This window comes from Camelus ferus, chromosome 6 (assembly GCF_009834535.1).
Source record: "Camelus ferus isolate YT-003-E chromosome 6, BCGSAC_Cfer_1.0, whole genome shotgun sequence".
Classification (NCBI taxonomy): Eukaryota; Metazoa; Chordata; class Mammalia; order Artiodactyla; family Camelidae; genus Camelus; species Camelus ferus.
Window position 1 is genome coordinate 41,819,180 of NC_045701.1, and position 1,153,433 is coordinate 42,972,612.

The following is a 1,153,433-nucleotide window of genomic DNA, read 5'->3' on the forward strand; positions in this document are numbered from 1 at the left end:
ACACTTACACATTTCAAACCAAACTAGCCACATTCCAAGATCAATAGGCACATGCAGCTGGTGATTACTATATTGAAAAGCACAGTTCTAGACTACAGAGGATGCTTATTCAGGTCTATGTGGGAAGATTTGCACACGAAGAAAGCTACAGTTTAGTTCAGTGTTCCTCCTTGGTGACTGCGTGGCACTGGAATGGTTTTCACCAAGACCCTGTTCCCCTTGGTCTTTTTGTGCACAGAGCTATGAGGCCAGGTCTGACTGCGAGGGTCCTGTGTGCAAACTGTGCATGGCCAGCAAGAAGGCTTAAGGACTGTCAGCAGCTGACAAACCTTCTTCTCTACCAGGCGTTTGGAGCTGAAATGCACAGATACACTGCTCCCTCTCTAGGGAGCCTTACAGGCAGTAAGTGAGAATGCTGCATTCTTTGGCTGCAAAACCACACCTTCAATGCCAGCAACATGGAATCTCCCGTCACCAAAGGAAAAAGCCACAGAAGAGTAAATATAGCTCATTTATAGATGCCTTGGTAGAGGTAAGCTCTGTTATCCACGCCCTCTAGAGACATCATTCCATCTGCGGGAGGAGATTTAAAAAAACGTCTTAATCAGGAAACCTAGAACACTTCCAAGGCATGAGCTGTTTGTCTTGCTCAGGCCTGTCTGCTGGCTCTCTCTAACTCAGACCGCGGTGAGTGTTTGCTGGGCCCAACCTCTGCTCTCTTGGGGTCAGAAATAAGAAAAGAAAATGAGTCTCTGTCTCCCGGCCCCGTACTTTGGTGACCTCAGTTGAGAAGCCTGGTGCCAACTGGCACCAAGTGCAGGGCAGAGCTGAGAGTCGACTTGGCACTCCCAGCCTGGCCCCGTCTTCTCTCGATGGGCAGTGACCCAAAGCAGTCTTTCCCTCCGCTCCCTCTCCCTGAGGCCCCATGTTCAATTAAAACGGTCAGGTACACAAATTAGCATCAGAACCAAAATGGTTTCCTGGGAAACTAATGACAAAAATCCCAGTTTTAAAACATTTTCTTTGCGACCTAGAGAGCAAAGCCATGCCTTTCATAAGGACAAAAGCCCTGAGCCAAAGAACTCCATCTCATATAAAGTGTCATTGACCAAAGACTCTGGGATAGATGAAAAGTGCTACTGGAGGCTTTCAGAACATGCTTTATGTATTTTCCTATACCTTGCTCCCATATAATCCTTGCCCACCATTCACTCATGCCTGTTGTCACCAAAGTGAAACATTTCCTTGTTAATTTCTTTTCCCAGCGGTCCTCCTTCCTGCAAGAAGTTGAACTCTTCAGTACGCAAGCAGAGGATGCATCAGAAACTTTTGTCATTGTCAGGTAGAGGAGGCTCAGTATCATACCTCCACCCATCAAAATATACCCCTTGGAAATCATCTGAGAAAAAAATTTGCCAATAATGATAATGTGTATTTACATAGTGATTAATAGTTTACAAAATGCCTTCACATATGTTTCCTCAATTCAACTTCACAATAGTTGCAGTAGAAACAATAGATTTGGTCTTTATGTGATGTCTTTCCTAGGAGCATTCATTCAGTTGGTGAACGTTCTGAGAGCCTCTTGTGTGCCTGGCCTTGTGGAATGTACCAGGGGACAGAGCTATCAAGACATGGTTCCTTCTGGGAGGAGCTGAGTCTTGAGGGGAAAATAGAAAACAGACAATTAAAATCCATATAAACCTTCTGACCGAGCTATGTGGCACGCTATGGGAACACATAAGGGCCTTCAGTGCAGAATTTCAATATCAGATAATCCCTTACTCTGAAGAAATTAAACTCCTTAATAATGGACTTTCTGGTAAGCTAACAAGCTAGTACGTGAGGTATCAGCAGAGAGGGCTTCCTAAGGACCCCTGAATCGCACAGCACTGGCTGTATTTTTCCTAGAAGGTGTAACTACAGTAGGCATGTCATTTGTATGTATTGTACACAGAAAGACACTATGAAACCACAGTAGTATGGTGGTCATAGCACTAGGCATGGCTCTGAATGGACAGGCTTGATTCTTTCACAGTATTCCAGGATCCCCGTACTCTTCACCTGCGCGTTAGACTCCAAATACAGAGTAGCGCCTTCTGTATGCAGCCATGGCTTAAAATCTTTTATAATTCCCTTTGATTGGCATTTTCTTCAGAATCTGGGGGTAATATTTCCCCCTCTCTTTTTCTCTTGTTTTTTGATTACAAAAGTAATACATGTACACTATTTAAAGAAACAAAGTTTTCCAGTCACCCAGCCCCAAATGCTGTTAACATTTTGGGGCCTGTCCTTCCAGGGTTTTTTAATGCATGTGTTTACGTATATATTTTCACAGGAATGGGGCCACATTATACATAGTATTCAACAACTTGCTTGAGAAATAGCTCTCAGATATCTCTGCACGTTGGTAGACTTCACATTCATTTATGACTGCAGAGCCATTCACTATATAGATGCACCCTGATTTATTTAAGCCATCTTCTGCTAACAAACACTGGGCTGTTTTTATAATTTTTCAGTCTTATCAACAATGCTGTAATTAATAATAGTCTTTTAAAATATTCATTTGCACATTGGTTTGAGTATTTCTAGAAGTTGAATGGATGGCCTATTCTTTACAGATCCTTAATAAGGGAAAAGCTTCAACATTTGAGGATAATAAATAAGTTGCTTGAAAATATTTTTGATGAAAATAAAACTTGACAGTAAGTGAGGGAAGATTCATTGAGCAGCTACTAACTATGTGCCAATCACAGGGCTAAAAATTTGCATTATCTTATTACTCCCAGAAATTCTGAATATTTTGACATTATTATTCTCATTTTAGAGATGAGGAAAGTACACCAGAGAGGCTAAACTTTTCCAAGGTAACACAGTTCGCAAATGACAGAGCCAAGATTGGAACTTGGGTCTTTCTCATTCTTTCCACTACATCAGTGCCTCCAAGTAGTGTAAAATCACATTGCTGGTTTCTTGGTTTACACTTCAATTGATTCTAAAGAAAACCTCAAAAACATTTTGAGCAGCTTCAGAAATGCTGACATAATTATAAGTCTTCTCAAACCTGTATTTCAAAGACACTACTCATCCGAAACATACAAATTTTGCTACGTTAATTATAATACATCTCAATTTAGCTACCTCTTCTCCCTTTTGTTACTGAGTAACAGTGCTCTATATAAAAATAATGCATCTAAAATACACACGTTTCTTTATTCTTAGATCCCTCTACTCTGGGTTTATGCAAATTCTTTTAAAATAATAGTAAGAAAGCAAGCCCATTATGAAGTCACTTTGGCTACATGCTTCATTGTACTTGAATAGAACTAACTTGCCATCCAAACGGTCTATTCTTTGCTTATTAATTAACCACCTCTTTCCTTTTAACCTGCTTTTGAAAACCCACTAGTTCTATTTTTTTTTCCCCCTTGGGTAGTTTCCTCAGGAAACAAAATACAGAAACCATGAGACGGGATGGGTGGGAGGAAAAAAACGTCAAACCAAGGGGCCAAAAGAACAATAGTCAGATACTTCCACCTCTTTGAATGGTGTGTCTCCATTGCTTCACTTCAGATCATCAGCTCACAAGGCAATACTTATGTTTTCCAATGTAATGTTTTACTCATAAGTGATTTGCTCATCAGCACTGGGTTTTCCCTTTGTTCTAGAATCTTTCCTGGCATCATTCTTCTGTACTTCCACAGCACCGTCTGCGTACTCCCATCACATCACTTGTCACACAATAAGATACCTAACTTCATCTACATCCAGCCCAATCCCAAAAAATTTCCCAATTTTTCCTTATTATGCCATTTTGAAAGTTCCCAGCAAGGTCTCCCCAGTACATTTTGTTATTCTTAAAAAATTATCATTTTTATTGAACATTAAGTTATGAAGAAAAGATCTCTAAATCATATTATTAAATGAAAAAGGCAAAGTTAAGGAAGTATATATGATATACGACCATGTACCAAGGATAGAAAAACTACCTGGTTTTGGTCATTTGGGGTGAAATGAAGATTTTTACTGGGCAGATGAGAAATGAGGACAGGAGGAGATTTCACTCCAAGAGTTGATAACCATAATAAGAAATAATAAATGAATAAAATAGTTTTGAAAAACACAAAAGACAAAGAACCCGTTCCAGAAGAATGTTCAGGTCAGTAAGTGTTTTACGCAAATCTGGTAATCCAAGGCATCCGGCATTATGGACAATTTGGCCAATGGTCTGAAAGCAATCAGTTGGTAATGGAAAGTACTGATACAACTATATGTGTTCCATTTCCTGCACTGCACATGCCTACAGGCCGGGCTGCGGCTGTCTCTCTCATACAGGTAGGACTCCATCATATTCAGCAGTAACAGGTAAAGATTGCACACAGAATCCCTTTAACTCTAAGGGGAGCAAGATGCCATTTCAGTGTGATTTGCTGAGTCCTAAAAACACAACACAGTGGAGTTGATATCAACTCAATTTCTACTTAATAACATAAGACAGAAGGCAGTCAAGTAAACAACTGCCCTCATTCACATTCTCACCCTCGTCTGGGGGAATGGATAACCTGCCCAGCCCAGCCCCACGTGGTCCCCAACACAAGTGACTTGAGGAAGCCAAGACCAGTTCTCAGAGAATCTGAGAACTTTGCTAGCTTTGTTACCTTCCCACAGTATAATCAAGTACCAAGCAAAGACTTCAAACATGCTCCTCAGAGCCCAACTTTCCCACCCACTGAGGCAGCTGCCCCTAACCTCAGTAGGATGGGAGCAGTGCCACTGATGATTCCAGCACAGAGCAAGGACAGCTCCATGGCACAGAGCCTCCGTGCTCTTCATCTATGCTCTCCATGTTTCTTTCCTCCTTTTGAAATATGAACCCCTATTCTGCTTTAAAATTTGCTACCAGCCTCAAAACATATCAAAAAGAAGTTAACCAGAAACTGTAAGAACTACACTTCAAAAAGTTTGTTTGGTTATATTGAAATAATAAAGGCATTAAAGTTCTATATCAGAGAAATGCAAATCAAAACTACAATGAAGTATCACCTCACACCAGTCAGACTGGCCATCATTCAAAAGTCCACAAATGATAAATGCTGGAGAGGCTGTGGAGGAAAGGGAACCCTCTACACTGCTGCTGGGAATGCAGTTTGGTGCAGCCACTGTGGAAAACAGTATGGAGATTCCTCAAAAGACTAAAAATAGACCTACCATATGATCCAGCAATCCCACTCCTGGGTATATATCTGGAGGGAACTCTAATTTGAAAAGACACATGCACCCCAATGTTCACAGCAGCACCATTTACAATAGCCAAGACATAGAAGCAACCTAAGTGTCCATCAACAGATGAGTGGATAAAGAAGTTGTGGTATATTTATACAATGGAATACTGCTCGGCCATAAAAAAGAATAAAATAATGCCATTTGTAGCAACATAGATGGACCTAGAGATCATCATTCTAAGCGAAGTAAGCCAGAAATAAAAAGAAAAATACCATATGATACCACTCATATGTGAAATCTAAGATAAAAAAGGACACTATGTACTCACCTACAAAACAACAGAAACAGACTAGCAGACATAGTTAACAATCCTAGAAAGGGGGTGGGAAGGGATAAATTTGGGAGTTTGAGATTTACAATTGTTAGCCACTATATATGAAAGTAGATTTTTAAAAGTTTCATCTGTATAGCACAGGGAAATATGTTCAATATCTTGTAATAACCTTTAACGAAAACAAATATAACTGTGTATGTGCATGACTGGGACATTGCACTGTACACCAGAAAATGACATTGTAATTTACTGTATTTCAATTTAAAAAAAAGTTCTAAAGACAAATTCACCATCTAAAAAAAACAAAACAAAAATCCTAGGGTAGAATAAATCCCAAGGCCATCCCTAAAAGTGGCTGGCCTTCTCAGTGTTCTTTGCTTGGAGATGACCAAGGGTAGACACCGCCTACTGCCCACCCTGAGATCGGAATGGACTGGACATGACTGCAGGTCTTCTCCACGTGCACATGCATTTCCCTAGCCTCCTGAGAGCAGGATAAACGGCAGCTCAATCTCTGCCACATCGCTCCTGTAGCAGATGAGATTTCATCTAGATAGTTATTTTAAGCCTAATTTTAGAAAACTTAAAGAGACTGAAAACAAGGAGAGCAGTGTGGAACTAACTTACAGTTTCTGCCAGACAAAGTCCGCTGGATTCAGTGGGTCCTCAGTTCTTCCAGACTAGGACCCCATGGGAGATGGCAATGCATAGCTGGATAACGCCTTTCATTCTAGGAACCTAAATCTGAGATAGTCATTAAAATGTCTGACCCGTAATCTGAACTTTTATGTTTTTCTTTTAAAAAAGACTATGAACACTAACCAAAAAAAAACCTTCTCAGTCTATCTTAGGTTGCCCGCAGGTAGTTTATTTGGAGAATGCTATCAGTAACAAAACCTGTAATGGAGTGAGGGAGGTGGGACAGGCCAAAAGGAGAGGTTGAACTTAATTCAGTCACAACAGACTTCAGGTGATCCCCTGGGAGCCTTGAACTTGGGGTGGCTCTTCAGAGTTTTCCAGAATTAAAATAAGAGGGTGGGTCTTCTATCCCTGCAAAGACCAATCACTGGATATGGGCCACCCTCGGGAAGGGGTGGGTCTGGTTGAGGCACTTTTCTTGGGCGGAAGGCAGTTCCTGGGGAGGGACTCAGCCGTGGATGTTCAGCAGGCAAATGCCTGGTAGCTGAGAGAATTACTACTCTGGACCACAGAGGGGACCTGGGCAGTACACAACAGAGTTTACTACATAATCAAACACCAAGATGAATACCAAACAAACGCATCACGGCTCTGAAAGCAGCATGCAGTCAGCCCAGAGAATACAGCAGTGTGAAACTTGATAGAGCCGTGTCCTGGCTGAATACGTTAGGAGAGGTCTTGAAGCCATAACTGTCTGTGTACAATTACTCTGAAATTGCCAGTTCAGTCAGCAAAAGGAGGCTGATTAAAAGTCATATGTATTCTAAACCCCTCAGAGGCAGGGCCTCTCAGGGCCAATTCAAAAGGAGAATTCTTACTACAGATTCTTCCACATTTTTTCCATTTCTGTGTATGCCATGAGCAGGTGGCCACTACCTGCAGCCGATAATTACAGGCTTTATGCTGCACTATGAAAGGAGCTTGTCTGTGGTGCTGGGGCTGACGGGGAAGTATGCGGCATATGTTTGACCCTGGGGAAGGGGGAAAATATCCTTTTGTTATGGGCCATAGGGTTTTCAAGGCTGCTATCCATGGCAAATGTTCACCATGCGTAAAGGCTAAGGGCCAAGCATACAACCTTTTAAGAGCTTGTTGGCAGAAAGTCCATTCACTGAAAGCCTTGGCTGTCCCACGCAATCGGCGGGTAATCTGAGCCATATTGTGTTCCTCCCTTTGTAAAAAGGTAAAAGTTGTGTGGCTTCTACCACTGAAAATATTGAATATTGCTCCTTTAATTTTCAATGATAATAATGGTAATAATAATAGAGAAAATATTGCCGTGGACTTTGAAGCTGAGGATGGATACTTTGATCTTTGGAGAAACATTTTCTTTTCTGGGATGGAGCAAGGTAGCCATTTTGACAACACCTAAGAAAACGATACAGAGGTTCTGGGCAGAAATGATGCAAAAGCTCCACTGAAATCACAAGAACAATTGAAACACAAAATTGGTCCCAGTAATTGGTAATTATGCCCTCCCCTCTCACTCCACTTCCTATTCACATTCACTGAGAGCTGCCAAACAGGTGTTTATGTGGTTATTATGGGTATTGAACCATATTGCATCATTATACTACTATTATTAGAATTTTTATTTAATATTAATAGATAATTTATCACAAGATGCTCATACTCTAGGTCACAAAGGGGTAACAGAAAAGAGTAGAGTGAATGTTTTCTATTATGATAGCAATAATTTTGTTCTTTCTGATTTCTAAAACGATTACTTGAGAATATGCTAAAAAAATCATGATTTGTTCAATCATACGAATATTTTGGTATTAGAGACAAAATTGTGAAATTTTAGAATTAGAGGTTACCTCTGAGGTTTTTGGGTACAAGTCCAACGTTTACAAATGAGGAAAGAGGCCCAGAGACACGGAATTGACCAGGATCTTAACTTTGGAACAAAGATTCAAACCTCCTGATTCCCTGGCAGTCTTCTTTCCACTAGGAGAAATGGATGCTCTGGTATTACCATATGCATATGTTAGCTGCAAATTTTTGTTACTAAAAGAAAAGGAAGGCCTAGATGCTCCTTGACTAGACCAGGTTCAGGATTGTTTCCTATGTCCCAGAGAAAACTGGATTTGAAGCTGGGAACCCCAACTTAATTTGAGGTGATTACTTAACCTTGACTCTGATGAAGCTTATCAGCATATAAACACATGGGCTGCGAGTTTCAGCATTTTGGGCTTTAACATCGCTGTGCCCAGAACCCTCGCAGACCTTACAGGGTGGTTGTGACAACAGCACTCAGTGAGATTTCGAAAACCACTAATAGAATGCGATACCCTTGTTGATTCCAACGTCCCATTTTGTTCAGGTTCCCACACAGTCACAAACTGATGGCTGGGACACATTCTCCTACTAAGAAGAGTTGAATCATTGTGTTCCACTAAGGCTAAGCCTACAGATCTGGCCCCACACACTCCAAGGACTGGGAAGAGTGGATAAAACAACTAGAGAGGTCAGAAGGCAAGTCACCTGTCCCATCTTTATAAATGTAGCCTTGCCAGTGGTATAGAGATCTTCAAAAGAAAGCGCTGGCCATTCTTACTTTTATTTCACAGGGCTTTTCCATGACAGCTAATTCTTGGGGATGGAAACCTATCTCCCCATTCTCTATATGGCTTGAAGATTTCAGTTTGGGTGATGGAGGTGTGCATGATGAGCAGGCATCTCCTCTAGAATGATGCGCAGCCCACCCTAACTAGTCCAATGCAGGATACTGGTATGTGCTGATCTGCAAGCAATGTGCTTATTTCTTCCAATGAGAGTGTTGCGGGTGCCAGGCCCCATCAGCTTCTGGCATGATGCCAGCTGAGTTTATATTAAGCCTGAAAACACTCCTTTAATGTGCATCTACCTTCTAAAAGACTAGCTCCTCACAAGCATCCCTTATTTTCCCTTCCCTTCTTGCTTATTCCAGGGTCTCCATCATGGAAAAGAGGGTCCCTGAGAGAGTTCTATGACTTGTAAGTGTGAACCACAGCCCCAGACCTCTAAAGGCCACACCTGAGTTGGGTATAGAGTTGGGATCTTGGCATGAGGTGTTGTGTTAGTTAACTAAGGCTGTCATAACGAAGGACCCTGTGCTGGGGGGCTTCAACAACAGCAACTGACTGACTCACAGTTGTTGAGGCTAGAAGTCTAATAGTAAAATGTCAGCAGAGTAGGTTCCTTCTGAGGGCTGTGAGGGAGAAGCTTCCATGGCTCTCTCCTCACCTCTGCTGGGTTGCTGGCTATCTTTGGCTTCCCTTAGTTTGTAGGTACATCACTCCAATCTCTGCTTTCATTTTCACATGGAGTTCTCCTTGTGTGTGTGTCTGTCTCTGGGTCTAAACTTCCCCCCTTTTAAAGCACAAAGCCATGTGGGATGAGGGCCTATTCTAATAACCTCATCTGAACTTGATCATATGCAGAGACTCTGTATTTCCAAATCAGGACACATTCTCAGGTACTGGGGGCCAGGACATTAACATCGTCTGGGAGGGATACAATTCAACTCATAACAGGTATTTTAATGTAGATCCAAGGAAGACGATGGGAAGCACTGAACTGGGCAGATACAGTGCTAATCTCCCCCCATCCCACTGGGTGCTTCTTCGCTTTCCAGCCCTGCCTAACTAGCCCCTGGATGGACTTTCCAAAAGGAATCCCCCTATTGGCCTGTGTACTGAGGCCTTGGGGGCTGCTGCTCAGATTCTGGGCCTGGATATCAGTGCTTCTGATATCCGGCATCTGCCTGGGCTTCTGACCCCTAGTAATACAGACAAATTGTGTTCCTGGTCCTTTCCACCTAAACTTATAGATAAGGCAATACAATATGAGGGTTAAGAGCATAGGTTCTGAAGCCAGACTCTCAGCTCGGAGACTTAAGAAGTGTCAGATGTGTCAGATGTGTCTCCTGGACAAGTTGCTTAAACTGTCCGTGCCTGTTTCTCCACCTATAAGCCCACCACTCAAAGAGCTGTTAAGAAGACAAAATGGAATAATTCATGCAAAGCAGTTAGAACAGTGCCTGGCACATAGTGAACGCTCACTAAAGTCAGCCGACGTCACTGTTAGCATACCCCTGGCACAATGAGCCAGCGCTGGCTCTTGGAGAGGCAGGCAAAGCAAGGGTGATGGGTGCAGTGGCAGGCTGGGGAGTGGGCTCCAAGGACAAGCAATGAAGGAAATAAGCCCCTGGAGGGCAAACATCTGCACTGGGGATAGGAGGAAGCCAGGACTCATCAATGAAGGCATAGATGAGTGGCCACCAATGGGTCAGGAATCATCTGGGCAGAAGACCCTTAGAGGCAGCCAAACAAAGGATCTGGAGAAACATTTCAGGGTTTCTTGTCTGCATCCTCCCTGGAAGCAGAATGATCTCAGAATGTGAGCAAGTTTGAACCTCAGCAGGGACACAGGGAGGTAGACCAGTAGTATGGATGTGTATTTGGCGTGTGTGTGTGTGTGTGCGTGTGTGTGTAGACATCATCAGGAAGTTCTTGGCTCCACTGCACTATTACCTAAACTACTGTACTATATTCCATACTTACAGTCTAAGACTTTGGGGGCCATCCTCACCCTCACCTGCCAAGCCTTCTCTCCAGTTTCTCAATGTCAAGCCCACACCTTTCATCCAGAACTGCTGTCACCCTGGGCTGCTGCCACCACCAGGGGTGCTCTGCTTGCAAAATTCTCTGTTTGGTTGTCACTGTTTAGCTATTACCCTACTGCAAAGGAAAAACTCAACAAATGAGTTTAAACTATTCACTTTTCAAATATTAGGTTAAGGCTATCTGAAGTTTGATCAAGATATGATGGATAAGAAATCACTGCCCCTCCTAAAAACTTAGGTTATGATTCAAGTGCTCTCTTAAGAAGCATTTCGGAATGTTGACTGTATGCATTATCCCAGTGCCCAGCAACCGTGGCATAACTACATTTTGTCAGTCTTTAGTGATGAAAGACATATATGGGTGAAGCATTTGGTCATTCAAAAAAGCACCAACCTTCTCCTGACCCTGCTCTTCCCTTAGGGTACCACCCTATCTCTCACTTTCCCTCTACTCCCTAAATTGTCAAGAAGCTAGTCTATACTTGTTTCTACTGCCTCACCACCCATAATCACACTGCATTGTATAAACTTTAACTCTTTGCATCCTCACCACTCAGCTAAAATTGCTCTTGGGATGTTGTTATTACCTGTCGCATCGCCAAATCCAATGGCTGCAAAACAACTCTAACCTTTCTGAATGCTCTGTAGCACTGAATACATTAAAGAATTTCCTCCTCCCAAGGTTTCCATGACCCTGCGCCACTCTGGGCTTCCTGTCTCTGACAGCTCCTCTTCTGGATCCTTTTTCACCTGTTCTCCCTTCTTCCCCCTAAGTGCAGATGTGGCCAAAGTTTGTGTCTTCTTGCCGTTCTCCTCCCTCCTTGTATCCTCTCTCTGGCTATGTCTAGTTCACTGGATATGGAAGGGCCTCCAGACAGTGAGTTGTTGGAAACAGAATATCCCAGGCCAGGTATGTTTAGCCATGGGACTTTGCAGAATCTCCTACCCGGAACTGAGAGCAGGCCCAAGCACCAAAACAGGAGGAAGCAGCATAGCAAAGAAGCACTGGGGTGCCGTGCTCAGATGTAGCTTAGCATACAGGATGGGCACCGAGGTGTTTGACCACAGGATAAAGGAAGGATTCAAAGCAGTTTGTAGCTCAGCATGCTTTAAGAAGTTTATTTCTGGTGGTTATATGTAGTAGCTTTAACGGTGTTTCTGACCTCCCCGCGGGGGTAAGATATCCCTCTTATACTTCCCCGTCAAGTCTTTATCACATTGGATACAGTATATTGTACATTTACTAGACTATATCCACCTGGAGACTGTAAGATCTGGGGAGCAAAGACCGTATACATCATTTTTACCATTGCGTTTCTAACATCCAGACAAGTGCTTGACCCATAGAAGGGGCTAAATAAATATTTGCTTTGAAAGAGCGAATGAGGCAAAACATTCTCTGACATAAATCTCAGCAATGTTTTCCTAGGGCAGTCTACCTAGGCAATAGAAATAAAAGCAAAAATAAACAAATGAGACCTAATTAAACTTATAAGCTTTTGCAAAGCAAAGGAAGCCATAAGCAAAACAAAAAGACAACCTATGGAATGGGAGAAAATATTTGCAAAAGATGAGACTGACAAGGGCTTAATTTCCAGAATATACAAACAGCTCTTACAACTTGATAAGAAGAAAAACAAACAACCCAATACAAAATTGGGCAGAAGACCTAAACAAGCAATTATCCAATGAAGACATACAAATGGCCAAAAGGCACATGAAAAAATGCTCAATATCGCTAATTGTCAGAGAAATGCAAATCAAAACTACGATGAAGTATCACCTCACACCAGTCAGAAAGGCCATCATTCAAAAGTCCACAAATGATAAATGCTGGAGAGGCTGTGGAGAAAAGGGAATCCTCCTACACTGTTGGACGGAATGTAGTTTGGTGCAGCCATTATGGAAAACAGTATGGAGAGTCCTCAAAAGACTAAAAATAGACTTACCATGTGATCCAGCAATCCCACTCCTGGGCATGTATACAGAGGGAACTCTAATTTGAAAAGATACATGCACCCCAATGTTCATAACAGCACTATTTACAACAGCCAAGACATAGAAACTACCTGAATGTCCATCAACAGAGGAGTGGGTAAAGAAGCTGTGGTATATTTATACAATGGAATACTACTCAGCCATAAAAAAGAATAAAATAATGCCATTTGCAGCAACATGCAGGAGATTGTCATTCTAAGTGAAGAAAGCCAGAAAGAGAAAGAAAAATACCAAATGATACCACTTGTATGTGGAATCTAAAAAAAAAGACAAACAAACTTATTTACAAAATAGAAACAGATTCACAGACATTGAAAACAAACTTATGGTTACCAGGGGGGAAGGGGGTGGGAAGGGATAAATTGGGAGTTGGAGATATGCAGATATTAACTAATATATATAAACTAGATAAATAACATGTTCATACTGTATAGCACAGGGAACTATATCCGACATCTTATAGTAACCTATGGTGAAAGAGAATATGAAAACGAATATATGTATGTTCATGTATGACCGAAGCATTATACTGTACACCAGAAATTGATACAACATTGTAAACTGACTGTACTTCAATAAATAAATAAATATATAAAATAAATAAAAATAAGAGCGAATGAACTAGATTTTTAAATTTGGAAATCAAATAAGTGGAAGTTATGGGGAAGAAATCATATGTAAACCAAGAGAAAATTTGTCCCAAGGGCATACCATACAGGCATGTAGCATTGTTAGAGATGGGCTGCAAATTTCACTCTGAACTTCTTAGTAGTCAAAGCAAAGAAGAACAATCAGTTACAAAATGTATAGTGCGTATAGGATTTAAAAAGAAAATTTGCTCAGATGAAGCACAACTGTCCCAGAGTTTTACCCAAATAATACTTTGATTCTTTCGTCATATAGTACCTGTTTTATATTTAAGGGAAATTAAAGGATGACATCTTGGGAAACAAACATCTAGGGAAATTATGGACTGCAAATCCCCAGGCAGCTCTATGTGAACATTGTTTTTCAGAACTAAGTTCTTAATAAGAATCTGTGCACAGAGTGGTCCAAGTGATTTCCTCTGGCAAGAATTCAGAGTACAGATATTCCACGCTGTCAGTTACAAATGGACCTTTTGCTTTGACAGTCAAAAGAAAGGCTGGTCATCTAAGAGAAGAAAAAGCTCGTAATCAATCTTTGTGCCAAACACCCTCTGCAGGGAGGACCCAAAAGCAGGCCAAATATTGTCTTAGGAAACAGTCATGACTCCAGTCTGTTTAAACCCAGTCATACAATCTGAATCAACTCAGTGGAAAACAATTTGAAAATCAAAGTCAGTGTGAACTGCAGTAATGGGATTCTTCCCAAGAACTTCTAGGTGCTTCTAGAAGTGGTGAGGAGCACACTGCTATCATTACTGACAATAACAGCTATAGATTATCTTCATCAATGACTCCATTTTCTGTACGTTAATGTGCCAATAATTCCAGCTGCTTGATTTTCTCCACTGAAACTTAAGATTGATTTAAATCATTAGACCATAAAAAAAAACTCATACAGTGCACTGCCCCTTCTCTCTGGCAAGGCATGTTTCAGACTAAATATAAATGTAATTTCTGTGGCAAGAGGGAGAAGAAATGAGGTTTGTGTCCTGGCATAGTCCTTCTAACCAAGTGAAGACTTCCCTTTGCAATATGTCAGAAAAACATTAACTAAATGAGGGACCAGAGATCCTCAGATTCCACGTCACCAGGCTAAGTGGGAGAGAGTCCAAAGAAGGATGAGGAAGACATACTTTTGTTTCTTTTTCTGTTACTAATCTCCTTGAAATCTCTCAAGTGTTTCCTACCCTAAATTACCAGGTTTTGTAGAATTGAGAAAGATAAAGCATCATATAACATAACAGGTAAGCGAGCTAAAATCAATTTAACATTTCAGTCTGGGTTTCATTATATTTTTGGCAGCAGGTTTATCTTCCTAATTATAGTTTACTTAGGTTGAAATTAATTTTAATTGATATTTCCTGTGAACACACTGAATAGGAAGCAGGAAAATCTTCCTGAGATTACAAATCAACCTTGAATAATCCAAAATTCACACTCATTAGGGATGAGCTCATTCATGCCCATGACATCATCTGTCTCTGATGCTCTGAGGACTTCTAGCCCCCATCTCTGCTCCAACCCCTCTCCTGATCTACGCAGTGCATCCAACTGACTCTTGGGCAACTTCATCTATATGTGATATGTGCAACATGAGTTCATCATCTTTCCTACAGTCTGTCACCTCTGCTCCATTCTCCCCATAATCCCAACCTCAGTGATTTGAACTACCTCCCACCCAACTGCCCAACCCAAAATCTGGAAGCTACTCCAGACTCCTGATTCTCATCACCATCCTTCTTGGGACTAAACTCCAAATTCCTTGGCATGATTTTGGAGGGCCTTCACAGTATAGCCTAGTGTTTCTCAATGAAAGCCCTCTGGCAATTGGTACACAGCAGTTTTGTTCTTTGCACACAATGACTTATTCCTAGTCCCACCTACTAAATGCCAATAACAATCCCTAGTCACCAAGACAGCCAAAAAAAAAAAAAAAATCCTTCATATTTCCTAAGGCTCCTTGTCGGGTAACACTGACTCGAGCTGAGAATCACAGTCCAGCCCTCCCTAGTTTTCCAGCTCATCTCCCACCACGCTCCTCCACAGACTTGGCATTTCTGCCGTACTGAACAACGGCTCTTCCAGAGCATGCTGTGCCCTCTCAAGCCAAACTTCTGGCCCTTTGCATGTGCTGTTCCCTCTGTCTATAACATCCTCTTTTCAGCCCTCTCTTAACAGGCCAGCCAAAAGTCTATACCTCAGAGCCAATCCGAACTCTTTTGTCCCTGTGAAGTCTCCCAGCCTCACCTCAACCACAATGACCCCTCATCTCTGCAAACTCAGGTGATAATTACTATAAGTCTCTCCCCTTTGGACAGTTCCAGACAGACCAAATGTCAAAATACCTGCCATGGGGGGAGGGTGTAACTCAGTGGTAGAGTGCGTGCTTAGCCTGCATGAGGTCCTGGGCTCAACCCCCAGCACCTCCATTACAAACAATAAACAAACCAACCAACCCAATTACCTCCCCCCCAAAAAACAGAAATTTTTTTAGAAATTAAAAAAAAAAAAAATACAAGCCTGCCATGCCCACATCCCACTTTGAGAGGAACTGCCCTCCGTATAGCCCTGCCCTATGGAGATTAGCCCTTTGTCTGTCCTATGACTGTTCCATAACTGGTGGGCCAGGAGCCATCCCACTCCTGCTGGTAAGCCATGATGCGTCCTGTTAAAAAAATGACCTAGGTGCATTAGATCCCCCCCCAACCCCATCTCTCAAATTTATAGTAAGAAATACAAATAGAATAATCCGTTTTGTATGGTCAGGAGCTGCTGTTGCTGAAAGGTCACAGGGGAGAGATGACCCGAGGAAAAGGGCAGAGTCAGAGTCCGTGTGGACCATGAGAGGTGGGGGCACATGGCCTGGACTCCTCTCCACCGTCATCCACCTGGACAGTCCCTGACAGCACCGGCGAGCCCTGGAGAAGACGCACAGAGAGGCAGCAGGGGACCAGGAGAGCTGAGCAACAGAGTGACCCCATAGCGGAGGCAATGCTTGTCTCTGATCTGCCTCCAAAGAGCCTCCCAAACCCAAATGTGATGACTGACCGAAAGGAAAGCACTGGCCAAAGGGAGAGACTGCCTCCTCGTTCTGCCTCCACTGATCACAATCCCCGTGGTCTTGGGGAAGTGTTTCTGGGGCACTTTTCCTTTTCGTATCCACCCTGCCTGAGATCCTGATCAATGACTGATTAACTGTGTGACCTTCGGCAAGTCATTCCACTTCTGCTGAGCCCAGTTTCCCCAGCTTAAAAAATTAGGTCAATAAAACCTATTTCACAAACAGGACACAATAATCAAAATAGATACAATATGTAGAAAGTGCTTTGTAAACTGATAACTGCCATATATATTCATACGTATATAGTTTTAATATTATCATTTCCCTTTTCCAAGGCTTGCAAATATCACAGAAGATATTTTTGTTGTTATTTATAGTTATACATATAGGTATAACATATTCATTAGCATTATTCTAAAATCTTACTCAATTCCAAGCATTTGGTGTTAAATCTTAAACCTCCTTTTACACTAACTAAAGCTTATCATTTAATTTCAGCAACCTCAGACAAATAAGGGATTACTATACTTCTAAAAACCATTTATCACTTGCTTTTTTCCACAGCACTTTGGATTTAGATTCCTTAAGACCAAACCTTAAAATAACAAATATTTCTGGCTCTGAGTAGAAATGCCATGACGTAATGTGAATGCAAATGAATGATTTATTGCCAACAAGCACCTCACCCCTGACGTTTTCCTATATAGCATATAAAGACAAAAGCAAGAGTGTGATATGGTGGCTGTCAGGTCAGCCACACGATCTGAGAAGCCTGCTTCCTTCACTCTGGTAGGAAACCACTTCAACTTAAATTCCAGAAGTGGCTGGTGAGAGAGATTCCTACTGAAATGGCAAGCTTCTCACATTAGTTCTAAAGTCATCAGCAGCATAAGCCCTGTTTTACATACACCTTACTTGTTGTAAGAAAGACTTCGAGGTGATATACGTACATACATACACACACACACACACACACACACACACACACACACACACACACGCAACAAGATCAAAAGTAAAATAAGCAAGGAGAAGCAAACGGATTAGAGGATAGGAAAGTAAGACGAAGCTGGGAGTGAGTGATGATGTTTCCTATGTCTTCAATTTCACTGCTGTTTGGCAGAGTGCAATTTTTACATGTGTGTTAGGGAGATCTGTGATCATTTCCACACTATGCATGTTCTTATTAAAAAAAAAACTTTCTAGAATTTATTCATATTTGTTTCCCTGATTTTGTCTGTAAGTTCCTGAAAGTAGACTCTAGCTGTTCCTACTATCAGCATTTGGGTCATTAGGAGTAAATATCCTTTTAAATTCTTCTATAGTGATTAAATACGGTGGGGAGGGCATAGTTCAGTGGTAGAATGTGTGCTTAGCATGCACAAGGTCCTGGGTTCAATCCCCGGTCCCCCCATTAAGTGAAAAAAAGAAATTAAAAAAAAAATCAAATGGCCAATGAATTTAACATTGATAATATTCTGTCACTGGAGTGACGTTCCCTGGCGAGGGTAAAAGCAACGTGACCCTGTTAGTCACATAGTTTGAGCCTCCCTACAAAACCCCACATCTCACGAATCCTGACCAGTGGGCATGGCCCTCTGCAGAGCAAACACACCCCTGTGCTGACTACCATGTAGCTTCCAAGGTTCCATTCCCAACCCACCAAGGCTCAAAATTGGAGCCAGGATTAAAGGGACCACAATGGCACGCCCTAGGACGCCACTAGGTGGAAGGGATTTTTTTTTAATTTCACGAGACCTTTGTTTTCTCAACCAAAGCATCCCCCCAATATGCAAGCGTTTTAAATTAAGTGTTTGTTTTCATTTTTTGTCACTGCATCTTCCAGATATGTTTGCTGTTGTCACTGTTTCCTTTGGGGAAGAGACACACAAGTCCACGGCAGAAGCGTGAGCGCCGTCCAGCACAAAGCCTGAGGAAGAGTTCTGCAGCTCCTCCTGGCCTGACGGGGCGCGGAGAGGTCTATGAAGAGGAGCAGTCAAAAATGGCGGTCACTGTGGGGGGAGAAGGCTGCCTGGCTAGGTGTAAAATGATTGACACCAGGAAGCCCCGTGGAAGTTCCTGAGAGAGAAGTGACATGTTGCAAAGGGGTTTAAAGAGGCCAATTCTGAAGACTGTGTCCAATGATTCAAAGAGGAGAGACTGTGTGGTGTCAGGGTGAGGTGAGAGGGCAGTAGTTCATGGGCTGTATCTGTGATCCAGAGCACTGTTGCTCTAAAACTAAAGCAAGTGTGCTGATCTGGGACTAACCACAGGATTGAGCTTCCTGGCTTATTATAGTAGGCATCAACTTTTCAGTTTAAAAAAAAATTGATGCAATCTATTAAGCTAGTATCAAGAAATAGTTCATGATAAAACAAACAACAACAACAACAACAACAAAAAGAAACAACACTGAAATTATGGTCTCTCAGTGTTTCCCATTATGTCAAATGAAATGCTTTTATAGGGCCTGAGTTATCCAGAGGAGAATCAATGACCTCACGAAGAGATTAAACCCATTAATTAAGACAGACTTCTGTCATTGCTGGAGTTAGCAGTGTTTTGGTTAAAAGTAGCATTGTTTTAGGATGAAACCCTGAGCAGTGAATTTTCACACTCAAGAAAGTGATGACTGTATGTCTATGTATGCAATCAAACTGTCCAACACCTTGTCACTAGCGTGTGGCACATGGCTGATCGACACTCAGCAGGGTATAAAACCCACAAAAGCCAAAGATATTACAGAGAGGGCCTCTGGTGCCTGTTTTTGCTTGGACTAGTGATTCTCAGCCTGGCTGGGCAACCTAATTCCCTGAGGAGCTTTTCTAAGAGAGGGGATGCAGGGCTCTCACCAGAATCTGAATCTCAAAGGATGGATGGTGCCTACGTTTATCCACGACATTTTTTTTGATTCCCCAGATACTCTGGCACACAACTGCAGTTGTGAGCCACTGGTTTAGATGGTGAAGCTGAAATGGTCTCAGGAAAAATATGTGCACACACACAAACACACACACACACACACACTTCTGTGACAGCCAGTCAAACTTGCTCATTTTTTCTTACAGACACAGGTGTTCACAGATATTCTGGGATTAGTGAGCTCTCAGAATCTCTAAACTCTTCAGTCAATGAGAAGATCAGTCTGCAGGATTTTCTTGTTTGTTTGTTTGTTTATTTGTTTTTGTGGGGGAAGGTAATTAGGTTTCTTTCCTTCTTTCTTTCTTAATGGAGGTTGTGGGGATTGAACCCAGGACCATGTGCATGCTAAGCATGAGCTCTACCACTGAGCTATACCCCTACCCTCCAGGGTTTTCTTAAAGCTGAGTACTATTGCTTTGTAGTACTTTCCCAACTAGCATGGCATTCTTTTTTGTTGTTGTTGTTGTTATGAGTATTGAAGTATAGTCAGTTTACAGCATTGTGTCAATTTCTGGTGTACAGCATAATATTTCCATCATACATATATTCCTTTCCATTTTCTTTTTCACTATGATACTAACTACAATGTATAGAATAGATAAGCAAGTTTCTGCAGTGTAGCACAGGGAACTATATTCAATTATCTTATAGTAACCTATAATGAAAAAGCATGACATTCTTAAAAAGCAGTTTTCCTAAGTGACGATAAGCCCTCACTCACCGCCCTGTGAGAGATCTGGAAACTCTTTCTTGCAGCCCTCATTTTAAAGTCAACCCTTCATTTGCATTCTGTCCTCCACCAGTAGTGTTCGCTGAGATCCACGTTCCTTCTTGATCCCTCTTCCAAAAAATAAGAAGAGGGGCAGGGAATCATTTCTGGAGCCCATGGGGAAGAATTAGCCTCCCAGGAACAAAGTCACAGAGGAGCCACTGAATTCCCTGAGGTAATCTCCATTGAATCAAAACACAAAGAGGGAGGCTAATTCAATTAGCAAGCAACGCCTTGTCCTAGAATAAACTTCTTGGACTAGTAAGGGCGGGGGACCTGCAAGGACTGGTACCCAGACTACAAACAGGGAAAATATTGGCAACGCTTGGAGCCGGCCACCCAAGGGGCAGCGGCTGTTCACTCGAGTATTATTTATTGAAAAGCTAGCAAAGTGTTAGGCTCTGTAGGACTCGGAGCTGTGTTCACAAGATAAAGTACATTGATAAAGCACGGAGAAAGGGAAGGGATAAAAATATTCTTCGGGAAAATAGGGGTCTAAAATACAAAGGTTAAGAGCTTTAGGGGAACATTTCACGTTCTGACTTTTAAGTAAATTGAAAACACAGTTCTTGAAAGAAATGCATCTTGAGAGTGTACTCAGCGTAGAGCAGGGAGTTCTTATAAGACAATTTGCGGGGAAGGGGAGGTGTTTATTCAACATCCAACATGGTGTCTCGCATGTCATAGAACCAGAGAAATGTTTACCGAATAGAACATTATTTCAGTATAGACGGCTGTCATATTTTCACTCTCTATAATTTGAAAAAGATACTCAGAAATATTAGAGCTGATGCTTTGATCTAGAGATTGTCAAGCATCCTATCCAGACTCCTAGTGCTTACTTCATTTAGATAGGATAAAGCATCTCACGGAGGGTCTGGGCTCTGGCGCTAGACCTTCCCTCTGCAGTGGCCCCTGAGCGATCTTGAAGAAACCCTCGGGCTTGGAGGAGCATGGCTTGGGAGCCTCCAGTCTAGCACCTCTGTTCTTACAGGTGAAGAAACTAAAACTAAAGAGAGTAGGATTCAGAGCCAAGTGATCTTTCCACGATACCCAGGCAAAGTCCTCCTCCCAGGCATTCCTGTCCAATTCTTTTCCATGCCGATGAATGTTTTGATTTGGGCCTGTGATGTGCAGTGAAAAGAGCATGGGATTGGGGATAAGACAAATGTGGGTCTGGATGCTGGCTCTACACTTATCTGCCTTATATTCTTGGCAGATTACTTAATTTAACTGAGTTTCACTTCACTAATCAGATGGGGAGAAAATGCACATTTTAGATGTTAGCAATGTACGGAAAGCGCCTAGTGTGTGGCTTGGGCTCAGTTAGTGCCCTCCTCCAGGCATGCAATTGAACATTTGAAAATAAAGACAAGAGAGGTAGAGGGCACTGTCATAACAATAGTAATATTAGTAATAGCACAGAGCACTTGCTATTTGGCATTCTGTACTTGGTGCATCATGTATGTTAACCCATTTAATCCTCAGAACAACCCCATGCATCTGGTACTATTTTTTATCCCCATTTTACAGGGAAGGGATCTGGGGCATAGGTGGGTAAAATAAGTTGCTTAAGGTCACAAAGCTAACAAGTTGGGAAGTTGGGATGTACATCCCGATGAGAAGATTCAGAATCATGCTCTTAACACACCATTTCTGCACAGGCTGGGAGGCAAGGGAGCACCAGAGCAGAGGGACATGGGAGGGGCTTGGTCTGGGTGAGAGGAACATGTAGACCTGGCATTAAAGGATGTGTTTGCGTGGACAGAGAGATCCAGGAGTGGTTATCTCAAGGTTCAGCAAGAAACTGAGATCTCTCTCTCTCTAAATATATATATATATATATACACACACACACACATACATATATATACATATATATATATCATGCAAGTTTGGGCTATTGCATACACACACACACACACTTTCATGCATTATCTTATCTAATCTCCACAACAGTATCCTAGGAGACAGGGCTGTTATCCAGAACCTGAGACGGTAAAAGACCTGGCATAAAGCCATACGCTTTCTAAATCACAGTGCTAGTATGTGAAAGAGCTGGTGGCCCCTTACTCTCTCATGGGTCCTCAAGTGTTTTTTCCTGTACTAGTTATAAAACTACTTTTCATAACCCTTCCATCCCTGCAAGAGATTTTTACCTACCAACACTAAAGTCATCTACAGATGTCAAGGGTGATGTGTGTGATTCTTCACTTGTGGCCTTTGAGGCCACTTTTCTAAGTTCACAGATGACACAGTACTTTCCTCTGCTGGGGAGAGCCTCTCCCAGCGAGCCACAGCGAAACCCTCTTGAAACACACGACCTCTGCCCTGTCGTCGCTCTTTCGTACGGCGCCACAGCACTTCAAATCATCTCCCCTGTCCATGAACAACCGCACTTGTGAGGCAGAAGTGACTCCTAAAAAGAATGGTAGGGACTCCCTGCTGAGAGCTCCTAATAGGCCTGGGCAGGGACCAGGGACCATCACTTTCACACCCATATGTGTCCTCTTAGGGGGTCAGCCTCAGGGAAACAGGCACAATAAGAGCTTCAGACAAAAGCCGGGATGGTGTTGAACTCACTTTCCCGGGAGGAGCCTTGCCCTGAAGGCCACCACATTCCTGATTAGGGATGGCAAGATTTGTGTTTTCCTTTTTAAAACTAGTCAAATTAATTTGTAGACGCTTCCCTGGGGCACTTTTTTTTTTTTTTTTAAACTGGGCCTTTAGTTTGGAGACTCAAAGTGAGGGGACCATCACTACCTACAAAGCCTCTTGCTTTCACCGCAAGGAGCAGAGCAGAAAGTTCTTGCCGTGTAATGTCTGAGCAGGGCAGGCAACCTTCACTGTCAGCATATTTTTACAATCGCATGTTTTTGACTTGAGTGATCAGATGTCAGGTTTCCAAAAAGTTTTTGGAAAGAGAAAGCAAATTTTTTGCACCCTGGTTAAAAAGACCATTTGTTTTAAGCTTAGGATGTTAATAGGCGGTGACAAATAGAAATCCTAGTGACATCTCTGTTTCTCCGGAACACATGAAGCAGTCCTGCCAGGGCGTTTTCTGTGTGGACCCAGTCTTCTTTTCTGTGTCAATGAGCGTAATTTTAGTTGTCGTGTGTCAAAGTTTATACCCCTGCTTTAAAGCATCTCTTCAACTTGAACAGCGTAAGTGAAATCACCCAAGTGTACGGCCTCACTGGTAATATGGCTTTTAAAACATAAGCCCTTCTTCTTTATCCTCCTTGTCATTAACTGGCAAATTACTAATTTATTTCCTATTAGAATTTATATAGTTTTCAGCAATTAAGAAGAAAGGCATAATTGCTGACAAACCCAGGGCACTATTTAAATCACTTCCTTGTTGACAACATATTTCTCTTTCCTCAAACTGAATGTCACTGAAATCTGATTTGTGCCGAACCCTTATGGACGAGCGCGCTGCACCTGTCACCTGGGCGCTAGCATTCTGCTGAGGATCAATTTACATAACCTCATTTAATGGTTCATAAATCATACCCATTAAGCCCAGCTAACAGGAACCAAGGGTTCTAATTTATGCTGCCTTTCATAGCAGAAAATTGGGAGGCTGGAGCCTGTGGATAAAGAACCCAGGTCTTGCCTTTGATTGTTGATTGTGATGGTAAATGTATGGATGATGAGAACAGATTTTCACTTTATTGATTTCCTGCCAAAGCACAGCATGCTTTATTGTGAAAGGGCGCCTTTTGGCAGTGATGCTAAAAGTGGCAGTTGTTTCAGAGCCCTTTGCCAAGATGAGGTCTAAGACAATACGGAGTGGTAAATACTAAAGTAATATCAAGCTGAAATGTTCCTCTTTGAAAGAAAAAAAAAGAATCTCTAACCTTTTGGAAATCAGTGACCTTTTCTCCTCAGTAGCACCTCCTTCCATCACCCCTCACCCCCGCAAAAGCATATGAAACCAAGAATTGGAAAAAGATGTTTTTAAGAAATGAAAAAACAATGCTTTTCATCCCTGCTTTAAGTCCCTTGCTGATGGAGGCTCATGCAAAATAATGCAGATGTCTAGAATCCTTCAGATAATGACATTTCAGCCAGCGCACTCTATGAGCCAAGTTTGCAGCCTCTCTCTCTCTCTCTCTCTCTCTTCCTCCATCTCTCCCTCCCTCCCTCCCTCCCTCTCCTGCCATGTACTGCTTTTTGGTTGAAAACCCGGAAACACCATTTTTCGCTCTATTTCATTTTTTCCCCTTTAGGTCAAGATATCGTGTCCAACTACATATAGTTCTCTGCAAAACGCAATATATAAAAGGTCATCTTCTCACAAGTGCTTGGGCTGGATTTCAAAATAGCAAAAGTGGTCCTAAGATCATTTTCCAGATGAAAAACATCTCTTAAGTATTGCAGAGGCATATTGATTCCCTTCTCTCATCTGAGTTCTGCCCTATAATGGACATTGTGCATTCTCATTTTAGCTTGTTCTCAAAATCTTTGTTAAACATGGTGATTTTTTCCAGTAAAATGTAGTCTTCCCACCCCTACCCCCACCCCCTCACTCTCCTCAAGGCAGGGTTTTCGGAAGCACTTCACTTTTGTTCCAGGTTGTGGATATTGTTGTGGAGGCTTATTTCATGTGAATTACTACAAACACTGTAGAGTCCTCCCACCCCGGGCTTTAAATTCTAATCCTGCCATGTAGAAAGCCATTTGGAGCCAAGGCAAGGGAGTTGAGAAGCTTGGCAATCACTCTGTCTGTTTTTCCACCCAACGTGAAATGTCTCCTCCTCTGTTACTAGTCCTTCTTCATAAGGGAAACTCAATGTATCAGTGTCTTTTCTACTATCTGGGAGGGTTTATCTACAGTTAGATACATTATCTGCAGTTATCTACCAACAGAATGCAAGCAGACAGACATGTAGAACTTAAGTATATCTGGAACACATTACCTCTCCCCTGGTAACAGAGCCCTCCTTTCCCAGGGGAACTCATCCCATATGATGAAGATGAGGTTAGCCCTGCTCCCAACTCTATCCAAAAGGACAAGCCCACAACTCAGGCCTGGACAGCAAGAGGATAACCATGCACCTGGTCCATGACCAGTTCAGGAATGGTCACTGGACACAACCCCAGGAGTTGTCTGGAATTACTGTCAGGAAGGATTATCTCTGTTCTCTGGAGATATTAATCTGGTAGCTGACAGAGTGTCCAAGGAATGGAGAGAGAATGACAGCTTCAGAGATGTCATTGGAGACCCTGGATCCAGCCATGGCTAAAGTTAGATGTACAAATAGTACATCTGTTGGGATGTACCACAATATTGGCCATATTTTTCAATCTACCATAGGTAGGATGGCCAGAGAAGGCCTCATTGGAAAGATGAGATTTTTGTAAAGACCCGAGGGGCTGAGGGAACAAGCTATGCGTGTATCTGGGGGAAGAACATTCCAAACAGAGGGACTACGAGGAAAGTCCCTGAAGTGGAAGGAGGAGGAAATTTGCGGAGCAGGAGGAAGGAGGCCAACGTGGCTGACATGGGACGAGTGAGCTGGAGAGTGGGAGCGGACGAGCTTGCAGAGGGTCTTAAGCCTCTGGCTCTTACTCTGAGTCAAAGCAGGGGGTCCCTGGGGCTGGGAAGGGTGAGCAGAGGAGTGATATAACTTACATACCAGATAAGGAACGCTCTAACTGCTGAGTTGCGAATAGACTAAAGGGATGAAGAGTAGAAGGGAGGAGAGTAAAAAACAGCCTCAGAAGAGAGTTTGGAGGGAGTTTGGGTTGGTGTAGCTGTGGGTTCCTCCATATCCAGACCCAGGACTTCTTACCATCCACCAAGGAAGTAAAGGAGGGCAGGGAAGGGCAACTAGCTTCATCTGTGAACTTTATTCACTATTTCAGAAAGTTTAACTAAAACATTAAGCTTCGTTGCCTTTGCTTAGAATTATGTGTCACCTTTTCCTTAGGGAAACCCTGCTTAGATCATATAGATAAGAAACTTGGCTTGACTGTCGCTGGCATCATAGGTGTTTCTGGGATGTGGCTGGGAGGCTTGGCTCTGTCATCAGACCTGTAGGCCAGGCAACCACTGCAGAGAGACCTCCTCACCAGGACAAGTGAGTGTGTGATAATTACAATTATTGGATACCTAGGAGCAATCAGTACTTAACCATACTTTCTAAACTAAGTTGCTTTTTTACACTGTAGACTATTGATCTTATAATATAATTGCACAACCCTTATGACCACTGATTACTGATGAAAATTTGACTCAATATTGAAGTAGGAATTATGCCAACACTTAACAAAATGCTATTTGTTTGGTACCTAGATGCTTTCAAAACATGTTAGCCACAGGCAGGGTGTATGTTGATTGCTTTTAGTTTAAAAGTAATAATGAAAAATATAGGTCTTTTATTGTAATTCTTTTTGAATCTGGATGGGGCATAAATTGTAGATAATAATACGCTATACTTCTGATGTTTTAGTTGGTATACACTTTTGGTATCATAGGGCAAAAAAAGGGAGAAAAAGTTTTTCTGCTTTTAATTTTGAACTTTTCTATAACCTATTTCATAGAGTCATTAGCCTGATGGAATAATTTATTTTTCAAGCTGCTGAAATGTTCAAAGCTCATAAATATTCAACAGAGATTAGTTGATTATTCATCTGTAAATGGAACATTACATAGCCATTAAAAAGGATACTGTGAAATATTTATTGAATGAACAAATTTAAATTGTAAAACCACAGACATGACATGATTACATTTTTAAAAATGTGTGTGTGTGTGTACACATATGTGCTTAGGAAAAACCAGGAAGAACATAGACAAAACTGCTTAAGATTATTTCAATGTGGCAAAATATAGGGGCTTTATTCTAAAAGTGTGTCTGTATTTTATATTTCTGTATAATTAGGATGTGTTGTTTGTGTGACTTTTACTGCTTGACAAAAAAATTAAAGTATATATAAATACTGGTAAAGTTACTTTTTATACCATACATCCTAACTTTGACTCATCAGACAAAATGGGTTTTATCAAAAGGCAGCCTGAGACCCTTCCAAGAGGTTCCTTGAACTACTGTTTCGGTCAAGAGTTTGAGGGATGTCTTTTGGTCATCCTGGGTCTCACATTCAACTCTTTTTTGTAAAACACCAATTTAACATCATCAAGAGCTTTGGTTCCAAGAAATCCAATTTGTGAAACCTGATCTAGATATTTTCAAAATTACAAATCACAGCCATCATTAACAGCCTTCTAGAAAGTGTCTTTTTCACAATGACTGGTTAAAAACATTGGAGTCTGCAGGGAAGTACTGACTTGAGGTGAAGGAGGTGGAGAATTGTTAATGCAAATTATAAATGAGCAATTTGGGAAATAGAAACCTTTTTCTTTTTTATTCAGATCTTACATCTTGTAAACCAATATGACAACACGTCAACAAAAAAAGCTTTGGTTGCATCTGTTAGATTAACTCTTAAAAACTTTTATTTGGGAGGATTTTTAATAATAAGAATTCACTTATATCTCATGCTCTTGAATTGAAGAGTTAATATTGTTAAAATGGCCAAACCAATCTACAGATTTAACGTGATCCCTATCAAATTATCAATGAGATTTTTCACAGAATTAGAACACATAATCCTAAAGTTTATATGGAACCACAAAAGACCCAGAATTGCCAAAGCCATCCTGAGGGAAAAGAATAAAGCTGGAGGAATAACCCTCCCAGACTCCAGACAATACTACAGAGCTACAGTCATCAAAACAGCATGGTATTGGCACAAAAACAGACATATGGATCAATGGAACAGAGTAGAGAGCCCAGAAATAAACCCACGCACAGCTATGATCAATTAATCTATGACAAGGAGGCAAGAATATACAATGGAGAAATGACAGTCTCTTCAGCAAGTGGTGTTAGGAAAACTGGATAGCAGCATGTAAATCAATGAAGTTAAAATGCTCCCTCACACCATACATAAAAATAAACTCAAAATGACTTACAGACTTAAATATAAGACAAAGACACAATAAATCTCCTAGAAGAAAACACAGGCAAAACATTCTCTGACATAAATCTTAGCAATGTTCTTCTAGGGCAGTCTACACAGGCAATAGAAATAAAAGCAAAAATACACAAATGGGACCCAATTAAACTTATAATTACATGAAAAAGTGCTCAACATCACTAATTATCAGAGAAATGCAAATCAAAACCACAATGAGGTATCACCTCACACCAGTCAAAATGGCCATCATTCAAAAGTCCATGAACGATAAATGCTGGAGAGGGTATGGAGAAAAGGGAACCCTCCCACACTGCTGGTAGGAATGTAGTTTGGTGCAGCTGTTTTGGAAAACAGTATGGAGATTCCTCAAAAAACTAAAAATAGACTCACCATATGATCCGGCAATCCCACTTCTGGGTATATTTCTGGAGGGAACTCTAATTCAAAAGGATACATGCACCCCAATGTTCATAGCAGCAGTATATACAATAACCAAGACATGAAAGCAACCTAAATGTCTATCAACAGATGACTGGATAAAGAAGCTGTGGTATAATTATCCAATGGAATACTGCTCAGCCATGAAAAGAATAAGATAATGCCATTTGCAGCAACATGGATGGACCCAGCAATTGTCATTCTAACTAAGCCAGAAAGAGAAAGAAAAATACCATATGATACCACTTATATGTGGTAAAAAAAAAGAGAGTAAGAAAGAAAGGGGAAAAAAGGACACTATGAACTCACCTACAAAACAGAAACAGACTTGCAGAAACAGTAAACAATCTTATGGTTACCAGAGGTGGGAAGGGAAAACTTGGGAGTTTGAGATTTACAAATGTTAGCTACTATATATAAAAGTAGATTTTTAAAAAGTTTCTTCTGTATAGCACAGGGAACTATGTTCAATATCTTGTAATAATCTTTAATGAAAAAATATGAAAACAAATATATGTATGTATATGCATGACTGGGACATTGTGCTGTATGTGAGAAATTGACACATTATAACTGACTGTACTTCAAGTAAAAACAAAATAGACATGACACCATAAAACTCCTAGAGGAGAACATAGGCAAAACATTCTGTGACTTAAATCGTAGCAATATTTTCCTAGATCCATCTCCCAAGGCAATAGAAATAAAAGCAGAAATAAACAAATGGGACCTAATCAAATTTGTAAGCTTTTATACAGCAAAGGAAACCATAAAGAAAACGAAAAGACAACCTACAGACTGGGAGAAAATATTTGCAAATGATGAACTGACAAGGGCTTAATTTCCAAAATACACAAAAAGCTCATATAACTCAGTATCCAGAAACAGCAAACAACCCAATCAAAAAATGGGCAGAAGATCAAAATAGGTCTTTCTTCAAAGAAGACATACAGATGGCCAACAGGCACATGAAAAGATGCTCAGCATCATTAATTATTAGAAAAATGCAAACCAAAACTACAATGAGGTATCACCTCACACCAATGAGAATGGCCAAAATCAAAGTCATCATCCACAAACAATAAATGCTGGAGAGGGTGTGGAGAAAAGGAAACCCTCCCACACTGTTCGTGGGAATGCAGTTTGGTGCAGCCATTATGGAAAACAGTATGGAGATTCCTTTAAAAACTAAGAACAGACTTAACATATGATCCAGCAATCCCACTCCTGGGTGTATATCTGGAGAAAACCCCAATTTGAAAAGATACATGTACCCCAGAGTTCCTAGCAGCACTATTTACAATAGCCAAGACATGAAACAACCTAAATGTCCATCTATAGATGAAAAAAGAAGTTGTGGTATATTTATACAATGGAATACTACTCAGCCTTCAAAAGGAATAAAATAATGCCATTTGCAGCAACATGGATGGACCTGGAGATTGTCATTCTGAGTGCCATAAGCCAGAAAGAGAAAGAAAAATACCATATGATATCACTTATACGTGGAATCTTAAAAAAAAAAAAAGACACAAATGAACTTGTTTATAACACAGAAACAGACCCAAACTTATGATTACCAAAGGGGAAGTGGGGGAGGGATAAATCAGGAGTATGAGATTAACAGATACACACTACCATATACAAAACAGACAAACAACAAGGATTTACTGTATAGCATAAGGCACTATATTCAATACCTATAATGGGAAAAAAGATGTAAATATATATGTGTATAACCAAATCACTTTTGTTGTATACCTGAAGAAAACACAACATTGTAAACCATACTTCAATAAAAATAAAATAAGAATTCACTTCCCTCTCTCTTTGGCATAGAAACACATTCTTAGATTTAGACTTCCTGACAGCCCTCTTTATTCATGACCCTGCTCTGCTATCTGCCAAATCTGAAGAGCATAGATAGGTTCCTCTGGGTCAAGAGGCTGAAGAAGCACCTGTAGGCTCAGGAGTTGAGTGACATTCAGGAACAAGGCAGAAATAAGTGTCATATGCTTCATCCTTACTCTCGTGGCTTTCACTTACAGCATTAGCACTATGTTTGATATTGTCAAACATATAACATTCTATATCAGTACAGATGTTATTTCATTAATGTTGATTTTCCTTGATCATGGAAAATGCATTCTTTCTCTTTAGGGAAGGATTTTTGGTCAGCTGATCTTGGGAGAATGTAGAGGTTTGAGAATAGTGAGTTGTCTGTGTTTCTTCTTTTAAATCAAAGTAGCCCTGATATCATTTAGCAGTTGCATTATATGAAAAATCCCAACACAGCACAGCTCTTCTATTGAAATTGGATTGATTTCTTTAGAGACCATCTGATCTCAATAGCAGTCTGTAAGAAAAATCCTCTGGACCTTGAAAGAAACTAAAATTAATGGATTTTTTAAAAATCTAAGCTCTCAGTTTTTTGAGCATGAAAAGATTCCTTCTCCCAGTAATTTGAATCTAAAAACAAAAATGAAAGTGTGCGTGTCTGTACATAAAAAAAACCTAATACTTCATTCTTGTGCTGAACTTTTTGATTTCTCTACTTACTAATGACAATTACCATATTTTCAAACATGCTAAAATTTTCTTTGAAATATCTCATAAGCCCATAAACCCAAAGTTTTCCAAACTGCATATACTTTTTAAAAATGGACATAGCTTTTAAAAAAGGAATTCTAATGTGCTTCCCACACTTATGATATGCAGAAACTCATCAGCTATTTCTCCAATCTTGAGTTAGGGTTCTAAACTGAAACACCTATGTCCTTCTCTTGAAGCAACTTGAAGCCAAAACATGAAATTTTGAGACCTTTACAGTAAAGGGTGATTATATTACGGTGATGATTCAAGTCGTGAAAAGATTCATTTTAGAGTTTTTTAAATTAGCGACCTCTAAAAGCTTTGAAGAAATTTAATTTGAAAACATTCTGTACTTTTTAGAAATACATATATTGTACAGAGCAATACTTACCAAATTTTGGTCTTTGATATATTACATTTTTTGCCGTATCTGCACATCATTGTTTACTTTATGGTTCTCTTTAAAAGACTTTAAAAGCAAAGCACTTTAGTTATTGTTTTTTTGTCTTGAGACTCATCCTAAGAAATAATATTCATGATATTATAGGTTTAATATGTTGATCATTAATTCTTCTGATAAAAAATAAAGTTATAACCATTGAAATAAATATCTTTATGCATATATCCTCAAAAACACTGGTAAACATATTCCAGTTTGGGAATACTGGCATCAAGAAGTTATTACTGTAACTCTCTGATGGTTAATTGTTTTGTGTCAGCTTTACTGAGCTAAGGAATCCCCAGATTATTGGTAAACCATTATTTCTGAGTGTATCTGTGAGTGTGTTTCTGGAAAAGATTAACATTTGAATTAGTAGGCAAAGTAAAGTTGATCTCCCTTACCAGTGCAGATGGGTGTCATCCAGTCCGTTGGGGAACCAAATGGAACAAAAAGGCCAAGGAAAGGCAAATTCTCTCCCCTTTTGTGAGTGGGGACAACCGTCTTCTCCTGCTCGCAGGCACTGGACATTGGAGCTCCTGGTTCTTGGGCATTTCTGGACTTACACCAGGCGCCGCCTGCTCCTCAGGTCTTTGGCCTCGGACTGAATTATACCACTAGCTTTCCTGACTCTGTGCAGCTGTGAGACGCACAGACCCCGGGGCGTAGCTAAAGCAGAGCACCTGTAGCTTGGCCCCGGGCCAGTTCTACATTAAGTGGCCATGACCTGTAGCCTCCCCTGCTAATTCAAAAGCCCCTGGGGGGACCTACTACTACTAATGTGCCTTAAGGACTAATGTGTTTATAGGCATAAAGGGATTGGAAAGTGTGACACATATATGTGTAGGTACATGTTTTATGTCTCTATGGATACATTTACTTCTTGATTATCCACAAGAAGAACAGCCACAAGTAGATTATCTTCAGCTGGCAAGGATGAGGGTCAATCAGAAGGTTAGGGCTGGGTACAGATAAGCTGGATACGTGCATATAAAGGATAAAAAAATGAGCATAGAGAGAGAGGGATGGACTGCATGCCGAAAAAAATAGGAAGAGTTCTGCCTCTCTTTTCACCAACCTGGATATGGAGAAGTCAGATCAGAGGCCATGAAATTAGAGGGCTCAGAGTGACACTAGAGATAAATTAGTGGAACGGCTTCAATTTACAAACACAAAGACTGAGTATGAAGACTCTGGGTGGTAGGTGGGGGGAGGTGCATCTATGCACACAGACATAACGTGTCTGTGTTGTCTACTCACAAAAGGTACACCTTGGAATGCTGTTCTATTTCTCGGGCTGAATTTATATTCAGTTTCCTTTAAAATATTATGATTAGCTCATTCTCATTGCTAAAGTAAGTCATAAACATCAGGTGTTCTTGTCCATTTATTATTTTGAAGCAACCACTGTGAAAATAGTTTCATTACCTCCAGAATTTGCCCAAAAAAAAAAAAATCCAGTGATGACTGAAACCAGTAATGACTATTTTCTGTTTTCTTTTCCCTAAGTAATTGACCATTAATTATAATATCAATAGGCAGTGGGTAAGGAAAGCAGACCCACACTAGGGCTATATTTCATTTGTAACTGTTTTGTATATATCATAAATCTCTAATATTGGGCTATTGTCACCCATGATGAATTATTGTAAGCATGTCAGCACATGGTGGAAGTCAAGTACGTTCAAATACTACTCAGTCAGAATTGAATTTGGCATGATAGTCTCATAAAAGGGGGCTCAATTGAGAGTTTCCACTTGCCTGCTCTAAACTTGTCACTTGTAGGTGCTAAAGAGCTTGTTGTGTTGGTTTAATTAGTCAACAAATCGGTCCTTACTTGATTGCGTGGTCGTATCACATATGTTAACACTTCAGTGTTTGATGGAGATATTAACAAGTGACAAGAGTCTCTTGGTCTGTGGACTTTAAAGAAGAGAAGCTCTTCTATATTATTTCATTTGGCCCTGCCAATATTTATTAGATCATGCAGCCCGCAGGCTGCCAGTTAAAGAAAGACAACACAAACATTTTTCAGGGTTATGCTCATCTGTATCCCAAAGAAGGGTCACTGAACAATCGATGGGAGAAGAGCATAAGTAAGATAAGTGTTTTCTTCCACCGCTGACAAATTCATTATTTGATACAGTTTGCTGCAGGCCTCCTTTGAGCTTTTTTCACTTAAAGATAATTTATGACAAGAACAGAGAGGTTCTTGAAAATGCTATAGCAACTGAAGCTGAATGATACCACGCCGGTGCAAGACGCCGAGTCACCAGAGGCTGGTAAAGAGGGAGTTTGCATTTGTATGAAAAACTGTATTAGTTAATATTCATCCATGGTGGATGAAATTCTCATAGCGATGGTCAACAAGAGATTCAAGGAAAAAGATTCAATAACTGAAATGATTATTCCAAGGAGTAGGGGTAGAGGATAAAAAGTTGGTACCCTGAAAGTTTGCAAAAGACCCGCCTATTCACTTTTTCTAAAGCAGAACAAACAAAGGGCTGTACTTGCTTTGAAGGACAGGCTTCATTTGTTCTGTCACCATTCCGGTATAGCTTTTATCTGTGCCTTAGGAAGAATCAGGTCTCCTGGCCATGTGCGGGAATGAAGTAAAGCATGTGAACCAGAGCCATCAGATAGTTCCTTTTGGTCGGACATTGCTTTGCAAAAAAGAAAACATTTAAATAGCTGAAATAATTCAAAAATTGCCAGCAGTGACTTAACCTGTGAAGATGGCAGGATATAAAATGATGAGTGAAGGGTTTTCTGTCAAGACTCTCTAGTGGGAACTTACATAATCTAATTCATTTTTATCTTTCTTGGGAAACTGTCTGAAAGCCCAGAAGATCCTTGTCCCTTGGCCTCCCCAAGGATAAAATTTGCCATTCCTCTCCCTAGAAAAGCTCACATTGACTTATTCATTATGCAATGATATGGTGGTCAACATCTTGTTGGTCAGAGACCAACCCTTAGCTCTTCCTTAACTACCACCAGGTGAAGCCTCCATGGGCCCGGCCTGAGTGTTTACCCACTGTCAGCTGACAGTTGTCTTGAAGCTATAGCAAAGCACGGGGAGGGGGTGCACATGAGAAGTCGAGACAACAATGTCTTTACATAAACAATCTCTGCACACCCAAATTTGGAGAGCATAAAGAGCCATGGGTTAAGAAAGATTTTATCTAAGTAATTAAAAATACTCTTCAGATGGTTACAACATCGTCCGTCCCAAAGCCACTTCATTTTACACCAAGCCCTAAAAGGGATCGCAGCAGCTGCAGTGTCCACGGTAAAGCCTTTTCCACGCTAAGGTCAGTACAGAGGGCTGAAAAGGAAGAATGCACTGTTCCTTGCTTACTTTCACTTCAGCTTTTGCTTAGCCTGAGTGCCAAGCCAAATCATCTTCAGGTGGTGATTAAACTTCATAACTTCCTTATCCCATCCCCCACCATTGCAAAGGCTTTTCATCAGAGTTACAAACCAACTCCCAGAACCAGCCAATCAGGTTTTCCTGGGAAGCAGGACTTCATTGAATGCCCGTTGATTAATTGATTGATTGACTAGGGTAAATTATGAGTGTTAGTCTAACCAATAGACACAAAAAATAATTTGACCGAGTGACAGTGTTAATAGTGAAAGGTTAAAGGGGGCAAGATGGGGTGCCCGGTGGGGGTAGCACACATTTCTGTTAAGAATGGGAAAGCTTTGACAGACTATTTTCTTTTGAGGCGAAGGAGAGGGGAAATGGGTTGGTTGGCTTGCAAAAGCTATGGGTACTCTCAGGGCAAGGATTTTCCTGCCTGAACTCTGAAGAAAGAAAGAAGAAAGGCAAAGGATGCAGAGAATGAAAAGCCATTTGATGTGAGGTGAAGAGGGAGGATTAGGAGGAGGGGAGGGGGAGGAAAAGCTGTTATAAGGGAAGCAAAGGGAGGAGGAATGGACGCGGGACCATGTGTGACTTAATTGAAGGCTCAAACTCCAGGTTTTGCTATCACCACAATGCTGTAAAGAACATCCGTATACACAGAGCTTTATGTGAAAATTATTGGGAGGAATGGAAATATAAGGACCTCTCTTCCTGCTTTTTGTAATTCTGTAATGTTGGAATTTCACATAATCAAGATGGATTGATTTTATAGTCAGAAAATAAATAATTCAGGAACATGAAATTAAAAAACAATTCTCGGAACTGTGACTATTTTCAAAGAGAAGAAAACATCAGCCTATGAGGTTTAGCGATTTAATAACTAGTTGAGTATTAAATTTTTTCTGGTTCATTTAGGAATATTTACCTCAGCTTCCAGAAGTGGTTTGATCTCCCCTGGCATAGCTACTTTCCAAAAAGTCTGTAATCTTCTTCTTCAGTTCTGAGAGATTGTCACTTGCCACCCCAATCGTACAACATCATTTTCCCTGTACTGGTAGAAAAACCTTATTTCAGTTATTTTTCCAGTCCCATACCTCCACAGGCTGGGACTTAAAAGTGAGCTGGGCTGCCTGGGCCAGGGAGGTAGGGCGGGGTGCTTGGGAACTTACTGGGGAGACAGAAATGTCCTATATCTCGATTGAGGTGGTGGTTACATAACTATACATTTGCCAAAGTTCAACAAATGTACATTTAAAATGGATGAATTTTATTGTATGTAAATCATACCTCAATAAAGCTATTTTTTTAAAACAGTTTTACAAATAAAGTGAACTGTGCTTTTCTGAGTGATCACGTACAGGACTATTCCATGTTCTTGGGAGGTTTCAGGAGGCTTCTCTTTTCAAAAGTTCTACAACTAGTACCAAGAGATGTGTTAGCTGGACAAGCTAAAAAGGCTTTCCATACTCAAATGTCATTTTTATCTATTGCAGGCAAACATAGAAAGAAAAGAAATACAATTTTTTAATCACAGATTTTTATTCAGTAATTCTTGTAGTTCTTTTCTTTTTACACTTCCCTTGGGGGAGTTATCCTGATTTTGGTACTGATATTTTGATGAAGACAGATATCTACCCATTCATCAAAAGTTTCTCTTATATAAAGGAATTCAATTTTTTTTTTTTTTTGATCAGTGCTAGACTCACAGACAGACAGAAATAAGCTACCATTCTTTCATTTGATAGCCAGACGCTGCCAGTTGTAGCTGGGGCAGTCATGCTGTTAAATTAGGTCTAATGAAGGAGTAATTGCTTTAGATATAGTGAACCATTTCAAAGAAAACAAGGATTCTAATTGATTTGCAATTTGTTTGGCACATTGCATTGTCTGTGGCGATTGATTGGTCTTCTGGATTTCACACTGCATGTGTTTCCCTTTATTAAGGGAATAACAGGTTACTGATTACTTTCTTTCTGGGTTTAATGTAGCGGTTAATGTCTACTTTGTTCTTGTGTCATGTCACAGGCGAGGAAGAAATAATAGGCAAGTGGGTGGCCCTTTGCTAAGCAACTTCCCTGCTGCTCTGAGCTGTGTGCTCCGAGACAGGCTGAAAAGCAGATCAAGAGAAAGGGTTAGAATAGCAGGACTCACAAGTTACGGCCTGAGTCAGGCCAGACCAGCTCAAAACTTGGCTTTCCCCTCCCAGTCAAAGCCAGCACGGGACCAAGCAGCTGGTGGTGGATTTGTCCTTGCACGGTTCGGTTATTCGTAGACAGGATATGAATCTCTGCCCATTGCTTTGTTTAATAGGGACGCATGCTAAATGGGCGCAGAAAAAGAATATTTGCAGCCGGGACTTTGGGGTCATCCAGCCCTTTGGAGAGCGACATGCTGTTGGCACCTGGGAAGCACTTGTTGCTGACGTGCTGATATGATCATCAAAATGGCTCCTGTGTTTATACCAACTGCAGGGGAGGGAGGAAAATTCTCAGGGCTGCAGTCATTTCATTGCCCTCAAAGCACAGCGGGAATTATTAGCTTACCCTGCCGCGCCCCTTTGTTTTCCTAGGGCTTTGCTCCTACAGCAGATACTCATTTAAGGCAAATCCACTGCTTTCTGAAATGTGTTTAGCAATGGTGCAGGGAACAGGCACTCACTTAGCGGATCTAATCCTTTCACGGCTCAGCTTGTTAATGTAGCAAACTGCTGAAAATGGGAAATGGATTCTTTAATGAGACGGGTTCCTTCATGGCTTTATTCTCCCCGTTCAACCCTCAGGCATTCATTCAAGTCCCCCCCACCCTCGCCCCGCACCTCCAAGCTGGGATCGGGCACCCCCTCTTCCCACCCAGCAAGCAACCCATTTTCCAGCATGCAGTCCCCCATCTCTAGGCCCCTTGCCTCCTCACGACCTTCCCAGAGCCCTTGGTGGCTCACAGATAACAAAGGGGTGGGGTGGGCAGTAAAAATTTCCCTTTTCTCCCCATCAGTTACCTCCTTCCTAAGCGGGAGCCCTTCTTTTCCTGAGCGTCCAAGCTCACCAACAGGGTGGTTGAGAGTAGTTGCATTCAAAGTAGCAAATGTCCAGGGACTGCATCTAAATGCATCAAATAAATACAATGTCACTCTCTTACCTGACATATTTATATATTCAATATTTTTATGTAATGTAGTTTTCATGCCATATTGGATTTTCTAGTGACCCTAATTACACAGAGTTTGAAAATGGAGCCAAGAAGGCAAACTCGGGCTCTGGTCTTAATTCTTTTTCTTTTACCTTTTATTTTCCCTTGAGTCTTCCTAAAGCCTTTGTGCGACTCCTCCGGAAATCACACTCACTTGAAAAAATTCTAAGCAGGTAAAATTCAGGTTAAAACGACTATTAAAGGCCACTTGGAAGTCATGACAGGGCAGTCTTCAGTTTAAAGTATGTACTTAGAAGAGAAAATAAGGATAGTTGTGCCCATTTTGCTTTGGAGACAGTTGATTTGGGAAAGTAAATTATATTTATAGGAGTTCAGACCTTTTCATCCAAAATCTGAACTTTTTCTTTTCTTGTTTGCCATGGAATCCTTTGGCAATCTGATAAAGCCTGTGGACTGAACATCTTCTCAGAATAATGTTTTTAAATGCATAAAATAAAATACCCAAGATTATAGAGAAAACCAATTATACTGATATAAAGTTGACAAAACATTTAGAAAGCTAATTTATATATAGAAATTTTACTATTATTTATTGTTAATGAATTTGTTGCTTTAAATAATAAGATCTATGGATAAATCTAGCAACTCCTGCAATGTTGAAGTCATAAAGAGTAATTAAATTTTGAATATCTGTAATAACTTCAATGTGTTATTAAAAACATCTGTGATTTCCCTTGGTGACACAACTACAGGTCCTGATAGTTATTGTTTTTGTTGCCTGCATCTCTCATTGAAAAGGGTTATAAAAATAAAGATGCATTTTTCCCCCCATCCAAGGACCCCCGCCTCCTGCAGTAATGGCCTCTTCCAATGCTCCATCAGGTACCCTGCAACCTGTCACTGCAGCTCTAGGGAGGGGAGAGAGAAGAGAAGTGAGCCCAACCAGTCCTGTCTGTTTCTGAGCCCACCACACATATGACTATACTGAACTTCATGGAGCATAGATGGCCTCTGTGCCTTCCTAGGTTTTGGCTCCTCTCCGTGACCCCCATCTACAAAACTCAAGTCTACACAGGTCAAGGCCATACACCATGGACACCTGGTGTCCATGGAGAGCCTGGCAAAAGCAAAATAGTGCCAGCACATAAATGGTGCTTCTCTGCATTATACGAGCCTGATTATAGACTTACAGATTTACAAGACATACAATTCAAGAAGTAAAATCTTTCTGGGGATTGGTAAGATGTGCAAGTAACAAATTAAAGATATTATCAAGGAGAACTTAGATCACATGTAGTTAACTAGGGTTACCAGATTTAGAAAATAAAAATACAAACATTGCATAGTATATATTTATACTAAAAAATTTATTTCTTGCTTATCTGAAATCCAGATTTAGCTGGTTCTTCTGTATTTTTGCTGGAAATCCTGAATTAAGGTATTGTATAAAGCAAGTAAATCCAAGTGTTGGTTATAACTGAGTGATGTCAGAGAACTTCTGTTTTCACTGGTCCAATAATTTGAACTAAACTCAGAAGTGGCTGGTTTTGGTGAGCTGTTTTCAAATCAAAGAGGATTTTCAGGGTTGAAAGGGGAGTAAAGAGATGAGGCGTTAAGAGGGGAGGAGGAGTGAGATGAGTCAGAAGGCAGGAGGGAGGCTAGCTGGAGACAGAAATTATCCTGGCAGAGAGTCCAGGCCAGCGGCTTCCAGCAGGACTTTACCCAGTGACATCCCCCTCTGTCCTCTTTTGAAATGGATAAAGCCAATGCTGCTTGTACTTCAGACTTACAAGACATAAAGGAACCAAAGACTCCAGGAGGTTATGCAATTTGCCAATAGCTGTAGAGCTGGGATTCAAATCCAGGGCCGACACACCAAACACCTCATACTTGCCACCATACCTCACTGCCTCTCCAGCAATTAATGCCCCAGGATTTTATTCTCTCTGCTCCTTCCATTGCCCCCTGTCCTGCTTCCTCTAGAGGACTGAAACTGTCAGGGCCGGTACGCTTGTGTTGTACACCAAAAACTCTCCGGGGGCCCTTCCATTGTCCAAGGGAGAGCATTGAAATTAACCAGCCAGAAAGCTCACTTTCTGAGAAGGAAAAGACAAGCTCAGCCGAGTTCCTTATTAACAACAGCAGCAGCAGCAGCAAAGGCAGCAACCACAAACAAAGCCCATCATGACAGCGTATCCAGCCTTTCCTTTACTCCTTGGTCATGGGAATTTAGACTTGGAGTTTTCAAATTGAGGAGGGCACATTAAGATCCCAGTAGTTGCTGTGCACCTGTCTGCTCTGATAAGGCTCATCTCTCCCAGGCTGGTGCTACATCCCAGAAACGCCCGGGGTGCCACGTTCTAGAAGCCCTGAGATAAAGAGCCTTTACAGCAAGAGAACATGTTATTTCAATGATTCTTTTTATGCTGCAGAACACAAGGGCAAAGGCAGCCACAGACAAACACAGACTTGGGAAATCCAGACTTGCAATACATCACCTGACATGGGGATGCTGTGTCAGCCGAGCCAGCTGTTTAAAGGTGCTCCACGAAAGTTTCCCTAGTGAAGTCTCAACCCTCAGACTCTCTAAACCCAGGACCCCATTGTCCGTGTTGACATTCAGATATTTCGCCGCTTTGCAGACATATTTTTCTCTTGCTTTGTCACAAGTGGTATCAATAGGTTATTTATATTTTGAACTCTATTGAAAAGGGGATTATACCAGGACATTTAATTTTAGTTAATAAAATATAGAAATTACTCCCATGTATGAAAAGCAGTGCTTTAAAATGAAAGAAAATAGTTCACGTCTCGCTGTCACAGCAGTAGCACTGGTAAGTACTTCTAAATTGCTCCACTTTTGCTATTGTCTGAGGTCCTTGATAAGCATCCTGCATTTTAAGCTTTATCTATTTCTCGTCATTAAAAAGCTCATTAGTTAGTCAGCATACTGGTACCTTCTTTATGGTTCCTAAATTCAGATTATAACCTTGTATCCTATAAATGGTGCCACTCATCAGACCATCCAAAACACTAGTGTGGAGACATTTAACGGGAAGATTTAAACTTAGATTTCTACATTTAGACATCTCAATAAAATACCCAGCTTGCCTAAAGGTTTTAAAGGGAGACATAAAATCAGGATTTTATCATGTGACGGGACTCTGCTTCTCACTGAGCTACTGTGAAGCTGAGGCTAGGCCGCCCGTGTGGTACCTGAGTTAGGACACATGGAGATAGTGCACCCAAGCCTAACTTTTTGATGCCAAATTCTTCTTTTCCTTATCTAATGTAAGGAGTATTTTCTATTCCCACAGTGGTCAAATTCTGCAGTGATGTTCTTTCTAATATGGTTGTCTTGTGAAGTGAATGTATCTTCATTTGAACTGAGGATTCCTGAACACTATTTGGACAATCTATGTACTAGAAAGAGCCCACCAATCACAGATGGACGAGCCGTGGGTCAGATAAGAACCCAATGACATTGACCTTGATTCCACACCTAGGTAACCTCAAGATAAGGAGAATCTTCCCAAGGATAGTACAGATACAGTGCTGGGTATCTTGATCTGAGAGTAGTCATTGGGAGGAAGAGAAGAAAGTGGCAAAGACTGCACTAGCAAAGTGGAATCCACAGACAAGACCTTGTTTTGTCATCCTGGCTTAAACCAAGGAGCAAATGCAACCTTACAAACTATGTTCTAAATGGAGGCAGATGAGACTTAGCCAAATAAAAACTGGGATGGACACCAAATGAAAATCAAGAGTGGGCATTTCTGAGGGTCCCTGGAAAACACACACACACACACCCCTACCTCCTCCTCCATGTTCTTATTCATTCTATTTGATATTTTCCCTGGACTGGATTCCACTGATGTGAATGGACCCATAACACATTCAGACTGCCATCTTTCCCTACAGTGACCCAACTTCTGATGCTACTCTGTGTGCTGTAACAGTGAACCATCTCCTGGTGCAGAGGATGAGATAACGAGGCTGAGGGATGATAGCAGAGCAGCTCGGAGGCAGGGGCAAAGGTGGGAGTGGTTCTGGCTGCATATCTATGAAGCATGGTGTTCCCCATGCCAGGCTGGGTATAAAGTTTCTTATGCTGGAGAACATTTGGAATTCTGCTTCCTGTTCTGTGCTGTACCTGACAGTAAGCATGTTAAGTAATTTTAGCATCAGTACACTTGGCTCTTTGCCCCACTTATGAAAACTTTCTAGACTGAGGAGAGTGGTCCGTTTCCTGGCTACTTAACCCCCTGTTCTTCCATTTCCTTTACAGTGACTTTTGACAGTTTCCCTTTCCTCAGTCATCCCTGATCGCAAGGTAGCATTTGATTCAACGTTTTTATTCACTGAAGCCTGTCTCTGAGAATCTTCTGTGATGCCCAAGACTTGGGTTTGCATGGACCCTTGCCCCTTAAGAAGCATAGATGGCTCACCGTTTTCTAAATACACAGATTTCTCCCTCATTCCTGCCACTCCCCCACTGCCCACCCCAGCCCCTCCAGGTCCGCACCCCACTCCCTTCCTCACTCCTCTCTCTCCCCGATTGGGCACACGCAGCCCAAAGAGACCAACATCCGAGGACAGCTCAGGAATTCTAGGTTCTATTCCCAACTCTACCAGGCCTGCCTCTGGGAACTCAAACTATTTCTAACACAATGTGTTTTGGAATCTGTAAATCAAAAAAATAATGACCAGAATACTAAACACTGTAAGAAGCCAGCAGTGAAGAAATAGTGCCGGGTCGTGGGAAATAAAGGTGGTGTGTGTGCTCTGAGCCAGTGCAGCTCCTCTATGCAAGCTGCAGTTGTTCTTATGTGAGATGAGGAAAATCCTCTAGTGAGATGCTTCCTCATTAGAACTCATTTTCCTTTAAACATGTTGCCCAGCTTCATCGCTATTGAGACAGGAGGGCAGTGGGCAGGGCACAACCATTAAAAGAATGATACAGCAGTTAGCACCAAGATGGTGGAAGATTCAACTCCCAGGAGACCTTGAACTTCAATATATGCTCATTGAAATGCAGCAGGATGCTAAAGTACTCCCACAGGTGCCAGGACAGTTCTAAGGCTGACCACAGAACGTCAAAGGGTGAGTGATGACCCAGTTCCTGGGAATCCCATCCCCTTCCCCAGAGTAGTTGGAATAATCCTCCCACTTGTTAGCATATGAGGTTACTGAGCCCATAAAACTAGCAACACCGCACCTCGTGGCTGCTCTCCCTCCTGAGTGAGACGGACTGCACTTTGTCTATGGACGATGTATCTCTGAACAAATCTACTTTACTCAGCTGTGGCTTGCTCTTGAATTCTTTCCTGCGCAAAGCCAAGGACTTACAATTGGCGGGGCACGTCCAGGGGACTCAACCAAGACCTGGGACATTGCCATCCCCTCACCCCATATTTTTTCTCTCTATCACTATCATTCTGATGATCTCGCCTCACCATGGAAAACTTCGTCCCTACGTTGTGGCCAGCCTCTTAAGTTGAGGTAAACACTTTGAAATTTTTAGCAAAGCATTTTAATGCTTTGGCTCCACGCTTCCCCAAATTCCCCTCTGCCCGCTGTTTCTCAAGAGTCTTAGCTTGTGTGCATGGCTTGCTTTATACAACAGATATACTGCTGAGGTGGACAGTGCATTTTTTTGTGGATACAATTCTGCTTTAAATACCTAAGAAGAATTCACTGTATCAACAACCTATTTGATGAATTATTTTGTAAAGCAAAGAATCCAACATGTTTCTATTTTGAAGAGTAGATTTTCCGAAGACGAGGCCCACCTCAGTAGCCCCATCTCTCTTGCTCCCAGACTGGGGACATCTGTGACTGTGTGAGATCTCACCTTAGTTCAACTCAGTAGCAATTTGTTCTCTGGATGGTTGACTCCTGCCTGCCTAACTCTTCTGGGCTGACTGCTCATTCCAGGTTCCTCCCACTTAAGCAAACACGTTGCTATGTTTTACCACCGCAAGTCTGGCCCCAGCCTCAGCCACAGCTCACCTCCCTGACCTCTCCTGCTAAGCCAGGCCCTCCTCAGCCTCTGCAGCCCGCAGCCAGCCCCAATCCCAGTCCCCAGGCTTATCCTAAAGTCTACAGAAGCCCTTCTGAGCCCCAGCAATCAGCTCATACCGCACACAGGCAAGGGCTCAGCACTTGTTAGGAATCCAGCACTTCGCCTCTCCCATCACTGCATTTCAGACATCAGGGCTGCAGTGGGTGGTGTTTCTTCACGTAAGTCACAGTTTCTGTGGCCAGCCGTCCGTGTCACTCATCTGCACAGTACACCAGCATGCTACAGCTCAACCCTGGCATAAAGCACAGTACACATGATGATAGCTCTCAGCCAGGCCAAGCCCACGCTCTGCGCTCTAAAAGACAGCCCGCTTACCGAGAGGGTGAACAGGCCTTCCAAACTCAGGAGTCTGGGAGGGACAGGACAAAGCCTGGCCGACACTTGCTCCATGCGTTAGTTAAGACACCTGGCATGGAAGGGCCATGTAGCCATTGTCTACGGAAGCCACAGAATCCACTACCCTCTGCCCCCAACCCCCACCATTCCTAAATAATCCAATTCCCTGACATTAAAAGTGCAATGGCTCACAACTGTAGAGAAGCACATATTTACTGTTTGTGTGTTTTTCTTTGGTTTGTGTGATAGGCAGAGTAACGATGTCCTCCAGTGAAGCCCACGTCCTGATCCCTGGAACCTGCGGATATGTTACCTTACACGGTGAAAGAGACCATTGCAGATGGGATTGAGCTAAGGATTTGAGATGAGGATCGGAGCCTGATTATCCAGGTGGGCCCAGTGGAATCACACAGGTCCTTAGAACTGGAGGATCTTTCCCAGCTGTGGTCAGAGGAAGACGTGACTATGGAAGAATAGTGAGAGGATGCCACATTGCTGGCTTTGAAGGGCCACAAGCCAAGGAGTGTGGGCAACCTCTAGAAGCTGGAAGAGGTAAGGCAAGGAATGCAGCCCTGGTGACACCCTGATTCTCGCCCTGTGAGATCCTTCCCGGACTTCTGACCTGCAGAACGGCACGATACTGAAACTGTCTTGTTTACACCACTGTTTGTGGTGATTTGTTGGCCACCGTAGGAAAGGAATTACAGTCTGGAATAGCCATTTGCTAAATTTGTTGCCACAGTTCATCTCACTTAAATGCTTCAAGAGCTTTCATCACATCTTTCTTTCCCAGAAGTTTTCTGGAAACAAACAACTCCCTTGCCTTTTAAATTTTCTTTTCTTTCACACATAGGCTGAGGCTTCATCAGGCTTATCCTACTGACAGGCTCTAGCAATATCATCTCGGCACAGAGCCCCCAACAAGAACAATCCACACAGGATGCTAAGTCTTCCCCCTTGATAAAGAGGGTGGAGGGTGCTGTGCTGGGGCAGTGAATGCGTTAACCAAAGACACACTCCAGGGAGGAAGAATGAAAAGAAGATATTCTGACCAGCTTGACTGGCATTTCATCCCTGGAGTTGTTCCCTCGGGTCTAAATTGCCGCTGACTGGGCAGTTTTCCTTCTAAAAGCTTCGGGATGACCAAGTGCGCTGCCCTGGGGAAGGCGCTAGGGGAGAAGACAATGGCTGTGAAAGAATCAGCGATCTCATCTCCTAACCACTCCCCTCCCCAACAATGAAAAGTTAAGAAAACCACCAAATGGGCACCTCAGAAAAATGCCTAGTCAAGCAGTTGTCTCACCCCTGCCTGTTGAACATTTGGGTCACCCGATGCAAATGTTAAAGCTGTGTTCAAACCAGAAAAAATAAAAATAATAAGCTGTCAGAATAATTACTAAGAACATACAAGGATTATACAAAGTAAACTGCAGCCCGCAAAAAAGAGAATTGCATGTTAGCTAATTGTTAATTTTAGCAATCGCAGTGGCTAATTACCACGGCTCACATAGACTATTAGCTTGATGCCCCAGCACCTGCTTTCTCCAATGAACAGATTTCTTCATCGCGAGCACAGGAGCAAAATGTGTAATTATTGGCCATCATTGGGGCGATTTTTCAGTGATTCTTTTGTGCGATGTGAATAAAGCATAATGACATATTTTATTAGAGGGCAAATAGCTGTTTGTTAATGGAAATGATTTGAAATCCAAAAAACTAGAAGCTAGGAGCATGTTTTCGGTATCAGCGTGAATTCAAATGTATTTTCTTTTAACTCTTTATAAAAGGAGCATAGAAATCAAATCTAAACTGAGTATAATATATTTAATGATATGTACAAACACAGCATTGATTAATTACCTCAAATGCTTTCACTGGTACACCATCTATTTTGTTTCAGTCATATGTTAAATTTTAGTATTTCATATTTAAATTCTTATTTCTTGGTCCGAGAGTCTCGGTGAAGCTGGCCTGCGTCACACCTCGTTTCCTGGAGAACTCGCTTTTTATTGGTATACGTGGCACTTTTGAAGGGCACTCTGAAAATCCAGGCTCATTGCTTTGAGAGCTGGGTGCACCAGCATCTCCCTGGAGAGATAAGCATGAATTAGGTTATCAACACCCAACTGTCAGCCGCTGGGTGGATTGCACATTGTAAATAAGATGCCCTGAGGATAAGACTGGAACTCTTTCGGGCTTGAAAATGACGCTCTTTTCTGTTTCATGACAAAATTAATAGATCTACTATAGGAAGCTATCAAAGAATAAAAGCAATGCACATCTTCAATCTAAGGCATATAAATGATCACATATGAGTGTGTGTGTGTATTTATGGCATAAGTGGAAAACAGTACTTCCATTGGCGATGATGCAACACAGGATATAGGGACTTTTCTTTCAACTTTGTCCCTGTCAATGTTCCCAAACCTCTACCTCCATTTTCTTCTGCCACCCTACCCCCGCCCAATCTTTGTGTTCTTAGAATGGGATAATAGTTCTAAACATGGTGCTATGGAATCTGAGCATAAAAGTCAGTCCTCTGGAACCCTCAGATGAAAAAAAAAAGCCATTTGAGAATGGCTCAATGAAGAATTAATGCTAACATGATCAACATATCTCTGTTGTTTTGATCAAGCTCAGGGGTAAAAAGCTGGTTTGAAGAGAGTGTTTAATTCCATTGCATATTTGGACATTATTTGTGTTTCTAACTCTGAACACTCTGTGCTGAATTCTTCCTAAACCATGACACAAGAAAATGTGCCTCTTGTTCTCCACAGGAAAGATTAAAGGGCTGTGCTTGAGATGTGTGTTTGCTGAGCTTTCGTCACTCCATTCCACTCAGATTCGGTTATGAAAGTTGTGTATTTTCCAAGGTCATTGGAAGGCAACCCACCTCTGCTTTCTGAGTGTAGAGAACTTGCTCCTAATCGCCAGGCATATTGTTTTACTACCATTGTTTACAAATAGGGAGAAACCCCCTTGAATGGGCACGTCCCTGTCTTAGCACAAGCCTCCCCACTAGTTTAAGATGTAGATGAGTTCAGTATTCAGGTTCACTGTTTGACCCATTAAACTGGTATTGAGGTATAATTTGTGTGTTTTCCCAGTACCGGTTGCACATAGAATGGGGTTCATTTCCACACGTTTGAATAAATTTATCCAGTTCAGTGAACCTGTTGTGAAGCTCAGCAAAACTCAGTAGGTGGCTTTAAAGTCCTGTAATTAGCCCATTACAGAAAATCTGTACTTCGGATTTTTGCACATTGGTTAATAAGCATAACATGCTTCATATATAAATAACATTACATTAAATGATGCAATATAGAGGAATTAAAGGCCAATGGAGTTAAACAAAATGCTTTAAAGAGACCTCAAATTAGCATGTTTAATTCCAACTCACTGCACAGGAAAAGCCTCTGGCTCCTACTGTACCCGGTCCCCACACGCTGGGCAACGCGGGCTGGGTGCAGGGGCCCGGCGCTCCCTACGCGTCCTACCTGCCTTCTGCCAACTCTGCGTTTACCTTGACCTCAGTTCCTTTCCTCACTGATCGGGCACCAGGAGACAAGTTGAAGGGGTAGGAAAAGAAAGAGAAAAGAGGGGAAAAAAAAAAAAAAAGACTTCAGGCCAGCTGGGACTTTCTGGGATGGGATTTGTGTGAGTACTTCCTCCCGAGTCAGCGGGTGGAGTGGACCACCCGGCTCTTCCTTCCTCTCTGCGGGCTTCGCTCTCTCACTGTCTGTTTGACAGTCACTTCAGAATGAAGTGCTGTGTGACTGTCATATAGACAGAACTTACCTGCAGAATTTGAATTATTTTATCAGAAATTTTGCTGCCAAACAACCCTGTGTAATATTGCCTCACTCCGGCCTATTTGAAAAAGCTTTTCACCTCTCTGTGGAATGAAGTTACATTTCTACCTAAATGCCAAATCTAGCGTAGCAACAGTAGAGTGAACCTGCTCCTAGGAACCCAAGAACACAAAGATGAAGTTGCCCTATAGTTATGTAAACAGTAACAGAAAATAGTTGAACTACCACCAACTGGAGACTGTAAGCCTCATGAAGCCAGGAGCCCTGAGGTCTCTTTTCCCTTTATAGTCCCCTCCTCACCCAGCACAGTTCATTCCTTCATTGATTCATCCACTGTTTACTGAGTACCTTCTGCAGACCAGGCACTGCAACAGGTTTTGGAGATACAATGGTAGAAAGAAAGGCAGAAAGGCAGAAAGGAAGAAAAGAAAGAAGAAAGGAAGGAAGAAAGAATTTCTGAAGAAAAGAAACTGGCTAATTGGCCAAAAATCAACTCTGCAAAATTGATTTGTCAGTTGATAGATTACTAAATCACTAACCTGTCAGATTTAACAAATGCCATTATATATCAACAACAAGGTTAACTATACAATTTGCAACAATTTGTCTAGGATGGTCTTAGTTGATCAGTTTTCATTTGCTTTTTATAACAGCATTTTGAGGGACTGTAATTTGTCAAAAGCTAAGGGTAGTTTATTCTACTTATGGATAAAATTTATATCCATAAAATATTTCATTTTTTACCCCAAATTGGAGTTATTTTTCTTACAAATATTCAGTCTTATACAGAATTCTTTTTTTTTTTTTTTTTGTCATTTACAGTTTTGTCAACACTTTAGCACTTACAGAATTATTTTTGCCAGTTTGCTGAAAGGAATGTTGGTCTCAGTATATGATATTGCTCCATTATTTCCTGATAATTTTTTATTTTACCTATCTTTTTAGCACTTGAAAAAATTTTAACCAATCTTTTAAATCCTTTTTTGTAAATTTTAGTTGTATGGTAATATATACACCAAGTTTGAATTTCTGACATTCTTTCAATCATGCCAACCCCTTATGAGCCTCCTCACTTCCTTTATGCATCTTTGAACACATTTGCCCTTTTATTTCAAATTTGCTGATGCACTACAACCATGTAATTATCTCAATTTCTCCTTGCTAGAAATAAAAAATTGACTCTTCGGCTACTTCTAACTTCTGTAATTTTCTAATTTTTTCAAATTATAATTATGATTAATTAATACTCTTTACAATTGCTTGGTGGACTTAATTTTTGTTTCTAGTAATTAAATTTTTAAATTATACATGGGGTGAGATGGTTTCAATTAACTTAGTTTTTCCCCAACTTTCTGAATGTCAGTTAAAATTTCTCTTTAAGCATTTTTACATCCTTTTACCAATGCCTCAAATGGCCTATCAACCTTGATTTTGTGACTAGCAATTAGTGTCCAAACATCTCTGCATTTCATGTTAATTTAGTTGTTCTTACTCACTCTTTAACAATTTCATACTTTAGGGAATGAATGTCAGAATTAGGAAACTAATCTTAAGTAAAGTTTTGGTTACTGGTTATTAAATACCCTTTCCTGCATATTTAACATATACTATAAAAGTTTAAAGCACTTTTAACAGCTATGACCCTTAGCTGTTAATAATCAAATATTCCTTACAATGCTATTCTGAAGACAAAATTAAAACCAATCAACTAAACCTTCACAGAAATCATCAAAAGCTGTTAAAACATTCTCTCCAATACAACTTGCTGTAAAATTTATATCAGCAAAATAATCCACTCTCTTAAACCAGTACATTGCTAAATGTAGCAGTCACTCCAAAAACTGGATTTCAGCAAATTATTTTTATAAGTGCCTCAGAGCTAAAAATAATAGAAATAAAACAACACGGCCCCTGCCCTCATGGAGCTTACAAGTGAGAGAGACAGGCATGAATCAATACCATGAGGGCGTATCCTGGGGAAGCTGGCCTCACTGGAGGCCGGACCTGGAAGGACAGAGTTATCTGGGCGAAGCTGGGGGAAAGCAGCTTCCCCGGAAGAGAGAAAAGCACGTGTAAGGAAGGCCCAGGCCTGCAGTGCAATGGAGGCCTAAGAGGCCTCTCCATCTGTCAGTGAACGAACGGTCTGTTGTGGGGACTTCAGACACCCCGAGTTCTCCCTCGGAAGATGATCCTCCTTGGAGCTCAAGGCTCATTCTGACTTCCTCCTGCAGAATGTGCCCTGGAGGCCTGCCTAAGCCCAGTGGGGACACCCTCTCACCCCCGAGAGGACAGCTTCTCTGCCCCTCACCTCACCCCACCCTCAGTCCCGTCTCAAAGTTTTCCTAGAACAAGTTTTCCTTGTTGAAGAAGAACAGGAAACTTTCTAGCAGTAGCTGAGGCATTGTCAGCCATCACCAGCTCTCCCAAGAGAAGCATTCCTGGAGAATGTTATTAACAAGCTTCGTCCTAAATAACCACACAGAACGTCAGCTCTCAGAGCACTTGCCTAATTTCCACGCCAGTTTTCTCCTAATTTACTTCTCTAATGAGGGACATGAGAGTCTCTTTGGCGGTGGTCTAAAATGCAGAGCCCAGGAACTCACCTCCAAACCCACAGAATCTGAATTTTAGGGGAAAGGACCTGGGTATATTCACTTTCCTGACTCCCCAGGTAGTTTTACATCCTAAAATTTGAGAACCACTAGTATAAATGCTGAATAAATAAAACTTGAATAAAATATGGTGGCAGGATTTATCAGGTGGGTTTTTACCTGGTTTGGGAGTAAATGTCTGGTTTTTCTCTGGCCTTCAGGTTGGAAAATTTGTATTGGGTGCTCTTCCTCTCCTGACACCAAGCAGAAGCTTCTCCAGGAGCTCTGTTCTGGGCTCCACGGAGCAGCAGGGATCCGCCTTGCACACAGCAGGGCTTGGGGGACCTGGGCCGTAGCCCAGGTTGAGCACCACGGCTCCCGGGTGGGCTTGGGGATCACCTCTTTCTCACGTGGGCCCGCCTCCCTGGTGCGAAACGTTTCCCTGCTCAGCTATGTGAGAGCACCTTCCCCAGAAGTGATGAGAAGTGTCTGTGCCTTCACTTAGCCTCCTTTCACTTCCTAACTGCCCCCTAGACCACCCACACTATATAGAATGAGGTAGAAATGGACTTCCAGTCAATTATTTTTGGTTGAAAGTGAGTGTTTCTGCTAGACACCCACCCATCGCTGCCCGTAGCCCCCCAGAGTTTGGTTTGCTCTGGGGTTAGCAGTTCCCATAAGGGTGTACAAACACCCCGAGTCCAGCTGTTCCGTGGGAAGTTCACTGAGGAGAGGGAGTGAGGAAACCTGTGAAGCTGGATGAAAAGGAAGACTAGGAGTAAGAGCTCAGAGCTCGGTGCTGATTCTGCTCTTTTCCAGAATCATAGTGTAACTTGGGAAAGGCATTCAACCGCTCAGCTCAGTTCCCTCCCAGTGACAGGGGGCAGGAATAGCCTCTCCCTCATGTGACGTCGTGAGGATCAAATGAGACAACGTTTATAAACTCCTCAGTACAGCTCCTGGTGCACAACTCTCAAAAAAAAAGTCAGCTTTTATAAATTTTTTAACAAACTATTTCTGCCTGATAACTAGAATAGCAAATAAACATCCATGAAAGGGACTAGGGTTGATCAGAGTTTATCTGTCTTTAACCAGACGAGGGGACAATGCGAGGAGTCCCACGATGTCACCCATGTTGCGCACCAGCTGTTTTGCCGCAGGAGGAGGGGTGCTGCTGGAACCTGACCCTTTCTCAGGGAACGAGGCACCACGGTGGACTTTCTGTGCGCGTACCTTGACGTTTTTGGACTCTGAAGAACATGAAAAGTCAGGCTCAGTAGAGCATAAGCATTGGGAAAGAATTGGGAAAAAGTGTTCAAATATATATTGTGTTTGTTCAATAGAAAGGAATTGGGTTTTAAATGTTTCAAATGTTGAAGGAAGGAGAAATCAAGTATAGGAAATTGTTCAAAGCCTAGGACACTGATCCAAGTAGGGAGACCATCTGATAAGTCTTCTCTGCCTACATCCACAGACTTCACTCTTAATATGTACCAGGACTCCTGGCCAGGGAAGTGGCCAGGAAGCCACAGGGAGAGAATCATCATTGTCCCCCTCGGACAAGAAGGCAGTGAGCTCCAGCCATTCAGGGCACTACACACACTTTCTCTTTGCATCTCAAAGATTCACAGCCCTCAGTAGCAACCAGTGGATATTTGAGAAACATTTTTTAAATACTTTGGTCATACTACTATATGCCCAGTTCAAAAAAAGATTGATTTCTGTCAATCATACCGTCTCTCAATAATCCGAGGTTAAATGAGAGTAAGTTGTGTTTCCTAAGTGTAGGAGGATGTGTGCTCTCACTTTGGGGTATACGCGTGTGGATGTGATGTTTTTTCTGATACCACATCTCAGCCTGCCACCTTTGGGGTACGTTGAGAAGAAACAAGTGGCTGAAGTGTGGTGGAGACACATGTCTTTATTTATGTAACCAGCTTTTACTGAGCACTTCTTATGTGCCAGGTTCCGGTTAGCCACTGGGGATACAGAGGTAAATGGGATCTTGGCCCCTTCCCTCATGTTGTACACAGTCTAGATAGAAATGGAGGCAGAAGTGTTTTCAGGTAGCTATAATGCAATGAGATATGTGTTAGCAAAAGACTCCTGGTTCCTCAGAACTTTCTCAGTTTACAGGAATACTGCCAGAATGTTTTCAGACAGTTAAAAATAAGAAGGATCCACTACCATAATCATAATTATCATCATCAAGATACTGGGCCATCGTGCACAGTTGTGGAGTACAAAAGGGTACCACATTTTAAGGGGGCACCCATCACTTTATAGGTATCACTGATTTTATGTATTAGTATAATTTTCTGAGAATGGGAAAGGGATACCTTCTTCCAATAACCACAAACGGCATCATGTGATACAGCAGCCCTACCACAATGGTACTATTTTTCTATCCATTCGGCAGGCACTTAAATCATTTAATCCTCAGAAGAACCATGGGAGGCAGGTGTTAATGACCCCAACTTACAGATGGGGACACTAAGGCTCAGGAACTTCACACAGATTCTTCAAGGTCACAACAGTCCATACTTACGATGTTCATGATTGACGGTTGGTGGAAAAGAATGACTAATTCCTATTCTGAATCATTTGGCACAGCAGCCCTGGGGGTATCCAAAGATGCCAGCTAAGTTGCACAATAGTTTGTCTTTGATCTAGACAAATCCAAAGCGCCAGAAATTGCCTACTATCTGGAAGCTTGTGATTGAATGAGAAAAGCTCAATGCTGTGTTCTAGAGAATATATTAGGTCATTCCTGAAATGTTGAAATTTCTTTGGTTGTTTGGAACTCTTTACCATATAGAATGATGGAGCAATGGCCAGAATCTTGCTGGTAAAATGTGTTCACTCAAGAGGTACTTACCGCAGGCTCACATTGCGTAAGGCACCAGAATTGGTTCAGACGTGGCTCCTACCCCCAAGAAGCCTACAGTCAGGCAGAGGTCATGAAAAGTACATAAACTGAGCGGTAGAGACAAATTGCTTTCATGGATCAGAAGACAGAGGGGTTCCTTCTTAGTAGGACAGCAGAGAAAGCGTTGTGGTGGAGAGAACATTTGACCTAGGCCTTGAACAAGGAAAGGAATTGGACAGCCAGGTGTGGGAGTGAGGAGTTCCCCGAAGAGAAGGCAGGATGCGGGTGAGCAAGGACAGATATGCAAAAGGGCGAGTCTTCGAGTCTGAGTGAACTACAGAGAGACCCTCTTCATTGAAGGTTCCCAAGGAATCTCTAGGAGTTTGCTTGGGAGTTTCCTGGGGACATGGGAAAAGGAAGTTTCTTTCTTAATGCAGGCACTTAAAACAGGAAGCACCCCCTACATAGGTATTCTACTCATTTTGAAAGAGAAAGGCTATTCCTTGATCAGTGTCCCAGGTGAAAATATTGTCATTAGATTTTACAGCAATGAAATAAAATGTCCAATAATGCCTCGACTAACAGTTCAACATACAACAGATTGTTGCTATTTGCACCATCCTTTTTCTTTTCTTTCTTTTTTTTAAAAAGAACTATAAAGCCCCCTGTTTACCTCCCAGGATGAGGTGAGGGTTTGTTAGATGATCATAATGACATGGAGTATCTTATGAGAAGAATTATCCAGCCAGTCACCACGCCCAGGGCACTATTCTTTAATAACAGTAATATGAAAACACAGTTGACATTTCCCTGTGTTTTTTTTTTTAACCTACCAAAATCTTTACTCGGTTACTTACATGACACTTGCATATACCTGACAAAGATATGAATGAAATTGTACCCTTAGTCCACTACATTCTTCTCTTATGGAAAGTCTCAAGAGGAAAATTTCAGAAAGGAATAATTAGAAAGGAAAATGTTGTAACTCACATTCTCTCATTTTATATATACAAATTTAAAAATAAATTTATTCTTGCGGTCAACTTTCTGGGTTTACTAAAATCATTTCAAATGTTAAGACTGTGATTGTGACTTATTATCTGCCCCCTGGGTAAAAAGTCATGAGGAGATCAAATAGGATAGAAATCATGCACAATTCTTTCTGACCAGTGGCTCTGCAATTGGTTACAGTGCTTGAGCAAGACCGTTGGGCACCAACAGTAATATAATGACCCAGCACCCTCCCTGGGGCTTGTTGTGGGGGAGTGTAGCCAACAAGCCTTGCTTGTAGGGTGATGCAGGACTGGTATCTGCTTGCTGTGTGAGGACATCATTTACCCACGTTAGATTCACAATACTAGTTGGGGCTATTTCCAATGTTTCAGTATCACAGGTTGGATTTAACAGATGAGCTATGTCATTTGATAGTGAGTTGCCTTCACTGTTGCATTTGGCAGAGAAATTTTTGCTGTCCCTCAATGGCAGAAAGAAAATTAGTATGAGTAAAAAGTTGTATGTGCTCAGATCTCAGGTAAAATAAAAATTAAGGTTGACTGTCCTTTCATTTAGCTAAAAAATAATCCAAAACATAATTTTAAAGACCAGAAAAAGTTCTTGAACTAGAAAATTTGCCTAGAGAATAATAAAACAAAATGCTTGAAACTTAAGCTATTATGTAGCATACGTGTAATTAGAATATGCAAATAAAATGTGTGAAGGACTGTGATAAGACGAAAGGACTTCAAAATGTGGAAAGAGAGCATGTATAAGACCTGCTAAAGCAGTTACATCTGGTACGAGAACACGGGATGGTGGTCAGTCGGTGAAAGGGACTTTTTTCTTTTACTGTTTGAACAGTTAACCTTTAAATGACTATATATTATCTTAAACACTTTTAAATTAAAAATAGCTTTTGACACATTAGTCAAGTGTTCTTAGTATTTATAGTGTTTGCTTTTTGTTACTATTATTATTCACTATGTGCTTACCTCAAATCAATTTTTGTAAGTTATTGGTTTAGAAATGATAAGTGGAAAAGCGAATACATAACACCCTGTGAGAAAGCAGTTGGGGTGGGGTAGGCTGAGGGGGGATTAAAACAAAGTATTTCATTGCTCTTTTATTCATTCCTTTTTTGTATTCTACATTCTAAACCTCATAGAAATCTCTCTGCAGATTTCATAATTTCAGTTTTACCCAACTCATCCACCTCATAATTATGAATATATGGACATAATTAACTGAATCACTTTGAGAGAAGAAAAAAAAATACCCTATTTAAGGCTAATTAGATGAATCATGAATGCCTGGAAGAATACATTTCAATAAGGTGAAAAACTTTGGATAAAAATTTAATGAAGTTTCCAATTGCATTTGACCACAGAGAATATTGATAAACATTCATTCCAAGCAGATTATTAAATTGTATTGACGTAGGAACTCAAAGTCTCGACACCATCATTGCCTCCAGAGGAGACCTGATTGCACTCACATGTCACATTCATAAAAAACATGGTGCGCTAATTGGGAGTCTCCCGCCATCTGCACACTTGCTTCCAGGCGCACATGAAATGATCAATGGGAAAGCAGGGTCAGTCCAGGCAGACTGTGAGTGAAATTAAAATAATAAAATGTCTAAACATTTAACTGCAAATAGGAAATCTTTATACCCACCCACACCCTATTCTGTAGCATAAAGCTAAGGCACAATTATTCATATACCTCAAGTAATTTGCAGGCTCCATACAAAATCTCATTTAAAATAAGAAATTGCTATTTCTGCACATTTATTCTACCAAATGCCAGCTAATTGCTGCAATGGCCATTATAAAGAATAATTTTCGCTTAGTGAAAAAAAAAAGGAATGAAGAGAACATTTTCTGGTTTTGTTCCACTGCGAAGGCTCTATTCAGTGAATACTGAATGCACAGCGTTTCACTGCTACATTTATTATGCTGAGAGGTCAAGTATTACACAGCATCTTGTATTACGCTTTGCATGCTAAGTATTTCACTTCACAAATTGACCCTCCGGTGTACTTACTACATAATGCTTTAAAAACCCAGCTAAAACGCAGGACAATTAGCAATACTTTCACTCCCAGTTAACAATGGGAACACCAATGTAGGTGATTGCATTTACAGTGTAGCTTTCTTCACAAAACATTTTTGACACATTAAGGTACTTTGGAATTGTGCAGTACCAGTCCTCTCTTGTGAATGGCTTTCCAGCATTTGCAGAGAGAAACAGTTACTGTATGTTAGGGCTTAATTGAAAAGAATTCAGCCACGGCCTATGAAGCACCAATTAGGGTGATATTATATCATAAAAAGCTGTAATATCCATTTTCAGACTTGTGCATCAGCCAATACAAAGTAGGACACAATTAAAAAGGTATACAGTTTAAACTCTTGAAACTGTTAAATTTAATTAGGAGTTCGGTATAGAGGGAAAAAAGTAGGGGCGGGGTATGAAGAAAAGGAAGTTCTCTGCAAAGCTGGAGGACCCATAGGCACTAGCCGCCCAGGAGGACCACAGAAGATGGTCCTTCCTCTATAAACCACCTTGACTTAATATAAATAGCTTTGCCCCATCAACTCGTTTCTGAGGTCAGATGCATATTCATGCCAGTCAGGAAGTGCTGCTTTCCAGTACTTCTGGTGTCTGCTGATGTCTGCGACAGAGAGAAGGCAGTATCTGCTCTGGGCCAGCGAAGTGGGAACACGGAATTGGTGTTCTCTTGCCCACACAGATCAAACACAATTAAAAGGGAGTTAACTGCATTGCTTTTCATGAAGAAAGTCACAGATAATTGTGAAATAAAATGGACATGGCCAGAGTGGTATAAGTGTCTTTGCAGGTTTGGCTCCGAATGTAATGTTTAAATACTGGAACCTGCATGAAATCCCACTTTGAGGTGACAGCCGGCAGGTAATTATCAGTAAAACAACATTATCAAAGTTCTCGTGCATAGCATGTTTGACTGACTGGAGTGCTTCTCCTTACAAATCCCGCTAATATCCATTTCAATCTGCTTTAATATGTTCACAAGTTGGGGCTTATTTTGAATTCCACTGGGTAAATGAGGACAGCACACTTTGAATTTGCATACTATACACATTTCTTTCATTTATAGAGGGTTTCCAGAGTATTTTTTTTTTAAGGAAACTAACATCCGGATTCCAAAAAATTCCTTCCCTATACCTAGATTGAAAATAGAAAGCAGCTCATTTATCTATTGTATTTATACCACTTGAAGCTATATGACAGGTCTCTGAAAATGATCTTTATTATGTTTGAAGAAAAAGTTATTCTAATAATTTATCAGTGGTAATACAATTTCCTAAGGTATTTCAGGTGTTGAAATTACAATTTTATTTTTTTAAGTCTGTGTTTGAAAAATGAAGGTGAAGAAGTCCTCATCTTTTATTTGAGAAGGTCTGTCTTCAATCCACAAGTTTACTCCAGGTCTTTTTAAAGTTCTACCTCTTTCCTGTCCAACAAGTAAGCAGACCCAAAGTGACATTTTACTGATGAGATAAATTTAAGTTTAGGATAATCTAAAACCAGATATTCTATGTTTCCTTCTTTCTCAACCAACTCTTCCTGACCTTTAAAAATCAGCAAACAGAAAAGAGGTATCTCATTAAAGAACCAAGGTTGCCCCGCTCTCAAACCCACTGTCAGTGCCAGATAATGTAGAAGACAGGGTCATTACTTTGGAGCAATATCTGATACTCACCTTGGTTTCTAATGCTTTGAATTAATCAATCACTGTTAATAAAATAGTGACAGATCCCATGGAAGTCTGCAGTAAGGCTACATTAAATTTTTCAAGCTGTTTTGTTTTATTGGTTGTAGATGTAACAAGAGATGTATTTTTACCAGGAGGTTATGCCTTTGAAAATTGGGTCAGTTAGCAGATTCTAAGATGGTACTGGTCTGAAGATGTTTTCTCTTTTAATGAAAATGGAACCAAAATGAGGAATGTGATTAACAAAGAGGAACTTTTAAGGGATGTAAATGTGAAGGGGTTTAGATAATGCTCAAGCAATTGCATAGGAATTATACACTGAACAATCTAGACCCTAGACCTTTCTATCCAGTCCCTTTCTGTGTTACAGCCTCCTTCCTAGATGAACAAGATGGGGAGGTTCAGTTTCCAGGTTTTAACAACAATTCAGTAGCTTGTTGGGACAATTCAGTAGCTTGTTGTGTTAACAGTCTTCTGAGGTAACAAAAGATTTTGCAAATGTTTTCCTAAGTTCATTTTCTGACTAATGGTATTTCTGAAATTCTCACCCTATAAGGGGGCTGAGAGAATTAATTATCCCATGTGGTCTGGAACTGATTTGATAAAGAAAATTGCTGCTGAGGTATCAAAGATCTATTTTTATTCTCTTTGTCAGGGAGAAAGAGGACTCTTCCCTCACTAATCAGTTCTATCAAAAACATACTAAATGGCTTTGGCATCTGTACCTCACTTTTCCTTTCATGAGTGTTTTATCTTCTTTGTACCCAGATCTCCCTCTCTCCTGCTGCTGAAGAAATAATCAAATTTTCTCTCACTATAAATACCCACTAGTCACATGTCCATACACAACCCTGGACCAGTAGAAAATGTAAATGGGAGAAGTGGCCTGGGTTTAAGAAAACAAGGATGGGGGTGGGGGCACTGGTGGACTAGACAACGCAGTTACTCAGCACCAGAGATTTGGGTCACGTAGAAATGTGATCTCACAGTTGCGAATAATTCCAATTTTTCTCGAGAGAAGCCAGAAGTGTGTGTGTATGTGTGATTCCTGATTTTAAAACACTAATTAAAGGAAGACATATCTATGACTAAAGTTTGATGCAATGGACCACCAGTCTGTAATCTCTGACATAAATCATCATCTTCAAATGTGTTCCAAGTGTCTTTGTTTATATTAGGGACTATCATCTTATCAATGTGAAATGGTTTGCATTTCTATAGGCATTAAACTTTTAACTACAATGTTCAGTAGGTAGAGTGTATATATTTCTCCCGGTACATGCATCTCATAATAAGCATTTCATAATCACTTGAAATTAAACCATATGGCCAGAAAGTCCTGTCTCCATACACAATTGTAGCTGCATGATAGTTGCTATTTTCTAGTAATTTTACTTATGTTGGCTAACATTTATTGATCTGTAACTTGGTTCCAGGTGACTTTGGAATACATTTTGTCTATGTATTACCTGACTTAAGCCTCACAAATGAGCCCACCAGTCAGAATGAGTCAGGTGACACCGCAGTAACAAGCAACCCCACAACTTCAGTGAACATAGCCAAAGGTTATTTCTCACTCATTCCACATGTCCACTGTGGATCATAAGGGTGGCTTCGCTAATCACTATCACTTGGAAACCCAGGATGAAAGAAGTTTCATCTCAAAATGTCTCTGCCATCACCAAGATAGGAAAAGAGGAGGAGGCAAATGATATACTGGCTCCCAAAGCTTCTGTCCCAGAGAGAAACATATAACTTCTGCTTATACTCACTGACTTTAAAGTTTACTTAGAGTGACAAATGCCTGAAAATATAATCCAGTAGTATTTTTAATAAAAAGAAAAGAATAGTTAGGAGTGACTTGCTTTATTAAATACCAGAAGATCTCAAAAAGGCACGAAAAACAAACCAGTCCTTTGCACAGAAATGGACAAATCAGTAGAATAAGACATAGAATCAAGAAATAGTTCCCAATATATATGAAAATTTAACACATGATGAAAATGATAGTCCAATTTAGTGGGAAAGTGTGGATTATTTTTAAGTGATATAGAAAAATTAAGTTGAACTTAAATACAAAAATAATTTCAGGTGGGTTAAAAACTAAAAATAAAAGAATAAAAATTCTTCAAGAATGTACATGGGTGGGGAAATTTCTGCAACTAAGGCAGTAAACCTAGACACTATAAAAGATGTACATTTAGCTGTATTAAAATTATTTCAAATGACAACAAAAATAGACAAATGAGAAATTTAGGAAAAAAATTTAATATAGATGAAAAATATAAGATTATTATACAATAAGCTCTTCCAACATACAACCCAAAATAAAAAGTCAACTCACAGAAGACAAAACCAGATGGACTTCCTATATGAAAAGACATTTAGGTTCACTAGTAGTTAGGAAAATGGAAAATAAAGTAACAGTGAGGGTTAAACCCATCAGTCTGGCAAAAGTAAAAAAGAACAGATGGCTAGATAAAGAAGATGTGATACATACACACACACACACACACACACACACACACACACACACACACACACACTGGAATACTACTCAACCATAAAAAAGAACAAAATGTTGCCATCTGTAGCAACATGGATGGACTTGGAGGGCATTTTACTAACTGAAATAAATCAGATAAGACAAATCCTATATGATATCACATATATGTGGAATCTAAAAAATACAGCCAACTATTGAATATAACAAAAAAGAAGCAGGCTCACAGATGTAGAGAACAAACTAGTGGTTACCACCCTGGGGGGGGGGGATGGCACAAGGGTGGGAGAGTGGGAGGTACAAACTATTGGGTATAAGAGAGGCTACAAGGATGGATTGTACAACATGGCGAATACAGCCAATATTTTAATAACTGTAAGTGGAATGTAACCTTTTAAAATTATATAAAAATTAAAAAAATTTAAAGAACAATCACATCCATTTTGGTGTGGATGCAGAGAGAAATGGTGTTCTCATTATTGCTGGTGGAAATGAGAATTGTTATAATTTTTTTTTGAAAAACAATCTGGCAATGTTTATTAAAATTAAATTAACCATATCTTTTGACTCAGAATCTTTCTCACTTCTGAAAAGCTACCCTATAAACATAAAAACCCTAGTACAAAAGTACACATATACACGGGAGTTAATCACAGCACTGTTCGATACAGCAGAAAACTGAACACTAAGTAAGGCAAGTTACATCTGTACCATAGAAGTATGAGGTACCACAGAAAGTGAGGTAGACCTGTACCAGTCAATGGGAGACATTTTCTTGAGGCATTTCCCAGTGAAAAAGACAAATATCAGAAAAGGGGATATAATATGATCCTATTTTTTTAAATGGCCCTCCCAAAACCCATTCATGGGAATGCATATATATTTTATACACATATTTATGCTTACATAGGATTATATGAGCATGGATTAAAAATATGCAAAGATACAAGCTAATTTGATAACAAGTATTGTGGTAGAGGTGAGGGTAGCAGGAAAAGAGATGAGGAGGGAGGAGTTTTGCAAAAAGAAAAAGAAAACAAATAATCTACACAAAGAACCCAACATTTGTGCTAGAATCCCATTTATTCATTAATGCAAAGATTTATATATAGTGTATATGTACACATAATTTCCAATCATCATAAAAATGAAAGTATGTTCATTTAAAAACAAATGAAACATTCCAAGCTAATGGCACTTGACTATAATTTGGGCTTTTAGATTGAGGTAAGCCAATCAGTTATCCCATATCCCATCAAACACTAGAAAGGACTTAAACTGTTACCAACTGACGACAGGTGTGTCCCAGTGGTAGATGATATCAATGTTTGCAGGCAAAGTTTCTTGATGTTCATGAAAGGATGCCCATTGGTTGTGGGTGTGTTGGATCTCCCAAGTATATGGATCTGCCATTAACCATACCCATCACACCTCTACTCCAGGCTTTTTCAGAGAAGATAACCTCAAACTTCCCGTTACCCATATAGGCTGAAGGCTATCGCAACTGGCCCAGTCTCCAAATAGGAGAATGAGTTCACTGTAGTTGCTGTTAGCTAATAGTTTTAGTATTAATGGTTTAACTTGAGTTTTCTTCTAATTGATAGGTCTGGCACATCTATCTGGGCAAAGATTTGTAATGGAAATTGATGTGCATTTGGACTGGATCTTACATAGAAACAAAACCACTTGTTTCATAGCAAAGTAGACTCAAGGAAGTTGCTAAACCTGGATGCAGCCTAGAATTGTGAGCTTTGTTGCCTCTGCAAGACATTTTCAGCTGCTAGTCAACCACACTGCAACCTTAAAACAATTGTTTAAAAATTGTTAAAAATAATTTCAAAAACTTGAAGCTTCCGTTCCTCATGCAGATATCTGGGTGTCTCTCAAGGTTGCCCAACATTTCAAAGTAATGAAGACGCCAGGAAAGGAGCTCATAGATTTCTGATTTCCATCACTTAACCCTTACTATTGGCCTAAACTTCCACAACCAAGCTGGTGAGACAGAGAGCACACATGACTGGGTCTAGTGCTCCACAGAGCACAGCTCAAGGACTTGAAGCCAGTCACTTTCTCTCTCTCCAGTCTAGTGTTCTCGTATGTGTTCTCTAACATATGACCTCAAAGAACCCTGCTCTTCCACTTAATAGCACTTATAAAAATTTGTAGTTATATTCTTATGTGTTTGATTATTTGTTTAGTCGACTGTCTCCTCCACTAAAACAATCTCTATACAGATATGGACAATATACTATTGCCCCAATACCCAGCAATAGTGGCTGACACATACTCAAATTCAATAAAAATTTACTGATTTAATTGATGAGTGAACATATAAAATGAGGAAAATGATCTCAGAGTATAACCCCACCCCTGACTTTTACAGCACATGGTCCTCTAAATGCAAGAGACTTTCCAGGCCCTTAGTCTGTCATCTAATAGATTAAGCACCTACGCGAGTTTGGCTCTATTCTCCATAGTTGCTCTGAAAGAAAACTAGACCTATTCATCACAGTCCCACGTCTTGGTAGGGGTCTGCAAGATGCCATTTCATCTGTAGCTTTGCCTCTTAGCAGAACTACAATTCACGCAAGATAAATAATTGTTGTATATCCTAAAAATTTTTCAGCCTCCCCTGCCATTTTGTTCCTGATCTTAAAATCCTAACAGTAATCAAAGAATTACCAGGAAGAAGGAATTCATAGAAGGAAGAAGACTTAGAATTGTTTAGTCCAGTGCTTTTCAAACTATATTTTAGCAGTGGAACCCTATTTCTCCCTATTGTTTTTCATTTCAAAAAGAAATCGTTTATAGAAACTCAGTTTTTCTATGTGTTCATTCATATCTATATAAATAGATATAAATTTGTTTGTTAGATTACTCTGTATGGTTTTCTCCAAAATAATTTTATGATTCCAGATAGTCACTGCTCATCATATACTTCTTCTAGTTAAGCCACCATAATTTAATTTTACTCATAATTTTATTTTCATGAAATAACTTTTGAAAATATAAAAATCTCATAAGCTCTGCTTTCCTGTTACAAAAATACAAAATGTATTTTAAAATAAAAAACATAAAATACAAAAATAACAAGCTTATACTGTACAGACCAGGGAACTATATTCAATATTTTATAGTAACTTCTGGTGAAAAAGAATATGAAAATGAATATATGTATGTTCACACATGACTGAAACATTGTGCTGTACACCAGCAATTGATACAACATTGTAAACTGACTAAACTGCAATAAAAATACACACATATATAAATAAAAACCAATATTGACTACTAAAATCACACGTCTAAAAATCACAAGTCTAAGTTATGCTCATTAACTAAATTTGCTCATTCATGTTTATTATGAAGACACAAGATGAATTAAAAGAAGATATTTAACATTGTCAGATGAAACAAAGATCTCCTTATCCAAATGGAGAGGATGTAGATGTGGTTACTTGACATAGAGCAAAAAGCTATGTCTACCAAAGCACAGACGTGCAGGTATTGATCTGGAATTGGCACGATGACAAACTACTCTCAAATCTTCCTCTCCCCAATTAAGGTGTCTCTCTTGAACTGATTGAAAGCTGTTTGATAAGTATACTTTTTTGAAGATGGTGTGCTCAGTTGGGGGTCTTTTTATTAAACTGAAATTCCATCATTAGCTTTGACTAGCACCAGCTGCTGTATAAATTGTGTTGCTATAGACCTCCACTGGTATTCCAAATATTGCAGGGGAATCTCTGAATCCAAAATCCTTAATCATGAAGTATGAATAATTAACATCTGATAAATGCAGAATAGAAAGAACTCTCATTAGAAGACATAGTAGTGGGGTCATAATCTCACCTCAGCTCCTCAGAACGTTGAACCAAATAGGACTTAAGTTGTGGGGGAAAAAGGCATTCCTAAATCTCTCCACTTCCTAATTTTTTCTGTACCTGGTCAGAAATGGGAAAGTTGGGACACAAGATGAAATATTTTAGATTGCAGCAAAGTTAAAGACAGAATCCAAGATTTAGCACAGTCTGATGTTTACCTTAGCGTTCCAATTCCTGACCAGTTCCCAAGAATTTGGGGCCCATGCCAGCCACAATTGTTTGTCCTTCTAAATAGTTCACAGTTTCTCACTACTTTCACACAAAAGAGAAACTTCCCTATTTATGAATCTAATATTATTTCTATGAGACATATGGTAACAATGCAGCACAGAGTTCCAGGAAAGTTCCTCGTAGTGTTGAATTTATAAAAATATATACTTTATGTACTAGGTGTACGTAGCAAGAACTTTCCCTAAATGTAGTTGGTATGTCCAGGAGATAAGTTTTAAACCGTGATCAACTTGAATCCATGAAATAATAAAATATATTAAAATGAAACATGCCGTGATAGTACAGTGGTTGAGAGCAGAACATTCTGGAGTTCAATTTCTGAGCTTCTCCTTCCTCATCAATAAAATGGCAATAATAATAGTGTCAGGCTCATGGAGTTACTTCAAGCACTAAGTGAGAGAACCTACACGAGGTATTTCGCACAGCACACTGTATTCTTGATGATGTGATTTCATGAACAGCAAATCCAATTAGTAAAATTACGTTGATAAAAATCTAATATGATGGACGGAAGCCTTACAAACAAACAAACAAAAAATTTAAGTACCAATCCATCATTTGTGTTTTACTAGCTGATTATTCTAAGATGGTATTATTCACCAAACACCTGCCATAACTTGTAACTCACCCTCGGCGGGTGAATATTTAATGATAATTACCTCTTAGTTAGTCAGTGTCAGAAGAGAGCTAGAATGGATGACTGCATGCCCCAATGATCAAAAAACTTCTTTTTAGACCATAGGTTCATATTAGCATGAAGCCAATATAGGAAGGGAAAAAAGCTTTTTAAAGTTCTTTCTAATTTACTTCTACTACACTCGTAGCTGAAACACAGTAAAAACAGATAAAGATTAGACTCAGGAAGTACAAGAGAACTAGGTAAAGGGATTAGGTGTTCCGCAGGAAGAGAATCTGCCCTAGGATGGAGTCAGTGCATTTATTTTAGTAAATATTCTTATTAACAACACCTTGGCTTCTGACGACCTCCCTCTTTGGGACTGGTCGCTCGAAGCAGCAGGCAAGCATCATCTCTGGCCTTGGCACAGAAGCAGCGAGACAGGAGCAGTGTTCTGGGTAGACGGGGGCTATTAGCTCTGATGCCGGTGATAAGAGCTAGTATGTTTGTCCACGTGTGTCATCAGATCTCTTCAGGAATTAGTCATAGCATGTTTCTTGTCATGGCCAGGAATGGAAGGGCCAAAACAATTAAATGAATAATAGTGAGCACTCACTGAACGTTTTTTGTTGCTATCAGTGTTATTTTTACCTTTGGTGGGAATGAGGCGGACAAGAATCTAGAACGGGCTCTCTGGGGTCAGGCAGGCAGGCGCACGCAGGACAGCTGCAGCAGAGGGGGCAGGAGGAGGCCCAGCCACATGAGCACAGAGCCTGAAGATGATGGTGACAGACAGGCAGCAGATGGCTGACAGCCACGGTCAGAGCCAGAGGGTTTCCAAACACAACTCCAGGCTGACAGGAGACCTGGGAAGCTCTTCAAACCAGTGCCACCCATCGCCCCTGCTGATAAAGGGCAGGATTAGTCTGGGACCAGAGGCTGGGAGACAGGAAAGTGATATGGGAAAGGTGGGTCAAGAGGGAAAAAGGGGGAAGTTAAAGAACCAAGCAGGTGGTGGTCACAGTACAGTTCTGAGAGCAGATGCTTGGTATCACACACTGGAAGAGAAGAGGAAGCAGGATAGAACAGAGACTTTTAGAAGAAATGAGCAGACTCCACATTTGGCCCAGGTGAACACTGGTCTCTTCCCTGCTCAGTCTACGTACTAATGTCCTTTGGTCCTGATCCTTTCAAAGTGCTTGCCCTAGACTCATTTGGAGCTGCATCCATGATGTAGTTTTAACAGTTGCTGTCTGCTTCTGGTGAACCTTAAGTGTTCATGCCTGCATCAGTATTTCTCTCTTGGATTGTAAACTTTTAGAATGTAGGGATCAAATCTATGTAGTTCTCTCTGAACAGTGTGCAACACTAAACAGTTAGATGATTGTTATTTTTAAGATGAAGATGCTGCTGCTTACAAAATATAAAAGATGAGTGAGATTCATAATGCCACTTTTTTTTTTTTTTTTTGGTAATAATATCAATGGGGCTTGAAAAGTTAGTCCTGGTGCTGGTGAGAAAACAGCACCCAATCCTTCATATGAAACCAGCTTTCTTATTTCTGTTACAGTGTTTACTGTTGTAATCCCACTTCTAGAAGCCTAGTCATCAGCAATATGAACAAAGATTTGTTTGTAAACACACGAGCACCTGGATGCCTAACTATGGAAAAATGGCCAAGGGCAGCTTGACACCTCTGGGTATATCTAGCAGTCATCAAAAATCATAGTTAACAATAGTAACAGAAAAACGCTCACGTTAAAATAGCAAGTGAAAAGAATACACACAGTATGTTTTCAGCTATGTTTTTCTAAAGCATAAAAATAAAGAAATACACCAAAATGTTAAAAAAAAAAAAATAGAGAGAGAGATGGAGAGGAGACAGCAGAGAAATGGCTTGAAGGTGAACAATGAGAAAACAGATACTGAATAGAGGGAAACTAAGTTTCTGAACACCTCCTGTGTACTGGTTTAGAGTCACATGTCTAGCTACTCAATGGACATCCCACAACTCCTTTTTTTTTTTAACATTTTTTATTGATTCATAATCATTTTACAATGTTGTGTCAAATTCCAGTGTTCAGCACAATTTTTCAGTTATTCATGGACATATACACACTCATTGTCACATTTTTTTCTCTGTGAGTTATCATAACCTTTTGTGTATATTTCCCTGTGCTATACAGTGTAGTCTATTCTACAATTTTGAAATCCCAGTCTATCCCTTCCCACCCTCCACCCCCCTGGTAACCACAAATCTGTATTCTCTGTCTGTGAGTCTATTTCTGTCCTTTATTTATGCTTTGTTTTTGTTTGTTTGTTTGTTTTTGTTTTTGTTTTTTAGATACCACATATGAGCGATCTCATATGGTATTTTTCTTTATCTTTCTGGCTTACTTCACTTAGAATGACATTCTCCAGGGGCATCCATGTTGCTGCAAATGGCATTATGTTGTCGGGTTTTATGGCTGAGTAGTATTCCATTGTATAAATATACCACCTCTTCTTTATCCAGTCACCTGTTGATGGACATTTAGGCTGTTTCCATGTTTTGGCTATTGTAAATAGTGCTGCTATGAACATTGGGGTGCAGGTGTCATCCTGAAGTAGATTTCCTTCTGGATACAAGCCCAGGAGTGGGATTCCTGGGTCATATGGTAAGTCTATTCCTAGTCTTTTGAGGAATCTCCACACTGTTTTCCATAGTGGCTGCACCAAACTGCATTCCCACCAGCAGTGTAGGAGGGTTCCCCTTTCTCCACAGCCTCTCCAGCATTTGTCATTTGTGGATTTTTGAATGACGGCCATTCTGACTGGTGTGAGGTGATACCTCATTGTAGTTTTGATTTGCATTTCTCTGATAATTAGTGATATTGAGCATTTTTTCATGTGCTTTTTGATCATTTGTATGTCTTCCTTGGAGAATTGCTTGTTTAGGCCTTCTGCCCATTTTTGGATTGGGTTGTTTATTTTTTTCTTATTGAGTCGTATGAGCTGCTTATATATTCTGGAGATCAAGCCTTTGTCGGTTTCATTTGTAAAAATTTTGTCCCATTCTGTAGGTTTTCTTCTTGTTTTATTTCTGGTTTCCTTTGCTGTGCAGAAGCTTGTAAGTTTCATTAGGTCCCATTTGTTTATTCTTGCTTTTATTTCTTCTAGGAGAAAATTTTTGAAATGTATGTCAGATAATGTTTTGCCTATGTTTTCCTCTAGGAGGTTTATTGTATCTTGTCTTATGTTTAAGTCTTTAATCCATTTTGAGTTGATTTTTGTATATGGTGTAAGGGAGTGTTCTAGCTTCATTGTTTTACGTGCTGCTGTCCAGTTTTCCCAACACCATTTGCTGAAGAGACTGTCTTTATTCCAATGTATATTCTTGCCTCCTTTGTCAAAGATGAGTTGACCAAAAGTTTGTGGGTTCATTTCTGGGCTCTCTATTCTGTTCCATTGGTCTATATGTCTGTTTTGGTACCAATACCATGCTGTCTTGATGACTGTAGCTCTATAGTATTGTCTGAGTCTGGGAGAGTTATTCCTCCAGCCTCTTTCTTTCTCTTCAGTAATGCTTTGGCAATTCTAGGTCTTTGATGGTTCCATATGAATTTTATTATGATTTTTTCTAGTTCTGTGAAATATGTCCTGGGTAATTGGATAGGGATTGCATTAAATCTGTAGATTGCCTTGGGCAGTGTGACCATTTTAACAATATTGATTCTTCCAATCCAAGAGCATGGAATATCTTTCCATTTTTTAAAGTCTTCTTTAATTTCCTTCATCAATGGTTTATAGTTTTCTGTGTATAATTCTTTCACCTCCTTGGTTAGATTTATTCCCAGATATTTTATTACTTTGGGTGCTATTTTAAAGGGGATTGTTTCTTTACTTTCTTCTTCTGTTGATTTATTGTTAGTGTAAAGAAATGCAACTGATTTTTGAACGTTAATTTTGTAACCTGCTACCTTGCTGAATTCTTCAATCAGCTCTAGTAGCTTTTGTGTGGACCTTTTAGGGTTTTCTATATATAGTAACATGTCATCAGCATATAATGACACTTTTACGTCTTCTTTTCCAATTTGGATCCCTTTTATTTCTTTCTCTTGCCTGACTGCTGTGGCTAGGACTTCCAGGACTATGCTGAATAGGAGTGGTGATAGTGGGCATCCTTGTCTTGTCCCAGATTTTAGTGGGAAGCTTTTGAGTTTTTCCCCGTTGAGTACTATGCTGGCTGTAGGTTTGTCATATATAGCTTTTATTATGTTGAGATATGTTCCCTCTATACCCACTTTGGTGAGAGTTTTTATCATAAATGGGTGTTGAATTTTATCAAATGCTTTTTCTGCATCGATTGAGATGATCATGTGGTTTTTGTCCTTTCTCTTGTTGATGTGATGTATTACACTGATTGATTTGTGTATGTTGAACCAGCCTTGTGTCCCTGGGATGAACCCCACTTGGTCATGATGTATAATCTTTTTTATGTGTTGTTGGATTCTATTTGCTAAAATTTTGGTGAGGATTTTGGCATCTATGTTCATCAGTGATATTGGCATATAATTCTCTTTTTTTGTAGTGTCTTTGCCTGGTTTTGGTATCAGGGTGATGGTGGCTTCATAGAATGAGTTTGGGAGTAATCCCTCCTTTTCAATCGTCTGGAAGAGTTTGAGAAGGACTGGTATGAGTTCTTCTTTGTATGTTTGGTAGAATTCCCCAGTGAAGCTGTCCGGTCCTGGACTTTTATTTGTAGGGAGGTTTTTAATTGCTATTTCTATTTCCTTTCTAGTGATCGGATTGTTCAAGTGTTCAGATTCTTCTTGATTCAGTTTTGGTGGACAGTATGTTTCCAGAAACTTGTCCATCTCCTCTAGGTTATCCAGTTTGGTTCCATATAGTTTTTCATAATATTCTCGTATGATATTCTGTATTTCTATTTTGTTTGTTGTAATTTCTCCATTTTCCTTTCTTATTTTGCTAATTTGTGCTCTCTCTTTTTTCTTCTTTGTGAGTTTGGCCAGAGGTTTGTCGATTTTATTTACTTTTTCAAAAAACCAGCTTTTGGTTTGGTTGATTTTTTCTATGGTCTTGTTAATCTCTATTGTATTTAATTCCTCTCTGATCTTTATTATTTCCTTCCTTCTGCTGCTTTTTGGGGCTTTTTGTTCTTCTTTTTCTAATTCATTCAGGTGGTGGGTTAAATTGTTTATTTGAGATTGTTCTTCTTTTTTGAGGAAGGCCTGTATCGCTATAAACTTCCCTCTTAGCACTGCCTTTGCTGTGTCCCATAGGTTTTGAGTGGTTGTGCTTTCATTATCATTTGTCTCAAGGTATTTTTTAATTTCAGCTTTGATTTCCTCATTGATCCATTGTTTTTTCAATAACATTGTTTAATCTCCATGCTTTCCTTTTTTTCTCCTTTGTTTCTCTGTTGTTGATTTCCAGTTTCATGACATTGTGGTCAGTAAAGATGCTTGAGATAATTTCTATCTTCTTAAAATTGTTGAGGTTTCTTTTGTGCCCAAGTACATGATCGATCCTGGAAAATGTTCCATGTGCACTTGAAAAGAATGCATATCCTATTTTTGGGGGGTGTAATGCTCTGAAAATATCCACCAAATCTAGTTTTTCTATTGTAGTATTTAATTTCTCTGTTGCCTTGTTTATTTTCTGTCTGGAAGATCTGTCTAGTGATGTTAATGCAGTGTTAAAATCTCCAACTATGATTGTATTCCCATCAATATCCCCCTTTATCTCTGTTAGTAATTCTTGTATGTACTTAGGTGCTCCTATATTGGGTGCATATATATTAACGAGTGTAATATCCTCATCATGTATCACTCCTTTAATCATTATAAAATGTCCTTCTTTATCTTTCTTTATGGCCTTTGTTTTAAAGTCTATTTTGTCTGAAATCAGTACTGCAACACCTGCTTTTTTGGCTTTTCCATTTGCATGGAATATCCTTTTCCATCCTTTCACTCTCAATCTATATGTGTCCTTCTCCCTAAAGTGGGTCTCTTGTATGCAGCATATTGAAGGCTCTTGCTTTACTATCCAGTCTGCCACTCTGTGTCTTTTGACTGGAGCATTTAGTCCATTAACATTTACAGTAATTAATGATAGATGTGTGTTTATTGCCATTTTGAACTTATCTTTGCAGTTGAATTGGTATATCCTCTTTGTTCCTTTCTTCTTCCTTTTGTGGTTTGGTAATTTTCCTTTATATTATCATGGATTTTATTTAATTTTTGTGACTCCTTTGTAAATTTTTGGCTTGTGGTTACCCTTTTTTGTAAATCTGTCAACCCATTACTATAACTGTTTTTATTAAACTGATAGTAACATGATCTCAAACCCATCCTACTGTTAAAAAAATTTTAAAAAGAAAGAAAAAAATATTCTATATTTCCCTGACTCCCTCTCCCACTCTCAGTGATTTGTATGTCTTCTTTTATAATTTCATGTTTACTTTATTTGTAATTCATGAGTTATCACCTTTCCAGTTGTGTGTTTCTCATTTCTGTAGCATCCTGCTGTTTTTCTATTTAGAATAGCCCTTTCAATATTTCTTTTAGCATGGGTTTAGTGTTGCTAAACTCCTGCAGCTTTTTTTTATCTGTGAAACTCTTTATTTCTCTTTCTATCCTCAAGGATAGCCTTGCTGGATAAAGGATCCTAGGCTGCATCTTTTTTTCATTCAGGGCTTTGAATATATCTTGCCACTCCCTTCTGACCTGTAGTGTTTGTGTAGAGAAATCAGCTGAGAGCCTTATGGGGGTTCCCTTGTAACTTACTCTTTGCTTTTCTCTTGCTGCCTTTAGAATCATTTCTTTATCCTTGACTCTGGCCATCTTGATTATGATATGTCTTGGTGTGGGTCTATTTGGGTTCTTCCTGTTTGGGACCCTCTGAGCTTCCTGTACTTGGATATCTGATTCCTTCTTTAAGTTTGGGAAGTTTTCAGTCATGATTTCTTCAAAAACCTTTTCAGTCCCCTTTGATCTTTCTTCTCCTTCTGGGACCCCTATTATGCGAAGATTGGGACGCTTTATATTATCCCATAGGTCCCTTATGCTATTTTCATTATTTTTTATTTGCTTCTCTTGTAGTTCTTCTGAATGGGTGCTTTCTATTGCCCTGTCTTATAGATCACTAATTCGTTCCTCTGCATTATCTAGTCAGCTTTGCACAGCTATTAGATCATTCCTCATCTCTGTCAATGAGTTTACCCATTCTACCTGGCTCTTCTTTATAGCTTCAATTTCATTTTTGACATATTTTATATCTCTAAACACTATCTCTTTTCATTCCTTCAGCAATTCGATCACTCCTTTTTTGAAATCTTGATCTAGTAGGCTATCGATGTCTATTTCATTGATCTTTCTTTCAGGGGATTTCTCTTGTTCTTTTAATTGGGAAAGGTTTCTCTGCTTCTTCATCTTGCTCATACCTCTTTGGCACTGTGGTTTATGGAGTATCAGTTGTTTATTTTGGTCCTTAAGGATTTTATCTATCTGATGCCTCTTTAGGAATAGAACTTAGGAAAAAAAGAAAAAAAAATTAGAGAGAGAGAAAAAGAATTTTAAAAGAAGGGAGAAAGAGGGTTTGAAAACAGTGTATAATGAATAATAGAAGAGTGAGTTGAAGCAGAGTATTAGTCGGGTTGAGACGTCCTTTTGAAACCTTTACAAAAAAAGGGGGGGGGGGGAGATGAATAGATGTATTTGAAACCTGTGTCTAATCAATAGCAGGACATCAAAACCCAAGAGAAATAGAAATGAATTAAGAAGTAAAGATTAAGAGAGTAATAGAAAATAGAACAGGTAAAAACAGATTTAAAAAAAAAAAAGAGGGGGGGGTTTGTCGGTGTTCTCCTGGAGTCTGTGTGCTTTTAATGTGAAGTCTTTCTGTCTTCGTCCTGTTTTGGAAGCTCAGCTTGCTGTTTTCAGAGGCCCTCCGTTGGCGCCCTCTTCTGTGCTGCTCCCAGCACCTGTCGGCAAGCAGATCGCGCCTCCTCCTAACACTGGGTCAGGTGCAGCTCTCTGCTGTGGGCGGGCGGGTCGCTGCCCCTCCGGATGCTGCAGTCAGATGTTGCAGACTGGCCGGGTAGGAGGGCGGGTCGTGCCCCCTCCCAGCACCTCGGTCAGGGGCTGTGTTCCTGCCCGAAAGGCGGGGGGGCCGCTCTCGCTCTACCTGCGCCGCCGCCAGTAGCTCCGCTGCTCTGTGCGGCTGCGCGCTCCGCCGTCGGCGCTCCGCCCTGGTCGGCGCTCCGCGGGTGGGCTCGGGGAATACCGAGGGACAGCCCTGTCCCTGCTCCGAGCCAAAACCCAGCTCCTTGTTTGTCTTTGTGGAGCAAGTTCTCTGAGGGACCAGGATGGAAAGATCCTATCTGCCCCGGGCTGCAGGCCAGTCTCAGTCTGGCCTTTGAGGCTGCTAAGCACTTCGGTGAGGATGCGGGTTTCGCCCCCGCCCCCGCCTGGGTGCTCAGCGCGGAGGATATGGCGGCTGTGCCTGAGCCCCGCCTCTCTTCCCCCGAAAACTTTCCGCGGGTTTTCAGAGATGGGGGTGTGCACCCTTTCCCCGAGAGCACCTCAACCTTGCTGTTTTATGGAGGGCCCAGGTTGTTCTGCCCTGTGCACCCACAGCCACGGCGCGCAGCCCCTTGCGTTCCCCCGGGGCTGCCTCCGTGCAGCCACTTACGTCCTCCGCCCGGCTTGTGCAGCCTGGCCCTGCCCGCCGCTGCCGGCCCGCGTCTCAGGCTGCGTGTTGGGGGGATGCTCTGTGCCCGTTTAACTTAGTTCTGTTAGTCAAGGGCTGCTCTGTACAGATCCGAGCCTCGGAGGCTCCCCCTCCGTCCCGCTGGCCTCTCAGTTGGAGAGGTGAGACCCAGCGAGCGAGCGCCAGTCCTCCTTTGCCGCTCCCTCCGTCCCGCGCTGCTTTGCCTTTTGTTCTTTCTTTTTTCCTTTTCTCCTACCAGATTTTTGGCGTCTTTATCTTTTGAAGAGGGCGATGTTCTGTCGGAGTTCCACAGGTGCTCTGGTTGGCTGAGTGCGTCTGTAGATGTGGGTCTTGGTGTATTTGTGGGAGAGGGTGACCTGCAAGCGTCCTTCTACTCCGTCATCTTCTCCCAAAACCTTCCACAACTCCTTTAAACATCAAACTCAGTATGTTCCAAACTGCACTCATCTTCCCCTAAAAACTACTCCAGTTCTGTCTTCTCTATGGTGGTAAATGACACCACCACCAAAGCCAGAAACATTTGAGTTTTAACCAGGTTTTCCCTCTCCTTCACCCTCAAAGCACTCTCCCTCATCCCCTAGAGCACCACATTCAGTCCAGATCCTACCATCCCTCACCCGCATCCCCATCCCTCCACAGCCGAGCCACCGTTTTTCAGCTGTCCTTTGGAAGGGATCTTGCAAAAATTCCAGTCTAATTACATCAGTCCCTCCTCAAGATTTTTCCATGGATTTCTATTGCCCCTAAAATGAAGTCTAAACTTCTTAATATGGCTTGCAAGATCCTCTTCAGGCTTCGTTTTCAACATGTCCCCTTCTGCACACCATGGTCCAGCCCTCCTTCCTGCTCTTCCTCCATTGTAGGTGCTCTCTTCTCTCCCCGGCTGTTTGCAGTGCCTGAAACACCATCTCCTGGCTTTCTAGTTAGATCCACCCAAAACTCTAGGTCTCAGCTTGTAATCATTTCTCCATGTCCAGGTTAATATTCTTGGTAGGGACATCCATTGTATTGTTAAAGTTCTCAAAACTGATCTTTACCTCACCAACTCACTTGACACACATCATTTCCTTTGTGAAACATAGTGACTATAGCCCTGGCCTCACCAATGATCAGACGTGGTAAACCACTTTCTAGTACACCCAGCTAACTTCCGCTCCCACTAGCTGAATTGAATGCTATGCCTAACAAGCGTGAGATGTGTTTGTTTCAAATCTATACCAGTTTTACTTGTTTATAATTATATGAGTCAACAAAATATTATGTAAGTTCGTAAAATGAGTACAGAAGGAAAGTTGTTGTTTCTATGAAAAATGATGTAGAATGACACAAATGTGAGCTGCTAAAAAACTGCCATCACATTATATGTAGACCTAAAAGCTGGAAATGGGAAAAAATCATAAGCCTAAACAGACTCTAAGATTTTCAGGTATTTAAGTTTTTGTTCCAATTTTTAAAACTAAAACTGGAAGTCTGTATATATATGTATTATGGGTATGGTTTTTCCAGAAAGATGACCTGGGACTTCGGTTATTGGACACATATGTAAAGAAAAATCAAAGTAATGTACATTGATATGATTTTTTTTAAATTGAGGTGAAATTCATGTAACATACAATTAACCATTTTAAAGCATACAATTCAGTGGCAGTCAGTGCGTTTACAGTGCAATCAACACCTCCCTCTAGTTTCAAAACTTTATCACCCCAGAAGAACCCTGTATTCTTTAAGTAATCATCCCCTACTCCCCTTCCCCTGTCCCCTGAGAACCCCTTATCTGCTTAAGTTGAAATAGAATCTTAAGGCATGCAAGTAACTTTTTTTATCATTCTCTACTTTACTGACCTGTTCGATTGATCTGTTAGCTATTGATGCAACTCAAGTTGGACAAATGTCCTACAGCTCTGTATTATTTTTGATTATTTAGCTGCCTGTGCCCACTCCCCAGGCACCAAGTGCCTGGCAGGCAGGGGCCACATTCAGGCTGTTCTACACGGGTCTGCAACACCCAGCACAAATGTCTAGCACACAATGTGCCCCATATTTGTGGGACTAATTCACATTACCAAGAAGCTGATTAATTTGTACAAGGACATATAGCTAGTAAATAGGCAATCGTAATTTCAGCCTAAGTTTCTCTCACGCCACACTAAGCAGAAAACGGGGCCTGTGCGGGAGGTGAACTTGGACAGCAGTCATGCTAGAGTTGACACTGACCGAGGAAGGCTTACCAGGGGCCCACTGCTCTTCTAAGCCCTTTCCAAGTTATGTCGTTTAATCCTCCAACAATCCTACAAGATAAATAGTACTCTTAGCCCAGAAATTCTGGAGTGGGAGGTGGAGATGCCTAAATCCATCCAAGTATTACAGAAAACCAGAGGAAGGCTTTGAGTCCAGAAGTAGTTTAGTTAAACTCCAGGAAAGAACCATCATTTTATCACTTTAGTAACAAGTTTCAGGACTGGTTTTAGGGAAGGGGAAGTAAGATAAGATGGCTGAAATGGAGCCTTCTCTAGAATTTGCCTGCACACACACACACACACACACACACACACGCATGCGTCTTGTGTTGTGTCTCACATGTGTTTGATTATAATTCTTGTGGAAGATGTCACTTCTATGCTTTTCGCTCTGTTGAGTACCATAGCAGGTATGCAGGTATGACCATATCTACTGTACACTGGAGGGTAGAGTTAGGGTGATTGTTGTGGCCTCCTTTTTGCTTATCCACATTCTCTAGTTATCTATAACACACACACACATATATATAGGTTGTATAGTAAAAAATGAAATAAAATTAAATAAATTTCTTTATTGTATAGTAAAAAATGAAATAAAATTAAATAAATATCTTTCAATGAGATTTGGCACCAAGTGCCCTGATGGCTCAGTCCTCCCTAAGTCTTCACCCTTCTCCCTGAGCATAGGATGGAAGTACTAGAAGGGAAGGAGTGGACCTCTGGCCCAATCTCTTCTTTTGCTCCCTCTGCTTTATCACTGAGCAAATGGATATACTCAACATCTCATGAAAGCTTTCTCTGTGCATCAAAAACTCCAACTTGTTATGTTAATAACATCAATAATAGTAGTAATATATTTTAGTAATAACAATTATAATGGTAATAATATAATTACTTATTAATAGTATTAATTATAGTAATAACAACAATACTGATAGTAATAATAATAATGTGTCTGAGGCTTGTTCAAAATAAATAGGCTGGTTGTTGACTGAGTATTGACCCAAAATAAAAGGCTTTAAACAAAATGTTTCTCAGAATGCAAATTAAAATTACAATGAGGTATCACCTCACACCAGTCAGAATGGCCATCATTCAAAAGTCCACAAACAATAAATGCTGGAGAGGGTGTGGAGAAAAGGGAACCATCCTATGCTGTTGGTGGGAATGTAGTTTGGTGCAATCATCATTGAAAACAGTATGGAGAGTCCTCAAAAGACTAAAAATAGACTTAACATATGATCCAGCAATCCCACTCTTGTGCATATATACAGAGGGAACTCTAATTAGAAAAGATACACGTACCCCAATGTTCATAGCAGCACTATTTACAATAGCCAAGACATGGAAACAACCTCAATGTCCATCAACGGATGACTGGATAAAGAAGCTGTGGTATATTTATCCAATGGAATACTAATCAGCCATTAAAAAGAATAAAATAATGCCATTTGCTGCGGCATGGATGATCTGAAGAATGTCATTCTAAGTGAAGAAAGCCAGAAAGAGAAAGAAAAATACCATATGATATCACTTATATGTGGAATCAAAGAAAATGACAAATGAACTTATTTACAAAACAGAAACAAACTCACAGACATAGAAAATAAACTTATGGTTACTGGGGGTGGGGGGAAGGGGGTGGGAAGGGATAAATTGGAAGTTCAAGATTTGCATATACTAATTAATATACATATATAATAGATAAACAACAAGTTTATGCTATATAACACAGGTAACTATATTCAATATCTTGTAGTAACTTATGGTGAAAAATAATACGAAAACGAATATATGTATGCCCCTATATGACTGAAGCATTTTGCTGTACACCAGAAATTGACACAATATTGTAAAGTGACTATACTTCAATAAAAATATATATTAAAAAATGTTTCTCAGTATGTCACTCTATTATCCATTTTTCAATGTGATCTTAAATAAATAAAATATATTCTAAAAATCGCATTTTTCACCATATACAAAAATAAACAAAAAATGGACCAAAGATCTAAATGTATGCCCTGAAACCCTGAAATTCCTAGAAGGGAACACAGATGGAACACTCTTTGGCATAAATCACAGCAATACTTTTTTGGATATGTCTCCTCAGTCAAGAGAAACAAAAGCAAAAATAAACAAATGGGACCTACTTAAACTTGAAAGCTTTTGCACAGCAAAGAATACTATCGACAAAATATTTGCAAATGATATGACTGACAAGCGGTTAATATCCAAAATATACAAACTGCTCATAAAACTCAATATCAAACAAACAACCCAATCAAAAAATGGAAAGAAGACCTGAATAGACATTTTTCTGAAGACATACAGATGGCTAACAGGCACATGACAAGATGCTCAACATCGCTAATTATTAGAGAAATGCAAATCAAAACAACAACAAGATATCACCTCACACCTGTGAGAATGGCTATCATCAAGAAGTCCACAAATAACAAATGTTAGAAAGGATGTGGAGAAAAGGGAACCCTTGTACACTGTTGGTGGGAATGTAAATTAGTGCAGCTACTATGGGAAACAGTATGGAGGTTCCTCAAAGAGCTAAAAATAGAGCCACGAGATGATCCAGCAATTCTACTCCTAGGTATAGGTTTGGAAAAAACAAAAACCCTAATTCAAGAAGATACATGCACCCCAGTGTTCACAGAATTTAGTCTATTCCACATCTGTCCACCCTTTTAAATCTAGCACTAAACCTTAAGGACATGCTGTTGAAAAATCAAAATTGGCAGAGAGAGAGTGTAGGTTTGAGAACTTCCCATGCATTACAATTGGTGGCAAGGCAACGAACATCTCTCTCCCATCCCTAAGGTTTAAAAAATTATTTGCAAACATGCAGTATGAACAAAATGCTCTCTTAGGAGGAAGCAAGTAGGCAGTAGAGGTTGAAGCAGTACCCAGGAAAAGAACCAGACTGTAACACTCGGTTGAAATTCCAGATTTAGGGGTTTCAAACCTGTGAGGCATCTTGCCTCAGAGAGTAAGAACAGCATATGCCTGCCTAAGTGTGTTGCATGCAATATTTAGGACATGTTTATACTAAAAACTACATTGCTTATCTGAAATTAAATTGGACTGCATCCTGCATCTCTCTAGCCACCCTTCCCAGGGGCTGATTCGTAGGGCAGCCCTGGGCCAGGTGCAAAGAATTCTCGTTTGGAGACACTCCTGATAAGCCAAGAGCTAGGACTGAGCTCATAGGAGCGTGTCTGAATTACGTCCTTGGTCGTATACATACATCTATTTCGTGTGTTTCATCATCCACTTGGGCCTTTTGTCTTTGATTGAAAGTCGCTATAAACTGTGCCTGAATACCATGGCGTTAATCACAAGCATTCTGAAGTATTTTCATATTGTGTGCAACAAATGCCCATATACTTAGGATTTAAAGTAAGAAATACTCACCACAATATTTAGCTACAATTACAAAGGGAGCACAAATTAAGCCATCGTTTTGTTAAAGTGTATATTGTAAGCCTTATTTAATTTCCCCATGTTCTTATATGTATGTTTGTAGAACTGTTGTGGCAAGACTTTCACTGATAAAGGATTTCAATTAGCTGCTGAAAGAAATACATTTAAGGAGTCACAGCTGATGTACATTTGGGCGAAATACCTATAATCAGAGTAGTTCTCACCTGTGTCCCCCTCACTGGTGTTATGTAACAAGCGGCCCTGATCGCTGGCAACAGCTTACTTAACATGTTCACATTTGCATGGTAATCGCATAAAAATAATGACTCACTAGTACTTTGAAAGAGAACCTGATACTAGGTTTAGGCTGGATAAGTTATATGACCACTTTATCATATCTGGAAGCCTTGTTCCCAGGTCACCAGGATTTTTCAGGTCCTTTTCCACAGGACTGATTTGAGACCAACTGAGAGACTAAATGATATGGGCGGGGGGGGGGGGGTGGAATTAAAGAAACTGCTGAATGGAAGGTGGGGAGTCACCAGCCTCCGTGCTCACTCACCCCCATGTTCCAGCCACTCGCCACTAGCCCTCTGGGTGACCGGGGCTCATCACTTGGATATAAAGGTCTTAGGGACAAAATGGCTGAAATAGCCTGAAAAGGCAGGAGCAGTTGGAGTGAGGTGATTCGGTGCAGAAGTGTACAAGGAAGCAGAACGCCCCTCGTCCACCAGCCGTCTTTCTGTCCCTTTGTGGTTTGTGTGGCGAATATATCACCCTTCACCAATCTCCTAACACTGTCTTTTACAATCATCAAATCATCCACATTTTTTTCTCTACTTATTTATTCTCTGCTTCCTTTTTTCATAACTTCATAATCTCAGTTCATGGAAGAGACCAGAGAATTCTCAGGATCTGATTCTATCCCAGTACTTTCCCCCAAATCACCTTAATGTGGCATTCTGGAAAATTTATGGAGCACAACTTTGTCAAAGAAAAGTAGCATTTTTCTGTTGGCAAAGCAGCTAATCTCTCTTCTTTGTAACAGCATAAGACCTTTATTTAAAAGTTAAAAATGAAAATTCTCACATTGCTCAATCTCATGACTTAAGCAGAAGTTGGGCTGCACCCGCAGGCCTACAAGGCCTGTACTTACCCAGCTTCAAGACCAAAGAAAGAGCCGGGAGTCAGGATCCGAGACATCAGTGGTTTAACGGATGGGAGAGCTTACACTCCCGAGGCAAGGTCCTGGAGTGACTCCCCACAGTGTGCGGCTGATGGTGGGCAGGACATGGCGGCAGGCTTCACTCCCACTCCCGGGAAGGAGGGGAGATTACCAGTTATAGAGGGAATTGATGTCAGGTTGGCTCACTGGTTACCATGGAAACTAGCAGAGGGGCACGCCCCTCGCCGCCCCCTTTGATAAGAACAATCACCACTGGCACCTGGAGCAAGTATGTAGAAGGTCAGTCATCCTTCCTGCTTACTAGGGTATAGGTGAAGCAGGCACCGGACCAGCAGGGGATGTACACAGAGCCAGAGAACAGCCATCCTGAGTGGCCTGACCACACAGCAGGTCAACTCAAGGTATGGGCTAACCGTGCCTTTCCTACAAAGCCATCCTGGGAAACCTGAGGTGGCCACTCTGAACAGCCTCACCCGTAGGACATTTAAAGAATGAAATTTACTACTCACAATGTTCCCATGTCTTACATGTGCCCTGTTTATAAGAAATTCCTTCTCTGAGAACTTTGTAGAGACCAGTGTTCTTCCTCCTAGCTCTGTTGAACATAACTTCCATGAGAAAGTGGGTTTAAGAAATTGGTAAGAAAAAATAAGTGGTCTCTAAAAAGACTTATTTCTCCTGCTCAGAACCTCCTTGTTCTTTATCCCAAATCAGTGTAGATAAGCCCTCCCAAGCACCTCAGAGAATGCAGAGCTTTGAGAGGAGCAATTTATTCTATAATGTAAATTTATTTAATATAAGTTTTGAATAGATAATATATTCACATGGTTCAAAAATTAAAATGACATAAGAAGGTATGCATTGAGAAGCAGTGCTTCACCCCCTTTTCCCATCCACCCCACTAATCGCTGATGTCCCCTAGAGGGAGGCACTTGCATTCGTTTCTTATGGAGTCTCCCAATGTTTCTATGCGTATATAAGCAAACGTTAATATATATTCTTATTTTCCTATATTTCTTATACAAAAGGCAACATATGCTACACATGTTCTGCAGCTTGCTTCTTTCACATAGAAATGCATCCTGGGAGATCACTTCCTATCGGTGCATAGAGAGATTTATCAAACCACGTTAAGTGTCCTTGTCAACAGATACTCAGGATGTTCCTTACCTCTCACCATCACAAACAATGCTGCAGTAAACCACTGGTCTATGTTTTGCACAACTGGTCTATGTATATATACCGTTTGTACACATAAATGTATATCTGTAGGATACATTTCCAGAAGTGGGGCTTCATAGAATTTTTATTAAATATCTCTGTCTTAACACTTATCAAAGAGTAGCCTGTAGTTTAGTTTCTGCTGTCTGTCCACTATTTTATGAGCTTCTGGAAGGTATGAACTGTTTCATTCATCTTTGCACCCACAGCCCCCACCATAGCACGTAGGGTGCTAATACTGAACACAAGCTAAACTTCCTAGTGTAACTATAACTCTGAGAACATTAAAGTAACCCTCAACTTAAAAGGCTGAGATCTAGGCTGTAAATTAAGAGGCACTTCCAAGTTTCTATTTAAGGAATAAAAGATGGGCCTCATAAGATGCCAGGCCAGATGAAAATATCGAATGAGGAGTAGAAGTTTCAAGGATGAGGATGGCTTTTCAAATCCAGTGACTGGGACATGTTATGTAAAATTTCTGGGTGATTTGAACACAGAGAAGCTGAATGGTAAAACGGGGAGGAAGCCTGGAGGACTCCCGCTCACATAAGATCAGCCACAATGGACTGAGGACAGCACCTCTTTAGAAGCCCAGCCCAAGACAGGAAAAATGGTAAGTGCATACTTGGATTAGAATCCCAGCAGAAAGGGAGGTTGTGCGAGTTGGTGTGTGTTGTATGTGTGTATCACATGGTTCTAACTCACTTCCATCTCCATTCTCATAACAGCCCATGTGAATGGCTCCTGATTCTGCGCTGTGCCCCCCCCCCCACATTTGTCAGGAAGGCTGCAAGCAAGCCGTGGTGAAAACTCAGACCCAGTCCTAAACTGACTGCAGCTGCACTTCTCAGCTCATTCCCTCACCATCCCAGGGCTGCCCCCTCCCCAGCCATCACTGCTACCCTGGCGCATAAGCCACAGGAGCATGCGCTCCCTCTACTAGGCCATCACTGACATCCCAGCTGCCACTGACCTGTGTCAAGCCAAGTTTGAAGAGGTGGAACAGTAAGCAGATGTGTCACAAGCAGATCTCATCTCAGCCCTTGTCAAAATTCCTGCCTCTCAAAAACTATCAATGAAAGGTAAATTGGAACAACCTCTTTGGCTGTATCAACAATGTGACAATATCATTCAAAAATTGTAAATGTGTTTTTATCTAGCAATTTCACCTCAAGCAATTAATTCTTAATCATTTAATTAATTCTTTATGCTTAAAATGCATTTATAAAAGTAGACAAAATATGCAATGTTTGCTGAAGCAGTATTTGAAATAGCAAAAAATCTTTTAAAAAACTCTAAATATTCGTCAATATGAGAATGGTTATATCCACAATGGCATATTATCTGATACCCTGTGCAGCTGCTAGAAGACCGAGGTAGACTCATGTCTAGTGCCATACATAGCCAAAACATATTGCTAAGTGGATAAAAGTAAGTTCAGAATAGTACATTTATTTTATGATTTTATTTGAGATTTAAAAGAAAATATGCTTGTAAATGAATGAAAAATGTTAAAATATATGAGAAAATATTAATGATTACCACTGGGGAATGGGATTGACGCAGCTATGGGTAAAGAAGGGAAATTTTTTAAACTTTGTATCCTGTTTGTATTACTTTTGTAATCAAAAAGTTCACTCACAGGCTGTCTATTATTTCTTAAGTTCCTATGGTGTATAGGTTCTATGGGGTTTGACAATCATTTTTGACTCAGAATAATTATCACTGTAAAAATCCTCCAAAAGAGTTCTTTATGGCTGAGTGAAGAGCTACAGTTGATCTTAGCTGAAGTTCACAGACCCTACTGAAGGTTTATGGACATACACTCAAAATCCAACTCCTTCAGAAAGGTTAGTAAAATTTCCTGTGATCACAAAAATCAATGTGTTGAGCCTTCAGACCGTTGATGAGGTTGTCAATAATTTTAATATCACTCTTGACCACCCACAAACTTCCACTTGACACTTACCTGCACACATCTTTTAAAGGGCGCACTTTAGTTTTTATATTGTGTTTGTGGCAAGATTTCTCATGAAGCAGACTTCTCAGAAAAATATGAAAAAAAAAATGTTATCACATTTTATAAGGCCAGGGAGAAGTGAAGAAGAAAAGATGCTCCCATATCGTGCAAGTGTCCTGTTACTAAAGAAGAGATTGCTCAGGGCAGACATTTACCAAGTGGTAGATTCTGAGATTAAGTGTTCAAATCCTGATCAGTAGAATCATTCAGTCAGCTTCTGTGTCTGATCCTGAAGAAAGAAAACCAGAGATAAGAAGGGAGGAAAAGAGAAAGCATCAAGACAAGAAAAAAAAAATTAGTAATACAATTGGCAATAGACTAAAACATAGGATCCCTTGAGACAAGGCTTTAATCAAGAAGCTTGAATGCAGCAAAATTTCCTTTGGAACATCAATTTCCAGGTCACCTACCTTTTCTAAGACTTTTGTTGCTAAGATAATGATGTCTTTGGTTACTAATCTAAAAAGTTTCCCAGTGTCAAAAAGTTTTAGCAATTTGCCTTTCTCTTTGCAATGCAAGGAAAAAAATTGTGAGGTGTATGACGTTAGTTTAAATGCCCCATATGATTCCTCTTCTCTCTGGAATAGGAGTTCATATTTGAAAATGTAGAGAAACCTGCATTCTCTTGGTACGAAGATGGTAGGTCTATACTAGAAGCTAATAGACAGACATACCAAGCAAATAGCCAATTCATCCTGCTGTGATTATACCAGGTCTAGTTTACGAAAGCAATCCAAGCCTGAAGTTCATAAACAATCTGAAGAGATCTCCAGAACCAAAGCACAATTTTGAGGTTAGCCCCAAAACTTTTGAGAACTTCCATTTTACAACTGAATGCTAAAGCACAAGAACCACTGCGATAAGGAAAGAGGTGTTAAAAGATCAGCAACTGAGGAAGAAATAACAGAAATTTAGAGAAAAATAAAGAAAACAGTAAATATATCAGTAATTATACCTTTGTTTGCTTAATTCACTTATTACCAAGCAATTAATCTTCAATTATAAAAATGAGTGTAACTAAGAAAAGTTTGCTTCCACAAAGTAAATAGGTTCTATGCATGTTTGGTAATCTAATTTGAAATATATTGGTCCATTTGGGGGTTTTAAGGCACTAGCCTCTAATATTTAGATCCTGGAATCTAGAATAGATTATCTTGACAACTAATATGAAGTCCAAATGCAACATTGACCAAATTATTGGAATGGTGTGGGTGAAAGTATATTTTTGAACCCAGTTATCCAGAGAACTTGCACGTAAATCTCCAACCAAAGTCCACAGAGTTGGGATTCCTCTTCAAATCCGTTTTGGTATACAATGTTTTCTCCTTTGAACCACTAATCAAGTTTATTATGTGCAGTTTCTACAATACAAGTCTATTTGCCCCAATGTCTTAGCATCATAGAACTCTCTCGTCAGAATACTGGTTAGATTCCCTAGTGTGAATCACTTATCCAGTTGCTTGCCTGATTATTCACATGTTTTTGAGATTTGTGAAATGTGGCAGATAAACAGGTTTATGCTGTGTGCAGCTTGGAGGGCAGCCAATGTCTGTCTGCCTATACAGTATATTGACTCTCCTTCCTCAAATCTCTCTCCCATACAGAGAAGCTGTATTTTAAGACTAAAATCAGCGTAGAATACAATCCAGTAATGTCACTGCAGAAAACAGCAGGTGCTCATCCACTCATTTGTGGTGATTCTTGCAGTGAAGAAAGTGAATCAATGATTCACCCAATGGACAAAGAAACGTCACAGCGACTATTTGGAAAAGTCAAATGTGGGAAAGGAACATTCTCATCTAAAAATGTGCTCTTATTTTAGAAAGGAAAAACTCCCACAGGAAAATCAGGAATTTTGTGGAAGTGCTCTGGTTGTACCTGCAGTAAACAATAGCAGTTCCCTTCTCCCTGCTTTTCCTATTTCATTGCTTTTGTGTTGTATTTCTAAAATAAATATCAATAAATCATTGCAGTTAGATACTCTAATATAGACAGAAACGTACTTGACTCCCTACAGTCATTACAATTGGAGGGGACTCTGATTAGGATGCTTTACTTAATTAAGTGATATCGTCTAAAGAGAGTTCTTCCCTCCATTTTCTGTTTAACAGTCTTATAAAACACCAACAGAGGAAATTCATTCTGTTGTTTGCTTTCCTTATTGTAAATGGTTTCTTCTCATTCATAGTTTACAGAAGATGTTGTGTTAATGAAATGACTAATAAGCCAAAGCTGGGGCCAGCTACACACAGAGCCTTGTTCAAATTAGCCTGAGCTATACAAGACTTGAGAACATTTCCTCTCTCAGTCCTAGAAATGTATTCTTAAATTTTTTTACAACATCCATAACCTAAAATTAAGACGATTTAAAAGAAAAAAATTTTTCTGAGAAATTGTGCTTCATCTGATTTATACGTGGTTCAGCAGAGACCTCAGAAATCTGTTTCTTTGGAAAAATCGAAAAAAAAAGTGGGGAAAGAATAAGCAGTCCTTAAGCATAAGATGCTGTTTGTGAGGCACTTTAATTTTACTGAAAGAAGTCATTAAATTTGGATTGCCAATACAAATATGATTATATATGTTTTCTAAATAAAATGTTATTATGTTGCAACTGAACTCATCCATTTATTGTTTGTTTACCTAATGCTCAAACACATGTTTTATTCATAGATGTCTGGGAGAAAAAAAATTTTGCTTGATAATCACACCAAGCATATTTAACAAAAGCGATTCTCCTTTTATTACTGAACAAGTTTAAGCAGAATGATTTCATTTTTTTCCCATTTGGCTAATTCAGACTTGCAGAATCCTCAGGATACAGCTTTTGTTTCTCCCCCTGCTGCCTTTTATGCCTATAATGTATGCATGCCTATCCACTGATGGGAAAATATCATTTCCTGCAAGTCTTCCTTTTTCCTTCTTGACTATCTTCTCAGTTGATTCTGGGTTTCAGTTCATTTTCACTGGTTAGTTCTGTCAAATCAAGTATAAGACAGACAAACTGAAGCCAAGTAAATAGTTACTATCCTGCTGAAGCTTTTAAACTCTCTTTCATTAGAGTGTATTTGAATTACAAATGTATCTCCTCATTCCTTTAAAAATAAATATTTTTATCCTTGAAGAAATTAAAAATTGATAGAAAGTATCAAGAAAGTTAGGTTTTATTAATATATATTAAATTATTTCCATTACCAAATAAAACATTTAACAAATAAGACATTTTTTAAATTTAGCAACTTACTATTGAAAAACAACATAAATGTAAACATTCTCTTCAAAAAACTCAGTTTACAAAAATTTTTTTTGCCTTAACATAACATGCAGCTAAAATCACTTAATGATCTGAAAATTTTAAATTCAGGTAAGTCTCAAAATATAAATATGAATATTAATGGGGTACATGCAAGGGGCTTTTAATTAATTGCTAAACAATTAAAAGAAATTTATAACATTGCTAAGAACTTGAATTGCTTTAATTCCTGACTTGTATAGCTTGATTATTTTTCAAGCAAAATAATAACAGTAGTAACAATCCATAATTGCTAAATGAGTTAATTAATTGCATATGACTCTAAGATTTTGTGTTTTGTTTTAAACTACATAACACTAGTCCTGCATAAAACCACTACCTAAAAACATTCTAAAGTTACATAGGTTTCCTTAACTCCTACGTTAAATCAGCTCTACCATAGAATATCATAGAAAAACAGTAAAACAATGTGCCCCTTGGACATGCTACCCAAAATGAGTTCCAGAAATTGCTTGTAATTGCTTTTATTTTTTTAAAAGATGCTCTTTATTAAAGTCTAGCCTATATTAGTTCTAAAGTTCATTAGATATTAGTTATTTTCTAATTTTGTAATGTAGATAATTTTTACAACCAAAAGCTTAGCCTAATTTTTGTTAAACAAACTTCTTTATAGATTTTCTTTAAGCTCTTTATTTTAAAAGGTGTCTTTGTCCTGAAACTAAACATGTGACATTCCTATCCTCTAAGAAAAATTTTAAAGAATTGAATAACAGCAAGTAAATTCTGTTAGAGATTTTATCCCATTCTTCTGCATGTGTTTAATTCTTTAAAAATAATTTTTAAAAATAAAGAAGTTGGCTTTTTTCCTAAGACCTTAAGATGAATGAGAATTGTGTCTAATGAAGTACCACTGAAGTTCGAGTAGCTGCTGAATCATTATCTGGCAGAAGAATGTGAGTCCTATTTGGCGTGAACCAATTATTTTTATCAAATGACTTTTCTATCAAAATTGTTTGCTTTAAGAAATAATGATCCTAGAGATAAGCAGAGGTATTTTAATATGAATTTTAGAGCATTATCATTCTAATTCTTATAAATCTAACAGCAACAGAGCCCATTTCAGGCTGTTATTTATTGAAACTGCTTTTCATGGAGCAGTGAACATTTGGAGTGAATGCTCCAATCCTGATAGGCAAATAGATATGATTTTTTAAATGTAAACACAAATATTGCTATGCATTTAATAGGCTCTTTGCTCAGAAAAAATATTTACATCCTAACATAGTCTTTGTCTGTACTTGTAAGATGAGCATTCTAAAGTATTTGTCTTTCTGGGACATTATGCTGCACACCAGAAATTGACATATTGTAACTGGCTATATTTCAATTTAAATAAATAAATAAATAAATAGTCGTCAAAGCTATTTGTCTCTTTGAAACAGTAGAAAGGGTAAATTTCCTAAAAAGAACCCTGCTAAGGGACACCCTCCTGCAATGAAGTAGATCAAATCTGCACCAAGAAGTGTACAAAGAAAAAAGTTTAGTTCTAAAGAGAATATAGTTCTTTGAAACTATTTTTTTTTTGTCTTTCTACAGAAATATGTAATGAGTGTTCAAGGAAGAAAATATTTAGCAAAAAGTTTTTTGGGGAGTGGAGAGAAAAAAACATCTTGTGTGATGTGATAGGAGAAAACATACAGACCAAAACAAAACAAACAAAACCCAAAAACAGTAAAAAGCAGACTGTATTTGTTTTCCTCTAAAGCACATCTCATTTCGGCAAGAGGTGACTGCAAACTGAAGGGTAAATAACTCCTGTCAGGGAGTTGTACTTTATAAATATAGGAAAATGGATCACCCACATATTTGGAAGACAATTCTCTTATTAATAGCACCAGTTTCAGAGCTATTTTTTGCCTCTTAAAAAGGGCACCTACTAGAAGTCCACAAATTAACCTATAAAAGGGAGAAAAACTTATAAACTATTGTCAAGATGTATATGTTTCTGATTCAAGTTAAACATTATAACAAGCCATCTTGTAACTCTGTTTTGAAGCACCTCAGTGGCCAAGAGGGAGCTCTACCTTTAACATGAGAAGACAACAAAGAAGCTGTCTCACTCGCATGCACACACACACACATATACACACCCCCCAAAAATAAAATAATAAGATAAAATCAAAAATAGGATGTGGGGGGAAGAAAAGGAAAACAAATGTTGTTTAATTAACAGACTATGAACTTCACGAACATATGGCAAAAGCAGTATTTTTGCCCTAGTTGAACAGTTCCTGATGTAGAATAAATAAAACTAAAGTGAAACTTCTGACTTGAACCCAAGTGTTGAATAAACAGTAGAAATATAGTAGTGTTAACTATTGCATATTCTTTTAAAACACGTATGATATAATGTTAACATAGTTAACTTAGTTCAGTGTACTGTTATGATGAAAATAGTCATAATGTAGTACTTTGTAATTTGTAATTAATCTTTCACAATATAATGACTCAACAGTCCAGGAGAAGCCCAGTTGCCTTTCACAAGTACAATAACCATACATAAATCATATAAAAACTCAAATTCATGTTTTAAATTTTATTTTCAAAATTTGATACTTTTTCTCATGTTCAAACACATATAAAATTAAAACCAAAAATATGGAACTAAGGTTATCCCCCTAATTCACAAATAGAGCAGCATTTGGGGATTTTCAAAGTCATTTTTATAACAATGACCTAAAAACAACTATTGAAAAGAGCAATTGAAATACATCTTATATTTTAACAACAAATATTTATTTCTAGTCCTTTCTGCACCAAGGCTGTGGGAAATTTGTATTATGAAGATCAGATGGCACACTGACGTGAGAAATGTTGCAAAGCATCCTGTTGATTGGTTCTAATTAACTGCAATGCTCTTGTGTTCTCAGTTTTAGCCGGCACACACTACACAATGCCTTTTATTGTGCTTTGAATGGATTTTTACTTAAAAACAGCTGATCTCAATATCCAAAGCATTTTGGCTTTTTTCATCTCCTAAATTTTCTTGCAATATTTTCCTTTCAATTTTAAAAGATAAATTTGAAAAAGCATAAAGTATAATCAGTTAAATTAACAGCACTCGTGTGATCTTTCACATGTATTTTGCATGTTCTATAGTACGTGATTACATTCTCAAACCACATTTCAATTCCTCTTTAAAAGTTATACATCTGAGTGATGGCTTAAGCAGGAAATTCTGAAAAGCAAATTTAGAGCATGCTGCTAATTTTTTTTTTTTTTTTTTTGTAATCAGACTACTAAATAGAACAGAACTAAAACATGGGAGCGCGAGCAAGGGATGGGAAGGATTCCAGAATCAAAAGTATTAAATAAAATTCTTTGCACTCACCTTACTCTGATGATTTAAGCTCGAGCAGCCCTGACAGAGAGAAGTCATGAATTTTCATCAACTTCACACATGTCATACATTTAAAAACATTTTGATTTGCCCTGGGACCCCTGCATGTCTCTGAAGCACAGTAGCTGTGCTGTGCTGTTTTGTAGGTACAAACCCTATGAACTCCCAGAGCCCTAGAAGATACATTACTAATGTAAACAAGCCCTTAAGCGGAAAAAAAAAAAAAAAAAAGAGCATTAAATAACACTAAGTTTCCAAGGAAATGAGGAATTTAAAGTAAGGAAAGCACTATTAGAAGCAGTACATTTTCTGTAATTTTAAGGGCCACAATTTTATCCATACGTTAGCTTTCTTAGAACATACAATTATCTGACTGAGAAACAATCATTTTGGAAAGGAAAATCCAGAACCTAAAAATTAGAGCTAAATTATTAACTTATACTAATAGATATTTAAAATGATTAAATAGTCGTCTTTTTGTTTATGCGAGGATAAAATGTGATTCGTGTGAGCAGAGGCCACAATTTCAAAACGGCTATCAATATCCTGCAATTTTCAGGAAGAATGGTAAGTATGTTAAATGTAGTGCAATTTGCCCCAAATAACATATCCAGGGTTATCTTCCACATATTTCTGTGAAGTTTCTTAAAATTGTGAAAAATCATTCAGATGAAGAAATAAACATTAGGAGAGATTAATAAGTGCAAAGTCACAAGTCATAGAACGATATAAATAAAGCGGCATTACAAATAATTTACGCTGTGCCCCTCACTTTATGACTGAGGAAACTGAGGTCCAAAGAGATAAAGTGACTTCCCCAAGGTCTTACAAAGACTAAGATATAAAGCTATAAACTAGAGGCACGTCTGTTGACTCCTGGCAGCACAATTTCTACAACACTACATAGTCTTTCAATACAGTAACAGAAATGGTAGCTCAGGTGGATGTCAATCACACAACTAAGTAAAACAACGAGCAATGCACCCTTGACCCTAAAAGGTATGCACAGAACACACAAAATTAACCAACCATCTTTATCCAGTAGGAACAGTCATTTTCCTTTGAAAGATGCCTCTTTGGAAGCTATCTTCATGCTTTTATTCTTGCCAGGGTTTGAGGACTTGTAAGTATTTAAGGAGAGGTAGTTCTCTTTAGCACTCTTATACCAAGCAGGCAGGTTAGAAACCGCCACCATATAGTCACTAATTTGTCCCCACTTCTAATCCACTGTCCATTTGCTGACAACATGGTCTTTCTAAAAATACACATCTGATTATGTTTGAATTTTTTCACTGGTTTTGTATCTGCTACAAGATAAATCTACATTTCTCGGTCTGACATGTCTTCAAAATGTTTAGCCAGTACTACCCCTTCAATTTTCCTCCTAACACTCCCCTTACATTTTCTGCTTCAACATTACAAACTAGGTATGATTCCCTGAACATACTCTGCTGTTCATTGCCTCCAGGCCTTTGCACATGCTGTTTCCTCCACCTGGAATGCCTGATAAAACTCTGCTCCTCCTCCAAGAGTGAGCACAAATATTAATTTTTCTTCTCTCGCCAAACATAGATGCTTCTTCCCATGGGATCCCACTGCATTTGGCGCAGACCTCACATTGCTCCACTCATTGCATTGAACTCTACATGCCTGTTTCCCCAAACATTGTTTTTGAGATCAGAGATGTATCTTTTTCTCCATGCTTAGTACATTGTCTGGCATAAGCACTCAGTTCCTTAGCACAGAATCTTTAAGTGTTAGGGTGATATCCCCTAGTTGTTCTATATAATGTCTAAACAATGATATACATTGACAATAGGATATTTGTGTCAACCTCTTGCTTTGGTTTCTATCAACTATTTTCTTTGAGTACAATTTTATAACCATGCTCTCACTATAGCAAGCTGAATTTGGCATGAAGTTGGTGACAAAATTTCAACTCCTATCTAACTGTGAACCAAGAGAAGAATTCTTAGGTAAACAGTAGGTCACCATTGTTCCAGACTTTGGTAAAGAACTGTTCCTTTTATGGCTCCATTTCTTATTAGGAACACAAGTTGAAGGATTACCAGTAACCCCCTAAGACTATAAATGCTGATTTGTATACAAACTGGAAGTGACAGCAGTATTTTCATGCCTATGCCTAGTGGGTGCTTTAAAAAAGGATTTTTAGTCTTAAACAAAAGGAATCTAGCTTTAAGAGTTAGCTTATTTGAGGTTCTATTGCTGTTTGACTCCTTCCAGTCTTCCTCTTCTTGTTGAACAAACACAGCCCAGATGCAAATGTCTCCTAGGGAGCCTGTTTGGCTGAAGCCAGGGACATCCTTCATACATAAGCACACACTTTCCACTTGAAATAATACCCTCATACTCATTGATAAAATGTTTCATATTCAAAATACAGAAGAATCTGCCTTCTCATGTATATCATCTCCAAATCAATGAAGAGAGGCTCCAGTAGCAGTTTGGGCCAATAAAAGGCACAGGGTGTCCCAACTCGGAAACTACTTCCAGTCATTTGATTATCACCACCCATCCCCAAAACTCACTTCACTCCAGGATTCCATTTTGCCCCAAAGCTATGGTTCCTACTCAAACGTGAAGAGACTCACAAAGGGATAGGAGTTAGGAACACGGTAACAGTAGCCATTGCACCTTCATGATGGAGTCCTCTTGACCATCGACCACCTTCCATGGAGTAGCCCCATGGGGCATTATTATTAACAATAACAATAGTTTTTAAACACTAGACTTTTCTAGTAGATGAGACCACACTGGTCAGTTTCCACCCCTACCCTTTATAGAATGATAAGATTTGTGACCTTCTGGCCCCCACATCACTTCAGAAGATGGCTGCCTTTAGAATTTTAAAGGTCTAAAATGGCAGGTATGCCATAGAAAGTTCAAGCCTGGAATGTAAAAAGAGATTGACTCTACGGATTTTCCAAGTCATTAATTTTCAGGATTCATTTTGTGTTACATATAAGCTTTGGTGGGGAGGTAATTGTTTTAAACATTACAGCATTATCTCAACAGTTTTCATTTGAATAGGCAGAAAAATGAGTCAGAGATTCCTCTCTTGCTAATTAGCATAGAAGCAGGATTCTTTTCTATCATTTTGAAAAAGTTACAACCAGGGAAATAGTGAAATGGGTTCATAAATGTATTCATTCAGCAAACTTCTTGAACAACTATTATGTGCCAGGCACTATACAAGGTACTGACTAACAGCAGATACACAAATGGGGAAAAAAGAAGATGGTTGCTTAAAGCTGTAAATTTAAGAATGTGAAATGTGATTCTTATCAAATGACATAGGCTTGAAATTTCCTTCTGTCCACTTGCTATCTGTTCTCTTGAAAGAAAAACTCTGGCAGGAAGTGTTCATCAAGATGGAAGAATGTTCATCAGCATAAATTCCAACTTTTAACCTAATAAGCAAGAAAAAATATATCTATGTCTCCAAGTTGGGTGGAACCATTTGAAAAGTTCTTCATAAACATATTTAAAAAACATAGGCTTTGGTTTTCTTGAGGGTCTGAAATGAATTCATTACATTAAAATGGCTCTTAGAACAAGAGGAAGTAATGATTTGCATTATAAGGTAATAAAATTGGGGGTTAGGCATATTTGTACCGTAAGATCTTTTTTTATTCACTTTTATAGAGATTCTCTCCCATTCCTGCTTAAATGAACTTGGAAGATTGTTCACCATTCAGTATTGTTTAGATTATAAGGCACCAATCTGTCATCTGGTTTTCAAATATTTTTCCCCTTTGGTAATGTAGATGAGTAATGTCTATCTCCATTCTGTAAGAACACACTAATGTAATGATAGTCTAATTTTGAAAAAAAGTTAGTTTTTTTTACATCTCACATCTAGAGACCTCATGACGTATTAGAAATATAATATTCTGCCAAAAAAATACACTTTGCTAGCCATCCTGAAAATTCACACTTCAATGAATTATACTTTTCTTTCCTGTTCCAGTAGTGCTACAAATCCTCTCACATAAGCAAACCCCCTGGAGAAGACTTTATTGATTAAGTCAGTCTACTTCTCATGGTACCTGCTAGTAGAAGTGATGGCTTTATCATTGATGAGAGTTCATTCTAGATCCCAGAGCCACTTCCAATGTAAGAATATGAGAAAAGCTCCCATCCTGCCAACAGAGAGAACCTAGAAAGTCTTTTGTCACCTTTATGATTCTTTCATGTTATAATCTTAGATTTTACATCTTCAAGGAAAGAATGCTAATACTGAGAGATGTATTTTGCTTTTACAACGTCCCTATATGCCAAATACCTATTTGTTTCAATTTGAGGTAGGAAAAATTATTTTTATATAATTTCAATTTCACATTTCTCTGAAAGTTAAGCACCTAAATCTTATCAAATTAGCAATAATTTTTCTATTATAGCAAATGTGAAAAAAATAGTTTTCTATGAAAGGAAATGCTAATCCCCCAAATTTTATTAAATCTCTTTATTTTTTCCCCTACTGCTATCTGATAAGGGACACTTTTCCTGATTGTTGCTCCCTGTTAGTAATGAAAATTCTTTTTCTGTTTGTGACAGGCTTCAAAACAGGGGCTATTAAGTAACTCACTTACAACTTACTTTCCAAGAAAACTGCTGGAGAGTTCTTGTACCTGTCATTTCTTATCATTCCCTTCCCTGCCCTTCCTAGGAGTGAATCCCCCCACCCTGAGTAATTAATAACATATATGAAGTGAAGTTTAGAAACAGCTGATTGGTGGACCTGCCCACTGCCACTAAAGTTTTCCTGGTACCTTCTAGCTACTGCAGGATTACAGGGCTGATTCACTCCTCTCCTTGTCTCCTGGCAGCTAAATGGGAATATTGGAGAGCTGCCAGAAGGGTAGGTAGCCAACCTGCTTGCCCTTGATTGCGCCTGCCAGCTTTTTAATAACAGAAGTAGGGTCAAGTAAGTGAAATCACAAACTGAGGCGAGTATTCTGAGAATGCAAAGGCAGTTAATGTCCTTCCAAACCTCAGATGGCTGGCAACCCTTGGCAGAGTAATCTATGATTTGTGGCACCTGACCCTTCCACTGTGACTGTTATCTGTGTATTCACTAGAAACATATTTACAGAATCTCTCCATTAGCAAAGATGCCTTGTGTGTGATTACCCAATTGTCATGGTCACACTAGGATTTTGATACAGTCCCTATTCACAAATGAAAAACTGCACTAAACTGCACGCAGGACTCATTTAAAGCAGGGATCCTCAATCAATAGATCAAGACTTCTCCTGGTAGATCTCAAGGAGATTATCACAGTCTTGCCCCCCCTCCCCACCCCCAACAGGCATTCCCACCTCCCCCAATTCAACAGGAAAGACAGAATTTCCTTTATTCCTTTGAACTCTTAAGAATTCTTAATAAAATTAAGAATAATTGGCTGTAAGAATTTTCCAAAGAGAAAATAGACTTTAAAATAGACTCCACCTCAGGAAATACTGGAAAACAGCACCACTTGCTTAAACCAGTTAGCATCGTTTACATTTATATACTATCTAGTGTCAGCAAAGTTACTTTCTCCTCATTTTTAAATCGTTTTAGTTACAAAGGCAGAGTTAGGTAGGCTGGCTTTCCTTCATTCCTATGGAATCAAAACAAAGAACATTAAAAAAAAAATTTCTGCCTGAGACACGTGACAGTGAGAACACTTGTTATTAAAAAGTTTATTGGGAAGTTTAAAAAGTAGTATCTCCCTCTTTGCTCCTGAAATACATGGCACTGAGGTCCTCCGTGCCAGAAAATTCCTTGTGTTTACATCCTGTGTTGGCTCGCTCGCTAGTACTGAGAAAGGTGAAGTATTAAATTAGAATCAAATTCACTACGAGAAAATAAGTGGTCGTGAATCAAAATAGGAAAAAAAAAAAAAAAAAAAACAACCGATAACCCGGAGTCATTGTCATGTGTCTCCCAAATAAGATATTCTGAGAAATATGAATGACAGAGTCGCACCGGATCAATAACTGAAGGCGATAAACTCCCCACCCAACCAAGAAATACTACTAAGATGACCTGACCTGACGGTAAGTAACCGCAGGCGACCCTTGGGAACCGCATCGGGGTTAAATGCCCTGAGAACTGATGAGATCCTGGCGGCCCGGCAGGACCGGGGCCTGGCGAGGAGAGGCTGCAGGCCGCACCGGGCGCGCCGGGCCTGGACGCTGGCCGGAGCCAGGCCCCGAGGCCCCACGGCCGCCGGGCGGCACCGGCGCAGAGGAAGCCACGGCGGGGAGGAGACCACCGTCCCCCCACGTCCTGGCGCCAAGGCGCGCGCGGCAGGCCGGCCCACGACCCGGCCGCGGTGGGTCCCGGGGGCCGCTCGGGACCCACGCGGCGCTCGCAGTCCGCGCGCCGCCTCGCAGTCGCCGTGCGGCAGGGCGGGTGCCGGGCGCCTTAGAAGCGTCTGCTCCGCGGCGGGAAGCAGGACGCCCGAGCGGCTCCCACCGAGCTCACGCAGGGACCCGCCGGCCCCCCGGCGAGGAGGGGAAAGCTCCGCGCCGGAGCAGGACGAAGGAGCCCAGTCGGGGACTTGGGGTCGCCCGGAGTTTGGGCGCCCCTTGAAGCAGGGAGTCACCTCCACGCGGTTCTTCCCAGGCGACCCGAATTCAGCCCCTGAGAAGACGCTCCGGGCATTAGCGTGCCTCAGGGGAAGAAAGAAGTGTTATTTAAATGGGGGAGGGGCGGGCGGGAGGACTAGGACGAAACCGGCCGGAAAAGAAATCGACATCACCACCAAAACCGTCTCTAAGAAGTCCTGAGGTTTTCCGCCTGGAGATTTCACTTTAAATGCTGAAGAAAAAAAAATTATTCCACTGCTTTTAATTGAAGTAAACAAAGTGCAACAAATCCTAACTCAAATATGATTGCAGTGAGATTAGGGTCTAATTGCTTAGGGTTCAGATGGAATCTGCAGGCTAAATCCTACAGGGCCAATCTGAATTTCACAATCATTCTGTCAAAAGGGGAGCGATGAGAGCCCACACGCTTCCTAACAAGTCATTTTTAACAGTTACAAGCTTCGCACAAAGACCACACAGGGCGTCTAAGAGATGCAAATCTAATCCCTGGTCATTCTACAGGCCTTCAACAAAGATGTGCTAAACCCTAATAGAAAAGAAATCAGTTCTCTGTCACCAGCCCCTGGTAAAATCTATTAGAGAATGGACAGAGCCGCATCTACAGCAGTTGCTGCAAAGGTTAAGGACAAGTACAAATAAGAGGGACCCAGTTTTGTTTTCCGTGTGAAATATCGGGAGAACCTAACCCCATATGAGTGACGGGATGCGATCCGTGGCTTCGCATTCATTTGAATGCTAGAAAAAAATAAACACACATTAAGACTTTTGAAGACTCCGTTTCTGAATTTAGGAGAGATGAAACAAATTTCCCCCAGAGTTGAAAAACTTTGCCTTCGAAATTGTCGAAGAATATTAACAGGGGAGGGAGGGCGAGCGCGCGGGTCCAGGAGGAAGGACCTGGGAGTTCGGAACCCTCCGGGCTAACTTCGCTCTGCGGTGCCTCGTCTTTCTCGGAAAAAGCCCCGACGGCCGAGCCTCCGCCGGACCAGGGCCAGTTATGCGGGCCGCCTCTGGACGCTGGGGCCGAGCGGTGGGCGCCGAAGGCGGGTAGTCTGGGCAGCGGCCTTCCGCCCCGACGAGCCGTTATTTGGCCTGGGTCTCTCTCCCCGACCTCACCGGTGGGGAGGAGGCCTGTGCCTCATAGGCCAGGAAGCGTTTCAAAAGCGCCCTTCTGTGATCACCTACCACAAGGAGGTCCTCACTAATAGTGTCATGCTAATGATTTGCGGCTAAAATATATCACAGTGTGTGAGAGACCTTTAAAAAAGGAAGGGCCCCGGGGATCCAGGCCCCTCGGAGAAGTCGCCAAGCGGGCTGGACCGGGGTGATGAGCAGTCGTTTAAAGTTAGGTGGGGGACTCCCTTCTCCTCCCAGCAGGGCAGAGCCCCCGGCAACCGGGCAAGCTCTGGCCTCCTCCTGGGCCGGCTAAGAGGCTACGAACACCCGGCAGAGCCTGGCTGGTCCGGGGAGGGAATGGGGAACGCGCCGGTCTCCGGGATGGGATCTCCAGTTGAGACGCTATTTGGCTCGCTATGCGCTATGCGCTATACGCCCGCGAGGGTCTCGGGAACCGGTCGCCCCCTGGGAACCCTCCTTCTACCAAGGGAAATGGCTCAGGACCCGAAGGTGAGACCTGCAGGGCGGGTTTGACTCCGAGTCCCGGCGGAATCGCCCTGCGGTTTTCCCAGGTAACTGGAACTCGCTCCACGTGGCGCGTCCTTCGAAGTCGCGCCTACAGGGACGAAAGGGGACGCTGTCCAATAGCCAGGGTCGGGAAAGACCAATTTTTCTCAAGTCCCTTCTCCAGTTGCAGCGAGGAGGGTGGGGGCACTTGTGCCGGGTGGTGGGGGGAAGGATTTTTATCTGTTTCCACCAAAGTTTCCAGAATTTCAGAAGCCACTGTTTCTTCACCCGGTGGCTCCGCCCTCTGCCACACCCCTCCCAGGTTCCCCGGAATTTATTCCTGGTTGGGGAGGGGGAGGGGACTAGGTGCAGAGCCCAGAGCTGGCCAAGCTGGAAGAGCAGGCTGGAGTTTGGGAGGCAAACTCCAGTTCCTGGTCCCTCAGCTCCGTAGCCCTTTAATTGGCTCTGGCAGAAAGTCTCTATTCTTCAGGTCTGGCAGGAGGGAAGGAAGGGGTTGCTAGATTTGCCTCTCAGCTCAGAGACAGACCACCACACACAGACCTGCTCCCTTCTCCTGTTCCATGCCTGCCCAGGCCAGGGGTATGCCTTAGGTCGGGGCTGTATTTCTTCCTTTCCATCTGCTAACATTAATTGAATTTCTCTGCGCTGCTGCTTCTCTTTTCTTCTGTCATTTTTTTCTTGCTAGTCCTCTCACAGGCTGACCTTGGGGGTTCTCTGGTCTTCTTACCCCTCAACCGGCCTCCCGTATGGACCTTCCTGGCTTTCATTTTTTATGGCTTAGTGCAGCCACTTTATCTGCTTTTCCTTTTACTAGTGGCATTAGGGAAATGATACCGAATTGCCAGCGAAGTAAGACTGAAGCTATGAGGCTGGAATTGGACAAGAAAGCAAGTAAAATGTAGGAATTGATATAAAGAAATAGAAAATGAGAAGAATGCGGAAACAAATGAAAAGCAGATAATAAAACTGTATCAGGCTATAAATAAAAGAACGTGATGCTTCTACAGGTGATTTTTGGTCCCTAACAAGGGTCCCCCACATCAGCCTTGGGAGTCAGGAAGAGAGCTGCCTAAGGTAGGCAGGTTGAGGTTTCTTCTCCCTGATTGGAATTGCTCCTGAAGATTTGGGCCAGCAATCCTCAACCTGTGTATCCTTGGTCCCCAGGGAGGTGCTAGAGGGTGGGAAGAAATCAGCACAAATCAACCACCACTCCTCAGAAAAAGACATATAGCCACCATATCTCTGTGGGGCTGTCAGGTGGCTGAAAGTCCCTGCCGGGAAGCCTGCTCTGGCTTCTGCTTCTTTGGGGGCACATTCCTGTGCACCCCCTCTGACTACCCAGCCAAGCCTAGGCTGGAGCTCTTCCTTCAGCTGGATGAGCTAGCTCCCCTACATCCTAGCAGATTGGGTTCTACTGGTCCAGCCGCACCCTCACCTCCTGTCAGTTGTAGGAGTTCTGTCTTCCCGGTTTGCAGAAATAGGGAGCCTGGAGGCTCCCTGTTGTAGGAGGCTGATCAGCCCCCACCCCTTGGCTTGGGGTGGATTGGTCCCTCAGAACCACTCTCACTGACATACAGAGTGGGTTCTAGAGATGAAGAAGAAGAAAAAAAAACTAGAGAGTTTACAGCTGGTGTGTGTATGTGTGAAGGATGTCTTTAGATCTTTGTGGTTCCTATAATTTGACATCTGTTAAAGAGAACACCGGAGCTTTTAGGATGCATTTTGCAGAAAATTGAGTAAGACAGCGGGAGCTGTGCAGAATCTCTCCCCCTCCCCCTCCCCCTCCATCTATTGGTTCTCCTGAGATCTCCCCAGAGGGGAAAATGCTTTGCAAGGACGTCTAAAAACACAACGCCTGCCTAAGAGGCACCAACTTGAGGAGGTTAATAAATTATCTCCTTTCGAAATAAAAATGGAATGGACATTAAGCACATGCTATTATTAGACTGAGTTTCAGCTTAGTAGAAACTTCGTTAGATGTTGGTATCTGGGCAGAAGATGGGATCTCTTTTTTCCTTAAAAACATTCATCAGGGAAACAGCAGCAGTTCGCCGGCTTTGTTTGATTTTATTTGTTCAAAGAAAGGTTGTGTTTTAAGATCGTTAAAAAAAATCCCTTCAGGTTAGGATTTGGATCATCGTTCTGACCCAGTGAACTAATATATTCATTATAGATTAGGGAATCAAAATTCACGGGAAGTTTCTACTCTTCCGCACACCAGACTTCCTGGGGAGGTCTCCGGAGGGGGGTGGGGGCCGGCTGGGCAGGCAGCGCGCAGAGGAGGGTGCTCCTGGCGCGGGCGGAGAATCGGACGGAGAGTCACGGCTGGCTTAGGGGTGGGGGCCCGGGAGGCGAGGCTGGGTGAAAGGAGAGGGTGAGGCCTGGGGCTGGGTTTGGGGGAGAGGGAGGCCGCGGCTGGGCGGGGGGAGGCCTTGGGCTGGAGGCGGAGGCGGAGGCGCGGGTGGGGGGGAACAGTGCTGAGGCCGCCCGCGGGAAGGGGAGCTCTTGGACAGCCGCTTCTCTAGGTCCTGGAAACCAAAATTATCTAAGACTAGAGATCATAAAATAGTTCGAGATTTTAACTGCCCACACTTCTAGCTGAGATCCCTGACAGTCCATTTGAAACGGCGGGGCCGGGAGAGGGCCTCAGGTCTTTGGAGGCGAGGCTGGGAGGCGACGGAGCTGTCCCTAGGCTCTGGCGGCAGCTCAGTGCCCCCCACCCCTGCCCCGCAGACGCCCTGCTGGCCCCCGCCACACCCGACCAGGGCTTCGCGGCTCCAACCCGCGAGTTTTAGCCCCAGACAACCTCTTTTGGCAGCCCTTCCTTTAAAAACAAATTTGATTTTTCATCAAATCTTTTATTATCCGTGCACTCTTCACTAATGACTGTTAACCAGCATCTAGGAAAAGTACTAACATGGTTTCTCTCACCTTTCTTGCCGGCTTTTCCCCCCCTCCAATCATAGAGTCTCGATTTTCTACGCAATTAAGTTATATATATTCAGCAGGAATATTCGATTTAAAATACGTGGGGATTAAAGACTGATGCATAAGGTCTGAGGCTAGAAGAAAATATTTAGTCCCTGCCTGCAGATTCTGTCACCCATCATCTGCTTGGAAAGCGCTCTGAATCTTTCAGTGTGTCCAGCTCTTATGATTGCAAATGGCCCTGTTTTCAAATGGAAATAAGACTTGCAAACTGATTATGTGTATTGAATTGGAATCACTCTCTAGATCCTCTTGTTTAAAATGTATTGAAAAAAGGATGATGGCTGCAGACCTCTGTAACCAGCTCCCTCTCTTCTCAGGAAGGTCGATCTATTTTGCAACTTTTTGCCATTTGGGCATGTTTAAGCTGGATAATTACGCTGCCATTGTGTTACCGGCCCAACGCAAAGATGTGGTACACACATTGCCTCCCATTCTGATCCCCAGCCCTTCTTACTAGCATCACCCCCTAAACACCAGACACACCACACCCTTATCCACCCTGCCCCAACACTTCCACCCAAAGACCAGAACGACTCAGCTGTCATAAACACCAGCAGAACCTCACACACTTTCACCAGGCACAGTTGTTCCTCTCCCCTTTCCTCCCCTTTTTTCTGGGCTTTTCTCCTTGCCCCTCTTATCTTACCAATGAACAGAACTGGGTACACATAAACCCCAGCTTCCACAGACACCCAACCAACAGATTGTAAGTACTTAGCCATGTGGAGAATTTTCAACAACTAATTTTGGGTTTGCATAGCATTGTAGTTGTTAGACAACAGTTCACACAGGAAGGTTAATGTCAACAGTTAGGGATGCATGATGGTCCTTGCATGCTACCATCTATGTCAAAGGTTTTCTCTGTACCCTCATCCTGTGTTGGATTATGTCTGTGGGTGGGTTGGCTTTTTGTTAGGTATTTCCAAAGTTTCTCCCATTTGATTTCAGCGTGCAGCCAAAGTGACATGCAGATAGATACCTGAGTTTTACTTGCTGTGTGAGTTGTAGGTATGATACATGGCAGCACTTCCAAATGTACTGGCCTCTGCCTCGGAAGTCCTGCCAGGGAGCAGCTATCAACATTTCTGTGAATATTGCAGGTTGGTGAGTAGTAATGAACTAGCTACAACGCTGTCTGCCCTGGTTAGAGGCAAGGATGTATGCTCTGTGCACACCTGTGGTGCAAGAATTGCAATTCTTTCTGAGGCACACTCACAAGGGGAGGAAGAAGCCATCACAGCCCAGCACTCCCTCCCCTTAGTCTCCACCCAGAAAACAGTGCCTTGCAGATCTCAAGGCACCGTTGAGTGGCCAGAAGGAGAAAGAGGTTTAATCCTCTAGGCTTCAGAGTCTCCTCTGAAAAAGCCTGTAACTGCTGGTCTGTTTAGAAACCTAGAGTTCTAGGGGTGCCTGCGGGGGCTCTAACTTGCAGGTTTCACTCTATACACAAATATAGCCAGATTCCTTAAACCACTGACCTGGTCTAGGTTAGAACAGAGCCAGCAGCAAGCTCAAAGGAACCAGCCCTTAGTCCTCTTCGTGTCATTACGGTAATTCCCAGGTTTACATCTGCGCGCGCGCGCACACACACTCAGCTGCGTGTGTGCGCGCGCGCGCGCGCCGGAGATCAGGTAAATCGTTAGCACGTAGACCAAATAAACCCTTGTTTTCCCAGAGCTTTGGACACATTAACGCAGCAGCAGCATTGGGAGAGAGAATGCTAGGTAAGGTGTAGGCTGGGCCGTTTCGGGTGATTTTCCACAGAAGGTGCCAGGACATAGCGACTGGGAAAGGGTTTCCAAAGACACTTGTCGGGGCCTGATATCTTTGATTTTGTAGAAATGACATCAACAATCACCAAAACCTCTAAAAATGCAATATTAAACACTCCACCAAAAGCCTGGTGTTACCGACAATTTCATCTAGCAATCAAAGACAGGATTCCTGGAGATGTACACAATGTACAAAACAGGGGGAGGGAGGAGGGAAAGTTTGTCTTTTTCTTGTTAGACTACACTCAGACCTGCCCTCTTATTTTCACCACCCTGTGAATGCCAGAGTAGAGGGAATGTTTGATATAAGTGAGAAGCAGAAACATTTCCATTTGTTTCTGTTAGCTGGCAAGGGTGTTCATACTAAGGATTTCTATTAGTGGATAATGTAGGTGCCACACATGACAACAATTTTTGTTATACATTGTTTCAAGAAGTCTCATCTACAGCAGTGTGTCTCAGGCAACAAGTTCGTTTTCTTTAAGAACAAATTTTAATGTTTTCCTGAAACATAATTAGTTCTCCAGAGTTTCACATGAAAATAAATTAACATCCCAATTTAAAGTGGGAAAAAACTAAAGAAGGGTTTTGTTACTTGATTTTTTTTAAGGGAAACTCAGTTTCATATGACATCTTACTTGAGGTAATGAATGCATTCAACTTTCTTGCCCCTAACAGGTTCTATAAGATCCCCTACTAGAGAATCATATATTAATTTTAAAATTTTTGAACATCTTAAAATAGGTACGATGGGTACATGTGTATATACTTCTATAACACACACACAGGTGTCTGTATGCAACCACTTACACCTACAGGGTGGGCAGAATCAAATGTGAATATTGTGTTGGAGAAGAGACCTCTTTAACAAAGCCTATTACTGCCTGCGATTTTTTATTTTTGTTTCCATTTCAAGCAGAACACTAATAACAATCAATTTATATTGCAGTGTCCTGCAAATAACTAAAAAAAAAAAGAAATAAAACAGGAAAATCAATTTAAATCTCACCATTTCCAAAATTTTGTTACAACTCAACTAATAACAAAGACAAAACATGTTTAGGAGACCAAATGGAAAACATTATCAACTGAGAAGCCTGGGGCTGTGCCTAGATGCCCTCCAAGAAGGGCATTAGGTCACTAGCAGAGAGAAATGCAGCCAGCCACTTCAGCTGTGGCTTCAGATAAAGCTGTGCTGTCAAGTTGCTAAGCCTGCTCCTCTTCCGTCTCTTTGAAAGTCATCAAGGAAAGTTAGAAGTACAACTACATGGAGGGAAGGTGGCATTCAGACTCTGGACCTCCCTTCAACAAAAATGTTCTTTTCTCTACTCCCATCCACACCCTATTCCTTCAGCCACTTGGATGGACAAGCTCGCCACAGAGGGTGATTGGGGATAGGACACTTTTCACTGAAGCTACTGGCTGAAGAGGCACCAGAAAACTTCCTGTGCTCCAAGTTGAGGTAGGAGCCCAAGTTGGGCCCCACAGAGGGTGGCCTGAGGCTGGAAGAACACAACTGCCCAACCAAAAGCATACCAGTCAGGGAGCAGGGAGGGCCAGAGGAAGGTGGTGTCCAGCATCTCCTAACAGAGAACTGGCTGATCAAGGAAAATATTCAGCCTCATCCCTCCCAATACTCAAGCCTGTCACTTTCCATCCATTTTAAAAGACAGCAGCATTTGAAACAAACAAGCCAGCAAACCATGCCTAAGAGCCATATCATCTCAGATTCACTTTTTCCCAACAGGCTTTCTAGTTCTCCACAAATAATATCCTCGATGGTTCTACTCTGCTCCCCCAACCCTTAATAATTGGGGGGAGGGGAGAGAGATGTCTAGAGAGACTAGAGACAGTAGATCAGAATTCTAGGCAGCTTCTCACAACTCTCTTGTTTACAGAAAATGAATGTCTGCCTGGCTTGCTTTTAGTTCAGGAAAGGGGTCAGTCTTTATCAGCACGGTTCATACAGATCCTGGATTTCTCCCGCCACCCTCCCCCGACTTAAACTGACCCGCTTTTAAGATAAAGACATAATAGAGAAAGCATTGACCTTACCTGGTCCCTAATGAGTTGGAAGTCAGAAAACCCCCGATCTCCTTTCCTCTTAACTCGGGTCTCCTGAGAGGAGACTCACGCTACCTTTTGTACACTCGCGCCTGGAGAAAGACCCTCACCGATGCCCAAAGGCCGGCAAGCGCTCTCGAAGAGTGCGCGGCCTCTAAAGTATCAGAATTCTTCCCTGAGGTCTCAAAAGCGGAGACCTCGATGCCAGATCTAGGACTAGACCTGCCCCCAGGAGGATTTAAAATCCCTTGGAAAGCTCCCGAGCCAGTCTTGCCTTTGAAAGGCCAAGCCCTAAGCAGTGGGAAGAGCGGCCTCCTGCGAGGCCCTTGGACTGGAGGGCGCCGGGCTCCCCCGCCTCTAGGAGTAAGTGCCCTGAGCGTTCCTAGCAGAGTCAGCTCCTTCCTGGCTCTGCTTTCACTCTCCGGACCTGAGATTCTTCCTACCGGGCCAGCCCCTGTCCCAGAGCCGCTGCTCGGGCGGCTGAGGCATTCCCAACCCCCACCCACCTCCTGGGCTTCAGGGCTCCAGCTGTAACCGCTGGTGTTCCTGTTGCGGGGCGGCGGCAGCCCGGGCTTCCTTCTCCCCTGCTCAGAGCATCTCTGCCCCGCTCTTCTCGCCTCCCCTGAGCCCGGTTCTGTCCCTGGCCGGGCCAGCTGAGAGGGATGCTTTCCAGCCTCCCCGACCCACAACTCTGGGTTCCCAGGCTGGGGCGGGGGTGGGGAGCCGCTTTGGGATGCTAAACATCAAACAAGCCAAGCCTGGGGTTTCAGGCCCCGAAGCCACTAGAGCCGCTCTCCAAGGCTCTCGAGAAAGTCCTCGTGTTTACATGGCAGAGTGGGGGTGGGGGAGCGGAGGAAGAGGGGATGTTGTCTGCAAAATCTCCCCGCAGCCTTTGGGGCCTAGGGATGGATGGGGTGCTTAGGCGGGGGCGCTCAGCTTCTCCGGAATCTGGGGCGAACTGCGCTACCCACACACGTGGGGAAGCTTCCGGCTCTTCCAGGCACTTCAGTGCCAGGGACATCCCCAGAAGGCTGATTTCTCCACAGAGGAGACCAGAACCTCCCAGGGCCAGAGATGCTGGAGACTTAGGGAAGGTTCATTACTGGAGAGGAGAACTATCCACTTCAGAGAGGATGACCAGGATGTGGGGGTGGAAGTTGTCTCCAGTCTTCGGTCTTTCGCTGCACCCAGAGAGCACCCACTTCCCTACAAGGAAGCTTCAGATTACCTTCCAGCACCTCCACCTGCAGCTACAGCAATCTCTTCTCCAGGGGCGGGAGCTGGTGAACCCCGTGTGATGGATGGAGAAACGTGGCCAAAGCCCTGTTTTTCTCTGTCCCATGTGAATTCCCCTTTCACCAGGACCAGTAAACAGACATCAAAATTAAGTCTGCTCCAGACAGCGGGGAGAAGAATGTATTTGATGGAAACTCCATCTAGTTCCAGGATGGTAAGGCCAGAGTACAACAGCCCACAAAATTGTGACTTTCAGGGGCGCCCCTGCTAGATGGCTTGGGGGGGACAGCCCCCGTGGCCATTGTCAGGCGCCACCCACCCCTCCCCTCCCAGGCTTGTGCTGGGCACGGGGGCAGGTGGAGGCGAAACTCCCACCCTACCGATTTCGGACCTTAGAGCCAACAACTCGCCCCTGCCAAGCCCGGCCTGAGGTGGGTGACTTGACCGCCTACACGCAGTGTCCCAGGACCACTGCTGCCCATTCCTACGCAAGCGTTCAAACTTCCTGGGTTTTCCCTTGTTTTCCAAAATGTGAGGCCTGCTGAGAATTCCCCCTACTAGTACGCTCTCTAGATCCAACAACCACCCTGTCAAAGTCTCCGAGTCTCTTCTGGATATCGAAAATAATATCTCAGCAGCCAGACCCCAAGGAGGAAGCCCACCCTGGCTCCCAGTCAGAGCGCTATGGGAGAAGAGCCCCAGGAAGTCAACAGAGAGGACTCCTGGTGCCACCAAGCTCCCGCGGCCATTTTCCTTGGGGGAGGAGGGTGAGGTCCAGGAAGAGAGAGACGGAGACGGAATGGGCTGAAAAGAAGAGGAATAAAAGCTGGAGAGACAAGAAAGGAAAAAAGAAAGTTGAAATTCTAGATGGTATCTGAGTACATGCCAAATATGAATCAATCCCCCACAATCAAACATTTTCAGACCTAGAGAAAACTGAAAACTGCTGGGAGGGGTATCTGGCCACAGCATATTCGGCCACTTTTCCTCTAGGTTTATCAGAGATGACATGGAAGGGGCAATAGCCCATCCAGGGACTATGATTTCTCAACCAGTCCTTCCTTGTCCTCTCCCTAGAGCAACTAACAGCTACATTTGGGCACCAAAGAGACCAAAAAATTAGAGATAGGAAGAGAGGTCAAAGATTTTTTTTTTCTGAGGCTGGAGCGGAGGGGCGCGGGGAGAGTCGACGACCGGAGAAAGATTCCTTTCTACAAAGATTTAGGAGCCCAGAGATGGAATCCATGGAACAAAGAGCAGAAAGTCCGGCTCCCAAAGTCCTGCCAGGGGTGTCACCAGGCCAGCAGTCGAGTCCGACCCCTCCCGAGGCCAGAGAAGCGGTGAGAAGCCGGGTATCCGCGGCCAGCCCCGCACGGGGATAACTGTTCTAAAGCAGAAACGAAACCCAGTAACGACTTCCCCACTTTCGAAAACAGCCTCCCACTGGAATTCTAGTTATTCTAGTTCCGAGGAGACTCCGCGGAGGATTAGAAATAAAGAATTAATGTTGAAATCAACAGGGGTGATCGGTCTAGTAAAAATAATCTTTCATTCAGTATTACTTAAAACGGATATCCTGGCCGACTGTTTTAAAGCATTTGGCTGACTCAGCTGTATAAGACCACAGTAGATACTTCTGAGGTTTTTAAAAATAGAAGCTTTGAAAGCTAGTCCTTTGGTCTCCTTCTCGTCCTTTCTCCCTTTTCCTCCCAGTGGAAGTAGTTTAGCTTTTCTACTCTCTATTGCCGAGTCCCAGGACTGCTTATGGTTTGGTTCTACTTAATTCAAATGCTCCCTCTTCCCGTGGGGCAAGGACTCTGGGTCCAGCCTCCTTAGCTGGTTCAGAATCCTTTGAGTCCTCAGACAATTCGAATCCTATCAGGCCAATGTTGAGCCACTCCCCCACCACCAAAAAAATGCCATTTAAAGCCAAATCAAAACCAAACAAAAGGTGGGTTTTTAATCAGAAAAAGAATCTTTTTAATTTGTATAATTTATTAGAAGCTTCTTAGGAACTATATTTAAGCCAGATATCTACATAAGTTACAACAGAAAAAGACTGACGCTGCAAATACCAAACTGCCAAATAATATACACAGATATGTCAATGCCCATAAAAAATATGATGGGCTGGGAACGGGGACTGGTTTTTTGTTTTTGTTTTTGATTTTTTACAACAAAATGTACAGATTACTAAAAACTAGGCATTTAGTCCAACTTTTGACAGCGTTTTACAGCTACAAGTTCACATCAAACATAAAACAACTTTAACAAGAGCCGGTCCCAGCTGAGCCTGGGTGGCCAGAGGGAGCTGGGAGGGGGCATTTCCTTTGTGTCTGTGGCCAGTGGGTTCTGTTGAAGAGTCTTTTCCTCTCCCCAGCCCCGTCTCCCCTTCAAAGAAATCCTGGTATTTACAAGCGAGTCCACTTTGCTGGCACGGTGTACCCAGAGTGAAGTTTTCAATCTTTAGAGTCCAGAGCCATGTCATCGTAGAGCCCTCTCCGAACTGTCCCTGCCCGAGCATAGGAACCCCTCTGAATCACCCAAAAGACATCCCAAAAGCGATTCTTGCTATGTCCTTCTCTGTTTAAAGATTCCTTAAAGAATTAGATTAGCTGGTTCTTTTTATTTTCTTTTAAAAAAAATCCTGCAAATTTTAGGGGGGAAAAAGGAAAGGAAAGAAAGACGTCCAGCAGTTTGGTCTTTGTGTTTTTTCCCTTGGTCTAAATGGGACATGTTCTTAAGAAAAGTCGAAGCGCATGGAGTAGCGGGGCGGTGGGTGTTGTGTGGCGGGCAGGAGGGGAAGCGATGAGGCAGAGCGCTGGGCTAGGCCCGGCCCGGCGTCCTCTCACCAGGTCCGACCATATAGCAAGGTGGAGCAGGACATGGTGCCGTAGTCCGAGCCTGAGGAGTTCAGGTGGGACAGGCTGGAGACCTGGCCCTGCAGCGCCGCGGGGCTGGCGGCGTGGTGCGCCAGGTCCGGAGACTGGCCTGCGCTGCCTGGCTGGTGGCTCGGGTGCGCACCCAAGCCGGGGCCACCGCTGCCCACTGAGATAGCTGCCGCCGCCGCTTGAGCGGCCTGCGCTTGCTGCTGCGCCTGCTGTTGCGCGTGGCCTTGCAGGCTGGCGGCGCCCGGCGCAGGAGCGCCCGCCTGGCAGGGTTTGCCGTCTTTCACTAGGACAGGCACAGCCACGCGGCGCGGCGACTGCTGCTGCGCTTGCTGCTGCTGCTGGCACCCCGCGCCCCCGCCGCCGCCGCCGCTGTCCTGCTGCAGCTGCTGCTGTGCCGCCTTGTCCTTGGCTTGGCGCTTCATCTTGTAGCGGTGGTTCTGGAACCAGATCTTGACCTGCGTGGGTGTCAGGTGGATCATGCTGGCCAGGTGCTCGCGCTCGGGCGCGGACAGGTACTTCTGTTGCTTGAAGCGTCGCTCCAGCTCGTACACCTGTGCCTGGGAGAAGAGCACCCGGCGCTTCCGGCGCGGTGCGCTTGGCAGCGGGGCCATGTTCTTGCTCACGTCCCCCAACGAGCCCAGGCCGCCCATGCCGCTCATATTCATGCCGCTCGCCGGGCCCATGAAGCGGGAGACTGTAAGCGACAAACGCACAGGGTCGGCAGGGGCCGGGCCGGGCCAGACCACCTCTGCCTCCCGCGCCCTTGGCCGGCCCGGCCCGCCCCGACGACGCCCTGCTCAGCTAGGCCGCCTTCACTCAGAGAGGCACAGTTGCCACGGGGGATCGCTAGTGCCTGCCCCAGGCCGAGCCGTCGAGGGGTTTACTGAAGAACTCCCGGCCTCAACCCCGGCTACTTCCCTCAGTCTTAGCGCTCCACCCAAAAAGCAGAGTGGAGAAAGGCCATTTCTGTTCTTTTCGTTCCCTGTTCCCAGGCGGCGAACTGGGCCCAGGCTAGGAGCTGGGGTCCGACGGTAGACTCCAACTTTAGGAGCTTAGGAGAGGGAGGTGTTCACTTTCCAAACCTAGAGCCCCCAGACTCTGCCTCTTGGCTGCTTTCTCCTGCCAGGCCCAGTGAGGGCACTTTGCTCGGCCCATTTAGAACCCCCTCTGGAGCCGCACGCCCTCCCACCTGCCCATATTGGAGAGTGGGCCAGGCCAGGGGCCTGAGAGCATCCCAGCAGGGCAAACTCCTGCCCGGCCGCGTCTCTCTGCGCCCTGCTTGTCCTGGCTCCCTTAGTGGGGGGATGCCTCCCTCGGCACTCCGCGGTCTCTCACGCGTAGCTGAGCGGCCATTCGGCCGCAACTGGCAGACACTGAATACCAGCTCCTGCCCTCAGGACCCCAGAGCTATCAGGTGCCTCTTTTTGACTTCTCAGTCTAGCAAGGGAAGACTCCTCAGCTCCCGCGCCCGACTCCCTGGCGCCGCTGCCCGGCCGCCCACCCTGATGCCCAGCGTGTAGCCGGCAGGCGCCGCGCCTTCCCCGCAGCTCTCCTCGCGCCTCCCGCGCTCAGCCCGTGGCCCCACAGTGGGGCGGCCTCACTTACTGGCGGGGAAGCGCGGGTCTGGGTTGGCGCCGTACCATCCGGGACCCGAGGTGCTGTTCCGCATGGTGTCCTGGTACGGTGGCAGCTCGCTCATGTTGCCCAGGTTGCCGTTGCAGTAGCCCCCCACGGCGGAGTGCGAGAGCTGGGGCACCCCCGCCGCCGTCATGTGGTAGGCGGCGGTGACTGCGCCGTGGTGCCCCACGGCGTGCTGCTGCATGGCCGCGGCTGGCGGTGCCGCCTGGCCCTGCCTGTAAGCCGCCAGCGGAGCCCCGAGGCCGCCGCCCTCCATGCCCACTTTCTTGTAGCTTTCCTCCAGGGGACTCAAGATGTCAGACACTGAGAACGGAGTCGTGTGCTTTGGACTCATCGACATGATTCGGCGGCGGCTGGAGGAGGAAGGAAGAGGAGGAAAAAAAAGGGAGAGGGGGAAGGCGAAGCCTCGCTGCTTTTTTTTTTCTCTCTTTGCCAAATATTCTGGTGTTACCTTAACGCCGATCTTGTTGGATGTACACGTAACCGAGTGGACCGAGTCCGCCTTAATTGGCTTGAGTGGAGGCTCGGGGGCTGCCTCGCGTTTGTTTTAGCCCGGCGCCAGGTTTTAGGCAGCCACCAGAGGCGGGGCGTAAGCGCTAAAGCAACAAGACAATAGAAGCCTACATCTTACCCGAGATAATTAGCTTACATGCTGATGACAAGGTAAACACCTTTAAGTTTCACTTGTCAGGATTTTTAGGTCTTAAAGAGAGAGAGAGAAAGAGAGAGAGAGAGAGAGGCAGAAACGCGACCGAAAGCATTTCTTTCCCCCTCCCCCGGACCCCCCACCCCCATTTTTGTGGGGTGCGGGCGGCGAGCAGGGGGAGGCGAGGGAGGGAAAGGAGGAGGGAACCGAGAGAGGGGAGGGCAAGAGGTGGGATGGGGGAGTAGCCGAGGAGTAGGAATGGTAGGGAGGAAGGAAGGTGAATGCTGCTTTGCAACCAACTTGCAGAGTTAAAAAGTGAACCACTTTCCAGTTCGGTTGGGGTTCCCGGGCGGGTACCGGGAGTGGGCCGATGGACAGGGTGGGGGTTTCACCTGAGCCTGCTGGGGCTGCTCCTCCCTCCCGCTGCGGCCTCCCAGCCCCGCGCCTTCCCACTGCCTCCGGACCACATCTGGCTTCGTGGCGCCGATCCCCAGTCGCCACCAAAGAAGCTCGCGAGTCTGGGGACGAACCCTGGGGCCGCACTGTTGGTCTGCGTGTCTGTCAGTCTGTCTGCCTCTTCTGCCGCCGTCAAAAGGACACCTCTGCTCCCCGCCCCCTTTCCCCCTACCCGAGAGAGAATCCCGGCGGGCGGAGGGGGCGCTGAGCAAGGGATCGGCGCCGAGAGGCTGTCCCAGATCCCCGCACCCCCCTCCCCCAGCTCAGGGTTTTCTCAGAGGACCAGGGCCCCCTGCTTCACGCCCCCCACCCCCAATCCACATGAGGCTACCCTTCCCCACCCCCACCTCCAGCTAAGACAAGGACACCAGTGGTCGCCCGAGCTGGAAGGCTGGGGGGATTAACGCAAAGGGCCATCGCTTAAATTGCTCCACCTCGAACAAACCTGGAGTCCCCGACCCTTGCCCATCGCCCGGATACGCGGGGTTCTGGGGTCGGTGCTGACTTTCCGAGGACATCACAGCCCTGGCACCCGATCCCAGGGTTACGCTGTTTTCCCCTCTGATGCTTCAGGGAGGGCGCGGGCAGGGAGCGTCGTGGGTGCCCACCCGCCTGTTGCCGGGTGGAACTGAGCCTGAACCCCGGCGGGACGAGCTGGCCGGGAGGGGGCGAATCCCTAGGCGTGAGCAGCCCAGCCGGCGGGAGGCTGGGCTGAGGCTCACCTCCACCCGGAGCCCAGCCATGCGAAAGTGCACTTGCTTCCCCGGGAATAACCAAATATCTTTGTTTAAAGTGGCGGCGTAAATGGCCAGTCGCTTTGTGGCCACGCTGGATATTAGTAGATGAGGATCATTCTGCTTCAATTGGGCGCCTCTCATCCGGCGAGCAAGAATCTGCTTAGGAGGAAGTGGGTTTCCTGTCTGCGCGTTCCCAGGCTTCAAGTGTGAGCCCCGCGCCTTGAGGGTCCTTGGGCGCCTGGAGAGGAGGAGCTGTGGGCTGCGCTCGCTCCCCAGCCCGGCCGGAGGCACTCGCCGCGCAGCTCAAGCCAGGTCAGAATCTCCAGCAGAGCGGAGTCCGGAGCCGAGCCCTGCGCGATGCAGATTCTGAGACCCATTCCGACTTTTCCCCTTGGCTCTTTAATGTTTTGTTGTTGTTTTGTTTTCTCTTTGGCTGTTTTAGCCTTCTCTCCCCGCAAGGGGCTGGAAAGGCGGAGCGCTCCCTGGTCGGGCAGGGGCCTCCAAGACACTGCGGGGGCCAGTGAAGGAGGCTTCTCGAATTTGGTTTTTGTTTTCACATTTTTCTTTCCCCTCCTTGTAGAGAAGGAGCTCCTGACGATGAACAGGCACTTTTGAACGATTTAATTCAGCAGGTTAGATGCCTTTTTCGTTAATAGCAATTGTAGTTGGGAAACTTTTGTTTATTGGCTTTTTATTTCAAGATTTCAATCCTCTCCTTGAGGAGTGCCCTGCACTCCCTCAATACAAAGCCAATTTACACACTTACATTCACTTTCCTCACCACCTACGTCCCTTAGGAGGGGAGAGAAAGCTCAGAGAACCACCCCCCTGCCTCCTGCCCCGGCCCACGTTTCTGGGCCCCCTTGGCGGCTTTGGGGCAGGCAAACCTGCGTCTGAGCGCGGAGACTCGCTAGTCGGTTGTGCTTCGAAAGATGGGCGCCAAGTCGGCTCAATTGCCCTTCCTTCCAAGGGACTTCTGTTGGGGGCGCTATGAGGAAGGACTCAGAACCCCATCAACCGTGCCTTGATCAATGCAATGTCTAAGTCCAGGGAGTGAAGAAGGCAGAGGACGAACGCTGAGCTCAAGTGAACAAAGGATAAAACTAAGGAGAGGGGACAAAACTGAATACAGAATCTTGTTTGCAGGAGGGCCCCAAGCCCCAGGCTTGCGGCTCAACTGGGGTCTTAATGCCAAGGCGGGATGGGTCTCCCAGTTACCCCTCTTCTTTCTCTCTCTCTTCCTCTCCATTATTTTGTGTACGCAAGAAACACTAAGTGTAAAATGTACGCCTCTCCCGGTCTCAATGCCATTTTTAAATGGAGGTAATTCTTCACAAGGTTTTTGTGAAATTGAAATAAGATCTGGCACATATAAGTGCTTTGAAAGCTTTGGAAATGTTTAAAGTTCGATGCCAGCGCTCCAGATTTCTGTACTGCTATTAGCATCCTCCCCACCCCCACCCCAGTTAAAGCTCTAAATCTGAGTGAAGAGAAGAGCTCGGTGAATCTTTCAGTCCTTGAGCTGTGACTCCTCGGCCTTCGTCCCTCGTTGGCCTTCAGCTCCGCAGCAGGCCCGGGCGCACGTGGCTGGCAGCTCCCCGCCCCCTCCCCAGGAATGCGGATACGACTTGACGGGACCCAGAGCCATGTAGCAGGCGTTTGGTAGGGACACTGATCAGGAATGGGAGCTCGAGGGTGGGGGGTGGCGGGTTAGGGCTCCTTCTCCAACCTTCTCCCCATCCCTGCAACCGAGATAGTGTGGAAACCTCCCCCCAGCAAGGGCGCACACCAGGACCAGCTCTCATCTGGACCTTGTCTGGGCCATTGCAGCACCTTGAGGCACCTGCCCCCGCGGCTCTCCCGCTCCTGCCCCTTCACACACGCACTGCTCCACACCTTTCCCCAGATGCGCTGCATTGCCAAGAATGAGCCTGAAGATCAAGGCGTCCTGTGGGAAAAGTCAGATACCCATATCTCTGAGCTGGTCGAAGCAAGGCCTTGAGAATCCCTGTCCTGGCCCCAACACCTCTTCCTGACCAAGGAGTGTCCTTTCTTCCCACCTCTGCCCCCGCCCCAGTCCCCCATTCATCTTAAATAGCACGTATTCTGGTTAAACCCATAGTTTCTCCATGACTGCAGGGGATACTGGAGAACTCTGAATCTACCCTGTAGGGTCTGCATATCTCTCCTTATCCTTCAGCTAACTCGCTCCCGGGCGTGGTGGTACGGTGGGCCAGGCGCAGAGAAGCGCCCATCTTTGGCCTCTCCAGGAGCTTTCCCGGGCGCCGCCGCCCACGCCCGCCTCAATCTCCGCTGTACACTGCTTTGCTGGCTGCGGCTCAGAATCTAGGAGTCAGGGAGGGGCAGGCCCCGACCCTGCTGGGGACACGCAGAATTGCTATCAGCCTTTGCTTACCATCCGCATGTCCAAAGGGAAACGTCCTTCTCTTCCTCCCGGGATACTTCTTTGATATACAGAAGGTTGATTCAGGGTCTGTAGTTCCGACCAGGTGGAGGATGAGAGAGGAATGCCTGTCCTCTCCTCTCCCCCATCTTTCTAATTCCCTTCAGGGTCCTTCACACTTCTAGGGCAGGAAACGACCACGTTTCCTGGTGGTGTTATTTTGCTCTGAGGTTTATTGCAATTCTAATTCATTCAATAGCTATTCACTGAATGTGGCATCTGTGCCAGGCTCTGTGCTAGGCTTGAAAATTCAGCCTTAAACAAGCTAGATGAGGCCCCTTCATGGCCAAAGTAAAAGAGGGGGTTGTTTTCTGGCCCCTTCTCCTCAAGGGCGAGTCCTTGCTTTATTTATCCTTGAATCCTCCAGTGCCTCAAGAAATATTGACATTAAGGAAACAAAGCCTCTTAGCACCTGTTACCTGAGCTGCAAAAATGGCCATTACCTGTCTGGCATACCCTCCAGGTTGTGCTAGGGATGTACGTGAGTTTGTAAATCATAAAAATTGCTAGCAAACGGAAGAGGTTATTACTTCTGGTTCTGTATCCTGGGTTTATAGAAACTGTGGATCCAGGCATCTACCGCTCTGCATGAAGCTCTTGGGCCCCTCTGCTGCCCCCACTCCCAAGGCGGCGGCGGGCGTGTCTTCCTCAGCCAGGCACAGACTTCAGAGCCTGGCTGAGCTGGGCTCCCGGGGGCGTCAAAGCAACTCCGCCCAGGGAGCGGGAAGCAGGAATGCAGCCGGGCGCTGGGGGTCGCTGTTTTCCAACCCCGAGATGCAAGGAACCGAGAGAGGATCCGGGGCCCTCTCTGTAGGGCGTATACCTCTCCCTGAAGGATCTCACAGGACCCGCCTGCGCCCTTTTCCGAGGCACCAGAATCGAGAACCTCTCGAGAATCTACGCAAAGCCCGGGGACGTGCAGTCGGACGGCTTTCCGGAGGAGGATTTCGCAGACGAGGTGAAAAGATTCGGAGATCCCTCTAACTGCTCATCTCGCCTTGACCGTCTAGGGTCTTACAGGGTAGCCTTCCTTTTGGGGACGGTCTTCTCAAGCCGTGGCCTCTGGGTAGGTCCTGAGAGCAGGAAGGAGGAGGGAGGCAACACTAGGACATGCCAGCGCGGCTCCTGTACAGCCCTCTCCCTGCGCTCCACTCCACACTCTGAGGTTAGAATAGGAGGTGAGGTCGTGCATGTGAAGACCAGCGTCCATCTGAAGAAGAGGAAAGTCCCACCCTCAGGCCTTTAGTGTCGAGGAAACCTCTCCTCTGTCAGGTCATGCCCTCTAGAGGCTGACACCAGTGGTCTCGAATCCTCCAATTTTCATGTCATACAGTTCAGCCTAAATTCAACTTGTCCCAAGTTATAGTCAGGGTTCCTTTCCTCTCCACTAACTCCAGGGGCGCCCCCTGGCGGGAAAGAGTTTGGGGTAGGCGTGAATTTGGGGACTGGGTTACAAAGCTGAGAGGAGGGGTAACAGCGCTAGCAGCACCCTTTGAAATGGGGAAAACAGAGATGCGGTGGGTGGGAAGTCAGGGACGCAGGCCTGCAGCTGCTCGGAGACTCCGCAAGGCCGATGCGCGAATCGGCTTTCTCTTCCCAGTTCTTCGTTACTGTTTAATTAAGAGCCTCTAAGAGGGCGACAGAGTGAATAGTGGTGATTCCACCATACTCTGGATAGACTGGAAGCCCCCCTGCTAAGGAGTGGGGACACTCGCGAAGGCGCTCTGAGGCGCGTGCTGCTCGAAGGAAAGTTTTGCAGCCGCTGGTGAGACCGAAATGATAGATTCGGGAAGGATGCTCATGGCGGCGCCTCGGTTCGCCCCAGGACCCGTATGCAGCCACATTCAGCTTTGGATGGCCGGAACCCGAAGCTGTTTTCTACCTTCTATCGCCTATCAAATTGCAGCTCAAGCTGTGTGCGCCCATGGGCTTTCAGTGTTCGCGTTTCCTGCGGAATCACCAGCAGCGCTGGGGTTTTTAACTCCGCTCCTTTCTCCTCTCCAACCTCCCACCATTCCCCTGCCGCCAACGCCGGGCCCAGGAAGTTTCAGGTAGCCGCAGGACCAACTGCAGGCGCCCTCCGGGAGATGTTCGCGGCTCTGGGTTTTCCGGGACCTGACCAAAATTGGCTTCCCCATTGCGGTCCGGGACTCGGTCTGTCTCTGACGGTAGCCGACCGAGGCAATCCGCAGCGCCCTCTTCCGGCCACCTGGAGAACTGCGTCCTCAGGGCGGTCGTGGTGAAGCTTTATTGCTAGTTTAGCTCCGCAAGATTGGTGGTGGTCACGGACTGGAAGTGGTTCACCCGCCAGGAATTTGTCCACCTAACTGTTCACCATATCATAGGTCTGGTTGCCAAAGCTACTGAAAAATAGGTTATAATCGACTCGGGATCATCCAGCCTCTTGCACCTGCTATTTGAAAGGGCCCCGGAAGCTGCTGTAAAGCACTCCTCTAATAATGCTTTGCCTTGGAATCTCGTTATGAAAATTTCCTCTCCATGTCTGATAGCAACTGGACACGGTACTTGGTGGCCAGTGAAGTAACTTGTACTTTCTGCATGTCCAAAGCCTGCAGAAAGCAGTGGCCCTGCTTGTCGATACAAGGGGGCTCTACTTGCAGCAGTAGGTGCTTAGGCCCTAGAAAATATTGACGCAAGAGTACTTTTGAGACTAGCTACAGTAGGGCGTGCGCCCTCCAGTCCTCCCTTCTCTAGCATCAACTCACCTAGCCAAGCTTTCTCCCCAACTATTCTCCCCTCCTTGGACTCTCGTCAAGACTGGATCCTCTCCATCCCTCCCCATATACCTAAATTACTCTGCTCTTGTTCTTTTCCACTTAGCCAGAATATCATTACTCGCACTCCTATAACTCAGTCCTACCCTTTAAAAGAAGGCTCGATTGTCTGATCCAACAACTGAATGCTGACACACAGTAGGAGCTCAATACGTTTGTAGAATAAATGGACGAATATTTATTGCTCTTCTTTTACACTAACAAGACAATTTACCCTCACTGAATGATTTCCTGTTTCATGTGTTTGTATTCTCTTTTCAGCTAGACTATAGGGTCCTTGATTTTAAAGGTCATGCCAAACACTTAACATGTCCCCAGAAATGTGTCCAGTGTGCTGTGACATTTGATACCATAAATCCACTCATTTCAAAATTCTCTCATTGGCTTCAGAGTCACCATCCAGTCATGATTCTCCTCCTCTGTCTCTGACCATTTCTTCTCCATTGTTGGACCTTCCTCCCTCCGCTGTATACCCATCCCCCTAGTTTCAACTACCACCTATTGCTGATGGTTCCCAAATAGATACCTCCAGTCAGTCTCTATCCAGAACTTTAGACCTATTTCCAATTGTTTACATTCTCATGTGAATGTCCACCAAACATAACATGTCCCATTCTGAACTTATAACACTGTCCCAACTTGCTTCACATTCTGTGTTCCTGATCTAGATGAACGGCACGAACATATTCCCCTCCCTCCTCACCCCACTACTCCCAAATGTTTGTGTTAGTCTTCTTGGGCTGCCATAACAAATACCATAGACTGAGTGGCTTACACAACAGAAATTAATTTCCTCACAGTTCTATAAGCTGGAAAGTCTAAGATCAAGGTCCTGCAGGGTTCAGCTTTAGGTGAAGACTCTGGCTTGCACATAGTGCCTTCTGACTGTGTCCTCACTGATGGAGAAAGGTCTCTATCTCTTCCTCATTTTGTAAGGCCACAGTCTATTGGAATAGGGACCCTGTATGACCTCATTTAACATATTTAATGTTAATTACCTCCTAAATATCCTATCTCCAGATATAGTCACACTAAAGGTTAGGGCTTCAATATATGAATTTAGGAAAACAAAATTCAGTCTAAAGCAGCTTCCAAGCCTGATATCTGAATATCAGTCTATTCTTCCTTATCCAACTGGTCATAAAGTCAAGCCAATTCCACATCTCAGATGTCTCCCAGATCCAGCCCCACTTCTTCATAACCAATTCTTCTCTCCTTTCACTGCCTTCATCAAGGCTGTTCATCATCTATTGCTTAATCAGTTAGCTCTTGTTTCTACCACTATGCTGTCTCCAGTCTAATCCACGATCCTGTCCACAGGACAGAGACAAGCCTATGTCTTCAAACTAATTTCCCCCTGCCTTCTTACCTACATTTTCACACTCTACTCTCCAGCTACCCAAAACTTCTCACAATTTTATTCATTTTATATAGCTTTATGGAGGTATAACTGACACAATAAACTGTACATGTGTAAAATTAGATATTTTGATGCATATATACACCCATGAAACCATGATGACAATCAAGATAATAAACATGTATAACACCCCAAAAGTTTCTCATGACCCTTAGAGAAAACCCTCTCTCCTATCCCTCCCTATAATCATCCTGATCACTAGGCAATCACTGTAGTGGCTTTCAGTTACTATAGATTAGTTATCATTTTCTAAGATTATGCATAAATGGAATCAAACAGTATGCACTCTATTTTATCTGGCTTTTTGCACCTACCGTGATTATTCTGAGATTCAGCAATGTTGTTACAAACATCCATAGGTTGGTTTATTATTACATTATTGTTGCTGAGTACTATTCAACCGTATAGATGTATCAAAGGTGCTTTATCCATTCACCTGTGGATGGACATTTGCGTTATTTCCAATTGGAGGCTATTACAAGTAAAAATGCTATAAACATTTATATCAAGTCTTCATGTAAATATATGCTTCCATTTGTCTTGGGTAAATACCTAAGAGTGGAATAGCTGGGTGATACGTTACATGTGTGACTAAAAGCTTTCAGTCTTTTGTCATTAAGCATGATGGTAGCCATAGGCTTTCTGTAGACACCACTTAGCAGTTTGAGGGAGTTCCTTTCTATTCCAGTTTGCTGAGACTTTATGCCAGGAGTGGATGTTGGATTTTGTCCAGTGCTTTTACTGCATCTCTTGAGATAGGACCATTTGATTTTTCATTTTGGGTCTGTTAACTTGTTGAATTACATTAATTGATTTTTGAATGTTAAGCCAATCTTGCCTTTCTGAGATAAATTCTACTCTGTCATCATTTGTTATCCATTTTATATACCGTTGTATTTAACTTGCTAAAGGCTACTTAAGCACTTTTGTATCTATGTTCATGATCATGTTAATCTGTAATTTTCTTTTTTGTAATGACTTTATCTGTTTTTGGTATCAGAGCCTAGCTACATGGAATGAGTCAAGAATACTGATACCTCTTCAATTTTCTAGAAGAGTTTGTGAAGAATTTGTATGTCTTCCCCAAGTGCTTGAATGTCCGGTAGACTTCACCAGTGAGTTTCCTTTGTGGAAAGATTATATATGTATATTTATATTCAGATTATCTATTGCTTCCTAAGTGAGCTTTGGTAGTTTGTGTCTTTCAATAAATTTTATCCAAGTTGTTGACATAAAATATTCATATAAACTATTCGTTATTACCCTTTTAATACCTGTAGGGTCTATAGTTATGTCATAACCATTTATTGTTGATATCAGTAACATTTTCTCTGTCTCTCTTTTTTGATAAGTCTAGCTAGAGGTTTATCAATTTAACTGAACTTTGCAAATGAAACTTTTGGTTTCATTGATTTTCTGTTTTCCATTTCAACAGTTTTTATTCTCATCTTTATTATTTCTTTTATTCTGCTAACTGCTTGATTTGGTCTTCTTTTTCTAGTTTCTTAATATAGAGGCAGAGGTCATTGATTTGACCTGTGCTTAGTTTCCTGTGGTTGCTGTAAAAAATTACCACAAACCTGGAGGCTTATAAGGACATAAATTTATTCTCTCAGATCTGGAGGCCAGAAGTCTGAAATTAAGGTGTCAGCAGGGTTGCCCTCTTTCCAGGGGCTCTAGGGGAAATTCTGTTCCTTGCCTCTTCCAGTTTCTGGTGGCTGTTGGCATTCCTTGGCTTGCAACTACATTACTCCAACCTCTGTTTCCATTTCACATGGTCTTCCCCTCTGTGTGTGTTTCTCTTTGCTTCTGTCTTGTAAAAATGCTTGTGATGGCATCTAGCCTGCCTGGATAATCCAGGATGATCTTCTCATCTCAAGATCCTTAATTATATGTGCAAAGACTCTTTTTCCAAATAAGGTTAACATTCACAAGTTCTCGGCACTAGGATGTGGACATACCGTTCCGAAACCCGCAATGCAGCCCACTAAAGAGAGCTTCTTTCCCAAATAGGCATTTGGTGCTACAAATTTCTCTTATAAATACTGCTTTAGCTGTATCCTATACATTTTGTTTTTTCACTTTCATTTTAAAATCAGTTGAAATAGTTTCTAATTTCTGTTTTGAATTCTTCTTTGACTCATGTTATATAGATTTATGCTAATTTCAAATATTTGGGGGTTTCCCAGAGATCTTGCTGTTACTAATTTCTCTTGTGGTCTGTTATGATTCTGTTGTACTCTTGACTCCACTGTGATCATAGTACTGTACTTAGACTTTGATGACTCAAATCCTTTTTTACTGAGACTTGTTTAATGGCCCAGAATATGGTCTATCTTGGTAAATCTATGAGTACATTAGAAAAGAATGTTCACTCTGCTAATGCTGAGTGGAATGTTCTATAAATGTCAACTAGGTCAACTTTTTTCATAGCGTTATTCAAGTCTTCTGTGCTCTTATTGTTATTTGGTCTACTTGTCCTATCAACTATTAAGAGAGAGGTATTGAAATCTCCAACTATAATTGTGGGTTTCTCTATCTCTCCTTACAGATCTATCAGCTTTTGCTTCATGTACTTTAAAGCTCTGTTATTAGGTTCATAAACATTTTGGATTGTTATGTCCTTTTGAATTCAACACTTTACCCTTATGAAGTGATCCTTTTTATCTCTGGTAATAGTCCATGTTCTGATCTCTTCTTTTTCTGATATAATTATGGCTTTATTTTGATTAGTATTAGCATCATATATCTATTTTTCTTCTTTAAATGTGATTTCTTGTAAGTACCATAGAGTTGAGTCTTGCTTTTAGTCTATCTCAGCAATTTTGGCCTTTAATAGGGATATTTAGAGCATTTAAAATAATTATTGGTATTGCTAGGGCTAAGCTGACCATCTTACTGTTTGTATTCTATCTGAGACTGCTCCTTTGTTTCCCTTTCCCTCTTTTTTGTTTTTGGTCTTCTTTTGGATTAACTGAGTTTTCTCTATGATTCCATTATATTTCCTTCTTTTGGCTTATAAGCTGTAATTTTTATTGTGTTATTTCAGTAGTTGCTTTAAGATTTAATTTAACTTGTCACAGTTTACCTTCAAATGATATACTATTTCATGTATATATAAGAAACTTACAAATGCATACTTTCAACTCTTCACTTTCTAGCCTTTGTGCTATTGTTTCAAACATTTCATTTCTAAATGTATTATAACCTCCAAAGTAAATATTTATTACCTTTGTCTTACACAGTCAGTTAGCTTTTAATGAGATTTTAAATACTAAGGAAAAAAATTCTTCGATTTCACACATAATTACTATTTCTGTGCTCTGCAGTAGATCCATATTTCCACCTGGCATTATTTTCCTTCTGCCTGAAGAATTTATTTTAAACGTTTTTTGTTTGTTTTTTTTTTTTTTTTTTTTTGTCTGATGGTGATAAATTCTCTCAGCTTTTGCATATCTGAAAATGTCCTTATTTTAATCTCCGTTTCCCAAAGATATTTTCATTGGGTATAGGATTTTAGGTGCAGAGCATTTTTTTTCTTGCAATATTTTAAAGATGCTGCTCCACTATCTTCTGACTTACATTGTTTCCAGAGACAGAACAAAAGTGAAATGCATTGAGAGGGCTTCACCTCTTCCCCAATAATCTCTAAAAACTCCCTCCAGCCTCTGAAATAGAAAGTTTATTTTTATTACCTTGTATAAGTAGTTTCTTAGCCCAATCTCCTGTCTGCCCAAAGGGCATACAAGAGTGTCACCTCTCACTGTATCCTATGTGGGAATTATGGAACTGCCACTAACTGCTTCCAGAACAGCAGGCGGTATATTTCTATGTGAAGATATCAGAGTTAGACATTCTATAATCATTATTTAAGCCCTTTCCAGGATGTAATTGTCATCATCATGGTTATTCTTCTCTTGCCTAAGTCTCTTATAAATTATCCATTAAGTTGCATTCTTTTGAGGAAGTGAGCAGGAAACTACAATATAACTTTTCAAAAGTCACCTTGTGTTTAAGTTGAAGTTGTTCATTGAAACCTTGCCCCCTTTAAAAATAAAGTATTAGGAGAATTCTAAACCAATCACTAGAAATGAATTTGCCTGGGTCTTTTGAGAACAAAGCTTAGGGAAATACTCTTAGATAAAGGGAAAGTCCTGGACCCTCCCTTCTGACATGTCCCAGGAAATGTTCCAGGTATTTTAGCATTCATTATTACCAGAGAGGGGTTCCCAGTTTTTATAAAAGAGCAAACCAAGGTCCAGGAAGGTTAAGTGATTTGCTAATGATTACATAGCTAATAAGTAGTAGAGCTAAGTTTTCATTGTCAGCATGTCATATTCCAAAACACAAAAGAAGTCACACCCCAGACAAATAGGGAATTTTAAGAATTTAACCTATCCCCCATTCACATCTTCTAATTTTGTAGTTATTTTGACAGCAGGATAGTTTGTCTACTGCTTAGAGAATTTCTTTGTATTTACCCCCTTTATATAGCTCAGTAGTTCTCAAACATCAATGTGCATAAAAATTACTGTACAAATTATGTACACAAATTTTTGTCACCATCTTATAGGATTTTCTAGGGTAATTTTGATATTACTGGATCTTTACATGAGACATTATTACATCAAAACTTAACAACCATACTATGGGACCACATTGTATTCTTTCCACTCTATTACAGTGTTCGCTGACTTTTAACACACAGGTTCCAGTCCCTTTGGGAAAATGTAGTAACAAGGAACACACTGTGGGGTAGGATATAGTTATCATGTTTGCAGGACTTTACTCTCACTGTTAAAAGGAGTGCGACTAATGTACATAGTTCAAAAAATTTTTTTGCAGTGAAGAAGATAACTTTTTAAAAGAGAAAGTTAAGCACAGAAGTTCATCTAAGGCAGCAGCTCTCAAACTTTAGAGTGCATAAGAATCACCTAAAAGCTTGTTTAAGTGTATATTCTTGAATGCAAGTTCTGATTCTGCTAATGGAAAGTAGCTTGTATCAGACTAAGTCTTTCTCAGATAACAATAAACTGGACAATGCACACATATATACAGTAATTTGAATGTATTGGAAAGTGATCAAAAGCAGAGAGAAACTGAAGGAGGTTCTAGTCTTTAATGGAACCATTCACTGAGTGAGAATCAAGTTTACCAGGCTCTTCCACTGAGGGCATTACTCAGATCACACACAGAGCAGGTAGAAAAGATGAAGAAAAGCCCAGTTGTTTCAGCTTGGGGAATCAGAGGATAAAGTTAGAGACTGCAAAAATATGTGGAAGATTATGGTAGGAAAATCCCAGAACAGAAGAAGTCTGTGGAGGATGCGCAGAGAGGGGAGACCCAAAATTTGCATTTATATGCCACTCAAATCACAGGCTAACTCTTGAAATGCATATACACAGGACAGACTCCAAGGAGCTTAGGAGAAAACAGTACCTGGAAGAATGTGAAAGCTGAGTAAGAGAGTTTAGAGTTTGATTCTCACCAAGTTAAATGGATTCAGTGAACACCTCTGGCTTTCTATCAAAAGATAGCTTGCCTTGGGAGAAACGGTAATGTCACAGTACTAAAAGATTGGCCTCCAATATAAGGGGAAATAAATATGCCTAGCAATGTGAAAAGCCAATGATCTAGAAGTTCAAGGGGAATTAGCTAGCAACTTAACTTCTTGGTAGAACAAAAATCAATACTCTTCAAAGACAAATAGTAGAAGATAAAGGAATCCAGAATCCAAAGACTTTAAAATGTATTATTCATAATGGCCAGATTATGATAAAAAATTGCTAGGCATGTGAAGACATAGGAGATAATTCCCGAGGTCAAAAGAGAAATCAGTTAATAGAAACAGACTCTAAATGACCAAGATATTGGAATTAACAAAAAGGTACATTAAAAGAGGTAAATATATAATAATATGTATATTCAAAGACAAATTAAATTATTATAATAACCAAACAAATAGGGGAATCTTATCAGGGAAATGAAAGCTATTTTACAAATCAAATAGAAATTCTGAAACTAAAGAGCTACAATATATGAATGGGAAAAACAATCACTGGATAAGTTGAAAAGAAGATTGGAGACAGAAGAAGAAAGGAACAAAGAATTGAACACAGAGCAATAGAAATTATCCAATCTAAAAAGTGGAGAGAAAAAAGATTTTTTCAAAAAGCAGAGCCTCGGTTACCTGTGAGACAGTATCAAGTGATCAAAAAACATAAAACAGAGATTCATTTTACGTTCTACCAGATCATTAAACAAGCAGGGGTGACTTTTCCATTTTAAAATTATTTCAGTCATTCCATGAAGATTTTTATTGAAACTGGTATGACCATCAAAATTTTTACCCTTGAATAAAGATATCTCTTACTATTGTATCGGTTATAGCATTCAAGAGGTCTGAACACTCTACCAACAGTGTGGCCAACACCTGACCAGCATAATCAGTCCATTCATTTATGGATGCCTTCCTTAGGCTTCAACAACAAAACTTAACATGCTCCAGGCCAAAGTGTCTCAACAGTTTCTTCTACCTGTCTCACTAGCTAAGCAAACATGGGTCACGATTGCTTTGGCATGGCTTCTCTTACAGCAGATTATTTATCAGAAACTTTGTTAAATAGCTATACATTCCTCTTTTTTCCAGAGGGTTGGGGACAGTGTCGTAAAAGGAAGTCATATCATCTTTTTTTTTTTCCAGTTTCCTTTAGTTGAATCTCATGTTTTTGAAACTAATGAAATGTTTCTTTAACCAGTTTGTCTAGATCTACTTTTTGTCTGGAAAGTCCGGCTGAAGAATTCTTTCCAGTACAATGAGTAAAGACATTAATAACTCCACCATGATCTCTCTGTTTTTCAGTTGGTTGCAATTTTCAAACATGTCTTCAAGAAGGAGAAAGAAATTCCTTCCCTACATGATCATACCTGACAGATTGGTTGCCATGGTAAATACTTCTTAGGTGCAGTGATGCCACTGAGCATTTTCTGCAGGATCAGCAATGCTTGGTCAGGGAACCCAGTAGAAGTTCCATTTAAAGACTCACCAATTTGATGCCTGTTTAGTCAACATCTTCCATGCTGTTGAGGCTGCACTATATCCAACAGAAGTTGCTTAACTTCATTAGGCATTGGGTTGGAGCCTGCTTAAACTGCTGAACTTTATCATCCTGATGCATGAAGCAGCAGCAAATACCTCTCATATATTTTATAGACAAGCTCGTGGATCCTTCCCTTGTCACTACATATGACTACATGCAAGGGTTAAAGGCCCAAGCCTTAGAAGCATAGTGTAGGCTATACTGGATTTTGGTATTCTGGTCATCATCACATGTTTTAGTGGGAACCAGATCCATGGTTGGACCTTGAAACAGCAGCAATGTTAACTTGACAATTCTGTAGTAATGATTCAATTTATCCCACAGGGTTTAATTATCAGATCTTAAAAGATTAATGGTTTTAAGAGGTTCATAACCTGAAAGGGACCTTATGAAACTGGATGAAGAGGACAGGACTACATCAGGTAAACTTGCAACTGCAAATTATTGATTCTAATTATAAGCATCACAAGCTGAACTTGACACTTGGCCTGGACTCCCTCTGCTTCAGGGCCTTCCAGCTCACTGTGTCCATGAGCCCTACAACCTTACCATGTGCTTAAGCTGCTGCCTTGCCACTTGGCTTTGATTTATAGTTTCTATTTGTTCATTCATTACAAGCATATTCATTTCTTAGAAGCATATGTCCTTGAGCATAGTTATAACAGTTCCTTTAAAATCCTTGTCTGCTAATGTCAACATTTGGGTTATTCTACAGTTGGTATCCATTGATTATCTTTTGTATATGAGTCTCATTTTCTTTTTCTTCATAGTAATGTTGGATTTCATCCATTGTGAACAATTCATTGTAGAGGCTCTGTGGGTTTCTAACTGAGTTTCATTTTCCACTATGGCCTCTCTTTAAGAAAAAAGCGATAAAAGTCTGAAACTCCTCCAGTGATGTTCCCTTCACCCAAATGTTGACTCCCTTTTAGATTCTCCCTGCTTTTGTTACTCTCTGGGGCTTTCAGGTAGCTTTTTCTATATTTTCTCTAGAATTCATAGTTATCTGTGAAAGACTTGGTTAAACAGGAGCTACTTTGCCGTTATAAGAAGCAGAAACTCATCTTTTTACTTTGGTCTACTTATGACTTTACATAAATCTTTCTTGTAGACAGTATATAATTGGATCTTGCTTTTTTATCCAGCTGATGATTTCTGCCTTTGAACTGGGATGTTTAGATCATATATATTCAAAGTAATTTATAATATGGTTGGTTTAATTTTACTATACTGCTATTAGTCTAATATTTTTTCTCTCTATTCTTACTTCTTTTTTCCCCTCTTTTCATCCTTCTTTTGGTAGTATTTTTTATTAGTCCTTTTTAAAATCACCATTGGTTTATCCACTCTTAATTCTTTTAAAAATGATTTCCCTAGAGTTTATATTTTATAAACAATATAAGTTATAATGCATCTTTAAATTACCAGTTTACTTTCAAATATTATAACACTTAGTATGTAATGTAAAGATCTTACAACAGTATAATTCAACTTTTTCTTTACAGTATTTCTGCTATTGTCATACATTTTATTTCTATATATTATAAAGAGCTTATTATTTAAAAATATATTTAAAAAACCAGGGAAGTTGTCTTTTATATATACTCAATTACCATTTCTGGCACTCTCTATTCTTTCATGTAGATCCTATTTTCCATTTGGTATTATTTTCCTTCAGTGTAAAGAACTTCCTTTAACATTTTTTTGTAGTGCAAGTCTGCTGGTGATGGAGTCTGTCACTTTTTATTGCTCTGAAAATGTTTTATTTTGCCTTCTTTTTTGAAGAATTTTTTTGGATATGGAATTATTTAAACCACTTTATTGAGTTATAATTGACATTACAAAAAGCTGTACATATTTAACATATACAATCTAATAAGATGATTTCTTTTCTTTCAGCATTCCATTGTTTTCTGCCTTGCATTATTTTTAATGAGAAGTCTCCTACTTAAGCATATTTGATAGTCTTTTTTCCCCTTTGTTTAAAAAAAAATGACCACAATTCCATCACAGCTAATAAGACTAATAGTTCCTTGATACATCTAATACCCAGACCATATTCAGATTTCCTAAATTGTCTCAATAATTATTTCTTGAAGTACTTGGCTTGTCTAATTAGAATCCAAACCAGATCCACACAGTATCTTTAAGTGATATGAATTGGACTGAGAGGAAAGGAAATCAAATTAGTAGAAAATAGTTGAGAAGCTTGCTAAAATTACAAAGAAAAGGATATAGAAATGAAAATAACAAGCAAGAAGCTAGTGATAATGGAAGACACAGCAGAGTGAGCCTAGATATGGATGGTGTACTTAGAACAGAAGCAGTAATCAAAGATAAACAAATGAGATATCTCATGCTCGTAGATTGGAAGAAAATTGTTAAAATGGCCATATTACCCAAAGCTATCTACAGATTTAATGCAATCTCTATCAAATTACCCATGACATTTTTCACAGAACTAGAACAAATAATTCTAAAATTTACATGGAACCACAAAAGACCCAAAATCGTAAGCAATCCTGAGGAAAAAGAACAAAGCTGGAGGCAAAACCCTTCAAGACTTCAGGCAATACTACAGAGCTACAGTAATCAAAAGAGCATATCAGTACAAAAACGAATATATAGATCAATGGAGCAGAATAGAGTGCCCAGAACTAAACACACACGTATGAGCAATTAATCTTCAACAAAGGAGGCAAGAATATACAATGGAGAAAAGAGAGACTCTTCAGCAAGTGGTGTTGGGAAAGCTGGATAGCTGCATGTACATCAATGAATTTAGAACACTCTCTCACATCATACACAAAAATAAAACTCAAAATGGCTTAAAGACTTAAATATAAGAAATGACCCATAAAACTCCTAGAAGAGAACTTAGGCAAAATATTCTCTTAATTAAATCATAGCAATGTTTTCTTAGGTCAGCCTCTCAAAGCTACAGAAATAAAAGCAAAAGTAAACAAATAGGACTTAATTAAACTTACAAGCTTTTGCACTGCAATGGAAACCATAAACAAAACAAAAAGACAACCTATAGACTGAGAGAAAATATTTTCAAATGATACAACCAACAATGGCTACATTTCAAAAATAAACAAACAGCTCATGCAACTCAATATCAAAAAAGCAAACAACCCAATCAAAAAATGGGCAGAAGATCTAAATAGATATTTCTCCAAAGAAGATTTACAGATGGCCAATAGGCCCATGAAAAAATGCTCAATATCACTAATTATTAGAGAAATGCAAATCAAAACTACATTGAGGTACCATCTCACATCAGTTAGAATGGCCATTATCAAAAAGTCTACAAATAATAAATTCTGGAGAGGGTGTGCAGAAAAGGGAACCCTTCCACACTGTTTGTGGGAATGTAAATTGGTGCAGTCACTATGGAAAACAGTATGGAGGTAACTTAAAAAACTAAAAATAGACTTACCATATGATCTAGCAATCCTACTTCTGGGCATATATCTGGAGAAAACACTAACTTGACACATGCACCCCAGTGTACATAGCAGTGTACATAGCAGCACTGTTTACAATAGCCAAGACATGGAAGAAACCTAAATGTCCATCGACAGATGACTGGATAAAGAAGTTATGGTATACATATACAATAGAATACTACTCAGCCATCAAAAAGAATGCAGCAACATGGATGGACCTAGAGATTAACATACTGAGTCAGAAAAAGAAAAATATCATATGATATCATTTTTATGTGGAATCTAAAATACGATACAAATGAGCTTATTTACAAAACAGAAGCAGACTCACAGACATAGAAAACAAAGTTATGATTACCAAATGGGAAAGGATGGTAGGGGCAGGATAAATTAGGAGTTTGGGATTAGCAGATACAAACTACTATGTATAAAGTAGATAAATAACAAGGGCCTACTGTATGGCACAGGGAACTATGTTCAATATCATATAATAAACTAAAATGGAAAAGAATATGAAAAAGTATATATACATATATATATTTATGTATATATACACACACATGCACATATGTAACTGAATCACTTTTCTGTACACCAGAAAATAACACAACATTGTAAATCAACTATATTTCAATTAAAAAAATTTTTAAAGAGAAGAATGTCAGGATTTCCTTTGAAAAATATATATATTCAAGTAAAAAAAGATAGAATAATGAAAAATAATTTTAATAAGCTAAATAAAGAACTGTGTTTGCCAAAGGAAAGGGTGAGCTGAAAACTAATGAAAATATACCAATACTCGAGCCAAGGATTCTTAACTTGACATTCTCCATGAATGTGTTTTAGGTTGTTAATGAAAAATTTAAATTAGAGCAAAAATACGTGTGATCGCATTTGATCTACCACATCTTGACATTAAAATTTTTATTGAGATATATCAAGGTCAGGGGTTCTTAATCTTACATCCTTATAAGGATTTAATTAAAGTTATTGATCTTCTCCCCAAGAAACTGTTCATATATTTACTATTTATCAAATGCTACATGATTACAACAGCACCCCACTTCCAGGTACCAATTTTTCTTTTAGTTAAATATCACTGTGTAATGAAATGCTCAAAACTTAGCGGATTAAAAAAGCAAGAACTAATTATTTCCTATGATTTTGTGGGTTGGCTGGGAGGTTCCTTGCTGGTTTCACACGAGCTAAGTCAGTAAGAGTTGACTGGACTGAAAGGGCACAAACCATCTCACTCTTATGTCAGTTAGTTTGTACTGTTGGCTGAGGTATGTCAGTTTTCCTCTGTGGGGCCTCTAATTCAGGGGCGAGCAAACTCTGAAACATGGGCTAAAACCATTCCACAGCTTGTAAATATCACATTTATTGGAACACAGCCACGCTCATTTGTATACATGTTATCTACAGCTGCTCTCACACTACAATGACAGAACTGAATACTTAAAACAGAGACTAAATGGCCCACAAAGCCAAAAATATTTACTATAAGAATCTTTACAGAAATCATTTTTGGACTCCAGTTTTAGGTCACTGATCTTTAGATCATGGGTTGTCACATGGGAGGAGCCTTATCCATAACTGAACTAGATGCAGATAATAAAATATTGCATATGATGCTATAGTTGTATCAAATTCTTGGAGGTCTTAGGAGGGGATAAGTGTCTTATGCATATGGGAGGAATGTAAATAATTATGTGATTAGAGGGTAAATAGAGCTACAAATTTTTGGAAGCATCTCCCATCAAGAAATGTAGTCTATTTCCCTTCAATCTGGATATGTTTTGTAATGACCAATAGAACATGATGAAAGCGGTGTTCTGTGAGTTCTGGAGCCCACTTCTACTTCATCAGGGGTAAGTGAATATTAGAGATTGGTGGAACCCAAGAGAGTTGTCTGGAAGATTGTAGCGAAAAGCATCTTAGATCTGTACCCAGCAGACAAAATACTCAGTCACAAAGCTTATCATCAATTTGGCTCCTACTTTTCTCCTAGAATAAAAACGGGGATAAAATTTAAGTCTACAGGGAATGAGCTTTAAAGACTCTGGCCTGGGTGTTAATTCACCAGACTGATTATCCAGAGACCTACCTTCTCTATGGTAAGCAAACTCCGAAAGCTTAGCACAATGAATGCCTCAGACAAAACAATGAGAGATTCCTGGTGGTACATTGCCCTCACCCATCTCATTCTACTTCCTTAAGATTTTTATCCTTTGCGTCTGCCCTCCTGGCCCACTCATCTGGCGTCCCCAGACTCCAGAGAATTTTTCCCTCCCCCAGACATACCAGCTAAAACTCTCACCCATGAAGCCAGAAGGAAAGTGGGCTACAGGGGAAGAGGGTGATCAGTAGAGACAGGTCCACTTACCTGGAAGGGCAGTCAGGGCCAATGACAGACTCCAGATCCACTATTTGCCCATATAGCACTTCATGCAAATTAGAAAAAGACACTTCCTCCTTCCTCCGGAATAGATATAGCTTCATATTCTAGGTATAGAAAATTCCTGTGACTCTGCAATGGGAAAGAAAGAGGAAATAAGAAGTCTGAGTCAACTGTCTTGTTCAAATAAGGTGAGAACCAGTTAAGCATAGAGGTGTATGAGTTCACTCTCAGCAGATTACTTAATTACGTTGAGCCTCAGTTTCCTAATGTGTAAAATGGGAATAATAGCATTGTGGTTTGGAAAGCTGTTGTGATGATAAAATGAGACAGTATGTGTAAAACTTCTTATTCTCAGATCTGTCAGTCACCATGGTAAGAATTCAATAATGTTGGTTTTCCTTTTCTTCTTTTCCCAAAGGAAAAGCCCTAATGCTGCAGTAGCTGGGGCCCACTGTCTTTAGGAATGCAGAAGATCCTTAAAGAGGGAAGAGATACCACTGAGATGACTTCCAAACCAACTCCTCCAGGCACTCTAAACACACTACATGGCTATTTTTCAGGGACATTCCTGTGGGAACCATGACTCAACAAAATGTACCCAACTGGTTTGCTGGTGCCTGAAATATCTGTAACAAGAGATAGTTCTGGTTTATGAACAGCAGGGTGAAGGTAGAAAGACGTAGAGATAGAAATACTCTGTATTGGAAACAATGTCAGACTAGTCTAATGACCTTGGGCAAGTCACTTAATATTTCCTTTTTACATAGAGTAAAACCCACCCTTTTTGGCACACAGTTCTGTAAGTTTTGACAAAGTAAGTACAGTCTTGTAACCACCACCAGAACCAAGATGCAGTACAGTTTCATCACCTCAAAAATTCCCTTGTGCTGCTCTTTGGCAGTCAACCCTTATCACCCCTAGCTCCGGGCAACCAAGGATGGGTTTCCTGTCCCTATAACTTTACCTTTTCCAGAATTGCATACAAATGGAATCATGTAATATATAGCCTTTTGAGTGTGGCTTCATTTACTCAGCATAGTGTGTTTGAGATTCATCAATTTTGTTGCATGTATCAGTAGTTCCTTTCTATTATGGAGGAATATTCCATTGTATGGATGTACTATAGTTTATTCATTCACCAGTTGAAGAACACAGAGGGTGTTTCCAATTTGGGGGAATCTTGTTTTTGTTTTTCTGATTAGGAATACAGCTACTAGAAGCATGCAAATATAGGGTTTTTTGTGTATGAATATAAGTGTTTGCTTCTCTTAGGTAAATCCCTAGGGATGGGACTGCATGCTGGGTCATATGATAGGTTTATGTGTAACTTTGTAGGAAATTGCCAAGGTATTTTCCAAAGTGCCTGTACCATCTTGGATTCCCACCATCTGTAACCTTGCCAGCAACTCCTCAACCTCAGTTTTTAATTTCTACAATGGGAAGAATAAGTAAAAGAATATAGTGACAATAAAAGTTAAGAGTAGTGGTAAAATGCTTTGAAAATTATAAAAGCACTATATAAATATGTATAGATGTATGGTGATATTTTTAAGGTAAGTAATTGGATGAAACAGATTTAAGAAATACTTAAATTCACATAAAATATAATTCAGCCAAACAAGTCCACAATTTTTCTCAGGGGTTTGGTTTCCTATATTTATAGCTATATATATGTATGTTGATGAATCAATTCCTACATAATTATTTTTAATTTTAATAATTATAATTTTAAAAAGTTAAAAGTAGTCAACAGAACATAAAAATCATCCATAATTCCATCACTCAAATTCAATTATTGATAGCATTTGGGAGTAAATTTTTTAGTCTTTTATTCTTATAAATATTCTTACTTGATAGTAACTATAATTTATAAAAAATTTTGTATCTTTATCTTTTCCATTTACATTAAATCATAAGCATTTCACAATGTTATTCCATGATCTTAAAAACAATGACTGTATAATATCCTATAAGGTAAATGAACCTCTGTTTATTTAACCATTCCTTTCTGGATATTATTTTACCATTCCCCTCAATTTTTTACTATTATAAAAAATGTTGTAATAATTACATCCATGCTTACAGATTTGGGGGGTTTTTTGTTTTTTATGACTTTTTCCTCAGGATAGGTTCCTAGAAGTGGGATTACTGGGCTTAAAGGATTTTAATATTTTTGTGGCTTCTAATGCATATTTATAGATTGCTTTCCAAAACACTGTATCAATTTATGTTTGCTTCTAAATAAAGCAAATTATATCATATCTTGACTTTTATAATATAACAATTTAAATAGTACTTTGTTATTTTAATTTGTGTTTAATTATCAGTGAGGCTGGATATTGTGGTAGGCAGCATATAAGATGGTCCCCAGTAATCTCTGCCTTCTAATACTCATTCCTTTGTGTAATTGCCTCCTCGTGAGTATTGGCTGGACTTACTGACCTACTTCTAACAAAGAGAATGTGGCAGATATGATGTGGTAGATACCTACCACAGGACAGGCTTCCTTCAGTTGGGGACAATTAGAATCAGCCCTTTCATAAGAAAAATATACAAATTAAATATCTACTAAATTTTCTTAGATAAATCTGTGCATTTTTTAAAAAGTCTGACTGCAGAAGCTGCCTACCTTTAGTGGATTGTTCCCTTGACAAGTTGGAGAATTATTTGCTTGTGTTTTAAGTTAAAATTTAGAATAGACTGAATATTTCATAATTCAGATTATTGGGGGCCTGGTTTTGGCCAGGGAAGCCTGACTACACTGTATTCAGCAGACCACAAAGTTTGGTTCAGGTTCAAGGATGGGCAAGAATAGTAACTAAGACTTGGTTCAAGGTTGCTTCTACTTTGATTTACTCCTAAAGAAATTGGTAAGTGGTACAAAGTTTATACACGTGATAGAGATGCAAGAAGACAGATATGGCTTCCCATTGTCTCCCTCACACCTCAGGGAGGCACACAAAAGCTCCATGCCTCTTGCCTGCCTACCCAGAGTCAGGTATTCCATCCAGCTGGAGAAGGGAAGACCTTCATACCTCTAGCCCCAGCAGCACACTATGTTCTACCACACAGACTGATAACTCCACCACATCACCCATGCCTAATGTCACATCTAGGTTTAGGCTTTGAAGTTCTATGACGATGCTGCGAAAAATCCCCTTATCAACCCTTGTTCTACTGTCCATTACGTCCACCGGGCAAATCTAGCCCGACGCTATCCCATTCACCTGTCCCAGCCTGTCTCCCTCAACTGACAGTGAGCAGCTTAAAGTGACCACAAATCAAAAGTCTCTTCCTGGGCTCTCTCTCAGGACACTTGTACCTATTTAATGTATATGAGAGTTCTTTTTAATCAAAAAGTATTCAGCAAGCATGAAGTGCTATTGTTATTGCTATACCTCATTATTTTAATTTAGCCTAGTTCTGATACTGATTTGGAGCAATCTCTCCTTTGTACCTCAACTTCTTCTGAAGGACTGGGAAAATCCCACTAGGTTTTAATAAATATTGAGTGTGATTTGTAATCACTTGGATAATAAATTGAAACCAGTCTATGAACATTACTTGTTTTGAATTTCCTGTACATGAGAGTTTATTGCAGTTGTTTCCCATATAATCCAGTCCAATGGCACAGATTTTAATGGCCTCATCACATCCTAGATTCGGCAGAGTTAAGCGTTACTGAGTTTATTTTCATAGCCACAAACACTGCTAGTTTGAGTGAATGACAGTCTTTCCTCAAATCATATCCCTAAGTTCAGAAGCTCATTTCATTCACTGATCTTTTTCTTTTTTGTAACAGTATTTAAATTTAACAAATTGCTGCATGTGATTTATTTTGAATTTAATTACAGAGCCAAACTGCCACATATAATTATGGATGTGAGTAGCAGTCAATTCTTTACCCTGATGGCTTGAGAAAGGCTGAAAAGTGTAGCATAGTCTTTCTACATAATCTCCTATGAGCCTTCACTCCCTGCCATTGAATCAGTGCTGACAAATAAAGTATCAGAATAGCAACTAATAAGAGGTCATGCTTTTGTGCCAAGCCCACCCCTCGCTCCTCATTCATGATGATGCTAATGGGACACTATTTAACACAGCTCAGGAAAATTCATAAAATCAGACAGCTTGGGAAGAACCTTTGATCACACATGAACAAATCGCAGCACTCCAGGGGATAGTTCAAACTAAGTAGTAAGATGACAAATTTCCTTTTGTTATGGGTTAAAGCTCTAAAACGCATTTTTATACTCTGGTGGAATAGACTCAGCAATCTGGAACAGAACCGACAAATATGAAGAAAACAACTACCTCACTGATGATAATACCAGTCTCAATTCTATGCCACACAACCAGTGGGCTCCAAAATGAACAAGTCATTCTCCAGGGTTTTTACTCAATGTTATCTGTTATCTTCTTAACATGACCTATATGGAGATTAGTTTATAGATGCGAGACCTTGGGCAGGTTATTTAACTTCTCTGAGTCTCAGTATTTTAGAGATAGGATTGTTGTGTGCATTCACCAAACGTGTGTAAAGCACTTAGCACAGTGCCTGGTGCATAGCGATGGTCATTAATGGCAGTTGCTGTTATAAATTTACATTTAGCTTTCCTCTACTGCTTTTTTTCACTTTGGTTCCTGCAGCCAGACAAATAACATATGCTTAGGGACTGCTTACATAGCCACAATTTTGACATTGGCAGCAACTTTGTCCCAGTGGCTGTGAACTCCGGGGGACTCTGGCTTTGCTGGTCCTAGTACTCCCGCTCAGCAGCTGTCTTAGTTCAGGCTGCTGTAACAGATACACCATAGACTGGATGGCTTAAACAGCAAACATCTGTTTCTTACAGTTCTGGAGGCTGCAGTGTCCAAGATCAAAGTGTTGACAGATCCGGGGTCTAGCAAGGTCTGCTTCCTGGTCTGCAGATGGCCGTCTCCTCATCATATCCTCACATGGCAGAGAGAGAGAGGAAGCAAGCTTTCTTGTGACTCATCTCATAAGGGCACTAATCCCATTCACAAGGGCTCCACCCTCACGACCTAATTACCTCCCCTAAAGGCCCCATCTCTTAACACCACCACGTTAGGGATTAGGCTTCAACAAAGGAACTTTAGGAGGACACAAACATTCAGTCCATAGCAGCAGCCCTACTTTGGGACAGCTCCTTCTCTAATGCTGCCTGGATATTTTTCATGAAACAAATGAACTTTCATAACAGCTTAAATAAACCTTTCATACATATAGGCATATTTAAAATTTATTAGGTAAATTTGCCAATTTAGAGGAACTATGGAATATTTCATAAAATAAATCAAAATTTTATACTTTAGTAATTGTCTCTGCTCAGATTTTTTACATATTTGACACATTTCTTTTAAAGGAAAGTTTGGGACATTCTTGGTTCTAAAGCGACTGGATGAGTTTTGGGTGGTGACTGTAGAAAGAATAAAAATAGAAAGTGACAAAAAGAAAGAGGAAATGTGAAAAGAGAGGAAACTGGAATTAGATATGTATGTTCAACAGAGGCGCACATCCATTTTATACTTTAAGCCACTTAATTGAGATATAATTTACACACCATAAAAATTTCCCATTGTAAATTACAATTCAATAATTTTAGAATATTTACAGAGTTATGAAGCCATCACAACAATGCAATTTCGAACATTTTCATCAGCTTGAAAAGAAACCTCCTGTCTATTAGTACTAACTCCTGATTCTTCATCCTTATCCCTCATCAGTCATTAATCTACTTTTGGTCTCTATAGATTTGTCTATTCTGGACATTTCCCAAGAATTGAATCATATAATATGTAATCTTTTGTGTCTGGCTTCTTTCCCTTAGTATGTTTTTGAGATTTGTCCATGTTAGATCATGTATCAGTTCTTCATTCTTTCACTGATTTTTTTAAAGAACAGTTTATAATTTTATTTTCATTTTCAGGTGAAATGTCTGATTTTAGGTCTCTGCTGAGAAATGTAAAACATGAGACATAGTTATGTATAAAAGAATAACATAAAATCTGCACACTCATACATTTCAATCAAGCCCTAGTGATTATATAAAAAGAAGAAATAGTTTCAAACAGACAGTAGAATTGACCATTAAAGGGTAAATAGGGTTTTTTTAGTACTAACATTAGTTGAGAAAAAATACTCTGGATAAAGGAATTAGAAAAAGTAGAGGACAGAGAATCTTTTATTGAACGATTAAAACAGAGCTTAGGAATTTGCAAATGATATAACTAATAAGAAATTAATTTCCAAAATATACAAACAGCTCATACAGCTCAATAACGACAATATAACCCAATCAAAATGGGTAGAAGTTCTAAATGGGCATTTCTCCAAAGTAGACATCCAGATGGCCAACAGGCACATGAAATGATGCTCAACATCACTAATTATTAGAGAAATGCAAATCAAAACTACCACGAGGTATCATCTCACACCAGTCAGAATGGCTACCATTAAAAAGTCTACGAATAATAAATGCTGGAGAGGGTGAGGAGAAAGGGGAACCATCCTACACTGTTGATGGGAATGTAAATCAGTATAGCCACTATGGAAAACAGAAAGGAGATTCCTTAAAAAACTAAAAATAGACTTACCCTATGATCCAGCAATCCCACTCCTGGGCATATATCTGGAGAAAACTCTAGTTCAAAAAGATACATGCACCCCAGTGTTCATAGCGGCACTATTTACAGTAGCCAAGACATGGAAGAAACCTAAATGTCCATTGACAAATGAAGAGATAAGATTTATAAACACACACACACACACACACACAATGGACTACTACTCAGCCATCAAAAAGAACAAACTAATGCCATTTGCAGCAACATGGATGGATCTAGAGATTATCATACTAAGTGAAGTAAAACAGAGAAATACAAATACCATATGATATCACTTATATGTAGAACCTTAAAAAATGAAACAAATGAACTTATTTACAAAATAAAAACAGACTCACAGATATAGAAAGCAAACTTACAGCTACCAAAGGGGAAAATAGAGGAGATAAATTAGGATTTGGGGATTAGCAGATATAAATATACAGGATAGATAAACAAGGTCCTACTGTGTAGCACAGGGAACTATATTCAATAGCATGTAATAACCTATACTGAAAAATAATATAATATATATGTATAACTGAATCACTATGCTGTATACCAGAAACTAACACAACACTGTAAATCACCTGTACTTCATTAAAAAGAAAAAAGATGTAGTCACAATCTACCCAAAGAAGAATGATGGGTAAATCTGTCAAGGGAACAACTCCATGTCCTTTAAAAAAAAATAGACTTTACCTTTTACAGCAGTTCTAGATTTACAGCAAAACTGAGGGGAATGTCCAGAAATTTCCCATACATACCCTGCCCCTCCATGTGTATAGCCTTCCCCATTATCAACATCCCTCACACGAGAGGTACACTTGTTACAACTGATAAATCTACATTGACACATCATCATCACCCAGAGTCCACAGTTTATATTAGGATTCACACTCGATGCCTGCACATTCTATAAGTTTGAACAAATTTATACTGATATGTGTCTACCATTATACTATCATACACAGCAGTTTCACTGCCCTAAAAATCATCTGTGCTCTGCCTACTCATCCTTACCTCCTCCCTAACCTCTGCAACCACTGATCTTTTTACTATCTCCATAGTTTTGCCTTTTCCAGAATGTCACAGAGTTGGAATCATACAGTATATAGTCTTTTCAGGATGGCTTCTTTCACTTAGTAATATGCATTTAAGTTTTCTCCATGTCTTTTCATGGCTTGATAGCTCATTTGTTTTTAGCACTAGTAATATTTCATTGTCTGGATGTACTACAGTTTATTTATCTATGGACCTACTGAAGGACATCTTGATTGCTTCCAAGTTTTGCCAATTGTGAATAAAGCTGCTGTAAACATCTACATGCAGGTTTTTGTGTGAACATAAATTTTCAACTCCTTTGGGTAAACACCAGGGAACTTGATTGCTGGGTCAAATCGTAAAATTATGTAGTTTTGTAATGTTTTATATTTAGTAACTTGAGCAGCACTATTTTCCTGCTTTTTGAACAAAGTGTTCAGCATTTTTGCACCAGGCCCTGCAAATCACATAGCTACCCTGCCAGGAACCCACTTAAAGGGCAAGGAACTGGGCTGGCAGCGAGAAGACACATCTTAGTTGGGAGGGCACAAAATAGCCAAATAAAGGCCAAGCTTGGAGGTCATGAATGCCTAAATGGTGGGTGTGGGAAGCAAAACTTGTGGAAAATGAGCTAATGTGAGGACATGAACATACAGGAGAGTTAATATCACCCAGGAACCCAGCATCACAAGGGTGGAGAGTCCTTTCTCCACTCTGAGGGTGTATTTTATTTCATTTTACTTTTTACAATTAAAAGAAAGAAAAAAGTTAACAAAAGTACACAGGGATAAATCATTTCCATTTTACATATGAGGAAACTGAAAGAGTTGTTAAGTATATATTTCACGGTCAAGGTTAGCAAGTGACAAGTTTGGTCTTAATCCAAATATTGATGCCTGCCTCTTAGCACCTTGCATTTTGTTTGCCACTGTTAATCATGGCATGTACCATTATTAGTTCCTGATAATCTTCCACTTGGCAGGTGATTTGTGTGCAATGTCATCTGACTCACACTATTCTTTCAGATGGTTGGTATTATACACATTTTATAAAGGAAGAAACTAGAATCAGAAGGGCTAAGCAATTTACCCAAGATCACACAACATGTAAATCTGTCTGACTCCAAAGTGCAAACTCTTCCTACTCCACCACAGCTGGGCTTCAGCACAGAGCTAGCTTAAAATTTGATGATTCAAAGGGAAAAGGAATCTGTTTTAATGTCTATGATGATGCATATAAATTTTTCAGGTTTTTAAGAATCAAACCTTATCATTTTTTTTACTTACACAAATACCAACTAAACATAAGTTACCAAAAATTTAGATAAAAACAACACAGAAAGAAAATGGAATTTTTAAATTCAAGGTTAAATATTTGGCATAGATTGATCTATCATTCTAGCTAGTTAGCTTCGAGCAATTTGGCAGCTAATGTGCACAAAGTCAGGAAAAATAACAAACAAATTCACCGAACTTGGTTATTTATAAAATAATCACTTGTTTTATATCTTCACTTGTCATCTATCCCTGTCAGTTAAGATGGCAATTTCATGCATATACTTTACTGATTTTTCTCTACAGGGACCCAGACTCAAAATTTCACACAGTGCTGCTTATAATTACAAGTATTAGAAATTCCTCAAGCTGATAGTGATTCTTCACATTAAAAGTCTCATCAGTTACAACAATAACTTCATCTTTTTTCCCTATTACTGCTATAATTTGTCTTAGCTTACAAAAGAGAAGATCTTTTGTAGGATGACCAACTGTCCAGTTGCCCAGGACTGAAGGTTTTCCTGGCATACAGGACTTTCAGTGCTAAAACCAGAACAGGAGGAACATTTAAAACGGTACAAAGTACTGCATAATTGAATACTGGAATTTTTAAAATCTGGGCCTCTAATCTCATTTTCGTCTCCAATTATCCATGTTATTTAGAATAAGGTAATTTAACACTTCTTCTAAAAAGTGAGAATATTAGTGTCTATCTTTTATATATTTTATAAGATAAAAACATATTTTTATAAGATAAAAAATATATTTTTTTAAGGGACAGAGAAGTTTCAGCTAGCAACCTTATACAGAGGATTCTTCTAGCTCTGGCCTCTCTTAATTGATACAATCTATGCATTAAAAAGTAAAACACTGAAATTGGGGATTCCCAGTGATTTACTGAGAATAAAATAACCCTAGACAAATTTTTTAAAACTTTGTGTGTGATAGAGATCTAACTTCGCTTTCTTCTACGTGGGAGATGATTTTTGCTGGGACTAAGTATTAAACTACTCTTTTCTCACTGAATTGAAGTGACACATTTACAATATGAACTTGGAACTATGGTTCAACTATCTAATGAGTTCTTTGCCTAGTCTAGCTATGTGTCATTATCATACTGTTTTCATTCAAGAAAGCAGGAGTCTTAGGATTGAAGCCAAGCAAAGATGGAATGTGGGGAGAGATAATAATGACCAGAGTAAGTGGAAGGAGCCCTCAGTTCTCTAAAGAGTGAACAGACAAGGACTATGGTTCGGTTAATTACAGGTTTTGACGGCTAAAGAAGAAAACAAGTAGTAGGGAAGGCAGTGGGAACAGAAAGGAACCAAAAACATCAGAAAATTCCATTTTAGGGAGCACGATTTAAGGCCAATATCTCTCCTTTTTAGTCTAATATAAGGACACCAGTTTGCCTAAACTTTATGAAGGCAACTATGTGTGCTTGTGTGTCAGCAAGAGGGTGGAAGCAGTGTCTGCATTTTTTTTTTCTAGATAAGTGATCAAACAGCCATTGTCTTGACTTTAGTGCAGACTTCAGTCAAACACTATCATCCCTTAATTGACAATACACCTCGAGACCATCATCCTTCCTGAATAATGCTTCTTGGCCTGCCTAGGACCTAGGATATCCCATTACTCACACCAAGCAACCAAAGTGCAGTGTTTTAAACAGGTTTCACTGTCCTGCCCACGTCCTGTTAATAACCTAATAACAGAGACTTGATATCAACACAGTGAAAATCAATCAGTATAATAATGAACCCCTGACTTCTTCATTATTCCATCCTTTAACACCTAGAGAAGTTTTCAAGTTACTCTAAGTGGTGGTGTTAGCATCAAAATATGTGAACAATCATGAAATATCTGCACTTTAGGAAAAAAAAAAAAACAACACCCACCTTACTAAGTTGTGCTCTGCAGGTAACAGTCCCCTCCACCAGGGGTCTCTAGCTCACTGACATTATCTGAATCTAACTCTTCATGGAATATACTAAATCGGTGCATCCAATACTACAGGCATGAAGCTATCTAAATTTAAATTAAGATTAAATAAAATTTAAAATCCAGTTCCTCATTGCACTAACCACATTTTAAGTGCTCAATATCCACATGTGGCTACTGATTTCCATATTGGACAGTTCAGACATCTAACACTGCAGAAAGTTCTAGTGTACAGTGCTGTAAGAAATCCTGTATGTATAATATATCAATGTAGAAACACAAGTTCAGGATCACACTGTTAAAAGGACAAGGAGACAGCACCTCTCCTGACTGCCCCAGCTAAGCCTTCAGCATGGTATCTGAATCCTCCCTTTATCCAAGTGGTGTCCTGGGTGGATGATGAAAACGTTCTTCATGATCACATTCAACATACTTTCTCTGCACAGCCAGAATATTATATCTCTTTAATAATTCATAGATATTACTTCATTTTTTCTCTTATTAAGAAAATCAGGGCCGATAAGAAAGAGAAGCATACTGTACAGCACAGAGAACTATATTCGATATCTTGTAATAGCCTATAATGGAAAAGAATCTGAAAAGGAATAGATGTATGTGCAACTGAATCACTTTGCTATACACTTGAAACCAACACAGCACTGTAAATCAACTATACTTCAATTAAAAAATTAAATTAAAAAAAGAAAAACGTGTTTTTAAAAAAAAAAAAAGAGTCAGAAGATCTTAATTTCATCCCCACCTCTGCTCCTAGCACCTGAGAGACAGAGAGCTGCTGAATCTCTCTGGGCCTGCATATGCTCCTGGATAAAATGAGTGGGGTGACCAGATGTTCTCTAAGACCTAGGACACTAAAGTGTAGCAAGACTACAATGTGTATTCCTTATAAGAAAAACTAACCTCTGGCCCATACATGAGGTTCCAATATGCTTAGAACATGTGAGCAGCTTCTGCCTCATGTCACAGATGAGCTTTAAAGTCACAGAATGGTGTGGCTTCAGAACAGTTTTGGTAAATAGCATCAGCTAAACGTTTAGACCATTTTAGAAAATAATTGCTATTTTTTAGTATGAATACCATTTTCCCTTATTCCTTTTATTTAAAATGAGATTGTGAGCTTAACATAATTGTGACCTCAAGAGATAATGCTAATTCCATTCTTTATTGTGAATGTATCACAACCAGTACATCATGTCAGTGAGAATACAGTATTTCAAAATAATGATGTGGCTTTATTCCAAGGATCTCAATTACAGACAATCTAATGCTGTGGTCATTAAAGAAAAAATCCTTCCTAGGTGGCTCCCTGAGTTATTCCTCTCTATAAGATGTCATTCCTTGAATAGAGACAGTGGATACCACTCTTTTAATATAAATGCATGGGCTTTACTCTTTGTTCTATACACTAACACTTTGAACAAGTGGTTTAAAAAATTTTTTTTTATTTTAAAGAAAAACATGAGCTGCTTTTCAGGTTTAATGTTCCCACCTCTCTCAAATTTGAGATGAAAATATTTTTGTACATGCGGCTTCTCTTGCAGGTAGCATTCATCCTTCAGTGCGTGGGCCAAACCCTCCCCCACTGCATATAGCTCATTGCTTATCATGTCTATAAAGCATAGTGGGTTGACTATGGGGAAAATCAATGACAAAATGGAGTGTAAGGAGAGAAAATTGTGGACAGAAGGAAGCAGTGATTAAAATGGAAATGATGGTCAGGAGCCACCATTGTTTTACCCAGGTGCTTTGTTGGCAGGCAGAAAAAAACTTTTCTATCAAACTCCACCTGAATTCTTTCAACGACAATGATGCAAAGAAAATACACCGTAATTATGAGCAGGAACATTATCCATTAATATGTTAATGAAGCAGGTTTGCTAATGGTGAGAGATCTGAATTTTAATAAAATTTTAAGAGCTTCTTGATTACGTGTTTGTTAGTCGATATGATCATTTAAAATTATCTCTAGGTGGCTTTACATGGAATAAAACCTACATTAGAACTGTTATTCTAAACAGGCCTTAATGAAGCAGGTGAGGATACCATCTGTGACATAAACACTGTCAGCCAGAAATTCACTTCAAAAGAAATGTAAACTAGTTAACAAGAAACATGTTATCATATCTGCCAGTAACAGCTTTCAATGTAGGTAATTTATTTATGCATTTACTTGCTAATTTTTTCAAACATTTGCTTGTGAAAATAATGTTCGATTGAATTAATGGATACTGCTTTTTAATATTGGAAGGGTTATTTTTCATTAAAAAGAAAAACAACTCTAGTGTCCTGTTTTGACAACATCCCGTACATAGGATGAAAACTGTTTTATCCACCAAAACCCAGCCGTCATTTGAGAAAAAAGCGGAGCCACCAAAAATCCGAAGTCAAACCAGAATCAGTATAGAAACCTCACTGATGTATCTTTATGAGTGGGAGAAATTGTATTACCTGTTATACAAGATGATTTTGGCATCAAAGGGACTGGTAATTCCCATCTGCCTCTCCAGAACGTGGACGAAGGTGCTTGGCGTCATTCTTCATTCTGCGCATTAGAAGCATGAGGCTCTGATCAGAGGCTGAGCCTGGATTACAACCCAGAGCTTCCGGAGAGAGAGCAGACGCTGAGGCGGCCGAGTGCTTCCCAGGTGTAGTGCATCAGCGCCACGAGCCGCCGGCCCCGAGTCTCTGAAGCGTGAAGGGTGTGTGCCGCCCTGGGCCTGCTTGTATCGCTGGGGGCCGTGGTCTGGGGGTGAGCAGGGCCCGAGTCTTCCCACTAGGTTGGAAGCAGTGATGAAGGTGTTAGTGAGGGAAAGCGAAAATCAATCCTAGAAACCTAGGAAGGGCGGCTAGGAGCCCAGTCTCAAGAGCTGGAAGCACCCACGTGCTTACCGGGCCAAGAATGAAGGAAAGCAAGGGTGGGGGGATGAGGAAGAGCAGAGACCTCCTAATTCTCCTCCTTGTCACTCTGAGACACTATGGAGAGAGGGTGCAGAGGAGCGGCTGCGACAGGGAATCACTTTCGAAGAAGCAACCCCATCTGAGAAACCAGAGATCTTCCTCCTGAGCAGAGTTCCTTCAGTAAAGGCGGGGATTCCCCAGGTTTCTTCATGTCTCAGTTTGTAATGCTTTTTGTTTGATGGTATCTATGAAACATATTTCTGTGGTAGTCGTTATGAATTGGTAATACTCTCTCAAGTTCTTGATAGGGTTTCTAATGCGATTTTTCGAGGGTCTTTTTTTTTTCCAGGTCGATAAGAAACAATTCAAGAAGGTAACTGGCCATTTAAATGGCTTCTAATTGGGCCCTGGGTGAGTTTCTTTGAGGGCATACTGCCCTCTAGGGGTTGAAGCACTTGGCGTGGAGGAGGATTTCAGAGGTGGAGGAGCCGTGTTTGAGCGAATGAAGTGCTTTCCTAGGTTTTTTTCATAAAAAACGATTCAATCTTTTCATCCAATTGTATTTCGGCTCTAGAAATATTTTATTTCATAGAAATTATCATGTATTCTAAAGGCTAAATAAAGCAGTATCAGGTTCAGTATAATACTCTTTCTCTCCCTCTTTTTATGTTTTTAAGACTCAGTATTTGCCATGATGTAGGGTGGGTGGGACAGAGAGAAAATGTACAGGCATTTTAAAACCATAATCCCCCAATACCTGATTATTCAGTGCAAATGTCTCTTACCCTTTATTGATGGCTACTCTCAGTAGGACCTTCCACATGCAGCCACATTAAACCCAACCTTCAGTTTTACTGAGTTGTTAAAGGACTGAAGTCAAGAAACATCAGAACCTCTGTTTGAACTCGTTTCCTTATTCCAAAATCAGTGCAGTCCCCATCGCCCCCAGAAAAATACAGCTGGCTATTGGTTAACTTTTAAACAACTTGTAATTTGACACTTTTCCTTTTAGGCTTCTCTGATTTTGTACAATAATCATAGCCTTAGTTTTATATGAAAGGATTTACAGATTGATCAATAAATATATGACATACCTTTTATCATTTGGCAACACATTTATCCAAAACCTCAATTTTGCTAACATAGCCTAGAAAGGAAACCAAATATGAAAATTAGTATTGTGGCATAGGCCAAGGACCAGAGAGAAAGCCAGGTCCAAGGACTGAGGGAGTGGGCCAGAATAACTTATAATAACAATAGAAAACAAAACTAGAGACACAGGGTAAATAATAAGAAAAACGGCATAAAATAGTTAAACAGTAGAATTGCGACCTCCGACCGCTGGGGTGCTTCATACCTCACAGGAGGACCACTTAGAGAATTGTGGGCCTTTCCAGGTGGGATATGTGCTCCCTTCCCAGAGGCTGCTCCCAGCTGGCTACTTCTCTCCCTATCCCCTGCCCCCTCACCCCTCCCACACTAAACAACATCAACAACAAAGAGGTCAGGGCAGGCTATAAAACTGTTCTTGCTGCTACAGACGCTGTGCTAGTGGAGAGGGAGTTTGTGGTGTGGAAAGCTACAGCACAGAAAAGGGTAATTCTCAGTTATAAACAGCTGCAGATGGCACTTTACACACAGTGTGCCCTGTACACACACACACACACACACACACACGAGTAAATAACAGCAACACAGCACCTTAGATTTGAAAAGGACTTTACCAGTTGGTTTTCTAACTCAACTACCTAAAAGGCACAAATCCTTGTATGAGCTTCCCGGCCAGTCCTCTTAACTTTCAGCATGTCCTTCTCTAAATTACATTCTTTTAACTCTGCCTTTATCTTGAAATCCGCTAGTCCTAGCTCTGGCTGGTGCTGGTGGATTTGACAGCAAATATTTACAGCCAGACATATATTCCCTAAGTTCTGGCTCATTATACATAATAATAATAAGGAAGAACCCCACCCCTGCCCCCACACTTGGTGACCACGCCCCACCTCGTCCCCACCGCCTATTCCTAGTACGTTGTACGGAGTGCACACCTACCAGCGCAGTTGCTTTTCTGATGATGGTGTTGATGTTACCAGTGATTTTCACTCGTTTTTCACAACTCCTGAAAATGTCTCCTTGAAGTGGAAAAAACCAATGCTGACAAAGGTCTAAACAAAAGAAATCAAACCGTGTAGGGTCCTCTTCTTTGGCAAGAAGAACTGCTAGAGAAAGGGGGGGGAAATCTGTTATTTAATGATTGAAGTTGCCTTAGAAAACTGTCTGGCATCCTCTCTTCTCTTTTAAAAGATGCAGCTTTTAAACAAACTAGGTATAAATTGATCTTCGTTTGTGTGTGTGTGTGTGTGTGTGTGTGTGTGAAGAGACAGAGAGAGTGAGTCTCTCTCAATTGCTCACTTTGCCTGCTGTCTAACCTAATGCATCCTGCTACAACTTCAGGCCAGTACCTCTAGTCCAGACCTGAATCAAATGGACTATAGCTACTCAACACCTCCCCACCCTCGTCCTCATCTCTTTTTCCTTTGTAGGCATGAGTAACTTCTTTTCCTATCAAAAGGTTTATTTAGCCTTTGGGGATTTCTTTCTCAAATCTTTTATGAATTTAATCATCTTTGTCTGGAAAACATGGCTTAAGGTACAGGTTCAGAAAAATGGAGATGTAATATTCATCACCTCTCTCTAATGCTGAAATTAAAGAGGAATATCACAAAATTTATAAGGCGTTAAAAATGTTTATTGTTTCTTAACAACACTGGCTTTCTTATGACTCACCTTCTTCTGCCTAGTCATCCCTGTCCTCATTGTAAACCAGCTTAAGACCACAGCACTCACTATTACCGATGGATGGATTAACCTGTTTGGGCATAAAGAACAAAATGACCCAGAGTGAACTTACTGAGAAGAAATTTCCAAAGAAAATGCTGTACTTTCTCTTCCTTCTTTCCCTGGAGACCAGCCTGGTTCTAATTCAGGGTTAGGAATGAAGGTTTATGATGTCCCCAACCCAAGCCCAACCAGTCATCCCAGCAGAAAAAGGGCTAGAAGCCTGAGGCCCTTCTCAAACCACTGGCTCAGCTCAGACCCCTCTGGGAATACTTCGAGCTCCTCCCTGCCCCACCCAGGCCTGGTCCTAGAGCCCTGCTGCTTCATTCATCCATATACATTTTACATGGATTTCCTGAACGATTACCCTGTGCCAAGCACCATACTAGGTGCTGGTTCTACATGGTCCCTGTCCTCATGCCAAGTGAAAGGAGTAACTAGGCAGTTATAGAAGCATGTTAAGAGCTGATGCGGAGGCAGTGAGTGCCACATGACAACTGAGTGGGTCCCAGCTATACTGGGGGATAGGCAGGAAAAACCTCCCTGAGGGGGGGTATGTTTGAATCAAGGTCAGAAGGGTCCTTGGACAATAGAACAACAGGTAGTCAGTATGAAGAATTAGAAAGAAAAGGTTGATGTCTTCAACAAGCTGGAGGAAATTAAGTGTAATTGCCTGTACTGTGTGTGGGGTGGGGTGAGGTGAGGGATCTGGTGAGTGGAGGGCATTAGGGGGCCGGAGTGGCTCACAGCAAGAAACGAGACTTAAAAACAGCTACATCCCATGTTAGGAAGTTCGGGCTTGGTACTACAAGTAATGGGTACCCACTCCAGGGTGTTAAGCAGATGAGCAAATATGATCAAACACACATCACATAAATGTCATTCTGAATACAGTGTGGAAGGAAAAACGTGAAACTAGATGCAAGGAGGAGACAGCAGGAACCCAGCTGAGAGAAGACGGTGGCCCATACGCTACAGTGGCTCTGGTGCCCAGCCTCTGGACCATGACTGAACTAGAGTCTCCATGAATTGCCATATCTCCCCTCTCTCATTCCTGGATAAAAAAAAAAAAATCTCTGTGAGTTGGGTTAGTTTGCTATTGTTGTGTATTAATCATGTCTTTTATGATCTATATTTTATGGATGCTTTGATATCTTGGGACCTTGTGGGTGAGGGAGGGACAGCCCCTCCCAGGGGTAGCTAATTCCTAGAGACAGTAAACAGCTTGCCTGTAAGCATGCCTTCCATGTGCAAACCAACCAATCCAATGCCCATACTTCAAACTACCTCCCCCTATCTGACTTTTACACTCTAAGAAGCAACAATCTTCTGCCCTAATCACCCCAGGTCCAGGTACAGGACAACTAGGGACCAAGCCTATAGCCTTGACCCCACTGAAATTATTCAAACTATGCAGCCCTATGATCAGCTGCCTACCCGGCCTTGCTCATTCCTTTCCACAAAAACCACAATAAAGGCTTTTGCCCATACTTTTCCTCTCACTCCTTCTGCCCCTTGACTGACCCTGGTGCTTCCCCACGTGGCCCTGTGTAGTGTGGTATGCCCCCTCTTCCTGGAAGCAGTAATTAACAAATTATCTTTTCAACAGCAGTTGTCCCCTGATCTGTTGTCCTCATCATACCTGAATAAAAACAAAATCCTAGGTACATTTTAAAACAAATTGCATTTCACCTGGGTGAGCCCATGCTAAGAAAGTCTTGAGACTCTATGATTAATTTTCTTTAGACCTAAACTGCTATACAGTTTTACTTAGTGCTCTTAAATGTCACCCTACTTATGTCATCTATAGCAGTTTTATAAGTTCTGGAGGAGAGTTAACAGTCTTTTGTGACTCTTATATACAAGTAGTAGTAGTAGAGTTAGTAACCTGGAAATCATTGGTGGCCTTGATGCAGAATTTCAGCAGGAGGTGGAGCCAAAGCATATTAGATTAAGTTTATAGGAGACTGAGGAATTTCTCCTTTGACCATGAAGAATTAGCAGCAATAGGAATTATCTTTCAACTATAAACAACTATAAACTTAATAAAATGAAATGAAATAATAGTTTTCAGACATTGGACAATAGGCAGCATAGTGATCACTGACAGAAGGGAAACAAATGAGATGAGCTTTAGGATTTCCTAGCTTATTGTTTAAAGCCAGTTTCAGGCCATACTGCAAAGAACCTAACACTCGTATTGAGTTGAAGAACATGAAATCAAAGTTTGAGGATACTAAAATGGCTGGAATTCTAAGTCAAAGAACTGAAAAGGAGAGTGGCTTCACAGAGAAAAAGCTCTGAAGATCAGCAGAGGAGTCCTCTTGAGTCTTTGGCTGAGTACTGATTTGCATATAAATGAGAGAAACTGCCCCAACTCTGGGAAAAGAGTAGCCAGAACAATTCCCAGAGATCACTCAGTGCTGGAAGGAGGTCACGTCCCCACCAACCAAAATGGAGAGCTTCTATAACACATCCGTTAGAGTTCTCAGAAGGATCATTCCTCCCATCCAAGTACTAACCAGGCCCAATCCTGTTTAGCTTCTGAGATCAGACGAGATCAGGCACGTTCAGGGTGGTATGGGGGTAGACAGAAAGATCATTCCTTAGTGATGCAACTAAAATAGTTCCTAAAATAGAGGCTGTTAGGGACTCAACAAATCTTAAAATCAAGCCTCAAAAGGATGAAAATGATCCACAAGTAGCTTAACTGGGTGTCAGAAAAAAATCAACAAACTTTAAAGGAATACAACAAAATCCAGCAGCAAATAAAGCAAAATTCATAATTCTATATCCAATTAAAAATTACCAGAACTTCAAAGAAGCATATAAATGTGACCATAACCAGAGTAAAAAGCAATTAACAGAGATGGAACTGAAAATGACAGAGCTCATGGAATTAATAAACAAGGACTTTGAAGAATTATAAATCTTATAAATAGGCTCAAAGATGTCAAGAGAAATTAAACTTGATGAGGAGAGTAATAGAAGATACATATTTTTGAAAGACCTAAATAAAACTTCTAGAGATTAAAAAAACTACAATACCAGAAAGTGAATGTGAAGATCCACAAAAGAAACAAACCATGAGGCACAGAGAGAAAAAAACACTGAAAAAAAAAAATTGGGGGGAGGGTACAGCTCAAGTGGTAGAGCGCATGCTTAGTATGCACGAGGTCCTGGGTTCAATCCCCAGTACCTCCATCAAAAAACCAAATAAATAAACCTAATTACCTCCCCTTGCAAAAAAAAAAAATTTTTTTTTAAATAAACACAACCTTAATGAACTGTGCAACTAATCAATGTCTAATATACTTGTAACTGGAGTCTCAGAAGGAGAGGAGACTTGGGGAAGAGAAGGGGACATAAAATATAATTAAAGAAATAAGAAATAAAACAATCCAATTTGTTGAAAATTATAAACCCATAGATCAAAAAAATCAAGAAACTCCCGAAGAATAAACATAATTTAAACCAAATTAGGCACATCATAATGAACTTGTTGAAACCCAGCGATAATGAGAGAAGTCTTTATAGCAGCCAAGGGAAAGAGATTCATTACCTGAAGAGAAATAAATAAAGAATGAAAGCAGACTTCCTATCAGAAACCACATAGACCAGAAGACAACTCAACAACTTTAGAGTGGTGAGGAGAAAAAAAAAAACCCTCCACCCAGAACCCTGTACCTCCTGTACCCAGTGAAAATATCTTCCAAACATAAAGTTGATCTATAAATTCAAAGTAATCCCAAACAAAATCCTAGCAGGAATTTTTTTAAAAATACAAATTGATAAGCTGATTCTAAATGTATCTGAAGATGCAAATTGCCTAGAATAGCTAAAACAATTTTGAGAAAACAAAAACAAAAGCAAAATTTTAGGATTCACACTACCTGATTTCATGACTTACTATAAAAGTAAGTAATCAAAAAAGTGTAGTGTTGATACAAGAAGAGACATAAATCAATTTTGTTTAACACAGATACCAAGGTAATTTAAAAGGAAAAGATAGTCTTTAATACTGGTCTGGGGCTGTTCATGTCTGTGGTAACAGCTGGGAATACTAAGTATAAGGAAACATATACTGATAAAGCAACTCGCCATCTAGATGGAAAAAAATAAACCTTGACACTTACCTCTTGACAAAAATTAACTTTAAATGGATCACAGACTTAAACTTGAGAGCTAAAAATACAAAGCTTTCAGAAGAAAAGCTTCTAGGAAAAACATCTTCACGACCTTGGGTTAATAAAGATTTCTTAGAGCAAATAAGCTTGAATTTAGAAAAGAGGAAGAAATTGGACTTCATCAAATTTAAATTTTTTCACTCTTCAAAAACATCATTAAAAAATAAAAGTGCAAGTCACTGACCAAGAGAAAATATTTGCAAAACTTTCTGGTATTGTAGTTTTTTAATCTCTAAAAACAGATAGAGACTTCTGTCCAGAATACATAAAGAACACTTATAACATGATAAAAAGAAGACAAACAATCTGGTTTATTTTTAAAAGTGGGCAAAGGATTTGAAGAGGCACTTCACCTAAGAAGATATATGATGGCAAATATGTACATGAAAAGATGTTCAACACCATGAATCATTAAGTGAATGCAAATAAAAGCATCATGAGACACCTCTACAACTCACTAGAATAACTAAAATTTTAAAAATCGACAAACCCAGTGTTGTTGGACATGTGGAACAATTAGAACCCTCATTCTAGTTATTACTGAGAATGCAAAGTGCTACAGCCAATTTGGAAAACAGCTTGGCAGTTTCTTTTTACAGTTCAGTGTATATTTTTATATGATTCAACAACTGCATTTGTAAGTATTTACCCAAGGGAAATGAAGACATATGTATACTCAAAGAGTTGTTCATGAATATTCATAGCAGTTTTATTCATAATAGTAAAAAGCTGGTAGCAAATCTTATGCCTATCAACTGGTAAATTGGTAAAAAAAAATAGTATGGTATATCAATATAGTGGAATAATACTCAGCAATTAAAAGAAACAAAAAAAAACTGCATGGGTGAATCACAAAGTATTACACTAAGTGAATGATGTCTTACAAGGTTACATACTTTATGATTGCATTTATATAAAAGTGTAGAAAATCAAAACAATCATTACAGAAAGCAGATCAGTGGTTCCCAGAGGCTAGGAGTGAAGAAAGGAATTGACTACAAAGAGTCAGTGGGAACATTTTTGGGGTGATAGAAATGTTCTCTGTCTTAATTGTGGTAGCTGTTACATGACTGTTTACATCTGTCAAAACTTACCAAACTGGTGAATGTTATTGTATGCAAATTCTCTCTCAATGATGATTATAACAAGAGAGAAGAGGAGGAGAGAAATTGAAGACTAACTATAGGAAGGTATTCAAAGACTTGCTAAAAGGGATGATAGCTGGCAAGGGAAGGAGAATAAAGAGAAAATACTTTTATTTTTAAGATGGAGGATATAGCACATGTTTGTATGAGGATGGGAATGATGCAGTAGAGAGAAAAAATTGATAATGTAGAAGCAAGAGAGCAAAAATTGCTGGAGTGATATCCTTGGATGAGATAGGAGCATGGACTGCTCATCTATGGTAACAGTTGGGAAGACAGAGCATAAGGGAGCACTTGCTTTTAAGGTAATGATGTCATGGTAGAAGACTATGGGTGATCTCTCTTCTGGTTACTTCAGTTTTCACAGTAAAGTAGGAACCTGAGTGTAAGGACAAGGGAGGACGTGGGAAACTGAGGAGAAACAAGACGGTATGAAAGAGTCAAGGAGGATAATGGGAGAATGAATGGTCTAGAGATACCTAGCATGACAGCCTATCAACTTTAAGAGCTCATTTGAAGTTAGTAGTCATAAATTTAAAGTGAGACCAGTCAAGGTGGTTGTGTGATTTTCTCCAGCCATACTGAATTGCTTGGGTACAGGTGCAGAATAAAAGGAGGGCTGGACTTAACAAGAGAGATAGTTTTGCCTTGTGTAGTGAAATGAGAGGGGGTCTGGGGGATTAAGGGTATGTTCAAGGGAATGTTTATAATGACTGGTCATGGAATCTGGCTTGGGTAAGGAGAGAAGTGAGTGCATCAAAGGACTGGGGGATAGTGAAGCGTAGGAGGACCACTGGATTGAAATTAAAAGCATTAAAGATTTGCATTAAAGATGTACACATTGGGGGAGGGTATAGCTCACGTGGTAGAGTGTGTGCTTAGCATGCATGACGTTCTGGGTTCAATCCCCAGTACCTCCTCCAAAAATAAATAAACCTAATTATCTACCCCCACCACCAAAATAAAATAATTAAATAATATAATAAACAAATAAAATATTTTAAAAGATGTACCACTTCAGTCAATGATCCATATTTGGGAATTTATCTTTGAGAAATATTGAGGCAAATGTACAATGCGTATAAGAATGTTCATTCCAACATTTTATGTAACAGTAAAAATTATATTATATAATATAATTATATAAATATTGGGAATTGGTTAAATAAATTATGGTCCTAATTTGAAAACAGGTTTTGTGTGATTGTGTTTATCTGTCCAGTAATATGTGGGGTTATGCTGTGGATTTTTCTGGATGTTGGGCTGAAAAACTTATTTTCTGGCATTTCAAATAGCTGTTGGTGCTCCTTCCATTATTCTGATATCCATATTATTATACAAGTGGATTTCCTGGAATAACAAGTAATATAGTAAGTGAGAATGCAATTAGTCCTTGCAGTGGCAGAAGAGTCTCCATAGGAATAACCTCATATTAAGCGGTTAAGCAGTGTGTCCTGATGACCATTGGTCATGATATGTTCAGATGCCCTCCTACCTGCCTGTAAAGCTGGGTGTTGATCATTCTCCCAAATGTCAGCAAAAGTCTGTGGTATGGGTTATGTTCAAACTAATGGGAACATAGTTTCTATTCTTCTGGAGTCCATAGTATAAAATACAATTTATAGTATGAAATACAATTTATAGTATGAAATACCACATTTTGATATTTCTTATTCTGAAAGTTTAAAGGAATAACTAACATTGTAAGCATGCATAATATACAGTCATAAACATTTAAGAAGAACACAAATGTAGCAGACTGTATTATTATTCAAAATATCCACCTTCCCTCCTGAGTGGTATTAAGCTTGATCATGAGACTTTAGCCAATTATATACAAGAAGTGATATAGACCCTTTGCAATCAGAAGCTTTAACAGCCATGGTATGTCCTCTTTCTCTTCTAAAATGTCCTATATGGGGGATTGTTCTTTCTGCCTAGGTCTCAGAATGAAAATGAAATGGTGCAAGCTGCAGGAACACGTAACATAAACAAGAAACAAATCTTTGTAGTTAAGACACTGGGATGTTGGGGTGATGAGTTCTGTAAAACTTAGTCCAAGCTGACTGCTATAATAAATGAAATAATTTGAACATTACATTGGATGTATGTAAAAGACTTAAGTGCACTCTGTAGAATGGAATAGGGACTACATCCGTGCAGTGACAACAATGAGATGCTATTCATGCATTTAATACTCGTATTAATCATATGTGGTAGGTGGTATTATCTCTAGATGATGGTCTAAGGGACTGAGATGAAAAGTAATTTTACACAATTAAAGAGACAATCAATATTCAGTTCTTTCTTTCCAAATCAGGGATCCATCAACTCTCACGCCCACTTGACGTTCTTTCCACTCTATCGTACTAACTTCTGAATGAAGGAGTTCTGAGTTTGTTGCAACTTTAGATAGGATGCACCTGGGTGACATACTCCAAACAGTCAGGGAAAGCTTTACAGACAAGGTAGGAGCCCTGCAACTGTAACCATCTGCAGATAGAAAAAGAGCCAGTGAATCCTAGACTAGGGCATTTCTGAGCAAAGCATTTAGTCAAAAAAAAAAAAAAAAAAAAAAAAAGAAAGTTCTAAGGCAGAAGGACGATGTTTGGATGATGAAACACAGTAGACGTCCCTGAGATGACCTGGGAGCTTAAAGCTGTAGTGTGTAAGGAGATGTGGGAAGCAAGGAGGTCTTGGTGAAGACCTCCTAGAAACGGGGTGAAGAAAAGTCTTGAACGAGAGTCATGAGGTTATGGGAAAGAAGGGCCTTGTTAAAACGGCCATAGAAAGCCATATTCAGAGGGATAAGGGTTGATTGAAAGAGAATTAATTTGGATTTTTTGGTAGATATTTTGGCTTTTGTCTTTCTTATATTCAATGATGTGCTATTATCGCATCTGTGGAGAAGTAGGCCCCTGTGTCCCCAACAGAGTCATTAGTTGGTAAGAAGTTAGAGTTCTCACCATCCTGGGAATCCCCACACCTAGATGCCTATGATTAGACAAGTTTCTCAGCCTCCCTCTGTTGTCTACAAAGCAGCTGGCTGAGGCATCATACAGTGGCAATGACAGGAGAAAGTTAATGTTAAACAAACTGCAAAAGTGCCTTTTCAGAGATTGGAGGCAGCTAAAAATTCTAAAATCAATTGAGAATTCCTCATTCCTCTGCCTTCTGAGGCTTCACAGGCATGGGTTTTGGGTGGTGGCGCTCTCAGAAGTCCATGACTTACCAGAAGCTGGGGGATTAGAGCTTCCCTAGAAACTGCATTGCCCTGTTTGAACTCATACCAGGTAAACCAACAGTCAGCTCCTTCTGTCTCTATCCTTTTGAACTGCCTCACAGCGTGGTTTTTACCTGTTAGAGGCAGAAACAGTTGTGGATCCCAATGCATGACCTTTGGTGCGGGAACAATCCAAGGCTGCAAAGAAGAGGAGACTGAAGGATAGAGAATTGTTCTTTCCAAATCAATATGATCCCAACTGTCTCTCTTTGTGGCTATAATTTATGGCAAACAAATGAGATGTCCCCCTGCACTTTTAACAGCCCACCTGAGTCTCCTATTCATCACACCACTCACTGTTACATCAATGAAAAACCAAATGTCCTATGAAAATAACTATATTTAAGAGCATAGCTTACTTATACATTTCTATGTTTTCTATCTTGTCTTACAAAGAAAATATTTTTAGAATGAGAAATAACAAAATATCCATCCTATGTAAATCTGACAGGTGAGATTATAATTTAGAGGTTTTCTTTCTCATTAAAAGAACTGGACATTTTCCGAATCTGCTTCATATCCACTTATATGTATTTTATATGCATGTATAAAATATTTACATATTTAAATTTAAAAGTTAAAAGGACTTTTGTGGAAAAGTTGTTAGGCACACCTGAAGAATTTGAGTACATGTTCACTTTCCTCTTAATCAGTGACAAGTTAGGTGAAAAAAGAGAAGATTATTGTAATGTTTCTTGGACAACAAAATTCTGGGAGCTCTATTTTATTCTGGTTGTCCCTTCTGCTCCCACACACCCTCAAAATGATAAAAGGATTAGTCTTAAGATAACATTTCACCCACAAATATGGAAAATTAGAAAATACCACTCTATCTTTATGTTTTGACTTGAGTTAAATGTGAAACGTTCCCCACAGTGAATTAGAAGCACCACTGAACACGTGGTCAGGCAGATGACTGAATTCATCACTGTGACTAGGCAGTAAAAACCGTTTCCCAGAAAAGCAGTTACTTCTTTACTCACCATATCATGTTTCTTTTGTCTTTTCATGATGTTTTGTGTCTCTTGCTCTGAATTCCAATTTTGTTGTAAATAAAAGTTCTCCTGTCATTGCACTGATGCCTGTTTGACTGTGTCAGACCCTGATATGTTATGAGGACTCAGGGTTGCCTCTAGCTGAGAATTTACCTCCCGAGAGGTAATTTAAACCTAAGTTGATAATTTCTTTAGAAGGAAAAGCTGCTTAAAACACTATCTTTCAGCAAAGCTGGAGAAGGAAGGTATAACAGACATCTCAAGTGAGAGATTCAAGAGCGCTTTTAATGGATCATTTGGTACTTTTGTCTCTGATTTAATTTGCAAACAGCCTCCACTCCACTTCCTAGTGAATGCTGCCAAGCATCCTACCCAGCCCCCAGGAAAGGAGAAGGGGTAGGGGCAGACAGTATTGGTAGGAAAGAAAAGGAACAGTCCAATTCAGAGCTTTTAGCTGGGGAAATGCATTTGAAAACCTGTTGACTCATAAAGGACCACCCAGTCAGAATGCAGGGGGAAATTAAGCATGACCAAGGTCCCCTTAGATGTTCTTTCCATAACACCCTACTCACAGAAACTATCCTGAAACTACAGCCACTTTTGAAATTACATGACCTCAGTAAAGACCTAGAGATTTTTACTGGGCCTTAGAGCAAGGTGTTGAAGAGAAAATTACCTTCTGCCTCTAAAATCTGATGTTACTTTTCTGGATAAACAACATCTCTTTGCTGGACATGGTTGGGAAAAATGAGAACCCCTATGCTTGAAAATTTGAAGAGGCTGTATGACTGTTTAATAACCTGAGTCTCCCTGGTTAAAATCTGGCTCTATGGCTCAGCATTGAAGGGAATACTGCTCACTTTCTTGGTGAGCTTATAGACTGAGTAACATGAATGGTGGGAATATAGGAGAAAGGGGACTATCACTAACTTTAGTTACTAGTCTGGGCAAGGGGCACTGGAGGGGAGTTAACAAGTGCAGAATTGGACTTCTGGAAATAAAGATACCATTTAGTAAAACCACGCCCACATTATGGCTTGCAGAAATGATGAGTGACCTGGAGGGATTCAATTTCTCACACAAATTTTGAATACTAAGTGATGCAATCACATCCACAGACTTGATTATGCCTTGGAGTAGGGACAGTCCTTTCTCAGCATTCCCAAAGCTCTTTTGACTGTCTGTTATTCATTTGACAGATAACCTACCTAGGCTGGTTAACTGAAACACGCAGCACAGATAAACATGTAACAAACAATTGAACCACCCTGAACCCGTAGTTATCACGCCTGGGCATTTTATTCCTAAGTCTAAAACATTTTAAAGGTAGTGAAGTGTGTGTGTATTGAAGAAGCAACAATTAATTATGTTAACAATGCAAGAGAATAATAAACAACTAAACACCTCTGTCAGAAGAGAAGGTATAGGTTAACCTGGGCCCAAATAACTTCCTCCTAACGCATCAGTAGCACATTATCTAAGATTCTAAAGTGCTAAATTGGCCAGATAAGAGACGTGTTAAGATGTAAGATCCTCTGAACAATGAGGAAAGAAAACTGAAGTGAAAATTGCAGTCTCCACCCACAAGAGTGAGATGAAGTGAAAATGTTTACAATGGAAGGAGAGAGAGAAAATGTGAGGAGGATGATATTTAATAATAAGGATAACACTAGAGATCCAGGAAGGGAAAAGACTGGGGAAAGGACTAGGGAAGCCAAAGTCATTAAGCTCCCCAGGGATCTGGGCCTGGGGGTTGGGGAAGCTTAGAGGAGCTTATCAGAGTCAGCAGCAACCAAAGGCTGAGTGGACAATTGGTGTCAAGGCAGCAGCAGCAGATGTTTTCCTGGAAGAAGAATGGTGGAATGATAGTCACAGGAAAATATTGTGACCTGCAGACAAGAGCTGTGTTTCATTGACAGCTGGACAAGAATGCACACAGACACAGGGGAAACACAGAGGCTGTGTCCAAAAGCTGGAGGTTTGGTAGATGGGGAGGGAGGGAGAGGGGGAGGGAGGAGGGAGGAATTGAGAGAGAGAGAGAGAGAGGAGAGAAAGAGAGACCAAGAGACACAAAGATGCTAAAAACATGTCTCTTATGGAAGTGTCTATAAGGTAAACAAGACTGACACCTGGGAGAAATAAAGCATAAACAAAAAATGGGAAATAATTCCTACTATGTGGTTAGGAGTGTGAGATCGAGTTAGACTGCTTGGGTTCACTTACTAGCTGTATGACCCTGGACAAGTTGCTTTTAACCTCTTTGGCCTTCAGTTTCCTCATCTGCAAATAGTAGTACCATCTTAGGGCGTTGTTGTGAAGGTTGAAAAAGTTAATATGATTTAAAACCTAGACTATTGCCTCATGCACAGGAAACATCAATTAGTGTTAGCCACTGCTGTGATATTCTGTGATCAGCTTCTGCGAGCGGCCTGGAGCCGTGTGGAGTACTTTCGGCATGCCTTATCATCCTTCCAGACTGTCCATAACAGATTATGATGGTTGAGTAGTACTTATATTGCCACCACATCAAGGTTACAGTTGTTCTCTTCAAGGGCAGCTTTCAGGGTAGTTTAAATGTGGGCTAAGCTGAGGACAATGGTAACATTCTGTGAGGTTTACAACTGCTTTGGACAAGTCAATTATTCTTACACATTGAGCCTCAGATTCTTATCTGTAAAATGGGTATGTTAAATATACAGTGCATGAGGTTTCCATGAGATCAGCTGTAAAAATGCCTAGAATGATGCCTGGAGCACAGTAAGTTTCAATAAAAGTTCACTGAGTGGAAATTTGCCTTGTTATGTTGGTGATGCATGACAGGTATGAAATACTCTCATCAGGGGAAGGAGATCCTAACTGTTCTCATGGCTGCTGGGAGAGGCCTTGGGTTTAGCTTCTCTTATCAGAACCTAGAATAACTGATCTTTCAGGTCAGAAAGGAAATTGACATTTATCATTTCCAGCTTATCACAGGTGTGAACAGAAGAAACATGACAGCCTGAGTTTCTAAAACGGGTGAGTGATGATTGGAGTGCATTAACTCTCCCCTATGTCTTGTCTTTTCTAAAGAAAGGGGCCTAAACGAAAAGAAGCAAAAAGAAGTGGGTAACAGTGTAGACATGAGGGCTTCTGATGCCAATGCCACAGGAAATGTCTGCCCTTCTCCTGCCCAGGACATAGGGTGGCTTGCTTGGTGAGCATCCTGCTAAGGCTCTGACCACCTCATTAAGAAGCAGGTAAGTCGTTTCTTATTGGTTAGACCTCTGGATGAATTTGGTCGAGGACATGCTCTCCCAAAGAGCTTCCTGGGAAGAGTCTCTCCACAGCCCAATCCCTTAGTCTTAAGGGCCTCACATTTCATTGACTCTCTCCACTTTGCACACCCCAAGACCTACTTTCTCTGCAGTTCCAGGGAAGGAAAGGCAATAAACTAACAGATGGTGAGTTTGCACTTTCTCCCCAATAATATTCAGCTCTTTGTCACCACCAATAGCAGAAAATGAGCTACAAATCTTTACCCAATTATTGGAGCAACACCCCTTCAGGAAGAAGAGCATGGAAGAGCCAAGCACCCAGCCAGCTGACGACAGGGACAAGTTCTGACCCGGGAACTTCCCTCCTTTTCTTTCCTATCTACTCTGCCAGGGTTAACTGGGAAGCCCCCGGGGCAGTTTCCAATATACGTCTTACAATGTCCAAGCTCCCACCCCAGCAATCATTTATTAGAAAGAGGTTTTATGATACAAATTTGATAATCTCCCATGCACACTGGCACGGTTCTAATTGAAGTTGTAAGCCCATGAAATTCAAGCCCTTTGTCTTCCTGAAGGCCACAAGGTTTAAAAAGATACTATTGTCCTCCCTAACACCCACTACATTGTCACCAGGGACTGATTAAACAGAGTCCTGAATCGAAACAGTGCGGATTTTGTCTAGGTCCTTTTCAGGCCTGACAATGCTCTTTTCAGTTCCCAAGACAAAAGGAGGTTTAAGGATCGAGATTCTTCTAAGATAACCACATCCATATGGAAGGCAAGGTGGCCAGCAGCTGAGACCCAAACACCCCTCTTCCTTCCCCCCTGCCCTCCACTCTCTCCGCAGTCCCCCAAATCCCAGGTGATAACACTGCCTCAGCCACCCTCCCCTTCCCCTCCTCCTCTTCCTTCTGGGACCCGAGAGCAAGGACCCCCAAAAGGCCCAATGCCTACTCCTCACAGACCTCATTGAGCCCTTGCTCCCTGCCCTGGATCTGATGCCCAAAACTGCTCTGCTCACTCGCATCTCACTTCCGTGGGCGCCCACGAGAAAGTCTTCACTTCTTCTCCAAGAGAGTGACCACTGCGCTTCATGGGAGGCCCCTAGGCTCTGGATATCCCATATCGAGAGGTACAGAAGCAAAGAACAGTTACAAACCCAAAGGGTGGAACACCAGATCCCCCAGTGTACATTGTACATTGAGTGCACACTGAGACTGTAGGTGAACTGAGATGACCAGACCAGCCAGTGGATCCCACACCTATGTCGGGCCACAAGGGCTCTCCAAAGATGTTCTTCCTCAACTGGCAGCCCTGAGGTGGGTCATTCCTTACCACCCTTTGATTTCTTCACCACACCACCCACTCCCCATCCCACCCAGGCCAGGTGTGGCACCAAGAAGAGGCAGAAAATCACAGCTGCCAAGCGAGGCACTAGCAGGTTTAACTGGGAGTTACAAGTCCCCCCCCCCGCATGCTCTCCGGTCCTGACTGGCCCTGGCTCCTGCACTCCGGAAACGGACGGCCTGCAGTCAGGCCTGGGCTGCTCCTGGCGCCGCACGCTCAGCCCCAGGCCCCGGTGGACCTTCTCCGGAGAATCCTTACGGAGAAGCTCATTATGCCCTCCCACTATGCCCTGTAGTGGCCGACTTGGTTGGCTTGGTGTTAGAAATGCCGGCAGCTTCAAGAGCCCAGAGGGGCCAGCCGGTACTTTAGGGACAGAGCCACATCCCACTAACGGGAAACCCAGAGTTGCCTCAGCTTCTCCCCCTACACCCTCCCCCTCAGTATCTCCCCACAGCCCTGTAGGGACTGCGATCTTCCCTTCGACTCAACTCGGGGTGGGCCTTAACTTGGCACGTCAAGGCGCCCGAACTCCGAACTCCGGTCAGGAAAGCACAGCTCCCACCTATGTTGCCGACAAACACGCAAGGGGCCCAACCCTACACATTTTATTCTCGCACCACAAAAAAGAAAAATATTCTATTTCTTTCAAAATAAATTGCTTCCCATACAAATAGCTACTTTAATATATACAAATCAGGTTCAAGCAATAAAATCTAGCTCTGGGGCTGGTGGTGGAGGGAAGAGGAGAGGGAGGATCTTGGCGAAAGTTCCCGGTGAGGCGGCTGGTGAGAGCAGGGTAGGGACCTCGCAGAGCGCACCCCAAAGTCCGGCGTAGCCCCAGGTGCCCGCGCCCAGTGGCTGCCTCACCAGTTCCAGGAGACCAGGGCTGGGGGCGCTAAGTGCTGGTAGGCGGGGAAGAGGCCGAACGCCGAGCCGGGCCCGAAGGCGGCGTAGCCAGGCAGAGGGCAGGTGGCGAGCGGGGACGCGCAGCTCTTGTCCTGCGCGGCGACCGTGCCCACTTCGCCGCTGCCGCCGCATGGCTGCCCGTCGCCCACCAGCACGGGCACCACAACGCGGCGCAGCAGGCCCGGCGCAGGGCGCACCTCGCCCGGCGCTGCCAGGTCGAGCGACTCCGCGGCCCCCGGCGCGCGCGCGCGCTTCAGCTTATAGCGATGGTTCTGGAACCAGATTTTGACCTGCGTGGGCGTGAGGCGCAGCAGGCGCGCTAGCTGCTCGCGCTCCGGCGCTGACAGGTAGCGCTGCTGCCGGAAGCGCCGCTCCAGCTCCAGCGTCTGCGCCTTGGAGAACAGCACCCGCCGCTTCTTCCTCTTCTCGGTGTCGGAGCCCGGAGACGCAGGCCGGGCGGACGGCCGCTGAGACGAGTCACGCGGGCTGGCCTCTGGGCTGCTCTCGTCCGAGGCTAGGGACGCAAAGGAGACACGGCCTGGTGAGACACCGGCCCCTCCGCGCGCCGCTGCTTTTGTCGCGCGGGCGCCGAGCTACCGGCCGGAGGCCCCCCCGCCCCCGCGTCCCCGCCCGCGGCTTTTGGGATGAGGCCGTTTCCTTATCTGAACACCTACCTCTGCGAATTCTGTGACCTTTTATACCACAACCTGGGACCGCAAAGAAACCCACCCTGAAGCCCTCTTAAAACGAGTCCGCCCTTATCGCTTCGCTGGCAGACGAATATACTGCAAGCTGCTTCACCAGCATGGGCCATCTCCAGGTGGAATGCACTACAGTTTGCCTAGGTTCGCAAAAGCCCTGAACCCAGGGGAACTAGGCTCCCCAATGCTGTCCATCTCAGACCGAGGCCTGGAGAACGTGGCCACTTTTTCAGGCATTTAAGGCCGGTGTCCTAAGTATTTGAATAGTCGGACCCTTAGAAACTGAAACCTATATCCCGGTCGTTGGTGCCAGGCGCAAGGATCTGCTCTCCAGATGTGCCGACAGGCGTAGGGGTTTGAAGAGCACAGAGCCTCCGCGTTCAACACGTAGGAAATCCAGACCCTAGGCTGCAGTTTCAGCTTCCCAGCCCCGCACCGAGTCGGTGCTTGGTTCTGCGCCCCCCGCTCCTTACCCCTACCCGCGCCACCGTCCTCCGCTCACTCACAGGGGTAGTGGCAGCGCTCAGATTCCAACCAGGTGGCGCAGGGACCGGGCCTTGGGGCACGTAGATCCGGCTCCCGCTTCCGCAGGTGCTGCGCGTCCTGCTCGGGTAAATCCAGGAGCCTGCGCACGGTGAAGCTGAGGCGTCCAGGGGTGGCCATGGCCGAGGAGGGGAAGGAGGCGGGGGCAGGGCAGGCCGGGAACCGAGAGGCGACCCAGGACCCCGCTCCTATGGGTGGGCGTGAGAGGCGCACGCCATGCGCTGGCCGCCGAGATATTAGCGCGTTTACCGCCAAATCCCTATTTATATAAACAGACAGCTCTTCCCACCGGGATGCTTTGAAAGCCGAGGTCTGGGTCTCCCAGACGTTAAGTACCTGAATGAGTGCTGCACCAAAGCCCCAGCGAGCCCGGAAGGTGCCACCTCCGCCCCCCGCCCCGCCCCGTCCCCCGCCCCTCGAGAGCCCCGTTACCTCCCAGAGGCGGCTGGAAGCAGCCCTCGGCATTAGCGATTCTGTCTGATTAGCCCGAAGTGGGGACAGATAATGGGGATTGTTACTAAAGAATAACATCTTGGGTGGCGAGCGGTGGCCACCACCGGCCCGTCCCAGCCCCAGCTTCCTCCTCCTCCGGGGCTGACACCCGGTCTGGCCCCGCTGGAGTACCGGGAAGGGTGGGGGCGGTATGGGAGGGTTTATGAGCACCCAGGAATTTATTCCCTGTTTGCTTTATTCCTCGAGCTTGTTTACTGGAGTGTTCGTTTTCCGCAATTATCTGGAAAGTGATTTACAAGGCGACGTTAAACTGTGTTAAACTCTTCTTTCCCTTTTGGTTGGGCCCCTGTAAGTGTTGAGAGGCGAAAAGTTTCAGGCATAGAAGAGTGGCCTGGCCCCGACTTCATCTGTGCGGAGGGTTTCGAAGGCCGCTCGGAGTCTCCCCCTTCTCTAACGTCCTCCAAACTTCACGGGTGCTTGGGAAGGGCTGGCAGCATCCTGGGAGCCCTAGCGTTGCGCCGGTTGCCCCAGACCCGCACAGTGGAAGCGAAATCAGGCCAAATCATTCACCTCTGAATTGCTAGCCTCGTTGGCCCACCCTCGCCCGGCTGCTGGGCATCACGGGCCCAAGCCCACGCTAGGCCCCACGGGCAGCCTTGTTTGGAAGGGCGGCCAGCGAGGGCTTTGCCGCCTTCTTGGCATTGCCAGACCTCTGGCACCTTGTGCACCTCGGCTTCCGTACCGTAGCCTCAACGTCAGGCCCAGTGCGGGAGGTGCGGCCTCTGCCTAAAAGCAGGCCTCCAACCTGGGCTCTCCGCTCCGCGCAGCTGCCCGGCCTGCTCGATAAGCGACGGATTGTGGGACACTGCCGGGTAGAAAAAACGGCCTGCCCAGGGTTTCCTCGGCATCTTCTAATTCCCCTCAGCCCCCCTTTCCCACCACTGGACGAAATGATCGGTGTAGAAGGTGCAAGGAGCCGGCCCGCGGCCTGGATACATTTTGTTGACCCATGGCTTCGTGGTAGCCGCACATCAGTCTAGGACTCAGCGAGCGCGCTTTCAGAGGCCTCTTCTCCCGCAGCCAGTGGTTTGGGTATTAGGTTGTTAAATTTTAGTGAGGGGCGCGACACCTGAAATCCTGGCTCCACCTGAGCCGAACTCGGACCTGGCTCCCGTGCGGGTGCTGCCGCCCCGCCCGGCCCGGCGCGCCTTCCCCAGCAGCCTCCCTGTCAAGCGTGCCCTAGGCGCCCGGGCTGTGCGGCGCGCTGGGTGGTCGGGCGGAGGCAACCCCAATACAGGCCAACTGCTAGGCCTCGGACAAAGGGGAAATGGAGCTCAACGTCCCGGACCTGTTGGAAGCATTTGTTCCAGTCAAGATTTTGCATTTGTTCAGTCCGAAATAATGAGTGATTGACGCTTGCTCACAATGCGCTTTAGCGCGCCGGGATAAATCGGAGCTTGTCCTGTGTTGTCATGGTTTTCAATGGAGTTCAATGGGATTGGGAGCACGATCGACTCTGCTGGCCGTCTTTCCGCGGTCCCGGCAATAGATTTATTAGTTATGTCTTTTTAAAGAAGATTAAATTGAAATGACTTGGCTGTCCTCCCTGAGGTGGGGCGGAGGAGGGAGCCGGGGTAGATGTGGGGGGTAGGGGGTGGTGGCAGAGGCCAGAACCCCAGCGCCCACCCTGCTCAGCACCTAAGCTCCAGCGTCCTAGAGCTTGGGCGGGTCAGACTGGCACTGGGCCTCCACGGATTTATCTCTGGGCTAGAGCCCCAGAGCCTGGCAACCTCTGCCAGCCTGTCTCCTGGAGGGGTGGAAGGAGGGCACTGACAAGGACTGTCCTAGGCAAGGATGAGGATAGACTCCCAAACTCGAGTCTGAACTTCCAGGCTGTGTCAGGTAGAAGGAGCCCTGGGAGTCGGCTGGCATCCCAGCTTAGTCCCTTACTAGCTCTAATCCCTTCATCACTCTGAGGCTTTTTTTTCTCTCTCTCACCAGAAACAGAAAAGAATCGATTTGGTAACTTCTAAGGACCCTACCAGTTGTATGATTACTTATCTCTGGAATTTTTCCAAAACCATCTTCATTGTATTAACTAGCAGGCTTTGGTCTCCCTCCTCCCTCCCCTTCTAGACCTTTCATCCTCAGGATTCTGACTCCACATTCTCCAGAATGTTCTAGAAGAGGATGTAACTTTTTTTGAGTTTCTGAAAGACTGTCCACAAAAGTGGGGAGGGATAGGTAACAACTTTGGAAAGAGAACCAAGTCGGAAGAAGCAAAAGAAGAGTCATTCCTGGAGTGACTGACCTCTCTTAGCCTTTTAATCTATTTAACATCCTAAGCCACACTGACGTGTAGAAATAAGTAAATGGCACTCTTCAGTTCTTAAGAGCTCTTCAGCATCAAATATTTGCTTTTACTCTTAGTATTTGGCTCCCAAAGAGGAGATACATCCTCCATCTAGCAGCTGTGCTCCAGGGAGGACCTAGCTGTGGGATTACCTCCAAATATTACTTCTAGCCTCACCCTCCCTGACCTGGGAACAGTGTTCCTGGGCCCCAGTCTGTGCTTTGAATATCCCAGGGAAGCTCTGCACCTCCTGGTTCTAGAAAGTGCTGCAACTTCCCTGCTTCACTGTGGATTCCCCACTTGTCCAGTCTTCTTCTCAACTCTGCTCTAGGACTTTACCTAAATTATCTCCAAGAGCCAGAGCCTGGGGACTCCAGGAGGTAGTTCCATTTAAACTATGCCTTCTGCAGTTCTGAAGAAATGCAGGAAAGGAGGAGGAGAGTCAGAATTATTAGAGAAAGTTGCTTGCTTTTTTGTCTCTTCACATCGAATAAACTCAAAGACATGGGAGGAGGAAACTGTTTTGGCATTGGTTCAATAGGAAAAATGTAGTCTATTAATTTTTATACATATTACAAATATCTATATGAATCACCTCCAATTCACAGGAGATTCCTAGAATCACAGGTAAGCTTCTAACTGGATATTCTTTCCATATTTAAAAAATAGTGTTTGGTGCTCTGGACACTTGAACTTATTTTGAAACTCAACATAGCTTGTGAATATTATTATTTAATTAGATAAGTATTTATTTCCCTGTAATTGGATGTAGTACATCTCAATCCCAGTAAGAGTTTTTAATCTTAAGGCATCTGTGCTACAGTGAATATATTTAGGCAGTCTGCACTAATCACCCTTTCAAAAGTATTATCCAAGATGATCATCACTGCTGTGTGCTTGAGAATTTAAGACTAGAAAATTCTGAAGTAAAACTAAAGTATCTTGATTTTTAAAAAATGATTGCATCTATATCTTGCATTCCGCTTTTAAATCCTTCCATTTTGGTTAAGTGTTTCACAAAATCCTGCAAATCTATACAGTCTTGAAGAGAGGCAACATTGCAAATTCCCCTTGATAGATGGAGGGCCCTCAACTGCCAGGACATTTTTCTTTGCCTCATAGCAACTGCTCTCCCCTTTTTATCAGTATTCTGGTTTAAATAGCAAAAGGGAAATAAAAATGGGCTTTTGACATTTCCAAGCAGAAGTGAATGATCTCCATCAGCCTTAGGATGGAAAGAAAAGGCAGCATTTAAAAATCAGACCTCTTTGTCTTTTCTTCTAAAAACTACTTGCCATGAATAAGCAAACATTTCCCTTTTAATGGCTAATAATCAATTGCTTGGCGGTGGTCCAGGACTGGCTGCAGTTCTTTCTTAGTTGAACTGATGATATATACACATGGGACAAGAAACAGCAATTACTTTCAGACTGGGAATTTAGGACAGCTTTGAAATGGGCTTTAGATTTTATTGTTCAATGTCAAATGACAAGATTTGAAAGATCCCACCTTAAATTCCTTAAAATATTGACTTTACATGGACTTTTTTGTTGTTGTGCTTGATCTGTAGGAGAAAACCTTTTCTCTCTAGATATGTTTATCTAGTTGTTTAGGTATATATATGAAAAAAAAAAATGTAGGGAGTAAAATGGTTCAATGAGTTAAAAAGTTACATATCTATAGTCTTCATTTCCTAAAGAGCCAGCAAGTAACTTCTTAATTTTTTAACTAGTTTATTAAATATTTCTGGTCTTTCCCATGCCTTACCATGGGAAAATAAGGGTAGAAGATAGCGTGGAATGTAAAGGATCAGAATAGAAATAATAACACACCTTGGGAAGGCTGCTAAATCTTATTTATCCAGAACTGAGCTGCTCATTTTAGTCTGATCTTTTCTTTTTAAGGTACCAGCTTATACCTCTTTGCTTGACTGATATAGATGTAATTTATATAATACAGAATCCTTGTTGATGTTTATACACTAAAGGTCTGGGCCCTAAGTCACACGTAGTGTCACATCCAGACACTGACAGAGTAGACCGACCCCAGAAACATATTTTATGGCACTTGCCCCAGTACCTCACAGAGGCCTGCCTTCAGTGCGTATTTATAACCACCAGCACTTCAATTCAAGCCAGCTGTTACTATTTTCCCTTAAATTACCCAAGCATTATAATGAGGCTTCTTTTTAAATGTACTTTTACTTTGTCTGAGATTAACTTTGGGGTTTTAAAAGGGCTGCATTATTAAGATGAGATATTATTTCTGTCTTATTCGACAGCAATTTGAACACTACACCAGTTATTATTCTCTAGGAGTATTTGTTAATATTTGTTGAAAACAAGGACCATGGTCTCTCAGAGGACCAGAGTCTCTCAGTCTCTCAGAGCTAAAGAATCAACGATTCCATTTTCTTACTAGTGATGATGACAGCATCAGTAATAAAATGTCACTCTATGTTTTATACATTTGGGAATGTTTGCAATGTGCACTCACACTTACCACATCCTGAGTCAGAATAGATTACCTAGACGAAGCAAGCTTAAGGAGAGACTTGAAGGCAGATAGACTGTGATATCCGTAGAATTGAAGAAATTAGCAGGGAGAATGAAGAGGACCTAAAGAGGAGAAAGAGTCTATTGTAATAGAAGGTATTAGAAAAGAATGATTTAAAAGGTGAAAGAGAAAGAGAGCCTGTGCTCAGAGCTACGCATTCGATTTGATCTCATCGGCACAAAAGAGGGGAAAAAATGCATGAATGAGGAAGTTCCAGTGAATATGGCTTCTATATTCTTTCCTAAAGTCTTCATATTTCTGAAAATTAACGATAATAGCTTCCATTTGTAAGACAAATGAATCTTGAGGATGTAATGTACAACATGGAGACTAGTTAACAGTGCTGTTTTGTATATTTGAAAGTTTCTGAGAGAATAGCTCTTAAAAGTTCTTATCACAAGAAAAAAAATCTGGAACTATATGTGGTGATTGTTAACTAAACCTACTCTGGTAGTCATTTTGCAACATGTACATAATTATGCCATGCACCTAAAACTAATACAATGTTATATATCAATTATATCTTTTTCAAAATGACAGTAGATGTATGTCAGCTTTTAAAGCCCTTCAAGCTTTTCTAGATTTGATTTAGTTTACTCTTAAGTGTTCTTTCAGAAAAAATCTTTTTCCCTTTTCCAAGAGGAGGCCAAAGTGCACAACAGAAGCATGAAATGACAACCTCACAATTCCTCACAGGAATTTCCTCACAAAAAAGTAAAAGAGCTATATATGTTTACTGCAGTCTCTGGAAATCCCTTAGCCAGCAAAGGTGGCTGTCTTTGTTTTCTTGATTAAATGGGTATTTGCACTGAAGTCACATACCACACAAAGGAAACAAAACAAAATAAAAATGTCCTTCGTGTTCCGTTTTTCAATCATTTGTGTGAAGGAGGTTCTTGGCCTTTATCACTGTCAGTGAAAAGTTCTGCATTGGACAGAGACATTCCACTCACCCTGCTTCTTGTGCACAGGGCGCTTACCATGGAAACTACCTCTGGAGCCATCAGACAAACATATAAATGACCGAGCTCAACACTGGGCACTTTAGGTTTTGCTTTATCTCAACAACAGTGCATGAGGAAAGATGCTTAGAATTTCTTGAGAAATTTAGTGTTCTACTTGTCTTGCTCTGAAACTGAAAACCCACAAGTTGGACTTACTCAAGTTAGGAAACAACTAAGAAATGACTTTATCTAAGGGATGCTGATACTAAAATAAGTATGCTATGTATTTAACTTAAGTCTGTATGGTAAAGCTATACTTTTTAAGATAAGTTTTTAGTGGTAGCTTGAGTATCCCCTAGATAAGAAATTCATATTTAATATATGTTTGTATTTTTTAATTGCTTATGACCTTTCAGTAACTGAAAGAAAAAAAGTTCTCTCACTGAACAAGTTTTTTGTTTGTTTGTTTAACAAGATTTATCCTAAACTGTTGTTGACTTGTCCTTAAAATATAACATTTTGCTTTGTAACATGAACCCAAGGGAATATAAAAGAGTGCTTCACAAAACTTACATTGTATTTTTTAAAATTCCATCTTCTTGTCAAGTTCTCATTTAATTTATAACCAATCCCAGATCATTTCCCTACGATTTCCATCGAGTCTGTTTCTAGCTTTCCTAGTCCCTGGTCCACGTGAACCAACTGTAAAAACTGTCTGTGGCTGACAGTGCATGTCCATTGCTTGTTTTCCTTACCAACTTCTCACATCAAGGCGGTTTACAAAAACTAGCCTGATATATTCCTGGATGGCTATGGCATCAGGATGTGCACGCTTTTTTAAATATGTAATTGGAACTCAGTTCTTTCCTTATGCATGGAGCACATGTATGTTTGGGTGGTTTGTGGTGTGAGAGAAAAATGGATGGCTACCCTTTTGGATTTTAGCTGCTTCTTTGGCTTTGGCTACTTAAAAAAGAAAGAAAGTTACATACACACACACACACACACACACACACACACACACACACACACACACAGGCCTTTTATCCTTAAGCAAAAGAATTAGGCTGTACCATAAAAAGGAACAAAATAATGCCATTTGCAGCAACAGGGATGGACCTAGAGATTATCATACTAAGTGAAGTAGGTCAAACAGAGAAAGACAAAAATCATATGATACTGTTTATATGTGGAATCTAAAAGATGGTACAAATGAACTTACAAAACAGGAACAGACTCACAGACATAGAAAACAATCTTATGGTTACCAGAGTGGAAAGGGGAGGGGAAGGATAAATTAGGCGTTTGGGATTAGCAGATACAAACTACTATATATAAAATATATATAAAACAGATAAACAACAAGGTCCTACTGCATAGCACAGGGAACTACATTCAATATCTTGTAAGAACCAATAATGGAAAAGAATATGAAGTTATGTATAGCTGAGTCACTGTGCTTTATACTGGAAACACAACATTGTAAATCGACTATACTTCAATAAAAAATAAAAGAATTAGGCTGTAAAACAAATTTAAAGGGAGGAGTCAAAGAACTCATAGTGTGCCTAAAGTTACACATTCTATTCCTTACCTATTATTAAAATGATTAAAGTGATGACCTTTGTGAAAGCTCAGATGCCAGCATGCAGGGGGTTATACAATACAATTGTCAGGTCATCTCTGATGGATATAGTCTTCTGGCTTCTTCTATAATAAAAATAAAGTAAAACCACCCAGGTTTCAGGAATTATCGTCTTAATCATGTCTTCTATAGAACCATTGGTAAAAGTACATGAATATCTTTTTATCGTGCACACTGGTTTTCCATTATTGAGATTTTCTATTATGCAAATCCGAGAGAAGCCAAATCCTACAGATTTTCTATTATTCAAGTCCTAGTAGGTTCCTGATTCCCCCATCAGCTGACTGGTCACAAGAACATTCCCAAAGGGCAGGCAGCATAGAGGGGGAAACTGCTAGGGTCTCCAAGTAAATCAAGATGTTTGCCCGAATGCAGGTGGCAGCACTGGGTGAGCAAGGAGAAAGAGAGAGTGAGTGTCTGTGTCGGCTTGGTAATCACCCACCTCCATCCAGCCTGGCTTTTACCAGCTTTGGGTTGATAAAGGGTAAGCCAGTGGCAGGGAGCGGGTTTTATCACCTCTGGAGCAGCACACCGGGATCTGTAAAGGAAAAAGGGTGGTTTTATTCAGATGCCAATTAAGGGACCCGAAGACCTGCAGCATTCCAAAAATCCTTGTAAGGTACAGACTCATTTCTAGGAATCCTGTTGTGATTTGCTTTTTAGCAGCATCTCAGTGACTAGCAGACTGTGATTTCATCTTGTCCAAGTTGTGTTTGTTTCCCAACTGCTTAACAATGCTAATTGGGGGCACAGACACTCTTTGCAAGTTGCATTTTTTGAAAAAGATAACTCACCCTAGCAATGAACATAGATTGAAAACCAGTTAAAAGCCAGTGAGAACAAATGGGTCTTAAATCGAGGATGGAACAAAGGGAAGGTGGGGGCACATCCCCTAATGTCAACAGGCAGAAAGCCACACGTGCATAATGGCCATGGGAGCGACCACCCAAGGGGATCCGAGTCACTTCTGGAGACAGACAGAAACCTGGAGCCAGGGGCCAGGCCAGCCACCCTGAGTCCTGCTCAGGAGAGAGCCAAGGTGGCTGGGGATGGTCTTACTCCTGTTCCCTGCCACACGTGTATCCACAGCTAGTTTTCTTCCTCCAAATATAATCCAAAGGCAGGAGGCTGGCGCTCTGGCAGCTGTGGTCAGCAGCTGCATTCCTAGTAAACCCAGAGGCTGTTAATGAGATGACTGAGCACTAACCAGAGTCAGTTGAATTACACAAATATATAACCCCTTCCACTCCCCACTGAAAGGCCTCCCACCCAGTCAGCCTTATTATCATACAAAGCCCGCAGGAGACAGAATTTTGAGAAAGTTGTGAGCCACAAATACACGGTGGTATATACCATGAGAACCAGGCACTGAGCTGCTACTGAGGCTGATCTAGTGAAGGATAAGGCATAGTGCAGAAGGAACCTGATTTTTCTTTCCAACATGCACCAGACCAGGGGATCAGACAGGCAAAACCAGATCTGGGTTTGAGATCTGGCTTTCCTGAGTGACCCAGGTCAAGTTTTGTAATTTCTTGGAGCTACAGTTTCCTCATCTGTAAAATGGAAATAATGATGTATATGGGTGTTGTGAGGCTGGAGATATTTTATGTGAAGTGCCTGGCACGGGGCTTGCCTGCAGCTAGTAGGTACTCAATTAATAGTGGCAATTGTTGCTGTGGTAATAACATATCTTGGGGTGGTGGGATACATGTGGGGGGCTGAGTTTTACCCTCCTGTATTGCTGGGAGCAATCCTATGATGCATTTAGGATCATCAGTCATACGCTGAAGTGAACTTTATCTAGTTCACAGAGGAAGAAGCTAAGGTAGAGAGAGGTTGGGTGACTTGCCCAGTGTCTCACAGAGTCAGGCTTGGAGCCCAGATTTTCCTAATCTGGGGTTCTTTCTACTTCAGCACATCCTGCATTACTGGTCCCTGAAGTGGCTTTTCTTCTCCTAACAGAGTTAGGGAAAAGCTGCCTGTAGAAGAGATTTCCTTAAACCTGGCAGCATTACCCAGACCCTCCAGTTTCAGATTTTTGGCCTCAGGCCTCCTTGCTGCCATGGATGTCAAATCTCTGCTTGTGATGCAAAGGCTCTCACTGCACTTAATGGAGGGATAGAGGCTCGGCATCCCCAAGTCCTAATGTTTTCATTTCTGGGTGCTTCTATAGCTGCTTCAGGTGTTTTTCCCCCAGTCTCTGTGCTTCAGGATTCATTCTTGCCAGTGTGTGAATCCCTGAAGTAGCATTTGAGTCCTCTCAATTCAGCCAGAGCATCTTGTAGTAAAAGTTCTCTCTCTTCAGCACATATGAAACACCATGTAAGAACAGAAATCAGATGAATCGGAAACAAATGCGTTTCCTGGAGAGGACCAGAAACAGGGCAAATGTTGACGGCACTAAGAAAGCAAAGGGAAATGCATTAAGATAAAAAAAAAAAAAAAAAAGAGGTGGGGGGGGTGTAGAATTCTCCCCCCGCTGGGAGAAATGGAAGAGAGAATGGTGCTTCAAGACAAGGCTGCCATCTCTCACATCAGACCCTTGGATGTCCCTGCAGGGCTGCTAGTGAATGGGGTGAAAGGAAGTTGGATGTTGGACTCTGTGGTCCTGCCTTCCTCATCTCTGGCTGCCTTACCGAGGCTGAGTCCTCCCTCACTCTGCAGAGAGGAGCGATAGCTCCCAGAGTCCTCAAAACCCAGGCCACCTGGCCCAAGCCTGGGGCCCTGGGGCCTTCTTCTCTTTCCTAATCTCCTTTAGCTCTTACAGTCAACACCACCTGCTTTTCCTCTTAATTGCTTTCTGAATATTTCAAATGTGCTAATTTCATCTTCCTAATTTGATTGTCAGCCTCTCCAGGACAGGCACCATGCTCTGTATCTCTTCTGTATTTTTCAAAAGAAATACTTGTTGATTTTTTTTTTTTTTTTTTGATGTAGGAACATGTTGCTCACTATAAGGCAACTGGACTTCTTAGGTTTAAAAACCTCTCATTAGAAAGGAACGTGTTTCTTCTTTGTCACAGGTGTACCTAATCAGATCAGAATATGAGTCAAGATTCACTTCCCTCCCAACCAAAGTGATATAAAATCATTTCCTGCGGGAGGTACTGTCGAATGCCACTGGCAAGGGTACGTTGAGAGAGGTGACCCTTATTTGAGAGAACTGGTAATGCTTCTGATCTCAGAACAAATGAGAAGGGATTTGCTGTTTGTATGAAAAGTTCTCTTCCCTGGTCTGTATAAGACACAATAGATGATAACAGCTGATTCAGAACAGTTAGACTCTAGTGTATAAATATGTAAACATGGGTAAGTATGTATTTAGACAATTTAAAAGTGTGTCTCATTTACCCAATTATAAACAGCTGTCTGAGAGCAATTATGATTTATCATGTAAATGCTTATTTGCATAATTCAAAATATGAATATTATTTGCTTGATAAAGACTGTAAATAAAAGGCAACCTGAACTTTCTCATGCTTAGAGGTTTATGCTAAGTTTTTACCTCACGGGGGAAAAAAAGCATCTTGTTCAAAATGGAACTTAATTTTGTTCATTCTAGCAGGTCCAGATAATAGCTAATTTAATAAGAAAAGAGCAAAAGTAAAGGTGAGTGGCTGACAAATAAAGAGGTCGCTCTACTCTGCTACTTTTACTCCAGAAAATTTACTACATGGGGATGATGAATTGCCTTACAACTGTTTCCACTGAACGTGAATGTTTCATGGTGACTTCTTTCAGGGTATTTAGGATATTATTTTATGTGCTACAACTTGATATACATATAATTTTTCAATAATGTATCATTATTCTTTAAAGTGCAGGATTATTAATTGAGTATGCTTCCAAGGGTGCTAAAATTCATTTCTCCTTACAATATAACTTCTGCTCGTATGAGAAGTAATAAAATGTGGACATCAAAACTTCCACCCACGTATTGCCGATATAGTAGGTTTCTGGGGCTGTCATAACCAATTACCACAAACTTAGTGACTTGAAGAAACAGAGACTTATTTCTCAAAGACCTAGAGGCTAGATGTCTGAACTCAAGGTGTCGGCAGGGTCTTGCTCCCTCTGAGGCTCTAGGGAAGAGTCTTTCCTTGCCTCTTCTTAGCTTCTGCTCGTTGCCAGCTGTCCTTGGTGTTCCTTGGCTTTGGCTGAGTCATTCCAGTCCTGCCTCTGCTGGTGCCTAGTCTTCCTCCCGTGTGTCTGTGTGTCCTCTCTTCTTAGAGGGACCCATCCTGCTCCAGTATGACCTCATCTTAATTAGTCATATCTGCAAAGACCCTTTTTCCAAGTAAGGTCACATACACAAGCACCCAAGGTTAGAACATATCTTTTGGGAGAATACAATTCAACCCACTACACTCAAGGAAAACTAATTTGCAAAATAATGTCTCTGAGCACTGAAGGCTCCTGAAATATTATCTGAAGTATCCTTCCTTTAAGAAATATTTGTATGTTGCATGGTTTTGACAGAATATTATATTATTTGAAGAAATGAGAATTCATATGTGATATATAGTGTGTTATTTAGTATATTCAAGGAACATTTGCTGAGTTTCCATTATGTGGAGAAAAATGTGATGAGAACTCTCTCTTAACCAGATTATCCAGTTAAACAGAACATCTCATTCTTCCACTATTTTTGACAAGCAAAAGCTCATGATCTTTTCTTGATACTAAGCTTCTCTTCAAGGACCTTATTGCTATTTTTGTGTCACTAATTGTGGACAAGTCTCTCCACGTGGATTAAATCTCTTTCTGCAGCTCTCTACCGAGTTGAGGGGTCAATCACTGCCTCCTTTATGCAATTCTTTCCATGCTTCTAGGAAAGTGGGCCAAGCATAGTGCTCAACCTGCTATAAAAGGCAGCACACTCAGACCTCATAACGCTGGTCGTTCCATATTACAGGTATAAATACTAAGACTCTGATGGGGTCCAAACTCAAACAGCCGTTAAGTGACAGAACCAGGATGTGAATCTGAGTGTTCCTGTCTCTAGTGCTTGTACCTCTGCCATATAACATATAAGACATCCCAGTGTGCCTGGCTGCATGCTGCCACGTCCGTGGCTGTCTCACACTCCCAGGCCTGTCCAGGAATGTTTTCTGTGCTGCTCCAGCTCTGGTTTTGCCATGCTGCCAGAAGTCTCCTAAGTAGCTTCTGGTGCCTTGGAGGATGCATTGCCCAGATGACTGGGTAAAGAACTTGGAAACCTGCATTGATCAGGGCACCACAGCAGTTCAGATGTGAGAAGACAAGTCCTAGAGTCCAAGCACAGGCACGGGAACTGGTTATAGACTTCCATGAACAAGACCAAAAATGTGAATGAGATCGTCAGGACTGGGATGCAGCAGCAGGCTAGGGCCTGCCCTACACCAGGGGGTGTCCAAGGATGCACGTCCAGCAGAAGAGAACTGCTGAAAATACTTCCTGCCTAAATTTGTAACCGTCATGGCCCCAAAGTGTTGCATCTTCTCTTGCTTGTTTGGGTAAGGTGTTGCTTCTCTATCTTTGTGATGTCACTTCTCTGCTCCTCCTTAGATGCCCAGAGCAATGGAATGGTTGTCATTCCCACCTTACATCACTACCTGTCTTCTTCTGTATGTGTCCCGTCAGCCCAACTAGACAGCAAGCTTTCTGAGGAAAGAGTCTCCCTCTCCTTCTGTCCTCATGTTACCAACAGTAATCTCATCCAGTCTCTAGTTCTTGACATTCAGAGAGGACCATGTCTGATAAGTGTACGTAAATGGGAAACTCAGTCATTGACAAGATGGGTGCGTTTTAATTTTTCCAAGTAAAAAATTTTGCTTCTAAAAGTAAAGGCAATCTTTTTGCTCTCACCCAACCCCAAAATTTTGCTTCTAAAAGAAAAAGCATGCTTTTGCTCACACCCTACCACTCAAGAAAAGATCTGACAGCCTTTATAATTTGTGTGGGGGCTTAAATGCCACAAAATGCTGGATGACTGCTTCAGAGCCAATGCCAGCATTAGGAGAAATATGCAGACTCACTATTTAGTGCTGTTTATTTGACAATCCTGCCTTTTTGTCAGGATCTACTTTTTTTTTTTTTTTTTGGCTACTGAAAATCAAATTTGATGTGGAAGTCAGACTTCTGTGATTCCAAAATCATACATCCTAAGACCCAGGCTGAAAACAAATTCACTTCAGTGCTTTGTTTTTTACTAATGCTTTCTATTTCCAATCAGAAAAAGAGATCATACTGTATAGCACAGGCAAATATATACAAGATTTTATGGTAGCTCACAGAGAAAAAAATGTGACAATGAATTTTATACATGTTCATGTATAACTGAAAAATTGTGCTCTACACTGAAATTTGACACAACATTGTAAAATGATTATAAATCAATAAAAAATGTTAAAAAAGAAAAAGAAAAAGAAAAAAAGGTCAATTCACATATTATGGTGCCTATTAGTGACGAACCAGGCAGGTCATAAAAATGCACCCAGGCAGAGGAGTTTCCACACCGGCATAAGCAATGAACTTCCCTTGGGTCCTAAACTGCTCCTAAATTAAACAAGAATCAAGAAATCCAGTTTAAATCACCATCCAAGTTCAGTACTGTGTAAAGGTTATGACCTTCACCAGAAAACCAGGTATAATGGCTCCTGCCCATCTCTTGTCATCTGTCAGTCCTGAAGTTACAGAAAGGGCCAGCTTATAGGGACCTGCCTCCTTGTGTCACCTTCAGCCCTGCTTCAGTCTCATGTACCACTTGCTGTAATGTTTTTCAATTATTTATTTCCTTTCTAGGCTTCATAGCAAGCTTATGAGAGAGGTTCATTTCACTGTCATCTATCAGTTAGCTTCAGGGTATGACTATAAACCAGCTTTGAGTGCTAAGTATATTGTTCCAGTTTTAAGAGAATCATTTCCCCATGAGGGTTGTTAATCTGTTACCGCAAGTTTATTCATTCTGTTCATTCAACTAACAAGCACTTACAGAATGTCTACAATGTGACAAAGCCTGGGTTAACTTCTAGAAAATGACATTTGCATAATATTTTACAACTCCCAGAATGTAAAAATCACTATTTCCTTTTATTTGTTTGCAGTTCTAGAAGGTAAGGAGTATTATCTCCACTTTACAGATGTGAAAACTGAGGTTCAGGTCCCAGGGCTTTTATGAGGGCAGGATAGTCATCCAAGCTTAAACTCTAGAGAGTACAGAAGACTATCGGATGCCTCTTCTTGGCACCGTGTTGGAGATTTAATAGTAAAGAAAGGAACAGTCCCTGGCCTTGAGGGGCTATGTTTAATATACACGGGACTTTGCATATAATTTGCATATAATTTATTACCCAAACAAGACATTTTTGAAAGGAAAAGAGGCGCTGTGATAATCATGCCAGGACAACGGGAGTAAGCTGGGAGGGATGCTTACTCCCTTTCTCGCAGCCTGTCCGTCCAGGGAGGAAACAGGGCATCTCTGGAGACATACTTGCCCTCACAGAAGCTGGCATAGCCGAGTGCGAAGAGGGGACAGGCAGGAATGAGGCAGGCAGGGAACAGTACCTGGGCGGACGTCATGTACCAACCAGATAGTCAGAGATGAACCCAACTTGGGAGGCAGGGCTGTCGATGGGGCAAGCAGCTGGACACAGCTGTCTCCCTGCTGCTTTATTTTAAGCTGCAAGAGCAAAGAGGGACAATAAGCAAAGAGTCTCTGTTCTCTGGACAAAATCAACCCATCTTGTTTCACATTCCCTTCCAGGAAAACCAAGCCACATAGTGGGTGAAAATTCCTAAGATCTTTTTCAGAAAAAAAAAAATTGCTGAGTTTTCTTTTACACACTCTCCACTAACAGGAATTTATTTTCTAACTAACTAGTCTGATATTATTAAAAGAACTGTTCCCACTGAGTGGATGTTAATCATTAAGATGCTCCAGAGGGCAGGAAAGTTACCTTCCTTTGGTTATTGACTGGAAGCAAAGTGAAAGGAGTTGGGTTATCTGAGACTGTGAGCCCAAGACTAAGACTGAGTTTGTTTGTTGTCAGGTAGGGATCGTGTGCCAGAGCTGGAAGGAATCTGAGATGATCAGTTTGGCCTCCTGCTTTTAGGCAGTTTACTCCGAAACTCCAAACACCTGCAGGGAGATTTGGACGTCAGGGTAAATTATGTCCTTTGCAGAATGTCACAGAGGGCCTTCGTGCACTGACCCTCTGCTGCCGACCCCACTTCTCCCACCACTCCCTCGTCTGGGCTCAGTGCTCCGGCTGTGATGAGGCTGGTGGGGATGGTGTCTGACATCTCTGGAGCGCTAAGATGCACCAAGCAGTTCTCTAAGCACTCCACCTGTGTTACCTCAGCTGTTCTTCACAGCCCTGTGAAGTTTATATTAGCAGTATTTTTGCAGATGAGGAATCTCAGGTATAGAGAAGTTAAGTAACTGGACTTTATCCATGGATTGATCCCCTGTTTATCTCATATGCACAAAAATCCACACTTCTGGGTGATCTGAATACACTAGAGGAGGTTCTGAGTGCAAATCCATGGAAACCTCCCCATGTCTGTGGAAAATTAGGGACTAACTCCTGAGATTAGAGTCAGTGTGGCTGTGAAGACCAGGGAGTAAGAAGCAGGGAAACATGACAGAGAAGGAGTTTTGGGAAAGGCATGGAGGTGCTGGGAGAGGCCAGATGGGTTGGAGGAAGATTCCTGTTCTGACGGAATCAGTGAGGACGGCATGGTAGGCAGTCTGCCGTCGAGGTTGATTGATCAATGGTTGAGAGGCTGCCTGACAACTCACCAAAGGAAGGACAGGGGCTGGAGAAGGGGATGACCTTTCACCCTCAGGCTCCCAGCACAAATTCCCCGGGAGACCCAGTGTCTTATCACCCTGTGGAGTTAGAAGTGAATGACTGAAAACAAAGTTCCACCCAGGAGATGGCCAAAGGGTAGGTTTTGACTTGTGGTTAAAAACTGGTGAAAGAAATTCTTTTAAGCAGAAAGAAAGCAAGCATTTGGCCCAAAATGTAAACGAGGGGTAAAGAGAAAGGAAGAGAACTGTGGAATTCAAAAGGCCTGTGTCCTAATCCTGGCTTTGCTGTGGTCTTGCTGGGTGGCCAGTGAGCCATTCACCCTTCCCTGCCTCACTTTCTCTCAGTCAAATGAAGGCGGCAAGCCCTGTTCCCAGCATCACAGAGGCTGTTAGGAGAATCACAGATGCCAAGAGTGATGGTGCTGTGTAAATCCAGAGCATCTCATGTCCTGTTTTTCTTTCTCCTTGGACCAGGTAAATCTGTCAAGGGGTAGAGGGAAGAGACACAGACGAAGAAACAGAAAAGAGAACAGTCTCCTCTCAGCCTGAGGGACCATCCTTCTAATTACACTCCCAAAGATAGCAGATGTTAAATAATGGAAATCCTACAACCTAAATGGTGCCCCAAATGATCTAAGTCCTTCTGAGTCATAGAGCACTGAAATTCTAGGAAACACGTTGGATACTTAGGATATCCACATGACTTGTACCTGGGGCAAAGAGTAACGTTATTATTTCCTTCTGATGTTATTTTAACGTGTAACTGTCATTAGTCACTGTTGCATTTTACTTTGCCTGTAAAGCCTTCTAGAATAGTGTTTTAAATGTTATCGTGGTACAGCAACATTTGCTTAACAGGTCCTCAAGGGTAGAAGTTGTGTCTTCTGCTCCCTTTGTATTTTTGGAAGAGCAAAACAGATACTCAAGTTCACGTTTCACTTAAACCCAATTCATCCCTTCCCAACATCGCTGTGACTCCCAGCGTTTGCATTTGGCTCTGCCCCTTCAAGGGCAGCAGGCCTGCTGTAATTCCTGCATGACACAGGAGTGGGCCAGGTGAAGGTGCTAGGGTATCATTTTAGGGATAATAATAGCAGCTGATTTCTGTTTATGGATTTAATTGATTCTAATCCAGAAGCTCTGAAATCATGACAATTCTGTGCCAAGTACCTCCCATGAAGGATGATGGTTTGGAGACCTCTGTCAACTACCCAGCAGAGGAGATGAGTGCCTAAGTATTTCTGATGTTAAGGAGCCCCTTTAATCCAATCAATTTCAGAGAGTCTTACTTCCTCTGAGCCATGCATGGATTAATTCTATAAGAGCACCTTTTCCATGAAAGAAACTGATTGCAAACTTCGCTTCTAATTGTGAAAATGCTCACCTGCTCCAAGTAAACAGTTCTGGAAAGATGCTTTCATTTTGCTTCAGTTATTTGGCTGAGGAGAGTGGAGTTTCAACAGAAGTTTAAGATAAATTCAACACCCATCCTCACTCGTAGAGCAATTTGTGCCTAAGGTGAGTGCAGAAACTACAAAGTGACCTTGACCCCATCAGCCACTTTTCAAGGACCTCAATTATTTGATTATGATCAAAAAAAAAAATTCCCTAAGTAAGGGAAGAGTGGAAATGGAAAGTGTAAGGAGACATTGAGTTGATCATAAAACAATTATCAAAAACTGAAAACAACCTCAGTATCCCAACAATTAGACATGCATTAAATCAATCATTAAAAACTGATTTTAGTATATATGCTGTAATACTACAAAATTATTTCTGAAGAATATATGATGAGACCAGAAGATATTCACCACATATGTGAGATGGAAAAAGCAGTAGGCAAAATTGCACATGTAATTTTTTGAGAATCTATCTTTAGTCCTAGAAAAGACTGTGCTGTGCAGCAGTTCAAAAGAACAAAATGAGTCTACATATACTAATATGGAAAAAAATCCTAAAATCTGACATCACATCATGAAAGCACATTTTGGAAATGTACAGCACAATCCTACTTGGCAGGGATTTTGGATCGGGAAAGTTAAAGGGGACTTTGATTTCATCTGTATCATTTGAACTTCTGTAATGAGAATATATTTGTTTATTGTGAAATGTAAAATCATATTTAAAAAATTTAAAGTGGGGGATGAAAGTAAGAAAAAATATTGGAAGAAAATATTCCTTAAACATTAATAGTTGTCTGTCTCCAATGGTGTAATTGTGGTTAACTGATGAAACTGAAGCCCTTGCAGGGTAAATCCCTCAATCGATCCAAAATTCAGTCCTGGTTCTCTGACTCTTTGGAGTCTTTCATGTTCTTTCCACTCCATATCACCTTTCCAGTTACGGGTCCTTAAATGCCTTGGAGTCAGCTTACTGTTAACAGGAAGGAAGGAAAGAGCAGGCGCTGGAGATGGGTGGCTATCTTTATTCATGAACTTCAAGGCTCCAAGTTCAGCAGTGAAAATTAGGTACGAGGCCAGTGAACCAGAGGCAGCGAGGAGATAGAAGTGGCGCCACCAGCTGCTCAAAAAGAAAAAACAAAAAACAAAAAAGCAAAAAAAAAAACACTACAGCTTTTGCAGCTGTGGTTCACAGCACAGTTTACTTAGGAGCTAACAGATTCCAGGATCCACCAGCCCAAAGATTAAGACCCAGCAAGTCCCAAGTGTGGTCCAGGAATTCTGCATTTTTCCAGGTATCCCATGCAGTTCTTAGACCACTTCTTGAAAACCCTGCTCTAGAGATGTTATAGATCCAGAAAATGCATAAAGTACCGCCCTCTCTCTTCCAGACCATCTGCTGAACCCTTTTTTTCTTTCAGAATGGTCCTTTCTGCCCATTTAAAGCTGATTCCACTGAGTTAAAATATTGACTGGGGCATCAGGCTGAGTGGAGGGGGTAGGTAGAATTGCAGAGTGTGACTGGGCTGAGGAGAGTGGGGTGAGGGCAGGGGTTGCTCAGTGAAGAGAAGGGGCAGCAGCCACATGAATGCTATGAAGTTTAAAAATCGATTTAAATGCTCTTATCTGTAGATATGACCCTGCCAAACAGATGACATAACAGAGTATGACCATTTAAATAAGTTATTATCAGAGGATTATAGCGAAAATAATTACAGCATTTAAGAAGTGAGCATCCAAGTCTGGATCATCAGCTTAGCCAGGAGGAAATGCCGTTAGACTCCCAGGGTCAAGAAGAACTACAGTAATCAGGTTTTTTCCTGAAAAACTGCTGACGCCTCTGGAAAGCAAAACATAGGTCCTATGTTGCCACCTAGAGGCCAAAGTCTGGAAGTATGGGCTGAGGAAAATTAAATTGATGTGCTTCCTTCCAAGTTTAATTACTGCACTCCAAAACCATCAGCTTCAGACTTAAAAATGTCCGTCAGTCCTTTTTTCATAGGAGAAGAATATGTGTTTGAACTCAAGCCTCCATAAAACCCAAATGATTTCAGGATGGAAAAAACCTTTCTAGAACCTTGATTAACTGTGAAAGAGCCTGTCCTGTGTAAGCCTGAGGGCGAGGGATGGTCTTAACTGCTGCCATCTAACCAGATGACCTGAGGAAAATCACTCAGCCCCTCAGGGCTAAATTCCTCTCATGTAAAATAAGAGGACTGAACTAACTTGACAGCACCGCAACCCTTCTAAGGCCTAAGATTCTGTATTCTGTAATAACCTAGACTCTGTTTTAACCCACACATCAGTCCAAAAGGTTGGCACCATATGCAAAAAAAAAAAAAAAAAAAATGTTGGTACCCTGCATTTTTTAATTTGACCTTCTTCAAGAAAATCGTATCTCTGCTGCCCTCTAGAGCTCTGCCTGAAATCTGCATGAATTTAAAACAAAAATCCCCCAAATAAGGGGTGAGCCTGCTTGAGATTTAGAGCCTGGCAGATCCCTGCAGTCCCAAGAGCTTTCTTTTCTTTTCTTCTTCTTCTTTTTTTTTTTTTTTTTCAAAATGTTATTTATCTTTTCTATTCTTGTTTCATACATCTTCTGATACACTTCAGTTCAATTCAACCATTCATCCCAGAATTCTCTCCCAACTTTTCCTGTTTATGGCTTTTGGCTGTTGGAAGTTAAACCCATGTCATTTACTTGGAAAAAGGGGCCAGTTTTTCTAAAGGATTCTCCGCTCCATAAATGTGTCTCCTCTGAGTAAGTTGTACAGTGGTACCAGGGAGGGTTATCTGTTCTAATTTCTGGAGCCAGTGCTTATAAAAGTAATCCCGGGCTCTTTTCTTGTGTCACTTCCAAGAAACCCGTGCATCGAGACCTCCACTGCGCTGACAGCATGAGAATCCTGCTACGAAACTGCCAAAGAAACCCAGGGCCACGGAGTGACGTTCTCCAGCCGAGTCAGCAGAGAAGCCACATTTTCAGTCCTGTTTTGGAATTATAATTCAGTTCTGAATCTTCTCAGAACCACAGCCAATCTTTGATCTGTGCAATCTGCCATTTGGTGGCTGTAGTTAGAGAAAAATGGAAACAAATGCCTTTAAGCAGTTGTATCTTTCCTAAAGCAGGCAAAATCTCCATTTAAGGCAAAAGCATTTCAGTTCAGGTGGGATTTTTACCCTGAGTGGGACTCCTGCTGTAGACAGAGTAGTGATATCTTTCAGCAGCAGTGATAGATTTCAGAATTCATGCCAGCAGTCAGAGTGTTGCTAGTGACCTATTATAAACTCAAACACGCCATGAAGCCAGTTCTAGGAGACCTAGAGGTTACACAGTGGCCCTTTCAGGATTGCTGCTGAAGAGCAGACCAAAGACCCCTTCTTACTTGATCTACAGCCTTGTTCAAAGTCTAACCCACTCCAGGGTCCAGACCCCTGCAGGGTGTGAAGTCAGGCACAGTGGGGGTTACACAGAGCTTTTTAGGCACCACTGTGTCAGGCAGTGGATGAAGCATTGGAGAGAGATTTGCGGAGCTGCAAGTGTTCTTTCTGCAAATGTTCTTCACTGTTCATAATCATAAAAGGATATCCCAGTGGTTAATCTTAAGGGATTATTAGTATTTGTTATAACTCTAAAGGGACCACCCATAAATCCGACTTTTCTAGTTACCCATAAAGTAGCCACCAGAACAACCTAGCAACCTAGCGGTTTTCACTGTTTAGCCAAGGCGCAGCATTCTGGAATCCCCAGGGAACAGAGAATGATAGATTATCTAGTCTGTTCGAAAGAACCTATTCTCTGTTCTGGTCGTGTGTTCTGCTCTTAAGCTCCCAGAATCCCTCCCCTCCCCGACCCAAGACCAGCCCCCTTTGCCCTGGCACGGCCCATGGGGCAGCCTTCATCCCTCCCACCTAGACCACTATGACTGCCGAGGGCTGAGTGGAGGAGAGGCTGCGGGAGAAGTTCCACCCACTTAGAAATAAAGGGTCAAATTAGAGCTCTGGGCACTATATCTTGTCATTGTACATGTCCTAAAAACTTGTTCCAGGTTTCAGGAAATGACGATTTGTCACAGAATTGAGAAAGGAAGGAAGCAGAGATCCCTCACAGTGGGCTTTACTGCTGCTCACCGATATTTCTGAGCCCCTCTTTTTCTGGGCACTTAGGAGGGCTGCCCCTTTCCACTCCCTCAAAGCAAAGGACCCTGTGATTTATTTTGGCCAGTGAAATGTGAGAGGACGTGAAGACTATCACTCCATGTAGAAAGCTCTGAGGGTCGTGTAGGAATCTCCACACCCCTCATCCCTGCATGGAAGCACATGTCAGTGTCACAGCACCACAAGACCAAAGTCACCTGGCATGTTGAGCCAACACCCGGATGACAGCTGCCCAGAGAACCGAATGAGCCTGTAAAGGACTTTGTGTGAATGAGAATTAAACCTTTGCAGTTTAAGCCACTGATTTTTTTTTTTTTTTTTTTTTTGGCATCGTTTGTTACTGCAGCAAATCCAAGCTCTCCTGCTGGTACGTGACTTTGTGCTACTGTAAATTGAGTCTTTTCAGTCTGAACATCATTCTCCTTGACGAGGGAGACAGAAACAATCAGAAGTTCACATTTCTCTGATCTCCGTAAACATGACAACAACCACCTATACATTTGGCCTATGCCGCCTTACTCTTTCTTCCTCTGAAACTAATTTCATTACTCTAAAAATTGATCTCCCTTTTAGCTCTCTTTAGTACTTTTGGCCAGATGGGCCTCACTTGGGACATCAACTTTTCCAGCCCCACCATTGCATATCTGTGCCACTTTCTTAAGTTTGTACTTAATATTATGTCTCCCACCATCCCACCATCCCAAACACAAACTTTCTATCATTGGTGCATGTTGATTTTAAGTCTTGACTTATTAGGGTTTCTTTGCGACTTGCCTTTATCCTTCCACACCAGGATCATGTAAAATTGCATTTTTACAAGTTCTCAGCTTTCTTAAGTGGCCTTCTCTTTTAAAGCTTCTTGTGATGAACTCTGTGTCTTTTACATTATGCTTTAAAAATCAGTTTTCCCCAAGTCTAAGATCATGTTTCCCCAACTGTGTGGGTTTCCCTGGACACTACTGCTGACTCACAGGCTTGCTGAAGAATATTTTTTTTTTTTGAGGAAAACACAAGGATACCCAACATCTATCAGACACCACATGAACTACTAGTGCATTCCTTTTGTGGACATCGTATTTTTGCAAAGTTGGATTTTAAGTGATACTATAATAAAAAGGAAGTTCAGTGTAAAAATCAATATAAAACAGGAAAGAAGGGTAGCAGTTGTCCTATCTGAATCCAGAGTTTGGAAAGTTGTGCAGTGCCCAACAGGTACACACATTTAGTATTTGTGGGTTATTTAAGAATGAAATAAAAACATTGTCTTATCTTTCAATTAATGTGTAATATGTTTTCAAACAGCTACCAAGTTGTTAGAACATAAACACTTCCTGAGTTTTTTTGCTCTAACCACTTAGAATAAATGAAACTGTTAGGTATTTCTTTTGGGCCAGGAGCACCATGAAAAAAATTACTGGAACATTGAGGGCATTATGAACTGAGTAATGTGGGAAAATCTGCTCTAGGAACATATCCAGCCATATTCGAAATCTTGTCCTATTACACTCAAAAAGACATGGTCCCTTCTCTTCAACAAATGGTGCGGGAAGAACTGGATATCCACATGAAGAAGAACCATGTTGGACCATTACTCACACCATATGCAAATGTTGACACACAATGGATCAGAGACCTAAAAATAAGAGCTAAAACTATAAAACCCTTAGAAGAAAATGTAATGGTAAATCTTCGTGACCTTGGATTTAGCAATGGTTTGTAAGATATGACCCCAAAAGCACAAGAAAAAAAAAGATAAGTTGGACTTTGTCAAAATTTTATGCACCAAAGGACACTACCAAGAGAATGAAAAGACAGTGCACAGAATGAGAGAAAATATTTGAAAATATACACCTGATAAGGGTCTGGTATCCAGAATATATAGAGTTCCTACTAGTCAGTAACAAAGAGACAAACAATCTAACTTAAAAACGGGCAGGACTGATTACCCCCAATGACATTTTCCCCAAAATCTACAGGCAGCCAACAAGCACATGAAAAGATGCTCAATATCATTAGTCATTAGGAAAATTCAGATCAAAACTCAGTGAAATACCACTTCACACCTGCAGGTTGGTCATAATGAAAAACAAAAAATATCAAGTTTTGGCAAAGATATGGAGAAATTGGAATTCTCGTTCATTGCTGGTAGGAATGTAAAATGATGCAGTCACAATGGAAAACAGTTTAGCAGTTTCTCCATAGGTTAAACATAGAGTTACCAAGTGATCCAATAATTCCACTCCTAGATATACACGCAAGAGAACTTAAAACAAGCATTCAAACAAATACTTGTACACAAATATTCATAGCAGTACTATTCACAAAAGATGTAAACAACACAAATGTCCATCAGCTGGTGAATGAGTAAACAAATGTGGTATATCCATAAATGGAGTATTACTCAGACATAGAAAGAAAGTACTGATACATGATACAATGTATATTAACCTTGAAAACATCGTGTTATGTGAAATAAGCCAGATACGAAGGATCACATGTTGTATGATTTCATTTATATGAAATATCCAGAATAGGTATATCTATAAAGGCAGAAAGTAACCTAGTGGTTGCCAGGGGCTAAGGAAGAGGGAATAGGGAGAGGCTGCTTAATGGATACAGAGTTTACTTTTGGGGTAATAAAAATTTCTTAACACTAGATAGAGGTGATGTTTGCACAATATCATGAATGTATTATCTGCCACTGAATTGTACACTTTGAAATGGCTTATGGTTAATCTTGTTATGTAACTTCTTGGCCAATTATACATATATGAAAGCATGGTCATCTTCTCTCAAGGTTTCTGTAACTCCTACTTGCTAGTAGAATTAGTTAGGGTCATCATATCAGGGATCTTAGTCCTGTAAGACAGAGGTTCTTAACCTTTAGCTCACCTTCAAAATTCTATGTGAAATTTTGTGTCTATGCATTAACTGCAGTGCAGTTGCCACAGAGCTCTCAGCCATTCCCACAGGGAGTTCTGAAGCTAGAATTGTCTTCAGATATACCACAGGGTCCACCACTGCCTATAAAGGAAGTTGGGCTCAAGCTGCTTCCAGGGAGAAGACGAAATCTTCTGCCAAGAGAAATTCCCTGGGACCAACTCAACCATGAGCTGGGGAATGAGTGCCTTGGTCCTGAAAGAAGGATCTGGGTGCACACAACAGCATCCACTACAATTGTCACAGTTGCAATGGGACATTAGTACCCTCTGGGTATGGGATATTCAAAATGTTAATTGCTTCTCTTGCCTAGGGCTTCTTGATTCTTGATCATTACTGGAAATCTGGACTTGGGTGATATCTCCTCCAGCTGAAGTTGCCTGACAACTTTCCTTTCAGCTCCCAGTCTCAGGTGCGCATCTCTGTCGGGGTCTCCTCACCCCTCCAGGTCACTCTCTTGGGCTGAGCCCTTCTCAAGTTGACCCAGTCCGGCTCCCTTCCAGAGAATTTTCTAGCATATACTAGAAGTGGTCTCAGAAAGATTTTTTTGACCCTGCTATCTAAATGTTACCAGAAAGAAAGATCAGCTTCTCCAAACCAAATTCATTATCCTTGGCAGATGTGCTCTGTGCTTCGTGTGGCTTATATCCAACAATTCCCTACCACTGGTCAAATCACTTCACTATCTGAGAATGTGATTTGAAAATAATTCATCCTGAAGTGTTTGACCAGAACCTACACCGCTTAAAATTAGAAATGCTATGTGTGTTTTATTGAGTTTTTTTTTTTCTCAGTGCCCATGGTGGGTGATTGCTAACATCTGCTTTGAAAATTTTCCAAACTAAAACCATTATGGCCTTACACTGTAGCTTAGAACTTTGGATCTCGATTGCCTGTTCCTCAGTGTGTCAGAGCAGGCCCTGGGGCTGTATCTTACGACTAGATTTTACTCTGCCCAGAGCTTGTCTCTCACCTCGCTGCCATGCAGAGGTGGATTTGGTTAGACTCTTTTTAATTTTCAAAAGGTCTTTACTCTTAGCCAGTGGCTGTCTTTTCCTTTAATTAACAATTCAAAATATTCACCCTTCAAATTCTTGCCAGAAATTACATTTTTGAATTCTCTGCGCTCTAACACTTATCACAGTTTCAAGCAGGATTTATAGGGGCTGGCTTGAAAAGACACACAGATACTCCTCTAGTCCTCTAGATATTTTAAAATTGTACCTTAGGACTATATCAAACCATGTGAGTCACACGCTTTTTGCTGAAGTGTAGGTCCATGCTATGGCCTACATTGAGGGAGTCTGTAAGAACTCACTTTTGAATTTATGAGGCTGTGGTGGAGAGACCATCCACTTCATGTCTGTGCTCCCTCTGTATGAGGTCTCCTGGGTGTCAGGAAAATACGTACTTCTCCTCACGACCTGGCTTGTTAGTAGCTAGTGGAAAGTCTGAATCTTGAAGCTCAGTATTATCTTCCTCTTTACATCAAATTACCAAAAAATTTCAAAGCCAAATTTTGTGACTCACCCATAGCTACTATGAAGATCTTTGGATATGCATTTCTTGGTATTAATGTTACTATTTTTCTGCCCATTTCCTTGTCATAGGCTCTGATTATTTATTTTCATCCTTTTATTTGTATATATTTTATAATTTGCCATAAATCCTTCATAGAATGAGGCTTGGTTATAAATGAAATGGAATACCCATCTCAACTCTAGTTCCCTCTCTTCTTTACCGAGCCACATATTTGACTTGGTTTTTTTTTGGAGCATTCTTGATCAAGCCTAATAAAATAATTATAATGATGATAATGTTAACAACAACAACTGTTGGTTGAGAAATTCTATATGCTAGATTCTTAGAATATGAACATAGGTCCCATTTAATGTTTACAACCACCTCTCAAGGCAGGTATTATGTCCCTGGCTTACAGAAAAGGAAACCAAGGTTCAGGAGGTTTAAATTATTTGCTTAAAGCTAAGATTAGTATGTGACAGGCCCAGGGCTGGAATACTCTGGAGCCCCTGTTCTTTCCTCTGTGCCTCTGCCCACTCTGTGGGATGATGCTTTCCTCTTTATAAGAGTTAACCGTTCTCTGGGCTTGAGCTGATACAGTGACAGGTACCAGTAAAAAAATAAAACAAGGGTTCATTTTTCCAGTAGAGATGGGAACATCAGGGTGGGTGGGCTCTCTTAGCCATTTAACAGTATTGCCCCGCCTAGCTGTCAGTGAGCAGAGCTCCACCAGCATTTTCTCTCCCCTTTGAAGGAGGTGGAGGCTAGAGCTTAGCCCAGAGGAGGAGATGGTGATGGAAGAAGGAAGCAGATGAGATCTGAAAAGAAATATTTTACTGGGTTTCCAACACAGGGCTAAAGAAGGAGAAAGGAACTGAGGGTTGTGTTTTCATTAGCTTGTAAGACTAGCCAATTTGGCTAGATTTTAGTTGAGTAACAAGCAGAAACCTGTATTTTATTATTTTTATAAAGTTAGGTCTATTGAGGAATAGTTTATATAAAATAAAATGCACTTTTTGGGTGTATAGTTGTGTGTGTTTTGATGTGTGCAGTCACACAGCCCCCAACATGATTGAGATGCTGAGCATTTCCATCACCCCAAAACCTTTTCCTCCTGCTTCTTTGCAGTCAGTCTCTTCCTCCCTACCTGCTAACTCTGGCAACTACATAGTAATGCCTTTTCTAGAGTATCATATAAATGGAATTGTATAGTATGTGGTCTTTTGCGTCTGTCTTCTTTTATTTAGAATCATGCTTTTGGACTTCATCTATGTTGTTCCATATATCAATAGTTCACTCCTTCTCATTGTTGAGTAGTATTCCATTGTGAATGGAATTCACGGACGTGGTTGGTGCACCAAAGCTCATTTACCCACTCACCAGTTGGTGAACATTTGGTTGTTCAGTAGTTTTCTTGTAATGCCCTTGTCCAGTTTAGGAACCAGGGTGATACTGACTTAATAAAAATGGGTTGGAAAGTCTTTGTTTGTCCTCTATTTCCTCGGAGAGTTTGTGAAACCTGAATTTTTAAATTCATCCATTTCTATTCATTTTACCTTTGACCTTCCATCCTCACCTCAGGTCCTCTGTACATGATTCTTTGAAGGACTTTAAAGTTGTCTTGGTTGAACTAAGAAGACAAGGACTTTCTACACACAGGAGAGGTTTAAAAACCCTGAAAAGGCCATGTGTGTGTGAATGTGTTCCTGTGATTCTTTCCAAGGATTACTGTATGACATGAGAGAAAAATAAGAAAGTGTTTTAAACCTCAGAGGAAACTAACATGAGGCACCATGTTTCACAGCCTCACGTGGACAATGATTACTTATCAGAGGGGAAGGACATCATTTCAAAATCCAGTCCTTTAAGCAAGATGGAGCAAAAACTCTCTGCTCTCGAAGTGTGGGTCTGTCTACTCATGTTACCCTCAAGAGCTTTCTGCCTTGAAATCCAAAACCTTGCAGGAAGCCCAGACCCTTCAGGCCTGGAACAAACCTACATTTGAACATGGGTTCAACACACAGGCCAGTCCTTTGAGAATCCATATTTTCTTGCTATTGTCTCATAATTTTACAGCAGCTAGACAGGTGACAGAAAGCCATCGAAGAGGTTGGAAGAAGAAAGGGCCTTGTGCAGGCCTGTGATTTTACCCCCTTCCCCTTCCTGCCTGTCTGTCATGGTGGAGAGGGAACTCCTGGAGGATTCAGGCCACTCCACCTCTCATCGATGACAGCGGGGCCCACCCCTACCCTCTGGCATGAGGGCATTTGGCTCTTCTCTGCACACAGCAGCCTAGCCCACTCCTGGCTGATTCCCTCCCTGTTCCCAAGGAAAGGCAGCCCTGTCCTTGAAGATCTTGTCAGGCAGGGACAGTTGTACCAGTCAAGGTTCTTGAAGGAAACTGCACATTCAAATTAGGATAATTGAGAGGTTAATCAGCAAACTTTGCAAAGGTGTGGGCAGGCTATATGAATGTCACTCTAGGGCTAGTGATAGTGGGGCTCGGTTATTGCCCCAAGTCTGAAGGGAAGAGGGGAGGACATGGTCTCCAGAATCTGAATGAAACAAGCTGTGTGAAGAGGGTTTCCTGAGAAGAGCTGCAACCCCAGGGGATGGGGGCCAAGGAATGACCCCCCTCTCCCCCTCTCAGTCTCCCACTGCTGTTCCACACTGGCTGAACCCAAAGGGAGACCAGGGGACCAGGGAGCAGGTTGCTGTGGTCCACATAGGTGAGGCTCCTCAGGTCTGGAGTGACCCCAGAGGGACAATGGGAAGACCTCCAGGGAGTAGCCGTGTGCCTCACAGCCTCTCCTGTACTCACAGCCCCTCTTCACAGGGCAAACACATTGCTCTGTGCCCTTCCTGGCATCTGTTTCCTGGGAGGAAAAGCTCTGAGGTTCACTTGTCTCTGAAGTGGAGCCGGGGGTCTCTCACTGGGATATGGCTCTTGCCACAGCAGGCGGGGCACCTAAAAGGAGCCAGAGCCGTGCTCTTTCCCCCTCCCGAGAGAAAAAGCAGGCCCCTGGAAAAGGCTCGCTGGCTGTGGGCAGAGTTCAACCCTGCTCATTCCTGTTGACATCCCCTGGCAGCCAGGGGCACTGAAAGGAGGCAGAAGTCAGGGAAATTCCAAGAAGCTTTTACTAAAAATAAAGTAAATAGCCATTTCTTACAAGATGCCCAGCCACTAATTAGCCACAGTACTTCTGTATGAAGAGAGGCCCTCTGGCTACAGAATATGAATTTTAAAACTAAGCTGCATCCAAAGTGGCAATTAAGGGCTTTACCCAATCATAATAAACCTTGGTCTTCCTTTGCTAAGCAAGCTCCGCGTCTTGCTGCCAGAGCAAACCCATCAGCTCATTCCTGGTTTCCTTCTTAAAACACAGCAGCGCCCGGACACTCGGCAGAGCGGGTGCTCAGCCTGCTCTCCAGGCTCCGCGTATCACCAGGGCAGCTTTCGGGCCCCTTAACAGCATTGACGCGGGCACAGCCGATCCCCGATGTCCTTCAGCCTCTGGCCTCGGCCCTTCCACGGAGGCCGTGCAGCCAGATGGTTAAGGACACAGGCTTTGCCATCACCGTCACGCTGTTGGCAGCAACTGAGCAAAAATCTAGACTTATCCTTCATGGCATTTATCAAAGCTGGTAATTTTACATGTAACAGTGACAAACGTTTCTATCCTGTGTGTTTTCTCTGCCTCCTTCCCTCCCTCCACGCTGCCCCCTAAAGAAAATCCTGCGTTGTCCACTTAGCTCGCTCCTTTCTCTTCCATCTTGGGATCAGGGCAGGGACCTGGGCGAGAAGGGAGAACCAGAGACGCAGAGGGAAACGCAGGCAGGCCGGGCAGGGATGCAGCGGGTGAGGGGGTCGGTGTACAAGCAGCCGAGAGTCAGGGCGCGAAGCACTGAGCTCAGCGGGGCTCAGCCAGCTGCTGCCAGGCTGGAGTGGAGCCCCCTGGTGGCCAGATAGAACCCTTTGTCAGGTCAGGCCCCAAATTCGGATTCCGGTACACAATTTCTTGACAGTTGTAGAAGTTAAACGAAACAACCTGCAGGCAGCGTGGCCCGGGCTTGCCTGCATGTGACCTATGGACAAGAAGATGCCCATTAGAAAGGAACAGGAGTGAGGGCGGCAAGGTAAAGAGCTGGTTAAGAAGACACCTGCACCCCAATGTTCGTAGCAGCACTATATACAACAGCCAAGACATGGAAACAACCTAAGTGTCCATCTACAGAGGACTGGATAAAGAAGCTCTGGTATATTTATACAATGGGATACTACTCAGCCATAAAAATCAATAAAATGATGTCATTTGCAGCAACAAGGATGGACCTGGAGATCATCATTCTAAGTGAAGTCAGCCAGAAAGAGAAAGAAAAATACCATATGATATAACTCATATGTTGAATCCGAAACACAAAAAACAAAAAACACCAAACCCCCCCCCCCGAACTTATTTACAAAACAGAAACAGACTCATAGACATAGAAAACAAACTTATGGTTACGGGGTGGGGTGGGAAGAGATAAATTGGGAGTTCTAGATTTGCAGATACTAACTAATATACATAAAACAGATAAACAACAAGTTTATACTGTATAGCACAGGGAACTATATTCAATATCTTGTAGTAACTTATGGTGAAAAAGAATATGAAAACGAATATATGAATATTCCTATATGATTGAAGCATTGTGTTATACACCAGAAATTGACACAACATTGTAAACTGACTATACTTCAATAAATGTGTGTGTGTGTGTGTGTGTGTGTGTGTGTACATATACACACACATATGAAGAGTCCTAAATTGGGAGTTGAGAGAGAATTCAGAGGAGAAGCTGCCAAAGTGAGGAGGAGTTCATGAGTGGCTGAAATTGAAAGAGGTGATTTTAAAGATGTTTTACTGGATGTTAAGAATGGACTCCTCACTTGGATGTTACCTCAAAAGATTGAATAAAGACTAATTCTTTGGGTTATCCTTTGGTTGGCAGACTGCTGTTCTGAGCTGACTCTGGTCAGGGAGAGCCACGCCCTGCAGGTCTTCTCTCAGGGTGACTCACACCTGTGTGTCACCTATTACAGGCTGTGTCTCCATCACACTGTGAGCCGCCTGAGGGCAGCATGAGGGCCCCTTCACCTCTCACTATTTGCTGAGTGAATGCCGCTGCCTTCATCCTGGTTGTTTTTTCAAGAAGTACAAATTTAGTTCAGATTCACATTCACTTTCCCCTGGGCCCATCAGCATCACCAACCCTGACAGAATAAGGAGACTGGGGGAGAGCTAAGAAGCCCGCCCACTAGCAAAGATAGGCTGGACCGTTCCCCAAGCTGCAACCTGGCCCCAGCCGGGCTGGTTGTTTCAGTGATGGAACTAGCTTGCAGAAAACATTCTGTGCCCCACTCCGTGGACCAGCATTCTTGGTCAGCTCTCCCAGAGGTTCCTCACAGAGAGTGGGCTTTCCTCTTCTCCCTTCACCCTTAGGAAGTGTATTAGTCATCCACGCTGTGTAAGAAACTACTCCAAATCTTAGTGATGACAAGCAGCAAACAGTTATTATCTTAGTTTCTGACTGTCAGGAATCCGGGAGCAGCTTAGCTGGGTGTCTCTGACTTCAGGTCTCTCATGAGGCTGTAGCCGTCTCAATGCTCAACTGGGGAGGATCCACTTCCAAGCTGACTTTCCTGGATGTTGGCCAGAAACATCACTTCCTGGGCATGTGGGTCTCTCCATAGGGCAGCTCACAACATAGAAGCAGGCTTCCCTCAGGGCGAACCAGTGAGAGAGCAAGACTTTTCTGTGATCTAATCACGGTAGAGACACCCCCATCAATTTTGCTCTATTCTATTTATCAGAAGTAGTCACTAGGTTCATCTCAAACTCAAGAAGAAGGGAACCCACAGGGCTTGAATGTCACGAGATAGGGACCCTTGGAAGTTTTAATCCCGTCTTGTTATTGGGCCCACAAGGAGCACAAGCAGTGATGTAATGGTCATATCCCTCTGGATGTGACTCTGGCCCATCTCTTTGAATAAGCTGGGAAATACACGAAATTGTCCGTATCAGCTCTCTTTCTACAAATGTCAAGGACTGATGTAGCTCCACACATGCACCACGGACATAAACCATGTACAGACCCTGGGGAAAATCAAGTTATACTGTAGTTCACTGAGGAAAATAAACCTAAAACATAAATCCAGCATATTTTCTCCACATTCTCTCGTGACTCCTGGGTTTGAGTTTTGGTTTGCCTTTTACTAACTGTGTGATTCTGGGCAAGAAACTTCACTGAAGCTCCATTTGTCTATATCCATAAACTGGGGGATAATAACAGAATTCATGCCACTGGGTTTTGGGGTGGGATTAAATAAAAATGATTATATATACAAAGACCTAGCATTACCCCTGGCACATTATGGGTACTAAAGAAATCTTGGTGCTTATCATTATCATTATTATTCCATTACTATTATTTACTCTAATGTATTTTGTTTCAAACTTTCTGCTCTTAAAGCCTGGCTTGCTTCCCCTTAAGATTAATAAAAACTGGTCAATGTTAAAGACTCACAGACAGTTTTTTTAATGGCACCAGTAGAATTATAAGTTAATATAATTGTAAGTCATAATCACGGTCTTTGGATATCTGATCCTGGTAGTTGGCTTCCATCAAAACAAAGCATCTCAAAACTAGGACCAGTTACTGCAGAAGTTTGCAGAGAACAAAACATTATAGATTGGGAGAAGTGGAGTTGATCGCTCCCATTGGGGTGGTTTCTGAGTGAATCCCCAGAGAGAAGGGAAATATGGTCTCATATCTTGTGACTGGGGTTGGAGGCCCCAAATGTTTCAGAAGGAAGATGGCCCCCAGACACTTTGCTCACTGAAGATGCATTCTGAAGTTGAGCAGAGTAGAATATCTTTTACTGCTTGCCTGAGGCAGTGTTAGTAACATTCCAAAAGTTTAGAAATACATGGGGAGACGCATAATCTACGAAATAGTTGTTGACTTTTCCATGTGCTTTGAGAAGGGGCTAAGGAGGACAAAGGCACTTTCTTCCCTTTCTGTCTCAACTTTTTTTCCCCCTGAGAAGCCGCAGAATTTTGACCCACTCCACATCTGCCTCCTGCCTCTGGTTTTGAAATCTGCAGCCTGATGGCTTGTTTGCTTGTTAGCATGAAAGACTTGCTCTGGGTCTGTGCTTGCTTGTTAGTAAAGAACCAACAAGCACTGCAGTCCAAAGGTAATCACAGACTGAAATCACTTCCAGATGCCAAACCCCACGCCTGATGGTGAAAGCAGACTTCACAATTGCAGCGGACCAGGTACTCAATGGCTCTCACCCAATCCTATTAGGGTTTTGAACATGCACATGTGTTCTCCTCCGCCTTTTCTTTCTCTCCCCTCACTCCCTCTTTTTTCTTTCTCTCTCATTCCTTGCTTGCCTCAACGTGGATCAATTTTAATCTGAAGAGCAAAGTGAGAGCTGGATAGAACCCAGTCTCAGTTCTGCCGTAAGCCTCTGAGCTGCTGTTATCCTGGGATCTGTTACGTGGTGAGAGCTCCCTGTTAGAGCTGCCGCTACCAGGGAGCAGAGGAGCTCTTTCTTCCAGCTCCAACCTCGCGGGCTCCTAGAAAGCCTGTCCCAGGCCAAGTGCAAACATGACGAATACTGTTCTTTGGGCACCTGGGGTAAAGTTGTGAACCAGAGGGACTCTCCTACCTACAGAAAAAGGATCGCTGACCACACTCCACTCAGAACTGGCACAGAAACGAGGCTGGCTGGCAGAGCTGGAGCTCACACTGCTATAACACGTGGGACTCAGCAGTGACACAGGAGACTGTGATTTCCATCCCTACCTGCTGAGATCTGTAGGAGCTTCCCACAGAGAATCTGAGAAAAGAAAGAAGATAGGGAAGGAGAGAGGGAGAAAGCAAGGCTAAAGAAGAAAAGGGCTTAGCACGGAAAGAACATTTTTAGAGTTATTTAATTAAAGTACTGAAGTCTGAGACAGAAGAGAATCAAGAGGACTTTCAAAAGAGGAATCCATCATAGGCATATTGATTTTTCTCCTCAAAAAGTGAATGCCATGAAATCCAACTTCAAGTTCCATCTCAGTCTAACCATGGAAAGGATTTAAGTGGCAGAATCTTTCCTTCATTCACTTATTAGTTTCCTTCTCAAATGCTCCATGGGTAGACATGGCCATTGGTGAAGACAAGAAGCTGTATAACTTGATCACATGCGTGCAGATGAAACACAAATGAAACATCTTTATACAGCCAGGTGAAGGGCTTTTAAAAAAAATCTCTTATTTTGGCTTATGTGTAGTTAGTATACTTAAGTTATTACTTCCCTTGTGAATAATTCATTAAATTTTAAATGTAACACAAATGTATTTCTTCCCAGGCAGAATAGCATATAGCTCTCACTCAACCATTTATTCCCAGATGTTTATACCAACAGGGTCCAAGAATTCCATAAAACTAGGATAATAGCACATTGAAAATATCTGGCCACAACCCATAAAAGAATGTGCATAATAAAACTGCTCCCACCCCCATTCCTCCCTCTACAGCAGATCTTCCAAAAGTTTCAAAGTAATTTTCCAAAGGTGTAGTGGGGGTGAACACCTCAAATCCTATATTCTCATATTACTAGGACCTGAGTTCAAGATCAAATTGAAGAAGTATATGTAGCCAACCCTTTTAAAAAGAATCTCTTAAAAATGAACCCTGAAAAAATAATCTTAAATGGCTGGTAAACAGCTTGTCTTATTGTAAGGAAAAATAAAAGGGGTTTATGTGTAAGTATATGCCCAAAGTGTTGCATATTTTCCCCAAAAGGTGGGGTTTCCACCATCGTGTTAACATCTACGTGATGGCTGTTTCTCCAAACATTTGCTGATGGTGTTTTTTTCCCCTGTTTTTTTTTGGGGGGGGAATATAAATTACTTTATTATCAGCCTCTCACACAGCTACTACCTTAGATGCATAATAATTTATGCCAGACGAATCGCAAAACACCCTAGCTTATTCATTTCTGGATTCCTGTTAGAAATGAGGGGCATCCAAAATACTGACCAGTTAGATGTCCAGTCAGTCAACATCACCTGTTGGGCCTCATCTACTTAAGAGGATAGAGTTAAGTATATAGAGGAGAAAATGCTGTTTCTGCATCCAGGGAGGTAAGAGGGTGATAAAAAGAAACTGGCTAGAGTGATATAAATGGGAGGAGACTATGATATAAGAGCACGGCCATAACACTCCATGGCTATCCAGAGAGGTATACACAGCAATGTACTCAGGGAGGTAGGAAAGATGACATGGAAGAAGGCAGGAGACAAATGGGGGAGGAGTACAATCCGTTGTGTAACAGAAACCAAACTGAATTTGAAGTCAGAAGATCTGGGGTCAAGTTAGGCTTTTCCTCTTAATAATCATGTGGCTTGGGGGTTAGTTTCCTCATCTATAATCTTGAGATAATCAGTCCTACTTTGGATGGTTACTGAAGCAACCAAGGGAGCTAAGAGGCTTTGCAAGTTGTAAAGCATACTGCATGCCTCCCTTATCAGAGTGGGTCGCGTTGTATAAAGAGTTAGACAGCTGATGAAATGAAAACACCCTGGAACCCAGTCTCACTTTTGTTTATACCTAAAATGTACCTAAGGATATGCTCTCCATCTCATTTCTTTATGGGATAAATGAGGATTGGAATATTTGTCTTATGTAGTTGTTGAATGATTAAATGAGAGACTATACACTGGAGATTTGCAGAGGGTGAGGCACTAGTTAAAGATCAAGGCTTTGTTGCACTTTGGTGAAACCCAACACATGCTCATTTATTCAACAAACATTCTTTGAGTTAAACTATGCCAGGTTCTGCCACTCTCTAGGACTACTACGGTGAATAAGACAGACCTAACCTTGTCCTCATGAGACTTATAGTCAAGTCTGTTAAACAAATGACTTGCAAAGCATAATAGGCAAGCCCACTTTTTGAAACCACGATTATTTACCATACTCCACCATACTTACTCTTTAACACAAAAACACAGAGTCAATAATGTTTAGTAGAAAAAGAACTAGATAAATTAGGAGATGAGGATTTGGTTTCAGATCTTCAAAGGTGCATCACTCAAAGTCTTTGTACCCCTGTTTTCCCATCAATAGGATTGGGCTAGGGTAGGTTCTTTGTGCTTCAAAGGCATTCTCTTAAGATAAGTGGGTAGGTCCCATTACTCCAAATCTAATAGATTAAGAAACTACTACAAGATTGACTGCTGGACAACTGATCTGATTTCTTCAACAAGTCAATAGCATGGAGAAAAAAGAAAAAGAAGGAGCATTGAAAGATACTTGAGATATATAACAACCAAATAATGTGTAGGATTTAGATTTTTTTTATTAAGTATAGTTAGTTTACAGTGTGTCAATTTCTAGTGTACAAATTTGTACTCTTTTTAAAAAAATAGTTACTATTTTTGTTTATTTTGTTTTGGGGGGAGGTAATTAGGTTTATTTATTTATTTATTTAATGGAGGTACTGGGGATTGAACCTAGGATCTTGTGCATGCTAGGCATGCACTCTACCACTGAGCTACACCCTCCCCTCTTTATAGTAATTTTTTAAGGGCTTTATTTTTCTGTTTCAGGGGAGTGATTAGGTTTGTTTACTTATGTACTTAATTTTTAAATGGAGGTACCGGGGATTGAACCCAGGACCTCATGCATGCTAAGCATGTGCTCTGCCACTGAGCTATCCCCATCCCCCAGTGTAGGCTTTAGATTAAACAAGCACCTGTAACAGACATTTTTTAAATAATGGGGGAAATTTGAGTTTTGGATGATACTACGGAAATATCGTTGATTTTTGTTAGGCATGATAATAGCAGCATGAGTTTATAAGAAATGTCCCATAATTTTTAGCACATGTAAGAATGAAATGGCTTAACATCTGGACTGCTATAATAGCAAATACTAAATGATCAAAGGGTTAATTATACAACAAAAGAAAAGAAACAAAGTCTTCAACAAATGTGTGCCGACATAGACACATCTTACAGCCATATCTTAAAGCTAGCATTACTTATTTTTTTCTCTCATCTGCTGCACAAAGTATATTATAAAACTCGTTGAAGTCAGACATTTTTCCTAATTACTTGAGTTCATTTGGGGGTAGGGAAAGAACATGGGGAAAAAAGTTTCCAAACTTATTTCTCTGTCATAAGATTTCATTAAATTCATGGGCGCTAGACTGAAACTGGGTGATTGAGGAAACTTGGGTGCTTCCAGCACTGCACCTGGCCATGATACAGCTGCAAAGTTGGGGGATGGAGGATCAGCAGGTGGAGAGGGATAAAGGTAGTGAAATTCTTCCACAAATGCCTTCTGACTCAGCAGATCTCACTCAGTAAGGCCTTTTTTGGAGTATGTTTAAACTAGGCATATGTATGGCTATGCTTACCTAGCGCCAACTGGCTGCTGAAATGGAGTAATGTGTAATTTACAGCATCTTAAACCCTCACTACTCAAAATGTAGTCCACACATCAACAGTATTGGCATCACCTGGGAGCTTGTTAGACCTGCAGGAGGTCTGACTCCACCCCAGACTTACTGAATCAGGGTCTACATTTTTAGAATCCACATTAAAAAATTTAAAAATGGGCAGAAGACCCAAACAGACATTTTTCCAAAGAAAAACATACAGATGGCCAGCAGGCATGTGAAAAGATGCTTTACATGGCTAATCATCAGAGAAATGCAAATCAAAACCACAAGGAGCTATCACCCCACACCTGTCAGAATGGCTATCGTCGAAAAGAACACAAACAACAAATGTTGGTGAGGATACGGAGAAAAGACAACCATCGCACACTGTTAGTGGGAATGTAAATTGGCACAGCCACCATGGAAAACAGTATGGAGATTCTGCAAAACCTAAAAATAGAACTACCATATGATCCAACAACTCCACAGCTGGGTATATACCCAAAGAAAATGAAAACACTAATGAAATACATGCACTCCAGTGTTCATAGCAGCATTATTTACAGTAGCCAAGATATGGAAGCAACCTAAGTGTCCATCAACAGATGAATGTATAAATAAGATGTGGTATGAATATATACATATACACACACACAGTAGAATATTATTTAGCCATAAAAAAAGAATGAAATGTTGCCATTTGCAGCAACATGGATGGATCTAGAGGGTATTATGCTTAGTAGAATAAGTCAGATAAAGACAAATAGTGCATGTTATCACTTCTATGTGGAATCTGAAAAATAAAACAAATGAATGAATATAACAAAACAGAAACAGACTCACAGATAAAGGAAACAAACTAGTGGTTACCAGTGGGAGAGGAAAGAGGGGAGGGGCAAGACAGGGTAAGGGATTAAAAGGTACATATTACTATATATAAAATAAATAAATTACAAGGATATATTGTACAGCACAGGGAATATAGCTAATATTTTATAATAACTTTAAATGAACTATAATCTTCAACATTTTTGAATACTATGTTGCACACCTGAAACCAATATAATATTGTAAAGCAACTATACCTCGATTAACCAAAAAATGATTTGACATTTTTACAAGATCTCCAGTTGACTCAATATGGTCATTCAAGTTTGAGAAACTTTGTCTTAGAATCTAAGACTTAATTATCAAAAAGAATACAAAGAACCGTAACATTATTGTTATTTGTGTGAAAATAAGGAGAAATGAAGCAGCTTGCAACAGAATGATTTCAAAATGGCATTTGGTTTTGAAATGGTCACATAGTGAAAGAGTTTATTTTATATGCATAGTTTCTCCATATCATCCACCTATGTTTGTAGACGTAGCTGCTCTCCGTGGTCTACCAGCCTGATGAACATCAAACCTCTTCAGTGTGCAACTTCCACCCCAGGTGTCTGCCCTTCTTTTTAATGACTGAAATCACTGACTTCTGAGAATTTAAAGGCACAATAGTCTCTCAAAGCCTTATCTCTTTGTAAACTCAGAATTTCGCCAGAAGCGTTCTTAAAATATTCCATCTCTATTCCAACCTTTTCTCATGACTTTTACACTCTCTGGTGATCAAAATTGTGTTCCTTATGGATTTTCTTCTGCACTATCGCAGTCTGAGAACCTGTCAGTGAGAAGGGGCCACTGTTGTCATGTGCTCAGCAACGATCCCCCCACCTAGACACGGTTCTGCCACTGTCACTTTCTCCTTCACCCACCACCTCTGGGCATTTTAGTTTTAGATTAGTTCTCTCAGCAGTACAGCCCCTCCCTGACCTTTTGCCAAAGAGTGTGGCTGTGACAGTCCCCCAGACACGGTACTGAAGGGATAGCCCTCTCTGCACCCCGCCAGGTTATCAGGCTTCACTTATACCGCTAAGCTCCTTTGTACAAGCTCTACATGTTATTCTCTGACTGGTGACATTTAGTAAATGAACCATAGAGCTACCAGCTCTCTACTGCACTCAAGGCTGCTTGAAGGACCTTTCCAGTTCTGTCTCTCCATGGTAAAATGGGTAAAGCATGCTATAAGTGGAATAAATGCTAAGAGTTCAAAACTGAATGACAACAATGCAACTCGGATCATTTGTGTTATAGGAAAAAGTACACCCTCCCCCCTTTAAAACGCCTCAAGTCTTTTGTTTTCTAGGGTCCTGGAAATCTGGAGGTTCGAATGGCGAGTATAATAGGAGCATCCTCAGTGCCATAACAGCCCCATAAATAATACCTCCTCAGCAGAGCTGTGCATCTCCCTCTGGCCTCCAAGAGCTTTCTTTGAAGTCACAGGGCAGAAGTTGTGCACGTGGAAGAGGTATGCAATTTATTAGCATTATTCTCCATTGCTTTAGAAGCTTTTAAGTAATACTAGATTTATCACATTTTTCTTATAGCCAATTTTAGCATCATCTAGTGTTTCTTCTGAAGCCTGAACCAATAAACTGGTTTGTCTTTGTAGTTGATCTGCCACAGTAGTTCCCGTATTTTTCTGCCAAGAAGCCATTTTAGAATCCGATTAAATAGGTAACATGACATTTATACTCTCAGAAATTAGAACACCTGGAAGGAGGCCCAGAACTTACCCAGTCTCCTGGGGGACCCTCTAGTACAAAGCAGACCGGCCCATGTTGGACAGATCTAACTCAGAGCTGGCCTTTTGCTACTGTCTCCTGAGGTCTGCCCTCACTTGGAACAACCCCTTTCAGTTGCACTGCCTAGCATTGTGCATAGTATGTGCTCAACAAATAATTCATTTTCTTGATTTGGTTTTGCTGAGGAGCTCATGTAAAGTTAGTGTGCCTGTAAATGGTTTGCACTGAATTGCACTGTAGGGCAAGAGGACAACTGAAGATCAGCTGAAAACCTCCCTTTCTGTGTAGGTTTATAGCTACATGTGACAAAGCCATCATCTTCTTCTTTAACACACACACATGCCTTGTTTTCTTTAACATTACAAAAGTAAATCATGCTCATTGTAAAAAAGATTTAGTAAAAATAAAAAAGCATTTTCCTACTATTCAGGATAACCAATGTTAAATTTTATCCACATTATCTTTCCAATATTTCTCTGTGTTTACGTACATACTCTTCTGTACTTTTTAATTAACAATATGTCTTGCATTTCTGCACCCACCTACCACTCTCCAAAGGTCTCACTGAAATGATAAAAAGGTTAGTTTTTAAATTCAAACTATTACAGCACTGAAAAACAAGCAAATAAGACCAAGAGTCTTCAATTGGTCAGAAAGTTTGAAGGATTCTAGTCAATAGGGAAAAAAAGGCACATGGTACATACAGAAGTTACAGTAGAAGCAACAAAAGCCCAGACTCCAGAGACAAAGGCTGACTTCTTCAGGGGAGTCCCTCGGATGGTTCCAACTCAGAATTTACAGGTTCGTCTGGGATGTTGAAGAACTGCATTTGGGGCACTTGGGCCTTGCTCTCTCTCCCTCTGCAAATAGAATGACTAATGAGGTGCCTTTTGTCTTCCAAGAGACTAGGAAATAAGTCTGGAAGGACAATTGGTGAACAAGTTAGGGACTAAGAAAAGCAACACAGAGTTGGAGACAGATCTGTGGTCCCGCAACAGCTCAGGAAAAGAGGCAGAGCCACCCAGGAGAGGACAGCGCTGAAGACCTTCACCCTCGAGAAAAGCCAGCCTGCCTTTGGCAGTCATCAGGGAACCCCAGCCGGACAGCACACTCGCGCTGGCATCATGCAGCTCCAGACAGCGATGGGGCAGAGCCTCCAAAGTTCTGAGGGGAGGTTACTTTGAATCTAGTTTACTACCCCGGTCAAATGTCGAATGTGAGGGCTAAGGAAAGGGACTTGCAGGCACATAAAAATTCAGTACATTTAGTAACTACACAGCCAAGAAGAAAAAATTGCTTCTAAAGTAACAAAATCTAAAAATAAGCCAAGAAGGAAGACAACATGAGCTACAAGAAGCTGCAGCTACCTGATACTACCCAAGAAGATTTATAGACGTGAGAAAGAAAATTAAAAAGGTAATCCTTTAGACAAGGGTGTGTGAAAGATTGTGTGACAAAGATGTTCAAAATTGAGCATTGCAATTTCTTTTCTAGAGAGATTTGTATTCATGCACTAATTTTACAAATGTTTCACATTGTTTTTTAATTATTATATTCAAGCTTTAGAAAAAGGACTGAAGACTAAGTTATGATTTAAGAAAATTGTAATCACTATAAATACAAATGCAATAAAAAATAGGAGTTAAACAGGATAGATGAGAAGACATTCAGGTTCCAAATTCCTCACATTTTGTACCTTGAGGCCAGTGTATAATGCCTGAACTTGATAAAAACAAGAAATAGAAGCATAATAACATTATGTATTTTAAATTTACAATGATAACTATTTTCATAGAAGCAGAAACAGAAATTGTTAGCAGAGTGGGGGGGGGACACTGGGGGTCAAAAAAAGTGAATTTACTTTTTTATCTTACATATCCCTATATGGTACGATTTTTTAAAACATGTGCATGTATTACCTTTATAGTCACATATCATGAACATCTTTCCAGGTGCAACCCAAATGTTACCAGCCTGTGGCTATGATTGAGATCACATTTATATTTATGCTCAAATTGTAATGGTTCTGAGTCTTCATTTGCCCGTCTGGGAACTTAGCTCTTACTTAGTAGCTCCCTATTATTTCTGGGACCATGGTAAAAGCTTTCAGCTCCAGTCACCACGATCGCTACATTCTGTCCTTTCTCCCATTTTTGGCACTTGATATTCTCTTTCATATCATTTTTAATGGCAGTCACTTCTTGAGATTCATGAAATCTCAGGCATTTGTTGTCTCCCACTCCAGACTTACAAATCAAAAGTCAAACGTCCAACTTAGAGGAGACATTAAGAGGTGGAGGAACAGGCTAAACAACTTCACGAGAAAACAGCCAAATACAACTGGAAAGCAAGACAGTTTGCAGGAGCCCTGGCTTAGTCTCTGTAATCAGTTTGTATTGGAGCTGTGCTACATTCAAACTGAGACTTGAGGGACACAAGCAGATGCCACAGGGATCCTGAGGTAGCTCCTGTGATGGACTTTTTGGAGTCAGTGCAAAATTCAAATTAGATCTAGTTATCTTACAGGGTGAAAATTGAAAACATCCTAACATGGAAAGGTAGAGATTGTTGACTATAAAAGCAAGTAGAGCATGATCTCATTTAGCAAATACACATACACACACACACGGAAGAAGATCTGGAAGAATATACACTAAAAATTGACAGTGGTTGTATCTGGTTGGTAGGAATATGTTTTAAATTTTTTATTCAAGTATAGTTGATCTACAATATTGTACTAGTTTCAAGTGTGCAGCAAGGTGATTCAGTTATATATGTATTTTTCAGATTTTCACTGTAGGTTGTTGTATTGAATATAGTTCCCTGTGCTAGACAGTAAATCCTTGCTGCTTATCTATCTTGTGTATAGTGTTTTAATTTTTAATGTATGTTTGTTTTTATTTTCTAATTTGCCACCATAGATAGCACTGTTGTAATAATAACAGGCTATAAAATTCCCCCTGAGACTTGATTGTAGAACTCTGCTCTCTATTTCCTTTGCCTGTAACTCCTCTATCAAAATCTAACCCATGAACAACAGAATGGGTCCTCCTCTCCATCAGTATTTTACTCTTGGAAATACAGAGGCTGTAAGACAAGTAACCTGAGTAATTAAGGCTGGTGAGTCACACCACTGGGAGTCTCCTGAAATTCACCCTGGTCTAGGTAGACTCAGGCTTCATCTGCACACCTTGTGTTTTTAATTTCTCAACCTCACCATGGGAGATGCACGAATATCTGAAGGTCAAGACAGCACATTCATTCCTCAGATTATAACAATGCGTCCAAGTTAAGATGGACTTTAACATCTCTGTGCTATTGCTGACAAATAGCTGATTGAAACCTTAAGGCTTCCTCTGTCAGAGAAAGTAACACTAGTTCTGAATGGCATGTGAGACTTAGCAAGAGGCCCCTCTCACCTCACAATGTGAGCTGCACATGTGCACCCACACTTGCCTCTGACCCCTAAGCATTTCCAACACCAGGGATGTTAAAGGTATGCTTTTTTTTTGAAACAGCTCTTTCCCAGGTACTTACAAAAAGACACAAAGAACAAGGGTGTATTTATAACTCTTTGAAACCAATGAGAGTTCCACATGGGGAGAAAGGGGGAAAATCACAGAATTAATCAGTAACCCTTTTATATTATCCATACAAATGTTTGGTCATCTGGGAATTTGTGTGAGTAAAGTCCCATAGCTGAAAGCAGCAACACACAGTAAGCCCTGGGAGATGTGTGCTGGGTGGTGGGGAGGCTGGAAGGGATAAGCAGGGTAAGAATGAATAAAGAATTTTAAGAAAATTCAAGTCTAAGTGAAAATAGGCATTCTATATGAGAAAGAGTGATAGTAAGAGAAAAGCACTTAATAGACAGGTTTTCCAAATCCTCACATTGGAGAAGAACTCCTACACCATAGTCCTCTGCAAATGTAATGTACAATTCTGAAGAATTAAGACCTAGCTGAAATACAGTTAACCATGGGATTCTTTCACGGCATCCCTTATCTTACCATGATGCAGATGCATCCTGATCCAGGCGATTACAACTAGATCCAAAAAAGAGCATTGATAGAACAGCTAACTAACAGCATAGATAGTAATCCTGATCTCCAACATTTCTATATTTTCCCCCATTCTCAACCTGAGTAGTCACATCTTGGGATCTTAAGGATAAAAATGTCTCTCAATGCAAATCTTCCCTTTTCCCAACCTTTCTCCCAAGATAATCTCAAGACATTGGAGCTTGGAGGGTCCTTACTGATCATTTATTTAAGCCTCAAATTTTATAGATGACCTGGAGAGGGAAGATGGCTTCCCAAAGTAACTGGTGACAAACCCCAGACCTGTATCCCAGCTCTCTTAAATCCCAAGTCCAGAGCTATTTACAATGAGCCCCACATACTTCATGATCACTTACAGATAGGACATCTTACACCATGCTTAATTTAGTACTCTTCTCAGTAAAGCAATGCAAAACAAAACAAAAGTGAACAAAAATCCCAAGAACTTCCAACCCTCCACTGACAACCTTCCCTTAAGAACAGCCATAAGACTTGGCCACAATTATTTGTAACCAACAAACACTTAAACCTGAGAATATCCTCACATTAATATACAGAGACCTTTAATTTCAGCCCTTCAGAATTAATCATGTCTTCCTATACCCTTCATGTAACTGATTGGCATGTTGTTTGTCACTTCAAGATAATCATGCATCCTTTATTATCCTAAAGGTTTGCACTCATCATTACATTATTGGTAATTGGTTGTTTACATGGCTATTCTTTCCATGGGTTGTAAAACCTTGAATAACAGGTATGTGTCCAATTCATCTCCTCACCCTCTTACACCCAGCAGGTCAGAGAAAGAATAAACAAATTAGATTAGTAAGCTGGCACTGTCACATCTTTGGTATGGCTCTTCTTTCTCTTTCAAGAAGATAATCTTGTAATCATCAAAAAATTATGCTGTATGGGGGAAGGGTATTGCTCAGGGGTAGAGTGCGTGCTTAGTATGCACAAGGTCCTGGATTCAATCCTCAGTACCTCCATTAAAAATTAATTAATTAATTAATTAAACCTAATTAGCTCCCCACCGTCAAAAAAAAAAAACAAAAAACAGTATCTACAATCATCAAGCCAGTGTGGTATTGTTGAAAGAATAGACAAATAGATCAATGAAAAGTATTGAGAGCCCAGAATAGACCCATACAAATATAGTCAAATATAGTCAACTGAGCAAAGGCAATACAACAGAGAAAAAAAAATTATGCTATACACAACTCTAGTTTAGAACCATAGTCCTTACCACTAAATATTCCTAAAATAGGTAAGCTGTAGTAGAGATTTTGCAACTACTCACATTAAAAAAATAGATGGTGTAGTTGTCAACTGAAAGTCTTTTCTATCTTGTGGATTGTAAAATGTTTTTTTAACTATCTGAAATTAACTTTTAGTCTGCCTGATTTTTAGCAAAGAGTAGGACTTCAAAAAGCTAAGGCAATGCATTAGCTTTATAGTCATTAAGTGATCAAGCCATGGTTCAGATCCAGTAGTCTGTCTCAGAAATCACACTTCTAAAATATTTTTTCACTTATTCTTTCCTTAGGTTCTTTGGGTTCCATGCTTATAGCATTGGGCCTAGAGGTCTACACAGTGCTGTATGGTCAATATTTAACAACTAGCTCTCTGGGGGAGAAAAAGCCCTATTTGGAGCAATTGCTGATTTCTGTGCTGTAAATACTCCACCATAGCAAGTTTAAAGCTACCAATGTGATGTCACTGAATTCAGAGTTGAAAAAAGATAAATAGTAGCACACCATTATATTAATATAAGTTATTATATTATATTATATTATATTATATTATAATACCATATTATATGGTATTTCTAGCATATGTGCATAGGAGACACAACCTCCTGAACAGTAATAATAGTAAAATACAGAAATATAACTAGGAAGCAATAAATTTTAAATATTTATTACCTTGTTTTAAAACTATTTATTTATCTTTAGATTTACATAGTTTGGTTGTAAATAATGGCTGACTTTAACAATTGCCTCATTAAATTCCTACAAATACAGTAACTGTCTCTCCCAAGCCTACAATTGGGCCTACTGCAAAGTGCCAGTATGTCTTATGTGAACTTGGACAAGTCATTTGATCTTTCTTGTCTCTGTTTCCTCACCTATAAAATGGTACTGATATTAATACTTGTATTTGTAGGAGTTTTGTGAGGATTAAATACATAAAGTGCTTAGAATTGTGCCTGGCATAGAGTAAGCACTGCTTAAGTGTTATCTATTATTGCTTTTATTATTATTATTAATAAGCCAAAGGTATAGTTTTTAGGATTCAGAAGACTAAGGGCAGTTTGACTATCTTGAAACCATTCAAATTCTGTAATGATGGCCTAGACAGAAAATAGATACAAAATGTAATGAACCTGGATGTTACTTCATCATATGCAAGACTTTCTGGACCAAATTATGTATTACAGAATGTGGCTTCTCAAGGGAGCTGGATCACCAAGAAATCTGAGTAACTGAAACCAATTAAAATAAAATATGAACTTGACTATGCAAAAATATCTTTTAACGACAGTAAATTTTTAAATAAAAATAAAATGATGACTAAAAAACAATTTGAACTCCTTTGGTTTCTATCTCTCTGTGATGCTAACATCAGCCAAGAAGAATAATTAAGTTATCTTCAGCTGGTAATGGAGACACTTTGAATTATTAGTCCACCGTGTAATACCTATGTGACCTCAAACAGGTTGCTTACTTTTCCTGCTTCTGAGTTTTGTTGTCTATAGAATAAGGATCATAATAGCTTGTTCCTCATGGCTTTGTTGTGAGGCTTAAATAAGAAATGTTACTTGTTTAGCACAATGCCTGGCACGGAGGCCACATGGATTCTATTAGCTTTTATTTTTTATTATTATGATCACTTGTGTGTCTTCTCATTGAGCCAGTTGCACAGCATTTAGGCAGTTTTTCTGATAACTAATTCTGTGCACTGGGGGAGATGGGAGGGAGAGGACAACAACATATTTCCTTGTCAGCAAAGTGGGGCTAATGATGTCTTTTCTTTCCCTCCCTCAATTCTAATGTTAATCTGTAAGCACTTTAAGGTGCTCCATTAAAAGAAAATGTTACTGCTTTAGGGGATAGACAATGGAGGGGTTGATGTCTGACACATTTCTTGACCTCGGTAGGATGGAGAAATGAAGTGAGCATTCTCAAGTCCGGGATTTGGCATCCCTTGGCATCTGAGGAACATTCCTCATTGTCTCTCCTCTGACCTCATGAGCTATAAGAACCAGCAAGCCTCCAAGTTCTGCTGACCAACAGTAACATATCTAGTTTAAGGGAGATGCTATTTGCTAACGCTCTGAATAAAGACCAGTATAGTGAAAACAGCAATGTATAGCTGATGAGTTGAAAATCAACAGGGTTTGACAAGAGCTAGAAGTTCATTCTACCCAAATTGAATTCCATACTGTGATTTGGTCAGGGCACATGTCATTACATCTGGAGTAAAACTGGCCCATGGTTTAGAGACTGAATTCTCCAGGACCCTAGGGCTACTCAGTTCTTCTGCAGTTCCAGAACCAGCATTTTATTGCTATCTTTTTTTACACAATATGCAAGCAGTCCCTTTTTAAAAAGTTTGAAACCCACTGAACTAACAGAGAACAAAGGCAAACTAAACAACCTTTTCCCTAAATGACCTAGATACTCTTGGGACCACTGCTTACAGGTTAGAATCACAGCTGAAAACAAACAAAAGCTTATCCAGGCCTTCCTTATGTTCTTATTCTCAAGAAGAGTCTACGTAATGGTGTGTCCTCTGGTTATCAAGGAGCTAGAAAGCCAACCAAGGGCCATTGAGGCCCATTTATCTCACTTTAATTAACATCCCTAATGGAGAAAAAATTTAAGGGTAATAAAATTTCCTTGCTAAACAAGTGAGTGCTGCTGGTTGAAATAAAAAATCGGAATCATGCCTCTTTACTTACATTGATGGTCCTAATTAATAGCCAAATTAGTTGACTTCATTTGTCACCCAACTTTACACTTTTGCCCTTGTGTCTCAGGTATGTCCTTTGGAGCCACATGGAAGAATTCATTTTTAATTTGTTCCTATAACAAAATTTCATTGACTGCCCTCTAGAGTAAGGCACTGGGGTTACCAAGTGAACAAGATAGACATGGTCCCTACATTCACGGAGCATCTACCAGGAAAGGACAGTCAAATTCATAGAGGATGGCTTGCTTCATCAACCTCTGGATTACCAACTGGGAAAGCCTTGACTCTGCTCCTTTGACAGATGCAAGTTCAACATCTTTTCTATATGGCAGGCTTTCAAGTATCTGAGGACAGCTATGCCTTCCTTCCTGAATCTTCTGGTCTCTATCAACAATCCCAGTTCCATCAGCCATTCTTAGACTTGTCTAAGGTCCTTCATCATCCCAGTGGCATCCCTTGCACATACAGTCCTGTTGTCAACCTCCATCTTAAATGTGTGGAGACCAGAACTGAGACATGTTCCAACTCCCATGGAGCAGAACAATCACGTTTATGCTAGATTCTCTAATTCTTTAGCATAAGCCACAAATATCAACATTCTAGGCTAATGTCAAGCTTGTAATTAACCATAGGCCTTGAGTTTAATTATGCTGCCATCCCTGACAGTCCCTTCACACATTCGTGCGATTATTTTGTATCTGAACATAGAATGTTATACTTATCACATATTTATTAATCTTAGTTCTGGTCAATTATTCCTGTCTATTTAAGGTATTTTTGTATAGTTATAATAATTTTTGTATAATTTGGTTGTATATTTGGTTATACTGTTATTATTATAACTATTATATAAATATAATTGTATTTGTATACTTCTTTCAGATTTCTTTTCCTTTCTAAGTATCATGTTTTCCACAAACCTGAGAGCATGTCAACAGGCCTGCAAGACCACCCTTTGGTGCCCTCTTGCATTCCCGTGTGTCTAACTCCATTTCAACATTACATTATTGCCTATTATATTTTGACATGTCTCTTTCCTCACTTAACTGTGAGCTCCCTAGGACAATGGCTTCTCTATCTTTGTATTTCCAGTCTAGAGTCGAGCTCCTGACACATAGAATATGCCTAAAAGAAAAACTGTTTATTTTGAAGAATGAATGAGTGAATGATACATTCCACCAATTGTATCACCAAGGTCACATTTCTGTTTCTCAGCCCCAGGGTTGCCATAAAGAACTTGGTCAAATGCCCTATCGAAATATAAATCTACAGCTGCACATACTTTGCTACCTTCTATTTTCAATAAAAGTCACTGTGTTTCTCTGTGCCTCAGATTCCCTATATGTATATTACCAAAACTTATCAAGATTAATAAATGAAATAACATGTGTAAAAAGTGCTTTACAAAACTACAAAATGTGTAAATGTCAGATATTAGCATTCCCTCATTCTAGCAGCCTTATCAAAAAAGGAAATTATATTTATTGACCTTGCAAGAGCTTGTGGCTTTTGGCTTCCATTTAGGGGCAGGAAGTGAGGCTTCTTAATGAGAATGGTGGGGAAAGGTTCAAAGAATGAAGCCTGGAGTCAAACCCCCCACAACCCTGTGGCTCCCTATGGAGAAGGGCTCTGTGGGGAAGCTGATGCCTCTTGTCCAGAGCCTCCCATCTTGGCTGGTCCTTAGAGGTTTTCCAAATTCCATGTTCAAGGGTCCAGAGGTCTCCTGCAGATCTTTGTTTGGGTGGGCCTATGGAACATCTTCAGTAAGCTATCAAAGTCTGCACACGTAAGTGTGGGAATTGTCCTTTGCCCTAGCGAAAAAGGAAGGGATAGAAGCTGGGAGAGAAGTAGGGAGGTGCTCCTGTCCTGCTGGGTGGGTACCAGCATGTGCAGGGTTTGCTCTGTGATAACAGGAACCAGCTGCCTGTCACCGTTTTGGGGTCTCTCTTTTTCTGGCTGGGCATCTCACTGCTTTTGGTACTATTGTCTTATTGAAGCTATAAAGAAAGACCACACCATTTTGGGTGAATCATCTAAGCAAGAGGTAGGTCCTCAGCCACCTGGGTTCAGGAATTTGGAAGCTAGGTTTCAGCTTGGCTGGAGAATTCACTTGTCTTGTGGCCTCCCTCTCCTTGACTTACAAAAAGGATATGTATTTGAGGACACCTGGGGAGGGAAAAGAAAATTTGCCTTTGCCAGGAGGAAGCAGTCAACCCGGTACAGAATCCCAAGCTGAGAGCAGTATTTTATCAGCCAAATGGTCCAGCTATGAGGCCATGTTTTTTGTTGTTGTTGTTTTTGTTTTTGTCATTTACCCCTGGTACCTAGCCCAGTGCCTGACATAGCAGGTGCTCAATAAATTTGTGTTGTATAGATGAGTGTGCCATCCTACATTAATGAGAATGGGTACCTATGGCCCCTTGGCCAGAGCTTTAAAAAGGCAGCAACACCTCCCCAGGCCAACATTAAAATGGCAAGATCATTACAGTAAGAACATGATGCCGAGCACTTCACTAAACATAACTTGGATGGGAGGATCCGGCTCCTGTATTCCACCTTGAGCTTCTCCCTTCACAGCTATCCTTGGTTAATTTTAAAAAGATGCGCTTACAGTAGCTACTAATGTGTAAAGAGAAATGACCACTACTCTGCTATGGTTCCACTCAAGAGACCAGTGCTCACTAACAGAGACGTTTTTAAAATGAGGCAAGGATGAAGCCAGAGAAAGGAACCCAGGAATAGTGTGCCGCTGAAAGTGTGTGTGTGTGTGTGTGTGTGTGTGTGTGTGTGTGTGTGTGTGTGTGTGTGTGTGTGTGTGTGTGTGTGACTGTAATTGACATTGGAAACCTAACTGAAAGCTGTTCTTTCTGTATGAGTGTTTGTTCCCACCTTGTGACTTAATCTCTTTTTAAAAACGTTACTTTCAAAAATTTCTAACCTTGTCGGCAGAAGTGGAAACGAAAAGCTTTCTCTCTTCCCCTGGTGGTGCAGAGAGAGACTGGCCAGTCTCCGGGGAGGGTATGGAAATGAGCGCAGACAGGTTGGCTCTGCTCAAGTCCGGTAAGCAGCGCTGGATCCCCTCCAGACTGCAGGACCCCACAGCAACCTGGAGCCTGCCTTAAGGGGTTCCCAAGACACCCCCATCTCGAGTCACCTCTTCCAATTTCTTGCTGGAGTCTAGAAGACTTGGCTCTCGTGGACGTGAGGAGGATCCTATATCCCTAGGTAGCTGACACAGGCCGTCATGTCCCAGGGAGGCTCAGCCTTCTGTGCCTTCCCCAGGCAGCGGCACTGGAGCCCAGGAGCCGGGGTGCCTGCATGGGTGCGTGTAGATCATCCCGGGATCGGGGGTGCGGGGTGGCTAGGACTTTCCTTTCACCACTTGGAGAGGACACCGACCAAAGGCTTAGCAGTTGTTACCACAGGCAGTTCTGGGGGCATTTCCGGGAGTTATCAGGGGAAATCGCGAGGACTAGGGGAGGAGAGGCACGTGTGCTACCCTGAAGTAGCCGCGGCGCGGGCCACCTGGGGAGCCTCACTTGCTGCGAGGTTTCCTCGGGAGATGGCGCCACAGCCCGTCACTGCGCCACGGCAGCCTGCCTCTCGCCAGCGGAACTCTGGCAGCACAGACACCAGACGGAGAGAGCCGGCGGCTGGACCCCAGCAGCGCGGCTTCTCCGGCGCTCTGAGCTTTGGTGCACAGCGATCGGAACCCCACCCTGCGGCTCTCCCGGCGCATAGAGGGCGCACCGGGGTCTGGCTCCTTCGAGCCCTTGATCTGGGCACGCTCCCGTTTTGATGACCTCAAAGCCACTTGTTAGGCCATGACTGCTCTTGGTGCCTTCGTGGGAGCGCCCAAGGGAGGACCGAGGCTAATGCCTGGGAATCAACTTCCTCATGATATTCTCTGTTGTGGGGAACCCCAAACCCCCTCGCAGTGGCCACCAAACACCGTAAAGAGACCCTCATCTTTAGAGTTTCAGAGCAGGAATTTCCTAAGTTCTAGAAGGTATGCAAAGTTTCCCGCTTGCGGCGCACTCAGTGCTTGGGCCACGCAGCGGCGACCGCGCTCAGAAAGCGGAGAGGAATAGGGTCTGGCGCGCACTGCCCAGGAAGGACCGACGCGCGTGGAAGCGCTAGCTCCGCGGCCAAGCTATGGGTTCCAGCTGGGGCTTGGGCCCTCTCACCTCCGCAGATCGAACTCAGGGCCCAGGTGCGGGATCCGAGACTGGAGTCCTCGGCCTGGGGGAAGGGGACTCGCAGCGGCCCCGGACGCCTTGGGCTAGAGGTCCCGCGCCGCTGCGCATGCAGGACGCCGAACTTGGAAAGGAGCGGATTCAGCTGGCTGGGGAGAGTTTCCAGGGATCCGGGAGAGGGCGATATTCACCAATCCCTTCCTCAGAGCAACCGCGCAAATTGGGGATGGCTGGGGTGGAGGATCTGCACGAGTCGGTATGAAAATGTCAGGAGTCGCGGGCCTTCCCACCCAGGGGTCTGCTCGACTCCGGGACAGACTCTTAAACTTAGGTCCCGGGATGGGACAAGTGCGTGCAGCCAGTTTGCCAGGTTTCGTCTTGCCTCTTCTGACACCACTCCGACAGCACTCCTGCCACTCTCTCCCAGCGTCACAACTATCGCCTTAAGGAGAATTGCTTCTAAAGAGATCATACAGCAGAGGCTTCGTTTTGTACAATTTTTGTTACAGCTCTCTTCATCCAAATCGCCGGGTATTATTCTCGGCTTCATTTCCACGTAGTAGTTGACAGCAGACGAGGAAGCGCTAGTGTAGGCGGACTTGAACCTGAACCTGAGAACTGACGGTGTGGATTAGACATTGAGAGTTCTTGGTTCAACCCTCGGGAGCGCTTCTGGGAGTGTGTTTGGGAGTAACCCTGCAAGCAAGAGTCCCAGTTCAATCCTCTTTCCCTCCTTTGAAACAATTCAGGTTAGGATGAAATTCGAGGTCTCCTAAATCGTTAAGATCCTCTGTCTGCTAGAGGAGTCTTAAGTGACTTGTTGCTTTGTCTTTGAGAACCATTGTCCATCCCTGAGCACCTAATTACTTAATGGCTGCCCTCTGAGGTATGCAGATATCTGTAGCCTAGCATTCAAAGACCTGTTTCTGGAGTAAACTATTGTCAGACCCCCTCCCCCCACCCCGGTCATTTATTTCACTGAGTTCTTTTAAAATCTAATTTTAGAAGTCTCATTACATATTCTTGCAAGTTTAGCCCTATATATTATTTAATCACGAATAAATAATTTCCACGTAATCCTTGAATTGGCAATCTGATGGGGTAATACAGACGAGGATTTTTCAACCTTCAATAAAAAGAGGAAGACTTTATGACTAGGGTGAGAGGAGCTGGTGAGCTTAGCCAATGGGGCAGCCAGCCTTTACTGTGTGCAAAAGCATTCAGACACATGGCGACCCTTTCGCAATAAAACTTTATTGATGATCGTTTGGAAGTTATGGCAACTCCAAGGTTATAAAACTTGTCATAAAATACCAGTCATTAGTTTACCTGACCTCATTTCAATATAAACTTCCACAAAACATTTTATTTTGTTCCTTCCTATAAGTGGGGAAAAGAAGTTGAGGTGAGACACAGTGGCCCATTATTGCAGACCCAAGATCTGCAGTTTGACACACTGACCTTCATCCCTGCAAATAAAGCAATGAAATTAACATCCTGTTCTTTTCTGTAAATATTACTGTAGAAAAGATGATAACAATGCAATGTTTTGGGTTCGACCATCCATTTTTAGCACATATCCTGGGTTCAAGTAAGGATGGAGAGTCATTCCTCTTTGGAAGATTTTGTGAGATACCATTAACAGTTGTTAAAGAGTATTTGCTCCCTAACCTGTGCATGAGAAGCCTAACAAGTGCAGCCACTATGGAAAACAGTATGGATTTTCCTCAAAAAATTAAAAATAGAACTACCATTCCATCCAGCTATTCTATGTCTGGGTACTCACCCCTCCACCCCCCAAACCCCAATACACTAATTTGAAAAGATGTATGTGCCACTATGTTGATTGCAGAATTATTCACAAAAGCCAAGATATGGAAGCAACCTAAGTGCCCATTGATAGACCAACAGATAAAGATGTGATATTATATAATTTTATTACTCATATATATATGAATACTCAGCCATAAAAAGAAGGAATATAATATAATATAATACTCAGCCATATATATATATATTACTCAGCCATAAAAAAAGAAGGAAATCTTGCCATCTGCAACAACATGGACGGATCTAGAGGGTATCATGCTAAGTGAAATAAGCCAGACAGAGAAAGACAAATACTGTATGATTTGAATTACAGGTGGAATCTAAAAAACAAGTGAACAAAACAAAACAAAAACAGACTCATTGATACAGAGAACAAATTGGTATAGAGGTGGGGGGATAGGCAAAGTCGGTGAAGGAGATTAAGAAGCACATAATTCCTGTCATAAAATAAGTCATAGGGATGTGATGTACAGCACAGGGAACATAGTCAATAATATTGTAATAACTTTGGTGACACAAGGTAACTATACTTATGATGGTGATGAATTGGTAATGTACAAAATATCAAATCACTATGTTGTACATCTGAAACTAATATTATATTGTAAGTTAATTATAATTCAATTAAAAATAAATAAATTTGTCTACACTCCCCCCCCCCCCAATAGTTCCAAATCCACATTGAGAGCACACATTAGCCTGCTGCTGTTTTACAAATAGCATTCTAGAGACACAAGGAGAAGCAGCTGAAAAGGAGGTAGAGGATGGGTGGGGGAAAGAAGAGGGAGGGGCAAATAGCCACGCAGTATTTGGCTTGTGACCTGAGGACTGAATTGTTTTCAATGATCAACTTGTACTGAGAGCTACTGAGAGGATGGATGAATAATACCCCCGCAAATCATAAGTTTAAAGGAACGCAACTGCCCTAACTGAGGTCAGCAGTTAGAATTGTTCTGCAGATAAGAACCCGAACTGGTGTTCCAAGAAAGCTCCAAGAGACAGCCAGCCCTAGCTCTGTCATCATTGTTTCTGATACAACTGTATGTGTGGACTTACACCACTGATCAAAGAAAGAATCAGCCACAAAACAGTGACAATTTTGAGCAGCTTCTCATCTCCCCAAACTCCACTTTGGATTGACTGAAGCCCATGCCCCCCTAATGCTGTTCATACTAAGGTCAATCTACCTGCTTTTAGGGCAGAGAGATTTGTGAGCAAGTACATATGGCAAAGATTGACCCTGTGTTAGCCACATGTTAATTTTTCCTAAACATGTAAAGGTCTAGATATACTTTTCATGGATTGTTTAAAATATAAGCTTCAATAGATCCAGGCATATATGCATTTATGGTGGTTTAGGAATCTAATATGAAGAATGCTAACTGCTTTATGACCTCACTGGAACTCATCTTGGTAATGTTATGCTTAGTTTCCTGGTGTGCCTTAAAATATTTCAGGGATTTCATGGAATTTTAACTAGAAAAGAACATTTTAAAAATCAAAATCTTATGAAAAATGCTGCTTTCTTCCAGGGAGTGTGTAAGCAAGTGTGTGTGTGTGTGTGTGTGTGTGTGTGTGTGTGTGTGTGTGTGTTTGAGAAAGAGAAAATGAGTTTATCGGAGAAAGGGACAGAGATGGTGTTAGAGAGAGAGAGAGAAGTATAGGATTCAGTACTAACTAAAGGGCAAACTCTCCTGGTGTCCATAGCCTTTCCTAGTTGGTGGGTACAAGTTCCAGTAATTTGAGTTACTATTTCATACTCCCAGGCACAGTGATGCCAGGCATCAAAAGAAAGATTCTCTTTCCCCCAGTTTAGCATTGACTTCCAAAAAGGGTAGGAGAAAAAAGACGTGTGGACCTACAAAGCAGCCCAGAGGCTGAACAGAGTATCTTTACTGGACTTAAGAAGCAAATAAGGGATCTAAATTCAGCACTTCCAGCTTAGGACAATTTCAAAAAGCCCATGCAGTTATAAGAGGTAAGTTATTCAGAGATAAATTGGCAAATTTTTCTTATAATTGAGTTCATTAAATTTATCTGTTGAGATACACACATACACAAATACATTATCAATATGCGTTGTAGCAACAACAACAGCAGTGAAAATATTTTATAATGTTCGTATCTCTCTGCTGTTCATCTCATCATTCATTTTGCTTTTCCTAGATGCCTTAAATGGGTGATATAAAGGAGAAAGTATCTCACTTAGTCAATGACAAAAGTATTTCACCTTCCTTCTCAAAATAACTATTCTTCAACCAACAACCGTCATTTAGACTCTCCATACTATCTTCACACTCACACAAATCATCTCCTTTAGGCTCTATTAAAATATTTGCCAGGGAGGTTTGATTACTAAAGAGGCAACCATTTGAATTCACCCTTCGGAGCTCTCCCTTATACCATATTTGGGGAAAGGCATGAAAATTACCCAAGTGGACTTTTTAAAAGTTTTCATGTCAAAAATATTGTAAAAGGAGAGCACATTATGTATACTTTTTTGTTCTTATATTCTCCTCTATTTAAAGACATGCAGGTCATTAGAAAATGTTCCCAATATGCTATGTGCTCCTACAAATTTCACCCACACTTGTTTACCTGGGTGATCTGGTTCATTAAGGCTTAACTACATAATGAGAAGTATGCTTTTGGTGGGGGCAGGGGGCTTACAAATATATTTGAAGATTTTCTTGGACAGCTAGGGGATAGAATTGTGAAATCCCAAATTCTGCCTTGAGTTCAGTATAGATGACATGTACAGACTGCTTAGCTTTGCCCTCATCATTTCTACTGACACAAGAAATGTTCCCTTGTGAGAAAAAAAAAAAAAGCAGTTTTTTTTTGTAGCATCATCCAAGTGTATGTTATTCATTCGTCCTATATAATTCAATATATGCCCTACCCCAGGGGTACATTTTCCCCAGTGGGACTAATTTGCTCTAATAGAAATAATTATGCCACCACTGTACCTAATACCTTCATCTCAAAAGACTCTCATGTGACTTAGTAGTTCCATGATGAAACACACATCGTGTGGTCAGAAGCTGTAGTTCATCTTACAAAAAACTCTACAAAGTTAACCCACTAGTTTCTTTTTGCCCTTTTTGGGTTCTCTTTGACACAGAGAGCCCATGAGAAAGTCTTTTTTTGTTTTGTTTTGTTTTGTTTTGTTTTGTTTTGTTTTGTTTCACAGCTAAAATGTATAACAAGTCTGATTCCAAAGGAAAATTCATGCATCATTTTTGTCTACTCTTCCCCTGAAAGAAGAAAATTTGGAGGAGACTCTGGGAGACATAACTCATACATAACTCAGCAAAATCTGAAATTAGAGCACAGAATTTAAATAGCATATCTTTCTACTGTATATTCTCTTGGGGAAAAGAGTGGCTAGATACACATATTTAGTTCTAAAATAAAAATTGAGAAAATGATGAGGAACACACCTACATACTCACATCAACTACCATTTGAGGACTTCATTTTATATCAGAGTTGAAGAAATGCATAGAGCTGGTTTAGAATGATAAAACTCTCTGGATTTAGTATCTGGAAGATCTCAGAGGAATGGAAACATTTATAGCATGTCTCTAACTTGTTTTGAGTTGTCTTTCTGTTACCTACAAGTTAATTTGCCTTCTTTAATCTTTAAACCCATTTACTAATAAATGCAGTGCAGCACTTTCACCTATAGAAAGTAACCACTGAAATCTACTGGCATGAAACATTTGAACTGCAAATGGAAAATCTACCCAGTCAAGTGGTGCTACAGCCTCTCCCTTTAAACCCAGCAGTGGCAGCGCTTCGTTGGCCTTGCTGGGGAGGCTTGTAAATGTACCCGTGTTATACAGCCTGCACAGCTAGGGTGATTTAACCCAACGAAATTTAACTTTTCTATTTCCTGACTTTCAGGGGTTTAAAATTTTAGCTTTAAACTGGCATCACTGAAGGTTTTTCACATTGAGTAATGGGATCACTATTTCTCCCCCAACTGAAAGGGGTGTCTCCAAGAACAGAACCATGCAGCTAGGCAGAATGCAATCCCACAGGGAATTGTACAGGAATCACTCAGGCAATAAAAACTGCTATGAGAATTTGGGTTGTCAGCTCGCCAGAACATCAGATTCACACGTCTGGTCCCATAGGAAGGTTCTAGGGAGCTTTTTAAAGGTCCCCTAGTGCCATGACCTTGGCTTTCTATCCTAAGAAGTGGCTTCCAGGCCAGCCACTATCATGGGCTCCCATCTTGATTCTGCAGAAAATGGAACCAGCCTGTTTTCCAAATCCTCTATACCCTGGAAGTCAAGAATGGCAGCTGCGCTGCTGTAGCCTCCACATTATACCTAAGACCCTGGCCCAGCAATTCTGGTGTTAATCTCTGCTGGTTGCAACCCTCTCCCCCACTCTCCCTGCAGCCACTAAACCTAGAAGCTGGACGTGATTCAGCAGCACAACCAAAAGTGTAATGCCTTTATATGTAAGAACAGAAATAACACAAAACTGTAGGAATTGGGATTAAATACAAATGGTTGATATTGCCTAAAAACCCTTCTTTATTTTCCTAAATTCTCCTTTCAAGAATTTTTTCTCCTTTCCTACACCCATCTTCATTAATTATAATGATTTTTATTAAGATTTACAAAAAGAGATTTTTATTAAGTGCCCTACAAAGTAGATTTACATAATTAAGATATGTGCTTAAACACTTTTGTATACATTTTTAAAAAAAAGTGTGAGTAGCTTTTAGACATGCAAATTCCTTACAGCATAAAAGATCTTAAAAAATTTTTTTCACGTCTGCACAAAGGACATACATGTACAACAGCACTTACTTGGGTTTTCTTGAAAAATAATTTGGAATAATTTATATTAATTTAAAAACATTTCATTTGAATGAAAAAGAAAATGAACCATATAAAGCTAGTAATTTTCTCCCCCTCTCATTCTCTTCTCAGGGTAAAAAAAAAAAAAGAAAGAAAGAAAGATAGAAAGAAAGAAATTCATTTACTCCACACAGATGTACCTTGTTTTATCTCTTTTGGCCTAGAAAAGAGATGCTTTGGGGAGGTTAGGTTTATTTCCGTTTTATATTTCTCTTCCTTAGCCTCTATGTACCCCCTAAAAACCACATTGTTGGGTCCTTCCACAATTTCTTCAGAACTACGCTCCAGTCCTGTCTGTGGAGAGGTGACTACCCTCTGTGCTCCCACTGGCTCGGCATACAACTTGTCTCAAATGCCACTGCCGCTGCAAAGGAGATGGGAGGCCATCCCTCTCGCTGGTCGAAGGAAGGAAAGGACAGTGTTCCCTGGATGCAGCATGTGTGTCTCTTGGGGAGACAGGTTTCGAGTGGAGGGGCCTATCTGATCCTATCCAGCGCCAGGGAGGACCCAGCACAGCCAGGAAGATTTGTGCTGTAGGACACACTCTGTAGATTTCTAGAATACCGGCCCTTGTTGCAAGAACAGGGTCAGGCTCCTCCTGCCCTGCAGCGCTCTGGTGACCCCAGCCAAGACTCAGGAGGCCAGATCCTGGTGTGGATTGCAGTTTCCCTTCAAACACTAAAGCATTCGCTTGGGATTTCGCAGTACAGGTGCCCTACTGGGAGGCGTCCCCTCCTCCCTCCCCCCTTGCCCAATCCCCACTAAAGGGACAACGACGGAGCGAATTCCGCGCGGGCCACAGCTAGAGAGCATTTCTCCAAATCAGTAAAAGTGATCCCTGCCCCTAACAATCTGGAGGTTTTCTCTTCTCTGAGTTACCGCCTCTCCCAGGGTGCGCTGAAATCCTTCTATCATTATAGAGTTTTAAATATGAAATCATTTATTTCTCCGCTGAATCTAGGATAACCAAAAGAGTTGAGCCGGACTCCAAGACATACGCCAGAGCAAGGAAAACCTTACTGCAGCCCGACTCTGGCAAGGGAGCGAGGCACTTGGGCCCAGCTAGTTGTGTTAATTACGGGTTCTAATTTTATTGCATCTTGGCTTCTCCTGGCTTGTCCCCACTTACAATGGACTTAAAGAGAAACACTCACAGGCATACACCAGAATGAATTCCCAAGAAAGACAAACGTGGATTTCTTTGCCTATCGGTTGACATGAGAGCGCACAGGGAGCCAGATAGGCACCTCCGGACAACTGGGAACAAATACCAGCAAAGAGCAGCTCATTCCGGATTCTTCCTGGTACTTGGCAGTGCCCCTTTCTCCGCCGCTCCACCGCGGCTCGCTCCTGGGGGAAGCTGCAGGTCCCCACGGTCGCTGCAGCCCACGCCTCCATACCCTGGGGTATCCTGGGCCAGGAGGGGACAGTGAACGTATCCGAGCCTGATCGAGTTTCCCGCCCTCGCCCCGTCAGTTTCGACATGGAGTCTACAGACCCTAGAGTCTGTGCCCATAGTGAGGTGCCGTCGGATGCAAGTCCTGTTTGCCTCGGGCCCTCAGTGTGGCCTTAGGCGGGTTTCTCTCTCCTAGGTGGTGGAGGTGGGTAAGGGGAATGCCCACTATCCGTGCAGACACCTACGGTAAAGGGGCTTCTCTTGGGGCTTCAGCGTGAGCTGTTCCTGCATAATAGGGCAATGCGGAGGGCATAGTGGGGTCACACTCTGGTCCATTTAACCATGTGATCTCTTTTAACCGTTGATCGCCACGGCACCCAAATCTGGGTGACAATTGGGTTTCCTCAGGGGCACCCGGTCCACGGTGGGCGATCAACATGTTAATCTAAGTGTTTTGTGTGCTCTTATTTAATCCAAGTCTCTGTTTTATCTGCTTTTGAAACAGAAGAGATAATAATACCTGATTTGTAAGGTTACTGTGAGTGCTTGGACATTATGAGCCCTCAGCAAATGGTAGGATGAACTGGAAAATTGTGAGCCCATTACTTTCTTTCCAATCGTGGAGTCTTTTTCGCAGTTTCCAGCTTTCCCGCCCCAGCACAGAAATAGCTCACAGCCGATGTCCCTGAGTAGCTCCTGATAACCGCGAGAGGATTCAGCCTGGCATCTCGTGGAGACAAGCTTTTGGTGACTCAAGAAAAGACAGATGCTCTGGCTTGCTTTGGAGTATGGTGGGAAAAACCCAGAGATTTGGAACCCAGCGGAGATTTGAGTGGAGGAATTGGGAGGGTGAACTAAAAGTTTCGGGCTATCGAAGTACTGTGGATTATCAAAGGCCTTCCCTAACCTTGGCAAAAATTGCTATGGGAGCGCGATCAAATCTGACACCTGCAGGTGGCGCTATGACGAGGTGACCGCCGGGAGAGAGGTAGCGGGGATTCAAAGAATGCAAGAAATTTTCCGTGAATCCCACCCTAACTCTCTGCTCCCAACACCTGACTCCTGTTTTCGGAGTGATAAGCGAGGACGATGCAGCATAAGTCTTCGTTCTCGGGTCAGCGCGAGGCTGGTTCGTGGTGGAATTAATCTGAAGAAGGTGACAGGTTGGAAATCCCGCGCCTCGACAGCACAGCGCCAGGTAGCCATACTACAGTGTCCACTGCCCAGGTGCGAGGACTCGTGGAGTTGGGCAGGGCCCGGGGCGATTCTCGGGGGCACTGTGCCACCTGCAATCCGAGGAGACCGCGAAGTGATCTAGCCCCGGTTCTCTGCATCACTGAAAACCAGAGGCACGCCAGTACCAAGACTCCGACCTGCAGGTTGATTCCGGCTCCTTGAAGCCTGCACGCAACCCCAACCACGCTGCGTTCAACAGAACCTGGACCACTGTGGGGGACCCGAAGGGTTTGCATTTCCCAGAGACCCGAAACCTGGGCTTACAGGCACAGCCATGTTTGAATTTATCTCTTCCATAAGCCAAATTGGATCGTCGGAAGGAGGCAGCCCCACTGCCCTTGCACGGACTCTGAGGGTCTTTAAGAACCCCAAAGCCTGTTTTTCCCACACGCAGCTGCAATCTCTTGAGCCACCTCAGCTCAAGTCTGTAGAGTGACCGTGGACAGCGTCCTCCTCCTGTCACCGTATCACCGAGCTCTTTGGCTTCTACAGACACTTAACCCAGGCTGGGCGAAGTACACCCCTCCCTTTGGCTGGAGGCTCTGCCGGCATCCCTTCAGGGATTCTCCCTGCCCCTTCCCCCAGCCAGGATCTGATCCTTGATCCAACTTGCCGTTCTGCAGCCTCGGGTTTTGCCCCTTGCCCCCAAAATGTGTTCTCTTCCATTTGTGGATTTAATAAACAAATATAACCATATCACATGGGGCTCCGCGTCGTCCTTCTGAGAGCAATTCCGCTGTTGAAAACTGAAAAATGGGTGTAATTTGAGTTCAGAAAGTGATGTTAGGGTCACAGCAATTTCTCGGGCCGTTATTTATTTTTACTTTAAAGTCTTTAGGAAAGATTTGCTTATATACTCGGAAACCTTCCAATGCGAGGGTACGAGCAATCCCGTTCGCCTTCAACGCGGGGGAGGGAGGGGGTGGAGAACAATTACTGACTGAGTGACGCTAATATGGGGAAACTGAAAAGAAATGTCGATTGTTTTTATTGTAACAGAAGGAGTGTGCAAACAGAAAAACCAACCCGGGGTGATCGGAAACAGGCAGGCGGAGAATTAAAAGCGGGTTTCAGGCGGCAACAAGCCCCTCCCCTGCCCTCGGAAGGAGAAAGCCGGTGAGGAACGCTCGCAACCCCGGGGCAGATCCCAAGGCCAGTGGCGGGATTTCCGTGCTCTAGCGGGACCCCCGCGGGCTGGGCCCTCTTGGGAAAGGGTCTTGGACGGTGAACATCATCAGCGGGAAGGCAGAAAGGATGCGGGGAGGCCTTAGCGACTTTCAGAGAATTTTCCAGGCTCCTCTTGGGGGCCCAAGCGGCCTCTACTTGGGCTGGTGCATCCCGCTACGTCCGCAACGCGAAGTCCAGGCCCGCAGGTCAGTGTCTGGGAGTCCCCTCCCTAACCCCCCTCTACCACCACCACCCCAGGGTGAGGACCCCTGCGGGCTGTCTCTCTCACACCCCCTGGCCCTTCCTTCTAGCCGCCGCCCCCCGACCCCGCCCGCGGCTCCACGCGCAGATAGGGTCCTGCCCGCAACTCAAGGTGGACCCTCCCTCTCCTTGGTCACCGAGTGCGCTTCCGGCTGCCACGTGCGGCAGTAAACGCTGGGAGGTCGAGTGGGCGGAGGAGCAGCCACTGACCCTACCAGGCTGCGGCGTAGCGTTGGGCCGATCCGGGATGGAACCCGCAGCCCGGGCATTGGCAGCGCAGTCTGGCGAGGACTGGAGAAGTCCAGCCTCTTTCTCTCTCTACGCCGCTCGAAATCCTCCACTTACCGTGAAAGAGGTGCTCCCGGGGAAAGGGGGGGGGGGCGGATTCGAGGTCTATCGCATTCCTTCTCAGATGACTAGAAGAGGTCACTGTGCTCTGAAAACCCATCTCTGAGCTCAGACTCTGGCTGTTCTCGATCCCTAGCACTCCCCAAACAAGGCGAGAGGCGAGCGCCGTCGCCTGGGCCTCACCCGCGATCCTGTCTGTTCCCGGCAGGAGGAAGTTGGAGGAATCTGCTACTCAATATTCTAGCCAACCCTATTCTTCATAAATGCAACTGGGAACAGGAGGACCCCTCTCCCGCGCACACACATACCCCTCTCTCGCTATACACTGTACCCCTTTCCCCGCCATCTGCAGTCGTTGCTGACCTGCAGAGTTGGGGAAGCAGGCGCCCGGTAGAGCAGACCAGGGCGTTGGGCATGGCTGGAGAACAGAGGGCTTCCCGCTCCCTGCACAGCCTGTTGCGCCCGGATCCGAACTCCGCAGTCCCCTGTCGCCGCCGTCTGCCAGGCCGCGCGAGGGCGGCCTCAGAAGGAGCTAGATTCCTGTTCCTTCTTCGCATCTCTCCTCAGACCCCGCTGGTGCCGGGAGGGGGGCGCCGCAGGTGACCGCCTGCGGCACTGGGACCGCTGACAGATTTATGAAGACTTTACAGCATCTGGCCTGGACCCGCAGCGACAGAGCAAGAGTCCAGCCAAAGGCGCACTGCAGGCTAAAGTTCCCTAGCCGCGTGCCCGGGCCCGGCCGCCTCTGGAGTCCGGGCCCCGGCTCCCCTCAGGCCGGTTTATCCGTCTGTCTCCGTCAGTGCCGAGGGTACGGATTCTCTCCTCCCGGAGTAGTCCCCTCCTTCACACCTTCCTGCCCCACCAGCTTCCAGTCTCCCACTGAGTAAATATTTACCCGGAGAACATGTCGCTCCTCAAAGGAGGCCTAGACAGCGTCCTGGGAAGGGCTTTTGGCTTCTCCCCGGTCTGTGTCAGCTGCAGGCCTTACTGGTTGTGTTTTGGTCTTAACTTTCTTGAATCGAAATTCTTCCGATCTCTGTGTGATCTCCCGGGTCCAGAGCGGGCAGTAACCAGGGGGCGCTGACCTCAACTGACCCCTGTTTTTGCTCTGCATCCCTAAATCCACCGTGGTCGAGGCTTACTGGCCCTTAGTGTTTTTCTCTCTTTCTCCCCTCACCCTATCCCTCTTTCCCGCCTCCAGGTCACTTGTCTCTCATCAGTTTTCGGGCTACCTGGCCGTAGCACTCAGTGTCCGTTCCCAGGATGGTTCTACATTTGCCCCTTCTTGTAGAGTTGGACGCCTCTGTCTGTCCCCTGAAGTTTCGACTCCTCTTGTCCCTGGAACCTGGGCCTCCTATTGCCCCACATAGGTGGTGTCCCAAAACAAGGTTCTTCGTGTACCCTCGGGAATGCACTGAGCTGAGTGCTGAAGATCTACACCCGCCTTTGTAATGAGGACCTGCTGGGCTCCGATGGGCGCAGAGCAGGGAGGTCCACGCAGCCAAGAACACGTTCGACCACAGGTGGAAATGGAGAGGCAGCAGCGGACCTGTTCCAGAGTATGGCAAATGTGAGGCAGCTGAAGGAGTTGGGGGCGAAGGAGAGGGAGTTGTGTGTTAGGTCCACCTAGCCAGATCTCCAAACAATAGGAATCTCTGGGTCTCTCTGGGCTGGTGCTGTAGAACTGCTAAAGCCCTCATAGAAAGCATAGACCCACATGGTGGTACTGAGTCTTGCCAGTCAGAAGAGGAACAGCCTTTTATCAACACATCACAGCCCCGCACAGTTCACGAAGTGCTCACTAGGCACCCAAAAGCTGGACACAGAGTCCTCCCAGGAGTCGCTACTCACAGTGTGTGTCAATGAGGGATCGGGAGTATTCTTGATCAGGTTGTCCAGCATGTTCATTCCCTCGCACAAACCTAAGGTGAAATTGTATGCTCCCTTCAGATATTGCATCTCAGCCCCAAGGAGCTGCTGCTTTTAAAATCTGGGATTCCCAAAGGACCTCGGAGTTGTAAAGCGCCATACAGTGTTACACAATAGGTATTGGGGATCAGACCGGGATGAAATCACTGTTAAGTCAAACTTCGGGATTTTAAACAATCTAAACAGCAACAATAACAACAAAGGAGACAAGTTCAAGTATTTCTAGTTGTGGGACTTTCCACAAGAACCCAATCATAAAGAATTAAGGATGTTTGAATTCATTGTTCCTTTATGTTTCAAATCCTTCATACCCGTAAATTTGAACCTACAGTGTGCTTCCTCCCCCCAAGCTCCTCCCCCAAGCGTGAGGATCTAGAAGTTACCGTTCTTTTCAAAAAGCACAGGTGATCATTAGTTTTTCCTAGGCTCTTGTCACTTAGTGGTCTGGGATCCGGGCCCAGTCAGCTTCCCTGTGTGTAGACCAGAGCCACACACATCCTTCAGGATTGTGGGACAATCAGCCCTAAACATATGCACAGAAGGATCTAACGTTACGACTGTCAAATAGCAGTATCAGTATCCTCGACCCGAAGTAGTACAAACTCCTAAGTTCACTAAAAGTGTTCCTCAATCTTGCTTTTCATTTAGATTAGCATTCTCCATAACCCGTACTCAAAATGTGAATAACTTTGACCACCAAAAAAGAATACTGTACATTTTAGATTAGACTTAGAGTGAATGAAAGTGAAAACTCAGAAGTAGGCAGAACCACAGGGCCTATGGTATCTAATTAGAAGACTCGGGGAATCACATGTGCAGGGTTGGTGTTTACCTTCTTGGGACCAAGTCTCTTTCATATTTAAACAAAAACCCTTTGGAGTGGTTCATTGGTGGGGGGAAATCAATGATCATTAGCACCAAGGGCCAACGGACCAGCAACATGGCTGAACGCAGCGGCGTGCTGACCTCGGCGAAAGAGTGCCCCATGCACAGGCAATCGATCCACGTTGGCTCTGCCCTTGCTTTAGCCGCTTGTGATTAAGTTCTCTGCACAGGGCGCAGCCCCTGCTTGGAGCCTAGGCTAAGGTTTGGCCCCGCGCTCCTGGATGAACTCTGTAGAGACTGCTGTGGGGAGTTAGTCTGGAAGATGGGTCCTCCCCAGAGTGGCCTCCATCCCTGGTTCGGTCTCCCCCAGTTCTCCTTGTCTCTCCGACCGGCCTACCTTTTCATATTTGCGCTCTTACCACCTGGCACAGGCTGTAGTGCAGTGGTATCCGCAGGTAACAGCTGTCCCCTCCTGACAGCCCCTCGAGGACTTGCATGCCAGGCTATTCTAAGAACACTCACGACCACCACCAGTGACGGTGACGCTCACCTCCTACCTAGAGTTTTAACTGAAATTGAGATGTCGGTCTTTCTCCCAAAGAAGGGTTCTCAACCCTTTCCCTCCTTCGAGTCTCTCATATTCAGACCACTTTCATTTGCTTATTTAGCATTTTTAACAGCCTGATTTTGCTGTCTGTTTGCGCTGCGCCTGGGAAGGTGTCAAACATCTCTTTTCTTTGTATTTAGTCACCCAGGTGCAGAGCAAGATTGAAGGAGACAGCGGAAGGACTTTCCCGGACTGTGTTGTCGCTCAACGGACCACGCCAATCACCACACAGCTTGCCCTCCGGCCCTCCTCTTTGGGGGCGTGTCCCTAGTGAGTGATAGACGGAGCCGCCCGGCCCCACTCAGCCCAGCCCACGTTGCTGCTTAGATTGAAATGCAGAACTCAAGCCTCTTTCATCGGGGCACAGACTTCCTTTTACTCCTTCCTTTTGCACTCTCGCCGCCTCCTCCTGGGGAGAAGCGGAGGCACAGGCGGCCCGGGGCAGCGACAGGCCGGGCCACTGAGGCCACGCGAAAAGTTTCTTTCTGGGAGTGCGGAATTGGGGCCCGGTTGGTGTACTGCTCGGAGCAATGGGTGAGTGGCGGCGGGGGACGCTGTCAGAGCCGGGAAGGGAGGGAGGGAGCGAGCGGGCGAGGGAGGGAGGGAGGGCGCGCGAGGGCGCACACCACTGAGCGCTTGCACTCTTCTTATTGACTTTGCTCGTGTTCCTACAAGTTGTAGGAACACGCCAAGGGTCAGCGGCGCACAGCAGTTCAGTCTGAAGGCTGGCTACTGGTTTGCTGCTGATGCCATTTTCTGATTTTAAGAGAAGGGAGCGGTGGCATCAGCAAGCCCCGCGGCTCCCGTGCCGGACCAAATTTTGTTTCACATACTCACAGACCCGCAAACAAACCAGGAAAAAAAAAAAAAAAAAACCTGGACTCTGTCTAATTGCGCAGGTCTCAAGGCGGGGCGCTGGGGTTCAGGGGGGAGCGGTCCAAGAACTTGAGCGCCGAGTAGGCGAGAAGGAGCTGCTTGCAGGCGTCAAGACCGATTTCCTCGCCTGCTTTGGAGAATTTAAAACGCTCAGAGAGGCCCTGCGTCTCACCACTTTATTTGTTTGTAGCTGCCGCAGACCGGGGATGAGGGAAGGGGTCTGACTAGACCGCAGTGATTTGGGTCCGTTCCTCACGGCTCGGCTCGGGGACCGTATGGTTTGGGGAAAGCCCCGGTCCTTAGTCTCAGGCGGGTTCACTTGCCTTGCCCCCTGACACGCGCGGAGGCCGAGTGGCAAGCGGCTGTCCCAAACTGTGGGTGCGCGCTGTGTTCGTTTTGCAGAGCCAGCCTTTGGGGAGGTGAACCAGCTGGGAGGAGTATTTGTGAACGGGAGGCCTCTGCCCAACGCCATCCGGCTTCGCATAGTGGAACTGGCCCAACTGGGCATCCGACCGTGTGACATCAGCCGCCAGCTACGGGTCTCTCACGGCTGCGTCAGCAAGATCCTGGCGCGCTACAACGAGACAGGCTCGATCTTGCCAGGAGCCATTGGGGGCAGCAAGCCTCGGGTCACCACCCCCACCGTGGTGAAGCACATCCGGACCTACAAGCAGAGGGACCCCGGTATCTTCGCCTGGGAGATACGGGACCGCCTGCTGGCGGATGGCGTTTGTGACAAGTACAACGTGCCCTCGGTGAGCTCCATCAGCCGCATCCTGCGCAACAAGATCGGCAACTTGGCCCAACAGGGTCATTACGACTCATATAAGCAGCACCAGCCCGCGCCGCAGCCGGCGCTGCCCTATAACCACATCTACTCGTACCCCAGCCCCATCACGGCGGCAGCCGCCAAGGTGCCCACGCCGCCCGGAGTGCCCGCTATCACCGGCTCGGTGGCCATGCCACGCACCTGGCCCTCCTCCCACTCCGTCACTGACATCCTGGGCATTCGCTCCATCACCGATCAAGGTAAGGGCCCGGGCGCCGAAAGTGTGGATGTGCAGAGCCTGCCTCCACACTCTCTCTGGGGTCTCAGGATCTGTGGCCTCCTCTATCCCACCACCTGAGGCTTTTTCCTTTGGAAACGTAAGGAGTCCTCCCAAGGGGTGTCCTGATCTCATTAACGTGAAATTCATGCCCTTCGTTTCCTTGCCACACACAGTCTACTGCCTCATCTCAAACTACCAGACCCATCACATCCCCCCATCCCCAACACATGGTTCGCATTTTCCACCCTCCCCCGCCTCTCGCGCGGCGGCAGCCTCAGACCCGCGCGCTCACTTGGAGAGTGCGGCCGGGGCTGGACTTGGGGCGCAGCCCGGGAGGCCTAAGCGGGCGTGGGGCTGCCGGCTGCAGACACTGCTGCGGGAAGGTTGTTTGGGGATCAGATGCGGCCGCGAGGAGTCGGGCACCCTGTGGAAATTGCAGTATTCTTCTTGGATTCTGGCAATCAGACCAAATTTGCTTAGGCAGGAAGTTCAAATGTCACCTAATTGGTTTCATTCTTATGCTTCACTTCATTTTCCTAGGAAACCGAGGTCCCGAAGTTACTACTAGTAACTTGCATGTTACAGCATTGCTCATTCTGGGACTAATTTTCTGCTTTATTTCTCTCTCTGTCCCTTTATCCCCCAACCCCTGACACTTTTTACCTTAACAGACTTCACTATACCTATATCTACATATCTATATATCTAAGGAAGTGGCACCAACCGCCGCGGTGAATAAGAGAAAAAGGATGGCGATTCCATGCCGTCCTCTCTCCGGTTCTTTCCCGTTTTCCCCGTGCCTACCGCTTCCCCTTTAGGGTCCACCAGTCCCCGGGAATGCGAATGGAGGTCTAGTCCCTGCACGTTTTCAGAGGTGCCACCCCACTGTTCCTTTCCTTTCTCACCCTTGACCTTGCAATGTCTTGAGTGTCTTCTCTGCTTGCTAAGAACGATTCCCGGAGCCCTCCTGCTCAGTCGGGCTTCCGCAGGAGACCCGAGTTTGTTTTCTTTTACTGCATTGTTAAAATTGAACAGAACAAAACAAAAAAACAGCGTTAACTTCTTTCTCAGTAGGGAGACAAGAAAGTCAAAATGCCCTAGACGCAGAATTTAAATACTGCAGAGATAAAGAGCCTACCTCCTTAATTTCTCAGCAAAAAAAGTTTTAAAAGAGAAGAGGAAAAATTAAATAGGAAAGGGGGAAATAGTTCCTTTAATGATTTCCTGCCTTTCTCGGTTGCCACCACATTGGCACAATTATCTTTTTAAGTAATTAAAGCATAGCCCTGATTTCTCATCTTTTTGTTTTCTGACTGGGAATTTACAAGATCTTTCTAAGATCTCAGTTTTGTCTTATGCGGAGCTGGTTGGAGCTTTAGTTGGAGAGAGTTTGCCCTTGATTTATAGGATAAACTGACCTCAGTGACATTTAAAGGAAGCCCCTGTTCATGGGAAAGTGTGAGATCAGCAGAAATGGGAGCGCGCAGGGGGATCTCAATTTCTTAAGATAACTTCAGGCTTGTGCCCACCGATTACCTTTTGTCTGGGAAGGCAAGGAGAGACTGGCAGTTCTGGGCCAAAATACGGTTTCCTGGTGCAAACTGTAACACAACCTAATTCTCTGGAGAAGGAGAGGCATAGTGAAAAGAGACTGACAGGGTTAAAAAGAAAACTTTTCTTCCCTAGGGATCCTACAATCAGACTAAATGTCAGTTGGAAAAGTATTAGATTATGGAGAGGAGCAACTCTTCATTCTACATGCTGTTGATTTTGGATGCCAGCTTTAAGCAACCTGTTTTCTGACAAATCTGTGAATATAAAATGATTATTTCCTCAAATGATCATTTCTTCAAAATGATTGCCCCTTTGAAGCACTGTGTCAGATGGAATTATTTAAAATCAAGTTGTTATAGCTTGGTTAAAACTCAGTCCTCCACCCATAGGTCCCAAAGACAAACTGCTCAGGGTCTTCAACTATCTTCTCTTAAAATTGTACTTGCTCACTTAAAGATGCCAATGATTCAATAGGCACACCTCTAGGCATTGAGCTAATCATTTTACAACACATGATTTTCTCTGCATCTCTATTGAGAACATAAAGGATAACTGATGGCTTTCCTTCTTTTCCAAAACACTTAATTCTGCTTTCATTTTCTTAACCTTTTATTTCATTGAAAACAGAAAAGTTACAAGTTTACCGCTGACACTAGTGGCATTTACAGTGGTAACTGTAGTATGTATTTTGTGAGTCATGTGCACATAACTTCACATATTTCATGTATAGAGATAGAGCACCCAAGGCAAGGTAGGCGCACACACTAAGCACCTATGTTTTGCATACTTATTGTGGGCATCTTTTAGTTATTTGTTTGCAAAGCACTTTGCAGGTCTTTTGTTCCATCTGTTGACATAAGTACTAGATCCCCACAGCAAAGTGAGCACTTTTCTGGATGTCTCTGAGCATCAACACAGGCGCGGTTAAGGCCAGGACGTCCCTCTCCCTTTTCAGTTCATACCTGTCCCAGATTTTTGTCAACCCCAGTTGACCCGGGGTTAGGACTGGGACCCTGGGTTAGGTTGGGGGAGAACGACGCGTGCAATTTTACGGGTTCTTTCCCGACTTGGGAAAATTTTGGGAAACCTCTCAGGTTCCTTCCACTCGTTTCCTCGGGAGAGCGAAGAGAGGAGGAGGAAATAAAAGGCCGACTGAAAAAGAAAAATAGTATCTTCCCGCGGGCGTGGAGGACAGAGCTGGGAGTCTTACTCCGAGGCGAGTCACCTTCACCCGGCCCCGGGCTGCCAGCCGGAGAGGCACGCCGGGCCCCGCGCCCCCCGGGAGGCCGAGGGCAGGGGGCCGGCCGAGGTCGCCGCCCTCGTGCTCCCGGGTCGCGGGTTCGGGGCCGGTCTCAGGAGGGGGCGCGCGCTCGACCCTCAGCCTGACGCCTTCTCCTCCTCCCCAGGAGTGAGCGACAGCTCCCCCTACCACAGCCCCAAGGTGGAGGAGTGGAGCAGCCTGGGCCGCAGCAACTTCCCCGCCGCCGCCCCGCACGCGGTGAACGGGCTGGAGAAGGGGGCCTTGGAGCAAGAAGCCAAGTACGGTCAGGTGAGGAGGCGACGGTCCCGCCGGGTGGGAGAGTGGCGGCGGGGGTTTGGGCGCCAGAGGCCCCTGGTATCTCTTGGAGCCTCGACCGAGGAGAAGGCCAGGCCGACTAGTCGTGGCTTCCACGAGCCCGAGGCCGGGACCATGGGGGCGGGTCGGCACCCGGGCGGCGGCTGCTCGAGGCGCGGCCCTGGAAGCGCCTCCAGGCCTGTTTGGCCTCTGAAGGCTCGACAGGGCCGCGCCCGCAGGCCTTTCCGCGGCTCGCGTGGGGGCTACACTTACCCCAGGAAGGCGCCTCGGAGAGGCCCGGCGAGCGGCGGTGGGCTCCCAGCTCCGCGCGGGCGCGAGCGGCCTGCCGGCCGAGGGCGCGGCCCTGCGACTCCTGCGGCGCGGACGTCCCGGGGCCGCGGGTCCCCGAGAACCCGCGAGCGTGGCTGGTTCCGCGACGGTGAGGCGAGGGCAGCCAGATACACTTAATAAAGTTACGGTTTCTCGATTAAAGGTCACGTCGCAGTCTCCCAAGGGAGGGTAGTGGGAAAACCTCAAATTATACGGCTGTGGGACGTTTAATTTTTCTTTCTCTCTGTCCCCCCACCCCCCGGGTTTCCAAAAGAAAAATTAAAACGTGTGTGTGTGTGTGTGTGTGTGTGTGTGTGTGTGTGTGTGTGTGTGTGTGTGTGTGTGTGTGTGTGTGTGTGTGTGTGTGTGTGTGTGTGTGTGTGTGTGTGTGTGTGTGTGTGTGTGTTTTCACAAAAGCCCAAGAGTTCTGAGTCTAAATTCATCACCACGTTGGAGTCAGGAGTTCAAAACTCTTAAAAAACCAAACAACAACAGCAACAACAAAAAACCTGGACCTTAAACCAGCTTAAGGTTTCTTTGAGCAGACCTGTGTAGGTTTGCAAATTTATTAATACCAAACTCCAATTCCAAAGCTTCAAAATACCCAGTTTTCATTTTATAATCTTGAAATCTTAAAACTTTTAATGTTTTCTTATTTGTAAAAATCAGCTTGTTAAGTTAAATGGAACTTTCATTCACTTGGGGAAAAATCCTAGTTGTTATTTTCTCTAACAAACCCCATTTCCCTCTTTTTTTTTTTTTTTTTTTTTAAAAACAGAATCAGGTACATATTATATGACATATAAAACAGATACATATATTAGTAGCTCTCCCACAAGAAATATCATAGAAAACAGCATTAAGGAAAAAGAGTCCCTTTCGTGACTCTCCTTCTACTGTAAAGAATGCTAACAAGAAAGTATAAGAAAGTTTGTCACTATTTTCTGCAAACGAGGAGGTAGTCTGTAAAGAAGACACATTATGTACAATGGCACCATTGCCACTTAAGCAAGTTATTTAACCTTTTAGAGCCTCTGTTTCTTCATCTATAAAACAGGGAAATAATAGCTCCAGTCTCAAGAGATGTGAAGATTCAATGAGATAATGCAACCATATGGCACATAGTAAGCAATCATTAAATATTACCTGTGGATAGAAATGGCTGTTAGAGATTGACTTTTAAAAACAAGCATTTTTTTGGTCTGAAAATACTTTGTTTAGAGAGCTTATAGTCAAAAAGCGTCAAGGTATTTTGTTACAAACAATAGTGTCTATGAAGCACCTGGTATACAGAGCAGCAAGCATTTAATAGGTGCTCAGTAATGTTTATTAGGTCATCATTTCCTGAAATAACATTGTGATGTATAGAGTTGAAGAAGTCTCTAATTCCCACATATAGCTGATGAACCTAGTTTATATATAAAGCAGTGTCATAATCCAAAGATCTTTATGATTACTTTTAACTCCCTTGAATTATAGACAGTGTTTAATCTTGTTTAGAAATGGTTAATTTATACATACACTTTAAAATGAAACTAATCAATTGAAAATAAAAATAGAACAGTGTGTCAAGTAATCTATTCTATATATTCCAAACATTACAAATCCATTACATTTTATACAGTGAATATCAAATCAGTAAATTAACAGATTTAGAAAAGTAACTTAAATAAGTGCCCAAATAAGTATTGTTCTAAATGCTTAAAAAAACAACTTAAAAATTTTTCCAGAAGAAAAAGACATTTGTATCAAACTTCCATTTGTAAAGTTCTTAATTGCAATATGCTAATCTTCTGCATTGCCATGTAGTAAGATAATACAAATGATGCAAAATATTAAAACTTTAGAAGTTTCTAAGCATAATTAAAATCAGTAGCTACTCTATTGTAATTACCAAAATAGTGCCTAATGCTGAAGGTATGCTAAGTAGACACGTACACTTATTTTATGAAGCAGTTTGGGAGTTTAGACACTGATTTCCTTGAAGGTAAAATTACACATTAAAACTTGCTCAAAAACAAACATGCAGTTCTAAGGTGTGTTGTGTACATTCCATATACATATATGCATTTCTCTTACAAATATTCAAAAAATTAAAATATTTATTTTTTAAAAGCTATTTTTAAAATGTTAGCAGCATATTTACATTTCTACAACCCAAGTGTAGATTTGGGTAACATTTTCCTCTATTTGCATATGCATAAAAATTGAAAGTCTTTGGCCAAAAAAAAATTCTCAAAATTTTTGCACATAATACTTTTAGGACATTAACATGGTTGTTACTAAATAGTGCAATATTACATGATCTCAGTTTCATTTTAGTATATAAAGGAGAAAATTAAAGGTTCAGGATTATAGGACTTGAAGCATAATCTTTTCTCAGAAGACACCTATAAAATTACGAAAGGGGTTGAATTTGACAACTGATCACAGGTTCCATTAATTACTATAATCTAGACTTTCTATTTTCAGCTATAACTACAAGGATGCTGTTGTTAGTAATCAGAATCTTATGCACACATCCATTTTGTTTTTAAAACATTAGTTTAGAATATTCATACTTGTCTTACATATTAATATTACACTGCAATTGATATTTTATAGTGCCATTTAGAAGTCCTGATTGTCTACCTCTGAGGATAGAAGAAAAAGGATATTTATTTATTTTGGCTTTTTTCACCTACATTTAATATTGGGCCAGAACTCTTTAATCTCATCTAACTCTGGCAACAATGTTCTCTGGTTCCTAATGGCTGGTTCTTTTCTGTTGAAAGTATAAAAACTCTCTTGAATACAATAGTATGGCAAAAAAAACATATAGAGAAACATGAAGTTGGAATATATCTACCCTTTTACATGGTATTTAGTCAATTAATGCCTCATTCTATTTAAACAGTTTACAAACAGTTGTATAGTTCCTGAAATTTTTTTCTATAATTGGGCATGCTTTCTCAGAAAAAAAATGCGTATCTAGTACTCCAATTAAAGTAATCTGAACAGTAGATTTAAAAGCTTTGAGTATCTTCATTTTTGGGTAGTGTACATGAACTCAGACAGCAAGTTTAATATAAATTTAGCGACAAATTGAGATATCAGGAATGGAGAATAATCTATAAATACTTTAACTTAAGAAAAAGTTCAGAGTTAAACAAGATGTGAAAACAGTTGAATTTGGAGATATAAATTAATCTCAAATTCTTATGAAATATTCATTTGAAATATAGTATTTGAAACATATATTTGAAATATAGAATTTCAGCATCTGGAATATAATTTTCTAGGGCACCATTTAACAAACTGGCTTTCCTTGCAGACCCTGTTCTCATGAAAATATAAACAAAGTTGTCCTGGATTTTTCTTCATAACAAATAGTTAATTTTGTGTCAAATAATTTCTAATTTTGTAGAGAATTCAATCTTAGGCAAATGCCAATAGAGTCTTTGAAATTCATGTTGTCTATTACGAAAATATTCTTTGACCTGGTTAGCTTTTAACTATTAGTGTTTCAAAACAAAATTAATTATTATGTATCAGTAAAATGTGTCATATAAAATACAAAAAAGTGATTTAAATTTTTTCAAGTCGACATCAATTTTAATAATTTTAGAAATATAAAATTTAGAAAAACATTTAAAATAATAGTTTTCCATTACCTAGAGACATTTAGATCTGCAATCTGATAACTAAGCATAATTAAGATCCTTTTGAATGTTGAAACCACATTTACAACCGTCATTTCATTTTATCAGATTTGTTTTCCTAGGTCATTGCATAATGGATTAAGAAAGGTAGGTAGAACAGCAGTCAGAAAAATGATTTCAGCAAAAAAAAGAATCTTGTTTATTTTCAGATCCGAAGCATTTTCTTACTTAAAATATCGAGGTTGAAATTATAAGTGAAGTATATCTTTATTTGTGGCTGAATCTACTTTATTATAAAGCCAAGGTAAACTCATTTTATCATAAGGGGAGGACCTGGTAGAACTGATGAATAGATGAAAGATTGTGGATGGAAGACTTGGCACTGCTATTTCCACTTTCTTCAAGAGAGAAAATGTTGAGTAGACAATTCCCAGAATTTGAAGAATAGTCTAAAACCTGTAACTGCCAGACAGTTGTCATACCAGATTTTTTCTTGGTCTCAAGTGTTTGGATACTAATGCATTTCCATTTTCTTGGGGAGTGGGAGTGGGTGGCAGGGGGTTGGGTGGAAATAAATGGAATGACCATAAATCAAATAATGTAATAGCTAAGTTACAACTTTTATTTACTTTTTTCAACAGCTTTATTCATTTTGCTTACTTAAAGTGTAATGCTTGTTCTGTGATGAAGGGTGCCCAGGTTTTTTTTTTTTGGTTTGTTTTTGTTTTTGTTTTTAAAGCAAGACTATCACATCTTTTGCTTTCAAAAGTCTGCACAAGCTTAAGTATACAAATGATTCTGAAATGCCTATGATGTGCCCCATTTTGTGGGGATATGAGACGATTAAAGGCAAGTCCCTGTCCTCAGACTGTTTACAATCTAGCTCTCTGCCAATACAGCTTCTCAACGTATTTATTTAAAAACATATTTTAAAAAACTTGCAAATCTGTAGTTCTAACATTTTAGACCCAACAAAATGAAAACTCATACTTTCACTCATTCTTGTGATAACCTTAACTAGACTACATTGCATCTTATGTATTTTTTCTGGACTCTTCCATTTAATGTCAGTGGGATAGTATCTGTCTTTTTCTAAAAACATTCAACAAAGTAAGTAACTTACTTTTTCCAGAGTATGCAAATCGGTTTGTTTTACTTTGTATTAGTAAATCTCGTTCTCAAAATTAGGTAGAGGATAGTCTGCTTTAGGGGACCCTGTACAGTTCTTTTAAGGAAAGGATACTTATGGCTTTCACAGAAGATCCACATGAAAAAGGGGTTGATGGATTGAGGTTTTATTTATGGAATCTTTAGGTAAAGTCATTTTCAAAAATGAGATTTCCATTACATGCCCATTGCTGGGGTTTCATTTGGAAAATTTGTTTACTCTTCCCTGGGGATTCCATATGTTGGTTGATTTATAAATCATACTTACAATCCAATTAAACAGAGTAATTTAGCATGTTTGCTCCCACTATATTTATGGTGTACATTTGGTAGTCTCTACTCAGCCTAACTAGCTTTTCAGATTAATTACATGCCCTTCACCGAAAACATTAAACAGATTTTGGAAGTTTAAGTCATGTACTCTTTTACTGGAAAGAATAAACAAACATCAGTGCTACCTGTAGTTGTTTTCCTTTGTGGTGGAAAATTTTACTCTTTCAGTGATTGCTTCATAAATAACAATTACTTTACCTGGTAGAGATTTATATCTTTTACTAATATTATGTTGCAAAATTAATAGTGAGAAAATTGAAGTGTTTATTGAATCACTAGGATGAATGAGTAGAAGGTGGCAGGGATATTTTATTTAAAACCTGTTTGTTCTCTCATTTTGCTTATGCCATTTTTCCTAAATTTCTAAATCTTAACTTTAAAAGTAAAAAGGGAAATTAAGACAAAACTTTTCCACCCAATCTAGGTCATAATTTAACCTGAGGGAAAGCTAAGAACTATTTTTATACTGTTTAAATTTAAAGATTTCTGTCCTTTTTTTTTTTTTTTTTTTAAGCAAACACTTTAGCCTCCCCTTGCCTTTTTCTACAAGATGAGGAGGTCAAAGCTCTTTGAGCTTCCCTTCCCAACCTTCCTTTCTGCAGCCCAGACGGGCCAGCATCACTAAAATGACTCTAAATATATTGCAGATTTTAGAAAGCTTTGAAATATTTAATACTAATAGGACAAATAACACAAAACAAGTTTGGTAGCTTAAGTATGAAAAAAACAGACAAATATAGAAAGAATTATTAGTGTTTTTTACACTTGACACGCAAATATAGTTATGGAATAAGTAAGGCACCTGAAGGTAACACGGGCCTAAATCCAATGTTTTGCCTCCCCCAAATCCTAGGAGCATTATCTAAAATGAGAGTTCAGTCCAGCCTAGCTTCTCAGGGGAAACATTTCTGGGCAAAAAGTAGGGGAATCCATGTAAGGGATTGTAGACATTATGACAGAACAGCTGAAGAGCCCGAAATAAAGATGCCACATCAAGGAGTAATGGTTCCAAGGGCAAGGGTGTAAGGGGAGGAAAGGGAAGATGACAAAGCAAGTATTTCAGAGAGAACTGTAACTGTGACTAATAGAAAAAAATATAAAGAAAAAAGAATGCGTAGGAAAAATTTATCTGTGATGAAAAATAGAACTCAGCAATACATTTTTTCTGCTAACTAGAACATTGTTTCTGTCATGTGTAATATTAAATAATCTAACCTATGTACTTGTAAAATGTTGAGGAAAGGTCTTCATTATTTTTTAAAAATAATTTTAACCTTAATGTTTTAACCTTAACATTCTTATTTTATGATTCTTGGTGCACACTGGCATCGGTAGTATAAAATATTAATGCTAGAATGGAAGAGATCTAATATAGAGATGAACACCTTTCCGTAACTGAATTGAAATGATTCCTTTCCAAATTAATTTCTCATAAGTCTTTGGGAAAACCCTAGATAAAAGTGATCCGAAATATAATCTCTATGCAATGCTAGATTTCTTCTGCAATTTGATAGCTCTCTATCTTCCTACTCATCTGCTGAGAGCCGTAAAGTGTGTCTCCTTTGAGGCATTCTCTAATGAAACATTCTCAGAAAGGGGGAAAAAGATTTTTTTTACAAATTAAGAAACAGAATGAGGATCTAAGAATGAAAATCTGATTCTAGAAGAGGAAAGAATCCTTTACTAGAAAAGATGCTCTAGTTTGAGATTAAATTACATCTATCTTTTAATTGTCCAGGAAAATTAGCACGACAGAAGATCCTGTGTCAGTTAGGAGTGATAACTCCTTTTAACACATGGCCATTGGCTTGCCGATTGGCCTAAGGTAAATGGCTAAACTCCTTAATCTATGTTCTTGTGTAGTAACACATTTTAATTTCAATTGAACATTGTGTTATAATCACTATATATTCTTATAATTATTGTAAACCCAACAGGTTATAATTAGTTACAATCATTGATCTTAATTATTCAGTAAAATATGTTGGATATTTCTTGGTGCTTGGGACATAGGACATATTCAGGAAACCTTGGTTTCCTTTCCTCTTCCCCGTTTTTCAAAGAACAAGCACTCTGGCAAAAAGAACACGAGGTATGTGTTCTTACACATCAGGTACACAAAGTTTCCCCCTCTACTTATATTTTTATTTTGTCGGAAATCCGCAAGCAGTGTTAAATCACATCCATGTATATATTCTACTCCATGCATTACTCTAAATTGAGAAAATCATTTTTGAGACCCCAGCAATGTATTCTCATAGATACAGAAGTGAAAATAATAACCAAATGAATTACATTAGAAAATAATTTCTATGTTGCAATTGAATTGGAAAAAAGTAACTACTTAACATATGTCTGCTTTTCTTGCCGTAAGGATTTAAATTGGTTTTACTAGCAATACTTCTGTTATTTACATTATGCTTTTATTAGGAAATAAGTTGATGTCTATTCATTCACATCACTGCTGGGAAACAGGATTTACTCTTTATTTCTAAACAATCTAGAAATTGAGGGGGGAAAATTAAGTTACTTGAAGAAGGATGCTGAGTTATTCATGCCAGAATCAGGATTAGACATCAGGGTGTTTTTGGTGTTGTTATTAGTAACAATACCAACAATAAGTTTTTAAATGCCAAGAGAGTACTGGTTTCTAGGCAGACTTGCCTGCCAGAGCTGCTGCTTTTGTTTGCAAACTAAATGTTTACATTTAAATTCATTTCAAGAGATTTATCCATGTGGCTTTTAAAATTTTACATCATAGGGCCCTGAAACTTTGCAAGAAGATTTTCCAATTCCAAAGCCATACACATGCGATTCTTTCATATTCTGATAGAGTGTTTCCTTTTTGATAAAATAGCTCTGGGAAAAAATACCCCCAGTGTTCATTAAAAACTGTTACTAGACAAACTGCCTGATGTTGCGTGTCCTTTGTCCAACAGGCATTTTCAACATGATGTTTTAAAATATGACTTGTGCTTTATTTAACAAAGGTCGTGCTCATTTTGAATTTCTAAAGTGACAGCCCACACTCGGTGCCCTTCTTTACTGGAAGTGAAACCCGCACCAACCAGGCCCTTCACAAATGCCTCAACAAAGAGCTACACAAAGCCAAAGTATAGGGAAGGTTGACAAAGGCAGATGGATCAATAGCTGAATGGATTCTAAGAGTATTTAATCACCATTAATTGTTTCCTCACCCTGCAGTTCCTTCCTATAATTCCAAACAGCAAAAGCAAATACTGTGAATCTTCTGGTTGTAGTCTCCTCAAAACCTGTGGGGAAAGAGTATGTTTAAGTAGCAAGACTGTGAATGTATTTAGAATATAAATAAAGTCAAATCTAAAAAAACCCCAGAGTCAGAATGTTATTAGCTACTACTCATAACGTGCATTCTGTTTCTAAGAACTTGTGAAATGTCAAACACTATAAGACGGCTATCCTCACCTCTTCTCTTTTCTTCCTCCTCTTAGGCACCAAATGGTCTCCCAGCTGTAAGCAGTTTTGTGTCAGCATCCAGCATGGCTCCTTATCCTACCCCGGCCCAAGTGTCGCCTTACATGACCTACAGCGCTGCTCCTTCTGGTTATGTTGCTGGACATGGGTGGCAGCATGCCAGTGGCACCCCACTTTCCCCCCACAACTGTGACATTCCCGCGTCGCTGGCGTTCAAGGGAATGCAGGCAGCCCGAGAAGGTAGCCACTCTGTCACGGCTTCTGCACTCTGATGGGAAATTCCATCTGCTGCAGCTTCACCCAAGCCCCCTCTCTCAGCACACCCTCCCCCTCTTCCCTGGTCTCGGATCCCACCCCTCTGCCCTCCAACCCTCCTGCCTCCAAAGCTGGCTTTACGGACTCACATCCTTTGTGCTGATGACACTTAAATATTTCTTGCCATAACTTCTCTCTCACAGAAAGCCTGACACGACTTTAGGATTTAAAAACAAAAGCAATGTTAAGGACTGAATGAGACATTTGTATTGCCCACACACTGTTTGAACGTAGTGAAGAAATCTGCACCCCTCAAAGGGCTTAAGGAACTTTTAAAACTAGTCTTTGGTAAAACCACATGTGTATATTTATTCTAAATCAACCTGAACTTTTGAAACGTGCAATTGTTGAGATTTTTGCAAAATCAATAAAAGAAAATGCATATAGAAAAAAGTTACGCTACACCCTCTAATCAAATAAGGTAACAAAATAAGCCTTAATTCATCATTAGGAAACCAATCAGTAATTGACTTGTTTGAGTGATCCTTTATTTTTAACAGATCTATTTTGTTGAAAAATATATGTATAACTCAAGCAATATCTGAATTTAGCTCCTCCTGGTGTTTTGACCTGGTTCCAAATACAGTAATGTTTATATTTTGTATTAGTTTGTAAATATGGACTCTGGATGGTGCATTTGTGTTTTCATTCCATGGGATTACCCCCCCCCCCCCATTTTTTCCTTTCTTTTTGCAAAGGTGACTTTCTGGCAACATCTCTTTCTCTGTTTGGTGGTTGGGCTGCTTGGGCTCCGGGACCTGGACTTGCCCCACATTTTGTGTGCGCAGTGAAGGCTTCAACATCTCATGAAGGACTTTTTCTTTCTACGACAGAGGACTCAAAACACAGATAAAACAAGCTAGTCTCCCATTTTGTATCCCAATCAAACAACACACATGCCAAGCATATAAGGACAAGAGGGTGGAAAATATCTGAACAAGAAGACTCTAAAGGAAGTCACTTAGAAATCTAAGTTTAATGTGAAATGCTTTGCAAAGACACTTAAAATGAACTTTATGTTAAGAAAACCACTGTGAAACTAAATTGTACTGTTATTGTTGGCTTACCTGTGTGTTCAGCAATCTCAGCCCAAAATTACGTTGTAATTTTTTAAAAAATGGAAAATTCTGCTTTAATGAATGTAAAAATGGCTTGCTGTGAAGTTTACATTGTTGTACAGAAGCATGTTTCACGTGTAGGTAAACTGGTGGTGGTGTTAGAAATACAAATGCTATTTAATTTTTAAAAATTCCCTTTATTCATTTTTGGAGTTACAGGACAGTTTAATGGATGGATCTTTTTAAACCAATTTGTTTTTCACTTTAATGTTAATAATAGAGCTGAGGAGAGAGAGTGTGTGTGTGTGTGTGTGTGTGTGTGTGTGTGCGTGCGGATGATTATGTGTTGTATTTTAAAACAATTGATTTTCTTGGGCAAAATTCTACAGTTATAATCTCTTCTGTTTGGAAAGTTCTTCCTGCTTGGCAACATAGGCTTGAAAATATGTTTTTAAAACATTGGTACAATTCATCTATTGGAAAATTAATATATTGTGGGTTTTTTGGTATTAATTCTGTGCAATAACAGGGCACATCACTAGATATGGATGTTCAAAGATATGTTCGTTAGGTGACTTTGATTTTTCCTTCCTGTGCTGTGCACAGCCCACATGGCAATCCTGTTCTGTCACGTAAGTTTCACGGCCTCGTTTAAAACTCGGATGGCTAGATTAGCTAGGTTTTCAAATCACTAGGATGTAAACAGTAAGGAGATTTCTGACACACAAGTTATGTTTGAGGAACTCCTTTTTTCTAGCAGCAGATATCTTATAGAGAGCTTTGAACTGCATTTATTTCTAAAGCAAGCGAAATTCAGCGCTACAAACAGAGGATTATAACTTCAGGAGAAGAATAAGCAGAAGGAGCAGATGAACTCTCAGGGCCATATCTTCCTTTGATCTTGTAAAACTCCTATTGACATCTGGAGTTCCCAGTCTGCTGAAAAAATAGACTATAAACTGAATGGAACAAAATACCAGTCCAATATTTGGGTGGAGACTTTAAAACCATACTGTACAGGGACTCTCCTGCCATGCAGAGAAACTGGCATAAGGTACAGAATTATTTCTTATCAGATGTTTTTAGGTGGCTATTAGGAGTCTTTAAAAAAATACCAATTGTTTGTATGAAAACACAATGAAATGTTATTTTCTTTATCTAAATTAAGAAATCTCTTGTTATCCTATTTATATATATTTTTTCTGGTTCTTGTATTTTTAAAAATCTAATGTTAATCGTATCAAAGTTTGGGTTTTTTGTTTTTTGTTTTTTGTTTTTTTTTTTTGCTTTCTTTTTTTTCCCCTAGGTCTTTTCTCAGCAACAATGAATTCACATGGAGTAAACTGAAAAAGATAAGAGAAAGCCCAAATACAATGTGCTACTCAAAGCACATTGTGATTTAAAGCTATTTTTAAAAATAAGAGAAGGAAAGTGGGATGGGATATGGGGTTAGGATTGTTTGATTTTTAAACATTATTATTACTGGTTGATGTTGACATATTTCCTGTTTCTTACGGGGGCAAAAGTGTTGTTTTTAAACCAGCAAATGCACTCTTCAGAGATCCTTTTCCATCCCATCCACATGGAGAGGTTAAAGGTTCAATTTCATGGCCCCTATGCAGGCCATGCTCTCTCTCACAGGATGCCAGAGTATTACCTGCAAGGACAGAATGCAGCTGTACAACAGACACATTCTAATTTCTCTCATTTTTTCCTACTTTTAATAATCCTCTTATTAAATATTGGGCTGAAATATAAATTAAAAAACACGTTGGAAAGGATGTACAACTGAAGGCTGTGTATGTATATACAGTATGTCAAAAAGCCTTTATTTTTATACTTCAAATGCTCTAAATTAATAAAAAGTAATAATTACCATGCTATCTTTCATTTTTTATTTTCAAAATGTTTTAGTGGCACAGCTTCTTGGTAGAAATACCTCACAGTAGTAGTTGCCATCCAGAACATGCAGATACTTTTGTTAACTTTAGCTACTAAAGTAGCATCATTTCAGAATGCAGATATAAAATTAAGTTTGGTTATAGCAACGCTAAGGAGATTTTTTTTGGAGTGCGTGTTAGTACAGGAATCTTTGGAATTGCTAAGAATGTATGTCTATTTGAAACATTTGCCCCTTCGTAATACATATTTTAACACTGCAGTTGGCAGATGTCACACTTGAAACTGTCACTTAAAACTAATAACCTAGAAATGTAGTTTTGCTCCAAACACTCTTTTTAAGAATGGCATAGGTAAGAGTTCTGAACAAAGGTATTTGGATGCAAATACAGACAGCACAAATGGGCCCACAGAGTGGTTTCAATTTGTGATTTAATATGAAAATACTTCAGCATTAAAACTTGTCTTCAAAGGGACCTATGTGAAGGAAAGTAGTTTAATATAATTTCATGTTTTATATTTGTCATAAAAGACTTCAAATATCATGATTTAAAAATATGACCTGCTTTAACCAACAGTGCAAAATATAAAGTAGATTTAGGAAAATATAGCTGAGATATGTATTATGACTGAAGGAAACCAATAACTTCACATTTTAACACAAAATTTTTAAAAGGCTGTTTTAGTACACTTTAGAAATATTTTCCTTGTATATAATTAAATCATATTTATGGAAGAATTTAATTTCTTATAAAAATGGTTTAAATTTTGGCTTTTTATTTTTAACTTTTAAGCATTTCTTGACCTTTTGGGAAAAAGTAATCATCAATACAATGAATTTTCATTGTGAAGCAGTATAAGCAGTGTAGGTCATAAAATTTATGTTGCTTTTATGAAATATATCTGATTTCTATGCTATTTTTTATATTCAGTTTCATACCTCATTACTTCATCTTATTATTTTTCTTCTCACAGTCTTATGGATACAACCAAAACTACAGTCTCAAATTGTCTAGAGATAATTTTTAAAGTATCAATATAAGTTTTGTTCTTGAACAAACTGTTTTACCCTTTATAGTTGTATATAACTATATAATTATAATTTATAATTGTATTGGCTTAGCTGATCGATAGTCTCTCCTTTTCATGGCGCTGTATAACAAATATCCCGTATCTGAAGGGGCGAAAATCCTCTGTAGGCAATCACCAGTTCTCCTGAAGCCATGAATAGGTGTATTCATAAACCAGCAGCATCACCGCACCACCTAGAAAAGAAAGGAGCTGGTTTTTATTTCAAGTCCTGTGAATTTGCATTATCTTTCCCGCTGGGTTTCTGAATCCATGAAGTCCTGTGCAGCCTATCGGGCAGGGGCTGTTCAGAATCATCAGCTCTCAAGCTCCAATACACAGATATAAAACTACTGTGGAAAATTCTCAGAGCAAAATCAAGACCATCCTGAGTCTCCAAATACATTTTTTCCCCCATGAGTTTCTGTAACTTTCGTCATTTCTCATCAGATTCTTTTTCAGGCACTTTTAATTTTTTAAAGTAAATAAATATAGACACATTAAGTCATGTAAGGGCATGTGGCTTTCCTGCAAACAGAAAGTTTCAGATTCTTCATATGAAGGCAAAGGATTTATCTTTTTCAGTTCATAATTATCATTGTCATAGTGGCATTCAAGAAGGAAATCTCTAAGACGGTGCTTGATGGGTGAGCCTGGTTTTCTCTCACGGCTTTCAAACTGACTGCAATGTAAAAAATAGCTTCTGAGTACTCTTAAAGTCTGTGCTTCAAAATTTAGCTAGCTTTCAACCTCCTTTTGTTGCCTCATATTTTTGTTGCCTTCATTCCTTCTACCTGCCTCAGCTATATACGATTGCACTTGAAAATTTGGTAGTGGGGGGGTGGGTGTCATAAGACCACCATTTGTCTTGGAAGAAGAGAGTTATATAACTGGCTGAGAAGAGGCTTGCAATGTAATACGTCAACAGGAATACGAGACAGGAAGACAAGCACCGAGGCTGCTGAATACATAGGCATTAGGAGAAGCATTTGTATGTGGATGATTTTATGTTCTATCTGATGCAGTAAATAGCTCGTGCCCTGTGCCCTTTAAGATATTCTCTATTTATCCTTTCTTGTCTATGTGCACAATATTACAAAATCAAAATGTGGACAACTGTCCAGAGCAGAGCTTAGAGAAGACTTGGCTGTATGAACAGAAGAGTGACTTCTGACAGAAAGAAACAACTTGATTTTGATCTTAGTTATTTTGTACACACTGCCATATGCTTTTTTTTAATCCACAAGCTGCATATGTTTGTGTAACCTTATACCAAAGATAATTATCTGCCTGTAATTTTCATTTTTAACCCATGAAGATACTCTGCTAGCCCCTTCTCAGCTGCTGTAGCCCTCTTGGCTCTCTGGCAAACAAAAAGGGACACACTACAGAGGGTTGTTGACATGTATGTAATTGCTGTATTTACTCTCATTAACTGTTCACAATGTAAGATCAGAACATGCAGAATTGGGTTAGTTTTCAGCCTAGTCCTATTTGGAGTTTAAACCAGAGACTTCGAGATTCTCCTTTCATCGGAGGTCCTGGTCATTAGGCACACAGAGCTGCTAAGGCTGTTATAAAAATAAGATAGGATGCTTCTCCAGAACAAAGGATGACAATTCCAGGTTCACTTTCCTTTTTCATTCTCTCTCTCTCTTAAACCACCCCCCATCAAAGCAAACAAACAAAAAATAAAACTAATCCCTAATTCAAAAGTTTCACCTTTCTCTCTACACCTTTCTTTCCTTTGGGGTTGCTAGGACCTGCATGTTTGGAATGAGAGTGGAGGCCAGGTCCTTGAATGAGATTTCCAGTTATTCACAGTTTTGTTTAGCCTGGACAGTACATTCACAACAACCCGTTTCATTGGATTTAACACCACAGCAACTCAGGACACCTCATGCAAAAACATTTAAAAAGCCAACCAAACATTTGCAACCCTCTAACAAAACTTGGGGTCAGATTATTTAAGAGTTTTGGATTAAGGTTCCAGTCAATTACCATTTTAGCTAAACTCTCCCTGGTCACCACCGTTTTCAGGCCCATCCCCTCCGGAGAAAGCTGGGTTAGGGCCAGTCCTGTGATCTTCTCTAATACTAGGTCTACTAGCAGGTTTTTACTGTGTGGTGAAGGAAAAACACCACATACTTGCAGAGAGAGTTGCAAAAATCACCAATATTCTTTATCATTGAGTTTTTTTTTACACATGGGCCAATGACTAATAGAAGGCAGGTCTGAATCTCAGATGTGAAGCAAAACCCAAGCTTAAAGGCTAGGCATTTCTAGAAAGTCTGGGATAGATGGACTGGGAATCGTGGGAGTGTTTTCTAAGCATATGAAAGTATGAACTGTTCACCAGCTTCAATTTACAGGCTGCTGTTCTAAATCTCAGGTTGGCAGAAATGCTGGTCCATCAGGCTGAAATTTAAAGGTAAATGCGCATGTGTGTGAGTGTGTTAGGGGAGGGAGGGAGACATTGGTGTTAAAAGGGAGGGATGGGAAAGGGAGAGATGGGAGGAGTACAGGAGGCTCTGGGGAAGATTACCAGGATGTCTAAGTAGGTGAGTGTGGCCTGGTTTGAAAAAAAAAAAAAGAAAAAAAGTGTGGTCTAGTGCATACTTCTGTACTTATTCACAAGGTTGCTTATAATCCAAGACTGTTTGCCCAGGTGGTTGAGTCTGCAGCCGTTACTTTCTTATCTATTTACACAGAGGCAGCTGACTCTCCCTATGGGAATGGCAGCCGGTTTTTTGTGGCTGGCATCCTGAGGTAAGGCCCTGAGCCAGAAGCCTCGGCCATTGTGCTGACAGGAGCGAGGAGGGTGAGTGCCCGGCTGCAGCCTCCTCACTCCTGCTCCCCAGAGGTAACTGTGAGGATGGTGGCTCTTGCCATTCAGAGAGGCAAGTTGTCTTCCTTTTCTCTTTTTGCTGTGAAGTTGAGGCAGGAGCAAGAATGGACCAGGAAGCGTTTTACTGGGCTGATGCCTCACTCAGTGACAGTCCTCCCCAGAAGCGACTCCAACTCCAACTGGCTGTGGATCCTTTCCTATTGACTTAAGCTGGGCTTTGGTTTCTATCAGCCTCCAGCAAGGCCAGAAACAGTAGCTTATAAACAAAGATAGAACATTTCTAATGGAAGCCTTTAGCGTCTTGAATACTCATAGACAACTCTGTATCCTCAAGGTTTCCATGTTTCACAGTGTGATGAACTTTCATTGTGTGACTGATAGACACAAATAAGGAAAAAAAGAGCTACTAGAACAATAAAGAAGGAAGGATATAAGTAATGACAACATCATTACCTGGTCCAAGCCTCATAATCTTGGGAAGCAGGCCTTTATACAAGGCTAAAATCCTATAACCGGAAGGGAAAGAGCAACATTCTTATTCTGAAAATAAAATGGAGTTGTAACTCAGCTTTACTGAGATGCTGACCCAGTATTTACCAAAACAAAACAAAACCCCAAAAAACTTCATAATTTTTTTTCAAATCCCCAAACAGTATCTGGCTAAGTATTCTCTGCAGCAAATTGGATGATAAAAAAATTATTTATTACTTAAGCTCTGCTGATTTCATCTAATTGGAAATATGACTTTCATCAGTGAGATGGTTTTTGTTTTCAAGACAGGCCTTACTTTCAAGACAGCTGTGTATAGGGACAAAATGACTCTTGTAACTGAGTTTAAAAGACCACAAACTCAGTCTTCACATAAGGAAATATCATGCCATTTAGATCCAAAAAATAAAATATTACTTGCTTACTAGAGGACAAGACCTGGTGAGGAGGGATGAAGGGACAAAAGTAAGACTTAAAAAAAAAAAAAAAACCCCTGCAGAAACAAGCATATACTTGAAAATTTTAAGAGAAAACTTTCATAGAACTCTCATGTTTAATTCTCCCAGGAGAATATAATTAGGTGACATCTTGATTAGATTTACAGTCAGAAGACAATCATTCTGCCCACATGTGAACAGGCCATTTTATATGCAATAGCACATTATGCAAACTGACAAGCAAAAAGTTCATCTCCGCACCCTGAAACTGACCCCCAGCATGTTGTGTGATGGTGGCTCACGTTTCTTGCTGGTGTAAGAACGTTTTGCCAACATCTCAGTCTTATGTTATCTCACCAAGTGTGTCACCTACCCCTTCAGTCTTCTCAGACACCGCCCTCCCCCTGCCCCCATGCTGGACGGCTTAAGGGCGCTCATCAGAATGGAAGTACAATACAGTTTTAACAAGGTTTTAGTCTTGCACACGTATTGAAGTCAGTGTTACCCTTCTTCCTGATAGACTGTTGCCATTGTTTTAAAACAGGTTCTGTACTTGATCTCTCCAGGAACTGGCTGAGGCCCTTGAATCCTACTTTTGGCAACATCAAAAGGGATGTTAATGACTGAGGCTATTGTGCCCGAGAGAAGACCAATCCCAAATTTCCTCAAAAACTCCAAGGTTGGATCCTAAAAAGAAAAGAAGAGTAAAGTAACAGAAAGGGAAGCGGAAGCCCCTAAGTCGGTTAAACACTATAAAGCAATATGTATTTAAGCAGAGCATTGCACTCCCCGGCACCCTCCTGTTATTCCAGCGGAACACATTAGGATTTCCTAGGCTGGAACTTGTTTTCTTGACAATCCCATTGGCTATGTTTTTACACATGGTCTAAATTGCTGAAGTACACATTTCCTCACACAGGATTTATAAACACAGTTCATAAAGAAAGACTGGTATGGCATATGGGGATGATTTGTATAATTGGGCTTCACAATGTACTTAGTATTACTGTATCAAAACAGGAGAAATCCAAGCACACTATTAGCTAATTGGCCAGAATATTTTACAAATGACAGCAACTTCCACCATGAAGCCTACTAAAATGCTCATTTGTGTGTGGACCCCCAAATGTTAAATTAAATCAAGGCTACTCTCGGTCTGCTGCTATTCCCCTCCAGGTTTTTTGCATTTATTTTCACATGTAGCTGATCCACTGTACTGAGAAGTGCTAGCTTCCTGTTATTAACAAACCAACTTGGGGAGGCTGCAAAACAGCCTGTGACATTCTGTGCATTATAAACAGTAGTAAGTCACTGGACTAATTGGCTAAAGAATTTACAACCCATTGTTCCTGAATCTTATCCTTCCTTTCATGGCAAAGGAAGAAAAGGAGAGAGAGAGAGACAGAGAGACAGAAAGAGAGAGACACACACACACAGACACAGACACAGAGAGACAGTGGGAGGGAGAAAAAGAGAGCGAGAGAGAGGGGGAGAGAGAGAAATATTTCTTCTTTCCTTTTGAATTTAAGTCCTTTACTTTGGTCTGATTTGATTTTCCAGCCCTCCCTGCTCTGCTTTCTGACATCAAAGTATTTAATTAGGGCTTATGTGGGAGTCACTTTCCTTCAGCTGATTTTTGTGCCCAGTAAGTTCACACTGTGCTTTGTTATAATGAACTTGCTGGAAAGTTCTCATTTTGTTTTCAGCCTCAGTTTCTTGCCTTGAAGAGAGGTCATCTGAGAAGCCGCAAGTTGCTGACGGAGACCCCTCATCCTTCCCCTGCCCTCTCTTTTGGTCAGTACTTCAGAAGGATCTCCACAGAGCAACAACACAGAGTAGTGCCGTGATGCTATTTTATCCAGCAAGAGAACTGAGAGGGGAACCGTTCCCTGCTTGATTTAAAAACAGTCAGGTCTGAGCATTGCATGCTTCTCGCTTTGATGGAAGAAGAAAAATTCTGGAAGCTCTGAAATTTTCAACTGAACCAAGAGCCTTTCTCGGGCACAGATACCATCACAGAAACTCCTATGTGGCTAAATATAAAAAGTGAGGGGTTCGGTAATAATTCTTGGATCTGGGCCATACAGGTGCTGGGGAGGTTTAAAGGGATTTAAAAACCAACAGGGTGTTTCAACAGGAAAAACAATGCAGTGATTGCAGTATGAGTGAGGTGTGTTTAAATAATTTCCCCTCCCCCTATTTTTTCCTCTTTTACAAGGAGAGAAAAATGCCTTTATGTTAGCCTTCTCCACTCCGGCACAGAAGCAGAACTGGAGACCGACAGGATGGTGGATTCAGGACCAGCTCTGGTTGTCGGACCCGGCACGAGTCACTATATCACTCAGAGCCCAGGGGGTAGAAGTTTCTAACACCCACCTTATCTTTGTACTGTACGATTTTCCTGAGAAATAAAAACAATAATAGCAGTAAAAGTGCTATGAGTGTTGTACAAGCCTGGGCAGAAAATGGATAATATTCTTATGTAGCCTGTTTTCTAAAGCCTCAAAGCACCCTGTAATGAGACCCTCTCATGGTGTTCCTGTGACCCAGCCAAGAACAAGGGTGAAAATGATGACGTGTCTGCACATGGTCCTTTTGAGAAGTTCAGGAGATCGTGTCAAGCACGCAGCTTCTCCTGATGAACTGGGGAGGGAGAGGTGGCTGACACTTGATGAAGGTCATTATGTCTGGGACACGGCTGGAGACCAATCCTAAGGTCTTCAAGCCATCACAGTGTTCACCAGCACAAGCATTCACTGCACCCGTGTTTTCTACACATTGCCTGGCTCAACAGTAAGGTCCCACAGTAGTTCCCCAAACCAGCTGTGCATCAGAGTCACCTGGGAGCTTTACAAAATACGGATGCCTGGCCCCACCTCAGACCCACCTTAGGTTCCCAGCTCAGAATTCCCTGGGAAAGCGCCTGAGCATTGTTTTAAAAGATTGCCAGGACTTCTGATGTTGCCAGGCTGAGGGCCCAGGTCTGAAATCACTTATGTTGATATTCTATGCAGATGGTCAGTTGCCAGCCCTCTGGGCATTCTAGGGAGGAGAAAAGCCTTTTGAGGATGGCCAGGAGGTATCAGTCACCACCCAGAACTCTGAGCTCCTCTCCAGTCTCTTCCTCGGAGCCCAGGGTCTGCTCTCTGCAGCAACCCAGCCTGTGACTGCGTGGGCCAAGGAGAGAGCCCCGTCGGCTCTTCTCTGCCTTCTTTGCTGCATGTCATCAACCACCCTCAGATGAAAGCAGCCCCTCAAATGCCCCAGGCCTTCATCCCCTCCCACTTCTCTGGCTTTAATTCAGGTTCCCATTACTTTCACCAGGTGTTGCTTTCTTCTTGCCTTCATCTGTTCTTCACAGCAGCACCAGTGTTCTCTTTTTTTATAAAAACAGATCTGCTTCTGGTGTCTCCCTACTCAAAGGCCCTCAACCCTTCCTCACTGCATGGACAGTAAAGCCAAAGCTCCCCATGGGCCCTCAGGTTCTTTCCCACGATATGCTTCCAAATTACCTTTCTAGCCTCAACTTCTACACCTCTACCTCCAACCCACACTATAATCACACTGCTTAAATTACAATCATGCAAATTTGTACCAAACACTCTTCTAACTTTACACTTTTCTTCAAACTGCTCTCCAGCCCAGATGCCATTCTCCATCATTTATACTCACTTAAAGCAGTCCTGCTCTCTAGGGTCCAGCTTAAATCCCAACTTGCCCAAGAGACGTCTATGCATCTCCATTAAACATGATTTCTTCCTCTTCTGCCCTCCTGCAGCACCATCTGAACCGTAGTCACTGCCCATATTATGGTTCGTTTTGTGTTCAGTTCATGTCTGTGTGTCTCTATCTTCCCTGCTGGTGTGTGAGCCGGCCCCACAGAGGACATCTGTCACTCCTCTTTGTGTCACCTACTGTGCAGTGTGCACAGCAAGTGCTAAACAGATGCCTGCTGATTAGCCTATCAATGTGCTTGTCTATTTATTTTTATAGAAACGATGAGAATCAGGCTTTACCCTCAATCACTGTTTTTTTAAGACTCAGTGTCTCCTACCTTGGAAATGAACCCCTATTAGAATGTTATATTTCTGTCTTCCTGCCAGGAGGCATTAACATGGGGACATGACAAGGCACTGGACATTTGCAAAGTGGAGTGTTTCCAGGCAAATGGCCTGAGACTCTCAGGTCACAGAGCCAGGCCTGGGCTTGCTAGACCCCACTGTTCAGTGACTCACAGAGGGAACCGTGATTGCAGCCTGTGACCAGGTTTTAGCAAGAGAAGGCAATGGGCATAGAGGAAGATCTTGAACTATTACTCTTTGGGCTCTTATTTTTACACTTCCTGATCTTTTCCCTAGTAGGGAGAGCTATCCACTTGCCTCAAGAATGAGGATTATTGTAGGGGGACTACAAAGAGAGAGCAAAAGGTAATATTTAGCGTTTCTGGTTTTCAAATTAGGCTCTTCAGTGTATTTTATCAGTTAATCTTTACAATCTTTGATGTAATAGCTGTTACTTTTATTCCTATTTTACAAATGAGTTAACTGAAAGTTTAAGTATAAGAAGGTAATTTTTGTTACACAAGTGAATCCAATACTTTGCCTTAGGGGACAGTTTTTCTACTGATCCTTCTAAGAGTTGGTCAGTGAGCTGCTGGGGGAGGTGTCTGAGAACTTCCTGAAATTATAAGCAATGCTTCTGCTTATGTGTACATGGGGTTTTCTGGAGAAAGTGTCTATAGATTTTATCAGGCTCATAAGAGCTTAGAAACAACTTCATCAAATCATTTCTCCTACCAATAAATTTATAAAGTAAGAAAAGGACAATTCAGTGTTAAAAACATTGGGGCTGAAAACCGGAAGCCCTCATTTTCATGGGCGTTATCAGGCAATCACCTCAGTGAAAAGATTTCTGCAAACATTCCCACTCTGGATTCAGGTTACTCATACCTCAATCATATCTATGAACTCAGTGGTTCTCAAAGTGTGGTCTCTGAACCACTATCATCAGTATCAGGTGGAAACTTACTAGCAATGAAAATTGGGGTTCTACCCCAGGTCTACTGAACTCAAACTCTGGGGATGGAGCACAATAGTCTGTTTAAACAAGACCTCCAAATTATTCTGATGGATGCTAAAGTCTGAGAACCACTGCTTAACTGAAATTTATGGTTCATCTTTTTGGATCCTTGGGCTGGATAAGTGATGTTCTAAGAGGCTCTGGATGTGCTGGGAAGCACTTTAAAGCCTTCTTTGGTAGAAGCAGGGCTTCATTTCTTTTAGGCTGCAGAATCAAAGGCAACACTGTTAACTCTGTTCATCTTTTCCTACCCTTGCTCAGTCCAAAGCAAGAATGCACATCTGTGAGGCTGTTAAGTCTGAGTGAAACCTGTCACAGTCTGAATAGGTCATTCTGTACTAGCTATCAGTGAATCATTCCAGCATTTCTGTCAATAACCGTAACAACAAATAACAATAAAATTAATAGTAAAAATAAGTAGAAGTAATAAAATAATATACATGTTATTGTATTTGTGTTATTTTTCATAACTTTCATGAAGAGAAATAACGGGACTATTAATAATAGTTACTTATTGCTAGACACAATGTTATATGTATGTCAAATCATATACAAAACATATATATTATATCAGAACCTTATGAATTAGGTACATAACACCATTTTGCAGATAAGGACATAAAACTTAAAGAGTTAAATCAGTTAACCAAGATCACACTGCTTATAAGAGGAGAAGCTTGGATTTGGACTCAGGTTCCTTGGACTCTCAATCATATGCTATTAACCACTATGTTATATTGCTTCTCATTCATTGCATATTCATCTAACAAACATTTCTTGGATGTCTATATATGCCTGGTTCTGCACTGGGTGCTAGAATTGTGTGTGAGGGTAAATGGTCCAGAGAAAGGGTAGGGGTGACTTTATAATCAAGTACCACAGTACAATGTGATGAGTACTGAAATGGGGGTGTAAACAAAGTGCAGGGGTAATAAACATGCAATAAAAAGAGGGAGTTATTTCTGGACTTTCACTATCAAACTCTAATGAGACAGTACCTAACTTCTGCCTCTTAAAAACTTTAGGAAGTCAACAGAAGACATCTCATTGTTACAAGTCACCATGCATTAGCTGAATGGCTAGCCCTCTGGCTTGAGAATCGTATTACCTGGAATGTCATTTTGTTCCTTCCATCAGTTATTTTAAAAACTGGAAAAAGATGATGATAATGATAAGACACTCACTATGTGCCAGCCACTGTGTTGAGCTAAGCACTTTCTACATATTTAAGTCTCTTCACAACATCCCTGAGCAGATGAGGCAACTGAGGCTTACAGACATTGTCTACCTGATAAAGGAATATAATTTTGAATTAGCCAAAAGATGGCCAAGATTCTATTATTTGAAAGTGAAGAAGCCAAAATATTGAGAAGCCCTGAGACTGTCAGGTATCAAATAGCAGAATTAGAGACATAAGCTTGCCTCTCAGTATTGTACTCTAATTCAATATCTGAGGAGATTTCCTCTCAGCCCAGGGAAAGACTTAAGTGATAGAAAATAAAATCCTAGAATCACAAGACTAGAAGTGAACTCATAATGTCATCTAACCTAAGTAGAGACATCAGCAAGGTGGCAGAGTAGGAAGCCTTGGATCCTCCTTGCTCCCAGAAACACAATGATTCAGCAATAATTCAGGGATGAATTCTCTGTGTGAGAAATCTAGAAATTAATTGAAAGTCTCCTACACTCTGGGCGAAATGAAACTAGATTCACAGAAGCTAGTAAGGAGATGCAGCTTACCCTCCCATCTAAGTCCCTACCCTAGTGTATCACCATGCGGTCACGAAGACTCCCTAGCTCAGGGGCTCACAGGGGAGGGAAGAGATTGGTTCACATTTTCATCACCTCAGTTTCTCTGGAGCTGCCCAAAGAACTGGCATGTTTATTGTCAGTTGGAGTTGGAGTTTATTGGAGTTCTGATGGGTCCAGCACAATCTAGCCATCTGGAGGAGAACTGAGATGAAGGTTTGGACTGGTAGACACCACAGCTTTCCCCTTGCTCAGCACAGAGCAAGCGCACAAAAATGATAGCTGCCTACTTCTCCCTAAGGATGGAAAGAGCTGGTACAGGTCCCCAAAATCTCTAGTCAGACTGAATCATGGGGGACTTCTCCTCTGTGAGGCCAGTGCATGTAGATTGCCTTATGTAATGTACAGACACCAACACAGAGAGTCAAAGAAAATGAGGAATCAGACAAAGATGTTCCAAATAAAGGAACAAGCTAAATATTCAGAAAATAAACATAATGAAGCATAAATATATGATTTACCTGATACAGAATTCAAAATAACTGTCATAAAGATGCTCACTAAGGTTAAGGGAACAATGCATGAACAAAATGAATTTTAATGGAGAGAATTTTACTGAAGATAAAGAAAATACAAAAATTAACCAAACAGAAATCATGGAGATGAAGAACACAATAATTGAAATGAAAAGTTCACTAGAAGGATTCAGCAGGAAACTAGATCAAAAAGAAGAAGGGATCAGCAAACTCAAAGACTGAAATCACTCAAATCACTGAAGATAATTCAGACAGAGGAGCAAAAAAGAAAAAAAGATGGAAAAAGAGTGAAGACAGTCTAAGGGATTATGGGACCATAAAGTAGACCAAAATAAGCATTATGGTAGTCCCAGAAAGAGAACAGAGAGAGAAAGGGCCAGAAAGCTTACACAAAGGAATAATGGCTAATAAACTCCTAGATCTGCAGAAGAAAATGAACATCCAGATCCAAGAAACTCAAAAGACACCATATAAGATGGACTAAAGAAGTCCACAGTGAGCACGTTATATTCAAATTGTCCAAAGATAAAAAGAGGATTTTGAAAGCCTCAAGAGAAAATAGAATTGTTACATACAAGGGAAACCCCAAAAACTATCAGCAAAATTTTCAGCAGAAATCTTATAGGCTGGAAGGGAATGGGATGATATATTTGAAGTGCTGAAAAAAAAAAGTGCTAACCAATAATACTATCCTCAGTAAAACATTCCTTCAGAAATGAAGGGGAGATGAAGACTTCTGAGACAAAAAGCTGAGGGAGTTCATCACCATTGGACCTACCTCACAAGAAACGCTGAAGGGAGTCCCTTGACTTGAAATAAAACATATTGATGTATATTGAAACAGCAGTATGTAGCATGAGAAAATTTTGAATTTATTCGTAAAGGTAAATATTTGCAGACAAATCAGAATACTGTATTACTGCAATGGTGGTGGGTAAAGCACTTTTAAATCTAGGCTAAAAGTTAAAAGACAAAAGTGTTAAAACTAATTGTAAGTAAAAAAAGAGGTTAAAAGATATATAATATGAATAGATATAAACTGTGACATCAAGTGTGGGGGAGGGGTTAAAGTGTACAGTTTTTGTATACAGTAGAATTTAAGTTGTTATCAGCTTAAAATAGATTGTTATAAGACATTTTATATAAGCCCTTCACCCCTAAAATACCTATAAAAGTTATTAAAAAAAAATAAAGGAATCAAAGCATATCCATACAAAAAAAATCAACACAATACAAAGGAAGATAGCAAGAGAGGAAAAGACAGAAGAAAGAACTTCAAGCCTAACAAAGGACAATTAACAAAATAGCAATAGCAAAGTATTCCCTAATTAGTTACTTTAAATATAAATTGATAAAATTCCCCGATCAAAAGACATACAGTGGATGAATGGATTAAAAAAAAGATAACAAAAACAAGACCTACTTAAATACTGTCTACAAGAAACTCACTTTAGATTTAATGACATATATAGGCTAAAAGTAAAGTGATGGAAAAAGATTTCATGCAAATGCTAACCCAAAGAGAGTGGAGATGGCTATTATTTATTTCAGACAAAATAGATTTTAAGTCAAAAATTGTCACAAGAGAAAAAGAAGAGTATTATGCAATGATAAAAGGGTTACTCAACCAGGAAAACATAATAATTATAAATATATACGCACTAAAAATCAGAGCACCTACATATATAATGCAAAGATTGATAGAAATGAAGGGAGAAATAGATAGCAAATACAATAATAGTGGGAGACTTTAATATTCTACTTTCAATAATGAATAGAACATCCAGACAGAAAGTCAATAGGAATAAAGAAAATCTGAACAAGACTATAGACCAATGGACCTAAAAGACATATAAAGAACATTCCACCCAAAAGCATCAGATTACATATTCTCAAGCACACATGGGTTTTTCTCCAGGATAGATCACATGGTAGGTCACAAGTCTTAAATTTAAGAAGACTGAAATCATACCAAGTATCTTTTCTAACACAATGAAATTAAACTAGAAATTAATAGCAGAAGGAAATGGAAAAATTTACAAATCTGTGGATATTAAACAATGACATGCATGAACAACCATTGGGTCAAAGAATAAATAAAGAAGAAAATTAGAAAATACCTCAACCTAAATGAAAATGAAAACACAACATATCCAAACTTATGAGATGCAGCAAAAGGAGTAGAAAGAAGTACATTCATGGTGATAAACACCTATACAAAAAAAGAAGAAAGACCTCAAATAACTGAATTTTACAGTTCAAGGAGCTAGAAAAAGCAGAACACACCAAGCCCAAAGCTAGCAGAAGGAAGGAAATATTAAGATTAGAGCAGAAATAAACAAAATAGAGACTGGAAAAACAACAGAAAAAAATCAATGCATCTGAGTTGTTTTTTTTGAAAAGATAAAATTGACAACCCTTTAGTAAGACTAATTAAGAAAAGAAATAGAAGACTTAAATAAATAAAATAAAAAATGAAAGAAGAGACATTATAACTGATGACACAGAACTAAAAATGATCATAACAGACTACTATGAACATTTACATGTCAACACACTGGATAGGTTAGAGGAAACTTATAAATTCCTAGAAACATACAATCTACCAAGACTAAATCATGAAGAAACAGAAAGTCTGAAGCGACCTATAACTAGTATGGAGGTTAAATCAGCAATCAAAAATCTCCTAACAAAGTAAAAACCCAGGACCAGATAGTTTCACTGGTGAATGCAATTAAACATTTAAAGAAGAATTAGCATCAATGCTTCTTAAATTCTTACAAAAAATCAAAGAGGAGGGAACACTTCCAATTCATTTTTATGAGGCCAACATCACCCTGATACCAAAGCCAGACAAAGACATCACAAGAAAAGAAAATTACAGGCCAAGATTTCTGATGAATACAGATGTAAAATTCCTCCATGAAAAAACCAGCAAATCAAATCCAACAGCATATTAAAAGGATTACACATTATGACAAAGTGAGATTTATCTCTGAGATGCAAAGATGGTTCAACATAACATATGACAATCAATTAATGTGATACAGCACATTAAGAGAAAAAAGGATAAAAATCATGTGATTCTCTCAATAGATGTAGTAAATGCATTTGACAAAATTCAACATTCTTTCATGATAAACACTCTCAACAAACTAGGAACAGAAAGAAAACATCTCAACATAATAAACTCCATATAAGAAAGCCCACAGCTAACAACATAGTCACTGGTGAAAACCTGAAAGCTTTTCCTTTAAGATCAGTAACAAGGCAAGGACACATGCTTTCACCAGTCTTCTATTCAACATAATAATGGGAGTCCTAGTCATAGAAATTATGCAAGAGAAAGAAATAAAAGGCATCAAAATCAGAAGAAATAAAATTGTCCCTGTTACATATGACATAGTCTTATATGTAGAAAAATCTTAAGACTCCACAACAAAACATTTAGAACTAATAATTAAATTTAATAAAGTTGCAAGATACAAAAATCACTATATGAACATTGCTCATGTTTCTATACACTAACAGTGAATTATCTGAAAAGAAATTTAGGAAAATAATCCCATTTACAATAGCACCAACAAAAATAAAATACTTAAGTAATAAACTTAACTAAGGAGGTAAAAGACTTGTATACTGAAAACTATAAAACATTGGTGATCAAATTTAAAAAGACACAAACAAATGCAAAGATATTCCATGTTCATGTATTGGAAGACTTACTGTTAAAATTTCCATACTACCCAAAGTGATCTACAGAGTCAATGCAATCCCTCTAAAAATCTCAATGGTATTTGTTGTAGAAATAGAAAAAAAAAATTTTACGATTCATATGGAATCACAAAAGACCGTAAGTAGCCAAATCAACCCTGAGAAAGACAAATAAAGCTGGAGGCATCACACTTCCTTATTTCAAAATGTATTACAAAGCTACAGTAATTAAAATAGTATGGTACTGGCATAAAGATAGACTTATAGACCAATGGAACAGACTAGTGAGCCCCAAAATAAATCCAAGCATATTTGGTCAACTAATCTTCAATAAAGGTGCCATAAATACACAATGGTGAAAGGACAATCTTCAACAAATGGTGCTGGGAAAACCAGATATCCATGTGCAAAGGAGGGAAAATGAACCCTCATATTACACCATACATAAAAATCAACTCAATATGGATTAAAGACTTAAAATAAAACCTAAAACCATAAAACTTCTAGAAGAAAACATACGGGAAAAGCTTTATGACTTTGGTCTTTGCAATGATTTCATGGATATGACACCAAAAGCACAGGCAGCAAAAACAACAACAAAAATATGTCAACCTAAAAAATTCTGAACAGCAAATGAAACAAAAGAATAAAAAGGCAACTTATAGAATGGGAGAAAATATTTGTAAACCATGTATCTGATAAGGGGTTCATATATAAAATACATAAGGAACTCTTACAATTCAATACCAAGGAAAGTAATAACCTGATTTTAAAATGAGCAAAATACTTAAACAGACATTTCTCTAAAGAAGGCTTACAAATGGTCAACAAGTATATGAAAAAATGCTCAATGTCACTAATCATCTGGGAAATGTAAATCAAAATCACAGTGAGATATTACTTTTTATCTGTGAGGATGGCTATTATCAAAAAACAAAAGACAACCAGTGTTGGCAAGGATGTGGAGAAGTTGGAACTCTTGCACACTGTTGGTGGGAATACAAAATGGTGTACGCTCTATGGAAAACAGTATGGAGGTTTCTCAAAAATTAAAAATAAAACTATTATATGATCTAGAAGTCCCATTTCTTAGAGTATTTCTCCAATCAACAGTCATAAAGTTTCAGCTAAGCAAGATAAATGAGCTCTCGAGATCTGCTGGACAACACTGTATCTATGGACAAAAATAATGTATTGTACACTTAAAAATTTGTTGAGTGCAGATCTTGTGTTAGGCGTTTTTACCATAACAAGATAAAAACTTTTTAAACATTGATGGAAAAAAAAGAATGTCACCTAGCCTAAGTAAAATATTTAAACGGATTACACCTTAACAATGTAAATGGGTATTAATGCTGATGAAAAATCTATTCTGTTATTAAACATTTCCAACTTATTTCCATAATTTGCTCCAACTGTCATCAACCAGGAAACTTCCTTTTTTCCTAACCCACATTCCTCATGCATATGCCTATTTTACTTCAACTTTTTGCTCTGTTGCCAGGGCCATTGGCTGTCACTATTCTTGATGCAATTCATCATGCTTTAAAAACCATTACTGCAATAACCTCATGCTTAAATACAACAGTTCCTTTTAAAATATTTATTTCTAAGTAGTATGTATTATTTCCCTATCTACAGGTGAGTTTTATTCTTTTCCTCTTAATATTTTCAATTTTTCTCATAAAATATGGGACCTATCACTAAACTAGACTTGACTAGACTAGTCTTAAGTGTTAGTGGCTATTATATACATTGACTTTATTTTGCAATAGCAATACAAAGTCCAATATTCATAGTTTTCAAAAATTATTTAATTTCTCTGCAAACATTTTAAGGATGATGTTAACATTCGATTTCACAAATGAGAAAACTGAGACACAAAGAAAGTATAACTCGCCAAAGAGACATGGCTAACTAGTAAGTATCAGACTGGGAATTAACACCAGGTCTCTTACTAGAACTCTGTTTCCATCACATTGCGATCTTTGCGTGAGTGCAGAGCTAAAGAAGTGTGTTTACCAGCTCTTCTTCAGGAATATCAATAAATTCCCCTGACAGGACATATTGCTTATAGACTCTCCACAGCTTAACAAGAGACACTAATAAGTGATCCCAAAACACTGGCAGCAGTGATGTTCTACAATCTCTAGAAATTCAGCAAGAGGCACAAGTCATCAGAAATGGGATCATATGATTCAAAAAAGTTAATCAACACACTACATATTTGTAACTAATTTAACCATCTAATCCAAATTGTTATACAGCACTGTAATAATGGGATAAGGCAATGGCACTTAAGGAGTTAATATGTAGAGAGGCAAAATATCTTGATCAAAAGGAGCAGATGCTGCCTCCCTTTTTACCTTCCCTGGCATGAGCTTTGATGCTTTGGTTAGTGACTGGCCAGCTGGCCGCTTGCTTGATAAACAGAGAACCTTCGCCCATCTCACAGGCCTTTGTGATTAGGGCCTGGCGTCTTTAAGAAGACATTCCACATAGAAGCATGCCAGAAGGAGGGGGTTTAAGGAAGACAGAGGAAGCAGGATTTGTTAGCTAGTGAAGACGAGGGGTGGTGAGGGAGACTGGCCATGAAGCCTGCTGTTCCCCACAAGGCAAGCTTGAGCAGACAGCAGTGACGGGCTTTTCATTTAAGGGAACTCAGCATAAATATATCCATTAAAGTCTACTCGTAGAACCTTCCTACCTCATGTCAACCCAAATCACATTTCCTTTGTTGCAATTCACTCACTGTCTAATTCCTCTTGGTACCACACCAAATCTGAGATTCTCTCTGATTTTAGCTTTGGGTCATTTTAACAGAGTTCCTAATGACCTCACTTGAAGTCAATATACCTGGTTCCTCAGACAACTTTAAAATGAGTACACTGAGAGGAATGTTCTCTGTTCAGAATTGGCCTTGGATGATCCTAGAGTGGGTTTAATGTTGCTTGTCAAAAATTGCTAAAGTACATTTGCCATCTGAAGGACTGAAATTATTGTTTAGAAATGATAAAAAAAGATTGCCATAAAATGCTTTGGATAAGAAAGTTAAAGACAATATGGCAGTCCTATGAGTCGTCACATAATTTTCAGGGTCTCACAAAATATTTCTTTGCAGAACTCTTTTATTCAGTTCCTTCCTCCCCCAGTGGGTGAGTAAATTGTTTGACAATGAGAATGTTATGATTATAACAGGGTGATTCAAAAAGAACTGCACATTTTAATAAATCTACTAACTGGTCACTAGACTACATAAACATATAGTCAAAACCAATTTTAATAGGATCTAACACAGCTATTTCTATAATTTTACAAATGGTCAGTTTGTGCTAAAACACTCATCAATTCTACACTTAATTCATTCCATCTCTTTTGTAGTACTTCCCCATCAATAGTTGAAGGGGTGGTCATGACGTGGTCCTTTATTTATCAAGGCTGCAAGGAAGAGGTGATACAAACATAAAAAGTTCATGATGTAGCCCCACATGAAGAAACTACAGAAAACCCAGTCTAGTAAAACATTTTTGAAACTTTCATTTCCTTTTGAATCACCCTGCATACCTTGATTTCAGAAAACCACTTGAACAAGTCTCCCATGCTATCCTGACACCAAACAGAGGATGGGTGAGCATATAGCTAACCTCATCCAGTTCTTCTGTGAAGGATGTGTCCATTTGGCAGACTGAAGAGGGGCCAGATGAGTCTGGGTCAAGATGTGGAAGGCCTGCTCACTGGGTCTGCTGATGACACAGTCTTGGAGGGGAGCTAGGATGACAGATGAGGGACTCAATTTAAAAAATTATCCCATGCTCTAGCACTGGACTGGATCCACAGTATTAAATCTAAGCACAGTGAATACAAACTGTACAAAGTTCAAGATAAAGAAGACTTGACTACACATCATGTAATCTGGGGATTTTAATTGGCCCCAAAGATTTATACAGACTAACGTACTGATGTCAAAGCAACACCCATTCCTATCATGCCCACCCCCCGACAAATCTCTGTACAATCTTTCACTGCGTTAAGAAAGCTGTGTGTTCAGACCATGGGAATGGATGATGCTAGTGTACTCTGAATTGATCAACTCAAAACTGCAGTGTTGTGTTTAGTTCTGACACTGACATTGACAAAACTGATGCATCTGTAGCGGGAGAGACAGATGGCACAGAGGACCAGAAACCATGTCATTTGAAGAGGGGCTGAGGAACTGTGGATATATTTCGAAGAAGAAAAGACTCACAAGCTCACACAGCCCTACATTTGAAGGAGTAGTACAACGAGCAAGAGCAAGGGCTCTGGTGTCAGACTGCCTGGCTTCAATCTTTGACAGGGTCTAGTGGAGAAGGGCACCAAACTCGGACGTTCTCCATGAAGGCTCCTTCAAAGCCTCTTAAAGGAAGGAGCTGTGCTGTGTCACATTCATCTTTGTGTGTATTCCAGGTCTGAGACATCGTAGGTGTTTAATAAATGCTTTATCTCTCCTTTATAAAGACACAATAAACAAAGAACCAAGGTCTCGGAAGCAAATTGCAAAGAAAGTACACACACTGGTTAAGCACCTGGTGGCAGCCAGAAGGCAAATAATAGCAGCTCCTCACCTTCCCCCCCACAGCTGGCCATGGTCCTCATGAAAATGATGTGGTGTGCTGAAATCATAGTTGCCTCCTAGTAGCTGAACAAGGGGGCAGATTGAGTGAGAGTAAAGTTTTTTTAAAAGAAGAAATTTGCATTTTACATATTGTTAGTTTTAATGGAGCCAAGTCAACTAGGAGTACAGTCAGCCCTCAGTACACACCTTTCATTTTCTCTCATCTTGCCTGTCTTTTGTTTTGTTCAACAACTGACAAAAGAACTTCCCCCCCAATATTAGGGTACCATGCTGTCTTGTCCCCCAGTGAAAATACCTGCTATTAGAGCTTAATTAAAAGGTACAGTTGTTTCCACTTCACAGCTATCAGAAGAATCTATTAGAGTGTTTGCTTTTCCTTCATGTGAGATAATTTGGGGAAATGCTAGCTCCTCACTCCACAGAAGGTCACTAACTAAAATGAGATGGTTTAACTGATAAGCATTCTTTAAGGAATGTGGAGTATTCCCAAGATCCTATCCTTGTAGGGCTCTGGGCTTTGGAATGAAATCAAAGTCTTGTTAAAAGCTCAACATCTAAATGTAGCCATTCAGAAAACAGCCATGAAAATTCCTTTCTCTTCCTAAGATATCTGTTCTCTAAAGGGTTGTGAAATGTAGAATAATTTTAAAGGTCTTACCTACTTAGCTCAAATTATAAAATACATAAAATGTCAAAATGGGTTAGGTTTAAGCCTAACAGTTGTCACTTGATTGTTTTATATACATACATACCTCTCTATATATCTGTTATCTATGTATATCTCTCTATAAATACAAACACATGTGTATATGTAGGTAATACCTTCTGAGAGTCAGGTACATCACCGAGTATTATCCTGCGCAGGAGAGTATTAATATATTTCCTTGGGAACCCTGTAGGATTTTTCTGTTTTGCTGTGCTCTTTTCCTTGCCTCAATAAAAACCCTGACCCCAAGGAAAACTAACAAACCAGGTTCCCAAAACAAAATTCTAGATGTTGAGAAGTCAGGGCAAGGACACACTGAGATGCTTTGATATGGAGGTAGGCAGACGATCAAGAAGAAATCTTTGAGCCAAGTTGATTTCATGAGATTTTACTTCTAGGCTTCTATATATGAAACTTTCTCATGCCCATTTAGTTCCACGTAAGTGATATGTTTGCTCGACATGCCCCCACAGTTAAATCATTTAAGGGGAAACAAATGGCTTACTGTTGCATTCCTAAAACATTCTGGCTCAGAACATTCTGGCTTTGCAGCACCAGTGCCTCCTTTCCCACCTGGTCCACCACACACCAGCCACCCTCATTCTTCATCTTCTCCTAGGCTCCCCGATGCTTCTCTCTGCTTCTGCGCACACATCCTGTTCTGTCTGGTGTCTGCTCATCTTCTTCATCTTGGCCTGGCTAATCCTCATCCTTGAGCCCCAGCCTAAACATCATTTTTGAAGGAAGGTTCTTTCCTATATCCTCACCTTGCCTTGCTGTGAGTCTAATCTAGGATCCTTGGTTAAAAATTCCCACAGCTTGATAGTTGTCTTTCACAGCTCTTATCACGATTGTTGTGATTCAGTTCCCTGTGTAATGACTTGTTTATTGTCTGTCTCCTGGACTAGACTGTAAACCCCATTAAGGCAGGAGCAGTGCTGACACTTAGTGAGATGGTGCTGGCATATGATAGATGTGCCGCGAATACTTCTGGAATGAATGAATAGAAGGCACCCACTGAGAATCTAAAGCCACTTGCACCTCATTTCCATCCACTTGGGTGGTACGAGACTGGAAACTTTTGGCCTGAAGTTTATTTAAGAAAGTGTCTGAACCCCAGCTCCGCTTCTTTCTGCCCCCCTCCCTCCCGTCCCTTCCTCCTGCCCAGCGCACCCCCACCCCCCGTAAGGAGTCTGTGAAAACTGCCAGTGAAAGATACTACTTTTACAGCAGAATCTTGTCACATGTCCTGGAATTTTATAGATAATATATACTTGTAGTTTTACCTCAGTGAGGTACCAGCAGAGGAGAGGTGCTCTTAATGAAACTTTAATGCTCTTGCCCTTCCCATTACCGGATGACTGGTAAGACTAATGATGGAGTAAGAGAGAATCAGAAACATAAATGGTCATAAATTAAATCCTACTATGATCTAATTCTACTGAGATTCTTCTTTTCAAAATACAAACAGCTCTCTCTAAGTTCTCCACTTGAACCCAAAGGTGCATTTTTCATTCAGCTCAGTGCACACCTTAGGGAAGGATAGAGCTTTAAATCACGAACTGAGCACATTTCCTCATTTCTCCTGGTAAACTGAAGTGCATCTGGCACCACCCTCAGACTGCACAGAATTTACAAAACAAAGAAAATATTAAAAATCAAAAGAAGAAAAACATTTGCATTTCTAAAAGGCAATCTTTTATGAATATTACCTTAGGAGAAAATAAAATGTTTCTTAATGCTGTCTGTAGTAAAATGACCACAGGGACCGGTCTAAATGGTTTATTAAGTAAGAAAGATTGAACATATGAAAAATTGTTCTCTCCTAGAATACTTCTAACCCACACGTGTAATTTATATCATGGCAGAATTCCACACAAAAGATATATTGTCTTTGGCAAAATAACCTGCAAACATGCTTAATTAGGATGCAAACTGAAAACATAGTTTAATACTGTTGACAGCCATGAGCTTTAGACAGCAATTTTTACTATTATTATTACTTTACTTATGGAAACATATGAAAAGAAGTAAATATGGAACTAGAAGACAAAGTTATTAAAGAGATGTAACATTTAAGTCTTATGATTCTCATCTGTGTGTCAACATCACAAATAATATGCCCTGAACACCCTACCTTGGAATGGAAATGAAAGAAATAGCTTTTGCAAGGAAAGCTTACCTTCATGGATATTTGAAAAAGATGCCAGCATTTAAGTTAATGTCTATTTCTAGAGGGCTTTACGTTGAGAAGTGATGGCCCTTTGCTGGGGAGAAGGGGTAATTATACTGACATTCCATTCCATTTACTGCAAGATGTAAATGAATGCCTCCATTAAATGAATTCCATGGTCAGTTAACATTCAAAGCAACTTCTTCTATTGTATCCACTTAGTTACCTTTCAATAGGAACAACTAGATTCTAAAAATAAATATGCAAGAATATAACACGGCACCATTTTCAAACCGGTAAGGCCCAGGTTTTCCAGGGTCATGACTTAACAATTCTTTGTTTCTGTGGATGGCAGACTAAGGATGTGAAAAGGGAGCACCAGTTTCCAGGTCTGAATGAGGCAGAAGAGGAATCTGGTTGCACTGTCTGGATACTCTAGCCTTTTCACTTAAACTTTAGTACCCATTTTTAAGTGTAACAAAAGACACGGTAAGATGTAGAGTTAGGGCATTCCCGGGTATAGTGTGAAGAGTTCTGGCCTCTGGCTCTTTCTTCTCCCTGCTGTGTGCCTTTAGATAAATTATGGCATTAACTTTCAGCTCTGGGCCTTTACTTTCCATTTTATTTCCTTATCTGAAAATGACGAGTTATTGTGACGAGGATCAGGCAAAACCATGGAGTCTACGAAAATGGTTTAATAGTATAAAATGGCACAGAAAGTCAGGATATTTCTGTGAAACTTGAAAGATGTATCTACCAGAATTAACCAATCTGGAGAGTTAACGTTAAAAACTTCAAGGGTGGATATCTGACCTGAGTTACCTGAATTTAGTTTCTAGTTCTTATTTTACCTCTGTAGACATAGTTAGTCTTAGAGTTGAATAATGTGAAAAAGTTAACTAGGTACTCTATTTTATGAGATTCTATTAAGGTTTTCACTGATTTATTTCCTATTATAAAATTAACACAAGCTTCTTGTAGAAGCTTCCAACAGCTCAGAATGCTATAAAGAAAAGCGCTTTTCCCTCCACTGCTAGTTGCTTTTTCCTGCTCTCCCCCACCCACTCTTCACTTACACACACACACACACACACTCACAGGCCTCCCCATTTCCACTCCCCAGGTATGATCATTATGGACAACTTCTAGTAAAATCAAATACTTCGAAAATGGAAAACATTGATAGACAATTTATAAATTAAAAAAATATTTTAAAAAATCTAGAATTATCCCATGCCAGTCAGACTTGGTGAAATCTCAAATCCCCTTGGAACAACAGAATGACCAGTTGCTGGGTGAGGGAACTGAAACAATAACCCTGTAAATAAACTGTCCAGCGTGCGTGGCTAGAGGCAGCCTAGAGCAAAGTTGGAAAAAAGCCTTCAAGGAACACCACCTCCTCCGTGTGGTTAACAACCCGGTGATGTTCTTCAACATGTTTTAATGATTATCATACCTTCCCCTTCACAAAGGATTGATTTATTATGGTTTAAATTTAAAGAATACTGGTTTCCCAGTTTTGAATCAGGCTTAGATTACAGAACACATAAAATCAACTACTTTGTTGTAGGCAACTCCCCCGCCACTCCACAAAAAAAACCAAACAAACCAAAAAACCCCCACACAACCCACCCCACACTGTTCATGTAAGTGCAAAAGGAACAGTTCTGGGGGGAAACTTTCATGCAGTTCTTTATGCTAACTGTTTCTACCACCCTCCTTGCCACCCCTACTTCTACCCCATTACTGTCATCAGCACCACCACACTTAACGCTTCCACGGCACCTTAAAATCCACAAACAACTTCACATACTATTTATTCTAATCCTCAAAACCATTTTGTCAGGTGGAAAGAATAATCTTAGCTTTTCAACTTACAGAATAAAGAAACAGAAGCTCAGAGCAGTAAAGTGATTGGCCCAAGATCATTCACCCAGTAAAAGCATCCTTGCCCAGGGATAATGATGATGCCTAGATGTCTTTTTCAAGTCAGACCTCTCCTCTCAAGCTCCAGGACCAACATGCGATCAGTGACTCAACGTCTCCACTTCACAGTCCAAATGCAGTTAAACCTCATTTTCCAGCCTGAGTCCATAATATTCTCCCCAAAACGTGTTTCTTTCAGTGGTTTTCTTTCTCAATGAACAACACCATCATCCTTTCAGTTGTTCAAGCCCAAAACCTATTCATCATCCCTACCCATCACCCCTTTTATCAACATGTATCTAGACTTCACCACACCTTCTAAATATTTCTCAAATCTGTCCACTTCTCCTTGTCTTTACCATGAACACTGTAGTCCAAGACCGCAGTATCTCACATTGAGATCATTTCCATGTTACACTCTGTCTTCTCCTCGATATCCCCACTCCACCCATCCTCCATGCTGTAGTCAGAGTGATCAGGTAATTCCTCTACTTAAAATCTTTTGTTGGCTTCCCAGTGCTCTTCAGATAAACAGAAGAATCCTTAATGAGGTCTAGAAGGGCCAGTATAATCTCACCTCTGTACACTGCCAAGGTAAATAAGCTCTTTCCATAGTTTTGGAATACTATGATGTCTTTTTTTTTAAAAAAATAAATATTTAAGCTTCTGATTTTTAAAAATAATGCATAACATAATAATGTAAGTGTATTGATTAATTGTAGAATGAATATGCATTTGTGGATTTTTTTAAAGCATTAGTAACATATAATCATATATAAATCTTACTGATCTTTCTGAAATTCTTTCTTAAATATAACCATATCATATTATTGTAATAACATGCATTAAAATACATGTACAAATAAACGTAATAAAATATATATTATTTATATGATATTTATAAATTATATACTTAATTTCATTGTGTGTAATTTCTATCTGCTGCAAGCCTTTGGGAGCTGGAGAAATAGAGGCATGGACATTTCTCCCATGTTGTATGAATTACTCATCTCAGCCTTCTTTAAAAAAGCATCAGCTTCAGGGGTGTGTGATGTGTGCAGCTGCTCAGGGCCGGCACTTAAAAAAGAGCCCATGAGTGGTTTATTGCTCCACTGTGGCTGTCTTAAAATTCTTAATTTTTTAACATTTTCACTTTGCACTGGGCTCCACAGATTATTTAGCCTGTTCCTGCTAAAAAAATTTTTTTTAATGTATTAAGAGTTGAATTCTCTCATGTCATCTAGGACCAAAGTGTTTATTGTGCTCTGTTTCTGTATTTCATGAACTCAACGGGAGAAGAGCTCTGAGGACCACCAGAGTCGGAACTGTCAGTCAGTGGGGGGATCTACAGGTACCGTGGCCATTCATAGATTTCAGACCATTCAGAGATTTCAACAAAACATGAGCTTATACTCAATAAGTGAGATTTCTAAACACAGTGAAAACTGGTTAACAGTCTTGGCTAATGAGTGAGGCAATGTCAACAGATGGTTAATGTGGAACATGCCTTGGATTTAGCTGTTACTTGAAATAAGTACTGGCCTAGATTATGAGGGATAGCTGGACAAAGGCAGCTATAACCAATAGTACTTTACAGAATCGGGTGACAGCCACGTTAGACATATTTTTATGCTTTGTAAGAAGTCCTCCAATACTTCTGTACTAAGGAAGATGAAGAACCCTGTGGGAAGCTGCCTGCATGTGAAAAATGTGTCTGCAGCTGATGCTTCCGGAATTGCAACTTTGATTGCAAGCAAGCAATATGATGGTGGGAGAAAATTCTGTGATACTCTAGTAAAAGATGCTCATTTAAAATCAAGTGCTCAATTTAACAAGTGCTACTTTCATCTTGTCAAAGTTGAAAGGCTGCTGCCATTTGGAAGTTACCAGTAAAAATTATTATCTTACATCAGAGGTGAATGATCCTAGAAGAGCTGATTTACTACTTACCTTAATTAACTTAGGTGAATTTAAAAATTAAAACCTAGGTAAGATTTAAATTTTAGGTTTGTTAATTTTTCCCCATGAATTCAGAATTTATTTAGACTATGAAAACTTCAACTTTCTTAAGATAGTTATGATTCTGAGATAAAAACTTAATAATAACATAGTTTCCAGGAACTCCTATTAGTGACAAATGTCATGGAATGTTCTTCAAGAAGATGAGTTTTAGTGTCAGACTTGAGTTCAAGGCTCTGCTTTGCTATTTACTATGTGACTCTGGACAATTTACTTGATCTTTCTAAGCCTTTGGTTCTGATAACAACATTCAATGAACAAGGCTGACGTGAGGATCACATTTGGTAACAGATGTGAGAGTTCAGCGCAGTGACAGGGACATAATAAACTCTACAAGTATAGCTGTCATCATTGATAGGATTTTTCCTCCAGGATTTCAAATCTATGAAATAGTTACCTTATTGGCAGGAATAATGTTTTTGACATTGTAGTAGAAGCCAAAATAAACCATATTGAAAACTCCATGACGTCCCAAAGTTGCTGTAAATCCTTTGTTGAGGCCCTGGAGTCCCAAGCCTTCCTTCTTAATGATGTGTCTGGCGTAACTCATAGTGGATGGTTGCTGTAGGAGAGAGAAGCAAAGCCAGAAAGGTCATCTTCAGGACCGTGAAACAGAGTAAATGACCATTTAAGCTTCCCTTCAAGCCAGAATTATTAGGGACTTTTCTTCCCCCGCAAACAAGAATAATCATGCCTAGATTTGTGCTTTTTAAATAGGGAAACCCCAAAATAAACAAAATTGCATGCATAACAACAGGCCTTAAAGGGAAGATTGTTGGCAAAGAAAACATCTCTTTGGTGGAATTAGTGAAACTAATGTCATATTATCACTTTCTTCACTTTCAACATGTCAATAGTTGCTCCTAATTCTGGATCACCCACATTAATGGAGGGGATTAGCCATACAGATAAACTGGTAATCCCTAACTGTGCATAATCCAGAAGGAATTTATATTTGGCTCCTGAATCTAGCAAATTTACTTTTCTAATTATGTTTTCCAAAGTGAATGTTACAATTAGTCTTGATTTCATTGCCACAACAGTTTAAACTGGTGCTAGGTTAGAAATCGGCCATGGAGAAATAGCAGTTGATTGTAGACTTCTTGAAGAAAGTGGGCAATCAGTATGTCTATCACTTGCTGTGATAAATGAAAATTCAATGGTGTTGAGAGTACTGGGGTACCTTTAATTTACTCCTTTCCAATCCTTTGATTGATTACCCCAGGTTGAAATACCTTGACTGCTGGAATCCAGTCTCTGCTACTTTTAGAACTTGCTGAAGAACTCACTGTAGTTTGCCCTGAGGTTTATAATTCATTACAATATAATTACAACAATTCATGGAGGTTTTTAAGTAATGAGTGACTGTTTCCTTTCGGGAGGTATAGCACAAAGGATATCTCTCCCTCTTAAATTTTGAATACTGAATAGTCAATAAAGGGAAATGTTCAGCATTTAATTATTTTTATTTCCCCAGAAGGCAAGCACTGACATGACATTTGTTTGATATTTCACTGGAGCAGGTTGCTTAAGTGGTCATGGTAATCGGATGCACTTACCGCCTAAAAGTGTTTTCTTATCATGTGCAATTAAGGCCGTGCCAGCAGAACAGAATAGAACAAATCCAATCAAGTCTTTTCATCCAACTTGTGTTTGCAGCTATGTAATTAACGTGATACATTTAAATGAGCTTGCTTATATAGTAAATCCTATAGTTTTTGCTGATAAATGTTTTTAAAACTCTAGCTACAGTTCTACACTCAACTTTATCTTTTCATTTAAGAGGATTAATTACACTCAACATGAAAAAATCATATGAGAACAAATCTTAAAACATAAAAGACATTGCATACAGGAAAACCAGAAATTCTCAGAAGGTTAAAGTTCACTCTCTATGCTACAAAATGGGACGTTTTTGTTCGTGTTCTGGCACATTGACTATCAACCCAAATTATTTATTTTGGTTTTCAAAACAGACTTGAGGACAAGTTGAGCAGAAGTTCATTTCCACTGGAAAGACTCTGAAAGTGCTGAACAAACTCCTAGGCACTGCTCTGTAGCTCTGAGGAAGGTAGCCTAGAAGGCATAGGAAAGGAAAGGAGGCAGCTCTCCTGGGGATGGAAGAAACAGGGCAGAAGTGAGGCTGCCTGGGTCCAGACTGACCAGTAAAGGTCCTCTCTGCTTCCAGCCCAAGCTTTCTCGGCATCCTCACCCACTCTGAGGCCCTCAGGGCGTAAGAGATGGTAGAACTCAGAGACCATCTTGATTCCTGAGCAACAGAGCAACCAACAGATTGGATTAAAGTGCAGCTTACCATGGCTTTCCCTAAATAGAGCAGGTATAAAGATGTTCCTATTGTTTAAACATCCAGTGTGCTAAATCATCAAAATTAAAAGAGAAGACTTCTGTTAGATCTTGGTGAGGATCAGCAAATATTCAAATGACACTGATGGTCTGTTTACTGATTTTCACTGGCTTGGATGTTCGGTGGGTAGAAAGTAATGAAACACATGGATTTCGACTCAAGTGCCTTGGTGGGTTTGAATTCAGTTGTGAATAATTAAGCAAACAAGAGGACAGCATAGTAGTTAGAAATAGGGAGTTGGAGCCATATAGCCCAGGGTTTGAGTTTCAACGATCCTGCTTGCCAGCTGAAGCAGGTTATTTTATCCTCTGATTTATCCTCACTTTACTCATCTGTAAAATAAGGATAGTAACAGAATATTCCTCATAGGATTATGGTGATGATAAGCAAGAATGAATTTTGCCCAATGTAAGCATTTACTATATATTAGCTGTTAATAATAATGGCAATTATGCTGATAATAAAAATAGTTATATCAGTAAAATAACACACGGTTTCCTTGTTAGTTGAAGGCAATGACAATCAAAAGGTGGAGGCTGCTTCAAGGGAGAGGAATGGCATGCATAACTAGCTTCTTCCTGCTCAGTCCTTCTGGGTGTCCTTTCTTTCCAGAGTCCTGGACCCTTGAGACAATGTCCTACAGAAACGCATCCAGAATGCAAGATCATAGGTCTGCTTCCTCTGCAACTCAACCAAATCTAACTCCTGGGCTGGAGCTCTCCTTCCAGGGATAGTTCCTCACTCCAGGGCTTTCCTCTCAGGAGCAGCAGATCCTGTAAACTGGCCCCTTCCCGATCCCTTGGTTAGCATCCTTGGTAAGAAGTCTCTACTCGATAGGACCACAGAAGCAAGGCTGCAGGGCAACAAAGGTTGGGAAAGGAAAAGCACACTCACTGGGCCTCTACCTCACACAGTTTACTGACGTCCTAGAGAGCACATTCATGCGTGTTACCAGGTACCTGGAACACAGTAAGTACTCATCAGTGTTGCCCATTATCACAGATGCTTAGTACTTCACATATTATTTAATCCTCTCAACAAGTGTGTGGGATGGATATTATCATTACCCCCATTTGATAGATGAGGAAACTAAGGTTAAGTTACTTGCTCAAGATCACAGAGCAAGTGGTAGTACCAGAGTACAAACTGAGGCCACCCCCTCAGACTCCAAGTTCGTAATTCTACACTGTACATTCTTCTGCCATCCAACGTACCTGATTGTCTGTCTCAACAATCTGCAAGGTGGGAGACAGGTATATTCTCATTTTACCAAGGATTAAGTAATATTCCTATGGTAAAAATTCTGCTAAATGGCTTAAGCAGAATTCTGCATCTAACTCAGTGCTGTTCTCATTCTTGTTGACTCATTTTTGTTATACATATGCAGTAAGATTTTCAGAGTTTGATAATCCAACTGATATAGGTAACAGATAATAAATACAGATATATTTTTTCTGGCAACCTGGGGCCTTGAGATAAAGAAAAACCTAAACTCTAACTCTCATAAGAATTAGAAGTGTGCTTTCTGCTTCATTCAGTGACTGTATCACACACATAAGCAAATATTTAATTAGAAAGGCAAAACATGACTTCCACGAGGATGCTTAAATAGGAAAATATAGGATCATTTTGACTAGATCTCTGTAAACACAAGGAATTTTACTAAACTTATTTGGTTACTGGGCTTCCACTTCAAAACAAAATGGTGACTGACTGGCATCATCAGCCAAATGATTCCAGTACTATCCAGCCCAGCAAGTCACCCACCAATTCAGTTTCCTTCCAATATTTAGATTCACTTCAATTTTCATATTTAGTTACCAGTTGTGGGCCAAACTGCATTCTAACTTTCCTAGATATACCTTTCATTGACTGCACCAGAGCTGCAAGCATGGAATAAGTGAGTCAGAATGTAGCTAAAGCTGTGATACCACAGTTCTCCACAATGGTTTATCCACAGTTTTCCACCATGGTTTATAAACATCTTCAGTTTACTAGTACCTGCCAGATGTATTTCCATTTGAAGGAACTCAAAGTCTACTTTAACTGTGACTTCACAATTTACTTACTGCCAGTTGCTAATTCTGATAGCTCCCCTGTTCTTTCATGCATGCACCCACTTATTCAAATACCCATTGAGTGCCTATTACATGCCATGCACTGTGCTATCTAGTACAGTACCTTGTCCATATTCTAGAATTGTAACAAATATTTTTGCTTTGCTTTTTATTTGGAGAGATATACTGATAAATTTTATGACTACCCATGAGAATATTCTACAATGGTTATGAAATGTGAAAGCAAATTTCTGTAATTGGTACAGCCACTGTGGAAAACAGTATGGAGTCTTCTCAAAAAAGTAAAAACAGAACTACCATATGACCTAGAAATTCCACTTCTGGGTGTATCTTCAAAAAAACAAAAATACTAATTCAAAAAGACATGCATCTCAATGGTCATAGCCAAGATATGGAAGCAACCTAAGTGTCCAACAACAGATGAATGGATAAAGAAGATGTGGTGTATATATGCAGTGGGATATTACTTGCCATAAAAAAGAATGAAATTTTTGCCATTTGCAACAATAAGGATGGACCTGGAGGGTATTATGTTAAGTGAAATAAGTCAGACAAATACTGTATGATATCACTTATATGTGGAAACTAAAAAATAAAACAAAATAGAGCATTGAACAAAAAAGAAGCAGACTCTCAAATATAGAGAACAATCTAGTGGTTACCAGTGGGGAGAGGAAAGGGAAGAGGGACAAGATAGGGGTAGGGGGTTAAAAAGTACAAACTATTATGTATAAAATAAATAAGCTACAAGGATATTATACAACATGGAGAATATAGGCAATATTTTATAATAACTATAAATGGAATATAACCTTTAAAAAATTGTGAATCATTATGTTGTATTCTTGTAACTTATTTTGTACATCAACTATACCACAATAAAAAATTGAAAGATGTGGTATATATACACAACGGAATACTACTCAGCCATAAAAAGAATGACATTCTGCCATTTGCAGCAACATGAATGGACCTAGAGAATATTATGCTTGGTGAAATGGCAGACAGAGAAAGACAGATAGCATGATATCACCTGTATGTGGAATCTGAAAAATAATACAAATGAATGTATACAGCAAAACAGAAACAGACTCACAGACATAGAGAACAAACTATTGGGTACCAGTGGGGAGAGGGAAGGGGAAGGGGCATGTTAGGGGTATGTATAAAACAGATAAGCAACAAGGATATATTATAGAGCACAGTGAACTATAGCCATTACCTTGTAACAACTTTTAACGGAATATAAACTAAAAATACTGAATCACTATGCTTATACCTAAAACTTATATAATATTATAAATTAACTATACTTCAATAATTTTTTAAAAATTAAAAGTCCTTAAGAGGCTGACATAAAAGAGAAGATCCTTTGCCTACACAATGCTCCCAGGCACCACTCTGGGGCACTGATTCCTTACTCTCTGAGAGCCCAGGATTACCAACAAATCACTGAGATCACTTATGGCAGCCTGATCTATTTTTTCTGGAGTTCTTCCATCCAACTACTGACCAGAGCTGGCTCTGATAACCTTGTGAGATCACGGACAGAGGTTTTAGGCAGCAGGCATTGTTCCCTGGGTAAATAGCTATCAAAGCATGGCCAGTAGGTAGAGGCATGGGGTGTGTGTCAGTCAATTTCCTCTTTCTCTAAAGCCAGAGAAGAGTTCTAGGCATACCATGTCCAAAGACAGCACGCTCCATGTGTATTCTTTACTTGCTTCCTATGGTGAGGGGATTTGGTTGCACCTTAGAGCCGATGGACTAAGGGTGTTGCACTGGAGTTCATCACATGACTGGAAAGCAAACCGGATGAGACCTTTATACAGTGGAGTGAGTGTTCGTATCTGGGCTGTAAGAAAAATACTGCTTTGTTAAAAAAGAGGAGATCCAGTCTTAGGTAGGAAAATATCCTTGCTCATTAGGATAAAAGATCATTTAAGCTTTTCATTCCTCAAATAAAGTCTTGAAGCATTTTCATAGATTTGGGAACAAAATGTAAGTGAAAAAAGAAGAATTGGGCTCAAAATCCCAGTTACACATCTCTTTTAGCTTAGATAGGCATTTTGCTAACTCATCATTGCAGTTTATTTTAATAGGGCATGATTATGGACCAAAAAGCATCCAAAATATAATTATATTCTTTCTAAAATTTACATTTGATGAACAGGTCTATTTTTAAATGATCTGTGAGTGGAAAATAATTTGCTCTAAACAAACTCTTCCAGATGCTGAGCCACAAGCTACGTCAACACCGAGTTGCTGCCCAGTAACCATCTGGAGGAACACGGAGTCTTCCGGTGACAGGACGCTGACCCAGCACCTTGCTCTGGCACTGCTGTGGACACAGGGGTGATGGCTCAGAGGAGACTGGCAATGTGCAAGAAGCCTCTGCTTTTTCATGGTTCCCTTTTGATTTTCCCTTAAGCATCTTAATTACCCACATTTCTTTATCCCAATGAAAACTGTGGTTGATGAGAAAGAGACCTCTATGTTAATGCTCAGTCCCTTAGAGCTAATAACTGCATTAGGCTTTATTTTCCCCTCTCTATAACATAGAGATAAAGCCACCAACATTATAGGGATAGTGGGAGGATCTGATTTGATCAAATGTGTGTCAGCACTGGAAGAGGTGGAGGGACACACAGCAGTTACCAGAGCAATGGGATTGGAGGGTGGTGGTGGCAGAAATCATCAATTACTTTTTTCTTATATAGCTCTGTATTACTTGATTTGTGGGGGGAAAAAAAAGTATCACTTTTGTAATTTACAAAATTATATAAATTTAAAAATTTAAATAAAGAAAAAAATATAAGGCATCTCGCATAGTATCTGGCATATAGTAGATGTTCTGTAAATGGTAGCTATTATCATTACTTCAAAGTCTCAACTCTGAAAGCAAAAATCTAGGGTTCCTGGCACAGCCGAGTGGAAGACTGAAGATCGGGTTTCTCTCCATGATAATGGAGAGTCATCTTGGCTGCTGCCTTAGGTATTATTGAAAGATAACCATAGGAATGGATTCATATACATAATTCACTTTTCTGCCCACAAGAATCATAGACTGGAAAGAAATAATTTACGTATGGAGCAGCTTTCAGGCAGTATTTCACACAGTAATGCAGGGAAAACTTGAACTTAACTCAATACATTATCATGAATGTTGACATGCCCTCGAAGCTGGGTTCTTACTCTATCTGAAAACAGAACCACACACTCTCTCTATATAACTTAACTTTTCTCTTTTTTGAAAGAGATGATCACAAAATCCAGTCCTATTCACTCTGCGTTGTCTCTTAAGAGTGTAACTAAGTTTCAACGTTTGTTAACTGCCTATGCAGAAAACCATCACTCAGCTTTGTGATACCGTGTATGACCTAACTGGTCTCTATTAGATTATTAAGCTCCCAGGATAAAGTGTGTAGAGCTATATTTAGTGGTGTTATCCAAAAGCAGACTCAAACCCTGAACTAATTTTTTAAAAGCACCTATTTTTAAAGACTCTACCATCAATGACACATTGGCTGTCTGTTCATTGATCCTTAAAACTGTAGTCACAGAGCATAGGTGGAAGACTAATTATTCCTTTCTTGGGCTGAATATCTTTAAGGACCAAACAAAGGTAAAACAGGTTTTTGAAATTTCTTAAGGGCTTAGTTTCATATTTGGGGGTGAGAATGATTATGTTCATATGTAACGCAGATAAAAATGACAGAGTAGAAGGGAAACCTGTGCCCCATCCACACATCAGAGGCAAATCCTATAGACCTCAAGGGAAGGAAAACATAACCCGTTAGCCAAATAATAACTTTGAAGTAGATTTCAAAGTGGAGAGAAAAACCGGGAAACAATTCATACAAGATTTTGCTCCTGGGGAGAAATTCACATTTTCCAGGCTAGCAGAGAGCATGCCAGCCAAACACCACTTGATTTAGCATAATTGATAAAGGACTTCTAGTTCTTGTAAGCGTACAGGAAAAAAACGATGCACCCAGTTAGAAGGCAGCAGGGTCTTACAAGGACAGCAAGCTACAAAGTCACACTTTTGGCAAGACTGAATGTACAAACCATCCCCAATGGAGAAATCCTCTGGCAGGCCTAGTCCTCAGCCAAAAAGACTACAAACCAGAACAACGCTTTGCTTGGGTTTAGTTTGAAGGACGGGGGGAAATTTGGGTCTATCTCGATTTTATCTGAACATGTTTTTACACCCACTGAACCAAACCAGAGCATGACAAAGCTGTGATTACTTTGCTCCCCACAGAAGGTCAAACATATTTAAATTAGAGACCGGTTTTCTTTATTCACTGTGAATTTTAAGATGCTGGCCAAGATTCTGGTATTGGAATTGGAGGAAGTGTGGCAGGGATTATAGTCTTTGACTGATATGGTGGTAATTTAAACAGTGCAGGCAAGACAAGCACACCTATTGAAAACCTTTATACAGAAGCTGGAAGGATATGAGGGAAGTATCAGGAACCAAATTAATCACAATTTCCTTCAAATTTCTAGAAGAGTTTAGGTCTAACTGGGTAGGAAGTCATATTTTATGGGTAACATACTTCTGACTGGCTAGAGAATCAGTCCTAGACCACAGAGGGGAGAACACAGGCAGCTGGATCCAGCAGGGTACCTGCCGTTCCTGGGAAATCCTGTCAGGAATTTCACTGAGGGCTCCAAGAACACAGCAGACGCAGCCTCTGCTCTCAGCCCTGGGACCCCAGCCAGAGGGGCCGCTTTCCTGGTTCCCACCACTACAGAGGGCCCCATTCTGGCCCTTTGCCTGCCATGCCTCTACACAGGGCCAAGTGACATCTACGAACATCCCACAACCTCCTTCTAGACTATGCTCTCTGCACCCAGGACCACGGCAGCCCTTCTGCTCCATCTTTATCACTCTGCCATTGCCCACAAGACATAAGGTGTAATATTAAGAGTAATATCTGACTACTGTTACCCTAGGCTCTCTTGCACTGCAGACAACTTCTCGGGAAATTTTCATGTTTAAAGGACCATGATGACTCACCTCCTCAGGCTGATGAGATAGGAAAATCCACCGTTACTGTGTGGGAATCCACAGTGGTTCATAACTAAAGCACGAAGGCAGAAAGGCTGAGCGGCAGACTTGTGGCCTGAGAAACACACTACTGGCAGACCAGCAAGTCAGCTCCCTGCAAAATAAGCCTCTGGGGAAATGGCTCTGTTTTCCCTACAGCTGTTGTCAGGCCATTTGGCCATGCTGTGTGCAGCCCATGCATCTCGTGTTCCACCGCACCTGGTAGCTGTAACTGAAAAGGAGCTTCGTTCACAACCTCCAGGTGAAGTGACCTAGAAGGCTTAATCAAGAATCCACGTTAACCCCACATGGTTGTATTCCAGAGGAAGAATATCCTGATTGTGGTAGAACACTTTCGAAAGTGGCTTCCAGTGTTTTTAGTTTCATCTCTAACTTCTGCTGTTATTTGTAAGTTATTTACAGCAAACAGATATCCAATTACTACTGTTTATGATAGTAGGCCTGCATCTGAGTTTAAAGACCTTGTCAGTAGTCACCGTAACTAGGTTTCCAGCCCTTAAGCCTTGATACAGAATTTGGGCTGAATGGATTGTGTTGGTAGCTGGGAATGACCCAAATGGGACACCATCGCTCAGTGAGCTGCTTTCACGCCCACAACTGGAGTCAGCTGTGACTGCTTGATATTAATTGGGGCAATATCTCCAGCTATACCTGTCTCTAGTTAACCTCAAGAATTTATAAGCTCAATTTGCATCTAGAAATCGTTGTCATTGGTTGAGTGCTTATCATGTACCAAGTAAGACCTTTGTGTATATTATTACATTTAAATTCTCATAAAAAGCAGGCTGCAATAATAACTACTAACACTTATTAAACCATCACTACATGACAGATTGTGCTGACAGCTTTACATGCATGTCTCAACTCACCCTCATGACACCATGTGATGTGGCCATGGCTACTATTCTTCCCTAACAAAGGAGGACACTGGGATCTGGTTAGAGTAGGAAGCAGGAGGCTGTCACATCGTCAGTAGCTCAGACAGCCCGGCAGTGCTTGTGTTTCTATCCACTTCACAGAGATGCCTGGCTGGAATGTAGTTGGACTGATCACCATCATTTTACAATGGAGGGAACTGCAAGTCACTTGTTTAAGGCCATACTGTCAGGAAATGGTAAAGAGCTTGATCGGGTTTCTCCCTAAAGCCTCATGGGTTTTCTCTCCCCAAACCAATAGCCTTCCTGTTCTAGACGGCTCTGTTCATATGTGTCCTTTGATAATTTGCGCATAAAGTTTAAACTTCTTAAGAAATTATACAGCAGGAAAAAATGGGGGTTCCTGCTACTGTAAGTGAAGTACTGGAAGCTGAATTAGGCAAGGCTGAGTCCTGAGATGGGCCAGCAAGTCATCCCCACCTGAATCAGCTGGGGTTTCTGCCTGAAGTGGGTTTGACCCTGACAGAGCCATTAGAACATTTCTTTTGGATTACTTACTTTTCTTTACATGGTTCTGTATTTTCTAAATTTTCTACAATAAGCAAGTGTTAAAGTAAATGTTAATACTGATATTAACTTTTCAGATAATACTGAATACATTCTCATGTTAAACATTCAAATACATCAAGCCCTCCCTTGATCTCTTCCAGTCTCCTCTCCAGAGGCAACCACAGTGAGGAGTGTGCATGAATTCCTCCAGACCTGCACTGTCCTATGAGGAAGTCAGTGAGATCATCCATGTGTGGCTACTGAATGATTGAAATGTCCTACTTCAAACTGAAATGTGCTTGTGAGCATAAAATACATACTAGATTTTAAGACTTAGTATGGAAAAAGAGTGTAAAATATCTCATATAATTTGTATACTGATCACATGTTGAAATGATACTGTTTTGGATATACTGGGTTAAAAAAATATAGGATTAAATTAATTTCCTCTGTTCTATAGATACTAGAAAATGTGGCACACATTGTATTTCTGTTGGATAGCACTGCTCAAGAGTCTGGATCATTTTTAATACATTTATACACTTCTATGTATATGTGGAAACATACAGTTTTTTGGTGTTTCATAACATAAATATGCATTACTTTAATACGTGGATTACAACTTTTTTTCTTTAAAAAAGAGATGTAATCTTCAAATGCATTGTGCATTTAATTTTATTTTTAAACTTTTGGGGGGAGAGATAATCAGGTTTACTTATTTACTTTTAGAGGAAGTACTGGGAGTCAAACCCAGGACCTGGGAGTCAAACCCAGGACCTTGTGTATTCTAAGCATGCACTCTACCACTTGAGCTATACCTTCCCCTGGGTAAGTTAACTCCGTTCTTCTTCCCTTTCTCTTCCTCTTCCTCTTCTCCCCCTACTCCACCCCCGTACTTCTTAACAATCTACAAAGCCTCAGAGTGAAGAAAGGATAATTATCCTTGGCCATACAAATGCTGACATGAGCATACTTAACATATGGATTAATTCAACACAGGTACAGATGAACAAAAGGGTATCCCTTGCTGGATAAAAGGAAGTGCTAGTCAATGGAGGAAGGCTTTGGCCTTCCAGTGGGTCCTAGTCAAAAGACACAGGAAACAGTTTCATTTGCCAAAAATAACTGGTAGTTACTTTTAAATAACTAGATCTGAAATTTGCTATTCATATCATGTCATTTCTTTCTCTCAGATGTTTTGCGTTAATAGGCACAGTCCTATTGCTTTATGTCGAGTGACTGTGTGCTGACTACTTTTCAATTTGATCAATATTGCCTATAAAGTGCCGCCTCAGGTTAGCCACTGAGTCCTGACAGCTGCTGGAAATAAACGCTGATATGTGTGACCCTCTTTTCCTAAGTTCTGACTAGTTGAGGTAATATGACCAATATAATGCAATTAATAGATTTTATTTTCTCTAAGTAAGTATCTGACAATGAATCCAGTTCAGTGGATTCTGCAAAAGAAATGACCCTAAACGAGCTCCCGTCTCTCCCCTACTTAAAGAAAATGGCTGCATCTACATAAACAATTTACACAGAACACACTTGTGTAAATGAACCAGGAACACATGCACATGCAGCATTCTTGTGTTGCACTGGAGAGTATTTGCCAGGTTCGAGCAAGGCCTTAGCACAAGCAAAACATCAACAGTTCTTACATGGCCTCAGTGTAGAACCTTCTTGAGAGCAGAGGAGAGAGAAAGAACGTTAGGCATGAGCAGAGGCGCTGTGATAACGTTATTTTCATTCCTCTGAGTGCTTCTCGGTGCTCTGTCCCATTTGTGTTCCTCTGCTTACATGCTGTCTTGATAAAGGACTGCAGTTTGAAGGCCTGTGTATTCTTTCCCTTACCCCTTGCTGCCCCAAGGCAAGCTTCCCAATGGGTAAGACGGGCATCGAATGGGGAGCTCCAAGTTATCTTCTAGCTGCTAATTCTCCCAGCCTAACAAATCAAATTTTCCTTGATCACATTCCATGGGGGGCTGTCTTAAATGCTTCACACTGATAGGACATTTGAAAAGTGTTTCTTTTCTTTTTTCCTTAGTCCTTGCCATCTTTTTCCATCATTCAAGGAAGAATAGAGAAAAAGCAAAACAGAAACAAAGACTAGAGCAATCCACGAATTTTCAACCTTTATTGAAGCACTATATATCACTGCAATTAAGACAACCTTTTGAAGCATAAAAAACAAAAAACCAAAAAACCCCCAAACTCCCTTAATTAGGATTACCTTCATCTGAGTAGACACCATCTGCTGTAGCCGCCCAACCCTGTCCTCCACGGGGCTTGGCAGCTGCAGGTGAGTCAGGCCCCTCTCCCCTTTCCCACACTCCTGCTCAAGAAGTTGCCAGGGAGCTCTCAGGCAGTATCAGCAGGCAGGAAGTGCGGCGGGAGTGAGAGGGGTCTCCACCCATTAGCAGCTGCTTAAGTAGTAGGCAGGGGAACTTTTCTACGGAGAAATTCAGGTCAGCAGATACTCCAAACCAATTTATACCACATGCTACCCAGTTGTGGAAGTAAATTAAAATGCTAAGAAAGGACCTGGGAATGCCAATCCCCTTGTTTTTTCCCCTGTCTTGTGCTTGGCACCCAAAAGAATAAAACAAGAACAGCTGGACTTGGTGGTTTAAAGGGAATTATTAGGCAACCGGAAGGAAGTGAAGGCAGCACACACCAAGGGAAGCTGTCTTCATGGAACATCATGTACCAGTGATTAAATGTCAAGACCCATCATTGTCCAGGTGGTGATCTCCACAGTTTTGGTAGCCTGCTCATTCAGATTTAACCAAAAGACAAGCTTGACAGATGATCAGAATCTTTGGGGGATGGCTGTGGGTGGAGTGGGGAAAGGAGTGAGGTAATTTCATAAAATGACTTCATAATTTTTTTTTAAAGAAAGCACACTAATATTATCACCTCAGTGGTTTTTGCTATAGTCTATTCTAGTAAAACGTGAAATAGAAGTTTTGCCAGAAGTAGAGAAAACATTTCCAAACAAGTCATTATAGATTACACTACAAGTCTAAAATAAAAATGTATAAACAAGTGTTTGTCCATCAGACTTTGGGACATTTTTGTTTATGCTTTCCTTGTTGAAGAAATTTCACTTTCTCTTATGCTTTAATAAGTTACTATAGCTTTAACAAGTGGATAAGACCTGGATTCATAATTTTATATGTATATACACCAAAAAATAATTTTTTACACTCCCTCAACAATAGGAAATCATTAAATGATTACCTCTGTAAATGTGTTCCGATTGGCTTGCAAGCCAACTTTTACTACCTCAAAAGGGTTGACCACGATGGCTTCTGTTAGTCCAGATCCCAATCCAGCAATGGCAAATGTCTAGAAAAATTAAGTCAATGAATACTTTAAAACAAGCTATCATATGTACCGGATTAAGCATCCCACTCATTACACTATGCAGCTGAATGTTATAAAGAGAATGGAGAAACTCACATAAATGCACCATATACCATTACTAAACAGCTTTGGATCTTGATTAGATGCTGACAATTCATGAAGAAGAAATTACAGAAGCCACAAACCACATCCTAACAATTCAAAATAAAACGTCAAAGTCCCATCAACAATGAATTTTTCCTTTAATGAAAAGAAAGGTTGTTTTATTTATATAAGGTGGATACTAAAACATCTGCACATGTAACAATTAAAAGAGAGTTCGCCTTGTAAAAAAAAGAGCTTCATTTTTAAACACACACTTAAATACATTTATTGAGCACATAAAAAATTCAAGAAGCAGAACCACAAATAAAATGTACATAAAAAGCTAGATTTCAGGTAACCAAGGAGTATAGACCAAAGAGTATAGCTGAAAACATATAAATGTATTCTGAGAGTCACTATTCTAGACTATTAACAGACAAAAAAAAAGATTTTAAAATTCACTCTTTCCTTATCTTTTTAAACTGTTAATTGTCCTTCTAGACCTAGAAGCTGAGGAATAAAAGGTGAGATCAGAAATGGCTAGGCTGTTTTGAAGGGCTCAACTAAAATCTAAACCATTTATCAAAAGATGGCTGTGTGTCAGGTTCTTATTTGCTGTTAAGAATTTCTACAATAGGAAAGAACAACTTTCTAGAATTTTCCTCTAAGTAAAATGCTTAAGGCTTTTTCAGAAAATCTGTATCAAAAATAACCACAACTACTAAAACATACACACACACATATACACACACAGAGCAGGAAAACAAAATGAAACAAAGCCTCAAACCCCCAAAACAGATGCCGGGAAAAAAAAGAAGAAATTCTTCAGTGCTGAACCTCTAATTCTGGAAGAGGTAGTACTATATACAACTAAGAGAAGAAAAAAGCCAGTAAAGAATAAAGAACAGAAACTCTTGTCAGAAGTCTCTAATTTCTTCAAAGTAGGAGACTAAAAGTGAAAAGGGAGGAAGGAATGTTCTGTAACCTTGGAGGGGGAGGCAAGGTGGAGCCAGGGCAGAGTCCAGAGCCAGGAGATGTGGGGTTAGGTCCCGGTTCTGCCTCTTTGTTGGCTATGTGACCAGAGCTGCCACATACAGCAGTTTGGGCAAAAAGGTGATGTGGAGGCTGAAATCCTGCAACTTCTTTGCCATGCTGGAGTCCTGGAGAGGCATCAGTCAGGAGAAAGGGACACATTTTCCTAATCCACATGAAAACACGATGTGTGTTAGCTGGAGCTCTGTGTTTAAATCACTGAATCTTTTATAAGCCACAGTTTTCCCATCTGTAAAATGGAGCCAATCATAGCTAATCTTTCTATTTAATACGGTTATCATGAGGGTCAAAATAACATGCAAAAGCCCTTTGTAATGTGCTGTACAAAACCCACTGTTACTGTTGCACGTAAAAATGGAGAGGAAGAATGGGATTGTATACAGATTCCAGGAGAGAGGGAATTCTTAACGATGTTTTCCTTCCAAGCCTCTTCATTACGATTTTAAACATATTTGTATAGGGTAACAGACCAAATATTTTATTCATTTATCTCAGACTTCCATCATGGAAGCCAAATGCAGGGGGAAAAAAAAAAACAAAACTAGTCCCAGACTCTTCTGACTGAAAGAGCGAAAATCCAGATGTTCAGGTTTTTATTACTATATGCAATCTTCCAAGTAATTCACTTTTTTGTTCTTGTATAAAACTCAGCTACATTTGCTGTCAGAACTAGTGTTCAGCAGTCTCTTGTCAAAAGAATTGATCAGCTATCAGCAGATCATGTTACCCAGATTGTTCCAGAGACCAGCGGTAACTGTCGGGTTCCCAGCCTCCTAGGCTTTTCATGTGCGAGCACCAGGGGACATTTAAGGGCTGTTGAAGTGTTTAGCTGTATCAAAAAGAAACTGGAATAAATGAGTTCAAGAAAAGAGAAAAACTGTATAGAGTCCGCATGAATTCAGTTAGACTATCTGGAGTGGCCAAGTGCTTTTCTGTTTGTACTCTCAAGAGGGTCCAAAGAACTGCAGTCTCTCACGTGGTACCAATCCTTGGCACAGAACAGCGGCTGCCCTCTGGAGACCATATTTTATTGTCCTTTGCTAGGAAGTTTTTAATCTTCTTTTTAACAAGATGTTTTCAAAGTAAAGGGAGACATTCAGGGAAGACAGTGAGGAACTAAAAAAAAAAAATCTTAGGTAATTTTAGGACTCATGCTGCCACTTTTCCTTCTGTGCAAGGTCACCTCAAAGTCCCCATTTTTTAAGCAAGAGGATGAATGAGAGGTTTCTCTGTTATAACCCAAAGTGACACTATAAGGTTTCTTAATTGGATCCTTCCTAGAAAGAGAGCACAGATGATTTTTTTAAAAAGCAGACAATTATTTTTAATGAAACTTTACAAGCAAAGTAATTAAAGAGCTGAAGCTCAGAACGCTGCCCCTCTGGTTGAGTTCTGAAGTACATTCCAGCAGGTAAACTGGGCGATTTTCCTAGTGGGTGGGAGGCTCACTGTTGGTCAACTGCAGGGGCAATGCCGACTTAGTTTAGTTGAGTTTTGTTTTGCAGATTTGGAGGGAGAAGTTAGTGCATGTGCTCTCTCTGGGCCCTCGCTGCACACATAGAGCTAGCTTAGTCAGTATAGTTTAACTTGTTCTGTGAAAAGCAGCAGAATGACCAAGAAGGAGAGGCATGGGCAAAGGTTCAAATCACCAAATGATTTTCATGTAATAGCTGAGACATGTCATTGTGAGATCACTATTCTCACAAAAGGTTCCTCAGTCTGCATCTGACCACAGAGTGACCTGAAGTCCTATATTTACTACACCTTGAGCAAAAGCTGGAAAAGTGACCTATTAGGAAATAATTTTAGGCACATTGACTTTCACATAAATAGATATGTGCAGTGTGTCTGTAAACATACGCATGTTTTGGCTTTACAAGAGTCTTTGACAAATGAACCCTTTATTTTATATTTTCAACCATATCTCATATGGGCCTTTCCACACATATCATTATTATCATAAATTCATCACTGGGAGCTATAAAATAGCCAAATTGTGAGTTATTAGGAAGATGGCTTTCAACAAGTAGCTGAACATTGAATAACTCGAATTCATATTTTAGTAGCTGGGCTTGGGGAGTCAAAAGGGGTTTTGTTTCCAGATTTTGCTTTATGAAATAACCCACACACTTAAGTATAATAAATACTCTCACTTACCAATGCTGGTGACAGTGACACATATCCTAGCAATTTCTTGTACTGCTCAAAGGTGAAAAACTGTGAAAGAAAACCAAACCCAGAGATTTATAACAATTTCCTGCAACAAACCCTTGAAATGACTCAAATTTCTTTAGTAAATCATTACATTAACCAGTATTTTAGAAAATGATAAACCATTGAACACAGTTTTTAATCCGGTCTCGGTTAGTTGCTATTGAATCTTACTTTAACATTCACATTTTCAAATACAGCTATAATAACCTACAGAAGAGCTGATGGAATCCTTTATAGCAGTAAATGAACCGTACAGCTTCCATTTACCATGACCATTTTCAGTTTCCCCAGACATCAATAGACTTCTTTTTTATGGCAGTGATTCAGAATTATAGGCATACAGACCTGAAATCTTTGGTCTCCTATGCTTTTTCTATGCTTTCCCAGTGAATGCCCAATTTTCTAACCCGCTTGTAAAAGACATCCACTTCTCAGCTTTGACTTGCATTTATATTGCTGCGTTATCTCTACTGTTCCATGGAATTTCAAAACACTCAGTGATGATGAAGATGCTATGATAAACTAGGGAAGGACCCAACAAGGACATCTAGTCTATCCCCTGCCTGAAAGTAAGACTGTCCTTAACCTGAATGAGGAAAGAGAGCTGCTTATTCCTCTCTTTAAAATCTGATCATGATGAAGATGTTGTTGGTTCCTTCAGTAGATGATGTTTAATATAATTTTCTCTGCAAATAGATTTCTATGGAGGCAAATTTAATCGATCACTTTGATAATATGCCCCAAATAAATTTTTCTCCCGTCTTTCTATATTATAGCTTTTGGACAACAGTCTGCTTGAACATGATGCTTTGCTCCAGAATAGCTCCTACTCTGTAAGGTAGCTGCCAACATCACTGATGAAACACACTCTTAGGTCCTGCTAGGGTCTGATTCTCAACACCTCAGAAATGGCATGGGTAGTTCATGGTCTTAAATGTCTTCTTCTATCTATTACTTTATAACCCAGTACAATGGGGCAAGAAAAAAAAATGTAGATTTGAGGGCCACGTAATATTCTGTTGTTAGAAAGAGGTAGTTTCATGTAGATAGGGCTATAATGAGTCTTTGGGCAGCTCAAGAGTCATTACATCACTGGATAGATTTTAATTCTTTTAAAGACTCAGGAACTATATTTGTGTTATGGTCCTTTCGATCAACAATGGATGTAGTCTTTTCTAGAAGAGGGATCCATTCATTCACTCATTCAGCAAATAGTTATTGAATGCCTTCTATGTTCTAGGCACTGGAGATGCATCAGAAAACAAAGAGAAACCCCTGCCTTCTAGGTCTAACATTCTGGTGGGTGGTGATAAACTTGAAACTATCCTGCTGTTAAAATAATACCACCAGGATCCAACACAGTTTTGAGGAGAGATGCACTAGAAACCATTAAAGGGAAAAGAGAGTCTTGGGTTTAAAAGATCATTTATTGTTTCTTCTTTTTCATAGCCATCATCATCACTATTCTTTTGATAATCACCTTGTGAGGATTTTGATGTGAGCAGTCCTAGGTCTGAATCCTGGCTATGCTACTTAGCTGTGACAGTGTAGGTTGAACTTTCTAGGCCTCAAGAACTTAAAACTTAGCTTCTAGAGTAGCCCTTAAATAAGAGAACTTGACTATGATTTCCTGACATGCCTGGTGCATAGCAGACTTTCAGAAAATTTTAGCTTCCATTTCCTTTTTCACTTTGGTTACTAAAGGAACCATAGATAGCTAAGTTACATGTAGCACTTGTGAGAGCCTGCTGTGGTCCAGGAAGCACACCGAGGCCTTTGCACGTGCTACTGCATTTAATCCATATCATCTCATCAGGTAACAGGTCATAGTACTACCATGATTCCCATCTGTAGACACATGTTCTGCAGCTAGTTGAGTGGGAGGCCTGTGATTCCCCCTACGTCTAATTTCAAAGCCCGGGTATGCTCTTAACCACAAGACTGTACTACTCACTGCTGAGCCATGATTGTTAGTGGTTTGGGAAGAGGTTCTCTGCACTGGAATTCTCTTGCTGCTGAGATCTCCTTGCCGTCCCTGGCTCTGGAAACTGAGTCTCTTAAGGCAGAAGATCTCAAACTTTTCTGATCACAATCTATGTAAAAAATATTTACCCAACACAGGTGCCATACGAGCACACAGTACAGGCTCGTATTTATAACTGAAACAAAACATAGCTATAAAACAATGTTTACCCCTTCACTATGTGTGATGCATTCTGTTTCTACTCTATTTCATCAAAACATTTTCTGGTCATGATCCACGACATCTAGTGACCCATTAAATTGATTTCAGGACTCAGAGGTCATGACTCATATTTTGGGAACACTGTTCTATGGGGTTTACATTGAGTTCTGGGAGATATTGGGCCTCAGGGAGGCCTCACTACCTTGTTACCTTCCAGTGTGAGGATGCATTTTTTTCTCTTTTCGACTTTCTGTCATGACAAGGAATTAAGGACCAAACTGGGATCTCAAAGGAATAGTCTGGGGACATGGGCTTGACCAGTTCCTCTGAGCAATTCTCACAGGGAATTCCAAGTCTACACTTTGAGGCAATTCTAGGCTTTTCATTTCCCCATCTCTAAAACTGTTAAAAAAAAAAAACCCAAACTACTCCTAGCTGACTGGTACTCATCAGGAGTCTTGCTGGAAGATTTTGGTGAATGGCTAGGATAGAATAATTCAGGTTCCTGGAACGGAAGAAGCCCTACAGGTCAGTGAGAAATTGCTAGTGTACTAAATTCAGAAGTAATGAACAATAAATAATCACACGTTCTAATAAGCAAGTAGTGCTTCAAACTAAAAAAAAAATCTTGTTTTAATTTCTACCTTTGCAGCCAAAGTTTAATTTACTAAATATAAAATAAATCAATATCTCAAGAAAGGTAAAGTTAAAATCTTTTAAAATGGATTTTCAACAATAGTAAAATAATGTGATGTCATTATAGTTTGAAACCAATATTAACTAAACATATTCATTTATTTATTCATTCATTCAACAAATATTTATTGGACGTCTCCCATGTTCAAAGCTTGGAAGACGTTATACTAGAACTATATTCTTAAAAACTAGTAGACTAGTTGTTATTTTAATTCCTTTCCATACAGCACTACACCCTTCCTGCTTTCATGATATTTCTTAGTAATTTCTCATCCACAACATTAGTTATTGCAGAGATGTGATAAAAGTACCCTATCATATAAGATATGAGGTTACATGGTAAGGATGGAATTAGGAGGTCAACATGTAATAATGTTACCTACCCGAAGTCAAGCAAATATGCCACTAAAGAGTTTTGAAAACATACATACTCAATTAGGGTTTTGGGAACCTTGAACATAAAACCTGGAATCCAAATTAATATGTTATATGTAACCTATATAGTGGAATCTAGAAGTTTATCCCAGGGAGAAGGGCTGGGCCATGTGGTCCCTGGAGAAGTGTCATGTTGTGGTTGGGCACGGGAGGCGGGTGTAGTGCCTGGGTGGCCCAGCCCTCCAGACGGCACTTTTCCCTTTGCTTTCATCCACGCTCACTGAGCAGTCTGATGACTAAGCTGACCTCCCTGATCCTCTCTTCTGGGCTGCAGCTAAATTACATGGAAACAGTTTGATCCATTTGGGTCTTGCTTTTAACAAATGGGACCTGAGCAGTGCTCAGATTAGGACTAACTATTCCCCACTACAGAGGCAAACCTCTTCTGGGTACCCCCTCAATGCCCTGAGCTGGTGGGAACAGGCACTATTCCCAGCCCCGTGGGACTGCTCACGAATCCTGCCATTCCCTGAAATCCTTTGGATGCTCTTTCCAGGCCTTGCTAGTTTGCTCTTGTGTGAGCTGGTCAGCTAGATACCTGAGGCGCCCCTCTGCAGATCTTAGGAATCTCTCTCCATGCAGCACTCTCTTTCTCTGATACTCTGCCCTGTGAACTCTAGCTGCCTCCCCAGCGTCTCAGCTCCTTCTCATCCCAGGGAGTGAGCTGGATTTCCCCTGCGTGTCCGTGGGCCTGGAAACTCTCTCAATGCAGTAAGCTGGGGCAGCCACAGGGCTCATCTCATTTGTTCTCCATCTCTCAGGTATGACTATCCTTCCTTGTCTCATGTCCAGTGTCATAAAAATTGTGGTTTCATATATTTTGTTCATTTTCTGTTTCTGCTGTTTCAGGCAGGAGAGTAAATCTGGTCCCTCTGACTTCATCTTGGCTGGAAATGGAAGTCTTGGCCTTTCAGAAACTCTGAATAGTAGATTTGGGAATTTGGGGGAGAAGGACCAGAATATATCCTGCTATAGAGTAATAAATTTTCTTTCTGTTTCCATTTATATATGTTTCATTTACTCATCTACTATCCATCGAACATCTACTATGTGTAGACACCGTGATAAGCATTAGGATAGAGTGGTGAACAAATAACCTTCAAAATTTATAACCTTTCACAAGTTTGGTTAGCATTAAGCAGTCCTTGAGAGTATGACCTTTGAAAAATGGTATTTCTGGAACTGTTAAGCTCAAGACTAGATCCTGGAACCTGGAATGTGGTGCCTGCCATCTCTGAGCAACCAGTTGGTCTCTTTCAGAGGTCTTCATTTCCTTTTGCTAACTTCAATACTAATTCAGTCTTCATTTGTGAAAGTGGAAGTTTTATTTACTTGCCATTCATTTATTTAGTCATTTTATTTTAATGAATCTCATTTCAAAGAATAAAGTACAAATAGCCAGAACATGGAAACAACCTAAATGTCCACTGACAAATGACTAGATAGAGAAGATGTGGTATATATACACACAATGGAATACTACTCAGCCATAAAAAAGGGTAGTAATGCCATTTGCAGCAACATAGATGGACCTGGAGATTGTCATACTAAGTGAAGCAAGCCAGAAAGGGAAAGAAAAAATACCATAAGATATCACTTATATGTGGAATCTAAAAAAAATGACACAAATGAACTTATTTACAAAACAGAAACAGACTCACAGACATAGAAAACTAACTCATGGTTACCAGGGGGAAAGAGTGGGTAGAGGGATAAAGTGGGAGTTTGGGATTTGCAGATACTAACTACTATATATAAAATAGATAAACAACAAGGTTCTACTGTATAGCATAGGGAACTATATTCAATACCTTGTAATAGCCTATAATAAAAAAGATTGTGAAAAGGAATATATATATATATATATATATATATATATATATATATATATATATAGAACTGAATCACTATGATGCACACCAGAAAATAACACAACAGTGTAAACTGACTATACTTCAATAAAAAAAAAAGAAGAAAGTACAGAAAAAACTTAGCATTGTCTGTTTCTATTTATATTTAATATTCAGAGACCATATTTATGTATGTATGCAGGTGTGTATCTATGGTCTCTGAATATTTTTTTGAAGTAAACTTTGATGACATACAATGAAGCAGTTTATGATATAAGAAATCATTGCAATCAGATGATCATTTTCCTCACAAATCCTAAGACAAATATCTATAAAATGAATGTTTTCATAAATTGTTGAAAAACTAGTGCTATCCATCTGGTAAAGATACATTTAACTCAAAGTTATACTTAAAAAGCCAATGTACTTACCATATGTCTCAATAATTTTAAGGTAAAATCTACTTGAAACAAGATGTCTGGGACACATACACCATATCCAGTTGCCCAAAAGTTCATCTGTTAACCATTGTTCTGGCAGGGAGCGTTGCTTTTTTTAAGTCGAGACTAACTCAGTTTTGTAAAGCTCAACTTTTTTTTTTTTTTTGCCCATGAAAGATGGTTCAACACTGATAAACCTTAATCCTCTTGAAGTTTAAACTGTCTCCATTGTATAGTACTAAGGGAAAATATTTCAGGAAAAACTTTACTTATAGTTTACTTTATTTATACATGTAAAACTCTGAACAAATGAATATATTATTCCATGGAGACAAAGTGACTTTCCGTTTGAACAGGAACTCTGCTCTGTTTGTTTACTTGGGCAATCTTTTATCAAGTGAAGCCATTTCATAATTCAATTCAGCCCTTTTGTGTACTTTGGTGAACTTTTTCCAGATTCTCTGCTGCAATTCAGATCCTTATAATGAAATTTATATTGAAGCAATAATATAAAATCACAAAACTACAGCAACAAAGAGAATGAATTTATAAAGTATGTTTTAAAGCTTTCTTTCCTAAATTCTAGACCTGAATTAAATCCTACTAAATTGCCATTTTGACATAATGTAAAAGTTTGGTGTCTGTGTATATATGTTGGTTTTCTTAATCATAATTTTAAACCCAGTAACCCTCTTAATTTACTGAGTAAAAGTACATAAGCTGCTTTTCCTTACCTTTCAGGAATACTGGGAATACAAATTGAGCAATGTACATGAAGAAAGCTTTATGTAGTTAGCTGGAAAGGAAGTCTTTCAGTCTAAGTTTGTGTTATCCTTATTACCGAAAGACAAAGCCATATTTGGTGACGTGGGTGGTGGTGGGGAGGGGGCGATGCCAGTCAGAGTCACAGTGATCAAGACTTTTGTCTGAGAGAACATATAAAGGAGTGATCAGACTTAGTTCTTTCTCCCCTGGAAGGCCTGCTAGATCTCTGTGTTCCTATCCAGATACTGAACCAGCAAGTAGTACGTAAACTTCCATAGTTATGTGGTTAAAGAATGGAAATCAGCGTGGTGCGGAAGTAATAATTTTGTGAAAACCAGAATAGAGAATTTTTACAGAGGAGACCAAGGGGAAAAAAGGAAGTTAGCATACCAAATACATGTGTTATACAAGAATCACAGAGAAAGAAATAGAATGTATTAGTTTGCTGTGTTCATAAAATGGGAACGATTTAGGGAGAAACGTTTCTCTACTGCTCTCCTCTTTTCTCTCTCTCTCTCGTTCTTTAGTAATCATTGCTCCAAAGGAAAATTTATGAATTGCCTTGAGAAAAAGTCCAAGCTCTTTTGTGGCTGCTGTGGTTTGCTTACATGAACTTCATTCCCCACTGTGCTTTTTGTGTAATTTCCCCATTAGAAGAGAATGTCTTTAGCTGGGGAAAAATCCAGAAACCAATATACCAATATTTGAGAGACTAAGTCTAATTATACTAAAGCTTATGTTATAATTTCTGCATTAAAATGTTTAGTGTCTTATGTTTAATTCCCATTAATGTCCCAGAGTTTGTTGTGGGATGTGTTGATGCTGAAGCTCTGACCACAGTCCATCTTCACTCAGCGGGAAGACATACGATGTTTACCTTCACTGCTCTTTTTGGTGTTTCAGCCAAGATGGGTGGCAGAATTCCCTTGTAAAAACCGAACAGCCTATTGGAGAAATAAAAAGATTCTTCATAAGTCAGGGAATTAGGAAACAGGTAGTTCTGCCTTTGTTTATGGACAAAGCAACTAATCTTAAAGTATTCCCAATTATTCAATGCAGCACACCCGCTATGAAGTCTTTTTCTGTTTTAATTCTGAAGTGGAGAGATGATGATTCTACGTTTATTAGCAGTATGCTATTCAGAAGAAAATAAATGATACTGAGACTGAAATCCCTTTGGTAAGTGCTAAACATAGCCATGAGTTATACCTTAAGGATAAAGTCAACCCTCCTTAATCTAAGGAATCTTGAATTTATTTTCTTGGTTGTGTGGTTGGTAGCCTCAAACTGTCTACAGCCTTGCACCTCCTCCCTGTGGTCACCAAATGAGGTTAGGGCTACCCTGAGCCCTTTAGACTGAAACTTCTGAGGCTAACCAGGTGATGAAATCTTCAATTTTAGCTTACTAACACAAGGGAACTAACACACTCTATGGCTATGGAACTAGGGCTCCCAGCCCTGTCCTGAATTTTTAGTTATAATTTTTTTCACTTCCTTGAGGGAGATGGAAGAAGGTCTGGGAGGGTTAATTATCAGGACATATGGTGCTGACAGTAGAAATGTCAATTTCTCTTACTGCTATGCAATCTCACAGGGCATGGGACAGCTATAGTTGCTAATATTGAGGGATTCATGGTCACATATTCAGACATTTTTTAGGAAAAAAAAGAATGAATGTCATATGCTTATGATAAGTTTTATAAGTCACCACTTATTTCTCATTAGATTTTAAGATTCAAAATTTTAAATTCATCTGTCCTGGAATCTTTATAATGTACATGCCATAATCTCTTTTATCCCTGAAACTATTTCAATAGAAGAAAATATTCTGCATTATTTTCTGGGGTAATCAATTTTCCTGATGAACCCATTAGTGGCTACGGATAAAGGCAGGACTCAAGGTGCCCCGATTTTAGGATAGCTATTCAACATCCTAGAGAAGGCTGGAGCTTCTCTGATTGACCTCTCAAACTTCACTCCAGCTCCCTTAAGTTGGGTTCTGCATTTAGCTGTGCTTTTGGAACAAGAAAGTTGAGTTTATTCAGACTAACCCACTGTGCCACCCAGTCCAACATGGTGACCTCTTGTTCTTCCTCGATTCACTGGCTTACACAGCATCAGTGAGGGGAGCAAAAGGCTAGTCAGTTGTTAGCTCCTTGAGGGCCGGGTGTGCATTAGAGTGCTTACCCCAGAGTCGTGCGTGTGTATGTAACTAGGACACAAATATTTGTTAAGCTTATAGATTTCATGAAGAGGAAGAGAGGAATTGGATGTGAGGGTGATCTGGCTGCAACATCTGTCACCCCATTGATCACCAAGGGTTGATTCAGCTGATCTGGCTGGCTAGGCGGGTGTCCCCTTCCTCCCTCACTGCTCCATGTGCGTCCCTCCTGAAGCTACTATGCGCTCGGTTGAAGAGGATGATTATCCCTGATAGAGGAGGACTGTTCTTCTCGGTCAAGGGTATACAAGTAGCCGCGCTCCCCTGCTAGAACCTCCAAACAAGCTCTCAAGAGAGGAATCAAATGATCCCCTTATATGGGCTTACTCTGACACGGTTTTCAGCTTAATGGATAGTGCTAGCATTTGTGAATAGGAAGTAAAGTAGACATGATTTGAAGAACTGTGGGAATTCATGAACTCCTCCCACCTCCTTTCCATTGCAATTCCAACTACTAATGCCTTAAATTCACTTATAAAATTTAAATACTCTTTATCATTGAAATTTTATTGTAAATTAATTATTATACGATTTTCAGCATGAGAGTGACTAAGCATAAGTTTGGACTTCCTAAAAAAAGACAAATGGGACTTTCCTGAATAGAAGTTCCATATTTATAACAAAAGACACTATTTGTTTTGTTCTTTTTGTGCTGATTTTCCCATATCTGTAAGATTATGCCTGGTTATAGAGGGGAAAATGAAGAAGAACATTTAAGTAAGTAAAGCTTTTAGAACAGAGTGTCCCGGTTAATAGAAGCACTTGAAATCCTATGCAAAAGAGAACAGATATAGGACGAACAGTTGCTCAGTCTGGAGAAGAAAGATCTTAGGGTGAAACATGATGAACATGGTGTATTTTTTGAAAAGTGAGCATGTAGGAAAGAGATTGGACTTTTCTGTTTGCTTCCAGATGTGGAAGCAACAAGGGGAAAAAAACATTTTTGGCTCAGCAGGAGCTCAATACAAGGAAGTACATCTAACAGTCAGAACTATCTAAAGATAGAAGTTTCAGGGCTCTCCTAAAAAGTGGTGAGTTCTCCTTGGTATGTGGTCAAGGGGTCCAGATGGCCACTTGTCATGGATGCCAGAGATGGATGAACACAGAAATGGAAGAACCTGATGGCCCTCAAAGTTGGCTTACTCCAACCCTCAGATATTGTTATTCTAAGAAAAGGAACAAGAAGACATGGGAAAGCGCTTTTCTGAAGACATAAACTCTGCATTACTTCCACCTTTTGCCTAAAGTAGAGTACTGTTTCTCTGGAGGAGGACAGAAGTCTTAAAAGCCACACAGAAGGTCTTCATTTGAAAACTGATGAGAGAAAATATTAAAAAGAGGTGTAAGGCAGGAGGGAAGAGAGGCAGCTGGGAGAACCATAAGGATTTAATTCAAAAAGAACTGGGAGGTCCCAAGCCCTCTGCTTCCAGTTGGCGATTCTTCCTTGATGCGCCCTCTTTCTATTCTCTCTCTGTTCTCCTCCTTTCATGTGCGCCCCTCTCCCACCAGCTCCAGCCCTCCAGCCATCCTGAACTCTCTAATGGTGAATGAACAACTTTAATGGGAAATTCTCAAGGACCATAGGCGGTGTTTGCTGACAAATGGGAAGCTCGAACTACCTCCTTGCATTATTTTTACAGTATAGCCATGCAATAGTGGACATCTATGGAACAGTCAGGCTGGCACCTCTTCTGCTGAGAATCGCTCCACCTAATTTTCTTTAAACCACTGGAACCAACATATTAGTACAATATGGTACTGCTCGTAGGCAGCAGCTGATTGGGCATCTTGCCAAATGGATCCAAATGGTATCCTGTCTCTTTACAACAGTTAGTCTAATCCAAGCTAGACTTTGCAGAGTTTTCCTCCAGGATTTTGGAATTGGAACTGGAAAAGGTCAGTCTTGCTCTGTGCGATTGAAAATCTAAGATATAAAGCTAGAATACGAACAGCAGTCATGTTTTCTGTCACTTGGGGAAAGTCAGTCCTCAGTGATAAGAAATAAAGAAGCCATCGCTCGGGGAAAAACAGGAACAGGAAGAAGAGAAGTCCTGGGACTGTGAATGTGACCTGCTGACAGGATTTTTTAAGCCTAGTTACATCTTGACCCTTCTTGAACATTGACATTTCCCTTTGCTTTTGATTCTTTGAGATACCTAGTAACATTTATAATAAATTTCTTTATTTACTTATATAGGTTTGAGTTGGGTTTGTTAATTACAGTTCAAAGTCCTGGATCCAGAAACTGGCCCCTATAGCCAAAGTGACTGCCGCACTACCTCCGTACCACACTGTTTCCCATGAAGGGCCTTTGGTCAGTTATGAGTGGCACTGGGGCCAATCAGAAGAGTCACACCCAAACTGTGAGCAAGAGAATGTGGGCAAGGCCTCAAGCTGATGACCTGTTTTTCTGACTCGATTAGATAATTACAGGAAGTTGTCCTAATGTCAAGTATGATATACAAATTCTAAAAAACAAAAAAGAATTGTAATGTTTTATGAAGAAGATACTTTTTTTCCTGCGAAAGAACTGATGTTTATACCCACATGCACTGTTCATTCTGCCATTTTGTTAATGCCTTCATGTAGTTTTAGCTTGAAATACAGAGCATATAGCTTACCAGGACAATAAGCAGAAAAATTAAGAGATTTGTGACACCCATATCAATAAGCTTTATTCTGTTCACTTCTCAAGAAGCAGATCGACACATTCAGTCTACTCCCTGGCTGAATGGAAAGCGAGATTCTAATGTCTACTGAAAAGAAAGTAAAGCCACCACTGTGGTTTTAAGTTTTGACCCACATCAAGCCAACTGGAGAACTCTTTGGAAGAGACACAAGAACCACTGCAAGACCTCTCATAAAATTGTAGTATGAACTGGATGGAAGCTCCTCATATTTTGTTTCTCAGACTTGTTACTTCTAAAAGTTGTGAGTGTAGGAAAATGTTAACTTGGATGTGTACAGACTTTCATTGATAGTGTTATAAGTAAAAATAGTAAAATTTGTTGAATGCTTAATATGCACTAGCAACTCTGTTAAGAATAAATATGTGAAAGCATCTGGACATATTTTAATCTCATTCAACTCTCACAACAACCCTTTGAAGTAGGAATGATTACTTTCTTCATTTTGCAGGTGAAGCCTACTGTCACATCACTGCCAACTGGGGACAGAGACTCAAATCAAGCTCCATTGTCCTCACAGTCCCTGTCCTTGACCACTGAGCTATAAAAGTATTGCTGTTTTTCATAAAAACTATTTTTACAAACACTTTTGAAAAGTCAAGTTATTTCTGTTGCAAAAAATGTCCTGTCATTTCTTATTTTAGGAGGAAGCAGAAGCAGCAATTAAAAATCAGGTTTCTATTCCACTGCCATTCAATTCTGTTTTAAAGTAATGTGAAACACTATCTGCATGACAGATAGACCTGGGCTGAGATGAACAAGATCGTTTTCTGTAAAAACTTTTGGATTGTTTATTAAATATTTTCTAGTTGGATCAGAATGAGAAAAAAAAGTAGGCCCTAGGATAAACTTTTTCCCCCCAATAGGGTACTTTTGTCCTTAAGAGACACACTAGGATAATTCTGTCAGTGTGGGAAAAAGACCATGCATAGTTCGGTCATATAGTAAGACACAAAAATATTAATACTAAATACTAAAATAAAACTGTTATTATCCAAAAGGTCAATGGGGAATACTGTTGGCTGTTGAGCCAACACATACCCTCCTTCACCCCTCTCTGTCCAGGTGCAGGTGTTCACCACCCCCTGTACTCAGGGAAGAGTGCCCTTCTCCGGTCCAGAGGGTGAAGCAGAGTTCTTCAGATCAGTCACGGTGGTCACATTCCCTTGGCAATGAGTGGGTTACACAGGGACATATGACCCAAACCTTGCCCACGGGACCAGCAAGGAGGGAGGAATGTATGCTACAAGTCTTGGGTGTCTAGCCTAAGGAAAAGAGGCATGTAGGAAGAGAAGTTCCTCTTTCTCGTTAGATGTTGTCCTTGCTGCATGAGATCCCCATGAGATATTACTGCCCACAGCTGGGGATGGCCAGCAAAACATGGAAAGGACCTGGACCTCGATGACATGATTGGAATGGTGTCAGGTACCAGATGTTGCATTAAGGACCTCACATCCTAACTCCAGATTTCTGGTTACATAAAATTAAAAACAAATCTTAAATTAGGGGTTGGGGATTAACAGACACACATTACTAAATATAAAATAGATAAACAACAAGGATCTACTGTATAGCATAGAGAGCTGTATTCAATTGCTCCTAATAACATATAATGGAAAAGAATCTGAAAAGAAAAAATATATATGTATGTATATGTATAACTGAATCACTTTGTTGTACACTTGAAACTAACATTGTAAATCAACTACATTTCAATAAAAAATTTTAAAAAATAAGTCTTTACTACTTGAGATACTTTCAATGATTTCTTCTGTTCACCTACAGCTTAAAAAGCATTCTGATATAAATATCCTTTAACACCCCCATTTCTGAAAAAGTCTTAAATTATAGTTCTTAAATCATAATCATAGTGATGATAGTTATTAAATGTCAAGCAAAGAATTTACAAGGAGACAGTGAAAACCATTTAAAAAAATGTTTTCAGATGATTTCTTTCAGGAGCCTATCACACATTAAAACCCCACCCATTAGGATGACTGCTTATGAGAGAGCCCCCACACTGCAGATGGAACGTGGAAAGTTCATTGGCAAAAATGAGGACGGGGCTCCAGTCTCTGAAGCCATTAGATCACGATGGCTTGTATACTGATAAGAGTTATTATTCAGGAATATAAGTAGACAGAGAGTACTACAGTATTGGATCACATTTGTTTTTAATTGTATAATCAAAACAGGCTTTGTATTACTAATGTACACTTATAAAACGAAGACCAAACCTGCATTGCACGTGTTCTTCTCAAAGACATAGCTCACACGTAGCTTATTTGAAATACAGATTGATGCGAAACCCCACAAAATAATTTCACCCCTCATTTCCCCCTAACTCCATTCTTAAAGTGTGAAGCTATTTAACATATTGGGTGGCTCCAAGGTCATAGACCAACCAGTAAAAAGACGCTGATTGTACGAAGCAAGGAAATGTGGAATTTCCTTTGAGTTCCAGTTGGTAGTTCATTTACAAACCCTCGAAGAAGCCTTCCTGCTGTCTCTCATTAGTAGGGACCAATTTTAGGTTGCCCTGTTTAAGGCTCAAACTTTAGACCCGCAAAGAGACCAGACAGATCCTTAATGAAACATCTTGTACCTGACATCTTTAGTCCATTTGGATGGCTGTAAAAAAAGTTACCTGCTTTAAGCCAGCTACTAAAATCTAAAGACTTTGTGGTAAATATTAGGTAGACAGGAGAGGGCTTACCATTATCAAAATTTGACTTAGGTAAGAAACCAAAAAGAAGTGGGAAAAAAACCATGTCCTGTCTGCCCTTCTTTTCCCTCTGAGTCACCCCTCCTTGTTGATTTTGCTGTTATTTTTCTAATTTAATATGTAGAAAATGTTTGTTTGGAAATCCTTCGTACCATAGAGTTGGACTGCTCCTACAGCCAGGCTAGGAAATTTCCAAACTTGCTAGGCTGGTCAGCAGGGTTTGGTCCTGAGGAGCAACAACATGGAATCTCTTCTTTGCAGCTCCCATGGAGGGAGGGAAACAGTGTAGCTGCTTCACTATTAACCTTTAGAGGGAGTCACATCCTGTTGTCCACCAGAAAGGTTATCATACAACTCAACTAATAGATTACTGGGAAATAAGTATAAGGAAACTGTGACTAAATTATCTTCCCACCTAAGAGAGGAAAAGATCAATGTACAAATCTAATCTGCTGCCCATAGATGCCAAGGCTCCCCTGGTTGTTGGAGATGAAGGGCTTTGGGGCCCAAACTGCTGAGATTTAGAATCTAGGTCCAGCAACCATCACAAGTGAGTGGCAGAATGGAGGTGCACATCATCCGGGCCTGAAAGGGGCAATTACCAGAAATGATTTCCAAGCTGAAGAGCCATTTTCAAAGCCACCTGCAGCACACTCACATGCAGCATGAGACGGATGTTTTCACCTGGATCACCTCTTTGCCAAAAACCTGGCATTCAGTAAGAGTCCAGAGCAGCAATAATACTCACCGGTGAAGCATGAAATAGGAGCGACAGGGAAAGTGACACCAGATCTCCAGTTGGGGAAATTGGAAAGCATTAACATGTCTGTGTACCTAACAGAGCACAATTACCACATTTTATTTTGCTTCAACAGTCAGGACCTAAATGAACATCACCATTCAGTTCTGTTCTGGGCAATGATCCAAGCTCATCTTTGGTACAGTTGATTTTGAAGCCTTACAGTCAATCATATCGTCACAATTTGTTCTTTCAGGCTTCAGGCATTCTCTTGATTTCTATTTCTTGTTTGGAAGTCTTGAGTCATCTGTTCTGGCATCACGACCAACCCAAATCAGTCATTTTCTCCAAATTATATTGAAATCGGGATCTTGCTAGTTTGTTTTCTTCCTCCTTCTTTCTTTCACATAATTTTCCCTTTAAGGATCCCCTAATACAAAGTTGATTGAAGGCATACAATATCCTCTTTCTTCTGCTCTTGTCAAATCCAGGTTTCTTACCCACAGGCTGTAGCTCTGTAATTAAAACAATGAGGGTGGTACTCAGCCCTGGGTTATGGGCGCACAGCTTCCACTGTTGATGGGTCCGGTAGCCCAGGGCAGAATTCTGGCCTTGGCACTACACCTCGAGGACATAACTCCAACATCATTTACACTGCACAAGCCTCAGGGCTCACAGAATCCAAATGAAAGAGTGGTGTTCCATGGCTCTGTTATTTGAATTATATAGACTCTGCAATCTGAAGTTCTTAAAATTGCATGTATCTTGGGGCCATTTTCATTTAGGCAAAGGAGAGAGGGAGAAGTAGATATCCTTCAGAGGAGAGGGAAAACAGCTTAAAAGAGTACATGACACAGATTCACCTTTTAAAGGCAGCAACTGAACTTCAAGGAAGTGTAATATAAAGAAAGTTTCAGCTAACGTTCTAGTGTAAAACTAACAAAAGTTTTCCCTGCTTCCACTCATATCAGGTCTTCAGGCACCAACAATATAGTTATTATTTTTCATTACAGAGAATTAACTAAGTTGAGTTTCTGCATATGGTCCTTGGATCTATTTGTTACCCAAACCATACCACTTTCATTACGTGCTGTACGGAGGAATTCTTTAAAGTTTTCCTGAACATACGTTTCTAGCTGAACTTTCAGTGTGATTTTATCACAACAATTAAACTTTGTTGATGTGTCTAAAATAGATTACAACTTTGATTTTCTATGATACCAAAAAATTAGTTTTGCTGTCAGTATCATTTAGGAGGTAGGTCCATGGCTCCATTCCCTGGAAAGTTGGCAGGGCACTCAGCGCACTAAACATGTTGCATAGCTCAGCCCAAGGAAGGCATTAGCGTGATATAAGAACCAGAACCCTGATGGAAAACGCCATGGAAAGAAAAAGCAAAAAACATTATTTGAGAAGCAACCAACGTAAATACTATGGGGAGAATGTGGTGTTAATTGCTCCATTAATATATAAGTGAAGAGACTTATTTAGAACTGACTATGCAAAAAGTGTAGTAATTTTCAGTGACAGCATGATTACCTTACTTGTAAAGATGAACACATTTCCATTAGGAAATAAGAATCAAGTAAGGGCAGTCTTTCACTCACATGGATGGTAACTATGAGGAAAGGACCAGAAGGAGAAGGAGAAGAAGAAGAAACCAACTCTATTTCTTGGACTGGGACTGAAAACCAGGGAAAAAAGCACCTGATCGTGGAGTCAAAAAGTCCTCTCCCAGCCAGCTGTCTGCCAGACAAGTCCTAATAAAGAGTTCCTTGCTCCATGCTAGTCATCTCCATCCTCTCACCAGTCCCCTTTTTCTTGCCTCCTCTCTTTCTCTTTTCTGTCCTTCACAGACATGAAGTCATCATTTATTCACTCATTCATTCAGTATATTTTGTTCTGAGCACTAAGCTAAGTACCTTTTTCCAGGGTCGAATGTTGATGGAACAGTCCCATTGTTCCCAAGACAACTGAGAACTTAATTTTCTCCAAGAAGTCTTTTTTGAGCTTTCAGACCGAAATCTTGATATTGCACCTGCTTGCAACATTTGACCAAGATGTTGTCTTCCATGTTACATTATGTGCTTGGCACACAGGAACACTCAGATAATATTATATTGAATATACTGATATTCAAATAAGAAATGCATATACTTATGCATATATATACATCTATACATATACACACATATGTATATAGTCCGTATACACAGACATGACTTAGTATTCATATTACCAGTCTGAATGACTTGCATATTTTTCACTGAATGGAATATGTATTATTCACATGATTATCATATTTAATCCAGGTTATAAATTGCTTGACAATGGCCACTCCTGTGCTGTATCACCACCGTTTGGCATTCAGCATTAATTTGATTCCACCTGTCAGTAAAGGTATCATAATGTAGTGGGCAAGAGTTGTAGGCTCTGGAGCCACACTCTTTGGGTTGGAATTCTAGCTCAACCATGTGTTAGTTGTTTACTGAGCATGAAAAACTGTTGGCACAAAAGGTGAGCAAATTAATTCCAAAAGATTACTGCCAGAATTTGCCTGATTTTATGGCCTGACCCCAGCGGGGGGCAGAAAGCCTCACAATTCAGAGATGTCCTTCACAAATGGAACCTTACCTAAGTGTGTGACCCAGTGCTTTAGGAATTCACACCCTCTTTTGAAATTCTGCTAGAACCAACTCATACATGCCTAAGACCAAAAATGTTGTGCACTAAGTAGGGTACTCCCAAAGTATAAGTCACATTTGAAAATGTGTTAATTCTTTATGGCCACCAGTTATTCCAGAAGGCGCCACATTAATTTCTTGAGGTGCCCCCTAGTGGTACCAGAGTTAAATGCAACTCAACGATAGTCCCAACCCTATCAAAGAACAAAGCCTTGGACCAGGGCATTTTGTAGGTTACAGATTACTGCCTGATTTAGTAGATGTCCAATTCAACAAATTAGACTCTAAAGGAATAGTATTATAACAATTTGAACTTCTAATGGAATTGAGACAACTGAGAGAAACTTTAGAGACAAAAACAGCAATCACTGTGCTTAATACTTTACAACTATTATCCCATTCAACTTTTACATGAAATGGACCCTATTTTTTCCATTTCATAGACAAGAACAAAGAGACTCAATGAAGTTAAGCAACTTTCCTACCAGTCATACAGCTTGTAAGTGGTATCATTGTGATAAGAATGAAAGTTTTCTTGACTCTAAAACGTCCATCCTTGAATGCTGTCCTTGACTCCTGTGTCCCGAGGGAGAGAGTTAGAGTCAGATCACTGAGAAATGTCATTCCACTTTCTGGCTCTAGTGTTCCTTCTGTGCCTGTGTCTCCAGTGCTGGGACTCCAGGCTCTGTTTGGTTTCTGAGAGAGGCTAAAATGCTGGGCTTTGAAAGGAGGAACAGCCGAGCCAGGGTTTGTAGCCCCTTTTGTCATCCACAGTCCTTTGCACCAGTTTTTTTTTTTTTAAGTGCCTGAGTTCTTATTTAACTGATTTAAACACAAAATAAATAAGTAATCACCAAGCTTTTTGGATTTAATAAGTCAAAGGCTATTTGTACTTTATGGATTTCTGGATGTGCACAGTCTTCAAGATCACTTTGAAAAATTGTTTCCTTCATACCACATTATCAATGAGTAATTAAGGGCTAATTATTTTCTTACCTAACTCTTTCAGTCAACGTTCTAGAAAGCTACAAGTGAGATAAACTACACAGAATTCAAGACATTTGAGAAACAATTTAGAGGTCAACCATAGGGCTTAGTTTCTGGACCTTGTCTATCTCTTCCTGGTGATTTCATCAGTCATGTGACTTTAAGATTATCCTTATGCTATTAACTGTCATACATCTCCAGTTCATTCAGTTACCTACTCAACACCTCCACTTGTGTATCTAATAGGCATCTCATAATTAGCACGTTCAAAAGGAACTCCTGATTCCTCCTCCACAGACTTGCTCCACCCACAATATTCTCCACATCAGCTAACGGTAACGCCATCTTTCCAGTCATGCAGGTCAGAAACTTTGAAAGCAAACTTGAGTTCTCTCTTTCTCGTATTTATCTCTATTACCCTGGTCAAAGCTCCAATCATATCTCACTTGAAACACTGTGTTAGCCTCCCAACTGGTTTCCCACATTCTACTCTCAAAGCAGTGACAGACTAGTCTTACTAAGACCATGTCACTCCTTTGCTCTCAACCTGCCAATGTCTTCTCATCTCCCTCAGAGCAAACCCAAAATCTTTTCCAAGGTCGCAGGCAATGTGCTGCCACCGCACTGTATCATACCTTCCAGCTCATCTCCTACTATGCCTTCACTGGTTCATGCCCCTCCAGCCCCACTGATCTTCTTATTGCACACTCCCACCCCAGGGTCTCCACATTTGCAGCATCTCATCTGGAATCCTCTCCCCCACATATCCCCATGTCTCACTACTCACCTCCTTAAGCTGCACAGATGTTATCTTCTCAGTAAGGCTTGACCTCACCTCTCTTTTATTTAAAAATGCAACACCCTCACCTGGTACTACCTATCCTTTCTGCCTCCTCTGTTCTTCCTTATGGAACTTTTCCCCCTCAAACATGTTTTATAGTTCACCTGCTTGCTTTATTTATTGCCTGTTCCCCCCATTAGGATGCCAGCTTCATAAGGACAGGGTAGAGTTTTTGTCTATTTTATTTACTGATGCATCCCCTGGGCTAAATACAGGAACTGACACAGAACAGGTGCTGGGTAAATACTTGTTGAACGGAAGAATACATGCACTATATTCCCACTGACCCAGTGTGATGGTGATGTGAGCAGAAAATTATACCTGGTATCTTGAACTGTTTCACTTTCCTAACAAATGTCAATTCTTCCTGTTTTCTTTGGCATAACCTAGACTTTGCCCAAATGGCTATCGGTGAGGAAAGTCTGGGGCATTTGATCTGGTGAACATGAGTTGAATTCAAGAAATTGTAACTGAGGAAGCCTAAACGTCATGTGGAGTTATTATCCCCCAGTAAGCTATGGTAGTAAACGACGTTTTTACCCACCCATCCCACCCCAACCCTCCTTCATGCTGGAAACCTCTTGGTTTTCTCTTTGCTTTATTTAAGAAGGAACACTGAGATATGCAAAAAACAGATTATTATCTTACCCGCATCTTTTCAGGAGAGATTAGTATTTCATTCCACCTCTATCAAGACTAGCAGAAATCTTGGTTGGCATAAAGCACGTTTCCACTGTTTAAATATGAAAACAAAATTTAAGTGAGGGTACTTTTCTTTCATTCCCTACCAGTTGTGCACTTTGCAGAAACAGGCACAGCAGGAAGTGGCCCTTGGTGTAAAGCAAGCAGGACCACACCTATGGCTGTTTGAGTTGAAGAATGTAGGAAAATGCTTTCCTTATGCTTTATGGAATGAACCAACGAAGAAGCCAGACTTCTCCGGGGTTCTGCAGGGGGCTGGTTTTTAGAGACACAACACCGCATGGGGAGTGTGGCTACAGATTTAGCTTCTAAATGGATTACTTATTTGAAGAAAAAAGACCTGTGTGTTGCCCACTAATAGTGATCCTTACACTTCCCACCAAAACCACTAAGCCTCTGGCGCTTTTCTGTCCCAAGGAGTTCCATATCTTTTGAATACAGTCTGTATTTTTTGTTTCCATTTGGTTACCATTTTCAAGACCATTCACTTATTTATCAGCAAGTATTTCTCGAGAACCTACTATATACCTAGTACTAATTACCAACAGTACATCTAATTTGGTCACTAAAAGAGCAAACATGCTATAGTTTTGTCAGTTATCAAGTCCATAAGCCAGAGAGATCCATCCAGATTAACATTCTATTAATCTGTGTAGTTTGTCCATGAAGCAGGAAATGCACAAGCATATTTTTCTCCCATGTTTCAAGGAACACTGAGTAATGGAAAAATTGTATTTACTTATTATCTCAGGCAAAAAATTAAGTAGTTGAAGATGAACCTGGATTCCATATATAGAGTTCGACTTTTTCTCTCAAGTAAATTCATCTCTTCATTCATTCAACAAATAACTAATATTCCAGTCGTGGCTCTCCAGGCTAGAGATAAGGCAGGGAACAGGCAGTGACACAATCTCAGACTCACAGAGCCTGCGTCCTATTGGGGGAGCCAGACAATGAACAGGCAACAAACAAATGAATCAAATGATGCCAGATCAACATCACTAATCATTAGAGACATGCAAATCAAGGCCACAGTGAGATATCACTTCACACCCATTAGGATGGCTATTATCAAAAAAGCCTGAAAATAACAAGTGTTAAAGAAGATGTGGAGCAACTGGGACCTTTGTGCATTGATGATGGGAATGTAAAACGGTGTAGCTGCTGCGGAAAACAATATGACGGTTCTTCAAAAAACTAAATGTAGATTTACCATATAATTCAGCAATTCTACTCCTGAATATATAACCAAAGGAACTGTGAGCAGAGACTCAAACAGATATTTGTATACCAACGTTCACAGCAGTATTATTTACAATGGCCCGTCAACAGATGAATGGATGAACAAAACGTAGTATATACATACAATGGAATATAATTCAACCTTAAAAAGGAAGGAAATTATGACACATAAGACAACATAGATGAATCCTTTGTTGCTGTTGTTGGGGGGAGATAATTAGATTTTTTTAAACGGAGGTATTGGGGATTGAACCCAGGACCTTATGCATGCTAAGCATGAACTCTACCCCTGAGCTACACCATCCCCCACCATGAATCTTCAAGACATTATTATGCTAAATGAAGTAAGCCAGACACAAAAGAACAAATATTGCTATGATTCCATTTATATGCGATACTTAGAGTAGTCAAATTCATAGAGAGAGAAAGTAGACAGAAAGTAGCTGCCAGGGGCTGGGGGAAGCAGGGAATGGGGAGTTAGTGTTTAATGGGTACAGCATTTCAGTTCTGCAAGATGAAAAGAGTTCTGGAGATGGATGGTGGTGATGATTGCATAACAACGTGAATGTACTTAATGTTGCTGAACTGTACCCTTAAACATAGTTAAAATGGTAAACTTTATATTATGGATATTTGGGTGTGTGGGTGGGCATCATTCAATCCGTTGAAGGCCTCTATAAGTATTTTACTATATTAAGAAAATATTATAATTCTTTATAATAAACAAATAAATAAGTAAATAAGTAAATAAGTAATAAATAAATCTATCTATCCACCCACCCACCCATCCACCCATCCTATGGATTCTATTTCTCTGGAGAACCCTGACTAACACACTAGGCAATAAAAAATACATTTAATTCCAGTCCTCTCTCAAGGAACTGAAAAATACTTGAATGTGGTTACTGAGCACCCTGATGCCTCTCTTTCATAAGTAAAACACCTCAGCTATTCATATAACAGGACCCCAGACTTCTCATCGGTCCACTTCAGATTCCCTGGACCAAAATCCACATTTAGTGTAGGATGATCTGGGCACAGGAGAGCAAGACCACTACCTCCTTGTTCTAAATGTTATATTTATACTCATGTGGCCAAAGACCAGTTGAGCTTTGTTTCATCCATGCCATTCTGCCGTGTATATGTGAAACACACACACATATATACAACCTGCTGCCGTGAACTTACCAGTCTTCTTCCTTAAGGCCGTGACAGAAGGAAAGGGGGTGAGTAAGGATAAATACATTCCGAGTACATTAAAGGAGAGGTAAATAAGATTTAACAAGGGTTGCTTGACATACATAATCTTATTTTACATTTATAGATGAAGAAAAAAAAAAAAACTCTTGGAGCCTAAGTAACATATGCACATCCTCACAGTTAGAAAGTCATTAAGATGAGATTGAGGCCCAGGCCCCTCTGATCCTGAAGCCCCTGGTCTCTCCATTGCCCTGCAATGGACAGCATGCATACTGTGGGCGCTTAAAATAACTTCTAGAGTAGTAAAAGGTGATGGTATGAAAATATGAGAGAAACACAGTGCCCAAAAGGTGAAAAAAGGAAGACAATTATAATGCAAGGGAAAATTAAATGTAATAGCAAAGGTTATTACTAATTCATCTCCTAGGTTCTTTGTATACCTTCCTACAGAATTCAAGAATTTTTACAGAATAATTCTTACCACCAACAGCAGAATGTATGGCAAAGGAGACATAATTATATGTTTTTCAGGTGAGCTAAGGGGTGAGGAAATGGAATTTAAGAAATATACTCTCAATAATCCTGACTGTTATCTTTAAAATCGGTATTTATGATGAGAACTGTAAGTACTGGGGAAACAACGGTGTAGGAAAATAAACACTTTAAATTAAAATAATAGAAACTCCTATCGACAATTCTAAAATAAAGAAGAAAAAGGAAATAAAATAGAGAATGCCATTTAGTCTTGATCCTGGAACACCACAGTCCAAAACACACACCATTTATATTAAATATTGACTAATGGGGACAAATCTGCTATTTGACTGCATCTTGGAAATATCTGACATTGAACAGTTTTCATCTAGCCACAGGCATGGAAGTTCCCTATTTGCTGAAGGAAGCAACAGTGTGATACCTGAGAAGAATTCACAGCACCCATCAGGAAAAATCAACACTGTATTCAGAAAGTAGGCATCTTGCACATAGAACAATACATGAATCACATGTGTGCACACACACACAGGCCACACTCACATATGTGGTGGTCTTTTCTCTCTGCCTCTGTCAGTGCCCTGTGGTGATCCCTAGGCATCCACTCCCACGTAGCTTGGTAACACACCTATGCTACAGAGCAACCAGCCGGTGTTCCTGGTGATGGCCTCAGAGCTGTCCCTCTCCCCCTGGAGACCAAGAGGATTCTGTGGAAAGGCCTGGCATCTCTACTGGGACAGCAAATGAGAGCCTGGGACTCAGGGCTGAAAGTGGATTTCCTGCACCGCTGAGCTGACAGCTTCCAACCGTCCAGCCAGATGTTTCTCTATATGGTCCTGGCAGCCGTGGCCTGGGATGGAGCCAGAATTTGGCCTGATTTCTATACTGAAAAGCTTGATGGAATGCTGGGGTGGTGCCATCCCATAATGAAAGAGGTGGTCCTTCAGACTGGCACACCATTCCCATTTGCTTTGGGAGTCCCTCCAAAAGGAAGAGGTGCTTGAGTAAAAGTGGGTGTGTGCACTGAACCCATGCCAGGGCCTGGGCGGAGAAGGGGAGGGTGGGGGCTGAGGGAAGGTGGATGGAGAAGAAAAGTTCTGAGTGATTGGAAGCCGGTGCCAGATGGAGCTGGAAGACGGCGCTTTGCCGCCTCCCTCTGCACATGTGTGGCCACAGGGGATTGCCTGGCTATGCACGCTGCCTCACATCTGTCAGCTAAATCAAAGATGCATAATTGAAGATGCAAAGCGAGAAGCATTACGTGGTTCACAAGACTCCCCAGAGGATTTTGGATCTGTAATCCAGTGAGGAGATTTTAATGAGACGTGAGCCTAGTGCTCTCATCTGCGAGAGACGATCTCACTCCAGCTGTGTTCAAGGATGTGGAAAACTTCTCTTGCAAAATACAGGCAGACTTTCTTGATTGGTCACTGCCTGCCCATTTCTCCTGGAACCTTTCAGCCTTCCTGCCAAAAAAAATGCTTCTTTTGAAGGTTGGGCGATTTCTGAGCATGAAGAAGAGATGCTATGACTGAGGCTTTAGGACAAATGTGTCAGGAAAAGATGTGCTAGATAAAACCATGGACCTGGTATAATTTTTTAGAACCAAATTTAAACATTTCCAAATGTTCAATCCTAAAAGTAATTCAAGGTTTGAATTTTTATTCCAACAATACATAAACATGGAAAGTGTGAAGTGAAAGTGTAAATAGGATCCCTTGTTCACCCACAGTCCTAGATTGGTGCTTCCCAGATGTTCTGAGGTAAAGGAATAAATTTTCCTTATCTCCAATCCTCATGGACCAATACTTTTATAGAATACAATAAAAATGAAATAGTAGAACAATTATCAAAAAAGCACCCAAAGGCATACAAAATACAAGCCCATCAAAAAAAAAAAAGTTTAGGTTACACAGATTACACACTTGGATGTAGTGAAAATATCCAATTGTTGTCACACTTCTAAACACTCTCAATTTCTAAACATATTGTGGACCACACGTTGACTACTCATTTTTCACTGGAGATTTATAAAAAATGTTTATACATATCAAACACAGGTACATACAGATACATCTTTTTAAACATAAGAGGAATCACAATATATGTATTGGTCTACACCTTGCCTTTTGTACTTAATATATTTTTACATCTTTCGTATTAGTTCTTAAAAATCTACCTTATTCTTTTTTTGTGGCTGCCAGGCATTCGATACTATGAATATACTATAATTACTTTTAGCTAGCCTCAATATTTATGGACATGCAGATGGTGTCTAGATTTTGCTTGTAGTCAAAATTTGATGGAATAAACTTCAGAAATGCACTAATATTAATTCTATATGCCTTTTGATGCCAAAGGCACCACTACCACTTCTGAGAACTTAGACTCTGTGAGCAAAAGCAAAATTTTTTGCAGTGCAGAAGTTCTCTTCCTCCAAGCCAGTTTGTTGATCCCTTTAAGAGTCACACTGGTGGTGAAATGATTGGAATAAGCATTTGTCACCACACATGGCATAAGGCAGTCCTCCTGAAGGCAGCTGAATAATGGACAGGCCTTGCCTTTTCCATTTAGTAGCAGAAAAGTGAATGTGCAACAGTAAATGCAGGCTGCCTCAGGGGTCCCCATACACCACCACCACTCTGCCTACGCTGAGCTCTTATTTCGGTGGCTCAGACTTCACCAGAGAGCCTGTATGAAAGGGAGGTCTGCCTGGTGACTAACCTCAGCCCAGTTCTTCTCTTGCAGTATTTTCACTGAATTTGGGGCTCTACATGATTACCTGAGTGATTTTTCACATTACTGCTAGGGCTTCAAGTGGCCCATTGTGGGAGCAGTCAGCTTTGTGTGTGTAAACCATACTCCCGGGCAGGCAGGTCTAGTCAAGATGAACCTGAGCATTTGGCTCTGGCAGTCTTGCTCCAGGCCCAGGGCATGACCCAGGGAGGGGCACCGTGTTTCTGATGTTTATATTTCGGATGTCTCCAACACAGCCAATTATGTCAGGTCCCTGGGCACGTATGGAGAGACTGGAAAGGATTTTGTGTTGAAGGCAAAACTGCTCAAGCAGAAAGACGAGTTTTCCTTTCTACTGGGTAGCCAGGTCAAAAGGAAATGGAGGGTCTAGGTTTGTGTCACTAAGTTCATCATCTTGGGTTTGGTTAACCCAGATGAGGAAATCCAGTAATACTTCCCTCTGCATTTCCAGTTGAGAAGAGAAAAAATCTTTGATACCCCCAAAAGCTCACAAGGACCTGAAGTTCTCTTGCATGAGAACTAGACACATACTGAGAGGCAGTGAGGGGACCTAATTCTTTGGTCTTGCTAAAACTTCAAGTGATCCTGAAGAGAACAGCCCTGCGTGGAGCATCCAGGCTTATAGCCAAGTTTAAGTTACATGGAGAAAGGAGTTTCACCAAAGGCTGATTCAGCTTCACTTCTGCAGCACGTGTTATCCATGTCAAAGGAGGCTGGGGGTGTTAGCCCAGAGATGAGGGGCCATTTTCATGGTTAATCTGCTCAGTCTGGGCTCTGAGATGGCACCCTGAATTCCCAGGCATCACCTGCACAGGGAGAGGACGCTGGGGTTGGCATCTCATCCGTGACCTGCCAGCCCCTAATGTGCAGCTTCTGTAGGATTTTTTTAAAACCCTGCAAAGAGCCCTTTGAGCAGAAACCTGCCCCAGCAGGCCTGCCTTATACCTTACACATCCCTTCAGAAATGTTTTCTTTTTCTTCTGAATATGCTCTTTTGAGTGAGCACCCTTCCGACTCTTAGCCTGTTTTGTATGAGAGTGAGGCTGCCATCCAAATCCAGGGAAAGTACTTTAAAATGTGTATCTAGTTTCCTTCTCAGAAAGCCAGGAGACCCTTTCTCTGTAAACATCATCTCCATTTCAAAATCTTAGACGGACATTCTTTTGTGCTAACATGGAAATGCTTATTCTTGTCTTCGAACTCCCTGATTCTCCAAACTCTTCGCGGATAGGCGCTAAATGTTTTGCGCTGCTGACATAATCCCTTGGCTACGAGTGAGCCCTCATAGCCCTCATGTTCTCTCATTGCTGTCTGGCCTAAGATGACCTCGTTTATGTCTTACAGAGGAGAAAACCATGTCCCAAAGGGAGAAAGGCCAGGATCAGAGAATAACTCAGCTAATAAGAGCAGAAAAAGATCACCCACCTTCCCCTCCCAGCATATAGCTCTCATCTCCAGATGATAATGACTAAAGCAGTTACAAAAGTAAACTGCTAAGTCCCTGGGCAATTTTTTCCTTACGTCATCTCAGTAAAGGATTCAGTGGACATCTTCCTGTGCATCTGTTCAGCCTGGACGAGTCAGGAGAGAACCTGGTTGTTGTTCACTGGCAGCTTGTTGAGGACTCGTGCTCCTGGGATGTACCCAGGAGATGTGGACGCTAATTCTAGGAGCTGCAAGCGCTGATGATGGACCCTTCGCAATGCTCTATGTTCTGCATCATCACAAGCCATGGAAAAAGTTGGCCCAAGTCACATTTTACAAGACTAAATAATTACTGTGACATTATTACCATGTTGGTTTATCAAGCTAGGGGAAAAAGAAAGAAACCTTGTAGATGATAATAACTGGAGAAGAGACTTCACGATTTTTTTCTTGCTTTGTCTTAGGAAGGCAAGGAGAAACTTGGAACATACCAACCAAAGCCTCTCAAATTTGGTGGGAGTGAAAAATTAAAATTAAACACAAAATTAAGCACATTCCCTGCCTGTCCCAGGGAAGGAACTGTCAGCTCCACACTGGCACACCTGCAGTTTGTCTAAGTACCCAAGACTTTTATGTGCTAAAGGGAATGGTTTAGCAGGAGATGTGCGAGAGCAAAAAGCTACCTCATTTATTTCTGAAAATGTTTTCACCTCCCGTCTAACTCCCTCAACTCATTTCCATACCTACTAACAACACAGAATGCCAGGGTGCATGTTTAGGAGAAGATCCTTCAGGAGAACACTTGGCTCCTTCCCAAAGAGAGAGGGAAAGAGGAAAGATGATCACAGGAGAAGAGAAAGGAAGGGGGTGGGGGTAGGGAGGGAAGGCAGGGAAAGAAGAGAAAGGAAAGAAAGGAAAAGAAAAAAAAAGGGTATCAAATGGTTTCTGCCTCATTATTTTTCATTCTTGCCAAAGTTGCTGGCAGATTCTTAGAGACTGCAGAGCCTGTTCCCTGAAAACCAACTGGACGTCTAGACCAGGCTTAAACACATCTCTTTAATTACAGCCACAGAGATGTTCCTCTTCCCTTTCATCTTGGGCCTCTCTGGGGCTCAGTTCTGGCCCTTGCCATTATCTCCTGAAAGGTTATACGTGCCGTGTCACCATTCAGTTTGTGCATCCAAACAGAAGCCTCGAAGCATTTTCCTCTTGCTTAGGTTGGCACGGCCAGCCCGCGGGGTGTGACTTTTCTACTCTCCCGCGTTCTTTTTTTGTTCTCCTCTTGAGCACATATCACATTAGTGTCCTGCCCTGTGCCAGACATGTCTCCACGACATGGAGCATTCGCTCCAGACAGCTGCCCTGAAGGAGCAGCAATTATGTGCCTCCCTCTCAAAAGATGCAAACCAAAAAAAATTTGCTATTCTCTTTATAGAGTTGGCTCATTTGAAAGCTGACCCAATCAAGTTGTAGAGTCTGCTAACGAGCATTGTAAAATGATTTGCAACAGTTACTGAAAGTCAGTTAATCTGCACTAATTTTCATGGAGGATCACAAACTGTATTTTGTGAATAAAGTAACAAACCAATAATCTTAACTGACTTCTCAGAGGTCACACAGCAAGCTGGAAAAGAACCAGCTTAAGAGCTCAGTTTGTGAATCACTGTTCTGGGCTACTGACATTAGGATATATTTGCATAGAAGCAACTTAAGAATTAAAATGAGATCGATCTATAGGAATGAAAAATGATACATGAAAATGCAGACTATTATGGCATTTAGTAGTTTGATCAGATTATCAAATCAACCTCAAAGATATGCAAATTGATGCATAATAGATCCGGATACAAGGATATGTCAGGTTATTAGGTGCTAATTATTCATCTTGTATAGATAATACCTGGGGCCAATTTTTAGTTTCTTTTTATTGTTCCTGCTGCCAGATTTCTGTTTATCGCTTAAAAATGGGGTATAGATAAGAGAGGAGAAAAGGTATAGCTCAAGTCTGCTCATTTTTATTGTCAAAATCTTTCAAAATAGAGGCACCATAAGAGATTATAGGTAGATTTCAATAACATGAGCTATATCTGCATGTGTTAAGAATGTACCGTGAGTGATGATAAACCTAGCAAAGGCACCACTACCAGTGCTAGTTAGACCTCTTACAGAACAGCGGTGCTCTCTGCCAGCGATCATTCAGAACAGATCTGCCAAGTATTCAGAAAACTTTTATCTTAACAGTAAAAAATGATCCTATCAATACCAATTCATATTGGGGTGCTTATTACATATCGGGCCCTGTGTTAGTTATCTTACACATCTTATGTCATCTAATCCTTGTGATAATTCTGAGGTAGATTTTCTTAATTCCATCTTTTTCCAAAGAGGAGACTGAACTCAGTTAACAGTGCCAGCAGAGAGGAGAGGCAGCTCTGGGTCGCAGGGCAGCCTTTCACTGAGATTGCTCGCCTGGCCCAGTCCTCAGTGGAGTCTGTGTCTCCGTCTTGGAAAAGGCAGCTATGAGACTTGTCCAAAGACACATAAATAGCAAGAATTTGAAACTATGTGTATAACACCAGAATCATGGGGTATTTAGAAAGCTCAGACTTCCTTGAATATTGCAAACTCATCTGAGCTTGAAAATATACACTGTAATCAATTCTAGTATAAAGTGTGGTTATCAAGCATTTAAATCTGGAATTGGAACCTAGTTCAAATCCTAGCTCTGACATTTCACAGCTGTGTAACCTTGGACATGGATCTCTCTAAGCTTTAGTTTCTTTATCTGTAAAATGAGTTGGAACGGGGATTGAGATAATGTTTGTAAAGAGCTTATACCTTTGCCTGGTGCATAGTAAGCCCTTAATAAATGTTAATATTATTGTATCTCCGTAGCATAAAGTAGAGTTTAAGAATATGTCACTGAATTAATCCAACATACTTAGACAATTTAGCAAAAATAAACCCATTCTCTAAATTACACAGACCCTAGTAGTTAAGTAGATGCACGAGCTTATAACTTACTATAAGAAGGTGAATATCATGTGATACTTATCTTCCTCTAGTTTAAAGAACCTGCATTAAACAATGCAAAGCAGAGATTAGATCTTGGAATTTCAAAAAGTAACACTATAATTTTATAAAATGAGTGAAACATGTTAATTAAATTATAGTCAATGTAGGCTTCCAAATACCAAATAAAAACTGGACACTGATTCTAGGGTGGATTGAATCAGTACCACAGAGGCTCAAACCTGGATTTTTCTCTGGAAGAAATTAGGGCAGAGAGAACATTCATTTCTTTATTTGCTCATTCATTCAATCATTCTTTTGTTCATGGAACAAATATTTATTGGGTGTTGCTAAGCTGTGCTCGGGTGGTGCTGGAAATACTGGGGTGAATCACAGGAGATTCCTCCCTGTCCTTGTAGGGTTTATAGTCCTTTGGGGAAGGAGGGTATATTCTGCTATTAACAAATAACTGATTTATTACAAAGGTGATGAATGCTTTCAATAAGAACTACATGTCTCTTAGTCACTCCTCTACTGCAGGTGAGACCAGAAAGAACATTGAGCTGCTTGTGCTGGGTAAGAAATGCTTGCTAGACTGCCTCAGGTATTTGGGTGGGAGTGGTGAGCTTGAAACAGTAGATGTTCACTGCTGGGGTGTGGTCCCTGCTGAATTCAAAGCGGTGCTCACGTAGGAGCCAGACACTGTGAAGCATGTTGAGAAGACCAGAAAAAGCAGCTCCATCAAGTCCACTACCATAGACACTGTGTAACCTCCCGGGACAAAATGCATCTCGAGAGGCACCATCTAGGAGTCTTCACTTCGTTTAATAATAATGCCTCAGCCCTGGGTCAGTGCTGTCTTCTGCTGAGATTGCTCCCTAGGTGCAGCCCCCTGGAAAACTAGGTCTGAGTCCTGGGGACCCCCATTAAAAACAGAAACAATGGAGAAAAAAGTTAGTCCAAGAAGAGTGGTTCTCATATACCTTGTCTGTGAGACATTAAAGCACAAGCTGCATTGCTTGGAGATCAAGGTAATATTAACATAAGTGATTCCAGACTCGTACCCCAACACACACACACACACACACACACACACACACACACATAAACACACACACTGTCCTCTGGCACAGGACCCAGCATGGCATTGATGTATTTGGAGCTCCAACAATTCAGGAAGTGGCCCAACATGAAGCACTCCTCCAGCAGGGGAGGCAGTGGCCAGGGCTTTCTCCGTAATGGGAGACAATGCCACTGAAGTGTTGTTTTGAAGGCAGGCCCCCTAGCAGGGTCTGTGACAAGCCATCTCACGTGGCTGTACATGTCGCAGGAGCCCTTCTACACAGGGGACCTGAACCTGGACGAAGAACATGGTGGACCACAGGATAACTGGCTGTCTTGCTCCTGAGCACATTTGAGACTCTTTGTACAGACTTGGGGAACTAGTTGTGTAGGAAGGTCTATGTCCCTTCTCTAAATCTGGGTTCGCTCTGGGACTCCGTGAACTGATAGAATATGGTAGGAATGATGCAGGACTAGTTTTGGAGCGCAGGCCTTCTACAACTAGGAGCTCCCACTTTTGTATTTTGAAGTGGTTGCCCTTGGTGCCCCGAGCTGCCACGTCAGAAGTCTGACTACCTTGAGATCGCCAAGCTCTGAGCAGCCCGGGCCTTGTGAGGAGGCCCTGGAGGCGAGACCCCATGTAGAAAGAGCTTGATGCCAAGGAGCCCTGAGGCACCAGAGCTGTCAGTGAAGAAAACACCTTGGAAAGGACCATCCAGCTCCCACTGCCCCACTGACCACGTGGAGCAAAGAGGAAGCTCCCTGCAGGCCCTCCCCAAATTTCCAATGTACAAAGGGTGGGAAAATGTCCTGGTTGTTTTAAGCTCCAATGTTCTGGGGGTAGTTTGCTACATAGCAGAAGATGACTAGAACCTGAAGGCTGAAGGAAAAGTACAAGTACTAGGGGTTTGTCTGACAGGTGCAAGAGAGTGGAAGCCAACATTGTTCATTGTGGTTTACTGCTTGGGTCCCCTTCTGCTGTGGCCTGTCAAAACTCAGGCTGGACTAGAAAAGACGAAAAATTAAAACAGGAAGAAGTTACACAGTGTAGTGTTTGGGTTTTCTTCCTGCATTTTGGTTATTCTGGCTTCTCCTGTGTCTCCTTTTCCTCTGCTCCCACCCAAACATATGTGTTCAAAGGGATTTGACCTCGGACTTTTCCCTTCCCTCTCTTGGATATTATGTACTTTCTTCAACTTCAACTACTCTCTATACAGACAGCAGTACACAATACACAATATACACACTCAAAACAGAATCTCTAGTGCCAAAGTCTATCCTGGCCCACAGGTTCTTACTCATGACTGCCTGCTTGATATCTCTCGCAATCTGAAACTGTCTCCTTGGGACCTGCAACTCAGCACATCCAAAATCAAGCTCTCTTCCTACACACAGCCAGTTTCCCCACCCATCTTTCCAATTTCTATTAATGGTTCTCAGCCCTGAAGCCTCTTGAATTGCCAAGTCATTCCCTTCTGAATATCTCTTTTACATGCCCTCCCATTTTCCTGCATCTAGCCTCCACTCCTGCCAGAGTCTACAACTGGTTTCCCCACCTCGTCCCATCTCTCCTAACTATGATCTAAACCATTATTTTTCTTACTGCTGGTTGTAACCCATCACTGAATGATGAAAATCAGTTACAACTAGTACTATTTTAGAAAGGGAAACAGAAATAGAATATAAAACAACAGAATAGGAAGTATCCATATTTTGCATACAATAAAGGTACTCTTCCACAATTTTTGTTTCAATTAAAAACATGATTTAAATACATATGCACTAGGTTGCAATGCAGTATTTATTTCTTCTCATGGGTTGTGATCAAAGGAAGGTGAGAAAACACTGGTCTGAACCGTACAGTCCGGTCAGACTAATGTTCCTCAAGTACCGTTCTGGTCCTATTGCTCTCCTGCTCAAATGCCTTTGATGGCTAACTGCTGCTGACCACAGGAAGTGCCCAGCCTCACCCTGGGTTCCGCAACCTTCCTGACATGGCCTAATCCCCTTTCTAGCTTATCTCCCACTACTCGTCTTCACAGGCTCCAGTCCCGAGTGGGCTGTTGTCTGTTCCCAGAACACACTTCGGGTATGTCGCCTGGGTCTCTGCTTCCACTGCTCCTTTGCCTGCCTTGGTTTCTCCGACATTTCTACATGTTGATTCCATTTCCGTGACTCCACATTTCAGCATGGGAGGGTGGAAAGGGTCCGGCCATGGAGTCACACCAAAAAGTCACCAGAAAGTGACTCCAGGCTCTGGCACTCACTCTATGAACAAGTTGTATAATGAGGCTGAAGAATTTCCTCATCTCTAAGAAGGGACTTTGTAGGATTGGCACGTGGATTACAGGAGATAAAGCAGCTATTGCATTCAGCACTGTGTGGCTGCCAGTAGGAATCTACAGGTGGGAGCCAGTGTTTCCAACATGCCAATGCTGTGTGATGATATTTATGTTTAGAACGATACCACTTATATTGCTAAAAGTGTAAACAAAGATGACATAACATCAGGCAGGCATGGTGGTGACACTCAAATATCAGTTCTTTTGTTTCACTCCAAGCTTTCTTTCTAATTTTGTTTTAAATTCGATGATTCTTGTGCTTGTCAATCTTTCAGTGGACTTAATACACCTAGATTAGGAATTTTTAAAAAACCTACCTGCTGTATCTCATAGAGCTTACTAAAATGGCTTTCGTACAGGTAGTGCTAAAAAAAAAAAAATGGAGTTGAATGGAATGGAATGGAAAGAAACTGGAAGCAGAAATGCTACCACACTGTATTCTAGCCAGAGAAAAGTTCGACATCTGTGGGCCCTGGGTAAACCAACAGGAGTGAATGCTGACTCTTCAGTCTAAGTTTGTTCTGGACTCACGGAGTGGTTGCATATATATAACTTAAAGTCCATACCCATGAGTACCTCTTCTTAGGGTGAAAAATAGATTGCAGTGGGAAAAAAAGAATTAAAAATAAATAGATTGTGGTATTACAATTTGCCTTAGAGACAGACTAAGAAGATCAAGTCTATAAATTCTGTGTAGTACTTTGGGAAAGTCAGTACAAAAGTAAGAAGCGCGAGAATCTGAAATGAGTTATTTTAAGAGAAAAAGAAGACATCAAATCTTGAAAAGTTGGAGTGAGTCAAATATACTAAAGATCAAATGTGTAAATCCCAGAACTGCACTTACTCACTTCTTGTAGTGAATGCTGTTCTCCTCCTAATCCATTATGCTAATACATATGCCACATTTTATGAGGCCAAGGTGAAAACTAATCAGGCTCTATTGTAACTAAGCCTGTTTAGCTGACACATGACACCCAAAAGGATTTCTAGCCCAGCAAATCAAGCCTGCTGGTATCTGCTGGGAGGTGATGAATAATGAGGTAATCACAAAGGATTGTCTCACCAGGGCACTTTGTGAGGCAGTGGCAAAACAGGCTTCAGATCTGAAGTTTTAACCCTTTTATACTGGACATCTGGTGCTGCAAACACTGCTGTGACGGGGCTGCGGTAATCCTGACACGCATCTGGGCCCACTCTGGCGGCCCTGTTTCACTGAATTTTGCAGTGCGGAAAAACATGTAGCTGCCTGCAGAGCTGCACTCTAAGAATTTTCAGGATTCCAACCGGCTCTTCACGTGTCTATGGCCCTGGAATCACCCATCAGCAATAGCCTTTGTTTAACGGCTTCGGTGCATTTGGGATGGGCTTCGTAGTCTAAGTACCAGAGAAAGAGGGGACCCAGTAAGCTGTTGACCTAGAGAAGGTGGTGGAAGGGAGCCAGCTACAGTTTGAGAACCAGCAAGGGAGGTGCACCTAACATCAGCGTCAGAGTCAAAACCAACAAGGAGGGAGGCAGCTGTGGCACTTCCTGTTAGTGCTGACCTGACAGCCTTAAAATAGAGAGAAAACCCAAATCAGTAAACTGACGATGACTTGGGCTTAGCTACCAATTAGTTTATTTTTAATAAATGAATTATTAAAATTATTTTCACGTCCATCCCTTTTATTGAGAGTAGCACTGCACGTCTCTCTCATTCTGACTCCACTGTCACCTCTTCTGACTTGCCCAAGTTTTCTAATTGGGGCTAGAGCATCCCTACTCGTTCCTAATCCCTCTGGCTGAGGCAATAAGACACATATTGCTTTCAGTTGACCGGAAGTTGTTTTCAGCCAGACCTGGGTTCAAATCTCTCCAGATTCCAGGACAAGGCGAAGGGTACTTGACTGCTCTAAACCTTAGCTTCCCTGTCTGTAAAATGAGATAATAATAGAAGCCATATTTGAGGGTTGTTGAGAAGATAAAATGGCTAATGCATGTACAAGGCCAGCACAATATAAGGGGAAGCAGCCAATAAATGGTAGCTACCCTTATAATTGCTCAAGGTGATAAAAATCCATGTGTTAGATTTTCTTTACTCTACACTCCTTCACAAATTGATAGGATAGCACTTGATGCGATGTCACTCAGTATTGCTGCTGCCAAAGACAAGGGGAATGTAATGATAGGGTATTACTAAATGTCTGTGGAGAGCACAGATTTATTTGCAAGTATAATAGTGGGGCTCTTCTCTAGACAATGCAATTCACGTCTCCTGCAATGCAATGCAGTTTCTTTTGTCTTTTCTATTTTGGCTTTCTATCTTGGTTCTATTTAACATTTCTATCATATTTCCAACAATTACGAGTTTTTCCTCTGTCTGGGAATTGTCCAGCAGGCATACATTCTCCCTCTCTTCAATGTTCTCATGAATGAAAGAGCTTGTTTTTGAAGTTTTCTTTTTTCTTTTTTTAAACCTTCTTTTTATTGAGGTATGCTGACATACAGGAAGCTGTACATATTTGATGTACAACTTGATGAGTTTGGAGATAAGTACACATCTGTGAAACCATTTCCACAATCTAAGCCATTAACATACTCATCACCTCCGAAAGTTTCCTCCTGCACTCTACACTAATATATTATTATTCAAAGGAGTTTTCCATAGCCCTTCTAGTATTACTGTTTTTTTTAAAAACTGTATTAGTGTTGAAAGTGATTCATAATTTGGAAATTTTCATCTATCAACATTGGAAAAGTATTTTAAAATAAACTACTAGTGATTACAAAACAGAGCTAAATTTCTAAAAATCCCAAGAACTGCTGTCGTCACATTATTTCCATATTATCAAAATGCTTAACAAGGATGGCAATTTATCTTTCCATGGCCCATGTTTATATATTTCTTCTCCCAATGGTATATTAGGATCTTTAAACTTTCCTTAGTTGCTTAAAATTCTTTTAAAAATATGTAGACCCATGTTTTTTTCCTACAAAAATGGAATTCATGACAAAGAAACTGAACACGTCTCAGTATGAAGCCTCAACCGGCTCTGAAATACCTGCTGGGTCATTTCTGTGTGTACGTTTCTTTAATGAAGACTTCTTACCCCTAGATTTCTTCCGGGGCCGCTGTTGTTTTCTACCTTCTTCAGTGTCACATCCTCACAGGCCCTGGCAAGGTGCCTAGTTTGAAGAATGAACAATCTACACCTCCTTTCAGGCCAGAGTCTCTGGCGCCTTTGAACGCAGTGGCTCCACGTGTTCAGAGAGCTGCCTAGAATCCAGCCTCATCTAAGTCAAGGGGCTTCAGTCTAGACAGAGCTTGTCTCTAACACTGGGACCTGAAGGACTGCCCTGCTTGGTTTATATCTCTTTCAGAAAGCATTACACTATGTATACACACCATTTGTTGTTGATTATTTATGATTTCTGGTGATTTCTAGAAAACGTCAGGCATCATGCTCTTGGTGAGGCATATAATCTCCCATTATAACTATTTCTATGAGGAAATCAGATTTGACTTATGTCTTTCTTACTTACATTACGTTTCATGGGAATGTAGGTAGATTCAGAGGCTGCCTGCATTTCATTTTGTCATGTGTAATTATGTCTTATGTATCATTGGTCTTAAACATGTTTTGGCTTATATCCTATTTCTCTTGACTTTTGCATATCTGTTCTATTTAGGTGTTGTTTATCTTATACTCTGATGTCCATCCTATGCTCAAGTCTAAGTTTAAAGGCCCTTCCTGGGGATCAGGTCTAAGGTGCCGCATTCTGACTTCACAGTGCAGTAACTGATATGTCAGCATTCCACTGTGATAAACAATAGGTGAAGATGTAGGTCTTCAGGAATAATCTCTTGTTAGCTCAAGTTTTGTTATCTGACAGCCCATCTGGTCTTCAGTCTGCTGCTATATTTAGATCTTTTAATATGCTTTTAAAAATTATTGCCTAAAATTTTGCCTGATTTGTAAATTTCACCATTCCTTAAGTGCTGTATGAGTCCTACAAAAACAGAAATACAACAACAACAACAACAGGAAAGAAAAGCTACAAAATAAATCATTGATTCAATCTTATTTTTTGCAATTGTCATTTTTGGACGATAGCCAAGAATGGATTTTTTTGATGCGGCTTATGAATTCACAGTACAACTTCTCCCATTGTTATCAGAACAAAGATCACTGACTTTGAATGGCTCAAGATATGTAAACACAGCTGGTCTAATAGCCTGAGTGGCAATGAAACACACTGTCACAGAAGCGCTTGTTTCAGGTGTGACATGAGGACTCAGATGCTTTTGTGCAAAAGAAGGCCAGAGGCCGTACATACTATGTCTATTCCTGATTGAGAGGAAAAACTTGTGCTCTCTAGAGAAATTTCCTCCTTGCTAGATCTTAGAACCTTAGAACTAGATATAGCCTTTAGGATTTCCCAAATAAGCAAAATTTCAAAAACTGTTGGGTGGGAAGACTTACATAAAATTGCCACCTTTTAATCATGCCAAGTAAGAAACATTCAAAAAACCTACCATCTACCGTCTCTATCATTTTGTTAAAAGAGGACATTTTAACATAAAATATTAATAAAGAATAGCCCTTTTAATTTGAATACATTTAAACTTTACCAAGAAACTCTGTCTTCTTATTTTGCAGGGCACCAGAGAACTGTTTGTTATACACAGTGTGGTGTTTGGGCCCAGTGGCTTCGCCCCTGTCTGATAAGTGCTGATTACTGATGCACGGATGTCTGAATCCACAAGCAGCATCAGGTGGGGTAGCGCTTTCCTCAGGGACAAGCGATGGGAGAGCTTGTCAAACCCTAAGCCTTCACGTTCCACCACCTCAAGGCCACACTCTGGACACAAAGCACGGCTCACGTGTGCTTGGGCTCCTTCATGAGCAAATTGCGCCACTGAGGGCCTTCATGGGCAGTGAAAAGAGACAACTCTTGTAGCCTGGCACTCAGCAATCATCTTTCATCCGTATCAGAAGCAAGGTAAGAGGAAGTTTTTAGTATTTTAAAATCTCATCCAGACCCTCCAAACTACACATTTGGAAGTCCTTGATAATTGCAAGGGATAAATCCCAACATCTCCAAATATGTGAATATGGAGATACCTGCACAGGCTCCTCACTTTTTAAGTAAATAGTTTTGGAGTTTTGTTTTTGTTTTTGTTTTTGTTTCGAGACATATGTATTCCCAAAGCATATCATCTTCCAAAACCAGGCAAATGTTTTTGAAAGATTTACTTTATCTTTCTGATGATGACTCTTTTTCTTTTCCATGGAAACCAAGTTTTTAATCACCCTAAAAGTTACCGCCTCGGTGAGGAGTTAGAGAACAAAAAAGTCGGACTGGAGAGGATTGCTGAGGGGTTGTCTAGGCTAACTTACTAGCTCCTCAATCACTCCCTAACACTAGCTTCAAAGTACATGTGATTCGAATTTGAACCTCAGCAAAACTGCCAATTAACACATCACAAACCTTCATGGTCGATTGCAAATATTCAAAACCTAGAGTGTTAAATCTGTGAATTCCAAGGGTCTCCTGCTTAGTTCTCTGGCAGTTCAGTGTTGCATAATTTGGGGTGAGAAACCCAGGCTGCTGTTAAAATGGTAACAATCACTACATCTTCTTTTGTTTCAATGCAAAGCACAATAAAATAGAAGCAAAATATATTTTTAAAAACTAACATACCCGTTGCCTACATGAACTTCTCTTGCTTTCACTATGCACTGGGGTGGTGGTAAATATAGTATGAATTAAGAAACTGGGGGATCGCCGAACATTGTTCAGGAGAAAAACTGGTTAGAGGTCTCTACTGCTGAGGTACTATGTTAAAGAAAAAGCATCTCACATTTACCAGCATTCTTGAGGATTTCTTGTTCTTTCAAAATAAACTTAAAACACTTTGCCTGGTTGCATGCACGATGACAGATTTTGAGAAGAAAAAAGAGTTGCCCACCAGCCACTGGGTGGCTAAACAACAATGTGGAATGTTTATGTCTTTTCAGCTGTGAGTGATGAGTTAGTCCTCCCAGACACTGCTGTGATACAAGGCTCACCGTCTCAGGCGCCCATGTCACCGAAAGCCATATCAATTCACATTCATCCGGAAAGACCCCTAATGGGCACATAAGTGACAAATCTTAGAAATAGAATATGTGATGGAAAAAGACTCTCTGCTTGGCTCACCCTCAGATTTCATCAGTGTCAGAGGGAATATATTCAAAAGTTTAAAAGTCAAAGCAGCATACATTTATTAGGCATTTATTCGGCATTTATTCGAAATCCAGAGCTGTTTTGAATAAATTACAAAAGAAGAAAAATAAACAGTCCCTGTCCTCAAGGAACTCAAAATCTCATTGTATTGATAAGAAGCAGCACAATAAGAGCAAATGTAATAGCAACATTTACTGAATGCTTACTAGGTGGCTGCTGCTGTGTGATTTCATCTAATCCTCATGATAATCCTACATGGAGAGTTCTGAGATTGTTACAGGTTATAGATGAGAAAACTGAGGCTTAGAGAAGTGAAATAATGTACCTAGACAGGTCTCTCTGACTCCAAAATACATGCTCTCAACCATTACGTGATAGATACATACATACCTACATACATACATACACACACGGTAGTGGGGGAAGATGGGACGGTAACAAGGTGAAGGGTCAGTGGTATTCACTGATGCTTTACATAATGAGTAAACATGAACTATGTTAAATGTCCATCTGATGGACATTTGCACATGTCTTGGATTAACGTCTATCTCCACTGAGCAGGTGAGGGGAATGCCCGGAGACTGGCTCATGGTCCTCCTGTCCTCTGTGGAAGAACCAGGAGTGCTTCCTCTGTCCTCTCTAACAGCGCATGTCACACCTTTTGCCATTTACTGTAGTGATTTATGTATTTATTATAATTCGGTACTAGACTGTAAGCTCTTAAACAAAAAGTATTTGGTTGCTTTCTTAATACTTAGCAAGTGTTTTCTATGCAGTAGGAATCTGACATTTGTAAACTCTCATGGTTTCATTAATTACTCAGCAGATACAGGAAGTAGTCACCTAATATATGCTCTTGATTTCTTTCATTATATTATTAGTTTCTACATATTGCTATGGCTTGCATGTTAGCAGATACTATTCCATGTGACACTGGAAAAAATATTTTAAAAGCAGACAAAAACAAAATGTTTTTTCAGTATTTTTCTTTTCTTGAGATTACTTCAAGTAAAGCCAGTAAGAGGAAAAGAACTGATAGCTTACTATACAGATTTTGATAACAGTGTATTTTGGACTCCAAATGCTAAGATGAACAGAAGCCTCTATATTCATCTTACTAACAAAATTTGAGTTTTTAAAAGACTCGTTTTAAATGAAAAATAAAAAGTTACAATAAGAACTCACATTATCTGTTTGTCTTTAAGGACATTGAATAACTCTAGAAATTTTTATTTCCTTAATAATATAAGTTTTGTCAACTATCCTGTCATTTGATTTAAACAAATTGTTGCAAATTAAAGGAAAGAGCTGATGCTTCTAGTTTAGAAACGACCACTGCTTAAAATATTTTCATGAAAATTTAAAATAATTTAGAATTGATCCCAATGGTACTGATAGGCAAAATTATCTTAATCACCTTTGTTATATTGATAAATATAACAACAGTAACCATGTACTTTATTCTTATCCATAAGATTTTACTCCCCTCACTCAAGAGCTGCATATGGAACATTTTGTAATTGCTCATTTCCAAATAACTGTTTGAGTAGAAATTAATTCCCATAGGACTTGTAAGAAGTATGTCAGCTTTAGTGAAAGCTAAACGATCGCCACTCAGGAAATCAACAGCAGAGTTTCTACTCAGTTCTAAGTTTAAGTTTGGTTCCCAGAATACTTAGATTTACCCCTAGAAGCTACACATAAGAATGACTGAAAGGAACCAGGGATGTGAAGTCTGTACAGACCTCTGGAAAAGATCTAGTCCCAGCTAATTTGTATAATTTTACAAATTGTCAAATATTTAAGGGCTTTGCAATTCAAAAACAGCCAACTCTGGTTGTGGAAAGAGAAATACTAGTTTCATCATTGGGTTGCTGGAGGACAGAATATTTAGCTAAGCAAAGGGTTCTGCACTGCTGAAGTCGCCGGCAGAGACTCTGAAAGAAAGGTTTGGAAGACTGGATGTGTATAAAACCCACAGTAAGAGAAAGAACTGACTATACTCCATAATCAAGCAACCAATAAATAATTGTTTCTTGACTGTCCCCAAGCAGAGGAGGTACTCATTCTGCTTTCTCCCATTGTTTACTGCTGGGAGTGACCTCCATGCCAGTGGCCCACATTTAGTGAGGACTGAAGTTCTCTCACTTTGCACTCATCAGTACTAGCCATCACACTGAACAGTTCCCTCCCCGCTCCCAAACACCCTAGCCTAATATTTTCTTGAAGTCTTCATTTCAAAATTCTTTACCACTACCTCATTTTAGCAGCCTAGTCCCAAAGCCTAGGCATTGCATCGTCTGGAAATGAGACATTCTGAGACACTAGGTTCCACGGGTCCATTTTCCTATTCTTGCCCTGCCCCTTTCCCTGCCTTGGCTCAGTGATACCTGCCTATCAACCTCATCCAGACTTGTTCCTTTCCTCCCTCCCACTCATCCCAGTCTAAAGGAACGTCTCTTGGACTCTCCTCTTGCCTTATTCTTGTTATGTTCTTTTTATTTTTTGCAATCACACTCAATCCATCAATCCTTAAAAATTTCCATCAACTGCTTTCTTTGCCCCTATCCTCAGATTCCAGCCTCACTGGAGGATAGCACATGACCCGAAAACTGGTGGCACCCCAAGTGTATGCTGCCCCAAGTCAACTGGGAACTTAATGACTCTTCACAATTCTGCTATGAGTTCCTGATCTTTTCTCTTGTCTATACTCACAGGTGCTATTTCTAACCTTCACACTGCTTTTCTCAAGTTCCCTCTTCACTATCAGCAGATAATCTTGCCTTCCATTTCACAGAGTAAATAGTGGTTATCGGGGAGGATATCTGTCAACATCCAGTTCCCACCTTTAACTCTATTTACCTTCACACATCCTGTTTCAGAGAACTAGAGACAGTTCATCCTTTTAGGGTGTATTTCTCTACCAGCATTGTCAACTCATGCCTCCTTAGAGGTTTAGATCTGTCAATTACCCCTTTCTTACATAAAACCTAGCATAAAAACCTCTCATCTTTAAAAAACTGACCTCTCTAGTGAGTTGAATAGTGGTCCCAAGAGGTTATGCCCAAGTCTTAACTCTCACTACATCTGTGAACGTGACCTTATTTGGAAGTAGGGTCTTTGCAGATACAGTTAACAAGGATCCCGAGGTGACACCATCCTGGATTAGAGTGGGTCCTAAACCCAGTGATGACTGATCTTATAAAAGACAGAAAAGGAGAAGATACACAGAGGAGAAGGACGCGTGAAGAGGGAGACAGAGTGGAGTTATGCCGCCGCATGCCAATGCCCGCCAAGGACTGCCGGCAGCCACCGGGAGCTAGGAGAGACAACGGGCTGGATTCTCCCTCAGAGCCTCCAGAAGGAGCCAGCTCTGCAGATGCCCTGACTTTGGCCTTCTGGCTACCAGACTGTATGAGAGCACGCTTCTGTTGTTTTCAGCCATTTAGTTTTTGGTCACTGTCACAGTAGCCCTAGGAAACGAATACAGCCTGCATTCCACAGCCCTTCTACGCATCAACAATGTCATCATCTTTCTTCCCCTCTAAGAGAAGAGTCTGTACTCATCACAGTCCATCTCTCACCCCGTCTGGGATGCTAAAAGTATGCTCCCCAAAGCCATGACCTTCCAGCACCCACATCTCACGGGAACTCCCAGTCCTTCCCTCACTGAGCTCTCTGCTGCACTCCACGCTGCTTGTTGTCCTCGCCTTCATGCTTTACAGCTCTTCTCCCTCGCCTTCCATGAGATCTCACCCAGCTGGCGCACTTTCTACTTTTTGGTTGCTCCTTCGAGGTCCCTTCAGTGGACTCACTTCTCCCCTTTCTGCCTTAAATTTCAGGTAGCCAGGCTTCTTCCTTGGTCCTCTTCTCACTCTCCAAGGCATTTTGGCTCCATCTCCTACATATACCTCACATCTAATGTGTCTAATACAATCAGAAGCGGATAGGGTGGAGAAAGACTAGTATAAATCTCTCTGAGCTTCAGTTCCCTCCTTTACAGTATGAGGAGGCCACTAACTTCTGGGGTTGCACCCAAGACATGAAGTACGAGTGACTACTCAGCATGTGTTAGCTCCCTCCTCTTTCCACCTCTTTAACTCAAGTGCTCATTCATTCATTCATTCATTCACTCTGGAATTACTTACTGAGCACCTCCATGAACAGGCCTGTTCTGCTACTCTAGACAGACAAGGTAGCTTACATTCTAGTGGAAGAAAAAGGACATGAACAAATAAAATACAAAGGAACATTTCAGACAGTGATGACTTCTATAAAGGATAAAAACAATAACCTGGTATATTAGAGAATGATAAAGAAGGGGGAGTATTTAAGCTAAGGTGGTTAGGGGTATCTCTCTGAAAAGTCTACATTTGAGCCGAATGCTGAATGATGAGAAGCCAGCCCTGCAAAAAGCTGGGAGAGGGAACATTCTGGGTAGAGGGACCTGCGAGTGCAAAGGGGTAAGGTTGGGGTGAGCCTGGTGGGGCTGAGAACAGAAAGGAGGGCACAGGTCTGGAGCTCAGTGAGCAGGGAAGGGCCACCATTTCTCATCTGGAGGATCATAATTGCTTCTGAAAGGAGCTGTCCCTGTGGGTCTCTTCCCACTTTGAATCCTTCCTATTACTGCCTGAGCAGTATTATTAAAATAGTAATAATAGACAACATAATGGAGCATATCAAATGTATCAGACACTGAGTGTGTTCCACATATCAAACAATTTAATCACATCGCAGCAACCCTCTGAGGTGGGTATATCTATTTTCTCCATTTAACAGATGAGAAAATGAGACACACATAGATTAAGGAATTTCCATGACTCCCAAAGATGGTAAGTGATGGAGCTGGGATCTGAACCCAAGAAGGGGAGCTTGAATATAAATCTGAATGTGTCACTCTCCTGCCTTAAATCCCTCAGTGGCTTCCGAGGACTTTCAGGATTAGAGTATGAGCTATTTCATCATCTGCCCAGCCTCCTTCCCCAGCTTTGGTTTCCCCTGCATACACCCTGTGCTCTGGACACACCAGATCACCGACTGTCCTGGAACAGGCCATGCTCCTCATCTGTCATGCCTTCGCCTGTGGTGTCCCCTCCACCTAGAACACCCCTCCTCTTCTCATCTGGTTGTTTTGACCATTTGGTGTCATCTACTCCTTAACACTTCAGCCATATTTCCACCCTGTGGGCACATCTATCAAAACACACATCATCAAGTAATATATCTTCCCCCTGACTAAACTGGGAATGGCTTAGAGGTGAACACAAGCAGATTTACATTTTTATCCCAGCACTAACATAGTACCAGATGCCTAGAAGACTCTCATTAAAACACTGCTGAATGGATGAATGGAGGCAGTGAGGGATGTGCCCTATTTTGGGCACTTACTTTGTGCCAGGAACTGAGCTAAGCTTTTAACCTACCATTATGGACTGGATGTTTATATCTCCTCCACCCCCAGATTCATATGTTGAAGCCCTAGCCTTCAGTGTGGTGATATCTGAAGACAGGCCCTTTAGAGAAGTAATTAAGGTTAAATGAAGTCATAGGGTGGAACCCTAATCTGATGGGATTAGTGTACTTGTAGGAGGAGGAAACACCAGGGAGCTCTCTCTCTGCATATGCATGGAGGAAAGGCCCTGTGAGACACAGCAAGAAGGTGGCCATCTGCAAACCAGGAAGAAAGCCTTTACCAGAAACCAACCATAAATGCACCTCCATCTTAGACTTCCAGACTCCAGAACTGCAGGAAAATCAATTTTGGTTGTTTAAGCCATCCAATCTATGTATTTTGTCATGGCAGCCCAAGCAGACAGATAACATACATTCTGTTCAATTTGATGTTTACAGTCATCTGGTAAGATAGGTACACCGATCCTCCCCCCAGATAGAGGTAAGTGGAGGCTCAGAGAGAGAATAACATACTTTTGGGCACACATAGTGGTACAGCCATGATAGCCATGATTTGAGTTACCTGAGCCCAATGTTTAGCAACAAGAAAAGTAAAAGAGTCTGTCCTTCAAGACCTTAAAAATTAGTTTTTGGGCATACCTAAAACACCTGAGCAAGACTGTGTGGGCAGGGCCCAAATCTCTCCCTTAATTTCCTGTTCTTTGTTCCTGATGACCCAGAGGGCATGTCCACTTTGACGTCTCCTCCTCCTCACCCCAGATCAACACAACATCTCCTCTCTCCCCAAAGCTTTCTTTGCTCTCAGATGACACTATTTCTCTTCATCACCCCAGAAGCCCTTGGGATCACAAAGCTGATTCATTTCTTTTATCACCTCATCCCTGCTAATCACTCCACCACCACAACTGCCCAAGTCCCATCGTTTCTTCCTTCCTGATGTTCCTTCATCAGGCCCCTCCCCTCCCTTCTGCCAGCACCTGCATCCACTGCAGCCCACATGATCTCTCTCCTGAGTTACTGCAAAAGCCTCCAAACTGTAGATCTGCCTTTAGCTCCGCCCAATCAAGAATTAAACTAGAATTCTATTCAACTTTTCCCTGTGGGGTGAAGCTTAGCTCTCATTAAGACTCCAATAGACGGAGGGCAGGGGCTTCACCCTAACATTTCCTTTATACCTTCTAACAGCAACTGTGGTTCTAACATTATTATTTTCCCCTCCTATCGAGGACTATTTTGAGACATGATGTGGAGAACATCAAGGCGACCCTCTTGAAGGGATGTAAGAGCATGCATGAGAGGAGGAAAAGGATGCCAGGGTGTAAGGTAGGACCAAATCTAACTTGGCACAGAGAAGGCAGTGAGGAGTCTGTGTAAGTTTCTGGGCAGAAGAAACATGATGCTAGTGATGTTCAGACAAGTGGACACAGAAGAGAAGAGTGAGGGGGACAGGAAGCAGAAAGTCTGGCTAAAGCAGCTACGATGGTAGCAGTGGGAATGGAGAGGCAGAGACGACCTGTTCCAGAAGTAGAACCAGGATTTGGCAAGGGACAGATAAAGGGACCTAGGGTTGGAAAGAGCCTGGAAGATGGGAGGACCAGTAGAGCGGGTGGCAAAGCTGGTGGTGGTATCTACCTCTCAGGATAGTGTGGGTGCACCAAACTAAAACCAGCACAGTTGTTCCCTTTGCCAACTTACAGTCTAAACCAGACACCAATGTATGGATCCAACAGGTTTCCCAGAAAACTTGCAGCCAGTTCTACCAAACTGCATTAAGTGAAATAAATACACGAGTAATGTTCCCAGGGTGTACATCAAAATGCCCACATTGACAACATCTCAGAGAACTGTCTGCTTTAGCACATGGTGCCCTGCACAGAACATGCTTTAATGTAACAGCAGCTAATCATAGTCATGTTTTCATTCTGCTGCCTGAAGCATTCTCAACAATTAATGATGCCCGTTGGCATTTCTTTTGGCTTCGGGGAGCTCCACTTCATTTTCTAGCGAAGGCATGCTCAGGGTTTCTGATCTTGGCATCTTCTAAAGGTGCACACTTGCATCTAAAGATGTTCTCTCAGGGGACAGTCACCCATCACAAGCCTTTGCACAGGCACAAAAGTGGGTTTAAGCAGTATCAGCAGCAGCACTGTTCATCCAGCTTTCCCACACACATCAAAATTGCCCTCCAGGGCCAAGCTGTGTGTGCCTGATAAGAGCTAAAGGTAGAACTTAAGTGATTAGGTAACTTTATTGACTCTGGGATGATGAGAACTGTTTTGGTGTCTAAAACATTCTTCATCGTACTCAATCATTTTAAGTTAAATTGAGCAAGAACTGAAATTTGGGGCAGGGGGTGGGTGGGGAGAACAATTCACCATCACTATGTTGCTTAAAATAATGAGGTCTAATTGTTCAGAGAAGACCAGATTCAATAAAGACACATTCAAATCATGGTTGGAGGGGCCTTACCATTGGAAGGGAGGCCAATGAAAGCCCAGCATGAGTGCCAGGCTGAAAAAAGAGTCAATGTGAATTCATGCAAAACAGGAACTACATCCTGGGTTCTGTTCTCCACCTCCCACCCCCTGAGACTCCATCCATCAGTCAGGCACACTGCCCAAACCTGTATTGTGCTTCTGGGATGAATAAATTAAAAAATAAATTTTAATTCAAAAAATGAAAGAACATTTAAGGTCTTGGACATTCTTTTCACCATTTTTTTGTTCGAAGTCTCCCCGCACCACCAAAAATGATTACTCAGGTTGTCAGATCCTTTATTAATGAAAGTTATTAGTCTTAAGCAGAGGAGGCCAGATACCACAGATGTGAAAGTTCAAACCAAGCTATGGGGCATTTTCCAGCACAGAATTCAGGAGACACATTTGATCTTCATGAATATTAGCACAAGAGATAGTGTTTTAAATGAGGCTTGTTGTGCAAGAAGTTCAATAGTTCCGGATAGAAACGGATTACATCCATGCGGTCTAGATGACCCACGTGCCGGCAGAACATTGGCTCTGGTTGTTCCTCTTCTCTGGGCTGGAGAGATCTTGAGAGTTAGCTCATCGGTGGCAAGAGTTCTATGTGAGAGAGGCCTGAGACCTCCGTAAGCAGCACACTGTTTTTTCTAGAACTAACCTCACCCTCCTCAGCTTTAAGACCAACCATAATCTCTTTTGGGGTTTGAGCGAGCTAGACTGGGTTAGTAACCGCCGGTGTCCCCAGGTGGGAGGATATCCTTTCCTTGTAGAAAGAGACCTGTAAGCTAAGGCCAGACGGACAACGTCTGGAGACAAGAGCAAGAGCAGCAGAACAAGGAGCCAAACCGAAAGGGTCCACCTCTGTGTCTCTCTCCCCTGCACCAGAGCGGAGGGGAGGTGGGAGTGGAAACATAAGTCCAGGGCTTAACAGCTGCCACCTGCTATCTTTTCCCGTGAGCCATTATCATGATTCCCATTTTACAGGTAAGGAAACAGAGTCCAGTATATAGAACACACTCACTATACTTTATACATTTGGTAGTTTGCTTTTTAAAAATGTTTTCTAGTGGAAGCAAAGGGGTGGGACATTGGAACGGAAAGCTAAAAGGAACCCTTGGATGCTCTGGGATGGCATCTATCCTTACTATTCCTTGGCCTGAATGGCTTTCAGAAACTGGTAGCCAAGGAAAGATGGTCCAACACAGTGTCTCAATGAGTTTCTGTACCCTCATGGGGTGCAAAATTAACTCAAGAACATGTGGTCAGTTCTCCTACAGGAATGGATCAGGGAAGCCCATTTAAGACCTGACCATTCCTCTCTGGCACAAAGGTAGGTGCTGGCGAATGGAGCAGAGCCAACTCCATGCTCTCGGGCTGCTTTGTTCTTTCCCCTGGAATTGATTCCATTTGGGTCTTAGATTTGACAACCAAGCCAAGCCAAATCAAACCAAACCAAACCAACTCGCAGACAAACAAAAATATGTTTGTCGGATTCATCAACATGCATTTAATAGTCTGACACGTCCCTCTGCCTGTCATCTAGAAAGTAACCTTGCTGTGCCTTTCTCCATGTGAAAAGTGCAGATGTATACATTTTCTCTCATCTTCCCCAGAGGGATGGTAAGAGGATTATTGAGACAATAACCATAAAGCTATTTGAGCGTCTTACCAAAAGGTGCCATTGGAATACAAATTATTATTAGCATTACCATTGTTATGCAGTTTAAAACTACAATATGAAAAGCAGGGTCTACAGATCAGTGTGTCAGCATCCTGCATAATTTACGTTCAATTTAAAGTTAGTTGTCTTTGCATGCTTGGGTCCCATACTAAAGCATTCTTTTGATGAAAGTACATTCAAGGGGCCAGATGTAGTCACCCTGCGAGAAGAATAATGAAGGTGCAAGAACAGACATGCACAGGTAACACCTGTGCAGAATGCAGGCTCGAGCTCTCATTTCTTTAATGCATGTTTATATTACAAAGTCCCACCGCCACAGTGAAGTTCGGGGACTCTTACAAGGCTTTATTAAGTGCTTCATGTACAGATTATGTGACCTGAGGACAGCTGGAAACAGATACTGAAATTTTGCTTTGATAAGTGAAGACTTTTGATAGAAACTAAAGATGTGGTATCACAGAACATTCATTCTTGGGGACAAATGTGAGATTTCTAGTCATTTCAGACCCTGCCTATGGGTTTGATCCTTGGGAAGCACCCTGGTGTACAGGCAAGAGCAGGGGCTCTGGAATCAGACGTGCCTGGATTTATTTATTAGCTGTGGGACCTCGGGCACCTTGGTTTCCTCCTATAAAATGGGGACAATAAAATCTACCTCAAAGGTTGTTATGAAGATCACATACTGTAATGTATATAAAGAACCCAGCACCAGAGTAGGCACTCGTTAAAGATTATTCCCGTTCCCTGCTGTTTGGCACGTTTCAAGCAGCTATATCGTTCTTCAAATATAATCGATATACTGGCATGTAAAAAATACCCACTTTTGAATGCTTAAATCTAAATGCTGAGCAACCCAGAGGTGACTTTCTTTTCTACAGATAACTCATTAAAAGAGATATTCTGCAGTATTTCTGTGATTAGGACAGGCCCATTCACAACAGGCTGATTGGGACAGCTCCACCTGAAAAGTAATCAGGAGGATCACCACTTAATGAATTCTAGGCGATTCCTAATTTGTTCTCTAAATTCCCAGAAACATCATTCTGCAGGCAGAGCTTACATTCTTAGACAGTTTAATGCCTCCAACAATGTCTCTGCGAAGTTCTTCCTTTGAGTCCTGAGATCACTCTAACTCTTTTCTCTTGGAGCACACAAGTCCTATACAATTTCTGCTCCATTCATCCTATTGGATGGCCCTGCACTTTAAAATGCACTTAGAAAAGGAGGGGGAAAAATGGCACAAAAGTGAGGGTAGGGTGGGGAAACTCTGAGATAGTTTGGCATATTGCCCTGCACCCCAGGCCCCAGCCTCTGTACAGGAAATGTTCTGGGCCGAGCTGTGGGCGTCGGTAGAGGCCCACAGGCTTTCACAGCAATTAGAGCTGATGGAGGCGAGGCCCCTCACCTCTCTGACAATTAGGAGTCTGTGGTAATAAAATAAACACACGCAGCCACTGTCCTCTATAAGTTTTCTTGCTTGAGGGTTGCAGAATCAACACTGAGAGCCTTGATTATGAAAAGTTGGAGTGTCAGGGCAGGGACTAGGGCGGGGTTCTTTAACATTTACTCAGTGGCCCCAATGAGATGGATTCACACATAACTCGAGGCACCTGCTCTCAGTGACATGAGAGTTTTGCATTCGTTGGCAAGAGCTGTGAGGAGGAGGAGAGTGGCCATCAAAACAGAGTCCGTGAAATGGCCCTCCAAATACTCTGTCCTCAGAACAGCCTGAGCGCCATGAAAACCATGGTGGGGTGGGAGAGTGGTCATTTATTCTAATCCTGGCTGGGCTCCTCATTTACCATAGTACTGCCTCAGGGCTCCCACCATTAATTTTCCTTTTCTTTGCAAAGGTCCAATGGCATTTTCAAAAAAAACTTACAAAAACAATAGATAAAATTCAAAGGGTTTTAAAACATAGGTAGCATGCCAGTTCTAGAATTTAATTTCTGGATGTTTTCAAAAAGGGACAAACTTTCTTGAAGAATCTCAAAAGTTAATGCTGACATTCACACTAATTTAGAAAAGATGAAAAGAGTGAAAACTCAGCACGTTTCATACTAAACAGAATTAACACTATTAATTACAATCCAAAATACAATCCAAACAATTGTATACATATATTAATAAGACAGATGCAAATGTTGTGTACGAAGTAATGTTAAATACAGTATCATTTCCTAGAAACTTTTTCTTCCTGAAACATATTAAGAAGTTTTCAGAAATTACTACTTCTCTCTGTGATACAGAAACATGTCTAGTTAACATAGGAAGAACTAAGATGGAGAACTGCTTTGGTCTCATGCTATTTTTAACACCTAAATTCCCTGTTTGGGTTTTTTCCTGCAGGAACAAATGGTTTCTTTGAATAGTTCTCTGCAAGCATGCCTGTTTTAATCAGAGTGCTTGTACAACGCGTAAACTTAGCTGTATCAAATCAAGGCGAAACATGGTGTAGACACTGTGAGAGTAATTTGTTTGATGTGGACCTTAAGCAACTACAAACATTAACTTAAAGTACATGGCTCTCCGTACTTCGAAAGGAAAAGACCAGCATTTCTGGGGCACTCGGCATTTATTTCTCAAGGAAGGAAAGAAATAGAGCAGGCATTTTTATAAGTTTGGACATATTTACAACATTGCTTTATTTTCTTAAAGCATAACAGCATCCATTCATCACTCTGGAGTAACAAAGCAGTAACCCGATATATGACAAATATTACGAGCTTAATGGCTGATGTCCATTACTGATGGGTCCCGCTCGCTCTTTGCAGGAGATTGGCACTGAAGGATTACTGAGCAAACAGAGCACTTGAAAAAACTTGCACTCCACAGTCTGTCATCAGGGTCCCGATCGAGGGCATTACCTGAGAAGGCGGCTCTTATCTGAAGCTGTAAACTGCTGCCATTGCCAACAATTCTCAACAAAGAGCGGCGGTCATGGAAGGCTGAGCCACCGCAGCAGGCGCCCAGGGACACTGTCTCCCCGTAGTCCACCCTCTTTCTGGATCACTTGAGCCCAAGCGCGACATCACGCTTTAATCGTGGATGACCACGGCAACTGAGGACAGGCATCCCACATCTGTACGTGTTGAAAAACCAACAGGCTCCAAACATTCTCTTGTAATACTATAAAATAGTTGGCATTTAAACTGCATCTTTCATTTCACAACCAACTAAGGAATGTGTCTGTGCATATGTTTAAGATTCTGATGGAAATCTTTGGATTCTATCAATATTGAAAGTGTGTGCTTTGCTGTCATCTATCTTTCTTCTTTCCTAAGAGGACCTCATACTCCTGAGAACTAAACTTGTCTTACTGGTTTGGCCCTCAAGAAAAGTAAGTCCCTGCTTTCTCTCTAGTTATTTTACTTACCTAGAAAAGATCAATTTTCCACCCATAAGGGTTTAAGTGGCTTAATGGACTTGTCAAATTTATAAAGTCCAGGTGAAAACAGGATTTTTGTAGATTTGGTTTTACTCATTTTACTGCATCTTCAACCAAACAAAATATCTACAGATTTTCCAGAAAAAGATATTTACCTCATGTTTCCTTGCTGCTTTTGTACCTTATTTTATTTTGATTACGTAGTAACATTTGATTTATTTGTTAATTTTCACTAAATTCCATTTATGAGCTGATAAGTATAATACACACAAATATTAACTTTATGACAAATAAAAAATACTAACTTTATAACAGAAATAAAAGCTTTACAGGAAGTCGAATTATTTGGAGTTAATACTGACATTGCATTACTATGATACTCTCCCGTAAGTAATTAAATTCAGTAAAATGAATAGAAGTCATCTGAATTTCTGCTATTTCTGCAATCTGTTTTCCTTAAAATATTTCATAGATTTTGGGGGCGGGGGGAAGTGCAGGAAGGAGAAGCAAGTATATTCAGGGAAGAAAGGTCAAGTATTGGAGCAAAGGAAGAAAATGAAATTTTGTTTTGAGAAAATCACTGGGAGTTTAAATACATATACATATGTATTTAAAGTGGTCATTATATTTTTGTTTTACTAACACCTTTCTTTCCTGAAAAAATTTAATTCTTTTAGTCCTCACCAAAGAAACCAGGCCGTATTCACTATACCCTGTGCCTGTCATTTGGCACAAACACATATGAGGCAAGGTCAGATAAAAATAAAATGTTTAAGAAAATATATGGAAAACTAAAAGATAAGCAGAAAAAAAAATGTTCATTTTGTGCATATAAGAATGCACCTTCTTATTACAGTTAAGTTTATATGTACATTTTTTTCTAGTAGAGAAAAGTATTCCACCTAAATCAGTAGTTGATAAAAAGGGAAAGGTATGTACAAAATACTGTTTAGGAGCTTTCAGGATGAAATCTGCAGCTGCATGGGTGACATTTAACATCCATTGCCCCCAGGATCTAGAAGTGTTTTTGTGAAGGTTAAATATTCTTTCTAAAGGGTGGTGTTCCTTCTAAAGCTATACTTGGGATATAAGTATATTTACAGTGATAATTCAAAGGTAATATGTAGAATAGTAATGATTAACTGTCTCAAATGAAATGTCCAAACCAAAATAAACCATCATCACCATCAAAGTTTCAGATCTGCGCAAAAATTTCAATTATTTCTAAACCTAATTTTCGAGGGTTGGTGCCATAATCTCTTTAAATCTGTAAATTGTCTATATAGCTCCTTCTGCCTTTTACCACGTCTAATCTTGCTAGGTAAAATGCTGAATTTATGCTGTTTTAGCTCATTAAAAAAAAAAAAGAACTACAGATTTAATGCTGTGAACTCACAAAATTCTCTTGCTTATGAACCCATGTTGTATATTCAAGATGGTCTCTGTTCTGCTCATATTTAAATAGATAGTTCACTAAATTATGGATGATTGAGAAATGTTATTCTCTAAAAAGCCTGCAACATATTTGAGGGTGTAAAAATAAGTCCTCTGTTAGAAAAGCCACAAAATAATGGGATTTGGGAAATCTGGTTTCAGATGAAAGGTTAGCAAGCACACACAGTTGCATGGTGATGACTGCCCTACATTTTGAAAAATAAACTTTTCAAAGCAGGAATTTGGCAGGTTGGTCTATTATAAAACGACATATATAATGGCATTACAGTACTGGAAACAGGCGATGTGTATAATCAAAATCTATATTACATCTCGCAAAGATAGCATGTCAGCAATAAAAGGAACATGCTATATATATCAATTTTCATTTAATAATAAGTTCAAAATTTAATGCAGCAAGAAATAACCACCAAAAGATTTGTCCTTCCTTTTTTAAAATTTCAAAATAAATAGCAAGAATTTAGTGAACAAAAGCAAATGACTTCAGACTTTTAAACTACTATTTATACTTATATTAGAATGGTTAATCTAATTGAACTGTAGTATATATCTAAAAGGATCCTCTCAGAATTATTCATATCTAAAAATTTTTAGAGAGGAAATTATGCTAGAAGGTGCTAATTACTAAGTAAGCATCTTTTTTTCACACTAAAGTATTCCTTGGGGCAACATTTTATAAATGCATATATTATTTTGAATTTAACTTAAAACTACACCACTAAATCAGGGAAACATTCTGCCCTTTAAAATAATATTCTTGTCCATTACTTATTACTTCCTCCATCTAAACAAAAACATTTTACCTGCCTTTTAAAGTCCAGAAATTTCTTTGACAAATCTCAGTGAAAACCTCTAGGTTTTAGTAACTAATGTCTATAGAGAGAACCTGGCTTAATTATAGTTAGCTCCAGCAGCAGCCATTTTAAACAGAAACTGGTTTAGTTGTGTTGACAATCACATTTTAAACTGATTCTTTCCAGATGAAAAGATACTTTTTCAAACAATGTAATAAAAATGTAAACTCAGCTGTTTCACAGACATAAAAGTGATTTATATCACATGTACTGTGCTCATGGAGTTTTTCTCCTTACACAATGGAAGTTTTATTTTAAGGAAAAGTTAATAATTAACAGCTAGGAAAATCCCACAATGCAAAGAAGTCAGCTATAGGGGATTAACCACCCCCCTATGCGCTTCCACAAAAATCAGCCAATAAACCTGGTGAGAAAACGATGTGATATTTGAAAATTAAAGAGTCAACACCGGGATAGTCTTTACCTTTGGTGGGGGAGGTGTACAACAGGGAGCAGAGGGAGGCCCCAGGAGGCTTCTCGGAGCAGAAAAGATTCTGGATTCTGATCTGAGTGCTGGGTACCTGAGTATCCAGCTTGTGAGGCTTCACTGGAACTAGACACTTGGGTGTACTTTCTGTATTATACTATGTACGTCAATGAGAAGTTTTAAAAGGAGATTGCATACTTTGTTTTTTACTGATAGTATGAAAAAAGTTTTAGTGTAACCACTCTCTTTTTTGTAAATACCCTGAGGTAAAGTTGGACCATCAACTATTCTCCCACGAAACTGTATTACTAGAACTAAAAATTCTGCCAGGGGCTCATGTGATGAGTTTCAGGCTAGTCCTAAAGAAGCAGACGATAGGGTCATATTTTACATTTTAGGAGAGAGAAATTGTGTGAGAGAGAAAGAGTGTGTATTGGAAGTCTCATATATGAAATCCCCACAAAAACAGGATCTTTTTGAAGACACGTTGACAGAGGCTTATAAAACTCATATTTCTAGTAGAACTTTTCAATGGCTGTGAATTGGTATTCCGTACATCCAGTTCCCAATTACTGCTGTTAATGGACGGCAGGCCACATGGGTAATTGAAAACCTACAGTCAAGAGCTGGAATAGACCCCTCCCCCATCAAAACAGAGGCCAAAGTATTAAATAAATAGAAAAATTGGACTGTGTTTGAGATGTTAATAAACTGAAATGTCCAAATGTTTGGGCAAATGCAGGACAAGTAAAGAGTGCCATTCAGCTAATGATTCCCTGAAAAACTCTAGAACGGCAGACATTAAGTAGATACCTTTATGTAGCAAAAGCTTAATTTGTACACTTGCTCTGTGAAGTTTGGTATTTAAAACTCTAAAGTTTAATCCATCAGCACAAAAACATCTACTCCTTCCCTCTTCTCAACATAATATTTCTTACCTCATTAAAAAATTAGAAACAGTGTTTAGGATTAATTTGGTATCATGCATTCTGAAATAGTGCCCAGCTGCCCAACATCACTAGGACTTACTTCTGTGAAGGCAAAATATTTGCCACTATCACAGATCCTTCCCCATCTTACACCCCACATCTTAAAGGCAGTCCTCTCCGGTTCTCTCTTCCTAAAACTCTTCTTTCATGTACTTATTTGCTAACCCTGGTCTTCCTGTAGTACCCTTACCCTCTGAAATGGGGTCTTACACTGGCTTAATTTTTTTTCCAAATTTGATTAAAATAAAAATATCGCTAAGCATACACATATATATACAAGACCTGGAGGCAAACAGGTGACATATGGGTAAAGATATTGTGATCTGATCACCTCTCTATATACTGTGTGGGGAATGCAAAAAGGAAATTTCCTCATCATTTGAAATCTCCTAACAGCTATTCAGTGAGAGAAAACAGAGGTAGGGTGTTGGGGGAATGAGGATTAAGACGTAGGTAGACAAATTGCTTTGGTTCTGGCAAAGTGACTAACAGGAAGATCTGAATAAACAGAATAGGTGGAAGAAGCTCAGGTTCACACATCTAAGCAGCAAGAAAGCTAATGCATTACTGTGTCCATCACAGTCATCTCAAAAGAGGAGAAGCCTCTTCCCATATTGTTTTACCCTCTGCCACCTCCCCTGCCCTGAAATACGCACAAAAAATCCCCCAGCATGTATACCTTGATGGCCTCATTCACGTCACTCAGGAGTTAAGGAGAAGGACAAGCATATGTATACGAAGAACCCAAAGTTAAGGGACCAATTGTTTTCAGAGTTACTTGTGTACCCCAGGGTCAAATTCAATCCTCAGAAATCCACGTGCAGTTTCCATAGAAATAACTATAAACATCAAGCAGGGAAAAATAGCTGCAGTCAGTCTCTTTCTCTCTATTGACATATGGCCTTTATTCTCTCCCGGCTTTATCTTTTGAGTGGCAAGTTTTGGCTTGGTTTTATTTATACAGTGGAACTTCATCGACTCACACACACCTTTAACAGAACCAGAGTAAAATACTCATTGTGAAGGTCAGTAAAGAAGTGGAAAAAACTTGGCAAGAAGAAGCAAATCAAAGAAGTCCATGAAACCCATTTGTTTTATTGTGCTATGAAAAAAATACAGACTTGGAAAGTGAATATGATGTAACCTCAAAGGAAAATAAATAGTTAATAGAGGTGTGGGGGTCAGTTAGCAAGCACCAAGGCAAATGTGTAAAAATAAAGGTCTGTGTCCAAGTCTAGTGTAGATAAAATATCATGCGGTAATGACCACATACAATCAGGAGCAGGTACAGAGAGTGTTAACAGGGAGTACGATGGAGTAAGATGTGTTTCCTAGTTAGTGACGTTCACGTGTTCATTTTTCTCCAAGAATGGTTTTATTTCCTCAAAGGAAGAAGGGAGAAAAAAATCAACCCTCACTTTTAATAAAGTTTTAATGAAATAAATTGCAATGAGTCTTTTAACAGACATACAACACCAAAATGTAATAGGCTTGTTTCAGACTGAAGCAGGGTTAGAAAATATGATTATGTAATGAATCAAAAATTTAATTGTAGACCTGTTTATCAATGATGTAGACAAACATACTAGTACTAGCAAAATAAGACTCTTGTTCAAGTAATAAAAACTAACGGGATGTTTATGTCAGTGGCTCAGTGCATAAAATTGACTCAAAAATCAACAATATAAATATCTCATAAATTTCAAATAATCTAAGTTTTACCTGCAGCATGAATTTATGCATTTACTGCATTTGTTTTTACCATACACCATGTGTATATTATTGGAGGCCACTAGACCATTCTGGTGAAAACTTTATTTATTACAACTTTGTGAATCAAGGGGAAAAGAGGGAATTTCCCAGGCCACCCTATACGACTGCGGCTTATTATAATAACCTTAAAGACACCATAACAAAAATTAATCTATTTAAATTGCTCTTTTTGTTATGGGGGCTCTTAGGGAAATTGCTTTTTAAAAAAACAAAATTAGAACATGATTTAAAAATGCTGCTGAGTGGTATACAGCTTAGAAAATGATTTTAACTTTGCTATTAAGTCCTAAGGATCATAAATAAAGTGGTCAGTTTGGCCAATTTAAGTTATAGGCAAACCAATTCATTCTGAGCAAAAGTTTGCTCAGGGCAGAGTTTTGTTGCATTACATGACTCCTTAGGCCAATTTCTGAAGTCCAGCTCTTTGTGGTGAGAGTATAACATACCTGGTACCACAATTCTATTTGCCTAACAGATTCTAACAAAGGTCCAGATGTCTTAAAGTGTAAAATAAAATGCAAAATCACTTAGACTTAGCATGTTGCTAGAGGTTTTTGGTTTGGGTTTTAAAGGAAGAATGGATTTGCAAGTGGTTACTTGCAACCTCTAGACTTCTAATCATAGAAGCCCAAGAGTGAGGAAGAATTTATTTCTAAAGCTGGGGCTAGTGCGGATCCAAGACTGAGAGTGTGGATGTATGAAGCATCTGTGCCGTGTGACACACATGCCCTAATGACGTTCATCGGTCCTTTTTGGGATGACACATAACAGCCAGCTGTTTGCCAAGCTAAGATTCCTGTCACAAACCCAGAGGAGGAACCAAACTCACAGAATGAGTTAGAGAACCATGGCGGTGCCATAAGCTGTGCCTGAAAAGTAACAGGAAATTCATGCAGACTGGTCCGGAGGGCGTGGAGAGCAGAATTCAGCATGTGCAACACAGCGTGTACACAACCTCCACAGAACAAGAACAAGCTAGATGCCAAGGAGTTGTTCTAGTGCGTCAGAGTCATGGGAAATGCGATAAAGGACAACAGTGGTGTCTGATCAAGGGACAAGATGCCTTCCCTCATTTACTAAGAAAGCGAAATATTGCACAACATAAATCTGAAGAAGGCATCTCGTCAGTTAGCTCTCTAAGTCAGTTAGCTCTCAGGAAAAGCTAACATGTTGATGCTCTAGGAATGAAACAAAAATTCCATAGATACTATTAACACCATATCTAGCAACTTACATAGCACTCTCTGCATGACAAGACATTATAATGCTTTAAAATGTAGGTAATTATCACCACCATGGACATGATGTAGAAAGGGATTAAGAATATATTAAATCTGTTGAGGAATAAATTACGGGTCCCACGTAGTAAATTTTTTTAAAGTATGTTATTTTCTTTTTTTTTTTTTAAGGGCCAAATCTATCTTTAAACAGACTTAAAATTTTTAATATAGGTGAGTTGAGTTCAAAAACTTGGTTGAACCCCATCTACGATTCAGGCACCATGTTGGGTCCCAGGGAAATCGATTGGATTCTGACCCTTGAATAGCTCACTACTGCCTGGTGGTGAGGTGCTAGTTAGCTTTAGATGCATACTTGGTATAAGATTGCTTGAAAAAGTTACCTCACAGCTGCTGTAAGGTTCTGACATTTCCAGAATCTCTTCGTTCTATTAGCATGTATGATACTTGGCACACTTGCCCAAAAACCTACCCATATTTATGGGGACATTTAGTTCCAGTGATAAAATTTGAAAACTGAGCTATGTTCACAAATCAGCCTTGTCAGAAGATAAGCAGATTTTTCAAAAGGAGAGAGTTGGCGCACTTTAACTGCCTGGGGGCTGGGGTGCTGGACTCAGCCAGTAAACCTGGTTTCCATTTCTAGCTCTGCAGTCACTCCTTAGCGAACGATCTTTAACAAGCTGCCTAATTTTTCTCTCCTATTTATTTTCCTCAGTGCAAAATAGGATCAGGAGAGGGTGGGGGTGGGGAAGCACAGTGAAGAGACAAGTAATAGGTGACCCAAACATTGCTAGGATGAGTTAGATGAGTATGAAATTCTTCCTTATTTTTTGGAGGAAAGATGTTAGGAAAAGAGATGTTAGTGGTAATTATAACTAACATAAAGATTTTTAAAAAAGCTAAAGCAAGTATTGTTAACCTAACAATAGTCTGATGAACTACTTTCAGTCAAACGGATTATTTCCAAATGGGTAATATTTCCACTTATAGAAAGAATAGCTGATTGTTAAAAATATTTCAAAAGTCTCATTTAAAATAAAGATAACAATCTAATGAGGTTGATATTTGGCTAAAGGCAAAACTGAAAACAACTCCTTAACAGTTTAAAACCAATTTTCAAACAGTTTAAAGCTATTTCTGCTCCCCTTCCACACCAACGATGACGAAAAATAACAAAAAACAAAAACATAAAGTATAAAAGCTCTTCTTATATGTGAATTACAGGAAACAGTAGAAAAAGACAGTTTATATTACGAGCAATGTGGTTTAGATTTTGCTTCACAGTTATGTACCAAGTTTGCATGGCCCATGTAAATTCTATAGCAAAGAATCTCTGAATGGTACATCTTCCCCTCTAAGGTTTTACTTACTTCAAAACCCCTATCGTAAAACATTTGAGGCAGCGAAGTGGGGAGGAGGAGAGTAGTGGGTCAGATTAAGGGAAGAGCGTTAAAGAAATCAACACAAAAAGTTTTTATGCAGTTGATCCCAAGCCTTATTTGAAAAGTCTGAATAGGATGAAAAGGTTTTCTCTGTTCGGTAGTTTCACTTAATCCTCCGTCCAAACATTTGCCCCAATAAACATTAGATTATTTTTATGTTAGCTATAAAGCTGTCAGTCCTCAATAAACAGATACACTCCTGGTGGTTTTACCTTTGCTGTCAAAGAATTGTCAATATGCATACTGGCTCTTAAGTTAAAACAAACACACAGGAAAAGAAATGTAAAATAGAATCACGAAGCAGAGTTTAACGGGAGGCTGTTGAAATCCTAAATAGTTGGTGGTGATTAGAGGTTCAATATACTGTGAGATAAAGTAGTCAGTGCGTTGTTAGCGCCTTGCTGTCTCCTTAATGGAATGCTGTGACCTCTCCTATTCAGGTAAGCCAGGTCTTACTTTAGTGTGTCTCAATTAAATTTTATGTCCGATGTGTCCATTTGTTGTAGGAAAAGAAACAAGTTCAACGAAAGGGACACTTTGAAGATTTTTATTTCCTATGGGGACAGTTTACTTCTGTCTGGAAAGTCCCTTCTTGTTTTTGTGGGTTTTGTCCTGTGAGTGAGAATAGTTATGTAAGAGCATTAAGAAATATGGAAGTATTAAAAATGCAAATCCATTTCCAACTGGTCGAATCTCTCCCATTTTTGCAGTTGCTTTTGGAGGGATTTTTCCACAAAGGCTAATAGTCATGTGACTGAAATAAGAAGTTTTGCTCATTACAGTAACTGTGTTGTAGAATTAAAAGAAGGACAAAGCTGTGTCTCTTTTGTGTACTCTGTATGCTGCCTAACAGAGCACTGTGTATACACCGGTAACCACTACATACTGTTTGCTTGGTAGGTTACAAGTGTTCTTCTAAGGCTAGAAAAGAAACAGCGTAAGTATAGGAAAGATGTAGATATCTGTCCTTAGCTGGCATAATGTCTGTCGCCTATATAAAAAAGCCTTGTAAACTTTAAGAAATTGGGCCTCACATCAGAGAGAAATGAAAGAATACTTAATAATACGATTGCCTAATATCACAAGAAGAGTTGTTCTTTTAATTTTGTTCATTTTAATTCTGTCTGAAAATAAAACAAGTAGTTCTTTTTTCTGGAAAGAAAGAAAGGCAGAAAGAAAAGAAAAAGAAAGAAAGAAAGGAAGAAAGAAAGGAAGGAAGGAAGGAAGGAAGGAAGGAAGGAAGGAAGGAAGGAAGGAAGGAAGGAAGAAAGAAAGAAAGAAAGAAAGAAAGAAAGAAAGAAAGAAAGGAAGAAAGAAAGGAAGGAAGGAAGGAAGGAAGGGAGAAAGGAAGGAAGGAAGGGAGAAAGGGAGAAAGGGAGAAAGGAAGGGAGAAAGAAAGTAAAGGAAGAAAGAAAGTAAAGGAAGAAAGAAAGAAAAGAGTTTTTCATATTGGAGGGTCCAAAATAAGAGATTAATATAGGATGTGGGCCACGTAGAAATGTAACCTGGATGAACAAAGAGTTGGAGGAAAAGACAGCTGAAGGCAAATATATCGGGAATCTTAAGGTCCCGATGAATACTCCCTTTGTTCTACGTACTAAATGCATGATCTTCTCTGCCAAGGCTGAAAGAAAATGGATTTCCCCAAGGAATGTCCCATCACAGGAGAAGAGATCTGCCATCAAAAGCCATCATGCTCTGAGGTGGTGTAGCAAAAAGATTAAACATTTAAGACAGATGATGGAGTAGAGGAAGGAGTGAAGACAGGGATGTAGGAAAGGTAAAATGTCAGCATCCTGAAAATGAGATCCACAAACATGAAAGGAGGAAATTGAGAGTGTCAACCTTAAACCCTTTGTATCTTGTGGCCCTGAGCAATCTGGGGTTTAAGGAGAAAGAAGGGACATTCTGTTCATCATGGTGGTGTTTCTTATATGTCGAACATGTATAACACAGCCCATGCCAAGATATATTAAGTAGTGCCCTGCTGTCCAGAAGGAACATCTGAAAAAATGTAAAGGTCATGTTACAAGAGCAGTTTCGTGCCCTAGCAGATGTCACTATGCAATTTGGTTTCTCAATTTTCCACTTATTTTCTAAAATTTTCAACTAGCCAGTCAGCCAAAGCAGAACGATCAACGTTTCTTAATAAAATTTTCTTTTTAAATAATGTAGAGGTAAAGATCTGGATTCAGATTACCTGGTTTCAAATTTCTACAGTCTACGAAACAGTAGACCAACTTAGATAAACTTTTTGACCTTGGTTGACTCATCAGTAAAATGGGAAGAATGCTGGTTCCACTCCCATAGATTGTTGTGAGAACTAACTGAGTTAGAGCATGTGAAGCACTTAGTAAAGTGCCTGGCCTCTGGTGAATTTTAATTTTTTTTTTTTTTGGTTGCTTAAAATGAGTTTTTAAAAAATTTGGTGATGTCTCTCACCAAAAATACATGTATTATTATTATTCCTGTACTTATTCAATCAACTAATTGTAATAATGAGTACCTACTACTGCACACTGATAGGATAAAACATGGTCCCTAATATTTAAGAACCTATAAAATGGTTAAGTTACATGCTGACAATATGATATGTGAGCTGAAAACCCACCTGTTGAATTCTTATTTATCATTAAGTATTTTTCAAGATTCCCATTTGAGTCTTTTTTTTAAGACAGATTTCAAAACTCTGGTGAAATCCCCCATCTTTTCTTTTACTTTCTTGAACATATTTATTATACCGTTTTTCAAAAAGTCTCTGTCTGTTAAGCAATTCTGCTTCTGTGTATATATCCAAAAGAACTGAAAGCAAAGATTTGAAGAAATATTTGTACACCCAAGTTTGTAGCACTATTGTTCACGATAGCCAAGAGGTGAAAACAGCTCAACTATCCATTGACATATGAATAAACAAAATGTGGTCTATACATATAATGGGGTATTATTCAGCCTTAAAAATGAGAGAAATTCTGACACTTGCTGCAGCATGATTGAACTTTGAAGATTCAATGCTAAGTGAAATAAGCCAGTCACAAAAAAAGACAAATACTGTATGATGCCACTTACATGAAGTACCTAAAGTAGTCAAATTCATAGACACAGAAAGTAGAATGGTGTTTGTCAGGGGCTGAGGGTGGGAGAAATGAGGAGTTATTGTTTAATGGTTACAGAGTTCAATTTGGGAAGATGAAAAAATCTAGAGCTGGATAGTGGTGATGGTCTCAAGCCAATGTGAATGTTCTTAACACCCCTGAACTGTACGCTTAAACATGGTTAAAATGGCAATTTTTTTGTATATTTTATCACAGTAAAAATTAAATTAAATTTAAAAGTCCTTGTCTGATAATTCCAAAATTTGAATCACTTACTGTCTCTGTTTTTCCTGATATTTGGTTATTTGTTTTTTTTTCCCCCTAAGATCTTGTAATTTTTTTTTACTGAATGCAGAACATTGTGCATAAAAAAATTCAAAGAGCCTCTGGGTAGTATCTTCCTCCAAAGAGAATCAATTTTCTCCTAGCAAACGGAGTCTAGCAGATGACCTTCATCTTGCTGAGGGCTTGGTTTAGACTTTGTTAGGGACAACGTGCTTTATTTTGCCCTCATTCTTAGGGCACTGCCCTTATCTTGGGAGCAGACCCTCTGGGTCTCAACTGAAAACGTAGATTGTTTACCAGAACTCTTCCACCAGCTGGGCTTAAACTCCAGTCCTTGTCTTACCAGCATCATGGGGCTACTGAAATCTCTGTAGCTTCTTGACTTCCAGGGTTTTTCCTGGGTTTCTTGGAGTTTCTTCCTGTTCAAGGGCAGCTTAGGAGTTGGCAAATGCCTCAAGGGGAAATTGCTTATAGATTTTTGGGTTCACTTCTCTGCAGTTTCCCTTGTCTCTGGGATTTTTGCTTCTCAGGTCCCGGCCATTTGCCAGCCCTGAACACCGACCTCCAACTCCTCTCCTCAATTAAGACTTGGTCTCAACTCCCTTCCCCAGTCCTTCCCACAAGACTTAGTCGCTTTCTTGGGCACATTTTTTTCTTGGGTGGAAAAAGCCAGAATGAATGTAAAGCTCACTGAAGTGGGCTTCCTTCCCTCAGGTCTTTAGCCCCTCACAACTTCTGCTCTGTTTGGTGGTTCTCTTGCCTTAAAAAAGTAGTTTCTGTATTGTGTCCATTTTAAAGGTCACTTTGTGAGCAGAACAAAAAGACTTCTGATTTAGAAAAGGAAACAGAACTCTGGGACATTGAAGCCCCAGGATGCTGCTTTCTGTACACTCTGAAAATTCATCATCTGTTTCCTGATTGTAAAGACCACTTTACAATCCAGTACAGCTTAAACCAACAACTATTTGCTTTAGCAGCACTGTATATGAATCTGGTAAAATATAAAAGCCGAATAATGTCTCAATGGTTCAATTACTTGTTTTCGATTTATAACATTATACGTTTCACGTGTACATTATATTTCTACTTCTGTATACACATCAGCGTGCTCAGCACCAAAAATTTAGGTCCCATCCGTCATCCTACAGTTGATCCCCTTTTCCTATTTTGCCTCTGATTCTGTTTTAAAAAGTCTTTTGCTTTTATTTTAATTCATTTTGTTATTGACCAGAATATTTGATTTTTATTTGTATTATTTTCAGTCTCTGTGCTTATTAAACCCCAGTCAAGCACTGTCATGATGTCAGTGATGAAGACAGAACACATTCTAAGCAATGGGAGTAGAATGTTTGCCCTTCACTTGGGTCTTCATCAACCCTTCAATTTCCCTAGCTAAACCCCCCAATACCACCCAGCAACACTTGTTAATGGTGAGTCCTCTGAATCCAAAACCTATGTGCCAAAATCCAACCCCTGACCTTCAGCCACCACACGGCTGTTAAAAATATTCTACTGTCTTCCTGAGAGTGTTAAAAGATGCTACTCTTCTGGAGACAGAGACAAATGATCATCTCTAAAGTCTTGGTCTTAATGATACTACTAGAGCCATAAATTTTTCTTGGTATTTGCTTTGATTTGACCATATTTATCTTCTATGTTAATGTGGCCAGAAATTTAAATATTTAAATTACTTTGAATAGTTACAGATACTTAGCTATAATACAAGGAACTAATAATGAAACTAGCTAACAATTATTGTGTGCGTATTTATAAGCCTACACTTAGTGTTAGCAACCTGGTAAAGCAGATACTATTATCTCCATGTTACAAATAAAGAAAGTGAAATATAGTGAGATTAAGTAATTTGCCCAAGGCCCCAAAATTTATATGTAGGACTCCAATCTAGGTCTCTCTGACTCCAAAGAAAAATGTTATGTTGACACAACATTGTAAAATGATTATAAATCAATAAAAAATGTTAAAAAAAAAAAAACAAAAAAAAAAAGAAAGAAAAAAAAAAGAAAAATGTTATGGAGGAAAAAATTGCCATAAGATGGAGAAAATTTCCATTTTGGACAATGAGAAAAAAAATCGAAGAGAAGGTAGTCTAAGAGCTGGGCATTTATGGATGACCAGAATAGCCACAGCTGGACAAAAGGGGAAATGCCATTCTTGGCTGATGAGTGTGCATGAGAAGAAGCACGGAAAATTTGTTTTAGCAGTTAAAATTGGTCCATAAGGGCTGGAACAGAATATGCATGTGATGACACTAGGTAAGATAAAGTTTGAAAGATTCCAACCAGATATGGAAGGCCCCAAGTAAATACCATGTCAAAGGTTTCAGATTTGTTTTGCGTATTGTAATAGTTAATTACTTCTGTGGAACAAATTTCCTCAGAACTTAGTGGCAAAATTCATTATCACACAATTTCTGTGGGTCAGGAATCTGGGCATGGTTTAGCATGTGCCCCTGACCTAAGGTCTCTCAAGGGGTTGCAGTCACACTGTCAGCTGTCCTTGAGGCCTTATCTGAAGGCTTCATTGGTGAAAGATTCACTTCCAAGCTCACTCACACGGTTCTTGGCAGAATTCAGTTCTTTCCAGGTTGTTATTGTACTGAGGGCCTCAGTTCCTCATTGATTATTGGCCAGAGATAACTTTAGTTCCTTGCCACTTGGGCTCCTCCCTAGGGCAGTGACCTCAAAGCAACAGAAAAGCAAGACACCAGAAGAGCAGGACGAATAAGAAAGGGCTACCAAGATGGAAGCTAGGTTTTTATATACTACTCTCAGAAGTGACATCTCACCACTTGTGCTATATTCTCCTCATTGGAAGAGAGTCAATAAGCCTAGTCCATGCTCAGAAGGAGGGTATTACACAAGGACATAAATTCAAGGGAGCAGGGGTCACTGGGGCCATCTTAGTGGTGGCCTATCTCAAGGATCAATGGGAAATCGTCAAAGATTTCTGAATGTGCAAATGACATGACTTGGCTATCACCAGTCATCCATGCCCAAAACTAGAAGTCATTCAAAATTTCTTCTTCTCACTCCAAGGCATTTAATGGTCAACCTTTTTTCTTCCTAATGGTACATAAAATAGTTGCACATCTTGTAATCATTAGTGAGTGTCTCAGATTCTATGGAAGAGGATAGGAGTACTGTGGTGGTTTCTGAGAGAGCAGTTTGTAAATAAGACAGAAGCCAGATCATGAGGATTAAGGAGTGAACACGTGGTTAAGAAACATTCTGTAATCTAACACATAGTCTATCTTACACATGAAGCCAGGTCAATAGTAATTGATATGTCCTATTGCTTAGTGGATTACACTGCAATATTCTTTTAATTTGAGTTCCTGTATAATTAGTGCCAACTTCTGGAAACTTCATTTGAATTTTGAAATGCATGTTGACCTGTTCACTGAAAACGTAAAGGATACAAAATGGTAATGACACCAAAGCATGTCCTTTTCTCTTATTTTGGTTCCTGATTCTTCTAATTAGGAAAGGCTTTATGTAAATAAATTAAAAAAAAAAAACCCTCACTCATTTAACACAAACTTACAAACTCTCTTTAACAGTTTCCAAGACTTCCAAAGCTCATATGCTGCCTTCTTTTTGATGTTTTTTTTTTTTTCATTATCCAAAATGGAAATAATTTTCTCCATTTCTCTTATGGCACTTTTTCCCTCCATAACATTTCTCTTTGGAGTCAGAGAGACCTGGATTAGAATCCCACACATAAGAGATAAAGTGTAAAATCACACTTTATCTCATTTTTTGTTACCACTGAAGCTGTGTCTACATTAGAATTCCTGGTACCCAGGGCTTTGTTTTCCTATGAGTTCTCTGTGGCCAGACAAGGAGAGTTTTGAACACAGTGTTTATCAGCAGGAGAACAAGGCCACTGCATATATCTGTCATCTGCTCTAGGTTTTGGTGACCACATATTTCAACATATATTGCAATCATGTATGATTTCCATCCCATCTGACAATTCAACCAAGGAACTTTGGTTAAATGCCTTATCTCATGTTTCAAGAAGTTCTCCTGGTTATTACCCAATATTCAAGTTGAGTTAGGCAAAGACACCTACAGGTCAAATAACTGAGTTAGTTCATGCAGTGAGCCTTAACCTTAAACTGCATCCTATATCTTCCTTTTGGAGAGGGCTCTGTCCTAAGGATTGAGAGCCTTTATCTTGGTCTCATGGGACAGTGGTGCCACATTTCAGAATACATTTTCATTCCAATTTCATTTGCCCAAGATGCCATTAAAAAAATAATCAAACCTTTGTATTATTTGAGTGCTGATCTTAGGATCCAATCTATTATCCTGGGAATCGCAGTAAATTCCTTTCCGCTGCAAATTTCTGGTTTGTAGAGTATAACCAACCATACCATCTTTTCTGTACCTCTCCCAGATGCTACTCAGTCAAGTGAGATAAGATATGTGGCGATGCTTTGAACCCATAATGGGAACAGTGTAAAGCTGAGATGTTGTTTCTATTATTACTAATACTACTATAATAGGGAGCATGCTACAGGATGCAGAAGACCTTGGATGAAAGCCTGCTCCAACAAACACCAGCTGTGGAATGCTAGGCAAGGCCCTTCACATTACTCATCAGGCTTCTGACCAGAAAACTAAAAAAAAAATGAAATCATACTCCCCACCTCTCTACCTGCCAGGGTTCTTGTAAGCATCAAGTGAAGTAAGATATGTGGACACATTTCACATTCAGCAAAGGGCCAAAATGGTAACAATGGCTTTGAATATAATCACTGTTATAACAACAGTGTCTGAACCTTCTCCTTTCTTCCTGTGTCAAACCATCTGAAAAAGCTGGAGGAGAGGTAAAGTGAGAGTCATGAGACTAGACAAAAACTTCATGGGCTGGTGACGAGAGCATTGTAATTGAGTGACTAAACAGACTCCTATGCTGAGTAGAAGCGAATTGTAATTAACACTCATGGATTCTCTGATGACATTTGACTCATGGGATTTACAGACAAAACACAGCAACCTAAACTATAAATAATTAAATTTAGTTCAAATATATGTATGTATGCATAGGTATGTATGTATCCAACACTTTCAACCTCTTAACCGTGTTCTAGAATATTAAAAATCCATGTGACCTTTTTCTTTCTGAGGAAAATAAAATGAGACCATATTTGCATATGGCTAGGAATAGAGGACTTCCTACCAAAAAGATAGTATATTGAAAGACGTAATTCTACAAAATCACAGACACTACCTGAAATCAATGATAAGAATAAAATATTAACTCCTTTAACCTTGTCTGTGTCAAATCATGCCTAAGTGACTTTCTACAATAAAAGAATCAGACAAAGGTAGAAGAGTTTTGGGAGATTTTCTCTCATTCTCATCTGAAAACATTCAGTTTAACAACCACTGAAAAAAGGATTCTGATTTTTGTAAAGACAGTTTTCCTCCCAAGGTGACTATGCATCTAGCCCGTCAGAAATCCAGAATAAGTTAAAACAAAGACCTGAAAATATTTTCAGACAGACATCTCCCATTGACTATTGGGTCCCCTCACCCCCATTAACACTCTATAAAACATGAAGAATATCTGCTCAGTCTCTGACCTGAGACACCAGTCCTCCCAAAAGACAACTCCTTCCACCCAAACAACTGGTCCTCCTTTCCTTCTTGTCAGCACTGTGCTCTGAGAGAGGCCGTGTTTGGTCTCTTAATCAGGCCTTGCTGACGGGCTGACATCACTGCAAACGTTTTCACTTACTCTTTGGCAACACTTAAATCCTTGCCAAAGGCCAGTCAGTAAGTTAGAAAGCATTGTTAGTGAGAGGCTGGGGGAGAAGGAGTGTGACTGTCAGCTAGCAATCTGTGGTGATGACAGGAGGGAAATCTAGGAGCTGAAACCATTTTAAAGGTCACTTTGTGAGCAGAACAAAAAGACTTCTGATTTAGAAAAGGAAACAGAACTCTGGGACATCGAAGCCCCAGGATGCTGCTTTCTGTACACTCTGAAAATTCATCATCTGTTTCCTGATTGTAAAGACCACTTTACAATCCAGTACAGCTTAAACCAACAACTATTTGCTTTAGCAGCACTGTATATGAATCTGGTAAAATATAAAAGCCGAATAATGTCTCAATGGTTCAATTACTTGTTTTCGATTTATAACATTATACGTTTCATGTGTACATTATATTTCTACTTCTGTATACACATCAGCGTGCTCAGCACCAAAAATTTAGGTCCCATCTGTCACCCTACAGTTGATCCCTCTTACCTATTTTGCCATCCCCCGCCCCTTCCCCTCTGTCTGAACCAAGATCATCTCTTCTGTCTCTTTCCAAAACAGGACAAGGCTTGGGAGAGTACAATGGTTTCAGACTACTAAATGCCATATTCCAGTAAAAACTACTCTATTCTCTGTGTCTATGTTTTTTAGTTTTTGTTTGGTTTGGTTTGTTCATTTATTTTGTTTTTTATATTCCACATATGAATGAAATCATACAGTATTTGTCGTTGCCTGACTTGTTTTATTTAACATAATACCCTCAAGGTCCATCTGTGCTGTTGCAAATGTCAATAATTCATCCTTTTTTTAATGGCTGGGCAGTATATCATATCTTCCATATTTTTAAAAAATATTCTTCTTAGTATTCTTTCTCCTTACCCTTCATTTATTTGATTTTCAACCTTGAATTGCTAAATAATCAAAGTTTAGAGTTCTTCGCATAAGCTTTCTGCAAAAAGCTATTGTATATATTTTATGACTAAAATGTTGTGAGTGTAATATACTAAAGCACTGATTCAATGATTTTTTAAAGGAACATAGACCATTAGAGAATAGTAACAGTAGGTCCATGCCTGAATTGAGATAATCTCTTCTGTCTCTTTCCAAAACAGGAGAAGGCTTGGAAGAAGACAATGGCTTCAGACTACCGAATGCCACGTTCTGGACCTGGGCCCATTACTTATAAGACCTGCCAGATAGTTTTGGTATAGTTTATCCTCTAAACTCTCACCTGCTGTGCTGGTTTTCCCCTTGTTCCCTTTTTTATCCCTATAGCTAAAGGACACTTGCTATGCCATCATTAAGAAGCCCAGGCAGGCCAGGGCTGAACTCCACAGTGTGGGAGCAAGAGCAGATTTAGAACAAGGGAGCAGGGATCTAATGTACGGCATGGTGACTATGTGTTGACAGTACTGTATTGATTACTTGAAAGTTGCTAGGAGAGTAGATCTCTAATGTTCTCACCACACACAAAAATGGTAATTTATGTGAGGTGAAGGATGTGTTAACTAACCCTGTTGTGGTGATCATTTTGCAATAGACGTGTATCAAATCATCATGTTTTACACTTTAAACTTATATAATGTTACATTTCAATTATATCTCAATAAAGCTGGAAACAAAAGAAAGTAAAACAAGGGAGCACTCAGGGGAGGTCCAATGGGTACCAGGAAGGTAAAATATTCTTTGGTGAAAATAGAAAGGAGAGGAGAGATGGTACTCAAGGTGCTAGGAAACTCACCCCAGAAGACACAGTGCATGTCTGGCGCCCACCAGAGGATGAATTCACTTGGGTAAACCAAGCTTGCAAACCCAGTCAACACCCAGTGATCTACACACAGTTAATTTACACTGTGGATTATCTGCTTAGGTCCCTGGATACAGCCTGCAATTCTAGCTATCTGAGTGAAAGCTCTGAGTTTGTTAAATGGCAGTGAGTCCACAGTGACCCACGACTCAGTGACATGTGACCTCCACCAGATCTATAGTCAGATAAGAGGGACCAGCCCGAGGCTCCAGGGAGCTGTGATGTCAAGAACCACCTGCTTCACTCCTGCTTGGCAGTGCTGGATAGATGGGTGGGTTTGTGTTGGATGAAAGTGGGGTCGAGAGAGACAAAAGTAGCAGCAACTACTGGGCCTTGTGAGGTCAGAACTTGGTTTAGGTGGTAAGGATGCTGATTGCTCAAACCACTACAATTCCTGGCAAAGGGAGGAGTTATCTTCTCCATTGTCTCTTCAAATCCAATACTTCCTCTCATTTCCATGTGAGAGTGAGAGACAGTTTCCAGAGATGACTTTACTTAGAGGGTTTTCTATAGGAGCAGGTCTTTCTATTTACAGAGGTTGCTTTAAAATCACCTGGCCCTGTTAGATTAGGTAAACCACTTTTTAAAAGGCGGGCCCATCGAGACACCAACTTAAGGTAACAATCTTGGAGTGAGTTGGCCTGTAAAAAGAAAATGTCCAAATCTTACTAGGTTGTTGCGTTGTTGTTGATTTCTGAGTTGTAGACGTCCCGCTTCCTTTGTCTGTGTCACAAGCCACTCATTCCCCTTCTTAATGAAAACAAGAGGGAGTGATTATACCTCCTGGGGCTGTGCCATTTGTGCCGTCTGAAAGGCACTTAAACGAGTGGCACATTATCTCACACATCTGGAGTTTACCAAATTAGCCAATTACGCTGGAGCTCATAAAACGAGGCCTTAAATGTCATTTAACTAGAAAATATTATAATCACCAAGTGGTCTGATTGTAAGATGATACTTGGGGCAGCATCAGTGGTTACAGAAAACAAATCGTGAAACAAAACACAGTTCAAATGCCCCCCAAATGCAACCACATATTTTCTACAGTAATACTTTCTGAAGAATACCATATTTCTGAAGGCACCAGCAATCAACATGTTTCTCATTTGAAACTAAGTTTAATCTGACCTAGTTGTTTCCCAGTTATTTGCCCTGAGCAAAACCAATGCTCAAGAATTTTTCTCATAAGAAAACTAACAAAGAAGCAGGATGAGAGCAGACTGATGGGAAATCATGAATTTATCAAAGCTGTGGAGCTATCTGCAAGAGATGGGATAACGACTGGATTAAGTCTTGCGTTTTCAGAGGCTTGCGGTGCTGCCTTGGAATCGACACATTTTGGTTTATTGAACCCGTACTGGTCTCTCATACTTCATCTGAAGGAAGCGATAAAAGCTGTTTTAAATTGCTATGTGATTTGAGGGTAGGAAGACCAAAGGTTTTAGAACAGCTATTTAAAAATTAGAGGCTTACAGCCACTACTTCCACATTGTCTTCTTTTCCTTTAATAAACAACGAATGGTGTTTGGTGTTTGGTGTTTAGTGAAAGGTGATATAGTGTAACGGAAAAGCCGTGGCATGTCACTGATAGCTGTTCGACTTTGGGCAAGTTATTTAACCTCTCTGATCACCAGTTACCTCACACAAAATATAGCCATAATGATGCTGTGTTGTGCTGAGAATACTGCTGTGTTGAAAATAATGTATGAAAAAGTCTCTAGCATGGTCCCTGTTACACTAAGAAAAAAATACTAGTTTCTCATCTTTCTTTACCTATGTCACCAGCTTATCTTAAATTCTGTTTAACTCTCTTTTTTTTTTTTTTTTCCTCTTTATTTCAGGAAGAATGGCTACTAGGTGCTTTCAGAGAAGGAAGAGTGAGGAGGTGGGCAGTGCTGGTTTTATTTTAGCATAATTTAAAATCCCCTCACCCATCTGTGAAAGGCTCAATCACTCTCTTTAAAGGAATGATAAGTACAGACAAGACTGAAAAAACTCTCAACAGATTTTCTGAAGCAAAAGGAAGTCAGTTGTGATGCATGAACGCATGGTAAATAGAGATACCAGCTGCTATTTGCCAGGGGAGTTTATAAAATGAACCTTGTTGGTTTTGAAGGCACCTAATCAACTAGGCTAAATCTTTGTCTTCTGGGCTCACGATTACACGTAGATGGACCTGTTAGTTTGTTTTGTCAAGCCAGAGAAAGATGAAGAATCATGGTGATGATGGGGGTACTCTCAACAGTGACAAATTCTTTCCCCATGATTTTTTTTTCCACAATGACAGCCTTTTTTTACCCTACCCAAAAGGGTAAAAGTTAAGTAAATCTGACAATTCCACATAACAGAAATCCTTACTCAGAATTTGGAAGTCTTTTTTTTTTCTTAACTTAATTTCGCCTTTGTAAAGCTGGGTTTAAAAACTGTCTTTAATAACAGTACAATGTATCTATGCTTTTAAAAAGAAAAATAATCTTAGCAGCAGTAAGGGGATTCAGACCCAGCTGACTGAGCTGTTGTCTCTGGGAAACGTGAATTCTGGGCTGAGAGGTGGAGAATTGCATCTCTAAGAATGGTGACAAGTACCACTTCACTCTGTTACCGTGGGGAAATGGGAGATCTGCGCAGATTCTAAGTGTAGTAAGAGACTTTAACGTTTCTAAACAACAGGAAGGGACTAGCTTTCAAACCTTTAACTTGGATTAGGGGGGTTAGGTACAAAGAACCAGGAGAGATGAATTCTCTTAATATGCTAATAGTCACACTGACTGGCACTATCCTTCCTGCAGACCACAGACCAAATGGGCCTGTATGTACCTAAGTGAAAAAAAAAAATCTTTGAAAGCAGAGTGTACTCTAAAAGCTAAATAAAAAAATCAAAAAGAACTACTTTTACTGGGACAAAAAATTCTACACAGCATCTGTTAAAAAGGTTTTCTTTTCTCTTTCCTTTAACTTAAGGCTACAGAATGCTCTTGCTCTGTATCAAAAATAACAGGCAGCTTTTTTCTTTTGTATTTTTACAAATATTTCCATCTTTAAGACTAGAGCTTTCTGACTTTTACTAACAACGTGTCCAGATTTAAAGGCATTACAGAAAGAATGTCAGTTTGCTCTAGAAGCAATTATACATACAGCAGAGGAAAAGGCCAATTTTACTGTGCAAGGACCACACATACTGCATGTTTGTTATATTACTTGATATCAAAGCAGAAACATCAAATTCTTCCTAAAACACACATGAAATGAAGAGCCTGGCTAAGGAACTCCCACAACCAATTCAGAGATATCTGTTACAGTTTATAGAACTTGGCAACACTGACACTATTGTTTTCCTGGGAAGAGACACTTATTATTGACTATATAATACACCATGATTTCTTTAAATTTATATAAATGTATTGGGTAAAATAAACTTGATCCCAATTGCCATAAATGCAGGTATGTGATCAATGTATGACATTTAGGTATCATATGCCAGAGGATCAGCAAGAATTTGCTGATTCTATGTCACTAGGTGACCTTAATATTTAATCAGGCTTCAGGATCGGTATCATAACTTCAGAGGCAGCAGCTGATAGCAAGAATTATCTTTTTTTCATTTTGCATCATCATGATGTTGCTGTGATGACTTTCATTCATTTGTTCAGCTTGCATTTACTGAGTATCTCCACCCAGTGCCAAACACGGACATAGGGAATACAGAGGTAAATGAGACTTGGCCCTTAGGGAAATACATTCTCAAGGGAGGAGAGGGAAGACAGACAGAAAACAAGTTCAATAAATTAGGGTGGCATGCTACATTTTATATAGCATGTGTATACAAAGAAAGAAAGACTGGTAAAGAAAATATGTGATAGAGATAAGATAGTGAGGGAGGGTGAAACTCTAGGGTGCCCTTGAATGAGGAAGAGTTTCTACGTGGACTAGGGAGCTGGTCCTCCAAAAATAGGGACTAGGATGCAGATCTATGAGAGTGTGGGAGACTAGGGGACAGCAAAACATTTGCTATTCCTAGAACAGATCTGTGCATGGGGAATGAGCCTGGAGAAGAAGGGAGGGCCATCCTAGGGAGGGTTCCATACACCTGGCAAGGAGTTTAGACTCTCTACTACAGGCCATAGTTTTACATATTCCCCAAATACTCTAAAGACAAAGTAATGAAAACACTATGATACTGGTGTAGAGGAACACAAATTAATGGAACAGAATAGGAAATAGAGAAACAGAATAGAAAATTTAGTTGAGATACATATATAAAATATATAAATTTAATATACAAAAAAGCTGGTATTTCCAATTAGTGAGTAAGGAATGGATTTTCAACCAGTGGTGTTTGAACAAGTTGAATATAAAATTTAATTCCTATATGCCCCACTGCACATTAAAAAAATTCTCAAAAAATGGATTAAAGATTCAAATGTAAAAGTTTATATTCTTGGGGTTAGAGGATGTCATTTGTTTCATTTTGTTTAAAATTTTTTTCATATGGAAGGTAATTAGGTTTATTTGTTTATTTATTGTTATTATTTATTTAATGGAGGTACTGGGGATTAAACCTAGGACCTCATGCATACTGAGCATGAGCTCTACCACTGAGCTACACTCTCCCCACTTGTCCTTCTTTTTTAATATGCTATCGAGGTCAGATATCACAGAGGAAAAGATAGACATAATCACAAAATCACAATCTGCAAAAATCACAAACTTCTGAAAGGTATAAGACACTATAGTTATAAGCCAAGTGACAAGTTGGGAAAATTGTTTGTAATTGATGTAATAGTTATAGGATTAGTACCTGTGATATATACAGAGCTCCTACAAAGTAATAAATATTCTAACTTAAGAGAAATGGGCAAAGGACACAAATAAGCAATTCATGAAAGAAATTATATCCAATGATATAAACGTATGCTCAATCCCAGTTACAATCAAAGGAATATTATTAAGACAGTTTTATTTTTTATCTACTAGATTATGAATAGGAGATGAATGTGAGTGAGATATATCAAATGACTGATCATGTCCAGTGTTTGAGAAGGTGTGGAGAAGTGAGACCTCTCAAATACTAACGGTATAAAATTGATACATACTTTTTGGAAGATAATTTGGCAACATCTATGATACAAAATGTATATATCATTTGATCCTGTAAGTCTATAGCTAGCAACTTTTTAAAATAGAAAATTTATATATACACATATATAAATGTGCAAAAATAGTATAAGAATATATATTGCACTGTTGTTTATAATAGAGAAAATTTCGGAACAACCTAATGGTCCATTAGAGGGACTAATTTAATGCATTGCAGCATGTAGATAAATAAATTACTACGCTGTTGTTAAAAAGAATATACTGACATGGAAAGAAGGACATCAATGACATACATTTATCTGAAATAAATAATTAGCAAAATGGTATCCCCAGTAATCTGTCAAGAGAGATAGTGAACTACAGAGATTAGGAGCATGGGCTTCGGGGTCAAGTCAGCCTGGATTTGAGTTCCAGCTTCATGATCTCCCAGATATGTGAAAAATTACTAACTTCTCTGACTCTTGGTTTCTTCACTTGCCCAGCTGGAATGGATCCTAACAGAATCTACCTCAAAGAGTTATATGGAGAATTCCTAGTACATGGTAGAGGTTAAATATATACTAGTTATTATTATTTCTGTTGTCATTTTGGTATAATTATTATTTGCAACCAACTCTCTTATGAAAGCAACTTCAAAAAGCAAATCGAGTTGCCTTTGTAAAATTATGCTGAAGAGTCTTTAACTGAATCTGTACATCACAGACAATTTTAGCTTATGTAACAAAAATATTCTATTTAATCACTGGGATAACGAACATGACACATTAATTTCTGATGAAGATAGGTTTTGAATGAATATTCATCAACTACAATGCATACAGGGAACACATTTGAGCATTATATCTAAGAATCGAAAGAAAGGACTAGTACGTTTAGATATCCCCAGTTATGAGAACTTTAAAAAGCCTTAATATCACATTAAAAATTGTCCTCTGGTCTGGATATTATTAATATCCTTTTTGTGGTAGTTTCTATTGTATACATATTTAATTTTCAACTGTATTGTCAGGAAAACACACATACAAAAATAGGAAAGCACCCTTTTAAATACTTTCCCCTATTAAGACTAGAAAAATAAATCATTCAAAATGAGAAAATGTGTTATGAAGGAATATATTAAAATGTCCTCATCGACACAGAGACTATATACAAAGAACGATACATACCCTTCTGTGCGGAAAATCATTCGAAAGCTGTCTCCTAAGCTTTTGTAACTATTTGGATCAGTTGCACATCTCTGAATCTGGAACCTAGAAACAAAATCAAACAAACAAAAAATCCAAGTTAAGTATTTTGCCAAATGGCTTTTCTCCTTTTTGAAAGTATTAGGGAACTCAGCCTTTTCAGATTAATCTAAAGTATTCTGGTTTTGCCATAGATTTTACTGATTTTTTTGCCTTATATAATCTTTGCCTTATTTGTGAAGCCTTTAAAACTATGATATTTCTGTACTTCAATAGAAACTGCAGAATTTTTTTCATCTGTTTCCTAGCCAGGCGGATGCACCCTGAGGCATTTATGCTTTTTTCTTTTGTGAAAAGCACAGACAGATGTCATAGATTGTTTTAATGTATAATTCAGAAATCTGAAGATGCATATGAAACAAATAAGTAGCTCTATTTCTTATCTTAATTAGTGCTCCTTGATGGTAATTTAACACAAAGGTTAAAAATACAGAGCAGCTAATATGGCCTAACTTTGATCCTCATTATGAATTTGGAATTCATTCTGGAAGATAGGAGCCTGTGTTTACAGCAACAGCTAGGGCTGTGCTGTGATACAGTTTACTATCACTACTTCACGATGGAGCAGAGCTGGTCGTGAAGGGTAATTCAGGCGACCTGGACCTTCACAGAAGCACAGTGCTTTGCATATAGTTTGTGTGCCATAAAAATGCATCCCATTTTAGAAAGCTAAATTTCTTTTTCTTCTTCTTTCTGGGTTTGATCATGCATCTCAGAACTCTAAACTTCAAAATGTGGAGGTTTCCAGTATGAGGGTCTTAACTTATGTATTTTATACCTTCCCCTGGGCTTTGTTTCTGATGGGATTTATGACAAGTACTCTTATTTCCCTACACTCCAGTTCTCCATTTTTGGTTTTCTTTAGTCTGCCTACTACTTGTGTTTAGCTTCCTTGTCAAAGTTCTAAGTTAAGGCCCTTCTCCCTTCTGTACTTCCCTCCACAGTTTTACCAACCATTTTTTAAAAGAAATTCTCAAAAACACCCCTGATATTGTCTACTTTAAGATGCTTTTCTCAGGTTGTTGGAGTTATGATATGAACATAACTTCTACCTCAAAGAAGGATTTATTTTATAGTTCTAGGTCCCGGAGAATTACGCTGAAAAGTGACACATATATCATAGAAAAGAGTGAATATTTTTCTTTGATTGAAGCAGTTGAGCATATGAACAGAACAATTATATGATGAGACTGGAAAGCGAGGCGAAATTACATTTGACTTTGTAACATGGAGAGTTGCTGAATGTGATTGTACAGGAGAGTAGATGTCCTGAGATGAGTAAGCTGAGTCTTCTAGTAGAGTATCTGGCATTAAAAAATTCTTAAAAAAATTTTATTGCCTGATTAGGTGGATTAGAACAGGAGTAAAGAGGGCAGAACAATCACGAAGGCAATTATGATAGCCTGGGTGAAGATAATGATGCCAGAATATGAATGGATGCAACAGAAATGTAATAAAAGGGGTGAGTTTGTTGGGTGACCCTTTTTCTCTTTAAATAAATAAATGATTTTTTAAATGGTGCATTCAACATGGTCCCCTCTTGATCCTCTTCAACTCAGCAAATAATATTCCACTGCCCCAGATCTACTCTTGCCAGTTTAAAATGTCATAAATATTCAACTTCATAATGTTTTTGCTTGTCAAACTTACACCTCTATTGGCCTGATCATTTTTAGAAGGTGTCTAGAAGAACTATATCTCTAAAATTTAAGTTGCATGGAGCTTATCAGAAGATCATGGACCAGTACAGCTAGCTCATTGAAACTATTCTTTATCCAGAGGTGCGTTCACTGTGTGCATAACCACTGGCCTAGAAGACTCAGTAAACACTTCGGTCTAGAATCAAGAAGGTGATTTGATGGTCAGGTAGATGGACCATGTTTGGTATTTCCGCACTACTGCATGTAAATGAGTTAATAATGAGATGGGACTTGGGATACAAATGAATTAACTAATGCTAAACACAAAAGAGTACAATGGGAGAACCGTATGTAGGTTTATACAACAAATAATTTTGGAACATAAAGAGCAATTTCCAAAATATGACTTTCGTTCTAATTCAAAAAAGAATCTCTATCTCTGTATTTGAATATGTGTAACCTATATTCACTACTGAGTATGAAAAGTTTCTTATGTCTAGTTGGGAAGTCCAAGATTCTTCTCTAATGTTCTTTTAAGAAAATTACTTAAAATAGTTTTATATATTATAAAAGAATTACATGTGCATAGATTTTTCTCATAATCTCTGTAATAATTTTCATTAAGTTCATTTACCTCTGTCAAATTCCTTTCTAGATGCTTTTCTCCCAAATTACCAAGTACTTAAGAAAAATCTGTCACATGAAATAAGACACTACAGGTTTTACAAAAACCCAGGGCATTAGCTCCACTCTCAAAAGCACAATAAATATATGAGAAAAAAATGACAATATAAGGGAAAATATCCAAAACATCAAGTAGTATCAGCACAAGTCGCCCAGGTGTTCATCAGAGGGAGCAATTACGCTTTCTGCAGAGCGTCAGGAAGGATCTCAGGAAGGAGAAGGGATTTGAGCTGTTCCTGCAGGATTCAGAGAAGCAAACAGAGGAAGACAGGAGGAAGCATTCAGGTAGGGAAATGAGACGGAAAGATGTCCTTTCAAGAGAAGTGAAGGAAAAGATCTACCACTACAGCAACCTCCTGTTTCCTTCAGGATGGACATTATAGCCTCCTGCTGGTGACATTTAGTTGCTCAGGTGGGTGGAGACCTGAGCGGGCAAGAACGCATTTAGGGGATAAAGTCAACAACCAGTATACAGCATTCGACCTTTTCCTGCTCTTCAGCCGATTTACTTCTAACTCTATGGCTGTCTCACAGTCATGTGACATTGTCCTACAAGGAACTGTGAAATAGTCAGCAGAGGGACCCAGTCAAGTGCATCCCAAAGGCAAGAAAATCAACCTTAGCTCCTCTTTCACTGCTGGGGTTAGAGACATCAGCTTTGTCTCTGAGGTCTGCAGGCTTAAGTAATACCAAGGTAGGTCTTTGGTCAGCTTATGCAAAAATGAATACAGAGTACAATTATTTCATAAATAACTAGTTATTTAACTTGCTATTGGAAGTCTAGGCATGTCACTCATTAGTTGTAATTTGTTTCTTTTTTCCAGAATCCAACAGATAATATTTCCAATCCACTATTCTCAGTTCATGAGTTCCCGACTACTTACTGTGTATTAGGTATCCACTGTTTGGGGCATTACAAAGAAATAGACATAATCCTGCCCTTTAGAAGCTTATAGTTAGGTAAAGGATATGTTCAAGTAGATGATTACCATATGTAAGAAATAATGTTTAGGAATAGTATTTCAGAGTATCACACGTCAACCAATGAGTTTTATTGGGACTGAATAAACACTTTTATTACTTTTACTACAATAAAAGTAATAAAATCTTCTTATATGGGTGGACTATGGCTGACAGAAAACAGTACTATGTAGACACATTAGAGAGAAGAGGGAAAATGGGAAGGATATCTTTGGGCTAAATATCTGTGATTAAACTTTACACTCCCATTTTAGAACAGGCAACAAAGACAGTGGAATCTCTGAGGAGTGTTCCATTTAGAAGCTGATTGTATGATGAGTGATGCTGTGTTAATTACAAACAGGAGCGGCAACATCAAAACAGCATTACATGAGGAGAGTCCATAAACTGTGTCGTAGAGCAATGCAAGACGATGGACAGGCATGGTAAATATTAATTCCTCTGTAAAGCCTCCCACCATTCCTTACTATCCTAAAGCAGCTGGAGGTCCCATTAAAGAGGCTAAGGCAAGTACAGCTGTCTCTTCGATTGCACATCTCATATAGGGAGTGTCTACACTCTGCAGAGAAAGTATATGCTGTATTTAGTTCCACTACACATGACTTATTCTGATCACAGAGTTATCAGTTCTTCTAAGGAATCTGTTTCAAGTTGATATAATTATAGTGCATTTTGGTCAATCATGTAAAACAGCAATTTCCTTCTTCCTTTCCATTACATTTCAGTAACTTAAAAGGTTTCTTTCTTGGATTGAGGATTTACATCAGCATTTTCCAAGTTGCATTCTGTGCTAACAAATTCTCTCTATACTCGGGGAGACAATTTTCCAGTTACGTAATACAACTCTTTATAAAATTGCAAAGGCAAAGCCACACTACTCTTGATTGTATTTAGAAGAAAAGGTTGGACTTTCCCATTGTCCTAATAAAAGTAGCTTAGGCACATCTGGAATCTCCATCTGAGTAACTTCTTTTATTAGAATGAAAAGTCGCTGCCAAACTGGCAAATTGGACAATGGAGCAATACTTAAGAAATATTCAGTGCCTAATAGCAGGTCAGAATGAAACACAAGGGAAAGGAGTGTGGCTCAAACCCTACGCTTGCTCCGGGGTCCAGGAGTCAGCAATCCCAGCTGCCGCAGGCCAGGGAGCCCAGTACCACACACTCCCACAACTGGAAGGGAACAGCCCTACCATCCGCCACACCATAAATACGAAGTGAGTTACTGCGATTCCTACCAGCATAAGGAAGAGCTGCTCAACTTTCAAAAGCAAGTGTACAAGCATATTTTTTAAAAGTCAAAGAATGTTCTCAGTCACTAAAATATTTTTCCTTAAACTAGTCAAGAACCATTACGGCAGCATTTTCCACTGACTTAATTCTGTGCTTAGTCAGTGATGTCAAAGTCTGTTGTTGACTCTTAGCACAGTTAGAAATGCCACTTTAGGCATTCAGCTTGTCTGAGCACTTTCTAAGATACCACAAGAAAGATACGTCTTAAGAAATACAATGACTTGGTTGCCTTAAAAGCTGTAGAATGAGGTTGTTTGAAAATTCCTAAATCTCAAATTTATGCAATGCATTTATTTCCAAAGTAATTTTACATCTATCATCTTCTTTAAAAATACCATTGGCTAACGAAATCTATACTGGAAAGTGGAGGCTTCAGGACACACCCAAGTATACATGTATATGTATATGTATATGTATATGTATATGCAATTTATATATAATATGAAGGGCAGCAATTGAGTTGCAGAGAGTCAGATTAGGGTAGGTGTTGAGATTTGTGCTGAAGCTATATTTGTATAGCACACACCCTGCTTTTTAGTTAGATTATATGATTACTTGCGGTGCTTTAGGGTTGGGAACTGAGGGAGATCTGGGAGTGGGGGCAAAAGCCAACCCAAGCCATCCCTTTAGCACTGCCAGCAATCCTAACCAAACCAGTGAGATAGGTGGAGTTTATTTCTAGTATTATCTCCAGATCACTTTCCAGTTCAGGAGTATTCGTGTGTTCTCTCCTGCCTTCCCTTATTCAACCCTGCTCTCAGAAACGTACTCACACCAATCATTTACCCTTTCTGTGACTTACAATTTGATATGCTGTTTTCCAGAACTTGTCCCCTGTTAACAGATTTCAGCTACCAGGGAGGAGGCAGGAAGGCTTGGCTTTGTTTTGGGTGGAAATGCAGGGGTACCTTTACCACCAGAGACAGCCCTAAGTGGTTCTTTATTTGCTGAGCGGAATTTTATGCCACCATAATGCATTGGGCCACATAAAAATTACACCTTTGTATCAAAGGAGGTGAGGCACTTGGGAGGCTGTGATACCAACTAGGAGCCACCAGTTCCAGTTCCAGTGTTGCCACCAACAAATAATGTAAATTGGTGAGAACGTAATTTAACCCCTCTTTGCCTTTCTCCTCAGCAGTAAAATGGGATCGCAGACATTAGAAGACACTTGATTTTGAAGGGACAGTGACACACTGACTTAATATTTGAGTTTGTTAGCCATAAGAGATAAGAGAGATTTCATTTTGTTAAGTCCTGAATTCCATATTTTATAAGGGCAGGAGACTGCTAATAAAAACTGTACACTGATAATAAGTGGTGGTGAGCTTAATGAAACTCCCTGCAGAGATCTTTTGTAAATGTGCTATGAACAAAGATTATTAGTAATTACCAGAATGTTACATGTGCTCCTTAATAAACACTTAAGAAACTCACTAATGAATCAGAGATTAACAGACTAAAGGTTTGCAATTACAGAACACATTAAAAGGATAACTGTTGGAAGATTAAATAAAGATTTTAATTCACTGTAATTAGCCCATCTTATTGAAATAAGATGTTGCTCCTACAGAGATTGTTTGCTTGCTTACTGGTTGGTTGAGCATGGCCAAAGTCACTGAACATGCAAAGACATGTCTGAGGTTTTGAAATTTAGGTGTACGCACCTACTTTAAACACTTTGGGAAAAGGCCCTGGAAAGCACATCTTTAGAAAAATTCCCACTATGTATATTTGTTTCTGTACTCTGAAAAATCACTTTACACGGAGGTTGTACCAAGAGAAATGCCCGCTTCCCGTGAAAGGCTAACCACTGAACAGAAGGGGAAAGGGACCTTTGCTTTTATCATCCCTGCAGAAATACCACGTCGAACGGTGGGGAGATGAGGCTGCTCATTTGGGAGACGAGTTTGTCCACTTTTTTAGCAAGTGCTGGGGAGAAAGGTTTTCTCTTAACATTTCTCTATGGCCAATAGCTTTCTTGTTCTGATTTTAAGTACCTGGTAATTGTGAGTGGTAATTTTTTAAAAACGTTGGTTATGGGTATTTTGTTTTATTCCAGATTAAATATAACAATAATCCACATAACATTGTGTTAGCAATGATGAGCACCAGAGCCCTTTAATCATGTTGGAAGGGTGTGGTTTATAGTTCTAGACACAGATTTCTGTCTCAACATTTCCTGAGATCCCCATCTGCACAAGGCACAAGGTTAAGAGACCCAATGATGGAGAAACCACAGATCTTGCTTTCACAAATGAAACAAACAGGTGGGGGGGCAGGGAGATGTTAGTAATTAATCATAAAATAAGGCAGAACACACTTAATAAATAGAGACTCTAGGAACTTAGTTCATCTGCAATTTAAGAATTGCCTTTGCTTGCTGGGTTCACAGTCTAGGCCTGGCATCAATTAACACCCTCGAATAATGCTAACAAACCCACAGGGTCATGAGTTTGGCTCTGCCTCAGCACTGATCACTGACTGAAGTTCAAAGGCTGTACTCATACACATTTGGCTGCTTATCAAATTATTCTTAAAATTCAGGGAAAAGAAAGAAACGTCTCCTGATTATTGCTAAGTCATTTCCCTAGGAGAGAGTTTCTTTATAAAAAGAAATAGAAATCTATACCTGGTAAAAATTAAGATGCCCTTTGCCTGTTTAAAGTCTGAATGCCTTTACTAGGTGTAGGTTGGCTGAGCTATGCTTTGGCGGAGGCTTTATGATATTGTAAAGAAGACCAGTAAATTTCTCTATGTTATTATAAAACAGTTTATACTGTGAAGAAATATGTAACCTGCAGCACTCAGTTAACCCAGATAATAACTACAGATAAGGTAACAACATCTTGGCAAGGCCACAAAAGCAAGGGAAATCTTCTGTGCCATGTAATTTTGAGCATGGTTTTGAACAGAGCCTCAAAAGTATTATCTCTGTGAAATATTAGATCAACCCAGATAGCCTGATTATACTTTCGGCAATTTCCTGTGATCCTAGACACATCTAACTGAGGTCTCCCTTCACCAGCCAAGGAGATTTAAAACCTGACAGTCTGTGACTGTACATTTTACACTTCACACTTTCATAGTACAATTAAATATCCTATAAATGGTTCATCATTGTGCCAACCACAAGTTTTGTTACAATAAACATTTACCTACATGTCTCTGATTAGGGTGATAAAAATAGGTCTAGTTTTGTACATCTTACACAATCAGAAGACATATGGTATTTCTAGTATTTAGAATCGGGGTAAAATTTGACGTTGTAAAACGAATCATGATAAGAGAGTTTATTCTACCACCTGGCACAAGTTCTTCCAGTTGTTTACATTACTTAAGGGATAATAACCAAGTACACTGACAATATAATTCTACAATTTACTTTAATGGCAATATGCTAGTTAACAAGTCAGAGACAAATGATCATTAGAGATTACAACCTTAAATCTAATAATGTTAAATCACAAGCAATAAAATAGGCTAATTGACAGAGCTGTATGATTAAAATGCTCCAAGCGTTAACTGGTCTCAATTAAACAAAAGCTTTGCTAGCATGTCTTTCAGTCATTTTGCTTTGTAAAATACTGGTCACATTATAAAACTATGCTTAATATCAGATTATAGTGCTGCCACTCTTTGAAAAGATGTATGTGTATATGTATACATATACTTAATTAAAATTCATATTTAATGCCAACAAATGACCTCACACTCAGATGTACCTACTCACATTTTCCCAAGTGCACTAACCTAGGCTGGCCATTTTCAGTAGGTAATTAGCATGAAACCAACTCGTACTTGGGAAATGAGGGAAGGATGGCTCACAGATTGGAAATAAAACCCATTACCAAGATGATGAAAATAGAGAGGGCTACATCAGCTTCAACACTCAAAGATTAAAATAACCATGGTCATGACAAGTATCATAGTTTTCCCATATTCCCAAAATAATTACAATTTAAAAAAATTTGACCCCTCTTAAAAAATAGTCAGCTATGTTCTTTCTCTCTCTGATTCTCGCCACCCACCTCCTTGGGTTCACAACTTTCCCTAATGTTCACCAATAGCACCTACTATCTCATGACAGAATCACACGACATCATTCTTACCTGTTGAGCCTCAGCTCTTTGCTCTGGATGAGACTGAAGTTCTTGGTTTCTAGCCTCCATAAAAAGATTTCCAGGACTTGAAATTCAAAAGCAGTCAAATCTACCAGAATCTTCTTGCTGGCCCTGGGAACTGATCCACTTGACAGAAACTAATTATGCTCTAGAGACCCTAAGCCGAGGTCCCAGTGAGGGGGATGTCAGAGAAGCTGGAGTCTCTGGAGACCTAATATATATAATCCATCTTATTTTAACTGACCAAATGTGCCTATTTTATGGTTTATTTAGTACTGATAAGGAAGGATGCTTTTCCATAATGTCAAAGAAAGAAAGATTAAGAGAGTGGGTGGTTTCTTTGTATTCATAAGCATAAATGCTTATGCTAGAAAGAAATTTGAAGAATGGAGATAATAAACTTGGCTATTAAGGAAGAAAACATGCTTATGCTTATCAGAGTTGAGGAAAATTTCAAGGGAAGTTTATATTTTTATACCAAGATTGGCCTCATTTGTTACCAAGATTTGGAGGGGTTTTCAGTTCTAAATGAGGACACAGTTTTCAAAAGCATTTCAGATCCTGGTAGACAGGATCTGAAAATGACCCCCCAAAATGGTAATAATACTGTTTACTTTAAATCACTTTTAACTTTGAGAGCATTTTTATATATGTGATCTCATCTCAGGGTGCCCCTTAGTTTCACAGTTCCCTATATTTGCAGGGTTAAAATCACTTGAAAAAGCAAAAAAGAAAAAAATATCAGCTTGGAACTAAAAAGGAATCAGACTAGAGGGGGTAGGTTTCCTGAAGTCTCTCAGTTGTACTGTAAATATGTTCAGTGAATGACCAGTAAAATCTTTTCTGATTCTAAGCTTTTTCACTTGTTAAAAAGGAAATAATTTTACTCACACATCACCGAAATGAACACCAACAGCGCTCATTTAATTTGATCCCTCCCTGTCAGGAGTATAATACTATGGCTGGAGAGACATTTCTTCAAGAGGAAGGTGGCATGGACATCTTTGCGGAAGAACTTAGATGCAGTCCTATCTGAAGAGCAAAAGACATCATGTGACTCCCTTCAGCCCTCTCCTTGTAGACAATTGGAGTGATACATTCCAGACCAAAAAAAAAAAAAAAAAAAAACTCTCTATATTTATCTAGCATTTATTCTGTGGGGTTTATTTCCAAGTGTTTAAGTGCCTATTGTGCACCTTGGGAATACTGTCAAGGCCACTATCTACTAACTCTGTAAATTCTCCTATTGTACTTTCTCTCTTTCTCTCTCTCAGCTAAGTGCTTTTAATAATGACAGTTCCATTATGTCATGAACCCACACTCAAAAGAGTCCCAGTGGAAGGGTGTGGTTTCATTACTATCATCAAATAGCATGCTAAAAATAATTAAAAATCACTTTAGAACATTGGCAACAGAAGACTTGCATGAATTATTCCCACCCAGGAGCAAGCCTAACTTATCCACAGAACTTGTACAGGAATCTGCACTTTACTAATTAATCAAATGTTTAATAAAAGACAACTCATTTTTGGCTGGATTACAGATGGGTACTTTGGAAGGTAACAGAGCACTTCGAGGCAGTTCAAGTCATGGATCTAATACCAACCACCAGCTTTTACATAAATGTAATTTTGCATTTTAAAACAAATCATTTTCTAAAAAATAGCTCTGTTCTGCAAATTAAGATCCAGGTAATTGGATATCTTGGTTAATCTAGGATCCCTAAAATCTTAAAGACTAAACATAAGACATATGTATGTAATGATGCCCAAGCGAGGAAACTGCAGTGAATACGTAAGAGTTAAACCCCTCCCTTCAAACTTCTGCTAGGGTGAGTTCTGATTGTCTCCACTCACTCTGATTTATTAATCATCATGAAATTTAAGTGTGAAGATTAGACTTAAAACATTTGGGGTTTTAGCCCCTCCCTTCACAAGTAATACCTTATCATTGAGTACAAAAGAGCAAGTGTGTTCCGAAACAGTGAAATTTACAGAAAATTCAAGCCAACTAGTATTTATTGAGTGCCTACTCTTCACGGAGCACTTGGGTGTTAGACTCTGCTTAACTTAAGACATTGACCCTCTTACAGAAGTTGGCATTCTAACAGGAGACAAACATGTAGCATTAAAACATTAGTAACAGGCAAGCTCAGATTTGTTGCATTCTTGCTTGCTTCCTCGGGTAGTACACAGGGAACTCCACATAGCATTTTTGTAGTGCCTGGAGTTGGTGGCCACCCTCTGGGTAGGAACTACCCTCCTGTACTATTACACGGCGATCTCATCAGGTCTCGCAAGGCTTGGGCAGGCCAGTCCCTACACTACCAACCTCATGGTGCTTTTCTGATTCTTGGCTTTCCCTACATGGTTTTGTTTGATCCTTATGGCTAGGCAATGAACTATTTCTTGCACATCAGTATGTCTGCCCCTAAGCACTCTCCCAGCCTCTCTCTCCTCCTCCCATCTTTCTCTCCTGCATTCCTCCCATGACTTTTAATTCATCACTTAAACCCAGCAGTAAACTAAGGACCAGATAACCTAGCTTGGTCATAACTCTTAGTGAGGGCCAGAGGGACCATACTGAGTCAGGTCCAGGAACATCAGAGCCTTCCCTGCACAACATACAGTTTGGCTGTCCAGAGACCATTTTTACATGTGTTTTGTTTCTCAGTGCTGTACCAGAGCTGAGGTTCTGGGAAAAGTGGTCTCTGGCTGAGTTTGAAAACTTTCCCTGAGGATGGGCCGTGCTGAGAGGAGGAAGGGGCAGACCACCTCCAGTCTCCGCTGGTATTCTCTTCCCGGAACCATGGTCACGGTGAGGTGGAGCAGCTCAGGCAGGTACAGCCCCTCCTCCTGCTGAGAGGATGGCCCTGCTGCCGTGTGCCTACCTCTTTGGGCTTCCTCTGCTTTGAGGGCTTAATAAAGAAACCTGTCGCTCCTAGAAGCCAAAGAAGAACTAATTTATAACTTATGATGAAGATGACGATGACACAAAGCACAGCTGACCCCATGAAGAAGCCATAACGATTCCTTCTTCCTTCTATTCCCCAATTTGTTTTGTGGATTTAGTTTGTTTATTTTCTTGAAATAAAATACCTTTCCATGTTCTTCTGTGTTTGTTTTCCACTTCTGCATTATGGACTATGTGGTAAGTGTCTGTTATTTAGATTCTCATAGATGCATGTTGAGTTTGAAAATTTGAGAAAATATGAAAATTTCTTTTGAAAAATGTATGTATAGTTCAGAATTCTGATCAAATCACTGTGGTTTTAGGTTGGCTCTGGTGGTGCTGCATTAGCCCTTTTAGGGGAGAAGAAAAAGGAATGAAGGAAAGAAGGAAGGAAGGAAGGAAGGAAGGAAGGAAGGAAGGGAGGAAGGAAGGAAGGAAGGGAGGAAGGAAGGGAGGAAGGGAGGAAGGAAGGGAGGAAGGAAGGGAGGAAGGGAGGAAAGAAACAGAACCACTGTAAAAAAAATTTGACTTCCCAGTACAAAACTTTTGGAACTGCTAAGCCCACTCTTCTCATGTGTGTTAGGTCAAATTCTGGCAGAAATCACAGGACAGCTGCAATTCCATACTTTGAAATGCCTATTAAAAGGAATCTTGATATAATTTATAAAGTAGTTGGAAGGTATTCCCTATTTTTTTCATTCCTTTGAATGTAGACAACTTTTAGAATAAAGGAAGAGGAGAAATGAGTATTTTCAATGGTGAAGTCAGTATATTCATAACCTTAAATATATGATGCCAAGAGAACTTTCTGCAATGAAGATTGGTTTGAAAATATATATATCTATATTACTGGTGTCAGGTTGAGTTTCAGCTATCATGAGAATTAAAAAGCTATACGATTTCTGAAAGTTTTCATGACTTAAGAAAAATTTATCACAGGTAAACAAATGCACAGTGAAGATATTGCACTTACAGACACAAATAAGATAAGTAAAATTTTCTTTAAAATCCCAAATTTAAACATTTGAAGGCATAAACAGATGTCTTTTTTGTTGTTGTTATACTGCAGTACCTATCTTAAATGAGTATGATTTCACCAAGGGCTTTGATTGCTAGAAAAGACATGTCTCCAGGTAACTCATATCAGGGGGAAGTGGCTGTTACAGAGACCACGTGTGACAAGGTGTAAAGAGCTCTACTGGGAACTGAGACATGGGACACGCGAATCCATCAGGGGCTGTTGTGGAAGTGATTTGTTGCATAAAGTTGATGCTGGGAGATACCTACACAGTCAGATAGTAAGAACATCCCTAGCCCCTGTACATCCAGGTGTAGGTCATGTGACTAGTTCTTCTCAGTGGAATCTAAGTAATGTCTGTTACTTCCAGACTGAGGTTTTAAAGAAGTGAGAGGAGGTCCTCCATTCTCTCTCATTTCTCCTGCAAGATGTACTTTGCAAGATATGTTTACATCAAGACTAGCTGCATCTTACATCACAGCTGTACCACCTGTAAGAAGGAAGCAGAGGTCTCCAAAATTCTAGTGGGTGCAAAGCCACTAGATGGAAGGTGTCTGGATCACCAAATTACATACCGAGGAAAACCTCCTACCACCTGGTAACACTCACATTGGACTATTGCATGAGTATGCGTTATTGGGGTAAACCACTGAAATTTAGGGGTTTGTTACTGCAGCTAGATTTGCCTTAACTGATCCAAGAATCAACACTGTACTGTGTCTCTGTCTCTCTCCATGTGCTTTCTGTAGATGGGTTCCTGCTGGTTACTCATACTTCCTGCTCCTCCACAGCACTGACTTAGAGCAACCCCAGCCTGGGTGTAATCCGACACAAACCGAGTGCCCGCCCTTTACTCCTTTCTGCCACTACTTCAGCCAAATACCTCTCACCTGCTTCTCCAGATCCACCCTCTACTCTTCTCCACACTGTTTGCTGCCCTGAGAGGTGATCTGAATTGACTACTATGTTCTCTGCCTTGCAGTTGGATTTGGTCAGTGAGAAGCCCCGGCAGGTGACAAGAAGAAGGGAGGAAAATGAGCTGAGGATATTTATTTGTCGAGTTCCTTCCTGTGAGGCTTTCTCAGGCTTGTCTCTGTCAACAGAAGTTCACTGCCCCTCTCAAGGAGCCCTTTCTTCATGACTTTTCATCTTTCAAGTTTTGGTAACCTTTCCCTTCACACACACTTTTGAGCCTAGACATAGTGGCAGCTTTACTTCCTGCTTATGGTAGCCCCAGGATCCCAAGTTATCTTTGTAATTTCCTTACACCCTGTCCACACTCTTCAAATGAATCCATTTATAAACCCTCTTCAATTTATCCTAACTTGAGAGTGTTTTCTTTTTCCTGGTGGTTCTCTCACTGCAAAATCATATCAGAATTAAAATTCTCTAGGGAGTCAGCTATCTTCCTTCATCTCACTTAGCCATGTCCAGGGGATGGAGTTATTGTGCAAACATGGCAGTGAAGCCCACCCCTTTGGCAGAGCCTTTGAGTGACGGAAATTTGCAGTGATGAAACGCGCAAACACCCCAAAACACATCTTCCAAATAGTATACTTCATTTCTTCTGCTTCATTCCACTCCTCTTCAGCTATATGACTGTCATCATCTGTTGTTGCATTTCTTTATTCGCTAGTAGATTGCTTCACCATGGAGAGAACGCTTTATTGCTTTTCATAGGACTGTGCACCTGTACTAGGAATAATGCAGATTCCTAGTACACCATTTAGAATCCAAGTCTTTACATTTAAAAAATGGAAATGTTCATAAAAACAAAAAGGGAGGGAAAAAGTAGAACTCACCATTGCCATGTTATTTCTTAGAGCAAAAAAACATCTTTGTCCCAACCTGGATATGCTATGGATTTGTCATACAGCATTTGCATGGAAAGAACTAATCACAGTTTTCTCTTTCACATTTTTTTGGGTAGCATTCACAGTCTTTTACTGCTGTTACTTCCCAGCAAAAGATGCCACATAAGCACCAAATTGGATGATAAATCATTATTATTAAATCAAACATATCACTTCCATTCAGTGTGAACAGTGCCTCACACATGGCAGGGGAGAGGCAAGTAGTTTCGGTAAAATGTGTAACCTGAAACATTATGAAGACTGTGTGATTATCCAGGTACAGAATCCAAACATTCCATTTTAAGGGCTCTTTTTTCTCTAAGTATTTTACCCTAGGATAATAGCAAGACTTTGGTAATAACAGTTGTATCCTTTTTCTTATTTCAGGAAAAGGGGAACTAGAAGGCACTCACATTCATCCCCTGGGAGAAGACAAAATGAAAGAAAATATATATTTTCACTCTACTTAAAGGTACATGTCTTATATAAGGTGAAAAAAGTGAATATTGCAAGATAGTTCTTTTCCCAAATTAATATATTCTTAAGGAATTTTACCACTGCCGTTCACCACACATACAAAAACCCACGCCACTCCCTCCTCCATATTCTACATCATTAATTTCACGACTTGGAATGTAAGCAAAAGCTTAGATTTACTAGGATTTCATGATGGGGTTCAAAGTGGGAGATGGTTATCTGGTTTTAAAAGTCATAGGTTGATAAAATGGCCACAATTTCCAACCCTCCATCCCCACAAGCCTCCTAGAACATAGATGCAGTGCCTAGTTAAAATGATAGGAAATAAGTGCGCTTGGAAATCAGTCCAGCACAAAAGCATTTTATTTACACCGATTTCTAGTGGATCGATAGAAAGCAGTTTGTTTTATCGTGTTTCTTCTAAACTACATACAAAAAGACCAGTAAAATAGCACTAGAACTTTGGGTAAAATCCACAAAGGCTTGAAACTGCACTGTCCAATATGGTAGTCACTAGTCACATGCGGCTGTTGTGCAGTATTGTGCAATTGAGATGTGACAAGTGGAGCTGAGGGAAAGAGTTGATTTTATTTTAATTAATTTAGATTTAAATTTAAGAGCTCAAGGAGTATAAAATATTTTTCCATTAAACATAACTTCATCGTCTTTTTAGGACTACACTTTAACCATTGGATCCCATAAGATATACAGCAGTAAGAATGTACTTTTTACTTTTTAAAATGTAATAGTAAATTTTAAATTGTATGCATAGGGAGCTATATTCAATATCTTGTATATAATGAAAAAGAATACAAAAAGGAATATTTGTATGTGCATGTGTGTGTGTGTATACACACACACATATATACATACAACTGAATCAGTATTTTGTACACCAGAAACACAACATTATAAATTGACTATACCTCAATAAAAAAAATTAAATTATATGTGTGGCTCACATTATATTTCTATTAGAAAGATCTAGCTGAAAAGCTAAGATTTAAGGCTAAAATGCTAGTTTATATTTTGCATACACCTGCACCCTAATATATGTAGCATTTTCAGAGTTTGTGGGGGAGACTTCTCTAGTACATACAGTAGATACAAAATTAGGGAAAAATCCTGAATTTCAAATTCAACTCTCCTCTTATAAGCTTAGTGTTCCTTGTTGTATATCATCCCCCATTACTTCAGTTGTTTATCTAGGTTTAAAATAGAGTTTCCACCACAAGATAATTTTATTATGCCAGTTCTGAACTGATTAAAGACGAAGACGCCTCCTTGGTGTTCCCTGAACAATCTTTCATGAGATGTATCAACCCTGAGAATGAAGCTGCAGTGCCCAAAAGCCTGGCAAAAATGTTTTCTGAGAGATCCAAATTGGAGCCTACTGAATTTAATTCCAAACCAAATTAGGAACATTGAAAAGACTCTTAAATACACAATGTTCTTTTCCTTCAAGCTATTTGAGTCCCAGCTGAAGACTCCAGTGTAGTCTTTTCCAAGTATAAAATTTGAGAAAGATCAATACATAGATATGCTCAAGTCATTTCCATGTTGTGTTGTTGCTAGTTTGATAAAAATTAAATAGAATCTTCCAAACCTAAGGGATTGTCAGTATAGTTTTAAAGAAAGCCAAATCCCTCACTGGAAAACAGAAAAAGCCATTTTCTCAGGACACTGCTGGAGAGAAGTTGGAGCTATTTATGGAGAGATAGTGACTTGAAAATCACCAGAATATAATGAAAATTTAAAAGTGCTTTTTTCTTCCAAATCAATCTGACTCCATAAAATAATACACATATCTTCATTATAAGTCATAACAACGATTTGAGATCTTCCAATTTAAATTTTACGCCTATTTGTTTTTCCTTAGACAGGACAAGAGACAAAAACTGGAAAGTTTGGGTCATATGGATCATGGCAGCACTGCTATGTCTGGAATTTTCTTATAAATATCCTATTGCTTTGAGGCTCACAGCCCTGGCTAAAACAGCAGGGACAATCTCATTTGCACTTTTATAGTTGTAGAGGGATTTTCAAGAGTTAAAACAATTTTCTATAATATTTGGTATTAACTTAACAGATCTGAAGTGTGATTATTACACCTTTTCACACTTTTTTGCAGGCTGACAATTTCGAAGTAATTTTAGAAAAACAAACAAACTTATAAACAAATGCCAAGAGGAAGGCATTCTTGGATACTCAAAAGAATCTATCTGCAAAAAACCCCACAAAATTTCCTGCCTGATTTCAGCTTTATGCCTTTTGAAGATTTTTAAAAATACTATAAATGACTGTTTCTACCCTTACGAAAATCATCACTTCAAAGGAACATCTTGTGGCACTTTACAGTGATGAAACAAAGTGAATGACATCCCTTTTTGTGGGATTAAACAACAAAAAATGTTTTTATCAGAATCTATAAACTTTAGTAAAATAAATACTCATTTACCAGAGTTTGAATAATTCTACTTTGCATAAAATTAGAATAAAATATTAATTTCACTAAAATGTAAAACCATGTAAGTCCATCAAAGTTAATTTTTCAGTCCATCTATAAAGTGTATAGCAAACTGTACCAGCCGTAAGAACACTAAAAAAGATGAGATACATGGAGGTTTGAAAATCAGAGTCAATGAGAAGGGGATTCAGTGTAAATATACAGTCCTATTAAAATAAACTTTATACACACATACAGAAAATAAATAAATGCTTAAAGGACAGATTGGAGAAAATATGGGGTTAAATGGAGAAAACTCATTCAAAGCAGCTAACTTGGGAGGCCAGGAAGGACCATTCTGGGGCAGTGAGCAGAGAGTTTTCATGGGTGGATGGGAAGTTAAACCAGAACAGAAAAGAACCTTGTCAGAGAGTTTTTAAAGGAGGTATGTATACATCGGTAAGGGCTGATAACCTTTTCCTAGGAACTAAGCTTATGATTTTTGAAAGCTTAGGAGGAATGTTCTAGAAGTTTATAAAAAGGTACATTTAGAGTCAAAAAGAAGTAAGTACCTAAACAGTAAGCAGAAATGAGAGTAAATGATCAAATAGTTGATTTGTATATACTTAGGAAAGGGCATTGGCTTCCACTGAACTTGGCTCCGCGAAGGGAAAATTGTGCCAGACCAATTTAATTTCCGCCCACAGGAGAGTGACAGGCAATGTCAACCATCAGGAAGAAATAGTAAAAAGAAAAAGGATGTTAAAACAGGCCAGGCATGAGAGAATCCAAATCTGGAACACAAATTCGATAAGGGGTTTGGCAAAGTAAGGATACACACAGGTACAGCTGTCATTGTTTAAAAATCCACTGCCCCTATGTAAAAATCATTTAAAATTATGAAGTAGATAATGAAGCAATAGTAAACTTCTAATAAGAAATGTGCATTTGCTGGATTAAAATAGTGAATCTGATATAGTTCCTAATTTCAGGAGACCCTCCATTTCCTTGAAATATCTAGGGATAAAGAATTCTGTAAATTCTAGTGTACACTTACTCCCCAACCTGTACATTTATCTCACAACCACTTTTGAAAGTGCTATGAGTGAAGGTATGGTCTAATTTTGTAACAATGCAGTATATGGAACTATGAGCAACCAAAGAACATGAGTAAAATAAGTCATCATGTTGCATTAAAAGAAAACACAAATTAGCACAGAGGAACATTAATATTCTAAACTGCAACTAGGTAAACTGCAAAGATCTCTTGCATTTTGGGGTGAAAAAGATTGAATTTCAACCAAGCAAGGTTTTGGATATTTCAAATCTTTTATCTTTCTTAGGATCAGGTTCTTTGATACAGTGGAAATAGAAAAGGCTATTGAGTCAGACAGACCTGTATTCAAATCCTCACTTATGTCACTTAACCACTGTACAAACTTGAACAGGGAAATTTAAAGCTTTCCATTCATTTATCTGGAAAAATGATCCTACCTTGCCATTTGCAGTGAGGATTAAATAAGACAATATGTGTAAAATGCTTGGTATGTATATTTCTCAATAGATATTGGCTCCCTTCCACCCCTTCTCAATCCTAATCTTCTCCTCCCTTCTCCCTCCCTAACTGTCCACACACCTTGGAAAGAAAGATACAAGAAAAGGCTAAGAATAAACTTCTGTCTTGTGAAACAGGAAAAGGGACATAGCCTCACTTCCTATTACTCTTAAATCCTTGTTACAGGTTTCTGGACTCTACAAGGAACGATTCACTCTCATTTGGCATTTTCCTAGTGTTTTCCAGTTTCTCCATGTCAAATGCCAATAAGCTGAACGAAAGAGCCACCTTGTCAAGTGATCTATATATTTTTAAATTCTTTACTCCTGTATATATTAGGTAAAATGCAGAGCAAACATAAGTTATGATCATCAACAAATGGTATCTCTATAAGTGTTTAAAGTGTAGCCATCCCACCATGTCAGGTTTACAACAGCAACCCTGAACTGGGAAATCTTTGTTCTTACAGAATTGTCCACTTTTCTCAAGTAAACAAAAATCAACTTCCTAGCACGCTCTATAACATCTCGATAACAATTTAGCACCTATGTATAAAGACTCAGATTATAAAATCACTTAGAATGTATTATTTTTAGACCAAGCAGACAAAAGTCTTTGAGGATTAATTTCATGCTGAGGGTTAAATTTCACTTTCACGATAGGCTAACCATTGCCCGGGGCTGCACAGATAATGAACCTGCCAAGGGATTAGCAAGGAAACACTTGTGTTATTATAAAACGGGTACACTTCCCTTTCTAACCAAGTTCATCCTACATGACATTAACAAATTACTCCCTCTTTCTGCCCACATTTCAATATAATGTGAGCCAGCAAGTGACCCTGAACCAATAGGACATGAGATAAGATCTTCTCGGTGCAGGAATGGCTGTTAAACTCGGCTGAGAGAGCTAGACCTCCTGCAGGGAAACACAAGGCATTTTATCTCTATAGGGCCCCTGCTTCCCTGCGGAAACCTTTCTTTGGTCATAAAGCCTCTAAATGGACACAATGCCAAGAGGTAGGAACATCTTAACACAAACATTTAGCCCACAAAAAAGACACAAAGAAAACACAAAAGACACAATTCAATCTTGACAAACTCACAAGGACCTAATATCTTCTAAACAAGAATTTAATGGCTTAGCATCTGTTAAGATACGTGTTCAGAGAGATTTCTGATTTTTAAGATAAAAGTAGTCTTTTCCCAACAGAGCCTTTCTTAAATAACAGGCATGTTTGTTCATAGACATCAAATCTATTGGCTTTTTCTCAGTCTTCATTCTCAAAGGGTCATCTTCTCCTGCTGGGGGTTCGAGTGGAGTCTCCCTCCTTTGGAGTGCTCCCTTCCTCCTCTAAATGGCACTCACCATTTGCCTGCCTTCAATTGTGGTCTCCAGGTACTTGTTTCTAGTACTTGACTGTCAGTTCCCTGAGGGTAGGGAGTTCATCTTGATTTACCTTTGCATCCCCTCCCTCCAGAATCTGACCAAGTATCTTCACAGAGTGGACACTTGGCTACTATTGGCAAAATCAAAATAGTCTCTCTATTTGACCATATCCTGATTCCAGTGTACAATGTTTGAGAAAAGAAAATATAATGGATCTGCAGAACATGTGGTTCCTGTTATCTATGAAGTTATAATTTAGGAATGTTTATAAGAGTGCTTTTGTTAAGAAGCTGTTTTGTTAGTGAATGGACCAACTGCTGCCAAAGTGAGACCTGCTACTTCTGTCACTTGATAATAAGCAGCAGGGAGAGAAAATGTGGAATGCTCAGGACAGTCATAGGTATTTGCTACAACCCAACTTGGTTCAAACCATGAATCCTATGGGGAAGCACAACATGGTTTTCCTATGATGTATCAGTGCAACTCTGTTCCAAATATAGATAACGTTTCTATAAATTCACATTCTTATTTGCAGGTTGAAGGTTTTAGACTTGGGCCCATAATGATCTTGTTGCATTTCATGTACATTCTAAGACTAACAGAGTATGTAGCTCTGAAACACAGATGAGGTGCATGCCAACCTGGAAGTATTATGTAATGAAGATGAAGGGATCCAAGCTTTCACCCCTGAGCTCTGCTGGAGCGAAACACTACAAGAGCCACATTTGAGAAGGCAGTTTCAGTAGAATGGTGCAGGTGGGCATTGGAGTACCTGGCTAAGGAAATAAGCAGGTGGCAGAGAAAACGGATGTAGACAATATTCTTTGTCAAAAAGTTTGGTAATTAAAAGAAGAGAGAGAGGACAATAACAAGAGGAATTAATAGGAAGTTTTTTTTCTTAAAGGTGGGGGAGATGAACATATTTGTAGCTAGAGGGGAAAACTGAAGAAGCAAAAGAAAGAAGGGATAGAGTAAATCCTAGAAGAGTAGAATCAGGAGGAACTAACTTTACAAAAGAGACCAGATACTTTCTTCTTTAGAAACAAGAATAAAGACAAGAGAAACAATCCAGGTGTAGGCCCAAGTAGAGGAATTTTGAAGGAGATAGTGTTGGATGTCCCCAGTTTTGTCAGTGGAAAGGAAGGCAAGTTCATCTGCAGAGAGTGAGGAGGAGTGACTGGAGGCTTGTGCAGTGGGAGGGCGCCTAGAGAGGCTGCTGTGGGGGTGAGATGGGGACTCAAAGAAAGAAATCAGAAGTACTGCCTAGTTGCAGCAGGACTGGGGAACACAGAGTGGGGGTTACATGTGGCTGAAAAGGCCAACTCTGGGCATCCAGATTGTGAGCCAAGTGAAGTCAGGAAGGAGTGGAGGGCTAGGGGAAGAGGTAGAAGGACAAGAGTCCTGAACAGGAAGAGGAGGAGGTGCAGCACACACAAGAGGGGACCAGTGGAGGAGCAAGAAGAGGGGGATTTCACATTTGATGTTAGGGAGGTGAGTTTCCAGGCACCAGCTTGCAGGAAGAGGAAGACCAGGCTTGGAGCAGGAACTGTGAGGACAAGGGTTAGATACTTGGTAAAGCTGAGATTGACTGCTGTCAGGGATCAGGCTCTGGGGTCCTGAAGGATGGTGGAGTCATGCCCAGGCGATCCGTAAACGACCAGGGGCTGAAAGAGAAAGATGTTGAATGAGGATCAAGAACAATGGCAAAGGCAGGTGAGGAACGTACCAGCCCCTTGTGTGAACTGAGAAGAGAAGGAGCAGCAGCCATCTCTGAAGTACTTTGATTGGTATTAGAGAGAGTCAGGCAAGAAGGCAGAAAGAGGAGTGAGGGGACGTCTGATGAGAAGGTGGGTGGGGCTGGTGGGCAGTGGCTGGAGGTGGAGCAAGTTCAGGGAGACCTAGGGCTGGCCTAGCCTGGGCTCAAAGAGCATGAGGACACTCTGGCTTTGGAGTCCGTTGGTTTTCTCAACTCCAGTGCCCTCTGTCTCCACACTACACTCCCATGACTCACCCACATAGCTAGCGCTTGATCTTGTCACACTGGAAGACTTTCCACTACCATGATCTCAAACTCGGACTTGTTGCTGTCTTGTCCTTCCAATTTTTCTGGTGAACGAGCTCTTCAGTCCTATGATCCCACACCCATTACTATGTCCATCACCCAGTCTCTGGGCAGCAGGGCCTGCACATGAGCTGCAGGTTTGCAGTAGCAATGAGCACCAGGAACCAAGTCATCGCCCTAGAGTCAATGAAGGGATTAGAGATACAGGTGTACCAGCTTTCCCCATGGAAGGTTGACACAGGCAAATAGTTCTATGATCCTGGTCCTCAAACTCAACTGGTACCAGAAACGCCAAGGTTAATCATGGAGGGAATTAAGTCAGAGTCCCGAGGTGGGACTGTGAAGAAACTGAGATGGCCAGAGGTGGGCCAAGTGCTCTCAGTTGCCAGAGCTTTCGCACAGCATTCTCCTGTGGGTGAGGATTTGGGCTTGCTGATGTGGCGTTCAGATGGAAAACAGAGGAGCCCAGATGTCTGTAAAGATTTCCTACCTTCTTCAGGAAGACTGAAATAAGTGCCAATTACACAAGAGCTATAAAAGAGCTGCAGCCCAGCACACTGGTACCTTCTCAAACATCAGCACTGGCAGCTGCACACCCCTGTTGGGGTCTTCGGGCAGCTACACGGGGCCCCGCTGCACCTGCACCTGCTCTGGATGGCCACCTACCTTCTAACAGATTGTGGACCTTTGGCTAAATAAATCAAGACTGTAATATAGCTCACAGAGCATGACTGCATGGTCTCTTCCTGCCAAGCTATAGCTTACTTGAGGTAATGTGGATGGAGTGTGAAGAACAGGATGTGATATCATAAGGCTGACATCCCAGAAAGATGGTCTAGTCTTTAGAAAATCGATTTTAGAGATAGGAAAAAGCATAAATTTCAGAGGGGCTGGAAGACAGGGAAAGACCATTGTCAGAAGCAATTTATGTTACTTGGACTGATATTCCAGGCTACAGAATTAGGGAGATATCATTCGGCACATTAGCCAGCATTTCTGTTTGTGGTAGCATGAAACAGTGATGCTTATCTCTAGAGTTGAGTGGGAAGCCTTAGTCATTTGTTGGTAGTCAGTAGTTGCCGAAGAAACACACCTTTCCCTTTTAGTACACATTTTAGTTGGCTAAGTACATTATACCAGTAAAGCTACTAGTCTCTTAATGGAAACTTCAAGTTGTTACAAGGCTAGTACCTTTTCAACATCTCATTTTGCTATGGAGTGTGCATTCTATAATCTGCCAAAAAGCATTCAGCTGAATGAAGTTCTTTAATCTATATAATTGCTATATAAAATATATTTACTATATTTTTATTTGATGTTTCCTTTAAAGGAGTCACTGGAGTTTATCCAAGATCACTTACAATAATTTTCTCTTTTCCATTTGAAGGTTATTAAACCTTAATTAAAGCGCATTTACAGTCAACCGTGAGAGGCTCTCACTCAAATTATATTGACAGATTTTATTATAAATCCCCACGGTCTTAACACATTAACTCATTTCTCTGATCAAATTTTAGAAACAGATACCATTTGCGTTTGCAGGTACTAAGGTGAATACAATAAACATTCATTGAGTATTTACTACGAGGTGAGTATTTTTCCCAGGGAACACAGAACTGGGAATGAAAAGAACCAGTTTAGTTTAAATAATAACTGGTGGGTAAATCATCTCCATAGCTTAAAGGGAACTGACCAAAGGGAACTCACTTAAGCTTCCTAGAGCTCAATTTAGTAAAAGGTCACATTAAATGACACTCTTTTGCTCTTAAACATTGGTATGACATATATGAAACAATTTCCCTGTCCACCTGAATCCGGTCAAATGTTGACAATCATAACTGGGACACAAAGCTCCTTGGCAAAAGAAGTGTACCCTAGAGATTCAGACGGTCTATTCACTTCTGGGAGCTGGCCAAAAGCTGGTGAGAAATGGACTGTGACTTGAGGGGAAAGAGGTAACTCATGCCCCCGCCATCCCACAGCAGTGCCACAGAGGGGACCTTCCAGAGGGAACTGGGGTTCACAGAGCTAACTCTACAAGAACATTCTTGGCTTCACTGTCTCACATCAGAGGAAAACTGAACTCACAGTCAAGAGTGAAAACCAGAGTTTTTAAAGAAAAATTATTATCCAAGTGTCACTGGGGAAAACCCAGCAGAGTCGATCCTCTGTGATTAAAGACAAGAAACTTTGCTAACGGATAATGAAAGGAAGAGTTTATTCCAACCATAAATATATTTGTTTGTCTTTATCTTTTGAATTTCTGAAGCAAAAGAACTGTTATGCTATCTCTACTTGGAGTTATCTTTCATCTACCAAATATTTTAGTGTTTGCAACAACATTAAAAAATAAGTTCTCCAAATGGGTAACTTGAGCAAATTCCTCACTAGCCTCACTAACAAGGACAGAAGAATCCATTTGTTTTGGACAGATCTTACTGAGATAAATTTTCCTGAAATGTATTGTCTTTCAAATGGATTGATAGCATCAATTCCCTTAGCTTAGGCTCTGAACAACAAAATGCTGCTATCCAAAAGTTCTCCCGCTTAATAGTATAACATAGAATTATGTAACACACGAGGTTCTCAAAATATTTCTAAATTTTAATAAGCTGTGACTTCAGAAATTACAGCGGAATACTTTTTCAATAGACCTAATATCTGATGAGCCAGAACGAAGGAAAGAGGAATTAAGAAGACAAGCAGGAGAGCATGGAAAAAAGTGAGTGGCAGCTTCGACATTAATATTTTGGTGTTTGAATGCTCGTTCCACCACTTAGCTGTGCAACCGAGGACAGCATCACCTGCTCTGAGTCTAAAAATAAGAGTGCTGGAGGATGAACTGGGATTTTGTTTGGCAGTGGATTAAATGTTAATTAATTTATATTTTAGTTTATTATTATGGCACAAAATTAAATGTCAATTATTTTCCTTTTCAGAACTTTGAGTAAATGAGATTTCTTTTTCTCTTTCTGTGAAGAAAGAACATAGTAAGCCTTGCACTTTTTGAAGCATATTCAAAGTATCAATATGACCTTAGTTTGTCTACTATATGTAGTACACAAGGATTTCAAAAACAGTAGTTGTCTTTGACATGAAGACTTTACTTTTTAAAGTCTCATTGAAGACTTAAAAAATAAAAACTACTGGGTATGTTCTAACTGGAAATATATACAGGTAAACACAAGGGCATAGTTCAGGGCTCAATTAACTCAATAGAAATAACTTTGGGGCTTTCAATTCTGTAAGAATCACTTAATAACTTTTGTTATGTCTCTTCTATCTACAACTGTAAACTGTATTCTTTGCAGTGCTTCCTCAAATGTACAAAGCCCCCCAGAATCCACAACTCTCCCCCTTGGCTGAAGCCTCTACTTGCCTCGCAGGCTAGAAACCTTCAGAATCATCTTGAACTTTTTTCCTTTCCTCCATTCTCTGATCATCATTCCACCCCAATTTTTCTTTCAAACATCTTTCAGATTTGGCTTTTCCTCTCCGTTTCCATTGATTTCTTAACACAAGGTCTATATTAACACAACTGTACTCATTTATTAACTCCAACATCTTCATTTACTTTTATTTGCAACGAACAGTCTCCCTAAAAATACCACTTTCACTTAATTAATATCCTGCTCAAGAACTCACAATGGCTCCTTCGTGTCTAGTCCACCAGGACCAAACACATGTGTCTTGGGTTCAATATCCTTCATAATCCATCCCCCTTTCAACTGTCATTTTAGTTTCTGTTTTTATCCAAACCATCCCCTCTGTCCAGTAATGAGACTGAGGCGCTGACCGCCAACTAGTCTGCTCATTTCTTACTCTGTGCTTTATCTGTGTTCTTTCTTTCCCTTGGAAAGTTCTCTTACAATATCTCTTACCTAAATCTTATGAAAAGCCAGAAACCTTGCCTGAAGACTTTGGCTGTCTTTTCTCTGAGTTCCATTTAGATTAGCAGCAAATTTTCTTCTAATTTTTCTAAGCATTTTGCTTCCTTTAATAACTGTAAGCTCCCAAGGGCTTAAGTGGTTTGGGAAAAACATCCTATTTTTCATGCATTCCCACTCAGCCCAGAGTCTATGCTCAAATGTCTCACTCCATCCAAGATATCCAAACAGATGCTGTAACACCAGTTGCTAGCTCCCTAGCCAGTGTTCCTGCTCCTCTCTTCCTAATACATTTTCTGATTTTATTTGGAAGAACCATCTGCCCAGGGGAAAGACTATATTTCTCAACCTTTCGTGCTACCTGGTGAAGTGCTGGCAGAAATTATTAGGTGAGGCTTCCAGGAGACTGCTTTGAAGGGAGCTGACTCAGCTAGGAAGCATGTTCTTTTTGCCTGGAAGCTGGACGTGTAGGTGGAGTTCTGGCAACTCTTTTGCACTCTGAAGTGACTTTGCAAATATGATGGAAGGCACAGACAAAGGAGAGAGAAGCCTAAGACAGAAGGAGCTTGCCTCCCAGCTGATATTGTGGGACTATACTCCTGATTCATTTGGGAAAGAGGGCTCCCTATTACTTAGAGCTAAGTACAATTCCTAACTTATTTGGTGCCAATAAAGAAGAAAGAGGCTTGAATGTGAGGTAAAGTGAGGAGAAAATCACAACCCCCTGGAAAAGAATAAAGTAGAAAAGGTTTAACACTGGGTAGAAAGACATGGCATATCGAGGGATACACCCTCATGGCCCCCCATCCTGGTGCTACAGAAGCAGAAACCTGGGCTGGGGGAGGCAGGAAGATTGGGGCAGGGAGACTGATGCACCAGGATCCATTATTCTAAGAGGGCTGATCCCTGAATATCAAAAGGAAAGAAACTGCTACGGGACATGTTTGGCATATTAAGGGTTAAAGTCTAGCTAATATTACAAAAAAAAAAAACTTGGTTAAAAAATTCATATGTCAGATAAGACACTCACAATAGCTGTCAATTCAGTCTGAAAGTCCTAATCAGGTAGGATATTGCATGATGGAAACTCCATGGCTGATGTAAGGAAGGGGAGGCTGTCAAGACATTATTGTTAATATCACTAGAAATAGCAGCAGAGACCACTCGTTTTGCTGATCAGTGTGCTAATCACTTTGCTTATATAATTTTCATTTAATTATTAAAACAGTCCTATGAAGTAAATATTTACATACTTCGTTTGTAAAACTTATCTAGAGTCATCAGGTTTTAACATTTTGAGACTTTTTTTCTCTCCCTCTCTCTCACTCCATATGTGTGTGTGTATCAACAGATACAGATTTATAAAATGGATATTTTGTGGAATCACTTGATATTAAATTGAAGACATCATGACACTTCACCCCGAAATACTTCATAACATTATCTCCTAAGAACAAAGACATTTTCCAGATAGCCAAATGCCACCATTTCATTCAGAAAATTTAGCATTATTATATAATATATTATTTAACATTCAATCAACAATAATATTATTTAATATTCAATCAACATTCAAACTTCCCAATTGTCCCAATAACATCCCTTATAGTTTGTTGGCTTGTATCCAATATCACATATTATATTCAATTGTCATTTCCCTTTAGGAACTCTTAATCTAAGAGAGTTCCCTGACCTTTTATTTGGTCTTTCAAGACATTGACCTTTTAGGATACAGATCAGCTATTTGTAGTATGTCCAATAATTTGAATTTGACTGATTGGTTCCTTATAGTGTTTAAGGTTAAACATAATCATTTTTGATAAAAATGCAACATAGGCAGTATTCTGTCCTTTTTATTTGTCACTTCAGGAGGCCTAGAATGCCAGTTTGTCCCATTATAGGTGGGCAACGCTACAGGTTTTAATGCTTTATGGTATTAAAGAAGTCAGCTATTTTAAATGCATCAACCTTATTAGCATGCTAATCCAGCATTAATCGGGTTACTACAATTTAATCAGCATTGGTTTGTTTGTTTGTTTGTTTTTGTCACACCTTAAGAACACATCCTTCCTAATTTACAACTTCCCTTCCATTAGAGACATGAATGTTACCCTATTTCTGACAAGTGTTCTGTCAAGAAGAATTGCTCCTGCTCCAGGTAACACAAGGATACAGCATCACTCACTATTTCGCTTCCATGTGCCCTTGCAGGAAGCTGGCTACAGGAACCAGCAATGTCAGCAGCACACACGGGGAGAACTCAGCAAATCAGATCACATCAAACTGTGTTGCCCAAAGAAGGTGTGAGGAAGAGACGAAGCCAAACCTGAAATATGATCCCTGGTTACTCAATCATTTCCATTTCATTTTACCTAATGAGGCAGGAGTTCAAAATGTTGGCCTGATCAGAGTCAGATGGAAGTTTTAGACGAGTGGGACCCCCACTGCCCTCCTGTCCCGACACCCTTTGTTACCTCCAAGTGAGCTGAGACCAGGCTGTGAACCCTGTAAATAGAAGGCTTCCAGGTTAATGAAAAGCTTCAGCACCATTCAAAAATCTGGACAGAGGGTCATGCCGTCTCCTAATCCAAAGAAACTTCATGCAGCTCAGTAATAAAGTTTAATGAATGCTGGTCATTTTGAATCATGAGCCTGAGAGACTGGCCAAGGGCTAATAGTTTCCTTATAGAATCTCTTCTTTAGCTGGGATGCAGCAAGTAGTTGAAAATTGCATGGGAAGCCAGCATCGTACATGAAAGGAAATATTCTATATGCCCAAATCCAAGGGGAAGTTTCTGAAAAGGGCAGTAAACATTTCTTACAAGCTGATGTTTTTATTAGGTGATGGCATGCTTTGTGCTGCATTTCATTAATTATCTGCAAAAAGAACTTTCTTTCAACACCATGTCAGATTTGACCTACTGCAATCATGTAACATTGTACAAAGCCAGCCTGCAAAGTAGCTTCTCCATTTTTCTAGAAGCATAAGTGCATAAGGCAAACTAACAATTTCACAAAAACTGACCATCGAAAAATTCACAACTCCTAGAGAATCAGGCATGGATTTGTTTTACATTATTTTTAAAATCTGTCTTATTTGCTTAGGATAGCAACACAGAAATGGATGGCTTTCTGAAAAAAAGTATGTATCATTTTCAGAGTGCAGGAAAAAGCCATACAGAAAAATGTAAAGATCAAATGCTACTTTCATGCTGATGGATGCAAACTTTATACCCTAGAGATTCATCTTAAAATACAGTAGAAATTATATTCCAGTTACCTAGTACATGGCCTTAGATATGCCATAAGTCAAATCATATACTAAAAATGTTCTTGCTTACACACAGCGGAAGTCTAAAATGTGCCAAGCCATGTATGAGGAACTGGGATTTTCAGGAATGCAGAGAACATTTCCACATTTAAAAGAACCTTAAAGTGAACTATTTCAAATAAAACTTCTGTACAAGTATATGATCCAATCGATGGCCAAATTAGCATATTTGCCTCAAATTCCTCTGTCAGGAAGTAGGACTTGCTATTGATTTTACCTAATCTTGCAAAAGAATTAGCCAGAATTTTAGGCATTTTCTTGACAGGCAAGCCTGGGAATTCAATGAAAATATGGACTTGAAGATTTATGGGGTAGAATATTGTGATCACACACCGGCGCTTCTCCAGTTTTCCAGAGATCATAATTCCTGCCTCTGTTTATTATTCAGTTTATGGTTGGAGCATAACAGATGATTCATTTTTAATGTGATAAATGTTTGGGGGTTTGTTTGAGGGAAATAAAAGTTTATAGTTCAGCACTGGACATGGATAGTAAACTGGAGTGTAAGGCAATATATTTCTAAAACATGGTGATTAGGATATTTATTTGCTTCTTTATACCCAGGGCTCCAGTGAAGAGTGACTGATAGTGTTTACTTTTAAAGCCCTAGACCACATTACTCTGCTTTGCAGCTTAGTGAACTTTCTAGGAGGAGTTTTAATTTTCTCAAAAAATTCAAACTACTAATTTCTAGTTGTGAAAAGAATTTATAATTCCTTATATATAGGCAGAACTAACTCTATACAAAGCATCAGAGAATAAGATGTGATCAAAATGAAGGACCCTGACCCATAAGAACTTACAGTCCATGAAAAAAAATAATGCTTAGAAACACATTATAGTCTCCATAATTTGGGTTATCTTTATATTAAGCCAGGCTTTTGTCTACTTCACATGTCCACCTACCTATCTACTCATTCAGCAAAAGTTTATTGAGCACATACTAAACATCAGAAACAGTCCTAGAACTAGAGATACAGGAGTGAACAAGACAAAGTCTGTGACCCCAATGAGTTCACATTCTAGGGAAGGAGATGAACAATGAACTAACAGGCAAGTTCATAAACAGATCCTTATCCCTTCGACAATTCCCAAATCCAAATGCTCAACGCATCCCCAAACCATGATTTTCCCAAGTTTGTGGCAAACTCATTTGGTTAGTGACAAAAACTTACCTCAAAAAAAGTGAGGCTACCCATAGTTTTTATTCCATTCAGTGTGAATGGTTATACATTAAGCTGCAGAATTACTGTATTTGATTATGGAGTTCTGCCCCAGACCCTACTGGGGTGTCTGTAATACACATGATAAGTAAGAGTACCATATTACTTTTATAAAGCAGAAACATTTCTGAGTTCCAAGACATATCTGTCCCCAAGAGTTTTTAAAAACACTTTTACTGAGGTGTAATTGATATACAAAGAACTGTACATATTTAACACATACAGCCTGATGAATTTGGACATATGTAAACCTGTGATACCAGCAGCACAATCAAGGTCACAGACATATCCAACATCTCTGAGAGCTCGTGTCCCTTTGTTTTTGTGATAAGAACACTTAACATGAGATCTACCCAATTAACAAATTTTGAAACAAACAACATTGTATTGTTAACTGTAGGCACCATATTGTACAGCAGATTTCTAGAAGTTATTCATCTAACAAACTGAAACTTTACACCTGTTGGACAACTCCCCATGTCCCTGGCAAACACTATTGTATTCTTTGATTCTGAGCTTGACTATTTTAGATGCCTTATATAGATGGAGTTATGCAGTATTTGTTCTTCTGTTACTGGCTTACTTTATTTAGCATAATGCCCTTCAGGTCCATCCATGTTGTTGCAAATGGCAGGATTTCCTTCTTTTTTAATGCTGATAATAGTTCTCTGTGTGTATATATCACATTTTCTTTATCTATTCATCTGTGGTGGACATTTGGGTTCTTTCCATATCTTAGCTATTGTGAATATTGCTGCAAAGAACATGGGCGTCCCCATCTCTCTTTAAGATCCTTATTTTAATTCTTTTGGATATTTACACAGAAATGTAATTGGTGGATCACATGGTAGTTCTATTTTCAATTTTTCGATGGGCCGCCATACTGTTTTCCATAGTGGCCCCACCATTTTATATTTCTACCAATAGTGTACGAGAGTTTTCATAAGGGATTTAGATCTGTATGTCATAATGTCAGGAAGTGAATGAATCCATGCATGGGTGAATGAATAGATGTTTAGAATTATTTTTTTCAGGTGATCTGATAATACCATTAAAGTATTCAGGCATCAGTTGATTTACACATTTTGTAATGTCTACAACCTAAACCCAGGTTAGTTGGCCCTAACTATTGGTTCATTTATGATATCTATGCAGTCTGCTGAGACCAAAGTGAGTAAGGTACAGTCCCTATCTTTGTGAACTATAATCTCATAAGGGAAATAGATATGAAAACAGAAGAATGTCACACACTGTGATAAATGCCATGCTCACCTGATTCTGCCTGGGAAGACTCGGCAGAGGAGGTGACATCTGAGGGGCACTGGAAGATGAGTAGCTGTTTGCCAGGCAGAGAAGGTGAGAAAGGACCCTCTAGGTAGTGGATTTCTATGTTCAAAGGCTCATAGAATTTGAGAAGGGCAGGGCATATTTGAGGAGAGGGTGAGAAGGTCACTGTGGTGGTAGCAGAGGGTACATGGGGATAGACAGCTACAAGGTGGAAAAGACCAGAGCCATAGGAATGCCTGTCTGTGGCTTTACAAAAGAGCTTAGATGTTTTTTACAGAACATTTCCAGGCCTGGCAGTGAATAGAACCCTCAGCTTTTTGCTTTGTGTCATTTATTGTCCCAGGAAGGTAACTCTGGGAGCAGTATGAAAGGTAGGTTTGAATAGGGCCCAAGAGTGGAAGGCAGGCCCTAGGAAAGAGGTGATAAAGGCTGAACTGGGGCAAGGGTGGTAGGGGCAGGAGGGTAGATTTAAAAGACATTTCCAAGGCAGACCCAAAACAGTGTGGTGGCTGATGGATGTGTGTGTGAAGGAGAGAGAAGAGTCAGCGTGTCTATCCTGGAACACTAGGTGAAGAAAACCAGGTAGAGAAAAACGCTATGAATGAAGACAATCATAAGGGTTTGCTAAATATTGTCCATCAACACCCAGATGTTCTCCTTTTTATCCCCCTACCTCAAAAGGTCAATTATTTTCTGTTTTACACCACTGTAGACCCTACTCATAAGGCACAATAAGATTAAACATTTTTTTTTCTTGTATTTAGGGACTTTCTAGTGGGACAAGCAAAAGAATGAGACATTAAGTATACTCTCCATACTATCAAGGCCCAGATTCGTTTCCAGTGTCATAAATCATCATAATTAACAACCTTTCAACCGAATGGATCCCAAAGCACTTTCCAAATTATGCAACTCTGGAGGTGAATTGCCTCAGCTGTCCAACAGCTGTCAGCAGCACTCTGCCACGGGGACAGAACAAGAGGGAGGAGGCAGAGTCTCCCCGGGATTCCCTGCAGCATTTAGGTTTGTGGAATGCAATTCCCCAAAATGGAACTTGGCCCCAAACAGGGTCTCATCCACTCTTGGTAGAAATGCATTCTTATCCCCAAATGGTCAACAGATTTCTCTTTCTTACAAAAGATACCTGTGAATGGAATCAATAACTTGCCTAAGAAAATCAGTTATATATTTCAAATTACATTTCTTATTTTGGTACTGGCTTCATTAATAGCTGATCAGGGCAAGGTGGGCTCAAGCGGAACCTCATTTCTTTTTCACATATTATGAGAGCAATAAACAATGGTGGAATTGAATTGCTGGGCTGTCTGGAATCTCATGTGCTGAAATTAAACCCCAATTTTTCATCTCTCTCCCTGTTAGTTCAGGCCTAGCTGATCACAGTAACCTCCCTAAAATACTCTCTTAATTCTGTGGTTTTCCAACTAAGGAAGGCAGGGGATTTGCAAAGTTGTAATACTAATACGGTGAATACTCTGGGATCTTCTAATTTATTCTAAGATTTGGGATAAACACCAACATCGATATATTATGAAGTATTACATAACATTAAAATAAACTTTAAAGATAAAAGATGGGAATTTGAGTTTGCTGTATATGACTGGGTAGGTACACCCCTAGATAGTTTTCCTCTAATTCCTCCTGTCCCTATCTGCCCATCTGTGTTTATTCCCCTTTCATTTGATATAGAAAGGACTTCGGAGAATAATTGCATGAGATGCTGCCATAGTAAGTATTTTTATGTTGAAGCATGGCTCTTCTGGACAGCACAGGGAAGAATTACACATTTTTGAAATGATACCCCAATTCAGCAAATCTGGTGTTAAGGAAATTACAGGGATGAAAAGAGCTTATATGTTTCATAATAAGCAAAAACTATCACTACTAGTCTGAGAATAACTCAAAACAATTGAACTCCAGTTGACATAAATTATTTTACCAATACCATTCTAAAGGGAGAAGTAAGAATGTGGTTCTTTTCATATCAATTCAATGAAATAAAACATTCTGGATTGCCTATCTTTTACAAATGACTCTAAGTGATACAGAGCAAAACAAGATAGAAATGGCATTTTTAAAACTTTGGGCTATGCCAATATTTGGGGAAGTCTATCTATATCTCCGATGGATCTTGACAATCAGGTACCCAAAACTTATTTCCTGCTAAAACTCATGCCAGAACTGTAATGGACTCAGAATCTGTTATCACACTCTGCTCATTTTTCAGAATTAAAGGCTTAGACTTTTTTAAAAGTTGCGCTTCTTTTATTTCTAATTACTTATTAATTCACTGGTTAATTAATTAATTCATCTACACAATAGTTCAAACCTTTATTGTTCTCTAGCTATGTGCCCATCTCTGAGGATCAGTGAATGATGAACAGCTCCTTCAGCCACAAAACTTTCAGTCTCATAAGGTTACAGGTAAGTGAACAGGCAATACTTTGTGTAGGAAGTGTGTTGGTAAGGAGAAGTTGACTGGGAATGGGGCACAATAGGAGGTGGGTACCTGACCCTAACACCTGAGGGGGAGAAGGCCTTCCAGTGGAAATGATGTGTAAACAAAGACCTAAAGGATGAACCCAGGGGAAGAGGAAGGAATAAGGTGGAGGGAGAAGAGTGTTCCAGACAGAGGAACCAGCATGGGCAAAGGCAAAGTGAAACAAGAGAGTGGTGTTTGGAGCACAGAGTTCAGGATGGGAGAATGGCAGGAGAGGAGGAGGAAAAAGACATAGGGGCCAGATTTGACAGCCCTGTAAGCAGGGCTGAGGTGTGTGGGCTTTATTCTAGGATAAGGGGGATCTGAGCCCCAAAGATGAAAGAGGAGCCTGAACTTTGTCTAAACAGATGTTATCCTGACTCAAACAAGATATTCATGCATGCTTCCAATCCACCAATCCGTGTTTGCAGAGAAGTAATGACTGCTACCAGTGACTGACTCTTTGCCAGAAATTGCAGGGCATTTGATATATTTCATAGCATCTAAGACAACTATTCCATTAGGTGAGTATCACGACCTCTATTTTACAAGTTAACTGAGGATCAGTTAAGTAATTGGTCAAATCAAACTGTTCGTAAGTTGTAGAGTCAGGATTCAAACCCAGGTCTGTCTTGCTCTAAAACTCAAATTCTTTTCATACCAAGCTTGCCAACTACAGAAAGCAATAGAAGAAGATGAAAGAAAGGTCCCACCTGCAGTTTCTGTTAAGAAAAAGGCTTAAGGTCTCAGAAAGCTACTTAATCAGAACTCAGTTTTGACTATTTTTTTTTAATCTCTCAAAAATAATGTTCACTAGGGTAACTTGTAACCATCTTGAAAAATCGACTGGTAGTCCATTGCTTTGTTATAACATATTACTTTCTCCATATCACCTGTACTTTCTAAGCACCTAAAAGAGTCACAGGGCACAAAAGCCTACAAAAGAATGTATTTTAGCATTACTCGGTGAAAAAGGAGAGCAGGGATTTAGCATCTATTTAGGAAGTAATATTTTCATCTTGATTATGCTCCATGGGCTCCTTCATTCACTAACAGAAATTCCGGTTTAATGCATAATCCAGGGAGCACACAGAGGGACCACAGCAGGTGACAGAGATTCCTGTTTTCTACCTATTCTTTCCCTCTACTAAAAATGTTAGTGGTAAAAATGGTAATTAAAGATTATGACATCCTACAGTCCTCTTTAAATAATAGACACAATTTTTTATTTTAAAGGGTAGCATATGGTCTGCACAGGGAATTGCTTGGTATCTCTATCTAAAGGAAAATATTCTTATTACAAATGTGCTAACAGATGCTGGAGTCCCTAATAGTTTATTAAACTTAGCCTTTACTATGCACAAAGTAAAGTATGTCAGATAACCTGGGAACCATATGTGTCACATGATTTGTTAGGACCCAATCACACCTAATTTCAGTGGCTGGAGAAAAAGAGGCAGGCAATTAAGGGAGAGTTTGGTCAGCTTCTGTTCAACCAAGGACGGAAACCTGCGCAGCTGGAGACAATTCTGAGCAAATTGATCAGAATTCCTTTACCTTAACTAGAGCCTGGCTAACAAGTTGATACCCAGGAGTTTCTACAATCAAGCAGAAAGAATTTATGAACCCAGAAAGGCAAGTCACCTTGGTGTATTCAATAGCTCTAACCCATGTCATTTTAAGCAGTGGGGACACCTGTTAACTTTGGCTAAGGCAGACTATTTTTATGAATAATACAATTTTCAGAGTAACAACATTCTTGCTCTGGGTGTCAGGAGAATTAATCAGTTGAACGTGGCTGATTATAAAATAAACTGATAAACTAGACAAAAGTGGAGACTAGAAAAACTATGGAAATTATTACTCTCAATGGCATAGTATCTGGGCATTCAAAATGTTGTGTCTCCTATTTCAAAAAAGAGAGAGAGAGAGACTTACACTTTAATGTATGTTCTCCAAATGAGCAGCTAAGAGTCTTCTCTGGGGTTGCTAATCCCCAGAACCCCATGAAGCGTTATTTTATGTATACTGATGTTTGCTTGCTCACTTGCTCACCAATGTGATGACCACATTTAAAAACAAAGTCTTTTCCTGGGACAGATCAGCTAGCTACTTTAAGGAGTTTTCCCTAATTCCTAAATAATGAACATGGTACTCTGGAAGAATACCAAGGATATTAAACATTTGGAAGAGTTAGTGAAAACACTGTTACATATTTTTTTAATAATAAAATAGATTTACCTCCCCCCAGATCTTATGATTATTTTTGCAGTTGCAGACTTTAACTCAAAGCCAAAAAGTACGGGAAGCACACTCATTGCTATCCAAATGAGCACGCCATGAATCCTTTCCTCTACTGCATGGAGCAGGGAGAACCTACCAAGCAAAACCATCTACACACAGAACAGCAACAAAAATGATGGTAAGGTCCAACCCATTTCCACTAGCCAGCACAAGTGAACCTGGTTAGTTTGCTTTAGCCCTGAAACACTCTTCTTGGATTCTAATCTTTTCTTAAATATACAATTGCTATTTAGGAAAAAAAAAAAAAAACGAACAATTAGACACACCTGCTTAAAGTGCCCTGCGCTCTGTTCACACTTCACGGTGTATCTTAAAGTGACAGCATGTTAAAATGTCAATGCAATTCCTGTGCATTATGTGGCTATTACAGCTGAAAGTGCAGTTACGGTTCCTAGCATTATGTAACTGCACTTGACTCATGTAGACGGCCAAAAATTCATATTTTACGTGAACAACATAATTTTCACAAGATTATAAAAACTTAGAAAAATTGAACTGTACCTTCACATAATTTATAAATCCCTATTGGCTTTTTTGTTTGTGCATTTAGAGCATGGTCATAGCATTCTTTGGGAGTCCACTGTCATGTGTTAGGAACAATACAGGAAATTTTGGATAAGAAATTGTCACTCGAATATTTCCAAGAGAAACACACAGCTAGCCATACTCAGCTTTAAATAAATATATTAAAAAACCACCTCGGAAACACTCCTAAACCTTTTAGATGAAAACCAAATATACTGAATTTGAATATAATGAATATCATAAACATGAAACGGGATCAAATTGCTTCCATGCACTGAAAAAGGAAAATTGTAAATGTGTTAGAACATATATCCCTGGTAATAAATTGTGACATTCTTATTGTGAAAACCAGGAGTGCAGCAAAGCACTTACATGGTAAGATTGTTTCAGTAGCCAAAATAAAACAGAAAATTACAAAGGAATTTGGCACTAAAACCAAAACAACAATTGTTCAGGGGAAAACAGTATAATTAAATTGTTCTTTTGAAAACTGTAATGATAAGATATGAATCACATATTCCAGATAAACGTTTTGGCAGGCTCTGCTTCCATTAAAATCTCCCAAGGACAGCCCTAAAATTGCAGAATCTGAGAATCTAACCAAGTGAATGTTGTACTCAAGTAAAGCATTTCACAGCAGATTGCCTGAACAATTCTCAGCATAACACTACTCTACTTCAATTCATTGACCTCTTATAAACACTTAGCCCTCTCTGAAGTACAGCACGGCTAGGACACACTGTTTTTTTTAATATCTGCATATTCATTTCTAACGTCTAGACATTATTTCCTAATTTGTTAAGCAGTGCCAGGTCGATTCCCTCACCTCCCAGGCCTCCTGCTTGCTGCCCAGGCCATCAGCACCCATTCCTGTACAGGGCCCGCCTGCTAGCTCACTCCTCAGAAGTGCTTCCTCTGCCCATTTGGACATGCAAACGAGCACTTACTCCAATGAATAATTGGCTATACAGGGAAACGTGCTTTGACGACTGCAGTTGTTCCAGCTTGGCTACTCCTGGTTCTGCTGGACCAGTGACAAATGCCACAGGTTTTAATGGTCTGATCTCTGAGACTTTCATCAGCCAACACCCTATTTTTCAGAGGTCTTAGGTGTCCTCTGAGACCCTCCAACAAACACTGCTGCATTATGCATCCAGTGCTTTTGTTCCACTTGGATTAGAGAGTACAGTTCATATATTGTCTTATTTTTTTCTTCCTTTATACAAGAGTAGGTAGGGTGAAAATCTTTTAAACTATAGAAAGCAGAAGTATATGTTTCAGTGTTCACTTTAACTCAGGTTCGACAATGGGTAGATTGACGTGGACTGTGTACATTGAAAGCAATATTTAAAGTCAGGATATGTCACTCCTTTGCTTACTCACTCATTCCTTCAGTTAGCATGTATATAATATCTATATAGTACCAGGTAAAATGCTAGCTGCTAGGAGTATAAATATGTGTGACATTATCTCATATTTGAACAGAAGGGACTACAAAAATCTAATAACATTATGATGTGAAATATGCATACTATATATATGTAGACACACGCACATAGCACACGTACACTCACACACATGTTTTTATTCAATGTCAGAGAAAGGAATAGTTCACCCCAATTGGAGATGTAGAAGAGGACTCACAGAAGTAGTTATTTTTTAGTTGAGTTTTGAAAGATGAGAGAATTTCCCCAATGAGAAGCTGGGTGAGAGTAATCATTGCAAATATAAATAGTGTGTACAGTGCTTAACACAGAAAATTAAAGATGGGAGGAAGAAGGCTTAAAACAATATACCTTCCTCATCTATAGCTACCTCACCATGGCTAGGTAAAGTACCAATTCAGAAATACCAATGTATAGAGTCAGACAGATTGGGTTCAGATCCTGACTCTCTCCTTTACTTATTTCTTGACCCAAGTTCCAAATTCCTATCTATAAAATGGGTATAATAATTCATGGGCTTGTTGGAAGGAGTAAAATAAACAACATGGTAAAGAATAGTACACAGCACATAGTAAATGCTCAATAAGGTAGTTGCTAATGATTTTTTCTTTTTTCTTTTGTTTTTTTCTTTTAAATTCAGATGTACTTTATTTTTTAATTTGCATTCTTTTTTATTGAAGTATTGTCAGGTTACAATGTTGTGTCAATTTCTAGTGTACAGCATAGTGTTTCAGTTATACATATACATATATATTCATTTTCATATTCTTTTTCCATTATAGGTTACTATAAGATATTGAATATAGTTCCCTGTGCTATATAGTATAAGCTTGTTGTTTGTTTTATATATAGTAGTTAGTATCTGCAAATCTCAAACTCCCAATTTATGTCTTCCCACCCCTTTTACCTGCAATTTTTATTACTATTATCACTATCATGTGTAGTTACAGGTTATGTTTGGGGAATAATAAATGAAGTCTGGTAGTGCAGATAGATTGTATATACATCAGAGTCAGTGGATACAGTGGATTCTGAAAAAGGTAAGTTAGGGTGCTCCACAAAAGGCCTCATATGTCATGCTAAGGAGTCTGGATTTGATCTCATCAACAAAGGGGAACCATGAATGGTCACAGAGTTCAGTAAAGCACCTGCTAAGAAACTTACAGTGTACAGAAGCCCACATCATAGGAGGGTAATTGGTGTCTTTCATACTTTTCTAGGGCATGAGGCAGGGGAGGTATTCTGCCATCCTTGGAAACTGCTAAGGGGGAGTGATGATAGCAGTTTGCCTGAGGTGCAGACAATAAGGGGGTGCACTGTACAGAATTCATAAAAAAATAATAAACTTTGGCTTGCTTGTTATTATCACCATGCCCTGGCAATTATGAACAATGTCAGTGATAAAATACATTCTTCCCTACTTCCCTCTCCATATGCCACAACTTGGTAGTTTGTTTTGTGAAGTCTGAGGATGGTTAACAAGCACTCAGAAGCTGGGTGCCCCCTAGTACTTCCTGACACACAGGTATGGGTTAATTCAAGAGTGGGAAGTAGACCTGAGGAACAAACAGCCAAACTAAAAGTTCTAGTGGGGTCCAGTCGTTGGGAAAAAATGACAGCCTTTCCCCAGGGAAAAAGGACAAAGGGAGAGGCACCTTCAAAGAGACTCTGGGGAAAAAAAGTCAAATGACGCTAGATGGTGGGCGATGAAGAGGAAGATACAGGGAGAAGGCTTAAGACAATGTAGCTTCCTCATCTGTAGCTCCCCACCATTGATAAGTCAAGTGCCAGTCCAGAATGGTCCAGCCCGGTGGTTTTCAAGAACACCAACATCAGCATCCCTATCAGAAATGCAAATTACTGGCCCCTACCCAGACCAGCTGAATCAGTAGTAACTCTGGGGTGGGGCCAAGACATCTGTGTTTTAACCAGCCCTCCATGTGATTCTGACACACACCGAAGTTTGAGAACCATAGCTCTACCCATCTACGGAGCAACTCCCTCAATACGGTACTAAGTCTTCTGAGTTATAATATCGTATTCTGATATTTCACTGGTATTTGTGACATTTGTCCACATATTAATATTTGTACCTATTATACATGAGACCAATGGATTCATTGCTTGGTTTAACCCAATGGTTCTCAAAGCAGGTGGAGAGTGGCTTTTGTTCCCCAAGGGGTATTTGGCAATGTCTGAAGACATTTTTGGTTGTCACACTGGAAGGAAGGTGCTACCGTCTTCTAGTGAGTCGAGGCATGGATGCTGCTAAAATAGTCTACAATGCCCAGGGCAGGACCCCCCACCCCCCACAACAAAGAGTTAACCAGCCCACAGTGTCAGCAGAGCTGAGGTGAAGAAACCTTGCTTAACCTTACAAAGTCAGAGGTTTCTTTAGGATCCCTATTAAGTTGGGGGAAGGGAAAAGTAAGATGGGGAAGTCAGCGTCCAATCTGGCGTCTCTGAAAACACAAATCCCGACTCGTGTGTGAGGAATGTTTACTGATTGGTGATTGACTGTTTATTGTTGGTCCGTAAAGGAAGTAGGAGCTTTATGACCCTAACCAGGAACTGCCGGCTTTGTTTGCTCTCCCTCTCTTGAGCTCATCCTTCTGTATATTGTTTCTATCCTGACCTCATTCTTTGATTCCAAAGCAGTCAGGCCAGTCCTGATCTGGATCTCAGGCTAACGCTTGAGTCCTGGCAGCTCAGACTGGGCTTGTTAGAAGAGAGGGGGTATTTTGGAGACCACCAGTTCTGGTAGTGGGCGCTGGAGGGACAACCTCACTGAAATGCTGATGCCAAGATTCCCTTCCTTCCTAAGTTAGGAGAAGCCACCGGAAAGGGGGCCACTAGCACCACTTTGGAGAGATCTGTAGGTAGTAAGGGCTCTTCCATCACAGGGTGATTGATATGTGGAAGCCCTGGGACCCTCACACCTTGGCACACGGCTGGTAGAGTAGAGGCTGGCACACAGGGCCATTTATTGAATGAATTTGGCTAGAATCTGAACGAGGCAGGAATTGCCTTCATTGTGGGACAGAGGGGCGGGAAGGAGACAGATCTATGGAGGCTGACAGCTGGACACTGGAAGCACATCTCACACAAAAAAAGTGGAATCAAAACAAGTGACAGTCACCAATATTTGGCTTATTTTCTTTTCATGTAATCTGGGGGAGGCTTATTGTTATGCTGTCCAAGGGAGCTTGCTGCTGGTGCAAAAGGCTGTTAAATTCCTGTGAACAACTCTTGGCATCTTTTTTCACAATGAGTTTTACAGCCTTCACATTTCCATGGGGTCTTTTCACAGTTACCACTATTTGATGACTCTATAATACACTCCAGTAGCCAAACGGAATACAGTTCTATTTTAATTTTAAAGGAAATTCTTTGTATTTAAAGTCTAAAGCGTGCTTTGTCTGGATCTGCCTGGATTTGGGTGCCCAGGTTTCTTATCATCAGCTGCAATGGAGATGGGTAATATGAAGACTCCTCAGGAGGGCAGGACCAACACTGGAAGGCTCACTTCCTAAAAGACACTGAGCAAGGAAGTGAGAGGCCCTAGGATGGAAACACCTTTCAGGCAGCACCCTGGGAGTCTCTATTTAAACAGGTGACCTTGCGGAAAGAGGCTCCAGATCCCATTACCGAAGGCCGGGCTGCGAGGCAGATTTGTTTTTATGAGCTCTCCAGGCACACATTGGGGGCGAGGCGTAAATATGGAGAAAGCTTGCTGAGACCTTGCTCCTTTTACACACCATGTACAGAAAAGAAAATTGTGCCAAGGCATTTTGAGAATGCTGGGCTACCAGTAAATGGCCAGCGAGCAAAATGGTCATCATTCGATTACAAAGTTTTAAACTTACTTTATCTAGGGGGATTCAAAGGAAAAAAGAATATCAGATATTTCAGCCCTCCTGCTTCCTTCAGGGAACGGAGAAAAGTGGAAAACAGCTGCTTGTATATGAAGCAGTTTAAGGGTCAAATATTGCTCTGCCCAGCGGTGCTGACATCACTTGACTCTCCCCAGGAGAAGGGCACTGGCGTCATCCGCTGGGCTGGCCGGCTGCAGACCCGAAGATGGGCCGCAGCGGCTCCCATTTTATTTCTCCTGGAGTACCTTCAGGGCCAACAACTGCAAGTGAATATTGCAATTAAGACTCTAAAACTTTGTTTTTATTGGCTTTGGGGGGGGGAAGGGTTTTTTTTTTTCTTCACAATTTATGAAAACACAAAATGTGAATGTGAGTTTCAAACTTTGCATAGTCATTAGGCTAAGCATTAGTCATTTGTGGTTGACAAGGAGGGTTATAATTTGACACCTGGCAAAAATCAAGCAGATTTCAGAGAATTTAGAGCTGGGAAATGAGATGGAAAAAACACCCTCTTTTTCCCTAGGAGGTCCCATGAAAGAACGTTTGCAGACCTCTTTTGGTCTCTCCATAGAAGTGAATTGCCCGTGATTCAGGGCTGTGATGTCTCTCCATCTCTGACTGTTGGACCCCCACCCCGCCAAAAAGTCCTGTACACACTAGCCAAAGAATCCAGCTCAGAAGGTTCCCAGAAGTGAACCTCTGGGAGTTACAAGAAAGAGATAAATAACTTCTCAACCTGATGCTTAAGCAACAAGAGACCACCAGAAAGTTTCAGTGTCAATTCTGAGAATATTTTTTGAAACATCATAGAGTCATGGGAGAAAGGAGTTTTAGAATGGCAGAATCCTTAGATCCTAACTTCTCCATAAAATTCCAGATTTTCTTCTGTCCACTATCTATGACCATTTTCTTTTGTGTAATGTGATCAAAATAGCGAACCCTGAGTTTGTCTTTTCTGACCCCCGACCTCTCACAGGTGTTCTGGCTCATTTCCTGAGAGTTATGTTTGATTTGGGAATGCTTCCCTCTTTTCTCCTGTTCCCTTGTTACAGTTTGAAACCTGGAACACCCGCATACAAGACCCTGGCTATCTCCCTGTGCTACTCGAAAACACCCTTAAATGTTCTCTCAGAACTTGGCAAGCATCTGGACAGGGACAGTTTTCTCACACTCTGGGAAATCAAAATGTAAAACAATAGTTTTTTCCCAATTTTTCAAGCTGAGGATAAATTCTGAGGTTGTTTCTTTTTCTGTTTATTTTTTCCTATTTAACCTAAGTTTTCTCTGTTTTAGTGCTAAAAGAAAATCAAATAATCTTAAGTTTTCCTTATGTAACAAAGAAATAGAAATGCTAATTTGAGATTCTTTAGGACCAGACGTAGCAAAAAGCCAAAAACTGTTCCAAGATTGTTACTGCAGAAGCAATGATCAACATTTTCTTAATAAATCTTTCCTTCTCCCTCTTTCTCTTCCTTTCCCTCCCCACTACTCCCTCCACAGCCCCCAGTCTCCCCTCACCCCACCCCACTGCCTCTCTCAGATTCCAGAAGAGACTAGAAAATATTACTTTTGGAAGTCATGCATTATTTTTGTCTTGAAATGGAGTTCGAGCCCTGTTTGACACTATTACTCTACTAATCATGGTAGTCTTTGAAAAAGAAAAAGCTTAAGATACCTAACAAATCCTGATTAAAAAAAAGACTTCCACACCTTTTAATTCAATAAGAGGTTAGGCCAATCCACTGAGCAATGCAGCAGCCTTTCCCTACTCCATCTGGCATTATTCATTGGAAACAAGCAAACAAAGAAACAAACAAAAAAATTAGCTTCATGAGTTCTGCAAGTAAAAATAAGATACTGTGTGCACTAAAAACATTTCCTTAAGGAATGTCCAGGTTGGCCTCCCGAAGCCCACCTGTCACCAGCATCCTGTCCACCAAGCCATGCATCACCCACAAGAGTGAGTCCTTCTCTTTCTACTCTACTGGGTGGGGGTCGTCCCTGCATTAGACTGGAAAAAAGAGCCCTGACCCTTGGCAGAGGAGAATGGACAGGTCTGAGAGAGGCTCAACTATCTGGGTCTAGATGACAATTTCTCAGTGTCGGGGGTAAAGGAGAAGCTGGTGCAGAAGTGCTGGAAAATCCACTGACAGAGTAAATATAGGAATATCATTGCTAATTCTCTGTGGTATAAAGCTATAAACCACACGTTGAGCACTGAAGAAAATACAGCTTATGCTGTATAAAATGCCCAGGTTACGTGGCCAAAGAAATATGTGAATTCCATAAAGTATGTGAATTGCCCTTGTGTGAAGCCTGGCTCATGATTGGAGCTAAAGACAGGCTTAATGTTTTTGTTTGTTTTATTTTTCCAAATACATAATTAAAAAATATACATGTGTCAATTTTGAAACTACCTTCATTCAATAAGCATTTATTGACCACCTACTTTGTGCCAACACTCTTCTAGTTACTGTATATAAATAGATCAGTGAACATGAGAAAGACGGTCCCAACCTACATTCCAGTGGAGGTGGGCAGTTAATGAATACACACAGAAATCAAGTTGACGAGACTAGAGCAAAGATAAATAGGGTAATGAGAAAGAGAGAAACAGAAGAGGCCAGTTTAGATGAGGTGGCAGGGAGGACTCTCAGAGGAGATGTCAAGTTAGCCACGGTATAAAGGTTGAGAAGGAATCAGCCATTCCAGGAAGAAGGGATACCAAGCACCCAGGTTCTGAGATAGGAGAAAGCCTGGCATGTTCACCGAATTGAGAAATCTCACTGCTGGACACGTACTAAGATCACGTTATGTTTAAGCAATGAAAACATGACTTTGGAAACACAGAATATCAAGCTGGAAGAAGGCTCTGAGATCACTTAGGGGAACACTCTTCATTTCCAGGTGAGGAACCAAGTCCTAGAGCAGTTCCATTGACCCCCACCACTGGGGCCGCAGCGTTGAACTAGAACGCTGGGCTCCTGTGTTTACCTTCCTGCAGAATTTGAGGTCTCTCTGAGTAAATGTGTTAATCACATTCTTGCTTGACACTTACAGCCTGTCAACAAAGGGATCATTTCTCCTAACCTGTCCTTCTGGAATAAAAACGAGTCAGAATTCTAACAAGCTCCTCCTTTAAAAACATCTGAAAAGAAAAAAATCAATCCTTTTTTTAATGTATACTGGTTACTTTTCAGAATTTAAAAGGACACAAATATAGAAATAATTTAAATTCTAAAGTCTACTTTTTCTTTGAGAATTTAGCAGTACTGAATTAGACCTGATAGTGAGACGTGTAGCATGATGCTGTGTTTTTTCATAAAAAAAGAGAAATGCATATCCCAGATAGAGTATGATTATCAAAAACTGAAGATATTCAGTTTAATTTTCCAATGTTTTTACTATAAAAGAAAAGCATGTAACCTAGGTACAAAAGTTTCACTAGAGAAAATATTATTCAATTACCCCCAAATGGGAAAATTTTATTCTGTAGGAACTTGGCCCAGAGTACGCAGAGTTGCATCCAGAGAATATACAGCTCTATTTATCATCCTGCAAACTTCTTCTTTGTGTCAAAACTGAATCTCAGCTGTGCCCTGACTGCAAAGCAAAAGCAATACAGTCTATTTTAGCCATCTCAACAAGAATATTTTGAGAATTAATCAATTTCCAGGGATGTTTTAACAATTTTATTATTTTGGGGTCAGGGTTCACAGTTATGATATTATATTATCCTTGAATTTATGTTTATCTAAAGAAATTTATGATTTTTATTCTTGCCTCACAAAAAGAAAAAATAATCTAGAATGTCCATGATAACCACCATTTTCAGTTTTCAGCTGTGCTACCATCCCAATAATTCAGATTTCATTCAGCTTCATTTGCACTGTATGCTCAGGCAGAAGCAGCTTTCCCTGGGGCAGGGCCTGAGGCTCGGAGCGTCAGACCACAGTTACGCTTTCTCTTCTCAAGCAGCTCCTTTCTCCACACTTTTAGGTTCTCTCATGATACAGGAAAAGCCCAGAAAAGAAACCTAACGTGTTTCCTCCAGAACCCAAGACTGTTAAGGAACATTCTAGCCCTTTCAGACAGGCACCTGCTCTTTATAGATGCAGATGAGGAGCAAACACCCCTGAGAAGACCATTTTATTTTCCCTGGTGACAGACTGCCTAGAGCTAAATAAAATCAGTGCTATAGTCAAATAAACAGCAAACAGTTTGAACTTTCACTTTACTTCCTGAATTTAGAGCAAGAGCTTATCTCAAATGGCCTTTGGATGGCTGCTGAAAATAGACAAGGTTTTAGTTTCCAAGTCTCCCTTTCCCCCAAAACCTGTACTTAAAATAGATGATTATCTGAAAAAAGTTTATAATTGTATAAAAACATTTTAAAATCCCATTTGTTTTTAAATTCAAAATAATCCCAAATGAGCTTATTTTACCCCTATATTTTATATTCATATTAAATTCTAATAATCCAAAATTAGAATCTATGCTGTGGCTAAGGCAGAATATCTCATTACAGGGAAACTGTGATGGGCATTGGCTAAAGTAGATGAATGAAGTTGCTGAAAATTTAAAAGCAGTTGGGATAAAACCCTGGATGCAGACCAGTGCAGGAGCGGGGAGAGGACGTAGCCTTTGTGCTGATGCTCACTTTAGAAGTAATTCACTTTCCCGAGACAAAGATAAGAAAGCCATTAAGAATTATTTACCTTTCAGCTGAAAAAAAAAAAAGGATGTCTGGAGAAGCCCTTTGACAGGCTTGAAGAATGCAGAGATGCTTCTTCTCATCCTCCAGGCTTGGATCGTCATAGAAGGAGGAGCCTTTGCAGTGAAGCAGGATGAGAGAAGCATCGACACAGAGCACCTCTTACGTTATTAGCTAAGGGAGAATTTTCTAAGCCCATTTCATTAGTTGAGGAATAGTACTACCATACTTTAAACAAACACCAAATCTTTATTTTAAAAATTTAGATAACACAAATTAAGCAGAGATTAAACACTTCACAAAGGGTCCAACATAAAAATAGCATGCTCCTCTAAGGACTGATTTAAAAAAAAACTCCATTTACCAAAAAAAAAAAAAAAAAAAAAAAAAAAAGAGAGAGAGAGAGAGAGAGAGAAAAGAAAGAAAGAAAACTTGGAGACATTTCAAGATTATAAAGTGAGTTACAGTTGACTTAATAGAACTTTGTTATTTTATGTAGGGGAAACTGGCTGGATTTTTTTAAAAAGAAAGGATTGTCTCCTTATTGATAAATCTGAAAAATAATTTTAGCCTATGGCAGCAAGATTATTCTGCATAAGATCTTTGGGACCAATGTTTTCCTCAAGGCCTCAGAGCAAGAGGTCCTTAGATGTCCTCTCACCCTATCTCCTCCTCTTATTATTGGGCCACTGGAGACATGATTAAAACTGTTCAGTAGCAGCAAAGGCCGATATGCATGGAGTGTTCCCTGTGGATAAGGAAACTCTTGCAACCAACCCAGCCCAGGGCTTGGGTTTATGTTCAGTGGGAAGGAACACCAAATGTGAGGGAGCAACAAGACTGTCTCCTGTGGACCTTTCTGACTTCTTCAGAGAGTAGATACAACCCTTATTTCCCTAAGAGAGGCAGAACATTGTCAAAGTAAAAATCCCAGCAGTAATAATATTAATGAAACCTCTTCATGGGATTGTGGCCTATCACACCCCAATCTTCTGCCTTTCTCCAGAAAGTCACACTTGTCTCAGCGTCATGCAGAATTCTTTACAGTGCACAAAATAGGATTATTTTCTCTTGTTTTAGGGTCAAGCTCAGGTTATATTAGTCTTTTTAATTAAATCACTGCACAAATGTGGGACCTTTTAAAGTCAGCATGAACTCATTGCCAATGATGAATTTAATTTGTAATAAAGCACTTAGGTGGGAGCAAATGGCATTTTAAAGCACACATTTATTCACTTAACACATATTCACTGCAGCCCTATGATATGCCAAGCAGAGCACAGTTAATTGTCACCTCGATCCCTTCCAAATATATTATCCATCCTGTGCACCGTTTTTATTTGATTATGTTAATAAATGAAATCTTTAATGATGACTGCATGGAAAGAATGAGATATTCAATCAATGCAGAGCTACAGTGTGCCCACCACCCAGGACTTCCTTGCTTTGGCTCAGTAACTCTGTACAGAAAGACATTTCAACTAAATAAAACAAATCCCAAAGAAACTCTTGATATGGTCACCCAACTTCAAAAGCAAAGTTGAAGTTACACTCACAATGTATTTTGGGAGTCTGTAACCATTTCATACTATTATATGTTGCCATTGATTGGTTTAGCTACATGACAAAGACCCAAGAAAAATACAGTTTATAAAAATGTGGTCTACTCCTTGCTTGCTTTACTTCAGACACATTCTCTCCATGGTTAGAATCAAGCCATGACAGTGATCTAGCCTGGGATTTCTGTGCATGGTGAGAAATCAGGCATAACCAGAGTCTAACCCTGAATGTGATCTTCATGTTTTACACCACGGACAAATCATTAACATATGGAAATAACCCTCTCAGCTGCTCTGTAATTTTTTTTTAATCCTATAGACTCTACTGACTCCATCCTGACCTTTTCCCACTGTTCTCTCCCCATTATAAAAGGATTCCTTTCTTTTCTTTCTTTCTTTTTTTTCCTAAGGATCTATTGGGGAGAGAAAAAAAAAAGAAAACCTTCGTTCCTTGTTTCCACCCTGCTGTTCCGCAGGCCCTCATGGATGCTCAACATCCCCTCTCCAACCTCTAGATTAAGTGTTCATTTTCAAGTTCACTGCTGAGCTCCCTTCCCCCCTATAAAGGGAGGCTGTGGATGTTCCCCAGCCCTGGCTCCTCGCTCTCTGCTGGGCTTCCCATAAAGCAGCCTCTCACCATTGCCTGTCCTCAGATTTCTCTTTTTAATAAAGTCTGTGGTGGGTTCATGCATCTAAATCATTTTTACCCATCAGAGCCATTTACCTTTCCTCTGTAACAACCAACACTCACTCCTCTCCCATCTCCTGGCACTGATTTTTGCCCCTGTAACCTCCCTCAGTAGGACAAGATGTGTTTTCTCTGGCTAAAGATAATATATTCCCGTATCACTCTCACAAACCACAGAATGAGCTCTGCAAGGAAACCTCTGCCCTTCCACTTCCCGTCACTGCTAACAAAGTCGTTTACACAAAAAACCAACGAGAACCACAGGTTAATGAGGGGTTTAACACACACACACGCAAGGAATTCTTGACACGAAGACTTTTACAGAACTGCCTACAGGGTGCTCAGCCATAGTTCCCAAAGGCTGACCCAGCAAGTGGTCAGGCTTAAGATTCATCCAGGAGGGTGTTAAACATGAATATCTACAGGCCCCGCCTTCAGAGTTTCGGATTCAGCAGGTCTGGGGTTTGGGAGCCACCGAGAGAGAGTGTAAATCAATCTCAACAGCCTGAGTAAAAGCCCCATAAGCACATACGTAGCAACATGTGGATGCCAAATTTTCAACCCATGTGAGTCTTTAGAATTCACACAGTGATTAATATGTTTGGAGGGAAGTATGATAAGACATTTCAGTGCAAGGTAAGTCCTGATGTGAGGAAGGATGAAAGCCAAGGTATGTATTGGCCTGTCCACTCAGCAGCAGCCCAGAACTGTGCGTCTGGAAGGAGCTGTGCGTCCTCACACCGCAACCTCCCACCCTCCTCCCTGCCTTCCCCAGCACCCACCAAACACGTGCCTTGCAACTCTTTGACTGGACATACTTCTAAGAGATCAGTCTTTACAGGATGCATAATTTATTTCATTTGCACCTGATTTATGCTCCATTCGAAAATGAAACAAAACAAAAATGATGAAAAATGACTCTGGGCCAAACCGAATGTACACCTCAGTAATTCTGTCTTCCTGAAGCACAATGAGCCATTTCCCTTTCTGGGAATAAAAGTGTAATGGGGATGTAAGCTAAAACCCCCTTGGACTGTGACTTCAACAAATCTGCGGGGTTTTTAATACCACTCTCTCTGCACCAAGTACAAACCTTCAAATGCATATGCAGCAAAATTCCCTCCCACTTGGGACCTTGCTTATTTGCAACTGTCAACCCATTTGAAGCAAGAGTATTCTTACTAAAGAACCACCAGACCACCTCTCTTTCCCCTTAAAGAATTTCTTTTCCCATTGCCCTCTAGGCCTGTGCTGTCTAATCCTGTAACCACTAACCACATGTGGCTATTGAGTATTTGAAATATGACTGATTATCAATATGTAGATGTGCCCTAAGTATGAAATATGCACCAGATTTCAAGGACTGAGTATGAAAAAAAAAAGAATGCAAAATATCTCAATGATGTTTACATTGATTAACATGTTGCTATGACAATGTTTTGGATATACATAGTCAAATAAGACACAGTCAAATAAGATATACGTTAAAATTAACTTCACAAAATGTTTCTTTTTACTTTTGAAATATGGTTTTTAGGAATCTTAAAATTATGTATGTGTTACATAATGTTAAGTCAGTACCGTCCTAGTTGTGAAGTCTAGCGTTTTGCTTTCCATCAAAAAGCCTGTCACACGTGCTCCCTCGGCACCCTTCACCTCTCATCTTGACACACCTTCTGGAATCCCTCTCACCTCCCTCTTCCCCGATTTAGTCTCCAAAACTCCAACACAAGCTTGAAATGTTTTTGCCCACCATCTTATCAAGTAATTTCTCCCTTTTTATTTCCACAGCTTCTTACTTTCCACTTCTTTTATAAAATCTAAGGTTTTTCAATGAAGACAACACAGCTGCACGTTATTCACTTGCCAGACATTACAATTTGGCCATAAAACTCATGCAGCTATTATTTCTGATTGTTTCCAAATACTCATTTATTCATTGGTTCAACAGCAATCACTGGGCACCTCCTGGAGGCCAGGCACTGTGCTTCCCATGGGGGTTCTCTAAAAATGTCAGCGTACAGCCCTAAAATGATGTGTGGAATGATGTCACCAGGGACACAGAGACGAAACTGATGCTCTCCTGCCCTCAGACCCAGGAGGACTCTCTACTTGCAAACACCCTTCTGAGGAAGGATTTCAATGCGGTGCTCACATAACACAAGCCTTCCAGCTTGGAAACTTGAAACCTCCTGAATCCATATTAAACATTTCCCCTCTCTCACACTTTGTATTCTCCCTTGTGTTTCCCTGACTACCTTTTAAACTCCATTTGTCTCTGTAGTTCCCACTTTCTTTGCTGATACAGTATTAAACACACACACACACACACACACTCACACACACACACACACACACACATATATGTATGTGTGTGTGTATATATATATATATATATATAGAGAGAGAGAGAGAGAGAGAGAGAGAGAGAGTCATTTATTTCCTACAGAAATGCAGGTACCATTATTGTTCCCATTTAAAGATGAGAAAGCTGAGGCACAAGGAAGTGAAATAACTTAACTGATGTTATACAGATAATAAGTGAAGAAGCAGAACTTGAATCCAGGCAGCCTAACTTTAGAGCCAGAGTTCTCACATACTAGGTAATCCTGTCTCAGAGAGAGAGTACAAACAAACACCAAAGATCATGTAAGCTTGTCATCTGGTGCTAAATGGAAGAAGCCACACTAAATAGAAGCCTATGTAGAGAAAGGATAGCTGAAGGGAGAGAGGGAGGAAGGGAGAGACAGAGAGAGAGAGAGAGATGAATAGACAATATGAGAGAGGTATGAGATATTACTGATTATTTTATTTGAATCTCTGGAGGATATGAAGCTAGAAACTAAACTACCTTTGGTCTTCCACATTATATAAGCAAATATAAAGTCTTTTGTCATTTGCAGTTATGAGTTCTTAACTGGGGATCCAACCACAATTGTACACAAAGTTCTTTGTGTATATAAACAGAACTATAAAACAGTGTATGTGCATGTCTCTGTGGAGAATGCTAAAGGAGCTCTTGATCTAACTGCCATGTTTACAGCATCTTAGCCAAATCTCTTTTGCTAAAATCTGGTGGGGTCACTTAGAACAAGGCAGTTGCGGTGTGGTTAGCCTATGTTCACATTAGGTCTATCCCTGGAGCTGCACTTACATGGAGGAGAATAAGCTATTTCATATATATATATATATATATATATATATATATATATATATATATATATATATATATATATATATATATATATATATATATATATATATATATATATATAAAATCTCTCCATAAAATATTTATCAATTATAATCATCTTTTAAATACAAAGTGAATTCCTGTCAAGCATGCTGAATTGAGAGTACGTGCCTGTAACCTACGTGTCCATCAATGGATGGATGGATAGAGAAAATGTGATACATTATACGCATACAATGGAGTATTATTCAGTGATTAAAAAAGAAGGAAATCCTGCCATTTGCAACAACATGGATGGACCTTGAGGGCATTAAGCTAAGTGAAATAAATTAGATGGAGAAAGACCAATACCATATGATCTCACTTATATGTGGAATCTAAAAACAAATTCAAAAAAATCAAACTTATACAGAGTATGAATTGGTGGTTGCCAGGTCCTGGAAGTGGGGAATGAGGAAAATGAATAAAGATGGTCAAAATGTACAAATTTGAGTTATAAAATAAGTAAGTCCTAGGGATGTAATGTACAGTTAATAATGCTGCATTATATATTTGAAAGATGCTGAGACAGTAGATCTTAAAGGTTTCATTGCAAGAAAAAAAACTGTTAACTATGTGCAGCACTGGATGTTAACTAGATTGATTGTGGTGATTGTTTTGCAATATATACAAACATCAAATCATTATGTTGTATACTTGAAACTAATATAAAGTTATAGGTCAATTATATCTCAGTTTAAAAAAAATGCATGTTTATGTCAGCTCTTACTCCAAATCCCACTAAAATGGCAGTGCATCAGTCCTGTTTCTCTTTGTCTTCAGAACCATGTCTCACTCTTCCCTTGTACTGTTCTGCTCTGTCATGTGGAGGGACCGCCCTCTGCCAGACTGGACTTCCCAGGCTCCCATGGGTTCAGCATATAGGAGCGCTGATGGGAGACTAGGCAGTAGGGAGAAGAGAGCACACAGGATCTCCCCCTTCTCTGTCTGCCTCAGGCAGGGAATTTGGCAGTGGCTGGGCTCCTCTGAGACCAGCTACCACTAGACAGATCTGCTATGGTCCTAGCTTTCTCCAGGTAGCCCTGGCCCCTGGGCTTTGGTAACATCACCACCTTCTTGTCCTTTCAGCTGGGGGTAACAGAATTGATCATTTACAGAGTGAAAAAAATAATGAAAAAAAAATCCCATGAAGAAAGAATTTGGAAATATATTTTTTAGAATCTGTTATCTTTCATTCAACAAAGAAAAAGATTAGGCACAAACAGAACCCAAGAAGAAAAGACTAGACTTCAAGAAGTAAACACACACATTGGTTTTGCCACACTCCAGCGCATGAGATATTGTGGAAAATGAGTCATTTCCATACTCAGATTAATTCACTGTACCACCCTTCAAGGATTAATATCCAAGGAAAGGCAAAAACAGGCCATGCACACACACACACACACACACACACACACACACACACACACACACACACACACATACATACACACACACACACACACACATGCACACGCACACACACACTGTGAAGCAAATGAGATTTGGCCTGGTGTATCCCACGCCTGACTTTGACAGTGCCTGCAACAACTTAGAATCCAGTGCCCTTGGATGTCATTGAAAGAACACCAATGCTACAAGGTTTCATGTATCAACCTTCACAGTTTACAGTTTATCTTATTTAGAAACCTAGTCATTTCCTGTACAATATAATAGCGAAGATTTTGGCAATAATTTATTCTGTCCTGCCCACTCCCTATCACCTGTGTGTTAGTGCCTGGTGATAAATGCTACCAATATTGTATATTCCACTTCTGACAAAAAGGCAGTTGTACATTTTTTGGGCTTTCAGTTCACTCTATGATTGTGGGTCTTTATTCAGTATATTTTTTATTGTTATGATGATCCAGCATCTAGTTCCCTTCTCCTTCAAGGTCCCTGAAGTTAGGTAAAGCACGTGACTAATGCCAATCAATGAAAGCTATTTTCATTAAAATATCTATTTAACAAAGAAGACATACAGCCCCAATATCTTGGCACATCCATTTCAAGAAGTATTCTATTCAAATCCAGTACCATGAAATGATACAGTGTTTGAAATTCATTGTGATGAGATTCCAATTAACTTACAAGGTTTTGAGCTCTTTGAGGGCAGTGCTAGTCTGGAACCCACACACACTAGATACTCAATACACGCTGCTAAATGGATGAATGAAGGATTGAATGAATGAACAAGTAACCATAATGTCAATTTTTGTCTTATTTAAATCATTCTTATTTCTCCTTCATGCTCATTTGAACACTGTGCTAATTTAGGAAATAATCATTAAATGAAAAAGACAATTTATTCCTTGGTGAGATTAACAACAATAATCTGACTTTTCAAAGAAGGTTAACATGGGACTGAAGAAGGAAATGCCAGTGAGATTTGCTTTCTGTTTCTGAACCCTATGTAAAAGATGGTCCATGGAGTACACACACCTTACATTTGAAGATAATTTTTGATTTCCTTCTTTCTTTGTTTAGGTTTGGTGACTTGAGGTTGCTATGGGCTGAATATTTGTGTCCCCTAAAATTCATATATTGAAGCCCTAACCCCTAAGGTGATGGTATTTGGAGGTTAGGCTTTTGTTGGGGGTGGGTATCTGGGTTTAGATGAGGTCATGAGGGTGGAACCCCCATTATGGGACTGGTTCTCCATAAGAAGAGGGAGAGACAGCAGGGCTCCCTCCCTCCATTACCACATGAGGATACAGCAAGAAGGTGACTGTCTCTAGGTCAGGAAGTGGGTCCTCACCAAGAACCGAACTGACTGGCGCCCTGACCTTCGACTACCCAGCCTCCAGAACAGTAATAAATGTCTGTTGCTTAAGCCACCCAGTCTATGGAATTTTGTTATAGCTGCCCAAGCTGAACTAAGAAAAAGGTCAAATTCTTTTCTCTACCTCTATCAGAAATGAAATGTTATTTACATGTCACAGTCACCTTCCTTTGTTTTCAGCAACCAGCCTAAGATTCCGTTGCCTCTTTAGGTAAATTAAGAAACATGTCCATTCAATGGTCAGCCTGACTCATCAAGTATTTCCTAATTGTGGCAGTAAGGGTTTGTTTGACCATCACTCTTTCATGGCACTGTTTGCTATTAAGCTCCAACCTAGGTATGGTACTGTTAGGTTTTACACAATGCAAAGAAACGGAAACTTTCAGAGCTTCTAATTTGAAAAATAGAGAGTTCAGTAATTCAGCCACATATTTAAATTTTAAAAATGCTCTAGATCACATCAAAACCCACAATTTTTTTTCTCTTGGTAAACAAATTTAATATATTGCCTTGATTTGTATCTCCCTTTAAAGGCAAATGCATTTTCCAGGAAATACGGCATTTTGCATTGACACAGTTGTAGGAATAAATTCTTTAAGCACCATTTAAGAAGTTCACTTGAAATTTTGGAGTCCCACACCAAAATGCTGACTATTAAATAGCCATCTGTTATATGCAATGCCAAATGAAATCTGCTGTCATAATTCACTAAAGTTTAGTTTTTTACCTCATTTTGATAAATTCCCCTCACTTACCAGTTTAGTCACAAATCATACCTTGTGGTTGTCATGTGAAGGCAGTAAAATATACCTTCGAATGACCTCTATCTAGAAATGCTTTTCACTGTTCACATTTTATCTGTCAGATAGTATTTTCTTTAAGAAGTAAATATAAATGCCATTATTGGGAGAAGTTACCGGCCTAGGACAAGTTCTAGCATTTAGTGTTCTGACAGATCTTAATTTGGATATCAGCCAAAGTCAATAAAACTTGTTCATGCAGAACCTTACCTGGTTTTCACAACATCGAGAGGATGCATCAGGCAAATTTCCACAAGACCTAAAAGATGATAAAGAAAAGCCCAATAAACACTTACATAAATACTGGTTCTTATTTACTTGACTCTATTGATTTCTCAGCTATAAAGATTCAAATAAAAAAGTTGGGACTTTGGATATGACAGATAATAGAGGCTAACAGCAAAAGACGAAAGTCTTTTCAATGGGAGCAAGATATGTGAGTGGCTACTTCTTTATAAGAGCTCTGGCACAAGCAGGAATTTCAAGCAGAGGAGTGATGTTAATGTCTATTAATGTGTTCTCCCAGCAGTCTACTCATTGTCCATTAATCCTCCCACTGCTCCCAATCACATTGACTAACATGCAAACACATGAGCACTGATGCCTCAGCCCTCTCCCCTTTGGTAAATGCACCACCTCTCTCGTCACAGCATGGAGGTACCAGAGTCCCAAGCACGTCTAAGAATGAGTCAATGCCCATCTAGAAGAGAACAAACACTATCGTGCAAGGACACATTGTGATGGGTGAAAGAACAGTTTCTTCTCAGTGTTCAATTCTCTGGGCTTTTCCTTCTTTCTGGAATGTTGTCCTCCTGCGAGGACGCACACACATGCACTTCTTCTGAGAAACCTACTTACCTTCAGGTCTCAATTTGGGCAACTATTTTCCCAGAAATCCTGGGGCAGAGACTGTTAATTGTCCCCTTGTATCTATCCCCTTTTTTTCCTATTTGTCCAGAATAAATATTGCACTTCCCAGCCTCCCTTGATGCTAGGTCACCATGTGGCCAAGTTCTGGCCAAAAGGATGTAAGTGAAAGTGTTTTGAGCAATTTCTAGGAAGTCCTTAAAGTTCCAGAGCCTGCTCCTCTCCTCCCTTTTCCTACTTCCTCCCGGTGGGATGTGGACCTAGTGCAGGAGAAGCCACCTTGCACAGTGGGGTGATTTGGGGCATGGAGATCACACACAGCATAGCAACAAGATAGAAGTGTCCCTGACATCATGGAGTTCTGGGCTGTCTACCTCCAGACATTCATGTTGAAGAAAATTTTCTGTTTCCTTTAAACAGCTGCTATTTGGATTTTCCGCCACTTGTACCGGAACCTAATTCTAACAGATACAAGTACCCTTCGATGCTCCCACAGCACCCTGCACTTGTGTTATTACTGGTTCTGCAACTGTTTTGATTTCCTAAAAGCTCCATGAAGACAGACTCTACCTGCCTTATTCACCTTCACTTATGAATCATTTTGTACAATAGCTGGCATTCAGTAAGCTCAACAAAAATTTGTTGAATAAATAAATTAATGCTGATTAGGGTTACTGCACATGCCGCTATGCCAGTTAATTTTCTAGATAAACTGAACTGGCAGATATTTCTTCTGCATTTATTTCATTAGTTTGAACAAATAAGTAAGGACAGAGAAATATTGGTTAAAATGATACACAGTAAAGCATAGGAAGGACTTGAATGTAGGACTGCAATATTGTTGATCACATATCCAGATGTTCAGTTGCTATGTAAACGTGAGATGGTTCAGCACCTAACAGACTGACAAATGATTCTTGAGAGCTGTGTGCACACAGGGTATTATGCTAGATGCCGGGACACAGCCTGATGCAACGTCAAGGGTGCCTGATAGGATGAAGGATTTCAAAGGTGGACACAGGAGTGACACATTGAGAACAACCTCACAGGTAAAGGGAAAACAATGAGCAGAGAACAGCAACATGCATGAAACTAAGTTTCAGGCCCAGTGATTCAGTGTTGCTATTTATAGTGTGAAAGTTGCTATTTATGTTCTACATCTATTCTAGTCTTTCGTAACTGTTTCTTTTTAATCCCAAATTGTCAGCAGTCATCAAGGAACTATGTCACGGTTCTCATAAAATGAACAACAGAAAACACAGACAAATATTTTTAAGTTTTAGGTAAAATTTTAATTCATCTGTGGCCTGGGTATGCTTTATATTTGAGATTATTCATGCTAGGTCACAAGGCTGACTTCTGTGATTTCTGTAAAGATCATTCAAAAATTTTAAAATCTATCTATTTCACTGGGAAGCATTGTCTACAACTTTCACCTACTTTGTCAAAAACCACTGGTGGATGACTAAATAGCATCCTTTTTCCTTAGAGCTGAGAGTAGAAAATCACATTAAAGGCATGACTTCCCAGAAAGGATGGGATGATACTTTTTTTTTTCCATTTTGCGGATTTAGAACGCTTACAACATAAAGCAGAAAACCCACCTTTTTACCCATCCCTTTACAACCTGAGCCACAGAAAAGAGACAATGGAGGGTGCCCGACTGACTAGGGGACACACCACCTCTGCTAACTCCCAACAGAATCCTAAAGTACAGAAACCTGGAAAGCTATTGTCATTCCTGTGCCTCCTTCCTGTCCACCTCTGCCTTCACCCACGAGCAGTTGCTGCAATGGCTTCAGTAAGCTTTTTAGCAATAGGATGGGGAAATGCAGAAGGCAAACTAGGTGCCCAAAAGTAGACTTGAACATTATTAAAGGACAATGTTGAGTGATCCTTCAGTTAAGGTCTTAATTTTGATTTTAACTATACACAATGTTACTATACATTCATCTGTTCTAAGATATATCATTTGAGATCAGAGTCATCTAAATTTACCCCACCTCTTTATCACTGAGTCAATCCACATTTCCTTTCTCTAAAATTCCATGACATATACCAGTTATATTACATTTTACATTACCAATATTATATGACAATTCCATTACATATATCAAGAATAGCAGTTATGACACCGTACTATGGCTAGTAACATACAGAAATATATACCTGTCTCTCCACACTGCTCCTCTGACCCCCATGCTAACCATTGCAATATTCATCTCCGGACATTTTATACTATGTGAATGGCATCTCCTGCACTTGTGAAAGTGTGTAGTCAAATACACACCATGAGCTCTTTAAGAAGAGGGAGTATTTCAGTTTATAGGCCCATTGAGTAAATAACATTAAATACATGAAATACATTCAGGAAGTTCTCTATCTACACTCACTCCCTTGGTGATCTCATGCCAACCCATGGTTTTAATTACAATCTATATGCTGCCAACTTGCCAACTTACATTTCCAGTCCAGACTTCTCTTGCAAAGTCTAGACTTAAATATCTGATTGCCCTGTTTGACATCTCCACTTCGATATCTAATACCTATCTCCAAATTCACATGTTTAAAACTGGACTCCTGGCCATCTTCCCCTACACCTCTGCTCAAAAAAACAAAATACAAAACAAAAGCCAATCTGTTCGACCTTAGAATCACCCTGGACTCTTCTTTCTCTAAAAACCCTCTTCCAATCCACTGGCTCTACTTCAAAATATAAGCAGACTTCTACCATCTCTCACCTCCTCTACTGCCTGTGCCCTTGCCCCCTTTCTGGTTGTCATGATCATCATTTCTCAGCTGATTAACTGCAGCACCTCATTAACAGGTCTCCCTTCATCCATCTTTGACCCTTTGCATCTGTTCTCACCCAACAGCCTGAGTGATCCTTTTTAAAATGTAAGTCATTCCATGACATTCCTCTGGTCAGCAATGACTCCCCATCTCACTCAGGGAAAAGACATACATAATTGGGGCCTGCATATCTTCTCTCACCAATTCTTTTATTGTTGTCCCCCTCACTGATTCTACTCTGGCCACAATGGCCTGGGGTGTTTCCCAAACATGCCAGGACTGTCTCAGCTTTTGGCCTTTGTGCTAGCCTTTCCCTCTGCCTGGAATGCTTCTCCCCCAGATTCTAATTGGCCAACTTCCCTCACATGGTCAGCAAATAATCTGACTGCTCTAACACAGAGGCCTGCTCCTCTTTACCCCAGCACTAATAAAACTTCATGTTGCTCTGTTTTTTCCTTTTTCCATAGTACTTATCAAATTCTAACATACTACATTATTTACTTATTTTTTATGTTTAATGTTTCCCATCTCTCTCAGTAGAATACAAGCTTCACCAGGGCAGAGATCTTTGTCCGTACTGTCCACCAGCACACACTGAATACCTAGAATATGCCTGACATCTAGTAGTTGCTCAATAAATATCTGTTGAAAAAAAGACACCGAATTACATAGTAAAATAAGCCTGCCACAAGGAGGGGATTCCTTTTCAGTGGTGTGTAGAAGACGACGTTTGAAGAATTTAGTGTATACAAGGAGAACTAGCCCACTCATTCAAGGAATTTATGATAATGTCAAAATAGGAAGTAAGTCTACTGAAATATTCTCAGCTTGTACCTATCCTCTAAGTAGAATGGATTATTCCATAGACAGTTTTTTAAACTAACATTTTATGAGTCAGAAAGCATCTCAACATCTGCGTAAAGATGCAAAGGAACAGCAGTACAGACAGAGAACTGAGGCATTCAAGCATCCCCAAGATGTCAGTTACAAGGAAGACCTATGTTTTCATTTTATCAAACCAAATAAATTTGCATTGTGTTACAGATCCTTCCTTGGCATTTTCAAATTAAATCTAAGACTTCCCTTTTGTTCTCTGAAAGACACTGTTCTAACCATTACCTTAACTGATTTTGTGTGACATGTTTAACTCTTTAAAAATAAAAGAATAGTTTTTTGTTTTTAAAGGGAACCACAGAGGAATAAATGGTTTCAAACTGTGCAAATCTGAAATTCAAAAATAGAACAGCTACAGACAGAACTGATATTTTTTCATCTACTCTACTAGTCAAGCAAATCATTACAACATCCTACTTGATAGCCTGCCCAGAAAACGTGGTAGCCCTACTGAATTATAAGCAATATGAGACTCATAAAGAGACATCAGATACATTATACTTTCCCCTAATAACAGTTAAGGCACGTCACCTTTGTGGCACAGTAAATTAATATTATGTGCACTGAATTGGCTAAATCGGCAATGTTATTTGGCAGGTTTGAAAGATGTTGTTAAAAGTTATGCTTCTGGGCAAGTCATAGCCTTCCTTAAAAATTCTGAAGCAACTATTTTCATGGAAGTTTACTATTAGCATGTGTTTTTCTAAAGAAACTAACCCTAAGCAATGGCTGTTAGCACAAATGTAAAGGGAGAACAGTAATTTTCTTGGTACATACTTCTTATTCTCATAGAGTTTATTATTCCATTGACTTAAGAATTTAGAAATATATATTTCAGAGTTATAAACATATACATACATTATGGTCTAGAAATCATGGTAGATAATGTACAGGTAGCAAGAAAATTTGAGGTAGAATTTAAAAATTAGTGAATTTTTAAAATCATACTTTGAGTGCAAAGACAGAGGGGTTGAAAATTATTAAACTAATGAAAATCTCACTTGTAAACAAAGTTTTTGTATTTTTAACTCAATTTCAGCTCAGTGTAATATACTTAAAAATTATTTCCTACTTTAATTCAATGGAAGTTATCCTTTTGTTTTCCTTTTTTTGTAATTAAGCTTTATATTAGATCCCAAGCAAGCTCCAAGTGCACTTAGATACGTGGTCCAGTTTTAAGCTATCTTTGTCTTTTATGGAAAGCTAACTGCTATATATGGGCCTTAAGACAATCAGTAATGCAAAGAGAAACACCAGGGGGAGAATAAACTGTGGATTCGGTTGGCAGATGCTAATATACCTTTAGAAGTGTATAAAATGTCTCTAAAGAGAAGGAACTGTGAAGAGAGAGAAAGAGAGGCATTTGTTTAACAGATTATGTGTATAGAATACATACACATTTAGAAAAAGTTTGCATTTTATCTTGTTTATCTGAAGCAAAAAAAAAAAAAAATGTTCAAGCTGACCAGCATTTCAAGAGTAGAAGTTTATCAAAATGCAGAAGGGCAGCTGAAGGAGGGATCAGGACTCTATGATATGTCTGCCGAGTGCCAGGACCTATCTTTCTACTCAACAGAAGCCTTGCCCAATTCTGGGGACTTCTCCATCAACCAGAAAGAAAAAAACATTTTGTTCTGCCTCAGGACTTCATTTTTTCAAACTGAAATATATTTGACATGAAACATTATGTGGATTTCAGGTGTATAACATGTTAACTTTATATGTTTATGTACTGTAGTATGATTGCCACTGTAGCAATAATAAGCACCTCTATCACATCACATAGTTAGCCCTTCTTTTTCAGTGGTTGGAATAATTAAATTCTAGTTTCTTCAAAAGTTTGGTAACATCTACAGCACTGGTCATTCTTTCTTCTTTTATTGAATTGCCTAGAAAGAAGGATTTGTCGTAAGAGTCAGAAACAGAACTCAGTCCCCCCTGCCCACGCCTCCAGTGCTGCACTGAAGAGGCTCATACAGGACAGACAGGATGCTTCTCTTCCCAACCATGTATTTAAATGGCATCAAGTTGGTAGCTTGAAACTGGCCATCATGGGATTATTCACACTAGGGAAAATGGCAAAGACTACAAATCAGAGTTTCTGTTTATTTGTTTGTTTTCCAGAGAGCCAATTGTTAACCATTTACCAGCAGAACACTGATCAAATCTAACCACAAATTCTGTTGCCCAGTCTATTAGGTTCAAATAATTTTAAAAGTATAGTCTATAGAGGGCATTTAATTTCCAGAAGCTCTTTAACTCTGCTTGTCACAACTTTCCAAAGGTGCCATAAGTTAATCTTTAGCTTACATTCTCTGTTCACAACAATTTAACAATAAGAATTATGATCCTACACCAGAATTTTTAAGAAATCCTTAGGAACTGATACCCAAGGAAAGCAGCCAGCCTGTCACACTGCCAACCACACCTGTGCTTCACCATGCTGTTGTGCAGATACTTTTGTTATCCAGACCACGTAGAAATTTGGTGATGAGAGCAACAGTCTTCCACTTCTCAGGAAAACAGCTTCTTTCTCCTGGCCTCTTCTAAGAGTATAAGCACCTTAAAAGGGAGGAGAGGAAATGTGGCTACAAGGCCGGCTTTGCCCTTAGTCATTGGATGGAAGTCCAAAAACAGATGGCCTTGGGCAAATACATAGCATCTTGCTTAGTGAGGAATTCAGGTTTTTAGGTCACAAGTAGCCATTTCTTTCTTAGAAAAGAAAGTCACTAACATCAATTACCATCAAAGAAAATGCAGGATGAAATTATAATGCTTTTCTTCCTATTTGAATTAGTACTACTTCTTGTAATCATATTATTCATCTTCATAGAGTAAAACACTTAGAACTTTAAAAATATTTGTCACCATTGCCTTAATTCATATATAGCCAAGTTTTCTTCATTTAATCACACTGTTTTAATACTTTTAAGTGATAGCTCTTAGTATTTAATTTGCCAAGTGACCAAGAACCATAGCTACACAAGTTCTTATTTTTGTTGTTGTTTTTTGGCTTATTTTTTTGTTTGTTTGTGCCATTGGGTTTTCATTTGGCTGGTTCACAAATTCTTGTTTTGAACTGTTATTCCACACCAGCCTCTGTGCCACGCTTCCATGAAGTCCAGCTTACTGAGTCAAGTGTTTTCGGTAAATCGCTCTATACCACAGTCTTTATCAAGGTCTAGGTTATGGGGGGGGAAAAAGAACAAAGCTGATTCATTTTCAGGAACTCTTCTTTCAATTATGCAGGCAGCCACACAGTTTAATCACACAGAATTTCTACTAAGTCTGGATAAGCTAATCTTTACTTACACATGAAAAACTTGCAAAAATAAAACTGACTGCACTTCAAGTAAAATAAGTACGAGCTGAAAAACAATATTTGGATACTAAAGTGTGAGACATTACATAAACACGACAGCAGACAGATTTCGTAACACAAATATTTAGTTGTAATAGCATTGAATATATTACTACTCACAGAAACGTTATCTAAATAATAATCAATGTTTGATTTCAGTTAATATTCTTAAATTACTAACTCACTAGAAACAATATTTGCTTCTATGGCTTCCATCCCAACGAGCACCCCAGTATGTTTCCTTGCTACTGTACAACATTGAATGTGCTTAATCTTAGTCTTCTAAGTGCTGGGCAAGTATATATCCAGGAGGGTTTTCATTCACCAAATTTTTTTTGAGTGTCTACTGTGTATATAGTTATAGATGTTGGTTCTCTTCCGCTTACTTCCATTTTCTCAGGAGAATAGGAAGCAAGATCATAAACTGAGACTGAGGATGAGAAAGGGGACGTTGGAAAGAGCAGAGGGAGGTCTTGAAATAGCTGTCTGTAGGGGTGAGGGGAGGGATGGATTGGGAGAAAGTAGTATGATTACTGGGTGGCACTGAGGGTCCACTTAAGGCCAATGCTGATGAATTTAGTGTCATTTTCTGTAGTCACATTCAGCTATATGCGGGCAGGCAGAGTAGGCAGAGTAATATTTAACCAGGATGAGGTTTTTGTGAAATGAATATGAGGAAGTGAGGGAAGGCAAAGAAATGAATGTGTGTCAGGCACATGAAAAGATGCTCAACATAGCTAATTATCAGACAAATGCAAATCAAAACCACAATGAGGTATCACCTCACACCAGTCAGAATGGCCACCATTAAAAAGCCCACAAGTGATAAATGCTGGAGAGGGTGTGGAGAAAAGGGAACCTTCCTACACTGTTGGTGGGAATGTAATTTGGCACAGCCACTATGGAGAATAGTATGGAGATTCCTTAAAAAACTAAAAATTGAGTTACCCTATAATCCAGTAATCCCACTCCTGGGCATATATCCAGAGAAAACTCTAATTCAAAAAGATACATGCACCCCAATGCTCATAGCAACACTATTTACAATAGCCAAGACATGGAAGCAACATAATGTCCATTAAGGATGATTGGATAAAGAAGCTGTGGTATAGAGATACAATGGAATACTACTCAGCCATAAAAAAGAATGAAATAATGCCATTTGCAGCAACATGGATAGACCTAGAGATTTTCATACTAAGTGAAGTAAGTCAGAAAGAGACAGAAAAATATTACATGATATCACTTATATGTGAAATCTAAAAAAAAAAAATGACACAAACTTATTTACAAAACAGAAACAGACTCATAGACATAGAAAACAAACATGGTTATCAAAGGGGAAAGAGGGAGAGGGGTAAATTAGGAGTATGGGATTTGCAGATACTAAAAACTATATATAAAATAGATAAACAATGAGGTCCTACTGTACAGCACAGGGAACTATATTCACTATCTTATAATAACCTATAATGAAAAAGAATACATATATGTATAACTGAATCAATATGCTGTACACTAGAAACTAACACAACATTGTTAATCAACTATACTTCAATAAAGAATGTGTGCCAGGAAGTGATTATAATGGTTGAATATGGAATGTAAGCTAGGAAGGAGGGCAGTGAGGACAAATGAGGATGAGGACATGGTGGTCAGAGCAGTGGCTTTTTGGTCCTATTGGAGTCAGGATACTAGAGGAGAGAGCTAGAAAGATAAGAGGTGGAGTTAATATTGAGTTAACTTCTAAGTTCCATTCTTATTAATACACAGTAACTAAAGTCTGGAATTTTTTCTCTGTATCTCCAGCATCTAGCACAAGGTATGGTATATCACCTATATACTGAATAAAAATGCTGGAGGAACAAAATGTTGATCCTATTAGTAAGTAACACCAAGTATGTGAAGAACAAATACACTAATGGACATTCACCACTCCCTGAACTCGATTCAGCAGATACTGTCTTTGTTTTGTTTTTGATCTTCAAGTTTCCTTTGAGTTTATAGTTTGACAAATATTTAATTAAGATCCTATAAGGACCAGAATTTGTACACCTTAAGCAGTTAATATACTTAATAGCCAATGTACATCATATAGAAATGTATAAAATTTGAAACACTGACTAAAATAATTATACAAATAAACACAGGCCTCCACAGATGGATTATTTAAGAACCCAAACAAAACTACTTTAAGAGATTTTGAATCTGCAGTATTAAGACCTCAAAAGTAAAAGGATATATTCTTATTTATAATCTGAAGCAAGGTCGGATAGTAATTAATGAAATTTTTTTTTAATTAATCATCTTTTCTAGAGAAGGCAGCCCTAACATTTGTCAAGCAACTTAAAGTGCATCCTCCCTAGAAGAATCTCTTGATGAGGATTAAAACTGTGACAATCTACTCTGAAATTCTACAGAATGCCTACCAAGTCTGAAAACATAGACAAATAAACATAACATCATGAAAGGAACTGTCAATCTGTAAAAAGGTAAATTAATAATGTCTATTTTCCAGAATTTATAAAAGAGGTGTTATTTCTATATTCACTCAAGGACTAAATTTAGCTACCAGATAATTTTTGAATAAATAAAAAGTGAAGAGCAATATTTCTGCTATAACTCTAATTTCTTCATGTGCTATTTTGAGGCTACAAGGATCAATTTCTTCATTTATTTCTTATAAAGTAATGTAGGGGACATGTGAAACAACGGTAGAAACTAAAAGGCCACTGTAATTCTGGGAACAATACCAGAGTTCCGCCAAAATCCATTTTCTCTTTCTTCCATGATCCACGATGGAAAGATAGCATTTCCCATCATCTCTTGTGCGTGACCATGTAACTAAGTTCTCACTCACGGAATGTGAGAGTCAGAGAGATTAAGACCATGAATATGCCTCTTTAATAACTAACTTCCCCTTCCCTCTAATTGGAACTTCAGTATGTTAGTAACTCAAGTTACACCTTACAGATAACAGGACAGGGCGCTAGGGCATGGTGGAGCGACCACTAGAAGGGACCTGTGTTCCAGAGTGACTATGAGGAGCAGAGATTTCATGATGAACTGAACTACTACCATCAGGACTGTTACATGAAAGAGAAATAAACTTTTTGTTCTTTAAGCCACTCTGTCGTTGGGTCTCTTTGATACAACAATTAAGCTTTATCCTGACACTTACCAATGCCAAATTAAATAGTGCCATCACATAGTTGCTAACTACATTATGAATTCATAAATGGCAACTTTTCTGAACTAAATTCATCTTACTACCAAGGAGGAGAGAGGATGTCCCTCACTCCCGGAAAGAAGAAGGGTGACATCATAAAGTATGTCGAGAGACCAGGGCTGTGAGGGTACAGTGGGTTTGCTCAAGCTGCACTTAAGGCTTTCCTTTGCCTTGGAATGGGTTTTAGAGCATGAATAATGAAAACCGAATTTATGAATGTGAGATTTAAAGTTGATATGGAAGAAATGGCTTGAGCTGGACCATAATACAATTTTGAAAATGAGCAATCAAAAATGTCATTGTCTAAAAAGTGAAATAATCCTGTTTTTTTTTTCCATTGCAGAGTTTAATTTTTCAATATTTGTTTCACACAACTTGAAAGATACTTGAAAGATACTCCTACAAGGAGCCGTCTGTGTTTGGCTTTTTCCAGGGTGAACACATATTCCACATTTTCTATTTCACCTTACCAGCGAAAAGCTAGAGGAGGTTTGTGTTAAGAGAAACAATGCTTTCTTATTCATGAAGGTAGTCAGTTCCAACAAAAATCATTTGTCAGGGCTCTTTTGGTTGTTTAAGACAAAATTCAACACAAATCAGCTTAAACATCAAAAGGTAATCTCTTGGCTCATGATTGAAATGACGGGAAATGGCAGGGATGACTGGCTCCAAGACGTTCTCTCCCCTTCCCCCATCTGCTTGTCTCGGCTTGTCTTTATTCACTCCCACTACAGAGATTTCCTAACATAGAGAGCTCTACTACCTCCCAGAGCCCCCGATTCCTGTCCTGTCATCTTTTAGATGTAGGAGGCAAGCAGGACTCCTCTCTGCTGGTTCCAACAGGAAAATATTGGCAGGGCTTTGATTGACTTCATTTTGGTCACATGTGAATCTCTGACCCAATAACTGTGGGAAGGAGGTTGTGGACATCTGAGTGGTGGGGATTTGGTCACATGTGTATCCCTGGATAGAGGGCTATAGAAGAGAGAATTTCAGAGTTTTAAATCTCTTTATAAAATCTTTTTCTTTGTAAGTTGGAAAATAAAACTGGTTTGCAATATTTAAACAATACACTAGTTGCTTCCTTATCTAAATAATTAAGTTTTAATCCTAAGTAGCTGACTCCTCTTCCACACTGCTAACCATGCAATGACAATGCTACTGGGACTAATTAACTGCACTTCATCTCCAAAAACACTTTTCTACTAGGAGCTCTAGTTTATAGTTTGGTTATTTTATATTCCTGTGAGATTAGCAGACTTGGAACGAAAATGAAATGGCTTAAGTTTTAAATATACATATCTTGCATAAGATGTTATGTTAACTTGTGGATAAGGCACCGGCTCACCTAAACTTGTCATGTATTAAGTATTTATTGTATCAGGAAAAGTGTTCAGAAATAGGGAAGACATAATCCCTGTTTTAAAGGTTTATATAATAACTTTGGAAGGCATTGCAATAGGGCATCATGATTATTAAAACTGCACACTGTTTCCCAGGGGGGCAGAGGTAACTTTGGCTGCATGGTACAATCCACAATTCAGTTTGGCATAGCATCTTGCACAAAAGTGTATCCCAAACCACTTTACAGAAGTGAAATTTCCATTCTCAAGCCAATATATGCTATACATTACAGAGCAGCTGTGTGCAAACATTGCCTCATGGAAAAAGAAGAAAAAAAAACCTAAGGCATTAGGTCATGAGATGAAAATCCAAAGAAAAACTTAGGAGGCATGGACTTGTAAGCTAGAAAGGAAGGAGAAGAGGAAGGAATGATAAGAAAGGAAATATGTTAATTTGCAAGTTTTAAAAATAGATCTGTGATAAGCTAAAGACACATCACACACTTTTTCCCCTAGAAAAAGTTGAGACTGTCTTTTATATAATCCAAAGGAGTAGTAGCAGAAGTTAGATAAACATAGAAAGTAAGAAGTTTGTGGCATAATTACACAAGATTAGTAATCTCCACTAATATGGGATAAAGGCAATATTATGATGTATTTTGAGCTACCCTGAATTATAGTAAACCATTAGCTAAAATGGGTAGGGAATGAGATGTACTGTGAGAACTAATTTCATAAGCATAAACATTATACATAATTGTGCATTAAAAATATAATTTTATAAAATGTTACTCATGTAATAACACTGGGATACACTTTTGTGCAAGATGCTATGCCAAACTTAGTAATGATACTAAGACAAACCACTTAGACCACATACTTTTAGAACCTCACCTGATTTCAATAAACCAAAAAATATCAATTTTTATTTCATTTTAGTTTTGAGTCCTAGAGTACTAGTTAATAGGGATTTATATTTAACAACTGACAACAGAGAGTTTGCTGTACTTAAACTGGATTTCCAATATAAAATCTTGCTTTTAAACCTAAATAATTTTTAAGTAGAAATTACTTCCAAGAATATAGAGGGTAAAAAAATTGACTTTTTATGTTTCCCATCATTTAAATAACAGTAAAATATTTTTAAAAATTCAAATTCTCCATTTTGGATGTTCACTTGAAGCTTAAGTTTCTATTTCAAGTATCATACACAAAGCAAATTAATCTTCTATACACTGTGTGCATAACAAACATTCTATTCCATAAACTCCAAGATTATCCATTTAACAAGGGGGTTATATAACTCATTAAAAGTTATGCACTTCTTTTAAGGGATATACTCTTGAATACTGGAATTTTTCACATAAAATATGATTAACTCTGTATCTTGTGTAAGTTATTCATGTTTGGCATCTGCTCATTTCAATTTGGCAACTATCTCATTTTATATGACTCATATAACACTATGCATGAAAAGTGAAGAACTTAAATCCATAATGTATGAACTCCCCAAAGGTTTGGAAATATTGGATACTCAGTTGAGTTGTAAATGAATTTGGTATCACTGGCCTTTAAGGGACACTGAAGATTACACAGATTATCACTGATTTTGGCAGCTTAACAAGAGTTTAGCAATGGCTGATATTATACATATGAAAATCCACACTAGATTGGGTACAATTAAGGTTTTTCCTTTACCTTCTTAAATACACAGTATTTTTTTTTTCAAATCCATGCTAGCTGGAAAAAAAAATCATTGTGTTTTAAAAGGAAAAACAATTAACTTTTCAGAAATTTCTGCAGTATCATACATCTTAAGAATGATGACGACTAAAGGATCTTCCCCTGCACCTTCCTCTCCCCAGTATGCTCACTCTAAAATGAAAAGCAGTAACTATTTACAATAGCCAAAACATGGAAGCAACCTAAGTGTCCACGGACAGATGAATGGATAAAGAAGATGTGGTATATTTACACAATGTAATACTACTCAGCCATGAAAAAGAATGAAATAATGCCATTTGCAGCAACATGGATGGACCTAGAGATGATCATACCAAGTAAGTCAGACAGAGAAAGACAATTATCATATGATATCACTTATTTGTGGACTCTAAAAAATGATACAAATGAACTTAGACACAAGGACATAAAAAACAAACTTATGATTACCAAAGGGGAAAGAGGGTTGGAGAGGGATATTAGCAGATACACACTACTGTATATAAAACAGATAAATGAAGTCCTACTATATAGCACACGAAACTATATTTAATAACCTGTAATAACCTATAATAAAAAAAAATCTGAAAAAGAATGTATGTATAACTGAATCACTATGCTGTACACCTGAAACTAACATAACATTGTAAATCAACTACACTTCAATAAAAGTATTTTTTAAAAAGGAAAGCAGTATTACAGAGTGGTTAATAGTGTCAGACCCAGAGTCAGGATAATAATATCTTGGTTTAGCAGTTTCTTTATCTGTGTGATACAGGTAAACTGTACTGACTTTAGCACTCTGAACAGTGCCTGGCATATTACAAGCATGGGATAAAGAGTGGCTACTCTTGTTGTTGCTATTACTATTTGTAACTCTAAGACTCTGATTTGTAGGCAACCCTGAGAAGCTTTCCAGAGACTACGGTGACGCGGGCTCCGGCTGCACTGCTGAGGTCACCCTCCCCGGTCCCAGCCTCATCTCAGAGTCCAGACATCCCAGTGGTGGTGGCACAGGTGGGATGCTTCTTCAGCCTGGGCAGGCTCTACTCTGGTGGCCGCTGTCTCAGCCATGCCCTTCTCTAAGGAGGGAGGCATCATGTAGTAGAAACACACACACACACAGCACGCGGCTCTGGAAATCTCAGTTTGAATTCTGTACCAAGTTTCACAGATCACTTATTCCAGAGGTTCTTATTCTGTGGTTGGACTTTGGAAAGAAAAGGTTTCCATGAACTCCCAGAAATTATATGCTGAATTTTTATTTTAATGTTCATTTTTATGGCAAGAGATGTCTATGACTTTCAACAATTTCTCCAAAGATTCTGTATCCTTAAAATGATCAAGAAGGACTCATTGAGCTCATCTGTAAAATGAGAATAAAAACAATAGTCCTACTGTTTTAATCCACAGGGTTGTCCTGAGGATCCCTTGAAATAGAGTGTGAAAGCACACTGTAAGTCATCACCACACAAGCGTTTGTGATTCCTAACTTTGCTGTCATTATTATTATTTTTTGAATCAGTTTGTGTGAACTTTTCTGATTATACAGTGTCATCTACAAGGAGCTCAGAACTCTTCCGTCAACTTTTTGAAAACCATGTCATATCGCTTGCCCAAGCAGTAAGCATTGAAAAGAAGATTGAGGCACTGCCTTCAGAAAATAGTCTACAGATGTGTTTTGTTCAGTTAGCATAGTGTTCTTTTTAAAATGAAATGGCTGTCAACATTTAGAAATCAGATGTTTTCTTTTTAAAAAATCAGACTTCCAGGTTATTTGAAAAACTGAAATATCTGGCAGCCTTTGTCACCTTCCTACAAGGCTGCAACCGGCTGGAGCTGATAACAAGGACTTGTGCCACTCCCCACCCAATAGTGAATCTAGTTTTTCTGTTCCCCTCCTTTGACTAACTGGCCACATAAGTGTCCCTACTCTATAGAAGTTAATTCTAAATCTTAAGAGCGTATAATCATTCTGCTTTGAAAATATATAAGGTGCCACCTCCCCCTTTTCTTGTTCTTAGAAAGTTCTTTCAAACTTCAAATACAGAATAATTAGGATAAACATTCAGGCAATTGAGGGCAGTGTCTACATTTTCCATATACATTGCTTTTTCTATTAGTGAATTTTTGTCCTTGAAAAGAATGTCCTCTAACAGGAATATTGAAGGGCAACAAGACCCATGACGTGATTAAAAGAGCCAAAAAAGAGGCAAGTGATGTGATGGAGGAAAAGCCATTCTAGCCAAGGGAAAGTTTTTGCCCTCACTCATAATTTGACCAAGCACAAGTCAATAGGTATGAAGAGATAGACGGACAGATAACATATCATTTTGGAGAACTTGAAAGGAATCAGCAACACAAAGGGCCTCCTAGTTTTATCCTGAGGAAAAATGTTACTTTTAAGGATAAGAAAATCGTGAAATACAGGAGGATGTTTGTTTCTCTTAAATTTCATAGGTTACAAGGAATTGCATGAGGCTGACTTTTCTCTGGGACTTATGAGGAGGAAGAGCCACCATAAAATTTGAACATGCATGGTGAAAATTAAGGACTGGGAAGTCCTTGATCTTCCTTTTCAAATCAAATGTTCTCTCATATTATTAAGGGCCCCCAAATAATGATGGTTATAGTAAAGAAGAAAAAAATGGCAACAGGAAATCCACCTCGATATGGTTAGAATGGACTCCTTTCCAAAACAGTTCTTAAGCTCTTGCTTTAAGGAGCACTCTATTTTTTAAAAATTGGTGCTATACTGGCATTGGAATTTTGATTCAAAAGATTATATCAATTACCTAGACCTGTGAAAGATTTCAAGATTTATATAGTCATTACCAAACTAAAATTTATGCTGGATCATGTACTACACAGTAGATGCTTCAGCAAAAGCTGTGTGGTGTAACAGAGGCCATCCATTCCAGCGGCAGACCACAGGAAGTTTTTCTAAACTTAGTTGCAGGGGCCTTTTGGGTTAGAGCGAGGTTGCACTGTAAATCTGCCATTCTTAGAGGGCCAGCTTTCTCAATGCATATTGAACCAATATCCCTGCCATGAAACTGTGTAAGCTAGATTCTATGCCACTGTAGTAAAATGCTCCTCAATAAACTTGTTTTCACAAGAAGTTTGCCCACTCATGCGTCCCAAAGCTGTTGTAATCTTCATTGTAGATGCTGATCTAACAGCAGGAACATTATTCTATTTCTTGACATGTTTAAAGTTCTCTAATGAATAAAGCTAACGGCTTATGGCTGCTTCAACTGTCACTTGATTACCCCGGAGGGATTTTCTTTTCTTTTTCTTTTTTTTTTTTTTTTTTTTTTTGTCTTTAAAATTGGCCTCTTAGTTTGTTTTTAACTACCTTGTGCACAGAGGTCTGAAGGGGAAAACAGATCAAAGATCAGCGCTCAACATAAAAAGCAGCTGTAGTTAATTAAAGGCAAATGAAGGACATCTGACCAGATTCTTTATGAGCCGCCTTGTCACACAGTCAACAGTCTATAATCTCTGTGACCTTGTCCCTTAGTCCTGAACTGTCGCCTCAAATTACGTCTCAAATTACATACAAACGGAAAGAAGGAAGGAAAGTTCAGGTGTGGCTTAAGAAAGAGGAAGTGATGTGGAAGAATACAAATGAAAGGGAAGTTACCTGGAATATGTGGAAGTCACCTGGAGTTTCCATTAGAACGCAGTGAGCCTTTTCCCACATTGAAAATAAATAGTTTGTTATAAAGAGGTAGAGGAAGATAATCAGATTATAAAAGGTAACATTTGAGAGGTGATATGCAATAGTTATGCTACAATTTGAAAGAAAATGAACTAAGAATACTCTTATACAGCATTTAAATTTTGTAAAACTTTACAATTGTTTAAATTTTTTCAAATGTTACTAAGTCTAAATCACTCAAATAAAACAATAACTTTTTATAATTTTTAAAGCAATGCATGTTCATTCTATAAATACTTGAAAAATCCCAGAGATTTGGAAGAAAGAAAAGAAAATTCCTCCCAAACATCAGCCTCTGGGAGAATCTCGTTAAGATCTACATTTAAGTCAAGAGAAAAAAATCTGAATAGGTACTACCAAAAAAAAAAAAAAAAAAAAAAAAAACAGTGAAGCTGCATAGTGCCTATGCTTGTAGAAGGCCCAGATGGCTAAAAGCATGGATGATGGGATGAATAGTCTGGATTCTGGCATGTAATTAACCTCTATCAACTCCAGAAAAATGGCAGTCAGGGTGTGCACTGGCTCCTTAAAAGTGCATCTCCAGCATAGATTTAAAAAAAAAAGCCACTACATCCCCTATAATCCCCAAAGTGATTAGATAGCTCTTGGGTCTGCCTGTTAGCTCACTTACTATATGTCCAGAATGGCAAGCTCTATACCCTGACTTCCACTTTCTCTTGACTGTAGATTAAAGATCATAGGGAACATGCCTACTTCACAGGACTGTATAAAGAAATAGGAGATCACATCTCTAGGAATGCTTTGGAATTGTAAAGTATTAATTATTAATTAACTATTATTAGCAGTAATTGAGGTGCTGTGGAAGACACTAAAAATGAATAAGGACCTGCCTTTAAGGAGTTTTTATCATGTACTTGGAGGTATAATATATAAACAAATGAAATGTTAATGAAACTCTGAAAAATGGGTTCACCTTTACAATGTAAGCAGTGTGCGAGATAATCATCAAACGATCCATAAAAACCTGCGAAGGGATGATAAAGCAGAGCAGAGGTTTTGGGTTTGCTTATTTGTTTCTAAACAAACATCAGAATTAACCAACACAAGTGAGTGTTACCTTTTTTGAAGTTGTCACCTCTGCCATCTGTAAACATACTGTAACAGTATTGCCACTGTTTAAAACATTTTTGGACTTCATGGGATTCCCTTGAGCCTATGATAATTTTTAAAAACCTAAAGTGGTAATTTTGAAGATAGATTTGTTTCTGGAAAGAACCAAGCATCAGATGAAACCAAGAGTGGTAAATATAGGAGCTGATCAGACTCGATCATACCACCTTAGACAGCAAAAGAAATGTGACTACAGAATAATGAAATTAATCATTGTATATAAGATATTATTTCTGAAGAGTATTCCAAGATTGGGTGTTCCCAAAATATTTTGATTAAGCTAGTACCTTGAAATAAGCTGCTAGTTAAAAGGGCAAGATTTAATTGAATGAGTAAATTCTGATTTCTTCTTCATTTAAAAAAAGGACTGGTTACTTTATATCCACATCTGTAATTGCATAGGACTTCAGAGGAGGAAGATAAGGGAAAGCTTTACAGTCTAATTTGGATTTGGGTTGTTATTGAAGGCTAGGCAAGATATGGTTGGGAGAGCAGACGAAGAGTGAATTTCTGGAAGGTGGAATGATGTACAAAAAATGATGGTGGGGGTACAGAGGATTTTTATGGCAGTGAAACTATTCCTTATAATACTACAATGATGGATACTATCATTATACATTTGTCAAAACTCACTGAATGTACATCACTAAGAGTGAACCCCAATATAAATACGAACTTTGGGTGATAATAATGTGTCAACGTAGGCTCACTGCTCATAACAAATGCACCATTTTGGTGGGGGATGTTGAGACTGGGAGGTGTCTTGTGTGTGTTTGTGTAGGGGCAGAGGGTATATGGGAACCTTCTGTACTTTCTCTTCATTTATACTCTAAAAAATAAAGTCTACTAAAAAAAATGGTGGGAAAGCACAAGGCATTGATGGGGAATGGGAGGAAAGAAGAATTAGAAAGCATTCCAGGCAAAGGATAAGACTATTAGTGAGAGAAGACAAAGTTCCAGAAAACAAAATGATTTAAGTATGCACAGCACTGTCCAACAGAACTTTCTGCAGTGGTGGAAATATTTTGAAATCTGTGCTGTCCTATATATAAGGTAGCCCCAGACTCATATAGCTACTGAGAACATGAAATGTGACCACTAGTATGACTGAAGAAATGACATTTTGTTTTTATTTATTTTTAATTAACTTAAATCTAAGTAGCCATATGTGAATAACAGATACCATATTGAACAGTGCAGGAGAGAGCATGGACTGCCAGTCTTGAGAACACGGAGGAGAGTTATGTAGTAGATACACAGGAATTATATAGGAGATTGCTAGATACCAGAGGATCTTCAGCTATGTTAAGGAGCATTCAACTTATCCCAAGGGACATGAGAAACCAATGAAAAGATTTAAGGAGGTAGCAATGAACAGGATCAATTTATTTGCTTTTTGGCCTCAGGCTACAGAGAAGGATTAGGGTTGGAATGATTGTTTACCTAGGAGGCAGGGGTGCCAGGGAAAAGGCTACTGAATAATCCAAGCAGGAGATATCATGACGAAAAGGTTAGAAATAGAGGGACTTGAGGGACATTTGCAGCAAAGGATGGACTGGATGTAAGGGATGAGGGAGGTAGAGGGATGGATATATGAGACTTGAGAATGGTATATGGTGGTGCCATGGTTTGAGACGAGTCCACTTAGGGACATTTTGAGGGTGAGGGGCCTGCTAGGCATCCAGATGGGATGATACACATTTAGGGGACATGCACATGTGAATGGCCACTGACGCCATGGGAAGGAATGAAACCATCCAGGGTTAAGTCTTAAAGTGAGAAGAAGAGGGCCTAGGAAACAACCCTGAAGAACAGCATTACCCTGACATGATTCTTTTGCTTTTAAGTCGGTTACATATTCATTCCTGCATATTGCAGCAAGCCATACTAATCTGCACTTGTGAGTCTTTTTTAAAAAATATTTAATAGAAATTTATTCTTTTTTCTCTATTTGTGTATTATTGTTTATAGTTTCTTAAATGTTTCTTTTTTTCATTTTTTAATTGAAATATAGTCAGTTTACAATGTGTCAATTTCTGGTGTACAGTGTACGGTTTCAGTCATACATATACATACATATATTCATTTTCATATGCTTTTTCATTATAAGTTACTACAAGATGTTGCATCTTTTAAATAAAAACCTCAAGCTCACAGTCTCAGCACCCCAAAGCTTTCTCTCAACAGGCAAGTATTTGGGATTCTCTCCTGCCACAACCCCTTTGTTGACACATTAACATATGAAAGGTACTATTCTAAATTTAAGGGTTTTTTTTTTCATTTAGGACACAATTTCAGATAAAACAGAACGAACACTAATGCAAAAAAAAATTACTGGTGACAGAGACTATATTAGTTAAGCACGTTTTAAAAGAAGTTAATAACACAGTCATCAAAAATAAAATCCACAAGAAACTAGTGAACTATGAATAAAACCTGGAATTCAGTTAATAGTAATGCACTAATGTTGGCTTCTTAGTGGCATTCTCCTATTATAAGATGCTAACTTCAGGGGCAGTAGATGAGAGGTGTATCAGGGAGCTCTCTGTACCATCTTTGAAACTTTTCCGTAAACCTAATATTATCCCAAAATTAAAATTTTCTTTAAAAAGTGTTTTTAATTAAAAAAATAAAATCCTGAAGTGTTTATTTATTATCAAACAAATGTCAGGTGCCCTTCCTATCTCTGTCGAGCCGTCAAATAAAGTATCAATAACTAATCATGAGAAAAGGAAATATACTGATTTTTAAAAGTGAAAGCATAATACAAACTGTCCTAACTAAATAAAAACAATGATACCATTCCAGAGAACTGTAGTTTACTTTGCTTTATCAAGTTTTTACAGTGCAAATCAGAATCTTAATGGAGGATGCCACTTCTACATAAAACCTATGATCATGCAGGGTAAAGGTATGTAAGTACTACTCTCAATTATTCATGTGTATTGGACTATCAAATGCTCTTATTTGGGGAAGCAGAGCTAACAGATTAACTGAGATATTACTTATTGCACTTTAAATATTCATAAAAATTAGCAGGCAATGAAAGTATAAGTCTAGGAACTATTATGGGTCAATTTTTTTTCTCTTTTTTTAACTGAAGTATAGTCAGTTTACAATGTTGTACTAATTTCTGGTGGATAGCATAATGTTTCAGTTAGACATACATGTATTCCTTTTCATCCCTTTCCTTATAGGTTATTACAAGATAATTGAATATAGTTCCCTGTGCTATACAGTTGAAACTTGTTGTCTCTATCTATTTATATATAGTAGTTAGTATCTGCAAATCCTAAACTATCAGTTTATCCCTCCACCCACCCCTTTCCCCAATGGTAACTATAAGTTCATTTTCTATGTCTGTGAGTCTGTTTCTGTTTTATAAATAAGTTCATTTGTGTAAATTTTTTAGATTCCATATAAGTGATATATGATATTTTTATTTCTCTTTCTGGCACACTTCAGTTAGAATGATGATCTCCAGGTCCATCCATGTTGCCATAAATGGCATTATTTTATTCTTTTCTATGGCTGAGTAGTATTCCATTGTATAAATATCCCACATCTTTATCCATTCATCTGTTGATGGTTGCTTCCATTTCTTGGCTGTTGTAAATAGTGCTGCTATGAACATGGGGGTGCATGTTTCTTTTCACTATAGAGTTCCTTCTGGATATATGCCCAGGAGTGGGATTGCTAGATCATATGGTAAGTCTATTTTTTAGTTTTTTAAGGAATCTCCATACTGTTTTCCATAATGACTGCACCAAACTACATTCCCACCAACAGTGTAGGAGGGTTCCCTTTTCTCCACACCCTCTCCAGCATTTATTATTTGTGGACTTTTTAATGGTGGCCATTCTGTCCAATGTGAGGTGATACCTCATTATAGTTTTGATTTGCATTTCTCTGATAATCAGTGATACTGAGCATTTTTTTCATGTGCCTATTGGCCATTTGTATGTCTTCATTGGAGAATTGCTTGTTTAGGCTCTTCTGCCATTTTTAGATTGGATTGTTTGCTTTTTTGTTACTGAATTGTATGAGCAGTTCATACAACTCAGTAATTCTTATTTTAAGAACCCAATTGACACTGATCTATTCGATCATGATAGACCCCATGTTGGGCTACTCTTTCATTTAACAACCTCTTATTAAGCATTTACTAAGTATCAAAGTATAGACGTTTTGAGCATTATGTTGAGCAGCTTGGACTTCACAAGTATGAGAAAAGAAGGCATCAAAGTGTTGGGAGATGAGACACGGTGTGGTAGTGATAGGATCTCACCTGTGTTTTCAGACAGAGAACACTGGGAGCAGAATTACTGCGGAGAGACTGGGCTCATGAACCTCCTAACTGGAGGCTTTTATTTTAACTTGGATGAGAAAAGATTAGTGCCTGAAACTGGGAAGTGGTGATGGGGATGGAGAGAAGGGGATTAATCAGATATTTAGAAGTTGATTTGGAAATTGAGAAGTAATTCCAAGGTTATTATCTGGGGGGACTGGGTAGATGTTTTTGATCCCAGGAGGTATCTCTAAAGATATTAATTATTTCTCAACCTCTATTTGTGGTACTCCCCTAGAAGCACCATGGAAGTGCTAAGCACTCATTAGTGGCTTATTTTGGAATTATAGTTATTTCTTCATTGAATAGCCCTGTCAAGAAGTTAATGATCTGTAAAATTCTTAACTGAACCAGGAAGAGCTCTCTAATTCTTTAAATCAAAGATCCTTTTATTGTATTTTGTATACCCTGATTTGCTTCTCTAAATGAATTCTACCTATCTTTCAATGTGTGCTTTCTATTTCCTGAACTGTGAGGAAAATTTTATTAGCTTTTAATATGATCAAAGGGAAACTGAACTCAACTTGCTGGTTTTCTAAGTATCAACATACTTAGATTTTTAAAGCTCTGGTGAAACTAAATCAGCAGTTGTCGTGAAGCTCTACTCTATTCCTAAGATGCTATTTCTTCTATACACTTATTACTGCTACTACTACTAATGATGCTACTATTACCCTTACTATAACTACTACCATTATTACCATCACCACTAAAACTGGTTTGCACACTTTATTAAGTGCTTCTATATACCAGAAACTACTGTATGTATTTTATGTGTATTAATTCATCAACTTATTGCTGACTTACTAATAGTCACAATAGTACTCTGAAGAGAATACCACTATTTCCCCTACTTTATTCATGAGAAGACTGAGGCACAGGGAGGAGAAATAACTTGCCCACAGTCACAATTAAGGAGCAGAGCTGGGATCCAATCCTGTTATAGGCTGTTACTTTGGTGGTCACCAATGGCCCACACCTCCAGGTATTCCTGCCCTGGTGAAATGGCCTCTAGCATTGATTCCAAGCTTGGTCACATGACTTGCTTTGAACAATGAGGCATTAGCATGTGTTACACAAGCAAGGCCTGATAAGCTGCTTGCACAATGGTATTTGCTCAGCTGGTACACTTCTTCTGGGGGCCCAGATGCCATGGGTGGAAAAGCCCAGGTCACATGGAGGAGAAAAGAGGCCCTCCAGTCCCAGCCAACAGCCTGCACCAACTGCCAGCCGGGGGAAGGAGTCATCTCGGCCACAGCAGCCCCAGCCACCACCTGACTGTAACAGCATGAAAGACTACGATCAAGACCAGCAGAACTGCCCATATGAGGCCAAGCAATTCACAGAATCGTGAGAGATGATAAAAATGGTGGTTGTTTTAAGCTACTAAATCTTAGGGTGACAACAGTAGAAAAACAAAACAAAACCCAATCGAGTTTGGCTCTAAGTTTGTGCTCTTAATCACTTTGCTATACTGAGCTGAAGTTACCTTCCTAAATAATCATTTTATATATATATAAAATATATATATATAAAACTTAATGAGTATTAGTTATTGTGTGCTTATAACTCATTATTTTAAATCTATATTTATAAAATTTGTCTTCTCTGTGTGGTATACTATATTACTTATTATAAGTTTCTACCTTAAATCCAAAATGTATCATGGGAATTAAAAACTAACAAACTACCTATCCATTGCCTAGAAAGTTCAGTTTTACCATAAGAACCAATTTGCAGAAAGGATAAAATCTATCTCACTAACTCTGCTAAGAGTTTAAAATAATAATATTCACTTATTCAATCATTCAACAAATAGTTAACACTTACTGCATGAATACTACGTGCTGGTAACCATGCTAAGCAATCTACATACATTTGCTCCTCACAACCACAACATTGTACAAGAAGTGGAGCTGTACCAGGAACCATGCCTGAGGTCACAGCTGTAAGTGGCAGAGCTTGAGTCAAGGTTCAAGCCCAGAGACCAAGCTCTTCCCCTATATTCTGCCACACATGATGCTGCCATAAAGCACTGTAAATTATGACAATTAAGAACCTGACTGAAAGCGTAACTGCATATCTGGTCTCCTAAAAGACATTCAAAAGTGCCTATTCCTAGTTTTAATTTAAATTGACATAATCTACAATTTAAGATAAAGCTATAGATTACTTTAAAATTAATACACAAACATAAATTAATGTTTGATACATAAGATTCTTTTCTGTGGGTAGGTAACAATGTAACAAATTGCCCATGTGTTATTTTGCAAAGATTTTAAGCCTCTGTCTAGCTAAAGTCAGTGTTTCAATTGTTAGCTCAGGCCTCTCCTCCTCAGGCAACTGATCAACTTGGACTATCCTAGGCAAGTTAGATGCAATCTTATCTTTCATATAATGTATCACAGTGAATTCTAATGTTCTAGTCACTAATCTACCTCCTAATTCTCTCCCACTCACACTAGACTGTGAAGACTTTGAGAACAAGAAATACATATTTTAAAAATTTATGTTGTCCCAGCATCCTTGGTGAAAGAATATATCCCAGGGTAGAAGGATACCTCCCTCCAACATTTCTCCTCTCCCCAGGAGCCACCTGCTTGGGCTGCCCTTCCACCTGCCAGTGGCTGAAAAACCCCATTCTACTGAGAAATAGCAGTAATAACATAACTTCAAGTAATAATGAAACAAAGTTATCATTTTAGGTCATTTTTCCCTTTCTGTTTCAAAAGACGTTCAACTTATACAGTACGGGTTTAAGATTCAGAAAATGATATATATATAAAAAAAGGAAAATTCCTAACACAAAAGCTACTGCATGAGCCTCTATATTATTTAGATGGTTAAAATCCAAAAGATATCCTGGGAAGGAAAAACATCTTAAAGAAGAGGTAGAAGTAGTGATGTCTGAACTGAATTTTAAAGAACAAATATGAGTTAGTTGCATGAGTATATGTTTACAATCCCTCTACCATTATGTTAAGCATTAATTATTTTAAATACCAAGTTAAATATTTAAACATGAATGGAAAGCACCACATGCATATGTCTGCAATAGACATGGGAATTCAGAATCAGATAAATTAGAATATTCTCAATCATCACAATAAAGAAGGATCAAAAGACTCCAAGAAATGTTAGAATTTTACAACATGTGTTTATGCAGAATACTGCTAAGTCGTGTAATAGCAAGTCATAATATAATGTGGTACAATCGCAATTATATAACGATTTCCCTTAACAAGCAACTTTTCCAAATCAGAGCCTCTACCTATAAGCTAAATACATTGACACTGGTGGAAGGTGAACAAGAACAAATGAACATCAACTTTCTAAAAATCAAGAAGACTTTAAGGAAATTTTCCAGCTTAGAATAAGTATGTGTTTAATTTGCTTCCAGATTCCCTATACCCAACTGGTTTTAATCACCACAGCGAAAATTAATAAATGATTTGTCAGTGTTCTAGGAGACAGCATAGTCTCCATCTGGTATACTCAAGGCTTGTGAAAACATTTTCCAGTACCACCCAGTGACAGAAAACACTGGTAAGGTAAGCTCCTGCAGCTGAAGTGCAGCAGTTGACTGCCAATGGACGCTACAAGAAAGGATGATTCATATAAACAGGCTTTTGCCTGTGATCCACAGCAACATTACACAAAGCAGTGCTATTTCAGGAGACTTTTATATTTTAATTTCCAAGAGTCCATAGGGTAATGGGTTTTTTTTCTTCATCTTGTTTGATCTTTGATATTTAAGACCAACTTCTGTGTTTTGTTTATTTTTTCTTTGCATTGGAAAAAGAACATAAAGTGAGTGACAACACATAATCAGGGCTAATTGGTATTTTTCAGAGAAAAAAAGAGAAAACACCTTTTATGATGAGCCAAATGCAAACATTTTACAAATAGGGTATCTTGCACCAAACAATCATGTCAGTACAAAAAAAAAAAGTGGTTATGTGGCATGCATGGAAGTATTTGTTAGTTTCAGATTTAATCACAACAAGTGGTTTTAATTTATATTTCCCTAAAATTTGGCTATTACACAAAGCAAGAACTTTAAAGGACTAAATGATTGTCTTTTCCCTGAAGGAAAGAAACTGAAAGTTGATTTCAAGCTGCAAGGAATAATAGAGACAAAGCATTTTCAATAAAAATAAATAAAGGGGGTAGGTAAACCATCCGGTGGCCGGCTTGTTTACTATAAAATGATTTAGTTTCCTTTTTCAAAAAGAGTACTATTTTTTTACTTTAAAAAATGATCAGAATGACGCAAGCTAATGATTCCTCCTTAAAATACTATCAAATATGTAGGGATCTTCTTGTTGCACTGTTGGTAAGGTCTGTGTTGTCGAAACAGGTGATGACAGCAGTACTATTTTGTGTTATTTTAGCCGTCACTAGCCTTCCTAGTATTTTTCACCACTCCCACTTGCTGGCAGTATATCATGGCACAGTTTCAACAGAATTCTACTACGAGCTGTGAGCTAACTGGGAAATGTCAACATGTAAAGCCATGTCTAGAATTAACCTGTCTTTAACAGGGGCAAACTCCCACACTTTCTCTCAAAACTTAATTACAGCAGAAGTTCAGCAAAAGTGAGTGGAGAGGGTTGGATGAAGAGATGCTGGAGACAATTCTGTAACCGAAAGGTAAGATAATCACACAAAATCCACCATGAATATTTAAGTGTGGAACTAGAAAAGTAATACTGTTCGTCTTGTCAGGGAACAAACTCTTCTAATTAAGAACCACATGGCCATCTGAGTAAGACTCTCTATTCCTCCAAAGTGAAAGGATCGTGCCCTTCAGCTTATTGTGATGCATGTCATGTCCCTTCCTCTGTGGAACATCTGACTCTAATTGAACAGCTCTTGAGGTTCCTGCTGTGACATCCTAGAGGCATCATCACACTTTCAGGCATCAGCTTTGGCTGTGATCTGCCCCCATGTCCCCTTTAATGACAAGAGGTCAACATTCTATATCCAGCCAAGCTACACACTGGAGGATAGCTTCTCTTAGCACTGCCCCAGTCCTGCTGACCTTGAAAAGTGACCAGTAACCACAGGACAAATCGGCCAAGCCTCTGAAGGTCATGACCCCATGTAACCTAATCGGCATCTCTAAATAATCTGTCAGAGTCAAGTTGAGAGTCGTACACTGGAGGGACATTGCGGCCCACATACTTGAAACCTTTCTCAGATAAGTGGACCCATAAGGATTTCTGTGGAAAGACCATGGAAACAAAAAGGAAATGTTCAAAACTTCTGGTAAGATTTGAGAAAACAAAGATGTAAAAAGTGGTTTTCAGATTAAAAAACAATCGATTAAAGCATTTCCTGGATTCTCAGCAATATGAGAAAATTTCACTGAGAAAAGAACAGAGATCTAAAGATCTGGACTGTCTTCAATACAAGTGGCCTCTGATGATGCTAATAGCATCTTGGGGATCATAAAAAAACATGAAAAAGAGCTCAGATGTTGTCTTTTGAGGAGCTTGCTTCTCATTTGGGCTATTTATCCTTTGTCCTCTCAAAAATTAATTTATTTCATACCCCACTGTCAGGGAGAATAAACACCAATATTACTCATTCTCTCTAGTGTATATGTAGTCCAGACTTACTTATACTTACTAGCACAAAACAAGCAAAACACAATGTATTTCCATGTATTTCCACTCACACATTGATTGAGGTTTCATTTAAACACACATTTTAACAACTGTGGATAATGGGACTGCGCTGGGGGAGTCTACTGAAACTTAGAAAAAGATGCTATCAAATTGTAGGTCACAATGGTGCAAATTGTTGATTTTGTTTAAGTTCAGTTAACTTTGAAAAAAGAGGGCACAGACCCTGAGAGAATTATAGGAATTATTAAAGTAATTAGCTTCTAACTACAACCTTCGAACTGTTGACATCCAGGTCTATAGAACTAGATTGAATCTCTCCGAAGCCCAGCCCCACCAGCTTTTAGCTTGCCTCCTGGACAGCTCCACCTGGATGTCTCAGGAGCATCTGAATCTGGATCTGACCAGAACAGATCTCTCGGCTCTCTTCGGAGCCCACCACCAACCTGCTCCTCCTTTGGCTCTTCCCATACATTCTACATGCAGTAACTCAAATCAGAAACTGGACTTCATCCTGGATGCCCTCAGCCCTCACTTCCAAGCAGTCTGTAGATCCTGGCATTTCTAACTCCTTAACTTCTCTCAAATCTCTTCCTTTCTCTCCATTTCTACTCTCCTTATCAAAAATGTCAGGCCTTCATTATTTCTTGACTGGACTTTAACCAAATTCTCTATTGTGGCTTTTTCTGCTTCAAGTTTCTCTTCACTCTCCATGCATATCTGATATCACTAGTCCAATACTTCAGTGGTGTCCCACCACCCATAGCACAAAGACTCATCCAAACCCCATCCCTTTGTCCAGGCCTTCACCTTCAATCTTCAGCTCTCTCTCCTTGGTGGGCCTCCTGTTTTCTGGCCCTAGAAAAGTAGCTGCAGGTCCTGTTTGACTCTGGCCCTCTGAACATCAGGGGTCGGAATGCCCTGTGTTCCTTGTTTGCTTTCTGCATGCCACCTGGTCACCTCTACACAGAACAAAGTCCCTTTTCCACAGTTTCTTGTTTATACCTTATTTATTATAGTAATTTGTACATATCTATTCCCTTTCCCACCAAACAGTGAACCCCTAAAAAAACAGAATCAACATGCTGTTCATATTTCTGTCTTAGCATCTATCACAAGGCATGGTACATATGAGGCAACTTAATAATGTTGAGCAGATAAATAAACAAATGAACCAATCAAACACTGAAAGATGCTTCAATTCTTGGATTCAATGCTACATAAAGAAAGCAGAAAAGACAGAGGCAAACTGATGGCATCTGTGGTTGAATAGTTCCTAATCAAACATTAGTGAAATATTATTTATAAAGAAGAAAGTTAAGTCCCTGAGAAACATAATGCTAATTATGTAAAAAGCCACGAGGTATCTTACATTTGTATGGTAACATTAGTAGAAAAGAGTAAAAATATTTACAGAAAGGGTGAAGGAAATTAAAATTTTAAATTCAATCCGTTATAACCTAAAGGCAAATTAAATGTTCTCATCTGAAAAACTAAAACTAGCATCATAATCCAATTACTTTTTACCATTTCATGATTATACATGTTATCAAACTCTGAGGTGTGTAGCTTAGCATCACTTTTTGTGTATGAATATGTACATTGATCAAAGCACTAGACCTCAGGGAAGAGACGGAGACTCCTTATGTGACTGCGATTCAGGAGTACACTCTCTGAAAAGGAAAATAAAATGGAAAGCCCCGTAAGTTCCTTAGCTTAGGCCAGCTTTCTTATTGCATAAGATTTACTATAAAGATTGAGTTGAAAAAGTTGCAAAAAAATCATAACATCAGTATAGCAGATGTTAGACATACTTTGAGCTCCAGATGTCCACAAATGGCCTTGTTACATTGAGTCAGACCCATGGGTCACCCACCCCAGAATCACGTGTCTTTATGGATCAAGGGACGATTGTGGGATGCCATGATTATCTTCCAAATTGCCAAACTCAACATGATAAGCAAGTATTTCTCAAACATCCCCAGTTTCCTAACTAACTTATTGAAAAGCTATCATCCTCAAGTTGATTTAAATCTGTCCTGAAAAACAAAATTTACTACAGACTCCCGATCTGGACCTAGGGAATTGGCTGGACTTGAATCAGAATTGTTTTCAGAATTGTAGGACAAGAAAGTCCAACACACAGGGCTTTAAAGGGATTTCGCCAAGGGCAGGGAAATATTGCACACAATAACTGTGTAAATCTAGAGCCATTTTTAGAAATCACCTTCAATTTAATATAAATAAATTTCATACTTTCTTATTGTAAATGATCAGAAACCAACACAACTGTAGAAGTAGAAAAAAATGCAGAAGCTATAACTTTGTCACACATCTTTATTACCTTTAAAAATTACTAATGAAAAACATTCACCAAAAAAAAAAAAAAATCAAATGGGGGAGAAAAGAGAGAAGCTGTAAAAGGAAAAGTCCAAAAGATCCTTTTAAGTGTAAGACACATAAATTTTTCTTTCTCTTTTTTTAACAGCCCTCCTCTGGGGGGGGGGGGGGTGGAGGGGAAACGTTTTATGTGTTCAGTCAGAACTTCTAGATAGTAACTAAAACAGAGAGAAACAGACAATAAAAAGAGTTAGCATCCAACCATAGAGACCAAAAGAGTTCATGTTCGTCCCATTGTTCCTAGAAATATTTACCTCAAAAATATATAAGATAAATTCATTCTTATAACCTCAGATGCTAAAAGCCTCTCAATCTTTAAAACCAAAATTCTTTACCAAATCCACTTTGGCGTTAGCTAATACTTCATTCTAAACTGCTTCACAGTGAGATTTAAACAGCTATTTCCATGTTAGGAATTAGGGAATTGCTCATTAGGCTGTATCTTCATTACGTTTCTTTATCCTGTTTGAACATGATTTGTTTATGGAGTCAACTTTTTGGGTAAAAACTCCTAATCCATCTTTAGAAACAATGAATTATTTCTAAGTGCATTTTAATCTTTGTATGAACACCTGCTAAGAGGTACAGCAAACTGACATTGGAATAATATATTATTCCAGGGTTATGATTTCATAATGGTATTTCCCTTGTCCAAAGAAATTACTCTATCTCTGGATATTAAAAATTTTCTCCTTGATATTCCTTTCATGAAATGGGAGAAATATAATGTGTGTGTGTGTATACATATATATACACATATAGATGTATAAATGCATATATACACGTACATATATACATGTATAAACACACACATATATTCACATGTGATATGTATACATATATCAGCCCAAAGACTTGAAGTATTCAAGAGCCAAATTTTTGGTAATTATTCAGGAGGCCGAAGAACAGATAGTAGGAATTTTGATTGAATCAGAGATATACACTCACTTGATTTGCAATCAAAATGTTTCCTTAATAAAGACCACAGACCACATTATTATATCATATACTTAAACACAAAAAGACAAATAATGGTGATGAATGAAAGTAAAGATCTTGCCAATGAATTTCATTCTCTGTAAGTGAAATTATACCACCATAAAAAGCTCTTATTCTGAATAGATGTCCTGAAGATATTTTGTTTTGTCAGTTCTCCAAATTTTTCTTTTCTGATTACTAATTTCAACTCTGGAAATCAGTCAAATAAATAAACACAAACACAAAATGCAGCTGAAGAAGCAAGTTTTGAAGTTTTGCTGTATTGGGCAAGTTAACCAGTTAACATTTTTCTAGATACTGTGTTAATTTTAAGAACTTTTTTTTCTAGTTACATTTATGGCAGGGCAGAATATTCTTTAAACAATATAGCTATTCTCTTACAGAGACACGTGTGAAAAAAACTATTGATTCAGGTAAAATAATTCTTGGTATCAATTACAGTTTTAGAAAACTTAGAATTATAAAACAGTCTCCTTTTAAAATTTTATGTTCACACACAGGTGGTAGGAATGTGATATATTTTTTTAAAATATGGATTTAAGTCAGTTTAAATATGTTTATATTTACATCATTTTAAAATCATGGCAAGTTAAATATTCTTTACAATCAGGACAGCCACCCTAATAGAATCTCTCAACAAATTCATATAAATATTATTTGAGAAGCTCCAAATGTTGGGAAGGTATCACATGTCCTAAAAAAAAAAACAAAACCAGCCATTCCCAAATAGAGACTTTCCATCACACCTCCTTTAAGTGTCCCTAGTAGAAGTGGCACAAGAGAGACAGAAAAATGTGCATTATGTAGTAATGCTACACTGAATGAAAAATTTAATATTTTTACCTCCACTTTTGCAGTTTGGGTTTCACGGATAATTATAGTAGATAAAAGTTACACAAATAGAAAAGAAAAAGTACTAGCAATTCCATAGATCTTATGGGAAATGTTATGGCACTGAACCCAAAAAGAATTCTAAAATTAACCAAAGTTAATTTGCTCATTTTTGTTCAATAAATATTGGTCATATACTACCCATGTACTAGGAAAACAAATTAGATTGATAATTATTGATTCATGATTTATAATCAATCATATGGGAAAATGTGTCTGTTTGCTCTCAACTGTTCCATAAAACAAATTATAGATTTTTAAGTCTAATGAATTCCTTAAATTGAGTCTTCCTTTACAGTTATTTAGATATTAATATACAAGCTAGAAATTCGAGCCCAATAAACTTTGCCCTAGACTGATAATGAATCGACCTTGTTTCTATATGAAATTCACCTAGTCATATTCTGGACCATACTTAAAGGAGATAATAGTAGTACTGATGATTTTTCCATTAAAGAGTATAATATTTCATTTGTTCAACCAATAAAAATACATTGAGCACTTTCTACATTCAAGGCACATACTGGGTCCTAAAGATGCAAAAATAAATAAAGTCTTTACCCTCAATGAAATGATAATATAATAGAAAAAATTATAATATGTTTATATTCTTGTCATGGAAATGCAAAATACATGGAAATGCAAAAATCAAGAATAGCTAAGTCTATTGTGATAAGGCACAAAATTGGAGGACTTACACTACCACATATCACGATGTATAATAAATCTATAGTAAGATAATGTGATACTGGCATAAGAACAAACAAACAGACCAATGGAATAGAATTTTAAAATCCACAAAATAAATCTATGCATATAGGATCACAGGATTTATAACTAACGCGCCACTGAAAAACTGTAAGGAAAGGAAGGTCTTTTCAACAGGTGGTAATGGGACAATCAGATATCCATACAGAAAAAAAAAAATCTTTACTCGTATACCACATTATATACAAAAATCAAGTCCAGATGGATTGTATGTCTAAACATCAAAAGTAAAACAATAAAACTTTAAAGGAAAACCATAAAAGACAATTTTCAGAAATTTGAAGTGGAAAAAGATTTATTAAACAGGTCCCAGAAAGTGCTACATAAAAGAAAAAATGATACATTAAGTTGCATTAATTTTTAAAAATTTTTCACCAAAAGAACAATTACAAGAGTGAAAAGGAAAGCCACAGGGTGGGAGAAGATATTTGCAATACATTTATCAACAAATGACATCTATCCTAAACATGTAAATGACTCTTACAAATCAATAAGGAAAAGTCAGAAGGAAAAAAGGGCAGAATACCTAACAGCCATTTCATATAAGCAAATATATGAAAGTTCTCCAACTCATTAGCCATCATGAAAATGCAAATTAGACTCACAATGCAATATCACAATATACTCATCAGAATGGCTAAAATGAACACACATACACACACAAACACACACACACACAAACACTGAGGATGTGGAACAACTGAAACTCTCATATATTGCTGGACTATAAACTGGTAAAACTACTTTGGAAAACTGTTTGACAGGATTTGCTGTAGACAAATATGCAAATACCCTACGACACATAGTTCCCTTCTAGGAATATACCCAACAGAAAGATATGTATTCACCAAAAGACACGTAAAAGAATGTTCATAAATGTAGTATCTTCAAATTAGACCATTAGTAGTAGAATGAATAAATTATTTTACATTGTAACACTATACTGCAATTAAAATGAACAAACTACGGTTTCTTAAAACAAAATGGATAAATCTTCTAAGTATATTGAATTAAACAATATAGATCCCAAAGAGTACATACTGTCTGATTCCAATCCAATAAAGTTCAAAAGAAGGCAAAACTAATCTAGGGTAGTAGTTATTGGGGTAGTGGTTATCCTTCTTGGGGAAGAAGTAGAATCTTGAAGAGGAAATGTGCAATGCTGGTCTAGATGGGTGTGTTCACTTTGTGAAAATTTTGTCAGTCTGAACACTTGAGATCTGTGCATTTTTGTATGAATGCTATACTTTAATTAAACATCACTTTAAAAGTTACAATATGAAAACTTTCAATTCTGGCCAAGATTTGGTCTAGAACTGTAAACAAATGATCTTGCCCTCTTATCAAAAACAACTAGAAAACTGGACAAAATACAGAACAGATGTTTTCAAAAAATAGAAAACCAGCAGTGCAGTGCTGTTTTCCTTAAAAGAAGGGAAACAAATAAAATTATCTCTATGATTGCCTCTGCATTTCTCCTGGAAATAATTTATAGACTGCAATGCAGGAAGGGGCAGGCCAACCAAAGTACAGTAGTCTCTTGAACTGAGGAGACAGAGATTAGAGCTCAGGAAGGCCAAGACAGCTCCAATTTGGAAGACTGAATACCACAGAGGAATCAGCTATGCAGAGAAGGAGCTGCAGAAATCTTCATGAGGTTCCTCTTGCTTTTTTGCTAAATTGTAGGATGCACACACACACGTGCGCACGCACACACACACATACACACACATATATATATAATTCTACAAGACCAAGCAAACAACTGTGTAGGAACTGGAGCTAAAATATTGAGTTCACACAGGTCTGGAAGATATCCATACGTTTTAAATAGCTTAAGTAGAGAGATCTCCTTGAAAACATGGAGCATTCAGTAGAGACTCCAGAAGGGTCACACCTCTGTAGCAGGGCTGAACTAGTGGTAGAATAAGAGATACTCTAGATCCATCCTAAATAACCTAAAATCGAGCTTTGAAAGAATCAAGATAATCCACAAGTAACTTAACTGCCTGAAAAACAAACTAAAACCTTTTAAAGGAGAATAGTGAAATTCAGACACTCAACAACGTAACATTTACAATGTCCAGTGTTCCATCAAAAATAACAGAGATGCTGGAAAACAATACCCATACCCAGGAGAAAAATTAGTTCACAGAAACAGACCTAGAAATGACAGGGATGATGAAATTAGCAAATATTTTAAAGCAGCTACAGTAAATATATTGAGAGTTTAAAGGAAAACTATAAATTGCATACTTAAGAGGCACAAAAAATATCCCAAGTAGAATAAAGAAAAAGACCATTTAAAGCCATTTAAAGTCATACTCAAATTGCTGTAAAGCAACAATAAAGAGAAAATCTTAATTTCAGCCAAAAGAGACATTATGTACAGAAGAATAAAGATAAAAATGACAGTAGAAATGACTAGAAATTTATAAGCCAAAAGCAATAGACAAACAACTTTAAAGTTCTGATAGGAAAAAAAATGACAACCTAGATTTCTATATCCAGAGAAAAATATCTCTAAAAAGCAAAAGTAAAATAAAAAAATTTTCCACACAAAATTTTAGAGTATTCATTGCCTGTAACTCCTTGTACTATAAGAAATATTAAAGAAAGTCGTACAGGCAGAAGAAAAATGATACCAGATGGGAATTTGGATCTACACAAGGAAATGAAGTACATCAGAAATGACAAAGCTATGAGTAAATGTAAAATAATTTTTTCTTATTTTTAAATTTATTTAAACAACAATAGACTGCTTAAAGCAAAAAAATAGTAACAATGTATTGTAGGGTTTATAACATATGCAGAATTAAGGTGTATGACAGCAATAGCACAAAGAACAGAATGCAAAAAGTGGAAACATTCTATGGTGAGGTTTGTATATAATATGGAATGTGGTACAATATTAGTTAAAGGTAGACTAAACTAAGGTAAAAATACATATTGTAAACGCTTAAGCAAGCACTAAAAAATAAAGCAAATTCATGAATGCAGGATGTCTTTTCATTTATCTGTGTCTTGTTAATTTCTTTCAGCAATTGTAGTTCTTAATATGCAAGTCTTTCACCTTTTTTGTTGTTTATTCCTAAGTATTTTATTCTTTTTGATGCTACTGTAAATGAGATTTGTTTTCAATTTCCTTTTCAAATAGTTCATTGTTAGTGTATAGAAATGCTGATTTTTATAAGTTGATTTTGTATCCTGAAATTTTGCTGAATTTCTTTATTAGTTCTAACAGTTTTGGTGGAATCTTTAGAGTTTGCTTGTAAAAGATCATGCCAACTGCAAACAGGGACACTTTACTTCTCTCTTTCAGTTCTGGATGCCTTTTCTTTCTTTTTCTTACTAATTGCTCTGGTTAGTACTTCCTGTACCGTATGGAATAGAAGTGGCAAGAGTGAATGAGCATCCTTTTCTTGTTCCTGATTTAGAGAAAAATCCTTCAGTTTTTCACCAGTTAACATGATGTTAGCTGTGGGTTTGTCATATATGACCTTTATTATGTTGAGGTAAGGTGGGAAGCCCCATAAAAAGACCGGTAGGACCCCCAGGCAGGGCCACTACTCTCCTGCCAGCACCATCCGGTTCCCTGGCCCTGAGGCTCTATCTCATTTTTTGCCTCTGAAATGGCTTACTTACCCCTAAAATTCTGTTGGTTCCCTGAGCTCACTTCTGATTGGTTATTTATCTCACTCCTGATTGGTCCATTTCCCTCATTCCTGATTGGTTATTTCTCTCCCTCCTGATTGGTCCATTTCTACAAAGCTTGTTCCTAATTAGTCAACTTTTGTTATACCATTTGCATATGATGTTGCAAAGTGTAAACTGATAGCCTATAAAAGCCTGTGTAAACCTACAGATGGGGTCCAGAGCTTGGAGTGCTAACTCCTCTGGGCCCGCTGGCGTAATAAAAGTGAGTTCTCCAACTCTCTGAGTGCTGCTTGGTCTCTCGCCTGGATCCAGGCTGCTGTCACAACTGAGCTGTAACACTGAGCTATAACACTGAGCTGTAACACATTTTTTCTGGAACAGAGGGACATTCATCTTATAGCTAATTAGTTCATTATTTCATTAAGAAAGGGTATTAAACTTTGTCAAATGTAGATAATTATATTACTTTTTATTTTTTGCACTTCATTCTGTTAGTGTGATGTATCCTATTTATTGATTTGTGTATGTTGAACCATTCTTGCATCCCAGGGATAAATCTTTTTTGATCATGGTGTATGATGATTTTAATGTGCTGTTGAATTTGATTTGCTAGTATTTTGTTTAGGGTTTTTGCATCTATGTACACTAGGAATATTGGATTGTAATTTTCTTTTTTTGTACTGTCTTTATCTCACTTTGGATTGATGAAAGAAATTAAAGAAGACACAAATAAGTGAAAAGACATCCCATGTTCATAAATTGGAAGATTTAATATTGTTAAAATGTTCATACTGCTTGAAGCAGTCTACAAATTCAATGCTATTTCCATCAAAATCCCAATGACATTTTTTACAGAAATAGAAAAAACAATCTTAAAATTCTTATGGAACAACAAAAGATCCAGTAGTCTTTAGAAAGAAAACCAAAACTGGAAGTGCTATACATCCAGATTTCAAAATATATTACAAAGTTATAGTAATTAAAACAGTATGATATTGGCATAAAAAACAGACATATTGACCAATTGAAGAGAATAGAGAGCAGAGAAATAAACCCATTTATATTTGGTTAACTAAACTTCAACAAGGGTGCCAAGAATACATGAGGAAAAGACAGTTTCTTCAACAAATGGTGTTGGGAAAACTGGATAACCAAATGCAAAAGGATGAGATGGAATACTTATCTTACACCACAACTAAAAATCAACTCAAAATGGATTAAAGATTTAAATGAAAGATGTAAAATTGTAAAACTAGAAGAAAACAGTGGAAAAGCTTTGTGATCTTGGTTCTGGCAATGATTTCATATATATGACATCAAAAGCACAGCAACAAATGGCAAAAGTAGACAAGTGGGTCTACACCAAACTAAAAAGTTTCTGCACACCCAAGGAAACCATCAGCAGAGTTGAGACAACCTAAAAAATGGGAGAAAATATTTGTAAACCATGTATCGGATAAGGGGTTAATTTCTGCAATATATAAGGAACTCCTACAATTCAACAGCAAAAAACCAAAAAACCCAAATTCACAAATGCAGTTGTTAGTTAAAGATGGAAAATCAGTAAGTATATAGGAGAGGTGAGTATCGTCAACCAACTTGACCATACTGACATTTATAAACCCCTCCACTCAACAACTGCAGGATATACAGTCTTTCTAGTGTGCATGAAACATTACCAAAATAAACTGTATGCTGGACCATAAGACTAGGTTCAATAAATTTGATGAAATTGAAATCAGAAAGCATTATTCTCTGACCATACTGAATTAAATTAAAAATCAATCATTGATAAATATCTGAAAAATCCCTAGTTATTTGGAATTAAAGAACACAATCCAAAATAACTCATGTCACAAAGAAGAAATCATAACAGAAATTAGAGGTTATTTTTAGGTAAATGATAATGAAAACACAGCATATCAAACTTTGGCCTTGGGGTAGGCAAAAATTTCTTAGCTAGGACACAAAAAGCATTAACTATAAAAGAAAAAAAGTGATAAATTTAAACAAAGACTTTCGAGGAAATAGAGGAAGAAGACCCGTGGAAGAGGAAGAAGAAAGATAAATCAGTAGAGGTATGTGGAACACTAGGAGGGAACTTCTCAGAACTATCTAAGGATACAGGTGGAGTGACATTTATCTCGAGATGCCAAATAACAAAACCGAGAAATCAGGAAAAAGAGAAAGCAGAGAGGGCAACATAGGTAATGAAACTTACTGAGATTAGTACATGAAAGAGCATCTGGGTGAGGACCAACTCAGTGGATTTGGAAAAGATAATGGCTTAGGACACTGGATCCTACAGTGGTTTGAATATTTAACTACAATGGCACTTGTATATTAAATATTTTAGAATATATCTGTAATCTTTGTATAGTGCCCCCTGCCCACAAGAGAGTGAATTGTATCTGCTGTTTCCAACTGAATCTAAAGATGTGGTAATTCCATATCACTGAAAAGTTATAATAACCAAGCCCTTGTAGGATATGTCTCACTTCTTCATTTTGGCACATTAGAGAAATTTCTAGGTTGTGCTGATGCCACTAATGATTAAAAAAAGTCAAATTATTGAATTCATAAAATGATATTTTAGACATTTGAATAAATCAGAACATTTTCAGTACATCTTTAGCTGTTTCTGTCCAGAAATAGCCTGAACCTATTCTTTATAACTTTCTCTTCTAAGGTTCATCTCTGTGTTTGGAATTCTAAAGATTACAAAGTGAACGGACAGAGGAGCTTCTGTCCTATTTTGTTTTCCTGATCAACAGTAAGGATATGGACGGCTCTGCAGCAGGGCTAGGCATTTCCCATGGGAGTCTGTAGCAACAGCACGCATTTGAAGTGTTTGACTGTGTCCCTATTTTACTCAATATAGACTCTGATGCTAGATCAACACAGAGGTAATCTAGATGATCAGGAAACTGGCAACTCTTACTAGTATGAAGAGCCAGCCCAGTATAAAGTTTGTGTGGGGAAAAACGTTATCTTTTAAAGCAAACTCACTATATCCACAGTGCCCTTGCCTAATGCAAGCATACTATTTAGTTGCCAAATAGCAACCAAAACTGACTTGAATCCAGCTTTGTACATGTCCCCCCAAATATGAAAAATGAACTCTGTGGCATCCGAAATCACCTATTCAACAGCTAATAGCCTCAGCAGTACTGTATGAGCAACTACTCGGGGGTGGGAATCTTCCTACTCCCTTTACTGTGTAGAAACTAGCCTTCATTATGAATTCTTGATTCCTAACACACAACCTAAGGCAATGGAAGCTAGGACCCTAAAACAGTGACTTCTTAATGATACCTTAGAGACCCAGAAGCATTAACGCTGACTTCCTAAAGCATCTAATCTTTTCCAGGGAGAGGGTTTTCCTCCTGAAATAGTTTGCCTCATTATGACAACATCAAGTTGATACCCTTATCTTTAAAATAACTCAGAATAATTCGTAAGTCCTGGCAATAGTCACAGCACAAGAATTTATAATAGTCACATGTGAAAAATAAACAGGTACTCCAAAGAGGACTAATTTACGTAAGGAATAACGCCGGAAACATTAAATGTGATAGTTTTTCTTTTAAATAAAAATGTGGTTAATTTGATTACTATTTATTTTTTGCCAGATTTCAATCAATTTTTATGGTAGGATTAAGCTTCTAAGTAGAGTGTTGTTTTTTTTTTTTTTTTAAATAATGGAAGCACTTTTCCAAACTTTACCACGGTTAACTAACGGGAGGTTAATGTTGTACATTATGGACCTGTGTTTATCCTCCGACGTATTTATCCGCAATGCATGCACATTTAGGTCTGGGTTAGAATGAGTAGGTATGTGTATTGCAGGCTCTCATTAATTCATAACAGCTTAAATTGTGATTTTTATTTGGCATCCTACTGTGGAACCCAGTCGAGAATGCCGAACTACTCAGCTAAACATTTTCAAATCCGTGACTCTCCATCTGGTTATTCAATCAGAACAAAATCCCTGCAAACAAAATCCTCTTCCTAAAATGTACCCCATTTTCCTGGCTAAGAATCATTCTGGAGAAACGTGAACAGTTCGCCTAGTTATTTAAGGAGTTTATTTGCGGGGAAAACTAACACTATAAATATCAACAGCACTTAAATGGAGGTGAAGAAAGAATTCTCTCATCCTGTGTAATGGCAGGCTTGTTAGAAATAACTACAAGGAGAAGATGGAGATGTTGCATTTATTATTTTGGAGCATTTTTGAAAAGTTGAAGTTATCATAAAACAATCTCGTATGACTCTATCAACACACAAGGAACGGTTAACATTAATATCATCATATTTTATAAAAAACTCAAAGTCATGGTAATTTAGTACCTAACACCATGTAAGGTCTCCATAAAAAATAAAATCTGCTCTAAACAACAAAGCATATTCTTGTAAAAGTAAACAACTCTACCTAGCAAGATGCTTGGACACGGCTGTCTTATAATAAATATGTGTCAAATGAATACTGAAATATCCCACTCACAGTTCGTGGGACTTTTGTTCCTAAAAAAAATGTAGAGAACTAAATTCCCACCTTAAGTAGTTTTTAATAGGGCTTTTTATAGAGATTCCCTATCGTGTTTTAAATGTGTTTTTCATTGCCTTAGTTCATTGACTATCCCTGTCTTGGAGAAGAATGGGAAAAGTAAACATTGCAATTATTTTTGTCTTCTTAAAAGATAAATCTGTTTCCAACTAGAGAATATTAGATAAAAGAAAATTTTGGGGTGTGACCATGGAAAAGTGATAGGAATTGTATAGGTTAAAAATAGCAGGCTTGGCTATAATGTTAAATAGAATAAACATCATGCAAACATTGGATGCTGGAAAACATCTTGTGTTTTTAAATAAAAAGTGGTGCTGTAATTCTTTTACCATTTAGATAGAGAAAAAAAAAATTTAAGGGGAAAAGGTGAAAGTCATCTTGATTCACTTAAAAAGAACTATGACAAGAGGTTATAATATAGTTTTTCTCTAAGATAGCTACCATCAATTCTTTCCTTCCTTGTATGTGCAACCATTTCTCCTTTGAAAGCTGAAATCCTTTTATGCTCTTGAATCTGGGCTGGCCTGTAACTATTGTGATCAGTGGAATATGACCCCGTATGACTGCTCAGATTCAGTTATAAGAGAATGTGTAGCTTCTACCTAGTCTCTCGAAACACTCACTTCTGGGGGAACCATGTAAGAAGTCTAGCTACTCTAAGAGTGCCATGCCATGAGGAAACCCAAGGGAGCCACAGGAAGAAGCCTCTTAAGAGAGAAATGTCGAACCAGTCATTATAACCTGGCACCAGACATGTGAGTTAAGAAGGCTTCAGATGACTCTAGCCTTACCTGCATCCAGCTGCACCCCAAGTGAGGACTGCCTTGCTGAGTCTATCAACCCCCAGACAGAGGAGACATATTTATATATTGTTTGAAGCCATTAAGTTTTGGCAACTAAAGAACTAAAGTTTTGGCCATTAAGTTTTGGCCACAATATCACCACTAGTCAGGTTTTCAGAATAATATTTAACGTTATTCTATTGCTAAACATTTAAAAAAAACCAGGGAGATTTTCCACTAACATAAAGTAGGAACCAAACTAATGTTCACTGTTCTACAAGTTGCCAAAATCAGAAAACTGAGAGCCATGTTAAACCCTCCCCTTTTATTCGGCCCCTGCATCCAATCACCACTGTCTGCAGTTAACCTTCCTAATATTGCTTGGTTCTATGTACTCCTCCTCATTCACACTGCCACTGCCTTATGTAACATTAAACTTCTTGTTTAAATTACACAACTAATATTCCTTCCTTCAGACCATCCATTCCCTGCTTCAAACCCCTAAGCTATCATTGATAACACAACCCCATGTCTAGCCATCCTTCATATTACCACCTTAACAATCTTGTCACAGCAAATTCAAACCTCTCATCTTTCTACCTAAAATCCTTCAATGGCTCTCAATAACGGTTAAAATGAATTTTAAATTCCTCAGACTAACACATGAGGGCCTTCATGATCAGGCATCCTCCTACCTCTCAAGTCTCATCCTTCACCATGCTCCTCCCCATATGTCCATCAGACCATATAAAACTTCTTGTAGCTATCTGAGGGAGTTAGGGACTGCAGCATTGGCTTATCCAAATACTCTGCATTCTGCTTACAACGCCCATCACTCTGCTTTTTAAATCAAATTTCTATTCATTCTTCAAAACTCTGCTCAAAAACCATCTCTTTTAGGAAGGCTTCCCTGAACTGGTTTTATAATTTTCACATCCATCATTAGCTATTCCACTTGTGTATTGGGTGCACCTTGAGTTTAACTTCCTGAGCCCTTTATTTAAAGCATGGGAGACTGCAATCAAACCTGACACAAATCGTGCCTCAATAAATATTCCTTGAGAGAATAAATGGATAATTGAAAGCCATGATACTCTCATCTATGCAGTGAAAAATTATAAATACTACTTCCAACGGTGAGTATAAAATTGTTTCTCTGAGGATGGGCATGCAATTCAGAGTAGAGGCAAATGAGAAGTTGTTCAGAGGAGGTCACCATAACGAGGGTAAGGAGAGCTTGTCAGAGTGGAGAGCGGGAGTGTCCTAGCAGAAGCAGTAATCTTGGCAAAGATGTAGAACTGAGGGAAACAGAGTTCAGAAAGCATGAATATTTATCAGTGTGTGGAATGCTTCACATTCTGAAAAGCAGCACATAAGATAGGTACAATTAGCAGAAGCCAGAAGGTGGGAGGCTCAGAGAAAAACATTATACTTTATTGTGTAGGCAATGGGGAGCCATTATAAAACTTAAACCAGAAGAGAAACACTGGGGTTACATGTTAGAAAGCTTAATTCTGGAAAACTGATTAAAGGAGGGATATAGAAAGCATGGTTAATAGTCTAATGCAGTAATTCAGGTAAGTTCAAAAGACACAGAATTAGAATTGACAAGATTTGTTAACCGACTGGATACAAGGGAGGGGCAACTAGAATGCTTCTCAGAATCTTGCTCTGTGTCATTTTGTGGATGGTGATATCAAATTAAAGTTAAATTGATTTTCAAGGGTTTTTTGAGAATTTAATCATGTATTTTGAGCGAATTAGAGATGTCTGTAGTTTAAGAGGCATGATGTTTTGAAAGAGATGTTTCTGACACTAATGTCCATTTGCTATGAAATAGCCATGAAATATAATCCTTTCGGATTGTGCCCTGGATTCTCTGTGTGATCCCAAAGAGTCATTAAACTCTCTGCACCTTAATCTTATAAATTTTTCCATACAGGTAAGAAAAAATATATGCCTCCCAGATAATTCAGTGAAACAATTCAAAAGTAAATTTGACTGTGTGGTAATTTCTGTTTCCTACAGGCAAAATGAAATACAATCTCAATTTCCTTCTCTATTAAAAAAATTTAAAAAGGAGAAGGCTTAAATGATTTCAAATGGCCCTTTCAGCTCTAATATCAATAACTCCATAAGTCAGAATACTTGGTTGGAGCTACATTCTACCCAGATCAGTGGCTGAACCTCAACAAGAACCAAGGGATTTATGGTGGAGGTAGGCTGTCCTATGTAAGCACCTCCTGCTGAGTGAAGTAGTACTTCCTTTTATTTGTCTTCACAGTCTGGTTCTTTATCATGCTACTTTTTAATGAAGTGTTTTCATTTGTTTAACAAATATTTATTGAGTGCCTACTATGTGCCAGGCACTACATTAGGTGCTAGAGAAACAAAATTAAATGAGACATGCTCCTTTTTGTTACATTTTAAAACTGTAAACCATATTCAAGCCAAAATACATCATCTTATAAAGTAATATTTATCACATACATGATCCTGCTCTAGGAACCATGCCAGGCTACCCCATTAAACTTGATGGGCCTGAGAACAGTAAAACTATACACTGTATAATGTATTTATAGTATAAAGCAAGGCAACAAGGTCCCCTGAGAAGGGAAGGCAGGAAAACTTAAAAATCATCATGAGTGCACTTGGAACTCATAGAACATTCACAAACTCCCTGACTACTTTGTGACTCTATTTCTTTACCTATAAAATGGAGATAATAAGGCCTACTTCTAATATTCCTCACAGGATATTATCAGGATTAAATAAGTAAAAGCACATTAAACACTTTGGGCTTTAAGAAAAAGCACTAAGTAAATATTAGGTATTGTTGTTTGGTAGCATTACATAAAATCACATTAAAGTTCAAAGCCTACTGTAATTATTCTAATGGAAGTTTAAATCCCAAGATGAAAGCTGAGTGAGTTGAATAACTAAAAATCAGGCCACACCCCTAATCAGATCAGTTAAAAAGTAAAATTAAAACTGGAATTAGCTGCATGACTAAAAGATGGTTCCTCACACAGGACAGAACTTACAAGATGTCTAGTTTGTGCCTATAGAGTTGGGAGGGTGAGCGTGAGCTCCAGCTGGGTCGACCACTCTTGGATTTTCAAAATGAATCTTCATCTGGTTGCAGCTTTGAGACAGAAACTCTTAATTGGTGGGGGTCATGCCTCCATTGAAGATGATGCTACCAGCTCTCAAGGGCCAAAATGGGAACACATCTAACCAGGGTATTTGATACATATCAGCTTCAACAGCAGAATCATTTGTTAATCTTGAGAGGTTGACCAGAATGGAATTCATTTGTCATTGCTCGAAAACTTTACTTAGATTTTGTATAAAAGTTCTGTTACATAATATCCAGACCCTAGAAGAAGAAATTTCTCATGAAATTTTTCTTGCTAATATGCCCAAAGCTAAGGTAGACACTAACACCAAACAGAGAAGCTACCCTGATAAAACCTCCACATTAGAACTATCTCTAAGCTCAGTAAGAAGAATCAGAAAGCTGTTCAGTGCTAACCTCAAATCCCAGGATGGGAAGCTTACTGATTAGGGAAATGACAGACACAATATCACAGTATTTCTTTCTCTTTCTGCTTCTGTGCTGTAGATAAGAGGATAAAAGAGAGCCGAGTGGGGTTTCTTCTTTCTTTTCACCTTACTCACAACAATTCTTTCAGTTACGGAAAGAGGAAATGAGTAGTAGAGATGGGCCAGGAGAGTTTTAGAGCCTAAAAGTTTAGCACCATAAGGTTCTGTGATGCTAAGCATGGTTGAGAATTTAAAGTAAATCTTCAGGAATAGCTTTTGACTATAACCTAGCATTTAGGGAGAGTAGAAAAAGGGAAAAGAATAGTTAGAAAAACACTAAACTTTAAGCAGATTTTTAAAGTTCCAAAATAGTAGTTTTAAAAGTCATATTTGGTTAAACCCAAATTGTTCTAAAAAGAGGCTTCTTTGAATAACAAGTGGAAATTACATTATTATTAATCTTTGGGGGCTTGAGTTGAGAACCACTGTCTAAATCTCAGGCAAAGCTGTGTATGCCTTTTCTATTGATTATAATCCAGAGGACCTCACATACTTTTTTGAAAGTTGAATAAATCTCTTTAGAAAGGTGAATCTCTAATAATTAAAGTATCTAAGCAAAAGCAAGGCATAAATTCTAGTAAGTTATACAATTTTCTTAGAAACACATTTCAGAGTCTTAAAATTCTTAGTCTCAAATGCTCCCTTATACCAAATCTGTATCTGTTTTATCTTGAGAGATTAAAAAAAATTAAAAGTATGAAAGCCCTTGGGAATTAACTCTTCATTTATATTAAAGCTATAAATCACCAGCCACCAGCCACTGACTGAAATTAATGATACTAGTTCCTATGCCACTTCCACTTAAATTCTAATTCTCCAGGACTTGCAGGGTGAAAAGAAGGTAGGACACTTTGTTTTTAGTTTATCAAATGCAATTGTTAAAATTCTCACTCTTGCTCTCTAATTAGATTTCACACACACACAAACACACACATAGCAGAGGCGCTGAGATTTTGAAACTTTTTATATGTTTAGTGTCTTTTATTCCCAAAACTTTAAGATACATTTATTAACATTTATTAAGCCCCTGCTATGTTTTCTAGGTACTGTTTCCATCTTAGTAGCCTTGCTTTTTCACTTTCATGAGTTTCATCCCACAAAATACTTCAAACAACCTACCCAGCACTACCCCTGATGGATGAATGAATAAAAAAAAAAATCTAGCAGCTAAAACTTTGTGGTTCCTCCCCTTTCTCCTGAGGACTATCACCAGGACTCTCAGTTATTTATCAGCACATTTTAAATAGCAAAAAGAGATCCCAGAAGGCTTCCAATCCAGTCTAAATTCCATATTTTGCCACTGACACCTCCAAACAACTCTTTAGGATTGTAAAGCCTTGAGCTAGTGTAGAATTTCTAACTGCCTATACATTATCCACAATACTGTTCTGGCTAAACCCCTTAATGTTCTGCAAGAATCTCCAAGCAGGATAATTTTGAGTTATGATTAAATTTCTTCATTCCTTATATCTTTCCATTTTGACTTATTCTGGCATGGAGCAAGCTGTTGCCAGAAGACTGACCCAGAGCTTGACTTGAGAGGTCCTCCTGTTCCCTAATCCTGACTTTAAATGGTAACTGTTTTCAAGGGATTCTCTCACCCGGACTATAGGAAAGATGACATCACTGTGCACACAATGAATCTCTTTCTAGGCCAATCCTGAGAACTAAACTGTTTTGTAGAAGCAAATGGCTCAAATGGAAGCCACCTAAGATCTATATATGTCACAATGCTTTAGTAGAATAAATCCCCATTATTTCATTACTGTCATTCTTTAACATGTGGTTGATTAGATGGTTTAACTCCAAGTTTTCCTCACTGCCACCTTCTTGACTATATCAGACCATAGCATATTTGAAACAAAATAAAACAGTTTGCAAATCTAGCAAAGAAACCTGGAAGTGGGGTGGGCACCCTTCAAGTACTATCAGGATAAATGTTGTTTATATCTAATTCTGAGATTCTGCAGCACCCCCCCAAAAAAGGTAAACTCATAGATTTTTCATTTCCATTTTAAATTTCAGAGTGTCTGTAAAATAACATTTTTAAGCTTTTCTTTTAAAACACAAATATATCTGGAACCTCTGTTTTAAAAAGGGCAACCTTAAAGAGAGTCCTAAGAGTTTGAAGAGTAGAATTCTGCATGGTTCGGATGTCAAGAAAGAAAAAACTTGTCTCTAAATAATGGAATAGTTACTCTAGGGTAAATGATTCCACATTTCCCTCAGCTACTGGTCCTGGGTTTTTATCTATCAGTACCATCAGTTTTGCAAACCTCAGGCCAACAATCACAGAAGTCGAGAGAACCCCATCAGGGGAAATCAATCCTAGTCAGGCTAAAGAAATCTTTAGCATCTACATTTCCTTCAAGCTGAATCACAAACAGTCCACACCCATCATGATCCCTCTTCAAATAATTTCTTCATTTACCTGTGTGGCACTTCCTGAAAGTAAGGAATGGGCTTGACTGGATGAGCTATTATCTCATTAGGATCTGTGAGGGACCCAAACAAGAGTGGAATGCTTTTCATGAGTTCCCCTCCAAAGTCCCCTCTCCACTTCCCATACCCTGGCCGCTGTCTGTACTGTTTGCCTTTTCTCAGTTTCTGTGTTGCTCAAGGCAGATAGATAAGCCTTTTAAATGATTACTGCCACACTGCATTAGCTTTCAAAGCCACTGACAATTTTTCCATGTTTGGTGACTGATACGCGATAGAAATGTTGACAATGTAAATCACAGGCCAGAACTTCTCAGAATAAATGGAAATCACCCAAAGGCTCTCTGGGAATCTTTTCCTAAGGATTCACCCACAGAACTGTTCAAAGCACATGTGAAGGCAAGATCTATTTTCATTATTCTTTAATCAGCAGGAATACCAAGAATAGTAATAAATATATACACACTTTGTTTATGTTTTTTGTTTGTTTATTTGTTTTTTCCAAGGAGAGGGGTTCAATATGATAGTTTAAAAATAAATTTTATTTTTTCACTTTCTTCTTTTAGATTATCCAGAAGAAAATCATGTAATTTCTCAATCTGATATCCTAGAAGAATTACAACTTTGATTTTCATTTAGAAACACAGTAAATACTTATATAGGGGGAGATCAAAGCATAATGCTTCCCCCAACCCTGATGCATGTATTTTCATGCTGCCTGAGTTCATTTATAATAGTGTAACTGGAGGTACAAGGACACAGCTATAACTCTTCCTATGGCACAACGAGGACACACAGATACTACATTTCAGCTAGAGAGACAAAAAGAAAAAAAAAAATAAAGGCAAGAGAATTTGCTAAATATTTGCTTCCTTTTCAGAGCACTGCTAAGTTTTCTTTTGTTGATTGACCAAATGCCTGTCACTGAACAAAATCCTGCAGTTGCATGGCAGGAAGTGCTGTGTCTGACTAAATTGGAGCGATGCTGAAGGCATGTTGTCTCACATCGGCCCACAGTGTCTTGGGCTCCTAGGAAGAATACAGCCAAAGAAGAACCCCCCAGGAGTGGTGGTGTTCTTACCTGAGTTAATAAGTGGATAAGTGTGGAGAGTAGGAAAAAATAAAGGAAACTACGTCAATATAATTTTTGGATCATGAAGGAAACAAAAAAATGACAGGATAGAGTACTGGGGCCAAGAGAGGACAGATTATTATAGATAAAATACTCAGGTAGATAAAATCAAGTGGAAAAAGAGCTGGCCATGCAAGGAGCCAGACGAGCAATCCTGCCAGAGAGTATAGCAAATGCAAAGGCCATGAAGGGAGAAAGAATAGAAAATGCTCAAAAACTCATGGCAGAGGAAAAGGGTTTTTATTGTTGTTTTGATGACTGAGTTTCTAATAGACAGTTAAGAAATAAACAAAAGTATATAATAAACAAGCATAGGCTAACCAGATATGTTTACTTTTTAAATTAATCTATTATTTCAGACACTTTCTGGAGAGAAAAGCTGTATTATTATTATTATTATTATTATTATTATTATTATTATTATTATTATTATTACCACTACTACTACTACTACTACTACTACTACTACTACTACTACTACTACTACTACTACTACTACTACTACTATTACTACTACTACTATTATTATACTTTTTCCCCCAGGGGCTAAATATGTTTGGCTTATTTTTTTGTTTGAGAGCCAAAGAAAATACTGTGATGAGATCTGAGAGGTCTACATTTCTACTCTGATTTAGATTATTTTCTCAAACCCCCATGAAAGTACGTTGTTAACTTACATACAGGTCCCCTGATTTTTTTTTTTTTTTTTTTTTTACTTTATCTTTCTTAGAGAAACTTTCCCCTGGCAACATCTAGAAGTTGATTTAAACTGACCTGTGGGTGGCAACAAATCAGGTCTCCATGGCACAGGGTGGACTGTCCCCTGGGCTTTGACCAAGACTCCACAGGAGTCTACTGATCTGGGGCCCTAATTACCAGGTATACCTGATGCCGGATGACAGCTCTTCACAAGGGCAAGACCACCGTGTCTGTGCCTTAGGGCAAATACTGATGGAGAATATCAGGCTCTGGACAGTGTGAGAGAACAGTGGGTCTGGGATACTTGGCATCTCTGTGTCATCCCCTTCTATTCCACGTCCCACTCAGCTTTTGTCTAAATGCAGGATCAAACAGGCTTTCTTCTGCTTGACCGATTTTTATTTTTCAATACATAATAATAAACAATTGCCAAACAATCAATTGGATCATTGCACAGCCAATCCAATTTAATCACCAAGATCACATCTGGTTATTTTACTCATTTTAATGACCAAACAGGATCAACCATGAAGAAATTTTGGCTCTTTAAGCAATCAGTTAATCTCATAAACTTCTAAACAAGGACCTGATGAAAAACAGTCAAGTTGGGATGTATATGTGTGTGTGTGTGTGTACATACATATATGACTTATATGATAAGTAAAACACAAATTTATTTAAAAAAAACAACAGTTTATTCCTCTCATTGCATCACTGAAATAGATCAACCTGTAATATAGTCAGATTTAATTGTTTTATGCTTAGATAATAAATTCATTCACTACTTTCAGCTTACGTTTCTGAAAAGTTCTATGTAAACCAAATTTTTGCAAATCTCATGATATTTTAAGTACATTAACAGAATTTGCTACTTAAATTATGAATCTGTGTATAATCAACGAAGTCCCCTCAAACATGTCTCTGGTGTAGAGCTAGAATTTCATATAACAGAATTTTGCTTAATAGTGAGTTCTGTTGCAAAATTCTGTGTTTCCCAGATAACTTGTAACAATTTTTAGTAAACCTAAATTCGTGGTCAGATTCATTTTTGGAAAAACACAAGAAAGCCATATTTCTCTGTTTAAAAGAAGTTAGGAGGGATAGCTTGTTTTTTCCAAATACAGTAAGTTGGAACCAGAGGGGGAAAATGTAAATATGAGTTCTCTATCATGCATATTTCCTGCTGTGAGGGCTTTGACTGCAACATGACAGAAAGGAATATATTCACAGGCATTGCTTGTTAAGACAGCATTTTTGTTAAACGGTTCTGTCAAGTAAACATGACTTATGCCCCTCTTTCTCATACCCATAATCTTCTTGTTGTCCACCTAAATCTTCCTGACATACCATCTCCAGATTACCTGGAGCTGTGTCAAATCTCCCGAATCTAGTCTCTCTCCTTTCTCACACTTTCACGATAATCTGCCTCTTGTCCTATGTGAAGATGAAGCCTTCTTAAGAAAATGTATTTTATATCAAATAGATCAACAGGTTCTTTGAGGGAAAACTATTCAGTATTCACACACACGTGTAAATAAGTTGTATACGTACAGTTCTATGTTTTATTAATCTCCCAAAAGGGAAAAAAAATGGATTCAGAAGACACAGGGAACTTAAAAAAAATCAGTACCATGAGCAACACTTAGCTAGAATCGTAAATGAATGAATAGGAAACATGGTCACTAAGAATGTGCACTGTAAGAAATAAGGAAATCTAGTTTCTGATTATGGTGCTTTTCTGTTTTATGCTCAGCATCATGCTTTTTCACTACAGATTTTCCTAAAGAGTTTTGGGTCACCATTAGCTCTCCGCAGTGTACTGAAGTAGACTTTAAAAAATCACCTTAGCTATGTACACACCTACTTTTCCACATGGTTTTATTGAAAGGGAATCTAACAAGAAAATTTTAAATGTATGCCCTAAAACACTTATAGCAAAAGTTTCATAATTATATTTAAATTCCATCAACTTTAAAAACTACTATCAGCAGTCTTTTTGAATTAAAACGTTAAAATGTATTTTCCCACACAACCAAGCTAGTTTGGAGTTGAAAAAGAACAAAAACGCATTCAAAACCACTGACATTTTTCTTTCATTTGGTTTCTTCTGAATTTAAAATAATGAAACTACACTGATTTCAAGTTTTTAATAAAATTTTCACTCAGATTAAAAAAAGAAATGTATTAATCTGAGTGTACGTTGGGTATTTTTTTAACGGTTAAATTATAAACCAAAACTCCTAAAAAATAGGAGTTTATGGTGGAAATGACAGCATTTTAACTATAAAGGCATGAGTGGTGTCCTTTTACAGATGCCTAAATCAAACACAGAAAAAAGTGATGTCTTGCCAGGGAATTCAGTACACTTTCCTTTAATTGCCATATATAGTTAATAGCCTGACTTTTTTTTTAAAGAAAATAAATTGCAAAGATGGAAGAACTCAATTACATAATATCTTCCCATGCAACATATCAAAAACAATGAATTTAATCATTCTGTGGTCTGGGTTGAATTCAACACTGAAATCTTTTATTGAATTTCACAGCAACAAAGAATTTCAAACTTACAGATGACCATCTTTGAAGTTGGATAGGACGGCCGACCATTCTATGATTGTCTGATACGGAATAAGGACAAAGTACAGAATACAGTATTCCAACCAGGATTTGGGCTGATCTGAGAAACTCAAGAAAAGTACTGCGAAGGAATTACAGATATAGAATGACTGAATAAGTCATTTGATCTTGCTTCTGAGACTGAACTTAAAAACCTCTGTTTCAGATTAAACAGCACTTCATTGCTTTCCTTTTTCTTAACACAAAAATACTTCTACAGATTAAAAGAAACAATCAGAACAGAGTAACAAAATTATGCAGTATGTATTATACCTACATAGGTCCAAAAGTTTCCTGAAATTTAATAATCCGGCTTTACTCAAAATACTGACACTAAGTAGTATCAAACCAAACTCTGGGAGCACACAGCAGTCTTTTCTACAATGTGTGTGATCAGTAACAGCAGCAATCCTATCCCATAATATGACACAAAGCAGGGGAAAGAAATCGTCTCACACTTTTAGAAATCAAGCTGTCCCATTAGCCTAAATATACAGTGTAGGCAGTCAACATTTATCAATTTTAAATGTTATGCTGAACAAAATTGTACAGAGAATGTTTTGACTATATATTTGACATTAAAAAAAAATAGGAATGATGGCAACAATAGTGCTAACTGTAGCTTTAACTTACATTATCCAGAGAACTGTATCAAACAAATTTGAAACTCACATAATTTTTGTATAAATCTTGAATCACATAGTTTCCACCATTTAAATAAATAATTTTTACCACATTAATTTGCATTTTGATGGTATTTTCTAGATAGAAGCTCGGGGGTATATATTTAGTGACGGCATGGAATTTCTACTATGTTTTCTTATACAACTTAGAATATACAAAATTAAATATAACTATGCTTTTGTTCCCAGTAAAATCTTACAGGCCATTATTCATTTGTAGTCAAAATATTAACTACTAATTATTGAAAAATTCAGGGTTTTTATTTTTAAACATTAATTTAAAAATTATGAAACCTATGAGAATAGGTGAACAACAAAGTGCTGAAATATATTAACTTAGAGCTTGCTACACACATAGAAAATAAAACAAGTAAAAGACTGAGTACAAATATGGTGGTGTTATCTTCATTTTGAAATGTATAAGAATTCTTTCAAATAAAGTTTAAACACGTAACTGGATGAAGCAAAACAAATGATACATCAAATTACATTCCCAGCACTGAAGAAGTAACAGTATCAAGCTGAAAAACTGATTCTTGAATTAACAAAACCAGTAAATGTCCAAAATTTCGTTCTTATTGCTTTATTACTTATTACTTTACTTATTACCACCCACTTTAAAAATTTTATATTACACAATTGTTTAGCTCTCAATTATTCTGACTATTATTTATTCTTTCACAATTAATACTGAGCTTATAAGCAAGAGTTCAGACTAAAGCTAAAAGATCTTGCTGCTTCTATCGACTTAAATTCGTCGTACCTTGAAAAGTTTTTGAAAATGAAATCCTTAGCAATTAGAAAACCCATCTAATGAAACTCTTTTTGGTTAAATTCAGTCAAAATCACCAAACCAGGCCAACCAAACAAAAATACACCATACATGTAAAGTCTGTATTCTTACGGAGTCTGGAAGATGAGCTGAAATAACCATCTCCAGAAATGAACAAAAGCAGGGCGCAGTGCTGTGCTGGCACCTAGTGGAGAAGGCAGTAGGAGAGTCGTTTACCTTGGGACTCAGAGGCGTGTTGGGAAAAGAAGACATTTTAATTATTTTAATCTATGCTTTTATCACACACATATCAAAAGAAGATAAATGAAAAGTATCTGGGGTAATTCCTCTTAAGTATGCAGATAAATGTTAAGATTTTGATTTTCTTCAAGGACGAAAAGAAAATGTGAAGGGGTAGGGGTGGTAGAGAGGAACAAGACTAGCTGTGGTGAAAAATATAACATAGTCAAAATGAGGAATGTGCAATTTTCTTTGCCTTTGCTAGATTCTGCCAAACATGGTCACCCTAGTCTATTCTCCGTCAAGCCAAGAATTTTTATGAAATCAACTGACAGGCTATTTGTGAAGTTCTGTCTGTATTGGGGTCATAAATCACCAAACTACTTACACACACCTTTTAACATTAAATTTGGAATTTTCAAATGTCACTGTTGCATGTAGAAGTATATATATATTTTTTCCCTCACAGCATTTTTTAGTAGAAGGAAAAATTTAAATTTGAGCCCTGCTGCCTCTATCTTTTGTGACTGGAGAAAGGTAAGTTTCGGTGGAGAGCTTCTGCCTTAGAAGGTAACGTGTCCCCAGTCCAATGCAAGCAAGTAAAGGCAGAAGTACTACAACTTGCTGGGGGGAGTCATATATTGGTTAAGCTCCCCAAGTGACCTCTATGGTCTCTCCAGTTGGGAGATTCTGTGATTTCCTAAAGAAAAGGTTTTCTTATATTTTTCTACATTAGGAAATGGATTTTAGTTCACCATCCCTGTAAGTGTTCCAAGGACTGCATCTATTTCCTTATTTCTTGTTATTCCTGGAGTGGTTGGTAATTATTTTATGATGGAGACACAGAAGGATCAAACCAAACTGAAGTCAAACCAAGACTTATCTTATGGTAGATTAGGAGTCAAGTTTTCCGTAATTAAATAACTTAGGTCACTTAGGTACCCAATTATTTACTCCAGGTCTACTTTGCTTTACCCAGCAGCTACACTGTTTTAGAAGGTGAGTTTAATGTTTCACTAATACATGATGAGAGAGGTATATACACAGTCTTTCCTATTAACAACCTTTTCCTCATTTTTAATCACGGAGAGTAACCCGTTTTCATATTATTGCATTAATCTGCTATCTCACACCTTATCCTATGTTCTTCACTGATGCTCAATTTTAACAACTGATATTTTAGCTAATATCATCGGTTTGCTTCATATCCTAGTTTAGGAATCTAGGAGTTTCTTTCAGATCACATGAATGAACTATCCCAAGCACCACACTATTGGAGGGATGGTTCCGCCCTCTCGGTCTTCACTTTGCTGCAATGTGAGACAACGAGATCAACTGCCCCTTGTGACTCTGGTGCTCATGAAATCATGGTGAACTGCTGGATAACCCACATTCACAGCAGTGTAACTCCTCTGGCTCCACAGAGCTGATATAGTACGTAACCGGAAAGCTCTGCCAAGTCAGGTCGTAGTTATTTCTCAAAACTTAGAATGGGCTCATGTCCTAGACCACCTGGCTATGCCTTCCAGCTGACAAGTAACCTCTGGCTGGCTAGGAAGCCTCCTGGTAACAAGTATGATTAACTGATTGAGAAAATTAATAGCAACTGAGCTTTTATGTTAAGTCTGACACTATCACTACTAACTTTATAAAAGAAGAAATAAGAAATTTATAAGAGGTGTTGTTGTTGTTGTTGCTGCTGCTGCTGCTGCAGTTAGACACAGGTTTACTGGCGGAGCTGGAGCGGAGTCCTCCCTCTCTCGAGGATAGCTGAGGGCACAGACCCAACAGAGGGATGGATAGACATACTCCCCCCAAACAGACGCATGGATGATCCTAGTTCGCTGACAAGAGAAGGCTTCCTTCAAAGGACACCCCAATTCCCTCTGAAGTCCCAGATTTACACAAACACAACCTCTTCCCTAATCCCACTCTAATTGCACCACAGAAACCGTGGTCTTATGTCCACTTCTGTAATTTTTCAGGTGACCTTGCCCAAGAGTTACCAGAGGGAAAGGATTCTGGCCCTGGAAGACCAGTTGTCAGGATCATGTCCTGAGGCCTGTCCACATTTGGGACCTTGGCCCGGCGTACTCTGGGACAAGGACAAGGATGAAAGAGCCAGAGCCTGCCATTACTGAGAGGGAAGGACATGTGGACAAGTAGCAGAAAAAAAGTGATAGCTACAGTGGATCAGAGAGACTGTTACAGGAATTCAGAGAAAGGGAACTGCCTCCAGCTCAAGGCAGGGATTGGGGATGATGGTGTCAAGAAAGATTTCTGGAAGGAGGTGGTTGAGAATTAAGATACTGTTAGGACTTGGGAAACCATCACATGGGAGAAGAGCAAACTGTGGATGAAGATACACTGCAGATGGTGACCGGATCTCTTCTCCCTCACAGCCAGACAGCCTGAGGACGAAGACATCTACTTGGCCATCAAAAGGGCAGGGCTCCAAGCAGCCAACCTGGGCACAGGCATGAACAGGTGACTACAACTGCCCTATTTAATTCAGAAGAAAACCACTGCACATTTGTAAAGTATTACTAAGCCCAATGACTTTACCTATAGACTCAGTAGCAATGATAAATTCCGCATCTCTCTCTTTCCCCTGCACATTCCATCTCCTGTCATTTTTCAAGTAGAATGAGCATTACTTCCAAAGCCAAACCAACAAAACAGAGAACCAAGACTGAGTGCCCTAATATTAGGTCCACTGCCTGCAGCAGATTATCCCATAATTCATTTTTGTTGTATGAACCAATTCTAATTTTCAAATTGAAACATATTATGCTTTGTCATCATTTTGTCCTTTTCATAAAACCCTGGAATAGTTGCTAAGAACATGCCAAATCATGTTTGTTTCTCCAGGTTCATGTCTCTAGGAGTACCCTTACCAGCCAACTCGCCCAGGATAACTAAAACCAAACCAAACAATAAATCTTTCCTCTGACCCAGATTATTATTTTTTGTTTTTAGGGACTACCTGTGAGTGTAAGAGGAGGTGGTTACTCATTCTGCCTCTAAAATGTTCCTGTAATCATTTCAAAACTACAGGGTAATGAGGAAAGTTATATTCATTTAATGAAGAAAGTGAGACATTGACATTAAGAATTTTGCTACAAAAGGAGGTAGAAATATGAAAATAACAGGGACTAGAGGAGATATTTATACATCATGTTCATAGCGGCACTATTCACAATAGCCAAAAGGTGGAAGCAATCCAAGTGTTCATCAACAGATGAATGGATAAACAAAATGTAGTATACACATACAATGCAATATTATTCAGCCTTAAAAAGGAAGGAAATTCAGACATATGCTATGACATAGATGAACCTTGAGGACATTGTGCTAAATGGAACAAGCCAGGCACAAAAAGACAAATAATATATGATTCCACTTATATGAGGTACCTGGAGTAGTCATTCACAGAGACAGAAAGCAGAATGGTAGTTGCCCAGGGCTAGGAGGAGGGGAAATGGAGAGTTATTGTCTAATGGGTACAGAGGTTCAGTTTTGCAAAAAGAAGAATTCTAAAGATGAATGGTGGTGATAGCTGCCAAATAATGTGAATATATTTAATGCTACTGAACTGTACACCTGGACATGCTTAAGATGGTACATTTCATGTTATATGTATTTTATCACAATAAAGAACATACTGAATGTTATTTGATAAAGAAAAAAGGTGGAAAAAAATAAACTTCGCCATTTAAAATCTAGGAGTTTGAACATCTGAATGTAAGCAAGTTAGCAACATACTCTCTAATCCTGTGAATGATGTTTATGTTTCTGTTAGTACAAGATAAAGGCATCAAATAAATTAGTGCATACTTGGAGAATATTGTGAATATAAAAATAACATTAGATTCAGAACAAGAAATAGGTGGAATAATGTTACCAATTACAAATAATACATGAGACAAGTTTACAAATGCCAATTTACTCCTTTGTTTCACACTGTATTAATAAAGTAAAATTTTATTATTAAATTACAATGAATGAAAATGAATATATGTATATTCATGTATAACTGAAGCATTGTGCAGTATACCAGAAGCTGACGCAACATTGTAAACTGACTATACTTCAATAAAAAAACAAAAATAAATAAATAAATAAAACTTCAATTGTAAAAGCTTTAAACAGAGTCTGGGATCTCACAAACTACAGGGGCATTCAGGGATTAAGTTCTCTTGCTTTTAAGTAATTTCTGTATTTACTAGTCAGTAGCCATTATCAATGCAGGAGAAAGAAAGTATGTGTGGTTACTTTAAATGCAATTCATTAAGTTTAATCAAATATACCATAAACAAACTCAAGTTTTGTCAGTTATTAAGACCAATAAATATATAACCCCATAGGTAAATAACAGCAATAGTAATTCCAACAAAAGCTTAAGTGTTTGTTTTTAAATCTTTCAATGACATTAACATATGCCCCCTTAAACTTCTATTTTATACATGCATCTGCCTGCCTGATATAATCAACATTAAGAAAAAGACCTGCTAAATACTGAGTAGGTGAAATTTTTCTTCCATAAATCATTACTTCAAATGTGTTGTCACAATTCTCTAAAGTCCAATTAATTCAAACCCACGTAACAGTTGGTTTTGCTCAACAACTGTCCAGCCTAGCAGTCCTATGAAAGATGGCCACCCCTGTAATCTTACTAATACCTCTAGGCTGTCAGCGTGTCATGGCCTGAGCATGAAATCTAACTTGACAGATAATGGAAATAAGCTATTAACACAAACCAACCTGTGCTCAGACCACATTTTGGTATTTTATACGTGTTTATTTGGCATAACATCACAACTTTTCTTTAGTCTGTCTTGTAGCAACCCCATTTTGGAAACTGTTTCTCTTCTGTAACAATTTTTTTTTTTTTGATGCTGAGAAGTTTCTTAATTCCATATCCTCCAACCCTCCCAACCCCACCCCACATAGTCAGCCCAAGTTTCTAAAAGTTATTTAGTCCTTTACTCTTAGGCTGTTTCAACCCTCGCCTTCTGAAACAGCCCATAAGTGATAATGAAATGCATAAAGGAATGAGAAAGAGAATCCAATTACATCTACCTGCATACCTCAGCTGCACACCAAGTAACAATAAACAGGCATTCTTAAGTCACAGCATTTCACTGGAAATGGGGCAGAACTTGTGTATTTTAACAACTTTTTACAACTAGTAACCACTACAGCATTTATTTTACTTTCTCAAAGAAAACCAGAGAAGGTTCATAATTTAAACTAAAGGGTCTTTCAGCCTGGAAGACAAAAAGCACTTCTGCTTAGCACCTGAGTAATAATGTGGGATGTGTACAGGTGAATTAAGAAGACTGGACTCAAAGACAGTTTGTCTTTAGCCAGCCTAAAACATATGACTCCTTTCTAGCCCTGCAATCATTTATTATCCGGCAAAGAAAGGCTGGGTTTTTGCTCCACAAACACAGTGGTGGTCCTCAGCTTAGGATGATTTACCATGTCTGCTCTGAAATGCATGACACAGACTGTTTCAGAAAGGTCTCTCTCATATACAGACATACACATCTGATGGTATTTTAGGTCTGATTTACTTTTGTGCCACTAAAACCAGAGAGTTTGGTCACCTGCACACATTTTCCCTCTCAAATGTGACACTCAAAACACATTTTAGGGTATACTTTATTTTAAACGATATGTATCTGAACACATATAGCAAAAGCATCTCGGGTTTTATTGAGGTAGTAACCTGAGATTCATTTTTCCTTTTAGAAGGGACTATTTTTAAGACTTAGGAGTATTGCGCCCAAAACACATTTTAGGCATTACTCTATTTTAAATGATGTGTATGTGGAAATAAATAGTGAAAGCTTCTCAGGGAATGTTGGATTAGCAACCAGATATTTATTTTTCCCTTAAGAAGGGATCATCATTACCCCAGAGTATGAATATTTTATAAGAGCACAGAAGAATATATAGTATTAATAAGAAGTTTTAGCTCTAATGGAAGTTTGGACACACCAGTTTAGAAATGCCAGTTCCTAAGTGTGTGATTATGACTTTACGTCATGCATACATTCAACTATATACACAGCTGTAAGGACTGCCTTATGTATGACATATTTAGGTGTACAGAATATGTAAGTCAAAGGCTTCAGTTTTTAAAATTTGCCACTCTAATTATTGGGTTAATAATACTACTCAGAAAACAATAAATTTTTAATGTTAGTTGGTATATAGATTTATACACTTTCCTTAGGATATACATGGTAGCATGAGCTCAGACGCTAAGTTAGAATATGAATGGATTCGTTAAACTTGTCATTCTCAGCAGGGATAGGTTACAAATTGATCACAGGAGTAGTTTGGCATAAATGACAAGTTTGCACTCAAAAAAAGCCGTTCCATAGTGATAAGGGGAAGGAAGCAGGAAAAAACTAGTAAGGAGTCATTTAATGAAAACCTGCTTGAGGGTAATGAAAGTAACTAGATATCTAATAGTATACAATAAAATAACCAACATTGAAAAGCAGAATAAAGTTATTCTGTAGTACCAAATGGTGATGAAAAGTTTGTTTTTCTAATATAAATGCTCTGAGTCTAAAGCTGTGCAGTCAAATATGACAGCCACTAGCTGTAAGTGGCAATTGAGCATGTGAAATACGGCTAGTCTGAACTGAGCCTGCTGCAGGTGCAAAACACATACTGATTTCAAAGACTCAGTATTAAAAACAGAATGTAAAATATCTCATTAACATTTTTAACTGATTCCATGTTGATAGGTTAGTTATTTTGAATTAATTATATTAAATAAAATAATATAATCAATTTCACCAGTTTCTTTCTACCTTTTTTAAACGTGGCTACTCAAAAATTTGAACTTACAGATGTGGTTTGCAACATTTGATCTAAAGGATAAAGTTGCAGAATGTGAAAACCAGTTGAGAACTTAAAAATCACCTTGTCTGAAACCCTCATTTTACAAAAAGGAAACCAAGGCTTAGAGAAAGTGATGTGTTCTGGTTAAGCACAGAATGAGCTGTAGATTCTTTCAGAGGCCAGTGTCCATCACTTCAGCTTTCCTTCCATGAGAGTATCATGAAGGAGAGATAATGACTTATCTCTAAATGAAAAGTACTCTGCTTTCAGACAGTTTCAAAACCCTTTTCTCATCTTTTGAGCTTTAATATAAGAACATTTGATGTTGACTTACAGTCATCTGTGCAATTGTCTTCATTTTCTGCTTGGTTCTGGTGGTGGACACTTACCCCAAGAAGTGCCTCTTTTGTACCATTAACATTATTTGTATGTATTTCAATTAAGATTTTTAATTCATGTCATACACTAAGATAAATTCATTAGAAAGTGAACAAGTTTGTAAACCAAGCAATTTTAAAATAAGCTTTAAACTTGTCTTTAAAGTACAATAAAGGTTAAGTCACCCTTCACATGAACCCGTTTTCTTTCTCAGGAATTATCTATCCTCTCCCCCAACTCCCCCTCTACCATCCCTCACTTCGTCCAGGCCCTGTGCCTAAAGGGCTTCTCCTTTCCAAGATCATTTCCTTATCTATGGGATAATGGGTTTTATTTTATTTTATTTTTATGTCTTACTAAAACTATTATTATTATTATTACCATGATACCAAGTTTCAGTTTATATATTAATGTCCATTTCTAGATTCCTATTTCCTGAGAGTCTGGGGTTGAGTTGAAATGGTAAATGGAAAACAGGATAAACTAGCGATCTCCACACACCTCTCCCCACCCCCAACCTTGAGCCTGAGGATATTACCCTTCAGCCTAGTTTGAAGCATTTTTCCAAGTGGGCAACAGACAGCAATAGGTTTAAAAAAAAATTGGAGAGATGGTTCTAAATCCAAAATGTGGTAGGAAACTCCAGGTTAAACACAATTAAATAGTTTTCTTTTCTGAAGTATATCTCAGAGACTTTAATCTCCTGAAGTATAATCTGACTTTCCAAGAGAGGGATGTAGTGTGCAGAGTTCTCTAAACCTATTTAAACTATGTAAATCCTGTTCTCACAGAATATCTTGAGAGACTAGTATCCCCCAGAACACATTCGAAGAAACCTTGCATCATGGAATTTGCTGCAAGATAACTTTATAAATACATATCACCCTTAACCTTTATATTACTGCTGAATAACAACCATTTATTTTATTCAATTCATTTATCCAATAAACTTGTAATAGCTTGTTATGGATTGAATTACTTCCCCCCAAAATTCAAATGTTGAAGCCTAACCCTCTACTGTGATTGTATTTGGAGATAGGACCTTTAAGGCACAGTTACAGTTAAATGAGGTCATAGGGTGGGTCCCTAATCTGATAGGACTAATGTTCTTATAAAAAGAAGAGATACCAGAGATCTCTTTCTCTTTCCAAAGGCCATATGAGAACACAGAGAGAAGGTGGGAAGAGAGGTCCCACTAGAAACTAAATCTGCTAACACCTTGATCTTGAACTTTAACCTTCTAGAGCTGTAGAAAATAAATGTCTGTTGTTTAAGCCACCCAATCTGTGATATTTTGTTCTTCCCATGCTAGCAGACTAATACGTTGCTCCTATCATGTTTTAGGGGATGAACACGGTGAACAAACAGACATAGTCCCCACATTCTAGTTCAAGAGCAGTGTGGGTTTCTGGTGTCAGACAACCCTCTCCTTGACTTAGGGTCAGCAACAACTTGCCCCATAGCACAACCTCCAACTTAGATTCTCACTTAAAGGGATAATCAAATGATTTGTTTTGTAAGATCTTAACTTGAAGAAATGGGTCAGTTGGACCTCTTGCCTCCTTCTCACTTTCTGGAAAAGCCTGGAATCCCAAGAATCAAAGCCTGAGTCCCTTCACCCTGTCTTACAGTGTGGAAGGATATTCCAACCAGGTGCCCAGAAACATACATTCCATGCTTCCCTCACCCTCATCCCAAGACTTCCTTAGCCATGGTTGCTGAAACCACACTGTGGGTACTCTCTGCCCCTGAATTTCCAAAAGAAAAAAGGAGGCAATCTGAAGTGAACCCCAACCATTACACCCCAGAGATGCAGCCTTCTCTATCTGTCTCAGGAACAAGGTTTTGGTAACCAAGCCACACTCCATGAACTAGATCCCTCTCCTTTAAAATTACACAAAAAGAGCAATAATTTGACTTCTCTCTTGCCATTACAAAGAGAAAAAACAAAAACAAAAACAAAAAAACCAAAAACCTAATTATTACCAAGACAAATAGCCTATTTTTAAGCAAGCAATACTTATGTTCAGAAATATGATGTAAGCAATATAATAACTTGGAGAGATGACATTCAAAAATATATAACTTAGTTAAAATTTGGAAACTGCTGATCAGTTACATTATTTTTACTACTTTTCCCACAGCACTGTCTCTGAATCATTGTAACTCTCTGTATCTCAGATGCCAAACCCCCTACTAACCAGTACATAGGCCTGGTTAACTCCTCTAGCTATGTCACTGGAGCAAATAAAAGAAATAGGGCTTTCTTTATCCACAAACCTGTCTATTAGACAAGGTCAATTATTTTGTGCAAAAAACAAATTTCTTTTTGCAGACAACTCTTTTAAAAAATTATAAACAAACAATTCAAATGTCATAATACCAAAACAATTCAATTGCTATTAAGATGAACTAGTTTAGATCTGACTGTCCCCTCTTGAAAAAGTCACTTACCCTCTCTGAGCCTGTTTCCTCCATCTAAAAATGAAGGGAAAAGTTTCTTTGATCTCTAAAATGTCCCCAAATGCCATTATTGAATAAAAAATTATGTCTTGAAACTTAAATTAACTGTAAATCTATCTTTAAAACTCCATGCCTTCTTATATTTTGCATTTCTAAATTTTAGACAACTCATGATCCACTTAGAAAATCAGCTAGTTCTACTTAAATTTTAGTCACTGCAAAACTATATCCAGTTGATCTGTGGTTTTTATTTAAATAGCAAGAAAAAGTAAAACAGTGCCAACTGAGTGCTACTATTTTCTGTCTAGAAATAGAGACAAGGCCAATCTCTTGGAAGGAGTAAGTATGAGATTTGTACAAATTAACCCTGTGTGTGTTTGTATAAAAAAAAGTTAATATATTATTGTATACACTCACATTGTTTTAAAATACGCTGCCTTGTGATTAAGAATTGGTAATTTGGTATCAATGCAGAGTAAAATTATTCCATTCAGGATATATCTATTGCTCTTAAGCCCCGGGACATGCCCGGGACCCAGAGGAAGAGGGGCTATGGGGCCTGGCCCTTCTGTCTGGGCATTCAACTACCTGCACAAATCAGGGCTGTGGATGTCAGTCTCGCAACCATTTAGTTGCATCTCCAGAGTTCTGCTGTGTATGCAGAGCACAGTGAGGAAAACTCTTTTCAGATAAGGGTAGATATCAGGAAATCTCATCCAATTCAGTGGTTCTTTATCAATGAAGCAGAGGAACTTGGAGTATTTTATAACTATAGGGGAACCACAAACATATCCACTTATTACAGAAATACAGCTCACTGAAGCAAACATTGGTCTGTGCTACAAAATTTTCTGTCTCTGATATTGAACCAGGGTCAATTTTGTGGTAAAGCATGGTTGACCACCATGAGTTCACAAAGAGGACGAGAAAAGGAACACTTGCCAAAAGCTTATTCAGTGATGATTCTGCCTCTTAAGAACTGTCCTTGAGAACACTTTACACTCTTTAAAACTATCTTTTCAGATTGTCTTACCCTTCTTGGATTCACTAGTTTCTAACTGTTGTCAGGATTTGGAAAACAGGTAAGCCTATGCAAAAGTTGACTTCAAACACTATCCACATGGTTCTTAAGCCAGATTTCACCGACCAGTAATTTTTTTTTAATCTTGAGGAATAACAGACGTGCCAAGTTTTTGTTTTGCCAAGCAAGAAAATTTTTTAGATTACCATCATCTACTCTCACCATTATTTCACAAAAGAAAGGATATTTTAATAGCACAGAAGTAGAAAGGGCAGAATCTGAAGAATAATAGTTTAAATTAATTAAAATCAGTTTTATGCAGATGTATTCTTTACTTTCTTATCTCACACAAACCAGTGAAGATTCCATTATGGATAGGCATGAGTTTAGGGAACAGTATTTGAGAATCATGATTTATACTGTAAAGCCTTTCCTTAATCCTACTCTATCAGGGTATTTTCTCTCTCCATTTCCCTTAGGCATTTGCTCATATTAGTTCTATTATAGAAGCAATTACACTGTATCACATAGTTGTTCACTTGCGTGTTTCCCACTGGACAGTATTATCTTATTCATCTTCTTACTTCAATGCCTAAGATAATAAATTCTGGATATCTTTTTATGGGTGAATGAATGAGTAAGTGAATAAATGAATGAATAAGAGAATAAGTCAGTGAAGGAATAAACGAATGAATGAAATCCAGGCACACCAAAGACACTCAATTTCATAGGTTAGCCTGTTTTTCCATACTGGGTAAAGAGACCGCTCAGGGTTCCTAATATTTCCTACAAAGAAAGTACATGGCTAAGAATTCAGTCCTGAGCTGCCATTGTGGATGCACAGCACAGCTCTACCCACATACAAAGAATCAATTCAGAGCTCCTGATTACTTTTGGGTTATCCAGAGATTTCACCAGCTAAGACTGCATTCTGGAACTCCACAGAATGATTCACTGGTTACATACATCCTAGGCAGGGGAATCCTGCAATGGTTTCATTTTCACTCATTTTGCTTCAGGTACAATGAATGCAGGGCAAACCTGAACCAAAAAAGGGATCACACCGGAATGATCCCTTCAGTTCTTAGCCATCAGATATTGAAGCAAGAAATAGAGTATCACTTTTGGGGGGTGGGGGTTGTCTATTATTTGATGTTCTCAAAGATTCCTATATTTACATGCTTCTATGACTATTATTGTCTCTGTGAATAAGTTTCTTAAAAGGTGGAATTCTCCTCTTAATTTTATTACTATATTATCACATGCCAATGTTTACTAAATAAATAGAATTTTTATACTTAGTAACCAGAAGTGACACCAAGATCAGACATAAATCATAGACCAAAGAGGCCTAGACCTCAAAAAGTCCTACCATTTCCAGATATTTGGAGTTTATTTCCTGGGAATTTTAATTGTCAAAATAAAAAACAGTGATTCTTTAACATTATAACAACAAATCCTAAAAAAACAAATCCCCAAAGTACAATACAAATAAATCCCATTTTTATACAGTCTACAAGTCTTGGGCAAAAAGACTACACCTTCCAGACTTTGGGCTCAGTCTCCAAGTTGTCATGTTTCAGGTATGAAGAACGGGACATTCAAGAAGACTTCCCTCAAATGACTGAGTATTTACAGAACGTTTAGATCTGGTTACTCATCTATCATCAAGCTGTGGCCACCCAGTGTTCTTTGAATCCTTCAGCGGTGTTGTGGAATTTGATTTTTATCATTTTGCTATTCTATCTCCACCTCTACTTATTTAGTTTTAAAGTATCAATTGCCTGTATTATGGGCCAGGTCTAAACACTGCTTTTGGTTATAAAGGGTTGAATGTCAGAAAATATTTGGTTAATGATAACATGACATACTACGTATAAGCTATTACTAATCAGCAATGTGCTTGAACTTTAAGATGTTTCTTAATCATCAACTTTTGAATTTAATATAAATACAGCAGGATACTTTGGGGCTAAATTGTGTAAATAGCAGGCTGGGCTAAATAACAGAGATTGCATTAATATTTCTATTTTGTAACCCACAAGATTCACATTGTTCATAACATGAAAGTGGCATAAACAGCTGGCAAAATCAAGTCACAAATCTCCAAGCATATATAAGGTCAAGAATACGGAATACCAAGGAAAAATCAAAATATAACCAAATAGGATATAAAAATTTATAAGTGGTTAGCTCCAAATTGAAAAATGTAAATCCATGCCTACTAAAATTAATATTCAATAGATGGCAAAACTAACAGACAAAAATCTTTGGGTAATTTTCTTTGTTCATATTGCAAGCAAATGGCTGGAAGTGTCCTTTACTGGCAGAAACTAATTTTGGCACAAAGTTTTTTGGCATAAAATTTTTCTCAGCGTAAGACCCTATATTTCAAACACTGTGATCTGTATTAACTGGGAAAAGAGGTCATAAATCTATCATTTTGGAAATTGTCACAATAAGAAAGAAATTTATTCAAACATATTTATTTACTATTTATGCATTTTAACCACTCTTACATTTAAGAAATAAAACTTATTAGATATTTAATACACACTTGAGTGTATACTACACACCAGACACTGTGAAGACAGAAAATAAATTATGACTTTCCTGATTTTCCAGCTGTCTACTGGACATCTTCGCATGAGTTAATGTCCTTGTTAAATAACACTCTAACTTTATTCAGCATCCACACTTTGTTAGAAATTGGGGATTCATAGATGTATATGATATGATTCTATAGAACCAGATTATCATACTGATGTCCAGAACTGAACTTCCTGTTGCAGCAGCCCCCTAAAAATGTCTCTGATCTCTGATATGATCTCTGCCTCCTGTTTGTACTCCACTGCCCCCTCTTTCTCCATGTTCTTTCACAGGAATTCTCTCCCTCTCATCCAAGGCTCCCAACTGGCCTCCTCATCTTTCATCTCTTTATCCCCCTCCCCCCTTCCCATTCTAGACAGCATTTCCTTAGCACAGTTCTAATCAAGTCTGTTCCCACTCAAGACTTTCAATTCCTCCCTACTGACAAAGGAAGAAGGCCTGAAATCTTTAGCTTGGCCTCTCAAGGTCCTTGGTGGTCTGGCCCCAACTTATGTTTCCATTATTTTTTGACTCCTTCACTTCTCCCTTCCTTCCCTTCGTCTGTGCCTTTCTTCATATTCCTTGTGCCTGCAGTGGCTTTCTTCCACTTCATCCTGTTCTCTGAAGGTGCAAATTCTAGGCATCTTTTAAAGCCCACCTCAAATACTGCCACTTCTGGGAAGTTTTTCCAGAGCCCTGCAGCAAGAACTAATGGACAATCCTGCATCTTCACCTCCTACTGCTATCTGTAAATTTCTAAGGACATGTATCACATTCTGACTTATATTGAGGGCATTTTTACTACTGTTTTATTTACTCTACTGCTTTTTAAGCCACTGAAAGTTCCTTGTCTGATGCATTTTTGCCTCCTCCTCAAAATCTGGAACAGTGTAAGCTTCAGAAATACTTACTAAGTGAATAAATGAAGGAATGAATAAATGAGTAAACAAACTAAAAGTGACTAAAGATGGTCATGGTAAAATTAATTTGAAAGGTGTAACCATTAAGAAAAAAGAATGTACAGCATTGCTCAAGAGGTTATAATAACTAGGTATAATGGCTGACATTATGAAAGAAATAATTTATGCTAAGTACTTGGAAAATTTTCCCAAAGGGATTACTTTTGTTTAGAGATAATTTCCTACTTAGTGGTGAAAGGAAATTATCACTTGGATTAATATTAAAACTTTTTCCTATTTTTAATTCTAACTCTGTTACCATCCATACGGGAAAGGGCACCATGGGGACAAGTCTATGCTGTCATTCAAATGGCCAGGTTAACTTGTTGGTTTCAGGGCTTCATGATTTTATCTACAGGCACTCTCAGTAGCAACTCACCATTAATCATGGGAATTTTCACTGCAGACACATTGGAGATGACAAACCAAGATTAAAGATGTATGATAAATGTGTTTAAAAAAAAAAAACCTCCTCTGCTTAATTTTTCATATTTACCCATCAAAAATTACACCTCTGGTAATGAATACTTAGGCCTAAGATTTTTTTTTTTTTAAAGAGAGCAATCCATCTTGCGGAATGATATCTGTGAAACAACTTAACTATTGCCTCTGAGGGGGTGGGACATCGAAAACAGTTTCCACAAAAAGAAAAAAGTAGAGACTGTTCAAATCCCAGCTTGGTCCTACCCTTTGGTGCTGGTCAATAAACTCAGTACCAGATATAAACAAAACATTCCATTCAACATTATGTCAACCTTCAGCAAAAAGGTCATCCATCACCGTGCATTAATGTTCTGAGCACCTGTAAAATCCGATGTGCATTCTTCCAGGCCATTTTTTTTCAACTTCGTGTCTGTCAGAGATACCCCCCACCATATACGTATTATTTATGTTGGGAGTAGCTTTCTAAATGTCACCCAAATGAATTAGTATCACGCTGAGCCTCGGAGTTAAGAGAGTCGCCATGTGCATTTATGTGTTTTCTCTCCCCGAATACTGACACATTTATATCCTTTCCCCGTCTGCTCTGGCTTTGGCAGGGATGCATAGTACAAGCAGTTTATTTTACTATGACATGGTGACAAAATAGAACTTTATTTATGTGAAACTGGTTAAAAATGCTCTGGCCAAAAAATATGACACCAGTTAAGGAAATCTAATAAAACCTCTTCTAGAAATGGTGTAAAGTATAGAGTTTTATTTGGAACTTAATGAGGTTAGTAATGCATACTGTACCTTACTGTGTCTACCAAATAACATCAGGCTAATGCTGCCAAGTGTTTTTTTTTAAATAGCCCGATCACTATTAATTTACTCAGCCATTTTTAGCTACCTAGCTTTCCCTCATTCATTCATGCATTCTTTCTTTTAACAAATAGAATACTTATCACATACTTACTTTATATAGCTGGAGAGAAATTATAATAGTTTTTAGATATATGGAAACTTAAACCACTTTTATCAATATTTATGAGTTCCCCTAAAGGTCTAACAGAAGTAACTCACTAACCACAATCATATTCATCAAAGCTGAAAGGGGAAAAAAAAAACCCTGAAATTTGGTTTTATAAAATTTTTGCACTAAATGTTACCATCTAACAACTATTCTTAGAGTGACAAAAACAGATACCTTCATTTATATATTATGCCACATGGCTTGGGCATGGTGATACAAACAGCATGTACAAATAATGCAAAAAAAATTCTTAGGTACCCCTAAGTTCATGTCTCTGAATGCAGACAAACAGAAACAAAAGCAGAGTTTTTCGTCCAAATTTGTGTTGTTTTGAAAGGCACCATACTGAAAGGCTGAATGCATATTCGAACGGTGCTATCTGTTGCCCAAAGCATTTTTGGCCCTAGTCTTGGAAACGGACATCAGAGACCCTTTGTGATCACTAAAGAAGGTCCATCTTATCATTTTAGAGACCAGGATAGTCTTCCATGGCCATCATCCCTTTCCTCCTGTCTCTTCTTACTTCTTTCTTCCCCCTCATTCCTGGGCCTAGTGCTGCCACTGGCAGAGATCCAGAGACTCAGAGAAGGGCAGTGAAATATGCAGAGGCCCCCGGGAGCAAGAGGTGCCTTCCTCATCATTCACCAGGATGCCTGTGGGAAGTGTTCAAAGCTGATGCGGGGTGAACCAGGCTGACCGTGGCTGGAGCCCTGGGTTCCCGTCCTGGTTCAATCACTAACATGCTACCTTTATAAGAGAATCCACCTCAGTGGATTTAATTTCCTCACCCACAAGATAAGTTGGTTGGTGTGGGATGAGGGTACCACAGGTAATCTCTGTAGACCCTTCCTGCTGCACAGTTCTGTGACCCCCTCCCAGACAACCACCAATAGTCAGAAAGCATCCTTCATCAACCACAACTAAAATGACATAAAACCCCTAAATCTGAGAAACCAATCACATTGTCTGAACAAAATTTAACTTTGGTTAGGATTTCAAACGCAGCTGCCAGTATAAATACCAAGTGAAACAGCAATATTTCTGTTGAGAAAAATGTGCCTGCTAAATGATTTCTCATTCAATGTAATGCATTATGTCCACCTTAACAATTAGCATTAGTAGAGACTTCTGGCCATGTCAGGAAAATGGTTTTATTATATGGAACTTGTTCTTACAATGATACTCATTTATATTCAATTTTGCTTATGTTTTATTGTTACATATCTCTCTCCTTGGTAACTCTAGGCAAAACTCTAATCTTTCCATTGGAAGTGATAAAATACAGTGTTCATTAACTTGAACATATATAATCCTAGGGCATGACTGTGTTACATGTTAGTAGAGAAAAAAACAAAGAATGTCTTCACAAATTTTCTTTAAGGCTCATTTTTTCACTCAGCCATTAAGCCATTATCATTCACATAAATAGCTCCTGAGGATAATGCAACCAGGCCATTTCCAGGTGTGTTTGCCCAGACAGCCAAATTGCCAAAACAGCTCCATTGTCCCACTTTGCCTAACTGCTTGTGTGCACAAGCAAGTTAACCATGCCCACCTCCCTGGGCCCTCCTGTCTAAGACAGACAACACCCAGAAACACAGACAACTATAGCTCTGGCAACATTCAATTTTATATTTTGCCTTGTGTAATCAATGCACACATTCATTTCACATAATAAAGAGTAAAGTGAGTCTGAACAAAGTTTCTTAATTAAGAAACCATTCAAGAAATTTTCCTCTCAGGGATCTCAAAGATTAAACTCCTTTGAAGTCTTCCTGCAGGTATATGTTTCATTACGGTCCTTTATGCAATGAACACGCAGCACTAGTTCAGAGGCAAGCTTCCTGGCATCAGAGACATTAAGAGTTATTAATGGGCCTTGTGGGAACTAGTCTTGTCACCAGGTGTTGAGGCCTTACCCAGATATGGGAGACTGACAACCTCCACCCACAAAACACTGTCAGGCTCACACACGCATGTGCATAGACACAAACACACATGTGCAAAGGAGCCAGAGGGAGGAAGACACTGAGTGAGGCTGCTCAGTCTACATGAGGCTGCCACACAAATGAATCAGAACAGAGTGAAAGACAAATATCATATGACATCACTTACATGTGGAATCTAAAAAATGATATAAATGAACTTGTTTACAAAACAGAAATGGACTCACAGACATAGAAAACAAACTTATGGTTACCAAAGGGGAAGGTGAGGGGAGGGATACATTAGGAGTTTGGGATTAGCAGATACACACCACTATATATAAAATAGATAAACAACAAGGTCCTACTGTATAACACAGGGAAGTATGTTCAGTATCTTGTAATAACCTATAATGAAAAAGAATATGAAAAAGAATATACACATGTATAACTGAATCACTATGCTGTACACCAGAAACTAACATAACATTGTAAATAAACTATACTTTAACTGAAAAAAAAAGAACAACAGAGTAGAAAGAGCCAAACCCAGCTCAAGGAAGCCTCCAAAAACAAGGCCATGCTCCAAAACTGTCTTCTGCAACCAGCTTCGTGGTAGATTTCACCACACACTGCTTCCGTCCTGTTTGTTTAAACTGTCTTGGAAGACTTTGTGCAGCGACTCCATAAACTCTTAGGCCTTTAGCTGACCATAAATGATTCTACCATACATGAACATGGAGCAGGGAAACACTGTCATGTGCTTCTTGTGGTTGCTTTAACTGTAAGTTAAAATGTCTTAGAAGGGTGTCCAGAGTGTGTGGCAATAATTCAATGCTCAGTTTTGCTTTCCATGGGGGTTGCTACCCCAACAAATGTGCCCCACTCCTCCCAGGCACACTGCCTGAGGGCAGCTGATTCACTGTTTCCTCCACCAGGTTCTACTCTCCTCCCTTCCTCCCCTCCAACAGGAATCCTTACAATGGAGTGAGGGCCAGTGGAGCTGACTGGCTTGACTGCTAGATCCCAAGCTCTTTGTATCTGATCCTACTCACTCAAATCAGGACATTCTTCTCTCTACTGTCTCTAAAAACAAGCCCCAGGAAATGTCTTTAAATATTCTAATTCCCTGTAATCCCCGACCGACTGCAGGTGGAGGGAGGAGGTGACGTTTCACCTGCTTTTACAACCTGAGAAACAAGGGCTCTGAACCTGAGCACACCCAGTTTTGCCCGTGTTTGTGAGGGCCCTTAGAAAGGGAAAGCCTGAGATGGAGATGAAAGGGCACTGGCCACGAACTGACCTCAGACAGCTATGGAAAAAATAATAGGAAGAAAGGGCACCCCAACTTGGGGTTCACTTTCACCTTCACATCTTTGCATTTCCTAAATCTAGATTTCACAGTTTAGACCACAATTCCTCTGTCTGGTCTTAATAAACAGAGCAATACATGATGGATGTTCCAGTACCTATTCCATAATAATTTAATCAGTGACCAGGAAGAACCTGAACATCTATCTTCTTTTGGGACATTAAGACAAGAGAAAAGGCAGCACACTGGAAAGATCATTGAACTTGGAGCCAGAAGAAATGGACTGGAGAAATGGACTTCTGCCACTTGCTGATCATAAAATGTCCAGCAGGTCACTTACACTCTCTAACTGTTAGGTTCCCCATCTGTCCAGTTCAGATAGTAACTCAATCCCTGCTTCTCTGCGGGACTGTCCTGGGGAAAATGGAAATCTAATCATTTAATCTAAAATATGGCTAGGCGTTTAATCAACCATAATATTTTTCACTGGCCAATTTACATCATCCCTGTTCTTAGTTGTGTGAATCCTATTCTTAATGTAATTCCACCTTTTTCGTATCAGTAGTTTGACCACTTAACCACATAAAGACATATGCTTGTAACTGAAAAAGCCACCTGTAATTTCTAAGATAATTATGAAGGACAAGCCAGAATTGAGAAAATTTGCTCCCATAAAACAGAACTAATTTTTCCTGTTTGGGGCTAACGATGAGGAGTAGAGAGAGAAGAAGATAGGTGGAGATAATACTAAACACATTGTTATATGTTTTTTAAATCATAACAATTATCAATAATTATTTCTATTCTCAAGAATGCCTTTTTCATATAAATTTCCTGCCTCATGCAGACACTATGCTGAAGTCATGCTCTTGCCATGTCTTTTCTTTTGTTCTTTTTCCCCCTCACCCCACCTGCCGCCTCAGTCCTTTCCTTCCCTCCCTTCTCTGACCCGCTCTCCCTGAGTATGGCCTCACCATTATTCTCCAGTTTCTTTGCTGGCTGCACCTTTACAGCAAATCCCTCTAGAGTGGGAAATGTAACGCTGTGGGTTATAGCTCCATGCACAGGCCTGCTCAGCAGCACCAAACACAGCTGCAGCCAAAACAAGCAAGAAAGTCCATGGGAACACCTACCTAAACAGCAGTGGCGGTTCCACTCTCCCAGTCACCCTGAGCACGGAGCCGCTCTCCTCATATGTAACTCTTGCTCTTTGCCAACAACCAGGAAAAGGAAAGTTCACACAATGTAGAACCCAACAGGCTCACTGCTCAAATGGAATTCTGTCAGCAGTAACGCTGCTGTCACTGTGCTCATGTTTAAACTAATCACGATCTGTTACGGTGAGGATGTTCAAGACAACGGTTCTCAGACTTTCATGAGTGGAATTCTCTGAGTGAGCTTGTAAAAATCCACCCGCAAGGAGTCTAATTCTGAGAGTTTGGGGCCACACTTAGAAAAACACTGCTCTAAGGCCTTGCTGAGAAAGTGGCCACTATAATACAGGGCCTGGCAATCTTCTGAAAGGACATGGTCCCAAGAGGGTCACTTTGGCTCCAGGCCTGGTGCTGACCTCTTACTGTTGTTAGCCTCAATCTTGTCCCACAAGCTCGTGGGCCATTCCCCTTCCTGCCAGCCCTGCTCCGTTGCTGGTGAGGAGCAGTTGGCAGCTGGGCTCTCAGTTGACTCCCAAAGCTATAGTCTATGAAGGGGAAGAGCAAGGGAAATACAGGCCCTTCCAAAGTGATGAAACAATGCCTTGCAAATGCCCTTAGCACACAGATGGGGCATCAGAAGCAGAGAGGCACATCCTCTATCTGGAGTTGGGGAGATAAGAAGTATTCCCTGAACCTGGAAGCTAAACTCCTTGAATCCACTAGACGCTGAAGCAGTTGTGAGAATGTGAGAACTACCCCCAGGGCAGACATGTTCCCGTCTCTTTGTATGTCTTCAAACCTAATTTCCCATACAATAAAGGAAAGAATTTGAGCCACAGGCCAGCCTATGAAGGATGCTACTTCTTGGAAGTATTTCAACTCCATCTCTACAGTCCTGGTGTGAGATCTCCTCATCATTGTCTGGACAACTTAAGCGGCTTCCAAGGTGGCTCGCTGCCACCACTCTCTCCTACCCCTCAGCCTTTCTCTATTCTACCAAAGTGATTTTCCTCACATATCAATTGTTTTAGTGTTACTATCCTTGCTTCTGTCTATTAGGCTCCATGCTATTCCTTGGTGTGATGTTTTTCAAACATAATCAGATAGCCTCAAATTTAAATCAGTAGCTGAAATATCTGGAAAATAACCAGAAAAGGTAGTAAGAGCGTATGTTTTATCCAGAAAGGAATCAAGAAATTATTCCAAAGTTTAATTAAAGAATGCCATGTAACCACCCAGCCTTTCTTGAGTCTAAGGATAACAGTCTCATTTAGGGGTTAGACATACCAAACACAATGAAATTCACTTTTAAAAATTTATAATTTTACTGCTTCCCTTGATCCTAAAATCTGAGGTAGAGGTGGTAGATACGTTGTTTTGAATGAGCCAGAAATTTTCCTTTTGGTAGTGGGGTAGAACTATTAATATGAACAGCAGTAATTTTAGTTTTTGGCAGAAAAGTTGTTGTGAGACCTGAGTTGGCAGCCTTCGAGTTTTTATTTTATTGTTCCATATTTCTTTTGAGTCATTTAAGAGGTTGAAAGAAAGTCAAAATGTTCCAGAAATATTTTCCACTTTCCTTTGGTTACAAACTAGGCCACCCTTTCTACCAAAGGTTAGTACATATCCCCCCATAGTATATTAAAGTGGTTAAAGAAACGATAAGTAAAAAAGCCATTAAGCTTATTCTATTTTTAAAATTTCCCCCTTTTTCCTGTTTTATTCCCCAAAGCATGCAAAAATGCTGCTTAGATCATGTGAACAGAGGATATAAAATGGCCCTCCCCAGATTACGGTGATTCTGAACAGTATGTTAGCAAAAAAGGTATTTATGGCTGACAGAGTAATGGGAAAATTTATATTTTAAAGTAATAGATTATTCATGCAGGGACCATCATAGCTCTATCTGCCTTCAACACAAAGGGATAGAAGACCATGCACAGGGTTGTGATCAAGATAAACAGTTGAATCAGCTCACATAGCCAAGCAGGCCATTCCCCTCGGTATTCTACACCATCTTGGTGGAAGGCATGTTTTGACTCTTCACCAGTGGAAAATGGTGGCTGCTAGAAACTTTAACCTTGCCTGCAAAATGAGCTGCCAAAGTTTCATGCAGAGAAGTGCACAGACCCTCATTTTAAGCCAGGCCAGTCTTGCTGCAACTTTGCAAGCCAGCTCAAAGAGAACCAGGAGCACTGGTGACCCCTCATGACATGGCACAACCCAACAGAATCATACAATATTGATGTTTTCTGTTTGTGAGGAAAGTTGCTGCTAACTGAAGTGGCGGGACACTCAAAAATGCTTGGTGAAAAATGGCTTTTCCTACCAGGATCGCTGCATTCACAGTTCCACAAGACTCCTCTCCATCTCTCCCTTGAAACCTCCTTTAGAGACTGCACTTTAGCTATATTTGCAAAAGCTATTTAGTGTTTTCATTTTCCAAGACTTCTTATGTATGTATATAATTTCCTAGTCTAAATCCATAAAAAACCAAAATGGGTAAATATATTTTTAAATGAATATAGTTTTACTACCTTCTCATAAATACTAATTATCATGGACTCAAATGAAATGCTAATAAAATGTTTCTAAGTACATGCATCCTAATTTATGAATCAATAGCTTGTTTATAATCAGCAGAGCAAGTGTAAGCCACTGCCGATGAAATGCTTGGCAACCTTTCTATGCAGCAAGTTAACCATTTTCCTCTGTATTTCTATTACTTCATTTGCTCAGCAAACCCTTTCTGAATGGGCTCTACAAAGTGGATCCCTCATGTATATTCACAAATTCTTAATTTAATGGGGTCCACGTGACCATTCTCTGGTTAAGAGCCATCACAGAATATCTCCTTCAAGTGTTAATCTCGAGGGTGGAACATTCAAACCCTGGAATCAGGAGCAGCTTTGTAGCCACATTAAAGGCTTGGTTTGCAGCTTTGAACAAGTTACTTATATCCAAGGGAAGCAGTTTCCTCAGTTATAAAACAGGAAGAATAATCCTGGGAATAACACACTAATGTGAGTAAAGCTCTTTAAGATCCTCTCGTGAGAGGTGCAGTAAAAGGACAAAGCAACGTTATTGGTACCTTGTCAACACTCAAACAATACGCTTAGGTATTAAGCAAAAGTGAATATAAATATAAGTAGAATCAGTGCCTGCAGTATAATCACATAATCCCACCCAGTGTGCTCACCCAGAACTATAATTGAGTTATGCATTTCAAGAAGATAAACTATTTCACATGGACATATCTATTCTAATATCTTTATTATAGTGGAATTACAGACTTGCTTGTAATGGGGAGGGTAACAATTTTCTTATATCTGTTTCACCAATTTAGTTCTGATTTGTTTGATTGGATGAGTTTGTGTTTTCTATCCATGTGGATGTTTCTATAAATTGAGAAAAGCCTTTTCTAAGTTACTTAAAGGAATAGTTCTGGTCGAGCTCTGATTTTGTCTTCCAATTATCTACACATTCAGTCAGTTTTAAATGTTTGTGGTTAGTTTCAAAGGATAGGGATCAATTGGCTAGCACATGTGCTAATCTGATTTTTTTTTTTTTTTTTTTGCAAATATTTGTTAGCTTTGCTTCTCTTCTGGAATTCTCAGAATTGAAGGTAAAGTGAAAATGCTCCCTTTTGATCCTGACCTATGGAATAAAGTTATGCTTTAATCAAAGAACATCCTCACAAATCACTATGACTTTCCATGTAAACATAATAAATTCACAATTCCAACAGTTATTATCCATCTTTTCCACTCCACTAAGTTTAAAAATCTTAGGCTATATTCTTTTTTAAATGAATCTTCTCTCAACCAGATCAGTGAATCTTGGCTATGATTTTTGACAGTTTAAGATTCAAATTTTTATTATTTTTAAAGATTGTCAATAGATACTTAAATTACTTATTTTTTTTTAACAAAGAGCAGAGACCCCAAGAGATGAAGAAATTTACAGAGAATGTTACAATCTCTAACATTCCAATGTTTAAAAAATCTCATTTGGTTTTGGTATATAAATACCCACAAACTATATATAGACATACTTTCCAAGTAAGAACTATAGCACTCCTATTTATTCCTATCAGAAATAAAAGTAAAATCTTCTGGAGCAAGTCCAGTATTTCTTGGAGTGCACTAGATCAGAAATATTTTCCTTCTGAGTTTGTTCTCCACTCTCTCACTCTAATAAATTCTCACTAAATTATAACCAATAACTTTCATATTCTTATGAAAATATTATATTTTCATTTAATATAGTATTTTCATTTAAGTTAATATAATTTGTTTTTATTTAATAAAATATTTTAATATAATATTTAAAAATAAAAATAAATCACAGTCTCTACAAAAGCCCAAATCAGACAAAAATTTGTAAATATACTTTTGGCGTGGGATAGCAACTACATAGAACATAAGAAAGTGGATGTCTCGGAGGTGGGACAGTCATGAGACACTGCTGAATGTTCATTTTCAGGGTGACTTCTTTGTTTCCTCTGCTCTTCTGCCTCATTCGCTATCCCCAAAGAACATTTCAAGAAAGTTTCCAAAAAGGGGGAAAAGGGAGTTTGCCCTCAGCACAGCAATCTGACTCCACAGACATTCCAGCAACTATCTCCACCACAGAGAATGAACCTCTAAGCAATGAGAAAGTATATTAGAGAAAATTCCTGAGCTGATCAAGGGAGTTGCTTAACAGTCTTCTACTCAATGCGGGTACCTTGAAGAAGAGCCCTTGTGTGTCCTGGAGTATATTCAGCACAACTTGAGCTAATGTCCCAACTGATCGGTGGATCAGTGTGATAGTCTTATCAATTGTTTGTTTTTCTGATAGGAAATGTGACTATGTCTTTCACTGTCTACACATTATACTCACACCTCTCAGCCTACCAACATTCTCCTCCGACATTCAAATTCACTGACTACTGTAATCTGCCCTGTGCAAGAATTCTTGAACTCTGTCATTTAAACAAAAGTTAACAAATAACGGCAGCAGAACTTTTTCTTCTAAGATTCTAAAATTCTAAGATGAAGGTTTCAATACAGTCTTCTGATTGGATGACTAGGGGGACTAGACCTTTATCCCTTGATTTCTTCCCTTCCTGGCTTCTCCCTCAGAAGCCCCGGTGGGGGTTTCACAGGAAATGAAAAACCTCTAAATTAGACAGCAAGAGGAAACCTCTGTGTGAATTTTTATTCCCCTAAATACTTAACTCCTTAGTTCCATCTAAACACAACAGTCAACAAAATGCACCTGCTGGCACCTCCAAATCTTGTAAGGAATCTTGATTCTTTTTCCTCTTGAATTGTGAATGAAATCATAGATTTATATGTTGTAGATTTGTATAAATCGTCACTAACTGAAGGTCAGTTACATTTTTATCCCTCTTGACTCCACAAATCTGACCCCCCAGAAAGGGAGAGAATTAAGCTTTCCTCTGCTTCGTGTTTGCGATTTTCTCACATTCCTACAAGTGAACACTTTCTTCTCTGATCTTATCTGATGTCTGTTATTTGGATAAGCCTCGGGAAGTCAGGTATCTTGTCTACGTTAGTCATCTCTATACATCAGCAAAGGACTGTCCAAAACAACAACCAGCACTTGGTAACCATTGTTTGATAGGGTCACTAAGAGAGACGTTTATTTTTTATATATATATTCATCTGATCTGAAAATACTGAATGTTTTTAGTCATTAGTTATGAACGTCTCCCCACACACAAAAAAGAAGGGGGTTGCTATGCTTGTTCTAAGTAAGCAACTTGGCCTTGCTCTTAAAAGGTACCTCATACAATGAAATGTTGTGCATCTGTTTATGCCTGTGAAAAGAGATATAATGACAAGCTTCTACTTTCCTAATGACAGAGAAATTAAACATCACTGTATCCAGCAGCAACAATTATGCAGAGTAGTGGGTAATAAAAGTACGATGATGAGGATTGACAGCCACCCTCCCCTTTGAGGAACCTGAAGTTGGGGCAGGAAGGACAGATGCATCCTCCTATGTGTGTGCGTGAGAGAGAGAGACAGACAGACAGACAGAGAGACACACAGGCATAGTACTTAATAACACAGAGCATGAGAAAGACATCCAAATGGTCACTGAAACTGCTATCAAGGAAGGAAATTTGTCCTCTGAACATCTTGAACTGGGAGCTCTGACCTAAGTAAGAAGTCTGGGGCAGACTCGGGTGGCTGGAGGGCTTCTCCATAAACTGGGAATGGAAGTTAAGGAAACAAAACAACGAGGGAAGAGCATGCACAGCTGAGGGAACAGCTTGTACCAAATCTCTGTGGTAGGAGCCAGCCTGGCAAAGTGCCAGGGCCTGAGAGAAGACCAGGGAGGAATAATTTCTTTACATGAGGTAAAGTGAAAATGCTTCTGAAGGCAAAAAAGGTCAAGCAAACTCTGAAGCCACTTCTTCTTCTGTTATTGGACTATAGGCAACCTGACTCTTTTCCCTCACAGAACTTCTCTCCTGCATGGAGAGCACAGCTGAGCCCCTCGGCTGCGAGTGGGAGGTCCTGCTGATTGACAAGCAGTCACTGGTGACTCACAGTCAGTCATTCCTGACAAACCCAGGTTATGATTAAATGTAGTGGAGCAGTGAATTCAATGGTTGGAAACGGAATGGAGAGAGCCTGAGAAACTCGGCAAGGCAACTAAGAGGAAAGCCACTTCCACAGAACAGGAAGTCTTTTCTCTTTTCAGAGCGTCATCCATCATGCTGGGGGAAACGGGAGAGACATAACCTACTACTTCTTAATAGGCTTCTGCACAGAGAGTGGCTTTGAAGCAGCAGCTGCCCACAGTAAATTTCACTGACCCTTAGAGCCTTTCCTCAAGTTTTCCAACTGTTTTGTCTCCTGAGCTGCAGCTCAGTGTTGGGTCCAAGTTACAGCACCTGACAAAACTAAGGAGCCTCCGCCGAATGAGAATGGATAGCGTTCAGTGATGTTGTCTTTTCTGTGCTACCCCAACGGTGAGACATGATGCCATTCCATCTGGCCATAAAGTGTACTCTTTCCCAGGGAGAAGGAGCCCAGCAAGGGGTTTTATTTTAGGATCTGGTATTTTACTGTACATATATCAAAGAAAACACAGTGAAATACAGCCTGATCCCAAGACAATGCAGCCAAGGGGTCAAGTCTTCTCAATAAAGCAGAATTAATAAGTCTAATAAGAACAAAGTCCTTTAGAGTTCATTCAGCCTTGTTTTTTTTTTTCAAATTATGAAGTTACAGAGAGATAAAAATCAAAGGATGATGCCAGAAAAGAAGTATGGAAAATAAGAAAGTATATCTAAAAATTCAGGTTTTTCCTTTTCTGAATAATTGTGTAACACTTAGAATTAAATTTTGGGACCCAAGACTCACATACAAAGTAGAAACAAATTAATTAAATAAATAAACATGTGGCCTTTGATGTCCGAGGCTGATGTTCCAGGATCCTTCTCTAGAGCTTGTGAGCTGAGCTGCTTTTCTAGGAGTGGGAGTAGGTTTGTTTAGCACCTGCTATCTTGTCTCAGTCTGGTTCTGCCAATGGCTACAAAGACCTTTGTGAAATGAGGTCTGGACCACAGTGAATCTACTTGACACTTGGGGGCCTGAACTCACACTCCAATTTTTATTACCACTGACCGAGCTGAGTATCAGAGTCCATAGAATACCTAGACACTCACTTTTATACTTCAATTCTTCTATCTCAAGCAGGTGACAGAGGCAAATGCAAGCAGGATCATTTTGGTGGTAGAGGTTTGGAGCTACACTCTCAGATGGAAAACACTTCTGATTAGAGCCCAACAGGGGAGGAGAAGAATGAGGGGTGAGGCTCCAGATTCCATTGTCTCTGCATACCTTGAGCAAAGATCTAAATAAATTCTTAGCAAGTTGTTACAATTGAGCATTTGCTTAATGAAGCCACCTCCGGATTCTTCTCACTCCCCTTGGTCATGAAAATATCAAAAGGAAAAAAAGATATATCAATAATTTTTTTATTATGAAGAGAAATTTTTGAAATATCGCTATCAGTTGGGATTGTGACCATCATCATAATCATGACTGTCACAGTGACAGTCAGTTGAACAAAGATTGTAGGCCAGACACTTTTCAGACCATCCGTTGAGGTCAGGAGCCCTGTGTTGTCTGAGATGGTATGCCTGGAGCAGGTGCTCAAGAAACCCTTGCTGATGGAATTGTCAATGAATAGATGAGCCTAAGAGCATAATTCACCAACAAGCATGAAAGTTACTGAGCTCAGAGTCATGATGTGGCATGTATATACCTTTAGGCCAACATCAAAGGAAAGGAAATACTCAATTAATTTTATATTGTAATTACTAGTATAATAAAACCAAATAATTGAGAACTAATACGAACCTATAACTGCAGGGAATTAAGCCAATAATTACCAGTAATGACTAACAAGTAGCATTACTAATTAGCACTTTATCTTCACAGGGTGAGTCAAAAGTAAAATAACAAACCAGTTTAGGGTGAAGAAAGAACACTGAGCCTAAGTACTAACATTAAGTTCTAGAGATTCAAGACTGATCCCACCCCATGCCTACATAGGTTGAACCATGTGAAATTGCTGTTTTTGTTAAAATGCTCAAACATCATCAGTTTCACACAGTTCAACCTAATAGTTTCATACAGGTATCCCTGTGCTGAACTAAAGGGTAACAAGTTACTACATGTTCATCATATTACTAATCTTTCACTCTTTGAAGAGATCTTAAAAGAAATTGTTAAAATGTCTATAGAATACTAACTTGTGGTTGCCAAGGGGCCAAGGGGTGGGAAGGGATAGACTGGGATTTCAAAATGTAGAACAGATAAACAAGATTATACTGTACAACACAGGGAAATATATACAAGATCTTATGGTAGCTCACAGAGAAAAAAATGTGACAATGAATATATATATGTTCATGTATAACTGAAAAATTGTGCTCTACACTGGAATTTGACACAACATTGTAAAATGATTATAAATCAATAAAAAATGTTAAAAAAAGAAAAATACCATATGAGATTGCTCATATGTGGAATCTAAAAAAAAAAAAAAAAACAACATAAATACAAAACAGAAACAGACTCATAAACATAGAATATAAACTTGTGGTTGCCAAGGGGGCAGGGGGTGGGAAGGGACAAACTAGGATTTCAAAATGTAGAATAGATAAGCAATATTATACTGTATAGCACAGGGAAATATACACAAGATCTTACAGTAGCTCACAGAGAAAACAATGTGACAATGAATATATATACGTTCATGTATAACTGAAAAATTGTACTCTACACTGGAATTTGACACAACTTTGTAAAATGATTATAACTCAATGAAAATGTTAAAAAAAGAAATTGTTAAAATGTCTAGCTTCTTTTACATTTATACAGTCTATATTTATACATTCATTTGTATATACAACATTTACACATTGAATATGTTCAATCAGTTCCTGTCCATAGGGATTCAAAGACTTCTTAGCAGAGGAGATAAACATATAACCAAATAAACTCTTCAAGATTTTTAAAGTTCAGGTAAATATGTAAGCTCACCGGGCAAAGCAAACTGAAATGATCTTTCTGAGTTCCTTCAGCATTTCCTCATTAATCCAAATGTGATAATAACAGGCTTTTGAGGGAGTCTTTCCCACTTTCTTCCTCAAAATATACATCCTGGTTGGGAAGGGGAGGTCCTGATTGTTGGAGTATCACAAAAGTAGAGAAACACTAGTTGTGAGTATTATGTTTTTAAAAAAGGAAACAAATAAGTGAAGATATTGGAGATTAATATTTAATTATAAATATGTAATATATACATTTCAACATATGCATATTTATGAAGTACCAAGCATGTCTAAGACATTGTGCTGGGCACCAGGGAAAATACAAGAATAATTAAGGCAATGGTCATCACCTTCATGGATCTTAAATTCTAGCCCCAAAAGAAAGAAACACAATAAGCTATAAGGAGAGATAGAGGTTGACTGGCTAGGAAGGAGGAACAAGTCAAGTGAGACTGGCTAGCATTCTTAGGAAGCAACATAACAGAACCAAGGATGGCTTTCTGGAGCATTCTTGAAGAATGACCAGTATCTTGGCAGGTAGTAATTGGGGAGGGAGGCAGTGGCAGTAGAGAGGTACTGAAAGATTTGGGGCAGAAATAAACAACTATTAGAATCACATTTTAGGAAGAAAAATCTAAAATCTAATCTGTGTATAAGATGGATTGGCAATGGCAGGAGGCAGGGAAGATGAGAATGGTACCTGTGGTGGGGGTGGCGGTAATGTCAGGGGGATGAGTTGTAAGTCAGGAACAATGGAGGAGGAGAGAAGTGGTGAGGGGTTGAATGAGTTCAGTGACTTAAGCATGGGACCAAGCAAATCCATATGAGAAGCACACCGGAAGTTGACTTAATAGGGTGTGGTAATCAGCTGAATGTGGAACAAGAAGAGGAAGCGTAAGGTGAAGAAAACACAAAATGTTCTGACTAGGATAACTGAGTGGTTCCATCACTAAACATCAGGACATGATGAGTTTATAGCGTTGGATCCACGCTGATGCAACAGATGTTCAGCAGGGGTGAGGAAGACAGATTCGAGTACAGGAAAGAGGTCAGGGCCAATTTTGGAGTCAACCTCCTTGAGCTGAAAACTGACCAACTTACTGATTCATAAAATATTACATAACTAAGAAAAGGAAAAGTTTTCACTGGGAGAATTAAACTTAATAAGCTGTAAGGATTGAAGGAAACAAAGTAAATGGAGAAATGAACTGAAAGGTCATAAGGGAAAGGGGAAAGGAAACAGCACAAGAGGATGCATTTAAAGGATGAAGATCAGGAGCTGAACTGGGGCAGGAGAAGGGAGTGTGGCAAATCAAATTCTCAAATCAAATCCTCAAATCAAAATTTACAAGGACAAAGTCAAATGTGGTACTAAATTAAGAAAGAAGTTAAGAATAGGTAAGACTCTGGAGCTGTGTGGGACAGCCTTATTCCTAAGGCTACACAGGAGAGGGGAAAAGAAGCAATATTTGAATAAGAAGACCTGACAAACTCCAAGAGTTGAGTGGAAGTGAAATAAAAAGACACTGGGATGGGCTCACCAGAAATATTTGCCTGAAAGATAGAAGATTTGTTTTTCCAGTGTTACGTAAACTAATCACCAGTATTTAAAGTTTACTGACTCTTGGTAATCCCAACTTCTAGAATGACTTAGACATTAACAGATGTGCTCCCGCATTGTTTCCACACAAAGGCGGTGACTGCCTTTTCTTGCTAGAAACGTGAGTCATACTTCCTCTTAAATATCCCCTCTACTCCTCCCTTTATATTTGCTAATATCATTCTGAAAGAGTGGCATATACCAAGACCTTCTTTTTGACAACTCTTCTGCATTTGAGAACTTGGTCTTAAAAAACAGTAGGCACATGTATTATTTCTATTTTTTCTAATCACTTCAGGCAGCTGCCCAATGTGCTAAAAGTTGTTATTGCCTGAACCTCCAAATACTTTGCTATGAAAACTTACCCTAAAAAAGTGGGCCATTTTGAAATCTAATTTGCAAAAAAAAAAAAAAAAACAAATTAGTAGTTGCATAAAACTTAAATTGAATGGAGCTACTACTGTAGCCCGGCCATCTGATACATAATAAGCAATCAAGCGAACATGCCTGCCATTTTGTATCATCACAGGCTGTGCAAATCAGAGTGGGTAGCACTTTGATGAGAGGTGGCAGGGGAGTGCAAACTGGGGATATATGGAAAGGCATGGTTTCTCTGTGGCATGTTTCAATGTATTTTAGTCTCCCCGTGAGAGTTTAACAATATGACTGCATTTTTTTTTTCTTTTGCCAACAATCAAAGGCACAGATTAGACTAAATCTTTAAATGTGATAATTACTATACCATGTTAAAGTTACAAGTATGAACCTGGGGATTCTTGAGCCAAAAAGCAATAATACTTATATCAAGTAAGATGAATAAAAATTTCAAGAACTGGATCTTAGTATAGTTATCTAGGGATATAAAAAATTGATGCAGAGCTTGAATACGTAAAACAAGAAATCAAGTAGTATAATAAAAGGCAATCAAACTTGGACCTATGATGAGAAGGAAGAGATAATAACAGTGCCCAACATTTCAACAAGGAAATGATCGAGCTGGGTCTTCTTCTTCCTTGACCTACTAATGATGTAATGATGATAATGAAGATGATGATGACTGCCCCTTTAAAAGCACTACCTAGGCACACATTATGTCATTTAATCCTCACAACAATTCTATAAGGAAAATAATTATCCCCATTCTACAGGTGAAGAAATTGAAGTTTCCTGGAACTCTTGGCAGGATGTACAAGACTGGTAGAATAAGTAAAGACATACATAAAGAACTTGGCTGATGACATCAAAGAAGAAATATTCCTACCAAAGAAAGATGCAAGAGAATGAGGATGCACAGCAGATGACCAAAGGTTACACTACAATGAAATAAGAGGAAAAAGTCCATGTGACAAGGAAAAAATGTAAGAAAGATTTTTTTCCAACACACTAGCACACCATCTAGAAAACAAAATTGAAGAAGAAATTCCTTCTGTATATTTGCACTATTTGCAAAGATAACAGTTGAATAAGGAGAACAAACTTAAAGAAACACATATGTTAAAGTTTTACAGATCCAACTGTTAAAAATGTAATTTTAAGATGGTCTTGTTTGGCTTAAGAAGCACCTAGAAAAAGCTTGGTGGTTGAGCTATTTCCCAGGTAACTTTGTTTAGTTCCTGGCACATACATATCCAGTGTCCAAATCCTCAGGAGACCCAGACAGACAGTTCTGTCTCCTCTTTGGCAACAGGAGTAGAAGTCCAACAGGTGACAAATGGGAGGAAACCTGGGGACCATGGTTGATATCAGTGAGGTGATCGGGCAACAATCACAGGAGGAAGAATCAAAGTTCAAGACACCCTGCAGAAGTAGAGTCCCAGGAAGAAACAAACTAAAACTGAGAGTTGCAGATAAAACATCTGTAAGCAGTGCTACTGTTAGGGGAGGCAGACCCTCAGGCAGTCCCTTGCCAGGCAGCGTCAATGTAAACCAACACCTTAGCCGTGGGAATTTTTGCTCCAGATCAAAAGGACAGCAGCAATGCCATCTGCTGTTTGCTTAGAAACATGGTAAGAGCAGATGTTTCCATGTGCTGACCTGCCATCCCTTGACGAAGAGGCCACTTGAAAAATAATCATGAAATAGCACAGGAGAACATCTGCAGAGTGTACGGTAGACCACCAATCATGCAGCAGAGGAGAGAGAACATGCAAGGAGCCCATGAAATGATTGTAGGCAGGTCCCCAACATGTGGGAGCCCCACTAGTAAAAACGTCCCATGAGAACAAAGGTCAGATCAGCACCGGACAGGGGTGGTTGGAATGTCCTCCAGAAACCTGATTTCAGTGGGCAAACACTAACTATGCCGAGCATCACAAGGCTCATAGCTACACAGTCATCTCTGAGACTTCTCTCTGCCTACAATATCATTTGCTTTTGTTTAGCCCACATTTTAGGCATCACTGAAATTAAATGATTAGCGGTTCCTTAAGAACAAGCCATGGCCCGTAGATGAAAAAAACTCAAATGAAAAGTGCCTATGAAAAGTGAGGTCAGGACATGGTGAGAGGATTTGCATTTCACCTCTCCTGCTACCCCCAGCTCCAGAAGGACCTCACCTCCAGGGCGAGGCCTATTTAAACCCGGGCTCTTGAAAATTGCTGAGTCACTCCCCAGGCACCAGGCAAGACAGCAGAGGCTCGGTCTCAGAAGGAAACAGGTGTGCTCCCCACGCTTTGTTGCCACGCCTGCTACCCACGTGAGCTCACCCTCTTGCTTTGAGAGCTCTGTGTGCAAAGCACTAGTCATCTCTTCCTGCCTCCCTGCTGGATGTAAGGCCTTGGGCCCTATTTCACATCAGCTGATCATCACTGCTACCGCTCAAATAATTTTCTCAGCCAGATCAGACGTACTTGGGAGTAAATGTTATTCGGAATTTTTCAAAATCGTAAGTTTTCCCTTTGTGCACACAGAGGACAAAATGTTTACATGACCTGTATTTAGTCTTAAACATGTTACATGTCTATATTTAGGACTTTGCTTTCAAGGCACTAATTTTTTTCTACTTTCATTTAATTATTTGTTCCATCCTCTTTCCTTAGTTTATTTTTCTGAACTAGTGATCAGTTGCCTAATCTGTCCTTAACAGCTTTGGTTTAGGTTTTGTAATTTGGGGAGGAGGAAATTTGGCTCATTTTTAAACAAACACTGCCTTCCTTTTCCTAATATAAGTGAGGCATTTTGATTGATCAGAGAGGGAGAACTCAGTCTTATTTTCTTTGCTATGCAGACCCACTGGCACATAGTAAATGCTAAGTGTTTTAATAAATAAAAAAAGATTTTCAGGAGAGGCCTTACTGAAAATGTCTGCTATATCATAAAACCACTGGAAATAATAAAGATTCTTCCTAAAAATGAAACACAAACACTGTTGGGGACCTTAAGCTCTGTAACAGCCTCTCCCAAATTTTTGAGAAAACAGAATGGTTGTTGATACCTCTCCTCTCTTACAGCAAGATGGCCTCTAGAGGAAAATGTTACAACATAGTAGTTTTATATATGTTCTAATGCAAGTGAGATCTTTTAGTTAAGTTGGTTTTGTTAGATTCTATCAGTTATATAGTATAATATACAACAGTATTATTTACATCACACATCATCCCCAAAGAGGGAAAGAAAGAAGATATTACTTAAAAGATAAAGATATTACTTAATTTTCAAGACTGAAACAGATTTTGTCTCCTACAAAGTTGGGGTCTTGTCAAGACAAATGCGTATCATTAGCATTCTCTTTGCACGTGGTGCTTTAGGAATTCTTCTTTTGGATATGCCCTGAGAGCTTTTTCTTTTCATTTCCTTTTTTTATTTTCATACTCCGCTCAGTGATCATAAAATTTTTCTTTTGAGAATCAATTTGAATTTTTAACATATCCGTACATGGAGGTAACCATGGGCAATAACACGATCACGCTGGATACCATTCGGTTAAAATCAAGGTGTGATTGTCACTAGATGAGTGATTGATTAGTGGTTTTCTTCTGTGACTCAAACTGGCTCTGAGAGTGTAACAGGAATTTGTGAGCAGTGGCAGAACTGCAACAATTCTAAGATGGCAATTTTGATGGATAATCCTTATCTGTATATAAATAACAAATGTATATACACATACATGAATAAATAAATACATGTATAGAAGCACATTCTATTTCATGATGATACTCATGCCTCAAAGTAGAGTATAAAGTCTAATCTAAAATTATAAAGTATAATACCCATATACTTTCAGTATACACTAGAATACTACAATTATTTGGCTTGGAAGGTTGAGTTTTGCATATTGTACATCATGTCCTGTTTGGACTTAGTTACTCTTAACTAGATTGGAAGTGAACGTCCTTTCCCCAGAGAGAGTTAGCTGATGTCAGTGCCTGAGCCATTCACCAGCATTGCTAAGATCACTGCATTGTTAGCTAACTTACTGATCACTGCTATTAAGCAGCTATTCTTAGCCTTTAAAAGACAGTTTCCCATAAGACAAGAGTACGCTGTAACCGGTTAGATATCATGATGCTGGGACTTTCGAAAACCAAGTATTTGCCAAGTACTTGGTCCTGTAAGGTAGTCAAACTAAGTTAAATTTGAGGTCTTTTTACCTTAGAGCTTATATTACAATTTTGGAAAATAAGTCAGGCAAAAATTTCAGTAAAAATTAATATATAAGACTGTGAGGTCATCTAAACAACCAGCTGAGACAGTACTTTTTAAAAGTTACTTACATTGTCTAAAGATAAACAGTCTTTTCATTGTTTAAATAAACAACAGATCATGGAGAAAAACCCAAGCTCTCAAAACTCAATTTAAAAAATTTTGTTTGTAAATTAGATATGGTGCTAATATCTTCCCTTTTTGACTTTCTGCACAGAGAGAGGAAAATCCCACATACAATGGAAAAGAATCTGAAAAAGAATATATTCTTTGCTGTACACCCAAAACTAACATAACATTATAAACACTGAAACACTTCGCTGTACACCTGAAACTAACATAACATTATAAATCAACTATACTTCAATTAAAAAAAAGAAAATAGGGATTCCTTATAGCAAGACTGTGATAAGAATAAGTCTTTTTTAAATCTTAAAGATAAAAAGTCATTAACATTACTTTGACCCATTCCCCTAATCTGACACATGGAGAAAATGCAGCCCAAATAGAGAGGAAGGATTTCTCCCAAAGTAAATGGCATTTTGGTGAGTTTGCTTAGATTTACTTGGAACTCAGGTGTCTCTGGTCTAGTATCCCTAATTTATTTCTGTCCAATATTCTTTTTTAGCCAAACTCTATGAAGCATATTTTAATGTGTTTCCCACCTATTAAAATAATATGTGATCATTTTACCAAAAAATTTAAATGCATAAAAAGTATTTAAAAATAAACTTTATTTGTAATCCTAATACCTAGTGATAACTACTGTTAACATTTTGGGATTTTTAATGCCCATATCCTTTATTTTCATAGCTGAGATCATACCACATAGTTTTTTTTCTCTTTTTTTTCACGTAATATCATTAAAATTTCCTCACCTCATTAAAATCTCTTCATAAGCATTATTTTTGATGCTACATAATATTTCATCATATGGATGTACTTAAGTATAGTGAACTATTCACCTTCACTAAATATTTACATTGTCCCCTTTTTTGCTATTATACATAATGTTCTAAAGAACATTATTTTTATTCAATGTTGGTCCACACCAACAACTATTCCCTAAAAATAGATTCCCAGAAGTATACGTTCTAGGTCAAAGGATGTAGATGAAATTCAGATTCCTGATATACACTGCCAAATCACTTTCCTGAAAGATAGCAACAATTTATGCTACAAATTATGGGTTTAAGAGAGTTGGTCTTATATCCTTAGCATGGTTCTTCCATATGATTTGACCATTCTTAAGTATTCCTTTTCAATATTTTCCTAAAGTTCCAAGTTAAAGGTCTCCTGAATTATGGAGTGGAGGTTGGGAATACCACGGACAGCTCTCTAGATAGACCTGTGTTAGAATGACCGTGGGAGCACCTGAAAAGCCCTGCTTATGCAGAATGGCCCTTCTTCCCTTCTTTGCAGCAATATGGCCTTGCAGGGAGATCACAGGCTCTGGTGGTAGACTTACCTGTCCCATTCCTATCACTTATTACCTGTGTAATCTTGAGTAAGAGAGGTAAACCTCATTGAGACATCTTCCTTATCTGTAGACTGGAATATTGATGAGTATCTGATTACAAAGATTAAATGTAAAATCGCCTGATACTTCTTTATCCCCTAATTAGTCCTCCCTATCAAGCTTGAAAATCTACTCTTAAGATGATTCCATGAGCTAGATGAAACAGGATATGCTTCTTCCACAGGGCACAGTTAATATCCACACATCAGTTAGTATATACACACGCTCTACCACATACATGACCGGTGAGTTCGTATGCTAGATGCTTACATGTTTGTAACGTGGAATCATGGAAGCATGGGACTTACGAAGAACTGGCCTAGGGGAGAGGGCGTACAGCATATAGAAGCTGAAATGGAAAGGTTTCATAAGATATTTCATCACATTTCAATTGATCAAATCAGTCTGCTCCCTATCTAGGAACACGGAAGTACCCAGCAAGGAGTTAACTATGTATTGCGATTTCACCCCTGCTTGTACATCTACTTTTTGAAAAAAGTAAAAGCTTCACGCAGGCCTACTAAATTAGAACCTTGGTGGGATGGGGCCCAGGTATCTGTAATTTTTAAAGCTCCCTAGCTGATTCTGATTCACTGCCCGGGTTGAGCTTTAATGTATAATGTGGATCATGGATTCTGGAGTGAAAGAACTAGAAATGGCCATCTAAACCTTTAATTAAACACTTTTGATTTATAGATTAGGAACTAAGGCCTACAGAAGTTCAGTTACTTGTTAAACATCACGTAGTTTGGTAATAATAGGACAAAACCCTAGAATTCTAGCACATTGCCAGAATGTCTTTAAGAAGCTTATTAGATAGAAGACGAATGTCTCATAGAATGCAAAAATCAACTTTTTGAAAGCGAGTATTGCCATTTGGCAAGGACTCTTTACTGCTCTCAGTTTTAAATTATCATATTTCATATTGCATGTATATGCAAGATGAAGAAACTGGATCTCAGTTCTCACCTGGATGAAGGGCCAAAATATGCTTGCTTTGCCATTTGCTCTCCCCCAGGAAGAGAGCGACTGTTGCTGCAGAATCTCTGTTAGTTCTCCTCAGTACATTCAGTTCTCTTAGCTCTTGGTTTTCAAAACTGTTTGAATGTGCAATGGTTGAGGTGTAGCTGCTGTTGGAAAGGTTCTCCAAGGGCTGCCATTTCCAAAACTCTCTTTTAACTTCTAAAATGTAATTGTTATTATTTCCACGAACTTTGTGTTGACCTCCTCTCTTAACATATAATGTTTCTTCTTTAGATATTGGGGAAGGGGTGAATGTTGAATGTAGCTTAGGTAAGCAATAGTGGAGGTACAATGATTTAAAGGCTTTGGGTGGTAAAAGGCCTTAAACCAGGTTTTTACAGTTTAATTTTGACTATGGACAGCTTGCTAATGAACTTTTAATCACATCGTTTATGAAGTCTTAACTACAGCTTTGTTTTAACTTTAAAAGTTTTCCAGAAAAAAATATCTAACCATACAAAAATGCCGTGCTAATTTTTATTCATCTGGGGCCACGTTGGGAAGTACTGGGTCCTAAAATATCACTTAAAGGCCCTGAGTTCACAGCTGACACGTTCTTAACATTTATAGTGATTCTAGAGACCCCTGGTATCTAGTGCTGCAGTTCCTTCTCTCGGTGTTTTTCTTGGATTGGATTTACAGCCAACTGGTTGTAATTGACCCTCTACTGGGACAAGTTAGGATATGAGCACATGACTCTCCTTAAAAAAAAAAAAAAAAAAAAAAAAAAAAAAAAAGAGCAAGAGAGACTGACCAAGAAAAAAAAAAATCACCGTTGACATTTATCTTAAACTTCCTTCATTTCCAGCTTCTCTGGCAGCAAGTCAAGCTGCTGTCATAAAGTCAAACTCTCAGTAAAAGGGGTTCTTAGAGAAAGGACGCAGGACTGAATGCAGAACCTCATAAGAAAGAATATAACAGAAAAGACAAGCAGTTTCTGTCCTTTAGGGCACACACAGTCCCGGAGTCTTGCCACAAAACTGGGGTCTGCTACTGAGATTCCAGGTTGGCATTTCCCCACAGGGAAACTATTAGTAAATAGTCGAAGGACAAACGGGGACAGTGAAAATCTCCATCGGCTCTCCAAGAAAAGCAAAAGCCTGTCAAGCTACACAAGCCTTCCCAGCCCCAACAGCACTGTCCCTAGTTATCCCCATGGAACCATCCCCCTCTCTCCCCACAGAACAGTCCCCAGCTCTCCCCACAGAACCGTCCCCCTCTCTCCCCACAGAACCGTCCCCCTCTCTCCCCGCAGAACCATCCCCCTCTCTCCCCACAGAACAGTCCCCAGCTCTCCCCACAGAACCGTCCCCCTCTCTCCCCACAGAACCGTCCCCCTCTCTCCCCGCAGAACCATCCCCCTCTCTCCCCACAGAACCATCTCCAGCTCTCCCCACAGAACCGTCCCCTTCTCTCCCCATGGAACCATCCCCAGCTCTCCCCATGGTACTGATCTGTAGGTCCTCTTCCACTCAATCATTTAGTAGGCCACATCCCCAAAGAAAGAAAAACTAATTAAGGTTTTACACACTACATGAGAGCCTGAAATTCTTTTCTGTTTAACCTATCATAGTTGGTTTTCAGGAAAGAGAAAAAAGAAACAAATAATTCTGCATGTGGTGCATGACATGCTTACAAATTCATCCCCCAAAGAAATCTTCACCACGCAAACTACAAAGTACTGCTTTGTAAGAATCGAATTTTAGGAATCTAAAATCAGCCACAACCCAAGTTTTTAATGTTATAATCAGTAGGACTGGAGTTCCTACTCCCATGTGCTGGGAAACCAATCAGTGCAAATCATTCTATTCAAAAGCATACAGTTTTCCCTTCCCTTTCCCAAATGGATTCTTTTAAAAAGGTAACTCCCTCTGAAGCCTATTTTATGTTAAAGTCCTAATAATGTAAATAGTCAAATGGAGCATTTTTAGTCATTAGCACTGAAAGAACATCACACACCCACCGGCTTCACCTGGGTATGAACAAGGAGGGCTGTTTCTGTACAGAGCGGCTGACCACAATGGGAGACTGGCCATCTGTCAGATGGCTGCATAACATTGACCAGAAGTGGGAGGACTATTAAGGGAGACCACTTGAGGCAAGGTTCCAGATCATCTCAGTTTTTGCTCCTCAACTTCACACCAGCTTTACACTCTGCCAGACTAAAGCAGGTGAGAGGTGGCCCTGGCACACGGCATTAAAACTTATGAACGTGGCTGCTGGCTTAGAGAAGGGCATATAGAAGCAACTTGGCACCACTGACTTCAAAAAGCATTTCTTATAAGAATTTTCACCCTCTAGTAATAATAAGAACCAAGGTTTTTTAAGTGCTTAATTGTGCTAAGGCCTTATCAGCTTACTTCATTAATTCCTCACAATACCCTAGGAAGGAGGTAACACTATTATTCCCATTTTACAGATGAAGAAACTGAGGTTTTGAAAAAGTTAAGTAACATGCTGAAGATCACATAGCCTGTAGGCTCAAATTTAAAACTGGACCTACCTTATTCCAAAGTCCATGCTCTAAACCACCACACAGTACAAGGAAGTCTCTTCAAGCTGTTCTGTCCTAACCTTCCCCTATACGGCAGAAACACTGAGGGAGAAGGCTGCCCACTCAGAAACAGAAATAATCAACTATTTTGCAGCTGTTTGGGAGGTTGTTTCAGTAACATCAGTGCCCTGGACTCAGCGTGCCTTAAATTGCACCTGTGTTTGACTTGACAAAATCCTTATGAGACCTGGGTGACATACCACATTCCTACATGGATGGTAGAGTAGTTTGGAGTTCTATCAGTGGCTTCTCCACTTCTCCTTTAGCAAGAGCTCAGTTGGTCCTTTTTCATATAAAGCAATATGAAAACACCATTAACAATTTAGTAAGTGTCTTTATGTGTGAGGCCTTGAGCTGGGGGCCATGAAATGGCATCAGTAACTACATGATCCCCACCAACGTAACCACCTGTGGGTAGAACCATTTGCTTTCCCAGTGGATAAAACCCCTATGTTGACAGGCCAGAGAGGTCACATCACTACCTCAACTCCCAGGATATTAGCTATAGCACTGTTCCTTGGACATTCACTCTGAGAAAGGAGCCTTTTACATCTGACTCAAGCCCTGAGTCAGCAACTGGCTACATAAGTTCAAGGTATGCTAAGGAGAAACCATTAACCATGCAAACTAGCCCCAAATGGCTTTTCTGATTATTTGTTAGCATGCAGGTGGCTTGGAGAAGAGGACTGCAATTCTAGAATGTTAGTTTTTGTAGTATGAGAAAATCATAACTTTTTTTCCCCAGGAACTTGTTTTGCCACAGATTTAAGGCAGTAATTTGTTACAGGCAAGACATTTCTAGGGGCTGCGTTATCGAAGCTAGAATCATCAAGAAATTCTATCAGAAGACACAATGTTTAAGTATAGGTCTAATTACCGCAATCATTTCTTTTTTGTTTCCTTTGCAGAGATCCACTTAATCCCATCTCTTAGTGTGGGCACAAGCTGACAGTTGCATGACAAGGAATGTTTCCCTTTGTAAAAAACCCACTTCCTTTCTATGTAGTTTTAGCCTAATTGAAATGTTTCCTATTAAGCTCAATCAAGGCAGCAATTATCTAATTACTCACTTATGCTTTTCCAGCCAAAAATTTGCCTATGCTGGTATATCAGAATGAGAGAGAACATACTTATTATTGCTTTTACATTTTCCTGTTTGGCTTTAGACAACAATCAGAAACATTTACTTCTAGCTCACCAGAATACATCTAATTAATACTGTTATTTTCTATAAAATTGTATCAGTGCAAGCTAAAGCCCAGTGCCAAATGTGGCCCTGGCTACGAAATGTGCTTTAAAAGACTTGTGGTTACGCTACATGAATGGTGTCATCGGAGAAGGGTAATAAGGAAAGAGGCTAGTGAAAACAAATCACAAACATATATTCAATCATTTCAAAGCCACGAGTTTTATGACTTTACAAAATAAAAAGTGAATCACTTAGATTTAATTGAGAAAATAATTTTATAGCATCACTTTAAAGAAACACGTATCCTGAATGTCTGGATTTTCTCCTGATACAAATCCCCTAGGTCTCAAGATGATCACAACCAGTCAACAACACAGGTGGTCCACACTTTTTAGGTATAAATTAGAGACATATATCATTAAAACCAGAATTAATTTTAGAGTTAGTGACCCTATGAGGTCACTCCTGATTAACTCCATTTTGATTGAGGTTGTACCAAAGCACCATGGACAAATTGGGTACGAGGGATTGATATTTTCATTTCCAGACAATAAATTTTATCGTTGTTTTCATCATAAATATTAACTAATGTGGGACTAATACAGCTCTCTGCATGGAAAAAAAAAAAATCCCTAGGAAACTGTGTACCCTGGGGTGAATTTGTAAGGAAGGGAAGGAACACTTCATCAATCCCCCAAAATGTGGCCACTTGACAATCTTTCACCTAAGCTTACCATAAACCCAGAAAATGACTACACTCAATGAGAATTACAACAAAATAAGTCTACAAGGAAAACATTTCATTTTCTGGAAGGAGATGAGAGTTTTCACTTTGCATTGGTAAAGAGAAGAGCTTCTTTTCACTTACACATAGTGGTGAATGAACTATACACAATAATAGTCACCTCAGACATAACAAGCTCTGGAAAAAGAAGACATTTAACTTTCTAAATAACTGATTTCCCTCAGGTAGATCCTGAGTGATGACTGATTCACAAATTAGGCCTGAGTGTCAGACGCAAGGGTTGCGAGAGATGCTGTTTTCCAAACCACATTGTGGTACCTGCTTCATAATTTGTAAGTCTAGAAAAAGAAAATGTATTATATCTTAAAGGTAGTCCCGGAGATTCTGCATTCTGTTCTGTTTGTTTATTTCTTTCAGGAGAGGAGGGAAGCCCAAAAGGTATGGAAAGGGCGAGGAATCAAAATCTTTGTGAGAATGGGGAAAATAAAGTAATCAGACATTTCTCTTTCACTGGTCCTTATTTAGGAACTTGGAAGCTAGTAAGTGTATTCAATAAAATGGCTGGAAAATGGATTTTGTTCCTTCATGTGACTGTTCATTGAAATGGATGAAATAAGTTTCTACATTCTATCTTCAGCTGGCCCATCCCCACTGTTCTCTATTCAGGCAGCTTTACACATTTTAGAGAGGGTGTAAACCCATTTTATTATAGGAGGAGTGGGAGCCTAGGGTGTTAGGTGAACCTGTCACCATCTGAGGACAAACACAGAGACCAGCACTATTGGCCATTTGTGTAGATCTGCCTTCAGCCAGCACTGAGCAGCACCAGGTCAGTGAGGCAGGTAGACTGAACCTACCAGTGCCTCTTCCACACACAGACCCATGGACCTCCTGTTTAGTGCCCCACAATAAACAAAAGGAAATAAACCATTAAACCAAGGGGTCCTTACGTTCAACATTATCCAGATCTTGAAATTTTCAAGTTGAGTTACCATTGCCTTTATTTCCCCTCTTACTTTGTACCAGTTCTCATATTTCTATCCTTCCTCCACTGCAATAATTCAATAGAACTAATTATGTCTTTAAAAATAGTTAAATAAGCAAATGACTGAAGTTCTCTTTCCGTTTTCCCTGATGCTAGGTCAAACGGCTCCTCAAGTTTGTCTGAAATGATACCCTCAAAGGTCTGTCCTAAGCCTTCTTTTGCAATTTTTTTTTTGATGTCCCATTATACTTCCCAAAATGTGTTGAAGTGGTGCTGTTTTATTCAGCTTAGAGTAATACTGGCTGGTAAATCTTAAGATGATAGAAATTTAACACTAAATTTTACTAAAAAGTAAATATCCCACAGTTTCTTAATTATGGCTGTAGATTATAAACATGTTTATTCTAAGTTTTTCAATTGTGGATTATTTTTCTGCTTTGTGCAATTTTAATATCTGATTGGTCTGTTATTTTGCTTCTAAGATCTATAATATTAGGCTTTTCAGATTTTTATAATAGTAAAGCCTTTGACAGAGAGAATATGAACAAAATCATAACTTACCCTTTATTATTCTAAAAAATGCAAGTTTAATTATTGATGCCTTTAAGTCTTTGACTATAGGTCATGGATTGCTGCTGATAAATGGAATTATATGCTTTTTACCAGTCTATTAGGATCTTATAAATCAAAGCTGTTCAATACAAAGAGCACCAACTACAGAAAAGGCTCATGTTAAAAGCTTTTTACTTGTCATTGCCCAAGTTAAAAATACATCACACAGTTTAAAGCTTATAAAATATAACCCTGGCTACATATTGGAATCACCCGGAAGCTCTTTAAAAACACTGATGGTTGTAGCCCCAGTGATTCTGATTTGATTGGTATGTGGTGTGCCTGGGTATTAGGACTTGAAAACACTCCCCCAGTGATTCTAATGTAAGTCCAAACCTGCGAACCACTGCTTTAGAATGAAAATGTGCAAACTTAATATGCACGGTTAATGAATCTGTAGTTTTTCCTTTAAGTGTCCTACCATTAGTTTGGGGTGAAACAGAGAATCCTAGTCATTCATTCTTTCATTTGACATCAGTATCATTTATTTCCACTGTATAGGCCCCAAAATGCCACCTCTTTCATTACAAAAGCAAACATCCTCTTAGGAAAAAAAAAAAAAAGAGAGAAAGAGAGAGAGAAATTTAGGCAGAAAAGCTAGTCTGGAGGGGAAAGTAGCATTTTAGGCAAAATGATGGCCCTCAAAGATGTCCCACTCTAAGCCCTAGGGCATAAGGTATTTCTTTACATGGCACATGGAATTAAATTAAGAACGCTGAGATGGAGGTGGTAGCCTGGATTATCCAGGTGGGCTCAATCTAAGCACAAGGATCCTTAAAATCAAAGGACACTTCCCAGCTGTGGTCAGAGGAAGTCCTGACTACTGAATAAAGGCCCAGAGAGAGGGAATGTTACCGCCTTTGGAGGTGGAAGAATGAGGCCATGAGCCAAGGAAGGCAGGAGGCCTCCAAACGATGGAAAAAGACAAGGAAACACATTTTTCCCTAGAGCTACCAGGAAGGGACACGGCCCTGTTGACACCTTGAGTTTGGCCCAGTGAGACCCTTGTTGGACTTCTGACCTACAGAACTGTAAGATAAACATGTTTGTGACAATTTTAAACCCTCAAGTTTGTTGCAGTTTATTACAGCAGCAATAGGAGGCTAGCAGCGATATGGATGTTAATTTTAATCTCTAGTCATCAGGCAGAGGACGAGGGTCAAGGAATGTTATGTGGCATCACTTCTCAGACTTCCAACTCCCAGAAGCAGAAACGGCCTTGGGCCCCAGCTGCTGCTCTGTACTCCATCTTGGTGTCTGTGCGGAGACCATGCCTCCCAGGGCTGTTCCCAGCTAATGACTGAGGCAGACGGGCTCCTAGGAGACACCGAGCTCCTCTGCCCACTTCGAGGCTCCATTTCATGATGGCCTTGCTGGACATTCCTTATACTGCACTGCAGGCTAGGACACTTTTTCCACTCACCTTCCCTCCACTCCGGGTCAGATCTGCAGAGGGGTCAGATAGAGCTGTCTGACCTCTCATGGCCCCCTTCCCATTTCCTTTCACAGGAATTTCCTCCAGGACCAGCTACACAAATTGAGTACAGAATTAAAATGTGGGACCTTCTGTTCAAAAGTCATTAAGAATTTTAAGACCGGGATAGCTGAGCATTAAACTAAGTATTCTAAACACAGGGCCTTGTGCAACTGCACTGTAGCTCACCCACAGGGCTGGCCCTGGTATCTTCCAGCAAATGTGTATACAACCCCCTAGCATATATAATCCCAGTTTGGTGTCTACTCAGAGGACGCTAAGAGGACATTCTAATCCAATTCCCCTAAAATTAGCTCCTTTGGGAATCAAACCTGGCCGTGATCAAGTGAGTGGAAGTCACAGAGTTTCACCCTGCCCTTCCAAGCCTCTGATATGGTTTTCAAATTACTTTTATTGGTTCAAGTTTTTTGTTTGTTTGTTTGTTTGTTTTTTTGGTTCAGTGTTAAGGTTTCCCTTCTTTCTAATAAATAACATAAAATGTGTAAGAAGTAGTGTGGGCCAAGCTCATTGGGGAAAAATATGTAGTGAGAATTACAGTTGTGATTGTGACATTTTACTTGAAATAAACACCAAGGCAAAATTCAGGCAGTAAAACTCAGAAACACATTCCTTCATTTCATATTTAAAGAAAAGGAGCTGGAAACAACTAAAGGACTACTTAGGAGAAAGGAATAAAATTCCCTCCTTCTGCTCCTATTTGCAATTCCAAGAGCAATTTTTTTTTTTTGAGAAGGTGTTTTCCAAACATTCAGCAATTTTAAATGCCAGGGCAAAGTCTGTGGCATTTAGCAACTTCTCTAGGCCTCAATGTACTAAGCAAATTGAACCCTACATACTCTGAGATTCTTTTCAGCAATAAAATTCTCTGAATGAGTGAAAAACATCTGCATTAGTTAAGTCTGTGAGTTTTTGTAACATGACAATATATTCTTCCTTAGTAATACTCTACCTGGAAGTGTATGTTTTTTCAGGGTTTTCCAAAGAAACTGATTTGCTTAATACTCCTGTCATTAGGATTTAAGGCATTATAAGTAAGATAAAGAAACTGAAGTGAAAAATGCAGTTGATGAAATGTTCAAATGATTAACCCAAATGCCCAGGGTTGGATAGGGACAAGCTCTGGACTGGCACCTGAGTCTTTTGATTATTCATCATATTTTCTTGTCTGTGTAATGCTGCCTTCTCATAATTTGTCATAATAAAGAGCCACACTGTTGTTAGATTTTACATTTTTGCAATATCAAGTTAATAGAGTAACATTTTTCTATTTAATATATTCCCTGGGATAGTGCACAGCTCTGACCAAAACAATGGATTTCCCAGGCAGGCTACTAATTTGACCCCTTCAAACTGATGTTATTTGTTCATCTAATGGTGATGTGAGCTAAGTGCGGGGGCTGTGGGGGAAAGAAGTGGGGGAGGCAGGAGGAGGACCACCAGATTCCCATTTGTAACCAAAAGCCTGCAGATAACAGGACCCACTGTTCTTGGAAGCCATATGGCAACCATCTGTTACTATTGTTGTATACCTTTTGTGGTCCCATCCTAGGCAACTCATTCGCAGAGGTGACCACATTACTACCCAGAGTAATGTGTTGGTGCCCTGAATAACTAACTGCCCCTGCTCTTAATCCAGCTTTGATATTATACATAATTTTTCCTTCAAGTCCAGTTCATTTTTATAATTAGAGACTATAAATAGGGGTGAAATGATGGCTCCTGTATCATAAGCCCACTGTGAAATTTGAAAACTTCTGTTTCAGGTTTTTCTCTTTATTGATGTACTTTGTTATCTCAGAGGTTTAGATATGAAGAGAATCTGTACATCTTTGACTAAAAAAAGAAGAAACAAAAAACCCCAAAAACCTCAAGCCAAGGGCAAACTAGAGCCATATATACAGTATTAAAAGACTTGTATTTATTGAATTGAAGCCTACAGAAAGAATAAATCTTAAGTATCAGATTTTGAGACTATATGGGATTGCCTGGAATAGGAATACTAACAGGAACATAGGACACAATTTTATAGAGGGGTCCATGCCAGCCACTACAAACTGTGCCAAACCTCTTTTCTCCTCACCAGGAACCAAGATGCTTTATTAGCTTTTGATCCTGTCCCAGACTTGCTAAGTAAACCAGAAAACTGTACAGAGACTCTAAACACTTGGAAAAAATCTTTATGGGAGCAATACATGATACAGAGTCAACATGTTGTTCAGATCTTGGAACAGTCAACAACTGCATTTTGAGCATTATTGTAGGTAGACCACCTACAAAGTCAGCTAAAACTGGCAGAGCCTGGTTTCCAACCCATGCCTCCCAAGTTCTTAACCATTCTACTGTACTACCTCTCCAACTACTCTTTGTTTCTGTCATGGCCATACCTGACTTCCACTCTTTCTGTCCTCATAGTCTATTACATCCCTTGTGTCTTCTCTTGGTTAATGTGTTCATTAATATCAGAAATCTTTGTACCTAGCATTCTTGTTCAGTTAACTTCCATCTCCTGGTCCACCAAATCATCATGTTAGTTCTCTGTGCTTCACTTAATCATAATATCAAAATCACACAAGCCAGCCTTGATTGGGTTCCCACAGATGCTCAGGGTCAGATATTAAGGATTTCCTACTGTATATGGTAATAGTATAATACAGTGGTTAAAAGAAGGGCCTCTGGAGCCAGATGTCCAGGTTTCAAAGCTTGGATTCTCTACTTTCTGGCTTGGGAAAGTTACTTAACCTTTTTGAGACTCCATTTCCTCATCTGCAAAATGGGAATACTAATACATTGTTGTGTATTATTGTGTTCATCAGCCTCCTAGAGTAATGGAAACAAACCAAAAATAAACAAATAGGACCTAGTTAAACTTAAAAGCTTTTGCACAGCAAAGGAAACCATAAACAAATGAAAAGACAACCCTACAGAATGGGAGAAAATATCTGCAAACAATGCAACTGACAAGGGCTTAATTTCCAAAATATACAAACAACACATATAGCTCAAAAAAAAAAAATGGGCAGAAGATATAAATAGACATGTCTCCAGAGAAGACATACAGATGGCCAACAGGCACATGAAAAGATGCTTAATATCACTAATTATTAGAGAAATGCAAATCAAAATGACAATGAGGTACCACCTCACACCGTTCAGAATGGCCATCATCAAAAAGTCTACAAATAATAAATGCTGGAGAGGGTGTGGAGAAAAAGGAACCCTCCTACACTGTTGGTGGGAATGTAAATTGGTGCATAGCCACTATGGAGAGCAGTATGGAGTTCCCTTAAAAAACTAAAAATAGAGTTACCATATGATCCAGCAATCCCACTCCTGGAGAAAACTAATTCAAAAAGATACACACCCCACAATGTTCATAGCAGCACAATTTACAATAGTCAAGACACAGAAGCAACCTAAATGTCCATCGACAGATGGATGAAGATGTGGTATGTTTATACAATGGACTATTACTCAGCCTTCAAAAAATGAAATAATGCCATTTGCAGCAACATGAATGGATCTAGAGATTATCATACTAAATTAGTCATACAGAGAAAGACAAATATCATAAGATACTAGTTTATATGAAGAATCTTAAAAAAAAATGATACAAAGGAACTTACAAAACAGAAACAGACTCACACAGAAAACAAACTTATGATTACCAAAGGGGAAGGGGTAGGGGAGGGATAAATTAAGAGTTTGGGATTAACAGATACACACTACTATATATAAAATAAGCAACAATGACCTACTGTATAGCACAGGGAACTGTATTCAATATCTTTAATAACCTATATGGAAAAGAATCTGAAAAAATATATATATTTTTACATATATATGTATGAATTAACCACTTTGCTACACACCTGAAACATTGTAAATCAACTGTACTTTAATAAAAAATACACCATTGTGAGCGGCAAATGGAAGTTGTAGATTAGTCACATTAGCTATGTACATCCTATCTGTTCCGTTTGAGTGTCTACCATCTTCTCCTTAAGGTCCCATAGGTTGTTGCCTGTATGAGTAAATGGCCTTATAGAGAACTCATAAGCAACGAAACCGAAACAAGTAGGTGAAGGAATAAAGGAGAAAACAGTGGGATGAAGAGGGAGAGTGGTCTCAGAAATCAGCCAGGAAGTCAGTATTTTCCTAAGACTCACAGGTGAAATGACAAGTCCATGGGCTCTGTCTCCTCAGAGTGTCTTCCAACAGAAATGTGGTGACAAATACAAAGTATATGAAATGCAGAAAAAATAAAGAGGTTCAAAATGAGGACCTATTAATTCAAAAGAAAGGAAAAAGAAGGAAACCTTCGAGTTGTTCCTACTTCTACTGATTAGTGTTTGACTTCCCGGAGGGAAAAGGAAGGAATGAGAGGGAAGAGACAGTCCAAGTCCCGGTAGGAAAGCAGGCAGTGCCCTGAACCACAGGACAATTAGTTCTCAGAACTAGAACCAAAGCAAATTCAGTGAAGGATTATGTTGTGGGAATCCTGATGATAAACACATTCAAGATGAAGGAATGAGAGCTCCCCTCCCCCAATTCTGTGGGTATCATAATTGAAAACAGGATGATGTAATTCTTAAAAATGGGACAAACTAGGATTCAGCTCAGTATTAATTGAATTCCTGCCGTGGGCCAGGTACTGATGATACGGTCTGCGCCCTTGCAGAGCTACATACCAGAGGAGAGGCGGACTTTCTCAACGAGTGACCAAGAAAGTAAAGAGGGGAGAGAGGAGAGGAGGCCAAATTGAGGATGACTTCGTGTAGGAAGAGATAGTTTATGCTGTGGGTCACCAGTACAAATTAGACTGTTGGTAAGAGAAATTTAACTTGGTGATAAAATTACTCTGTCAGTTCAAAATAAATATTACGTCACAAGATGCATGAGGTGGAAATTAAATGCTTAAAGAGACACAAAAAGTAAGATTTAAAACTATATTATTTAAATTTGTGCAAAGTGCTTTCATCCATGTTTTATACAGTTATATATACTGAGTAAAACCTAAAGCAACCCTAGGAGAGACTGCTACTGTCACCATTTTACAAATGGGAAATCTCGGAAACAGAGGCTAACTGCCTCATCTAAGGTTACACAAAGAAAGCCTGCTTCAACTTTGGAGAATATTTCTCTCGATTTCGTGCCTATAATGCTGTCGACTCACTCAGCATTTTCCCAAAGTTCGAGTTCTGAAATACTAGTTCTACAGAGCGTTAGCAAGTTTCTGTTTTATGGTAAAGTACGTGTTGGACATGCTGAGTGAACAGAGTTAAACAAGCTTCTGTCAGACTCGTCAGAGCCTTAAAAATGATCATGTACAATGTGAATTTCCAAGTGGGAGACATAGGCTGTGGCTTTTCTTAAACTTATTTGATCACAGAACATTTTTCTCATGGTCTATCTCTTGGACTTCGAGTAATATGGAACACATTGGAAAATGCTGCACCAATGTGGAGTGAGGTGAGCAGGAAGCCAGACAGGTTTTGAGTATGAGCAGAGAAATGTAAATTTGAGATAGAAAAATTATGACAAGATGATTCTGGAATAAGTTATCCACTTGGAACAACTTACCATTAAGCTGAAAGGAACTGGTGCCCCTAAACAAGATGACCACACGTCCATAAATATCTAGGCAACACTAAGTCTGGATAAGTAAGCCCGTGTGTATGGAGAATTCAGATATAAATAATGTCTGGAGATAGCATTTGGTGTGAATTGTGTGACCAAAAAAAAGAAAAAAAGCCTATTTATTGCATCTGCACCGGGATGAGGAGAAAAATGTAAATTGGAAGAAAATACCATCAGAGACAACTGAAAAGGTTGTGGTCCAACACCTTTAGAAGCAGACTGAGAGCTCACAAGAGGAGTGAGGCAGTAACAGCAAATTCACTTAAGTATTATTTATAACACTTAGGTATTCATTATTATCTTCCCCTACTTGAGTGAAAACTTTAAAGAGCAGAGGTTTTTCTTTCACTTTCTCCCCACAGATTTACCCCCAAGAGTCTAGAACAGTGCCTGGCACTGGCACCCAACTGGAGATGAATCAACAGTGAATGAATAAGTGCATAAAAGAAACTGACACTCAAATCACACTCTGATCTCTCCTTCACCCACCCCCAGCACCCAGAAGACATCTTGTTCTTCTTTTTCATCTTAGTTAATAATGACTCCAGTTGATCTAGTTTTGGGGGCCATAAATCTTGGGGTTTAACTTCCTCTTCTTTCTCTCTCATCCTCCTCCAATCAACAGCAAACCGAATCATGTCTGCATTTATCTGTAACCCAATTCAGATCTCTTCTCCCGATCTCCACTGCTACCACTCTAGTGTAAGCCACCATCAACTCCTGGCCTATTTGAATAGCTTCCTAACCCTTCTCCCTGTTTCCTCCTGCTACCATCTCTTCTCCACACAGCAGGCAGAATTATCCTTTAAGATTACAAATCAGGTTCCATTGCTCCCATGCCCCAAACCTTCCAAATCCTCACAAGGCTATGATCCAGCCCCCCTCTTCCCCTCACTCACACTCACTGCTGTTCCAGGCTCACTGGCCCCCTTGTTGTCCCTGGTTACACCCAGCACCCTCCACACTGGAAGGCCTTACACTCACTGATTCTCCACCTGGGGCTCTTCCCTCAGACATCCACACTCCACGCACTGCTTCCTTCAGGTGTCTCTCAGAGGCCACCTCACCCAAGAGACCTAAAAGAGCAGCCTTATCACCACCATCCCCTCCATGCTTTTATCTTTATTCTTTTCACAGTACTTGCCACTCTCTGATTCTGTGTGACTCTTTGTTCTCTGTCTCCACAAAATTAGAGACTTTGTCTTGCTAAATTCTGTAGCTTCAGTACACAGAATAGTGCCTGGCCCATTGTAACCCCTGATAAAAATGTGCTAGATGAATGAATTACTGATGCTTGTCCAGTGCTTATTATATGCCAGGACCTTTAAATGCATTATTTCATGATCTTTAAGAGGCAGTTAATAATATTAGCCCATTTTATAGATGAAGAAATTGATGCTCAGAGAAGTTAAGTAATTTACTCCAGGGCATACATCTAGCAAGTAAAGAAGCCAAGATTTAAACCCAAGCAGGCCAACTCTGGCTCTGAACCTCTGTGCTCTATATTCGGCTTACATTGTTATGGGGAACATGTACCAGTCATTCCAATACTCTTATTTTCATGATAGTTTCCAGAAATATATTTTCTCTCTTCCTTCCTCTTTTTCCTCCTTTCTTCCTCTTGTTCTTTCATGCATTCATTCATGTGCCCACATGTTAAGCACTGTGGTTGGCTCTGGGGATATGAATTTAAATGACATGTTCCCCATTCACAAAGAGCTGCCCTACCAAGAGGGAAGGCAGACATATAAACAAATAATCCCAAGATAAGGATGTATTTTCTCTCAGAAAATTGGAATCATTGTCCTCAACATATTTTCTACTTTGCATTAAACTGCAAGAAATTTTAGTCAAAGTCATCATTTAAATGTTGTAATCTGTTTATCTCAATTTCCATAAAACATTTACAGACCATATTTTGCATTCTTTTCCTTGCAAGTTGTTTCTGGTTCTTTGGAAAGTAGAGGCAGTATAAATAGTAAATGACACAAAATGTTAAGTATTTTATTGATCCTTAAATATTTATCATCAAGGCATACTACTAGGTACCATGAGGGATTAAAAATGGCTGTGATGTGGCACCTGTTCCTCAGGGAGTTCATGGTTAGGCAGAGGGACATAGAAAAAATAAGTGCAGTGCAAGACCCCAGCCAAAAGCATCAGAAGGAAAGTGCAGGATTGGATGTGTTTTCTACAGAGAACTAGATTCTCTGGGTGGGCTGTTACAGGTTTAAATCCAGAGAGTCCAGTCCCAGGGCCTTTATACTTAGCCTTGTCTGTCTACTATGTTCACTAAGGTTGGTGTGAATTTAGCATCAGTAATTATTGTAAGATAGAAAATTTTCATCTCTGGTATTTTAACATAAACTATCCAAATACTTTGTCTTCTGTAGAATTATTAAAGGCTCTCCCTACCCAATGAGCTTTCTCTGCAAAGAGGTATGGTCTTCAGGATTATACCCTGGTAAGACTTTTAAAGATCATGTACAATCTACATGTAAAGAAGGAGCATACATTCTTCCCTACCTCCTACTTTTGTAACTTTGAGCAGCTACTTCTCTGTACCTCACATAAAACGAGGTTAAATAGGAGTATCAACAACATAGCAATAGGTGCTGATGGCAGAGACATGATAAAAATCAAGAACACTGAGAGGAGTTAATTAGACAAAATGCAGTAACATTCAGGTAAAACTATTACAAACTATACATAATAGTGCTAGTAAACACAGTGCATACAGTGAATATAGTATATATCCATGTACAAACATGTGTCCCTATTAGAGACAAGGGTTAGTCCATCATATCATGGTGCAGTCTTTCCACTAAGTCTACCATTCAGAAACCATGGTGTAGCAAGAGAGCTTCAGTTATTATTTGCATTTTTAAAAGGTAATAGATATGATGAAAAACTGGCAGTATCTACTAAAGCTGAACATTTCTATGGTTCTTAGTAATTCCCCCTCATCATCACATACCCAACAGAAACGTTCATATTCTCACCAAAAGACACCTATAAGAATATTCATAATTACACTATTTGTACTCAGTAAAAACTGGAAACTACCCATATACTTAGTCATCAACATAAACTGTAGAATATTCACTCAACACTAGACAGCAGTTATAATGAAAAAAAACACAACTGCATGCAACAATATAGATGAATTTCACAGATACAGTGTTGATCAAAGAAGCCAGATATAAAAGTGTGCATGCACTCTATGACTGCATCAAAATCAAGTTCAAAAACAGCAAAACTAATCCATGATATTAGAAGTTAGAACAGTGGTTTCTTAGGGGGTTAATAATTGGAAGGAGTTACAAAAAGGTGGTGTCCTTTGAGGTTCTGTTTCTTGCTCCTAGTCAGGTTGGCATAAGCAATTAGTAAAAATTCATCAAACTGTAAAATTAAGAGATTTTTTTTCTTAATGTATGTTATTTTTCAATGAAACACTCCTCCCACCGAAAAACGTTATCATCCCCTTCACTGTCCACATGTTTCTTAGCTTTGTGTGTCACTCTACTCAAGGCCAAGCACTCTGAGAACCCACCCAATTTAAGCGTTAATAATTGTTCCCTCCATAAGCATAACTCAAGTAGAGAGTACTGCTGCAAATCACTCTTAGAATCAATGTTTTCTTTGACGATGGTTAGCTCATTGGTGACACATGTTCTATGGGGCATTAAGACATTTTTTAAATGGCAAAATAATGAAAGAGTCATTTGATGGTAAAGCAAGTAAACAGCTTGTCTTTATTTTCCAAAAACAACCTGCAGCCACCCACCAAATTCTGTTCTGAAATGCCATCAATGCTTGGGGAAAAACTATCAACTGACAACTATTATTTATAAAAGACCCTATAAAGGGTATTAAAGATGTCAAGAGTGTTTTATCTACTAACCTGAAACCTGACCACAGAATCAACACATGCATTTCATGTTAGTGCTGCATTCGAGGGCACCTGGGCCAAGGTTATGTGTTAAGTCAGTGAAAATGTATAATTCATGGGGTAACTGAAAAAGCCACTAGACAGGAAGATGGATGGATTGAACATTTTCTGTGCCACCAAATGGCTAATGAGTAAACACCTCTGAGAAAAACAAGATCCAGAATTGTTCCAGCCGTTTTCTGACCACCTCTTGCCTCTGGCGTGGGCAGCCATTAGCCTGCTCAGGGCTCCTCCAGAAAAGAGACCAGCTGTGGAGCCCCTGGGGGGGGGTCACATCCTCCCTCCCTCCCTCAGAGCCCCATAAATAGCTCATTAGTCAGAGGCACCTGCTGTGGAAAAACTGGTGTGGGCAGAGCCAGTCCTCCAACCAAATCTGCTGATTCCAAGGCCCGATCTCATCACTATTACACTATATTGCTTCCAATTTTTAAAACACCTTTTTTTTTTGCCCTCATTTGAGAAAGAGAAATAAAAACAGAGGCAAGGCCAAGGAATTAAATATGACCCATACCCATCCCTTCAGATCCCGGCTCTGGGTCTCAATCAGTTATCCAATGAGAGGTGGTACTCTACGTGACACGTACTTATGTGGACTCACCAACTCTCCTAAGGATGCTGCTCTCTGGAATATTATCTTCCAAATGATTCTATCTAAGTACCATCCTTTATACATCTGCACCTCAGGCAGCTCTTCAAAATCAACCTCTTGTTTCTGGTTCTCAGTTGCCATCTGTAGCCAATGTGGTACCTTATTTGGTTTCTCTTATTTATACTCTAAGAACTATGTCAATATCTATCCATTATACTTTATTAAATAGCCATGATTGGATAGTATAATGATACCCAAAAAAATTTTTTAAAAGGTTTGTTACAAACTATGAAACATAATACAGCATCTGTTAAGAATTGAGTTCACTTACCTAGTTATTATACATTTTAGTTTTAAATACTGCACTTGGATTAGATTTGTTGTATGTATATTTTGTAATTTACTTTCCCTTATAAATCAATATGCTGTATACCTTTCATGCATATATATTTATATATATGATGTGAGTCAAATTTAAAACTTTTCGAAGTCATACATACAAAATCAGTGCATGTGGAATTAAATCATATTACACACAAAATGAAAAGAACTACAGCATAAAACACAGATAGCATGTTTCTTGCCTATATAACATAAAATATACAGCCGTTGTATCCCTAGGAATTTTTTCCTTTTTTCTTCTCAAAAAAAAATAAAGCTCATTATCCACTTGTTGACTAAACAATGCTGTTTTCTAAAAAAAAAAAAAAAAAAAAAGTACTGGGTAAGCGTACTATGTTCTTGGCTTCAGCCCATCAGCAGTTATTCCAAATATATTTAATTTAAAAATAAATATCATTATATGAAATACAATGTAAATTGTTCAAATAAACATGTTTATGTTTAAAAAACTGAATGATAAACATAGTACCACATTTGTGAAGTGTAAGCTTTTCCCCTTGTTGTCTCACTAATGATAAAGAACAGTTATTGGCCTCCTTTTCTAAACTTTTTGTGGTATTTTCAAATGTTCAATAAAAACTTCAGATATTAGTTTTAGCATTTTACTTTGAAGTATAATAGCCCTATTTTTCTCTCCTTACCTCAAATCATACCCCAATTTTAAAATATTATATATATGTATAGAACAGCATACATATTCATGTATTTATTAAACAACTTGCTAAAATAAGGTCCCTGTGAAAAGATTTACCAAAATTGTGCAAAACAAGGATTGACAGGAAGGAAAACTCGAGTACAGCTTTTCAACAATTTGTTAAACTGGCTGGAGAAAAAAGAAAGCCTGCAAAATTCCATACTGTCCAAGTTTATCAACAGTTAATTTTCTAAAACACTGTGCCAGAATATCAGACAAACCTCACCCAAAATTACTTCCTTCATTTCCTTAATTCCTATTTTTCTCCATATTTTAATATTTCTAAAATTGGGATTATCTTACAAAGAACATATACATTTTATGGTAGTTCCCATCTTAAAAAAGAGCTATACTAAATTGATGTCGATATAACAAGAGATAGAGATTTAGAATGAAAGAAATACAGTAAATATAGTACTACTCACCAAGGGGAACTCTAAGTTAAGTACTTTTTAATTTGCCATTTCTTCCAGTAATACTTGCTACAGTTACAACTCACCCTGCCCAAAGTGGAGCCCTTACAATCTCCTAAAACAAAGAAATGGCATAATCCTGGAACCAATCAATTTTCTGTAATATACTTTTTTCTACAGTGGCAACTAATGCCAAGTCATTTTATCACTTACCAAAGTGAAGACACCAGACAGTGATTTAGAGATTAGAAAGATAATAGAGACAAAAACTTACTGAAAAATAATGAGGTTAGTTGCCAGATTGACAGTATGAATTATCTGTTGTAAAGGCACTCACTTACAAGATGACACATTGTTATTCCAAGAACTGGCCATTACATTAGCTTGGCCAGACTACACGCAGCACTTCCAAGAACTATTCATGCAAAAGCCTTGGCTAAAAATTACCTCCGATGGTCTGGAACTTATTTTGGCATTACAAAGCCAGAACTTTCAGACCACTCACCATAACTTACCCAAGAAATCTATTACCCTTGGTAAGAAAAAAAAACCTTGTGCCTTGATTTTACTGGCATACTTGAAGGGAAGAGATATCAACAGTTAATTCATTTCTATATTCATTCATCTTTGCAACCAAAGCATGAGGCACATTTAAAAATTCCCAAATTCCATTTAAAACCTCTACCATCTCAAAATTTCTGCATTCACCTCTGGTCACTTTAAAGAATTTGTCTGTATGATTGTTACTCAAACTACCAATATCTTTTCTCACTTGCCACGCTCAAGTAAACCATCAGGCTAAAAGGCCTGTACGGATTTTCAGACTGCCTAGGGCTGATTGCTGGAAGAGACTATCAAACCAATTGCCAGACTACTCATTGCTCCAAATATCACTGTCTGAATTCTTTGCTCCAAAGCAAGAGTTTATTCTGATGAATTACTGAATAGAATTCTAGATACTTGCATCAGCTATCTTTATTCATATCTGTGTGAAAAATTACCGGTTAGATACATAGTCTTGATGCTGCTCCATCCCTACAGAACCTGACAAAGGAGGCTAGGGAGTGGGGTGGGGTTTCAGCCACTGCAGGAGAAGATGTGGAGCCCCAAAGCTCACACGGTCTCCTGCAGCAGCTGGAACCAGGTCAAAATAAAGGCACCTCCTCTGCATTGACATTTTTTAATTTTCATATAATCCAAATTGTATTCTAAAGAGAAACTTGTACAGAAATGTAACATTTGAAAATGAGCAAACTGCTCTAGTTTCACCCAAATTGGTGTTTCTAGTTTGTATAAATTAAAAGTAGGAGAGTTGAAAGCAAAGCAATGAAAATCAAGCTTGAATCTTTTACATATATATATCGTATTTTTCCATTCTGCCACTGAGTTTTAAACTACGTCTTATGATGACTCACCACAACCACCAACCCACCTGCTAGAGCAGCACCCCATAATTCTAACTAGCTAGTGTAATGCAGAGATGGCCCTACAAAGAGCTAAATCTCATCATCAAGTTAGGAAATGATGCTGGAGAAGGAAGAAATGCTTTGACTAAATGCTACTGTTTTGTTCCTCCTTTAAAGTTTTTTCCCTCAAAGTTCTATGTCTCAGTTATTTTATGGTGAAGTTATAGGACTGTTCACGACAAAAAAATTTATACCAAAAGGTTGCAAATATCTTTTCCTGCTTCTCATACAACATCTACGTAACCAAAGAAATCAGGCAAACAACAAGTTGAAATGGAAGACAACCTTAGTCCAGGAGGGTAATTCTTTATGGACAAAAGTGCAGGAAGATAAAACATGTGGGAGGAATCCAGGCCCAGGTGAAGGCATGAGCACAGTGGGGCAAAGACAGGTCTTCTCTTGGTTCTTTCCTCCACACCCACACCTATTCTTGTTTCTCTCTTTCCTTTCTTAATCTCACTCCATCAGCTGCTCAGAGCCAATATATTCATTTACTTCAGTAACAGGCTCAATGCTTTTCCTTGGAACTAAGGAATACTAAGGAATAAAGAACTTAGTTTAGTTTTGCAAGAAAACTTTAAATTCAGAAAGATCTGAAGAAAGAAAGGAAATAAAAGGAGGCTTCTATTTGTCCCTAAATGTTATCTTACCATCATTGGTGACATCTCTCAAATAGTGTGGTACCTAAACATAATGAAAGTCCTCTGACTTACTTGTTGCCTTCTAAGCAACTCCCCCCGCCATCCCACCCAGTAAAAGCAATAGCCTCGCCACAGAATGCTCAATGAATATTACAGATAGACTGATGTCCTGACATTATCCTCTCAGCGATCCTAATAAATGTTTACAAGCAGGATAGGACAGGCAAAATCAACTCTAAATCCACATTATAGATAGCCAGGAGAGGAAGGGCTCAGGAAATATATTTGTAGCCTTTAACTTAAGACATTTTGACATAGTGTGAAAAATATCTCTAGAACTCAAATAATTGTCTAGTCTAGATGAATAAAAAGTAAGGCTTGGTTTGAATAGAATGGTGAGGAGAAAATTCAACTTAAGAGTCAAACATCTGGTTCAGATTTTACTCTCCCATTTATTACCTATGACTGGACATACTTCCTCTCTTAGCCTTAATTTCCTTATCTGAACATTGGGAAAATACAACTGCATACAGGATGGGACTGTCGTGAGGATTTAATAAGATGAAACACGGGAAATTTAATAGCATAGTACTTGAAACGCAGTACATACTCAATAAACATTTTACAAAGACAACTTTCCTCCACTGCAGCTGTGCGCTATCAACTCATAATTTAAAATCTTCTCTGGGCGGGTAGGGTAGGGAGAAACTTGTATTCTTTCCGATATGGTCACTGCCTGATATCTGCATTGCTTGAAATACTAGGTCTCACTTATCTCCCTTTGCCATATGTGAAATGACTTGAGGTTCATTCATACATTTAGTGAGTATCTACTTTCTTCCTCAACAGGCTTGCAGTCTAGCAGTAACAGAGAAATGCAAATTATTACAATCCAGGGTGGAGCTGCCACAACAAGGCAGATGGTGATACACTGGCAGCATCAGGGAAAAGAGGAGTCCATGAGCCCTAGGAAGTCTGGGAGGCTATGGCCAGAAGCAGGACTTGGACTCTGGCTGAGGCATCAGGAAAGGAATCTGTCAGGCATACAAGAAAGAGGGGAGGTCTTCCTGACAGAACCTAAAGAAAGATATACAAACTCTAAAATATTTTTAAATGTTTAAAATGCTCTTTTTGGATATGTCTACATTCTCAATTTGTATGGGTTATGTGTCCATATTAAACCATTCATAATTGGACACATTTTCCCCCAGTGACTCTAATTGAGATAATTTTAAGAGTAATAGAAATATTTATGTCTTTTGATATTCCAGACAACTTCTATAGTAATAAGCAGTGATGGGAATAAATTGACAAAATCACATCAAACATTCCGGTTTTGCATAATTGTTATTAACAACATAGAGACTACACAGAGGACCCTTGATATCTGGTGTATGGAAATGCCTGTTCTTGGTTTTCTCTCAAATCATTGTTTCATCCAGAATCATATCATCACCATTATCATCACTATCATCACAGCAGCTAATGTTTATATGGTTTTTATGTGCTAAATGCTGTCCTGAGCACTTACTAGATAGGAACTCGTTTATTTCCCAAAATGATGAACATGTTACCACACCAAAAGTCAACAGCCTTTGAAATTTTGCTAAAAAATTCTAGCTTGATGAACAATTCTTACACTTGCTAAAGCACTCCCAGAAGAGATTTATAAACCATTTCTTATTTCTCCATGGAGCATGTAATAGGCTCACTTCACACACCTAAATCGTGATAAGATAAATAAACATCACTTTCTGTAGGCTTTTACAGTCTCATTTCATACCATATTCACCACTTAGCTCTTAGCTTTTTACTCTGGACTACTTTTCACAAGTAAACCAAATCTTTACTCTTTATAGGAATTACAACATAGTGATGACCAAACTGGAACAACTAAGTTGTCCTGAGAAGTTCTTACAGAGTAGTCGGCTGGACTCACTCCCTGACCACAGTGATTTGCTCCTACCCAGTACAAGCAATTCAAATCCATGCTTCAGCAAAATGACAGATTAGTGCCTGTCAGGACTTTGGGACCATGCATGAAGAGTGAAATCAAGGATATTAAATTCAAAGATCTACTATTGCATGTGATTGCTAAAGTCAGGAGACAGCGTGATGTATAAACTACATAATGAGAACATGACTGCAATATTTAGGAATAAAGTTTAAAAGTCACTGCTATCAAATGTCTTTTTTATGTTATTTTGATGTGTACTTTTCACGTGTAATTCACATATTTCATCACACTTGCAATTTACCTACTATAAGAAAACTTTAGCACTGTGACTTCTGCCTCTACCACTCTTAAAATGAGATGATTAGGAAATTGGAAGCTAAATTGTATGTCTGAGTAATAACACGCCCACAAATAGTATACACTGTACATGCAAAAAGTAGTGAACAACTCTCAATTATCACAGAAAAGTTAACCTCAGTTTCAAGGCATTAACAGAAGTTTAATGTTTTCTCATTTTTGATAAATATTAGTCAAATTCTGACTCATTATTTCATGATTCAATAATTTAATACACACAACGTGTTGTGGTAGCCAAATTTCCCAATTTTAATAATAGTTATTTGGCTTAAAGGACTCAATTTTTATAAAAGACCAACCACTTAGGACATTCAGTATAAACCAGCTGCTCTTGAAGTTAGGGGTCACCACAAAGAATCCACAGTGCTGGGCTATGTTTAACTTGTCATTCCTACTGTTGAAATGACAAAACTGATTTGATCATAAATAGTCCCCAAAGAAGGCCAGTATGCTTTGGGGACATGCCAACTTGGTCCAACCACCATGAGCTTAAAACTCTGAGAGCAACGTATCAGACATTTTGGTGGGGACAGGGGTAGAACGTGGAGCTCAGAGTCTATTAAAAAACTAAACAAAAGTTAAATTGCTTTTCAATTAAAAATATATATTCTCCAAGAACCCAAATAATTGGAGTAGTATTTGAAAATAATAGCTTCAACAAATATGATTTTTAAAGACTTCTAGCCATTCAGAGCTGCCATTCTATGGGTGTGAAATAAAACACTAGGCTTTATCCCACTGAAATCTGAGAGGCAAGGCGCTCGTTTTAACTATTCATATGTCTGTGTTGGCTTTACAGATAAAGATCAATTCAATGGCATTTTAGAAAATTAGTTGTGTCTAATCCCCAGTGTCCTCGTTGACATTTCCTTTACTAATAGAACAGGATACACATGGGTGTGGGTGACCTCTTACTGGGTTTTCTATGACTGTTGTAGCAGTCTGCAAAGTACAGCTGCTCTATGCAGTACACTGGGCTATCCAAGGGAAAAATACTTCACCAAGCTCCTTGTTAACTTTCTCTATTTTAACCATCAAAGTTTCTTGGGCATTTGAAGGTTTGTTTTCAAGTCTTTTAATATGTAGGTAACAAAAACAGATATTAAATTGTTTTCTAGACATTGATTTCTAAAATGCCTTCCAAAAACCTACCTCTAATATTTTGTTAATGTACAACTTTCACAGGCAAAAACGTAACTGGTGATTTTTGTAAAATATTTAACCCTCCCCCTACCAACCACTCTTCAAAAGTTCGCATAAGTCATCCAATAGCAAACAAACGAACAAATAGTAATTAGGCATCCACTTCTTTCTCTTACACTTTCTTATTACATTCCTCCTTCTTTTCTTCATTTTTTAACTTCTCATTTTCTTTCTCTCAAATATCTGATTTTTATTTTGCCTTTTCATTTCCAGGATCATTTCATATCTTTTTTAAATACAACCAAAAAATGGAATGGCTAATATACATAGGAAAAGAGGCTCAACACTATGGATCATGAGAAAGTAAAGAAAAATAACACGGAGATAACATTTTCCCCTTTCAGACTGCAAAATATAATATAAATTGATAGAGTCCAATGTTAGTGAAATTGGCACTCTAATACGTGGTTAATGGTGCAGTCCTTTTCAATGGTGGCAGCTTCTATCTGAATTCAAATGCATACCTTTTGATCCAGGAATTCTACTTTTTAAGATCTAACCTACAGAAATATTTGTAAAATTACATATTAATATACATAATAAAGACCATATATGTAAACTGTTGATTAAATCATGATATAGCTATACTATCATGCAACTTTAAAAAAGAATGAGTATTATAGATATGAAAGAATTCCCATAATTTGCTTTTAATGAAAAAGAACAAACAGAATAATATTTATAGTATGATATTTCTTTAATTTACAAATACATAACACATATTATTTTCAGATCCATATATTTAACTGTCCTCTTTTAAAAAACATCTACTTAGGCATACATGTCTCAAATTTAATGTCTCCAGAATTGAACTACTGACCTTCCCCCCAACCCTGTCCCCTATCTTACTAAATGACACCTCTATCCACTCACTTGTTCATTCAAGAAACCACAAATATCTTCCTCTTTTGTATTCCCCACTTCTAATCCAATTCTAAACATTTCAAATCTGTCTATTCCTTGCTTTCTGCATTGCCATTACCCTAAGTCTCCATCATATTTCCCCTGATTTTTACAATAGCCTAGTATCTAATTTGATGTCTTCTACTCTTGCAATTTTCTAATCCACTTTTATACCCCTTTAAAAATTTTGGATTATGTCACTCCATGCCTAAAACCTTCCACGGCATCACTTTGCACTTAGAGGAAATCTACTCTTCTTGCCCTATGCCACCTGCTTTATCTCAACACTGACCACTTCTCCAGCCAATGGGGCCTTATTATTGCAAAAGCAACAGTGATATTGTCAAATGTTTCCTCACTTAGGTTTCAAAAGAACTGTTTAAGAAATATATAGTTGACCCCTGAGCAGTCAAAAATCCACATATCTTTATAGTCAGCCCTCCATATCTGCGATTCTGCATCCTCAGATTCAACCAAATGCAGATTGTGTAGTACTGTGATATGTAATAACTGAAAACAATCCAGGTGTAAGTGGATCCATGTAGCTCAAACTCATGTTCTTCAAGGACCAACTGTAACTATTAGCAACCACTTTGAAGATAGTAGAGTGTTCATCTCAGGACCAACTGTTTGAAAGTCATCTCTTGCCCAGATCTGTATAACAGTCTCCTTATTGCTTTCCCTGAGATTCTCGCTCCCCTCCAATCTATTCTACACATAGCATCAAAAGAAGTAATACATTCATGACATTCTTTTGCTTAAAAGCCTCCAGCGGTGTAGACCCACCTGATCTGGCCTGCATTTAGCTCTCCAACCTTATCTCATGCCATTATCTCCTTGATTACTACACTTGAGCCAAGTGGTCTCCTCTAAGTGGCTCAAATATACCAACCTCTCCTTCATCTTGGAGCTCTGTATGTGCCTCTCTGCTTGAAACATTTTTTATTCCACATTTTATGTGGCTGGCTCCTTCTTACATTTTCAGTCTCAGCTTAAATCAGTTTTTCAGAGACTCTTTCCTTGACCGGCAAGTAGCCTACTGCTACTTTTCTTTCTCATAGCACCATACTTATTTCCTTTATATCACTTGACATGAGTTGAAATTGTTTACTTGTCTGTCATCTGTATTCCCAATACTCTGGAAATTCTATGCAACACAGCCATGAAGGCATCAGTAGTGGGAGCTATGAGTCATGGAAGACCTCTTAGAATATAACATTAAGTCCTGAACTTAAGGGAATATGCTAAGAAAGGAAATGAGAGAGACTATTCCAGGTCAAGGGAACAGTTGGCAAAGTTGGACAAAAGCATGTAAGAAGATGTCAAGTCCCAGAAGACTGTACATTTGGGACCTAAAGAGGAAAGTGAGGAATGGGGCATTGAGGCTGAAAAGATAGGTGCCACCAGATGGTGAAGGACTGAGACTTTTCTTGTCCTATAAACACTCAGGAGCCAAAGGAATCTAAACAGAAGGAGAGTGAGCTATTAGATTTATGGTTTAGATGGAGTAAGACAAGAAAAGGCTGGAGACTATCTTCTAAAAAACAAATCTGTAGCCTCAACTTCCTCATTAACAAAATTAAGATATGCAATACAAGTCTAAAACATGAGAGATAAAATAAGTGTAGTTCTTAATTAAAGTTGAATATATAAGAAAATACATGTACATTTTTAGTATAAATTCAAATATATTTTTAAAAGTTAACTTTTTTATTTAATAAAGCAATTTAGGGAATGTGAGCTAATTTTGCAAAAGAACCACTGCCAAAACTGTGCAGGATAAAAGTCAGTCAACGTAGCTAGTTTATAAGAACAGGAGTAGAGTAATTTGCCCTAAATAAAAAAAGGAAAAAATTTTGACTATTATAATCTATGTATCACTTTGGTAAAACTCACACAGTAAGGTTGCTAGACTTAGAGAAAAACAATGTCAAGGTATTTACACATAAATAAAAGTCATTAAATTAAATAAATTTTAACTGGCAAATACTTGAAACTTAGTATTTGCCATTTAGAGATTCATCCAGTAATCTGGGGGGGGGGGGGAGGACCTAGTCACCATGAAAAAAAGTCACTTTTTTCAAATCACAAAGTTTAGATATGAACTGATTTGACCCCGAATTCCACTGGACATTCTGTTACAAAGTAATTAGAAATGCACAATGTACTTGTTCGATTTGTTTGTACTATGTAAAATTGATTTTTTTCTTTAATACTAAAATTTGGTCCATCTGTTGGGAAAACAGAAAATGTTCTAAATATATACAGAGTGGAAATGCTTCATTCCACTGGCTGTATCCTGTGGTATATGCATTTTCATCAGTATGTTTGTCTTGCAGACAAAATGAATATCAGATGGTGGTTTTGAAAAAGGGCAGACCTAACATGAGGTGATTAGTTTCAAAAACAGATTTTTATTCTTGATAAATTATTACCAAATACAATCATCTGTTGATTGAGGATATAAAACAGATTGGTCATACTACAATCCATAGGTTAAATGAAAAACGGAAATAATAAGTTTATTTAACATGGGCTTGCATTAGGTTCCCAGCAGTGCAAATCTAAGGCAAATAATTAGATTTCCAATTTAAAGATATACATTTGTTAAGCCAGACATTTCCTGAGGTCATCTATTTCTCTGTTGGCTAGTCTCATTGCACTGGCAATGTGTTTAGGACATTTTCACTTAGAACTTTATATCACTATACCTTGTGCATTACCATGATCAAGCTAGTATCATAGTTTGATTCAGAGGTAACGAAGAAAGGGCAAAGGGCTGATTATGATGACTTCTGGCTGTAAATCAGATTCAAATACACAGTCACAGAGACTTAAAGAAAATGAATGCCTTAAAAGTAAATCCCAGGAGAAAAAAAAAGGAATTTACTAAGAGAGAACTGGCAAACCAAACAAATCAAAACATCTTGTACTAAGTAAACAGGACAACATATACACTACACACAATTTCTTAAATATCCACTGTTCCTTTTCTCAGGACAACCTTTAATTTTATGGTGAAAAATAAAAAGTTAAAAGACAACTGCTCTGATCAATAGTAAATCCTTTTTTTTTTTTCACTGAGCATATCCCCACCCCCTTCCTCCTCCTCTATTTCTTCAGTAATTTACAGCTCTGCTATGTAATGTCTCTCCAGGGAGCAAAGAATCCCATTACAGATGATTCCTCTGTGCAGACTTCAGCTCTGTAAATCAACAGGCTGAGCTCTCTAACAGATTTTAAATCCCTGCTTGAGTTAGGCTGAGACAACTAGCAAATTGGTGGAGCCGGAAGTAGGGGGAGGAAAGAGAGTTTCATACCAGAGTAAGTTCCAGGAAAAGAGCTTATAACACAACTTGTGTTTTTGTTAACTTTCTCCAGTAACTATTGTGCCTTGATACAGAACAGGGGAGGTCCAGAAATATCAGGGATTGAAAAAGTACATCCAAAGGAGATTCTCTCCCCAGAACACTCCCAGAGGATTCTAACAAGCCCAACAGAGTGTAGCAGAAGCAAAGTAAGCTGGACTAATGCCCCTAGGAGATAAGATTTCTAAATGGAATAGAGCACCTTAAAAAGACAGAGTGAAGCTGCATGACAAAAGTGGTGGTGAGGGATTATTTGTAAAATAAACCTCTGAGAATTAGATGGCTCATAGGGAATTTATTTTCCTATAGGGCTTCAGATGCCTTTATTGCTCAAAAAATGAAAAATCCTCTAGAAATCCATCGATGAGGTGGAAGAAATTTGAGAGATTGCATTATTTTTTGTATAGTGTAAGTCTCACTTAAAATAATAGTTAATAACTATAACAACTAGGATGTAAAGCATGGCCAATTATATAAAAACTTATTTTATAATAAGCATATTTTACACACGTTATACCAACACTGATCACATTAGGAAATAGACTCGGATATTTCCGTAGAAAATACATGATGTGTTATTTTTTAGGTTGTGCATTTTTTATTTTATTTTTTATTTATTTAAACTTTTTATTGAAGTATAGTTGAGGTACTACATTATGTAAAATTATAGGCGTAATATGATGTGGTTTAAAATGTTCCTTATTTAAAAAAAAACACTATGTTCAAGTTGAATGAAGTGTATATTGCAATAAAACAGCAAGAAGAATAGAGATAGGGAAGGCAGTTCAATATTCCAAACCAAATTGTTTCTGAAGGTCATCTCCGTGGAAGATCCCATCACTTGAATTTAACAGACTTCTCTTTTTCTGTTACTGTCAATACACAGGATAGACCTCTCCTCTTCCCCACTCTTTCTCTCTCTTTTTCTCCCTCTTTCTCTCTCTCCACAGCTTATTCTCTGCCTCTCTCATTAATCTCTTAGCAAATCTTTTCCCAGTTAGCCCTAACTAATACTTGTTCCCTTTTCTCCTCCAATTACTTTCATTTTTTAATTTTTCCACTTGGCTGTTTTTGTGACCAGCATTCCAACTCTACTCGATATCTTATTCCACGCATGTCCCATTGTTACTTATTCTTGTCCGTCCTTCCTTTTGTATTTCTCTTATTTTGTTTTTTTACTTTTTTTCTACTACCATCACCCTAGTTCCATGTCTTCTCACATCTACTCTAGGTTATTACTATTTCATTCTGTCCACACTTTTCGCTTTCAGTTTTCCCCAGATCTTCAGCTTATGCACACATTTCCAATTAATCCTCCTAAAACATTACTCTAATCATGAGTTAATAAAATCTGGTCTCTGAGATATTTGCCTTTACTTAGTTCTGTGGTGGCAGGCAACAACCTATGTCATCTATAACGGAATAAGACAATAAATGGATTGGGACAAATCACTTTCAGACAAACTATTCCAAGCAATGTTTTTGTTAGTCAACATTTCCTTCTTAGTATAAAAACAATAGCATATAATTATTAAACTGGAAGAGGTTTTAAAAGATAACCTAATGGAACCCTTGGTGTAGGCTTGATTATCAATTTAAGGTATTTTCCTACAGGGTCCTTCTCCATTTCCAGCATCACTTCTCCAGGTCAGCATCCCAACTCTCACACGCTGCCTCTGATTGCTGTGATTACCAACAGGCTGAACACACCTCTAGCAGTTTTGCTCCTCTGGTGAAAACCTGAGTGACATTCTATAACAATCTTTGCTTCCGTTGGTTTTCTGGAAGGGATCTCACTGTCAATCTTTATTCCAAAAGTGTTCCAAAAGTCAACCTTTTCCTTAACATGGATTAATATGTAGGGACTTTACTGCGCTGCCAGGAAACTTCAGACAGAACTAAATGGAAGAAAAAGCCTTAGGGCACAATTGGGCACCCATGTGCTGCTTTAAGAATGGTGTGTTTGTTTTAAATTGGTGCTCCATCTCTAAAGTTCAAGAGGAACCTTAAAAAAAACCAGTGTTTAAAACGATCCAATTTCCCTGCACCTTTGGTCAAGAGTTCACAGTTACTTCCTCTGTTAGAAGGAGCACTAACCTACCTTAGCAACAACAAGGAAACTTAAAACCAATAGATTCCCTTTTTTCCACCCATCAGTAAGTTAATTTTTCTTCTAAAACTATCTTTGCCTTTGTATGCAAGAAATTTAATTCTGTATTTATTTGGCATTTACAATCTCAAATGTAAATAATGAATGCTGAATCTCCAGAACGTTCTTCCAAATACTCTGTATACTCCCACTTAACTTACTTCAAACAGTACTTCCTTGACTTCTGATCCACAATTCTCCTATGTGTGCACTTACAGAACAGTCTCCTCCCACCCCCAGCTCTAATATAGCACTTACCACATGGTATTACAGGAGTGATATGAGTTTGCTTCCTCCCTGACCACACAGTCTATGAACTCCTGAGAGACAGGGCCACGTTTTAGTCACCTTTGAATTTCAAAACACAGCATAGTAATGAACAGATACTAGGTGCTCCATAAATTTATTTGCTGAATTGAATTGGACTGACAAATTGCGATTCAGGCCATGTTAATTACTGGTTAAGGCCAAGCCTGCACAAACACAGGACAGCAGTGAAATGAAGTAATTATCCAGATCACTGAGGACAAAAAAATGTGCTAATTTGGGCAAAGTGAGTAAATAAGATTTTGCCTTACTGAACTAATCCATCATTTCATTCCAATGCTTAGCTTTGCTAATGGAAATCTGACCTCTGTGGGGCAGTCTTAGTCTCTCCTGTGCTTTGTGTTATAACTGAGTCATCTGTTTTACATTGATGCTGAACATACCCCACACCTCTTGTGCATGGGACAAAAATCACATCCTCATCCCTGTCAGTCGTCTCATGGGAGTGCCATTGGTTCTAAAGCAGGGTCAGTTGAGGGCAGTGTGCAGTTAGTTCTGTGAAACTTATGACTGAACACACATTTTAAAGACCACACCCTACTACTCTAGTGAGTTACTGGTATCTTTATATACCAGTCTGTAAACTGCACAACTAATTCAACTCTTAGCACATGGTTTCTCCAAATGAAGTCTGAATAATCCTCTATACAAAAAGTAAGACGGGTCTCCCAATATGTTTATTTTATAGGATCAAGATAAATCTTTACTGGATTTTAAGGATTATTAGAGGAAGAAAATAATGTTTTTTAAACAGGCCCAAAACTTTGTTACTTATAATGTGTATATTTATTGGCATCTTTCCTTTCCCAGATCATTTGTACTTGATCTAAGCAGGAAAAGCAAAGTTATTCAAACTAAACAACACATTAAAATTTACAGACTTTTAATCTTTTGTCACTCTGCGGCTGTAATTAATTTCCTTATGTACATGTGTCTAGCTTCAGAAATGGGGGAAATGTTTTTATTGTGTTCCATAAGGAAGCATAATTTTTAGAAAATACTTAGCATTTGTAAATTTAAATCTTTCAATTTACAAGCAGTCATTTATTTTGTAAATAGCTGGGAAAAAACTACACTGAAAACATGACTATATTTGAAATCAACACTGTCAGACATCTACAGCATTTTTTTTACACCCTACAAATTTAAAAGCAAGATGAATATTTTTTTAAGTTAGTGGCAGACAAAATATTTAATGAAAACTATAATAAGACAGACAGAACTATACTACTTTAGACAGAATAGACAGGTAGAAAGAACTGGATATCAGAAAAATCCTGGTTTGAATCTCAGCTTCACCAGTCATGAACTTTGTGACATTGGGCAAGTCACTAAAATTTTCTGAACCTCACCTTGCTCATTTCTAAAACAGAAATAACAGTTCTGCTCTTATCTAATTCTTGAGGTTGTTTTGAGAAGAACATAACATAACTGAAAGTAATTTTGAAACTACGGAAAGCTATACACAATGAAGACATTCTTTTTATTATTTTGGTATGTGGATATTGATGGTGATGATGGTGGTAATGGTTTGACATTTGCCACGAGATGCATTGCTAATACTCTGCTGTTCATTAATGCAATTATCATAGCAGCAAATTAATTTTGTTCAGATTCAGCCATTTGCAAGACTGAAATATTTGTTTCAACATCAAGTGAAAACAACTTATAATAGTTCAAGCAGAGAGTAATAAACAAACACATCTACTATACAACTCTGCCAGAAAGACTATAGTACATATTTCTTCAAATTGAAGAGTCCTTTTCTCATCTGGCTTCCTCCTCACTCTTGTAGAACAAACTTGTTAGCAAACATCTATCATATTTTATTAAATTGACTGTGAAAAGAGTAAACTTCACACAGAGATTTTCAGCCCTCAGCTTCCTTGATTTGCTTGTTGCAGATGCAATTTTAGCAACTCCTACTCAAGCTTCTTTAAAAAAAAAAAGAAAGAAAGAAAAGGGAGAAAGAAAGAAAGAAAGAAAGAAAGAAAGAAAGAAAGAAAGAAAGAAAGAAAGAAAGAAAGAAAGAAAGAAGGGAGGAGTTGAGATAAAGAGACTAGTACATAAATTCAAACTGGTGTGGACAAAACTGGGCAGTAAATATCAGAACCTGCAGCAAAGGCAAGAAGTCCTGGACCAGGCTTGCAGTCATTTACACTTCACCATGGAGGTTAGGAGCTATTCTGGACATAACCCTGTACATCCTCGATAACACAAAAGCACCAGAGGATACCAGCCATCTTCTTAAGACTAGATTTCCTAAATAAAGAAGCAATCTTCAACCAGCTTTCTCTCTTTGTGAATTGCTAACATCTAAGATGCAGTCCATGGCTGTTTGTAAAGAGTCTGTTGTACCACAGGAAATAATCTTTGTTTTTCTACATATCATCAATTCTCAATTATTTTCAATAAGACTCTTCTCCAACTATTATGATGAGTTGGCCAGAAAAAGGTAGAGGCATCACTACAGTTCTCCAGGTTTTGTCAAAATGATTACTCCTTAATAAAGGTATTTATGAAGAGCCTTGACCAAGCTGGTAATCTCCCAAGTATCTTTCTTAGCTAGCAGTAGCAAGACCTCCAAATAATTTTGTTATTAAAAAAAAAAAAAAAGCACCAAAAGGAGCTCATTGTCTCCACCAACTTTAAATTGTACACATTTTTGCATATTAAGAAATAATTACATTAGATAATATCTATAAAGCATATGCCCCAATGCAAACTAGTATCTAAAGTAAAACTATTTTGTGGGATATTCGGTGTCATGCAAAAAAAAAAAGTGTTTCATATTCAAATGAGTGTGGGAAATACTGAATTCAACTAAGTTTAAAAGATTTTTTTTTCTACTGGATTTCTCAGGGTTACAATATGCTATCGTGCATTGTGATATTCTAAGAAAGTATTTACAAAATTTATCTGACCATGAAAGTCTTTTTCAAGGAACTCTAAAAATCTAGAAGAGACGTAGTTAAGAAATGCAGTTCTGTAATACAGCAGAAATATGTCAAGGAGTTTATCATGACCATCGAATAGTTGTCTTTGTGTGGTTGATTCTATTTATGTCAATCTGTGCAGCCACAGAGAACCTATTGTCTTGCCAGGTTCTGTTTACTTAAGGAGTAGATACAGATTGCTTTGAGGGAAGAGAAAAACAGATTTAATCAGCACCAACAATTTTTTTTCCCCCAAGTGACAGTAATCTTAAGAAATGGTTTTAGCTACCTTTTCCACGAAGTCACAAGGTCTCAATATCGTTTCATCTTATTTTCACTGGGGAGAGAGGGGACAACATGTTATGGAATTACAAACACCATGATACAAACTACAAAATACTGATGCATCCTCATTTTAGAAATTATAGGAAAACTGGTTTCACAATTAAAAAGAGGACATACTACAGCATATAAGAGATAAATTTTAGGGGTAATGAAACCTAGTACATCTGAACCTAGCTATAAGGAACTCACTTGAATTCAAATTTCTTATCTCTGTCTCTGACATTCATTTCCGTACTATCCAAGACAGTTGAGCTATGACACAGTTACTACTGGAACTCGAAACAGATATTCATTCTTAAAGGCTTCTCTTATAATCGGAACAATGATGACTAGTTTTATTTTGTTTTGTTTTTTTAAAGGGCAGCAGGAAGGACCTAGATCTTATCTCTTTTTGTGAAGCTCCTCTTTTCCCCGAGCTGACGTGCAGCCTCCCAGAACACTACAGTAGCTCCGGAGTGTGCTCAGCGGCTGTGGCAGCTCAACCATGCAATTTTATAGCAGGCAGCAAACAAGGCAGAGAATTCAGGGTTAAAAACTCAAGTGAAGTTTTGTCTTCTACAGTAATGAAAGCTGACTAAAAGAGTAAATCAAATGGATCTCCTAACAAAATGAAAACAGCTGTTTGGCCTGGCTTGGTCTCTGATTTAGGTTAAGTAATTATTGCTCTAGTGTGGTTCAAGGTTGTTCTGTATTAGTGAAATAGGATATCACATGAAAATCATCCAACTTTTTAATTTACTGTAGCATCAGAAATTCCACTGTATAAAAAATTCCAGAAACGTAATCTTCTAAAAACTTTACCTAGAAACCTTTTCAAATACCAATTGATTAAATCTTCCAAGACATAATTACACAATACATAATTACATTACAGTAATAACTTTCAGTATCTTTCCTGAGAAAATATTTTAATATTTTGAGTTTAAAAGACTAAGTTTTTCAAGTTTTACTGAAGTGATAAATTATATCCAATTCTCAAATAACTGTAAAGATCATTTTTTGTATAGAGATTTTATGAAGAGTAACAAATGAATAGCTACTTCTTGAGTCCCCAAACAAGTCTATTTTAATAGTGTAACTCATTTTATTTTTCTAATTCAACCTTGGCATACTAACAGCAGTTGAGAAAAAAACAATTATGATAAAGAATCACAGCAAAGGAATATTCTTGAGGAAGAGGCTTTTGTGTTTAACACTATTCAGAATAAAATAAATCACTCAAGTCACTTCAAATTCCATTTCTCGTTTGCAAACTTTTGCTTTTCATTCATGTATCACAATTATCAATGTTATTCCTCTCTTATTTAAGCACTTTATTTCTGCTTCCACTTGCCTATGATAATAAAGGGAAAATCAGTGGTAGATTGTTGGTAGTTTTTTTAAATGATGTTCCAGAAATTATTTTTAAATAGTTAAAAAAAATTCAAATAGTATCTATCTAACACAAGACTTTAAGTTCTTGAAGAAAACAAAGACTAAAGTCTTGGCCATCGTTAATTTTTAAGTCAATCTCCATTATATCAGTGGATGCATACCTAAATGTATGAAGAAACAATAACATTAAAATATTTTTCTAATACTAACAACTATTTGAATTATAGGATAACATTTCTTCAATAAAGTAACATCTTTAGGGCATTTTAATTCATTCAGGTACATTCAATTCAGTTCTCAACAAAAAAGACGGGGAGAGGGAGAGGGAAAAGATTGCACCAGAAGATTAATATTTTGAAGAAAATTACTTGGGTGGTGTAAAGCCCAGGGAAAAAAATCTCAGATGTTCTTGTTATAATTATTATTGCTGGACACAAAACATGACATATTTACCTTTCCATTGGGATAGTTTTGTAGCTTTCCTAAGTCTAAATAGTATTTCTTGCTGGCCCTTGCCAACTATTTTAACTAGTGCTTGCCAGCACATCAGAATAATAGAAACAATGGAGTTACATGTGTTATTTCTCTAAAATGTTTCACATTATGATCCTTCTTTGGGGTCAATATTCCTTAAATAGGAGAATTTATCATGTTCGGGGTTTCCATTCAGAAAATGTGCTCTGGAACTAGATCAACATCGTACAATTTACCTAAGGATTAGAGAGGAACTCAGTGAAAAGCAATATTTTAAAGGAAGGTTTAATTTTTCCCTTTCAGACAGTTAATGTAAATTCTACTAACTGAGATTTTCAAAAATGATAGGGCACAAGAAACCAGTCGACGTTCCTAGCTGTCAACAACCCGAGGAGGGTAACATGAAGCAATGGTCCCACCACTTCGCAGAGTCAGTGTTTTCCTTTCGAGAAACACAAAGCCCGCTGTTCTTATGCATAAAACTTAATGAATAGGCAAATGCCACTCACTCAAATTTATAAAGAAAATGGGGCATAGTCAGAGGCACTTAAACAGTGCATCTTTAAGTGCTAAGTCAAGTATAAAGTCAAATTACTCAGTTCTCCTTAGACGTGTTCTCATAAGCAGTGTCAAAGCAGTTCTCCCAGATAAGACCCCTCTCCTGAAAAGAGAAGCTCCCTCCCTGAAAATGATTTACCTCACTCTCAAATACTTCATGTGAGTCCCCGACCCTTCTCTAGCTCTCAGTTACTCCTGATATTCTTTTCTACTTCCTTTGCTTCTTTGATCATTGACATTTACTCTGAGGATGAGCAGGACACTGTTCAAGGGAAATGGAGTTTCCAAAGATTAGCATTCTGTAAGCTCCTCCTTTGCCTTCTTTCTCATTTTCCTCAGAACTCTAATACAGAGCCACTTTCCAAAACCCAGAGCCTTCAGAGGCAGCAACTCTTACTGCACAAAATTATTTAAAAATTACCCAGAAGAACATTTGCACTTGAATGGTGAATAGTATTTCTTACACAGCTTACACACTTCCAGTCAGCCATTTCAAAGCATGTTTCCCACACATTTTTCTTTTTCCTCTTAAATTTTCTAATGAAGAAATTTCTCTTTTAAAAAATTCCTTGGTTCAAAGTAACCAAGTAATTCCTTAGTTTAAAATTATTTCATTATATATTATTTTCAAATTAAGTTTTAAAAATTTAGAATATAAAACAGGTATAGAATGTCAAATACTGTTTACCATATTAACTTTTATAAAGCTTTAATAGAAGACCTTACCAAGATGTTTTGGCAACTATTCTATACTAACTTACAGGTTACCTCAAATCACAGGCATTTCTTCACTTGGTTTTGGCTGAGATATGAGAAGATATCTCAACTTTCATAACCTATATAGAGTGGCAACCATATCAAAAGCTAGTGCCTTTACTAGACTAAGTGCAGCCATGAATTTAATCTACTGAAATCTTCTGCAGTAAAATATTCACTCCCTACTCTCAAATCATAAGATTCTTAAATTACAAAAGACCTTAGCAACTAGTCTTTCCAAAGTCATCATTTTATATGTGAAGGTACTAAAGCCCTGAAAGATGAAGCAACTCACCCAAGGTCACATGGCTGGTGGGTGAATGAACCCAGACTATCCCTTTCTTCTTCTCTGGGGAGTCATGGCAAAACAACCACATTTAAAAAATTTTTTTTCTCTCATATTATATTCAGATTAAACAAAGATGTTAAGCATTTTAGTCCTCTTCTCTTTAGCACTGATAAGCAGTATCAAATTCAGTCACAAGTGTTTGATCACTCCCATTCAACATTCCTATTCCTGTAATCACAGACCTTCCCCATAGTCTTTCCTGTATAGCTAGCTGAACTTTGTGTTTGAAGAAATTAAGGTACAACAGAAAGTATTACATCTAAATGACACAAATATTATTTTAATGTGACAAGATCTTTAAGCAATGCATTCTGAGTTTCTGAAATAAGTGCCAAGTCTATAACAAAAAACTAATCCATTGGGGGAAAAAAAAGGTGGAGCAATAGATGAAATAAGATTGGCAAAATTACAATTGCAATTATAACTCAATTATAATTGTTATAAAATTATCATTGGTAATGGATATATGTGGTTTATGATACTATTCTATTCAGTGAATATCTGAAATTTTTCATAAAAAAATGTTTATTTTAAAAATCAATCCATGTACTAGCTTTGGGGAGAACTTAATTACCAAATCCAACGTACACCAGCAGGCTATTCTAACCAACAGTTAAAAAGTAAAGGAGAATGCAACCAATGTGTTCATCTTTTCTTTTGTGTTTAAAAAAAACACACACACACAACCATCTTAACCATTTTAAGTGAATTTAAATAGTGTTAAGTATATTCACATTATTGTGCAATGGATCGCTGGAACTTTTTATCTCACAAAACTGAAACTCTGTACCCCCTGAATAACTCCCCATTTCCCCTTCCCTCAGCCCCCCAAAACCACTACTTTCTGTTTCTATGAATTAGACTACATTTGGTATCTTGAATAAATGGAATCATACAGTATTTGTCTTTTTGTGACTGGCTTATTTCACTTGGCATAACACCTTCAAGATTCATCCATGTTGCAGCATGTAACAGGATTTTCTTCCTCTTTAAGGCTGAATAATATTCCATTGTATGTATATGCTACATTTTATTTTTTGTCCATTTACCTGTCGATGGGCATTTGGGTTACTTTTACCTCAAACTCCTCATCTTAATATATTTTCTGAGGAAACTGAAGTAAAATATGCTGTGAGAAAACTCAACTAAGCAACAAGGAGAAAGAATGAATGTTCAGATACTGGAACAAAAGTCATCCACTTGATATTCATCACTCCAGGGACTATAAGAAACTGGGCAGACCTAATGGAAATTACTCAGTGGATCTATAAGAAACTAAAGTTATTTTTTATCTAGTTTTGTTTTCTAACCTCCTCTTATTTTGGCACTCTTTCTTGATGGAACTATTCAGAGGATATTGATGGATATAAATATATTTTTATTCCATTAGTCTAGTAGTACAGCTGTAAGAGATGTAGCTCGGCTGAGAAAAAGTACCATGCGTGGATGAATGAAGACACAGTACCAAATTTTTCAGATTAAAAAAATTTTTGATTAATAAAAATTACATTTAAATTCCAAATTTGTCAAAGAAAATTAGTGTTACAGGTATTCCATGATTTATTTTGGTGATGAATTTGATAAACTATTTGATGTCTAAAATGCTGAGCACTGTGCTCCATTTAACAACTTAGAAATGTTTCCTGAATGATATACTGTGATATCATGGGGGGATGGTAATTATTTTGTTATTTATTAGAGATAATGAACCTACCATAGAAGATGTAGGTCATCTGATGATTGTACTCCATCTAATTCCACATGGGATAAAGCCCATCCAAAATCATTTGAGTTTCTTGGGCACCAAGAAGTCACTGCCATCTTATTTGGAGCCACTTTTGTATATTACGTTTTGCCTCTAGTTCACTTTCTCAGCTCCCACTCCAAAGGGTCATGGATCTCCTGGGCTCATTAAATTTCTGGCCTGGATTATGCAGAGTGATTAATGATGGTGGGCCTGATACATGTTGAGGTCAGCGTGCTGAGCATCCTGTATGTCAGCGACAAATATAGCAGTGTGCATCCACTAAGTCACTTTCCCCCTTTGCAGCCATAATTTATTCATCCCAAAGTACACTCAACCATCTGCTATTTATTTTGTTTTCTTTAAGCATTATTTCCCTCGATTGGCTAAGCCAGGGCACAGGTGAAAAGTGGTAAGAAGCAAAGGGAAGTTGCTGTCGTTGGACACAGGAGGGGTGAGTTGAGCTCCCCTGGAGAAACAGCATTCAGCTCCACAGAAAAGGCCTAGCTGTATTGTTGAATACTTAAATCCCTGTCTAATAAGAGCATTTGGGCCAGGCCCAACCATAACTAGCCAAGGCTAGACCCCTGGGGTGAGGAGTGTAAAGCTGGGGAATTTTAAGCATCCTTAATAGTAGCCCCGTAATAAACTGATGCTCTGAAACTTTGCTAGAGTATATACAAGACTGGGCTATAAATTTTACATTTGGCTAAGTGACTCATAAAGAAACACCCACCTGATTTCAGACATGCATTTTTGGCAGTCAGGGTGCTGGCTAAATTAGCTATGGTTCTATTTTTAGCTGCTTTCTTTCTCTGCCTAAAATACAATGATTCTATCTGTACAGTTTTACAACTATGCCCTCCAATACTGCTTACTAGACTGTCTCTTAGGCTGGGAGATTGTTTCTTTTTTAAATGCTCAAAACATTGGAATAGATTTTATTTTTTATTTTATTTGTAAGCTTCTGGCCCTGCAAGCCGTTTTTTACGAGAGCAGCTATAATAATTTATCAAAATACATTTCAGCTTATTTTCACACTAACTATCTCTGTTATTACAGAGTGATTTAAAAAAATATATATTAACACTCTTTCTTCAGGAAGAGTTGAAGTGTCTCTTGTCTGGGGAGGTCCAGTGTTGACTTGAGGAACTTTGGTCAAGCTGGTATTTGACCTTTGGCAGGAGGCTGCCCTGGGTCTTATATTCTCAACAAACTGGGCCCAAGACAATAGTGTGCTTTATAGCCCAGAGCCCGATCAGTGTGTTTCTCCAAGGAAGACCTCAAGCTGAAAAGCCAACATGCCTGACAAGCACCATCAAGGTACCAAGGGCATAAGCACTAGACATTGGAAAACAAATGGAAAAGCACACACAGCTACATCTGGAATCCTAATGGGCCGCCAATGGTTCCCAGCTAAAGGAAGAATTACCCGTGTTATTTTATCATCCCTTGCGCTAACTTTGCTGTTTATGTATAGCAATAAATGATTTTTTAAAAACATATTTGGGTCATTATGTCATATACCACCAGCAAGTAAGGTTGTTTTATTGTGCTTGGAGTCAAAATACACTGCTGTACCCATATGTACGGGAAGTCTAAAATCTCTTGTCCTTCTGTATTCATTCCTCCTGGACAAATGAGTTAAGTTTTTAAAAGGGAAATTGAGAATTTTTATGGCTTCTATTCCCACCTCGCCAGTAAAATTTGCACCAGTATTTTTCTACCCAGCAAAGGTGCCTGGCCAATGATAACACTAAATAGTAATGGAGAAAGCCAAACAGCTTCCAACCAACAGGAAATGCCACAGATTTTTTTTTTTTTTTGAACACTTAGCGAGTTGGATTCTTATGCCAAGGCTGTGCTATAATCAAAAAGTAAAACTTCAGATCAGGAATATGGAGTGAAATCCAGAGGTTCAAGCTGACCTCCCGTGCAAAATGTGGATTTCTACCTGCCTTTCTGGTTGCTACAGGCAGTTTAAAAGTACACCTGCTCTGTTAACATTTTTATCATACATACCCAACATTTAACAACAAGATGAAATCTTTTCTTAGTTAAAAAAACTTCAAAATGTCTATCTTTTTATAATGTATTCGTTCACATGTTCTCTAATCAGTGGGTCTGGTTGGTTTCTTTTTCTACCACTTCTCCATACTTTCCAAAATTTTAATGTTCAAGTTATCCAAACCAGCTTCCATTCCATTATTAATAAAGGAGATTTTATTTCACATGAATAAAGAAAGTTAAGGACTTTATACATCAAGAGAGGGAAAAGGAGAGGCAAGCTAAGAAAAGCAGATGTTCAGACATGAATGACCCACCTATCCAGAGAATCACTCCTTGTGTGAGTGTTTAGTTTCTGAAGCAGAGGACGCTTGCTTTCCTGTTTACTTAGCTAGCCCTGTCACTAGTTTACAGGTGGCCTGGAAAGAAGATTTAGGGAATGTTTTCTCTTTCCATAAATGAACATTAAATTATTTTACAATGTGCCTGGGTACATGCATCATGACAGGTTGGAAGCAAAAGACAATCTCAAAAGGAGGGAAGGGGGAGGGAGTAGGGTAGGGAACTGAGTGTTGGGCTGGGGGACCAGAAGGCACTTTGCTTCAGAGTTCTTGGTGAAACAAAATAATTTAAAATTTTTCAAGCGTTTTGCTAACAGGTAAGTTTTGCTCTTCAGCCTGGCACACATTCCCTTCCTAGTGCCCTTCTTTGGAAGGATTTCTAAGTTCTGGTTATTCTTGCAATGTAACAAACTTAAATTTTTCAGAATATCCCCTTTAGTATGCAGTACTGAGTTCCCAGAAGTGTCACCATGATCTTACTTTTGCTACTAATGATCAGTCTTTTTTAAAATGCAGTGAACTTGATTTTGAATTTTACCTGAATCCTCTACACAAGGAAAGCCTACAATAGCCAGCATTGCTTCCATATGGAAGAAGCCATTACTTGACAATTTATCAGCTAAGGTGAGAGTTCCATCTCTTTTTTCCTCCCCTTTTCATACTATTTACACTCATCTCTTTCTTTTGCACAGTTACTAACACATTTATTTTTTTCACCAAACTTCAGAGGTGATTTTGGTGATTTTTTCCCTTCTTTCTTGCTTATGTTCTGACCCTATCCCCCTGTATGGCTCTACTCAACCGCATCACTTCAACAGTCCTGTTTGCACACTGACAGGGGAAATCTCTTAGGAAGATGTTTATATGTTCTGCAGATGTTTATATTTTTCATATGCTTCTTCTGCTTCTGTTCTTTTGTTCTTTCATTTGCATATATCGTTCCATCCTTATTTAAACTTGAAGCTCTTTGTGAGTATGGAACGATGCTATAACCAAATACTTTTTGTGTGATTCTAGAGTTCTCAGTTCAGTGCTCACTGTATTATAATGGAAGAAAGTCAAGAAACATGATTACTTGACTGAACTGAAGTCTGCTTTTCTGGCTGTCATGTTCTTTGGTCTGTGATGGCTAAGCATATCTTAAATGACCATTCACCCACTGTCCTCTGTTATCTTGTAGGCATATTAGTGGTGACACCCACTGGATTCAAGATTTCTGAGGAGACATAGGGTATATCCACCCTCCACTTGTCAGTACAAAAATGAAGAATAACAGAGTTGGCAAAGTAGTAACATCTGAAAAAATAAGTCTTTTGCCTCTAGTCTCCCCTCCAGCATTTGGGAGAGTCCTCTCTCCTTTCTCAACCTCAAGTATTAAGTGCCTCTTTAATTTCTAACTTCTCCAAATAAAAACAGCAAGATATAATCTTTCTATACTTTACCTAAAATTAATTATCACAAATATATTCACTCTTCTAAGAATTTTCAATTCAACCCTCATTTCCTGTTATAGAATAAAAGTATCTCCTGAGAGAGGAGTTAAGAGAATATTCAGAAAGTGAGAAAAATGTTACAGGGGGAGGAAGGTATAGAATAGAGTCTTCCCCTTGGTCCTAAAATCGTGCTGCATTTAATTCTGGTTTTACAGACCGTAGAGGGAACTTGCTTTAGTTGTTTGAGGTATTTTTCTTAGTGAGAGACTAGTAGAGTTATCTGCCTTTCCATTTTCCTTAATACAAAGATTCCTGTGCCTCAAGATTCACAGCCTCCAGGGGTCTTGTGCCCTCTGGTCTGGGTCCCCCAGCATCATTGCCATTCACACGCCTCCCCCATCCTCACCACAACATAGACAGGGGATATGCCTTTCCACAGCCCCCTTTTTGCTTCTTCTAAAATATAGTCCACAACCCCATGATCCAAAGTTTTGGTTACTTCCAATATCCCCAAACAACTGAATCTAACATTGTCTTATAAATGGGAACAGGTAGTTGCTAATGAGTCATCAGGGGAGGTAAAATGAGGTAAGGTAGGGAGTGAGGACTATCAGCCCAAGCCACCGCCAGAGCACCATGGTCATTAGCAGACGATCCTATCAAGTCCCTGACTGCATGTCCTAGTAAAGCTTAAAACATTCATTCTGCTGTCTTACTGGTGTTATTTTTAACTAAGATACAACTGACATGCAATAAACTGTATATTTTTAAAATGTGTAACTTGATCATTTTAATTTATATACACCTGTGAAACCACTACCACGATTCAAGATGTTAATAAATATATTCATCACCCCCAAGAGAATCCTCATCTCCCTCTGTTATCCCTCTCTCCCCTTACTGCCTCTCCAAACACTGATCTGTTTTCTGTCACTAGAGATTAATTTGTATTTTCTAGAATTTTACATAAGCGGAACCATACAGTATGGGCTGTTTTTGTCTGGCTTCTTACACTCAGCATAGTTATTTGGAGACTCATCCATGCTGTTGTATGTATCATTAGTATGTTTATTTTGATTGCTGACTTGTCTTCCATTGTGAGGCTGTGCCTATCTGAAAGGCATTTATTGAGCTGCTTCTATGTGGCAGGTACTATGCTAGACACCGGAATATACAGTCACTAAGGCTAGGACTCAGCCCTCAAGGATCTAATTCGGTGTCTAATATAGATAAATAACTTGATGACTGCAGTAAAGTTTGATCTATGCTATAAGGGAGGTAAATATGGCAAGCACCTTGTAAATAGACTTGTGGGAGAGGTTCAGCAAAGCCTCTTGGAGGAACTAGTGCTTAAGGTGGGTTTTGGTGGATTTGCAGAAATTTGTTACAGGGGCAAGTCAAAGTTACAAGAAGTTCTACATGGTCGGGGCAGAGGAAGTTAGTGAGAAGGACCTTTTTATGCTAAGTAAGAAGCTTGAATTATATCAAGACTTATAAAGGACACTTAAATAGCAACTGAATGACATAATTAAATTTACATTTTACTGTGTTGAATGAACTGCAAGAAAACAAGATCAGAGATAAGACCAATTAAGAGGCTATCAAAGTAGCCCAGATGGGAGGGGACAGAGGTTTAGGCTTAGATGGTGGGTGTAAAGACTGAGGGAAGTGGACAGACCACAAAGAAAGTGAAAGAGACAGAGGAAATTGAATTCTAAGTACTCGTTGATTGATGAAATGCATAGAGAAGAGCTAAGCGATATTACCATATTGAGCAATAAGGTAAATAGACAATGGATTAAGAAGTGATTGTAAGATTGGGGAGGATGATAAAATTCATTCTAACATTTTGAATTCAAGGTTGTATGGGACATTCAAAGGGAGAAGTCCAGAACTTAGATGGATATAAATATGGGTTTAGACTGTGCAGGAGTTTGGAGATGAAGATACATTTCCTTGTATTTATTGGCTTGAAGGAGGAAGAGGATAAATGAAAAAGAGCAAAAGCTTTAAAATGCAGTTCTTGGAAACATTGCCTTTTGTGGGGAAAAATTAGCTCATGTAGCTTATACATTTATTTTTGCTCCATAATTAGTTTGTAAATTCCTAAAGGAGCGGGCTTTGCCTTAAACTTTTCAGTAACTCAGTGCCTATGACAAAGAAGGGGTTCAAAACTAGATCATTATTTGCCTACTTGCAAATTTAAAATATAGTCAATCTGGGTCCATAACTAGCTATCTCTGAGAAATCAATGTATGTGGCATTCTAAAATGCTAAAACACTTGGTTAATGGTGCTAGTGCCTGAGCTATCACTACCACATAGATGGGATCTATTTCTGTTGAGTAGGAACAAAAATTGCTAGTTACAGAATTTTCTGATATTTAACCAAATATGTAAAAGGAAAAAGTGCTTCCAGTTTCAAAACTAGTAATGTGACTCTAGCCAAACCATGATAACAGGCAAGTCCAGCAGTGGGCTAAAATATACACCTAAATAAAAACTCAGGGAGTCAGGGTATAGCTGAGTGGTAAAGCTCGTGCTTAGCATGCATGAGGTCCTGGATTTAATCCCCAGTACCTCCAACAACAACAACAAAGGAAATTAAAGAAATTAATGTCCTATTTCCTTAAAAAAAAATTCAGACAACACATTGAACATCATTTTTGCAATTTTTTCACACCATGCAGAACTTAGCAGGTGACAACCTGGATACATTTTTGCATAAATGATTAAGAATCCCAATTCTCTCAACATCGTCCCCACCGAAACTAAGAAAGCCTTCCTAATCCAAATTAAATCTGAAGATTATAAGTATTATTGTGTCTTTAAACTAGATTATCTCAAGGTAAATGAGTGTAAGGAGATCAGGAAAACTTCAGTGAATCAATTCTCATTTTTCTCACAACATCAAGTGAAGAAGCTGCGACTTAAGCAATTTCTGCTAGGGAAAGTGCTTCCCCTGTAACTTTGTCTTCCATGATTTCTCCCCCATAATACATTAAGGGGTAACCTTACTTGCCATAGAAAAACAGACATGTGAATTTGATACTCTCAGTTTGTTGACATGTTTTTAAAGCTGGCAAACAAATAGAGTGCAGAATGTGAATTTTTTTGCTTCAGCTGCCACATAGCTAGCTATAAGCCCAGTTCAGGACATAGCAAAGTGTCTATTCTGATTTCTAAGAACAGTAAAAATACTAAGTTATGTTGAGGGAGAAAAATTCTTATTCTTGATATCATCAAACTTGTTTCAAAAATACCCCCCAATTTCTTCTACGTGGAGAACCTTACAAATGAAACAAAAACAACAAACTTAATTTCACAATCTTCAAAAGACGTCTAATAATTTTCAAAGGAATTTCTTAGACTCTCATTTTTCTGAAGTTTCTTTCTTTTTTTAAAGTAGAAAACAATGTATTTGAATTCCAGGTACATTTACTAACTCTTTACAGAAATATTGTTTAGCTTTAATTTCATTTAAGAAAATTTAATAGACAAAGTCTTCCTGAAGAAGGTAAATTAGGAGGATATTAATTATATTTAAAAAAAAGCATTCTTCACATTATAAGATTCATTTGTACACCATCTCTTCAGTGAACTTAAAAAATTAATTTATAAAAGTTTTGTTTACACGGCCTTTGAGGAAACACACTTATTGTGTAACTAAGGCACGTGAGTTTTTTTATAACAATGGGTCCATGATACTCAGGCTATTACTCTCTTCTGTTTCCTGTTACATATTTGATTTCCTCCTGACATGCCAGAGCCTACCAGCTCTGTACCACTACTGTACTCCAGACTCATAGATTAAACTCCTTATGAGACATCTCTACTTGTTTTATCCAAAGAAATCCAAATCCAAAGCATTTAGGACTGACAGCATCACTCCATCTTCCAAACCCTCCATGTTCCCCTTCTAATTCTTTATTTCAGGATATTGCTGAACCAGCTACCTGCAACCCACACCAGGACCCTGGGGACATTCTCCAGTCCTCTCCACCTTTAAACACAGATACAACTCAAGTCCTGTGGTTTCTACTGGCTTAATATCACTATATGTGTCCATTCCTCTCCCTCTCCACTTTTCACCTTGATTCACACCGACACCACTCCCCTTACACAAATGCAGTACTATCCAGTGGTACTCTTCTCAAATCCATTCTGCATATTACAACCAATTATCTTTTGAAACTAACTACAAATCTAAGTAAATCATTCCTGCTCAAATGCTCAAAGAATTTCCCAGGATAAGGCCTCCTTAGCATGGTGTAAAAGACCATTCATGACATACCTCCTTCTATTTCTCTCCACATTCCAGCCTGAGCTCCAACCATACATGGCTACCTGCAGTCCCCAGGGGCCCACTCACAATCACTTCACTTGTTCTGCCTAATCTGAGTTTGCAACCTTCTTAAACTCTTTCCCAATTGTCTTTGCTTACTTGTCTTTGATGTTTCATTTCAGGATATGATCTTTCTAGGAAGCTTCCCTTTCTTGAGGGCAGGGACTGTGCCTTACTTTCCATTCTCAGTGTTAGAAATAAAGTCTAGCACATAGTAGATACTCAGCACATAGAGGAATGAATAAAAGTATGTAAAGAAACATACATCAAGGATTAAAAACATTTTTTTCCATTTTGTTATTAGTATTTTAACTCAATGTGTTTGGCTTTCCTTTTTAATAACCTTATGCTGTTTCCCAGTATATAAAAAATAAAAACAAAAGTGCAAAATGTTTACTTTATCTTATTTAAATGCAAAATTAAGCATGTTTCTTCTTCTGAAAACTAACGGTAGACTATTATTCTAAACTAAAGGTACACTTATCTATTCAAGAGAAATTTCAATGCCAATATATTTTGATATATAACATAAAGGAGATTCTCAAAGATTATAGGTAAGCAGGTTTTAGAAATAATATCAGTTTTGAATGTACCACTGGAACTTTTGCCTTGTTATTTATAGGAACACTGCTTTGTGTAAAGTGACTAATCATTCTTTTTAGTTTTAGAAACTTGAATTTTTATGTGCAGTATTGGGTTTTCCTAAGGTAAGGTATAGTCATGAAGCACTAAAAATCCAGAAAGACTTCAGGCTCATGAAGAAAGGAAAAGTAAAATTTGAAATTACATAATAAAGAATGCTCTTCTAACCTCATCATGACTTCAATTAAGGACTGACCTCCAACCTTTTGGTTTTTATATTTGCAGCAAAATCCCAAAGGTGAAGATGAAGGTATTTACTTGCCATTTGTTTTCTCCTGGGCAAAATGAGAAAACTGGTCTAGATCAATGTTTCCCAAAAACTATTCCACTGTTTCCCAAACACTATTTCAACTGAACAATCTTTTCATTCTTTAAAATAAATATTACGGAGATGACCAATATATAAAACATTCACGAAATTCAGTTGGGGGGAACAAGAGAGGGAGATGCTCTTGTTCCCTACTCCCTTTGTCCCCCAGGATGCTGCTTCTAAAATGCCGAGAGTAAAAGCAGCACAGCTTTAAAGCCTCTGGTTTGTGAGGTCTCCAAAGACCCCTTCCAAATCTGAAGTTACCTGATTCTAAAGTTTACAAGCATTTCTGTGTATGTTGTTATCTAGAGAAGACAGGCTAAATCATCAAGTATCTCTATACTGGGACTTCCTAGGGATTAGGAAAGTATGTGGTATAATAGAGGTGTGACTTTAAATTACTACAATTACAAAGGAAATCTCTCTGGAAATTATTACCATAGAATTAACGGATTCTATAATTTTTCTGTAATTATTTTTTTAATCTAATACTTTCCATCATTTAAGGGAGTCTGTGAGGGCATGTATAGTTGAGTGAAAAGACAAACTGCTGGAGAAAAGAATTTCATTAATATTTCAAAACTGGAAAGTGAAAAGAGTGAGTTTCATCAAGAATCACAAAATAATGACAGGAACTCAGTCTGAAGAAACCTCAAGACATCCAGGACTCAAAGTAATGAGTTTAATTCCCCAAAGTCGAAAGCAGTTTCCACCCCAGGGTAACAAAAACAAGAACTCATGTTTGTTTGTTTTGGAGTCTCCATTTGGACCTGGAAGGTCAGGCTCTGAACAGCAGAGCCATTGTTCAACATCATTCATTCTGATCGTGGTCCAGCACCTGACTAGGGATGAGGAAACCTGGGTTCTCTATCTGATTCTGTGATTGACTCATCTCCGGAGTTTTTGAAGGTCTCCCCTCTCGAGTATCTGTGAAATGATCTTTCCCCTCTGGATGATGGAGGAATTATAGGGATTATGTTGTCTCCTAGTGCTTGAAAATGTGTTAAAGAAGGTTATGCTGATACTTTATTGCCAATGGTTTTCATTTCAATACCTAAAAACATCAGTTAGCACCTTTTTGAGGGATTATTCTGTGCCAGAACCTGTTCTAAATTCTTTACACAAATCAACTCACGTAATCCTCACAACAGCCTTATCAGTTAGGTGTACCATAACCTTCATTTTGCAAATGAGGCAGCACAACTACAAAGAAGTCGAGTGACGTGCCCAAAGTCACTGTGCTGGGAAGCCGCAGAGCCAGAGCACTAGCACAGGCTGCTGGCTCCCCGCCCCTTGCTCTTTACACTACACCATCTCCTCTCCTTGGAAGCTGCCAGGTGTTCCCAGATCTGGTGCCATGAGCAGGGCATATCTGCTCTCTTAATTGCCTGTCTAATCAGATTAACTAGGTTTTCTTTCACACAATCATAGACTATGACATATACTGGCCTTAGTTTTTTTTTTTTTTCTCCCTAAAGAAGGATTTTATTGTTTTGCAGGACGCAGGTAGTTGGGGGAGAGGGAGGGTTAAATAGCTTCAAAATGGCATTTTAATTGCACTGGACTATCAATATGTATGAATTTAGAATAGAAAAGGAAAATTTGAAAATCTCGTTAAATATTACTCCCTATGATCATTTTAATAATAATGGCAAATCTGGAACTTTCTGTTAGAGACACTTTGCAATTGATATCAAAGTATCAACAGGATAACAGCTTGTAAAGTGAAAATATGGATCAAGTTTCCATGAAGCTGATGTTGAATTGATTTCTTGAAAGTCTGTATACATCCATGATTATGCTCTGCCTTTACACCTCCCCCTCACCCCCCATTAGAAGTTTTATCATTAGATTGTACAGGATAGGGGATTCTGAGGTCCCAACAGAAATGAGAAAAGAACTGAAAGTGTATTGGGCTGAACACAGCTGCAAATGTTGAACTATTTCTGCCCCACGCAATGCCCCTGTTCCTACTCTCCCAAGATTCCCCAGATCTGTCTTAAATAGGAGCCAATCAGGACAATGGTATCCAGAACATTTGGCCTTATGGTAGTTTGTCTTAAGACACCACAGTTCAAAAGCCTCTAAGCAACTACTGAGTTGCACTAATCACAAAGAAATCTCTCACACAGGAACTATGATATAATTTAACTAGAGTCTTCCTTGAAGACTTCAATAATTTCTAAAAGTCACAATGAGTCAAAGGATTTGGAAAGGCATTGAGGCTAAGGAAACACACACTGATGGGGTTATATTATCCCTAAACCAACCTGGAAATCAATTTATGTGAGATTACGAACAGCAGACTGTAGGCTAGAGGAAATGAAACCTGGGTGTCAAGTCCACACCCTTGGAAAATGCAAATAAGACACTGTCCAGGCAACTGAGACATATTTTGAATCGTACATTTTGTGCACTAACACAAGTATAACTGATACTAATCAACTGCTGTGAAACCAGAACAAAGTCAGAAGTATGGGAGCAATAAGAAAAATATGACCTTAAGTGGCAATGCAGCAAAGAGCAAACCATGGTCCATTGCTGGAACTTTGCTAAGAGGCAAAAGCAGGAGGCTTTGGGTCTCACCAAACCCAGAAAGCAATGCAAAAATAAATGAATTAATGCAGCATGATCATTCCAGAAATACAGAAAATATGTAACATAACAAAAACTATTAAATCAGTCTCTGGGCAGTAAAGAAGTTCACATTGATTAAAAACCAAAATGCAATCTTGTGCTTTTGATTTGCTTTGCTCTTAGAAAACAAAAGTGTGTTATTGATATCCACATGTGGTGACAGAAAGCAAATCTTTCTTGAATTTCACGCAAAGTAGATGTGATTTTACCTATTCTATGCAGGCTTCAAATTATCTTTTTCAGGCTTATCAGGAAAAACAATAAGAATATATTAATAGCACAGTTGTAGGTGTTGGATTTCATACCATTTCTAAAAGGAATATATATATATGTTTGTCTTTTTTTTAGAAAAAGAATTTAAATTAATATGGAACTCACCACAATCAGCAAATAATGAAGACTGTTTAGACAGAAAATTATTCTCTAAAAACTTCTTTCCTGGTCCATTCACAAAGTTCTTCCATTGTTTGCCATGTTTGTGTACCCACTTAGGCTGTTTTGAAAAATGACCACTACTTCCATTTCTCCATCAATATAATATCTGAAAGGAAGCCAAGGAAAACCTTCAGGAAAAAAATGTTGTCTCCTAAGAACTCATGAGAACAGTAACACATTTAGATTTTGCAAGATTAAGCTAGACCATACAAATACCTAATTCTCCCATGTCATTTTTCAAATGCTAAACCACCATTTTCTAACAACACATAGATAGGAAACTACCGTTATAACCTGGGTCATGTTGGGATCAGGGGAGCAGCAGAGGCAGAACTAAATTTCTATGTCTTACTGGTTTTGAAGCTAAAAAGTGTACCTCTGTACTTAAACGAGAAGATGCCACCACCTATATCTACATTATTCAACAGACTCAAAAATGCAAAGCTTGTCTGTAACCATGGAGATGTCACTGGCTACTTGCCTAAGACATCTGACAGGTGAGAGGAACCTAACTGTAAATCTCCACAGAAAGGTCCAGAACTTCACTCCTTTCAATGTTTAATTAAAACTGCTTCTCATCTCTATTCTCTCCCAGCAGAATATTTTCAAGTTAGAAATGGCTTCAGGGTAAAGATCAAATCTGGAGCCTATAAGTAAAGCATGGCCTCAGAGTAAAGATGTCAAGTATGTCTCCAAAATCCTTTGGCGAAATCTCCAAAACATTTAAGGGTATGCCTAGTAAAGTCTCTAAGAATCACAGAGGTATGCCTCTTAGCCCCTCTCTGCTAGACAATTTGGCTTCTAGGAATCTTAAGGGTGTGCCTCATTGCCCTTTTCAACTAGGTAACAGGCTTCTATTTTAAAGTCACTGTCACAGCACCCAGACATTCAACTCAACATTGAGAAGGGCAAGTTTGGGCAATAAAATGTAGATGTGGCTTTTGTCTAATTAAATGTATTATAATTTGATACACAGGAAGTCCACAACTTGTTTAAGAAATTATATCTGCTTCAACTAAAGGATACAAAGACAGTCCAAAAGCAAAAGAGGAATTTGATTGCCAAACTTCTACTAGCAGAAGTCAGACTGGGAAGGTTATTCCTTTGCAAATAGAAACAAACAGGAAGAAAGACTCAGTGTGAAAACAAAAGCCCAGAGGTCCATGCCAAGAGCCACAGAGAATCATTTCTAGGGAGAAGGATTGGGCCCTGATCAATGAACTGGTGATTTCTTCCCAGCTTGAAATCAGAATTGTCATAGAGCTTCTTGGCTATGTGCCTCCTGTTTTACCCCTTTGTGAACAGAAATGTGTACTGTAGATATCTTATGCCTTAGTCATCAGCAGACGGTAGGTATATGGGGAGGGGGAGATTATGGGGGGAGTTTAGATAAACTCATCTCTAATTCACAGACCTTCAGATCAAAAGGAACTATGCTGAAACATGTCACACCTGAGAAGTCACACCCTAGGAAATTCATTAGTACCTAGACCTGATTAATATAATGTCTTAGTCCAGGCTTTTATAACGAATTACCATAGACTGAGTAGTTTAAACAACAAGCATTATTTCCCACAGCTCCGGAGGCTAGGAAGTCTAGGATCAAGATACTGGCAGATTTGGTTCTGATGAGAACCCACTTCCTGATTTGTAGATGACCATCTTCTAGCTGTTTCGTCACATGTCAGAGAGCAGAGAGAGAGAGAAGGCAAGCTCTCTAGCAGCACGAATCCCATTTATGAAGTCTCCACCTTCATGACTTAATTACCCCCCCAAAGGCTCCACCTCTTAATACCATCACATTGGGGATTAGGGTTTTAACAAGAATCTTGGGGGGAACACAAACATTCAGTTCATAACAGATAATGAGTATTAGACTTCAAAGAAGAGGCTATAATAAAATGAGAGTTTGGGGGAAATCGGAAGGAGGCAATTCTCTTTTGCCCTTGGTAGGAATGCAGGAATGTAAATACTCTGACAGAGGGCAGCCTTAAGTAGATTACATGTAGCCACAAATTCTTCACTGCCTCTCCCAGTGAAAGGTGGAATCTCATTTCCTTCCCCTTGCATCTGGGCTCGCTTTCATGGCTTGCTTGGCCAAAGAATGCAGTAACAGTGACATCTTAGGATTTCTTATGACTCCCAAGCCTTAAAGCTCCCACCTGGCCCTTTTGAAATATTTTGCTGGTAGGCAGGATCTTCCAAACATGGAAATCCAACTACTCTGAAACCTTTCTGCTGTAGCGGTAAGGGGTAGGCTCCCTAGATGACAGTCCTAGCTGAGCCTAGTCTTTTAATCACCCTCATCAGTGCACCAACATAAGAATAACTGTCCAGAGATACAGACTGGAAACAAAGATCCCTATCTCACCCTGTTCTTTAAAAGCTTAGGTAACAACCTAAGTAAAGATACTATACAACTTCACAAGTATTACAAATTCTATGCAATAGAATACTCAATCTGTACATCCATAAAGTGACACACACATATCTCCATAATTTACACACTCTCCAAGTCAATGAAATGACTCACACCCTTTCCCATGGGGTCCACACACGATAGGCTTGCCATAGTTTTCTTCCTTACATTCTGGCTACCCTGCTGTGCACTGACCTCCGACTACAGACTTGGAGTCTGTAGCCAAGTCAACACTGAAAGATAATTTATTTTTACATCCAAGGGGCAAGCATTCATCCAGATCCATCACACCTTTCCAAACCATCAGGCTTTTCTTTCTCCCATACAAACTTCCGAAAATCTTTATCTAGACATGGTATTGATTTTAACCCTGGATCCATAAAAACTAGAAACACTTCAAAATCTTCTCATTCCTCTCCCTGGAAGCATTTAAATAAGTTTCCACACACTGAGAGCTGGATTGTTTTAACCACATCTCAAGAGAATGTAAAAGATGATTTTAGATAGATTTCACAGATTTATTATTTTTTATTTGAGATTTAATGTAAATCCTCCTCTAAATTGTTACTATTATATCTAAAGTAACACAGTACTATTTTCTTCCCTTTGGATTTAGAACTTTCAAATATGTATACATGGCTATAATAACCTCTCTTTAGTCAAGGGCTCCCTAACTATTTTTAGTTTTTGCAGTCTTGACATTCCTCACCCGAGATCATTTTTTAGAAACAATTTTGTTTTGCTTTCATCTGTGATACAATGACAGTTGGAACCTAAAGCAGTATTCCAGGTGGGTCCTGAGTTCCTTATCCTTTACAAAGTAGTTTTTTTCTCTGACCAATCAAGTGTATGATAAATTTAAGTTAAGAAAATTTCAGCAAATTCAGCTAGAAAAAGGACAAATTGTTATAAATGGAGGATTTTCATATGAACTGTGCAGTTTCCTTTCATTTTCCTAGCTCCCTTTTCACATCTTTAGCCAAAAAGTTACTGTATCTGAAAATCTTGTGAAATTCTCCCAGTTAAATCAACAGACATTTAGCACCAATAAGATAAAATATAACAGTCCTTTAAGAATAAAAGGCTTATAGCACTGACTGATTCTAGTGAATATGTACAATTAGAAGTAACCAAATCTTATTCTCCCTTTTTCTCTCTCATGATGAATTATATTGTTGTCACTTTTTATTTTATGTTAACTTGAGTTTTCATACAAGAAAAAGCTCTTTTTTGGTAAAATATTTTATTTATTCCTGGATTTTTAGTTCTATCTCGTCAATAGATGCTTCCTTCAGTATTTTGAGTGTATCTTCCATTTTAACAACATATGCATATTAAGATCTAGAATACTAATATTTCAAAAAAATTTTTTGGAATGGTTTGCGTTTTTACATTTGGCATATGAACAGCTTCCTACCCATGTGGCAATGATCATATCCATGCAATTTTAAATTTGAAATGTGTTCATGAGATCTGATAGCCAGATCTTTCCCACATTCAAATCACAGTAAAACTACACCCTATTCATCTAAAACTTTCAAAATTTTATTAAATAATTTGAAAAATGAATAAAGTGTATCAATGGCGAATTATTTTCTATACTAACTAAATAGCCATACAGTTCAATTAAATCTGTTGAAGTCAAATCAGCAAATATTTATTAAATGCCAGAAATTTAATAATAGAAAACAGTCTTTATTACCTAACAAAGCTCCTATATCTTTACTACCATTAAGGTGACCATCACTCTTTTGGTAGACTTTAAATTGGTAAAGATACAATTCATTTGATCAACTTGTATATGTGACTGTTAAAGCAACCTTCAATAGCAATCTTTGTTTTATATCACTTCTATGAAATAACACGAAATAACAAAGGGATCTTAATAGTTATTTTGTGTTTAGGCCTGTCAAATATGGTAATCAGTCATTTTATGAAAGTTACTTTTCCTCCATGACTTGTAATATTCTCAGCTGTAAGGTGAAGGGACAGGGCCAGATGATGTCTAAGGCCTCTTCTAATTTTAGGGTACATGGATTCTGTCCTATCATTGGTAAGAAGGACTAGACAGACGCTGCTCTGAGTATGCACTGTAACAATACCTGAAATACTGACTGGATTTGGGGACATTAGAATTTAAAGGCCACAGCAAGATCTTTTGAGGGCCTGCATATTTTGGTCAAGTTTTGCTGAAGCTGATAGTTGGTCTGCAAGACCAGTCCTTTTCCACTGAGAGGAATGTACAAACTGGCACCTGCTGTCGGTCTGCTCCTGAGAGCCTCGCATGGCCTTGCACTCTTGTTTTCAGATGAATGTAAATGCTTTCTGAACTGGTGTCAACCCCCTCCCTCCTCCCTCAAATTCTTCTCTCAAGAAAGATTATGTATCTCCATGAAGCCTTTCATGATATCTCCAGATAGGGGTCCCTGCTTCCCTGGTTACTTTTCTAACTTGACTGTGTCCATGGCTATACTCATGCTATATTATCATTATTTAAGTATCTTCTCATATATTAAACCATGAGCTTCTTCACAGTAAAGTTCGTGTCTTATATATCTTTGTATCTGACAGAAGAGCCTACCACATAGGAGACATTCAAATAATAGTAATAGTCAATATTTATAAAGCATTTATTAAGTGGCAGACACTTTATAAATATCAACTATTGATCCTTACAGCAACCCTAAGAAGTATATACTGTTATCATCATCATTATATTACAGATGAAGAAACTGAGTCAAAATGTTAAGTAACTTGTTCACAGTTACACACAGCTAGACAGTGACAGAGTAAGAGTATGAATCCAAAGAGTCTGGCTCCAAAGTCTGTGCTATGAACTACTATTTAGCAGTTAATTCTTCTGTGATAGCATCTTTCAGTCTGTTACTGTGACATATACTACCACGCAAATTATTCTTCCTCTCATTCTGTTTCTAGACTGAGCTTCCAGATGATATATGGAAGTTATATATAGAATTATATAAAGTAGAATCATATTTTTTAAAATAGCTATAACTCCATTTGGGATAGGTTAACTGAAACAAACAAATAAGTAAATAATCAAAAAACAAAGCACGAGAAATAGACTATTTTAGTGTTTGTCACTGGGAGAAAACGACCACATGGGCAAACCTGCAAGCATCATCTTCTAGAATGGAAGTCTTCACAGAGTTGACAGGCATAAACAGGGCCCTGTGTGGATGGAATCTGGCATCTTCCAATACTGCCATCCCCAGGGAGAGCCATTCACCAGTCTGGGATGGCCAGGTGAGGGCACTGACAGAGTGGGCACGGTCAAAACTACAGAAGCACCAAGCAATAGTTCTGGATCAAAACCTGGGGCCAGCAGCTAGCAAGCTCCACACCAGCAAGGCCTAAAGAGTGGTCACAAGTTCAACAATTTTAAGGGAATTAGGAAACTAACAATATTGAAGGATATCTTGTTAGGAAGACATTTACAAACCCTGATATGAAAGAAAGCATTTCATTTCTCTCTTAGCTCGACTACATTAAAAATAATAATAACCATGAGGAAAAACAGGCAATGGTGGGAACTACAGAGAACTAAAGGGAGAAATGGACCCCGTTCCAGGCATCAGTTGCCAAATCTTTCAATTTTTCATGTAACATCAGATACCCAGGTTTTAATGTGAAAGCTCCCCGTTTTGAAAATATTAGCAACTGATTCAACTAAGACACACATATACTGTGCAAATAAACTCCAGCTGTGGACAACTGCAGGTCAGATTTGGCCCGTGGCCCACCAGTTTGCAACCCTGGAATAGAGGCTCCGAGGTCTCCGACATTTAGAAAACAGGAAACAACTATGTGGGTAAATACGGTTACTCATGGTCAGAAATAAAAAGAGAACAGAATTCAGCAAGTTAAGCAAGGTGTGGAGAAGCAAAGGGATCCTAGACATAAAAGCAGGAGAGAGCCCAGAAGCCAGGAAGTTAAGTGGGTTAAGACAGTGGTACCAGAAAGTCAAACCACAGAGAGCAACCTGAGCCAGGGGATGTTTTGCCCAACAGAGCCATCACTTTTCCCTGTAAGCTGAAGCTGGTAGCGGGTGATGGCCATCTCTGGAACCACAGTATGTACAAGGAAGTGAAGGCAAGTGGTTGGAAGAGAACGCCCTCTCCCTGCAGGTGTGTTCTGATCCCTGCTGGAACAGGGACAGTTCAGCAGAGATTCAAGGGAGATTCTTAGGGTAAGGGTCCCTGAACTTTCCATTCTATATAGGAAGCACACCTCAGAGACAAGAAGGTTAAACCCTCTTACTTTTCAGAGCCTCCCTTGTCTGCCAGGGCTCCTTAAGTGTTCCACAAATAAAGCACATTTTGCTATGACACCAAAGAACAGCACTGGTCCCAAGCAATAACATTCAGGTCGATTCTTCATATGTCAGTTTGCACAGTCTGCCCTCTTACTTGCAGACCACCCAGTCTTCTTATAATGATTCTACATTGTCTCATTTATTTTTTTCATGGCAGCAGAGATCCCAATTTCCTTAGTTAAATTTCATTCCCTCCCTTAAGCAACTGCTGACTTATTTGTAATTCCCCGGCTCTCTACTAGTCAGTTCAGGATGATTTGTTTCTTCTCTCTAATCATCTGAGAAATACAGTAGAATTGATAAACTTACTTTTCAACTCTACTCAGAGAAAAAATAAGCAAAAAAAAAAAAAGCGAAAAAAACATTAAGCACAAAGAGATAAGAAGGAGAAAGACACAAAGAAGGCAGATGCTACACAAAGGTAGTTCATAGTTCAGTGTCCTTTTTGCTGAGTGTTGTGAAAGAAATGGACAAGAAAACAGTCTTAATGAATTTACCCTATCATTTGGTGCGGCCCATGTTATTGCATTATTGTAATGAAAAACACATCAGAATATGTCTAGACACATGACATACTCCTGGTAGAGAGTTCCCTGAACTTCAAAAAAATTGTGGTTCAATTTCCTTCTGGGAAACGCTCCAATGGCAACATTTCAGGTTCTTGAAAGGCTCTTCAGAATGACCGCCTAAGGGGAGGCCACCTCCACAAGAAGACTTAAAGCACCAGGGCACTGGAAGGGCTGGCAGAGCTCTCCATGGGAAAATGGTCTGAACAGCATGGCCCCCCTGTAGAAACCCCATGTACAATAATCCACTGATAGGTTTTGCTATGTACAGAGTAGCTGTGACAGTCTAAATAAAACACTAAAAAGAACCTGTAAACAGAACAGAAGTAATGAAATACTTTGTTTTGGTGATTCTTTAATTTTTAACTACATATGGATTAAGCAAATCCAATTGGTATAACTTTCACCAATGTGTTGATTTAAACCAAATACTATAGGCATTGGAAGTCAGGAAAGGAAAACACCACCACATCCCCATAGTAAACTACCTATTAGAGGGTAAGTGATGCTACGCCTGCGTTCTCACAGAAGAGTCAAGAAAAGAATATGTCCTAAACTGCAGCCATCATGCTTGGACTGTAATTCCAGCTGTGCCACTCCCAGACTTAAATCTCTGAAGCTAATAGGCAAACCATATAATCTCCTCTCATGTATTTGTAAAACAAAGATTATAAAAACAAAATAAGAAGAACTGTCTATTCAGTCCAACTCCTAGAATTTCCTGGGATGTGATCATAAATATAGAACAGGATGATTGAAGAGGTGTGTGTGGATGCTCTCTGTCTATACTCAAACAGGTCAAAAAGTATTTCTTGAGTGCATAGTCAGTACTACAACTTGATCGATGAGTGGCCGGCCAGGGGAAATACAATAGTCTTTAAGGAGCCAACAGTCATCACTGGGAAAGAGGAGTAACTCTTGTGAAATAATAAGGAAGCACGACAATACTGAATATAATTAAATGCAGAAATCTCAGGGTTCAAATAAGCCATGGGAGTTTGGTCAACAGGCTGGACTAAAAGAGAGGGTATCTTAGCAGAGGTGGAATTTTAGCTGGGCCTTGGACCTGGAGTAGATACAAAGAAAGGCAAACTGAAATGGAAAAAATGTTATAGCAAAGGCACAAACTGGGGGATTTGTTGTGGAAGGGCCAGGAGCAGCAATTAGTGTGAATTTGGGGACACTTCAGCTTGACTGGCACTTATTGGAAAGGTGCCAGGTGAATCAGGCTTGAAGGAGCCAAACTTTGAAGTCTTAAAAGCAGGCCCGATGGCATTGTAAACTGACTGTACCTCAATTAAAAAAAAAAAAAAAAAGTGGGCCTGGTGGAAGTAAAATCTCTCTCCAGAGAATTTAGCCCTCGATGCAACAACTAACACAAAAGAAGTGTGCCTTACTCTAAGAAGCAGCCCGTTTGTTGCTCACTACCTACATCAGCCCCACACAGCAGTCAAAGCTCCAGACCAGAACGCAAACCAGAAAAGACCTTCCTGAAGCCACTTCCACTTGTGCCATGGAGTGTCACCATCTACCTTTCTAGTTCTAGAGTTGCTTCAGCTCTGCCTTCCATCTGGATCCTCCTCCCTAGCCTGTATCTCTGAACAATGGGGAATTATAAATGCCCAAACATTCCAAATTTGTTTCTGTGTAGCTAGACAACCCAGGTTGTAGCCCTTCAGGATTCCCTGTAATTCTACCACCATTTCTGCCACCATCACCAACGCCTCATTCTATGAATTAACCTGCCTATGTCCCTGGCCTGTATACTGCACTTGTCGTTCTGTTTCATAGCCTATCTCAATTCCAGGTGGACAGAAAAGTTCTGTCAACAAATAGTTATTAGACACCTACTATATGGCAGATACTATACTAAGCACTGAGAACAGAAAGACAAATAGGACACACTAATTCTCAAAAAGTATAGTCCATCAGAAAGCTGGATCTGCTTTCATTCATTCATTTAACAAACCTCTGTTACGGGCCTATTATATGCCAGCCACAATACGGGGATACAAAAGTGAACAAGATACAGTACCTACTCTCAAAGAACTCATAGTCTTTTGGGGAGAGAGAGTAAGAATAATCTACTGTACCTTGGGAGAGGGATTTGTTCAGGAAAGTCTTTATGGAGGAGGTGACACCTGAACTGAGATGTGAAAGCTAAGGAGGCATCTGAGAGACAGAATACACACTCAGTGTAGAGATTATAGCATGGGAGAATACTGCAGCTTAGGTTAGTCAAACCAGTCTTCCCACTGAAAATGACAATGTCGATAATGCATAAAAACATCTTAAAACCATTAAAAAGCTGACAAGTATAGAATAACCAGGCTAAAATCTAAATGAAGCAGGAGCTCAGAGAGGTGAGCAGAGCTCTGGAGTTGCTTTTGCTCCAGGACATTTGTCAGTTAGGTAATTTTGAGGTTTATTTTTGTTTTTTTGTTTGTTTGTTTTTTTTGTAAACCTCTCACGATAAGGAGAAACTAAATTAAAACTCAGGTCATTTAAGGTAGGGAGACAAATCAAGGAGACCCCTACATTCAACCGTTTCCCCAAAGGGTTATACTCTTAAGGAAAGGCTGAACTAGAAGTAAACACCCTATTCCATCCTCAACCCCAGGGGACTGTAATGAAATGTGTCTTTGCTGAGCAGATTAGGGGGGAGAGTCCTTGAGAAGTTGCAACTATACGATGGCCCTTGAGTAAATATAAAGACCACTTTCACATCACTTAAAGAAAGGTACTATGAGCAGAAACCAGCAGAAACATTAAAATGCAGAAACAGATCTTCAAGACTTCAGATACTGAGTTACAGGACATATATTATAAAACAGTTATCCTTACAATATTTAAAGAAATAAGGAAGACATAGAATAAAATTTAAAATGAATAGGAAAATATCAAAATGTGCCCTTAGCAAATTTGAAAAGAAAAGAATAGTGTTTTTGGAATTGAAAAATAATATTAATTTAAAACGGTTTTCCAACAATCATAGTAAAGATTAAATCAAGCAAGAATCATCAGTGAATGCTAAATCTAGAGAGAGTTTTTTTATAAGAAGCAGGATATTTGGGTGTGTTGTTTTGTCTGTTATTCCATGCACAGCTGACTTATTTACTTGATTTCATTTCTTCTACAGGCTTAGGTTTTATTTTTTAATTGAGGTAAGGAAACTTAAAATGAGATTTATCTTCCTAACAAATTTTTAAGTCTACAATACAATCGTTAACTATATCCGTACAATGTTGTACAGATCTCTAGAACTTATTCATCTTGCGTAACTGAAACTTTATACCCATTGCACAGCAACTCCTCATTTCCCCCTCCCAGAGGGAGGATATGTGTATGATCTTAAAGTGTTACCCCAGACATTGCTTATTAGTTGCAAGAGAGGAGGAAAAGTAATTATACAGTGGAGAGATCGGATAAATTGACTGATTGATAGACTTACTGTCACCACCTACACATATGATACCCTGAGAAAGACACAGCCACTGATGCAGTATTCTTGCCAAGAATGCTTAACTTGACTCTAATCATGAGGGAACATCAGACAAACCCCAAGTTAAGAATATTCTATTTTTAAAAGGTGGGCATGGGGCCTATAGTCCTCCAAAATGTAAATATCATAAAAGATAAGGAAAGGCTAAGGAAACAAACCAGATTAAATGAGGCTTAACAGATATGACAAGTAAATATAATACCTGATTCTAGACTGGGCACTGTACTGGAGGGGGAAAACGCAATAAAAGACATTCCAAAAATGGAATACGGCAGGAGACTAGATAAAAGCACTGTACCAATACTTTCTAATTAATTTAAATTTACCATGTAAAAATTTATTGCAATTGATTAGTGTAGTTACATGAAAATATCCTCCTTATTCTTCAGAAATAAACGCTGACGTCATCGGGGGTAAAGGGACATGATGTATGTAACTTACCCACAAATGCTTCAGAAAAAATTATTTATATACATATACACACATTTATGTATATATGTATATCTATATGAAAATTATTACCTACAACTTATGTAATATATAAAATTATACATAAAGCACAAATGATTAAGCAAATGGCAGACAATCTTGATAATAGGTGTATCTGGGCAAAGAGTACAAAGATGTTCTTTGTACTGCTTTTATTTTTTCAACTTATCCATATGTTTTAACTATTTGAAGTTATTTTAAAAAGGTTTAAAAAAGAACCTACATGAATAAATTCAAACATAGATAAGGGGAAAACTAGTACACTATAAAGTAGCGAAGAAGAAATTATTCAGAATCTAGCAAAGAGGGGAAAATAGAAATATAAAAGAGAGGCTAAGATGCATGGGCTAAGGAATGAGGGCAAACATATGGTTTAACTAGAGTTCCGGAAGGAGAGGAGAAAAATCATGAGGCAGGAACCAGGACAAAATTTGAAGAAATAATGACTAACATTTTCTTAGAAGTAGTAAAAGCTAGCAATCCAAATTCATGAATCACAATGAATCTTGAACAGGCAAGTAAAATGAAATGTACCTAAAGGAACATCAGAGTAAAACTGCATTACACCCAAAAAAATAAATAAATAAAAAGTGAAAGTAGCCAGAGGAAAAAGGACAGGGTACTTCCAAAAAAGCAGCAGTTTGTCACCCAACTTCACAAAAACAATAACTAAATCCAAAGGACAGTGGAATAATAATACAACTTCCATGTCCTGAGAGAAAACTACCAACCTAGAATTCTATACCCAGAAAAAGCATCTTTATCATAAAGATGTTTTCAGGCAAATAAAGAGATTTTTCCTTTAGTAGACCACAGATAAAGGAATTTTAAAAGGATGTACTTCAATGAAAGTGATCCCAGAGGGGAAGTCTGAGATGCAAGAAGGACTAACAAGCAAAAAGAGTGCTAAATACATGAAAGAACAGCATTAAGAAAGGCATAGAGGGAAAGAACATTCTAGTCAGTATATCCACAGTATTGCCAGAAGCCTGGTTATGGGTTGGTGGAGCAGAGTTAACCCCTCAACTTTATCAAATACAAATCGTATCAGTAAAAAAATAAAATTAAGCATGTGCTATGAATAATGCAGATTTTTAAAGTGACTATATTATGTAGAATATAAAATATGCACAAAAATTTCAAATTAAAAAAGGATGGGATTAAAAACAAAATATAAATAGACCTTCTGATAGTTTCTTCCCATACCCTAAGGGATTTTATTCTAAAACCAGGGGTTGGCAAACTAATCTGCGGGCCAAATCTGACCTACCACCTGTTTTTATAAATAAAGTCTTATTGGAACACAGTCATTCTCATGTGTTTGCCAATAATACATGACTGCTTTCATGCTACAACAGTTGTATAGCTATGGCAGAGATGTATAGCCCATGAAGTCTAAAATATTTGCTATCTGGTGACTTACAGAAAAAGTTTCCAACCCCTGAGCTTGAACATGGGCAAGCAAAGGAGAGTAAAGGGCTCATAAGTCATCACAGTGTGGACAGAAACATACAGGCAATGTAGTCTTCAAAGGATTTTAAGCAGGAGAAAGGACACTCTAGCAGCCATGTGGTAAGTGGAATAGAGAAAAGGGAGATAGAAAAGGAAGACTGATGAGGAGATCTTTTTGTGATGTTGATTAAAGTGATTTCTCTGAGACCACTTTCCTTCTCTATGAAGTGGGAGTAATAATTCCCACAGAGTTCTTTTGTGGGCCAAATAAAATCATGTGTGATAAAGTATTTCTTAAACTGTAAAAGCACTCTAACAAATTAAGGTATGATGATTTTACTTGCAGTAGACTTTCATTAAATGAATGTTTCAGAAAGAGTTCTATATGTTTTGCTCTCTCAGTTTGATTGCATTATTTGATATTAAGACATCTTGTATATTTGTATCACATAGCTATACTGAAATCATTTAGTACTATCAAATTTTAGATGTGATTTAATTGTGTTAATTGGTTTAAACTCATTAGTCACTTGCCTGAAAATATGCTTCTAGATGTTAATATTCAGTGTAATTTATTTGCCTGTTCCATTGCAAATGATGGACCTCAGTTGAAATATATATTCTGTACACATTGACTTCTTATTAACACCTAATATGTATAGCCCATGTAAAAGACATAAGAAGGCCATAAAGACATAAAATGGTAGAAAAAGATCTGTAAATACAATCTTATATTTTCTTATAATTTTTGAGACTCCCAAAACATTAAGAGCTAAATCAAGCAATCTAAGTCTTTTTAAAAAAAATTTAGGCAGTTCTCTTATTACTATTTGTAATACTTAACTGTGTGATCATATTAATTGGGCATTTTTCATATTCTAGGATATGGTTTTCAAGAGCATGCATTTGCATCCACTATCTCATAAGATGAAGTGCTGAGAGAATAAAAAGGTTGTATCTGTGGCAACAATAGATTATGCTCTCATAATTTTTATATGCCTCTGTCTCTCACACGTACACAAATACGTGCTTACAAACACATACGGAAATGTCCTTTTAAAACATGCCAGCAAATTGGTAAGAGAAAAAATGTATTATTATCATCAGTGAAGATAGAAGGTGAGAAACAGTACCACATGCATCCTAATAGAACTGCAGGCTGTTTTAATTTAAATTAGTTTCAGCTCTTTGTTGAAAACAGAAGTAAATCATGTAAGGAACTAATTCATACTGGGAGAGACAACAAAGAATGCCAATAAAACTTATTTGTAAAAAAAAAATTACTGCAAAAATATTTCTACCACATTTCCAGTTTTGTTTTCAATAAAAGAGTAGAGGCCCCCTTCCAGGAACATTTGAAAAGGATATAGCTTAAAGGAAACTTTCATTTCTTTTTTTTTATATATATATGGCTGGGTCTCATTTATTACGCATTAATTGCAGACAAAAACCTTGGTTCTCTGCAACAAAATGCTTGACACAAGCAACATGGTGGTCTATGAAAGAGAAGGTTACATGACCCCTAATTCTGCCTGTGTCCAACATATGCACATTATTGTTCACTCCTCTGATAACAAAGATCAGATGCTCCTAGAGTATAAAGTACACTCTTTCACAGAGGCTTCTCACCACCAATGCCATGGAATTCACAAGCAGTTGTTTTATTTACATGTCTTAGGAACCCAGACAATTTAATGAGTCCACTTTTCCACATTTTTGCAGTTGTCCTACCTGCCTAATCAGACTGTAATATATATCTTACCCATGGCTCACTCACAATGATATTCCTTCCTTGATGGGCATACCAAGGGACATAGAATAAAAGAGTATGTCTGATCTCCTTCATGAGTTGTGGACATACCCCAAAGTGTCATTGTTTCCCCAATCTGTTATTCATGAGCTTATCTAAACTTTAAATTAATCTATTTATATTTTCAATCTGCACCACATAGTGGGATAATGCATTCCACAAGTTTCTTCACTGTAGACCTCTTTTAAGTTTTTGAGAGTGCTCTGAGATCTAGTATACCAGAATTCAATAAATAAGAAAGCATAGTTTTCATAATTTTATAGATTTTAATCATATCCTCAATCTCAGCCTTCTTCCTTTGTAAATAGAGCCCTCCTTTCTTTATGCTACACTCAGACAAATATTTAATGAATGAATTCAGCAATTTAAGCTAATTAATCAATATAGACACCTATCCTTTGGCCTATGTTAGTTAACTTTCTCTGGTCTCTCTCACTTTAATCATGTCTTCATTGAGGATTGCTGACCAGAACTGCACACCATGTTCCTTGTACAGTACATAATGAGGTACAAAGAGAGACTGCTTATTCTAAAACAATTTATAAGCAAGCCTGGAAATGATTAAGACATTTGTGGAATCACCACATACCACCACCATGGAATCAAGAAGGGCTTTGGGTGAAATGGTGCTTGTCAGTGAAGATAGAGTGCAGAGGTGAGAAGCAGGTTGCCTTTGTCAGGTTCACCTCCTCTTAATCCTGGGCTGCCTTCCTCACTGGGCAAGCTGTCATATCAGTTTCTCCAGGATAAGGCCTTTTCACACAAGGCTCTGAACTATCAAGAGTTTCCTTAAAGTACAATTTTCAAATAATTTTATAAGATGAGCTAAAGTACAGTGACTAAGCAAAAGAGAAAGGAAAAAGACACTAGGATATTTGTCCATTTGTGCTCTTATTAACCCACATTCCAAAGTGATTACCCATTTATAAAACATCCAATAGATCTTCAAGGGCATAAATCCCTCGGAAAGCTAACTCAGAAGGTTTCTTGGCAAGTGTAGAATAAAAGCAAAAATGTTTACAGGGTATTGGTGAAAATGAAAAAGCATGCTAAATTAATCCTGCAGAATATAGTACATCAGTATGATTACCAGAAAACCTGTGTCCATCAGATATTATTTTTCAGAGACCTGGACAATGCCAGATAAACAGTTACAAGTTAGCAATTTCCAATTTCCCTTTTAATTTACACTCCAGGTGGACAATTCCTTTTCAATTGCTTTATAGGAAAGAGGATAAATACCTCACAAGCAGCCATTTTTCTATTCCCCTATCCATTAAAGTCCTTATAAATGGAATAAGCTCTGAGCCAGAATGCAACTTCAGAATGTTTCTTAATTCAGTATTTTTGGTAATCATTACAGAATTATTACTAGGTTACTAGTAATTAACTGGTTTCAGCTTTCTTGGGTTGTATTCTAGTGCCAGAGATACATTCCAGTCACTCAAGACAGAGAAACACCCAAATTATATTTATAAACATCCTTTTAAGGTTTAGTTTTTCACCTATTCTAAGAGGCCATTAATCATCAATCATCAAATGCACCATTGTTTTTATGTGCCATTATAGAAGAAAAGTGCTGCTAATTATTTGTAAGGCTACAGAAATTGTAAAATACACCCCGGTTTCAGAAATGTTAAAGTGTGGGGGAAATGTGTGTTGAAATCTGTGAAATATAGTATTTTCATTCTCATATTTTTCTCAGACCAATCCCCAATTTTCAGAGCAATACTCTGATTTCCACAAGTGGTCCCAAAAGCAGCTTCAATTAGTGAATTTTGGGAAACTGCATCATTGTCAGTAGCCTCCCACACTCAGTCAGAAATAGGGAACAAGCAGGGTTTTATTTGAGGTAAGGCTTCTGTCTGACTGTAAACCAGAGAGAAAGAGTCATAAGAACAGTTTCTGGAAACATCACTTTAAATAAGAAATCAAGAAACTGTCTAGCAGGCTTAAAAGAACCACTGTTTATGAAGTAGTCCTTTCAGCCACACATGCATGTGAGAAAACATAATAAACATCAGATATATCCTCTTTAAGTAACAAAAATAATAACAATAATAATAAAAACCATATACACTTAAACGACACATTAGTCTTAAGACAGGGCATCACCCTTGAGCTTAGTTCTCAGGTTCATTCGGCCTGCCCTTGCTACACAGGCTCTCTCCTGGCATCATTCCAGAAGCCAACAGGCTTTCTTAGTGTCCAGGTTAAATGGTCTGTTCCTGTGCTCTCTGCATCAGTTCAAGATAAAGTGCTGACCTGTCTTACTTGAGCAAAACCCAGGGTGGCCTCCCGGGAACCCAGTACTCGTTGGTTGACCCTGGAACTTAATCATTTCTCTAGATTTCTATACTCTTGAAACACATCTGTACTATCCAAATAACCTCCTACTTTTCTTCTATAAAAAACCAAAACCAAAACCAAAACCAAAACAAAACAAAAAACTCTTTGTACATCTGAAATACAAAATCCCTAGAAAGCTTTAGAAAGAAGCCCAGAAATCTAGCTCTTCAATCCCCTCTAGAATCACTCTCCTTATCTTCCCAGTTCACTTCTGTCTAAATTAGTCAGGTAGCATCTTACTTTAGAAAATAAGGAAAGAAGAAAGAAATATTATTCCAAAGACACAATGTAATACAAATGGATAAATCATTAACATTTTCTGTAGCACTACCAACAATAAAACATCTCAAGTGCAGCAAAAAGAAAGACTGTTTTCTGCAACAAAGAAGGTTGTTTATAACGACTTGGTACTATTTTCTAGGGTTGAAGCCAATGTTTTCTATATTTTGTAACATATAAGTTATATCCATTACTGAATGAAATGGGACAGCTCTTTACTGTGGGATCAGAAATCAGGATCCTCAATTTCGCTGATACTCTTCGTTTGCCCCTCTAGATCCTCTCTTCCACTCTTTTCCCAGGAGGCTAGTTTCTAAGGACTGCATCAACTGTACTCCCCTTTTGCCTCCTGGCTTCCAGTTGAATTGGACCAAAGGGAGGTACCTACAAGAATTCAAAGGCAGGAGGGGAGAATAATTATTCAAATGCCAGAGGGATTGAATATTTATTTCCTCAGCAGCTCCCTCCTTCCCAGGCATGGCTTCGAATGGTTTCCACTAGTTAAGGCCACAGATCCTGCAAGGCAGCCTTCTGCTTCAGCTATGGCTGGGGCTGATAATGGTTTCCCACTGTTGCCAGGCCCTGGGCACTGCACTCTTCCTTGTGGTTTCCTTAAATATGTCCAACCTTGTCATCAGTTCTTCCATTAATCTCTCATCAATTATACCTTTCCAGTGTACCTTTTCCTCCTGGGACCTGACTGCCATATCAGATTTTACAATAGTATATGCCACCTAATGCATGGTGTGGTTCCTTCCTTCAGTCTAAAGCTGAGGATATCTATTCCTCAGATGCTTGCTAATAATCTCGATTTTGAAAAAAAGAAAAGAAGTTTAATCATTCTGTTACTGTCAGATCCTGCCTGAAATATCTCATAGTTAAGAGAATGGTATATGTCAACCACTCTCTCTGCAGGGGCCGAAGTGTTGTCCCCATTTTGGGCCAGGCCACAAAGAAGCTACATACCTCAATCATGTCTCTTTGTACACACCCTGCAGACCTGTTTTGCCTGTAAAAAAAACTGCAACATTCCAATTTCCTTGGTCTGCATTAGCTAGTCTTCCTATGGGCTCTCACAGCATCCTGAACTTATCTATTTGATTCTCCATATTGTAGCTGTTTTTAAATTTTACTTATCTATCTGCCCACTAGATTATAAGCTCTGTAAGAGCACAAACCATTTTACATGCTTTAGCATTTAAGGCTCCTAAAGCTGTGCAACTAGACACTCAATAATATGTTTTTTTTCAATGAATGAGCAGAACATTATGCTTTTGAATTTAATGGTTGATGAGACAATAATCAGGAACAATCATAGGTGGAACATACATGCATTATAAATAAACTGCCAGCAAGTACTGTGATCACTCATTGCTTCATTCACTGCTCCATTCATTTATTGTTCTATAAAATGTGTTTAGGGTCTGCTATTGGACAGCATGGCACTAGGTCCTGGAAACACAAAGTTGTGTGAGGCACTGTTCCTCCTTGAAAGCAGCATTGTTAATTACATGGACCCTGTGAGGGTCATATCTTGTCCATAAATGGCTTCCTGGGCAAATTCTACTCAAAGGAACTGGTTTCCTTTTGCATCCCAGTAAGAGCTGGAAAGATCACTCTGAAACTTTATACCATGTTTTATATCAAACAGTATAGCTTTCTACCACTAGAACTTCTTGACTTAACATTCCCCTCTTCTCTGAATATTTCCCCTTTCTTTCTCTCATTTACACTTTGTGGATGGTTCTTGGTTGTATTTTCCTTTGCCCTGTTTTTCATTGAAAGCTGTTTCAAATGCTTTTTGAAAGAAGTTGAAGCATAAATTAACAAGACAAACAACAAAAAAGATTACTTTATTTTCCCTCACTTAAATTTTATCTACCTTTGAAGTTTTTTTTATTGACACATCCACCTAATTTTTCACTTAAATTAGTTTTAAAAAGCCAAAGTTGTATTAGTAAAGTCTTCACAATAGAAAATTCCATTAATGATTAAGAAGTAATTTGTACACACCAAACTGCTAACAATACATGTCAAGTGATGGGGAGATGGGGAGGCTGCCACTGGGGACTTTAGCTTTCTATATTATATAATTTTTAAAATTTTACTAGCATTTTCCTTATATAAGCAGAAAAAAACACATTTAAAAGAAACCAAATAAAGAGAAGACAGCCTAGATTGTTTTGTTTTCCCATGTCCATATGGTGCTCGAATGAACATACAGATTTAAGATATATAGGGTGGTAATTTGATTATTGAGTCACATGTGACCCAGCTGAATGGATGTAATAGCAGACAGATGATGGTTTATGTTGTTGATAGAAACTGATTTCCCTCATTCCATATTTTAGCAGCTAGTCATTTCCAGAATTGGCTTAGACCCTGAAAATATCCTCAGCAGGGATGCTGTTTTGAGCCTAGGACATTCTCTAACAGCTGGAAGACATTCAGTGACTCCAAATGACGAGGGCCAGTGGGAGCGTGTGAGGATGGGCACCTGTCCTGCAGCTTCCCTGAGCTGGCAAACACCTTGCTCTCACCATGAACTCTCCCCGGGCTCTTTTAGATATTAAGTTTTAGAAGTAATTCTGAATAATTACAGTTCATTTGAAATAGCCTTCATATCTAGAGACCACATTGTAAGACTTTTAAAAGTTTAATATGAGTCTGTTAGAGAATGGTGGAAGGTAGGAGTGTGGCATAAATAACCTTATTTTCAAATTCCTAGGCCACCTTCTTCAGAATAATTCCAAGATTCATAAAGCAGGTTCTCTCTATTACAGAGTAAAATAACATCTACATAAAATATAAAATTAAATGTAAAGTGTTTGAATTATGACATACTAGGGTTCCATGTTTGTATTCTTACAGTATAAAATAAATAGCTGAGTTGTTTAACATTAAACCCCAAAGATCTAATCAAATATATATCTAAGTGACTCAGACATTGTAAATAATTTCAGCATTGTAGCAATTGTATTTGCCAGCAGATATAGTCAGATCTTTCACCAACTGAGATATCATTTAGTCTATAACTTAAATAAGCATTGATAAAATTTTTTACAAAAGATGCTATCAGCAAAACAAACAGAGGACTTTTTATTACTTCAAAGCTTATTTATAATGTGTTTAGAAAAAATTCAATGGAAACAGGAAAATAATGTCTTGATTTTCTAAACTTTACAACATCTGCTTTTACTTACTTTTCAGCATTGTAAAGGTCTCTGGATTTCAAGTGAGTTACTTTGCTTTCCCTTTGTCTACTCCTTTATTTGACTATCTTCACACTACGTTATATACCCAGGCACAATCTATGAACCCATGGAAATCTCTATGGCATGAATAACAAAGGAATTTTAGAACATATAACCCAGTACATGGAAATATGTCTCAAAAGGCCAGGTGTACAAGGAGCAGATCCCTTTGTAAAAATATTCAAAACCCTGTATTATTCTTTCTCATACCATCCAACACTGGTTATTAACGTGTCATTCATAATCTTTGCCAGATAGTATTAAAAATATTTCCCAAAGGAAAAAAAAAGAAGGACTTTTACATATGTATGTATGGTTGAGTATGTCTGTGTGCTTTGCCCAAATCTAAATGAAAGTGTTAATACAATGTTTAGTAAATCCCCAGGTTTTGATTTCTGCCCCTCTCCCCCGCCAAAAAGCCACAAAAATCTGCTAAGAACAACATCCTCAGTGTTAATCTACTTCATCGGGCTTTTGCTTTCCTTCTTACCAAATTAAAAGAACTTAAATCCAAAGACATTTTAGAAATGTTTTCCAAATTTTTTAAAGAAAGGTGTTTCTATACTCAGTGAGAGTTGCCCATAAAACACTAACATCCAATTATTCTGGAGGGCATGTAAGTCCCTCATTCCTTAGCCTTTCCTTATCTGACTAAGGATTCATTTAGTTCACTTAAAGTTAGTTACCTTAGAGAAATATAACTGTTCCTTCTGCTACATTTCCTGATTTTTTAAAATTTGAGATTTAAGTAAATTTTGCTTCAACAGGAGACAGTGGGTAAAAAAAGAAAGCTGATATATTGCTCATCATACAAACACAATCCTATTCAAGACTTTCTTGCAAACCTCGTTGAGATGCTTTAAACATTTGTTGGTGGCTTCTTGTGAAGCTGATTTAAAGGCCGTGGGTTATTTGTGGTTAATATACAAAAGGGAGAAAAAGAAAAACAGGGAGAAACGGTCTTTACACAGCACACTCCTGAGGTTTCATCGCTGGGTTAGCTGACATTCTTTCCTTCACTTCCCCAGTTGGGCTGACCTCAACATTCTTGGTGTTCAAGACTTCTAAAAGAATGTAAACCACATTATCTTCCCCAGAGGGGAAAACAGAAACAAAGCTGGATGATATGTCAGGATAAGGAATAGGTCCACCATGTGTTTAAGAAGGAGGAAGAGTTCCACTACAATCATACCAAAAATCAAAGTTTTGTGGACATGGGTTTGTCCACATGAAAAAGAAGAGTGGCTTTGCCAGTTACTCAAAGGTCCTTTACAAGCAGCTAAAGAGCAAGTTCAGAGCCATTATTCTTCATTTCTGCTACACACCTGTGAGATCAAGATGGGAGTGAGAATACAAAGAGATCCGTATCTCTAAAGGATTTTAAAAATGGAAAGACATTGCAAGTGAAAAAAGGGAAAGGAAGCAAGGTCCTTCTTTCACCATCACTGAATGTTGGCAACACTGCCTTTTATGGTTGCTTTGATTATGCGCTAAATTCAAAAGTTTTAGCCATGGATAATTTGATGCTTTGGTTTTCCTTTATTCCCCATTTTTTTTTTCATTGCATGTTTTACAATGGTTTGTGTTCAAGAATCAATTTAACCACAACAGAAGAGGCTCTGATTTGGAATCTGTATGACTTCACTTGAGGTGGAAGTAAACGGGAAATCAGCTCTGAAAAAGAAAGGAAACTCTCAAGCTTGCAAGCCTTTCTCTTTTCTTTAAAAAAATTTTTAAGATGTTTTCATCTAATATTACCTTTAAATCATCACTTTGAAAAAGATCCTTTAAATGTCAGTGTTTCTCTGAGGGCTCAGTCATAGGCCCTCAGTTTTGGGTTTTTGTTTTGTTTTGTTTTGTTTTTATTCTAAGCACTTTGAGTAACTGCATTGACTTGCAGAGCTTCAGTTAGCATCCATGTACTGACCATCCTCCTTTTTAATCTCAGTTCAGATCTGCTGCTCTTTGGACCCACATATCCAACTGCCTAATGAACAAACAGCCTACCTGATATCTCATAAGCCCTCCAGTGTGTCACGTTTAGAAGTGAACTCACTGTCCTTCGTTCTTCTCTCTCTATCCAAGCCTGACCCCTGCATTCCTTGTCTTCAGTGTCTACCCATATCTACCCATCTCTTTGAATCTTCTATCTCATCCAACTAATGACCAACCTATCAATCTGCCTTCCCAATATCACTTTAATATCCTTTATCTTCATCTCCACTATCACCCTAAGTCATCATTACATCTGACAAATTTTGCTAAAACAGCATCCTAACTAGTCTCCTCACCACTAATCTTACTCCTTTCCAATTCATTTACACTCCACACAGCCCCCGGAGTAATCATTCTTGAAGTGATCCTCATAAAACACAAATCTGATCATGACACACCAGGTTAAAATATATCACTAATTTCTCATTATCCTTATAATCAAGTGTAAACATCTTCACTTAAAACAATCTTACTATCTAGCCTATGCCTACTGCTCCAATGATGAGGTTTCATGTCCCCTTCCAGTCACACGGAGCATCTTTCAGTCCCTAGAGCCTGCCATGTTTTCAGCTGGAACCCACAGCTCTCACTGCCTACCCTCAATCCAAATGTCAGTTTCTTAGGGATATATTTCTTTACCCTAAAAAAGATCATGGTTCAAGCTATGCTTGTAAAACACTCTAACTTCTAGTGCAACACTCACCACATGTGATTTAATAGTGTGTCGTGTCTCCTTCACTTTACTGTACACTCCATGAGGGCAGGGACCACATTTGTCTTATTAATTACTACTCAGTACCTGGTACTGGGAAGGTATTTAATAAATACTCATTGAACAAATGAATATATTTATGTATATAGTTCTTCCTTCTTTGGCACAAGAGGCCACATGACCTGCTATACACTTACCAGTGACTGGTTCATTCACCAGAGGAAGTATGAGTCATCCCAGGCAGAAATTAAGATTCAGGATGCTCCATAATCAAGACATCTCACAGAATTCACAGGCATCACTTGCCCCAAATTCTGCCTCATTAACAGATGGTAGCAGGGTCATCAAAGCTTTGCCAGACTCAAAGACATGCTTGCCTTCGGCAAATTCAAAAGTCGTGAGTCAAGTTGTTAACCTATCACCTAGTTGATAGAAAAGTAGGGGGTTATTCAAGATGATGTTAGGCTGAAGGAATATTTTAACACATCCCCTGAGTCTAATTGATAGTTACTACCAACAACACACTTAGACGCCGATCCCATTGCCAGTATGGTGTTTTTGTGAACTTTTCCAATCTTGAGAACATGAGAAAAATCATGGGTCTATACAGGCATTACCATGATACCCTACGTTAGAAGAGTTTTTGTTGTTGTTGTTTTAAAAAGGGGCCATTGTAACTCTCTTTAACCGTTGGTTATGTTTCCTCCTGAAGTTAGATGAAATATCAGATGTAACCTCTTGAGATAGTTGTAATAGACAAAAGATGCAATGTTAGTGATGTGTCATGGAAAGTGACGCAGTTGTGCCAAAGTTGGGTCAAAAGACATGATCCAAACAAAAGGCACTCCACCTGCAGTGGTCTCACCTCACGACCAGCACTCAGCCCCCTTACAATGTTCTGCTTCTTGCCCCTGTCTATCAATATGACCATCTCCAAATAAATTGTCCCTGTCTCCCAAGTTTTATGTCAAACAGGAATTTCTTATTGTCTTATTTATTCTTAAGGTTTACATTATGAAGCCAAAAAACATTGGCTTAACAGTTTTATCGCTCTATACTGCTTAGGGTGATGAAATAATGCAACAATTAGGCATTAAAACATTTTCATTGGTCTCTTTAATTCTGTACTTCAACTACAGATGCTTCAAATCCCAGCATTGGAAATTATAGAGTAAGATGCTGTACAGAAGAGAAAACTATTGAATGGAATGAATTTGATCAACTCTGGATAAATATAAAGGCTCAGCAAGAATAATCACGTTCAATTACCATACTAGAATCTCTCCAGTACCTAAGCTGTCATTAGTAACAAGCCAGGAAACCATGAAAATGAAGCAACTTTCCTGGAAAACCATATAGTGACTTTCTATATAATTGCCCTTTCCAAAGTTAGTAGTAAAAAAGAGAGTAGTTTTTGTAGGGACACCTGGAGAAGAAAACTCATTCCACCTATTTCTCTTTTTGTCCTTTTAAAGGTTTAGTCCTCAGAAATGAAGAGGGAGTGATGATACCTATTCACATGATGGTTATGAGCGATGAATTAGTCCATGTAAATCTCCTAACACATGAAATACCTAGCCCATAATGGGTATTCAAAAACATTCTCTCCCTTTTCCCTTTCTCCACCCACACTCAAGTACCTACTTTATGCTGTGTCAATCAACACATCCACTGGACAAATTAGAAACCATTCAGATCTGATATTAGCAGGTATCAATCTGTAGTCCTCTCTTCACAGTAGTTTGGTTTGTTATTTTTCCTATAGAAATTAGGGTTGCTGTTTTTTGAAATATTTCTTTTGTGACAGCGAATAAGTATTTCTTTTCTCACTGTGTTTAACGCAGCTATAATTCAGCACAACAATCTAAATAGAACTAGTTTTGAAGTATATAGTTCTATAACTATTCTACCTCTGTGTGAAGATATTAAGGCTAAAGTTCCCAAACACCAGGAAACTCCCAATATAACTGTCTCATCAATTTCAAGTTTAAATCTATCCTAACTGGCTTAATGCATCAAATTGTTTGCAGCTGGGAGGCAAGATTTTCCTATGCCCTAGTTTATGTTGAACATTAGATGGTAAAGTAGGCTCTAAGAGTAAAAGAGGTGTAAAGGATGGAAATCAGTTCTCTTAGTCCACACAGTACCACTAAGGAAATTCACAAATTTGTTTATTCACTCAACAAGACTGCTATGTGCCAAGCACTAATACACCGTTCTAGGGTATGCAGTTGTAGGTATGTACTTCTAGAGGTGATTTACAATGCAGAATCTAAAACATGTTCATGGTTTTATCTAATCAGTATTATCTTCTTCCTAACTATAATACATATGCTTAAATGCTTACAAGCATGCCATCTACAATGCCAAGGGCTCTGTCCCATTTGGTCTTCACAACAATTATATGAAGCAGGGATTATTACACTCCTCATTTTACCAGATGAATAAAAGAGCTATGGAAAGATATTTAACTTGCCAAGCCCACCCAGTTAGTAACCAAGAAATCTGAAATTCAAACCAAGTCTGTCTGACTCTAGAATCCATTCTGTAAAGTCTAAACCAATGCTATTCAAAGTCTGTTCCTCCATGGACTGGCAGTATCAGTGGCACCTGGGAGCTTGTTAGAAATACAGAACCTACACGATCATAATTTTGGGGAGGGCACAAGACCTCCATGTGATTCTTATGCAAAGTTTGGTAAGCACTGATCTACACCTCTATAGTATACACTATTAGTCTCCCTAATTCATAGTATACTAATGGTGTCAGGTTAAATTACTACTCATTTGCATTTAAGAATTTTTAGCCCTCATTATAGTTGTCCTTTTGGGTTAGATTCTATGGATAGTCAAAAAAACAACTCTGTGCCATATCCTTTACATGGGGTGATTATTCATCCTAATCCTCCTGGGAAAATTCCATTAAGCCTATTGTCATGATGTAATTAACAGTGGCCTCTTTCACTCTCAGAAGTGAGAGTAGAATTTAAACACTAGATCTGAAATAAATTATGATAGTGATTATCAATATGAAAAAATAGAACTTGACTTACTTCAATTCTGTCACCATATTTGACTTCTTGTAATTCTGATTTGTTTTTAAGATTCAAAACAGGGAAATTCAAGGAGGCCAGGAGAGCCAAAACAGTCTTCAAAAAGAAGAACAAAGTTGGAGGATTCACACTTCTCAACTTAAAAATTCACTGCAAAGGTACAGTAATCAAGACAGTGTGTTACTGGCATAAGGACAGTCACATATGTCAGCGGAATAGAATTAAGGGTCCAGAAATAAACGCTCACCTTTACAATTAATTAATTTTCAACAAAAGTGCCAAAGCAATTCAATGTGGGGAAAAGTCTTTTCAATACACGATGTTAGGACAACTGGATATCCACATGCAAAATAATAAAGTTGGAGCTTCATCTCACATCAACTTAAAATGTACTAAAAACATAAATATAAAAGCTGAAACAATAAAACTTAAAGAAAAATACAGGTGTAAATCTTTGTGACCTTGGATTAGGCCATAGTTTCTTAGATATGACACCAACATCACAAACAAAAAGTAGAAATTGGACTTCACCAAAATTAAAAACTTTCGTGCTTCAAAGGACACCATCAAGAAAATGAGACAACTCAAAGCATGTGAGAAAATATTTGCAAATCTAAATCTGATAAAGGACTTATACCTAGAATACATAAAGAATTCTTACAACTCAGTAATAAAAAGACAAATAATGCAATTAAAAATGGGCAAAGAAGACATACAAATAGCCAAGAAGATGAAAAGATCCTCAACATCATTAGCCATCAAGGAAATGTAAATCAAAATCACAATAAACTACCACTTCACACCTACAAGGATGGATAGAATCAAAAGGTCAGATAGTATATGCATTGGCAAAGAGTACTGGAGAAGTTAGAATCCTCATACATTACTGGTGGGAATGTAAAATGATGCAGCCACATTGGAAAACTGTTCCTCAAAAGATTTAACATAGAGTTGCCATACAACCTGGCAACTACACTCCTACGTATATAATACCCCTCAAAATATATACATATGTTCACATAAAAACTTGCACATGAATGTTCATAAAAGCATTATTCAAGTTGCAAAACTGTAGAAATAACCCAAATGCCCATCAACTGAGGACTGGATATACAAAATATGGTATAGCCACACAACGGAATATAATTCAGCAACAAAAAGAATTAAGTATTGATAAATGCTACAACATAGATGAATGTTAACAACATCATGCAAAGTGAAAGAAGTTGGTCACAAATGAGAACATATTTGATTCCATTTACATGAAATTTCTGAAATAAGCAAACCTATAGACCCAGAAAGTGTATTAGTGGTTTCCTAGAGCTGGGAGGAAAGGGTGGTGGTATGAGGAAACAAGAGGTGATTGATAAAGAGTACAGGGTTTCTCTTTGGAGTGATGAAAATGTTCTTGACTGGATTATGATGGTAACTGCACAACTTTATGTGTATACTAAAAAACACTGAATTATACAACTTAAGTAGGTGAATTTTATGGTATATGCAGCTCAATAAAGCTGTTCAAAAAAAGATTTAAAACAGTGAAACTCTGCAAATTGCATACAGTATAGATAAGTTATTTTTCTTTTCTTATTAAAAAATACAATGATGCAGTTTTAAAGCATTAATCCATTACTTTTCCTCTTTTTGTACAGCAATGTTTATTTTATTTTTTAAATTAATTTTTTGTTACTGGCATGACAATATTTGAAGTTCAATAACTTTTTTCACTGTCTGTGTTTCTTCTGGCCATTATTATCATTCTTTTCATTGCATGACTGTTACTAAAAATAATTTTGTATAAAGAGGAGAGGAATATTAAGAAATTATTTATACTAGTTGACAAATATGGTAGAAATGTCACTGTTGGCTCTGCATTATTATCTTTGCTCAAATATCAGCATCTAAGGGAAGTGTCCCCTAACCACTCTATTTAAAATAGATACCACTCCATGTCCCCAAATGACATCACTTTCTCCCCCTTACTCAGCTTTACAATCTATATAACTCTTACCTGTGTATTCTTTGTTTATTCCTGCCCCTTCATTAGAATGTTAGTTCATTAAAGGGTTGTCTGCCTTGCTCACTTCTGTATAACCATAGAACACATTCAATCAGTTTTGGTGAATAAATACACACTAAAAATTATATCTGCTGCTTAAATTTCTTCACATAAGTTTTGTCTTTGTGCACAATTCCTGTTTTTTTGTGGTTTTTTTTTAATGTTGAGATGAAAACTGATTCTCACCCATGTCCTCATAGATTATTTCCTGTATGGACATCGTATTCTGCTAGATAATTCAAAGATGTCTGGACAAACAAAATCTCTTTGTTTAGGAGTTTGAAATCCAAAGAAAATTATGTATGGTATTTTATACCTTTTAATAACCTTCAATGAGGTTTCTGAGCTATAATTCACTCAACTTTGCAATGTCTCTTTCTTAAAGTTACCAAAGAAAAACACATAATTTTTTAAGGCTAATCAGCTTAGATTATCCCAGAATTCATTACTCTACTCTAGTGATAAAAACCAGCCTCCTTTATTGAACCTAAATATTGCTGGACTTTGTTAAACAGACTTCAAAACACTTCTAAAAACTCAACAAATTTTTATAGAAACTACTTCTTGGAGCCTAGTTTTTTTGTTTTTTTGTTTTGTTTTGTTTTGGTTTTTTTGCTTTATCTCCTTTTCAAAATAATAGTTGTATTTTTAAAACAAAGCAGAACTCTGTTATAACATGGCTCAATATTACACTTGTTTAGATAGGCCATGGGTCAAATCCTGTCCTTCCTAAAATGCGACAACTACACATGCTATAAACTTGACCACAGTGTTAAGCCTATAACCCTTTTGTCAGTCATGTGTTGGGATATAAAAGTTAAGAAAAAAGGATATTACTATGTGTATAGCTATATTAACATAATATTCCTACTAGAAAAGGTTTCTAAACATAATGAAATAGTCTTTGGAATACCATTCCAAAAGTCTTTTCAATAATACATTTGGTGAATTTAGATGTTTGTGTGTAGATACTCAACTACTTAAACATAATAAGGGCTGTACTGAAGAATGGTTAAGAGCCTTGAATCTGGAGTCAGAATGCTCAAATCCCCAATCTACCATTTACTAGCTGTGTAACATTGCCCAAGTTATTTATCCTCTGTATACCCAGTTTTATAACATTTAAAGTGAAGATAATAATAACACCCACTTCAAGGGGTTGTGATGATTAAATAAGTTAACCATGTGGAGTACTTAGAATTGTGCTTGCTACAAAGCACATCATCAGTGTCATTGTTTCTAGGTTGAAAGGAAAAACACATTTAAAATTAAAGTCTTAGTTACCATCAATTAAAAATTAAAAATACAATTTCACACATTTTAATATAAAATTAGCAGGAAGACTTTACTTTAGTTTCAGGCTTTCCATGTGTAATTATATTTTATTTGGGCAGCTAAAGTAACGACTTTCTGAAGTGAAAATTTATGCATAAGCCTAAAAGATGCAAGATTATTTTCTTATACTGTTGTAGCCTAGTAGGAAAAGAATCCATGGCCCTCTTGCTAAGTTTAGACTAGACTCTTTTCTTAAACAGTCACATATTTCTTCATGAAGCTGTTTTTAATGGCCCTTTTGATGACTGCCAGTTTCCTCCACAATAAAAGAAGTTTTGACCTGTGAATTCATTTTTTAAATCTACTAATAACTTTGAATACATTAACTGAGCATTGTGGACCAAATAAGGAGCCAATTAGTTGTATTTTCCATCATCTGAATGAAATACAAATGAATCAACTTCATCACTAAGCTTAAAAAGTTGTCTTCATTGGCAAAGAAGTCTAAATATTGTTCTCCTAACTCCAGTTCCTTTTAAAGAATAAGGAAAGTTGAATTATCTGTGACCTGAAAACAACCAAGTTTCACTTTCCCTCTCCTTCTGTGAAGACCAGTCGAGTGACCTTAGTACTGTTTTACAGTAGCACTCCCCATACAATTACTTTAAGAACCCATCACTTAGAGAGCTGCCTATAAATTACAACCCAGTATAGTCTTCATTTTCATAGATAGATGTTATTTATTTTTCCTTCCTCACTTATTCTTAATTTCCTTTCTCACTCATCTAGATATTGGGACGATGTGATGAATGCATCTACTCATCAAGCCACCTTTGGTAAACACACTTCACAGATAATCAACTCATCAACTAGCTACAACAAGTCAAAAAAGAGACAGCCATGAGTGAGTCTGAAATCTTAGTGCAAACACTCTCCTACCATGTTTGCTTTTTGTAAAAGCACATCCTTTCTCCTCGAGTGTTTAGTTTTTATAGATATCAACTGAAAATATTTCAAAATATACACACACTAAACACAACATCACCCTTTTGTGTCTCTCCAGACAGTGTGTGAGAGGTACCTCAAGCCTAACAGGAAGTACAGTTTGCCTCATCAACACATATAGGAAAAGAGTCTCATTTTCAGCCTTTTCATATGCACTTTCTTTGGAGTTTCAAAAGAGAAAGTGAAATATCAGCTTTAACTTTAAATGTGTCATCACAGCTTTGGGGATTTTCATCTTATAAAAGTAAAAACACAATTGGGATTTATTGGTTATTCACAACCAAATGTTTAGATCACATATAATGCATTTTTTTCTCTTGAAAATGTATCCTTAAATTCAGATGCCCTTTCATTTTCCTAATCACTTCCTAATTATTTGCTTACATTGTTGCTAAAATATCATAATATATACAAGGACCAATTTTAAATACCCTGGTTTGAAAATATTTCTGCATCTGTTGCCTATGTAGAACTCACTTTTTTTAAGTTGAGGAATAATGCAGTTAATGAAATAAAGATATTATTATTATAAATCATTTTATGTTCAAAAGCAGTTCATTAACTGGGCAGCTAACTAAAGAGAGTACAAAAACCTTACTTTTAATACTCACAGATTCTTACTGTGAATATTTATTCTGTTGCATACTTTTCTGTCAGGCAAAGTCTCCAAGTTGGGAATGGGCCCCTGCCAAGTCTCTGAAAATCGATTGTTCAAAAATCTTAATTATAAGAAAGTAAACAAAGAGCGGGTTGAAGCAGTGCAGAGTTCTAGTGAGTTAACGTAACAGAACTAGAGCAAAGTCAACTCTCTTTCTAAGCCAGCAGGCTCGGCTCTGACAGTCATCCATCAAACTGAAGGTCTCCTTAATAAATGCCAATTAGAGGGCATAGATGCACAAACATGGCTAGCAGAAGCCCTAGCATCATTTCCTTCCGAAAAAACTAGTGACCAAGAAAACACCCGGGCAACACAAGCACTCAGCCCACCGACAGTAAAGTTTGCTCCTGATCAGAATAATAACCAGCATTATTTCTCTCTCTCTTTTTTCAACTTTGGAAAAGTTCAGAACCACACAGAATTTTGTTTGGGGTTATACAAATTCCTTCACAATTTGTATAGAAGTCTAACATAACTTTTTAAAAGCCATGACATGCCCATAATGTATACAGAGTCTCTGACTTCCGCCGTAAGCGAGGCTTTTTCCTAACTTAATCATACTCAAATTTCACCCCTTTTAAAGATCCTGATTCAAAAATGTTCACTCATTCTCCACAGTCCACAAATTTATACCATCTCTTCCTGTGGTATTTTATGTGCATAAATTAAAAAAGAATGGCCTCCAATGAGGATTAAAAGGTTGAAAAAAATTATAGACTTTCTAAATTTAGTTTCATTTTTCTTATTTTAACTCTCAAAATGTGTGCTAACGAAACATACATATTTTCCTACACTTTTACAAAATAATCCATTCATGTTAACCTTTTTACCTAGAGGAAATGCTGGATCAACTCAGGTAGTTACGTCATAGATTTACCATGATATCACTATGTAACCCAGCGTACACGAGAAATAAATATATGAGAATGCTTTAAAAATAACTAAAATATTCCCCCATTGGTATATTAGCTCTTACTGGGGAGTTCATACCATTACATGGGTCCCAAGTTTCAAAAGTGTTTCTCTGCTGCCTTTTTCATTATCTACCTGGCCAGACACTAAGCCCGTCCTCAAACAGGCTTCTTAGAGGTGTTTGATGACATCAGGTGAAAGGAGAGAGCTTTCTTAGAGAGATGGCCATAGATTTTGTCCAGAAGCCATGAGCCCAAATTTTACACTATAGTACTACTTCTTTAATGGAGATAGATGAGTTTTTAAAAGGAAGAACTCCTATAATGACAGAGATAATTAATGGAGTAAATGAAAACGTTCATGTTTGATATTTTTATGCAAATAGATTAGAATAGTCTGCATTAGCCCCAAGTTGATGTCTTATCTAATTGCTCTTTAAAGTGACATCTTCCATTACACATGCAGACCCGTGCTAAATTCATTTATTTCCATCTTGCCTGAAATTATGATGAATGGTCTGAGCTCCATTCAATTATTTAAAATGTGCAAAGAAACAGAAACAATGAAACTGGCAAAGCCCTCTACATTCTTAGGAACAATTTAGGCTAATTAGCATCAACTTCTCCCCCATTCATCATACCCCTTTAGAAATATAAACAAACTGTCAGCTCTAACCTAACAAACAGATCACTGAGCTACTTAACACAAATTATTCTTACATGAAAAGCTCCTTCTCAGGCAATATTCTCCTTTAGGGCATCTGGGAAGCTGAGCTATTAAAATTGAAGACATATGTTCCAGTCAAACTCAACTCCCGGATTGTAATGATCGCTGTTGTGACAGTTTTCAGTCAGCATACTTGCTGCTGGCAACACAGCCCCCAAGCCTGAGCGAAACAAAAGTCAAATGGAATGATGCAAGCAGAGCCCTAGATGCAGAAGACACATCCTCACCCTGCCCATCACGATTTAGTTAGTGGGTCTCAACTCATGATCTCCTGTGGCAGCCCAGAATTTTGTGACATTTGGTTTGGGGCATGAGGGAGAGGAAGTAACAGATGTGGTCTTTGACAAGACAGTGGATTCCATCATGTGTTATTTTTCACTACATCCTGTGATTAGGCTGAAGCTATATTCAGTTGAAGCCTGTAAGTTGTGGCCTATCATTTCAGAGAAGGTTAAGAGGACATAGTTGGAAGAGTCCAGGTGGAGAGGAACGTTAACTTGCAGATAGATTGGGTATGTCCCCTCAAACACACTACTTAGAAACTCTAAACTCTTTCTTTTTAACTGACAGGAATTTTTTTTTAAAAAAGTGGTGTTAACTCCTTTACATACTAGAACTCTGTGGTTAAACCCTTGCCTGGATATTTTCTTCATTTAAGTGCAGTCACATATTCTCATTACTTGCAGTAGTTTTGTTCTATAAAGGTACTGTGAGCACCGAATTAGTGCATACAGAACCCACTGCTCCTAGGGGAAAGAACAAGATTAAGTTCCTGCGAGCCTCTGGTCACAACCATTTCATCAACCACTCAATATTTTATTTTATGTGTGTCTCAGTTTAAAGACACCTTATTTAATATAGAGTTGATGTATTAATACTGAACTCACAGCCAATGGTATTATAATTCACGGCTGAACAAAGCATACCTAACAGACCTACTTTCTCATAAGGCACATGGCAACCTTCTTCCGTTTAGGATAGCACTTCAGCACCATGCTTGGGGGCCCTTTCAAAACTGAAAGGCACCAACAAAAGGCACAGAAATGTGAAGAATGTGGCACCGAATAGACTGGGAAAGGGACACGTGTTTACAGTATGAGAGCTGAAACAGCAAGGCAGAGTACCATCTTGTTCAACTTCGGCTGGGAACATGGGCTTCAGATGACTCAAATTTTTCACCACGCTGCACATGTTTGGAAATGACCGTGAAAGCACCACAAGTACTGATTTTGAGGTTTCAAATAAATTTTAGCAAGTAGACAGATTCACAAATACTAAATCTGCAAATAATGAGGATCCACGGTTTATACATTCATACTTTTTTTCTCCCCTCAGATTTCTCACTGAAGATCTCTGAGTTTTTTCTCTCAGTAAGCAAGGGTCATAGCCTCAGGGTCAAGCACAGCCTTCAGAGCTAACTGATAAAGTAGGTGACCACAGACTTCCTAATAACATGGTAAGCTACACAGCCTTTCAAATGTTTCTGTTCTTTAGCATCCTGGGAACATGAATGCTGATGGCAACTATAACTACTGTGGTAATAGCATCAACCCACACCCAGCCCACCCTACATGGTGCTGTGTAGTGTGTCTCTACCTTATCGCAGCACTTGAATTATTGTCATTTGCTTTAGTGGATAGCTGTTTTCAACTAGATCCATCTCCCTCTTCCCCCTACTTGCCTAGGTCTCAGACTTCCCACTCATGCTGTTTAAGTGGGGTTGTCTCTAGCACTAGGCTATCAGCCTTTAAGCCAATTACTGCATCTACCACCCTGGGCACAGCGATTCCTTTAGGAACAAGTACATGACCCAGTCGGGGCTAATGACACACAGGAGATATTTGCTGAGCTCATCTGGGAAAAATGGTTCCTCTCTGTGAGAACCACAGCGGGAACCAGCCTCAGGATGAAGCAGGCAGAGAAATGTAAAGAATCTGGGTCCTTGGTGATAGTGTTGTGCTCCTGGAAAAGGTCTCACATGTATCCCACTCTATTTTTTAATGTTTCGATTCAATAACTAATAAATACTAATAAATAGTGTTCATTATTTAAGGCAGCTTGGGTGAGATTCTGTTTTTCTCATACCCAAGAGAATCCTGATAGATTTATGTGCTAGTTTTTACTCCCCTACTCCTAACACACACACACACATACACACACATGCACACACACAGAAACATTAATTACCTGAATTATCTTTTGCTCATCTTTTTATATACTCTTTAATTCCTGGCATCATGATAAGAGCAGCCATTGATAAATATATAGAATTTAATTAGTAGAATGGAGAATACTTTCTGTGGATGTAATTTTAAAGAGGATACCACATAACTGCACAATGGTTAACCAAGATGGCTGCTGTCACGCTGCTGTTCACTCATGAGAACAAGGTTCTTATTATGATTACCTTAAACATAAAATGATGCATTTTACATTACACACATCTATATGAGAGAAGACTAAAATCTTAGTATAACCGATCAAGAATTATTTTTCACCTTATCCAGTAAAATTACAAAGAGAACAATGATATCTCTTGCCTACCCCTCCAAGTAGGACAACTTTGGAATACATTTTCAGTATCCCTAACTCAAGTTTCTGTGGACAGGGATAAAATGAATATGGCTGAATGTTACCCAAGCTTCATACATAAATGTAAAGCAATATGCCAACTTTTTAAAGTTTCTGTCCAACCTTTCCTTTCTCTATGGGTGGCTTTAACAGCCATGATTATTTGTGGATGCAAAATTGTGTGTATAATAAATTGCAACTGCAATTGACTAACCTCAGAACGACTGACAAGTGACTAATTACTCCCACAGGTGGCCAACTGCTTTGGCAATTAGCCCATTGTGGGCAAAATTCACTGTGTGTAAGAAAGAGGCTTTCTTTTCAAAATATCTAAACCTCTTTTTTGGAGGATGACTGGAGGGGAGAGGACCTACAGGAAAAAAAGCGGGGGAGGGGATGAAGGGATAGGGGTAAATGGAAAAATTAGTGGTTTCTTCAATTAAAAAAAAAAAGAAACATTTAATCTAAATTTTTCTCCCAAGGTGGCAGAATTCTACCCAACCACCCCCCACCAAAATAACCTCAGTAATAATCTTAAAATCAGGCCATCTAGCTAAATATTTAAAATAATTCTAAGGTCATCTGCCATGAACAAATATTTCCTCTTTATTATATGCCTCGGAAATGTTTGAGTGATACTCCAGCAATTTTGGAGGCCCTATTATAGCCTATTCTTCATAGCATATAACAAATAGCATAAAATACTTGTGTCTAAATGTACATTGTTTTCAGTTATTAATCTATGATTATACTGTTTCATCAGTCTTCTACTAAAATGTCTCTAAGCCTTAGGTAACATTCCTACATCATAGCAATGTGGTCAAGAGTGGAATTCAGATTTTAAAGATTTAGTTCCTAACAGACTTCAATAGAAAATTAGGTGTTTAAAATGTTTATACTACCCAAAGCAATCTACAGATTCAATGCAATCCCTATCAAAGTTCCAATAGCATTTTTTACAAAAATAGAAAAATCAATCCTAAAATTCATATAGGACCAGACTCTAAGAATAGCCAAAGTAATCTTGAGCAAGAGAACAAAGCTGGAGACACTAATCTTCTGCCTGATTTCAAAGTATACTACAAAGCTATAGTAATCAAAACAGTATAGTACCATGATAAAAATAGATATATACACCAATGGAACAGAATGGAGAGCCTAGAAATAAATCTACATGTTTACAGTCACATGATCTTTGACAAAGGTGCTAAGAACACACAAAAAGGAAAAGATAGTGTCTTCAATAAACAGTGTTGAGAAAATTGGATATCCACATGCAGAAGAATGAAATTGGACCCTTATCTTACACCATGTACAAAAATCAATTCAAAATGGATTAAAGACTTAAGTGTGGGACCCAAAACTATAAAACTACTAAAAGAAAATACATGGGAAAAGTTTATTGACATTTATCTGGGCAATGATTTTTTTGGATATGAACCCCAAGGCACAGGCAACAAAAGCAAAAATAGAAAATGGGACTGCATCAAACTAAAAAGCTTCTGCACAGCAAAGGAAACAATCAACAGAGTGAAAAGACAACCTACAGAATGGGAGAAAATGTTTGCAAACCATCTGATAAGGGATTAATGTCCAAAATATATAAAAAACTCAAATAACTCAATAACAAGAAAACAACGCAATGTAAAAAATGGGCAAAGGACCTGAAAAGACATTTCTCAAAAGAAGATATATAGGTATATGAAAAGATGCTCAACATCACTAATTAGCAGAGAAGTGCAAATCAAAACCACGAGATATTACCTCACACCTGTTAGAATGGCTATTATCAAAACAAAAACAAAAACCAATAATAAGTGTTGTTAAGGTTGTAGAGACTGGAACCCTTGTACACTGTTGATGGGAATGTAAAATGCTGCTGCTATGGAAAACAGTATGGTGGTTCTTCAAAAAATTAAAAATAGAATTATTATATGATCCAGCAGTCCCACTACTGGGTATATAGCCAAAGAAAATAAAATCAATATCTTGAAGAGATATCTGCACTCTCATGTTCATTACAGCATTACTCAAATAGCCAAGATAAGGAAACAATCTAAGCATCTATCAATGGATGAATCAATAAAGAAAATGTGGTGCATATATCAATACAACAGAATATAATTCAGCCTTAAAAAAAGAAGAAATCTTGTCATCTGTGACAATATGAATGAAACTGGAAGACATTATACTAAATGAAATAAGCCAGATACAGAAAGACAAATATTACATATTCTCACTTATACATGGAATCTAAAAAAGTTCAACTCTTAGAAGCAGAATGGAATGGTGACTTCCAGGGACTACAGGGCAGAGGAAATCAAAAAATGTTATTCAAGGGCCACAAAGCTTCAAATATGCAAGACAAATAAGTTTTGGAGATGCAATGTACAACCTGGTGACTACAGTGAACAATATTGTATTCTATACTTGAAATTTGCTATGGGAGTAGGTCTCAATTGTTTTCACACACAAAAAAAGGTTAACTATGAGAGGTGATAGACATGTTAATTAGCTTGATTGTGGTAACCATTCATACACATCAAAATATTCTATCATATATCTTAAATACATACAATTTTTATTTGTCAATTTTATCTCAATAAAGCTAGAAGGAAAAAGTAGTTAGGCATTTTTTTCTAAAGCTATAAGTAGCCAACCTGTGATCAGTCTCTGTTCACCAGAGGCGAGTCTTGTGGAGGACAAGACTAGAAGCACTGCAACAATCAAACATACCAGACTTGGAAAAAGTTGAACCTTTCATTACCATCCCTATTAGTATGGAAAGGTTGAAAATCTTTGACGTTGTCCAGCTTGGTGAGGATTGGGAGAAATAAGCACTGTACTAAGAACAAAATACAGAAAACAAAAACTGGAGGAAAATGGTAGCATCTATCAGAATATAAAAACCAAATTTGTTTGACGTATAAATTCTCTTTTAGGGAATTATTCTACAGATAAACAAGTTTGTACACACACATACATACTTACCCAAACATACACAAATACACACAATCACACACAAACATTCACACATATACACAGATACACATACACACACATACACTACATTGCAGGGTGCTTATTGCAGCATGGTTGATAATAACCAAAAAAAATGTAGAAACAGGTTAAATGTCACCAGTGGTGACTGGCTAAGTAAACGATAGTACAGAAATATAATAAAGTAAAATACTAATATCTAGTTTTTTTAATTAAATAACTCAACAATGAGAATATAAAACATACATCCAAGATAGAATGTAAGCTCTGTAAGAGTAGGAATTTTGTCTGTTTTGATCTCTGCTGTGTCACCAAGGTGTACAACAGTGTTTGGCACATATGCACTCAATAAATATTGTTGAACTGAAATAACTATGTTATTCAGTAAAAATGTATTAAAGAAAGAGCATGAATAAAAAAGATTATCTATGAACAGCACCTTAATTGGCATCACAAATGAGGCACATATGAACATGTGTGCCTCTGGTTGTGATATCCTAGAACGCAATATTGCATGTAGTATTCCACCCAAGAATGCATAGCCAGTAGTTAATTATGAAGAAACACCAGACAAACCCAAAATGAGAAACTTCTACTAAATTCTTCATAAATGTCAGTGTTATAAATAAAAAAGAATAGCCGAAGAATTATTCTAGATTAACAGGGACTAATGAGATATAACAACTAAGTGCAATGCATGATCCTAAACTAGACCTGATAATGACAGGGAAAAATACTATAATGTATATTGTTGGATCAATCTTATAGAAGTATTGTATCAATGAGAAATTTATTGAAGTTAATGACTGTATTGCACTTATGAATATCCTAATTCTTAGGAAATACACACTGAAATATTTAGGGATTGCTACTGACTGAATGATCATGTCCCCCCAAAATTCATATGTTGAATCCTAATGCCTGATATGATGGTATCTAGAGGTGGGGCCTTTGGGAGATGATTTGATCATGAGGATGGAGCTCTTATGCATGGGATTAGTGCCTTTACAAAAGAGATCCAGAGGTCTCCCTCACCTGTTTTGTTAAATGAGGACAGAGCGAGAAGACAGTCAGCCATCCATGAACCACAAAGCAAGCCCTCACCAGACACTGAATTAGCTGACACCTTGATCTTGGACTTCTCAGCTCTAGGATTGTGAGAGATAAACTGCTGTTGTTTAATAAGCCACCCAGTCTATGGTATTCTGTTATAGCGGCCCAAATGGACTGAGATGGAAATTAAAGGACCACAGTGTTAACAACCTACTCTCAATTGGTTCAGACAAAAATAATATCAATTGAGGGATGGATGGATGGATGGATGGATGGATGGATGGATGGATGGAATGATAGCTAGACATACAGACAGGCAGCTATAGAGAATAAATCGTAAAGCAATTGGGACAAAATGTCAACAGCACTGAATCTGGATGAAAGGCTCTTTCTATAATTCTTCCAATGTTTTTGCAAGTTTGAGCTTTTTTCCAAATAAAAATTTTACTTTAGCTTTTTAGATTTGGGGGACAGCACGTAATTTGGTTTACTTATTTATTTATTTTTAGAGGATGTACTGGGGATAGAACCCAGGACCTTGTGCACGGTAAGTATGGGCTCTACCACTTGAGCTATACCCTCCACCCCAGATAAAAATTTTAAAAGACACACAACTTCTGAAAGTAAATACCAAAAAGTGTTTACAGTATTTACCTCTAGGAAATGGAAACAGAGGGCTTTTGGAGGGCAGAGGCGATATGATTGTTGAGAGGGAGGAGGAATTAGCTTTCATTTAATATCCTATAATATCCTTCTACACCATCATAATTTAACATGAACATACGCTACCTTTGTCATAAGGATGCCTAATTAATTTTAAGGCAGCAGTGTGGAGTTGTAGAAAGTGTGTGGCCTTTGGAACCAGACAGACCTTGGTTGAAATCCCCTCAGTGCCAACTTTACTCAGGTTGTGTCCTTGATCAAGTTAAGTAATTTTCTTAAGTGTGAAATTCCTTAGTCGACCTGGTCTCTTGTCTCAGCTCTGTCACGAACCCACTGGAGAATGTTAGGCAGGTCATTTCACCTACTTGGACCTCAGGTTTCTTGTCTATAAAATGAGAGAGCACAACCATATTTCTTCTCAAGTCCATTTTGCTGCAAAAGAGGTTTCATTTTCCAGGATATTACACTTAACCCCTGCTTTCCAAACGTTTTCTATACTCCACTGCTATCAAAGACCTGCATTAGTACCTGTTTTCATTAACTGAAAGAAATCTAAAGAAGACTTTCATTTTTAGGAAAAAAGGTGAAAAGTGAAAATAGCATTCAGTGTCTATTTGGCAGGGAGTGGTTACAGAGGCAGCACCTCTGAGTGGTGAGAGCGGTACCCCCAAGCTCCTTCCCCAGGAACTACACTCATCATCTCAACATCAAGCCACCACAACTTTGAACTGTTGTGTCTGTGAGCATCTGCACTTTATGTCGATTTATTTTGTGAATCCATTAGCAAGATGTGTCCTAAGGTAATTGCTTCTTTCACTTTACACCATTTACAAAAGGTTTTTAGGTACACTGCTTTCAGGTATCTGGGGAATCCTGTATCTCCTTTGATGGGAAGAATTCTCAATTTTACCATTCACATGAAGAAAAGACAATCTACTATTTTCTGGACTGATGCCTATTACCTAAACTCCTAATAGGACTTAAAATGTTTTTCACTTTGCTTTGGGGTTCAGGCTACATTAATTTGTAATCATTTGGACTTCACCAAAGTTGGAGCTGAAAGCATGATGTCCTTCCCTTCTTTTTCTCCTCCCGATCTTCCCCAGGGAACATTTCTCAGCCTTTGCTCTGTGAGTCCACCTAAAACCCTCCTGGGGCAAACGTCAGAGAGTTCCTAACCCAGGAAGGCCCTGTTCACACGTCTCTTTCCCGTTAATGTTTAAACCCATGCATTGCTGAAAGGAAATTTAATCCACATGCTTCTGAGTAATTTACACTTAACACATCAAAATATTCAGTTGTAACAGTCATTTGTTGTCCCAAGAATCCTCTTGAGTCTTTTAAAGGCCTTTTATTCCTAGCAGTCTCGGTTGAGTAGTCATAAATTTGAACTCCAGAAGGACAGTTCTTTATTATTTTCATCTTCATTATTTTATCAGTATCTTTATCTTTATTATTCCTCACTTACTTGGTAGACCTTGCCAGGCTTCTGTTTCCTCCTCTTAGGTAATAAAGTTTTTGTTCTAAGTTACTTTTTATATTCTTTTAGTTACATAATCAGAGTGTTAATAATAATTATTATTTGGGGGCATCAACAATAACAGACTCTGTACTAGGAACTTATTTATGGCTTCTTTAACCTTCACATTGAGAAAAGCATATTTCTTCCTACTTTCTCAGATTTAGAATCTGAAGCTCTGAGAGATTAAGCAATCTGCATAAAACCATATAGTTGATAAGAACCTAGATGTGACTAACTCCATATACCGCACTGCACTCCTTAATTAAATTAAAAGCAAACCAGGTGGTGCTCCACCTTCCACAGCTGGAGGCTCTGCTAGACCCTCTTGTCCAGGTCTCCCTGGCAATCTTAATTCCTCCCAGTTCAAATGCCACTTCCTCTCTGAAGGGTTCAGTTTTCTTTGCTGTCTTATACATCATTCTTGGCCATACCACACTATAATCTAATCATTTATTTCATGTTTGTTTTCCTTTTAGACTATCACCTTCTTGAGTTCAGGATGATGTCTTATTCATCTTTATCTTCCCATGGCCCAACCCAGAGTAGATACTTAACAGTTGTCTGTCAAACTGGATATATCTCTTATTTAAGATTGAGGTGGAATGATCATTCACTGATTCATTATTCATTCCAAGCCCTGGAGATATGGCTAGTTAAAACAAGCAGATTGCCTCCTCCACCCAGCACCACTCAGGTGGGGAGCCTACACCTCTACTCCCTATAGACTGTGTCCATATACTCCCTCTGGAGCACCCATCAGTAGAGTATAGCTGTACATGGGAGACAGTATAATACAGTGGTCAAGTGAGTGAACTCTGTAGTTATCACACATGACTTTGGGTGATTTATTTAACCTCAGTTTCCACATGAATGAAATGAGGAAAAAGAACGAGACTGGGTAGCTGCAGAACACAGTGAACGTTGTAGACATTATATGTAAACTTGGAATAATGTCTAAAACATGGAGTTTAATGATATTAGCTGTTCTCTTGTATCATTCAGCCCATTTGTTCCTCTTTCACTGCAAGCCAATTTAACTAGCCATTATAAACTAAGAAATTAAATAAAATGATCTAATATGATTATCTCACAAAAAAAAAGCCTCATGAAGGGCTTTTTATTATGTATTGCAAAGTTATATATTAATCTTATCTAAAAATGCCTAGACCAAACAGGTATGAGGATTTTTATGCCAAACACAATTATTAATTGACCAGATATTCTCTAACTTCTAGAATTTCTCCCAACAAGATCTACCTCTTCTTTCCCATCTCTAAAACTTCAACTACTTAAACTCTATATTTTTATTTTTCTCTTTTCTTATTTCTTTTAAGTCTGCTTATCTGACCCTGTGTGAACACACAAATGCTGATGAGGCCAAAGTCATAAACTCACTCCCTTTGTAAGTCAGATTGTTCCCTGTTTGATGGCTGCAGAATATATCCTGAATCTTGGCCAATGTTACTAATGAAAACCATTTATCACAAGAGATGCCAGTGGGTGAGGATACTACCCTATGCTTTAAAAACCTCAACTATCCATTAAAATGTAATAACTAGGTAAACACAAACTACTCACATGCAAAGACATTCATCATAATGTTATTTTTAATTATTAAAGTCAGAAAAAAGTAAATGTTCAATAATACGAGGATGGTCCAACAAACTTTATAGTCATGCAATGGATTTTAAATGATGGTTTGTGAAGATTTTTAAGTGACATTACAATATAAGAATAACTTTAAAAAGCAGAATACAGAAATTCAGTTAAACATATTAAATTACACATTTAAGTATGTTTATACAAATACCCAAGTTCATGACTATTGTCCCAGTAATTATTAATAGTATCCCTTTCAGAATGTAGTTTGGTGCAGCCATTATGGAAAACAGTATGGAGGTTCCTTAAAAAACTAAAAATAGACTTAACCATATAATCCAGTAAACCCACTCCTGGGCATATATCTGGAGGAAACTAATTTCAAAAGATACATGCACCACAGTGCTCATAGCAGCACTATTCACAATAGCTAAGACATGGAAACAACCTAAACGTCCATCAACAGATGATTGGATAAAGAGGTTATGGTAAATATGTACAATAGAATATTACTCACTCATAAAAAAAGAATGAAATAATACCATCTGCAGCAACATGGATGGACTGAGAGATTATCATACTAAGTGAAGCAAGCCAGAAAGAGAGAAAAATATGATATGATACCACTTATATGTGGAATCTAAAAAAAAAAAACCCACAAATGAACTTATTTACAAAACAGAAACAGACTCACAGACATAGAAAACAAACTTATAGTTACCAGGGAGGAAAGGGATGGGAAGACACAAATGGAGTTTGGGATTTTCAGACACTACCATATGTAAAAAAGATAAATAACAAGGTTATACTGTATAGCACAGAGAACTATATTTAATACCTTATAGTAGTCTATAATGAAAAAGAATATGAAGGGGAATGTGTATGCGTGTGTATATATATATATATATATATGTGTGTGTGTGTGTATATATATATATATATGTGTGTGTGTGTATATATATATATATATATGCATAACTCAGTCACAATGCTGTATACCAGAAATTAACATAACACTTTAAACTAACCATACTTCACTTAAAAAAAAAGTATCCTTTTCACTCTCAATAGTGTCTAAGTTTGGGCAATAAATCTACAAGTTCGACCTTTTAGAAAGGCCCTACTCTGCTACCATCGGCAAGGTTCTTAAGCTTTGTTATCCATAATTTCCCCATCTGTAAAGTGGAAATGCTAATGTTTGCTCGCTTTCTGCCTCCCAAGATGATATTATTGTGGCATTATAAAAGATAATATAAATGTAAGCTATTTTGCAATGTTACAAGTGTCAGAGAGCAGCACGGGGAGCTTTCATAACTGCTAAGTTCCCATGGTACACAGCACATGAAGGTGGATGCTTTACATCTGTTAGCAGACTCATTGCCCTTGAGTACATAATGCCTTTTTTATTCTTACAAAACAAACATTTGTGATAGAAACCTTGGTGTCAGGATAGAGTACAAACAAACAAGTCATTAAGTCACTCTTAACCATTATTATTGAACCAGAAATTATGTCAAGAAGTCTGAAAAGGAAGCTTTGCTAATTTCATTATATAATATCCACTTTATGGTTGACTCATTATTTCCATATAAGCAAGAATATGAGCAGAATGAAAAGGATAAACTGTTTTGTTATTTAAAAACAATTTGAAAGGTTAGTACTGTTAAGTAATTCATCAGAAAGAAAAGCTGTAGGTTTTTTTTTTTAAGAAAAATTATACTGAGATCGTGTTGCTATAAAAATCAGTTGAAATTCATGAAAATAGCCTATATATTAGGAATTACAAGGTGTGAGCTCTATCATGGGTGTGTGTGTGTGTGTTTGCAAGAGAGAGAGAGAATATATTCCTTTGTGTTTTGGCCTTTTGGTATGGAAATTCACAAAAACAGAAGAAAGAACATCTAAAATGGATAAAGGTATTATAAGTTTTTATCTTTTTTTATTTCTTCTCAGTTTCCCTGAGTTCCATCCATTCACTTCCCACTCTAATTTCTGACATATTGGTCATTATTTCACAGTCTATCACCTCCTTTGTTCCTCTTTATCATCTCACTAAATGTACTCATCTCTTTGGCTGAAAATAAGGAAAGAAATTTACATATATTCACTGTATATTTTTTCTTACATTTTGTCCCACTTTGCAAAAGCAGAGTTTGGGTTAAAGTTTCTTCATCTATAAATTTAGAAGTTTCGATCAGTTGATCCCCATGAAATTCACAGCTTTATAGATCACGGATATATCATGTGAATGGGGGGAGCTTAATAAATGCTTCAGACTGAGACAAGGATAGAGATTATGTTGGTGTGAATTATTCTTTCTTATTTGAGGAAGAAAAATCTTCCCCAACTAACATAACATAAAAACTAACTCTCTTTCAATTAAGCAATAAATCTCTGGTCAAACAAAAAGAGAAAGGACCAAAGAAGGAAAAGAAGAAGGAAGACAAGGAGGGAGGAAGGGAGGACAAGAAGGAAGGAAGGAGGAGGGGACAGAATCCTTTGGCACATAAAAACATGTGTTAGATTTATGGCATTCCCTTAATTTCTTGCTCCAGTAAAATTTGATCTGTTAGTCATTAGAATGTGAAATACAAAGCCAAGATATATAAATGAAACTTTGGCGTTTTGAAACATCACTTTATCTTTACCTGTCATTAAGAGTGCTTATGAAAGTAAATGACGTCATGTAGTCAGGAGACTCACGCACTAGCCTTAGCTCTACTTCTAAGTCACTGCCCAAGAGCAAGCAAGTCACTTGGTTTCCACAGGCCTGGGTTTTGTCATGTTCCTGAGGCATCTCTTACGATGGGAAATAATAGTAGGCCTTATACCCTCTGTGCTTCACAACATTTTCACGTTGCAAAACTACTACATAGTTACTTCATTCTTTTTCATAGATAATCTGAGGTCTTTATGAAGGAAAGTAAAAACAGAAATTTAAGGAATAATACTTTGCCAGTTAGATTTCTCACAGAGATGTGAAAATTATGAACACTGCATGGCTAAAACCAAAACTGCTTAAACTTAAATATAATGAAAATAAATTATTACAAAATTATTAAAATATTTTATGAGTACTCTTTATAACATCATAGTATTCCAAGAACCAGAGCTGCTTCTGACTTTAGGTTGACCTGTGCTTTCTATGAGGAACATTTTCAGACTTGTGAAAAAAAATTGCATAATTGCTGTAAAACAATAGTTTGTGAACACTACTTCAGACTTTCTAACCATGCTCTAGGGAATCCAAGAGTTCATTTCCTCTGAACTTCTATTACTTATGTTTTATGTTAAGAGGTTATATTGGTTTGCAAAGGCATTAGTTAGCCAGAAAACTAGTCCCTAGAGAACTTGCTTCATTATTAAATACAAAATAAGATATTAAATAGCAGGATGAAGGCAACTTTCACATTTACCAAAATTACCTACTAAGCTTACAGAGAACAGGTGAGTATCACTCAATTCTGAAGTATTTATCACATCCACTCGAAATACGGCACACACAGGCTCTTCTAAGTATGAAGGAATCTTCATCTTTTCTTACTCAGGACCAAAAACACAGCATGTATAGACACAATTTTTTTATGATAAAGATACAAGGAAGGCACCTCCTGCTTGGGTTGAAGAGTACAGAAGAGAGGGTGACAGGGTCACTCATCTGTCTTCAGGCCAGTCCCTGCACTGAGCCAGGGTCATCTCCACCCACACAACCTTCCTAGCACCATGATTCAGTTATATGAGGGACCCCACCATACTGCACTCGGTCATTGTCAGTTAAAGCCATGGAAATTAAAATATTTCACTTTCAAACAACTATTTATCAATAATTGATAATCTAATACTTGCAACAGAGCAATAACCTGTTTGAACCAATACTAATCACATATGTTATTTGGTTTTTAAGAGACTATAAACTATTGGAAGAGCTTGGCTTCCTATTTTATGCCAAATCTCATTATATAATTCCAAAAGAGATTACTCATTTTTTTAATACAGTGCCAAATCACTGATATAAGGATGCTTTGGAGCCAGTGCATGCACAGTGTAGTGGGGAGATTATTCAGCCTATGAGTAAGGAGATATAGATTCTGGACCAGGTTCTGCCTTTGAAATATTTGAAAAATTACTTCTCTCCAGGCCTCAGTCTTTTCACCTAGAAATTAAGAAAGTTGGGTTCAATGGAAGAATTCTGAACTTTCACTAGAATCAGAACCCCTTTTTTCAACAAAATTTACTAATGAGCCTAACCTGTTAAAATAAGAGTGAACTTGTTCTGGTTGAAAACAGGGCAGATAACCTGAGTTTCAGCAATCACCTTCTCCTCAATGAAGAGCCAAAGTAAGTTTAAGGCACAGGCTGCCTCCTGTACATTCTTTTACATAAGAATTCTATGTCAAACATCCCTTAGAGAAACAACTAATTATAATCTTATTCAAAGACGAAATCCAAACTAAAACAAAGTTAAGTCTGTTATTATGAGGCAGTTTGAGATAATACTAAGCTGAATTTGCAGACAGCAAATTTCTACTATTTTGCTTTCAAGAACGACTTTTCTAATGGAAAACTAGTACCTATGCTGGATGAGCTGGAAGTCTGAAACAAATGAAGACAAACAGTGAGATGGAAAAATAAACTTGTTCATTTAACAAATATTACTTGAGCACCAACAACGAGCTAGGCAATATTCTAGATGTTGGAAATACAGCTGTGAACAAAACAGACAAAAACCCCTGCCTTCATAAGGCTTGAATTCTCATTTTATTACCTTCATTTTCTTTTTTTTTTCCTTTCTTTTTTCTTCTTCGTTCATTCCTTCTTTTTCTCCTTTCTTTCTCTCTCTCTCTCTTTTTTCTTTCTTTCTTTTTCTTTCTCCCCTTTCTTTTTCAATCCACTTCCCATAAGGCACAGGCCACTGGTGAATACTAGCTATTTAGGCTGAATATTAACATTGTCATTATTGTAGTACAGAGTAAGGGAAGGAAGCAATAAGCAAAAAAGAATAAGAATGAAGAGGGAGAAAGAAGAGAAAAGGGGAGAAGAAATAAGGAAAATCATAAATTTGAATTAGAGATCACAGTTGTCAGAGACCATTCTTTCAGAGACTAATTATCCTCCAATATTCATTTTACTCTTCTTTCCTTTTGGTAACAGAACACCCCACCATTACCACTTATTTTTAGATGGACACATAATTGCCTATTCCCAACTATACTTCCCAAAGTCCTTTGCAGCTAGGTGTGGCCATATGACTAAATTCCAGCCAATGGGATGTAAAAGAAAGTGATGTGAGCAATTTCAGGTCATATCTTTATCAAGGAAGCTGCTTCCCCTCCTTACACATGACCACTCAGGCTGGGATGAGGACATAGCGCTAGTAATCCAGCTTTTACTATGCAGATGGGGATCATATTCTAGGGAAATCAGGGAAAATATAAGTGACCTATATTCCTTGACCTTACAGAACAGAAACTTCTATAAGCCTTCTTGCTTTTTTGAGTCCCCATAATTTAAGGTCACTTTGTTACAACAGCTTAGATTATACTCAAATGTAAGTTCCTTCTACTTTATTAATGATTAAAAGTGGAAATAAAAATATAGGGATAGATGCAAAAGACAATATCCTGTAAGTGGCTTTGCCTCGATGTTATGAGGGCTAAAATCATCAAGGAGTCTTAGCTCAGTTCCTAGTGTCAAACCACACTAAGAAAGCTTCATAAAGTGACTGTGAGAGTTTCAATAGACACTTCAGCTAGGTCAGATTTCAAAAGGAGGCTAAAATCATTCACCATGCTCCTGTGTTAGCTATGGCTGTCTACTAGTTTCCTATTACACGGAGCTTAAAAATACACCTTTTTTCTCCTATCATGCAAACATCTTTACCTTTCCATTTAGATTAGAGGGATAGATTTGGGGTGGAACTGACTGAATATTTCTAGTCTCTTCATTCTTTAATTCCACTCCTCAGGACAATAAAATAGAGAGTGTACTCAAAATGGGCAAATACAGTACACAGAATATACGTAGGGACAAACCAATTAGATGTTATTTTATCACTAACATTGCCTTCTTTCCTCAGAGCCTTTTCTTAGTTATTTGGAGAATACTACATATAATTATTGAAACTTTTGCTTTGAAATAATGCTAAACTTCTCTCTTCCATTCAATATATTTTATACCTGCTTGTATGTCTGCTACTAAGGTATATGAAGGCTATTATTGAGTCTAACATGAAAAGGTATTTATATATATTTCAATAATCCGGGTAATTAAGCATTAAAAGCAGTAGAAAAAAATAGGTTGAACATGGTGATGTAATAAAAATGTTTAGCATGTCTTGACATCCCATTTTTCCTCAGACTCTTTATTGTTTGCTTTTCCTCCTACGTACCATAATAAAATATAGAGTTACAATCAATGTGTGATGACAAATGGTCTCAGGGTTGGGTTTGCATTCTTCTAAATACACTGGCATTTGTAAGCTGGAAAAGATAGATGTAATCAACCACCCTCAGACAAAAGCAGGATGACTATTCTGGCAAAATGTTCAAACCACATTAAGCCCTAATTTGAAATGATGTTTGAAAGAAAGTAATGCAATAAGGACCAATTTATTTGTACAGCAACTAAAAACTGAACTCACTAGACATATTTAAGACATGGAAACAATTAAACGCATTTGTTTTCTAAATAGACCAAGTATATTAGAAGGTAAAAAAATATCCAATTTTACTAGACACTATTATTTGTTGCTGCGCAATACTTAAATCATTTTCTTTAATGGCCCTCTGAGGTTGCTCTAATAAAACATGCTATTTTTAAGAGTGAGTAAACAATCTGTTTAATTTTACATTATCAATATATCATAGAGTTTCATTCTAATTAGCAGCATATGGAAGGAAGTAGATGTAAGGAAGTGTGGGACAACCTAAACAGAGTATCATTTTATTGGGTGCGGAGGGTATTTTTGGTTTTCACTTTTGTTTTCTAGAAAAGCTGAATCTTGATGCTTTCTCCTTTGTATTCAAATCAAGTTTCTATGGTATTCTGGTAAAATTTTGTCAAGTGAGTTCTTCTGGGTACATATCTAGACACAGTAGGCACTTCAGCTGAAGATAACAATTGTTCTGGCTCCAAAGAAATTGAAATAATGACGTTTCTATCCAGAATAATACCCTGCTCCAAATGCGGGATGGCCAGATACCAGCATATCATCAAGTCTTTGGCTAATATATGCACCCTGACCACTCAATCAAGGAGACTTTAAGACCAAGTGTCCTAGACTCTCTGGCGTCCTCTCCCTTGGGCTATATCCTGACAAGCCTGGCTAAGAGAGGTGGCTCTTTATACACCATAATGAAGCACATGTCCGTGAGGGCAGCACTGCCAAGGCCCCACTGCAGTTTGCCAGGAATTGATGCTACAGAGTACTGAAAACAGGACAGCGCCCTTTTCAGTTCTCCTCCCCCGCATCACTAGTTTATAGAAGAGTCTGATGAACATTTGAATGAATAAACACCAAGAGGATTTTTTTTTTACTGTAAGGATCACACATCACCAGCAAAAGTATGTAAGGCCTGCCCCTGCCTGGAAGCCACAGGAAGGACTGGTAGGAAAGGAAGAACCCTCACCAATTTCTCAATCACATCACTGCATACATAACTTCAAAGCACTCGAAGGCTCTCCTCAGGGCTTCTTACTTTATGTAGAAACACTAACAATTCAAGTGCACAGATTTTTTCTAAGACTACTTGTTCCTCCCAGAAATCTGTCTAGGGTTAGGGGAGTGTATTTGACTTTGATATTATGCCTACTCAAGTTGCTGAGAAGAGTTAAGGAGATTCTGCTGATAACAGCATCTAGCCTCAGAGACATTTAAAAGGTTAAAATACTAGTGAGACAACTAAAGCATGACTGAAATATCAAGTCCAGTGAATTTCTTCATTGTATACCAGTAGAAGATATCATATCTAGCAAGTCTAAAGCACATTCTAATTGAACTAAAAATCAATTAATGCTTCAATACTGTAACTGTAATTAGTCAGTACAACTAAAATATTCAGATTTCAAGTGCTTCTTCTACTTAACAAGTACATTAAGAATTAAAATATAAAAATACATTCTTAAGACATTCATGTCACAGACTTACTTATATAAAACAAAACTTGTCCAGAAAAGCAATCATACTCTAACGCAAAGGCTAAGGAAGTTCAAAAAGATTTTTAAAGAATGAGCTGTTTTAAAAAATAGTTGAAATTATTGAGCAAGGATAGTCATAAAATTTAAATCAGCCAGAAAACATTACATGAACACATGTTACATGTAAGACACTGTGTTTCAAGTATCATGGCACACAATATACAACCTCTCACTCCTACCCACCTCACAGGATGAATTCGGTACCACATGTATAGACCTTTGTCCCACCCAAAGTAGCTAGTCTTTAATTAGGCTACTCTAAATTGGAGTTTTAAGAGCAGCAAGAACTGCCTCACCATGTCCATGTGTTCACTGTGTGTGCATCTTGCAAGATATACTGGTAGTAAAGGCATATGTTATGTTCTCTAACTTCAGCATTACATTTTAAGTCCTTAGACATGCTATTGGAAGCCCTTACTAGGCAGACCTTTCCAAACTAACCAGAACATATCCTTTTAATAAAAAATAATAGCTATGTTCTCATTTTCAAAGTTTGCGATTAAAACCTACAGTGAAAGAGTCCAGCTGAGAAGAAATTTCCTTTTGGTTCAAAAAAATAATAATGTCATTAAATTTATCGGAACAATATGAAATGAAGATGTTGTTGTTGGGTCCTTCACTTATAATGGAAACCAAACAGGCTTGCTGGCTTAGTTAAATCCATAAATTATTCATCACGTAACATTTCAACAATAATTTTAAACACATAAAAATTAAGGCACAAAAGAAAATCCCACTATCAATGATAATCAAACTAAACAATTACACATCTTCTTGCATGTGATTTAACTGCCCAGATTTCAAAGAAAACCACATAATCTCATGTGTTAAAATATTGCTTTTACATATTTTAGGCATGGCAGGACAGATTTTCAAAATACAACTTGTAGTATTGGGTGCCATTCCAACTGCCGTTTCAGATCCTTTGACATGGCAGCTTAGTTTGCTAATCTTGGCTTATACTTTTAAAAACAACTTACTACAACTTTACCTGGTAGCATTCTATCTTTCTCATAGTTTATAACCTAAAAAATGCACTGTTAAACTGCTTTTGATATTGACAAAGGGCACTGTTACTCATTTTATTTTTCAACATAGAGCTAAAAGGTACATGAATCCTCCTTTTGAAACTTGGAATGCAGGCAAAACAGTGGATGTGAATGGAGACTAAGTAAATAATTCCTCTCACCATCTAAACTTTTTTTCAGAGTATCAGCCCTGGAAAAAGTCATTTTCTTAGCAGCAGCCTAGTGCCCTAAAAAAAGAAATGTTGAAAAATTTATTCCCAGAGAGCAGTTTATTTACCATAAGATGTTGCTCAGCAAAGTGTTTTGTGTTCTGGAAATGTAAAGCTAATTCTTCCTCTCAAAGCCTTAGGAAAATAGGCACATTGTAAACAAATCTTTGCATTTAAGAGTTTGCCCTCATTTTATTTTAGAAGAGGGTTGTTTCTATGTGTCCCGTAAATCGGTGTTCTTAAACGTGCATAAATGAGAATAAGTAATTTAACAGTATCTTTGTATGACAGATCTAATGTAATATATATTAGAGCACTCACTCTTTCATTCACCATATGGGATTACAAGAGGAGTAAGGGTAAAAAAAAGAAATCCCAAGAGATGAAACTGAATTTAGCTAAAGTGATACTTCTTTATGAAGAATTTTAAGTTCCTTCAAATAATGTCAAGTTAGAGCTGAGGCTCAATACTGCCATCTCCTTCTTAAATGCTGAAATACAAGGAGAAATTTCAGGATAAAAATACAGGATAACAAAGCAAAAAGAAGTAACTACTGGACACATAAAATTCACCAAATACATAATTTTTATCATTTTGAAGGGAAAGTCCAACCACTAAAGATAGTATATATGCTTTACTAAATTAACAAATGTTTTTAACTACAAAATGACTGATTTTTTTTTTTTTGGTGGATTCCCTCCTCCCAAAAGGAAATATACACAACTTACTCATCCTATTATTGATAATAGTCCAAGTTATTTTTCTTATTCTGAAAATATTTAAGGATTGAGACAGCTACAAAGGAATCAATAAAGCCAGCCTTAAATTTAGGCAGAGTATTTCACTGAAATATCTTTATTTTAGGGCTTTTCTATTCATTCTTTGATTCTAATAGTTTCCTTACCTTATTGATTACCTAGTAATCAATAGGTAAAAATCCGTCATTAGGATGCTTTTTATTAACTTAAGGATTTAAGCTCTGTTAAAAGGCTAAGCGCTCACTGAGAGGTACATTTGTAACATATTATCAAGTACATAGATCTTATGGTGCCTTGTTCTCCCATAGGGCGACAGTAAGTTCCCGGACAGTGCCAATCGATGCATCCTGTCTCAGAATAATTATTAAAAGTTATGCTTATCAATCTTCATAAATTATATGATTATCCTAGTTTTAGGTCCTTGTTGAGGGTAGGATTTAGCAGAAAAGAGGAGGCCATCAGGGCAACTCGGGGGCCACTACCAAAGTGAGTGAGTGGAGAGTAAGTAGAATGGGAAGGCTGAGGGGAAGAGTGCTTCTCAGGGAATTACTTAGTTCGTACATTTACAGGACTTATGAGGCAAAACCCATGCAGTGTGAAATGCAACACAATCTTAATTAACAATAGTAAAGCATGTTAGCGAAAATAATTGGTAAATCACTAGATTTGTTTCATCACTAACTTCTTGAGCAATTTATCTTTTCCAAAAGAACAAAAATGCTAATATAGAATCTCTTCCTCCCAAACTGAATAGATTACTTATGACAGCAGCCATTTCTCAGATCCAAAGCAAAGAGGAATACATTCAGAATCAGCCTGAGAGAATTAGAGGCTGGGGAGGCACTGTTCCACCACATGTACTCACACCCTAAACTGTTTTGCAGAACACCTCTTCTCCCTCTGGTATACTGAGATCTGTGAGAGAAGATGTCTAGAAAGGGTGAGGGAAGTTTCCGTTTTGTCAGCTGTTGGACAGGCTACTCATTGACAGAACAGCTCTTTTTTCCCAGTGGATAAACAAGAAGTCCACCTCCTTTAAAAGTGGGGTTCAAGTTCAAGAAGGGCCATTGACCCAAGTGGGGAAAAGAAGTAGTCGTAAAGGACCAACGCTCTAACAACATGAGTGGCTGAAGGAGATTCAGTGTTCAGACTTTAGAAATAGAGAATAAGACAGAAACATTATTCCAAATCTATCCAACCAAGAACACATTTCATATAAGCTATGAGAGTTATATTAAAATTTAACCACAAAAATACAATAATAGAAGTTTTATGCCTTCTAAATTTAATAACTCAAAACTTCAAGAAAGTTTTTCTTTAAGTAAAATATGAAATGAATCTTATGAGACATTTTTCCTTCCTATAATAACTAAGAGTTTTTATATAAAAGTTAGGGAGCAAATTATCTCTTCATCCACCACCTCCAAGTTTAATCAATCTGTGGTTTAAACATTTGAGCTTTAGACATTTTGATAAAAAGTATATATTTTACAAGCATTTAATGTCATTTGAAAGAATATGTCTTGGAAAGTTATTATAAAGTGTGCTACGGAAAGTAAAAATGACAAATGTTTTTAAATGACCAAAGGGACTTACTTCATGTTCAGCAATACTGTCTTTAATTCCCTGAGAAAGCATTGCCAATTTTAAGTCCTTTCTATCTTTCATCCATAGTTAGAAACTAAAGACACCAAGCATAGCGGCCAACTCTGCACAGCAGAGGACGTGGGTGAGGCTACAGTGCAGCACAAGGAGCACCATCACTGACTACTTTACCTTGGTCCCATCAATAAAAAGATGCTGCACACTCAGTAGGTCTGTCATCCCTCAAATTTCATTACCAGGCATCTTGGTTCAATTTGAGGGATTAAAAAAAATTACCAAGGGAAAACATTCAGAGCTGGGCTGTTTTAGGTAATGCCCTCTTCTTGGGGTTAATAATCGCAACATTTCCAGCAGGCTCAGCAATGGGAGAACACTACACAGAAGGCTTCTCCATATATAAATTAGTTGTAAAAATATATTCTGTACCTTGAAGAGTGAAAATATCTTAACTGGCATAAGTACTGTCAGTCTCACCCTTCTGTCACTTCTTCTATGGGTGTTACAAAACTGAGGTCACTTATTAATGAGGACAGGACATTCTGAAGCTAATAAAAGGGCCAAATAAATATTTCTTTCAAAAAGTATCATTGCCAAGGCCTTTTAACCTTAGTAACTTCAGTAAACACCCAAAGGGCATACTGAGGGTCACCATGCACCCTTTAAAAGTGATTTTCAAAATATTTCAGAACTCCTGACCACTTGTGCTGAGCAAAAAGTTTAATAACCTCACTTGCTCCTAGATACAGTTCACGAAAATTATTGAAGAGTAGCCCTGATTTTCATGATATCATTGTTGGAGTGCCCATTCTGCATCTCTTTACTTTCATGGCAATAGGCATTCATCTTTAACAAATGCCCACACTACAGTGGCTTAAAAATACTATGTTTTTTAAGCCAAGGAATGCTTAGCACTATCAGTAATCACCAGAAGCTAGGAGAGAGAGGCATGGAATAGAGTTTCCCTCCATGCCTTCAGAAGGAACCAACTCTGCTGATCCATTGATTTTGGACTTCTAGTGTCCAGAACTATGAGACAATAAATATCTATTGTTTCAAGCCCAACAACATTATATTGTATAGGAAAATTTTTATCTCTTAAAGTGAAGCATAAGTTAAATTGAAATATGTTATTTTGATGTGTTAACACAAAAGGATTTCCCCACTCCAAAGTAAATATCCAGGTCAATACAGTCCATCCTTTTACATTTTAAACAGAATTTCTTGATTTACACAAATCCATAATCTAAAAGGTGCTGTCCAGTTTGATGCAGCCACTGTGGAAAACAGTATGGAGATTCCTCAAAAGACTAGGAATAGACTAACCATATGACCCAGGAATCCTGCTCCTGGGCATATATCCAGAAGGAACCCTACTTCAGGATGACACCTGCACCCCAGTGTTCATAGCAGCACTACTTACAATAGCCAAGACATGGAGACAGCCTAAATGTCCATCAACAGATGACTGGATAAAGAAGATGTGGTATATTTATACAATGGAATACTACTCAGCCATAAAAACCGACAACATAATGCCATTTGCAGCAACATGGATGCTCCTGGAGAATGTCATTCTAAGTGAAGTAAGCCAGAAAGAGAAAGAAAAATACCATATGAGATCGCTCATATGTGGAATCTAAAAAAAAAACAAAAACAAAAACAAACAAAGCATAAATACAAAACAGAAACAGACTCATAGACATAGAATTACAACCTGGTGGTTGCCAAGGGGGCGGAAGGTGGGAAGGGATAGATGGGATTTCAAAAGTGTAGAACAGATAAACAAGATTATACTGTATAGCACAGGGAAAAATACACAAGATTTTATGGTAGTGCACAGAGAAAAAAATGTGACAATGAATATATATATGTTCATGTATAACTGAAAAATCGTGCTCTACACTGGAATTTGACACAACACTGTAAAATGATTATAAATCAATAAAAAATGTTATATTGTTAAAAAATAAAGAATAAAAAATAAAAGGATAAAAAAAGCTAAAGCTCTAAACGTTCTTAGAAACAATGAACAGCACATATATGTAAACTTAAAAATATGTGCAGTATATTGCATATATGTATTTACATGCAATATAGTGTATATGAGCAGTCAAATTGTATCAGTTTTACCTAATAAAACTGAAAAATGAAAAAAAAAAAAGATTATTTTGCTTGGGTCTTAACCTGGACCAATGAAACCACTATTTTCCATGTAGGGTTGAGAATCACCAGCCAAAAGCATTTCTTAAATATTTAATGCTAATCATTGAGAATTGCCTTCAGAATGCAAATTGTATTGTGAATCCCTGAACTGGAGAAATAAAACAACTTACATTTTAAAAATAAATAAATAAATAAATAAATAAATAAATAAATAAATAATAAATAAATGGTGCTGTCCAATACAGTAGCTTCTAGCTACATACAGCCATATAAATTTAAATTAATTACAATTAAGTAAAATTAAAAATTAATTTCTTCAATCCTACTAGTCACATTTCAAATAAAAGTCACCTGTGGCCAGTGGCTACTGTATTGGACGGCACAGACAGAACATTTCCATCAGTGCAGAAAGATCTACTGTGATGTGCTGGTCGAGAAGGATGCAGTAGAGAGTAGAGAAAGAACCACTGCTACAGCCACGGCTTCTGTTTCTAGAAATTCCTGGCTTCTCATCCCACACTGACTTCACAGCACTCATACAATGACAGCTATACTCCACAGTCCCATAAATATCACATTCTAAGATTTACAACCTAGAGAAATCCAACAACTGGCACTTTATTATGCACAGTGGCAGGTCAGCATCTAGTTTGGAGATGCTATTGTCCTGACCTTTCTGTTGGCAAGAGTTATCCGTGCAGCTCCATTTGTCTGGATTAGAACACAGCTGGGTGAGAAAATGGAAAACATGACCCATGCTCCCCATTCAGCAACGTCCCAGACATACCCAGTGTTCTTTTCAGGATCATTCCTAAGTGACTATGAAGTACAATTACACCACCCAACAATCCTGAACTTTTCCAAAACCATAATAAGCCCTAGAGATAATAAAAGGATTGATTCTGGATAGAGGAAAGCTGTGCATTTCCCCAGGTCCCACAGTCTATCATTGAGATAGAAACACTGTATTAAACATATTTTACGTAAGAGTGCTCAAAACAGTCCACCCAGAAGACAATCAATATTCCATAGTGTGTCTATATGTAGCTCCCCAAGTTAAGTTTAGAGTCTTTTCTAATTCCATTATAGGGTTTAAAATTTCTTATAAATATAATTAAGGGATCTATATTTATATCTTGTCTGAATTAAAATCTCCAAATACACTTGAGAATTATTTTAATAATTTTTCCCAAGACCAGTGTCTTTGACATTATCAAAAACTTTTAAAAGTCTTTTCTTAAAACAAGGATTCAGTACCCATAGTATCCTATTAGGATGATAAAGAATAAAAATAAAGCTGAGCCTTACTATTAAGGTAGCCTAGCTCCATTTTGTCAGATTGTCCCTACTAAGAGAAAGCCATGGCCAGTGTGAGACCACAGAGATATCATGACATAGATCCTGAGACAGCAGCAAGACATGTTCATTCTGCATCAACATGTAAACTGGATCTATCCTCCGATTACTTTTAACTTTCCAACTTATAAAAGCATATGCAGCATGTTACATTACTTAAAGCATAAATCTAGAGAAAAATAGTAAAGCCCATTACTGCAACTAAAATATGATAGGAACTCTGACCTATGCAAAAATTAAAGGAAATTATAATTTTTTTTAATACACAGCAGCTCATGTGCACGGCATGGCTCTTTTGAGAAACATGGTTCCTGAGAGAAACTTATAGCCAAAGAAGATTTGGTGGTTTCTCATTAAATCCCTGGCAGTGGGTATTTCAGAAAATTAAGTAGTTTATGGAGTACATACTCTTGAGACATTCCCTCACTTGATTAGATGAGGCAACAATACAAAGTTGATGTGAATTCTAAACAGATGGGGAAAATAATCATAGGGAAAAAAAGCTGCTGGCTTTCGCTAGATTGTAAAAGGGTTCTTCTAATGGGCAAGCAAAGTATATTTCATTGAAAAAGAAGTTTGAGGGGATCTGGCCACTAAAAAAGAAAAGCCAAAGTGAAATGCCCTACCGTTGGAGGGGAAGGAGAAAGTAATAATTAGAGGGAGGAGCAGGGGGAGGTTCCTGGGTTGCTGGTAATATTCTATTTCTTGACTGGGGTGGTAACTACACAAATTTGTGCCCTTTGGATGATTTGTCAAGCTCTATACTTAAGATGTGTATATTTTTATGTGTGTATGTTATACACTTTTTTTTAAATGTGAAGAAGTTAAAACACCCCCCTCCTCAATAGAGAGTCATACAGACTAACCTCAGAATCTCTGTGGGTTTCTATGAAAGAAGCAACAAAAAGGAATTTGTTTAAGGTAACACTAGGGCATGTCATTGAATTATACACATGTTGTTGAAGTGACATTTCATCTTATGAGGTCCCTCTGTGAACTGGTGTGGCATCAGTCCAAGCTCACTGGTGCACGCTCAACAAGATGTTTTATATTTGACTGGCACTAACCAATACAGTTGCCAGCCAGCAGACATATGTAGAAGACCTCACAGATGCACTCTTGGTCTCACAGGTAGCCAGTGTGGCAAGAGATATATTATGCCCACAGTGAAATAAAAATGACATTTTTTTTCCTGTAAGTAACATCAGCAAGTTGCTGATTCACACTAAGATTGTAAGCACTAAAGGGAGAATGACTGATCATCTAGATTACTTTAATCAAAGCAGACCTCCAGGAAAATAGCTAACTAGTTTACAGCAATGATCTTAACCTTGGCTGTTAAATGGAATCACTGGGGGAATTTTTTAAAGCACTGATTCTTCAGTTCCACCTCCAGAGATTCTGTTTTAATTAGCTGGGGCTTGACCTGGCCATGGTTTGGTTTGGTTTGGTTTGAACTCTCCAGATGATTCTAATGTTCAGTCAAGTGCAGCCATGAAAACTACTGCTTAGGCTGGGACTCAGGTTGATAGCCAATTGCAAAGCCATTTCAGGTAAGAATAATATCAAGAAGAAAAATATGAGAATGAGTAGAAAGGTCCTGTGATTAGGAAGAGCTAGTATGCTTGACCAGGGACAATGGGTTACATTGAGAGATCAGATTAGATCAGTGGTTCCCAAAGTCTTGGGCAGTTTCCACCCCAGGGGAAAAAAAACCAAAAACTCATTTTTATTTCTTTTGGAGCCTCCATTTAGGCTTAGGAATACCAGCATCATTCATCCTGGCTATAGCTATCTGTATCTCCAATCTGAGATTTTTGAGGGGCAAAAAAAATCACAATTTCTTTACTCCCGAATAACCTTTATATTCTCTTCCCCACCTTGAGTGATGGAGATATTAGGGATATTATGTGGCTAGTGAAGTACTCTAAAACATGCTTAGGGCACCTAGGACAATATTGTACTAGCAATGTTTTTAGTTCCAACACAAAAATAATTGAGTTGGGCACATTAACGCTAATTCATGTAACCTACACAGCAACCGCATAAGACTGATAGTTTTATTAATTCCAAAACGCAAAAACTGACCCATGGAGAAGAACTTGACAAGATCACCTGTTAATAAACAGAGGAGCTGAGATTCAAAGCCAGGCAGTCTGGTAATCTTCCATCCCATTATCTCATAGATAAGCTGGGAGAGGACAGCATGGGTAAAAGGTACACATTTAAAGGTGGAAATTTTAAACACCAGGACACAGAATCTCAACTTACTGGTGATAGATGCATATGGAGTGAAATGTAAAGGAACGGTTTTTCAGGGAAGAGCATTTGACACTATTGATTTTCTTGAAAAGCTCTTTAGCTTTCAGAACACTCTTTTCTGGTTCTCTTTCCATCTCTCTGGTGATTCATTCTTCAGGCTCCTCTAATGCAGCTGCTGCCATTTTCCTCCTCCTCCTCCCACCTCCAGTTACCTGGGTGTTTTTCAGGGTTCTGAATGCTCTGCTCTTCTGCCCTTCTGGCTTCTCTAATAGCTATGACTCTTACTAGGGTGACAGAGGGTGCAGAGAGGGGCATGTTTAAGTAACTCAGGTAGAGATGTACTTTTTAAGTACATCTCAGCTGATCCTGATACACAGCCCTACCCAACACACATACCATGTGAGAACCACTGATAAATATGCTGCTGACTCCACAGACTTTATTGACACCCATCTATCTTCCAACTACCTCCTAAATAAATCAAAGTTTACATACATAAAACATAGCTCACTATTCTCAAGTCCCTCTTCTGATATTCCCTATTATGCTTAATGGCATCAGACATCAGCTTCATTCAGTCTATAAGGCTTTTGCTCACTCAACTTCCCATCACGAACTCGAACTGATTATTCTACAAATCCAGTCCTCTTTCTCTTTCCTACTGACACTGCCCTAACCTAAGACTTCACCCTCTCTCTTCTGAGTAATGGCAACTTTCCAGCTAGTCCCCTTACTCTAAGTTGATCTATGCATCATCACCAATTTACTCTGCTAAATAGAATCTGCACATGTTGTCCCTTTGTAAACACCTTTCACAGCCTCTAGTACTGTGAGACCCAAAAGAGGGAGCCGGTTTTACTGAGGAAGTAAATAATTGTGTTGGGTATTGAAGAGTGAGTAGGAGTTTTCTGAGTGAACAAGACAAGTTATAGGGGTGGGTTGGGGTAGGCATTTATGGTTCTTTTACAGTATGTGAGGATTTGGCATTTCCAACCTTAGCACCTGGCACCTAGTAGACACTCAATACACTTAACGTTCATTAAACTAAGAACTAAGAAACCTGACCCAGGAAGTTACATAATAATTGAGGTCACCTAGTCAAGAAACTATAACAAACGAAAACAATGGTGATCAAAATAAAGAGAAGGAGGTAAGGCCAGAGAAATTAGTGACAGTTTTGATGAGGAGTACACAAAACAGCATAATGATCAAAATAACTCAATGTTTTTGTGCTTGGGAGATTTGAAGGTTGATGTTTCATGGGTAATACTAGAAAAATTAAAAGATGAAATAAACTGTATTCCCTGTGATGGGTCTTTTTATACCAAACCCAACTTCAATTTATGTGAAATTCTTTTCAAGGTTTAAATTTTTCAAATTTTAATCCTAGAATTAAGAGAGCCCTCAGGTGAAGTAATTTTCCTGAGGTCTTCAACAGCAGAATTATTACTAAAAACTTGTGTCCTGACATTCAGAATTTTTTTCCCACCTGTATTATTCTGATTCTTTAGATTAGGTTTAATATTCTGAACTTGGAAACTGAATATTCCAGAAGAAAAAATATCTAAAGGCAGGGAGTTACCAAATAATTCCATTGACAGGGAGACTCACAATCAAGTTTAATATCTTGTGTCTCTTCCACAATTCCTGCCCTTTTGTCAACATCATTTACTCAACATCATTTCCGTAGGATCTTCTCCATCCACTTAAAAGTCTTCTCTAAGTTTAGTTCCTATAGCACCCTCTTCATTGATCCAAAAAGTATGCCTAACTCTTTCTGCACATAATTTAATAATTTAGTTTTAACAGGTAAAATATTCAGTTTTGTGATTTTGAGTAAGGGCTCTGGAGCCAGACCATCTGGATTTGAATTCCAGTGCTGCTGCTTACAACATAAGCAAGAGTTACTTAATTTTCTCTCTTCCTCAGTTTCCTTGTTTGTAAAATGACATTGTTAACAGGTCCCACAAAACCTGATTTCTGCTCTAATCTTAGAAAGTACCTGGCATATGGCAAGTACTCACTAAATGTTAGGCATTATGATAATAATTACTGTTATTATTGTTGATATAGTTGTGATAGTTCAGTGACTGGTCCATCTTGAATATCTGTATGAATATTACCTACCTTACCTGAAAAATTCTTCGGTTGTTCAGGAGAAGAAGGATATACATCTATCAAAAGGTTTGGAGTGATACCTAGCACAGAACCAATTCTATTTAAACATAGACCTTCAGTAATCTAGAGAAACACTCCAGTCTCCTGACTATTCTCTAGTAGTCATCTTTTATGTGCTATGTTCTCCACTGTCTTTAAGATGACCCATTCTCGGTTGTTAATTACAATAGTCTTATCAAATTAAGAGGTTATCTCGCTTTGAAATCTCATCAAAAATAAACAAACATGGATTTGAATAGTCTTCATGCCTTTGTAAACTATGCAAGAAGAAAGAGAAAATGAATACTTATTTATCCAAAATTCAACTGTATGAGCCCAGGAAACATATTTTTGCCTCTCCTACTATTAACTAAAGATATGGATATTCCTATATACCAGTTACAGTTAAGTTCATTTAAAAATATTTCAATGATTCAGCAATCATACTCCTACCCAAAGGAGTTGAAAACTTCACACAAAAATCTGCAAACAAATATTTATAGCAGTTTATTCATAATTCTTAAAACCTGAAAGCAACCAATATGTTCTTCAATAGGTACGCTGACAAACTGTGGTTTATCTGATGGTACGGAAAGTTATCAAGCCATGAAAAGACACGGGGAACCTTAAATGCATACTTCTTAGTGAAAGAAGCCAGTCTGAAAAAGCTACATACTGTATGATTCAACTATATAACATTCTGGGGAAGGGAAAACTATAGAGACAGTAAAAAGGTCATGGCTGTCAGGGGGTTTTATGGGGGAGGATGCATAGATGGAACATAAGGCATTTTTAGGGCAGTGAAACTATCTGTATAATTCTGTGGTGGTGGATACATGATGTTTTGCATTTGGCAAAATGAATATGGCACAGATTTTTAAGTACTAGTATTCAAATGTTATATTTATGCTTAAGTATTACTATTTACTCAACTGTATCATTTACATTTCTTTCCAAAATTTAATTTTGCCCATATGCAAAAGCCCAATTTTAGTTCCTTGCTACAGGCACAGACATCAGCTGATTTTCTTTAAAACGTTCTTACTGTTTATGTCAAGAATGTGAATATATTAGGCTGAAATATAAGTAAATAAGAAAACCTCCTTTAATGGCTCTCAAATGCATCTTCATTTATGCCAGCTGCCTGATTTTTATACATCACTATATTATAAAATCACGAGGAAAGCCAGAAAGAATGGGGTGATGTGGTGTATGCCATCACTACTACGTAGTCTTGCCTTATCAAGGAAGTGGCAATTATATCTGCTATTCTCAAAAGTAAAGGATACAGCATTAAAGGATCCAAAGGCACTGAACCTTATTTAAAACTCATAGTCTACTACCATTTAGCATGTCTGTAAATCAGTGAATTAATTTTACAGGTATTCATTGACTCCTGAAACTCAATAGAATATGTAGAAAACAATTCAGGTATGCTAAAGGTGGATCCTCCATTATTTTTCCATTGACATTATTCATCAATGTCAATAAAATAGTCTTTTATTTTAAAGTGCTTTTATTAATGTTGCTTGCATTCTTAGATTCTGCTTTTCTTCATTTTGCCCAAAACTTGTTTCTTAAAATAGTTTGCACATACTCCACGTGCTTCTGTCTTGAGTGATCATCAGCCACTCGGGGAATCAGCAGCCACTCTGTTATAGTGACAACAGAACCAGATGTGACATCCCACCCCCAAAAAGGATTTATTCCTCATGTAATTTTTTTAAATGCTACTGAATAAACATGATCTCAATTTCAAAAAAATGAAACAAGCAAAAAGACAACAGGAGAGATAAAAAGAAAGAAAAAGAAGCTAACAACAGTTATCCTAGAAGTTTTAACTCATGAATTACCTCAAGTAATTTATGTACTTTGGCATTCAAATGAGTCATAATGAAAATTCATATGATAAAGTGTTTAAGTCTTATTTAATTCTAAGTAAAATAATTTCCAAAATAAATAATTCTTAATAATTATTTAAAATTTGAGGTAAAATGTGAAGGTTTTCCTCGCAGACCAGGTTTTTAACATTATTCCCAAAGCAATGTGATTTCCAGGATAACATTCTAGCCGCTGACAAAAATAACAACATGCTTATACATATACAGCTCTGCCTTGAACACATCTGTCACATACATTAATTCATTGTCTTTGGACAATATCTCTTATCTTTTATCTGTTTCACTCCACTCAATTACCTATACATTTATAATAGTTCCCACTACTAACTCCATTGAAATGTTAAAAATTGTTTATGAGCTCCCTAAGATCCTTCCCAATAGGCTAGTTACACATTACAGTTATATTGATTTTCATAAGGAATCAAGATAATTTTGATTTTGAAAAAGGAAAAACTATTTTAAATGTTTATGTTATATCCTACAAAACAGTCTTACAACTGACTTTTTTGGTAAACTATGTTGCAGTCTTTTACCAATGTTCTTTGGTTTGGTATAAATGATATGGTAAATTTGCATTCAAATTCATGGAACTTTTCAAATCTGTTTCCCATTTAGCTGACCAGCCAAAAACAATATTTTCATTTGTAAACAGCTGCTTCATAATCAGCTCTTTTGTACTATGTGGAATTCCATAAAAGATAGAAAATTTTATTTAAAATATAGGAATTGCATTAATCCACTGCAAATCATTGATTAGTTTTTGTATACTACCACACAGTTTAACTTATAAGGAAAGATTTTAAGGAAAATTTAATCTTGTGTCCAAATATAACATTACTTTAAACATGAGGTCATCTAAACATCTGTCTCCAATATATCACTGGGGATTTAAATCAAAAGTCTGCTAAACATGTACAATCATTTTGAAAATAAATAACAGGACAAATTTTGTCTTGATTATGATTATCATGCATTTTAAAAGGAAACATTTATTCTAATAAGAAAAGTCTGAACTAATTTAAACTTTATTGACATTAAGTTAAAATAGTTTCATACAAGAGTAAGAGATATATTTCATTTATTTGCTGCTTAACAATACTTATATTTTAACTTTTCAACATTATACACATTGCTTTATCTATCCATGTATTCTTAATTGCAAAATATTCAAGGAAAATTTTCAAGACATAAAATGTTTCCACTCAGTAACTGAAAAACTAATAATAGTCTTTTTGAACTTTTCTTCCTTTAGGGCAACCATGAATCCTCAACAAGGACTAAAATAGTTCTATCCATTTAACTGACTTGTGTTTTATGCTTTAAAATAAAATGAATATGGCTAATTATGAGAGACAATTAAGGCAGTAACTTCCCTTCAAGACTTTACAATTTGCAAAAAATGGATGTATTTTTTAAAGTTTAATTGAAACAAACTCTATGCCTTACTGTAGTATTTAATATGTGTCTAGTAAGTACAAATATTTTAATTCAGCAATAGGATTACTTCAAAAACCAGCTAAACACTAGAGATGAATTAGCATTAAAAATAAACTGAAATGCTTAATCTTCAAAATAGCTTCTGCCAAAAGTAAAATGAACTTTAGCAGTAGAAAAGCTGGAGAAAAACAAATTAAAGCATTATTGAAAAATACATTCTTAGGAAAACACCACAGCATTCCCTAATGTAGCAGAAGTCACCAGAAAATTCAGCTGCAAGGGATATTAGTGTCTAGGCTGATCTTGACTGTCACAAAATATAACTGTAAAAGGTGGTAACTATGGATTTCAGAACTACCGCAGTTCCTTTCTTCTTCCTGCCTATGTCTCGGAAGAGCTGATAGCTTTTTGGCCCTGGTACTTTCAGGTCATGGATTCTGCCTTGGTAGGTTCAGGCTAAGAATTTTAAAATGCATTCACGATGCTATATATGTGGAACTTCTCAAAGGCAAAAAGTGTGTCATCTTGGATGCCACTGCCTAGAGCTGCATCAGACACACACCTACAGCTTGATAATGCTCAGTAAATGCATGGAAGAGTTAATGAAAGGACTATCTGACTAAAAACCAAGAATTTTTGCCCTGGTTCAGTTGAAACAGGCTACCTATAAACTGCCTTGGTTTTCCCACCTATAAAATGAGGCTAATTTTTGAACTGTGCCCTCACTGAAGTATTGTGAGAACTGAATGAGACCATATATTTTAAAAATCTGAAAAACCAGCAATAGTAAACAAGTGTAATTATGATTCTCAACAATATATGTAGGGTAGAATTGTATACCAGAGAAATAGATACTGAAAATGAGGTAAAGTATTTATTAAAAAGTATTCTTTTGAAGAAGGTTAAAATTAAAACAATTTGTTTATACAAAGATAATGTGATATGTCAAAATATAGAGAAATTCACTTTGGAAATACAGTTTAAAAACTGGGGGCTAAGCACTCCCTTGGGAAAATTTAACTCTTGTATCATTTTGTTTAACTTTATAAGATGTTGGAAACTTAGTAATTAATATATTTTGGATTACCGGGAAGAAATTCAAGCTTTCTTACATAGTTTATACAATTGAGTTTATCCTGGATATTAGCCTTCCCAATCCAAAAGGTTTAATAGTATATTAGATGCCTAAAGATGCTGATTTGGCATAAGCAATATAAAAGTATGTATTCTTCTGTTGTCAGTGGTTTTCCTGAAAATTTAAACAAACACAGGTAAGACGTAAGTGGGAAGTTTAAATTTATACTGATCTTCGTATTAAAATAGTACAGATTTGTCTTTACGATCATTGCTGTCAATACCTTTAAAAACAAACACTGAAATATAAAAATAATTTTGCTTTACTATAGTTTCCCTTCGTATAACTTTCTCTCTCACATTCAAACTCTGAGTTCCTATATATTTTATAATTTTCCATTTCTTTCTTAGTAGATTTGCTCTACTATGATGTTGATAATAAGTGGGCCCTTGAAAAAAAATCACTTAATTTGGCTTTTCCATATTCAGTTACTCAAAATATACAAAGTACCATATGTCACCTTCAGGGACAGTGTTTCTCAATTTGGGCTGCACACTGGAATCAGCTGAACCAACTTAAAAAATGCTAAGTCCTGGGCCCAACCCCCAAAAAGGCTGATTTAGTCAATCTGGGGTACGGCCCTGGCATCAGGATCGTTTAAGGTTACCCAGGTGATTCTAACATGCAGCCAAGGCTGAGAATAGCTGCTTTGGAAGCTTACAGTCTTGCAGGGAAGATTACTAATAATAGCAACAAACTGCCAACTTATGGGGTGCTTCCCTGTGCCAAGCAGCTAAGCACTTTATGTGCATTACCTCATTTAACTCAAAACAATCTTATGGGGAAAGATTCTGGCACTAATTCCTACTTTATGAATAAGGACATGAAGATAAGAAGGATTAGGAAGTTCTCTCCAGGCTCCACTACTGTTAACTGGCTGAGAGAGAACTCAAAGACAGCTCTCTCCAACTCCAGAGAGGGAACTCTTCATCACTGACTACCATCATGGTAGAAATCATGCCATAAACCAGATAAGAATAGAAGAGACAGAAGAATTACCTTCAGGGATACAAAAACACTAATAGTATATTAGATGCCTAAAGATGCTGATTTGGCATAAGCAATAAAAAACTCTGTATTCTGCTACATAACCGAAAGTTAGCAAGATATTGGAAATGCCCATTTTTCTCCTTAGCCTGATTGTCAGAATAAGTTGCAAACTTTCTCAAAATAGTAGTATTTGAGACCAAAAAAAAAAAATCCACACCCAGACGGTGTTCTGATCTAGCTGCATACCACTCAGTTGTCAAGGACACAGGAAGGAACAATGAAATCATTATTTGATTAGTATTTTTTAGTTGCTAGTCAGCATATGATTCTGTCTGTAAACTGCATCTCTGCATTCCCTATGGATCAGGGGAGCTGTCTCTCCTGGTAGTGACAGAATAACCGCAAACAAAACAATCCTTCTCAGGGGAAAGCCATCTTTATCTGTCAGTATTAGTCAGTTGAGAAACAGAGCTGCAGGCAGCTGAAAAAACAGTTTGACTGTTTTAAGTTTACAGGTGGCCTTATAATGGAAAGTTTTACACACTGAAATTCCTTTTCCAAGTTAAAAAAGTTTGGATAAAAAGAGACTAAATTTGGCAGTGTTTTAATGCAATGCTTCTAACCAGCTTGCGAAAGCAAAAACATCAAATTTTAGTGAAGCTTGGTGAACTAAGCACCCGCCTTCTAGCAAATGGACTCAGTTAACTGTTACCACCCTTTCTACGCTGCACATTCCTCACCACTAAAGTCAGATCAGCCACATGTACCTGTTATCACAGGGCCTGGTATATGTAAGACACTTAAGAAGTATTTTCCAAATGGATTCATGGACATTGGGGAGAATTAATTGAAAAATATTTTGAAAAGCAGATTGTATATACAGTAAATAATAATGTCAGTGTGTAAATAGTAAGACATAAAGCTTAAAGCCCAGCTAGAAAGTATTTTGATGTGTATGTTTATTTGCTTGTGTGTGTGTGTGTGTGTGTGTGTGTGTGTGTGTGTGTGTGTTTTCTGTTTGTTTGGGAGAAACCAGGATGAAAAAAGAAGGCATTTGACTGATAATTCCATAACCATTAGCATCAAAGATCAGATACTTGGGGTTCCATGAAAGATACCTTTTATGCTTTCTCCAACATTTGGGGCAATGAATCAGATGGGGCTGGTTTATATTATAGGTGGCTCAAAAACATTTTTCCTGATTGGCCTACCATAACATCCATTTTCTGGGGGAAAGCCACAATTTGGAACCTACCTCATAGAAAACAGTACAATTAATTATATTTATCAATCTGGCTACTGGAATAAAATCAGGGTTTTAAAAAGTCACATTAGGCAGCTATTGATGAGAGTCAGGAAACATGGGTGCCTTGGTGGGAAGCCCTGGACAAGCTCTGAGTGAGAGCATGGAATCCTGGAGTTGAGGGATTGGAAAAATAGTACAGAAACTAATGAGAAAAGGAAAGACAACTAATTACAAACTTGGGTAATAATTTTGCCTCAAATCCTGGGAAAAGAACTAACACAACCTAATTAACCTATAAATAAGAAGTTGTCAATTAGGTGATCTCTTTATCACTGGGTGGGACATGGAAATAACTACATTAAAGACAAAGTCTTTACTTGTCTTGACTAATAAAAAATGCTTAATAAAATTTACTCTAAATATTAAATAATTTTAAGATCCAAAAATTTATTATAAGTGCTAAATATAATACAACAACTACAAAACATAAATGTCCTTCTTTTTTAAAAAAGTAAGCCCTGGGATAAGGGAATAATCCAATTTATTTGATAGAGTGACCACTGGGATAATGAAATGAGAATCACTCCTATAATTTCCAGAAGCAACCTAATGACTCCACTTGGGGAATAAAAGACCACTTCATCTGATAAAAAATAGGATTATGCTAATGATATCCAGGTTTGAGAACAAAACAAAACTCTATCACCCCAAGTCAGCCAAGTTAAACAAAATAAGATTAGGTTTCTAAAAGGTAAACAGAAAAATAAGAGTCTACTTTATAGGCTGTAGAACAGAATTATAGTTAGCTTATATTTATATCATGTGTCACTCACCTATGAAGATTTTCTAAAGTGTTTGGAATATGCCTAAATATTTTTATGTTTTCTCTATCCATTAGTAATAACTACACTTACAGAGTGCTTACTAAGTGCTTGGCACAATTTTAAGCACTTTCCATGTGGCAACCCATCTGATCCTTCCAACAGCCTTATGAAGTAGATTGCAAGATACCCATATTTTGTGGATGAAGCACAAACATGTTAAACTGCCTGCCTGAGGTAACACATCTAGTGAGTATCCAAGATGCTCTAATCTAATGACAGGTGGTAAAACATCAGAACGCACATCGGACACCACCTCCCGGTAGTACCTCTACTCTTTCTATAAGGTAAAGTTCACTATTAAACCATGGATGCCTCTTGATAGGGTGCCCTGTTTTCTTCTTCTTTGTTGACCTCAGTTGCATCTGTTTCATTGCTTAGCTCCCACAGCGTACTCAAAAGTTTGCCATCTATGTAACTATTTTTGGAAAACCATGTAATTCCAAAACAAAGATCCAATAACAAAAGTGAAGTAGATCAATGTTTTCATATATACATATATTTTTTCACACACACACAGACACACACACACATGAATATGTTAAATAATTCTTTGGGACACCAGAGTAGAACTTAATAGACCAAAAGAGAAAAATAAGATTAGGTTGCTCTGACCCCACTGAAGAAGTCCCCTGTTGTGTGACTACAAGTGTCTCTCTGTGTCTGCAATATGTGTGGGAGTGACTTGGCAGTTCCTAAGGGAGGGTGGGATGAGTAGAAAGACTGACTGGAAAAAAATACAACACAGCAGCCTTTGAGCCCGAGAAAATAAACCAATCTCCAAACAGTAAACAACTCAACAATCAGAGAGTCCACACTTCTTATAATCATTTCTGGGAAGCCAGGTATTGGGAAGAAACAGGTCTACAGCCCTGCACAGTCAAGATCCAGGAAGACACATATCCATTTACAGAATCAATGGGACTTATAGTACCTAGGATTACAGTCTCTCCAAGACTGACTCCTACTTAGAGCAGGAAAACTAAGCCCCTTTGGATTTCCTTTTTTCCTTTGCAGCTGTTAGGAATAAAATGGAATAGTGCATCTTAGGCAGTGCGTGGTTCCTGGGGTAATGTCTCAATTTGGTGGCAGGCATTCAGTAATGATTCTTCTCACCATCAATGACATGCACTTGGCATGGAAGGAACTGAACCAACTTCTTCAGGTCATTTAGGAAGCAACACATGCTCTAGTGTCTTGAAAGGTTTAGAATTTTTCAAGTTAATTAACATTCAAAATTGAAAACCAAAATAAATGTGACATTCATTCAGCCATCTATTCATTCAACAAATATTTATTGAGTACCTATCCTGTGCCAGATTCTGTTTTAGGGGATACAGCAGAATAACAACAGTCCAAGATTCTTATCCTCAGGGAGCTTCTTGTCTACTGAGAGAAATCAGGACATGTGTTAATATCTGTCATTGTTCTATATCAAGTTTATTGAACGATTAATATTATGAATTCTTATATTTAAATAAACATATCAATGTTGCAGATCAATAAAATATAAAAACTAAGAGATTTTCTTTTAATTTAATACATGGCTTTTATCCCAGCTATGAAATGTTAATAAAATATATATATATTAAAATATAATATGTATTATATGTAATAATATATATATTAAAAGTGTGACTTTCTTCATGTTTATTCAAATGCAAGAATACATAAATTCATATAGGCTGCACAAATCATTTTAAAAAATGCATTTTCCAATGCAGAAATTGTTTATTCCCTAACAATCTAATGACCACCACAATCCTTACTTTCTCCAACCCTGATACCTCCTTTGGTTCACACTTCTCCTTCAGTCCTCCTCTGCTGTCTAACTCTTCAAAATCCATCCATCCATTCATTTGTTTACTGCACTAATATGTACAGCAACAATTGGAGTGAGAACCTCTAGAACCCATCTGTCCTTGTCCCTTAATCCTAGAATTTCTCAGAGGTTGAAAAAGACATACAACCTATTTTTTGAGACTCTCAATTTTCCTTACTAAACAAGTGAAGAAATGCCAACTAATAGAGTTATTAAAATGAAGTTTATTTTCGAGTCTAACTCAAAAAGATACACGTTTATAGTTTATAGTAGCACTATTTATAATAGTCAAGATATGGAAGCAACCTAAATGTACATCGACAGATGAATGGATAAAGAAGATGTGGTTATATATGTATACAGTGAAATATTACTCAGCTATAAAAAAGAATGAAATAATGCCATTTGCAGCAACATGGATGGACCTAGAGATAGTCATTCTAAGTGAAGTAAGCCAGAAAGAGAAAAAAAAAAAATACCATATGCTATCACTCATATGTGGAATCAAAAAAAAAACGATACAAATGAACTTATTTATAAAACAGAAACAGACTCACAGACATAGAAAACAGACTTATGGTTACCAAAGGGAAAAGGCAGGGAGGGATAAGGGATAAATTTGGAATTTGGAATTAACAGATACACACTACTATACATAAAACAGGTAAACAACAGGACCTATTGTATAGCACAGGGAACTATATTCAACATCTTGTAATAACCTAAAGTGGAAAATAATCTGAAAAATAATACATATTTATATATATATGTGTGTGTGTATATGTATATGTGTAACTGAATCACTTTGCTATATACCTGAAACGTCATAAATCAACTACACTACAATAAAAAGTTTTTTAATTGCAAAAAAATAGTTTATTCTAAATGCCTACATTTCACATAGTAATTCTTTTAGTACACACAGTTGCAGTGACAAAAGCAATGACTTTACCTCCAGCTTTAGTTGGAAGAAATACCCAAAATTTTAAATTTACAAGACTTCCTGTGAATGTGAAGCTGCATCCAAAGGTCCCTCCTTATCCTGCTGGCACATTCCTATCTCATTGCTCTGAATATGACACCAGGCTATCTCCACATGCTAGCATCTCAATCTCATTCTTCACTGCTTACAGCCTTGAAACCTCCAGGGAAGTTAACATCAGAAGGGTTTAGGACCCTGCATTTGGGCTTAAGAGTCCTAAATGTCCTGGGGTTCAGGGATCCGATTAGTGATATTTTATATTTATTACAGGTTAAAAAAAAAGATCTCTGTGGCTCACCTACAAATTTCGTAACATTGTTCTAGAAAGAAACGCACCCTGGTTGCAAAAAACTAACCTAAAACTACAAATTTTTGGAACGTGACCTACACATTTAGGGCATTACATGAAACTGTATATTTTTCACACATGGTAACTGCATTTCTTCTTTTTTTTTTTTTAGTATTATCTTATATGTTTTTCCTATACATGGTAACTGTCTTTTATTTTTTAATCTTAACTTCCCCACAAAAAAACTTACCATCCATTTCTAACTTATGTAAATAATGGAAAGTAATAGACTTCCCTTTTGAGTTTGCAATAAAAAAATTTCTGCACATCTTATATTGATGATATGTCAAATATTCCATTATGGAAAGCAAATCATACTGTTTAGCATAGGACTACTTTTATTAGACATCTTTGGTCAAAAAGTAAAAGTTTTCTTTTCAGGAATGTTCTGAGAAACTACCACTCCTATAAGGAACATTCCCTACTCTATTGGCAAAATAAGATGCTACGAAAAAATCCAAAGTACTTAGCTTCTAAACTAAAAGGTATTTTCTTTACCTATGCCACTCTTATGACTGGTTAGGCAGGACACATAAGCAAAATAAGTCTCAACAGAATTGTTTTGTGGCAAATGCAATTTGAACAAAAATAGATTTATTGACTGGCTACTATATTCTAAGCACTGTGGTGGGCCGAGAGATATAAAATAAATAAGACTTGGTCTCTACCAAAAAGGGGCTCAGTCTTCACAAGGCTTAAAAAACAAGAAATAGATCCTGTGTAATCATTTAAACTAATTACAAAATCAAAGAACACTAAAGTAATTGTGAAAAGCGTCCATGTAGAGTGAAATATAACACAGCATAATATATAAGAATATAAATGGAAACACTATAAATACAGATAATACTGGATAATGGCTAAATACCCAATATTGAATGGACAAACGATACATTTTTTAACTATGGAATACATAAATTAGGCAAGGGTCATGCAGACAACATCACCACTGCTTTTTTTTTTTAATACTGTAGGTGCCAGTATCTCTATTTTTCTTTCTTTTATTTCCCTTCTTTGTTTCTCCTTCGGCCTTCTTATCTCTAGCATATGTGTGCTTGAAGGAATAGAGGTATAGACCAATAAAGATCTTGATGAAAACATGGAGACAGAAAAAGTCTTATCATTTCTCAAGGCGCTATTAGGCAAACACGAGACTACATTGCTCTGTAAAAGAAAGTTACTGATATGACTTATAATTTGGATATCATCATATTCCTACTTTCAACTTAAAAGAATATAAATATGTTCTTAGTGAAAATAAAAACTGCTGAAAAAATTCACTAGAGTCTTTAGCACTTCTTATATTAAGTACCTTCAATATTCATCTTTTTTAATAATTTTCCTAAAATTTCCTAGCTGTGTACATTTCTCACTAAGAAAGAATTTGTTTAATTTAGTAATCATTTTTAAAATATTTTGAGACATGGGAAAGTTATACTGCCATCTTGTGGTTAAAAATTCATATACAGTAGCAAGGGCTTGCAGAATTTCCCATTAACTCTACAACACACTATGCATTAATCAAAAAATAATAATATCCTGTTTGGAATTTATGTTTAAGAAAAATATGTTCTTCATATATCTCCCTTGCGTTCTTATGTTAAATTCCACTAGATTAAAACAAGAAATGGCATTTTGAGTGGCAGCCTCAGATAAATAAAATGAACTATTCATTTGGCACTTTGGAGCCTGCTCACGGAAGTTTATAATTTACTATTAGTGTAATATACACTCTAACACTGAGAATTTAGAGAAACAAAATTATAGAATCTAGGAACTTTGTTTTCAGGAGGTAATCAATCTCCAAGACCTACAAGCAACTAATATAACATTTATGCTACGCTTATCAAGAATTTTCATTTGATTCAGGGCTCTACTTTAAATTCAAAAGCACCATGGAGAAAATAAATATTACAGCAATAGAAATAGTTTCCTTCATCCCTCTCAGTCATAAATAGCAACATATTTTTCCATACATAGCTAAGAATTATAATTAAATGGAAAAGTTAATTCTAAAAGTACAGTCCACTATATTTTTCAAGTGTATAATCAACCCTCTATGATCAATGTAAGGCACCTGTTCCAAATGTTTTATAGTGGTGCAATCTGATTAAAAGTCAACACACTTCTACATCTAATTCTGTCTGCAGAAAGCTTTTCCCTTTTTTTAAAACAAATCACCAAAATTATAGGAAGACAGCACCATCTATAGGTCTGCCCAAGTACAGAATGGAGTTCTTAGACTCAGATGTTACTACTGCCCACTGTGAAACCATAGCCAACCAAATGTACATCCCTAGAAGAAAATTCCAAAATAATCCTGCTCATTCTTGAATCTCTGGAGAGGCATCTATAATTTACTCCCCAAAATTTTACTCTATCTCTACAGTCATTCTCCAAAATAATAATTGTAATAACAACAACAACAGCCACAGCAACAAGAACTAAAACCAAAGTTCCCCATAATTGCATTATTCTGATTTTGGTACACTTGATGATCCATGGTAACTGTGAAGAAATAGCACAGTGGCATGTCTTTTCCCTCTCTCTCTCATAGACACATACAACGTAAAACCTTTTGCCCACAATTCTATTTTAGATGTCATTCAATTCTACGAAAACATGTATTTCATTATTCTTTCACCAAAGTTATATCTTCTCCTTACAGTGGTCCATTCTAGTTTTTACACACATTCAACTAAATTCACCCTTGTGTTTAACCTAAAGCTACCAGATTTACACAAATGAAAAGGCTCAAGACAAACCTATTTTCATGCAAATTAAATTTCCTTTTTTTTTCCATGCACAAGCTTGTCCTGTCTGCTCTGGGGTTGCTCCCACTCCAGTGAGTCATTCCCGTGCCTCACCTAGTTGCATAAGGGTTCAATAAACAATCACCTGAGGACTGAGGCATAGCTCATTCCTAATTAATTGCCTTCAGGGGCTGGCAGAAAAGATGTAGTCCTGTTGAAGCTGACAGAGACCCCTGCTGGGTAATATGGAGAATTTCATATCAGTGCTGTGGCTGGCATTCAAGGTTCCAGCAAAAACAAGAAAAGGCTGGTTGCACCAAGGGCAGACCCTGTTTGTTCATCAATACTCAAGGTCCCGGAAAAGCTACAGTATTTAATCCAGCCAGAGGAAAAAAAAAAAAAAGAGGCCTTATGAAAGCAGTACTCTGTGCAGGGCTGCTAACCTGATTTCTCAATCTGCACACCACAAGGTGGGGTGGGTAATAGAACAAGCTTTGAAAGCAAAGAGAACAGAGTTTGAGCCCATGCTCTATCATTGGCCTTGAGCAAATTACTTAATTTCTCTAAGCTTCACTCTCCTCATCCTCAAGAAATTACAAATTAATATTGATGATTTAAGCAAAGTAAGCTTTACACATAGCAATCATTCAATAAGTATTAGCACTTAAGATTTATCTTATCATTTCTTGTTTGTCTTACTGTAATTATTGACTAGATAATTAGGTAGGATCCACACAACACCCAGGGAAGTTCATTTGTAACTTCTTAAGATAACAAGAAGAATGAATGAGAAAGACTGAACTCAAAGTAAGAATGAGCACAACTATAAAACAAAGAGAAAATGGTATTTGAGGGCCTTATATCGGCTTCAAAATTTACTTCTGAAATATTTTTTGAAAATCATTAGAATCCACATGACTCTTGAGTTCCTCATTATTTTAAGTTAGAAATTCAAGTCTGGGGGGGGCACAGAGTTGGAAATATAGATCGGGGGGTTACTCACCTAGGGATGGATAATACAGAAGCAAGAGAGCAGGGAGAGAACAGAGTGGAGAGGAGGAGGGAACTTAGAACCCTGCAGAACATCAATTTTTGAGGAAAGGAAAAGAAGAGAAACTAGCAAAGAAGACAGTAAAACAGTGATCAAATATGGAGGAGGTGAAAATCAACAGCAGAGACAACTTTAAAGGGAAAAATTGGTCAGAGATGTGAAATTCCACAAAGATTAGGTAAAATCAGGAATGAAAGGCAATAGTTAACAGTTTCAGCAAAAAGGTAAACACAGATATTCAATTAGAGTAGGTTGAAAACTGAGTGAGGAATTTTTCACAAAGGTTGCCAATGAAAGGAAGATAAACACATGACCTTAGCCTGAGATACGGAATGTGAAATTGAGAAACACAATATGAAGAGAAAAATACAATCAAATGCCTATTGTAGGTTGAACTGTGTCCCCTCAAAAGATATGTTCAAGTCCTAACCCCTGGTACCCGAGAATGTCACCGTATTTGGAAACAGGGTCTTTGCAAACACAATCAAGTTAAGATGAGGTTATACCAGACTGGAGTGGGTCCTGATTCAATGAGCGGTGTTCTGTAAGAGGGAAATTTGGACACAGACACAGAGGCAGACAGGGAGAGAAAGCCATGAACACAAGGATTGTTGGAACTGCCAGAAGCTAGGTAAGAGTCATACAACAGATTCTCCCTCAGTGCCTCCAGAAGGAGCCAGCCCTGCCCACACTTTGATTTCAGGCTTCTAATGTCCAGAACTGTGAGAGAATGAATTCCTATTGTTTTATGCTACCTAGTTTGTGGTACATTGTTCAGGCAGCCCTAGCAAACTAATACAAGGACTATGGATAACAATCAAAAGATACAGACCTACTAGAATATTTACAATGTGTATAAACCACACTGCAAAGTACGGAAATAACTGACACAAAGATAATCACTTAAAAGCAAAGGGAAGAGAAAATTGGTAAGAAAAATTAGTTAAAATGTAAAACAGTTATAAAGAACCCTGTAAAAATCCCTTTACCTGGTTTCATTCATTGCCATTTTAAGAGACCACCTACTTAAATCATAAAGATGTTTGAAAATGATGGGTTCATCTCTTTTCAGTTTGGGGTCCTGAAACAAAAGATGATGCATAATTTTTTTAAATGCTCCTGGGCCTCTCACTCAGAAGGTGGCAGAAATTTTAGACCTGAATGTCTTCACTTCTTTTATTGAATGATCACAACAAAAGAAAATACTGTTGAAAGAAAGTATTGCTGCAAGTTATCAGTTGTATGATGACTAAAACCCCAGAATACCTTTCTTTCTTCAGAGTAGGACCTTAAGGATAATATTCTGTGGCTTCTGATATTTATTCACTAATATGGTCAACAAACATTTCTGGGCACCTGCTGTGCTATATACCTAAAGTACCAGGTTCTCAGTGGTCTGAGATGTAGTCAAGACAGAGGTGGGACACAGGGCCAGGGCAGTGGGAGGTGAGGAAGGGCTGGTTTAACAAAGTGTCCCTAAAATGTTGTGTAAAAGTTGTCTTATGATCTCATGTCAATTGAATCTTGTGCCCACATACTATACTTATACTTTTAAAACATGTTTCAGTGAAGGATAGTAAAATAAATCCTTTGAAATATCCTTACATAATTCATATGGCATTTGTCCTTAAATACATATTTTTGAAAACTACATTTTCTTTGAGAGAGACAAGACTGTATTTCAATTAAAACGCATCCTTTAAAGGTATTTCATAATTAATTGGAGCAATAGAGTTGCTTCCTCCTATGGGTTGAAATAAGGGGATTTTTTTCTTCCCTAATTACCCAGATAATGGGTTCCAGCCTCCCTCCGATGTATCATAAAGGCTCACCTGTTTCACTACAACCTGCTATTTATTATCAAACAAATGCAGTTTGCCAAATCTTGAATTTCCAAAGGTGCCATTTATTCAAATCACATGTGCGTCCCCTTTGCACCCATTCCTTGATCAAAATTTTAACCTTGATTACCCCCCGGGTGCATCAGCCCTTTTATTACCGAGTCCAAATTAAGATCCAGAGAACTATTAGTATACACACTACCTATTAAGGCATTTCTTTTAACTGTATTTTAACTATTATGGGTTAGAGTAAGAAAAAGTAGAAATCTTGTGAAAATGAAGATATACAAGATCAGGAGTCTAAAAAATAAGACTCGAAATTATCCTATACCTTTTTGGTGACCTTCTTAGGTTGAAGGCCTTGGACTCTATCCCAACAATTTGGAGCACATTTTACATATAGTCTCAAGAGTTAATCTCCCAGAAGCCTATCTATCCTTGAATCCCAGATTTCCCTCCTCCAGAAAAAGTCATTTCACTTTCTCATTTGATCCCTTGAAGGTGATTAATGAAATAAACTGCACAAAGTACCTGAACTGTGTCTGGTGCAGAACTGGAAAACTTATTTCCAGAATACTTTGACTAAACAATTTGACAAAAACATCTCCAGTGAGATACACAGAACAAAAACAGTGATTGAAGGATGTGGTAGGGTGTGTACCTAAAAGATACAGGGGACTAGGATGGGGCTGGCGAGGAGGAAACAGCAGCCTAGAAATTTGGAGAAATAAATCGTTGTCCTGTCAGCATGGTGATCATATGAATGATAAATGGAGAAGAAATGCCCTAAGAAGCATTCTGAGTGGGACGTGCAGATGTCAAGAAATATGAGGGTAAGATTCTGGGAGGCAGGAGGAGGAAGGTCCTAGAGATGCCACTATGGAGGGAATTCAGTGTGGACAGGGCTCAGGCGTGCCCTTAGGAGGAAGTTTCAACAGGCCTGAGCGACAGCAGGGTCTCTCAGGAGGCCAAAGGGACTTCGTCAGAGATCTTGGGAGAGTCTGAAGTTGGGTACAAGAGCCCTCTGAGAACTTGGGAAGAAAACCCATCTGAGTGGGCCTAAAATTTGGCTCCTACACGACATGGGAAATAAGAACCCCATGAGTTTTGGAAACACATGGAAGGGTCCAAACTGGTCATCAGGGAGAATGAGAGGGTCTAAGGTGGAGCCATGCTCCTGGCTCCAAGGAAGAGATATGCATAACAGGGAAATCTCCTGGAGCCCTGCTGGGGAGCAAGCAATGTAATGATCTGGGATCTGGGGATGCCAAGGCCCAGGAACCTTGGGAGCTCTAGCAAGTTTGGGGAATTCTGTCAGTGTTGCTGTCAGATTTGCTGCCAATCCATTTGGTGTCTTTGTGAAGAACAGAAAAAAGTTTCCTTCTCACTTCCCCCCTCCCCCGGCGGACTCATCTCTGCTCTAAGATACACAAATTATGAACTGGAGCATGGGCTAGATTTCAGCTCCCACTTGCCCCAGTGGCCAGTGCCCTTTTTCAGTACACAGAGGCCCTGGATGGACTGAGACTTTTCTTCTCACTGAAAGCTAATCTTGTGCCCATACACATGAAATGACTTGGAGAGGCAAGATACTATTAAGCAGAAAGACTGTAAGGATTGTATTTGTAGATAAAAGTTGTTTTAAGGGATGTAAACTAATAGAGAGAGAGAGATAATAGAGGATATTATCTACTATCTAGTTTATTAGACTTGATCTCTCCAACTTCTAAAAATGGGAATAGCACATCCCTAGTGTCTCTCCTATCCTGTTCCTATGGAAATAGTTGCATGCTTGTGCAACCACAAGTCAGTTAATTAGGCCCTCTGTGTATCAGTTTCTTTATCCTGGAGTTGTGGCGAGGATTTAAAATGTTGATACAGGTAAAGCTGAGAACTGGGTAAGCCGTTTAGGTTTCATTCAGTAAATGTTAGCTATTTTTATTATTTGCATCATTCAATGTTAATGAGAATGTTAAAATTGGAGGGGGCTATAGAGGCCATCTGGGAGATATTCATGCAGAAAATGGTTTTCAAGTTAGGCCTTAGAAAATGGGTATGAATAACAGGTAGAGAAAATAAGGGGAAGACATTCCAGGTATTGTGAATAAAGATGGAAAGGTATAGGCAACATTTAAGTGTGGTGAGCAGATCTATGGAGCAGAAACTGAAAGAAATGTGTGACAGAGGACAGGAAAATAAGCCTGAAAGCTAAACTGAGGGCACATGATTAAGGAGTGCAGAATTCACTTTTCTCTCTCTGATCAGCAATGGAAATCAAGAAAGATTTAAGTTGCAACCCTTTGCGATCTGGCTCCCACTGTGTGGAATCTCTTCTCAAAGGTCTTCTAATGCAGTGCTTCAAAAACTTGAAAGTGCAAACCGGTGACCTGGGGAATCTTCCTAACATGCAGATTCTGCTATGATAGGTCTGGAGTAAGCTCAGCCTGAGAGCCTACTGCAGGTACTAGCACGGTCCTCCCCGCTATTCATTAGTGGACCACACTTTGAGTACCAAGTGTCTAATCTAATGGTCTCTTCTCAGTCTCATTCTTGCCCCCTCTGCAGTGTTAGGCCTTGCTAATCTTCCTGAAGCTCTCTCATCATCAGCTTCTGTTCACTCACCTAAATTTTATGCTATTGCTTGAAGCTGAGAACGCAGACTAGAAGTCTGCTCTGTAAAACTCCAGTACATGTTGACTTGTCTTGAGCTCAGCTTTCATCATATAAAATAAAGTTGCTGTTAGTAACAATATCTATATATAATAGCTACAGCAGCAAGTTCCAGGCCAGTCTTTAAATGTGTATGTTCCAACCATCAGTGCATCAATCAATTTGGTCTTTTAAATTCAAACATTACAAACCATCTTTCAACAAAAGATACATATGTCATTATAAAAGCTACCTATTGCCCATCTCATGATGTGTTTAGCTTCTTTGGAAAATAATCTCCACATAGACCACATAGGTAAGACTTGACCACAGTTTGACCTGAGTCTTGACAGAATGCCCTGTGATTTCTTCTATCCTAAGGGAAGATAAGCAGCCTGGTGAGGACCTAAGAGGCTGTTTACCCCATTATCTTGTGGAAGGCTGTCACAAGGCCATTTCTGATCCATCTCCCTAGTTTCAGTTCAGCACAAGACTTTCCACCTCACTCTCACTTAGGGGAAAGCTACAGACTTCAGTGTAAGTCTACAGAACTGCTAGGCTGAGGTTCTGAGGTGGCTCCTCAACAAAAGTGACCCACCAATCACACCATCTATCACCTGATCTCTTCAGTGTTGTCTGTGGAACAAGGGATACAGGGAACTGACACCATAATGACTTGCTTTTGCTGTCTGTGTAAGTAACTGTCTAAATCCATTTAGGCATGTTTACTCCTCATTGGGCAAATCTATGGAAGTGTGGCAAGCCATCCTGACAGCTACAGAAATACTACTTGTGACTCTATTATTGGCCACCACCCAGCTGCCTTGGAAATACTCAACTATTTGGCAAAGAGAAGAAGTAAGAAATGGCAAGAGATTACTTCCTGAGTTCCCCTCAGTGTTCTACCTCCTGATTCCAGTCAGTTCCAGGAATGCATCTCAGACCTTGAATTCCATGAGATACCCTAGTATTTCTCCAGTAAACCTCTCTAGCTTTTTTTTTAACCCTTAAGAAAGCCAGAATGTATTTTTAACCTTTACCATCAAAAGATCATACAAGACATACACAAAGAGCTTTTGAATTTGATGACAATATCAGTAATCAGAGCTCCAGTCCTAGAGATTTGAATGTACTTTCTGATTTTTTTAAATTTCTACCTCTTTTGTATATTAAGTTATTTTTGGCCCTTGGCCTATTATATGTAACATGATTAGCCTGCTTTTATTAAAGTCCAGTAAAGTTTTATGAAAATGTTATTGGCCAAGTGGAAAAAAACATGACTCTTTTTCACTATGATGAAAGTATAAATTACTCTCATCATTTATCAATAATTCCATAGTAATAAATATATAAGTCAATATGCTATGATTAATTTATCTTATAAATGTACTAATTTTCACTCATATTAGTTACAATTGTAAGAATATGATGGAACAACACATTATATTTATGCCAAATATTCATCATCCAACAAAACAGGATTCAAGTTTGATTTAATTTTAACACCTCTTGAGTTTAGCTGTGTCTAACAAGTATGATCACCTATATAAGCCAATATACAAATGCTTATGCATCACTAGTGGTAGGTTAGGATGTTCACCAATTAGCCTCACTTCCCTGTTGGGCCAGCTGAATTTTCTTTAATCAGGGTCATGGACTCTAAATCAAGCAAGTCAGGGACAGCTGGCAGAGTCTTGCACATTGTGGAATTTGACCAAAATAGTGAATAAATTGGTGCAAATTCATCATCACTAGTAGGAAACAATTTAAAAAAAGTAGAAAGTAGGGCCACTGACATCATAACAATGGATGGACATAGCACAATTACATAGAAGAAATGAATACCTGATTGCCATATTCATGAAATGTCATCTTCAGGAAAGTGTACAGGTTGCAAGAGACACATCTGGCTACCTGTGGTACCCCCCTGAGATGCAAGGAGTTTCTGACATGATGATAGCCAGTCATAATTAACATGTTAACAGTCCTTCATAACAAGTCCAAGTTTATTTGAAAATAAAGTAAAATTTACTGGTCAAAGTTAAACATTAGCCATCCAGTCATTATCTTAATATGATTTATTAGAGTTACCACAATATAATTTATTAAGAGACTATTTACATTTGTAAACATGTTTTATGGTGGTGAGTGAATTATAGTAATTATTTTATATATTTATAATAAAAATGCATCACAGTATGTAAGATTAGATTTTCAATCAACTCATAATTTACAGTTTAAAGTGTCTTTAAAATACGTTCACGTAACATAATCTCATGGTTTAGTAACTTCCTATAGCCACACTTAGTAATTATTTCCACGGTTAGTTACAACAGAATTCTTCCCACAGCATAGCTCTCCATAAAGTAATGTGAGCCCATTATATCAGAGGTGTCTAAATGTGTTAAGGTGTTCCTTTCACCGTAATATGCTTATTTAAGGCACGAATAGCTCCAAGCAAGCACAGGATGAGTAGGAAAACCTGTGGAATCCTGAGGTACATACTCCAAGGACGGCCGGGGGTGGGGGGGTTCTACACTCTACAAGATATGAGCTAGCTGGGAGAAAAAAAGAGGCTACAGTTGCTAGCAAAACTAAATCTGACAGAAATTGGATCATTTCAAGTAAAACAGCGAGGCCAAAAGGCCTCCTCAGAGGCGCAGGCCTTGGGGCTGCCTACCTTGCTTTCCAGGCTAGAGCACAGAAGGCGGGAACCCGAGAGCGGCCGGCGCGGGCGCCGCGGGGACTTGACCCGGGACACCCGGCGCCCGCCGCCCGCTCCCGGCCTCCTTTGCTCGCGCGCTCTGTGGGCTCGGGCTCCGCGCGGGGAGCGCGGAATGTGGAGGAAGGAGGTAAAACTTCGGTTGGGAGACTTGTCTGAGAAACGTTTTCGGGGCACGCGAAGGGAAAAGTGACTAGCCCCCGGCGGGGCGGGGCGGCCTTACCAGCGGAACCACCGGCCAGGATCTGCCGAGAAGCTTCGTTCGCGAAGCCGACAGCGGGCTTGGCCGACATCTTCGACACCCGAGCACCACGGAGTGGGCTGAGAGGAGTGGGCGAGCTCGCGGGCCTGAGTGCCAGTCTGTAGAGCCTTAACTGGGCGAGAGAGCCGGGGCTGCCTGTGGGCCGAGTGGCTCCCTGTGGGGCGGCAATTCGGCGACTGCTCGCAGGCGGCGGGAGGTTTGGGCAACAGACGCGCCGCGTGAACGCCGGCGGGTCGGGACCTGCTTGTCGCGCTCCTTTGGGGGCTCCCTCTCGCCCCCGCCTGGTTCCCTGGGCTCCAGGAGGGTCCCTGGAAGAGAAAAGACTCGCGGGTGGGGTTGGATTGGTCGACCGCAGGCGGACGGTTTGGTCTCCTAGATTGGCGCCTATCGGGAACCTTCTGCAGAGTTTGGCAAGCTGGACGCTCTGCCTCTGATAATGCAAGTTAAAAGTGACCCTGGCCTCGAACTCCAGCAGTACGGCTGGGGCGGCCCTTGCCCTCTGGAAAGCCAGAGCACAGTCCAGCTCTAAAGAAGAGACAGGTGAATAAACTCCTTGGAGTTCTCCTGCAATTGTGGGCTGTAGCAACTAAGTAAAAACAAATCCACTTTACAGTTATCTTACAGTTGAGCTAATGTAGTCTAAGAAATGGTTTTGGCTGAAGGGAATTTATCGAATACCTCATCTACTTGGGATTTATTTACTGAATGACCAAAAAAAAAGAAAAAGAAGGCCTTATTAGAAATAAATCTCTTCTGTACCCCTGGTCAGTGGTTCACAAAGTATGAACTTAGAATCCAGAGGTATCAGCCTAATGGGTGAGTTTGTAGGAAAAGAAAATTCATGGTCCAGCCCTAACCTACTGAATCAGAATCTCTAGATATAGGGCTCAGAAACCTGTGTTTTAATATATTCTCCAGTGATTGTTATGAATGTTAAAGTTTGTGAACCACTGACCTAAATAATCAAGGAACATTAATGAATTACTGGTATATTCTCTCTGTAAAATATTTAATTGTTCACACTAGCCCTTTAGGATAGTTGACAAAACAAAAATACTACTTATACCATCTTTAAACCACAAATTGCAAATGCTGTGTAGAAGAGACGCAAACTTCTGAAATTTTAGAAAAATACCTGTCACATCCTTAGCAGGCAAGAAATGATAGGAGTAAAAGGGAGAATGAGAGGCTTTGGAACCCTTATTGCCATATTATTTATTAAACATGGTATCTAAAACTAAATATATTGTTTGAACCATATAAAATTGCCATTTTTGAAGTTCAAAAACCATTGAGTATCAGTGACATATAATATCAATGAAAACAATAATCAATAATAAGACTAGAAAAGAGTTTTATTTGAGCCAAACTGAGGACTAGCCCAGATGTCAGCTTCCCAGATTACTCTGAGAGGCTGCTCCAGAGAAGCAGAGTTTTCAGCACAGTTTTATGTCTTGTCAGAACAAAGAAGCATTAACAAGTCCTTTTACATTTCCTCAGAGTTTTAAAACAGAACAGACTGGCATGTACACAGCGAGTCAGTATGGCCTTGGTACCGGGGAAGGGAGTCCTATCATCGTGAAAGGAGTTACCAGCATTGGAGTCCCAGGAAGAGAGGCATTTAATCTTTATTTTTAACATGGACATTCTTTACTTCTGGCTGGTGTGCTCTTTTCTTTAATAATTAAAGTAGATGTACAATGTATGTTTGATAGGCCACAAACAGGCTATCTTAGTTAGCATAAAATTCTAGTTAACTCATGTATAAGCCAGAATGACTCCTCTGTAGCTTAAGATGTGAACATTTCTTTTGTTAGTAATAATGTTCAGCTTAATATGTATGGTTACCAATTCAATGTACCAAAGACAATAGTTGTTTTTAAACTTTATTCTTAGTTCTTAGCCTGAGCTATTTAAAAGCTGGTAGTAATGATATCTGACTGGCAGAAATAAAAGTGAGGAATTGGAGAGACTTGCTACTTACGTGATCATAAACACAAAAACAAAGTTTTTCACATTTGATTAAAATTACTAAGTTTGAATGTTTACCAAGAAATAGTTTTCAGAAACTTTTGCTATTTAGAGTAAAAGCTTTCAGGCAATGTTTCAACCTTTTGCTAATTAAATATGAGGTCTTGAGTGCAATATAGAATCACTTATTCATTCAACAAATATTAAGAACCTATTATACACTAAAAAACTAAAATCAGAGTTTCAGAGCTCATAGAAAATATTTCCCTCATTTTCTGCTGAGGAAACTAAGCTTCCCAAAGTCACACCATAAGTTAATGGTATAGCTAGTATTCAATCCAGGATTTTCTCTTTTAATAGCCATGGGGTTGTAGATTTAAATATTAACCACAGGCCAAACTACATTCTGTCACACAGAAACCTAAAATAATTAAATGTCCCCCCAAGTTAATTTAATTTACTCATATATTAAGTAAAGAATTTTTTAAAGTTAAAGAAATGTGTTATATTATTAAATACTGTTAAACTCCAAGGCGTACACTGAACCAGATTCTACATTCGTTCATTGAGAGTTTAATAAGTGTCAGCACTATGTGCTGGCAGTGTTAACAATTAAACTCCCTCCTGGAGCATATAATCTAATGGAGGAGATTGTACCATGTTGCAACGTAAGTAAATTTTTGCCTTCCCTAGATTATTTCAGGAAATACAATAATACTCACAGGTCAAGATTTAAAGACAGCCTTTTGACATCATCCATTATTTCATGAATATCTTAATCTCTGAATATTTAACCTGAAGAAGTGGGTGCAAGTTTGTGGTCTCCCTAAGAACTCATTCTCTCATGATCCCTACTGACTCAGTCAGAAGACTCTCCCAGGCATCTTTCCAAATACCCTGTTAGAAAATTGCTACCCCTCTTTAACCTCTCTGGACTAGGACATATTTCTTTGAGTAAAAAAAAGCAAGGCTTGATATTACATGTAATCTAGCCTTGTACCTCTAGTTTAGTTGAGGAGATAGGGCCTAGTTTTAAGAATACTCTGGAGCTTTGAAGTCAGCCAGTGTCAGTCTACGGTCAACAAGTATCCACTGTGCTAAGAGCTGTGATAATGGGACATAACTCTTATCTACAGCCAAATTTGCCCATGGCCAGTGTTGGAATGCTGGGAGGTTTAGCACTGGGAAATTTTATTTGACCTACTATTTTAAATTCTGTATACATAATGCATCACTTTGCCGTTTCTACTATTATTTTATATAATGCTGTAATGTCCTGCCTGATATTAGAGCAAAACTGCTAAGGTATCAAGCTTATATTTTTAAAGTACTGATTTATGTAGCTGATCTTGGTTGAAAATTACATAATTATTGATTTATCAGTTTGCAAAATGACTAGAAACTTAATCTTTGGGAAACTTAAAATACTGAATTTAAGAATCTGACAATTTCTTCAGTGTCTTTTTGGAATAAAGTTTTTGTATTGGGCCATTGGATCAGCTGTTCAAGACCAAAATAATAGTGGCTTAAACAAGATTGAAATTTATTTCGCCCTCATGTAATAACACAATTGTAAACCACAAATAAAGCTCTGGCCAGCAGAGAGGAAGAAAGGTAAGAAGGGTAAAGAAAGCCCTGGAAATTACGTGAATCTCATTGGTTAGAACCCCTTGGCCACAGGGCTATACCTAGGCCCAAGGGAGGTTAGGAAAGGCAGCATTTTGCTGGGTGACAATGTGTCCAGAAAATATATATACACCATTATGGAAAAAAGGGAAAAACATATTCGGGAACAACCAGCAGTGTCAACCGCAGTTTGGGAAAACATTTAGGAACAAAAAGCTATACTTTAAAATGACAGTATTTGTTCATTTTGAACGATTTTGTGTTCCTCAAGTCTAAAGTTTATCTTCATCAGTTTCTAACTAGAAAATGCAACATAATCCCATAGTACTTGATGTACTATGAGTGGAGCCACATTTTAAAATACCATTCCCTGAAAGATACATAGCCATTGTAGGCTAGAGACTCTTTTCTTTAGATGTTAGAACACTGTATACATACAGACAGGCAAAGGCAGAAGTTGGCATACATGGAGCCCCTCCATGGAATAAGGTGGGAAGTTGGGAAAGGTGGTCGATGGACACCAAATTAAAAACTCTTGACCAATAGAAGAGACTATAACTCTTGAACTATTGAAGAGATCTATTATTCTAGAATATTCTTAGGCAGAAGTATTAGAAGTATTAACGAAATGCTGTTTTCAAGTGAAAGATTCTTATGTGCTTTAAAATTCTGTGGGTCTGAGTGTCAGCTCTAAGTTCTCAGTGGCTTATAACTTACAAATACCAAGTTATCATGTTATTATTTAGGTAAGATCTTAGGTTCCAATGTATTAACATAGCATTCGTAAGTTCCAAGGGACTCTAACTGCACAGTATGAAGAAAATAATTACTTGGAAAACATTTTTCAATATATTATTGTGATATGATAAGAACAACACTTACAGGTCATTTATATCACAGAGTTCTCTTATTTGAGACTTGGCTGTGAATTTAGGAGTTAAGACTTCCGAGCTGTCAACATGCAGAAATCCATGCACTTTCCTCCTGGGAGCTTCCCAGGCCTTCGCTTAGAACTAATTTTAGACCCAATTCTAAAAAGTTTGGTAGGGCGGATATCTAATATCTTGGTTCACAACAGATTAGAAAAAAAAATTAAGAGAATAGGGGAGATTCTAGAAAAGTGAAGAGCAATCTGCAACCTTCAGGTCATATTCAGCCTGCCTAGCAAATGGTAATAATTACAAGATTCACGTAATGCTTGCTTATGCAAGGCACTAGGCTAAGCATTTTGTAACCCATTATCTTATTCACAGTATACCTGTGACAGAGATACTCTTATTTTCATTTTACAAATGAGAAAATTCTGGGACAGAGGTTAAGTAAATTTCGCCTGAAGTCACACTGAGTATTTGAGTTATTATTTGAACCTAAGTATATATAATTTAGGAGGCCTCTTTCTGAATCACTACCTATACTGTTTTTATGGTCTAATTTTTATGTCAGCTACAGAAAAGAATCAAGACATAAAATTATTCACAGTAAATAGCTTGTGGCATCTTTGACTTCCATAAATGATTGATAAGCTGGATCAGGAACTTTATATACCTGAAGTTAGAAAAGTACTAACTTCAGTGCCATAAATTTTATTATGTGTACATGGTGTGAATTTTCTGTCTGCCAAGTCAGGGTTTCTCAACAACAGCACCACTGACATTATGGGCCAGATAATTCTTTGTTATGGGAGGCTGTCCTGTGCAATGCAGGATATTTAGCAGCATCCCTAGACTTTACCCACTAGCTTCTGGTAGCAACTCCCTCTCCAATTGTGACAACCAAAAATGTCTCCAGACATAGCCAGATGTCCCCTGTAGGGCAAAAATAGCCTCAGTTGAGAATCACTGGCTTAAGTAAAAGAGCTAATATAGTAGTGAAGCCTATTTTAACTTTCTAGAATCATGGAATGACAGACCTGGAAGAGACTTTAATCAATCTCTTCTTTGACAGTTCAGAAGGGTAAAGAGACTGGGGGCCTCAGCAACTTAGGGGAAGAGTTGGATGGAAAAGCCAGATATTTCCTGGCTTCAGAACTGATAATCTTGGCATTAATGTCTGGGACATCTCCCAAAAACTGAACTGAAGATTGTGGTTACAGTAGCCAGAGTGACCCTTTTAAAGCATATTTCAGGTACTGCTCACCTGTTCTAAGCCACCTAGTGGTCTCCTGTCATCCTGAGAATAGAATCCAATGTCCTAGCCATAGCCCAATTTGGCTTAGGGCTATCTCCCCACACTAATTTCCTAACCCTTCTCTCTTTCACCCTGCTCTGTCATACTGATTTTTTTTTTTTTTTTGGCATTCCTCTGAACATTCCCAAGTGTGCTCCCATCTTTGCATTTGCTTTTCCCTGTGCCAGGAAAGTTCTTTTCCTAGACATTCTCATGACTTGCTTCTTCACATCTTTCAGCCACCAGCACAAATATTACTTTAACAGGCAGGGTTTACCTGTCTAAAACTGCACTTCTCTTCAATCTGTTCACTCTTCAGCTAGCCTGATTTATTTTTCTTCACTATAGTTTTCAACACCTAGATATATTCTGTACTTACTTGTTTCTTCTTAGTCTTTCCTTCCTTTTGAATGTAAAGTCCATGCAAAAGTTTCTGAAATACTGCCTGGCATATGGTAGGCACTTACTAATATTCAGTGAATGAAATGACAGCCACCCCAGAAGAACACCTCCTACCCTTTAAGTAATCACACCTCACTAACCCTTTTACCAGCCTTTGGCAACCACTGATATACTTTCTGTCTCTATGGGGTTGCCTATTCTGAGTATTTTATATAAAATAAATCATACAATATGTCTGACATGTTTCATGTAGCATCATTTTAGAACCATTGTTAATTCTTTAAATGTTTTGTATAATTCACCAGTGAAGCCATCTGTTCTTGGACTTGTTTTTATTGACATGTTTTAAATTCCTGATTCAGTCTCTTTACTTGTTATAGGTCTGTTGAGATTTTCTATTCTAGAGTAAGTTTTGGTAAAGTGTTTATTTTGAGGAATGTGTCCATTTCATCTAAAAAGTGATTTATGCATCTATATTACAATACTATAGGATTCTGCATTTGTCTATACATAGAGGACTTTCTCCAATCAATCCAGCTAGAGATTCTGGAGACCTTTTATGCCTTATCTGGAGATATGACCACTTTGGGCCTGCACATGTAACCCAATAATTGAAGAAGCTTACCAATTTCTACTGAGGATCTCTCTCTGGCATCTGCCTGCAATACTGTGGCTTCTGTGGTGCAGTAGTAAGCTGTGGTGCTGGACTTCCACCTAGCTTCTATCTGTAGTATTCTGGAATTAGGTGCACACTGACTACTTTTTTTTCTCAACAGCCCCCAAACTGGCCACCCATTCCTATCAGCACTTAGACTCAGGCAAGAAAGAAACCAGTCTCTCAGGCACCCCCTTGAAAATTCAGACCACTGGATATATGTCCTACTCCTTTCTCTCCTCAGTGAGAAGACGGGGGTTGAGGGTTTCCTCCCAATCATGTATACTCGGGGTGGGTCACTTGCAAGTGAGTGCCACAAATTTTCCTACTGGTCATTGATGCAGTTGGTTTCACATTCACCTTGGCTATGGGAACCACGTAATTGGTTTCTGGATTTCTCACAAAGGCAATTGATCCATGTATTATTGTTAAGTTTGTGTCTCCATGAGAGAAGGAGGGTCTGGGGTTGCCTATTCTGCCATCTTAATGTCACTCCTGATATAACTCTTTTAAAATGAATTTGTATTTGTTTTATGATATAGATTATGGTCTGTCTTGGAGTATTCTATGCAGATCTGAAAAGAATGTGTATCCTACTGTTAATAGGTGTTCTATAAATATCAATTAGGTAAGTTAGTTGATAGTGTTATGGTTGATAGTGTTGTTCAAGTCTTATATACTCTTACTTTGCTTTTTCTATTAATTATAGAGAGATGAATTTGAAATCTGACTATAATTTTATATTAATTGTGGATTTTTCTCTGCAGTACTAACATTTCCTTTATGTATTTTGAAGTTCTGTATTAGGTGAATAAGGGAATGGTGGAGAACAGAGAAATAGACACATCAGGAGAAGATTAAGCTCAGAACTGCAGATTAAAACAAGATACCCTTTACAATAAAAATCAATCCATCTCTACCTATCATCTTGTAGTTTCTGTTTCTCTAGAGAATCCTGACTAATATACATGACATTCTCAGCTACTTGTGTGCACAGTTTTTATTCATTACTTTATTTCCAAAAGTGATTGGAGAGCCTGGCACATTGTGGGAAGCCAATGATACTTGTGGATTTGAGAGTACTCACAGTCTGACATTCTTTTGCTCTTTGTAATGAAAAAGAGGTTCATTGTCTTTACCTTCTCATCCTTATCCAACTTATAGTAGGGATAAGGGCATAGATAATTAGCTTGAGAAGAGAAAAAAAGCTCTAATTGGTCTCTTACATTTCTTGTAGACTGGCAAATGTTAGCAAGATAGAGAATGAAGAAAGTACATGTGAGTGATGGTGGTGAAAGGGGAGCTGGGAAAAAATTAGCTATCGTGGTCTGAAAAGTTCAGGAAAAGAACATTACAGAGTTACTTCGGATAAGTTGGAAGAAGGATTTAGAAGAAAAGGCATATTTGAACTCATTGAATAAAAAAGAAAAACAGGTTACTTAAAAAAGTGGATTTTTTTCTTTACCCTGGAGACTTCAAGCACCCAGAAAATGAGCTTTAAAAAAAGAGGGTTAATGTACCTTTACCCAAAGAAAAATAGTACAGTCACCTTCCCTAAATTTAACCTATGAATTCATTACTTGGTTTGAATTTTTTCAGTGTTGTGGTCACTATCCTCTCCCCCACTTATTTCTTGTTATTCATTAGCTAGGCAAAGCAACTTTCCTTCCTTTCTTTTACATAAAATTTGAGTTGGCCCAAACCTTTTCACAAGTCTTTTTTCCTGATTAAAGTGCCCTTCCCATCTACTCTAACAAACTATACCACTCCTCCTTTTGTCTATTGTATTTTTATGGTACTTGTTGTCCATAAATATCTGATTCGGACCCTGACTGAAGTAAAGTAAAGAAAACTGCATTTGAAAGCTGAATCTATTAAAACAAAACATACAAAGAAAAAAAAATACCTCTTCAGAGCACTGTCCATTAATTACAATAACCAAGAGTTTGTAAACATTATAAATTTTTTGTTCCAACTTTATAACCAATTTTTTCATGTCTTTTTTTTTTCAGTCCTTTTTTTTACATCTACTAAAGTTTAAGTTCCTTTCATTAACTTTACCCACTAACTTGGGAACCTGTCAACACTTCCTATTATGCCTACTCTTTGGGGATGTGTAAAAAACATCATTATTATCGCTTATTGTCCAAAACCCAGAAAAGTACCTGGCACATAGTATATGCTCAATAAATATTTGGTGTCTGAAGGAGTTAACGTAACATTTATAAAAGCACTACTGATCTGTGGTACAAGAAAACCACACTTGAATTACTATCAGCTATACTACTTACTTGTTTCAACAGGGAGGTATTGAGGACTTAACCCTGAAAGGTTCAACAAAATCCATATATTAAACGTTAAGTAACCGTGTCTCTTAAGTATTTAAGTCAACAGGTCACCACCCCCAAATTTTAGTCTAGGAGCTAGGCATTGCTTTTTGCTCCCCCAACTGGAGTCCAACAACAGCCTTTTTCATTCAACCATGACTTGCCAACACGACCCTCTTCTCTTCCTGGCGTCCCATCTCCACTCTCCCCCTCACCCCTAAACCACACACAAAATAGGAAGCCAAATTCTGCCTGCTCTTGTGGACACTCGACAACGCTCAAATTGGGGCGCTTTTAAGGAGCGCTTAGAGGAGGAAAACCTCTAAGTAGATTAAGTTTTGTCCAGAGAATACTTTGCTTCCGCAGAATGCGCCCGTCGCCTCAGATCCGACAACCGTAGCGCCCGAAGGAGCAGGTACAGAAGAAGACTACTCAAACCTCCTCCCTTCTCCGAACTCCAGCGAAGACTTTCCAAGCTCCTCCATTGCCCAGAGGCTCCGCCCCGCGGCCCGGTGGTGTGGCACGCGCATGCCCCGTGGCGCCGCCTGCCCCTGCCTGGCGCCGGCCCCGCCTCCGTTCCCCGTGGGCCCCCGCGCCGCGTGCGGCCGGCTCCCTCCCCCGTCGCGCCGCGCCAGGTCGTTCGGCGGCGCGCGTACCTCTTCGCGCAGAGGAGCCCCCGACAGGGAGCCTCCGAGCGAGCGGCGATTGGCTGACGTGGTGGCTGCGCATCGGGCCTGAGAAACTCTGGGCGAGCGTGCAGAGTCGGCTCCCGGGGCGGTGCGGGGCGCATCTGAGGTAAACCCGGAGGGTGGGAGGTTTGGGCGACCGGAGAAAAGGACGGGTGGGTTTAGACCAGCCCTGGGATTTCCGGCCGCAGCCTCCCTGAAGAAGGAGAAGGGGCCACGCAGAAACTGCACCCAGTGAATGTCTGCCCCGTGTGGCCGGGAGTGATGGGGCTCACGCGAAGGTCAGCGTCGTGGGGTCCTCAGCAGGTCTTCCCCATGGGCATGATTTCGGCATCTTCGCCTGTTTCCTATTACAAGAGTTCAGCAGCTGAGCATTTACTCAAGTGTGTAGGGTTTTGCTTGCTTGCTTTTCTCTTAAGAGGCAGCGAGTTAGGTTTGGGTCTTGGCTCAACCTATGATTGACTCTGTGCCCTTAATAGTCACTCTTTCGTTTTATATTTCAGTTCTCACACTTGTAAGTTTCGGCAAAGAATGCATGCTTCTTTAGGCACGTTGAGCCATGCTGTAAGAGTTTTTTTGGTTCACAATGTCTCTGGGCCCAAATTTCTGTAACTGAAGGTGACACCACCCAACAGTATTTGTGAAATACTTTAAGCTCCATGGATGGGAGGAACTGGATAAACACAAAATAACAGCATTATTAGACGAGCTGTCGTAGAAAGAAGAAACTTTCCACAAGCACAGGCTTTTTGAAAAGCTCCTGTGAACATTTTATGCAGGTTAAATCAGAGTGGTAGTTGACAAAGGTAAGCCAACACAAAGGGCCAAACAAAACTCCATTTTAAGGAGGTTCTCCCCACCCCTTCCCCGGATAATTTTGGCAATAACAAGTTATTGGCTTTTCAAAGTTTGTCCTTCGGATCTAGTGTGGAACTAACCTAAAATGACGGTACGTAAACATTTGGGTATCCTGTGCAATAGTATACCAAGAAAATTAAAACAAAGCTGACCTCTATGTAAGTTAAAAGGAATTAAGATACCTCATTGGTGAGGGAAGTATGATAGAGTGCATGAAACGTTAAGTGTACAGCTCATTGAATTTTCACAAAGTGTGCATATCCAAGTATCTGGTAGTTAGATCAAGAAAGAGCATCACTTGCATGCTAGAAGCCCTACTTTGTGTCTCTTTTCCAAAGGAAGCAATTATCTTCGTTTCTGATCATCAGTAAATTTACATATTGACTTTATATAAATGGAGTCATACAATGTGTAGTCCTTGGTGTCTCACTTTTGCTCAATATTATATGTATGAAATTTATACAAGTTATGCAACAGTAGTTTATTCTTAACGCTATACAGTATTCTGTCTAGTTTTTGGCTATTACCAGTAGGGCTACTGTGAACATTTTTGTAAGTATTTTGATGAACATGTGTGTACATTTCTGTTGGATGTATACATACTGGTGAAATGGCTATATTATAGAATATGCAGATAAGTATTTCTGGTAGACACTACCAAAAAGTTTTTCAAATTTATTGTGTCAGTTAACACTCCTGTTAGCAGTGTTTGAGAGTTCTGGCTTCTCCAGATGCTTGCAACATTTAGTACTGTCCTTTTCATTTTAGCCATATTGGTGGGTAGTGATATCACCTTGGGGTTTTTCCCTAATTTCCCTAATGACTAATGATATTTAACACCTTTTCTTATGTCTTTTGGCCATTGGCAGGGGTCATCAAATTTTCTTTAAGGACAGGATAGTTAATATAGGCAGTCTTTGCTTTGTAGAGTTTCGGTTAAAGCAGTATTGTGCAAAGGTAGGGCTGCTGGTATGTTAGGCTTTGCAGGCCATATACAATCTCTTCTGTAATTTCTTCCTTCCTTCCTTTGTTTCTTTCTTTTTCTTTCTACCTTTTTTCTTTTGCCTCCCTGCTTGCATGCTTCCTGCTTGCCTTCCCTCTTTTCCTCTTCTTTAATTTTCTTTTCTCTCCTTGCTTCCTTCCAATTTGTTAACCACTGGTTATGCTGAAAAATGACTGTTCATAAATGACTGCTCAATATTCTGCTTATTGATGGTGGTGATATCATTAGATGGGGCTATAATGGAAAAGTATAAATACATAATGTATTAAGTAGTGTGTGCTGTACTGTTTTGGTGTTAAACTTCAAATCTCTAAGCATACTTTCTTTGCCTTTTACCAGTTTTACCTCAAGACTAATTAGAGACCTGTCTGAGGCTTATCTAAATTGTTCTTACTGCTGCTCCTCCTTTCTCCTGTCCCTTCAAAGCTAAGAAACAGAAGAGGAGTAAGAAGTGAGAAAAGAAGGGAAACACAGTTCTTTGTTGATTTGCATAAAAGCCTAGAAAAGAGATAAATATGTGGCCATTTTTGGACACTGAGTAAAAGAGTGTAAAAAAGCATAAACTACTTTTTTAAATACTTTGAGAAGGATATTGTCTTTTGAGCTGTTCCATCTTGGGATGGCTTGATTGAAATTTATTTCTACCTGTTTGAGTATACTCATAATATAGGCGGAAATAGCCAATGGCTTGGGCCATGAAACTCAACTGTGGCACCCCTGCCTGGATTGGTGGTCCTCTCTTCCTTAAATACCCCTTTGAACTGTCCAGTTCATCTTCTCTTATTTTTGGCCCTCTGCCTTTCATCGGTACCAAAAGTATCACACACACACATTAAAAAGCAAAACAAAACTCTTGAAAGTACCAAAAGCTTTCTTTAAATACTATTTTAGCCTCTTAACATTTTTAGCTCTTTTTTCTAGGTTGTTTATAGAAGTGAATTTAGATATATAATTAGATATCTGCTAATACTAATGAGAGGCTCTGGGCAGTCTCTATCAGTGTGATCTTTTTCTTTGATATGGATAATCTTGCTTGCTTTTTATGCAAACACAGATTTAAGATAAACCTCTAGGCCCCGGCTTCCACCACCAACCTACTGGTGTCCATAAGCCTTTCTTATATAGAAATTCTGGATCCAGTTATACATTTATATGTGTGTATGTATGTGTATACATATTTAGATTAATACAGATACCTTTCAACACAACAGTTGTACACACATGAAATGTTTTCACTGCAATATTTTCACCAGAGTTGGAGTTACTACAAATAGTTGTGGCTGGTAAAGGGTATGTGCTGGTGGACAGGATTCTCTGACAAGTGAAAACTGATAACGGAGCAAATAAGGTATTTATGTAGTAGAAATATGTAATTGTACTAGACCCTGATTGATGCTTCTGCATTCATAAGGATTTCTCTGCCAGTCTAGCTGTTGTCATTTGCTTCCTAGAGTACCTAGGACATTGCCTTCATTGCATGCATTGCCATTGTTGACCTCGGATTGTCCATTTGCCAGGATTCCAATGGGAACAAACCTTGCCCTTTCTGGTTGCAGTTTCTGTTTTTAGATACTTCATTTAGGTTACATCTGATCTTGTTTACTTTGTTTAAGTTGACTATTCTTTGCTATGACCTGTTATCTGTTGCTTTTATACTTCCCTTCCAACAAATCTTATTACTTGATCTATTATCTGTTGCTTGTATACTTTCCTTCCAGTAATCTTATTACTAGTGTGTCTGGATACCTGGGACTGGGGATGGGCAGAGGATAGCTCACTTCCATCTCACATGCCACCTACAGAGATAGCTTTAGGGTATATTGCACAATATTAAGATACATTGCACAACATGAACCAATTCTTTCTGCTCTTGTTAGTACTGTATTACTGTATTATTATTCTCCCTTTTTGAATTTATTGGATTTTTGAGACTTACAAAGAGAGGATAGACTTGTTTTAGAGCATTAATTGCAAAAGGAATATGTTACAGTGCAAAGAGCACTGGGCATAAGAGAAGAATAGCTGTGGCTTACTACCAGTCTGTGTTAACCCTTCCTGCAACTCTCCTCTCTTTTGTAAAATGAGGCATTTTGACTGAGTATCTCTAATCCTTGGTAATCCTTTCCAAAAGACATGATAGAGAAGCACAGGGTTTAGAATTTAAGGTCATGTAGGCTTCCCTCTCAGTTTTTTTCAGTGGAAGATTATATTTTGAGAGATTATATTTAGGCACATAGTGACTAGACTCCAGTTCTCCTCACTTTGTATTCCAGTTGCTTTTTCATTATGCTGCTTATGATAGGCAGCCTTCTGAGATAACCCTGGTAATCAGTCTTATGTAATACTTTCCCTTTAAGGGTAGACTAGACCTAGAGGCTCACTTCTAATAGAATATGGTGAAAGTGGTGGGATATCACTTCTGAGATTAGATTATAAAGCCTATTACTTCCTTTTTGCTGTCACTCTCTTACTTGCTCACTGCGATGAAGCCAGCTGCCATATTGAGTTGACCTATAGAAAGCCTCACCCATCAAGGAATTGAGGGGGACCTTTGACCAATGGCTCATGCAGAACTGAGGTTCTCAGTCTGATAACCTCCAAGGAACTGAATTCTGCCAACAATCCCTGAATGAAGTTAAAAGATCTCATCCCAGTTAAGCCTTGAGATGACTGTAGCCCAGACTGACACTGTAACTGCAACCTTGTGAGAGACTCTAAACTGAGGAACTAAGCAACATCCAATTCCTCAGAAACTACGATGACAAATGTGCATTGTTTTAAGCTGCTGAGCTTTGGAGTGATTTGTTAGGTAGCAATAACTAACTAATAAACTGCTCTTATTAATTTCAGAAATTTTTTAGTGAAAGAAATAGTTCTTCCTGAAGTTTTTGTGAACATAGCTTCAGTCTGTTTTTATCATCTTAAACGTATTTGAGGATACTATTTTTACTTTTTGCATAGTCAAATACTAACCACTTAACTGTTCCGTTTGTTTTATCTCAAAACTGGCAATATAAAGAGGTGATGACTCTGAAAGTTGATTTGGTTTGGGGTTTTATTAAATTGGATAATCATGGGGCGAATGTACCATAGAACTGCTTTTGGCAGTTTGACATGAGCACCTCTGATTCAGATATTGTCTATATTGAAGTGTCTTTAATTTAGATTTGATACTGTTTGGGATGTAGATAGCCAGGTAGTCTGCTCTTATTTATCTCCAGTTTTGCATTAGGGTGATGTGAGTATGTATAAATATTATTTTGAGAATTGCCTTTAGTATCCCTGGATTTATAAGTTTCAGAAACTACTAGAGTACAACAGGGATACTTTTACTGGCACCCTTGATCTTGAATCTTGTTTTGCTTCCTCTTGGAGCATACCAGTTTTCCATCTTCATAGTTTTATCTTCAGGGTTTTGCTGCTGTGGAACACGTTTTTAAAAACAAATTAGTGAGTGAGTGTATAAATAAATAATATAGATCAGTTAACTTTTTAAAATCTTTATTGTGAAATTTAGTACATGTAAAAAATATACATGGATAGTTCAATGAATAAATAAAAAGTTAACACACATGTAACTACCATCAAATATTTTGAATTGAATAATCATTGAAATGTGCTTTGTCCCTCCTACACTGTTGGTGGGAATGCAGTTTGGTGCAGCCATTGTGGAAAACAGTATGGAGCTTCCTCAAAAGACTAAATATAAACTTATCATATGACCCAGGAATCCCACTCCTGGGCATATATGCAGAGGGAACCTTAATTTAAAAAGATGCCCAATGTTCATAGCAGCACTATTTACAATAGCAAATACATGGAAACAACCTAAATGTCCATCGACAGATGACTAGATAAAGAACTTGTGGTATATTTATACCATGGAATACTACTCAGCCATAAAAAAGATAAAATAATGCCATTTGCAGCAACATGAATGGCCCTGGAGAATGTCACTCTAAGTGAAGTAAGCCAGAAAGAGAAAGAAAAATACCATATGGTATCACTCATATGTGGAACCTAAAAAAAAAAAAGGGACAAATGAAATGTGTTTTGTATATTTTTTAAATGCTTTGTGAGTATGACTGTATATATGTGATGTAAATTTTGCAGTTGATGCAGTTATATGTGTCTATTATGTGAAGTTTGTTAATACTGTTGTTAAAAATCTTTCTTACTGATTTGTGTGTCTGTATGTATGTGTGTGTGTGTGTGTGTGTGTGTGTCTTTTAATTATCAGTTGCTGACAGTTTACTTCATGTTAAATCTCTCTGTGTAATTTTGGATCCTATTTCTCCCTAGTAGTTCTGTCAATTTTTGATTAATTTGTTTTGAGGTCATGTTATTAGAAGCATACAACTTTATAATTAGTCTGTCTTCTTATGAATTGAACCTTTGTTCCATGAAGTGTACATTTTTATCTCTCATGCTTTTTGTTTTAAAGTCTAATCTAATTTTTTAAAAACTATTTTGAAATAATTTTATACATCCTGAAAGTTGCAAAAATGGTAGAGAGTTCCTGTAAACCCTTCACTCTGCTTCTAATATTAATACAATGCATAATCATAGTACAGTTTTCAAAATCAAGAAATTAATATTGTTACAATTCACTAAATTATATACTTTATTGCTAGTTTTTCCATTAATGTTCCTTTCCTGCTCTAGGACGCAATCCAGATCCCATATTATAGTTGTCATGTTTCCTGAGTTTCTCCCATCTGTGACCTCTTTCTGATTTTGGTGTAGCTATATCAGCCTTCTTTTGGCTAATGTTTACATGAATTGGATTTTTAAAAATCCACTGGGACATCTTTTCTTACTGGAACACTTGGTAGTTGGATCATTTCATCCATTCATATTTTTATTATTCCATTTTTTACCCTCTGTTATTATGAAAATTATATATGCTTTGCAGTTCTTTTACTGGCTATTTGTAGAGACTATCACATTCTGAAATATATCCTTTCAGACATTTATTTCTTTATGCATTTCCTTACGTGTATTTATGTATCTAAACACGTGGTTTTGGTTTGTTGCTTTTAGTTTTCTTATAACAATGGTCATGCTTTATTTTACAACTACCCCATTTCACTTAATAGTGTTTTATACATCTATGTCAATATACGTGTGTTTATAGTATATAGTATATACATACATAGTGTTTATAGAATGTATGCACCATAGGTTTTTTTGTCCAGATATTTAGCTGAAAGACATTTATGTTGTTTCTAATTTTCCAATATTATAAACAGCACTACAGTTCATGTTCTTGAATGTATGTTTGCATTGCACCCTTTGCTAGAATATGGAATTCTAGAAGTAGAATTGTGGAATCAGAGTTTGCACATTTAAACCCTTATTTGACATCGTGGGACGTTCTTGTAATTTTCTATGGTGTAGTTTTTATAAAAACACAGTATGCCATTATAAACTCTTTCAAGTAAAATAAATAAAAAGATGACAGAAAAACATTGCCCCAAATTCTATCACCCCCAACAAAAACGACCTTCATTAAAACTAGGTGTACAGGATTCCATGTTTCTGTTCTGAAGAGTGTTCGATTTAAAAAATAAAAAAGCATAGCCGTGGGCACATGTTTATGAAATTTCACAGCACCAAGAATGAAAAAAAAATCCTAAAGGTTTCCAGAGAGGAAACCTAAAAACAAAAAAGAATTGAATATGTCAGCTTCAGTTTTCTTAACCAACAGCAAAGTAAAAGAGTTAGAATGAAGATGTTTTCAGACCTGAAAAGCCTCAGAAGCTGTGCTCTAGCAAAATAAAGAAGTGAAGGAAAGACCTGGAATGTAGGAAATAGTAAATGCAACCTAGGAGAACGATGAAATGATGTCCCAGAATGGGTATCTGTGTAGCAGGCCTAGAGAACAGATGGTCCAGATTGGAGAGAAGCCTCCTCAAGAAGGAGGTGTCCAAGAATGAAAGAAGACTTAAGAGATCTTATATCCTTCAGGGCTGGAGTTTTCTCTGTTGGAAAGTTTTTGAAACTATGAATTCAGTTTCTTTAATAGATGCAAGACTATTCTGGTTATCTATTCTTACTGAGTTAGCTTTGGTAATTGTATCTTTCAAGGAATTTGTCATATTTGTAGGTGTGAAGTAGTTTGTAATAGTCCCTTTTTATCTATGGGGTTTTTTATTAACATATAGTCGATTTACAGTGTTGTGTGAATTTCTGGTGTACAGCATAGTGATTAATTTTTACATATATATATTCCTTTTCATATTCTTTTTCATTATAGGCCATTACAAGGTATTGAATGTAGTTCCCTGTGCTATACAGTAGGACCTCATTGTTTATATATTTCATATATAGTAGTTAATATCTGCAAATCCTGAAGTCCCAATTAATCCCTCCCCCTGCAACCATAAGTTTGTTTTCTACATCTGTGAGTTTGTGTTTTGTAAATAAGAATACTACTTAGCTATAAAAAATGAATAAAATAATGCCATTTGGAGTAACAGAAAGAAAAATACCACATAATATCACTTATATTTGGAATCCAAAAAAAAAAAGAAAAGAAAAGAAAAAGGACACATATGGGATTGTTTTAATATCCTCCTCCTCTTCCTGATATTGGCAATATATGTCATCTTTATTTTTATCTTGATCAATCTAGCAAGAGGGTTATCAATTTCATGGTTTTTTTCAAAGAACCAGCTTTTGGTTTCATTGATTTTTCTGTGTTGATTTTACATTTTCAGTTTCATTGATTTTTGTCTTTTCCATCCTTCTGCTTACTTTGAGTTTAACTTTCTCTTAATTTTGCATTTTCTAAAAGATGGAAGCTTAGATATGACTGAGAGGCCTTCTTCCCTTTTTTAATACATATGTTTAGTACTGTAAATTCCCTCTAAGCACTGATTCTAGCTCCATCCCACAAATTTTGATACACTTCCGTTTTTATATAGTTAGAAGTATTTTTAAATTTCCCTTTACTCTTCCTTTTTAAACCATATGTTATTTAGGAGTGTTTGGAAATTTTTGAAGTATCTTTCGGTTAATGATTTCTAGTTAATTTCTGTTGTGGTAAGATAACATTTGTATGATTTCAGTTTTTATTCAGAATGTATTGAGTTTGTTTGTTTGTTTGTTTTTTAGTGGACCAGGATAGAGTCTTTTTTGGCACATGTGCCATGTGCACTTGAAAAGATGGTGTATTCTTTGCTGGGTGGAGTTGTCTATAAATGTCAAATAGGTCAGGTTGGTTGACAGTACTGAGTCCTGTATATCTTTGCCAATTTTCTAGTACATGGTTACTGAAGAGAGGTGTGGTGAGGTTTCCAGCTATGATTATGGATTTGTTGTCCCTTTCATCAGTTTTCACCTTGTGTATTTTGACATTCTTTTGTGAAGTGCTTACATATATAGGATTGTTTATGTCTTATTAGTGATTTAAGCCTTTTAATGCCCTTAGTCTTGGTGATATTTCTTGTTTTACTTTGTTTAATGTTAACATAGCCCCTCTGCTTTCTTTTAATTAGTATTTGCTTGCTTTTTTTCCCTGTGCTCTATTATCCTAAATAATATATAGTTAGGAAAGGGTAATTTGTAGGATATTTTCATTTGTATTGATGGGGTTCAGAGCATGCTACCCCAAAATATGGTACCTTGACACGTTGACTATTTTAAAGCTGAAGGATTTTGAGAAATAGCAGGTGCAGGAAGGACTCTCTGACCTCCCCTTTCTTCACCTAAGCAGATCATAAGACCCTCATGTGAGAGGTGCCTTCCCTCTACCTGGAGGAGAGGAACATCTTTATCTCTGAAGATGGAGGATACCAAGAGGAATCTGAACGAACAGGCCTTGCTAAGTTTTCCCCATTTTACTACTCTTGGCTCATATCCTTTTGTTCTGTAATGTTTTTATCCATGACTCTCTGCTGTTCATAGTATAAAACAGTATAAAAATGCCCAAGCCTGTTTCATCGGGTCTTCATTTCTTTGTGAAGGTTCCCTTGTCACATAAAACTTACATTAAATAAATTTGTCTGTTTTTCTCTTGTTGATCTGTCTTTGTCAGTTTAATATTCAGGTCCAGCTAGGGATCTTAAGAGGATCAGTGAAAAGTTTTTTCACCCCTACATGTGCATTTTGTTATTTATCTATTTATTTTAAATGTTTTGATTTTAGAAAGTAATGTCTTACCAAGTATGAACTAAGATCATGTAATTTTATGTTAAGGTACAAGAATATAAGTGTTCACATAGAAAAAATTTTGCATTATTGCTCTACTTCTTAGGTGGAATTTGAATGGTAATTTCTTATAGATATTATTTGCATTTGGGGGTTGAAATATTGTTTTGCATTAAGTCTCAACCACATACATACAACCTAAAAAATTGTTAACCATTTAAATTTCTTTAAATGGTGTATTTTCTGAAGCATGACAGACCTCTTCTTTAAGCCGCCTGTCTTGGAACTAATTAGTAGTTTAATACTTTTATTATCTTTTAAATTTAATGTAAATTGGAGCTATTTCCTTAATTTATGTCTAACAGCTTGTTAACAGCATGGGAGCTGAAGATATTGTGTGATACAGCTTACAGTATCCCAAAGTAGAACATTTTATTCAGTGGCATGAGCTGGCACAGTAGGCAGGATTATTCTGATTCATTTGGGTAGATGAATTGTAATTTGGGAAGTTCATATACAAAAACTCACTGAGTTTCTTTGTGATTCTGTACTGGTTAAGACACTCAGCTTAGGATTTCAGTGACTTGATTTCTATTGTCTTTATTTCATGCAGGTGATTTTCATCTTATTTTAAATTAAAATCTTATGCATCTTTAAAACGCCTATATTTTTTGTTAGCCATTTTAGAATTAAAATCTCATTTAAATATTCTGTCACATGATTACTAACTGGTTCTGGAAGCTTTTAGTCTGTATGCAAGTATACCTTAAAAATTAGAGAAATTAACAACAACAACGACAAAACAAACAGCCCAATCCAAAAATGGGCAGAAGACCTAAACAAGCAGTTCTCCAGTGAAGACATACAAATGGCCAATAGGCATGTGAAAAAATGCTCAATATTGATAATTATCAGAGAAATGCAAATCAGAACTGCAATGACATATCACCTCACACTGGTCAGAATGGCCATTAAATAGTCCACAAACGATAAATGCTGGAGAGGGTGTGGAGAAAAGGGAACCCTCCTATGCTATTGGTGGGAATATAGTTTAGTGCAGCCATTATGGAAAACAGTATGGAGATTCCTCAGAAAACTAAAAATAGACTAACCATATGATGCAGCAATCTCACTCATGGGCATATATCCAGTGGGAACTCTAATTCAAAAGATACATGAGTCCCAGTATTCATAGCAGCATTGTTTACAGTATCCAAGACAAGGAAACAACCTAAATGTCCATCAACAAATGAATGGATAAAGATGTGGTATATTTATACAATTGAATACTCCTCAGCCATAAAAAAGAATAAAATAATGCTGTTTGCAGCAATGCAGTGGACCTGATCATCATTCTAAGTGAAGTAAGCCAGAAAGAGAAAGAAAAATACCGTATGATATCACTCATATGTGGAATCTAAAAAAAAAAAAAAAAAAAAAAGACACAAACTTATTTACCAAACAGAAACAGACTCACTGACCTAGAGAACAAACTTAAGGTTAACCGGGGGTAAAGGGGGTGGGAAGGGATAAATTGGGAGTTCGAAATTTACAGATACTAACTACTATATATAAAATAGATATAGCACAGGGAAATATATTCAAGATCTTGTAGTAGTTTGTGGTGAAAAAGAGTATGAAAATGAATATATATATATATTCATATATGACTGAAAAATTGTGCTGTACACCAGAAATTGAAGCAATATTGTAAACTGACTATAACTCAGTAAAAAAATAAATAAAACAAGTTTATACTGTATAGCACAGGGAACTATATTCAATATCTTGTTGTAACCTATAGTGAAAAAGAATATGAAAATGAATGTATGTATGTATTTGTATGACTGAAACATTACACCAGAAATTTACACAACATTATAAACTGACTATACTTCAATTAAAAAACAACAAGAGAAATTAATTATTTTCTTCACTAAGGTTTTTTGGAATCATTTTCTTCCAAAATTTGTTCTTGATTTTAGGAATTTATGAAAAACAAAAGATTGTGTTATTTGCCTATTAGTGGAGAAGAATTTAGACTACTCTTTAACATTGCCACATTTAGTATTAATGAGTTTTTTTTAACTGTCACAAAGATGTTTCCTCTAGTGGTATTCATAACAGAAAACTATGATACTGCCATCCAATGGAATATTAAACAACTGTTGAAGTGATTGGAAGAAAAATACTTAATATTATTGTGGAAAACATCAAGTATGTGTAGACATTGATTGGACATGTATAAATATGTAAAACAAAAATGACAAAACTCACTAGGGTTTTTAAAGTATTTTATATTTGGTGGTGAATGTAAGGGATGATCTCTTTTTCCTTCTTCCTTCCTACTTTTGTTTCTGTGGATTCTGGATTATTTTCTATAGGATAGGGTCATTTGGGCAGTGCCTAGAATTTCTATCTCTAATATTTTTTTTGATCAGTGATTCCTACCAAATTGAGAATTCAGCATCATTTGACATTAACATTGGATCGGCTTTGACTTCTGTGCTTATATAGTTGAGTGTATTTATTTTAAGGATATAATGATTTTTAAGCCCTTTGAAATCTTCCAGATGAATTGTCAAAAATTTTAAAGTAAATAATTATTTAGAAAAATATTTACTGTTGTTTTGGGAAGTTTTAAATAATGGCCAGTAACTTTCTAAGATCTTTTGTCTGTATCACCTTCCCTTTTCTAGCTTTTATCTGGACTTTGCTTTGTTCATATTGTGTCTTCCCTACTGAATTTAGACTATTTCTGTTTCTCCTCAGATGCAAGAAACTTGTCCAAAAGTTTTGAGAGTTCATAAGGTTTTGCCTGCTCCAGTCCCTTTACTGCAGACCTTGTTGAGGACCTTTGCACTCTTACTTGCTTGTTGAGAGCATACCCCATACCTGCTGCTTATAGAGAGTCTCATGGCTCTAAGATGCCCCTTCACTCTCTGTTGTTCCCCCTCCTCCTTCCTGCACAAATGTTGGATATCTTGCAGGTCTTATTATAGTGGTTGGTGTTGTATTTTTGTGTTTACCTAGTTTTATGGTTAATATTGTGTTTATGGGTTTGTTTTTGCCATCCTGGTTGCTCTATTTTTAAGGAGATAATTTGAGGAGGTTCAAAAACTGTGCAGCTTCTACCACAGTCTTCCCAGAATGCCCTTGGCTCTTTCAGAAAGTTAAATTTATTCAATTTAAAGGGTTGTGTTTTTTGAAGATACATTTTGCTAAAATGTTCTTTATTTTATGAATGTATAAGCTAAGGTAGTTGCTTCTTTTTTTTTTAAGTCTTAACTTTATAAAAGCCTAGTAACAATTTTTGTTTTAGAAATTTTACTGGTTTGTGAAATATAAAATTTTAGTGACCACTTATCTCTTCGATTCCCTAGAACAGAAAAAATAAGTGACTTGCCAAAGGCTGCAGAGTTAGTAAGTGGCAGCATCTGTATCTAAGTATTCATTTTATGACACCACAGTAATCAGCCCTGAACTAGTTATGGGAAGTGACTGAGTGAAAGTGAACTTTGTTCAGGAAGTATTTTATCCTTCATCTGTGCTGTTAGGACTCTCGTTTGGGTGGTATGAGAAATAAACCTTCAGAGAGAGTGGATATATACTTTTTAGCAAGTTCTTGGTGATCATGAACTCAGTTTTCCAATTGATGCATGTCTGTAATCCCCTTTTATTTTAAGTTTTTTCCATAAGAGAAGCTGAAAATGTCTTCTGAAAATACTAGGTGGTGTGAGAGCTAGAAAAGTCACAGGACATTTGTATTAGTTTCCTGTTGGTGCTGTAACAACTGTAACAAATGACACAAATCTAGTGGCTTAAAGCAACACAAATTTATTATCTTACAGTTCTGGAGGTCAAAAATCTGAAATGACTCCCACTGCACTCAAATAATACTAGTAGGACCATGTTCCTTTGTAGAATCCTCAAGGAAGCACTCTTTTCCTGCTTTTAGAGGCAGCACATTTCAATTAAAATGGTACATTTCTACCAGGAGGTTATCAGTTAACATTTCATAATCTATTTATATACTTCATTCTTTGAACTTACTTAGTATAGTTTATTTCATTTAACTAGTACACAGTCACTGTCTACTATCTCTCTCTACATCTGGAGTTTAAAACTGGTGATGGAGCTGAACAGACATATCCAAGGTCTGAAAAAAATGAAATGTGTGTGTGAGAGTGTGGGTATTTGTGTGTGAGAGTGTGTGTATGTGTGTGTGTAGGTATGTGTGATTAGTACCCTTATAAGGGTCACAAGAGAGCTTGCTTCTCCTCTCTGCTCTCTGCCACGTACGACTACAATGAAAAGTTGGCAGTCTGCAACCCAAAAGAGGACTCTCACCAGAACTCAGGCATGCTCGGCACTGTTATCTCAGACTTCCAGCCTCTGGAACTGTGAGAAGTAAATTTCTGTTGTTTGTGAGCCATCCATTCTATGTTGTTTTTGTTAACAGCGGCCCAGATGGACTAAGACAGGTTTCATCTCTTTTCATTAGGATTTTTGCCCAGCTGTGGTATGACCCTATGGCACTTGCAGCTTGGGTTATTGCTGCTGGTTTCTGTACTGATAGGATAGACAAGAATTGTCCTAATGGAATGGGGGGAGGTAAGAGCAATGCCATTTTTCTCTCACCTCCTCTTTCAGCATCACCAGTGTCTGCTTTTCATCCAAGGCTATAGTCCTCCTCTTTCCCAGTCTTCTTTCAAGCCAGCTGGTACATGGATTTCTTGAAGTTTTTGGTTAGTTCCTCAGGTCCGTGATTCCCTTTTTCTAGTTTTCCTAGGTTGATTTTTGGGGTAGAGAGCCAGCAATCTTTGTGGTTTGCTATCTAAACCCTTCCTACTTTCTGAATAATTGGAAGCCTTCCTAATTTCTGAGTAAAACTTCCTTAGGAAAAAAACTCCAACCTTGTCTTAACTGAGAAGGGAACAGTTTTATTTCTTATCCCTATAAATAGAATAAACATTGTGTTATTAAGGTCTGGGTAAGACAGTAATTTTGATAAACTAGTAACTTTGAGTATCTGATACTGACCAAGGGTAGCAGAAAACTTTGTGGTGGATTATCTGTGGGTATGATTCTTGTAGAGAGCGGATTCTCTTTCTTCCAACTGTTGATACTATCCTTACTCCCTTCTCTCAGGTCAGGTTTAAGGTCTGAAACAATAATTTAAAAGCTAGTTTATCAAAGCAGGTACTTTACTCAAATTTTTAGCCTCTCCTGGCATCCAAAAGGAAGAAGAATTTAAAACAATTTGATTTGATTAAAAAAAAAAAAGCACCCTGACCAGTAAAGAAAAGTTATAAGGTTGAAAATGTTAAGGTTTCCAAAATAAGCCAATGATTTCATCAAAAGTCTTTACATTGGATTGTTCATTTAAAACATATATACTCTTCTGCTCGGTACTGTTCTCAGCAGACACTAGAGTTAGTGTAGTGTTAAATCCTTAGACATTATTAAAAGATTAATGTTTGATAACACTATTATTCATATGAATTAACATCACAGGTTAGTGGACTAACAATTTTAATTACATCAACAACATAAAGAGAAATAAACTTAAATTCTGTGCAGAGATGTGAAAATGAGTATTAAGTGGAAAAATCTGTTAATGTTACTACTAGTTGTATATGTCTTCATGTCTGGTTCCTGGTTTCCATCAACTTCTATGTTAAGTTTGTGTACATTGCATCATGATTCAAAAATAATTGAGTTTGAGTTTAGTCAATGATTAGAATGTTTTTATAGTTTTAAAAATGTATTTAAAATAGTTATTAAAGGGAGAATTTTTCATAGTCTTTATTTAAAGATTGCTATAATGTTTAAATTTTGCATCAAACTTTTAAAAAATACAAAATTTTTAAATTATGTTATTTAGTAGTGAGGAAAGGTCAAAAAAGTGTTTAGAAACCCTGCTTGTGCTTTGTCCCTATCTCCCTAGCTGTTTGTTGTGACCACAGGAACTTTGAGGAGTGTTTTACATTGTTATTTGGTTACAGAATATTGCTCCATAGTTTTATTTTTATGCAGTGACTTTTGTGTATTTTCTTGTCTTCTTTAAAGGAAAAATGTGCATACTAAGTTTTTCCTTTGCAAAATTGTTATTTTTTTCCCTATGGAAGTTTGTTAGAGGATACTGAGGAAATCCCAAAGATTCATAAATATCACTATCAAATGGGAAATGTTGGCTGGAATGTTGATTAGGAAAAATTTTGTAGTTACATGTTATAATTGAAAAACTAGCGGTTTTAAAAATCAGTTTTGTTAGATTTTCTGTGAAATTAGTGTTTAAAAGGATTGAAACAGAGGCGCTGGACATGTTTGTCTATGTCTCCACTAGATGGCGGTGTATACTAGTTATTGCTCTATAGCCAACAAGGACACATATCTGATGAGGTAATACTCAGGTAATTTAGGTAACCCCATGTATTAATACAATTAAATAATTGTTTATTTGTTGCATAATTAAAGGTAAAATATAACCGTATCCCATATATATATATATATATATATATATATATATATAAATGTTACTTACCAGCCTTCTGTGGGGAATGTGTATTGTTTATGTTTTTGGTAGACTTGCTAATTTTGTATTTGTCTGTCCTTATTCTTTGTCAGTATCCTAACGGCCAAAAATATTTTAAAAATTCAGTAAACAATTGAAATTATCTTAAATGGCTTCCACTTAAAGATTTTCCAGGATAACCAAAGTTCTGCGTTTCCTTTTGCATAAACTTACTTGACTGATGCCTAAGGTATGCTTAATGCTCAGGCTAGTACATAGATCTCTTGTAGATGTTTCTGCTCCTACTAGTTCAGTTGATTTATATACTTACCAAGAGTGATTTGTCCCCAAACCTATTTATAGCAGTTTTAACTGTGTCATATAATTTAAATTAAATCTAGAACAGCTAATGGAAACATCTTTATTAAAAATGTTCTTTCTATAAAAACCACAGTGATGTTTAGCAACACTCAGTAAGGTGAATTGCTTAAAAAAAATTACTATCAGAATAGGTGTAAGAAAGCTGTGAAAAAACCCAGATAATGAACTTGTTTATGAGGCAGAAAATGCTTGGAATTCTGTAAGTTCTGTACAAAAAGCTCTTTTATTTAACAGTGTAATTACAAATGTACATGTTTCATATTTTGATACTTGTAGCTGAAAGAGAACTCTCCACAGAATTTTTACTTGAAGAGGCCCAAAGTCCTGAATGAAAGTTGTTTAAAGAATTTGCTTAAGCGCTTGTTAATTTTAAAATTTGTTTCTCTCTTAATATTACTGTCTTGCTATAGTTTTATGTGCTTGTTTTAACTGGTTATTATTTATAGGACATCTAAATAAAAAGTATTAGTAGAAAATGAAATGTATTTAGATAGAAGAAAATTAATATTTTATCAAAGGCTTCAGATACATAGTTTAGCAAACAATGTAGCTTTTCCAGTCTTGCTGTTGAGTACATGTAATGATTTTTGTCTTTCTCTTATTCCATATCTTATAATTTGTTGCTGAATTGGTTTTTAGCCAAAGGTTTGAAACTTGGTCCCTAGGTTAGCTGGCCTCTTCGTGTTTAACTAGCAATGGATTGTCTTCCTCCAGATACAAAAGACAGACAATTTTGGTTCAGTAGTGAGTTCCTCTCTAATAGGAGTTTCTCCTCCCTACTATAATCCTATGGGAGCAATTTCAATACTAAGAAAAGGTTGAAGGTTTTTTTCTGCTTTTCTGGAGAGAACAATGCACTGGGAGTCAGAAGTTCTAGGTTTTAGTTCTAAAGTACAAGACCTAGAATAATAAATATTTCCTGAATATGTAAATGAATGAGTAGAGTAGCTTTGCCACGTATTAGTTGTGAGATTATAACGTGGTCAATTAACTAATCTCTCTTAGAACCTTATCTATGAAATGGAATTTTATGAATTCAACACATTTCTTCAGTGTTACGAGTCAGGCACAACAATGAAAATATAAACCTCCTTTCAATCAGATGCTTAATTGGGAGGAGCACAGAAGTAAATAGTATGCACTGTGACAAATGCTCTTCTGAAGGTATGTACAGATAGAACTGAACAGAGGCAAGTGGAAAGCCCCTTTAAACCTGTAGGTATTCGTTGAACATTTATTTAACAGCGGTTAGGAAGAAACTGATTCTATTATCTTGAAAAAATTATTTAGAAACAGTGAAACATTAATTTTCTTTCACTAGTTGAAGAAAACAGTTCTGAAGAAGATTTTGTGAAGTATTTTTTAGTTTTCCGTAGCTCTTCTTTTCACTTCTGAACCAGCAGTTTCTTGGGAAGCATATTTATGAGTTTCAAAATTGGATAATAATGTAAGTTACCAGAAAAATGCTATGGATTGATTTCTCAATTTTAACTCAGTGCAACCACATTGTAGTAGATACTGTTGAGGAATGTTATAAAATTTCCGCATAGTTGTGACATCCAGAAACCTTAGTTAGCTGACATTATATTTCTAATTCATTCCAGTGAGGTTTTAGTGGTTCTCATAGTCATTCACTCTGCCCTTAAATCCTATCTGGTTTGCCTGCATTCAATTTGAGTAGAATTGACACTTTATAATTTTGAGTTTTCCAGTCCATGGCTGTAGTAAATACCTCTATTTATTTAGGTTTCTTTATATCTCTCAATAAAGTGCTATTATTTTCTCCCTAGGGATTTTGCATTGTTGCAACGGCAAGAGTCTTAAGTATAGGTGTTGAAAGAAGTGTGAATAGCCAAGATTCTTGATTTGTTCCAGTATCAAGGGAATGGTTTTTAATGTTTCACCATTCTTAGAAGATTTTTCTTGGTTTTTGTTTGTTTTAAGACATCTGTTATCAGATTATTATATTTTCAGAGGACAAAGAGTTTTTTTTTTTAGAGAAATGCATATTGAATTATATCAGATGGTTTATCTCTATAGACGTTTATCCTTTGATTTTCTTTAATGTTAGTGTAATGAATGCTTTAATTTATTTTCAAATATTGAATAACTCTCTAATGGGGTAAACACAGCTTAGTCACAATACATTATTATTTTTCATATATTGTTGGTTTCTGCTTGCTAACATTTTGTTTATGATTTTTATATCTGTGTTCGCTAATAAGATTCACTTCTTTCTTATACTGTTCTTATGTGAGTTTGGTATCAAGATTTCTATTCTCCGTATATGTCTAATTAATCAGTTCTGGAAATTATTTTCTCTGAGAATTTGTCTATTGCATCTAATTGTCAAATATATTGTCAAAAGGATTTTTTTCTTATTATTATTCTTGATATTATTTGTGTATTTTCTCCTCTTTTAAAATAAGTTTTATAAACTTTTTTTTGAAGGGAGGAGATAATTAGGTTTATTTATTTATTTGTTACGGAGGTACTGGGGATTGAACCCAGGACCTCATGCATGCTAAACACGTGCCCTACCACTAAGCTATACCCTTTCCCCCTCCTTTCTTCTTGATCAGTTTTCCCAGTTGTCAGTTTTTTAGTCTCTTCAAAGAACCAACTTTGGGCTTTGTTAAGCCTCACAGTGGTCTATTTATTTTCTATTCAATTAATTTCTGCTCTTAATTTTTTCTTTAATCCCTTTGAGCTTATTTTGCTTTAGTTCTAATTTCTGATAGATGCTTAGCCCAAGCTCATTAATTTTCATTCTCCTTTCCTTATACGTGTATTTAAAGATACAAATTTGTCTCCAAGTAGTACTTAAGGTATATCTCACAAGTTGTGCTTTGTGGAATTTGTTATTGTAGAGTTAAAAATATGTTCTAAATGTAATCATGGGTTTTTTTTCATTGATTTGAGTTATTTCTTAATTTCTAAACATATAGGAACTTTATTGCTTTCCGAATATATGGGAATTTTAATTTCTGAACATATGAGAATTTTCTTTTTGTTACCTATTTCAAACTTCATGTTGTGGTTAAAGAAGATGCTCTATCAAGTTTTAATTCTTTGAAATTTGATACTACTTGCCTTGTGTTCCAGAATACGGTCAATATTGTAGTATCACTAACAAGAGTATATATTCTGGATGTTGGGTAGAGTATTAATTTATGTTTAGATTTGTCAGGTCAAGTTTGTTAATGATGTTGTTTGTTAATTGACTTATATATTCCTACTGAGTTTTTGGTCTTGTTCCATCATTGTGCTTAGTTCACTTTGTCCTCAAAGTTTTGTTAGTTTCTGTATCACATATGTAGAGACTATGTTATTAGGCTTGTGTATATTTAGAATTTTTGTATTTTCCTTGCAAATTGAAACTGTTATTATGAAGGAACCCTCTTTCTGCCTTAAAGTCTATTTTGCCTCATATTACAGCATCTTAAGTTCTTTTGCTTAGTATTTAAATGGTGTGTCTTTTTACATCTTTTTGTTGTTCCACTTCTCTGACCCTTTTCATTTTGGGTGACTATTGTGAATATATAGATAGATTTAAAAAAATCAAATCTGACAATTTCTTTTTAATTTTACATTTTAAATTATGTAGATTAACTTCTTTTTCCTTTGGTGTATATTCCTATCAGTTTTTTTTTTTTATTGTGGTAAAGTGTGTATAACATAAAATTTTACCATTTTAACCATTTTTAAGTGCACAATATAGTGGCATGGACTGCATTCACATTGTGCACCATTACAATTATCCATCTCTATAACTTTTTCCTTGTTCCAAACAGAAACTTTATACTCATTAAATATTAACTCCTATTCTTCCCTCCCCCAGCCCCTGGTAACCAGTGTTCTACTTTCTTTTTCTATGAATTTGAATATTCTAGGTATCTTGTATAAGTAGAATCATACAGTATTTGTCCTTTGTGTCTGGCTTATTTCACTTAGCATAATATTTTCAAGATTCAGCCATGTTGTAGCATGTATCAGGATTTCATTCCTTTTTAAGACTGAATAATACTCTGTTGTATCTGTGTAATATTCTAGGAATTTTATCACTTTGTGTTTTACATTTAAGTCTATGATCCATTTTGAATAGATTTTTGTGAAAGATGTACAGTCTATATTTATTTTTTGCCTTTGGATGTCCAGGTGTTCCAGTATCACTTTTGAAAAGACTATTCTTTCTCCATTGAATTGCCTTTACTCCTTTGTCAAAGATCAGTTGACTCTATTTGTATAGGTCTATTTCTGGATCCATTCCCATTGACCTGTTTGTCTAGTCTTTCACTAATACCATACTATCTTGATTACAGTAGCTTTACAGTAAGTGTTGGAATTGTGAGGTGTCAGTATTCTGACTTTGTCCTCCCTCAGTGTTGTGTTGGCTATTCTGGATTTTCTGCCGCTCCATGTAAACTTTGGAATTAGTTTATCAGTATCAGTAAAACAACTTGCTTGAGTTTTGATTGGGATCACATTGAATCTATAGATCAAGTTGGGAAGAACTGATACCTTGATCATAATGAGTCTTCTTTTCCATGTGTATGCAGTATCTCTCTATTTATTTAGATCTTTGAATTTTTTTTATCAGAGTTTTGTAGTTTTCCTCATATAGATCTTGTCCATATTTTGTTGGATTTATACCTAATTTTAAATACAGTTGTTCATTGCTGGTATATTTTGTCTTATGTTTCTTCCAAAAATTTTATAGGTTTAATGCTTTCTTTAAGATCTATGACCCAATTTAATTCATCTTTGGATACTTTTACATCTGAGTGTTCCAATAGTATTTGTTGAAAAATTAGCCTTTCTTGAATTGTTTCTGTATTTTTGGTAGAGATCAAATGGTCATGTGTATTTGGATTTATTTCTGGACTCCCTAATTTGTTCCTCTGACTTAGGTATCTTTCTCTTTGCTGATACCATGCTATTATGATTGTTGTACTTAATAGTACATCTTAAAGTTGGGTAGTGTGCTGGTTCCATTTTTATTCTTTTCAAAATTGTTTTAGCAATTTTCATTCTTTTGAGTTTGCATTTAAATTTTAGAATCGCTTTGTCTATATAAAATATCGTGCTGTGATTTTGATTGGTATTGCACTAAATATGTTGGTTACTTTGGAGAAAAACTAATCTGTACTATGTTGAGTCTTCTTTCAGAAGCATGATATGCCTCTCCATTTATTTAGATCTTGATTACTTTCATCGGTGTTTGTTTTCAGCACATAGACTCTGTATTATCTAATTTTTAAAGTTATTATTAATGGTATTATTTCTTTCATTTCCTTTTAAAATTGTTCACTGCTTATATATAAAAATATGATTGATTTTTTGTATTGGCCTTATATCCTGCAGTCTTGTCAAACTCATGTATTAATTCTAAAAGAGAAAGAGAGAGAGAGTGTGTGTGTGTGTGTGTGTGTGTGTGTGTGTAGGTTTCCTGGGATTTTTTTCATGATAATCATGTTGTCTACAACTCTGGTTAAGACTTCCAGTATTCTGATAAATAAGAGATGAGAGTGGACACCCCTGCTTTTTTCCTGATCTTAGGGGTAAGTTCCAATCTCATCATTAAGTATGATGTTAGCTTTAGGATTTTTTGTAGATGCCATTCATTAGGTGGAGAAAGCTTCTTTTATTCAGAGTTTGCTGAGAGTTTTCTTATATTTTAGAATGCAGTTTTTCTGCATCTTTTCATATGACCATGTTTTTTCCTGTTTAGACTATTTCTGTTGTAGGTTACATTGATTAATTTTTCAATATTGGACTAGCTTGAAAAGTCTTTATTTCACATTTGTTTTTGAAACATTTTTTCCAACTATACAGTTTTTTTCTGTCAGTATGTTAAAGATGTTGCTGCACTGTCTTCTGCTTTGCATTTTGGCAAGAACTCTGATGTCATCTTTACCTGTGTTCCTCTGTATGTAACATGTCCTTTTTTCTCTGCTTTTAATATTTTGTCCTTCACACTGGTTTTGAACAGTTTAATTATCATGTGCCATCATGTAGTTTTTTCTGTTTTTTGTTTTTATACTTGGGGTTTTTGAACTTCCTAGATCTATGGGTTTATAGTTTATAGTTTTCATATGCCTTGGGTACTATTTCTTTCCATGTCTAAAAATTCTGTTTTATTCTTTTAAAGTTTGATATTGTTGGTTTTTTGTAGAGGTAGTTAAATTGTTTAAACACAAATGACAAACTCTGACTTTCAACATTGCAGTGGCTGCTATCTGTGTTTAGTTCTTAATCTTTCACATGCTGCTCCGGGTGTACCAAACTTTATTTAGCTGCTTACTTATAGAGTGAGCTTTAGATAGTTTCTAGCATTCTTGTAAATTTTTTAAGGATATTTTCTGTAGAGTAACTTTTTTGAGTCATAGGTTACTTGATTTTTAGATAAATAACTACTAAATAAAGGACTTTTTGAAATATAATAATAATTTGATTAATATAATCATTTAACTAATATCTATATCTTATGAGTCAACAGACTTATTTTCTCAGGGATCTTTAAACTTTTTTAGGAGGATTACAGTATGGATAACCTTCCTTCTTTCTATATTTACTGGGAGCCACATTTTTTTTAGTATCTGAGTCAAGTCTTTAATCAGGAGTTTGCAACAGAGACCATGTGGACCATAAAGTCTGAAACATTTACTCTCTCACTCTTGACAGAAGTTTTCTGACTACTGCTTTAGATCAATATTATACATTGGCCAGTAGTTGATATAGTAGTCGAAAGTACTGAACTTATAGTTAGGAGTTATAATGTACCTTGGACTTTGTTTCTTTGACTTTGGAGGAAGTTACTTTATCTTCCTAAACCTTAATTTCTTCCTCTGTGAGATGAAATATTACCAAATGATTTTTGAGATCATTTCCAACTCTAAGGTTCTCAGAGACTTTGTAATATAAAATTTTTAAAGGAGTAGTTGGAATATATATTTTATATCTATCTATCTACATAATACAGAACAGATGTGCAAATGGACCAGAAAATAGATGAGATACAGAGATTTTTTCCCTAGTGTTTAATAAAAAAAGGAATCTTTATTTTGTAACTATAATCCTACTGTGAAAATGTATTAAATAGTGAACTTTCTGATACTGGGAGGACTTTAGGTTCCATTGTATTAAATGAAAAAAGTAGTAAAGTGTTATGAGTCCATTCCTAAATCCTAACCAGGTATTTTCCAAATAGCACTAAAACGCTCTTCCACATCTGTATAATCATATATAGTTGTTATCATAGTATGACATTTAAAATACTGATACCTAACTATACAATGTTTAATGAACTCATTAGTAGATATGTAATAGTTCGGCATATAATTATACTTTTCTTGTACAGTATATATAATGTGTACTGTTTGGTTATATACAATGATATAAAGATACATCATAAATGCAAATAGTACTTAGAATAGAAAATAAAACAGTGGAAAGAAAGTTACTTACCAATCAAAGATTTATCTTTCAGCTAATAAATTTTGTTGATCATAGTTTATAAGGAGTTCTGGTTATGGTCAAAACTGCCTCAGGCACTCCATAGGAGGGAGGAGCCAAGTTATATATCAGCTTAAGTCTTTTATTCACCTATCCCTTGTGTCTCCTTGCTACATATTTCTCAGTCATCTTTTCATAATTTGTCTTAGAATATGCAAACTTTTATATAAAATGGGAAACATACTAATATCCTGATATCACCAGGACGAGCCATCCAATGAGAAATGAGAGTTTCCCCTGCAAGATAATTGCAGGTATATCCCTTCAAAAGTCTTTTAATATACAGTTGCTATTTTGACTGTTCTTGTTCCTCATACACTAACAGACACTTGTACCTTTTTATGTGTTGATTGAGACATCTACTTGCATGTCATTTTTCTAAGGCTGATTTCACTTTTTTGGGGTCCATTTTCCAGAAGTATCATATCAAACGAGGACCTTAAGTCAGTCTCCCCAATTTTTTATCCTAGAGATCAAATGAGTTTGATTTTCATTTAATTCTGTTAATGAACCTATATTCTCATTATTACATCATACTAACATGGCAGAAAGATTAAAACCTCATGATCAGTTTAAAACTGTCAGATTCCATGGTGATTAAAATATTCAGTAGTCCTTCCTGAGTAGGGTATAAGCCTTCTCTAGTGGAGCTAAGGTGTGTACTGTTTTACTAGCTTAGTGGGGTGTCTGTTCACTCATGCATAGCTTCATCTTTCTAAACTGACTGCCAGTCTTTACCAATCTTCTGGAAGAAAGCACCCTCTAGTGTCCCTATTTCAGATAACAGGTATATTTTATCCTGATGAAGTGCTTCTAGGAACACCTTTTGGGCTTGGTTCAATAATCTGTGTTTAACCTCTTAACTAAGGCTCCCCAGTTGCTTCTTGATTGTTGGGGCCAAAGTTTATAGAGCCATGAAGAGCCACCACAGATCCTGTTCACACTGAGTACTTTAGGCCTGTGTGTGATTTAAATATAATGAACACACCCAAATATATTTTGTGCCTGAAGAAATAGTCAATTATGTGTATTTCCCCTTCAGCTAGTTTAGTCTCTGAAAGCCACAGGGTTTACTACAGGTAGCCCTTTTCTGAATTCTAGTGAAGAATCTGTGAGTGATAAGCAGCCATCATATTGTATCATGTTCACTCTTTTTAGAGACCACTCTAATCCTATGAATGCTATTTCACTTGTATTCATGCCTTTTATAACCAAAGAACAAAGCAGTGGGCTTTTCACAAAGTAAGTAAGCTATAGCAGTATTCTTACCCTCATACCCCAGTGCTTTTCTCAGGAGGGAGTGATCTTGATTGCCAGTAAAATTGGCCATACAACACACCAATTGTCTGCTGCCTGTTACAGTTCATCTCCCCTGATTGAAAGGTAGACTCTCTGTTAAGCACTACAAAGGAACCAGTGTGATAAACATCATCAACAAAAATATGACTCAAGTGATTATTCTAATTTACTACCATTTGGGTTAATCATTAAGGGGATTTTTTCCTTTGATATCCTTTCTCCAGATCACTTCAGGTAATTGTCATAAGTCAACTGATCAGTTGTCAGAAGTTATCGTAAGTTCAGCGTTCATACTCTAGAGGTCAACTGCTTTTTTCCAGCCTGTCATTATTTTCTTTCTCTGAGAAGTTCTAGTAGAAAAAGAATAATAGCATTCTTTCTTGTGCCATAGCCCATTTCTCTGCTCCCTTGCTATTGGCCACTGTTTATTTCAGTTTTCATTTATTACTCATTTAACCTCTGTTTTTCCTCCCCTAGTGCAGTGCTCTGATTTGGCCAAACCACGTGTCCACATGGCAGGTAATTACACCAGCCTTGCCAGGACCTCTGCTTTTGTTTGTTCGTAGGAAAATTTTGTACAATTTGACAGGTAAAGAATAAAAGGACTGTTTCCTGCTTGGCAATGAAGCAGCACTTATAGTTAATTTAGCTACGTGGGGTGAACTCATGAACCACTCCAAAGTTCCCTTGGGAGTATGTATGGTCAAGTTTTATGTTATGGATAATGTGTTTAACTTTCTGATGAGCCTCCAAACTGTTTTCTACAGCAACTACATCGTTTTACATTTCTTCCAGCAATACACAGTGGTTCCAGTTCCTCCACATCCTTGTCAACACTTGGTATTTTCAGGTTTTTGATACCAGCCTCTTATTGGGTGCAAAGTGGTTTTGATTTGGATTTTTCCAGTGGCTAGTGATGTTGAGCATCTTTTCATGTATTTATTGGCCATCTATATATCTTCTCTGAAGAAATATTCAAGTTCTTTGTTCTTTTTTATTTTAACTTTTGAAGGCTGTAGTAGTTTGTTTTGAGACTCTTCCATATTACGTTTGTGCACCATTCCTTGTTGTGTGTGATCACTGAAAGATCAGCTCTTTAGTGTATGCTCAGCTAATGTCTTTACAGAGGTTTCCTTAAACGCGAGCTCTCCCTGTCTTTGTAGATTGCACCTGTACTTATGCACTCCTAACTGGATCTGCTCTGAGTCTAAGGATAAGCCTGGGGTAAAAGCTTAACACCTTCTCAGGTCTCTTCTGAGCATGAAGGTGACTTTTTTAATTCCCCCATATATTTAGCTCCTTTTTCAAGTGTTAATTTCCCAGTTTCTCCCTACCTTCTCTTCCAGGCCTTAGATAGTCTAGTGTATGTCTCCATTTTTCTTACTCTGGGTGTCTATGGGTCTGAGGTTTTCTTGAAGCTTTTACAAGCAATGGCTGCCTATTTGCCCACCTAAGTTGCGAGTTTGGTGGTACAGAGGCAAACGCCTTGCAGCCTTCCTTCTGATTCCCCTAGATTAGAATAGACCTGCACAGTAATGTGCATATCAGGCCTTCTCTACTCCCTCTGGTGGAAGGAGGAAACTAGGAACCGAGCTGCTGCTGCTTTAAGAACAACACCATCATTGCACTGGGGAAGTGATGGGAAAACAGTGAGGAGAAATACCTCAAAACTCTCTTACCATTTTGAAGAGCTCTAACAAAATTGGCTTAGACAGTTTCTGCTGCTGCTTCTTTTTTTAATTGTTATTACTCTAGGGTAATGAGAGCTTGAAGCTTTCTAATCTGCCATTTTGCTGACATTCCTCCTGTTGACTTTTAATAGTTTTATTCAGTGCAAAGGAAATACATTGTCATTTGTTCTATCTTTGTATTGCTTGTGTGGCCCAATACTTGCTCATTTCATTAACTTGGGAGACTAGTTCTAGAGTCTAACTAGGGCATTTGCCTCAGCATTCCAACTCCCCCAAACCAGCATTTTAATTTTTGTGATAAATTTTCACAGGAATTTCTGTAGCTGAATATGTCAAAAGGGATTGTTTTTTAATTGCCCAGTCATTCAGGGTCTTTTACCAGACTGTACTAAAATGACCCAAAACTTTGTGAATATTCAGATCTTTCCCCAAAGGCCTATTGTACAGATTTACCTTTACTGCCTTCTACTATGGTTTTACGGTCTGTAAGCTATATGACTGATTTTCAAAAATATCACAACTCTGAAGTAGGCAGTGATAGGGTATAGGCTCTCTGACCAAAAAATTCTTAAATGTTGCATTTGTTGTTTTTTGTGGTATAAATAATCTCACTGTGGCCAGTTTCAAGCTAAAAACATGGCACCACTGATGTTGCACTTGGAAAGAGACAAAAATGGCTCTTGCGGGCTGGCTTTAGCATTTCATTATAATTAGGGAACTCCCATTGTTAAAACAGGTGTATGTTTTGCTTTGGCTGAGAATGATAGGGTTCACATCATGCAGCAGTCCAAACTGGGGGGTCCTAAGTGGACATTTCTATCCATGATTTCAAAGGTAGTGAATGGACTGTGTATGTATGCACTGAACCACTCCTGAACTTACCCCTAGAGAACACTTGTTGCATATGACATTTCTGTGTTATCAGTGAGCTCTCTTGAGTGGCCTTCTCCGTATCTGAATGATTCTTTGACAGCGTCTAGGACATGATGGATATTTCTTGCTTCAGGATTATTTGATGACCTTTGATGACAGGTACTGTTTCTGCCAATACCCAGTAACAAGGTGGCTATAGTATAAAGGGCTATATTGAATACTTACATAAGACAGCTCTCCAATCTCTACTGATCTCCCCACTAGGGTGTAATAATCAGTTTCTGCCCAAGGCTCCTCTCTCACTTCATGTGTCAGCACTGAAGATACTTCTAAAATAATTTGAGCATTGAGGTCATAATGTCCTAGACTAAAGGACCTAGTGGCACTGCCCTGGGAGACAATCCTCTGTAAATCTTTTATTGATTACTTTGGCTTAGGGCCCTATTCAAATTCAGATTTCTTTTTCTTGACTTTATTAATAGGCTTAGCAGCATCCTTAGGTGGAAGATGTGACTTTGCCAAAACCCAAATCGTCCCACTAGTCTGGGCTGTCTGTCTAGGGAGAGGTCATAAGGAACACTGAATTATTTTTCAAAGATTAAGGATATCCTTGATGTTTCTGGCACACATTATTCCTTAGAGTTTCACAGATTGGACCAGGCTTTGAGTTTCAGTTAAGTGTCATTAGCTGACTTACTTTTTTAAACAATTTTTTTTTAAATAGATGTACTGGGGATTGAATCCAGGACCTCGTGCATGCTAAGCAAGCACTATACCGCTGAGCTATTTCTATCTCTCTATTAGCCAACTTTTATGTCACATGAATAAGATAGAATGCAAAAGAGTTTCTGTTGTTTTGTATCTTCACCACTAGTTTACCTTGTCAGAACTTTTAGTTAGAGCGACACTGGTGTATGTATAACGTGTGATATCTCATTGTGGCTTTAATTATACTTCTCTCATGACCAGTGATGCTGAGGAACCCCCTTACATGTTAATTAGCCTTTTTTTTAAAACTCTTTTGTCAAATGGAAGTTCTGTTTGTTTTCCCATTTTTAAAAAGTTGTATTGTCTGTCTTTCTTGAATAGATTTGTAGGACCTTAAAAAATTTTTTTTTGCATATGAATCTCATCAGTTAAACATATTACAGATATCTTCTTTCAGTCTGTTGCTTGCCTTTTCATTCTCATAATGGCATTTTTTGATGAACAGAAAATCTTGATTTTATTAAACTCCGATTTGTCAGTCTTTTATAATTAGTGTTTAATATATCCCTTTTAAGAAATCTTGTGTGTCCCAAGGTCAGTAAAATATTCTTCCTTAGTTTTTCTTCTAGAAGCTTGGTTGCTTTAGATTCTACTTTTAGATCTATGATCTAGCTCAGATTAACTTTTCGTTATGGTGTGGAGTAGGAATTGAGGGTAATTTTTTTTTTTGCATGGATATCCAATTGACACTGCATCTTTTATTGAAAAGACCAGCTTTTCCTCACTGCAGTGGGTCGTTTGCCCCAAATAAGGGTTGTGTGTATGGGGTGGGGTGGGGGCAGTAAGCGGTGTTTTTCAGAACACTTTATTCCATTGGTTTATTTCTATATCCTTGCACCAATACCACACTGCCTTAATTACTGGGCTTTGTGGAAATAAAGGCATATTGACTGAGCAAAGAAGTAAAAATACCTTTATTAGCAAAGAACATAATTCTGTATGTAGAAAATTCTGAAGCCTCTAAAATAAAATGAGCAGAACGTACAAATGAATTTAGTGAGGTTGTAAGATTCAGAGTTCATATACAAAAATCAATTTATGTCTATATTTAGCTAGAACATTGGAAAAACAAGATAAAACAATTACATTTACAATAGCGTTATGAAATGTTAAATACTTCAAGTAAACTTTATAAAAATATGTGCAAGACCTTTACACTGAAAACTATAAAACACTGCTGAGAGAAATTAAAGGAGAAAAATAAAATAAGAGGTGTACCGTGTTCCTGGATTGGATGGTTAAGCTTTTAATTCTTTCTTAATTCATCTATCATCATCAAAAATTCCAGCATGCTTTTTTAAAATTGAAGTATATTTACTGTACAATATTACATATTACAGGTGTACAGTATAGTGATTCACAATTTTTAAAGGTTATACTCCATTTATAGTTATTATGAAGTATTGGCTATATTTCCCGTGTTGTATAGTATGTCCTTGTAGCTTATTTTATACCTAGTAGTTTATAGCTCTCACTCCTCTACTTCCATGTTGCTCCTCCCTCTGGTATGCTTTAAAAAAAAACTTTATAAGCCCATTCCACTATTTATGTGGAAATGCTCAGGGCCTAGAATGTAATATTTTTAAAAGACTAATACATTTATTAGGAATAATACTGCCTAATTTCAAGACTTACGGCAAAGCTTATGTTATGAAAGTAGTTTGGTATTAGTGTAAGGGTAGACATGGAACACAGTAAGCATCCAAACATGAGACCTACACGTATGTAGTCAACTCATCTTCAGTATAGGTGACAAGATAACTCAATAGGGAAAACACAGTCTTTTCAAGAAATGGTGCTGGAATAACTATATATTTGTATGGGGAAAAAATGAGCATTGACCCTTGCCTTATGACCATATACAACATTTGAAATGAATCATTGATCTAAATGTGAAGCCTAAAACTATAAAACTTGTTGGAGAAAACATAAAAGAAAATTGCTGTGACCTTGGAGTTGCTAAGCATTTCTTAGAACACAAAAACATTAAGCTGAAAAGAAAAAAATAATGGTAAATTAGATTTCATTAAAATAAAACTATTTCTTCAAATGACACCATTAACTAAATGAACAGGCAGGCCACAGACTGGGAGAAAGTATTTACAATACATATATCTGACAGAGGACTTGTTTTTAAAATATATAAAAACCTCTATTGATTTAAAAAAAAGGAGTCAAAAGGACAGACACTTCACACAAGAAAATCTATGAATGACCAATAAGCATTTGAAAAGATGCATATCATCATTAAGCAGGTTATACAAATTAAAATCATGAGATACAAATGCATTCACAAGAAAATGACTAAGATTTAAAAGAATGAAATAAATCATGGGGATGTAATGTACAGCATGGTGACTAGTTAGTAATACTGCATTGCATAATTGAAAGTTGCCAAGAGAGTAGATCTTAGAAGTTCTCATCACAGGAAAAAAAGCTTTTGTACCTATATATGGTGACAGATGTTAAGTAGACTAATAATTATGGTGATATTTTGATATAGATAAATATTTAATCATATCATACACTTGAAACTAATATAATATGTTAATTACATCAATGAAAACTGATAAAGCAAAATACATTTGTGTTTTGCCTATTCCAGGTTGTAATATTACAATCTGTAATATTATCTACAATGAATGATAAAAAATATATTTGTGTGTGTATCTATTTATCTTTAGGAGCATCTAGAACTCATATGTTGCTGGTAGATTTGAAATGGTGCAATTTCTTATAAAGTTAATATGACCCACCAGTTCCACTCTGGATATGTATCCCAGAGAATTGAAAATATATTTCTGCAAAAAATTTCACATTCATTACTGATTTATTCATAATAGCAAACTAGGAACAACCAAATTCATTAACAAGTGAATGAATAAACAAATTGCCGTGTGTTTAAACAATATAGTGGAATATTATTACTGAGCAATAGAAAGGAACAGACTACTGTTTTATACAACAACATAAATAAATCTCAAAAACTATGCTAAATGAAAAAATTCAGACACAGAAGAGTATTGTCAGGGGCTCAGCTGACCTGAAGAGAGTTGACAGGTCAGGTGTCAGAGTAGCAGGTTAAAACAATAAGCCAAAATGAAATTAATAGTCAAATCTTTAATTGCTTACTATGATAGCATAAGCGAGAAGCTAAACCAGAGAAAGTACTACCTCCCTGCTATTCCATTTTTCCCCATGGATGCACCCAGCACAGACATCGGACAGACATCTAACTGCTTAGTGAACCCCTAACAAAAAGTTGCTGAGTTTTTGTGGATCCAGATTAGGGGGCAGTGCAGGGAGGAGGGAGAGAGAAAAGGACTAGGAATGGGATAGTACTGTTTACTGACTCAGAGTTGTTTAGAAAAGTGTCCTCCCCTTACCCCACGCTTTAAAGAGGTCTCCTTCTGAAGAAGACTCCAGATAGAGACCTCTGAAAGGCTAAGAATGCAGATACACATCAGAGCACAGCCAGCCTGGGGAGGGGGGCACCTTATGGAGGGGAGGATGCTGAGTATTTGCAGCTCTCTTTAGAGCCTGCAATGCATTGGTTATGCAAAGTATGGTGTAGGGAGGGCAGCTTCTTTCTGTGAGGCCTGCCAGGTAAAACTTATACAATTGCTTATGGTTAGGTCTGAAAAATCACACGAAGGAGCTAGACTCTTCACAAGTGTACACTGTTTGAGCCCATTTATACAGAACTCTATAAATAGCATCAAATTTATATAGTAAAGGAACACATATTGGTGGTTGCCTGGGATTGGGGAGTCAGATTTATTGCAAGGGGGCATGAGGCAACATTTTAATGGGGTTTTATTATACCACTGTAGAGAGTTGTCAGAACTCATCAAATGCACACTTGAAATGGATACATTTTTATGTGATGTAAATTATATCTCAAAGTTGATTTTAAAAGTAGAGAAGAAAAAAAGGTTTAGTTGAATCCTAAGGGTAGTGGCAAAAATACTAATGTGCTTACTGCAACTCAAAATTTTTATCTATAAGTTATGAACAGGACTGTAGTATAAATATAAAATGTGAAACTATATGGGTTAGGTCAAATTATGTCGAATTTATGCATGATTTTATCCAAGCAGCTGAAAGGAAAGTGATAGTGGAATCATGATTACTATCTAAATTACTGCCTAAAGTGGAATGGCTGGGTCATATGGTAGTTCTATCTGTAATTTTTTGAGGAATCTTTGTACTGTTTCCCATAGTGGATGCACTGGTTTATAATCCCACCAACAGTGTACGAGAGTCCCCTTTTCTCAACAGACTCTCCAACATTTTGTTATTTTTTTTCTTTTTGATAATAACCATTCTAATAGGTGTGAGATATTATCTCAATTTGGTTTTGATTTAACATTTCCCTGATAAATAGTGATGTTAAACGTCTTTTCCGTTTATTTTCCCATCTGTATGTCTTCTTTGGAATTCTCAGATCCTCTGCCCATTTTTAAAATCAGATTTTTTTTAAGTTGTATGAGCTCTTTATATATTTTGGATATTAACCCTTTATCAGGTGTATAATTTGCAATATCTTCTTCCATTCAGTACATTACCTTTTCATTTTGTTTATGGTTTCCTTTGCTGTGCAGAAGGCTTGTAGTTTGATATAGTCCCATTTGTTTATTTTTGCTTTTGTTTCCCTTACATTGGGGTTAGAGCCACAAAAACATGACCTAAGACCAGTGTCAATGAAGTTACTGCCTGTGTTTTCTATTAAGAATTTTATTCAAGTTTAATTCATTTTGGGTTATTTTTTGTGTATGGTGTAATGTAATGGTCTTGTCTCTTCTTTTGCCTATGGCTGTCTAGTTTTCCCAGCACTACTGATTGAGAAGACTGTCCTTTCTCCATTGTATGTTCTTTGCTACTTTGTTGTAGACTAATTTTCCATATATGTGTGGCTTTATTTCTGGTGTCTCATTTCTGTTCCATTCATCTGTGTATCTGTTTTTTGTGCCCAGTACTATACTTTTTGATTACTTGTAGCATACAGATGACCCTTGAGCAACACAGGTTTGAACTGAGTGGGTCCACTTACAAATGGATTTTTTTCAATAGATATGTACTATAGTACTACAGTATCCATGGTTGGTTGAATCCAAAAGTGCAGACCCTTGGGTGTGGAGGGCCAACTATAAAATTATATGTGGATTTTCAACTGCATGGGGTGGGGGGGTTCCACACCCCTAACCCCCAAGTTGTTCAAAGATCAACTGTAATTTGAAGTCAGAGTGTGTGATACCTCCATCTTTGTTCTTCTTTCTCAAGATTGTTTTGGTTATTCAGGATCTTTTGCAGTTCCATGAACAGTTTAGAATTATTTGTTCAAGTTCTGTGGAATATGTCAGTGGAATTTTGATAGGATTGCATTGAATCTGTAGCTTGCTTTGGGTAGTATGGACATTTAACGATAGTAATTCTTCCAGTCCATGAGTAAAGAATATTGTTGTGTCTGTCTTCTTCAGTTTCTTTCATCAGCTTCTTATAGTTTTAAGGGTACAGGCTTTCATCTCCTTGGTTAAATTTATTCCCCAGTATTTTAGCCTTTTAGTTTCAGCTGTAAATAGGATTGTTTTCTTAATTGATTTTGTATCCTGTGATGTTACTATATTCATTTATTAGTTCTAATGGGTTTTGGTGGAGTCTTTAGGGATTTCTGTATATAGTATATCATGTGCAAATAGTGACAGTTTTACTTCTTTCTTTTCAATTTGGATGCCTTTTATTTCTTTTTCTTGCTTAATTACTGTGGATAGTATGTCCAATACTATGTTGAATAAAAGTGGCAACAGTGGGCATCCTTGTCTTGTTCTTGGTCTTAGAGGGAAACCTTTTAGCTTTTAACTGTTGAGTGTGATGTTAGCTATGGGTCTGTCATTTATGACCTTTATTATGTTGAGGTATGTTCCCTCTATACCCACTTTGTTGAATTTTATCAAATGCTTTTTTCTGCATCTATTGAGATGATCATATGATTTTTGGTTTTTCTTTTTTTTTAGTGTATCATGTTGATTGATTTACAGATGAACCATCCTTGCATCTCTGGAATAAATCCCACTTGATTATAGTGTATGAGCCTTTTAATGTATTGTTGGATTCAGTTTGCTAGTATTTTGTGAGGATTTTTGCATTTTTCATAAAGATTATTGGCCTGTTTTTTTTTTTTTTTCTCTTTTTGTGGTTTATTTGGTTTTGGTATCATGCTGGTTTCATAAAATGTGTTTGGAAGATTTTCCTTCTCTTCCAATGAGAGAATTTGAGAAGGATATGTATTAAATGTTCTTTGAATGTTTCGTAGACTTCTCCAGTGAAGCCATTGAGTCCTGGGCTTCTTTTGTTGGGAGATTTTTGATTACAGTTTCAATCTCTTTACTAGTAATTGGTCTTTTCAAATTTTCTATTTCTTCATGATTCCACCCTGGGGAAGATTTTATCTTTCTAGGAATTTATCCATTTCTTCAGAAATGTCCAATTTGTTGACATTGATTTGTATAGTTGTTCGTAGTAGTCTTTTATGATCCTTAGTATTTCTGCATCCTGTTGTCATGGTGCTGTGACTGCTGCTGTGGAGTGTTGGTGGGTGGTGGGCAGTGGCCCTCTGATCAGCTTCAGGGCCTGACGGTGGCTGCTGCAGTGAGCTGGTAGGTGCAGTCATCACTCTGCTGGCTGTAAGGCTTAGCAGAAACAAGGGTGGGCAAGGCTCTCAGCAGGGTATGCCCTCTGGTTCTAACAGGCTAGAATGAGAATTCCAAAATGGTACCCACCAGCACTGGCATCTGCATGGTAGCCTGAGATCACAAAAATGGCTCCCACCAGTGCCTCAGACCCTGGAGAGTTATCCCAGCTGTTCCTGCTTCTCTAGCAGATGCTTCAAGATTAATGGGTAGGTCCCCTTCACCTTCAGTCCATGTGCTTTTCAATCTGGTGTTTTTGTGCTGTTTTTTGGGTCCAATGAGTCTATACTCGAGTCCTTTAAGAGCAGGTTTTCCATTTCCTGCAGTTCTGTAGTTTTCCTGGGCACATCTCCCATTGGCTTTTGAAGCTAGCTGTTGGGGGCTTATCTCTCTTGTGCAGGATCTAGGGGTTGGGTGCCTGATGTGGAGCTTGAATCCTCTTCTCCCCAGGGGAAATAAGCATATGTTAGTAATCTCTCCTGTCTGTGGATTGCTGTAGTTGGGGTGTGTTTTTTCCCTTGGTTAGATCATCTCTGCCTCTCTTTTCTACCTGCCTCAATATTGTCCTTTTACCCTTTGTTGTGAAGACTCTGTTCATCAAGTTTTTAAGTCCCTTTTAGGAAGAATTATTCCACATGTAGTTGTAGCTTTGTTGTGGCCATGGGAGGAAATGAGTTCAGGATTTTCCTATGTCACCATCTTGAATCAGATCTCCTGAAATATTTCTAAATCACATGCTTGTATTGCAGCTTCTTGATTCCCTCTCACCCCAGTTTTATCATAATTCATAGACACTGCTGTGGAAGATGGGGAAATATCAGTCACATTATAGGACAGAAAGAAAAAAAAAACTCCAAGTATTTCAAGCAGAAAGATCCTTTACATAGGAAATTAACAGATTAACAGCTTACAAAATTATTCTGAGTGCTGGAACAGAAGTCAGACTATGTCTAAACCATGGTTCAGGGTCATGATATTATTATTGCAATCTAGAAGTCAGAAAGCTGTTGCTGCTGCTGCCACCACAACTGGCTGTCAGATCCAGGAGGCTCATGCTTGACAAGAGACTGCAGAGTCTCTGCCACCAGAACAGTCATGTCTGTCTGACCTTAAATGCTGAAAGCAGTCAGGTGACCTTTGCTTTACTTTCTTCTTCCATATCTTGCTAGAGAACATCTACTTGGTAGAACCTTTTTCTACAGTCAGGTCAGAAATTACAGAGACTGGGAAGTATAATTTTTAGCTATTAACCTCTTCTAAATAGAAAGGAAGAGTGAAAGTTGGGAGAGCCGATCCTGGTAACTGTGACAAGGATATAGGTCTCTTTGATACCTCTGCCACAGTACACATACTCACTTTCTGTTTCTTATCCTTCCAATGAAGTTTTATTGTGATTTTGTTTGGAAAAAATATTTAGTGTTTACATTATTATGCTCATGTAGATGCTATTCATGACAAATACACATACTACTTGATTATTTTCCCTTTCCCCTCTCCTGCATTGCTTTTTGCTATTTTATTTATATTGTTGCTTAGTTTTCTCTGTATTTATTATTGATTCAACCCCAAACTCTCTTGTCATTTATTTGAATCTCTTCTCAGACTTTTCTTTCTTGAACAGGTTGCTCCTGGAATTTTCTTAATGCCATCAACTTTGAATCATTTTCTTCTATGACTGGTGTATAGCTATTATCCTGTGATTTTCCTCACCATGATCTTAGTTATTCTTTTCACCTCTTTCATGCTTTACTCCCTCATTTTGGTGGAGTACATCCTCTACCAGCTTCTTGAGAAAGAATGTAGATAAGGGCAAGGTGATTTTTTTTTAGTCCAATTTATTTCTGTGTATATGAAGAAAAACCTCATAGAACATTGCTAATACATATTTTTCCTATGCTCTGAGTGCTATCATTTGGTCTTAGCCCATGAGAACTAAGCCTGCAGACTGTACTATATGCTCTAGGCCTTTAAGTGTGGCTTTGCATTCTGCCATTTATTTCTGAGTTTGGGCAAGCAGTTTTGACCAACTTGGTGACAGGAGATGTGCAAGTGATAATGCTGAACTATTAAAAATGGAGAAATAATATGCTGGATGTTAACGTGCATTTATGTTAGTGACTCCCTGTCCCTTCATGGAAAGGTTGAGGAAACAGGATAAAGATCAACAGATGAAGCATTGTTAAACATCTCTGCATATTTTGAAGGGTATTATGTGCACCATTTTGATTTGTAGCTAACAAAACAGTGTAGATATGCAATAATTTCAGGAAAATTTGAGGAAAAATGAAAGATCATTGCCAGAACATGATGCTGGGAATACATCTCCATGGGAATTATGTGATGTTGATACTGTATAATTCTGATTCAGTTACTCTTTTCCAGAGACACATTTTTTATCCTAATTGGAGTATGTATAATTATTTTGCTTTTCCTTTCTTTTTATTGTTTTACCCTTCTCTGGCTGTTATTAGACATATGTTAAAGCTTCTTATTTTTGCCTTCCATGTCTCTTCTTTGTTACATTTTTTAATTCTGTTATTCTGTACAGCATTCTGGGGAATTTCTTCCCTTCTGCCTCCAAATCATTAATTCTGTGCTCTAATGTTTTCTAGGTTTTACTTCATCTATAGGGTTTCAAATTCAATTAACATTTCTCTTTTCTATGATTTCTACTTCGTTCTTTTTTATATCTAACTATGCTTCCTTAATAACTCCCTACTCTTATTTAATAGGTTACATTGATTTAGCTATTTGGCAATTTAAAATTATACCTATTTTGAAGATTAATTTCAGATTGCTTAGTTTCCTCTGGTTGTTCAGGAAAGAATCTCCACCTTTCTTTTGTATGTCTATACTACTTTTCTTTATGTTAAGTTCTTTCATATATGTTATATAGTCTTTGTGGCTGTGAGCTTATTTTCAAAAGATGTTATCTTGTAGAGGAATCTAGCTCATGACCTATTGTTGGTTTTGTTTTGTTTTGTTTTTTCCTTTTAAATTTCTGGCTGGACAATATGGTCTCAGGTGCTAACTGGTTTTACATTAGTTGATTGGCTTAAGTACAAGTTTGGATTCCTTGCCCCAACACGGCCAAGGCTTTTTGGTTTTGATCTTAGGTAGTTAACTTTTCCATCTAATTTGGTGAGTGCCTTGTGGCAAATATACTGACCACATGGTTAGAGATGACCATATTGGTATTTAAGAAAGGGGAGAGTCTGCGTAGTTGAACTCTAATGTTTAAGCCTATTTGCTTGCAACATTCTCATGGACTGCTTGGCTTCAAGTCCCATTGTAACTGTTAACGGTTTGATTTTGACATGTGGATGTTTCTTTTTTCCTTTTGAGCTCATCTATGTTTTTAAGAATATATTAAAATATTTTAGTAAGTATTTCAAAATTTGAGATAGTAGTTATCAGGAGGTGTTTCAGCAAATGCTTAATTATTTCAACTGGAATGGGATTTGACTTTGCAGTTCCTCAAAATGGAGAGTCAAAGAAGAATCAAACTGGATGTGAGACCTGACCTATGACAAGCTATTATATTTCTTTCACTAATATGAATACTTATTTATTAAAATAATTTTTTAAACATTGTGAAGAAGTATAAGATTTACCTAACTTTGTTGGTTCAAGTATAGACTTGACATCTATTAAATGGTGAAAGGTGTTGAAATTTTTAAGCATGGTGGTATAGTCATTGTCACTATTTTTGCTTGTGATTCTTCTAAATCACCATCTTTGGTAATTAAAAAATTATTGTTGTGCATATTCAGAGAACTATGACTGTTCTACAAATGGGAAACATCCCCAGCAATGGAAATACACATCTTTTAAAATAAAATTAGGGAATATTTCAGATTCATGTTGTTATGACTCCAGCAAATGATAAACTTGGTTACTTACATTGCAAGTCAGTAGCAGTAACTAACTAGGATATTGCTTCAGGGTGCAGCAGATGGCCTCTAAGTGGTTTGGTAAAGAGAATGTTGCTAAAGGTGACAGAGCGTACCTACCCTGTTTCCCACATGCACTAGCTCATTGGTAACATAAACTAAGCTTCAGGAAGTTGTTAAATTTAAGATCAGGGAGTAATTCCAAAGAATTTTAATAAATAAACTACGTATCCCTCAGTGGATAATGTTTTATTTTCAGTTCCTACATGCTAAGATGAAATTTTTAGGCTTTTCTCTAAATGACATGCAGTATAGAATCCTTATGAGGTGTGTGTATATATTTGTGAGAGATGTGCAATATTTGTTGCATGATAATATTGTATGTGCCTATACATCAGACATGAGACTGATAGGATTTTGACAACATTCTAATATAAAATGGAATACTCGTTGCTAGTTCTGTAAAAGTAAATGATGCTGTATATTCTCTTTTATGAAATGTTTTAAAACTATTTATTATGGAAAATTGCAAACATACAAGAGTAGAGAAACAGAATAATGAACTCCTATGTCCTCATAGCCCAGTTTCAAGTTATCCTTCATAGTTCATGTTAGTTAATCTTGTTTCATCTATACCCCCATATTCTGCCTGCCCTATGAATCCCGCTCTCCTCCCTCCCCCAGTCTCTACCCCCAACTCCCACCCCATGATAATACTTATTATTAGTATGACTTCCACCAGGAGGCTTATAATGTTGATTGCTGTTTTATAATAATTTTAATATTTATGACAGGATGTGGTTCAGGTTTTGGTTTCTCTTTATCTTCTTCACAGCTTATAAAAGGTTTCCTTATACAATTAGTAGTGTAAAATGTCAAGTTATTCATACAGCCATTTTGCTGTAATCATGATTATAGCATAAATCAGCACATCATAGAGATGCAGTTTTATTGAAATAAATAAAATTCTTATCGTATAAAATGAAAGAACATCATCTTTTGGAAAATGTCTTTTAAAAATTAACAGCACAGTTTGCTTAATTTAATTATACTTTGGAACCCTGTGCAGCTATATTACTATTAATTTTGTAAGTAATATTTTTAATTCAGTCGATTTGCCATCCTGAGATTTTTTTAAAAAATAACTTTCCTGAAACAGATTTTTAGTGAACGTATACTTCTACATCCTAAAAAACTTTATGGTATCGTGAACAAAAGAGCTAGTATAATACTTACATATAACTTATAGTGGACATTATCTTATAATTTTAAGTGCAAGAAGAATAAAGTTGTTTATTGAAGGAAATTTCAGTATATTATGTAGTTAGCTTCTTATTTTTCCTTTTCACACAGTATTTTATTCTACATTAACTGTGGAATATCTATTTTAGAATCATATTTGTATTGCATACTTTTCATTAATAAAAACATTTATTAAGAATAATTCTTAAGAAATTACATGAATTTTTGTAGTTCCTCAGATAAATAAAGCAGATGGCTGTGACTTTCTTTTTTTTAACATTTTTTTATTGATTTATAATCATTTTACAATGTTGTGTCAAATTTCAGTGTTCAGCACAATTTTTCAGTTATTCATGGACATATACACGTTCATTGTCACATTTTTTTCTCTGTGAGTTATCATAACATTTTGTGTATATTTCCCTGTGCTATATAGTGTAGTCTATTCTACAATTTTGAAATCCCAGTCTATCCCTTCCCACCCTCCACCCCCCTGGTAACCACAAGTCTGTATTCTCTGTCTGTGAGTCTATTTCTGTCCTTTATTTATGCTTTGTTTTTGTTTGTTTGTTTGTTTTTGTTTTTGTTTTTTAGATTCCACATATGAGCGATCTCATATGGTATTTTTCTTTCTCTTTCTGGCTTACTTCACTTAGAATGACATTCTCCAGGAGCATCCATGTTGCTGCAAATGGCATTATGTTGTCGGTTTTTATGGCTGAGTAGTATTCCATTGTAGAAATATACCACCTCTTCTTCATCCAGTCGCCTGTTGATGGACATTTAGGCTGTTTCCATGTTTTGGCTATTGTAAATAGTGCTGCTATGAACATTGGGGTGCAGGTGTCATCCTGAAGTAGATTTCCTTCTGGATACAAGCCCAGGAGTGGGATTCCTGGGTCATATGGTAAGTCTATTCCTAGTCTTTTGAGGAATCTCCACACTGTTTTCCATAGTGGCTGCACCAAACTGCATTCCCACCAGCAGTGTAGGAGGGTTCCCCTTTCTCCACAGCCTCTCCAGCATTTGTCATTTGTGGATTTTTGAATGACAGCCATTCTGACTGGTGTGAGGTGATACCTCATTGTAGTTTTGATTTGCATTTCTCTGATAATTAGTGATATTGAGCATTTTTTCATGTGCTTTTTGATCATTTGTATGTCTTCCTTGTAGAATTGCTTGTTTAGGTCTTCTGCCCATTTTTGGATTGGGTTGTTTATTTTTTTCTTATTGAGTCGTATGAGCTGCTTATATATTCTGGAGATCAAGCCTTTGTCGGTTTCACTTGCAAAAATGTTCTCCCATTCTGTAGGTTTTCTTCTTGTTTTATTTCTGGTTTCCTTTGCTGTGCAGAAGCTTGTAAGTTTCATTAGGTCCCATTTGTTTATTCTTGCTTTTATTTCTTCTAGGAGAAAATTTTTGAAATGTATGTCAGATAATGTTTTGCCTATGTTTTCCTCTAGGAGGTTTATTGTATCTTGTCTTATGTTTAAGTCTTTAATCCATTTTGAGTTGATTTTTGTATATGGTGTAAGGGAGTGTTCTAGCTTCATTGTTTTACATGCTGCTGTCCAGTTTTCCCAACACCATTTGCTGAAGAGACTGTCTTTATTCCAATGTATATTCTTGCCTCCTTTGTCAAAGATGAGTTGAGGCTGTGACTTTCTTGATATTGAACAAGAAATTAGAGCTGTAAGCCTAACATTTATTTTATTCTCTTTAAAGATTTCATTTCTAGTAAATATATTTTGCAACCTAAAAGTTGCCTTTAACATTACAATTTAAAAAGTGAAATGCATAGTTTGCATGCAGCACACTGACCACTGGGAATAATTAGTACTGTAATTTTCACAAATTGCATAGATTAACATTATATTTATACAGTGTATAAATTGCTTATTAAGTGTTCACAATGCAAATGTATAACTTATTAGAGTATATTGATTCTCATATATATATGTTATCTGTTAATCTCCCCATTATTATTATTAAACTATATAAACCATAGAGAATTATTAAGCAGCTTTTTGATAAAATCTGTTAGTAAGCATTATGATGTATGATGAATTAAGACCTTATTATCTGCTTATTTTTACTTTATTTTAGAACTGACAACTGACAACTGTTGTTTTATTTGATTTCAAGTGGCTGTTCATACCAGTTGTCATTACAGATCGATTTAACTTGCTCTAATACTTTTTTACCTTTGATTTACTAAGAACTTCAGTTGGTTGTGTGGAAATGTAAGCCTTTGTGTGAAGGAGTGTGTCATTGCAACAGAACTTGGCAATCACATGAATCTTAAGAAAACAAGCTATTTGTTCCCTAGAGAAACTATTCTATAAGATGACTTTGTTTTTATATTCTGTTCTGTGCTAGATTAAGTGATTTAGTTTAGTTTGGCCTAGGGCAAAACGTTTCAGGATATTTTAGAAAATCCTGTATCTGATTAGCCCTCTGAAATAGTTTTAACGTTTTATTTTTTTTTAAATTTTATCAGTAGGCTATGCAATGCCCTATCCATTCTCATAGTGTCATTTGTAAGTGGCACTGAAAACTATTGCAGTTTCCCATGTGGTATATACGGTATTCCCAAGTTTTGAAAACATAAAAGCCATGTATTTTAACACTACTTGTTTCCTCTTAATTTGATGCCCTTCCATGAGCTTAAATGAGGGGAAGTAATTCATCTTTTTTGATAGTAATTTCCTGATTACTAAAGCATATAACCCAGGGGACCTATATCATGACAATGGTCATAATATAGAACAACTGATTTTTATTAAAAACTTAAACTTTAAAATCCTGAATACTAAGACTTTAATAGTCTCTAATTGAACAAAGAAATATAGTTGTTTTAAGAAATATATGCTTAATTCTCAGGAAACTCATTCATTTTAAATTTTCTATTGTAAAAACGTTCTGCCAAGTATTAGTTTAATTAGAACTTACAGTCTACTTAAACCAAGCAAGCAAGCAAACAACCATAACAAAGTATAATTATAAGAGGTTAATTAGGCAATAATTATTTTTTCAAAATTTCAAGGGAGTCATACAGGTTACTTCCTTTTTATTCATTTTGGGTCTCCTAGATGTAGTGTGGCCTTTTTCAAATTTTCCTGTTAAATTTCCAGGTTATTAATAAATATTTGATTAAGTTAAAATAATACATGCACATGTAAAAAACTCAAGTTATACACTTAGATATAAAGTGGAATAGAAGTAGTTCTTTCCTTCATTCTTTAAGTCTCCCTACTCCAGCTCTTAGACCCTTTCTTCAGAGTAACCACTGGTAATACATTCCTATGTGTATTGTATTCAAGCATGTCTGCGTATGTATGTATAATTGTACACTTTTTTCTGTCTTTAATTTACTCATGTTCTGTATCTATATTGTTTTGGCTAAAGATGTATTTTGGGTAGGGAATTTATTTGTCTTATTTATTTATTTTATATTAAGTCTAGAATAGTTGTCTGACACATAATAGACTTATTATGCTTACCAAATACTTGTTGAAAGAATCTTCCACATCTGTCCATCAAATACTCATCTTGGGAACACTGCATCTACCACATGGGAAACTGCAATAGTTTTCAGTGCCAGTTACAATTGATACTTTGAGAATGGATAGGTATTGCATAGCCTACTTCTACTCACCTCATCCAATACTTACTGAATACTTACTGTGTGCCAGACACCCTTCCGAGGATACAGATGAAAGAGAAAATCAAGGGCTGTGCTTGGATGTAACTTTCCTATATATAGTTGACTGAGATGTAGCAAAAACAATGAAATGAAACCTAAACAGAGGTGTTTCTACTTTAGATAGGCTGGCCAGGAAAAACCTTTTTGAAGAGATGACTTTTGAGCAAGGCTTAAACGATGAGAAAAATATTTCAACAATCTAGAGACGAGAATTGTAAGGAGAGAAAATAGCGTGTGTAAAAGCTCTGAGGAAAAATAAACTTGGTGAGTTCAAGGGACAGAAAGTCCAGTATGGCTAGAGCATGAGTATTTTCTCTTACAAGTAAATACTGCTTCAGTTCCTATCTTTATACATAAAAATGTGTTCTACATACTTTAAAAATACATTTAGTAGTGGAACTGAGGGGTCAAAAACATATGCGTTTAAAATTTTGGTAGCTATGGTGTGGGGCTACTTTTATTTCTCATTTTTTCTCCCTAAACCTTTTCTTGCTTTCCCTGGCTCTGGGGAACTTCGGTTGTCTGGAGCTTGGTAGGGAGTGGCCTGTGATGTGAGACACAGTGAGTGAAAATAATTCTCTTTGTGAGAGAATGTGCCAGGAAATGTGAATGTTTGAAAGACATTTGTCTAATAAGAAGAAAATCCAGCAGTAGAAGATGTGCATATATTGTATATGTTGAGTTATGTAGTAAAGTATTTGGTTCTCAGATATATAGTGCTCTCCTTTGGCCATTTAATGAAACCATTTCAATGCAGAAATTATCAACATTTCTCAATCTAGAAAACCCCAAATTTGACATTTTATAGAGTTATAGTTGGATATAAGGCAGCATTATAAATGATTTCTAATTTGACCCTTTTGGATTCAGTTTATACAAATTTTTAATTAAACTAAGGAGGCATTATGAAAAAAAATGTTATTAACCAAAGTCAGGCAAAAACAGTTTGCCATGTATGGAGGGAGATAGGAGGGTATCTCCTATTTAAAATAAGTTTTAAAAAATCCTGGTGGGGTTACATTAGGGAATGAAATCCTATTTTTAAATGCCTTTCTTTCAAAAAGGCATTGTTTAATTTTAAAGGATAAATGTTAGAATTACTTAGAATTTTTTAGGCAGATTAGAAATTTTAGACTGGTCAAAGAACAAGTTTTGTTTCATGAAGTGTTTTACTGCTGAGTAAACAAGGAGAGTCAAGTCACGTTTGAGAGCATAGAGATGTTTGCTTAACTTTTTTCAATCTACATTTTTGACAGGGTGAAAGTAGAAAATTTTGGCAGATATATTCAGATTCCAATGTATTTAAAGAGAGAAAGGGGTATGTGGTTTCTTTAATTTGTTATTTATTTTTCCTTCTTTCTATGTAATAAGGCTCACTTCTTTTGAGAATTAAAAACAACTTGAAGGAATGAGGTTAGGAATCTCTGATGGAGAAGATTTTAATTTCACAGATGCTGATATGGTATGTTCGGTCCATTATGGCAAAGATTTTATTTTTCTTTTTTAACATGGCTAATTTTTTCCAGAACAACTTAGAAACAAACTCTTCTTGCTAGATTTTATTTTGCTGTTTGGACCTGGCATATATATTAGTAACGATAAAGCAATTATATTTTATTTGTGATATAGTGAATTAGCATTTTGATTAAGCCTTGTTTATCTGGCGTCTATTGTAAAATCATCCCACTAGTTTTGACACGAATATGTAATTTTTAATTGAATCAAGTTCTTGATATCAAATCTTTAAGGTAAGTGTAAAGAAAGAAATTCAGTGTTTTATTAGTCTTAATCCTTTGTCCTAAAACAAGTAGATATGTAAAATATGTTTCATATTTACAAAAATCCTCTATTCCTATTACAATATGTAGATATATAAGTTATAATTATTTGAATCATTAGAACATCTAATTTTTGCTCGACAGTATGCAAATGTGCCATTAAATCTGTTTTTTAAGATTTTTCCAGTTTAATGTCTGAATCCAAATTCATAAAGAGTTGGAAAAATGAGATGTCTGAGCTATAGGATTCACAGGGATTTCACATGAAGCCTATTTAATCAGGATAACACTGTTATTAATATTCATAATGTCAGCTGGAACACAAATGACAGACTATGGGGCCTAAAAATTTTACTTGGTGAATGTATTAAAAGTAGCTTAAAAAATTAATGGAATTTAAGTAAAGTTGGTGAATATGAAAATCTTGTGTTAGCAGAAAAAAAATCTCTATTAGAACTTTCTTTAAGACCATTTTGCATTGATGTCTTTTGACAGATTTCATTGGTACTTAAAGAAGAAAGATGCATGAATGGTCATTTAAGAGGATTTAAACACATTGGCACTTTAATTTTTACATGAATAATAAGTACTTTCCAAAAGCAATTAACTTACAGTGTACAAGATATGAATTGAAAAATAAGACTGTGACATCAAGGGCAAAGCAAATGTGCTGTACATTTTAAACTTAGTGGCAAGACTTTTAATATTTTGTTTTACTTTATTTTTATAGTTTGCATAGGCTATGAGTTAGAATATGGTTATTTTAGTGCATCTGAATGCATAATAGAAAGGAATAATATTCTCTCCCTCCCCCCATTATGGGTAGTGTTAAACATTATCCTGTACAAGTTATCATTTGCATTTATTAGAGAATTAAAACATTTGTGTGCTATTGGTAATATTTGAGAATATGTTCAATTTTGCAGAAAGTCAAAGGGGTGAATTGTGAATAGGTTTAGTGCTATAAATACGTATGTGTTAACACAGACTTACTGACTACAGCATAACTTAAATGTATAATAAATAAGTTTCTGAATGTTTAGTGTAAGAAGTTTAATAACCATCGAGTAGTATACAAGTAAATTTGTTCCAAATGTTAGTCTAAGAAAGTAAAAAGTTGGGAATGGTTTAAGTAAAACTGGGGTGGATTTTATTTTATATACTACCTGCTACTCTATATGTCTTAAAATAACCTTGTAAATGACATTGTACCAGTGCTATAGTTTTTTTGTTATTGGAGTTCATTAAAAACAGTTAATTTTAGGCCATTATGTATAGTCACAATAATACTGAGTATTTTGTTTTACATTTCTCAGATTATTTTTATTACAGATTTTAGTACTTATAAAAGCATAATGTTGGTCATTATCTCTTAACAGTCCAGTTCTGATTTACCAGTGAGAGAATACAGGCACTGGCCTGGCAGTCCAAAAGGGTACTAGAAGTTTCACTTGCAATCTATCAATGTTATATATGAATGATTTACTTTCATTAGATTTATAGGAATTACCTGGTATGTTTTAAGACTCATATTCAGAGCTTGATGAGAAAAAGCATTAATTACTAGGGTGTGTAGAAATTATCACAGTAAGCCATAAATTTTAAAATTTTGTATAAGGAATGAAATTAAATAGATATGTGTATATATATATATATATATATATATATTTTTTTTTTTTTTTTTTTTTTTTTTTTTTTTTTCCTCAAGTGTCTTTTTAAGTTAGGTTTTGGGGGTTGGGGAGACTTGTTTTGTTTTTGGCTCTGAGATATTCGCTTATATGCCCAGGAGAGGGCAGCATTTTACTATGTCTGTCTCATAAAAGAATTAGCCCTGCTTAGACTGTCAGTGTTTCTTGTAATTACTCCCAGTATATTTGTTGCTTGCTTATGAATTAACTTGCATTTATGGAACTAAATCATTCCAATCATTTAATTACACCTGAGGAGCTGAACTATAATTGCTTGCTTCCAACTAGGATCTGATATGGCTTGAGCAGTATTAATTTGGTGTTTACTTTTCTGAGTGCTAAAAGCATTAAAATGATTGTGCAATGGGATTACATTTTACTAATTGCTGGCATTCATTAGCTGGGTAAATGATGAGGAAGAGTGACTGTATATTGCAGAGGGATAAAATTATGGTTTTAAATAGTATATTACTAAGCACATTAAGGCCTGTAAGACATGTTTTAAAATACTCCAGAGGTTATTAAAGACTGTATTTTCTACATGTCTTGCTATATGAATCTCTTATTAAAAGACTGCAATTATTATTAACCTTTTTGGGCAATATGGAGAGAAATGGCTTCATTGAGTGGAACATACTTCTTTGGTATTAATAACTTCCTATATTTTCAGCTAATCCAAAAGTAAATGAGGAACTTAGAAAAAGATTGCTAACTCCAGGTCAACATATTTAGAGAAAATTGGAAAAAGAGAAGCTTACTACAGCTTTATTTGAGGACTTTTAAAGAACGAAGAGTTCTAGCTGTGAGACAAATCTAATTTTGTTTTTTTTTTTAAAGCATGCAAAAAAAAAACTTGCATAGCTTTTATCATGTTTATTATGAAAACAAGTTAAAAAATACCAATAATTCCACAAGTTAATGATAATCTTTTAAAAGAAATTAGAATAACATTTTAAAAGTACTTTTACAAGTATGAAATGTTCTATATGAAAATATACATTCAAAGCAATAAATTTGAAATTTTTGGTATAAAGTTTATAACAAATAAAGTAAAATTTTTATTTTTCTTAAATTGTTGAAGATATAGTTGAAAAAGACTTAAGTAAATTAAATGGTTCCCTAACCAAAGGAGCAAAGAATGTCTAGAAGCTTAACCTAAACTGTATTTACTAAAATACAAGTGTGAATGAAAAAAATTTTTTCTGAGAAAAAAAGATTTCATTTCACCTGTTAAAATACACAGTTAATTGTCCCATTATAAATGTTTTAGAAAATCATTTATCCTGTACATTCTCTGTTAAACAAAGGTAAGATTTAGGTGTGTTCTGATATATTGTTTTAAGTTTATTTATCTAGAGTTGGCTTTATTTTAGCCTCAAATCTTGGAGCAAAAACCAGAGACATTGCCAGAGCAAACAAGAACAGAAGTACAAATGGAGGACTGGTCAAAAGGTAAGGACTTTTAAGGTTTAATACCAAACCCCAGGTGTTGTGCTAGTTTAAGGCACTGAATGAAGTGTGTTTGTTCTAACCAATGTACTAGACAGAGGCAGACAAGCACACGTGTGTGCACACATACATATACACACATAAAGAGACTTGACATACTGAAAAAGAGACACAAAGAAAGACATGGAGAAAGAGACATGTACACACAGAGGAAAGGGACACAGAGGAAGAGCAATTGAGAGAAAAAGGAAAACAAACAGGGAGAGAGAAAGAAACATACATCTACACAAATTGATGGAGGAGACTGAGAGAATGGCTGGAAGAGAAGTGCATGCAGAGAGGTACACTCAGAGAAAGGAGACACAGACACAGGAAGGGAGATAACTCACCCCAAAAGAGAAAGACACAGACACACATATGGAGGCACACACACACCCAGAAAGACACACATGCATAGATATACACAGAAAGACACACATACGGAGACTCAGAAACATGATGAGAAAGAGACAGAGACTTACAGCGAGAGAGAGACTGGGGAAAAGAAGACACACTAAGAGAGAGGGGGCCTAGGCAAACATGCAGACACACAGAGATGAGACAAAGTTAGAGACCTAGAAGATGTACACATATACAGTGAAAGATAGACGTACATGGAGAGGGAGACACACACGCACACAGAGAAACAGACTAAGACACGTACAGGCACAGATACACATGTACACATGCACACCAAAAGACACACCCAGAAAGAGACAATCATAGAGAAATGGAGTCAGAGGGGCCAGGGAGAGTCAGAGCCACAGAGACTTGCAGAGATGTATGAAGAAAGGAAGAAAAAGACACTTCAAAACAGACAGAGAGACATGAAAACAGAGGCAGAGACAAGGTGAGAAACAGAGAGAAAAAGATACACACAGATATGCAGAGACAGAGGGAGAAAACTGTCAGAGATGGAAACACAGTTTGAGAGACAGCCCGAGAGATGGCCTGAAAAAGACAGAAATGGTAGATGGATAGATGGAAGGATGGATTTAGGCAGGTAGAGCACATCTATCTATAGAGCAAGATAGAGCCATAAAGACAGAGGTTTAAAAAGTGTTAGGTTTTAATTGCAGTCTCTTACACTGTATTTGGATATAGTTGCAAATCTGGAATCCTTGGGAAGCAAATCAGTATTACATATAGTTGAAGACTCAAACCTTTATATTCATTCTTTTTATTTCCTCTAAATTGTATGATTTAAAAATAGAATTATTACCAAAACAGTGCATACGTCTCTCTCTTTTTTGATTTCTTCCTCCTTCAGCAGAGCTCTTTTTTCACCAGATTTCAACCACGCTGTTACCTTTTTCAGAAGGCTAAAGGCCATTGTGTGGGACTGTTCTATTGTCAATGTACTAAATAAATTAATAGCTACGCATTTTTTGAGGTATAGAAAGATGCCATACTGAGTATACTTTCTTTTTATTTCTGCTTTCGTTTTTTTATTTCCACACTGTTCAGAAATTTTCTTGCAGTTTATGCCTACCATTAGCAACCTGTCTCTTCTAATTTGTGATTCTAGGCAACTTGTTAGGAGTTGAGAATCCAAGTAACTGATTGAATTGAATATGAAGGAATAGCAAGTAAAACCTGAGTGAGGTAGTTGAAGGTTTTTAATGCAAAGTTATTGGCTTTAATTTAGTGAATGGATTTTGTGACACTTTTGGTCTACTCTCTTTGTATTCAAGTTTGTGATAAGGATGTCTTAGTGTGAAGCTGCGAACTAATGTGTGATAACTGCTTTTATTCATTTATGCAAATAAGCAAGCAAACATTCTTCTTTTGAAGAATTCAGATCAATTTTACTCAATTTGTGTACAAAATAAGAAAAGAGGGAGTAAATAATGATGCCCCTATTGCTTGTGTTTCCTATTCAGAGGTCACATTGCTGTAAAAGCCTTGTTGTTCAAATTATAGACAAAAGGATCTTTAAGGAGTCAAAGGAATTATTTTTAATTTATATAAAGAATAGTGGCTGTAGGGGAAATACTTCTCAGAAATGTAGAATAACCAGGAAAGATGTTAAAAAGAAGGGAGCTGCTGAAGCTCACTCTAGGACACATGGAAAGGAAGGTTTTAGGGCTAAAGACAATGATGCATAAATAGTTTGCAGGAGTCACAGACTGCAGTAGACATGACTGAAACATCATTAAGAAAATTTGCGTTTTTTAGGCATTTTTTGGACATTGGAAATAAGAATAAGACATTCCTTTGTATGAAGGGCCTATTAATGAAATTACTAAGAAATAAAGTTAAGCAGGTAAATGTAATATCTTTTGAGTTTTGTGATAACTGATATGTTTAAACAGTAAAATTTCTTATGTTTATCTCTTTGATATCAAGGTTCATGGGATTTATCATAAAGTACCAGTTGTTCAAATCTGTCTTACAGGAATGTTCATAGTCTGCCCTTGTAAATAGTGACTTTAAAGTTATTTTACTTATTTTTTAAAGGAATTGCATTAATTAAAAATTATTATTATACAAATATGCCATTGCATCATCTTACAAGTTTCTTTATAAAGAGTGCTGAAGTGGTTACTCTTTTCCTAGCTTTATTGTAGAAACGTTGTTGAAATATTTGATGTCAAAGTGTTGATGAGGTAAATAATGTTAACAGTTAAAATGATATACATTTTTCTCTGTTTTTGTCATTAAAAAGCTGAGGTTGGTAGTTAGAATGAATGAAGACATCTACAAAATGTGTCCAGGTTTCTTTAGGTAGTTTAAAAACAACAACCCTAGGTTGATGGAAGCAATAGGTGAGTGAATAAATGTGCGTTGCCAAGCAAATATTGGTAACATCTGGTTTCTTAAAAAGTAAATGATGTTTTGTCCTTTCATGAAAGCTTTCTATTTTTGAGGGTTGTCTTTTTTCCCCTGCTTTTTAAGAAAAAAGATGGAATGTCATAATCAAAGGACATATGTAAAGTTAACCCTCAGAAAGAATCAGTTCTTATGTCATTGATTGCTTAGCCCTTTTTAGCATTTACTTATTATTTACTTAACTACATAAGAAAAAAGTTGTGGGGGTCAGAAATCTATTATAAGTAATTATTTGGAATAGTGTGATAAATTTCCTGATAGTCCTTAAATTTTGGTAGTTTTTATTAAATTAGCAGAAACATGGTTCATTTTTATAGTGCACAGGAATCCACCGGAAATAGTTTAAGAGTTATTTATGAATAAACATGTCTGCCATAAGTATACGTACCTACAATAATATAGGTAAAATGAGGTCTGGATGCCAGTTAAATTTAGAATATTGTGAAACTTATTTAAATATAGAACCTTTAGGGGTCAGTGTTCCCTAAGAAAGGTTAAAAAGGTGACTGCCTACCCAGATTAAACATTGTCTGCTTTATTTTAAATATTTCTTACCAATTGAGGGTAAGAAATGATAAGAATCATACAGCTTGAAGAAGCTTTAGACAAAAACCTTTCAATTGTATGAGTTTCTTTAATATTATCTTTAGGTTTATTATTTTAGGAAATTGTATTTAATATGTTTTATACACAGAGTAGTTAATTTCACTTATATTATCTCAATTTAGATGTGAATCATATGTTTTTAGACTATTTTCTTTTAAGCATAAAAAGTGAACATGATTCTAAATCATTATACTTGCTTGAAACTTGAGGTGAAAAACCACTTCTAGAACTGCTTACGCTAATAGATTTCTTACATGTTGCAATTTATTTTAGGCTAGTAGATATTTTTTAAAATCTTATCTTGCCGATTTAAGTAAAAAGCAACTGTCCTCTTTATTTCTAGCAATTATATTTTGTTACCATGATTTTTGTGGTTTTTCTATTAAATAAAATAAATAACAAAGACTAAAACCTAGCAAAAGATAACTTTTAAGTGGTTTGTTAGTTTCTTCTTGAGTCAGAATACTGTTTATTTTTGCTTGGCATTTGGAATCTATGTGCCACCAACAACCTCTTTTATTGTTACTTCATTTATCTTTCTCTCTTTTCACCCAGTATTTATTCTTTTTAATTTTTGCCCACTTATTGTTCTGTAATTGAATTACATCTAAAACTACTGCATGATTTGCAAGCATTTTATAAGAGTAGACATCTTTAGAAACACTATGGAGAAACAACTGGGATGCTTTAAATGTCTTTGATCATTATGGCCAAGATGATAGAATCTCATATCATTTTCATAAACTATTTTATTTTAAAGCAGAAGAGAAGGAAATGTCAAGTTGCCTAGAATGGATATCCATTTCTACTAGGAAGATAGCTGCTAGAAAAAAATTATTCCTTAGACATTGTGATTAGACACTCCTTGAAATTCAAGAGCATTTTGAAAATATCTACATAATTAAACATTCTGTCTTGAATTACAGGACTTGAATAGTATTTAATAATTGGCTTTCTAGGAAGTAACGGTATATTTTCTCTGAGTGAGTAACGCAACTTGTTTTTGTTTATTAATTTTATTTTTATTTGTTTAAACTTAAAGGTAGATTCCACTGGAGAATCAATGCATTTAATACTTTTAATAAAATGTTATAGTAGAAAAAAACATAGGTTTGAACCTAAGTAGACCTGGGTTTTTCAGTCTTCCACTTACTCTACCTACCTGGACTTGGGTGCAAGTTTCGTAATTATTTTTAAGCCAGAGTTTTATTGTGTGTGGAATTGGGAGCTAATTCCTTCAGGACAGTTTTGAAGATTAGGGATTGTGTATGTAAAAGCCCTACTACATACCTGAAACTGGAAATGAGTTTATTTAATATGGATTTCATGTACAGGAGTAATTATTTTCAATAGTCTGCTGGTGATAATGGTCTTTACAGATGCTTAAAAAATATTGTTGACATATTCTACAGGGCCTAGGTAAGTGGTAGAGGTTGTTGTCATTGTTTTTCCATCCAGCTGTGAAAGGCAGATCCATAAGAAAAAGTTTCAAAGTATTAAGAAGCATAAGTAACAGTGTTTCAAATGGTTATTATTAGTTTTATAGAAAGTTCATTCTCTTCAAATATAATATTCACAATATCGTTAGAAACTTGATTTTTTTCAAAGTAGTATAGCTTATATTTAGTATATTTTTGTATTTGATAGGATGGAATGTAGAATCAATGATGTTCATTTAGGGTAAAGTTAATTTTATCCGCATTGAAATCCCAATTGCATAAAAATCTTCAGACTAGTGACATCACACGAATGTGCCTTTTCCTTTTGGCAAGTGTGAATTTAAGAATGCTTTTTTAATTTTCCATATGCCATAGAAGGATTTAAAAAAGAGCATGTTGAGTTCTGATTGAATTTACTATTTATCTCCGTAGGACCTAACTTAATAGAGTACTAGTAGTTTCTCACACACGACCATCCAGAATATTTGAGAGAGTGATTTTGGAACTACTGGCAGTGGGCCAACAGGACTGATTTCATTTCCAGAGGAAATGCTAAGGCTATTCTTAAAAGCATGATTGAGGTTATACTCTTTTAGAAAAAAATTAATTTTTCTTCTTTTAAATAAATTTTCAAAAATAAATGGGATTCTGGGTGTCTTCATATTTTTAAGTTTGATTTGAATGATTCTATCACTACTCTTGGTCTCATTAGAAAAATGGAATGAAAAAGCAAAAAATGTTTATAAGGGCATCTTAGCTTTCTGACTGGCTATTAAGTTTGTATAAACTGTGTTTTGAGATTCATCATTTCTGCTATGAGTAATTCACATTTGTGAATTTATGCCATAAATTTTTTTTTTTTACTTTTTGTGACAGTTTTTTAAATAGACTTTTATTTTGTAGAGCAGTTTTAGATTCACAGCAAAATTGAGCGAAAAGTAGAGTTCCCATTATACCCCTTTTCCCTAACCCCACATAAACACAACCGCCCCAGTATCAGCACACTCCACTGCACTGGTACATTTGCTACAAATGAGGAACCCAGCCTTAAATTCTCATAAGGGAAACATTTGTGAGCTAATAGGAGTCTTTTTTTAATTTCTTTTGTTTGTTTTTACTACATTTAGAGTGTTTGAAATCAGTTTAGGCTATACTCCTCATGTGGAATTCCTACTACACTTTTGGTCCTTTCGTTTGTAAAATGACACTAAGAAGAATAAGAATGAAAAATAGTCAATTTCTTTTTTAAAAAAGACTATTCCTATTTCTATACTATTGGTATGATCCTCTCTTTTACAGCTTGTGACTATTTCTTGGATTTAAGGAAATGTAACTCTACTTTTAATAAGCAAACTCTTTCATATTTATTTGTGGCCATGCAAATATGAATTTTTTTTTGCAATAGAAAAAACTACTTGAATTTTTCAAGTTTTTTGCTTTGTTTTAAATTCTCCATTCTTAAGATTCTGAGCTCTTTGATAAAAGTTCTCATTCATTTCTGGTTATGGCCCTTTCATGCCAGAGCACTTCCTGAAACACATACGTATGACACAAATCTTAATATAGTATTATTGAATCTTTAATTTTCTAAAAATTAGAATTTCAGTGTATCATATTTAAGATGGCTGTTGTGGTCTCCATAGTGGCTATATTGGTCACCTTTTGTGTGATTGCTATGAAGTCCTGAGTGTGCATTGACATTTTGTTGATTTTGTAGATCTGAATCAATATACATGGTGTATAGACTGAATTTATGGCCATTTACACAGTTGGTTCAGGTTGACTGGCTGTTTGTAGAGCAGGACTGTTGTGACTACATTTACTACATTTACTCACTATTTTTGGTTATAAATAAATCTGGTAGTTGAATCAAAAAAATTGGGGTTCAGTACATGTATGTATGTTTGTTTTAATCAAACAACCTATCATGTAGGACATTATTATCTTTTGGGGAGAAGTTTCAGATACAGGTTTTCTTTGTGTTTTGTGTTTAGTATTCCTGTGTTTTTCTTGGGGAATGAAAAAGCAAATTTGGAACAAATCAGGCTACAAAATTTTGAAATTGTGCTGACAAGATAATAAGATAAAAATAATTATTTTAGAAAATCCTATTTTGACTTTCATTTTTATTGTTTGAGTGATTTTAGTCACTGTTGAAACTCTTTGGCACTTTAAAATCAGAATGCTAGTAGATGAAAAGGTAAAAGTAATAAGTTCATGTTGATAAAATTATACTTGTATAGATATTGAATATGTTAGTTTTTGCTAATTAAACATTTTTTAAATTAAAAACTAAATTCTCCTTTTTAATAGTTTCACTGGCTGGACTTAAGGTTAATTTGATGTAATCTAAAACATAGTAATGTTCTCTGATTTTGAGCATTATAACTATAGAAATATAATCAAAGTTAAACACAAGATACGTTTATTTTCTTTTTAAAGTAATTCCTGGGCTTTTAGGGAGTCATTTTAACCCCTCTGTTCAAAATTTTCAGATTAATATTGATTCCTAACAGATTAGAATAGGTAGGGTTTATTTAACATTAGTTTCCTTGAACCAGCAACATGTATTGGTGGAAGTGTGATAGGAAAGACAGAAGGATTCAGGCTTGTGTATAAATTCTAACTTCTGGCATATGGAGTGTAGAGTATCCTTTCCACAGATTAATGTAAGCATAAAGAACTTACAATTCAAAAGAATTCCTATTTTAAGTTTTTGAATCTTCATCAAGAAACCAAATGTTGCAGAATTTGGAGTCACGGAAGCCTTTTATTCAATTGCTTTTAAGAGTTTAAGGTTAAAAGAAGGAATGATTTCAGTTCAGCAAATCTGATTTTTTCCTTTCAGAAACCTTCATTGCCTATATTTTATAATCAACCAGTATATTTTAAGACCAGGACAAGGCTGCATTAGTTCAGGTAAGAAGAACAAAGACAAAACAAAAATTTTCATTAAAAAAGAAGTCCTTGATCTCTTGAGAATGCAGTAGAGACTAGCATCAGAGACTTCCTCTGCATTTTTAATAGGCCATTGATCTCTAATGTGTCCTATATTGGTTCTTTATTATCTTTTTCTTTTTCAGAAGTCCTTGCTTCTCCTCAAAGTCATTTGAAATGAATATGTTATACTTTTTTTTTTTTTTTTTTTTACTTTTCTGAGGCTTTTTTTGCCCCAAGTGTTTAATGCTTTTTTTTAAAAGTTAAAAAATGGTAACTCTGACAAGGAGCTGATGATGCTATGGTGCAGCTGAGTATAGGCACTAGTATAGTACTCATAGTTGATTAATGAAATGGGAGTCCCTACCTTTTCCTTTTATGCTTTTGTTTTTTTCCCTCTGAAGAAACAAATGGTGAATTTGAATAAAACACACATCATTTGCATAGAAAGTTATGTAATGATGCCATATAGAGTATAATGATTTCCTAAAACCTTGTATTTAAAGTAACCTGAATTACAATAAGAGATAAACAGAATATTTACCCATCCCTTATGAGCTGCTGCTGATATGTAAATTTATTCTTCTACTTTGCACAAATATACTTTTGAGCTACTGCTTAAACACTTTGAGGTCCTTAGTCAAACAGTTTTAATGATGCCTCCAATATTATGAAAGTGTGACATTTGATGAATGTCTCATATAGTTTTGATATCTAGGCACATGTCAACAAAAAAAATTGAACATTGGTTTGTCATGCAACACCTAGATAATTTATAATTTTACTGTTTATATCCATCTTGACATTTTTTATCTGCCGAAGGCAGGTTTCATTTGGAATCTTAATCTGAGATTTATTTGGTGGATCTGGAAATCATAGCTAGGGTTCCCACAGGAAATGGTCCATCTACCAACAGATTAAAAGGCAGTCCTGCAGTTGTTAGGGGAGCTCTGCATTTAACACACATGCATACTCATTCAGTCAGCACTGGGGAGAAAAATTAAAGTAGTAACCCAGGTTTAGGAACAATGTAGCTAAAAAGTCCCATATTTGCTGAATGACAAAGGGTTATATAGCAGCATTTCATTTTATTATTCGTGCTTGAATTTCTTGTTTGCTCTGTTGAGTCTGCTGACGAATACTAATAAACGCCTGCAACAATCCAGACGAGAGATGCCTGGCAACAAAGCTATGCGGTGGACCTCCCTGATCTTCTCCAGTTCACAACCTGACCTTTTGAAAAATTGGCTGGGCTAAGCTGCAGAATTTGGGTGTAATGGTTATTGTTAACTCCAGCTTTAGGATTTATTAATTTATGTGATCAAGACTTACCTATACTTCAAAGTTTCAAAAGACCAAGCACAATCATCCATCCATTAGAACTAACATTGCATTTCAGTGATTTCCACTTAGTATCTGGCTGGTGATTCTTCTGTTTTCCAAATCTAAAAATGTTCTTGAATAAAATGCAAGGCACATATAAAGAAAATCAAGGTTTTTTTTCTCTTTACAGTTGTTACTAGGGAAGTTACCTTCCATAAATGATTTATGTAATTGTTGAATTCATGGACACTTGGTGTGTGTTCATACTTAACAAACAAAAAAATACGTAATTGTGAAACCTATTTTACTTGAAGTGATAGAAATTTAAGATATACCTAGTTCTTTTGTATTTTAATTACTTTATGTAAATTATTCTCAAACAGGAAAATTTGAGAAGGTTGAAAAGGTTAGAAATGTATAGTAAGTAGCCAAATAATTCATATCATTAGGGAAAAAAAAGAATAGGGATTACTGTTGTGCTGGTTATTCAAATTTTAGGATAGTTTTCATAATCATTTTAACCTAAATAATATTTGTAATGGTTTAACTAGGGTGATATAATTTTAACAGAGCTTTAATTTGCATGATATGTTCCTAAGTTAATTGAGTAAGCTTTAGGCAATTACACTGTTACACTGTGTTCGTGGCCTTCATATGGTGAAAGATGTTAACAGAAGCTGAAACGTAATAAAGCTTAGTTCTTACACAGGAATCTGTGTTGAATGAACATCGATGTGTTCATGACTATTTCAAACTTGATGAAACAAACAAAAACCTCTAAAAATTTGATGTGGTATCACCATTTTAGAGGCTTTTAAAATAATAAAACAAAATTTAAGTAAAGTGATTTACATGACTAACCAGTGGATAATTTGAATAGGGTACACTAAGCTGTTGAATTGTCTTAATGGAAGATGAAATAACCTCACCATGTCTTTTTGACATGTTTATCTAGAGATACAGCTACGTATGGGAATGTAAAGGATATAGTTTATTTTGAATTCATGTCCAAATGAATAAATTATGTGGTGTTGACAGGTTTCATGATTTTCCAGCTTTATAAACCTTTATGAAGTCTTATTTCAAAATTTTATAGCTATATCTAGGCTCTCCTCCATCACATGTCTGTGACCTCCCTTCAGTATATGTAATACACCTTATTATAATCACATAAAACTCTGTATTTGTATTTTCACCCTAACAGCCAATGGCTACATGTGGTTGTAGACATTTGAAATGTGAGCCATGAGAATACAGAAGATGAGAGTTATAGGAGTTTTTTATTCTTCTTACAACTATTCAAGCCAAAAAGTAAATTGAAAAACCCCTGAGAGAGTGTATGGTATCCAGGTAACAAGTTTGCATTTTTTAAGCCAAGGATCCAAAAGTTTCCTAATTTCCTGTGATTCCTAAATTAGAATTTCTGAAGGATAAGTACTTGTGATCTGTTAGCTGTGATCCTGATCATCTCTGATATCATGTGCCAATATACTAGTGTTCCAGTTACAGAAACATGCTATTTAAAGTTTTCTCATTTTCCTACCATGGGATTGAATTTCCAGAAATATACTCTTAATTTTCTTTTTATGAGATTGAATTTTCTTTCAGAATCTTTCCCTAAATTTTGACATTCTATTGCTTTTGTAATTTATTAGTTTTATAATCTGATACAAACTATTAAACCATTATATATTAACTACAAGTTTTAACCTTGTTAATATTTTCTCTTTATTGTATGTTTTTCAGTGAATAAGGTAGCATTTTATTTATTTTCCACGTTCATGTCTTCTGATACTTTAGTAAGAAATTTTTTTATTATATATTATTTACTTATTGCATTTTAATAAGAAAATCTCTTGCTTTTAGGAAAGCAGATATTTGCAGATAACAATAGCTAATATTTATTGAGTGTGTATTCTGTGCTAACAGTTTTCCAAGAGATTATATAAATTAAATAATTTCATTCTCAAAACAACTTTTTGAGGTAGGTGCTATTATTATGTTCTTTTTATTGAGAGGGAAATTGATGAGAGGTTTAGTAATTTGGTAGAGGTCATACAGCTATGTGTGGAACCAGAATTCAGACTCTGCAGTCTGTCTTCAGAGCCCATGCACTGTGGTTTTGCTTGAAAATTCTAGGCAAACCAGTATTCTACGTGGAAGGTCTAAACTTTCCTCTTGTATACACTCATATTAAGTGGAACCACTACAATATGGCAGAAGTTTCTGATGTCTTTCTTTTATATTTGGGTGGAGAAAAGCCATTATGTATCTATGTGGAAAACTAACACCCACAAACACATAAAAGGAAGTGAACAGTTGTAAATATTAAATAAAGGAAATAAGTATTTGCACACACATACAGATAGATAGATGATCTACCTGTAACTTAGTTAAGGAGTTGGTAGAAGTTATTAGGAGCCACTAGCTGATACTATGTTGAAACTAATGTTTATTTAGAAAAATTATTAACTATTGAAAAAAGACATCTTTTGTTTAAAATGTGGGACTATAGTAATTCCATTATCAAATAAAATTTATGCTAATTTAATAGCAAAAAAAATGTGATAGCATTTTGATGGTTTTACATAATGTGGTGATAGACAATATAGAAAAGAAAGAAGCAATAAATGTGAGGTCTTTGTTCTATATTTATAAAATTTATGCTATAATTATATAACCTTTCCCAAAATAAGTATAAATAATCTTTCCCAAAAAAAGAAAAGATAGAGTTTAAGGAACTGGTGACCAATTATGATAGCAAGTGTCAGAGAGCACATTAACAGATACTTCCTTTATGGTTCATTTTTGTGCCCCTAAGTAGCACCTGCATCCAAGGAGCAAGAGATCCATTTATTTGAATGTACTTGCCAGCAGTACTTCTATTCCTCTTTCTCATTTCTGCCACTGAGCTCTCAGGTAGCTGAGATGTTGCTATTCTTGTAACCCTTGTAGGATCCCTAGGGACAGTTCTAGCTCAGCCACTCTGAAGAAACAGCTCTGTAAACAGTATTGACCCCCAAGGGGACCATCAAATCCATTTACACAGATACCAGTTGTCACAAACTATTTACAAAGCCAGACAGAACAGAATTTCCCAGCCTCTAAGAAACCCTATTTGATTCTAGCCACCTCACTTACGTATCGTGCTTGTGAAAAAAGTTATTTTTGGTTATGAGTCAAGATTTCTTGGATAGCTTCTATTTAACTGAGTGTATTATACATTAATGTTTAATTGTCTGGAGAATTGAACTCAAAGGGGATCCTAAAGCTTTCTTTCCTGGGTTAGGAAATATTATAAGTACTGTTAATATTCTAGACCAAGGAATGGAGAATTTAATAGCAACATTAACACTGACATAGTTGACAATATGGATACTTCCAGAAGTAGAGAACGTATTCAATCATGGAAATGCTCCATTGGAAACAGTATGAAAGTCACTAGAGAGATACAGGGCCTTCAAAATATATAATGTACTTAGCCTTGGGCACATGCATTAGGAGTCTAAAAAAGTGTTTACTAAATCCACCCCCTTTGCCCAGATGAATAAACTGTCTCTAGCAATAGCAGTAGGTGGCGTTTGAGGAATACCAAGTAATAGTCTTCCGTAGCATCGTTTTCAAATGATCACAGGGTAAGTTTTCATGACAAGTGATAGTATTAGCTAGTAATAGCAAAAATTGGAAAATATTTTTGGTTTGAAGTGATCAAATTGTTATGTCCAAATAATACAGTGTGCCCACAAGAGAGCAAACAAATAAAGATATTGATGGTCATCATAAAAATTTTTCCTATTGTTTGAGGAAAGAAAGTTAGATTTCATAGATGTATGAAGAGATTGATAATTTGTTCCCCAAGTTCATATGGAGAAATAAATTTTAATGTATTAATTCTGTTAGTCATAATGATGGAATAATTAACAATGATAATGATTCAACACTGAAGCAAATTACTAAAGAAAGTTATAGAGTTTCCTTTTCAAACCATTTGAGAGAGATGGAGAAGAATCAGAATAGTTTTAGTTTTAGCTTTCATCTGCCTAAAGATGAGTTTGAATCAGAAATGAATACACTGTTCCTTTAAACACTTATCTTTCTAAATGAATAGTGTACAAAACAGACCCATAACTTCACTTTTTGTGGCATTTTATTGACTTACATGTTTATATCTCTAAAGCAATTCTTTTTCAAGTGATGGGGCAATACAGCATCTCAACTAGAGCTTTTAGTAGCTTCGTCCTGTTATCACTTCGTAAAAACTTTTTTTCCTGGGCTGGAGAGTTTAGGAAAATAGTTGGAAGACTGAATTAGAGTCACTCAATGCTATCATCTTCTCTTGGTTAGAAAAAGTACTAAGTGAGAAACTGAATTTAAGGTGAGTTTTGAATAAGATAAAGAAAATTTGGCAAAATGCAGTATGATAGAGCAGTATCTTACAATTTGATTTGAAAAGTCAAAGTGCATCATGCCTGAAACTTACTCTCAGATGTTTCAGAAAAAATTAACTATTTGTAGATAGACAGACCTAGAGAGAATGAATAATAAAGCAAACATGGTAAAATGTTAACATTTGGGGAATCTGGATGAAGGATTTGTAGGAATTCTTTGTACTACTTTTGCAACTTTTTTTTTAATAAGACTGGAATTATTTCAAAATAAAAAGGTAGAAAGAAATAACTGTTATCTACCATATGTCAGCTTTCTAATCTGTCTCTGTCTTCTTTAGTATTTTTACGCAGTCAGTGAAGTCTTTTGCATTTGGCTTTCATTTCTCCTCTCCATTTCTTGCCATTTTGCTGAATGACTTCAGTGTCTTGAAAGGTGGCACTCTCAGTTCCCTGATACCTTGATTTCCTCCTCTCCAGGTACCTTTATCATCAATCTATTTAATCAACCCATTCCCAGACCTACCACATCTTGGAATTTGTCTTTACAGTGTTACTCATTTTACAAGTTTTCACTCTTCCACTATATAAAAACATCTTTGTGTTTTTCCTAAAGCTATTCCTTCTACTCTGTACTCATTCTTACTCTTCTTGTTCTCTTATTTTTAAAATCTGTCAACTTTCTCTTTTTTTTCTTTTAATGTGTATGCTTTATTGTAAATACATGTATACTTTTTTTACAATTATTAATACAATTATTACAGTTTGACTGCACATACACATTATATTACATGTAAATACATATATACAGTATACTGCACTTTTTTTGGTTTACATATATATACTAATTATTGTTTCTAAGAACAGATTAGATCTTTAGCTTTTCAAACTTACATAGTTATAAAAGGAATACAGCCAACAACAAAATAAGAATCAACAGAATGCAGTAATCCAGTCATAAAGGGCAGTCACCTTTCTCTTTAATTCACCTAACTCAAACCATTTGACAGTTCATTACTTTGCATATTCCTACTTGTCCTGTTTTGAAACAAATGGCTTTTGAAATCTTCCCAAAGTCTTTTAGTTGAGCATCAAGATATCTAGCATATTTTGTACGTGGCCTCTGTAGCCCAAACATTCTTAGTACATTGTATTCAAATAATTAGATCAGTTTTCCTCATTGTAGCGAAGAGTCCTTGAGGGGAGTCTATTTCTTACTCATCTTTGTTTTCCCAATACTTACCACAGGACATATCACTCTGCAGCTTTTCCATGGATTATTATTAAATTAATGAATAAATAAATAAATAAATTGAGGGGAGTCAAGCTTTCTGACATAGAGTAATGCAGTATGGCAGAGTAGAAGAGTATTGAGAACATTCAGAGGATTTATTTAATATATTTGCTAAAATAGTTGGTCAAAAAAAAAAAAGGCAGGCAGGAAGGAAAATTTTATAAATCAGCTTTGTTTACTCTAAAGTAAAATTAAATTTTTGGTAAAATAGTATGGATAGTCTGATCTGCAGAGAAGTTTCCAAATATCTGATGAACAGTTTCAGTTAGGAATCTAAAAGCTTTTACTACAGAGCAAGATTAGAAACATCCAGAGAGTCAGAGCCAAATCACACAGTATCAGTTCTTCAAAAATATGTATTATTCATGGGGAGCTGGGGGCTCTTTCTAGCTGGCAATGCTCCTTGGCTTATCCTTTTACCTTTTGAAGAATCTTTGTACCTCACTAATTGGAGAATAGTGTAGGACCTAATAGTTTACTTCTGATATGCCCTTGGAGACAATTTTTGTTATTTTGATATTTTCAGTAATTTTTATAATTTTCTTTCATTTGAATTACTTATGAAGTTACACGTTAGTAGTAAAAAAAAAGCATGGTCTGTTAATGATACAGTGGTATTCCTTACTGTCCACTTATAAAGTTTTATAATACCTCATTCAGATCTGGGGGTACTAATACCAGCCTATTCTAGAAAAGTAGCAAAATGAACATCTAACGCAAACCAAGTAAGTGTTTTGAAATATCAAGAACCAACAAATAATCTTCAGATACTTAAAATTGTTAGTTTAAATCAAAACAGAATATAGTGAAAGTTCATAGATACATCATAGTATGTAATTATGGTAGCACATTCTCCTGGATTATCCCCTCAAACAAGGTGAAATTGAGAGTAATTGACCAAAAATGAGTTGTTTCTGATATAGCATTCAGCCACCAATAAGATAACGTTCAGGACCGGGAGTTGACAACTGGCTATACCTAATTTCAGCATGTATATAAGCAAAGAATTTCTCCTTAAAGAGTAAATACTTTGTGAGAGGTACCTTATTTATAAGTTCCCCTATTTCGTTTTTATTCTAAAACTACTTTTCTTCTGCCTCAAAAGGATTTTATGTTTGGCAGGTTAAAGGAGTTGCCAACAAGCAGGTGAGATTCACCTGCTTTTTAAAGTTGAAGAACTATTTCTATTGGAAATAATAAAGTGCTAGTTAGAATCAGTATTTGTGCCTGTTGATTTGATTTATTGGTTAAAGAATTTGTTTTGTGTACTTGTGTGTGTGTCTTTTCTCCCCAAAATTTCACTATAACATCAGATATACACTATTTCTTTGAAATACCTATTATTTACTAGTTATAGCTTAAAATAATTAATTTTTATGAAATAGACATTATAAAATAGATTTTCTAATGTATAGTATACAGCTGATAACAGGGAAGTTAGAAATAATTCTCCTTGTATCATTTCCATTTTAATGTGATGATGATGATTACAAAAATAACTAACATTTATTGGCATGCCAGACACTCAGCCAGGTACTTTGCATTCATTAATTCAATTAATCATCACAACAACTCAAGTAAGTATAATTATATTTCGATTTTATAAAGAAGAATCTGTAGCATGGATGGGTAAAGTAACTTGCCGAAAGTCTCAGGCAGTCTGATACCAGAATTCCATTCACATTATCTCTTCACTATAATCAATTAACTTACTGCATCCTATTTTTCAAAATCAAGAAAAGAAAAGTAATGTAGAAAATAATACCTCTAAATCAGTGGGTCCTAGCCTTGATTGTATGCTGGAATCGTGATCACACCCAGAGATTTTGATTTAATTAGTATAAAGTGTTGCCTGGGCTTTAGGATTTTTAGAAATTCCCCAGCCAATCTGCAGTTAAAACCACTGTCTTAAATGCCCTCAGACTGTGGAAATGGAAATATTAGTGGTAAAATCACAATGTACATGCTTGTCTGATTACAATAGAAGATTAGTAAGTACATGTTTAAAGCTATGAGAGGACTTACTTTCAGGAAAAGACTCATTTGACTGATTTAATATGTATCTATGGCATTTCATAGTTATCATGTTTTTCTTTTGTTTTAAATGCAGGCATAGCCCATAGTTATCTTGAACAAGAAACTACAGGGAGAAATAAAAGTACACAGCCAGAGGAGCAACTGACTGTAAATTCTAAGGGAAGCATGCATCAGAAATCCAGTGAATTAGTTAATGAAGCTACAAATGAGGACACAGAACTGCCAGAACAGAGATTGAGGAATTTTCAGCTCATCAGTCCTCATCCAGGTGATGAGACAGTTTACTGCACTACAGAAAAATCCAAGTGAGTGCTCGCAGCCTTAGATTTAGAAAGTAAGAATTGGGAGAACTCTTTCTTCCTTCCTCCTCTCTGTTTCTCTTTTTCTTCTTTTTGATGTGGCCTAAATTTGACTGTCATTAGCATATTAGAATTTGGGGAATCTACCAGAGTTTTATGTTTTCATTACATTGATATATGTCTCGATCACTGTGTGAAAAGGCACAAGGTGAGTTTGAATGAAGGCCATGAGGTTTTATATTTTCTTGAATATTATTTTATGTGACCTTTCATTTGGGATCTGGAAATAACTGTTAATTGATGTAAATGGAATATTATTCATCAGAGCCAAAAACTGGCAGTTCAATGACAAAATAAGCCCAAAGGTATGTTTTGGTTTTGGTTAGCACTGTTCTTCATTTAAATGAATTTGAATGCTTTTAGAAGGGCCTTCCACTCTCCCATTTGCCTCCCTTAATTATTTTACATTCTCCGGCTTCTCCCCATTCCCTGTACCTACCTGTTTCATGAAGGGATTTAAATTTGTGACACCTGTGACTTTTACTTGTGAGCGTAAGGTACTTTGATAATCAGTTATGTACTATACAGCTAAATTTAAAGATTTTCAATGATTAATATATTTATTAAATTATATTGAAATATAAATATTATATTTTCAGTCCAGATAAAATCATATTTTATAGAATACTATTTTAACAGTTTTACGTAGGAATTGCTACTTCTGTTTACTTAAAAATTATTTAGTGGATATGTTAATGAACATGTAATGAAGTAGATATATTAATATGTTCCTATTTCTTAGCAATCAGTTATGTTCTTACCAGAGTGAAGACTGGAGTACATTTTTAGAGGGTAGGAATGAAGAGGTGATAAGCATTTTATAACCACATGGAAAAAGTAAATAGTAGAGATTGAGTCAAAGCCATCTCTTTTCTTGTCCTTTCCTTTATAGTACTTGATGACAAGTCAATATTGTCCTCAAATTGCACATACATTGTCAAAACTTTTTTTTGCTTACCCTTAAATGTTACAGGACTAGGTTTTCATTTTTGATGTGTTTTGAATTTAATAATGAAACTATGATGTTCTGTCACTTATAATGAAAAAAATATTTATTGTTCCCATTTTCTGAAAAGTGAGAAATGTATCTAAACTCCTGATCAAAAGTGCAGCTTGATTTAATATTTACAACCCCTTTAAATCTGAATTCTTTAAATATACTGAACCATGAGTCTCTATAGACATTACTAAATGCTTTTCACAGATTTAGCTTTCTCAGTTGATAGGTTAGCACCTCTGTGAAATTGTAATATTTATTCTTTTTCATCCATGGTATTTTCTTAACCGTGAATACAGAGAAATTTTGAATTAAGTAACTTTATACATTTATTGTTACAATTAAATTTATTTCCTCCATTTGAAGTGTAAAATGTAGAGACCTTGTATAGTAGAAATTATATATATACATATTTTAATAGTTTTCTTTATTACAGAATTATGGAACATAAAAGTAATGATTTGCATTATGAATACATGATTTCTCATGAAGTTACTTCAGACTTAAATAAAGAGAAGACAATAGCATTTCTTCTAAAAGAATTGGACGTTCTCAAAGCAAGCAATAAAAAGGTACAATATAGAAAGTCTGATAAATATACGGAAGTGGGCCAGTTAGCTCAGTTGGTGAGAGTGTGGTGCTGATAATTGTACAGTATGCTTTTAGCTGTTGACCTTCCAAGTTTGCTTTGTCAACCATCATAATTCAGTTTTATTGTGTACTTTAATCCTTTAGCAGTAGCTTTATGCTGTTGCCATACCATTCCATCAGGATATGATTGAGTTGAGACATGAGCTATGAAAAGCAATTTCTTGGTTTCCTGCCTTGCTGGCTTGTGATACCATTTCCTTTTTCATAGATCTATAGTACCTTGCAGAGGTACCTTTAAAAAAAGATTCATTCAGTATTATAGAGAGTGAGAAATATAATGCATTGGTTTCATGCTACTTTCTTAACTTTTTTCCTTTTTTGTTAGTATTTGTGCCTTGTATTTCACCTCACTAATAATATGTAATTAAACTTTAAAGTAGCAAGGCTTGGCAATATTGTCATTTACCTTGTGTTATTTTTTGCTGCTGTATTTTGTCCAATCCAATTTGTCATGTCATGTTTTATCTTTCTGACTGGTTTTCTAGTTATATTCCTTTGAGCTTTAAATGTTATTAAATAATGTTCATTTTATACACTTTCTTTTCTTAACACCTATATATTTTTCTGATTCTAATATTCTAGTTGTTTGACCTAATCAAACTGAAGCATGATGTTAGGGATCTTGATCATGTTTGATGAAAACAACACAAATGACAAAAGCCTAGGGAGAAATTAAAAATAAAAGTTTGGAGGGATTCCGTATGAAAGCATGAGATATTTTCTGTACTTCCATTTAGCAGTTATTTATTACATGCCAATTATGAGTCAGGTGCTAATGCCAATTTAAATGGAATATGATGGGATAGCATTCTCAGAGAGAGATTTGTATCAGATATAAAGATTATTATCTTAATTAATTTTGTTTCAAAATATTGGAATTACTATGAGAAGCTGTAATTTGTGCTATCCATTGTTTTATTAGGGTAGTCCCTTCCAAGTCTCTTACTTTAAGACAAAAGAATGAATCAGATTGCTTTTTGCAGTAGTTATTTTTAATAATAATATAGTTCCTTTAATTTCATTTTTCTATACACATACATCAATTGTGTATTAAAATGTTTTTATAATTTCCTTATCATTTCAGTAATTATTATTTTATAAAATGTCTTAATACTTTAAATATTATTTTTCCCCTAGAGTTGTTTATTCAAGAAGTTAAATGTAATATTATATAAGGGTGTAGAAAAAAGCAAAAATTAACTTTGGGATTAATTATATTTGTGCAAAAAATTTATTGGATAAGAATCTATGTTTTTTTCAATGTGTTTCAGCTTCAAGAAAAACTGACTAAAGAAGACAAAGAACAGAGAAAACTAAAGCTTAAGCTCGAACTCCAAGAAAAAGCAACAGAAGCTCAAATTGCTGAAAAGACAGCAGGTATAGTAGACGAGTATTAACATATGGCATTAAAAATCATACACAAGATTATTTTATGATGTAGTTGGTGAATACTAGCATACTAGCTTATTTGCCAAAGGAGGGGAAGCTCTGTCTTTTTTTTTTTTTGGCTGCTTAGAAAATAGGTGGCTTTAACATCCTGGTACTGGTATTAGTGAGAGCTTTACCTGTATTCATACTGATTTGGGCATTAAATGCATTGTTAACACCATGTCAATCCAATCACAAAAAGGTTGTTTGTTTTGTTGGAAGGGCCTGAACAAACAAGGGGAAATAATGATTACCAGTGCCTCTACCTTTCAACTACAGTTCAGATACCACTTTCTGTTTTAGCTCGTTCTCCTTTGTATGAAGGTAGTCAAGTATTCATTGCCAATGGAAACCTATATTTGATTCAAAAATCTGCTTTGTGCAGTTAATAAATTTTCATCTGATGATGTGGATGATGATGAAGATGTTTTCCCTGAAAAGATTAAAGTAAAAGGTTGCCAAAGTTTTAAGATTATAAATGACTGCTTTAAATATGTTTTGGAGCCTATCTTCACTTACAGGTCTCTGCAGGGAGAACATTTAAAAAATATATCTGTGTTATGTTACAAATATGATCAGATGATTCTCATTGTCTCTAATGGATCTCTCTATTGTATGTGACCCTGTGACTGTTCCCTCACACTGTTTTAGTGTATTAAGGAAAGAGACGTTTCAAAGAACTGTAGAAATTAGCATTCAAAAGTATTTTGTAGATACTTATTTTTTTTGTATCAGTTAGAATGCTTTTAAGAAAAATTGTATTTTGTGATTAGTTTGAAGTTATAATCATACTTTAGAAACCACTTAACCTGGGTGCCTATACGAAAGGATTCTGGTATTTTAGATCAGAGACATGATTAACAGATACAGAGTTTCTTCAGAATATTCCTGTGCAAGGTAGAACTAAACATCACTATGAAAATGTGACCATAAATGATGACCATAAATAAATATTCTAGCTATATACCAGATGGTTGCTTTTCTGTTAATGTTAAACTATTATGAATTCTTTGTTTCTTTTTTAGTTGGGAAATATGAGAGCAATGTATTTTAAGGAAAATTAACAGTATGTTAAAAATGAATAATTCAAATATGAATTTAGAACAATTTAGGAATTTCTTGGCTTTTTATAATCAGGTATCTATACTAATTGCTAGAATGTTATCTCAAGAAGTACATTTGTTTCTGTGTGTTTTACAGAAGTGATTTAATAAGATTTAGGCCGTTGTGATTTACTGAAAATCATGAATTAATGTGTCTGCATAGCTCATTTATGTCTTGGAGGGGAAAACTCATTTAAAATTAATATTTGCTTTTTAAACTTTTGCATAACATAGCTAATTGTATACTTTAAATATTTATTTATTGGTATATATTTAAGGGTTCCCTATGACTAAACAGTATGAATCATGCATGCATAAAGTGGAAAGACTGATTGCTTTATGATTCTTGTTAATCAAGTTCTTTTCATTAATGACAAAGTATTATTTTAGTAAATGTTAAATATTTGAAAGATGTTTAGTATGTTTTTATAGCCTCCTAAATTGATGAAAATAAAATTGCTATATAGTTTCTCTGGAGCTAAGCAATCTAGTTAAAAGAGATAGGTCCAATCATTTAGTTACAAAATGACACAAAATTTAAGTTCCCTAAAGTTTTTTAAAGTATAAATTTTCAAAATTTATCTTTATACTTTTTAATGTTTCAGTTCTAGCCTATTAAAAAAGATTTAAGGTATTTTATTTTTAACATTAGAAAGAATTATTTTGATTGTAATATGTCAAAAGGAAAAAAAACTGAATTGTTTAAGAAATCCATTGGTTTGAAACTACAAGAAATTCATCAACTGACCCTAGGTAGACTCTGGTATTTTTTCACATTTTCTCATTATATATAACTTTTTTGAAAGTTTATTTTTTTAAAAAAGATTATCTTAAAAAAGTATCTTCTACTTGATCAGTAGTAAGTGCAGTCAGAAAGCTAAACACAGTAACAAAAACAACTGTGTCACTACCCTGATAGAAAGAGAAACACTGTAGTACTATGATTGTACGTGAAAAATGTTTTGTTTAGTCATATGAAAGAACAAAGAATCCATATAAGCATGGATATTTGTTTCTATCACTGCTCATATTTATATTCAAATTAAAAGTGTATTTGCAAAAATATATTAAAAATATGCATACACATAAAAGTATTACAGTGTACTTAAGCAGAATATAAATGTTTTAAAAGTTTAAATATTCCATATTAAAAGAAATAACATGCTAAAACATCTGAACATTGGAAATTGCAAATAGGATACAAAAGTGTATACCTATAGGTTTTTCAAGTGAAATAGCCATTTTCTTTGAGTGTGTAAAATGTAACTACTTATATATATATAAGGATATTCATATCAGTATTAGTTATGATAGCAATAGAATTAGAATCAGTTTAATAATAAGGCAATGGTTAAATAAATTCAGGTACATTTATGCTATGGACATCAAAACCCTATCTGGAGAATATTTGATGATAAGTGAAAATATTTATGACTAATTGAAAGATGTAGGGGGAACTGCATTTATGATATAATTTTTGTTAAAAATAATGTACATGTATGTAATATAAAATGAGTCAAATTTTGCTAGTATTAATGGATGTATTAATGCTTCAATTATCAGTTTTCTGTCTTTTCAGATTTTCTGCAATGAGTGTGGATTAGATTTAGTATTAGAAAAAGTAAATGTTACTTTTAAAAGGTGTGATTTTTTTTATAAGTTACTTGCTCTCTAATCTTAAAATAATTTCTGTGATAGGTTTGATAGATAAAGACCACATAAACCAAAGTTTTATGAAATTCAAATGATGTCTTTGATCAAATCTTACTATTTTACCTGTGCCATTTTTCTTGTCTTTCAAATTTCCCTTTTACTTATTTTATGTCTTTATATTTATTATGTAACTTGTATATGTTAGTCCATCTTGTTTCCCCATCTGGTTGTATAACTTATAAGAATAAGAATCTGGTATAATCAAAACCATATAAAACAAAATGTGCCCAGTGCTCTGTAAGTCAGATTGAAACAATGTGAAGATGAAAAGTCTTGGAATCAGATTGACTGAGGTTCAAATCACAGCTTTGACACTTAATACCAACTATGTGCCTGCAGGCAAGTTACTTATTAACCTCTCCAGGTTTACTTTCTCCCATGTAAGATATGAATATTAACTAATTTACCAGATTATTTTAAGGATTAGAGATAATGTAGAAAAGCACCTAGTATATAACTGGCACTCAGTCAGTTGTAGCTAATGTTAATATTTGAAAATTTTTATCCTTATGAAGTTCTTAAACCTTTGATAATGTCAGACGTCAAAGAATGTTTTTTTGTTCTGTTTAGCTTTTAATTAAATTAATAGTTCATTATTAATAGATTTTAAAAGGGATATAAACAGAAAAGTAAAAAAAAATTGGGGAACAGAGGATTGGATGATGAGAAAAATTACCATTGAGATATATATATTTATTAGCACTTATACATGTTACTTAAACATGAATCCAAAATAAAAGAAATGGGATACAAAGGATTTGGGCTTTAATCTAATGTATACCTATAATAAACCTTCATGTAGACTGTTACAATAGTGTTTCCTTTGCTTCCCTGTTTTTACATAATTTCATTCTAATGTGATCTCATGAGACTTTGAAACTCAGTTGTATCGTATATCATGATAAAATCTCAAATGGTTATCCTTTTTACCTTCCCCTCCTTTTTTGCCATCATCAATACCGTCATCATCATTGTCACTATAGATACTGTTTTTAGTAGGCACTTTATAGGAACTATGCTAACTTCTTCAAAAATTAAGCAAGAAATATTTCTTGAGGGGGTGTTTTGTACTTGACACTGTGTTAGGCCCTGAATATATATCAGCAAATAAAATAGATTTCGTATTTCAAACATATCTTTTTTTTGCAGTCACTTCTTATTCATAATACACCATTGTGGTAGGTAGTGGTTAAATACTCAGACTTCGGATTCAGACCTTTGTTCTAATCTTTTTACCGCTTACCATGTGTAAGTGACAGCTTCACAAAAATTTGCTTAAAACCTGCTTTATAGGTTGCTGTGACATTTAGGTGAGATAGTGTTTATGAAGTACTTAACCCACTAGAAGGTACTCAATAAATGGTAATTATGATGATAAGATGATGTCACCATCTTGTTTTCTCAAGACTTCTTGATCTAATGGCATATCAAACTGTATCTAATATACATATATCATAGCTATTTATATATGATTTTGTTTCACAAAGAATTGATATATATTCCTTGCTAAAATAGTTTACAAAGTTTTTTTTTTCATTTTATCCTCACATTTTTTAGTTTTCCTTGATTTTAACATTTAACCTTCTTTAGAAAGTTTGAAAATATGAAAAAGAAATCTTAGCTCTCTACAAAAAGGAAAATAAGGGGAAAATATGATAAGTAGGTCTTACTGTTTTTTAACTCATTATAACACCTTTGGATAATATTATTTGAAAATTATTTAAATACCAGGGGATATTTTAGAGTAGTGCAGGAGAAACACTGACTCTGTCCTTTGGGTAAGTATCTTTTCTCATTTAAATAAAGTGATTAAACCATAAACACTTCAAAATTTCTTTTACTTAAATTGAGTTTGATAGTAAGAGATAGTATTTTATGACCTGATTTGCATCCATTACGTTACTCTTAGGTCAGTTATGTGGTTATAACTTTTAAAAATAATTTGTTTAAATAAACCTTTCTTTTTTCCAAAACTGTCTCAGTGGGCATTATCTAGTGTTTAATGTCTCTTAATTTTTATTAATCTATTGCATTTGCAGCATACAGATGGTGTTTAAATTTTTACACAATGGTATATCTATCTAAATTTTTATGTTATTTTTGTGATATTTTAAATATTTATATTTTTTAAAAATCTTATTTTTCTATTTCTTGAATGCTCACTTTAAAGTCTCTGCTCTATATGTTAGTTATTTTTCTTTCTTGCATGTCATCCATTAAAGATTAGCTGTGGAAGGTTAAAGCATGGAGAGATTATGAATGACAGAACAACTCCTGTAGAATAATAATCAGTTTTTGGTATTTAATGCTGTTTGACTTTTGCAGACACATTTCTTATTAACCTTTGGTACAAAGAGAAATCCAGGTTCCTGATATCTCATGGAGAAGATGAATTTGAGATCCTCTTCCAATTAAACTGAAATAAGGCCAATATTGGGTTTTAGCCAAAAGAACTCCTTAGTTCCTTGTCTTATGCTTATAAATCAGTCTGTCTGTCTGTCTGTCTGTCGATCTATCAAGTTACATTTTACACATAATTTAATGATTATGTAATTTGCTTAGTTTACCTTACTGATTCTGCAAGCATTTAATCTGCTTTTTAATCTTCAAATATAGGTTCTTTTCTGTGTACCCAAATTTAGACTGATAGTTGTAAATTAAAAAAATATCATAAAGCTCATCTTAATACAGAGAATGTTAATTTATTTTTGGTAGGGAGGAGATGAGTTTAATTGTGATTGTCCAAAGCGTCAGAACATAGAATCCCTGAAACTTGTAACTTGAGTATTTCTATTCAGGTTAATATGTAAATGTTAAAAGTATAGATATATAATCTACTGTTATAGCAAATACATTAAGACATCCCAACTAATGAACATGGAAAAATAAAAATTGTTGTATAGTAGAAAATATTTACATTGTTCTCATGTGAAAAAAAATTATTACCTTACACCATACCTCAGACGATACTGACCATCTAATGATTAAGAAGAACAAAAGTGAGTTGGTTCTATATATCAGAAGAATAGAAAATAGCATAGTATTTATTTTTAAGAAATAATACATGTTAGAATCCTTTTTTTCTGTATATCTAATGGGCATTATTAAAATATGATAGCCTTTAATCTAACAAATGCAGTAACTATTAAATTATAATGGAGCATTTCATATATATCTATATCTGTATATATGTATCTATTTATATATTTTTTAATTTGGAAGGAAGAAGGATTTCAAGAATATGACCATTCATTTCAGACAGAAATAAAAAGGCCCATCTCTGAAATACAGCAGTTAGAAATATCAATAGGTAGAACACTGAATATATTATTATCTTTGGCTGCAGAATCCTGTGGGTATGAATCAGAATTAATTACCATGAGTGCCAGGTCAAGTAATGCTTATAGATAGATTGTGGCAAATTTTGTAACATCCTTCCTTGTTGTATTTTTCTGGAAAAAAAAAATAAGCATTGAGGAAATAGGGAAACCATTATGGATAACAGTCAACAGTTGGAAACATTTTTAGGTGTGGCACACTGTGGACTTCAGCATGATATCAGGCGTTTGAGAGCATATCTTATAATTAGATACTTAAAACAAAAATAACAGAAAGCTTTTCAGAAAATGATTCTTAAAACTTTTTCCATATGTTTAATTAACTCTACAGAAGAAATGATCTTAGAAAAAGTATAGGAAACAGTTATATTTCACAGAATTTTCATATTCGTGTCTGTTAAAATTTAAAGTAGATATTCTGTGCAGAAAATAAGTCAGATCTTCCTTAAAATTGTATTTCAAAAGTACATAAAGTAACTGATACTAATTTTAATGCTTCAGAGGGAAGTTTATCTCTTTCACATTAAAAATTATAGTGCTAATACCAGATATATTAAATGTTTGAATGTAAATAGGATATTTTTATAAAGTCTTCTTATGTAGTCTTTGAATTATCTGTATTAAATGCATGTATATAATAACTGAAGGTTTTGCCAAAAAAGAGTTATTTTTTCATAGTTTTGCTACTTAAACTTAGTATTTTATGTGATTTTCTAATTAATCTTTTGTCATTTCTATACTATTGGTGAGTATAAATTATAGAAAGTTTACAGAGGAAAATTTGAAAGCCTATATTAAGAGCTTTTAAAAAGCTGACTTAATGTAGTAATCATACTTCTAGGAATTTTCCTAAGTAATTACCTATGTATATACATAAAGATTTGTGGACAAAGATGTTCATTACAGTGTTGTTCATATAGTGAATAATTAGAAACAGTGTAAAATCTTAATTTTAGGAGCTACTTAGTTCAATCAAATATGGCATGTCAAAATGGTAAAATTCTATGCACTATTTTATACTTTGAAGAATACAGAATACTGAAGAACATATATTGTTTGTTTAAATATACACAGAAAGTTACTAAACTATGCAAAACATTTATGTCTCCAAATTTTTACGATGTATTATTTTTTAATCAGAAAAAGTTATTTACAGAGTAATTATGTAAAATACTGAACATTCAAATCCAGTTTTAGGAAACAATAGTCTAGTCTGTAAAAGAAGTTCTGAAGAACTAAGTTGAATCTAGCACTGTAATGCCTAAAATAGAGCCATCAAACTACTTGGGAGTAGGTTGATTAATTTTCTACTGGTGTGTGGCATTTACCATCTGTGTTTAAATTTCCAATAAACAATTTATGCAAAGAAAGAGAAATTACAAATTTTAAGGAAATTAAAACATAGTGTAATGTTTGTAGTTCTGGAATATATATGTGGTGGTTTCATAAAAGACTACACATTTGCAAGGAATACATTTAACATCATGTAAAAGAACAGTAGTAAAACACTCAGACAATCTGAAATTCTTTTATATATAGTAAAGTCTTACAAAACTATTATCTATATTATATTTGTTGCTTAGAATTTTGTAACTTGAATTATAGTCAGTGATTATTTTATATGTTTCAAATTCAAATCCTAATGATTTCTTCTTCCCTCTTTTTAGTTCAGCCTTTTCTATTTACATAACTACCTTGAGGATGTTAACAAATGGATTCTTTTTCCTGAGGAATGTCTGTACTCCAAATTATGTTATTTAGAGAATCATGATTCAATGTTTAAACTAGAATGTTTTCCAATATACTGTCTCACTTCTACTGTTTTTTAAAGTAGTTTGAGTAGTGTAGAATATAGGTTTGTCAATAGACTTGGATTCTCCTAAGAAAATATGTACTCTGTCTTGACTCAATAAACTCATGCTTAGTATGGTTCAGCTTCTTCATATTTACTTTTGTCCATATTAGAAAACAATTAGCTTACTAAACAAATTTGAGTATTTGGGGGTGGGTGGTCGGGGTAATCCTCTCTGAATCTTTCTCATTTGACTAAGAATTATAGGATATTTGATAACCATGTTTAAAAATGGAGATATCCAAATATTATTGTAAACACCCAATGATTTGTTTTACCTACAATATAAGTATTTTACTTGGTTGGCTTACATAGTAGCTAATAATATTTGTTAATGTAATTTAACTGCTGTGAACCTTTACTGAACAAATATTGAAATTTATTCAAGTCAAAGAAAGAGAATCTCTAATGACTTTTGTTAAAGCTTCTATTTAATAGTTAAGGAAAAAAGTTTGTATGACATACGAGATGCAATTAACAGTAGATTTTACATTTAATAAAAAGAAAGAAGCATGTGTATTTGCTTTATTCATTCCATCATAATTTGCATTAGAGCTGTGGGTGTTTAATGAGCAAATTCCAACTAAAATGCTATATTGATTTTCTAGTGAACTTTGTAATAGTCATCTACCTTGGAAAAGCTCAGTGTTTACAATTAAGTTTTCTTTACTAAAAATGTTTGAGAATTGCATATTGATTCTTTAGAAGTACTTAATTCTAGAAAGAATCAAGTTTTTCATAATCAACAAATTTCACGTATAACCGAATAGGTGTTAAAAATTAGCATTTCATAATACCTTAATTTTGGAAAGCTTTTCTTAGTGTTTATAAAATGTATGATCAGATTTTGTGTGTGTGTGTTTATGGAATTTTAAAATTTAACCTTAGACTATACCTTTAAATACATACATTATATCTTTAGAGTTTGTGCAGCATTATAGAAGAAAAAAATGTTTTCTTTTGATTATATGGGACCAAATAGACCCTTGATATAAAGCATTTACCTTTAAGCATAGGACAACTATACTTATTAAAGTCCCTGATATTACCAGCTTTACCTCTTTCATTAAGTGTTATTGTATATAAAGTGGAACATAGCTTACATTAAATGTCACTTTGTAAAGATCTCATCCCACTATACAGAAGTGATAGGAAGCCTACTGTCATTTAAAATTTAGTAATAAGAGTTTTAACCTTTCATATTGCCAGAATATTTCAGGACAATATGACATACATGTTAATCTGTACTAAGATCACTATTTAGCATCGTTTTGTTCATTCTGTCTGACCCACAAATTAGAAGTATTTTATAATGTAAAAATTTTTAAATATCTTAGAATATCATGGTATTTTATACAAACTTGTCATTATACTGAAGTATGCCATATAGAACATGTTCCAAATAATATTTCTTTCCATTCATGCATAATTTTTGCATGCCAGTGAAAAAGGCTAAAATGTATGGAATTTTGAAATGGATAGAGACATAAATGGTCCAAATTAATCAATCACATTTTGAATATGTCTGGAAATGAAGCCAAGTTGTGATTCTGTGGATTGAGAGTGATGATGGTAATGGCGGCATGGAACTAATGTTTGTTGAGAATCCACTTTATTTGACCAAGAGCCTTTATATATTATCTTATTTAATTTCCCCTAATAACCATAAATAATGGTATTATATCCATTTTATATAACTGAGCAGTGACTAAAATACTTTTAAGAAATACAAAACAACCAAGTTGCCTAGCTTAGTATGATAACACCTTGAATCTGAATCAAAGCCTATATTCTTCATAATATTTTCTCTAAAGTGTTATGAATATCCTTCCTAGGAGACTGTATACAATTGGAAGAGGAAAATAAAGCTCATTATTGTGTACTGGATTACGGGCAGAAGTTTCTTTCAACACAGCATGGTAAATTAATACATGGTAGCAGAGTAGTATAGCCATAGCCAGCCACGTAGTGGTAATGATACTGCCTTAAAAAATACATATGAAAATTGTGCTGGAAAGTACTGGGTCTTCCAGAAGCTGTGTTCATAGCAAGAATTTCTTAACCTTATCTAAACTGTTGTTTAAAAGAATTTGATTTTATGCATATGGATATCCATTTGTTGTAGCACAATTTGTCATACAGTTTCTTTATCCATTCATCTGTTACTAGAAATTTGGATTGTTTCTGGGTTTTGGCTATTGTAAGTAAAGATGCTATGAATATTTGTGTTTTATTCTTTGTATGGACAGATGCTTTAATTTCTCCTAGGAAAATACTTATGAGTAGTACAGCTGAATCTTATGGTAGGTGTATGTTTACTTTTTAAAGAAACCGACAAAATATGATTACACATTCCTACCAGCAGTGTATGAGAGTTCCAGGTTGTTCTACATCCTTGCCAACATCTTTAATTAATCTTTCATGTAAGCCATTATAATAGGTATGTATAGTTGACCCTTGAACAAAACCATTTTGAACTCTAGATCTACTTATACACACATTAAAAAAAAAAAAGTGCCACAGTGCTATGATCCATGGTTCTGCAACCATGGATACAGAGGGCCGACTGTAAAGTTATACATGGATTTTCAACTGCAGGAGGTAGGAGGGGGCAGTCCCTAACCTGGCATTGTTCAACGGTCATCTGTATGTCATGTCTATCTTATAGTTTTAATTTGCTTTACTCTAACGAATAAAGAAATTGAGCACTTTTGGGGGGACTTATTCACCATCAATATATCTACTGTAGTAAAGTGTTTAGGTTTTTTCCCCCCTTTTTAGTTGTTTTTTTGTTTCGATATTATTGAGCTTTGAGAGTTTTTAAAACTATGTTCTAGATGCAAGTCTTTTATCAGGTGTTTGCTTTGCAATGATTTTCTTGTAAGTGGCTTTTCTTTTCATTTTCTTATCAGTGTCTTTTGTAGAGTAGAAATTTTTAATTGAATTAAATTGAAGCCCTACTTACTAATTTTAAAAAATTGGATTATGCTTTGGTATTGTTAGGAAACTTTACCTACCTAAAGTGAGAGAGATTTTCTTGCAGAACTTTTACAGTTTTAGGGTTTGCATTTGGAACTATGATTCATTTTGTGGAATGCAAGGTTGGTTTACCGTTTAAAAAAAAAATCTATCAAAATTACCAAGATAACAAACCAAGAAGAAAAAAACAACCTGATCATCTTAAGACCACACTCTGCCTGCTTGTTTCAGCTCTTATATTGAAAGCAAGTGTTCTTTTTGCAGCTTATTTAGTGCCAATTTATTGCATTTTTATACCTTTTATTAGTGACTTCACTGTTTAAAATAGGCCAAAAATTTGGTAGGTTGGTAGGTATATGGATAGATTGCTTTTGCTAGAAGTAAAATACAGCTGTATCAGAGCAAAGGGTGACTTGGCAGATGAGGTATAGAGCAGACTATTTTAGAAAGGGTAGTCAGAAAAGACCTTTTAAAATAACTCCTATTTTAGCACATTGAAATAAAGGAAGAGACACCCTATATGTACTGGGAAGTAGATTAAGCAGAAGGAAAAACAGTGCAAAGGCTGTAAAAGTATTAGAGGAACAACAGCAATGTGGCTGGAACACAATGTGGCTGAGAGAGGGTGAGAATTTTGGGAGAGTGCACTAGGCCTTGTAAACCATAGCACGGATTTTAGATGTCATCTAAGTATTTTTTTATTATTTGACCTTTTAATTTTTGCTTTTATAGGTGTGAAGTGGTCTCAGTTTTGCAGGAGCTTGAAAATAATGTTTATTATTTTTTCTTTTGATTCTGCTAAAAGTATTTTGTTCTCCCTTATCTAATGAATTATGAATTATATATTTTGGTAGCTCTGGTTGAAGAAGTGTACTTTGCACAGAAAGAACGTGATGAAGCTGTTATGTCTCGACTGCAGTTAGCCAATGAGGAGAGAGATGAAGCAATTGCACGAGCCAAACACATGGAAATGTCTCTAAAAGTGTAAGTATACATTTAAAACTACGTGGAATGACATTGGGGCATTTATAAAGTGCATGGATTATATGGTGGTTACATGTTCAAAAATGTTACTGATTCTTACATGTTACACTGGAAAATTCCATATTCCACAGTCTTAAAAAAAAAATACTTTTGCCATGCTAATGGTTTGCATGTCAGGGCTAAGAGTGACTTAAAAAAAAAAAAACAGAAAGAAAGACAAGTAAAGAAAGGCATGACATTCTCAGTACAGTTACCTTCTTTACTTCTTCATAGTTCTGTTGTCATTGTGCTTACTTTCCTTTGTGACTACTCTCTCCTCTCCTTACTATCACCTTCTTGATTTATTTCAGTGCTCTCTCTGATTCTTTTACTGCTTTCTGCTTAATATGCTTTTTCCTATTCTTCACTACTTTCTACTTCTTTTAGCTGTGGGTCTTAAACTTAAATCACACCTGAAATAGGGGAGAGCCTGAGAATATGCATTTTTAACAAGCAATACAGGTGATTCTGATATAGGTAAATAATGAACCACACTTAGAGAAACAGTGCTCTAAAAATAAGTGCTTCTCCAGTTTTAATGTGCATTCCAGTCACATGGAGAATATTATTAAAATGCAGATTCTTGTTTAGTAGGTCTGGAGTGGAGCCTGAGATTCTGCCTTTTTTCAAGCTCCCAGGCGATGCAAATGATGCTAATCTGAGGAGTCTACTTTGGTTAGAAAGGCCCTAGAGTTTCTCGAAATAGGTTACCTGCAGGATAGGTGGACTGTAGTAATTGAATATTTTATATCGATCCCTCAATATACTTACTGAATATTTGCTCTGTGCAACATTGTGCTAGGCTCTGTGAGGGAATCACTATAAAGAACTAATTAAAACATGATGGTTTATTAGTGAGACAAAAAGTCATTAAATAATTAATATTGCAGTGTTCAGACTGATTAGGTAATGTGATTTGTTTTTTGTTTATATTAATGGCTTTTTTTTAAGACTGATAGAGACTAACACTAAATTCATTGACTAATAAAAATAAGAAACAAAAAATTAGCTAAATTCCCCAGTGCCCACTCCCAAATAACTATCTCTGTCAATGGGGAAACATTATTCCAAACACTTCTCTTTGCTTACATTAATACTACTATCTGGAAGGATGGATGTTGGTTGAATAGATGCATACATAGAATTAGTTTGATAAAAATCTCATTTTCTACATGTTGTTTTATTGGAGAGACATTATAGTGTAGAGATGAAGAGCAGACATTCCAGACCCCGGTCCCTGTCTTTGAATCTTGACTCTTGCTTCCTGGCTGTACAGCCATGGACAAATTGCTCAGAGTCTCTGAGAATCAGCTTTTTGGTCTACAAAATGGATAAATAGTGCCTACTTTATAGTGTTTGTTATGAAGACTAAATGATTTAATAAATATTGAGAAGTACTTGCCTCATAGCAAGTTAGATGTTACTCAAATTTGAGTCACAATCAACTGAAGTGAAACTGAAGAATTTTTGAACTTCATGCAGTATTTTCTCTCAGTAAGATGTATTAATTCCCTAAAGAGTCTTCTAAATTTAAGAAAAGAGACTTTGGAAAACATTAAGTTATTGGAATCATCAATTTTTTTATAGAGTGTTTTAGTTAAGCTATCATTTGACTCTTAACTATGAAATAAATAACAGTTTTAAACTCCGTTTTTTTCTTTTTCTTTACAAATATTTGTAAAAGTTGTATTGGATTCTATAGCCAAAGTGTCCCTCTTATTTACTCTTAATTTTATATTTGAAAGGGTTGAAGAATCATTATTGGAACTTTTATTGTATATGGAATTTTTACACCTGGGTTCTTTATTGTTGGGACTTCCTGGATAGCTAAATTTCCCTTTCAAATAGTTTTTTAAGGAAGGATTTACACATACTTTATTCTCTAATTTAGCATACTTCAGACTGGCTGTGTATTATCTTTATATTCAAATTGGTTATGAATAAAATTCTTGACTCAAATTTTTTTTCATTCTAAAGTTTGTAAAAATGTTACTTTTCTGACACTGAGTTTGGCTGAAAAGAACTCTGAGGTCAATCAGATTTCTTTTCCTCACTTATAGGTAGTTTTTTTGGTTTTGATTTTTGGGTTTTTTTTTCTGCCTGGCTACCTGAAGGGTTCTTTCTTTATTCTTGAAGTAGAAGAACTTAAATCAGGATGTTTGTGTTGGTTGTTCTGTAATATCTTTGGAGCCACAGCATGCCTTTCTAAAGGCTATTTGATTCTTCCTTTATTTCAGGGAAATTTTAGATTTATTAATCTTCTATTTTAGGGACTTCAGTTATTTTTTTTAGAGCACTTCTATCCCTACCTGTTATCTGTTCATAGTTATTTAATCCCTGTTCTTCATATTTCATCTATTAAATATTTATTTGTTTACTGTGCTCAGTTTGTTCCCTTAAGTTTTCTTTTCTTTATTTTTATAACTATGTAAATTTTAGGTCTTGTTTTTAACTTCCCTATTTATTCACTCTTGTTTTGACATCTTCTCTTTGAACTTTGTTTTACTGAATTCATGTTATTCTTGTTTTTCTAAAATGCCAACCACTGATAGGAAAATTTTCTTCTTTCCCTCAGTTTATATTATCTTTTGTATTATCATCTTTATCTCTTTTGTATGATGTTTTGTCATGTGTTTGTGGTGAATTCATAGTTGACATGTCATTTCTCTTCATCTTGCTCATGCTTAAATTGTCAAGAACATTTCTTTGTTCTGCTATGGTGCAAGTGAATTTTCTTTGATAAACATTTCATATTATTTGAAATCTATTTAGCTCCTCTGATTCTTGGCTAGGTATTTATTGCTTCTGGACCATCTTTCTATATAGCCCAAGGGCAGTGGGGTGGGAGTAGTGATTGGGAAGACTTCTCTGGGACTGTATGCCCCTGTTGTTTGAGATTCTGTCCTCTGCTTATAGGATTTTGTTTGGTGTTTAGCTCTGTACTCTGGGTTCACTCTGTCTGGTCTTGTGGATATCCTGACTCGACAGAGTATTACCTTTTGGACTTTTGTTCTACAAGTGTATTAGAAAATGACCAGCTCTGATGATTCTTGCTTCCTCTGTAAAGATTCTTCAGTAATGCAGGAAGATTTTCTTTTTTCTGGGCTGTCTACTCAACTCATTGGTCTCTCAGGTTATTTCCAAGCTGTATGGTATTAGTGAAAAATTCCCAGGATTTGGTGAGATCACTGTCTTTTCTCAATACCTGTTTTCATGTGTAAAAGGAGAAGTTGGTTGAACCTGTTCAGCATTATTTTTTCACCTTCTTCCCTGTGCCTACTTTAAAAACTTACTACGTGATGTCTTACTTCCTTTACTGTTTGATTAATTTTTATCTTCTGTTCAAGTGGTTTTATGATGGGATAAATGTATTTCTGTGTTCAGATTTCACTCCTCTCTTTACTTGAACTTCCTTTTTTCCACCAATGAACTCTTAATATCTTAGAATACTTTTAGATTTACAGAAAAGTTGTGAAGATAGTAGAGTTCCCAGTTTCCCTTATTGCTAACATCTTACATTATGATGATACCTATGTCACAGGGGAGATACCAACCTTGTTACATAACTGTTTACTAAAGGCCACTCTTTACTGTAATGTCCTTCTTATTTTCCAAGATCCTATCCAGGATTCAGTAGACATTTAGTTGCTGTATCTCCATTGCTTACTCTGTTCTGTGACATTTTCTCTAACTTTCCTTGTTTTGGCTGACTTGACAGTTTTCAGGAGTAGAATGTTTTTCAATTTCAGTTTTTCTGACGTTTTCCTCGTGGTTATTCTGAGGTATTGGTTTTATGGGACGAATAGTACAGGAGTGAAATGCCGTTTTCCTCACATCTTTTCAAGGTTATATTCTATCAACATGACTTACGGCCAGTGATGCTAATCTTGGTCACCTGGCCAAGGCAGTGCTTGCCATGTTTCTCCAGTGTGGGTTACCTACATTTCCCTTTCATGCTCTACTCTTTGAAGCAGATCACTAAAGTGTAGCCCATACTCAAGGATGGGGCTTGGGAAGGTGAGCTGGAGGTTAATTGAGTTCTCCCCTCAGGGAAGAATATCTGCATAAAATATTTGTAATTCTTCAGTACAGAAGATCACCCATTTGTTTATTTCATTATTTATGACAGTATGGACTTATTCATTGATAGTCATCTATTACTCTGTCTTATAACCTAATGCTGTGTTTTTTATTTTGTTGCTTGGGGTGTTCCAGCTTTGGCCATTGGAAACTCTTTCAGGTGGCTCCTATATCCCTTTGTCATGTCCCCATCCTTTTGATTTTTGATCACTTTCTTAGTTTCTGACACTACAAGAAGCACTACCAACAGGGTCATGGTTCATAGGGATATGCCCCATCCCACCAGCAATGCTTCAGGCTTCCTGTTTCTCACTATCCTTGGCAGCATTTGGAGCTGTCGTTTTTGTCTTGTTTCTTGTTTTGGACATTAACCATTCTCTAATGACAGGTGATATTGAGCTTCTTTTTATATGTTTATTTGCCACCTGTATATCTTATTTGGAGGTGTTCAGATATTTGATCAGTTTTTCAAATTGGGTTATTTGTTTTCTTTCTGTTAATTTTAAGTGTTCTTTATACATTGTGAATGTTAAGTCCCTTTTCAGATATGTGGTTTTATTTTAATAAAATCCAATTTACTGACTTTTTTCTCTCATGTTTTGTACTTTCTGTATTGAATCTAAAACTCATTGCCGTATGTAAGGTCACACATATTTTTCTCCTGTGTTTTCGTCTAGAAGTTATAAATTTCATGTTTTACTTTTAGATCTGTAATCTATTTTGAGTTTACTTTTGTGTAAGATTGCATGTGATGCATTTAGAGGTTTCCTTTTTGTTTGAAATATGGACATTTATTTATTCCAGCACCATTTGTTGAAAAGGCTATTATTTCTCCACTAATTCCTTTGCATCCTTGTTTTAAAAATCATTTCTTTTGTGTGTCAGGGTGATCATTTCTGGACTTTCTTTTTATGTTCCATTGATCTGTGTGTTCCTTTGCCAATACCACATATTCTTGATTACTGAATCTATATGGTAATTCTTGAAATGGGATAAACTTTATTATAAAATTATTTTGATTATTATGATACATTTGCCTTTCCATACACTTTCAGAATCTGTTTATGTCAACAAAAACACTTGCTGCAGCCAAATGTTTTTAAGCATAGTTTTCAAAATAGTTACCTTTTTTTCTTATTTCAGTAATGTAGCCATTAATAACTTTAGAGCTCTCTAGGGATTTGCAAGTACTATATCCTTCAGTTTATCAACTGCTGCACACTACTGTACTTAACACATAATTTACGACCATGCATCTTTTATGTAGATTGAGCACCAATTTTATTCATGAAATTTACTTCTAATTGGATTTTACTGATTTTCAGAAATAAAATTCACTCCTTAAAGATAACAAATCAGTTTTTTAAACAATGTCACAACTCATTGAGGTAGGTGATATTCAGGTTCTGTAGGTGAAAAAACTTAGAGTGGTTGACTACTTGCCCAAAGAGACATGGTCAGTCACTTACATATGTAAGACTTATGTATCTCAGATCTATACAAACAACCCTAACTTAGCGTATCCAAAGTGGAATATTAATCCATTCTTAAAACCTGATCCTCCTCAATTCCCTGTACCGATCAGTGGCACGACAATCCACCCAGATATCCAAACCAAAACTTCTTATCAGAACCCCTATTAAATTGGTCTCTTAGTTTTCTTCATTCCAGTCTCTTTAAATGATGGATCTAAATTGAGCCTATCCTTCTTCCCTAATTTTTTTAACCCTCCATTGTGCATTTAATTTGTACATATGCTTGTTATAGTTCTTATTATAATACATGAAAATTAGGGTTCCTTGAGGCAAAGGCTTTTTCATTTTGTTCTTTGTGGCATTCATATTGAGGGAGGAATGGGAAAGGAAGAAAAGGAAAACACTCAATCCCATCCCAAGACTTTTCTTTTAGTTAGTTAATCCATTCAATAACTATTTATTGAATATATGCTATGTGTTAGGTACACTGTTAGCTTCCAGAAACACAGCATTATTGTCTCAATTTAGTTAAGAAGATCAACATTAAGTAAATAATTATGTAAGTATTTAAAATAATATTAATTGCTATAAAGAATTACTGGTTCCTAAGAAAAGCTTATAGACAGCTCCTACTATATTATATATAGTCTAGGGGTTCAAATGAGGGGATCAGGAAAAACCATACATAAGAATCAAGAACAACCACAGCAAAAAAAGAATAGTATGTCAGTATAGCTTTAAATGGCACTATGGAGGTTCCTTTCTACCTAGCTGAAGTCTGTAGGCTCTGAACTTTTAATAGTGCATTTTAGACTAAATCCTTGTGTAAATAGTACCAACTTATAACTGGGTTTTGCTTGACTGAAAGCTATATTTAGAGGCGTAAGTATAAGATGAAATTATGTAAATTATATCACATCTCTTTTTGTTTTAATTCCTTATTCTTGCTTCCTGTAATCTGTTTTCTTTTACCATGTTTACCATGTTGTGTCAATTTCTGATGTACAGCATAATGCTTCAATCACACATGAACATATATATATATATATATATTCATTTTCATATTCTTTTTCACCATAAGTTACTACAAGATAGTGAATATAGTTCCCTGTTCTATACAGTATAACCTTGTTATTTATGTATTTTATATATATTAGTTGGTATCTTGCTTCCTGTAATCTGCAGATTCCTTTCTTATTTTTTCTGTCATCATTTTTGCCAATTCTGATCTACTTTGCATCTTTCTGTTATGTTTGTCTTCTCATTCTGCTACTTCTCTACTTTCCCTTACCGCTTCAGTTTTCAGTGCTTTTTTTCTTTGTCCCTTTTGCTTTTATCTAAAACTATGAAAAAGTAAGAAGGATACAAGTCAAAATCACTTACATATGCATGCCAATAAAGACATGTTTGCATATGTACATTCCAACTTTTGAGATTATGATCTTTTTTCAGTCTCCTTGTTATTGTTGGTGTATCATTTTTTAACATATTGAGGGTGCCACTGTATAAGAAGTGAGACAGAGGGAAAAACAATTCATACTTTTCTGATTAGCTGATCACTAGTTCTTTTTATCATTGGAGGTCAAGGTTTTAACTTCTTCCCATTGAACAAGGTAAATGAATGTAGGTTCAGAATGGAAAGATGTGATATTGACCGATTTATGGATAAATCAAGAAATGTGACATTTCATGCATGAGTCTTTTCACTTAGAGTGCAAGGTTGTCAATCAAAATTTGCATGGTATAGGAAATCAATTGAAACTTGAGCCCATGTACATTTACTTCAGCAATATTCTTACTAATTATCATGACTATGTCTAGTTAGACTGTTTTAGGCATAATCTAGAGTTTAAGAAAGGATGAGATTCTTTTGTTTAATTGTAAACGTCTTACTAATAATATATAATGTACAGTTTGTCAGTTATATTTCATATAATACCAACTACTTCATTGTATTTATTAAGCTAGTAAAACTTTATATGTTGTACATGCTGCTAGTAAACCTTAAACCTAAAAAGTCATTTTACATAGAAAATTGAATGTCTTGTATAGGTGTTTTAGTTGCCTTCTTTTTTCTAAAAATAAGTTGTTTAATTTTTATGTTTTCTTAAGTGATACAGTAAGTGATGTACTTATTGTAGGACTGAACTTAATTTTCTGGAAACCACTTTTGTTGATTTTTAATCTTTAACTAGATGTTGAATGACCCAGCTCAGAAAAATATGTCAAATATAATGAAGTAGCATTTACTGTATATTAACATCAAAGATCTGTTCTCATTTTTCAATACTCTATATCAGGAATCAGCAAAGTAAGGACATGTGGTACAAATTCAGCCTTCCACTTGTTTTGTAAATAAAGTTTTATTTGAACAAAACCACACCTGTTCATTTACCTGTTGTCTGTGGGTAATTTTGCTCTGCAAAGGCAGAATTTAGTAGCTGCCAACAATAAACATGTGGCAAAGCCTATAATGTTATCTGACCTTTTACCAAAAAAAGTTTGCTCATCCCTACTCTGTATAGTCTACTTTAGACTAAATTATAATGTAGTTGATCTTTGATATCTGTGACAAATACTTCCTAAACTTTTAAATAAATACAAATTTGAACACAACCATGCCTATTCATTTACGTATTGTCTCTGAGTGGTTTTGCACCACAAAGGCAGAATTTAGTAGATGCAAGAGTTTAACTTTTTTTAAGTTTTATTTCTCTATTCGTAACCACTCATCACTATACTTTTATCAATTATAAAGGACAATAATAAAACAAAATTGAGATTCACTTTCTCTCCATGAATGTAGCAATTTGATTGAACTGTGGAGTTTGAAACAATTTTGTAACAAATTTATTAAGTGTCTTCTGTTATCTTTTCCTAGTATCCTTTTTGTGTGTGTGTTAAATGTTAAATCATAAGAACACAGATATGGGGGGGTAACTTGAGACAGGAATTTGGTTATCTAAACTTCTCAGTACAGTTTTTAAATAATTGAGATCATTTCTAAAATCTGTATCATTTCACTGGTATGCATTAAAATTTTTCATTTAATCTACCCAAATTAATGGTTACCTAAATTATATTATAGACACTTTATAAATATGTCGACATATTTAGAACGTTTCTTTACTTTTACTGCATTTCTTCAATTTACTAACATCAACAAGCATTTTAGTAAGCACTATGACTCGTAAGTCAAAATGCATGTATAAGAGGAACCAATTTACCTTTTTTGTCTTTAAATTGAATAATTCTATCGATGTTACGAAAAAGAGAAAATAACATTAGTCATCTAGAAATGTGGCCCAATTTTAGTCAGCCTTTCTATATAGTGTATTTGTTTTAACAAACAGGTAGCAGCAGATTTTCAGGTCAAATTTAGTGGTAATTACTGTCACTGCTTTTGAGGGAACATAGTTAAACTTTGTAATAAAAATACTTGCCTTGTTTTATTTGTGATGATGTCCAAAAAAGAGAGGAAATACAGTTTCTGGTAAGAATTGAAAGTCCAGGAATAAATATAATGATGAGAATGAGTACTTCTATCACTGGGGAACTTTCTTCATCTAAGCACATATGAACAATTGATCCTTGTAGTCATATATAGCAGTAAACATTAATAACTTAACAGTCTGAAGTCAGTGCAGAAGATATGGAGCATTATTGAAAGATGGAGTCGAGCAGGTGGCACTTTAATATGTTCAGTGTCATGGTTGACTCCAAAGACTAGTCGAATGAAATTACTTGAGGTTCTAAAGATTTAAAAAGCGAACTCATTTTGCTGCACTAAGGAAATGCTACTGATCAGGCTTTCTGTGTCCCTTTTTCCTAGGCTAGAAAATATTAACCCTGAAGAAAATGACATGGTAAGCCATTCTCTGAGGAGATTTCTTGATGTCAGTCTTATATCTTAGAGGCTTAAGTTCAATTGAGTGGGTTTCAAGAACTAAGATGTGGGAAAAAGAAGAATTGACACACTAATAATGTACATCCTTGCTGCAATATGAAAATTCAATAACTTCACTCAGTCAATTTACAATTCACATGTGCCTATTAATTAAAACCCTATATTAAATAAAATATATTAAAACTTCATGTCTGACTAACATATAATGGTGTTGGTAGACATTACAGGAATTACTGAACAGAATAAACAATGCAGACACAGGGATAGCTATTCAGAAGAATGGAGCTGTAATTGTGGATAGAATCTACAGGACCAAGGAATGTAGAAAGAGAATAACTGCAGAAGAAATGAATGCAGTGATACAAGAACGAGATGCTGCTTTGTCTCAGGTAATTGCTTGTGTCTGTAAAAAGCATACACTTATCATTTTCTCCTCTTTCTTTACCATTAAAAATGATTTTTACCCCACATATGCTTAATTCAAATTTGTTTTTAGTTTATAATTAATACCACAATGATTAGCTATTTTAAGATAATCACATATTTTGTTGCATCATTCTTCAAATATACGCATCCTCATTTCTTAATAAAACTGTTAGCTTGTTATAAAAATTTAGTTATATTCTTTAAAGTAATCACTTTTATATGAGACTTCTTACTTGAGTCACAGTTTTGTGAGGGCTGAGATTACATCTTTATTACTATTTTATTCCCAGTGCCTAATTCAGTGCCTTTTAGTAAATACCGGTAAATGAATCCGATTATTAGTGTATTCCTTTCTGAACATTACTTACACTTTCCTGCTCCAACTGAAACCTGATTACCTCCCTGAGGATACTGCTTCCACTGCAGGCCTCTCAAGAAAGGAGTGATTGTATTCCCTCCCTCAGCATTTAGACCATTGGGCTTGGAGGCTTGCCCTTCATTCGTGTTTTTAGATCATTGTTCCTTTTTCCTCTTTAAACACCTCCAGCTTTGAAGCCCAAGCGTCAGATTGTATCACCCAGTAAACACTCCTGTTGCAGTCGTGTACACACTCCGCTGTCACTTCTGTCATTTATTAAAGATTTTAGGAGCTATCTCACTGTGTCTTCAGCCTACCCCTGTCATAATTCTTGGTGATTTAAATATCTCTGTAATGATACTTTCAATATCTTGGCCTCTCATCTCCTTGAATCTCTCTCCTCCAATTATTGTGTGCTCTATACTATTTCTGCCATCCACCCTATGGTCATACCCTATTCTTGATCATCACTAGTCTCAATTTCAAGCATCCCACTTGATGACCACCACTTATTATCTTCCCAGCTCACTTATTCTAGAACTCTAGCAAATTTTCAACTCTACTGGCACCCAGTAGTATTGATCTTAGCACCTCTTTTCCTAACCCTTAACCCCCTCCTGTCCTCACCTCTTTATCTAGGTGAGATTCCGTGGCTCACCATAATTATCACTCACTTGCATGTAATATAACCTCACTTTTCTTGGCCCTCTGATCCTTAGTCCTACTCACCTAGCAAAGCCTAGTCCTTATAAATTTAACTTTCTTCCTGTTCTACACCTTCACAGCATTATATGGCAGGAGAATATCACACAAATTTGCCTTAACTTCGTGACTAGTGTCTTCAGGTAGACCGTTGGTGTTGCCTGGTAACCTTCTTGCCTTTTGTTAGTCCATTTACTCTCCTCTCTAAAGGACTATGTTATATCTTTTCCTTTCTCCTCACACACCCAACCCCTCCTCCCCGATGGAGAAAAGAATTTCTGCTTGTCTCTACCAGCCTAGCTGCATTTTCACCCATATACTCTGCCTTTTCTACTTTATTTCTTTTTTATATGCTTCTGTTTAAGGACATCCTTTCTATTTCACATTAGTTTACATCTTTTCTTGTCTGCTTAAGGTTATCACTTAACCAGTTGTCCCTTTTCTCTCCTACTTCATAAAATGTTTCCTGTTCATTTCTATCACTATCTGATATTTTTTACTCTCTCCCAGGGAGGCTGGGTGGAAGTTTTGGTCTTTGTCTGCTTGTGGCTCACCCCTGTACCTTTGCTGAGTCTTCCCAAACTGAGAGCTGAGTAGTCACTGGGGCCCTATTCCTGGCAGATCCTGTATTCTAGTGTTTGTCTCCTCAGCATTGTAAGACTATGGAAAACTCCATTATTCTTTTCAGAGGTCTTAGGGCTTAGCTTTTTAACTTCCAAGTCCTGTACAGATTTGTGATTTAGCAAGTGATTTGAAATGGAAACAAGTCTCAAATATCCAATTTTGTCACTTCAGCCCCACATAACTGCCAAAAACTTAGATGATTTCTCTGTCCTCCAACAGGCACCTAATGTGTAGTCGAAGCCTGATTTCTCTGCCCATTGCCCATTCCTTGAATCTTTAAAACTCAGGGGGAAGAATGACAGCAGACTTCCAACCTAACTCTGTCCAGTTAACCTCTCTTTAGAATCTTAGCTGCTCAAGTCATTGTAAAGAAGCAGCCTTCTGAAGTCTTTAAAGAGATGATTTTTAAAATTTAATCTGGCTTTCCTTGCTCTTGGCTGGAGGATTATTCTGCCACAAATGATTCCATCCTATCTAGATGGGGAAATCTGACATTTATCTTCAGATTAGAATTGGGGAAATTTCAATGTAAGCTTTTAAAAAAGGCAACTGTTTTTATCATTTTGTGTCCTACCAAGTGTATTCAATCTTGGCTCATTCAATATATTGTTGAAGAGATAGCCAAAACTGTTTTATGTACTTGGGAATAATTATAAGTGTAAACTCAAACATTTGGTTTTTTTTTTATTATTTATTTTGTTAAGTTAACCAAAAATAAACACTAGAGCATAATTAAATATTGACTGCCACCCATTCCCTCTTCCTCTTTTTCCTTTGCCTTTCATGCTATAAAAAGATAAAGAAAGGAATATTGGTAATTTTTACCAACATATCTTTATTTATAAATAGATATTATCTATCACAGCAATGTATTTATTATTGATCACTGTGTATATTATGTTTTATGAAGAAGCTGTTGTTTATTTTAATCACTGATTTGCATATTTGTCAAGCTCTCTGGCCCAGTAATATTCATTTTCATTTTATGTTATAATCTTTGTGAGCATTAACTTTCGAATTACTGTCTTGCAGTTCTTTCTTTGCAAGGGAGTAATTAGGTTTATTTGTTTGTTTGTTTATTTAATGGAAGTACCAGCAATTGAACCCAGAACCTAACATGCACTCTACCCCTGAGCTATACCCTCTCCCCACTGTCTTACAGTTCTGAAAGGAAACTTTTTTTGCCTTAATCTTTTAAAATAAAATGTTTATTTTGAAATATTTTTAGATTTATAGAAATGCTTCAAAAATAGCACAATACAAAATTCCCATAAACCTTTCACCTAGTTTTGGTTCTCATGAAGTTTGAAAAAAACTCATACTTGAAAAGAAAATAAATCATAACATTTAGAGTTTCAGTTTTCAAGAAAAGTAGGAAACATGCTTAACATTATTATAGTGACTGTAAATTTTTATTAATTTTTTCCCCTGCCAATTTGTTAATTTGCTCTCCTGTCTGTCATACAATTATTTGCCTGTGCATTTTTTTCCAGTCCATCTTGCTGAAATATATTGTTGATATTTGATCTATTCTAATAACTTTTCTTTTTTCTTATTATAAAAATTTTACTTTTTGAAACTATAGATAATTTTGAAAAGTACAGATAAGCAGGAAGGGAAAACAATCACACCCACAAATCCTTTGTCTTTTTTTTTCAATGCATATTATATCATTATACTACTTGGTAATCTAACTTTTCACTTTGATTTTATATTTTGTCAAATATTCTTATATTTTTATAATTGGCTATATTAAGATTTATTGAACTCATCTGCTATTTGGAAGGGTATTTATGTTTTTTCTTTTCTTTTGCTATGGGGAACATTTTTGTAGCTAAATTTTTATGTACATCCATGTTTATTTCCTTAGGGAAAATTCCCAGAAGTGGAAATGCTGAATCAAAGAATATAAACATTTTAAATAAGTATATGTTTTCAAATTACCTTCTTAGAAAAATTGTACACAGAAGTGTTATTTGAGATTTCATTCAAGGGAGCTTTCAATGAATAAAATGCTAAGGAATTTAGGCTTTATTTTCTAGGCAGTGGGGTCTCCAGACACATTTTAGTTCTCTATATTACTATAGAAAGTATATTCTTGAGGAAGTTTTCTGGGCAGCACTGCATAAAGTGAATGCAGTAATGAAAGTAATATACATAGAAGGCTGAGGAAATAATTGAGAACCTAATATAATAGTTCAGACAAGAAATAATGAGCATCTAAACAGGAAGATAATACAGCAATAGATATGAAAGCTAAGCTATTTAAAAGCTATTTTAAAAAAACCACGTTAGGATATGTAACGTATAGTAAAAAGCACAAGTTTTAAGTAAAAAATTTGATGAATTTTTACCTATGTATGTAGTCATGTAAGCAGCACCCAGAAGCAGAAATCTGGAGGGCTCCTCCCTGTCTCTTCCTAGCCAGAATTCCTTACCAAGAATAATCACTACTTTTACTTCTAAAACCATAGGTTATTTTGCATGTTTCTAAACTTCATATAAAAGGAATCATTTTATGTGCTCTTTTGTGTTTGACTGTTCAGGCAGTATTATTTATTGCCAGTATGTTAGTGTATATTGTAATGATTATCCGTGATTTATCGTTTTCATTGTTCCATTGTATGAAAATAGCAGGTATTAGAAATTTAGATTGTCTATTTTTGATTTCTTGTGAATGAAATACTATGGGTGTTCTTTACATGTCTTTTGGTGGTCATAAGCCATTCACTGCTTTTGGTACATACACAGGTATATACACAAGAAAAGAATAGCTATCATAGACTCAGCTTTAGCAGGCAATACTAAACTTTTTTCCAGACTTGTACCAGTTTACACCACTAATGTAAGAGCTGCACTAGTGTGAGAGGTAACATTTGATATCATTATTTATTTTAATTTCTATCATTTTAATGGATATGTGTCATATTTCATTAGGCTTTAATTTGTGTTTCCTTAATCAGTAATGATGTTGAGCACCTTCTCATGTATTTGTGTTGGCCATTTTGGTAACCTCCCTTGTGAAATGTCTGTTAGGCTTTTGTCTAATATTAAATTTATTTGCCTGGGAGTTTTTTTGTTGTTGATTTATATATTTTAGATATAAATACTTATGTAGTCTGGGACTTGCATTTTTATACTCTTAATACTGTGTTTTGTTAATAAAAGTTCTTAATTTTAATGAAGTAAAATTTATCATTTTCCCCCTATGTTTAAGGCATTTTGTGTTCTGTTTAAGAAACCCTTGCTTTCCTACAGTGATGAACACATTCTTCTATGCTCTCTTTTAGGAACTTGATTATTTTAGATTTCACGTTTAAGTCTTCATTGATTTCAAATTAATTTTGGTGTGATCAAGGTTCATCGTTTTCTTTATATGAATGTCCGGTTGACTAGACCCAGTATCATGTATTAAAAAGGTCATCTTATTTCCTCCCGCCGCCCATGAATTGTAGTGTATCAGGTGCTGTATGTGTGTGGCTCTGTTTCTGGACTCTGTCCTGGTTCTATTGGTGTAATTTTCTAATGCTTTACTAATACTGTATTAGGTCTTAATTCCTACATTATAGTAAGCCTTGAGTTGTCATAATGTAAAGATCTAGTTTTGTGATTGTTCTTCAGTATTTCCTTAGCTATTCTTTGATCCTTTGTTAAGCTTGTTATTTCCCATAAAAATAATCTGCTAGTATTTTGATAGGGATTGCATGAACTTTAAAGATCAATTAGAGGAAGGTTAGCTTCATAGCAATATTGAGTCTTACAAACCATTGACCTTTTCATGAAAACTGTTAATTTTTCCTTATATATTGCTTTAGCTGCATCCCACAAGTTTTTGATATGTTGTATTTATATACCTTAAAATATTTGTTATTTTCTATCTGTGATTTCTTATTTCATCCATGAATCATTTAGAGGTGTGTGCTTAGTACTTAAACCTTAGGAGATTGGACATTATCTTTCTGTCATTGAGTTAGAATTTAATTCTGTGGTGGCAAGAAAACGTAAGCTATATGCTATCAACCGTAGAAATCTGTTGATACTTTCCCATGGCCCTTTTTGTTAGATGACCTATGTACTCTAAAATATTGTCTATTCTGCAGTTGTTCAGTGTAGTGTTGTTCTATATGTATTATTTAGGCTAAGTAAGTTTATTATGTTTTTTCAATTCTTTATTCTTGCTTATTGTATCAGGTTCTGAGGAAGGTGTTTAAAGTATCAAATAATTATGATGAATTTTTCTTCCTTTAATTCTGTTAACTTTTGTCTTATTTACTTTGAAGCCATTTTGTTAGGTTCTTAAATCTTTAGGATTACTGTATCTTCCTATTCAATAGACTGTTTTATCATTATGAAATGATTCTTTTTATCTTTTTTATAATACTTCTTGCCTTGAATTCTGCTTAAGTATCTGAATGTCCTGACCTTTTTAATTCTTGCTTTCAACTTTTTTCCTCCAACATTTTCTTATGAAATATTTCCAACATATCGCAGGTTGTAAGAATTTTACAGTGAATATCTATTTACTCACCACCTGCTAAGCTTAATTTATTACCTTGTCTCTGTATTATCCATCCTTTCCTCTGTCCATCAATTCATCTCACTCAGTGCATTTCAGGTAAATCCAGACATCAGTACATTGGGCTCTAATTTCTTCAGCATAGCATATCATTAGCTAGAGTTAAATGTTTTTACAGTCTTTTCTTGTGATTTAAAATTTACAGACACCAAAAATGTACAAACACTAAGTGTTCATTTTCTAAGTTTTGACAAATGCATGCAGCTGTGTAACCACCACCACAATCAAGATACAGAACATTACTATCACTCCAGAAGTTTCCCTCATGCTCTTTTCAGCTAATCCATGCTCCCACCCTTCCCCACTAGCAATCACTAATCTGATGTCTTTACATCAATAATTAGTTTTACTTTTTCTAGAAAGTTATACTTGAGATCACAATATGTCTAAGATAATTACATTTTTTTGTGTCGTATATTTTTGTGTGGGTAAGAAATGTGTCTTTTCCTAAGCTTGCATCTGGCTACTAAATACTAAGGTTTTTTCTTAAGATTTTCTTTGTCTTTTTGAAGTAGGTCTAGGATTTCTATTTTTTCTTTCTCTGTACTAATTTCTGCAGGTTATGCTGTTAGAAATGATGACTGCATTTCAGCATATCACTCCTAAATCTCATAGTTTTGCCACCTTATGATACCAAACACTGAAATTATTTACCTAAAAATTAGTCTTCACCAGCATTGTAACTAATTCTTTTCAAAATCTAATAGACTATATTAAGTAGAAAATACCACTTTCTTCAATATGTTGTTATTCAGTATAATAGTAAACCTATCCTGATTTTCCAGAAGAAGTAGTGTTCTTCCAATAGCAAGTTGGGCAAGATTGCAAGGAGTGTGAATTTAAGCCATGAACTCATTATGAACACATTTGATACTTAGGAGAAGTCTTTAAATATTGGGGAACCTGTATTATAACATTTTGGTGTGAAAGCATCTTTACTCTAAAGACAGGACTTTATGAAGGGTTTTGTATCAGTTATAAATTTATAATTTATAAATCCCTAAATTTTATAGTAATATTGAGAACTGCTTGATAGTTTCATAAACTGCCATTTGAGCATAAAAATTCAAATTGTTATCGCTTTATTTCGTCAGTACATCTGTGATTTCATGCAGAAACTTTTCAGTTAACATTTTGGTGGGTTATATTTATGCTAAATTTTATCTTCAAAAACAAGTATATGCAACCAAATAGCTAGTAAAATTATTTGCCTTGCTTACACAAGTATTGCAGGAGGAACATAAAGATATGCAAATATATCATTCACCTCGAAGTATTTATATTTAGTCTAAAGTATCAGGACACTTTAAAATAAAACTGGTATGTTTTACATCAAGGCCTCTACTCTTTTGAAAATGACTCTGTGGCTGTGCTTGTACATTTGCCTACAGGTTGGCTTGATTAATTGCTACTTGACTCATCTATCATAATACCAAGCGCAGGGATCACAAAAAATCAGATTCCCAAACCACCTTCCAGGATTAATTTAAATATCTAAGATTGATACTTCGAAATGATTCAGGGGAAGATGGTTTTTATTGTTACTAATGGCCTGTTTTCAGTATAATAATCCCTTGAAAAAAATTCCAAAGTTATGTATTAACTCATCATTAATATTATTCAGCCCCTCATGGTAAAAAGTTGTAATAATCTTATAAGTAGGTAAAAGTATATAATAAAATATACTTTTAAATTATAATTTATCTGGAAACTTTCAGTGAATATATCTATAGATCATAAATGTATTAATAGAATTTCATGAGTGTTATTTTGGTTTAGTGAGCATTAAAAATTGAGTTTTTCACCATTAATATGTTCACTTTTTATGTATAATTTTTATTTCAGGTAAAATTTACATACACAAATGAAATACAGAAATATTAAATCAGCAGTCTGACAAGTTTTGAGAAATACTTACACCCACATGGCCACATTCCTACAAGGATATAGAACATTTCCGTAACCCAGGAAAGTCCCCTCATTTATTTCCCTTCCGTAACAGACATGCCTGCCCCATGCAAACAGCTTTTCTGTTTTTAACCACAGATTGATTTTGCTTATTCTAGAACTTCATACAGGTGGACTATACAGTGACAGCAGAATATTTGTAATATTCATCTATGTTGCTCTTTATATTAGTAGTTCTTTCCTTTTTGTTGAACAAGTAATTTTCATTTTGAATCATTTTCCTTAAGTTGAATAATGTATTTTAGCCTGCTTGCTTGCTTGCTTTTTCCCACTCTCCATTTCTTTCTGTTTCTCTTTCTTTCCTCTCTCTCTTCCTCTTTTCTAATATACATCTGCTATTGTTGAGTTCAGTTCTCATTTATATCTGTATTTCTCCCTCATTTTGTAAGAATATAGTCACTAGGTATAGATGGATGTGGTTTATAAGATGAATATATGGAGCCCTGAGGTTTCTCCTGTAATCTGTATTCCTCTTTACCCCACTGTATAGTAGTAACCCTGCTTCCCCTTGATAGTTAGGATTAGTCACCCCAGCGCATACAGTGACCTCCTTCCTTACATGCTGATTCAGAGGCATGGGGAGCCCTAAGCAGCTAGGGTTTTAACAACTTGAACTTCCAGTTTAATAGAATTTTTGTTGTATCACTAGGTGGAAGTTTTTCTCCCTTTGAAACTAAGATTAGCAGAATCTCAGTTTGCAGAGATGGGAAACAAAAATTTTTCTGTTGGATCACTAGGGGTAATGGTGAATGAAGCCACCCCCCCATCACCACCCCATGATTCCTGGACCTGTGAATGTTGGCTGTGGATGAAAAAGCACCACATACTGGACTGCTTTAGAGCATATACATTCTCATGGAGAACCTTGTCTTAGCCCCACAAATTGCCGCATACCTGGCACTCTAACCAAGTCTTCAGAAATTCATCCCACTGTTTTATCAAGCCAACTTCATCATGATGATGGGGAACATGGTAAGATCAGTGTTCATGAGTTCATTGCCACATTTCATTTGCTGTGAAGTAAATTCCTTGATCAGAACAATGCTGTGTGGAATCTCATGGTGGTATATCAGGCATTCTGTAAGTTTGTAGATGGCTGTTTTTGCATAAGCATTGCATTCAGGGGAGGCAGATCCATATCCAGAGGAAGCGTTTATTCCAGTAAGAACAGTAAAGACAGTTTTAGTAAGAAAGTAAAAGGATAAAAGGTTGTGATCCAAGAATAGAGTTTCAGAGTTAAGGATTAAAGAGAACTAAAAACAAGATATTGGTTGGGGATATTGTTTGAAAGTAAATTTTATTAGAATAAATGGGGCAAGAAATTGTGAGGGTAGTGTTATATGGGTGATTCTTGCTTTTGTCAAGAATATTGACAATACAATTTTTTTAAATGTGAGAAAGTAACCTTGGTTGTCAGATCAAAGAGGTATAGATGAGTAGCAGGTTATCCAAATCTGTGCTTTCAAACTGTCAGTAGTGAAAGACCAGTTATTTTAAAAGTATTTTTCCAAGGTGTTATGGACCACTACTTTTATAACATAAAAATGACTTACGAAAAAATGAAATGAAAAAATATACAGACATGCATAATTCAAGCATTCATTTTTTAATTGATTCAACAGCCATAAAAATTGCTCTGTGAAAGTCCTATAAAATTTTTAATTGCTTCTTTTGAATTTTAATACCAGTTTCACAGTAGTATCAGTTTCGGACCACTACTAGCCCAAGGACCACACGCTCTGAATGATTAACAGAAACTTCAAAAGTAAAAAGGTTGTTTAATGAAGAATTAGTGGAATGGAAATGACAGTTGGAAACCAAGAAAAATATATGGCCTTTTTTCCTTTCTCTGAAGTAACAGTGTATGAAAGAAGGAGTACGCTCTACTAGAGAGGGTTCAGACAGAAATGTCACTGGAAGTGAAGTGATTTTTTAATTGAGCTGAAGAATTTAAAGGATTAAGCTTAAGAACATGTGGAAGTATCTTGGCAATGAAAAAGTACTTCCAAAGGCCATGGACATCAAAAGTACAAGAAGGTTAAGTAAGAGAAAGAGCTAAACCAGGAGAGAATTAGAGTTTTAGTTGACTTCAGGGAGTTGAATATAATATAGACTGTTTTTCACTGAGGTTGTTCTTAAGTTAATCACTTCTAAATGGTTTGGATGGTGTTCCTGGCCTTGCATGTGTATATCAGTAAAGCAATTTCTAGAACATTTAAATATTTTTTTAAAATAGGTATAAATGATTGAATTCATTGTAAAACCAGGAAGTGTCCTGAGAAATGACCCAAGTTTCCAAAGTGTTTGTAACAGTAGTCAGTAAGTCAGTCCACAAGCATTTACTGATTTCCTGAGGAGAACACTAGTTATATTTATGTAATCAAAGATAATTTGAGTTTTATCTCTCACAAAGAATGACTTTTCAACTTGTTGATAACTTTGATTTATCAAACAATATTTTAGTTTTTTTCCTGTTGTAATCTTAGAAGTTGGAGTGACTTCTGTTGGGATTTAACAGTGTTTGGGCAACACACGTTATACAACAAGAAAATTAAGAATGAGCACTTGAGTAATTGACAGCTCTATTGAGATTACAACATTTATAATAGCAAACAAACAAAGCTTGCAAACCAAGAAAAGGCATCTGTGATTCCAGTAATGCAATAACTGAAAAAGAACTTAATAAACTATTAAACTGTGGCTGTCATCCAGTGACTACTAATACTATTTCCTGAACTCTGCTTTGTGTTTTACAATAGTACACGAATCATCTCCTTTTGTGCAATAACTGCCAACTTAACATTTAGGTTATACTGTTGTTTGTTTATGGATTTTGAGAAAATCCATTGAAGTTTACTTAAGAACCAATTCATTACAATGGTATTATTTACTGAATTTTGTTTTTCTGACCATTAGCTAACTACAGGGTTCAGCATTATATGGTTATATCTGCACAGAAAGGATCACAGTACTACATCTTAGCAGTGGCATTAGGAAGAGAAGTAAAGTTACCGACTTAGAAATAAATGCCTTTGCAGCACTTAAGAGATTATAGAAATTGAATAAGCTAGATCACATTTCTTTTATGTAGTAATTTTATAATGATCTTTAGTTTAATTATTTCAGTTATAAAATATTGTTATATATTTTAATAATTTCTGGTTATTCCTGTTAAACTACAGAAATGCAATACTTTTCTGATACAATTTTTAACAAAACAACAATTCAAAATAGTTCTAGATATTTTATTATTGAAATTGAAGAAGAACTGTTATTAACTTTGAATTGTAACTTTTAATTTAACTACTAGAATTGTAATCGCAAATCTGTTTAAGATTTTAGGTGATTATCCTAAATGTCTGGAAACTACCAAACAAGTTTTCTTAAATTTCATATTTCTAATTCAACTTGATGTGTTAAGTAAGTGTAACTATGAATCCATATACATAATAAATATTGCTGTAACTAATGATACATACATTACATTTGAGATATAATAGCTTCGGTGTTAGATTGTCATTTTCTTATTAGACCTGGAGGTTACACCAGCAGATTAAAATCCTGAGAAGCTCGTGGAAGGGATGCCTCTTTCCAGAATAGCAGAGACTACTGAAATCAAGGGACTGTGTGGCTTTTCTTTTTCTTCCTTCTTCATTTTTGTGGCTACCCGTTTAGATTACTTCCTTGTATTCATCATCCTACCCTTCCCTTCTTTAACCCCTAGGGAACAATATACCATAATACACAGCCAGTTAGAATATACAGACAGAGAACTGGGATGCTACGGAAGAGAGATCAGAGAGGGGTAGATTAAATGGACAAGTGATAAGTTAGTTTTGGCTTACTCTTTTTTTCAGGGAAGTATTACTTGCATTTTTAATCTCTTTTAACTTCTTATGTTATTAGCAGTTTGAATGTTAGTAATCATTTCTAGATGTGTTCTAATTAAAACCAAGAAAAAGTGGTTTCATAACTCTCCACTTTGTTAGACTCAGTAATCACATTTGGTAGGTCAGCAGTCTCTAGTTAGTAGAAGCTAAGTAAATAAATAATACTATTACTAATTTACTTTTAATTTACTCATGATTTAGTAATTAATATCATTTACATATTATTGCAAAACTTGGGAAATTTCTACTAAGGAAGTGTTTAGAAATTTGTGTACATAAATTCATTTTCTGTTAACTATTCTAGAAAATCACAGGTATTAAAAAAAGATATATTGAAAGTTATAGAAAATTGGAAGGGAAAAAGTTTCGTTGTGTGTTAAGTCAGTTTGAAATAAATGAAAACATGCCATTCCAGTCAATTTCTTTACTGCAGGAATCTTTTCCTTGATAGGGAAAAATTGCTTTTGATCCCTTGAAAAGCAATAGAGTCATCTTGTTGTGGCAGTTGTTACCAATCTTGTTATCCCTCAAGAAATAATTTTAAAATTGGGGGAAATATGTGAAAAACAGGCTGTACAGGAATGCACAGAGGTGAGCTCAGTGATTTCCCTGGTATTATTCCTGGAGGCACTCTTGCTGACTCAGAAAGGTAGAACTCAGGCAGAGAAGTGGTCTTGCTGCACTGAAGAATTCAAGTCCAGATATTTGAAACATCTGAAACTTGCAGGAGATGATATTAGATGAGAGGAAACTATGCCCATATGTTTGGGGGGAGGCTGAAGGGGAAACACCAGATAGCTGTGTGGTAATTCACCTTCAGTCCTAGTCCAGGAATTTTGTAATTCATGCCCAGGGTTTGCATGCAAGTGGTTTAGAAGCACTGCCGCATTGCTCTGAGTTAAATGGAGAAGTTGGAGTTCTGGTATAACCAAAGAAGAGAGACATTACTGAGAACCTTGGGCATTCAGTTGATTCTTCCTTAGGTTAAGGACCAAGCCCGAATGCAGTGTTGTTTAATAGAACATTCTACAATAATGGAAATGTTTTCTGCATTGCTTGGTTTGGCTGCCATGAGCTATATGTTGTTCTTGAGCATTTGAAATGTGGCTAGTGCAAAAAAATTTTTTAATTTTAATTAATATACAGTTAAACTTTAATTGCCACATGTGCCTTCTGGCTACAGTATCAGAGCAGCTCTAGTTTGAGTCAGGTCCTAGGATTAAGTCCAAACTGGTGTAGACCTGCTCAAATAAGTTACAAAAATAAATCTGATAAGTGCAGAGGAATCCAGCAATAACTTAACTCACTGCTGAAGGAAGAAGTCACATTCTTCAAAGAAAGACAACATAATATAGGTACCTTAGAATGAACCACCCCCAATGACCAGCATATAATTAAAAATACTAGAAGCAGGAAAATGTGACACCCAGTCTAGAGAAAATTATAATCAATAGAAACAAATATTGAAATACCTCAATATGTTAGAAATGCAGAAAAGTACTTTGAAGAAGCCATTCTAAGTTTCTTCAAAGACTTAAAGGAAAGATTATCCCAATGAGTAAACTGACGGGGAGTATCAGCAAGGAAACTACAACCCTAGAAATCATGAAACTAAAATTTTAACATTTGATGTGAAAAATTCAGTCAACAAGCTTAATAGCAGTTTAAAGGTTGTGCAATAAAAGATTACTGAACTTGAAGGCAAATCAGTAGAATTTATCCAACTTGAAGAAGAGAGGAAAAATTGAAAATAAGAGTATATCCTCAGTGATCTGTGGTATAGTATCAAGCAGCCTAACAATGTTTGATTTCCAAATATTTAGGGATATTCTAGGTATTTTATTCTTGATTTGTCATTTAGCTCCCTTGCAAGCATAAATACACTCTCTGATTTCAATATTTTCAAATTTATTGTGACATATTTTAAGGTCCAGCATATGGTAATTTTTATTGTTCCATTGAGAAGAATGTGTATTCTACATTGGTTGATTGTTTTATAAATTTCATTTAGGCCAAAGTGAGTGAAAAGTCAGTGCTTGTACAATGTTAATGATTTTGTCTAGATTTTTTATCAGTTACAGAAAGAACCAGTTATGACTGCTAAATAGTGTAAAGGAATGAAAATAGAGCACTCGTACTACCTGATTTCAGGACTTACTCTAAAATTAGAGTCACATAAAGAGTAGGTTTAGTTTTATAAGAAACTGCCAAACTGTTTTCCAAAGTGCCTGTAGATTTTGAATTCCCACCAGCAATCAGTGAGGGTTCCTGTTGCCCTACATCCTTGCCAGCATTTGGTCTTTTCAAGGTTTTGAATTTTAGACATTTTAGCAGGTATGCAGTAGTATCTCACTGATTCAATAATCAAGACTTTGTGCATATACAAATCAATAGAACAGTATAGAGAGCCCTGAAATAGGTCTTATATATAATTCCTTAGTTTTTTAAAAATAGCTTCTTGAGATTGATATGCCAATTATACACTTAAAGTTACAATTCAGTATTTTTGTTGTATTCACAGTTATGCATTCTCACAATTTTAGAGTATTTTATCAGCCCAAAAGAAACCCTTTACCATTATTAGTCATTCCCATTCATTTCCCCAAAACACCCTCCACCAGCCCTGGTAACTATTAATCTACTATCTGGCTCCATAGGTTTATCTTCTGGACATTTTATGTAATGGAATCATGCAATATATGGCCTTTTTTGAATAACTTCTTTCACTTTGTATAAGACATTTAAAGTTCATCCATGTGGTAGCATGTATTAGTAGTTTTATTGCTAATTCATCTTTTTTGAATTGCCAAAAATTAATGTAGATATACTATATTTTGTTTATTCACTTGTGAGTTGATGGACATTTAAGTTATTTCTACTTTGTATGTATTACAAGTAATTCTACTATGAACATTCATTTACAAGTGTTTATGTGGACGTATATTTTCATTCTCTTGGGTATATACCTGGGAATGGAGTTTCTGGATCATATAGCAACTCTGTATTGAACATTTTGATGATCATATTTGTCTTTTTTGTGACTGGCTTATTTCACTTACTTCACTTAGCATTATGTCCTCAATGCTGTGGAGTGTGTCAGAATTTCCTTCCTTTTTAAGATTCAGTAATATTCTATTCTGTGTATATGCCATGTTATGTCTATCTGTTCATCCATCAGTGAACACTTGGGTTGCTTCTACCTTTTAGCTATTGTGAATAATGCTCTGAACATAGTGTACAAATATATCTTGAGGTTCTGCTTTCAGTTCTTTTGTGTATATACCCACAAGTGGAATTGCTAGATCATTTGGTAACTCTGTTTTTAATTTTTTTTGGAGAAATTGCCATACTGTTCTCCATAGCGACCACATCATTTTACATTCGCACCAGCAGTGCACAAGGCTTCCGATTTTTCCATATACTTACTGACACTAGTTATTTTCTGTTTTTTTTGTTTATTTGCTTATTTTATAATAACCATCCTAAGAGGTGTGAGATAGTGTGGTTTTGATCTGTATTTGCATAATGATTAGTAAAGATGAATATCTTTTCATATGTTTATTGGCCATTTGTAAATCTTCTTTGGAAAATGTCTATTCAAGTTCTTTGCCTGCTTTTTAATAGTTTTTTTGTTTTTGGGTTATAGGAGTTCTTCATGTATTCTAGATATTAAACTCTAAGTAGATATATGATTTACAAATATTTTCATCTGTTCCATTGGATGCCATTTCAATCTGTTGATTGTGTTCTTTGATGGACAAAAGTTCTTAATTTTGATGTGGTCCAAGGTATCTGTTTTGTCTTTTGTTGCCTGTGCCTTTGGTGTCATATCCAGGAAGTCAGTGCCAAATCCAATGTCATGAATTTTTCCCTTGTATTTTCTTCTTGGAGTTGTATAGTTGAATAGTTTTACCTCTTACATTTATTTACATTATTATTTTTGATCCATTTTGAGTTAATTTTTGTGTATGTTGTAATGTAGCAGTCCAGCTTCGTTATTTTGCATGTGGATATCCAGTTTTCCCAGCACCATTTCTTGAAAAGACTCTCCTTTCCTCCACTGAATGGTCTTGGCACCCTTGGGAAAAAATTTTGATTATATGTACAAGGGTTTATTTCTAGGCTTTCTAATATATTCCATTAGCCTCCATGCCTGTTTTTGTGCCAGTACCATACTCTTTGGTTATTGTAGCATTGTAATAAGTTTTGAAATCAGGTAGTGTGAAACTTCTATATTATTGTTTTATTTTCTTGGTGGATTAACCATTTTATAATATATGTCTTTATTTGTATTTTGTACCAAGTTTTAACAAAGTCTGTTTTACTTGATATTAACATAGCCACCCTGGCTCTCTTTAGACTACTATTTGCATGGAGTGTCTTTTTCCATTCTTTCACTTTCAACCTATACATGTCTTTAGATCTAAAGTTAGTCTTTTGTAGACAGCATGTATTTAGATTCTGTTTTTTTAATCTACTCTGCCAATCTGTGTCTTTTGATTCAGGAATTTAGTCTAGTTACATTTAAAGTAAGTACTAATAAAGAAGGACTTATTATTGGCATTGTGTTCATTGCCCTACTGCCTTCCTTTGTTTTCAGTTGTTTTTTTATAGTGCTGTGTTTTGATTCCCTTCTGATTTCCTTTTGTGTATATTCTCTAAATATATTCTGCGTGGTTACCATAACCACCTGTCTCAAACTGCTAACTTTAATCACATAAAAAACTGTACTCCTTTACAGCTCTACCTCTCCACTTTGTTACTGTTGTCACAGATTATATCTTTATATAATATATACTCATTAACATAGATCTGTTATTATTTTATGCTTTTGTCTCTAAATCTTATAAAAGAATAAAAAGTGGGATTATAAACCAACATGACAGTAATAAAGCCTTTTATATTTGTCTGTATTCTTACCTTTACTGGATAACTTGAATGTTTTCATATGGCTTTTAGCTACTGTCTAGTGTCCTTCAACCTAAAGGACTCCCTTTAGCATTTTTTTAGAGCAGGTTTAATGTTAATGGGCTGTCACTGGTTTTGTTTATCTGGGAATGTCTTAATTTTGCCCTCATTTTTGTAGGATATTTTTGCCAGATATGGAATTCTCACTTGACAGAGTTTTTTGTTTGTTTGTTTGTTTGTTTGTTTGTTTGTTTGTTTCATTCAATAGTTTAAATACAGCCGGCAAGATTTCTCCTGAGAAATCCACCGACAGTTTTATTGAGGATTCCTTGTATATGAAGAGTTGCTTTACTCTTGCTGTTTCAAGATTCTCTGTCTTTGATTTTCAGCAGTTTGATTTAAATCTATCTCATTATGGATCTTTTTAGAATTATTATACTTAGTTGAGTTTAGTTGAGTTAGTTGAGTTTCTGGAATTTTATACCCTGTTTTCTCAAATTTGGGAAGGCTTCAACCATTTTCTGTAGATAAGCTCTTTTCTCTCTTCACTTTCTATGAATCCCACACTGTGTATACCAGTCCACTTGATAGAAGCATAAGTGTGTTAGGCTCTACTCAGTTTTCTTTATTATTTTTTCATTCTTGCTCCTCAGATTCAGTAATTTCAAATTCTCTTTGTTCAGGTTCACAGATTCTTTTTGCTTGTTTGAGTTTGTTGTTGAACCTTCCTCCTGACCCCCTCCCCAGTAAATTTTTCCATTCAGATATTGTGCTTTCCAGCCACAAATTTCTGTTAGATTCTTTTTAAAAATAGTTCTGTTACTTTGTTGATATCCTCATTTTGTTTGTATATCATTTTCCTGATACTGTTCAGTTTTCTGTTCATGCTCTCCTTTAGCTCATTGATTATACATAAGACAGTTGTTCACAGTCTTTGTCCAGTAAATTTGAGGCTTGCGTTTCTTTAGGGTTGGTTTCTGGGGATTTATTTTGTTTCTATGGATAAACCATGTTTCCCTGTTTCTTTGTAGGCCTTCTGATTTTTGTGTTGAAAATTGGTCAACGGAAATAATATCCACATCTCTCAATCTTTGTAGGCTGATTCCGAGCAGGAAAAGACTTTCACTCATCAGCCTAGTGTGATGGTTGAAAGTCTTCTTGGGCCTTTTCTGGAGCTGTGTCTTTCCTGGGCCTATGTGTGTGCTGTTTCCCCAGTTCTTTTGTATTCTAGTCTGCTTTTAAATGTCTCAGTGTCTCTTAAGAGTCTCATACCTGCTTCTTCTTAAGGCCTTAGATGTCTACTGTCCTCCTCTGCTAATAGTCTCTTGACTCCATACACCACAGTTCTACGGTTCCCCCATAGCTCTCATCACTGCAGCATTCACTACTGCTTTCAGCAAACTCCAAATTAATAATGCAAACTATGCCATGTTCCCATCAGTACAAAAAGTCAGGAAAGACAGAAACAAGTACCTTGGGCAGCCCCTAGACAAGCCAGAATGTTGGAAACAAGTTCCTCTCTTTCGTTCCATCCAAGGGAGGAACTGAAAATTGGGCAGCCTCCTCCCAATTGACATCACTATGATGTGCCATGGAGACAGTGCAAGAAGGGCAAGTAAAAAATGCCACAAATTTTCCTACCAATTTGAGAGTGACAAATTGGTTGGAGAGCTAGGGCCTGGAGCTTATTAGCCTATCATCTTGCAGGCGTCATTCTTCTCATTGTGGCTTTGATCTACATTTCCCTAATGGCTAATGATGTTGACTGTCTTTTCTTGTGCTCTTTGGCCATTTGTATATGTTCTTTAGAGAAATGTCTATCCTGGCCCTTTGCCCATTATTTGGTTATGTTGTTATTCTTATTTGTTACTGAGGAGTAAGAGTTCTTTATATATTAAAGATTCAAAGTTTTTTTTAAATTAGATATACCATTTGTGAAATAACTTTCCCATTATATGGGCAGTCTCTTCACTTCTTAATGATATCATATGCAACACAAAAGATTTTCTGTTTGATGAAGTCCCATTTATCTTTTTTCTTTTTCACTTGAAGGCTTATCCAGTATCACTTAAGATTTACTGCTATTTTTCCCTAAAGTTTTATTTCTTACATTTAGATCTATGATCAATTTTAAGTTAATTTTTCTACATGCCTTAAGAAAGCCATCTAATTTAATTCTTTTGCTTGTGACACTTCATTTTTGATCAAGGCATCAAGTCAGTCCATTGGGGAAAGGTATGCATTTACAGCAAATATTGGTGGAACAGCTGGGTATCAGTATAGAACTAAAAGGAGCCCTAACTCTTCCTTCTTGCCATACTCTAATATAAAGTCAAGGTGGATTATAGACCTAAACGAGAAAGCTTATTTATACCTCAAAGATGTTGTAAGAAACCACAGGAAAATATCTTTAGTCCCTTGAGGTAGGAAGGATTTAAGGAAGGGCAAAAATAGCTCCAACCGTAACCAAAAAAAATTGATAAATTTGACTTTAACAAGTGTTAATTAAAAAGTAATACTCATCAAAGACCAACTTTAAGAAAATGAAAAAAACCATAGCTGAGGAGAAATTACTTGTAATTCATGTATCTGACACAGAACTTACATTAAGTATATTTAGATAATTCCCACAAACTAATAATAAAAGGAAGCAACCCAAGACAAAAATGGACTGAAGCCTGGAAGAAAAATTTCACAAATGTCCAATGAACACATGAAAAGGTTATTATAATTTGTAAACAGAGAAACACAGATTTAAATGTGATACCACATAACATGCACTGTGGCCTCTGAAATTAAAAAGACAGGAAATATTGGTGAGGATATGCAACAGCTGAAACTCTTCATTTAAAAGAAAACACTACCAATATTAATTTTTTTGTTTTATGTTCCTAAAAAGAACATTATGATTTTAGATACTGTGTTAGCCTGACGATATGCCATTAAAAGGTGAAAAATAATTGCCTGGGTGGTTTCCACAAATGTAGCATAAATTTTTTTGGGTGTGAATGAACTGAGTTAAATGTAGTCATACTATATGCTAACTAGTTCATATTCCATTCTGATCTTTATTGAGTATTTCTTTACATCAGATTTATGTATTACTTAAAAAATTATCTGTATCTTTATTTATTCAAAGTTCAGATTTTAAAATGTCACCATGGTTAACTTTTTCTGTTGTTCTAGCTATTTCGTTCTTTTTGCTATTTTCCTGTGTGTGCACTCTACATTTTATTGATCAACTGAATTATTCTGCCTGAATTTGAATCCTACTTATTAGTTGTGTGACTTTAAAGAAGGTATTTTTTATTCTCTGCTTCTGCTTCCTTCTCTGCCAAATGGTATAATTATCTAACCTACAGAGTCCTCATGAAGATTGACTGATTTAATACATGTAAAGTGCGTAGAACAGGGCTTGGCACATAATAATTTCTCCTATAAGAGTTGATTGACTATCATTAATAATATGTGTTGACCTTTATTTTGAAATGGAGATGCAAACCATGATTTTTCAAATGAGTAGCTTTTTTATGAATTTAGCTAACTAATGAACAGCATTATAAAAATATTTTAACAGCATAGCATACTAAATAAATACCTATACAGGTATATATGTTGATACCTGTTTAAATAATTGTTGTGTTTACTAATAACCCTTTTTCTTTGTGATTTAAAATGTTTCTTTAATCTTAGTTGTTTAAAATGAGTATAAATTACAGTATTCATTATTAAGTCCTTTGTTATTTACTTTCATATGGTGTTTTTGAAATGTTATATGTAAGCATAATTAAGATAATATATATGTATAAATACATAGAAACATGTCATTGCCTGGCATGTTGCCTGCTAAGTCCTCGTATATTGCCTAGTGAATCCTCAATAAGTATTTACTTAATTATGTATATTTTTGTGTGTGTGTGTTTGTGCATGTGTCGGCTATAGCCTATGCATTTTCAGAGATTCACTCACATAATTATTGTTTTTCTTTTTTGATCTTCAGTATTTTTAAACCTCTGCGTATTGCATAAATTATTCATTTAACCAAGTTGTTGATATTTTGCCAGGGCTTTGAAGAAACAAGTTACCTTTTTGAGTTTGAAAACTCTTTATTCCAAGTTATTGTAATATTAGAAAAACACTCTAGTTACTATTTTTAAATCTAAAATGAAGTGATTTTTTTTAAAAACTTCTAAATGAAAAGGAATAAAAACTGTATATAATTTATTTATATAATCCTAAGTGTTTCCAAACATCTGCAGTTCAAAGTACATAATTCACATTGACACCAAAGTTTAGTTTCTGTTTTGACTGGAAGAGCCTGGTATTATTTTTTTGTCTGCAAAGGAAAGAGTTGTATAGCATCCAAGTGGGAAGATGTTTGATTGTAATGCAATCAACATGATTTGTGACTGAAAGAAGATTGTACAGGAGGAGAAACAGCAGCTGTTAAAAACCTAGACAATATTAGAGAACTTTTTGTTAAAAACTAAAGACATGTTAATCTTTCAGAAAGTAAACATAAAGTAAAACAATCATAACAGTATACTGTCTGCTTGATACAGTTCTTCAGTTTTCACAATATGAATAAGAAGAAATTACTGGTGAAACCTTATAATAAATATGGGTCAAATTCATTTAAAAATTTTCCATATGTTTTAAATGTTTAGTTCACCCGTATTGTAGAATTAGTTTTGTTTGTTTTCAGAAGCGAATTTAATTCTTTTCTTCTTATTAGTGACCTTATAGAGCATAGAATCATGACCCCTGTGATATTTCCACCCTGCTACAACAACTATCCATCTTTTTCATCTATATACCCCACTCGTTTACTCCTCATATATTTTGCAGGAAATCACAGTTAATACATTTTTTATCTATAAGTTTTATTGTATATCTCTAAAAGATGTGGACTGTTGTTTAAAACATGACTACAGTGCTATTCTCACATCCAACATATTAACAATTCTTTAATATTATGAAGTAGCCAGTTAGTTTTCAAATTCCAGTGATCTAATAAATATCCTAACTCTTCCTCTTTGTTTTGAATCTGTATCTAAATAAGAATCACACATTGCAAATGATTGAATTGATGCTTAAGACTCTTTTTAAAATTTATAGATTCACTTCTGTCTCTTTTTTCCCTTGGAATTTGTTTTTTAAAGAAACTGAGTCCATTTTCTGTAGCATTTCCCAGTTTATTCATTGCATCTCTGTAGTATAATTTAATACGTTCCTGTCTTCTCTCTTCTACTGTAAGTGTGGTGATTTGCCCAGAGGCTTGGCCAGATTTAGATTAGTTTTTATTAGCATGACTATTATACAGGTAGTTTTTGTTGATTCATCTGGAAACATATCAATTTGTGAAAGAATTATGTTGTTAACAGATCTCATTGCCTAGATGTCTTATCATACTGATAACTGTTGCTCAAATTGTCTTATCTTTAGGTTGTAGAGGAGTTTTTCAATTTGGTTCATGAGTCCTTTCTGAGTGTCTTTGGTATTTCTTCAGTTTTGGTAGTTAGTATAAAACTTCTGTCAGAAATATATGTTCTTGGATCAGATTGTACATTTCTTGTCCTAGACTTGGGAGTCAGCCATATATCCAGGGAGTCCTTTATTTTTAGTAAGAAATGCTACTTGGAACCCACAGTCTGGACATGAGGGGTATTCATTGCCACTGAGTCTGTTTTTGTTTCTAGCCTTTTTCAGTGGGCAAAACTAGGAAATACACAAACACACAGACTTTTTTAAAATAAAACTTTGTATCTCCATACTGATACTTCCAATTCAAAATTTTAACTAAAGGGTTTTTTTAGGTAACTTATTTTTCATCTGTGTCTTTTTCTCATGGTGAGAATCTTAGTTCTCAAGAACAGTGTAACAATATACAGATAGCATTTACTTACATTTAATTTGAATATTTAAAAATTTTAAAGTATAAAAGATATTTAAAGAAAAACTCCTAGGTCTTAATTCATGCATTAGAATTTTTAAGAACATTAGTGTTTGACAGAATATGAACAGGGAAGATACTGTGTTATTAATTGTGTCAATTCAAAATGAAGCTGTCTAAAATCATAGAAGAAATTATATATTATTTGATTTACAGGCACACTTCTTCCCTAGCATTTGTCTTTTTTCTTTTCATTCATTAAATTAGGTAGGTTCATTAAACATTTGGAAGTGTGGCACTTTGGGACACTTTGCCACATTGAGTGGTCCCTGGACCTTATGTTCTTTCCCTCTTGTACTGCATGGCCTTGGAGACTGAGCCTGAGTATGCAATGTGGATAAATGTCCTTAGCACAAAAATAACTTCATTAAGCTATATTTATCTCTTTGGTTACACTATTTCATATAAAAGTTAGCCTTTGAGTACCTTTCTCCCACTCCCCCTCTTTTCAGAAAGAGTGAAAGGAAGAGAAAATCTATGAGGATTAAAAAAATAAGAAGAAATCAAAAAAAAAAAAAAAAAAAAAAAAGAAACCTGGAGAATTACAAACATACAAATTAACTAAGGGTGTAAGACCAGATCTAGCTCCCATAGGCTAGGAACTTGAATTTTATTGCCCTTACAGGGACTGATGATAGGACCATTTGAGGTATGAACGGAGTGGAGACCCTTGCGTGTATATCCAGAACCACAGAAAGATCACCTCTTTAGTGTAAGGGAATCTAGGAAAAAATAGACAACTCCCTGGTTCAGGAAAGGGGTAAGGAATTTTGTCTTTGGGCATAACTGAGCAAAGGGAGAAATATTATCTTGAGAAATAGAAGAGCTTGACACTAAATGAAATAATCATGGTGAGAATCCACAAACTAAGACATTAACATAAAAATCTGTCCTAGATGGATAAAAACTTTGGGTCACCCCACAGAAGCAAAAGCAAAACCAGTCTGGTAATTCTTCCACACACAGGTTAATACAAAACTTATACCAAAAAAGGATTCTCCACCTTTCTACATACCACATAAGAAAACACTCCACTGTGAGACACAGTTTAAAAAGGCCATCAACAATTTGAGATAATAAGAATATATGAAAGACTGTAAAATATGTTTTGAAACAGAAATCATTAAGACATATAAAAAAGAGCACTATAAAAAATATGGACAGAGTTGAAAAATACAAGGAAACATCTAGAAGTGAAAACTGTAGCTGTTGAAATTAAAAGGTAGGTGAACAGAGGATGGGTGTAGATATAGCTGATGGTAGAATCAGGAATCTCAGTTTACTAATGACAGATGCTCAGAATTCACACACATAGAAATTGAAAATACAAAACAGATTACAAGATATATAAAAAAATGAATAGATCCAATATATGACTAATAAGAGTTTCAAAATGGGAACTAGGTAACATTTCAAGATATAATAGCTGTGAATTTTCCAGGTTTGAGAAGCACGGAAAATATCTAGAAGGTTGAAATAAATCTACCCCTTGATATACTGTAGAATTGAAGAACTCCAAAGGTAAACTATAGAAGATTTTAAAGCAACTATTGAGAAAAGACAAACCTACAAAAGAATGATTATTAGACAAGTGGCTTCACATCAGCAACAGTAGGTCCAGACTGCGATGGAATAGTATCTTCAAAGTGCTGAAGATAAAACTTTTATAACAGTTATATCTAGTAAAGAGTATAAGAACAAAAGGATCACATTTTCAGGCAGACTATCTCACTAAAAGATCTTTTAAATGCTGTATCTCTGAAAATAGGTAATGAACTCAGGAGGAAAGCTAAGATGAGGACTTCTACAAATTCTTACAAAAACAGAGAATTTTATATAAACTGTTTCCAAAAATAAAATGAGAACACTCTGTTTTTTGAGGTTAATCCAGCCTTGATAGCAACTGGAAGGATAGCCCAAAAAAGGAAGAATATAGGTCAGTCTCACTTAGAAACATACCAATAATCTGATATATAAAGTCTGATATATAAAATCTGATATATAATAATCTGATACATAAAGATCTCAGGGCTCTTCTGATCTCATCTTCAATGCTTACTTCATTTCTGCTACACTCTTCTTCCTGTTAATATTAAAAAATGCCAGACAAGCTCCTCCTTCAGAGCCTTTGCAGTTTTTCCTTCTGCTTGAACCACTCCTTCCAAAGATCTAAAGACTTACTGCTTTATCTTCTTAGTGTCTTTATTCAGGTATCTTTTTCTCAGTTTAAAATTTCTCCTATTTAAAGTTACAAAAGAGTTCCTAACCTACTCTTTTTACAATCCCTATATTTCTAATCTTTTTCTTCATAACATTTTCACCTATCATAACTGTGTATTTCATTTATTTATTTTATTATCTCTTTTCCCAACTAGAATATGAGTTCCATGGAGGCTGGGATTTTTAACTATTTTGTTAAATGCTGTATCTCCCACCATTTATAATTACGCCTAGTACAGAGTAAGTGCTTAATAAATATTGGTTGAATGAAAATACACTTCAAAATAGGGGTTCATTGAGGAAGAAAACAATGGCAGTGAGATCAGAGAAGAAGAAATTTGTTATAAAGTTTTAATATTTTATATTTTAAAAATCTGAGTTATAGCAAATTTCTTTTCATTTGGTAAATATTAGTGATCCGTACGGTAGTTTCTGTTATATTATTTCCTGTCTCATTCAGTATGTTTTAAATGACAATTGAATTTTAAAATTTACAAATAAACATGTATAAAGACTAAATTGGTGACAATGTCAAGAAAATTTGAGATGTAAATTAATGGGTAGGATTTTTATCTACTTTATAAATATATGAAATCATAAAATGAAAGTAAATACAGTGTAGCACTTGATAATGAAAAAACAGTTGTATCTCATTGGTTCAAAATAAATTCCAAAATTAAAGAGTATGGTTAAAAAAACCAATACAAATTACAAGAAATTATATATAAATATGCAATTTGGGGAATACATTAGGCTTTCCAAGTATAACATTAAATGAAGAAATAATATAGGACTGAATAAATCCAAAGAAATCTTAAATGTAGTTAAATATAAATCACAAGCATGTATTTGACAAGAGTATTTACATATGGTTTTATTCAATTCAGAGTTATTTTTGGCTCACCACAGCTTGATTCTCAGGTCAGTGTTAATTTAGACCTCATGAAGAAATGAAAATAAACTCAACATTTATTCCTTGAGCAAGAGTGAATGAATTTTTGTGTGTGTATTATGTAGAAAGAAACAAGTTGTAAACGGACTATGTACTTCAATTTTTAAGTGATTAAAAAAAGAAAGAAACAAGTTTCTATCATGGATCATTTCTAATTTACTTGGGGACTCAAAAATAGATGGTCAGACAGCTTGTGACCAATTTCACTTTCTCTAGATAGACCCCTGATCTTTCTACCTTCAATCCTTTTCTCCTGTATTCTTCTTTTTCCTCTTTCAGCTTGTAAAATCATGTACGAAAAATTAGCCCAGCTTGGATGGTATCTTCTCCATGAAACATTTTTACCTCTATAGCCAAAATTACCTATCTCATCTTTGTGACTTTGTAGGTCATATTTAGTCATTCCATTTTAATACTTAATCATTTGTATTAAAATTAATTGAAAATGTAGAGGATGATTCTGGTAGAGAATATTTCTACTAGATTGTGATGCTTACGTATATGTCTTACTCATTTTCATGCCCCATGATTTGTGTCTTCACTAAACACATTTATATTTTTATTGCATTTGTGACCAAATATTTTAATTGTTACAAGCTAAACGGGGACAAATAGAGTTTAATATGTAAATCATTTGTCCTTCAATGAAATCCAAATGATGCCATCTCACAAAGGTTTCACTCATGTAATTTTTAAAAATGTCATAGGTACACAAACATCATTATATAATTTAAGTTAATATCAGGAGTTTGGCAAGTCTTTTTCTTGTAAAAGAATTTGTACATTACTCAAGGTTGGGAAATACTGATACAGGCTGCAGAATAATACAGAGGTCATTGGCAGAAATCAACATTAGAGTAGTAAGGAATGCCAACTTGGATATGACTGCCTCTTGATTGTATCATAATAATGATCTTTAATTCATTATGAAAACTAACCATTTGTCAAGTAATCTAGAACTAATTTTGTCTAGATCTTGAATCAATATGTGTACTTACTGGTTGTTACTTAAATATCCTTATTTAACAATAGATGAATTAAGGAATGATGTTTAATTTTTCCTGAACAATGGGTTTAGTACTTTATTCTTTTGCAAATCACCCTTATCTTCATGTGGTTGATATGCAGCATATCAGCTTATATAATGTACAATTATTGTGTAAAATGTTTTATATATTCATATTAAGATCTTATATTCAAATGGCATGATATTTCAATTTTTTTTCAACATAGATACTTCTGCTAGCCCATTTATGCTTTTATTTATCATTTCTTTTTTATTTATATTTTCATATATTACTGGTAGCTCAAAATGTCATTTCACATGTTTGTTGTCACTTATTTTACTTAAAAGTGAGGTTTAACAAAACAGAAACTAAAAAAACACTTATTTCCTTAGTTGTTTCCAAGTCTTATAGCACTCTGTGGCTATTACTTTTTTCTCTACTCAACTGCTTCGAAAATCTGGAAAATCTCACATACATACATTTTATGATAATTTTAATTTTAAAAAATTAATTAAAAAATTTATCACAGAATATCATATTGTGGTTTATTTAGAACCGATTGTGATTTTTAGAAGTATGCTTTTATTCAGCCAGCAGATACATAATGAAAACCAATTGCTTAATAAAAAAAATAATTTTAAATGTAGTTTGATCTTAATTTTTTTAAAAAAGAAGTATTTTTCTCATTTATGTTAGTACTTAGATTAATAAAAGTCAAACTGAAAATTGCAATTGGATTTGCCAGAGTAGTAAAAACAGTATTATTTTGTTCATATTTAACATCATTTTTGGCTTACTGTTCTTCTTGCAGAGGCTACCTTGTCTTTTAGAGAATACAGTGGTATTATTTACATTCATTCATGTGGCTTTGTGAAAAAAATGCTAGAACTCCTTTACTTAATGGGATTCTTCCCCTGTGGCAGTGCAAACGGCTAGAGCAGGAGCTTCATCATCTGAAAGAGCAGAACCAGACTTCAGCAAACAACATGAGACATCTGACTGCTGAAAACAATCAAGAACGTGCTCTGAAGGTAAATCTCCATTCCTTCTTGCAGGCAAATTAAGGTTGTAAGCCCTTGGTGCCAGCTTTCTGTGCTAGCATATATCAGTTGTGTACATTTCAGCAGAAGTGAGCTGTGGTGTTTGCCAACAACCCCTTCTTTAAACACAGATACAGCACCCTTCTGTTATGGTATTATTTTATTTCGTGTATGTGTACATGAAAACAACATATTTTCTGAATTTCAAGTAGTAGTATATTAATAACTTTTGGTTCATGTTCATTCTGTTTCTGCTTCCAAAATATATTGCTACTTTTTGTAGTTAATAAAAAAGTGGCCACACTGAGAGAAAACAAATTAAATAATGAGCTTTTTCTTTGCATCAATATGAAATACCGTAATTTTCTAAATAACTTATAATATTAGTAACCTATAGAACTGATACTCCTTGAAAGATAGTGACTATATATGGGACTTGAAAGAGTACTTAAAATGTTACTTATAACAAAAAAAGAAAGAAAGAAAGAAAATATATTCTACTGGAACTTGAAACAAGTGAAGTGTACATTTCATAATAAGTTCTGTCTTATTTTGATATATAGATCCAGTAATCATGAAAAAGGACATTATTTCAATTCTACTAATTATCTTTTTTTTCTTAAGATACTTTCCATTTCCTTTTATTATCTTTGCCCCAGTTCCTGGCATAGTGCCTGTGACATAATAGTGGTCCCTACCCTCAAGGTGCTTACCCCCAAGGAATTTATAATCATTTATTAAAAATTATTCTTATCTTTCAGGGACTTTATTATTTATTTTGTGCTTTTACTATTGCATTTCTTGTCCTTAAGTTGCCATATAAGTTATGAATAAGAAGTTTATTACCAAGCTATCTGGTGAACAAACTATCTCCTTTCTGAGCAGTAGCTTATCTTTTACAATCCATTTACAAGTATCAATTTTTTATTTGTTAACTGATGTTAATATTTAGTATCTAAATGAGCTTTAGGAAGAATTTTACAAGTCACTATCTCTAGGAGCTTACAGTCTGCCAAAAATATTTCTAGTATTTTAACATGAATCTTACTAGCGTTAATATAATTAATAGAGTAAATAAATAAATTTGAATAGGGTGACAGCTGAAAGATTTATGTTTTATTTCATTGTATTATGCTGTAATTTCTAAAGGAAATAGTCCTAGGGATAGATTTGGAAAAAATCTTTTAAAAAAGTTAATGGTCATACATTACATAGACCTTTCCAAAGTGATGACTATGCTGAACACACAATTATCACACAGGGATATACTTTTTAATAATCTAATGCTATTTGAATAATAATGCCTTTGCTTATTCTAATAACCAGAAAATTCTTTTTTTTTCAAGATATACACAACCCACTGTTAACAGCAGCAGTATTGATCTTTCAATGAAATCTAAGATTTTTAATGTAAGCATTGGTTAAAGGATGAGACAGATTTGTGGGCCAAATGAAAGCACACATTTTGGGCTTGTATTGTTTGTTTTATGAGGGGGAAGTAATTAGGTTTCTTGGTTGCTATCCACTTGGAGGAGGTACTGGGGATTGAACCCCGGGCGCTGAGCATGCGCTCTACCACTTGAGCTATACTCTTCCCCTTCATTCTAAATTATTTTTTATGGTAGAGCATAAAATTTGACTTTTGGTGATCATTTATATGTATTATTTTTGAAGTAGCATGGAATATATACTAACTAAATTTGCTAACTTGACACTATTTCCCTCCTTTTATATTTGCAATTTTCCCTAATAAATAGAACATATGGATACATATAGGATGATGGGCTAAATTTATACTGACTAATCTATACCCTGAGAGTTACTTAAATTAAAAAGATACTCTCATTTAAAATAAAATTTATCCACGTTAAGTAATTTGTTTCTTGAAGACTACAATTTTGAACATTTAATGGTTTTTTAAAAATTTAGATTAGCCATAAATATGCAGGCATTAGACTTAATAAGAAATTTCATATAAACTGCCTTTTTTTCCTCTTTCATTTTCTTTATTTACTTTCCTTGTCACACATTTTTAACTTCTTACAATTGAACTTCTCCACTGTAATTCCATTGAAAGACATTCTTTCTTAAATTATAAGTGACCTCTAATGGTTAAATCTGTGAAAATTATCATTCCATATCCTGTCAATATGCCAGTCAGCCTAACTGGAACACATTTAGATCTTGCCCCTGACCTCATGAAATACTTTCCTGTACTTTTTTGTTTCTATGTCATCATTTTCCTTTTCTTTGATTGTTATTCTTTAGCTGGTGCCTCTTTTTATACCTATTCCTAAAGAATGTTCCCCTAGCTTATGTGATTAGCCCCTTTTTCTTCTTTCTAAGAAAACCCCAAACTATTATTTTAGAGCAGCTTTAGGTTCATAGCAAAATTGAGTGGAAAGTACAGAGTTCCCTCATATCCCGTGCTCCATACATTCACCTGCCCTCAGCATCCAGCACAAGAGTGATTCATTTGTTACAATCCATGAACCTACATCAGAGTAACCGAAAGTCCACAGTTCACATTGGGGTTCGATCTTAGTGTTGTACATTTGGATTTTGAGAAATATAAATGACCAGTATCTGCCATTGTACTATCATACAGAAGAGTTTCACTCTAAAAATCCTCTGTTTTACCTATTTATTCCTCCTTCCCTTGCAACGCCTGCCAGCCATTAACCTTTTTACTGTGTCCATAGTTTTGTCTTTTCATTTAGTAGAATGTCATGTAGTTGGAATCATATGGTATGTAGTCTTTTCAGATTGGCTTCTTTCATTTAATGATATGCATTTAAAGTTGATCAATGTCTTTTGATGTCTTTATAACTCATTTCTTTTTAGTATTGAATAATATTCCATTGTCTGAATGTACCACAGTATATTTGTTCACCCACCTACTGAAGGACATCTTGGTTGCTTCCAAATTTTGGCAATTATAAATGAAGCTGCTATAAGCATCCATGTGCAGGTTTCTGTGTGGACATAAGTTTTTCAACTTATTTGGGTCATTACCAAGAACTACAATTGCTGGATCTTATGCCAGGAGTCTGTTTAGTTTTGTAAGAAATGCCAAACTGTCTTCCAAAGTGGATGTACCATTTTGCATTCCCGCTAGTAATGAATGACTGTTTCTGTTACTCCATATTCTTGCCAGCATTTGGTATTTTATTTATTGTAGACTTCTCTCTTCTCATTTTATCCATTCGTACGACATCATCTATCATTTATGTTGTAAAGAATGCTTTGTCTGCCCTTCCATTGGGATATCTTACTGTCCTTAACCCCAACAAATTTGAAACCAGATTCCTAATTTGACTTCCTAAACCCTCTCTTCAATTTCGAAGAATTCAGGACCTGAGTCAAATAATATTGACTGTATAACTTAACATTTATTCTCAGTTATGTTCTCCTTTGTTTGTCTTTACAGCTTTATAGAAGCAGGAAAAGTTAAGTACTTTTTGAGCCCTTCTTTTTGCCAGTGAGACATAAGAGGACGTCTATAGCAGGGATGGGTGGAGTGTCTCTGGGAAAGTTTTTTTTCCTGACGTAATGACAAATGCAGCAGACACCAGTCCTTCCCTCCTTATTACCTTGAACACTTACTTGCTGTCTGGAACTGCAGCAGCAGTTTTGTACCTATGAAGCAAACGCCAAGAGAAGCTGACCTTAAACATCATTGAGCCCTTCAGCCAGTGAGCCACTTTGAGAACATTAAACACCTATACCCTCACTTGTTTTTCTGCTGACAGAATGCCCTATATTCTAAATCATTCTTAATAGTTTTCTATCATTACTTCCAAATTGATCAGTTAACGTCTGTAATTAATGATACTGCCATAGTCCTAGACATGTAGGCTAATAGACCTGACATAATCTTCGTGTCCTTTCAACCTCTCACCTACTGGAGCACAATTGAGCATCTGGTTGTGTCAGTTCTGCAACAGTGATTTCTTTCCTCTTTTTCTCTCATTTGTATTATCATGCCTCTACTCTGTCTCAAGTTCATGACCTAGATGATAATAGTACCCTTCCAAGTAATCTTTTTCTCCTCAGTTTCTCACCTTTCTAATCCATTGTTACACTTCCATTAGCTATCATTCTAAAATGCAGGTGACACTTTTCTACCAAAAAACCTTTGGTCTTACAATTTCAGCAGTGTAAGAAAATAGAGATGTCCTGAATAACTGTCCTGATAAAAACAAGAGAAAAGGATGGCTGTATTTTAATAATAGGAAGGAAGATAAGGAATCTGAAAAGGCCTAAAACAAAGTGGAAATAGGAAAAACAAAAACAAAAAACCATGGGAAATAAGTGCTTGCATGAAGCCATCTTCCACCCCAAGTACATTTGTCAAATGTTGGTGAATTTCAGCTTCCATTTTAATGGCTACAAGGGTAAGACAGATAGGAGACAGAGCCCAGAGCCTGTTTAAGCCACAATGTAGTGGGAGATCTTCTCCTGAAGCTGATATCCTAGGTGGCTGCAGCATTAGTGTTTAGGTGAACAAGGGTCAAGCCCTTCGTACAAAATACAGGCGAGGGAACTTGGCTTTCTTGAGTGTGAAGTGGGGGGAAAGTCTCTGAAAATTCATCACCCGCAGCCCGCTTTCAGGCAGGTTTAGAACCACACCGGTTACCTGAATTCTTGCTGTCTGTGCTTCTAAAAGCTGAGGATTTAATTTGAGGTGATTCTAAGCTGGAAGGACCCATGAACAACAGACCAAGCAAATTACCTTCACAATAGGCCTCTAATAACTCCAAGAGATAAAGTTTCAAACACCTTGAGCTATCAAAAAAGTGCATGAGAAAAATGCACTTCTAGTGTATGTAAAATCATAAGGCAGCAGAATCATACACTTCAACAAATAGTTCAGATATTCTATTTTGGACCCCAGAACATGACATGTGCTTAATTAATGTCTTAAAAAAGAGATGCTAGAAAGTAAGAGCAAAGAAAATGACTAAAAATTATCAAGTAGACTTGGGAAAAAATAGATGGAACTTAAGAGAAATTTTTTTTAAATATTAAAGTTAAACAGCAAATAGAGTAAACAGCAGATTACACAGAGTTTAAGACACTGTTAGTGAACTGGAAGATAGATATAAAGCAAGTATGGAAATGGAAGCCAGAAAGACAAAGAAATGAAAAATACAAGAGATGTTAAAAGGCACAAAGATAGAGTGAAAAGATCTAAAATAAGTCTATTTGGTGTTTGAGAGGAGATAATATGGGAAATGGGGAAAGGGAAAACAGATACAAAGAAATAATGACTGGAAATCTTCTAGGGTTGTCAAATGACACAAACCTAAGATCTAGTAATACCAAATAAATTCCAAGTATGATAAATTAGAAGAAACTGCAGGACACCAAAGTTGAAGAAAAGCTCTTAAAAACAACTGTTAGAAAAAACATATTTACAGAGGCACAACAATTAGACTCACTGACTTCCCAATGGTAATAATGGAATAATATCTTAAATACACTGAAAGCAACAAGGAGGCTAATTCCTTAAATATGTAGAGAGAAAATAACTGTCAAGAGCAACAGTACAATAATGATTAGATAAATCGAAAACTTCAGTTGCATTCTATTGTCTTTGGAATATAATCCAAACCCCCTAAATATGGAGTTTAGGACTCCACACAGGTGGCACAGTAGTTTTGGCCTGCTTTTTCTTTTCTTTCTTTCTTTTCTTTTCTTTTTTTTTTTAGGTGGGGGGATATAGTCTTCGTAAACCCCAACCATCCCCCACTACTTAGTTTCCTAAATGTGTTGTGTTCTTTCATTTCTTATGATATTCTGTTATGACTTTGTTTTGTTTCTATCTCTAATATTAGTTGATTGCTTAACATGCCATCTTCTCTATATCAAAAACTTCTTGAACATAAGGGATCATAGCTTTTTCATGTTGCTATTCTCTTGGAATTTAGCATATTGTTGAACTCAAATCAAATAGTAATTTTTTAAGTCCAAAATCAGTTTTAATCTATCCTAGTTGGAGTCAGCAAATTTATTGATATCTACAAAGTTCAAGAAATAGAGGACATGGAATTATTCTGGTTTAATATTGTCTTCATAATCACTAACTGTGTCCAACTAAAGCTCTGTAGAAGGATCTCTATTTTGTACTAAAGTTTCTTTGCTCATGAATTGAACAGTGCAGTACCAGAATTTCTCATTTTTTACTATTGGCTTAAAAATATTGATGAAAGAGATTTTTGTTTATTCATTTTGCCCTTTGCTGTTTAGAGTTTACTGCTGGATAAGAGACTCTCGTTTAAGAGACTGAGTAAATAGCAAGCACTATTCATTGCACTTGATAGTAAATAATAGTGTACTGTCTTATGATGAAATTCTGTGTCAAGATGAATTAATTACTAGTCTTTATCCTATGTCAGCCATATTAATATACTGTCTTTGATATGCCCAGATGATACCAGCCTCCTTATGTCATTAGGGTATGGTTTTGGATTGTTTTTCTGGTATATAACTCTAGTATTAGATTTTTAATTTTAAAATGTTGAACTTCCTAACATTTACTAACTGTGGAGCATTGAGAAAGTTGGGTAGCTTCTCTGAGTATTGGCTCCCAATTTGTATGATAATGAGAGAGAGAGAGTGTGTTACAGTTGATAAAATGTGTGGGCAATCTACGACGCTCATTCGTGTTCCATATGGTATGGTGGTAGAAAGAACATTAGTGTAAGTGCCAGACGCCTCTTTTCTTGTCCTTGCTCTGCCACAAACAGACTATGTGGTCTTTGTCAACCATTTTATTTTTTCAAAATGAGGAGACTGAATATCATTCAAAGCCATTTAAACTAGAAAGTGTGATTTTTAAAATTTGTAGTGTTATAGTTTTACTCATTTTTTAAACAATATATATATATGATATGATCTGAATTCAGGCCCATATAGATTCTGAATTAAGAGAAAAGCAGTCAATTTCAAGCCAGTATGCTTATAGGTTGGATGACCATATAAATATTTATATTTAAACTAAGACTTTTTAAGAACAAAAGGTACGTGATTAATAATTACACCAGGACAATGGGGTTGTGGCTACAAAGGGATGGCACAGTGGGTCCTTGTGGTGATGAAACAGCTCTTTATCTTCATTGTGGTGGTGGTTTCATCGGTCGACATGTGATAGCATTATATAGAACTGCATACATAGACACACACAAGTACATGTAAGGCTAGTGAAGTCTGAATAGCTCCGTGTATTGTGTCACAGTTTCCTGGTTTAGATATTGTATTGCAATTATGCAGGATGTCAGCCATGGGGAGAGGTCAAATAGAGGGTGCATAGGACCTTCCTATATGTCTTTTTAACTGCTGTGAGTTTATAATTATTTCAAAATAAAAAGTTATTTTTAAGAAATGAGTCACTAAGTTCAGTCCACAGTCAAGGGGAGGGATTACACAAGGGTGTGAATACCAGGAGGCCAGGACTGTTGGGGCCATGTTAGGCTGCCTATCAACCTGAATGTATATGAACACCTCAGTTAACTATTCCAAAAACCAGACTCACAGTCTTACCCCCAAAACTTGTTCATTCTGAGACTCTACCTGAAAATAACATCTCTGTCCTATCAGTAGCTTAGTTCAGATCCTTGAAGTTAGCCTTGACTCCTTTCTTTCTCTCACATCCCATGTCCTATTTAAACAAATTCTCTTGGCCCTCCTTTTCGTGCATATCAAGAATTCACCTATCTCTCATCACTTCCACTACCACTTCTGTCTTTCAAGCTGCCATCATTTTTCCCTGAATTATTACAAAAGCCTCCTAGTGGTCTCTTGTTTCTATCCTTGCCTTCCCCTGTTCCTAACACATCCTCCAGAATGATCCCATTAAAATATACATTACATTACATTACTCTTCTGATAAGAACCTCACAGTGGCCTGCCGTTTCACTCAGGATAAACCTACGAGACCTCTTGATCTAACCCTTCTGTTTACTCCTTGGCATCGTGCTTCACTTTAGTCATACTCCTCTCTCGCTGTTTCTCAAACACACCAGGCATGCTTGGATCTAGAGGCCTTTGTACTTCCTGTTCTGACTTCCGAGGATCACTCTTCCCCCAAATATTCACACAGCCCATTTTCTTATCTCCTTCGAGTCTATTCAAATGCCACCTCCTCAGTGAGGCCTTCCCTGATTAACCTATCGTAAGTCTCAACCCACACCTTTACAAGCGTCTCGATCCCCTTCCCTGCTTTTTCTCCAAAATATGTATCATCTAAGAAAGTACAGTTGACTCTTGAACAACATGGGTTGGGCCTGTGCAGGTCCACTTACATGCAGGTCTTTTTCAGTAAATCTGTGCTGTGGTACTACGTGATCCACGATTGGCTGACCCTGTGGATGCAGAATCACACATACAGAGGGCCCACTGTAAAGTGATACGTGGAGTGTCAGTTGTGTGAAGGGTGGGCTCTCCTAAACCCCTGCGTTCAAGGGTCACCTGTGTATGTTTTACTTATTTACTATATTTATTGTCTCTTTTTCTGATAGGAATAAGTGCTCTATGAGGTCAGGGATTTTTGTTTACTTTGTATACCTCTGTATCTACTGATGATATTAAAAATATTTGACAATCAGTAAGTTACAGACATGACTAATCATAACAGATGCCAGATGTTAACAATTTATATAGCTATACTTCTGCTTATCAGCTAAAGCTAGCTCTAGCTGTATCTCCTATAAATACACGTAGCAGCTATTGAATAAATATCTTTTGAGTGAGTTAATACCATATATGCAATTTAGTATCCTTCTTTCCCTGCTTAGTACTTCATAAGCATCCTTCAGTACATTAACTCTATAAATATTACTTTAATATATTACATAATTTGCAGTGCACAAATGTACCATAATTTTCTTAAATCTTTTCTTAATGTTGAGTATTTAGGTTGCTTGCAGTTTTACATTCTTAAAAATCCTTCTGTGAAAAAATTTCTATGTAACTATTTAACCATATTTAGCAAAGAAAAACTTGATAATTTTTCAAATTTTTATTTTTAATAAATACATATTTTTAGAAATAAATGATTCAAAAGGGTTGTAATAAAAATATTTCAGTTGACTTCTTCATCTTACCTCTTCTGATTTCTGCTCCAGAGAAGAAATCACTTTCAACCCTTTTAACATTTTATTCTGTATCCACTCTATATTTCTAAATGAAAAGCTTATATATACTATTTCTTGAAATTTCACTTTTAGTTATTATTGATTTCCTACTATGAAGATGAGAGTTTAGCTTTCTTATCTTTTTCTTAGATCAATGTTTAGCATTTGCATTATTATTATAATATTCGTAGGTGACCATGTAGTGAAGTCAACAAGCATATGTTGTTTTATTGTGCTTTGCTTTACTGCATTTTGCATTTTTTTTTTTTTTTTAGCAAATTGAAGGTTGTGTCAATCCTGTGTTGTCAGATGATGGTAACATTTTTAGCAATAAAGTATTTTTTAATTAAAGTATGTACTTTGTTTTTTTAGACATAATTTTATTACACACTTAATAGACTACAGCATAATGTAAACGTAACTTTTATATGCACTGGGAAACCAAAAAATTGATGTGACTTGTTTTATTGTAATATTCGCTTTATTGTGGTGGTCTGGAACTGAACCCACATTATCTCTGAGGTATGCTTATATTATTAAGCAGTAAAAAGGAACAGCTTATTGATATATACAGCAACTTGGAAGGGTCTCAAGGGCATTATGCTAAATGAGAAAAGTCAATCTCAAAGTGTTATAATTATATGATCCTACTTATGTAACAGTCCCAAAGTGGCAAAGTCATTGTGATAGAAAACAGATAAGTGGTTTCTAGGAGTTAGGTTGGGGAGCAGGGTATTATTCTTAAAAGGTAACAATTTCTTTCTAGTGATAATAGTTCTGATTTATAATATTGAAATGTCATAGAATTATATGCCAAAAAAGTAATGGAGGGAAGATGTAAAAAGAGATGAAATTCATATACAGTTTATATCCAACTTAATAGAATTGTACCAATGTCAGTTTCCTGGTTTTGATAATATACTATGGTACATATATGATATTTTTGGGAGAAGTTGGATGAAGTCTACACAGGAATTCTCTGTACTCTTTGCAAATTTTTGTGGATCTTGAATTATTTAAAATTAAGGTACTATTTAAAAATTTTACATGTTCACCATAGCCAGTGAAAAAAGTGCTAAAATATATAAAGAAAATTTTAACAATCCTCTCTTACAGTTTTCGAACTACCAAATTAACCTTGACTAGGCATTACAATAGATATTCTATTTTATCTGTCTTTTACCTAATTTCAGTGGGAATGAATTCTGTGTTACACCAATTAATTTTGACAGTTACCATGGGATTTTATATTTCCCTTCATAATATAAAGTCTCATTGGATAGTTTTAGTACATGGATCATCTCTGAGTCTGATTTTGTGATTGCTTTGTCTTTTAAGACATTTTTGTTGCTTGTTTTGCTTTTGCTTTTCGTGTGTCTCATGATTTTTTTTTTACTTGAATCATGGACATTGTGGGTAGAATGGTGCTTCTTCTATCAGTCCAGTAGTGAGAGCATTGACTTGATCCATTCAGGAGTTGATCTAGATTTGGGTTTTGTTGTTATTGTGGTTACTGTTAGTGCATCATAAGTTTCAAATTGCTCTAGTAGTGGGTTGCTGTTGACTTATGCTCAGGATGGAAACTCAGGTGCTGGAACGTTTTTTTCAGTGTTGATAGTTCACCCTTCGTTTTCGGTTAATCCTGTATGCTTGCATCTCAAGGGCGTCTCACTGTTCGCTCTTGGTCTTCTAGCATTACGATTTTTATCGTCTCGTGTTGGGGGACTACGAGTTTTCTGTTTCAGTCTTAGACAGTCCCTTTGTGCTTAGACTTTGGAGTGGGACTTCCTCAGAATTCCTTTCATGGCAGCCAGACTATGACCTGTATCTGTGGCAGGTATTGTATAAGAGAGACTATCATGCCCCTCTTCCAGTAGAAACTGTCTAATGGTATTGGTATAGGATCCTGAGCCCAGTTCTGTTTCTTGCCATTCACCCCCGGGGGTAGGAGTTCTTTCTTATGCCATTCCCAGGCAGGATTTCTTTTTTGGAGGGGAGAGGGTGTTCTATGTATGACTTTTACTCTATTCACAGAAGGATCTGGGTCCAGGGGAGTAGGGATGGGTGGGTAGGTGGTTCGCTGATTTCTATAGCAGCAGCCAGTCCCCTGCCCCACATCCCCTGCATCACTGAGGGAAGCTGTCTCTAGTTCTACCCTTCCCTTGATATTTCTCCCCCAGCCTCTGGTAGGGATTTGTGGGTGAAGGTCTTCCAGTAGGTGCAGACCCCATCATGTCAGTGGTTTCTGAAGGTTTTGTGTGGTGGCTGACCCTTCTTCCCATGCTCTGCCCAGGTGAGCTAGTCCATGTATCCCTTTTGCCTTGGAAGCTTGTCTCTCCTTGAAAGTTAAGACAGTTTGGTTGCCTTCTGAGCTTAGCTGTCTAATGACTTCAAAAAAAGTTACAACTTTGTGCTTTATTCAGCTTTTCTTATTGTTAATGTGGAGTGACAACTTGTTCCAGATTTCTGCAACCTAGGCATAAGCATTACATCCACTGTTGGATTTTGATGAATATTGTTTTATCATATTTAAGTAGTTTCTTTCTAGAATTTTTTAAAGTTTTTATTAGTGGATATAACAAATTTTATTGAGTTCTCAATGTTGAACAGTCCCTTAAATAAACTGTTTGGATTTGTTTTGTCATCAGTTTCCTAAGAATTTTCAGAATTATAATAGTCTGCCCTCGTACAGTACTTCCTGAGTGCCAGGCATTGTTACTAATGCTTTACATAGAGTACTAAAGTACTGAGACCTCAGAGTGACCCTGTGGAGAGTAGGTGGTACATCTGTCTATAATTTTATAGGTTAACAAACTGAGGAACATGTGTTAACTAACTTGACCAGTGATATAAGTAGTAATTACTGGTAGACCTCAGATCTAAACCAAGGCAGTGGGTCTCCGAAGTTCACACTCGCCAATGTAAATGAAAATTAACTAGTTTTTCTTTATTTTTTCCTGCATCCTGCAAGATTTGTTTTTTGTTTTTGTTTTTTTTGTATCTGAAGTATTTCTCTAATTAATAGTGTTCATATGTTCAAGGGAGGTGTGTGTGTGAATATAAGTAAATAGATGTATTTCTTCATGTTTTTTCCACATTTTTTCTATTGAAGTATATAGTCAGTTTACAGTGTTACGTTAATTTCTGGTGTACAGCTAATTGCCTTTTCAGTTGTTTCAATATGTTTATCTAGTTTTTCTGTTTCTTAGGTCATCGTTCATCTTTTTTTTTTACTAGTTTGTTTCTATTTTTATTCTTTGTATGATCCAGAGTAGTTTAGAGAATATAATTTAAATTTCTATATAAAATGTATTAATGTTTTCCTTCTCACCATGTAAATAATCCACTTTAAAAGGTTTTGTTAATTAAATAAATAAATTAGTCTCTGTTCACAGAGCATAAGGCTCAGTATATATTCAGTTGAACTCAATTCTCACATTATTCAAACACCTTTATTTAAGCTCCCATTATAATTGCATTTTTATAATTTTGTCATATTTGGAATTTCTTGCTTTATACATTTGTCTGTTCCATTCTTTGTTATATAGATGTTTATGACTATTGTATCTTCTAGGCTATACACATACATATCCTCATTGTATAATATTCCTCTTCAGACTGCTTACAGCTTCATACCCTTACGTCTGCTTTTCCTGACATATGTATTAACGCTGCTGTCTTGGTTCATTCAGACTGCTGTAACAAAATATCACAGACTGCATGCCTTATAAATAGCAGAAATTTATTTCTCACAGGTCTGGAGTCTGGAAAGTCCCAGATGAAGGCACCAGTATGGTAATGATCTAGTAAGGGCCCTCTCCCTGATCCATAGCCAGCGCCTTCTCACTGGGTCATCACATGCTAGAAGAGACAGGGGATCTCTATGGAGTCTCTTTTATAAGAACATCAGTATCACAAAGCCTCCAGCTTCATGACCTAATAGGCACCTCCCATCCCAGAGGCCATACTTCCCAATACCTTCTTTGGGGTAGGACTACAACATAGCAATTTTGGAGTAACACAAACATTTAGACTGCTTTTTTCTTTCTTTTTTTTTTTTCTTCCTTTGTTTTGTTTTTACATTTACCTAGTATAATGGTGCTGTTCACCAGTAATTTTGCTACTCAGAGTTTATTCATCCTTCACTTGATTTTTATAACCCTTGTTCTCCCATAAGAAGCCAACTTTCCTTCATCCTCAGATGTGGTTTGGTTGGAGGTGGTACCACGGTGGCCACAGGTCTAACAGATCAGAATGTCAAGAATGTCAGATTCCCATGGCCACAGCAATTGCTTCAGAAACAGACACATGTACCACCTGAAGCCAATGAGTCCAGACCTTTTTTCTCTATATTGTTAAGAATTTGAACAAAAGTAGAGTAACTTAACCAAATGTGTCATAGAGATCTTTCTGCATCTATAAATACGGATCTACATCATCCCTTTGCTGGCTCTGTAGGTCCCTGTGCTTGATACTTAACATGTAATTTTCTCAGTCTTCTATTTTAGAACATTTTGATGCCAGCTGTTCAATATCATAAGCAAAATTTTGATAAATACTCTTGTGTGTACACCTCTCTGTTAGGGCATAAGTGACCACACAGTGGGAAGTACAGTGGCAGGAAATCAGTTGAGAATAGAGAGAATGATACCAGATGTTGTGCAGGTTGTAGTTCATATCATTGAAGTGTATGAGGGTATTGAGAGGTCAGATTTAGAATAAAAGAAAACAATAGTGAATTCCAGCATTTCACTATTGGTGCACAAAAATAAGCAGTTCACAAAGAAGGCTGAAAAGAAATAGTCAGAAAGATAGGAGAATTACCAAGAGATTGTGTTTTCATAAATTCAGACTAGAATAAAATGCTGTGATGGGAACAGTTCGCTGTGTTGAATGCTACCAAGAAGTAAAACCACAAGTACCCATTTGATCTGGCAGTTAGAAAGGTGATAGTAGCTTTGTTGTTGCCATTTAACAGTGGTTTCAGTGGTAGCCTTGAATCTAGTAAATTGCAGAGTAAATGGAAAGTTTAAAAGTGAAAAAAAGGTTGATTATTCTTTGAGGAACTTATTTATTAAGTAAATATGCAAGGGTTAGAGTGTAATGCGAGTGTAACCTGGAGGAAGACTTCAGGAGTAGAGAGAATAATAGCAAACATACCTCAATCATTCTCTTTTTATAAGAAATCTAACGTGTGTCTGTGTAACACAAAGCTAGCTAGGAACAACCTGTATGGTCTGGGTCAAAAAGTTGGTAGGCCAAATAATAATTTAATAATTTTGAATTGGGAAATTGAGAGAGAATGAGCCAATCAGCTTTTGAATGCTGAGTGCAGTGATCCCAAGGTAGGCTTAGGGCATGGTAGACGACTGTAGGCTGTGTGCATTCTTAAGTTACAAAGCAGCCATTTGGAAAAGTTGGAGCCAATATATTAAAAAACACAAAATTCTGAACAAGAGAGATGGAGAGAGATTCTATCCTGGTTCCTAACAGCAGTCTGTCCCCATGCCAGGCATTGTTTTCCACACAATACATTTTTTCTCTGTTTATAACAAGCAAGACTCTCAGCTAGGCCAGGTTTACTGTCTTTGCATACCAAGTGGGGAATTGCTATGACAGCATTCATTATAGGCTCTCTGAAGTGAACAGTTACACCGAAGGGTGGCTCTGTGTATTAGTGCACCAGGTATAGCCAAATCATCAAAGCCAGTGTGAGTTCATCAAGTACATCAAGACACAATAAAACTGATGAGATTCAGATGAAACAGCTGTGAACTATGACCTTTTACACAGAAGGAACACGGAATTACTGTGGGAAACTTCTGTGGAGATTATCAGTGGCAAACCACAAATGTAATACTTGTGAGTACTTAAATCTAATTGCTCTTTAACATTGGTTCCTAATTTTTCTAATTTTGACTTTCATAGGACTATTTTAGGAATTTGAGACATTATTTTGATAAATAATGATAGAAATACAAAATTACACTGCATGCTTCCCTACTGTCTTACACATTTTGTAATATGCTAAAAAAAATAATCAAAATGAATACTTGAACTAAGACATACACTTTCAACAGGAGACTGAATTCTAAGCGCACCAGGCAGATTCCTCACTATGAACTGGCTTTAGGTAGATCCTGGAGTCTTTATCCAGTCTTTGTATCACCTGGTCTTTGGACCTAGTAACTCCTCTGACTGAACTGCCTTACATCACCTACTGTCCTACTTCCTTTGCCCAGCTAATACCTACTCAACCTGTATTCAGTTTGGCCACAGTCCTCTTGTCTCGGGCCAAAGTGGAGAGGGATTTGAGTAGTAAAATGAAATTGTTTCAATAACAAAATGAGTACTGATCTGAAAAGAAATGAAATATTCTCAGCACTCCCAGGACTTCCTCCCAGGCCTTTCCTAAATCTGCCCACATCAACAGTCCTACTTTCCCCCTTGTCTTTTGCTCTCACCTCATTATCTCCTCTCTTTTTCCCTGACCTATTTGGTTTTTGATCTTACAGTGGCCTACAAGAAGTAGAAGAGCAGATGTCTTTGGTACATGGTTGGAAACAGAACCCTGGGAACCTTTAAAAACAATAAAGGTCCACTTGATTGGTTGTTAGGTAACGAGCATGGGTTAATGGTTCTTAGCAGAGGCATGCATCAGAATCATGAAAAGAACATTTACAAAACAGTAACTCTGGGCCTGACCTAAAGCATACTGAATTGAAATATCTTACACTGAATTTGAAAAGTTACCGACAGACTTGGTGTTTGGAAGTAAAATAGAGACAGTATATTTCTCAACCTTCTTTTAGACCGATGGGTTTTTTGTTTCTGAAAATAATAACATTTGTTTTCTACCAGTTGTGCCTTTCAATTTTAGTTTTGTTTAATTTTCTAATTGATTTCAGTTTGGGGCTGATATAAGTATTTTTGTGGCATTTTCAGTTTTATGTCTTTTTTAAAGTGCTTTCTTGGTATTTTAGGGGTAAGGTGGATGAGGCTACATAGATTTGCTGCCCAAATGAAAATTTTCTCTTTCATTTTTAGCATTTCCAGCAACCAAATTCTACATAAGGTTGTACCTCATAGTGATTTGTGATAAATAACATATTAAATTCTCTTGTTAATTGCAGTGTAGTAATACTGTGAAAAGTGTAGTGCAAAATCCAGATGGTTATTTAAAACACTATGAAATTTAATTTGGTAGATTTTTAAAAGTTACATTTCTGAACTAAAAATGTATATAAAAAGCCTTCTGATTATCAAATACAATTAATTTACTTTGACTACTAAGTAAAAATGTCTCTGGGACATGATAAAAAGCAGTTAAGTCCTTCATTAGATTATGTAAAATTCTCAGTAAAAGTAACTGCATTTAACAGTGTAGTTTTCTGTACCAAGCAGATCCTTATTGTAGTAGCATATTTGACTTCAGTGGTTTTTAGACACATAGTTTTTAGTAATGCATCTACAGACCTTTGGCATGTACACTTGTTAAGAAAAAACTAACATTCACAAATTGACATAGCTATATTATGTCTTCTATATCAAAATGACTTTATTGTGTTGTTCAGTGTTGGTTACTTTTTCTGTTATGTTGATGCATTAAAACAGATATTAAATTTTATCATTAATTCAGCGCCTGGTCTCTCATCAAATCCCCTTAATTACAAATTGACTCCAAGGATTAGACAGCATGGATTTTAATTTTAACTGAAACAAAAAAAGGCATCTTGAAAAATCACTCTTGCCTAGTGACTCATAGACACATTTAAAAAGATCCTATAATTTATTGCTCAATATTTAAAGTTCACAGCAATACAAAATGTACCACCAACACTTTATTCTCTTATGTTTACATTAAATATATATTTAAAAATATATTTCATAATCTTAAAAAAAAACTCTTCAGTATTTTTAGATAACTAGCAGCCTCAGTTTTGATAACTTGTAACCCTTTCTTTAGAAACTGTTAACTTTGAATCTTGCACAACCATAACTGTATCTGCATGACATTTATATTATCATGTATCTGCTTTCTTAAATAATTTCACAAAGTCATACAGTGTAGTTTTATATATTCCATTGAAGTCTCTTCTATATAATCCAATATTCTGTTTATGGTATTGTTTATAGTTTATGACTATTTTGTTAAATCTTCACTTCCTTTTGATACTTGCTATTTTAAATCCAGAATCATTTTTGTGCATTTTCCTCTGAAGATACACAAACTTTTCTGTCCTTCTTTCTAAAAGTGTCGATTTTAAAACTGAATTCTATTACATAATTACTTATTTTAAATAGTAGAATGACTACTCATTTTTACTAGAATAAGAAGATAATGAAATTAAGTTATGATCACAGTGATCAAAAAGTACATTTGTCCCCTGTATTTTTGCTCCATTATATAGTGATCAGCTTTTAACTCAGAGTTGCCTCTTAAAAATTTCACTTATTATTCTGAATAGTTTCTGGAATCTAACTTGTGTTAATAGTCACTTATTTTGATTTTTATATAGATCTATAAGTTTTTAGGTTATCATTTACATTTAGAAAGACCAAGAAATAATTACTAATAAACTCTTAAGTATTAAGGTAAACCATTTTTTAAAAAATAAATTCAGTTGTGTCAGTTACCATCACCTTTTCAGAGGTTATAAAATATAAGTGATTGTGTTGTTTCCAATTAAGTGGATATTGTATATCATATTTTTGTAAATTTGATTTTTAAAAGCCCCATTGGGGGCTTTTGCACTGTTGCTGTTGAACTGGATTTTTATATGCTGAAAGATATTTAGCGTCTAAATGAGCTCCACTCATCATGGCAGAGGAAAAAATAAATTGCCTAGAAACGGATTGTTTACGTAATATTAGATGGTAATATAAACCAACAAAAGCAAGGAAATTAACTTCTAAGGCTGACACACTGCCCTTTCCTTGCTCTTTTGTGCCTGTAGGTATCATACATGTGTTTTAATACCAAAGTACAGTAGACTCGGTTAAGAACTGTCAAACATAATTCTAAATTTCTTTACTTTGTTGGTGTATGTCACAACTTAAAATTATTATTTTGTTTCTTCTTGCTATCTAATGTCCTTCACATGTGAGATGAAGCAGTGCATGGGTGGATCTGAACAAGATGGGAAAGTTTATTTGCTTTTCTCTCATTTACAGTTGATTGCCTCTGGTTAGCCAGTATCATGCACCTCTGATATTAGTTCTTTAAATTTTGAGAAAATATAATTCAAGAGAAAAATTATTAAATATTTGAAGAAAGTTTTGAAAAAAATGTAAATACTGATATAAAAATGTTATTCAATCTTAATTTTTATTCTTGTTGATTACTTGTTTTAATCTTTTCTTGTCATCTTGAAAGGCAGATATCTCTCTTTATTAAAAAAAACTTAGGGCAGTGAGACACCACTGGTGTTTTATTATGAATAATCAAATATACAAGTATGATTTCACAGAGCAGTTCTTAGATGAATTGCACAAAGAAATTATATGTGAAATTCTGACGGTAGGACTAAACCTCTCTAAATAACCTCCAAGATTTGAGTACTGATAGAAACTCGGCCATTCTTTTAACAGCACTTGTTTCCTGATGAGTATGGTAAAATGTGAATAATTCATTCACTTGGTTTTTATATTCAGTAGTTAGATAGTAGTTCATCAATTGTTAATGAGTCTTATCCTTATTTTGGGGGGCTGTTTTATACAATTATGAGGGAGCTGTTTTATACTAAATGACATTTCAGTATTAGAAAATTGATTTCATGTATGAATATGAGTTCCTTGTTTGTAGCAGTTTGGAAATTATTTTGCTTTCTACTTTTCTTGGGAACAATTTCTACCCCTATTTAGATATCCATTAAGACAGTTTTTAAAAAGAGAATTAAATACTTTAAAGCTTTGAATTTTTCTTAGTCTAAATCTTTCCTCACATGGTACCCAAAGGTACTTGAGTACTTTTTTTTTTAAGATTCTTACTTATTTCTGATTTGTGTGTTAAACCTTACAGAAATTCAGATACTTTCTGTAAAAATTATACAACAGAACATACTATCTAAATGTGGTCAAAGAAAAGATTTTGCTCTCCAAAACTGAAGTAGTGTAAAACATGGTGAAAGAGAAGGGGTGTAAAGTTGGGGATGATAGTAATTCTTTACAAAATTCTACTTTTATTTTATGCAGTTAATATTTAATTGGCTACATTTTAAAGTAGTGAAAAAATGATCTATTTGCTAGAGATTTGCAAAACAATACTTTAAGCTCTTACTTATTTTGAGGTGTTGAAAGGTGAAACATTTGACATTTTCTTTTCTGGCATTGCTTTAAAAAACAGAGGGCGGGAAAGAGGCGTTGCCACATCAGAGTTAAGGGTGTTTGTGGTTGTCCGTGACAGCAGCTCTAGTTTTAAAACACCTGTGTTTACTTTCCAGCTTTTCAGAATCTGCCTGAAAGTGGCCTAAGAATGGCACAGGCCTTCTTGATGGCTGGGGGGTTTTATAATACAGAGAAAGAACTAAATTCTATACTTTGGTTTTCTGTTGCAAGCATTTACTTCTCTTGTTTTATACATTTTATCTCTTCCTATACTTAACGTGTGCATCAGATAATGCATGATTTATATAATCTATAGATTATAATATAACAAAGCCATTTGTTTTTGTAGCTATGTTTCGCTTTTTATTCACTGATCAGAAAAAGCTGGTGAAAAACTGTTAAGTATGTTCCACAGATGTATTTTCATTCAGAATTTTAAAATTTCCTGAAAAAATGAAAGTAAAAATTCAGTACCTTTTTGAAGAGAAGTGAATGTTGCCTAACGTGCATTACATTATTTTACTAATTTATTATCTTTAATGATTTGGATATAAGTTGATGTTTCAACTTACCTATCATTACTTATCTGGTCATTGTATCCAATTTAAGAACATGTACCTTTTAAATAATTATTTTGTACATTTCTTATTTTATAGCATTCACATAACACCGACATATTGTATAGACTATTATTCTCAAAATTGAGGTATGCCTACCTATGACAGTTTAGTTTAACAAAATTTAGTTTTTACCGATTTCATTTTTAGCATTTTTTTTGTTTTCAGACCTCTTAATTACAGAAGTCAGGTGTCATATACACTATGGTGCATTCCTGTTATATTCAAATTCTTAATTATAGTAGCAAGACATTTCCATGAGATTACAGTTCATGTCAAGCCTGGTTGATGTGTAAAAGGAATAATTCTGCCTTTTAATGAGAGATTAGTGTTCTTTATTTCTCCATATGACTAGTTTTTAACATTTTATGTATTTAATCTCTTTTGAGAAGCCAATGCCAGTTTTGAATCTCTTCCCTAGAAAAACACACATGCACAGAAATTTGCATATAGTTTCAAGGAATTTATTCCCTTCCCAAGTCCATTTTGTGCCCCAGGTTAAGAACTCTATTCTAGGTCTTATTTTCTTTAAACAATTGTTAATTCTTTGAATAGTAGTTTAGACAGTTGTTAACCTAGTATGTCACAGAGAATCACTCAGTCAAATAAAGTATTAAGAGCAAATTAGTACAAATCACCATGTTAGGAACTGAAAAACAAAGCAGTAATTGATTTTACCAGCTTTAAATATAAATAGTCTTTTAACAATGTACTTCAAATCCTATAATGGCTACTTATTATGTCAGTGTCCTAATCCCAGTAGATTTGAAGTACAAATGATAATTCCCTCATTTTTCTAGAAGCAATTAACAATATACCTGTTATATTATTGAAAGGTAAAGTCAGCTAATATTATTACATTAAAGTTGCAAAAAATGATATTCTGCTTCAAAAACTGAATCATTTTGCTGTAGGCATCCATCTAGGTGGATAATGCTCAGCTGCAGATAGTATCCTAAAGGAATGATATATAGTAATAATGTGTATCACCTGCAAGATAATGAAAATTTAAGGAAAATAACTAATAATTGAGTTGTTAAAAAAAAAGTAAAGAAAAAATAATTTAAAATACTTGAAACAGAGGAAAAGCAGTAAAGTTATTTTAAGTAGCATAAGTCATGACAAAAAGCTAAAATATTTTAATAAGGATTTATAATAAAATGTTTAATAAGGATTTATATTGTATATGGTTTAACATGGATCAGAAAAAATTGTTCTGGTCAGATGAAACTGCTGATAAAAAGAATAATTTTATTTAAAATCTTCCATTTTCATTATTTTCTGTGACTACTAATGAGGAAGTATAAGAGAGAAATGATTCTTTCAGTGCTTTTAGTGTATTTGTTTCCAGAAACTCTCAAATTGCTTAACTTAAATCATGAAACTTGATACAGGATTTCCACTGGGTGTGTCAGTTTTGTCCTGGTGGCAGTTCTCATTAGATAGTAATATATATCTGTGACGTAAGTTTCAGCATAATTCTTATTGTCACTTTTCGTGTTATTTAAGATTTATGATTCCTTAACGAAAATTTAATAGTGTGTCTATCTCAAGCACACTTTCAACTTCCTAGTTGTAAGACCATTGTTCTCTATACATATGCAGCAGATTTTCTGAATCTTGAGCTATCAGTCTTGTGTTTGGAATGTATTTTTCATAAAGTACTGGGTTTTTTAAAATTCATATTTGTCTAAAACTAATATTTTCCCATGTTGTTTTAAGGGAGAAATGGGAAAATGTTAAGATCCAAAACATAGTCTAAAAATTAAGTAAGACAGTATAGAAGTATCAAGAGAGAAAGCCAAAGATATGGCTTATAACTATACAAATGTCTGATGATGTAACTTGGAGAATTAAGTTTATTTCACGTCCAGTTTTGAAGTAAGCGTGAACAGAAAAAATACTAAATCAATGATCAGGAAAATTATTAACAATTTGGAAACAATATAACACCTTAAGAAACCTTATTGGACCCTCTTCTTAGAAAGGATTAAAAATAAAACTTGAGTTAATCACCATTATTGGAGAATCATGTATTTTTGTTTAAAAGAAAGCTGAGTCATTAAGCACCTATAAGTCCTATTGTTCAACCAATATTGATTGTCTTTCAAAAATGTATTAATACATTTGCTTACCACAGTAAATTTTATAAATCTAGTGTAGTTGTATCAGATAGGATTAGCTTGTTTCAAGGATCAGAGGGCCATACCAAAAATTACTTAAAAAAAAATAAAACTTATTGTTCACATAACTAAAAGGCCAAGGATAAGGCTAACTTCCAGAGATTACTTTTTGTTCAGTTGTTAACTGTTATTTCAGTCAACTTCATTGAGGTATCATTTATATATAATCAATTGCATCCTTTATAAGTGTACAGTTCAATGCATTTTTATAGTTATATGTCAATCATAATGAAGATAAAGAGCATTTTAATCATCTCAATTAAAAAATTATTCTGCTTTCTAGTCTGTCCCTCCCTCCACTCCCTTGCCCCAGTAATCCCTGATCTCCTTTTTTCACTATAAATTCATTTGCATTTTCTAGAATGTTATATTAATAGAATCATATAATATGTACTCTTTTGTGTCTGGCTTCTTTCAGCATGATGTTTTTGAGATTCAACCATGTTGTGTGTATTAGTAATTCATTCCTTTTTTTAGCTTCAGGAGAGTCTTGCTCTCCAAAAAGTTTTGTTCTTTCTCTGGATTTTGTTTTCCTCTGTGTATTGGCTTAATTTTCAGAATATATGGAGCTAGCAGCTTTGTCCTTTATGCTTCCCAATTGAAGTCTAAAAGGAAAAGCAAATTATATAAAAAATAGAAATTCTTGAATAGGGTCTTGCTAACTTGGTTTGGACTACTAGGGATCATGTGCTTATTTACGTATCTCAGAAATAATTGTAGCCAAAGGAATGAAATAGGCTGACTGCCTTAGGACAATCTAGGTCTATCCTTAAAGTTAGATTGTGAGTGGGGAAGGATGGTGTGATGGTTAATTTTATGTGTCAATTTGACTGAGTCACAAGGTACCCAGATTTTTAACTAAATCTTACTTCTGATTGTGGCTCCAGGAGAGATTAACATATGAATTATTGAGCTCAGTAAAGCAGATTGCCCTCCTCAATGTGGGTGAGCATCATTGAGGGCCTGACTAGAACAGAAGACAGGTAGGGAGAATTTGTTCCTCCTCTACCTGACTGAGCTAGAGTATCAGTCTTCTCCTGGTCTTAAACTTGGATTTATATAATCAGCTCCCCTAGTTCTTAGGCCTTGAGTCTTAGACTGAGTTACACCATTAGTTTTTCTAGGGTCCAACTTGCAGTTGACAGATCATGGGACTTCTTAGAGCCCTATTGGTTCTGTTTCTCTGGAGAACCCTGACTAATAAGATGTCTTTCCAAAAGAAATTTGGAATATTATTTTACCAGAAGAACTAAGAAAGAATGAAGAGTAGTAAAACAAAGAGAGATTTCCACTGTAATAACATGACTGAAAAATTTATGCTAGCATGTAGTAAAAATGAACTTAATTTCTATTCCTCACCTTTTCAACTCTTAAAGAAAGATAAGCACAAATTTAACATGTATATGTGTATAAACATTCACATGTTTATGCACATACATAGATATTGTGGCTAATCACATGGTTTATATGAAATATATCTGTGTTTTTCAAATTGGATTCCTTGACAGTCTGGAAATCTAGGTCTTTATTCTTTTTTCATTATTTTTATGGCATATATCCTATGTTGTGTCCTCTGACCCTTGATTTTTTATTCTTGAGATCTTTTATTCACAAAAAAAATGTGTATTTTAAAATAAAAGGTTTTAGCTTTTGCTTCTGGGTGGGACTGAGCAGTTTACAACATTCCAGCACTCCTTTCAAAAACAACTGAGAAAAATAATTTCTTTGAAGGCATCAGAGAGCTGTTGGTAGCAATGAAGTGGCCAAGACAGTGAAAGCAAAAAATCTGGTAGGAGAACTGATTTCTTAGTCACTTGTACCTTTTAGGCATTTGTTGATTATCTGCAGAAGTCTGAAAATTTCAGCTTTATATTCATGAAAGTTCGCTGCTAGGATATCACAAAAAAACAGCAGATTTTTCGTGGTGCTGTTGAGGGAGGGGTGACTCAGGCGCACATTTAGTAGTGCCTTCCTGACTTCTGGGACTGCACAGGTTAGGAGCTTAAAAACATAAACAGAAAGTCTGAACATTGTGATGTACTTTATAGCTATTTTATGAGAACCAGAAGTTATAAACTGGCATTTACACTGCACAGTCCTTGTTTGAATTAATGTGATCAGCTTTTGCTCCATCTGCCTGACATGAATAAGGCTGAACTGTCAGAATAAAAAAAAATATCTAGAATCTATCATTATTTTACACACAATGGCAGGCATTCAGTTGAAAATGACTAGGCACACGAAAAGATAAGACTACATGACCAAAACCAAGAGAAATGGGATGTTATAAAAACCAAATCAAAGTTGATTAAAATATTGAAATTAGATGGACAAGGACTTTATAATAGGTATGATTAAAATATTCAAAAAGGTAGAGGAAATGAAGGAGAAAGTGGATAAACAGATTAAGCATTTCACTAGAAAATTAGAATCTCTATAAAAGAATCAATTGGAAATTTTAGAACTGAAGAACACAGTATCTGAAATTGCAAGCTTATTAGATGAGTTTAGAAGCAGAAGACAAGATTAGTAAACTAGATAACAGATTGACAGTAAATTTTTAAATTAAAGCACAGAAATAAAAAGGAATTTGGGGGGAAAAACATATATCTGAGAAAAACAAATGGGCTTAAATAGTCCAGTATATGTGTAATTGGAGTCACTAAAGGAGATGAGGAAGACAATAGGACAGAAACAATAGTCCCAAGAGACAAGAACCAAGATTTTTCCAAAATTGATGAAAAACTTTCAAACCACAAATTCATGAAGTTTTAAGAATTCCAAGCAGTATAAACCTGAAAACCACACATAGACACAAGATAGTAAGAGTGATGAACTCAGAGGAAAGGAGAAAAATCTTAAAAGCAGGCTGAGGAAAAATGTTGTTCAAAGAACAACAACTAGACTGCTGCCTTCTCAATAGAAATAATAGAAGCCAGAAGAGAGTAGAATGACATCATTAAAGCTTTGAAAAAGTTGCCAATGTAGAATTCTGTATCGAGTTTAATATACTTCAAAGTGGAATGTAAACATACTCTAGACAAAACAACAACAACAACAAAACTAAAAAAAATTAATCACTTGCATATCTGCATTGAAAGCGATAGAAAATGGAGTTCTTCAGGCAAGAAGTTACCTTCATACTCAAAATATTCTAAAGATGTTAAACAATGTATACTTAGGAACCAACAGAAGAAGTTGGTGGTATAGAAGAGTATATTGAATAATCCAAAAGATGATAATATAGGAGAGAAAAAGGAACATAGAAAATGAATTAGATGAAAACCAAGATTAAAACAGTGAATTTAATTGTAAAGAAAAGGGTAATTTTGAAATCAAAACAGCTAAATGTTCCAATTAAAAAGCAACAATTGTCAGACTTTGTAATAAAACAAAACCCAACTATGTACTGCTTACAGGAAATAGCCCCTGAATTATAATGGTACAAAACGTTGAAAGTCAAGGATGAAAAAAGAAACACTATGCACATGTTGAAAGGAAGCTGCATTATTTGTACTCATAGCAAGCAAAGTAGACTTTAAATCAAGAAGCGTTATTAGAAATTGACTGTCTAATATTGACAAATATAAAGAAGATATAACAACTCTAAATCTGTATGCAGCCACTAGTAGCTTCAGAATATATAAAGTAAAAACTGATGGAACAGAAAGAAGAAATAGACGAATTTACAATCATGTGTTAGATTTTTAAAAATACAGTGTACGAAGGATATGTGTTCATACACATAACCAGTGAGGGTGTTGTTTTCACCTTAACTTTTCATATTTTGGTGGAAGCAAACCTCAGCTTGTCGAATGAATGAATGAAAGGTGAGAAAGTAGAGACAATATCATGGAGTATTTTTCATCCTTTCACTGTAATACATAAGGAACATGTCCTTAGCTCTGCACACAGTAAGCTTATGTCAGATCACCTAAGAACATACCAGAAATTCCTCCCTAGCTCTGTAGACCTCAGCATACTAAAGTCTCACCTCCATTCCTCCAGTGAAATAGAGATGCAGATTACTGACCTCGTTCACCTTTATTTCCCCAAGGATGCAGTGCCAAAAGAAAATCTACAATCTCATTTTCTTCACCTTTTTCCTTTCTTCAACTATTTATTATCTGTAACAGTCTAATAGTAAAATTCATTGGAAATATATTAAGATGGACCTGCTTCATGCTAAAATCTGCAGTAATAGTTGGACATTGACTATATTCCTTTGTGATAAATTAAGGAATTGATGTTGGTTTTGTTCCATTAAATTGTAGTTTAAGAAAGAATTTTTTTAGGTATCCAGAATGTCCTAGTGCTTAGTTCAACATTATTATTAGAAATACGTTTAAAATCTACATTAAAGTATAACTTCAGTTAATTATAGAATCTTGTGAATATTTGGAAACTTTTGGAATCGAATTTTTTTCTAGAGTATCTTGTATCAAATAGATCAAAGACAATGTGGTAAATAGATATTTTGTTCCCAGTTTCCAAAACTGGAAATACCTTAGTGAGATAATGTTAGTAAGTGTGTTGAGAAACAGCCTTCCCCTGAAAATAAGTTTACATACTTATTAGACAAAATTAAACAAATTACTTTGTGGGATTACTCAAAGTCTTTAATACTTTAATGTTATTTGTGTATCTCTAAAAGAGATTTAAAATACAGGAGGGACAGTTATATGACCATGGGACCCTTTGTTCCCTTAGCACAAGTTAATTTCCCCTGGGTGCTAGTTTCCTATCATTCAGTTTGGGAAATTGTGGCACAGGGGAGATTTAAATATGGCCTGAATTATAGATCCATCACAAACTTGTCACTATTATGTTATTGAGGTGAAATCAAAATATATACAGTACCATTTCTTCGTTCTTAATCCTAAGCTGCTATAAAAAATAATAATAATTACACAGTTGAGCCAGTTGCTGTGACTGTGGCTTTATCATCAACCTCAGTTTTGTCCTCAGTGCCCCTTAGCAGCTTCTTAAGCACAATCTCTACAACCGTTTCTAACTTTCACTTTTTTTTTTTTTTTTTTGGAGTTCTTACTCTGGTGCTCCTCCCCTTTCTCTCTAAGAAGATAAACTTACATCTTACTTCACAGAGAAAAATGTGTCTAATAAGTGTGATCTCTTGACCTCATCCTTATTTGCTTTCCTAATGTCTCAGAGATGACATCCCTCTTTCTACAGGGCTATTCCACTACTGTGTTCTTAATCCTATATTCTCCTGTTTTAACAGTCATTTCCAAATGATAGTCTGTGGATCAGCTGTGGATCAAAAGCACCTATAGAGTTTTTTTTTAAATACAGATTCTAAAGCCCTCCCTCAAAGGGTCTGTAAAAGGGTCTGAGACTCTGTTTTTAAAAAGTTTTCCAGGTGATTCTCATGTGTAGCCAGTTACGGGAACCACTGATTGATGGGATTTTGATCTATTACCTAATTTTTTTAATGCTTTTGGTGGGGCAAAAGTTTTTAATTCTGGTGAGTTCCAATTAATTATTTCTTCTATTGATTGTATTTTTGCGTCATTCCTAAGAACTCTGCCTAGCCCTAGGTCATGAAGATACTCTCTTACATTTTGTTCTAAAAGTTGTAAAGTTTTACATTTTGCATTTAGATTTATGATCCATTTTGAGTTAACTTTCATATAACATGTGAGACTAAGGTTGAAGTGTTTGTTGTTTTTTGTTCTGGTTTGGATTTTTTTTCATGTATAGATGTTCAGTTGTTCCAACACCATTTGTTTAAAGGACACTACTCTGTTGAATTGCTTTGCACCTTTATCAAAAGACAACCATATTTGTGTGGGTCTCCTTCCGGACTAGCCAATCTGTTCTGTGGATCTGTCTATCCCTTCTCCAGTACCAGACTGTCTTGATTTCTGTGGCTTCATAGTAAATCTTTAAATAGTGTGATTACTCCAATGTTATTCTTCTCTTCAGAATTATTTTAGCTATTCTACTTTCATTGCCTTTTATAAATTTTTAAGTCAGCTTGTGTACATCTACAAAAAGTCCTGAGATTTTGATAAGAAGTGACCTATAGATCAATTCAAAGAGAATTGACATATTTACTATGTTGAATTTTACAGTCCATGAACATGGTATGTATCTCCATTTGTTTATGTCTTCTTTGAGTTCTTCAATAGCATTTGTAGTTTTAAGCGTACAGATCCTATACATGCTTTGTTAGATTTATAGGTAAGTATTTAATGTATTACTAGTATTGTAAATAATATTGGTTTTAATTTTGTTTCCAGCTATACATTGCCAGTATGTAGAAATACAGTTGATTTTGCTTTATCCTGTATCCTGCAGCCTTGATGAACTCACTTATTAGTTGTAGGCTGGGTTTTTTTTGTTTTTTTTTTTTTTGAGACTTTGGAATTTTCAACATAGACAGTCATTCCTCTGTAAATAGGACATTTTTATTTCTTCCTTTCACACGTGTATGCCTTTCTTTTCTTTTCTTTTCTTTTCTTTTCTTTTCTTTTCTTTTCTTTTCTTTTCTTTTCTTTTCTTTTCTTTTCTTTTCTTCATTGCACTGGGTGGAACTCCCAGCACTGTGCTGAATAAGAGTGGTGAGGCAGACATCATTGCTTGTTCCCATTCTTAGGGAAAAGCATTCAGTCTTTCACCTTTATGTTGTTAACTGAAATTTTTTATAGATACTCTTTATCACAACAAGGATGTTCTATAGAGTTTTTTCTTTTAATCATAAATGGATGTTGAATTTTCTCAAAGGCATTTTCAGCATCAGTTGAGCATAGACGTAGTTTGAACTCATCAAGCTGAAATTGGATTCTAAATAAAGTTACAGTTTACTAAAGAAATTGAGAAAGTCCTGTTTAACTTGTCTGTCTGTAGTGGGTAGAATTGTGTCCCCCTAAAAGGATCTTTAAGTTCCAACCCCTGGCACCTATAAATGTGACCTTATTTGGAGATCAAACCTTTGCAGATGTAATCAAGTTAAAATGAGGTCATACCTCATACAGTTAGACCTAATCTAATGACTGGTATTCTTATCAGAGAAAAAATTTGGACACAGACCTAGAAAAACAGGAAAGATAACCATGTGATGACAGAGGCAGAGATTGGAGTGATGTGTACACAAGCCAAGGAGTGCTAAGGATTGCTAGCAACCACCAGAAGACAAGAGAAAGGCATGAATCAGATTCTCTCTCTGAGTCTCCAGAAGGAAACAGCCCAAATGACACCCAGTTGATTTTGGACTTCTGACCTCCAGAACTATGAGAGAATAAATTCCTGTAGTTTCAACCCACCCAGTCTGTGGTAATTTGTTCCAGTAGTCCTAGGAAACTAATATACTGTTGCCTTCTGGTGACTTTTTTGAGTTCTAAAAGACTCTTATTCCCCGCCCCCCCCCCCAAAAAAAGTCTTTTTTGTTTGTTTTTTGGCTGTATTAGTAGTTTTCACAACCTACACATAACATCAAACAACTCAAGTGGTAAGTGGTCCACTCTTCCTTTTTTAGGCTCCTTATAGCTTTTTCAGTGATCATGAAACAGTTTTAGAGAAAAGCATGTAAATATCTTATCCTCATTGTGTTTCCAAATTACAGAGGGACATTCTTTTTGTCCTGTACTTTGAAAATATGATTTTATTACAGGCCAACCTTTTAATATCTTTTCTATGGCCAGCAGCAATGATAGCCATCATAGACACATGTCTAAGGAGGCTGTCTACCTCCATTTTGATAAAGTAAAAAATCTCATTAAATAATTTTGCGTGTTTTGAGAGATTCAGAGATGAACAAAAATTTTCATTATAAAAGCCTCAGTATCACAGATAAACACATCACACCCCATTCTTAGAAGTGTGCAGGACATTTGGCAGGTAAGATCCTTTCAATTCTTTGGTAAGAAGTTGTCAACTGAGTGGAAACTGCCAAAATTTACATTTCTGCTCTCTTCCTAATATCCAAATAAATGAGAACAGTCTAGTTTACATTTGGACAAGATGTCAGCAATCTTTTGTTTTATGTTTTCTGCAGTACAAAAACCCTCATAATAATCAAGACAATTTGAAACCTCATTTTTCAAATGGAAGTACCCAATAGGTATGGGAAATGATTTTTGTTGCCGTGATTTGGCACATCACTTGGTACATTGTAGAAAGTGTGATTGCTATTAAGTACTGATAGAATCAGCTCTACACTCTAAGAAGTCAGCACAACTCTTAATCAGAATACCTTTTTGTTTATCCATAAGAGATTTTATTTGCAACCTGAAAGCCAAGATAGGTAGTTTTGCTCAGTTTCTTTGAACAGTCAAGGAAACAAAAACAATAACATGTGTCTGTTCTGTGTAGTATGCCTAGGCTGATTCAGCCTGGTGTAATTTATTGTTATTGGTGTGATTTGAGGACACACACACACACACATACACACTTCTGATTGATTTAGCAACACCTGCCTATCTCATCCCAGACTTGTGCGATTCAGTTTCCATATATGCTTTAACAGCTTCTTCTCCAGCATGCCCAATCCCCTAATCTGCTCTGCATATTTTGTAGTATGTTCTGTTTTGGTTGTTTATCTGCCTAATCCAGCTGTGTATGTGTCCTGTCATTTAGCCTTCATTTTTGGTGATGTTTGGATCATGCTGGCATGGGTATTGTCATCATCCTCATTTTTATTATCTGAACTCTTGAAAAGTATGTTCATAATATTCACAGTACTAAACATTATAAACTAGCACTATTTTGATGCAAAGAACAGTTAATGCACAGAGAAAGTCAGAGATGAACTGTTAACTTTAACAGTGACAGTGTACTTATGTTGACCTCAAGTTGCATCACTCCAGGTGCAATGAAATGATGAATGATCCATGATTGTGAACCACAGATAATGGTTGCTAACATTAGTGGCCAGAGGAAAAAGCAGTAAGTGCAGGAGGCTGATAATTTTGCTGTATCCATCAGTTACTAAAATCAATACTGCTTTTAGCTCTATTTTTTGGACTACCATATGAGTTTGTACTTTCCCCCCAAACTTCTGCATGCATTGCCAAAGACCAGAACTTTTTATATCCCATGGAGGGGTTTCCCAAAACAGTTGGTCACCCTATGGCAACTCTGATGTTAGAGAGTGAGGTCTTGAAAGTGAAACAAAGGAGATTGTATTTGGTATGATAGGAATTAGGCAAACTGTGAAGACTTTTTCCTGGAGGAGTGATAAAATGTATGACTTGATAATATCAGAATTGGAGGAAAGTAATCTCACAGGTTTTAGTGGAATTGACTAGGGCAGATATAGGAAGGTAGGAAAGACTGACTTGGAGGCTGTTAGAGTATTTCATGAAAAAGTGCATAAGGCAGATACATGGTTGGTAGTTCAGTTACTGAGACTGGAGCTCATTGATAAGGATAGGACAAAGTTCAACAAACTCTGCAGGACTAGTACTAACTCCCGATGGAGTCAATAGTATGATGCAAAAGGAGGATTATTTGTCCTTTGTACAAAAAGGAAACAAATACAACTTTTTAAAGTCTGAATAAATAATAGGGAAAGAAGTGGTGGAATAAAAGTTGGTTTTGCCCTGAATACCAGAGCTTCAGTAGGTCCTCTCATCTGGAAAGAAGCTGTCTCTGTCCAGTCGATGATCATGCCCTAAGTGAAACTTGCCGGTCTGCCTAATGAAGAAGGTACTTATTACTACTCAGTCTTGCTCATCACCACTCTTCCAAATACATCACTTTCAAGTGTACTGAGGGAACCCATATGAGCTGACATGAATAGGCTTGAGAGGCAACATGTAATTCAAGGAATTTGATTGCTTCGTGGAGAGAGACCACATTCAACCACAGAGTTGGCTCCAATTGAAGCTGTTTTATTATAAGAAGAAAATTTAGACATTGAAATAAGACTTCTTATGGAGAGTTAGGGATATTTTGAGAGAGTGATCAAAATAGACTAACATTTTAAAAATAGTAATAGGTGATTCGAATAACAGAATGATCAAGGACAAAAATCTAGTAATCTGGAAGAACAAAGGGAAACAAAGAAATGGAGTGAAGTGCTAGACAAAGAAAACCTAGTAAGGGAAAAACAGAAGTAACTGTAGAAGAGAAAGGAATAGATGTAAGGGAAACCATATTCACAGAAACAATGGATGAAAACTCATTTGAATCAAAGAAAAACTCAAGTTATCAAAATGAAAGTGCATCACATGGACTGGGTAGAATAATTTTTTAATTACATATATGAATTTATATATGTATGTTAAATGTATAGATATATCTGACTAAAATATCTGTACTCTTGGTGAAGAGAAAATCTTACACCTTTCCCATATAAAGATGATTATTTGTAAAGGAAAGAGCATCATACTTACATTAAATTTCTCACTTGCAAAACTGGATAGTAGTGCAGTGTAATTATATAAATCTTACAGGAAAATACTGCTAACTAAGGATCCCATGTCTGTCCAAAATATTATGTATAGAAGAGGGCAAAGCCCTCTGTTTTTTAATAAGCCAGGCTAAGAGAGTACCTATTTATCCTTACATTAAGAAGTATTATAGCCTAAAGAAAAGTAAAACAGATCTTTAAAGAGGGAAAGACTGTATAAGAATCAGTGGTAGCCAATATGCCTTTAAATTTATAGTGAAACTTGAAGCAATAAGATAATTTTAATTGTGATATATGTTGGGAAAAGATTCTTAAAATATGTTACATACAACAGGAAAAATTCAAGGTATGGCATTGACTTCAGTTTTGAATATTTCAAGTAGGAATGGTAAGTGAGGATAGAGGAGATTTTTTTTTAAATCTTATTTTTGCTTTAAAGTTCTACCTTTATTTATGAGATATATCAATTACGAGGTGATGTAAAACTGGAATTAGGGTCAAATATGAAATTTAGTAAAGCCAAATTGATTGCTTTGGTTAAGAGGATAGATACTCCTATTCATGGCGATATATGTGGTGGGTCAAACTAAATTAAATAAATCATATTTTATATAAAACGATTTATATTTATAAAAATTACTTTTTGAACAATTAGTAGACAAAAATATCTGTCATTTTTCAATATGTATATTTATTCATTGAAAATGTAATATGAGCTTATATACCACATGCTAGGAATACTAAAAGGAAAAGAAACTTGCCATCTATTGGGTAGATAAATGTACAAAAAAATGTGGATGTAATTAGATGAATGCTCTGAGAGATATATGCACCAGGCGAAGTGGAGCGTAGGAAAAAGAAAAACCTTTGTGGAAAGACGTGAAACACTTAGTGCAGAGGAAGTTCATGACTCTGCTAGTGAGCAAGGGGGGAAAGGCATGCTGAACAGTGGAAACGTATGTTATGGGTGAGAAAATGCAGGTGAGTATCACAGATTATTAAGTCATACAGTAAAACTTTTAAATTGAAATGCATTGAAGTTGATGTGAAAATGAGGTATCTCAAGTACTCCCTGTTGAAAGTAGCTGTGAATACTTGAGTACTGTTCTGGGTTATCCTTAGGTATTATTAAATTTCAAAAAAGGCAGCATTTACAGCAATTGTGTATAGCTATCAGATACTCACTACATATTGCCATTAGTTTGGGGGAAGGTTTTTGTTTTGTTTTTTTGTGGAGGAGAGAGAATATAAATGTCCTGGCTTAATTATAAACAGCAGTGAGTTTAGGAATAGGTTTCACTTCTGCCTTCCCTGTTTAGGTCACCTAAGATACAATGAGAGGGCAGCCCTCCTTCTTCAGTAGTAGCCATGGCTGCCATAAGATGGTAACCACAGCCTGCTCCTTTCCACAGAGAAGAGAAAAGCATGATCAGCTGCTGTGTCACTGGTGTACTTTTCTAGTAACCCTGTGTAGAGCAGAGGGAAAAGAGGACCGCGCTAGTGTCAGGGGAGATGTTTGCTCTCATGGTACTGTGCGAGAAATTAGGTCTTGTCTTAGAACTGAGAAATCACAGAATAAATTCAATGGCCTAATAAAGATTTTCAGACATGAAAGCTAACAGTTTGTTCCTCTCTTTACACATTTTGCTAGCTTCTGTATATCAGGATATTCCTTATAAATAATAGAATTTTAAATATTAAAACTTCTCATGGGAGGTTGGTTTCATAGAAATGGATGATCTTTCTCTTTTTTTATAACGTGCTTATCTCTCATTTGTAATCAGATAAATGTTGAAATTCCTAATTTAGGAACTATAATTACATAGAATGTGGTAAGAGTTTTCTGGTTTCCTACTTTTCATATGGGAAAGCCAGATAGAGTGCCCAAGTGACAACCTAAGTAATATTTCTGTAGAAAGTTTGCCTTTGTTCATTTTTTTTTTCATTACAGCCTCTTTCAGTGAAATGATTTTTTTTTACATGTTTTTTAAAGTTTCTGGCCCTTTTAATTGTCCTGATGCCAAACTGAGGGCGTTCAGGACTGATAATCGGTAGGCTTTTCTGTTTAATGCTGGAAGAACAAGCTGCTTATGATGACCCAACAGAGACATGAGGAAGGTTTGTGAAAGGGGTGTATTCATCCAGCTCTAATCCTTATTTTCAGAAAGGCAGTGTCTTTAAGTGTTCTCTAATTAGTGAATAGATATGGTTGTAAATTCTTGTAGACACCTCTTTTGTAGGACAGAGATAGATGCCTGGCTTGTTTAAATCTTTGTTTTACATTTCTTTTAAGGGAAATTTTAATATGAACATCTAACAATAGGAAATAGTTAAAGTAATTTTTATGCATATGATTATTCCTATTTTGTTAGTATGCTCCATTGTGTTATTTCTTTTTTAACATCATCCTAAATGGAAACTTGAATATTATGTAAGTTGATGTCTACAAAGTAAAATACGGTTTTATTTTTTTGTTTTCCTGCTTGCTTGTTTGTTTTGCTGATCTCTTTGTGTACATAAAATAATGTTTACTGTTATGAAGTAAATTCTTTTTGGGTTTGGTAAAATTGCTTCTACCAGTCACCTAGGAAATGTAAGCTAGAGAACAAGACACTGATATTTAGGCATACCAAGAGGAAATATATTGCTTCAGTGAACTGAATATAAAACATGATCAGTGAAAACACCTGGAAATCAAAAAGAACAGATTTTAGTTATGCTTCTCTTTTTCAAAGAACTTAAGTGCTTAGCTATTATTGTTAGTACTAGAGAAGTAAGTTGGCAGTGACATTTGAAATATGATAAATAAAAGCCTGCAGAATGTCTGCTTCTACTTTTAGCACTTGTCTGATTCCTTCTCCAGATATTGCATAATGGAAACTACCATAGAGTTAATGCGATTCAAATATACAACCTTACTTGTTCTAATAAATGTATTCCCGATTACTGTGTAATGATAAAGCCAGAGTTATTGAAACTACCAAAGTTATTGAAACAGAGGGATAGGAGCTTTTTGCCTTTATCACCTGTATTATTAATTGGAGATAATTACTGCAGAGCAGCTGGCTGTTGGTTTTAGGGAGCATCAATTGTTCTTCTCACCCAGCTGTTGGCTAATAAGGATAGTCAACACATCTGTTTCAACAGCTGGTAATTAACAAAAGCCTAATTGCTGCAACTCTTTTAACATCCAATCTGTGAAAAAGAAGGGATGTAGAAGAATATTATTTACTTTGTGCTTTGCGCTTTCTGAGACCAGTTTCTCTTTTTTCTCTCTCCCTCCACTTTTTTTCCCTTACTTTGAACACCACTGCCTTTGTATGAAGCATTGAATGGCAGGAGAACACAATATGGTAATCCAGAGCTTAACTTTTTCAGATCTTTGTTGGTGTTTCTTATTGCAACATTTCTTTGCTAACTTGCAAGATAAAATGGATCAAAAGCATTTTGAGTAGTTCCATACAACAGTTAAAATCCGCAGCAGTGCGCCCTAGGCTGTGTTGCTGTTGTCTGCAGCATCCAAAAGGAAACAGGGAATTCTCTTTTCTAATGCTTTTTCACATGCTTAAACACAACTCCCAAATAACTCCACTTTCATATACAGAATTTTTGTTTAAGTTAATGTATATATTGATTAACATAATGAAGTCAGATTTAGCAATTCCTTTTCCTTTGGTTTGTCATCTCCTAAAAACTTTAGTTGCTTTGTTTAATGCCTGTATGTCAACTTAAAGTATTTAAGAAAACTTTTAATTTATTTATGCAATCTTGCTTGGGCTGTTTTTCTTTAAAACGTGTTTTGGTATTTTTCAAACTTTGTCTTTAATTCGGATAGCTTCCATTATTTCTTACCGATTTTTATAATAAATGAATAGGAAATTTACTGACTCATTGTTAAAAACCTAAGTAAAATAGTTTCACAAATGAGAGACCTCAAAAATTTTTATTTGAAAATTTTTATTACTCATTTAATTATGAACTATTTCAGTAAAAATATCTTGCATATAGCCTTGGTTATAAAGCTTTATATTTATGTTTTGTAATTATAATTTTTGCTAGTTATGTCTTAATGTTTATATGTTTCAAAATCTGAGTTCCTCCTATCTTAAAAATTTTCATGTAAAATGTAACTTAAGACATTTTCCTTTCTATAAAAATATATTTTTACAGTTATCATGGCTGATTTTTCAATGGCCCTCTCCATAGTCTTACATTCTCCTTGTAGCCTGTATATATATATACATATATATATATAAACTTTTTGATGAATGTAATTTTTATTTTTATTAATTAGAGATCATATGATCATACTGATTTTCCTTTTACTTCATTTATAAAATTTTAGATTAATGTTAAGTTTAATCTGATAGACAATGATTATGGTGCTTACTTAGTATGAGTATCTTAAAAGTCCTTAGCTAAAATGTTACTCAAGTTCACTTGATTAAGCTCGCTTCACTAACTTTTCAGTTGGCAATATTTCTATGCAGGCAGTTCTTTAATTGTTGTTAGGTATGTTGAAAGGTATAGAAGAAATTCTACCTAAGTGCTTGCCATGGACTGAATTGCAGATTGCATAATTTCAAAATTTTTTGCTGGCAAGACAAGTTTAAGTTTAGTTCAGCAGGTGTTCAGGTGATGAAGTGTGTTATAGACATAGTGAAAAAACATATACAATCCTGAACAAATAAACAAAATACTGCTGACTAAAATTCTAACTAAATAGAAGAGCAGTGGCATGTAGAGAAATGTTTACAACTCAAGTGTAAAGGAAGGGAATACTGTCATTTTGGGAAATGTTTGCTTCTTAAGCTTAAATAAGAATTTAATTTTCTCTGTGTGCTCATGTTCTTAGGTAGTACCAGAGAGAGCAAGCTTAGTGAAAGGAATGTATCATGCCATGAGAAAAGAGAATGGACTTTTTTGGGGGATACTCACATTCCAGCTGATGCTTTTAAGTGTTTTTCTTATATGGAATTTTTGTTTCCCTGAGGAAGTGACCTCAAGAACAAGTGGTGTGATAGACAGTAATTCAGTAACTTACTGGATATTTTCTGAAGACTCTGAATACTACAGGATTAACCTGTTTTCTGGACACTAAAAGAGGCAAATCTCATTAAGTGATGGACAGATTATTAGTGAAGCAAGTGAGGTGATCACTGGTTTTGTACATATCAGTATAAACGACTTTCAAAGGTATAGTCAAGAAGTCTTGGGAGCCTGAAACCTAATGGGATCTATCTAGCAGCAAATTTAAGGTCAAGGTAGTATCTTCTGAGATAGAGTTCATTCAACAGTAAAGATAGAGCCTCCACAGTCTGAATTAATGGACAAAGAAATGGTTCAAAATAAATATGTTAAATCACTTATGTCTTAAAAATTGAATGTTATTATACACTAAGAGTAAAAAAGTACAAAAAGGAGACTTTAAAATAAATGACAACGAGCAGAAAAAGAACTCGAAATTGGAGTAAACTGTGTCACCTTTCGAATCATCACGGTAGGATATAATGGCTTATTTAAAGTTAGAGAAGAGATTGGCAAAGTAGTTAATGCACAGACTCAGGATTATTTACTGAAAAGGTAGTTAAGAGTTCTGTACTCAAATTCTGGTTCTGACAGTAACTTTTTATAACCTTAAAAACTGAAAGGATTTAAGTAAATAATTTCCTAACAAATGGTTCTGCCACCTCATGGATTTTTTTTTTCCTAAAGTGTTCACACTGTTGAAGGTAGTTATGGGGAATGTTTCAATTTCTACTTTTCAGCATTTGTCAATTCAATAATTATTTACATGTTCTTTACCCCTTTAAAATAAGTGAGGCCATGATAACCTCTATTTGTTAAATTAGAGTATGTGGCAGTTATTGAAGATCAGACATATGACAAGGGTATGACAGACACAGTTTATCACTCAACTATGCTAGCTGCTGTAGTGATTCTGACCATTAAACTGTTTTCAATAGTTTTCATTATTTTATTGTAGAACAGAATCTGTTGTTTAAAGATAAGAAGCAAAAGAAACACTAATGATGTCAAACAAGTTAATAAAGAGCTTAAAGGTGATGATATTGGAAATATTGTTAGAGTGGCTGTGTCCAAAATTTTACTTTACTTTTCATATATTTGGAAAGATTAAGATTTTAGACTAGACAGCCACGTAGTGGGTTGTTTTCAGAGAAGGGCTTGCAAGTAGCAGTCTGAAAACTTCTCTTGTATCTTTTCTATTTAAAAGCAATTCAGGAAAATTATTAACGTATTAAATAAGTAAATCCAGTTAATGTACCAAATGTAGGAGTTCTAAACTTTAAATTAGAAAAACAGTTTGGTCTACTTCTGATGGCATAGTATGTGTTAAATTTCAATACAGGCTTTTCCTTTCTGAAGTGTGGCAAAAAGATACTGTGGGGACCCTCATGCTGCTAACCTGCCAGGTCCTGGACAGACTCTAATTCATGCATTGCTAGATTCACAAAAAATAGAGGAAATCTTCCAAACATTTTACTTAACCAAAAAACTGGGAGTTAATCTAGAGACACTTCCCTCTACAGTAGTAAGCAAACCAGTGGTCCACAGCTGCTCCAGGGGCCAACATCTATAGAAGTATTTTGATCTTCAGTTGGGATCCCAGTCCTTAGACCAGCAGCAAGACTAGGAAGCTGAGCCAGAAATTCCAGTATTAATCCAGGCTTCTTGAACTTTATCTAGGAATTGTCTCCCCTGGCTCCCTAATGAAACAGACACAAGTCCTCCTCAGAGAAAGGCATTCTCAATTTAGCATAGCACAATTCCCTTAACTTACTATCAGGAAAAAATGAATTCACAACCAGAATCAAGCACATGAGGAAGAAAACCATTATAAATGGCAGTCAACAGACACAATGAACCCAAACAGAACACACACACACACAAAGACAACAATGAAGTCATCTAAAGAATATGGAATAGCTATGTATGAAATGCTTCAGTGAATATTTAAATAGAGTATGAATCACAACCAAGAAAAACAGAAGTGTTTTCTAGGAAACATAAGGCAAACCTGAAAAAGAATCACAGACAAGTTCAAAAAAAAAAATACTATAAATATTTTGAAGTGAAACACTCTAGAAGTTAAAATCAGATTATACACAGCTGAAGAAAGAATTAGTGAGCTGGAATACATGAATTGGAATATATCCAAAAAACTACCTATAATACAACATTGATATATGAAACAAAAATTAGGAGATTTAGGATAAGAGTTCAACAAACATTTAATTGGTCTCCCAAAAGAGAAGAATACAGATAATCCAGGAAAGGCATTTTTAGAATGGAAAATGACATAATTTTCTAAAACTGATGAAAGATACCTATTCATAGCAAGATAGAAAGAAATACACAGCAGAGAGGTAAATAGCTCAGTAGTAGAGCTCATGCTTAGCATTCATGAGGTCCTGGGTTCAATCCCCAGAACCTCCATTTTTAAAATTTTTTAAATATAAAAAAGAAATACATACCTAATCACATCATAATGAAATAGAAGAATTCTAATATTAAAGAGAGAATCTTAAAAGTAACTAACTAAAGGGAAGATGGATTACTTTCAAAAGAACATCAATTAGACTTAAGGTAATTTTTCAACAAAACAGTGGAAATCACAAGACATTGGAATAATGCTTTCAATGTGCTGAAAGAAAATAACTACCAATTTAGAATTATATACCCAGCATATATATCCTCCAAGAATGAATAAGAAATAAACACATTTCAGACAACTGAAAATTGAGTTAGTCCTATTCAGCTTTGTATTAAAGAAACTAACTTTAAGGAGCTGTGTTTAAACAGAAGGAACATAATTCTGTAAGGAACCTCTCAGGAAGGAATGGAGCACAAAAAAGTGATAGATATAAATGAACATTGATTCAATAAAATAATATTAGTAATGTTCTTTGACATTTAAACTTAAATAAAATGAAGTATAATTTTGAAAAAAACTAATAAATTAGGTGGAAAGTATATAGAGCTAAAGGATTTTAGGCCCTCTCATTATCTAGGAGTATTAATATTAGATTTTTGATAAGTCAACTTGTATCTTGTAATTTCTGGGATGGCCATTAAAAGAATGTAAAGGAATTATAACATTCAAATAAAGAAGGGGAGCTAAGAAAATAAAAAAAATCTGAACTATAACAAGAAAAGGTGATTTTGAAGGTAAAAAGTAACAGAATTAGCAGGACAAATAGAAATCACAAGATGAGATTATATATTTAGCCCAAATCTAGTGGTAATTCCATTAAATGTAAAGAAGATCAAATGTTCCAGTTAAAAGATTTTTAGACTTGAAATAAATACAGGTAGTCTTCATTTTACTGTACCTTGCTTTATTGTTCTTCACAGATACAGCATTTTTTACAAATTAGAAGTTTTTGGCAACCGTTTGTCAGGCAAGTCTGTCAGCACCACTTTTCCTAGAGCATTTGTTCACTGTGTGTCTCTGTGTCATATTTTGATAATTCTCAATATTTCAAGCTTTTAAATTATATTTGTTATGGTCCTCTGTGACCAGTGATCTTTGATGTTACTGTTGCAAAAGGATTAACAACTCACAGCTCAGATAATGGTTAGCATTTTTTAGCTATAAAGTATTTTTTAATTGAGGTATGCACATTGTTTTTTTGACCTAATGCTATTCACACTTAATAGACTACAGTATAGTATAAACATCCATTTATATGCACTGGGAAACAAAAAAATTCATGTGACTCGGTTTATTGAAATATTTGCTTTATTGCAGTAGTGTGGAACCGAACTTGCAATTTCTCTGAGGTATGCCTATATGCTGTTTACAGTATTCACATCTAAGCCTAGGCATGTAAAAAGAAACAGGGATTAAAATGATATTTAAAAGATATGCCATGCAAACACTAATAAAAAGAATGCTGTTGAAACTCTATTGTCAGGGAAAATACAATTTAAAATTACAAGATTTCTTAATTCATTTGTTTTGTTTTATATACAATAATGAGATCATGGCTCACTGACAAGATGGTTTCCTGCAGCAATGCAGTGCTACTATGCAAGAGCATGGTTGCCAAGTAACCACTATTAACTCCTTTTTTCCTTCCTATCGTGCCTGAAGAACCTGTTCTAGAACAGTATGAATTTCAGGTATTTTATTTCATTGCCCCCAGAAACATGTTCATTCTGGACAGATCAAGTGTACTTTCAGTGGTTACCATTTCCCTTCTTCAGGTATTAACTGAAGGCTTATAAAGACCAACAGATACTCTGGGCTTTATGTAAACCTGTAGTCTCTGGCATTCTAGATACATAGTTGGCAAGCTGTGGCCTGGACCAGCTGCCTCAAACATAACCATGTTTGCCCATTTACATATTGTCTATGGCTGTTTTCACTCTATGACAATAATTGAGTAATTGCAACAGAATCTTTATGGCCCAGAAGTCTAAAATGTTTATTATCTGGTGCTTAATGACCATGCTTTAAGACTCCCACATGGCTTGAACTTGTCTTTAAGCCCAATTCCTTCTCACCTTATTGACCTGTTACTTGATGTAATGCTGTTCCTTACAGACATTTCTTACAGACATTCCACAGTAATTTCACATCAGAGGTCTAATAGTGTCTGTTGTACAACTTACATACTTGTTCACTTTGATATGGCTGTATCATATAGTAAGCTATCTCATTTTATCACTGCATAAGAATCCTATGAGATGAATATTATCACCCCCATTTTACCAATGAGAAAACTGAGGTTCATAAGCTCTAACTAACTCAGTCATAGAACTAACTACTGGAAGTCAAACCCAAGTTTGTTCTTAATTACTGTGGGCTACTCTCCTTCTGACGTACTTCTGTCTACCCTCCCTTTCTCTGTTTCATGGATTCTGCTCACTGCTCTTGGGTCACTGTCTGCCTGTGAATGTTTTTATTTCTCTTTTCATTACAATTACAGACTATTTTCTTCCCTCTCTCATGTCAAACTATAGATCACTAGACAGTGCATAAATAACTGCTTTTGAGTCTAGAACCTCATCATCCTTGGTTTGAGAGACATTACTTGAAGACAGAACATAACAGCCTCTGAGGAGTAACCTTTAAAAAGCAATGCACTGTGGCTATGACTGTGGTGAGCAGTCAGTCTTCCTGTGAAGGGAGGTGTGATTGAAATCAATCATTAGCATGATACACCACATCAACAAGAGAAAGGACAAAAATCACATGATCATCTCAATAGATGAAATCAATCATTTTTATCTTTCTGTTATAGTAGCTTCTAATTTTTTAAGATATCCTTTTGCAAGGTATTTAGTTATGTTTCTTTACTAGGTTCATAACCTGCTTCTGAGGTTAAAAAGTCAAATACTAGGATGGTTATAGTCATACTGTTTGAGCAATTGTGTAATTAGTATTGCTTGAAAACATGTAATTAGATATCTTACAGATGTGTTTAGTAGCATAACACAGTTTATATATTTATGGTTACTCTGTAAAACAATTATATTGAAACAATTAACATACATATTATCCCATACTGAAATGTGGTCTTGAATGGTAGAATAAGGAGTGTTTTTCCGGATACTTGTATTCTAATTTCAGCTTTCCTTCTAACCAGCTATGAAACTTTGAACAATTTCCAAATGTTTTCATAAACATGTTGTAATAGGAACAATTTCCTTACCTATAAAAATAGAGGACTGTATTACCTCTGAGATCCTTTTCATATCTAACATTATTTGGTTCTGTGATTTAATTTGTACTCTATGTTTCTTTATTTAGCAGATATCACACATAAGATCAAACACCTCTGTTCTCTGATAAAAACAGATTTCCATTAATGGTCTTGGAGTTACCAAAGGAAGGCTTAACTGTATCAGACTATTACAATTAAAAACGCATTCAAACCAAACAGAACAAGATTTTAAAAGATTTGTCCACAATATCCATTACAAATAGTGTTCAGTGATGTGAATAGTGCAGTCTGTGTCTATTATTCCAAATTACTACATAAAACAATGTAGTTCATTTCTAATACAGCAATAGTACAAATGGTTGTCCTATTAAGATGGTATTGCTCAAGACAGATACAATTTAAGAAAAGTATTTTAGTCTAAAGAAATTTAGTTATAAGATAAACCTAACATTAGTTAGCAAACTTTTTCCAGTCACTTAAGGTAAGTAAGTTCTGGGGAAGTGGTAATATACAGCATAGTAATAATAATATTGCATCGTACATTTGAAAGTTGCTAAGAGAGTAAATTTTTTTAATTGAAGTATATTCGTTTTACAATGTTGTGTCAGTTTCTGGTGTACAGCATAATAGTTCAGTCATAAAAATACATAAATATATTTGTTTTCATATTCTTCATTATAGGTTACTACAAGATATTGCATGTATTTCCCTGTGCTATACAGTGTAAACTTATTGTTTATCTATTTTATATATAGTAGATAGTATCTGCAAATCTTGAACTCCCAATTTATCCCTTCCCTTCTCTCCCCTCCCCAGTAACCATCAGTTTGTTTTCCATGTGAGTCTTTTTCTGTTTTGTAAATAAGTTCATTTGTCTTCTTTTTTAGATTCCACATGTAAGTGATATCATATGATATTTTTCTTTCTCTTTATGGCTTACTTCACTTAGAATGACATTCTCCAGGTTCATCCATGTTGCTGCAATGGCATTATTTTATCATTTTTATGACTGAATAATATTCTATTGTATAAGTATACCACAGCTTCTTTATTCAGTTATCTCTTGATGGACATTTAGGTTGTTTCCATGTCTTGACTATTGTAAATAGTGCTGCTGTGAACATTAGAGTGCATGTATTTTTTTTTTTAATGTAAGAGCATAACTTTTTATTCAACAACTAGTGTCAGTTTAAGTGGAGCCAAGAAATTGGAAATTGTAACAGAAAAGAGGGAGAATAAATTTTTAATCCTATATCAAGGACAATTGCTTACTCATTCAACTATTAATAACTGCTCAACAACAAGTATTTGTTGAGCACGTTCTGTTTGTGACACCAGTACTAGGTGCTAACGACAAAATAGTCATGATAAAATTTCTGACTTGAGAGCTTGGTTGAGTGGCTGTCACTCTTAACTATTCTGTGAATGATACTTGATTTTTTTTTAAATACCAAAGTGGTAGATGGATTCCCTATCTCCAAATGCTATTTTAAAATTCCTACTAAGAAAATAATAAATTATAGTATCAGATTGGAGGTAGACTTTGATTTATTCACTGTTTCTTTCCTTCCCACTTCTTCCAGAAATTTTGAAAATTAAGAAAATACATAATATGGAAGACAATGGTGAAAAATTGATAAACCATGGCTATACCCTCACTCCAACCCCAATATAATAATTTCCTAATGTTACTTTCCAGTTGTTGACTACCTAAGTAGGTATTTTCACATGCATATAATCATAAAGCAATTCCATTTTCTAGCCTGCTTTTTTCATTGAATGTGATATATAAATATACTTTTAATTAATAGGTTTTTTAGAACAGTTTTAGGTTTACAGGAGAATCAGGCAAAAGTATAGGGAATTCCCATATGACCCTCTCCCTCCACCCAGTTTCCCCTATTGATATCTTGCTTTAGTTTGGAGCACTTGTTAAAATTGATGGGCCAATGCTAATACATTGCTGTTAAAGTCCAAAGTATACATTGGGGTTAGCTCTTTGTACATTTGTTCTTCAGTTGATGAATGGATAAACTGGTATATCCAGAATATTATTCAGTGATAAAAAGAAATGTGCTATCAAGCTAAGAAAAGACATGAAGGAACTTTGAATGCATATTGCTGAGTCAAAAAAGTCAATCTGAAAAGGCTTCACACTGTGGGAGTCCAAATATATGACATTTCAGAAAAGACAAAACTATGGACACAGAAAACAAAATCAGGTGTTGCCAGGGGTTAGGTAGGAAGGAGAGATGAGTAAGTGGAGCACAGGGTTTTGTAAGGCAGCAAAACTATTCTTATTCTGTATGATACCATAAGGGTAGATACATGTCATTAAAAGTTTATCAAAACCCATAGACACATAAATATTTTTATACTTCTAATAGTTGTATAAAAAGTTGTATAGCAAGGGTGCATGTATCTTTTTGAATTAAGGTTCCCTCTGGATGTATGTCCCAGAATGGGATTGCTGAATCATATGGTAAGTCTATTTTTAGTCTTTTGAGGAATCTCCATACTGTTTTCCATAATGGCTGCACCAAACTACATTCCCACCATCAGTATAGGAGGATTCCCTTTTCTCCACACCCTCTCCAGCATTTATCACTTGTGGACTTTTGAATGATGGCCATTCTGACTGATGTGAGGTGATATCTCATTGTAGTTTTGATATGCATTTCTCAGATAACTAGCTACATTGAGCATTTTTTCATGTGCCTATTGGCCATTTGTATGTCTTCATTGGAGACTTGCTTGTTTAGGTCTTCTGCCCATTTTTGGATTGGGTCGTTTGACTTTTTTTGTTATTAAGTTGTATGAGCTGTTTATATATTCTGGAAATTAAACCTTCATTGGTCTCATTATTTGCAAATATTTTCTCCCATTCCGTAGGTTGCTGTTTTGTTTTGCTTATGGTTTCCTTTGCTGTGCAAAAGCTTATAAGTTTAATTAGGTCCCATTTGTTTATTTTTGCTTTTATTTCTATTGCCTGGGTAGACTGCCTTAGGGGGACATTGCTAAGATTTATGTCAGAGAATGTTTTGCCTATGTTTTCTTCTAAGAGGTTTATAGTGTCTTGTCTTATGTTTAAGTCTTTAGGCCATTTTGAGTTTATTTTTGTGTATGGTGTGAGGGAGTATTCTAACTTCAGTGATTTACATGCAGCTGTCCAGTTTCCCAACACAATTTGCTGAAGAGACTCTCTTTTTTCCATTGTATAGTCTTGCCTCCTTTATCAAAGATTAATTGACCCAAAGTCTGTGGGTATTTCTGGACTAAGAGAATAAATCTAAAAACTTTTCCTCACAGGAAAAGAATTTGTAATCATGTCAGGTCATGAATATTAACTAAACTTATTGTGGTAGTTATTTTGCATTATATACATACATCAAATCGTTGTTGTACACCTAAAATTAACGTTATATGTCAATTATATCTTAATAAGACTAAAAACACAAAGAGATAAAGGAAAGGTACGACACACACAGACACATGCATATCCCAAAATTCTGTATGTTGTGGTATAAGGGAGAAATATGTACTTTTGACTAAAGAGTCTTGAATTTGTATTTGAGTTCTTTCAGTCACTAGCCTCTTATAAGTTGCTGAATGCCCATGAACCTCAGTTTTATCACTTACAAAATAGGGATACTAGGAATTTTAGGTTGGTTGTGAGGATAGACTACAGTAATATATTTCAAATACTTGGTATAATGTCCCATAGAAGGCCTTCAACAAGTGGCATTACTATTGTAGTTAAGGACAGATGTTTCTAGGTTTTATCAATTTAGGGAGTACATTTGACTGTTTCTTTATAATGTGTATAACTTAATAGAGTACATAACTTTTAAAGTATATAAACACACACACTTATCATGGGACCAATCAATTGTACTCCTCAGTGTGTTTACATAAGAGAAATGAAGGCATATTTCTACAAAATAACCTATGTGCAAATATTTATAGCAGCTTTATTAAAATTGCCAAAAACTGGAAACAATTCAAATGTCCATCAACTAGTGAATGAATATACAAATTATAGTATATCTGTGCAGTGGAATACTACTCAGCAATAGAAGGAATGAACTATTGAGACATATAATAGTATGAATGAATGTTAAAAGCATTAAATGAAAGAAGCCAAGTTCAAAATGCTGCCTACTATATGATATTTATATGACATTCTAGAAAAGGCAAAACTATAAGTATAAAAATCACATCCATGGTTGCCAGGGGCTGGATGTAAAGGAAGGGCATTGACTGCAGTGTTGCATGAGGGAACATTTTAGGGTAATGAAAATATTCTATATTTGTTTGTGATGGTTATTACATACATGACTGTATAAATTTGTCAAAATTTACATAATTATGCATCCAAAATGGGTGAATTTTTTTTATTTTGTGTAAATTATAACTCAATAAGCCTACCTAAAAATATTCACCCGTGTGTATACTTACGTGTGTCATGCAAGCTTTACTTCAATAAAATTTTTACCTAAAGATACAAATTTTTTAAAGTATTATGCTTGTGTAAAATGTTTACCTAAATCTGTGACAACATACAGCTGTCTCTCGTTATCTGCAGGGGATTGGTTCTAGGACCCCCACAGATACCAAGATCTGTGGATGTTCAAGTCCCTTAGTCAGCCCTCCAGTATCTGTGGAACCCCAGGATACAGAGGGCTGATGGTATATAGAAATTCTGACTCACTGTAGGCTTTGCTCAAAAAAATATTTTAAGTGTTTTCATTAAAAATTTCAAGGTAGAATATAAATATATAGATTCAAAACAGTACAGCAAAATGGGGAATATAGATATTTTAATTCAGTATAAGGAGAGAAAAAAGAAACAAACAAAAAGATACTCAACATGAAAAAATATGTAAAAATAAGTCCATATATGTATGTAATCACAGTGTACTGCACATGTTCAGTGTGTGAAGGTAACTATAATCAGAATAGATACATGTATCAATACAAATAAGAGTCAAAAGTATAACTGTGCAGAAAAGTCATTGTCTTTGAACGTGTAGACTATCACTTATATAGTTTAGAAACCTGTAAACAATTAGATATATTATCTGTAAGTATGTATCTATTATAGTAAAAGTATACAGTATTCTTGAAAATTATCAACCCAATCATGATGAAATTCATGGAAATGTTTGTTTCACTTTGGGGGTAGGATGGGAGGAAGGAAATGTGGCTAGTGAGTGCAACACATGGGTTGGAGTGGAGGTTTTTTTAGTAATACTAAGCAAAAAAGCAAAAATTCTTTTTAATTTAAAACAAGATTTATAACTGTATAAAGAGTGCCATCTATATTGTAAATGCATGTATTTAGTTGCAAATATACATATATGCTTGTATGGGTAATTGGAAATCTCAGGAGAGGATTCATAGTACTGAAGATTTGGGGTGGGAGATTTGCAAGTAATTGCCAAAAATATGGGAAATACTTTGCCAGAAAAACAGGAAAAGAATCTTGTTTGCGTTAATGTTTTTGAGATGAACTTTATTTTTGACTTGTAATATGATGGAATTATATGATATTAATAATGAAAGTAGGAAATGCAATAGAAGTAAGGAGCACATTTAAATTAGTTAAATTTTCTTACATTGCATATACAATAAATCCAAATCAAACTTGTCTAAGCTAAAAATAAATGATTTTTGTACCCAGAAAGTCCAAGAAATGGATCTGGATCTGTCTGGTATAAGGGGATGCAGGACAAATGGTGTCATCAAGATTCAGTTTTCTTCTAGAGCTGGTGGGATGGGGTACTCTGAACAGTCTAGATCATTTGTACCTGGGGTAGAAGGGAAAGAAGTTCACCCTAGCCACCAGGACTGAACAGGATCACTGTGGCAGAGGGTAAGGGCTTTCCCCACCCCGCCCACGCCCAGAAAAAATGTTGACCAGATAAGCATATATCTGATAAAGTGGCGGAAGGAGCTTGTAAGGCCAGAAAGTTTATAATAGCTTTGAACATAGTCACCAGGGCCTAGACATAAGACTAAGCATTTGGAATTAATAAGTGAGTTGCTGTGAAGCCACACCAAATCTTCATAGCCAACTAAAAGTAGGAAGAAAAGTGAAATACTCATTATTACCCAAGGCATGGGAATTTAAGTACAGTTCTCACGATCCCATTTTCATTGTAGAAATTTCTTAGGCAGAATCTTCATTATGGCAATGTCCTGCCAGAATATTGTTGGTTTTGGGTTGGAGGGGAGGTTGGAGGGGGGTTGATTTATGCAAAAGTACCAGGTGCAAAACTTTGAAATAAACAATGTCACATATTTATTAGTAAATTCTCAATCACCTGTCCAGTATTTGATATTCCTTAAATTACATGCAACAGGATGTTTGACATTTTGTAAGTTGAATGTGATACATCCTTTTTTGGGTAATTCTTTTTGACAGTAGATAGCTGGTCTTCCAAGTTACCATTTTAATCACATTATATAGTATACTCGAAAATTGGCAAAGCTGTTAATTATTGGCATAAAAAACCATCCTTAAATGTTTTTTAATAATTTTTGAGAATGTTTCATCTGTAATTCTAGAAAGTGACATGTTAAAAGCAAGCACTCAAAAATCTTAAATTTAATTAAAAAGTAATTCTTAGTTAGAATTTGCTAGCCCAGATAGAGAACAAATTAATTGTTTTAGTGGCTAAGTTTATATACAAATATCTAAACTGCTGCATGTTTATATAATTCTCCATTATTAAAATAGAAAAACAGCATTGTGAAATGTTCATTTATATTGCTCATTAATTTTCCTATGATCAGGATTGCACAATTTGTCTTATGACTTCATTCTTATGCAAGAAAATAAATTCAATGAAATCATATGAGTTCAGCAAAATTAGTGAATTTCCGCCTCCAAACTTTTTATTACTTTTTAATTATTACCATTAATGTAGATTGTGAGGTTTGTGATAACAGTTTGTTCTGTGTTATCTATCAAATACCATTTAAAGTAAAAACTTTTTCATTTAAATAAAACTTTGAATAAACAGAACTGAAATTTGACTTACCAGTATCGTATTTTTAAAGTTTAGTTGATAACTCTTTTTGATTATGCCTGAAATCCAGTGGGAAGGATGGTTGGAAGGTAGCAAATCTTTTAAAATTACTAGTTTGAACCCTATCAAAAAACTGATTACAGGTGCTTTAAATTTTGAATATTATGGGCAGAGAAGAACAATAACATCTGTTGAGTGAAATACCTCTAACATTCAAGATTGCTGCCATTCTCCCTTTAGAGATTTTTTTTTCACTGCAGAAAAGGAATTGAAAAGGTTAAATCATATCTGTAAGAATCAGGATGTAGTCCTATGTGTTTTTTTCACATTAAATATCAAAGATGGCTTAACATATTTAGAACTTTCTGAGTTTCTATTAATAAAGTTAAAAGAAAATCTAGTGATCAGGCAGTGGAGCCACATAAAATTTGTATGTGAAACACCCATTGTGCTTATCTCTGTTCTAGATATTGCTCTGAACCCATGTTCCACATTCTGAATTCTGTGTATAAAGTTAAACATTGCAGAAAGTCATATATCTGATGATACAGATGAATAAGGTTGAAGTTTAGTAGTGAGCAATGTTGGTAAATTTAATACGTTCATGTCTTTAGTATTTTGTTATTAATATAATTGAGTTATTTTGTGGGAAATTATGAAACACTACTGAAAATACTAATAGATTTTAAAACTCCCAGAAATTAAAGACTTCTCTTCACACTATATTACTGTATTTTAATGTATCAGACTAATACTAAATTTCTTAAAATATTTATTACTTGCAGGCAAAGTTGTTAGCTATGCAACAAGCCAGAGAAACCGCAGTTCAGCAGTATAGAAAACTGGAAGAAGAAATTCAGACACTTCGAGTTTACTACAGGTAAAATTCTTTTCAGCCTGGACACGAATAAATGTTACTTTGGGACATGTTTCTACCCAATTTTATAGTGGTAAATGAGGAAATACCTCAATGAAATTGAACATTGTGCACTTAAAACATTTTTGTAGTTTAAAAATGATTCAGACATTAAATATTATTCTACCTTTTTCCTTCCTGCAGTTGGTAAAGGTTAAGTTTAGACTCCCATCAGAATTATAAAATTTACATAACTCTGATTAACCAGTTGTCTAAATGGAGTCTGCTTAGCTCTTGAACTATTTGCTGATGTAAATGGTACCTCTAAAATGATGGTATATGTTTTTCAAATAATACATGAATAGCAGTAGTAACAGCTTTTTGCCTATCAAAATATAAGAAGTTCCTAAAGGAATGCCACTAAATTATTTTTAAGACTTATTTAATTTATGTCCAGGAGTAGTTACAAAATTTAATTCACTAGGTCACATTGGCATTTCTTAATGAAAAGAAATAGAAAATGTCAGAGTGCATCTACTGTGGTAAGGGTAAATTGTTTTGTGATATTTTTGTTTCAGTTTTGTGTTGTGTGAGAGGTAAAATCTTGTATTGAGCCATATGTAAAATATATATTCTCACAGTGGATCATGGTTTTTAAAAAAGGTTTGAAAAATGATGTACAATGCCCTGTATATTCTTTAATACGTACAAAGATTAAAAAACAAAAAAAACCCTCAAGTTTAAAATGTAAGAATGCACTAACTGGGGCTGTAGGTTACTGAAAGATTTTTTCTTAATTTGGTCCCCCTCTCAGAATAATGTTGTTAAGTACATAAGATGAAATTAAATCAAAATCGGTTTTACTGAAATAAAATTAGGAAAGTATTACATCATGACATGTTACTATATACACGCACCATTATTAATACATCAAATAACTAGACCTAACAGCAAGTCTACTAAAAACAGTAATTTCAAAGTAGTGATGACTGTAAATTGTATTCTGGGGATAACTGCAAACACTGAACTGTGACATGAAAATACCAGTGGTTTCTATGGGTGCAAACTCTGAAGAACCACTGATACTACTACTGTAGTTTATTGTCTGTGTTTATAATTGTAGGAAATACTGTATTTACATGAGAGTTAGTGAAAAATAAAGGTGAAAACTTCTTCCTCCCCTCATGTTAAGAACCTATGCTTTGGAGCAGTTACTGACATACAAAGTAATTGGTTATTGTTATGGGCTGAATTGTGTCCCTCAAAGAAATACCTTGAAGTCTTAACCCCTAGTCCCTCAGAATGTGACCTTATTTGGAAATAGGGTCTTTACAGAACTAATCAAGTTAAAATGAGGTCATTAGCATGGGCTTTAACCCAACATGACTGATGTTCTTATAAAAAGTGGGAATTTGGACACAGAGACACAGGCATGGAGAGAAGACTATATGAAGACACAAGGTGAAGACTTCTGTCTGGAGTGATGCATCTACAAGCAAAGGCATGCCAGGAATTGGCAGCAGACACCAAAAGCTTGAAGAGGCAGGGAGGATTCTCCCTTAAAGCCATCAAAGAGGGCACAACCGAGCTGACACTTTGATTTTGGACTTAACATCCTCCAGAACTGTGAGACAGTAAATTTCTATTGTTTTAAGCCCTTCAGTTTGGGTGTTTTGTTACAGCAGCTTTAGGAAATTCATACCGTTCTCAAATATCTCAAGTACCAAGTATGTGTGGTTGATGACTGACTGTGGGAAATCATTTGCTTACAATTAGAATCCATAGGCATTTAAGTTAGCAGAACCCTGATAGTGAATGAAGACATCCCATCCACCCATACTTTTTTGTTTGTTTGTTTTAAGAGAGTGAATATAATAGTCCTTCATCTGTATTTTACACCACTGGATTCTCAGCTGTAGCTGTGTATTTGAATCATGTGAGCCTCTAAAAAGCCTGATCCCCATCCCATCCCAGGCCAATTACATCAGAGTCTCCTGGAGTAGGACTCAGCTATCAGTGTATTTAAAGCTCCTTAGAAATTCCCACGCACAGCCAAGTTTGAAGGCTGCTGTTCTACAAGCACACTTATGTTACGCATTAAATAGGATTGCTTCTTGGTAGAATAATAGAAGCATTTATTAAACCTTTTATTAAGACTTATGAATACTGTGTGATTTGTGCCCAGACCTTGGATGTTGCAGTATGGTATGTAGTAGTTTCACCCCACTGACAGGGAGAGTTTTTATGGAACCTTCTCCTGCCATCCTTGTGAGATAGGACAGCAGGTGCTCTGTTGTTAAAGTGACAGTGTCCAAGAATTCTTAGAGCCATGTGATAATCTTGCATGAACTGACATTCCTTACTGAAAAACAAACCTTGATACCAGTTCTTGACGCTCCTTCTTTTTGCTGAATTGCAGAGGGTTATGAAAGATTTTTCTTTAATTATGAAGCTTAAATATTTATTTTTCAAAGACTTTTTTTCATCTGCATGACTCTAACAGAGTTAAATAACCTCTTCTAAATAAAGGGTTAATGATTACTGGCTTAAAGATAAGCTTCACAAGGACCCCCCTCTCTACTACCTTTTTGAAAGATTGCTGGTAATGTAGCAAAGCTACAGGAACTTGCAGTTAGACAGCCCTGCCTGTGTGACCTTATATAGATGAACCTCTCCAAAACCATTTCCTTTCAGTAAACTGAGAATTATAGTACCTACGTCATAGAATTAACTGTGTAGTCTTAGCACAGTATTTGGCTTATTGATAGTGCTCAACCAATGTTAAGATAAATTTCCTTTTACAGCAAGAAGATGGTGAGGTAAAAGTCGAATAAAAACTATGATATCACTGAAACCAAGGAAGGTGATTTTTTTTTTATAAAAGTCAAATATTGCTAAATGGTTAAGTAAGATAAAGGCAAAGAGTATCCTTTTTATTGGAAATTAAGTAGTCATTAGTAACCTCTACAAGAGTAGTTTTAATACAGTATTAAGTACAGAAGCCAGTTTTTTGTAAATTGAAAAGTGATTTGAGGTAAAGAATCATAGCAGTTGGACCTATAAAGTGATTCTTGAAGAAACTTGAATAAGAAAGTTGTTCATTATAGTTGAGAATAAAGGAACATGGCTTAAGAATTTTGTTTATTGTTTTTGAAAAATGGCAGACACTTGAACATGTTTATGACTTGTTGGAATGAGCCAACAGAGGAAAATTGTTATAGAACAGAATTCCTCCCAAATTAGAAAGAGGTGGAATTTCTAATCTGCAGAAGAGTTTACCTTGAATAGGAGATGGTCTCCTTGTGCTTATAGACAGGAGTGAAGGAGATAAGAATAGCTGTGAATATAAATAAATTTTGGTTCACAAATAATAGTTTCTTTTTTTTAAAGGTACAGGAGACATTCTGTGAGGATATACAGAAATTTATTTTAAATGGATTAGGAGTAAGATCCCTGGAATGTAGAACTCCAGGAAGGTGGAGGCAGTTACCACAAACAACAAAACTTCAATTTCCCAGAATCTCAGATTCTGATTTAAATGAAAGTGAACAATGTTTCTGAACACACCTGAATAGGTGGTGTTTACAAATCCATATGTGAAACACAATTAATTCATAGAGATTTTTTTTTATTATTATTTAAGTTTAGTTGATTTACAATGTTGTGTTATTTTCAGGTGATTCAGTTATTTGTATATTTATATATATATTTTTTCAGATTATTTTCCATTGTAGGTTATTACAAGATATTGAATGTAGTTCCCTGTGCTATATGGTAGATCCTTATTATTTACCTATTTTATATATAGTACTGTGTATCTGTTAATCCCAAATTCCTGATTTATTCCCCACTTTTACCTTTGATAACCATAAGTTTATTTTCTGTGTCTGTGAGTCTATTTGTTTATAAATAAGTTCATTTGCATCATTTTTTAGATTCCACATGTAAGTGATATCATTTGATATTTATCTTTGATTTGCTTCATTTAGTGTAGTAATCTGTGTCCATCCATGTTGCTGCAAATGGTATTGCTTTGTCCTTTTTATGGCTGAGTAATATTCCATTGAGTGTATATACCATATCTTCTTTATCCATTTATCAGCTAATGGACATTTAGGTTGCTTCTATGTTTTGGCTGTTGTAAATAGTGCTGCTGTGTTGTTGAAGATCTTTTCATGTGCCTGTTGGCCATCTTCTTTGGGAAAACATTAAGACCTTCTGTCCATTTTTTGATTGGGTAGTTTGTTTTTTGATATTGAGCTGTGTGTCCTGTTCATATGTTTTGGAAAATAATCCCTTGTCAGTTGCATTATTTACAGATACTTTCTCCCATTCCATATGTTGTCGTTTCATTTTGTTTGTGGTTTTCTTTACTGTGTGAAAGCTTATAAATTTGATTAGGTCCCCCATTGTTTATTTTTGCTTATATTTCTTTTGCTTTGGGACACTGACCTAAGAAAACATTGCCAGGATTTGTGCCAGAGAATGTTTTGCCTGGGTTCTCTTCTAAGAGTTTTATGGTATCATGTTTTATATTTAGGTCTTTTAAACCATTTTGAGTTTATTTTTGTATTTGGTGTGAGGGAATGTTCTAAGTTCATTGATTTACATGTGGCTGTCCAGCTTTTCCAGTACCACTTGTGGAGGAGATTGTCTTTTCTTCGTGGTATATTCTTGCCTCCTTTGTTGAAGATTAATTGACCAGAGGCATATGGGTTTATTTCTGGGATCTCTCTTCTGTTCCATTGATCTGTATGTCTATTTTTGTGCAAGTACCATGCTGTTTTGATTACTGCAGCTTTGTAGTATTGTCTGAAGTCTGGGAGGGTTATGCCTGCAGCTTTGTTCTTTTGAGATACTAGTGTTTTTCCTCAAAGTTTTTTGTGTTATAGAGGACAAGGAAAAAGTTCCATTTTTACTGTGAAGAAAACCAAAACTAATTCTGTAATTTTGATGTGTGTGTGTGTGTGTAAAGAACTCATAGATAATGGAATTTTTTAAATAAAGTTTTAGAAAAAGATGCACTTTCAGTTATTCAGATCAATTTTACATATATATATACATACGTAAATACATACACACACATACATAAACATGTATTTTGCCATGTCAAAGAAAGTTATTTTTCAATAATTAAGAACAAATACACTACAAAAAATATAGGAGTAGGACAGTAAGCTAAAGCCAGGAGGAGCAAGTCATTATACAGCTTGCATGTGTTCCAAGAAACAGTAAAAGAATAAGCCTCAAGAGTAAGTCTGGCTGTCAGATTTCCAATAGCCAAAGCAGAGAAGGATGTATGATCAGTTATTAGTTTTAATGGCAAATTAAAATATACTGGTGACTTTCATTCTTCCTTGCCTTTAATTAACCAATTAGTGATACTGAATTTTTTCAAAAATCATTTTCTTTTGCTGTTTTATACTAACAGCTGCTGTGACTACAAGCATTCCTTTTCCCTGAATGGAAATGAGGAATATGGAAGTGTATTTTTCAGAGTTTTTCTGTTTCCTTTGAGTTTTAGAAAACTCTGAGTACTAAGAAAAGGAAATGTAGGCCTTTTGTGTCCATTGGTAGAGTTAAAGACAGGGGCAAGTGAGGTAAATGGGTAGTGATATTAATCTTACCATTATAACTGACTGCTCTTTCACATTAAAGCAGAAAGGATAGCAGGAGAGGGATAGCAATGTGAAGATTTAAAATAAATTTTACTTATTACAAAGTACTATTAGTAAAGTATTTGTATCTCCTTTGTGCCAAATGCTGAATTTATTTGCAATAGCTTCATTACTCTAAATCTAAACAGTTTCATCAAGGAAGAATCTTAAACTTGTAAGAGTTAGATTTGTATTTAATAATGATTTTTTTCCTGCTCTTGTAAACCTGTAATGCTGCATTCCTAAGCTTAGAAGGCATAATAATAACAAACTTTTCTAATCGAGAGAAAGCATAAGTTTCGATGTTTGCTGATTTTATAGTTCTTCCTTATATTTTCTTTTGCTTAAAGAAGGTGTAACTTCAAGTGTGGAGATAAGAATTAGATCCTGTTGTTTGGTGCCAGGAGACTGGGATTTAATATATTTATAATAACAGCAGTTTATGTTTTAAATTTTTGTTATGTTTTGTGTAATTCCAAGTGAGAAGTTGTAATGCCTTTCAGAACACGGTAAATTTCACATTTTAGACCAAAAAAATTAAATAGTATGCTTCATTTTTAAGGTAATATGTTTCCTATAATTTTACTAGTTTTTTTTAATAATTAGATAGAATACTTGTGTTTGATATAGTGAAACCAGAGTTAACATAAATCCTACGTACTGAGTTCATAATATCCTATATTTCAAAGTCATAGAACCATAAAGATAGAGACTATATAAAATATACTCAAAAAGAGAGTGAAATTCTTAATTTTTTTGTCTGTATATATGCTGTTTTTAGTAATCAGAAATATTACTATCACTATGATCTGGTTGGGTTTTTTCTTTTTATGGTGGTGATAGTCTTTCATTGAATCATATGTTCTCTTAGTCAGAATTACACATTGATAAGACAGCAGTGATTATAGCATGCAAAACTCTAGCCATGAAGCAACATTTTTCTCTATGCAAATCCCTCACAGAGAAGGGCTGAACACTCGATCCTGACTCATTAGTTCTATGCTCTAAGCAGTTGTGCTAATTGAACTACCCAATGACAAACATTTTCTTATATCTGTATTTTCTATAGGAATTAACTATCGTGGAGCTATGTTATAGTACTGTACTGCTAAAACAATAATAGAAAGAACAAAAGAATACCTGAATTCTTTCATCTTTGTCATTAATGAAAAAAAAATTTTTTAACATAGGCAAGCTCCAAGCTTTCTTGGTTTCAACTTCTCTAACAGACTTGGGGCTTTCTCTAGTTTTAACATTTTGTAAAATTTATCACCCTTTCATTTGAGGTAGATTAAAAGTTTTTATTTAGTTTCAAGAACTGTCTTCTTACACAACTGAGTTGCACCTGTTTTCAAGGCCTTTACTATTTAAGGCTTCACATTTACTTTTTAAGTCATCGTACATATTTATCGGCAGCTCTGGGATGCAAAACAAAAAGAAAGTTCAAACAAAGTTTAAAAAACAAAACATTAAAGTTTGCATTTTCTATAAGTCCAGTGATCCGGAATATAGTCATTAGAGATTCTTTCCTTCCTCCTCTCAACTTATAGAATGTGACATTTAATAAATTACTTAACTTCTGAATGTCAGTTACTTCACCTATGAACAAGTAATATCTGAGCTGCTTATTATAAAGATCAATGATGTGATATATAAGAATGTTTTTTGAAAACTGTATTGTACTGTGAAAAGGAAATATATTAAAAGTATCATTGATCAGATTACTTTAAAAGTTTTTGCTTTATTGACATATAAGACAACAATTAGTAAAGAGGCTATTTCTACCAAAATATTTTGTCTTACATGACTTTGTATCCAGGACATTTTTCACATTATTTAGTTTCACTGTTTTCTGTGCTTTATTCTAACAGTAAGTTATAAGAATAAAACAAATTCAACAGGTGCTCTCAACTGTTCTTTTTCATTCTATACAATGGCTAAGCTTCCTCTTTTAAGAGCATTTGACAAAATATCTTGCCATTTAATCATTGTGGTTAACAACAGATCCAGAGGTAGAATGGGCTTGCCAATTACAGATCCTAAATTTGCTATCTAGTAACATCATTTTTATAAGCTTGAGAAAAAATTAATTTTAAATTTTGTTAAAGGAAAAAGTAAAGTGTTTCCCTTGGTTTTGGCACTATTATTATAGTTCCACAGATGCCATTTGCCTTCTACAGATGTGTCCCTTTTCCCATATTTAATTAGTAACAAAATTTTATTAGACTTTTCCTTGCAATGTCTGTTTCTTTGGCAAAACTCTTGCCTTAGACCAGACTTGTATCATTTCATGCCTGGGCTTTTCTAACTATTTTATCTACTTGTCTCCATTCCTTATTCCTCTTAAGATTCCTGAAACATTATTTTCCACCTCTTAATTAGCCATTAGCAGTATTTAATAATGCCACATTACCTATACAATAAATTTCAAACTCTTTAATGTAAGATTCATGAACTCTTGATATTGCTGTCACCTCTGTTTCTGATTTAATATCCCATTAGCCATCTTTTTGCCTTCTTGTTTCATTCATATTTGTGTCACTGGTTCCAATATACTGCCTCACACATAGTAGGCACTCAGCAAATATTTATTATACTAAATTGACTATTATTTGCACTCTTAAAATGAATCATTCACTATTTCCTGGACACACCCCAAAATTTCCCACTTTAGTGCTTTCTTTATATCACCTTGTTCCCTCTGGAATACTCCCATCTCTGCCTATCAGATTCTTACTGCGCTTTCAGAACACAATATAAGTACTAACTATTTCGGTAATCTTTTTCTGACCTTTTCAACAAGAAGTGATCTCATTCTACCAAAAATTAGCTGCCATAATTACTCACAGTGCTTTCTCACAATATATACCTAATGCTTACCTACATAATAGTCGTATAAATACTTCGCTCAGTTCCCTTGCTAGGGCTTCTATTTTTTATACATAACAGGCCTTCAGTAAATATTTGCCAAGCAAAGGAATAAACAATCAAATTTAACCCTAGATGGAAATTTTCTTCAAAATTAAAAGTTTCTTCTACAGAGTGATAGTCTGTGAAATGCATATAATGAGGTCTCAATGATAAGTGAATGATTGGAGATAACATGGGCCTAGTTCGGCATTTTGGTGAGTCATTTCCAGGGATGTGGGGCAAAATGAGGTCTCTGTGTGATAAAGTAAGCACATCCTCTGCCAACAAAGTTTCTTTTTTATCAGGCCAACAGTGTTCAAATTTGAAAACCATTATCAAAAACATTTGTTTGGATTTTACATATCTTGAAATTTAGAATTAAAAAAAATAGGAAACAAATATAACTATCACATGTTCATTTGCGGTATTGTTTCTTACAGTGAAAAAAATAAGAACTGGAAGATCTGCCGATGTGGGACTCAGGATTATGGCATAGCATGTGTATTAGGGTTCTCCCAGGAAATAGAACCCATAGACTCTATTTACAGGGAGAGAGATTTATTTTAAGGGATTGACTCATGAAGTTGTAGGGGCTGGCAAGTCCAACAGCTGCAAGGTAAGCCAGCTGGCTGGAGAACCAGGGAAGAGTCAATGCTGCAGTTGTAAGTCCCAAGACGCAGAGTTCCTTCTTCCTCACGAGATCTCAGCATGTCTCTTAAGGCCTTCAACTGATTGGATGAAGCCCATCCATATTAAGGAGCGTGATCTGCTTTCCTCAAAGTCTACTGATCTAAATATTAACCAAATGTAAAAAATACCTTAGCAACATCTAAACTGGTGTTTGAACAAATATCTGGATACCATAGCCTAGCCATGTTGACACGTAAAATTAACCATCACACCTGTGTGTTTCAGCAGTTAGCTGAGGCTGAGTCAAAGCTACCTTTTCTAAAAGGGTCATGCACTTTCCACTTTACCACATTTCCTATCCTGCCTACTTCATGCATTTAACATCATCTGCCTCAATCATAATAAGCATTTAAATTGGTGACCCCAGATGTATGTCGTGGTCTTATTTAATTGTAAAAGGAGTATTTGTACACATATACATATGCCACTAGCCCCTGGCTACCTCTCTAACCTCATTTCTTAACATGTTTCTACTCTTGCTTCACTCTAGCCACACCAACTCCCGTATTATCTCAAACATTCTAAGAATGCTCCCATCACAAGACCTTGACTTTTTTTTTCTCTGTCTTGCGTGATCTACACCCACCTCCCACCCTAGAGTCATAAGTCTGCTTCTCACTTTGTTCAACTTTCTGCTTAAGTGTCCCTGCCACACTATCTAAAATAGCCTACCTTCTCACTGCATCACTCTATTTGTTACCCTCCTTAAATTTTTTAAATAATGGATAAGCCTACATGACACTTTACTGTATGTGTGGATTGTCCTCTAGAAATTTAATTCTGCAAGGCCAAGGATTTTGTTTATTTACCACTACTTCTTACACATGAATCAGTGCTTGGCACATCTTTGATGCTCCATAAAGTTTTTTCTGATACATCAGACACTCAACAGCAGGTTATGGAAAGTATGACTGAGTCTAGCAGTTAGGTTTATTGTATATATATGGTGAATGAGAAGAGAGGAAATTTTAACTTGCATTTCATACCCTAATAAAATGTTTGAGTTTTTCATGTATATGCATTACTTTTATATAAAAATGCACTTGCAGTTTTTAAAATGCCTTTATTCATAATCACTTGCCAAATTAAATTTGATGCCTAGAAACGAATAAGCATCTATGAAAAATAGGTCTGTAATGCCTACATATGTATGTATGAAAGTAAGTGTGCTTGAATAATGTATTTATATGTATCAATGAAGTTCATCTCTTTAATACATTTTATTAGTGTTGTGCTTTACGAAAAGATGAGATATATAAGGGAATGACAGTCCAAAATAGATTCACCTACCTTAGGAAATAGATATCTATAAATGATAACCTCACTTATGTCTTAAATTTGAACTATTTTTAAAGCGCTTTACATGGCAGAAATTCAAGCACTTTTAAGAAATTAAATGTTAGGAAAAATATGAACAACTTTAAAAGAAGTATTAACCATAAAATTCTTCTGCCGCTTGGTAGAAGCAGGAGCCCATTATAGGTTAGTAAGGAAAAGGATGGCTTTTTAAAAAATTCAATCCTGTGAAACATTAGTTATGGCCAGAAAGACAATGAAAAGAGAGAATTCCCTTGTACTTCTAGAGACTTCTCTCAGTATAATTAGATTCATCTAGATAATTGAATTATAAATGTTTTCCCTTTCTGTATATAACATATATACATTATTAAGTATGTTAAAGTTTTATTGAATATATACTAGTTTAAAATATTTAAAATAAATGGAAATAGTAGATGATAAATATCTTTGTTCAGAAACATTCTGATTCATTAATTGCAAAAAATAAATAAATATCAAGGTTAACATATAGAGCAAGATACAACAAACTGAAATCTTTGAGCTGCTCTTGATTTTTATAAACTTTCTAATGCCACTGCTGCCACAAAGAGCTTAGTAAATATTGACCAAGAATGATAATGATGATCTGGCAGTATTTTCAAGACTGGGTGGCACTGGCAGTAGTCAGATATCCGGGACTTAACGTTGTCATTTTGCCATGGGGCCCTTCCACCTGGGCCTCTCCCAAAAGGACAAATGTTTACCTGCAGTGAAGCATTTAAATGTGTAAATATTCTAGTCTCAACTATATATAAAGTAGTTAGAGTTTTCACTCTTTAAATCATGAAACAATTGTTCTCTGAAGGTTAAAGGTGTGTTCCAAAAGTTTGCAAAGGTCAAAATAGGCTAAATTGAATGTTTTTTCCGTAATTCTAAACAAAAATTTGTTTTGTAAACTCAGGTCAATATTACAATATTTTGCTCCCCTTAACTATTTCAGACCCAAGATAGTTAGGAAACTTCTGAATTTTTTAGGGTTTAATTTACTGTTTTATTTATTTGTTAAGTTTTAAATGTTGTTGTACAGTCTGTCTTGTTCCCATTGGGCTTATAAGGGTTTTTTTACTATCTGTATTCTATTTTTTTTTTCTTTTGGAGGAGCAAGGTGCGGATATATTCTATTATTATACTTCCAGTTTTTTCCCCCAAATAACTGGCTCTGATTAGATCAGAAATTAACAGTATTTTGTTGCTTCATGAAGCAATCAAGGAATTCAGAAGCCTAGGGAATTTTTTTAGCTTAGTTTTATTAGACATTATTGACCTGGTAAATATTTTAATCTGCTTTAATCTATAGAAAATTTAGTTGTCCTGTCAAGCTTGGTTAGATGATCTGAACTGGAAAAAATAAAAAATTTTCTAAAGCATCAATTTTATGAAAAATGTGAGAATTGAGATTTTGATCTGGAAAGTTGGACACAATGTTGACTCCTAATTGAGAGGTATACATTTTCTGACTCTGGTTTGATTTCATTTGTTCTTTGTTTTGTTTTGTTGTACTTGATTCAAAATTAAAATAACCACTCATCCACTTTTATTCTACTCTGTTACCTGAAAACTGAGTGAAACCAAAGAATCAAGTATTAATCTCTGACTTGATTTTTAACAGATACTTCTTTTTGTTTTATAGTTAGTAACATGATTAAAATGTGACATAAGTAGACTTAAGTTATAATTCATATACAGAAAACCTCATTTATTCTAAATCTAACTTGTTGGATCTTGTTCATCTTATTATTTGTAAAATTTTTCTTTTGCAATCATTCTTTTGGTACAATATAGCTAACACTATAGTCAGACAGATGGTGTAGATTCTGACTTCTTAGCTAAGGTGACCTTTGATAGGTAATTAACCTCTCTAAGCCTCAATTTCCTGACCTATAAAATTAGAATTGAAATAATACCTGCCTCATTTTATTTTTGAGAAAAATCAGCTGAAATAATGCATGTCAAATGCTTTGTACAGTACCTGAGTACAGACTTGGGTATTTAATGTGTGAACCATTGTTAATATAATGGCTATGCTAGCTTATATTGACTTGTCATTTGCTTTTCTTTGAGATTCTATTAATGCATTTCAAATATTTTTAGCATTTTTTGGCTCAAAGTACAGTATTGTGGTTGCAACATGGAGTCATTTGATTTTTCTCTGGGAGCAAGTTTTCACTGGAATTAGAGGGTTAATTTGTTATTGTTGTTACAGGACACTTAAAAAATACTTAGTCAAAATGACGTGCTTGAACTTAGATTTGGCCCTTTTTGATTAACAGTTTATTTTCAGTTGTTTTTCAAACAGGAATACCTTAATGTTCAGAAATCTATTGAGAATTAGAAATTTAATAATTTCATTTTTCTTTAATGAAACATTTTTCATAGAGTAGAAGAAAAATGAAAAAATTACTAAATTATGCTTTTCATAGAGTACACATTCAAAATATACCATTTCTCTCAATGTTTTTTCTCTTTAAAAATCTACCCCAGAAAATAATACAGATGTAATTCTTTCTCTTGTATCTTGGAGTTCAGGACAAACATTATCTTCTTTAATCCTTTCAACATCCTTGTAAGGTATTACCCTTTTAACAGATGAGGAAACTGAAACATGGAGCTATAAACTAACTTGCCCTAGGTCACATCAGGGCCAGTAACAGAAGTATAAAATATTACCTAACCTGTCTGATACTTGGGCCTTTTAGTCTACCTGCTAACAGCTTCCCCCATCCCTGCCTCTCTCAGAAAAAATGCTAAGGCAGAACTGGTACTTCAGCATTATTTTCCTAATTTGGGTATGCTTGATATGTTTATCACGTAAAACACACCTTTGTGACAACGTTAAAGATACGTTAAAATGGTAAAAGAATCTGACCTGCTTTGGGGTTTAACAGTCTTTGTCTGTGTTCAACCAAACTATACAAATTACAACCGCAGTCAGTGTCTAGTTATAAATAGACTACCTCTGAACTTTTTTTAAGAAACTTTAAGCTCTAAGCATTATATCATATGTCAGGCAACAAAGGTAAATACTATGCCTGAAGGTAATTTTATCTGTACAATCATTTATTTTTATTTATATGTTGTGATATTGGTATTGTTATTTTATCAGTGGCCTAGCACAATCGCTAGCATAACATTAACCATATTTAGAAGTAATCATTAATCAAATAGCCATTTTCAATTCTATGTGAATTTAATAACAGCCTACTATATGCAAAGGATTATGTAGTCTCCCATAGAAAATAGAGTAACAAAAGATAGATTCAAATGCTACCCTAAAATAAGTTATAATTAAGTAGAAAGAAAGAAAAAATATACTCAAAATGAACATTTAGGATTATATGCTGTTAAAATAATTTGACATTGCCATAGAAAGTCACAGAAGGGAGAAATTATTGCAGACTGAAGTAAAGTCTTAGGGAGTGCTTGGGAATTGAAATATGAACAAGTAGGATTCTGAAAGAAAGAGGAGGAGGAAGAAGGACATTCTAGTCTAGAAGAACAGTAGTAGCAAAAATGAAGAAGTTGTAATGAATATAGTGTGTTTCACTATGGAACTGAGAGAAAGTGGCAGGAATTTGACAGCTTAAGTGAATTTTTAAATTTTGAATATATATAAAGTAGAAAGAATGAATTCCACATGTCCCCATCACTTGCCCCTAAATCCATCAACTCCTGGTCAGTCTGTTTCCATCTACACCCTCATGCGCATACCCACACTCCCAGATATTATTTTTTATTAGAGTACAGTCACTTACAATGTGTCATTTCCTGGTGTACAGCACAATGTCCTAGTCATGCATATACATACGTATATTCGTTTTCATATTCTTTCTCATTAAAGGTTATTACAAGATACTGAATATAGTTCCCTGTGCTATACAGAAGAAACTTGTTTTTTTTTAATCTATCTTTATATATATAGTGGCTAATATTTGAAAATCTCAAACTCCCAAATTTATCCCTTCCCACCTCCTTTCCCCAGTAACCACAAGATTGTTTACTATGTCTGCAAGTCTGTTTCAGTTTTGTAAATGAGTTCATAAATGTCCTTTTTTTCTTTTTTTTTTTTTTTAATATTCCACATATGAGTAACATCATATGGTATTTTTCTTTCTCTTTCTGGTTTATTTCACTTAGAATGACAATCTCATGGAGGTCCATCCATGTTGCTGCAAATGATGTTATTTTATTCTTTTTATGGCTGAGTAGTATTCCATTATGTAAATATACCACAACTTCATTTAGTCTTCTGTCAATGGACATTTAGGTTGCTTCCATGTCTTGGCTGTTGTATATAGTGCTGCTATGCACATTGGGATGCATGTATCTTTCCAAATTAAAGTTCCCTCTGGATATATACCCAGGAGCTGGATCATATGGTAAGTCTATTTCTGGTTTTTTGAGGAATCTCCATTCTATTTTCCATAATGACTGCACACAACTACATTCCCACCAGCAGTATATGAGGGTTCCCTTTTCAGATATTACTTTAAAGTAAATTCCATTTTCCATGTCATTTCATCTATAAATATTTCAGTATATATCTCTTAAAAAATAAGAACTATTTTAACATTACCATAATACCATTAACACACTTAAAAGCAATTTAACAGTAATTTCTTAATATCCAGTCAGAATTCAAACTTGAAGTTGTCTCATTATGTCATAATGCCTTTTTACTTTATTTGTTTTAATCAGGATTCAAATAAGGTCTACACATTGCAATTGGTTGATACATATTTTTTAATCTAAACATTTTCACTCCACCTTTAATTTTTTGTTACAGTTTATTTGTATAAAAATGGTTTCTTCTATAGTTTCTACAGTGAGAATTTTGCAGATTGCATCCTCATGAGGTAGTTAACATTGAATAAACTTTTCAAGTTACCATTTTAAAAAAATTTTTTTAATTGAAGCATAGTCAGTTTACAATGTTGTGTTAATATCTGGTATACAGTATACTGTTTCAGATATATATTCCTTTTTATATTCTTTTTCATTATAGGCTATTACAAGGTATTAAATATAGTTCCCTGTGCTCTACAGTAGGACCTTGATGTTTATCTGGTTTCATGAAGATTCTCTCTATAGTTTCAGTTGTCCAAGTTCTTCTGTCAAAGTTCAATAGATATTCTGTGAGAATTGTTCTCAGGTAGATGTATTTTGATCTATTCCCGTGGAGGGTGAGCTCTGTGTCCTTCTATTCCACCATCTTGATGCCACCTCCCTTTTTTTATTCTTCTAATGTGTATGTGGGGGGGAGGGGAACGTCTTTTTTTAGAACTTATATCATTCAGTTTAGTCTTCTCATATTTCTTTTTATTGGTACTTACATGATATTTATCATTAATTTTGTGAAATTAGAAACAGATTACAAGTGAACATATGAAAGAAAAAAGCAATAAGTATATGCTATTTTGTGCAATGAAAATATTTTTTAACATTTTTGTCATCCAATCAAAATTTATTTATAATATGTATAATAAAAAATGCAAAAATACAAAACTAAAAGTGAGCTTTAGTCCTACTACTGTTTTCATGGTATTTTGGAATTTTTTCCTTTGAGTAGCTGTATAGTACTTTTTTTTCAAAAGCATTTTAGTTGATAATTCTATGCCAGTTTCTTACGCTATATATTATATTATAATTCTTGTGTTATCTATTACTTCTCTCATAGTTCTTAATCTATATATTAACACTGATGTTTAACTTCTCTCATATTCCTCACAGCTCATCAAAGGTAAAAATTGAAACAAATGTACTATGCCTATCTAAAATTTACCCACTATGAACTAAAACTAAAGTTTGGAATTCCATTAAAGAGGTGTCTTGGACCTCATTCACAAGACTATTATACGAATTTTCTTTTAATATGGCTTCATGGAACTGCTCCATAGCATAGTCTCTGAGACCAACCTTGAAGGAAAATACAGTGGATTCATTTCAGGCATGGGAGTATACTGTTAGAAGAGCCTCCAACCTTACAGTCACAGAACTATGTCTCATAATAAACTAATGCAAAATAAAGCAAAGTTCTGATTAGGATTAAACATTTATAGCCACCAAGATGGTATATTTTTTTAAAATGGAAAATAACAAATATTGGCAAAAAAATATTTACTGTGACCAAGCAGCATTTTCCCCAGGAATGCAAAGTTGGTTTAACAGCTTAAAATCAATACATGGGTTGCACTTTATAATTATTTTGCTAGGGCTGCCATAACAAAATACCTTAGACTAGGTAGCTTAAATAATGAAAATTTATTTTATCACAGTTTTGGAGACTAGAAGTCTGGTTTCTCCTGAGGCTTCTCTTTGACTTGAAGATGGCCACCTTGCTGTGTACTCACACGGTCTTTCCTCTGTGTGCACGCATCACTGATGTCTATCTCTATGTGTCCTACTCTCCTCTTTTAATAAGGTTACCAGTCAGGTTGTATTAGAGCCCACCCTGGCATCCTCATCTGAATTATCTCATTAAAAATCCTGTCTCCGAAAACAGTCACATTCTAAGCTTTTGGAAGTTAGAGCTTCCACATATGAATTGGGGGAGGGGGGTGGAATTCATTCCTTAATAATCCAAAATTTATGTCCTTCTCACAGTCAAAGTAGATTAATCCCCATCCCAGCAACCCAAAAAACTTAACCCATTACAATATCAACTCTAAGTCCCAAATCTCATCTATATCTAATTGTGGGTAAAACTTGAGGTATGATTCATCCTGAGGCAGAATTCCTCTCTAGCTCTGAAACTGTGAACCAGACACCTTATCTGCTTCTGAAATACAGTGGTGGGACAGGCATAGGGTAGACATTTTCATTCCAAAAGGTAGAATCAGAAAGAAGAAAGGATGTCAAAACCTATCAGGGCAGAATACATCAGATTTAAAATCTCTAGAATAATCCTCTCTGGCTCAGTGCTTTAATACTTCAGGCCCAGTGAGGTAGCAGTCCCTCCTTTCAGGCCCACTAGGTGGATAATGTCACCACTTCACCCTGGATGGGAGCCTGACACCCTGAAACTGAGGAGGAGACAGCCCAGACCTGTGGTGAGAGTGGCAGCCCTGTTGATCTCTGAACCACCTTCAGAGTCATTCTCTTTCTTGAAAGATGATGCATGTATGCAACAAGATGGATATCTCTATTGTCTCATCTTATAGAATCCCAGAAGTCCAACAGCCTTCTTCATTCTGTCCTGTCTCTGTCCCCTTTAGTCCAAACTGGCAGTGTTTCTCCTGGTAAATCCCAGTTTATTCCTAGCTTCTGCTGAGATAGCTCATTAGATCCATGGGTCACACCTGTAATCACTTTATGTACAAAAATCAACTGTATTTTTATCTATTGGTAGTGGACTATTAGAAAATGACTTTCAGCAATCTTTTGCAGTTTTCAGGGCACAGGTATTAAATTCATCCTTAAATTTTTCATAATTTTGAATGTGATCATAAAAGAAACCAAAACCACAGGCCAAATCTTCAACAAAACCTAAGAACTCAAATTCAGCAATATATAAAAATGAAACGCATTGTGACCAGGTGGCAATTCAAGTGTGGTGTAACATTTAAAAATCAAAGTAATTCACTATGTTAACAACATAAAGAAGAAAAAACAACTATCTCAATACAGAAAAGCAAGTGATAAAATTCAAAATCCATTCAGTTGCTCAATCTGACTAATAAAGAGCACATAGGGGAACACTTACCACTAACCTATTTAATGATGTAAGATTCACCGCTCTCTATGTAAGACCAGGAACAAGGCAAGGATGTTTACTCACCACTTCAGCTGAACTTCACATAGGAAGTTATAATCACTGGAAATTGAAAAAAAAATAAAGCTACCTTGATTCACAAACAATATGATTGTATACTTAGAAAAGCATAAGAAATCTTAAAAAAAAAAAAAGCTACTAGAATAAGTGAATTCAGATCAATATGTACAAAATCAACTGTATTTTTATCTATTGGTAGTGGACTATTTGAAAATGAAGAGTTTAATTTCTTTTATGATCAGATTCAAAATTATGAAAAATTTAAGGCTGAATTTAATACCTGTGCCCTGAAAACTGCAAAAGATTGCTGAAAGTAGTTATGGAAGACCTACATAAATGGAGAAATTCAGAGTGTTCCTAAGTGGGAAGAGTCTTCAGTATGGCTAAGGTATTCATTCTCTCCAATTTGATCTGTAGATTTAATATTATGCTAATAAAAATTACATCACTCTTTATTACAGGTACTGACCAGCTAATTCTAAAACATCTAAGGAAAATGCAGTCAATTGCCAAAGCAATTTTATAAAAGAAACCTTTGGAGAAATTATACTATCTGATTTCAAGATATATTCTATAAAGTCACAGATGTGAAGACATTGGTCCTGGTGAAAGAAGTACCATGTAGATCATGGAATAGAATAGAGTCTCACACATATATGATTTATTTGTTTTCAGCGGTGAAAACAAGGCAAATTATAGGCAAAAAGAAAGTCTATTCAACAAATAGTGATAGTACAATTGGATAACTATATGTAAAAAGTTAACATTAACTCTTATCTCACATCGTTAACAAAAAATACCTTGATAAGGACTTTGTCTTATTTGAATTTTTATTCCAGCATCTAATATACTGTCTGTCTGATAGTAGGTGCCAAATAATTATCTGTATAATGAATAAATGATTAGACTCTAGGTCTCTTGGTTTCTGGCTCTACTCTCAGTAAGAGATAATTATCACACTTTTAGAAGGCTGTACAAACTTTATGTTTAAGCTTCAATAATATCTAACCTAATTAGACGGATTCCAGTTCTCTCATTTCACTGTGTCAGTCTGGGTAGCTTTCCAGTCATAGCTTCCAGATACACTCACCTGGCACTGACATGTTTAATAGTTTTACAGATACTTCTTTGTGTCTTTGCATTTGTACATATTAGAAGCTGCAAGAATAAGAACATATTAAACTTAGATTGAGTAACAAGAGGCAGAACACTGATATGTGCCTGTGGATAATTCAGTACTGTTTGTTGATGATCCTGATTCGCATTTTACTCCCACTGGCAGCTAGAGTGAACAGGACGTATTCATTTATCCTCATATTTAATTCCAGTGAGCTCTCTTTTTTAAATAATACAGGTACAATATGACTTTATTTTGCTCAAAGAAGTTAAAGAATGTTGGTATCTATCTTTGCAATGTGAGGGCTGATAGACAGTGATTAATGTTGGTAGATGAACTAAAGAGGTATGGTGACTTGACCGTCGACACAGAAGAGCAAGATTGCAGGCAAAGTTCAGGACTCCTGATGGCTGATTTTATAAAACAGTCCTTAAAGAAGTAGAATGTATTACAGGATACCTCTCTTAGCAATTGTGTGCAAACTGGGTATGCCTTTAAATTAAAAACAAAACAAAACAAAACAAAACAAAAAAGTCTGAGCCACAAAAAAATGAAATGCTTCTCTTCAAAGCTATGTTTCATGATACTACTTCAATCACTCACCAGAGAGAAAACCCCAACAGGTTGTAGTATTCCCTGATAGCTCTTACAGGCTGGCTGATCTTCCCTTTAAACAAGACAGTCTCTGTACTATGGCCATAGCAGCGGTAATCAGTGTGGGCTGGTATAGGACAGAGGTATCATTTGCGGAAGGCAGCACATATTCTGAAACAACACTGTGAATCAAGGTGTCCTATAAATGTTGCTTTTTTTGAAACTGGTCTAAGTTCTTAGTATTGTGATTGTCTATTTGTAAAGTGGCCACAGCGTCACTACCAGGAAATTATCTTTGTTTTAATTGATGTTATTATAAGTAAGTACTAATACATAGCAGAATTCTTTTTGACCAAATTATATTGCCCATTTTTTTCTTAAAGGATTGTTTGATTTGAATAAATACTTGTTAATGATAACCAGCAAAATCATTAGCAGCTTTCAGAGTCCCATTAGTTCACTTTATTCCTTATATATTAAATATTCTTAAAATCTTTGCAAGGAAGTTAATTGTTTGCTATGCTGTTACCCTTTAAAATTAGCGGGGTGGTGTTAATCAGGAGTGCAAGGGATAGAAAACTTCCCAAAGAGATCTTAGAGGACTGAAAGTCTTCCTTTACACTTATTAGTTATCCTAAAAGAACAAAAGGATCTCAGATTTCAAAATCAGTATTCTGCTGACTCTTTCATGTGTGTGAAGATCACTTGTACTTTTTGCATTTATCAATATTTATTACTTAATATATACTGTGTTCAAATTCCATGACAGATGTATTCCTTTATGTCTTCAAGGTATTTATTTTTACATATTTATTTTCTAACTCATATATGACTCCACAGACATTCTCAAAGACCACCTTAAAATAAATCTGGTTTATACCAGCAAAGAAGGGAATGGCAGCAAGATCACATTCTTCCTTCTGTCACCTGAGGATTATTCTTCTCATTCCATACGTCAGTACTTGATCAGACAGGTTGCTGAAATTTTTGCCATGTCAGAGTCGTTCCAATGAGTCAATAGCTCTATTTCATTTTCTTTTAATCCCCCTATTAATGGGTTCTGCAATTGATATTATCAGTTTTAAAAATAGAAGCAGTCTTTGGCAGAGATAATCCAGAAACAATTCTCAGAATACTCAAATAAAACAAACATACACTAGGATTATATTTTAAATAATTATGTTTATTAGTATAAACACTGACAAAATGTAGAATTCCACAAAACATTGAAATAGCAAATGTATAAATTCATAGAAAACTGTTATTGTCCCAGCTGTCCTAAAAAGTATTCAACAAATTGAATGAAGCTGAAGAATTTTAATTTTATTTTCTCTTCTTTTTTTCCACCTGGCCTTCAGTGGAATTAGTAATGAAATTCTTCATTGTGTTATATACAGATTGATATTAAGATGTAAAATTTTTCCAGTTTGAAAAATAGAAAGCAACATTATTGACTATGCTGGCCATGTGGTATTTAAGAACTACATTTCCTTTCCTTTGGATTGAATTTGTCAGCCCCTGTGACAAAGGAGAATGTTCTTTGGATCAAGACAAAAGGATTTTTTAAGCTCCATCAAGTACTTAAAATCATACCATATTTTGTGTTTCTTTCTTACTTAAGCCATGACTTTCCTGTACAGTTGTTTCATCTTGTCTGAAATTTCTAATTACCTTTCTTTTTCTTGGATCTTGTGCTTTATTATTTCAGCTTTTTCCATCTTGTCGCTCTTACTTTCTGTTTTATGTAGTTCCATTTTTCGCCAGAGCCCTCTGTCCTCCTGCTGTAATCAGGCCAGTTGGTTGCTCCCTAGGCTGCTACCCAGCTGTCATCCTAGGGCTTCACTTCTCTGTTGGGTTGGTTTCACTGTTTCTAAGATTCCATGTCTTCTTTCTTGCTTTATAGCCTGTTCAGGAAACTTCCAAACAAAGGGTAGATGTTAGAGGAGTTCTCTGAATATAGAAGTAAAATTTGAAAATTATATCCCTTCAAAACTTTCAAGATATTGCTCTTCAATTTTTGAGCTTCCAGTAACTGATTGCAGCATGATTCAAATTAGTCTTCCTTTGTAGACTTTTTCTCATGAAAGATATTAATTTTTTTTCACCTTGGTGTTCTGAAATCTCATAAGGAGGTTCTGAGAGTGGATCTCCTTTCATTTATTGTGCTCTGTACTTAGAGATGCTTTCAATTTGAAGAGTCTTGACTTTCATCTCTGAGAAATGCTCCTTAAGCTTATTTGAGTGTTTCCTCTTCTTTTTTTTTTTTTTTTTTTTTCTTCCTTTCTAGTGTCTCTTTCTGATTTTCTAATTTCCAGATGTTGTACCTCCTGGACTAATTTTTATATTTTTATATTTTCTAAATCTTGAGCTTTCTAGTACAGTGTTTTATTTCAAGGTCTTTTTTTGTTGTTGTCAATGGATTTAAAACATTTATTTGTATAAATAATGCAGTCTGCTTCCTTATTGTTGCTTTTAAGTAGCTTTCCATTTCCAAGAATGAAAAATAAGTTGTCTGTAAGTACAAAATATCCACCAGAGCTATTGCTAAAAGGAGTTTTTCTGGGAACTATTCTCCCATTTAGCAAATTACATAAAAGTTCCACATTAATTTTTTTTAATCGTGGTAAAATACGTATAACAAAATTTACTATTTTAACCATTTTTAACTGTGCAGTTCAGTGGCATTGTACATTCACATTGTTATGCAATCAACCTTCTCTTTACTTTTAATTTAGTCAGTGAAATTTTTATTATCTAAAAGTGCCTTCTTATTTTTTATTCTTTTTTCATAGCATCCTGATCTTGTATAGTCAACATGTCTTATATCTCTATTAATTTTTTTTCTTATTTTTGTTAGCTAAACTGTTTTTTTGAGGGGTCAGGTTTTCTGTTTATTTACCTTCTTTTTTCTCTTTCACCCTCTGGTTCTTAAAGTTAGATTTTAATGTGATGAGGCTTCTTTTGTTTAGAAAAGATTGTATATCATAAGTTTTTCATATCCTCATCATGGAAAACACACGGCCTGCCTTTTTGTACAAGTTTATCATTGTTTGTATAGTGAACTTTGCTGTGTAGACTCTGGCTTTTGTATATGGAGATGGAGTTAATTATCTCCCTTGATAGTCCTTTGATACTCCCTTGATAAAATTATTTAATGAAAGAAAACTATATATATGATAGAAAAAGCACTGTCATCCAATAGATTTTGAAACACAAAGCATGACTTAGTTAAAGCAAAGGATTATTTTTAAGGGGAAAACTGTATAAAATAAATGTTCTGCTGAGTTGTATTTGTTAAAGTATATCAAACAAATCATCATGAACCTTACAGTTCTGTCTTTTCTCTTTGCCTAGCACTTGATCACTAAGGGCTTGAGATGAAAAGAAAGAGATATGGCTACTCAGTAGTGTCTTTTCAGTACAGTTGGAATAACAAAGTATGAAATCTGGAATTCAGCCAAGTGTTAGTTATTAATATCTTTAAGTGATTTTAAATATAGATTTGCATTTATTAAAATTTAATATAGTAGAAAAGCATTAATTACAAAAATAGCCTCGTGAATATGAACAGCAAATGAAAACTTGATTAAAGGTGGCCATATCAAACATTCTTCTCTTGAATTATCTTCCCACTTTCTGAGTAATGCTTTCATTTGGTTGAACCTTTTGTATGTAACAATTCTTACAGCAAGTTACTACAGTTCCTTCTGAATAATATAGGTCATGGGAAGTTCATCTGTAGGTGGGGCAGCTGTACTACTTTGGGAGACTGTCTTAATAGATCCATTTCATTAATTGTCATGAATTTTTTATTAACAAAACCAGTACATCAGGTTTAGCCAGCTAAAAACTGTTCTCGTAGTTGTTATCTTTATTGTCAGAAAGAATATTGTGAAAATAGGGAATTACTGCACATGCTTTAACTCTTGATTAAACAGAGGAACGGCACTATCCATGAACAATATCTTAGGGGCATATTATCAAGTTGACATAGAGTATTTCAGTTGTGCAACTCCCATTAGCTTTAAAGCCCTGTGCTTTAATTTCAGTGTCTTCCAGTTAGGAGTAATGCCATATCTGTCTGTTAGGTTCTCTGAGTTAATGTGATTAATGTCAAGTAGCAGGATGTTCATTCTTTCTTCCTTAAGCTTTATTCTTAGGTGTTTTTGGTGAAACGGCCTTTTAAGGAATTGTATTTCAGAAACCAGGCAGTGGTATTAAGAAGTTGGATTGGATTGGAAAATGAGTGATGTCAGCGTGTACATTTTACTTCCCAATGGAAGAAATTTCCTTAATTCCCATCTGATAGTCTTTATTATTAAGTCATGCATAGAGTATTAAAAGTATGATTTTCTTTAATTTTAAACAATTTTGAAAGCTTTCTTAAGTGTATGTTAAACAATTATAATGCTATTATCCAGTTCTTTGTATCTTCCATATCAAGATCATAAGCACTTTTTATTTCCCATCTCTTGTGAGATAGTATCATGAATTATTATCTTCATAAAAATGGTTTAAAAAGTGCAACAGGGAGAGGCTTGGTAGTTTTCTTTGGAGCCCATAACTAATCTTTCATATACTACATAATATAACTTATAATATGTACCTCTAGTCATTGTACTTGATTAAGCATTGGTATTATAAAATATTAAGGCTGAAAGAGTCCTGAGAAAATCATATTTTAAAAAGCAAAAATGACTTAATTTTTGGAAGAACACATCATGATTGGAACCCTGGCTCAGCCATTTACTTGCTGGGTAAATTACGTACCCTCTTTAGCCTCCATTTTCCTGTTTTAAATGGAAATAACAACTACCTTTCACCGTTATTGTACAGATTAGATATGGTGTATGTTCAGTGCCCATATGAGTGCTTAAAGCTTTGAAACCACTCAATAAAACAAAAGGCATTATTTTTATTTTTATCTACAGATTTGGAATCAGTCCTAGAGAAGTAAAACAGGATTAGCCAAGGTAACATGACGTGTTAGTGGCAAGGGTAGAGTTAGAACCAAAGTGTTCCAACCAAATCCAGTGTTCTTGCATTTGCAATGTTTTCTCTTAATTATTGAAATTGTCCGAGCTCTTTAGTCAGAATTATTCATTGGTGAATACTCACATTTTACTCAATAGTACCATTGCTTTCTTTTCCTGTCCCCAAAATTCAAGATTTGAATGTCTGTCATTTAGGTCAGAATCCCAGATTTTTTTTTTCATGTGGATTTAAGGAATCCTGTTATTTTTAAAGAGATGCTGTCAAACTCTTAAAATCAAAAGAATTTTTTCAGCAGCCATTTATCAGAATCTGGAAAATGGGCCTAATTAGCCATGACCTAGAATAAATAACATAAAACATTTCCACCCTCGATCATACAGTTGCCCCAATATAAATACCTACTGATGCATGGCACTTTGTGTTCTGTCTGCTGGCCCTGTTCATGACTCTGCGTGCTCTCTGACCTAGACTGTGCTCATAGCTCCAGGTCTCTTACTCCTCCTGGATTAGAGGCTTCAGGGTGATCCCCAGGTTTAGCCTTCTCTGGGGCTAGTTTTCTTTGCCAGCCTGGATGTGGATCTTCCGCTCCTCACTTCCCCTGCTGTCTAGGTAGTCTACCACAGAGATGTAGTGATGGTGTTAGCTAATACTTATATAGAGCTTTACTGTTGGCAGAGTTCTTTCATAATCATAATCTAAGTTGATCCTCATAACAACTGTGTGAAGTAAGCATACTGTCTGTCTTACAATTGAGGAATCTCAAGTTCAATTAAGTAATTTGCCCAAAGTCATACAGATCACAAATGGAAGAGCCCAGGGCCTTTGACCGCAAACCCCATGCTCTTTTCACCTCTCAATCACTGCTTATGATTCTGTTGCTGGAAAATGATAACAAAAATGTCCCAAGATAATAACAGAATGAAAATATACAGTTAAAGTGCTGTGTTGTGATATGAAAGCTAGTGGAAGAATATTTATATATAAATCTGTGTGTGAAATAAAGTATTAGGAGTGTTAACTACAGAAGAAGTCTTACAGTTCTCTTATTTCTCTCAATACTGAGCAAATGGGAGGAAGCTGATAAATATTTCTGATTGATTTTTTTCACTTAGAATATCAGGAAAAAGATACTGTTTCTTCTAGGGGAAAAAGTCTATGACTTTTATGATAACTATCTCTCAGCAATTTTTTCATTGTTCATAATGATAATTATTTTATAACTTTTTTCCCTGGACTACCTCCACTTATTCCTCTGATTTGAACCCCCACCTATAAGCTCATGACTCCCAAATGCAGATATGCAGCTCATACATTTCTCTCTAACTTCAGTTTATATATGAAAACTAACTGCTGGACATTTTCAGTTGGTATTTCATGGGCATCCAAACTCAGAATGTCTGAAACTGAAGGAGCAACTTCCTTTAAAATATTACTCTTTTTTCAGAACACTGGAGTCAACAAATTCATCTATTTCCCTTCTTAAATATTTCTTGAATCTGTTTTCTCTTTTCTATCCTGGTTACCAGTACCCTTTTCAGATCCTCATTATGTCTCACTTGAACTACTGAGACAGCCTCCTAATTTCTCTTTGGCCAGTTTTGCCCTCTTCAGATTCATTCCCCACTCCTGGCTGCCATTTCCCTTCTTAAAGCCTTTCAGTGATAGTCCTTCATTCTCACAAGATGAAGTCATAGTTTTTAAGCCCCCTGACTACCTCCTCAGCTTCATCTTTGCCCTCTCCCTGCCTTTTCTTGACGCCCCAGGTACACCACACTGCTCACAGTTGCCTATATACTATTCTTTTTCTCACCTGTGTGCTTTTGCTTATGCTTTTTTTAAGGAATCGTTCTCACCTCCCGGACTAGGTGTGCCTCCGCTCTGTTTGTATTGTAATTATCTGTCTTCTCATTTGCACTCTGATTTTCTTAAGGCCAAGAATAATCTTACTCAGTTTTAACACTTGGGCTACTAGCGTATTTGGTATATTATAGACACTCAGATATTTTTGAAGTGTGTATACTTTTAGAAATCATCTTATTCATGGAAACTACATGTTTTTAATTTTTTAATTTATTTCACTGTTTTGTCAGTGACCTCTTTAATAGCTCAGATTCAGTAAATTCATGTTTACTAAATTGTATTTAATCCATATATATGTCATTTTCTCATTAAATTCTGTTTTGCAGTATGTTTCAATAAATTACAGAAAAGTAATATATGCTGACAATATTACTGCAGAAGCCCTGTCTCATTAAAATCATGTAGATGAAAACATACATTTCTTCTACATTACATTGATATTAGTAGCTCTTTATTTATGAATTTATCATACCCACAGCAGGAACAAACTGAACAAAATAAATAAACTGAAGACCAGCTTTCAGTCTTTTACCCATCCAAATCAGTCTCCTTTTATATTTTTTCCTAGTTGAATCTACCTTTCAATTAGATATTTTCTTGAGTAGTAAAAAGATTGGATACATATTCCCCAACCTAAATAAATATAGCTAAATGATATTTGTCCATACTATATTCCCCAAGTAAAGAACTAATTATAGTTGGGCCCATGTTTATACTTGTATTATGGATAAGTTCTGTACATGCCCAGAGTAGAAACTGATTAAATGAAAAACAAGCATGTCACAGCTATGAATTTTTCAGATAAAGGAAATAGACTCTTGCTTATTGGAAGAAACCTAGCATTCTTTGTTACAGTAGGCTCAGCAGCAGTGCACCTTGTCCTAATCCACTATTTCAATCCAAAGCTAGCTAAATGTTGCACTATAAGGGTGATAAAAATGTCCCTGCTATATCGTTTAGCTGTCAGTTTGTTGGACTGGTTGGTTTGTTTGTTTTGATGATTTGCTTGCTTCAAAGAGATCCAGACGTTATATTTGTCACTCCCCAAAGTAAACCTCTTCTAGGCAGTGATTACCAGAATATAGATGGATATTGAAGTATTACAAAATCTAGTATTTGTGATTTCAGACCTTTTCTTATCAAAATATTTCAGTTCATCCTAATATTTTTTCTTATAAGAATATCAAGTCTTTTGGAAAATAATCATGGATATATGAAAACTCACTTTACAGGCTCCTTTCAAGGAATTGTTTTTACAGTTGACTAGTCTTTTAATTGTAACTAATATTCCTTTTGGTATTTGCATAATATTCAAATATGCCTTTACTATTAAAAAGGACATACTACAATATATACTTTGTTGACAGAAATTTATTCCAGAAATACATATAAGAAGAGGACTCACCATGAAAATGTAAAATTTGAAATAAAGCAATTAGTTTTAAAAACCAAAGAATTGGTATCTGGGAGTCTTGATGTAGAAAATAGAGGGGAAAATAGGTGACAGACAAGAGCCTCTTGGACTAGGGCTGCAGGTTAGGTCCCCAGAAAAGGGGGCCTCCCCTGCCAGGTGGGTCTTTGCTAAATAGAGCTGGATAAACTTCATTCTCAAATTTCCAAAACAGTAGGGGTCTTGCTCTGTTTCATTCATTGCTCTATCATAGTGCCTAGAACTGTGTCTAGCACAGAGTAGATGTTTTGTAAGTATTCGTTGAGCGATAAATGATGACAGTGAAAATAAGCGTATCCTCAACTAGACCAGAGTTTCTACACATTGGCCTTTTAGCCCTCAGAGCATCAGCTCTCTCTCTTAGTGTCAGAAAATACTTCAAAGTAGGAGAATATGCTTTTTCCCTCTTAAATAATCTCTTCTTCCCCTACTTCACAAAAATCTGAAGGTTTCTATTTAGGACTGGCCATATTTGCAAGCCCAAAATGAGTTAAATATTTTCCGCAAAGTTTTTCTCTTACCACCATGCTGATATGCACGACCTTCTTTAGCTGGAACACCCCTTAGATATCCTTGTTTGAGCAACTGCTATTCCTTTTTCAAGACTCAGCTTAGACATCATGTCTTTTAAGAAGCTCTCATACTCCCTACCCCTCACTCAGTCTGGACTGGATGCCCCTACCATGTACTGCCATAGCTGCTTCTGCTTGTCTTTTGCAATTTCCCAAACCAGACAGTTTCTGAAGTAGCATATTAGAACTAAATCACCTATGGCATCACGTCATGTATTATTTGGTTTCAGAAGTTAGTTGGCTGGTAGAGTATAGTTGATGTAGTCTGTCATTATACATTATAATATGCAGTTGTGTGTAAGAGCCAGAAAAAATATTGTTTTAAATTTCCAGTTGAAATACCTATCTATTTAGCAGCAGTAATCCAATTTACACTTTTTTCATTTACATGAGTATTGTATCACATAACATTTCAGATGGCAAAATCAATATAAATGTGTCTTCAAGAGACATAAGCCAGAAATATAAATTTAAAAACATACATATTTTGTGCCATCTTTTCAAAATTCAGTATACTGAGGTCAGCAATGTACAAAATGAAACTATTTTTGAACTTGGAGTATGATACCTTGCTCTCTCGGAGCACCATATTATTAAATAACCATTAGAAAAATTTCAGAAATCTTGTCTATATAGCAATTGGACCATCAGTAATATCTTAAAAATTAATTTCATATGTCATATGTCACTGATAGTGGAAGGCTGTATCTCTTCCATACACTAGCTGTGTCAGGCAAAAAATATAAAAACATTCCTTTCAGACCACTGCAAAGTAAATTAAACAGATCCATCCCAATATTGTGAAATCCTGTGTTTCCACCTCGAGTCTGGCACATTTGTAATATTTTTCCACACTGAAAACTTAACTTTAACCTTTTTGCTTTCCACTTTTTTTTCTTTATTTTCAATTTTAACCCTTTTGATGCATGATGCATCCTGAAGGATCATAAATTCAGTGCAGTGCTTTGAGTCACCAGTTCTTATTTGATACTTAGGAAAATAATTTTTAACTTTTTACAGTTAGGCTATTAAAATGCATACTTCAGAAGTCAGTATTCATCAGTAAATTTAGTGTTAAATTGTTGGACTGATATGCGTGCCAGAATACAAAAGAAATGTGTTAACTTTCTTTAAAATTTATTTTTTTCCTGCCCAGCCAGGAGTGAGAGTAAATAAAACAAATGCGCCTAAAATTCAGTCATTAAAAAGACAAAGATGTAAAACCCAACCTGTACTGTGTTGAATAGAAAGTAAAAATCCCTGTGTCTTCTGATTTTTATAAAGCATGTGGCAACTGTATAACAACGGAAACTTTATAACATTTCCTTATGACAGCAGCTGTATAGTGGGTTTTGAAGAAGTCTGGTGTAGTGTTTAGTAAAATGAAAGAGGCTGGTTTTGAGGTGTGTTTTTTTTTTTTAATGTTTTGAGTTGTCGTTTTACCAAGGAAAGAAGTTTGTCTGGTGTTGGTTTGTTTTTTTCTCTTACATTTAAATCACAGAGTAGTGATTAAAATGAACATTTTTTTTCATATTAATTCTCATTTGGTCTTTTTCTGAGCAAGATCCTCAATCAAATGAAATCCAGATGCTTTTACACCTACACACTATATTGCTGAGCAAATTATTTATGGAGAGGAAGGCAAGATAAAGTTGCTTTTAAGAGTCCTTTAACGTTATCAGTTTGATAACTAGCAAAACACCTCTACTGCCATTAAATATTTACCAAGACTTGGCTTTGGGCAGGGGGGCAGTTTAGTGCAACAAATTTGACTCCATGCAGTGCCATTGATTAGCTATCAGAAGGACATAGTTAATAAGTAACTTTAGGTATTACAGAGCGCTTTACATTCTTGTCAAATATTCTCTCTGAAGATGACCTAAAAAAAGTCAGTTACAACCAGCATTCACCCCAGCAATGATTGCACAAGCACAACTATGAAAGAAATAAAGGCCAGGCAGATCAGTTGAGCAGTACTTAAGCAATCTTTCCTAGTGACTGTTGTCATTGCTGCTGGACTTTAGAACTGAACATGTTTACATTTAATTAGAAAGGACACACAGTTTACAGCACAGTAGCTATCAATATCGGATCAGAATTGATTTCCGCTTTCTCCCCAGTGATTGCTTCCTTCAAGCTAATTAAAAAAGGCATATAACCAAAATGACTCACATAAATTTTAAAGCAAAGTAAACAATATTTCCTGGAGACCAAAACAAAAGTAAATGACATTCATCCTGATTGTTAGCTACATTTTTTTGAAAGAATTCTGATGCCTATAAACGTGATACAAGGCATGTTTTAGTGTTATCTGACTGCTGATAAAACAGGTATTCCCTTTTGAAGAAACCTGAACGAATGCTTTACTGAGTTCTTTAGCTCTCAAAGAAACAATAACCTTACTTTTATCTTTATAATCCCTAAAGCACGTAGATAAAGCAGTCTGATAGAAGCTTGGGCTGATTTTATTCAAGTCTTCGATTTTCACATATTATACAGAGAAACTGCTAAAAAAATGTAATAAAAATTCATTTCCTTTTAAATAAAGTGTATAAAGTGCATATATAATTTGCTAAAATTAAGGAATCATTCTGGTTTGTGTGAATATTATTTGTCCATAATTAATATAGCCAAAATCATCAACAAAATCAGGATAAAAGGTAATTTCTTACAACTCTATTCCCTGTACAGAGACCTGCTTTTAATTTCACAAGCTAACGTCTGTTGGTGATTACACCCAAGTATGGTAAAAATGATTTAAAAATCAGAGAAATAAAGGAAAATAGGAGAGATGTAGAGGTTACCCCTCGGGGAATTCTGTCACAGCTCTCCTTCCTTATCTGTGGGTCTGCCATGCAATCCTGCATCTAGAATGGAAGACCATCAAACAGTAAGGAAGCACAGGATGACTCAGGTTCTAAGCAGGTCTTAAGAAACATTAATTAATCAATTCACAAATATTAAGCAGTTCTTCCAGTCACTAAAGATAATGTAGTGAGCTAAACCTCTGTAAGATCAGACATTTTCATCTGCTTTGATTACTGCTGGATCCCCGAACATTTCATATGTACTTGGCACTGTGTATGTATAGTTGCTCAATAAATATTTATTGACTGAATGACTCCTTTCAAGGATTATTTTACTACAGGCTAATGTTCACTCCGCCACCAGGGGGTCGTCCAGTAGCACTTGTTTCTAGTACTCCAGGAAAACTGCCGAAATCCACAATGGTGACACAGTAATGAGAGTCTGTTTAAAATCCCCCTCCAGAAGGGACTAATTCATCAAAGTTATTTCTGCTTACTTTCTTTCTTTCATTTCCTTTTTAAATCTTAGGCTTTTTATTACTCTTACTATTCATAAAGCAGTCAACCTGAAATTCACATCAGTGAACTACAGGCCAGTACTACATATCTGTAGCTTATATTCTGCAGTGCACATACCAGTCACAAAGATCCTAGTCAACCATTAAAACATAAAAAATTTAAGAACCACACATGAAGCAGTCCTGTGGAATCAATAATTAACTAATCAGTTCCACAGACATTTATTAAATCCTTTTCTGGGCACTAGAGATCAGATGTTGAAAAAAAATTGCTTTTCATCTATCCAGTTGAAAGGTCAGAGTACTATAGAAACACATGAGAGGATCACCTCATCTGGACAGCAGGTCAGATTTCTTGGCGAAACTGAGATCTACAGGATGAGGAGGAGCTAGTTAAGTAAAAGAGGATAAGGTCAGTGTTCTAGGAGATAGGAAAGTTGTTCACCTTGACTGGAGTATAGAGGTAAATAGGTGAATAATGAGAAATGAGCTGGAAAGAGAGGCATGAGGAGCTTTGTAAATGATGCTTAAAGAATGTGGACTTTATCCTCAGAGCAACGAGGAGTCATGGAAGTGTTTTAATCCAAGTAGTCATATATTCATATGTGTGCTTTAGAAAACTCACTCGAGGCAAGGAACAAGTGAGGACTATGCAGTAACCTACTTAAGGAAGTAATAGCAGGCACTCTATATTAAGATAATGGTAATAGGGCTGGAAAGAAATACTAGAAAGATGCAAGGGAGATTTAAGTTTAAATCAAAAGGATTGATAAGATTGTGTGTTGAGAAATGGATGTCAAGGATGATGAATAGGCTTTGAGCTTGAACACTAAGTTAAGAGTGGTGCCCAGTGAGAAAGGAGGGAAAGAAAGGGCTGATTTGTAGAGGGGTATAAAATGAGATTAGGAGTTTAGTTTTAGACATACTAAGTTGTAAATATTTGCAAGATGGTCAAGCAGAGATGTCTCCTAGGTGGTAGTGTAGATCTGGTGCTCAGGATAGAAATCTGAGCTGGAGAGAAAGACCTCAGAGTTAAAAGTCATTACTGATGTGACTGACTTAAGTCATGAGAGTGAGTTGAAATCGAGAGAGAGTGGCTAGAATGAGAAGAGAAGACATCAACAGTTAAGGGTTAGATAAAGGAAAAGAAGCTCCCAGATAAGATTGAGAAGCATCAAGAAATACTTTCGATGAAGCAGAAAACCAGAAGTGTATTTTCATGGAAAGCGTGGAAAGAAAGCATTTCCAGAAAGAATGGGCTTCCAGTAGGTCAAATAACATAAAGATTAAAAGGTGTTTTTTATACTGAGCAACAAGATCATTGGAGCAGTTTTGGACAGAGCAGATGGCAGAGCCTTGAATTGAAGTTGAGGTAAAGACAGTGAGCTCAGACAATTTAATTCTAAGTAAGATGATCCCAAACTAGTTCCAAGAGAAACCCCATCTTTTAGACCAGACTGGAATATCTTTAGAACCTAATGAGTCCAAATCCCTGCTAGAAAAACAAAACAAAAAAATCTTCGTAAGTAGTATATCTGGCCCAAGTAAATGAATAAAAGGTGAGTTCTAGAACTTTATTGTATTTCCTAGATTTGAGCCTCAGTGTAGTTCCATGTTCTCTTGAAATTCCAGGACTATCCCACTCAGAGAAGGAAGAAAGTGAGTCTTGGCGGTTGGAGGCTGTTTGTCCTATAATGTAGGACACAAACACCTCCTAGCCAGACCAGAACAATTCTTGTTCCCCTCTCTTTAAAATCCTTCAGCAGCTTCTCGTTTGCCTTCAGACAAAGACCAAAATCCTCCTCATGTTCCAAGAAGGCCCTACGTGAGCTAATGTCAACCACTTGTTCACTGGTACTGACACTAGTTGTAACTGGACTTCATTGAGCTCATGAGCCACCCTTTCTCTTATTGTAAAGCCTTGGGACATGCTCTTCCCTGCACCTAAAATTCCTCTTCACCTCTCTTCTAATTAATACCTACTCTGTCTCTAAATTTCAACTCAAACGTCACATCCTTTCCTTTATAGCATTTATAGTAGCTTGAAATGTGTGTTTTCTAGCTCTAGCTCTAGCAGAGTGCCCAGCACACAGTAGTCATTCATTTACATGAGTGAGGGCAGCAGGGCCTGATGTGTCACAGTGCAGCCACCCAATTCCAAGTAAAGCAGAGCACGTGCTTCCAATATGCGTGAACTGACAAAACCCTGTTCGGTTAATCAAGTAACTGTTCAGCTCTGTATCCAGCACTGTGAGGGTTGTGATTGTCTTATGAAATGAATCTATTTAGATCTCATAGGTGAGATCACCATTTTTGCTTATCCTAAGCTGTGTATATAATGTGAAATAAAACTCTCTATTTAATAGGATTTAATTTACTTTTCCTAAGGAAGTCACTTAGGTCCTCAATAAAATTGAAAATTATTTACCCTATGTAGGAACAGTTGGTTATTTGCTATTTTAACATTTGTAGTATAATCATTTATTCACACAGATGGTATGAAGTATAGTTTCCACTAGTTGAGCAAACTACTCAGCCATTTGCTAAGAAACTGGCTAGTGAGGGTGTGTGCCCAGCTCTTCAAAAATCTTTTTATCTAGAACTTACCCTCATTCAGGTGACACTCTTCCTTTGTGACGGTTCTTAGACTGAGTACCCATCTCAGTAGAATTAAGATGACAAACTGTGATATTTGGCATTTAACTAGGCCTCAGCATTGTGAGATCACTTATATCTAAAGGTGACTGAGTCCAACCTTCTACATTGTGCCAGGATTTCTTCTATACCATTTCTAACAGCTTATTATCTAGCAGCTTACATAAATGCCATATCTGATCACAGGTAGGGCTTACCCTATGGAGGTGCTTCAATTTATCACTTACAAACAAACTATAGTAGACATGGCTGGATTCAGGTCTGATTTGGACATTATGCCATTGCTGGCCAATCTTGCCCTTGTTTCTTTCTATCTCATGTCACTTTCCATTCCTACTGAACATGTGGTTAGCCAGTTTTCATTACCTCTCTGTATGTGTGTTACAGGAGTGGGATTTAATAGATTTTGTTTGTTAGAACAGTTTAGATTTACAATAAAATTGAGATGTGCAGAGTTCTCATATACCTCCTCCCACATTATTAATATCTTGAATTGGTGTGGCACATTTGTTATAATTAATAAAACCATATTAATATATTAGTATTACCTAAAGTCCATAGTTGAGGTTAGGATTCACTCTTGTGTTGTGCAGTTCTGTGGGTTTTCAAAAATACAGAACATCTTGTATCCAGTGTTACAGTGTTATACAGAATTGTTTCACAACACTTAAAAAAGCCATGTGCTTTGCCTTTTTATCCCTCTCTGCCTCCCCCTGAACTCTTGACCAACTATTGATCTTTTTACTTTCTCTGTAGTTTTGCCTTTTCCACAACTTTATTTAGTTGGAATTATACAGTATATAGCCTTCCAGACTGGCTTCTTTCACTAAGTAATATGCATTTTAGATTCCTCCATGTATTTTCATGATTTGCTAGCTCATTTTTTATTACTAAATAATATTCCATTATATGGATATACCACAGTTTGTTTATATATTAACCTACTGAAAGATATCTTGATTGCTTCCAGTTTGGGGAAATTTTGAATAAAACTGCTGTAAACATTCATGTGCAGGTTTTTGTGTAGTCATAGGTTTTTATTACTATTGGGTAAACAGGAGCACCACCATTGTATCATATGGTAAGATTATGTTTAGCTTTATAAGAAACTGCCAGACTGTCTTAAAGAGTAGTTGTTCCATTTTGCATTCCCACCACCAAAATCAACGAGAGTTCCTGTTGCTCCACATCCTCATTAGAATTTCATGTTACTACTTTTCTGGGTTTAACCATTCCAATAGGTATAAGTGGTATCTCCTTCATCAGAGTTTTCCTTGTGTAGATCCTGTACATATTTTGTTAGATTTATATCTAAATATGTCATTTTGGAGTGTGGTAAGATAAGTGGTATTATATTTTAATTTTTAATTGAAATTGTTCACTGCTACTACACAGAAAGGCAGTTGACTTTATATTGACCTTGCAACCATGTTATAATCACTTATTAGTTCCAGGAGTCTTGTTGTTTTATTTTTAATGAGTCTTTGAGATTTTCTACATATACAATCATGTTATCTGTGAAAAAAGATAGTTTTATTCTTCCTTCTTAATTGGTATACCTTTTATTTCATTTTCTTGTCTTACTGCATTAACTAGGCCTTCCAATGCTCTGTTGAACAGGAGTGGTGAGAGGAAACATCCTTGCCTTGGTCCTAATCTTTAGGAGAAGGCATCTAATTTCTCACCATTATGTATAATGTTAACTGTAGGTTTTTTGTAGATGTTCTATATCAAGCTGAGAAATTTCTTCTGTCTTTCTAGTTCGCTGAGAGTTTTTAATCATCAATGGACATTAGATTTTGCCAGTGCTTCTGCATTTATTGATATGTTCAAATGATTTTTCTTCTTTAAATTGTTTTGTGATGGATTACATTAGTTGATTTTTGAATGTTGTATACATAAAATAAATCCTGCTTGGTCATAGTGCATAGTTCTTTGTCTGCTTTGTTGAGTTTGATTTGCTAGTAATTTGTTTGGGATTTTTCATCTATCTTCATGAGAGTTACTATTCCGTAAGTTTTCCTTTTTTGTTATGTCTTTATCTGGTTTTCGTATTAGGGTAATACTGACCTCATGGATTAAGTTAAGAAGTGTTTCCTCTCTTTACATTTTCTGGCAGAGATTATAGAAAATTGTTATCATTTCTTCCTTAAATGTTTGATGACTCACCTGAGTTCATACTTTCTTTTGGGGGGATGCTATTGATTATTGATTCAATTTCTTTAATAAATAAAGGGTTTTTCAGATTATCTATCTCTCCTTGTATGAGTTTTGGTAGTTTGTATCTTGCAAGGAATTTGGTCCATTTTATCTAAGTTATTAACTGTGTGGACATAGAGTTCTTTGTAACATTACTTCATTATCCTTTTAGTGTCCCTGGGGTCAGCAATGATAACATCTCTTACATTTCTGATCCTAATAATTTGTATCTTCTCTCTTTCTTTTTTCTTGGTTAGCCTGGCTTGAGATTTATCAATTTTATTACTTGTAATAGGCCAAAAATGACCCCCCCAAAAAAGATAATCACATTAAATCACTAGAACCTTTAAGTGTTACCTTATGTGGTAAAAGATGTGACAAATCTCCAAATACTTGTGAACTAAACAATACATTGCTAAATAATTCTTTAGTCAAAGTATTCTCACAGGAAATTTAAAAATATATATGGAAGTGGATGAAAATGGAAGTACAGCATAGCAAAATTTGTGGAACACAGCAAAAGCAGTGCTGAGAGGGAAATTTATAGCACTAAATGCATACATTCAGAAAATTGGAAATGTATCAAATCAACAGTCTAAGGTCCTACTTCAAGACTCTAGAAAGAGAACAGAAAAATAAATGCAAAGCAAACAGGAGGAAGAAAATATTTAAAATAAGAACAGAAAGAAGCAAATAAGAGCAGAGAGAAGACAGTACCAATATCAGGAATGAACAGAAAGGCTATCACTATAGATTTTACAGAGACAAAAACAATAAGGGATTACTATGAACAGCCCTACATACATAAAAATAACAACTTAGAAATTGCAAACCAATTCCTTAGAAAAGCATATTACCGCCTTAGTGATATGTGTTACAGCCTAGATGAGTCGCCAGAGAATTATGCTGAGTGAAAAAAAGACAATCCCCAAACTTTTCCATTTATATAACACTCTTGAATTATCATTATAGAGATGGGAAACAGATCAGTGGTTGTTAGGGTCTAAGGAGGTGGTAAGGAAGTAGGGAAACATGAGGAATCTTTGTGGTGATGTAACTGTTTTGTTTCTTGACTGTATCAATGTCAGTATATTGATGGTGCTATTATACTATAATTTTACAAAATGTTACTATTGGGGGAAAGTGGTAAAGGGTACCAAGGATCTTTCTGTATTATTTCTCACAACTGCATGTGAATTTGCAATGGTCTCAAAATAAAAGGGTTGGTTTTAAAATATTCCTCAAAAATGGAATGGAATGGAATGGAGTGCGGGTGATAGAACACAGTGGAGAATATGGGGTGGGGCTGTGCACAAGTATAAGGAGAAAAGGAAGGGAAATAAAATTGATGTGACTTTTCTGTGATACTAGAGCCCAGTTGTTAAAACAGAGCATTTAAGCAACAATGTTCAATAAGTATTTTTTGTCTCTCTCTTATAAAAAAGCCACTGTGTTAGGCCCTAGAAGGAAACAAAGAAGAGTAAAACATGGTCCCTTCCTTCAATAGCATTAGAGAAGATAAAACAAGTATTCATTAGCTATAAGGTGTAGTAGAAAGTGATGAATATAAGGGACATGGCCTGGGAGCTTAGAGGAAAGTGTCTCCTTGGGCAGGATATGGGGGTGTGACTTCATGACGGTTGTGGCAATTCATCTGGATCTTGAAGGGTAATGAGTGGAGGCAACAGTGTGAGCAATAATCCAGAGTGAAAAGTCTGAGGGTATTTGTAAAGAACAGTTTATATTTCCATTTGGCTGGAATAAAAAATTTTTGATAGAGTAGATAGCAAGAATTCTGGAAAGAATAGTAGGACAGATTTCTGGAGCACTTTGAATGCCAGACTAAATAAAACTTTGGACATCAGCCTAGAATTCCGTATCCAGTGAAATTATCCTCCAAAAGTGAAGGAGAAATAAAAACTTTCTTGGGTAGACAAAAACTGAGGATATTTGACACCAATACACCTGCCTTGCAAAAAATGTTAAAAGTTCTTCAGAGAAAAGGCAATCACATTAAGTCAGAAACTCAGATCAAATTAATTGATGCAATAAACCAGGAAGTAAAAACAGACACTGTCCTTTCAGAAAATGTGTACTTAGGACAACATAACACATACTTCTGCTTTCCATACTTGTTTTGTCTTTACTTATTTTAATTCAGTAAAACAAGCCAAACCTGCCTCTTTTTTTAGAATGATTTAATAATGTTATCAGTAAATAATAAAGGTTAGGAAAACTACTTTACTTCTCCCAGTTCATGAAAAATCTGTAGCAACAAGCAATTGTTTTTCATCCAAGTATTTATAAAATGTCTACGTATTGTGTAAGTCTTACACAAAATTAATTAGAAATAAACTATTTCTTTAAAAAATTACGCATGTACAAATGCCTGGTTTTTGCCAAGTATTATGCTAGATATGTCCACATAGATAGATCACCTCATTTTGTTCTCATAGGAACTCAGTGAGGTTTTTCTCAGTGTTTTAGATTTGAAGAAAGTAATACTCAAAGGGGTAAAGTATTTTTCCCGAGGTCAGATACAGTGAACAACAGGACTGAAATTTGAATCTACTTCAGAGCCCAGATCTGGCATCTTTTCATTTACACCAGGTTTGGCATTCTTGACAGAATAGGCTGGATAATTCTTGGTTGTGGGGGCCTGTCCTCTGCTATGTAAAATGTTTAGCAACATCTCTGGCCTCTACCCACTACATGCTAATAGCATCCCTCCTCCCGTTGTAACAGTGAAAACTGTCTCCAGACATTGCAAAACATCCCCTGAGGGGCAAAATTACTCCCAGTGGAGAACTATTGGTCTTTACTGTAACACCTCACCTCTAAATTTTTAATTCAAAAATATTCAGTTAAAGCAAAACACATATATATAAAACACAATTGACTGAGGAATTACTGTAAATAAATGAAGCATGAGCAGAATAGTAAGTACATATTGTTGGATGGTAACCTCATGGAAGACTTAAGAAATAGTTGATCATGGAGACAAGAATCCAGGAAAAGTAGCATCAAAACTTGGTATAAATGGAAAAGTACTAGTTGCAAGACTAACATGAATTTGAGTGTGACATTACAATTGCGAGAGAGTTGAACAAGCAGATAAGCAGACAAGCTGAGAGGAACATAAATATCGACAAGCAAAACAGAAATGTGGGTCATAAACCTGAAAATTCCAAGGTATTTTAAGCTGAGGCAGCACAGAGAGTCAGGGATCAGGAAAACAATTAGGACCACAGACATGAGGAAATAGATCAGGAGATGTTGAAATGAAGACAGAAACCACTACAGAGAGGAATCTATTACATGCTACTTACTGGTATAATGCCTAGGTAGGCCTGCTGTTGGACTCAATGTGGTAATAAGCAGCATAGGAGATAAGGCATAGTGTCCTTTGATGTGGATTTGAATTATAATATGAAAGATTACTGAGTAAAAACATTTTAAACATCTGACTTTCCATACTAAATTAGAAAAATTATTTCATTACGAATTACATAATTACAAAACTGGAGAAGTGAATTGAATTGTTTATGATAGTACCTCATTATCTTCATGATAGAGATAGTTACCATCCTATGTCAATACTGTGTGAGCTACACTATTTCTGAGAATGATTTAACCTCTAAGACTGATTTAATGTTTTTTTCTGCTGTTTATTATTTATTCTTACTATAACTTAAAATACTTCCCCATACAATGTAACTTAAGTGTCATTAAACTGTAATGCTGCTGCCATGCTGAAAATGCATCTGAAAATTAATAACTTTGGGAAGAGGTTAAATGTGATATGACTGGAGAAAGCTAAACAATGTGGCTCTCTTGTCGGTTTAGTAAAGAGCATTCTGAGGGAGAAAACAGCACTAAAACAAAAATGTGCTTCAGTGGTTATAGATTTCTAAACATTTGATTTATTAAAGTTCTTAAGGAATGCATTCTGGCCATAAAATAAAATTGCCCTATGTAATTTAATATGTTGGAATTGGGAAGCAAATCACAAGATGAAACTGAGGAAAACTACGAACCATTATATAAGTTCTAAGAAGGAAAAGAGGAGGTTCTCTGAGACAGGATAGCAAAGAGGGAACGTCAAAATTTAGATGGACGAGTCATAAAAGGTTTCTCTGAGAAAGCAGTATTTATGCTGAGCCCTAGTGGATGAGTAGGAGTTGGTCATGTAGAAGCGTGGAGGGAAAGGCATTCCAAACAAATGATTCAAGCAGGAAAAGCTTGATGTACCTGAGAAATGGAATGTCTGCTAGAAGGTGGTAGATAGAGAGGCCAGATGACAGAGGGCTTTGTAGCCCATGGCAAGTAGGGGAATGTTCCAGCCTAGGAAAAAGACTATGGTGTGGGTTCAGATTCTGTCTCTGCTAGGGGTGTGAGATTAATTAGATTACTTATCTCTCTTTGTTTCAGTTTCTTCATTAGTAAAAAAGTAATATTAATAGGACTTCCTTCATAAGTTGTTGTGAGGTTTAGTAAGTTAAGTTATGTAATATGTTATTATTTTAGATTTATTCTGGGTGTAATGGGGTGCTATTGCGGGATTTTAAGTGACATTAATTTATCTTTTTAAAAGATCTCTCCAGCTGCTGTTTCCGTTTGAGAAAGTCTTGGTGGGAATTTAAAGGTTCCAAAGGCATTTTGAATGATGAATAGCTTTTCAAGCTTGAGAATAAAGGGTCTCAGTTACAGTCCATCTGAGAGAAAAATTAAAATCAGGTAGTATAAATTTGCCCAAAAACATGATTAAATGATAGAGGACTAGTAAATAATGAATGATTAGGAAATTAAATTCGTATAACATTGGTCTTAATAATGGTGCAATTTTTTAAACTGAGCCATTGATTCGTAATATTTAATTGGTTGTAGTATACTGGACGATGTTTTAGACATCATAGACAAATGCAGAATTCTCAAATTAAGCTGGCCTATTGTTAGTTATTTAAATGACGAGTGTATATGTAAGATTAAAATATATAGGAATAGGGTAGGCAAAGATTTTTTAAACAAGACACAAAAAAGCACTGCCATTAATGAAACAATGATGAATTGGACTTCTTTAAAATTAAGAACTTACAGTCATCAAAAGACAACATAAAGAGAAAGAAGTATCACTGCACCCCCACTGAATTGGCAGTGCCACTCTGAGGGTGCACGTAGAGCAACTGGAACTCCATTGCTGATGGGAATGTCAATTGATACGACCACTTTGGGAAACTGTTTGCAGTATCTACTAAATCTGAGCATACATATACCCTATGGAGAAATTCTGCTCCAGAAACGAGTGCTTATGTCAATTATATCTCAGTAAAGCTTAGGGGGGAACTCCAAAACTGAACAAAAAAAAATAAGAAATGAGTACTTAGGTCCATCAAAAGACACTTAGAAGAATTACTCATACCAGCAACAACGGAATGGTTTAATTAGTTGCCATATATTTATAGAATGAAATACTTCATAGCAATTGAAAAAAAAAGAGCTCCATGCAACAACAGGATGAGTCTCATAAACCTTATGTTAAGCAAAACAAGTCAGACAAAAAGTTCAAAAACAGGCAATATTTATCTTGATAGAGGTTGGATTAGTGTTTACCTTTGGAGAGGGAATCAACTAGGGGGACTGGAGTCGTCTTTTGCATTTCTTCTGTATTTTGTTCTTTACATTTTGTCACGCTGAATACTTTAGATTTGTGCATTTTATGTAATTTAAAATGTAATTGACATTCAAAGGTGAAGAACATAGACTTTTTAAAGGTTGTTTTGTTTGTTTTTAGTTTCTTTCTTTCTTGGATCTTTCAAATAGACAAAGAGAGTGGACTGAAAGAAATTGGAACTTGGAAGAATGCAGAAAATATGAGGGAACATGGAAAAAATAGGAAAATGAGCAAGAGACAGGTGTCTTTAAGCGTACGGATTGGTAGAAAGAAACGAGAAGACTGAAATAAGGGTTAGATACGTAACAAGGTGAAAACCATGAAGTAAGATACTTTTTTTGCACTCTGCAAACCTGGCACTATACACCGGGTGATTCTTATTTCATGTTTAGTAATCAGCTGACCACAGTTTAGCAGCATTCTTACTTCTTAGGGACTAATTTGAATCCTGAAATGATTTCTTTTGGGATGCTAACTGTCCCCATCTCAGGGCCCCCTTATTTCTGTGTGACACCTTCTCCAAAGTGAGCACCCTGGAGAGGCTTATAGGTTACTTATGCAAAAAGAAGAAATCTGTAATTAGTTTGGACAGTTTTAAATGAAGTATCAGAAGAGATATTCAGCCAGAGCTAAAGTTCCCTGACTAGCTTTTTGGAGCTTTAAGAATTATATTACTTTCTTTCAACATTATCAGTCTGTGTTATACAGTTAGATTGTTTTACTTCAAGTCTCCCATCGACATTTCCTTTGTATGCATATACTGAAATGATTTTATTTAATAAAAAAAAGAACATCTCCTGTGTGGATTTTAAATTTCCCTTATTAAATATTTATATTTTCAAAATGTCTTTATTTAATTGAGTGAGGTCCTTGGTGCCATTTCAAAATAACCTCAGGTGGTAGGTGTAATGACATATCAAAGATTTGACCTTTAGCATTTTAGGATTCTATTTGTCTGCATTTTCTTCTGCATTCATTTAGTATTAATTTATATGCTGTTTCTCTGTATGACTTAATGAGTGTATGTATTTGGCATCAGATTCATTAACAAAAAGAAAATATATCTGCATACACATTATTTCTGTGCAGTCTGACTAGTGACTTTAACTTCATTTATATCTCAACTGTGACAAGTAGAAAATGCTGTGTATAAGGCTAATCAGTATTTGTACAAACCTCATTCATTCTCATTAAGTGTTCAGTGGAAAAGACCCAGGATCTGCTAAACTGATGCTTACTCTCTTACTTCTCACTTCTTTGCAGTCAGCTTATTATATTCTTTTATTTACCTAGAGATGCCTTATTTTCCAGTTCTTTGCTATTCCTTTTAAAGAAAATTGAATGTAATATTTACACTGATATAATTAAATTAACATCTTGCAGCATCTTTTTGTATGCTTTGGTAGCAAAGATAATCATTTGTCTGGGTAGCTTTCAGCCTAGAAGCAGAGATACGGACAATTACAAAGTATAATATTGTGATATAAAAATGATTTTCATTTACCCATCTAAGTATGTCTTTATTGATTTTTTAGAAATGGATATTTCTAACTGGAGATTTTCATTAAGGATTTTATTGGTCAGTTAGCCTACATATTGAGGTTTAAATTATTTGTTTTTATATTTTCTCAGTCTCCACAAATCTTTATCCCAAGAAGAAAATCTGAAGGATCAGTTTAACCATACCCTTAGTACGTATGAAGAAGCTTTAAAAAATAGAGAGAACATTGTTTCCATCACCCAACAACAAAATGACGAACTAGCTACCCAACTGCAGCAGGCTCTGACAGATCGAGCAAACATGGAATTAGAGCTTCAGCACGCCGTAGAGGCTTCCCGAGCGGCCAATGACAAAGTTCAGAAGTAAGTAAAATGGTCTTACTTCATTTCAAAAGCATAAACCACAAGCACTTTCTTTTGGCAACTGAATAATATATTATTTATTGTTCATGCTATTAATAGTTTAAGACGAAAGTAGATTGAGCCAAAAGAACTTTTTTGATTGCTTATCATATCCATATTGGGGTCAAAAAGTCATTTATTTGGGAATCATGGTTACTATGTAGGGCAAACCACTTTTATTTAATAATTGATCTTCATGAGCTCATGGAGGCCGTATGATTAAAATCATTTCATAGATAATAGATAAAGTTATTAGCAAGGGGAAGAGGCAGTCAAGTTACCAGCTTTACTCATTTAGCTTCACAATAATCCTGTTTGAGTTGAGATCATCACTGACCTTGCATCCTGAGAACTCTAGGCACATAGAATCCAGTACAGTGAAATTAATTTTCTTGTGCTGTTCTTCTGAAGTATTCAATACAGCGTTTCAAAGTGCATGATTATACTTGTTTATTTTCAATGATCTTTGCATTTTTATTAAAATTTAAATAAAGGTACATAATGAGTCAGTCCTTAATGATAGCTAGCAAAATGTTAACAAATAACTTATCAGACAAAGAAGTCACTTGTTAATTTGTGGGATTTGAACACCATAGCAGAATTTTCTAAGACAGCTTTAATGTAATAGAATTTGTCATTTTAACTGAGCCCTTCTTCATGTTATTGTTAACAGCATTACATCATTCCTACACCTAATCACCATCAATTTCTAAAACATACCTTATTCCTTAATGTTTTTTTTTTTCAGTTTTACAGTATGAAGAAGTAGTGCTAACTTCAAGGTTTCTTACTTCTAACTACTTTTTACCTGAAAATAAGCCATCTCAAACATTTCCCCAACATCCCTGAAATTATATTTTGAATAGCCCAAGGTCAGGAAAATTTATAGTCAATACTGTTTTAAGACAGATTAAGAATTATCCATAGTAATCTTTACTATCAGTGTCAGTACCTTGAAACTTAATGATTTATGGTATTATATTCTTACAGGTTTATAGATTAAGTTATATTCAGTCAGGACTGTATCCAATTATTCACAATGTACGCTAACATTCTAAGATCACCAAGATAGATACATATAGATAGATCTCATTTCCTTTTGTCAGTCAAGATCTGATTTAACTCTATTTGCTAAAAATCTACCAATAGTTAAAAATTTCAAAATTTTCTTTATATTTAATCCTTTATTTCTATGCATAACTGAAATTCCCTAAAACACTGTTTCCCAGAGACCAATTAGATTTCTAAAAAATCTTTGGAAATGTAGTCAACTTTTATTTTTTAGATCTCATCAACTATTATTATGTAAAAGAAATAGCTTTCTACCCCAACAATTAGAAATAACGTCTTCTCAGATAGTGCTTTAAATTGAATAAGTTTAACCTTTTGAAAAACTCACTATATTGTCTTTATTCTTATATTTAAAAATAGACAAATGAAAACTTTTTAATGGAAATGAGTTGAAGTTGACAGATTTTAAGTGCAACAGTTACATCATTTACAAGAGTTGTGTTTAATTTAAATGTTAAATCTTTTTTCTGATTTCTAGCAATAAGACCTAGATGAAATATTGTCATGCTTTCCTTTCATATTCAATATACTATGTTTAATTTTTAATTGCCCTCAAGTGTGCACTATACGTTCATTGTAGTTAATGTGGGCATCAGCCTATTTTATTGGATATAAGACAATAACCTTCCAGGAAACCAGTAAGACTTATAAGACTTTGTTAGATGGTATTAATATTCTCCATGTAATTGGAAATTACTATTATTAACTATTATTTTTGAAGGTCCTTTGTAACTATATCAGGCAATAATTAAAATTTAAACTAAAAAGTTACACATTTCCCCTTTTCCCTTCATAACCAAATTTCTTAAATTTCTGATCTGTATTCACTGTCTCTAATTTTTCAATTTTCATTTACTCCCCTGCTACTCAGTGCACTTATACTAAAATTGTTCTTTTTAAGATTACCAGTAATTTCCTAAGTATTAAGTTCAATGACCCATTCCTAATTATATTTTATTATAAAACTAATACATGATCATAGTTAAAAAAAATAAGTAAAAGCGCTTATATACCTTCAGCAATACAGCATGGCAATTAAAAGCCAAGGCTCTGAATTGAGAATGTATAGGTATGTGAACTTGAACATTTTATTATAACACACTGTGCTGATGTGGACGGCAATACGTGGACAGTAATACTCCTACCGTACAACGTTATAAGAATTAGATGAGATAATACATGTAATGCTTTTAGAACACTGCATGTTGCATAGTCCCTCCTTCTCTTGTAATTTCACTCATACTGCACTATTTCATTTTTCAGAAGGGCACTACTTTTTCAAAACTAAATGCTTTTGTATATGTGGTCTCTCTGCTTGGAGCTTTTTGCCCTTTTCCCCTATGAGAAAGAAGCTTATTCATCCTGTGAGGTTCATTGCAGCATAGAAGATAGAGGCAAGCTTTGTAGTCAAGTCAGACAGACCTGTGTTTGAATCCCTGCCTTCCTATTTATTAGCTGTGAGATTTGGGGCAAATTACTTACCCCAGGAAGCAAAAGTTTTTCAGTTAAAGAAGTTGGACAGTAATACTGGCTTCATAGGCAGAGTTGATGTGAAGAATAAACTGGATAATATGTAAAAGTGCCTAGTTCAGTGCCAATTACTTTATTATAAGCATTCCATAGATTATTAGTATCATCATATTCATCAAACTAGCAAGACTAGTTCAATTACCTTTTCTCTACAAAGTCTTTTACATCTTCCTAGAAAGGCAAATCACACTCTTCTGTGTGTTGTCATGGGTTTTTTGTTAGAAATTTCTCCCCTGAAAAGAAGCTGCCCCCATTCTCCTGTATTTTCTGTCCCCGTTAGTAGTCTTCAGCAGTTTCAGCACTGCCCTTGTTCCCTCACTTTCTTATCATTCACATTCACTTTGCCATCAGTCCCTGGTTTGTCTGCTGCCTAAGTATCTCCTGATTCCCTCCACCTCCTCACTTGTTAATTGCATTCATTCAAGCCCTCACCATTCCTCATAACTATTGAAATAATCATTCCTCTAGACAGTTGAAATATTCATAAAACTAGTTTACCTGCCTCTAGCTCTGTCAAGTGTATCTTCCTCACTGCCACCAGAGTTTAATTTTGCTAAAACATAATCAGGTTAAATTATTTCCCTATTTAAAATCTGTCAGGGGCCCTTCATCCTCTATGAGTTAAAGTTTAAACAACTTAGCCTGACATATGAGACCTATCACTGGCCACCTCCTGTTTTTCTAGCATCATTTTCTCCTGTGACTCCTAGCACAATATATCTGCACATTCTGTTTCTTCTTCTTAGAACATATTCCTCCCTTTTAGTACCTGGTCAGATTTTTATTGCTCCTTAAATTCCAGTCTAAATGTTACCCCTATGATGCATCTTTATTTTTTCATCCTTTAATGCTTTCTACCACTTAGTCCATACCTTTATGGACTTAATCAGCTGGGTGTTATAGGTGTTCTATGCATGTTTCCTGTCTACTCTACTCCCTGCAAAATCATCATCATCATCATTGAGCTTTTCTAAGACATAGACAGTGTTCTATTCATCTTTGAATCCCCATTGCCTCCAAATACTTGGACGGATGCCTGTTATAAAGTAGGGACTCCATAAATGCTTATGAACATGTGAATGTGAACAATTTAATAGTTTGATAGAATGACAGGATAAAGTAAAGGCAGTTCAGGTCATGGATACACAGGGAAATTTCAGATGTGCTCTGATCTGCTTTAGGCCCTAGATAAAAATTTTCTTTATACCAACCCAGTACCCAGAGCTTACCAGTTTCATAGAAAAGCATGGCCTTTATGACTGTTGCTGCCAGTCTCCCTCACTTGCATCACCACCCTTCCACTCTCCTCTGAGCTGGGATTTCCTAGTGCTTCCTAGTGATTGGCTTTTAACCCTTGTTCTAACCATCAACTTGCATCAAGTCTAATTACATTTAAAAGACCTGAAATCTTCTGTAATAGTAGAGAGAGACCATATAATATTTCCAGTAATTGTAGAATTTTTTATTTATATTTTGTTTTCTTTCATAGTCAAAATTTTTTTATTGAACTTTTGAACCTATTGGAGTGTACTTAGAAAGTTGTACAGAATCACCATTCATAAGCTAGCCAGTATTCATAGACAGATAGTCACTTAGTGGATAAAATGTAATGAATGTCAGACCTCATCACCCCAAAATAGTTTCTTGGCCTAGGTATTGTAAAGCCTAGAATTTTACCAATGGAAATCCATTTTTTTGGGTTAAGCATTACTATCCTTATGTATGTCTCTGTAAAAATGGTGTATGTTTGTGGAAGAAGAGCACATGGTAATTTAGCTATTAAATTTATTCTTTTGCTCATCCTGGATGCACTTGGTTTCAGCGAGTTATGTGGAGGCTGAAGAGCAAGTTAAGAGTACAGAACTTTGTAAAAAGACTTCTTAACAGTTTTGCCAAGGACCATCCATAATTCTCATTTATTAAAGGAAAAACTGACACACCAGTCCATTAAATGATGTTTGTATTATCACATGAATTTCAAATTCTGGTTCTTTATGCTGTATTTTTCCATCTGTCTTTCCGTCTACAGATAGGCATCTTGTGGCCTAGAACAAAAGCTTCCCAAAGGATTTTTAAGACGTATTTTACTATGTTTAACATGCCTACACTACACATTTTCACTCAAAATAAAAGTATTTACAACCAGGCTTATATGGTTAGAAGATCTCACAAAGATCTTTTTACAATGAAATTTTATCACTTATCATCTTTACTGTGGGTCAGATTTACACTGATATGATTCAAATTCCCTCATAAACTGTTACTATATAATTAATAGATTAGACAAAGAGATGTAGGAAAAATGTAAACTTAATCACATTTTCAAGAATAAAAATATATTAACTATTTAGAATTTTCTTTCTTTCCATACTTTAAAAACATCAGTTACTTAAAGTAAAAATTTCTAATTGCATAATTAAAATTTCACAGATCAGTATAAAACATTTCCTTTTGAAATCTAGGGCATCCTGTGTCTTTTGAGAGGTATTGACAGGGGGAAAAAAAGAAGAACATGTAAAACTAATAAAAAGTCTTTCCTGCTTCTTGGCCAAATATTGATTTCTATGAAGAAGTTGTGGTTACAAAGAAATTGTGAATTCTCAGCCTGGTTTCCCTGCTGATGAGTAAGAACTGTCTGTAGTTCACTTCGAGGTATCAGGGGAGTAGCCATAGTGTCACACAAGGGTTCTTAGTGTAGAGCAAACATACTTTCCACAATCTCAGCTGCTTAATCTGTTTGCAGGTTGAATTATAAAACAGAATAGATGTCTCTGGGTGCTGGGAAGGGGAACAGAGCATTTCTACAGTTTCTTGACTTAAAAAAAAAAAAAAGCTTGCTAGTCTTATTTAAAAAAAAAGTCTACGATTTTCATCAAAAGAGTTTACTAAACTTTTTAGTTTTGTTAATGGTACCAGAATATGATTTTAACCATAATAAATGTGCTAAAATAGTCCTACACAGTTTAACATGAAAAGAAGCACTGTATTTTTTATAATTGCATTATCATTTTATTAAAATTATTCTACTTCTTACCAACTTTATCTTGATATTTTTCCTATAAATTTGTGGTTGGACTGTAAGTTGCAAGGCAATACCAGGCAGGTCTGAACACTTTGTAAATATGTGTTGATTGAATCAGGGAATGCATTTCATAGCTTTTCAATTCAGCACAAGGTTTAAATCAATATTTAATATAATGTTGAAAGTTGACTTGGATTTATTAGTATTATTTATAAATGAGAGAAAAAATAAATAAATGAGAGGATTTTTAACTTTTCTGGAAATTATTCTTCAAAATCTTTTTTGTGTTTGAGTTTTAAAAGCTCTATGAAATATGATACATACCTTAGCAAATAAAAAGTCAAGTAGTTAATTTATTTGTGATAGTTTACGTACAACTGAACACCCCGGTCAGCTTTGGAGGGCACCTTCTAAATCTGGATCTAATCAGATATAGCTTTATTGTTATTTATATATAGAAAATGAACTCAGATGCCTCCTAAACAATTGTAAGATGTACAGAATCTAATATACTTAATTTTTATTTTTGAACACATTTGCTTTTTAAGAATTTAATATTCTGGGGTTTTTTTTTAACATAATGCATGTTTTATATTAAATACATACTTAACTTACAAAATACAAGTCATATAGTACTCTATCAAACAAGTATGTATTTTTATAAAAAATTTTAATTTCATTATATATTTGTGCATTGGATCACCTTTCTTATCCATTGAGTACATAAAGTAGATTTCCTTAGAGCTACTTTTATTATATACAGAGATACCTACCATGTCTTATAGATGATATAATTATGTTCATTTCTTTATAAAAACTAAGGAATCGAGGCTTTTACCTTGATCTTCAAGGAATTTTGACATGAAAAAGAAACGTAGTTTTAATTGTCTAGCTCATTCCTTTCTACCAGGGAAGGATTAATGTAGGATTATTAAAATAGAGAAATTCCAATGAAGTGGAAAGTGAAGGATCCAGGCTAAAGAAGAAAAGGGATTCTCTAAACTTTAGCATCTGCCCTGTCCCTGATAAGTTCCCTTTTATGGTTAACTTTATGGAATGAATCATAAAGAGCATGAAAGTAGGGACTAAAAGGTTAAATTACAACACAGCTTCTTACATTTGATCTGCTTCTTCGTTTCAGTCTGTCTTCCAATAGGTGATCTAGAGTTGGGCTAGTACACATTTCAGCCTAGTGAGATAGACAAAACATGTTTCAGATTATCATGATGGAGATGAACGAGAGAAAAAGAAAAGGGTAAAATGAGAGAGATTCGTACTATTGTGGTTTAAGACCAAATGTGGGAATTTTTATTGTTTTTCATTAATTGCAATTTTAGGGAAATTACAGAACCCCCTTAATGATGATCAAGTACACTTTGACTACAACTTGACAGGCTGAAAAAAATACAAGAGTTCTTATACCACAGAGACGTTTCAAATGTGATTTTCACACATAACTATGAAATGTAAGTTCCTTAGAGTGGTCATGTGATCTAACCAATAGCCTTTTCCTTGATTCTATGCTTAGCTCCAGTTTAAAACCTTCTTAACTGATTAGCCTTTGACTCCAGGGTACTTCTGTGAAGATAGGAGAAGTCATCCATCTTACCTGAGGATAGTTTTAGAATTGATAAAATTAAGATATATAAATTGATTTGAATGTCCTAGAAAAGTAAACTTAATAGCACTGTCCACTAGTATACATTAAACTACTTCTTTTGTAGTAAAGGAAAAAAGGAAGCTGTTGTAGAAATTAGATTTTTAGAAGTTTTCATCATTCCTGCTTGGATGTTGCTCAGCCTCATTATACTTGATAGCTCACTCAGAACTTCCTCCTTTGGTTTCTCTATTAACCATGCAGACAGGTGGATACACTATATCTATCTGTTGATATAGAAAATGTCTACATATTTATATAAATCAAGGTCTAGTTTTCTTTTAATAAATTGTCAGTATACTCATCTAATCTGATGTACATCTCTTTACCAAGTGTAGGTTTTATTCCCAAAATACAATTTAAAAAAACTAAATTGAACCCAAGAGCAAGTAGAAATACAAATTTTACATGGATTCTAAGATTTCATGTGTGATTATTTCTCCCCATTTTTCCATGTTTAATTGTACCCCCAGTAAAAGACTTTTCCCATGTGCCCGTTTGACCCTTTATAAATAGAGAATGAAAGAATCTTTTGCTTATTTCAAGGTAACTTTGTCAGATTATGAAATCATAAACACTGTCCACATGTAAACTTCGTCCTTGATCATTTACATTTAAAGATTAAAAAAAACCATTCTGTAACAATATACCTTACAGAAGCAGCTGAAATCCATCTTCTTTCTTATATTGTTATATAGTCCTGAGCAACTCAACAAACAGTTTTTTCCTTCAGCTCTTAACCTAAGTGTAAAGGAAAAAATTGCTGTACTACTGTAGATTGCTTCGTCAGGTGTTTCTCTAGAAAGACTAACTAAAAGTGGATAATAAAACTCCAAAAATGACATAATAAAGAGCATTTTGGAACTTACTAAACTTACTAATTTTTTTAATTGTTTTGGCATTTATACCATTCAAACTAATAGTTCTTGGAATATCATCATCATTTGACTTTTTCCTTTGCCACTTACAACAGGATCCTAAAAGCATAATGAAAGCATATGTTGTTTCTTTTTATGTTACCATTTGACAAGCTACATAGTGGTAAAAATGACATATAAATATATTTAAAATCTTGAAACATCTTCTTCCTTAATTTAAACTAATCTGCCTTCTGAACAATGTGCGTTTTGCATCAGTCTTCCAAGAAGTTCTCTGCTACCAACTGGAGGGCCTAATCTTTCCCAGAATGATGGGAGTAGCACAGTTCAAGAACAAGAATGAATCTCTGTATAATCACACTACAATGTGAGGTGACCCTAAGACAGAGAACTGACCAGATACACATATGGGTTTTAAGAAGACTTTCTGATGCTCTTTTTAACACAGCTGTGAGAAGAATGTGGCTAAGGCCCAATAGTCATTCTTGAGTAGAGCTGGCAAAGGAAACCATGAGGAGAAGAGAATTTAACACATGGGTGTAAGAGAGTACGGCTTCATTGATGCGATCTGAGGGGAATGCCTAATGACTGGAAGAATCAAACTTGGCAATGAAAACACAAAGCTCTTTTCATCAATTCAAATGCAGGCTCTAAAGCTGCAGATGGTCACCTCCAGCCTTGTCTATTCAGTGTGAGGTTTTATAAAATGGCACTTTGGTGAATACTAATAGATCAAAACAAAGATTTATAACGTAAAGATGTGGTGTTCATTTTTAAGTGAATATACAGGTCAATGTCTCAGAAAAGGATAAAAAGAGTACCTTTTATATGTGGGTCTAAAGTCTTTTTGTTATTTTGCAACTTCAAAAATAAATGGCATTTATCTTCAAAAATAAATGACAAACATACAGATTGTGTTTTGTGGAAAACAGTTTACATTATGAAAAAGAGACCAAAATCAGGGTTTATATTTACACTTGTTGATTTCACTGCTTCTGTTTGAGAACTCTTAATTTATAACATTTGTTAATGTCATCCTTTAATATTTTCTTGAAGCCCACTTGGTAGGATAAACATATGTTGCCATTCTCAGGGATGAATCAATCTAGTTAAAATTTTATACTTGGAATAGAACTTTTCCCCTTACTTTTTTTTAGAGAATGCAGAGAAATGTTGTTTAATACCAAGGAAGCCTTTGAACTTTAATGCAGTCTTGAAATTACATTTTTGGTACTTTGCATTTGATTTTCTATGATTTTATAAATTCATAATTGCATCTATATTGAAAGATAATTCGTTATATTCAACTTGTTACTTATGCTTACATAACTGAATCTTACTTTAGTTTAAAGTATGGTGTATTTTTCCAGAATAAATTTTTTTAGACTTGGTTAGCACTTTATAGTTTAAAATTCTTGAGCTAAATCCAAACAAATTAAGCTTTATTTTCCAAAATAAGCTTAAAATGTGAACTTACATAACTTTCATATTTCTACTGTATGTGAAGGAAATATAATAAGTCTGTATTCCTAATATTTTAATCTAAGAACACTAACATATAATAAATTTAAATGCTAGAATTGAAAGTTAAAAGGAAACAACTTAGTATCTAATAGAAATACCAGTGAACTAACAGACCCTTGACTCATTATCTGGGTATGTAAAAGTCATTAAACCGTATTTCCTCTCAGTTTCCTCATCTGAAGATGGAGCTGATATACTTGCCCTGTCTACTTCAAGACATGGCTGTGAGGATCAAATGAAAGTACTTTGAAAAATGTAATGCACTCTGTAAATGCAAGCCATTGGCTGAAGAATATCTTTTACTTATAATATGCATTTTAGATAAAAAGTTATAATCACTTTTTTGGAACCAGAAACAGTGAGCTAGAAAAGTACTATTTTTGCCTCAGAGACATAATGTAAATACCGTGTAACTTTGGAAAAAGAGATTCTTCACATGGATCTTAGAAACCAGAAGTAAAAAGGATTCTTTGCAGTCTCATCCATTACTGGTGAGAATGCAAAGTGGTAAAAACAAACAAACAACAGAAAACTATGGAGGAGATTTTGATGATATCTAACAAAATTACGTTTACATTTCCTTTGACTAAGGAAAATTACTTTTAGGAATCTCTCCTGAATATATACCTCCTAAATATGAAACAGTGTAAGAATTACAGTATTACTTTTAATAGCAAGCAGGAACAACCCAGATAGGACAGTAGTTGAATAAACTGTGGCACATATTCACATGATGTAATACAGTGCAACCATAAAAAAAAAAAACCTTAAGGAAGATGTCTATAAACTGATATTGATTAACATATTTCTAACTAAAAAAAAAAAAAATCCAGGACATATTACTCATATTACTAACTGAAAAAAGAGCAAGTACTTATAATGTGTCACCTCTGACATGAGAAATAAGAATAAAAGAAATAGGAAGGATAAACTAGAAACTAATACAAATCATTACCTTTGAAGGTGGATGGGAAAGAGATGCAGGCATATGATGGAAATGCAGCTTTTCTAATTATGCCTTTTTGTATATTTTGACTTTTGAACCATATGTACATTTTTAAATATTCAGAAATTAAAATCAAATAAAAATAAAAAAGCAAATGCTGGAAGTGAATACAATTAGAAATAAATGTACCTAACTATATCAGATTGATGAGACTTATAGAGTGAAAATAATTAATGCAAGTATCTTTTGATTACCAGACTGACTATATACATCATTAGTGACATGTATTCTAAGGACAAAAAGAAATGCAAACTAATCTTAAACTCTGCTCAGTATGTCCATTTTAGTTGTTTAATTTAGTTGTTATTAAAATTTTGAAACTTTTATATATATATTATTGGATTGAGCAAATATGCAAATAAATATTAGGAGCCAAAATTTTTCACTGTTAGATGGCATTAGGAAAAAGAAACTGTAATATTTAATTTGAATTTAAACTATTAATACAGACTTATGTTTTAAAAATGTATGTTTTTCCTTAGCTGTATTTTTTTAAAAGGTGTTAGAATCTATGGACGCACCTAACACCCAGATTTTACTTTCTGAACACATTTCGTATTAAAGGGTACCAAAATTCCTAGGTCTGGAGCATGGCAAGTACAGTGAGTCTGATTATCATTTTGTGCCAGAAAGCAAGTACTCAAAGACTAATGGAGTCATGTAGAAAGGACATGGGAACAGCTTGAAAAACTTCCCACAGACCAGTCTGGGATAATGTATGCAAGAAAAAAGAACTGTATTTGATTACAGAATGCTTAATTGTTACATTTAGGGTCTATAAAGATACTAAAAAGAAAAAAAGATGGAGGATTGAAAGGAAGAAGCCCTTTTGTAGAGAAGAATGGCAGTTAACAGATACAGATAGGATGATAGAATTAGAAAATCACCATTTTGTAACCCACAGTGTAATTAACTCAATCAAAGACCATCCATCAGCCATATGAGTTAAAAGAAGCTATTTTGTCAGTCTAGTTTGGGAAAACTTACTTAGCATATACCAAAGAGTTTAGAGCTTAAAAATCAGAGAGGACTTAGATATGGGGATTTAAGATGTCAAGTGCCTTTGAACAATATTTAGGGATTTATTATTAAAATTTACTTTAGAAATTTTTCTTCCTCAAATATTCTGTGCTTATGTAAATGATAGAAGATAGACCTAAACCATCCAACCTTTTATCAAAATTCATCCTTTAAAAAATCTCCCTAGTTTTGCCTTGAGATTTTATCAGTATTAGACTAGGTACTGATCCTCTATTTAAATTTTGATATTTTGTTTATCATGGAGTTTTTGTGTTAATTTAGATTTTTTTGAAACATTGCATTAAAGTATTCTTTATCCTGATAATGAGGGTTTTTTTTTAAAACCCTGTTAAATTTTTCGTCTGAATTGAGTGCCCCATTCACCTCATCCTAGAGTTAGCCCTAAATATTCCATGGAAGATGGAAAAGACAGTGATGGAGGAAAAACAAAAATACTCTTAGTTTACCTTCCTTCAAAAATAAGAACAAAGTACTAAATTACCCTAGTGTGTATGATTTCTACTGAATGGTGTTTCATGTTCAGAAATGATAGCCATATAATGGAGCTGAACAACAGTGGTTCTTCCCACCATATGGAAATTGGTCAAGTTTTAAATTATATACTGTCCGGAAAGCTTACCACTGTCTGTATGTCTCTTCCTTATTTTATGGTCATTACCTGCACCACTTTATTTCAATCGTCTATGTAGATAGGTCATCACATCTATCAATGGTAGGGTCTTGGTTATATTCTACACCATAAGTGTTGATTTCAGTTTGAGAGCATATCATTTTTATGAATCAAAGACAAATCAAGTAGAGAAAATTACTGTGACAATTCCAGCTTAGTAAGTTGAATATTACTTTTACTTTGTAGGCCCCTGGCTTAGTCTGAAGTTTGAAGATGCATTGATATATTATCTCTACTAGTCTCCGAAGGATGTTGCCAGTCTTTTGAATTAAACTTGAATAAAGTTGATTTGTATTCCCTGTTAATCAAAATTTGAAATGTTGACATTAGAAAATTTCATTCAGTGCTAATTATATATGACTTTTATGAAAGTTAGGAAGGAAAGAATCCTACATTTTAAAGTTTAGTATCAGCCTAAAGCCCTATGAAAACAATGAGTAGCTTAATAAGCCATCTTAATAAGATACCGTAATAAAACTAACCAGTATATTCTAGCTTGCTGCATTTCACTTGGCAGTATAAAATTCAGTGGCTCACTTCCCCTATCATTAATTGAAACTTTTCTGGGTTTAAAATGATCAAAAACCTCGGCAACGTTACAGCAACGTTTCCTAACCTTTCTTGACTCTTAAATTCCCTTCAATAGTAATATGTATTCTCTAGACAGAGTTTTAAGCATCCTTCTTGCATTGGTATAAGATACAGAAGTTAATTTGCATTGATTGTTTTATATATTTTATTTAAATACAATCTTTACTATTCATATGTAATATCACATGGTATTTGACTTCAGCTGTGTGAAAAAAGCATAATTTATTAAGTTTATAATAATATATTAAGTTTGGATTAGAGACTAAATACATATAAGGGAGTAGATTAAAATTTAGTAATGTATTATGACATTAAATAACTGCTTCCAAGATGATATTTGGAATTTTCTTAACATTTTACTTTTAAAATGAAATAATGGTGTTTTCTCAGACTGCATTTGCTAGAATATTTCCACAAATAGCACATTATGGATGTTTTGATCCTTAACCCCAATATGTGTAAAAGTAAATTAAATATTATTATTATTCCAGTGTTTTCCCTCTTTATTTTTATTTCTTAAGTAACACCTACTACATAAGCAATGTGAGTAGTTTGATCAAATGAACACAATATAGAAATCTGGTGAAGAAAATCTTCAGGTGAATTTACAGATTTATTTTTATGCTTCTCATTTATATTTCAAATTCAGTGTACTTTCTGCTTCCTCTAAGTATTCAGTGGTCCATTAGAGGTGGAAATTAAAGAAATTACAACTAAAAAGGTGGGGAGGAATGGTCAAGAACAGCATGTTGACCAGCTATGCTCAGCTGAATGATAAATCAGCTGAGGGACTGAGTCATGAGCATGCTATGCTGATCTTTGCTGAACCTTCATTCTGCTCATTTATATGCAGTCAGAAGTCCGCAAAGCAGTCCATCTTATGAGGCTGAACAAATTAAGGCAAAAATCTTTAATAATAATTTTATGTTTTGGCTTCCAAACGAGAACTCAGAACAGTACTCATTACCAACATTACCACCTTTGGCTACATGATCTGTGAATTTTTAAGTTGAAAAATGAAAACAATGATCCTTTAGGGAGTTTCATTATATAGTTTTACATACCAATTTTACTCTTTTGTCAATTTTAATGGGTTTTTATATTGTTTAAAAATTTTTATGTCCTTAAAAGCATGTTTTAAAATTTATATATAAACCAGTGCCCCCGCACACAAATACATATCCAAGTCAAATAAATTACCTGATTTAGTTATACTAGGATATAAGTTATTGAAAGAAAGGAATCATTTGCTGGAAAACGTATGTTACAGCATATTAAATAAATGTTAGTGGCTTGTTTATATCTCTCCAAATAAAAACTTTTTTAAGGGAAATTTAATAGCTTGTTGTAGAATAATTATATGCTTTAAAATGCTAAATATTTTTCTCATCATGGACAAAGTGTACAACTCTAAGACCTGATTTGTTTGTTAGTGAACTTACTAGATACTAACCTTCACTAGCCCAGTTTATACCACTTCTCTTTTATGCCAACACTCTGATTTTGTTCAGAAGTATTCTACAACTTGCTGTTAATACAGTACTATCTTCAGAGCTAGCTTTTTCAGGTAACTGAGTACGCTTTGTATATTCTATAACTAATAAATTAATAAAACCTTGTTGTAGTGTACAAACTCCTGTCTCTATGAAGCAACTATAAGCGAACTGTAAGTGAATTCATGAGTCCAAAAAAAGTATGTTGTGATTATATTGACTCTGAGACCATTTGACTTTAATGATATACATCATTTATTGTGTAGTATAAATTGGTTGTAGTATTGTTCATAATTTTTTGAATAATAAATCCATGAACAGTAAAACAATAAAAATTTTTATATCCTAGGAATACATTTTAAATAATTATTCTGAAGAGGCACATGTTAGTGGTATCTTTGAGCAAATTCATGATTCATATTTTTTGCTTAGGGAGTGAAACTGGGACCTGTTGATAAAATTTTTATCTTTAGTACTTTAATTTTATATTGCTTTCATAATTTTCTGTATCATATTATGATAGCAAAAATATGTTAAAAACTTTTAAGCTATATTGATTAAGTAAATGTGTTCAGAAGGGAATAAAACTAATACATCAAAGAATTTACAATCATGTGGTCTTGCTCATTTTAAGATAATTCCTGCTTAATGTAATATTTCATTACTTGTTAAAATTAAGCCAATTCTTAAAGAGCTAACCCATCTGGCTGCCTGATCCTTTAATGAAATTCTACTTCCATGATAAAACATAGCTTTGATGCTCTTTTCCTGATAGATTTTATCACTTTTGTAAATAGCCCTTTTGACCACTAGAAAATAGTTGTTTAGAATTGGTTGATGTAGATGTCCTAATTAGTTATTGTAAAGTGAAAAAGTAAGTACAAATTGTTACATTTGGGTTGACTGAGGAAGTAAATAGCCATGCCAGTATAAGAATTTTTCAGATCTCAAAAATGAATGTATTGCAGTCTAAATAAAAAAGATGAAAGTAAAATTTCTTAATGGATGAAAGGCCATGATTTAAATATTTTCCCAGTTATAATAAGCAGAGTCTTGAACAATTTTATTCATGTCTTTATTCAACAAATATTTTTTAAACATGTGCTGTGTGTCAGGCACTGGTGAACAAAATCAAACTATACCTTGATTTCATGAAACAAACCTTCTCTAGGAGAGATAAGTATTAAATATTTATACAAATAAGTATATAATTACAATTTGTGTTTAATGTGATGAGGAAAAGTTCTCTATAAACTGTAAGAGAATGTAACAGGGAGATGTAACTTAGACTGGTGTTAAAGGGGGAAGAGGTTTTTACCAAGCTGGGGCCAGAAGTATAAATAGGAATTAGCCAAGGGGAAAAACTTCCCATGGGAAGCCAAAGCAAAGAACTGGGCACATTGGAGAAACTGAAGGAAGATCTTTGTGGCCAAAGGGCAGCTTGGAACAAAAAAGGAGGATGGAGTAGTATGCAGAGTCAGATCTTAAAGAACCTTGTAACCTCATCAAGATTTTTGTCATTTTCCATTTTTTTAGCTTTATCTTATAAGCAGTAGAAGTCATTGATAGATTTTAATCAGGGGACATATTCTGATTTGCATTTTTAAAAGATTAGCCCTGAATGCTCTGTGGAGGATAAACTGGAGTGAGACAAGAGTAGAAGTAAAGAGACTCACTAGGAAGGAAGAGCAGTTATGAGAAACTGTGATGACTTGGACCAGGGGAGTTATCATTGGAGATGGAGAGGAGTGGGACTCAAGATCTACATAGTATCCAAGCAGTAAACTTCCTGGACAGGGTGCAGCATGTTAAGGAGAACTCCAAAATTTTTTGTGTTGAACAACTTGATAAATGGAAATACCATTTATTGAGATTGAGAAGACTAGACAAAGAACAGGGGTGAAATGGAAGAACATTTTTAACAAGTTTAATCTAAATAGTACACAATCCAAATAGCTATTCTTCATGGTATCTTAGTTTCTCAAGGAAAGGGCTTACACTTATTGCAGATAATCCTTCAGAATTGTTAATAGATCCATTTAAGAAAATATTTGAGATTTATATCACTTATGTTTAAAGTGGTCTCTTATATTTAGAGTTTAAAATTCTATTGAAAAGAGGGTAACCTGCAGATATCTTGCATCATAGCCTTAATACTTGGCTACATGCAATGGCCAGATAACATCCTGTGATATGATTGATGTCTACAGTACCAGACGTAATCTAAGAAAACTAGTTAGTTAGTATATTTTTCCTTCCAGTAGAATAAACCATTTTTACCCAAAAGTTTTCATTGAACTATCTTGCCAAAAATCAGTTAAGGTTTTAAAGTAATGCCATTCATACATATCTGATAATACTTTGTACCAGAATTCTTATTACTATATGTATTTCTTGCTAATAATGAACTTGTATCTTATTAAAAGATATAATGGATACATATGAACCAGACAAGTACACAACTTGAAACCATAATTTTATATTATATTTTTGTTTCAGGACAAAAAAAATTGGTTTTGAGGTTTGTATTGCCTTATTATCTTACATTCAATAACAAATTACCCCAAAACTTAATAGCTTGAAAGTATTATTATTTGAGTTTCTTTGGGTAAGGAATCTCAGTGCAGCTTAGCTGGGTCCTCCAGCTCTGGGTATCTCACAAGGCTGGGATGGATCTACTCTCTAGATGACCCATGGTTGTCAGGACTCAGCTCTCACAAGCTGTTAGACTAAAGCTGCTTAGTTCCTCTCACACTCAAGACCTTAAGGTCTTCTTTTGTTCCTTGCTATATGGGGTCTCTCCATGTAGCATCTCACAACATGGCAGGTGGCTTCATTGGAATGAACAAGAGAGAGACAGAGAGAGTAAGCTAGCAGATTGAAGTCATAGTCTTTTGTTACATAATCCAAAGAAGTGACATTCCATCACTTTTGCTATATTCTGTTCATTAGAAACAAGTCACTGGGTCCAGTCCACACCATTGGGGAGTGGATTACACAAAAGGAGGCAGGCATTGGGAGCCATGTCAGAAGCTGCTTCCCATAAGCTTTTCCAAAGGTTAAGTTACATTTTTGGGGCCTTAGATAGCTAATAATTGGTGATCTGTAAGACATTCAGTGAATCATATTGCTTCATGAGCAGTGACAGTTATGGGAAAATGCACAACCACTACCTGACCTTAGAACACCATCACAATCCTCTGAAAATCTACAAGATCCTATCTAAAGAAACCAAAGATCATGACAGGGTCAAAACTTCTGAAGAAACCAAAGCCTGAGCCAAAACCAAGTACCAAGAGTCATGCATATTCAGAAACTTAATAGCTCATGAACAGAGCAGTTAGCAAATCTATCCGTGGTGCTCTCAGTTCTGCCTTGCTTCCTACTTATAAACTTGAATTTTAAAATTCAAAGTGCCACCTATATATAAAAATAGATTAAAAATAAAGTTCTTTTGCATAGCACAAGGAACTATGTTCAATGTCTTGTAATAACCTTTAATGGAAAAAAAATGTTAAAACGAATATATATATGTATATTCATGGCTGGGACATTGTGCTATACACTAGAGATTGACACATTGTAATTGACTGTACTTCCATTTAAAAAAAGCAAAAAAAAATTCAAAATGCCACTAGCTAGTGTAAAAAACAAGGAAGGAAGAATTTGATTTTTACCTCTTTCAAATAAAAATGAATACAGAGAATCAGAGAATCTGATTCAAGATTCGAGCAAGCCCTACTAGTAATGAGAAAAATACAGTAATGGGGGTGGGGGACTGCTCAGCTGTAGTGGCTGTAAAAAAACCAGTCAATATTTGAACATATACTGAAGTGTAGCAACTATATTGGTACTTGCAATCTGTTGGTTGTTGATAATTGATGCTATTATTATAAGCATAGTATTATTTTTAAATTAGTAGCAGTAGAAATTCAGCAAAAATTTAAGTTGCCAAATATAAGTATTTAAAATACTGAAGCTTATTTTCAAAGGACAAAGAATTGTAATCATTAAATGAAAGATTACCAAAAAAATGAGTTGAAATAATACTAAACATGACAATTACTACACTAGAAATGTCAGTGAATGGACAGCTGTTAAAATATTTTGGTAAAATAAGATGAAAAGAGCTTTAAATAATGAAAACATGAAAGTTGAATGAGTAGTGTCTACTCATTTCAGAGTACCATGAATTGTGTGACGGTGGTTAGAAAATTCTTTGAAATTTATTTATTGTGCTCTTCAATTATTATTTAGATGAAGATTATACTCTTCACCAAGCATTGAGGTAGATGCTGGGAATCACTGGTAAATAAAATTAAAGACAGCAATACTTACCATCACTGAGCTTACAGTCTAGCAAAGGATATTGACAAGTAAACAGCAATTATAAAGGAGAAGCATGTGGTACTATGGGAACACTTAAGGATACTTATCTCAGACTTAGATCAGTTGGGGGAGATTTCATAGTAGTGAAAAGCATATGTTTCATTAATTTTGTGGGTTATGTTGCTAGTAGTTTTGGTTACTTGTTACAGCATGCCATAGAAAAATAGTCTAAGGTTAAGGCCCTCCCCAACTTTTATTTTAATTGAACAGGCTATAGCATATGTACAACATTCATTCACCTACTAAAGAAATAACAGAATCTAATCAGATCCACATCCTTCATTTAAAGCCCTTGGGGCTATGTGTGTTTTAGAATTTAGACTTTACAAATTTTATAAAGGTAATATGATGTATATTCTCTTTATTATGTGACACCTTCAGTGAAGCACCCTGTAATCAAACATATGAATATTTATGCAGTGAAATATATGAATTATCACCCTTGTTCAGGTCTTACTGTTAACATGAGTTTGCAGCAAACTACTTTGGGTTTATCAGAGCATTCTCAATTTTGAAATTGTCCTTTAAAGCATTATGAATATAGCCTCCTTTTCCATAAAAAGATAACTGGAACCTGATAAATTAACAAAAGGATACCCAGTGAAGACTTGGCATTATTTTGTGCCTATAATGTCAATTATTACAATTTAAAGGAAAGATCTCACTCATTCCTCTGTGATGGTATATTGACTGTCCCTCAGTGATTGGGAGGATCAGTGGGGAAGAGCAGAGAATACTCCTAATGGCTTCTTACCATCGTATTTCTAAGAGATTTTAGCATAGCAAAAATTGTTTTAAGTTTTTGGGGTATAAGAATCACAAAAGAGTGATAAACAGACTTAAGCAGAATTTTTAATAACTTTATTAAATGTTAACCTCTCCAAGGTAATATTTCTGTCGGGCCTCTGGCCGGGGTAGTTGTCATATATATGCTGCTTTGTAATATCAGATGTACTAACTTAACGAACTAAGCTGAATTTATTAAGAGGGATTTGTCACAAGTGGGAGCTTTTAAATATTTCAGCATTTTCCCCAAACTTTATTCTATTGTTGTTAAAATTTTTCTGGAATCTTACAAGTCAGTTGTGTTTTATGTTTAGTGAGATGCATGACCACCTGTTAGTTTGGTTAAGTAAAGAGAAAAAGTGAAATGCCACACATAAAGGATATTTTTTTAGAAAGAGGGCTCCGTGGTTTTCTCTGGAATAGACGTCCTTTTATTACAAGCTCCAGCTAGCTTTTGAGGGATGAGCCACTAAACAACAGAAGAAACTATAGAAGCAATTCATATTACTTTAGAACATCATGTTCTCATTGGGGCCCATATGTAAGTTGTTTTGACCTCCCTAAAACTTCTCCACAATTCTGTGAATATGATCCCTGTTTTAAGCAAAGCATTTTGCCTAATCATGAATAAGAATTTATATCGATGTGTCCAAGAAAGATAAAGACGAACTTGTGTATCTTAATAGTGCTAAAGAAAAAAATAACTTTTGAAATTTCAGTCTTTAAAATATTATCAACTTCCTTACAGACTTTCAAAAGTGTAAGCATTGATTGCTAACTCCCAGTGAATACAAAACATTGTAAAATTATACTTTGAATCTTAAAAAAAAATACCATATACATATGTCTTTTATAAACTAGAGTACAAGTTCTATGAGAAAAGATTTTGGGTTTGCTTATTTGGGTTTTTTTAAATTTGCTGTTACAAACAATGATACAAATGAACAGCCTTCTTTAAACATATTTTTGTATAGTCCTTTCACTAGATCTATAGGATAAATTTCTAGAAATGAAAAACTTAAGGTTAAAAATTGTGTCTTTTTAATTCTAAGTATTGCCAGATCTGTTAAAAAGTTATATCAACAACTAATAATCTATAAGGATGCTTATTCCCTAAGCTTCACCAATATTTAGTATTATCAAAGTTTTTAACCTTCCAATCTGAAAGATGAAGAGATATTTCATTTTAACATGTATTCCTTTAATTATAAGTAGAGTCATTTTTATTTCTGATTAAAATATATTTTTATTTTTATGTGAACTGCCTGTTCACTACCTTTTCCCATTTTTGTATTTGACTATTAATTTTGACTGATTTGTAAGAGCTCTGGATAGTAAACAAATGAGCTGTTTATTATGTGTACAGTGAACATTTTTCTGCTTAAAACTTTTTTTCCAACAGACTTTTTTTTTGTTTTACAATGTCAGGTTTATTTGTTAAGTTGTATTTTATAAAACTAAGCAGCTTGCCTTCTCTTAAGTTGCTTATTTGAGGTTTTTAAAAATAATTACTATGGTTGTCTATTTAGACAAAGCGTTAGAACTATTTATAAACTTGATCTTTGTGTACTTTTTTTCCTTTTAAACAAAGGGTTGTTTTTATTAATTAGTAGTCCAGTAGGTAATAGTTTTTTTTTTTACCTTAATACTAATGCAGGTTAGTTTATCTTAGCAAATAAACTATTTAGTCATAGTTCTTCAGCTATGAATCTCCTCTTCCAAAGCAAATATCCTGCAAGGATAGAACAAACAGGATCAAAACACAATGACAGGTTTGAGCTTAGTTGCTAGATTGGCCTCGTTTGGGTGTGGGAGATTAAAGGAAAGTACCTGAGGCAGCCTTGACTATATTAAAAAAAACTCTTTCAGTTCAAATAATGTTTTTAAATCTTGTGAACAGTTAATTAGCAAAATTATATGGTCTTGACATATGATGTTAAAAACAGTGAAATAAATAGTTCTTCCATCTTTGTATACCATATGTTCCCTTCATTTACTTTTCTGGGAAATTTCCAGCTAGTGAGAAGTAAAATTCTTAAATTTGCAAAATACACATATTGAATAAAAATACTTTATAGCCACGTGTAATTTTTAAGCCTTGTGCTCTGTGTCAGCCTTCTTGGATCCCCAAAGTTGTGAGAGTTCAGCAAAAAATAAGTGACACTGGGAAGAGAAAGAGGTTACATTTTTCTCTTTTAAACGCCCTCTTGTTCACTTTAGTAGTTAAGTACATGTTTTCATTTTTATAAAGAGAAATATTAAATAATATTGTTTTGTTAGGCCAAGCATTTTTTAAATGCTTTTAAACCACTATATATGCAAATTACTAAAGTAATATATATTATTTTTAGAAAAAAATTTAAATATTGCTAAGCAACTTGACACTTAAAAAAGTTTTCATATAGTACATATACTTTTATAACCTGATTCACTTAATATATTATGAATAACTTTCTATATCATTATACATAAATTTTACTCAATAAAATGGCTTTACATCTATTGGATGATATACCATAATTTACGTAATGAATTCATTATTGTTACTAGTTAGTTGTTTTAAAATACTGCTGTAGTGAATATACTTGCAGCTAAATATTTGTACATATCTGCAGTTATTACAGGAAACACAAATTCCTGGAAGTGGAATTGTTGAATTAAAAAGTAGTTGAAATTGTTAGAAAAGGCTTCTATTAATTAGAAGCACAATTAGGCTATTTACAGAGATGCTGTTGAAGATTTTAAATCTCTTCAGTCATACAGGAAGGAGAGAAATATGGTGCTGGCTTTTATATAGTAGATAGATAATACTTCATCTTGCTTTCTAATTATAAAACACAGTGTCTTAAAGACTTTCTGTTATAAGAATGACATAAATTGTAAAAACTACGTGTATAAGGATATGAAGTGATAGCTAGAATTTTATCTGGATGTACTTCTTACGGTTCAAGAAGTAAGAATCTTTTTATTCAAAATGTCTATACTTTAAATATGGCTTTCTTATAGCCTTCAGAGACACTGGCATATAATAGAGCAGAATGATGTGAAGATGAAAAAGACAAGAGTGTGCTTCCCATCAAAGAGCCACCCTACAGTAGTTGAGATTGAGAGAGAAAGTTTAGACAGGAGTTAATAGCTTGCTTTGAGGATAGTAAGTCATCCTCTGTTCTCAGGAAGCATTTCAGAATAGTGGACCAGCACTTTGACAGGTTCATATGAATGATTTAAGTCTTTGAGTGTATGTGCATGGCATTAGAAGTGCCCTGCCCATGGAAGTTTTTTGGCAAAAAGGTAACAGTTATGAGTAAGATGAACTCTTTCAACTTGTTCCTTTACAGCTGGCAGTACCTTTCCTCCTAGCCATTTCATTGTAGACACTAATGCAGGAAGTTTCTTGTGTTCCTTGTTAGTCTGACTGCTGTATGGAATTTAAACTATTTTACCTCTTCTTAGGAAGATAGGGAATTGTAGTGAGAAATATGGACCAGTATGGGAGGTGGACAATAACAATAGATTTGGATTTTATTTTCATCTCTGTTACTGTGATTACAAAATATAGAGAAAGAAAACTCACCAAAAAAGATAGTAATATGTATTTAGTAGAATAAATGTGGTAAAATAAATGAAAAGTACATTATACAGCTCTTGTCCACAGGAATTTTAGAGCATTGGTATTCAGTTATTTCCGGATACTGCCACAGTGAACATACTTGTAGCTAAATGTTCATTCCTACAAGTGGAATTGTTGAAGAGTCTGCCATCTTGCATCTGTATATAATGCTAGTAACATTTATATATATTTTGCCCTTTTTTATTATTTCATAGAATGGTACTGAATATCTGTTCATTGTTCAGGGCAGGTAATACAGAGAAAAGGGAGCCCTCAAGGAATTTGAACTTGGCCCTATAGAGTGAGTGGGATACGAATAAGCAGAGAGAAAAAAGGAAAAGGTAAAAGAGGAGAGAAAGAGCACAAATGAAGTAGAGGACCAAATATGAGTATAATGTATGAGAGGAAGCAGTACAAAGGTCAGCCTGGCAGGAGCAGAGGTTCCCGTGGGATGACATCAGACAGGCGGGGCTGGCTGAGTTACTGAGAGCCTTCAGAGGTATGCAAAGGCATTTAGATTCTATGAGATAGGGAATATGAAGCCATTACAGAGTTTTGAAAGTAGCAAAGGTTACTCGATGGAAATAACATTTTAAGTACATCAATCCCATTTACTATTGTGGAAGATTAATATCAGCAGGTTGATGTTAGAGATGAGTCCCAGCTAAGAAGCAATCATCGTAATACAGTACAATAATAGACCCGAAGTGCTGGTGTAGGCTGGTAGCACTGAGAATGAGAGGAAGGGATTTATATCAGAAACACTATAGAGAAAAACAGTTCAATATGGTGACTGAAGAGGTGTGAAAGGTAAAGAAGTAGTCACTGTTTTAAGATTTTCTTCCTAAGAGATAGAAACAACACAGTGCCATTAATAGAATGTCCTTAGTTCAGTGCTGAGAGCTAATTTCATTTTCTTTTTGTGTAGCCTGAACTTACAAACTTATGAGAAAAAAATACTGAGTTTGAGAATAGTACTGTCAGATGGCAGGCATAAAACTCATCAGAATTAGCTTCCAGCAACTGAAGAGCAAAGGAAAGGAAGGGCTTCTAAGGATTCTTCTCTGGGAATAATAGAAATACCCATGAAAATGTCTTTAGAATGATGGTACTTTAGATTATATAACCCTATTTCCCACAGCATGAAACTCTGTCTGGGAGTTTAATGCTAATAACGTCCAAATGTTATTCTTAAGAGCTGTATCTCCAACCATTCAAAGATAGGCCAAACGTCAAGGCTGTGGTTTGAGGAGTCGTTCACCAAAACGCAGCACGTAGCTCCTCTACTGGGCCAACGGCAGATCAGTTCCCTGCTCACTGGGGAGAACTGTCTGAACCAGGCTGGTGGGTGTGTATTCAAAAGTCCAGGTATATGCAGCAGAAAGCAGCAGGTAGAAGGAATTTTTGTCATTATTTTGTTTAAAGAGGCACATTATAATGATGGGCTACTAGCAAAGATTTACAGCAATTACTCATTAATACCACCTAGGTTATTTACTCAAAAGAAGTGTTTCTACCAAATTTAGGTAACAAAACACATACTAGAAACTGTAAATGCTACCCAAACCTAAACTAATCTACGGAAAAATAACAAATGATAATTTTCATGTATGATGTTTTATACGATATTTGAAAAACCCTTGAAATTTTGTCAATTTTATCAGAAGGCAGGTTTGAGGCACAGCTCGTCACATCCAGGTGGGAACTGGTCTACCAACTAAGATAAAAGAACAGTTTTCATTGGCCTTACAAATTGCCCTGTAATACTCTGTAGAACATAATTATTATAAATATGAGGCCTTTTTATTATATTTGTGCCAAATTTAAAGTAGTTTTTAGAATATAAAATCCTTATATATTGTTGGCACCACAAATACTGTTAAATCTAAAGGACATGATATAAAAAGTCCATCGCAGCAGATACGTTACTCACTGTAAGTAAATTTGAACATAAGTATAGTTCACACTTAAGATCCGTGGGGCAATTTACTAAATAGTATTCAGTCAGCTTGAAAGAGTGAATGTGTCCCTGTGTCACTGACTTATCACCAGTGAATAATCTAGATACTGCGAATAAAGCCCATTCATCCTTAATACTGTCACTAACACATAAAAGAAAGACATGTGATTTAATTTCAGGTCTTCTGTGGTACTTGAAAAGTATTAACTGTGAAGTGAATGGGTATTAAAAGACTGGAAATTACACTTAACAAGTGGCATATAAAAATCAAAAATCAGAAAGAAATATAAATCAGTCAGAAATGCTTTTTTTATGCATCCAGAATTCCTTATCTATAAATTACCAAAAATGTGTATATGTTTGGCATACACTCTTTTTGAGATAGATGAAAATATAAACCTCTTTCATTCTTTTACATATGTCATATAGATCTTTATAATATTTTCTTTTAGTATGTTGTTCTGATGACAATTCTAGTTAAATAATGTATGTTTTGTGACTAGTATGCATCATAAACTTTTCAGAGAAATCTACCTTTTCGTGATTATATTACTTAGCTAAATTTTGATGTTTTGGAAGGATTAATTTCTCTTGTTCATATTTTTAAAATTTGACTATATGTAAAATATCTAAGTCCAATACCATATAATTTTAAACTGCCAGAAAGAAGCAGTGATGCCTAGCTATCTAATGATAATCATGAATGAGATTAAACTTCAAACTTTTACTTACTGTATCCTTATCTTGAAACCAAGGGTCAATTCTTCATAGGGGGGGAAAAAGCCTTTTAGGAGAATGTAATTGAAGTTTTCAAAACAATATTTAAGAAGAAAATGACTTATCACTCTTAATTTTTAACAAAAAACACTCTAAGAATAGTGAAACCATGATATTTTAGATAGAAGAGTGATGCAGTTAACAGTCTTTTTCAGTCTAAATGAAATAAAGGTCTTCTGTGTGCCTTAAGATATAACTTATGCAAATATTCATAGGACTATCCTAGAAGCTGCAGAACAGGGCAGAACACAAAAACCAGAAAAAGAGTAACTTCCCCAAATCTACATCCTTTTTTAAAATGTCACTAACATACCCTGTTTCAATTCTTAGAAATCAAGAGTTTTGAATGGAATAGTTAAAATGATTGACCTATTTTCAGTTTGCTCTTCCTACATCGTCAGGCGTTTGCTTGTTTTTGACACTGATGCTTCTCCCGTAGAAGATGCATAATATGCATAGAAGATGCATTGGAGGTGATTTTATTTCTTTGTATGCCTCATTTTTTCTCCTGCTATGTTAGGAAATCATAAAGAAGAGCTGAAGATGCTAGTTTTCAGAATTAGTAATTCATTAATATTGGATTGACAAAATTCCTCCTGATACAGAAAGGATAACCTTAACTTAGTTCTCCCTACGGGTGGAGTTTCATTTAACATTTTCCCACCAAGCCCCCAAACTCCTTGCATTTAAAGTAGGAGAAATCTATTCTTTTCAAATAACTGCTTTATCATTTAATGTGCTTCTGCAAAGACCTTTGACGTGTGCATGTGTGTGTGATATTTATTCACAAACAGGTAAACAATATCCTATTGACTTTTGAGGGTCTGTTCTGCTAGTTACCAAGAGTACAGTGGCGAACAAAATACATATTGTCCCTGCCCTCATGGAGGTTCATGAGCTTGTTACTGGTGTTGAGCTTTCTTGGGAATCTTACACATGGCTTAAATATCCTGATAGAGTGAAAGAGCCCAATAAAACTGACACTTGATCTTAATTCATCCTATTATCTCAATCACTTTTATCATGTTAAGTTAGGGGCTTAAGCAGAATAACTCCATTATCTTCTGTAAGTACTCTCCTAATGGTATCATCAACTGCACTTGTGCTGCCAAGACACTTGGAATCCAGCGGACTGTCTAGATATCTCATTTACTAACAAAGTCTTCATTAAGCCCTGGGTAAAATTATACCAAAGTTATTAATTTAAAATCCAAATCTTGAAGTAGAATTACCTTAGAGAACCTATAAAGAAGGAAACACAGCTTTAATTCTTCTCCATGTTTTAATTTTTAACTGGGGTAAAATAAAATGAAAGAATGCCAAGTTTTACATTTTTTTATTTGTTCTGTGTCTAATTTGCAAGTTTATTAGTCATCTAAACTGATACTATGATTGTTGGTCTATGTTTGGAATATATCATTCCCTTGTCTACCTTAGGTATTAGTGACACTGAATAAGGAGTGTCATATAATGTCATATATCTAATCTAAGCACATTTAAATATACATGTACCAAGTTTTTTCTATGTTCTATTTAATCTCAAAGATAAATCCAAGTTTATTGCTTAATTTCAAGTGGGAAGCAATTTCTTAGTGTTAATATACATCTAAAAGTGAAGCTAAAGGAAGTAGGGTAAATAAAATGTCCCAAAATTCCGCTGTCTGAGGACAGTTTATTCCCACTTTATCAGTAACTTCCTGTGAATACACCCTCTTGTCCATAGTATTTGAAACCTTAGAACTATTTGTGAAAGGTATAGCCTGAGCTCAGTATATCATAACTTGGTATGGCTGAGAATTCTGTTATGGTTCCTCTTTATCGCTCACCCGTCTTTAAGGAGGGAGGATTGTGTATGAAAACTGCTGGGTGTGATTTTCATATGTAAGGAAGGTTTCTGTGTGTGTAACATCAAGCAAGATTTTTGGTTGAGGTTTTATGCTTTCAGTAAAGAAAATAAAAGGGAAAAAAAACAATTAATGGTCTGATTCCATCATCTTCTGTCAAGCAAAGCTCTTTGATTCAGTGAATGTGATCGTGCTCCTATAGAGTAGCCTAAGAACACGACAGAATGACTTCTGAACTTTTGACTCTATTTTCAGTATAATTGGGGAGTTTTAATCAACTAAAAAATCACTTGTCTTTGACTAAAAAACATGTATAGTCATTACTAGCCTATTTATATTACTCAGGAATAGAAACTTTTAAAGCATGGTACAGAAAATCTAATTTTCTTAGCATCAAATCATTTATACATATTTAAATTATTATCATGCCACTGAGACATGAAGTTTTCCCACCTAGTCACCTAATACCTGTCTTTAAAGAGAAGAAATTTAGGGGAGGGTATAGCTCAGTAGTGAAGTGAGCACAGGACCGTGGGTTCAATCCCCAGTACCTCCATTAAAAAACAGATAAACCTGATGACCTCTCCCCACCAAAAACAAAATAAAGGGAAGAATTTAATACATAACAATTGTGCGATATACCAGTGTGTCACTTATTTAGCTAAGTAACAGGTGGGAGATTGATGGTATTTCTGTATTGAAATATTTATGTCTTTGGTAAAAATCAGTGTGAAACTTCTCTACATTTAATATGCCATCTTGTCATTGCATAGTAATGATTCTTCCACAGCCTTAATGCAAGTAGGTAAATTATTTAAATGAATGTCTTATATTTTTCAGAAAGCTGATGCAATCTGAAGATCTGGGTTTAAAAAGTTTGTGGTTTTGCTGTTTTTTTAACCTCAAATACTTGGCACTCTGCATCAGTGTCTCTCACTTACAGTAATGCTTTGTTTCTTACCATGACTACTAGGACTGCTTGGTCACAGGCAAATACTGTCCTTTTTCAGCCAAAACATTCCTGATCATAATTTCACTTTTTATATTCTTTTTTTTTTTTTTCCCTTCCCACCTCCCTACCCCCAACTTAGGTTGGAAAGGCTGGTGGACGTCCTGAGGAAGAAGGTTGGAACCGGGACCATGAGGACAGTGATCTGACTGAAAAAAACGACAGTCTGGGGAAGCAGTCACATCTGGTGACCAGGCTGCTTCATTCAACACTGTGTAAACACGAAAGCCTTAACTTAGCAAACAGTTGTTAGAAGTGGGACACTCCAACCACATTCCAAGCTGAGATAAAATCAAATCACAAATGTTTAACCACTTTGCTGCTGACTTGAGTTATTTATCCAAATGTATTAACTGCAGACTTTTACCAATGGGTAGCTATAAAGTTGCAGCTTATTTTGTAACTATTTTATATCTCACTGTGTTTAATATAAATATGTTTGCTGAAAGATCACTATAGAAACATAGTAAAGTTGGTCAGGATCATATCTTCACATATGGCCCTTTCTGAATCAAAATGCAGCAAGGTAAATATTGTCTAAACCTTAATCCACTGTGTTAGGTCAAAACTTCAAATACATGCATTTTTCAACATAGGGTTTATTTCTTAACTGATGAGAGGAGCACCTACATAAGAATGTATAGTCTTCCTTCAGTGCATGCATTTAATCTTTGTTAGTATTAAAGAACATTAAATAGATAGCAAGAGTTAAATGTATAATTTGCTTTAATAAGAGTTTGACACATTAAAATTACACAAATCAAGGCATGATTTTTGTTTCACTTTACAAGTAATGCACACTTTTCAATAAAAAGAGAGTATTGTTAATGTGTTCTTATAAATTCATTTTGTCACTCTTTTTTAATGTTGGGTCTGAATAATTATCTAAACTCTTATTTAAGCTGTAGGAATTGTCAAGTCTGTCTAATAGGCTGGAATACTTTTGGCTTGAAAATTAGTATGTTCCAGCATGACTCTAAAAGACAAGAGCCCATCAGACATGTTAAGTTTTCTTTTTGATTATCTTTATTTAGATTATCATATGAATTTTTGGTTTGGAGGAGGAGAATCTGGTATATAGTATACAATATAATTAGAATGTAAAAATATTAAGGACTTGAGAAAAAAGTAAAACTGGGATTTGGTTCAGGTTACCTACTTTTTTTATTAATATAAGCGATAACTTAAAGTAATTACAGCATAGTAGTCACTTCTAATCATATGAAATGTGCATAAAACTAAGACATATATTTGGCTGTAGGAGAAATATCTTCTTTTTTTTTTTGATTGAACAGATGAGAAGCCAATAGAAAATGAATATGGCCAGAGCAGGATGAAATAGACAAGGAGAGATGGAATGAAAATTCTGTAGGCAAGTGAAAACTGTTCTAAGTCCATAAATTTTTAAATTTATGTTTAAGATTTAGCTAAATTATCTACCATTTTCTATTTTCAGGACAAGTACAGAATAATTTGTTGCGTATACCATTGGAGATTATTCATTTGAATTTTTTTACTTTGCAGGAAAATGTAAGGTGTTTTATCATAGGTTGACAAAAGAATCATGATGCAAAAAAAGCTCAGTTTCTTTCTTATTAAATTAACTGACAGAATCATCCCATTGAGTTCAAATTTAGAATTTACTCATGTTGCCTGCTTTTAATTATTTTTTTAAACTATGAGAATTAGAGAAAAAGGAACAATGGGGATTAAAAATAAACTAACTGGATTTACTCTACATTCCTAAAAAGAATTCTAGCCTCTCATAGACCAGTGACTATATAAATACAGAAATTTGAAATAATTTGGTCATGCATGGAGTGCCTTTGGTCTCTCTGGGCTCTAACTGAAACATGTAACAGCTCCCTATGTAAAGGAACAGCACCTTTCAAGTCATGCAGGTAAGTAAAGAGAAACCATCCTTGTCACAAAATAGTCTGTTCCTGAATCCTCTTCAAATAAATCACAAGTAAACTTGATTTTTCAGCTTAGTCTCTGAAGAACAGACAAAACTTTCTTGAGTTATTTTGCTTGGGGTTTTATAAAACGCATAGTACAGAATAAAGACATTTTACAATTTCCAGACACCTCTTTCTATAACTAAGCAATCAAATTAGCACAGCCAATTCCTATAATCAGTATCCAGTACTTTTATAGAATTTGATATTATAACATTAAATTTACAAAACAATTCTAACATCTACTATTGCTCAGTGTAGGTAATCTCCCCCAAATTATCACATCCCCTTGAAAATAAGTTGTCTACAGAAAAACAAATGCTAAGTATTACAGCCAAATATTCTTATTAATTGATTTCTCACACTTAAAAGTGTCCACCAACAGTGTTTCAAATAGTCTTTTTTTTTTTTTTTGGACGTAGGTATAACCTTGCTCACTGAGGATCAATTCTCTACATATTCAATACTGTTGCAACTGCAGAAGTATTGCACACTGTCCAGAGATGTTGCTCTGAGTTTACTTTAAACATCAAGTATAATTCCTATAGTAACATGAGAATTCACTTTCCCTTGAACAAATAAGAGATTCAGAGGAAGAACGGAAAAGATCATATAAAGGTGTAGCACTTGATGATTTACAAAGTCCTTTTACATCTGTGTTTTTTGTTGGATCCTATCAACAATCATATAATAACAATATATCATATCAACTACACAATAATGGTGATAAGAGTAATATTTTAGTACTGTTGTTGTTGTTGTTACATTTTACAAATGAGGAAACACACTAAAAAGGGGATAGGAATTTGCCAAGGACTGGCTAGGACTTACAACTTAAGTTTCATGACTTAACTCCATGCAACCATAGGTCTCAACCTTTCTGTAAGAAAATTTTAAACATTTTAACTCCTGCAATTTCTAATTAGGAATACTGTGACAATTTATTGTTAATTAAAAAAATAGCCTGAGTTGCTTTGTACTCCTTTTAATTTGACCTGACGCTAAAACCCAACAATGTCATTATAGTATAGTATAGTATAGTATAGTATATATTATTATATTGTATTATATTATGTCTACCACTTAGAGCATCTGTTAGAGATAAAACCAGTTATAGGCAAGTTGTAAACAAGGTTATTGATTATAAACACAGTATAAGTACTTACAGCAGAGCTATTAGTTAATTAGTAATATGTGAGTTATTTTCATTCACCTTTATAAGTAAGCCATTATGTTAAAATTATTTAAAATATTTTTCTTTTTTCAGTGAGAAAGTTGATCCTTTGTATATTTCCTTATTCAAACAAATTGATGAGTCTAATCAAGTCACTTACCAATAGAATTAGCTTATTTCACAAAAAGTTAGAATATTACTGATTTATACATTTAATATTGGATATGGTTGCATAGAAACCCATTTTTATGAATAGTATATTTTTAAAGATAACTATTAAAGTTTCTGTCTATTAAACTATTAAAGTATTCATGATTAGTGAGGCACTATAATAAAATAGCAGTGGCCTGTACATTCGTCTTCTCACATATGGTTTGTATGGAACCAAATTTTCCACAAGACACTATTATGTCATTAATAACTGTTATTTACAGCTAACCTGTCTATCTATTTATGTCTAGATGTAAACAGATATGTAAATACACAGACAGAAATACATTTGCCTTTTTAAAAAATTGATTTATAAGTCAATTGTTAGGCTCCAGTGATTTCAGCATTTTGTTCATATTTTATTACAAATGCACGTGGTTTCTGAGGCTTTTAAACAAATACATAGAATGGTTGAAAGATTTATATTACTCGTGCTTAGCTAAATATGCCATCTCTAGAAAAGATGTGGTTTATTTTGGCACTGTTTTCAAAACTCAAATATTTTAAACATTTGTTAAGTTGGAGCTTGCACATTTGAACTAGTAGCATACGTTCCAGAACAGCATCTCAAGTTACCAGATTTTCTGTAATCCTTTTACTAGAATAACCTTTTTTGAAAGGTTTTCTTTTCTATTATGTACTTTAAATTAAATTTATAAAGTTTGAAGTTATTTTTAATGTAGGATTTCATAACTAGAGTTTAATAATGATAATGTGTATTTTTAATAATCATTGAAATATTGTGTATTATTGATATTTATTTGCAGAAATCTTAATATACTTATTTTTTATTATGTTATAGTCAGTTTACAATGTGTCAATTTCTGGTGTACATCACAATTCTTCAGTCATACATGAACATATATATATTCATTTTCATATTCTTTTTCACTGTGAGCTACTACAAGATATTGAATATATTTCCCTGTGCAATACAGTATAAACTTGTTTATCTATTTTATATATTAATATACTTATTTCTAATGTTACTGTTTCCTAAACGCAGTTTTGGAGAATGCTATTACTTTGAAAGGCACCAGTTTCTTGACTCTCTGTTTATTAACAAAGGTGCATTTTAATGCACAAACCCAAATATCTGAAATACATATTTACTTTCTAGTCACATAAACTTTCCACTGCAAATCCTACACATTTCAATGTAATTCCTATACATTGATCTTAATCAAACTTTTAAGTGTACAATCCTGAAGACAGTATACTAGATGTACCTGTAAAATATACCACAGTAAGGAAACAGACTAAGTTCACTGTCAAACCGTCTGACTTCCTAAACAAGTTTAATAAAGATAAAAGTAATTATGAACAAATTTATTAGGTACCTTAGGAACCTTTCAAAACTATTTAGATATAAAAATTGTAATAAAATATTGAAGAGAAACATTACTTTGCTAAATATGGTTAGAAAGAACCTAAAAAGGGAAATCAAATTCTCTTACTTAAAAAAAAAAAATAGAATGATTGAAATCTACTACAAAGCACCTCGACTAATTTTAGAATTTGTATGTGGAATTTTCCTGCAATCAATAGCTAAAATCTAAAAACACTGCTTCTGCTGTGTTTGATTATTTAATCAAGGTAAGGTAAATAGAAACAGACCATGTAACACTCTGTGACCTGTAGTAAACTTAGAATTTAAAGCTTAAGGTACGTGGCTTAAAGAGGCCCAGAGTCAGGTGAGCAGTAGGAATCACTGGGACAAAGTTTCCATAAACTAGTAATACCTAAACTTTCATGTTTCTGTGTAAAAAACTATCTCACCATGTATGGTCTTTGTGATACTGTTGTCATACCTTTTACTTCTATGTATGTACAGAATAATAACTTATTTTTTGCTTTAAACAATCAACTATTTTTAAGGTGATTTTAAAAGTAAGAAAATTATTTTGTATTTACCCATGCATTTGCTGTTTCTGGGGCTCTTTCTCTTTGTGTAGATCCAAGTTTCCACCTGTTACCATTTTCCTTCCTCCTGAAGTATTTCTCTTTTATACTAATGCAGGGCTGTCAGTGATGAATTCTTTCAGCTTGTATAGTGAAAATCTCTCTCTCTTTTTTTTTTTTGTGGAAGGGGGCCTTCATTTTGTGAAAAAAAGTTTTTTGCTGGCTGTAGGATTCTAGGTTAACTTTTTTAAGAAATATTTTCAAGATACCACTCTACTGTCTCTGGCTTGCTTTGTTCCTGCTGTCACTTTTATTTTTGTTCTGTGTACATATGTCCTGTGGCTGCTTTAAAAGGGTTTTCCTTTTATCACTTGTTTTAGCCAATTTGATTATGATGTGTTATGGTATAAATTTCTGCGTGCTTCTGTGCTTGTGATTTGCTGAACTTCTTGGACTATGGGTTAATAATTTTTATCAATTTTTTTCAATTTTGGCTATTATTTTTTCAGTAGTTTTGGTTCCCAAACTCTTCTCCATCTATTCTTGTATTTGGTCTGTACTAGGCCACTTGAGATTGTCCTACAGCTCTTTCATTCTTCATTATTTGTGGGGAGGGGCTCATTTTCCTCTGAAGTGATGGGAAAGATGCCCTATTGCATGTTTGCATTAAAATTGTCTATATATCTTAGAAGCAAATGAAAAAACAAAGTTTGGAGAGTTTCTATTGCTTTGTCTTCAAATTTCCCAACCTTTTCTTTTGCAGTGTCTAATGTTCTTAATCCCATCCAGAGCCCTTTTCGTCACAGATACATTTTTCATCTCTGAAAGTTAAAGTTGGGTCTTTTTAATGTCTTTTGTATCTCTGAATTTTTTAATGATTTACATTATCTTCTGGGATATAAAAGATAGAGTCATAAGAACTGTTTTGATGTCCTTGTGTGTTAATTCTGTTATCTATGTAATTTCCAGGTCTTTTTGTACTAATTTTTTTTCCTTACCATGAATTGTATTTTTCTTTTTCTTTTTATTGACGTATAGTTGATTTACAATATTATATTAGTTTCAGGTGTACAACATAGTGGTTCAATATTTTATAGATTATACTCCATTTAAAGTTGTTGTAAAATAATCACTGTATTTCCCTGAGCTATACAATCATGAGTTGTATTTTCCTGCTTTGTATGCCTGGTGACTTTTTTGGATGCCAATCATGGTCAATTTTATCTTGTTGGGTGTTCGATACTTTTGCCTTTCATTATACACTTTTGAACTTCGTTCAGGGATGCAGTTTTACTACTTGGGAATCAGTTTGATTCTTGGAAGTCTGCTTTAAGCTTCAGTAGGTAGGACCAGAGCACCTTTAGTCTGACGCTGATTCTTCCCACCTTAGGCAATCACCTTCTGAAAACCTGATGTCCAGTGTAGTATTAGGTTTCTCTGCTCTGACTGGTCACAACCGTATGTGAGTTTTGGTCACTGTTCTGCCTGCCTCTCTCTGATGATTCTTAGGCTTTACTCCATAGTCCCTACTGGCCATGCTCAGAGGAAGGCTCAGGGAGTGCACTGTAGCTCTCCTGAGCCCACTGGCTCTCTCACTCTCTTTCTGTGCAGCCCTCCCTGCTCCACGCAGAATCTTTCTTCTTCAGCCCTCTGACCTGCAAATTCTAACCACCGTGGCCTCGCTAAGTTTCCAACTCTGTGTCCTCAACTCAGGGAAGCTGCCAAGCTCTGTTTTGTTCCCCCTGCTGCAGTCTGCTCCATAAACCTGCCATAGGATAAGCTGGGGCAACCCTAGGACTCCATTTCTTTCCCTTCTCTGTGGGATCACTGTCCTGTGCTGCCTGTTGTCCAAATACAAAAACATTGACCATGTATTTCCACTGTTGTTTTTGTTGTTGTTGCTTTGGTATTGGTTGCTTTTTTTATTTTTTTCTTTTTGTTTTGTTTTGTTTTGAATTTTTTGTTTGAGGGGGTTGTTTCTTTAAGGTGGGAATGTAAATGCGGTGCTTGTTTATTCCATCATGGCCAAAAGTATAAGTCCTCCTGTAACTCTTTTAAAATGTCACACTCTTGATGTCTAGCTTCCATCTCCCTTGTTGAGAAATCAACTGTCAGCCTTAATGTTCTTCTCCTGAAAGTAAAATCTCTGTTTTCTCTGATTGCTTTTTAGATCTTTTTTCCTTTTTGTTTTTTGGGGGTTTTGGTTGGCGGAGGGAGGGAGGATGGCAGTTTTATTTTGTGCCTAGATGTGGTGTTCTTTGCATGAGTTCATAGACCTATTAAACCTCCGGCTTAATATCGTTTTATCAATTTCAGGAAATCTTTCTTAAGTGTCTTTTTCTCCATCCTTTTGTGACTCCAATTATATATGTTTAGTTTTTTTTTTTACTGCATTCCCATGTATTTCTTCTGTATTTTCCATTTTTGTTTCTATGTGCATTAGTTTTCATTTTCAAAATCAGCTGTTTTCATTTCACCAACCCTGTTTTCTGCTATTAAAACTATTCAATTCTTTTTTTTTAACTTTTTTTTAATTGAAGTATAGTCAGTTTGCAATGTTGTGTCAATTTCTGGTGTACAGCACAATGCTTCAGCCATACATAAATATACACATATTTGTTTTCATATTCTTTTTCACCATAAGCTACTACAAGATATCAAATATAGTTCCCTGTGCTATACAGTATAAATTTGTTTATCTGTTTTATATATACCAGTCCATATCTGCAAATCTCTAACTCCCAATTTATCCCTTCCCACCCCTTCCCCCCTGGTAACCATAAGTTTGTTTTCTGTGTCTGTGAGTCTGTTTCTGTTTTATTCAATTCTTAATTTCAGGTTCTGTATTTTTCAATTCTATGGTTTCTTCCTGCTGTTTTTGGTATATTTCAGTTCTCTGGTGAAATGCTCATCTTTCTTAAATATATTATCTCCCCTTTACCTGTTTTCTTGAACATAGTGGTCATAGTTCCTTACAAGTCCATGTCTACTAGCTCCAGTATCTGAATCACCCATGGGTCTTTCTCTGTCGTCTGTTCTGTTTATAGGTGTCTAGAGGCATGATTCTGTCTCTCAGCGTGCGTGCCTATTAATTGTTGATTGAATGTTAGATGTCCTGAACCTCCAGATTTTATTTTCCACCAGAGAGAGCTTAACCTTTCCTCTATTGGAAAGATTGGGTGGAAGGTAATCACATTAATCTAGTTAGGTACTGTGCTGAGTTGAAGCTGGATTGCAGTTTGACTGAGGCTCCATTTTTCTCTGGTTTGCCTCTTCTCCCATGGCATAGCTCGCTAGGCTTTTGGTAGTGAAGGTGCTATCTTCCCTCGGGTCCCTTTAAATGTTGTCTTTTGAGCTTTTTTACCCGCCCACTTAGGACAGCTCAGAATTTGCCAAATATTTGAAGAGGGAACTAGGCATGTGTTTCAGGTCATTTGTTTCTCCAGGTCTGTCAGTCTAGCCCTGCAAGAGTGCCGAAAATTCTGCTGGTGTCTCTGTCCTAGCAGCAGTCTTCTGCCAGGACAAAGCCCAGAGTACCATTCTCTCACCTTCACCCAGAACCAGTAATGCCTGCAGGGGGAGAGCGGCTGCAGACCCTCAGTTTACCTCTCTGTTCTCGCTTCTCTGGAATCCTAGTTCCTCTAGTTGTCTTTGTTTCCGCCCATCTCTGATACTTTTAAACAAATACTTTTTGTATTTTATCCAGCTTTACTAGTTGCTCTTGGCAGGAGCGTTGGTCTGCAACAACCAACTCTGTTCTGTCTGGAAGCAGCATTCCAGTGAGTTTGTAATTTCTGTTATTATATTTTTTATTTCAGGAAGTTATATTTTGTTCACTCCCAAATCCATTTGATGATTTTTATGGTCTCTTGTTACTATCTCATATTTTCAACTCCTTTTTAATTTTCTTATACATTTTAAACATGCTTATTCTGTACTTACCTTCTGATTATTTTAGTATCTCAAGTATTTCCTGCTCCAATTTTGGTATTACTTCTGCTAGCTTCATTTATCTTGCCTTATTTCTTTGCAGGTTTACTGATTCACGAATGTGAACTTATATGTCTTAAAATTAGTCTCTGTGGGACTTTTCAAGGCCTGAGTTGAAGGTGGCTTCCTTCATAGAGGCTTTGTATTTGCTTCTGGTGGTAGCCTGGGAGCATGTGCAGGCCTCGGCACACTTTAACATCATTTGAATTTTATTGGGCCACTTAAATAATACTAGTTTAGGTAGACAATCCACATAAGGGCTAGCTTGTGATTATAAAATTCATAAGGGGAATATTTTTTTCTATCCTCCATTCATAGTCTGAGTTCAAGATTTCTCTCTGTGGGTGGGCCCTGGACTTTGTCCACTATCCCCTGCTCCACTAGGAGGCCATGGAAACCAAAGCTCAGCTTCACCCCTGTCATAAGTCAAATGCTCTCAAGGTAAAAACTGCCCTTTGTACTTCACATGCCATTAAGGGTTCCCAGGTTTACTTAGGTTTTAGCCTCTCAATATTCCTTTCTGACATGCCAACATAATGATGTATTTGGGAAGATGTTTGTCATTTTCTGTTCAGCATTTTTAGTTGTTCACTGTGGGAGGTTCCAGATCCATCACAGTAGGAAACAGTAGTCAGGGCTGAATGTTACTAAATTTACACACATACACACATACACACATGCACGTGCACACACACACACACATAATTATATTGCTATTAAAATGTTCTGAATTTAGTATCACTTGTATACATGATTAAAATGAGTAGATAATAAATTTACCTTCCAAGATCCATAATTGCAGCTCTTTGTCCCCACCAGTAACTACAAGCAGTTTCTCATTAAAGAAAAGAAAATGATTGAATAATCCAAATTAGCCTGGGCAAGAAAACTAACAGCTGCCTAAAATGAAATGTTTGAGTTATGAGCCATGTGCCACTTTGGTTTATCTGCAGCCAAAAGGTTCAGAATCCTTATTCAATTAACCATGTTGCTTGGGAGGGCCTGGTTGCCCTGAATAAGAGCTGCCTGGTGATGAGTAAGAGGTATCCGTGACACACAAGTTCAGACTTTGCAACTCTGTTTTTGTTGTTTGAACTTTCTGCTCTGTTGTAGCTAGGGATCCGGCATGGAATTTAAACACTTGTGTGGTAACTCCATTCCTTCAGCCATTGTGTTGTTAAGCTCTAGCTAACGAACTTTTAACACTGGTTCCACGTAAAGCAAGACTTAGAAAACAGCAGTAATCAACATGTCTGGTTTTATAAATAAAACCATATGATTTATATGTTTTTAAGCAAGTAAGATGCTTCTGCCTGTCTAGTCCAGCTGCTCCCCCTCTAAAAAGTAGCCTTCATGATATGTATGAAAAATAAATCAAGGTGCTCCTCAGAAAGCTTAAATTAAAAAGTGGCTTTCATTTCAAGAAATCACACCTACTATAGGAGAAACTTCAAAATGTGTACCTGTTTTAAAGCTTAGGAACTTTGAGTAAAACAGAGAAACTAAAATTATATAGTATTTGAAAAGGTGAGAGCTGCCAAATGCACCAGTTAAGTATACTTTGTCTCCTGTGGACTTTTCTTCCAAGCCAACAGTTTTTGTTGCTTAGGGAGATCCTCCTGATAATGTCACAAAGAATGTTTCTCAAGCCCATATAGATTATGTACACACTGGCTTGCTAGAGACAAGTTTTTATTTTAAATCTATAAGCCTCATTTTGCTTCTAGACATACTGTTTTGAAACAAAAACCAGGTGACTAGAAGAGAGGAGACTGAATTTCTTCTCCAACTCCCAAACCAGTTCTGAAGAAAATTCCAGAGGAGAAAACTCAGATATAATTTGAGCAGCAATATAATAATTTTACATAAAATATCTCTGTTATTGCTTTGAAGAACTACTCTTTACTTGAATGTGTACACTGATTACTAATGTCTTACATCATAGTCTTACCACTTTACAAAATTAGATTTGCTTTTGCACCTTATTTTCTTAAATTGTGGTCATATTATAAAGAGTAATTGTGTACTTTTATTTAGGTGACACAGAGGAATGTGAATATGTAATCTTGCTTGTTGAATAGAAGTGAGGAGAAACTTTTGAAATCAGAAGTTTCTTTTCAATTAAGACCTCAATCATATCAAATAATAATTTTATTTCTGCTTTTATAAAAATTGCAACAACTTTCAAGAAATATAGCTAGCTACCTTGTGGACTGCAAGTTCAAATATTGCAGATATTATTGGGTTAAAGTTGCAGTAAGACAAAAGGTGGCTTTATCATTTCTAGAATCAAAGAATGAAGTGTGTGTATGCTTTTATTTTTTAATTTTAGAAATGTTTTCTGGGCCCATTTTGGATTTTTTTAAAAGAACCAACAGCCCAAATCATACATCAAGGTTCTGACATTATTTTGTTTTACTGTGGATGGCAAGAAAATTAATAAAAGTGACTTTCATTTATACTAATGCCTTAGACCTTATGCTCTAAGCATACTCTCCATTTCAGTTCCTACCCTATACTTTCATTATTTAATTCATTTGACATTTTTAATCCTCTACTGAGTCAAATCCACCTTCATGAGTTTAAATCCAATTCATCCTTCAAGAACACTTGTATACCACCCCCAACACGAAGCTTTCCCTAGTTCCCCACCCCCACCGCCCCACCAAGTAGAAGTTAATCTCTCTTCTGTATGACTTACAGCTCTTTCTTCATCTCTATTAGGGCAGTTATTAAGTTTCCTCTTGTTTCCTTTTTCCTGTACTGTCTCCCATTAGCATGCAGCCTCTGGACGTCAGAGATTCAGTCTTGTTCACGTTTCTTTGCACAGGTAAATACTTGATGAATGATCATTTTGATTAACGATGAAGCCTAAATTTGCGAATTGTATTTTTGTTTTATAAGCATTTGTGTATTCCATCTTTCTAAAAAATACATGACATTGAAAGATTAAGATATGAGTATCCTTTTTTTTAAATAGTGGTATTAAAATATACTATCATGTCAAATTATCTAGCACCTGGCACATTACCAGGTGAAACATTGGGTTTACCTGAAGAATTTAACTTTTAACCATAATCAATTTAAAGTGAAGAGTTTTGGGGTTTAGGGGAAGTTTTTGTGTTTGATTGATTTGGTTAAGTTTAATCAGAATTTTGTGTGTAACTGTTAGATTTTCGTCCCATACAGTCCAAAGTTTGAAATTTCACTCCATAATAAAGTGAAGGTGTGGTTTTGTTGTCTTGTAAGTTTATACAAAATTTTCAGACCACAAGATAGGCCATTTAAATCTTACTGAACAACAGTAAGAACTAAATTGCTTTCTGGAACCAAGAGTATCAAAATTCAGACAAGGAGAGGGACAAGGCAATCAATGTATAAACCAGTGGGTGTGTGTGGATGCCTTCCGATATTGCTGCACTCTACTTTAAATCATGATTTCAAATTCAGTAATTCCTCATTTCCTAAAAGTAACTAAAGTTCTCTGAATTCTGATTATTTTTATAAACTTTTTCAAGATTTTATTTTCTGATTGTTTGTTATTCTTTCAATACCTAAACCCTGTTCTAAGATATCTGAGACCAAAAAAAAAAAAAAAAAAAAAAGCTGCATGAACATTACCCACCAAATTACAGCTTTAGAAATTAATATTTAGTTACTAATTTTATTTTGTCTTTACTTTAGTCTCCACCGGTTCATCATGTACCTTGTTGAATGAAGATCCTAAAGCTTAAAAAATGCCTACCCTTCTTCAATAAAACAGGACAGTTATATCAAAGGCTTTTTGAAACACTTAAGCATGGAATATTCACTGCATTTTACTTGTATGACCATGATATTAACGCACTGAAAACCTTTAAGTTCTCTAAAGAAAACTTTCTTCTTATAAGTCTGTCCCAGCTGTGTCTAATGAAATTACATTTTTCAGGATAGTATGCCCTTCTCTGAAATTGTTTCTAGTATGTGCCTCACACACAAAATTAACTATCTCGGTTATAACTGACTGCCAGCAGAGAGATTCACTTTTGATAACAGTATTTTGTTCGTAATTTTCTAGGGAATACAGCTTCTTTACTCAAGGAATAGTAAACCCAAACTACCAATTTGTCTACCATATTGAAAAATTAAAATCATCTTAATAAATAATATGCAAATCCTGGCACATGGCCAAATGAATCATCTTTGTCTTAAAGTAGCAAAAGGTAAGATACAACCTATATTAAGACAATTTTCTTCAAATTTATTAGACAAGAAGTAAAAATGCTATGTATAGATGCTTAGCTTTTGTCTTGAACATCTGAAATTCTCTTAGCTGGTAACTTCTTACTTAGATTCATATCTTTAATCCTAGGACCTTCTACCTCTTTGAAACCAGTTAAGTAAAAACATAATCACCCTATAGAACTTTCACGTTAGGGTAAAATGAGGGGAAAAAGGACTTGAGTAACTTTCATAATATGACATAAGCGAGCATTTTCAGAGCTTGAAGTAAAACGTGTGTCCATTCCTGAGCTCCTGCTTCCCTGTTTCTGTTAAGGGCTGAAACTTGTGCCATCGTGGTTAATGTTTTGACAGATTTTATCATAAGCCTTGCTGTTGTAAATTTGCCTTGAGCCACAATTTAACATGTTGTAAGCTCAGAAACAGTTTTTCCTATTAGTGACCAGAAAAGGAAATAAGTCAATTATGCCTTTAGAATGATAGGAGTAGAGAATTTAACTCTTTAAAAGTTACACATTACTTGAAATTTGAGAGAAATTCTCATTTTTTATATCCAAGACCCCTAAATTGTCAATAAAACATACACAAACACTTTTGTGACTATCACAAGGGAAAAGATACCGAAGGAAATAAATAGTATGTGGCTTATGAATATGCTCATTCATCACCAAAATATTACCGGTTTTTTTAAATGGAAAGCTCCTTTGTCCTATTGTACGGAGTCAAGAATTTAAACCCTCAGCACGTGATTGATTCAAAACCTATGAAGTAGCTACTTTGTTTCCAAATAATTTATCAGAATACACTATTTTATGGTGCCTGTCATCTGTTATTTTATAACTACTGTCTATTTTAGTAAACATGCTCCCAATCTTTGCTATTCCTAACAGTCTGCAGATCTAGATTTTTTTTCTCTCTAAAACACCCTCAATGACCATGACCATTAATATTTACTCATAAGTGCATTTGTACATAGGCTGACCCATAGCACATCAGTGGAGAAAAAAAAGGTTGTAACCCAGCTCTTTACCCTAGTATAAATCAAATCAACAAATATTTATCGAATGTCTACTGTGTGCAAATAGCCCTGGACTGGTCAACTTTTAAAAGCCATCCAACTTTTCACATTGACAAATCAAAGCATTATTATTTCAGGTATTGCAGAAGCTGCTTCCATGTCCTTTAGGTGACAAAGCCTATGAGGACCCAGTGACTACTTGGGATAAAGAAAGACAAGGAAGATAAAGCTGTTCACAGACTGAAAAGAGAAGAAAGAGTACCTAAAACACCACCGGTGGATTGCATCATGTATGTATGTGTGTGTCTCTATGTGTGAGTTTATGTGTACCTGCATATATTATGTATATGTGTATATTTATATACACAAAGAGGAGAATGAACGAATTTGAGGAAAACAGCCTTTGTTAAGGTGACATAAGAATCAGCATTTATATTTGAGTCCGAAGCTCTACTTTGTAAATAGGCTTAATGATTTGGCTGGTGTTAAGTTATATAGTACCACGAAACCAAATGTATCATATTCAACTTGGCCCCCCCAGTTTCTAAAATCTAACTTTCCCTAAAATCTATTAGGAGATGACTTCACCAATCAATAGATTTATAATTAAAAGAACTGACTTCTATAATTTTACTGTTAAAAATTATTGTAGAGGCCTCATAAATTCATTTTATCATAAATAAAAGAAACCACTTAAAACTTCACTTTAAAGATTCTATTTGTTAATAGAAACTCAATAAATCTACCATTAAGAGATAAAATTTGTATCCTTTATTATACTACATTATATATTATACTATTTTATACTATATATTATGCTACAATGTTCTGTGCATTTCATTTTACTAATCTGTCAGAGATAAAATAATATACTATCTACCCACATCAAATAATTACGTGTTTCCTTAGTAAGGTACAAAATGGAGGCTGGCTATAATTTCCAGTTTTGCCAAATGGAGTTAATCCTGGCTATTTTGCATAGAAGGGGTGTGTGTGTGTGTGTGTGTGTGTGTGTGTGTGTGTGTGTGTGTAAATGTTGGTGACTAATACTGTCATTGACATTTTCATGGGTGATGTCTACTGTCAATTTTAAAATATTTGTTTAGAAGAACAAATTTTTTTTATCAATTTTTACCTCCTTTTGGTAGGCTAAATTTAATTTCTAGTGAAAATTACAGCAGATTCTTCTGAGCAGCAGCTTTTATCTTTCCTACAGTGTCTGAAATTAATCTCTCAATTTTGTGTAGAAAAAACCTAGTATAGCTCTATTATTCAAAGTTTATGCTTCTGTTATAAAATTGTTGCTTATTAAGATCACTTTGAAACTAAAGTATCTTTTCATATATCTTTTTAATTATTTGACACTTTTCCTATCTGGTTGTAATATATTTTTAAAGTATACCCTAACTGCTCTGTAGTAAATTTTGGATTTCTTCTCACTGTGTTTATAGCTTTTCTCTTCTTGGTGAAACTGTTGGCCTTCATAAATATAGCAAGCACTTTCAATATGTGACTACATTAGTTTGATTTCTTTTATTCATTTCCTTGGTATATTGTAGTTAATGTCTTTGGATATGTTTTAAATAAAATTTCACTTGGATGATCCAGATATAATGCTTAAGTTCATGAAGAAATCATCTCTTCAGAGTTGTTTCTAATTTTCATTTTCTTTCCCTTCCTTTGACCAGAATTCCAAATACTGAGACCCTCTTACCTAGGACCTAGCCTGGATTCACCTGCCCCCTTGTGGTGTTCCTCTCTGAATAGCTAATTGATTTCTGAAATTTGGATTTGGTATTACATAGCCTGAGAAGATAAACCTCATTACTTTTGTCTAACAGTCTAGGATCAGAAAAGTGTCTTTCTGTTGGTCACTAGCTACATTAAAAGATTAAGAGTTTATATTTTTTATTTCATTTAAAATAGCACGAGAAGGAAATTGAGCACTCTAAAGAAATTAGTAGCTTGGAATAAATAATGACACTTAATTTTGTCTGGAGTCAATATTATCGACCTGCAGACTGATAAACTAAAGAGATGGTTTCAAAATTCTCATAAAGTAACTTAAAATCAAATTTTTTCTATGTCAGTGTCTCCTTTTGTAGTGAGTGGAAAAGGAGGGGGAAATGTTACTCTGTTTTACTTAAATTTTAAATAGACTCCCTAAACTTCTCATCAAGGATGAATTCATAAATGTAAAAAATAAAGGTATACTGTATGGTCAGATATGTTTGATACTATTGACACAAATAGGTTTTTTGTCTTTCTGAAAAAGGGAATTCCTTCACATGCCACAAGATTAATTTCTACTTCTTAATTGAAGTCAGTATTGAAGTCACATGGAAAAGGGATAATAATATTCAGTGAGTGAATTACCTAGACATAAAAATCAGAGACAGTTTGCAAGAAAAGGACATAAGAGTTAGGCATCTAGTTAATAAAGAATAATGTACAGATAAAAGAAAGGGAAAGAGGAAAGAAAAGCACTATTTACATAAATAGTTTGTCTTTCTTAGAAGAAATAGATTAACAAATTGTTGTTAACAAGACCCCAAGTAAATTTTTGAAGATATTTTATCTGTTAACTGTAAACATTTCTAGCAGAAAGAGTTGTCTCTTTCTATACTGTTCCACCTCCTACTCCTACTTTTCACCAGAGGCTGGTTTGATTGAATAATAGTGATCCTCTGTGGCATTTTACACATTATATCACCCCACTTGAGACCAAGAGGAAGAAACAGCATGCAGGCTGTAATAAAGTTGTGATCCGACTCCCAAACTTCTAGTATCCACTGCAGCTTCTCTTACATTTGTAACAGTTGACCTACTAACAGGTTCCCAGAAACCCAGGTTCAGATTTTGGCAGGCTTACCTCACCTCTTTGTCCTTCCAAAGTACATAAATGCTAAACTGTGTTCACAGTGAGGAAGGGAGAGTCATTCCAATGAGACTTTTAAAACCAAGACCCTTTCTGCTCCCTACCGAGTTACTGCCATTCCCGCCAAAGGAATAAAGTTTTGTCAGTGTGCCCTTGGCATAATTTCTTCAGCCTGGATTAAGCACAGGTGACTGAGAGTCTACCTTATCTCCACAGGGCATTAGTCACTCTATAAAAGTTAAATTTATTATGAAATGCTTTGTTTGTGTTAACATATATCTTCTCTGGGAAGGTGGAAACAAAGGCATGTCCTTTAAGACTCCATATGGGGAAAACACATCCTCCTTTGGAATTTAACCTTAATTTGAACCAAGATCTGTGAAGGAAAAGCGCTTTAGTGCATTGTTCCCTTGCCCCACCCCTCTGTCCCCTTATCTAAATGGGGTTACTGTTGTTTCATGTTTTTTAACTCTTCCCATTCCAAACTTTGCTTTCCAGAGTTTCAAATAATCTTAGAAGAAAAGTATGTTAAAATAGTTGTGGCAAACAATCATGCTTTATTTTTAAGGGTGAGTGGTTTTATATTATGTATCCTGATATCTTTCGAATTAAATAAATATATAGCCAGTTTATCCTTAGATATCTTATTGTTCATTACATTGTTTTAACAAATGCTACATTTTAAAGAATATTTTATTTCCTGAAATTCTTCTATAAGATTCACTTACTAGCAAACGTTGTCATGTATGCATAGTTTATACTTTACTAAAAGCAAAGAATAATTAGAAGAAAAGCTTACATTAGGAATGATGAGATACGTTTGAAAGACTAATTTCGACCTCTGTTTTCCTTCAGTGTGTTTGCATAGTCTTTGCAATGCTTTCAATGTATCTTTTTAAAACCAATGCTTCTTTTTGAAAACAAAAGCAAAACCTCCATGGCTGCTAACCTCCTCATAGCAGATCAATTGTTTATAAGCAGCAAAGCAAGTATTTCACAAAAAAATAAATAAATAACTGTTAAGTTTACATTTTAAAAAATTCTGCTTGTATGAATACTTTGTTTCCTTAATAGCATCTTCCAACAAACTTGTAATTATCCAAATGATTTTCCTTCATTATCTTTTGTTACATAAGAAAAAATAACAAACTAAATTTGAATATAAGCTTATTCATTTATTCTTTAAAAATATGAACATGATTTTTAACTTGACATGTATTCAATTCTTCCACTCAAAATAACTATCTTCAGCATTATTAAATTGAAAATTTCTTAGCAAAATAAAAAATTCATAGCAAAACATTTACAGATTTCTGCAGTCACATATTTCATTATCATATAGTATATTTCATTTAAGCCATAATATTGAAATTAGTTTGATAAATATGTTTTTTAAAAGTAAGAAATATATACATAATACATTTAGGACCTTAGGATATTTATCACAAGTAAGATCAAATCAGGGCATCATTGTCCTCCACCTCAGCCCTGCCTACATTTATTGGTTCCACTCCAACCAATCCTCATATGACAGTCATTGAAGCTTAGTCTCTATCACTTGTTAGCACTTGATTATATACCATCATTGTTATTTAAATCCAGAATATGTATTACTTTTTCATGGAAATTTTAAACTCACTTAAAACAATAATGAGTTGACAATTGGAATGCTTTAATTTACCTCTCAGACTCAAGTCCTTGTTTCTCTGGGACTTTGTACTACATTAGATACTGATTTGATAGAAATTTTCTTAGAGATAACAGCTCTATACCTCGGTTGCCCCCAGATTTTTCCAAGGATGATTTTGGATGACCATCTTCAGGGCATAATAAATGCCTATATAGTATATCATTTATTCATGGCCCTACCATAAGATAGCCATAGGAGGATCTTTCACAGGAATAAAGTGTCCAGATAATAGATGAACAAGATAATGGAGAAGTAATAACTAAGTATAAGACTGAAAAGACAGATGTTAACCAGAAACAAAAGAATGAAAAGTATGGACTTTGTAGGTAATGGGGAGAACTAATTTGGCCAAAACTAAAATAAAGAAGCATAAAGGAAGAAAGGAACCAAAGATAATTCCAAATTGCCACATTTGATCAATCCCAAAGTATTTACAAACTTGAATAAAAAGAAGTTGTGTTTGTGTGTGTGTTTATAAAAATGCAGACAAGAGTGGTCTTCACATATTAGATTTTATTTTTTGTCATTATCATTGTATAGATTTTTTTTTATTGCAGTATAATCAGCTTACAATGTTGTATCAGTTTCTGGTTAACAGCAAAATGCTTCAGTCATATGTGAACATATATATATATTCATTTTCATATTTTTCACCATAAGTTACTACAAGATATGAAATATAGTTCCTTGCACTATACAGCACGAACTTGTTGTTTATCTGTTCTGTATATATCAGTTAGTATCTGCAGATCTCTAACTCCCAATTTATCCTCTCCCACCCCCTCCCCCCAACCCTGCCATAACCACAAGTTTGTTCTTTATGTCTCAGAGTCTGTTTCTGTTCTGTAAATAAGTTCATTTGTCTTTTTTTTTAGATTCCACACATAAGTGATATCATATGGTATTTTTCTTTCTCTTCCTGGCTTATTTCACTTAGAATGACATTCTCCAGGTCCATCCGTGTTGCTGCAGATGGTATTATTTTATTATTTTTTATGGCTGAGTAGTGTTTCATTGTATAAATATACCACAACTTCTTTATCCAGCCATCTGTCAATAGACATTTAGATTGTTTCCATGTCTTAGCTATTGTAAATAGTGCTGCTATGAACATTGGGATGCATGTATGTTTTTGAATTAAGGCTCCCTCTGTATATATGCCTAGGAGTGGGATTGCTGGATCATATGGGTAAGACTATGGTTAAGTCATGTATTAGATTTTAAAGTTGTAAAGATGTGGAAAAGCAATTAGAATAATAAAATACTGAGCATCTTTACTGTCCTTGAACTATATTACTAGACAAAGCCATGTTAGATGAAATTAGAAATAATAATAAGTTTGTTCATGGAATGTATTGTTTGTATTAATTCTTATTTATTGTTGAACGTCCAGCACTAACTAGAACATACTAACCATGGGAAACAAAAATAGTTAGCTAAGTTAAAATTGTCCTTACCCAATGAAATCACAATAGAGTTGCAAGAAGTTGTAAATAATCTACTGTATCAATGGGTAAGGGCCAGAGGACAAGAGAATCACTTGTAAAACATCTAATAAGCCTTATTGGTATATTTATCACTTACTGACATACAGACAATTTACAGTACAAGTGAAGGTGAAAGTAGTGTTTTCAGGATATTTTTCTACCTAGTTATATTTGGAAGTCTTCAGTATTTCTCTAAAAATATATCTTGATGAGAGGGTTGAAAGAGTCTTTAAGAGAGGGAGTATTATTGTTTATATTTGTCAGTAATTCAGACAACACCATCCCAGGGTGCTGGGGATACAAAGTTGAGTAAGACAGTTTCTGCCCTCATAGAAATCAGAGTCCAGGGGGAATGACAGAATTGTAAATAACTATAATAGAGTATCATTAGTACCCTAATAGAGGTAGGCTCAGAATGCTTTGGCAGAACAGGTAAAGGGGTATCTTTCCCTATCTATGAGCTTAAGGAAGGCTCCCCAGAGGAGATGGCGTTTGAACTAAGTGCCTTTGGGACTGGAAATTAAGGAGTCCTTGGTGGCTTTAATGAGATCAATTTCTATTGTAATGAGAGACAAGATCCAGACTGCAGTGAATTAAGATGTGAATGAGAAATGTAGAAATAGACACAATGAATACAGACTACTTTCCTAGGAAATTACCTTCAACTCTTCTTACTTGCTGCCTCTGAGATTTAATAAGGAATTTCACATTGCATAGCACAATTAAGTGCTAATAATAGTAATGGATTTTTTTTCTGCATTCCACTTGCATAAATCCTTCCAGCAGGAACTTTAGCACTGAAAGAGGGTCATGTCTACACCTTTGCATTATGATCACGTCTTTGATCCCCAGGTCTTCTATTCCTCTTTTCTATTCAGGAGCTTCATAGTCTCAATTGCCAAGTGTACCCCAGTGGAGCTTTCGCTTTCCTTCCTCTCTTCCGTCTTTCTTAGAATTTCTCTTTATACTTCTAATCATATATCCTCAAGGGATTCAGATATTATATGTACATAATCTTTCTAATGCTAAATATTATCTACCAAATAAACTTCAAATTCTTTAGAGCATCCAAGGCCCTCCAGACTTGTTCCAGCCTACATTCTTAGCTTTATCTTCCTGTAGCTTCTTTTTCATTCTTCAGCTTCACATTTCCCTCTATGCAACCTGAACTTTCTGGCTTCCATTTCCTGGCAGTTACTTTTACCTGGAACTAACCTCTCCCGGAAATCCTGACATTTATGGTCTTACCCAATTGTCATATTCAATATAAAAGCCTTTCTTGATCTTCCCACATACAGCATTTCTTCTCAACTCCTAGTATTCATTTGTGCCTCTCTATGCCTTTCATCCATTCATTTATTTATTCATTCAGCAAACCTTTATTGAGCACCTACTATGTGCCAGGAACTGAAATTGCCTTTTTCTACATTTTTCCCACAGTTGAGTAACTGTTTATCTCATCACTCCTATAAATTCTTTGAGATCAAGAATCATCTGATACAGCTCTTTAAGTATCTATTACAGTGTTTTATACATAGTAATTGTTCAACAAAAATAGATTGATCATATTAATGAATTAATCTCAAATGGAGATTCATCCCCTGAAATTCAATTAGACAAGAATAGCATCCAAATCTTTTATCCTCTCTGCCATGAAATTCCATCCTACCATCATCTGCAAGAATACCGTTTGTCACTTCCTCAGCTTAACCACCTTAAAAATAGCATTTTTTTAAATGGTATTTTATTTCCTTCTACTTATTCTTTTAAACTCTTCCCTGCCTCCAGCTCTATCCATTCCACTATCCATTCAACTGAAAGAGTCCACAGTTACAGTATTAATCAAATCCTTTCATTTTATCTCCATTACTACCTCATTTAGCTGGTGGCCATACTACAACTTTCTTTTTAAAAAAGTCACTCAACATGGCCCACTTTCTTCTTTCAATCAATCCTACATGATTTAGCTTTGAATATAAACTCAGACTATATTCCTTTTCATATCTTTCTTCTTTCCGTAGACATTATAAAACTGTTCACTACTACTATCCTTCCATTTCTTCCCTAACCTTCATCCTCTTGCTATTTGCCAACAATCTTTAGCTTAAAATGTACCTCACCTCTGGAACATTCTACCTCTTCATTTCCACCGTAACAGTGTACTATCACTCCAGCTACCTGGGACCCAACTTAAAATTCATTTTCAAGGGAATTTTTTGATTAACCTAGATTCGTGTATTACTGTACTTTTTTCCTACATATTGTTCAACTATAATATGAATTTGAATCAATTATGTAGTTATCTAATTTTCCTCTCTATGAGTGTCCTCTGTTAAGGATATTATCAAATTCAAACAGTGTAAACGCCAATACGAATCCTGAACACTGATCTGAATTTTAAGTGTGAAGGTTTGCTCTTCATGATGATGTTAATCTGTAGTTTTCAGACCTTTAGGTAAAACAAACAAACATACTAGATAAAATAATACTAAAATAGTCAATTCTTCTGGAATTACAGTATGACCACAGGATCTGTATTAACTAATCAACCAAAATTTACAGAACAAAAAATGCTCAAATATATGCCAATCCATAAATTATGAGTAAGAGAATGAATTTGAGGCTCAAACACAAGGTAATTAAGAGGATCTCGTAAGAATCGCCAAGACTTGATAGTTAGAGACTAGGGTTTAGAATATAATAAGGAAACGTATTCTGCTTCTGGCTATAACAGAGTTGCTAGAATCAGATTAATTCACTCACTGAAAATAACTAGAAAACTTGGACAAAATGCAAACTTAAACAAAACAAAATCTGAAGGCATCGGAGAACAACCAGTGCAGCCAGAACCTGAGGGGCCAGGATGCTGGAGAGAAGGAAAATGGGCTGAGGTGAGTCCTGCAGTCACAGCTGTGTTCTTCCCTCGGGGCGTTTGCCTAGTCAAGGTTTGGGGCATAGAAGCATGACAAAAGCAGCAATTCTCGAGTTTGTGGCAGTCTGACTGGGCTGGAGAAACAAAAATGGAGTTTAGGGCTAAATTAAGGAGCTATGCTTTGATGGGCCAACATGAGGAGCAGAGAACTACAGACAGTTGAGACCAACATGCTCTGTGCAATTTTCCCCTGAAGGCCTTTTCTGATTTCTAAGAGGCTAACTTCAGGACAAGACAGAGAGAAATCAAGTAAAAACACTTACTAAGAAGATAAAAAGCTAAGAAGAGAATTCGTCTGTCCCATGATGCTGAGGAAACAAAAATTGAGTGCAAGTCTCACCAAAGAGGAGAGACTCAGCTTTTGACTCAGATCCTGGGGAAGCTATGCTGTAGGAGTAAGGATAAATTATAAACAGACCAACTTCAGCTACATCATGGTGAACTTCCCAGACTCACATCTGCGGTGCCGCCACCATCGCAAGGGGGAGTTTGGAGGAAGGGGAACTTGCCTGTACTCTGGACCCTGCACTGAACTGGAGGCAGACTGTCTGCCACTAGAGGAGATGCAGAGAGGCTGCCTCAGGCTGAAATGGGAGCAGGAGAGCTGAGAATCCCCTCCTCGCCCCACCATGAGTAACTAGTAACAACCGTGTACTGATGGGGGAACAAAAATGTGGACACAGGCTCCCTGTATGCTGCAGGGATAGAGAACCTGCTGAAACCTGAGGGTGGAGCAGGGAAACAGAGGAGAAGAAAACCCTCCAGTTCTCCAGGCCTCACACAAAACACAAGATAGTGGCAGTCCAGCTCACCCCTGGGGGAGTTTCAAATCTGTAGTGTGTTAACTGTAGCAACTACAAAACCCAACTCACCTGAAATGTTACCTGAATTCACTCAAATATCCATTAGTGAACGGGGTAGTCCATATTGGACATTTGCCTCAGTTTCTACTATTCTTTTATACACAGTATCTAGTGTTTAATTTTCAAAAACTACAAGGCACACTAAAAAGAAAGAAAAGCCACGTGAAAAGATAAAGTAGTCAATAGAACCAGACCCAGAGATGACCCAGATATTGAAATTATCAGAGACTTAAAAGGAAAAGGAAAAAAAAAAAAGAAAGGCCCATGTTAATTTCAAAACAGTAACAATAAGAGTGAGAACTTCTCAGAGAAACAGAATCCAAAATAAAATGAAGTAGTATCTCTAAAGTGCTGAAAGCAAAACAAAACAAAACAAAACAAAACAAAAACTACAGCCTAGAATTAAATGCTCAGCAAAAAATCAGAATATCACAAGCAGAATGCCAATGAAAGAAATCCTAGAAGGAGTTGATTCGGCAAGTGAAAAATGAACACGGATGAAATCACAGTAATATTGGAAAGGATGAGAGCATCTGAAAGGGTAAAAATGTGAGATAAGATAAATGAATATTGACTATTTAAGAAAAAATAGAATACATATAATAAAAAGTTTGCTTTGTCAGACCTGGAAACAAAAAAGGAAGCTTGTTTTGTTCAAAAGCAACAAATCTATTTTAATCGAAAGTCTAATGATCACAGCTAAATAAATGAAGCACAAATTTGAGGACATGTTTTACCCAAGTGGTCATCTAGTCCACATGTGAATGTTCAGTGTTAAGAAACTCACTATTTCCTGAGCTTTCCATCTATAACCATGCTATAAATGTCTTTACGTTGACCTATAATCTGTAAGTCTCTCACATTTCTAACTTTTGGCCCTAATTTTGCTCTCTACAATCACATGTGGTAAATATTCTAATTTCTTTCACACAGGTAACAGGAATTTTTATTCTGTGGCCAAAGAGCACCAATCTAAATCATCCTTCATGTGGCATGGTCTGGTTCTCATTTAATCCAGAATCTTCTAAATCAACCCCACTTTTTAAAATATTTCTTAAAGAATAGATCTGGACACGTGATACATGATCCTGTGGTAACCAGTGCCCTCCCCATTCCATGGGTGCACCAATGGCATTTACCTTTTATAAGGGGGGGAGGGCAAATCATGCTATTTATTCATGTGTTATCTCTCATTTTACCTCTGTGGAAACTCTGGCCTTAAGAGGTAGTTGTATTCACTGAAAACTATTGTTCAGGAATATTAGGCTAGAAATGGTGTACAGATAAAAACTAGCCAAAGACATCCTGGAGGCTATTTCATTAGATAGTGGACAGTAGTGTGAACTAAAATTGGGACCTGTGGGATGTCAAGGAATAAGAGGGTGGAGGCATAGTTGGTATTGATAGAGCAAATTAATTAATTATAGATGTATGGGCCATAAGAGGGACGAGTCAGTGATGATTACAACTTTTCAAGCCTGGGTGACAAAGAAAAATATGGAAGTCAGGAGGCATGCCTTGTTACTGAGAGAAATATGTTGCTGTAATTTAAATTTATTAAATATTCATGAAACTAACTTGTAGACAAAATATAGAAATAAGATGGGAGGTTTTTGTTGGAGGACAGAGGTCGACTTGTAGCTTGGTACAGAGATATAGTTGAACAAGCTGAGTTTATTGCTTGTTGCAAATAGTGCAACTGTGTGGCATTTCAGTGAGGGGGCATTAGAAAGGGCTTATTGTACTGCAGTTTGTGTTAGTTGGTTTGAGGGGAAGGCTCAAGAAAATGGGACTTTCAGTTGGATGCTGTCAGGATGGGGAATAATTCTATGGTTGGGTATCTTAAGAAATCTTATCCAAAAGGAGGAAAGACTAGAACAAAGCCAAAGCTGCAAGTTATAAAGAAGCAGCAGTTACTAGTACTAGCTCAGATGGGGGAGTGTTTGCTATTTTTGTGGTTTGCAGTGACTTTGTTTACATCTGTGCTTAGACAAAATTACAAAGTCATCTTCTTTTTGTCTCACTTTTCCATAGTTCTAGGGTGGCCTGGTCTGTTGGTGTTCAGTAAATTTGTTTATGTTTGACAGGAGAACACCTAGACCTGACTCCTAAGGGTGTCACTCCTGTGAGTGCCAGATCAACTCCTAAGAATACCATAGCCTAGCTGAAGGTGTCAAGCCAGTTTTCAAGTGTGCAGGACTATTTTTCTCTCTCAGTGCAAAGTACTTAGCCCGGGGAACTATAGTGAAGGTTGGAGCAGATGGAGAAGACAGTTACAGAAATAGAAAATCAGCCAAGAGGAGATGAAGATTGAGGATAGGCTGGTGACAGGGGGTCCTTGGGAGGAGAGTATTGCTAAGACTATTCAGAACTCTTGAGACGATATGAGACTCAGAGGGGAAAAAAGGGAGTGAAAACATCATTGAGTCAAGGGATCACTGATGATCTTCGAGAAAGTTTAAGGGACCACAGATTACAGGGCTATGGAGAAGTAGAGCCTGTGGGTGAAGACCACTCATGTGAAATGTTTGGCAGTAAAAAGGAAAGCAAGGGACTGTTAACCAGAAGATTTTGTGAAAGCAATTTAAGGAGTCCCCCCCTCCCAAATAGATAGCTACTGCGTGTTTGACACTGAGGAGAAGGAATAGTTGGAAGTAGAAACAGCAAAGATGCTAGTACACAAAAAACAGAAAAGAGAGTCTGGGACTAAGAACTTCAATGAATATGCCTGTTCTGGAGAGGAGGCAGGACCCTTTCTCATCCTGGACCTAGCAGAGGGTGTGTTGGTACAGAAACAGAAATGCTGAGTTGGAATAGAGGGCAGATGAAGGAATTGATGACAGGTAAAATGATATGTTTGTTTGTTTGTTTGTTTGTTATTTTTCAGTGAAGTTAGAAACGATCTCCTGCCAGAGTTTAGGAGAAAGACAAAAAAGCCTGGAGAAGGTTTGAGTCATCTGCTAAGACCATTGTTTAGACAATCAACAAAAGATGCTGTTTTCTATTGTCATCAATTTTACTAAAGAAAATGCAACTGTTGCTGTGTATTGTGAATTTAGGTAGGATTTAGGAGTGAGAGTCCTTTTAGTCCCCAAAAAAGGGGTGGGTGATGGGTTAGTATCTTTTTATGTAAGAATGGTACAACAAACCTCTTTCTTGAGATGCCTATGCTAGATTAAATATTATTTGATACAAGTAATTTGTAACTTTTATTTTGGCTTTTGGACTGTATCTCCCCAGAGAGGAAAAAAAAAAAACTTCCTCTTTTCAAAAGCTAAACAGAACGTTAACCAGTGACAACAGCCATCCAGAAGGATGAATTCCGTAGTTTCTAGAGCAAAGGAAATTAATATTTTCACTTACAACCTTAAAAATGAACGCCCCACTCCCACTTGAATTCTCTGTTTATGTGTATCTAAATAACTAGACTCTTTGCTCACTCCCAGTATTAGGTGTGATTGAGAGATAACTCACTCAGAAGCAGCGGCGGCAGCAGCAGTTTCTGTGCGCGCAGTAGCCCATGCTCTTGTGAGCATCAAAAGGAGATGAAGCCTGATTAACCATTTTGAAATCTATCGGATGAGGAGAAGTCCTTACAAAACAACTTTTATACGCTTTAATTAAAAACGTGTTCCGGCAGCTCAGAGCTGAATGGGCTTCAGGGGGAGCAGGGCTGAGCCCGTTGCTATGACGACACAAAGTCTTTTCACGCCTGGCCCTTCCTAGCACACTCTCTCTAGTTCTCTCCAGCCATTAATTTGCCTCCGTCCCGTCTCTCACTCCCTCAGTTTTGTGGTCTGTGAGTCTCTGTAAGACCCAATTCTTTCTGCTTTTTCTGCTATGGTCCTCCTCCCTCCCTCCTTTTCCCTCATCTGTTCATCCCTTACATTTCCCTGGCAATCTCTATTTTCTTGTTTCTGTTGAAAACAAGTTTACCTCCTGAGTTGAAAACACCAAGGAAAAAAAAATATTTTTTCGCCATAGCATGGTGATCATTGTTTATTACTTCTCATGATGAATCCATTTTTAGGGGGTCTTGAGTGGAGTCAAGAAGGATCTCACTATGTTCTACATTTTTTATTTTTCAGGTTGAACACTGGCTACTATACCACTCTGCCTGTTGCTGAAGATAAGGCTAAAATTAAAAGGGCTATGTTTTACTGTTAAACTGTGCTTGTTATTGAAATCAGGTTTGTCCACAAACGACATCACCTGGTAACAATTGTAAGTGAATATAAGACTTTAAATATATCCTGAAAAAAATGCAGACCTCATTTTTTGCAGCCAGTGACAACAACCATCCAGAAGGATGAATTTCGTAGTTTCTAGAGCAAAGGAAATTTTCCACTCCCGCGTAAATTCTCCGTTTATGTGTATCTACATAACACAGGTATTAGATACACCTGTGTGTCTTAACGATACACAGGCTCTTTAAATATTTTTAAAGTTTTACCTATATTACAGAGACAAAACCCAACACTGTAACTGGTTATACCATATGAAACACGAATAGGGTAGAACTTGTCTATCTTAGAGCCCAACAGCCAACCTGGGAGAAGTTGATATTGTTGCGATCTTGTATTCAATGCGTTTATATAGACAATATTATTAACAACTTAAGTGTTCCTCTTTGAGTCCTCAGAGGCCTTACAACCTTTCATTTTTATTACAATTCCAATTTTTCCCTTTCACCCTTTCTGTTTTATTAGATGAGATAGGTGAGTGGAATCCAGTGGAAATCATTTCTCATTTGTTCTCCCTACTTAACTCACAATCTGTTCTTATTATTCCAAAGTGAATTATTTGTCAGATTCAATAAGCATTCCTTTCTAATTGCCTGACTCAGTAGAGATGTTGTAACTTAAGAGGCTAGTAGTCTGGAGTGTTAATCCCTGGCATAGCATGGCCCAGTGGTCCCCATACAGAAAATGGGTGCATCCTTTGAAGCCTTGGGAACCCAGAGTCAGATTTTGAACCTGAGACTCCAATCACAAGGCTGCTTTGAAACTTCAGCTTCTGCATCTCTGGAATTGAAATTTTAAAGTTTAACTGCTTTTTGGAAGTTTAATAATGAACTTTCTAAGTCTCTTTACTATGTAAAACTCTGACAGTATATTCCTAGTGGATCACATGTAAATCTGTGGGCTACAAATTAACAAATGCACTAAACTCTCTTTAGTTTGAGGAACAGTATTTCTTCTACATGAACCAAACTGCAGATTGGTTTCTAGGTTTTGTTCTTATAATTTGGGAACTCACCACATTTTGAGAAGCTGACATTCCTTGACTGCTTACAATAATCATACTCAAAAGGTGAAGAAGCTGCATGACCTAGCATTTGGGTGGCATCTCACATATGGACCAAGTCTCCCGTTTATAATGCTGATATAATTCAAAGGAATTGTTGAGGTTTAATTTTATTTTTCCCCTTTCAGTATTAAGAATAGAAAGTTCAAATGCTTGTACTTGTTAAAGGTGTGTTTCCCAACTGGGACACTTTATTTGCATCAATCTTAGGTGAGAACTAAAGAAAGTAAATGTATCTAGATTGGTTAAATAATTGGTTAAATAGAGAGACAGGCATTCAGGTATCTGAAACAGGTTTAAGACAATAAAAATGGAACCTCAAAGTAGCCTAATATAAAATGTAAGTCGATTTTACCTAAATATCAGAGAAAATATTCCATTGGCAAAATGTTTTGCACTGTGAATATAGTGCTTCTCCATTACATGGATAAACTCAAGAAGTGGGAGTTCTTCAATTCTTGACATTTAAATTTATTCTGGACCTGACTTGGGAAAACTCTGAGGAGACTAATCTCACAGGTGAGTGAAGTAGAAAACATAATGAATTGCTCTTTTCCATTACCATATTCTATGGTCCCAGGTAGTGAATTTCAAGGCTAAAATATGTTTTGGGGTTGTACTTTAAATAACATTGTATTTGCATTTCTACTAAAATGTTTTATGTTTCCTTCCCTCCTAATTTTATTTCATAGCCAAAGACATCTACATGAAAATCATGGTATCTTTTGTTTAGTAATTCATCCATCCTGTGGTGCCCTGCTCACCTGAAGACTTATAAACCTTTATGTGTGCTCTGGCATTAGACAAATTGTTTATGTGATAAACCACAGGGCTCTCCTGTAGCTTCTGCGGTCTGACAGATACATGTCATAATTACAGCCTTTTTTGGTGGTTGCTTTGCACATACTGTTACTCACAGAGTGGTTGTTACACTGAGTTCAGAATGTGGTTACTCTGAATTCCTCAAAATATATAAATTAATTACCAAATAGCTATACCTACATGTAACTTATTCTGGTCATACATGTTATATCACTCTTACTCAAATTGTTAATCTGTGAAATCTAAATCACTGCCATCTTTACCCTGTATAAGTGCCTTTCTCTCCCCAGTATTTCTAGACATGTGAGACTGAATAGACAAAGGAAGCACGGCAGTCCACCAGGTGTGGAGTGTGTGTCACAGGGAGGACAAAGATTAAACTTCCACCTGATGTAAGAAGAGAGATTTTATAAAAGGTGACTTAAGTAAGATCGCACTGTAAATGTACCGGTTCAAGTTACCAAGATTCAAGCCCATTCTTTAACAAGTTAATAAAATGTGGGGTAAGGGTCCAGGAGAGAAGTCACTCATTCCTTGATCATTTGTAATGTGTATTTGGAGTTTGACAATTCGTCTAAAGAATAGCCTTACCCGTAAACCTCTTTATTAGAGATTCAGAGTATCTGCAAGTAAATGTTTTACATCCTTTTTGATGTAAACGAAAGCCATAAAGGCATCACAAAAGTAAACACATGCTTTAATATAAGTTATATTCAAGATAAGACAAAAAGAAAAGAAAAAGGAAGGAAGAAAGAACTGAAGTCTCCTCTTTAGCGTTACCTATCGCAATAGATTTTTTTTTCTCCATGTCCCCCAAGTGCCTAGGCCTAAAAATTGAAGGGGTGGTCAGAGTTCATGGACTAAATTTGTAAAGTTTTCACCACTTGATACTGAAGGGAATTAAATAACTCAATTCCTGTACCTCCTGATGAGAATAATGCCTAGCTGGAAGCCTTAAATCTGAAATGCTTTTCCCCAAGTCAGATCACTTAATTTATTGCTTGCATGCTTTGGGGACAGTCATAAAGGCTGGAATTTGTTATGGCCACTCCTCTAAATCAGCATTGTGTGTGTGCATGCATATCCTATATATATGCTGGCGTATCTACCTATAGCTATGTACCTCCTATAGTATATGTGTGCTGGCTCTAAGTCCCTGAAGAGAAAGGTGAAGAGTCAATCGCTTGAAGATTGGGAGAGTTCTGACTAATTGGTGAGGGATGACTAATCCTAACCCACAGTTACTACCATAGAACATTTTGTGTGTTCTTGCGAAAAAGTAGAAGGAATCTTAAATTCTGTGTATTATAATTCTTTATCTGGCTTAAATAAAACTACAATACATACGGTCCTTGGTTATGGGTGAGGGCGAAAATAGGGTTGTGGAGGAAATATGCCCAGTAATGACATGACTTAAACTCGAATTTGAGACACCAAACTATAATGAAGTCTTCTTTGAGCATGATTATTGGGGAATCCCCTCCACCCACACACCTGAAATCAAGGCACGTGACAGCGCCCGTTTTAGTCCATGTTTTCACCTGCGTACAGTCAGGAGCGCAGAGAAGCGGGAGGTGGCTGAAAGGGCAAGGATGGCAGTGGAACTCGGGAGGAGGTGCTCGCGTCGAGGTCACGGTCCCGGGCAGTGCCCACCTGGCCGCTGGAAGCGAAGCGACCGTGCCTCACGTCCCGGGCTGGGACCCCGCGCCTGGGTGCAGAACGTGGTGGTGCCTGGCCGTCCTGGCTCAGGCTCCCGGTGCCTTTCCGCGATCAGTGCGGGTGGCTGGTGTGAAAGCCAGTGGGGGGAGCCTAAGCGGAGGGGTCTCCAGGGCAAGGACGATTTAAAGGCCGCTTTAGCCGTGCTGGGTTGCGAGTAAAGCTGGCTCCGAGCCGAGGGCGGCGCGGCCGGAATGTTGGGAGCTCTTTGCGTTCAGCTAGAGGCACAGAGCCTCCTTTCCGGCCCTCGCGCCTGGGCGCCAGGGGCTGCTTCACAGCTGGTGGCCGGGAGGAAGAGAGTAAACACCCAGTTGGAGGGGCCGCCCTCGGGGAATGGTTGCAAAGGGAGGCACGAAAAAATAAATCAAGCCTGGGAGCCGCCCCCGCCCCCTCCCCGGTCTGCCTCCGCGGGCGGCGCCACAGGTCCTGCGTGCTCCGGACAGGCCCGCGCCCCCGCGCCCCCGCGCCCAGGGGGTGTCGCATCCTGGGCCCGGCCCGCCGCGACTGCGCCTCCGAGTCGGTCCCCGGAGCGCGCCTCGCCCGCCTGCCCCGCCCGGCCGGGCCCCTCGGGTGGGATAGAGTTCTGCTTTGCTCTTTTCGTTGGCCAAGCACAATTGTGTTATTGGAGATAATGAATTCAATCCCCATCAAAGGGCATTAGGCTCGCCCGGGCCCTGGAGTTGCTGATGCCTTTTTTTTTTTTTTTTTCCAACCAAGAATGAAAGGCTGAGGAGAGAAAAAAAATTCTCTAGGGGGGCCTTTCCCCTGATCGCCGCTTTTGAAGTGAAGGGGCCCAGGCATTGTTGTTCACCTCGCGGCCCATACGGCTGAAGAAAGCCTGGGTTTTTGATGGGCTGAGAACCGCCTCGGCAATGAGCACCACGTCGGGCCGCGCGGCCTGCGGGCAGCATATGTCTCGGGGCTCCCGGGCACCGTCTGGCGGGCGGGGCCGCAGGCCTAGCGGGGAGGGGGCTGGGCCGCGGGAGCAGGGAGGCTGGGACCCGAGACCAGGCCCGCACCCAGCGGCAGCGTCCTCTGGGGCCCCCGGCCTCCCGCCCGGAGGCCGCCGTTCCTCGCGCCCACTTCCTGGCGTAGCGCAGGAGTTCATCTGTGGTTAATCAGTTAAGACCTCCGACTGGGAGGCCAGACAGCCCTTTGGAGGTGAGGCTGGGGAAGGCAGGGGTCTCTTTGAGCGCGGCGGACCAGGGCGTTGGAAGTCTTCATGTCTAGTCATTGAGACCCAGCATCTAAGGTGGCTGGGTTAGCTAGAGCTTGATGAGACTACGAAGGTATACACCTCAGAGAGGGGCATCCGTACGACAGGCAGGTAGGATTTTTCACCTGTGACTCGAGGACATGGCGCAGCGCGACCCGGCTCCGGGCGGGGGCGGGGGGGGCGGGGGGGGGGGGAGGCGGACACAGCAGCCGGCGCACCGCCCGCTTCGCCAGCGAGGCAGGTTCTCCAGCATCCGCGGCGTCCGGACCTCGCAGTTCTGAACCCAGGACAGCACATTAGCATCAGATCACCTCTTCTAAAAACTTGCTGCAGGCATTTAAATTTGCTTACAGCGCCCTCAATGTGAACTTTCCTCACCTCGATTCGCAACCCACGTCCTCCTCCCCTTCCCGCCCTCCCGCCTGCCTCTGAACTCTTTGGCCCAAGGGTCAGCAACTAGAGCCGTTTGGTTGCCTTCCCTCCTTTCCGTGTCTCCAACCCCTCCACCCCTCCTCAAATGATCTGGGTTATCCGCCCCATTAATATATTAGCCAGGCGTGACACAAAGGAAGCGCGTGTCAGCAGAAGGCCTTGTGATTCCAGGGAGAGGCGAGGAAACCTGGCCGGTGCCCTGCGCTGCAACACAGCTCATTGCTTGCTGTTTGAGCTTGGGAATCGGCCTCCTCCTAGGAAAAAGCCTCGGAGAACGCTTCGGGAGCCGGCCCTCGGGGTTCAGCAGCTGTTGGGTTAAGTGTAGCTGGGCTATGGGACTTAAGCACTAGGTTCCCAGGTGGGACCCAGGGCTACGGGAACGTTCCAGAAACGCCCCAGTGACCTGAACAGCGCAAAGAAAATCAGCTCTCCAGGAGTGCAGCACTAGACAGGAGCCTCCTTCCTCCCTCGTGCATAATGGATCCTTAAATATATAAACGAAACAGAGCCCCTTACATTCTTATTAAGTTGCTTGTGTTTAAAACAACTCCTTGTGTGAGAGAAAGTAGGGGGGAACCCCAAAACTGACCTGGGACATGATTAGACAAGCAAAGAAGTAACTGAAATTTCACAGGAGAGGGGAAAGACACTAAGGAGGTTTCCAGTTGAATACTTTGTTCCCTAATTCCAGGCAATGCTGGGCGGCGGGGGAAGGGGGGGCGGATATTTCCAGATTGTTTTTCTTAGTTTCAGGAATTAAAAAAAAATGAAAATGTCCTGATGTGTAATTTTGAAGAAGAGTTGAGAAGTAGAAAGTCAGCCCAAGGCAACCTCGCACTTACTCTGAGTCAGGCCTTCATGGCCCTGGCAGAGTCCTGAACTTGATCTCGATGTGACTTAACTAGCATCCCACTTGGGTTCTGAGGTCTTACAGCATTTTATTCCATTTAAGCCCTTTCTCTCCCGGAGTGTGAGGGAGAATATTCTGCTTTTATGCTGTAAGTTGACGAGAACATAGAGAACCCCAAAATGTCAGGAAGTGGCATATAGAAGGGGGGATGCTCCTCACTTTCCAGGGCTGCAGGGGGGACCTCATGCTGGCCATGAGCTTTGCTTACACTGTGTAGTCATGGCTAAAGTAACTGGAAAAATGAGGAAGTTTGAAAAAGGAAGGTTACAAGTGAGATTTCCCCCGTTGTCACATTTTAAAAATATAATTATAAGTAGGAAAAGGCGTGCGTTTTAAAAGTTAAAATTGAATTGTATGGGTATTTTGCAGCCACAAATTGCTTGCTAGTATGATAGCTGGAGGGGGGAAAAAAAGGTGAGGGCTGCAGTTTGAGCTGTCCAAAGTTCAGTGAACTAAGCTAGACTGGAGCTAAAAAGAGAAGCACCAGTGGAACCATTATGGTCTCAAACTTAACTACTTGGAAGAAAAAAAAATCAGAATATTTAAAGTAATCAGTACTAAACGTTATTTGTATGTATCAAATAGATCGTTGGTAGAAAATAAAATTTGAATAAATTGTTTCTTTTAAAATTAATTCTATTTTTAAATAGTAAGATTGTAAAATCTTCCAAGTTATTTCACTTTATTACATTATTACTCTCATGAGTTTCCACTGTTGTCAATGATTCTTTCAGTTTGGGAAAATCTGATTGCTAAATTTCAGCATAATTTAATTTCCTATTTAGCCCAAGGTAGCTTACAAATAATCACTTTTTTGTGCATAATTATCTTAAAGTAATTAGACATTAGCTTGACTCCATTTAGTTGCAAAACATATTTTACTACAATTCAAATATGCAATTAAAATTTAATTTTTGAAAGTAAAACATTTTTACAATTTTATTAAATGTCTATTAAATAATTTAAGCAGTTTTATCTTTTCAACGAGTTTTTCCCCTTGACACATTGAGGTATCAGATTAAAATACATTATGGCTAAATGTTCTACAATATTACTGCTAAATCAACAGAAGACCAATTGATCTTGAGGAAAGGTTAATTTGGGCTCCAGGTCTCCTACTTTGGTCTGCATTGAAAGGAATTTGTATTGATCACAAAATTTTTCTGCAAAGAATGGTAATAAGCATTTTCGAATTGAGATCAATTCTTAAAAGTGCCAAAACAACGATGTCTAAAAATCTTATTACTCCAGGAAATTTTTTCTGCTACGGCTCATTCAAATCTGTTAGACTCCTGAGAAGAATGTTTATACTTTCAGTGGAATCAGTCGGGTATCTAGCCTTCAGAAAATGAAAACAGAAGTTAAAAACTTTAATAGGATTTTGTTTGTTTAATCCCTCCTCACATAATAATTCTCACGAGTTTATTCTACTATGAGGAGATCACGAAGGGACAATGGAAATTGAAATTTATCTTTGGTTTAAACACTGTATTAGCTATCCTTTAGAAAACACTGAGCCGCCTTCTACTTGGGAACACTAGTAGTTACTGCTGAACAGAACGAGTGAGCTTTGCTTCCCTAAGTTTAGTTGTCTTCTCTATTAATTTTTTAAAATGTTTCAGGCCTGGGACAAGGTGAAGGTAACATTTGGTGTTCCCCTCCCCAGCGCTATACTCACTCTCAAAACATTTTTCTTGTTTTCTAAAAATGTTTGCTCTGTAGTGTTGTCAATGGATCAGAGGGCCTCCGAAGCTCTGCACTTGGGTCTGTAGGAAGATTTTCCCTTCTCCCTCCCTCCCCCTCTGGAGACCCTCCCCCCACCTAGGGCGAAATTCCTAAATAAAGTGAGTCCGGTGGACCGCGGCTGAACGGTCAGCATCTCCTTTCCGGCCCTCTTCTGCAGGAGCATCCGAGGTGAAGAAATACAGAAACTCCAAGACAGAAAAGGGAGGTGGGAGGGGGTCGCGGGAAGGCGGCGCGCTCCTGGAGGGTCCCAGCACTCCCTCGGAACCACAGATGTTTTCCTCCTGGCCCTGGGGCGCGGCGCTGCGGCCCCAGGCGTTCCGGCGTTTCTGTGTCCGGGTTTCCGAGGAAGGGATTACGCAGCAGGAGCAGCCGCGGCAACGCGGGCGCTGGGGCCGCGGGAGCGGTAACGAGACGCCTGGCCTCCTTTGTTGACGTTTAGGTCTCGGGCTCAACAGAAGATTTATTCGCTAGGAGGGGAAAATGCTCAAACAATGAAGAACTAACTGCACTTGTCACCTCGAGATGCTTATGGTCCTGCTCTGTCCCCCTTCCCCGGCAACCCGCTTCCCCCGCCCCAGCCCGCGCGCGTCCTAACGCACCGGGCGCAGATGGCATCGCCCGGAGGTGGCAGAGGCCGGGTCGGAAAATCGCGTGAGAAACCCGGGAGGCGAGACCTGCTACCCGCGAGCCACCGTGCTAGCTTCCCAGGCAGGTCTCCGAAGTGGCCTCGGCCGTATACCCCGCGGCGCCTCGTCCCCTACAAACCCAGAACAAGTCTCTGCCAACTAAGAGAGCAAGAGCTAAGGCTGACTTAAATTTGGTGGGTGAAGGCAAGACACTGGTAATGCTAATATGTTAAAGACAGGGAAGGAACAAAGACCGTTGAGGTTAAAATTGCGGCCGGGTAAAATTGCGAGGCCCAAACTTAGGCCTTTATATTACTTTTGGAATTCTAATTTGCCAACGTTTGTGTACCCGTTATATAAATATAAGTATCTACTGGGATTGAAAACTTTTCCCTCTCTTTGGGACATGAATGTCCTTCCGAGAGGCCTCTAAAATTCGATTTTGAAATTACTCAAAACAGTCATTTCCATCTCTTTCTTTCATTAGCTGAAGTGAGAGCGGGGGTTTGGGTCTCTGGATTTTCCTCAAGTGCTACATGGCACCCCTTCTCTCGTCTGGGGAGGCAATTACGCGATAATTAAGGGACTCACACAGCTCTTTTTATCTTGTCCGCAGTAAGGAGTGGGGCGATCAAAGTAAAGGCTGTCCAAGTTCAAGCCCTGGGAGGATGGAGTTCATACACAAGGGCTCAGGCAGGCCAGCCTCTGCTTGGGCTGGTGGTGTTATTGTTGATGTCAATCTGAACGAGGCTTACAAAGAAATAGGTGGACTGGAAAGTGAGCCTACTATCAAAGGAGATTAATGATTTTGTGATCTCAACCAACTGTAGGGGTGTGAAGTTGTGTTTAAAAGCTTCTTGGAAGGCAAACAAATCATCGGCTTTAAGTTCTTAAGAAAAAAATTAGAAATAATATTTTTAAAAACATCTTCACAAAATGCAAAATAGCAGCAACCCTGAAGTGTCCTGGTGGCACAAAGCTTCCCCTGAAGGAGTGAATTAACTCGCCCCTCCTCGGCCCCCTCTAAAGCTATCATGATGGTTAAGTTTTGTTTCTCTTTTAATAAAAAGAAGGTTTGGGATCCTCTGTTGTGGACAACTTAATTTTATCGGCTACATTTGATATTTTATTCTTGAATATTTTTCAGATAAAGGAAAATGATACATTGGGGAAGGGGGACAGGTAGTTAGATTAATAATATTTGACTTCATTGTGCAAAGGTTCAAAGAAAACAGAAGACTTAAGTCCTTGTCAAAAACTGAAGTAAACATTACTAGGAATAAAGAATCTTAAAAATCTCAGTTCTTAGGATGCTAAATCTATTTACCTACCCACTTTTATTGAATTTCCTTAACTGATTTTTACTAGCTACATGTTCACATAATAAACATAAACAAAACAACTTTTTAAGATTGTTTTCCTTTTTGTTACTTAATTCAATGCCAGATTTTGATAAACATCATATTCAGAATTTCTATTTTGGATTTAATTAAGGAAAATAACAAAAATCCTTTTTTGTTAGCATTTGATTTATTTAAAGTCCTTAACTGCAAATGATCAAGAACATATCCCACAGTTTAAAATTTATCATTTTCATTCTTTAAATCAAAATATTTTAATTACAATCACATTAATAAAAATTAACATTTTAATTTGTAATTTTAACCATCATTTAAAGCAATTTCAGCTGTAAAGAAAAACAAGAATAAACCATGCAATAAATTAACATTGAGAAAGCGAAGAGGAATAATAATGAAACCCGTCTGGCTATACTAACACCATGTCCAACTGTGAAAAGTGCATTAACACTGAATGAAACAAGCACACGATGGCAATAGTTAAAAATGGCCACAATCAATTGGATTTTGGAATTTTGGACCAAATTTTGAAACACATTTCCCTATAAGTACTCTCTCCTCCAACAATGTAATATTCCCTTTTTCTGGAAAAAAATATCCTTTAAACGGTATAGATACATAGAAGCTAATTTTATACATGTTATGTGACCTCAGAATGACATGACCATGGCGCTCTGCAAAGCAAGGAGCAGTTATTGAGGAGGGCAATTCTTGAAGAATTGATTCCCAGGGCTCTATGTAGGTGGAGAGGGGGTGGGTGTCTTTGTAACTTCTTGGTCAGGCAACTCTTTCAAGAGCATGTATATCACCTACCTATTACCTCTATATGTTATGTAAATATGTGGAGAATGTCTACATATCTGAGCATGTGCATAAATAAGTTCATATATGATGTATATGTATATCATTTTAAGACATCTGCTATCTGAATGTATCCAAAACGTGAGCTGAAAAACAAATGGCTCTGATGTTTATAATCTGTTTTTGTTTTGCTGCAAACAGCAGCATTGTCCTTCAACACTTTTAACAGCCCTAGTGTCTACTTGTTTCTTCACCCTTTCAGTTCTTATGGTTAAGAGTATTGCCATAGACCTGTAAACTTCTGTGTGGGTGGTGGTGGGGGGGGTGGGAAGTCAGGTGAGGAGGGGGAAAAAAGCACAAACAAATATTTTACAAGCTTGACCATCTTTCTTTCTTTCTTTCTTTCTTTCTTTCTTCTTTCTTTCTTTCTTTCTTTCTTTCTTTCTTTCTTTCTCTCTTTCTCTCTTTCTCTCTTTCTCTCTTTCTCTCTTTCTTTCTTTCTTTCTTTCTTTCTTTTTTAAATAAACCCTGCACAGATTTGAACAGGTCTGCAGGGAAAAGAGGGAAGAAGGAGAGAGGGACAAGGAAGTTGGAGGATTTTATATATACACACTTGTGGATCATGAAACTTTGCAGGAAATTTTTTTTGTTGGTTTGGGGTTGGTTTGCTTTGTAATGATATACACAAGGCGTTTTGAACAACAATAACAAAGTAACAGTCTTTTGCACTGGGGAAAAGATTGTGCACCAAAAAATGAAATAAAAATAGGTGGGATTTTATTAAGCTTGGTATGTGTGGTTTTGTTTGCTGTTGATTTTTTTCCTTCTCTCTCCCTCTCTCTCCTGCTACCAGAATGGCCATGCCAGACACACCCGCAGTCCCAGGGAGCTAAGAAGTATTTAGAACGGGTCTGGAATACACACCTTGGTAGTAGGCCGGCTCCAGGGCTGAGGGCTCAATGGGGTTCCTGGTGGCCACCGAGGCGCTCCCGAGTGGCAGGCTGGCGGGCAATGCGGTGCCGTAGGGCGAGTACTGTAGTGCCTGCTCGTATGCCTTGAAGTCCAGCTTGTGTTGCTGCTCCGAGGAGGACATGAGGTTGTTGATGGAGAAGGGGTGGTTGAAGGAGTAGTGAGGGTCCCCTTTCAGGTGCAACTGGGACTCGTGTGGTGCCAGGCCATGAGCCGGGTGGGAGGGAGGCACTGATACCAGCGCCCCAGGCCCGGAGCTGATCGGAGGTGCAGCCGAGGAGGCTGGAGTCTTCAACTCCGAGGCGCCCCCTGTCGCCGCCGCCCCGCTGTGGTCCAGAGTCTGGGGGCTGGCGGAGGGCCCCGGGCCCGGCGCGCCCTCTAGCTGGCCGGCCTTACCGTGCACACCCCGATGAAGGGGTGAGTCGGCGCTGAGGTTGGCAGCGCTAGAGGGGTCCTTGCGGCTCTCAGAGCCGCCCTTGGCACCGCCGCCGCTCCCGCTCCCACCCCCGGTCCCTGGCTGCTTCTCGCACTTGAAGCGCTTCTGGCGGCGCAAGTAACAGCCGTTCTCGAACATGTTGCCGGAGTCCGGGTGCAGCGTCCAGTAGGAGCCCTTGCCCGGCTTGTCCGGGGAGCGCGCCACTTTGACGAAACAGTCGTTGAAGGAGAGCGAGTGGCGGATGGAGTTCTGCCAGCGCTGCTGGTTCTGCCGGTAATAGGGGAACAGGTCCATGATCCACTGGTAGATCTCGCTCAGCGTGAGCATCTTGCTGGGCGCCTGCTGGATAGCCATGGTGATGAGTGAGATGTACGAGTAGGGCGGCTTGGCGTGCGGGTAGCTGCGCTTGAAAGTTTTGGCGTCGCCGCCGCCACCAGCCCGGCTGCGGCCCAGGTTGGACGGCGCGTACGCCATGGGGCTCATACACGGGTTCATGGCGGCTGCGTAGGGACCCAGGCCGTTCATGGAGGCCGCAGGCTGCGCGCCCATGGCTCCCATCCCGCCTGGGCTCAGCGTCGTCCCCATGGCCGTCACGCCTGCCGTCATGCTATTCATGGCGCCCGCAGAGCCGCCTGGCATGCCAGCCACAGGCCCTGGGCTCAGGCCGGCGCCTAGGCCTGGGTTTGCGTAGGACATATTGAACGAAGCTGGCGTCATGTTGCCGCTCGTGGTCATGGTGTTCATGGTCATGTAGGTGTTCATGGAATTCATGGTGCCCAGGCCCGAGTTCATGTTGCTGACCGGGACCGAGGAGTAGGCCTGGAGCGGAGACAGCGAGTGAAGAGGCCCCGAAGGGCGGAGTTAGTTGCGGGCGCAAGCGGCCTATGGGCCAGGGCAAACCCTAGAACCAGAGGAGAGCATTTCTGCAAAGCATAGGACCCCCCATCAGAGGCAAACTGTCAGGCGCCCTCCCCAGAAAGAGCAAAGAGAGGTCTTGCACCGCGGGGGGTAAATCCTAGCTCCGCAGGCATTAAAGACAAGAGCTCACAGAAAATATGTCCCCAGGAAGATGTGTAATCGCCTTACGCGACAGGCTGGGGGGGGGGGGGGGGCGGCGGCTTCTAGTGCCCCTCCATCGCCTCCTCTATCCACGCCAGGCGATATCCCAGTTTCCACCTCAGATCGGCCTCGGCAAAGAGGCCTTTTGGTTAAAAGGAGTTAAAACTCCGAAAATGGAATTAATCTCTGATCCTTTGCTCATTCACTCCACCTTAAGGGTGCACTGGGTACGGCGGTGCAGTCCCACACCCCACCCCCACCCCCCGGGGAGGACAACAGCACCAGCCCTGCACCCATCTCGCCTAAACCTGCCAGGCCCCGCTGACCACGTAGCGGCCTTGGCTGTGAGGGTTGGCTGTTAATTAAACTCTCCCGGATAGAGCAAATCATCCATGGCCATATGACCAAATAGCTTTACTGTCTTAGCAAATTTTGCCAAATGGTGACTTTTTGTTATTATATTTAGAAGTAGTGTTTCCCATCTACTTGTAGTAACTGTAATATTAAAACGGAAAGAAACTCAGAAGTTAAGTAAGTTTTGGGGAAAAAATTAAAAACAGATCTGTAACAGGAAATGGGGCAGGGAGAGGCACATAATAACATCAATGCACTACATACATTTAACTTCAACATGACTTTACAGCCATTCATAAACTTGTACTAATTTCATTACCTATTTCCAGGTCCCTAACGTTGGAAAATTTTGGTGACACAATTTCTAGAAATAATCATCTATTTTTCACATTCTGACATTTTACCACTGATCATCTCAAAACCTGCCTTTGAGACTATATATAAAGTACTTTAAAATTCCAAAATCTAAGTCCACTTATTTTCTCTTAATGCTATTCTACTTCCCAATTCTCAGCTTTAACCAGGAAGCTCTCTCCATAGAGAATTTAGTTGACTAGTTAGTGGAGATGACTGCATCTGAATTAATTCTAAGGAAGAATTCTGAGCTCCTTCCTAAATCATCAGTAGGAGAAAACTCTTATGAATAGCAATTGGAGAATGCACTAGATATGTTACAACTATAGAGTACAGAAATAAAAAAAAACTACCTCTCTGGTAATTTAATAAAAATAATGATATCCTTACATTCATTTTCACCAGAAAATATGACTTTATTTGAAAACATAAAAGGTGAACAGATTTAACTAGGTACAGTCTGCTATGGTATGCAAATAAACTCGAGGTAAATTTGTGAATATATACATACACAAATCTAAATAAATTAATTACTATGAAAATATTTCCTGATTTTATATTTTTTTCTGTCCACGTCTTAAAGTATTTTTTACTTTTTTTTTTTTCTTTTCCTCTTCCCAAGATTATCCAAGGCAGTTTCAATAAGCGTTTTCAATAATGGTAAACTTTTGGGGGGTAATCGGCAGCTATTTCCAGAGAAATACTATTAGTAGGTGGTGACCCTGCCTGTACCTGGTTTTCCTCACAATTCCTTTGTGCACATTGTAAAATAAACCACATGAACGTGCCACCAAGGGGACAATGAAGAGAAACAGGTTCTCCGCCCCGAGTGCTGGAGGAAAAGTCAGCTCGCACCAGCGCCACCCAGCGGTTCTAGAGAAGAATGAGTACACTTCTCCCCAAACAGGGCTTTTGAAGAAGTTTTACAAAATTTCAGAATTGTTTCATTATGAAGACGCTCAGCTTAGCGGCTGCGCGGTTTCATCAGAAGACAGCTGAAAATTCAACTGCAGAAGGAAGAGGCCGCCCTGCGGGCGAACTCTAGCTTTTTCAGAGCTGCCTTCAACTCGTACCGGCGCGCCCCCGCCCGCCAACCCGAAGCACCCCGGGCCAGGTTCTGGCTCCCGCTCTCGGCAGGGAAGAGGCAAGTGCTTCCCAGAGCGGGTGCTTTCAAAGCCAGAGTTTCCTAAAACCCTCTCGCCTGCTCTGAGCGCCGAGCACCGGGATCCAGCCTCCCCGGCAGGGCTGCGAATCTGGCTACCAGGCCCGGCCGGCCAAGGCCCGGCGGGGGCCAAACTCTGTGCGCAGGCAGCAGTGGCAAGGACGGAGGAGGCGCCCCCAGTCCTCCAGCCGCCCGCTCTGCCGGGCGCCCGCCTCGTCCGGTCTCCCGCGGCACGGGCTCCAAGAACGTCCCGCCTGCTGCCCGTCTCTCACCTCCTGTGTGTCCGCGTAGTAGCTGTTCCAGTCGCTGCTCTCATGCCCTTCCATCTTCACAGTCCCTAACATCCTGGAGCCACCCTGCTCGATGCAACCATCCAGCCCTGTGCTAAGCGACGGGCAGCCGCGCGGAGCGGGGCGGGGGGCGGGGAGCCGTGCAGCTGCAGTCACCCGAGCGCCCGCGCCGGCCCAACGCCACCCTAGCGAGGAGGAAGCCAGGCGCTGCGGGGCGCGGCGTGCACGACGGCGGCGCGGCGGGCTGGGGCAGGCGGCGGCCGCGGAGCGCGGCGCCCGGGAGCGCCTCCGCGGGAAGTGAGCGGGCGGCCTCTGCGAGATGAGTGCAGTTGAGCTGATGTGGATCTTACGTCGCTCGAGTGCCCACCTCCTCGTCCTCTCCCCATTTGTCAGCCGCACAAAGACGCTCGCACCTACAAAGCCCGAGGTGCACCTGCGAAGCGGCCGCCCGCCAGCCCAGCCGCCGCGCCTCCCGCCCAGCCGCGCCGCCGCTGCCGCGCGCGCCCCCTGCGCCCCCTCCCACGAAGCCCCCTCCCCCAAACCCGGCCCTCACTTTGTTTGCAAAGCAGCGTAATTGGTTTAAGCCCAGAGGCAGGAAGAAGAGGGAAATGGGGTGGTGGTGGGGGGGGTGTAACCCCCTTTGAAAGAGGAAAAAAGAAAAATAGGCGGGGCCAGGCGGGCTAACGAGGGTTCTGGATGGGAACCGCGCAGCCGGACAAGGGCTAGGGGCGGTGGCTTTGGAGCTTGGGCTCGCCGGGCATTGCCGGCTACCTGACCCTTGGGTCTCCTCAGGGGGCCCCACGGCCTTCCGGAGGCCCGAGCTGTGGTCCCGTCCCGCGCCCCTCCTGCCTCTTGCTCTTCGCCCGCTTCCAGCCTCGAGCCTTCTGATTTCTGATCCTAAAGTTCAACCCCGGGAGAATAAAGACTCCCCCCTCTCCGCCCCCGCCCCCGCCCCCTCCTCGGACTTAAGGCTTGAAAAAGGAAAAAGATCCACTTTTGCCCCGTCACTAGAAACTCGGCCATCTGAGTCAGCCGAACCGAGTGACGTTAGGCGGATCTGGGCTCCTGGTAAGCAGAGTGAAGGCGCTGCCACGAAACCCGTACCTGCGGCTAAGAGCAGGTGAGTCACAGCACCGTTTTATATCTTTATGACATAACTTTTTTTTTTCCACCTCGGTCCTTTCTACTCCCCTTGTCATATGTAGCGATCATAAAGAGGAAGAAACTGAGAACAGATGTCTGCGTGATAGGGCAGGCGGGCCCGAGTCGGGCGTCCTCCCTCTGCCCAGCTCCTCCTCCCGCCCCCCTTCCTTGGCCTCGGGGACTGAGCTGGAGGCGACCGTCTGGTTTCTGATAGGGAAAGGTCAGGGGGAGGGGACATCTCCCTAAATACGCGCTGGGAGAGCCTGGGCGCGGGTGCGGGTGCATCTCCTCGGCTAGAGGTACCAGGCCAAAGCCAGCGGTGGCGGCGGCGGTGCCTGGTCACATCTCTGATCTGGAGTGGCTGGGCTAGGACCCCCGGTGCTCGCTTGGTTTCTAATCGGTTCTGGACATTGGTGGGAAGTGCTCCCGCAAGCAAAGCCTCTTGGCTACAGTGAGGCCCTGGGTCCTGGATTGCCCCCAAGTCCTGGGAAGGAACAACTGAAATGACTGGGTGATAGGCACTGAGTTGGTGAAAGGTGTGTGTGGGAGTTTCTGAGTGTGTGACCAAGTATGTGTTGTAGTTTCCTTAGAACCACTAGGTTTCTCTAAGTAGCATAAAATAAAGTCTTTCTAAAATGACAAAGAATCTACAAAATATTCTTGTTTGGCAAAGGTTTAAAAATATTATTAATCTCATTTTAAGAAATGTGTTTTAACTTGTCTCCCAAACAGATACCTTTTCCCTCTGTGCTTTGTTCTTTTAAATCTTCCTTGAAATCTGGCAAGAGAATTACGTTAAACCCTTGAACCAAACAAATCTCTTAAATCAGCAAGGGAGCACGAGAGGGTGAAGATGTGCAGTTAAGGAAATAAAAAAGATAAAAGCATTGGATTACAATTCCCGTTTAAGCAAAAAAAGTGGGGAGAGAAACGTCACATTTTTAAGGAAAGGAATGAGAGTGAAATTAAATCCACCTGGAACTCAGCAGAGCAGGCACCCTCCCCAACTGCAGTCTGTCCCATCTTTGTGACTGCAAGTTAGTCCCATCAGTTTGTGTAAATGTCTCTGCAAATGTATGGGTCTGCACATATTTCTCAGGACGGCGGTCAGAAACTAATTCTTTTGAGCAAAGTTCCCATTAGCAGCAGGACCCTAATTTCATTTGTAAAGTACACGGAGGCTTAGGGGTGGGGGGAACTTTCTGTGCTAATGAGCTTCCTTGTTCCTTCCCGCGGTGATTCTCCAACACTCTCTTGGCTCTTCAACCACATCGTGCATGACTAGGGTGTTTTCTACTATGGGCAGTAACAAATTAGTAATAGCTTTTACGGTGCACAAAAAGCTGATGCTTTAAGGGAAAAACCAAACCAAACAAAACGCTGTAAACTTAAAGGGGGGGGGTCAATTAAAAAAATCAAATATTCTCCTTTCTTCAGCCTACTTCCCAGACCTACTAGGCCTCATCTAAACAAAACAAAATAAAACACCCCAAAGTCAGCTTAAGGTGAAAAAAAGTTTCTACTTTTCATAGCAGATAGCCATAGCAAAGTTTCTCCAGGGCTTCTTCAAAGCCCAAGACCAGAGGTGAAGGGTGGACTCTGCCAGCTTGAGGGTTCCCGTGTCCGCGGCCGGAGGATTTCCCGCGATCACAGCGCCTCCTGTCGTGGGAAGGGAATGCTGAATCCTCCCCCAGGCGCCTCCAGCAAGCACAGCCAGGAGAGACTGGAACCCGCACTCCTCCCTCAACCAGAGATTTTGTTTTATAGAACTGACTGCTCGAGGCCAAGAGGAAGGAAAGGTGGCAGCTTGGTTAGCTCATAACCTCTTTCCATCTTAGTTCCAATATTCCAAAAAATTTAGGAGGTGAAGTTCTAATGTACCCAGATGCCAGCTGGTCATTCCCCCGAGGGTTAAAAGGAAATCCTCGGAGCCATGCTGAGTCTTTGATTTGGAAAAAGATGGATAGATAGATGGATAGATAATAAAGTAAGCTGCTGCCTCTGGATTGCTGGCCAGTAGACAGCCAGGTGACGTGCCTGGCTGCTGCAGCCTGCTCATTCCCATCCTCTTCTCCCAGACAGGCCCTGTCTTTACACGCTGCAGAAGACTGCTGTGCTTTCCGAGAGAACTAGACCTGCTTTCAGGGTCAGGGAGGCTGGTGGGGCTCGGGGCAAGGGAGCCCCGAGGGCAGCCACGTGGCGGCTCCTGAGGCGTCTCGGGCCAAACTCGTGTGGACAAGGACGAATTGCGCGAGCCTGGAGTGGCCCAGGCAGCGGAGTGGGCAGGCTCCTTAGGTGGAGCAAGTCTGGGTAGTCCAAACAGTGAGATGCGCGGCTACTCCAAGTGGCCGAGGACGGAGGAAGGGGCTCCTCCCTTTCCAGAAGCTGCACATTCCACGCCCTTGAGGTCCTCTCCCCGCGCAGTTAGGCCATGGGACCCGGCTGCACACGGCCCACCCGCTAAACTTGGCCACCTCTGCCTCTCTTTATCAGCATTTACCTGGCTGGGAGCCCCTTTCGCAGATCTTCACCGGGGCAGAGAGAAGCAGAGGGTGAGGACAGCGAGACACCGAAGAAAAGGCCGGGGGCTCGAGCCTCGGGCCCAGCTGGCTGCCCGTGGAGTCGCCAGGTCCTACCTGTTTCGCGGGACCGTTTTGCGGGGTGGGGCGGCCGGTCTAAAAGTCAGTCCCCTTTTCCCGCCGATCCTCCCCACGATTGGGCTTGGCCAGATCTCGGCTGCCGTGGGCCCAGCCACACTCGGTGCAGGGTGGTCTGAGCTCCTCCACCCATGCCGCCCGCCACCCAGATAGGTTTAAATCCTCCGCCTCCTGGGGAGAATCAGACACAATGAAACTAAGACCTGTTGTCTTTCACGCGGTTCAAAGTCGCCCGGGTCCAGAGCCTGAGTCAGTTTAGGACTGAGAAAGGCCTGGGACGCTGGAAGCATCTGTTCACACTTGCGTGTGCTGGCCTTCACCAACAGAGGTGTGTGCGGGAGCGGGGAAGGGCCCGGGAGCCGCGAGAGGGCGGACCCCAGAGCCTGCCCTCAGCCTCCCGCCCACAGGCGCCCGAGGCGCGGCGGCCCAGGCCTTCGGGTCCCACGGCTGCCCTGACCAGTAAGAGGCGTAGGGAGTCAGAAGGGAAGAATCGAGGTCCTGTTCCTTCACTGCCTCTCTTTTCTTTTTCTTCACTTTTCTTTCTTTCCTTCCTCTGCCCTTTCTTCTATCATTATGGAATCATTAATTCACCAGGCGTCCGACCCTCAGTAGGTAAGGGCTCTGGGGCCTCCTTAACCCGCCTTGTTTGACAGTTGCATGCTGAGAAGTCTTAAGTTTCCCCGGCTGCACTCCTGGCCGGTGTCTGTGTGACATCACATATGCACATCTAGGACTTTCATTTCACTGAAAAAATTTCAATGTAGTAGTTTAATTCCAATTCTTTACCATTGGGTTTGTCCTTTCCCCTACTGCTCCAGAAGCCGCTGCCGGGTTTCTCAGCAGCCCGGGGCGGGGGCCTGGCTCGCCCGCAGCCGGATGTCGGAGCCGGAGCTACTCTCCATCCGGCCTCACCCGCGGGCAACAGAACCGTCTCTCTGGCTGTGAGCGATCATTGCCTTGCCAAAATCAACTCGCATTTTCATGTATTTAAATGAGAAAGATTGGGAAGGGCGACTTGCCCTCCTGATCAATCATAGCCTTGGAAGGTAGGAATAAGTATCCCATGGGTCCTCGCAGGGAAGAGGAGCCTCTCTCCCTGGAGGGTGGCGGATACAGAACCCCTGCCCGGCCTGGGTCCCGGTGGCCGTCGCGTGTCTCTAGGCAGCTGTTTCTCCGAGCTACCGATTTGTTCACATAAGTCAGCGCCAGCTGGAGGAAGTGCCCCATCCCAAGTCGTCTCCTGACTCCTGCACGCCCCCGGAGTGCTATCTCTGTTTACGGGCATCTCTGGTGCCCGTACTTTTCCTGTGGCTCTTTGAAAACCGCTAGGGATGTGGTCTTGGGGAAGAACTGGAAACGTGCGCTTCAGACAGAATTGGAAAATTAGGGGGAAACGTGACTAACTTTTAGGTCTGAGAGCAGAAAGGGACTAGAGTGGCGGAGGCCCTACTGTGTGCCACCGACGGGGAGGGCGCTTTGAGATCCTGCCGTTTCCCCCTTCTGATGCTCCGGGTGTACAAGACCTGGGAGGCTGGAAGTCTTGGCGAGGGTAGGTCAGAAACTAGACTCCTCCAAACAGTCAGAGGCTCACCCTAATGCGGAGCAATGATAGAAGGAAACCCAGGGCCGAGGCTGCCAGCTTAAACCTAAATCCGTCCTGAACGGTCGACGAATGTTCAGCTTCTCAGTCCCCTTCCTCATCCACCCGTCTCCTCCTGCGCCCCCTACACCACCTCCCGTACACCCAGGAGCTTTCCCACGGCCCCTCGGTCTGCCCTGGTGGTTTAACTTCAGCTATTCAAATGTGATTACCCTCAAATTTACATAGTTCTATTTAATAGAAGCTTTTGTAACAATTATATAAATCATATCCTACACATGGAATGAAAAGGGTAAAAACGCACTATGGCCAGGCTTTTTTTCATTGTATTGGCTTCCTGATTTCTCCCCTAATTTTAGATTTGTGCTTTTAGACTGGCATGGCATAACTAGAGGGAGGTTACATTCATTATTTAAAATTAAAATTCGATTAGAGGACACTACTGAGTGGCTGCTTCTGGGACATCCAGCAGTTATTCCAGAGCAAACATCAGAGGAAAGTTTTGTTTTAAAAATAGTGCATTTGAAGTTGTTTGATTTTCCTTGTCCTAAGGGCCACAGAGCAAAAGCAGTACTTAGCACACATTGCAGTGAGTTTGCCTTTAAACAGAAACACTAGAAAGAGGCCTCCTTGGCAACATTCCCTTTTGCTGGGATACTAGCAAGGTGTGCAGGAACTGTCGCCACTTTCTGAATGCTGCCATCTTGGTTGCCTACTCTAAACGGATCAAAGGAAGGAAATGCAGCTGCCAACACTGGGCATTACCTGTGGTGGCAAGTCCAGGGCAGGCTACCTAGATCTCCCCAACCAACTGAGCTCTGCCCTCCTAAGGTCCACATCTTGTTCTAGATTCCTGCCAGGCTCTTATTTCTCCCTGACAGCAAATTCCATTTGTGTCTTTTCATTTTTTTCTCCCCTGCCTCCCCAAGCTCTCTGAGGGTGGGGACCATAGTGGTCTCCACAGCCAGAGCAGAGTCTGGAGCATATTAGACGTTCTATAAAGATTGTTGACTCAGTCTCTGAACTAACTGCCCCAATCCAGAGACTGGCCAGGTTGGTGTCAGGTGGGAAAGGATGTTGGAGTCTAAAAACTGTGTCTGCTGACTCCAAAGTCTCCAAATGAGAAGACCCCAGGGACAAGTCTCAGCCTAGTGGGCTTGTGAAATGAATAGACTAATGGACAGTAGAATGGATGGACAGATGTTTCTGGCAGAATGGCCAGAGTCTCAGAGTCCTGGAATCCCTGAGTTCCAGGCCCACTGAGTGTGGCTTTCCCCCTGGCACTGACCCTTAATTTCAACCAAAATCATCTGGGTGGTGTATTCAAATCAGCAATACCCCCACCTCACCTGTACCTGGACTTTGGCAGAATCAGCATCAGCGCTTGCCTATCCAGGGCCTTTAACGTGTGAGCCAAGACAAATATTTCAGTTTTCCTGGCTGTGAAAAGGCAGCAGCAGCACCCTTCAATAGAAATATTGATTAAAAGTTAAAGAACACCATCAGCTTTCCATCCAGCAAAATGTTTCACTCGGAGCTGTAAAGGAAACGTCCGTGTTTAAATAATATGTTTAAGTTGGCTAACAAATGAAGCCAATCCCACGCAGTGAGAAGGAAAAGTCTTGCTCCAGATCTCTCTGTTAGTCCGGAGTTGTGCTCCTGGGCTTTCAGAGCTAGGCGCGCAGCGTTTCCGCCCCGGCGCTGGGGGGCGCCTGGGGCGCTGGGTGCGAGCTGAGTCGAGTTGCACAGCGAGAGTCTCATCTGTGATCCTCCCGCGTGCCGGACGCTCAGAGCGCCAGGCGGGTGGCGGCGCGCTCGAAATTACCTGGCATTTACCTTAACTTCCCTCCAATCTTTAGGATCTAAAGCGTTTTATTCCACCTTCCCAGTGTGATGTAATCATTTTCTTAAAGGGCCACCAGACCTCTCAGAACCTGCCGTGTTGTTTCAAGGTATTAACTGGAGACCCCTCGTGTCAACTTTTCCTGAATTTTATTTGCCGTGAAAGCATGCGTGGGAGTCATTGAGAGAGGAAGCACGTCTGCCTCTTCTGGGCTGCTGTCACTCTTGAAATCACTTGGCAGCGTGATACTCCAGCTGCATCTGGTGTCCTTGATGACCAGTTTCCCTACAACCCACTCGCACTGGGCGGTGTGGGCTCAGCCATGGCTTGGGTGCCGCCGCGGATCTGGGGGAGGCAAACACCCTGCTTTCAGACCACACTTTCTTTCCTGGGCATCTGCCCACGTGGACCTCTGTCCCGCGGCCCAAGACAGGCGCTCGGAACTTGGGTTGAGCTTGACCCGCCTTGGAGACTTAGAATTCTAATAGATCTGGTATAGGTTTGTTTTCTTTCAAATGCTTTCGATGGTGCAGTCGACCGGGTGGATCCTACTCTCTTCACCCCACTGGCCTCCTTCAGCCAAAATACCTTCCATTGTGGATTGCTGGTCTCCTCTGACCTCCTCATGACCCTCCCCTCACACCCTGCCAAGAGAAGTGGTTTCAATAAATAAAGCACAGTGCTCGGGTTGAAGGTCAGTTTACACTGGGGCAGAAGCTTCTAAAACTGCAGGTGCTGGAATGGGAATAAACCAGACCTTCGTCCCAAGAGATGGGAGAGGGAGGAAGCGAGGACTAGAGATGATACGAGGAGATGCAGCCAGGACATTGGAGGGAGTGGGGGCGTGTGGTCAGGAGTTTGGCGGGGATCCAACGGACCTGGAATTTGTTGAGGAACCCGGGCAGATATTTCCAGCCTCAGTTTCCCCCTTTTCCAAGTGAGGAGCCTGGACTCGATGCCTGGGGCCCAGCAGCTGTCACTTATAGGAACGAAGACTGGAGTGACTGCTGTGACAGTCAAGCCTGATGATCCCACCCAGGGGAACCAGGACCTGTGTGAACCTAGGGAGGGAACCGTTACGCTGATGGAGGTTGAGGGGGTGACTTAGTTCCCAGAGTGGTGACGCATCTCTTGGGGAAGGGACGAAGACTCCGGGATAACAGGTACCAGGAAGGTCCTCTCCCCCTCTTTTGCTCTAGTTTTGTGGTCTATGTCTCATGGTAAATTTTGGGCAAAGCCTTTCTTTTTACCCCACCTCCCAGTATTTCCAAAGACAGCAAGCAGCAGGACCAAGAGCAGAGTGTGTGTTTCAATTTCCAAGACCAGGCAAAAGTCTCTAGCTAGAAAGCGATGCAGCGCTGGCACCTCTGAGGCTGAGGGGCTCTGAGTCTTAGGCTCTCATTACACAAGCTCCAACCAGACTTGTCCATGCAATGGACAAGGACAATAGAGTTTATGTTTAACAGGACGGATATGGAATCGGATCTGGGTTCCAATCTGTACTCTGCAAGAGACTCGCGCTCTCTGAACCTCCCTTTTTTTTTTTTCAACTGTAAAACGGGCACATTAGTACCTACCTCACACCAGTTGAGTGTAGAGTAAGTACAATAAATGGTACTGAAAATAAAGAGCCTTTGCAGAACTCTGGGAGCCTGGGCCGTGCTGGATGCCGAAACGCATTGTGACAAGTAACGCGGAGCTGCAACCTAAGCGCCGTCCCCTCTCCCGTTTTACAGATCTTTTCCAGCCGGGCTTCCCGAAATCAGGGTCTCTCTGGTCCATTGGGAGGAGGGAGCTTTCGCTTGGCGATCCAGCGCAGGCAGCAAGTCCGGCTGCGTCTCAGCGTCTGTCACTACCCTGTCTAGAATCTCCACCCAATTTCCCCGACCCGCGGTGCTTCTCTCTGGGGAGTCGGCGATTGCAGAAGAAAAAAAGCCACCTGAAGAGAGTCCCGAGACTGCATCAGGCACGCGTTAAGGACTTTCTGGCGGGAAGAAGCTCAAGGGGTGAAGGAGTGAGAGGTCCTGTGCCTCCTGCCCCCTAGGCCGGGCAGAGCCCGCCCTGGGCAGCAAGACAAGGTATCCTTCCTCCCATTCTCCGGTGAGAAGAGAAAGGAGAACTCCCTCCCCAGTCCCTCACCCCTTGGTCTACGGGGCACAGGCACACTAGATGGCCTTGCACTGTCTCCTGGGCTGTGGTGACTTCAGGCAAGACCTGGGGCCTGGATCCAGGAAGCATCCCTGTAGGAGAGGTGAAGAGAATGAGTCTGGGCTTCTGGGAGGCTACTCCACCCACAGAACCTGAACTTGGGGAGCAATGAATGAGACGAGAAAGCAGGACCCTTGATCCACCTGGACACTTTTTTTTTTTCCTGCCTGAGATCCCCTTCTCCACTTCTCCTGTCATGGACAGAGTTAGAAGAAACCACTTAGGACTCATTTGGAGAAGTATCACTTAAGATGTTTTCTCAAATCTTCAAAACCTGAGACAATATTACTGCAAAGAAGCTTTACTTCCTTTTAGAGTTATTTGATATACATTCACCTAAAAAAAGTTTCTTTCTGGGAGTCCAAGTCCATTTGAAATGAAGCAAGCATGTTGGACTGATGTCTGATCCTTCAAATATCAAAGTCCCTAAGTAATACTTTGCACATGTGAGAAAGCTTAATGGGGTGCTGAAGCTTAATTTAGACAAATAATATATGAAGAGACCAAGCCACAAAAGGATTTAGCCAGTTACATACAGATCTATCTGATGAGGTGGAAATTCAGAAGCTGATTAACCCCTCCCACTTAGGAGGCTTGGAAGAGCTGGAGTTTTGGCATAAATCCCTGCAGCTCTTATGAATAATGACACACGTATTTCAGACCGGGCTTGGATGGGCTACAAGGGTCCTGTGTACAAGGCTCTAGTGAGTTTTTAAAATTCTGCTTCACTTAGTAATCAGAACCAGACAGATAAAATAAAATATTTCCTTCACTGGAGGATAGAAAAACAACACATCTTCAAAGCTTATTAATTTTTCTTGGATTGGTATTGAGGGAGGTGCATTTAGGAGAAGTGGTCTGGTACACAGAAGTCTTAGGCAGCAAGTGATCTCTGGATAAATGCAGCTTCTGTTTTTACAGCTTACTTATGGAGAGTTGTTAGTTTTTCTAAGCATAAACCGAGCATTAGTTCCCTAAGCTCAATGTTTAGGCTACAAAGTACATCCAACAGTCTTATATGCCTACCTTTAGAAAGGAATGGTTCTGACCTCAAACTCCACAGAATCTCTAGTGCATTACCATACTTGGAGAACACCTCAGCAAAGCCCCTTGGAAGTGTGAAGTGTAACTGGAATGTCAAATACCAGACACCACCTCCGAGAAAAATAAATCCTTAATTCTCAGCCTGGTACACCTGCTTTGGACCAGGCTTATTAATGTTATTTGTATCTTTTCTTTTCAAGTGGATAGTTTTACTCACAGAGTTTTCTTTCTGCTCAGTGCTTGCTATTTTTAATCTTACCTTAAAAACCCTGAGATCAGGCCTGGTGCCAGACTTCTGAGGCACCCCAGGGAAGGGTGATGGCTGGCTTCCCAGGGGACCATTCCTGAACTCCATAAGCTCAGGTGTTCAAATCAGAGTTTAAGGTTAGGAGGGAAGACTGGCATATGTTAATTAAGTCACCATGGGGAAAGTAGGGTGAGCAGATTGGGGGTAGGCAGTGCTGAGGAGAACCCTGAGGCAGGGGAAGCTGTCTCAGTTGATCAGTTTCTGTGGGTAAAAGTACAGGCAACTTTGGGTAGTAGACTTTGCAAGCTAGTGTCTTATTCTTCTGAGCTTCCTCCTCTGTTCTGTGCCCCAGAAGCCAATCTCTATGGATCACATTGCCCAGCTTTCCTTGCATTTGGGATTCCAACTGGGTTTGGCCAATGTGGGGATAATGATGCAGGTATGCAGAGCAGGAGGACAGACTGCTAGAAGTACTCATTCTGCTATCTTCCTGCATTGGTGTGGCTTTGTCTTTTACTGCCTCTGTGTCTGTAGCTCCTGTCAGGCACCTCCTCCTGCCAGTTTCAGCTCTCACTGGCCTCTGCTAACATCTCTTTTACCCCCCGTCCCTTCAGATGAAGGGTAGTAATACCACTCTGTTGCTGCTAGACCTTGAATGTTAGTTCCTTTGAACCTCACCTATACCCTGTAAATAATTCTCTCCATTCTTTCTGTGTAAACCCCTGCCCTCCTTTTGAGCATGCCATCTGTTTCCTGTGGGGATCTGACTGATGAGGAGAGGAATGAAAGTGAAATACGGTGTCTTCGATTCTTTCCAGTGTCACCCTCATACTGTAACTCATTAAAAGGCTCTACACTTCCCTCGTCGTGGTCTTGGAGTGCAACTGTGAAGGCTCCAGGGTTTCTGTGGTGATTGCTTTCTGCAGGCAAGGCTGCCTTTGGGTCTAGCAGGGGAGCAAACTCTGAGCATATTTGCTTTATATTTGCCACATTAATTTGCTAATTTGCATTTGATATCATTGTGAAAGTAAGGTGTTAAGACTAAATATTGATAGTATCCAAGTTTGTCTGGTTTTGTTTTTTTGACTTCGAGTGAATTGACCTTTCCTGTAAACCAAGGGCTGAGACTTTTGCTTAGAGTGGATTGTGTTAATATAACTAGACACTAAAGTAGGTCCAGTGACCAAGGGGCTTGCATTCCTGTGTGTTCCCCCAGGGCCTGAGCAGCTTTGGCTCATTGCTAGAATTTAAGTCTAGAGCTCAGTTCTCCCTACACCCGTGTTCTGGCAACAGCTCAGTCTTGACTGAGGCTAACTCAGTGATGCTGTTTAGGTGTGGCTGTCAGTGAGCATGCTCCATGCCCCAGGCACTGTGCTAGACACTAAGGAGACTACATTTTTTTTTAAATTGAAGTATATTTGATTTATGATGTTGTGTTAGTTTCAGGCATACAGCAAAGTGATTTTTATTTATTTATTTATTTTCAGCTTCTTTTCCATTGTAAGTTATTACAAGATATTGAATATAGTTCCATGTGCTATACAATAAATTCTTATTGTTTATCTATTTTATATATAGTGGTGTGTATCTGTTAATCCCATATTCCTAGTTTATCCTTTCCCCTTCCTTACTGGTAACTACAAGTTTGTTTTCTGTGTCTGTTAGTCTCTTTCTGGTTTGTAAATAAGTTCATTTGTATTTTCTTAACTTTTATTTTTTATTGAAGTATAGTTAATTTACAATGTTTCAGGTGTACAGCAAAGTGATTCAGTTATATGTATATATATACTCTTTTTCAGATTCTTTTCCATTATAGGTTATTACAAGATATTGAACATAGTTACCTGTTATATATAGTAGGTCCTTGTTGTTTATCTATTTTTTATATATAGTGTGTATCTGTTAATTCAAAATTCCAAATTTATTCCTCCCCCCCTTTCCCCTTTGGTAACCATAAGTTTGTTTTCTATGTCTGTGAGTATATTTCTGGTTTGTAAATAAGTTTACTTGTATCATATTTTTTAGATTCCACATATGTGGTTACCATATAACATTTGTCTTTTTGGCTGACTTATTTCCCTCAATATGATAATCTCTATCTAGGTCCATCGATGTTGCTGCAAATGGTATTATTTCACTCTTTTTTACAGCTTAGTAGTATTCCTCTGTTTGTGTGTGTGTGTGTGTGTATAGTAGTATTGTGGTACATATATATATCACATTTTCTTTATCTATCCATTGGACATTTTGATTGCTTCCATGTCTTGGCTATTGTACACAGTGCTGATATGAACATTGGGGTGGATGTATCTTTTGAATTAGAGTTTTATAATTAGCTTTAGAATTAGAGTTTTCTCTGGATATATGCCCAGGAGTGGGATTGCTGCATCATATGGTAAGTCTATTTTTTGTTTTTTAAGGAACCTCCATACTGTCCTCCATAATGGCTACACCAAACTGCATTTCCACGAACAGTGTAGGAGGGTCCCCTTTTCTCCACACCCTCTCTAGCATTTTTCGTTTGTGGACTTTTTGATGATGGCCATTCTGACGGATGTGAGGTGATCCCTCATTGTAGTTTTGATTTACATTTCTCTAATAGTTAGTGATGTTGAGTATCTTTTCATGTGCCTATTGGCCATCTGTATGTCTTCTTTGGAGAAATGTCTATTTAGGTTTTCTGTCTATGTTTTGATTGTTTTTGTTGTTGTTGTTGTTGTTATTGAGTTGTATGAGCTATTTGTATATTTTGGAAATTAAGCCCTTGTTGGGTCACATCATTTGTAAATATTTTCTCCCAGCCTGTAGGTTGTCTTTTTGTTTTGTTTATGGTTTCCTTTGCTGTGCAAAAGCGTATAAGCTTGATTAGGTCCCATTTATTTATTTTTGCTTCTATTTCTATTGCCTTGGGAGACTGACTGAAGAAAACATTGCTACTATTTATGTCAGAAAATGTTTTACCTATTTTTAGTTTTTAAAGGAACCTCCATACTGTCTTCTATAGTGGCTGCACAAATTTATATTCCCACCAACAGTGTAGCAAGGTTTAGGGAGACTAAATCTGAGACAATAGTTTTACCTTCTAATGATTAAAACAATACTTCAGTATCATTATTGTTAATTTTGCATATCTCTATGATTAGGAAAAGTTAATAAAAGTGAAATTTCTAAATCAAAAGACATATCTTCTTTTGGAAACTGCCTGTTCACATTTTCTTTAGTCAAGTTAAAATTTTGAGTGCTTAGCTATTTTTCACTTGAAGAACATTAATCCTATGTCTGCCATAAATATTGTGAGTTTTTCACCAAATTTTCATTTACATTATAATTTTGTTTATTTTTAAATGCATGGATTTAAAAACACATTCATCAATAATTTTATTTATAGTTTCTGGCTTTTATTGTTCAATGCTTACAAGTCTCATCTATAGCTGCTACTCTTAGGTATAATAAAAATCTTTCTTCCAGTTGAAATTTATTTTGGTACATAGTATGAAGTGAAGATATACCTTAATTATTTATTTTCCAAATAGCTAGACCTTTGGGCAGGCCCTGATTGTGAGGGGCCTTGAATTCTCTTTGGAGAACTTTGTTTGGAAGTTGTTTTGTGAGGATACTTTGGAGGTACAGAAGCTGCCTGGTACTTTGGGTCTTTCTTTACTTGCTGTGAAGTGAACCAACAGAGGGTTCCAAAACTAGATGACAAGAGGATGGGTGTAGGTGGTGGTTTGAGAGTAATAAAAACTCGAGGAAGTCAGTGTTTCAGAGATTGCTTGAGTAATTTTGGGGGGTGGTGGTAGTTAGATTTATTTATTTATTTTAAGAGGAGGTACTGAGGATCAAACTCAGGACCTTGTACATGCTAAACGTGTGCTTTACCGCTTGAGCTATACCCTCCACCCAAGTAATTTTATGTTGCCCTTTTGGGTTTAGTTTCTCTCTCTTTAAGATGGCACCAAAAGTAACATTTTCATGTGAAGGCGTTACAATATCAACAATGAATTTGAAATGCCTTTAGCTCAATAATTAACTATTCCTCTTCCTCCTCCTTCCCTCTTTCTTTTCTTTCTTTCGTGAAAGGAGACCTAGAATGGAGTTCCTAGCACCGGGTATTACTAGCTAGGGGACCCAAGGTAAATCCTTAATTTCTTTGAACATTCATACCTTATCTATGGAATGAAGACACTATTAAGTATCTAGCTCATGGATTGTATTATCCTATGATGTGGCTATCTGAATGCTTAGTTCCCATTTTTGATTATAAAAGTATTGATCAACAATATTTATTTACCATTTAAATTGTTTCCTGACCGTATGATAAACATATTTCAAGGTTACATTAATTTTCAAGTTTTCCAAGTTTAGGAACATGACCTATATCTAATTTTTGTGCAGCACCCAGGATGGCACCAAGAACAATTAGTCACTTCCTAAGCACTTGGTTACTTATTATTTTAATGAGCACAGAAAAGTAACTTACTTATTGTCTGAAGGGGCTGCTCTCCCACTTAGAGTGAAGCTGTCCTCATTGAGCACCCACAGGGTGGTGAGGTGTGCTGTGGGTGGCAGGTCTTTCTCTGGAGAATGCTTCTCATTTTGTGGGCATCAGCCACCATTTTGAACTCATTTTGTTGGGGATAAAGCAACAGACCTTTGAGGTAAGACTGTCATCTCCATTTTACAGATGAGGTTGCAGAATCCCAGAGAGGGAAGCAACTTGCCCAAGTGGCAAAGCAAGGTGCCCTTACCTGACTCTGTATGTGTGTAGAGCAGGGGCTTCCTGAGGATGCCTGAGTGCATCCATCTCCACAGATGGGCTGCTCTGAGGCCCAGCACCAGGGAATTGCACAGCACAGAGCATTCTTCTATCTTGAACTTCTGGAAGGCATGTTGTTCCCTTCCAACACCTGGAATCTCATGGAGGACTTCCAGAAGGTTTTATCTGCCACTTTCCAGATCTCATTTACTAGTTGCTTGGGTGTTTGGGGAGAGGCAGGTTGGTAAAGAGTAGAGGAATATAAAGTAAACATTTGAGGGCCTGCTATGTGCCAGGCACTGAGCAAAGCACTGTTATCTACATTACTTCCAGTAGTGGTTTTTCTTTTTCTTTTTGCCTTTTTAAACAATAGTGCAATATAACACAGAAAAATGAACAAAATGGAAAACAATGGTTTATCAAAGAAAAACTCAAAAAGCCATCACCAAGATTAAAAAACAGCAGTGCTAGCACCTCCCGACTCCCCTGTACTGGCCACCCGCTCAGTATCACCGGCCCCCCTCCCTAGATGACCACCGTCTTGACTCCTGGGGTTATCACGTTCTTGTGTTTATCTGTAATACAGCAGCTGAGCTTGCATCCATAAGCACTATAGTTTTGCTGGTGTGGGTTTTAAACTGTATATGAACAGGATGGTACAGTTTGTACTCCTTTGTATCTGGCTTCTTAGCTCAACATGACTTTTGTTAGGGATTCATTTATGTTGTTCCCCACGGATGAAGTTTGTTCATTTCCTTCAAGTATAGTCTGCATTTAAGAGTACACCGTAATTTACGCATCCTACTTTTGTTGGATATTTGGGTTTTCCCCAGTTTTTAGCATTTAAGAATGAACCTGCTATGAATATCGATGTACATGTTTCTTGGTACACATGTGTCTGCATTTCTGCTGGGAGTGGAGTTTCTGAGTCATAGAGTATTTGGATATTAAACTTTAATAGATAATGCCAAGTTTTTGCTTCTTAAAACCTTTCTTACCTTGGACATCAGTAACTCTGAATATGGTTGAACTTGCTATTTTAATAGGAACTCTCCAGAAGTCTCAATCTCATTTTTTTGATTTCCAGATTTTCTTTACCAGTTGGGCTTTAGGTGGAAAGCATGACAAAAAACTCCTGAGATGTACGCTTAACTGGCATGTACTGTGGACATATAGTTAAAAACATATGAAAGAAAGAAAGAAAGAAAAAAAAAAAGGGAAGGAAAGGAAAGGAAAAAAAAACCCACTTCAGATCTCCTGATGCAAGATTATTCGTTTAAATGTAGAAAGAACAGCCAAGAGTGCCAAAAAAAAAAAAAAAAAAAAAGCAGTTGAGTTAAAGCTGGGCGAAAACGGCGACCTAGATTATTAGTTCAGGAGGCTCTTTGGGACCACGGTCCACACCACCTGGAAAGGGGAGGCTTCTCAGCGAGTTGGACTCCGAATTCGAGGCGGTCCGAGAACTGGTTCTGGGAGGTAGAAACGCACCAGGTGGGAGCCCACGGCGCGGATGAATCCGCGAGGGCCAAGTCCAGGGGCGGGGGCCCCCGGCGGAGGTGGGCGCATGCGGCTGGTTGCTGGGCAACGGGGCGTGTCGGTGCGTCCCCGAGAGCCAGTGCGAGCCCACCAGGCCGCTCAGCCCCGAACGGCCGGTTGGACTCTTGGCCGGGTGTCGGCGACGGTGCCAACTTCCCCGCCACCTGAATGGGAGCAGAGGCGTCCCGGGAGGCGGGTGAGAGGAGGACGCGGACTGGGGCGCGGGTACTTTCGTCTGGGAGGTGTGGAGAGGGGAGGCTGCGGTATTTGGGCGGAGCAGTTGTCTCCTGCGTTCGGCCTCTCTAACCGCCGGGAAAATCAGGACGGAGAATGGGGCTGAGGTTGGAAAAGGAACTGGGGCTGGAAGCACGGAGTGAGGAGGAGCCGGGAGGAGTGAAAACCCGGTGGGAGGAAATAATAGGTATGTTGTGATGACCAGGCTGTGGGGAAAAGAATAAGGGTTAGGAAAGCGAAAGAGGGGGAGGAGTCAGAGGGGCTGTGGGGAAGGTGAAAGGTCACAGAGGAGGGAATTTAATTCCAACCCCTTGACCTTTTCTACTGTCCCTTGACAGGGGCTGGTGGTTTTGGGCAAACATTAAACACGGTTAAGTGACCTTCCCCACTGAGGTCAGTGTGTCTAACTTTGGAATAGGGGGCTGTTTTCCTCAGTGTGGCCCTAAAACTCTTAAGTGGACAGTGGGACACTGTAGGCTTAATTCAGGGGTTATTTGGTGTTAAAGCCACAGCTCCACTGTGAATCTGTTGCAGCTACCACTGCAGGAATCTAAAGGGCTTCATTAGTTCTTTTTATGTTTAATATGCAAATATAGAAACTTAACAAATTGTTTTTTTTCCATTTACAACTTATTAGAGGTATAATTTATTTTCAATAAAATGTACAGAATGTATGGTTGGTATAATGTACAGGTGTACAAGTTGAGTTTTGACAGATGTACACACTTTTGAAACAACTACTGCAATCAAATTAACAGACACTTTTCATTCCTCTGCCCTCTTTGCCATCCACCCCTGTTCTCACTCTCTCCTACTGCCCCCAACCAACTACTGATCTGCTGTGTAACACCATAGGATCGGTTGCATTTTCTGTTAAGTTTATATAAATGAAAGTATACAATATATGCTCTTTTGTGCCTGGCTTCCTTTACTGAGAATAATGATTTGCTGGGATCTTTGCCTTGATTACTGTAGTAAACAGTAAATTTTGAAATTGTGTAGTGTAAGTAAGTCTTCTTTTTTCTTTTTAAAAATCTCTTTAGTTATTTTAAGTCATTTGAATTTTGTATACATTTTAGAATCAGCTTGTAATTATGTTAAAAAAAAAAGCCTGTTATAATTTTGATTGGGAATGCGTGGAATCTATAGATCTATTTGGGGAGAATTACCATTTTAACAATATTGAGTCTTCCAGTTTTCAAACATGGTTCCTAAATTTACGTAGGTCTTTAATTTCTCTTAGCATTTTTTGGTAATTTTCAATGTAGAGATTTTGGACATCTTTTGTTAGATTAATTCCTAAGTACTTATGTTTTGGGGGATATTATTTTCCAATTGTTTGATGCTAGTATATAAAAATACAATTGATTTTGTACATTAACCTTGTATTGTACAACTTAAATAATTCATTCAGTAGCGTTAGTAATTGTTTTGTGAGTTCCTTGGGATTTTTAACCTAAAAGTCATGTCATCTGATAATAGGGGCAGTTTTACTTCTTCCTTTTTGGTCTTTATTCCTTTTATTTCTTTTCCCTGTCATATTGCAATGGCTAGGACCTCCAGTACAATGTTGAATAGATGTGATTAGAGTCGAGGCATTTTTGTCTAGTTTCAGCTTTAGGGGGAAAGCAAAAATAAAACATTAACTGCATTTTTTAAAAAAAATGCTCTTAGACTGAGGTTGTTCTCTGTGACTCATAGTTTTCCGAGTTATTTATTTATTTTTTTATCATGAATGGGTGTTGGATTTTGTCATGTGATTTTCCACTATTGAAATCATCTTATTTTTTTCTTCTATGTCCTGTTAATATTGTGAATTATATTGATATTTAAATATTAAATCAATTTTTCAATCCTGGGATAAACTCTATATGATCAGGATATATTTTTCTTTTTAAAAAATATTTTTGCATTTAATATGCTAATATTTTATTAAAGATTTCTGCATCTATGTTTATGAGGAATATTGCTATGTAATTTTACTTTTTGAAAAGGATGTCTTTGTCAGGTTTGGTATTAGGGTAATGCAAATCTCAGAAAATGAATTCCTTCCTCTTTTTCTGAGAATATATTTTTAAGGTAGTATTATTTCTTTCTTGAATGTTTGAGAGAATTATCTGGACCTGGAAGTTTCTTTGGGGTAAGATTTTTGGTAATTAATACGTTTATTTAATACAGTATTTAGATTTTCTGTTTCTTATTTTAATTTTGGTAAGTTGCAGTTTTCAGAGATATATGCATTTCATCTAAATTATTGGATTTGTTGGCATAAAGTTATTTGTCATATTCTCTTATTATCCTTTACTATCTTTAGGATCTGTCGTGAAAACCCTTTTATCATTCCTGATATTAGTGACTTTTGTTCTCTTTTATTTTTGAACAGTCTAGCTAGGGGTTTTAAAAATTTTGTTAATGTTTTTTAAAGAACCACCTCTTGGCTTTGTTAATTGTCTCAACTGTATTTTTGTTTTCTTCTCGAGTGATATATGTCTTTATTCCTTCTATTTACTTTGGGTATATTTCACTCTTTTTCTAGATTCTTATTGTAGAAATTTAGGTTATTGACTTAAGGCCTTTTTTCTTTTTGATTTAAGCATTTAAACTCTAATTTTCCTTCTAATCACAGCTTTAGCTGTACTCCACACATTCTCACATATTATATTTTCATTATTTTTTAGTCTAAAATATTTCCTAAGATTTAATAATATTTTAGAGTTCCATTTTATTATCCATTGACTTTTTATTACAACTTTTTCTATTTTAAAAATTGTTTCTCTAGGAATTACAGTATATGTCCTTAACATTTCATAGTCCGAGTTAATATTGAATTAGTTTACAAAAAATGTGGAAATCTTAACAACTGTAGTTCCCTTACTTGTCCCCACTCCAGTCTTGTTAGGTGTTGTCATATGCATTATGTCTGTGCATGCAAATACCCAACAAGACAATGGTGTAAGTTTTCATACAATTCAAAAATGAAAATATGCTTTTTTTAAACTTACCCAGATGTTTTCTATTTCTAATCTTCTTAATTCATTCCTGAAGATTTGGGTTTTCCACTGGTATAATTTCCCTTCAGCCTGAAGAACTTTCTTTAGCATTTCTTGTAGTTTTAGTCAGCTGGTGAGTAATTCTCTTAGTTTTTCTGCATCTGAGTATGCCTTCATTTTACCTTCCATTTTTTTTTCAAAAGAATATGCTTGCTAGGTATCTAATTCTGGGTTGACAGTTTTTTTTGTCTTTTCGCATGTTACAAATCTTGTTTCACTGTCCTTTGGTTGCAGTGGTGTTTGATAGGAAGTCCATGGTCATTTGAATTATTGCCATATAATTAATGCATTGTTTTTCTGTTTCCTTCAGTATTTTATCTTTGTCTTTGGTTTATAGCAACTTACATGTGATTTTCTTTGACTTTATCCAGCTTTGAATGTACCAAGCTTACTATTATCCCATTTCTTAGCAAAATTATTAAAATGTTTGTATATTTCCTTTTAGACTTTTTCATAAATTGTAAGTATGTGAACAGAGCTTGTTTCTACCACTAATATTTCAAAAGCAAACACTGTTTTCAGAATATTTTTATTTACCTTGCAATGCTGAAGATTTTACTAGATGAGATAGACTGTCCTTGGGCTTACATGTTTCTTTTGGAACTGTGGTGCTGCGTATTGGAAGTTGATGTTGGTAGGAAATTTAGGAAGTGAATTGAGATGATATTTGGCCATAGGCCCAAGAGAACCTAAATCTTGTCCTTAATGGGTGACTCTTCCCACTGAATTGACAGTGACTATACATAGGAGGAGGTCAAAGACAAATAATTCATATAACCAGCTGGGGCTTTGGCTCCATTTCCCAACGTAATACTCTGATGGGCTAGGCCTAACATATGAGTCCTTCCCCTGTGTCAGGTGTTTCTGTAGCTTGGAACCAGGTCATCTGGTGGTCTGCTTTCTTTATTTCCACTTGGGTTACAGCCTAGAGCACAGTTTTGGATCTTCTGTTCTAACAGGCAGAACAGCCACACCTGCAAGAACCAGTAAGCAACCTGTTTCAGAGTCAGGAGAATTCACATGGGTAGCCCTCCCTGGACCTTTAGCCCTTTTGGGCTGAGAGGTTCCTCTTTGTTTGACCAGACCTTGTGGAAGAGAGAAGACTGGCTCTTGGTCTTTCTATCTCACTGCTCAGACATTGAACCTCCTGGTAGAGGAGGAAGGAAAAGGCACAGAGTTCCAATAATTGAAAGGAAGAGGAGAGTGGAATTATTGCTCAGGTTGCAAAGATTTCAAGCACATCCTGTCCCATTTTAAAGTGTAGGGTAAACAATCAATCTAGATTGTGAGCAGCAGGTGTGACACTGTATGTAGATTAATACTTCCTCCTTTCAGGACAGCTATATTATTTTTCCTTGAGTACCTCCAGACCAGAACTGGTCTCTTTCTTTTAATAAGTTGCTACCAAAAAAAGAGAACATATTATTTTGCCGTGAGATTGGATGCTTAAAAATCATTTTGTAGTGTTAAGAGGTGGGTGGGGGTAATAAAGGCACCAGTTTTGATGGACTTGAAGGACTGGCTCATTTAGCATTGAGCTACCACCTACCTTGAAAACACAATAGACGTTCTATTTCCTATTGCTTCATTTTTACATATAAAGAACAACTTTCCTATGAAGAGCTTGAGGGAATATACTGAAAAGTGTTAAACAATGAACACTTGTTAAGCTTCAGTAGCAAACCAAAAGCCTGGGACAAGCTGGGAAGGAATACAAAGGAGGAACTAAGAAACAAAAGGGAAGTGCAATTGAGAGAGTCAAGTCAGATTCCCATCAGGTATTAATGTGTTTCTGGTCTGTGCTCTGTTCCAGTTACTACCTTTCAGTCTTTTGTAGGAAGAAATGCAGATGGTGTCAGTGTGAGCGTACTACCACCTGTGCAAACAATTAACAGCCAAAACACTATGGGGGGGATTATACAGCAATTTTTAAATAAGAGAACTTCCTTATGGGCTTTATAAGTCATTTCTAATGTTCATATACTATGGCTGGGAAAAGGGGCAACAGATTATTATTTTCACTTTGTAATATGAAATCTTGTTACAGATAGAACTGAGTTGTTCAAGGTCTATTCAGTAGTGGAACTGGGTAGAGAAAGAAAGCCTATTGATCCCCAGATGTCATATAGCAGGGTCTTGGATTTGAGAACCAGCAGGGGATATTTTAGAGATTAAAAGCATTATGACCATATTTAGAGGCTAAATAGGATGTTTTCTTCATATTGCCCATACTACATGATAAATGAAGAAATCTAATTGTAAAAATAACTTTTATCAGTTGATAAAAAGAAATTCAACCAAGAAATGTGGACAGGTGATAAGCAAGAAATGCAAAGTAACATGAGAAAAGTATTTCTTTCCACATTGACGTCTTAAATCCATTTTATTTTAGTGTGTGGCATAAACTGAGGTAATTCCCTTCACTACCCACCCCTGCTGCCATAGTCAACCCATTGCCTCAGCACAATTTATTGAATAATTCTTTTTTCACCAATTTAATGCTGTTTTTCTAATATAACCCATGTTACTCTTAATTCTTTTGCTCAGTCTCTATGTTGACTCCACAGTATTTTTAGTTCTTTTATCTGTATGAGTTTTAATTATCTTGTTGGACAAGTGCTCCCTCATTTCTCTTTTTCAAAATTTTGGCTAATCTACCCTGTTTATTATTTCAAATGAATTCAGAATTTCTTTTCAAATTTCAAAATATCATTTTTAGATTTTGATTATGATGGCAATAAACCAGTACAGAATTTTGGGAAGATGTGATAAAGTTAAAACATTTGGTCTTCTCGCTAAGGAACATTAACTGTCTATTCAGTCAAGTCTTTCTTTTAAGTCCTTCAGTAAAATTAAAGATTTTTATTCATACACCTCTGTTATAATCCTAAATAGTTCTTTAGTGCTTAGATTTTCTAGATAGATAATCATATTTGCAAATAATGATGATATTCCAGAGCTGTTTCTACTTTATTATTGTATTTTATCTTCAGTGAACCTTGGCCTTGGGTTTTCTAAGAAATAAATAAATTAGTTTTTCTAATTCATTATTTTCTGCTTTTATTTTCATCATTTTACCCTTATTTCTTGACACTCTCCTCCTCTTGGCTTCTGTGGAACTGACTTCACATGTTCTCACCTCTGTGACTGCTCTTGCCCCTCCCACCTCCCACCTGTGAGAGTGCCAAAGAGTCTGTCTTTAGTCCTTCTCTGCTTATATTTCCTGTTAGCCTGGCTTTTGGTAATGATCTCAGAGCTCTCAAGGTCTCACAATTCACTGATAATCATAGAGAGCTGGCTGTGTTGAACAGCATACCCTTTTTTTAAAAATTGTAATAATACACATAAAATTTACCATCTTAACCATTTTTAAGAGTAGAATTCAATGAATAGCAAAAGCTCTATTATGCACTTTGTTATGACCAAGACTTCATCAAAGTGACTCAAAGCTATTTTATGAAGAAGCTTTAATTGCTCCCATTTATTCCTAATCATTGGCCAGATCCTATCAGTTTTACCTTCTACGGTGTTTTCACTCTCCTCTGTTACAAAACCCAGGCCTTAGGCTCAAGTTATGGAAGCTCTTCTTTGCCCTCATTCCCTTTATTTTTTTCTCCCACTTAATATTTGTATCTCCCAAGCACCAGATCCTATCAAGCCACTTTTCTGTGAAAAGTTTTTGAATGGTTTCCAGTAGCCCACAGAAAAAGTACAAACACTTGGCATTCAAGGCCTCATGATCTCGCTGCAGCCTACCTTGTGACTGATCATCCCTCTCCCTTCATACACTCTGCTCTGTCTCTGGTGACATATTGAGGCAAGTAAGCTGCTAAGGGATGGGGACACCTGGGACCAACTGAAGAAGAAAGGAAATTGCAGTCCTGCCACAAGAGTAGGGATTTGGCCCTTGTATTACCAGAGCCTTTTTTTTCCCCCAGAGAAACTGCAAATCTGGATTTTTATGTGAAAAATGTCTCAATTTAAAATTGCTGGCTATGAATTAATATTTTTGGAAAACACTGAGCATTTGAAAAACATGTTTGCAGGTAGGATTCAGGCCACAGCTGACCTCTTCTTTATTCTCATTAGAGTTACTTCAGATTTTCTACGCCTGTGTATAGTGGTTGCCTGGAAGTGAGGTGCTACAGTCTAAACAAATGTTAAAATAAATCCAATAGGGGTTTCGGAAACTCCCACTATAAAAAAGTTACTGATTTAAAGATATGTCATTGTTTCTGTGGGAAGGCCAATAGTTGGATTTAAAATGATACAAACAAATACTACCCAACTCGTGCCTCAGGAAGTGTTCTACCATGAGAAGCTTTTTAAAACTGAAATTGTATTTATCAATAAAAATATTGTTATTATATATTAGTGTATTGTTATTTTCACAGGACAAATTAGACAAGATGTCCACAATTTCAAAGCGTTTTGGACTGAAATACAAAGAAGAATCGTACATCTTTAAAGAGCTTGAGAAGGTTCGCAAGGAGACTAAAAAGGATTTTCTCCAATTCAAGCAGAAGTTGGCTTCCAAACCGGCTGTGGGTGAAGTCATCTCAGGCCTCCAGGTCCCCAGCCCGGCCTGGCAGGGGGAGAAGGGGAGCGCTTCCCACGCCGGGCCCCTCAAGCCACCAGGCCCCCCTCGGGCTAAGGGCCCTGCGCCCCGCGCTGCGGCCCTCCTGCAGCAGGCGCCCCGTGGCGCGGCGCTCCCCCCGGGCCCGAGCCAGGCGGCCGCTCCCGGGAAGACCCGGCCGTTCCGCCCCCAGGACTTCTACTTGCGGAGCTCCGCGTTCCGGCGGCACCCGCCCCAGGAGAAGCCGCCGGTCATCGCTTCCATGGCCGGCACGTCCAGACCTGTGGTCCTGATGCCGCCGCCTGCGCCCAGTGGGAAGGCCCTGGCGCGCCAGGGCCCGAGGAGCCCCCGACCCGCGGGCTCCAAGCCGGTCCTCCTCCCGGCCCGGGAGCCGGCTCCTCTCGCGGAGGCCCGCAGAGCCAGGGAGAGGAAGGGCAGCTCCCTTTCCAGCGACGACGGCGATGCGGAGGCGGCCGGCCTGCAGAGGAGAGTGAGGATTCGCACCCGCTCCTTACGCGAGGGCCTGGGCGGCGAGCCGCGGGGGGCCTTGGGGCCGGTTTCCAAAATCGACCGCGAGAGCAACGCGCCGAGCGACGCGCGGGAGGCCGCCCCGCAGCCTCCGCAGGCCCCGCAGGCTCCGCAGGCCCCGCAGGCTCCGCAGGCCCCGCAGCCCTTGCGCGCGGCCCCGACGTCCATAGAGGAGATCATCGTCTCGCTGCAGTCCGAGGCCCAGCTGGCCTCCGACCAGACCATCAAAGAACTCATCCAGAGCGTCCTCGGCCAGAACTACGACATTAAGATGGAAGTAGGTGAACCAGGAGAGTGGTGTTTCCCTGGGTAAATGCAGCTTTAGGATAGGTACATAAAATCTTTCAGTGAGTACAGTGTGCTACAAGCTAGACCAGCTAGACAAAATGCTGCGGTGTTATTCAAGTTCTTTGAGTTTTGAGTTTTCCATCGAGGGAGGGTATCATCTTTTCAAAGTGAAAGAAATTGAAAGCTGGTCCCAAGAACTTGAGTAGTACATCACTGATAACCTTCCAAAGTCTTCCCGATTATTTAGTATGGACATAACCGATGTTTCGTATTAAAAAACTCAGTCTTTTTCTGTATCATTGAACATTATTAACTGTGAATCTATATCCTATGATCAATGTACTACTATTAAGAAGTTGAATTCATAAGAGTTGTGTAATATTTTTAGTGAAAACCATTCTCTTAAAATATCTTTTAAAAATTTACTTTCTAGGCCTTCCCAATTATAGAGATCATAAGTGTTTCTTGTGAGCCAAGCACTATGGGACATGCTTTGTGTGCATTTTTGTCCCCAGAACAACCCTATCAGGTGGATACAGTAAGAGCCCCATTTGACATAGGAGCCTTCCAAGCTTTAGTGAGGTTGAAAGGATTGGCTCACTGTCCTGCAGCTAAGGCATGGCAGAGCTGGGATTCCACTCCAGCCAGTCACACCCCAGTGAGTGGACTGGAACCATGCCAGGACCATCTATTTGTTGATTGTGATGTGTCCCCAGCAGGGAGCAAAGCTAGATGGGGTAGAGGTTTAAGATATTTTCTTCATTATGTAGCCCTTGCTCTGACATGGACATTTAAAGTGAAAATAATAACAGGGGAATCTGAGTCCCACACAGAAAGACAGGGAGGGAAGGAGGGAGGTAGAAAGTGAGAGAGATTTTTGAGAATGGCAATGAGAATGACAGTAAGAGAGAAGAAGATTCTTTTACTGTTCTTGGCTGCAGTGCCAAACCTCTTGTTAGTACACAGAATACTGCTGCCACATTATGTCTTTAAAATAGTTTCAGCCCCAGAATATACTCTTGGCTGTGATTTAAGCAATGTGATCCTAAAGCCCATTAGGAAAACAAAAACATGTAAGGACAAGAGTCCCCAGTGTTGTCTTTGACCTAATGTTTGTTGGCAGAATAGGACAAATGTTTTCAATTAAGACCCACACCTCCCAGCAGTTACTGAACAAGATGAGTGTGACTGCTCAGGCCATCTCAAAATGGGTATTTCTAATTAGGTTTTCTGTGGGTCTGATAGAAAAAGGAATCAGGGGTGCACTTGGAGAGCCTGGACAGAGAGAACAAAGGCCTCAGTGCCTGCCCTGTGAGAAGGAGTTCTGTGACATAGTGAAGGGACTTGACACGAATAAACTGTTAGAAACTGGCTCAGAGGTCCTGTACAGTTGGGGAAGGTCGCACTTTTAGAGCAAGGGCCCATAAGAGCAAGCACATTTTGAAGGGTTCAAATAGAATAGAATATAAGAAAGTAGAGTATCAAATGAAGAATGAACACTAGGACAGTGAATTCTGTTCTTCCTGGTATTCCATTTCCCTTGTGTATCCTGTTTTGGTGCTTTAGTTACCCGAGTTGTTTTGTGCAGGAGAGTGGCCTGGAGGATTAGGGCCAGGAGTCAGGGGCACTAGCCCCTTGTTCCAATACTTGGCCAGTATCAAATGCCTCAGTCCCATCCTTGCCTCCCATTGTATTGACTTTTAATGTAGCTAGATTTCATTCTTGCTTTTTAAATTCTGCTCCCCCCACCTCAGCAATGCCAGAAGATGGAGTTCTGCATTATTTTGAAAGAAGGTGGTCTCAGAAGTTTTATTAGGGCGAGAAGGGAACATGGGGAATTTGTCGAAATGGCTGTGGCTGGGTATGTGAGAGACAGCAGTGAAAATGCAAGTGTAAAAGTGGTGTCAAAATTCTGATTTTAAAAATTCTTAAAATTAGAGTAATAAGGGCATTTGTTGTAAGCATTTGAAGTTTATATGAACAACGGTCTCTCCATGATAAGCAAGGAATATGATTCTTCACTTCAGACATCTTGACTTGTGCCAGCCCCTTGACGGAAAGCCAGAGGATAAGACGGTCTTGGCAGGGTGTGCTGTCTCTGTTTAGAGCTTGGGCAAGGCCCTTCCAGACCTAGCATTCAGGGCACCACAAACAATTACACAGACCAAAAGGTGCACAGGATACCTGAAGATTAAACTTAGCTGTCAAATATAGGTCAAACATCTAAACCAGGGTTTCTCAACCTCGGCACTTAACTTTTTGGTTTGGATAATTCTTCGCTGTGGGTGGTGGTCCTTTGAATTGTAGGATGTTTAGAATTATCCTTGGCCTTTACTCATTAGATGCCAAAAGTATGATACTCTTCCCACCCCCCCGCCACCCCAAGTTGTAACAATCGCCAAATGAGACCCTGGGGAGAAGGGAACAATCGCTCCCCTCTCAGCCTCCTACCTAGCTGAGAACTGCTGGCCTAAACAGTATGCATACACCATGGCAGGAGAGACAGAAGTGTTATAGGTCCTACGTTTGTTTTGCCGAGGAATTCAATACTGTCACTCACAAAATACATTCTAATTACATGAGACTGGCGTTCAGAGACTACTCTCCAAATGTTGATTGAGGATAAAGGAGTCAGCCTCTCCTTGCTTCTGTCATGTGTAGTTGTTTTTGGCCTCATAACTCAAAAGAAAAACAGCTTACCCTGACCTAATTAAGGGGGAGTTCATGTTCCAAGGTCTCTTATAAACAAATAATGTACAGCTCACAAGTAAATGCTTTATCATAAAACTTACGCCGACTTTCACTTCAGGGAAGATGAAATAGGTGTACTTTTCTTATTTCTGCTGCTAATTACAACTAAGTACAAACCCTGGACAACGTATGTAAGACAAACATGAGAAGACACCAAAAGTTGGAGAGAAGACAGACTGGCCAAGGATTTGGGGATTCAAGGAATCATGTAGTGATGAGTTCTCAAGTTTTCTTTTTGTCTCATATCTGCCAGACTTGGAGCTAAAGAAGCTGGTAACCTAAGACTGCCAGTGGGTGTGGACAGAAAAAGCCCCAACAAAAAACTTGCTCTCTTCAGCTAAAGAATCAAGAAGCCTAGCAGGACAAAACTTCTAGACAATAACTGTGCTACTCTCAGTAACACTGCAGAAAAACCTATGGCCTTATCCCCAGTGCCACCAGCCAGGGCTGAGTGGGGAGCCTAAACTTCCAGTCTCAGCAGGCTGTAACAAGGTACTCCGACTCCCTCGCTAATGATGTGGTGTCAGTGGAGAGTCAAGACTTTCAACACCGCCCAGCAGTAAAGAGGCTCCCTCACCCCTTTCTCTATGGGATCCCTGGATGCTATTTGGGGAACAGTAATGAGACACTCATATCCCTCCCAACCAGTGTCAGTAGAGACCTAGGGGGAGCCAGAACTCTTACTCTCAACCATCAGTAACAAGGAGCCCCTTACCCCTGGTATCAACAAAGGCAAGCTGGGAACTTGGACTGCTACCCATACCTGGCAGTAATGAGGCTGCCTCTGCTCTCCTCCTCCTGCCCCTACTAGAGCAGTTTCAGAGGAAGCCAGCTAAAACAGAAAGTTTAAGTAGGATGCAGACTCTCATAATATGTTCAGGTTTTTATAGAACATCACTTGCCATACCAAGAACCAGGAACATTTAGACCTGAAAGAAACAAAGACATTTGATACCAACATGACAGAGATGTTAGAATTATCTGACAAAGATTTTTAAGTGGCCTTCAAAAAAAAAAAAAAAAAAAAAAAAAACTCTAATGAGCACACTTGAAACAATGAGAAAAAAAATAGAAAGTCTTAGCAGAGAAATAGAAAGTCTTAGTAAAGAAACACAACATATAAAGAGGAACCAAAGAAAAATTTTAGAACTGAAAAATAGCTTTGATGGATGGCTCACAAACTGAATGGAGAGGAGATAGTGGAAAGAGCCAGTGAACCTGAAGATACAGAAATGCAATTTACTCAGTCTGAGCAACAGAGAGACAATAGACTGAGGAAACAAATAGATCCTGAGGGACTTGTGGGACTATAACTGGAGATCTAACCTTCATGTCATCAAAGTCCTGGAAGCAGAGAGAATCCCAAACCAAGGAAATCCAAACCAAAGCACGTAATGGTCAAAAGTTTTCAAAACTAAAGGAAAAGAAAAAATCTTGAAAGCAATGAGAAAGAAACAATGTGTTATGTATAGGGGAAAACAACCTGAAATGACAGTGAATTTCTCATCAGAAACTGTAGAGGCCAGAAGGAATGACACAGTATTTTTCAACTGCTAAAAGGAAAGAATTATACCAAGAACTCTATATCCAATGAAATTATCCTTCAAGAATGAAGGAAAAATCAAGACATTCTAAGATGAAGGAAAGCTAAGAGAATTTGTCACTCACAGTCTTATCCTAAAAAGATGGCTAAAGAAAATTCTCTAAACAAAAATGAATGATTAGAAAAAAGGACTTGGAACAAACACCAGGCAAGGAAGAAAGAACACAGTAAACAAAAACTATGGCTGAATATAGTACACATTCTTTCTCCTCCCGAGCTTTTCATTGTATTTGATGGCTGATGCTAAAATTATAACATTGTCTGATGTGATTCTAAATGTGCATAGAAGAAATATTTAAGACAATTATAAGCAAAGGAAGGTAAACAGGTAGAAAGGGAGATAAGGTTTCTATGCTTTATTCTAACTGGAAAATAACAATACCAGTAGATTATGATTAAGTTATGTGTATATATAATGTAATATCTGGAGCAATGACTAAAAAAGCTATACAAAGAAAATTCACTCAAAAACACTATAGATAAATCAAAATAGAATTTTAAAAATGTTAAGTAACCCACAAGAGGGTAGGTAAAAGTAAACAGAGAAGCAAAAAACAGAGAACAAAAGGAATACAAAAAATAAAGTGATAGCTTCAAAAACGTATCAATAACTACATTAAATGTAAATGGTAAATATACAGATTGAAAGAGAGATTGGCAAGTGGATTCAATACATAACCCAACTATATATTGTTTACAAGAAACTTCCAGTATAGTGATTTAGGCAGGTTGAAAGTAAAGCATGAAAAAATATATCTGGCACACATTATTCGAAAGAGGTGGCTATATTAATTTCAGATAAAGTAGACTTCAGAAGAAAATGACCAGAAACACAGTGGGCAGTATAATGTGATAAAAGGATCAATCCACCAAGAAGACAAAGCAGTCCTAAATGTGGATGAACCAAATAACAGAGCTGAAAAATATATGAAGTAAAAGCTGAAAAGAGAAATAGACAAATCTAAAATTATAGTTGAAGATGTCAACACTGTTCTTTCAACAGTTGATAGAAGACTAGACAAATTCCCCAAGGATTTGGAAGAATTCAACAACACCATCAACCATCAGGATCTAATCAGCATTTATAGATCACTGCACCCAACAACAGCAGAATACACATTCTTGTCAGCTCTCCTTAGGACGTATACTAAGACATATCAGGGCCATAAAAATGAACTTCAGTAAATTTAGAAGAATTGATGTACAGAATGTGTTCTCTGACTATAATGCAATCTAGAAACTAGTAACAGAACAGTAATAGGAACATCTACAAACACTTGAAAACTAAACAATATAGTTCTAAGTAATCCATGAGTCAAATAGGGGAAGTTGCAGGGAAATAAATACTGAACTAAATTAAAATAAAAATACAAACTATCAAAATTTATGGGATATAGGTAAATCAGTGCATTTATCCTAGATAAATGAAAACTTACATTCAAACAAAAAATCTGAGATGAATAGCAGCTTTTATTACTTAATACCAAAAACTAGAAATAACCCAGATGTCCTTCAAAGCATAAGTGGATATATTACTCAGCAATAGAAAGAGACGAAGTACTGATACCTGCAACAACTTGGCTGAATCTTCAGAAAATGATGCTGAGGCAAAAAAAAAAAAAAATCCAATCTCTTAATGTTACATACTGTATAATTCCATTTTGCAACATTCTTAAAATGGCTAAATTAATTATAGGAATGGAGAACAGATCTGTGGCTGCCGGGGGTTGAGGACGGGTTTGGAGTGGGGGAGGGTGAGAGGAAAGCATGTGTAGCTTTAGAAAGGCAACCTTTGGGAATGGGAAATCTTTGTAGTGATGGAAATGTTTTGTATCTTGACTATGTCAGGTCAGTATCCTGGTTGTGATTTTGTATTATAGTTTTACGTGATACTACCATAGGGGAAAGCTGATAAAGGGTACATGGGATAGCTCTGAGTTATTTGTTACAAGTGAATATGAATAGATAATTATCCCAAAATTGAAACTTTAATTTAAAATGTTATCAGATTCTTATAAAAGTTTATGCTTCTTTTTACACATTGGAGGAGGAAACATAAGGAAACAATAATAAATTCCCTTCATGCCCTCTTTAACTCCCCAGTAGCAATCAATATTTGTTGTTTATCCTTCTACACTTACCATAATTCTTTAGTACAAATGTGTACACATACATACAACACACTTAGGTTTTTTTTGTAATAAAAATAAGAACATATGGTAAGCATTATTTTGCAACTTACTTTTTGACATGTCAGTGGAAATACATCAATATGTATAGTTTCTAATTTATTCTTTTAGATAGCTGCGTGTTATTCCATAGTATGTAAACATTTCCGTGGCTCTTTACTTTTCAAATTTCATCTTTCCCTATTCTAGGAACAAATTTTTGCTCATTGGAGGTATAAATCAGGGAGCATACCAGGATCTGGGCAAAGAAAAACAATCTGTTGTTTGAATGACACCAGTACAATTGGGAGGGACTAGTTTGGGCAAATCTTTTCTCTTCAAAGTGACAGGTTTATTACACTTTTTCTCTTACACATTCCCTTTGTGCAGTACTTTATTGTTCTCATAGATGTAACAGCTTAAACTTAAACTAGTACAAGTGATATAATGATTAAGAAGTTTCTTGATTTAGTTTTTTTTTCTGTAAAGTTTTAACGTCTGTCAGATAACATTTGGATACCTTCAGTGAATACAAAATGCTTATGTATTTAATTTTCATTCATTTTTAAAAGGTGAAAAATAAGATATTTACATTAGTTCTTGAGGGGAAATTCCTATTCCTTTAGCTGGTTTGGTTTTAATAATAATTTTGAACCAAGCTAGGAACTGCTCCTTTAAAATAAACTTATTCTTTGTTGGGTACAAGTCCAGTTTATTTTCCATGGAGTTTTTTTTCAAGACTGACGTACAGAGTTACTTGAAAAATGGAATGCTAATTTATTGCAGAATTCAGATGTACTTTTTTCCCCCTGATTCTTAGTACACATACTGCCCAGCAATGATTTTTTTCCTTTGCTTGTTTGTATAATAAAATCTCTTAATTTAGACTATAAAAGACAAAAGCATTTGAACTTTGAAAGTGATCCATATAGTACAGTTTGAGTACATGTGAGGTAAAGTGAGGAATTTTTAAATGTTAGCAAAATAATTGCTTTTTCTGGCTACTTCAGATACAATTATTTGGATATTTAGGATAGAAACATTTCCCCTCCGTGGATTGTTACTTCAATACATAACTCAGTTTTAACTTTGATTTCCTAATGTACATCTTTTTTAATGCTTTTAAATTTTAAGGACTAGTCCAAGGGCTTAGATCTCTGATTTCAATGGGAGTTGAGGTGGGCATAGCCGATGAACTGCATGTTTAAAATCCAGCACAACTTGCCATCTTAAAATTGTAGAATTTTGGTCCATTTTAAGAGTAATTTTTGTGATGTCTTCAAGTCATGATTTTTATCTCTTGTGTAAAATGAGAGGAAAGAGTTTATGCAATTTAAAGCAGTTTTTAAAAATGCAAAAATTGATATAAGGATTTAGAATATGGCTACCTTGACAGCAAATTGAATTGATGGAGTGTCCTAGTTAGGTTGCACATTGACTTATTGTACATAGGAAGCTGTTTATTTTTTATCACTGAGAACTATAGTATTTGGTTGTGATTTAAGTCAGTCATTCTGTAGCTGTAAATAGCCTGAAGCTAGGCAGCTGTATGCTTTACAATGCTTGTTTTAAAGCATAGTAGATAAACTTGTGGGTTTTAAGGATAGGTAGATAAACAGTTTTGATAGTAAAATCAAAATCCTGAGAACTAGGCAGCCACAATCATGTTTAAGCATCTTTCATCCCAAATAGAAGCAATCTAATAGACGGTGTAGTGCATTACCCAGTTGTGCTGAATATGTGTGTCATTTTGGGGAGAACATTCTTTTACAAGTACCTGATTTCCTTAGTCCACTGTAAAGGGCACTGAATCTTGGTCTCACTATAGTGGAAAAGGATAGCTTGACAAAATCAGCCATATTTATTATTTTTGTGAGTTTTTATAATCATAGTAGACAAAAGGTTAAATTCTTAGTCTATTGCATTGAAAAGGGAAATAATACATTCTAATTTAATAAATTTTCTTTTACATATTTTACTTTATTTTTATGTATTTATTATATGGAAAAGAACTTTCACAGTCCTGTGGTAAGTTTTTCCATAGTATTTCCTTACCCTCATTTTTCATTAAAATAGTGTCTGGAGCTGGAAGGTAACCTAATTAACTTTGTATTATAGATGACAAAACTGTAACCCAATGAGAGAAAGTGACTTTTGCAAGGCTGTACAGCCAGTTAGCATAGTTGAGACCAGAACCCACTTAGTTCGTTTGACTTCCAGACCAGAATCATTTTTATTCTTAGTACATCATGTTGATGGCACTTCCTTTCCCTCTTTCGCCCCATCTTCCCTTCTTTTTTCCCTCACTGTCTTAAGACCTAGACCCCAGGTATCCAGAATTATTTCTCACTGTGATTTCTCCCCTCTCATATCTCTGTGATGACTCTGAATTAGTGAGAGGACCATCACACTCTCCCATCCCGGGATGGGATGGCCACCTATAGCCTATTGCTAGTGAATTCTGAGCCCAGTGCACTTAGGCTGGGGAAGGTCAGCAAGAAGCAAGGATTGGTGCTTACAGAGTCCTGTGGTGGTGGCAGAGATGTTAGGTGTGGGATGGGAATCAGGCTAAGATTGTGTCATAAAGTGAACGAATACAAGTGGGATGGATTACAGGTAGTGATGACATTAGCAGTTGGTTATGTGATCACTGATCAGTTATACACAGTCAAGTACTCCTGATTCTGCCAACTTAGGTTGCTGTTACTATGAATAGAAGATGAAATCTCCATTATCTACCATCTTCCATGGCAGAGTATCAGACTGACCCACTTCTACTTCATTTTATTAGCTTTATTTTATTTTGAAATCTGTGCTATTCTGAAAGTGAAGACATGCCTGCAAATACTTTTTCTCTTCTTAGTCCAGTGGCATAGGTTATGAGTTCCCATCCTTATGGGGAAGGAGAGCTACTTTTGACATACTCGAAATCTTAGTATCTGTCATGGGTTTGGGGTCTTGTTGAGACTCCTCGACTTGAGAGGATGGAGTGTGTCAGTGGCCATACCAGGAATTTGCAAAAGCCAGGAGGAAGAGTCATCGCTTTAGGTGTTATCTAAGTAAGGCTGCAGAGTTATCATGATCACATGGTTAACTCAGATTTGACCAGTCTTGATAATGAGTAAAATCCTCTGTGCTCTCCACCTCTCTTCCACCTTTTAAATTGGTGGTCTATCTTCCCTTTAGATCTCACAGATAAAACAGTAAATAAGATTCCTGCCCTTTGCTTGGCTTACTACAAATTTATTAGGCACACAGGAGAAGATTATAATAAAGCCAGACCTCATCATTTTAGCCAGATTTCCCCTCAAGAACATCTCTAGTATCAAGCTCTTCATCTCTTGATCATTGGAAGTAGGGTTCTGAAGAAATTAAAGATTGAGACAGCTGAGACGCTTTTCTTTGTTCTGATTTCATTATGCTGTTGAGACCTTCCTAGATGTACAGTCTTTGACGATCAATTATTACTCTGGAAAGTGATTATTAGACACTTCACAGAATTATGGCTTTTTATGCATGACTCCTATTCTGTTGCTCTTTATGGTTAAATGAAAAAGCTTATTAAATATCCGTCTACAATGGAATCTTTGAAAATGCTAAATGGAATGCATAATTCATATAGGCTGTCACTAGTACAATGCCAAGTCAGTTTAGCCAAATATCAAGTAACAAGGAAATGGGAGTAAGTGGCAGTCCCAATATAACTAGTTCGAGGCAGCTAATGGGTGCAGATAATCAGAAAACCCCAAATAACAGTGACTTAGACAAGATAGAAGTTTATTTCACTTGTAAAAAGTCATGTAAAAGGTAATGTAGGACTGATACAGTGTTTTGCAGTTGGGGGTTCTGCTGTCTTACTGCTTGACCGACTGTACCCCTCATGACTAAGGTCATCTCAAGGTCCACAGTATGGCTGCTCTGGCCATGACATCTGCACTTCAGCCAGCAGGAAGGCTTTGAACAAGAAAAGCATGTGTCCGAAGTTGCCCACCGTTCTGTTTATAATTCATGAGTCAGAACTTAGCTACATGACCACATCTAGCTATAAAAGAGGATGAAAATAAAGTCATTATTCTGGGCAGCTGTGTAGCAAGGTCCACATTCTGTTACTATGGAAGAGGGTAGAAGAAATACTGAGTGGGTTTCTTTCGTTGTCTCTATGGGTCGTGCACTTTCTATGGAGACTTCTGTAGCTCAAAGAGTTATTCCCTCTTCTGGGAAAGGTTTATTGAGCACCCACGATGTTTAGCATTGCACTAGGCACTAAGTATTGAAAGATTTTGTATGTGACACATTTTTTAGCTTTTAAGGAGTTATGTAAACCTAAGAAGAGAATAGCAGACAATGGAAACTGGTGGAGAAAGCCCTGGAATTGCAGTGTGATGGCCTTGTTAGAGATCCTTGACTTGTAATTTATTTGCTCCTTAAAATTATCGGTGCCTCAGTTTTCTCATCTGCACAGTAGCGTTAATAATACTTATTTTACAATACTGTGAGAGTAAAATGATCTTAAATGAAACAACACACATTAAGTACACTGCAGATTTTAAAGGCTCTTAGTATGTATTTCCACACTGCCTCCCAGTAAAATTGTCACCTACATTCCCACAAATAGTGAGTACCAGCCTGTTTCCCTACATCCTCATCAGAGTTGTGCATCACTGTGTTTTTGAATCTTTGCTAATTTGAAAGGCCAGTGGCTTTTCAGTACTTTTCACTTGTGGAAACCTTTCTTCAAAGAAATATTCAGTGAATGTTCAATATCTCAGACATTCAATAGCATGGCAGCAGTGTGTCAGTTGGGAATGAGGGAGCTGGAACCTACCTGCTAGATTCAGGCTCCTACCAGCACATTCTTTGACCCTTAAGACATTCGCCTATCCATTCAGTGTTCTTGGTTGCCTATTATGTCTGACACCCTACCAGACACTGGGAAGTACACAATGAACAAACGAAGTCCCTGCTTTCTTGGGACGTATGTTCTAGGGACAGGAGGCAGAGAGTAATGTCTCAGGTGGCAATAAATGACATAAGGAAAAATAGTGCAGGATAAGAGAGAGAGAGCATGATGGGGCAGAGAGATGTTTAAATGAGATGGTCAGAAAAGGCCAGTTAGAGAATATGGCATTTGAGCAGAGGTCTGAAGAAAGTAATGGAGCAGGTCATGCACTACATGTGTGGGGGAAGATCATTCTAGGCAGAGGGAAGAAACATTGTGACCCTCCAAGGTAGGAATGTTCCTGCGGTATTTGAGGAACAGTCAGGTGGAAGTCTTGAGTGGGGTTATGGTAGAAGAAAAGTCAGAGAGGTAGCCAGGAGCCAGATCAGCCAAGGTTTTCAATACTATCAAACTCAGCACTCCATTCTCGTTGCGTTTACTTTGCATATATTTTGCCTGTTTTACTCTCCTGAGACCCAATTGATAGATAATTGTCACCTACCTACCCATGTAATATAAAAAATTAATACAATGCCCTATTTGTAACATAAAAAATGAGAGTGACTTATAATTACATTATAAATTCTTCATAATAATTTGTAAATAAAATAGAATATATTAATATATAATATATACTATATAAATCAATATATACTATATACTATACAATAATATATGATATATACTATATAATATATAGTATATAATGTAAATAAAATATATAATATAAATAAAAATATATTTATCTAAATTTAAATAAAGAATATGAATTATGTAAAATATAAAATATAATAAATAAAATTAGACTGCACTGGGAGACATAATGAAGTTGTTAGCTGCTTTTGTCTACTGATAATGAATGTGCTTTGGGTAGAAATATAAGCAGCCATAATGTATAAGAATGACCAGAAAAATAAAAAGCAGTGCATGTGGCAGACTAGACTTATGTGTATATGATAAAAGAAAATGGGAGCTAACCTTAAGTGAAGTAGGGACGTATGCTGTGACCAATTAATGACTTCTGAAATGGAGAAAATGAGCTAGGCCTCTTTATATGTCGTGTCAGAATAAATCTCTCTTGTGACATAAGACAAAGTGACAAAGTATTTTTAAAAAAACCATTATCTCTGAGCTTGAAATTTTTTTAAACATTTTTTATTGATTTATAATCATTTTACAATGTTGTGTCAAATTCTAGTGTTCAGCACAATTTTTCAGTCATACATGGACATATACACACTTATTATCACATTTTTTCCTCTGTGAGCTACCATAAGATTTTGTGTATCTTTCCCTGTCCAACTTGAAATTTTAATATGTGTCAGGACACAGTTTCTGGAACTTAAAAAGAGCTTGCAAGCCATATCTTTTGATAGATGATGAGACTACAGGATGGACTGGAAAAAAGAAAGTAATACAAGAAGACATGGAGAAGTAGACCATTGTAGACAGTATGAGAGTAAAGCAAACAAAAAACCCCAGGCCATTCAAAATTAAATAAATAACTTCAACATGTAATATTCACGACAAATTTATCATCATTTTGCTAAAATATTTTAAAATTATATAGATTGGTAATTATATAATAGTTAGAATGTTTCCTTTATTAATTAAATATTTATTATTCACATGTTTCACATGTCTCTACTAAATTAATTATGTTTGGTTCTCAGTTTACAAAATGAGCTTCATGTATCCTTTGTACATGTTTGTATTCAACTGCTAACGATGCAGAATCAAACAAATGTGTTGTTCTGGTAGGTAGATTACTACTAGCACAGTTGCCTGTGGTTGACCGGGTATTCTAAAATGGTAAGGAACTCTTGTTGAAGTTTCCAAGAAAATGAAGTACAGTCTTCCTTTGATTGAGGAAGTAGTTGCGTTCCTATAAAATACAGTGTGGGTTAAATAAGGGGAATATTTTGTGTTTAAATATATAAAATGGAGTTCAGTTCTGGTCTCAGATAGTTATGTTTTTCACCCACATGAAAGCCTTCCAGACATTTGAAAAACTTATGTAGGATATGGGGCATTTTTTGTTTTGTGGGACTGTCCTGTGAACCATGGGATCTCTAGTACATCTCTGGCCCTTCCCTGCCCACTAAATGCCAGCAGCACTTTCGCATTGTGACAACCCCAAATGCTGCCTCCACCACTCAGGCTATTTATAAACGTTCCCTAGGGAGCAGTGTCATCCCTTCTGAGAATTATTGATGTGTAGAGTGCCGTAGAACATGGTAAGAACTTTGGATTTCACTCTGAGTGATGTGGGAGGCATTGGAGGGTTTTGAGCAAAGGCATGACATGATCTGACCTTGTTTTAAAATGATCATCTGATTACCGCGTGGACAGGAGATTACAGAGGTGGGAGTGGTGCAGGAGGGAAGACTAGTTAGACGCCTATTGCAGTAATCCTTGTGAGAGATGATGGCGGCTCGGGCCAGCTGTGGTGATAGTGGTGTAAAGAAAGTGAGAGGTGGTCTCATTGAGCATGCATTTTGAGGATCACTTATGAGTTGAATGTGTGGAGAGAGAAGAGTCAAGGATGACTCCATGGTTTTTGGTAAGTGAAGCTAACTAGTAGAATGTAATTTTCATTTTCTGAGTTGGTGAAAACTAAGGGTGAGCCAGGTTGTGGGACTGATTTTGGTTGGACATGTTAAGTTTGAAATGCCTAATATACTTCCAAGTGGAGATGTTGAATAGGCAGTTACTTTTAATTCTAGGGGTCCGTGGGGAGTTTAGGGATGGAAAGATTGGGAATCATCAGGGATTAGGTGGCATTTGAATTCATTAAACTTGAAGAGATAACCAAGGGGAGGAGTGTAGTTGGAAAAGAGAGGAAATCTAAGGACTGAGGGGTCCACTATTATATAGAGCTAGAGAGAAGAGGTAGAATGAACAAAAGGAGCTAAGAAGAGCCAGGTGTAGGAGGAAAACTGGGAGAAGGGGTCTTGGAAACCAAGTGAAGAAAGTATTTCCAAAAGGATCTGATAACTGTGCCAAAATCTGCTAAGTCACGTAAGATGAGCACTGTAAGGTTTAACTACACTGTTTTAACTATTACATTTGACTAGACACACACATACACCCCTGCCTTATAGATTTTATTGCTCTTGTGAATGAGAGTTTTTCTATTTACATTTTCATATTGTTTATTATTACATTGGTTTTATTGTGTTGATCATATATCCCATAACCTCTCTGAACTCTCTTACTTGTTCCAAGAGTTTGCCTGTAGAATTTCTTGTTGAATAAAATTTGTGCAGAATGGAAGTTGTGATAGTGAGCAGCCCTATTTTATTTCTGACTTTAAAACAAAAGCTTGGTTTTTAGTTTCACTACCAAGTATGATGTTTACTATAGCTTTTTGATAGATAATTTATTTTGACTTCCTTTCTCACCTTGCTAAGAATTTTTATCATTAGTGAATGCTGAATTTTATTGAATTATTTTTTGCTTTTTTAATCTGTTGTTGCAATATATTAGTTCATCTGAAGTATCCTTGCATTCTGGGAAAAACATTCTTGTTTATGTTACAGTATGCTTTTATACACTGAGGATTTCTATTAGAGTTTTTGCATTTATGTTCATACATGAGATTGTTGTATACTTTTTTTCTTGTACTATCCTTGTCCATTTTTGGTATTCAGGTTGTACTAGCCACATAAGTTGGATGCTTTTTATCTTCTTCTATTCTCTCAAAACAGTTTGTGTAAGAGAGAGGTTATTTGTTCCTTGGAAGTTTGATAATTTTCACCTGTAATGTTGTGGGTGGTGTCTTGGGTAAAGAGATTTTTAAAAAATTATCTCAGTTTCTTTAAAGATTATTAATTTATTCAGGCATTCAATTGCCTCCCTCCCCCAGGTCAATTTTATAATATGCATTTCTAGATACTAATAATTTTTATCCAAGTTTCACTGCATTTATTGGCATGAAGTTATTCATAGATTATTTCTTCTTATTCTGTGGTTTAGTCTTTTGATTTTATAGTTGAGGAATCTGTCTCAGCATGTACTGGATATGAATCTCAGTCTCCAAACAAAGATGTGCAAGAAATATGTCTGTTTCTCTAGAACTCAGTTTAGTCTTTATTTGGAGTTCCCATCAGGACCACGGAAATTTGGTCTTAAGCAATTTGGGGATTTCCCATCCCCATCCTTGGGCTATTTATAGAGTTCCTTAAGATTACATCACATACTCATCTCTGCTGGGACATCCATTCTTCCGTCCTTTGGTTCACTTAAGTCATGTTGGGAAAAGGAGTCTTTTGAGCTGCCCCAACTTAGCCATGTGAAAATGGGCCTTGGGCTTGAGTGCTTCCCTACCAGAACGTGAGTCCTCACAGCTTGTGCTTGGCTTGCAGCCTTGTGTGGAAATATCTTTTCCTGTTTCAGACACAACGAATACTTCTTTGTTCTGCTTAAGTGTGTGTGTCACATGGCACTTGGCCACCTCATTACTATGTTTGTCCCCTGCGGGGAGGGGGCGGGGCTCTTTGTTCTGCAGCGCAGGAGGGGTGTAGGAAGGCCTGTGATCCTGCGTCGGCTGTCGGGAGGGACTTGCTGGCCATGGCAGACCAATGGCTACTAGTGAAGCTGGTCTTATTCTGTCTCCTCTTCATGTAACATTGTTCTCTCCAGCGCTTGACTGTGTTGTTTTCCTTGGAGACTCCAATACTTACGATGCAGTGGGCAGAAGAAGACTTCTGCTCCCTGTGATAGGCACAGATGCCACTTGCTCAACAGGTCTCGCCTCCATCGTCAGTCTCCACAGGTCCCTGCTGAGTTGCCCCTTGTTCCTGTCTCTAAGGCTCCTTCAGTTTCTCCAGATTTCCCATCTGTGTTTGCCACTCTTGGGCATACAGAAGTCATTTTTCTGTTCTCATGCTATGCTGGAGCCTGCTAGCACTCCCTCATGGACATTTTTTCTCAAAGATCTTGCTGCTTCTTAGATTCTCCATGGGACGTGGTCTCATATCTTTTCTGCTCCCCATTCCTACAAACACATCTACCTCCTGTTTCCTTTGGGCTTGCCCCTGGGGAGCTGAGTATGAGCCCCTATCCCAGGGACCCAGTCGCGTCTATGTTTTCATAACCTCCTCACAAACTTCTTCCGGTCCAGGAATTCAGTTCTTTCTAGATGTAGAGGAAGGGTGCATTACTCAGGCAAGCTCATCTTGTTTTCTCCCAAATCAGTTGTTATTGTCCTGTGTTCTTCTGTTCCGCAAGACTCCCTGGTTTTTGAAACCTGAAAGCTGGAAAAAGACTCTTGTTTTATCACTTTATATACTACAGTAGCATCTTTGCTTGAGACCATGGGCCCAGAATAGCCAAGTTGAATAAAGGGAGGATATTGGGTATGTGGATTGGAGGAAAACATCAGTGTATTCTTCAAAACTGTCTCTTCAGACCCTCACTTGACAGATGAGGAGACAGTCTCAGAGAAACAACTGACTTGCCAAGGTCACATAGTTAGTGGTGAAGCAGAGAGACCAAATTCTAGATCCTCTAACTACTACTCTTGTGTTCTTTGATGTTATATATTGTCTTAACAGTGTGGAGTTTATGCTCTACCACAATATATATTTCACCTAGATTTTAAATACGTTGTAACTGCCATCATGAGGGTCCCATAGCAAATGAACTGCTGTATATGCTGAATTTTCTTAATAATTATGGGTTCAAGACAAGTATGCCCTTTTTATTAGCATCATGCTCTAACCAACTGAGCTCAAATATGCCCTTTTTAAATGTTTGGTCTTCCAGTAGAAGCATTTTATAAAATCTGTTATAGTTTTTTCCCCTTTTTAAAAGTGGGTGGTACTTGTTCCTCCTTGCATTCCCACTACCTAGCTTAGGCATGGAGGTGCTAAGTTAATCCTTTTCTTGAGGAAAGGACATCATTTTGGATGTAAGTTCCTTATACTACGCTATAACACAGTGATGCCCATGGTCTTGTTGGGTGAGTGAAGTGTTTGTCCCACACACTGTATCCATCTGTGTTTTGCGTTCTTTTGTTTTCTTTTTATAATTTTTGTTTCCTCCTTCTCATTAGGCTGACAGCTGTCTCTGTTTTGCAGTCAGTACTTCAGTATGCTGTAAGTAGCCCCTCTCCCACAGCTCTCTTCCTAATATCTTATTTCTATTCTGCCCTAGGCTTTGAATCTAGGTAAATAAGCCTGGTAATATTGTTTGTAAAGTGAGAGTAAATAGCCTCTGAGGAAGGGCCTCCAGAGCTTTCCTGTGGGAAAGTGTTTGAGCTTTGTCCACCCGCTCAGGCCTTCGCTGACATCTCTGCCTGCTCGAAGGCCTTTTTTGCCTACATCCTGCTTTCTGTCTAGGTTAGATCCATGAGGATGCAGGATATCTGCACAGTGAACAGGTGAGGAACAACTGCTTTGTTTTTAATCTTATTTTCTTTATTGATTCAGAGATACTATAAAAATATTTTGAATTTGAATAAGCCATATTCTTAGTAGAGAGCTATTAACTGGATAGTTGCAAGTTAGAATAAAAATAACAACCACAGAACCACAGACTACCTTTGGGCCATTTGATTATTTAAGATGCAAACTATACTGCTGACCTTGGGGGCTTTTTGAACCACAGCTGTCAGTTTAAACAAAACTCTAAACCCAATTAAATTTTTGTTGGATGGGGTGCTAGCTTGAGAACTGGTTGGACAGCTTTTAAAACTTAATGATGCCGTTCTTCACCAGAAAATAAATAGAAGTACTAATACTTGGTACATATATTCTTTAAGGCTAACCATACGTTGGTCAGCTTTATCACTTTTTGGAAAATGGAGAACAATTTCCTGTACACAGATTTGTTGTAATGTTTGCAGATTTTCTTCACGTAGTTATTACATTTAAAATTGAGGTGAAGCTGTTTTTTCCCAGACTCTTCTCCTCTCCTCCGTTTTCCACTCCTTTTTTTCTTTCTCTCATTCTTTCCTTCTCTCTCTTTTCCTGTCTCAATTCAAGTTGTTCTTAGTTCCCTGTCACTATACATTTGAATATTTAAACATACTCAGCCTTATCAATATTCTCTTGGCCAACAGAAGAAATTAAATCTTTATATTTTTTCATCTGTGATTAATTTTTGGGTCATTTAAGAGAACACTGAGTGTTTAGTATGACTCAAGCCATACTTAACTTCGGGTGCAAGGCTGAGGTCAGTCTCGGCTGGGTGCAGAGAATGGAGGAAGATAAACTAGAGAGGCAGGCAGTGGTCAGCCTGTGGTCATGGGAGAGAGTTTAGGTCTGACTCGATGGTATTGGGGGTCTGCTCCCCATCAGGCCATGCTGGCACTGCTGCCAGGTAGTCTTTCTAAACATTCACTATCATGTCACTCCTCTGCTTAAGCTTAAGAGATTCTACAAGAATTTTCTTTGAAAAGGTGTTTTTATTGCTGAGGGGAAACACCTGGGGAGAGAGAGAGATTGACGATATAGTGGATTTAGTGTTGTTTTGTTGTTTCTTTTTTTTTAATTTAATTTAATTTATTTAATTGAAGTATAGTCAGTTACTATGTGTCAATTTCTGGTATACAGCATAATGTCCCCGTCATACAGATACATACGTGTGTTTGTTTTCATATTCTTTTTCATTAAAGGTTATTACAAGATATTGAATATAGTTCCCTGTGCTATACAGAAGAAATTTGTTTTTTATTTATTTTTATATATAGTAGTTAATATTTGCAAATCTGGAACTCCCAAATTTATCCCTTCTCACTCCTTTTCTCATGATAACCATAAGATTGTTTACTCTGTGAGTCTGTTTCTGTTTTGTAGATGAGTTCTTTAGTGTCTTCTTTTTTCTTTTTTTAGATTCTACATATGAATGGTATCTTATGGTATTTTTCTTTCTCTTTTGGCTTACTTCACTTAGAATGATGATCTCTCGTCCATCCATGTTGCTGCAAATGGCATTAGTTCATTCTTTTTATGGCTGAGTAGTATTCCGTTGTATAAATATACCACAACTTCTTTATCCAATTATCTGTGGATGGACACTTACGTTGTTTCCATGTCTTGGCTATTGTAAATAGTGCTGATATGAACATTGGGGTGCATATATCTTTTCGAATTAGAGTTACCTCTGGATATATGCCTAGGAGTGGGATTGCTGGATCATATGTAAGTCTATTTTTAGTTTCTTGAGAAGTCTCCATACTGTTTTCCATGATGGCTGTACCATGTTGTTTCTTTTAATGCTTTGTCTTCTGTCTACTTTATTAAATGTACTTGATATGTTTTATTTTTAACAATTTTAATTTAGGTCAAAGTAATATATAAAAATAGTTTAAAAACCATACAGTAATAGTAGGTTTATAACAACAGTTCCTTGTCAAACTTTTCCATACATCCCATTCCTACTTCCTGTGGAAAATTACTTTTATTTTTTAATTTTTAAATAATTTTATTTTATTATTATTTTTTTAATTGACGTACCGTCAGTTACAATGCATCAGTTTCTGGTGTACAGCACAATGTCCCAGTCATGCATATACATACATCCCTGTGGAAAATTAGTATTCAACCTTTTAGCTATTTCATCTTACATATATCTTTGTATTTCTAAATAATATTTTAATGCTTCTATTTCTGATTTTTCTTCATATTAGATAGCATCCATTGATTTATTTTATGGAATATGACAATTTAATGCTTTTACTACCACTTACACCCATCCCATCACACAGTTTCCTATGTTCTCAATACAGTTAATCATCTTTGGTGTTTGCAATATATTATTTAGGAAGATATCACAACTAACATTTTCTTTTGTTGAGTAACTGCTTTTTCCTAGAGTTGATGATTGCAGTGATTTTCTTCTTTCCCCCCAATACATAGTTTTTTATTTATATATCACTAATTTATTCCTGGATTCTTTGATACATCTGATAATCTCTCATATTCTTTGTTTGAGACATTGCTTTTGCAGTTTTGATTTCCTGGTATGATCAGGATTAATTGCTCTCTGGGCTACTACTTAGCTGTGGCCCTGGCATTTGCCTCCATCATCTGTTGATTGGATCCCATATTCTCCTCTTACTTGATTTAACTACCAAGAAAGGATACCTGGGAAGTACTTTCTTTAAAAAGATCCCATTGAGAAAATGGCATTATTTTACCTTCACTTAAAAGTTTGGCCGCAGAATGCTAGGTTTAAAGTTGTTATACTCAGAATTTTGAGGCATTGTTTCATCTTCTAACATCTGTGGTTGCAGGTGAGAAATCCAATGATGTTCTCATTTCTCATCCTTTCTGAGTGACCTTTTTTTCTCCGTTTCCCAAAGCTTTTTACTCCAAGTTTTCTGCAATTTCACAATGACTTGATGTGGTTCTTTTATTATTTGTGGTGGGCCCTCTGTATCCCTTTCATTCTAATAACTCATATTCTTCAGTTCTGGGGAATTTCCTTTTATTATTTAAAAAAAATAGTCTTCCCCTCTATTTTCTCAAGTCTTTCATTCTGGAACTCCTATTATTTGGATGTTGGTTCTCTGGAGCGATTCTTTTATTTTTATATATTTCTCTCCTATTTTTCTCCTCATTGTCTCATCTGTCCTAGGAGAATTTTCTCAATTTTTGCTTCTTTTTTTGTATTGATGTATTCATTCCAGCTGGCATATTTTATTTTCAGCCCTTTCTATCCTCTGCTCTGGTGTGGGAGAGAGAGTTATTTGGCTGTATGAAGAGGGGCCTAGGGAGGCTGTCTTCAGCCCTACTTGCACTCCTGCTTTTGGAGATTGTTGCTTCCAGTTCTGAGGTTCTAGTTTGACTTGTTTTGCTCCTGGGCTTTCATTTTTGTAAAATGAAGTTATATTTCATAGAGGGTTTTTGATAAAAAATTTTTAAGATATTCTCATGTCAGCCCACCAATGTTTGTTGTTGTTTTTAATGTCTGCCTTTATTTATTTATTTATTTATTTATTTGGTAACTTACTATATGCGTTACAATAGTAAGACACAAGAATAAATAATAGTCTTGTAGGATACATTTTGAGGTTCTTATTTTCTGTCAAGTCGTGTCCAAAGTAAACTTCCTGTAATATGTTTGTCCCAATTAGGAGTGTTTATTTAAAGCAATGTGTTCTTATAATTAAAGCTTGTCTAAGATAATTGTTTCTATAGATAGTTTTTAGAAATTCTCTTTTCATTGAGGAGATAGTAAAAGCATAATTTAAGAAAACAGAAGTTGAAACTGGCAGAATCGTCAGAGAGTAAAGCAGCTCAGGGATAAACAATTTTTATCCTGTTTTATTTAGTCTCATGAATTCATACAAAACTATATGGTTAGTACCTGGACAAAATTTAAATTAATTTAAATAATAGCACTCTCAGAAATATGGTGAGCCAGGTATGTATGTATGTATGTATGTATGTATGTATGTATTTATTTATTTATTTATTTAGAGTAAAGGTAGATTTATTCAGAGAGATATATTGAAAGGTAAGAGAAAGGCCACGAGGTGTGGGGGTTGGGTGCTAGATTAAAAGCAGGTACATGTTTCATAGACATATGTGGGCTGTCTCCGAAGAGGGAGAGAGAGGAGCGGCTGAGTCAGGTATTTAAATCGTTAAAAATCTTTGTCTTCTGATTTATAGAGAACGATGCTAGATTTTATAGTTGCTTATAATCTGCTGATGCTGATCTGGAGACTGTGCTTTCTGTTTATCATGTTGTTCCTTAAATAATTTCTAAATCCGTACTAAGCATGTGATTTCATTACCCCGTGGACGGGTTTGGGAAGTCTGTGAGTGAGCTGTTTCGGCTGCTCTTAGGGTGTGTGTGACAGTTACTGCCGCTGCCACCCTCTACCCCTCACCCTACCCCCAAGCTGTTTCAACCACTTGCATGTCTAGCGTAGCAGGCCTACAGGTTTTGACTTAATGACTGGGAAAGCAAGACTCGTGGCCAAACACCACCCTTCAGTTTTGATATTGTAAAGATGAATATTTATGATAAAACATAAATGACAAATATGTTTACCTAAATAGAGAAACTGAATGATACCCAGAAGAGCAAAGACTGAAAAAGAAAAATACTCTATGTATGAAATGGATAGCTATTCATACTAATTATTCTGTTTTCACTTTCACTTTCTGTGGTTTAAGCTATTTCCAGCAGTTTTAAAATAAAACCCTGTGTTTTAATTTCTGTATTGTTGCTTCTCTACCATGCTATTAATATGAGTCACGATACCTCGAATTTAGAGTATAAACAGCCAACCAGGATCACTCTTTTCTTCCAGAACTACCTTTGTGTCAATTTGAAGTGAGATCCCTTTCTTTGAACTTTTTGCTATATCTTTAATGAAGGCATGTGATATCACTGTTCTAGATTTTTATTTTTCTTACTCCTCTCAGACTTAATCAGCATGACAGCATCTTGAAGGGTTCCAAAATGCTTTGAACAGGGACCCACAAAAGAGTGAATAAATGACGATTCCCAGAAACTGCAAAGATAAACATCAATCTGATAGTACACCACCCAGTGTTTCATTTGCAGGCATCCTTAAGGGACTGCTACAGTCACACAGTAGAAGGCTGCATAAGTTTAGACTCTTAGCCAGACTTCTTAATTTGTCTCTTTTCTTTTAATGTGTAAAATTGGAATGATAGTAGCAGTTATCACATGGCTTTGTTGTGAGAACTAAATGGAATAATGTTTGTCAAATGTTCGCCAATCGCTGGCACGCTGTTAGCACCCAGTAACTGTTAGCTTTCATAGCTCATGGTACATTCTTTTGCTTGCCTCTTGTTAAGTATCTAGCCATTAGGGGTGGGTTGGATCTTACGGAAACAACCAAATGTCATTTAAAGCAATGTCTTTCAAATTAAATCGGTGAGCACTTTGATTGGAGTAAAACCATTCTGGATCAAAAAATCCAGGTGTAGCAATGAAGGAGAAAGACAATTTTTCTTTTGTGGATGGCAAACTGTCTCTGAAAGCAATCCGAAAAATAGTCCAAAAATTACAGAATGAAGTATAGAACTTCCAAAATGGCCTCCTTGAACAATCTGAGGTTATAGTTGGCAACTTCTAGAATGAAAAGAATAAGATGTTTCTCAGCATTAACCCAATCATGAAACATATTTGAGCGACTTCTGTATACAGATCATACCCTTATGTTTAGTGGGAGAGAAGAGCTTCAAACTCAAACACAATTTTGCGAGCCACGTAGTGCTGTGATCCCTTGTGCTATGGGTCGGGATGTCTGTGTGTGCGTGTGTGTATATGGATGAGGGTTTGATTTGAGAGGATTACCCTGACTGATGTGGGGAAAGAATGTCTGTGATAGGGTGGTTAGATTGGTTGTGGGTTATAATAGTTAAGAGGCTACAGTGGGGGTTCCAGAAATATTTAGGCAGCAATTTAAGGATTTGGTGATGAACTGGATTTGGGAGTTGAGGAAGAAGAGAGATGTCAAAGATGGCTCGTCCTTTCTGGCATTTGTACCTTGGGGGTGCCAATCTGGAGATGAGGAATGTCAGAAAACAACCAGCTTCTTGAAATCTATAAAGAAATAGAGGTGGAGAATTCTAAAATCACATTCTAATCAGGTAGAATGGCATTTAAGTGCTAAAAAGAAGTGTAAGTAATGTGGGAGCAATGAATTCTGAGTGAACGTTCAAGAGCAATGGTATATCACTAAAAAATTATTTTCACAAGATTTCGAAGGTTTGGAAGCTTTCCAATTAAAAAAAAGGAAAGTCCCTTCTCCCCTAAACTTCCCATATGTCTTATTTCTTTATCTATGGTCCCTGGAGGAAACCACTATCGGACAGCGTTATGGAAGAGAATTCCTGATGGAGGGACAAACATAAGCAAGGACACTGAGCCAAGAGAGTACCCAATGTATTTGGGAAACTATACCAGTATGAGAGATCTGAACAATCTATAAAGAAAAATAAAAAGTTTACAGGCATACCTCAGATACATTGCAGGTTCATTCCATACCCTTGTGATAAAGTGAGTCACATAAATTTTCGAGTTTCCTAGTGCATATAAAAGTTATGTTTACACTCTACTGTAGTCTGTTAATAGCATTATGTCTAAAAATGTACATACCTTAATTAAAAAATACTCTATTGCTAAAAAATGCAAACCATCATCTAAGCCTCCAGCAAGTCGTAATCTTTTTGCAATAGTAACATCAAAGGTCAGTGATCACAGATTACCATAACAAATCCAATAGTGAAAAAGTTTGAAATATTGTAAGAATTACCAAAATGTGACACAGAGACACTAAGTGAGCAACTGCTGTTGGAAAAATGGCACTGGTAGGCTTGCTTGATGAATGGTTGCCACAAACCTTCAGTTTGTAAAAAATGCATTATCTACCGTATCTACTATGGATGTTTCATGATTGGATTAATGCTGGGCAGCTTCTTATTTTTTGCATTCTAGAATTTGCCAATTACAACCTCAAGTTGTTAAGTGCAATAAAGCAAAGTGCAGTAAAATGAGATATACGTGTATGGTATGCTTCATGAACTGAAAATTATTTAATACACTGCTTGTCATTAAGTAGATTTTTTTTCCACAGATATCAATTTTATAAAATATTGTTTTGATTAATAAAAATCTTGTCAAGTTAAAGCAGAAGGGAAAAGTAGAATGGTTGCTTAAATCTTTGACTTAAATTTCTAGTGAAGTTAATTTTGAGAGGCTATCCCAATTTATCTTGTTTTTCAGACAATATGGTATGTAGTGAGGTGATAAAATCAGTGTAACCCGTGTAAGTCTACATAAGGAGATAGTTTGATTTCTTTTTTTTTTTGATATGTGCCAACTCTTAAAAGTATTTGTTTTGTCTGAAATTCCAGAGTGAAAAATTAATTCCTTTGGTTTTCTTTAGAGGTGCATTTTTCCCACGGAGTGGTGATTTCTTATTAGTTACCAGTCATTTACATCAGGGGTCACCAAACTTCTCTGTAAAGGACTAGATAGTAAATAGTTTAAGTTTTGTGGGCCAGGAGCCAAAAATCAAGAATGGTATGTATGTACATACACAATGAGAGGAAACACATTTCCACAAATATTTATTGATGAAATTAAAAACATTATTAATAGAATTCGAAATTTGACTTTCACATAATGTTCACGTTATGAAATGTTATTTTACTTTTGATTTTTAAAAACCATTTTAAAATGTAAAAACCATTCTTAGCTTATGGGCCAAAGGAAAATAGGTGGTTGGCCAGATTTGGTCAGTGGGCCATCTTTTGCCAACTCTTTGATTTACATTATATCGTGAAACACTTCGTCTACCACTTTATGTGATCAGATTTTCCTCTTTTGAACGAAGGAGAGACCTTGAGGACCATGGCCGTTGTTACTTAAAAGTGTGTGTGAGGTGGTGGGGGTATTCTTGGTTTTGCTAGTCTTGGCTTTCTGTTTTTAGAAAAACCCTGAATAAGTAGAATGTCTAAGAAGTCTTTCACCTTCATTTTTGAAATGTATGTAAGGTGAAATGGTTATGGAACCTCATGACATTTTTGAGAATATATCTATTCTTCCACTTTAAAATGTGTATCTTGGCCTCATAAAACTGTAATCATTGTGTGACACAGAGCTTACTTTTCTTTGAAATGAAATTATATGATAATTAATTACCAAAATTTCAAGTGTTAATCGAAATCATTAGTTCTCCTACTTATATTACCAAATTGAAACTTTTTTACTTTATTAGGCGCCAGTTGCTTCAGACATGATGTTCATGGTATTAACATAGATAAAGTTTTTAGAAAATAGTGTCATTTGTACCACTGTTGACTATTTGAAGATCAAAGAATTGCCATGATGAAAATTAATGTGATGTTTTATCTTATGAGGAAGTCAGTTTCCCAAATCAGCACTTAGGTTGAAAATGATGAACAGCCCTAACTACCCCCGAACATCTTGAAGGCAAAGGGGACATGTGGGATGGCTGCACATTCTCCAAGTAAGCAGTGGGGAGCTAGGCTGAGCCCAAAATGACCTGGCTGGTTAATGTTTTGTGACCTTACATCTCAAAACCAGAATCGCACTCCTTAGGTGAGATTTTCATACTCAGAGGCTGCATCAGGAACTGAGGCAGCAGCCCAGTGAAGCTTTTCATCTCGTGCATACACCAGAGCCTTGATTTAAATAGTTTATTTCTTTTCTTACCCTACTCCCAGCATTTATAGGAGACAAATGAATACGTGATTACAAAGCAGTTTACAAGTGAGATGAGTTCTAAGTGTAAATTTGTATTTAAGTCAGCCCATCTGTATTGTAACTTAGCAAGAGCAGTGATTTCCAGTGTTCCAGAGAGTCCTGGGATCCTGTGGATCTGCTTCCAGGATACCTCAATCACAAGACTGGCAATTTGGTGCTGGCTGTTGCCCAGAGACCTCAGTCCCTTACCATGTGGACCTCTCCATATTGCTTGAGTGTCCTCAGTACATGGCAGCTGGCGCCTCCCAGAGCAAGTGTTCTAAGAGAGAGCAAGGGAGAAGTTGCAGTATCTTTTATGACATAATCACACACTGTCATTTCCACTTTATCTTATTAATGACACAGTTCTGCCCTATTCACTGAGGAGCTCAGGGACTACTCTGGGACATAAATACCAGGAAATGGAAATCATTTGGGACCATCTTGGACACTGGCTATCAGAGCCTTTTTGTAATAAGATCTGCAAATGGTACTGTGAATGTTTTTGCTAAATATTAGGATAGGTTAGTTGTGTATTAGCTTGTTGAGTTTTATTTTAGTCAAACTTTTTGAAAGGTTTTGCAATAGAAAACATTTAAGAAAATTATTGAACTTATTATTTGATTTAGGACAGCAAAAACTAATACAGACCATAACAGATATGTTTTCATCCTTCCTCAATCTGTGTCTTGAAACTTTTAGTTTTATAGATTCCTGTTGACTAAATAAACAGAAGGGGTGTAAGAACTTTCAGAATGAGTTGACACAAGTGCATAGTTATTCGCAGGTGGTCTTATATTAAGATGTAAAATGAGAACCCCTGTTCTCCTCTCCCTCTTCCTCTGCCCCCCAGCCCAAGAACCCAGCTCTTCCCCAGTTTTTTTCTCCAATGGCATAACTGGAACTGGTGCATTTTTATTCTCCTATCCTTATCTCTCTATGTAAACTGAATCCCCATTGAACTTGGAGCCTGTGCATAATAATTATGCTTGATTGAATATATTGCCTTGCATTTTAAAAAAACATTATTTGTAGTCTGTTATTTTCATCTTTCTAACCGGATTGTAAACTTCTTGAAGAAAAGAATCTTGTGTCACATTTCTCAGAGGTTCCCAGCCCTGATACACTGTAGTGTGGTGCTGCTCCCATAGCTGGTCATAACTCACTAAGTAGTCGGTGCTTAATTCAGTGGAATGTCATATCTCATACAGCAGATACTATAACCTAGAAGCAGGCATATTAACTCAAATGTATCTACAGGCTTCGGAAAGGAAAAGCCCGGATTTTGTGTTGTCTTCTCCGGTATGAATGTCAGGGAGTCAAGGAGAGTGCACTGCTTGACCACAGACTCGATCATATTCTGAAGATATTTTACTGATTGTACCTGTTTTCAATGACCTGGGTTAAACAGGCTTTTCATGAATGCTTCAATAATTTTTTTCTAAAAGCACAATGTAGTTTTATGGTATAGGGCACCTATCAGAAAAATGATATTAGAAAGTGGAAATCTACTCGAAACCCGGTATTCTGGAAATCTTTTCTTTTTTTTTTTCTGAACAGGCTTAAGTAATGGACGTTATTCTGTTAGGACTTTATGGAAAAGATACCATACATATTTAGTCATAGATGGTGTCTGTAGTAATTTTGTTGTTCACATTTATATGGCTGCCATTTCAGGTTCTGGTATTTTTAATCATAATTTTTAGAATTGCAGCTTTCTAAATTCAGGGTCCAGCCATCCAGAACAATCATGAAATGTTCAATTGAAGAAAAAAGTCAAATGTGGTTAAGAATGAATGCAAAGCAGCTCTGACACATTCTTGGGCCTATGCGCAGGATTCTACAGGCCAATGCCGGCAGGGTTTTGCCTCCGGGAAGCAAGAGAAGTCAATGCAAATCAGAGCAGTTTTTCAAGAAAATAACCTGTGCAGACAAGTATTTGCTTAGGGCCATAAAAATGTCTTTTCTTTCCTTCTATCTGAAACTTGAACTTCATAGTAAGTTATTTAAAGGCAATGTACCTTGAATAAGTGCCGTTGAAACGATACAAGGGTAGGTGTTAGAAACATACTTTTGGCCCATATCTTGGCAGCCAGTGTCATTTGGGGAGAACCTGGATTGCATGAGGAAGAGTGGGGGCGGGGGAGCTGCTCTCCCCATCTCTTTTTAAAGATGATTAAAAAAATACTGGGTCTGCCTAACAGGCCAGAGGAACACTGCTGCTTCTGTTGCTGGTCCCTCTGCTGGAAGCAGTTTCGGGGAAAGACCATGGACTCTGTTTGTTTTGAATACCACACAGCACACTTTGGGGCTCAAAGCTCTGGTCTCAGTGTCTGTAAAATTTGGGTCTCCTTCAGACTTTACTAATCTTTCAAGTTCCTTCTAGCTCTGACATTTTGGAGTCTAAGTCAGACACCATAGGTAGAAACTGCTCTTTGAAATGCATGAAAAACTTACCCAGGATTGTGAAGCTGGACTGCTCACGGCTTTATAAATTATCAAGTTTTGAAAAAATTTGTTCAACACTGTGCCAGACCATGTGAAAGATGCAGAAACACACTACTCGTTACAGTTTCAGACTCAGTTGGGGAGATAAGGTAGAATTGACACATGTTAGGCAAAATACTAATTGTATTTCTTTAAAAAATTCTCTGATTTTCTTGGTCTTAAATCCAAGATTTCTAATGCAAGGCAATTTTTATATCTCAGTAAAGTTTTTTAGTTCTCTTCACATTTGCTAAGGCACTGTTTTGGTAGTTTATTTTTTTGGTTTTGTTCCTTTACTCATTTTCTAAATTTGGTTCTTGTGAATTGACTTTATATCTAAATAACCTTATTTTGAATACTTTCTTAATAGATTCTTTTTGGGTTTCTAGGCATATGGTCATAGCTTCTTCAGATGAGAGTAATTGGGGTAATAATTTCTTACAATTTTAAATTTTATTTGTTTCGTATCTCGAATTTCCAGTATAATGTCAAATGATCATGGTGACAATAGGCATCCTTATATTGTTTTTTATTTCACTGTGAACAGTAATAGTTACTATTATATTTAAGGTTTTTTTGTTTTTGTGTATTATCTCATTTATTCCTCACAGTAAACATCAGAGGTATGTACTACTGTTATCCTCATTTTATAAAACTGAGGCCCAGACAGATTAAGTAACTTGTTTAAGTCTGCCCTTGAGTGACTCAAGATTTGAATTGAAGCAGTTTGACTACAAAGCACATGTGCTCAACCAGCTTATCACACGGCCTTCCATGTGGTTGTCACTTGAAACTACCAGGGAGATGATTATAGGTGTTTTTATTAAAATAATGATTATATGTTATTTTGTTTCTTATAAATTAATGGATTTCCTAATGTTAAATGAAGCACTTTTTGAAAACTCTTACCTGTTACCTCAACATCCATTACTAAATCTTTGTTACTAGAATTTCAGTCTAACATTAACCAGAAAATTGTCAATGAATCATTATTTTTTACATTACATGTCTTTTAAAAATGTCAAATGTGAATTTTATTTCTATGAACTTACTATAATATGGACAAGCAAACGTAAGTCCTTTTGTCACTGGACAATGTCTTAGAACTATCAAGAATAAATTTTGCTGTTATATTAGGAAAAGTATCAAAGGAGCAGGGAATATTTTCAAGTGCTCATTAAACCTAGTCACTTTTTTTTTAAACGTTGAGGTGAAATTCACATAACATAAAATTACCCATCTTCAAGTGCACTATTCAGTGGCATCTAGTACATTCACAGTGTTAAGCAACTGTCACCTCCATCTGTTTCCAAAATGATTTCATCATCCCCAAAGGATCCCACATACATTAAGTAGTCACTCCTCACCTACTACCCTCTCTCCAGCCCCTGGCAATCACAAGTTGGTTTTCTGTCTAGATGGAGTTAACTCTCCTGGATGTTTTGTACAAATGGAATCATGCGATACATGACCTTTTGTGTCTGGCTTCCTTCAGTTAGCATAGTATGTTTGAGGTTCATCTATGTTGTAGCATGTATCAGTGCTTCACTTGTATTTTTGACAGAATAGTTTTCCATTGTATGTATATGCCAGATTTTGTTTGTTTATTCATCAGTTGGTAGACATTTGGGTTGTTTCCATCTTTTGGCTATTATGAATAGTGTTACTATGAACATGATGTACAAATGTCTGTTTGAATACCTGCTTTCAGTTCTTTTGGGCATATTCCTAAAAGTGGAAATGCTGGATCATATGGTAATTCTATGTTTACGTTTTTGAGTAACCACCAAATTTCCACAATGACTGCACCGTTACATCCCACCAGCAATGTATAAGGGTTCTGATTTCTCCACATCCTTGCCAACTTTTGTTATTGTCTGTTTTTTTTTACTATTACAACATTGACCTGGTGTGCAGTGCTATTTCACTGTGATTTTGTTTTGTGTTTCCCTAATGACTAAAGACGTTGAATATCTGTTTGTGTGTTTATTGGCTATTTGTATATCTTATTTAGAGAAATGTCTATTCAGGTCCTTTGCCTATTTTTTGACTATGTAGAAATGAAAATTTATTGCCTATTTTCTCTTCTGTGATTCCCTTCTCACTTTCACCAAATAAATCACAAGTTTTTCTATAGCAAAGAGTTAGTGCTACAACTCTCAGAATATTCTTGTTGCGTGTTAGTATCAAGACAGTGCCAAAGGAAAGAATACTAGACAATTCTTTGTTGCATGGTGGTATTAATGATAAACAAGTGATTCTGAGAGGAAAAGCATGCTTGTATGAGAAACGCTGAAGTCATTGACACTGAGGAATGATTAATAACAGGATTAAAGTCAGAGAGTGGGGTGGTCAGGAGAGTTACAACAGGTTGGAAGAGAAAGGGAGGGAAATCCTTAAGCTGAATAATCAGTACAGCTCCTTTGACCCCTTCTTCTGCTTTTCTCACCTTAAAAATGACAAGTGTTATTGCCACAAAGTATTATTAACTTCAGATCTAGGGATCTTTTGCCCAATTTTTAACTGTGATATTTGTTTTTGTTGAGTTCTGAGAGTTTTCTTTACATTCTGGATACTAGACCCTTACCAGATAAATGATTTGTAAATATTTTTTCCCATTCTGTAGGTTGCCTTTTCACTTTCTGATACACAAAAGTTTTTAATTTTGAAGTCCAAATTTTTTGTTTCTTATGCTTTTGGTGTCATTTCTGAGAATCCAAGGCCATGAAGATTTACTCATATATATTCTTCTAAGAATTTTATAGTTTCAAGTTCTTACATTTAGGTGTTTGATCCATTTTGAGTTAATATTTGTATATCATGTGAGATAGGGGGCCATGTTGATATCTAGTTGTCCCAGCACTATTTGAAAAGATTATTTATTCCTCTTGGAATGATATTGGCATCCTTGTAAACAACAACTGACAACTGGATGAGTTTACTTTAGGGCTCTCAATTCTATTCCATTGATTTATGAAATCTCCTTATGCTAGGATCACAGTTTTGACTACTGTCACTTGATAGCAAGTTTTGAAAGTGTGAGTGCATCAGCTTTATTTTTCTTTTTCAAGATTTTTTTCATAGTCGGGGTCATTTTCAATTCCATGTGAATTTTAGGATCAGCTTTTCTATTTCTGTAAAAAAAAGAAATCCTTGGGATTTTGATAGGGGTTGCATTGAATCTGTGGATTGCTATGGGGAATCTTGCCGTCTTAACAATATTAAGTCTTCCATCCATGAACATGTGATGTCTTGTCTTTTATTTAGGTCTTCTTTAATTTCTTTCAGCAATGCTTTGTAGAAGTTTTGTGCCAACTTGGTTAAATTTATTCCTAAGTGTTTTATTCTCATTGCTGCTGTGGTAAATAGAAAGTTCCCTTAATTTAATTTTTAGATTGTTCATTGCTAGTCCATGGAAATTCAATACTTTAAAAAATATTTATCTTGTACCTGCAACTTTGGTGATTTTATTATCTCTAGTAGTTTTTTGATGTTATTTATGATTTTCTATATATAAGATCATATTATCTGTGAGTAAAAGTAACTTTACTTCTTGTCAGTTTGGATGCCTTTTTTCCCCCTAATTGCGTTGACTAGAATTTCTAGTGCTATGTTGAATAGAAGTGGTGAAATGAGATATCATTGTCTTGTCCTGATGTTAGGGGGAAAACTTTCACTCTTTTATCATTGAGTTTAATGTTAGGTCTTGGTTTTTCATAAATATCCTTTGTCAGGTTGAGGAAATTCCACTCTATTCCCAGTTTTTTTAGTGTTTTTTTTTTCAATCATGAAAGGGTTTTGGATTTTGTTAAATCCTTTTTCTGTAACAATTGAGGTTATCCTGTGTTTTTAGTCCCCTTCATTCTACTAATGGGGTGTATTACACTGATTGCTTTTTGTATGTTGAACCATTCTTACACTCTTGGGATAAATCCCACTTGATCATGTCCTATAATCATCAAATTTTGCTGCTGCTTCAGTTTGCTAGTAATTTGTTGAGGATTTTTGCATCTATATTCATAATGAAAATGGTCTATAGTAATTTCTTTACCAGGCTTTGCTATCAGAGTTAAATTGGCCTCACAGAATGAGTCAGGAAATGTTTCTTCCTTTTCTATTTTTTGGAAAAGTTTGAAAAGGATTGATGTTAATTTTCTTCAAATGTTTGGTAAAATTCACCAGTGAAGCCATCTAGTCCTGAACTTTAATTTGTTGGAAGGTTTTTGATTACTGATTCAATCTCTTATTAGAGGTCTGACCAAATTTCCTCCTTTTTCTTAGGTCAGTTTTAGTAGTTTATTTGTCTTTTAAAATCTAATTCTTGACGTTTACACTCAGTTTTGTTAGCCATTTAAAAATTATTTAGACTATTATTTATGTTTAAATGGTTTCATTGCATCCCTCCTTTACTCATTTATTTTTATACTTGAACTTCCCATTTTGGAGCTCTTAATTGCATCTCCAAATAATTTTTCCAGAAAGTCATTTCATGTGTGGCAGATTTTCTGAGCTGGGTATGTCTGTGATTCCTACTGCAAAGGAATATGCAGAGTTCCGAGCCAAAAGGAGAGGATGTCCCTGTTCTCCACTTGTGTAGGCTCATTGTCAATGAGTTCTTTGTGTGTCTCTCAGCCTCATGGAGTCACCTGTGAAAAGTTTTCCTTCAGCTCCTGCCTGTAGAACTTCCAAGGACCAAGGACCAGTATCTGAGACAGATTCTGCTGTTTTCCTAATCATCCAACTTTCCCATTCCTGTCTGCCTGAAACCCTCTCTGTATTTCCTGCCCAAATTGACCATTGGGACTCTGCCCAGCAGGTCATTATTTGCTTCCAGGAGTATGTCAGAACACCTTTTTCTGGGCACAGACTCAGACATCTGCTACATTCCTAATTAAATATTTTACAGCATATGTTTAGGTGTGCTTTTATTTCCACTGTTTTTTTTTTTTCCCTAGAACATGAGAATGCAAACCCTTTTAACTTACCTACACCTTTAAAAATAATCAGTTAAATCATTTGTATCAAGCTACTGACTTTTGCTTATATTTAATTTGCTTTAATATTCAGAAACATCAATTATCCCCACCTTGTCTCTGTATTTTCTCTCTTTTGATTTTATTTACTTACTATCTTCCCATTGCTTCCATCCCCATCCTCCTCATTGCTCTTTGTTTATTTTCTTCTATATTTTTGAAGATCTTATAATTTGTCCTCTACCATCTGATTTAGTTTTCTTCATTTAGATATTTAAAAATCTGCTTTTTAATCTGTATGTAAATATATTAATACTATTATTGCACTATGTTTTTATTCAGACCTTTCTAGTTGATTAGGTGTAAGTTTCATTTTTATCTGGCAGTTTTCAATTTGTTGTTTTTACTCTGCACGGATTTCTGTGTGTTTTGACAGAATTCATATCTTCTTGCATCTTTTGGGCACATCACACAATTTATTAAAATTTATTCCTTAGAGATTTCAGTGTTGTCTCCTTTCCCTTATCTTGCAATAATTTTCCATAGGAATTAAGTTACTTTTTTCTCTTTATTCATGAACTAAATATATTCTGTAAAGTCTAGATGTTTATGAACTGAATAGGTTTGTAGACATTTTTTACCCTGTACTCTTTTCCAGAGCCCTATCTACTGAGTAGGTTGAATTGCCTACCTCTGAGTCTTGTTTCCTTGTTCTAGCAGACTTTCACTGTGGAATCTCTATTTCACTGTAGTGGAACATTCTTTAGTATCCGTGGTGTGGTTTTCTGAAATGCTGAACTGATGAAAGCATGAAAAGCTGTAGGTTTCTTTCTGTACCATTTTGATCCCTTTATTTATATTACTGTATATTTTAAACTTATTTTCTTAGTTGTTACCTTAAGAGATTACAATTAACATCCTAACATTACGGTCTGGTTCAGATTTATACCAACTTAATTTCAATACTATAAAAATTTTGCTCTTTTATAGCTCTATTGCCCTCTCTTTGTGAGGCTATTATCATATAAATTACATGTTTATGCATTCTGTGTCCATCAACACATATTTATAATTATTGCTTTATTCATTTGTGTTTTAAGTCAGAGAGGAGAAAAAAGTTACAAACAAAAATTTTATTTATATTTTCCTTTACATTTACCTAGTTATGTTACCTAGTTACTTTTACTAGTGCTCTTTATTTTTCATGTATATTTGAGTTATTGTCTAGTGTCTTTTCATTTCAGCCTATAGTGTTTCTTGTAGGGCATTTATGCTAGTGACAGACTCTCTTAGTTTTGTTTATTTGGGCTCTGTTCAATTTTTTTCTTTTTGTTCCTCAGACTGGATAACCTCAGCTGGCCTATCTTCAAGTTCACTAATCCTTTCTTCTAAGTCTGCTCAAATTTGCTACTGGGCACTTCTGTGGAGTTTCTCATTTCAGTTAATGTACTTGTCAGCTCCAGAATTTCTGTTTGTTTTATTTTTATAACTTCTGTCTCTTTATTGATACTATTTGGTGAGACTTTGTTGTTATACTTTCCTTCAGTTTAGACACAGTGACTTAAAGTCTTTGTCCAATGTCTGTGCTTCCTCAAGGATAGTTTCTGTTTATTGTCTCATTTCCTGTGTTGAGCCATACTTTTTTTTTTCTTTGCATATAAATTGGACATTTAAAATAATATAATGTGTTAATTGTGGAAATCAGATTCTCCTTTCTCCTCAGGGTTTGTTATTGTTATGCTATTTGCTCTTGTTCTTATTCTTACTGTCATCATTGAAAAAATTTAGTGGCTTTCTTGAACTAATTTTGTAAAATCTACATTTGTAGTGATGTGTGACTACTGAAGTCTCTGCTTGCTTAGCTTAATAGTCAGGTGATGATTGAAGATAGATTTGCTCAAATTCCTGGAGCCAGTGTCACCCAGTTTTTGCTTAGGGGTTCTTTTGTTGGGACAGAGCCTCAGTGCTCAAATAGGCAGTTTACAGTTCTGCATAAGCCCTCACTTCCAGCTTGTCTAGGGCCTCAAGGTCAGTCAGATGTGAAAACTTAGGGTTTCTAGGTCTTTTGTGAGTATGTGTACAGCCCTTGGGTGTGCACATCAGTGTAGTGTAAACACTTGACAATTAGCTTTTTTGATTGTAATATAAGTACCTAACATTAAGCTTCTGTTTCCTGAGGCATCCACTTAAATAAACACATTGCTAGCTACACATCCTTCTTAAATAAGCACATTGCCAGCTACACAGTTAGATAAAGAGCCAGGCCACCTTGCCCATGAAGTTCCCCTTTCTGGAAACCTTGATTGACCTAGATAACTGACTGCCTGCTTTTCCCTTCCTGCACTTTAATCTCCGCAGTTACGTTTTCAATTCACCAATAACAAGTGACCCTGTAAAATCCTGGTCACCCTACCCTTGATTCCAGTAAAGATAGAACCCTGGGTCCATTCCCTCTCTCTCCCTTTACCTGTGACCTCGTTGTGTGGCGCTGGGCATGCCGTGTATCGTTCAGGACCCATAAGTAGACAACTTATCTTTCCAAAGTTCCCTGATGGTTGTTGCTGAGGTACACCTTCCAGTCATAAAGAACCACTAGGGCTGGTCCAGCCATAACATAATTCTCTGACTCCGGTCAGAGAAACATCTGTGAGGGCTTGCCGCGTAGAGCATGAGCCCAAGTGAGCGCCCACAAGCATTTCTAGGTGATAGCTTCACTATCGATAGGTTGAGACTGACTCAAAACAATCAACTTACACAGTCACATGGCCTAAAGTCACTGAAATATTTATTTTATTGTTATCTTTATTTTTCAAGGCTACTACTGAGCTAGACAGCAAAGTATGGCAGTAAAGCAAGTTACAACACTAAAAACCTCACTGTTCTTACTGAGACTTGTTAGTCTTTATGGAATAAGTGCTCCCTGGGCTGCTGTAAGTCTTCCAACAATAAATTATGAGACACACAAATAAACAAAGTATGGCCCATACATGGAAAACAGCAATTAATAGAAACTGGTCTTTGAAGAAGCCCAGGCATTGGACTTACGAGACAAATACTTTAAAGTTTTCATATATTTTTGCCTTCATACTTATTTTTTGTGTGGTTTGGAGAGGCTATTTTTAGTCGTCCTGATGCCATTTTAACCTGGTCTTTTGTGCTTAACACAATGTTTTTGAGATTTATTCATTTCACCACATATATTCATAACTAATTTTAATTTTGAGGATGGGATCTTAGTTTTTTCCGGCATGGAATTTTATTTGTTGAATTTATTAGACATGCTTTTAACCTGTACTGTGGTCTGACAGTTTTTCAGTTAATTTTGTTTTTTCCACCAAATACATGGTCACATAGTCTATTAATAGCAACATTTTGGTTTTCTTCCTTATGTTATTTATAACACTTATTATTGTTTTCTTGTTGCAGTGGGTCTGATCAGTCTAATGTTTTATTATGAAATACAATGTTTAGTGCAGGAATCTCCAAATATCTCATAGGGTTAAGTAACTTTTCTTCTTTTCCTAGTTACTTTTCACTCAGAAATAAGATGTTGATTTTTATTGATGATTTTCCTCAGCAGTTATTGAGAGGATCACGTGAATTTCCATGTTAACCTGTTAATCTCATAAACTAGTAATGAATTATCCATCCAATCAAGATGCATTATTTCTCAATAGCTGCTGGAGAGGGTGTGGAGAAAGGGAATCCTCCTACGTTGTTGGTGGAAATGTAGTTTGGTGCAGCCATTATGGAAGACAGTATGGAGATTCCTCAAAAAACTAAAAATAGGCTTACCATATGATCTAGCAATCCCACTCCTGGGCATATATCCAGAGGAAGCTCTAATTTGAAAAGATACACACACTCCAATCTTCATAGCAGCACTATTTACAACAGCCAAGACATGGAAGCAACCTAAATGTCATTGACAGATGACTAGATAAAGAAGATGTGGTATATATATATATATACACACTGGAATACTACTCAGCCAAATAAAATAATGCCATTTGCAGCAACATGGATGGACCTAGAGATCGTCATACTAAGTGAAGCAAGCCAAAAAGGGAAAGAAAAATACCATGTGATATCACTTATATGTGGAATCTAAAAAAAAAAGACACAAATGAACTTATTTACAAAACACAGACTCACAGATATACAAAACAAACTTATGGTTACCAGGGGGAAAAAGGTGGGTAGAGGGATAAAGTAGGAGTTTGGGATTTGCAGATACTAATTCTTGCATATAAAACAGATAAGCAACAAGGTTCTATTGTATAGCACAGGGAACTATATTCATTACCTTGTAGCAACCTATAACAAAAAAGAATATGAAAAGGAATATATATGTGTAACTGAATCACTCTATCAGAAATTAACACAATATTGTAAACTGACTATACTTCAGTAAAAAAGATGCATTGTTTCTAAATTTGCTGATTAATTTTATTTGCAAATATTTTAATTGGGATTTTTGCATTTATGTTTACTAGTGATGTAAGCTTTAGGTTTCTTTATTAAGATGTTTTTATCCATCTTTGACATTTTTGTGTTACTCACATAAAATATGTTGGGAAATTTATTTATTTTTATTATGATATATTTTAATTGCAGAACAAATATTCATCACTCAGATTTTTCAAAATTAATTTATTTTTACCATATTCACTTCAGATTGTTTAAATCAATAGAAAATTACAAGTAAAATAGAGGCCCCCTTTGTATCTCTTTCCAGTAATTCCCTCCTGCCTCAGATGTGAACAATATTTTGAATTTGGTGTTCATTGTTGTCATGTTTTTATATTTAATGGTATATTTATAAACCTAAAAGGTTATGAAGAATTTTTTGTAGGCTTTCACATTTCACATTAACTATTTAGTTATTATATGTATATAATATGTATATAAAGTGTTGTCTCTGGAGCCAGATAGTCATTGTTTGAAATTTCCAACTGTAATAGCGAATTTTTCTGTTCCTGTTTTCAGTTCTTTTAGTTTTTCTTTTATGCCATTTGAAGCTTCATCATTAGTACATACTATTACGTCTTCTGAGAGACTTGACTTCTGTTTTTTTATTATGCAATGATCCTCCTTTTACTTTTAACCTATTTGTGTCTTTATACTTAAAGTAGGTTTCCCATAGCAATCATATAGTAGGATCTTGTTTTTTCTGCAGTGTGACAATCTTTGTCTTTTAACTGGAACATTTAGAATCATTTACATGCAATTATTGATATTGCTGGGTTTGTATTTACATTTTGCTACTTTGTTTTTATTTGTCACATTTGTTCTTCGCCCCTTTTTTTCTCTTTACCTGCATTATTTTTATTTTTTTAGCATTTCATGCTATTTCATACTGTTAGCTTATTTACCTTTTCGTTTTATTATTTTAGTGGGTGCTATGGAATTTACAATATGCATATTTAACTTATCCCAGTAAATAGTATCCCATTTCACATATACTGTAAGAAACCTACAGCAGTGTACTTCTTTTTCCCTTATCCTACTATTGTGATCTCATTAATGCATACCTCACATCTATGTGTTATAAATCTCAAAATATGTTATTTTTTATTTAAACAGTCTATTATATTTAAACAATGTTCAAAAAGAGAAAATGTCTTTTTTTAGTTACTCACTTTTTATCATTCTATCACTTATTTTCATTATATACATTCAAGTTTTACTCCTTCTGCCTGAAGAATTTCCTTTAACATTACTTGTGATGCAGGTTTGATAGCAATAAATTTTTCATCTTTTGTTTACAAAAGTATTTCACCTTCAGTTTTAAAAGGTATTTTTGCTGGATATGGAATTCTGTGTGGACAGTTGTTTTCTTTTAGCACAGGTGCTCTAAATGTGTTACTTCCTTGTCTTCTGCTTTGCATTGTTCTGACAAGAAGCCTGCAATATTAATTTGCAGTAATTAGTTGCCAGTGATTCTTTGTGTCTTTGTGCTTAACATTTCTCTGGATGCTTATAATTTTTTTCTTTATTACTGTTTTAGAAATTTTTTGATTATAAAATACTTGGCACAGTGTTCTTTGTGTCTTTCTGTATGGAGTTCATGGAGCCTTTTGTACCGAGGAGTTATAGCCATCATCAAATTTAGAAAAAATTTGGCAATTTTTTTACAAATATTTTCTGCTGTCTTCACACCCTTCTTTCTGTGACTCTAATTAAATATATGTTAGTGTGAATATTTGCTAATTTTGTTTCAGTTTTCATTTCCTCTCTGTGATTCATTTTGTATGGTTTCTACTGCTGTGTATTCAAGGTAACTGGCCTTTTCTTATGCAGTGTTTTCTCTGATATTTATGCCACTTAGTGAAATTTTTGTTTCAGATAGTGGATATTTTATCTAGACATTTCATTTGATTCTGCATTTGCTTCTCATTATGTTTATGTCTTTGAGCATTTATAATATTAATATTAGAAGTTTCAGGATCCTTGTCTCTTAATTTGAATGTCTTTGTCATTTCTAGATCTTTTTCTATTGATTTTTCTTTCAGTTATGTGTTACATACTCATGCTTCTTCATATGACTAGTAACTTTTGATTGGGTGATGAACATTGTGAGTTTTACATTGTAGAGTAGTGGATTTTGTTGCCTTCCTTTAAAAAGGGTTGGAGTTTGTTATTAGGCAGTTAAGCTACCTGCAGATCAGCTTGATCTTTTCAGGTACTATTTTAAAGTATTGTCAAAGTCCAGAGAAGCCTTCACTTTAGGGCTGATTTAGCCCTACTGACGTATGATCCGTCTCTGGTTTGTAATGAGTGTACCATGTATTCAGAATGTCTGTTGGGGACCTCATGATTCCTAGCATTGTGTGAGCTCTGGAAATTGTGGCTTCAGCTCTTTGGTCATTGCTTTCATCCCTGGCAGTTTTTCTTTGGTCTCATCGGTTTCACCCTTACATGAACAGATTGGTATTCAGCCAAAGACTCAAGGATTCTATGCAGATTTCTGGAGCTCTTTCTCGCTGCAGCTCCCTTCTCTCTATACTGTGCCTACAAATTCTACCCTCTTTGTCTTCTCCTTATTCTAATTTCTGTCCCTTCAACGCAGTGAGAAACCTGGGCTCTAGGTGATTTCTCTCTCATTGTGTTGTGGTCTGGAAACTGCATAAAACAGAAATCTTGGGTGATTTAGCCCTTAGCCTTTTTGTTTCCATTCTCTCAGTTGGTATAGTCTTGTCCTGCCTGTCATCCAACCCTAAAAGAGTTAATCTTTTATTTTGTCTAGTTTTATAGTTATTTATGACAAGAGGGCAGAAGTAGAGGCCAATCGCCTCAGTTTAATCTTTTTAATGAAGCAACGAAAAGGTAGAAGAGCTGCATTTTAAGGTACAGAGAATGTTCATATTTTGCTATTGACATTACTAAAAGGCTAGAGGAGAAAGGGGCATTGAAAAGTCATGAATGTCCATTTTAAGGATGATAAAACTGAGGTAAAGGGAAGCAAAAGAACTTGCTTGTTGATGTCTGGACTGTGACTTTACAGTTTGGGCAGAAACTGGCTCTATTCCTATTCATCGTTAGACACTGTGCTGTGCTATCTTCTTATCACTGCTGCTGAGTTGAGAGTATATCGTAGCAATTAGTGTTAGTAATGATAAAAATGACACTGGCAGTTCTGCCCAGTGAAATTGAAAGTATATTTATATTCCTTCTTGCTCTTGGTTAGATTAAATTTTAGTTTTGATTTTGTCTTTCTTGTGCAGCCATTTAATAGCAGTGATTTGCAGTGTCTGATTTAATATCACCTAATTGTCTTATTAAGTCTAATGACTTTTCTATAGAGATCAGTAATTTAAAAAGCCTTAAAATTGGAATAATAGACAAAATATTTTATTGTATCTTTTGTTCTGTGTTTCTCATTTACTGCATTATATTGACTAGCATTTCACTGCATTGAATAATACGCTTCAATGATTTCTGAAACTGGCATTATTTTAATTGTTTTCTTTTCCTTTTTCAAGGATATTTCTTTAATGGGAAAAATGTATTGGCACAAAACACCCCAAGTGCAAGCAGAGCAAGGACTACAGACAAGTATTAAGGAGCCTCAAACGGTAAAGTCTTTTATAAAAATACTCCTTGCTATATTGAAGTATATAGTCTGCCGCTTGTTGCTTGAATATTTATCTAGAGAGTTAAAAAAAAAACTCTTCTGACTTACTTTAGAGACATATTTAACTGTAAGCGCATCTAATCTAATACCACATCAAGAGTCTGGGCTACTTTGGCTCATGGCTGCTGCCTGTCACAGACCTTTTGAACTAAAGGCCCAAACTCTTCTCAGAAGGAAAAGATTTTAACAATTCTTTTGGTCTAAAGGCATTTAGATCTAGAAGTTAGTTGGAGAATTAATTAAAAGCTATTAGCTTCTAAAAAAGCATCCCCTTATGCTTTATTTAGCTAGAAGAATAGTGAGAAGCACGGACAAGGAGAGTATTTTGTAGAGAAATATGGACACTTGGTGGCAGAAGTTTGTTTCAGAAACAGAGTTTCCTTTTCATCCATCATTGGCAAAATACTTACAGGATTCAAAACAATCTGGAACATATTCCCTGGGAATGGGGAGTGTCTCCCTGTGTATAGAAATCCGTATTTACATAAAACAAATGATGGTGTGACGATCAGTCCTTTAGAAAGGATTTGTAAAATGATATCATTAAATAACAGGCTCCTTTAGTTCCTAAAAATATGATTCCACATACATAAAAATTCAGTTCACAATTCATTTTTAGGATAATATATCATGTTTAGAATATGTACTGAATTTTTTTCCACAAAAATTATGGATCCAAAATGTTAGAGTTATTACAAATGGTTGACTACTAGAGTTTGAGATGCTCTGGGTTGAGAGCATGTATTTTTCCCCTTTGTATTTGCATTGTCTGTCTCCAGACCCAGCATGTGTGGCATGTGGATATGTGGATAACTCAATTTTGAAGCCTTACCACGTATGCTATAGGCTTAAAAACTGACATCTAGAGTAGCTGCTTCTAGGTGACACTATTTACAGGTAGATATCAAACCCTCTGACCCATAAGCTTCTAATCGGTATAGTAAACTGAAAATATAAGATCATTTAAGTTCAGAAAAATAGTTATCTTCATTAATAGAATAAACTTGACTTAATACCATTCATTGAATATTCATGTAAAATATAAGAGGAGACTATTCCATTTTTAAGGAAACTATGACAAAGGTCGGTTATCAGAGACCTACCTTATACATCATCTGGATTGTTTAAAATAAAGATTTAAACAAAACTATCAATTGCTTTGTAATTCTGTGAGAACCATACTCTCAGCTTTGACATTTACACACAATCACTGGACCGCTCCTGGCCACCGGCTTTTTAAGAGGAAGCTTACCACTTCTTTAGAGGTAGAGTACCTTTAAGTTGATACCTGACCATGGTGAAAAAGCTCCTCTGCCTTATCTTTCATTCCAGACACATTTTGGGGGTGCCTGCTCTGCACAGGAGAGCAGAACTCTGTCCGTCCATCCTATCTATCCTTTGGACTTGTAGAAGCCTCCTGGGCTGAGATTTGTCTGGGCAGCACGCTCCTATCCAGAGAGGTCCTGCTCTTTCTAAGTGGCGCCAGGCACCCTACCTTCAAAACGTGGCAGCTTCAGTTGTGAACATCTCAGTGCCACAGGCCAGAGGGCTCTTAATTCTTTGATGCAATATATTTGCTTTTAAGAAAGAGCATCCTTAATGCAGTATCTTTCCTTTTTTAAGTACCTAACATTTTAAGTATAATTGTTTTTGAATCATCATAGAGAATGATTTCCTCACATACTTATCAAAAAGAAAATCAAGGAATTTATTCGTTCGTTCTTTTCCTATGACGTGGCAGGCATTGCTTTAGACATGGTTGATATAAAGATAGAAAAGACAGTTCCTGCTCTTGAGGAGCTCATTGTATGGTGTAGATCAGTATATAATGAGATAAAGTACAACACTGTTTAATAAATATTCTAAATAGGGACTAATTACATAGTAGAGAAAAATATATATGATTTTCTTTCATTTATTCGTTCACTGATTCACAAATAATTGAAGAGAGTCTATAATGCTCTTAAGTGCTTGAGGTATAAAACATAGGTGAGACACAACTTCTTTATTAACGAATTCTCAAACTTTAAGGTTTTGAAGTACTCAAAATTTTTGGTCTCAGAATGCCTTTAAACTCTTAAAAAATATTTTAAGGACCCAAAGGAGTTTTTGTTTATATGGATTCTATCAACCAATATTTACCATACTAGAAATTGAAACTGAGAAAAATAGAAAATATGTATTTATTCATTTAAAATGATAGCAAGCGAATTACACATTAACATAAAACATACTTTTTAGGAAAAATAATGTCAAAAGAAAACAGTTCAGTGAGAAGGGTAGGACTGTTTCACGTTTTTTGCAAATCTCTTTAATACCCGGTTTAACAGAGAGCTGGATTCTCATGTCTGCTTTTACATTCAGTTTGTTGTATATGTTCTTTTGGTTGAAGTATATTAAGTCTAGTCTGATGCAGATTAGAAAAAAGTCATATTTTAATAACCTTTTGACATAGGTATCAATGATTTTCTTTGTTAATACACTAAAACTCCACAAGTGGTAGTTTCTTTAAGATTAATTGAAATAGAGAATCTGAAACCAGATAAATAAACTTATTGTATATCATTGTATTAAAATTAATTGATCTATTTTGCTCTTTGAATGGATCTTTAACTCCTGCGTTATTTAGTATCTCATGTGTTAATTACTTGAAAAGTATTGTCTCACTGTTTTATCCCACCCCCCAGTGCTTTTCCATTATAAATGCAAATGTCAACAGAGTGAAAAAGGAAAATAAACTTAATATTATTTTGAAAATAGTTCTAATGCTGCAGATCCCCTGAAAGGGTCTCAGTGATCTCAGGAGTCTGTGGACCACACTTTGAGAACCACTAGTCTATTGGGTAGAGGAGAAAGAGGGTAAGAGAGTAAGTACAATTTGGAATCAGGTTGTTAAGGTTCAAATACTGTTCTGCTATTTAGTCTCAGTATGACCTGGGTAGGTTACTAAGCCTTAGTTTCTTCATCCATAAAATGGGGTTACAAACAATTCCTACTTCACGGAGTTGTGGAGAAGATTAAAATTGAATGAGATAATGCTCGTATATGTTGACGATTATGATTATGATGATTACTTAGACACTGTAATATGATATATTGTGTGATATATGCTAAAATAGAGCAGGGCACAGAGTCGTGGTAAGATCAGTAATGGCACTGTGGACAAGGTGAAGCTGGGCAGAATACTGAGAGGGTCAGTTGCAGCTGGAGGATTACCAATCCTCTCTCTAGCTTTTCTTCCTCCATTTTCAATTTTGGAAGGTGGTACCTTCATCTGTTCAGTCTCCCAGCCAGACCCTAGGAGAGTGTGTTGAGGAAGCCAGGAGCATAGAGAGTCAAAAGAAGGGGGTGACTAACAGTTCCAAAAGCTCTGGAACATAAAATCAATGGGTTTGTCATAGGTAGACAGCATAGGGCCCATGGCACACGTTACTCTTGTGTATCTCTTCTGCCATTTTTATGGAAGGGCTTTACTAACACCTTTTTTTTTTTTTTTAACAATGAGGAAGATGAGGCTATAATATTTGGTACTATATGCCATCTTTATTCTTTATTTTACTTATTAGCAAATGAGTGTACAAAAGAGCAAAGCGATACAATTGTGTTTTCAGGTTATTCTATAAAATTCAGATTCTATATAAGTAAGACTGGTTTCATTATCTGTTAATTTGAAGCAGTGCTTATAATCCCAAATAATCTTAGTTTAAAATTGGGTAATACCCACAATATGTTTATAAAGATACTTTCCTTAGGGCTTGGTGAGATACAGGTTAAGTCAGTGAGATATTTTTAAGGAACACAAAACAGGTGTAGAAATGATATTTTGTGAGAATTTCTCATTAGGGCTTGGCATAGAGCTGGGGTGTCTGGATGGTCTTCTTGGGGCCTCTGGGTCAGCTCTTCTCTGAGGGACTGAAGTCAAACTTCTGAAAGAGCATTTGGCTGGCAGAAATTCCATGTCTTAGGACCAGAGAACCTCAAGTTGAACAGAGGTTGGATATTTCTGTGGGCTTTGATTCTGTGTAAGTGTGAGGTGGAGTCAGGGTAAGATTGGAGTCTTGTTATTTCCTTAAAGTTGTTGCATAAAAAGTGTGGAGTAGCTATATTTTCTGAGACAAGGGCTAAGGAAAAATAATTTGCCAAATTTCACATTTTTCTTAAGTCAATTTGAGTTTCTTTTTCTAAATCTTCAGAGGAAACTTACTATCTCTGCTTAATTTTAATCATGCATTTTTATAATCATTTTGTTGTCAGAGGGAAAATATTGCATGCCTTAAAACTTTGGAAGGACCAATAAAAAGAGCATATTTGTACATTTACATTTTCCAACAGACTGCACTTGAGGACCTTCCTGAAGCTGTATCAAGTGTTCTCCAGATTGAACAAGAGGATATATCAGAATGGGGAATCTCAGATGCAGAAAGCATATTATTTAAGCCTCAGGAAACTTTGGAAGTTCAGCCTGCAGATGAATCAAGTAAATCTTTGGAAGGAGAACAGCCCATAGGTGATTCAAAAGCAACCAAGAGAATATCTTTAAAGGTAAAACGTTACTTAAGCTGTAAAGTTATGAGAGTTGAGGGTGTGTAGGTGTAAAGATGTGGCCCAGGCAAGGGCCAAGGCACAGGGGAGGGTTCACCCTGAAAAAGGGGCCTTAGATGTGAACGTGGCTCATTTGGGAAAAGGGGACTTCTGTTTTTTGAGGGCTTTTAGTCTCAAACCTAATTGCAACTCCGAGGAGAGAAGAAAGACTATTAAGGAGTGAAGGAACCTCAAGGCTTTCAGAAATTGACTAGGAATCTTCCTGTCACCATCCTGAGGGAGTCAGGAACTGTAGCCCAGGGGCCAGGACTGGGTGAGCTTTGTAGCTTTCCTAACTCTGCCCCATTTAGGTTTATCCTACTCCCTGAGTCTTTTCCTACTGTGAGCATTTTATTTTATTTTATTTATAATTTTGTTCCATTTTATTTACACATAATTTTCATAATTTTATCATATTTGTCTATTGCCTTACCATTATTTACTTAGTACTTTTCTTTGAGTCACTTTTTGACTTAAAAAATGAGTTTATTTAAAAATAGGCATATGATTAGGATTTTTTTAAAAAGCCACATTTTCCTGAACCACAGCTTATTATCTTGATTGTCACCAGTGGTCCTTTCTGGCTGATGTAGATGGATACTCCTTCTTGGAGAAACAGCCTTTCTAGCCTGTCCCTCTCCTTCTGGGTCCCCCTTTCCCCACCAGTGACCATAATCCTACTACTATGCTTTGCCCAAGTCAACTGGCTATTACCAGTTCTTCAACTTTGGCCCCAAACTCCCAACTCTGAAACCTTAGATTTATCTGTGACCTTATTGTTTTCTAGCCTTTCACAAAGCAGTCAGTCTCCAAGGCCTAGATTCCTCCTAAACATTATTGCTTATAATTTTTTTCCTCCTCTTTTCTGGTTGCCCCCATCTTAGTCTGCGTTCTGGTGACCTTATGTCTGGATTAGTACAGCTGCCTCCTGGTTTTTATTCACTTCTCAAGCCCTACTTCCTTAGGTTCATCCTGTATGACACTAGCATACTGGTCTTCCTGAAATAATAGGTGGTAAGGAAGGTGCACAATAGCTGACCAGAGAAAAGCCACCACTGCTGTCGGGGGGAGGGGCTGGTGCTCTGACTGTGACTGACTCCATCAGAGCTCATGCTGTCTTTCTAAAACACACCCTTGGGGTGTGAAGGGAAGCCTGCCGAGGCTTAGTGCCCCTGCTCATCACTTACTAGTCCAGGTGAATCCTGTGTGTTAGGCTGACACCTTCTAGGTGTGGAGAACTTAGGAGGCATCTTTAAAAACTATGGCCTTGCTGTGAAAAAGTGTCAGGCTGGTGAGTACAGGTAGCGTTTTTATCTAGTCCCCCAGATGAACATTGGGACTTTGGAAATAAAATGTGGGCATGATGGGCAGGGTTAGCTACTAAATGTGTCAAAGAATTAAGTAAATTTTCTGGACAGTGACAAAGTCCTGTAATGGTCATTCTTTTGGTTTACTGTGGGTGCTATTAAGTATTATCAAGAAATATGCATTTTGATAGATGTATACACCAATGAAACCACCACCACGATCAAGATAGCTAACATTTCCATCACTCCCCAAGAGGTGCAAATACATAGATATACATCTATCAAAATTCATCAAATTGTACATCTGAAATCTGTGTAGTTTACTGTGCAGGAATCATACTATAATAAAGGTGATACTAAAAAAAGAAATATGCACAATTACTTATTTTTGGTAAAAACACAATCATTTCCTAAGGTAACTAGAATTTATTGAGTGTTTACCATGTTCCAGCCACTTTTCTAAGTGTCTTACATATGTTATTTTACTTTTTCCTAATAATCTTATTATTATCCTCACTTTATAGTTGAAAAAATTGAGTCATAGAGAAGATAAATAACTTGCCTCGTACAAACCTAGGGTTACAGAGGCAGGACTTGAACTGAGGTGGTCTAATTCTGGAGCCTTCGCTCTTTCCACCTTGCAACGCTGCCCTTTCATGACAATGATTAACAGGTATCTGGATAAGTAAAAGGGCACAGACTCACAGTGGCAGAAGTGACTGTGGATGGAGTGTCCCTCACTTAACTGGGAGGATTGAGCTGGTGAGAGAGCCTTAAGGAATGGATTAAAAGGGTTCTCAACTGAAACCAGCAGTGTTTCAAAAGAAGGAGAAGAGAATGTCTGATAAGACTTTGTGGTTTATTGTTGTGAATATCGTGGGACACATCAGAAGTGCCATAGAAAGTAGCGCTTGAGGTTTTCTGACTCATCCCTCCAAATCTTCACCTTGCATCTTTTTTTTTTAAATTTGTGATAACATCTCAAGGTCAGTTATCATCTGTGAACTTCACCCTGGTTGGACATTTGAGCCCATAAAGTTAGTCTCTGGCCTCTCTGGCACAGGAATGAGGAACAGTGTACTGCAGCCAGCCAGGCCAGACTTGGGCGGGGGGTGAGGAAGCCTCTTCTGACATTGCTCACAGAAGTGGCACAGAGGGGTGACAGTGCAGGGCTCCCACTGCCCAGATATATGCCAGAAGGTCTCACTCAGCAACAAAAGTAGAGAATTTGCCCAGTCCTTACTTTATTGACCATTGCTACCCTTAGAAGCTCATTAGTATAATAAGGGTTATTAGGACTCTGGTCTAAGTCATGACCGACAAAAAGAGAAATTAGATAATAATGACTGTGAAGAAATGACCAACAGAAAAACCCGTGAGAAGCCTGTTGAGCATTTTGGGAGGGGAAAAGGTCAAAAGTCTGAAGAATGTAGCTAATCCCACGTCCTGAGATTCTAAGTAGAAGGGAGTTTCAGAGATGTGGAATACCTGAAATGCCCCCAAATTTTCACAAAACAATTTTAAGTGATCTATTGCATTCAGAGTTTTAAAAATATACCGAAGATGAAACAAGAAATACATATCCACAGATAAACATAAAAGTGGCATGTGGCTGTAACAGTTCTATCAGGAAGGCTAAGATCCAGAATGGGTTGAGGCCTGTGAGTAATGCTAAGAATAAGAAAGTATTTTTTTGGTGTTAGTTTTGGAGCAAAGAGAGAAAAAAGGAAGGATAACCCTGTCATTACGGATGAATAGTGTGATGACAACAGATGACAGAACAGCCTTAATTTATTTTTGGAAAAAGGTTGAGGTTTTAAACAAACAGAACTGTGACAAAGAGAAAGGGGAGCTGATAAAATTGTACTTTGCTTCTCTTAAGTCTGACAAGGAGAAAGATCCTTAGTGTAGAAAGAAGAGAAAAAGAATTGATAAAAGAAACTCGCAGCCCAAGACTGGTAAAAGATTTTAAGAGTTAACTTAGATATCTGATCCTGTTGGCTCGGGCAGGCAGGCTTAAGCCTCTGTGCCCCTGTTAGCGGCAGCTCTGAGGAGCAGCTGCAGTGGTGAGGTGCTAGGAGCCTGGAGACTGGCAACTACAAATCTGAGTTTTATTTTATTTTTTTTAAAGTAAAAGTTATGGTTTCTCTAATGTGTGCACTGATCCTGGACAAACTCTGGAATGATTAAATAAATCATTAAAAGAATTGTGTTTGAACCTTTATAAAAAGGAGTAATCACCTGGAGCCAGCATGGATTCCCTAAGGGCAAGCCATGGAAGACCCACCTTATTATTATTACTTTTTCCTCCAATTATCAGACTGAACGTAAGGAAAGTGTCAGACCTGGGGTTCAACACGAGAGTATCACGAGGAAGAGCCTGGCTTATCAGAAAACTCAATAAACATTAGTAATTGTTATTATCCTTTGGATTTCAGCAGTCCATTTATAAAAGCCTCCTTCTTTCTTTCTTTTCTTTTCTTCTTCTTTTTTAATTAAAGTATAGTCAGTTACAATGTGTATGAAAGCCTCCTGATTTTTGTAGAAAGTTTTGTAGAAAGACTGCAATCAGGTGAACTGCCAGGTAGATTTGTAACCAGTTATGCAAAGGATGGACAATTAGTCATGAGTCCTTAGTGGACTGTTAGAAGGCTGTGTCCAGTTCAGCGTATTTTATAATAATTTGGATGAGAATATGGAAGATTGATTGGATTTTCAGATAATGTCCAAAATGTGACTGGTAAGATTTAGTTGGTCAGACCTCAGATGAAATTTACATGGGATAAATGTATGTATGATTCTGTCCTTGGCTCCACAAAGTATATAGATATGGGATGGCATGACTTAGAGCAAATGTGAAAAGGATTTCAGGGTTTTAAGTTATAATTCAGCTTTGTTACGAGAAGACACGTGCAGTCATAGTTTGTATTGATTGAGGATTCCCATAAAAGAGAATCATCTTTCTCCTGGTGGGTCTGATCACATCACACCTCAGATACTGTGTTCAGATCTGGGTGTCCAACGCCAGGGGAGACACTAACAAATTGGAGACTGTTTGGAAGAGAGCACTTAGGATGACAAAGCAGAGTATTTCAAAACCATGTCAGTAAGGCAGAGTTGGAGGGACTCGGGGTGCTTATCTGGGGGAAAAGCAGGCCCAGGGGACTCAACTGTATTCAAATATTTGTCTGTCAGATGTAGGAGAGCCAGATTGTGCCTGTACAGTCCTGAGGTTTGAATTGAGACTAATAGATGAAAGTTGTTAGGCTCAGTAATAAACATAAATTCTAACACCTGGAAGGGTTTCAAAGAGAGACTGGTTACCTTTGCATGTATCTAAGTCCTCTGTTTCTGATTGTGTTCAAGTCAGGATGGATGGCCTGTGGTGGAGATACTATAGAGGAAATTCATACGTAAACTGGATGGTGAGATGGAATGCCCTGTACTCTGAACTTTCCTTATTCATCACCACTTCCTTACCCAGGACACTGCAATAGCCCTCTCCTTACTGCTACATGGAGCCCAAAACCTCTACCTAGTTTATAAGAACCTCCCTTTATCTGGTCTCCCTCTACTTACTGTCATATCCCTCTGCTTTCCCCTAGGAAAACCTCTCTTCTTTCTTTCTTAAATCTAGTCTCAAAAAAAAGTACAGAGCAACCCACGGAGAGAAGTATCTTTAGATGAACTATTGCCATGAATTCTGTACATTTCCTAAATAATCTAGGAAAGCACTACTCCTAATATCTATAATGATTAAAAGGCTATTATTTAGAAACAGAAATGCATTTGATTTTTCCCAAGAGGAAAACAGAAAACAGTATAACAGTAAGAAATATAAATAGGTAAGCATTGCTCAAAACAGTTATATTAAGCATGAAAGTTCATTTTGGCTTGTGCTTGCAACCACCAGACTTTTAACTGACTAAAGGTAAGTTCTGTTAAAAGCACCAATCAAGAAGAAGAGATTTACGGAGGGAAAAAAAATCTTACATTTCTTCTTTAATAGTTTTAAGGCAATATATAGAATATTATAAATAAATATGGTACTAATATTTTTTGCTATGTAAATGTATATGTAAAAATTTAGTAATGAATTTGGAGGAAAATACCAACTCCACCTTTGGGATTTGTATTTTGTTATAAAATATACATAGAAATTAGGAGTTTAAATAGAACATAGACCATGAGAGAAAGATCTGACTCTCAGTTACAACTTTCCTCAACAGCACACCTTATTTTTTTTTTTAAGGTGAAATCATCAGAATTGTTGCAAATTAAAGGAAAAGAAGTTAAGCGAAAGCGAAAAAGTAAATTAAGAATTCCACAAGAGAGGCAAAGAAACGTTTCAAAACCCCTGTATGATCAAAAACTGCCTAAAAAAAAGTAACTTTCTTAACTTTATAAATTTTACTGTCTGAAGAGAAGTTATTCAGTAGCATTGATACCTGAAAGTGTGTTTTTAAAGGAAAACTGAGTGTTTTAGAAATTCATATAGGAGATCCAAGTTAAACCTCACAGGAGGAGTTGGTGGCAGATAGCAGTTAGGATATGTATGTTGTACTCCACACTTTTTTTTTTTAGCCAGTGGACTTATTTTAATGTCATAACAATAGCTAGAGTGAAAATGGCTCATTGTGAGACAAAAGAAAATTAAATGTTAGCATGTCAGATTTGATATTGTCGGTCACTATAATTCCTAATTTGGATGAACTGTTCATTATATTGGTTAATTTTGTTGTGATAAAATAGAAGACAGCTGAACACAAAACGTCCACAGTCCAATCGATTTGGGAATTTAGGTGGCCTTATTTTCCTCTGCTATCATTTCCTGTTTCATTCCTGCCTCCCCCTACACCATGTATTTTCAGTAGGGTTTCTTATTGCATAAGGGTGCAACCACAATTTCGAATAATAGTGTGTAAATGCAATTTAGATTTATGGTTTATCTTTTGCCATTTACCTTGTTGAAACTGATTTTCTCTTCATTTCTCCTCTAGGTTTTTATGGGTTGGTTTATTCTAGACTCTTCTTCATTTAACTTTTTATGGGGGCTTAGAGAAGCTTTAATTATTAGCTTTTGTTGTTGCTTCAGCCACTGAAAGGTGTGCAGGACGTGGAAGACAAGCTTTTTATGGCCAGCCTAAACTTTGTAAATGGATATTACTCACAATTTAGTAGCTGAGAGTACACTCATGGGAAAAGAATTCCAAAGTTTATGAAAGAGTCAAATTGGCATTTAAGTGACCCTGTACATGCCGTTGCTTATCTGCATTGCTTTAAGCTCATTTAGTTAGCAAGATTATGTATTAAAACAAATAGTGACAGCAGACAACAAGTATTTTACCTTCAATAAATAGTTACTGTCAGATTATCAATGAAGCAGAAACGTCTTGATTTTTTTTTTCTGAAAAACCTTGCATTTAGTGCATTAGGCAAAGTAGTGTGGCCACACACAGAGTCAGAGTCTTTTCTTTTTTATGTCTTAGTGTTTCAAAGAATGACAAATAGTCCTGTTTAAGGAGAGTGTGCTATAAAAACACACAGCCTTTCTTGAGCATGCCAAAAATATTTGTAGATCTTTTTGATATATATAGTACTGTGTTAATTCATTAAAACTGAAAATTAGAAATCTCCATTGCAAAGAAATAAGAATGAGATGCAGAGGAATAAAAATCTGGTATTTAAAAAGTTTATATAACAAAGGAGAGTTTTAGAAAATCTTTCATTCACTGCTCCTTCTTCCCTACTCAGTTTTTTTCCCCTCACTTTTCTTTCCAGTGACTAGCCTCCGCATTAAATTGTTTTCTTGGGAATTCAGCCATCTCTTGAAAACGTAGTGTTATAAATAACTAAATAGCTAAAAAGCTAAAGCTCAATAGCCAAGGGAGAGCAGATGTCTACTATAGAGTGTCACAGGGACACAGGAATTCAGATGGGTTCTGATGCTTTTTTAAGGAAAAAAAATCTGTAGTGTAATCTCAAGAACATGCCACTAGCCAGGACCTGTCCCAGACAGAGTGAAAATGTAGGCGAGCTTGACATCAGAACTCACCTTTTTCTCTCCTCTTTTTTTCCGGTCCTTTCTTAGGAGCCCTGAGTGCCTGGGATCCTTGGCCTCCTGGAGACCCATTTTCACTGCCCGAGCTATGTCTCTGTCTCAGGCATTTCCAAATGCTTTAGATTTACCTCTCTTTTCCTCCCCCACTCAAACGTGTGCAGATTTCATGTCCTGTTTTTGTTGGGCCCTGTGCTGTTTTGGAAATGACATAAACCACTCTGATTATTATTGATAGAATAATGTACACATGGTGCCTAGCAGTGGGTTAGGTCCTGTGTAGTGCAAGTAAATAACAACAGCAATAAAACTAAGCAGCCATTTCTTAAGAGCTTCAGAGATCAGCAACTGTTGTTGTTACCAATTTTTACAAGGCAGGAGTTAAGAATTTCTATCCTCATTTTATAGAAGACCTTCAGAGAGGCCAGTGATACCGTTTGCAAGTGTCAGAACGAGGATCCTGATCCAGGCCCAGCCAACCCCAAAGTCTACACTGATACTGTGCTGCTGACCAGCATGTGGAGCAGTCAGTGGATGGACCCACCTAACCCATTAGACGAAGGGTGGGAATGAGTGGACAAGAATAGGGTACTGTGTGAAAAGAGATATTTGTAGGAAAGAAAAGAAGAGTTTGTAGAGAGGCTTGTCCTTGAGGTATTGTTTGCAGAATGCTTGGGCACAGACTAAAGGATATCCATAACTGAAAGAACTGAGAGGTCTTGCTGGCCCTGTGAATTGTCCAGTAGACTGAAAATAAAAGCTCACACCTGCCACGTGAGAGATACTGTTTTAAATGCACTCCTTTCTTTCTCAAAGCAGCTTTACCCAGGATGCACTAAAATTGTTCCCAACTTAGTTGATTTTAAAGAAATTAATTGACTTGCTTATGGCCAAGTGAGAATTTTAAACAGGATTTGAACAGAGATAGTTTGACTGCAGAGTCTACAGTCTTAACCACTATGCTAGAAGTGGGGCCCGATGTTAGGAGGCTTGAAACTTAGGGAGAGAAAGTCGAATGAAAGCCGCAAGCAACAAAGAGCCATTGTGCAGGGTAGAAGAATATTTAAAGATCTATGTGATAGGTTTTTGCAGAAGGTATGGAAGGGGGAAGAGACGGAAGGGGGAAGAGACAGAGGGTGCAGTGCTCAGTCCAGCTGGCAGACCTTCACTGATGCAGGCTGAAGTGATAAGGACGTGGACTGGAGCGTGGTGGAAGTGAGGAGGGAGAAGGAGCAACTCTGTGCAAGGGAGAAACTCAGTTGTTCATCAGATAAGCTGATGAAGGGCAGAGGAGACAGAGATGGCTCTAGTGTTTTGTACTTTGATAATGAGGCATGTAGATGAGATAGGGATACCAGAAGTAGGATTTGGGAGCTCTCAGCACGGAGGAAGTTGCTGGAACACCGAAGATGACGATTCCAATGTAGAAGAGTAGTTTGATCTTGGAAGCCATACCCAAGTTCAGAAGATGGCAAAAGAAAAACCAATGACTAAGTCAAATTATGATGAATTTGAAAGCTGGATGGAAAGCTGGGATAGTGCAGGCTTAAAAAAAGCTTATGGAGGAAGAGCAATTTCAAGAAGGGTCATCAGTATTGCCAGTTGTGGCTTAGAGGTCATAGAGACAACGAACTAAAAAGCTCATGTTCATTTCATTTGCACAATCTAGAATTCCTTTGATTTCGTTGGAAGAGAAGGTCGTCATTTGGTTAATGTAAAACTATAACTTTAGTAAGGAGGTGGAGATGGGGCACTACTCAGGGGTCATTAATAGGCATTATTGGAAACAAATCTGACATATACTTAGCAGTACTGTGTTTAGATCCTAATAGACACTCACTAATTTTGCGACCTATCCAAAATAAGCCTGCTCCAAAATAAGGATACTACTACCTCCCATATAGTGTCATTGTGAAAGTTAGAGACGATGTGTGTAGATTGCCTAGCACAAAATCTGGTACATAGTATATTCTCAAAAAGCATTTGTGGATTGGATTGGATGGCATGTGACCCTGGGGAGTAAGAAAGCAGATCTTATGCCCTCTTCTCCACTTTGGAAAGGCAGGAGGGAGGCAAGTTCTAGCCTGGTGGGAAGGAAAATGCCATGTTAACTTAGAGAGAGTCAGGTTTCCATTGATGCTAGTTAATGGATAGTGTCCTGACATTAGCATTTGAGCTGAGTAGCAAAGGAGGACTGTATGATGGCTAGTTATGTTGTCACTGACTGAATTAGAAAATTCGAGAGAGAAGAGATTTGGGTGGGGTGGGAGGATAATGAGTTTACTTTTGGACCTGTTGATTCTGAGGTATCTGTAAGACATACAGGTTGAAATCTTTAGCAGGCAGTTGGATATATGACTGAAGATCTGATCAATCACCTGAGATTGTAATATTAAATTTGCTATAAACTACTGTTATAGTTTTAAATGTGATCTCCTACACTAGGCATCCTTTTTAGGGCCTGAACTAAACTGTCAATTTTAAATGTATTTTATGTCTAAAGAGCGAGAGTACAGAATTATTAAAAGAAGCCCACTTTCTTATCTCTGCTGCAGAATTCCACAAGACTACTCCAGTCCAACCCTTCATGATCTGTGTGCCACGGTCCCTGCCCAGGAGCTCCCCATTGACTTGCAGGTGGCTTCTCGCGTGTATCATACAGCTGACAAGAAAGGCCACAATACCGTAATTAGAGTATTTGGGACCTCTTTCTTTGGTGGTCACTATACAGATGAAGAGCAAAGAGTTAGGTAAGGGTTCCACTAGTAATTTTGTTTTAAACTAAATTTAAACTGTCAACAAATGTCTGCCTGTGAGGCTTGGATTGTGAAGACTTGCTTCTGTTCTTGGGCACTAGGGAGGAGCAGTTTTTGTCCTCCCCATCCCTTCCCAGGACGTACACAGTCTTCAGTGTCAGTGTCTTCATTTCCTGCCATTATTGACATGAACCATGCCCTATTGTAAGGTAACTTTAGTTTAGTGGTTTATCGTTCCCAAAGAATGTGACATACATGATCTCATCTGTTCTTCTTAACAGCCCTGTGGAGTACAGGTATGGAAACCGAAGCTCATAAAAATCAAGCAACTTTGCCAAGCTTGTATAGCCAAGAACAGCACAGATTTGGGAGCTGAAACCAGTTTTCAGATTTCACCATCATTGGGCATACTTGATCCGGGGATCATGTACAAAAGTCATTTCCTGTGGTGTTTTTTTCCATGTTGCCTTGTCTCGCTCTGCTTTGGAACCTGAGTATTCTTTTGCAGAGAGTATATAATTTATAACATCCTCAAGTGAGAGGAGAAAAATGAAGGGGGCTAACATTTACTTAACAGAAACTATGTTCATTGCACTGTGCTGTGCTCTTCACGTCTTCCCTGTTAAAATTGTTAGCTGTAAGAGAAGCCATAATTTCCATTTTATTCATGAGGAAACTTAGACTTTATAATATCAGGTTACTTGCCCAAGTTCTTACCTTTAGATAGTGATTAGAATCCAGATTTGTTTAGCATAGATTTTCTCAAATGTTTTTTCATTATCACCCCTTAAGAAGGCTTTTTTAGACTCCCCCTCCCCAGTTTCCATCCCCATTAAATTGTAATACCCTAGATATATTGTGTATCTGTTTCTGGTACTGTATGTATATTTGTGCCTTACACATAAAAAGATAGAGCTCTTGTCACTCCCCTCACTCCCTGCCAGCCACCAATTTTCACTCCCATAGGGGCGATACCACCTGCACATGGAGAAAGCATACTCTAAACTCGCTTGCCTTTCAGGACAGCCGGTAGGAATCCTGAAAAATCATCTACAACGTATTTTAACATTAATAAAATACTAAATATTAAGTTAACTTTAAGTAGATGTGTTTTTAGTGTTATATTTTAACTTTTCTAAATATATGAGAATAGTATTTTGAAAGGTCACTTTTAACTACACTATCAACAAATTAATAACTTATCCCCACTTTTCATGCTATGTTCTGTTCCCATTTCCTCAAACTTTACTTTCAGTAAAAATTTTAACATTTTATTGCATTCTTCTAAGGTTTATAGTCATCTGGTTTCCCTGTGTTTAGTAATCACAATGCTTTTCATTTTCAGTCCCTAAAAGAAGGTCATTTTCATGTTCACTTTCTATTTACGCAGAAAGATTTTTTAAAGGATTAATGTGTTATTCATAATTTTATGAATAAAATTGTATGTGAAGAATTTCAGAAGTTTCGAAATTGCTCTAGTATCTCTGATAGGAAATAGCAGATCTGTATGACTTCTTTGGGATGTCTTTAAGCCTAAAGCTGAGAGTGGAGAAAATAAAGATGTAAACATAATCTGGTAGTCAAGAAACTATTTTGAATCATTTCCATTAGCACTGTGCCAGCCAAGCATCCTTTTGAGGACTTACAGCTTCTATTATTCATGCGAAGTGTTAAAAATACTGGTTTCTTTCCAATTCTAAATTTTTTTTCTTCAAGTAGATCTCACTTTCTTTTTCCAAGAGAGTCAATAAATGTTCTATTTGATGATGATAATTCTTGGCAATTTGTTCCTAAGTACCAAATAAGAAGTTAATTTAAGTACTGAATATTTAATTCTCTGGCATCCATCTCTTGAGGATTACCTTGCTAAACATAGCTTAACCTTTTCAAAATATATCTGTCTGCTGAGCCTACAAGTTCAGAGAAATGTATAATTTTTTCTGCGCTAATAAGCTTTCTCAAGAAAGGTAATAGTGAACACAAAATGAATACCCTTTTACTTGGTGGCTTTTTGGTTTTTCTGTGCAATGAACAGTTAACTACAAAGCATAATACTTGTAGTTATATAGTTTTAATGCTTTCTTAATTTTGCATATAGTAATTGTTATTTGTGGGAAATACCAAGGATATTTCAATTGAATAGCATGGGTACATACGTTTATTTAAATTAGCAATGTACTGTTCAAACTTATGTTTATTTTGCTAAATAGTAATTTTGGTAAGAACTAAAAAATATTCCATATTGATCATATTTTTACTTTTAAAATTTCTGTATTGTAAGGAGTTTATAGATATCTAAGAATTAGAATTCTTAACATGAAATTTTAGATTTTGGGTTTTAAAATTAGGGAAATTATTAAAACTGTTTAAATACAGATCCATGTTAGCAGTTTGGTGAATAGCCTTCTGAACATCTCTTGTGTATGCATACATGTGTTTAAACCATATATGGCATTCTATAGACTGATATTTTTCCCTCAAAATTATATGTGAACGTTTAAATTATTTTCATAATATTCACTAACTTAACAAAGCTGCAGTGTAAGAAAGTTCCTAGGTGTGCCATTACTTACTTAACTTTTTGCTTTAAAATTTTTGATGTATATTGCCAGACTTCTCTCTAGAAAAATTATACCAACTTGTATGCCTACCAACAATTTATGACATTGTTCATTTCCTTTCAACCTTTTAAACTTATGTTTTTATTCATTTCTAGTGAGGTGGAGCATATTTTTAGGTGTCTCTTGGTTATTTTCCTCCTTTTGAGAATTACCAATTCATATTCTGTTGAGTTACATTCATCTTTTTCTTACTGATTTGTAGGTGTTCTTTTTTATCTGTCATATATAATGTAGACTTTTTTTTTTACTTTATTGTTTGCTTTTCAGTTTCGTTTATGGTGTTTTATGCTAATACAGAAGTAGTAAAAACTACCAATAGTTTCCTTTATGTATTCTAGTTTTGGTGTTATTCTTAGAAAGGGCTTTCCTATATTTAAATTTAAATATATTCTTTCATTTTTTTTGAGTAATTTTATGGCTTTCTCTTAAAAAATTGAGTCTTTCACATATCTTTGGTTACTTTGATAAGAAGAAGAAGCATTATCATTTCTTTCCCAAATGACTGGGCAGTTGCACAACTTTGTTTATTCAATAAATCCTCTTTTTCTCATGAATTTGAAATGCCAGCTTTTCATACCTTAAATTCCAGTGTGTTATTGTGTCTGTTTATGGACTTACATTCTGTGTCACTGATTTTTCTGTGTAAAATTGCTTGTGCATTTTGTTGATCCACTGTCCATAAAGAGAGAGTTGGTGGCAAAAATGCTGTCCTAACAAGCACTGGCTGACTGGCTCCAGTCAGGCACCCCCTGCAGCCAGCTTCCTGGTGGTGAGCACTGCTTGGATTGTAGATCCCAGATTTAGCCTTCAACTTAGCTTCAGACGACAAGGGAAATTCCTAGTCACATTTTAGAAAAATGTGGACTGACTGTTCTGTACATTAACACAGAAGTGACTACAACAGCAACAATTAGAAAAACAAAGGTTAAATGTGAGAATTCAGTGTTTAATTTAATTTATTATTTTGCTACAAAATAATAATAATAATACAGTATTTTAGCAGATATGTACAAATATGCAAGGAAATGCAAAAAAGAAAACAATTACTGAAAATCTTGCCATTGAGAATTAATACTGTTCTTAAATACATGATTCCGGACTTTTCTGTATGCAGGTAAATCATATGGAACAAAACTTAGATAATGCTATGTAAATAATGTTTTGTAACCTGATTTTTAAAACTTACTATATTGTAATTATCTCTCTCTGTCAGGAGATACAGATCTGAATAATCACTTAAATTGACCAGCAAATACTTTTTGTGTACCTACTGTGTGGCAGACATAGAGTTAGGCACTAGGAAAGCATCTACAAACAGGAGAAACCTAATCCCTGCCCTCAGAATTTGAAGACTAGCAGAGAAGGAAGGTGACGAATTCATTATTGTGAGCGAGACAATTAGTATGCAGACGTGCAGTGTGTATGGAAACATATATCTGAGGAAGTTTGAGGAAATGATACTTAAATTGAAGTCTGAGGGATGAATAGAAGATAGCTGGGAAGAGAGGAAAGAGTTTTTTTAGTTCCTACTACTCAGAAGTGTAGCAGCATCACCATCACCTGGGAGCTCGTTAGAGATACAGACGATCTGTACGCACATTAAAGTTTGTCTCTCTCTGCTGTGGACCCTTGGAGCCCATCTGAGAACTGAAAAGGTGTCCAGGATTAGAGACTAGAAGGAGCAGAGATGCAGCTGATGCTGGAGAGGACACAAGGGTCAGGTCATCTCAGGTTTATTGATGTCCTCTATGTGTATGTAAGAGTGTGTGGTTGAGGACTTGGGGGAGAGATTTTTATTCACAGTGTATTGGGAAGCCATTGATAGGATTTTTTGAGGAAGAATGACATGATCAGATTTGCTTTAAGACACCACTGTCCTCATCATGACTTCTCAGCATTTAGCACAGTGGGTCACTTGCTTGTCCTTAAATCACTTTTATCCCTTGGCCTTCGGGGCTGCATACTTTCTTGGTTCTATTCTTGTCTCCTTTGCTTTGTCTTCTAGTCTCCCTTGCTGATGTCTCCTCATCTCTTGACTTCTAAACAGTGGAGCACCCAAAGCTTATCCTGGGACCCATTTTCTCCTCTACCTGTACTTTCGGGGTAATCTTATCCAGGATCATAGCTTTATAGATGACCTGTATGCTGATAACTGTCGTTTACTAAGATAAATGAATAAAGACCTTCATTGTCATTATAATAACTAAAAACTGGAAACAAGTGTCCCTCAGTGGAAGCTTTTTTTATAGCGCACCCAGTGATGGGATATATTTACTGCAATTGCAATAAAGAATAAGGTAAGAGCTGTGTGCATTGAAAGGAGTTAGAACTAAGTATATAATAGATATGTGATTGAATACAAAGAAATGTTTTGCATGGAAGAAAATTCAGGAAACTGTTAACTGTGATCCCTCTGCTTTCCTTATAGATTGTACACCAAATCACTAAAAAGTGAAACTCTTATTTGTCTTATTTTTTCTCTGTTTATGTTGTATATATTTGCCCTTTCTTTTATTTTTATTTTTCTTAGTTGTGTCCCCTGTAGATTACATAGTATTGAATATTTTTTAACCAATCAGAAATTACTCTTCTTATAGTAGGTTGGATCACCCCATGTTTATTATTATATCACATGTACTTGGTATTATTCTTGTCATCTAATTTTGTAGTCTCTCTCCCTTTTTTGCTTCTTTGCTATTTCCTATAATCTATTGTATTTGTCAACATTTGTCTATGTGTTTTTTTGGTATCATTATCTGATACCTAATGTTGTGAGACAGAAATCTGAAGCCCTCCTGTTTTTATTTTATTTGCATGTGATGTTTCACCTTCACTCATAGATGCTTACAGGATTTAAATTTTGCTTTAAATTAAGTAATTTCACTAGCATATGTTTGGGAGTGGATTGTTTTCTGATTACATTTTCCTGGTGCATGGAAAGCCTTTTTGATAGCAAATACAGCTCTTCAGTTTAGGGCTTTTTCTGTTTTATTTTGAGTAGTGTTTCCATCTGTTTATTAGGTATATTTCTTCAGGAATATTAATTAGCCTTATGTTGAATCTTCACTATCTATCATCTATATTTATCACCCCTTTGCCTTCATTCATCTCTCAAACCTCTGTTGTGTATCAATGATTTCATTTTCTGAAGTGTAAATATAAAAAAAATTGTTCTAATTACCATTTGAATATCACTAAGGCATTTTTCTAATTTTTAAAATTTTATCAGACTCCTAAGAAAAATCCATGTCTTTTGTCTTCCACCTGTTTCCTGAAAGCATCAAAAAAATTTCCTTGACAGCACAAAGCAGACCTTTTCAAAAATATTTTTTGATTTCTATAATAAATCTTTTTGGACAGAATGTTTTTCATATAATTTTTTGATCTTTTCTTTTCTTTTCTTTTCTTTTCTTTTCTTTCTTTCTTTCTTGTTAAAGTGAGGGTTTATTATGAGATGGATAGTACACTCTCAAGGGGAGAGTCCTCTGTTTCTTTCTTATACTTTGCAGACTCTCTTCATTGAACCCTCATCTTTGAATGAAGATGTGCTCATCTTTGAATGAAGATAGGTCATTTCTGTCTGCCCAAAGTCAATATCAGTTAGGTTTACCTGACAATTCTTGACTATTCTTGGAGGCTTTGGAATACTACTTTTAGATCTTAAGTAGGAGAATCAGAGATGCAGGTTTATATTACTGTTCAAGCATTCAGAACCATGAAATGTATAGGAGGTGGGAGGGGACAGGATCTGAAAATTTTGTCTCTACAGTTTTTCTCTGTGATTGTTGAAACTGTTGTACTAGAAACTAACCTTTTCCTAATGGATTTTCTATATGGCAAAGATTATTCAAGGCTTTTTTTCTGTGCATACACACATATTGCATATGCATACATTTTACAAAAATAACATTAAAGTTGTTTTGACAGCTTGTATTACTTTGAGAAATTTTATTTTAAAACTGAAGAACGGGCACAAGAGTAATTAATTTGACTTATCTGTACTACACATAGCTTACAAATCAACTATATAAGATATGCTTCCATTAGAAAGATTTTATCTGAGCCCCCCATCCCCCCAATAGGGTAGCAATATTTGAATAGAAAAACAGAAAATTATCTAATAGAAAATGTATTTTGGTGCATTTATTTCATAATTTAGTATTAACAGCAACTCTGTGATGTAGATAAAAATTATTCTATTTCCCAAATGAAGAAAATGCAGTTCAGAGATTAAATGACTAAGCTAGAATTCAGACCCAGGTCTCTCTGATTCTAATGTAGTTTTCATTATGTCCTGCTGCTTTGTGAACTTGTGAAAATCCCTTTTATTTTTCTCTCTTTATGTTTCACTCTGAGTACTCCTTCTCCTCTTATTTTCAGATTTAATCTGATACAAACTAGGAAGAATCATATTTTACTGACCTTAGATGTTTCATATTTGGTCTATTGTGACCTACTTTTGGAAGCAAGGTTTCTGCTTTTTTAGGGGCGAGTGTTCTATCTTGTATTGCTTGTTCCCTCTTAGGAACTGAAATCCTGTTTCTGAGTCCTGGGCCAGCCCTGGGGCCTTGCTGAGGGAGACTTCCCTGATATTAATTACTTAATTATTAAAAACTTTCACTGAATACTGCCTGTATCTGTATTCCCTGTCACTGGTTGTCCCCACCGCCCATCCCCGACTAGAATGTGCCATTATCTTAAGCTAGACCTTTCTGAGGTCACTCGTGGTACACCACCACCTGTGGTCTGCAGCTCTGCATTTGGGATACTGTGTTTTGTCTTCGGCTCTACATTCCTTCCAGTGTGCGTATCTGGGACTGACTCTTCCTCACCTGCATTGTCTGCCATTCCTCAATGGTCAGGTCTAATCCTGGCCCTGGCCCCACCCCCCTTACTTGGACTTGCTCCTTGCTGCATAATTCAGGAAATGACCAATGATATAATGCCAAAGAATGTAAGACTTAATCCCTGTTTGAGGTCTAGCTGGTGATATATTTGACAGAAGCACATGTATCAGAGCTGTAAGACATCTTAGCCTTTCTCTAGGCTAACCATCTCATATTACGGATGAGGAAACAGAGGCAAAATTTTGCAGCCCAAATCACAGCTGGTGGCAGAGTTAGAACTAGAATCAATAATATCCAATAGATTTTTTATTATATTCATTGTCAACAAGTAGCCCCTATGCCTAACTAAGCCTTAAGCATATTTTTAAAAATATAGATTGGGATAACAAATTTATTTTAGTATGCACTATCAGTAATTGATAAGATATGAGACTAGTGTGTTTTTGTTTTTACATAGAAATGCCAAAAAAGGGAATTATTTGGAAATTCGTCTGATTTCATAACTGACTTCATAACTACTGGAAATAATCTGAAAGCTGGGATTTTTTAAGCAAAGCAATATCATTCCACCAGATGTCACTGTTTGCATGTAGCAATGATGTTACACTGATTCAAAATAAAATCCCCCCTCCCTAATCATGTTTTGTAAAAAAATTCTATATAGTTATACTCTCATTCGTCTTCAGATTTATTATTTTATTAAGACTATATTCCCTGAATTTTTTAAAGTATTGAAAGTATTCATTGCCTCTGCTGTCGATTTTACAGACATTACTAAAGAAAATTATTTGTGGATTAGCATCTTTAAGAAGATGAACTCCTAAAGTCTTTTCTAGACCTAGGAGTTTTCTTTTCAAACAACATTCTTTGTAAGCTACTGTTCTCTAAGTTGTGGATTGTGACCCAGTAAGTGGACTGTGAAGTGAATTTAGTGGCTTGCTGTGAGCACCTTAAAGAAATGATCTCTAGGATAGAATACTCTATTGCATGTAAGTATTACTTTGGCAAAACCGTTGTACATGAACACTCTTAAAGTATCCCTGCAAACATCTGTTTTGAGTTGCATAAAAGTGACTGTGAGTTTCATCCTGTGAAGTCTTCTCCAAAGTAAATTTTCTAAGGAAGAGATAGTGAAGTGAAGATGTGATGGGGGACTTCTCTGCTAGAGTCACACCAAGGACGGGAGAAGGTCGCTGGGGGGAGAACCCTTCTCCACACTTCACAGGATGGCGCTCACAATCACTCTTATGTAACTTCCAGAAGGTGTGTGTGGAGATTTTTTTTTTAAGAGTGCTAACATCCCAGAGCAAATGTTTTTCAAACTTCTTTGACAACATGCAATAAGAAATACGTTTTATATCTCTGGCCCCATGGGAGACAACTGTTGACTGAGAAGGAGGTGTAACTCACTCTGAGATAAGTGGGCTGGTTTCCTTCATTCAGCCCCGTCAGTATTAATAACAAAAATGATGGTAGTATCAACCACTTACTATTTGTATTTTACGCAACTCTTGACATACACTCTTTCTAAGCATTAGACCCTGAAAGACCGGATCACTGTTGCTGTTCATAAATGAGGAAACTGAGAGTTAGGGAGGAAAAGTGACTTATCCAACACAGCACATCAAGTGGCCAAACTCGGCTAAAATCCTGGTTTTAACCTCATTCCAAAGGCTAGCTCTTCTCACAATAGCAGTGATCTTTAGGTTTCTCCTGAGGGTGAGGACCAATTGGAGTGTTTAAGTGTATCAGTTCTCAGGTTCTATTCCAAACCTACTGAATTAGAATCTCCATTGGAGGTATCCAGGAAGCTATAGATTTGACAAGCATCCCAGGGTATTCTTATGATCAGTCTCTTTTAGGAAAGATTGCAGTACATCAGTGGTTTCAAACTTCATCGTGCACCAGAATCAACTGTAGGGCTGGTTAAAACATAGATGGGTTCCATCCCATCCCTAGATCTTCTCTTTCATTAGGTGTGATAGGGCTCAAAAATGTTTATGTCTAGCAAGTTCCTATGTGATGCTCATGATGCTGGTTAGGGAACACACTTTGAGAACCACTGCAGTACATCATGCCAACCCATGATTCTCGATTTCTCCGGGCAGGGTCTGGGCTGGCTTTGGCTGTGGGACTTTTCAGCTACAGTATTAAATAGTACTTACTGAGTATCTTCTATATTCACGAGATAGAAAATGAATAAGAATCACTCCTCCCCCTACCCCACCCAACCAGCCTATAATCTACTGAGAAAAATAGAAAAATACAGACTAAAATGTATTTTATTGTGCAACGAAATTACAGATCAAATGTGTCAGGAAAACTAGGGTGGCAAAGATGAATTTTGACTGGGTAGAGGGTCTTTGTTAAGGCCTCATGGAAGATTGAGATCTGAAAATCTTGTTTTCAACATTTTCACAGCCACACTGTATTATCGTTAAGTTTGCCCGTCTCCCCTGTTGCACTGCTAGTAATCTCAGCACTCAGGGCACCTTTTGCGTAGTGAATGTAGATGGGCCAGGTGTCAGAGGAGGAAAGTAGGATTGATAAGGTAGATGGTGCCCATACTGTGGGGGACCCTGACTACCAGGCTCAGGAGCTTGGGTTTTACATGGTGTGTGTTGTCATTAAAGTATTTGAAAGGGGATGACTGAAGACAACACTGGCAGGGGTATGTATATAGCATGGGTTGGAAGAGGAAAAACTGAGAGGTGAGGGACAGCAAAGATGTTATCATAGGACTCAGTTGACAGAAAATGCAATGGAAGGTAGAGACAGTCTGGAGGGAGAAGGATCAGGACCAGTAATTATTGTTGGGAGTTTGGGAGCATTGGAAATGAGGAAATTTTCAACCTGAACCACTGAGGTGATAGTGGTCTTTAGAGGGGAGAACTTTAGAAAGGATTGATTCTTTTCTCTGGAAATAAAGAAGGAAACAGGGATAATCTGGACAAAAATTTCAAAGTAAGTGATTCATCTTTGTCATACAGGAACCGTTGCTAACCTTGGGTAGCCTTTCCACTAAGGTCCCCAGTTTACATCTACCAGAGCTACACACTCTAGAAGGTGCAATGACTTCTTTCACGTTCCTTCTGTCCAGCCAGAATTTCTGTTTCTTTGGTGCACATTTGGAATGTGAAAAGACAATAACATGTGAATGATTTTACTATTCTGTTTTTGGCTTAGGGCCAGGTAAGAATATAGCAGTGCCTTGAAGTAGCTTCTTCACCCTTCTCCTCCCGATCTTAGAAATACTTTATTGATCTTGATATATGTACTCTCTTGGCTCATTGTTCTAGCTGATAAAATACCCTGTTTTGTTTTTCCTGGTTGTATCTTCAGGATTCAGTTGCAGAAAACAGAAATATTTTTAGCTATTTTAAGCAAAAAGGGATTTAGTGATGAGAATATGATGCTTTTAAAACCAATGGAAAGATTGGAAAAATGGGCTGTAGGCAGGGAGGGCTTTCCAGAGATGGCTCACATAGCATGCTACTGCTTCTGGCATAGTCAGGAAGGTGGGACATCTGGAAGCCGACACTGGCAACATACCACCTCGGTTGAGATTCAGGGATCATGTGGTCTCTACTGTCACAACTTTTGACTCTGGAGCCATACTATAAGTGTTTGAAATGCTCATTGGCAAAAAACCAAAACAAAAATGAAACATGCTTCCCACAAAAGAAGTATCTGGAACCCTGCTGCAGAAGAACTCAGTGTTGCCATGTCTGCTTGCCAACAGAAACATAGAACCTTCTTCCTTCCACAGTGTACGTGAGTGCATCTGGTTAGTGGATCCTAACTCGCATCTAGGACGCCGGCTGCAGCAGAGTCTTCACCTCTCCATCCTCAGCAGTTCAAGAAAGCATTATTGGAGGGAGGATGGGTTGGACGTGGAATGGCAGTCTACTGTATTCCCTGTGCTGGGAGTTGAGATTTATCTTCTCTTTGAATTCAGAGATTTGACTAGGTGAGACAGGAAGCTTTTCCCCATGACTCTACTTTAGCAAAGCCCTGCCTTCTCCAGCCTGGATTCGGGTGGGCCTGCTTTTGAAGAGCTGGTATAATGGAATCTGAGGATTCCAGCATGTTGTTAAGTCAAGTCAGTTTGGTATGTGTGTGCTTTGTCTTAACATTTGGTGGCTCATAATGTGGTTATCTATTCATAAAATGGTATACCAAAAAGTTAGAGGGAACGTTGGGTCTAAAAACTCCCATGTGAAATTGAAATATGGATATAGTCTATGTAGGTCCACTTTATACTTGTTTTATATTTCTTTCACAGTAAGATTTGTAATACAAAAATGAATGTGTTTTCAAGCAGTCTGTAAGTCAGTCACTAATGACACATTTTGCCTTCAAATTTTGTTTTACGTCATCTCTTTGGTTTCATTAAGGCTTTTATTAATGAGTTTTAAACCTCCTATGTATATTCTTATGTATACGTGGTTTATAACCTACAAGTAAAGACTGGATGCCGTAACAGTTTTCTGTTCATCCTGGCAAGATAAGAATCAAGAAGAGAAAACCTTAATGTGAAAAGGCAGCTCTGCTTTTTGCCCCAGTCTGAGAAATGAGACCATTTCCTTTGAGCTTGGAGTGGGGAGCAGGTTAGGGATCAGAAGATAGAAAATTTTTTGCCTCTTTTATAATCAGACTTTCATAGGGTGAACTTGTTATTCCAATATCATAAAACAAAACCATCATAAAGCTTACTCCTAAAATGCATTCAGAAGCAAACAAATTATTTTTGAATTATTTTCCATTTTAGATTATGGACAGTATCTGTTTAGTACAGATATCAAATGTATTTATTTTGGCAGAGAGATAAAATGAGAACAAACGTCTTTTGCTTTATCAGTGACTTAAAAAACAATGTTTTTGTCTTGTCACACAATTTTCTTGTTTTGTAGAATACTGCAAGGAATTCCAGTTATGCGTGACAATGAAGAACGTGGTGCCGTCCTTCCAGCAACACCAGGGATACCGCCTGAATTGCCAGCAGGAACTAGACAGAACACTCACAAACCACACCTAGAACTCGCGGGAGAGGAAGTGAGTACTTCCTTTAATATTCATTGTCTCTACCTCACAGGTTCTCAGACTTTTTGGTTTCAGGACCCTTTTTACACTCTTAAAAATTTATGAGGACTTAAATAATTATTTATGTGGGTTTTATCTATTAACATTTACAATGTTGGAAATTAAAACTGAGAGAATACTAAAATGTTTATTTTTTTGATTAAAAATAACTAATAAAATCATATATGTTACATATATAATGTATTTTTTATGAAAAGTAATTATTTTTTAAAGCAAAAAAATTAGTGTAAAAACTAGATTGTGTGTGTGTGTGTGTGTGTGTGTGTGTGTGTGCAAATCTCTTTAACGTCTGGCTTAATAGATGGCAGCTGGATTCTTGTGTCTGCTTCTGCATGCAATTTTGTGGTAGGCTGTTTTAGCTGAAATATATGAGGAAAATTCTGGCCTCACACAGATATGTAGTTGGAAAAGGAAAGATTATTTTAATAGCCTTTTAACATAATTATAGATATTCTCCTTTAATAATATGCCAAAGCTTTGTAAGTGATAGTTTCTTAAAAGTTGTGAGACTTCCCCTTCTGGGGAAGATGGAATAGAAGTGCTTTTTCCTGTTCTCCCTGCTAACTACAAGTGAAAACCTAGGTGTTACAGACAGGACAGATCTGAAAGGTGGAAAGACTGAGGCACTAGCTAGGAACTTTGGGACCCAGGAAATGACATGGTGGTTAGTTAGTTCCTTGGGTTTTCTTTTTAGTTTCACATATCCTAGACCTAGAGCTGAAAAAAGCTGGTAACCTAGAAACAAAACCAGGTAAAGACAAAAAAAAAAAAAAAGTTGCAGCAAAAACCTATTCTCTTTAGACAAAAAACCAGGAAAGGGGCAGTCTAGCAAGACAAAATTTTTTGACAAGAACTGCTCTACCCCAGCTAAACGCCACAGAAAAAATGGTGGCCTTGGTCCTTCCCTCACTTCTACTAGCAAAGGTCTGGTAGGAAATCTAGACTTTTACTCTTGCCAGAGTATAAGATGGCACCTGCCAGGGTGGTGTCAAAGAAGGCTGTGTGGGGCTGGGACTTTCATCTTAACAGAGTGGGAATGAGGTTTCCCCTTTATTGTGTCAGTTGAGACCACATGGGGATCCTGGACTTCCTTCCCCACCTAGTAATAATGAGCCACTCCTCTCCCTGCCCACTGTGGTGATATCAGAGGAGGCCTAGCAGAGTGTCAACTTAAACAGAAGGTTTAAATAAGATCCAGAGTCTCATAGCATAATACCCCAAATATCCAGATTCAATTGAAAATCACTAATCATACAAAGAGCTAGGAAAACTTCAAACTGAATATAAAAAGATAATCAATAGATGACAGTGACGACAATGATTTTAAAGCCACCATCATAAACATGCTTCAGTGATAACTATGAACACACTTGAAACAAAGAGTAAAGGGAGGTAAGGTTTCTACACACCACTTGAACTGGTAAAATGGAGACATCAGTAGACTTTGATAAGTTATGTTTATATAATGTAATACCTAGAGCAAAACCAAAAAACTGTACAGAGATATTCAGAAACACCATAGATAAATAAAAGTAGAATTCTAAAATAAGTCTGTGTAACAAGAAAGCAGGGAAAAGGAAACAGTAACAAAAGAAACCAGAGAACAAACAGAAAACAAAAAATAAAATGGCAGACTAAATCCCTAACATAAATGTAGATGGTCTCAATATGCCAATAAAGTGTCAGAGCTTGCAGAGTGGATTAAAAGACGTAACCCACCTGTTTAATGTCTACAAGAAACTGACCTCAAATATAATGATATGGGGAGGTTGAAAGTTAAAGGGTAAAAAAAGGTAAACCATGGAAACATTAATCAAGAAAAGCAGGAGTGACTGTATTAATATCAGATAAAGTAGACTTTCCAGCAAAGAAAGTCATCAGAGACAGAGAAGGGCATTATATTACAATGAAAATGTCAATCCAAGAGGGAGAGTATAGCTCAGTGGTAGAGTGTGTGCTTAGCATACACGAGATCTTGGGTTCAATCCCCAGTACCTCCATGAAAAATAGATAGATAGATAGATAGATAGATAGATAGATAGATAGATAGATAAACAAGCCTAATTTCCTCCCCCCAATAAAATAAAATAAATAAAACGAAAAAATTATTTTTAAAATGTCAGTCCACCAGGAAATCTTAAAAAAAGCATGTGCACAAAACAACAGAGCTGTAATATATGTGAAGCAAAAACTGATAGAACTGAAAGGAGAGACAATTCCACAGTTATAGTTGGAGATTTCAGCACCCCTCTCTAAACAGTTGGCAGAAGATCAGTAAGGATATAGAGAAGTCATTAATTCCATCCAACAACAAGGTCTAATCAAAATGTATAGAACACTACACCCAACAAACAATACACATTCTTTTCAAGTTCCACAGAACATATACCAAGATAGAACAAATCCATAATGAAATCAAACAAGAAATCAGTAACAAAGATAACAGAAAAATCTCCAAACTGTTGGAATCTAAACAATACAGGTATAAGTAATCCATGGATTACAGAGGAATTCTCAAGGGGCTTAAAAAATACGTTGAAAATCAACTGAACTGAATTAAAATGAAGATACAACATATCAAAATTTGTGGAACAGAGATAATGCAGTGCTGAGAGGGAAATTTATAGCACTAAATGCTTACAATTGAAAAGAGAAATTCTCAAATCAATTTAAGCTCCTACCTCAAGAACCTAGAAAAAGAAAAGCAAAATAAACCCAAAGCAAGCGTAGAGAAGGAATAATGAAGAGCATAAATCAATGAAATTGGAAGCAGAAAAGCCATAGAGAAAATCAGTGAAACAAAGAGGTAGTTTTTAGAAAATATCAATAAAATTGATCTCTAGCAAAACTGACAAGGAAAGAAAAGACACAAATTGACAGTATTAGAAGTGAAACAGGAGATATCACTACAGAACTTGCAGACATCCAAAGAATAATTAAGGGAATACTGTTAACAACTCTATACACATGTATTTAAAAACAGACAAAATGGAGCCGTTCCTCAAAAAACACAAACTGTCACAACTCACTCTATGAAATAGATTATTTGAATAGCACTATAATGTTAAGGAAATTAAGTATATAATTTAAAAAACTCCCTTCTCTGACCTCTGGAAAATAGTTTGGCAATTAAAAATTAATAAATAAATAAACATGCAACTATGATTAAGCACATTACAGAATGAATACATACAACTATAACCAGTCTTCAGAGAATTATGCTGGAAAAAACCAATTCCAAAACATTATGTACTGGATGAGTTTATTTTATAATGTTTATTCATGAAATGACAAAATTACAGAAATGGAGAATGGATTAGTGGTTTCCAGGGTTTCAGGATGGGGTGGTGGTGGGAATGAATGGAATGTGTCTGTTAAGGACAACATGAGGGATCCTTGTGGTAGCAGAAATGTTCAATATCTTAAGTGAACCAGTGTCAGTATTTTGTATGTGATATTGTATTACAGTTTTGCAAGATACTGCCTTTGAGGTAAACTGGGTAAAGGATAGATGGAGGTCTCCCTGTATTCTTTCTTTTTTTTTTTTTTTTAATAAAGTATTTAAGATTTTTTCCCTGTATTATTTCTTAAAACTTCATGTGAATCCATAATTATCTCAATAAAAAATTTAATAAAAATTACAGTTATTGGACCAGTACCAAATAAACGAAAAAGAAAAATTAAACTTAGTTAAAAAGAAAATGTATTAAATGATAATTTGTACAGCTAAGAAAGCTTGTTGCAGTGGAAATCTGAAACCATATCAATGACTTTTTCATACTTTATTACATGAAAATCAATTGCCTTATTTTGTGCTTTGACCCATGTATGATTTTGTAACATTATTTACTGGTCATTTAGAAAATGCTGTCCAAGTTATGTAGCTCTTCAAATGTTGACATGTTTCACCATATATACAATATCAAAATTTCTCAATTTTAGTATTATCAGAAAAGTCTTTTAGCACTGGGAACCTGGCAATCTTATGGTGAAATACACATATTTTCCAAAATTCTAATTTTTGCTGAAAGCTTGAATTTTTTCATTGGCACAAATACTTTCAATTACTTTATTTTAAATGACAGATTTGCTTCATTCATTTTCAAGAAAATGCTTGCCACATACTGAAGTCTGAATAACCACGGTTTAATGTTTGTCCTCCCCAGTAAAAACGGTGGCTAGTTCAGTTCACAATTCAAACAATAGCACACATGTTTTTCCTCAAAAGCAGCATCCTACTTCACCATGGCCACAGAAGTACTTTATGTGTACTGCTCATTTAGTTACATTGTATGTTAAAAAGATACGTACTTAAAAGTTATGATTTAATAAAATTAACATTTTTCCTGCTTCCTAGGGGAGGGTCACTTTTAAGGTTCTGCTTCTTTAATTTATGCCAAGGTGCCATCAATTTTACTTTTTTTTTTTTTAACACCAACAGTGCAGATTTCACTATCGTGAAAAAGGCAAATACAAAAGGCAAATGACTTCTTTGTAGTTTTAGCGTGAAAAGGTCTTGAGGCTCTCCAGAGTCTCAAGCCACTTTTTGGAATCTGTTGTTCGTCTTTATATTTCATTTATATGAAGCTTAACTTACTCCTGAATTAATTTGCATGTCTCTCTCCCTTTGTGAACAGAATGTTCTGACCTTCGGTCTCACTATGAACATGAGTTATGTACTGGGTTGGAATATGCACAGTAACCTTAGGGGTTGTGCAGGTGCTATTATACTAAATTAACCTAGCTTGCTTTCTAGTTAGTAATTCAGTTTGCTGTGCAATCTCTACCCCTCTGTCAAGTTCCAGCAGCCACCAGCCCAGCTGTTTGTAGCCATTTTCCTACTCTCCTCTTAGAAAGTTCTGAGCATTTCCAGGGAAACCAGTTTACCATGATGAGTGTTTCTTTGCTAGTTTAATTGGACAAATTCTCTCCTGAAGGTGCATCTGTGCTTTTCCTTGAGAGCAAAGTCATGTTGTTTAGTGATAGATTTACCTCTCTTGCCACTTAGAGGCCTGTATTTTGCCTTCTTCTAGAGGAATAATTTTATTCTGGATGCTTAAACTGCTGGAAGCTTATCTACAACAAGGGATATGTGACATGTCATTTGAATACCTGAAATCTCAATTTCTAGATCATCTTTAGCAGAAGAGTTGTCAGCTGAGTTTGGAAGAGTTTATTAATCTTTTAGTGAGGTATTCCTGGCTCTAGATCTATACAGCATAAAGTGACGCAGTTTGCCCACCAAAGCAGAGGATGAGTAAAATAGAAACAATTTGAATTTCTACAGTGAACAAATTAAACTGGCAACTGCAAAATCTGCCTTTTGCTAGATACAATACTCTGTTGGTAGAGAGGAAATGTGATCATGGAATAGTTAACTAGAAGTAAAAATGCTGGAGACTCATTGTCGGCTTATAATTGTGAATCTTTATTTATTGCATTTGGGTCTTTGTATATTACCATATAGAAAGTCTGTGTAACACCCGCACTCCAGGATATGTCACTGTTAAGGTTTCATACTTAATGCTAGAATCATGCTTGCAAGTTGATGCTTAATTGTTTGAGGTCATTTTTTCTGGTGAAAGACAAATCTTGTTGGGGAAAATGCTTGGTCCAATTAAATATTATTCAAAGTCAATGGAAATATTAAAGAAAACGTAGTTACCAATAATATCATGGATTCAAACAGTTATTATTTTGAAAAATCTTGCCACATGTTTTTTAAATCTTGTCATGAACGCCTGATTAATTTCACTTTCAAGTATTTTTTAAAATTATATTTTCTTTTATCATTTGCTTTATTATTTTATTGATAGTAAACTTTATTTTTTAGAATAATTTTAAACTGAGAGAAAAGTTACAAAGACAGTATGGTGGTTTCTCACATCACACACCGTTTCTCCTATTACTAATATGATAATAGTGGGTTAATAGTGGCTCCCAAAAGATATGTCCAAGTCGTAACCCACAGTACTTGCGAATGTGACCTTTTTTGGCAATAGGATCTTTGCAGATGTAATGAAAGTAAGAATCTTGGAATGAGGTCATCTTGGATTTAGGGTAGGCACACAGACACACAAGGAAGAACTCTGTGTGATAATGGAGGCAGACTGGAACAGTGCAGCTGCAGGCCAAGGAATGCCGCGGATTGCTGGTAACCGCTGGAAGCAGGAAGAGGTGAGGAAGGATTCTCTGTAGCCTTCAGAAGGAGCATGGCCCTCCCTACACCTTGATCTTGGACTTCTTGTTTCCAGAGCTGTGAGAGAACAAATTCCTCTTGTTTTAAGCCACAGTCAATTTGCTGCAGTCGCCCAGAGAAACTACTAATACATCTTAGAGCAGGATGGTACATTTTTTAAACCAATGAACCAGTATTTATATGTTATTATTAACTAACATTCAGATTTCCTTAGATTTAACATAATGTCCATTTGCTGTTCCAGGATCCCACCCAGGGCACCATGTTACATCCAGTCATCACTTCTCCTTAGGCTTCTCTTGGCTGTGACAGTTTCTGAGACTTTCCTTGTTGTGACCTTGATGGTTTAGGGGAGTACTGGTGAGGCATTTTGTAGACTGTCCCCCAGCTGGGATTGCCTGCTGTTTTTCTGATTTGGTAGTTAATGTGATTTCAGGAGGCTTCCCTGAGGAAAGGTCCCATTTTCATCAAATCACGTCTAGGGTACATACTGTGAACGTGACTTATCGTTGTTGATGTTAACCTTAACCGCCTGGCTGAGGTGGTGTCTGCCAGCTTTCTTCAGTGTCGTGTCCCTGCTTGCCCCTTTCTATTCTGTACTCTCTTCAAAGAAGTTACTATGTGAAGCCCACACTTAAGGAATGGGGAGCTATGCTCCACCTCCTTCAGGGCAGAGTATCTGCAAAAGTTAATTCAAACTCATCTGGACAGGACATTTGTCTGTTCTTCCCATTTATTTATTTATTGAATCATTTATTTACATCAGTATGACTCATGGATGTTTATGTTGTACTTTGAGTTATACTCCAATACTACTTTATTTTTATTATTATTATTATTATTATTATTATTATTATTATTATTATTATTATTATTATTTTGCTAAAATTGTTTGAGCTTTGGTCATTGAGAGCTCCTAGGTCCCTTTGACATGTCCCATCATTGTGGGACTTTTTTTTAAACTACTTAATTACCGGCAGTACAGATGCTCCAAGCTCATCTTGCATATTTCCTGCCCCAGTCCATAGAATCAGCCATTTCTCCAGGAAGCCCCAGTTCCCTTTGTTAGAGAATTTAATTAGAAACTAGACTCTGGGCATTATATGTGCTTGTTGCTACTGGAGCCTTGTTGCTTCTAGGGCTTCTCAGCTCATGCAAATATATGTCTGTAAATACGCATATTATAATCCATATAATATATAATAAACACACATAACATAGTATTTCTATATGTAACCATCTTTATCTAAATTAAGCTAAACATGAGTTCATACTGATGTCTGCAACTCTGATTCACGACCACATGGATAATTCTAACCTCCTCCATTGCTTTTCTTTAAATTCCCACTCCAGTAGTGAGTGACACAACTGGCTCCCACCATCCTCCATCCAATTACTTAATTGTTCAATTCCAGTATAGAAGTGTACATGTGTAGAAGTATCAGAATCATTAACCCATATTCCTGTGGGATGCAACCTTATCAACTGAAGTTCGGTGCTACGTACAGTTTCTTTTGCCTTTGGTCTTATATACTCCACTCATTTCCAGAGTTACTAAGGTCAGCAATTTTTGTCTCACCCCCTTCAGTGAAGTTGTTGCATATATTAATAGTATAGTTAGATTGTTTTGTTACATTCTATATTCCATCCTGGGATTCCTCTTGACTGCCTAAGTGACTTTTAAAAAAATTTGCATGCTTTAAGGCTCACTTTTTGTGCTGTAAAGTTCAATAGATTTGGGCAAATGAGTAATGTCATATAGCCACAATTCTGGTGTCATACTGAATGGCTTCACCTTTCTAAAAATTCCTCTATGCCTGATTAATTTTTATTTGGAAGAACTTTATAAAGAAACAAATAAATACAGAAACCAAACTAACAAACACGTGGGTACATGCTATCAAGAATTTGTAATGAACATTTTGTCATACTTGTTTCAGATTTTTCAAAATAAAAGACATTTTAAAAGCAATTAAGTCCTCTTGTACTGCTTACTAATTCTGTTTCTCTTCCTTTTTAGCCAAGGGTTAGATACTGTTACAACTGTGGTTTTTCCAGTCCATGATTTTATACTTTATGAGATGTGTTTGTGACCGTAAGCAATAAATGCTTAGTGCTATGTGTTCTAGATACATTTATGTAAATGGCATGATTTTGTACATATCTAAAACTTGCTTATTTTACTGACATACTATGCTCCTAAGAGACATTTATGGTTTATAATTTTTGTGCTTGAATAGCTTTATAATGTTTAGTGATATGAATATACCACATTTTGTTCATGTTTCTGTATCAATTGACATTTCAATTGGGCTTTGTTATTTTGCTATTTCATATGCTGTATGAATATCCTTGTATTTATTTCTTCATGCATGTGTGGAAGAATTTCCTTAGATTATATAGCTGGAAGTGAAATAATTGGGTCAAGTGGCATGTATATTTACTATTTTATTAGAAATGCCCAGTTTGCCTCTTGTGTGGCTCTGCTAACTTCCCACATCTTTGGTATCACTTGGAATTGCTGACTTTTATATTTTTGCTAATCCGATAGGTATGATAAGTTGTTTTTCCCAGGCTTACAGAGACTGTGGAACCAATCTCCTAATTTTCTTGGCAGCTAGAACTAATTTTGACAGGAGATTGGGTTTTTACCCTAGGGACCATTTGTTAGTTTCTGATAGCCTTTTATATTATTTCCAAAGGTGTCTGCTTATCCAGGATTTACAAAGTTGTTTTGGAATCTAACTTCACCCAAATTCTCTGTTCCAGTATCTGCCATGAAGGAAACCGTATATCCAAAATATGAGGTAAACTGCTGAATGGCTTTTCTCTATTGTTGTTTAATAATTAAACCATATGATTGATTATGACATTAAATTTTACTGGACAGTTGTTACATAAATTGTTGGTAACTATTGCCATAGTTGAATGATTGGATGGCACTACAGAAATCATATATGTACATAGTAAATAACTATTACATGTATGTATATGTCTGTATGTGTGTGTGTATGTGTGTATATATATAATATATATATATATATAATGCAAATATATATATAAATCTACTTACAAGCCCATAACTCTGTGTATACTTATACACATATACTTATATTACACATATATTTCTAAAAAATTTTGTACTTATCCATGTTACTTTAGCCAGTCAGGAAGAATATTGTTTTCTTTCTGAAAGCATAATTTATTTGACTGACAAGATATAAAACTTCTTGGATTGTTTAGATCTTTATGATATTTTCATTTGCTTTTAAAAGTACATTTTTAGTTAAGGTTTTAAAAAGTTTAAAGCTACTCATCCAGTACAATTATTAGTGTATTTTTTTGGTTCCTTTAAGTGTTTGCTTGCTATCATTTTATGTTATACTGCTTATTTTAAAAATTAGAGAAATCAAGAGAAGAAAACTAAAATCATCTATTATTTTTCTCCCCCAAGACAATTACTGCCCACTTTTTGATCTATTTTTTTTTTAATTTTTAAAAATTCTTTCTCTACCTCCTCCTTTTTTTCCTTTCCTCATTTTCTTCTTCCTACTTTTTTCCTCTTTAAATAATTCTGTGATGAAAATAATAGTACATAAAATTTTAATGGTATTTAGGATTATTTTATTTGCATAGGCTGTTAGACAGCTTACTAATAACACAAGTATCAGAAAAAGATAAAACCAAAAAGTTAAAGAAATCATGAGAAAAGCATTAAGGGTGATAGCATAATACAGTCAGAGATAAGATTAAATCAAAGAAATTCTGTCCATATGTGCCCTTGCTAGAAATGGTGTCATCAGTTTACCTCTTAGCTTCCCTGCAACCAAGGCAGGTGTGGAATCACATTCATTATTGACACTGCATGTTTAGAATGTTGATATTGAAACACCTTTACATTTCTTGGATTACTTAATCATGATCTAGTATTCTTAAATATTACATTTAATTCTGTTAGGCAATATTTTATTATTTTTTAAAATATATACTCATGCTTGGAATATGTATGTAATGTATTTTTTTGTTGGACTCTGGTATCAAGGTTATTCTTGCTTCATAAAGTTAATTGGGTAACATTTCATCTTTTTTAATATTCTGGAATTGAAATAGCATAGGAATAATCTTGAAAATGTGGAAGAATTCACTGTCTAGAAACATTTGAGCTGTCTGGGAAGGTAATTTTTTGATAATTAAAACTTCATTTTCTAATTCTTGGGTTATTCATGCTTAATATTTTTTCTCAAGTCAGTTGGTAACCTATATTTTTACAGAAAGCCATCTATTCATTTGAAATTTATAAATTTGCAGAATTTGTATATATTCTCTCTTCAGTTTTAATCCCCATTTTTAAAGTTGCATTGTTTTTTTTCCCATTTCTAATGATATTTGAGGGATGTTCTTCTAGAAATTAGTTTAGCTTTTTTTTTTTTTTTGGTCTTTTCTCATTTGTTTTCAGTTACCAATGCTTTAGTTTCTATTTGTCAAATTACTCACACTGATATAAAACCATCCCTTTAATTTTTTTTAGCAAGGTTTATGATATATGATCCACCAGCTATTAAATATCATGGCCAGTCAGCCAGAAAAGCAAACGAGTTTAACTTACTATCTTCGACCAAAAAACTTTTGGATTAGTTGTAAATTCAACTTTTACCCCTCTGAATTTTTGTTACTTCTCTCTTTGAAATTTTTTTGGTCATTGGTTTCCTGCTTCCACAGAAAGTTGACATCTTTGGGCATTTTCCTAATTTCTTGTGTTGAAAATTTAATTTATTTACCTTTCTTCTTTTTAAGTAATAGAAGTACTTTGACCTTATTTCATAGATTTTTATTTATAGTGGGTTCATTTATTTTCTAAATAATTTCTATTGTAGTTTTCATCATCTTTTGGATACACAATTTATGAGGGAAAGTGTTTTTTAAACCTTTTAACTTGTTGGAATTATTTTGTTTAAATTTTATTTTTAATCCTTATTAACATAAGAAAATATATTCTTTAGAATAACAGTGTCTTGGAATCTACTGATATTTGCTTTGTGGTGTACTAGATATCCCAACACTGTCTACCAGTTCAATGCTGTTGTACATAGTGGCTACTTTTATATTGTGGCTGCACTAAGCAGAGCACAGGCTTTGCAGTCAGTCTTGGTTTTGAATTCCCACTTACTTCCTGGATAACCTTGTATTAGTATATTAACTCCTTGAAGTCCCAGATTTTTCTACATGAAGTAGGTGTTCTGAGGATGGAGTGAGGCTATATAGTGTATTACTTGATGAATGGTAAGTGCTTAATTAATAATAGGTATAACTGTTATATTGATTTATTATTCTGTTCTTCTGTGGTGTAATTCTTTGGTTTGATCTAAAAAATACTGTTTGGGATTTTCAACACAGCTGTATCTGTCCGTTTCTCCATATGTTACTAGTAGTTTTTACTTTATGTGATTGGAAGTTGTTTATCATGAATTTGGCAGTATTTTATTTCTGTTATGAACTCTGTCTCATATCAGTTTTGAATGACCTACTTTGGCCTATTTAATGCTGGAATTCTATTCTAATATGTCCAGTCCTGTGTTCTTTTCTGTTTGTGTTTCGGAATATTTTCACTTACATCATTTCTCTGTTATTTCTCTTTGTTTTTGTTTTGTATGAGCCATGTAAGTGGCATATGGTTAATTTGGTCTTAGGAATATTAGTTCCCTTTGTGGTTTCTTTTCAAAATTTTCTTTGTAGCCTGTCTTTTGTTAAACCACCATTATTTTCTTTAGCAATATTACTGTCTGCACTGTTTTCATAGTGGCAAGGCCTATTAAAATTACTTAAGAACTTGCACAAAGAGTATATGAATGCTTTCTTGTAGAAGAAATTCAAATACAAGAATGTGTATGGCATAACGTGTGCTCCCCGCCCCATGAATGCTGCTCTCCCCGGCTCTCTTCTCTCCCTGAAACTAACCACTGTTACATGCACTGTGTATATCCACTTGGACATTTTCATTTTTATTTATGTCATACAGGTATATGCAAATGAATGATTTTACATATGTGAATTATGTAATCTGTATTGTTCTTCATCTTGATTTTTCACTTAAAACACACTTACACACGTGTCTTTGCATACATATGTGTATTTTTCTATCTGGAGTTCCTGGCCAAAGTATATGTGTAATTTAAATTGGAAGATTATTGTGTGTATTTTCACTTACTTTTCTTAACTGTAGTCTAAACTTTTCATTTACTTAAGAAAATAATCATTATTTGGCAGGGGGGAGGAATGCCATGAACTAAAAAGAGAAGATTAATAACATAAATTATATAAAAGTTTCCTTAATGTAAAAGACCGGTGAACATTAATTGTATAAATAAGTGTGGCAGCCACAAAAATGTGACACTCACATGTCCTTCAAGAGAATTTGTTGAGTGACCATACTTGACTGTCAGCCTCCAGCTGCTGTCCATCAGATCCACCACGGCATTCACTGCAGGTCCATTCTTCCTCTGGACTGCTTCTGGACTGAATGAGCACAGGGGACTTTCTGGAGTTGACCTATTTCTGCTCATTGTGGGATAGTTTTAACGGATACTTTGGCTTAAGGACTTTCCATCTGCCCGGCTGACTCTTCCTCAGAACTGGTCCATGGTCTGAATCTCTTCCTACCCAATCCTTCCTCTCTCTTCCCCATCCACAGACCTGCATCATGGTCTGAAGGCTCCCCCTGCCAATTGCTCCCTCTCTTTTTATTTTCCACTGGTATCATCTACTTCTAACCGAACTGACACAATAGGGGAGTCTGTAATATGAGTACAGTGTTGTTCAGACTGTATGTTTATAAAGTATGGGCATGTATTTTTTTTCTGTCTTTGTATATAAAGAAGTGTGAATAGAGGGAATTGAGAGTAGGTAGAATTGTCTGAACAGAAGTAAGAATTGTAACAAGTATAAGAAGAGCTGGTTAGAGCTGGTGATGACAGAGCAACCCACTAGAAAGGTAGTCCAAGTAAATTTGTACTGTTGTTGTTCACATCCAATGATCAGAAGAGAAAGGATCCAACAGGACTTTCTGGTACAAAAAGAGGGCCCAGGACACTTTCCATGCACCAGAACTGGAATCAGGCCTTTGTTCAAAGACTCTTGATTCCTTTGAATGGGGAATGGTATTCAAATACAAAGATCTGTGTCTCTCATTTTTTTAAAAGCAGATTTTACCCATTTCATGTATTATGATGACTGACTTTTTTGTTTTATCCTGCCATTTATGTTTTTTATAGATGCTGCCTTTTGTTTGTTTTATAGTCTCCTTTTATTTCCTATCTTAAATATATATATTTTTTGTTAAAAAATTTCACTGCATATAATATATTCTGATTTTATTTTTATTTTTTCAACTATTTGGATAAATTGTGTTTTATCATCCCTATTTTGGAAGTTATATATGTTGTTTCTTATTCCTGTGATGGCTTCCCTAGAGTATACATCTTTAACTTATCAATATCTAATATTAATCAGTACCTTGTATACTTTTCCAGGGAACCACAGTGACTTTGAAGCTTTTTATTCTGTTTACTCCTTCTTGACTTAATATGCTCTTACTGTGATATATATTTAGATCCTTATCTTTTAAAATTCCAAAGACATTGTTCTTACCATTTTATGCAGTTTTCCTTATGTTTTGCCTATGTGTTTATCTCTTTTTTCCTTTATATTTTTCTAGCATCTCAGACCTTTCTGTCTGGAATCATTTTGCCCTCTGCCTAAAGTATATCTTTTAGAATTTGCTTTAAGGGAAGTGGGAGGTCTGCAATTGATAAAAGCCCTGTTTTTTCTTTGTTTCAAATGTTTTTATATTACCTCATACTTGAGGAGTATTTTTATTATCGCAGATATTTTCCTTTAGCACACTAATGATGTTCCACAATTTTCTGGTGGCCACTGTTGCTATTGAGAAATGTCTTAAGTATGAATCTTTTCATTGAAGATAATCAGTTCTCTGCATCCTCCCTAACTTGTTACTTTTAAATTTTCCTCTTTTCTTCCCTATAGTTTCACTATAATGTGCTAGTTGCAGATTTCTTTTTATTTATCATGTTTTGGAATCATTGGGATTTTTGAATCTGTTGTTTGATATCTTCATCAGCTATGGAAAATTTTTAGTCACCATTTTTTCAAATTTTGCCTCTGTCCATTCTCTTTCATTTCCTGGGACTTTTGTCACATATATTAATTACGTTTTTTTCTCTTGATACTGGATCCTGGACAATTTCTTCTGATCTATCTTACAGTTCAGGCTCATAAATTCTTTTTTCAGTTGTATCTAGTATACTGTTAAACCTGTTCTCTGTATTTTTTAATTTGTTTTTGTATTTTTCATTTTAGAATTTCTTTTTTTTCTCCAAATCTAGTATGTTCTGGTGTTTTCTTTCTTTGTGTACCTGTCTGTCTTTAAATGTTTATCACTGTATTTAAAACACTATTTTTAGGATATAGTTGAGACCTACCATGGCAGTTCCTTTTTCTGGAGAAAAATTTTTGTCAGAACCTGAGATTTTTACTACTCAGCCTAAATATAAGGTTGAGGCTTGAGTGTCTCTGATCACTTTTGTGACAGAGCCTATGTTGAAAGTCTACACAAATGTTGATTTACTTACATTCACTCTTAATCTGAGGGTGTAGCCCTAAAGTGTCCCTGCAGCCATGGATACTTGTATATTTTGTGTATATAAAATCAGCTTCCACACTTCAGGGAGACTCTGGGCTTGTATTTCTGCCATCCTTGCCCCCTTTTTGGCAAACATCCTGTAAACAAAAGCATCTTTGAACTGGGTTTACCTTTCCAGGTTTTTGCTTTTTCTATATTCTGGCCCCAGTACCTCTTCATCATCCTGTAAGCTCTTGCTTTGAAGAATATATTTATCATGTAGCTTCCTTAGTTGTTCTTAGCTGAATTACCTAGCCTCCAAAAATTAGAAGCAGAAGTCATAATTGACCTTTAAGGTAGCAAAACTATTTCCATTTCCATCTGCCTCCCAGCTCTTACTGCATGCATACTAATTTTAACAATATCCCTGGAGTAGAGCAGGAGAATTTTTATATCATGTATATGTGAGCAATGCTATAATTGCCCTCTCAAGGCACATTAGTATGGACAACATCCTGACAGGTCCCAGCATATGAACCACATTGTCTTTTTAAAAAGCAATCATTGATTATTAGTAAGTTCTGCTGTTTAGATATCTGTAAAATACAGTATTAAAGTTTTGGTCCTTGTTATTGTTAAAAGCATTCTTTTAAATATGTAATAGCTGCTATTTGAATATTTTGTGTAAGCATATGACAGAATAGCTCCAAAGTCTCCTGTGTGTCGCATAGTTTGTCTTTGAAGAATAATGATGAAAGTTACCAAGTATCTTTCCTCTGTGTCCGGTAATTCTCTTACCTTCCATTGTGCTGTAGCTACTTTCCAAAAATGCAACAGAGAGGATGAGTAAAAATTCAGTGCTGGTGATTCCTAAATTACCTGTATCCTTCTCCATATCTGTTCCATTCTCAGTGATAATTACATGATACTTTTAAAAGTTGATTTTCTATTGAATAAATATTTAAAAAACTTGAAATGTTACTTGAGACCTAAAACTTTCAGCAAACAAAGCAGCAAAATGATTTAATTCACCATGAATCCACCAGGCTATGAAACTTAGGTCTTCTATTTGTTTCTGCATATCCAAATCACTGATTACAAGATAGAGAAGTAGCGCATTTAATAATTATCATAATTATTGCAGCAGGTTACCCTTACAGCAATAAATATACATAATATAACTTAACTGACTGATAGAGTTCAAACTATAAAGCATTTAAGGAAATTTTCATTCCAGTTAACATTTAGAATGCCTACTTGTATTTGTCAGTGAATAGTCGCATATTGACAATAAGTCCAAATGCTATGTTTTATTCATAATCCTGATGTTGGTATGCTAAATAGATTCAGTGCTAACCTATGATGTCACAGGATCATTGCTCCTAAGAACAGGGATGACAGGAATAATACAGAAGTATCTATTTGGCTAAAGTCCAACGATGAAGCCAAATTGTGGGTTTTGGCTAAATACTAAGGTTGCAACTGGACTTTGATGTATCTCTGGTGTTTTCTGGAATTCTACCTTTCCTATACATTACTCTTTTGGGAATAATGTTGTACTATGAAGCAACAGTAATCATAGGCTTTTAAAAATATTTCACTATATAATTTAAAACTTATCTTTTTTATCACAGAGTGTGCAAGCAAGCAGAATTTTAATTGAGAAATTTACATCTAAAAGCAAGGAAAGTGTTGTTACATTTAATCAGCGTAGGAGAAGTTCTAGGGTATGTATAATTTTTATTTGGAATTGTGGGTTGGTTGCTTTATCAGACTACAATTCAGATATTTCTAGTGTTTTCAGAAGTTATTTCTTGGTGCTTCCTCATTCTGGGAAATGCCTCAGAACATTCACTGGTGTCTTTGTTGAGGACATAGTTCCTCTTTTTCAAATATGTTGTCTTTATGACACTCAGAAGATGTTATTTACTAAGTAGTAGCAGGGTATCTGCTGTGAGTTTTCCTAAAATTTCTAAAATGTCTGGTTTTGCACTCATGTATCACTGCTTGCTCAAGCCTTAAATGATCAAAGGAACATGTTTATGAATCTTTTGACCAAATGGGGAAAGGGAAATTGTTTATGGCTCTGAACCAGAGTAAAGTTGAATTCTCTAAGTGGTGATTGGACTCATGCCCATAACTTTATTATCACTACGGTGTATCCAAGTAAACTAATCAAGTAACAAACACAATTAGAGAATAAAGAGATAGCAATTGAGGAGAGAAGGGTATGAAATTTATATCACTGGTTTAATAAATGTCCTGAACTTCATGGGAGACAAATAGGAAACGGTTTTATTTCCCTTTCCTCAGGGCCTTCAGCCCTCTACCCACCTTGATGATATGTTGGGATGCTGAGGGCCACATAGTAGGGAGCCTTATTGACCTGGGACAAATCACATCCCTATTCTAGTCAGTTCACTAGGTTTAACATGTGCCTATGCCTCCTTCCTTATTCCTCATACAGTCAGATAATACTTTTTTTTTCTTGGAGGGGGTGATTTTCCTATGTAATATAGATGACTTTCGCTGTTTTCCTTACAGCACTTACTCACTGTCCTTATGGATGTTTGATCTTTTCATTTCTTGCCAGCTTGAGTGATATGTGGGGGTTGGTGGTCATATCATTCTTGTTTACTGTTTCATCCACAGCACCTGGAACAGTGACCATCACTTGAAAAAATAACTGAACCAACAATGACACTTTGCAGTTTGGGATGCTTGGGTATTATTGTAGCACTGCTTATACCTACCTGCCAGATACTCCCATTTTTAGCAGCTGTTTCTAATCCCTCCTCCCCACTGCCCCCGGCAATATTCTTTAAACACAGGAATAATTATGTCAGTCAGTCTCAGGAGACTAAGTCCAGTGATCAGAGTCAGAGTGCTTAACGAAGCCTCATAACCCGGCCTCAACTGTATTTTCCACCTTACCTCCCATTATGCTGCTGCTTCCGTGTGACCTCCTTGTGCCCTGCACTCTGCCTGCACCAGAGTCCTTGGGGACTAAAATCTGGCACCTTGCTACTTCTCTGTGCTTGTTTAGGCTGTCCCGTTGGCCTGGGATATTCTCAGCCCCTTCTCAGTCTATGGGAATGTCACTGCCTTTCACAGGCCAGGCCTAATGCTGCCTCTTCCAGCCGGTCTGTCCAGGCTCCTTCCCGCTCAGAACTGACCTCTCCCTCTCCCGTGCTCTCTTTACACCTGTTTACATGCCAGCTTTACAGTCATTGTGACAGCTGCTTTGAATTATAATTATTTCTTTATGTCTGTTTTCACCATCATACATGAAACATTTTTTTTTTGGTACCTGCTACTCTATGTGGTATATTAGTACTTCCCAAATCTTTTAGTATATAGTTCTCAAGTGAGTAATAATATTCGTGTGATCTTCAGGAGTAAAAGGTTGAGGCTGCTCATGATTTAGAGGAGACTGTTCAGGGAACAGCAGCCACTCCAGATCCCACTTGTGCAGTCCCAGGGCTCAGGAGGTTAGTGGCTCAGTGTATCTACAGCCCATTTACACACACTTGTGCTACTTACTGGAAACTGGTGTTTGTAATATCAAGTTGAATTAAAAAAAAAGATAGTTTCCATTATTATAGACTTTTTAAAATTAATTGATGGATTTTAAGTTTACTCCTGTGAAGTCAACGATTTCAAAATCAGTAATAACTTGTAGTTTAATAAATATTTCTGCATTTCATAAATTTACCTAAAACAGTTATCATTAGCCAATTGTCATATGATATTTCAGTTTACCAAATAATATCTAGAGTCAATGCATATTTATCATTTGATTATTTCACAGTTTTTTTTCCTAAGAAAATCTGCATCATTTGAAAATATCCGAAAGTGTTTCAGTACACAATCTCCACAATTAAAGGTATGATAATTTTTCAGTTTCTGTTATTCAAAAAAAGTTTATATTTCTAGTAGTAATCACCACCTATATTTTTTGGTTGCTTTCTTGCAATGGTAGCATCAGTTGATTCATCCAGAGTTGATTGAAATCTTGGATTCCAGTGTGTATTTGGTAGCTGTTGGTAGGGCCAATTTTCAAAATCTCATGGAAGTGTCTCATATTCACACTTTGACTTTACTCGGTATATTATAAGTCAAGTCACTTACAGTATTGATCTACATGTGCATCGGGCTCCCAGTTTTAAAGCATTTTCACGGACACTATTCCAGGTTGATCTTGACCTCACAACATCCTGATGAGAAGGAAGATGAGACAGATATTATGCTTGTTTTATATGTGAAAAAGCAAAGGTCAGGTGATAAATGGCAGAGCCGGTACTTAAACCCACACCTTCTCTTACCAAATGCAATGTACTTTGCTTTGCAACAAGAATCCATAAGCCTTTTTGAGCACCGATCTTACTCTCAGCGGCATTAGCTCTCAGCTTCTGTTTTTCTCTCTGAAATCTGACAGTCAACTTCCTTGATTCCTCATGTTACTTGCTTCTAACTTGCTTTTAACCTGCTTAACTTTAGACTGCTTCCTATTTCATTTCTGACATTCTTCTTTCTTATTGATTTTTTGATTGTTCTGTTTTGTATCCCTGTACACTGACACTATCCTTAAGATTTTTTCTATTGATATATGACATTATATTATTTTGGGTGTACAACATAATTATTTGATATTTGTATACATTGTGAAATGATCATCACAGTAAGTCTAGTTAACGTCCATCATCCCACATGCATTTTTTTTTCTTGTGATGAGAACTGCTAAGATCTACTTTCTTAGCAACTTTCAAATACACAATACGATATTTTAACTATAGTCACCATGCTCTACATTAAATCATCCCCAGGACTTATTTATTTTACAACTAGAAGTTTGTACCATTTTGCCCATGCCCCACTCTCTGCCTCTGGCAACCACCAATCTGTTCTCTTTGAGTTTGTTTTAGATTCTGCATATAAGTGAGATCATACAGTATTTCTCTTTCTCTCTCTGACTTACTTCACTTAGCAGAATGCCCTCAGGGTCCATCCAGGTTGTTGCAAATGGCAGGATTTCCTTCTTTTCTATGGCTGAATGACATTTTATTGTGTGTATATCTCTGTCTATATCACATTTTCTTTATTCATTCATTGTTGGGCACTTAGGGTGTTTCCATATCTTGGCTGTTGTGAATAATGCTGCAGTGACCACAGGAGTGTAGATATCTCTTCTAGATCCTGATTTCATTTCCCTTTGGATATATACTCAGAAGTAGGATTGCTGGATCATGTAGTAGTTCTATTCTTATTCTTTTGAGGAACCTCTGTGCTATTTCCATAGTGGCTGTACCAGTCACATTCCCTTCAACAGCATACAAAGGTTCCCTTTTCTTTAGAGTCTCACCAGCACTTGATGTCTCTTATCTTTTTGATAATGGCCATTCTAACAGGTGTGAGATGATATCTCATTGTGATTTTGATTAGCGTTTCCCTGATGATTAGTGATGTTAAGCATCTTTTCATGAACCTTTGGTCCTTTGTATGTCTTCTTTGGAAAAAACCTCTGTTGGGTTCCTTTGCTCATTTTTAAATTGACTTGTTTGCTCTTCTTGCTATTGTAAAAGTTCCTTGCATATTTTAGAACTAACCCCTTATCAGATAGATGGTTTGTAAATATTTTCTCCCATTTCATAGGTTGCCTTTTTATTTTGATGACAGTTCATCTTGCTCTGCAGATAGTTTTTTAGTTTGATGTGTGGTCCCACTTGTTTATTTTTGCTTTTGTTGCTTGTGCTTCTGGTGTCATATCCAAAAAATTATCACTAATACGAACAACAAGGAGCTTTTCCCTATGATTTCTTCTAGTTTTACAGTTTTGGGTTTTATACTTAAGTCTTGAATCCATTTTGAGTTACTTTTTGTGAGTAATGTAAGGTAGAAGTCCAATTTCATTCTTTAGCATGTGAATATTCAGTTTTCCCAGGACAGTTTATTGAGTTTATTGTACTTTCACCATTGAGTATTCTTGGCTCCCTTGTCAAATATTAGTTGATCATATATGCGTGGGATAATTTCTGAACTCTTGATTCTGTTCCATTGGTCTGTGTCTGTTTTTATGACAGCACCCTAAGCTGTTTTGATTACTATAGCTTAGTAATTGAATTTGAAATCAGGAATTGTGATGCCTCCAGTTTTTTTCTTTCTCAGAATTGCTCTGGCTGTTTGGGGCTTTTTGTAGTTCCATATAAATTTTAAGATTTTTTTCTCTGTTTCTGTGAGAAATACTATTGGAATTTTGATAGGGTTTGTCTTGAATCTATAGATGGCTTTGTATAGTATGGATATTCAAAAATACTAATTCTTCTGATTCATGAACATGAGATATCTTTTATTTATTTGTGTATTCAATTGCTTTCATCAGTATGTTGTAACTTTTAGTGTACAAATCCTTCACTTCCTTGGTTAAATTTATTCCTAAGTATTTTATTATTTTTGATACTATGGTAAATGGATTACTTTGTTTCTTTTTCAGATAATTCATTATTAGTGTATAGAAATGCAACTGATTTTTGTATGTTGATTTTGTTTTCTGCAACTTACTGAATTCATTATTAGTTCTAACATTTTTTTTCATGTCGTTTAGTGTTTTCTCTATATAAGACCATATCATCTGCATACAGAGACAGTTTAACTTCTTCTTTTCAGGTTTGGATGGCTTTTTTGCTTTTTATTTTGTAATTGCTCTGGCTAGAACTTCCAGTATTGTGTTAAATAAAACTGACAAGAGTGAGCACACTTGTCCTGTTCCTGATCTTAGTGGGAAAGCAATCAACCTTTCACAAGTGAGTATGGTATTAGCTGTGAGTTTGTCATATATGGCCTTTATTATGTTGAGGTATGTTCCCTCTGTAGTCACTTTGTTGAGAATTTTTATCCTGAAAGGATGTTGAACTTTCTCAAATGCTTTTTATGTCTTTATTGAGATGATCATGATCCTTACCTTTCATTCTGTTAATGTGATATATCGCATTTCTTGATTGGTGCATGTTGAATCATCCTTGCATCCAAGGCATAAATCACACGTGATCATGTTATATGATCTGTTTAATGTGCTGTTGAATTCAGTTTACTAGTACTTTCCTGAGAATTTTTGCATTGACATTCATGGAATATCAGTCACAAAAAAAGAAGAAAATCTTGCCTTTTGTAACAACATGCACGGACCATTGGGCATTATGATAAATGACAGAGAAAGGGGGACTGGATTTAAGATGGTGAAATAGAAAGATCCTGAACTTACCTTCCATCACACAAAAAATTTAAAGTTATATTATTTGGAATAATTATCCTCTGAAAAGGACCTGAGAACTAGATGAAGAGTGCTTCCACAACAAAGATAAAAGATGCATCCAGATGAGTAGGAGAGGCAGAGATTAAAGAGACAACAGAAAAGTTCAGTGAAACTTAGCTGGTTCTTTGAGAAGATAAAGTTGACTAGCCTTTAGCTAGACTATCCAAGAAAAAAAGAGAGAGGATTTAAATAAATAAAATCACAAATTGAAGAGGAGAAGTTACAACTGATATTGTAGAAATACAAAGGATCATAAGGGAATGATGATACAATGAATAATTATATTCCAACAAATTGTACAACCCAGAAGATACGGAAAAATTACTAGAAACATTCAGTCTACCAAGACTGAGTCATGAAGAAATAGAAAATCTGAATAGACTGATTTCTAGTAAGGAGATTGAATCAGAAATCAAAAATGTCCCAACCAACAAAAGTCCAGGACTAGGTAGCTTGCTTCACTGATGAATTATTCCAAACAGTCATAGAAGATTTAATACCTATCCTTTTCAAACTCTTCCAAAAAACTGAAGAAGACAGAAACCTTCCAGATACATTTTATAAGGCCAGAATTGCCCTGATACCAAAACCAGACAAGGACATCACAAAAAAAAAAAAAAAAGAAAAAGAAAAGAAAAAGAAAATTACAGGCAAATTTTTTTGAACATCGATGCAAAAATCCTCAACAAAATATTAGCAAACTGAATTCAACAGTACATTGAAAGGATCATACACCATGATCAAATGGATTTTATACCAGGGATGCAAGGGTGGTCCAACACCCTCCTATCAATCAGTGTGCTACACCTCATTAACAAAGGCTAAAAATCATATGATCATCTCAACAGATGCAGAGGAAGCATTTGACAAAATTCAACATACATTTATGATTAAAAACTCTCAACAAAACAGGTATAGTGGGAATGCACCTCAACATAAAAGGCCACATGTGACAAACCCAAAGCTAATACACTCAATGGTGAAAAGTTGAAAGCTTTTTGTATAAGATCATAAACAAGACAAGGATGTCAACTCTTGTTACTTTTATTCAACGTAATATGGAAGTCCTAGCCACAGCAACTAGGTAAGAAAAATAAAAGACAACCAAATTTGAAAGGAAGCATTAAATCTGTTACAGATATATGATATTATATATAGAAAACTCTAAGGATACCACCAAAAACCTGTTAGAACTAATAAATGAAGTCACAGGGTACAAAATTAATATAGAGAGATCTGTGGTGTAAACTAATAATGAAGTATCAGAGAAATTAAGAAAAAAATCCCATTTACAATTGCATCAAAAAGAATAAAATACCTAGGAATAAATTTGCCCAAGGAAGTGAAAGACTTGTACACAGAAAACTATTAAGTTATTGGTGAAAGAAATTGATGAAGACACAAATAAATGGAAAGCTACTCTGTGCTCAAGGATTAGAAGAATCAGTATTGTTCAAATGTCCATACTACCCAAAGCAATGTACAGATTGAATATAATCCTTATCAAAATTCCAAAGGCATTTTTCATAGAACTAGAGCAAATAATTCTGAAAATATTATGGAACCACAGAAGATCCTGAATAGCCAGAACAATCTTGAGAAAGAACAACAAACCTGGAGGTATCACATTCCCTGATTTCAATGCATACTACAAAACTACAGTAATCGTAACAGTATGGTATAGGCACAGACACACAGATCAGTGGAACTGGATTGAGAGCCCAGAAATAAACCCACACATACATGGGCAATTAATTTGCAACAAAGGAGCCAGGAACATACAATGGAATAAGGACCGTCTCTTTAATAAATGTTTTTGGGGAAACTGGACAGCTACATGCAAAGGAAGGAAATTAGACCACTATCTTACACTGTACACAAAAGTTAACTGAAAATGGACTAAGACTTGAATGTAAGACCTGAAACCCTAAAATTTCTAGAAGAAAACATGGATGTTAACCTTATTGACATCCGTCTTAGCAATGTTTTTGTCTCTGACTCTGAAGGCAAAGTAAACTAAAGTAAAAATAAACAAACAGGACTGTATCAAACTAGAAACCTTATGTACAGTGAAGGAAACCGTCATCAAAACGAAAAGGTAACCTATTGAATGGGAGAAAATATGAAAATCATACTTCTGATAATGGATTAATATCCAAAATATATAAAGTGCTCATATACTCAACAACATAAAAACAACATGATTAAAAAATTGGCACAGTGTCTGAATAGACACTTTTCCAAAGAAGATATACAGATGTCCAACAGGTACATGACAAGACATTAATCATTGCTAATTATTAGGGAAATGCAAATCGAAACCAGTGATCTATCATCTCACACCTGTTGGAATGACTGTTATCCAGAAGGCAATAAATTATAAGTGTTGGAGAGGAGGTGGAGAAGAGGAAACCTTCATTATTGGTGGGATTGTAAATTGGTACAGCCGCTATGGAAAGCAGTATGGAGAGTCCTCAAAAAATTAAGAATAGAACTACCATGTGACCCAGCTATTCCACTTTTGGATATTTATCCAGATAATATGAAAACACTAATTGGAAAAAGATATAAGCACCTCATGTTCATTGCAGCATTATATATATTATATGTATATATACTACTACTCAGCCACAAAAAAGAATGAAATTTTTTTTAACATTTTTTATTGATTTATAATCATTTAAAAGAATGAAATCTTGTCACTGGCAACAACGTGGATGGACTTTGAGGGTATTATTCTAAGCCAGAAGGAAAAAGATAAATATCATATGATTTCACTCATTTGTGGAATCTAAGACAAAGCAAAACAAAACAAAACCAGAATAAATTAACAAACAAAACAAAACAAAAATAAACTCATAGGTACAGAGAACAAATTGGTGGTTACCAGAAGAGAAGGGGTCTGGTGGGTGGGGAAAAGGGCTGAAGGAGTCAATTGTGTGGTGATGGATGGTAACTAGACTTTTAGGGGTGATAACTTTGTAGTGCATCAGATGTTGACATATAGTGTTGAACACCTGAAACTTATATAATAAAAAAGATAGGGAATGATAAATACTGTCCTCATTTATATATGGACTCTAAAAAGCTGAACTTACAGAAACATAAAGTAGAATAGTGGTTGCCAGGGCTGGGGCAGGAGGATAGGAATGGGGAGATGTTGGTAAATGGGTACAATCTTCCATTTATAAGATAAATGAAACTGGAAAGTTGTTAAAAGAGTAGCTCTTAAATGTTATCACCATTACAAAAACAACAGTGATTATATGAGGGGATGGAGGTGTTAACGAACCTTACTGTGATAATCATTTCACAATATATATATGTGTATCGTATCTTTACACACTGTTCCTTTAACTTAATATGTTATATATCAATGATATCTGAGTAAAGCTGGAAAACAAATAAAAAACCCAAACCTACTCTGAGAGTTCTCTTCATAGTTGCAGATTCTGTCAGTAATTCCCTCCCAAGTGTTCTACAGAGCTGCATAATCCGTATCTAGCCAGCACGCAGGGAATTTGCGTATCTTACGTTCTACTTTTTTTCAGGCATATGTCTTCTTGGTACATTCATATGTGTTTATATTTCTTGATATATACATATGCATATATTCTATAGTCTGTAGTTCTCTGTTATTTCTTGAGATGGGGGAAGTGTAGTAAGTTACAGAGGGTCAGTATCTCTATTGGACTTTAGTACATCTTAAAGTAAATGACTAGCTTGTATGGAATTGTTATATTTAGAATTTGGACCTATATTCACTACAAAGAAAAATATTTCTATAGCAAATTATTATTTATTAGCAAAATTAAATGCAGTTGATTTATTGACAGTGGCTCAATAGGCAGAATATACTATATAAAGGCTTGGAACTAATCTCCCTTTTATAAATAGTGAGTGTTGTTAGAGTTTTAGGTACTAATGCACAATTGTAAAATATTTATTAATGTATTATAATATTAATATTGCTAAAAATTAAGTTGACTCTAATGATTAGATAAAATGAATATTAGGCTGAAATTCTGTTACTTAAGCCTATAAGTGCCGAATTGAAAATTATTGTGGAGAATATTTGAATGCTATGTATAGAAATTCAAGTTGTTAAAGTGCTTTTGAAAGTAGACTCACAAATTGATTTTATAGTGCAAGGCATTTTAATAATTTTCCCATTATACCAATTTTTTTTGCATTAAAAGGAAAAGTAGAATGTGTACTTTATTTGGATATGTGAAGAGCATTCTCTCTCTCTTTTTTTTAACATCTTTTATTGCTTTATAATCATTTTACAAAGTTGTGTCAAATTCCAGTGTAGAGCACAATTTTTCAGTTATACATGAACATATATATATTCATTGTCACATTTTTTTCTCTGTGAGCTACCATAAGATCTTGTGTATATTTCCCTGTGCTATACAGTATAATCTTGTTTATCTATTCTACAATTTTGAAATCCTGTCTATCCCTTCCCACCCTCTGCCCCTTTGGCACCCACAAGTTTGTATTCTATGTCTATGAGTCTATTTTTGTTTTGTATTTATGCTTTGTTTGTCTTTTTTTTTTTTTTTTAAGATTCCACATATGAGCGATCTCATATGGTATTTTTCTTTCTCTTTCTGGCTTACTTCACTTAGAATGACATTCTCCAGGAGCATCCATGTTGCTGCAAATGGCATTATGTTGTCGATTTTTATGGCTGAGTAGTATTCTATTGTATAAATATTACCACATCTTCTTTATCCAGTCGTCTGTTGATGGACATTTAGGCTTTTTCCATGTCTTGGCTATTGTAAATAGTGCTGCTATGAACATTGGGGTGCAGGTGTCATTTTCAAGTAGGGGTCCCTCCTAGAAGAAAATATAGGCAAAACATTATCTGATATACATCTCAAAAATGTTCTCGTAGAACAGTCTACTCAAGCATTCTCTTTTAATTAAAAATATATAAGATCACAATTAATGCATACCTACTTTATGGTGTTATTTTTATTTAGCTAATGAAATGTCATATGACCAAACAAATTATTATAGTTTAACTAACCCACTTATTAACTTATAAACTCACTTTTGAAAAATATTGAAAAAGATTAAAAAATTTTCAGTGGTGACCAAATTACATTAATAGTAATTGTTACTGGATTAATTTTGTATGTATAACAGTTACATTGATTTTTTCTGTTTCTTTGTTTCTTTATAAATAAGAGAGTAAAGTCTGCAGTTGAGTTGAAGAAGGAGGAAACCACAGCTCCGTTAGCGATTAAAGATGACATGCAAAGCAATATGAAAGAGATGATGATTCAGAAAACAAAGGAGTTGGAGCGTCCGATGATTGAGCAAAAGGAAGCTGAGGAATCCGCCTCTGTGAAAGAAAATATAGATACTATCTTAGACAGCATTCAGGACAAAGGCAGTTTGAGAAACCTGTCTCTCTCTCTCATTGAAGCATCTAGACAAGCTGGCATTAGTTACATTGTTTATCCCAAGAGAAAGAGCATGAAACTGAAGAAAGGATTGAAACCTAGTAAACTTACAGTTGTGTGTGATGAGTTATCCAAGCCTCCAAAAACTCTTAAAAGGTCTTGTTTAATCAATAATGGTTATAGTTTAAGAAATATATTATGGTTTTGTCCTTAATTTTATAATTTACCCATTGAAGAATCCTTTTATATATGTATTTCCTGGGCCCATCTCTGATACCAAATAATTTATCAGTCAGGGTTCCAGTAGTAAACAGAGCACAGTCAAGTTAGGATAATTCTAGAGAAGTGTAACAAAGGAGCAATTTGCAAGGATGTCAGGGCACCAGGAGACACAAATGACAGAGAAGTATTTGGGGATAGAAATAATACAGCCAATGTCTACCCCTAAGTCTGAGAGGACAAAAAAAAAAATGTAGGGGGATGATTACTATAACTTGGAAAAGAAGAATTGTATAGAAAGGATTTCCTTGAAAGAAGTTACGAACTTTGGTCAAGGATCGTGGCCTGTTTGAGGCAACCCTTCAGGAGGGAGCCAGAGGAATAAATATTTGACTTCACTCTCCTTGCCTTTTTGGGGCTCCTGACTGGACATACTTGAGAGAACCACAAGGGCCCTGTGGATGTACCCTGTACAGACTAATACTCCAGGGCAAAGAGCAAGGGATGAGAGTAGTGTTATTAAAGATGTGAGACCTCATCATGTAGAGTCTTGTAGCCTATGGTGGAGAGAGAGCTTGATTTGCATGCTGGGTAGTAAGGAAATCTCTTAGAAAGAGTGACATGATTGGTTTAAGTTTTTAAAAAAAAAAAAAACCGCGCCGGTTGCTACGTGGAGAATGGATGATGAAAGACCAAGAGTAGAAGAAGGGAGTTGAGACATTATTGTACTCTAGGCAGAAGAGACGATAGTGGCTTGTATTGGAATGTGGAGACGAGCGGGAAGCGTCACAAAGTAAGGGAAGGGAGGGGTATTGACTTTTCTCACTTTTATTCTCCAAATTTTAGCACTAGGTCTTTCTCATAGTACACACTCAGTAAAATATTTATGAAATGATGGGATTTAATTTTTTTTTCTTTCCAATGGGATATGTTTATTCTCTTTTGTGTAGTCAGTACAGTTAGCACACAGTAAATATTACTGAATGAAAACTGTGTAGATAATGGAGAATTTGAGGAGGATAATCCTAGAAATGCAGCATTTGAGAGCATGTTAGAAGTCATCTAATTTAACAGTCTACTCAAGAAAGGTGGGGTCTGGGATGTTTGTTTGGCAATCTACTATGAAGTCAGAGTTTCCTTCTTCCCGTTTCCTCAAGTTCATGTCCTTACCAACCATTTGGGTGGCATCTCCTTTCTCACATCAAGTTTTACCTCCTTTGCATTTTCTCTGGTTGTGGGGTGGGGGTGTAAATTAAACCTGAAAGGAGCACTGACCCCTTATTTCAGTTCTCTACAAAGGCTACATCTTTAGTAACAGTCTCCTGATTTTATAAACTCTAGAGAGTCTTCATATGATGTTAATGAAAGAACAGGAGGACTTTGTATAAAAATAACATGTGATTTTATTTCAATAACAAATAGTAATTTTGTCTGTGGCTGAGTTGTTTTATTGATTATAAAAATAATTGTATTTTTGTAATTTAAAAATCACTCTTTTAAAAACTAGATCAATGTCTCACGGAATCCTTCCAGAACAGAAGAAATTTCTGCTCAAAGTTCCATTATATGAACGTCAGTTTCGGTGTCCCAGCCTACCTTTGTATTTATATTTTGACAAATTTGCCCAGAGTAAGGGAGGTATTCCAAAGAATAGTGATCCTCGAACATGGGCTCTTGAAATGTTCTCTAAGCCTAAACGTGAGAAGACAACCACAAGGGAGAAAGTCGTTAAAATATCTGTTGATAAAGACTTTCCTGAAAGAGTGAAAAAGCCGCTAAAACTAGAGTTGAGTGATTGTCTGAAGTCTGATCTGCCTCCAGAGGTCGTTAGACATTATGAATCCGAAGTGAAGATCTTGACCGAAGAAATAAATAGTAAGAAGAAATATCCTGCATTTTTATACTGTAGGCGTGGAGCTCTTTACAGGAAATTGGGAAAGTTACAGAGTGCCATGAATGATCTTCAGAAAGTAAGTTTTATTGAATCTAAATAACAATACTAAAATTTACTCTTCCTTATATTTGTATATTGACTTTTACTAGAATTTTGAACAGTGACTATTTGTAGTATACATGTGGGATTGTGAAACTATAATTGCTGGCATTTTCAAATAATTAACACTAAAAACACTAGATTTTGTTTGTCAGGTTGGGAAGCATCATTTTATACTATATGCATACAAAGCCATTGGGATCAATAATGTTTGAAAATTTATTTGGTAGGATATCTTCCTTTAATAAAGCAATTTAAATTGAATTTATACATTTATTTTCTAGGCTATACTCTTGGAGCCATTGTTTCTCAATGCCTATTGGCACCGACATTTCATTTATCTTTTCCAAGGCAAAATTAACGAAGCTTTGGATGACTTGAATTATATAAATAAATATAATAAAAATAATGCAGGTGGGTTGTCTGTGCAGTTATATTACTTATATCTTTACCTAAGATTTCGTCATTTAGTGTTATTATAAAGATACATAATTCAAGACATATCATTCTCCAAAAGTGGTTGTGACTTTCTAAGATAAATTTATTCTTGATGTTGTAAATTTAGGGCTCTTGTGATCCTATATATATTTTTAAAAATACTCATCATGATTTGAAATGTTGATATCTTTGGTATACATTACAATAAATTGATTCCTTACTGCTCATCCCATAAGAGGAATATAAAGTTAAAATTTTGAATTACAGAGACAATGTACAAACCTAATTTGAATTAGTGTTATAATGTTCTTAAGACTTCTCATATGGATGAAATGTATACATCTGTGCTTATGTACCGTCTTTTAACCAACTTAAACTACTAGACGTGGGAGATTTGAGGAATGAGAAAATGTCATATTTATCTTTGTATCCCTAGCACTTACAACATACCCCTGGAAAATAATGAGCTTAATAAATGTTTTTTTAATCTATGCTCATCTCTGCTAAAAGTCCATAAAATTTTCTGCCATCAAAATCTAACCTTTTACTATGAACATTAAAAGGTTATGATTTTGCTTTGTTGAAATAAATAACAAATCTTAAATTAAATGTTTAAAAGGGTATAATAGAGAAACACTATTCTGAGACTACATTTTTTGGAGGGAGAAGAATTAATCTTTTAAAATTTAGAACTGTAACACTAAATTTTGACTTTTTAATTTTCTTTAGAGGCATATCTTTCAAAGGCAGAAATTTTCAGAAGAAAAAAAGACATGACTTTGGCGATTCTAAACTACACTCAGGCAATTAAGTGCAAGCCCATGGATGCTGATACATATTTCAGGAGGGGTGAGATGTATGAAGTAGAAAACAAAGTACTGGCCATTGATGACTTTTCTAAAGTAAGCTGTATCACATAGAATGTTGCCATTTATATATTTTAGAGGATGATATTCCTATCCTAATATTATAGCAAATTGTTGAAATTCTTTTGTATATGTTGTATAATCAAAATTAATTTATTATAGGTTAGAGCCTGGAGCATTCATTTCTGGGACTGTTATTGACATTATGTCAATATTTTAAAAAAATTATTAGTGAATAAATGGGTTCATATCAGAGTTGGGTGTGGGAGCATTGAGACAACTGTGAAGGGGACTTGACTTTTCCAGCTCTCTCCATTGCATCAAAAAGAATAAAATACCTAGGAATAAACATACCTTTTGGAGTACAAAAGACCTGTACTCCAAAAACTGTAATACCGATGAAAGAATTGAAGACAACACAAACAGATGGAAAGATATACCATGTTCTTGGTTTGGAGGAATCAATATTGTTAAAAATGACCATACTACCCAAGGCAGTATTCAGATTCAGTGCAATCCCTATCAAATTTTTCACAGAACTGGAACAAAAAATTTAAAACAGAAGACTCCTAAATAGCCAAAACAATCTTGAGAAAGCAGAACAGAGCTGGAGGAATTATGCTTTCTGACTACAGACTACACCATAAAACTACAGTAATCAAAACAGTATTATCCAGGCACAAAAACAGACACACAGATTAATGGAACAAGATAGAAAGTCCAGAAATAAACCCACACACTTATGGTCAATTGATCTACAACAAATGAGGCAAGAATATACACTGGAGAGAAGACAGTTTCTTCAATAAGTGGTGCTGGGAAAACTGGACAACTACATGTAAAAGAATGAAATTGGAACATTCTCTAACACCATGTACAAAATAAACTCAAAATGGATTAAAAGCCTAAATGTAAAACTAGATACTATAAAACTCCTAGAGGAAAACAGGCAGAACACTGTTGGACATATATCACAGCAATATTTTTTTTGATCCATCTCCTAGAGTAATGGAAGCAAGAGCAAAAATAAACAAATGGGACCTAATCAAAGAAACACTTTTGCACAGCAAACCATAAACAAAACAAAAAGACAACATACAGAATGGGGGAAAGTATTTGCAAATGATGTGACCAACGAGGGATTGATTTCCAAAATATACAAGCAGCTCATACAGTTTAATATCAAAACAAATGAACAACCCAATCAAAAAAATAAGCAGAAGATCTTAATATACAGTTCTCCAAAGAAGACATCTAGATGGCCAACAGGCACATGAAAAGATGCTCAACATTGTCAATTGTTAGAGAAATGCAAGTCAAAACTGTAGTGAGGTATCACCTCACACCAGTCAGAGTGGCCATCATTGAAAAGTCTACAAATAATAAATGCTGGAGAGGGTGTGGAGAAAAGACTTCCTATGCTATTGGTGAAAATGTAACTTGGTGCAGCCACTATGGAAAACAGGATGAAATTTCCTTTAAAAACTAAAAATAGAGTTACCATATGATCCAGCAATCCTACTCCTGGGCATATAATTCAAAAAGATACATGCACCCCAAAGTTCGTAGAAGCACTGTTTACAATAGCCAAGACATGTAAGCAACCTAAATGTCCATGGCAGATGAGTGAATAAAGAAGATGTATATATATACAACGGAATATTACTCATCCATTAAAAAGAATGAAATAATACTATCTGTAGCAACATGGAAGGAACTAGAGATTATCATACTTAGTGAAGTAAGTCAGATAGAGAAAGACAAACCCGTGGTATCACTTACATCACTTATGTGTGGAATATAATAAATGATACAAATGAACTTATTTACAAACCAGAAATATACTCACAGACATAGAAAACAAACTTACGTTTACCAAAGGGAAAAAGAGGGTAGGGATAAATTAGGGGTTTGGGATTAACAGATGCACACTACTATATATAAAATAAACAACAAGGACCTACAGTATAGCAAAGGAAACTATATTCAATATCTTGCAATAACCTATAATGGAAAAGAATCTGAAAAGAATATATATAATGCATATATATATAAAGAATGCATATAATGCATATATATATAAAACCAAACCATTTTCTGTATAACTAAAACGTTGTAAATCAGCTATACTCCAATAAATTTATTTTAATTGGCTAATGCACTAACTTGAAGTCAAACAAGCTTCAAATCTTTAGTGTTTTTTGGTTCTGTTTTAAAAATACCTTGTAATATTTATGTTTCAATTTCCCCCCACCATCAACAAGCAAGGAGTTCTACAACTGAGTATACAATGATTTAGTCTGTTCACTCTATTACTCTATATGTGAATGTGAAATGGGTGAAATATACCAATATAAATTCATTTCTTTTCACTATTTTAGGGCCTAGATTAATCAATATTTGATTTGATTGAGTCAGCCTTGATGTGTTCTAGTATGTATCATCTTTAATTGGAATAAAATGCTGTGTTAGATCCAATATAACCCCACTCTAGTTGAACAATTCACTTACGAGGTTTTATTAGTAGAAATTTCAGTGTGTGGAAGTTTTGACTACTCTTATTATCACATGCTGTGAGTTTTTGTTTTTTTAACAACACCTCCCCTTTCTAAAATTTGATGACAAATGGACGTCCTAAAGTCTTTAAATGTATAACTGAAAGTTTTGTCATCTTAAAGTAGTTTGCTTTTATGTAATCTAAATTAAAAACATGGTTTTAGTCCATTTAATTTGCTATGTATATACTTTTTATATACTTTTTTTCATTATGTGATATATTTTTGTGCCTCTCCTCTGCTTCCCATGTAGTGTATTTTTTATGATCCCAAAAGAACAGATGCATTATTTAAACGTGGGATGTTTTACTATGAAAATGAAAACTGGATTGCAGCAGAACAGGATTTTACAGCTTTGTTAAATATAGATCCCCAAAATTCTCAAGCAAGGTGAGAATTTTTTTTTAGATACAGCTTTCAAAATTGTTTTGAAATACATTCTCAGAAAAGAGAATTGCTTGAAATACATCAGACAGCCATTTAAAAATAGTGAATCAATTTTCAGTGCTACCAGTGAATGAAAATATTTACCTATACCCTAAAAGTAGTGAGTAATTTAATTTAAAAGGCATAAAAGAATAATTTACAGTTGTTGTATTTGCAAATCCTAAATACTAGTTACATTATCAGTTTTAAAGTATTGACTTATATTTTGTTTCCTTGAATTTCTTTTTTGTATCCTTTGTATTTATTGAATACAGCAAACTGTTCACATAGATTTCTGTAATATCTTATTGTAAATTGGATATTAAACTTGGTTCTTTCAAACTTACTGTGCATAATACAATTTCCACTTTCTTATTGATTTGTATGAATGATTACATATTCTTGATATGGGCCCTTTGTTGGTTATATTTAGAGCAAATATTTTTTCCTGCTCTGGATTGTTATTGTACTCTTTACGTATTGTCTTTTGGTAAACAGAGTTTTAAAATTTAATATAGTCTGATTTAGCAGACTTTGTCTTTAAGGTTAGTGCTTTTTGTGTCCTGTAAGTAAGGTTTTCCTACTCTTATATAGATGTTCTCTTAGCTAATCTAGAAGTTTTATTGTATGTAATCAATTTTTGTATATTATGTGAAGTAGGGACCAAAATTTACTTTTTCTGTACGCATATCCAATTTTCCCAGCAACATTTAGTAGAAAGCCTGTCACTTTACCATTGCTCTGCAGTGTTAGCTTTGTAGAAAATGAAGATCTATGTATGTATGGATTTCTTTCTCAGTCCCTTTTTCTATTTTGGAAATTAAAAAAAAATTATCTTTGCACCAAGACTATGTTGTCTTGAATACTATAGTTTCATAATAAGTCTTGAAATCCAGTAGAACTGTTCTTTTGATCTTTCAAAATTGTCAGAGCTTTCCTTGGCTTTTTGCATTTCCAAATACATTGGGTTGGCTTGAACTATACAGATATCCACTTCTTTATAAATCAAAATAGTAAAGTTTCACCATTTTATTTGGTTTATCCTAGTAGAATCAGTGTGTCAACTTCCTTTGTATTTTAATTGCAATGAATTTTAGAGCAGTAGAGGGAAAACTGACATCCCAACAATATGGAGTCTTTTCACGCGTACGCGTGGAACATTGTTTCTTTAGGTCTTTGTTCCTTTTGTTCAGTAATGTTTTGTAGTTTCTGTAAAGAAGCTTTATGCATACCTTTTTCCTGATTTATTTCTATATATTTGGTATTGCTTAATTTTAGTTTAGGTACTACTTTAGTATAGTTTTATTTTAAACTTTTGTTGCTGGTATATGGAAATGCAGATGATAAATATGTGTTGATCTGTGGTGTAGCAATCTAGCTAAACTTTTGAAATATAGCAGTTTGCAGATTCTTCTGGATTTGCTCCTTGTGCAATCAGATCATCTGCAAAGCATACCAGTTTTATTTTCCAATCTTTTTACCTTTTATTACATTTCCCCTTATTTCCTTATTGTATTCTTGTAACAGAAATGGTGTAGCAGGCGTCTTTATCTTGTTCCCAGTCTCAAGGGGAAATATTTTACCATCAGATACATTTTACTATCAAATATTACGGTTTAATTTCTTTTGGCTAATATACACATGTTATATATTCTTCCACCTCTTATTTTTAAACTTTCTATATTATTTTGTTTTAAAAATGTCTCTTGAAAACAGCATGTAATGGAATTTTGTTTTCTAACCAGTATGACAGTGTCTTTTAATTGTAGTACTTGGTCTATTTGTATTTTTTCCCTACATCTATCACCTATCTAGAATAATTTTCCTTCTGTTTATCCATTTACTTTAGGGCTGGCCTGCTGATAACAAATCACCTCAATTTTTGTTTGTCTGAAAACATCTTTATTTACCTTTGCTCTTAAAGGTTATTTATGCGTTTCTGCTTGATATGAAATTGTAGGTTGACAGTTATTTTCCTTTAGCACTTTGAATGTATTTCAATGCAGTGTCATTAAGGCTCTTTTTTTAAAGTGAAAGAATCAGTGGTCAGTCAGTGTCTTTGAAAGTTATATGTCTTTTTCCTTTTAAACTTAGCTCATTGTCTTTGAATTTCAACAGTTTGGCTGTATTGTGCCTAGGAGTGGATTTCTCTTTACTTGTTGTGTTTATGGTTTATAGAATATTCAGTGAGTCATAATCTTTCTGGCCTCCATGATTTTGGATTAGAAATCAGCTACTAATCTTATTGATTATTCCAAGTACGTGGTGAGTTGCTTCTCTCTTAATGCTTTCAAGATTCTCTTTTTATCTTTGGCTTTCAACAGGTTGATTACTAAGTGTCTCTATGTAGATTTCTTTGTATTTCTCCTACATGGAATCATTGAGCTTCTTGGATATATAGATTTAATTCTTTTGTCAAATTTGAGAAGCTTTCAACCATTACTCTTTTTTTTTTCCTTTTTCAGTTTTATTAGGTAGAATTATTACAGTTCAACTGCACATACACATTGTATTGCATGTAAATACATATATACAGTATACTGCATGTATTTTTAGTTTACATATATGTACTCATCATTGTTTCTAAGAACAGATTAGAGCTTTAGCTTTGTAAACTTACATAGTTATCAAAGGAATAAAGCCAACTACAAAATAAGAATCAGCAGGATGCAGTAATCCAATCATAAAGGACAGTCAAATGTGTATGCTTACACATATTCAAGAAATCAATCATCTTAGTTATAAATAATAAGTAGTTCATTCATGTCCTTATTATTATTTTTTTTTAATTCCTCATATAAATGATGTCATATGGCATTTTTCTTTCTCTTTCTGGCCCACTTCACTTAGAATGACAATCTTCAGGTCCATCCATATTGTTGCAAATGGCATTGTCTTATTCTTTTTTATGGCTGAGTAGTGTTCCATTGTATATATGTACCATATCTTCTTTATCCAATCATCTGTTGATGGACATTTGAGTTGTTTCCATGTCTTGGCTATTGTAAATAGTGCTGCTATGAACACTGGGGTGCATGTGTCTTTTTGAATTAAGGTTCCCTCTGGATATATATGCCCAGGAGAGGGATTGCTGGATTACATGATAAGTCTATTTTTTTTAAGAATTTTTTTTATTGAGTTATAGTCATTTTACAATGTTGTATCAAATTCCAGTGTAGAGCACAATTTTTCAGTTATGCATAAACATACATACATTCATTGTCACATTCTCTTTTGCTGTGAGCCACCACAAAATCCTGTATATATTTCCCTGTGCTACACAGTACAATCTTGTTTATCTATTCTACATTTTGAAATCCCAGTCCCTTCCCACCCCCTGTCCCCCTGGCAACCACAAGTTTGTATTCTATGTCTATGAGTCTGTTTCTGTTTTGTATTTATGTTTGGTTTTTTGGTTTTTTTTTTTTAGATTCCACATATTAGCGATCTCATATGGTATTTTTCTTTCTCTTTCTGGCTTACTTCACTTAGAATGACATTCTCCAGTAACATCCATGTTGCTGCAAATGGCGTTATGTTGTCGGTTTTTATGGCTGAATAGTATTCCATGTATAAATGTCCATCAACAGATGACTGGGTAAAGAAGATGTTGTATATTTAACCATTATTCTTTAAAATGTTATTTCTGCTCCTTTACTATCTCCTTTCCTTTTGTGACTTGAAATGTATGTACATGTTGGTATGCTTGATGATGTTCCATAGGTGTCTCAGACTTTTTTCCCACTCTTTTTTCTTTCTGCTTCTCAGACTGAATAATCTGAATTGACCTAACTTCAAGTTTCCTGAGTCTTTCTTTTGTCTTCTTAAATCTGTTGTTGAAACCTGTAGTGAATTTTCATTTGTATTTGTACTTTTCAACTCCAGAATTTCTATTTGGCTCCTTTTTTTCAATAATTTATTAATCTATTTCTGTCTATCAATCTTATTGATACTCTCTGTGTGTTGAGACATCATTCTCTCCATTTCCTACAGTTCTTAATCTATGGTTCCTTTTAGCTATTTGAGCATATTTAAGGTAGTTGATTTAAAATCTTTTAATCTGATTTTAAGACAATTAATTTTAAGTCTGGGCTTCTTCAGGGATGGCTTCTATTAATTTCCTTTTATCCTGTGAATGGGCCATATTTTCTTCTTCCTTTGCATCACTTGTAATTTTTTGTTGAAAAGTAATGGCTTTGAATATTATAATTTGGCACCTTTGGATATCACATTTACCTTCTCCTCTTCCAGGGTTTTTTGTTGCTACTTCTTGTCATTCATGTTGTTGGTTTAGTGACTTTTTTGAACAGGTTTTGGTAAAGTCTGTATTCTTTGTCGTGTGTGGCCACTGAAGTCTTTGTTCTGCTAACTTAGCTGGCAGCTCATGATCTGACTGAGATTTCCTTAAACTTCTGAAACCAACCAACCAACCAACCAAACAACATTTCTCAATCTTTGCAGGTTTGCACTGTTTTAGGGCACTCCTTCAGTGCTTATCTGGACAACTTCAGTGCCTTAGCTTTCATGTCCTACTTGCAGAGAGCCTGAATTAAGCAGAGGTGAGAGCTTAGGGTCTTCTTAGGTGTTTTCTGTGCATTCCTTCAGCCTTGGGTTTGCATGTGGCCTTTTAAATTCCCTGCAATTTGTGGAAACATTCTAAAGCCCTCATTCCCCTGGTATCTCTTTCTCCAGCTTCTTTCTTCACATGGTTTTTTGGTTTGCCTATTGCTTGCCCCAACTGTAATCCTTGCCCCAAGTGGCAGCAGCTAATACATTTGCCTTTAAATGCTTTTGATAAATACCACCCAGGAAGTCACATCAGCCCTGAGAAAGGTCTAAGGCAGTCAAAACAGAGGGACATATTTGCATCAACCTTTCAGTCATCCACCAGACAGGTCAAAACACACAGCTACAGCTCTTTGAGAATAAAATCAGTATTGCTCCCTCTTGTACTAGTGACCTGTACCAGGAATGCAGGTTGTTGACCTCGAGGCCACCACAGGTCTGGGAAGTTGGGTAGGGAAATAGAGTAAGTTAGAATGCCACAGAACTCTCTTTTCAAAATTCAGCAGCTTTTCCTCCTTTATTAAGCATTCCCCTGATAGTTCTAAATTTTTAGTTGGATTCCAGGGTTCCCAAATAATTGATTCTGACAGGTTTTGTCAGCTTATTCATTGCTTTTGTGGAAAGGTGGAGTTTTGGAGTTCCCTATTCTACCACTTTTGCTTTACTCTAATCTCCCAACTCTTTTTATCATTGCATCATCTTTAACTTAACAATAATGTTAGTGATAATAAGAATCTTCATCTTTTGAATTTAATGAAAATATCTTTGGCTTCTACAAAGAAATATCACAGTTGCAGTTTTTGAGCCATTTATCCTTTAATTATGTCAAGGGAATATCTTTTTTTCCCCTGTTTAAATTTTTTCCTGTGATCTACTTAAAAGAATTTCATGTTAATAGGCTTTATATTTTTGAAGGATAAATGACTCTTGGCCATCATATATTTTTAGATAGAATATTATTAAACTATACTGAATTCTCTTTGTCTTTACCTTCTTTAAGATTTTTTCATTTATATTCAGAGTAAGATTGTTCACTAGATTCATAGTCAGATTTTGATTTCAGGACTTGGCTACTTTCTCAAAATGAATTAAGCCTTTCATCTTTTTCTTTTCTTAGAAACATGTCCTTTAGGATTGGATAGTTTTTGGGTTCTGAAAGTTTGAAATAACTTCTAAAATTATCCCAGCTTGTAGCCATTTGAAGGGAGGGCAAACTTTTTTGAAGCTCTTTTAAAATTCCTGCCTAGTTCTTGGTCTATTCTGGTTGTCTACGTCTTAACTTAAAGGGGGATTACTTGCAGGAAGGCATCAAATTAGTTGGAGAACAAGAAAGTCAATTCAAGATATTGTAAGGTAGTGTTATGTTGTGGAAGGCCTTATATGCCATTTAAAAGTGGCCTTATCCCATTGTCAGTAAGGGGGACTGTTGAAAGTTTTTGAAGAAAATGATCTTTATTATCTGATGATCAAATCTTATCACTCCAGAGATGGGAATGGAGTGATATAGAAGCCCAGGTGTGAGCTGATGAGGGTCTGAAATATTGAGGCAGTGGAACTGAAAGAGGAAACAGATGCAAAAGTCAGTGTGTTTGAAGAATTGACATGACTTAATGGTATCCTACAAAAAATATTACTAAAGTTTTATTCTGTAAGATTTTAAGTTCAGAATTATATGTATGGTAAAAAATAATAATATTCTTTAGCAATCAGAAATTTTAAAAAATTAATGTGATACTTATATTCATTAGAAAATTAAGAAGACATTTCTTACACATTGAGTGAAAAATATTTTGCTCCAGGATATTGAAAGACCTCTGTTACTAGTTTGCCAGCATACTGACTGCACTCTTTTCTCCAGATTACCATTGTTTTCATCATAGAACTTTCTTGAGCACCTGTTTTCCTCCCCTCTGGATTTAACTTCATCAGAGCAGGCAACCTACAAGCTTATTCCTGTTTTTCCTTAATTGTCTTCTTTATTTTAGTTCTAAAAACTGATTTCCTTCACATTATTAAGTGATCAGAACTGAGATTTTCAGGAGTTGATATAGGTCAACGAAAATTAAGACATTGAAATCAGAATTTAATGGAAATAGAATTTATTTCATAAAATGGATATAATAGCTTTTATCCATGTAGATAAAGCAGCCTCTCATTTATTTTGGTGTATTTTCAATGCATCTTGAGTATATCATTTATTTTATTGATATACCTGTCTGATGAAAGTAAAATATAATAAAGACTAGTAAACATATAATTAATAAGCATATAATTTTATATATAATAAAGTATAATTGATTTATTTCTAAATAGTTCATATCCTTTTTGCTGTTAATATCATGGCTAAACTTTCCCGGGAAGCGAAGAGAAATAATCGCAAATTGCCGTTCAAATATAAATTATTTACATAGGTTTGCCAAAGAGAGAAAACTTACGTTTTGCAATACATGTTAAAATGAAATTTTTTTCTTTTTCTAGGACATACCGAGGGAGAACATATTTTAAACGGCACTTTTATAAGCAAGCAGTTCAAGATCTTTCTGTTGCAATTCACTTAGATCCTAATAACTGGTTAGCATTGTATTATAGAGCCTGCTTATTTAGAAAGAGTAATCCTTTAAGAGCACTACAGGATTATAGTGTTTCAGGTACTTCACCTTCAACTGCACATACGTAGGAATTTAATCTGAGGTTCAGCGGCTCACCTTCATGGGGTGGAATACTAACGTGGGATGACTAATGAAATATGTATATTATTATATAGTTCTATGTACATACTTATAAATACATGTTTTGTAGTATATATATTTATTTATACTTATAACCTATAATCGTTTAGCTAAAAATGTTTCTTTTAGTGTGTGTGATTGTGTATTTACACGTGTATAACCGTGGTAAAGAGAGAATGGCATATCAAAGAAATCTCTATGTATTGAGTTCTAAGGATATTTTTGGAAATTCAGGTGTACTTCTTAGTCATCTGGCTAAATTGGCAGTGAATTTTCCTGGTGAGCTGTGTCCTACTCCCAGCCCATAAATTAGTTAAATTCAGAGTTTTTTAAACCCTTAAACCAAAAGTGGGCTTTGAGAATCCTCAGTTAAAGGATACCAACAGCTAAGAGTGGCCATTTCCACCTTAACCTGTCCCAGCACATTCTTGGTATATAAATATGTCTAGCACAGTTCTAGGCAGAGCTAAGTGCTCAATAAACAGTTTCCAGCTGAATAAATTAGCTCATCTTGACTGGCAAAGTCTAGCCGGAGTCCAACACTCCAAACATAGCCGTGTTCATCTGGGTGCCAAGTGCTGCAATCTCATCGTCCTAGGTGAGGCAGAATCTAGAGATTAAGGAAGTCACTAAACGCTTGGGAAGAGAATCCACAGCTCCTTGGGGAAGGCAATCTAAGATGATTGTTCCCTGATGTCTCTAAGTCCATTTGCCTTCTGAGATCACCCTTCCCATGAATATTCAAATAAAGTAACTCAAAGCCCATCCTATGTGCTGAGAGGAGTCTACAGCCCTCATGCCTATTTCCAAGGATTCTTGAAAGAGAGGGCTGGGGATTCCTGTTCAGTTCCCTTGTCATCCTTACATCTAATTTCTGCTCTCTGATTGATTCTCCATTTTTGTTCACCAATTCATTTCTTGTGGCTACTGTCTGTTACTGAAAGTTTTAGGGTTCAGAGGATAAAGTTAGCACAGATAATTTAAATTTGAAGGGTAAATAACCCGATTTCTGTAAGTTTAGTTTTTATCTAGCTCTGTCAGCCCTGTCCATCTGCCATCTGGCTGAACCGCTTTCTTCCTTTTCTCCTAAAAGCCTCTTTTTCATATTTCCCTCTTCTCCAAGTTTCGGGTTCCTCACCCGCTCTTTTCTAGGCTATCACAATAATACAAATCCTCGTTATTTCTTTATTTAGAGCAGACTTGCTTACTTTTGGCCTCAATCCTTTCCCTTAGGCGAGCCTAAGGAGTTTTATCTCCCAAAATCAAAAAAGGACCTTCAAGATATTTTTCTAAGCATAATAATGTCTAACATTTATTAGGTATTTTACTACTTGCCAGACACTATTCTAAATGCTATATATGGAGTGTCTCGATTACTCTTCAGAATAATGCTGTGAGGTAAGTAATGTTGTCATGCCCATTTTACTGATGAGAAAACCAAAGCACAATCTACAGCCATACCATCCTGAATGCACCCAGTCTTGTCTGATCTTGGAAGCTAAGCAGAGTCGGGCCTGCTTAGTACTTGGATGGGAGAAAACCAAAGCACAGAGAGGTTAAGTAATTCTAATATATTTTTTTTTCCCTCAAGAAGAATGTTTCTATTTTTCTAGACTAACTACCAAAACTGAAGTTGGCTTTCTCCTTGCTAGGCAATCAGACTGTGAATTGAAAAGTCAGATTGCCTTCAAGTGATTATTTCTTTAATCTGTATGATCATTGCTTACACTAGGTATACTTCCCAAAAACTAGTACCATGAATACTTGTGTACCAGACTCTGAACATTCTGCACATTTCATGTATTATGCACATTTGGCAAAACTTTCCCTTTTTACGCAGAATGTGCTTGAGAAGCTTAGAAGATATGGATCAAATGTGGAAATCTCATCTAATTCACTACATATTTTTGAAAGTCAAGGGGGAAATCAGTAAGTGAGGAGATGAGATGACCTCTAGACTGGTCACTGATGAAAGCCACACACCTGGAGTACTGAGAGGAGGTTATTTTTGCCCCATGCTTCTGTCTTTTGGGACATGCATGGTTAGGTTGCCTGCCTTAACTCTAAGGCCTGCTTGCATTGAAGTAGCCCCTTTGAGCTGCACTTCCTGGTAGATGTTTAGAAGCCTGATATCTGCTGTTTGCCATAGCCTGGGCTTGTTCTGGAACCTGCTCCTTGGCCAATAATGATGCCTTCCTGTCTTCCTGATAATAACAGGTCATAAAGGGCAATGGCGCCTTTCTGACTTCAATCCACTGAACTGAATAAGTTAGATTCTAGGGCCGTCTTTGCCGTTGATTTGCATTACAGCCACAGCCAATGTACCTAACCCCTTTGGACCTGAATCTCTGCATCTGTAAAGTGAGTGGACTATCCTAGATTACCACCAGGATTTCTTCCAGCTCCATTGAGTTTGTGAAGTGTGATAGTCACATTGCTACTTATGAACAAATACATTTTTTACGTGAATACTATTTTTTCCTCACCAAATAAGTACACTTATTATAGCTAGGTTTTATTTTGTGTAATGTTAAAAAATAAGAATAAGAGTAGAAAGGAGTATAAACTAAAAGATAACTCGGATATGTTTTTTCAGAACCCAAATAAGATACATACTTTTATTTTTAAGCTCTCATATATGATGGCTGTGAGAATCTTGGTTGTTTTCTACATCGAGGCATACTCTATGCAGATCTAAAACTTTGGTTGCTCGCAGTTTGTGACTTTGAAGCTGTTATTTCTCTGGAAAGGTACGCTTTCCGTTTTAGTCTTACTGATTTCATTTTTGTGTAAGTTTAAGAAAATACTTAAATGAAAGAAAAAGCTTTCTGTTCTCATCATTAATGGCCTTGTAAAATATGAGACAATTATGAAGTCATCCTAGAATTAGAATACTACTTCTAAAAATAAGATTACTTCTAAAATAAGAGCTATTTTCAACATCTGTTTGCCTCAGATGCTTTTGCGAATTTTAGAGATTGAATGGATTTGAGAATAATTTAAATCCATGGATAACAAAATCAGTAAGTAATTAAAAACAGTTTGGGGATGCCCAGATTAGGACTTTTTGAAGTTAAGTTCATGGAAAACTGTCATCAAGTTTTAAAATAATGGCAGAATATTCTGCTTGATATATTGTTGGTATGCACAATGTATGACTCACTGGGAGGAAATCTTCCATCTAGAACTTCTGACTACATTTTGTTTAGTAAAGCAAAAGGAAAAAGCAAATACCATTAGAAAAGAGGTTCATGAAGAAACAGACTGAAAGTTACATACACCAGTCAGAAAGCCAGGCTGTAAAAAACAGAATTTAATTAAATAATTACTCTTCTTTCCAAAGAAGCATTCATTAAAATGGAGGGTGTCAGAAAGAGTAGCAAATCATGCCAGTTCTGTGCAACCAGCAGACTGCTGACTTAGCTTATTTAAGGTAAACTTTGACGTTGACTCAGGGAAGTCATGGAGCATGGCTCCATAATGGCCACAGTGGTTTTCTCTTGCATATTTTTGAGTCAGGAAGAGAAAGAAATGAGTACCAGCTGCAGAAAGCCAGGAAGTGGGCAGTAGGCAAAGGGTCAGGGTTTCCATGAAGCTGGGCTGCAAGCTGTGTAGGTTCCTCGTTCTGAAATGGAGGCATGGGGCAAATGATTTCTAAGGTCATTTCTATATTGAAAACGGTTTGATTCTAGGAGAGAAAAACGTTTATATGATACAGAAAAGCAGCTGGGTTAATACTTATGTGGAGAGGATTTTTAACCCTACGCCTCAAGAATATTGCTGTTTCTCACTGTTCCTCACCTTTCCTCATGGCGAATATAACATAGCCTAAGGCAAAAATTGAGTTGAGGAAAAAGAAGCTTGTAAATTCAGGATAAGTCAAGATTAAGTCAAGGAAGAGTGAAATGTTGCTAAGAGTCTAGGAGACTTCAGGAATTCTGTTCCTAGCATAGACTCTACAAATGTTTATTCCTTATCAAGGATTTTATAAAGGTGCTCATAATTTTTAATAGAAAGTAATTAACAAATGTACTTTGCTTTAGTAAAACATTGAAAAAAAACAAAACCCTGATATTTATTGATGTGTGTATTTCATTAGGTTCATTTATAATTTGAGAACATTTGGAATAATTAAAATGTCTAATAAGATTTTGTTTTCTCTCTTTTTTTTTTTTAGAACTGTTACTATGGCTTATATAAATATTGGCCTCATCTATCTACTATACCTAGATAACTACATAGAAGCCACTTGGTATTTTTCTGAGGCTATTAGACTTGACCCTTCATATATTCAAGGGTATATTTGTCGAGCAGAAGCCTATCATAAGGTACTTAAGTTTTGAGAATATGGGTTTTTAAAATCTTTAATTTCTAAAAGTTTGATTTTTAAAAATTTTAATTTCCTGAATGTTTGGTGAAAAAGATGTTATGGTTGAGGGTAAAAAACTGAAAAGCTAAACAGAAAAAAAAAAAAACTAGAATGTATGATATAATCATATTTACTTTAAACTATATAGTGGGTATATGTGATCATTCTTCAAAAATTAAAGATAATTTAAAAAAAAGAAGGCTTTGCATCATCATCTTTTTTTTTCTTTTACTTCTCTGTATCCCACGTGTTTTGATGATACTTAAGAAAAACATGTACATTAGGAGAGATTCCTGCAAAATTTCTGTATTGAAGTGTGGGAGGGGATAAATATCAGAAAGGAAGCAATCAGTATTATTATGAGCTAATATAATACTGTTTCTGTTTATCACTCAACAGTTGCATAAATTGAAAAAGGCAGTGAGAGAGTTATCTCGTGCTATCCACCTCCAGCCAGATAGGACCCAGTTATATATAATAAGGTATGAACATAGAAATGGAATTCTTCTTGGGATAACTTAGCATCTGAACTAGATGTTGGAATTCTTAGGTCTCTCTTGATCCTTCTTTGTTCTATATTTAATCTCCCAGAAATGGCCATCCCCAACCAGTCAGATATAGTTATTGTTTTTGTTAAGCTTTAAGATAATTTATGAGATAACCAGACCTTTCCCTTCGTTCTCTCCTTGCATCAAAACACAACTGTTTAGTGTTTAAGTTCTTTGAAGCCTCTCTCGATTACTAGTTAGATAGTTATCACAGATCTCATGAACAGTTGTTTGATTGTGTCCAGAGGTACCAAGTATAAAACTCAGATAATTCTGTGGGGAAGAAAATGACACATTGAGTTGTATTTCAAATGCAGTAGAGCTTGCTATAAAGGGACCCATTGCAAATTAATGAGTTATCACTAGAAAACATATGTTATAATCACTAACATGGGAAATGGGCTTAACAGATGTGGGAAAATGCACTGGAACAATGCTTTCTGATAAGGGCTGGCTTTGTCTTTTAACTCTTGAGCCATATTTTATGTCCCTTGAACTGTGTTTATCTTTTATAATTTCTCAGCAACAGAATATAACATTTTAAATACTGATAAGTATAGAAAGATTGGAGTACTTTTCTTTCAGCTTCATGTTTCCTAAATTGTCTTCTCCTTACATCTCCATGCTGGTTGGCCTATTTAGACATGCATAAAATATTTATAACCTTTACATTGTTTTCATCATATATATATAAGTATAAATGAATGTATTGTAGTTTAAAATTTTAAGTAACTGGGTATAAAAATCTTTTTTGAAAAAAATGATTTTTAACTGCTCCAAATTAAAAAGCTATTATTTCTTACAGAGGACAGTATCTTCTTAAAATGAAATTTTATGATCTTGCAAAGTTCACTATTTATCAAATAGCAGAAATGAACAAAGGTAAATATAATTAAATAGAGAATTAAAATTATCTTAATTTTAAAAATACCTTTTAAATTTTTTATACTATTTGCAACAGCAATGTATAACATGAAGGACTCACTTGAAAGTCAGAGTTAGATTTTGAAACTTTAAAACTTCAGTTTCACATGTGTATAACCAATTAGTAAAATGCTTCATAACATAGTAAATTTTGTGAGAGATTGTTATAAGAAATACCAGGCTGATACTTTTATTTTTTTGTGTTTGTATTTGGGATGTCTTGTTGTTCATAGATAGTAAAGAGATTTTAGTATCATATTGCTTTATTAATTCATATTAGAAAGATAGACTATAGATTGCTCAACTTCCTTAAAATAATTATATCCTAAATCCTAGCTACTTGGCAAAGTTATTGATAAACTTTCCTTTATTTTTAGGTCTCATTGAATTGAGTCCTATACAGCAAGCCCTCATTTATTCATTTTGTGAGAACCATGACAAGGCCATGCAGGTCTTGGACGGAATCACTTTGAGTAGGCCTGATATCACCATGTGTGCTCTATTAGCAAAAGCTCAAATGAAGGCCAAGAGAAACAAGGTGAAAAGTCTTCTGTAACGTTTACTAAAACTATTAATGGAATTTTTATATTGTGCTTAGAATTACAGCTTACATTTTTTTTTGCAAATTTAAATGATACCATTTATTTATTTATTCTTCTGTTAATTAACATTTGGATTGTTTCCTTTTATTTATTTTTTTCCTCTTAAGAGTAAGGATGTTATAAATATTCTTTCTCATGTCTTGTTAACATACTGGCATGGAGAGAATGTAAATGTTTTACTTTCAAGAAAATATAACATTGTTCCGTAGGGCGGTGCCAATTTTTTCTCTCGCCTGTGGGGTATGAGTGTTCCTGTTGCTCTCCACCCTTTGTGATGGCTGGTGGTGCCAGACTTTACTTCTGTCAATTTGGTGGATGAAAACTAATGTCTCCTTGTGGTCTTAATGCACATTTTTCAGTTTGAACATCTTTTTATATGTTGATTGGCTGCTCATTTCCTGTTCTATCAACATCCTGTACACATTTTTTGTTTGTTTGTTCTGTTCTTATCGATTTCGGGCATTGAAAAACTAAGTGCTGTGTATTAATCCTTGCTTGGTTATATGTGTGCCATGTATCCTCTTGCAATTTGATGATGTCTTTTGATGAACAGAGATTCTTAATTTTAATGTAGTTGAACAACCCTCTTGTTTAAGAAGTCCTCCCTGTGCTAAGGTCATAAAGATATTTTCCCATATGTTCTTCTAAAAGTTTGAAAGTTTTGCTTTTTCATTTAGGACCTTACTCTACCCTAAACTGATTTTTTTTGAGTGCAAGAGAGTGATACAATTTCAGTTTTCCCCATATGGATACTCGAATGTTCCAGGATCATTAATTACAGCGTACTCCTAACTCAAAGATCTGTAGTGGTACATCTATCATAACTTTTCATGTATGTGCAGATCTGATTTTGGGCTCCCTGTTCTGTTCCTTTGATCAATTTTCCTATCCCTGGCCTAATTATACAATGTCTTAATTACCATAGCTGTATTGTAAGTTTTGACACCTGATAGAGCAAGTCAGCACACTATATTCTTCTCCAGGAAATTCCTGGTTATTCTTAGGCTTTTATTCTTCCATATACATTTTAAAATTCAGCTTGTCAAGATTGATTAAAGACCCTGCTGGAATTTTTATTGAATTGTATTGAATCTCTAGACTATTTTAGAGAGAACCGACATCTCTGAGATACCGAATTCCTGTTTTGGAATACTCTTCCATTTACACTCACCTCCCTGCCTCCCCCACGTAGCTCTGCCAGGAGCCTGAGGTTACCTTGGATTGCCCTCTTCTACCCAATCAATAGTCATTTTCTCTTGGTTTTTCTTTCTCAGTATCTCTCAAATCCACGTCCTTTCTCTGTTTCTATAGTCGTTATCCTAGTCCAGAACATATTTTTATTTTGTTTGAATTATAGAAAAGTCTTGCACTCTTCCAAGCTTTTATCCACAGAGCTGCCACAGTGTTGTGTTCAGAATGTAAGTATGCCTTAACCTGCAGCCCCTCCAGGGCTTCCTGAGGAGATTTTTTAGAACAGTGATGGAGAGAAAGGCGGGCGTCAGCTAGAGGAGGAAGCAGGAGAAAGTGAAGGTGTGTTCACTGTAACTTAAACGGGAGGGAGGCATTATGGACTCACGGAGACGGTGAAGGGGCGGAGATCCGCAAGAGGAAAGAGGTAACAGGCTTCTCAGCTGGGGCAGAAGGAGCAGGTAGTCAAAGACCCAGCTTGAGGAGTTAGGTCTGAAAAGGAGGAGAAAGGAAACCAAAGACAGGAGGGAAAAGGTGCAAAGGGAAGAAGATAGAGACTTTGAAAAGTCAAAAGGATAGAATTTGAGACGGTGATGCATTTTTTTCTATGGCAAATTCTCATGCTAAGAGTGAGAATGGAAGGATGGATGTTGAAGTGGGCTGTAACCATGTGGCATAAACTTGGTGGGCACAAAGGACACTTAGCATGTCTAAGTTAAACCTCACTGTTTCTTTAGCAGTTTAATATAATTGAGAAAATGGGCTAAAGATTCATAAGTATTTGTATTTCCGTATAGATACACTGAGTAGCTAGTTATGAAAAGGTGTTTCTGTCTGGAAAATTGACATTTTTTTTCACTAATGAGTTTCAACCATTTTGATAGAATAGTTTAAATGGGTTATTTATTTATTTATTTATTTATTTATTTTTATTGATGTATAGCCAGTTTACAATGTTGTGTTAATTTCTGGTGTGTGACATAGGGATTCAGTTATACATATGTATATTCCTTTTCATATTCTTTTTTGTTACAGGCTATTACAAGATACTGAATATAGTTCTCTGTGCTATACAGTACAACTTTGCTGTTTATCTATAAATGAGTAATTTTTTGATGTTACCTTATTTGCTAGTGTCAGTGGAACCCCCCCTTAAGAGCATAGCAGGACATAATAAAGTTTGATTAAAACTATCTCAGATACTGTCATTGGAGAACTTTTACAGCCTAATAGCCGTCCAGTATTCCCTTCAGGAGTATTGCTTGGAAACTGGTCATAAACTAGTCTATAAATTTCAGTCTGATTTAAGACTACAGGAAAATAGCCTTTAGAATTTAGAAATAATAGTTCCAAAAGTCCACGTGTGTAAGCCTGCTTAGTACCTACTTGCAGCACAGGCCCCCGGGTGGGTCTTGCTGTGATCAGATGCCCCACCTGGGTTCTCTTCTCAGTGTCTTTAGCTGGTTGGCGTGTCCTCGTGTGAAATGAGAGTAGAGCTGTGTGCTCAGGATTCATTTTAACACTTAAAGCTGTCATGTTAAATAAATATAAGAAAGAAACATTCCTTTCCCTCTCTCTTTAAAAAAAAATCATTATAGGAAGCCATGAGAATGTTCAAAAAGGCACTGGATATGTTTTCTCATTCTGAGAAAGGACCAAATGCCATAGAAGCTTCAGCAGACTGTCTATATCACTTGGGACTTTGTTACATGGAGGAAGGCAACTTACAAATGGTAATTTGTGCATTTAGGAGCATAGGTTATTTTTTATTTTAGAAATTGTTTCCTTGCCTTCAGTTCCATTTCTGAGGTCTACTTAAACAGTGATAGATTAGACCAAACCCTCTTACAAAGCTTGGCTTGCTAAAGTCAGTCTGATACTGCAATACCTACTACATTGTTTCATTTATTCACATTTTATTGATACTTGCTTGTCAACAATATTCTAAAGACTAATGTGTGTTTTCCACCAAAACAATAAATCTAACTGTAATAAATTATTCTAACAAAATAATTTCATCATATTAATATAAATGTACTTATTAAATTAAAAGTACTTTAAATTGCTTCAATGTAATGTAGAATGAATGGAAACTGATTAGGATATTGTTTGATTTCTCTTAGTGACAACTGAACAATTCAAATCAGAATAAAACTGACTGTTTAGATGGCCAGACTCACTGAAAGCTAGTTGGTTCAATTATTATGTATTTATTCAGCATTTGACTGTTTTACACAACTCTCCATTTCAAAATTGTCAATGATATGATAAATATGTAAATTAATTGATATTTTCTAGTCACTACTTAGATTATATTACAGCTCCATACAAACACACACACACACACACACACACACACACCATTCCAGTCCTTATATTCATCGGGGCGGACAGTGTCTGAAACTTGCATCTTCATAACCTTAAAAAATAATTGCACTTCATTAGTTGTTCCATTAAGAAATTCCAATAAATATAAGATTAATTACAAATCTCTTTCATGTTTTTAGCCCTTTTTGACAACCAGAGAAACCTCATTTTGCTTTACAATATTGGAAAAATGTTTGGAGTTCCATTGTTTTGAAATTTCATAACTAGGTATCTGTTGGCTTGCATGGAAAATAAATGTACTAATTGTGATTTCTTTGAAGAAACACAATGTAAAGAATAATGATAAGAAGTATACCTCCCAAAGTACTGTAATCCAACCACATGGATTATGTAGATGTTATTCTGGGAATAAGGGAATCTGTATATTATGTTAATAAATCTGGCTTGTTCATAAATATTTTTTTGGTCCACAAGGTTCACTGGGAGAAATGTATTTTAAAATGGTGAAAAAATAGAATGAAAGCTGTTCAGCAATAACTACATACTGTAATTTATTTACATTTTAAATTAATATATTCTACTTACTAAGTAATTTGCTTTTTAACACTATGCTCTTCTAGGCGGTTGATTCTTTTACAAAAGCTGTGAAAGCAAATCCTGATTTTGCAGAAGGCTTTTATCAACGTGGGCTTTGTAAAGTAAAACTCCACAAAGATAGCTCAATCCTGGATTTTAATCGTGCGATTACCCTCAATCCAAAACATTACCAGGTAATTAAATAAATAATTTCAGTGGTTTGGAAAGTGTGTTAAATTTGCTAAAATGATTAACTCTTTAAATGTTATTGTTATTAGTTAGCAACACTTATCACTTATGCCTACTTTTCAGCTATTTTAAATTTGAATTTGGACTAAATATTATATGATTTTAGGGGAGTGCTATTAATTTTCTTATATACACAGTGGTAATATGGTTATGTAGGAGAATGTCTTCTTCACAGGAGACACATACTGGAAGACTTGGGATGAAGTTTTATGATGTCTACAACTTATTTTCAGATAGTTAAGAAAAAATAGATAAAACAGGTATTGCAAAATGTTAATAATGATTGAATCCAGGTGATAGTCAAATGGATGTTCGTTGTACTATTTCAATTATTCTGTGTGTTTGAGATTTTTTAATAAAAAAGAGTAGGGAAAAAGTATGTATTTTAAGCCATCTTTAGGTGGCATGGATTTGTTTAAACTGTCATACATTTTGGTAGAATTGATGCCTTTACTAAAATGTTTACTCCTGCTTTCCTCCTCTCTTTCTCTGAAAAGGCATATTTAAGCCGAGTAGCCTTCTATGGCTTGAAAGGTAGATACTCAAAAGCAATCTTGAATTGTAATGAAGCCATCAAAATTTACCCTCGGAGTGTGCATGCCTATATCTGCAGAGGAGTTCTGAAATACTACAACAAGGTAAGGCAATCTCCTACCTTGTTCACTGCCATTTTAGAGTGGATAGATGCTCAGATGCCAAACAGGGACTCACTTCCCTTTTTTCTCTGTGAGAGGAGAATTGCCATGGTATGAAGGCAAAACTGTGTACAAGATGGCACACCTTGACAGTACATCGAAAGGGATTTTAATTCATAATTGTTCATAAAATAGTGATATTTTTGACATTTACATTTAAATAACACTGATTATTTTTATTAAGATGATAGTATATATTGATTGTAGAGAATTTGGAAAATACAGAGAGGAATAAAGGAGAAGATTAAAATCACTGATTGTCCCACCATCAAATGGCAATTCCTGGGAGCATTTTGATGTATTTGCATTTAGTCTTTTTCCCTAATAGTATATACTTTCCAAAATTGGGATTATGCTACTTATACAATTTGTGTAATGCCCTGCTTATTACATTTAATTTTTGATGATACAATTTTTAATGACTGCATAATATTCCACCATAGTTTATTTTTAACCACTTTTTGCTGGGCCTTTGGATTGTTTGAATTTTTTTTCTGTTTTTTTTATTGAGGTATAGTCAGTTTACAATGTTGTGTCAATTTCTGGTGTACAGCACAATGTTTCAGTCATACATGAATATACATATATTCATTTTCATATTCTTTTCACTATAAGTTACTACAAGATATTGAATATAATTCCCTGTGCTATACAGTATAAACTTGTTTATTGAAATTTTTTATTATTTTATTATTTTAAATAATACAGTTATACACACTGAAAATAAAATCATTGCTTGAGTTGATGACTGATTCCTAAAAAAATTACTGGGTCAAGGGGTGTGAGCAGCACCACTGCTATCTGATACTTCATGGAATACTTTTTTTTCTCCTATGTTTCTTTTCTAACCTTTCTTTGTAGCTATTTCGTATGAAATATTTTGCAAATAATACCTTAAAGAAAAGGTAAGATCTTGCATTACCTGTTAATTCCATGAAAATTTCTATCTATAGAAATGGATGATCTAAGATATCAGAGAAGCATCAAAGAGAAGCAAAAGAGAACATGGGTAGAAAGCATGACGATTATGTGATATGACAGTACTAGCGACAGAAGCAAGTTCTGGTGCATGTTTGCTGAATAAATATGGCTTGCTTCTCTTTAACCAATAAGACATTTAATTTTTTTCCTTGCTGTATAACAGCAGTGGCAATCAGATAATCATCTAAATTAAAGTTGTTTATATATTGAATTTTATTTGAAGGTAAGAGAAACTATAATAACATTTCCTACCAAGGGATCTTCTTAATTAATTCTATGGAAGATTAGCTTGATTGTCTTAATTTCACAGATGATACACAGAATGGTTAAATGAGTATTCCCAAAACTCTAATAGAATCAAGAATTTGTTTTACAACTAAATTTCAGTCCATTATGATTAACCCTTCTCACTTAATTATGTTTTCCTTTATAGACTTATAAACTAGCAATTACAGATTTAACTACAGCTATCAACATGAACAAAACTAGTTATATAGCATTTTATAACAGAGCATTATGTTACACCAAGATAAGTGAACTTCGAATGGTAAGATGACCATCTTGGTAAATAACACTTTAAAGCATTTGTAAACATATTTAAAGCATGTGTATTTTCTTATTATTTCAGTTATAATTTTGAAAAATAATTGCTGTGGAAATACACAAAATTTGAGAAACCAAAGAACCATTTCAAAGAATATTTAATTTGTTTGTGCTCCTCTGCAATGTCAAATGAAAAATTAATTTTACAATGCTTATATAAGCATTTAAAAGCTATATAAATTAAAATACATTACATAATTGACATTTGAGAAAATGTTTCTACTGAGAAATTGTGTGCAGAATTTTAAAGCAGTGATCACTAGCAATATTGTTTACTTAAAAATCTCAACATTAGCTACAACAGTTTGTGGGGGTATTTTGTTTAATACTGCTCAGACCACAGATGCAGCAGGGAGTTGCATGAGTGATGGTTTCCAGCTCCGGGGATCAGTGACCAGTATTGCCTGTACATTTTGAAGGCCCAACTGATGGCTACAGCAAACTGTTTTTTTTTTTTTTTTTTTCCCTCTATTTGCCCTGATACCTGTGCAAGCCCTCTTTTATATTTTTTAGTCTTAACCCTCTCCACTGTCCCCTTGTCCTTTTGTCCTTTTCCAATCAGGATTCCTCACTAGAGGGCAGGTCTGTAATTTCTTTCCTTCCTTCCTTCCTTCCTTCCTTTTTTTTGTACTGGGGATTGAACCCAGAACCTCGTGATGCTAAGCATGTGCTCTACCACTGAGCTGTACCCACCCCCTACCCGCCCCCCCAAAGTCTGTAGTTTCTTAGTGTTCTGTCCCATCCTCTTGCTTCTCTATCTGGGGTCCACTTTTCTCCCCCTCCTTGTTTCTATCCACTTCCATTGTCAATGAAGCATTCTTCTGAAAGTCTACCTCATGTACCTGCTGTTCTGGACACACTGCCTCAATTTCTTTGAAACTTGGAAAGTTAAATCTGTTTAAAACATTTAAAAGTTTAGTGATTTATTTGCTCTGGAAGGAAGAAGTTGAGAAACATTGTTTCTGTCTACGAGGATGTAGACTTCCTGGTAACCAGATTATCAGGTTTCCTCCAAAGATGTTGACAAATGAATAACTAATTTTTTTTTAACACAGGCTGTTGTTACCATTCTAGGACCTAATTAAAGGATCATTTATCAGAGTAACCTGCACAGCAGGTATCTTTGACAACTCCCTCCCCACCCCCATTCCTGCCTTTTCTGGGTAACCCTGAATGGTAAACAATGGTCTAGGTGGGGGCAGGGAACCACCACTTTGTTATCTCTGATACGTGGCAGAGCCAGTGGCCTATGAATAAGGAAAAACAAAAAACTACGCAAATAGATCCCTAACTAGAATAGGAACATATTGGCTATTTTAGATCTGCCAGGTACCCAATGCTTTTCATCCAATGGACTCATTTTACAGATGAGGAAGTGGAAGTAGGGAGAGGTTAGAAACACATCCAAGTTACACAGGGAATCGAGACCTGTATTGGTGTTCACAGGTTTGTTTGCTTCTGGTTAATAGTCATTAGGTGGCTTTGTAAAACCATCTGACCTCCAGCATGTGGACTGGATGCCATTTTACAGTGACACCTCTTCCCTTTTGACCCCCTCCACCTGTTTTTCAGCATTCCTGGCATCACTAGACTGAGGAAACCCAAGTAACTTTCTGCAGAAAACCCACTTAGGTATCCTCCCGAGATACGGTTCCATTAAAAACCAAGAAAAAGTGAATTCTGGTTCCTACCACCTTATATTAATAAAAAGAGTAACAGTTACCACTCATTTAGGACTTACTGTGTGACAGGCACTGGGCTAAATCCTTTGCCAACACACAATCACAATATTTTAAAGTGGACTTTTACAACAACATCAATATTCCATTTTTGTGGAAGAGGAAACTGAAGCTTAGGGTTAAGTAACTTTCTTAAGGCTGAAAGGTTGACAATAATAACAGAGGCATGATACAAAGCCTGCTCATTGTGACCTTTGTGAAATCTCATTTCCTAGCTGTTGTTTCCTCGTGTCACATAATCAGCTGCTCAGTGGATCTCTAAGGCACCTTGGTACATATACAGGTTTTATAACCTGTGAGTCTGTGAAAGGAAAATTGCTAACATTCTAGTTTTGTTTTGTTTGTTTCACAAGAATTACAAATTATTTTTACAGTCCTGGTAATGTTTATTTATAGTTAATTGTACAATTCTTTCAGACACTTGAGTGCCCAATCATAAAACATTAGAGTAGAATCAATAAACAAATGGTAAAATACTATTTATTTGCATTTTCAGTTAGCATGTGCTACAGGCATATATGATTTGGCCCTTTTCTGATGAAACCATATGGCTCTTTTGGACAAAATGTTCAGTAGGAAAATGAGTTAAGAGATTCAGCTCCAACACAAATGTGGTACAGAGCAGATGACCAGTAAAACCTTGTCATTCAGTGAATGTTAGGAAAAAAAAAAAAAAAAAAGAAAGAGAGAACGGTCCTCTGACTTGATTCTCATCTTAGACAAGTATCTTTTTAAAAATAAAAGTATTGAAGTAATTTTCCAACAAGTGCTTGTTAATTTTATAATCTCTGTTTTCATTGCTTTATGATTTATTCATTTAACAGAAATTAATCAAATGCCAAGTATGTGCAGGCACGGTGCCAGTTACTGGCTTTACAGTGGTGAACAAAGTGGATTATCTCTGCCTCCATGATATTTAAGTTTCAGTGAGGAAAACAATAAAACACTAAAAAGAAATTAAATGTCAGAAGGTAACGAGTACTCAGCTTTAGTGTCAACAGACACTTAGTGAAACTGCTGAGTTGGGGAAGGGTGTTGCACACCACCTTCAATCCACACACGATAAAAATGCTGAGGCCGTTTCACAAATAGCACGTGAAGTGCAAGCACAGCGCACAGCACTTGTCAGAAAGTAGCAACGTCCATAGTGTTTAGATAAGGGGACCCTTTAAACCTAACAGGGATTATGTTTGGGCATAATTTTAAGTCACATTAAGGAACTAATTGTGAGGTCCTAGCTTGGGTGTAAACTCATTTGCCCATGGCCCATGCAGTAAAGCTCTAAAGAGTGGACTCTAGGTTGTAAGTGATGATTTTATTTTTAGGCATTAACAGATTATGGAATTGTGCTTCTTCTTGATGCTGGAGAAACTGTGACATTAAACACCCTCATTAATCGTGGACTAATCTACGTAGAACTGGGGCAGTTCAGCTTTGCATTGGAGGTAAACCTTCCTGTTTATTTGTAAAAAGGAACCCACTTGATCTTGCATGTTCACTTCTGAAAACCAGTGAAAAAGTTTTTCTCGATATCAAATGGCAATATTAATGAATAATAATTCAACTTGAGCAAGAATTGTGTTGAAATGCTTTGAATGAATAATGGAATCTTTGCAAAAAATGTGCATTTTCACTTTGTCTTTTATTACAGATAAATGGCCAGTATGTTAAAAAAAAAAAAGTCTGAACTGATGAAATATCAAAATTATCATCTCCCTCAAAGGGAGTGTCTTAGCTATAGACCAAACTCAATTATTTGGCAGATAAAATGATTTATAAACCGTTTACTTTCCTACTCAGTGCTCTTTCTCATTTACAGTTTTCTTCATTCCACATTGAAAATATATCAAAATGAATTTGTTTGCTTCACAAAATAGCAGCTCAGACTAGGCTACCGGGAATAGGCTTTTGAGTTAGTGGGAACAGATACTCGGAACTGCAGTAGAAGACAGACACTGCAACATACAGAAAAGACACAGGTGGTTTCAGGTGTATCACTTTATAGAATAATTAAACAAAATTCACCATTCTCATTTTTATAGTCTGTATTGTCTATTTTGAGTTAACTTTGGAATTGAGATTAAGAGAGACAGGCAAAAATTAAATAGCAACTTGAAGTTCACAGTGCAGTGATAGCAGCTTTGCTTCTTTGTCTCTCGGGAACCACAACAGAACACTATGTAGCCAAGTGCTTCCTATTTTTTCACCTCCAGAGATAGCTTGTATTATTTTTCAACTTCTGGAGTCATCTTCTGAGATTCTGTCCCATCATTAAGGAAATGTCTGAGAAACCTTATTATAGGCAATTTACACTATGGTGAAATGTAATTTCAAGAGTTGAACTCCCTAAGATTTTGGTTTTGAGATGTACCAGTCGAAATTCGCTCAGGTAGGGGAAGCTAAAGGACTTTGTTTGGAGTAGGCAAAAAAAATCTATGGAACTCTGGGCAACAGTGTTGGGAGGAGAAATTGAGGAAAATGCGAGTTGGAAGCAAAAGACCTCAGCTGTTGGAGAATTAACTGCAGGGCCTGCGTTATCTACCTAGAAAATGTTTATTTTGTACTTAACAACATTAACTCTACTCATTCCATAGGTGCTACATACCAGGTTCTCCACAATGCCGCACAATTTATAACTGTAGCTTATAGATGAGGAAGCTGATATTCGAAAGAGGTTAAATAAACTCTTTTAGCTAGGAAGTACTGGGCAATATTTGAACTCAGGTCTCACTTGACTCCAAATCCCATGTTCTTTCAGACAAGGCAAGGCACTGACACTGGCTTTTAAGATATGGAGACAAAAGATTTCCAGTCCTTGAGGAGCTCATGGTCTGGTGGTGATCATTCCTGACTCATTCTTGGACACCCCCCCCCCCCCCGCCTCCTCACACCCTACATCTAAATCATGAGCAAGGCCAGTCAGCTCTACCACCAAAACATATTTTGAATTCAGTCGTTTTTCATTTTTGCTACTGCCCTCCTCCTCATTCAGGCCTCAGCCGTCTCTCCCTGGACGACTGCCGTAGCTTCCTCACTGGCCTCTCTGCTTCTGCTCTTGTCCCTCTGCCTACTGTTCTCCACACAGCAGCCGGAGCAGAGCAAGTTATTCCTCTGCTCAGAACCCTCCAATGGCTTCCCATCACACTTAGGATAAAATCTAACTCTCGATGAGGCCGACCACGACCCTGCATGGTATGACTGCTGCTCACTGATCTGACTTCCTTGTCCACAGTCTTCTTTTCTCCACTCAGGTTCTGCCATTCCTGGGAAATGCCAGGCTTCCTTCCTGCTTCAGGGTCCTCACGCAAGCTATTCCCTGTGCATAGAACACTCTTCCCATCTATCTGCATATGTCCTCCTTTCATTTCAGGTTTCTGCTCAAATGTGACTTCCTCAGTCAGAAAGAGTGTACATTAATTAAAATGGAATATTGAAAAATTTAAACAATCCAAAATAATTTTGGAAAAAGAAAAGAAAGGAACAGAAAACAGAGGAGATCAGCAGAAAACAAATAAAATGGCAGACCCAAATCCAGCCTCATCAGTAGTTACACTGAGTGGAAATGGTCAACACGCCAATTAAACTAATGAGAGTGTTGAATTGGAATCTTAAAAAAGTGTCAACAATATGCTGGCTGCGAGACACACACTTTACCTATAGTGATGTAGATAAGTAAAAATAAAAAGGCTAGAAAAATACGCCATGCACACACTACGGGCTTGCCTTGGAGATACTGCAATAACATGACTCACGCAAATTTTGGGGTTTCCCACTGTATATAAAAGTTGTGTTTACATGATGCTACAGCCTATAAGTTTGTAAGAACATTATGTCTAACAATGTACATATCTTAATGAAAAAGAATTTATTGATAAAAAATGCTAACCATCATCTGAGCGTTGTCACAACCTTTTTACAACAGTAAAATCAAAGATCACTGATGATCACAGATTACCATAACAAATACAATAATAATGAAAAAGTTTGAAATATTGCAAGAATCACCAAAAGGTGACACAGAGACTGAAGTGAGCAAATGCTATTGGGAAAAATGGTGCCCACGGACTTGCTTGAAGCAGGCTTGCCATAAACCTTCGATTTGTAACACACGCAGTGTCTGTGAAGCACAAGAAAACAAGATATACCTGTAATTAAAAGCCAAAAAATTTTTCTTTGTGTAAATTTAGAAATTAATTTGAAAAATTAAAAAAAGAGATGGTGGCTGAGGAAGACCAATGAAGGAATATACGACTGAATAATAGGAGGACTCAATGGAGAACTGAGAGAGAGCATAGTCTTCAAACATATGCAGGGAAAAATTTTTATTGGGAATAATTAACTAGCAGAGAGGTAGTGGGATGAGAGATGAAAACATACTAGTTAATTGATAGTTGTGTGATCTTCATAAGAACACCTTGATCAGGAAGTAGTGTGCATCCTTTAGACCAGCATTGTTTAGGAAGTCAATGGTTAAACTTGTTGGATTGAGAATATTTGTTTATTTCTTTGTCCTCTTGAAAACCAAGAAAACATAAAAGAATAAAAAAGCTATAATTCTACAAAGTTAAAGATAGCAGAGAAGAGATGCTTAGACACCACAAACTACCTTTCCAGATTTTAGTGCCTCAAAGTTAAATATGAATGGGTGATCAAAGATCCTACGCTTTCTTGAAGGAAGAAAAGTAGAGAGTTAAAAAACACATTGTCACAGGTATAATGTAGGGATGGTGGGAGAAGAGGAGGTGTATGGAGTGATAGAGTAAGATAGCTAAATTCTATCCTACGTTGAAGTTAAACATGATACGATACTCATGTTATTTAGACATTTGAAGGTAAATAGTGAAGAAATAACAGCAAGGTATAAAAATGATTGACTGTAGAGAGTGGAACTCAGAGGTAAGGAGAAGTGTAAGCATTGTGAGTAGTATTTTGGTTAGGTTATATTTGATTAGACAATACATTTTTTCTTTTCTTCCAAATAATTCCATTTGGTATCAAAATTACGCTTCAGGAATCTAAGTGGGGAGTCCATATTCTCAGGCTGCTCCGTAGACTAATACTCTCCCCTCCTGCAGGGCCGTGGAGCGCTCGGTTTGACCTGCTGCTCCCGCTTCCACCCCCAGTATTAGCCCCAGACTTATTCTACCCCATAAAACAGCCAGCTTCCTCTCCCTCCTACCGGCAAGGAAGGTTTGTGGAAGGGGGAGGGGGAGGGGAAGGAGATGGGAGGAGAAGGAGGCTGTCGTTATGGTTGGGTCCTCTCTAGCTGGGCAGAAACCAGAACTCTGACACTTGTCCTTTAAGGCTGTCAAGGGCCCTCATCCCAGCCTCAGGGAAATGGGAAGGGAGTCTGGAAGGATTTCCTTTTGTCACTCCAGGGGAGATACAAGTACTCTCCACAGTCTAGCGTGGTCAAGGGAGCTCCCAACGAGAACTGCCCAAGAAGATGCCTGCTGAAGCTGTCCTCTGGGAAAAAGCAGAGCTGTTTTCATTCCTTCATAGGTCTTGAACTCTTACTTTTGGAAGGTTCCTTCTCACATTATGGCAAACATTGAATTCAGTCTGTATCTCATATCTCATACACACGCACACATCTCATTGCAGTTGACATGATCCTTTGATATGTAGCTATTTATTTAAATATTTTATTAATTTCAGTTTAGTGATGTTCTTACTTTGCTTCAGGATTCAGTTGTTTTTATAGGGCTTTGAAAAGCTTTTGAGCTTCAGACCCTGGTGCCTAATAGAGGACCATGTTTGGGGGCCACAGTGGCAGGGATCTCTGGCCAACTTAGCACTTTTAATTCCCTTAGACAGCCTCTTCCCCAGTGCCATTCAGGTCCATCCCAGCTGACTTCCCCGACTTCAGATCTTGCGGTTAGAGTTTCCGTTGCTCCCTCTCAGAAAGCCTCTAGGGTCCCTGGACCAAATGATACTTAACTTTTCTCCTGAAGTGTGGATTGCAAAGGTAGGAGCAGCCTTAGAGAATCCACACGAAAGGCTCGGTTATGCCCTTTCCCTGGGCCTGGGTGCCTGCTTGTCCTATAGTCACATAACGTCAAAGATTCTCTGCAGGTCAGTTTCTATCTCTGTGTGGATAGATAAGTACTTGGTGGTATTCACTGGGGGGAAAAAAAAACAACAACAATAAAAAGAAGGTAAAAGAGAGACCTCGTTATACATAGCAGGCAGAAGCGCAGGAGAAGTGGAGAGAGTATCACCAGATTATGAGTGAGCTTGTGGTTATGGGTTTCCTCTGTCCCAGCCACTCCCACTCTAATGTGATACTAAAAGGGAAAATAAAGTTTTAAGAAGTTGTATATTTTAATGCTTGTGTTAAGTATTTTCATGGTAGAATCAAAGTTAGAAGAAAGTTGAAGAAAGCACAAAAGACAATGTCATAAAATTAACAGAAATTTGTAAAACTGTTTCAGGATTTTAAACAAGCTGCCCTGATAAGCAAGACTAGTGTGAGCCTTTGTCAAGCCACTGCCATGTGCTATCACAGGTATGGAGTGCCATTTATGTTGATGGGAACATGCGTGGGACTATCGAATTATAATTAGAACAGAAGAAGGGGAGCAGAATGTTGTGGAAGTGACAGTACAGAAATGGGGAGAGACACAAAGAAGCCCTATAGACAAGTGGGGACCACATCTAAGTGTGTCCTTAGCACCCTTCTACCTTCTAATGAACTGTTTCAGCCAAGGCAGCAAGTAAGTTCCCTGCTTCGCCGCACTGGGGGCATCCATCTGATGATTCAAGCCCATTTACTGGGAAATTTTGACTGTGGTAATACACAGAATAGAATCATGCCTAGCTTGAAATATCTAAGAATAAAATCAAGTAATTAGTTTTGTTCAGGAAATGGAACTGACTTTTAAAAAAGCCTATTTCCTGGAAGGGAGGTTGATTTAGGAAAATATTGTATTTCCAAAAGAATTTTGCATGTAGAAAACATTTTGTAATCTAAAGCTAATTTAAACAATACCAGTAAATATTTACAAGATAGAATAAAAATCTACAAAAAAATACTACTTAAAACATTATTACCTGTTTCTGGTATTAATAAAAATAAATAAGTGTAGAAGGGGAGAAAAGAACAGTGACATAAGGCTAAGATACAGAAGCAGATCAGTTTAAAATTTACTCTGAGATAATAGTAGAGTACAGTGACTGATTTTTCTAACTGTAATACTTACATTGCTACATATACATTTTACATCTAAAAATTGCTTTCTGGACATTTTGCTTTTAAAAGCATGGAAACTCAGCACATGAATATTTCAATGTCGAATGTATTTGCCTAAGAAATAGTTCACACGTTATTTTTCTCGAGAGAAACAGTAACAGTTAATTGGATGAGGAAATTAGGGTAGTAGACTAGGCTGTGCAAATATCCAATTTAGACAATAGAACATGATTTGAATTATTTAAGAAAATTGACATTCTTTCCCCCTTTTTAGGACATAGGTGGTACAGCTACATTTCCCTGTAAGAGTTAGATTTTTAAAATAGGAACATAGTATAATACCTAGAACTTGTGAAGGTGTTTTTGTTTAAAAGGCCTAAACTGGTTTCAGACCTTTAATTTTATACAGACAGCAAAACATAGTCACACCATTGTCTATTCTAATCCAGTAACCTTTGTAGGATCCGTCTCTTTAAGTAACTGTCATTCTTAAAAAGCGGCAGAATAACGAGGACTGGTGTGTTTGTTTTGGTGGGTGAGCCCAGACCGAAAACGTCCGAGGTCACTGAATTCTCTTAAAACTAAGAACAGACTCCAGAATTTTCCTCAACCTCGTTCCTGTATTTTGCAACTATTAGATTCAGTAAATTCCTCCATGTGTCGTTTCCCGATCTCTTTTATGAAATGTAATCACTGGGTATATATGGTGGAGCCTCCTTAAGCTGATACTGCTTTGCAATTCCAAATAACCAACTTTCATCAGCCGGCTAGAATCTCTATTGTCCTTTAATAAAAGTAGAATTTAAATAGACAGTAAAGCTCCAATAACTCACAGTCCCAATTCCATGTACTTTGAGTTTCAACAGTTTCACTGAATTTAACCATAAGGAGTGTTTAGTGACTGGCTGTATTTATTTCAGGAGAAATATTTGTGCTTTTCAAGGTGAGCTGTAACACACTTATTACTACAGCAGCATGGTTAATAAATATTGAGGTTCACTATTGGCGTCTCATAGTGGAGAAGGTAAAATTTGTCCCATTTTGAAAATTTTTAAAAAAGGAATACATCTCTAAATTTTAGGGCTTTGATCTTTGAACTCGTGGGGCTTCAGACTTTTCAAGTATGCCTTTGTATCTCTCTGGCTCTCACTCTTGTGGTTGCTAGGAGACAACATTCCTTAGGCTGAATATCCTACTTGTCGCCCCATTTGGTCACTAAGAGTGTTATGGTAGAGTTAATTTTTAGATCTCTTTGAGAAAACCACCTTTAGATTAAAAAAAAATTCACAGGAGAGCCTGATGGCTCAGAGTTACATATTCTGTCCACTTTTTATTTGAGCACATTTATTTTATTATTCTTATCTTTGCATAAAGTATTTTTGGACCTTTGGCTCTGCAAGCCACATTCTTTAGTTTTGGGAGGTATTTATGATTTATTTGTACAGCAGTAGGGCACATCTGGTCGCGTATGTGATTAATTTGGACAACGTGGTGGGCCTCAGTGTCTGTGGCCTGTGGCCTGTGAGCTCAGCACACGATCCTTAGTTAAACCGACATGGTAGTGAGAGTCATGCACCTTCTGTCAGCAATCATGTTCTTTTAGATTTATACAAACACTTTTTATATTATAAAAGTTAATTTAATATACTTTCATGTTTGTGATGATTGATGTTTACCAATTTATGTGCCAGCGAACATGTATCCTGATACAAGGGAGATACTCAGCCACGTTTCTCCATCGTCTAACCGCAGGTTATTTAACAAGAGCTTCGATCTACAGGATACTGTGTGATACGCACATCTTCAGAAAAATGAAGTTGCTGTTTCTATAGTGGTATCTGAGTTTTGTTTTGTTTTGTTTTTTCCTAATGGTGCTGGGGGCTGAGGAGTCTCTGGTTTGCCTCTGTCATCTCCTGTGGACTTGATTTTTAGTTATCATCAGCTTTGAAGAGCTTGCTAGGTGCCATTCAAGGTCCCTTTCCAGCTTAAAGGTTTAATGATTATTTACTTAGTCTGAGCAGACTAGATGTTCATTAAACATTAGTGCTGATAACTAGATAAGCATAGAAAAATAACTTCAATTTATTGCCTCATTTTTTTTCTTTTTAAATTGGTTAGTCTATATAAAGAGTGAGATTATGTTTTATAAACCATATATTGGCATAGGATTTTAAATCTCCCTCTGGGTAAGTAGGGAGCAATGTGTACAGTGCAATTTGGATGTCAGAAACATTTCAGTGATTTATGGGGGGTTACCTTGGAAATTTCAGTTTACATGGTCACCATAGGTATGCATCATAAGTAAATAGTTCATTACCCTTAGGTAGAAATACTGAGCATAAAAGAACCTATCAACTAAATGCAGCTTGTACAAAAATTACTTCTGTGTAATTATCCTCGATAAAGCATTTATTATCTATGCTAGAATTCTTTCTGTAATATAGTGAGAAAGCAACCACAGGCATTGCGACCTTATATTCAGTGAACTTTTACTTCTTAAATAGTGCCAGTTACCAGGAAAGAGGAGCGCAGTCTCACTGTAAACTACCCGAGGGAACTGAACCTGTTTGCTTAGTGAGAATCCACAGAGTGAGCTCAGAAGACACCCATTGGCTCATATACATGGATGTTAACCTTCATTGGAAGCCAAGTTTCCTGGTGCTTCACTTAATTTTTTTCATTAATTTTCATTAAAAAATTGAATCACATTACGAGCAATTGAATTGCTTTCTTGGTTTCAAGCTGAATTCTTTCTCAGACCCTCTGAATACATCAAGGAGAAGGTCTCAGCTAAGAGTTAGCCTGTAACATCTTTCCAACACTTTGTAATAGACAGTGCAGGTCTCAGGTTTAGCTTTCTGTAGACTATGGTATCCAACTCTAATATTTCTTTATTTTTTGGTTGCCTTCTATTTATGGCATGAGATAATTGATTTTGTATTTGTGGTATCAAAATTAAGTTTTTTTAAAAAATAGATTTAGTATGCAAAAATGTGATTTGACTTAAAGATACTCAGTAAATGACAGTGTAGGTGGAACGTAGGGCAGCTGTGTGCAGGAGGGGCTGAAGTTTGGGAAGCAGTATTTTGAGAGATACTGCTGAGTAATATCTAGGAGATGGTAGTTTCTAGAGCAATTACCCTGGGTTCCATGCATTTTTACCTGGAAAGCTAGCAAAGTTTAGTGATGCATCTTGTTAAATTTTGAAACCTTTTTGAGAAATAATGAAAAGAATGGAAGGAAGATAATAGTCTTTATTGGGTGAGGGTTTCTGTGCCAAGGGTTTTCACATGCTGTCGTTTGATCCTCCTAACAACCTTGAAAAATTGGTGGTAATTTGTATGTTCAGCTTAGGTTTGAACTCTAAGCCTTTCTTCTGACTGCACTGTTGGGATATCAGCTCCCTGGCTCTCGTGCACCAACTACAAGTATGATAAAGGTGAAGAATGTGGGTAGAGATGACTGTGTGGGAAAGTGTGGATTTTGGAGTCTGCTCACCTAAGTCTGAATTCCAGATATTTGCTCTGTGCAACCTTAGCATGCTATTTACTATGTTACTTACTTTGTGCAAACTTTTCTGAGCTTTGATATTCTTTTACTCTATAAAATATGGAAAATTATAACAAGCTTACAGAATTGTTGGCAGGATTAAGTAAAACTGCATATGTAAAGGACTTAGCACAGTACCTGGTAAGTAAGCAGTTACTCAAAGTTAGCGCCTTCATTCTATTTTTAAAAAAATTCTAGACTCTCCATATTAATTGAGATTACATATAATTATTAGATATGCATTTTAAATGGAAAAGTGATTTTATATACCCATGAACAAATATTTGATTCCTTCAACAGCCGCCACCTCACCACAAGAGACTAATTAGGGAAGCTAGAGAGACAGAGTTGTCATTTAGTCACATATTAATTAACATTAATTAACAATTAGTCACAAGTTAATAAATAAAATACACTTCTTTTTCTCCCTTCCTCTCTTAGTATCTAAAGTGAAATGGGCTACCTTTGTAGAATATCTGAAGTAAGGACTCCCACGTGGGGAAAATTTAGTTCCTTTCATTATAGAGGACATATTAAATATATAACAGTAAATTTATTTTAAACAGATGTAAATAGTGTATTTTATCAGTAATAGCACATGTTTTTCTATATTGGCCACTGATAGCTGTTAAAAACAGGTTCAGGAATGCCATTCAGATTTATATAATTCTGAAAAAGAACTCTAGATTATAATCTCAGCATACTCTGCTATAAAAATGGCCCTGTCACCCATTTCCTTTACCAGTATCTTCAAAGAGCCTGTCAGACTCGCATCGGTCACGTGGACTTACATACTTAGTTCCTATGACAGACAATAAAAATTAAAGCCTTTTTAAGAGACAAAGCATTTCTTTATTAAAAAGTTAATATATAGGAAAGCACTTAGATAATTCACCAGAAAACATCAATATTTTCATTTATTTTCAGAAATAAAGAGTTTGAAGAAGCTGTCAATTTCTTCACCTGGGCTCTTAAAATTGATCCGTGTTTTCTGGATGCTTACATTGGACGGGGAAATTCTTACATGGAATACGGACATGAGGAGGCCACCAGACAAGCACAGAAGGACTTTGTGAAAGCACTGCATTTTAATCCAGTGTGTACAAAAGCCAGAATTTATTTAAGCTATAATTTGCAGGTAATATTATATAACAATAGTTTGGACCATGAAAACACCTGTTGGACAAGAAAAACAATATATTTGGCCCTTCACTGATGATGGGAATACATGTTATTTCTTTGGCTGTGAGCACTTCACCTTTCCCTTGTTAGTATCCAGCAGAGCAGTGGGAAGCAGGGGTTTAACGAGTTACAGAGAGCCTGCCTGGGCAGCATACCCTGGGACCTGGTGTGCTAGTGAGATGCCAGTCTTCTGAACTTGTGTTTCCTTAAGCCTGCACCCCTTTCTACCTCACCCCATTAAACCTACCACACTTACAGATAACTTTTAAAATTTGCCTGATGAATTTCACAAAAGAGCCTGGCTCAGTTTTGTCTCACTAGCTTATACCTGGGCTCCATAGATTTTGTCCTGTTGAATTAGTGAAAAGCTAAAAGGATAAACAATGCATGAAAGTTTTGAAGTGGACTCCAGCCATGCCTGGGTCAGACAAACCTCTATACAGGGACTTCTGAATTCTCTAGGAAATACTCTGACATCATCCTATTAACGGTGCCCCTCTCCTGACCTTTTTTCTTTTTTTCTAGTTGGTGCTAAGGTTGGTAGATTTGCATGCATTTTCCATGGAATGTGTATAGTGATCCTAAAATTCCAGATGCTGGTACAGTTTATCAGATAGGTTTTACACCATTAGCTTATCCATTTACTTATTCAACACGTTTACTTTATTGTATATTATGTATAACTGGAGATTCAATGCCAAGCAAGTAAATGATTCCTGCCTGTGTGTGCAGAGCTCAATGTAAATTTTGTGGTGATTGTCAGAACCATTGGGTGTTTCCCATGGTGGTTGTGACTTTATGTTGTCCAAGATTGATATGAGATGACTCTGACAATTAGATTCAATTAATTAAAATTTCAGCATAATCACTCAGAGGTAATCAGTCAATTGAATGCCCCTGCAGTACAGCCTACATCCATGTTTAAAGTAGTTTAGATTTAGCACAATATAAATATACCCTTACTAAAGGCTTTATTTGATTTAAGTTAGAATCATAAACATTTGTCATGTTATGGACAATTTCCTACTTTGTGTAAATGGAAAATTATTTTAGGCCCAAGGAAAATTCCAGAAAGCTTGGAACCACTTTACCATTGCCATAGACATTGATCCAAAGAGCTGCCTAGCCTATGAAGGAAGAGCTGTAGTCTGTCTCCAGATGGGTGATAATTTCGCCGCAATTCAGGATATAAACGCTGCCATAAAGGTAAAAATCCACCTAGATTACATTATAATTAGCATAAATTAACATCATCAATGAATAGGATTAAGTAAGAAGTTTTCTGTTGCTTTTTCAAAGTGACTTATAGAGAAAACAGTATTTGTTTTGTTTTTTTAATAACCTAAATGTATTTAAAATTCAAAAAACAAATTCCTAATAAGTGTTTGATTCCTCTCACTAAATGCAAATGTATAGTTTCATGGGACATCAATATTATTTTGTAATAAAAAATGAATGCAAAAAATGAAATAACGTTCCGGGTTCGAAGGAACTAAAGAAAGAACAGTGTAAATCCTCAGCTTCTTCTGCAGTGAAACGGCAAGTGAAAATCTCAGGTTTTCTATGCAGTGATAAAAAAGTCTTCTTTTTTCTTCTAGACTTTCTATTCATTTTTTTATAGATTGGGTAGATGTAATTTTTGAGATGGGGAAGTGGAAAGAACTGAAAGATAATTGCTACTACACAGGAAAAATAAACATGTTAACTATATAATTTCTTTTCCAGCTTAACAAAGCTAAACACACAAGCTTTTTCCTTGCATCTATTCTTTGCAAAGGAGCTGAGTCAAACACTAAGATTATTTGTTTTATTGCAACCAAATCAACAAAATGTTGACACTGAACCAACTTCATACCAAGTCCTTTCTCAAAATGTTTGCTGTAATGGAATTTCACCTGCACTATAAAATTACTAGTTTCCCACAAGCAGACTTCATAACCTTCATTTTTTCAGACATGAAATTGGAGATAAGTACTATTCCCAGATGCTAAATACTCATACTGTTATACTGCAGATCAATACTACAGCGGAATTCATAACAAATCGGGGTGTGATTCATGAGTTTATGGGACAACAACAGAACGCAATGAGAGACTATCAAGCAGCAATTTCTCTAAACCCCACATACTCGCTGGCTTACTTTAATGCAGGAAATATCTACTTTCACCACAGACAGTTTTCCCAGGTAATGTGAGTTTTTCGTGACATTTTCTTTTTGACGCTGAATGCTTTCTTTGTCATATATAGTTTCAAAATTCAGGCTTTACATCTCAGGCTAATCATTCGTTAGTTCTTTTCAAAAAAGTTCTCTTTCATAAGAATGTCAATCAATTATTTATTAAGTGTTTACACCTCTGTGGGTTTCAGTCACATGAGCACTTCACTGGGAGTGAGGAGATAGATATGTGTGTTAGTTCTGGTTTTGACAACTTAATGTTTTTTGGACCTCGATTTATAATGTCTGAAATGGAAGTGTTGGGTTATTAGATGATATTTTTTATATTTTGAATTTATTTTATTGGAACTGTAATGCATTTACATGATTCAAGTTCAACTTTAATTTTTGTGTTTTCTAATCTGTATTCACTCTTTTGTTCTTTGTCTTCAATTTTATTTTGTTCTTTGTCTTTTTCAGTCAGAAGCGTAATTCATTTACTGTCATGCTTTCTTTTACATTGTGATAAGTTGTTAAGGTTATGCCTTTTCTCCAAGTACTGTATTCAGCAGTATTCCTATGTGTTTAGGTCTTTAATGTTTTAATTTTTGTTTTTCCCAAGTGTTGCACTTGAAATTTTATTTCCCTTTTGACTAAGGAGTAGTGATCAACATCTAATTTAGTCTCATATACGTGTTATTATATCGGTGTTAACATATGTGTGTAACTATAAGAGGTTACTTGAGTAGATTCTATAGGAAAGAACGGGTTTAAGGAGCAAGCCCAGGGGCAACACCAGTGTTCAGAAGTGAAGCAGAGAGGAGATGCCAGCGTGTAGAGTGAGAAGGAAGGATCCAGCCAGGATGGTGGGAAGAGAAGCAGGAGAGCATGGTATCACCTGAAGGATAAAGTGCTTTAAGAAGGGAAACGTGTCCTGTGTCAAGTGCTGCTGAGACATCAAGGAAGACGAGGATGGAGAGAGTCAGCAATGACTTTGGCAGGAACGTTGTCGGAGTAGCAGTGGAAGCAGAGCCTGGAATGGAAGAGTTGTGGAGGAAATGTGAGGTGAAGAATTAGAGACAATGGAACTAGTTCAAGAAATTCTTCTGTGAAGAGAAGTAGTAAAATGGGGGTGATAGCCAAAGTGGAGTAAGAAGGTCTTATTCTTAATTTTTTTAAATATGAGGGAAAGTGACTCATGTCCCGATGTTAATGAAAGGATCAGGTAGAAAGGGAGAAATTGCCGGTGCTGGAGAGAGGGGGAGGGCAGAGTCGGGGCACAGCTGGATTTTGATAGTAGGCACATTTCTGTTTACTGATGATATTTTCTCCGTGGAATAGGAGTACCGGTTACTAGTTAAGAGTTAAGGTGGACCGATAAAAAGGGGGACAGCATGGCTGGGAGTTCTGAGGAGAAAAGAGAAAATGTGAAATAATTGTTGTAGCAAGTGGTAGGGCGAACCTGCAAGGGGGGTGCAGTTGGATTACCAGACAACTTGAAGTTCTCATTTGAGGTTTGTGGTCAAATTTCAAGTGAGACCTTGACCCTACACTGCTTTGTGTATAATTCTTCCCACACAGATTCAGTATGGCTCTGTTGTTTCCATGCATCAATCTCTTATCTTCTCACTCCAATTGGATTATAAACTCATCAGCGTGAGGGATCACTCTCCTTCCTCTCCTCCCTTCACTTCCTCACTCAGAAAGCCCACCTACACCCACAGCTTCTACTCCATGTCAGCCTGCGCCTTTCTTCTGAACTCCTAGCCCATATGTATCACCAGTTGCTATAACAGTATACTTTACAAGTGCATTAGAGCCCAAACTGAATTAATCTCTGTCTCCTACCCCAAACCAGCTCTTCTTCGTATAAACCCCGTCTCAATTCAGGACGTCGTCTTCCACAGTCGCCTGAGTGGAAGCGTCAGCACCAGCCATAACTCTCTCTTCCCCAACTTCTTCATCTAATCAGTCATGTCATCTTGTCTGTTTTGGTTCTTAGTTTTTTCTCACATCTGTCCTTTCCATTCTGTTTCTACTGCCATTGCCTTGGTGTAGCTCTTATTCTTTCCTGCATTAGATCAGTTAGCTTGCTGACCCCAGTGATGAGGCTGCTTGACATCGGTGCCGGCTGCTGGCTGGATGCTGGAACAGAGAGTTATCCGAGGTCTAATTCTGTAAGGCGTGAATGAGGCTGTTGTAGCTCAGACCTCAGTGGACAGCTGGGAGGCTAGTGTTTTCCCAGGCTGACAGGCCAAGGTCGATTGCCTTAAACCACTCAGGCTCAGACCACTCTCTGGCTGCGTCTTAGCAATGTTTCTCTGCATTGGAGAGTTAGCTAATGCGATGAAGACAAACACAATGCCCAGAGCAATTTTCTGTTTCCAAAAATGTTTAAGGTCCATATGAGAGGGAACCTTCATGTTTTAAACTCAGTTGTCCTTAATAACTCTATGAGCATCACATATCAAACTATTTAGGTTAGATCTAAAGTGTAGTATGGCTCCATTTTTCGCAAACTGGGGACATAGCTGGCCAAATATTTGATCTAAAACGTATTCCATCCTCTGTTTTGATATACTGGATACCTGGGCTTTGCACTCCCTTCAGAGACAGGCAGACTTTGACAGCAGTATTTCAGCTATTTTGCTATGCTGCAGGCCTCTCCGTGGAGAAAATTCTCCTAGTTCCTGTGCACCCTCCCCTGGCCTCTTTGTTTCTGACTATACGGAAAGATTTAGGACCGGGGGAAGGGCCCCTCCACAGGTCAGATAATCCCTAGAGGGTTAAAACATATATGTGTTCTGGCTTCTTTTATGGTTGGTTAGTGACTTAATGATCTTAAAGCACATTTGGATGAGCTTCACGCATCATGAAGTGCAGGTGATTTAGAGTAGCTCGATCTGCTTTCTCGGTAATCACACATATGAAGGCACTAGACTAGTTGCTGAATCAAAGCCATCCATTGTGGTAGGTGCCCTTGGCCTCTGATTACTTCATAGTTAATGCTCCTATTCTTCAAGTAACCCCGTTACATCTACGGGCTTTCATTTTCTAGGTAATACATTTTCAAAGCTGTAATAGAAAGTTACATTGTTCAAAGTTAGGCATACTGTTGTGTTTTACTGAGTTAAGTCATTTTACCTGAGGGAGGCCTTTGCTTCTACGTTATTGAAGTCATGCTTTGGTGATGTAGAATTGTGTAGCCTTTACTGGTCATTTATTGATGAATTAAGATGAAACTTAAAATTACTTTTTGAGGGAAGTCTTGGCCCTGCTTCGAGTCATTCCCTTGCCTCATTTATAATGACTTTGAGTCCAGCCTCCTGTTCAGGAGTGAATTCTCTTTAAGCTCTTTGCAGAGGGATGTCTATTCTGCCATCTCAAAAGATCCTTAAACTGCACTTAACTACAGCATAGAACTCCCGTCCTGGGATGAGATGGGTTACCCAATCTTGATCTAATAGCCTCTCAAAAGTCACAAGCAGCAAAATTCATGGAGTATTGCCCGAGGGCTGTGATATCTCTCCATTTGTAGACACTGGCCAAAAAAAAAAATGCTATGTCAATAATAACTGACTAAGTCCTTACTGTATTCTGCAAATTGTTCTCAGTAATTTACTTATTAGCTCACTTAATCCTCATAGCAACACTGAAAGTCAAGTTCTATTTGTTGCCTCCATTTTACAGATGAGAAAAATTGAGGCAAAGAGAGCTTTAGTTACTCACCCAAGTGAGTAATATCTCATAGAGATAATAAATGGTAGAGCCCAAATTTGAACCTAGAAATCTGTCTCCGGCATCTGAGCCCCTGGCCACCGTGCTGTCAGTGTTTCATTTCACCCACAATGGAAGTTAAGTGAACTGAGGACAAATCCCTGGAAAATGCAGACAAAAATAGTTGAGTAAAGAAGACTGATTGAAAATGATCAGTGAGGTAGGAGAAAAACCTGGGAGACACCCTGTCTCAAAGATAGAGAGTGTTTTAAGAACGAAGGAGAGACCAAGACTGTTCATGCCACAGAAATGCCATGGAAGAAAAGGGCTAGAAAATGTCTACGGGGCTGGAGGATGCCTTCAACTTTGGCAAAAGCAGACCTCACAGAATAGGGGGAGGTAGATAGAAGCCAGTCTGTGGTGTTTGGGGGAAAAATTGAATGGTAAAGAATTAGAGACCGCAAGCTGTAATGTTAAAAATGACCTTCCCTTTAGGGTAAGTTTTAAAGTGGGAGCCAAATTTTCGTTCATCATAGAGTCAGAGATGAGATTTCCAGCTTGAGTGGTAGGATGTCTAATCAGCATCTCAGGCTATTTGTGGTGAAGGTCCAGTTTCTACAAATTTTCCAACTTACTGTTAATCAAGGCCCTAACACCAGTTCATGGACCACACTTTGAAGGGTCCCTTCCCGCTTGATGGTGAGTTGTGAATCATCTAGAGTCTTTGATCTTCTTGACAAGCTGATTTTTATCTTCTGTCTTCCTTCCTTATAGCTATTCATAATATGACTGAGTTTTTAATCCCTTCTGGTATGGTTTAGAACCTTACTGTCAAAATTTGCTTCTCTCTTTAGCCCTTAAATTCTCTGCTTTTATATGAAAAATATTAATTTTCTAACTTATATTTTATTTTCTTCTTGCGAACTTCTTTTCTAACCTATATTTTACCTTTCTCTAGTGCTGTACAGGGAAGTGGGATTTTTGTGTTTGTTGGGCTGGGAGTTGGGGCTGGGTTATGGAACACTTCACCTTAGCAGAGAGGAGTATTTTATTACTGACATTGTCTAGAACTGCTGACACATGGTGATAACAAAAAGTAGATCCAACTTTTGGTTGATTTTATGATTATCTTTTACATCCTCTACAAACATGGCACCTCTTTATCACCTTGTATCTGGGATGAAATTCTTTTACTATCTCCCTGGTATGCCGCTGGCCTTAGTTTTATATTAAGAGTAAAAGTGCTTCAGATTGCTGTATAGCTGCCAATTAAAATATATTCAAATCATCATTATCTTCACATTTTATAGGCTAGTGACTACTTCTCAAAGGCTTTAAAGTTTGATCCAGAAAATGAATGTGCTACCATGAATCGAGCTATTGCAAATACAATATTAAAAAAATATGAAGAAGCAAAAGAAGATTTTGCATGTGTAGTTGAAAGCTGTCCATTTTGGGCTGCAGTATATTTTAACAGAGCGTACTTCTACTGCTGTTTAAAGCAATATGAACTAGCTGAAGAAGACCTAAGTAAAGGTATATTTTTTGTAATTTTTTTGAGTTAGATCACAGTGGTTGATACGTGTTTTCAGATGACAAAAGAAGAAAATTGTAAGGTCTTTTTGCCTAGATAAACCTACATTAAAATTAATGATTTTAAATATCATATCTCTAATGTAATCAATATAAGTTCCTTTATGTAATAACTTACAGTATTAGTAAACTAATACAGATTAGATATAGATATAGATATAGAAAAATAAGATATAGAAAATTATTAGGAAAACTATATGTAAACATTGCCAGCCTTCCAAAAAAAGATATTGTACTGTGTTTCCCCAAGTTAATTTTCTTAGAAAGATTCAATATTTTAAATTTAACTAAATTAGGTATATATGAAGAAAAATATTTTCAAATAGGTAATATTCTTATATTATTAAAATTTTATTTTAAAAAGAGATTCTTTTTGAGTGCTCGTATAAAAATGTCTTGAATTTTTTTTTTTCATTTACAGCTCTGTCTTTGAAACCTAATGATGCTCTAGTATATAATTTTAGAGCAGAAGTTCGTGGTAAAATAGGTCTGATCGAGGAAGCTATGGCTGATTATAACCAAGCACTTGATCTTCAGGAAAATACCTCAGTGGTATGATGATATAGACTGTGGATTCTGTAACAATTTATACAGCTGTTCTACCAGAAATTGAAACGTATTTGTTGCTCTAAAAAAAACCAATTTGCATTATCTTCATTGTTGTTGTATTCATTATGTTTAGGCTTATGTAACTTTTTAATGCCTTTTAACATCTTTTTGTTATGTATTAATTATAGAACTTTTGGATCATTTTCTGCAGATTCGGAACAACGGAATAACTGAATTGCTTCATAGGATGCAGAATTTAAATGGGAATGTTTCTTAAGGGAAATATTAACACTTAGAATATTTTCTTTAAAGTCAGGTAATTCATTTAAAAATAATACTGCATGATTGTAGAAAAAGTGACCCTTTCATCAATACCTAAATGTAAGCTAACAGTACCCAGATTTAAATAACAAAGAGCTGATGACTGTAAAGAAATTGAAATCAAGCACATTTCCTCTCTTCTCCTTTAAACAATGTTTATTACAGGTCTGTATTCTTCCTGCTAATCATATTTTTCCAACATATCAACACATTTCTCTTTTTCATGTTGCAGGACAGCACCTATAAGGATTTTGAGCATCTGCTTTCCTTGAGATCCCTCTGCCTCCTTAAAGCAAATTTGATAAATATATAGAAAATATCCGCATACCCTTCTAACTAGTGCTTCATAGAATTTGACAAGTAAAAATAAATTAAAACAGCTAAAAATTCTTAATAGACTATCTCTTGAGTGAACCAGAGAACCCCTTTCATTTATCTTTCATTATCAAACAAGGTTTCCTTGTTTGAACTCATTCAGATTTGCTTTACTCCGTTTATTTTCCTTCTTTGTTTCATTTTTCCAGTACATCTCCAGCTCCTCAGAGACCAGTTTTCACTGAGGTCAGGCATTACGGGAAAAAAAAAATCCTCTATCTACTCAGCTTCCTTTGTTTTCAGTTTGGTGTACTAGGTTTTCACAACACAAAGTTAATTGTAATTTGTAAGCCACTCTGGGGATGCTTCACATCCTTTCAGGATAATTTTCTTGGCATGGTACTTGGGTCCACATGAGGACTGAGTTATTTCAGCTGGTGAATCAGACACCTTTAATAAGCCTCTTCACATCCTCTTGTTCTCACTGGTTTTTGGGCCTTTTAGTCCCAGCCCGGCTACAGATGAGATTCAGACTAGCCTCATGCACCGACAGACCGCCCCTCACCTTGTCACCTGCCACACATCTCTCCCCCATGACCTGGGGCATCTCTGGTAAAGCAGAGGTGTCACATGCTGTGGGATTCTCCCAGCACCACCCACATGCCCCGTGGATGTGCAGGGAACCCACGTCCCATTCAGATGAACTTTTGACGATGGAACTAGTAGGTAGGCTCTTTTCTCTTCCACCTCTTGGTGGAGGGTCCTGAGACACTCAGTTTATACAGCCTCCTGGAGGACCATCCCAGGAAATTAAGCAATCAGTTTGCAGTTACTGGCGGCCAACTCAAGACATTGTCTTGTGCTGGTGCTTTTGGCTTCCCTACTTTGCTCCCTTTTATTACTGTTCCTCCTTTTTTGGGTTTGCACTTGTTGATAAAGTCATTGCACAGAAACATTTGCCTCTGGCTCTGCTTTCTGGGGCAACCCAGGCTAAGACAATCAGTAATTTAATATTTTTTTCCTGATTACACACAAATACTTATGAGGCAGGAGTGATACAAACCAAAGGCCATGATAGCATAACGGAGCATAGTATCTAATGTGCCAAAAAGCTACATGTCCCAAAGTGCATATCCCGTGGATACCCACAGCTTCTGTCTGTGCTGATCTGTCCTATCGCATGAATCTACCGTTCTCCCCTGAGGCCTTCCTCTCCGTCCACACATAGGCCAAGCCAGAGCAGGCAAGGTGTGGTGTCCTGTGCCTCCCACTCACTGTCTCTGCTTGTTACCTGTGCCTAGTAAGGTAGTAGGTATCATTAGATGAGGAAACGAGGCTCAGAAGGATCAAGTTACATGATCAGGGTCACTAGGCTAGTGAATGGTGAAGCTGAGTCAACCTCTGTTCTAGTTTAAAAGCCTCTGCTCCTCCTGCTCCTTTTCACCTAGCGAGAAATAAAACAAGATAAACTCATAGTCTGTGAAACAATTCTTGTCATAATGACACTAGAGCCCTCTGTCTGTCTGATGATTGTAAGTGCAGAAAAAGATGTCCAGTCTTTCTCTCTTCCTTTGTACTGGCATATATGTGTATGTATTCATGTCTGTGTTTACATGTCTATGTATCCAGCCTAGCCTTAGATAAATGCGTGAGAGTAGTAAGATTATCTTGAGCTTTGAATCTGAAATACAGTCAACGGGCAATATTTTACATTTTATCTTTAATAGTACAGGCCAGCTGGGAATGACAGTAGAAGGGTCAGTATAGAAAGGCAGTAAGAAAGAGAAGAATTAGGTAACTATCATTTGTTAAAAACCTACTAAGGACCAGAGACTCAGCTGTGACTTAAGGACATTTTCCTTTCATCATTATAAATTAGGTCTTATTATTCCCATTTTACAGAAGAAAACTATAAAATACAGAAAGGTTAGATAATCAGTTTAGAGAACCCCTAGTATAATGAGGTTAATTAATGCCTTAGAATCATTGATTTCCAAAAATAACAGGCACTTTGTGACCAACCTCTAGGAGATCCCAATGTTCAACCTCTCTTTTTCTCCTCACCCATCTTTGCCTGGCTGACGTATTTTCAGGAAGAGAGTCCTTCCCCTTCCCAGGAGGGCGGCTTAGATCTTGGTGCTCTACGCTTCCACAGCACTGCTACCTACTCTTTTGGAACACCCTTCACCTATATATCCTTGTCTGATGGTTGTCTTCCCCACTAGACCAGGAACTCTGCAAGGGCACAGATTAGGTCTGTCTTGTTCACCACTGTATCGCCAGGGCTTACCACAGTTCCTGGTACACAGCAGGTGCTTCATAAATATTTGATGAATTTAGATAAATAAAATGCAGGTCTGGACATGCATAATACAGGACACTGTGACCCAACACACTAAAGATACATGTTTTACTATTCATTTCTATGCTAAAGTGAGCATCCTGAGAGATTCCAGGCAAGCCCAGAATCTTCAAAGATCAAAGCAGTGAGAGCATGCTTCCTCAGTGCTGTTCCTGTTTAACGTTTCTTGTGAGTAGGGAGGTTCTTAGCATCCATGTAGCTTTCACAATGCCTAACTTACACACACACACACACACACACACACACACACACACACACACACACACACACGGCACCCTTAAAACTATAGGATGACTAACCTTAGAGAATGAATTAGGAAAGATCAAGATGTAATGAATGAGCTCAATCTGCTGTCAAAACAACTATAGGCAGTTGAAAAACAACTCTGTCAAGGTGATGAGGGTGAAATATCTGACAATCATGATGTATTAACACCTCAAGCTACTCATTGTGATTTTTATAATTGGACGATGCTATGACATAATTGAGCAGTAACCCAATCAAGTAGAGTGAATAAGAGACTATAACAAATTTTTAATTACTACTTTTTGAAAAAGAAATTTTGCAGGAGTCAAGGGAGTATGGTGTATATTGAACCTATAATGAGGGGAAGGAATGGCCAGAGTGCAAACATTTATATGCATGTTCCTGGCTCTTTCTGCCAACTGGTGCTCGGAAGAGTGGATAGGAACATTCTGATTTTTTGATTTCTTATTAGTTAGTCCCCGTAAAGTAATGGATCATACCATTGGTCATAGTTTTAATCCACTAAGCCATTAAGGCAATTCAGCTACTTCTTTTTTTTTTTTTCTTTTTCTGATTCTGTGCTATCTCAGAAATCTCCCAGTGATAATTTGATTTTCCGTATGTAGAACAATATTTACAGTATAATTCCACTTAATTATAAAATTCTGTATGTACAGAGTATACCTATTGTATTTCATAAAAAGGCTGAAATGATTTTTATACACCAGCCTTTAGCAGTGAGTGCCTGTGGCAAATGGGATTGCTGGTGTAGGGTTTGTTGGTAGAGGGTATGTGGGAGGTTTAACAGAAGCTCAGTTTGATTTTTTACTTTTGACATTTTTGCATTTTCTGACTGACTCATTTTTAAATCATTAAGCGTGTCGTGGTTTTATAATAAGAAAAATATTTTTAAAAGTCCCTCACCCCTTGAGTTAGTTTCTTTCAGGCAACATTTTCTATAAATGATGCACAGTGCCTTTTCCCCTGGGTGCCTGCAGTGGGCTTGCAGCTAGGACTGGCTGGCAGGCCCCCTTTACAGGCCCAGCTGGTTCAGGCAGGTGCTGCTCACAGAGCACCTCAGGACCATGTTTGCACCATCACCATTCCTTTGGAAAAAATTAGTCTTGAAATACTCTTTTTCTGAAATACATAGGATATGACCATAGTCACTTACATTTCTAAGGAAAATATAAAATTTGCTGTGCAAACCTGTGAGTCAGTTGAAGTCTTTGTCTTCCCAACACTACAATTTTGATTTGTTTGCAAAAGGAGACGGTACTAGTCTGCAGGCACTCATGTGGTTGATTTTGCTTTACTTTAGAGCTCTTCCTTCTCTGAAAGCATAAAGATCTCCAAAGTCTCTGATGAAAAAGAAAAAAAATCACTGGGAAATTTGCTTCCACGTATCTATCAACTTCATGACACAAATTTTAATAGTGAAAGGAATCTTAAGAAACCAATGGTTTATGCTAAAGATACTTGTAATTTTATAACCATTGCTTAAAAGAAATAAATCGCTAAGTGGAAAAACCATCATTTACAGTCCAAACATAAAAATACTCCTTAATCTTACTTTAATTGGTTAATACGTTAGACAATTCCATTTATTGTTACTAAATATATATTATTATTTGACACTTTAAAATACGATTTTTACTTATGTGGTTCTAAGACTTAAGGAATAGATCCCTAATTAAGTTACATAAAATGTTTCTTTTTTTTCCTATATCCTTTCCATAGGAAACCTGTCTAAGTCTATAAAATCAATTTAGCTTGACTTATATTTTAAAAAAGAAAAAGTAATTGGGAATTTAACTCAATATTTTATGGCATTATGACTATTACACAGTAATAAGTTTTTTTTTAACAAGCCTATTAGAAATCATAATATTCCAAATTTATTAGACTGGGAGACTACCATTTAAGTATGTTTGCTTTATAAGCGAGGAACAAATCTCTCTTTTGAATTTGAAGAATGAGATAAGAATTTTAGTATCAAAGTTAAAGTGAGTTATTGCACAAAAACTAGAGATGAGGTCTTCTTTCTTAAAAATAATAGAACAGTGGTTTTATTAAAGTCTTGGAGCCCTATTCAGGAATTGACAAATTCTGTGGTACAACTCTGTGTCTTTGAAATGTGGGTGACATCTCAACACAGTTTTCCTCGGTGTAGTTTACCCTGAGTAACGTATGAGTTGTGTAATGGCTCTGCAGTATATTCTCATCTGCGTGGAAAGTTGGTTTCTCTAGTATTGCATCTCCTGCTTTCAATTCCTGTGCTGTGTGTTTGCCATATTGAATCTTTGTTGGTGAGTAGACAAGGTGGGAGAAGAATGTTTGAGAACTGAAGGTCCTTGACAGTCCAGAAAATTGCTTAATGCACTAAACTTTTCTGTGTAGTTAGCTTTGGAAATGTTATTTTTTGAATAGAACTTTCCTCTTGGGTTTCTGAACCTGGGATGTCTTTACCACAAGGGAAGTAAATGGGTAGCCAATGAGTATTAATTTTACTTGAGGAATGTTAGAGGGAAAGAGAAGGGAGAAATTTAAGTAATTTAACTGGAAAGCAGTGTAAACATTTTTACATGAGAAGATAACAGCAATGTCATAGAATAGAACTTTAAAAATTCACATGAATCTTAACAGTAAAATGTACGAGTTTGGAGACATTTCTCCCTTTTGGGGGCTTCTTTGGGATGTGCCACAGACCCATAGGGGTCAGCATTCACTCTCCTCTGCTGCTGGGAACCATGAGACAGCAGCCTTCAGCACCATGGGGACATAGCAGCGTTATTCCTGAGGCTCTCTCCACAGCAGGTGCCCATGAGCGCATTTTACAGATGGGGAAACTTGGGTCCAGAAAGATTAGGAGACCCGCAGAGCAGAGGTCCCACATTTAAGGAAGGAACCATAATATAAACCCAGGCAACCTGAGAAATTCGACAAATGCTGTTTCAGGAATACTTTGGAATGGAAATACCAGTAAAGCCAGATGAAAAGGGCGGAGGCTCCTCTTTCTGAGGTTTTTTTTTTAATTTGTTTTAGAGTTTGCTCTAGTGGATTTTTGACTAACTGGATGCAGAGTAATTCATTTCTCAAAGTACTTTCAATGATACATGTGTTTTTATTTACTATTTTAAGTGTCATCCTCATGTCTACTTAGATCCACTCTATGCTAAATAAAATATGTGGAATAATGAAAACAGGTAAGTGCTCACTAAGTGTCAAGACCTTTTCTAAACACTCTGTGTGTATTATCTCTTTAATTATTACAACCACCCCCAAAAGTTATTATGATTCACATGCCCATCTTATAGATGAGAATACTGAGCAGGAGGGAGATTAGGTAATTTGCTTAAAATCACATGTAAATTAAGAGATTGAGCAGTCTGACCCCAGGGCCTTTGCTCTTCACCCCCATTCTCAGCTGTGTAAGGGAGGGCAGACACGGAGGCCCCGTCCTGTTCAGGGGAGTCACCTGGCAGCAGCTTGCAGGTCTCAGGGAGATCTGTGCCCTGGAAACTCAATCTCTTGGCACCCCAGAAAGCATACCGTTCCTTTAGAGCTTCCTGAACTCCATGCTTCATCTTCTTTTTGGAATAACCTAGACCCAAAGTGGCAATTCAATTTCATCTTAAAATGAGGGAGACTAGAAGATAAAATTCGACCTTAAAACCTAGTGATTGACCTCACGCTGCTGTAGGGTGTAGCTCCTCCTGAGCCACAACTTTATTTTCTAGATACCATGTCTCTGAGATTTCACCCTGAAAGTTCCCAGGAGAAAGGAAGGAGGCTTTCAGAGAAAATGGCTAATGTGACCTAACTCTCTAAACAGGACAAGGCTTTAAGAGTAACTTCTGCCATTCAGCTCTCCTGCGACCCACAAGCAATAAATGACAGTCTTTGAAAAACGGCACTAGCTTATCGAATTCTTGGGCATCAAGCAGGGAAGAACTCGAGTGATTTCTCTACACTTGTAGTGTCAAGAGGAGTCATACTCAGAGACCTCTGTTATAAAAGAGTAGTTGTTTACGGCTATGGAGAAATCCTGGTGGGTCTGTCCATCAAACTTTATGAAATGTGTGAGTTACTAAGGTATCAGCTTTCTGGATCTAATTTTCTTTCCAGAGCATTCAAAATCAAACCCTTTCTTTACTGGGTGCTTTCCTACTGATAAACACCGAGCCGTTTTTTTTTTTTCTTTTTCTTCCTTTCCTAACTGTTTTTGTTGACTCTCTTCACATCCTTTTCCCCTCCCTTCATCTCCTGTTCTGAGACTGGACTCTAACCCAGTGTTTCTCAAGCTGGGGCCTGGGGTCCACCTGGGTCAGAATAGGCCAGAATGCTTAGTAAATGCGTCCTTCAGGCCTTACCTCCATTGTGCGAAAACATTCTCTGAGAAGGAGCCAAGGACTCTGCATTTCACTAAGCTCCTGAGAGATTCCTAGCCACACTGAAGCAAAGAAGGTCTAGGCCAGTGGTTTTCGGACTTAGTTATGGAAGCTTTGTTACAGTAGATTTCTAGGGCTCAGCTGAGAGTTTCTGATCAGTAGGTACTGGGTCGGGGCCGAGCCCTTGCATTTCTGTTGGGTTCCTGGGTGACGCTGATACTGCTGGTTTGGAAACCCCACTTTGTGAACTCTAGAGGTTTGAGAAGGTGTAGTCTAGAAAACGTTTTAATAAAACATGCTCTGAAATGTTAAATGTTAAGCATTTTGGTTGTAGAAATTAAAATATTAACAGAAACACAGAAACTTCTCTCTGTACGTCTGTGGGGACCATTCCTCACTCTCCATCTCTGCATGTTCAACCCAGCTCATCCTTCAGAGGGTGACCCCCACCCACTTCAGGAAGGCTTGATTCACACAACTGTGAGTCATCTTGCTCCCCAGCTCTTCCCCACCTCCCCGCCTTTCACTTGTTCGAGGACACTGACTCCTTTCTACGTAGGGTACAGCTATTTGTGTCTGGAGGAAGATGTTTCATCTTTCCCACCGTACTGCAAACTCCTTAAATACGAGGTTTGTGCGCTTTTAAAAATTCTGTCTTGCCTGACGGCGGGGGGGAGGGGGGCACTTCCTTGATGCTTGACAGATGTTTCATTAATGAATGCATGTTTCAGTGGGAGAAGCATAATTTTAATTCCTCTAAGTTAGAGCTAAACTGTTTATCCTTTACATTTTCCATTTAAAGGATCTGTCTTCACAGCAGTGATAGTCTTTCTTTAATTTAGCTGAGGAGGTAGGTCGAGTTTGGGATGAGTATTTTTAGAGTAAAACTTACTAAAATCCAAGGAGCACTCCAGTAAGATCCTGAGGCTCTTTACTGGTTTCCTAAAAATCATTCTCCATCTGGTTACAGAAACTGTGGATCTGCCACACTGGCCTCACTTGGGATGGAAGTACATTAGAAACATAGCATCTTGGTCCTCATCCCAGGATCAGAATCAGAATCAGAATTGGGATCAGAATCAGAATCTGCAGGTGCTTTGTGCATTCTAGTTAGAGGAGCACTATAGTACTGAGGAGAATTTCCTTCTGACTGAAGAAGAGTCCTTAAACAGAGTGACAAGTCACTATTATAAGTTTGTTAAAAAAATATTTTTTTCACAAGATACCCTTGTGGCAGCTGGGAGTTCTGCTGGGGATTTGTAACCATCATCAAAGTTTCTTATTAAATGGGCTTTGTATTGTGCTAGATACTGTGAAAGAAACGTAATGAATCTGAGATTTACCACAGAACTACACATCATTGATGTGGGGAAGCACGTATTAAGACATAACTAAACACAAGAAGCATGCAGGTGCAGCATTGATGCAACGTGAGTGGATTTGTTTTTGAACATTTTTGTTACTATTCATCCCCTATTATCCACATTTGTTTGATTTGAGAGTTTTTAAAACAAGATATTTTTAGCTATTTGGATTCAGAAGTTTGGTATTAAATAGTACCCTGCCATGATAATAAAGGCATCTTCTCTTTGACTTTCATTTGTAGTATAACTTATGTATAAATGGGTCAGGCATCAAAGGCATAATTAACAGTTTTAAATAAATTGTCAAAAGAGAAAATGTTTATAGGCTTTGTATTAAAATGTTTACTCTTAATTTAGGGTTCAAAGTATGTCATTATTATCCAAATACAAAAAAACATTTATTTAAGCTTATTTGAGATTACTGTTCTTACAATATTGATCCTTCCTGCTCCCTTGTGAATGGATTATGCAATATTTAATGTGCGAGGCTTACGTGGAATATGAACTTTCTTGGTTAATAAGACCTCTTTCTCTGTGATAGTTGTGATTCTCCAAAGACGCTCATGAGTAAAGTCAGAGTGGCTGCTCTTAAAGCATGCTTGGTAATGGAGGAGCAGACCAACAAGGCTGTCAAAGGAGTTTGGGAACTTCCTATGTCTTGTTCATGTCTTTGTTCTTTCATTTCTCTGGGAGGTTTTATGTAACATAATTTAACCAAAGAGGAACAGCGTCATTAAAAAGCTGTTTAGGATTTATGGATTGTAATACTGGCTGTAAACATTCTGCCCTCCCAGTCCTGAGAGTATTAGAACAAGAGAATACAGCAGTTAATTATAAGAATATCCTTTTCCATTTTACATAATATTATAGTATCTAGATGAATTATATTTTTTTTACCATTGAAGACTGTACTTCTAAATGGTCTACTTACTAGTTATATCCTTGCTGTTAAACTTCTAGTACATAATAATTATTGTATTATTCATAATAATTTTGTTTCACTGATGTTGTCTTTACATGAGACAGTGGGATTGAAAATAACCAATGCACACTACCATTGCAAAATACAGTAGGTCTAGGCCATACCACCCTGAACACGCCCGATCTCCAAAATACAATATGACCATGGTCATTATGAGCAGAAACAAAATGATACCCACCTCTTCTTGTTTTTATTGAAGTGTAGTTGATTTACAGTGTTGTGTTAGCTTCTGGTATACAGCATAGTGATTCAATTATACATATATATGTGTGTGTGTATATATATATATACACATATATCTCTTTTGGATTCTTTTCAATTATAGGTTACTACAAGATACTGAATACAGCCCCCTGTGCTATATAGTAGGTCCTTGTTGTTTATCTATTTTTTTATGTAGTAGTTTGTATCTGTTAATCCCAAACTCCTAATTTAGCCCTACCCCTACTTTACCCCTTTGGCAACCATAAGTTTGTTTTCTATGTCTGTGAGTCTGTTTCTGTTTTGTAAATAAGTTCATTTGTATCTTTTTTTTATATTCCATATATAAATGATATCATATGATATTTGTCTTTATCTGACTTCATTTAGTATGATAATCTCTAGGTCCATCCATGTTGCTGCAAATGGCATTATTCTTTTTTATGATGGAGTAATATTTCATTGTATATATATACCACATCTTTATTCATTCATCTGTTGATGGACACTTAGGTTGTTTCCATGTCTTGGCTATTGTAAACGGTGCTGCTATGAATATCGGGGTGTATGTATCTTTTTGAATTAGAGCTTTCTTTGGATATATGCCCAGGAATGGGATTGCTGGATCACATGGTAACGCTATTTTGTGTTTTTAAGGAACCTCCATGGTGGCTGTACTAATTTACATTCCCACCGACAGTGTAGGAGGGTTCCCTTTTCTCCACACCCTCTCCAGCATTTGTTATCAGTAGACTCTTCGATGATGGCTGTTCTGACTGGTGTGAGGTGATTCCTCATTGTAGTTTTAATTTGTATTTCTCTAATAATTATCAATGCTGAGCAACTTTTCATGTGCCTATTGGCCATCTGTATGTCTTCTTTGGAGAAATGTCTATTTAGGTCTTCTGTCCATTTTTTGATTTGGTGGTTTATTTTTGACATTGAACTATATGAGCTATTTGTATATTTAGGAAATTAATCCCTTGTTTGCATTGTTTGCAAGTATTTTCTCCCATGGCATAGGTTGTCTTTTTGTTTTGTTTATGATTTATTTTGCTGGGCAAAGCCTTTTAAGTTTGATTAGGTCCCATTTGTTTGTTTTTACTTTTATTTCTTTTGCCTTGGAAGACTGAACTAAGAAAAATATCTCTTCTTAATGGGAGAATCGAAACAGCTCCAATTTTGATATGCACTTTTCTAAGTTATATGGAATTAGCATTGTAAACAGTCAAATCTCTTAGAAGCTATATTTCTCCATGGGGAACTTCATTTTCTTTTTCTTCTTCCTCTCCTCCACATAAAAAACAAGAAATCCTGAATTCAGTAATGGATTGTGTAGCATAGAGAAAGCATTTGATGCTTATTTGTTGAAATAAGTACATTAATACTGAGGGAAAATTTTACTTCTCAAAACAAAAAATAGAATTTAATATGTGAACATGGGTTTTAGTGATTTCACAACAAAAAGTCAGGTCTTACTGCCAGGATATAGAAGGTAGTCCTATATGTTTCGTATCAGTAATCATCAACTAACATGCCTTTCAGTCTTGTATTAATGTGCTTTAATGTTCACAATAATAAACTGATACATAAATGCATAAACATTCCTTGATCTCGCTCTATGTCAGTTTTCTAAATCAGAGTAAATTTAAAGTAAAATGAGTTTATTTCCAGAGATGAAATAGTTCAAAAGACTAGGGCACTGTTTTTTTTTTCTAAAGCGCATATCTGGACTTAGGTTTAGAATTGCATGTCTGGAAAAACTATTCATAATCTGCTTTTCTCCCCTTTTCTTTTATTTTTGCACGTATTTATTTTGGCCAGCTGGCGAGACAGATCTTTTTCAGGGGCTCAGCCTTCCAGTCTGAGTGTGTCTCCAAAACCAATCTTTGGATCAAATTCCTGTCTTACTCGCTCCCATATCTGAACAGGGGCATGGTGATCCAGTTATCTGTCCCAAATGCCTGGTGGCTTGCCAAGTAAGGAGCTTAGCTAGGGGGCTGCACACTACTCTGCCTCATGAGACACAGCTCTTGGGCAACCAGTCTCACCTTTGCCTCTCAAATGTCAGCTGATTAATATGAAGGTAGACACAGGGATCCCAGATAAAATAAGTGGTCTCTCACCCCCTTCACAGCATGGTTGTCATCTTGTCTAGCTTTGTCAGTACATCTATGGGTTCACACCATTGTTATTTCAAGGAGGCAGGGGCTGGACAGATATTCTGGCTCTAGAACTATTCCATGGCTTTGGTTCTGGGGGCAGAATGTAAAATTTGATTCCATTCTAGATGGAATTTGTTCTAAAGAGGTTTCAAGATTTTGGACTAAGTTTGGGCTCTGTGCATCATTGTCAGTCTTAGAAATGACCATCCTTCTCAGAGATTCTGAAATTCCAGAATTCTGGGCAACCCCCCCCCCCCCCAAGAAAGCCAGGTGGGATGCACTGACTGGGGAGCAATGTTTCCCTGGAACTGGAGAAGCTGGATGTGGGGCTTTTCACCCCTCCATCAGCCGTGACATTGGGACAGGAACCACAGGAGATTTAAAGGGTTCTCCACCTCACATTCTTATAGTCTTGAATGTGGGAGGGTCTCAGGTGATGTGGTCGTAAAACAGAGACACTGAACCCCTTGAGCACCTGGCCCTCCTTCCTTCCCTTATGTTTGTCCGCAGGCTGCATGACCACTTTTATCTTTCCCAACTTGGGATAGATGAGGCATCATGCTGTAGTGGGAAGGCAGTGGTCAGGTTGTCAGAACTAGGTTTTGTAGTTCCATCTCTAGCAGTTGCTCTGAACCTGTTTTCCTATCTTCAGGATATGGTTCTCAAGTCCCTTCTAGCCTTAAGATCTGTGGATTTGATGGGAATAGTATTACTTGCTTAGCCTACGCAACTGGGTTGTTGTGGGAATTAAAGGAGATCATATTTATGAAACTACTTTGTAAGTCCTCTCCAAAAGATTAAGGAATGTGATACTATTAATTCCCTCTGAAGAATCAAAATAGCCTGCAGTTTACTTTTAATCTTCAAGACTGTGTATATATCTTTTGTATTTGGGTCTTTAATGATGTACACCATAATGCAAGACAAATGAACAGACTAATCTCTCTCTCACTAGATGTTACACCAAGTCATTCTAAAGCAAGAGGCTAGAGGGAGGAACTTTTTTCTTTTTTCTTTTTTAAACAGAGGTAAAATTAATCCCAGGTACACAGAGTTCTGGACTTTTTTCCCCTACTCTTTTCAAAGTTCTGAGAAGCAGGTTAGTACTGTATCATACCAGAGGCTGCTTAAACAGAGCTGGGACTCAACATAATATCTCCCCCAGGTGGGGAGAAAAGTACTGTAGTCCAGAACAACCCACAGCCGGGGCCAGTGTGAGGTGACGGCAGGAGGGACACACTTGGAGCTCAAAGGGAAATAATGGGATCCTTTGTACCCAGCTGTCCACAGACAGGTCTTCTATCCAGTTGTGATATTAAAAGAATATTTTCCATGTTTCAATTCACAGGGTAGCGTAGCACAGAAACTAAAATACTCCAAGTATTTTATATCTATCTATCTATCTATCTATCTATCTATCTATCTGTCTGTCTGTCTGTCTGTCTATCATCTGTGTATCTGTGTCTATTATTCGATGTAGCTAAAAGCACTACAGGAAAAACGAGAGTACTCTTTAGGGGCACTGAATTGCTCTCTAATTCTGCATGCATGCGCTCTAGTCCTCTTTCCAGCTGGGCTGTAATGCTCTTTGAGGACAGAAACCACGTCTTAGGCTCTTTTCATCTCTCTCTCCTACCCTAACAGCATCAGGCCCAGCCCTGGGTCCATAATAGGTACTTGATAACTTCTGTTGATGAAGAGATGGATGCTTAGAGGTAAAGGGACGAGCATTAAGGTAGGAGACCCCATTCTTACTCCTATTCTCTCATGTCCTTGAGTTTTGAGCATATGGTTAAAGATAATGGTTAAGCACTGTCCTGACCGCTAGTGAAACTTGTAAGGTGTTGGCATAGTGCCCTGGGGAGGAGGGTCCCAAAGGCATTGCCTACCCTCTGAATTCTAGACCACCTCAAGGTACCAGCCTGTTAGGAGGAGGAGTCGTTGAAAGTGACTTTTTAAAACTCAGGCTTCTGGAGAGCGGTGCAGATCCAGCGAAGGGGACCAGCAGTGTTTGTGATGGTACTGAAATTAAATTTCAGTGCTGCCCTTTTATTTGACATTTTAGATAATGCTATGGATGTGCTCAGTTATTTGTTCTTAACATATTTTCCATCTTTTGGGGGGGCACTAATCTACTTATATTCAAAGTCAATAAAAGAATAAAGTAACTTTTTGGCTTAAAAATCAACTTTTGGAAGAAAAGTTCATTCACAATAGCAACAAAATATACAATGCATATGAATTATCTTAAGCAATATTCAAGTGTATGGAAAAGTATAAAACCTTTCAAAGAGGCAAAATAAAATATTGGAAAGAAAAATTATGTTCTGAGATAAGAAGAGTACATATATTATATATTCATAATATGTGCTAATTTTTCCAAATATATGAATTTACAAATTCTATTGGAACTTAACAACGTAAGTTCTAAAGTTCATCTGGAAGAATACATTGATTAGATTGGTGAAAGTTTAAAAGCTTGACAACACTAAAATCGGTGAGGCTGTGGAGCAATGGAAACTTACACACTGCTAGTAGGTAGCAAAGTAAATGTACAACTACTCTGGAGAGCAGTGGGACGGTACCCAGTATGAAGCTGAAGAGGACATCCCACAACTTGGCAGTTCTGCTTATCAGCACACATCCTCAAGAAATTCCTACGTGTGTGTATGGAGACGGGGACAAGAATGTTCACAGCAAAAGAAACCACATAAAACTTCATTTACAAGGTAAGGGCTAAATAATTTAAATGATACATTTCGTTCACACAATGGAATATTAGGAAGTGATGAAAATGAAAGACAAGAGCTACATGTATCAAGTGCACAAACTTCAAAAACATAACATGAAACACCATCAGTGTTAAACAGGTGTGTATGTTGATATACATAGTAAGGATATAAATAAACTCAAAAGAGCCTTATGTGTGGTAAGTACATGAATGTTCATTTTGTTATTCTATATGCCTCTTTAAATGGTTAAACATTTTCATAACATATTGAAAAACATGAAAGGATTAATGCGTGAGACTAGCGCAATTTCTGTTTGAACAAAACAAACCAATCATGAGGCCCTCAGCATACCATGCAAGGTATTATAAGGTGCTATAAAGCTAAAATAAGTGCATAGTATTGGCTAAGGAGTGGAGTGCTGATTAAAAGAAAAAATAGGAAGTCCTCAGACTGGTCCTTTCGTCTATAAAAATTTGGTATGTGATTAAGTGGGGGAAATGATGAAAAGAGAATGCAGTTTTTACCAAATAGTGTTGGGACAGCTGGATAGCTACTTGCAAAACACGCAGGGACAAACCACTGCTCTGCCACCACATGCCAAAATAAATTCCAAGTGAATTAAAGAAATTTAGATGTCAAACATAAATTCATAAGAATAGTATAAAAATTTGATGATATTTGTCATCTTGAGTGTGCTAGATTTTCTAAAGCTGACAACAAATCCAGAAATCATGGAAGAGAAAGGTGGGTAGATATGACCATGTACAAATTTAAACTGCTGTATATCAAAAATACTACCAAAATGATAAAAGATATCTGCAACATATATATAAAGACTTGTTAAACATGAGATTGAACTCCCTTTTTCCCCTCCAAAGACCCAAACCTACAAATTTTAAAAAGGGCAGAGAACATAACTCAAAAAGGAAGAAATCACATGAATAACATGCATTATAAAATATTCAAATACACAAATAATAAAATATAATCTTATCCAGTTTCCAAGAAAATGGCTGCTTTCACCCGTTGCCGGAGGGAAATTAGATTGGTTTAAGTTTTCTGGATGATTTGTCAGTATTCATCAAAATATGCCTATCCCGAGAAATTAAACTTCTATAAATGTGTCATAAGAAATGATTACAAACGTAAGCAAGTATTTAGATAGGATGCTCATAAAACTTCTGCCTTTAAAATGGAAAAATTAGAAACGCTCTACATGAGTTATGGTCTTTTTATGTAAGAAAATGTTTCTCTATTAAGAAATACTGTGTATCATAACTGAGTATTTTTTTCCATAGAAAGGTGTTCGCAATATATTGTTCAATATATAACTACAAGATAACGTGCAAGTATGCTTCTGTTTACGTAAGTATCTTGAAGAATATATACAATATTGTATTAATAATCATTATCTTTGAATGGTGGGATTAGAGATTTTTCTTTATTTTACTTATATACCTTTTCTAATTTTGCTAAATAAATATGTATACTTTTTTGAAAACTGAAAAAAGTTTAATTTTTTAAGTCCCTTTTTAATTTTGAAACTGTAAAGCAATTCCGTAGTTAAAAGCAAATATTCATGAACTGCTGTAGGAGTCATGGAAGCATTTTCTATAGATAGAGATTATGACTTTTTATTACAGCCAACAGGTGTTGGCTAGATTTCATAGAGTGTGCTCATTGTTCCTATTTGATGTTCTTAAAATGTGAGTAATAAAGTATATTGAGTTTATCATGTACTTAATGCCTCAAAAGAAGACTCACAATGTCTATGGGCTATTACTATTACATAATTAACAAACATACCCCTGCAGAAAAAGGTGTTTCCACCAATTTTCAGGAATGAGGTTGTGCATTAATAACTTTGCAAGTTATCTGAGTAAATTAAGAGTACACGCCTGGGGGTTGTGGGCTTTGAAGACCCTCCTCCCCACCCCCATCTATCTGAGATGAGGAGAGATTATGGGGCATCCAGAAAGGCTTCCTGGAGGATGTGCTCCCTGTTGGTAAGTGAGAGTCATTTTATATATAAAATGAGCTGTCAATCTTTTTGCTTGTTCACACTACTGAATGTTATTTTGACAGGAGCTGCTACAAAGTTTGACCATCAACATAGTCCTGTATACAGAAGTTTTCTTGGCTGTTAAAAGATGTATTTTCCTGAGGTAGTCAGCAAGTCTCTCCCCTGCTAAGGAGTCTTTAATGACTCCCTGTCACTTGATACAGAAAATCAGACTCCTTGAGCTGGCACACTTGGCCCTCCATTTCCCGACAACCCCACTCTTCTGACCACCATTTCCACTATTCCCTTTCCTGCACACCATTGCCCAGACAATGGAACCACCTGCTTTTATTTTTAAGCATGTCCAAACTTTCCCTTCTTAATACCATCATTCAGTCTGTTTCTCTTTGAGAAGACATTCTGCATCACCTTTGCACACACTAATTTTACCTCAACCCTTAGCTCCTGCACAAAATCTTTCCAAATTCCTCCAACACAGAAATCATCTCTCTACCACCTGGCCCATGCAGATTTTATTTATGACTATATAATGACCCATTTCTGACCTGTATTATGAATATTTGTGTACTTATAGCAGTGATTAGTGCAAGCTTTTAGGTGGCAAGACCTATGTGTAATTTATTTTTGTTTTGCAAAGCACTTAATCCAGTACCTGGAAACATAAACATTTGTTGAATGAATTAATGAATTACTTAGCCATGATCCTAGCCACTAAATCTCCAAGTTCATCTGCTTCAACTTTGTGTTTCCTGGGCCAACCAGCTGGAAGTAACAGTTGGTGGTCCTGTTAACAGTATAGCACATACTTTAAGCTCTTGCCTCCATTACTGCTGTGGGCTACTGTTTAGGTCCCCTCAGAGTTCCACAGCAAGATCTGGGGGTCCCTGGGTACTATGTCGTGGGGATTCATAATAAACCTTGGTGGCTGTGATGTCAGTGGCTGCCATCGGTCCCTCTAAAGCTCTGCCTTCTTTTGGTAACTCAGATAGTGGCCTCTGTTGCTGGTTAAAGCCCCTTGAAGGACCTCACCAATGTGGACCCTGCTATGAGTCTCCTTTATGTATCACATCGTGGGTCTGACTCCAGGGGTACAGTGCAGTGGCCCACGAGAAGTCAGGACAGAGAAGAGCCAGGGGCCGGACTGCTGCACTCCTCTGCCCTGTCAACATGGTATTCACCTGCTGGTTTCTTTCGTTTCTTCTTTTTTAAAAAAATTTATCCATCTGTGTTTTGTTATGAGATTTTTGTGCTCACAGTGAAGAGTATTATAAATAGAAAATACATCAGCCCTGTATTTAACTAATCCCTACAGCATTTTAGAGGCAACTAGAGAATTCTATGATGAGCAGTTTCATTTAAACACCTCTGAGGAGGGAGGCTTCCAATAAACTATGCAGAGCATGGCCGTCCTCTAAATGCAGAGAACACCAACAGCCCCATAACCAGCCTCCGGTGTGGTTTCACCTATTGTTTTACGTCCTTTCTGCACTGGCGATGGCCACCCTTTGGCACATTTGGAAACTTTGGCTTCAGGGCAGTCCCACCGACTTTGCTGAGCTGAATACAGAACATGTCTCTTCAACAGCCCAGTCGAGAAGGTGAGCAGTCACTCAGGGGTGAGGGAGTGCCCCTCGGGGTGGGATGGGGACTGGGAAAAGGAGTCCCGCTCTGCAGTATGTCAGCATGGAAAGGCCTCCTCCTCCACGGCAAAGACAGTGGATCCCTTGCCGTTTGCACTTCATTTCCTTTGAGCTGCTGCCCTCTCTCCTGTTTTGGCAAGTGTACGAGTTTGGCAGGGAGGCTGGCAAGCATTTCACAAGACAGTAAAGGTTAAGGTACGGTGGAGGTTGTTTAGCGCAGAATTGTAAATATTTGTTAAAGGTTTGTGGAGCTGCTGCTTTTGATACCTCTAATCCACCGAGACAGAAATAACTTCAAAGCCATGCCTAGTCTGACTTGGTCCTCAACCAAAGGGAAAGATGAGCTACTGCTCAAGTGTGTTTTCACGCACAGCCCGGCAGCCTGCCTTAGCAGGCGTCCTGGACTATGAATCATACGTTAATTGTCTTTGGGCGCTTGTACATCTGCCTAGGAACGTCAGCAGGGCAGGAGTGGAGCTGCTTGAATAAATGTGAAGGAGCCTTTCGTTTACACTGTTCCATGCTGTCAGCAGCGGAACGAGAACTGAGGCTTGTGTCTGTTCAAAAGGCCGGGCTGAGCCAGCTCCTCTACCCGGAGCACCAGAGGCTTCCTGCTGTGCTGTTTGAAGTGGCTGAGAGCAGTGATGGTTAGCTTTTGGGCCTCCCTAGAGATTTCAGAGTAGGGCTGGCCAAATCGTCCGTGAGATCCAGGCCCCCAAGGAGGAGACGAGAGGGAACTGGAGGATATTTTACAATTGCAAGTGGGCTTTTGGAATTCTGGTAAATTTTATTTTTTTTCACATTTTAAATTTCTGTAAGCAATTACTGTTGAATCCAATTTCTTAAATGTCTTCCATCTCCAAATTATACTCTTATTTTCGTCTCCTAGAGTCTCATTTGTTCCCCAAAGTAATAAGAAGTAGACAGGAGAGAATAGAACACGTGTTGCCCTCCTTGGGGAGAGAACGAATTACATGACTGACTACGTCTGACTAATGAGCACTATGAAAAGAAACAGAGACACTTTTACATCTTCTGCTGCTCCCAACATCACTCATATATTTAAATTCCTATTAGTTCTGCTATCTCTATAGCCAGAACCCCCCACTTAGCACAGATCCTTGGCTACAAACAAGTATAAATTCTACTCTATTATGTTTTACATCTAAATTTTTTTCATCACGTAATTTTACTTAACAGCTGAAGGGGCCTTAGAAACTTTGGAATATCTGCGGGCTGAAGTCGGCTTCTTCCCCAGCCAGTGCTTCCTGGATTTTGGGTTGAGGTCAGAGACCTGACCACAGCCTCCCAGCCACTTCAACCAGAAGAATCACTCTCGGAGCAGGGCGGGGGTCTCTCACAGTTATTCAGCGGGGAAAAGCACTGAGCCAGCTGTGGAGTTCACGGGAGGCAGGAGAAGGTCTGAAATCATGGATGTCGATGTAGGAAATGTCTCATCGAGGAGGGTATTACCAGATTTAAATGTCTCAGAGTTTGAGAAGGAAGAGATTTGACAAAAGTCATTGTGATCTAACAAAAAAAGAGGCAAATGAGTCAAAGTCTATTGCCATCAATGTATGCTAGGAGTTTGTATTCAAAGAATAAAATCATCAGCTAGATTGCTCCAAAAGGGCTTCACGGATTGAGCAAGGCCTGAGCTGGTTTTGGAAGGATGTATCTGGGGAATACATTCTGGGAAGTGAATTCCAGTTGTGTGTCTGTGGTGGTGGCACAGAGTAGTTGGCTGGGCACCAAACCTGTGTCCTCTTCTTTCTGAACACTCTACTGTTATGTGCTGTTATGTGGCCCCGCTCTGCTGTGCAGCTCCTCCAGGCCTGACCCACAATAACCTCCACATGTGAATCTCCCTGCTCGCTCTCCCTTTGGAGTGACCCTGGAAAGCACAGGTTAAGGATGGTGAGGCCACAAGATGGAAGGATCCTGAATCCCTGAATCATCACTTGGAGGAGAACCACCTGTCTTGGATTTGAAGTGAGCAAGCAATAAACTTCTCTTATATTAAGCCAGTGACATTTTTGTTTATCTATTACAGCAGCTAGCATTATCTGGAAGTGAAAGATACATTTGAAGGGCAAGAAACAGGTTGATAAGTCCAGGAAGGAGGGCTGGAAATGGGAGTAATTAGAGAAAAGGTTGAAGGAGTGGGTGGTGGCCAGCTTACAGGGGACTTTAGTTCCCAGGGGAAGAGCTAGAATTTTCGTAATGTTATTCTTCACATTTGTATTTTGACATTTAAAAACCACTTTACATTTATTGTTTTATTTTTCCTCCCAATAGCCCTATGAAGCTGATATTAATATCATTTTACAGATCATGAAATTTAGGCTTAAGTCAATTAAGGTTACAAAAGCTACACAGGGCTAAGATCTGGACCCATGGTGACTGACTCCAAGGCTAGCATTCTCTCTGTAATGGACCTGATTCACACAGCCAATGGA

At 37.6% G+C, this 1,153,433-nt stretch overlaps 7 protein-coding genes and 2 long non-coding RNA genes across 22 annotated transcripts; 4 read left to right on the forward strand and 5 right to left on the reverse strand.

Moving 5' to 3' along the window:
• Positions 1-110,366: 110,366 nt before the first annotated feature.
• NKX2-1 (NK2 homeobox 1) lies at positions 110,367-113,473 on the reverse strand. Its single transcript, XM_032481906.1, has 3 exons — positions 113,297-113,473; positions 112,226-112,611; positions 110,367-111,314 (listed from the first exon to the last, which is right to left on the reverse strand). The coding sequence occupies exons 1-3, from the start codon at positions 113,371-113,373 to the stop codon at positions 110,578-110,580; spliced, it is 1,200 nt and encodes a 399-aa protein (XP_032337797.1). The 5' UTR covers positions 113,374-113,473; the 3' UTR covers positions 110,367-110,577.
• A 51,719-nt stretch (positions 113,474-165,192) lies between these two features.
• Positions 165,193-167,539, reverse strand: NKX2-8 (NK2 homeobox 8). The gene is made up of 2 exons (XM_032481912.1): positions 166,691-167,539; positions 165,193-165,997 (listed from the first exon to the last, which is right to left on the reverse strand). Exons 1-2 carry the CDS (start codon positions 167,256-167,258, stop codon positions 165,441-165,443), a joined length of 1,125 nt encoding a protein of 374 aa, XP_032337803.1. The 5' UTR covers positions 167,259-167,539; the 3' UTR covers positions 165,193-165,440.
• Positions 167,540-174,346: 6,807 nt separating this feature from the next.
• LOC116664237 lies at positions 174,347-240,669 on the reverse strand. 2 transcript variants are annotated; one of them, XR_004320639.1, is made up of 3 exons: positions 239,622-240,669; positions 182,224-182,338; positions 174,347-175,216 (listed from the first exon to the last, which is right to left on the reverse strand). It is a non-coding gene; the product is annotated as an uncharacterized LOC116664237 (long non-coding RNA). The 2 variants fall into 2 exon arrangements; XR_004320638.1 differs by lacking the exon at positions 239,622-240,669 and adding an exon at positions 219,827-220,340.
• Positions 230,415-251,523, forward strand: PAX9 (paired box 9). Its single transcript, XM_032481913.1, has 5 exons — positions 230,415-230,550; positions 234,455-234,848; positions 235,593-236,219; positions 239,200-239,342; positions 248,290-251,523. The coding sequence occupies exons 2-5, from the start codon at positions 234,845-234,847 to the stop codon at positions 248,542-248,544; spliced, it is 1,029 nt and encodes a 342-aa protein (XP_032337804.1). The 5' UTR covers positions 230,415-230,550; positions 234,455-234,844; the 3' UTR covers positions 248,545-251,523.
• SLC25A21 (solute carrier family 25 member 21) lies at positions 250,866-672,388 on the reverse strand. Of its 9 annotated transcripts, none has more exons than XM_032481919.1 (12): positions 662,436-663,447; positions 577,404-577,566; positions 560,001-560,048; positions 431,562-431,610; positions 374,648-374,731; positions 303,816-303,882; positions 296,511-296,570; positions 293,091-293,198; positions 279,301-279,465; positions 256,892-257,073; positions 255,914-255,966; positions 250,866-252,809 (listed from the first exon to the last, which is right to left on the reverse strand). In XM_032481919.1, exons 4-12 carry the CDS (start codon positions 431,588-431,590, stop codon positions 252,748-252,750), a joined length of 810 nt encoding a protein of 269 aa, XP_032337810.1. In that variant the 5' UTR covers positions 431,591-431,610; positions 560,001-560,048; positions 577,404-577,566; positions 662,436-663,447; the 3' UTR covers positions 250,866-252,747. The 9 variants fall into 9 exon arrangements, with proteins under 9 accessions (XP_032337810.1, XP_032337806.1, XP_032337811.1 ...); XM_032481915.1 differs by having other exon boundaries at positions 662,171-663,447; XM_032481920.1 differs by lacking the exon at positions 577,404-577,566.
• On the forward strand, positions 672,284-917,857 carry MIPOL1 (mirror-image polydactyly 1). Of its 5 annotated transcripts, none has more exons than XM_032481910.1 (13): positions 672,358-672,416; positions 721,736-721,814; positions 729,576-729,646; positions 738,777-739,008; positions 740,496-740,631; positions 741,982-742,087; positions 753,978-754,107; positions 763,534-763,567; positions 763,827-763,997; positions 792,116-792,223; positions 843,384-843,478; positions 887,888-888,118; positions 917,098-917,857. In XM_032481910.1, the coding sequence occupies exons 4-13, from the start codon at positions 738,869-738,871 to the stop codon at positions 917,162-917,164; spliced, it is 1,218 nt and encodes a 405-aa protein (XP_032337801.1). In that variant the 5' UTR covers positions 672,358-672,416; positions 721,736-721,814; positions 729,576-729,646; positions 738,777-738,868; the 3' UTR covers positions 917,165-917,857. The 5 variants fall into 5 exon arrangements, with proteins under 5 accessions (XP_032337799.1, XP_032337802.1, XP_032337801.1 ...); XM_032481907.1 differs by lacking the exon at positions 672,358-672,416 and adding an exon at positions 718,178-718,214; XM_032481908.1 differs by lacking the exon at positions 729,576-729,646 and having other exon boundaries at positions 672,284-672,416.
• Positions 917,858-925,038: 7,181 nt separating this feature from the next.
• LOC116664238 lies at positions 925,039-933,097 on the forward strand. Its single transcript, XR_004320640.1, has 3 exons — positions 925,039-929,079; positions 930,307-930,451; positions 931,626-933,097. It is a non-coding gene; the product is annotated as an uncharacterized LOC116664238 (long non-coding RNA).
• Positions 933,098-956,785: 23,688 nt separating this feature from the next.
• FOXA1 (forkhead box A1) lies at positions 956,786-961,427 on the reverse strand. The gene is made up of 2 exons (XM_032481923.1): positions 960,879-961,427; positions 956,786-958,496 (listed from the first exon to the last, which is right to left on the reverse strand). The coding sequence occupies exons 1-2, from the start codon at positions 960,948-960,950 to the stop codon at positions 957,162-957,164; spliced, it is 1,407 nt and encodes a 468-aa protein (XP_032337814.1). The 5' UTR covers positions 960,951-961,427; the 3' UTR covers positions 956,786-957,161.
• A 16,463-nt stretch (positions 961,428-977,890) lies between these two features.
• On the forward strand, positions 977,891-1,133,854 carry TTC6 (tetratricopeptide repeat domain 6). The gene is made up of 32 exons (XM_032481922.1): positions 977,891-978,351; positions 985,609-986,595; positions 1,028,714-1,028,806; positions 1,033,198-1,033,407; positions 1,039,006-1,039,139; positions 1,043,367-1,043,561; positions 1,055,949-1,056,090; positions 1,065,040-1,065,144; positions 1,072,607-1,072,699; positions 1,074,784-1,074,858; positions 1,083,484-1,083,857; positions 1,085,428-1,085,890; positions 1,086,198-1,086,327; positions 1,087,081-1,087,253; positions 1,090,026-1,090,162; positions 1,097,243-1,097,412; positions 1,100,123-1,100,243; positions 1,101,671-1,101,821; positions 1,102,262-1,102,344; positions 1,103,216-1,103,292; positions 1,103,712-1,103,872; positions 1,106,723-1,106,857; positions 1,108,073-1,108,222; positions 1,108,775-1,108,915; positions 1,110,387-1,110,500; positions 1,113,621-1,113,740; positions 1,118,730-1,118,803; positions 1,123,964-1,124,174; positions 1,125,272-1,125,424; positions 1,126,233-1,126,403; positions 1,131,401-1,131,626; positions 1,132,105-1,133,854. Exons 2-32 carry the CDS (start codon positions 985,624-985,626, stop codon positions 1,132,239-1,132,241), a joined length of 5,691 nt encoding a protein of 1,896 aa, XP_032337813.1. The 5' UTR covers positions 977,891-978,351; positions 985,609-985,623; the 3' UTR covers positions 1,132,242-1,133,854.
• Positions 1,133,855-1,153,433: the final 19,579 nt, after the last annotated feature.

Coding starts and splice junctions, on each gene's coding strand:
- NKX2-1 (XM_032481906.1), bottom strand. CDS start 113,373: ATGTGGTCCGGAGGCAGTGGGAAGGCGCGGGGCTGGGAGGCCGCAGCG. Junction 112,612..113,296: donor AGCAGCCCCAGCAGGCTCAG/GTGAAACCCCCA, acceptor TTCCTCCTCCAG/CCGCCGCCGAATCATGTCGA. Junction 111,315..112,225: donor AGACCCGCGCTTCCCCGCCA/GTAAGTGAGGCC, acceptor TGTCGCTTACAG/TCTCCCGCTTCATGGGCCCG.
- NKX2-8 (XM_032481912.1), bottom strand. CDS start 167,258: ATGTTATTCTTTAGTAACAATCCCCATTATCTGTCCCCACTTCGGGCT. Junction 165,998..166,690: donor TGAGCGCTGCCACTACCCCT/GTGAGTGAGCGG, acceptor TTGCGTCCCTAG/CCTCGGACGAGAGCAGCCCA.
- PAX9 (XM_032481913.1), top strand. Junction 236,220..239,199: donor TCGCTCCATCACCGATCAAG/GTAAGGGCCCGG, acceptor CCTCCTCCCCAG/GAGTGAGCGACAGCTCCCCC. Junction 239,343..248,289: donor AAGAAGCCAAGTACGGTCAG/GTGAGGAGGCGA, acceptor TCCTCCTCTTAG/GCACCAAATGGTCTCCCAGC.
- SLC25A21 (XM_032481914.1), bottom strand. CDS start 672,350: ATGCGCAGCCACCACGTCAGCCAATCGCCGCTCGCTCGGAGGCTCCCT. Junction 279,466..293,090: donor ATCGGAACACATTTACAGAG/GTAATCATTTAA, acceptor TCTCTCCTACAG/CAACCATCCACTATGAGTTA. Junction 255,967..256,891: donor ACAGTCTATCAGGAAGAAGG/GTAACACTGACT, acceptor TTCCGGTTATAG/GATTTTAGCCTTGTATAAAG.
- MIPOL1 (XM_032481907.1), top strand. CDS start 718,193: ATGTATTTAAAGAGAGAAAGGG. Junction 763,568..763,826: donor ACCCTGAAGAAAATGACATG/GTAAGCCATTCT, acceptor TGGTGTTGGTAG/ACATTACAGGAATTACTGAA. Junction 763,998..792,115: donor GAGATGCTGCTTTGTCTCAG/GTAATTGCTTGT, acceptor CCCCTGTGGCAG/TGCAAACGGCTAGAGCAGGA.
- FOXA1 (XM_032481923.1), bottom strand. CDS start 960,950: ATGTTAGGGACTGTGAAGATGGAAGGGCATGAGAGCAGCGACTGGAAC. Junction 958,497..960,878: donor ACTACGCGGACACACAGGAG/GTGAGAGACGGG, acceptor TCTCCGCTCCAG/GCCTACTCCTCGGTCCCGGT.
- TTC6 (XM_032481922.1), top strand. CDS start 985,624: ATGTCCACAATTTCAAAGCGTTTTGGACTGAAATACAAAGAAGAATCG. Junction 1,086,328..1,087,080: donor ATATAATAAAAATAATGCAG/GTGGGTTGTCTG, acceptor AATTTTCTTTAG/AGGCATATCTTTCAAAGGCA. Junction 1,097,413..1,100,122: donor ACAGGATTATAGTGTTTCAG/GTACTTCACCTT, acceptor TTTATTTTTAAG/CTCTCATATATGATGGCTGT.